At 39.2% G+C, this 1153433-nt stretch overlaps 10 protein-coding genes, 1 long non-coding RNA gene and 2 other non-coding genes across 33 annotated transcripts; 7 read left to right on the top strand and 6 right to left on the bottom strand.

Annotated features, from left to right (window-relative positions):
* The first annotated feature begins 214350 nt into the window (after positions 1-214350).
* On the top strand, positions 214351-732693 carry EPHA6 (EPH receptor A6). Of its 3 annotated transcripts, XM_075103369.1 has the most exons (19): positions 214351-215358; positions 251978-252042; positions 345072-345735; positions 480195-480350; positions 489183-489518; positions 564385-564509; positions 584098-584145; positions 584570-584732; positions 595071-595179; positions 599422-599492; positions 602984-603109; positions 611909-612094; positions 637068-637190; positions 653031-653092; positions 665509-665718; positions 706171-706320; positions 717213-717406; positions 719756-719905; positions 721862-732693. In XM_075103369.1, the coding sequence occupies exons 1-19, from the start codon at positions 215253-215255 to the stop codon at positions 721974-721976; spliced, it is 3159 nt and encodes a 1052-aa protein (XP_074959470.1). In that variant the 5' UTR covers positions 214351-215252; the 3' UTR covers positions 721977-732693. The 3 variants fall into 3 exon arrangements, with proteins under 3 accessions (XP_074959470.1, XP_074959450.1, XP_074959460.1); XM_075103349.1 differs by lacking the exon at positions 584098-584145; XM_075103359.1 differs by lacking the exons at positions 584098-584145; positions 637068-637190.
* A 2245-nt stretch (positions 732694-734938) lies between these two features.
* ARL6 (ARF like GTPase 6) lies at positions 734939-753902 on the top strand. 2 transcript variants are annotated; one of them, XM_075103336.1, is made up of 8 exons: positions 734939-735096; positions 737996-738146; positions 740622-740683; positions 742421-742489; positions 744814-744908; positions 748730-748859; positions 750362-750417; positions 753044-753902. In XM_075103336.1, the coding sequence occupies exons 2-8, from the start codon at positions 738024-738026 to the stop codon at positions 753067-753069; spliced, it is 561 nt and encodes a 186-aa protein (XP_074959437.1). In that variant the 5' UTR covers positions 734939-735096; positions 737996-738023; the 3' UTR covers positions 753070-753902. The 2 variants fall into 2 exon arrangements, with proteins under 2 accessions (XP_074959437.1, XP_074959430.1); XM_075103329.1 differs by lacking the exon at positions 734939-735096 and adding an exon at positions 735188-735282.
* A 12642-nt stretch (positions 753903-766544) lies between these two features.
* CRYBG3 (crystallin beta-gamma domain containing 3) lies at positions 766545-861289 on the top strand. Of its 3 annotated transcripts, XR_012662258.1 has the most exons (23): positions 766545-766772; positions 782289-782367; positions 796828-797264; positions 811236-816189; positions 817162-817209; positions 817571-817686; positions 818724-818871; positions 825403-825542; positions 826496-826610; positions 827763-827798; positions 828872-829005; positions 830803-830929; positions 835609-835751; positions 836219-836345; positions 837328-837360; positions 841436-841545; positions 842067-842193; positions 848856-848944; positions 851134-851273; positions 854687-854810; positions 857039-857197; positions 857778-857937; positions 859300-861289. XR_012662258.1 is itself a non-coding variant. In XM_075103247.1 (22 exons), the coding sequence occupies exons 1-22, from the start codon at positions 766648-766650 to the stop codon at positions 859386-859388; spliced, it is 7671 nt and encodes a 2556-aa protein (XP_074959348.1). In that variant the 5' UTR covers positions 766545-766647; the 3' UTR covers positions 859389-861289. The 3 variants fall into 3 exon arrangements, 2 of the variants coding, with proteins under 2 accessions (XP_074959348.1, XP_074959355.1); XM_075103247.1 differs by lacking the exon at positions 848856-848944; XM_075103254.1 differs by lacking the exons at positions 848856-848944; positions 854687-854810; positions 857039-857197; positions 857778-857937; positions 859300-861289 and adding an exon at positions 852079-852172.
* Positions 861290-862051: 762 nt separating this feature from the next.
* On the bottom strand, positions 862052-879839 carry RIOX2 (ribosomal oxygenase 2). 6 transcript variants are annotated; one of them, XM_075103263.1, is made up of 12 exons: positions 879718-879839; positions 878936-879095; positions 877871-878118; positions 875776-876211; positions 874267-874386; positions 872917-873045; positions 869842-869945; positions 866426-866528; positions 865616-865781; positions 865014-865102; positions 863622-863732; positions 862052-862307 (listed from the first exon to the last, which is right to left on the bottom strand). In XM_075103263.1, the coding sequence occupies exons 3-12, from the start codon at positions 877993-877995 to the stop codon at positions 862146-862148; spliced, it is 1545 nt and encodes a 514-aa protein (XP_074959364.1). In that variant the 5' UTR covers positions 877996-878118; positions 878936-879095; positions 879718-879839; the 3' UTR covers positions 862052-862145. The 6 variants fall into 6 exon arrangements, with proteins under 6 accessions (XP_074959364.1, XP_074959415.1, XP_074959384.1 ...); XM_075103314.1 differs by lacking the exon at positions 877871-878118; XM_075103283.1 differs by lacking the exons at positions 877871-878118; positions 878936-879095 and adding an exon at positions 877153-877277 and having other exon boundaries at positions 879718-879796.
* A 4344-nt stretch (positions 879840-884183) lies between these two features.
* On the bottom strand, positions 884184-913748 carry GABRR3 (gamma-aminobutyric acid type A receptor subunit rho3). The gene is made up of 9 exons (XM_075081959.1): positions 913621-913748; positions 906279-906391; positions 896617-896684; positions 894872-895095; positions 891875-891957; positions 890892-891032; positions 887985-888137; positions 885661-885857; positions 884184-884667 (listed from the first exon to the last, which is right to left on the bottom strand). Exons 1-9 carry the CDS (start codon positions 913746-913748, stop codon positions 884365-884367), a joined length of 1410 nt encoding a protein of 469 aa, XP_074938060.1. The 3' UTR covers positions 884184-884364.
* A 39138-nt stretch (positions 913749-952886) lies between these two features.
* Positions 952887-1041727, bottom strand: DCAF6 (DDB1 and CUL4 associated factor 6). Of its 6 annotated transcripts, XM_075103201.1 has the most exons (22): positions 1041427-1041718; positions 1024991-1025052; positions 1018329-1018421; positions 1013365-1013550; positions 1008292-1008405; positions 1007103-1007238; positions 1004399-1004613; positions 1002363-1002456; positions 1001222-1001341; positions 1000161-1000406; positions 994667-994834; positions 987457-987516; positions 980836-980941; positions 976961-977076; positions 976192-976275; positions 975694-976015; positions 970729-970770; positions 964245-964383; positions 959245-959401; positions 957603-957691; positions 954931-955036; positions 952887-953328 (listed from the first exon to the last, which is right to left on the bottom strand). In XM_075103201.1, the coding sequence occupies exons 1-22, from the start codon at positions 1041518-1041520 to the stop codon at positions 953264-953266; spliced, it is 2814 nt and encodes a 937-aa protein (XP_074959302.1). In that variant the 5' UTR covers positions 1041521-1041718; the 3' UTR covers positions 952887-953263. The 6 variants fall into 6 exon arrangements, with proteins under 6 accessions (XP_074959302.1, XP_074959309.1, XP_074959317.1 ...); XM_075103208.1 differs by lacking the exon at positions 970729-970770; XM_075103216.1 differs by lacking the exon at positions 994667-994834.
* A 486-nt stretch (positions 1041728-1042213) lies between these two features.
* On the top strand, positions 1042214-1050603 carry MPC2 (mitochondrial pyruvate carrier 2). The gene is made up of 5 exons (XM_075103187.1): positions 1042214-1042482; positions 1046567-1046607; positions 1048473-1048557; positions 1049620-1049731; positions 1050360-1050603. The coding sequence occupies exons 1-5, from the start codon at positions 1042377-1042379 to the stop codon at positions 1050415-1050417; spliced, it is 402 nt and encodes a 133-aa protein (XP_074959288.1). The 5' UTR covers positions 1042214-1042376; the 3' UTR covers positions 1050418-1050603.
* Positions 1050604-1057266: 6663 nt separating this feature from the next.
* MPZL1 (myelin protein zero like 1) lies at positions 1057267-1093927 on the bottom strand. 4 transcript variants are annotated; one of them, XM_075103145.1, is made up of 6 exons: positions 1093738-1093927; positions 1075497-1075657; positions 1072033-1072246; positions 1067162-1067294; positions 1063756-1063861; positions 1057267-1057722 (listed from the first exon to the last, which is right to left on the bottom strand). In XM_075103145.1, the coding sequence occupies exons 1-6, from the start codon at positions 1093871-1093873 to the stop codon at positions 1057621-1057623; spliced, it is 852 nt and encodes a 283-aa protein (XP_074959246.1). In that variant the 5' UTR covers positions 1093874-1093927; the 3' UTR covers positions 1057267-1057620. The 4 variants fall into 4 exon arrangements, with proteins under 4 accessions (XP_074959246.1, XP_074959273.1, XP_074959264.1 ...); XM_075103172.1 differs by lacking the exon at positions 1063756-1063861 and having other exon boundaries at positions 1093738-1093926; XM_075103163.1 differs by lacking the exons at positions 1057267-1057722; positions 1063756-1063861 and adding an exon at positions 1065511-1065601.
* A 4676-nt stretch (positions 1093928-1098603) lies between these two features.
* TRNAP-AGG (transfer RNA proline (anticodon AGG)) lies at positions 1098604-1098675 on the top strand. The gene has a single exon. It is a non-coding gene; the product is annotated as a tRNA-Pro (tRNA).
* A 400-nt stretch (positions 1098676-1099075) lies between these two features.
* Positions 1099076-1099147, bottom strand: TRNAP-CGG (transfer RNA proline (anticodon CGG)). The gene has a single exon. It is a non-coding gene; the product is annotated as a tRNA-Pro (tRNA).
* A 2138-nt stretch (positions 1099148-1101285) lies between these two features.
* RCSD1 (RCSD domain containing 1) lies at positions 1101286-1135822 on the bottom strand. Its single transcript, XM_075103098.1, has 7 exons — positions 1135693-1135822; positions 1111193-1111300; positions 1108602-1108691; positions 1107178-1107249; positions 1105641-1105844; positions 1104126-1104777; positions 1101286-1103287 (listed from the first exon to the last, which is right to left on the bottom strand). The coding sequence occupies exons 1-6, from the start codon at positions 1135696-1135698 to the stop codon at positions 1104139-1104141; spliced, it is 1119 nt and encodes a 372-aa protein (XP_074959199.1). The 5' UTR covers positions 1135699-1135822; the 3' UTR covers positions 1101286-1103287; positions 1104126-1104138.
* LOC142061746 (uncharacterized) lies at positions 1134886-1140389 on the top strand. 2 transcript variants are annotated; one of them, XR_012662234.1, is made up of 3 exons: positions 1134886-1135326; positions 1138223-1138620; positions 1140304-1140389. It is a non-coding gene; the product is annotated as an uncharacterized LOC142061746 (long non-coding RNA). The 2 variants fall into 2 exon arrangements; XR_012662229.1 differs by lacking the exon at positions 1134886-1135326 and adding an exon at positions 1135714-1135808.
* A 3996-nt stretch (positions 1140390-1144385) lies between these two features.
* On the top strand, positions 1144386-1150578 carry CREG1 (cellular repressor of E1A stimulated genes 1). 2 transcript variants are annotated; one of them, XM_075103111.1, is made up of 4 exons: positions 1144386-1144923; positions 1146802-1146921; positions 1148186-1148370; positions 1148945-1150578. In XM_075103111.1, coding segments are annotated over exons 1-4 (609 nt in total). In that variant the 5' UTR covers positions 1144386-1144620; the 3' UTR covers positions 1148946-1150578. The 2 variants fall into 2 exon arrangements, with proteins under 2 accessions (XP_074959212.1, XP_074959221.1); XM_075103120.1 differs by lacking the exon at positions 1148945-1150578 and having other exon boundaries at positions 1144530-1144923; positions 1148186-1148371.
* Positions 1150579-1153433: the final 2855 nt, after the last annotated feature.

The following is a 1153433-nucleotide window of genomic DNA, read 5'->3' as shown; positions in this document are numbered from 1 at the left end:
TTACAGATGTTTCTGCTTATTATTTATCTGGCTGCTGCAGGTGAAACAGGCCGCACAGTATAAAATTATTTTGGTTTTAATCCTCTGTATTCAACGCAGATGCAGCCTCAACACCCAGAAGAGTCTGGGTACTCAAATGGACTGGGATGGAAGCAACTACAGTTTTCCTTCCTTCCTTAGAGCAGAGCTGCATGGCAGAATGTACAAGTGAGACAGGGCCGAAGCTGCACTCTGTCTGCCTTGTGAGGAATTCTGCCCCGCTACCGGGACTGCCTCTGGAAGCATCCCCACGCATAGTGCTTCTGTACTCTTTATGAAGGTCTTTGCTTTAGAGCCATCATCATGAAGACTCCCAATGGATTGCCAGAGCCTGGAAAAAATTATTTATTGCAAAGCAATTTGTCTGCCAAATACTGACATTTGCTACAAATCCCTTTAAGCAGTTCATTAATTGAGCACCTCCACAGACTGTCCAAATTCAGCAAATAACTCTTTCAACACATTCTTTTCAAAACTCCCGAACTCCTGTTTAGGAGTAATTTTTATTATTTGACAAGCACACCTGTACCCACCTTTGGGGTAGTAGGACTACAAACGCAGAGGGAAGAGGACACATGAATGCAGCTCTACAGGACACCTCCCTTCATTTCGTATTCACGAAGGGCTATAAACCCTGTAGGGCTGTAAGCAAGCACCAGAAATACTGATGCAGAAGTACTCTAGTTAAAATGAAGAGCACAAGTTAAGTCTGATGTAGGCTCCACTAGCCAAAACCAACCTCTGCCATCACTCACACAGAACAAAGGAACACAGTCACCTTTCTCCACTCAAAGATGATGTGTTTGTGATGTGTGGAGGCAAACTTACAGCCTGCTTCCAACCTGGCAGTGAATTCCATCACACGCATCAACCTACAGGACTATTCAGGTTGTATAGACCTAGGGCCTGAAAATAACATAAATTCAATCCTTACCTCTACTGGGAGATACATAATGAATTTGATTCTACAGCCTTACCCTTTGTGTCATCACTCATCATGGTATCAGGCACGAGCAACATGCAAGCAACAAAATAGGACAGCTTTTTAAAACAGTCATATAAGGTCAAGCAATTGCAAAAGCAGCAGGTGAGTAGACCATTTGCACCACTATTTTTAACAAGGAGTTTTTCCTGGTGTCTCAAGGAGATACTATCAGGGTAAACAAGAAATAAGCACGTTTTCCCCTACAGATATCCAAGACTGACTATTTTCTATTATAGAGAAGAAATTAAAAGGCTAAATATACAAAATAAAAGCAAACTTGCTGGTTTGTATTGCTCTGCTCCTTCACCACTCCACTACTACAACTCTAATGTGAGGAATAACTGGAAAGGCAGAGACATACATTTTTCCGGGTTGTTACTTCCTCCACCCCTCCTTGTAACAAGTCAGCAAAAACAAACTGGTGTACCAGTGTACACGCTAAAGCATCTCTTCTTGTACTTTCGAGTTCAACCCTTTTTGCCTGAGGAATTCTCTTGGCTCACGGGTTTGATGTCAGCCCTTGATTGTGTTTTGGTGTTTCTGCAGATCTATGATGGAGTTCAGTTCTCAGCAGCCAAAACAGACATTTGTCATCCTGTATGCATCAAATTTCCTGTGGCACACTGCCCACTTAATCATGCAGGCAAGGGGAGCTTTGACAAAGCAAGGGGCTGTATGCAAGCCACTGTGACCTAGCATGTGTGGAGTCACATGTAATTACTGTTACTTATAAGGATCACCCAAGGCTTCCTGGTGTTGCTGCCCACCAGTTCAACCACGGCAGAGTGTTGGAGTAAATATTTGCACGCAACAAGGAGCTGTTGAGAGGATTTTGTCTACCGCCACAGCCCCCAGTACATGAAATATTCAGCACATGAAATGTCTCCACTGATGCAGAGTAGTGGGTTTTCACTCTGATTTGATTAGCAGTGATGATTCTTTCATGAGGTGTGACTGTCCCAGATTAGCATCAGCCCAGATTCCACGCAGCAGCCACGGATAAAAGGAGATGGCAAAACAACAGTCTGACATGTTAACAGTTACTTTGCAGAATCTCTATCAATCCCGAGATTTCTTCTTTAAAAGAAAATGCTGGAGCCTAAATCTTAATTTTAAAAAGCATTATTATGTAGAACTCCAAATTTAAACACAGATGCAAAACTCAAACCTCAATACTAGTAAGAGTTAACTAGAAGAAAAAAAAAAACCCACAGGTTTAACTCAGGGAATGCCTTAACCTGCCACAAGAGAGACATCAATTCTTCACCTGTAAAAAGCTAGAAACATTACACAGGAAGATGTGTTCCATATTAAGCATAATGACCTTCTCATGAACACTGTAGAAATTATTTATACTGAATCAACATTTAGTTGCATCGCTTCTAAAACTTTTTTCACCTAAGTACATCTCATCACTATGCAAGCAACTGGCAATTTTCAATAATGATAATGTGACTTCAGTGGCGTACTTTTAATACTGGCAATTTAAACTATTCCCCCATGGTAACATTCTCCTATTATTTCTATACTGTAGCAGTGAAGTTCTGAACCCAAGTCTAATGGAAGCAAGAAAATTCTGTAGGAAAAGGCAGTTTCTTGGACTGAGTGATATAGTTGGAACAGACAGAAAAGCGCTGGTCTTCCTGAAAGCTATTTTTGTTTGCCAGCCTGATCAGTTACCTTTGCAAACCATGGTTCAGACACATCTCTGACTCAGACAAATCAGCTTTTGGAAAGATTTGAAACTCTGTAGCAAGCACTCTGCCTTATTATGCAAAGCTGAATATGCACCCACTTGGAAAAAAAGCCCCACTAACCTTCAAAGTAAAATCTTGGTACCTATACCATTATTGGCTGTACTAGAGCCAAATATAACATCCTACACAGCATCACAGGCACAGAAAAGAGACATTGAGGGCTATGAGACACTGAATTTTCACATTATATTAGCAGCAGCTATTTAACAGAAGAGATTTCTGTAATTGTCACTGAATGGGAAAACTGACAGAATTCAATAAACTTCTGTTCTCTGCTTCCTCTGTGTGGACTTGTATTAAAAAAAATAAACAGAGAAGGATATCAGTTTCTAAAGACCAACCTCATTCCACTTGAAACTGGTTTAGAAACTGAATGCCTACTTCAAACCACTGAAAAAATTTTAAAACCATAAAAAGCTGGTTTTGAATTTGGAAGACTTCCCTTTCCATGGGCAAGTTCATCAACATGGTGCTACAAAAGCAGAAACCAGGAGAGCAAGGGGTAAGGCAGAGAACTCATCGTGCTACTAAATGGAACTTCTTTTCACTGCACTGCAGGCCCTAGGCACAATTCCAGTTTTACATTTATCTCCCATGTAAACTGAGGTGACAGGATGCTGCAAGTTACCCCCATGAGAGATACTGCACCTGCCTAGGACTCCAGCCAGCAGTTTTATACTTCCTAATTAGACCTGCAGTGGCAACGTGGAAAAGTGAAGGACACAGGGCTAAAACTAAGGTATCAGTGATGGTAGACATCAGGTGCAATGCTTAAAAACATTTTAAAACACTATTAGCAAGCCTAGTGCCTATTGTTGTGTAGTAAACTCCAAGACAAATAAACTATAATACTTCTTGTACTTTCCTAACTTCCAGTATTACTGTTTATACTTACTGCTACACATACAGCAAGGTTACCTACATACAGACAACCGATGACATTCCTATTATGCCCTGTGGCCAAAGACCACAGAAAGAAGGAATAACGCTACATGCATTGGCTCTCAGCCACATGCAGATTTTACTACACTCCATATATAAAGTGTCATTTACTTCCCTCTCTATCTCCAGCCAATTCTTTCAGGAGAGAGAAAGCACCAGGAGCCATCATTCACCCTTTCTGCAACCTTCAAAACAATGGAAATTGGAATAAGTGTGTGCTCTTTTGATTACACCAAATGAAGTTTGCTGGCCACAGTGGCAGAGTTCATGGAAACATCACAAAACCTTCTATGCCAGAGCAGAATCTTGACCTTTAATTACCTGAAGCATGATGTGAGGACTACTATAGTAGAAGCTCTGCTTTATTTATTTAGGTAAGGAGTGTTAAAACCAAAATCCTGAATCAAATATTTCTGCCAAGATGAAACCTTTGTGTTTCAAAACCACATTTCTGCAAACTAGCACCTGAAACATGTGGCAGTCTTCAGAGCACTTGGTTCAGCCATTCTTGGCGCTCTCCTTCCTTGGCACTGCAGGTGCAGGAATAGCAGTGTATCTGTGAACAGGTAAGATCCATAGCTACTCCATGCAAACTAACAGAAGAGTGAGCGCTCAGATGTATCACCATGCGCACAAGAAACTTCTCAAACCACAAAAGAGCAAACGGTTTACTTTGTAGAAATAGCTATAGGACTGCCATCAGGAACATCAGAAATCACTAAATGATGACAAATGGCAGGCCTAGAAATTCTATGAGATGCCAGTTTTTCAAAAACTGCTGAATCTCCACTCTCTGGTAAGCATGGCCTTTTGAGCTGTCTCCAAAAAGCAACATGCAGAGATGAAGATACTTAAAATTGCTGAAGTAAGGAACAGAGTAAATAGGGGAAGCTTGGGTCACTGGAGTAGAAACAGGCAAATACTGTCTGGCAGAATGAACCAGGAAATGCAAGTAAACTGAGCGAATCACCGAGAACAAACTTCCCAAAGATTTCATGCTCTGAAACATAGCAACCTCTCAAAAAGACTGTGTGAACAGTATTGATGGTTTGATAAAATTTGTTCCAATATTTTGTAAGTTTTTGTAAAAAACAATTTATTCCAAACTTGTAGAGTTTTGTAGCTTGGTTAGGAAGGACAGAGTACATGCAGAAACTTCTCATATCCTTCTCATTGCTATACGTGGCTTTACTTTATGTTGCTCCAAAAATTAATTTCTAACTGATAGGCTGAATTCTCAACTTCTGCTGCGGCAAGATCCTTACCTTGAACCACTGTTTAACACTCCAATGATAAAATGCTACTAAATAAATCATCTGCGTTCCAACATTACCTAAACCTCAGCAGAGGTTTACGTTTTATACAATCTGAATAGGTTGAGCAGGTGGATTACAGAAAGGTAAGACTCAATAAAGCAGCAAGTTAATTATGATTTTTTCCCATCCCCTTCTCATAAGCAGAGGTGCACATGCACTCCAACAGCATTAAAAGCTTCAACAGATAAAAGAGCTTTTTCTGGAAAGCAATATCCAGATGCTGAAGTATTTAAAAAAAAAAAATAAACCAAAATGAACTACAGCTGGAAAAAACAGATGCTGTCCTGATTTTGACCAAGTTGCTTTTGATGTTACTGTTTTCTTTAAGTCGAGTCAAAAACCCAGACCAAATCAAGCAAACGGGTTTATAATCAAAGTAGCAGGCACACTGAATACATCCTTTGTCCCTGAAGTACAAGGCAATCATCATATAATCCTCCCCTGCCATAAAATGCTGTTGAATTAAAAAAAAAACAAACACCAAAAAATGCAAAAAAATACATGCATAACAAACAACCTAGATGTAAATAAACTTAATGCTTTGTTACATTTTGATCTGAAGTTTGAAACTGGGTTTATTACAAATAAGAGTCACTCAGAAAATACAAATTGAAAAATTTTTTCAAAGGGCAAAGGCAAACAAGTTCATCTCTACTCTCAGCCTCCTTCCAAGTTTAAAAACCTGATAATCTCTTTGCCTCTTTGTGAGATTTCTAATATAAAAACAGAAAATAAAAAATAAATTCCTTTTAATTTATTAGGTTAGTATCATATAAAAATGTTAGGATTATGTCATTAACGGAGATATTAAAATTACTTTTTAAAAAACGTTTTAAATATTTTAAACTATGCCTTTTAAAACAGCATCACTAGCTCTATAATACAAATACATAAACAAGTGTTTCCACTGGCATAGGCCTAAGCTCAAAGATCCAAGACAGAAAAGGTCATTTTGCCTGTACCATATCAAAGCAAAGTTTTTTTCCATAGTGTGCTTACAAATACTCTGTGTAGTTCCTCTCCAATAACAAGCAATGTAGTTTACTCTCCATCAGGGAAGTTATTTTGCAGATTATGCACACATTAAAATGACCTCTAGAAAAAATGTACATACCCTTTGGCAAATGAGTATTTAGAAAGAGAACAACAAATTAATGATTAAACATAAGGTGGGAAAAATACATCTACTCTGATCATATTAGCATGTGGGAGCTTCTTTAAGATTCCTTCTGTGTCTTACCCAACTAGGATCTTAACTTAGGCACAAACCTATAAATTAAATTATTGGCTAGCCAAGGCTGGCAACTACTGAGTCAGAAAAAGTGCGTGGCAACTTCCAAAAAGAGGAAGAGTCTGCGTGCTGTTACCTGCAGTTGTTCAGTACAAACTGATTCAGTCACTTAATCTGGCCTGTCAGGCTTCAAGAGGTAGCTTGATGTCTTACATTAATTTCTTAATGACATGGGGGCTTTTGACAGCAGAAGTGAATCACAGTTTTTCTTTCTTATGTTGAAACGCCTCAGTCATTGTAGGCCCAGACGTTCATCTTCCAATTTCACTCTATTTCAATTAAAAATACTAAAAAACACAAAAAAATGAAAGCTAAGAAGCTGAGTAGAAATGCCAGCACAAGGGCCAAAAGACTTGGAAGTCAAAATTGAAGATCAGAAAAGAAAAAGGAACAAAACAAAACAAAGCAAAGGAACAAAACCAAAACAAAGCCAACCCAAACTGTACTACTACCATACAGCAGGAGCCTCTCTGTTGGGCCTGTGTAACTTCTGAGGTTTTCTAAACCTTCATAATTAATACTGGCCTAAGTGAACTAATATAGTTTTACTTTATTTTACATTGAGCCTTCACTGGGAAGCTTTGCAAAAGGAGAAGTAAGAAAGCAGTTTAAAAGAAGCCTTTGGGTTTAAACCTTGTGAAAAATAAATGTTGAAAACTCAGATGATTATTGGAACCCCCTGAAAGTGAAAGGTTTGATGTCTGCAAGATACCAGACGCCACAGGGCTAGCCTATTTCTCCAGTAATTTACAGCAAATTTAACCTTATCAGTATTCAGAACCAACTTTAGGTAGAGAAGAAAAACAATACTATAGAAATATAAGGAGGGGAGATAAACGGAGAGCAGTGAGGAGGAAAAGCATATCATGTCTTAATTGAACTGAGGGTAAGATAGCGAAGGATGATATGGCCTGTAGTTACGCGAAAACACTTCTGATGATCTAGCATGCATGCCAAGTGAGGATGGAGACGCCCCAATACATGTCACTTTCAGAGGAAGTCACTGAAGAACAGGTTTAGCAGCATGCAAAGTACAGCAGCTGCTGTATGCTTGTTAAAGTTGAATGAATAATTTGCCACAAAGAATATGCTTGACAAGCTTAGCCTCTCTCTTTTCATCATGTTCCTAGAATATCGTGAATGGAATGGCATTACTTAAATGTATGTGAATCCCTTTGCAGCATTTCCCTATGTAGGGCTCAGCCGCCAATATTCAGAGGGTTGCTGAGCTGTGTGGAAAAAAAGAGAATCTGGTACTTTTCCATTTCCTGACTGGATGAACAGACATAACCTACTTCCGAGAACAGATGTGCACAAGTACTTAAAAATAGATTTCCACGAGTAACTGGCTATGTGACAAATTCAGTGAGGAAAAAAAAAGAGGGAATATTGAAAGCATGAGTAGGACTGCCTTGCACGCCAGTAGTTTACTATACAAACCTAACTACACCAAAACCAACACACGTTATGTGTGGAGGCAGGTCTTTCTAGTAAAATTCCCATTTCCTGGCTGTTCACGAAATCCAAAAGTGAATAAAAGTTTAAGAAATTCAATTTAAATATTTGAGTCAACAGTTAAGGTTGCTTGTGTTCACTTCATTGTTTAATGCTAATCCAGATCCCACTAGCACTCCTGGGATTAAGTACTAAATTGTATTACCGTTCTTGGTACAACACTTAGTCATTTACACCTACCTAAAAAAAAAAAAAAAAAAAGAATAAAAAATATGCTTCCCTCTCAGTGTCCCCAGGATCTGTTTCTTGTGTAGCACGGCAATCACCGAGAGCACAATTATTGAAATGAAGACGTTGGCAGCCATCCAGATGTCAGTAAGCATACAACGGGTATTACTCACAAGTTTCTCGTGTGCTGTTCTGGGCTGTAATCTGTGAGTTCTAGAAACAGCAAGCTCCCAGCAGTGCTCGTTCCGTCCTTTTGATGCCAGATTCTTTTGCAAAACACTGTCATCTTAGATTAGCAGGAACATTATTTATTTTTTAGTTCCCCATTGGTATTTATTTTTCCTATTCTCTAACACATACCTTTGAGATGGCTGTCCTACCACTGGAGCCTAGATTACAGCATACGCACGAAATGGGTAACTAGAATTGCTGCCACCTTGAATTTAGCTGAGTGAAAACAGGGCCTAGGAGCCACTCTTTGGCATTTCTTGACCTGCCTTTAATGTGGCAGCCTTTTAAAACCAAGTGTGAGCAAACAGAATTTCAGAAAAACATTCTAGGCATTAGCAAGAACACTATCACTTTTGACGACAATTTGACTGTAGTTATCAGTTTTGCGCTCCCCAAGCCAAGAACACTGAGGAAAAATGTAGAGGGTTTTTTTGAGAAGCTGCCACACAGCAGCCCAAGGTAAGTCAATCAGAGAAAGGAAAATGGAATAAGAATTCTGGTTTTAATTTCATGTGTCTGTTTACACAAAGGAAGCTCAGTTCAGCTCCTGAACACAAGCCTACCCATAGCAAAAGCACTTCTATTGCCTTGTAGCCTCTCTTATACGCGGACATACCTGGTCACCTACACCTACTCTGAATTCCAAAGTGAATTTTTAACTGAATGATTCCAGTGCAGGAACAACAATAGCAGGTCCACAGTGAGCAAAAGCCTCATACAACAAATACTTAGGACACCATGTATCTAAATAATATCTATATGAATATGGGCCTTATTACTACCACTTATTATTAGCCAGCTGCATTTCTCTTTTTTCTGCCCTCTGATTGGTGTGAGTATTGTTAAGTCACATAAGCAAATGCAGATTTTTATCTACTTTTTATGTGGACCCCAGGAAAAGCTATGCTGGCAAAACTAGGCCATTTTTAGGGTGTTGAATATTCTCTTTCCTAGGGCACCAAGATCATCTATTACTTGAAATGTTAAATCTGGAAAAAAGGGGGTCACAGGAGAAGCAGGATTTTCTGCATGCACAGTTTTATCTGCTGGGACTCTGCTAGGTCACACTCTGGTTTATTAAGTTATTGAGTCCAGAAGGCCAGCAATACTGCACCTTCGGAGGCTGCAGTAGCACCTCTGTACTTTTAGTAACAGTATTTTTCCATTTATCTGTACCCCAGCATATATGCAGAAATTGACTCTTTAAAAAGCCATTGTTTTGCAATAATGCGATATATATTTTAACTATTAATTGCTACCTTTCCCTTGAATACCTATGGAATACAGTGAGAAAGTGACCGCACTGTTTGGCCTGTTCACTTCAATAGTAATAGAAATGTGATACTGACATGTGTCACTGTGCTTGAGACACAGGAGTGTTGGCTGGAAACGTGCCTTCACCCCCTAGTGCCTTTATCAAGTGCAGTTGTGAACAATGTGTTGTATGACAAGGGTCACTCCCCTGTGACACCCATGGCTGCTGCTACCATTGTTTCCCATTTTGTACAGAATCAAGTCAGAGGCACCAGATCCTCCCCCTCCCATATATACACACCCACATACGTTACTCTCCAACTCTATGAATGCATAAATTGGAATATGATGAACTGAAATTCAATTCCAAGTTCTGCAGCATAAACAGAGATAATTTCTTAACTTCCCACACTATAGAGTGACTTGCAAGATATGACAAACTTTAAGAAAAAATACTTTTTTTATGATACAGTGTCCAAAAAAGACTAGCACCAGACACCACAAGGCTCACAATAAGTCATTTTTAATAAACGAACAGTGAAGTGTCTTAAGTTGTGGTGACTCCTTTTCCTCCAGTACTTCTACATTGATTTACTCTAGTGTTTTGCATGTTTTCAGTAAATATGTCAGAGGCAAAGAAAATAAAAACAAGGTTTTGCTATGGCCATAAGTGCCTCACATTAAAGATAGCTCAGTACGAACTCCAAGAGTTCTGTCGGGACATGCTCTGTAAGTAAAGTCACTTCATCTGCTCTGGACTGAAAATCTATTTCCTCATCCTTCATAGTTTTGTCAATTACACCTGTCAATGCTATTCAAGTGTTGATCAGAAAAGTGGAAAAAGACCAGATCAAGGACTCGGGTGATATCTCTGAGAACAGACAGCTGTTAGCCCTGCTTCAGTCTCGAACCACCCAGGGGCCCAGCACAACCCCTCTGCAAAACTCAGCCCCCATCTGTGCATGTTTCTGAGTTCAAAATTAATTAATGAAAATTAGCTTCAATGCGTAATGGGTGTAAACTATTTCCAGCACAAAAAAGATTACTGCCACGGATCCTAACGTGTTAAGAAGGGATCAGAAGCTGCAGCCACCCTCCAGCAGACATGGGTGCCCTGGGCCAGGGTCTTGCCTTACACCAGCACCCGACCGCCTGCTTCCTAGCCACCTGCCCCACACATCACCCTCAGATGGACGCTCGATGTAAACACTCAAAACCCAGAATTCAGACACACAAAGGCTTGAGGAACAGCTGCGGACACGCGTGAGGGGCTGCCCGCAAGCACAGGGTCTGCGAAGGACGCCCATGACATCTTGCAAACCCCAGACAGGGCTCGCAGAGCTTCCCTATTACAGGGAAGTCGCTAGCATCTCTGGACACTGGCTCTGGGGATGCAGCCTGTCACCCCCCTCCAAAAAATATTGCCCTGCACCACATTCTTCCACTGCTGCCGCTCCTGCAAGGCCAGCAAAACCGGGCCACACATGAGCAGTTGATAGCTGCGCACGGGGTGCCATGCTTGGGAGCGTTCCCCGAGCCAGGGCACGCTGCAGGTGGGTAGGGGTCTTGGCATGGGTCCCCGTGTACAACCCCATGTAGCATCCACGGTGGTGCCGTGCACTGAAAAAAGGAGTCATCTATGCTGAGGAAATTGAGCTCGGCAGTGGGCTTGTTCTTTGGCATGTCCCCATTATAAAAAACAGGTCTCTCCTTGCATCATGAAGACTTATGCTAAAATCTTGAGCTGGGGAAATACGGTGCACCTTACTGTAATATTTTAATGGTTTTGTGTCTCAACCCAAGGAAACAAGCTGACATTGCTGTAAGATGGCACAGCCTTCCACAGACTGATGTGTGCTGTTGCTAGTAAAATCCCAGCAGGCATAATGATAGAACAGTTGCAAGTGTAACCCTAGTCTCGACTGACAATGGTTCACTAAGACATAGTTCCCAACCAAATTTCTTGTATGTAATCATATGTCTGACAACGGCTTACTGTGTTTCAGTTACTGCATACGTGTCTGAACCTCATCCTTTGGAGAAGGTTAAGGGGTAGCCACTGAGCCTCGCAGTTCCCACATGGCTGTGCAAACATCAGCTTTTTCACCCTTAAGTTGCTAATCTGTATAAGGTTACCTAATTTTACACTCAACTGTTACAGCAAGCAGATTTAAGAAAAAAATAAAAACCTGTTATTATGCCCAGAACTTAGGAAAGACTCTGAGGGCTGGTACAAATCTCTGTATTTTCTGGCACTTGTGTTGTCTTTTAAAGTAAATACTGACTTACTAAACTAGGACACCTCAAATACCTAATGGTATCCAGCTTTACAATGTGCTGTCATTGCTTTGAGATATGGCAAGAAAAAAAAGAATGAAAGGCTATATCACTTCAGACTACAAGTTACGACAGCAGGTTCAAAACCCATCAAAAGCACCACCAAGCTTGTTCTTTACTACCTTTATGTTTATATAAATAAAGCAGATACAATCCATGGAACAAGAACTGGTAAATTATTTTTCATGTAAAAAAAATTTCAAGAGAACAATGTGTTTTTCTCTCACCCACAGCAGAAACAGTAAACCTGAAGCCTCACTCTGTTGCGAAATTCAGTGAGAAGTCAAAAATTACTGTGTTTAGAAATTTAGAAATGTTGCTGTGGTGGTCAGCAGGAGCAGGGCTTTGGTTGACACCAATCCCAGTACACAGGGTAAAATGGGGATCGTGCATCAGACTTCTCCCCGGTGATAGGAAGTATTAGTGCATAGCAGCAAGTGGCTGCTACCCAGAGACCCTACACTGAAGAAGAGCAGAAGTGCCCCTATTACAACTCTGGAGCCTTTCTGAAATGAATGTCTTGTGTTGACAGAAAATTTCTGTGCTTTCATATTTTTCAGAGTAGAACAATGAAATAAAAGTACTTTGTGAGAAAAATTGTTCTTTGTTAGTAGAATAGAGAAGTTTTCAGTCAAAGGAGTTTTGAGTGAAAGAAATTCAGTCAGCTTTGCTTCAATATTCTTTTATCCACACATGCCTCAATTTATTATTTTCTTTTAGAGGAGAAGACCATAAAGATTTATTATCCTCTTAGACATAAAGTGAAAGACTGGCCTAAGCCTCTCACTATCAAAGATACAAAAGCAGAAGCTTTGGATCCTGAGATCCGAACAAAAACTGACTGATAACTATTCAGTGCAAAAATTACTCATTTGGGGTGCAGCACGCTTTACCATCCTTCAGTCAAGATCAAGTTCCATTGTCACACATACAAGGAACTTCTTGCAGCTGTGAACTGGTGATTAATCCTTTCTGCAAAGTTATCCTTGGTACACTGGAATCATGAATGAAAGAAAATAAGGGATATCTCCAGCTAAAAATGAAGACATTGTAACTGTACAACACACCCTAAATCTGAGGAGAACAGTGTAGCAGACAGTTGGAGAATAGAAATTGTGCATGAAATTGCAGGTGGTTTTGGCTCATTCATTAAGAAAACTACATCTAGAAGGGACGTGGCCATTTGTGACTTGCCTTCAGCATGTGAATTGATCCATTTGTGGTCTTTTGGACAACAATTTTGACATTTTTGTCTAACAATCGTGGACCTGTGCCCTTCAAACCTCACTATTCACACAGATTACTTCCACAGCATTGGACATTTTTAAGATTTGTCTGGACAGGGTGCTGGGCCATCTTGTCTAGACTGTGCTTTTGCGAAGAAACATTGGCCCGGATGATCCTTGAGGTCCCTTCCAATGTGGTATTCGATGATGCTACAGAGATAACATGGTTTTTAACCCACAGATCCCATTTTTAATAAATTAAACTGTTGCACACATATTTTATTTCTTGATTCACTCTTTTAAGGCTTAGTCAATGTTCCTGGAGTTCCAGAGATGCACTGAACTTATGCAATTAAAGTCATATGTAACTAAAAGTCGTATCGTCTTCCAGAGATTGTATTAGCATGCAAAATAGACCTTGCAATATTAAGATGCGCTGGTCGAAAGGGTATTCTCTCTGTGTCAGTCCTGTAAGGAAAGACTGTGATCCAGTTTTCTGGGTGACATGCTGAGATAGCTTCTTTCCTTTGACCTCAGGAGGGTTCAAAAAGACCAGAGCAGAGAAAGACATTGGCCATCCATGCATAGGGATGTGGGTTTAGATGTAAGTTTTCTCAAATGATGAGCTGTCTGTTTGAAGGAGGGACAGGAGGTGTTACTGAAGGTAAGATGTAAGACAAATGGTTTGGTTTATAATTTTTTTAGAAAACAATCTTTGGAAGACCAGAAATCATGCTGCACTGTTAATAAGATCAGATATGTTCAAACAGCATTTAGTGTAGTCCAATGGCAAATTCAGTATCATAAATAGTAGCCATAGTTTACAGAGCCATTTTTTTCAGTTTTCCCAGTTCATCCCGGTAGCCACCAGTAGGTCCAGAGATCTCAGTAGTGTAACAGTAGGGACACCAAACCAGAGTCACTTGCCAGATGCAAAATTTTCAACTTGCATGTCTATAGCTCATAAAAATGACACACACCTCTGCTATCACTGTATCATTCCTTGTTTATTATAGTTTGCTGCCACTGTCAAGTTAAGAACTGTATTTTTTTTTGTTTGTTTCATTCTACTGACAGTTGAATAGATTAGCCTCCAGACAGTTTCTGTGGCCGTACCTTCGGGCATATTGGAAATGCTTTAGTATCAGAGATCAAATGCATGTCTAAATTCACTAACCAGTTAATTCGAGATTAAGAAATAACATCCAACAATAGAAATTGGAAGAGTACTGAGCAAATAATTTTTCATAAATGTAGGGGATAAATTTACATACATTATTTAACACAAGGAGAATAACCAAGAAAATTATTGCAGGAGATCTATATCAATTACAGCTGTTTTGTTCTGTACTGAAAGCCATGACATGGAGTGATAAGGAAGAGTTCAAGTTTGTTATTCTGACAAATTAATCTTTCCTGGAAAAACATCTAACTGGCTGAGTGCATATGGTCAAAAAGAGACAAGATAAATCATTAGTACTTCCATAGGATATTCAGCCTCAGGATCTCCTAGTGTTTTGCAAACTTTAATTAATTCTTGCATTACTTCGGCGAGAGAGAAAATAAAAATACTCTCTCCAGATTGCTGCCTCCTCTGTAATGACAGTATTTCCTCCAAGGCTGCACACCAAATCTGTTCCCGAGTCAGAGGCTGAACCCAGGCTTACTAACTGAGAGTTTCTGCTCTAAGAACTGGTTGAGCTCTCACAGCAAGCGCAAAGCAAAGTTAAAAGTCCTGCAGACCTCTCGTTGCACTTTATTAAAAAGGAGCACAGAACCTACAAAAAGTGGGACATGAATAAACTGCTGTCAAGGCCACTGCCTTCTGCATTTGTAAATTCCACTCCAGGCTCCCTTCATCTAACATTTTAAAGTGATTTAAAGCTTTGAACTTCGGGTTTGAATTCCTCTGTATAATACGTAAACTTATCTGTTTTGTGGTATGGTGATAAAGAAGATTGCATTGTTTTCATTGTCAGCTGCCAAGAACTTTCTTAGGTGCGAGGTCAGGCTATAAAGCTGTGGTTGTTATTTTTTTTAAATGCTTTCAGAGCTCAAAGGACCAAAACCCTATTAGTATAACATTTATTGTTTCAGTTTCTTTCACCTACTACTCCTTTTCAAATCATCACGGGCTCAGACTGGAGAGAGAATTTTCCTTTTAGACTTATTTTGCTAATGAGCATTTGGACATGATATTCCTTATATTTAAAGGCTGAATTCTGAGAGTAGGTGCACTCGCTAGAATTATGAGCTTAGTTCTAATGAAGAATTGACTCCAGCTGCAATGTGTATGAAATACTCTCAATTCCTTACTCAACTAATCATAAGATGCTTTGACAGAACTGTGTTTCACAGGACTGAGATGTGGTCTTAGCATACCAGGACTCATAAAGCAAAGCAGTTGTGGTGGGGGCCCATATATTTCAGACAAAGGTGGCAAAATTTACTCCTTTTCATTCTTCATAGGTATTCCTGCACTGATCCCAACCAATGCTGCAGGTAATTTGACATTTTTAGTAGAGTTGTATGATTTCATAACTTTTTCCCTGCCCTTATTTACACTAGAGGTTTTTTTAATAGATTTCATTTTAGGCAGAGGTTTTTTTCCCTTAACTGCTTACTGGCACAATAGCATAAAATCTGTTATAAGTACTTATGAACTTGATCTAGATCTGATGGCACCTGGCAAGGAGCCCTGAAGTGCAACAGTCTTCTGGGTGATAATGAACAATATTTTATCACATAAATCTCAGTCAAATTAGCTATTTTTGGCCTGTGGAATTTCTCACAGAAGCTTCCATCATTACATCTGATCCGGCTTCTCTAAATACCGGTGTGGGCTACTGATGGAAGGCAAGCCTCAATCTGACTGTGGATTAGCCCACCACGGACTAACCTTCTCAGAGGAAATGACAAGATTTTATTGCCTGGTGGGATCCTCCCCTCTCCCTTTCTGCCTTTTCAGATGAAGCTACTGCCAAGGCCTTTTTCCTATGAGTGTTGAGCAGTGTTATAAACGTTTCAAAATTAATAAAGCAACCTGCTATGCCTGCTGCTGTCTTGTATACTGCAAGTGTGCGCTCGTCTGGAGATACACTGTCCATCCCCACTTCATTCCCTGCAAGCTCATTTTCTAGAATAATGCCTACAAAATGTCACCAGTTAATAACTGTTATTTTCAATTTCTTTCCTCTTGCTTCTGTTTCACCTTTCACAAATGTAGATGATGACAGCAGAATGTAGAGGAAGTAGGCATGCTTCTAGTGGAGCAGGGAAAGGCTAACAGCCTCTCCACGTTAACTTTAAGCATCTACCTTATAAGTTAAAATCTTTTGTGTTGTTTGAAAAAGTGTGAAAAAAAAGTGTTTAGCTTCCATTTCTATCATCTTCTGCTCCCATACCATAGAGAGGTTGCGTGCCTTTTCACAGAATTAATGGTCTTCATTCAGACTGTCACTGAAGTAATTTAGTGAAATTGATAGTCACTCCTCTATCACCATATTGAAGAAGAAAGCTGGTTGTAAGAGGAGCTGCTGCAGCTGATGTGCAAAAACTTTAAGTTCTCTACTCCTCTGAAGGAGTGAGGAGACCCCGTGTTTGTATGCTACCCTCCCCAGAGCTCATGTTGTTTTGCAATTACTACAGCCATCCTACTGACCGAGCAAGGTCCTTTCCTAAGAAGGGTTTAGTGTCAAAGTACAGCTGCTGTTGGTCTGCAGTTAAAACCATACCTTTTTGCAAAAGTAAGGATTTATCCTGAAAGTCACTAGAATTCAATGGTAAATGCCCAGGTAAGAGAACCTGCAGTTCTCATATTTTGCATACTCCACAGCTGCTTCTCTTTGGGTTGACACTGCCTGCAGAGGATTTGAGCAGTATTTGGAACATTATCGCCCTGTGTAGCCAACTGATGTGAACTGCTTATACAAAGTACATTCAACAGAGATGTAAATTTTTAAATATGCTATGTCACTCTTGCTTAATCCTCTATTTTAAACTGTGAATTCACTCAGGCAAGTTGTAGTTTTCCTGATTCTAGCAGAGAACACAGTGTATGTGAGACATTGCCTCCTTTCTGAGAAGGCAATTCTACCCTTAGTTTGTCAGTGCTTGATTATTAATTTTTAATTATCATTTAAGTGGAAAGTTCCCTGGAATGTCAGCAAGGTTTTCTTATCTTAGTGACAACTGCTGTCTCTCTTACTTCTAGTTGTGTAATCTGTGGTGTATTTTTACCTCTTCTTTCTTCCCACTAAAGCAGTCTTTAGCTATGCTGCTTTAAGCAGAACACTTAAAAATGTGGAGGATGTGCCAGTGGGTTGGCAGAATCCGGTATTTGCACAATGTTTTTTTTACATTAATGTGAAGTTTGACAAATATTCTGTTTATATTCAGTAGTGCCTTTGTTTAATAAAATGTCTGTACATATGTGCATATTTTTGGCTAAATGGAGTACAGAATAAAGGTATGATTTATGAATGGTGCCAGATTTTTTTTAATGAAATGTGCAATATTCTATAGCTAACAAATATAAACAGTTCCATTATAATGCATTAACCACTGAATAATCTACCGGGGAGAGAGGCGGGTACATATGTGTATATTACATTATCGATACACCCCCTTGTCTCTTCTGTTTCAAGCTCAAAATAAAAATCAATCCCCAAACTGCTAATGTGCAGGCACACACCAATTGCTGTACCAAGTCAAAGCAATCAAATGACTTACTCAATGTACGTGGGTTCAGATGCTGGAGAGGCAGGAGTTAACTTTTTGTAAAGGACAAATTGCCTGGTAACATAATGTTGAAGATTGGGAAAGAGCAGATTTTAATTAGTTTATAGTCTGAAATGGCTCCCCTGTAAACTAAATAGCAAAAGTCCTTCTGTTCCTATGATAATTTTCACTGCTCGTCCTTGGACCTGTATCTATTTCTAATACAGTTTCTTTAAGAGGGATAAATGAAGTGAACAGAGTATTTGTGATGAGACTACCATTACTATGATACAGCTTTGCAGTAGGTTTATAATTATTCTTCAATCCTTTCTTCAGTGGTTACCAGGCAGATGAATATGCCTTGGGATGTTGCAGTCTGCAAGCTGGACTCCTGCAAGAATCCAGATGTAAAAGTGAAATTTTAGAACTGCTGTTCAACCCTTTTTTGTCTTTTTTTTTTTTTTTAATTACAATAATTTCTGCCATTTGGCTCACCCTGCAGTCCCACAGGCTCTGGGATGGGAGAAGGAACAGGAGTGACTGGCTGGAAGCTGTGGGAGAGGGAACAGTAAGTGGAAGGAATGCAAAGGTGTTGTCCGAAAAGTGTCGCCCAGTGTGCAATGAGTCAATAATCTCACATTCAGGAGAGACTTTGTTAATTTATTTCAGGGTAGTGCAAGCCTGGGTGCTCAGTGGTTTTCTGCAAACCAAGCACACCAAAGCCAGCTACCTCATTATATTTATACAATAAATCCATACATATTCTACCTATCTAATGCGTATTCATTCTAATCTACATAGGTTGTGTAATGGCATTAAGTCACTCCTCTTGGCTCCCCTTCAGATTCTTCTGCACATGCCTTCCTCTCTTTGGGGGTCATGGTGGTCTTTACAGATGAAGTAACCTAACCCTTTTACCTGTATATGGTCGTGTGTTATGCAAGGACAATTTAAGGCTATTTTCTCTTGCCAACTTGCTAACTTTCCATAATTTTCTTCTAAAAGGAACACTTGTCCCTGATTAAATGGATAATCGCTGATGGTCAAGATATCCCATCCCTAAGCTTCGGTTAAATAGTAAAGGAGTCTAGATTCACGCTAATTAAACATATATAATACCTGTTCTTTCCAAGGGGGCGGTTGTTCTCTTACAAAGGGAAGGTAGATCTTAAGCTGAAGAAACTCTGAAAACCCTGCAAACAAACTTAATTTCTGATTAAAGTTTTCATGAAACTAAATTATTCATCTGCCTAATCATGCTGCTCTAATGATGTCAGAATGTTTCCTGATTTTTTAAATTAACATCTGTTGGAGAAAGAGACACATGACTGTGGATGAGGTGAGGGCCAGAAAGGGAGAGCATCTTGGAGGAGACAGGTGTGGCTGGAATTACTGCTCTTACAGAAGTTTCTGAAGGCTCTGGTGGACAAAAAGCAGCCTCAGGGAAATTGTGCTGCCTAGTTGATTATCACTTATATGGTGAATGCTGATAGCTTCTACTTGTTATTCAAAGCAGTAACGGCATAATGACAATTGCTACTGGATGTTTTTTTCCCCCTTCACATTCATCTTGAGTAAGGCAACTGCTCACCTCTCCATTACTTGTTTACAAATTAATAAATGGGAGAGAATGGTCATGTACACACACTTGTGAACAATGGGCAAGTGGAAATGGCTGCTTGGCATTCACTGTGCATCCATATTTAGGCCTATGAAACAGTAAAATTAACCTCCTTAAATTAACATGTTGGCGTATTGCTGGGCATTTCTGGGTAGTGAAAAGGCAGGGGTTCAGCCTCAACTGATTCCAGCTTAAAAAGTGTGGAAAAAATGAGTGATGCTGATGGAATCACCCACCAAGAAAGCTAAGAAATGAAACCAGAGGCCTCAATGAGCGCTACTTCTGTACTCAGCAGCAGTGATTTTAAACAAACAGAACTTTGCAGGACAAGAAAGAGGGAAGGTTGTGGAGAAGGTGGGAAAAACAGTAAAATACCAATTTGGAAAACCTGATAGGCAATGGGAAATTTCTTTTCCTGGGCCAGAGTGCATTGGCTATAATCCCAAGTCAGTCTTCCTCCATTTGATAGATGCTTGGAGTTAGTTAGCTGCTACCTTCTTCCAGCAGGTATCACCTAATCACAGTTTGCAGTCCATGCTCAGGAACCCCACATTTTAGGCAGCCCCAATCTATCATTCCTGAGAGATGTAGAGTTTATTATCCCTGCTGTATCTGGACCACAACTCAAATGCCTTCTTGTGGCTAGTGGGGTTGATGACCCCAGCCTGAACATCTTTTTACCTGGTCATTTGTCAAATGCTGTCAGCACTCCCACTTTTCATTAGACCACCTCTTTCAGCAGCTCCAGCAGCATTTTGGGTCTGTTGGACAAAGTCAGTGCATTATAGGTTTCCTTTGCTGAATATTTCCACTGAGACTTTACCCACAGAAGACAGGTTTTTTCTCCCCTCTGTGGTCTCACAACGCTCTGTGCCCTCTCACTGGTGGTCAAGGTGTTGCTTTCTGCATTCACAACAAAAATAATTCTCTGGCCAACACATTTTTAAACATGAATGCAAGTGTTAAAGACATCTCAGCTTTAAAAATACATTTGTGTAGTGGGTTTTGTTGGCTTTTTAAAAACAAAACTCCCCAGTTCTTTCATAACATATAGGCAAAGGACTTCTGGCCTCTCTGATCATATCTTCTATCTCTTCAAAAAGGTAATTTGGAGAGAAAAGGAAGGAAAGATGGAGAGAGGATTGAGTGTGCAGTGAGAAGGAAGTACAGCAACTGGTGTATGGTTAGGCATAGGAAAGGAAGGCTGTAGCCAAAGCCAGGCCATTGTCACAGGGGAGAGAAGTTCCAGCCTAAAAAAGCCAAAATATTGCTGCTACTGCGCAATTCCAGCACCTAGCTGATTTTTCTCTACTATCTTTGGTAAAGACATTAGGAAACAGACATTGCTCTCAGTATTCCAAACCAGAGCCTCTTGCACGGATCTGCCCTGATTTCGGTATTGCTCTTGTACCTTCTAAACTGGCAGTCACGCATCTGGTTCCTTCCAGTTCTGATCCAGAGACAGCACATTCCTTAAATTAGACTTCCATTTATCTTAGTTATCTTGATTTATGCAGCGTTCTGTGGAACATTCATCATACAGCTAATCCTGAGTAACCTTGAGTAATATTTTAATCTCACTGCCCCTAATTTTACCCTTTCTTTTCTCAGCCTTAGCCTTGAAGACTTCACTTGCTGCCCTTGAAAAAAATACCTGTAGAAGCTTCACAGATATCTCATACTTTCCTCCTAAATTTCCTTCCAGACTCTTTCTTTCCCCTCAGCAGGTTTATTTCCCCACCACGGTTAAAACTGCTGCAATGTTTGAGGTGTTTTAAAGGGGCAACTCGCTGGTGTGACAGTGACTGCCTACAAAATTTGGGGGCTAATTTCACAGCACAAAATTGTAAACTATTGGCTCCCACCAGTTCTCAATGTATTCTTTATTGAATTTGGGGTTACGGAGTTATTCTTATTATGAGTTTTATTTTGCTTTTCTGGAAACTTCAAAATGTTTAAAACTTTGTTAAATTGTTTGACAAACACTTCTTGTGTGCCTCTAGACAGAATTGCTAACCAAGGCATCAAACAATACCTCCCAGCCATTCTATTTCAGATTCTTTTCTTCAGGGACTAGGTCTTATTTATTTAATGTTTAATACATTTTAAACCTCAGTCGTGTTCTCCGTTATCATTCTCCCACACTCCCATGATCTGTGAGCTTCTGAGGGTGCATCTTTAGCCAGGCTTCTTGCTAGCCAGATCCCCTCTAGGCTGCATTCTGCAGACTCTCCTTCCCTTTGGAGCCAAATATGATAAACAAGGATCTTTCCATATCCAGGCTTTCTGGCAACAGCTCTGCAGTAATCCCTTGCAGCAGAACTAGCAGCCTTTTCTCATGGTGGTGACCTCAAAGCTCTCTTCTGGTCTGGGGCCACATAAACCTGAAATTAAACCTGCCTCCCTCAGAACTGGGTCATTCCACAGAACCCCAATGATTTACACTGATTGATTAGAAGAGTACCCTCAAACCTATCAATAGTTTTGCACTCCTTCCTGTATTTCATGTCTCCTCTCTGTACATGCTCCTTTTTATTTAGAAAAAACTTGGAACAATAAAAGGAATCACCCTGTATTTAGTTAGCAAGTTTATGCAAACTGAAGCATGAAAAATTCAGAGGCCATGCTAAAAAATTATTCTGTAGCTCAACATGACGTGTGAGGATCTGAAAGGTCTCCAAACAGCAAGCAATTTCACAAACCATACTCTATGCACAGTAGTGCAGAGTATACTAAGGACCGAACTGCAGCCTTAATGAGTTTTGTGCCTTGATTTCTGCATATTTTACTGCTTTAATCTGAAAAATAGCCACAGGCAGCCAAATTTTTTAGGTCTCACCATCTTTATGAAGCTATGTGCTGGTTTTGGCTGGGGTAGACTTAATTTTCTTCACAGTAGCTAGTGTGGGGCTAGGGTTTGGATTTCTGCTGGAAACAGTGTTGATAACACAGGGATGTTCTCATTACTGCTGAGCAGGGCTTACACAGAGCCAAGGCCTTTTCTGCCTCTCACCCCACCCCACCAGCGAGCAGGCTGGGGGTGTGCAAGGAGTTGGGAGGAGACACAGCCAGGACAGCTGGCCCCAACTGACCACAGGGATATCCCACACCATATGATGACATGCTCAGTGTATAAAAGTGGGGGAAATGGAAGGAAGGGGGGAAATTTGGAGTTACGGCATTTTGTTTTCTCAAGTAACAGTTAACGTGTGATGGAGCCCTGATTTCCTGGGGATGGCTTAACACCTGCCTGCCCATGGGAAGTAGGGAATGAATTCCTTGTTTAGCTTTGCTTGTGTGCACGGCTTTTGCTTTCCTTGTTAAACTGTGTTTAACTCAATCCACGAGTCCTCTCACTTTTACCCTTCTTATTCTCTCCTCCATCCCACTGCGGGGGAGTGAGCAAGCGGCTGGGTAGTGCTGAGTTGCTGTCTGGGGTTAAAGCACAACAAGTGGTTTGATAAGAGTTTAGAATGGGACTTGTTGCCTTTGCTTTCTCTTGAGCTCACTTCTGAGCACTTAATGAATCCAACTCGAACACAGAAAAGGTGCAGCTTTGTTGCCTCCATGTTGCTTGCCATGGTGCAAACTTTGCATGCTTTCTTGCCTTCCTGTTCTGGGTTTCTGCTGAAAACAAAAGAGGTAGGAAATTTTTTATTGCAAGATTTCCCACAGGAGTATTTTATGTAGGCTGGGATGTTTGCCAGCAGAACAGTACACAACAAATACCACTCCTTGGTTAAAGGCCTGAATATGTTACCGATGACTGAATTTTTCTAACATGTAATGTGTGCTGAGGGATGTGTATGAAGTAAAAAGGGTGCGCTTGTACCAGTTTCACAGGAACTATATATTTACTTCCCAAGTGACCACGACCGCGGCTGGTACATTCATGGGTAACTCTAGTAAAGAAGAAACATGACAGTGATGACCTCACTTGCCAGACACAGCACACATCTTCCTGATGATGAATGAAAAGCATTGATGGGATTGCACAGAGATGTTTGTCTGGGCAGCACTCTTTTCTGAACTGCAACCAGCAGAGCTGGAAATCTAATAGGCACTGAATTCACATACATGTCTATAAAATTTTTCTGAACATTGCAGAAGGTCTTCTAGTGGAAAGCATGAGACAATGGTCCTGGAAACATTCTGACAGTCATAGAAGACTCAGATGCTCATTTTAACTGTGAAATGTAATCAAATGGGAAAAGTAGATTGCAAGAATTTCCAAGTGCCTGTTGCAGGACACCTGAGTTTGTTCACTTCTTCCCTCATTTTCCAAAAGCCTTTAAAAAAATAAAAATGTACTGGAGATCCTGAATTTTCTTTTTTTCTTTGTTTAGTTTTTTTTTTCCCTACTGGGAAAGGAAACAAGGAACATGAATATACATAAAGAAAGAAAAGCTCCTACACAAATACCACTTCAGTTGGGATAAAGCAAGTAAACAAAAACTTCTTTGTGGACCAGATTTTAGTACATTTTTGATAGGAGAATTTTTATTTGAGAAAGGTTATCACAGAATCACAGAATCACAGGTTGGAAGGGACCTCAGGGATCATCTAGTCCAACCCTTCTAGGAAGAGCAGAGTCGTCTAAACAAGATGGCCCAGCACCCTGTCCAGGCGACTCTTGAAGGTGTCCAACGTGGCCAAGTCACCCACTTCCCTGGGGAGATTATTCCAATGGGTGACTGTCCTCACTGTGAAAAATTTCCCTCTCGTGTCCAATCGGGATCTCCCCAAGAGCAGCTTGTGCCCATTCCCCCTTGTCCTCTCCATGTGACTCCGTGTAAAAAGGGAGTCTCCATCTTCTTTGTAGCTGCCCCTTAAGTACTGGTACATGGTGATGAGATCCCCTCTGAGCCTCCTTTTCTCAAGGCTGAACAAACCCAGCTCTCCCAGCCTATCCTCATATGGCAGCCTTCCCAGTTCTTTGATCATCTTGGTGGCCCTTCTCTGGACCCCTTCCAGCCTGGCCACATCCTTTTTGTATAGCGGGGACCAGAACTGCACACAGAACTCCAGGTGTGGCCTGACAAGCGCTGAGTAGAGTGGGAGTTATGTATTTAAGAAATATACAGGATTCATCAAATTCTGTTTTAACCAACAATGTTGTGTCACCTTTTTTGAAAAGATCCTCCTCTTATATCAGGTAGTTCAGAAACAGTATTAAATGCTAAGAGAAATTGAACGCCTGTTTAGCAAACACAAACCTTGAGTAGAAAACATTACCGACCTTATAATTTCGATCAGTTTGAATATGAAAAGGTAGTTTTATATTCCTTGCAGAAGAGATGAAAGACATTTGAACTGTTGATCAATAATTAAAGTAGTACTGAATATGATAGTACTTTTCCATCTCACCATGTGGCAGATAGTTGGACAAATCCACCTTATTTTCATTGCCTTTTCATCCAACAAGGATTCTGCTCTTTGTGTCCAATAATCAGCAGCCTGACCAGAAGAAAAAGCTATGCTACAGTCACATAACTCCAACGAATAGTTTTATGACTTCTGTGTCTTCTGAATGTGTCAGAGGGTTGGAATAGCAGCTAGAAGTGAGTAGTTCTATGCCCCGCTCAATCAAATAGGCTGGGCAAAAGTAAAAATCTGATATGCAGCTAAGCAAGAAAATACTGCCACCTCCAGTGATCTCTGAATTATCAGTGAATTATTCAGTTGATTTCAAAATACCAATAGCATGGTATATCGCTAAAAAGCTTTTGAACCTAAATAAATTTATGCATTTATTTTAAACATAAAAATATATATATTTAGGTTTACATTGAGACATGCTCAGTCTAAATTACTTCTCCATAAAAAGTAAAATCATACAAGTAAAAATATAGATGTATGATATGAAAAAGCAGTAACTTCTGTACTCTTAAGCAGACTTTTTATTGAGGTTGTGAAGAGTGCTCATACACAGCATCTCTGGGAAACTGAGATTCTCTCATAGCAGTTTGTGTCAGCTGTTGATGGTGTAGTGAAAGGATGTGTTGAATGAGTGTCATGTGGGAGATGGCCGTACTGAAACAGTTATTGATTCATCTCCATTGATTTTGGCAGGAATCTTCCTGACATAGACTTTGATGTTGAAGGATGCTGAACTACTCCCTTAATACCCCTGGGGATGGGGTCTCAAGAGCTTCACTGGAGACAATTTCTTATTGATTTTAAGTCTTCTGGTTGTAACATGTATCACATTAGTCTTGCGAGATGAAGCCAGCAGAGGCAGCACCATAGCAGATACGATGGCCCTGTGCTCGTCATGTGTTGGCAATGTTTGTGGTACAATCCATTCATCGCAGTTGTGTGCAATCCGGTGTTCCAGGTTCACAGCCTGGCTGCATGCAGGAACAGGGCAAAGCCAGGCACCTCTTCCAAAAAGTCCTCTCTTCTCAGGGACCAGAGGATGAGGGCTGCAGGGTGCATGGCACACACCACCTGCGTACCTGATACATGATTTTCTATGCACCAGCAATGCATAGTCTGGAAAATAATTAGGCATGAAAAAGACTGAAGATTTCTAGCTCTCTTTAAACAGACTGCTGCTCTTCTGTGAAGAAACTGAAGTGAAAAAAGACTCTATGACTCCAGTGTGTCTCCATGAGAGGTAATGTTTTGTATCTTTATATCACATTTTATATCTTTAAGGTAGCATTTTTAAGGTACTAAAGCCAAAAATAAGCCCTGGAACTAATTGCTAAAATTAAAATAGCAACTAGGAACTACCTATGGCTTGGAAAAATACATACTTATATGTAACATAAAATATATTTTTGCTTTTATATATGTGTACACACCACTTCCATCAAGCCAATCCCATTTATTTAGCACGTGCATATGTGTTTCTGTGCGCATAACCCTCCCAGAACAAACAAGTATTTGCTGAATAAAGTCTTACTATATATATGCAGCCACAGATTAGTTTCTATCGTTTTCATTCTGTAATTGTTCAGCTGCCCCAATATTTTTTTTGAAAGATAAGAATTTTATGTTCCTGAGCACAACTGGAAGTTATCTGCCACTGAATTGTATCTGGTTTTGTGGTCACACATCAGTGATACTATAACTCTTTATATTAAAATTGGTTTAGATCTCCAGATGTTTTTTTGATGTTCCATTAATTTGGGACTTTAATGTAGTTTCCTGTAAGCATTTCAAGGGAAAAAAAAAAAGAAAAAGAAAAAAAAAGAAGTTAGCTGAAAACTTTGTACCATTTCAGTCTACTCTATTACTGTAATGCTTGTGTGTGGTAAAAAATCTTGGAAGGCAACCCTGCAAGAGAGTGGCATTCTGGCACTGTCCAGGCAGGAAGAGGCATGGGGCGAGGGGATGCCACAGGGGCTGATGACCACAACGATGCAGCGCTGACCCACCACACAACGCTGTGCTTACTTTTGCCCTGTCAGAGCCCCTCATCATCTACTCAGACAAAATGGAGAATCAGATCACTTTTTCTCATCTGCATCCATGACACACCTGTGGACACAGCTGGGTTAGCTGTCATTGTGAATGTGGGGGAAAAAAACAGACAAAAATTTTTTTTTTTTACTTCCAAGCTGGAAAAAACTATGTGTTCAAGTTTAAGCTGATTTGGTTAAGAACCATGTATCTGTTATAGTAAATTTATTTTTTTCCCTGTCCTGAATCTGACTGGATCCCCAGGGAAAACAGCCCCAGCACCATTTGGTAGCCCCTTGCTGGAACAAGATGTCCTGGTAAAGTTCAGCAGCTTTAGGGATTTCTTAGTGGGAGTAGCCTGCAACACTGAGCAGGCCTCTTGGGCCTTTTGATTGACAGATGATAAGTCACCTAACATCACCTTGGAGCCATCATCTGCAGAAGGTACAGAAAAATGGGGAAAACCAGGTAGAGGGAAATAGGGAGTGCTCTCTGGTAGCTTGTAGTTCTGGACCATAGCAAAGCTCTGTGCCCAGTTCTGCCAGGTATATGAGCAAATGCCTAACTGAAACACCCGACTTTGCTTACGACTGTGAATGATGTTCCACATGCTCTTGGAGCAAAGTGCTTTAACAAAATGGATCAGGAGGAGGTTTGTCCCTTTTCATGATCAAATCCAACAAGTCTCAAACTGCTCATGCTGAAGTCAGCTGGAACAGTTAATCCCATGCTCGAAAAGAAATACCAAAAGACCTATTTCGCATGTTACCGAAGAACCAGCCAGTGTCTGATTTGCTGCTTTCACATTACAATTAAGCTTTTCACTGTGATATATTTCATACATGGATTTTTCTGCAAGTGTAGATTTTTGCTAAGAACAAAAAAAAAAAAATCTGACATTCTCAATTAGGTATTAAATGAAGGCAGTGTGAAACTAATAATTTTGGTATAATAAGAGGAAATTAAAATGACAACTAAGCATTTCTTCCTCATAAAGTTTCAGCCGCAGAACTTCTGCAGAATATTATGCTATGTATCTACTGCAATGTTTACAAAATCCTTCTTAACCTAACTTATTTTCAAATAACCAGACAAGAGTGTCTGTCAGACCAAAAATAAAACACCATTGTTTCATGCTCAGCAAAATATTCTTTATCAAACAAAATGAAAACAAGTTGAACTAAAGCGCACAGAGTAACATTTGGCAAAAAGGAAGTAAAAAAAGCACAGACTAAGATATCTGGCAGGCTATACTAACCATGAAGCAAAGGAAATATTTGGAGGGACACCTCTGCATCTGTTCTACCGACACTATTTTGCTATGTGAGAAAGACTATTAATTGGAGCAAGGAGTTAACACTGAGTGAATAACACTTGGATGAAAATTTCCCCCTTGTAGTGGGTAGGACGGGTGGTTAGGACACTCATCTGGGTTCAGGCCATACTCCAGTGGATGCTGAAGTCTGGCAGCATTGACAGGAAGACCTGAGAGCTCCTTCTCAGAATAACCTCATCATGGGGAGACCTTATAGCAGCCTTCCAGTACCTGAAGGGGCCCACAAGAAAGCTGGAGAGGGACTTTTTACTAGGGCATGCAGTGATAGGACAAAAGGTAATGGCTTTAAACTGAAAGAGGGTAGATTTAGATTAGATGTAAGGGAGAAATTCTTCACTATGAGGGCGGTGAGGCACTGGAACAGATTCCTCAGAGAAGCTGTGGATGCCCCATCCCTGGAAGTGTTCAAGGCAGCCTAGATGGGGCTTTGGGCAACCTGTTCTAGTGGAAGGTGTCCCTGCCCATGGCAGTGGGGCTGGACTAGATGATCTTTAAGGTCCCTTCCAACCCAAACCATTGTGTGATTCTATGTGGGCATTTCACAGGAGGGACGAGATACAGATTTGAAGCTCCTCAGAGAGTAGAGTGACAGAATTGAGGATTCCTTGCACTCCAGAGAACATCCCAACCCCTTAGCTATCAAGCAAAAGGCTGAGACCAATGATACCTTCCTCTAATCTCTGTGTTCAATTAGTTCTTACCGCCTAATAAATTTGGGTTATCTTCCTGACAACAGAACCCACATAGTTTGGCTAACTGTTGTACGCCAAAAATATAAACACATTTCCTGGTTCTAATTGGCATAAATTACTCTTGCTGGGTGTGGGGGGATTGGATGTGTGCCAATTCATCTTGAAGGTTGTTTACTGATTTTGTGTGTTAGAACCTTTAATCAGATCAATTATTTATGTTATCAGGTGGAGGAAAAAAGTTGTAAGGAAATGCTTACCAACTATTGAGCCAGTTTTAAAAAAAAACTCAACAAGCTTGGATCCAAACGGAAAAACCCAATCTATCTTCAAATTATTCTACAGATTTATTAGTATGCTCAGAAAATTATTATGTACAAACTGCTCTTTTGCTTCTTTAATTAGATAAAAATACATGTCACCAGAACTTGCACAGTCCCCATTCCTTAATCCTGCTAATAGAGAACAAAAGTAGTAACGAATCTATCTGGAATCCTTTTCCCATCATTAGTAATAAAGATTACGTTTGTTAGCTAGCTTAAAGGAAGAAATAAAAAGCAGATATTGGACACAAACTCAGCCAGTGTAAGATCCTGCCTGTAGGCATTACATGCATGGGAATGTAACGGTTTGAAAAAAACCCTACCCGCTATACACTAATTGGTGATAAGGTGTAAACCAAAGGCACTATCTTTAACAAGAAGGGAAAACCTCTAATAAATGTTAACAAAATTATAGCTTCACAGCCTTTTATGATTTAAATTATTGACCAAGAACAGAGTTTTCAAACCTGCTGATCAATTTTGAGGAGGGTTTTTTTGTGTTTCTTATTCCCATCAAATGATTTTTGAGGTGTTCTTCATTTCTGAAAAGAAAGACACATTAATCTGAGATGCCTAAATGCAAACTCATCTAGCCAGGTACAGAAATGTAAGTCAAAAGAGCACATCATTCTTTAGTGTTTTGACAGACAAAATATACTGTTTCAGATAAAAATTAATAGCACAAGTAACTTTTTGGTGGAGTGTTGGGAAAATAGGGAGAAAACGTGTTTCCAGTTAAACATAACAAAAGCCAGCACTCAAAGAAAAATGCCACTGGAAATACCGATATTGCATATCATTACATGTAAATGCAAACTTGAAAAGGAACTGTCAAAACAAGCCAAGTACTCAATTCTACCTTCTTTCCTACAGTGCACATTGTGCTAAAATACTTTGGACCGTACACATGAGGTGTCCTAGCCAGTCCTCTAGTGACAGCTGTGACTAGCAGCTTAATGGTACAGTAGTGAAAAATCAAACCCGTATATTTAGTAAACCGATTTTAAAATTCCCTCTGTCCAAAAGCTCTTGTAAACAATCAGTAACAATTCCTGTATTGCGGACTTCAACTTCAAAGCTACAAAAGCTTACAGTCCTGTATAGCTCCACTTATATTTTGTTCCCTTTTACTTTGATATGGATCAGAGACTAATCTACACCCTAAACTAAGAGACAGAAGAAACACTCGATTTTATCGTTTGGGAGTCAGACATGACCTCCATTGATGTGTAAGCTACTTTTTAATCAAATTTTTATTTAGCTTTTGAAAAGTTATAATATTTGTAAGTTGTTTGAACTTTTCAGTACATTACCCTGTGTGTAAGTCCTGTTCTGCCACAGTCTCAGCTCCATTGAAATTGGGGCTCTTCTGAGTGCTGACATCCATAGGCTTTGAATCTGAAGACCATTGGAAGATTTGAAACACAGCATCGCTATTCCCAGAGTGAGTGGGTTATTTTTGGCAATGTTGCAGAATGCCATAAAAATCAGGCCCTGAAAAAGACAAAAAGAAAGATGGCAATATATTAAGCACAAAATAAATGCCCCCAAGCCAGAAGCCAAGGAACTATGAACAGGAGTATGGACTAAAACTGTGCAGGAGAATGGTTAATTTGAAAATTAAATGGCTGTGTTCAAAAGGCAAAAAAGTTTATTTTCCTCACAAAACACATGGATACAATTTTCAGTTTTGCACAGGAGACAAGAATAGTGTATAAGACAGGTGAAGTGATCTTAATTTTCCAGCTGAGAGGTATGTAACTGCATGTCCCACTGTGACAATTTCTTTTGCAGAGAACAGCAAAAATCGTTTGCTAAAGTACATCAGCTGTTTTTCCCCCCTAACTGGAAATGCTTCAGATGTTGAGACAACTCAGTTTGTTTCTTTGATTAAGCTTTTGACTTCATATGATCTAAGAAGCAATTCTAATTCAGATCCTTCCCTATGTATGAAACATTTTCTCCTGTCTGTAAGTGAATTACTGTTTTCTGTATACTCTATCCTGTCTGTAAGTCTCACAAAAATCAACTAACAAACTCAAAATAAGCCCCATCTCAGTTCTCCAAACCAAAACTATGTAATGAAAAAATATGTGGAAAAGAGAATGAGGAAGGAGATGCCAAATTGTCATCAGAAGCAAAAAAGCATTTGAAATTAGTTTGCATGGGCACGCAGCCATGATAGAAAGATTGGTCCATACCGACATTCAGCTGCTGTGCTGGGTTCAGATTCGGTGTGAAGGATGAACGTTGAACCGAAGTGGTGTGTTGTGCTGGGAAGGAGCCTTCTGAGCCGCTGCGTCACCGTGGCTTCTGCAGAAGAGCACAGAAATTCAAATTTGCAGCTCGTCTTCAAAATAAACAAACAGTAGAATTAATTTTCACTTGACAAGAAACACATGCTGCAGACTACTAATTGAAAAACAATGTTTCAAGGATCTTAAAAATTGTCATCTCAAACAATAGCTTAGTGTAGCAGTCACTGTATGAGAAAAGGATGACATTATATATTCGGTGCTTTTTAAAAGTTTAATTACATTATTGAGTCTAAACCCCCCTATTTCTAGTGGATCCATACCTTTTCCTCTCTGACTCTATGGCAACAATTAAGTATAGGTCTGTACTGACATCAATTAGTTATGCTATTGCACATTAATAGCATAGAAAAATGAAGCTGTTGACAATCAAAAGTTGAAGCTGTTGACAACTTAAAAACTACTGTGTTAATTTCAGATTAATTCAAAACAAATCCTGTTTACCAAATAGAAACTTAGGACTTTTAAACAAAATAATGTGGGCATGAGGTTTTGTTTGTTTGTTCTCTGACAAAGAACAAACAGTGGTAGGCTCAATAAAACATGTTCTAAATAATACCTAAATATTCAGACTAAAAACTGTCCTTAGCACTGGAGTCAAAAACCGCATGAAACAAAGTAAGCCAAAGTGATCTGGAGTTAAATCGTGGACATTTCTCCTCTTTTCTGTTTGCTTTTGCCCTACTTTTTGGCAATTATTTGGGGTAGGTTTAAACTTCAGTGAACAAAAAGATGGTCTAAACAAAGAATATAATTTTTAACAGTGTTAAGTTAGCGTGTGGAGTGGTGCTAAATGCAGTACCTTAACGTCCCTTCTAGAATTCCGGCATTCAAACAAATACACCTTTGTGGTTCACCAGTGCTCATTCATTTTCATTACGCTGTTTTCTGCAAAAAACGCACACACTGTTGGTGTTGGCTGTCCCTAAATGAATGGTCAGGATGAACTCTTGAGGAAAGGCCACTAGGTACAATCTCATCCTTTCTCTCTAGTTTCCTTTTCTATTGGTGGGGACAGCCTTATTTCATGAGAGCACTAAATAATTTGATTACTTCTGCAGTCTTTGATTGCACCAGAGGACTAGCTTGGATTTCCTTCCAAGCTACCCAGTTACAGCATTGGGAGTTATGCACCAGGCCATGCTAGCTGTGCTATTGTGGGTCTTCTGTACTTTTCCTGGATGGTTGACCTGACAGCAATGTTAGACTGACAGGCACTCTGCAGGGGGTTTCTCTAACTAGGGAATCTCCAGAAGGATTTAAATGATAAGGTGTAGCCTGGCCGTCACTGCTGTGGCGCCCCTTGAGATAGGCTGCAGCTACCGCGGTGGCTCTTAAGAAGTAATTGGTTCCTATTAAGCAGCTTTGCCTTGCTATTTGGAAACCTGACCCTTGGTCAAGACGAGGACAACTTTAACCGGCTTCTTCACTCAGCTAAAAAATTTCCATAAGTCTCACACATTGCAGCCAAGGCTGCAGGAGGCACTGGGCAGCAAAGGTGCTTGGCCCATGGCGCATTAAAAACCACTCAGAAAGAGCAAATTCCCTGAGGTTCATGATGCTGCCCTTGGACTATCTCAGCTTGGAGTACCTCATGCCCAGGATTTTACAAAGAGATTTTATTCAATACAAACCTACGCTAGATTTGCCTCTACTAAGGTCCTTTGGGAACAGCTATTCCAAAGAGGTTAGTCTTTCTGCAAGATATGAAAGTGTATCAAAGCATTTTCAATGTCCTTTGTGAGGTTGATCAGTCACGAGTGCACTGAGAAAGCTTCTCCCTGTCTGCAGATCCAGATCCACATTTGAATCCCAAGAAAGAAGGCACAGCAGGGCAGCTCTCAGGTGATGTCTAGTTCGGAGTGCCCAAGAGCAATGCATAGCTGAAGCCAGAAAACTGGCTTTCCAGATATTTAGAGAGATATTTCTACAACTCATTGATTACTGTTTCTTTCTAATGTCCTCTTAACATATTGGTATTCCCTAGACTTGGCCTTGCTGTATTTTGTCTGTGTGTCTGTCAAGAAACCACGATCCCAGCTTCTATTAAAAACTTGTATGTATTTCAGGCACCCTCTATTGCTGACTGATCTAAGGCTGAATCTTTATTCTCAACATGTGACCAAGCAACTATAATTATTGGTTTATGTGCCTGATATATTTCACCCAAGATAAATCTGTCTGTATTTCAGCTGGAGGCTGATTTGACAAAGGGAACCCAGAAAAATAGATTTGTTTACATTGTCCGGCTGGCAGCCTGTGGACTGCTTGACTTTGTTAAAAAAAAAAAAAAAGTCGCTCTGTGAAGTCGTTTGCAAAACTACCAATATCAAGATTCAGAAAGTTAGTCTTTTTTACCATTAAAGAAAATTGGCATTTATAGCTTGCTTGCTGTAGTTTGTTTTTTTTTCCCAGTGTAAGAGTCACTCTCAGCACATTCTGTAATAGGAGAACTTGAAACATCCATTAAAAATAATTGAAGCTGGGAAAAAATCTGAACAGATAAAATGACTAGTTTTTTACTTCCATAGAAAAAGGCCAACAAGGGCATCACATGACAATAGCCAAAGAAAAGTTTTTAAACATAAAACTTCTGGATTTTCACAAAATCCACAATTCTGGGATGGGTGCCCCACAGTTCAGCCAGGTAGCCAGATCACATGCACAAACACTTTTAGTTTGGAGCAGTGCTAGTTAGGTTCTGTGCTCCAAGTCAGTGTTCCTTGGGATTAGTATTAGTGATCTATATACTTAACTGATGTATAATGTTGAATATTAGTTAAGTCACCATGCTGAGCCTTTGCCTTCAGACTTTTTTACTTCAAATTATTTTATTGCTACGTCTGTAAATCCAATTACCAAAAACATCTTTTTATAAATAAATTCTTCTCAAACACTTCTTTGTCCTGTGCATATAGCATTGTAGTTCAGTGGACCATGTACAATCTTTCTTGTTCCATACACACAATCTCACTCTGCCTTTTAATGGCCAATGTTGTATTTCTGTCAATTTACTGTCTAGGAGCATGACCGCAGCATGCTGTGTAGGACAAGTAGTGGGCTTAAACTGCAGCAGATTCAGATGAGGATAAGCTTCATGAATATAAGGCCAGCAAAGCCCTGCAAGAGACTCTCCAAGAAGGTTATGGATACTCAGTTGGAGATGTTCAGGGACAGATCAACAAGCCTCTTTGAGGATAGTGGATCCCCTCAGGGACCTCCTGGCACTTGTGCTCTTCTTGTTCAATGATTTCCTACGGCAAAAGTCCCTTGGATTTGTGCTGACAAAGTAGAGTGCAGAGATGAAAGTTATTTCAGGACTGAGGCTTAAGACAACAGACACAACTGTGACATCCTCACGTTGCTGTTGTTCCTCCTGTCCCAAGGGACATAAACTTCCTCCTACACCCCCATGACCAGCCTCCATCTGCCTGGTCATCCTTTGAGCCTCAAATACCTAGTCCTCCCCATTCCTGCCTCTCCAGATCAAGGGTTTTCCATCCACACCTTCCCCACACCAGCTTCTGTTTCTGACAGCCCCTTACTGGTATTTTTCCCTTTCAGCTTCATATACCTCCTCCTAAATGCTCCCCCATGCCTTCTTGCTGGGGAGTGCCAGCCCCTGTTTCGAGCCAGATCACCCCCACAGAAGGGCTAAACCAGTTATTTAAACCAGTGCTCACTGTTGTTTTTCAGGCGATGCCCTTTGTCCTCCATCCTTCTGCTTCTTGTGGCAGCGTGAACTTCCAGGGGACTGCAGAGGAGGAAAAGAAGCAGCAGGACAGAGGAGAAAACAACATCTCCCACTTGAAAGTGTTTGTTTTTCTTCAGTTTTCCTGTGAGTAGAGCATTCTTCCTACAAGTCCAAGTTGCCTTTTTATTTCCACTGGATATTCTCTGAAAGCTCTGGCTTGAAGGTGATTAATTTTTAATTGTTCATGGGATTTTGTTTCCTAATACTTTGCATTTTTATAGCCAGCTCTGTGAAAGGATCTTAAAGCACTTTCCAAATGATAAATTAAGGCTCTCGAAAACTGCATGAGGTGGAAAACAAAATAATGAGGAAAGGGAGGTGAATTCACCTACCTCTAGCTGAACAGTTAGTCCTCAAAATACCCAGGAGGAGGACTCCAGCTTTTACTACTTACTCTTGTACTTTAACGTCGCTTAAACTACAGCAGTTGTGAAACTGCAATCAGATATTCTTCTCTATTCTTCTCCACTAATTGTGTTGAATCATGTGGTGGTACTCATTATAGTATCATTGAGAAGGCTTCATGCGTCCACTGGAGCAGGTCTACAGACCAAATATCTTCTTCTAGTCTTTTCTCTATTGTTTCAAAACAAAAACCCGCAGAAGTATCTCAACCTCATGAAGTGTGTTTGTGTATAAATATATATGTATACTATATATATATAAAAAATAAAATATGTGTTTTCTACTACTTCAGTGAGAAAACGATGTAAAAATAGACTTTGCTGAAAAGGTGTTCTTCAGGAAATAGTAATAAGCCTGTATCTTACCTTACAGTAAATCTGATTCAAATCAGATTCAAATCCCAACTTTGTGGCTTGGGAGCCTCTTTTTAGGATTAGAGCAAACGTGCATGATGATCAGTTCTGCTCTAACAGATCAAAGAGCAGGACATTTGCTGCTCTTGTCTCTAGTGCACCTGAACCACTGGTCTTCTCCTTTCACAGCCAGAGCAGGGCTACCATTGCATACAAGCTAATTGCTGTCATAATGGGGGCACTTGCAGCTAACTGTTAATTAGAGCTGGGACAGAGAACAACATGCTGTATATAAATTTAATGGCAATAATCAAGTAATGAACAAAATTTGGGTGGTGTCTACTGTAAACAATGTGAACCTAAGTGAAATGAGCAGGAGACGTTGTAGCAAAAGCTAAATATGAAACATCAGCTCAGCTGTTTGCTAGATCTTCCAGGCAGCAAATGTAGTCAAGATTCAGGGGTACTCCAAAGTATTTCTTCTTCCCTTCCCTTTCTGCAGGAAAGAAGTAATAAATATGAGAGAGAGAAGCTAAAATTAGAAGAATACATCAGGGCAGATTCAGTCATGTTCATCTCCTGCAAGTCAGAAAGGTCCTTTGCACACCAGGTATCTGCTACTCAGTTGCTAGTGACTGCTCTTCCAACATCAATCTTGCTAGCTATGCCCTGATGCCAACTCAGACAGACTTGATCTGTCTTTTGAAGGATGCAAAGGCTGCCCCAGCACCAAGGTAGTGCAGAAAGAAGATTATCAGCGAGCACAGTCAGTAAAAACCTTAGTCCTTAGTCCTTGGCTGCCCACTCCTTGATAATAATTCTCTGCAAAGGTAGGCTGCAAGCAGTGCCACAGTCTCCCTGCTATTAGGCTCACATCATCCAAGCAGTTACTGCCCTGTACAGCTTGCTAGACTGCACTGGTGTTTTTAATCTTCTGACAGGTTGCACCAAGGTGGACAGCTTTCAAACTGCAGCCCAAGCAGGATATTGTGGTGGTCATAGTACAGTGTACAAGGTTTATGAGCCACAACACAGTGATGCTTAATGTTGGAGGAAGCTGAGGTCCAGTACCACGTGTCATCAGCAGGGTGCGGCACCCTCGAGCCTGCTAGTGGAGTCATCTAAAATGTTCTTCAGCTGCTTTGTTTGCACTGAGAAACTTCTTTTACCTAGCTGCCGTTTCAGAGTCCTTGTGTATAAGACGAGCTTTTTTAAGCAGAAAACCCAATTCAATTGTCTTCCTCAGAATTTTAGTTGACTCTTAAAATGCATATTTTGTATGCATACGCGAAGCAAGGATGTTGTATATTTGGAGGAACAAAATGCCATGCCACTGCTGGCACGCACAGTTCCCTTGAGAGTTTTGTTCCTAGTACAGCTCTTGATCAACAGGCAGCAGCTTGTACACAAATCACTGCAGCTGAAGCACTAAGCACGCCACCGACACTGGCAGGACCTGTTGCAAGTTTAGAAGCATAACCTGAAGCTGTCACAAATGTGACCCCATTGCAATTCCTTCTGCTGTTAACAAGGTTTATTCAACACTCTGAAAATGCACTCCTCCATGATAATAAAATATACTGCTTCATTACCTCACATAAACCAGCATAAAATATATATATATTTTTTTTAATTGTGTTTATTATTAACATTGAGTTACAATAAAATCTGTGCTTGGCCAAGGGCTTGTTGTGTTAATACAGGGAAAATCTGCAGGATACAAATAGATCTAACTGATAGAACTCTATCAGCAATGGTAAATGACAGTGCCATCTGAGAAACACAACACATGAGTAGTTTAATATCTGATCACAAGAGCTGTGCACGTTAAGAGTATATTTTTCATTTTGTAAGAATCAAAGGATTTCTGTTGTATCATAATTGGGTAAAGTTCTGCCTCTCAGAGACACCCGTTGACCTGAAAACAGAATAGATTCTCCGCGTGTGTGAATTGCTACAAGCCACCAGAGCTGTTGTCTGCTGCACATAACCTGTGATTAGCACAGGAGATTATTAATAGGGCAATTTTATTTTGATACTGCAACAGCCATTGCTAAAGCATGTGCCAGAAACATAACTGTTTATCTATAATTGTCCATTTTCTTTTATTTTTGTAATAGAACAACTGGTTTTTTTCAAAAGCAAGGGGATGGTTTGGTCCATGCGTGAGTTATGGTTGGACTAAAAGGGAAAGTGCTTGCTAGTTACTGGTGACACAAGCCATATTTAAAATCTGGTGCCAATCTGACCTTCCTAGTAAGGTGTGTTCTATAAGAAATAGAAGCAGAAGCAGCGCAGAGTAAAATGAAATTGAATGCAATCAGTCAAGCAAAAAAGGGAAATGCTGCTTATGTTCCTGTCTTCTAGAGTGATGTATGCAAGTGCCATAGATGTACTGATGATATTATTTCTACAGACCAGAAAGGATCAGCATAAGTTAAGAAATAATGCATATATAACCTAGCCTAAACAAACCACTGCCTTCAAATACTGAGAGATTTATTTTGAAATATTTTGTTAAAATAGTATTTTCTCCTCAAAAAGAACTGACAACAAATCTGAGCCTTAGCAAACAGTTTGGGGCACTCAGATGTTGGATGCGGAGGCAGGAGCCCCAAGTTCTGCCACCACAGCATGACTTACAGCAAGTTGTTCCTCCTTCTCTGACTTTTGTTCCCTTGGGCATTTTCACTGGGGGTCCTTGGGGACAGGGACTGTCTTTTACTATGTCATACAAAGATAGGTTTATCAAAACAATCCCCTTCCCTCCCCACCCTCTTGCCTGCCAGTAATCCCACCAGCCATTAGCTATTATTTGTATCTGTATTTCTGTTTCCAAGTTTCTTTGTAGGCTCCTCTTAGGTTATTCCTGTGCCTCTTCCTTAGCTCTTCTGAAAGGAATGAAAATTTAAATGTAAATTATTGGAGAAAGCAACCAGGATCTTTACTGAGATGTATTTGTGTGGATTTGCACTGGCAGAAGGATACATCTGGAAGCATAGAGCACTAAAGGGAATTTGGCTCACAGGATAGAAACCCAGAGGAGGTTTGCTTTAGCAGTGAGTAGTTCACGCTGCTGGAAGTATGCAGTCTGTATGAGGGTGTACACATATGTATTTATCTCTTTTTTAAAAATGCATTCACATAAACGTAGCTTTGTAGCAGCTGTTTCAAATTAAAAAAAAAGTCTCTGGAGCTGACATGTTGGTAAAGAGCATTTGTAAAGAGAAGAGATTACTACACTAGTGATCTGTGTCCTACAGAGAAAGCTTGCCTCAGTTACAGTAGCTCTGGATTGCAAGGTAGAGAAAACAAATCATAAAAACTATATTTTTAAAAAAGATCTCTTTTTAATGGCTGAGCTGAGCTAAATGGTTTAGAAGAAAATAAAAGAATGCTGAAACCGGGGCCTTCAATTGGAAACCATTAATCTCGAGAGCAGAAGACTTTGGGGATTAGTCCCTGGATATGAACTTGGATTTGCATGTTTTGTTGTCAGACTAGAATGTTTAGCTCAGAGGCAGGCCAAAAAAAAAAAAAGAAATAACTTTATTGAAATCTCATAAAATCAATTTCTAAGTCTTCAGGAACCTCAAATTTAGTCAAATACAATTTGCTTTAAGCCAAAAACTATACAGCTTTTTAATGTTTTTTGGTGGGCAGGCAGGCAACAGTTTGTATTTGACAAAGGGTTTTGTTCTATGTGCAGTTTCTGAGCTTCTGGCCTGGGTCCCTTTTTCCTCTCTTCTGGATTATTTGAAAGGAATGCAGACACCCGTCACACTGTGGAAGTTCTAACTGCACCCAGGCTCCTCCTTCCATACACAGACCAGAACTGGTGGAAGCAGACAGAAAACACCTAATTCTGCAGTGAAGCAGTTAACAGTCTTTAGTCTTTTTGATCTGAAAAATCTGCAGCCTCTGCACTTTGAATTCATTAACCACATAATGACTTGGTAAAATTATGGCAGCTTGAATATTTATTTTTTAAAGTCTGTGGCAGTGAATATTCTACAAAACAAGGAGATTTTTTGCTCACAGTCTACTTTAAAAAGGGGCTGGGAGCATGTAATAACTGTCTAAGCTACTGCATGTGATGTGGCTGCAATCACATTAAAAAAAGAGGCATTCTCTCTAGCATCAGAAAATGTGAAATATAAGAAATACACTGTTACAACACTGCAAAGTATTTCAATGGAGTTGCTCTGGAGTTACCCTGGTTTAACTTGAAGAAGAAATGGGAACAGAAGTTGACTTTCAGTTATTGTCAGGGAAAATTCATGATGATGACTGAAATATGCAGAAAATTCCCACATAAGTGTGATGAGACAAAATCCTGCCAACTTGTGCTGCATCTAAAAGTGTAAACATGTCATGGCAGAGACAGAACTACTTTGATTAGCATAGGTCACTGCTTCTTTCTTCAAAATAGCTTTATTTTTCAGAATCCTGTTGTGCACATTCAACCCACTTTTGCTACTTGTGTGGGAACACAGACAGATCCTACACCTCGGCAAGAAGTTATTTCTTTTTCAGAACTCCAAGTGTGGGTTTATATGATGTTTTCAAGTTTGTCAGTGCATTGTTATGAAAAGGATGAATGATAAAGCAGGCTCTGACTCCAGTGGCATGCTTTCAGATGTGATGCATGTGGGGGATGAGGGAGTGACCAAATATATTGGAGTGTAGGGAAAAAGAGAATGTGGAGAGAACATTTAGTTATTCAGGCCATTCCAAAATATGTTTGCCATGATTTTGAAAGGCCTATCATACACAACAGATGTGATTGTGTTGCATAGGTGTGCCCTTCATCGCTTGATAGAGTGAGGGTCATGTGGTTATGTTCTCTACACACTCCCGAATTATTAGAGCTACACTGATTTCTGCACAAGAGGTTGCATGGCTTAGAAAGCAGAAAATAAGAAATAAATAAGCACCCACTGAATATAATTCATAATTTACCCAAAGATAACAGAAAAGATGTGTGCGTGAGAGAGAGAGACAGAGAAACATCGTGACCTTGGGGTTACAAGACCTCTTTTCATTTTTCTGAGATACAGATGTGTTCAACTAAAGCCTCATTCATTTTTGTCAAGTATTACAAATGTTGTTGCAAGCTGCAATGTTTGAGTCCACAAGACATGAATGTTTCACTACAGACTGGTAAAAGCTGAGAAAGGTGTAATCATTGTCTTGAAAAAAGAGAGTAACAGAGCTTCCTTTTGACCCAGCAAGAGGTGATTCCAGCTCACTATCTTCTGAGCAGAGAAAATCTAGTAAAATCCAAACAATCTTCTCCCAGACCATCTTCTCGCAAAGTCCACTGGAGCCAGAGGAAAGAACTCCTGCTGATTTCAGCAGGTTGTGGGTCAGGCAATTCTGTTCTCAGATATGAAGAGAGGTGACCAGGAAGAAATCTCTATCCAAAGTTTGCCATTAAGGACTGAACCTTAGAATAACATCAATGAAATGACTAAAAAGAAAAAGATATTAAAAAAATGTTGCTGGTTTTGCTGAGGATCATAGAAGTTACAAAAGTGTGGAAAATAAATCATGCTATAAATAGGTGTAGACTTCTTTTCTTAGAATTAATTCCATGATACATTCCTTGTTACAATAAATTTCTGTGTAAAAGTAAGACTTGTATTTTTGTTCCCTTGGGTGTTAAATTATTTTTAGAGGAACATTTCTTTCTGTTCTCTCACTGCCGCCTAATGATAAAAAATGATAGAAATGATAAAAAAATAAAGAAAAAGAAACTTAATAAACTGCATCAGCTACTGCTGTGAAGTAAAACACTAACCTCTTAGTGCTTTATATCCAGAAGCTGGCTAGCTGTCATTGTGGTTTTAGTTGACGGGGTGACATTACAGGTGATCTCCCTAAACCCTAGGACAGGCCGAAAGAGAGCAAGTTGACAGACAGTTCACAAATGCTTATTTCTACCCATCTATAAATATGTTTGATATTTGCAGTGGTCGCTGACTTCAAAGCAAGGTTGCCCTATTAGCACAGGAAGTTTAAAATAAGAATCCCTTTTGAGCCACAGTAAAGGGCATATTATCATTCCTTTCAGAAATACATGCAATGCCTGATTGGACAGCCGTTTGCATTAACATAAGACCTTTAATAAACCTCTCTTAAAAACAAGAAAACATGCACAGCAGGTGGAAGGCTTTTCCCCAGGTCTCTAACTTAAACATTTTCCCTCATTTGTCTCCTGTTTTCCCTGAGGTGTCGGTGGCATTGTGAGAAGGAAGTGTCAAGTCTGCTTCAGAGCAATGTGAAATCTTGACTAGAACAGGTGCCTGAAGGCAGATCTCAGCTTTGCTGTCTCCTCTCTGAAATATGTGGCAATTCTAGTTAAAAATTGGTAGGAGAGTTGATAAAGCTGGCAAATTAAATCTAAAGTAACATCATCTACTAACTTTCTAACAGTACACTAAGCAGCAGCAATGTTGCCTGCACCCTCGTGCTGGCTGCCACGTAAGGACCAGCCCCACCATACAGAGATTCCCTGGCCAGGTTCACAGTTACTAGTTGTGCAAAAAGGTTCCTTTCTGTGGAACAAACTACAGAAGGATATCATATCAACCTTACTTCCATTTAAAGACAATATGAAATATTATGAAATATTATGAAATATTAGGAAATATTAGGAAATATAGATGAAATAATGACAATATGAAAATATGCTAACACAGAAACATTCAAACTCTTCTTTTCAAAAGCTCTTACACTAATTAGTTTAGAATTCTGGACAAATTCCTAAACAGCAATCTTGTAATAAAATCAGGTAATTCACATCACAAGGAGAAAGGAAACAAAAATCTTCTGTCTAGTCTAGTTCTGCCCATTGGAGTACTTTGGCAGAACCTGGTACCCCTTGGATGCTCATGCTCCAGGTTAGCAGAAATCTCTAGGTTTGTTTTTACCTTGGTGTCTATCACCAGTTTCCTTTTTCTCTTCAGGAGCAAAATTTCTTCTCTCTTAATTTTTTTTTTTTGTCACAGATCTTATTTGACTTCAGTTATAGCATGTACAGCTTTTATCACAGGCAGAATGTAGTGAAACGATGGCAAAATAACGTGAAAGTAGATGAAAAGAAAAAGACTTTAATGGAGGGCTATTTAAAATGGAGGATGAGAGCGATTCACTGCCAATAAACCTTAGTTTTAATGAAGATGGTAGTTGTCTGAATCCCAGTTCTTCCAGTTCTGGAGGTTCCTGAGGGACACGAGCAGCTTACAGGAGATGGAAGACTGAAATGAAATAAAACTTTTAGAAGAGGAACCATGACTGTATCCTCAAAACAGATTTATTTTCCTCAGAATAGGTGCTGAATGCTGTTCTAGCCTTTCCCAGCAGTTTCCATGAAATATCAGTATTTCCCTACAGGATTCTGAATTTATTTCCAGTTATAACATCTACATCTTGAGGGATTAAAAGAGAGACTGCCAAAATTGCCTTCAGGCTGTGTTTTCCACCACAGTATGTTGCCTGGCTCTATTCATCACCTTTCAGGTGCTTGGCTACAATACCCACTTTCAGCATTACAATCTCTACTTCCCACTGTTAAAATCCTACCCTGACCACCTTCTTTTCCACACTTTTCCCAGTCCTTTTTTTGCATCTTCGTACATCTAGCTTCATGTCTTCTTCCTTGACACCGCTCATGTTTGCCAAATCCAGCGAAGCTTCAGCCTATGTCCCCATACTCATTGGGAGTGTTTTGTTTGAGCTCTTTCAGCTTCTGGAGGGGGGCCTGGTGTCTCCGTGACCTGTGTGTAAGGTGTACGCAGGCCTTTACTGCTAAAAAGTGCAAAATACTACAAGCTCCAAGGCTGATGTGAACGCTTTAGGCTTTTCAATACAGTTATGGATTGGGTGGGGTTTTTTCTTATCCAGAGCTGCTGCATAAATATATTTCATTGCTGTTGTGATGATGAGCAACAAATTGAGAGCAATCAGTTTGTCATTCTCTTTCATCCTAAATAACTGTTTATTGTGCCTGTTTCAGTACTTATCTCCAAATAGATCAGTCTTCAAGGCAGGTGACTCATCAACTCTGTGGCTAGAAGATGAAGAAAAAAGGATCAGGACTTTTTTCTTATCCCCAACAAAGTTCACCATTTTCAACAAGGAATGAAAAGGACAATTTTGTAATCCTGGACTGGAACTTCAAAGATCTGATTTTCAACAGACTTGGTAAATTTCTGCAAGTTATTTTAATATTTTTTTTGCCTTGATTTCCCTGTCCAGAAAAATTGCCAACCAGATGTAATGTCTTAGTTTACGTTTTCTATTCCCTGCCCTATTTAGCAATGAAGCTTTTTGTGGCAAGGTTTTATTTTTTGCTTTTGGAGGGGGGGAGAGGATGGGGACATTGCTATTCATGTATACATTACATAAAGTTTATTGAGCTCATAATCTCCATTGGGCCAAATTACAAACAACCCCTATAAGTGATATAAGTAAATCTACTAGGCAAATCCATTTTATTATAAGAATCATGATATAGTTGTGCTGTCCAAATTAGACAGTGGAAAAAAGACAACTTTAAACACCTTCTCCAGAAAGAGAAATCATAACAATTTGAGAACGCACGATGTTCTTTTACAGTCGCTAATCCCCAGGGTGGTTCTAAAAATTAGAAAAACTACTTGTCTAAAATGCAGAAAATTATCAAGCAATCCAAAGTGAAGTTTGCTGTGTTGGGTAAAATAGAATTACTCACTGAACTAAAAATAGCATTTGCCAAAGTCAAATGGCTTAGCAAGGTTAGTTTCTTTAAACTGGTAAAGAATAATGAAGAAAACTAAGGGACGGAAATAAAAAAAAGCTATTTTAAAAATATGCTATTAGATGCCAGACAGCACAGCCAGGCAATTACACGGAAAGTTTCTTCAGTCAGTAAATAATCACAAATATTAAATATGAAACTTCTTACCAAAAAAAGCACAAAACTTTGTGCTACGGTAGAAAATTCATTAATGTTAATATTGTTGCTTTCCCTAACCTTGAATAGTCTCCAAAACACACAGCAACTACTGATACAAACTTCTCCCTGTTATGCTGCGTAGAAGAAATCCCCTGAGGACCGAAACAGTTGGTGGCTATAGGTGCTCCTGGTCCTCCCATGCAAAATGGATCTTCAGCATTCAGTATGAACTCTCTACCACCTTTATGAAAACTGGTGACCCTTCAGTGCACCACAGCTCAAAACCTGGTTAAGTTCAGTCTTAAATATGCAACAGAAATGTAACCCACTCTCAGGCCTTGGCTGGCAATTTGCTCTACTCTGCCGGGCCTTGCCAGCTAATGTCTTACTGGCATTTCTTCCCTGCTTTTCCCTTGCTATTTCTCTGGTCCATTGGGTCACCCTTCTCAACGGTGTTTTACTGTGCTAACTCCATTCTCAGGGAACATATGGTGCCAAGCAAGGATTAGACATGATCCTTCAGCTCTGCAGTAAACCTTTTCTTCTTTTTCAGATCCTGCACTGTCCAGAATTTCTTCACAGTAACTTTACGAGTTAAAAGAATTAGTGAGTAACTCTTGTCAGCCAGGCACACTGGATATAATGGAACCTAAATCATCCTTTTTACATCATTTTAATAAAGAAAAGCACCATTCCTTCACATTCAGAGCATAGATATTTTTAACAGACAAGCCATAAGGTTTGCCAAGTAGAAAGATAATTTAACAGTTCCAGCCTGCTCCATGGGCTTCTCCGTTCAGCCTCTTACAAGGAGATTGTAAAACACTCCCATTGTTCTGACCTTTATGTTTCTGCTGCTGCATGTGGGCAAAGCCTCAGGCTACCAGGCTACAAAGCCAAATAGCGTCCAGATTGAGATGAAGAATGACAGTAATATTTGTGGCTTACTAATAATCAGCGAAAGGAAGGTCAGAAGATACTTTGGCTGGCTAACAACTTAAATTCCCACTTGGACAAAAGGTATTGCAGCTCAAACAAGGTAGATGCAATGCAGAAAAGATACGGTGGTTTTAGGGTATCATTTAAGAGCGTGAAAGTTAATTTGTCTACTGGAAAATGCTGAAGGACTTGAATTGGTTGCTCCTGGGTTTAAGAATTTAGGCTGCGACACCAAAGACTTCAGTAAACACTGAGTAATCACTTAGGCTGTGATTTTCAGCATCTGTATTCCATGGGGACTGGGTACTGCAGGTCTCATAGCAGGTCTATTATCTCATCCTGAAGATAATTTTTCATTAGTATTTTTATTAATTTAAATTGGATATGTGCTGTGGAGGAAGCTCTTTTAATCCCCCCGCTCTCATAAAGCTGGTTATATTACAGTCTAAAGAGAGTACTCAGTTTACAGCCTTTTTAACATGCTAACAAGCAAGATTTTACATTCTACAAGCTCCTTATTAAAGTGGTAAATTAATTAGCTTGCCCAAACAATAAAGGTCCAAGACCATCAGCTAGTACGAACTTAATTTTGCATGTGTTTCAAACATAGCCACATGCATTCCCATGACAAAGCTTTCAAGGTCAGGTTAACAGGTCCCGCCAACTAGGTTTCTGCTTGGTCTCTCTTCAGAAAAGTAGAATTTGTCCTGCCTCCTTTTGTCTGCTCTTTAGGAAGAACAGTGTCAGAAGAATTGATAAAATATGGGCTGGTTTAGCAGTGAGCTGTTTCTGCTACTACTGTTAGCATATCACTAGTAATATTTATTCTTTTGTTACTATATAGCCTTTTTCTTTATGATTTTTCAGTCTGTGTTCATCACTGTGACTGGCATTGCCATTTCTAGTTGTCATTTACAAGTAAATGACCAGTCACAACCACAAACCCCAGCCACCACTGGAGTCATTCTTTGCTGCTATAAAACCCCTAGTAAGCAATAATTTTCTTCTGTAGGAGAGAAGGTTCCTGTAAGTATTTGGCTCTCAGTAGTCAGTGACTTGATTAATCTTTTATCTGCTTCCACTCTTTTTATGCCATTGGAGAGAAAGTTGCCCACTTACAATGAGTGAAATATGCGATTGATCTACATCTCCTTTTCCTGTCTGGAGTTTCAAAAGTCTATCCTTGCTTCTACTCTGCCCGTATCTATTACTAAAATTTCTCCTGCATCCTCTGAAACACAAAACTGTTTGCCTCACTATTCTGGCCTATACCCTCCCACCCCTTTTCCCACCCTTCCTCCCCACATTTTTATTTCTTTGTTTCTGCATTTTTTTCAAAATCTGTTGTTAAGAATATAAAACTCAGAGCTCAGCCTGAACCTTGCACTTGCAAAGCAAGCCTGCTCATTAGCTTCAAGGAAACACGTTTTTCATACAGTGCAGGGAAACCAAGCAGCCATGCAGTGCAAGTTTGGAATGAGATGCGGCTGGATTATTGGCAACTGGCAAACAGAGAAGCAAGGGATTATAGAAATGCAATCTATTCTATGTGGAATGGAGACATGAAATATTATAAACTCTTAACATTAGCATCTGAAACATCCATAAAGCTGAGAAAACCTATTGGAATCCTGCTCATTTAAAATCTAATGGTGTTTTCCTCTATTGCAGATATTGTATAGATAGATTGGAGTTAAATACATTATAGGATTCTAAACTGTAGACCTAAGTGGAAACAGACACTAAAATCCAGAAGGGGGTATCATTTCCTAAATGAGGATAAGAGCTAATCAATCCATGTCTTTCTAAAATCTAATTATAAAGTCTAAATACTTTATGGATAAGAGATTCAGATAATGCCCAAGCTGTTTAGCAATTGGAAACATACCTCAGGTGATAGCTTTACTAATGGGTTTTCAGCTGTATACAGTCCAACTGCAGCTACAAAGTTCTAGAACTTTGTTTATTCCATGTTTGTTTATTCAAGGACAGAAATACTGGGGCAAGATTTTTTTGTTTTTTCTAGAGGTCTTAAGCCATATACAGTAACACATGAAAATTTCCTTCTTCATCTAATAGGCAGGCAAATAAATAAGAAGACTTTCCCACCCTAACCATTTATTGTTTACAAATACTCTGGGGCAGGAAAACATTGCCTGCTTGATGGTAAATCCAGCTCTCTAAGCAGCTAAACCAGGTTTGGTATGAAAACCTTGTTCAAGACCTTTCTTACCAAGTCTTTAAAAATTCTGAAGAGCCAGCTCAGGAAATCACATGCATGTAGTTCCAAAAATATGAGCAAGGACCCCAAAAGCATCAATGGGCTCTGCAGCCTCTTTCCTGATCACTGCCCACAGCTGCACCAGATCACTGTCACCCAACCTGCTCTGCCCTCCTGGTTCAGGTGCTGCGAGCCATCACCACCAGGTCCCACTTGCCTTCCTCTGTGGAGCATCCAGCCCTCGCTGCTCTCTGACAATGCAATTTGCAGTCACTTTTCCTTTGGATTTGCTACATGATAGATCTGTGACATCAATTAATTCATAACTTCTCTACATGGTCCTTGAATGCTCATAGCAGACAGTTCAGGATTTAGCATTATGTGTTTCTTCGAACACCTCTTAGTCTAAAGCCTGGAGAAGTCGGACAGCATAGATTTTCAAGACTGTGATTTTCGGGGGAAACAACCAGCTTGCCTCTCAGGACACCAGCCTCTTCTTTTCAAACATCTTAATATAAGAAACAGATTTCAGTGGCTGCCCAGCATTGAGATATGATGCATGCAAGGTTTGAAGAAAATAGCATGACTGCCTCAAATACCTTTGTTAAGATTGCCATGTACATCTTAACAATTGTCTGCCCTGAAGGATCTGCACTGAATATTGTCTCTCCAGGTGACACAGAAATTCCACAGATCTCCACACTGTCAGAAGCGGGGCAAGAGTCCCATAGGTTAAGAGGAACAGAAGTTCCTGAAGGCTGAGTTTTAAACATCTTGTAACCCATTATTATAAAACACTTTCCAAAAGCTAAGTAAATACCCAGTGAAGACTTAAGAACTAGGATGAAAAGCACAATGGAATTAAATACCGCGATAATTGTCATATTGCATCTGAATTGGAAAGAATTTATGTTGATTATTCTATTTGTCAGACAAGGTTCAAAAATAGATTTTCACTATATTAAAAGTAGAAAACTGTAGACTGAGTGGGCAGTAGGTGGATGTGCTTGGAGGAGTTTGGCTTCTGTAAGGAAATAAATACACTTGAACCTTGAATAATGAACCTTGAATAATGAGAATAAAGGGGGCAAGAGCACAGGATTGAAAGGCAGCACTTGTTTAACAAGTATTTTAGAAGTAGGCTACAAAAGGTTGGGAGCATATATCAACGTAATTGCAACTATAACATCAGGAAAAGAGAGGCTTAAGTTTGGAATTATTTTTTTTCTTCAATCAAGGGAAGAAAAATTCTACTTTTAAAGAACGAATTAGTCATGAAACACTGTACAAGTGAGAAAAGAGAAACCAAAGTCATGCCAGATTCTTACAGTCAATGCATGTCAACAAAGAAAGCTATTCTTACACATTTTTTAAATCCATCTTTTTTTTCTTCAATGTCAAATTAAGGACTTGTAGTGAGAATTGGAAGAACTAAAATCCAGTTATGTCAACACAGACTTTTTCAGCTTTGGTGCACTTTGCCCTGTGATCAGGTTCTTTGTTTTCAGTAAGAGCTTTGGTTTCTTTATGATGCTCTGCACATATTTTGACACCACTTTGGTGATATATACCCTCTAAGGTTAAGAAGGCAGTTTCAATTCTGCATGCAGTGTATATTCAACGTGTGTTTTCCAGCGGAGCTGGACTCCTGTATTTTATTAACGTGGGCATCTGTCCACCAGGAATTGGTGTAGGCACTTGTCTGACATTGTAGGTCACTTGACAGAGAGTGTTGTGGGCAGAAAGGGGAGGAAAGAACAGTTGCTATCAGAGTAGAATTTATAAGCGATCTGAAGGTATCTTTTCTCATATCATCTGAGATGCCTCTTTTTATCAAAGGTATATAGGGAGTTTTTTTTTAAAGTTTTGGGCTTGTTAGCAGTCTTGAGGCACAGCAATGTTTTCAATGCATAATAGGTCTAAATCAGACTAAATTTTTTTTTTTCTTCAAGATTTCCAGTGAGCTTTAAGTTCCCACACTTGGGATGTTTCAGTGAAACTGCTGTGGTTGTAAGGGATGGAGCATCCACTTCTCCCAGACAAGTGCTAGGCCCTTCATCATACTTGGCCCAGGCCAGTAAGGTACTGCCAGGGGCCTCTAGTGAGGAGAGATGCCTGGGCAAAAGCTTGGCTCTGAATTTGGGGAACATCTGTCAAACAGGAGTCATTCCAAATCAGATGTTTTGGCATTAGAGAGATGATAGTTCTCCACAGGCAAAACTGCACTAGAATACTAAATATGCATAAAACACAAGACACAAGGAACTGCAAGTACTTCGGAAGACAAGGTTGAATTCTAACCCTGTCTCAATGTATTAGAGGTATGGTATGAAAAATCTTATAATGATATGCCAGAGGATCAATGTATTATATTCAAGAAGAAATAACCACCAGCACAAATACAACTGACTAAGTGGCAGTTCTATAGAAATGGCTCATAAGCTACACCATGTCATGATATTGGTAAAAGATAAAAAAACACATCCTGGGAAATATAAGCAGGCTAAATAAGATGCAGACCAATCCTCTGCTCTTCACACCCTGAGTGAGACCTTGGCTAGGGTAATGCCTCTCTAATTTGGGATATTTGAATGAAGACATGCACTGCTTCATGTCCACAGAAAAACAAAAGGAATGATCCAAGCTCTTGAAAACATGATCTGTAAGGCAAGATCAAACCAACTGTGTTTGTTCCATTAAAAGAAGAGATAGAAGTAGGCAGGGTCATCTCTTAAGGTGCATAAAAGGTTGCTGCATAGAGGTAGGAGATAGTCTGTCCTTCATGAAGATGGATGGAAAACAGTTTACATTTGAGCTAGATTTGAGCTAGGTAGAGGGAAGCGTAGCACTGTAACAGGATAGACAGCAGATGTTATAGACTTTTCACTACAGGAGCTGTTTTAAAAAACGATACTAGGAAAACATCTGTTAGGAATGGCAGTGGTATTGGTCACCATGCACTGGGGCTGGAAACAAGCTATTCAGTTCCTGCCATCTAGTCCCTCATCCCTTCCAGCCTCTGATTCCCAACCAGCTCTCCATGTAAGATAAATAAATTCATTCAAGGCTTCTGCACAAAATGTTCTTGCCCTTAATTGAAAGAGCCAGATAAGCTATCATCACTGCTGCAAAGAGCAGTCCTGAGAGAAAAAGAAAAGAAGAAGCAGGTGAGCTCCATGCAGCCTGGCTGGCAGGGGTGACAGGGAGGCAGAGAGCAAAGCTACTAGTCATCCTAGTTATCACAAATAACAGGTAGATGCTTAACTGCCTTCCCCTCTTCCCCCTTCCCTGTCTAACAAGCAGTCTAGACATTAACCTGCTGGGTAACACTAAGATTTAGATATTCTGGAAAATATTTGTTCCTTTTTATCAGCATACAGTAAGGTAAGAAGATTTGATGTACAAAAAAAGAAAAAGTAATTGACATTTTATCTAGGGATAATTATCTGTCTTTCATGTTGCTTCTTCCTACAGAGAAGCTTAGCTAAAAAAGCTCATTTACTTTTCAAATATATTTGTTATGGAAGACCTTTTGCTTGTTAAAGCTTTTGAAAATGTGGAACAGACTCTACATAGCAGGTCTAATAAAAAAAGGCTCTATTAATCATAATCAGAAATTGCGATCAACTCCACTACAGGTATAATCTCTCTCTCTCAAAATATGATAAAAGATAGGATCAATCATCTAATAAGCTAGTCATTGCGGCGTTTTTATTCATAGGCACATTCTCTTAACTGGATATGCTGAGTATCATAAAAAAATCATTTATTTGAAAGAAAAAAAATTATAATATTTGCTTGATGACAATAACTGAAGAGAGAGCTGTTTCTTCCTTAACTTATATCATGTTTTAGCCTTATGCAAGAGAAGTTACAAGCCCCAAATCTGCTTTTTGAAGTTCCCAACTTACAGATTTTGAGATCTTAGAAGGGGATCCTTACCAAAATATCAAGTTTGTTCATTCTACAAATGTCATGAGGGACATCATAAATCAAAATCAGGGTTTTCTGAAAGGCTTCTGTCTCTGTAATATATGTACATACTTTTGTAGAGTCCCAATCAAAAATATATTAAAAAAATAAATTAAACGTGTTAAAATACTGATTTTACATCCATGATGGGCAAGAGTCATATGAAGGCAGCCAAATTTCTGCCTGAGTAGTCTAGAAGATATATATGCTCATAACAGTAATCATCTATGCTATATAAATTTGCTATTAAAACTATGTATTATAACTTTTCCTTTGAAAATAAAAACCAACAAGCTAATTAATATAATCTACATCTTTGCTGAACGCAACCATTAGGGTATTCTATGATCTTGTCAACTTATGTGTCAGCAGTTTTGCTGGCCGCAAAACCTTTCAGCTTCCTTTAAATAGAAACTAAAAAATTTACACCAAACACTCAAGGAATAAGTTAAAAAATGCCTTAATTTGGAAGGAGAATCTAATCTAATACAGAATCCATCTGACGTTCAGTGGAGGCTCTTAATTGAGACATATTGATGTCAAGGAAAAAAGAAGAATGAAGGGATGACTCAGTTCTTTGCAGCACTTATGTCGTACCAGGAATACTGTGTCCAGTTTTGGTCCCCCAAGTTCGATACAGACAAGGGAAAAATTGGAGATGCTTCAGTGGAGGGTCACCAAGAATATCATAGGGTTAGAGAAGCAGCATGTAAAGACTAGGTGAAGGAATTGGCTTTGTTCAGCCTGAAGAAGAGAAGGCTCGGGGCAGGTGTTATCGCAGTCTTTCACTACCTAAAAGGTGTGCATAGAGGATGAAGATGCTCTCTTTACAGGGATGCACAATGACAGGACAACTGGCAATGTGTATAAGTTACTTCAGCAGAAAATTTGCTGGGATATAAGCAAATAATTTTTTACCATGAGAACAATTAAGCATTGGAAAAGGCTGCCCAAAGAAGTACTAGATCTTCCATCACTGTAAATATTCAGGCCTTGGCCCGCAGGACACTAGATAACCTAATCTAAGGCACTGTTTTCAAAGGCTGGTTGGACTGGATGATTTTCAGAGGTCCCTTCCAATTGACTTTTCCATGATATCTATCAGCCACTGAAGGGATCAAACTGAACGCTTAGAAAAGTAAGAAGCAGATACTTTTCTTATCTATAAACAGGTAAATAAGTCACTTAGCACCAAACAGCAACTTCCCATTTCCCTGTTTATTTGGAGACATAGATTCCAGTAAGAGTAGAGGAAGATTTAAGAAAGAATAGTCATCAAATGGAAATAATTAAGAAAAGTCAAGAGGGATGGCAAAAGATGCATTTTTCAACTACTCTGCAGGGGTCTCAAATGAGAGGGAATTGTGCATCTGCTGAAGGAGAGAAAAAAAGAAAAGAGAAAAAGGAGAGAAAGCAGGGAAGGGGGGAGATGAAACATAGGCTCTGGATTGTCTTTCACCTATCTGACAAATGAAGAGACACAGCGGCCAACTGTGTTGCCAGATCATGAGCAAATTGCTGGGACTGAGAGAATTTGGAAAGCATTTTATTTATGCCAACTTTGCTAGTTATTTGCAGAAGGACACTTATCGCCAATGTGACCACCTTGAGGGATTTCACAAGATTCTCGTGGAGAAAAAAATCTTCATATATATCTATCCTATTTATAATTGGCAATAGGTACCTGCTCCTGCCCGGATAAAAGAGCCAAGGTGGTATAAACAGCACCAATTTAATTTCTGACTTCAAAGGCAAGCTCCTTTTTTTTTTTTTAACAAGGAACATGACCTCACTTTTCAAAGTGATCAATCTATGTGGGTGCCTGTGTTCTGACTATTCTAGAGGCATCTTAAATGGAGAAGCCAAAAAGGTATAAACATCTTTTTAAGAATTCATGCCTCGAAATTTATGAGTTTATGAAGATGAATTAATATCTTCCATGTAATGTATCAGCAGCTACACTGATATTATGTACATGTGTACTGTGTACGCACACAATCTATTTATTTATGCTTAGGAAATTTATTTTTCTCTCTACTCTTACCCACTGACATTTTGGGATCACATGCTGGAATGAAATCAGAAGACATAGACGGACGCATAGGTAGTAGGGCTCATGTGCTCCACTTTGAGGAGTGCAGTGGTGTCTCTGCAGACACTTTTTCCCAGCTGAGATGAAACAGAGGACATCACGCATATATTCCTAGTGCTACAGTGTGGGGGCAAGAAGTGATGTTGCGTGGGAAGAAACTGAGTTTTAATCCCAGTAATCTTGTCCCTGGTACAGCTGTGCTCAACTCCTAATTCAGAGCACCAGAGAAAGTGACTGAAGACATACCATTCTAGTCAACAACTATTCCAACACCAGGTAAAAACTTTAAATATGTTGTAATATTGTCATCTCTATGTAGTCTACTACAACCAAAAACATTATTGAAGGCATTATTTCCAATTTTGACAGTAAGATCATACCTTACATGTATTCTAAATGTACTACACAACCTACTTCTTTATATAATGTCCTAGACACTGGCTCTGTAAAGAATTTGTTTTCTGCTGGGATGAGTCTTTTCTGTACCAAGTGTAATTTTTTCCTCTTTTATTTACAGTTATTCTCTGTCATCCAAAGACAAAATTAATGAATAAAACGTGTTTATATATTACAGTAGACTGCAAGTGTATGCGTAAACAAATAAAAAACCTATATGGCAATGTCCTGTTTCAGTGATCAGCTGATGTACATTGCCTCTGCCAAAAGTCAGAAAGTCAACCTTAATATGCCAAAACTGAATTTAAAATTTTATATTTGATAATACTACAAAATTGCATTTTGTCAGGTTCAGAACTCAAAACTATCATGCTGCAGACTATTTGCATGAAGAAAATCCCCTCACACACAGGATGCACAGCTATCACAGCTAGCCAGTGCCATAGAAGTGCAATAGGCATGTTGTATTACGTCTTGGCTCCAGCAGAGGATTGATTTATGAAGAACAAACTATAAAGTCTTTAGCCCAGATTCATCTCACCAGACTTTAGATACTCAACTGAGGTACCTACAGTTTAGCTCACAGGTATATTTCTACATTTATGCCCAGGAGTATTTAAAGGATGCTTGCTTTCTTAACTAGCGTTTTAGATAACAAAGTCTGTCCTGGTAAGTTTTTAGGGTGTGACAGACTCCAGGCAGCACTGGTATTCCTACAGGGTTTCCCTGGCTTAGAGTTTGCTTCGTTCTCCTTTTCACCTAATGTCATTTCCTGTAAGGTAAGTTTTCCCCCTTCACCATCTTTGGTTGAAGTATAAATGCAATTGAGGGCAGTAGAAGTGGAGACTGGGAATAAATGTTCATGCAGAGCTAGAGGATCTATACCTGGTGAGGTAGAAAGAGGCACAAAGACACATTAATATAGAAAGAGATTATTGCATCACTTGATTTGTATGGAAATATTACAACAGATTGTAATAAAACTTATTAGAAATAAATCAAAGATACCTAGAAGGCCTCACTGCTGTAAGATCAGAATGACTCACAGTCCTGAAAGTATCCCTCTCCTCCTATCCTCTGTGGGACATGAAAATGCATTTATCTCCATTTTCACAAATAGCAATCTGAATTCTAGAGAAACCAAAGGGATGTCCCTGTTACCATACAGAGAAACTGGTGCCAAAACACAACAAAACAAACAAAACAAAGACTATGAGACTATCACCAAATTGCCTTTCCTCACTGGCTGCTAAGTTTCAGGGGGTGGAGACAGATGTTCAAAGTTAAATTGACTCAAACTTCACTTGCAAAATCATATGAATTGATTTTGTATTCCTACAGAAAACAGAGAAAAGAGACTAGATTAAATTAGGGTTGTCGTATAAATCAAAGAATTTAGATCTACGCTTGGAGCTCAAAATCACCACTCACAACCAGCACATTAGGGCTATTTAGATCCATGTACTGTATAATTGAGTGCTGAATTTGAATACATATACCTGTCTAACACTTCTGGAATCCAGTAAGATAATCTTGATCAGATTTTTTGCCAACATGCTTATAACATGATTTCACATTCTAAAATGCAAGGAAAAAACTCTTGTTGCTTTGCTTACAATTACTGAGGTACTTCACACCAAAACTTTATCATACAAATATCAGTGAATGTTTAAATCTACAATCGCTATACCCTGTAAAAACTGTGATTCCTATTTATGCAGACAGGATTCTTCAGTAAGATTCTGTCACTTGCAGAACTCTTTGCCACTAGAGACGAAAAATGTCATTTTTGTCTACCTTTTAGCTAAATGCAATGCTAAATATAGATGAGTTTTGTTCAGTATTGTTTTTACACATACCTTAGTTATCTAAGGTGTCTGATAAAATCTTGATTTGGAGATGTTGAAAATAACTTGCAATGTGTTCTCTTTGCAAATTAAATGAATTTCACAGAGCTGATAATTGAAAAGGTTGGACAAACTTGTGTAGTATTATTTTCTTCAGTTAATCAAAGAGAAGAGTTGATGGCAGTTTCACAGGATTCAAATAAAAAAAGATCTATTGCGGAACTAGCATCTTGGTTAAGGCGGATACTACAGAAGTTTCTTTCTCACCTCTTCTTAAACATCCAAACACAGTGAGAAGATGTGGGTTGAAATTAAACATATAAGTAAAGCAATTAATAGACACTTATGAACTCTGTTCAGGATTTCTTTTCTTAAGTAGTATGTACAAAAAACTAGATTTGTAGAATAGGGTATAACAGATGAAAGTTATGCCTTTCTTACATAGCCATTCCAGAACAGCTCACTGACAGATGGTCAGTGTTAAGGCTGGTTTTTATTTTTCTTTTCAGACATCGTGATGAATAGTAAGGCCTTGTAAAAAGAATGGACATGTAGGTAAAATGCACTACTGGTTGTAGTAGTGCCTGAAAGACTTGGTTAAAAATTTAGAATTTTTAAAGAATAGGTGTTGCTCTAAATTGGAAGGAGAGAGAAAAACATTCTAGGCATTGATTCATAACACTTCACACAGCCAGGTAATTAGATCTATATATGATTTAAGCTTTGCAATATGTTATTTTGCAACTGGCACATCATTATCTAAATTAAAGGATAAGTACAGCTTCTGTGTTTCAGCACAAGCATTTACAAAGAAAAGGGTGAGGCAGTGGCTGCAATTACCTTCCCAAAATCTTTCACTTTGAATTCTGTGATTTGTTTTGTGGGTTGTTTCTTTTCTTCTCTCTGTACTGTTTAAGCAAATAAATTACAGAACAGGTTCCACATCAAATTTAACCTCACTGCAGAAGAAATCTAACTATATCTGTGAACACCAGATAGTGTCAAGTCAAGTGCTAGTCAAGCACAGGCAGACTTCCAAAAGACCTCAGTCCAGCTCTTCCAGGGTTAGCAGCCTGCACGACTCCTCAGGCACTGACTTTTATCAGTGAAGGAGACAGGTGTGAAGGAAAAACACCATTCACCCTCAGGTAATTTGATTATTTTTATACTATAACCTCAGCCAAAGGTGTTAGATGACATCTTCACACAGGGAGTAAGAGATTTTCTTTCTTAAAGGCCCTAAAACTGAAATGGGCAAAATAAATTCTTATGTCTATTGTACACCTGGGTAACAATGTGGAGAGAAGTTAAAGGGTTTGACCAAGAAGCCTGTGGTAGAACCAACATTTGAATGTGCAGCAGACTCCAGTCTCCTGTGGTGCAACACGCCTCTACTCCAATAAGCCCATCAACATGACAGCATCACTGTTTTTAAACCTACATATTTCTTAAACTGTCACTGCTTCTGTTTAATCAAGCATATCCAAGAAACCTGTTCTTACCTCTTACCTAACACTCCCATCCTTATGGGGATGAAATACAGTTGACATATGAGGATTATAAAGATGAACTTATCAAACTGCATCCAAGAAGCAATACTAGGGAGGACCTTCAAACTATCCTCTTCCAAGGAGAGGCAGATGCCCAGACCTGTCCAATTAAAAGTGCCTCAGTGTGAACTCTCTAGCACAAGGCAGACACCTGACAGACATATTTTTTCCTCATAGTAGTCAGAGCTTGAAGTACTTAACATTTCATGTTAGAAACTAGTACCTCTGACTTAAAAATTGGCATTACTTGTCCATCGATTTCTGGGTGGAGTGCAGCTATGCTATTCCTTATTACATCAATATTACTTATAGCATCACCCACTGTATTTCATGCAAACTATGACTTACTAATTCCTTAACCTGTAGCCCTACTCAGCAATTCATCTTTTGAATTACAAATGCATGGGTAACCTTAACATGTTTCTTCTATTTTGACAGTTTTTGCAGCGTTCCAATGGCACTTGTAAATATAAGTACAGGGAATCTCTCCCAGATTAATAGATCCTGTCAAAATAGGGGTAAAAACACCCTTAATTCATCCATTGTCCTGGATATACAGAAATAGTCTAGGGAGCTAATGAGATCATCGGGTCAGGAACCTTAAATTGAAAAGGCAGAAAAAAATCTGTCAATCAGAAGCAAAGACATAACACCTTCTCATTCTCTTTTTGTATACTTAAACCATTCTTAGTTGCATCAGGTTGATTCTCAGTCTGTGAGCTCTCATCTGCTGCAGTAAAGCAGTAAGTGTCTCTTCATGAATGAGTTCACTAAAATTTAGCTAAATATAAAGAATTATATTCATCAGAGAGGCTAGACTATGTTGTGGTATATGTGTGGTTATAATTATACACACAGGATTTTCTCATGGTTAGTGAAAATGAAAAATAAAGATGAATGTTGGCACCCCAAAGACATTTTGTTTCATGCATATGTGATTTCTTATGAAGTCTCATTATGTCTTTATCCAGACAGAAGTGCAATGAATTATTCTTTTGCGCTCCTGGGCTTAGACCTTTTAGTCACCTTCTTCTTGCCCCTGGCCTCCTCTCTCTGTGCACAATACAGTCGCAGACAAGGCTGCAAGGTCAGATACTATAAAAATATAGCAAATATTAAATATATAACAAGTATTAAATATTTACTCAACAGCTGCCCTCAATGACAGAGGCAGGTTGGCTGTCTGCACAGTGTTTGTAGGTAATCTACAAACTGATCTGAGTAACTGAATCTTTCTGAAGCTTTCCAAAATCTTGCTCACCAGATCCCCAGCTTTGTCAGCACATTCTCTGAGGGTAGAGAAATATGCTTGTTTAAATATCCCACAGCTGTGTGTTCAAGTTAACCTACATGGCATTGCCCTGGTAGCTCTACAAGTCTATTAAAAGTCTTTGCTGAGAAGCGTGGGCATGAGATGGAAGGTACCTTGTGAGCTGTACATGTATTTGCATGTTTCTAGCATGTCTCAGCAAACAGAATCACAGAATCACAGACTGGTAGGGGTTGGAAGGGACCTCTGGAGATCATCTCGTCCAACCCCCCTGCTTGAGCAGGCACACCTAGAGCAGGGGGCACAGGAACGCATCCAGGCAGGGTTTGAATGTCTCCAGGAAAGGAGACTCCGCACACTCTCTGGGCAGCCTGTGCCCCTGCTCTGGCACCCTCACAGGAAAAAAGTTTTTCCTCATATTCTGGTGGAACTTACTGTGTTCCAACTTGTGCCCATTGCCTCTTGTCCTGTCATTGGGCACCACTGAAAAGAGTCCAGTCCCATCATCTTGACACCCATCCTTCAGATATTTATAGGTATTTATGAGATCTCCCATCAGTCACCTCTTCTCGAGGCTGAACAAACCCAGGTCTCTCAGCCTTTCCTCAGAAGGGAGAAGCTCCAGCCCCTGATCATCTTGGTAGCTCTCTGCTGGACTTGCTCAAGATGTTCCCTGTCCTTCCTAAATTGGGGGGCCCAAAACTGGACACAGTATTACAAATGTGGTCTCACTAGGGCAGAGTAGAGGGGCAGGATAACCTCCCTCGACCTGCTGGCCACACTTCTTTTACTGCACCCCAGGATACCGTTGGCCTTCTTGGCCACAAGGGCACATGGCTGGCTTATGGTCGCTTTGCTGTCCACCAGCACTCCCAGGTCCTTCTCAACAGCCACTTTCCAGCAGGTCAGCCCCCAACCTGTATTGGTGCGTGGGGTTGTTCCTCCCCACGTGCAGGACCTTGCACTTGTTGATTTTCATCAGGTTTGCCTCAGCCCAGCTCTCCAGCCTGTCCAGGTCTCACTGGATGGCAGCCCAGCCTTCTGGTGTATCAGCCACTCTTCCCAGTTTTGTATCATCAGCGAACTTGCTGAGGTTACGCTCTGTCCCTTCACCCAGGTCATTGATGAATATATTGAACACGACTGGACCCAGTACAGACCCCTGAGGAATACCACTAGTTACGGGCCTCCAACCAGAATCTGGCCTGTTGATCATGACCCTCTGAGGTTGTGAAGAGAGCTTGAGTGCACGTGCTGGCACTGGTTCAGCACATGCTATTGTGTTGTCCAGGGTTGCCCAAACCTCATGTTACCAGTTGGCCTGTGACAGGACTGCACAAAGCAGTCACTGACAGTGCAGATGTAATCTTCCTTCCACCTTTAGAAGTCATGGTATATTTATATGATCACAAGGAATTCATTGTTCAAGACTGCTGCAGAGTGAGTAGGGGTGACAGCTAATTATATTCTTCCCAAACAATCTCTTGCAAACAGAGAATTTGTCAAGGAGGGAAGCTCTTTGGTTGCAAACTGGAGGAGCCAGCAGCCAGCCTGCTCCCTGTGAAAAGGGGAATGGATGCAGCCAAGACAAATCGTGGAGCTTCTTCTGCCTGCTGGCTTCAGTCTGGATTTATTTGGATTAAGTTTCACCAGTGAGGAATGAAATAACACCACTTAAGAACAAACCTATCCATTCTCATTAGTAACTCCAGCTGTCCTGACAAAACTACAGGGTTATTCTACAAAATCAACACTTATTTCATTCTTATTTATAGCCACATCCGTTAGCAATCTCCTCCTAACATGGTTCTCATTCAAAAGCAACGGACTGAGATCCAGAAAACCTGGGGTTTTCAGAAACCACAACATTGTTCTGCTGCAGTCTTCCTCAAAGTGCATGCTATCTATAAACTGCAGTTGCAGCTGTAATTCTGTCTGTACAGAAATTTAATTACTATAGCTAGTTGTTCATGTTTTTGGAAACATACTTCCTGCCCAGTTTTCTTTAGGGCATCCTAGTTTTCAACTCTGTGATATTAGAGAAGGGTCTACAGAGACACTGTCAGGATACTTTGGAGACTGTGAAGTATGATGGACAGCACAATGATGGAAATTACCAATGCCTTGGGAACATAAGTAACATAAGATTTTCTCTTTAATAAAATATATCTTTGTAAAAAAATCTTAAGATAGTTTTAAAGAGTTCTTGTCCTGGAAATGCTAGGCTGGAATTTTCATAAAAACTGAAGAGGAAAGTTCAGTATCTTTAGAAGTTAATGGAAACAGTGTTATTCATTAAGTCTAATTGCCCATTTTTTGTTACTAAAAGATATTTTATATGTGGGCTAACCCCTCTCTCAGGTATTTCAGGGGGACTTTCAACTTCATATTGATGCTCTTCCTGGATTATCCTTAACAGCTATTGGTGTTCTGGTATTTCATTTTTCTCACATTCATGACACTGGAAGTGGAAGTTGCATCTACAAAACTTACTGAGGCTTTCTGGCAGAGGCAAGATTTCAGGGATGGTGACGAGTATCTCTGTGCTGTTATCAGCATCCACTTGCTTGTGAAGAGTTGGGGGAACGAAACAGAGCCACGCCCTGATTGCACACATAAGCATTCTGTGCCCACAAAGCAAAAGGGGGAGCACATGCCTACCATAGGCAGTTATATTCAGCCCAGCTCTCCTGGTAGTCCTGCAAAGTTTGAATGCTACTCACCTCTTATATTTGCCTTTGAAAGTGTCCTAATACTAGTCTGGAGATCCCTACTGGCATACACTTTGAAATGTAATATATGCCCATCAGGGCATCCGTGGTGATTTCATGATTTATTCAGAGGGTACTAAAATAGTCAGACTAAAGGAAACTGAACAGCCCATGCATTCAAAAAGTTAGTACTCAAACTTACTACCTTGCTGAATATCCAGGCAAACAGGCTTCATTAACATCATCGAAGGCAGTGGTGATGAAAACATCAGTGAATTGACTGAAAAATAGATAAGTTAGTTTGTAATGGTTGGAGAGAATCAGACATCTATATATCTTAGTTGCAAATTACTGTCAGCTATTTGTTTTATGATTGCAATGTTTCAGGTGCTGTTGACAAGTGCTTGTTGCTCAAAATTGCATAGAAGTCTCTACATAAAATATGATATAGCAATTTTTTCAAATAATTCATTCTTTCTCTAGTAATACATTTATTCAATATTATATAGAGGTCTCTATTTTTGTTAACAATCTAAGAAGCCCATTTTAGCATTTAGGGACCTGTTTGCCCCTTTTAGCTAGGTTATTTTCTTTTATGAGGAGTTTAAGATAGCAGAATAATTCTAACATAATATTCAGCTATAAGACATTTCCTCTTCTGCTTTTTCTGTCATAGATATCCTGTGGAAGCAATATCTTCTGAACAAACTGGTTGAATAACTAGATGGTAGTGTAATGCAACATGGCAACAAAATACCTGATCAGCAGGGTCTATTTTTAAATCTACTTTCGTCTTTACTCATTTGTCCTATTAGCTGCACAGCGTGGGGTCTGGGGAACGCCTCCTCCTCCCCCATTTAACCAGGAGGCAGCAGGTGCAGAGCTCCCATGCCCTGACAGATGAGAAAATTTGGCAGCAGGAATAACAAGCAGTGCCTCAAAATCAAACAGTGGTTATCAAGGAAAACAGGTGCTTTTTTTTGAACAACAGCTCCATCACACCTGCTCCTCCGCCCTGCTTCTGAGCCCTGACTTCCCTGCGGTCACTGTAGGTGATGAAGGTGCAGATTAGCAAACAGTGGACCTGCTTTTATCATGTCTCAATATCTATTTGAGATACCTAGTATCATGAATATGTTCAATAGCACAGAAGTAAAATGAGGATTGAAAGGGTTAGCCTGCTTACTACATAATGTGGCAACTGGTGTAAATCTGATGTAACATGTGCATGCCTGTCTCACTCCTAGGTAATTTATAATAGCCTCAAGTTACAATATAAAAAGCACATAGCTGCAGGGAGACATGTCAACTTCCCTTACACGGGCTGTCATTCCCTTGGAAACATAATAATTAAGATGTCTGGTGTAACTGCTTCTGCCAGAAATATTTTTAGATTTCAGCCCATTTCAAGAAACTCAGAATTCAAGGAGAAAATTATTAAATGCTGCATGACAAACTAAGGAAAGTATTCCTACTGTCAGGAGAAACACATGAACAGATATACATGCAAAATTCCTTGACGATAATGTGAAAACTATCTTGTCCAGAAAATACATAAACTATACAAAAGAAAATAAAAATAACAACAACAGTGATGATGAGTATTAACTTGAGAAGAACAAAGGCAGCTGAGATGGAATTGAAATGTTTGTTACTGACCAGAGACATTCCCATCTGCTTAGATATTTCCACAGGTCTGGGGGTGCTGGTGTGACCCACCAGCTGCCTCTGCAGTGACCTATGTATTGGCCAAAGCATGTCAGTTTCTGGAGCTGATGAGTAGCTCAAGAGCATGTGCTCTCACATCTGAGGAGTCAGAGGCTCTTACCTGTCAGAGAAGGGGCCACAAGAGATGAAACAAATGCAGTGAGACAGTTCCACAGTATTTAGTGTACTGCTAGGCTGTCAGGAATAGTTAATTCTCATTTAGCATTAATCAGTGAAATAAGACTCAATTAAACATGTTCTAACCAGGATTAACAAGTGACATTAATTTGCCAGTTAGGAAAGGAATGTTTTTCTGCCCAGTTAGACATTCATCGTGTAGGTTTCCATCTGTGGAGCTATTTCAAGGGAGATAAGTCTGCTTGTGTTGTGTTCCTAGGCTTTTCTCTGTAAATATCGCCACCGAAAGGTTCCTAAATTATAAAGGCCTATATTCTAACATACGTTAAAAGCCGGAGAAGAAACCTGAGTACTCAGTATGGAGGAAAGACCGCTTAACTGCAAGTGCACAACCATGGCCTGCTTGTGAAGCTGATCCGACAAAGCATTGAGCAAGCAAGGATCTTGTAGGAATTGTCAAATATTTTTATCAATAAGACTGCATTATATGAAGAGCTATGGGCTGTTACTCATGGGGTTTGGTGGGTGGATAGGGCTGGGACCTGGAGTAGCCAAAGAAACAAGTGCGTACATTATTAAGAAAGGAGAAAGGAGAGGAAAACTGGTAACGTTTTCAGATGGAACTACGCCAACTCCACATCTTTCCAGGAAAGTGGACACCGAACTCCAACTAAGGCTAAGTATTTAGTGCTAAGTGGAACAAAATTATTACTTTGCATGCCTTGCATAGGCAGCCCCATTTATGTACATCATTACAATGTTTGTCCTTCTTGCAAGAGCATGAGATTGTTAACTCATGTTCACTAGATGATTGTGCTTCTTTCTGCAAAAGTGACTCCCAGTCATTCTCCAGCCTGTATTGTTGAAGGTAATCATTGCAAAGTTTTCTGCCATGCACTGTCTTTATTGTACTCTGCACTGCTTGGTGCCTTTCTCTACTTCAACAAAGTTACTCTGAAGCTGAATAGTATTCTCCACTGTGTTTGAAGGATCCCTAGTTACATGTCATCTGAAAATTTGATAAGTATATTCCATGTTCTGCTACCCAAGTCACTAATGAGAATTTCACATATTGGAATCTGTTGAACCTCACTCATGCATCCCTCCATTTTGACAGCAAACTTCAATGATTGTCTCATTCTGGAGTTGCAAATAATTTTGCACAGAGCTTACACTTTTTCCTGTTTCCCTATTTTGTGTATAAGAATGCCACCTGAGACAATGCCAAAAACCTTAGCAGTTTCTGACATCTATTTCTTCTCCCCTTTCCAATGAGTTATGATTCTGTCTTAGAATGAAATTAAGTAGGTTTCAAGTGACTTTTTTCTTGATAAATGAATACGGTTCTTATCTTCTTCTTGTCTTCTGGATGCAAACAAATATTTTGTTGAACCATGAATTTCAGTACATTTCCAGGAAAGATAGGTCAATCAGTTTAACCTTTATGCCTTAACTCATTCTTCTCCCTTATGAAAAATAGCTACTATTTTCTTTTTTATGTCTTCCACATTTTTAGTAAAAGAATTGCCTGTACAACCTGTTCTTATTTTTTAAATAATTATTTCATGTTCTAACTAGTTATCTTAAAGTTGCCAGTATTTTACTTGCATTCAGAACCCTAAAGGATTTTTCTGTGAAGAAATATTTATTTTATAATGAATGTTATAGGTCTGGGTGATGATAGAAGTAGCATGAAATTTTCTAAATTATTTTTTAAAACTTACTCTTAAAGGGTTTATTTTTACTTTTGCAACTATGGTGAATCACTGATTTTCAAAACATCTTTTTTTTTTTTTAATGAGTTGTCCTCTGTTAAAGGTTCACAAAAGAGGTAACAGGATACAAGTACCAGGAATATAAGTGCTTTGTTTGTTTTGACTGAAGTTTGGTGACATGTAGAAATAAAAGTTCATGACCCCATCACAGTTTTTAACTTTGGTATAACCACATCATAACTTTGTCAACACAGCTCATGCATTCTACAGCTCTCAGAAGGGCCAAGAGGAGAACAGTCTTAAGAAGGGTAGCAGTTGTTCACTGTTTAAGGAGCTACTTTGAGGAAGGTTGAAACAAAATAGATGCAGGTAGATGCTGCTGCTATCCATGCAATGCTGTGTTTCTGCCTTTCTTGTAAATGTGGCTTTGTGACTTTGCAAATATTGAAAATCTAGGAAAGAAAAGATCCCACCTTAGCATGGGCCACAATCATGCCAAAATGTAGAATAAATGTGACAGGTTTTTATGAGTTAGTCACAGACAACTGTGAGGATACACATAAGGCAATTAGCACCAGTTACAGGCTAGTATAAAGAAGCACTTAAGAAAGACAACACTTGCTAAATCTGATGTATTCCACTTAGTTAATCCTGAAAATATTCATCCTAGGACATTCAGAGAACTGACTGAAGTAATCTCAAAACTATTAGCAGTTATCATGAACAGCTTGTGAAAAAAAAAAACCCAGAATATTTTGTATCTCAAAAGTCTATGTCATGAGACATATCTATAGATAATGCAGAAAAGGAATTTTCTGTATGAAGGACCCAAATATTTTATCTCAACATCAGAATGAAACCTTGCAGAAGAGGGTGATTCATATGCTCAGACCACTGAAAAGTGTCCTAGCTTTTAAACTGTTGATGCTGAAGTCTGAATCAGTCCCTGCAGGGTTGTGGAGCCCTATGGAATTGCACCTGGACAGAAAGATCCACCTAGACAAATTCTTTTTAATTACAAGTAACCTGAAATACTTCTAAGAACTGGAGACCTTTGGACGAGATGATGATAAAACCTTTCTCCTAAAATCTGGGTTTCAAAGGACTCTCTCTCTTGCAAGACAGAAGAAAAAATTTCATTAAGTAGTCACCAAATTTTATTAGATTAATATAATGTTATGTACCTTCTCCAGTCATGAATCTCCATAATTAAAACATCCTTTCAAAGTGACTGATACCTTCAGTTTATTTTTGTCCTCAATCTCTTCACCCGCGGGATGTTTTTTTGATTTAACCTTCTGTACTCCCATCTGCCTTTATATGATTATTCCAACTGAAATATTCAATTCTCTGAGCTGTCCATAAATAAATATTTTGTTGGCTGATATGGCAACTGCCCCAAGCTACTGAGCAACAGGGACTAATCTGGTAGCTATAATAATTCCATCTTCACCTATCTTACAATTAATTTGTTCAGTTTTAACTACTGGAAGGAATATTCCAAACTTTGCACTTTTAAACTAAACATATACTAAATTATATTTATCTAAAGTTTAATTTCAGCCATATATTCTGCCACACTGTTTTCTGGCAGTTCTTGAGCTTGCTTAGTTTGGCAGTGATCTGACCTTGCCACTTCAAGTTCATGTCCAAAAGTGTAGTAATTCCCACAGCATCCTGCCTTTTTTCCCCACTATGAATCCTCCTAGCTACATAAGAGATTCCCAGCCGTGTGAATAATGAATGAATAATTTAAGACTCAATTCCTTAATCTGTTGCATTCATCCATTTTACAATGACTTTGATGAGAAATGAAGGCACTAACCATCTTGCAGGAATGAACGTATCAGCTGTGATTTTTTTAAGACTGGTTCTCAAAAAAACCCTAGATAGAATTCAAAGTAATAATTGAAAGTGAAAGCCATGGGCATACAAATATTAATTAAAACCCCTTTCTTCCTAACCCCAGCAGATTAAGCCTGTAGTTACAGTTTAACACAAAACCCCTTGAGTTTCTCATAGTGATAAGTTTCATCTTCACCACCTCAACAGTAAAACACTAAGGCATGCAAGGACAGAATCTGCCATATAAACAATTTCCCATTCATTTCCAATCCTTGAGGAAATGAATATATTATAAAATATATTTTAAAAATCTCCTATATATATATCTTAGAATTCTCTAGTTTTATTCAGAACAATCACCTGTATAATATCTTCCAGTATAGAGGCACTTCTTTGTTCTGTTCTCTTGATCACTAAAGTAATTTTTAATAGAAAGCATAGGATTTTTAAATATATCTAACAATTAATATTTCAAGGATAAAATTTCTTAGAATTTCTTGGTTTAATTTTGTTCTTTGGAGTTTCACAGAAAATCTAAAAGAGGCTAATTTACAGCAGTTAATATGCATAAATGCTGGAGGTGAGACTCACTGGAATCTAACATTTTTGAGCTCTTTAATTAAAACAGTGTCAGTGTAGTAACAACGAATTTCTTTCATTTCCTACATTTGTCTATACAAGCCTGAATTTAGCTAAGAAAAGTTAGAGAGGGCAAAAGAATTGTGATGGAAGAAAATAAGTAACATAAATTTGAAACATAAAGGAGAGGGCAATTCTATCCCATAAGATACAGAAATTGCAAGTCCAGTTTCCGGTAGTTTATAAATGTAAACTTATGTCTAGAAAAGTAATATGATGTATGAAATCCCCATACTAGATAATAATAACAACAAGTAATGTGTATCTAATATTCAATATATGTTGCACAATCTCTTCATGTATTTGAAAGGTGAAAAAGAATGAGGATCAGCAGTTATTTAAAAAGCTTACCAATAGTAAATATTTGAAGAAGCTGTCAATAAGACAAAAATAAGCAGCCATGGTTCCATGAAAGCAACCTATTGCTTTCCCATGTAATGGCATTTAATCACACTAGCACTAAGTAGGAGAGCCAAAGCAAAACTGGCACTGCAAGGAAGATGTTTCCACTTCCAGCCCTACTGGGGCAAAAACCCTCATTTTTCATTGTAAGTGCTAAGAGCTGGAGGAAGGGCTAGTGCATAATTCTGGCTGTGACAGGACTAGATCTTTGTTGGAAGGCCACTCAAGAAAACCGGCCTTTAGAGAACCCAAATAATTCTTCTCCCCACGTGTCTCTCAGTGCCAGCAGATCTCTCATGGCCAGCAGATCTCAAATGTTCCGTCCTTTGGCATACAAACTATATAATCAGCAATGATTATAAAGACTGAATCAAGTGCTGAGTGGACTTACACAACAGAGCTTGTGTGGTTGCATGTTAGAGGAGACTTTCTTGCCTGGAGTACTAAATTTTAGGAAAAGAAAGACAACAAGCATAAAGTGAACATAGAGCTGAAGACATGTATTGTCAATAAAACTGCACTCTAGCACATAAAATTAAAAAGAACACTGAGACCCCCTTCAGACAGGGCAATGAAGACTACAACCTGGTATTTATCATTACTGTTGGTGTGATTTCACTGATGGATAAATGGGTGACTGTCTTTAGCTCTCTTGAACCTGACTTGGATTTTGAAAATGTGTGCAGTACATTAATCTGTTTAATGAGACTGTGGTATCTGTCTCCAGTCATATTCTGGGTATACTGTGCTTCCAACTATCCAAAAATCTTCATCGCATATATTTATCTTTACCTTCCTCAAAATGTCCCTTTTGCTACAGGTAAACTTTATCCAAAGGTAGTAAGTCATTCCTTGTACTAAAGAGGAGACCTTTCTGAGGAGTAAGAAGAGAGCATGTAGCAACTGATACTAGAATTAAGTAGAATCACTTAAGCAAGAAAAATATAATGACTATGCTCTCCCTGTCCACAGGAGTAAAGAATTGTCCATACGCAGCTGAAAAGTCTCAGAGACTTTTCCATTATCTGCTTCCCTCCAGGCCTCTTCTATGAGCAAAAGTTAGGCAAGCAATGTGAACTTTATCCAACTCATATGTGAAGCAGATTTTTATTTGCTAGAGCAATCACTTGCAGTTTCTCAGTCATGGACTTTTGGACAGACATGAAGTACTCTGTGGTCTGCTGAAGTTAACTAGGAAAACGAGGCCCGCTGTGCAACTGTTCATGCAACTCCTGCTTAGATTTTGGCTAACCCAGCTCATGCTAAGGCTTGATGTGCACTGGGAGCAGCACCATTAGGTTAAAGCAAGAGCACCAGGTAGGCAGGACTGGATGCCAGGAAAAGCTGAAGGGCCATTATTCAGCCATGATCACCTGCAAATTGGGTGTCTCCTGCAGCAATCATTTTTTGTCTGGCAGTTTCCTCAGAATTCACTAACTTATGGAAATGGTATACACCTAACCTCTAAGCTGGAGGTTTATCAAACACCAGCTTACCCAAAAAACTTTTGAAGTGGGTCCAACAGCAGCAGGACTGCCAAGGCTTTCATTGTCCTTCCCGGTGTGGTACAGGGTATGCCTGCACCTTGAGAGAGGAGGAAGGATGAGCACTCTCACTGTCGGCTAGGTAACCAATTCTTTTGCTCACAGCTGCACAATATTAAAAGCCACAGGTTATACGTTATGAAATCTTATGACTTGAATGGTGAATAAGTCAATTAACATGATAGACTAGCCCGGGCAAAAGGGGATTGTGCTCCTGTTCATTGTGTTTGTTATATTTCTTCATGAGCTCATGAATTAAAGTTTAGATCACAGAGTATTTTGTCCCATAAATTTGAGAGATCCAAATGGACCTTGACATGTTGTCAGATTTAAATTCCTCTTATAGCGTTCCTTACAGGCACTGCAAAAAAAATTGGAACCTATAAAGTGAGAAAAGGTTGAATGCTGCTTCTCTAAGATGTCCTTCTCTTCCTCCAGGCAGCTTCATTGAACAAAGTTCTAAATGGTTTTCTTGTCACAGTGATTTACCTCACTGTTTAGAGAGAGCAAACATTCATTGTTTTACAAGTTTCATCTAATGAACTTAACACGCATGTCATTTTATAAACTAGCCTTCCAAAAAATTAAAAGGCTTCCAACTTACTCTTGGCATCTGTGTCCTAATAAGAACCATCCCTTTGATGATCTTTCCTTAAAACATAAGAAAGGCATTCTTGTTATTAGTACCACAAGTCCAGTAACTTAATTCCTTCCCACATGCAAGAAAAAATGTTGCTTAGTTTGTATGTGTATTTGTACACCCGATAATGCAGAGTTCTCCGTAGTGTTTTGAAACATCACCTTGGGAAAAAGATTTGTTTTATGAACACACGATCCATATTTACTCGTTGGACTTAACTAGTACCATTGTCACTACAACAGTCACACTAGAATTTATTTGACTGACCATTGCTAAAAATGCCTCAGATTTCAAGTCACATAATTAATGTCTCTAGTTTAGGGAATCACCTGTCTGAAAGTATAAAGAGTTTGAGCATTGCAGCTAGTTTCCAGAGCTCTGTGTAGCTTTTCCACCTTTTAGATATCCAGAAAAGACATTTCTTGTTAAGAGAAACATATTTGATTCTTTTACAACAAATTGCTCCTGAATTTAGCCCACTTTGCAAAGGAAAACATCAGCAACACCCACAAAGAACATGAACAACAAAGGCTTTGCAAAATTGAAGTCAACATGACTTATAACTTCTGCTAGGATGTTAAACATCAAAACCAGATTCAAATCATCAGAGATATTTCTTCCAGGTTCATCATCATCATTTCATTGAAAATTTCCAGATCTGCCCTTCCCATTCCATTTCTACAACCAAAACCCTCAGAATGATTCTTGGCATTTTTACTAAGATAACATTTTCCTTTCTAGCACTGCAGTAAATCTGCATTCAAAATACCCATTGCATGAAATGATTTTACTTTTAACATTCCTCATGGCCTACTAAAATCTGTCACCTCTTACATACCATCAACCAGGTAAAAAACTGTCTGGATGGCCGAGCCCAGGGAGTTGTGGTGAATGGAGCTAAATCCAGTTGGCGGCCGGTCATGAGTGGGGTTCCCCAGGGCTCAGTGTTGGGGCCAGTCTTGTATATTATCTTTACCAATGATCTGGATGAGGGGATCGAGTGCACCCTCAGTAAGTTTGAAGGCGACACCAAGTTGGGTGGGAGTGTCGATCTGCTGGAGGGCAGGAAGGCCGTACAGAGGGACCTGGACAGGCTGGATTGATGGGCCGAGGCCAACTGCATGAGGTTTAACAAGGCCAAGTGCTGGGTCCTGCACTTGGGTCACAACAACCCCGCGCAACGCTACAGGCTTGGGGAAGAGTGGCTGGAGAGCTGCCTGGTCAAAAAAGACCTGGGGGTGCTGGCTGACAGCCGGCTGAACATGAGCCAGCAGTCTGTCCAGGTGGCCACGAAGGCCAACAGCATCCAGGCTTGTATCAGGAATAGTGTGGCCAGAAGGAGCAGGGAGGTGATCGTGCCCCTGTACTCAGCACTGGTGAGGCCGCACCTTGAGTACTGTGTTCAATTTTGGGCCCCTCAGTACAAGAAGGACATTGAGTTGCTGGAGTATGTCCAGAGAAGGGCAACGAAGCTGGTGAAGGGTCTGGAGAACAAGTCTTATAAGGAGAGGATGGGGCAACTGTGGCTGTTTAGTCTGGAGAAGAGGAGGCTGAGGGGAGACCTTATCGCTCTCTACAACTACCTGAAAGGAGGTTGTAGCGAGGTGGGTGTTGGTCTCCTCTCCCAAGTAAAAAGTGATAGAACAAGAGGAAACGCCTTCAAGCTTCATCAGGGGAGCTTTAGATTGGATATTAGGAAAAATTTCTTCACTGAAAGAGTGGTCAGGCATTGGAACAGGCTGCCTAGAATGGTGGTGGAGTCACTATCCCTGGAGATATTTAAAAGACGTGTAGACCTGGCACTTCAGGAGATGGTTTAGGAAGCATGGTATTGTTGGATTGACAGTTGGACTTGATGATCCTGGAGGTTTTTCCCACCTTAATGATTCTATGATTCTATGAACCCATCATGTCTATCTCTCTCTCTCTCTCTTGCTCTTTTGCCAATTATTCAACAAGCCTTTCACTAACTTGGAATATGACATCCTGAGAGAATCCATGTCTCGCTCTTTTCCATGCAGCTAATCTCTATTCTCCCTTATTTTTAAAAAGAATATAGAAAATGTTCAACTAAAAAAAAGGATATTTACATAATACAGTATTACTTCATACTGCTTGGAGAAATATCAATATCAGAAAATCATCCTGTGAAGGTGCAGGCTTTTTGTGGGAAAACATAAAAAACCAGTCCTTTCACTTTGGTAAGCCCATGCCTGTTATGCCTACCTAAAATAAAGCATTTGAAAGCAATAGTGTGCCACGTTTCAAAAAGCTTAACCCAAACTTTGAAACTGTTTGGGAGAAGAAATTCTTGAGAGGTTGTTTACTTCCATCATCCACTTTTTCCATATTCGTCTCAGTATTAACTACTGTGACAGTGAAATAAATGAGGCACTGCCAGTAATGGACAGGCTGTTATATCCAACAAAAATACTGCAAAATCTGTACGTACCTAACCTTAACATATATGCTCAAAGCAGAAAATACACCAAATTTTGCAGTGACAGAGTGGCACCACTGTACCTCTTTTAGTGTCCATTTCTTCTGAATTACTGACAGGTAGTATAGATTTTAGACCAAAGAATTGCCTCACATTTATTACTATCCAGAAAAAAAATAAAAATATTGAATTTGCTTTAACTGTTGCCTTAATATCAGTGGCTAGAATGAAAAATAAGAGCACTTTCGAAGGTTTAGCCAAAATAATACATTCAATTATATGTTGAGTATGCACTACATTCATTCCTGAAAAATTTGCAAGGATGCATTGTTAAAAAAGACCTACCAGTATTTCTGAGTAAGCGAAATCACCTCTCTTTGAGCACAAAGTACTGTAATGTTAATGCTTTTTCTAGTTCAATTTAAGATCACCCAAGTAATAAGACTTTCCCAGTTTCTCCTTGAGAGTTTATTCTAACAAGTCTTGCTGCTGCAACATCATGCTTTGCAATCAACCTATACTCTAACCTTCTAAATTATGCAAATTTGTATTTGCTCTGCTAATGCATGGTTGCAGAAAGTACAGACGCTTATTTGCATTTCAGAGCTAATAAAAAATTATAAAGTTCCAATTTTAATTAATTAAACTTACTCCCCACGGTAATCCCGAAGGAAATAAGAGGAAAAACAGAGTGTTTTGTCCCTAATAAAAATATATAATGATAGATAGATAAAGAGTCAGATAGATAGATAGATGATGTGTCACTCACAAGAGAAAATCAGAAGCCACTACTATAATGACTATACCTTTAAAGGCAATAGTTTCAAATGGGAGATAAACTGCTGTGAGAAAAGTGGATGCATTGTCAATATATCTTCAAAAGCCTTCTTAGCAGTTTTTCCATCAGTGTTTCACACTGACCTACTTGGATCTTTTTCCCTCACCTGTAGAACTCTCTTGCCGATAGATTTCATTACTTAAATTCAAGAAAGAGGTAACAATTTGTCTATTTGGAGCAGAGAGATTTACCAGCATGTATATTTGCATCATGACAGTAAATAGAAACACTGGAAAGGCAGGTGCGAGTCACATGTTGGTTTCGTATAATGAATTTTTGCTTTATTTTTCTGGATACTTTGGAAAATGAATATAGTTATTTTCAAGTCCAATGAAAGAGCTGGAATAAACCTACCTGCTTAGAACTAATTGGTATCCAAGTTTATAATTACTGGTTTTGTCAAATAGATCTATTCTGATTATTTTGCTTTATTAGAACTGTCACTCCTTTTAAATTTTAACACTGTGTTTAAATCAACCTGTCTTTAGTAATTTACATGAGTTACACAATTACACAGGTAGCAAATAGAGTGTCTGGGGCATCAAATGTAACTCTTGATAGAACTGTGGGCCTGTACATTCAGTTTATTTGATGATTATCATTGTTAGTGTAATGACAAATGGACATATTATTTAAGGGATTCTTTTTTTATAATGACTGCTACCTTAAAAAGTGTATTTTAAATAAGAGCTATACCCACTTATGTCTTCTTTAATAATAGAAAGACACGTATGGAAAAAATAGCTCAGCTTGTTAAGTTACTTACAAGTCTGTCAGAATTTCTGATCCTCATATGAATTATTTAGACAATATATATTCAGTAGTGTACACAGCACATATATTTTTCTCCACTACATCATTATGTGGGATGGTATTTTTCCAATGTGAAATCCAGTTGACTGACTAGAAGTATACACATAAGCAGGGATGTTCAAGTTCTTCTCTTCCATAAATATTTCTGGGACCTCTGGCACAGCATATATTAACATACAGCAGACATGTGACCAAGAAAACCAACATATTCAGCTTGTTTCAAGACAGCAAAAGCCAAGAGCTCTCAGCTCTGCCCTCCCACTGCCTCAGCTTCCCCCTCAGGGCTGCCAAAGGAAACACCCTTCGCCTATGACAACAGACACAACACACTCAGGCTACCCCCATGGTTAAAGCATCATTAATGTGGTACACAGTCCACTCTGCCTGGTTGTCAATAAGCTGTGTATGTGTGACAGGAAAAGCGTAGCTATAAAATAATTTTTTTTTAAAAAGCATGCTGCAAAAACAGATCTAATTAATGGGTGTGAAAAGTTTCCCACACCCATTTCTGGTAGGATCCATACATTTCTGAGGGTACATTTGACCTCAGGAACAGTCTTAACCAGAGACTGTAGATAACCAGCAACATGCCCAGAGATACCACGATTGAGATGTACCTCTTCTTCCCCTCCTGATTGTTGTTCTTTTGAGGAGTAAATTTTCCCTTTGCCTTCACAAAAAGCAATCTCGTACAGGATCAAACTTGTATGCCACTGAGCAGGGCTTGGGAGGGGTGCAGGGCTGGCAGCAGCTGTTTTGCAGTTGTAGGGGTTTGCGCAGGTCAGTAGATATTCCTTGTGCCAGTTGACCAGGAATTCACAGTGTTGCCACAGGTGCCTGGGTACAGGAGGTACAACTCTTAAAAACCCACTAGACCCTCTGGAGAATTTCTCTCTCAGGGAGAGTCAAGCATTCCCTGTTTTTCCTGGCCTATTTCCCACCATACTGTACCTACACATGCAAGGAAGATGACTGCACATAACCTTTTGGGCTCTCTAGAAACCTTTTCTGAAGAAATAAGCAAGTCCCTAAGCCTTAACACTACTGCCTCTTAGGTTATAGGCCTTACAGAGAATTCATAGTCTTGACCTGGACACACAGCATGAGATTCAGCTTATCTGATTTTACGTTGAATATATTCACATAAGTTGCTTACCGTTAATTCCCTTTATAATTGATATACAGTTTCTTCCAGAGTGACATGCATATGATTTATTTCTGTTATTTCATATGTCAAAGGTGTTTGCTCTGTGTTTTGATGAAACCAACAAGAAGTGCTCGTGGTAGAAAAGCATGGGCTGATGTGCAGGATTCCAAAGGCCAAATACATCTCCTACTTCCTTGGTATTCACAAAGGATGAATACTAAAGTGGAAATGCTGTTGGAGAAAGAGGCAGGCATCCCTGCATTTTATGCCCTTAAAGGAGATCAAGGACAAGAAATGTCTCCCTGATATAGCAAGTAGGGTTTAGATGTGAACTAGATGCCAAACTGCTCAGCCCAATGAACATTAAAGTGCTTTCATGTAGGCCCATGAGATGAGATCTTCACAGGATTAGACCAGTGATTTTCTTTTTCTGTGTCCTAATTTTAGCCAGAACACAAGCTACTTTTCATTTAGCAAGTGAAATAAGCAATGGCAGAAGTGTGTTACAGCAGCAAAGATTATGTTAACTGTTGACCACTTGAGGTATTTATCTGCTGTCCATGGTGGATTTTGCAGTCCTCAGTGAACTGTAGCTGGCTCAGCAATGCTTTTGTTTGTATCAAAATTGAACCATACCCCAGTTATAGAGTGAGCCTACGTAGGCTAATTCTGACTAGCTTCCCCTTGTGGATATGGCCTTCACTCTCTCACAGGAGCACCTAATCTAGCCCCACAGTTTAACACCTGATTTAAAAATCATCTACTTCATGAAGAATAGGATGAAAATAACTTGATGTGTTGCTGAGACTAGCTCATGCCCTTCCCTGAACCAAACATAAGTAGCCACATTCAGGCATTCTAATTTAAGAGACAGGAATACAAATGAATCCCCAAAATATATGAATACCTGCTTATTTGAGTCTTACATATCCGTGAAGTTCCCCTGTTATTTACTTAATTCACCATCTCCAGCAGCTTTGTTCTGTTCTAAGCACTTGCAAAGAACAGCTCTTGCCTAGACTGAGGTTGCAGTTTGCACTCAGCCTGGGCCCAGCAGAACCGCAGAACTAGAAATCTGGAACGATTTTCCTTCTACCTCAGACAGATTGCAGTTGAACAGCATTTTTTCTTTTTCCCTGAAGTTGGTATTTCTTGTGAAGCTACCTGTCTGACCTTGGAAACCCAAAGCTACACTCACCTGTGCAATTCCAATAAAATCACACATCATGCACAAAACCCTACCTCCACTCACAAAAAGGCACATAACTGCAAGTTTATCAAACCCATAGGCAAGTGAAATCTACCCACATTTTCCCAATTTGGGCATATTCTATATAGTGTTTTACAATACTAGCTGGATTTAAAATAACCAGCTACTCCTACATTAGAAAATGGCTAGTATGATATGGAAAATCTATAGGATTTTCATGTTGATAGATCAATAATTGCTGACTAGAACATGGTATAGAAGACAAAATGATATGACAGATTCATTTGTAGACAAAGCATACTATTTTGTATTAATAATAAACATTTTCATACTGAGGGTAGTATTGATGAGGATCTTATTGATTTATTCAAATCTCCTTAGTTTTTCTGTAATCCATATTGAACTGGATTTAAAACTGGCTTGTTTATAAATATTTTGCATAGGAATAACAATATGTTGATCTAAAATATGTGGGATTTTCTGCATAAAATCTTGATTTTCATTTTTCTTGAGTGCAAAATGTACGGGCGTACACATCTTTTAAATTGCTACGTTTCTGTTAATGCTTAGATTTGTAATTGCTTAATTTTTTAGGTGCTGGATGTTCCACAGAGGGTATAATTCTCCACGCTGCCACCAAAATCAATCAAACAAAAAAAATCCATCACAAAAAGAAAACTCTGTATTAAACATCATCTAACAGAGACGTGTCTCTTCAGCTCAGCAATAAGAAAGACACTGCCAGATTCACCACTGCTGCCAATCCCATGGAGACAGAAAAATCCTATGTAAGCTAACAGAATTAAATAATATACCCTTTATATTAAGATAAGTTGGATAAGGATGTATCCAGAACAGGTGAACAAAAAGGGTTTTTGTTTTCTTTTTCTGGTTTTTTAAGCTCAAAACGTCCATCCAGAACACTAACCAGAGTACTGTGAATTCAATTCATAGGAGGTCACAAACAAATCAACATGATTTATATTATCAAAATGTACCACTTATTTTTGCAAACATATGGAAAAATGTTCTCCTAAAAATTAAACCACTCAGTTCACACTAAAGCTGATGCCAACACACAGCCCATGGGTTCCACAGTACCAAACCAATCTGTTTCTCCGGCAGTGTACAAGAACAGGGCATCAACGTGCCTTGCACGTGAATCAGCATGTTCCATAAATAGGCTAGTGGCTTCAGTTTATGATTTTCCTCTCCACTCTCCCACCACTATCATCAAGAGAAGTTGGAATACTGTGGGCACAGGGCCTCAAAAACGTTTCAGTTCAGGAATTTATTTCTGCAAACAAAGAGTACAAGTCTGCCTCTCTGTTTTCTTTCATATGCATTATGTCGTTGGCACTAAATCAGTCTTCAGTTACATCCTCAGTCACTGACGTCTGTGTACTTGTGCAGAGGTAAAACTGAGTTCTATTTGCAATTTGCTCACTCTGGGATGTATTGTTTACTTGTTGTTTACCTGTAAGCACACATTCTTAAGTGTTGCTTAGTCTCCCAACCACGCTTCCTTTCTTGTAGACCATGTCTAACACAATATACTGTAAAATACACTACCAATGTTTTTAAGCACCCAAACAAAAGCACTGAAATCCATCTGGGACTCAGATCTTCACTGCCCTTATCCACAGTCACTACCATAGGGGGATAAAAATGCAGGCTTACAAAAGGCTCAGAAATCTTCAGATTATTCCAGCATTGCTACTAATAGTTAAAATGTCTCAGCATTCAGGAGAAACACTTAAAAAGAAAGAAATAAAAAAGAAAAAGAGTTCACATTTCTCTGAGTCGCAGACTCCCTGGTTAGATCTAAATGCCTACAATAGGCAGTAGTGCAACACAATGGCAACCGATCTGCAGAGCTAAGTATGGGGCCCTAGAGTGGTGCTGAGGAGCCTATGTCCGCACAATGAGCATTTTGAGAGGAGGGGCCATTACTTTGGACGGAGCCTAGCGTGATCTTGTGGACTGAATCCACAACTGGAATCATGGACCAGCCCATTAGCAGTCGGTCACCAGTAGATGTAAGCCCATGATGCCTAATGGAGTACATACATATGTACCCATGTAACATTTAAAGCAACTAAACCTCAATTCGTTATTTAACATCTGAATCTACAGTACCCTATAATAACTCTTGGGAAACAGGTTTGGAAATTTCTGGAACTTTATGTTAGAGATGTCAGTGAAAAAATAATCCTCCAAGAACTCTTTGGAGAAGACAGGCAGATTTGTCTATGAGCAGTAGGGTCTATTTTTCCTGTTCCGCAGCTCACCCAACAACTTAAATCTTATGGTGGTATCAGCAAGAGTCAGCATGAATGCTTCATACAATCACATTGGCAGCTGCTCGGCTTGAGTAAGCAGGTAGCATGTTGAATCTATAACTTTGCTAGATCAGAAGATAATACAGAAATATCTGTATATTCAAGTAAATTGCTTACTGTAAAACCCTCTGTTCACATAATAAGCACCTGATCAAAATTTCTAGTCAAAAGGAGTCAGGGGAGTAAAGTAGCATATTTCCTTAGCATCTGTTCTGATGGAGATGGAGTAATGGTTCACGGGCAGGAGCCGGAGTTCTCAATCAGCTTGGTGCAGTTATGGGAATAATCACTATGGACAGGAGTGTTTCAGGGAAAATGGCATTCCAGATTAACAAATTGTCTGTGAATCATTAAGGGATAGGGCATGAAATGATATTAAGCCATGGCAACAAAGGGCTTCCAATTATTTATGAAAAAAATCAACCGAGACAAACTGCTGTAGCATTCATTAAACTAATGAGGGGAAGCACCTTGAATTGCAGTTTGAGGATACCTTGAGGTCAGAATGCAATTTGATGCAGCTCTGGTTTGATCTCTCTGCTGAGAACTATGACACTGTTTAAAAATTAAATTTTATAAAAGTCTGAAGTAGTAGATGTAACTGACCTTCCTTCAGAGAACAAAATGGAGAAAACGTGAAAAGTGCCTCTAGGTGGTAAGAATGTTGCAATCTGAAGGACTGTATTTCTAAAAAATATCAGCATCAAGTGAAATATTTTGGATTTGATATTAACGTACTTGAGGAAGAGAGGATGGAAAAGGATGAAAAGGGTAAAAAAATTTAAAAAAAAGAATTGAATGCCCACAACCTCCTAAACAGCAAGAGCAAAAATGGATAATTGCAAATGGCCTATTTCTGGACACTATGGTAACAGTCGCTCCCAGCCAGAAGCCAGAGCAATTTAGCCACATTTGTGTGGCATTGCAGGTGATGAGGTAAACCCCTGGCAGATCTGACCAGGATTTGCATCTGTCCTGCAACACAAGCACAGCATTACCCTCAGCCTCTTCAGCCTGACAACAGCCTAGTGCTCTCAAGGGCCAGCCTGAATTTCCTTGCAGGCTTGATGTTCTAACCTTTGAAGAATACAAGATGTTCCTGTCTCATTTTAGATTGCTAGAAAAATTCCTCCAAGATCTACCCAGAACATAGGTTGTGTGTTTTCAGTATGCAGTTGTTGCTGTATGTTCAGCATGCTCCAAGACTGGGGAACTTTCATATTCCTGTACCCATCCCTTCTCCCTGCAGCCATTCTTCAACATCCCCCCACTGAAGAGTGGGGATCTCTCAGACCCACCAGCTGATCTTCTCCATGATACTCTCTCCATGCTGCTGTTGGGGACAAAATTCAAATCAAATTATTTGGTTAATAGGGTCTTTGCTAGTCTGACTAATTAAGGAGTGACTGTTTAATGGTGGTAGCGTACCCAAGGAGGCAACAACTTCTAGAAAGAGGGCAGACATGAGCTGAGCACCAAGCTGAAGAGGAGTGTCCCTCCCCACTTCTACAGCTGACAAGCTTGGAAGAGTTCATCTGCTCAACAGCCTTATTCAAAATCCTGGCTAAAATGCAGGCATGGGCAGAAGGAGTTCCAAAGCCAAAACACTGGTCACATTCTTCACAGTTCTTTGTCTTATCGCCAAGTTTAAAGAATAAATTAACAAGTCAGAACAATAAAATATGTATTTGGTTTGTGTAAATTCTGGCACTGAGTGTTAAAAGTTGGGGAGAAGAGTCTTAAAACTATACGCCGTGTATGAGCAATTACAAACCTGGAAGCCCTAACTCACATACTGTATTTTATCCAAGAGATGAGTAAGTAGGAAATTTCCTCACAGCCTAGAAGTTTTCTAATACCATTAACTAGTCATGAGTGACACAATAAGATTCAATAACAAGGTCAGAGTTTGGTCTAGACAAAATTAGGCAAAGATTATTAAGTTCTACCCAATGCTAAGACTATAAGCATTGGAATGAAAATGGCAGGAGGGAAACAGGCTTAGAAAAGAAGAGGTGAATTTTCCATGGATTACTGTCTTTCTGAAAAACAAACAAAAATAAAATTGAAGAAAACATGCTCAAGTTCCAACCAAAATTATGTTATTGTTATTGAAATCAGCCACTTCTATTTTACAGCTTATGCCATTCAGGAGATCAGACCAGGCAATGTTAGTAGCCCATTTTGGATTTTAAAACCTTTGCACCCACAGGACAAGAAAATTATCATAACACCTGGGCAACCCCAAAGCAGGAGTTTGCTGAAACACTATGCATGTCAGCTCTGAAATCAACAGATTTCAGCTGTCCAACAATCAGCTGTAGCACTGGGATCCCAGACAAGAGGGTTCTTCATTTAGCCCCATGTCACAATCACTTCTGATTTTCTAAAAGTAACAAAGCTGTTATTATTTCAGACAAGAGAGAAGGAGACAAGATAATTATTTTTTACAACTACTGCAAAAGCAAAGCAACCTTCCTGGATTCAGCTGAGTGTCTAAAAAATTTTTATCCTAGCACCAAGCCATTGGATCTCATACTTCTGTTGAGCCACTAAAGAGAAGCCACTTTAACAGAAGTTTGAAATAGATATATGGGCTTTATCTGTTAGGTATAATATACATAACTCTTTGAGACTTTAATGTTAAACCCATACACCCATTGTAAATAATATTTATTATAAACTCCAGCACTGCATAAGGAATATTTCTGCAAAGAAAACACCATCACAAATGATTAAAGGCTTCTGAAGTTGTAAGCAACTATAAATTACTGGAAACACAGAATAAAGAGGGGGGTGGTTTGATGATGGGTCATATAATTCATCAGTCAAGTCTGGTGTCCTGTCTCTGTCCTATATGGTATACCTCACAGGATGAAAGCCCTTCAATACACCTGTTTTATTGTAGAATCCTTTTTATTTGTAATTTTGGAAAGAAACATTCCCCACAGATGGTTAAAATAACAAACCAGCCTTGACAAATGAGATTTGATTACTGCTGCTGCAGCCTGAATAACAATAAAATATTATCACAAGATCATCCACGCACACTGTCAATTCAGGAATGATATTCAGACCAATTTCACTACCGATGTATGTTTATTATCACCACATGTTATGGTAGTTTTAGATCAGAATTGAGTTTGTCTCTTAAACCTTCAATTTTCTCCTTCATGAGCTCACAATAATAATCTGGCCATGCTTTAAATTATTCAGTCATAATTTGCAAGTAAGTAGCGTTTTCTGTGCATCCACTAGTATCAGTGAAAGATTAAAATAAAGTGTGTTGTGCTGCAGCTGAAATATGCTCGAGTGTGCTTAGACAGAGCTGCTTGAAAGAGCACAAAATAGTATTAAAAATGAATATAACTGCTAGCTATTGATTGACAGGATCAGTATTGGAGAAAAAACATACTAAATTGGGTTGTGCTTCAAAAAGAAATGAAGGGAAGAAATCAACACTTTCCAAAAAGAGGACAAACTGAGAACAAAAGAAAATACGCTCACATTTTCCAGAAAACATGATCTTTTACAAACACTGAAAGTAAAGGAAAACAAAACCCACAGCAGAATTATTTGACCATATCCCTTTAAGTGCTACAACTTGGATTATGATCTCAAATATTCCTGCCGGAGCAGCTGTCCTTCACATTCTGTGCTCGCAATCCTCAATCATTTGTTGGAGGGGAGAGCTGCTACAAATGCAGAGAGAGGATTGAAAGTCTGGGGGCTGGATACATTTTTTATTTCTTTGCATTTTCGGTAGTCAAAAAAGAAAACCCCTCATCCATCACTGTGATAGAAGTCCACAGGGCATGCATTTTTTCCATTTGGAACACGATCCGATGAGTTCAGATCCTTATTTATGTTCTTTCAATGCTTAGACATTACATTTTCTTGGCTGTTATCTGAGCATTACTATTTATTATTAGTCCGCAATGGAGATCCTGTTGTAATGAACTGTGATACACTGACATATTTCATGTTTGCTGGTCATATTAAATTTACTGCAATTTCTCTTGACAGGGATGGGGTAATTTACTGAAATCTCATTGTTGGAAAGGGAACTCCTGCAGGAGGCGCTGACTGAATTTTCTATGAGGCTGTGCTAAGAGCTTCTGTTCCAAGAGTGTGAATGATTGCCAGTCAGCCTAAGACTCATGCTTTACATAATAGAAAATTTTAATTAAAAAATGAGCAATAAGTTCATGATAGATTTGTTTCATATCAATAGAGAAAGCGCACAGTTCTAGGGTTTTTTTTTAAGATAAGCCATGTGTTAAAATGAAATTCCAAGAAAGAAAATGAGGAAAAGGCTTTAAAATAAACCTTTCTTATGAAATAAGGCTGTCTATTGAGATTCTTTGTTTCCAAAGAGGTGCTTTGCTTTGAGAAGTTTGGCTGGTTATTGGACGTCTCAGTGGGAACCTCTGAATTTCTGACCCGGGTCTACATTAGGTATTATAAGTGCATCCTAAATGGGTGCATTAGGTCTGCTGAGGACAGTTGGAGACCTCGGCCTAATGTCCAGTCTGAAAGATCAAACAAAGGAAGTGGCAGGAGCAACACCAGAAGGCAGAAGAGTTCAGTCGTTGCAGCCCACTCGAAAACTGTGGATACATCTGCCCCTGAAGGTCTGGTGCCAGCTTGAGCGCTGCCCTGTGATCGTACACCGTGGTAATTGCCAGCATGCGCACAGTTCTGGTCTGCACCAGGTACAGCTGTCCCAGGCAGGGCCTAGGAACACTCTGCAGGTGAAGTACAGGCCAGAGGTTGTTCTCAAAAGGCCGTATGGAAGAAGCCAGCCTGTTCTGGTAGTCAGAGTTTAGTCCTATGGACACAAGACATGGACAGTACTTGCTCCTAGGGCCAGTGGGGGCCCCTTCCCTTTCACTTGACTGGTGGAGGCTCTAGTGTTCAAGAGCTAGTACAGCCCCTTTCCCAGCTCCCCCATGTCTCCCAGTTACTCCAGGCTCTCCCTTGGAACCACGTGAAACTCCCCCACTGGAAAAGGCTGCATGTGGGAGCAGCCAGGACATACAGAGTGTGGCCATGGCTTGCTCTTCAGCCCTTAACAATATACACCCCTGAACTGGGCCTGACCCTGCCAAGGCAGCACCTTACTGAGATAGGCAAGGTTTATGTTGTATGAATACGCTGACACATATTCTCCATAGACCAGTCCTTTTCCCAGGCTGAGCTTTTGGATAAACATTGCAAGATTTAATGCCATTAAAAAAAGGTGTTGGGAAAATTAAAAAATGCTTTAACTCAAAACAATCATACAGATCACGCAGTGATCTAGGCAGTTTTCTTCAGCAATATTCATTACTGTTATGTTATTGATTTTGTTGATGTTGCACCTGGGATGAATTTGGCTGCTTCTTCCTAAAAATACCATTTGAAATCTTATTGATAGTAATCAAGTGAGCATCTCATTATATTATCCCCTAGTTTCTTAACAATAGGAGGGAATAACCACCAGGGAAGGAGGAAAAGGCTAATCCATAAATTTCTCATTAGCTGAGAGAGAAACATTCGCTTGAATAATTGAATATGTTTAGCATCACAGCCTGCAGTTAATCATGTTTACTTACCCTTACTTTTCCAGTATTCACAGAATGATACTGCATTGGTTTTAACACAACATTAACAGCTATCAATATGCAAACTGACTATTCAAAAGTACATCTACAGATGCACATTTTTAAAGCAATGAGAGAATACCTGTATTTAGAGTGATAATAAAAACAATTAACTTTGCATATAGCACCATTATTCTTAAGGATCAATATTAAGCAAAACTTAGAAATTAAGCTAAAGTGAATCATTCACAGCAAATAATTTACCCAACTAATTTGCTCTATTTTTCTGCTTGGGAGTTTCTTCATTTTTTAAAAAAATTCACTCAATTATTTGAAGATTTTTTGTTTACACAGATTATTAGATTTACCAATATGCAAAATCTGTCCTTCATTTCTATTGTTTTATAAACTATGCAGAATAGAAAAGGCAGTCTTTGATAAGACAAATCCAGCACATCATTGCAAATCATTTGTGACCTGAGAACAGCTTGGAAACAGAAGAGCCAAGGGTGATTCTAGCATCATAAAAGTTTAGAGAACTTTTCTTAACATCTCATCTTAATCTTCCTTGCTGCAAGTTATAACCATCTGCTCTTGCCCTTTTCACCATGAGTAGGGAGAACAGGTTGTTTTCTTGCTCTTCATGGAAGAACTTATTTCAAGACTGAATTTCTCTCTTCACTCCTGAAGCTGACTCAGGCTTTCCTTGCAGCCACTATTTTCTAGGTTTTCTGGTTTTGTAAACTTTGTCATTGCTCTTTTATTGACTAACCTACATTTGTCTGGAAATGCATTTCCCACACTAGCTTCCATGTTCTATGCTGGGAGGAGCATACAATGCTCCTGCTTTCTATATCACACTCCAGCATTTGTTTTTCCTTGCCACATTAGTACAGTGCTGATTTGCATTCATTTCATGATATAGCATGGAGAACTGGTACTGAGTCTGTTTCTCAACCTGTATTTGTGCATTAGCATTTGTCCCTAACCTAAACCTACCTTTTTAAGTCCATATCTCCTATATGTCAAGATCACCTGAAATTCTAATCTCATCTGCCAACTTCATTACTCTCTCATCCACCTGATGGCATAAGCAAATTTTAGTAATCAAATTTTCACCTAAAATTAACAAAACATATTGAACACTCATAGATCCAAGAGAAACATGCACACAGCTGTGTTCAATACATTCTTTTAGCTTCACATGTGTGTGAATGAGAAGTCATTCACACACTTGATTTTATTTTTTTTCCCCTCAGTTCCTATTTTGTCTCATACCAGACTGCTACCCTGTCATAAGTTATCCTTTGCAAGAACTGGAGCTATGTTAACGCAGTGAAAGGTATATGTACATTCTGTGGCTAGATTTGGTTTTCTTGTAACGTTTTTGGCAATTTCCCAGCAGAAAAATAAAAGTGAAAATTAAAATTGTGAACATATAGAAATGTGACTGTTGAAATACCAGTTGCAAATTTACAATTTCTTAGGCATTTTCATTTGGCAAACAGCCTCATATTTCTTTCTAAATACTCTGATTTTCATTAGGCAAGAGAACCACTTTTCTAGGGCACAACTTGCATTATCAGTGAGAGCACTTGGCAAAAACATCCTTATCAGAGCTCTAAGCAAACAAAGTATATGGCAGTCAATGCCATTTAACCCCTTCACCTCAAACAGTGTCTCAGATACCAAGGTAATTCAAATTCCTTCACCCTTCCCTGTAAATGTATATGACTTCCCTAAAGCACTACTTCTTATTGCCTTAAAATTCCAACTCCATGACTAGCATCACAAGTAGCAAGTACTACAGATGTACTGATAATGAGTATACTTATAATACTCTACACCACACAAATGTGATTGATGATCTTAAGGGTCTTTTCCAACCTTAACAATTCTATGATTCTATGATTCTGTGCTTTGCAAAATCTCTGAGCCAAAACACCAAGTACATGTTCACAATAGCAGAGGGTTAAGACCAAGTCCACCAGACTAGTGCTGGTGATATGATATGTCTTCCCAGAATGGAAACAAGCTAGTTGCTGGCCAGGATGAAGACACAAGATGAAAATACACCCAACAAGCATAAATACACCAAGCAACACATGTTCCTCTGGGTCTTTGAAAGCAGACTTCACACTCCATCACTTTAATGTACTAAAAAGGTTATTGTTTAATTTAAATGTAACAAATTGGCAATGTGTTGACAACTGGTGGCCCTTACAATACATTAAGTGGTTGGGTTAATGCATTAATCTTTTTTTTTCAATAAGTTTGTACCAAAATGGTGTCATTGGCATGATCTAAGTAGCTGCTGATCTTGCATGAAACCTACTGTATCAGCCTTTCACAGAAATGCGACTGTATAGCATCTCATCTGGTGACATGCTGTTTTACAGAAAAACCAAGACATTCAGGCCCTTGAGCAAAGTATGACACACAGAGTATCTGTGGATCTAGAGCATGGATGTTTTCAGTTAATTTGGTATCACCCATTATTGAAACTAGTAACTACCATAGTGGGTACGCTAGAAACTGTGCATTTATTTTGACCTACTTTTCATACTTAATTGGTGAAAACCCCATTCATTTTCATTGCCATGGAGACCACAGTTAGTTCTACCTATGTTCTGAATTCTAACCAGAAATCCTCATCACCCATTCTATGCCTTCAGAGCTGTGTTTCAAAACAGGAAAAACTTCTGATTATATAAATTAAGACTAAGCAAAGCCAAGATTCTTGTACTGGCAACTAATTGCTGTACAGTCAAGACTGAATTGAACCACACCTTCTTTAAGATTTTTTTTCCCCATTTTAACTTTCACTCTAGCCTTTGCTCTGGAAGAAACAAGTATTGCCAAATTTCCACTTATTTTGATATATGTTTTTGAAACCGGCTTTTTGCAAGGCAAGGAAAAAAAAAAAACAAAAAAAAAAAAAAGAAAAAGAAAAAAACAGCTAGAAAAGTATTACCTTAAATTTTTTTCTAACAGCCCTTTTCCTAATTTCTCCTAAAGAGTTGAGTTATTTGCTGAAGACAATCTGTTCACAAGAACAGAGACCTGGAGTGTGCCTCCTGCATCAGCAGGCTCCCTGTTCTGCTATTTTAGTGGGTTTACCCTTTTCATACAATCCCACTTATCAAGTTATCAAGCACTGTCTTAAGAAGTGTCAGCTTTCTTACCTCCTCCAATATCCCCACATCCACCCAGTTCTATTGGAAAGATGTTGCAAAGATTATCCCTTCATTCTTGTCAGGGCTGAACAGATCAGGCTATTTACATCTCTTTAGGTAAGAGAAGATCGCTGCTTCACCGATCAGCCCTCTCTCTCTTCCCTGAACGCAGGCCAGTTTGAAAGCTGCTCTTGAGCAAAGCAGACCAGAGCTGAACACAATGCTCTGCATGACATCTTACCAGTGTCTTGAAGAATGGCAGCAGTTCTTCTAGTTCTAGTACATCTAACGTCCCTCCTGATTACATGTGCTTCTTTCCTGGCCTCCTTAGCTATTCTGAAAGACAAAATGAAGGAAGAGTTTTTTCAGAGGTTGTTTCTATGCGCTAAGATGGCCTAGAAAATGCTGGTATACCTAAAAATCTTGGTTTGTCCTGCTGCATGAGGAAGAATTACTATTTTAGTTGGGCACATATGCAGATGGAAACTTTCAGAATAGCTGGGAAATCCATGCACATGTGCTAAATCATTGCCCTGCATTTCTGCTGTGCAACAGGTCACCAGACATCGATCACAAGTATGAAGCACTTTGCATGGGATGCATTTGTCCACCACACTGAACTGACCTCATGATATCTATGTTCTGGACTGCTTTTCAAAGCTGGTCTAGCAGTGTTGGAGATGTAAATGAGGTAGCAGGCAATAATAGAACAGCACTTATCTAGTATTGCAGAATAATTGCTGTTAAGACCATCAATGTTGGTTAGCTTACATTTCAGTGATTTTTAGGACGTTCACTGCTTTGAATCCTAAAGTTGGTAAAGCTCCATATTTATTTTCCATAAACACAGAAACAAGTTGTCCTAGAGACTGTAATTTTCCTACAGTCTGGCTTTCCACTGTAGTCTGAGCTACAGCGTAATATCCCTGGAAAGAAAGCAAGGCTTTAGAGATCACAAACAACCAATTTCACAGTACGAGCAGTCGTAAATAGAGCTAAATTCCCTTTAGTAATAAACTATTCATCTTTGTGCTTCATTGAGTTCAAAGAAAAGCATTTTTCAGAATTTAAGCAATTAAGTTTACACTTTATTTTCTCCTCTAGAAAGGAAGTTATCACAAAAGCATGGGATTAAGAAGCCACTGCGTTATTGGAGGTATTCTCTGCGTATGAAATTTCAATTTAGCAAAGCATGTAAAACCCTAAAGGCAGTTAAGGCCCAATATGCTAAAACCATTTTGTTTTCACAGAGTATTTATTTTGTATCACCACTGACCCAGTTGATTAGCTGCTGAATTAGGATGGCTGAGCATTAGATTCAGCTCGCAGTCTACCCAGCACCTCCTACCAAACCAAACTGACAATTAGCTAGGGAAATTAGCCGAAGTACATTTTGAAAAAATATGTACGTTTATAAGTAGTATCACAAAAGGTGAAGGGGCTGTGTTCACACCAAAAATGCATTGCCTTTAAAGGAGTGCTGGGGACAGGACCTGGCAGTGCCCAATGGACTCAGGGGACAGAAGTTCCCACACGGACGCAGCAAGTGCTCCTGGCTGCTCATTGCTGTCTTCCCTCCCTCCCTCCCACCTGACCTGCAGACCAAGCTGTCCTATGTTGTTCCAGACAGCACAAGCCAGAGTACTTAAACAGCTCCAAAAGACTGTTTTTGCTAAATGAGGCTCACGTTGACCAAAACCAATTAAGCAGCATTTCCACCAGCAGGTCTGAGGGAATTACAGCATCCTGCAGAGAAAGCAGTAGGTAACCTCTGTACTGGTCCACCTGCTTACATGGCTTAATGCAGACACTGCCAGCAAGGCTGAATTCTGCATCATCGTATGAGCCTCAAGCTAACCCCCTCTTTCAGGTGAAAACAAGCTATAGTGACAGAAGTCCACTTTCACTGGCAAAATTGTCCTTTTGCTTTGCTTTTTACCAGCACAGCTATGCTAGTCGAGATTCACGCTTGGCCTACACAGTCTAATTTCCAGGCAGCACAAATACCACTCCTCCCATGTTCTATGGTCAGGAGCTAAACACAGGAGACAGATAGGGCTCTAGGCGGTGTGTGTTCAGTTGCTGTTGTGTCAGTAGGGATATACTGATGTCTCCCCCTGAAAGAAACATGAGATGTAAAACCAAGATCCCAGCCACTTATGGTTATTGTTAAAGATCCCCTGGCTCGCTCTGTAAGTGCAAGATTGTTAATCTCAATGTCTTGGCTAGATTCAAACTCAGGTAATTATACTTTGTCAACCTAAACTTCCCACGCAGATCAGACTGGGTTGCTGTGCAGCTAAGCAGTCTTTTTGTTTCACAGCTTTTCGGTAGTGCATTAAATGATCCCTGCACCTGATTTGAATACCTTTAAAGTTTGCTTTCAATATAAAAGGAACTGCAAAGAGGTAAAACCATCATTACAACCATCATATAGTTTCATGCTAGATTTAGTGACTTTTCTTTTTTACTGGTTCCAGTGGCTTAGAACTGTATTGACAGTCCATCCCACAGAAGATGTCTTCGCTTGTGTTGAAAAACAAGTTTTAAATCATGTCTCGCAGAGGCCAGTTAAAATCCCTTCAGAGATCTTTTGTCACTTAACGATATGTTTTGTCTTCTACACTGTAATAGATTAAATGCAGCTGAACTAGTTGCTTTGCATAGACTTGTCTAATTTTGACCTCTTTTCAGGTATGTGGAACATCTGTGGCACAACCATGATTGTTTATTTGCTCATGTTATTTGTACATTACTCTAGCAATAAACTGAACTAGTAGGTTTGGGCAGATTTATCTGTTGCAGTTGGATTTTACTATTCAAGCTGTGTAGGTGGTGACCACCAACCCAAACTGATGACTACCCAAACTGGACGAAACACCAGTTTATAAGCAGGAGCAATGACTGGAGAAATTACTGGGGGAAATGAGCAATCGCCCCAGGAAAAGATGAATGAAGACAAGGTACTGGTACTGCAATATAAATGATGCGATTGAAAAAAAAACTTTAGTTTTATCACAAGCCAGAATTTTGGAAACACATAAAGAGGGAACTGATGAAACATGTGACTTTGGTGTTACAAAATCAGTCATGGGAAGCGAGCAGCAATTGAAAGGGAGGTTCTGTTAGTCAGCGAGAGGCTTGTGGAGCAGCAAAGCTCCTAATGAGCTTTTTCCATGAGGAAATATGAAAATTAAAAGTTCTGATGCTAGAATCCAGGCAAGAAATGTGGGGGCAGCTTAACTGGACCAAAAATAAAGACCTAAATGTCAGACATGAAAAGTACAGACAGAGGCAAGAGAAATATGGAAGTCCAAAAGAGGCTGGGACAAAAGCTAGGTAGCAGGCAGAATGACAGGCTGAAGGCATAATTTATTTATTCAGACACATGAACTTACTGCTGGGACTCTTGAGAGGTAGGACTTCACCGGGGTTGAGCTATAAAGTCTGAAATGGGTGTGAAACTTGCAAAGCAACCATGATACTTCGTTAGGTACAACACCATATAGGAAAAGAGAAACTGAGGTAGGTATGCACCTGGGGGTTTTAGAAAGATGACCTTTAGCACTTTAGGAAGACAGAGGTCCTGAAACATTTTCAATCTGTTCTTGCTGTGACTTACAATTGAAAGGCATTATGTTTGATTTCATACATATATGCTAGATTTAAAATTAGCTCTGTTCTCCAAATGAGGACAGATTTATTCTTTGTTTAGCGGACCCCTTTCAGTTCTTTCTTGTCACAGTTGTAGCAAGTAGTTACTCCAGCAGACCCAGTGAAAACTCCTCAACCCACGGTGCCCCTTTCTCCTTGCCAGCTGCTCATTTCACTATGCAACCAAATGTCTTACCTCCCTTCAATGACCTGTCCTTACTGCTCCGCAAATGTCTACGTGGTGGTTGAGGATGAGGTGCGGGTAGAGGCCACACACATGTGCTGCTCTAGAGCTGCTGTTGCCCAATGCAGGGAGGCATGCTGGTGGACAGATGTCCTGCTTCAAGGTTACTAACACAGTGTCAAAAATTTGTCTCTGAACGAAGGGCACATCTGCTTAGCCAAGCATCCTCCCTGGTGCCTAATGATACCTCCTTACCAGTGCTGGCAGCAAGCATTCACTCATTTGTATTTTGTCAGTTTGTTTAGAAATCACCAGATGTCAGAATTCATGTGGCAAATTATCACAAAAAAGGCATTTTCTAATCAATCTCTGCTTCTTCCAAATATGGTATTTTAGGACTACCACACAACTTTAGCTTAAATGACTAACTTGGAGCTATTTTTTACTTAAAGCTATTTTCTAAGTGCATTTAACTACATGAGTTTAAAGTTCAATGGGATATTCTTAGAGCAGTTCAATGTTTGCCTTAATCCAAATAAGCAACATGTCTTAGGAATCAGCTACACAATGAACAGAGAGCAAGCTGTGGTAATGCACGGAGTTGCATGGGTCCACGTACATGGATCTTGACAAAACATGAGAAAAGCAATCCGCATGTACTTCACTGTTGACTCAATCATTGCAGTTTAAATGACTGCTGAAAACTGATTAAAGAGATCCTCAACAATCACTTGAAAAGAAAAAAAAAACCAACCTAAAACTAAACAACTTTTTTAAAAAATTTCTTCACTATCAAGGGTGATAAGTGTTCTTTTCAAATCTTTTATCATGCTTTAGGAATAAGTAGGAGTGGATGCAGTAACAGATCTAGGTGTGTGTTAACTTATGAAATTACCATGGCCTTTCTGCCTGTATAACCTCTCAAACCAAATAAATCCATTAGAAGCTTGCATATCTTTAAATTTCATATTTAAAGACAGAAAAGTATTACTCAGATTTTTCCTTTCTTTTTTTTTAAAAAAAGAACTTTTCAGTCTGCTTTGGTAACGGAAGTTTGCATTGCTGCCCAACTTCTTATAATAGATACATAAACATCCTTACATCTTCCTAATTAAATAATTTGTTTTCTATTTTCACACAAAAAAATCAAGTGCTTTAATAAGACACTAAGGATCAGGTTGAACCATAGGTTTGTTTTGCTATACATCTTTTCAGTGTAAGTATGTATGGATATACTTACAAACACATAAAACTGAGGTTAATTTCTTGTTGCTCTGATTCTATGTGGTGTTTTTTTAAATCCAACACAACCTAGACAATCTACTTGTCCAGTGTTCCCTTAAATGGCACCGGGGTATTCCGACTTACTGCTTTGGCTTGTCTACTAAGATACTTTTCTTAAAGTAACCTCTCTATTTCCAAATCAATGTTACATTTATTACAGAAGTTCTGCAACCCTTGAAAATAGAAGAACAAGTTAGCTCAGGGTATCTTTTGATGCAGAACTCAACAAATAGATACCATTCAGTGTTCCACCCCATCTTCTCCTTTCTACATATGATGATGGATGACAGATGACACATGGGGGGGATGACCAAATGAAAAAGAAAAAAAAAATTAAAAGAGTACAGGTAAATATTTGCTGAAAAGTTAAAAAGAAAGTCCCACAAAAATGTGTTTGAATTTCAGAAAATAAACTCTTTACTCAAGCCAAACAAGTTACCTGAGTCTACAAAGCACTGAAGAAAATGTACATTATTTGCATAGTATTTTTGGATTAAAAAGATTATGAAGTTTAACAAGCCAAAGATTTTATGCAAGTACAGTACATATCCTAAAGGATAAAAATACTGACATTATAGTTAAGATGATTTACTATAGTTAAAGAATATCACATCAGCTGTGAATGCCATCCACAGTATTTCTTTTTGAAGTGCCAGTAATATACAGCCCATCTTATCACCAGTGCTGTACAAAGCAAATTTAAGACTAGTATAAATCCCAGATTAAGAAACTAGGAATAGTCATTGTCCATTTATTGGGGGTGGGTGGGAGTATAGCACTACTCCCTCTCTCCTTTTCCATCCCTCACTCCAGCACTGCCTGCCTCCTCTGAAGGCCAGAGGTGAGATTTTGATGTGGCAATGGCACTGAAATTCTGCTGACACCATAGTGACACTAAAATCCCCTACCATATTAATTCCAAAAGGCTCATGTAAGCCAGTGGCACCTATTCCCTTTTCTGTCCTTGGTGCCTCTAGAAGAGATTTTTTTTTCCCCACAATGTAATAATTTCTTGGCACTACACTAACACCATCTCCTTAAAGAAACGACCAGCTTATTCCACAGAAGAGAAGCCAGTTTGCTGAAGGATTTTGACAGGGCCTATATAAAATACATAATTAAATTGCTTAATGTTTAAAGTCTAACCAGCTTGATTTTTTAAGATAACTTCTTGCCAGAACCTGTAGTGAATACTAGAAATTTATGGAAGTTCAGAGGACTGGTGGACAAGTTCATAGAAGATAAATCCACCGTAAAAACTTATACATTCCTCCTGGCCCTATATGGCCCTGGGCCCCAGAGCATTGGAGACCACGCTGAGAAACACTACTCTGATTTAACTTAAAATGTCTGAAGCTAAAGCCTTTTTAAAACAGAGCATGTATCAGACTATTCAACAAGGATCTAAATCAGATGGAATAAGTTCTCTTTAGAGAGGTTTAGCATGTATTTGAATATGGGCTGGTAGGAGGTCTTACAGGCCACGCACAGAAAACGCAGGACAATGCACACATGGCAAGCTTTAAGACTATGGGCTAAACTGCACAGTCCTGCAAGGAACTGATTCAACTCGAGATCTTTTATCCACCTTAGTCTTCTGCCTGCCATCACATTTTGATCAGGATTTCTAGCATTCTAAGCAATTTAGATATTTTGAACTTTGCCATTTTACTTAGGGGTTTTGTTTTGTTGGGTTTTTTTTGTTTTGTTTTTGTTTAATAATTAACCTTCAATAGCATCATCTCCTCCTTCAACCCTTTGAGGAGAAATAATTCTCAAAGTTGCACCTGTTTTAAGCCCAGAAGAGATATAATTCAGTCCTGAGTCAGGAAACAGTTTTTTCCCCTCCATAAAAGTGTCACGGTTAAAAGTGTTTTTCCTCATAGCCCAGCAGAGCTAGAAACAGAATCCGTAGACCACTGGAAAGGGAAGATGCCCAACCTTCCTGGCTGGCATAATTCATGTTTCTGCTCCTAGAAGCCACTTAGACATTGGCTTAAAATCAGACGGTGCTTTAGACTTTATATTTAAACTGTTTGAAATCATCTATAGCAGCCTAATGCCTCAGAAATAGTAAGTATATTTAGTTCACTATGGCTTTTCCCATCTGAAGACTTCAGAGCACTTAAGTTAAATATCATCATCAAGTTAAATACCATTTTTACAGAGGAAAGACAGTTCAGCTTGTCCAGAGCCACAGAATAGGTCATTGCTGTGACCAAACACCTGGATTTATGACATTAAAAATCACTCAGTTTAAGGACAGAATGATACTAAACTCATCCTGAGGGGGTTCTAAAATCGAGTTCCTCTAATCTTTACCTCTCTCTTTCTCTCTGTACATCCTATGGTGTGGCAAAGCAGAAAGGCTGAAGGCAGTGCTTTGGTTGTAATTAATTTTTTAAGCAATAAGTAGTTCAATTATGTCAAATACATGCCAGTAAAACTTTATACCACAGCTTCAAGTCTCACATAATTCTATAGTTAAAGGTCTTATAGCTATACATACACACACACACACACCAAAATCTGAGTGTTGTACTCACAAGCATTGAAATCTATGTATATCCCTAATGGATAAACCCTATCTATAACTAAATATATCCACCATATGGATGCAGCCTCTTACTTAGATACACTTATGCCACTGTCAAAAGTGCTTCTACTGAGACAAGGCATTCCTAGAGTAGACACTCTTTCCCCCCCCACCTCAGATCAGTATGCTTCTAAAGTAGTTATGCAGCAAGCTTTACTGGTTATTTTACTAAGATGAGCCTGAAGGACCCATGACATTACCATTTTGTTTGTTTGACACTCCCAGATAGTTGACAGGGGTGCTCTTAGGGATTCTGGTCATCCTTAATACACTTTCAATTTCACTTTTTACCCCTCTTTTCTGCTACGAAGGGGTAACGTGACAACACAAATTTGTCTTTATTGTGGAAAACCATTACCAGGAAAAAAGTGTTATTTTATGCTATATAGCACAGTAGATATACAAAAGCCTTAGGGCTTTCTGTAGTCTAGAATCACCAAAAATCTGACTACCTTCCAAACCAAAATAAAATATTTTTTTTTTCCTGCCAGCTAGACTGTGCCTTCAGACATACTTGTTCAAATCTTACGAGTCTTGCACATGCATATCTGAGTGTAGCCTTAGTGACAAACACTTCCCAATTCCAACACATTGTGTTACCTGTTATCTATATCTTCCTGTATCTTTTTCTATCACTTCTGAATCTTGGGTTTGCATGGCAAGGTTTGGGGGGGATGGGGGGGATGGGGGATGTAGCTACAGGGGTGACTTCTGTGAGGAGCCGCTACAAGTTTCCCCCAGGTCCTACAGAGCCAATGCCAGCCGCCTCCAAGACGGACCCGCCACTGGCCAAGGCTGAGCCAACCAGTGATGGTGGTAGCGCCTCTGGGATAATGTATTTAAGGGGGAAATGTTGCTGTGCAACAGCAGTTGCAGCCAGAAAGAATGAGAATATGTGAGAGGAACAACCCTTCAGACACCAAGGTCAGTGAAGAAGGAGGGGGAGGAGGTGCTCCAGCACCAGAGCAGAAATTCCCCCACAGCCTGTGGTGAAGACTACGGCAAGGCAGGCTGTCCCCCTGCAGCCCATGGAGGTTAATGGTAGAGCAGATATCCACCTGCAGTCCATGGAGGACCCTACATTGGAGCAGGTGGATGTGCCCAAAGGAGACTGTGACCCCATGGGAACCCCATGCTGAAGCAGGCTCCTGCAGGACCTGTGACCCCAGGGAAAGGGGAGCCCAGGCTGGAGCAGTTCATGAAGAACTGCAGCCCGTGGGAAGGACCCACATTGCAGAAGTTCATGGAGGACTGTCTCCTGTGGGGGGGACCTCATGTTGGAGCAGGGGAAGCGTGTGAGGAGTCCTCCCCCTGAGAAGGAAGGAGCAACAGAGACAATGTGTGATGAGCTGACTGTGATCCCCATTCCCCGTCCCCCTGCACTGCCCAAGGGGGGGAGGAGGTAGAGAAATTGGGAGTGACGTTGAGCCCAGGAAGAAGGCAGGGGTGGGGGGGAAGGTGTTTTAAGATTTAGTTTTTAGTTCTCGTTACCCTACTCTGATTTGATTGGTAATAAATTAAACTAATTTCCCCAAGTTAAGTCTGTTTTGCCCGTGATGGTAGTTGGTGAGTGATGTCTCCCTGTCCTTACCTCAACCCATGAGCTTTTCATTAAATTTTCTCTCCCCAGTCCACTGAGGAGCGGGAGAGATAGAGGGCCTTGGTGGGTACCTGGCGTCCAGCCAGGGTCAACCCACCACAGGGGACACTGTGAAAAGAAGTGTAGCATGTTCTATTTGTTGACAGTTTCATTTGTAAAAGAAGATTCAATAATGCCGTATCTGTGCTGGTCATCGGTAAGTGTAAATGGGGTCTTGCTGTCAGTGGTATGCTTTAGCTGCATTTCTTTTCTCCTCTCATTGTGCCTAAAGATAAAAGTTGAAAATGCAGAAAGATAAAAGTAAGAGCAGGGGAATACGAGCTACCCTTACCAAGTTTATCAAAATACAGTGGCCTGCCAGAATGCTAAATAAAGCAGAAATATCCCAAAAGCCAAGATATTACACAATAAGACTATTTCCTCTTACACACAGATATAAAAAACCCCAGGGTCCAGCTCTCCTCCTCCTCCCACTCCAACATCCTGACTTAATACACTGCCTCAAGAATTACTACAAGAAATAAATAAATAAAAGCTCCATCATTAAACCAGTGAGCGGATTCTTTTTTTTTTTTTTTTCCCCACCTAACTGCAGCCTAAATCCTATTTATGTCTTCGGGACTTTCAAAGGAAAGGAAAAGCTATTCAGGTAAAGACCATATGCTACAACACCAGTGCCCTTTATTGTTTTCTCCATCATCCAGATACATTACCAGCTCCATACTAACAGATTCCCACTGACCACAGAGACATGCTTTTAAGTTAGTTAAATCAAGCATGGTAAATCTACATCCAAACCTTAAATTTTGTTGCAACTTAAAGCCATTCAGATGGGAGGTGATAGTCTAATATTTCTTTCACAAAATCCAGATTCAAATTGCTTTTAAGTGTTCTTGATCATTTAATAAAAAAGAAAGTTGAAAATTTCATAGTTTAAAGTCATTTGAATTTTAACAGTTCTGGAAAACTCAGTAATAAAACTGTTGTCCTTTGCAGCTAAAACTATGCTTTATAGCCGAGTCCAATTTCTGCAAAATGAACTATGATTTTGTTATTTGCAAGTATACAGTATACAATAAGTGAGTTGTTTTGCAATAACCTAAATTTTGGGTTTATTAGGCAGTGGTTTTAAAGTGTATTCATAATGCTTTATTTCTTTATTTATACTAACATTAATCTTAACTGGCTTCCTGCAATGGGTTCAACCTAGCTATATATTGGAATCAAGGACTATTCCAACTTCATGGAGTCTTTCTCTGGATATTTAATAATTATTTAACAAACCCTTGCTGCAGATGACCATCCTTAAGAACACAACAGTGTCCTCCAAAGCTGCCTTGCCCTGAAAAAAAGTTCTTCCTTTAATACCTTGAATAGAGGACTCCCAAAAACCTGACAGCATTGCTAATAATCTTTAAGAAGCTCAAACCATCTAACCAAACACTCCTGTAGGAAAGAAAATCCCTGTGCAAAGTCAGTAGGAACAATAACAAACAAATGAGAAGACCAAAACACTGTAATGGTGTACAAAGGCATTTTACCTGTAATGTTTGCCTCAGATTCAATTAGAATTCCACTAATCTGAACTTTTGTTTCCTGGTGACCACTTACAATCCAAAGTCAGAGAGACTGGACATATCTACAATAGCAAAGGAGCCTGTTTCTGAGGGGGAATTCACCAGACTCCTTGATCTGAGTGCTTAAGATACTTGTTTTGGGTTGTCTAATATTTTTTTCCTTGTTGTGTTTTTTAAAAAAGGAAGATACAATCCTTTTAGCAAGTTATTTAACTGCAGTAAAGCATCCATGACCTGATCGTAAGCACCACCACAGTCTACGCTTTTAATAAAAATATATTACCATAGGTTTTTCTATGTCCTTCTTTCTTCAATCCCATATCAAATCCTCCACACCCAAGCTTTCTATTTTCAGACCATTTAAAACCATTACAGTTTTGAATCACCATTCTGTCATTAGTGGTCTAGCTGCCAATCACATATTGTTTGAATCCTGTTTGAATGGCATAAGATTTCTAGTTAGCTTCCTGAAAGCACAACCTTTTGTTTGAAGTAAGTTTCTCAGAAAATTGTGTGTAGTTGCAGTGTTAAAATAAATGCAAAAAATGCTAGAAATGAATCGCTGTATAAATACTGTCAGTGAACATGGGCTTTTGAACAGAATAAAAGAAGTCTGGATATGGTAGTTACTGTCAGCATTATCCCTCCTATAGAAGAGGATTGAAAAGCAGACACACAGTTCCACCATTTAGCAGGAAAACCTGCTAGTCCATGAAATCAGAAGCTGTAAGAAAGGAATGTTTTTTATTGTATCAAAATAGCAGAGAATAGGAGCTTGGCTCTTGCAGCTCCCAGAGGGCCTCAAAGCCTTGAAGCATTAAATCATAAATCTGGGAAACAAGCAGGTCTAATTTTGCAGTAAGTACAAACAGGAACAAAAACCCTCTCTGAATTGGTGTGGAATAGCTTGATGATGTTAGATACTGAGAAACCTACACCTATGGTAGTTGCAAATGCCTTGCTCAAAACAGACGTATGCCTGCCTCTGTTTTCTGTGTTCTGCTTAGCAGAAATCCTACCTTAGGGAGGAAGCAAAAGTGAGCTTCTGGCATGTAGTATAGATAAAAAAAATTAAAATAGGCAAAATTAAAAAGCAGAATTGGACTTTTTCTACATTTATTCTTACAGTATGAGAACAGGAAATCGATAGAACCAAGCCATAGGAAATTTAAAGCTCTCCTCCTACCCACTCCAAACAAACTCCATTGCACCTTCTTTAAAGCAAACAAATAATTAGCAAAACTTATTGTCAGATCTAATCTTTGGAGATCAAAATTTCAAGCAGAAATCCATAGATCCTTGAGTACTTGTAGAAATAATGAGAGTATTCATAATTACACTGGAGTAAGAGCTAAAACATCAGCGTTAATTCTGACAATTAGGCAAGCTTTCTCAGTGAACAGATTGTTCAGTTCTGCCTACAGCAAGGCTTTTCCCCGCTTCTCTGGAGTGTTTGGTGCCGCTCCCAAAGAAAACAGTAGATAACTGAGACAGTACAGAAGTATTTTTATACAGATGCAATTGTTAGTAGAGCAAACAATTCAAAAGAGGAAAATGGTATTTTAAACACACAGTGTGATATATATGAGGCACATCAGAAAGTCAATCACAGAACTGGATGCATAGTTTATTCTGTATTAAAAGAAAATGGAATTACTATCTGCCAGTAACAGAATGAACAAAAGAACATGGAAGAAAAAAATATCAATAAGAAAAATTGCTACTACAAAAAAGCAAGCTTTATTTATTTCTAGTCACTCAAAAAAAAGATTAAAATCTTTGCAATCCACAGACTGGGTCTCTACAACCAGACCGAGAGAGCCTCACACTGGTCAAGGTCCCAGCAGAGCAGCCAATTGAAAGAAATAAACCAAATGTATCAGCACTCTAGTACAGAGTTATCCTTGAGGAATTGGGGAACAGTCACTGAGTGGATCCTCTGGATTGAAAGAGAAGACCCAATTGTCACAGAAAAGCCAGCACCTTGGAAGAACAATGCAAAAAAAGACCCTAATAGCTGAGAAAAGAGGTGGAGAAAGTGGCCTCCCGTGTCAGCCCAGGAGAGGTCAGCTTGTTTCTAAAGGTGGGATCGGGGTGAGTCGGGGTGGAGGTTTCTTCCATTTCTGCTGTGCTCTGCCTCAGGCAGTCCCATTACTGGTGCATAGAGAGCAGCCCTGCCAGCAGCCTGACGTCTTCCCTGCAGCACTGCCGACCCGAGAGTTGCCTTTCTTGCAAGAACGCTACCCTCAGCAGTTACACGAACAGCCTCCCAATCACCATGTCCAGCACTCCTGCATGCCCACCACTGCCACTCTCCATGCAACCCTCCCCACTGGAACAGGGGCTGTATGAAATATGTTGTAGGAGCTGATTGAGGACATACCGGTACGGCACTAAATAGACCATAGAAGCTCTCACTGGAATAAGAAAACTCTACTGAGAAGCTCAGGAAATAGGAAAGACAGCAGGTGAACTGCCAAGTGTGACCAAGCATGGCATACAAAATGCTTTATTCTCCACTTCTGCGGGCATGGTAAGTCATGATGTCTGGTTAAAATGGACACATCTGGCACAGCCAATATTTTCTGACTGCAGGAAGGCTTCATAGGCAAGTGTTTACTAAATTAACTCCACAAATAAGCAGTGCTTTGTTTTAAGAGTGCCACAGGTTTTGAGAAGACCAAAGGTAACTGAAGAACAGCAAGAGCAATGTCACTAAAAGTTAGCTGCAAAACATGGTGATAACTACTTTTTAATTAGTCAAGGATAAAGTGATGTCTTGAGATACTTCACTGATATATAGTCTGAGGATTTGTCTGCTGTACAGCACAAGGCAGGAAGGACGCAAGTCTGGGATCAGAGTTGCCAAAATATTGCATGACTAAATGGCGGCCGGGTGCCTCTAAAGATTTGTTCAGTATTTAGTTCCACGTGATTCAATTTCTGAAGCGGGAAGAAACAATTAAGTTATTCAGAGGTAAAAAGTATTGTCAATATTTTCGTAGGCTATAAGCAATAAATCTGCTTATATTTAGGTATGGAACAATACCTCATCTCAGGCATATTTGTCCAGTTACTGGGGAAGGACAACAGCAAACATGCAAAAAACTCTGTGTTTTCAAATTGAAGGCTAAACGGATTTTGAGCTCCTTTACTCTTTCCATCCCTATGGAAAGGAATTTTAACTAGACTTAAAATGAAAAAAAAAAAAAAAAGGAAAATAAAGTCCATATTGAAAAGCGGCTTCATTGTATTCATTAATAATACACAGTGTCCAAAATTTGCATACAAAGACTAATTTTATGGTATTGTAAATGAGGCACTGGTCTTTGCAAGTTTTACTGTTTCCAAAATTTCACAGGAGTGACCTTGGAATAGTAAAACAAGTGCTACTTGAAACGTTTTTATTCCATAACCAAATTGAGTCAGTGAATAGAATTAAACGAAAAATACATAATAAGATCTATGCCAGCTGCTATGTGCTCTATTTGCTGTACTCTGCCTTCTTTATATACAAATTCTGGCTTCTCTACCTTGTCTCTATGGTAGAGAAGATAGTCAGAATCTAAAGATTCAATAAATACTTATTTCTAATAATCGGTGTACATCAAAAAAGACTTCAACTAGAGATCACTCTCATTTTGTTAATACCATTAGTAAACCACTCAATGTGTGAAAAGTATGCATCGTCACATGTCCTTTATTTGAGAGTTGTCTAAGTTTTCATGCACTATAGTGTAAAGAAATACTCGAGCAGCCACACACTTCCCTGATACGAGTCACCTGGCAGACTTGTTTGCTGGTACTTCAAAAGCTGCAACAAAACTGTTGATCATCCATATTTGTCTTTTGTTTTTATCACCTATTACAATTTTTTAATGCAGAGGACTTGCCAGTATGTTAGAACAGAGAAGACTGAGCTATTTTGGACATACTAATTTTGAAAAAGAGAATGAAATGGAAGATTTCTTAGCAGTAAAGATGCATTTTATTTTTTTTTAAATAGTACATGTTAAAAATTACTGTGCAGCAAGAGGCAGAATAAATATGTTTTACTATTCCGCTTCTTCTCATTGTAAATGGTAAACAGCAAAGAGGCACAGAAATCTGTTATTACTCATGGAAAGCTCACTGTATTTTACCAGTGCTGCTTTGGACTTGTTCTGGAGTCCTGAGATCTGCATGAGACCTATCTGAATAAACCTCAACTCACCTAAAAATGCTTGGAAGTAGGGGAGGACACTCCTAAGGACTGATAGTATTTATCAAGTTTCAATGACAGATCAGAACTCAGAAGATTTGTTTGTGTTCTCTTAAGCCTCCCGTAGTTTACAGAACATTTTACAGGAATGATACTTTGATGTATTGAAAGTTTTCTGTAAATGTAAACATTTATAAGTAATCATTAAAATTAATTACTATTTGTAAAAACAATATATAATGTGTGATCAAATGCCTGTTCACAGACAGGAAGAACATGGGGACCTGTCTTTAAAATAGGAAGAATATTTTATTTGCACAATACTATACAGAAACATGCATGGATGAAGTACTGAAACTCACTAAGACTGAACAACTACTTTTTTCCTTATTTCATGTAATAAATTATTGCACACTTAGTGCATATTCAAGGTTTCTAGATTATCGTTGTTTAAAAGCTTGTAATTTTGCTTAGGATGCTTTGTATTACTTTCACACAGAAGAAAATATTTGTCCTCTGGTGGAGAAACTATGGTGCATTGGGTCCTTTGTGTGTTTTCTGTCCTTCTAGAACTACAGTCTAAAGTATTAGCTCATACACCCATAACTGTAGCAAAAATGATATGCCAAGACACACAAACAACAACACTTCAAAGAAAACATTTTAGAAGAATATCAGCAGCAACTTGCCTGGGTGGTTCATATTATCTTAGAAGAACAGCTGTTAATCAAGGTGATATTTTCTATAGGAACATTAACGATTTTACTTATTTATTTTTGCCCTGAAGGTGGGATTGAAGACCAGGATGAGAGATATCCTATTTGTGACACAGCCAATAATCCCACTCAGGGAAAACACTCTTTTTTTTGTCCCTTAGTTAAGCCTCCTACCCTCTCAGCATGAACACTTGTAAGTGTTGGGGTTTGACACATGAATAATAATTTTATTGTTAGATATGTAAGCAAATAAAATTCTATTTTAAGATGGTTTATTAAAAAAAAATACTTACTTGTTCTCATATTCTCATCTAGACATGGAAAAAAGCAATGGCTCTCAATCCCTAATATTTGTTCCGGAGGGCTACTTTTACAGAAAGGAAAAAAAAAAGTAAAGAAAAAAGTAAAGAAAAAAAAATCCTACAGCATGCAGGGTTGCTGGTGGTATTCAGCTGCACATCTCAAAAGCACTCCACTACAATTTAAATGATTCGACTACGCTTTTCTCAGTTAGAAAAAAGAATAATTCTCAAATCAATTCAAACCCAGTAATAGGTGACTACAGCCCAACACCCCATTCATTAAAGAAAAGCTAACCTAAAGTAAGTAGACCTACTTACTTTAGAGACACTAAGTAGGTTTGCTGTTTTGAACAGCTCCTTCCCTAGGCAGAGCTTGAACAAACCTCTACACCAAAGGCTAGATTTTGCTTCAGTTCTCCATCATATCCCAAGGCACAGAGTCTTCCCAGTCCACCTGGAGCAACAGCTGTCTTTTAGGTTTGAAGATTCTGACTTATGTGCAGAAACAGATTAAAATCTGACATTTATGGAAGTTACTGAACACACATCTCAGTGCATTCAACTTTCTCCCCACAGACACTGCCCCCACCACAGCAGCTGCTGCTACTGTAAGGTGATGCCTGGCACTTTTGGAAGAAGGGACAGGAATCTTACAAAGGAGAGGAAAAGACAAACAAGGGAATCACTTTTTATGCATTAACATTTGTAAACCAGAATTCCAGTTTATCTGAAGGCAAAATACAAACAAGACCTTTAAGAGGAACTTTGTATTTTTTAGCATGTGGCATTTTATGGGCAGAAAACTGTAAGCCCATTATGTTGACACAAATTTAATTTAATGAGAAGTCAGATGGTTTTGCTATTAGGCTGAATATTAAGTTCTGTACAAACCAATGACAGTAAGGAATCAAGACACTATTACTTCTCAATTAATGGGACATTGGTTTGGCATTTGGATCTCTTAGGCATCTTCAAAAGTTTCTGTCTTAATGTCCATGTCTAGCGTGCTTCACAAATGCATTTCAACCTCTGAACTTGCTTTGGAATACAGGTGCAATACTAGGTAAGCACAATAATAAAAATGTATGGATTTATTTCTAGGCATTCTCTATAGAATTTACTGAGTCACAGGGAAAAAAAATGATCTAAGGAAGAGATATTGGCACAACCTAGCCTGAAAGGTTTTTACAGCACAGTGGTAGATTGGGCAGGCAAAGGAAGATACTCTGAGTATAATTCATCTGGATTTTAACAGGGTCTTTATCATAGTACCACATAGAAATCTCAGAGAAACTGGCAAAGAAATAGCATACTACAATAAGAAGGGGTAAAGGGTGATGGAAAGCAACACCAGTTACTACCAACTGTGTCACATACGATAACAGAAACTACATTATCCTTGCTACCAAGGCCAGTATTATTCAATATGCCAATACAGGATCTGGAGGAAAATTTCACCCCTGCAGCATTTTCAAAGCAGGAGCAGAGATGACTATGAAGATGCATATTGATTTATTTCCTAATCTTATGATTTTACTCAGAATGTTGTGGATTTTTTGTCTGTTCAAGATGGAAAAAACAAAATTAAGGTATCAGTTCAGAGCAATGAGAGTCATTTTATTATTACTACCATATGTCACTTTCTTTAAGCATATGACAACTAGTATATTTTTAAATAAAGGAAATAGCATCTTTAATGGACAGCACCTTGCAATACAGGAGACAATTGATTTGATTGTTCATGATAAGCTAATACAAGGTGCATACACAGTACAAATACTCACGCAACAAGCAGCTTATTAGATACATCACCGTAGACTAATACCTTTTTGCTGGCATACACAAACTGTTAGAGTTTGCGGTCGTATCAGTTTTGTACCTAACAATCTTCCCCCCGAATTGCACTTCAGGAGAACGGTGTGGTATACGCACACACAGCTAAATTAACTTCATAGTTAACAAACTCATCCCCCGAATGGAAGATTTACAAAAACAAAAAAACAAAAAAACCCAAACAAACAAACAAAAAACAAACAAGGAGCTATATTGCTAGTAGAACTACAAAGCCATCTTTAATGCACAATAGAAAGTAAACCTGTCAAAATATATGCTACAGCAAAACGGTCTATATCAAATGAGGCCTAAATATGCACACAGATTCACCTTAATAATGAAAAAAATGTATATCAAGCGTGGAAGAAGAGGCATAAAAATATTCAGATACTACATACTGCCCCCAAAGTAGTAATGAAATAGTATTTTTCCCCCTTGTGTCTCTGTATTCTCATTGTACTGTGATCTTCAATACCATAGAGGTAGAAGCTTGTAAATACATTGCCCAGTAACAACCTTACGGTTGGCACTTAATATACCACTGTTGTAAAAATGCTTCATTTTTTAAAACATTTTTCAGTTGAGGAAACAGCTTTTCAAGCATTTGTCATCCAGTGCTTGCCAGGAAAATAAAGTTATTGTGGATGAAGGTAGAGAGTGAGTTTAAATCTTAGGAAGCCACTCATTATTAGTTTCCTGTATACAGTTTCCCATTCTCCAAGAAGTATCCCTGATTGCAAATTAAGTTAATCCATTTTTATTAAACACATACCAAATAAGTCACCACCACCTCCAAATGAAAAACAGACCTTGTATGCTTCTCCATCTGGTCTTTTTTCCTTTGCCTATTGCTGCCTCTACCAATTATAAAAGGGAATTCTTTGTTTGGTCACTGTGTAATACAGTCTGTTTGAGGAGCAAATATACATTGTGTCTTTTTTCAGCACGTGGCATAACAGTGCCTCAGTAAACATGATTTAAGGGACAATATTGTCTTATGCCCTAGAAGCACTTTATGATACTTGCCTGCTTTGAAAGAAGGTTCATTTTGTGGCCTTACTGGTTTAATCTGTTCAAAGGCAATAAAAATCCAAGAAATAATAAAAAAATAATTAATTACACATGACCACAACTTTTATTACCACTTTTTTTCAGAGTTTGAAAACTGGAAAAACATCTTAACTATTAGGAAAATTACTTTGCCAATAAGGTTTATTAATTCACAACTCCTGCAGAATTATAGTCAAGACTTCACTTCAAGGTGGAGAGGAAAGAAAAACAGAATGGTGGATAATGAGAAGCATATGCATATCATAATGTACATAATCATATGAATTTACATATTTCCAGCAGAGATTTATGTTCATGAGACTTTCCTAAGCCTCACAGTTATGTATAAAAAAAAATCAGCAAAGATGTTAATTTTCAGAAAGATATTTAAGGTGACTTACATTCTCTTCCATCCTGTTTATAAATATTACATTGCATGTAGCAAATTTGGAATATATGACTGAGTTCAGTTGCAGATGTGTGCTTCACATTTAGGGGAAGGCGGAGTCTGAACTCTGAACTTACTTAGGCTTTTAGCAGATTTATTGCACTAGAATGAAGAACTACAGGATCGTGAAACATTGGATTGATGTCAGCAAGATGTACTATTTGGCACCAACCACAGAAAGAATTCTTTTCTAAAATACCTTACAAAAAAAAAAAAACAAACCTGAAGACATTATAAAGAAAAAATATATAGAAAAACCCAATTAATCAAAATGGATACAAAGGAACACATCAAAAAAGCATTAGAAAGTATGACATTTCAAAGAGATATGGAAGATTTGATTTAAGGGTGCTATTTAAATGTAAAAAGAAATGAGTCGGCACTTTTTCACCCTGAATGTTCCGAAAGGTCTGCTGGCCACAGAGATCCATCTCACCAGGCCGTGATTTGCCACTTATAAAGGAACACTATAATCATCTAATCTGATGATTTTGTTTCCCCCCCCCCATGAACTAATTTAAAATATAAAAAATAGGTTATGCTTATGGATAATTTTTTGTTGGTGTTGGTGATACTTTAAACACTCCAGTGGAGATCTTATTCTTATAGTCTATGCCAACAATAAGTGCTTTTGACATTTAATTAGCCCCACATGTAGGATACTCCATTTTAAAGTCAAGGTTTAATAATGCAATCTCAACCACTAGGCACTGAGGTTTCTTGTAATTCTGTCAAAATCTCCAAATCTAAAAACATTCTTGAATTTCTTTTCATGATAGGATGATCTACAACGGTTTGAACAGCATAAATTTCTCAAGTCTCATAATGGAAAGTTCATAGTCTAGCTCCTCAAATATTATGTTAGATCATTTCAGTGGCTTGCCTTCTTATAATGTCCAGTATTCCCGACACACCCCACACCCCCCCCCTTTCTTTTTCCTCCTTCAAAAACTAGATAGACTAGTCTCAACTCAAATTTTGTCAATAGTGCTCATACTTCTTTCTCCCTTCTTTTTTGGAAGTTCATCAGTGATGACCTTTAAATCTTTCTGCTTCATCCCACATGTATAGACCACACGTTTCTATGTTCTGAAACGTATAAGCTTACACCGGCCTATATTAAAACATGTGCTGAATTATGGCCAATTAACCCAAGAATTAGATCGTGCTGTTAATAGCAATCTGACCTGCCATTTTGTTGATAATAGTACTATTGGCTCAGAAATATTTCTGGAGGAACCTCAAACCTCTGGCTGTTGACACCACATAATTCACAACTATTCTCAACATTTGTCAGTGATGCAGCTTCCAGTCCAGGTAGTGTGTAGTTTGCTTATTCCATATAACAACTTTTTTTAAACAAAATGTATTTTTAGAAATCCAGTTTTACTGTATCATCTCTACTATATCAAGAGATACACCTTTATCAGTCACATGTCTGGTTTTGATCAAAATTAAGTGTGTGACAAGTCTACAATCCCTGACATCAAACCAAGAGTAGCAATGTTACCACCTCCTGCAGAGTAAGACGGTTTCCTTTTTTCACAGGTTATTACTACTTTTAACCACGTACAGTGAAGCACATTTTTGGTCTTCACGTCACAGGAAGGAAGGTAAAAGACCAACATGTCCAAGGCAAAGCACAACAGCTTACTAGTGTTCTGACAAACCAACTGTCATCTCACAAGCTCTAAACAATTCTTGATTTTTTTTAACCCCTTACTTCAGCAGGATCTCTGAGAAAAGATTACTTAAAAGTTTCTCTAGTGATGACTCATCCACATTATAGTAGGTAAAAACATAGAGAATACAAAAGAAATTACATTTAAGGACATGGAGTGTTTTTTTTCCCCTCATTGACTTCATATGGAAAATACCTGATTATTTCAGAGAAATTACACAAGAAATGAATTCAATACTTATTTTCATTCTGCTCCAGGCTAACCCTGTCAAAAATGTAAGTGATTACACAATATGCCCAGAACTGAAAAGTTCTGCTTTCAGTCTACAAATTAGGCCTCTTTTCAGCATACGCAGCAGTTTCTTAAAAACCAAGAACAGTCTTATAACTGCTTTTGTACTTTCCAGCATATGATCAGTGAAATGATGAAACAGTGACTTTCAATGAATATTGGTATACTTATATGAACTCTCCTTGTTGACTTTTCCCCAAACATCTTTCAGCACATAGTATAAAAAGACAGAATGAGGGAGAGAAATACCCTTAGTTTTTGTTGTGTCTTCAAAAGTTCTTTCCCTGCAGGAATACATTTTCAAAGATTCAAAAGGAAGTATACACACAGCTCACTCACTAGCTCTCTTTTCACTTTTAATCTGTAATTCCACATGCAGTTTTGAAACTCAACCCCTAATACTAAGGTCATTTACTCCCTGCTAATAGTAATACAGAAAAAGCGGTTCATAATACATTAAAAGTACTTAAGAGAGACATTCAGTTATATTGTTGTATGCAACTCCCATAACAAAAGCCTTAGAGAAGCCCAAAGAAATAAATATTCAACAAAATTCATTTTCTGTTCTGAATTTTTCTTTCTAGACTATTGATTGGCTTACATTGAATAAGATTTAATTTTAAACTTGATTTCAAAACATTTTTTCTGATTTGGGGTTTGTTTTTACACATACTTTCCTCAAATCCAAGGTACTACAGACAGAACAAATCTCTGGTTCTCCTTTGTTATGCAGGAAAGAAGACTGCAATCTGACCTGAAGTTAATGGAATTCTGCAAAGGCAAAGAAACATGTACCTATGTAGGTCTGGGGTGCAGAAGTACAACTAATTAGGAGAATATCTGAAAACTCCTATACATCATCTGTAAGCAGTAGAGATATATCTCAGTAAATACTTGTATTTCAATTGTGGTGATCAGATCATGCCACAAAGAAAGCACATAGTATCCCCATTCTACAGATGGGAAGACAGAGATAATGAGACTAAATAATCTGACTGAAACTACCAAACAAATAAATGGCAAATACCCAGTCCAGTGCCTTCGTTAAGAAATCCATCCTTCATAGAGAAGCACGAGTTTAGTAAATGTTGAGTCCTCTCGTACTACATGGTCCTAGCTGCCAAGATATACAAGCCTGCAGAGTATTGGATAGTAACATACCTGCCAAACAACCCCTTAGTTCTCCTTTGCGCCTTTGATGCATTACCACTGAGCTCCACAAGTCACCCTGCAGTCCACAGGGCTTCCCAGAGCAAGGTGGCTTATCAGAACTTGAACCCACAGTCATACCTTACTTGCTCTTCAGCCAGAACTAGACAATAACCCCAGCATAAAGCCAACATTAGCCCTTTGTTTTCCTCCCCTATTCCTCTTCTATTACCATACTTTCAGAATTTTGCCTTAAGCACCTGCAGTGACCTCAGTTCAGGCAATACAGCAAAGATAAGGTCATGGAAAGAGGACTGGAACCAGTCTTTCCTTTGGAAGAATAAATATATTTATTTATATAATAAATATAAAAAATTTATATAATTCTTTATATTCTTTATATTCTTTATATAATTATTTTAATATATAATTATATATATATATACGAAAAATTTATATACTACATAGTACAAGCCAAACAGTTGTTAGGTCTCAGACTCCAAATTCATACTGTACCACTGCTTCACTATCAAGGGTGCCTGTGCTGGTTTTGGCTGAGAAGGGGTTAATTCTCCTCACTGTGGGGGTCGGCTACCTTGCCCGCTTCGCGCGCTCTGCCGCGTGGCTGGGGGGGGGGGGGGGGGGGGGGCTGGGAGGGGCGGGGCCATGGCGGGCACGGCTGACCCCGACTGGCCAATGGCAGGTTCACTCCATGTGACACCATGACCAATATATGAAGGGGGGGCAGGCCGCGGCTGGGGGGTGGCCGGTCGGCGGGTGGCTGCGTCGCGCGCGGTTGGTTTCGGCGGTTCGTTCCCCTCCCTTCCCCCCCCCCCCGGGGCTTTGCGCCTCTCGTTGTTCTCCTTTACATTGCATTTCTGTTGTTGTTTCTTTTAATTCTAATTACTAAACTGCTCTTATCCCAACCCACGAGCGTTACCCTTCTGATTCTCTCCCCCATCTACCGGTGGGGGAGTGAGCGAGCGGCTGTGTGGGGCTGAGCTGCCGCTAAACCACGACAGTGCCGTATCTTGCAACTTCCCTAAGCGTCATATGTTAGCCTTCACTGTTAAAGCTTCACCACTCAGAGCCAAGTAATTTAAAAAACAACAACAAAAAACCCGCACCCCAACAAAAACCAAACCCACAACAAAAAAACAAAACCAGAATAGTCTTTTCCTTCATATTTTCCTTCAAAAAATTAAAGTGCTGAAATAATAGAAGGCAATTATGTATTAAACAAAAAATCCATACGCACAGTAATAGGTACAGATCCCAATTCTACAATCTCATTCCATTTAAGCTCAACATTTAGGACTAGCAGTGCTGAAACAGATACAAAATAACTTTAATATGGGTTCATGTGCGAAATGATTCACAGCTACTTTTGACTGAGATGGCAGAAAGATATATTCAAGCTGAACTGGCAGAAACAGTGTTAAAGCTGTCCTCCAAACAGCCAGATATTCCTGCAATTAACTAACAAGGATGGGTGGATTACTGGGCGATCCATGTAGCAATGTTAATAAGCCTCATTGCCAGCAGATACGTGAATCTAGGGAGGTGCCAGGGACATAAAATTGAGGACGATGTCCCTGCAGAAGTGAAGCTATTTGCATTCGAGAAGTCAGCAATATCTTGCCTGGCATTTAAACTGGCTGAAATAAGTCATATTTTAATCTGTATCGATGTGCCTAGAGCAAACCTTGCTTTATCCTGAATCGATCCCAGCTCAGAGCAACATTATCATTTACATCAAGCTATAGACAGATGAAACCTGTTTATGGACACAATGCTGCTCACAGGAAACAGAAGGGTTTTTCCCCCACTGAATCAGTAGTCAATAAAATTCTTATGATCCAAGATTTGTCTTATACACACAGAGAGATTTGATTTATAAGTCTTGGTTTACAAATAAGTCACAGTAAAGGAAGTCAGAAATAACAGCTTCAGGAAAATATGTATACAAAACCTCACTAGCTATTTTCCATTCTTTATCCTCATACATGCATACCAATGCAAATACACGGTTTCAGATGAAAACTGTTTTCTTTCCTTTATTTTTCTGTAGATCAGACAAAGAGTGTCTTGCTACTATTTTTATAACATTTTTTATCCAAACTTCTCAAAGTATTCTCTAGAATGGCAGACGATTAGTGCCTCCTCACCAATTGAGAAAATGAGCTTTCAAGTGCCGGAGATCTGAGGAGTCCAAGTGCGTGATAATGCAGGTACAATTTAGGACAGATCAGACAGAAGCTTTGTTAGCTATGATCATAGTGAGAGAACATTTGGGCCGCATTTTCCTCTCCGCTCCCCCGTTCTCTGCCAAATGATTGCAGAGATCCAGCCTAGAGGCTGTTTCAGAAGAGAAGGGAAGAAAAAAAAAAAAAAAAAAAAGAAAAAAGGTGAGGAAAACCAAACTTTTCAATGTTAACAAATCGAAGTATCATGTTAACAAATCCAGGTATTAGTCCCTAGGAGGGATGGGCTCCTTAAGGAGCTTGCTAACTGCCACACTTCTAAGGAACCAAACAGTAACTAATGTGACAATATGGAGAGATGATTCTCCATTGAGCCTATAAGAGTGGCACACTTAGCACAGAAGTGGGCAGTTGGAAACAATCACAGACTGTTATCTTTTAGACAAAATTAATGTTCTTTTAGTTAGAATAAACTTCTTAGCCAGACCTCTCAGATCTTAAATGTTATAATTTTACCACCACAAAAGTCAATCAGAATAAACCAGTGAGAGAGTGAAAAATGACACCTCACCCAAGTCTCCTAAGCACCCTCTTGCTTGTTGTCATAATAGCTCCCTTGTGAAACAAGTTGTGAAGGAGACAGAGGCAGCAAGTCTTCAACAAATAGGAATGGAAAAACTTGAAACAAGAACAGGAAAGGGTTGGTGGGTGGGAGGGAAATGCTGTTCGCTTATTTGAAGTACCAAAACTTGCTAAAGATTATTTGGAAAGCCTCAGAAACTAGAGAAACTTAACATAAGATTTTGTCATCTTATGGTTCCTGTCAAAAAGCTTGCTAAGCTGTGTGAGAACATTCAGTTTATTCACATTGTGATTTTCAGAAGGTCCAGAGAAAAACATGGGTACCTGAGTGGTATCAATGTTTGGTACCAGTTGATACCTGACCCCAGTCATTTTTAGTGGAAACCAGGCCCTTAACAAAGGGCGTTTATGGCATTTGGGACAGACAGATGAGAAGAAAATTACAATGTTGGAGTATAAGAGCTAAGTCTGAGAAACCGCATTCTACAAATATTTAGCACACAGAGAGTATTTACTAGGGTTTCCCTTTGCTCAGGGCTTCACTCTGACGTATTATAGAGGGAAATCCAACTAATAACACTTCCTCAGGAAACAGATATTGGTCAGGTTAATCTCTTACCTGGAACTCATCCCTGGATGTAGCCAGAATGCTTAGAAAATCTAAACCAACACCACAGCACTATAGTTCTGTGTTCCAGTTTCACTGCTAAGTTGCAGGTGGACAGTCTGTTCAAGCTTATATGAAGTGTTTGTGGAAAAATCTGCCTAGAGCAGGGGCAGCCACGGGGAAGACAGCGATGAAGAGAGCCAGGATTTTGAGCATGCCTGTGATGAGTGCCGCTGCTATGAAAATAGGACTGCACAGGTCTCTCTCATGGCTGCTTGTTGTAGGAAAATGGGTTTAAGAGAGGCTGGTCAAAGCCTCTGCAGAGCAAGGATCTGTTGCTACATCAGTAGTCAAACAGCAATCCCTTATAAGTGAGGGAGAAGTTTCCCTCCTACTTGTCAGCCTCAAGTGCACCTCCCCACTCCAAACAGTTACTTGGACCAGCACACCATACAACTCTTATAACAAGCTCATGTTTTAAAATTCTCAGAGAGCTAATGGAAATAAATGCATCTTTAACATAACTCTTCCAGTTTCAGCTTAATTTTGTCACCTACATGACACTTCCAGTAAGTAAATAATTTCAAATGGGAAATCTCAGATAGATGAGTGTAAGTTTATTGATTGTCAAGGTAATAATTCCGAGGCACAGAAATCTGAGACCTCTTGACCAGAAAGGGAATAGAAAATATGTCTTACAGAAGCAGGCTTTTATGAAAAGATAATTTAGAGGCTTCAGGGCAATAAAGACAAGTTTGAGAGCAGTTACAATCCATTTTTAGATTATATTACCTCCTAGTCCTTTTTCCTGAAATAACCTGCTTCTCTGCCTCCCTCTACTGCAATCTTCCTTCTTTCCTTGTCTTTCTCTGGAGCACCAAGAGAATGAGAATTATGAATTATTGATGTGAGCAATACAGAAATCTCATCAGGAGAATATTTTTTTTTTTTCCCAGCAATAGCTCAGGAGAAAGGTTGGACAGGAGCAGAAAGCCTACTCAGCACAGGAAGGCGTGTGCATAACCATCTGTAGCAGCTCTATACTTCCCACTGCCTTTCAGAAATCACTGAGACAAGTGGTAATCTGGAGTAGATAAATGCCTCCAGAAAAAAAAAAAAATCAACACCCCACACCCCCCCAAATAACCCAGGAACAAAAAACAACCCATACCCAGAATATTCCTCATAGGCATTGGAGTGATTGTTACACTGATCTAGACTCACTGGGGCCCTGCCAGACCCAGCCAAGAGTGTCAATGAAACCACACATATTCTTTCAAGTCACTTATCAATATCAGAGATATTCTTCCTGGTCTGTCTTTGGAGTTTTACATTAGCAGAGGAATCTGCTTCTTGTATTCTTACAAAAGGAAAGAGGTTTTTTGCACCTTTTTTCCTTCAGTGACCCAGCCAGCATCAAACATGCAAGGCTTAGTGCCTCAAGGCTTTAGCATTTTGTTTCTGTCTTAAAAAGCGACAGTTACAAATGGCCATATATATGAATTGAGGCCATGTCTGTACCCAAGAGGACCTTTAGAAGGCCAGGATACTCAAGGGCTTAGGAGTGTACAACGTAAAGGAGATGGCAAAACTAATATGTGCCTGCCAAATACCTATAAACTTCTACAGACATCTTGGTTAGCAGTTAGTTACTGGTCTGCCCCTACAGACCCTAGGTCTGTATTTTTCCTCTGATACTTCTGGGCAAGATCTCATGGACTGAAGAATGTAGAAACATGTTTTCTGTTACCACTATCCCAGAAGTCTTCTGCAGAGAAGAGTGCAGAAGATGCTACACTCAATATTTGAAAGCATAGGATCAGATGTGTTTTCCAGTCTCTGAGGGCTATATTTGCTGTTTTCATCATGCATTACTGGGACCACATTTTAGGGGTTCATCAGAAGTTCTTTGAACATAAATGTATCCCTTCAATCTCTGTTAACTTTCCCCTTGCTCCACTAAAGGACATCTTGTTCTAAGCTACTAGTGCCAAATGTTAACTGTCAAAGCAGGCATCAAGAACCTGAATCTAACTTCACATCTACCTTTAATAGGAAAGGGGGAGATACCACTGATATAGAAGAAAAAAAGCAAAAGGTATGCAAATATGCATGTCAGTCTGCAGACTGACTGCTCAAACTCTTCAAGCTGATTTGTTGTTATAGTTTCAATACCACTTAGTCTTCCTTTTCACTGTTGCAAGCATGTCTGCCTTCACCAAGTGACTTTGCTTCCTTTCCCTAAGACTAGTGAAAATGCATCCTCATTTCTTACCTTTCTCTCCCACGTCTTCCACTGAAGTTTTTTACATCAGGTTTAATCTCCTTATCTTCAAGTAAAAGAGTTGTTTCGTCTTAAAATCAACTTTCATAAACTGTGGCTAGAAACCCATAATTGTAACCTCGAGGATCTGTTAATTAATTAATCTCTATTTTACATATTCTGCTCTTGATGATTTCTTCTTCTCCCTAAATGTTCTCTCACCTCAAAAAAAATTATCTTTTTTTCCTTTTCCTCACCATCTCCTGTTCTCTTTTACTAGATTGTTTTCTATTCCAAGACTATGCCTGTGTTCTGTACTTAAGTTTCAGAGCTGTTTCAGGACAACTCCTACTTTATATTTGTGAAGTGCCATGTAACTTTACAGCCGTATCAGTTATTTTTAGTGCTAAAAGCAATGATTAGGATGCTCCATTTTACAAGGCTATAAACTGGTTTCCACTTAAAATGGAAATGAGTGAAGTCTTCAACATATATCAATAGAACTTGTTTGTAAAGTTTCATGCTCTAGTAACTTTCATCTTTATTAAGGCTGAAAAAGTCAGTCCCATGTGTCACATTTAGCGAAACACTGGCAGAAATGGCCCTGAAGACATAATAACCCACTAGCCCAAATAATTTGCACTTTAAATGTAAATGTCTGTCTTTCAGAACCCTGAAGCTTCATCTCCCCAAAGCACCTCTAGAGATTTATCATCTGTATTCAAACATAGATAAATACTTTCCATAACTTAAAAAGAGAGAAGAGGAAAACAGATAAGTAAAGGAGAGGAAGGATAGCAAGCCTGACCAACTGATGAATCTGCTATGGTTAATCTATTTGTGGACTAACTGAGCAACTAAAACAGTTGAAATAACTGTTGGTAAGCTCTAGAAAAGAGCGTATGAAGAGCCCAAAGAAGTCTGCACATCATACGCAGCTGCTGCTTTGGTTCTAGTTACATACTTTCATTGCTTTAATGAGAAAGTAACTTTTACTAACTGATCACTTTAGACTTTCCCGCAGTATAGAGTTGCAATGGGAACTCAGGTGAAGTTATTTTTGTAAATCCTATATATTCTATATTTAAAATAGAGTATATAGAGTGTTCTATATAGTATGTAGAATTCGACATATTGGAAATGCAAAACAGAGTATTGCACATGCAGCTTAGATTCAGCAAGGGAAGAACAAAGATCACCCGGAGACATACATTTCAGCAAATTCCTGAAAATAGCTATGCTTTGACCATCAAGTATGTCTTCTTAAAACAAAGCTTACAAAGCTTTCATAATTTGGGAGCTATGAAAGAACAGTTTGTTTTAAATTAACAGGAGGAAATGGAGCTTACTATATTTTTAAAAATCTCTTTTTTTAACAGTATAATGAGCAAAACGGATGGTACATATCTTACAATGGTAGTCTCAATTGGAAATTAATCCTTCTCTCAAATTCAGACTAGATTTGCAGTGGCAGAGGAAGAGAAACACATCAAGACACCTCAAGAGAAGTGTTGGTCTACCACATTTCCACCTCACGTTCAGTTAGAAGCATGACTTAATCATACTTCTCATCTATTGTTCAAAAAGATCAAAATCTGCTTTATCAGTAAGAGATGTGCAGTTGTAATATACTCAATACAAAACACAGAATGAACTCACCTGGCTGAAAATCTACCAATTGCTACTTGGATGCAATAATCAAAAAGTGTCCTCCTTATGAGATGTGGTTAAAAGTGTTGCCTCCTGCTGTATCAGATGAAGCCTGGAACTGCTTCTTAAACACTGTGTTTCTGCTGAACAACTACAAGTCACTGCAAGGAGTAATTATTTCACCTATGACTACAGTGCGGATATCCAAATTATTCTAGCCTTCTTCATAAGGCTGCTACCCTAAGTCCTCGACGGATGAAGAAAATCTAAATCGTACTGATATTGAAGCCTGTGGAGCTGTAACTGTAACATAGAGAAGCTCTTCCCACTGTAAGCAGACCTATTCCAACAGGAAAAACACAAGTCAGATGCTAAGCAAGGAAGTTCTGGAAGATGAGAAATCACTGCACTTTTGAATGTTCAAAATTCAGACTGCTTTTGCTTTCTCAGTCTAGAACCATATTAGTCATTTTCTGCAAGACTACTTGAATTCACAAACTCCTCCAGACTTCAAAGAAGCACCAAGCAAACTGAGGGGTGATCTCCCCTACCTCACATACTCATTAAGGCCTGCATTCAGGGAAAAACAGACAGTAATCATCTAACTATTCTTACCTAGTGCATCTGCCTTCCTAGCCATGGCATCTATCCACATTCTTCTTCTGTCTCCTTGTTTCAGGGAAGTGCAGAAAAGATTTTGAAAAACAAATTGCATGAGCAGAGGTTGAAAATATTAGTGAGTTGAAAAGCTACAGTCTTGCTCAGCTTTGAATACTTAAAAAATTCACTCAAAGGAACAGGCAAAAATCTATGATTTTCTATATACACATACATATATATGTATGAAACTATATATGTAGTTTTTAAGCGAAAAGACTTTGGTCAATTACATTATGAAGTTCTCCTACGTACCTGTTATTAAGGTTAACAGAAAATTAATGAAATTTTCAATAAAAGATGAACTGGTGCAAAGAAATTAGGAGTTTGATTTAGAATGTGAGACTTCCTATCTCACATCTGCACAATTTTCCCACTTAATTTACATAACAAATGAATTCCACTCCTAGATTAAAATATTTCAGGCTCTCTGTTCTTACTGTATTTGATCATGAAGAATTACCTGGCACACTGATATTTTGGAGAAAAATCAGATTTTGTACTTTTCATAAGATATTTCTTTTTGCAATATTTTAAAACAAAATATATTAACAAAATAACTATATATGCTCGCAATGAATCATGGTATGGAATTCAGGGTCTAGGACTAACTTGAAAAAAAAAAGAGAAGGCTAACTATACACTTCTGTGAGCATGACATCTACAGTTTTAACTAACTTAAAATATGAAGGTGGGTGCTGTTCCCACAGAGTTGAGGTCTCAGTATGAAAATGCATTAAAAAATAGTTTGAACAAGATGCTGTTCAAGACCAGCTCTTGGTGTTATGCAGCAATGCTGGGATTCCAGCTTTGGGGATTTGGTTTTATCTCTGTGTGCAGCATGAGGGGGCGGGGGGGTGTGTGCTGTTTTTAAAAAAGAGTTCCAGAAGGACCTGCTTCTACCAGACAACAGACATGTAAAAGAGTTTAAGCCATAGAACAGTTGAAGGAACAGGCTTCAAAAAGAAAGAAAGAAAATAGTCTTGCTCTACTTAACCAAAGCAGGTGGTGGAAAGGAAATATAATGCACCACAGGCTAAGCTGAATTTCGTGAACACAGTAGCAAGATAGAAATGTAAAAGCAGCTTTCTGGAATTAGAGCAAGTACAACGGCAACAGTTAGATTGCTAATAACTCTAGAGCTTGCCTCTGTACTAAAATTGAAAAGAATGCTTTGCTTCAGATGTTGGAGTTTGGAAGGCTGGTTTATTCCTCTGCTCTGCTAAAGGCTTGGTCATTTTGCTTGCTGTAGGTGAATAAAACAAACACATAGAAAAGCAGATGGTATGGATCTGTTTGATAGAAGTGTTTGTTCCATATATGAGGTGAATAACTCCTTTCTCATATTAATATTAGGTGCTTTCCAGGCATGAACATATTGAAGAGAAGTGGCCAGTGCTTCATGGTACATCACCAATACAGTGAAACTAGAATTTATGGTCCTAGAAACAAGCTCAGGAAGACTTGTAATCAGAAGCAGCAAGTCAGTGCAAGCCTGTGGAGAAAAACGAGATAGAATGGATAATTGCAGGAAGTGAACAAGGACAGATTATCAAGGAGGGGGGTTGTTTGTTTTTAAACTTATATTTTAATAGCCCAAGTCACCTGAAGTATCAAAAAGGACCAGTGGCAGTTTCAGACATAAAAGTAGACGTGTGGCTTGATTTTGAGTTGGCAGCAGCTTCTAAAATGAGCTGGAGGCAGTGAGACATATTTCTTCCACCAGACCGGGAACTGCCTAATGTGACCAACAGCAGGTAGTGGTAGACAGGAAAGCATGACACAGTAGTAAGAGAACACCTGTTATTCTTGAAAAACTCATAGTAATTCCCAGAAACTCATTATAATGCTTTCCTTAGAAAGCCAGTGGGTCCCAGACAACCATTCAGCTAAACTCAAAAAAGTACCTGGGACTAAAGTTCCTAGTAGAGAGTGATGTCTGATCCCAGATCTAATTGGCTATACCTGAAAAGTCATCTTTCCTGTAGGATCACTCTAAACTAGGCACAGTCCCAAACAAACTTGCAAGTCTCCTCACTTGGGCTTATTTCACGTTATTCTGCAAGAGAAGTTTAACACACTACTTATTCAGGCCTCTCTGTATTGTTTTCTTGTCAACCACAGCCTGAGCATGAGCCTTGAAGACGTTTCTTGAGCCATCATTAGTTGTCTACCACGAGAGCACAGCCCTCCCGTCATTGCCTGGAGTTGTCAGATACATTAAATATTAAGCACCTTCATCAGGCTTGCAGTTTCAACAAGAAAAAAGTGCCATCATCTTCAGAAAAATAATTTATTAAAACATTTCTTCACAGCAGGGAACCAAACAACAGCACTAAAGCAAGCTCTTAATGAGTTATATTGGGACACATATTTCCATAGAAAGGAAGTGGGGGGGGGAACCAAAAAACAAACCAACCTCTACAGCCTTAAAAATTAAAAAGAAAAAATTAAGACTGCCAGTATAAAAGATTCCACAGCAGGAAAACAATAAAAGAGTACTTAGACACAAAAAGCAGGAAAGAAGTCATTAACTAAAAAAATAGCTGCTTAAAAAGCATTAAGACATAAATACACAAATGCAAAGTTTCTATTGCATTTGTTTGTGCCTATCTTTTGAAGAGCCTGCTATTACAGTGGGAGCTCTAACTGAATGGGCAAATTTACAGTGACATCTGTAAATACAGAAGGCTGCAATGACAAGCTCATGCTAGCATTGTAACCAATTGCTCTTCTGAGGAGCTTAACATAGTTTGTAGATCTTCATCTAAAAAGGAGATTCATTAGACACTGCTATACAAACAGGGTGAGAAAAATATATGTAATCTCTGCTATAGACAACTGACATAACAAAAACAGAGGGCTATAAAGAATATGAGAAACCTGGAAAGATGTCTAAGAATGCCACTATGGTCTTTCTGTTAGTGGGGTCCGATAGACTCCATGCACTTTTACATTGCGTAGTTTGGCTGGACAATGTGGCATGGACAGTGTCTCCCCTCATTCCCATCAGGCCTGCACCAGCTTCACAACATAACAGCACAGCAGCACCATAACAGAGCCTTTGGCTAAACGTCTTGCAAAACACAGTTTGTGCTGCAGGTTTGTCTAGACCTGAGCAGGGTTCTTAGGTTCCAAGGGACTATGAAGAAAATGCGAGCCTGAGAGATCTCTTTATTTATCCCAATGTGTATCTGCTGGCCAAAGTACCTGAAGGTCAGCCAGAAGCCAGCTATTAAGGTGGTTTTCATTCACAGACATCTCAAATACCAGGAAATATATGAAAAACATTTCCAGCTTTGTATGCATTACCAAAACCAGGCTGGAAAACGTAGCACAAGTCATTTGGACATCTTCAGTCAGTTTCTTAGTACGACATGGCACAAAAAAATAGTCAGCAGTTACATATGGGTGCAAGAAATTTAGAACCTTGTTTGTGCTTCACCTGAAGTAGAAAGGTTACCTTAGGCCACAGATATATTTCACAGAAGACACCCTGTCTGCTAATACTGAGAAAAAGTGAAAGCAGTTTAAAATTTAAAGTTATCAGGCAGCTCACTGCAATACAGAATCTAGCTTGAGCCAATCTTGTTTGTCAAAGCCAATTGTGGTCAACAACAACAACAAAAGTTTAAGTGGCTAATCTTTTTCTTTCTCTTTAGATTAATTGTATTGCATTTCCCTGTAAAGATCCAGATTTCATGGTCTGATCCTTCATTTTGAAAGGCAAGAGCCGACAGTCCTATCGAGATCTCAGGGGTGGGTTGGTGGCAGAATTATGCACATTATGTTCCTGCTGCAAGAAAGTGGACAAAAAGTTCTGGCATACAGTATGGTATTAACAACAGGGAAGAAAAAAAAGAGGGGGAGTACGTCAAGTTTAATGCTTAGTACCTCACATTCACATATCTCCAGTAGAAGACAGAATTTGCAGGTGTCTACCCAATAGATTTATATTCTAATCCCACAGCCAGATTTCAATCTGAGATTGAAGCAACAGAAAGGTAGAAAGAAAAAACAAAGTCAAACATTTGTAGCGTAAACTAAACGGACACATAGAGAGCGCTCCAAAACATGTACAAGTTTATCAAGCCTGTTAGGTATCAGCGAAGTCAGGTCTGCCTGTATTCAGGCTCTCATTTTCAATGGAAAAAATTTGTATGCATAGCAAGTCATGCACATTGCATAACCAAGGACTGTAACCAGAACATCGAGGGGGGGAAGGGAGAGGGGGAGCACCCAATTTCCACCAAAAATCAATAACATCCGAACAGAGCTTAGCAACCAAATCAGTTGCATGCCATTCATGCATTCCTTTCCAAAATAACTATCTGAAAATGGAAGTCATGTTAAGCAGAAATGTATTTTTCCATGCTCCCAGTTCAGGAAACAATCCTCACTGAATCACAACAGTGATATTCCAGAATGCATGCCATGACTGATCGTTCATTTGCACAGTTTCAAAGTTCAGTTGTACAAGAATTATATTTGAGAGGAGGGAGAATGATGGTATGGAACTATTCAATTTATAATAATTTGTAGCATGATTATACTAGTAGGTGTCTTCTGTCAAGTAATTAAGCTGCTTTATCTGCTTATGAGTTGAGGAGAATGACTGAGGAAAATGATAGAAACCTGTGAAGGCCACCCTGAAATAATCAGTAGATTTGGCACTTCTTCCCACAATCCATCCCCTTCCATTCAGCGAATCTCTGGTAATTTTAGCATTTTGCAATACTATTGCACAAAGTCAGATTGATGCAGCAAGTGCTTAAGATCATTTTACAAAAAGAAATCACTTTTAAATCAGAACTGAAACTTAAAAAAAAAATATCTATGTCTAACAGACTTCGGATGGTAAGGCTGCTTAGTTTACGAAGTTTCCACATGTGATCCTCCTCATTAGTTTTAATAGTTTTAAGTAAAGAACATGACATTTAAATTAGGAGGTATACTGATATTCTCTAATTTCTGTCAAATCTTTAATGTGTTTTGCATGAAAATGCTACTACAAAATTACTTGGCTCAGTGCCCAAGGTAATTACACTCCTTATACTGCTGTCTTGACTTTCTGCCAAAACTGGCAAAGTAGGCATTTCCCTTAGACAACGCTGTTAATGAAAACTGTCAAAGTCCTTTCAACACTCCTTATTTTGTTATACTTAAGTTGTCATCTCACTTGGGTGGCTTGCTAGACTTTTGTTCTCAACAATGTATTTCTTAGCAATATGCTCATGCCTTAAAAATAACACACCGAATTGTTTCCCATTCCTTGAAAACAGCACTCTGAATAAAATAAGCTTTCCCTTTGGTTTTGAGGGGAAAAAAACCCCAACAATAAAAAAACCCCAAACCAGAACCCCCCACACCCACTACCAAGACAAATAATCAAAAACAATTCCCAGCAGAGCTTTAACTTCAGCCTTGGAAGCTGGAGGCAGATGAACTATCATCTCTCCCAGGATGAGAAGGCCAGGAAGGCTGTGGCAAGGGAGTTTTAACACTTCTGATATCAGAGGCCTGGCCTTAACACATCATAGACAGTCTTCTGCTACTGAATCTTGTGCCAGCTGGAGATTAAAACATCCCCTTTTCACTTTCTTGTTAGAAATGGAGAGGCACAGATGTCTACAAAGCCAGCTAGAGGAAACATTTTTTAAAAAAAAGTCATGCCCACCAACACGCAGGTGTGTATTCTGGAGGTATTGATATAAAAATTGAACACACTGATGAAGCAGCACACCTTCCTGCAGCCATGCAGAATCACAGTGGCATGGGGATCTTTTATTAATCCTGCTTGTGGAAGTCAAACTTAATAGAGAGCACAGGTCTCCCTTTCCAGGGAAGAAGGTAATTTTTTCAGACTACGTGGGTGTGCCAGTAACTTCCACATGTTTTCTCTCACCAGTGTGAGTTGCAGTATGAGGCCCTAGCATAGTTCCCCCAGAAATGAACCTGCAAGATGGCGGTGAGACAGAGGGTCAGTGAACACCAGGGATGATTACTCAGGGGATCCAAGAGCTTTTGCTTGATTGCCTGTAAATTCTTCAGTTCTGCCTCATTTAAAAGCTTGAGCTCTTGAATTCCTTTCTGTCCTGCTGCACAGCTGTGTGGCTAAAAATGCCTCCCCTCAGGTGGGAGCATTTCCTGAGAACTCCACAAAATGAATGCTATAAAGTTCTTTGAATAAGGGCGGCTATCTACAGCTTTTCCACAACAAGGAAACATTTGGCCTTAGCCCGATTGCAAATATTTCTGAATCAGCTAAAAGAAATATCAGATGGCATCTGTAGCCTCTAGTTCCCTGGAGGAACAAGATATGGTACAATGCAGGTGCACTTTGAGGAAGTCATCACTTCTCCTGACATCTGGATAAAAAGACGTGTCTGTTTACTAGAGCAACCAAGTGCACCATTCACACAAAGAATGTTTGTCAGACTGTCTCGAGGAGAAAAAGCATTGCTGTGCTCATATTCAATCAAATTGGAGGCATGAAAGCCACAGGAGGATGGTGGCTAGAGGCTGGGCATCTGTCTCACACATAATCGGAGCACCACAGATAAAAGAAGAGGGGTGTGTGTGTGTGAAAAACAACCTACTGACTTGAAAACTGTATCAGAAACAAAGAGTACTACAATCTTTTCCTCCCAATCCATCATGTCACTAGTGTGACATTCTCCCTCTTCCCATGTCTGCAAAAAGAGTCAAATGCAGCTATGTCATACCACTCTTCAGTACACAAGTTTTCCTACAAGCTCACATCTGCTAATGTACACTAACAAGAGAGGCAAGCATGAACCCAGGACACAATACGCAGGGGCCTTGCTTCAACTTGCTAGCATTCCTTGTCTATTCAATGCCAGCCTTCCAGAAAGGAACTCTGACTGTGAGAAATACCAGGTATGTTGATTATATTGACAAATGGAAAACATTTTTGGGGTTTTTTAAACAATCTCACCAATTTCAGAGATACCTACTACACAAGAGAGACCATGGCTGCTGACAATAATAAAAAAATATTTGGAAAAGATAATTTGAAAAGAATAGGAGAATTCCTGGACATCTTCAGATCATTATTTGATTACGTCCTGGTTTACATTTCAGGTAAGACACCATAGAATTTCATGCTTATGTCTCTGACATGTTAATATAAAAATTAAGTGCACCAATGAATAAACATTCCTTCCTGTGGCCACACAGAATCCCACTGGCATGTGAATAGAGAATATTTTATATGCTTAAGCTGTAGAAAAAAAGGCAAAGAGTGAATTGGGATAAGTTAAAAAGCATGCAGGTTGAATTTTTGTATACTTGTTATCCCATTAGAAAAATCAATACAGAGCAGAAATAGGTAACATTAAAAAGTCCAGCAAACTGTAGAAAGCCAGTTCACACAGAATTACATCACATCAAGTTAATTGATACAGACTGTCAAGTGAAATTGTTCTCCAAACCTTACAGTGTATAAAGGATATGTTCTCAGAAGAAAAAAGTTAACACCTTTCTCTGTCAAAACAAAGTTAGCATTGGAAGAAATCTTATTCTGTCACAATTGACTGGAAGAAAACAAGATGATGTAACCAAGGCAATCATTTGCATATTACAGTGCTGCAGGTGGTATCACCACCTCAACCTACTCACCACATTTCATCACTTCACTTCCAAATCTTGAAAGGCAAAAAGAAATAACATCACTATTTCTGTTCTTACACTAGTGAACAAAGCTCAAATTATGGATCAATTTCCCATTATCATTCTTATGGGTGTCTATGTTCACTCAGTTTTCCTACCCATTTCTTCTTTTCTGCTTCTCTCTTCAGATGCACCCTGACTCTTTGCTGGGTGCAATTTGCCAGTCTAAAAATGATATTTGCACAGCCTGATCCTGGAAAAAGTCTGAGATCCCACAGATTAGTTAGAAAAAGTAAAAGCTTTCCAAGTACCCCAGAGCTGAAAGAGAAAAGGAATTTCAAAGTGAGCTATTTACTGCTTCTGTGATCCTTTCAAAACCAAAAGGAAAATATAAGAAACAGAAGCTGCAATTTCCTATCTCTGCTTTTCATTTTCCCTATTCCCTTATTTGTCACTCTCTATCTCAATAAACAAGACAACGGAACCGTAATCTGAAAAATTAAACAAACAGAAGCACTAAGAGAGTATCAGTACAAGAGACATTCAAAGAGACTGAATCAAACAAGTGTACATGAAGAAAGGTGCAACTTTGTCACAATTAGTACTTGACTAGATTGAAAAAGTTACTTAAGCAACCCAAACAACTTGATAGTTTACCAATATCAATAGCTGCATAGTTGTTTGCTAAGAACAAAGAGCTAGCACACTGTAAAAATTTTAAGGAACCTAGCCTTATGTAACATGCTGGCAAGTTACATGTACATAGTTCTACTCTTGTTGCCAAGCTGGTTATCAGCATTCAGTCCCTGTCTAGACCAATCCTACATAACCAGTAGTAGTTAACACCATTTTTTAAGTATAACTCAAGTTATTTGTAGTACACACATTTATACTCCCAAGTATTAGCATGTTTAGTTTTCCATAAGGCAGAGGTCACACATACAAAGAGATATCTTGGAATCTCTATCGTTGCTACTGTTACTCTTAAACAATAAGGTCAAATCACATCTTCCTTTACTGCTTATGGTCTCAGCACCCTGTTAGAGAATGCTACATTCACTTGGTTCATGTTTAAAATGTTGTTATTTTCAATTCTGCCAGCTAAACACTGATCTTGCATTTGAAAAAAACATTGAAAAAATCCATAGTTACTGAATATTCACTGTGCCACACAAAAATTCATGTTTCTTTTCATGGCCTTGACTTCACTCCTAACTTCCTTTTTTGGGTAATTATATTTTCTGAAAATTCCTCATTTAAAACAATTGCTTATAGGCACCTTCACAACCAAACTTAAAGCTCTTTCTGCGGCTTGCTTGGAGGCAGGTTTTATTTCATCACAGAGATCAAATCTAACTGAGAAGTCAAAAACTCGAGATAGCAATCACCCAAGGATTTGGGGTCTTTTTGGCAGTGTGATTCCATGGGTCAGCAATCTCAGTTAATTATCTTGTTCAAGCAGTTATCCTGATTGCCCCATATCTACTTCAGGCTAAAACATCTGGAGGGAGGGAGGAGTGAAGTGGTGATTGTGATCTGCAATTGTAGAAACCTTTCTCTGGATAAAGGGAGTGAATTCCTATTGCAAGCAAGTTTCCCTCTCTAGTTGTTGGTACTACCCAGTGATGTCTAGTTATGTTGCTTTTTCTGGGAAAGGTTTCTTGAGTATCCCTCCTGGTGAGGTGGTTTAATGCTGTGAAGTTTTGGGGTGTTTCATGCTGTAATAGAGCCTAACTGTTTCTAGTTGTGGCTTTTCTTAGTCATGCTAGGTGTTATAAAGCAAGCTGTATTTCCTAAGGAAAGAACAAGACGAAAACTCCTTTAATATCCCCCCTCCTATATCACATGGCAAAAGACTGTCAGTTGAGGAACTTAACAGAAAGCAAAAGGAAAAAAAAAGCAAAAGGAAAACCATCTTATTAGCATGGAACTTTACGACCCAATTTATTGAGCCGTTCTGCATTTGTTTAGTACTACCGTTACTGATTATTCTACTAACACAAAAATATGCCTTTTCATGGTAAAGTTAAGTATACATAGGAGAAATGCTTTTTGGATCAGCACTCTGTCATACGCATCAGATAAGAGTAAGATTATAAGAATAGTTCCTATTTCTATGTTTTCTTCAGTTATTATTTCTGGGTTTTAGCTGTTTCAAGATTGTGGTGTATCAAAATTTTCTGTTGCAGAAAGATATGCAGAGCTATTCTGCAGGATATGAATCCACTAATATTTCACTTTAAATTTAACTGGAAAGTTCTTGACCCCAGCTTCAGATAGTATAAATAACACTTTTAATCTTTTGGAGCAGCTCTCAACCTACACTTGCCATTTTACTTCTGATGCAATTCTTTCTTTTGGATGGGCAACCTAACAAGAAATTATCATAGCTTTACATTTAATTCATGAGGAAATCAAACACTTTTGTTTCTTGAACAGTTTTCAGTACCAAGCCTACGCCCAGTTTTTTCAGGAATACAGAAATATTCATATAATCCATTAAAAATTCAGATGCTTCTTCTAGAAATGAGCTAGGTCATGAGTTACAAGTAACTTTTAATTTTGTATTTGAAAATTCAGAAAATGCAAGAAAGATTGATAATATGGAGCCAAATTCATCCAGCTTTCTGAGTGTCTCATATCTCAAAAGATTTTGTGGTTTAGCTGCCTGAATTATTTAGAGCGCTGAAGTGATTTTTTTTTTAATGAAACTGTGTTAATGACGAAAATAAATTAAAATCTTTCACACAATTCTTTTTAAAATACTCTACTTGAATTGCATAATCGCATGTACTATTTCAATAAACAGTACACAACTTCCAGAAGCCTTTTTATGTATGTTTTTTAAAAGCTTTTTGTCTATTAACTGCCACTTCAAGCTTATGCATCAATTTATGTTTGAGCACCCCTGTATAAGAAGAGGATATAGTTTCCACTTTTCAGGACTACTGAGGAAAATAGAGGAAGCTAATCTATTACATCTAATGATTTATCACACGGCATATGATTAGTTGGAAAAAAGGAAGCTTTTATTTTACTCTTATTGTAAGAGTAAAGTACCACCAGAGTAGGCATGAGATTTGTTTCTTTTGATACTTCAGTAAAAGTTAATTATCAATAATTTAGAAATGTAGGATGAATTGTTTAGGGCAATGCACTCCTGGTGTTTTTTGAGTGATGACTCCAGAAAATTTACACTGTGGCTTGGACTGTATAACTTTTTTTGTTGACATGTCTTCAGAAAAGAATAGAAAGTATTTCTAGTAATGTATAGCAATTAGAAGTGAAAAGAATAACACCTTTGCTTTTAAGGGTGTCACTGAAAAACCATACTGAAGACTGAATGGCATGTAAAAAGGGGCTGTTTAATAATGTGTTAGTATCACAGTTATATCCTATTTCTTACAGTGTTACTCAGTAGCACAATCTGGTTTTTATTGTAAAATAGTTGATGAATACAAACTTCTTAAATAGCCTTTTATAGTTCTATATTCAAAACTGCTGAGTGCTTAATGAGAAGGGGAGAGGAAAGACAGTTTTGGTCTCCACAAGCCTTCCCCAACTTATGTTACATGCAACTCAAATTGATTTCTAAAAGCATCATTAAGTTGGGCTATGGACTTAAGCTGTTTCACAGACGATTGTGTACTCACTCTGTACTCCAAGCCAGCTGGAAGCTGTGTAGCTTCTGCTAGTTTTGACTGAGGCCAAGTTAATAAGCCCTGTTCAGTAGCAGAATATATTAGATAGGTTACGGCACCATAGTAATGAGGCCATATGCTCGTGGGCAGCATAAGGCATGGGTAGAGGCAGGCAGTATCTTCTAGAGCACAGGCAGGCCAGGCTTGAGTCTGTCCACTAAATATCATGGTGATGTGAAAGCTGAATGGTAAACCGGCAGAGTGTCTATGAAGCAGAGTACAGATCTATCTCTTTATGTCCAGTTCTGGAGGAGAAAGGATAGTGGGAGTTTAATCTCATGTCTTAGCAGATCACGTTGGTGGTGCCAGGGCTTCTCTGCTGGTTGTCACTTGGTTAGCTCCTGCTTGCCCGGCGACAGTGTATGCATTCTTGCTTATGGAACAAATTGGGATGGAGTTACAGTAAAAGATGTAAACTGGTCTGCATGCTGGAAACCCAAAATGCTACCTCTGTGCTTTTCACAGCAGTGAAGGGAAACTTAGTGTTCTGTTCTAGAATGGAGGCTTTGTTGTGCTTACTCAGCTATACTCGTGACAGCATGAAGTATGCCTATTTTCTTGCATGGAGTTATTTTTCTTTTCCTCCACAGCGTAGCCTGAAATGATGAGAGAATGAGAGAGAGAAATCCTTAGAAGAAAGTATGCACATGTTTGTGTGAAGGACAACTCATGAGGAAGAGAAGAGCACTCCAGTGTCTTCTCCTCAGTCGAATGACATCGCTGAGCAATGGCCAAGCCACTTCTAAATCAAACTCAGTGCAGAGGGCAATTATGGTAAGTGCCTAAGATACTGATAGCACAGGTAGTGGAGAAAGGTAGGACAATAGCCTTGTGCCTGTCAGACGTCTGGAGGTGCAAAAGTGGAAAAATTAATAAATGGGAAGGCAGTTCAGCTGACAGAGGTGTGTAGCTGCCCATCAACACAGCTGCCCAATGTGGTCACTGTTCCCTAAATATCTCTATCTCAGGACGTTGGTAGGCTGGAAACTCACAGCTAAGCTGACAAAGGGTGGTGAAGTGCTGTTGAAGAGGTATAGGGATTGCCCTGAGCATAAAAAAGCTTTGCTAGGATTCTCATTATTCTACAGTAATCTCATTATGCTTACTGGTACACTGCTCCCAAATAGGTTTTCTTTTTTGGAAAGTACATACATAGTTGCTAGAACATGCATTTCATAGTCTTCAGAAGGATATGGAACCGGATCATTTTGAAGTACCAGAGCTGACCCAGCACAAGCAGTATTTGCTTTTCAAGCATCTATAATAAAGTAAAAACAGAGTTAGATTTCCCTTTAATCCCTGAAAACTATAAAATGGATCACCAAACTTCTAGAGATGATCAAGCCCCAGGCTTTGCAGATTGAGGTGCAAAAAAAAAATCTATCCTAAGGTTCTACAATGTCAGAAACTTTTTCTGGTTTATTGTCTGTCTAGTGCATTACAATGATAAAATAATAAGAAGGGATAATAAACTGGGAACTAGGCTGTTTTTCTAAATGTAGTCTAGAAATATTCAAATTTAAAAGCACAAGAATTATTTCTGTGTAACAGATACATACTTTATTAAATTCAACCACATCAAGAGGAAGTTGCTTATGTTTGAAGGATTTCTGGATTTTAAATTCTATATGATATTGTCCACCAGCTCCAAGCTAGCTGATTGTCTATCAGACACTTATCCTTCAGGGTCTGATTTCTTGTATTCCCTAAATCCCTAGGATTCTAGGAGTGTAAAGGCTGAAGGACTGGTAAGGATTGAGCCCTGAGTTCTTTTTGACCTTCTGTCCAGTGAAACACATCTGAAACTTCTACTGTTTCAGGGATTTTGAGTGATAATATTTTATATGTGCTTATGTTATAATTTGCTAGTTGGAAATAATGCCTCTTAGGAGCTGATATATTGTTTTTTTCTTTTTTCTATCGAAGAAATTACTTAGGGAAGCAGTAACTGTCTTGTATTATGTCTGTACGGTATATTCTTGGCATGCAAGCCTCAGGTTTGATAAAGTCTGACCTATAAGCCATATGGATAGGTTTTATTTGTTCTGGATTGATCCTGCGGTTTGGATAAGATTTCATGAGCAAGAATGTCTGCGAAGAAACGACCCTTGCTCCTTAGCAAGTTAAAGGAAGAGATACAGCTTTTGCATTAATGGTGATGGATCTAGACTAGGAAAGTTCAGAGATGGTAGGCAGTAGAAAAAAAAGAAATCAGGGGTCAACTTTGCAATATAAAGTAATTGGGTCTACTTGTGTGGCACAGTGACTATTCAGTGTTTGGTGGGAGTGGGGAACCCACTAGATGTGGGGGTTTTATGACACTGTTAAATGCAAGTTTGATGTTTAGCTTGCAGAACTGAAAATAACAGCCTTCTAAATGCAAACCAAGTGAACACAAGAGTCTCTACAGGGAGTTTAGAGCACAAGTAGGAAAGAATATTATGACTCGACCTCATTGTTTGAGCTTAACAATAGCAACGTCCTTGGCTATCGCTGCACAGCAAAGCATACAAATCATATACCTCAAGAACTTCTGTTTTTAAAGTTAACTTCACATTGACTTTGGGAGCAGCTATTCATACCAACTTTGGGAGCAGCTTGTATTATGTATTCTTCAGCATACATCTTTGCAAAGTGAATTATGGTATGTTCTCACAGGCAGCATCCGTGTCCCATTCTTGCATAGTAAACTATATTAGTCAGCACATATGACCCTGTGTTTTGAGATTAATGCCTTCCAACTAAAGACTGCAACCTGCATTATTAAGTAATCAAAGCAATAAGTTAAACTGCAGCATTTTGATGCCTTATCTCATTCAGAGGCAATATATTCAAAAGAATGAATCACCAAAACTTAACTGTGTCTATTACACTTTTTGAAAGTAACAACCAGACACTTGTAGAAAGGCAATGAAACTCAACTTCTAGCATAATGCCACAGTTCATAAGATTCAAAGTAAAGGACTTTTATTTGTAAATGACATCTTTGGGTTCTAAGAATTATGCCAAAGGGTATTTGAATATATGGGGGATTTTTTTTATTTATTTATTTGACAGTAACATAATATTTTTAACAGAAAATGCATTGATAGAATGATAGTAAAATTAATAGCCAGGAAAAATTCCAGCCTCTCCTAAAGACCAGCTAAATGAATAATCTATCTCCCCTATTTGATTTATTCACAAGCTCTAAAAAATGCAGAGGCCAAAAATGCTAAAAAATAATGCAAATTCCTGAAGATACATACTAGTATTAAGAAACATGTAATGAAAAAAAATGTATTATAAGCCCCTTCTAATGTCAAATAAGGAACTGTTAGTTTAGGAATATCAGCCGGTAGGAGGGAGGGTGGTGGTTGTTTTGGGGGAGACTGTTAGACTAGAACAATCAAGACTAGAAAATTTATACAACCCTTTTTTTTTTTAGCTACATTCATGTCTATTCACTATAGAATTGAAGTCTAGGGTATCAACACCCTAGACATGAAAAGCTTTTAGCCTATTAGCAGTCACCTCTGTATTTTAAATTACTCAATATGGTAGTCATTTAGAACTCTGACATGGTTAAAAACCTTAAAAATTGATTTGGTAATTGAATACTGGTTCACCAGACCAGTCTCAGGCTCATTTCAAGTCTGTCTCTCAATCAAAGTGGAAAAAAGAAGTCCCTGATACTTCAAACACTTCTTACCTGTCTGTATCACCCTCCTTTAAATCAATGCACAGTCAACTATTGAAACAGCACACACAAGTTTTAGGGGTATGGTTTTATATTTGCATAACTAAGTATAAATTAAAAAAAAAACATTACTTTTGCTTTATCTTTGTTTCATCCATTCAACACAAATATTCCTGCTTTTCTCATCTTAGACTGTTCCCATAGCAAATTGTGTCTTTCTTGGTTCTCACTGATTCATTGAACGGTTTAAAGGGAAAAGCAACAAATAGAGAAACATCGTACAATATCTTCTGTAGGATACTCCACCAAAATCAATAAGATGGCCCACCCTCTAGTACTCTCAATATTAAAATGCAATTAGGTAAGACACTATATGTAAGTCACAACATCATGTCCAAGATTCTGTAGTCCTGACATTCAACTTACTGAAAAGTATAATAGATTCATATATTGACTAGAGAAGGAAAACACAGCCATGAGTTTTTTCCATAGCACACAGTAATTAGCCCTACACATGCTTAGGTCCTGAAAGCTTAGAATTTCAAAGGAAATTTTTCTTTACCAAAACAACCTTTCTACCTCTCCATCCACACCCTCCAAAAAAACGATTAAGCCCCTGAAAGACTGAGACCAAATATATTTATTCTTTATCAAATAGAGACACAAAACTCAAAAATAAATTTCCTCAGGAAAACAAATCCTTTTCCTAAGGGATTTAGGACCCTGTTTTCTAGTCAAATTTTTGTGTCAAAAATTATAGAGAAATTTAAGATTATTGGCAGTGTTTGCAAAAAGAACAAAAGATGTTTCAGACTCTGAATATCAACTCCTTGTAACTTATATCTATCGAGGTCTGTCCAAACTCATCTGCTGCAGAAGACAGAAGCAAGGAATCTGTTTGGACTTTCCCAGCTCATAACTACGAATCTGACTCAAAGTGCTGTCTTACAATGTTGCTTTCAAAATGATTAAAATTGAACTTATGACAACCATAAATATGACAAGTTAAATGAGTCATGAGACATAAGATGACAAATTCTCCTTCCTTATTTCCTAATTCAACCAATTATTTTAGCAAAGTAAATTCAGACCGCAGCATTTCAAACCCCTTCCTTAACAGAAAAGTATCACTGAATGTTTAAAAGAAATAAAAATAATAAAGTGATCCTTGGCTTTAGAGTACTTTAGTCCATTAGAATTATAAAGGCTCTTAGCTTATTGAACTTCAACTTTTTGGAGGTCATATGAAGACTGTTTCAATCTCAGCAAGAAGGATTAAGCTGCTCATAAAAAAGAGAGTCAATGTGATACTATTTGTAGATCCCTTTTTCTGATTTTTTTTTTTCCTTCAGGGAAGGATGTTTTGGAAAAATTTCTCAATCTATATTTTGATGAGAGAGCTAAGACCTTACTTCCAAAACATGGAAGCTTATAATATGGTAAGCGCTCAGAAACAAGTAGCTGCAGATAGGGCAATCCTATCTACCAGCATCTCTTCTGCTGGAAAAATCAATTGTAACTGTGAACAAGTATTTTGGAACAGAGTCCTATTTTAGTTTTCAAATCGAGCTCATATGAACTTTAAAAAACAAAATAATCCCCAACTTGTTTTATCTACCATCTAAAAAGTGGCAGAAGTTTTCCATAGTATGTTTCTGAGTGCAACGATGCACATTAATGGTATGGCTGTAGTGCCAGGCTGCTCATATGAAAGCAGCATATGAGATGAGCCTCTGATGTGTGCTTAGATAGTGTTCCAGTTCAACATATACAGTAAGGATTCTGTCTCGTTAGAAAGAACATTTTGTGTTTTGAGAACTCTAGGCTTATACTGGAGGAGTACAAGCCAGCTATTCTTTCACATTTGTCTTTGAAAGCATCACCCAAAAAGAAAAATGCTGAATAGACCAAGTACTTACTACATGACACTAGTAAATGTGTGGAAGACCAAAGGATGCAAATCCAGGCTGTCAGCTCTTTATCAGTTTTTTCCACAAACATCTTTGAGGACTCTTCAGAATGTCATGAAAATAGAGCAGTCCCAGGAAGGTGCCATTTGGTACTCCAGAGCATTCTCCTTCTATTTGCAAAGAAATATCACAGGAACAGCCTGTTCTCATAGTGGGATGGGAACTAAACCTCTCCATAACATTTTCAGTGCCAAGCAGCCCGTCCCCCATCTGTCTGCCAGCAGGAGAGAGATAAAACAAATGAAAAATGGAAAGGAGAAGTGGCCAGAATTTGGGCATAGGAAAGAAACATCTGCTAAAGGGACAAAAAAGAGGTGAAGAGAATCAGGCAAAGAGTCATAAAGCAGGTAACAAAACAAAACCATGGTAGAAAAGTTCCCAAAAAAGGGGGGGGGGGGGGGGGGGGTGGGAAATAAAGAGGGAGGGGCATAAAAATAAAGGAAATTTTCAGGAACAAAGGAAGGGAAATGTAATGCCAAAAGTACTGTAGGTATCTACCTGTATTAATAATGAGGGATTTGATGAACAGAATGACTGAATAACAGTGTGTTTTGATTGTTCTAATATATGGGGGGGGTGTGTTAATTTGTTTTGATCTTAAGTACTCAGCTTTTGAAATCCATGCCATAAAAAAAGAATTAAAGATTGTTGTATGAGAGTTATTTTCTATATTTGAACAGGCATTGTGGGGGGAAAAAGAATCAGCCACTCAAATGCAAACTTTCTGAGTTTACTTTTTATTCCAACACAAATGGATGAGCATTCCTGTGTGCCCAGATGAGGAGTGGGGGTAAAATAAGAAAGCAAGCAAAAGAGAAGAAAACAAAATGGTATAAGTACAAGATCTTTAATCTTGTTGCAGAAACATACAAGTAGCTGCCACAGATGAGATGACCCAGCAAGACAGTTTCATGATAATATTGGTATAATGGACTGTCAGTCCTGAACACTTCAGAATTAAGAACTGGGCTTTTTAGAATTAGGAAATTACCTTTAAAATAATCAGACATTAAAAATATAATGAACATTTGATAATTTTTGTTAGGTAGCTACACTTTGAGATTCAAAATGACATTCTTTTGAGTATTTTTTATGCAATAAACATAAGGCTTTGCTTCTATATACAAAGTCAGTAGATAGCACTTCCCCCCAAATCCTATCTATTATAAGGTGCACAATACAATTCTGTGAGTTGCTAAACATGGCGAGAAAGGGCTATAATACACAAAACTGGGAAGCAGAAGAGGAGCAAGGAAGACACCAAAGCCACTGTACCTCTGAAATCTTGTGTTGTCTTCCCTCAGACCCTTAAAGTGTGACCGAAACAGGAAGGATGACCTTTCACAAGCAGTTTGGTGTTGCAGGTTATAAAAACACATGCTACACTGTTCCTTGCTTAGAGATTCAGAGGAAAAATAGGGAGTAGTAGCTTTACCAGTTATTAACCTCAACACTTATGATATTCTCATCCATCATCCAAAAGACAAGGCAACTCCCATGTGCACTAGGTGTCTGAAGATTTAAACCATTACTCAGCAGTGAGAAAAATTACCAGAACACCTGTCTGGACACACATAATTCAAGTGTAAATTCATGTTTGAATTGACTTTCTTACATGTCACTGACCTGTCTTCTGTTCTTCAGTGAAGGTGTATATGCAGTCAATCAACTATGCCATCAGGAAGATAGGCTTTCTACCTTCAAGTCCTGACAGCTTCGCTGGCAGTTAAAGCATATCTTTTTGACTTTCTATCATGGTTTTACTACAAACAAAACAAGATAGCACAATAATTCATGGTTACTTCATGCATGCTGTCATGAGGATGATTAACCTAACACTTTCCCAGTGCATTGCAAAGGAAAAGCATCATTCAGCTGTTGTAAGTTTTCTATTACTGATACTGATACAGAAATGTAACAGGTAACAGTCATGAAATTAGATTATCATGCAGTATGTTCCTACTAATACTCTTTATTCTGGGTAACTAATATGCTGACTCTGTAAGTCCAGTTCCGGGAAAATGCTTATCTTAGTTACTACAACTTTGTTTATATATTACCAAAATTCTAAACTCCTAATAAAAGCCTAAGATACAATGAAAATAAACCATTCCAACAGACGTTACAGTCCTTGAAATATACTACCTCAGCAGGCGTTTTCCTCCCACAAACACAAAGAAATAAGATAAGACCAAGTGGAAGGCTGTGTGGGTGGCAGAGCATTTCTAAAAATACCCACGATAGTTGCACTTAAAATTACTTTTAGTATTAGAAGAAGAACTTTGGCCATACTAAGAAAAGACCAAAACCTTCTTGCATGATACACATTAGATATGCATTTTAAAACTATCTTACATGTTTTCAATAGCTGAATCACTAAGGATTCGTTATTCACCACTTACAGTATGTTATTTGAAGATTTACTGCTAGTTGTAACCCATTTAAAAAGAAAGCAGTATATACCACAAATGGGCCCAAACAAGTATGGCAGTGGCAATACAATTATGTTAAAATGACTTGTTGTTTATGAATAAAACACTTATGTCCATCTTATTTCAGTGTGAATTTCCCTAACCCTTTTCTCTATTATCCGGTATGGATCCTGTCTTCACTGACAACAAGGTATACACCACAGAGTCTCTAAGAAAGACATTGGTTTTCAAAATATTTTGTTGTTTATTTCTTTATATTGTAATTCCAGCTGTATTGGCTTATTCAATTTAAAAAAAAAAATGCCCTGGTTTGACCAGGGCAGCTCTTAGTACTTCTTAACAAGTTATCACAGCTACTCATTTTAATATTAAAAGTGCTCCCAAATTAAAAGTGGTCAAGTCTTGAACAACCATAAAAGTATCAAGTGTTTAGAAAAGGGGAAGGAAAAAAATTAGATAAAGCATTCCTTCTGCCTCGTGATCTTTTGTATTTTGTTGTCTCATATAAATTATTATACCTCTAAGTGATGCTGTCCTGGTGGTATATGAGAGATATTCACAGAAGAAAATATACCTCTAGCAAAAGCATTTCACAAGAGATTTCTATATACGTACAGCCTTTGATGTTTATTAGTCTTACCACATATTTAGAATTCACATCAAGGTATTGGAAAACCCTTGAGACAAATGCATAATTCATATTTTGTATGTATTATACTCGTCGTATGTATTGTATTCTTTTTTATTAATTTCTGTTCATGAAATATTTGCAAAAATCAGAACACTAAGATCATTATGTATTCTAATTTTTTATCTCATTAATTTCTTCAGAGCTGACCTCTAAAATAGTGACATTATTGTCATTATTTACCCACCTTAATTTGTGCTATACTGGTTATTTTACAGATTGGTAGATTATACAGATTTGTGGGACTATTTGAAACATGCATCTGAATATTTGTCCAATTTTTTAAGTGATGACTTTGTTCACTAATTTAAAGACTTTCATAACCAGTAAACATGCAGTTTTCAAGAACAATATCTGAAATATAAATTTATTCTAAACTGATTTTTTTGTTTCTCATTGCTGAAACAAGTATGCTGCACAGGTTCATGAAAAAAGAACACAACAGTCTTTCAACCATGTTTAATTGACTTGAATTTGAAACCAAATTTAATATTTACAAAATGCTTTTAACATTGTTCATTTAGTTCTGCTGAAGTGGCTGTAAGGTCATTGTGTACAGCAAAGCATAAAGATATTTTAATATACACTTACCTTCTCTATATGCACTTATAGTTTCCTTGAAACAGCCACAAACTGGTATAAATCAGACAGAATAGCGAAGCGCTACCAATTGTTATTGCTTTAAGATTAGAAGCAAGAATGAATATTAATTTTGTTCCTGTCCTGCATACAAAACTTTGGGACATATATCCTTTCCTTCATTCCAATTTGGGGAAATAAATTTTTACTGTTTAAAATATTTTTCCACTCAGAAATTATTTTCCAGTACCAACACCATCAATACTCTGTTCATGATTGTACGTTGTAGAAAAATGTAAGCATTCGGTACTTGTTTTTTTGGACAGTATAATAAAAGTACTATATATTCGTGTTGAAAGATTTGGTGAGAAAGGCTGTAGGTGGTAAATCAAGCTATGTTCCCCTGTAAGATATCACCCTGATAACGGGCCAAAGCAGTGACTTACATTCTACTTTGTACTGTTGACAGAGTCTGTGGTGATGATCCAACATTATCATGGAAGGTAAGGGATAGTGCTTCTTCAATTTTGATGAAGCCGATTTACATCAATACCCTAGAGCGTTGCTAGAATTTAGGATTACTTCAACCTGTCATGCCTACTCTGTCACAAATCAGACAGTGAATTTAGCAAAAATTTAGTGTGTTGCATAATTAGTATTTCAGATGTTTTTGACAACTAATGATCCCTTTCTAAAGGGGAGACATCCTTTCTCAAGGAGCAGAACGGCACAAAATATATAGATTAGAGCTTTGATTTCAGGAACCAGTCTTTCCTGCTCATGGTATCTAAAGCTGACTGTTTTTTCTTACTGTACAACAGCATAATATATCATCAGGGGAAGCATATTTACCATTCGGTTCTGATAGAAAGAAACCATATGCCCTATGCCTTTAGCAGCTTTACTGTATTTTGCTTCTCTTCCATTTACCCCATGCTTCATGACTGAAGTCTAGTGTTTTAGAACATAATGAGCTGTTGTCTCAGACAACTGCTATTGAGTTCTTATGCTTTGGCACCATGACCAATTTAGCTACTGGGCATGACATTCAACCATGCACATATCCATAGCCAGTTAAAGCATACACAAATATTGAGCATTTTATCAGCTCATGCCTAACCTTGCCTTAAGCATGGAAAATGTTCACTAATTTAATCAGAACAAAATTAATTGTTAGCATGTTAAACAATAATCTAGCCGTTCAGCCTCTGTCCCATCCCACACCTTCTCAGACTTTATGATTCTCCTATTCAATTTTTACTGCCCTCTCACATCTTTAATATTTGTTTTCTAACTAGGTGTTTGTTTTTAACGCCTGCAATATGGGAAGCTATTGTTATTATAGATTTGTCTGAATGTATTCTTCACCTGTCGTTGTCACTATTTGGTATGGCACTTTCCATTAAAATATTTCTACAGGTGCTGACAAAAACATTTAACAATAAAAACACTACATGACTGAATCAGATATTCTGAGATCAGCAGTACCTCTAGTAGATGACACTGTATGTAGAGGGTGCTGTAAGAAAATCAAATTGCAGATGACTTAAAAGTGAGTCAAAAAGTGGACTACAAGGTGAAGTCGAATTTCAGACAATCTTTTGGAAGCCTTCTCTGGAAAAAAAATAAATCTATGTATAAACCTGAGGATAAGACAAAACCTTCAGCCTTTACTCATCAGCAAAATCTTTTCTGTGGTTCAAAGCCAGCATAACAGAGCCTAGCTTACTTGCATTAGATTTACTGAGCTTTGGAGCATACACTATAATAATAAAACTTGACTAATTATGAAGTAATCTTTAATTAATCAAAGGAATAAAGGACTTAATAAAAGATACCATTTTATGAAAGCTGATGGAACTAGAATTGGGGTTTCAATGAAGATCTTCCCACTTTTTGTTAAAAGATACCTGAGAATCAGTTTTCAGGCAAAATTTGTAACCTTAATTTCTGAAATATATCTAGAATGTATATAGGAACACAGTTTGAGCATCTCATGCCCCCATTCTGTGGGGAGGAGGAGGAGTGGGCTGGAATTTGAACTACCTCTGCCCTTGATTTTCGAGGTATTATGATGCATTTTCTATTCTTATAAGAATTACAGATAATTGTGTGTTAGAACTGTAGTCTGATGGAATAATCTGCCCTGTAGGAAGAAAAGTGTGATACATGAGCTGAAGAATGAGGATTTGCATCTGAGTCATGTAAATTAAAAAAAAATCCTCTAAAGAAAATCAAAATTATCTAAGAATAGGCCACTTATCAACCATCAAAGCAAGAATACTAAATATAGTGTAAATTATGCTTAAGCCAGCATTTTCTAACTGAGAGAACATTAATCCAGGTAGAATCAGTTACTTCTTTCATATTGTTGGATTATAAGATCCTTACTGCTCTCCAGTTCCCTAGTAATTGTTCACAGAGCAGCTAAAAATTAAGAAAACAAACCCTAAAGCATAATTATTTCCTATCATAAAAAAAACAAAAATCAGTATTTTTTTCACATAAATATATAACTATATATGGGGAGAGGGAGAAGGAGGGAGGGAGACCATGTCTTTTCAATATTTTGAAATTCAGGGAAGACATTTTTATAATGAGTTAGCTCACAAGAAGAATATACAATATTAAACAAAGTGAAGATTATAGAATGTGTTTATCTGTGGTATAACTTCATAGAAGATAACAGATCTATTACATACAGGATTTAAACTTATTTCCATCATAACTCCGGAAGTCCTGAAGATAAAGCATAGTAAGATTTCCATATGATTTCAGCAATCCACAAATAAGCCCAGTTTTCTGTAGCATCAGTTCTCCAAAATAGCCATTGCAAGACTTTCTGTAGACGCTCATGGCTCAGATGCAGTACAACAGAGAAAAACAATAAAGATGTACAAATTATAGTGCATAACTGCTCAGGTCTTTCTGGTAGCTCTAAGTAAAAAACTTCTGTGACTGCACTTTTGTACATTAATTTGGCCATATAGCTATCTGTTCATTAAAGATGCCATCACCAAATGTTAGAATAATTGACAACTTTAGCATTTCAGCTCTGAGATCTCATATGGCAAACTAAAAGTTTTTTGGTGGAAGCCTATGCTATGATGAAGAGGAGCACCAGGAAAAATTTTATGAAGTTATCTCTATGTACAGTGTTTGTTGAAAGGCATGAGTGTGTTCCTTCCCTCATAAACATTCCTCATTACTAATGGTTCACTTGTCTTCTGGGCTTAGTTACTAGCTGCAAGCAACTGCAGGATTTTTGAAGACTTTAATTTTATAATCTTGACCATTTTTAAAGACGAGTACTTTCAATAGATATAGCTAAAATGGCAATATCTGTACTGACAGAAATTTAGGTTTTTTTAAAAAAAGCTCATTTCAAATCTTAGCCAGCTTATTTATTACACTCAGACTGCCAAGAATTGCTGTGCAAAATCTGTCAGTTTTAAATGCTAGCTACTGCATATTCAAAGCAAATTTCTTTGGGTTGCATCACACGCAACTGCCCGCACCCCCCCCAAATCCTGCCTACACATTCAAATAATTCAGATAGCAGGGTGACACAGCAACATTAACCTATCATATCTGAAGGGTTATTTATTTAGGATTTTATTTTGACTAGGTTTTTTTAAGACAAAATGAGAACACAAAACTTGCCTTTTTCAACCGTAACCTTCCAAACATCTATATTGTCTCTTGGAGACTGCTTCCACTAATAATGAGCGCTGGCTGCTAGGGGCCCTGTAGGTAATGATTTCTGCAAGGAGTCTTGTTAATCAAAAATTTTACTGAAGTAGCTTAACAATCTCACCCACCAAAGCTCCATGTTGTGAACATTCGTAAAACATAATTTCAGCAAGGATCTGATTTTGCCACTTCAACTCCATAGAGCAGTACTTGGCTCAAGATGAGCAGCTTTCTTTAGTTAAAGGGTTTGGTGCAGGCAGGGAAAGATTACTCACCCTGAGTGAGAATGGCAGAATTTGGCCAGAGAAGCCAGGGCAGCCTTTGCAATGTCAAGCCAACGGATTATTTTAAAACAGCTGGGAAATGGGTATTTCCAGAAAAAACAAGGGCTATAAAGAAGGAACAAATGTTGTCTTAACTTAAACAGGGTTGCTGTTTTTAATTCATCTAATTGTGTTAAACTGCTAATAGGCTAATTCGAAGAGCCCAGCGCATTCACACACTTCACATGATGCCAGACAAGGGGTCAATCCTTGAATGAAGAGCTCCCTAGAGGGCAAAAAGCATGATTAATGCTGCCGCAATTTCTCATTCATTCTTTTGCTGCTGAATATCATTGATTGGGAAGGACACCATTGTTTCTCAGTTACTTCATTTGGCATAGCTTTCCCTCTTTTCCTAAGCCAGCTTGTCTCTTTACCTGATTCCTGCATCCTCCCTCAGCTAGATTTTGACCTATATCTGGCTTTAGGTATTTGAAATTATATTTATAAACTGAAATAGGGCTGGAGTCTGACAGTGTTATTCACATAGACTTCTGCCTTGGTGACAGGAGTTTCACTGATGCCAATTTAACATCACTCCAGAAGTTCCAACTCTATGTCCAGAAAATGGCTGCATCTGGCTTTGAAGGATTTTACATGCTGCTAATAATGCTGGGCAAACTTCAAAGGATTCATGTAAATGCTTCAAAGTTCAGCTACTATCCCAGTCAACGCAAATGTCTTAGCTTTAAGATGAGACCTTGTAAGAGCTGATTACCTCAGTTCAATTTTATTTCAAGGGATTGCTCAGAATGAATAAAGATAGCAGAATCCAGCCCCCATTTGGACAGCATGAACACACAAAACTTAAGCAGTGAGAAGCTGTGGGGAATATTGATGAACAGGGAGAAGAGATTGCTTGAACAAAAGGCATTTTAACAAGCAAAGAGAGACTACTTGGTGAACATATTCAAGAGTCCTGGCAGGCATGATTTCATAGGTAGAATTCAGAATAATTTTCAGTCAGTCAGGTTTCTTCCTTGCTCCTTGAAACAGGGCAATTTATATATAAGTTTACTACTGCTCATTTGAGGCAACATCCAAGACAATATCTATAAATAGCAGTGAGGATCTTTAAAGGCAGTTTTTGTCAGTGGGAAGATGCTTTCACTCCTTGCAATTATAAAACTATGCCCAGGGCTATATTAACCACAATAGCCTTGCATCAACAGCCAGGTTTCTCAATTAGCAGTAAGAGTTGCTTCTGGCTCAATACTTTCCATAGATAATACTGTACCTATTATCCTCAAATATTTAAAATTAAGATTAGTGACCTTCTGTTGTTTATCACATGACAGTTACTTGGTGTTGACAAAGGCCTCAAAGAGCAAGTTTGTGTAAACGTATGTGAACATATATGCATAAACTTTAGGACGAGAATTTACATTTATATTGCATACAAAGAATGCAGCCTTCTCCTTCTGGCATTTCTAGTTCTTACAGACTCTTGTCTATGGGCAGTGTTCAAGAATTATAACGTACAACACCTTCTTATTTTAAAGTAAAGGGCACATTTCCACGACATATGTGGAATATATGATTCCTCCCTGTGATTCAATCCAAACACAGCACTTGTGCAAATGATCAAGTATACCATTTCTTGAAAGAAAAATAATTAAGAATCCATTAAAAAATAGTGGGAGAGCAATGGTGAATGTGTGGGCCTAGCATTTAACCTTTGATAATAGTCTAAGAAAAAGGCAAATTGCACTTACATTCTATCAGCAAATAGGTTGATCAAAGATATTTATACATTGGACACAACCTAATTCCTCTTAAGTTTCAATAGTAACTAGTAATAGTTTCTCCTCACTTCACAACCAAAATAATAGCTTTAGTTACTTCACAGTTCTGGAAAAAATTTCCTTGAAAAATGTTGCTTTTTTTCTCTTTTACCTAGTGTATTTGTATGATTCATCATGAATTCTCAACAATCTTAGAATACTTAGAGCTTCAGTTGCATCAATGCAACTATAGGAAAAGCAGTTTTATGGTATATGCTGGGGAAAAATATATTCTAAAAAGAATATGAGCATGATTTGCCGTGGGCACATCTATGATCTAACTGTAAGGACTATGAAAGTTCTTTACCATCATTTGTGCATCACTACCTATGTTAGAACTGACCAGAATTCAAATTCATTATTATGAGAATAATTTCAAGTGGAAATTTCAGTAAATCACTTTAGAAGCTTCACATGCTTCCAAAATCAATCCATTATAATCCTGTGCACCTTTAATAGATTTAAATAGAATAAATATCTGAATCAGAGGATAAACTCTTTTCTATAGGTGAGCAATACCTTAAAAACAAAGATTATTTATTGGACATTTCATTTTAAATTAAGCCTTCCACATCTGTTCCACCCTCTAATTGCAAATACAAAACTAACACAATCCTGAATTACACCTTTAAAAGTTAGATTAAGTGATTTAAATGCATGTGTATGATACTTGTTCAGTGCAGTATGGATTTGCACTGTTTTTCTTATAGCTTAATTACAAATCAAGAAAAATACATTCTTCCTGGAGAGTTAAGACACTCCTTCAATTGTTAAACAAAAATTTATCATAATTCTAAGACTCCCTTTAATGCACTCACATAAGTAATGTTGCACAGCTTTACTACACTTCTCTTACTTGTGACATCACTATCAGGTGGTGTTTCAAACTTAATTTTAAGCAAGACAACTTTTACCAAATTAGACTGCAGTGCGCAAGCAGACACACGTAAAGTATGCTGCAATAAATTTAATTTACTGTAGAGTGTTAGTCACTAACTGGCTAAGTTTCTAACTGTAATCTTTAAAATGCTACTAAACACCATTAAAAAGAAAAAAATATTAGAAAATCAATAGAGGACATTATCCCTATAGTGCAGATACACAGTCCTAAAAAAGTCTACATTCTTCTGTAAGAAAAAAAAATGAGAGAAATTACATAAGCAAATAAAACACATGTTTGATTTTATTCACTGGAGCAATATAGTTTTTCAAGCTTGTGATTGGAGCTTACAAAACTCTGTTTAGGCTTTTAAATTTAAATGCCTTCTTGATTTTTTTTCTGAGATAGTGATCAGTGGGCTCCAAATTCAGAATTCATGCCTCCCATTTAAGGTTCTCTGTTAGATTTTCTATCAGCCACCTGCAGGTAACCAGATGCTAAGCTACTTGATAGCATTTCCTATTAGCTTTCTACCTCTGAAGACTTAGAAAATGATAGGCACAGAGATTTAGCTAGCATTTAGTCTGAGTCTGGGCTGTGCAACTCTTACCATTTACACAGGAGTTCACCACTGCTCAGCCCTTTCAAAAGCTGTAACTCCCTGTTTATACAATGAACATTCACTGAGACTTCAGTGAATAGCTTCTGCATGGAAATTCCTTGGGCTTTCAATATCTTTCTTGTCCCAGTGTGTCTTATTTATCTAGCATCTTATTCCTCTATGTGTAGCTCCACATGCGAGGGCTTCCTAATAATCCTGAAGTCCTAAATCTGTTGGTGTTCTTACACTTTTATATCTAGTTAATGGTCTGTGTTAAATAATTCTTCCCAAAAATTCCTTAGAGAGTCTGCTTGTGGTGCCTAACAGCCTCAGGAGCCAGCAGTGACTGAAGCCCATGATCACAGAGGGGAAAAAAGTTCTTTTTATTTGTCAGATTTTAAGATTTTATTTTAAGATAAGACCTACTGAATAAAAGGCCAGAACCGGTAAAAACTAAGGAGCCAAAGAATGTGTTCAATATAAACTTACATCTGCTTCACTTGGAAGCACTTCAGAAGAAAGCACAGTTTGAAAAGGGAGAGCGTAAGGGCAATCTGAGGATTAGTTACATATTAGTTACATTAGAAGGCATACAGTATTACATCTTCAGGCCTCAGAAACCACTCTGAAGTCAATTATGAGAATATCGACAGAAAACCACTATTTCACACGGTGTTTCAGAACAAAGCAGAAATATCTTTCTTTAAATCTGAGTGTCTAAGAAATAGCCTGTCATCAAAGAGAGATAAAGATGTGCTTATGCTTATCCCTAGGAAGAAAAGCTTTTAAACTGGAACTTGAGGATGTGTTTAAATGGAGTTTAAAGTAAGGATTTCTCTCTGGTCAGGACATGCATCAGCCTTTGTCTTGATAATATATGACAAACCAGAGCAAGATTATGCTTGTGTTTAACCTTTGCATTTAGGAAATTGCAATTTGCCTAAAGAATCTTGCAATTCTGCAAAAATAAATGGAACTTTTTTCAGTGTGCATTTTAAATGCAGATTTTAATTACTGTGAAATTAAATTACTGCATTACAGCAACTTTGTGACCAGAAAACTCACAAAAATGGTGTGATCCAAGGAGGCTGGACTGGTTTAAATGCATTCAAAATATTTTGCCTGGTTAACTTTGTATTAGGTAGATATTTCTTAGCCTCTGTGTGGAATGGAGTTATACTGGATTTCCCATAGCTAACTGACCAGCTTTTTTTGCAAACCACCCATCATCTGATCTCCTTTCCACTCCTCAGTGTTATTGTGCCTTCCTGAAGAGACTCTCCAGATCAATTTCTCTGTTTCTTTTTTGCACAGACACAGCAGCTTTTTGCAGCCATCCTGTCATAAGTAGATGCTGTCCAAATTGGGGGATGGAAATCTTGACCAAAACCATTTTAACCATTTAACACTTTGAACTTGCTTCAAATACTATAGTAATAAAACCAGAAATAAGTTCTTATGACAGGACCCTGAGTCATCAAGAGATATGAGGTGGATCTACCTTGGTTTTTTTCTCATATTTTATGTCTTACAAAGACTGAAAAGTCTTGTAAACTCAAAAGCAAGGTTTCACTAGTCTATAAGCTTTTATTTTTTTTTAAGTGAGAAAACGAAAACCATGTCAAAGGAGAAAAATAAAGGGCCTATCCTGTGTCCTAACAGGAAAATGTTTGCTTCAAACTTTGTTTCAGTCACTCTATGAATCAGTTACAGCTTCACAGACCACTGCAGTGCTTCAAAAAGAAAGTTTTTGTTTCTTCTGTGATCTGACTGCATGCTCCCCAATTTTGTCACCAGTTGCTTTGCAATCCACCAATTTCCCAGCTCCCAGTTCGTGTTTGCTTCCTCCCCTGCTTCATGTTGAATCTAGGTTTTCTCCCTAGTAGCTACTTCATTTGCTTACAAGGAATTTTCTCCCCTCTTGAAGGCATTCCTTCTTCCTTCAACAAAAGTATCTTCTTCCTTAATAAATTTCAATGGCAAATCAAGAAAAAATAATTACAGATACTGTCTTTCACAGGATTACCTACATTACCCTGTTCAATTTTTCCTTTGCAATGGAAAGAAATCAACTCTTTTGGAAACATAATACAAAAAATTAGGAGTCAGTACTCTAGTCTCACAGTCATGAAGGAAACTGTTAGGTATGCACGAGTGCTATATAATGTGGAAGGACAGTTCTTTTGGTGAAAGCATTAGTCTAGGACCTCAGAGACCAGAGGTTTACTGTGACCGTGGCAAAGGCACTTAATGCTTTTGGCCTCTCTATTGCACCCTGAAGCTCATAACATGCCCTAGTTTATATGGAGGGTCTGAAGATGAGAACTGAGATGCTCGTACAGAGATTGGGTACATATTAGGAAGAATAGCTGCACAAGCACCTGAAAGAAACAGTTTAACGTTGACCAAATCTGAAAAGAAAAGCACAAAGCCTGAACTGCCCCAGTTTTAAACTAGACGGAACATTTGGCAGAGTAGCTCTGCAGTGAGTTCTTTTATCTACATAGGATCTTGGGAATGCAGGAGGACCAAGAGTATCACATCACTCTGGAGCTACAAAAGAAATTCTTCTACATGTGTTTGTGCTGAAGTTATTAGACAAAATTAAATTTGAGGATACGAATTAGAAACACAAAAAATGGTGGATGCATAATTGACTTTCAGGATTATAGGCAGTGGCCTGATGCATTAAGATACTCTTCAGAATTCAGTCATTTATTTGTAAGCGGGATTTGGCTTGCAGTGCATGGTCGTCTAGTCAAACCTGTAATACTGACTTCTCCATGAGCCAATAATTTCAGTTTTATATACAGTGTTATAATTTTCAGGACCTCCAGTCTTTTGCTGCTCTTGCTACTAGCACCAGTTAAGAGGATTGAATGTCTCTTAAATGTATTAGCTTCCAGAAAAGTGCTTCTTACCTAACATGCTACCTGATAATGAGGCTGACAGAGAACTTCCAGCATACCAGGTCAGTGCAGGAGAACTACACTTATTTTTTCAATTCAGAATCCTTAGCTGAGAGGCTCATCCTGAGCCTACTAATGAACAATTTCATAGTTTCCATGCCAGACTGTAAGCATAGCATGGCAGCCTCCAATATTTAAAACCTTGCAAGTAGCTTACTATTTTTTCTTTAAAGAAGAGAGAAGGAATAATTTGTGAGTATTGGTGGCAAAGTCCTGCGTTTTCTTGTGCAGCTATACGGGGAAGGAAGGAGGATGGAGAGGGCCATGGATTTTCTCACCACAAGTCGTATAGGAGGATCTCTCTGTATACACCATTCAAAGATAAGACCACAGCTGAAATGAGGTAATCCTGCTTGTTGAAAGTCTGCCACAGGCTGCTGTAGTAAGTTACCACAAGTGCATACTTGTTTTTTCACCAAAAAACAAACTACAACTTCAGTACTTCCCCAAAGCTCTTTCTCACAGAATAATTATTATGACTGGTTGTCACTTTCCATTCAGCATCCCTGGGTACACTTCAGGTTTATCTTTACAAAGTTATTTATAAATACTCTAAAATATGTATGCATTTTTGGTCTTGCTGTTTTGTCAAAAGCTATTTGCACTATCTTCAAAGTGAGATACCATGATGCTCAGATACACCCCCTATCACTAGGTAGTTCAATTACAAAAACCTAGGGCCAAAATCTATTTAGCCCCCATGCAAATTCTTTGGAATGTGAATGTAAGTCAGCACCATTGCAGCGATGGGCAGCTAATCATGTCACACTGCAGGTACAGCAGCCTGCAGACCACAGAGCAAAACCCTAGTAGTACAGACCGTAAAGTTATCTAACGCAAATGGCCATTCCAGTAAGTAAGCACAAATAATTTATTTGTCTGCTGAAAACACATGGGAGACAAAAAAAAAAAACACATTTAAAGTGTTAAGTACGTGATGTTTCAAAGTCTAGATTTTTACAGGTTTTAAGACTAAACACAAAAATATTAACCAACACTGATACCAACGTAATATTTCCTGCTGGGGAAAGACATAGTGAAACCAGTTTTAGCGATACGGGCAAGATGTTCACCTCTGGTTCTCCCTCTTCTTACTAGTAACACTAAGAGGTGTTAGCTCTGTCGTTCTCAGATGGACCGTGAATACTGAGTTGAACAGGTGTCAGTGAGAGGTTTGTTGTGAGTAACTAAACATTATGCCATGCTTGGTTTCTAGAGAACGATCCAACTACCTGTTCAAGTAGAAAAGAGACTTTTGCATCCTGCTGCACAATAAATATGTTTTCATTTTGGGATGATGATAGCATGTGAATTTTATTTACTTATTTGCCTTTTTCTTGCCATTCTGTTGCAATAATAAGCACTGTAGAATATGGCATTTGTTGCTGCCTACTTCAGCAACAGTAAAATGAAAAATAATTTTAAGCTCCTCAATATTTTTGTCACACAAAAAATGTGAGAACAATCAACTTATCTGTAGAATGTTGCACCATATCAATATAAAACTGTCAGAGACCAAGCCAAGAAGAGGAAGCAAAATAAAGTTGTGCTGTCATTGCATAAACTAACAACATAAAAATAAATGTACCAAAGAAACGGACTCTTAAAAAGGTGAGATTTCTGTGGTAGCCTACAGCTTTCAGTATATGTAAGATACATTCTAATACTGATGAGGAAAACCTGTGTTTAATTAAGAGAACCATGGAGCAACAAGGATAGATTTCATCACAAAATGATACACATAGTACGATCATCAAAAATATATAAAATTGTATAATGCAGGTGTTCTCTATAAAAGGATTGCACACAGATTTACACTGTTGTAACTGGGAAAGGAGTCAAAATTCCTGTCACAAAAATTTTTTCCAGTTGCTAAAAGGGGATGACCAAAGAATCTATTTGGACCATTTAACAGCACACTGTGCTTTAGCGATTTTAACTTATGTTGCAATTTTTATGCCAAAATGTTGAGCAGGCTTCAAACAACAGGAATAATAGACAAGTCAGATAAAGCCAAGGATAAGGGGCCTGAGTACAATAATTATATCCAGCAAGTAATGAAAAGGTATGGAAAAAAAAGATTTAAAACATGAAGGAGAGTGAATAATGGCAAAAGAAAGGGGAAGTACTACCTAGAGAACTAGTATTAATGAAGGAAAAGCCTATTTCAAGAAAAAAGGCTAAGTGGGATATAATAGGTAGCTAATGAGAAGTTTCTGCAATGTTACTGCAAATGAAAGAAAACAATCAAAATTATGTCTCCTGGGGTAGCATACAACGCAAAGCTTAACCCTAGATTTTAGAAGTCCATGAAAACAAAATACATTGCTTATACCAATAACCTGAAACACCTCTACTTCTTTTCTTCAGAATGATAACACCTCATGAGAATACCAGTGAGAATGCTCTCACTGGATTTCTTGTCGTTATTATGCCAGCACTTCCCTAAGTGTGGGGAGTTTGGAGTGTAATTGCATTTCTTAATCTTGTAAGTCTTCTATGAGACTTGAAGTTATAGTACAGTTAGTTAAATTATAAGTGTGCTTAATATTTTCATTTTTCACCAATCCATGAAAACCTACTATTAAAATGGCTACTTTTTCACAAATTGACTTTTTTGTGTCATAAGAATATTTTCCCCATAAGAATAATAGGAATAATTAAAGCTGATGAAAGCACCAATGTCTAAAATCCACTCCTTAGGTACTCATAGCAGCCCTGATATACCACTACTGTGAAGGCTATCAGAAAAGGGGAAAAAATGATTCAGTGGATTTTTGCAGGACCCAGTGTTTTCATAATTCCCGATGGTGTGTGAAAATTTGGATTGGAGTAATAAACAGGATACCTTTATTCACCCTGAACTGAGTATCCCTGGACTAGCACACTGCAGGTATTAATAGCTGTCATCTGAAAGAAATAGTTTGTTCCAATTCTGTAAATTCTGTGCAACACCAAAAAATTTATGTTAGTTTCATGATGCATACCACAGAATTGGGTTTTGACGTCTGAGTTTTGATGTGCTTCAGGGTTTTTTTCAGCTGTTTAACAGCTCCAGAGGCATAAAAGGGCCAGATTTTTGCTTTAAAAAATATATAATGTCTGTTTAGTTTCCTAAAAGTCCCAGTGCACAACATTACAACATGTTATTTCACATGATACTTTAATTCTAATGGCTTTAGATTTTTTTCTTTCTTTATGTGTTAGAACACCCTAAGAAAAAGAAGAGAATAAAAATAAATATACATACAGAGAGATACATATGTATGCAAGCATTTCCTTGTATTGTAATTTAATTTAAAAGATCATTAAATGCTGAGAATTTTAATTGACTACCAACAGAGGAGTACACTTCAGATTATTACAGAAGTAATAGAATAAAGCCTCAGCATACTAAGGCTGTGAATTCTGAGGCTGTACTTCACTAGTATAAACTCTCAGATGTCAGCTGACTGAGTGGCCTATGGAAATTTATGCCAATAGACCCAGATTTGTGCCTTCAGTTTTCTCACACTGCTTTTTCTTCCAGTATCTTTTTTTTTCTGTCAATATTTAAATATTCTTGTTTACATTGCAGCATTGTCTCAATATGTTCTATTATTTTCCTAAACCGTAATCCAAAAACAATTAAAAAAAACCCTAAACCAAAAAAACCCCAACAACCAAAGCCTGGAAGGCCCTAAAAAACCCTAATTGTGATATATCAATTAAACAGAGTTTGCATATTAATATAAAATCTGGGTATTTTATTCATAGGGGACCAATTTCTGGCTTCCCTGATACACGTGCCACCATATTGTCTGTAAAGAACTTGAGCGTATAAAAGGTTTTAGCTACTTCTTCACAAAGAACAATCTTATATTGTAAACACACCCTTAATATAAACAGGAAAGTTGTATTGAGAGCTTTTTCTGCTTTGGCAAATTACTTGGAGGCAAAATATTTCAGCATACAAAGGAGAAAGCTTGGTTTCTTAGAGAAACATTTCCTTATACATTCACTTCTGAGCCCATGAAATGTTCTCTCTTACTCTTTGCCTTACCAACCTTGTGAGACAGGGAATTTAAACTGTAGTACTTAGGCCACCCTGAGAAACTCCTTCCATGATCAAAGGTATGAGAGTTATAGATATCCCCTTTCACAATTACTTTGAGACTGGGCCTCTTACATGCAGCTTACTTTAGCGTCTCATTAGACCAAAACAGAGAAGAAAGCTACAACATCCGTAAACAAGAAATCATGATTTAGTGAAAAAGATTGGATCTGGATGACAAGAGGAAATATGTAGCTTAGGAGGTTATCAGTTGGGCATAGAAACTTTTATGCTTTATTATTTATTAGATCTAGCCATAACAGGTACCCACATGACAATAATTGAAACACAAATGACTGATAGCTGATGAGAGAATATTTAAATAGCTTCACAAGCTTCATTATCCAAAAAAGGCTTTTTTCCTTCTCTTCATTTCCATTTCATGGAAACCTACTGACGTTCTAATTAGGGATATTGGACACTAACAGATTATAATAAGTTTATCATGTCGCAATTATTCACTCCAACATGTATACTTCCCCTCACATTACTAGGAGCAAATCATAACATCTATCAATTTCCCTTTAACAAAGGCATCAGAATCAATATCCATTACTACGCATTTCAGCTTTGGATATAATGTCTCCCAACAGCATCTTTACAGGCTCAGCAGTGCTTCCTGTGTGATTAATCCTATCAGGACTGTATTTGGTTTGTTTAATGCTACATTTCATACTCTATTAGAACTATTTCGGATTTTCAATTGGCATCACTACTGGCGAACTGAGGCGTTTTTAACAAAATATTTTAATGATTATGTTCTTCAAGGAACAGTTTTTTATGTCCTCATCTGAAAGTAACAGGAGATTAGTGAACTCAGCACACTATACATGTTAGTGCCCTGGATCCGAAAAATGCAGGCATTAAAATATATTGTCTAGCTTTAAACAAAAAAGGCAAACAATTTTATGGGAAAAAAATACTTCTCAACATGATGGCCTTGACATTGCAGGTGGATGAACGTAAAAGTTCAGAATAAACTTAATATATAATAAACTTGGCTACCTCCTGTTTTGAGGTCCAGTCAGCACCGCCTCCCAAAGCTTCAAGACCTTTGTGGGGAATGGCTCCCATGACAGAGGTTGATGGCTATGACAAAAAGATTTCTGTTTATAGGAACAAGGCATTCTTTCCTTAGGAGCTAATTCCAAGGAATCATAATCTAGGAAAGGGGGCTGTCCTGTGCAAAAAATGAATGGTATTCCTCAGAAAGCTAAATCTGCCAATGCCTGGACAAAAAAAGGGTCATGAAGAAAGCGTATAGTCATGTGCAAGACTAAAGGCAGTGGTGTAACACTTAAACTTTCTTTGCCTGAAGCCCTAACTCTTAAGAATAGTTCCAGTTCCCTATTTTAAGCCCATAATGATCAATATTTGGCCTAGGATATAGAGTGTTCTAGCCAAGATTGGCACAGTAGGGGAACTGGAAGGGAAGGAAAGGATCTCATTTGTAAACTAGTACATAATTGCTTTTATTCTGGTCTTTGGAGCATGTACTTTTCCCCCAAGAAACGGCATCTTTATTTTCGCCCTGCTGCAGCACTCATGAAAATTTACTTCTTCTTTTAACCTTGGGTGTTTGGGGAGTAACTAAATGTTAAGCAGTCAACAGAAACAGGTAAAGTAATAGCTAGCATCTCACAGAAGCCTCCCAAACCTAGGTTTTCTTTCTGAATAGACCACTCAGGACACTCAGGCCAGGAGTACAATTGCTAAGGCTTTTTTCCAATAGAAGCAGCATGACATTATGTAACCAAGTATGAGATTCTCATCCTGCTGAAGCAAGACAACTGGGATGCATGGAAGTTGTTAAAAGTTTCCATGCATTAATTCAAATTAATTGCCTCTTACTTTGAGGGCAAGAGGTGAAAGGAAACTTTTTGTGCATACATTTATTTCCTGAGAAACACTGGGTATAGTGACATGAATATGTGCATGGGGGATCAACTTACTGTCTTTAACTCTCTTTATTCAAGACAAAAAGTAGATTGAGAAAGCTGAATGCAGCCAAGAAGGGCTAGAAGCTAGAACTGTGTGTTAGCAAAGCACTAGCAGATGCAGAAGGAAACAACTGCTTTCCTGTCAAGAGCAATCAGCTGTGTGGGCACATGTTCAGGCAGTAGTATTCCACAGAAAATAGTGTCACCAGAAGAAAATGAAATATCTTAATGCACCACCTAGCTAGTGATGGTCACCCTTTTTTCTTTTTACTCCTTTTGGAGAAATCTTTCGTTTTGCTGTTTTCTCCAAAACATTTACCATTATTCATAGCTATTCAAGCAACAGAGAGAGAAGTCAATGTTCTTGAATAGCCAACAGGCAAGTCACTGACTTTTGGTCTGTATTCATCAGGAACTGCATCACATATCATTCTTCTAGTCCTAGAGGTGAGGAGAAGAGGTTGGGATTAACAGAGCTTTTGAGGCCTTTCATGAGAAGTGATTTACTGGACTGACCTTTTTGGAAACATTCATGACAGAGTGATGAGAAAGAAAGCAGCTTAGAAATTTCTCTATGAACAGGGGGTTTCCACAAGGCTTGCGCAGTAATGACATCATTGAAATGGATTTAATTACTGTCAACTAACGTGTTTTTACTCTGCAAAAGGTGACGTTCACCAGCAAAATCATATACAAGCCATATACAAATGAAAATGCATAAAATATAAAAGCAGGTGTTGGCTCAGAGTTTTCCAGCCATGGTTAAAATAATACTGGCCAGTGCTAGCAGGACAATGAATTAGAACTCTGTTTTAACAAGGAAAATGACTTCACCACTTGTGTTCTGGAAAGAACAAGAAAACAACAGTGAATGACTTTTTCCTCATGATCTGATTTACAAATTAGTAGTAGCTTGCAAGTCCCACACTAGGCAGTGGCAGTGGGAAAAATGCCAGCATTATTGCTGGCAGCAAATGCAGTTGTAAGGGGCATGCAGGTTTAGCGTGCACAAGATGACTATCTGTGATTGCTTCTGATCAGTCCTGAAAGACTCAAAAGCGGAGTGGAAACCTGTTCTTTAATAGCGTTTTACTGTTGTGTTCCTTCCTGGGAAGCTCTTCAGAGTCCCCAAATCGCCTCTTCTGCCTTTATAGATTTCTTTCGTGCTATCTTCCTTGGAATCTCCATTTGGTGGTTCCCACGAAAAAACATCCTGAATTCCTCCCCAGAGTCTTCTGAGTTTCTTCTCTTCCATATCCTGGAGTGTTTTATCCTTTCTGCAAGTTTCTTTACCTAAATTATCTTACTTCGGCAATACCAAATATCTTCTTTGATTATCACAAATTGCACTATCACATAGGTATCACATAGAAAGTATACAATTACATCTGTGCATACTGTGTACACTGCGTGACTGAAGCCAAAAAGCACAAGCAAGCAGTTGTCAATAGAGAGGTATAAACATTTCTCTAAATAACAATTTTATCCTCAAGCCACATTTTCTCTGTTTTTAAGTAGTACATACAGGAGGAGCCAATATTGTACTAAAATCTTTGTGCTTGTTATTGCAGTGGGTTCTGGGAACTGTTATTTGAAAGTCAACGGCTGAAATCTGGTACTGAGAGCTGTCATCTGCTGCCTGCCAACAAGCTGCCAATAGATTTTCATTTCTATTGCCATGGAAACACAGGTTGTTCTAACTCAGAGAAAAAGAAAGAAAAGTGTTTTAAACAGCCAGAGTTTTCAAACTTTGACCCAAGAAGGAATTTGCCTTTATTAGCCATAAAGGTCACACTAAGAGTCAGGCAGGAATAGCACATGGCATTGCCCCTTGTCCTGAACCTCCAGCTGTTGAACCTGCAAACCAAGCCAGGTTATATCATGGGACTGCCTTCCCAAGGAAATCAGGCGTATGGGGGGGTACACCTGAGCTCACCTGGAGGCAGGACGGAGCTGGAAAACACACCATGCACAGGAACCTGGAAATGGCTTGAGAGCACCACAGTTTAATGATCACCTCAGGCCTTGCCTAAAGACTCACGTATTGTATCCAGCAAATGTATTAAACTGTATTGAGCTGCATTTCCCATTGCAAGCGTAAGGCATTTCTGAACTATTGGAAGAAAAACTCTTCTCATGTCCTTTATTTTTCCTTATATAATACTTCCATTACAGTGTTGTAATAGAATAACATAAGAATATAAGCCAAAACTTACCCAGCTTTAAGGTGGACACCCTCACCCTACCCTGGTTTAGTAGCCATTTCCTGTCAGGTACTGAAACATTCATGTAGCTGCTTTTTTACACCTGACAGTGATGTACTAGAAATGTAGTTACTATAAACATTTGCCAGCTTTCTACCATCCAGTTTTTCTCTCTGATATTTTGAAAATTGATTCATCCATTTAACTTCATACACGGCAAGATGTCATTAACTGGGGAAGTTATCCCAATTTCTCCAGTTTTTTTCCCAGGTATCATTCATGATTTGAGCAATCATTTGACTTAAAATTAGCACAAGTAAAACAACAGTTTAATTACTTATTTGAATCTGCTACTGATGGCAGCTTAGTTAGCTGTTATATTTATGGGCTCTTGGTTAACAGAATTTAATGGTGTCTTGTTATTGACTACTTGGGTCCTCTGTCTATTATAGCCCCATGAACAGTTTCTCACAGACTTATGCTGATTTTTTTTTTCACTTCTTTACCTTATCTGAGCTTTTCTTTCCTCCCTTTTAGTTGAAGAACACAAAGACAGATGTAGTGGGTTTTCTCCTTGATCAGTTAAATGTCCCCTAACCTACCCATAGTTTCTAAGTCAGATTGTAAGCCAGAGGCTTAAGCATATTAAAGCTTCTGCAACACTACTTTTCTTAATTTCATCATGCCCAGAGAACATATGGAAGTAAATAGATATTGTACCTGCTTTCTCAAAACATCCCAAACTACTGCTCTAAACACATACTATTAGTAAGGTCTGTTGTGACAGGGCAAGGGCTAATGGTTTTAAACTAAAGGAGGGTAGATTTAGACTGGACGTAAGGAAGAAATTTTTTACAGTGAGGGTGGTGAAACACTGGCACAGGTTGCTCAGAGAGGTGGTAGATGCTCCGTCCCTGGAAACATTCAAGGTCAGGTTGGATGGGGCTCTGAGCAACCTGATCTAGTTAAGATGTCCCTGCTCACTGCAGGGGGGTTGGCTAGATGACCTGTAAAGGTCCTAAACCATTCTATGATTCTATGATTCTATTGGTTAAGGTAGAAAATGAATAAGCAAGTGCAGCACAACATGCATGTTCTGCTTCTCTATCTCACCTCTTTAACCATTACCAGAAGATTTGCAGAAGCTCAGTTCTAACCCACAGCATCTAGCATGATGCTACTGCAGGATACCCTTATTTTGAGTTAGGAAAAAGAAACGCAGTCCATCTTGATGCTTGTTATATCTTATTTTGTTTTTAAACTAATGCTTAAAAGCTGAAAGGGCAAGGTAAAATATAGCATTGCAAGGACAAAACAGTGTAACGGTCTTGCATCTCTGTGACACAGGTATCCCCACACACTTGCCTGATATTTGTTTTAAAGAATTCAAGGACTAAAGTCACAGAAGTTGTAGTTTGACATGTTGCTTCCAGCCCAATAGGGTGGAGTGGCAATCATGATTTACAAAGGGTTACCACAGCAATTATTTCAGGTTTTTAATAGTAGCTTTTCATAAAAGTAAAGTGGACATCTCTTTTCCCTCAGTACTACCTACCTTTTTTTTTATTAAAAAAAAAAAAGTTTAGCTAACCTGTAATGCAACTGGATGAAAGTCATGGAACTTAAAAATAACAGTTTGGTCTATATTTGGTTTATGATATTAAAACTTTAGGATTTTCTTTCCATTCTTCTAATTATATATGTAAAGGGTAGAAGTGGCTTTCTTGAGATGAATGGTGCCACAGGATTACATAATCATGTAGTCACTTGCACACAGGAAATTAAAAACAAAACAAGAAGCATAACATGACTCACAAGGAAGTGCAAAAGCTGACACGTTGCAGTGTCACTCCTCTGCCAGCTCACAGAACTTGGGAAAGCAATTAGTATCTGATGACCTGGGGGCATTTACCCTATCTTTATAGTTCATTTCAAAGTAAGCCTAGGAAAAGTCCTTGGATGAAACAGCTTTATTCTGCTTTGACAGTCCTCCTGAGTACCTCCTGTGACCAGGAAAAGAATCTCAAGGGGATTGCAGGCATTGTGAGAAGAGAAGAAAATTAAGTTAGGGAGCTCAGGAATGATGAAGGTGGAGAGAGCAAACAGAGGCAAAGACAGAAGTGACATTCAGAGAATTAGGAGACGGAAGAAAGTGTTCAGGGTAAGCGGAGGTGAAGAAAGACATGGTATCTTTTGTCCAGTGGAAGCAATTGTGTTTCAAAAAATGTCAAGATGCTGCTAAAGAGCAGGAACAAGGCCACGAAGAGAAAGATTCAAGAAAAGAGTGGATTAATGAAACTGCCACACAAACATCCCTCATAAACTATAAGCTAAAATTTTGTCTTTGATCAACAACTGCAGTGATTGAGATGCATAAGCACTGGCACTTGCACTTTCACTAGATTATTTCCTTGCAGCATGTTGTCAGGGCATCCTAAAGCATGACTCCTTTCCCAAATCTAGCAAACCATGTTTAGGGCTATTTATTTCAGACACTATGATCTCAGGCATCCTTGCCATTACTCCTGTCTCTTTAAATACTAAGCATTAGCCACATGTAGTTTTCAGTTTCTCAAGTGGCTACTTTTTACACTTGAACATTTAAAGCATCTTAGAAAGTTTAGGTCTTCTAAGACAGAAGGAAGATTTTCATTCCTGCTATTTTTATTTTTTTTTAATGGTTAGGTCAAGCATTAAGCCACAATTTTCTGTTACAGTTATATGGCAAAAAAAAGGCTTGCTTCTAGGTGAATGGGTTTTGAGATGGACTGAACAGAGCAGCAGAGAGAGGCATCCTTACAGGCATTATAACTGACACACTATCAGACAAGGTGCATGCAGAGCAGGCATGGAGTAAAGCATCATTTGATGTTCCTGACTGACTCATTGGTCAAGACCAAGGGTTCCAAACTCAGAAACCTGCTGAACAGAAAATATAGGGGTATATTGAAGACTCTGCCAGACAAATGTAGGAAAAACAAAGTCTCGTTATTTTTCTGAGCATTTCTGAAGGGCTTTTCTGAAGCTCTGGAGTACAGTTCCAGGGAGTTCTGTAAGTCTCTTAAGAGTCTGTAGCTGAAGAGGACACGGAAACCACTGTGAAAAAACAATGTGGACCCAGTGCAAAGAGAGGGGAATTTTTCTGGGCCTGTCTCTAAGTACAGCACCTATTAACTAAGCTTTGCAGCAGAGTGGGATTTTTTTTAGCTGTTTCAAAACTTGTCTATTTTTTCAGGTCTACTGGCAAACTTCTGTCTCCCCAAAGGCCTAGTAAACCCAGCAGCATAGATTAATTTCCCCTGTCTGAGTTGAGCACTCCAAAATAATGCTCCCATAATTCTGTCAGTTTCTTTTCCTCTAAGTTTCAAGAGCCAGTTATATGAAGTGCCAATTAGAGAGAGGAGTTGTCTTTGGCAAAGGTTTCTAGAGTTGCTTTGGCATGTCACATACCAGTAGGGAGACTGCTCCATGCAGCGGTCCTCCCAGCACTTGACAGTTATTTACATTCTGTGCTTCTGCAAAAAAATGTGTCTGATTTCATTATTACAAGCACTAGGTATCCCATAGAATTTTATTCCCCAGTAGCACCACATGAACAAAGTTTTGCCTAAGCAAAGATTTGCAAAAATTACTCTTTGGTGCAAACATGGCAACACCATACTTCGTATTTAGAAGTTGCTGAAGTACGAATGAGTTTTGCTCCTCGGAGAATTCCACACATAGAGTTACTGCTTGACAGAGCCCAGTGCAACACTGTTTGTTCTCTAGCAAGCATCTCTTAGAGTGCCAATGACAGTTCTCACATTGGAGTTTTGTCTCAGAAGAAATATATAACTAAATTCTTGACACATTTAAAGATTTTTTTTTTGCCATCATGAAAAGTGGCACAGAATTCTCCATTCATAAGAAAAAAATGCAATTATTTTCTCAAGAGGAGTTATTTAAAAGAAAGAGGCATATTTTGCTATATCAAATGGTGCAGACAAGGTGGACTTGAGGAGAGTAGTCACTGTGAAGTATTAATGAATGACAAAGATCTTTCCCTGTTGATGAGGTTTGGAGTAGTGGTAATCAAAGTGAAGGACAGGTTGATCCAAAACTTATTGTAGAAAGGTAGCATTATGACTTCCTTTTTATATATTTATTTATTTGTCATTGGTGGTCTGCAAAACCACACTCATTCTAGTCATGCATTTTCTATAAGCCAGACCGACAATCAAGATAAAATCTGTGGAAAGTTTGTGATGAAGAATCAATCATTTTTAAAGCATTATATAATAATTTCTGTGGAACATTTATCAGGCTAGAGAGTACTTTATCTAGCTGTTAGAGAGTATATAAATCAGTAGTTTCATCATACTGCAGAAACTTGGTAAGTGAATGTAAGACATTCCCATTCTCCAAAATAATCTACTGGCAACCAGGCAAATAAATGTTAGGAAGATAAGTACACTTAAAGTGCCCAGAACAAGAGAAGTTAAGGCAAAATCTATGATATTAGACAGAAAATATTATCCTGCCAATGCTTTTACACAGAATTTTAATTGGCTGCATAGTGAGTGCAAATTGCCATTTGTGATTTGTTGCCATTACTACAATGTTTCACTACAGTAAAGTAGTTTTTGGAAAAATATGTTACAGGTCTGCTTCATTTTCTGTATCGTAGTGCAGAAGCTCTATGACAAACGGTAACTGCTGTATCAAAAATGTCTAGCTAATTCTCAGTGTTCCACATTCATGCTGCTATGCCACAGCAAAGAAATTGATAAGGCAATTGGTTTACAATATTGCATTGAAGAACAACAAATAAAGATCCTTTCTGATTTTTCACTGGCAGAAGTGGGAGAAGTGAGGGGAAAAGGTTGTTTTAATCTTTCACTGCTGGTTGACACTGGAAGTGACACTTCTCTTTTTCTTCTGTAATATGCTGCTTCAGGGGGAAAATGCCAGAAATTCCAGCCCAGAGACATTGTTGTAGAAACAGCCGAAGTATAGATCTCTGTATGTTGAGATTATATATGTCTTGATTATATTTTCTCAGCCTTACGTTGACTGACCTTTCAATCTGACCTCCTCTCTTCCTGTTTGTCAGTCACGGTGGTTTTACTCCTCACTTGGACCTCTTCTTATCTTCTTCCTCAGTCTTGTCACATTCTCCCTTTTGCCCCACAATGCCTCGGTCCACTTTTACAATATCACTTGCTAACTAGAGCTGGCTGGGGAAAACATAAAATATGTTGGCTCTTCATAGAAAGTTTAGTCTGGTTTGCCCTGCCACTTAACTGCAAAGCTTCAGCTTTGTCTTATAGACTGGAGATGTCCTTTATTCCAAAATGCTTACTTCTCCAAAGCTTCATAAAGCCCTACTATCAGGAGGTTGAGTTCTTGGTTACTCCCTAGCAAGTACCAGTATGCTGACTGTCTTAATTCTTTCTTAGTATCAACAGTAGCAGCTTCACAAGGGATTCAAAACACATCAGCTAGAAACTGTAGTAGATAATACACAACTTAAAAGGTTCAGAGAGCTACAAACTTTGTCCCAAACGGAACCTGGTCTGTCTATGCAGATTACATTGCCACAGAACACAAACAATGGTTAGAAATATGCCTCCAAAAATTGGTTCACAGGATAAGATAAAGAGTCCTTCAGTATATCAAGCACAGCATCAGATGCTTTGACATGATATGTCATTGTGTTCATCTAAATAATCTATAGAAAAGAGCAATAATGATGTTACCAAACATAAAGGTAGAACATTCTTTTCTCACAGCTTGATCAGCAGTATCAAAGAAGACAACGTATCCAAAAACAAGATTTCTCCTTTTCTAGCATATAAAAAAAAGAACCACTTAAGTTTGCCTGCTTTAGCAAAATCATTTTAAAACACTTCCTTTGTATATACTTCATTTACTTGGACCTTGCTATCACCTTATCTCCCTCTGTTGATCATCAGCCATGATTAAGCTCTCTTGAACTCTAAAGGTTCATTAGAACATAATTATTCTTCTTTACAGTGACTGGTGCATACACTCCAGAGGTCCAGAGGCATCTTCCAGTAAAAATATACACTCTTGCTATTGAAGTTATGAAATAAGGAACACATGAAATACACAAGAACTTTTTATTCAGATGGAGAATCAGGGGAGTAGTGGAAGAAGCAAAAAATGCCTGATGCATATCATGACCTTAAGAGACTTGCTTACCAGGAGGAAGCATCCCACCACAAGCCTCAGCCACTTCCTTCTTTCTTTCTTTCTCTCTTTTCCTCTGAACAATATAATAAAAGATGTTCAGACATCTCTAAGATTACCAGTTTTTCCTTTTCAAGTAATAAATAAATAAATAAATAAATAAATGGAACTCAACCATTATCATTTAGGATCTGTTCTGAAATAATTGATTTGAATGCTGATAAGCAGTTACTATGGCAGGATTAAATAAAATCTAACCAGTAACTATATAAATTACATTAAGCAGTGGGGTGTCTTGAGAAAGGGGTTTAAAGGAATTGTGAAGAGGGAAATAAAACTGACCTTATGATTCATATTTTTCATATCATATGCAAAATTCAGCAGTAATTGTCAAACTGCAGTTGCAGCAGCTGAGCAGTTTATTAAATTTGTAACTAGGATTAGCTGTGGATTTCAACTCACATAAGTATACTCAGCTTTAATCTTAAAGTGGAGTTACCACTCTGCTCATCTGCATATCAGTCAGCTACAGAAAAGTGCAAGTAAGTCATAACAGAAACAGAAAAACATATTTTTACACATATGTTTTCAGGATTCCAGATTTTCTTTCTCAATTCTCTGGCTTCAGATTTACTTTGCTATCACAAGATAGCACAGGTTCAGAAGATTATCTTTGTGAGAGAAACAAAGAGGAAGCAGAGAATGAGGAAGGAACAATAGACAAGAAGGAAGCAGCTGGAACTGGTTTGAATAAATTTTTTGGTAGAAAGATGGCCAAGAAAGAAAGAAAAAGATGTGCCTATCTGTGCATGATATTGCCATCACAGATACTTTACAGTGTGACAGTAGAAGAAGAGGAACAGATATTCAGATGAAGCTGGAAGTTGCTTCAGCAACCTTAAAATTGAGCAAGAGGGCGAAGGAGCCAGAAACAAGAAGCTTCTAAGGAGTCAGGAAACAACTGAACCAAAGCAAGGGCAATAAGACAGCTGGAGGAAATGATGAATATGAAATGTTCATGTACCATGATCCTAGAAAGGCCATGTGACAGGAGATTTGAAGAGGCTGATGGACAATACTTGGTAAGACCAGCTGATTAATAAGACAGGGAGCAGGAAACATGTTTAGTGACGCCCAGCATCTCTTTTTGATCATGCAAAATCAAATAATCATATTAAAATAGAGCTTGAGATTCAATGACAGTGTGGACATGTAGCCAAAAGTCCATCTGTGGGGAGCAAAGTGACAAAGGATAAGTATGTGAGGTCGTGATGACAAAAAATATATCACTGGTAAGTTAGTGAAAGACAGTATAAAGATCTCCTGTGTATTAGTATTCCACGCTTTAATCTGAGTAGTCAGTAGAAAGGCAGTTGTTGGTGCCAGATGTGAAGAAAGTGTGAATAATAATCACCTTTTTAGAGATAAAATGTGTATTCCACATGCAACAAGTGAAAGGGAAATTCTGATGATGAGAGAGGCACAAAAGGTAGAAAAAGTGGTGAGAGACACAGGTGAGAGGAAAATGGAAGGTACAAACATAAGATATAAATTTGTGTAGTAGGTTGGAAAGGGAAAGAAATAAAGGTCACAGTATAAAGAAGCTGAACAACTGGACAGGAAATAGGCATCACAATGCAGAGCGAGAGTGTTGTGATAGGCATGGGTGAGTACAATACAGATGATTGTAGAACGTGTTGCCCCAAAGAAAAGGAATACAAAAACCGATATCCTAGACAACTGGATAGGGAAAAGGAGAGAGGATTTCTGGGAAAAATGTTTTATTATTATCAGCAAGCATTTTTGACATTGGTAAATCTGAATTAGCTTAGATTAATTGGTTCCAATTTTGGGGAGTGACATTTCCATTTAAGGCTCAAAATCTATGAAAATTTTATTTTAGATAAATGGCATCTCCAAATATTTATAACCTGAATTACAGATTGTAACATATATCCAGTTGGATATTAGCCCTGAATATTGTCAGTGTAACTAAACACTTCAGAAAATAACATCTCAAGTTCCAAAAGCCTGTACAATCCAAGGGAAAAGATAATCCAATAAAAATATCTAGAAAAAATATTGCTTCAGGTGGTCTTTTCCTTTTCTAATTAGAAGAAAAATTTTGTTCCCAAAGATAGGTGTGGTTTTTTTTTCATTTCCTTTCTAAATTATTAAAGGGTGTTGCCTGTCCTTGTAATTCCTAAGCTCAATTAAGGGATAGAGTTCAAATAGTCAAGCTATGCATGCAAGCAATGAGTGTTTAGATTCAAGTTTCTGGCAGAAACCAGGTCAATTCTGTGCACTCATAGTACTTTTTGAAAGGTGTTCAAAAGTCTCACTAATGTTAGAAAAGATGTGGAAAATATACAGATGAAAGCATTGCACTTGAAAGAAAAAAAAATCACTCAGGTATAGGAAGTTAAAAAAAACACAAACCAGAAGATATTGTTCTCACTGTCCTTTGAAGAGCCTTGATCAGCAGTACAGTCATTTTCTTGTTCACTTCTCCAACAGGAGCACCTTTTGAGCAGCCATTTCACGCTATATATTTAAAAGTCTGATTAAAGTAACGTTACATTTATTGAGAAAGCTTATCCTCATCTCTAAAACTGTTTTTAAAATAAGCATAAAGTTTGCTTCTACAGAAGTTAGACACAGTGTTCTGTGTTGCATTGCCAGATCTAGCATATTGTTTGATTAAATTAATAAACAAGTAATCTTGTTGGCATAACACTCTCTCAAGAATCTTGATAAACACTTCAGTTGGGTATTAAAACTTCTGACTGCTTACAATTATTTTCTATTATGGAAACATGTGTCAAGCATCAAAAAATTATTGCTCGTTTATTTCCCATGTCACTCTGCCTAGATATGCAATTTTCATTTCCTGTTTACCACTCCTAAAAATTAAAATATAAAGTAAGAGTGGTAGAGAAATTTAACGCTAATTGGTAGCAAAACCATCATCATTTAAAATCACACTATGCCATTAGACTTTGTTATGATAAACTACTAGGTTCATTTAGCTTGTAAATCACTTAGACCTTTCATATTAGATGAAGAAATGACAAAGCTGAGTTCATGCAATCAGCTAGTAATACATAAAAATTAACTAGTCACCAGCTGCTCCACCATAATTAATGGAAAGGTGAAATACAGATTTCTTTTTGAGAAAAATGAAACTATACACTTGGGAATATGTTTAATCTCACTAGGACAAGGTGGTGCAATTACAGCAATAAAGTGTAAAATGATTGGAAAACCCAAAAGGTACTTAGGTACCAGTATGGATTAATAAAATTTAAATAAGACTGCATCTCTTCTACCACTATTAGAATGTTTTATAAGCCATTTCTACATTAATTAAGAAATTCTCCAGGTTTCTTGCTAGAGCTGAATAGGGACTTCTCTTCACAAAGGAGAAAAATGAAAATCAAGTCCAAATCCCTGTTCAGCTACTAGCTATATTCAAACTCCAAGTCATCACACCTTACCTAGAAGAAAAAGCATGACTTAATTTTTGATGGCCAGTGACGTAACATGCAGTAGGAGCTCAGAAAGCAATGGGTTCAGAAAGCTTGTTAAAATTGGGCATATATAATCACCTTAATTATTCAAACTTCACAATTAAATACATTAATAACCCCATCAACCTTTTGCTCTACCATTTAATTCAGAGCAGTTGAATATGTGCAAAAGCTATGGTTTGTAGTATTTTGATAGGTTTCATTAAGGTATCTATGCAAATGAATGGATTTCTCAAAAATATTAACAAGCATGTACAGATGCTTCACTGTAGCTTTCTCATTATAATAAATGATTTTGCAACACTTACTTTAATACTACACAGACGTCCCATTCACTGTGAGAGAGAATATGCACTCTGTTGATTAAATCCACCTGAAAGGAAGCCAGTCTAAGAAGACCAGAAGAACGATATTAGCAGCCTACCTATAACTGATACTCTCTAAAGACCCATGGGTCAAAAACAAAGGCATTCTGTAATAATGTTGGCACAGAGAATTGAGTTCGGTGTCCATTTCACTGCTTTTAGCATAAGCATATGGAAGACTACTATGGGATTTCAGGACAATTAACTGGCATATAGCACTGGTAAAATCCTCATCGGGTGCCGAAAACTATTTATGAATTTACAAAAGCAAGCCTCCAGTCTTGAAGAAGGATATGCCAGAGAATTATTATGCTCCAATGGGAGTTAACAAGGTGAACTTTGCATAGCAATCTTCCAGGTGAAATCAGAGTGCTCTGTCACAAGCATCAGGGCTCTGAGGGCACCAACTGGCCTTACTGGCCCTGCCCAAACTTCCTCACCTTCCTCACCAGGCCTGATCCTGACCCCAGCATGGCCTCAGAGGTGCCCAATGCTCAGGGGTGAGGCTGTCCTTGGCTGCTCCCCAGACTGCCCTACTCCCTGGCTGGAGGCAATGGGATGGGCCCTGGCTGCCAGGCTCAGCCCTGTTTCTCACCATGGGGACCCCCACCATGGGGACACTTGGCTCACAGGGAGCTGTCAGCCCTTGCTGCACGCCAACAGGCAGATGCTATCAAGGTCTTTTTCTCCAACCTTCCGCTCTTCTCTTACTTGCATACACTAAACATTTAAGATACAGTGCGTGCTTACTCTAGCTTGATTTCTTGTTGCTGAAAAGACTGCTGTATCAGGTCCTCTAATCAGTATAATCAAGAATACAGATTAATTTCTAAGCACATATTGCAGTTCCAATTGTTAGTGTAAGAAACGAAAAAAGGGAACAGTAAACCTCTCTGCCAGTTGTTTTCAGTATTCACTCATTTCACTGCAGCATTTTTAGCTTGCTGCTTACTATTATTCACTTATTCCAGAACCAAGACTTGTCAAAGCTTTCAAGAACTGTGGGTGAAAAATTACTTTCAAGACCTTCATCTGGGAACAATGACAATGCTGGCTTTGCCTTTCTTTTGCAAAACACCTCTCAGGACAAGCACAATGCATTTGTAACAATTCTGGTAAAACTGTTCTGCGCCATGCAGTAACTTGTTTTATTATTGTATGAAACATCATTGTCTATAGCCTTCAGAAAGACCTCAAAAATGCAATTCACTACAATAATGTTATTCACAATGTATCCATTCTTCTCTTTCATTTACATTTGAAAGTGCTGCTCCTAGATTTTACTACAGAATGGTATTCACAAGATTGAGTACTTCTGCTCATTGAAAGCATACCTTTGAAAAAGTGAAAACTTTGGTTCTAATTGAAGAGAACTTAATTTCTTCAACATGCCCTGTTATCTACCTTTATAAACTCTGTTCCAACAGCCCTGATTAGTTACCTTTTTAATCTAGTTTTTCTTTACTGAGTGATTGTAAGACAAGACACTCAGTACTGGAGGATACATCATGTAGGAAAAAAAAAACATTTAGGTTTGGGACTAAGTCTAGCTGTTCAACAACTGGTGTGTAAAAAAAGAATGACAAAACCATTATGTTTAGAGACAAAAGAATGATGTATGGAAGTTGACTAAATCAATAACTAATTGTAAAGTATGCATCCAATTCTGGAGTTGATCCAATAACTGAAATCTGCTGCTGGTCACCTGAGTCCTGTTTAGCAGGGTCAGCTTATAATTCAGGTGACTTTTGTACTTCTCATTGATTTTGGTTAGCAGCAGATTTGCGGATCAGATAAGACTATTCATTTCTCAGCACTGATTCAGACTCAATGAGAGCAATTACACTTGGTTAAATACTTTGGTGTTTAATCTTTAAAAACTTGTAAATACATTTTTTTACCATATACTAATAACAAGTCTTTGTGCAGATAAAACCTGCTACCGTTATTTTCCTCTTTAAGATCACAAAATTCTTTTAACTTGTATTACAGTAGCATTTGTTTATGCATTCATATTAGAATACATGCAGCTATTTCTATGTAATCCTCACATTTTTCAGGGAATATTACAGTTATCAGACCCATGGACAGTTGGAGCAGCAGGATATACAAGTGAAAACAGAACAAATCTTTAGATATTAGAGAAGTTTTTTCAATTATGGAACAAAAAAAATTACTAACTTGCTCTTTTTTCATCGTGAAAACAATACAGTATTCCTATAAACTAGATCAGGAAACTTTTCCACACCAGTTATGAATCTTCCAAAGACACTCCAGTTATGGTGATTAAGATGAATGCCAAAAAACCAGTTGTGTAGTAGTAGTTCTTGATTCTGGATTTCATTAATAAAAACAAACAGCCATTCCAAAAAACCTGAAATCAACCCCACAATCCAGGACCATCTTTGCACGTCCATCCCTACCTTAATCTATATCATCTAATTTAAACCCATGTGCTACTTAGTTCCTTGTAGATTTGCCTCATTTATTCTCTAAACCTGTTGCTAGCATAGAAGAGAGAATAACAAGAGTTATTCTTCAGGCTTGTTAAATGGACTTCCCTTGCACATAACAAGCCTCATTTCTCAGCCTATCATGCTGAATCCAGAAGCAGAAATGTGCACAGGGAGCAACTCAACAGACAAGCTGCTCCAGGTGGGTCAGAAGAGCTTCAGAAATTCTCTAGTTTATTCTTGTTTCCCATGCAGCACAGGAAGCATGAGACAGCTAGAATAACCCTGTCACATCTGTGGCCCAGCCATGTTTGGTCAACAGGCTTAAGTCAAACTATTTATCACCATAAGTTAAACCTCGACTAGATACGATTTCTCAGGGTCAGCCTGTACAGGCAAGTGCAGTCCCAGAGTCAAGCACAGTTGAGAACCAAAACTAATAGGAAGAAATTTCTGAAGTTTGTTGTGCTGTTTCCCCACTGCAAAGCAATATGTTTACTCTTTCTTTAATGAATTTTGACAATTCTATTCTATATTGCACAAACCGAAAGGACAGGATAATGGTGGAGAAACTGTCTTCAGGAGTCATCCTCACTGAACTGTGACGGGACACTAGATGTCTTCGATGCTTCACTGTGTGTCTGGAATATAAACTATTGACATATCAAGGCCTGACAGTAAGGAAAATTATTAACAAGGTTTATATACACATTTTGTAGAAAGAATGTTCATTTTTCACTCATGATGAGAAGTCAGTTTGTGATAGTTCAGTGGTGCCAGCTGATGTTCCTTTTCCCTGTCCCTATACTTCCTGTTTTCACGCCTTCAACTATTAAAACTTTGATTTGTTTCTATGTGTCTGTGTCTGTGTCTGCCTGCCTGCACACACATGGCTGTAGCTGTGCCTTATACGGTGCTTGTCTCGACTACTGTTTATATGTGTATCAGAGGGAAAGCGCAGCATCATGTGTTGGAATTCAGATATCAATGTTCAATTTTTACACAGCGGTTCATAACCCAGACTCAATTAATTTTGCCCTCTGAGCTAACATGGCAAAATACTCTCAACTCTCAAATGTATGTTTTTACTGGTGTGGGTCTGTCAGGTATCACGTCTAATCCTTTCCCTATTTCCTCATTAAAGTTGCTATGTTTCACAGCTCATTTGACACAACATTTAGTACGTGTGATGTACATTCTCAGAGATCTACCAGGTACTCATTCATTAGTGGGGGTACAGGAAAAAGCAGAAGTAGGCTCTTTCAGGTGCTCAAAGACATTGTGATGCTTCCAGCACAGGCAGGTTCTTTCTGCCTTTTCTTTCTGCTTTCCTGGATGAATCCAGAAAGGAGCCAACCTCAAAGGAGCTAACAGCAGAGACACCTGCAACAGCCACTGGAAGGTGAAGAACCAGGATGATGAGGCACAGACAGCAAAGATTAGAAAGGGAAGCACAAAACTGTATTCCAACTCATATGTTGCCAGCATTTCTTCTTGGGAGTCCTAGCAGTGCAACAGAACAAGAAAAAAAGGAAAGTTGCAACAAAGTTGTAGTGCAATTCAGGCAAATGAAAATATCTGAACCAAGATTCTTTTTGCCCTGCTCTAAAAACCTGAATATTGTTCTGCTAGTACTTGCTATAGGTATTTCTTGGTTTACTCTCACCTTTACCATTTCAGGCTGGAGATTTCTGTGATGCTCTGATATAATTTGCTATTCACCGGACAGAAAGTGCAACGACAGAAATAGAGAGGAATATCTACTAGTTCTACATTTTCAGACCTACAGAAGCTTGTGGCACCAGTGTAAGCTTTGTGGGTGATGAATAACTAAGCAAATGATAAAAAAGTTGAAATATTTTGATTTAGAAGCAAACAAGCTGTCTGTGACCCTGACCAGTTGTTCAGTAAATGCTGTTTAACCACTTAACTTTTTAATTTTTTTTTCCAGGAGTTCATAGCCAAGTTCATGAGCTGGTAAACTCAGTCATCTTTTAAAATAAAAAACATAAAATATCAGACTCTCCATGTGTATTAAAAATATCAGAAGGAACTGAGAAGGGAAGAGGATTGAATCTTGTTTTACAAGACCGTGTTCACAAAGTTTTCTTTGCCAGTTCAGCAATTCTTATATTTTATTTATGCTGTGATGCTTAAAGTAATGTTTACTGGTCCCAGTTCTCCCCTGTAAGTCAAGAACACCTCCATTAAAGCTTTTTTCAATATTCCTTCATTTCTGGGACAAGAAACAAGGAATTTAAAAAACTGCGTCTTTATCAGTTTATCTGATATTAACCAGCAGTAAGCTGTAAAGCACAGACCATTTCTCCACTATCTTCTCTCCCTTTTTTTCCCCTTTTTTGAAAGTTTGGTAACAGCCCCCTCCATACCAAATACCTTGGACCTTCCTGCTGTTTTCTTGTCTAATTCTAACACAGACGAGAGCAGATATTTTCCAATTTTTTAATGGTAGGAATTTAGACAATTTATGCAGAAGCCTTCCTCTAAGTCCATTTTTAACCCAGCTGGCCCCTTTTGTGAATGAATCTGGAATAAACAGTGTCATCTAATGCACTACAATAATCTAAAAGAAATAATCTAAAAGAAACGAACTTGCTTATTCACCTGAGTGGGTTCTCATAGAGATTCCATTGTAGAGAACTCTAAGAACTGCATCCTTGGAGCTCTGTCTTGTCTGAACCAACAACCCTAGCAACAAATGGAAAATCTGTTCCTACTCCTAAAGAAAAGCATCTTCCTAATAAATATAGATGGCAGATTTTGAAATCTTGTCCTATGTCCTGACTAGAAGCTTTTGAACAGGAAAATAACCCAGATATTTAATTCTCAACTGAGCAGAACATAAACAACATTCCTACTTCTGGTGCATATAAGTAAAAAGTTCTAACACAGTTTCTATTTGCTTGGGCTGGGATGTGCCCTTTGACTCCTGCCTAACACAGAGTACAGGACTTCTATTGGCAAAATTGCATTCTGACAGGCAAATTGCAGAGAACAGTTTGGAATTATGCTGATATAAAAAAAGATACAAACAAAAGATCAGTAAGCCTTAGCATATTGCAGGCCTGCTGCCAAACCTCTGAGCTCTGCAAATATGAGTGGTTTGAGGTTTTAGTGTAGAAAGCACAAACGTTCCCTACCTCCAAATAATTTGCAGAAAGTGTTGCATCTATAAAATCAAAATTTGTGTTTAAATATGACATTTCCTATGAACACAAGATCTTCATTAAACCACACTGTGAGCTAAACAAACTGGTTTATTACCCTAGAATTGCTTGCTTCAGGACTTTTAGGTCAAATTCTGTCACACTAATTGATGCTTAATAATAAGTGACATTACAGCTGTGTCTGTACAAACAACTTTACTTACTCTAAACCCCCAAAAGATACTTCAGAATGGCTTATATCCATGAATGAAGTCTCTTAGTTCACTTAAAGCTTCATACCAGTGCTTAGAAATTAAGACCCTCTGGGCTGTCATACTATGCAGCTGTGACAATATCCAGGTCTCAAATCCTGAGTTAGAAAGTCTTTAGACCATGCTTCTCCACATGAAAAAATCAATCATATAACTTATGCGGTGACCTTCTGTTTCTTTTAAGTGCTTGCAAATGTCACCTTCCTCAGTCTCTACCTGAGGCACAGTGGTGGCACTTTCATAGAGTAACATTTCACACCAAGTGAAGAGCTGTTTTGAATAGTGGTTCAGAATATTATTTTTTTCCTAAGGAATGTTATTTTAAAACAATCTTTACATATATGGTCTCCTCTACTTTTAAAAACTTTTGAAAAGACCAGTAGAAAGACTTATCAGCAATTTACTCTGGAGATAGAAGGGACAGAGGAAGGTGACTGTTAATCTGGAAAATCCCCCGCCATCTGTGCTTGCTTGATGAAACAGAAGATGTGAGGCTTGGATGCAAATCTGTACTACTTGATTTCATGCTAAGGCAAGAGCTTGAGCTCAGCTGCTTAAAGGTATAACTGTGCAAGCTTAATGCCATATCTTTAAAATGAATAGGATATTTCAGCATGAGATACTCTGTACCTGAGGAAGGAAAGTATAACACAAACTTTTGTTTCAGTAGTGTGTCCTTTAAGAAAACATGCAATTGCCCAATTTCTACACCAGACAACATTCATTTCTTTACTGTCCACACAGACTAAATTACTAAACAATGCCCTTACATACCACATCTGCACACATCACAAACATGGCCTAAACTTGATGGTGAGTTCCAAGATTAGTTTCTCAATACCAGCTAATACCTGGTAATATTTGCTGTTTGTCAAAATACTGTACAGAATCAACCTTTATATAGTTTAAAGGCAAATATTCCTAGTTTAAATATTTTTTAATTGTCAGGCCTTCAAACTCAGCCTGCACTCTGTTTCTCACAAAGTCTAGTGTATCTCTATAAACAAATTATACCCTCATTTACATCTAGGAGACTTCATGTTTAAAAACACTGCATAGGCAAAGCACGTTGCTGCATTCGTACCATATTCTTAATAGTCACATTTGGAAAAAGGATCAGCCATACTCTTTAGTTTTAGCTTATCTTTTTAAGGATAAAAGCCCTAAAAACATGCCATGGAAGAAAACCATACACGCTTCTAACAATATATGTTTCTAATAACAAACCTCACATGATCAGTGTGACAAATGAGAGAGAAAATGCCATGTATAGAATTACTTTTAAGAATATAAGATGTTGTTTACATTGCTTTGTGCAACTATGATTCAGGCTCCTTGAAAGTACTATGCAGCATTTTGATGTTTTTCGTTGTAAATCCTAAAGATTTTATATGGAAGATTTAATTAATGTTTTCAAGTAGTAAACCTGCTTACAGGCAGCTTCCACTCTGATTGACCTGCAAGTTTATGTCAGAACCCATAGAATATATTAAATGACAATTTCTGCTTTAACTATTTTCTATAGCTCAATGGAATTACTTTTAAAGAGCTAACTTTCAGGTTGCATTCCACTTTCCTTAATATATGATGACCATCCAGGCTGTTTTCTCTTACCTTTCATTTCTAAAAGTACAAATTCTAAAACTCAGACAGTAATTATGTACAACTCCCACAACATTTGAGGCAGTTTAGATGGTCAAATAAGGAAAAGTATTGTAATTACTACTCATGTGAACCACTGAATAACAAATGAATGGAAATAGCACCAGGTTGCTGCTTGGGCCCATTCTTCTACAAACTTTGATACGTTGCCTTTACAGTGCTGTTTATATTGCTGGTGGATTTAGCAAAATGTGCTATAATTCAAAACAAAGTGTTAGGTAAATTTTATTGCAAACATTGGCAATTTTTACCACATATTCTTCATTAGCACAGTGACAGCCTTGGAAATACAGCTTAATCTAAACGCTTTTCTAAATTTTCTGTGACCTTTGAATCTTTTCCTGCCTTGCAGTCTAATAGCTCAGCCTCAAAATTGTTCCCATAACATAGTCCTACAGCTGCCATTGACTAATGAGGAATATTGTTCATACTGCAGTAAAAAATCAAAATAATGAAATATTAAAGGAAAAAAAGAGGTTTTATACAAATTTAAAACTATTTGATTCAGGTCCTAGCTAAGAATAAAAGATAATGATGTGTTTAGATAACTGCTGTGTTAATATTCATAGCTAAATGAAAATTTTGCATACCTTGAGAAGTGATGAAAATGAGATGGCATGTGACTTTAAATTCACAGTAAATGCTTCATTTAACAGTTTTAGTCAACTGCTGTGCAAGACTCATCTACAGAATAAAACATGGAGATTTTAAAGAGTTTGTTAAAATTAGGATGGTAAAGCATTAATGTTCAATAAAAATCTTTAAAATACAAAAATATTTTAGTAGGTATGAAATAGTAGGTATGAGACCTAACTACATACATATAGTTAGATAAGTAAAAATTACATATATAATACAATATAAACACAACAAAATTATATATAGTCAGATAATCTTCCGGTAGCAACATTTTATCTCATTGGTGAAACAATGAACAATTATTATTACTAACATGGCATAACATGGTGTTACTTTGATTGATACCTTAAGGTTACAAGAAAGTATCAGCTTGGCTCATCTTTTGGAAAATCCCTGTAGAATTTGCAACAACAATCAGAAGTCATGCTGCCAAGCTAATGGGACATGTTAGATGTAAATCAATGACCCTTTTTAAAAGATGGAGCACAAGGCCATAGATGGTGATGTTTAGAGTAATTTTTGCAATTTAGTACCTGTGAAGTAGCAGCTTTTGAAAAGAATTAAATGCATCGTACATCACTGCACAGTTGTTTGCTTGTTCTAAACAAAACAAATGCCTCTAATTACTTATGTGTGTCAGTGTATTGCTGATTCACAGCTGCTTTAATTTCGACTGTGTTTGGCATTTTGCCTTGGATTTGCTTCAGATCTCTATCATTTGTCTTTGCAATGGAGTAGTCCTTTCCTTGGCAAAAGATGTGACACTTATTGTGAGATACTAAGTAGCCAAGCACTTGTTTCCTTAAAAACAGTGGGAAAATATGTTTTGAATAGAGAAGCTTTTAAAGGAAATAGAGTAAGTGTCAGGGACTTAAGACGTATGTTCTAGTTCACAGAGGGGTATTACTGATACTGCACCATTTGTTTTCTACGAATATGAAGTAGTCCAAGAAGTTGTTTATTTTCCCACAGTACAATAAAGAGTGCTTGTAGGGATTTAATTTAGTAGACAACAGCAAATCCAGAGGCTGACAGGACACTAAACAAGAAGAAATGGGAGGAAAGAATCTTGAAATAAAATGAAGCTTTTAAAATAAAGGCCAGTGGGATCGCTTAACTAGGGCCATCACAGATGATTATCAGTTACTGGTACTCTGAATTCAAGGCTGACTGACATTTCTGAGAATATTCTTTTCCTGAAGCAGAAGTCCTGTTGCATGGAAAACCCATGTCTCTTGCTCATAGGTAACTGGGTGAAATTCTATAGCTCTGGTGGTATACAGTGTTTTCATCAAAGAAAAACTTATCATAATTTGTGTATATTTTAATAACTATATTGCAAGAGAATTCTATACAGGTGTCTAGAGCATGCAGAGTGATACATTAACACATACACTCCAGTGTTACCTAGAGGACACTATGCTAACACAACTTTTTAGATACTTTCTTGGCTCTGAACTACTAGAAGTTTGAGGTTGTTACAGTTGAAGAACTGTTCCAGGTTTGCTTGGGGTACTCATGAACTAATATGCTATTTTAATTCACCCAAAATAGCCTTTTTGCCCGTATCTATCAGCAGGTATTTTAAAAGCAAGATGTTCCACAAATTGTGTTTATGCATGTTACAGACAAACCTATAGAACTCCTGTAAACAATGAGAGCAACAAACAAACCAGTAATAGAATAGGATAGAATTATTAGGGGTAATAACTTAATATGTAATCTCAGACATGCCTCTTGCCTGAACTGATTTTATTCTTTGTTGTTAAACACATTTTTGACAGTGTTCTGGCCTAGATCTGTGCATAAGTCAGATGGCTGTCAGTGAATAAATCATAGTTGTCAACCCAAGATCCAGCAAGTAAGTCTGCCACTCCTGGGAGCCACAGAAAGTGGAAGAATTGCAGGGAAATTTCTGGGAGGGGTGATAGTGAGATGATCTTGAAGTATTATTTTGTGTAGACTCTGTGGACTGCGTTCAGTAAATTGCTTTGTCACTGAATATCCCAATATCTAGTGAGGCAGACATTCAGTATATTCAGTCATAACCACAATGGGGATAATTAACTTTCAGTATGGATCCTCTTAAATAAGCACATTTTGGGAGACTGGCGAACTGTAGAAAAAAAACCAGTTTCTTTCTAGTGCTTTGCATGAAACTGGGGTCTGGAGGCAGGAATAAACACATGAACACAGAAGTGACAGGGTAAACCTCAGATTTTGAAAGCTATGGAGCCTGTGTAACTCTGGACAAACCATTACAAGTGGAAGGACTGCTAGGCAGTCAGGTTTTTTAAAAAAGACAGCATAATATGGTGTCTATACTCAAACAAGCCTGTTTATTTCCAAGACCTACCAAAGGAGACTCCAGTGCAATGCAAGGAGGCAGCTGTTTGCTGAAGGAAAGATCTTGGACTTGACTGTGGCCTTCACCTAAGAGTGATGAGAGAAATAAGGGCAATTATTTCTTCAATATCCATCTATAATTGATAATTTATTGTGATAAAAATAGCTAGTAACAATTTAACAAACAATTTTTAAATTATTATGCTGCTATTAACAACAAAGTACCATTGCATAAGTAAATATCTATTTAGCCTTCTTCTTCTTTCTTGCTCCTTCCTTGTGGTAGCCAGAGGTACCCTGAGAACGGCACCATGGGCCCTACTGAGGAGCAGCAGGGTGGGCAGCAGGCACCTGGGGACAGCCTTCCCCAGGGCTCCCCTACCCCGCCCAGGGCCCAGGACCCCTCGTCAGCCCCAGGGGCCGTCAGCCCCTGCCCCAGTGATGCCACAGCAGGGCCGGTCTCCAGCTCCCCACAGCCCTGCCCGGCCCCAGGCCCTGCTGAGCCAGGCCCATCCATGGGCCCACATCCCCACCTGGCCTCTGCCTGTCCCTGGGGAGGTGCCCGATGCCCAGGACTGGGGCTGCCCCGGTGCCCGGGGCTGCCCTGATTCCTTGCAGGAGCCCTGGCTGCCAGGCCCTACCCAAACACCCTCTGGGAGCCCCTGAGCCCTGTGGCTCCCCAATGCAGGGAGTGACCCCCATCATGGCTTCCTGACTGTGCTCTGCCTCACCGCTGGCAGCAGAGAGGCAGCAGCCACCCACCACCAGCTCCCTGCAGCGGCACCAAGGCAGGACTCCCTCCTCCACACGGGCCATCACCTGTCCTGGCCATTGCCAGCTCCTCACATCAAGGTGTGTGGAGGCAGAGTACGAGGAGATTCAAGCCAGGGCTGTGGGACTGAGGCCATTTAGTCTCTGGGCTTTATTCTAAAACAACCCTCCCCCCCCAGTGCCTGAAATTTTAGTCAGAATTTAGGATTTGCCTCAGGTGCATGGGGCTCCTCAAAACACACACTCCCAACCTCTGAATCCTTGCACCTTGAAAACTGGTGTTTTCCTTTCCTCAGAACTAATGCTAAACAGACCTAACGCCTTGGTGATTTCAGAATAATTGTTGCTTGTATCCATTTTAAGTGCAGGAGAGGTGGTTCACTTTGCTTTCAAGTTCCCTCCGCAGTCAGCGCATACAGGGGCAAGACAGGCATTTTCCGCAGCTGTGCTGGAGCGCTGGAGACCTGTCAGGCTCCTATCTCCCCTCTGCCTCAGCTCTGACTCCCTGTGCAAGCCATGAGTCAGCACAAAGGCACCAAATGAGCGCCCAGCACACAGGGCAACCTAGCATCATGTGTAGGTCCTGGATGAAGAAATGTAACTCTGATTGCCCCCCTGAGCAATTTGCACTCATAGACTAAGTGTCAAGATTGAAAAAATAGAACTTTAAATCATGTCATGGCCATACTAAGGAGGATGAAACTACAGCTTAGTGTTTTCTTCAACACTGATTAGTCACTGTGAATATATTCAAGCAAATATGCTTCAGTGTAGAGGGTAAATTACTTTTTTCTCATGGGAGCCATACAGCTATGAATCAACTTTATAATATGAGATAAACTTCTGAAACACCAGTCATGCAAGGGGTTTTGACATTTAAACACTTCCTTTGCTTCTGGGTATCATGTTAAACAGAATACTTTTTCTCTGGTGAAATAGGCCTGTAAGACAGAAAGATGTTACACATTGCATAAACAGGGAGGATAAAGTTTTTCATGTTTTACTGCCTTGTAAAAAGGGAAACATGTGGCTGTCCAGACTCCTGTGGCACAGAGTGGGAGAAAACATCCAGACACTTTATCCTTTCTTCTGTAAATAGTTCACACCTGCTGGTACATAACATCTAAGATGTCTAATATTTTAAAACCTGTTGCTTAAAGTGGTTATAGTGGTTCCTTTTCCACACAGTCCATGTGGATGAGCAGCATCCAGAACTATTACAAAATTGATCCTAAGTTAATATTTGCCAATATTTCCTTTCCATTGGGGTACAGATCACTCTGTTGTTAGTAAACACCTATGACACTATCTAAAAAACATCACAAGAGTCTTGGTGAACTATTTGCTTCCTGTCCAGCATTGTATGCCATCATACACCTGGCAGAGTGTGCAAATTCCTGCTTTCTGTACTGGGAGATATTTCACCCTTCATTGCATTGAGCTGTCACCAAAATGAGCAATTTTTCAAGATAGTGAAAGAATACTGTACATCACAAACTTTTTTTTACCTGTGCTCTTTCAGGGGAACAAGTAGTCAACGTAAATAAATCCTCCTTATAGGCCTCTTGCAACAAAAGTTGCCTCCGAGTTCATTTCAATGCTTGGATTCTCCTTTAAGAAGCAGAGTTATAGAAAACTGATGCTTTATACAATAGTCTTCAAGAAGGTGGATGGAAGGATAACAGAATAATAAAGGCCATAATTAAGTCTGTAAGGGTGGTGTTATTAAAGAGAAGTACATGACAAGCTTCACAAAAATTTCTGGGGCATTCACATTCTGTTGTTAGCAAGAGCCATACTAAGATGCTTGTTTAGTTCTTTTGAACTTCAGAATAGTGGAAGTCTAGATAGAAGTCTTCAAAACACTATTTGCTTATAACCTGATTAACACTCAGCCCCCCACATTGGTTAATCAGAGGCATATGCTGAATGCAAATATACCAGTGTCACAAATAACAAGTCCAGTGAATTCAATATAATGTACTAGTTGGGATCAACAGTGTTAAAGCCATCATAGGAATTAACAGGAGTGAATAAATAAAGCCTTGTTGTAGTTAGTTTCTAATTACATCTAAGCTTTCTTAGCTGTAGTTAACAAAAGGTACAGCACACTCTTGAGATATGACAAGTTTCTTTGATCTTAAGGACCAGGAATCTGCCGTGGCTCTGTAATAAAGTTAAACATTCCTATTTCTATATTGTTGGCAAATAGCACATTAAGTTATTTTAGACCATCTAAAAAGGTTTCTGCAAATGTAACTATCCATTTGATATTGCAACATATATAGGCTAATAGTGATTTATTGCCCAATACGCTGAGCCTGGCAACTTCCAGAAACAATGCATTAGCACCTGGACAAATTACAGCCATTATACCTTCATCTTCATGCTATCGTATCACCCCAGCATAAGATCTGATTTTGGTTCAATAAGAAAGTTTTTGGAAACCATACCTTTTCTGCTCCCTTGAGAAGGTTATTAATTTCCATTTGTAATGGAATCAAACACAAAAAAAAGTATATACTTAAAAAAAAACTTAATTCTAACTACAGAAAGACAAAACCAAACCTATACTAAAACTTTGCTGCTGTAAAAACATCTGTGAAATACAAGAATTTGGCCTTTTTGGGGTATTACTGTAGTAGCTACAGAGGCTTTAAAATACCAAGGTCTGGTTTAACTGACAGAAGTTATACATAAAAAATTCTTTTCCTGGACCATCTTCTTGGAATCCATATGTCCATCACCATCATTATTTTCTCCTGTCAGTAGATAGAAACCTTCACAGGACCTTCTTCCAGACCCTCTGTTTCCCCTCAGACATAAAGTTGTCAGCATCACCTTTGAAAATAAGTGCCTTTTTATTTTCTCCACTCTGCTGAGTAGTTTCTCAAGCTGTGCTCTCCAGGCAACTTCTCTCCTGTGGTCCTACTAGGCCTTTTATCTTCTGTTTCCCAGTCCTCTTCTAGTAGTCCTAACTTGTTGACTAGTTTAACCCTTGCCCTGCTATTAGGAGCTTTAAATCTAGCGATGGGATATACTAATATTGTTTGAAATGGTAGACTATAACATGGCAGACATTGCACATCAGTTCCAACAGCAGTTAATTGGTGAAAACAAGCCCTTAATATCAATCCTAATCATGAACTCTTTCAGCATTGCTGCAGTCAAAGTGAAGGGAGACCAAAACCTTGGAAATGGTGTGTGGATTTAATACCTGCAGGCATGTGTCGAGCTTTCTTTGGTTTCACAGGTCTCAGAGAGTGTGTAAGTTTGAGAGCATTTTGCGTAACTTATTCAGTGTAGGTAGGTGTTATCAGACGTTGCCTTTTCACCTTTTTGCAGTTTCACCAGAATAGGCTATCTTGACTGTCATGAAAAGCTAGAACATTTTGCCTGGCAAAAAAATAAACTGGCAGCACACACCTGCAAAAAATGTCAGTTTTTGAAAGTAACTAAGTGGCAAGGTTTTAAATTCCAGCTCCCACTCAATTTAAGCAGAACAATATTTATTCCAATGAAGTTATTAAAACAGACTACTGGTGTAACCAAATGCTGAAATGAACTAGTTTTGTGACTGTAATAAAAAAAATTATTAATTCTCCCAGATGAAGCACTAGCAAATCAATTGAGGTCAATGCTTATTCTAGTAAAAACATCAAACTTTATATTACAGTCATTAACAGTAGCCACTGTGGAAATGATCTGATCTTTCTACTGCTGTCATTTGGACAGACATCTTGTAAAGAGCATCTCATGTTCTTGCAGTGTCTGGGTTTTGGATTTGCCTTTCAGGGAAGCGTATGCCCAGTCCCCTCCAGCAGGCCTAAAAGCTTGGTGTCAAATCAGGGATGAATTTGGAATTGTTGTGGACTTTGTCCAGCCTTTACATTTTTCCCAGCTTCACCTCTTGAATCACTATTTTTGGGATGTTCTACTGTGCAACTGTGCAAGATGCAGCCATGCTTAATGTTATGACGTAAGAGGATGCTCAGCATTTTCAGAAGCATATGCAGTATCCATGTTGTGGTAGCTCACTACATTTTTTTCTGGGTCCAAATTCTGCTCCTGGGTGGATGATGGTGTTCCATTTCAGCCCTTGAGAAGCTTTCAGGAAGAACAATTGTTAGCTTAACAAGATGCTGACTTAATATCCAGTCTGTGGCTCCTGAAGTCCTTGAAGCAATTCAGCAAACAGCTTTGATGACTTCCAAATTTGCCCAGATTTCACTTCAGTTGAGTGTTTATGCTTTATGATGGAGACAAAAATGAACATATACTGAAACAACTTCAATACAGCCACTTTCATCATAACTTGTTTCTTCTAAAAAAATCTGGAAGATAGGCTGTAGAGCAGAGATGTATATTAAATGAGTTTTAAATGAGTAAAAAGAATTACTTAGCATCAGTTAAAACTCTTAAACAATAATTATATCTCTGTTACTCAAGATTCTGCTGGATCATAAAAGAAATGAGCATCGTTAGTTTTGTAACTAAAAAAAGTCTTTGCTCACAGAAGCAAAACAGAAAACAACCTTCATTATGCAACAAGTTTTATACTAAGAAAGACCATTTTAGAGATTTTTTTTCCACTGCTTTTGCCAGTAATTGCCGTTCCTGTATGGCACAGATGAAGAGTCATAGCTCTTTAGAAGCCATTTTGTATAATAGATGTTACTTGTTTTGTTTTTCTTTATTCCACTTAATTAATGCTAATTCTATTTTTCTCCTCTTTTCTGTCAGTCTAATGCCTGCTAATGCCTTTCTGGAAAAAATTTATTTAAACACCAAAAGTCCAAACGTAAGTTAAGCTCCATGACAATATATCTACATATGTAGGAAGCAGACAGAAGGAAGCTGCTTCTTTAAAATTGGTTTGGCAATGTAGAAGCTGAAAACCTCCATCCAGATGGAATTGAGATTCTCTAAAGGTTTTGTGTTTTCAAATAAAATAAAATCCTACAGCTTTTCTTGTCAGTCCTTTTAGAGGGATATATTATTCTGTGGAGTGGCACAACATGAAGTTTTAGAAGAAAAGATAAAGAAGGCAATAAACTACTGCCATAAACTCAAAAGGTGATAAATGTTTTTAAAAGTTCTGTATAAATAAAACTTGTTCTATCAGTCTGGCAGTAAAAGTTGCAGGCATGTACGTTTTGCTTCATGTACTGTCTGAATGAAAATGAAACAATTTCTTAATCCACCTTACAATGATGACACACGTTTCTCCTGAGACTTTTAATCTGAGCACATGTGTGCCCATCTCCATCTTCCTGAGGCTGAACACTGATCATTCATAGAGGTTCATTTACCTGAAATTTAAGAAGATGAGCAAGTTCTTCAGTTGATTAAAATATACAACATAGCTATTGTAAAGTAAAATATGTCTAGTTCACAACAAGAGTATGGCTTGAGTCTGAACCAGTAATGAATTTTGCTCCACCTCCCACTGACATGGAGAGATCTTCTCGCTTCCTCACATAGGGGCAGATAGAGATTTGTTATATTTTGTTTGGGGCATGAGACTGCATTAGGTCTCTTTTGCAGGAATACTTTGATGTTTCTTTAAGAAAAAGAATTTTCTGCATTTCTTATGGCAGAGGTAGGAAGCAAAATGAAACTTTATATGGCAGCATACGTCTGCTATAACCACAAGCTCACCTTGCAAGGCATACTATAGAAATGAAATTAACTGCTTTCTAGGAAAGTTTTCTCTTCTTTGTTATGCAAACAGCTAAAGGTGTTGCAAAACTTAATGCTCCATTCTGGTTTTTTTATCTACTTCTTTTTAATTCCTTTCCTATTTTTGGCTGAAATTTTCCTTGAATTACAGAAACTTTATTTGCTATAACTTTCTTACACTCATTTCCATCTTTGATTTTTTAAGCTGAAAGCCTAAAACATAGAACAGAGTGAAAGTTTCAGTGCCTTTGGAACATGAGCGTGTATCCTTGTGACCAGGGATGTTGCTTCAGCCTGATCAGTGTTGTAACATAAAAAAAGAAATAAGATGTAGTCAGTCCTACAGGCTACAGAGGGTGATTCTATTACAACCTCTCTATAGGCAGGCACTCTGAAGAGGAACAGATTGAGCAGCATGCACTAAGCCCCAGTCTTGGTGCAAAGTTAGTTCATCTAAGTTTCATATCCTCCTATCCTACCCTGAAGGTGAATGGATTTATTAAAGTGAAGTTACACGGTTCTATGGAAATTTTCCACATTTCAAAGGACTGTGGACAGGATGGGTGATGTCATTTATGGGGTGGATAGCCTAGATACAGAGGCTGAGGAGCTAGCATTAGTTCCTCTAAGGCATTAAACATTCTCAGATGCATAAAGAAACTCAGTAATCAATAACTTTTGGTGTGCAATTTATAATGTCCAACATTAGCGGAGATTGGAGTCTGCTGAAAATGTCACCAATTATCTATATAAAGGCTAAATGCTCCAGGGATGAAATCAGAAAACAAGTACATTTACAACAGTGCATCATCTTTATGAATTCTGATCATATTTTCCTATAACATCAGTGATACATGAGTGGACTTGAAAATTATGTAGCTCGAGGAATAAAAACAGAATATAGGAGAATAATTAAAATATATCCCTTCAGCTGAAGTTCATATGATGGATAATAGTCGAATGGTCCCAATAAAGCATAAATGCTTATTCTTTTACTATGCTTGCCCTTTCAGTCTGATCTAACGGATCGCAATATGGGATTGAAATTTTTTGTGTACATGTCATATTCTGAACTGACAAAAGAGTTACTCCCTGAACTGCCCTCAGTATCTACTGAGTATTAGATGGGGCAGGTGTCAGTCTTGAAAAAAGCCTGAAATATGTAGAGTTTATTGTAAGACAAGGCCTCAATTCTTACAGTGCAAAGATGTAATGAATTGTAATCCATATTTTATACAGAGGGGAAAATGTGTCATAGTTGAGAGAATTGTTGAAGGTCACAGAAAAAATGTTATATTGAAACCAGGTGTAAAAGTCAAATCTGCTTCCAGCCCAGTTTTTTAGTAATTTACTCTTTCCTGGTCTTATTCTTAAGAACAGCTTGTCTAGCTAACAAGGCTGAAGAAATTGCTTTATACATTTTAATAGCATCATTTAGGAAAATGCTGCTTTAATAAAATGCCTTTCTAGTAGACCTGCACTCTAGTGTAAGAGAAATGTGTAGATCAGGTAACATGAGAAATGTGTAGATCAGGTAACATGAGAAATGTGTTCAACCATAAGGGGTAAATTCAATATGTTGTTGTATTTGATAGAATAGCAATCAAATCCATACCCTGAGACGCTGCAAGAGGTGCATACCCTCTCAAATGGAACACTCTTCTCTAGGTTTGAGCTTAGATGGCACGCTAAAAATAGCCAGTACTTTCAGACTTTGATCATTTTTCCAGTAGGCCTTTTGCCACAAGTAACAATTTTATTTATGACAACATGGTCTGCTGTTTGACATATCAAAGTACCTTATTTTCTAAAGGCAAGGGGGAAAAAAAAAGAGACAATCTCTTCCTTTTGATTTGATATTCCAGTGCTAAGATGAAGATTTCATAGAAAAACTGCTGCAAAAAAGCAGCATCAGGGCCTGACCAAAATGTTTCGCTTTTGTGGTGCACTGCTTTCTAGTATAAGATAAGCTAGTGGTGGGGAGGCGTGGAAACACAGAGGAAGAAGTGCATTGCACAGGACAGATGCCGTTATTATCTTAAATGTCAAGAACTTTCAACGTAGGTGAGGTGAGAGACAGGACATGAGAGAAAACAAGCAGCATTTGTTTTATAATAATTGTGAAAGTTAAATGGGCCTTTGGATGTGCAAGAAGGGATTTATCCTTTCTCATAAAAACTGCAACTGATATAATGAAAAAAGTTCAGGGTAACTTGAGCTCTTTCGCCTGGAAGGTTAAGGAAGCACTAGAATGTGTATGTGGATTTCTACAATAAGAAATGGTATGCACATTTCTATACTTATGTACTTTTTAAGACTCCTGTTTTAAGAGTTTTCACTGAAATTACATAGCTTCCCACAGCTTGCCTTTGAAGACTCCAAATGGAGACATGGTAAACCCCAAAAATATAATTGTTACTAGACTTTTTCTCCCTCTGGATCTAAATTATAGATGAAAAAGTGGTAGATAGAGATCATTGGAGGTAGTACAGTGCTCCAACCTTCCCTGTTAAGTGAAAAGTCTTCCTTGGTGTATCAGAAATGATGAAATTAAATTCTGGTCTTTTGCACTTAAATAAAAGCATTGTGTAGAATATACTCCCCATAGAGGAGTTAGTCAGGAGAAGTTTATTTTGTGCCTGTAATTTTGGGGATGTGCCAATATCTGGAGAATAAAACGCTATAAGTTGACTCAACTTTCATGAAAATATCTTTACTCGGATCCCTGAAATGCCATTTGTTGTTTGCTCTCGATGTTGTTCTCATCAAGAGATGATAAAACCTGTTATGGAGAAGTGGGAAATTAGTGTTTTTACAGCTAAGTGATACTTCAAATTTTTTAAAAAAATTTGCTCTTTTCCAACTCGCAAACTTATTTCGCTGAATGTCTGTTCATGACAGGGTTATGACCTTAAGCAGGAAAAGTAGAGGTATAGTGGAGTGGAGGACATGCAGTGCACTGAACGCTAAAAGCTTGAGATTTTGGTAGTAGTATGGTGGAAGTGGAGTACGTTGTGCAGCATACTGCTCTTATGAAGCGATGCATGCCTGTGAGTTGAAAAGCAGACCAGGTACTTCTAAATAAAACATTATCTTCTTGTAGATTTTGTGGTTTTCCTCACCATGTTTTGAGAGACATCTTACCTGATTTGCATCTGTTATTTCTCCTACTTTCATAGAATGCTATTGCAAAATGATTGTCGGATATACTGTGTTTAATTATGAACGTAGTACACTAAGAATATTTGAATTCCTGTAAGGTAATGCTATCTCTCACTTCCTCTTTCTTTTTGTGACATGATCTGGTTTTTAAATTTCCATTATACATCTGCATTCCATCTTTAAAGGATGGAAAGACCTCTTTTGCAATTACTTTCAGAATGAATTTACAAACCAGAACTAGTTTTTCTTCCAGTTTTGCTGTGTAACTCAAGTCCTGGTTTTGTATGTTTTCACTTATATTAAAAGGTAGCAGTAAATACAACCTGTCTTCTGAAAGCAAACACACATTTGGACTAGTGCACTCTGATTGAAAATTACCAGAGAAAACAGTAACACAGACGGTAACACAGAAGTTCTGGGGAGATGGAGAGCTGGTTTTGGTTCCCATCTTTTCATTGCCTATATTGAATACAGCCATGTATAACACACAGATGCATACAGATGCCTCCGGACCGACCTCTTGTGCATTCCTGCTGCCTATCACCAAAACTCCCAGATTAAAAATCTATGGCTCATTAAACAGGAAGGGAGGAGTATATTGCCTTAGAAATATTACAGCCTGTCAGGATTGCCTTGTCCCAGAGCAGAGACTTATCTGTAAAACCTGCACACAATTACTTTTTAATGATTTTATCCTGGCTCATTAGGAGAGCAGCTACCACTGAGACTTAAGAGTAATCATGCAGCTGTACCAGCAATACAGCTACCGTGCATCTTGGAGAGCCACATCAGCATTTACTGAACTGGCTTTAAAACCTAGAAATTGTAAATGAGATAGAAAAAATATACTACAAAGCTTGCAAATATGCCCATGATATTTTATGTTATAACAACAGCAAGGATTTCCCGGCTGGAATTTCATTGCCATTCTCTTTGTATAATTTACTGAATAAACTTGTTGGACACTATCTAGAACAATACATTTTCCAAATTTTTGATTTAAAGTGTATTGTAAGCCTGTGCTTGCTTTAGAAAGGATCGTAATGAGTTATACCTTTGCTGAATGTATCTGGAGTTTCTTCTTGCTCCTATTCTAACCTGTTTGGAACATAAGTTATCTTTTTCCAATCACCCATAAGAATTTGGTTTCACACAGCTGGACTGACTAAAAAGCAGAATTTTGGAATTTCTGGTGAGAGGCGGCAATTGCATAGATATAACTTATAGCTACTGATTTAAATTAATTCTCCTTCTCATGCATAAGGACAGGAAGATTTTTTTCCATTAACTGCTCTCTAGCTAGCAGGTAGCTTAATCCTGCTTGATTCTTGTAGGGTCCATGTTCTTGCCTACTATTTGAATAGCTGTTCCGTTTTGAGGTACCCTCTATCATCTCCAACTGCAACAGAAGAAAAGTTGTTAGAAATTTATCCTTCTTAGAGAAAGTTAATTCATTATTTGAACTGTATTTAACAGGTCATATCAGTACATGCTCGCATATGGACGTATGCATACACGTACATACACACAAAACCCTGACAGCAATTTCAGAAACAGGAAGAAATTGAATAGAGGGTATTACCCTATATCTTCAAAGATCAAAGATCAAAGATCAGATCCTTGGAAAGAAACTAAAAGTTCAAGGTGAAGCCTTCTTTTTCATGAGGCTGCATTTTGAGCCTTTAGTTTTTAGGTTTTGTTTGGCACTGGGAGAAGTAGAAGCATCTTTAAAAAGACTTAGTAGTCTTTTTGGAAGAAAAAAATAACACCACTAAGTTCTGATAAGCACAAGAGGAAAATATGCAAGAATTAGAGGATATGAACTAGTTTAAGCAAACTATCTTGCTACTTTCTTTTTATTTAGAAAGAGAACACCCTCATAATTTTTTCCTTAAGTGACTCAAACTGTAAATCAAAATGCTATGAGCAAACCAATGCAATCATACTTGTAACTTTTACTAGACACCCAATTAATCTGGCTGTTCATGTAGAATATATTAACTACACGCTGAAGGATGGTGAAGTTTGAGACTGCTTTATACACTAAAGAGTAAGCAGTTATAATGAATTTTACTCTTTACACGTTGTTTAATATACAAAACTATCTGCAATTTTGCCAAAGGTGCTGCAGATTTAAAAGGGCTGATAGCTAAAACATACATTTTATATGAGCAAAAATGATGATTTGTTTCTTGCTGTAATGAGATGATCAGACTTATGGGGGGCAGGGCGGGGAGGGGAGCAGTTTCCCCTATTAACAGTTTAACAGTTCATGTATATTACTAACATAGGAAGGAATAGACCTAACAATGCTCTGAAAGCAGTTGAGAGTGGTGAACAGATGAACAGAATTTCTATTCAGAAATGTCAGAGTAGAGCTGTGCAGATTTTCCCTCCTCCATTTCACACTGCCTTTTGACAAGTACAACAATGAAATTCCCATATTTGTAGAAAGCTCATCATGCATATAAGTTCTTACCTGCCAAGGATTTTATGTTTTTTGTAGCACATAGAACTTGAGTGACTATAGTGAAAACTTCTTTCCTCATTCATCCGTCTTCAAACTACGTCCCAAATAACTTTGAATCATTTGATACTGTCACGATCATTCTTGACATACATGGTGAACTGATGGGGCAAAGTCAGCAAAGTGCAGAAGCCAAGTGATCCTGAACACTCAGGTCTCCCACTGAGTTAATGCTTATACTTTTTTTAGCAAACTATGTCAGAAGAAGGGTTTTCTGACACGGACAGCTAGCACAATTGATACCTAGCACTATTGATTGTTGCTCAATCTGCTAGTTCAAGTCCTTGATTTACTTCCTAAGATACGTAGAGCTGTGCCTAGCTGAATGGTAGTGACTGCTCTGCTCGTCAACCAGTGCAGGGCAGGTGCTGCCATTGGACTGGGTTTAGATGAAGTCTGTCTCCTACCTTCACTGCAAGGGAGCAGTGATTTCAGTTGCCTGAGGGAGCCAGCCTCAGCCTTAATGTTCAGCATTTAATTTGGTTGTTCTCTATCACTCTCAATCTTTAATGCGACATGAATATTTTGTATATGCAGTAGAAGAATGTTTAGATCCCTGCCGAAAATAATTTTACAAAGACAGTTTATTTTCCTTATGCAAGTAAAACTTTATCAGCAACAACTTTCTTCCTATGACTTTGAATACCTATGGGTAAGTTTGATCACTTTGAACTACAGGAAGTCAGGGGACACTCCTCTACTTAGAACCCTAAATATCACTTAAGTATAAGGAGGTGGCCAGTGGTGAAAAATGCACTCACCTTTCTTACTTGTCTTTTCAACCAACTAACAATCAATTCTTATGTTTGTTTTTTGATAGTTTATATATTTAAATATGAAATTTTAAAGACCATATTATACTCTATTTTATTATATTGAATGTTATAGAACACTTCCTTCTTAGATTGGTATTAGTAATGCATCCAGTTGAGATAGTTTGCTATTTCTCTCCCAAATCTATATACCGCTCATAGTACTAGAGTGGAATAAAAATTAAGAGAACACTAGGCCTTTTCTGTAGCTTGGTCCCCCACTGTTCATGTTTTTATATATAGTAATAAGATTTACTCAGGAACTTTTAAATTTTGATTTGAAAATCATATTCAAAATAATATTTATTTGAAAATTACATTTAAAATTTCTCTTCAGTTGGAGAACTACCCTTTTGACACTATCAACTATGCAGAATAGTTGTAGGCAATACACTCTAAACTAAGTGGTAGCTCTAAAAGTTATAACTATCTTTCCACTTACAGTGGTTTCATCACTGGCACTGTACATCTCTGCTGACTGGACAGGGCTACTGACAGTCAGAATATCTGACTGTGCAGATAACAGTGCAGGTATATTACTGCACTCATGGCTTGAACAACTCTCCAGGGTAGAATATCGGTCATATAGATGGGTTTTTCCTACCTTATCTGTTAAAGAAGATATTACAGAATCATAGAATCATAGAATGGTTTGGGTTGGAAGGGACCTTTACAGGCCATCTAGTCCAACCCCCCTGCAGTGAGCAGGGACATCTTCAACTAGATGTGGTTGCTCAGAGCCCCATCCAGCCTGACCGTGAATGTTTCCAGGGATGGGGCATCTACCACCTCTCTGGGAAACTTGTTATAGCATTTTACCAAACACAATATGTCAGGGAAGATAATATATTAAGATAAAAAGATCTGGCAGCCAAGTCATTCTTGTGGCCTTTATCTTCCAGCCTTACAGGCACAGCAACCAAATCTGCTTCTGGATTCCTTCTTACTTAAATTAATGCTGTGTTTTTGTTTCATACATCTTGTTTGATGGACTTTCTTGAGCACCATATCATGGCTTTGAGTATCTGTACAAATTAAAATGTTCCCTTCAAATAATTTGTCCACATTGACCAGATCAAAGATTAGCGACCACTCAAAAAGTAGTCCACTGACCTCCCAGGACAGGGATTGAGCTGAGGCAGTAATGGACATGCAAGAGCCACCACAGCCACGGGACTGAAGTCTGTGAGAGTAGCTTGCCCAGCACCAACACGGGTTCTTATAGAAGGATGCACAAACACAGCTTCCACAGGCTAGGCATTCCAGAAAATAGCCTAACAACATGTGTGTGTTACCAGAACGAACAAATAATCTCTGTTTTGGGGGGCAATTGAGATGTGTGTCAAATCCAAAAGGAACTGACATTATGAGCAATTGCAGGTTGATATCAGAAACCACAAGGATACACAGAAAACACTCTTAAGTACTTCTTTCAAACTGAACTTGAGAATACATTTTAAGTATTATAAAACTTAGATTTATCCTTACAAATTTATCAGTCAAATGCTGTATTAGTGTTACCTTATTCAGTGTGCCATCCGTAACACTGCCATGAACGTAGTTTTTCAGACAAACAGATCTAGTGTACAGATGAATGAATCCTAGGAAAAGACATGAAGGAAATATTTCCTTCTCAAAAACACCCTTAAAAAAATCCACTAGAATAAAAAACAGAGGAGAATTGTACAAAATAAAGGACTAAATAACATAAAGAAATAATTGAAGACATATAATATCAAAGAAGGCGGAGCAGCTCTGCGAGAGGTGATAATAACTCAAGAGATTTATTCAACTCAACAATGCTTTAGTTAGGTAATGCTAAAGTTTACACTAGCAATGGGACCTGGTAAAAAATAATCAAGAAAAGAGCAATCACAACTGGGTTCCAAATAGACTATATAGACAAGACCTCAGAATATTATTTATTTAAAAAATAGTCATTCATTTGACCTTGTAATATCCAGCCTGTCTAGAAATAACAAACAGGAAGATTAATTAAAATCTCTGGAGGCAATAAAAATTTTTCCCCAAAGTAACCCCCAAAAATCAGAATGTGTTAAAAATCACAGTGTCAGAATACCAAAGAAAAATGGGATTAAGCTTCTGGTGGAAAAAGTGAGAGATTATGTAACTTTGGAAGAAGGGGAAATGTGTGCTCCAGAGAAAAATAAAGGAAAATCCAGAAGCGAAAGAAAAGCAAAGATGAGGTTAGATACTCCTTTTGATAAAAATTGTAATTGACCTTTTTTGATCTGAGAATAAACATTGCCTTTCAAATTTCAGAGGTTTGAAGTAAGCATTTGACATCCTTCTTCCAATTTACCTCAATGCATTTACAAGTTTAATGAAATAATTGACTCAAAAGTGCAGGTTGCATACAAAGTACGAAATTGAGTTAACATGATGTCAAGTGAGAGTATCTTCTCTCCTGTTTACTATGACCACTGACTTAAGAAAATCATCGTATTATGTAGCGATCTCGTGACTTTGTTTTTCCTTGAATGTTGTTCAACAGTGGTGAAAGGATTCAGGTTCAGATGTACCTGGTAGAATGTCATGTTCAAGGCCATATTATGCTTTAAAGGAAACAATAGCTCTGTTTGGAGTCAAATACTTTCTCACATGGAAAAAGCCACAGAAAAACCTTGCCCTCTAGTGGCTGGAAATCTAGCAATAAATCCTATTTTCACTACTTGGTATCCTTGCTTGTAGATTGAAGGGTGTAGCTGCTTTGAATAACTGAAGTTTTCCTTAGTTTCAGATCTGCAAGAAGAAAGGCAACCACTAAGTCACTTAATATTTTAATTCATTTTTCACTGGAAGAAAAAAATATTGTTGATACAGTACTTGAAAGTAAATGGAAATGAGTTTTTAGAGCAAGCTGAAGCTGGTTGCACTAGTAGCCAGTTGAATAAGAGGAATAGCTATATCTGGATATCTTGTTATGTGCAGCAGTTTTACTTTTCAAATTTTTCTTCTGGAAAGACAGAATGCAGACATAATTTCATAGACAGTATAATCCACTTTTCAATTAGTAAGGAAAATCTGACCCTATTTGATGCAAATCTATCATCTTCCATTTAAAACTAAATTACTTAATAAATAAAATAATGCAGCATTAGTGGAGACCCACTTAATGAACACTAGTCCTGCATTGACAGAAATAATTCATCTCTTGGTATCCAATCTGTGTTTATCAGGGGAGGAATTGTGAAATTGATGCTAATTTCTGCTCATTACCCTACTGCAATCCACTGACTTTTGAGATGCTTACTCTGCGCTGGTCCAGTGTAAATGGAGAATTAGGGCATGTCAGACATATCTCAAACAGAAGAATTAGGTATTGAAATAAACACAAGACTCTGAGAAGCATAACTAACTACATTCAAAAAAGCATAGAATTAATAATCTTGCCCGTAAATTGTCTACTTATTCAAATAAAGAGTCCATTACTATATTGACTTCATAGTTGTTAATTCATGTGTTAAATAGGGTATTTATCTCTTGTGAGAACAAGGTGTTCATTTCCTTCCACTATGGAATAGGCTGTTATGCCAGAACATTATCCATGGCTGATACTGAACAGACCATATGGGTCAGCAGGAATCCAAGTTTGTTTTATCCTTTCTGTTACAGCAGACAGTCTGTTAGTTTATTTTTCCAAAAGACACATAATTGTTGTTTCCTTGGCCAAAACTTATTTGCCTTACCTAAAAAATTTTGTTCCATGAAGTTTATTAGAGCTGATCTTAATAAGGGAATATTTTCCGTGTTTAACTGGAAATCATCCAAGCTTTATATTTGTCATGGTTTCACAAATACTGAAACAGGAGAGAAAGATTACTGTTTTTTTTTTCCTTTACTTGAAAAAGAAATCAAACGGTTTCATTTTGGAATACAATTTTTTAATTAGTTCATGCAAATTGTACACTAATTTTCATAAGAGAGCTAACCACTACAGTCAGTTACTGCTATGTAAATAAAACAGTCAATTAAAAGACAATTGTTCTAAAGTACAATCAAAATCTCTGATATATTACAACAAAATAAATGGCAAATATGCAAAGTTTCATGTTCTTGGAATGCCAATGATTTCATTGTCTCAATAAAAAACTGCCTTAGACCTGTTTACTTCCTGACTTTTGCTCACCCTTCTCTTTCTTTTTCTTACACTATAATAACTAAGTTTCTTTAGTGTTGTCTACCAGTCACTGGGGAAGCTCATGTAACCAATAATATCAACCCTCAATAAATTGAATTATTTTCACTAGATTGCATGAAATTTGACAGAATATTGCAACTTACAATTTCATAGTAAATAAATTATTCAAGGCAGAATGTTCAACTCACTTAAATAATTTACAGTCTGAAAATGGTGTAATAGGCAAACTCTACTGGAAAAAAAAATATTGCAGTATATCTTGAATACTTAATCCTGTTTTACTTAAGAAATCAAAGTCTGTTATCAAACCATGCTCATGCATGTTGTCCTTTTCCATAATTGTTTTTTAAAAGTTAGTAAAGTTTAATAAATTAAATGACTGCTGTACATCTTGTGAGAGTACTGCTTTTTAGAAATTTAGGAATGATATTGCCTATTATGGTGAAATTACAGCTTTGTACAGTGTAATTAATTCCTATTGAAGTCATAAAAAGTCTACATGAGAAATATAACACTGAGAATACATGACTGTGTATTTTCATTACCTCTGAACCTCACAGTAGTTTTTGTGAAACTCTGAAGATATAAAGTAATATAAGATAGTACTAGTAATAAGATAATGCATAAATGTAGTTGTCCAAAAATAGAATATACACTATGTAAATTTAAAGCAAACGTGTTTAAAACAAATGTATTAGAAAACAATTGTTTTGCCTGTACACATGGCAGTTGATAGATATTACTATAAAATGAATTGGATGGAATTTTAAGAAGGAATAATTTTGACCAATACATATATAGCACGTGTGTCTGAGGAAAAGTACATTGCGTTCCATTGTGAGAAGACGTAATTAAAGTTGTACATTCTCATTGCAGGAGTTAAGCAACCTGCGAGCAAGGAAATGGAGCTTAACACGGTCCATTTTCAGGATATGAAAATGTGGAATTTTTTTCCCTAAATACTCTTTAAAAGCTGCTTAGCTACATGCAGGAGTTCAAGGAGTTTCATATTGCTAATATTTCTGTTCCCTTCCATTATATGGCCTTTTACTGTTGCCACACGTGAGATATTGTGGCTTACGTTTGCAAACTTAGGAAATTTTAGAAAATTTCAGCATTTGACATAGTTCTCGCAGATGCTGTCTGCAGCTCAGATGTTCTCCAGTGTGCTGTGTATCAGCTGTAATAAACACTTCTTTTTCTTCTTTTAATTTTGTGTGCAACCTCCACGGCTTCTGGAAGTTTTAAAGGGATAAAACCTAATGTGGATTATGGGAACAGCTGAAAAAAGAAGACAAAGTATTCTCCCAAGTACCTCACCCCCTCTTAGACTCCATCTGTAGGAATCAGTCCATAACATAAATATCCAGGAACTGAAATTCCTTGCTGCTCATATTTAGGTCATCTACAGAAATAGAAATATTCTGTTAAAAAAAAAAAAAACAAACCAAAAAAAACCAACCAAACAAAAAACCAACTAACAAAAACAAAACCGAGAAAAACCTGTATTCTACTAAAAATGTACTTATTACAAAATAAAGCAGCAATGTGAATTATTCAAGGGACAAGTAACCCTAATTACAGCTGTAGGATGCAGTTCTCCTATCTGCAATGCAAAACACAAACCAATATGCCCTGCCTTCCACCCCGCCCCACAAACCTGTGGCCTCAAGAATCTTAAACTCTGAGCTGAAAAAACCTGCATTTTAATAGTCCAGAATTTCCGATCATTTCCTATTGCTAGTTCAGACATCTCCTGGTGTGTTGCTTGTGAATTCCATTCTAAAGCATCTCGTTACTCCCATATGCATTGTAGAAAACATATGTGCCTAAATCCAGGCTAAATTCCACTCCAGGATCCAGTCCCTAAAAGTTTTATGCTAAAATACCGAACCCATAACTCAGTGCTCAAGCTTCCAGATGTATCTATGCTTTGCATCCAGAAAAAAAAATTACTACGGGACCTGGCATTAAAAAATCATCTCTCTGATCTTACAGAGCAAAGCAAATGAGGATAGGCACAAGAGACCCTCTGCAGGTCAGAGCTGAAACCGCCTTATGCCCAGGAGTTGCGATTACTGTATGTTTCCTCAAAAAGCAACAGTTCAGCAGCATGCCAGGCAAGCGGTCCCCTGTGGCTTGTAAAGCAGGGGCTTATGTCACTGTGTATCCCATGGAGGATTAATGATTGTACTGTGTCTCTGTCAGTCTCTGACTTGATAGAGAATGTCTTGATAAGTGTTGCTACAGATTCCTCAAGTCAAAAGGCATTCGTGAGTGTAGGAGTTTCCAACAAGGAAAAAAAGTATAACAGAAGGAGTTTTCTGTCAAAAATTGCAGTATTGAAGAAGTAGGATAGCTTGAACACTGTGTTCGTTGCTAAGAGCCCAAAAATGACATTTGTAATGTAGATCAACAGATTTCCCATTCTCTGTAAAGTTGATGTGTGTGGCTTGGGTGAAAAGATTAGAAGGCACTGGAAAGCACTGGGAAAGAGAATATTGGCATAAGTCTTGCCATCACCTGAGAGCCTTAAAAGAAACTGAAGATAGTACAAATACAGTTCATATAACCTTCTGATATGTACTGTAGCGTAAAAGGAAAGATCCTTTCAAACAAATATCTCTTCCAGATTTCATGTTTTTCAGAAGAAGGATACATCTCCAAGAATGCTTAGAAATATCTATTTTATTTGAAAAAAATTATTCCCTCAAAAGATGCTTAGTTGCTTTCATATAGTAGCAAAGCTTTCATGTTGACAAGTTAGGGTCAGAAAAGCGCTCAAAGATCTCTAGCAAAACTCGAGATAATGAAGAATATATTTGGAAAGAGAAGCGCATTTTTCACGCGAAAAATTGGCAAAGCAAATCACAAGTTTATTGACCATGGAATAGCTATACCACAAACAACTTAGGAAAAAAGAATTTTGTTTCTGACAGTAGGTTATGTTAGAGTCCCCTTACATTATTCGATCAAGAAATTTTTCAATTTCCTTAGCTGGAATCTTTCAACATTTCAGAAGCCTAGCCCACCTATACTCTGTCCTTGGTAAGATAAGAGTTAAAATCTACGGTCAAATCCTTATGGAGGCAATAGCCCTTTGGAACAAAAGTTCTTATTTCAGAAATATCAACGGTAAAATGCTGAATAAGCTGATGAAGACGGTGCAAAACTAATTTCTTTGCATTAGCCCTGCTACTTCTACTAGAACTTCTCCTTGAAGGGAGAAGGAAATAGGGAGAGGGCCAGGGAGACCAATGTGAGAGCATCTGAAGTCTCAGGTGGAGGAAGTGGCTTGCCTTAATATGTGCTCTTAAATTCCCAATGTCAAAAAGATTTTTCTGATAGTCTAATTCTGTTAAATGTTAATACTTGTAGAAGTTAGTGCTGTATTGCTTAATTAACTTCATTACCTAAAAGATAAAAGCTAGGTTCAAAGGCTAGCCTACCTAACTGAGGCATTATTTCTCTTTTGTTTCTGTATGTTGTGATCTGTCTGAATTTTAACCTCTACAAGATTTTAATATAATGAATGGGGGATAAGTTGAACTACTTCTCTCACTTTTTCTCACTTTTCCCACTTTACACTCCTTTAGTAACAGTCACTTTTTAGATAGTGTTTGATATCAAAAAATGGCTGTACCATTTAATACACTTAAAAATTAAAATTGTACTAATTATAGCTTTCCATCACAACCTCTCATTAAGTAAATTCTCTATTCCTAATTTCAGATATTTTGTAACATAACAAAATTAGGTTTGGGCGAATATCTCTGAAATAGAAGTTTCAGCAGCTCCCTAAAAGCTAAAAATGTCCAGTACTATCTTTTGCTTTTCCTGGATGCCTATTGATAAATTTTACTTTGGATGTCCAAAAAACGTTTCTTAGTTCTCTTTTAGTCCTTCCAGGAATTACTTCTTTTGTCAATTGCAGCTGTACTGTATGGCAAAAGAGCTCTTTAACTCCGTTGGAAAAGATGTAGCTGAGGGTGTCCTGTAGCCATAAAATTTTATAGGGTGACTTTTCCATCTAGGTAGAATAGGAAAAAAGGGAAAGGTGTACATCATGACACACACTGTGGCAGATGAGATTAGCTTGGGGAGGCAATACAAGTGGTCTTCTCAGCAGAGAAAAAAGATCTGTTTGCTGTTTGAATTGCCTTTTCCTGGAAGGTGAGAATGGTTTTATTAAGTGTATGTTTAAATAGTACAGTATTGCATTCTTCTGATGCTTGTAGAACTTAGCTACAAGCTTTCTCAGTAGGAATTTTGAATTTACAGTGCACAGGTGCTAAACATTATGGCCACTTGGCATTATGTGAAATCTGAACATTTGTCCCCTACACAGGCTATGTGTGCACAGTGACTGCTCCTGTCTGGAGTGCCTAGCTCAGCAAAGAACAATGGTTCCAATACTGCCTTTCACAAAGGTGTCATCGATGCCTCAAAATAACCAGATAAGCATTTTGGGTATTCCAAGGGATTTTTTGAAAATATTCACACTATGGCATAGTTAGTCTAGCATTAGAAGAAATGCATTAGGAACAAGCTTAAGTCCAAGTTTCAGAGCAGGCTGCTGTAAGGGCCCTGAGAGCATCTCCCCTCCCTGTTCTGCTGCTGGCCATGGAAGGAAGCTCCCCAACAGCACTGTGCTGCAAGGAGGCCACTGCCAGGGCTGAACCCTGCCTGTGGGAGCTGCTTGTGGCTGAGGCTCTCACGTTTGGTCCCTGCCTGAGCTGCAGCCCCACCGCATTGCCGTCCTCCCCTGCCCAGCCTTGGGCCTGCTGAGACCAGTGCTGACCCCACCCCAACATGCAGTCCCCAGGGAGGTGCCTGAAACCCACAGTTGGGGCTGCCCCCAGCTGCACCCTGACCTGCCCTACTGCCTGGCAGGCAAGGCCCTGTCCTGCTACTCCAGGGGAGCCCTTGCTGCTCCCAGTACCCCAACCCCAAGGAGCCACCAGAGGGAGGATGGCAGTCGTATTCAAGTTGAGAGCCAGACATGTCCATTGTGATGAGGCAGATCTGAGGTTAAGCCAGGAACACCAGCCAGCAAGTGAGGGGCAGGATCAGGCCCAACGTCAGTGAACAGGTCAGGCACAGTCCTGTGGCAGGTCCACAGTGACAAGGCAGGTTTCGGTGAAGCTGGGAAGGCAACCTGCCAGTCAGGGTCCCCTGGCCTCACACACGCTGCAATGCACCAGGAGCTGCAGCTTGGGTGAGGTCTGGAAGTTAGAGGCTCAGCTTAAAACAGCTCCTATGGGCAAGGGACTGGCCCTGGCTGAGGCCTCTCTGCAGTGTTGTCAGGGGGCTTTACCCATGGCTGCTAGCAGAAATGGGGGCAGCCATCAGCTGCCCTCTCTCTAAGTTGGTTCTGAGCCCCAGCAGCTGAATCTCCAAGAGAAGAGATGCTCTTGGGACCTTACAGCTGCCAGCGCTCACTCCACAGCCCTCAGCCTATTTTGGTAGCTACTTATCTACAAAGCCTTGCTGAAATGGAAGGATGGTTGCTTGAAGTTTTGTGTCCAGCTTAGAGAGTGACTTCCTTGATAGTCTGTAGATTGGATGTTTCTGCCTTTTGCAGAAATAGCAATAACTGCCATAGGTATTGTGGTGGCTGAACAGGTTCTGTATATCTGGCTGGAGAAGAGCCCAGTGGAGCACCCAACTTTCCCTCCTTCCTACACCCAGGAGCTTTTCCAATCCCGTTGTTCTTTCACAGATTTTATGGTTTGCAGCGGACCATGGAGAAACCAATATAATTATTCGTAGCAGCATCAAGCTTGTAGGTAGTGTCAGCTGGCCTTATATCATATAAAGGCTCATTTAACCAATTGCTGTAGGACATTGAGAATATAATGGAATTTCCCTGGGGCACTATGATCTTCAGAGCACATATTATGGCAGCAGGCAATAATCACAAATACCGACAAGAGAGATACCTTCATGCTGTGGGGAGACATCGGAACATGCTGGAGTTCTTAAAATGAGGATGATGTTTGATATTCACATTACCACCTGTGATTGCTTAGTACCAGATATTCAATGAATGATCACCTTGATAATTATAATGAATCATTGTGTCCTTCTTTCGGACCCTGGATAGGCAGGTGTGCCTCACTGATGCCATTAGTGAAATCACACCTTGCATTCTGAGGCAATGTGTACTCACTGGTGCGTGGGCTTAGAAATGTGTGGCACAAACCCATGATGCCTTCCTGCAGCCATATGGTAATTTGTAGCAAGTGCTTACATTGCTTGCCTAGAACCATCAAAACCTGCCATTTCTGGCCTGACTTCTAGCAACCCAAATACTGGCAAGCTGTTAAAAATGGTGGTATGTGGATGCATAGGTGATTGAAGGCTAGAGGGGTAAATGGTGATGGATGTTAGCCAGTCCTAAGGAGAACAAGGTATTTTTCTAGTGCTGTGACGCTGACTCTACTTTCTGCTTCCTCCCTTGTTTATTTCCAAACTCACCAGTACTGTTCTCATAGCCTACACTAATAAAGTAGTATCAGTGTGGATGTCAAAGAAATACAGACACTGAAGGATGTTGGGATATGATGTCCATGACTCAGGGAATGGTGTTACTTTTGGCAGGGCAAACCAGGCTCAACAGGTAATGTGGTCTGTGGCACACAATAGTTTGTGTGCCTGAGACAGGGGTATGCCTTGCTGCACACAAACCAAAACTCCAGGCTAAGCTGCCTTTGCTGGTGCAACCTTTCAAAGTAACCTGAAAAAGTGATACAGAAGATGTGTCACATTGCTAATCAAAGCATTCTGCTGAATTTTGGAAAATAATACCTTCCTGGGACATTTTTTTATCTTACATGGTTATATAATCAGGCATGAAAAACATAAGCTGGAGCATATGTGAATGTGAACTCAAAGTTCTAAAACACTGTGGAATTATTCAAATAAATTCTCACTCCAAGATGTGCAATAAATGTACACAATTTTTTTAAAGAGTTTCTTTTCAATAGGAACCATTTTTAATACATGATTCTTGAAGTACTGTCTGGATTTAGTCAAGATCTGAGTTTGTATTGGTAATATTCTTATGCCAGGTTTTCTTGTTTAGTTCTTCCTTACCTGGCCAGTCCCAAATGATTGTCTTCATACCCTTTTTTGATTCTGATTATTATATCCAAAACCTGAAACAGTAATAGAAGTAGAAATATTACAAGATATGGTTGGTTTATGTAACCTTTCAGGAGATACATGTACCTACCCTGCTTTGTAATTTTGAAAAAATAATCTGAATTTGTCACAGTGTAGACCTGTCATTTAATCCTCTTTTAGTAAATCCAGGTGTCAGTAGTTAGAATAAGATAATACAGAGAAAAATACATTATAACCATCAGTGTAGTAGTTTAGTATATGTGAGTAGCTATTACAGGCAGCAAAAGTCCACTTATCTTTCCGGCTAAGTGGATGTTACATGCTCAGGAAGTACATGAGGTGAGGTAAAAGTGAGTGATGACTTTTCATGGACCAAAGGTTAGAAGAAAACACTTGAGTGCTCAGTAGCCATTAAATAAATATTATTGTATTCAAATTAGGGTATAATGATACAGCCATAACCAGTTACATTAAATGCATTAAGAATTTTGGTTTTTTGATTGTGCACCATGGCTGCATTCCTCTGTCCTTTAACCAATTTTGATTTAGAGATTCCCATTTGCAGATGATCAAGATTTTCCTATACTTTCATTGGAAAGATAAATTATAAATTAGACACAGTTGCTTCCCAAAAAGTAACTGCCCTGCTAGGGAAATGGTAGTAATTTTCACTCCTGATTGTAAATGTCTGTCTTCTTTAAAGTTTTTTTTTATCATTTCTGGATTCATGTAATTATCCCTACACCCTACGTACCACTATAGTACAGAACTTGCTGTGTTGTACACTTCTTGCATATTAGCATATGTGACTGGAAACTCCTTGTGGGAAAGCTTTATTTATGCTGTTGATTTAATCAAAATGTTCTACGTTAAGTTTGACAGGATTTTTCTTGTCGTTATTTTTCTTTCCAAGGAGTATGGTAAGGTCACTAATCTACTTAGTTTAATGCTCTACTGTCAACTTTGCAATTCTCTTTATATAAACCTAACAGAAAAAACACATACACACACAATATTGAACCTGTCATTAGGTATTGCATGAGCAAAAAATAATTTATATAAAACAGTTGTAAAAAATATGAAGAGAAGATAATCTTATAAAAACAAACTTTTAATCAAACTTGCAATATTTATTCAGAGTTATTTTGTTTAATTTTAAGAACCACATATTAAAGTTTTCTGCATTCTTCTTAAACTAATTATGTTTCATACTCTGATTCTAATATTTTCTCTCCTGTAACATTTTGCTCTCCCACTAATACAAAAAAATCTCAAGTTTTTATCATTTGATTCAGTCTCAAAATAAGAACCTTTTTAAAGGCATTAGATAACATGCATTTTTTCTGCAATATAACATTACTTTCAAACTTGAGTTGGAAAGATTTAAAGGTGTTTCTTTTTCTGCTGAAAAATATTTTTCTAGATATAATAAACACAGCTTGCATCAACTAGAAAGGTAATAGAGAGAGATGATGGTATCATTTCTGTAGTGCAAAATTATCGTGGTCTTAAATATCTCAACTCATTTGTGTCTGGAATTTCAACACACTGATTTTAAAGTCTTTAAAAGTGCACTTTTATAAGATCTAAATTTATGGTCAAACTTTGACTGGCAAAATCCCTTCAAAGATCAAAGTAAACAGTCACATGAAATGTATTTCTCATGAGTTTAAATTGTTACCCACTTCATTTTCTATCTGCTAATGTAAAATAAGTCGGGGCATTGCCTGGAATAAATACGAAGCCATCTATCGTGTATTTTAACCACACTTCGAATTTTACAGCAGGCAATTACACAATTGGTTTTTTTTAATAGTTTGGCTACGTGCTTTACTGTCAATTTATTTCTCACTTACAGCAGTACAACGCTTCTCTTGCTGCTCTAATGTTGCATATTTCACTACCTGAAAGAGATGTGCAGAAAAATTTGAAAGGACAGAAATATGTTTTTACTGCAGTTCAAGTGTTGATTTTATAAATACAGGGTGGGAAATTCCTTATCCCATTTTAGCAGCTTACTCATGCGGTGCAGCTAGATCACTGAAAAGACCTTTTCCCAAAATTCATTTGAAAATTCTTCAATCCTTTAGCCTCATAGAATATTCATTGTATATATATATGGGGTTTTTCTGTGAACTATGCGTACTGTTTTATGTTGCCTTGCTTGCACAGAAACAAATGAACTGTTTGAATTGCACGAATTGAATTTTAATCAAGGAGAGTGAGAATAACTCTAAAGGTACATAAACCATATTCAGAAGTCAAAACGAAGTCTATTTTTAGCTATGTGATAGAGATAATCTTAAACGCATGCTCCTGATGTTGTATTTTAGGATGTGAATATTACAAACAAATCAGGATACTGCCAAGAAAAGACAGAGATGGAAAGGCAGAGTTCTTTTTAGGTGTGATTAAAAAATACAGTTATAACTACTTATTATTCTTATTTCCATTTTTGTTAATAATTTATCCACAATTCTTTCTGAAGCTTATGTAAGTTACTCTTGGCTGTACAAGTCCCTCTAGTGGTATCTTGTATGTAACAGATAACCATAAAAGCTTCCGTTTCTGATTCTTTATCCATATACTGCTTAAAATCTGTCAGTTGAACGTGTAAAACAACATTCAGTTTTAAACTAATTTGATAGTCCCTGTAACAGTCCAACTTGTGTTCATCTTATTCTTGCTACGCATCCTTTAGCTTAATTTCTTCTCCTGAAAAATTAACATTGTTGATATCTCTGGCCTTTCAGTCTTAGAAAACAGTATTTGGAGTAAGACGGGTTGGTTGCCCTGAAATATTAAGAATATAAGGACTCCATGTTCTCACCCTTTTCTGGCTTCTGACTATAAAATAATTTAAAGTGGTTTTGTATATGGCATTTTGAAAATACTCTCCCATCTTCAAATTAGTTAGAAGTGACAGAGTTTCAAAAGCAGTGTCAGTGACACTATTTTATTTCATTTTCTCACCCCTGTGAGAACACCATTTAGCTTAATACTTCTTAGGGAAAAAAGCATTAATTTCTGCCTACTGTTCACTTTCAATATAGCATCAAGTAAACATTTCAGAATTACTAGCAATCCACCTTGAAAATATGTTTTGGAAATTTAGGCTCGGATTATTAAAAGCATCTGTACCAAAATATCTCAAATGATTGCTTGAGTTGTGATGAACTGATTATCCCATGATCAGCAGTTCAAATAGATTTGGTCTCTTAAAAAAACCTCTTTTTTTTAGAAGTAGCTACATTTCTAAATTGAAATGTCTAGTTGTATATTTATTTAATCACCGTTTATTGCATTTTCTGTCCAGTGATTATATACCTCTTTCAGATTCTGGAATTAAATAAAGATCACAGATCAAAAGATGATATGATTCATACTATATAATGCTATAAAATATTGTAAGATTTAATCTCTAATTCGGTTGCTAGGTTCCCAGATATACCACCTACCCTTTATTATCATAGTTTTCCCCTATTACATCAGCAGTTGACGACTACAACAAATATATTTAGTTACGTGTATTCACAGAAATATCTTGTTCTTCACAAAAATGATGGTGGTATCCATGTAAACTCTTCTGCAGTTTTTTTGGAGGGCATTATAATTTGCATTCATTCTTATGTTATCTAATAAATACAAAGCTGACACAGTATTTAAGGTGATCTAAATGAATAGATTTCAGGAATCAAAGTGGAACCTTTTCTGTTTTATATAAGGTAATTATTTTATTTTAAATCATCTTTTAAAGACTAAAAGCACAGTCTTACTGAAAAATTGACAGTTTCCACTGATTTCGGTGCGCAGGATGGTCCCAATAGGAGCCTTCTTGTGTGTTGTGGATTGGAGATAAAACGTATGGAGAAAATGTTGACAACATTTGTTCCTCGGAGCCTTTAAAGAAAATAATTTGTTTACCCTCCGTCCCCCTAAGCCCGCATGCATCTTCTTAAACAGCTAATGCACATAGGTGGTTTTTTATATAAGTTACACAGCACCATAGTAAATTTTACTGTGAATTAAACCCTGATGAATAGAAGCAACGATGCATCCAGAAAGTAGGTGTTAAAATCCTGTTCCACATTATTAGAAAACACTGCAAGGATTAGTAAGAGGCAGCCAGCTGAAGTTGTGGTAGTAAAGATTCTTAGCTAGCAAAGTCAGGCAGAGGTTCTTGAGGAAGAATGAATCATAGCAAAGATAATGCAACAGAAACCTGAGCAGAGACAATCACTATAAGCAGGGAAGTTTCAAAGTTCAAAGTAAGCCCTCCAAGGGGTTACTGGCACAAAGTTAAGTCATACGCACACCTTGGATTTTCATTTTTACTTTTTGTTATTACTTGACCTTCTGCTAAATGACATTTCAATGCTTTCCCACAGAGTTTTGACAAGATATGTATTTTCTTGATTGATTTCTTCTTAGACCCGTGACTTTAAAAAAATGCCTGTTCTAGTAATTCTGGGTTTTTTTCTCTCTGTAGTGACATATTATGGGATAAATCTCTCTTCATTTGTGCCAGATTTAACAGCAATGTAATAGCTTCTTTTTGTTATTTCTGCTCTAGTTTAGCCCAACCTGTCACGCCTGCCTGAAGAGACCTAAATAATAATACATTACAAAGGAAAGCAGCATCTCCTTTTTATTCAAGGTTTAAGCAAAACAAAGACTGCTTTTATATCTGTCCTTTTAACTTGGTGGAAATGGAATGAAGCAAAACTCTATCTGACATATCGCATTGTACCATAGACTAGTTGTTAGACGTGGGTCAAATCAGAAAATGTGTAGCAATTAATATCAATCTGCCATTTGTTATTAATTTTATCACATCTTTAAAATTTAAACAATTCCTAAAGTTTAATTTGCCAAATGCATAATTAGAATATGCAGACATCTCGATTTCCTCACAAAATGGGTAATGTCTTATGATCACCAAACTCATGAGCAACCATTCGATCCGCAGTGTTAGGTCACATATTGGGTAAATTTAGCATACGTCCTAAAATATGTATGTGTATACATACTTTTATATACACATAAACATACATACACATATATAAATATTTAACAGTAGGTCTGAAGGCATAATCCCATGTCTCATTAAAGTTACGTGCAAAATTCCCTTGGATATCCAAACGCATTCCTCGGACGTCTAACAAATGAGTTGCCATTGCTGGTGGAAAGCGACACGATGCCCAACCAAAAGTGAAATCTTAGGGCTTCTGAAACTAATAAATGTTAATTGCATTTAAGAGTGTTGAACATTTTGTGGATATTTAAGTAAATAAACTTGATGACATATTGCTATTTTGTAAAGTTCAATTAATAGGTTGTGACTGTGTTCCAAGACGTCTTTTCCACGTTTTAATTGCAAAGTAAAGGTTGCCTGAGAGGTCCAAGTTTACTGAAGTCATTGTGAATGGCTACTTCCTAGTTTGGACAGTTTAAGTGTGTGCCAAGGACAGACGTTTTCAGACTTGGAATAGTTCATTTGATGTTAACACTTTTTCAAAATTAGTTACAGTTAAAATATTTTGTGTAGAATGTAAGACTAAGTGATTGCGCCAGATCAGTTTGGCAGTGGTATGAAGTACCACTGCATATAACTGAAAATATTTTGACTCATCAGTTGTGGGAGTAGTTCAGATTACATCAGCTACGTTGACGCAGTTGCCACCCATGTCTCACATATGATATAGTAACTACATGCTATTGCTAGTTTTCCATGGGAACAATTGCTTCTCTGAGAGGAGATTAGCTCAACTTATGTGCAGCAATGTATACATCACATCACACCAGTTACTAAGACAATAAAAGCATGAATAGGAGTTACTGTTCAAATGGAACATTAATCTCTGGTAATGCTAAACACGTCTGCTCCAGTGCCCGAAGCAATTTCTGCGTTAAGCTGCAGTTGGATAAGGGCAAAAAGATATGTCTTTATAATAAGTCTGGTTGTTTGCCTTTATTATTATTTGTACTGAGCCAACCTCGGTGTTTTCTCATTTTCATCTACAAGGCAGCAGTACCAAAAGGCAAAAACAATCAGGAAGATTCAAATCTTTAAGTAGATACAGCATTAGTTCAAGTAAAATAGTACAGAGCGACAGGGTTTGATTTCAGAAGCAGTATATATAAAAGCATGAAAAATTTTTCCATTTTTCTAAAGTATTATAAAACTCAAGTAGAATGTTTAGATACAGACAGCTCCAATTTCTCCATAGCTAACACCATTCAAAAGCAAAACTCTGGCTTTATCACAACCTACAATCTGAATTAATCTTTTTGACCTCACTTTTGGTTTCCCAATTTTTATAAGTACGGCGTGAAATTTAAGATCTTGCCTCTTCATAAAAGGGTCTGAATTTAAATTTAAGTGCAATTCAAAGCTGTAAATGTTTTTTAAAGTTTTAGCAGTGATATTTCAATGGCAATTTGAAACAGAGGTCATTAAAACTGGGCATATAATCTTGTTAATGCAATCCAGAATGTTTATAGCACTACCATTATACATTCCGTTATGGCTGTATTTACTATTACATCTAATTACTAAAGAAATTTCTCACTGCGATCACGAATTGGTTCTAAGTATTCTTAGAAAAGAACCTAAGAAGCTTTATGTGCTGTTAAGAGTGCAACGTAAGCCTTCTAACTTCCAGGAGATAAAGAGTTTATACACAGCCTTGAAATACACCCTCACTTCATCGCTCTCGGTTATGTCAGGGGGGCTATTTGGGCAGTGTGAACAGAACCTGGTTTACTCTCCAGTAACTACAGGTATTTTTTCTTTTTTCCAAAGCATTTTTGTTCATGAATGAAATTCTTTTATCATTTTGAGACCCAACTCAATTTGCAATTAATTCAGCTGGAATTAATTGACTGAGAGGGACAAAGCCTATACACAGAAGTTTACCTGTCTTGGACTCCCAAGTTGGATCGGTATGTAATTCTGCTCTCTCTTGCATTTTGGTTCAGATGCCCTACTAAGCCACAGTCATACCTCCATCTCTGACAAGACCTCTGTCAACGCTACGAGGAAAATTTTGGCTCCTCCATTGTCAGTGAGGCCACAATATTTATTTTGGTGGTCTAGATGTTCCACTCCTCTCCTTCAGGATCTGTGATTAATCCATTCTGCTGCCTTTATGTGGAATCCCTTTGCCCCACTGCAGCAAGATTCCACTTACTAAATTTAAATATTGAAAATAATCACTGCCAACCAAATTGTTATTCTTGAAAGACTTCCAGGACAATTCTATTACTAGTACATCTTCCTGCAAAACACAAACTTCCTAGACTGTATCTTTTGCTTTGCCTATTAATCCAAATAATTGGATTTATTTGAAGAATCTCCAAGTGAAAAACATGGTAACTGATTGGTCTGTATCACCCCTTTAAAATTTGTTTATTTTACAAATTAATGTGGATATGCAAAAGGAAATATTGGAGATGAAGAAAGGGCTGTCGTATAGGCTCATCTGTAACTGTAACGTGTAAACTTTGAAAAATGTGTAACATTTTATGATCTTGTACATTGTATAATCTTATAACCGTGATTCAGTAGTTTTAGTGTAAAAATAATTTAAGGCAATTCAAAGCTTGTGCATGTAACAAGATGGGGATGAAACTAAGACACTGCACATTTTGTCAGTAATTTCCCTAAAACATTGTTCAGTATAATTGGTTCATTGTCACTTAATTAAATTGCACCTTCTTACACGGTGCAGAGCATGGGAATTAGCGTGCTCGGAATAGGTCCATACAAGCCAACTCAAAAGAAAAATGTAATCTAGAAACATAACTTACATAATTAACAGGCGAGGCTTGGCAAATGACTTTCCTGCATCCTATATGTGTAGGAATGGTTGCCTACAACAAAATATTCTGCAGCATAATAAATTCATGACTAAAGTGTTGATGTTAGCTCTGTAATTCAAATAATATTTTAATGTCAGAATTCAAGTTCCTGTTCAGCCTGATTTTAGTACTTTTATCTTTCTAGCAGATTTCTTTGAATATACAGTTTTCTTTTTGACTATCATCCCTTTTTCTTTCTTTATCTTTTCCTGTATCATTAACAGGGAAGGTAATAAGCCTGAGACCTTACGAACCTTCTAATTTTTTCTCTTGATGTGTGTACGGGTGTGGGCTTTTGAACACAGAAAAGCATCAAAAATCTGCAAATACATGAAAACTTAATGTGAATTGCTGCACATACCATAAGCGTATTTGGGGACTACGGTAGGAAGAAGGAAAAGTATCAGGAGCGATCTAGCGTCAGCCTGCCATTAAATATGCTAAATTTAAAGGCATTAGTAAACAAAAGGGCCCACTCATTCAAACACAAAAAATATGTGTATAATTCTCCAGAAATGAGAATATAATGCATAACAAAATAGAATTAGCTTTCAGTTTTATGGGAAAGTGTACTTTACAACCCTGAACATGAGAGATACTACTGAAAGGCTCATTTGTGGTTAGACTGCCACATCGGCAGTGTGTTCTATTCACTAAAAAAGTTATTGGCTCAGACTTTAAGGGATCAATATTGCATTGTATTTTTCCTTAGTATACATGTTATAGTTAAGGTCAGTACGTGTGAGGGTTACTCTTCTAAAAAATCCTCATGCAGGTGTCTTGGTCCAAATATTACAGTAATTTTAACACCAGTGAATCCCATTGAGTGCTGCATGGAAAAGATGTCTTAACTTTACTGTAAACCTGTTCTTCTTCAGCGCCGTAATTAAAACATTTACTTTGATCACGCTAACCACATACAGTTGTGAATGATGGTTCAAAGGACTAGCAGAAAACACAGCCCTATATTATAGGGAATTTTAATAAAAAAGGAATGGCTTTTCTGTTTTTACAGGAAGGCACAGTTCTATTATAATTAGCACAATCACGGTACATTGAAGATAAATGACCTATAGGTAACTACCCAAAGAAGGAAGGACAGTCTATTACATGTAATTCTATGCCTGTTCTATATTTCCTTTCTTCTTTGTTTGTTTGATTGTTAACAGAAAGATAATCCTTTTATTTAAGAAAATAACAATAAAAATAGGTGTTTTTCTGTTCCCAGGACGGGCCAAAGTCTCATTTGTTTTAAGAATGGGAATATACAGATTTCCTCGCTTCTTCAAGAACATACTCTCTAGAAATCTGACTCTGAAGGAACTCAAACCGTGGCTCCTCTTCTTTGTCTCACCTGGTGCGATTATCCCTTACAAAATGTCTTGCTGCACTGTTTACAATACTAAGTGGCTTTAAATTTCAGAAAAAAAAATGGGTATACAAATAGGGCTCCAGTTTTTTATATTTAGTATTTTCACTTTCCTCTGTTAGGCTTAGCATGTTTGCATACATCTGAAAGATTAAAGCATGGTGGTTAAGAATTAATTTGGAATTCACGATAATACAGAAGGTTGTAAAAATTTGATCTGTGTGTAGATGAACGAGTGGTGTTTTTTCAAAGTTGTTTCCCTGGAAATTCTGTAGCCAGTTAAAAGTTGGTGAAGGGACACTTTAGAGAAAATGCCATCCCTTTTAGCTGTTTTGTTACCTAACAGTTTCCTCTGGTTTCTGGAGTTCAAGGCTACCAGGAGGCAAAGCTGTGCTTTGCATGTGAAAGGAAACATAAAAAGATTTTGTCTGTGCTCATGTCACATCTTTCACCGCCGCCTTTTTGTATTCGGCTATAGTCTGACGTGACACGTAAAAGAAAAAAAGTGGTAAGCCAGACCTTCTAAGCTCCTTGAAGAAGTCTAATCTGGCTTCATGAACAGCGAGGAAGGATGCGTAATGCCCAGCGTGCCCACCCGACGTGTGTGCAGGTGTACGCGGGCATGTGCAAGCGCATGTACGTATGTGGAGAGTGCATATATACACACATGTGTTACTAGGGCTGTCTGCGGAAAGCCTGTTCTAAAAAGCCCAAATCCGTGTCATGCAACAGCAGGTGTGAGGGAAGGAGTCTCAGTTTACTTTAGCTGTGTGAATTGCTCTTCTGCAAAAACATGCACAATGTGTTTTTCAGAGGTTGCAGACAAGCCGTAATGCAGGGGGCCCCAGTGACTCATCTTAATTTGGGGGATCTTTACATATGATGTCCTGCACTAATTTTTTCCTGGCAGTCTGCTTGGGAAGCATCTTACCACTGGACCAAGAATTGAGGCAGGGGAAAAATCTGAATGCTCCTCCATTACCCCAAAAATCTAACCTTGCAATGTCAGCACTACTTTCCTTGCTGTGTTAATTCTAAACCAGAAGAGCATTGTGACACATAGAATCATACAATAGTTTGGGTTGGAAGGGACCTGTAAAAGTCATCTAGTCCAATCCCCAAATTCTAAAAATTGAACTTTCTCCTTTTACCTCCCCCATGACGTGAAGGCAAAATACTAAGGACTATTTCACTATTTATAAATATTTCCTGAAGCTTTTCCTGTTAACCTTTTTGAATAAAGGTTTGTTTCCTTATAGGACATTGTTAATACAGCTAAATATGGGAAATACTGCATTATTGTAGGCCCACTGTAATCGGAAAAGATTCCTCAAAAAAAACCCCAGATACATATTTCTGTGTCGGCTTTGCTTGTTGAACAACTCCTTTAAAAATAATCCTTAACTTAATAATTTTTAAGATACTCTTTATTCTTGCGTTACAAAGTAACTGCTTCCATTCGTAGCTTCTCTGAACGTCTGCTTAGGCACCTCGGCAGGAACTTTGATATTTTCTGGTGCAGCATTTTGTAGCTGCGTTGCCTGTTGACTTCGATGGGATTTATGGACACTTGGGAATCGACAGCTTTTTTTTTTTTTTTTTGTACTATGTGTGGATTTAGACGCCTGATTTTAGGAACTCATATTCAGAAATAAGAATATGAGTATCTTCCTATGGTTTTTCTTTTCTGTCTTTGTACAAATCCAGAAATTGAAGTGCTCGATGGATGAAGAACCCAAACGAGGCCCCACGCCCTGGGCGTGCTGTGAGCGGGGCACTCAGCACCCACCGGTGGCCGGATCTGAGCGGGACGCGCACCTCCGCGTCCCTGCCCGGGCCGTTTCCCCACCCCCACACTCTCCTATTACCTGCCTGAGAAATTGGAAAAACCAAAAAACCCAACACCCCCAAAAAGAGCACACGTGTTCCGGGGACTCCCGAAGACGGCCGCCTCACGCATTGCTGGTCCTGTGTAACCCCTCGGCGCAACTTTGCGAAGCGGCGCCCGGCCGCCGCGTTTCGCTCCGCTTCGGGACGCCCCGGGCATCCGCCGCCACTTGCGGGTGGAGACCCGTGGCCGATGCCCACGCCGCGAGGGCAGGGCGCAGCACCCGCTTTCAACCGGAGTGGAGCGCACCGGCCCGCCTGGCTGGGTTTTTTGGGTTGGTTTTTTTTTTTCCCCCTTGCCTTGTCAACTAACCCCCTCTAGCGCCGAACCGGCCGCATTTGACCCGCGGGCTGCCGGTAGCGGCGAGGCGAGGGGGGCCCTTCCCCTCGCCCGCCTCACGCACGCTCCGCATCGCATCGCGCCCCGCGCTCCCCTCAGGAAGGGGCGGCTGAGGAGGGACCGTTGCCGCCGTTTCTAACAGCTCTCCCGCCCCTCCCTCCCTCCCTCCCGCGCGCGCAGCCGGCCGCCCGTTGGCTGGCGGGCCGCGTCTGCCGGAGCGCCCCCGGCGCGGGGCCGCGCTGGCCTCCCGGCGGAGCCGGCACCCGCCGGGCTGGGAGCAGCGGGGTGGCCCCGCGGCCGCGCCGGAGGGAGCCAGCGCTCCGCCGGCGGCAGCGGAGCGGCGGCACCGGCACCACCAAAAAACTGCAGCCGGCCGCGCGGCGCGCAAATCAGGAGGGAGCGGCGAGCATCACACCAGAGCCGCCTGATTCCTGATTGCTCCGCGGCAAGCGGAGAGAGACCGAGACTGAGAGGGGCGAGCGGCGGTGCTGGGGACGGCGGGGGAGAGGTCGGGGATGCCGCCCAGCAAGTTGTCGTGATGCCCCGGGGAGCGTGAGGAGGTGCCCGGCCCTTCTCCCCCCTCCCGCCTCCAGGAGCTCCGCGGCGGCGGGGGCGAGACCCTCCCTCCACCCTGGGGAAACTGAAGCCCCTCGGCGCTGCCTCCGGCCGGGGATGCGGGGGACCGTGCGGCGCCGACGGGGGAGGAGGCTGCTCCCGCGGAGGAGGCTGCTGAAGCTGCTGGGGGCGCTTCTGCGGGGCTGAAGGTGCCACCGGCCGGAGCCGGCGGAGGGAGCGGGGGCGCCTCCCCCCCCGCCGCCGCCGCCGCCGCCGCCTGGAAGTTGCCGGTGCTCCTCTCCCAGCGCCGCCGCCTCTCGCGGCCGGGCGGCAGCGGGGGCTCCCAGCGCCTCCGCCCCCGCTCCCGGCCGCCGCCGTGCCCCGGGACGCCGCTGGTGGATGCGCCCGTCCCGGCCCGCGCAACCCCCAGCGACAGCGCAGGCAGCCCAGCCCGCCGGGCCCCACCGGACCCCGCCGGGGCGGCGGCGGTGTTCCCCGCTGGCCTGAAGGAGAACGTGGAGCCTCGGCGGGCCGAGGACGCGGGGCGCTCGGCGGGCACCAGCCATGGGGTGTTGTGAGGTGAGGGGATTGCTCTGGAGAGTCGGCCTCTTCCTCCCCCTGCTGACAGCGCGCCCCGCCGCCGCCGCCGGTCACGTCGCCAGCAACCACGGTAAGGGCGGCCACGGGGCGGTGCGGGGCCTCGCCAACTTTCCGACGGCCGCGGGGTGCGAGGGGCCGGCAGCGAGGGGGGTCCGCACCTGCGGCCCCGGCGGTGCGTTGGGGTGCCCAGCCGGGTGCTCCCGCCAGCCCCTCTCGGTAGCTCGGCCTCTCCCGGTCGCTGCGGGGCAGGGGGAGCGCGGGGCCGGGCGCTGCCCGGCGGCCACCCCCCTCCCGCCGCCTGCGCCCGCCACCCCGCAAAAGTTGGGTGTTCGGGGAGAGGGAGGCGAGGGGGAACTCCGCTGCCCAGCCCCCAGCCCCGGGCGGCGAACCGGGAGGCGTCCCAGGAGGGTCGAGGTGCCGTCCCCCGCCGAGCGGCTGGGAGACAACGCCGGGGCTGGCTGGGCTAGCGGGGCGGCCGCCGGGGTTTGTGACCGAGCCGCGGAGCAGCGGGTAACCGAGAGTCACCTCCCGGCGAGATGGAGCGGCAGCATCTTTTTACTTGAAATGCGGTTTTGAGGTGTGCTGTCCCGCTGCCGAACGCAGAGCGTCTTCCGGATGGGTTTGAGAGAGCTCACCCCTCGTTGAGAGAAATCGCTGCTCGCCGGCGAACTGTTCAGAGGTGCCTGGCTGTCCGTAACACCTAATCTTTACGTGCTACCGGCTGATCGTCCGAAAAAAAAAAAAAAAGCCCATTTCAAGTCTCTATCACAGGTGCATGCTCATCAGGTCTTACTGAAGACAATAGTTTAATTATTTCGGTTGCGATGTGTGCATTTAAGAAAAATGCCTCTCAGTTAAGAAGGGAATCATCCTATTTAGAAAAACAAAAATGCATAGCATATCCAGAGGATATCAGATTTTCTTAGGAAGAACTGAAAAAAAAAACCCCATAACTGATTGTGAAACATCATGTTATATGTTACCAAGCATCTGGGTAGAGCAGAGCGTTTCCCTAACTGTTTGTTTAACGTATATCTCTCAAGTTGTGGAGGATGTAGGATGCATCTATTCCTAAATCAGGAGAGTCTTCCCTACTCTTAATATTGTTTTTGTACAATTTGGCCCTCGTTTTATGGGATTATAGTGTGACATGAGTGAAAATATGGGAACTGAGGGTAGCTCTAAATGCTGCTTCTGACAGGAATCATTTTACTTGCTGTTACTGAAAGGAGTGCTGAAAATGGCTATGGTGGGAAGTACGATCAGAGAAAACAAACTGGTTTTAGCCGTGGAGTACTATTGAATAGTTAATATATTTTCACACTTATGTTTTACAATCCGTTTTTGGTGTTTGTTGTATCTGTATGGTTAACAGTAAGAAGAAAGAATAAAATACCTAGAAAATAGGAAAATATGATAGTATGGTCACAAATATCTCAAGCAATCAGGGTCAGTTATGGCAGGGACATTCCAAGTCTAGTATTATTCCTTTACCTCGTCTACAGTAAACATGATGAATAATTTCAGTTTGTATAACATACAGTCATATCAATGCCGTATTAGATTTTGCCCATGCTCATGTCTTAGAAGACATCAGATTTTCACAGTAGCACAGCACAGTTTTCCTTTTATGTCACTCTCATTAGTGCATGCTAATGTCTGCTATGGTACCGCAAGGCCTAACAAGACACATGAATGCTGTTTAAAAAAATCTATTTGCATGTGTTACAGAATAACTGAGACACACTATATGCATCAAAGGTAAAGGATTTTTATCAAGTGATGAAAGTTAGATTAGATTTCGGAACCAGTCTTTTATATTCCTGGGGTTAAATCAGTAATATTTAAATAGTGTTTTAGAAAGCGGGTGAAAAACGGGGAAAAGAGTTACCAAAACAGTTTAGCCCAAAGGAAAGTCTCAAGGGTGAAGTAGTTTTTTTTTATGTTGACGTAACTTTTCCCAACAAGTTCAGGTACTGAGGCATTGCCTGCAAGGAGTACTGATGAATTACCTAACTTCTGAATAACTTCACTTTCTGCACCTGGTTTCAAAACTCCAGTAAAGCGAGCAACCTCTTATCTTTGGTACTCTCATTGTACCACAGAAGTCTAAAAACAAGCATGACTGAACAAAATGCATGTGAACTGAAAGTTTACTGAATTAACAGAGGTGCTTCAAAACACACACTTCACCCAATTAATAAAATGGTAGCAAAAGAGTCTACTTTTCATGATGACTTTCTCCAAATCCAGGAATTGGATGAAAGAAAATGAGTACAATAAAAGAGTGGCTGTTGTGTAAACACTTAAAAAGTGGAATTTTAAAATGCCAGTTACTAACATTTGGAGTCCCAGCTGTGAAGAACTGTTTGAAATATTGTGCAGTTAACAGAGAGAAAAAAATTCTTAAATTTTCATAGGGTGATATTTCCAGAATGTACATCGTGGAAACATGTTTGCAATGATTGCTGTTGGGTTTTCACTAATAATTATAACAATAACTTAGCTTGGCTTTGCTGTCTGATATATTTGGTCTTCTATTTTGTATTTACAAACATACCAGTGTTACTACTACATTGCAAAGGAATGTTTTGTTTGGGTTTCTTGATTGTTTGGGGTGAAAAGATGGAAGGGGAATAAGTTTGTTAATCTGACTTGGTAAACAGACAGGCCTTCAACTTCATTCTTAATGGTTTATATCCTGTTATTAAAGAGGGATTTTCAGAGAATTAATATACTCCAGTCATTAATTATTGTTATTACTACGCTGGGATTAATCTTTTTGTTTGTTTTCCTCAAATAGAAAGAAAGTTTGGGTTTTTTTTTAATATAATTCCAAGACGCTTAGGTTGTCATTCTTTGCCCAGTAAATCAATGTGTGGTGTCGTACAGTACCTGTAGCACAGCAGACACAAACAATACTATTGACAGGGAAGTGAACTTACTCATTTATCTTAATGGAGTGGTAAGGTCAAAAACAAAATACAACTGTGCCAAGGGCTAGTTTCTACTGCTAGGAAAAACCCTGTAGGTAGGCAAGGCCATGGACCTGCATAGGAACAATGTACCACTGCAGTCTGAAGCAGAAGTGCTTGAAATGTAAGCCTTGGTTAATGGTATAGGGTGAGTGCTTGTATATTCATCTAAGTTTTCATTAGTTGTCCATGACATCCAGTTACGAACAAGTTGCATTATTATGCAAGATTTCAGCCTGTGTTGTAGGTTTGTTGTTCGGTTGCCAGAACACAATTAATTTGGCAATTACTCTCAAGCCTAAAAGTACAGATAATAGCATCTGAGCCATGAACTTCTTTGTGCAAAAGATGTACGAGCTTTTAAGATAAAGGTCCCATCAGGTAACAGTGCGACGGTATCCTGTGCTAAGCAAGCGTGCATGCATATATGTTTCCACATATATGTAAATCAGAAGAAACTTTTCTACCCTGGCTTCTTTCAGACTGTATCTGCTGTCTTGTGTCACCAGACAATAATTTCTGAAGTGAACTATAGAACTTGTGGAGTTTATAATGCATCATGTCTATCAGTGAACTGTAAAAGGAAGTTGTTGCTTTTTCAGTTACCAGGTATCAATACATCCTGTCAGGTTTTCCAAGGTTGGTCTTTTTATGCTTCTTTCTAAAAGGTGCCTGCATTCATTTTCTTCCTCTTACAAAAAAAAATTGAGGTAAGAAGTAATGTCAAATGTCAATTCCGGAATTCGTATAACCTTTATTTTCACAGTGATTACACTTGATGTAAATTGGGTAGCTCAAAGTAGGTAATAAAGCTTTTTGATTCTGGTATTAAAATCTCAGACAGATTACTAATGACCTTGAGTTATTCATCGGTTCAAAGAAGTTGGCTTATTTTTATTCACATATTTATTTTTATGTAAGTGCAATCAATCACAGATAAGCACTCTTTGTGAATACAGCACTCAGAATTTTCCTGTAGCAATAAACAGACCAAGGACTAAGTATCTGTAGAGACTGAACTTCTCCCTGAATGAGACTGATGTTTTACTGCGAAAGGATATCTCTTAGTTTGAGGACTTAAGGTACTGTGAAGAAGGCTGTGCTGCTGCCTGTATTGTGCTCATCCTGGTGGATTCTGCTGTTCAGTTTTGTCCAGCTAGTGTGCTTTGTAAGCATTTACATCATTACAGAAAAATGAGAACATTAAATAAACAAAACCATTGCAGTAAAAGTGTGCCGTTCCCTTTAAGCGTGTAGATAAAGTAATGAGCAAAATCATATTTTAGTTTCAAGCTGTTTAGAATTTTTTTTTAAATATTTTTACCCTTGTGTCCCCCGTCCATATAGACTTGAGTGCTAGTGAAGACTTTGGAACCTTTGCAGTTCTAGATATGCACAAAATCACTTGTTGTCCAAAGGCCTCGATTTGCATAACATAAGTATGAGATGAACAGACTTGCAATTAATGCTTCATGATCCATTCGTGGTGGTGTATCTGGCAGTACTCGGTGCTGTTTGGATATTTTGTTAATTTGTTTTGGGCAAATGGGAATGATCGGTATGGAAATATCGAAAATTAAAAAATGTGTAGCAGATAGAGTTTAAACCCAAGTCAGTGCAGTAGTTCTCATGTAATTTGTGGGTGTGAAAGTACCACAGAGGAGCTAAAGTGTTCCCAGAATTTTACAACTTGGCTTTGTGAGAAAGGAGGCAAAGTCAAAATTTAAGCTAAATATTGTAAGGAAGTAATGGAAAAACAAACTGAGGAGAATACTTGACAGTAAGCAGCAGTTTTTCCATCTCCTGATTTATTCAGCAATCAGTGTGTTCAGTTTCAGCCAGCATCTTGCCTGCATGAGGAAACAAGCCAGCATAGATCCTAGAAACCAGACTGACACCAGTGCAGAGGGGATGGCTGTCCTGCATCTGCCTGCTCTTCTAAGGTCCTTTTCAAAGCACCTGCTGCTGGCTGATCTCACACTGGCCTTCGGTATTGGATCAGATGTACTTTGGGTTTGATCCAGAATGACCATTCTTAACCTCCTATGAATTTAACAGTTAATTTTTGGCTGCACAACACGTCTTTTGGCAAGTCAAATAGTTTATAAATGAGAGAAGGAAAAAGCATGCAGGAAATTCAGTTTTTTCCGACGAAATCTCCTCCGTGTTTCCAGATACATATTTTTAGATCTAATTACTTAGATCTGAACTGTACTTGAGAGTTTGTTTGGGGTATCTGATACTAGAATTTTCACTTGAGAATTTTAGAAAAGTCTGAAAGTTCAGTAAATTGTTTGTCAGTAGGATATAAAGTAAGTGAATATCCAATTTGTTAGCTAATTTTTTAAAAGTGAAAAGCCTGGCATGTTTAAAAATTCTGTTAGCTGATTAACAATACACATGTGCAATATGAGAAGCATTTTATTGTTCTATATCCCAATATAGCATAGCTATGTTAGGATGTATTCTTATTCCAGCTGTGTGTGTAAGGTGGAATGTTTCCAGTAGGATCGATGGATTTCACTAATTTGACATTGACACAAAGAAGAGGCTGGCCTTTTGTTTGTAATGCCCGTTAACATGCTGAACTCTGTGACAGAGGGAGAGAATGATAAATAATACAGAAACAGACAAGTAAGGAAAGAAATTATTTGTCCAACATCTACCCTGATCGCCAGGAACCATGTTATCATGCAGGAGAGGTCAACTAAAAACTATCTATTGCAAATAATACATCTTCAGAAGCTGGTTTTGAACTTGTAAATGATATGCCAATCTTTATGACAAGGTCTTGGAACTGAGAATTATGACTGAAAAGAAGATTTCTCTTACATGATAAAACCATGACATTGTTTGCAGGATTTCTTTCTGGTCTGTACAAATCAATGTACTAAACTTTACGAGAAAATGATTCCCCAGACCTTTTTCTTAAATTACTTTCTAATTGTTGACTGCCACTTCCTTATCAGTTTTGGTTTTGTGAACTTCTATCTTGGCAACTTGTGTACAGTTCAGGATTTTTCTAGTAATATTTGTTTTTTCTTTCTTGGAATAGGTTTGTATAACCTGTTAAAAACATAAAGATCTATATATAGTTTATTTATTTATTAGGGCTTTTAAAATGTATTTATAAACACTTCTTTCCATTTCTGAACTTATTCCTCAAAGGAATCATCACTCTGCCTTCTGTTGTAATGATGCCAGAATATTTCCAGACCATACAAAAGCCTGTAAAATTTAACAGTGAAACTATCTTCAGCTGGTGCACTTCTCTTGTAATCCCCTCAGTTAGTCTTCCAGTCGGCCACTTATTCCAGCAATCCTTATACTAGTTCCAAAGATACTTTCATTATCAATCTTGCAACATCCTTGTTTTTGTTTGGTAGGCTCTTCATCATTCCCATGTCTGAGAACAAGCCTGTTCAAAATAGGTAGGCACTAAAGAATCCAGCATCCATTTGTAACATAAATACTAATTTTAATTTAATGTGTTTCAGAACACAGCTCAGAGACCAATCTTGGCTTTAAATCAGCTGCATGTTTTATATGGATATCTGAAGCTTGCTAATATGTTGTATTAAAAAACAACAACCCCAAACCCTCCCAACAAAACCCAGAACAAAATCCCCTGAAGTTTTTCATAGTGAGTAAGAAAATATTGCTGATTTAATTGTCTCACCCACAACATAATACATCTCTGTATGTTAGCATTTCTCTCACTTATTGTCTTGGATCTCTGCATTTGGCCTGAATCTGTCATCCCATAAAAACACATGAAGATGCTGAATACCTTGATAATGGTGACAATTTAATAATTACAGATATCTTAATTTTAGTCAGTGAAGATATTTTTCTGATGCTTTAGGTACTCCTGTAGATAAAAAGCTACTACCTAAACAATGCATGGGTGTTGTTTTCCCCCTGGTTGATGGTACTGTACAAATAGTTTTCTGCTCTTTAGACGGTTGTTTTACAGTATGTCATAATATGCCTCAACCTTCAAGCCAGCAGATACTATTACTTTGTTTTATTACTATTCACATTCTAAACACATAAACCCCCAATAATTATTATGTGCTTTTAAAGAAAGTAGGGAGATTATGATCTTTAAAGTAAGATTAGGTTAAAAAGTGCTGTAATATTCTTGACTGACGTTTCTTTTGACAGTTCAGTAAGGCCAGTTTTTAAAAATTCACAACCATTTATTTTATGAGGAAATTATATTTAGATTAAAACAAAATTTCCTTTCTGTAGAATAAGCTGAGGATTTAAAACATATTTTGTCTCTAAATATAAATAGGTGAAATTCACATTTAACAACAATTCTGAAATCTTGATTCAAAAACCTAGAAACAATTAACTGTTAAAAAGTAATCATGATATCGTATAGTGTAGGATAAACTGTAGGAACATCAAACAGACTTGAAACAAGGTGAATCAAATAAAGAACGTCAGATTTGAGTCTTTTTCCTGTTCTCTGAAAATCTGTAAGGAATAGGATATTACAAAATCTGTTTTTAAATTATCCCAATGTTTTCAAGGTATTATCCCTAAGTCCCCCCACATACTCCTCTTTGCCAAACCCTACACCTTGTTTCAAAGTTCTGTGTTACTGTGATTTATCTCTGTGCAAAGAAGGAGGCAACCTGAAATTCTGAGGAAAGTTTAAGTCCTGATTTTGTTTGTATTATGCACCAGAAAAGGTCATGCTTCATTCACTTGGTCACCAGCTTCATGACCTGTAACACTTCCTTAACTGTGGTGTTAATGTTGCTTGCAAAACTATTCTGCAAAATGTGAGGGTTGAGGGGGCTGGTGCAACAGAGAAGGGCATGCACACTCTCCAGGGTGCTGCTGGAGGGGAAGATGTATGACCAGGGCTGGCCTCTATCCAAGATCTCCCTTTCTTGCACCAGCTAGTACAAAACAGTTCCAGTATGAGAAATATGGAAAAGGTCTTTCTTCTTCCCTCCTTTCACCTGCTTGCCCTTTTTCCCTCTTCCACTGCCCTGTGTTGTGTGTGTTCATACTTTAAGATTCTACCTGAAGTCTTAAGATTTCAAGAAAGAAACAAGAATTTAAAGGTGTAATACTCTTTTATTTTAATAGAAATTTGTGGTTTGTGTTTAGGTAGATTTGTAAGAAGCTGATAGAGTTTTTGCCTCTTAAGAGAGATGGTTTTATTTGTTCTAAGTTGAGTGAATTCCAGACAGGCTTTGAAGGTGTCTACTGTTGCTGACAGGTTCTCCAAAAAGAGTAATACCAGATTAATGAGGGCTAGGTGCACGGCAGCTCCTCATAGGTCAGTACAGCTCTGTTGGATAGCATAGGCAATACTTACGTGAGAAGCACTAACATAAGCATAGCAATCCAGAGTGAACATTTTAATATACAGATACGTTACCTGCATTTGTAATACAACATTCCTTCATGCCAGCAGGTTTTTGGAATTATACAGGTTTTAGCTTAGAATAAAATCAGTGCTGTGTCACTTTTATGTGAAAAGAAATGTGGGTAGTAGGCACCATCTGTAACAAACCACTGTGAAGGTACACACAGAGAATGAGGACATACTAAAATGTATATTTACTGGGAGCTCTACCGTCTCAATCCATTTAATGGCTTCTGCACCTGGAACAAAAGGGGAAAAGTCACATATAGCAAACAGTATCATTGATGCATGTAATGAGTGATTTGTCTTGGCTGAGGACCCTTGGTTAGAGTGCACTTGCTGCTATAATTTGTATTCTCTGACTGCTGGTTGCTTCTTAGCTTAAAATAAAGGAATAAAAGAATGAATTAGAAAGCATTCCCTAAAATAACACACTAGCATTTTAATTTTGGTAAAAGTGATTTTCTCTCTGAAATTTCCCAGGCTGGTTTTCCCAGTGGGTTCCAGCTGCTGGTTTAAAATCAAATTCTGTAGGAAAGATTCTGCTAAAATTCAGGATTAAGTTGTTCAAATATATTTCAGACATATTAAAAAACTATGAGAGGAGACCTAGCCATTTTTAATGTAGTGCTTCCATTCTTTGTGGCTGGAAATTGATTGCATGAAAAGCATTTGGATGAGGGATTCATATTTCAAAATGTGGTTTGAATTCAGCACTTTCTGCTAAACATAGTGGGACCATATAAAATTGCATAGTCCTTCATACTCTGTTGTGTCTGGCTGCTGAAGATCTTTGAAGGGGAAAGTAAGGGAAATGTAAAATGTAAAACCTTCGTCTCTGTTAGATTGCTTTTGTTTGTGTTGCTGAAGTGGCTAAACGCTCACATGCCAGAATGATGCAGCAGGAACACCCACTGAGAGGGTTATGTTAGATTTAATCATTCAGTTTAGCGGACTTTATTTCTTAGAGGAACATTTAATTCAGGTAAATACGAATACTCTTAGTATTTAGGAATGAAGAAACATAATGAGAGGTGTGGCACACACGAGCTTCTCGGCTTAGTGTGCCATCAGATGCGATGGAAACCCAAACTGTGCAGCTGAGACAACAGGAGGAATGTTTACCCTGTGATTTTGGTATATGATAAAAAAAGTCATTAAATTTCACATTTCCATACCAAGAATTTCAGGAAGAATTAGCTTGATTTAGTTCTTTAAGAAATATAGAATAACATGTCATGCTAAGAGTAAGAATTTGCCTTTGTAAACCGGTGTGTATTGGAAGTGGTAGAAGTGTGTTGTATTCAGAGAGGAATGATTGTGTACACTGCATAAAGAAAAAAGGTCTACTACAGAGTGGTATTGTATAAAAACTGCTTCTGAAGAAATCTGGGATTGTAAAAGTCATCCAGGAAATCAGATGGTATTCCAAGTCATGTTAATGGTTCCTCTTGAATGTTAATGGTTCCTCTTGAGTACAGTGATGTTATCATATACTCCATTTTTCTTTAGGCTATCTCATGGGCATCTTGTCTAGCGTAGAGAAATGAATGCCAGTGCTTGGAATTTCTTGCTGCCATTGCTTAATACATGGCTCTATGCAAACATTAGGCTGCATGCAGAGTTATTTTTTTCAGTGTTGAATCTATTCAAAACTATTATTTTTCACAATATTCTTTTGAGCAAGCCTTCTATGCCTTTATAGCCACTGAACTAAGGAGAAGAGTTAAAGGCCAAAGCTTTTAGCTTAGGTGACCAGTTTGTGACACCCACTGCATATTCCAAGGAATTAGTGTTTCATGTGCTTGGAGGTAGGTGGAAGAGGTAGATAAAACACCTTGGTTTTCCGTGTAGGCTTCAGCTAAACTCAGTGTTATTTTTTTTCTTCCTGTACATAACTAAGTTGTTCTTTGCTAGGAACATTTTGTTCCTATTTTAAAAATCCATGGTATATCAAAATTTAGTTTGTCAAAATGTTGAATGCAGATGAAATGGATTTGTATTTTAAAATATTTTTATAATTAAAGATCTGAAACTTTCTTGCCATTTTATGTACCTGGTCTCTGAACAGCCTTCCTGAAGTCATGGCCTCAATCCCGCAGCAGAAGCCTTGGCCAGCTGGCCCATGGAGCTGTTTGACTCCCACAGGCTTGGGAACCAGCTATCCTTGATGTAGACTGTGAGCCTTAGTGGCTACTTCAGTCCTGGCTTTTCCTAACTTTTAAGTGTGGGACTTGCTAATTCCGTTAGTGTAAAAATGCAGTTAATATGAAATTGCCTTTTCTACTGCAATTTTTATATTTTAAAAAGTTCTTTTTCTCTTGCTCTTCACATATCATTCACATAGGATGATGGTTTATTTAGTTTGACTGTGTAATCCTCTACTAAATGATCTGAATTACTTAAGGCAAGAGAGATGCCATCTTCCATGCCGTAAGTGTTAGATGGTAATGAAGGCATGCACCTTGCAAGTAGATTATGTTAGGCAGCGAAGGAATTTTGAAACTTGCAGGTAAAATGAGCTTTTCAGGTAACACCCCAGGGTGGTCCTCTCTAGGTTGTACAAGAGCAATAATGGTCAAGACCTCCTGTTCTGTGGCTCTTTTTATCAATTCAGTTGTCCTTCCCTTTCTTCCCTCTTTTTTACCTTTCTTAACCTTAGTCTTCTGTGAGGTGGCTTCTGTCATTAGTGCCCACAATTTCCCTTTTTTTTTTTTTGTGTTGTTTTTGTTTTTCATGGTTTCGTTCCTCATTTTCTGTAGTTGATTTGGGATGTTTGTCTTCTTTGTCCTTCCATTCTCTCTGAGCTCTGAATGAGATGCGAGAATACAGAGGAAGGCTTTCTGTACTTTTTGACTTGGAAGCCAGAAGATACAATGAAAGGACAATCTTGTGCAGCCTCACAATCTTAGTATGGAGTATGCTCAGTCATTCTGTGGCAACAGGATCAGCACAGTCAAATTGATACATAGAATCTGTTAAGGATGGGATGTACTAAGGATAGATAAGCTTTGGCGGTGCCAAAATTTCAAATTGCTATAGTGAATATGTTCAGCTTGGGTAAAGTGAACTTATAGCAAAAGACATCAGTGAATGTCTGTCAAGATGCTTCAAATCACAGAAATGCTAGTATTCTTTACATAAAGATGAAAAACATATTTTCCCTTGTTTTGCTTTTGGAAATGTTTGAACAGTTTTATTTGAATGTTTTTGTAGAAGTCCACTTCAAACATAGGGTTTGACATAGAATATTTTAGTTTGTAAAATGTTGAAAAGTCAAAAAACTATGTCCTAAGATGAGAGAGTTAAGTAACATGAGCCATAACTCATAGAATGGAGGTCACACTTGTAGCTGGTTTACATTTTGTTCCTTTCTCATGACACACCTGTTGTTGCCACAGTATATCAAAAGTTCTTAGTAATGCTTAGCCTGTTCACTTTACTAATAATAATTTTCCTTACTAATTTTGTAACAAGGAGTTTTGATTTTAAGTAATGTCCTGAAGCCTTAGCATTAGTGGGTTTTCATCATATTAGAACAAATTAGGAAATTATTTTAATAGCTATAGACTGATAGATGTATTTCATACTTGAGATATGTGTCTCAAGAAATAAAAGCTGATTGAGATTGGTGCCACAGATGGATATTTTGAAGACAAAAAGAAAATCAATAATATATTAGGCTTGACTAGATGTTGACATTTAGAACTGCACATAGATAATGTTAAAATTTACTGACAACAGTCAGTCTTCTTCCTGATTTGCATATGTACCTCCATTCTTGGTTCAAGTGGATCACGGTAGGTACATTGTAAAGGTTAATGAACGAATTACCATATAGCTCATCTGATTGTTTGGGCTTTAGCCTGGAGGGCTGAATGTTTTATAATCTAGTTTGTCTAGTGTGGAACCTAATATGTTTAATTTTTTCCTGTTACATGAAATTCTGAATTGTTTGACTGTTTAGATTAATCCACAATCATTTATGAACTGATTTTCTGTCCTCCATACACTTGTTTTACTCCACTGCAATTTAAACATAGTTGTACTTCCATTCTTTTTAAGGGAGAGGAGAGTGAGGATCGTGGTCTTTGGTTACTTCCTTTCCATTTAATAAACATATCAGTGATCCTAATATAAAGCATTGTTTTATCTTGCTATGTAGCTTTTGTCAACAATATCTCACTGTTTATTGCTATTTCATTTTGATTCCTCATCAGTTTTTAATGCAGAACAGTACTTTTACCTCCTTCAACAGGATTACCAAATTGATCTTTTCACCCAGTTGGCCTCTGCAAAAATTTAAGCCTCTTCCAGTTCATAACTAAAAGTGACTGAAAAGTCCCAAGAAGTTTGTTAACCCTGCCTCTCTGTCTTTCAATTCCAATAAATACTATTTTCTTTTAAAAATAAGAGTTTGGAAAATAACTGTATGTTCTTATTACTGCTCAAGAACTGAAGATTCTTTGATATCTGTGCTTTTTTGTATTTTTGATTTAAACCCCACTTTTGCAGCTTGAGGGGAGCACTTCCTTGTCGGCAGAGCGCACCCTCAGCAAGTTGGCTGATGGCATAAACCTGGGAGGAGTAGCTGATGTGCCAGAGGGCCGTACTGCCATCCAGAGGGACCCTGACAAGCTGGAGAAATGGGCTGACAAGGAACTTCATGAAGTTCAGCAAAGGGAAGTGCCAAGTCCTCCACCTGGGGAGAAAAAACCCCATGCACCAGTGTATGCTAGGGACCACCCAGCTGGAAAGTAGCTTGGCAGAAAAGGACCTGGGTGAGGACACCAAGGCAAATGATATCCTGGGCTGCTTTAGGCAAAGCATTGCCAGCAGGTCGAGGGAGGTGATCCTTTCCCTGTACTCAGTGCTGGTGGGACCACAGCTGGAGTACTGTGTCCAGTTGCAGTTGAATCAGCAAAACACATCACTAAGCAATCTGAATTTTAGCTATGAATGTTTCTGTTTCACTCAGACTTGTCTTTTCCTAGCACCAGCCATATCTGTTGTGAATTCTAAGCTTCCCATTGCATTTAATTAAAGAACCTGGACAGGGAAAAGAGCATCTATGGAGGAAGAAAGTGAGGTGATTAGAAATTGAGAGTGGGTTAAACCTTTTTCTTTGAATTGTAACTCTCTAATGATATTTTAAAAACCACATGATAGCACGTTTGTATTTTTTCATCCATTTTGTTCTCTTTAACCTTGTGTGTGGACTGGCATAGGTGGAGGTGTGCCATTTCAAATTGATAAATAATTTCAGCGTAAAAATCTACACTGGCGAAAATGAAGCTGCGAATAATCAGCGTTCTCCCAGATATCTCTGCACTATCATAGAATCGTTAAGGTTGGAAAAGACCCTTAAGATCATCGAGTCCAACCACTAACCTGTCACTGCCAAGTCCACCACTAAACCATATCCTCAAGCACCACATCTACCCTTCTTTTAAATACCTCCGGAGATGGAGACTCCACCACCTCCCTGGGCAGCCTGTTCCAATGTTTGACAACCCTTTCAGTGAAGAAGTTTTTCCTAATGTCCAACCTAAACTTCCCCTGGCACAGCTTGTGGCCATTTCCTCTCGTCCTATTGCTTGCATTCTGTAGCATCATTTCAAGTGGAATCAGTTAGGACATAATTGTACAAGGCATTATTAAAGTGTGTGGATACACGAGAAAGAAGCTTGCATGTCAGTGAAAGGCACTGTGACTTTCTTAAAGGGAGGCGTAGGAAAGGACAGCTGGACCATTTGTGTATCAGAGCAGAAAACCAAGACCAAAGCTAGAGAGATAATAATCACATAATGAATATACATGCTATATATTCATTCTGTTGCTCTAAGGCAATGCCTCAGGGAAACACAATGGCTTCCAGATCAGGTGTGACTGAAGAAGGTATCACAAGGCACACCACAGAGAATGCGAATTTTATAATGTCCGGTATACCATAATGATGCCAAGCCAAGGTTGGTGATAGAAGTCAAACGCACATATCAGGAGGTTTTAATAAACCCAAACTTCCAAATGTTGTGAGGTAGAGTCAGAAGTAGACTCTGAATTAGAGTTCTTTTTATTTCTTTTGTCTTGCAGAATGTGGTAGATGGTTTCAGACTTTTCCATCTAGCCAGAGACAAAAAATCAAGGTTCTTGGGTAATAGCCCACTACAGCTGCTGGGTTTTGAGAAAATCACTAAATCATGACTTGGGACTTGATTGCGTGAATATAGATCCTGGTCATTTTCTTTCTTTTCTCTCCTTAGCTGTCAGTATTATTTTCACGTTATTTGAATAAAAGTGAAATGCAACCTTTTGAGAAAAAGTAACTTTGAGAACCCTGTTGAGATGTCTGGCCTAAATACCTTCTTCATTTGTACCCATTCCTTGGAACAGGAGTTGACAATGTGTTCTGTTAGCAGATAATTTACATTAGTGTTCAGTACATCCTTCTTATCAGCTCCTGGTGAGTTTAATAACGATGTATGTCAGTGTCGGCAGAATCAGATTATTTCATTTATTTAAGGGACTCACCCCATGAAGTTGGAATGTCCCATTAGTTAACCTGAAATTCCAGAAGTAGGAATGAATGAATGAATGAAAAAAATCCCCAAGTAGCAACATCTTTTCACAGCAGAAGAATAACGTACTATATTTCCATTTGCAAACAAGGACAGGTGAAGTGAGTCCTCTGGAACTGCACTCAGTTATGTAAATAAAATTAAGGATACATTGTAATTCCAAGGTGCAATGTTTGGTTTATATAAAAAGTATAAAGGGGATGGATAGAACTGGAGTTGCTGCGTCACAGAGCTCAGGTGTAAGTACCAGACATTTACCAGGTGGTATGGGGTGTGCATGATACCAATATCAAAGTGTATCAAAGCAATATCAGAGGCTGGGAATGGAAGAGAGAGACAGTGGAGCAGAATTGTCTGTCTGGGTTGTTGCTGCTAAGTAGAAGCTTGTTAGGTTTTTTTTCCCCCTTTCTATTGTAGGAATTTTATTTTGCCTTTGAAACACTAAAAACTATTTGAAATAAATACTGCGGTTGAGTGAAGTGTTCTGGAGTGCTGTATAAGGAGGTCTTTGCAGGTGACAGGTTTGTGTGTCCTGCTCATATACTGAGAGTAAGACCAATTGTCACCATCTGAGCAGATAAGAATTTTCTACCTCTCCAGGTCAGGTGAGATTGCCAAAACAATTTGTGGTTGCAGATTTTTTCTACTCACTGTAGCATGTAACATACTTTACTTATTAGGTTCATAAGGACTCCTATCTGAAAAAAAGAGAAAAAGTCCTGCTGTTGATGCGTTCTTCATAATACCCTTCAGTTAAGATTCTGCTTAGTTAAGGGTTGTCTTTTGTTTAGTCTGCTTAGGAAAAGAAAAATTTAGTGAGATGATATTCAAGCTGTGCAAAGAGCGATTGAAGAACTGTTCATTCTTTTGCACTAGTGTATTTAAACTTTTAACTGTGAATGTGGATGCTTGACTCCGACCTAAGGGCTTATTTCTTTTCTGATACCTGGTGTTCATATGTCGAAATGAGATACGATTACACCAAATTCAGTAAATACATTGTCCAAATGACCTGATTATTTGAGCTGCTCAGGTTGACTTCACAGTTATTCAGCATGCAGAAAAAAATTACTTTGAATGTTTGGGTTTTGGGGCCTTTACTGCATGGAACATATTTTAAACGGTTTTTGATCTATTTTAAATCAAGAGAAAGCTATGAAAAGAAATTGAGAAATAGTCTTCATATGAAATCCTTTATCAGTAAAATCAGATTCTTGTTGGTGAGCTTCATGGAGGTAGTATTCTTTGAGCAGAGGTAAACATTTATGCAACTGTAAGGAACTTAAGTTTAATTTTCATTGCAGTAAAGTGATAGAACAGAATTTATGACTAAGGCCCCTAAAATATTGGTGGGCTATCCTTTTTTTCAGGTAATAAGAGAGAACAGTACATTTTTTGTTAAGGGAGAGGAGAAGAAAATAAGAAGAAGGAAGAGAAGATTAAAAATTAAGTTATTCCGACTTTTACATGAATATTCTAATTTATAAAATTTGGGGGTTAGTTTGGCGGGGGGGAATTTGTTCAATAACATGCCATATCTATGTATAAGCATACATATCTGTAGACTCCAAGCAGATTCTAGCACTTTCTAAAGTACATTGTTTTAAAAAAATATAAAAAAAAAATTCACTCCTGTGTAGGGTAGGGAAGAAATGCCGTCAACTTGAGTCCACTGATTCCATTTTTATTGCTCAAAACGGCTACAGTTCATAAAATTCAGTTTTACAGGCTGTTAGTCCATAATGGGGGTTATCTCCTTTGGAGACTTATGTTAAAGATAAATGCAGTAGTTCAGAAAGATCTATGTTGTAGCTCTGTGAAGAGGGTTCAAGAATTATTTAAGTACTTGTTACTGTGTTCCAAAAGGAGGTGGGTTGGAGGGGAGGAGTTACTATTGGCCTCGAAGACAGGAAAGGAAATTAGCAATGGAAGAATCAGTTTATCATTCAGCAAGTGTCTTAATTTCCACTGAGGGGAGGAAAATATTTTACTGTAACATTACCGGCATTGAAATTTTTAAAATAATTTGTGGCAGGAAAAGTAATATTTGCATTAGTAGTATATGCTAAGACTGTTTACACTGCGTTGAGTGGCTCTGTTGACTGTAGCTGGAACACAGGATTGGGAAAGAGCTCTGTTACCATAAACCAATGCCTTTTGTGATGCTGTATAAGAGAGTGATTAGTTTTCATCTTAAATCTAGTTAACTGATGTTCCCTTAACATCATGTGGCCAGAACCATGTGCAGTTTTGCTGGTGAGATTTTAATGGTACTTTGTGCAATGGTAGTATTTCAGTCAGAAATACCTGACACCTTCTGTGATAGCATTTGCCTCCTTCAATCCCGCATTGTTTCATTGGTCCTTGGTTGGCTTGTCACCAGCTAATACGTGCACATCAGTTTGCTTCCCACTTCATAAAAGAAATTCTCCTTATCTCCTTTTGGATTGTCTTATGATTTGTATTTAATGTCCTCCCTTCTTTATTATCCCAGATATGAAGAATCTTTCCTTCTCTCCCCATGGCCCCCCACATTGTATTCCAGCCATCAGTTGTGTTGACGGTACCTCTCAACTTCTCCGTGAAAAAATCTCATTAGAACAAATGTACTTTGGCCAAGGACATTACTTAAATAAGATCAGTGTCATGACTAACCTTTGAGGAATTGCACTATGAATTGCACAGTTAAATACTGTCTGGCTCAAAAGCATGCCTTTTATGCACTTTTTTGCTCACCTCTTTTGCTCTCTATTTAAAGCAGCTAGAAACTTTTACAACTTGTTTCAGTTTCCTAACCTAGATATATTTCTGACATTTGTACAACAAAATGTACATGATAAGCTAGAATGTTCACTACCAATATGGTGTTGCCACACAAATAGTAATTTAATGATACGTTAACTATAAAACCACAAATAATATTTCATAACTTTTGTAGATTCAAAACACTTCAGTTTGTAAAATATGAAACAAGGCTGAAAATGTACTGCATTCTCAAAGGCAGATTGAATTAAATTATCTTCAAATTCAGCTGTAATTTTACCTTAATGCATTATAATTCAGATGTCAGCTTTTTCTTCCATAATTTGATTCTGCTTGGCTATTAGGATCGCTCAGTACTTACTCTGTTTTATTGCTCTTAGATGAAATAAATTAAGCTGTATAGCAATATAAAAGATAATATTCATTGTTATAAATTTGGCATTTACATGAATGAAACATCTTAAATTCCCCCTTCATCTGTTTTAAATTAAGTATGAGATTTAAATCACTTGTCCTGATTGAGAGCAAGCACTGGAAATGAAGGGGCTATGGACAATCAAAAAAGCACACTGAGATTCTGATCAAGGCATTCATTATTGTTGGTGGGAAACAACATTAAACAATAATTGATTGCATTCATGTAGAGGGCAGAGAAACCTGCCATGAGATAGTATTATATTCGTAGTCTGAGAATGATTTTGAACAGGTGGGAAAGTGACAGTAACAAGCACAGTATTTCAAATTGCTCAGGTATGGTGGTAGCCAGCTCTTGTAAGAAAAGAGGACTTAGATCAATGTGGGGTTACGAAAGATGTGTAATATCTAAAATCAAATACAAATTTATGATCTCTCTTTATTGGTGCTTTTTTTTCAACTAGGGTTGTAATTGTGTACTTACTTTTCATCCTAAAATATTTCCTTTTAACACTCATTCTACCTCGTTCCTTATTTAATTCTCATGATACTCTCACTAATCCCTTTTATAGGTAGAGAAAAAATACATGAAGTAAAAAAAAAAGTTTGCCCTGAAACTGTTGTTGGATTCAACAGTCTTCAGTTAATGTGTGCTAACTCTATTGAGGATACTGTTTACTGCAGAAAAACTCTATCATTACTGAAAATGAAACCTTGTTTCTTGCAGACAGGCTTCTATCATGCAGTCTGAAATGAGAAGGGAAGACAGCTTCAGTTGTCTTAGTTTTAATATATCCTGTAAATGGCCATATTTTGAAAGACTGTGATTTAGAATTTTAGACAAATCTGTAACTGACGATATATTTTGGATTCTAGGTACAATTCTGGTGACAGGTTCTCTTAATGAAAGCATATATGTGCAAAATGTGTTAGTTGCTTCCTCTTTCCAACTTGCGCATCAGGGATGATGTGCAAAGAATAGTAGACATGATTCAAGGTCCTGCACCTGGGTCGGGGCATGAAATGCATGCTTCATATAGTTTTCAAAGTACTTATGTATAACAAACTTTCTTGAGAAGTGGTTCTGGGGCAGTAGTAATTTTTCAGGCTTGGTCTTTGTTGTGTTGGTAAAAACTATTTCAGACTAGGTCATAGATATAAATATATATATATACTGGAGACATAGATGTGTAGGTAGATATGAACTTCATGATATTCAGCAAGGCCAAGTGCAAGGTCCTGCACCTGGCTTAGGACAATCCCCCGTATCAGTACAGGCTGGGGGATGAAGGGTTTGAGAGCAGCCCTGGGGAGAAGGACTTGGGGGGTACTTGCAAAAGAAAATTGGACATGGGCCAGCAATGTGCACTTGCAGCCCAGAAGGCCAGCCGTATTCCTGGGCTACATCAAAAGCAGTGTGGCCAGCAGGTTGACAGAGGTGGTTCTGCCCCTCTGCTCTGCTCTGGTGAGACCCTACCTGGAGTGCTGCATCCAGCTCTGGAGCCCTCAGCACAGGAAAGTCATAGGTCTGTTGGAGCAGGTCCAGAGGAGTGTCATGAAAATGATCCGACGGGTGGAACACCTCTCCTACGAGGACAGGCTGAGAGAGTTGGGGTTGTTCAGCCTGGAGAAGAGAAGGCTCTGGGGAGACCTTATTGTGGCCTTTCAATATATAAAGGGAGCTTGTAAGAAAGGCAGAGAAAGACTATGTACCAGGGCCTGTAGTGACAGGACATGGGGCAATGATTTAAACTGAAAGAGGGTAGATTTAGATGGGGTATAAGAAAGAACTTCTTCACTAAGAGGATGGTGAGACACTGGAACAGGTTGCCCAGAGAAGTTGTGGATGCCCCATCATTGGAAGTGTTCAAGGCCAGATTGGATGGGGCTTTAAGCAACCTAATCCAGTTGAAGATATCTCTGCCCATGGCAGGGGAGTCAGACTAAATGATCTGTAGATGTCCCTTCCAATCCAAACCATTCTATAGTTCTATAATTCTATGATATACTGGATAGCCTTCCCAGAAAAATTGAGCATTTGTAGTCTTCAGATAGGGAATAAGTTAAAAATTATTCTTTGCTCCTATTTTCCGTTTAATAGAGTAATTCATCTCCACAGTCATGGTGCTACTTGTCCCCTTCTCATGTTTTCTGGGCCCAAACATTTCAGACAGAATAGCAAAAGAGGAAAAACTAAAGTTTTGAAGAAAAACGGTACAACACAAATTTTAATTCTAACATTATCTTTGCAATAATCATTCAAATATAAAGGTTCCCATATTCTGCAGTAACATTGTGGATGTAGTGTTATATAGTCTACATTTGGCATTGCCTTCAAAGTCCCTTGGCAGTGCTCCAGCGATCCTCAGTGACATTCCTCTTGCATCACTGGGTTGTATAACAGGCACTTAAGTCTCAAGTAGCCCTTCAAAGCAGTGCTTCAAACCAAGTAAGTCACTGAGTGCTGCTGCATTTCCAGCAGTAGCAAGGCAATCCTCTTGTACCTGCGAAATCATTGTGCCCAAGACATGTTCATTTCAGATCAGTGGAAGTCTCACAAATGCTTTTTACCTTCATGTGTGTTATGCAGGACAACTCCTCGTTACCAAAAAGCCTATTTTCAGTCCTATCAGAAGTGACTGTTGTTACTTTACACTGTTTTAGCAAGAAGTTTTTTTGGTTTATTATTTTTTAAAAAGTGTTAGTAGTATGCTGTTAGGTTCCAAAATTTTTTTTTCTGCTGCTGGCATTTAAAGAGCTGTGGACTAGGAAGAGATATTCTGAAAAATGTTCCCTGCATCGTATCCAAATGACCACTTGCACTCTAGAAAATTTGAAAAAAATCCTAAAATACAGAAAAGCAGTCTTTTTACTTTGTCTTGATGTCAAATAAGAAAAAAATCTTGTTTTCTCCAATTAGATTATCATATAGTCACAAAAGAAAAAAAGTGGGTACCTATATACTGTTGAATATGAGATCAGTTATTCAGCAGACCAGGCATAAGTTTACTGCATGGATGATGGTATTCTCAGATCTATCTTATGCTCTTCGGTTAACTTTGAAATTTTAATCTCCATGTATGTGCATTAAAAGTATATCATTCAAAGCTCAAAGTCTGTATATAGTAGAGATGAATACTCTGTGCCGTCCAATCTTTTAAAGCAATTTGATCTTCGGTTAGATAGTCAAAACTTATTTCCTGTCAAGTAAATGACAGGATGTTGTATATTTATTTGTTGATAAAGTTAAAAGTATTGGAAAGCTGATTATTTTGTAAAAACAATTGACCCTTCATGCTGATGTTTCACTGAAGGTAAAGAGACCAAGACTTTCAAAGCTACCAATTATTAGCATGTACTTTAGCTTGACAGCCTGACCTAGCACCTGTAAAATGTTCATGTTGTGAAAGCTTGGTGCTTGACACCATAAATTATAAATGAAGAGCTAGTGGAAAAAGTGACAGACTGACTCAGTGAAAGAGGGTTACAAAGCTGAAAAACATTAAACTGACTGGCTGTGTAGATATTTAATCAGAGGAGATAAGAAACGTTTTATCATTGTGAGTATAAACCTGGGGTATCTCTGGGAATATTTGTCATGAGTGGAACAACTTTCTAATAAGTTGCATTTACTTTGGCATATTTTTGAGGCTCTGCACTAAAAAAGGAAAACATTTAATATAGCCAAATGTTAACCTCATGTTTTCTGTGTTGCCTTTGTGTTCCTTCCTGGAAAGTTTTTTTCATATGAGTTCTGCTAAACTCTTTTTCTCTGCATCATGGTCACTTGCAGACTACAGCAGAAAGGCCAACTATATTAAATATTTAACCTCTAAAGTAGATAACTTATCAAGCAAATAAGATGCCACTTCAGGAATCAAAGGAGAAAAAACTGATCATTTAGTTTGAGAGCATTGATGACTCTGAAAGTCACGACTGCTTTTGCTTTCATATGCCCACAGCTTGTGGCTCTACTGTTGACTTTCCTTAACTGCTGACAGCTAAAATCATTACTAACCACATCACCTTTAACGAGCAGGAAAAAATGAAAATGTAGACTTGATAGCCTTGCTCTATCCTTTGTATGTCGCTTGCTTTCATTAGGGAGATCAGGGAGCATGTCCTTTTATCTGAGTATGAAACACTAACTTCATCCTGCTTACATGGCATTGGCATAGACCTGTAATGGATGATGATGATGATAATAATAATAATAATAATGATAATAATAATAATGTCCTGTCACTTCTGGAGGCTCATTTATATGACTTGTGGATAAATTCTGGGTGGCAGTTCAGACTGCAACAACACAACAGGTGACGGTTGAACAGCTATGCTTTTCCACCCTCTGTATACTTCATACAGACATTTTTAGCATTATTGTTAGCTTGAGAAAGCAGGGTAGTCAAGATTTGCCATTTGTGGGCTATATGAACTTTTTGCTTTCTGTATTGTAGCTTTTTTGCCTGCAAAACAGGAATTACCTCATTTTAATTTACAATGTAAAAATACAGACTGAATGTAGGTAAACTCTTATTTAGCTGCCTAGAGTTAAGAAGTTATGCTGAACTAGGAAGTAGTAGAAGACAGAAAGAGAGTAGTAAAGAGTCTTTGGCTTCAGTGGGCTGGTCTGTGCCACCGCAGAAGTGCCTGCCTTTGTATTTCGTGCCTGGAACTTCCCTGACTGTTCTTCCCATGTCTGATTTGCCTGTATGTCAGAGTTTCAGACTCCTGATTCTTGCTGTCAGCCTGTCTGAAGCAGCATGTTCTGCAGCTCTGACTGCACCTGTGAGAACATGCACCCACAGTCTTCAGCTAGAGATTCTCAAACAGCTCTTCACGGGGCTGTGCCACCAGTCAAGCACAGTCTCTTTAGTTGCTTCAGCCTTTGTACCTCTCCTAACATCTGTCTATTCTGTTCCCAGAGTCACCAAACAGCTAATTTTTCATTATGGTTATTAAGTAACTACTTGAGTAGGCAGGGGCCATCTGTCTTCCAAGTCCCCATTAGTCAGTTTATCAGCTGTCCTCTTCAAAACTTCTTCCTTAAAGGGACTGTTGTGGAAAAGGTCTGTATTGATTCTGGTTGAATGTACCCCTTATCAACCTTCCTAGTTCTTCATGGGGCAAAGGCAACAAACCCTTGCAGTACCGTTTTGTACTTTACTAATAGAGAGGCTGGGTCTTTGGATTAGTGCAGTGCAAGTGCCTAGGGTGGGTTTGATTATTACCCCCATAAGCTCCTGTGGGAAGTTTCTACCCCTCTTGAAGAGGACATCCTAAGAAATACAAAGTGTAGGAGGAATACCTATGGGATTATTAACTTCATAATTAGTTGGACTGACAGTTATGTATAGGTGTTATTATACTTTTCCAAAAGCTTTTGTATGTTTTTTTTCTCTTATGAATTGTTTTCACGTAAACCTTTTTGTTCATTTTATCAGCACTTAAATAATAGTATAGTAAAAGACACAAAAGTAAATGCTTGTAAGAATGCAGAATACAAAAGGTTAACAGCAAAGTGAAGAATGTTAAATCTAGCATCATGACTCCACAAACCAAATCCCAGTCTAACAGGACTGGCTTCAACATACAAGTCACTTGTACATTACCAATGCAGGGGAAGATAAATCCATTTGTCTGAATTTCACTTGTTTCTAATTTCCCTAATGAAGATATACTCAGGTTAATAAACAGAGCTGACAAAACTGTCAGGTATTCATGTTCATTTAGAAGAATCTGCCCAATAATCTACTGTTGACATGAACATGATGGTGAATTGAATATCAATTAGCTTTTTCAAGTCAGAATGAAAACTATTACATAGGGCAGCTGGGCTCCTATCATAATTTTGTGACTCCTGTTTTTATCAGTGTTAGCTCTTGACCTCTGTTGTGGTTTAACCCCAGCTGGCAACTAAGCCCCACCCAGCCACCTGCTCACTCCCCCTGGTAGTATGGGGGAGAGGGATGGAAGGGTAAAAGTGAGAGAACTCATGGGTTGAGATAAACACAGTTTAACATGGAAAGCAAAAGCTGCACGTGCAAGCAAATCAAACCAAGGAATTCACTCCCTGCTTCCCATGGGCAGGCAGGTGTTCAACCAGCGCCAGGAAAGCAGGGCTCCATCACGTGTAATGGTCACTTGGGAAGACAAATGCCATCACTCCAAACATCCCCCCCGTCCTTGTTCTTCCCCCAGCTTTATATGCTGAGCATGATGCCATACGGTGTGGGATATCCCTTTGGTCAGTTGGGGTCAGCTGTCCTGGCTGTGTCCCCTCCCAACACCTTGTGCAGCCCCAGCCTGCTCGCTGGTGGGGTGGGCTGAGAGGCAGAACAGGCCTTGGCTCCGTGTAGGCACTGCTCAGCAGAAATGAAGACATCCTTGTGTTATCGACACTGTGTTCAGCACAAATCCAGAGCCCCATACTAGCTACTATGAAGAAAATTTACTCTACCCCAGCCAAAACCAGCATGACCTCCAATTATCTCACATGTGGAACAAAAAGCTTAGGAAAATAATATAGCTATGTGGCATAAACCAGCTCTGGTGTTATTTTATGGACCTGTGAACAGCATTAATTTATCTCACTTCATTTTAACAGGAATCTCCACTGAAAAGGAGTGTCTTAGAAATGTTAAGAAAGTTATGAGTGCATTGTTCTCCTGGTACCTAAAATCCCTTTTTTCCCATCTCATTCTTTGTGAGGAGTCCATCAAAGTAGAGCAGTCTGCTTCTACCTACCAGGAATTATGCTTTAGTTCTGTGTTCACTGTCTGTCCTGCAGGGCTGACATTGCAGTGCTCATCCCCTTCTGATGCATTACACATGTAGGGATTCATCCCTTCTGGCTGATCTGTGGATTTGAGAACCTCCTCCTGTCTTAATTCCCTGTTTGGGGTAATGCAGTGTTCAGCTAAATCACTTTGAAATCACTTTGACACTGCTCCTGATGAAAAATCTGTTTTTGTAGAATACTACCTATTCATGCTCCATTCCACAGTTACTTGAGGAAAACTTGGGGGTTCATCTGTTTCTGAGGTAAACCCATTGATTTTAGATCTGAATATACTTCCTTCTTACCTCAGTAATTTTATTTTTATCATGCTTGTGAATGACTCATGTTGGAGAAGCAAGTGTTTATGTTAGACCTCAAAATACATAGTGTTTACAGTTTTCTTAGGGCAAAACAACTTGAAGAGCAGCAGAATACATAGTTAAGACCGCACTGTGTACAATTTGGGATTGTAACTATTATCCCAGAAAGATTTCAGTGAAGAAATTGTCCTGTATTTCTGCACTGACAGATACATTCATTGGCACCAAACGAACCAAGCATGTAGAAAATGTATTGGGGTGATCCCCGAGACTTTGCTTTGTATTCGTGAAATGAAACGTGGAACCTGCCTGACCAGGAAAAGCCATATCTTTTACTGACTGGTGTTATATGCCTGTGGCTGATAGATTTTTTAATTTCTCCTCTCTCTTTGGAATATTTGTTTGTATTATGAACAGGGATTAAAGTTATGTGCAACTTCAATATTGAAAGCACTTTGATATTGAAAAAAAAAAGTCAATGTGTTATTCTAGCAGAATAACCATTTAAAGACTTCTGTCCTTCATCAGTTGCTTTAGAGAGATGTTCACCATGAAAGCGTTCATATATGCATGTGCAGAAAAACCATTAAAGCATGGATGGTTACATCAGTGTGGAGGTATTATGAATCTCTTGCTACACACCACAACAAGGAGCTCCTGCTGTGGGTTGTCATGCAGGGAGTCTTCTCAGTTTTTTTGTAAAACAGCAGTAAAGGTAATTTCTTCTTCATTCACTTGATTATTCTTTTTTTGTACACCAGAGAAATAAGTTTCACAAGATGCTTTGTACAGAAAGCTGCTACCAAGATTTCATACCTTGGCTTAAATAATTGCAAAGGCTAACAGTTGGCCAGATTTAATTATACTAAGACTACTTCAGGAGTGAAAACTGCCTGTTACATGAAGTATAAACAGAAAAAACCTTTATTTAAGCAAAAGCGTCTAGACATACTTGAGCGATTAATCAGTTGTTTCTATTTTGTTTGTTTGTTGTTTTGGTTTGTTTTTAGCACTATTCTAAGTAATTTTAATGCTATTAAAAACAGGCTACAAAAATAATGGAAAACACCAGAACGTTTCAAATTTATGTTATGTTATATATTTATCATTTTACTATTATTTCTTTTGCGTGCAACGATTCTTGTTTCCTGAAAATAAGTCTGTCCATCTCAGGTTTTTCTCTCTTACTATGTCTTAAGCTCCAACTTTATAAAATAGATATTTAAATTTGTGCAGTATTTCTAATATTTCCTGATCCTAAAATTAAAAAATTATAAGTATCGATCATGTCATTTAAAGTAGAGGTATGACAAGAGATACAGGTATGTTCAATGGGCTGTGTACAGATTAAAAACTGTAAATTATAATTGCTTATCAGAGCATTTTGATAGGTGTTTAAAGTATTGAAATTACGTATTTTTCGATAAAGTGCATTAGGAAGGAAGTAAAATGCTCTTGTTAAAATAAGAAATATTTGTGGTTGGATACTTTAAACTGTGAAGTTAAAGCTTGACAGCCTGTAGTCAGACTTGCCTCTTTTTGTAAACCTACTGTTCTGCTTCCAGAACGGTAGATGGTAACAGTTCTAAACATAAGCCACAGTAAATGTAATAGGCAACTAGCTGATGGTTTGTTCTAATTATGGTCTTTTTAATTATTGAAATAACACAGAAGGACTGGTGTGTATTGTCCCCTGAATATGAAAGCCAAAGGCTTTCTCCAGAAGGGCAGACTTTTATGACCATCCGTCAAAATTTACAGTGATAATTTCAACAGTGTGTGAGCCGACACAGGCAGGACACAGGAACAACCACAAAACCATGGATGAAATGCAAAGAGTAAATGTAATTTGGTTACCTGGCAAACTGGGGGATCCCCGAAGCACCACCTGGGCAGAGGCACACAAATAGGAACACAGGCATTACGGAACTCGGTCCTTGCTAGAGGATCGCCGCACCTCCTGTTTTTGCCTGTATATCAGGGATTCATGCAAGGATAGTTTACCACTGTGCGTTGATCTGTCCCACAGCAGGGCAGCAATCTCAAGCATGTTTATAGGGTGCCTCTGAGTCTATCGCAGGTCTGTGTTATCTAAACACAGATGTTAAACTTGTCTAGGACACAAGACTAAACAACGATTAGTATGATAAATGTGTTTTTCTACATCCTAGCTGCAAGCCTCGTCACCATTCTTTTGTTTTCCCACAAAGGTCATTTCTAGGTGAAGAAAATTTAAGCTCTTTTCAGTGGTGCCTAAGGACAGGACAAGGGCCACAAGTTGGAACACAGGAAGTTCCACCTGAATATGAGGAAAAACTTCTTTCCGGTGAGGGTGACAGAGCAGTGGAACAGGCTGCCCAGGGAGGTTGTGGATTCTCCTCTGCAAGTGTTCAAAAGCTGCCTAGATGCTGTCCTGTGCCCCCTGCTCTGGGTGTGCCTGCTCAAGCAGGGAGATTGGACAAGATGGTCTCCAGAGGTCCCTTCCAACCCCTACCAGTCTGTGATTCTGTGATTTCTAGATGAAGAAAATTTAGACATGAAGTAGACCATTGACAAAGTCTTAGAAGATGCTGGTAAAAGACAAAAACCTTAATCCCTTGATGCTGTAGACATCATAAAATGAATTAGGCCTACTTGTAGAATTTGAGTGTCAAGTATTGCTGGGTTTATTTCAGATTTAACTATTTTTTAGAGACTTTGGAGGTGCTGAAACATACATTAGGTTATTTATTTAAAGTCTGAGGGTTTTTTTTTCATCCTGCCATGGCTAAATGCCTTGTGATTTGGAAATAATTGTAAAATTGCGTTTTTGTTCGTGCAAATGTAAGTTGAGTGGATTTTCATATAACTCCCCTTTTTGCAGATATAATCATATATGATGTTCATGACTTGTTCTTCTAAATTAATGTGATGATATATTTTGGGATCAATTACATAGCATGAATAAAGATATAAAAATCCAAATGGTTTGCGAAGCAGGTACCTTATTTCTTCCTTCTACCCTCATAAACTACGAATGCTGAAAAGTATATGGAGTTAAAAAATAAATATTTGGCAAATATATTGCAAAGAGAAAGGAACATATAAGCTTACAAAAGTGATATGTAATGAGTATAATTATCAGCTTTGGTCCTCAATATGTCTTACGCACTTAACTGTTCAAATGAAATACTGTATCATTCTGAGGTTCCATTAGTTGCTGCTTCCATTTCACTAGCTTCAGGGGTTTGACAGTATATGGAATAATGGTACTGAAGATACAGCTGGAATCAATTGCCTCTGCCTCCACCAGTTCTCTCAGTAGGTACAACAATTACTCTTTCATTTTTAAAAATTACATAAATTAACTCTCCCAGTGTGGTATCTTATGATTTTAGGTAGCAAGAATAAAGTGCAGCATTTGGTTTACTTATCTTGCTTATTTACATTGTACAGTTGCATAAAATCAGGCATTCCATAGTCCAAATTCAATAAAGTCTTCCACCAAAAAAGCACAAGAGGAGAATATATCAGAGCTCCATCTTGCTTTTTCTGTTTGACATTTAATGCATTGAGGTTACTCTGATGTAACTGAGGGGTCTGCAGTGGTTGGCAATGCTAATAATAAGACAACATGAGAATAAGGGGATTCACATTGATATTTCAAGTGAGAATGGAAGAAAGGCAATGTGAAAAAGGATAATGTAAAACTGAAGCTTTTGGTCTGTGAAGTCACAGCTTCACAGTCTATGTGTTCTCTTACCCCACATTTATATTCTCTTTGGTATGAAAATGTTGGCTTACATTCCAGTGAGAACTGGAGCAGTAGGATTGCAGCAGCCTTCCACTCTCAGGAGAACGTGCGTGTTTGCACGGAAGGTATGGAAAGGATAATTATATTGGCTCTGAAGTAGCAGGAGCACTATGAAAGTGTAGGAAAGCATAAAATGATATAGCAAAGAACATAAATTTTAATTTCATTTAAAAAATGATCTTGCTAAGAAAGAGGTAATAAGGTTCTCTAGGAAAAAAAGGTTGAATGGAAAAGGTGGATAGTGGCATTTTATGCAAAAGAACCGCTGTTTGTTTTAATCTTGTTAGCTCATAGCCACAGGATTTGAAATTATATCTATCCACGTACTAGTAGGGAACACACAGACTGAAACAGATAACTGAATCAAATCAGAAGACAGCATAAGTTATTTCCTAAGCATCTGAATGTAATGTATGGAAAGAAAAAATGGTGCTCTGGGGGAATTAGTTTTTGAAGATGCTCACTGGAGACCTCATGTAACTGGGAGTAAAACACCACAAAGTTAAAGACAGGCAGCTATCCAACATAAAAAATATTGCACCCAGCCTATTAATGTTGCAGACTTCTTAGGACAGAGGAGGTGAACTTATTATGAATTGCATGTTGGGTTTTGTGTGTGAAAAATTATTCTGACCAGTTCTCATTCATTAGAAGAGAATTCTAATCATGTGTTTGTGTGTGTGGGCAAATGTGAAAATGAAAAATGTGAAAGTGGAAATTCCTTTTTAAAATTCTTGATTGAGATATCATTGCTCAACAGAAAAAAGGCCACTTTTGGATAACAGCTCAACCTACAGTAGAGGTAGCACGAAAACAGAAACTAGAAATGTAAACACTTGTAATAATTAATGGAAAAGAGTGGGTATGTGTGGAAATCAATACACATTAGAAAATATGAAGTGTAGAAAATTGATAATATAAGGTAAATGTGTTCAGTAAAAGCCCAAGTCCCACAGCACTCATGATAATGGGAATTTCTCTGTTGTATTATGAATAAACATGTTTGTGTGAATGGCATTGAACTATTTTTAGAAAACTCTGGTGTTTGGAAGTGAGAAAATTAGAAATCAGTAATTTATTCACATAACATGAAGAATATGAAGTACTCCCCATCTGGCGTAAATAGTTCTCTTCCAAGAGTCCTGAAAGAATTGGCTGAGAAGATCTCTGGGCTACTGATGGTAAATTTAATGAGTTTGGGGACTCAGGGAATTCAAGAATATTGGATGAGCGTAGGTGTTAGAGTACTGGTTTGAAAAGAAAAGGGAAGCACCATTAACCAGGTAACTAGATTTTTATAAAAATCACAGCATTGGAGAGGATTTGAGAAGTCATTTAGCTCCCCCCCGCCCCAAGGCAACATGAGATTATGTAGAAACCAGGTTTGACAGTGTTTAATGTGTCTTAAAAGCTTCCTGTAGTGGAGATTCCCCAACTTCCCAATTAGTCTCAACTATCCCTCTTCTTTACACCCATAGGAGTAGTAAGGATTTTCCTGAAGTCTAACATAAAAGTCTTTTTATTGTAATTTTAATCCCTTCTTCCTTTATGGCCATTAACATAGAAAACAGATTATTCTCTTCTGCCTTAACGAGCCTTTTACACACTAGAAGATTGTTAGTGGATAGTCCTTCTAATTTAACCTCCAAGGTAAATGACTCCAGTGCACTCAGACCTTCCAGAGCACAGCCTTTCTAGACATCTCATCGTTCCTGTTGCGTTCCTGTGGCATCTTTGCAACTGATCCAGGTATTTTTTGAAGTAAGGCACTGAAAACTAGGCACAGTGCTGCCACTAAAGGCTTACAAGTGCTGAAGAGAGGAGAAGGTTTACTCTGTATAGTTTGCTGGCTACAATCCTGTTTGTTTATCGCAGTCAAACAGCATTGTTGATACTTTGTTTACTATATGATTTGCTGTGACTCCTATATACTTCCCTGGCAGAATTGTTATCTAGACAGGTGCTCCTCATCCTGTGTTACTGCAGCTCGTTAATCTTGCCTAAACCAGATAGCTGTTGCATGCAAAATAATGGAAATGCTGGAAAAGGATTAAATTGAAAAGTGTATAATGAATGCCAGTTAATTTGTTTTATGGAAAAGAGGCCTGGTCAAAAACACCAAGCATTTAAAATATTTTCCCCCTGTTGATTGCATGTTAATTGCCAAAGGTAACTTGCATATTGCATATGTCCCTCTTCTTTCGGTCTTCTTTAAGCAGACGAGCCACAGAGGTAGTATGTTTAGATTTTGTGAAGTATGACAAAATATCACAAAACGTTCTGACAGTAAAAGCTTACCAAAGTTTTTAGGAAATGGATTTAAAAAAACTGAGGTCCTTATAAGAAACCTTAAAATAGTTTTCAGTGACTGTTAAATCACAGAATTTGATATATTCCTTATACACCATTCAAAATTCTAATAGGTCAACATTTTTCATTAGTAACATGGAAATGAATATAAAACCAATAGCTGATGAAAGAGTAGTAAGTAAATAAAGAAAGAGGATGTGCAGACAGGGAACAGCCTTTATCACTTGGTAAAGGTCAGCCCTTAAAGTAAAACATTTTTTAATGTAAACAAAAGCATCTTTGTACACTGAAGAACAAAAATGCAACCTAAATGGAAAAATAATGATGAAAAGGAGTGATTCTGTAAAGGGCAGTGACACTGATAGACTAGTAACTGCCTGTGAGTGCAATGCTCTATTAAAAATAGGCTAATGTGACCTTGGATATATAAACAGGATATAAAAATAGGCGGGGTTCTTAATGTATATTGTTAGAAGGAATTATTTCAGAATACTGCAGGTGATCCTATTTTTAAAAATGAAAAAAGACCATAAAACCTGAAAAAAAAGTGCAGGCACTTCTGAAGAGAGCAACAACTCTCTTGGGGGCTGGAATTGAGAAGCTTTAGAAGCTCAGTGTGTTTCTCTTATAAATATAAACTGATGGCAGTCAATAAGTAGGTCCTCAGAGAAAACAAAAAAGACCATGCCAGTTTTGCCCGTTTCTGGGTATCACCTGTAATGACTGCCTGCCCTTCTGGAAGCCACTGAAATGTTCCATCTTTTATCTGGGCATCTTTTACCCAGTGCAGCAGGGGGACTCTGCACACAGGAAATATGTAGCTCCTGAGTGCATGGCGTGTGTTTGTGGGCGAAGCCACAGAGCAGACAAATAGAGCGAATGTGCTGCCAGGCTAAGCAGCAAATGCTCCCCACGCCCAACACAGGCACCTGGTAAGTCTCTGCCAGCCCAGAAGTTGTCTGCTGGGTGGGATGTGCTGGAGTGCGCTGGTCTGTGTCTTGCTAAGTTGTCTTCTTCTGAGTCTCGACATTTTTTCGTGGGTTTTTTCCACACTGGTATTTTTCTGCAGTTCCCCAAGTTACTAGTGTTGTCTTAAGAAAATAATGTCTGGGTCATTCTGTTTTCCTCACAAATCTTTGGCTTACCCACTGTAGAGGGAACAGTGAACTGTGTTGGTCCACAGTGAGCAGGTCAAGCTGGGTGATCTGATGGCCAATTCTGATGTCGGACTATGATTCAGTGAAGTTGGCTGAAATCCTCTATTCATTTTAAACTGTTAGGTCAGACTGTCTGGAGGTGTGTAGAGGAAGAAGAGGAGAAAAGAAACCGAAATGAATGTTTGGAAGGCTTCTTCCTTGGTTGTACAGACAAGACTGTAGAGTACATCTTCAGAACAGTATTTGGTATTAAATTAAAATTCCACATTGTCAGTCCTCAGTGCTCTGCACATCATAATTTTAAATAAAACAGTTCCCTCAGGACTGGGCAAAACCTCTGAAAAGATTAATTTCAATTGTAAAGTCTAATAATAGCAGTGTAAGATATGTCGAAAAAAAAGAAAACTGGAGCTCAATATGGCATAATGAGTTATAATAATGTAATATCTGTTAAAGCATGTGCTGGAAAACAAAGCTAAACACTGCTAAATTCTATGTATGAGCTGTGCAGTTACCTAAAACAAGAGGTTCACATAGCTGTATGTTTAAGTCTTTGTATTATTGTTGGGCAAGTGACAATATCCCTAGCTCAGTTGTTTAAGGAAGGACATGCAAGTGCTAAATCTAAGTTCTTTTTATCCAAAGAGATTTTTTAAAGGATGTTTGAGTTCATTTTGAATTGTGACATGACTTTGTAGTGGCAGATCTACACTCTCGCTCTTGTTCACTCTGCAAGTTTTACACCCTACATCACTCCAAAAAACTGGCTGCTACAAGTGGCAGTTGGATGTCAGAAATGTCAGTAACATTGCTGTAGTTGCAACCAATTTATTTATGCTTTTTTCATAAATATTAACCGCAGTAGTTCCAAACACACAGTTTTGCTTATCCTGGCAATTAATGGCTTATCCATAATGGCCACTTTGCATGAAGTCTCATTTAAGAGGAATAGGGCTTTTTATGGCATATAAGGGAGTATAAATAAGTAAGCACAGGGACAAGGGTCACTAAATATAGCTTTCTGGTTCCATAAACTTTTTTGGGAATTTTCTCGTGTTTTAAGCATCATAGGTATAGTGTCCACCAACTCTTTTTAGTCCCTTTGCATGTGAATTTCCAGTTCTTTAGAAACTTTAACTCTTCCACAGTCAGAGGAGAAGCGTTCATTCCTGTATGTAACTCAGACATATACATGCAGGCATTCCTCTTAGCCTGGAGTTTTTTTGGCAGAATGAATTTTCTGCCAAGGAACTGCGAGTTGGAAGCTTCTTGGCAGTGCAAATTTGTCTGCCATCAGGTCTGTGCTTCTGGGGCTAGTCTGCTTCTTAATTACCTCATTTAAAGATAGCTTGGGTATCTCTGTCCCACACTGAAGTCTATCATGTAGACATCTCCAAGTCACTGAAGTGTGCAAAGATTTTATTACTTTATCTGTGTCCTCCTTTGTATAGCCACCTCTGTTGATTTCACTGCTTTACTGGGGTTTCAGTTTCTTTGCCATAAACATAATGTTTGCTTGATCTGCCAGTATCTGCATGTTTTTGATTGATAATTATTTTACGTCTTGTAACATAAGTACTGTTGGGAAGATAGTCTTTTAATTTTTATGATTTTCATTTCTACTCTGAAGGTGATAGCACTCTAATTCTGGTTAGCAGTTGTTTGGTTGTTTGAATTCTCCAGTTTGAGGTTCTAGCAGATTTGGTGGGTATAGGTGAGCATATGTGAGCATAGAAAGTGCTTGATCTGTAAAACGTATCAAAAATTATATTTTAACAAAACTCAGTTATTTGATGGGGATCACTTGGTAAATGTATACAAGAAATATTATTTCATGGTTCAGCTAAATTTAAACTTAGCATACTTTCAGTGAAGAATTTACTCTAGTTTTAATTTTTTTTTTAATGTACAGCTTTGAGCTTTCAAGTAGTACTTGATTAATTTGGGCAAGGAATTAATTAATTCAGGCTCCACTGAAGAAATGAATTATTTTTCCTTCCTGTATTTTGGGGCTTGTTCCTTGGAAGTATTAGTTTTGAATACCTAGATTATGTTTATTAAATCATGGTCCTGCTACCACAAAAATTGTAAAACTGAAATGGCCCAAACGCTGTTTGTAGAAACAGTTAATTTCTGCCTGCAGATCCATAGGTTTAGCAGTAACATACCGTGGTTTTCATTTGATTATTTATTTAGTTATGTATTAAAGAATTAAAATATCATCAGAATAGCACTTGATAAGTAGCAAGATAAAACCTCATCTGACAACCAAATACATTTACAAATAGTCCATATTTGCTGGGTGAGAGAGGAGGAGAGGAGAGATGGGGAGGGGAAAACAAACTCCTAAGATGAACTGAAATATTCTCAGAAGGCAGCTGAGCATTTGGTCTTCTCTATGAAAAGGAGATGTCTCAACCCAGTAGCTTAATATTTTTGGAGGTGACAGATCTCCAGTACATTATAACTTTACATAGGAAACTGCTGCATCACAGGCCAAACAGGAAGACACTTTTCTGACTCTTCAACAAGAATATGGTAGCCTGATAAAAATAGAAAATACTATGACTGCCGTAAATCACAGCTTTGTAAGTAAGCAGAAGGCAGCAATAGTCCAGTGGGGACAGTGATTCCATTTTTTGGAAGTAAATTAGGGCTTGTAAAAAAATGTTGAATCTATCTTCAAGTTATTCACAAAGCTTCATAAACCGGTGAAGTGGTGAAGCAGTGGAGAGCAGAATGCTCCCCTTTGTTGAATATCCTTTTTAAAATGTCATTACTTTCTTCAAATAAATCATTAAACTTCTATTTGGTTAATGTTGAGCTTCTTACCTGACTGTAAATTCACTGATAAGACTATTTCAGTTTCTGGTTATAAGTCAATATACATTCAGATATAGAGGAACTCTGATTGTCACTAACCCAAATGACAAAGTAAGATGCTAGGTCAAGGTTCTTCTAATAAGCTGGCAAGTTCACGCAGTTTCCATGCCAATATGCCTTTTCTGTAAGGCAAAAAATATGACCTGGCTTCTGTTGCTGCTGCTATACTGCTTTATAGAAACACATTATAGATAGCTGTACATTGATTGTTTGGACAGATAAGAAGTGGAAGGTAGTGCATAACAGCATAAAACCCCCAAATGTATGGATAATGGTGTAATGTTCCAAACTAATAGCTTCATTTTTCTCCATCATTTAACCACCCAAAGAAGAACTGGAATTTGTGGGCTGTAAGGAGGACCTGAGTATTCAAAACACACTATTTTAATAATAGTTAATAATAGTTAATAATTATAATAAATTAAATAAACTGCCCTATGCAATGCTTAATTTTCAGTTTAAATCCTAGTTTACATTTCTTAAATTAGAGGGTCAGATCAAACAGTTCCATTAGAGGGCAGTAGTACATGTAGGTACAATATCTCATATCCTAAGTATTTAGTTTACAGTCAGCTTCCTTATCACTATGAGCTGTGTTCTGTATAATTTTTGCATTATTAGTGAAAGGAAGAGAAAAATGAAGCTAATGTTATTTAACATATTAAAATAATGCAGAAACATTTTGTAATAGACAAGTACAATAAAGCACATCCTGTCATATATTAAAAAAAACCAAAACGAAAATGGCAGAAATGATGCAAAATATATGTAGCAGCTTTCAACACTGATATTCCAGCTAAAATATCAACTGTAAAATTGTTAGTCTTTCTACATTCTTTCTGAATTATACAATTTATATATTGTAGAACTTTATTTCTGGGAAGTTTATGGGTTCTTTTAAAAGCATCTTACTTTTGAAACTCTGTTTTGCTTTATCTTGTTAGCTTTAATGCTTAAGTCCACGTGCAGACTTTCTAGATTTCCAGGCAAGGGATCACAGAAATATGCATGCTTATACAGGCACCTTGTAATGATTAAGTGTTGGTAGTGTGTTGTGATTTGGCAATGATTTCTGCAAAAGAGTTAGGTTTTGTATGAGTTATATCTTCTGAGACATTTGATAATGAAATGTAAGTCATGAAAGCCTAATTTTTATATTCTGCTTTTATTCATACTCCAACATTTTAATTGCTTTAATAGCTTTAAGTGGATGTACCTGGCTAATATGGCTAGTTCAGTTCATACCAGTTTAATACTTTACTACGTTGTATATGTCTAATCCAAGCAATACCACAAACATACCATTTCTTTTTCCATTTTCAGTTGTGTTACTTGATACTACAGCTGCCCTTGGAGAACTAGGATGGAAAACATTTCCTTTAAATGGGGTAAGTCACCATTTTGGTTTTATTGTTTTGGTTTTGGCATTCTGCCACTCTGGAAGTGAATGGCTATTATACCTGAGTGGATAACCTTGCAGTATAGACTTGTCAGAAAGATTTTAGTTGTTCTCAGGACTGGAGTAGCCTATGTTGTAAGTAGGAATAACAGGCACAAGGGTGACATGAATACACATTAGTATGCCCTTCTCTTGCTTTTCTAAGCATTAATAATCTTACTTTAAATCTGATTCTAACTGTTACACGTCATAAAGTTCTATATAAAAATTCCTGTGCTGGAGGAATGTGTTATGACTACATTTTTTGTGAAATAAAAGGAAAAATCAATTTTGATTTTATAACTTGCAACAAAACTTCAATAATTTAAGTGAGTATATGGACTTTAGCATGGGGTAAAATGGTATGAAATTAGCTATATCTGAAAAACATTATAAATGTGTTAATGTCATTAAACCAGTTTAAACAGTTAGAGAAAATATTTAAAGAGGTTTGGGGTTTTTCCTGCGCTGACCCTTCTAGATAAAAGTTTGCTCTTCCAGTTTAACCTCTTATGGGGGCTCCCTGTACTATTAGTACTGATTGCCATGAGGCACTTGACATTGCACACAGGGCTCCAGAGTGTTAGGTGTGTCTGGTATACTTGGAGAGGGTGTGGCCAGGTGAGCATGGGGAAGAGGAACGTTTTTACTCTCTGAAGTTCAACCATGAGTGCTTTGCCATTGGCTACACTTCCCAAACCCGCCTTTTCTTTCTACCCCCTAATGCATGTAGCAGAATATCAGAGGCATTTGTAGTTTAACTTTTTAATTAAGATACAGTATACTGGAGCATTTAACACCTATTGTATCAGCTTCTAGTTCTGATGTCACTGTACATATTAGCTGGCGTTATCTCTTAATTCTGTGCATGAGGCATATAATTACTTGCTTCTCTGAAATGAGCTCAGAAAAATACTGTTTTTCTGAGTGAAAAATTCTATTTCATTTTTAGTTATTTTGTTTCTTGTGATCTGTTCCAGAAGGAAGTAGAAATTGTCTATCCGCAGCACCTTAAAAATCCATTTTTATAAAATGCCTTCTGTGTCTCTGCCCTCAGGGATTTCAAGCAATGTGACATTTCTTAATCTCAGCCTATTTTCAACTTTATGGATTACTCTTTTTCAGGGTTTTCCAGTTCTTTGTATTCCTAGACATAATTTCAGTCTGTTACAGATACGTCTGTGTTTTGCATTTTGTATACAGTCTCACGCAATCTGAGTTATAATTCTGAAAGTTTTATTTCCTTCAGAAATCCTAGACAAAGCAAATACTGTCGTACACTATGATGAGAAAATACAGCGAGGAATTTTTGCTTTAGCAAAAAGCAAATACTGTTATATTCCATGATGAGAAAATACAGTGAGGAATTTTTTTTTCTAGCTTTGTGATGAGCTCAGTTGAATTGAACAGGGAGGCTGGTATTTCGAAAGCATACAAGATGTCATTTCAGTTATTCTGTAAATTCTTAAAAGCTTTAGTTACTCCAATAACAATAACCACAATATACAAACATAAAAAACCCTGCACTTAAAGTTGATTTAAAACATAGCTATTATATCTATTTTAGTTGGTCATATATACCCTTAACATTAGTTTTGCAGCATATTGAGGTTTTCAGGTGTTTTAGGACCTTTGCTGTGCTTTAAGAATTGGCAGCACTTACTGGAATACAAGGAGTTTAAATTTGAGCCAGTACTTGGGATTCAATTACCAGAGAATTTCCCAGATAAGTACAATTAGGTTTTTTTTTTAAAAGTAGGTAGAGTAAATATGTGGGAGAAAAGTGGTATGTAGCATGTGGAAAACATACAGGATAAGGCTTCCTGGGGCATAACATAGGCAGAAGAGGCTAGAGTGAAAACTGTGAGAGGAACTGGATAAATTAAGTATGGAGAGGGAGTTTAGAGAAGTGAGTGCGTACTGTTAACTCGGGAAGAAAGTATGTCTAAACCGTTGATGAATTAATCTAAGTTATAAATAGGATAAAGATTCATGTGCACTACAACAAAGAATTGTTTGAACAAACTTTTTGGGAAGTTGTACAGGTGAGAATACATGATTTGAAGAAGCATGATCCATTTAAAAAAGAGACTATAAGATATTGGTCGTGTACTGCAGGAGATGGCCGGATATGCTGACAAACAAGGTCCTCTATTTCTCACAGTGGGGTGAAGAAAATGCTTTAGGTCAACATTCCAGGAAAGGCTGCTGTAAGCAGTAGGACCTAGTGGCAATGCTGCACCTCTGAAACGGTGCAGAAAGAAGGAGCAAGCAAAAAACTGGAAATAAATAGTGGAGACAAGTGACTTATATGAAATGGGAGTTATTTGTCTCACTGAGAATTATGCAGAACTGCTGATTAAAATTTATGTTTGCTGATTTTTCAGAGTTAGTGCCATTCTGACAAATTTAATTGAAATATACCAAATGTAAATTTTGGTTTAGATATTTGATCATACTGAAAAATTGCATAAAGCTATTAAAATATAAAGAGTTACATTACTATGGCTTATAAAATATTAAAGATACTAAAGATAAAAACTGAACTGGAATGTATTTCTAAACTGTTTCTATTTAAGTTATTCTGGGATCCTGTACCTTACACAAAGGTAAGAAGAAAATTGAGCTTACAAGTGCTTCTGTAATTAACAGACTACAACATTTGTATGCTTCTTCATGTCACTTTTGTATGCAGTCTCTGAAACAAAAGGCCAGTGTTCATGTTAATTATTACTTGATTCTTATTAAAATGTAAGGCAAAATAATGCTTTTGCGGTTGGCTAATAACTCCTATTATACTTACGGATTTATGAAAGAACAGTAAAACTGTTGTCCTTCTAAATCTTGCACTAACATCAGAGATGTTGTTTTATGCCCACAGTGCTATCTAATCTGAGTTACTTATCTGTCCTCCTGTAATTCAGAATGTGGCATAATTATTGATGTGATTGAGATTATCATTGCAGAAATAAGAACCTATTTTGTCCCATGATGGGTACCTCAGCATTTTCCCTTATCCTGGAGGAGAATGACAGGTTTTGTTTTGTTTGTGCTTTTGATAGAGGTTTTTTTTTCAGATACTGTGTAAATCTTACATGGTACTTTAATCAAGCTTTTATTTTTTCCCAAAATAAGTGTGTGTGTTGTTTACATGTGTAATAAAAATGTCATTGACGTATGGTTACTGCTCTGATGAACATTTCTGAAGTTAGGAGGATGGGATGATAGGTTTTCTTGGGAGTGTGATGTTAACAGAAGTCATTAATTTACTGGCATACTCAGTCACAAAGAATGTTTCCATTAAATTAAATAGCAACTGAAATATTAATACTTGGGATTTGGGTAATATTGAGTATGCCTCAGAGATTTTAAAGAAACAGGCTAGGGTGAGGTAGGAGAAAAAATTAGGAGGTATTCTTTTGGAATTCGCAGAACCTTAACCTTCACCTCCCAGACTTTTTATTTATTGGAGTTTCATAACATAATGTTTGCAAGATTTCAGCAGTTTCAGTAACCTCTAGAGGTACCTACCCAAGCAAGTAAAGATACAACAGAGTAGTTTTGTATGTGGCATTTGTATGCAATCCCATCTTTTAGCTGCAAAGATGAGTCATGCACGACTGTGTTATCCATTCCTTGGTAATGTAATATGTGACTTTATTTTTTCATTTTCTTCCCAGTTATTTGTACAACCTTTCTGAAGCATGAGAATACAATAGTTTTTCTTACAAATGCCTTTTCTTTATTTGCTTGTCAGATTTTTCCTTGTATTTTGAACAGGTAATAAATTAAGTGCTTAGAGCTACAAAAATGCAGCATAAAACATTAATATCTTTGAGGTCAGTAGAATCAGCTTTTGTTGATTGAGTTCCAAGTTAGCTTCTCAGTGATGGGCTGTTTAAAATTTCTACTTTAATAACGGAACATCTGATACTTCCTCTGTTCTTTGGGCTATAGTTCAAAATGACTGATTGATTTATGGAAAAAACATGTGCTATGGAATGAAAGTAGATATTTACTCAACAAACTGTCACTCCATAACCTTGAAAATGCAGAGTAAGTTTCTTGGTTTGGTGGAAAAAATGGGAAGGAACCCCTTCGTAGGTTTCAAAAGAGGATGTGAATGTGAGCCTAGTGGGCAGCCCGCTTGAGTTCATATGGACAATTATCCAAGGTTCTAGCTGAAGTCGGTTCACTGACCTTGGGGACAGGATTATTTTTCTCAGGTTTTCTCACTACAGCCTATTGTGCTGTGACTGTTAGAAGGGAAGTTTTTTTTTCTAGGGGATTAAGCACTGTTTAAGTGGTTAAGAAGGTTTTGAAAATTAGGGAGGATGGGAAAATGCCTGAAAGCCTAACTTAAATGTAGAGGTCCACAACCTTCACTTATCCATTAGCAATAATACGGATAAAATAATGTACCTTGGGCAACTCCAGTTGTTGGGTTTTTTTCCTTCTGACTTCAATGTAACTTTTTTTAAAAAAATTGTTATATATTTCCCATTGCATTAAGTGATATTGTTTCCAGTTTTGGGCCCCCCAGTTTAAGAAGGACAAGGAACTGCTCGAGCAAGTCCAGCGGAGAGCTACCAAGATGATCAGGGGGCTGGAGCATCTCCCTTATGAGGAAAGGCTGAGAGACTTGGGTTTGTTCAGCTGGGAGAAGAGAAGACTGAGGGGGGATCTCATCAATACTCATAAATATCTAAAGGGTGGGCGTCAGGGTGATGGGACCGGACGCTTTTCAGTGGTGCCCAATGACAGGCCAAGGGGCAATGGGCAGAAACTGGAACACAGGAAGTTCCACCTGAATATGAGAAAAAAATTCTTTCCTGTGAGGGTGCTAGAGCAGTGGCACAGGCTGCCCAGGGAGGGTGTGGAGTCTCCTTCCCTGGAGACATTCAGACCCTGCCTGGACGCGGTCCTGTGCCCCCTGCTCTGGGTGTGTCTGCTCAAGCAGGGCGGTTGGACGAGATGATCTCCAGAGGTCCCTTCCAACCCCTACCAGTCTGTGATTCTGTAACACAATTTTGTGAGCAAAGTTTGCTCGTGAGAGATGGTTTGGAGACTATTGTCTTAAGGGCCTGTCTATTCCTGGTAAACTTCTACCATAAGTACTCCTACTTAGCTCTAACAATGCCTTATTCTGCACGAGCTAAATCTACATTGCAACTGTTAATTTGGAAGAAAGTGTTCTTATTGGAAGAAGAAAATCAATAATGAAAAAAATATTCTGCTTCTGTCATTAATCTAAATTCAAACTTGTGTGTAGCCACTTCATAGACTCCAAAAACAATTTAAAATTAGTGTAGTAGAAGGGCAAGGTGACTCATAACACAAGGCTGTGAGAAATTATTTACATGTGGAAGGGGCTTGTACAAGCTACCTTGACTTGTCATGGTAGGGAAAATGTATAGCCTCAGCAGTAAAGAGCCTACTAGAAGTGCTTTAAATTATTTGACAGCTGTGTGAGTGATGAAACTATTTTAATTCCAGTTCCTGCAGTTATTTTAACAGCTTCCTTGTCAATTGGTAATTTTCCTATTGATTTATCCACAGAAGTAATTCTGTTTTAAATATCTTTTTACTTTGGGGCATCTTTTAAGATTTTTAATAACTCTCACCAATATACAGTTATAGAGGGTTTTTTCCTGTTATGAGTTTGTTGAGACTGAACTTGTCAAAGCATTGATTTTTTTCCCCCTGCCCTCTCTGTTAAAGTAATTGTTTTACAGTATATGCATCAGTCAAGAATTCACTTTTTAGCTCCTCCTTAGCTAATCAGAAGACACTTCTATAGTTTATGTTAACATGTTTTTGAATGGCTTAGTACCCTTTGTCACCAGTACTCACTTATTAATTTTTTTTTATGTTGTAATCAGAGATGATACTGAGGTTTTCCCGTGCCAACTTGTAAACATTTCTTTCAATGTAGCTGCATCCATCTTCACCTTAATTTTTAAGTGATATCTCTGAAGGTGATTGGGCCAATATGTCTTGGAACATTCTTATACAATACTTCAGATTTTTAACTATGAATTTTCTGAAATTGAATGATTATTTTTTAGAATTCTCCTAATTTCTTTTGAAGTCACATAAAAACAAAACACTTCTAAAGAAAGAGAGAGAAGCTTAGGCCCATTCCTTTATTAAAACTATCAATAAACAAAGCAATTACCAAAAAAAGTAGAACTCTCCAATACAAAGTCATTGGATGTAGGAAGAATAGAAAACAGTGCTAAGAAAGTTGACTTAAAGAAAAGAACAAAGAAAGGCAGGCAGTAAGACTTCACTGTGTGATGTGATAATACAAGTATCATGTTCAGCTTTAGGCACAACACAAAATATAGTAAGAAGGAATTTAAGGTGGGGAAATGATAAAGGAGAGCAGAGCAAGTAACATGAAAGTGGTAAGAGATAGCAAGATGAGCAAGTAAAACATAAGCAAGTATCTGAGGTATAAGACTATGATGTGCGTAGTGAAATCAATAATACACAATCAGAAAGTGAGGTTAGTGCATTAAATATGCTCAGGTAGCAGTATGGCATCATAAGAAAAAGATAGGGAGTGTTGGGTAGATATGGTGATACTTGGTGTCCACAATTTAGTTCTGCATTTCATATTATCATGTTATCTGCAATCAGAGAACTACATTTTACAAAAGATAACAACAAATAAATAGTACATATTATAGCATGAAAGTAATGCAAATTCTTCTAACTGTAGTTCCCAGTCATTTGGATTTGTCTGTGAAATAGAAACCGGATAAGTTATGTGTACTTGTAAACATATAGATTTGCATATCCACATGGCTACTACAATATCAATTTTATAGATGACTATGATTGGAATATTTCATGTAGCAGTGTGAATTACAATATAATCAGTACTTCTAATCTCCACCTTTAATACTGTCACTATTAGAACTCAATAGATGTTTAAATTCTTTATGACCAGAACGAAAAATTCATCAGAGTGCCCTTATATCAGAGGCTGTAAGATTTCAGCCTCGCCATTGCATTTACTCAGTAACAAGTATTTCACTGAAGTAGATCTTTTTAAAAGACATCAAGAAACCATATTTTCCTGTGGTAATTTATTCCATTAATTAAGTAGATCACTATTTAAAAAAGGGTTCCTACTGTCAGAGTCTTCCTTCTCAGCTTCATACTGTATCTAAATTGATGAAATCCTTTGTTGCTCCTCCTCCTACTTCACTGAAGTTCATATCATGTGGCTTTTCTTTTTGCAAATATGGACACAGGTATGTGGTGTTCACAGTCCATTTCGTGAGTTTCTACAGTTACAAATCATCATGCCACTTTACTATTCTCCTGTGTAAACATCAAAGGGATTCCACTAGGCTTTCTCACTACAGCAATAATATTGGGAGCTCATGTTCAGTTGATTCTCACTGTGATTCATAATTGTCTTCTAGAACTGCAGTTTTATACCACATAGTAATCTATCCGTTAGGTAAAAGTGGTATTCCCGCTCTTAGATATGTGAATATACATCATCCTCCAGTGGGTGTTCCTGGACAAAATATTTATGTCACCCTATGTGACTTTTGTGTTCTAAATGTTTACCAAACAACTTGTCTTTGAAAGGTCTGATTAGAAAAAAACTTCAGTGTTTTATTTTTGATAGCTAATATATGATATTTATGATGCTTGATGCTATATGACTATATGATCCATGCTAATACTTCCTAGTCTCTGTAATCTGTGCTTGAATATTGTGAACTGCTTTTAATCATGCATCACATGATACCCAGTCTAATGACTGAAAAAGGTCACAACATGTTACATTCACTAAACCATCTTTATAAACCTAGCTTAAGGTCAGGCTTTGTGGGGTGAGTAAGATACTGTAGGGCATTTAAAACCAGAATTAAGAAATCTAATCGTATTTATCGGTTCCTAGTCTGTTCTGTCGTTGGAGAACTGTGACTCTGTGAACAAAGCATAATAGTTCAAAGACATCCTCTGCTTCTTTAATGTCATACTGTGGTGGGCTTGCCCCAGCCAGCAGCTAAGCCTCCATCCAGTCGCTTGCTCATTCCCACCCAGCAGGATGGGGGGTTGAATCGGAAGGGCAAAAACTTGTGGGTCAAGATAAAGATAGTTTAGTAAGTGGGGGGAAAAAAAGTGATGTGAAGGCACTTACTCACCACCTCCCACCAGCAGACCGACGCCCAGCCAGTCTCCAAGCAAAATCTACCACCCCCACCCTCCCCAGCATGTTATTGCTGAACATGGCATTTTATGAGATGGAACATCCTTTTGGTTAGTGTCAGCTGTCCAGCCTGTGTCCCCTCCCCATCTCTTTCCCACCCTTAGCCCACCCCTTGACAGGGCAAAGTGAAGAACAGAGGTGGCCTTGGTGTTGTGCAAGCACTTTTCAGCAGCAGCTAAAACACTGGTGCGTTATCAGCGCTGTTTTAGTCACCAGCCTAAAACACAGCACCATATGGACACCTATGAAGAAAACTAACTCTATCGCAGCCAGATCAGAAAACATATTTAAAATTAAAGTTGTGTGAAAGTTAACAGGAAAAAATGTCAATACCACCAAGAGACATGTATCTGAAGGTGTTTCACCTTTATTCCAAGAAAATAGCTCTGAAGAGTCTGTGGAACAGAGAACTGCAGCCATGTGGGTAGGTGTTGCAGAAGTAGCAAGAAGCAAAGTTTTAACTAAGAAGTAAGGATGTTTTTGAGAAAAAAATGCATGCAAAAGTGTAAATTCTTCCCTCTATTGAAGCAGTTCAACTGCAGTGAAGATATGTAGTTACATCTATGAAGGCTCACCAGCAGGAATTCAGAGGTGTCACAGAGGCTGTGGTTTTAATATCAAGTTTAATAGAAGGTAGGGATTTAGCTGTCAGAGCATTTAACAGGGATGAAGGAAAAAGAAGGAAGCTAATCAGATTTTTACACAACATGGGAAATTTATGGAGCTGATGTTAAGAAAAATATTTGAAATCACGTATTTGAGCTGTAATTTGGACATAATCAGACACCATGCTCTGCAATGCGGTGTTTAGAATCCTTTTGATGGTCAAGAGGTGTTGTCTGAGGAAAAAGTTGAGGAGAGTTTTTGCGATTCATTTCCATTGGAGGGACTAAACAATTAGGTATATCCAAGATCTAGTTGAATGTCTAGGAAATCTTTGCTAGAGGAATTACTATTGCTCCTATGAGATGACCTGCCTGCGGAAGTCAAGTTTCCACGTTTCTTTTAGGAGATGTTTCTTTTGGGAGCATCTCTTAGAACCTAAAAGGTTTTCTCGGAAACTCTATGTTGCTGGGACTGTCAATCTCTGAGTAATTTGGTGCATTCCTCAGTTTTTGTTTTCACCTGTATTTCCTATTAAAATGGCAAAAATCTTTATTTGTCTGCATATGTAACCTGAAAAGGCTGGCCACAGAATGAGCTGTGACTGTGCTGGGAATTTGAGGAGTTATTGCGTGGATACCAGCTTACCAGAGCATGTTCCATCTGAAATGGTTAAATTCACAAAGTGTGCCAGGCACTGTAAAGAAGAGATATTTGTCATCCTCATTTTTTTGTACATACATTTGGGCGGTATCCTGATTATTTTTCATTTGGTTTTGTGTGAAACATCTAATTGTAGATTCTCCAGGGATATCTATTGGCAAAATACACCGTTGTGTGTTGGGCCCATTTGTGCTTGCCACTGTGCAGTCACAGATCTAAAGCATTCATAGCCTAAACAATGAGTTACAAATTGCTGTAAATTAAAAAAAAAACCACTTGTAGGACAGTAGAATGCTCAACCAAAAGCAACTTGTTGTATTTTTAATGTATTAGTAGTAAGTCTGAACTTTGGTAGTAATGTTGCATATACTTCTTGCTTTATTTTTCCATTCGTGTTTAATTTAGATGGTGTTGTATATAAATGTATTCCTAATAAAGGCAGAATTTCCTGTACATAGCTGGAACTATGGGCCATCTACAAAGCAGAAGCATTTTTCTTACTGCTTTTCTGGTAGGATGACCTCTTACTAAGTTGTCAAGCTAGGAGCTTGTCGTCTCCATGTCATCCTCCATCAGATTCAAATATTTAACATCAAATGTACCAAGGGGGGCAAAATCCACGCTGAATCCACATAGCTGAAATTCAAGTGTATCAACTTTATAATTAAATGATATGACCTTTAATGAGTTGGACTCTTTGTTGCCCAAGATAAAACTTCCCTAACTCGCTCCTCATACCAAATACTCTTTGCTTTCTTGCTTGACCATAGGCTTTCATGACCATTAAGGTCTCTGTTGATTTTTTGTTTTTTCTTTAAATCACTTTTGAGTAGCATCAGGAACATAATAAGGAAAAAGGAGACAAAGGATGCAGTCTTGCAGTCTTTGAGGGAGAGAGGTGCTATTTAAAATAACAACCTTTTTTTTGATAATGAAGTTTGGTTATACGTTGGTTAGAAGCAGTTCATGCACTCAGTGACCAGAAACCGCAAACAGCAAATGTAAAATTATTTACTTAATTTTCTTAGGATACTGATTTTTAATGTATCTTGTGTAATGCATATTCTTTAGTTATAATGCACAAAGAAAACTGATTATTTTTTGGTGTATGTTGCATACTATAGAGCAAAGTAGGGCACAGAGTGGCAGTAGTAGTATTTATGTTTTCTTTAACGTTTCTCATTGTAGGTATGAGAAAGACTATAAATAGTGGAGCACAGTAAACCTTTAACATTTCCTGTTGTGCAGCCCCATGAAATGTATGCTAAATCCTTTATTGTTTTTTCAAAAATACATTGGTAGAAAGTTAAAATAAACCAGAGTACCATACATGGGTTGCATATTTATGTTCTCAGTGCATGAAAAAATAGCTTTTAAGTCTTTGTAGGTTTCACATTTATATCTTGCATTCAGAAGTTTACTATATCTTGCCTTGCCGAAAAGGGCAGTAAGAAAAAAGTATAAATTAGTGAAAATTAACACATTCTTGTCTTTTTTTTTTCTGTAGAGGGGGAATAATATTTTGAGAAGGAAACATACTATGTTGAGGGAGGAAGAATGATTCATTTAAAGTGCGTGGAGTATATTTTAAGCAGTGTCGAATTACTGAATCTTTATAGTTTCTGCCAACACGTAAATACTCTGAAATTCAAAAAACCTCACTCACATCTGCTCCCAATTAAATATAATATTGTTCTGTTATAATTCAGCATTCACTGTGCACACACATGGAGCTATGAGGAAAATCAAATTGAATATTGCCTTCATTACAAAATCATGGAAAAGAAAGGACAAAAGGAAAGTGGAAGAAAAGCAATATTTATGGCAATACCAGGTGCATACTGAACATCTCTTTATCTGAACCACTGTATTTTTAGAGACTAAGAACCACTGTACTGAACTCATGAGAAATTCCTGTGTGCCTAGGATATGGTCTCATAAATGCTTAAGTAGTTGATAAATATCTAGGTGTTCTGAAAAGCAATCTCTCTGGATTTTTAAAAAGCCACAAAAGTATTTTTTTTTCCATGACAAAAAGGTAGAAGTGGCAGCAGCAAAAGACGCCCCATTGTCTCAGGACCAGTTGCTGCTTTTACTCATACATTCGGTTCAGTAATTGAGGGAAACTCTAGCAAACTGCTGGTTTCTTTTTATCATTTTTAGTGAGAAGAATAATTTATTTTCTAGAAGTGGATCTTCTACGTAAAATGAAAATGGAAACCTTTACTTAGAATTAACAGAAAGTTAAAAACAAAAAAAAATCCCCGCCTTTACTTTTGAACCTTTTACGGGTTTTTTAATGTATTGAATTAATTTTTGAAGTTACAGAAACGTAACTGATTTATCAAGAAATCTACAAGCTTGAAGCATTCTCTAAGCTGCTTTCAAATACTTAAGCACACATAGTTCCCTTTGCAAATTGCAGTAAATCATTTATGTTCTGATGGTACTTTAAATTATGATATGTAACATGGGTACCAATAGCTTTAACAGTTGTAAGGATGGAAAGATTGTATACAAACAGTTTTTCTGGTCTGCTGGAATTCTCACCAAGTGGATCTTAGTATGGCAATTAGGAACAGTTTGGGGCACAATTAAATACCACTCTACTTCCCAGTGTTTTCCCTTGTGGTGCTGAGAAAAACTTTTCCATCCATGCACAAACTTTTCACCCCATGCAACACTACTGGCTTGGGGAAGAGTGGTTGGAAAGCTGCCCAGCAGAGAAGGACCTGGGGGTGCTGGCTGACAGTCGGCTGAACATGAGCCAGCAGTCTGTCCAGGAGGGCAAGAAGGCCAACAGCATCCAGGCTTGTATCAGGAATAGCGTGGCCAGCAGGAGCAGGGAGGTGATCGTGCCCCTGTACTCAGCACTGGTGAGGCTGCACCTTGAGTACTGTGTTCAGTTTTGGGCCCCTCAGTACAAGAAGGACATCGAGTTGCTGGAGCGTGTCCAGAGAAGGGCAACGAAGCTGGAGAACAAGTCTTATGAGGAGCAGCTGAGGGAACTGGGGTTGATTAGTCTGGAGGAGGCTGAGGGGAGACCTTATCACTCTCTACAACTACCTGAAAGGAGGCTGTAGCGAGGTGGGTGTTGGTCTCTTCTCCCAGGTAACAAGCGATAGGATGAGAGGAAATGGCCTGAAGCTGCACCGTGGGAGGTTTAGATTGGATATTAGGAAAATTTCTTTACTGAAAGAGTGGTCAGGCACTGGAAGAGGCTGCCCAGAGAGATGGTGGAGTCACCATCCCTGGAGGTATTTAAAAGACATGTAGACATGGCCCTTCAGGGCATGGTTTAGGAGGCATGGTGGTGTTGGGTTGACGTTTGGACTTGATGATCCTAGAGGTCTTTTCCAGCCTTAATTATTCTGTGATTCTATGATTTTATTATTCTTTTTGAGATAGTGTGGGTCAAGAAGGACTCTATCACTACTACAATTTTGATATTATCTGCAATCTTAATGTTAGTTGCAGACCTCAAGGGCTTATTACATTTGGTTTTCTTCCATGTAGGTAGGTACAGTTTTCTGCCTGCTTGTCCTTGCTGTTTCTTTGTCTCTATTTTATCTTCTGCCAAAAGGGTTCCTGTTTTACCAGCTTCCTCAGTGACATGTCCTTCCTTGTCCGTGAATTCATGCTAAAAACTCAAGTAGATGTAGGCTATGACTCACTAACTAAAAGATGGCCAAGAAGCATTTGCTAATGGAGTACTCCTAGACTGTGCCCACTCCTTGCCTATTGACCTCCTCCTTGCTGCTCTTAGTGATCTCACTTGCTGCCTCTAAGACAAGTCTTCCATGAACTCAGGGCTTAGATGAGAACTTGGCCCTCTTACAAACATTGGAGTAGTAAAACTAGGCCTGAGATTACTGAAAAATTTACTCCAGCTGAACTGAAAACATAGAGTTGAAGGAATTCTTCTCTGCTTTGCTCTCTCTGCTAGTAGATGTCTGTCTCTAAACTTCTAGTACAGTGCTTGAGCTTGAAAACTCTTCTCTGAGGAACAGTTAACATTTAAAGTGTGCAGCAATTGCTAGTCCAAGATACAAAGAATTGAAAACTTCATATTTAAGAAGAGACACTTTACACAGTAATTTGCACACATGATTTAATGTGCGTACCCTGCAAAGGGATCCGAGCAAGTACAGAAGTCTTTACAATATGGATTATGTATTTATGTAAGCAGTCATAGCAGAATTGGATACTCTTCGCATAATCCTAATAAGCTACTTCAAAAAGTGGAAAATAGATAGTTGTAGCTTTGTTTATTGACTGCTAATAAGGAAACGGAATTATTTTTAGTAATCACAATTCTGTGAAGAACAAAATAGAAAGAAACCCAGTAGAAAATCCAGGTGTTTAAGAATAATAATTATAACTATATTTCAGATTTAAGAGGATAATCCTCCTTTATTGTATTTAATCAAAAGAATCCCTTCCTAAGAGTTTGAAACATAATACATGAATTGCAGAAATAAATTGAAAGATCACAGGTGCTGTTGAGATGTAGAACAACATTTGAAGAGCACAGGTGCTCTAGCTGATGTTTTGTTTTGTTGAGACAAGCATATAACCTTGAAATGAACAGAAGTGGATGGTCTCACTTGGCAAAATGGTACAGATTTCATTTTGTATATCTGGAGGCTTGATGATCCTGTGGGGATTTTTTAGAAACAACCAAAAGTTTTCCAGTCAACACACTGAGAAAATATGAAGGAGGAGGTGAACCTGCCTCTGGGTATCTTAATGTTGGGGGAGGATCTTATCAGCCAGTTCTATTTAAAAAAATATAGACCAATAAAGACTCCGAAACAAGGCTATCACTAAATGGAACAAATATGTACAAATTCCACTAGCAGCAGTTATTCCAACAAGCCTATTAATGTTTCATTGGAATTGACTAGTAGTGTTAAAAAACTGGGCAATGTTAAATTAGCAGACAAACAGCTGAGTTATGTGATGATATGCTTAATATGGCCTTATTCAGTGATTTCTCTGCATGTCTGTTAGTACTTTTTGTCAGCTTTCCATACTATAAGGAATACTCCCAATTTCTTAATTTTTCTTAAGGAAGAGCTCAAACATTTTGTTTTCCTCTTAGCTAACTGATACATAGATATTCTTGCATTACGCTTATGACTAGTAAGTCATGAAGTGGTGAGCATTAGACATGTAATTTACACCATAAAATTTGGCCAGTAATGTTCAGTTTACTGTACCATAGATATTACTGTACACTCATGTTGGCTCCTGGTATATCAGAAGAATGCTACTAATAATTTTATATCAAAATAGTTTAAAAGGCTGATAGAGTTCATTATTAACACTAGCATAACTAAGGAGATTGCTTTGGTTCCCTGTTTCATGTAGGATAGCTGAGGGAATTGACTTTAGGTCCCTGATTCTTGCCATGATGATTAAGGGGATTTGTTTAAACACCCCATTTCATGTGGTATAGCTGCTATAAAAGGATTAGGTTTGGATTCCACTTTCACGTGGGAAATCTAAGGGGATTAGCCTTAGCTTTTCATTCCATGACACAATAACTAATGGCAATTGCTTTTGCTGCCCATGTGGTAGCATCAAGGTTTTTCTTGCCTTTTCTGTTCTTGGTCTAGTTTCTTTTCCTCTGTTCTTACTGCCCAAAGTAATTTTGCTGCAAGCTTTCTGCCCTGCAATTAGAAGGCCCATGGCCCATACTGAATTTTTATCCATTAAGTGAAATTCATGAGAAGTAATGAAATTCCATGTGGTGTTGTTCTCTTCTTCATTGAAACTCAAATGTTATTATTTCTTTGCATAAAATCAAGTGTAGGAATTGCCATAACCAATCACACTGCTGATCCATCTAATGCAGTATTTGATTTCTGACAATAAATATGACCATGAGCTTCAGCTGTAGATGAAGTACTCAGCGACTATTTTCACCGTCCATTGGAGCAGAACTGCAGAGATTCTTGAGCATGTCCAGTGAAGGTATCCTTTGAGCCACAAGTAGTACAACCAGTTCAGTGTGGCACCAAATCCAAGCCAAAATGCACTCTGGAAGGGCAGGATTTGTTAGCTGGGGAGCAAAACCCTAGGCTTCAGTGATCTCAGAAACTCTCCTGTGTTTCTCAACAGTGTTCCTTCTGTGAATATACCAGTTCCAGCAGAAAAAGGTCTGAGGCCTTTGTACCAAATTGCGTTGTGCAGTTAGCACAAATTAATATTTTCAAACCACTTAGAAGAAAATGAGATGGCTATATGTAAATTTAAAACAGGTACTTCATGCACAGCTAATGAATTTTTGTCTATGCTGTTAAATAAACCAAGATCTGTGCCCTGGCTTTGAAGCAGGTGTTTCCACAAAGCCATTTTAAATACTAGCTCTTATCTGAGTCTCTGTCTAGCAGGTGAGCAGGTTTTAGCCTGTAAAACCAGAAAGTAAGGAGCTTCTTTCTTTGACAGTCTATTTCTATATCTTTTTTTATTGTTATTTATTTGTGTAGTGGAAGTGCTTAAAAACTTAGGTTTTTTTCTTGCTAAAGTGCTTTAACATGTACGTAACTTAAAGGTATAGTTATTTCTTTTGAAGTGGTGTGCTTCAAGTTAAAAAAGTGTTTAAATTCTGTGACGGGCTGGCCTTGTATATCTGTATTGTGCCAGAATATGTATGTATGTAAGCAATCAGAAAAAAACCAGATGTTGGCTTTTAGTTTAATAACCATTAGCTCACTACAGGCCTCATCCATACCACTTGCTGGAAGCAGTGCCTGTCTGACATGCACTGTCTAGATGCACCATGCCCAGAAAATATCTAGGGGAGCTGCTAGTTGGCAAAGACCAAAGACACACTGGAGGCCCTGCTGAAAATATGGGTGACAGTGCATGAGTATTCGAGCCTACCGTCCTAGCCCTATCTACTATATTAGAACAGACATAGCCTTAGGGACAGTATTCTTAAGAGAATACTTGCCAAAACATATTCTGTTTTCCAATTTTAGTCCTCCACAATGGAATACAGAAGAACTATTTCAGCAGCTACTTGCTGCCTTTATTAGCTGTCAGCTCAAAAGCCAGTTATTTCTATTATTTGTGTGGTCATTTCAGTCTTACACATACAGTCACGATTGTATATGAACATGAGAGACTTGCAAATAGACATACACTCCTCTAGGACTATGTGTGCTTAGATATGGTCTACTGACTTGTACAATTAACTGTTTTGAGATTACAGAGCATTCTCGAATTTCTTTTGCACTTTGTGCAGCTCGGTAGAACTCAGTGTTTGAATTTGTCCCTTCAGTGCCCTAACTCAGCTTTAAATTTCCAAGGCTCTTTTGCTGTGACATTTTTCACTTTGCCTCTTAAAAATAAAATTCAACAAAAGAATTAGCAAAGAAAGCTGACTATGTATGAAATCCTGCACATTTCTGAAGAGAAAAAAGGAAAATGCAATGGAAAAGTTCTTCCAGAAATACTAACCTGCTAAGTACTGTATATCTTGAGCCTTTTATGGACTAGATAGTAGTATGTTAAGACAAACATGCAGCAAACCACCTCAGTAAAAAATCAAATTCTCCATAATATATTTGAGGTAGCAGTGCGAAGAGAATTTTGGCTTTAACTCAAACCCAGCTGATTACCCACAGTATAGGATCAGTGTCTGATGAAGATGAAAACAACTTACATTTCAACACACAGACACACACATTTTGGTCAGTGCAGGAAATTCCCTGAGAGAAAATGTTTTTTTCTTCGTAATTATTTTGATTTATATACTGAAGACTGTTTCTAAGGGTGAAGGATTTCCTCCTTTGGCTGCTACAGAAGAGCCAGGGTAACAGGGTGAGACTTACTGCAGTGGCTTTAATCTGAATGTTTCTTCCTTGTGGGAATCATTGTGAATCTACAACCTGGTTGCCTGAGCTAGAGATAATTCATAATCTATGATTATTAAATTTTATATTTCTTGACTCCCTTGGAGTAATGTGACTTCCTGCATGTATTTTAAAGTTATGAATATTCAATAAAATATGGTACTGGGGATAGCAAATTAATCACAAAACATGGGATAAATTTTGTGTAAGAGCAAAGCTTGAATCTTTATGGAGTATTGAGACAGGTTTTTCACTGCTATCATATTTATGCCTTTTAAAAATTTTCATTATGTGTGTTTTGTGCCTGCAGAGTTAAGGTTAGTCAGAAAAAAGACAGAACTTCAGTGAAGACAAATTCAGACACAGGACCATTTACTAAGAGTAATGAATTGTAGGTTCTTTTAACAAAATGTCAAAAGTAGGATAATAGCGGTAACTATAATACGTGGTTATAGTCAACTGCATTCGTTGTGCAGAGGGAAGAAGCCTAGAAAACTTTTTTAGCTTTCAGCCCTGGAAAGCATGTTCTCTTAGACTGTTCCATTGAGAAGAATTTTTTTCTTTTCAATATCCCTCTTTTTCTTCTCTTTTACAAAGTAAATCAATTCAATATTAGTGATATGTTGCCAGTAAGCAAAAAAAGCAGCCTTGCTGTGGTCGCCATAGTTCACCAACTCTTGGAAAGTTTCACAAGAGAAATTTAAACTGAGACTTGACAGTTTTTGAAAGCAGTACAAGAATGATTCAATATTTATATGAAGTATAGTCTGAAACTACCTAGCATTTTAGTGTTCTATGAACTAATGAAACTATAATTGTGTGCAAACTTTAACCTACATCCTGCTGATTCACAGGATGCATAGAGGTTCAAAATATTTCATTATATATACTGGCTAAACATAATTTTTTAATTTGTCTCCTTGCAATATTATGAAAAAGTATATTATTAAGATTTTGTTTACAAGTGTTAAAATCAGCTAGGGGATGATTTTGAAAAGCTTCTATATTTTATCTCAAAGAAATGGTTGCATTTGAAATGGCATTTCTAATTCCTTTTTTAGAGTTGTAATTATAAATACAGCTATTGTAAGTGCTATGTAGAACTGAAATATTGTCAAAGAAAGGTGCACTAAGCGTTAAACTACTTGTTAAGAAGCAATATATTTTGCTGAAGATTGTACTGAAAATTAAATGGATTCGCTACTAAGTTGTGATTTAAGAATAAGATTGAGGATATCAAAGACACCAAAAATATTTCTGAAGATTAGTGAAAAATTGTTTCCGTGCTATTCTGTGAGTGATTTTATCGAGTTTTTCAGTTACTTTGAATAGAACCTTTTTTGATTACTTTTGCTATGCTTTGACTTCTTCAAACTTCACTTCATTACAAGAGTTGAATGTTTATTATTCTTATCTACTTATTATTATTACTTATCTGCTTACATTTGCACTGATATGTCAAAGCTAGTTTGTTTAAATTTTAGGAATGATGATATGTGATTCTTGTAGTTCCTTGGCAGAGGTCACCTAAATACTGTTCAGCAGTGACATAAAAGAAGTTCTGTATCAACTACATCACACCTGGATTTCTTGGAATTCAATAATTTTTAGATACTGTGTTGTTCATATGGCAAAAGAAACAGCCCTGTAAAGTTCATAGCTTTGTGTGATATGATTTGTAATTACTTTCATTACCCTTGGGAATATGACATTAGAGGAATAATACTTTGATTCAAAAATCTTAGTTTGTTTAAAACAATGCCACAGCTGATGTTGACTGACATGATATTTGAGGCAGCACCTTTCTTGATCCCAGGATTTTAAAATATCCTTTTAAAGAATAAAGTTCATTTTGAGACCTTAAATTAAAGGCAAATGTAAAGTTCTTACCATTCATGGATTTCCCTGCTCTTTTTCACTTATTAAAGAAAACAGGATGAAATTTTACCACTTGCAGGTGAATGTGGAAGGAACAGGGAGACTGTCTTGGCCACCATCTCAAAGTGGAGTAGTTTCCAATGTACACCTTGGTATAGATGCAGATGGCATCTGGAATACCTGATGGAACTCCTTGATCTAAAAATGTACGCATTATAGGTTAACAGCTATGTCTTTTGTACCTGTTCAAGTCACAGACGTGGGTGATATGGACAGTATATACCACAAAAATGTGTGAAACCCTACAGAAACTGCAATAACAAAAATCTCTGAACCATTGGTGTATAGAAATGGCATACATTAACATTTACAAAAGTAAGCTCATACACCTAAAAGGAGAATGGAGGCAGGACAATGACTATGAACAAAAGCAAAGAAAATATTACAGTTAATTGACTCTGGAAGTGCAGCGCAAATATTTGGGCCTGTGTTTATGGACTAAATATACACTCACCTGGGACCAGACTAGGCATTTAGCTTAATCTGTAGATTTGCACAAGGGACTAAGTGCGTTTTCCTTTAATGGTGGAAGCATGCTGGAAGAGGGGTTTTATGCATATAAAAAAACATCAGAATCTTTAACCTCAGATACGGCTCTTTTAGTGCAGTTAAGGCTTACAGTATGCATCTGTGTATCTAACTTCCCGTTTGCCTTGGATGGGGGCTACACAGCCAAAAAACATTTTGTCAGAAACCTCTAGCAGTGTGCAACAGTTAGACAAGTCTTACTCAGAGTGCAACTGTAAGGACCAGTGCTTTAAGGACAAGGGAATTCAATAAAAAATTTTAGCTGAAAATTAATTTCCATGTCCATAAAATCATTAAATAAAATTAAATATTGAGGATTTGCTGCTTAAGTGCATTGATAGATTGACATATCTTATATAAAGGAAGCTCAATCTAATTTTAAAGACCTTATAGACCAATGACATAAATAAGATTTTCTTTTCTTGGGATCTTATCCTAATTTGAGAATTTTGAAGGGCATCTTCTTGTCCCCTGTAGAAATATTGTGCATTTTTTTCTATCCCAAACACAATGAAAATAGCTTCAAGCTATGTGACAATATATTTTGTATATCTGGTATCGCACCTCGTTAATGAGTTGTTGAAAAGTCTAGACTTCAACTACTTAAGAGAAAAAAATAACACTACACAGAAGTACTACAGGAATTTTGCTGTGTGAGTCTTGGAACTAGTCAAAAATAAAGGAGTGGTCAACACATGCCACATTTTTACTCTCATTTTCTTTGTAGACAGATAACGAAATACATTTTCCAGCAGAAAATTCACAATGTTAGGTAACCATGAGTATCTTCAGTTTTGTCACTTTCAGTTTAAATTAATTAAAATACTGTGTTAAGTGCAGAGAGCATTTGTTTAATTAATGAGTTACTGACTTGTTAATAGAAGTAATGGTGTCATAATATATAAATATCTGTAGATCGTTCTCTATGATCATGCATGCCTTATGATGTGCTGCATTTTAGAAATTACTATTATATACCAATTGTTGTAAGTCTAGCTTTTTTGTACCCTGCTGTCTAACAAGTTTTCTGGCTGCATTTGTCAGTTCATTTGGCTGCCTTCTACTCCTTTCCAATCTGTCAGCAGGCTTGCAACGTTTTCATTTCTGCTAGCTGCATCAGTTAGATTCCCCTCAGTGTTCAATCTGTTCTGCATTCATTTTGCCACGGTCTGTGCTGAATTTGTAATTGTGTCTAGAAATAGTAACTAACAGTTGGTCAGTTGGAAAATGGGACAACTAAGAAATTATCATGCCATTAGTTTAATGTACTTAAAACAAAAATGACAAATCATATATAGAGTAATTCAATAAAAAAGTACTTCATTTATGATAACAGTGCTATGATTGAATTTTCTGAGTCAAGAGTGAAATTTTGCTTTTATAGAAAATATTAATAACTTATAATTCAAATATGTAGTCTCCATCTTTAAACTTCCATCACCGTCTGTAAAATATCCCCAACTACAGCTAGCCTTCGAGATGTCATCATCCGAGTTATCAAACACTGAGTGAGGATTTGCTCCAGTCTCCCATGTCCACATCATCTAAATTAGGTTAACTGGAAGGGTGTTTTTATTGCCCGTGTATGTTTATATTGCTAAATCAGTTGATTATGGTTTGGGACTAGCATGTCAGCTAAGCATATCCTGTCATCAGTATGTCATCTTAGTGCAGTATTGGAGTATCGTGCAACTCTGAGCACAGGAGTTCTTTTTCTTTATTATGTTCATACTCATAGGCATAACCACTAAATCTTCAACTTGTAAAATATGTGCCAGTTAATATCTTGAAAGCATTATAGATACTTCAAAAAAATCATGCTGCCAAAACAATACAAAACTGACCAATCCCCCGGAAACAAAACCCTTTGGCCTTCCTCTGTGTAAGCACATACTGAAAACAAATATGCTCATTTCCAACTAGCAACAATTTGGAAACAGAGATGTTTGTCTGTTTAGCATAGTGACGCTATATGTTAGCATCTACTGTTGCAATCTTAAATGCTTCTTTATTACAACTATGCATTTGTGTTAAGAATATGTCAGCAAATGACTATTAAAGTGCTCCCTAGGAAATTTTTGAATAAAAGATGTGCTCAGATTGTTAGTTTGGAAGGCCTTTTGCATGAAAACTGGGCTGGAAACGTTCATTCCAGTAACTCTTTTAAGAAACAGGAATTAGTAAGAGAGTGCATCCCTTTTCAGTCATGTTAACCACGTAATATTGCATGTATCGCACTCAGGAGTCATTTATAACAACTGGTTTTGGACAGATACTCAAGGACTGAGAATAAGTAACGAGATGTTTGTGAGTGATGAGGTCATCTCACCTTGGTACATATTGCTTTTACTTTTTTGTGTTATGTACGACTTCATTACCAAATATAGGCATGCATTAGAACTCTAGTTATTATTCAGGCTGATGTGTAAAATCAGATAAAACACATCATGCCAAATGTTTACCAGATGTGTGAAGTGCTTCAAAAGAATTACATCTGTAATATAACTAAATTACCAGAAAAGCAAGTAAAGATAATCAGTGTAAGTAATCTGAATGTGCATGAAAGTGACACAGGACAATTGGTAAAATTGATGCAATATAGATTAGACATGAGTTTTATCACTGTTCCAAAATGTCATAGTATATTAGCTTGCAGTCAAATATTCTGGTCTGAAAAGTACACAATGATGTTCCACTGCAATGTGACTTTCAATAAAGCTTAGTAGCTGAGTATATTTTCAATACAAATTTGACAGACCAGTTGCTATTTGGGAGACAATTTACATCAAAAAATCAATAAAGAGTGATGGTAAGGTTTAGTGTAGTATTGCTTCAGATAGACGGGGTGATATAATACACAGTAGAAATCTTTCAGATCAGTAAAAGACATCATTTGACAGGTAACTCCAATTGATTTTGGGACAAAGCAGTTAGGCGTGAGTTTGGAAATTTGGTCCATTCATAAATTTAAGAGACTGTGAAATTATTAGAAAAAATGTTAGAAATGCAAATGTATGTGCCCTTTCTCCTACCAAGAAAAACCAGCCAATTGTCCCATGTTGAGTCATACGATTAAAAAGATGACTGATTTTGCAAGCGATAAGGTGTGAGGGTTGCAGGTACTTGAAAGGTAGGATTTTGACAAACTGAAGAAGTCGTCTTGAAAATTATCTGAGATTTAAAAAAAAAAAAAAAAGGAAATAAAATACCACATATGTGATAATGTATCACAGAAATTTTGGAAAAACTAGGCATTACTTACACTGCCTGAATGTCAGGATTGCTTTGAGTCTAGCACAATTTATCTGATGTAATATGACTCTGATCTAACATACAATGCATTATTTATTAAAAACATCTATATTACTCAAATACATAATTTAATCACACAGCTGTTTCTTATTGGAGATTACATTTATTTTAAACTGCTTCACAGTTTCACAGAACTCTTTAGGCATTTGAATTGATAGTAGGGGTAGGGAATTTTTCCAAACATGCATTTTGCAGAACTCAAACAAAATGTGCTGTCAGTTTGCTGGTCAACGGGTCTTTGGTTAAGTAAATGTTACGGTTGTACCTATGTATCTTTTGGGCAGGCTTACGAGGAAGGCCTCTCAGCTAGGATTTAGTGATATGCTAACTAAGTCACCATGGCTTCCGGCTTGAGGAGAACACTGCTGGAACAGCTTGTGTTCCGCTAAAAAACACCCACAGACATAAACTCTTTGCGGTAAACATTTTGCATCCAGTTCATTTAGATCTGCCTTTGTAACAGATCCCTAGAAACCTCTGAATTTATTCTTTTGTCTTTTTCTGTTGAAGCTTAGAGAGTCCTCTTTTTCTTTACATGTGTAATGCTTTTCTGATTAAAAAAACAAAAGTAGAGATTGAAACGGTGTCTTACAAGGAAGTACTGTTTGCGTTCTTTGTGATTTATACTGAGCTATTTTGCCCCAGGCAAGTCAAGATTTTTCAGTTGTTTCTCAGTTGTTCATTTTACTGCCTGAACACTTTCCAACATATAATTTCTTACATTACCAACAGGTCATTCAGTAAGTAGATACTTCACAATGTTTCTAAAGTATTAAGAAAATAATAAATGCAAGTTTAGATTAAAAAGGAAAATACCTTTTGCTTACTGGTACCTTTTCTGTTACTGTAAGATGATTACTCACATCCATGAAATATGTTTTAAAAATATAGTTGGGGGTTTGTTTTATTTACTCAAAGTCCTATAAATAAATACAAACCATCTTTCTCTACTGAGCTTACTTTATTCTTGTTAGAAGCTCCAACTCAAAGTCCCAGTACTCATACCATCTTCAACAGAGTTTTGAAATCTTTTATCACTATGTATAGTAGTTAAAATTCTTTCTTATATTGTTTTTGATACTTGTAGACTGGCTCCCAGTGGACATTTGGTTCATGTTGCCAGTTCAAGAAAGAAAAATACATAGAAAATAAAACAGAGGGAAAGGACTTGGACAGGAACTAATCTTAGTAGTTTTCCTTGTGATTAAAACAGGATCAGTGCACCCCAGTATTGTGATGGTCTTCTGTTATACAGTGAACAATGGATGCAGTTAGGGAAGGTTTTGTTTCTCCTCAGTGGTGGCCTACATCTTACTATTCTTTTTGTTTTAACTAAAGATTAAACTGAATTAATGCTGTTGCTTTTGCAATACCAGTCTAATTTGGAATCTAATTTGGAATCAGATAAGAAGTTCAAAAAAAGAAACACTTCTGTTTACATTTCCTGTCAAGAATCTATGGAGTCTGTAATTTTTTATACAATTGAAGGGGAAGAATAGAAAAACACTGATTAGGAAGACTATGTAATTGGGTGGTTGTATCAGGTTATCCTCATACGATTTATTTTTACTTAATCAAGTAAATGAGATTATTCTTATCTTCTACTGTCACAAGACATTCCTTATTTTAGGCTGTGAAGTCATAAAAAATTGAATCAACGGATGGAATTGAGAATGATCAAACTTTACATTTAATCTATTCATTGATAGCACAGGAGGGAAGGGGAAGAGAATGATGATTTTTGGAAACAATCTACATCTCTCGCATTTATATGGAGATGCAGGATTACAGTCAGTTAAACTACTTAGAGTAGTTAGGTCAAAAAATGGAAAGAAAAAATCTACTTTTAGGTAGTAGATATTGTTCAGGAGAATGGTTGACATACGAACACAAACAGTCACTTTGTTGTTATAAATCGTGCCTCACTATTGGCTTTGCAAGTGTAGCTGTACCAGTAGAGTTGCACCAATAAAGACTTAAAATGATAGCTCTTCAAACTACACTTGCGATGCTGAATAGTGTGCACTGTGTTTACTGTGTAAATACATACTTGAAATACAAGTATTCTATTACAGAAGTTATACATTTTGCAAAGGGTTCATTTAAGTTGCAACCTCTCCCTGACCCATAGAAAATGAGTAGTTTATGTTCAGCCTGCAAATAATTCTGATGCTTTTATGAAGAGACACAAGACAAAAGAGAAATTGTGTACAATCATTGTATATGTACTCTGTTTAAAAGCTAGTAGAAGTTCCCATTGTTCACACTAGCTCAGTTTTCACCTTTCACTGCTTCGCCACTGCCTTATATAGTGCCTACAAGAGATGAAATACACCAAAGTTTTAATAAGGTTTTACTCTAAGTGTTTTATGGAGATCAGGAAGAGCTATCATATAATATGATGAGTGGACACTTACTGTAAACAAACCAAAACACCACAGTGGTTTTTGTTGCCGCATTTGATTATACCAGCCATATGGTTTTTGCTACAGGAGAACAAGAAATCTATCTTGGAAAAAGTGTGCATAAAGGCCACAACTTAATAAAAGTAAAGGGAAAGTACATTTATAATTAGCTCTTGTAGTGAAACGTAGCTCCAGTGGCCAAAACCAGAAATTTGGCATTGTCAGATTGACATTGACAGAAATATGACCAGAAAACTTTGAAGCATATATTCGTCTCTTAAGTCTCTTACAACTGTAAAAAGTTACGATATAGAAAGTTGGTCTTTGTTGGAGTACTAGAATTTGTTTCTGTTCAGATTTCCCACTTGATGTTAGGTGCCTGCCATCATACAGGAAAATTAATTTACTATGCTGAAGAGATGTAAGTGAACAGTAAGCTAAGCTGCAACAAACATTTTATTTGGTTTCATGGATTACAGTTAACCCATTTTTCCTATTGTCCCTCTAGCTAATATTAGTCGCTGAATCTTTTATAAGTGCAATGGCAAAAATGAGTCATGACAAATGGTTTAAAGACCAGACAGCCTAGTTACTTGTGTAGGCGCACAACAGTGGATACACTAATAGAGAAGGAGGTGCAGAGTTCTGATACGATTTAAACAAAGAAGATAAAAAACAGTAAAGACGTTTAGAGAGAGGTGAAATGGTCAGAGCAATAGGCAATTAAAAAAAGGCTATAGCAGTCATACTTTGCATAGACTGAAATGGGCTTGTAGAAGTGAGAATATTCCCTTCTAAGAGCTGAGTTCCAAAGGTCAGAAGATAAAGGTTTGTGCACGTGATTTTTAGGGAAGAGATCAACGTTTGAATGTGGTCAGATGACTCCCGAGTGACAGATCCTATCACTGTTAAAAGGAAATGACATATTCTGTCTTGACAGTGCTACGATTGGTGAAGGCAATGCCAGTAAGTCAAGCAAGAAAACTCACAAAATCATAAAACCGTAGAATGATTCAGGTTGGAAGGGAACTTCGGGGGCCCAGTGTCTTGCTCAAGCAAATCTAATTTCAAGGTTAGACCAGGTAGCTTAGGGTTTTTTCAGGCAAATTTTGAACATTTCCAAGATGGAGATTCCTCAGTCTCTGGGCAGCCTAGTTCAGCGCTTGACTGTCTTTGTTGTGAACATTTTTTTTTCTTTATACCTGACCGGAGTTCTCATTGCTGCAGCATGAGGCAGTTTCCCTGTGTCCTTTCACTGTGCTCACAGCAGAGTCTGGCTGTGACTTCTCTGTGACCAGACGTTAGTTAACTGCAGACAGCATCGTAGATACCCTCTTAGTGTTCTTTTCTCAGGCTGAACACAGCTTCTCCTTATATCTCATGTGCTCCACCCACCTCTCTATCTTGGGGAACCTCTATTAGACTCACCCCAGTATGTCAATGTTTTTCTTGTACTGGGAAGTCACGTTCCAATTTGTTGTCCACCAAGGCTCCCAATCCTTTTCTGCAAGGTGGTTTTCTGGCCATTCAGTCCCCAACCTTTACCACTACATGGGCTTGTTCCCTTCCAGATGCAACATTTGGCGCTTGCCATTGTTGAACTTTCAGAGGTTTATGTTGGTCCATTTCTCAAAATCTCTCTGAATGACAGCCCTGCTCTCCATAATATCATCCTCTCCCTCTACCCAAGTGTCATATGCAAACTAGCTATGGGTTTATACAATCTATTGACAGATAAAATGGCAGATCATGCCAAAAGCCTCGATAAAGTAATGGTAAACAATAACGACTGCTCTCCCCTTGGCCGCACAGCCACCCATCTCACCATAGAAGTTGATTGGGTTGATCAGATTAAATTTGCCCTTGGTAAATCTGTGCTAGGTGTTCTCAGTCACATTCTTGTTCTTCATGTGCCTTCTTTTGAGAAAGATTTCTTCCATAATCCTCCCAGGGGCAGAAGTTAGGCTGACTAGACTGTAGTACCCAAAATCTTCCTTCATGCCCTTTTTGAAGATGGATGTGACATTTGCTTTTTTTCTAGTCTGAGATCAGACCTTGCCAGTAAAGACAGAGGCAAAAAATTTAGTAAGTGCCTTAGCTTTTTTCATGTCATTTGTCCTCAAGTCCTCTGCTTCACTGAGAAGTAAGCCCACATTTTCCCATTTTGTTGCCAGTGTACCTACAGGAGCCTTTGCCACCTTTTACATACCATTCCATTTTCATCTGGCCTTTACATTTCCTAATTCTGTTCCTACATACCACTTCTATATTTCTCCCAGGATAGCTTGACCCTGTTTTAATTTTCCATACACTTCCTTTTTGTGTATGAGCTCAGTCAGGAGTTCCCCACCCCCATGTTAACTTTCTGTCATGCCTGCTTGGCTTCTTGTGCATTGCAACAGGCCATTCCTGAGCTAGAAGATCAATCAACCAAATATTGGAGACCAGTCTAGAATATTAGGGCAGCTTTGAGTCATGTAAAGATAAATGAAAAATATTTTGGCCTGGAGGAGTAAGCTGAGAAAAGCTAAGCAATTTTTCTATACCTTATATGCAAACATATGAGTTAAACTTTTGTACAAGTCCTTGGATGAAAAAAAGTTATAACAAATTCATTTGACCCGTACCAGTAACCTGAACAGACAAATTTTCATGCTCATTATCTATGATAAAGTAAAAGGAAATAGTATAAAATTAAAACACTTCAAAAAGTTGAGTAGAACTGCAGCTTAACAGGGGAAGAACATAAAAGTATTATTATTATTATTATTATTATTATTATTCACAGAAATCACAAAAATCACTGAACATGATGTACTGCATTATTTTGATCACAGAAAAAGCAGATCCCACTTCCTGTTTTCAGCTGTAGCTGAACTTGCTCAGAGGTTGGAAGAGGGAAGTATTTTCAGGCTGTTGGAATCTTCTTTGTCGCTTGTTCTCAATGTTAACGACTGATTATAATTTTCTTTTAAAGTAATCTTTTGATTTTAAAATTCTACCACAATATAAGCATATGTACACATGCACAAATATATGTAGATATGAAATTACAAATGTCATTGTGATGGAATTACCTGTATGAAATTTTATGGCATGGTTTATAACAACCACTGGAAAATATATTGAAGTATTCAGTATTTGTAATTAGCCTTTCCTGCTTCTTTTCCTGGGCATGTAAGAGTTCATAATGTTATGCCCTTGACCTTCTTTAAATTTACACTTTAGACAAGTATGAAATCACAGAAAAGAAGTTAGTAGTACATAAACCCCCACCAAGTACTCCAGTCTCAGAGACTGCCTGAATCACATATTAGAAATGGGACACTGCAACCTTCTTAGTTAAAACTTTGCTTCTTGCTAGTTCTGCAACATCTATCCACATGGCTACAGTTCTCTGTTCCACAGACTATTCAGAATGTTCCCAGGTGGCCAAGAAGGCCAACAGCATCCTGGCTTGTATCAGGAATAGCGTGGCCAGCAGGAGCAGGGAGGTGATCGTGCCCCTGTACTCAGCACTGGTGAGGCCGCACCTTGAGTACTGTGTTCAGTTTTGGGCCCCTCAGTACAAGAAGGACATTGAGTTGCTGGAGCGTGTCCAGAGAAGGGCATCGAAGCTGGAGAACAAGTCTTATGAGGAGCGGCTGAGGGAACTGGGGTTGTTTAGTCTGGAGGAGGCTGAGGGGAGACCGTATCACTCTCTACAACTACCTGAAAGGAGGCTGTAGTGAGGTGGGTGTTGGTCTCTTCTCCCAGGTAACAAGCAATAGGATGAGAGGAAATGGCCTGAAGCTGCACCATGAGAGGTTTAGATTGGATATTAGGAAAAATTTCTTTACTGAAAGGATTGTCAAGCACTGGAAGAGGCTGCCCAGAGAGATGGTGGAGTCACCATCCCTGGAGGTATTTAAAAGACATGTGGATGTGGTGGTTAGGGGCATGGTTTAGTGGTGGACTTGGCAGTGCTGGGTTAACAATTGGACTTAAAGATCTTAAATGTCTTTTCCAGCTTAAACGATTCTATGATTCTATGATAGTAGCATTTATCAAACCAGGCACACTCCATTGGAAACACCAGTGTGCTTGTAAAAAACAATAGGGTGATGAACCTGTTTGCTAATTATTCTGTGAGGGGCTGCAAAAAAGGAAATCAACAAATGAAGCAAACACCCCTGACCCTCAATATGAAAAAAAAAATCAGAACCACATGAAACAGAGCTTAAGAAAGATGACAGCGAGCATACTAAGATATTCCCAGGCACACTAGAAACATGGTCTTGAGAAAAAGCAGAAAGGTCTTTTTGGGTGAATGCTGATTAGCTGCATGCTTTAAATGAAAGACGGTAACTTCTGTTTCTTGATCAGATCCTCATCCAAAGAAACAATGTTCTTTTTTTGTCTTTTAAAAAGTAATGTGACTCCAGTAAAGAAGCAGTTAACTGTCTGTATTAACTACTATGCTTTCTACCAGGAAACTGAATGTTGACCTGTTTGATGTGTTAAAAAAAAAATTACTGTCATTAAGGATTGTTCATACAGAGAAATACTAACCACTTGAAATTTTATGGTCAAGAAATATAAATAATCTATCTGAAATCATTGGGTTTGGGACCTGGATAATGAAACTTCATTTTACCAAAAGACTTCCCCATTGGGACACTTGGACATGCTGGTTTTTTCCAGGAAAGGAGTAAGTTACGTGTGAAATTTGACATATCTGTTGCCATCATTAAGATACAAATAAGATCTGGAAATTAGAATGCTCGGTTTCAGTTAATCTGAGGATTTTCCATGGCTGATGTCAGGAGGTTGACAAATGTCCTGTTCACTCCCCTTTTCCTGATATTTTCAGTGTTCTGGTATCTAGTAAGACACACCGACACATGGATTTCTGAAGTAAATTAAAAGACCAGGACATTTTATTTCAGCTAGTAATACGTACTCTCGCAGGCATGAACAACCATGCTGTTGAAGATTTAGTGAGTAAGACAGAAATAAAGACCTTTTAATTTATTATGGGAGATAGGATCTAAGGCTGTTGTACAAAATACAGAAGCTCTAGATTGTGTAAACCAAGACTAAAATGCGGGGTCATTGTGTTCATTATTTCCTTTCTCCTACCTGAAGTACATTTTGTACGTGCTGACTGGTTCTCAAATAATTGAGCCATGATGTTAAATGAAGCCGCGTAAGCTCTTAGAAAACTGATTTTTGATAGTAAACACTGATTTAGTACCTGATTTGAATTAGAGTACCTGGACTTTAAGTTTGGGTAGATTTTGTGACTTACAGTATGGAGATTGAAGTGAGATTTAAACTGCAATGTGAGTTACTTCACAGTCTATCCAGTCTGCCAAAGAGAGAAAAAAAATAAGAATTAATGATTTTCATTTCTGAACTCTCAAAAAATAAGAGTTTGATTTTTTAGTTTCTCTGTGTTGGTATGGTATCCCCACAGTGTCTTTGTATCCAGCTTGGGACATTGTAGCCTAGAGGACTGTAATACCATATGGGTATTACCCATATGAATCATCATCCTCAAAGGATACTTGATAACAGTTGATACTTGATACTTGAACAGTTGATACTTGATAACAGATAAAGTCTGCCTTGAAGGTGCTTACAAGTGGGGTTTTTTGAGGGTCAATCCTGGGATCTATCCTGTTAAATATCTTTATCAATGACCTGGAGGAAGAACTGTAATGTACTCTTATGAAAAAGACACGAAATTAGAGGGTGCAGTCAGTGGTCTTGAGGGTGAGATTGCCATTCAGAGGGACCTAGGCAAGTTAGAGAAATGGGCTGATAGGAACTCTGTGAAATTTAACAAGGACAAAAGCAAAGTTCTGTGGCTGGGATGGAGCAACCCCTTGCAACAATAGAAGCCGAGTACTAACTGATTGACTAGCAGCTTTGCTGAAACAGACTGCCCAGTCCTGGTGGACAGCAGGCTAAACGTGGGTCAGTAGTGTGCCCTTGCAAAGCTCAATGCATGTGCTGTATTAGCAGGAGCATAGCCAGCGGTGATGATTATTCCTCTTTACTCAGCACTCATTAGACCATGACTGGAATATTTCATCCAGTTTTGGGCCCCCCAAAAGGACACCAGTATGGTTATGCCCTTTGAAAAGACACTGAGGTAAGTGGGTTTGTTTAGCCTGCTGAAGTCTTCAGGTTGATGTAATAGCAGCCTGCCTGTACTTACGAGGGGAAAAAGGCAGAGCCAGACTTCTTGCTGACGTGCACAGCAGGATGATGAGAGACAGTGAGCATAAAATGAAATGTGGAAATTCTAACCAGGTATAAGGAAGAACTTCTCCATAAGGTCAACTAAGCAATGGGACTGGCTGGCTGAAGAGTGTGGATTCCTCATCTTTGGAGGTTTTCAAGACCTGACTGGACAAAACACAGAGCAATGTGGTCTGAATTCAGTGTTGATCCTGGTTTGATTTAGATGTTGAACTAGATGACTTCCCAAAGTCCCTTCCAACATTGATAATTCTAAAATTAATACATTAAAAAGAAAAATGTTTTGACCTGCATTAACTCATTTTGATCTGTTTAAGGAAATTTGTTGGCAGTTGTTCTTTATTCTTTTGCCTCCAGAATAAAAAAGCTGGATGGAAGTTAAGCATTTTTTGTCAGGTTTGGTGTTACCGGTGTAAATGTAATTAAATTTCTGTGGTGCCATGTTGTGTAGTGTTCAAAGTGTTACAGATACATGAATGAACACATATAATGACTGAAACATATTTTGACCCCATGGCCCAACAGCATTTGGCAACAGATAACTCATTTTAACAAATATGATATATAATAATAAAGTACATTGTCTCATATCCATGTGGTGGGTTGCTTATTTTTCACATCTTTGTAAAGCATTTTCTAGCTAACATCATTGACTTGTTTGGGCTTTTTTCATATCAAGATGACTTGATGTAAAGCTTGTGTTCATTAACTTTCTTAAAGGGGAATTTGAGAAAGGTACAAATTTTAAGCATTAAAAAAATAAAAATTGACACTAAAGATTATTCCTGCAGCCTAACAAATCTACTGTACTGGCTCTGAGAATTAAATCCTTAGTGTAAGTTGCTGTCTTGATGAAGTTAAGATGCTTTTATAATTTTGATTCTAAATAGCATCATAGGAAGCAAATTCCTGAGACAAACAGTTCAGCTGGAATGAATTTCTCTGTAGGCTCTATATCCCTACAAGATCTATATATCATTTCTCCTCAACATAATCTCAAGTTTGAGGCTGTGATATATATCCTGTGGACTTTGACTCTATAGTAGAGCATCAGTTAGGACGATTTACTGCGGTATTATTATTATTAACTTTATCAATTTACTAAGTTTCTCACAGTCAGTGCTCTGGAGCACCTTTACGACAGGAACAGGGGGATCTAAGTGTACCTGTACCAGTGGGGTTCAGTGTTCCAGGAGATGCATTCCCCTCCTGCATTCCACGGATTTCCACTCTGTCACTCCAAAGGGTTCAGCATACCTGACATTTCTGTAAAGCAAATGGGGTTTAACCTTTTAGGTTTACTGAGATCAAGATAATGCTTGAAATAATGCCAAATTCTTCCCATGAAAAAGATCAAATCATAGCTGGGAAATGTGGTAAAAAAGAAGTGGCTTATCTCACTCGAGCTACCTTGGGGTCAGCGAGTAGTGGACCCACATTTGGAATTAAGAAGCTCTTAAAGCTTAAGAAAGCTTTTTCTTTCTCTTCTCACATCATTACGTTCTGTATAATAATCTGCCTCTCTACAAGAAGTAATTTTTTTTTGCAATTACTGATAGCTTATTCAGAGTTCTAATTTGATATTTTTAAACGATATTGTAGTGAGAACTTACATGTGGAATATTTCTTTAAAGAACAGCACTAGATAGTTTTATGAAAAACTGATCTTACTGCAAGAGGTTAGAAAATTTAATCAAAACATCTGATCTATCATAATAGAGCCTTTTCTCAGTGTAACTTAATCCTTTTGATCAATGGCACATGAATAGTTTTCTATTTTGCAGGATCACAAAAGTGATTTTCCCCCCTACTTCAGTTGAAGCATATCTTAAAGTATAAAGCTCGACATACTGTTTCAGACAGCTATCAGTAACCATGTTGTTTCATCAGAGGCTCGGTGATGTCAAGGGAAACCGAAGGAAGATTTGCGAATAGGAGCCAAGCATGACCATGGGCGTTCCAGCATAGGTTGCAAAGAGAACATCACTTCTAGCTCAGAACTGTAGCGTTTGGATGAAGACTTTTGGAAATATGATGTCAAGATTGAAGCATGCATATCACAAGAGCTGCTTTCATGTTTTCTTCAGCCACAGTAAACAGCAGTCACATCTATACCCACAAAGAAACAGACATTGGCAGTGAAAGGTGCTGAATTTGAATTCATTTAGATAAAGATTTCCCCTCTTTATCTGACTTGCGATGTAATTGCAAGTCCACACATACTTAATACAAGAACATGAGTAAAATGTGATTGTTTTCCAACGGGTCTTTTCAAAACAAATGTTTTGAACCCGATGCACCAGTACAGGTTGGGGGCTGACCTGCTGGAAAGCAGCTCTTCTGAGAAAGACCTGGCAGTGCTGGTGGACAGCAAGTTGCCCATGAGCCAGCCATGTGCCCTTGTGGCCAAGAAGGCCAATGGTATCTTGGGCTGCATTAGAAGGAGTGTGGCCAGCAGGTCGAGGGAGGTTATCCTCCCTCTCTACTCCACCCTAATGAGGCCACACCTGGAGCACTGCATCCAGTTCTGGGCTCCCCAGTTCAAGAAAGACAGGGAACTACTGGAGACAGTCCAGTGGAGAGCTACCAAGATGATCAGGGAACTGGAGCATCTGCCTTATGAGGAAAGGCTGAGGGACCTGGGTTTGTTCAGCCAGGAGAAGACTGATGGGGGATCTTACCAGTGCTTATAACTATCTGAAGGGTGGGTGTCAGGACAATGGGACTAGACTCTTCAGTGGTGCCCAACGACAGGAGAAGGGGCAATGGGCAGAAACTGGAACACAGGAAGTTCCACCTAAACATGAGAAAAAAACCTTCTTGACTTTGAGGGTGCCAGAGCAGGGGCACAGGCTGCCCAGGGAGGTTGTGGAGCCTCCTTCTCTGGAGACATTCAAAACCCACCTGGATGTGGTCCTGTGCCCCCGCTCTGGGTGTGCCTGCTCAAGCAGGGGGGTTGGACAAGATGATGTCCAGAGGTCCCTTCCAACCCCTACCTTTCTGTGATTCTGTTTCACATGAATATTTCTGACAGAAAATATGAAAGTAGTTTGGCTCATATAGAGATATACAGATTTCAACTTGCTTCTCAAAATTCTAATAAAAATATTAAAATTTTGTAGAAATAGCACTGCAGCATGGATATGTAACAATTTTTTTTTAACCTGATTTAATGCTTTTGGGTGGAATAGATGGATTTGAAATGTAATATGACTTGTAATACTTTAATCTTTTCATTTTATTTCATTTTTTATATGCAGATATTGTAAAAGAATGAGAAATGAGATATACATGTAAATGGAAGAAAAGCTTTATGAAAAGTTTACTATTCTGCAAAGAACAGCGTGTTTAAAACTTTTATTTTTTCATAGGTGATGGGCCAAATCTTCTCAATTTAGGCTTTCTTTCTAGTGAGTTGTGGGAAATAAACTTCAGTAAAGGACAAAGCTTCCTAAGAGGCTGAATATTACTAAAGATCTCTCACAACTTAAAGAGTGTACCAGAGCTTCTCTGCTGCATTTGATGTTGCAATTTCCCATCCCATTGAAGTGAGGGATAACACTGTATTTGTTTACTTACAGAATGAGTGTTTTCCATATCAAGAAAAACAGTAGCGTTAATGTGCAGTAAGAGTTGTTTTAAGATATAAATGCCCCATACTCAACTGCAGGTAAAATAATGATCATTTTTTTCACTGTGATTTGATGTATCATGTCTTTGATAGTGTAATATATTTAGTTGAGCAGAGAACAAATCTTGAGACTTTGATCCCGGAAGGTGTAATTTGTACAAATGTTAACAAGTGGAGCATAAAACCTCACTCAAAATACGGAGCTCACTGAAAGCCTCCCAGCCTCCTTAAGGCAACAGGCCATAGGCCTTAGGGGGGCTGTTTCTGCTTTCAGTTGTCATCTGAATTATGGAATTTTGCTGTCAGATTTTGAGGCTGAGGGTATAGGATGGCTATTGGGAGAGTGAGGTAGGTGAAGCAACTGATATTATCACTCCATGTAATGTGTAAGTAGTACTGTTATTAAGGTGATGGTGGTATGTGGACATAAATTAGATGAAGTTTGTAGGTGGGGGTAATTTAATTCATTAGACTACTTCAGCACACAATCTTTCCTGCACAAAAGTCTTTCTTCTGATCTCCTTCAGAGAGAGCAGAAAATTCATCTGCTTTTTCCATTGTATCAATTAGCCTATTAAAAGGTATAACCTCCACCATCTTTTATTATCCATGAAATAAAATAGTTTATTTCAACATGTGAAAATGCAAGCAGGTAAACAATAACCTAAACAGTTTGCAAATTCCAAAACTTTAAAATCTCAAAGCACAATTATTGCAAATCCTTAAAATACAACAGCTACTAAAACATTATTTGTCTAGAGGAATTAGTTAAGCACTGGATAATTAAGAGTACATTGGGAATATTGTTTCGTATAGTATTTTTATTCAGAATTTAACAGAATCTTTCAGATTTGCATACTTTGGTGGGTCTAAATAAAAATGCAAGTTTCAACATGTGGGATGTTATCTAATTTGCATAAAAGACACATTTATAATAAAAATCTGGAGTTCTATGGGAGTAACTAGGGCTACATTGTAGATAATTAGATCTTTAGCCTATGTTAATTTAATTATATGGAGGATTTATCGAAATAACTACACTTAAGAAATTTATGTAACAAATTTTAGTAAATGCTTAACTGCAGTATGAAGGCTTGAAAAAGATTATTCATTTCTAGAAGAACTGAGTTTGACACAGATGCACAGAGCCAAGCTTACTAGAGTGTGGCTGAATGTATAGGCTACGAGGAATTGCTCATTCATATTAAACAACTCAAGCTACACCACAGATCTGCACCCCTGTTAGCTATAACCAGGCGTCAAAAGCCCAGATTCTGTATAACTGTGTGAGATCAACGACTCCTTCACATTTCCGTTTAATTCAGAGAAAATTGAGACCATGAAACGTGCTGATTGTGGGAACACAAGGACCACATATTAAAAGTTTCTGAACAACTGTCCTGTTAATTTCCTGTTTTATTAACATAGCTTGGAAGAAAACTAAAAAGCCGATTAGATATAATTTAACAGATGTGTATGTGGACCCAATGAAATTATGTAGTCCCCAAGCAAAAACAGAATAAAAAGAATCAAGGAAGGACCTGAAGCTATTTTTGAAAACTATGTGGATGCCCTTAATAATGAACAAAGTTACATTCCAATTTGTATGCTTCTTGTACCAGTATTTCTGTTATGTTTTACTAGTAGTCCTTAGACATCTCAAGGATAACAAATGAATGTTGTTATGTATCTCTGACATGTAGGCTGAGTATAGTGCTTCAATCTATATAATAAAGTAAAATTAAAGTATCTTGAACCATTCTGTAGATTTGTAACAGAGTAATTTTACAAAAATTCAGGAACCTTTGGCGTCTCCAGTAATGCTGTTCCTCTTCAGCTGTTTTTTACATAGTTGTTTAGGAGCTGTTTACTTATAAATGCAGACTTTTGTGGCTCAATTTTATAAATGTAAATGTCTCTGACAATCCTAGCAAAGACTGCAGCAGTCTGATTCTGATTTCTGTTGAAAGTCAGTAGGAAGAGATAAAGAAAAATATTGTGCTCTCCTGCAAATCTGTGCCCACTGAGAGTGCTCTCTGGAATGACCTCAGTACCCAGCTCAGTAGTTATTATGAAGAAGATGTATGTTCAGAACAGCACAATGAAAAGCTGTACATGCAGAGAATAGAATCACTCTTTAGCCTCCATATTCCTAAAATTCCTGACAGTTTATGAAAAATATTTCTTTGTTACAATATACAGTCACCTTAGTTCAAAGCGTACCTGCCCATTAGTTTTAGAAAAGTAAATCCATGTGCAGCCACAGTATTTCTGTGAAAGTTGCTCCCAGGAAGGAAATGTTAAATCCCTGACTGCAACCTTCTATCTAATGCCTAAATCTAGCTGGAGCAGCACTCCAGGTAAATGCTTAACAGCAGAACCCCGAAGCTGGTTTTGAGTTTTCTTGATGCTAGTGTTACATTTGTGTCATGTATGCGGCATTAACAAGATTGCTTTCTTTTCCAAATAAGGAAAAATATCTTACTTGTCTTTGGAATACTCCATGGCCTGGACAAATTACTTACTTAATGCCATTCCAGTTTACTGATGAAATGAGGCTATGTAATCAGCTATACTTTGGGAAAAAATGGCACAGGCTGATGAAAACACATAAGGCGTCTCAACAGACTGTCTTGTAACCTGTTTTACTTAGTTGTTATGAAGACCTTTTGCCACAACAGTGTATTTCTAATCTCTCAAATCAATGCAGCAAAGCTTCCATCAGAGATCTAAATCTGCTCCTGTTTAAGTCAGTGAGAAAAATAGGATAGGTTTGAGGTCAATGTATGCAGAGAACTATGTAATCTCTGTAAATAAACAGACATTCTACTTGTAATCAATCACAGGTCAAGAAGCAGCAAATATTAGGAAAATACATACAGATAATTTGCTTCTGTTACTGTACATTAAGCCTGTGATTTTACTGGCTTTAGACTTTCAGTGCATCATAGTAGATAGCACTGAAGTAAAGGTCACAAGGACAGAGAAATGATTTTTGTCTATTGCAATACTGCGCGTCCCTGAAGAATAGAATGTGGTAGGAAAACCACTTAGGGCTTGTGTTTAATCCAATACCCAGCAAGTAGCTACACACACTGTTTATTTCTTTGTCTGATAACTTTGGAGCGTCTATTCTGTCTTGACTCCTAAAAGGTATAAAAGATTTTGAAGAATTTTTCTTGCTAGTCACTAGCTCAGCGAAGTCGGGAAGATGATAGTGATTCATACTGCTTTAGCTCAAATCCTACTTTTTCCATTTGTGATGTTGTCCTGGTTTTTAGAATACCAAGCCTGATTTTCAAAATGTTAATGCATTGAAAATGGTTAAATATGTTGATTGAGTGTCAAAAAAATTATGATAAATGGTATCTTAACTGACATACATTAGTGTTGTGTGCCATGGAAACATGCCATTTCCCATAGAGGATGGACGCTTTGTCAGTACGGAGGCATCATGTTTCTAAGACAGGTGGCATGTGACCACTGTTGATATTGTCTTTGTTCAGATTGGGTAAATGTCGCAGAAAATATGACTTGGTGCTGTTTACCTTTGTCATGACTGGAAATGACAGATTGCATGTTGACTGAGATACCACCATCTCATCAGCTGTTCCTAGGAAAGTAGGCTAGGATAGATTGTTGTTCACACAAGTTACTTAATTTTCCTGTTTCAGTACCTTTATTATAGAAGGTGATCCTTTTGTACCTCAAGAAGATATTCTGAAGATTGAAGATAAGTATGCTAGTGATCATCAAGCACAAGAAGGTGGGAAAAGACCAACTAGGTATGATCCATTGTAGCAGTTCAGCCCTATACATGCATACTGAAAACGTTTTTACAGTGATAAAACCATTTCTAACTCACTTAAAAACTGGAGGCTGGAAAAGAAAAGTCAGTTTGCAATGTTGGTTGCCAGTATGGTATTGGCTGGGAGGGTATAGTTAGAAGTTTTTGGAAAAAGGGTACTATATACATAAGATCATCTCAGATCTTAACTAACAGAGGGAAATATTTCCTCGGAAAAGCTAATGAGTTAGAAAGAAGATTAGGTTTCCTCTTAGCAATTTACTGACTTTCCTTTCTTGGTTATGTGTATGGTTTTTTAATGTCAAGCATGAAAAATAACGTGTGAGGTTGTGTATTGGTACCCAGTTCCTTGACAGTAGTCTGTGCGGTTTCATTATTCACAGGCTCAGCTGGCCCATTTATAAATCTCAACAAAACTACCTAATGCAGATAATTTTTTACAGAACTAGATTCTAGAGAAATATTGAAGTGCTTGATGATGAATATCCATTTATTTCCTAAATGAGGAAAAATGTGTTAATTCTGTGTATAGCAATAAGCTCTTTGATTTTTTCTCTTAGATGCTAATATTTTGGGCTAAACATTTAGAGGAATATTCCTGAGCATAAGCTTGCCAGAATGGGCATTCTTTCAAATACAGAAATGTGTAAAATGGATAGCTACATCTTACTTTCCAGCAAATAGGGGAAAAAAAAAAACTGTTTAAGAAGATATAAACCACAGTTTACAGAATGAGTGACTTGAGCTTTGGGTACCTCTCAAAGTGTCTTCAGTTTTTTGAGGTATGTGGTTCATTAGTGGACATTTCCAGCATACATTCTAATGTATTGCTTTCTGTGTAGTGTAGCAAATGCAGTTACTTACAGCTGTTAGGTTTTTTTAAGTATACAGTCAAATACACTACATACCAAAAGGAAGACAGGAACACAGTAATAGAAAAAGAGTACCTTGTTTAATGTAAGTTGATCTATGAGACACATTAACAACAAAACCAAGTTGTCTGTAGATCTGTTTCCTACAACTCCATTTCCTCCCGTTGTGTCTGCTCTGCCGCACGAGAGTTTTGTGCTGGAGTTGCCACCACAGCAAAGGCAAGAAAAAAGATCTGCTGTAGCTGGTTCCAGTTACATGCATGCTTTCTGCCAGCCAGCATGCAGAAGAGACCGATCAGCAGAGGTGCACTCCTGAGCTGTCCTTCGTTTGCGTCACTATTTTCATGCTTTGATTCTCACAAAATACTTGGGAGTTGGCGTAGTGTGGAGATTTTCTGTAAGCTAAGCTGAGAGGTTCAACAGTTATTAAAGGAAGGAATTATGGACAGGCAGGCAGCAGTCACAGAAACATCATTTCTTTAGGAGATTGGCTATCTCCTTTCATATGTTAGTTGGTCTGAAATCTTTTTCCTTCTTACTTTAGTGTCTCCTGTTCTTTCATTTTCAGTAAAAGGCGAATGAGACACTACCAATACAATACTATTGCAGAAGCTGAATCAAAGTAATTTCAATGCCTGTGAAATGCTGATGTGAGGTGACACACCTATCAATAATGCCAGTTGCATGCGGTTTAATGACACAAAGCTACTGAGTCCTGAAGGCGGCATGTGACAGTAAAGAATAAAAAATTCATGAAAGTACTGGAAAAAAAAGGTCCAAGTGACAGTGTAGCACAAGTGGGAGTGGGCGTAAATGTTGCGGCCTCCAGATGTTTAGATGAAATCATGTGGAATTTATTTTCATATCTTTTCTGTGATTTGTAAAGAAGGCGTGAAAGTAAATAAAACAGTAATTGTATATTTCAACAATTTAATACACAGTGGGCCTGCATCTCCTTCTTCCTAGCTGGATGAATTTTTTGCTTTATCTGCAGTAAGTGATATCCAATCCAGAAAGTCTGTTCACCTCTCTCAGGATATGATCATTTAATCTATTCTTTGGTACACTTCCATATTGATGTTCCTTTGTATCCCAGACAAATTATTTTAGACTATTAAACATCTTGAAACAGTTTATCCTCAGACTGTTGTATTTCCTCTAGCAATAATTTCACAGAATGCACCAGGTCAGAGAAGCCAGTATTACTTTCTTTTATTGTGCTTTCAATAGCTAGCATTTCCATTACAAGGCTCCATCTTCTTTCACAAATTAAATAGATATGTTGTGTATTGGCAATTTATCTTCAAATATATACTTTAAAGAAGGTTGGACAAATGGTAATCTGTTTGCAAAAGCTGTAATTAGAAATAGCAGTCACAACATCTTTTTTAAACAGCAATTGCTTCAGTAGCTTGCCATATGTACATTACTGAGAATTTCTCTTTTGATATCTTGGTGATTCCTTTTTTCTGTAACCTTAACATCTGTGACAAGTCCAATGACATTAAAAATACAGCTTGATGGAAGAGAATGTTGAAGAGAACATTTTCACTCTGTGATGCCTCAGAGAGGGATCGTCATAGATTCTTTCATAAACTACTTGTTGTAAGTATTAGAAAAAATCAATTAGATCAATTAGATTAGATCAATTAATTAGATCTAGGGAATAGATTAGTTTAGTAGTTGTAGGTAATATGTACAAAGACATATTTTCTGTAAAATGAATCTTAGGAGCACTACAGTTAACTTAGCCTTACAAAAAGGTTTTCTGAGATCTTTTCCTTAGAATCATAATAAAAAATCCTTCTGAAAGATAAGCAGTGTAAATGATACACTGCACAGCATTCTAAACAAACGCTAGGCCTCCACCAAGCATTCCAAGGTCTGCACCAGGATTGTATTGGAAGGTAATCCGATAAATCCTACTGGAAAACTTGAGTGGGGAAGAGCTTTTTTCAGGCGTTTTCTCCTTGCACTAAATAAATACTGGTATGTATGTGTATGGTGGTAGGAAACGGCATGGTGGATTATATTACATCATGGAGATGAAGCTTTGTGTGCCATACTTAAATGAATAATCACAAAATAGTAGTTTCTGCTATTTTAAATTTACACAGCTCTATACATGCTGTTATTAATTTTTCTTCTTATGGTATTGGCCACACACTATTACCTAAGAGAAAGGCAAGATAATTAAATATAATAAAGAAGATACATTTGGTACTAATGGATCATTTTGTGAAAAATCTGTTCTTACTGTCTGGTGGGAGCACAAGGGATGCTAGTGCTGCCTCTTCTGCTGCAGCAGCCCCAAAGCAATTAGCAAATTGTAGGATTTGTTGTGGCAAAAAGTTGTGATTCATTTAAATGCCAAGGAAACCTCGAAGACTGTTCCAAACCTGCACATAACCCCATTTGAAATGCCTTGCATGAAAAAAACAAATAGGGCGAAGTGAAAATTCAGACTTTGAAGCAGAGGTTCAGTCTTAATCCCAGAATTCCGGATGTAGAATTAAGTACAACTTTCAAAATTGTACAGAGAGAACTAGTTTCTTTAACAAGTTGACAGACACCAGACCTCCTGGTTGTAAATTTTACTTTCTTTAAAATCTCAAGACAGATATATGAAAATTGCAGAAGAAAAGTGCCGTGCCATTGGTTTAAGTGAATGGTACAAAGACAGAACCCTACACAAACATGGAATGTTTTAGAAACATACTTACAAAGAGGGCATGAAGTTGAATACTGCTTACTGGAAAATTGGACAACTGTACTTCACATTTTCTAAGTTCCTTTTAAGTTTTGTGAAACTTTCCCCCTCTTCTCCAATTATCTCTACCATTAGAGAAACTAATACTTCCATAATCTAATGTGAAAAGACAAAACCCAACATATTTCCAGTCTAAGTGGGAGTTTGGGATCATTTGGTCCCAAGAAACTCCCAAAAGATATCTGACATAGTAATCCTCCATGTTTTCTTAATCCTACCCATGAACTAGGGTAGGTTTTCCACTTGGTTTTGGAAATGATACTATACGATTTTTGTCACATTGCGGTCTGAGAACATGTTCTTGGCAGTTTTTTAAACCTTTCTAGTTTAGCTATGAGACTGTAGCACATTATCAGTGGTAACAATGAGAACATAACAAAATATTTACGGTTCATTCCACGCACTTACTTGATGCACTCATTGAGTAGACAGGATTGGAAAGGTATTTTCATTACAATTTGCTGAAGTCTGGTTCTAATTTTTCTTGTTCTCCATTTTTTGTGTTAGATTCCTGGGAAGAAATATGTTAAGTATGATAAAAAAATGGAAAAGGGACTATGATGTTAGAAAAACCATTAAAGACCTCAAATCACAAAATAATCACTTTATGATATTTAACAGTAGAGATATGCCGCAAAATTCACAACTCTTAGTGGGTCGGTGTTGTCTAGGAATTTTTTACTGCCTGTGTCTCAGTAACATTCATGTGATTCCAAGTGAAAGCCAGTTTTAAAACAAAGGAGTTTTATAATAGTATCCTTAGACTCAGCGAGAGTCAGAGCAGCTGTTACATTGCTGCTTTGCAGATCCCTCTCTTTGTCATCGCGTAGTAGCACCCATCTTCTTCCTCCTCACTGCTGATGTACCAGCTTCCAGTCCAGCCTCTGAGACATGTTCTAGTGCCCTGCAGTGTGGACTTTAGGCAAGGAATACCTTGCTTTTAGCCAGTTAGCCACTTTTTCACCATGGATTCAAGTTCAGGTTTAGATAAAATACATTGAAAAGTATTTATCTTCAATATGCAAACTCAACAGCACAGCTACAACCTTTTTTTTAATAACGGGCCTATACAAAAAGCTGGAAGAATACTTTCTGTATTTGTAAACACTTGCTGTATTTACACTGGCTTAAGCCTGAATAGTGTCCCAGATAAACACCCTACTAACTTGCTGTTGATGCTATTCTGAAATACATCTTGATAGGGGTTTTATCTTCCTGCATTAACTGTATTTCCCAAGAAGTGCTGTATATCAGTGTAATACGCGAGCCTTTGTAGTTTACTTTCTTTCCAGTACCCTTTAGGAGTTGTAGTGAGAATCAGTCCTTCGGTTGAAACATACTTAATTTGACTCCTCAGTCTTAGTACTCTTCTACCTACATTTAACAGCATTTCATTCTTTGTAGCTGCAATCGTCTCTTTGTAAGACATCAGTGGTACTTGACAGTTTATCGAGGAATTTTTCACACAGCTGTGGCTGATCCCTTCCCACCTCCTTCCCGACTCTCTATTCTTCCATCTTTTAGGATCAAGTGCCCTCATGACTGACCTTTTTATTTTGTCTCAATCTATGTGTTATCAAATATACTTGATGAAAAATTCTAATTAGGATAAATATACATCTTCTAACTGAGGTCAGGTATAGTGACAATCAACTACTTCAAGCAACAATGTAGTTGGAGTTAAGAATCCCTGAAATCTGTATCTTTTCCAGGGGTTACAATAAAGCATTTTTAAGAGACTGCTGCTTAAGGTAATCTGTTGCTTTGGGGAAGCATGCTGTTTCAGGTAACAAAGCAAAACCTTTCCTCATATCCTTTCACGGTGAATATGGGCAGAGTCCCAGTTACAGAAACTCTAGCGTTCCCTTAGGCAAACAGAAACACGGTGATAAGTTACATTTTCTCCACTCCCTAACCTCTGTTCTTATCCTATCAACATTCACAAGGTACAAGTAAAGGGAAAATGTGCATTAAAGTGCATTAGAGTGTTGATTTATAGTGTTAATAGTTCTCCTAATATAAATCGTCATACTGCTGGATGCAAAATGGATGCAGGGGTTTTTTCCTCTTCTTTTTCAAATTCTGTATCTTACATGGAAGCTACTCTATGTATTTTTAATTCAAAAAGTGTCTTTTTGCAGTCCTTACTGTATTTCTCTTTAATATCTTTCTATATTATTTTGTCTGATTTTTGTATTTAAAATGTAAGTCAGAGAGATTCAGCCTACATATTCTGTAGTTTACGTGCTTCCAGCCCATTCTCTTACAGCTGTATTTTCTGCTATGTTTAAAATCTTTTTTTCTTTGCCTGTCCACGTTTCTGCTCGTTTTAATGTGTCTGAGTCACTCTTTTTTATCTTAAAAAATGCTGTTCATGCCCTAATGCTAGCATGTACAGTAGGACTCATCTAAGTGTTTTTCCTTTACTGGATATAGATCATCTTTTGCTTATACTCTCTATTTTCTGTTCTTTAACTAGTTCTGTTCAATATTTCTGTTCCAGCTTGGTTGCCTGCTGCTTTTAGCCTCAGTAATCCATCACACAGGACTTCTATTAAAACTTTTCTACAAACGATGTAAACTGTGTTCTGTGTACAGCCATTATGTATTTTGATGGTGACCTCTTCAGTGGCAGAGGATAAACACTTTGATGACTATATCTGTCTGCACAATCTAGATTTCAAACTGGGGCTGCTGTGGTTTCCATGATATTTTTCCTTCTTCTACAAAGAAAATCTAGTTTTTAATTTTTTTCACACCATTTGTACAAATCTTCCCTGTTGGTTTAGTAGCCAGGCTAAAATGTACAGTGTGGCTAAACTTTTTTATGCTTATTAAATATCTAAAAGGTAACTGCCTTAAATAAAAATAATTTTCATTGTACAATCTTTCTACTTAAATCAGTAGCTTTGCTTCAGTAACCTTGAACTTAGCTTGAGTAGTTAGCACTGTCAGTGGACAATGTTGTACTGCTGTTATTAAATGAAAAAGTAATTTATTTAATAGGAGATGGTTCAGCACAAATACCCAATGGGTTGAGCTCTATAGCTCTGCAGTTAAAAGTTACTCTATTGAAAATGTGACGTGCCTCTGAGCACCAAAGTTTTGGTCATCTTTTGCTGCTTCATGTAATGAGGAATTCTGCCATTGGGTCCCTGCAGCCCTTGCATTGAAACTAAATATTAAAGGGAAATGTAGGTAAATTATAAGATTCTACACATTTAATTCACTAAAACCTTGAGTCACCACAGTTATTAACACCTCAGATGATGTTTGATTTCGTTAGTGTAAAGCTGTGAAATATAGGCCAAAGATGCAAATATGTTACAGAGAAGATAATGTGGAGATAGTTTATTAAGAGTCAGAGTAGATATGCTATGCTATCCATAGGCACATTTAACTGAAAAGTGGAAGTTGTCTGAAAGCTGTGTTCTAGCAGGAGATCCTGTCCCTCTAGCAAAATACAGGATCCACACTTATATTAACACAAAGCTGGAGGGGAATTAATGGAATAACAACCCTGTCAATAGACTGAAGTACAGTAGACTGACGTGGCCACAGTTTCATTTGTGTTAAGGAGCTATCAGGAATGAGTATGTGGTCAAAAGAGCAGCCGGCCAAGGAGAAACTACTTATTCAGTGTCTGCCTGGGGGAGGTCTCAGTGGGAAAATCTGAGAGGCAAAACCAATTTAATAACTACCTTCCTCCCTTATAAAATAATAATACATTTAAGTTTGGGTGACCTCTGTCCATCTATTATGAGCCTTACCTTTCATGACATTTTCAACAGATGAACTATCTTAGGATATGAGTAGTGGGAGGATTTAAAGAGTAAAGAATGTGTGCAAGCACGTAGGTTGCCTAAATTCAGATATGAGAGCAGCCTGGGCATGTTCACCTAAAAGGAGCTTTTATCAGGTTTGAAGTCATCAGCATTGCCAAATTTGCTGAAATAGAAAGTAATTAGAATGGATTGTGATGTCACTGCAAAAAGACCAGAAAAAGAAATGGCTAGATCTAAGGTGCAAGGAAATAACTGTTCCTTTACTGGAGAAGTTTGATTTTCTGGCCAAAAAAAACCACCCCAAAACATCTGCATTCAATATGAAGAAGCTACAGTTGCTCTTAAACATATTCTTTGTTAACTATGACGTGTTTGATTATGCTTCCTTTGTGACTGACTAAGAAAACAAGGAAGTTTCTCCGTGAAATGTGAAGACAAAGTGGCTTAACATAAATGGTAACAATAGTTGTAATCAAGATAAGAGAACACAGTCTGGCCAGTGCCTTTTCTCAAAGCAAACGAGATCATTATTTAAATCCAGCTAAGAACTAAATGAACGAATGAATGAATATTTAAGTAAACGCAAAATCTGTTTTACTGTCCAGTTCTAAGGTACGCAGATATCTGGGAGTAGGCTTGTCTTCAGTACCTTGTGTTGGAAATTTTTCTTGGTTCCTTGAAGAGGAGAGCTCTATCAGTATGATCGATTTTTTAATGCTCTGTGAAGTAGTTTGTTCTCCTGCTTCTTTCTCTTCGGATTGCCCTTGAATTTAAGGCTGCTAAAATAAATGCCCATGTTTTGCCAATGTCTTTGGCTGAACAAGTAGGGAATGTTTTGTCCGTCTTAATCAACACAGGACACATTGGGTTTATAAAAAACAGGCAAATTGCCAGTGTCTGGAAGTTACTGATGTTAGTTTGTATGTTCCTCCTCTGTTGTCCACTTTTATTATGTTAGCTGATTAGGCTCTGAAAAATTTCTGTAGGTGAAATTACTTATTTGTGAAATGGATTGTTTGGGCAGATACATTAGTGATCTAAAACCAAAATGTGGCCATCAGCATAATCAGTTTGGAATAGAAGGTGCAGCAAAGATGTCTGTTTCCTCCTCCCACATTTACCTTGTTTGACTTGCTAATTTAATCACTAGCACTGAAGCTAAGGCTCAAATTGTCAGTGGAAGAGGTGAGTGTCTCCCACAGATGTTGTTAGTTAAAATTTCTGTCTGATTTGAAAGTAAATTATGAAGAAAAAAAAAATCACCACCCAGCAGAAACGGTTGGGGTCACTTGGTGAAGACATTTTCCAGTGGGGCAGGGAGGGTGTTATACTCATCAGGTGTATGGATTTAATGAAGAGCTGCTTCATTGAGAGCCCCTGTAAAAAAGTTCTTGTTTTCACTGACTAAAGAGGGGTATTATACTACCAGTTCTTGTATGGTTTTATAACATGCATAATTATCTCAAGATGAAAACACATGCCAGTTTTATTACTGTGGCATCCTTTGCACTTGGCTTATGGCTGACCGTCTTTGATTTCAGTTGCAGTAAAATTGATTTGTCTTGTATTCCCTACATGTTTATTTCAGGAAAAAAGGATTTTGAAGAGTGAAAACAAGGCTTTGGATGATTGTAGGCAACAGACGCTGCTGAACAGCACTGCCCGAACTGAGATATCCACATTAAATATTTTCTTACTTATTCTCTTGCCAATTCAGAGATGAAAAACATATATCACTTGGCTGGAGTTATTTGGTAGTAAACATAATAAAGCCATTAAGTAGTTCTGAATTAATAGCATGGACCTGCATTAATTTTGTTATTCATCAGTCTAGGAAGGAGTATTGCAATCACCAGCATTGACTGTATGTATAAATATGATTTTTGTTAGTAAAGCATAGCATGTATGTTGGGAATTTAATTACTTTCATGTAGAGAAATCATATTTTGCCTTAAAATAAGAGAGTTGATAACCCACAATCTTCCTGTAGTGTTCGTAAGTGCAAAGCTTATTGTTAGTTACTGAATTATTACATGTTTAGAGTTTCCATTTGATTCAGTGTTTTCTCAGGACTCAGAGAAATGCCATTTGTTAAACTTATTGGTCAGTATTTCTGATGAAGGCAGATATGCAAAGTATATTAAAGTCCTAAGGAGCTGATGTAGAACAAGAAGCCTCTGAACTTTCAAGATTGTTCATTCCAAGTCTTCTCAAAGTACTCTCTTTTGGGAATCTCTCTGAATTTTTCTTTTTCAGAATTGAAATATGAAAACTATTTACATTTGAAACAGTTGATGCTTATGCAGACCCTGAATGTAGAGCCTGCATACTATGTAAAGTCAGCGAACCTCCGTACACTTGATACAAACCTAATTTGTTAGTGGTTTTTTTTGAAGGATAAACAGATACGCAATCAAGCTTCCTAATGTATAATTTAGACCAGTTAGCATACTGTATGTGTGAAGTAATGAATGGACTTCTCTTATTCATACTGTGAATGATATACATTTCCCTGGTGCTCATCCTGTCACTAATTCCAAAATGTCATTCTGGGAAATGAATTTTAATTATACAATAACACTTAAGATGGCAGTTGTGCTACTAGTATCCTAGGTTTTCCTTTCTCTCTCCTCTCTGTTAAAAATATATACAAGGAAAATTATATAAGACAATATAGTTCATATAAAAAAATTATATGGTGTTTATGTGCAACTTGCTAGTTCATTTCTCTGCTTATTTATTCCATCTATTAATCTTATTAGTAAAAATTTAGATAATACATCTTCCTGATCAACTTTGCTGATGATTGGCTTCATTGTTTAGCTATTACTCCTACTAATTTTTATTTCAAGTAATTATCTAAACTGTTTAACAAGGGTGAATCTCTTCCTATTCTAGTAGCTAAATGGTACTCCTCAGATAAATATCGTATCTTCTGCAAGCTTTAAAGGTAAAACCAGAACCAAATAATGTTCAATTTCCAGAGGAAACATCTTAAATTAAAAACAAAACAGCAGGGTGTTTATTTCCCTCCAACACACATTCACCAATTACATGGTACCATCCAGTTGTGCCTTGGCTGCATTGCAAGCTGGTGAGATTTCACCTGATCAATATGCTTCAGTTTTCCATGTGAATGTATAATTTGATGGTGGCCAGACGGATTTGCCTTCTGGGTCAGCATGCAGCTTGGTACAGTAACTAGGGGAGGGGGGCCTCAGCCCTGTATTACAGACACTGGGGGAGTGCACAGTCATTGTGGGAGAGGGCATCTGTGTGCTTTCATGTAACAAATGCTATGGTCTTACGGTTCATGGGTGGCCCTTCCATTCTCAGAATCACTGCTTTAAAGACAAAATGCTACCACATTATTATCAGTGTTGGTAGAACAAGCTCTGCTAGCCACGCCTTGAGTTGTCAGGCCCACTGATGCCTTGGTAGCTCCATGATCGCTCTTTGTTGCACCAGAAGCTTTGCCTTTCTCCCCTTTGCTAATGAAGTGTGTATTTTTTGTTGTACTGCTCTCTCTCCACCTGTGTTTCTTCTTGTTTTCTCAGTAAGGAGGCAGGAGTTGCTTACCAACTTCAAGAGCATCCTTCACATGAAGCTTCAGTGTGATTGCTTTAACCTGTGCCATGGATTCTTATTGTCTTCTGAAACATTTTTCATTCCTTCCTGAAAATGTAACACAAAGTTGGCCAAAAATGTAATAACCAAACAAACCAGAACAAAGTTCCATGTAAGCCTGAGTTTTTCAGTAACCCAGAATCAGTACAATTTATTCTTATTACTGTATCCTGATAGAGTAATGCCATCCTTTAAGGCTTCCCAGAGCAGGGAGAAAGGAACAGTCTCCTGATTCTCAACGTACATACCTCCTGCAGCACAGCAATGGAATAAGCTGGTGAGAGGTTTGTTTGCAAAAGTTCTTGATTCTATTTTTTCATGTTTACTAGCTCTCTTCATTTTGCGTTCAGCTTTCTTTTCTCTGCTGCTTCATGCAGCAATATTTTTTTGACTTAATTTGGACAGATGTAGTCTGGATACTACTGCCAGCGAGCCCTGAAAATTCCTTATTTTCTAACACAATGTTGCAGATACAGCAGTTCTGACTACCTTTCTCTCTAAGCACCTAGATGCTTCTGTCATTAAGTCAAAAGTGCATTTTTCCTGCCTGACCAGTTTGGTCTTCTTACACTTGCTTATGTATTTTCCAGACCTCATTTCTCTCCCTGTCTTGTGTTTGAGTCTCATTGTTTGGAGAGTGGCTTGTTACCATGAGACTTTATTTTGTATTTTCTGCTTGTATTTGTTGTAGTGATTTGTAAATGTTGCTCATACTTCAGGGGAAGTATCTGCCCACTCTGTAAGTGTATTAAAAGCTTACTACTTGAGAAACGCTTTTACAGAGCTATGGGTTTATGAGCTTGTAGAATAACAGTTGTTTTCCATTCTTAGACTGCATTATTTGGCCAATCCTGTAGCTCATGAGAGACCTGTTATCCAGTGTGGTCTTACTACAAATTAGTCTTCAAAGCCTGGTTGATGAAAAAACTGTACCGATTTTGTCAGGATTTCAGCAAACTCATATGTATCATAATCTGTCATAAATATTGGTGACTGCCTAATCAGATTCTTGTCATATTTCCCTGAAGAAAAACATTTTACATACAGCTTTCTTTTTTGAGAAAATTGGTCAGACAGATAACTCGAGGCTCCTTCAAAGGGAACTTTGTCACCAATTCTGTTGGAAAATGAATCGGAAATGTCATTTACTCCCTGAAGCTGATGGGATTGTAAAAATAAAAATTCCCTTTTTTGACTGCAATATTCATTGCACACAACAGATTTCCAAAAGTTCTTATTAATTTCTGCTTTTGGAGAGTGAATCAGAGAGGTAATGCAAACTCTATTTACTCTTCCCCTTCTAAACAGTTTAGTTTTAATCTTTTATATTTTCAGATTACTGCTTAGTGTTCTCTTAGTATTCTGATAATTTGTTATTCCTTTCATTGTGAGCACCCTGACCCCTATTTTGTCTGAGTACAAGTCAATTAATCAGAGATGGCTACCATGTATTTCTTGGCCCTTTTGTCTTTCAGAAGGCAAAGGCAATGCCAGCTCTGCTGTTGCAGAAAACTACCAAATAGCTTTACTACGAGAAGTGCAAGGAATTGGCCAATATTTTTACCTTTGAACCTTTGGAGGCTTTGAGCATGTATTTTCTTCAGTACAGCATCATCCAGTTGGTAATCTACAGCTTCTTAATACTGTATTGGGGGAAGGGGTTTCTCTTTTTATTACTTTCTGCTTGTTTCAGCTTTAGCACCCTGCCAATTATACTACTGTGAGGAGACAAGCAAAAGCACATAGGGAGGTAAGGAGCTAATTTCTCATGTCAGGAAGCTGAAAGTCTCAAGCATCTACAGATCCTACACATCTCTTGAAAACTAAAGGTTGCAGAGGGGTGAAAAAGACAAGGTTTTAGTGGCAAGGGTACAGCTGCAGTGTCACTTCCCAATTAGCAGGTCTGATTTGCTGCCCCAGCTACAGCTGGGGGCTGGCCAAGCAGCAGCATTGCTTGCTGCTGGCCATGCAGGAAGGACAGAAATGAAGTAACAAAGGTGACTGAGGGCACATGGTGAGTTCAGGGAGAAGTGTTTTGATGCAGTGAGGGGTGTATTTAGAACAAATTTTATAAAAAGTAAGGCTGAACTTCTGTTCTTGGAGGAGAATTTCTTCAATCTAGGTAAGTTCAAAGAGTGTTGTGTTTGTAGGTATTTTTTCATAGGTATGGCTCTGTGCTTTTGGCTTTTCTGAATAAGTAGGGTTTTTTTTTCAAGATGCCTTATGAATTTTAATCTCATCTTAGCTACATGACCCATATGTGAGTCACTTGGATGTTTTGCTGTTAAAGTCTAGCTGAAGGTCAGCTTCCTTTAGAATTTATGTGTCAGTGTTTTTATGTCCTGTGAAGATATATTAGTGCCTATTATAAATCCTTCCTGTCCTACTGTTGTTGTTTTTATTAAGATTGTAGTGGTGCCTATATACTGCAGTTTGGTAGATAACAGAGCCTGGATCCATCTGAATAAACTCTTAGTAAGGTTTAGTCCTTGCTTCAAAGAGTTTATAATCTAGTTTTGGCATAATGCTAGCATCCTGCCTTCATGGAGGAATTTTTTTCTCAGTCACTTAATAACTGGGATGTAACCTTTTTGATGTGAAAGGCTGAATTCCTGAAGTGATTGCTTTGGCTAGTAGACTCTGTGAACTTCAGGTGGGAATAGTTGATCTACCTTGTGTGAATACAAGCAGGCACCACGTCTGCTTCTGAAGTTCCTGAAGTGATGTTAATATCCCTCTTTAACTGGAGTCCTCTGATAATTTTGCCTGTGTAACTTGTTTTTCCTAGTTATGCTCTTTCCCTTAACTATTGCCAAAAGGCTTTTAGGTGGAGTAAAAAATTTAGCAAAATCATTCTAGCTCTCTTTGTGCTATTTATATTAGATCTGCTCTCTTCAGCAGAGACAGCTGTGTTCAGTTCCTGCAGCTCTGTACTCCCCTTTATCCTACATTTTGCTTTTGTGAGTGAAGTAAGTTTTGTTGCTGTTTAAGCCATATTGCACTAACAGTTTGTCCTGTGTTTTGAAGTGTATAGGAGCAACTTATCAACTCTTCTATTTTCTGCCCAGTAACACTGGTAGACTTTAATATACAAAAAAAGCTTTGTAAAAGGACCTAGGTATGCCCCTCTCACCCCTCAAAGAATTTCCTCCAGATACCTGCTTCTGTGTCGTGAATGAGTACCTTATAATAATCCATTATTTAAATATCCTCTTTAAAGTGTTAACTGAGGTAAGGTGTGTGGCTTTTTGGAGGGAAGGGGTCGAAATACTGCATTTTCATGTGTGGAGCAATTGAGATGGAGGCGTGTTGTCAGAGCACTCATGGGTGTTAGATATCTGTGTAGGCTCATCTGAAGCGGCTGTTTGGAGCAGGAGAGGTTCATAGCACTGAGAATTTTTCTTGAGTATTTATGCTATGATGTGTAGGCAAAAGAGCAACTGTAGGGCAGTCTTTCTTTTAATGTGCTTACAGTAAGTGCGCCGCAAGTTTTCATGATTGCATGACTCTGTTCTGTTAATATGAAAATGCAGCCTGCCAGTGTTCGTTTATGTATTTATGTAAATGGACCCCACAGGAGGCTGCGTACCATGGAAGACCAGATCTCTGCCTTCTCCAGTCCCTGCTTTTACTCTAGGGGTCTCTGTGTCTCTATTCTTTCATCTACAACACAAGGCTGTTGTACCATAATACTTCCTGTATACCAGGAAGAATGCTAAGATAAATCTTTCATACCAGAATGAAAAATAAAATCTCATATTTTAACTATTTATTTATGAAGCAAAGCATTCATGACATTGCCTTCATCAGAACATTTCATTTAGGTTCTTTTGTCTTCTGAAAACTTTCTGAACTTTAGAATATTTGCAAAATTTTAACATGCCAGAATAGTAAATGGTTTTTTTTAAATCCCATAACAAGCTGTCTTCTGACCATCCTTAAGAAGCCCAGATTGGGAAATCTGGAAAATCAGTACTGTTTTGTGAACAGTTTGTTTCAAGAAGCTGATTCTTTTCTGCTGAGTGTTTTCCCTCTTTGCAAAGACCTTTGAGATCTCCTGATTAAAAAGTTCTGACAGAGGTGATGATGTAGTTATTTGTCATGGTGGCAACTGAAAAATAATGCATAGGAATTCATGTAGAAATCAGTAATGTATTGCTATAACGCTTAGATAGCTCAAGTGACTAAGTAATAGGTGGATAACTGACAGAAAGTGATGCAAGTAATCTAAATCTCATTCTAGTCTTGAAGTCTGTCAGTAGAGATGTTTAAAAAGTAGAATTTATGACCTGTGGGAAATTCAAATAGTTGAGCTACAAGGCATATTAAAATCCTATAAAAGATAAAAAGGCAAAGCAATGAATATTCTCACATAATGAAATGTTTCCAGAAATATGTAGCTAAAAGCTAGGAGCAAAAAATTTTTGCATTTTAAGTGTTAAATTTTTAAGTGATTCTGCATATTAACATAATTTTCCATATTGGAAACAGCATCTCCAAATGAAAATTATTCTTCATGTTCTTCTGCGTTAATTTTGTCAGAAACAACTTAAATAAGCAGGTTTGAGTTGAACAATATTTTCTGAAAGTAACTTTTTTTTGGTTAAGAATTTTTGCTGTCCTGTTTCTATCCTTATTTTAACAGATACAGTATCAGTAGTTCCTTCTGGTAATGTTCTGATCATTACATGGTCTGTTTCTGTGTAAAACCTGAAGACATTAAAAAAATCCTCTCCTTACAAAACTGTAGAGGAGTAAGATGACATCAGAGTTATCTCTGCCTGTAGCTGCAGTTTTCTTACAGTTCAAGTAGGGGTCTTGGGTTCTTTTAAGTCTTATTTGGTTTTTATGTTTCTGTGAATGGCTTGGAGTACACGTATGGCTTCAGCTTAAATTTAGTATATACCAGCATATATGGGATGCTTTATGAACTGATCAGGGTGTATGAGGATTGTTCCTGTAAGAGTTTGACTCTGAAAATGATCTATAGTACTCTTTGTGCTTGCATTCCTATATTGGAAAAAAGGTGCTAGTTACAGATCAGGTCTCTGTGTGTTTTGTGTGCTACAAAGTGAAGATAATGAACACCCTGAGTGTTTACAAACTAAGGAGAAGACAAAAAGATGGTAAGAAGAGCATATACAAAAAAGCTCAAAGTTAGAGATAAATTAGCAAGATGAGTTGTGTTTATAAAACAAACACATGAAGTTGTGCATCTGGATGTGAGGATTTAGCAGCTGAATATGGACATTGTTTCAGATTGATGTTCCTGAATGATAAAAAGGCTGATGATGAGGACTGTGCAAGAAGAATAGAAGAGAAGGCTTGGATTTATTTTAAAATTAGTAGGAGTCAAGGTATAGAAGATGAAAGGATATTTGAACCCCAATGTATTTATTCATATGGGTGCTCCTAAGCAATGGGGTTGTGTGTAAACCACAGGAAGAGGAGCCTCTGAATGTACTTTTGGTTTGTTATGGTCTTAATTGATTCATGAAATACAAATATTCCCACAGCATCAAGCATTTCAATCACGTTCAGAGAGCTTGAAGTGGGAGAGAGTAACATTTCTATTTTAACAATATTAAATTTTATACAGTGCTTGCAGTATATCCTATACCAGTATTTATTTCTAGGTTTTCTTTCATTAATCTCTTGCACATTTTCTAGGTTAGCAGTTCCTCTGATATTTTAGAAGAGAAGGCTATATTTTGATAAAGAGCCATTCCATATCCAGTTGTGCAGAAATACATTTCAGTTTGTCTATCTCTTATTTCTTTCATACTTTATTTTAAAATCTTATTCTTCCTTATATTAAAGTTGGGAAGCATATTGGTCACCTGAAATGTAATTCTATACCTTCTGTATATAGCACAATATTTACCTCAAAGGCTGTTTTTGTTGTTGTTTTTAGATTTAAATGGAGAACGAATATTAGACTGAAGTTCTCTTATTGTATGCTACAGTGGCATTTCATATTTCAGTGAATTATTACTACTTAAGTACTTTTTTTCCAATTTCAACATATTGCTTTATTTTGAAATGTGAGTAACCGTTTATTATTTTTATGCATGTCTACTAAATAGGATATGACTAACTTTCTTTAGGTTAAAAGAAACGCATAAAGAAGTGGGGGGACGCCTTCAGAATTAGTTGTTTTGAAGACTTGTAATGTTCAAGGGGACTCTATACTGAATATTGTGAATTATCTACTCTTTAATATACTTGGATTCTCAATATTAGTATTAACAAATTTCCCTTCCACAAAACTACTCTTCCTTTCTTTTTATCAAATGTCAAATGAGACATTTGGAACAATCCAAGTGTGAGTTTCCAGCTGCTTCAAGCCAAGATGAAAACTCTGGATTAAAAACACAGTTCAAGACAAATATTAGCATACAAAGCAGAAGTTCAAAACAGATAATTTGTGTTTGCTGTAAAAAGAACATAATATAGCTTCCTGGTTGAAAATAAATATGCCAAGTAGGATCCAGCTTTAGAAGAAGATACCTTAAATAGGAACAGTCTCTAAATACAGAAAATGCAGCTTAATTCTGTAGATTTATTTCTTGTTTAAAGTTTTTGCTAAGCATAGTTTTAAAGGGAATGACTCAAACTTCAAATTATCTTGTCCAATTCAGCAAATGCTCATGGCCAGAAAAAGCATGACATAAAGACTTTAATTTGAAAATACAGATAAGTTTTGTTTTCATATGTTCTAAACAATACTTTTTTTTAGTATATATAATTTAAAGGGGATCTGGATTCCAAAAAGGGAAAGGAAAAATAGGGTGAGCTGTTTTAATCCACTGTTCATTCTGGAGTGAATGGAATATTGTCATGTATGAACACATATGACAGAAATATGAACAATTCCGAAAACAATGGAATTGTTGGGTCACTTGACAAAAGTGTGTGTGTATTTTTTTTATTGTTTGATTTTTTTTTTTTTGCCTACAAGCAGAAAAATTCTTACTTCAGTCTAGATTTCTTTCTCATGTGGTCACTAAACAACAGAATAATTATTGGGCTCTGGGCTGCGTTGCTATACTAATCAAAGATGACTGGTTTTGTTGGTAAAAAAGGCAATAGCTTATGTACCCCCCAAAGGAATTCTTGAAGAAATTACCTAAAAACTTCACAGTCCTGCTGGCCTAGAATTTCACATTTGGTCCACTTTAAGTATATTTCTATGAAGACTTAACAAGTCCAATCTGAACAGCACATTTTGGGCAATTTTGTATGCTATTGAAGTTATGACAAAGTTTACATTTAACTCCTTGGGATGAGAATGTGTTCTTTCATCTAGAATCTTAGAGAACTGCATCCTGTTACAGTATCATGATAACTTGTATTTCAAATAAACATCAACAGATGGATTTAATATCAGACTAATAACAAAATAAATCGGTTCCTAGATGTTTCTGTCAGTGAAAATTGGCTCAGCATTCAGTTGAAAACTGAGTCTTTCCAGTCAGTAGTTTAAATTTTTTTTTCTTGTGGACAAACATACGCTCAGTATTGGTACTGTGAATATATCCCCATGCAGTAGAAAGTGTTCAGTAATTTATTTGGCATTTAACACATACCAGGAGTTAAACTCCTGTACTGTGAATCAATTGCCTCATCCTCGTAAATGAGTCACTGTGTGGTAAGCTGTTTAAGTAACGTGAAAAAGCAGATGACGTGGCACAGAAGGACTAATTGGTGACCACACCGATGTGATGTCATGCAGCATTCTTATTGCCCCCCACCCTCCCCCCCACCCACCCCATGCTGAATATGATACTTCTCCACAGTGTTTTGTACTGTTTTACTGCAGAATTGCACCAGCGGTGTTTCCAAGTATTATAACTTATTCCATGTTGGACTTCAATATTGTTTATTAGGCATTCTGAATATGAAAGCTAATTTAGAACTGGATCCCAAAAGGCAATTACTTCTAAAATTGGCTTGTTGTATTTCTGTGTTTGTGTTTGAGTGAATTGAAAGAGCTAAATCTTCTCTGTCCAGTAGCTAAATAAAAATGGCACTTGTTTGTCAGCTGCAGCAATTCAGTGTGGGATATAAATGCTCCTGATGTGCATTTTGGTGGTCTCTTACTACCTCTTGAAGAGCTTCTGTGCTGTCTATTTCTCATATCGTTTATATCTGCAAAACCTTACTAGCTACAGCTACCCTGTCTAATCATAAGGATTTCACCACTTCATCAGTTAATGGTTGTGATGAGGATTTCCGTAGCAGCTGGTTGGTGTTAAGCGCCAACCCTTTTTACACTTCACTGGGGCTTGCATGCTCTGGTGGTTGTGACTTCCTGGAAGTCCAGCCTCTGTTGCTAAGATTACCAGAGGAGAAGACAAAACTGGCAGCAGCAGCATCTGCTGTTCTTCATTAGGACAACACTAACTGTGAGAATAGATTTGGATGAAAGCAGGCATCCTTATTAGATGTTTTATTATTCTCTGAGCTGTTACTCAAGTTAGTCTTGCTTGGTAGGCACTGCTTGTATAAGCAGTTATTTTGATGGGGTGGGGAGGTATGTTGGATTGCAGCACAGGTTATTCAGTGCTCTGGTTAGGTTGTTTTCTAATGTTGGAGTCTAGTCTGTATCATCTGGGTCCATCTAGGTAACAAAGTAGTAAATGGTGATAGCTTGCTTCCTCAACAGGGAATAATATATAGTTTCATCTTTACCCCATATCTCAGAGATTTTAATTCTGATGGCAGGACTTTGTCCTCTCTGTGTCTGATAGCTTCATCTTTGGCTTCAAGAGCTCAATGATAACCTTCAGTCTCTGGATGGTGCCTGTGCTCCCTGTGGCCTTACCACTCTCCCTTGGGCTACAAGCAATGGTTTAATCTTCAGTTTCTGTTACTGCAGTACATCATGCTGCTGCTAGACCAGCGTGTCTGTTCTAGTAAAGCTTTTTTATTGTATTAAAAAATTTAAACATGGAGAACTGGAGCTGCCAGTTATAGATGAGCCATTTAGAGCTTATTGAATTAAGTAATAAAGGATTCATAGCTTAATAAATTTCCATTTGCCTTACACTTTACAATATGACATAAAGACAAGCTCAGAAGATGTACTGAACTACTCAAATCAATCGGGATTAAATGTAAGAGTGATTCATTGATTCTGAATGTCAGTTTCTCATCACCTGATAAACTTCAATTTGCTTTTCTGTTGTTTTGCCTGCAAATGATCAATATTTAGAATATCAGTGCAATGGTGCTGCTTGAAAGATACATATTCTCTTAAGGGATTAAAACCTTTTTGTGTAGCTTTTCTGTCATATCAGTCATTAACTATTTAATCTGGTATATCTATTTAATGCCTAAAATTAGTAGTTTAATGTGCATAGTGATTTCTAAGGATAACTGAAGAACTACTGTTTGGGAGACTGCTCAAGAAAAGAACTAATAAACTAGGGAAGAGGGGATCAAAACATCAATCCCTTGTTTCCAGCAAGCCAATATCAAAGCATCCTTCATGTTTTAGGGACGTTTACAAAATATTGTTCTAGGGTTTGAGATACTGTCAGAAGAGGTTCATTTAGAATGGCTTATTTAGGACTTTCTGTCCATTATCCATCTTCCACTATAGCTGAAAGCACAAATGTTGGCTCTGATGTCATGACTGATAGCTGTGTATTTTGGCAATGGCTGTACTCTCAGTACACTGCAGAATGGCAGTCTTGTACGTATAAAGGCAACATCGGAATCTTGTTTCAATGGTTAGCAATGGTGCTATTTGTAGAGAGATCAACAACTTGTTCAAAGAGAAATGTTAAAATAGGAAATGATTGGGTATAAAATAGTTGAAAGATGGATAGCCTTTCAAGACAGTTGCATTCATATATTCATTTAAACCTCCCTAAATTGCATTATCAAGGATTTCCTGGAGCGGAGAGGAAACTCTGAGGCCAAACAGTAGTGTCCTGTTATCACAAACATTCATCCTTTCTGTAGGAAATGTTTTTCAACTCCTTTGCCTATCAATTAAACGTATCTCTTTATTTTGTCATTTTGGACACTATGTGGATGTTAGCTTTCCAGTTATCTTTAAAAATGAAATTGGCTTTCTGGCTTATCACTTTCTGTTATAATTTTGGTTCTCCCAAATGAGCTAACACATACTTCTATATTTCTTGGTTTGTTTTTTTTTAATTAAGGCAAAGTATTTTTGAACATTAATTGACGCAATTGCTAAAGAGTTTTTTTTAAAAATGTAGTAGTAAGAAAACAGCGGACTGTATCATAAAAGGAGTATGTTAACGTGAGAATGAGATAGCTTTGAAGAACTTCCTTTTTAAACACCATAGCCTTCCTTATGTCTTATTTGACTTTAAACTTTGATTTTAAACATTTTACTGTAAAATAATTAAAATGGAAATACCTTCGTAAGACAGCACTTACTGTTAGATGTTTTGATTCTAAATGCACAAGTATCTTGGTAAAATTAAAATAATCCTGTAGACTGCGTTGGAATTTAATAAAAAGGAACAAAATGCTGTGTGACCTTGTTGCTTCAGCATTAATTATACTTTTTAATTAGTAATAGGTAATAGTATGTGTGTTTCAGGAAAAATAAAATTTTAAAATAAAAGTACAGCTTAATCAATATGCAGCACTATAAAAACTGTAAAGGAATGAAAAAATCCGGCTTGAATATTTTACTTGTGATCATTTTCTTCCTCTTAAACTTGTGCACTGTAAGGAGAAATTTTCAATGTTAGACATCTTAATGTGAGCATTTTAACTGTAGTTCTTTGGTAAAATAGTGTTACAAGTTACTTTATATTTAACATTTCTGTGAAAAATTATACTCCTGAATAAAGTCCTCAGCTACAGAGTTTATTTTTTCCCAAGGAACTTGAAAATTGCTTTACTGCTAATAGAAGTCATAGGTAGGCATTAAGGAGGAAAAAGTGCTATCTAAAAGTTCTCTTGATATACCTTTAATTGCACTTCATTTGTTTCATGGTATTTGCATTTTTAAGTTTGTCATGATGATGCTTCAAAAAGAGAAGCGATCTCCCAAGTTGGGAGTTGGGAATAGTGTCTTTAACCGGTACCTTCTATTGTTTGAGTTCCCTTGTGTATTTACCACAGCCCTTAGTATAGTCTTATTTCCCCTGTACAATTTGCAAAACAGTTACAGAAAGGGAGGCTGCAGTAAAGGATAGGATTTTGTTATTTCTGCATGATGTATTGAGGATCAACAGTTGTATGGGCAGCAGAAGTACGTTCCCAGGTGTATGTGGCAAAGTGACGCTGTGTGACTTTTAGTATGGTTCTCCGCTCCTGTTTAGTGTCATTTAACTGGGTATACATATGAGTTCATACGGACGTTACACAGTTGATGACAGGCGTATTTTTACTCTTGCTTATCATAAAACATCAGCTATGAATGTGTGGGGTTTTTTAAATATTAACCAAAGAGAGATAAGCACGGTCTTTCGCTAAGTCCCTAAGAGAAGATAATGGAAGCATAGGAGACATCAGTATCCGTAAATTAAACATGGTTGAGGATGTCCATTGGAATAACTTGCAGCTATTTTGGGGTCTGTTAGCCTCCGGAAGAGGGTCACTGTATGCAAACTGCATATTAAAAATGGCTTGGGGAAGGGTTTGATTTTTAACTCTGGAAATTGTGCCTTGTAGTTATCTGGGGGAGTGTTTGGATGTGTGCAAAACATGTGAGGGATCATTCCAACAATCTTTTAGTAGTGTCTAATAGTACAATATAATATTGTCTGATAGAAACTATTAATAGAAAATAATAGCTCAATCATGCCAGCGCGTGGCTGTTTTTCTAGACACTTCATTTACCAGTTTAGTAGCTTTACTGGATATTGACATAATGATCTACCTTTTAAGCTTTCTTTGAAGAAGCTGATGTTATTTATTGATTGATAAGGGAAATGTTTGCTGTACTGAAAAGTCCATGAAACAAGTTACAGGCAAACTAGAAGTCCAGCTGAAGGTCACCAAGAAAAGGGGCTGAGGCAGATGACGTACAAGGGGCAGTTGGGGAGTGGGGCTTGTGCAGCCGGGAGAGGAGGACGCTTGAGGAACCCAATTGCAGCTTTTTCCTAGGTAAGGGGAGGTTGTAGAACAGGGAAGTGGCAATTGTCACAGGTCATGACAGTGAAATTTTAATTGGACAATAATTTTCTTTTTCACCAGCAAACTCTAGAGCGAGTGCTGAGGGAAGTGGTTGGATGCCCATACGCACGGATGAGCTGAGCAAGGCCCCGGGCACCCTCATCTAAATCTGCTGCTTGCTCTGTTGGGTAGACGATGTGAAATTAGATGACCTCCAGATGTCCCTTCCAACTGATTTGGTCCCCACCACTGCTTTTCCACAGCATGGTAGACTTTGTAAAAACAGTGGGAAAACTGTTACTCAGTGTATGACTGGTGGGTTGTAGGGAGAGGGGGAAATGTATTCTATTAAAAAGCACCAGTGCGATACATAACTGGCTTGAGACTCACTGAACTCATGTTTAGTAAGGGTTTTTAAGGAAAGTAGGCACCTGGTTTGAATAATCTATAAAACTATGTAGTGTTATATACACTCCATACTGGACTGAAGACCGATGTTAGCGTGCAGAGCTGCATGATAGTGCTTTAAACTGTGAAAATTTAAGGAGCAACACGTACAAACTTTTTGGGGTACTAATTCTGGATTTTGAGTAACAAGGTGATACAACTAGAATCTTAGAATGAGGGAAAGCTATTTCTATAGCTGTGACTACAGTGCTTTGGCTGTTGTTTCCTTCTGCTTGTGGTTACTGTCCTTTTAGTGGCAAGAAAAAAAATAAGGCAGTACTAATTGCTCCTTTTTCTGTTCATTACACTTATAAAGTACATCTTGAAATACCTTCTGTAATTAATACTGAAAATAACGTTATTAAAGACAAATTTGAATTTGTATAAAATCCTATCACATGTAATGCATACCACGCATGTTTCATTAGGGGAGTGTCTTTAGTCGAGTATTTGCATATTCAATTTTTCAGTGTCAAGCTGAAGGGAATTTTTTTTAAACTTGATTTGAGCAGGTATGCTTTTAAACCATAAACTTCAGTGTCCTGTTTTATCACAAATACTGTTGACTGTTACGATGTTACCAGAATTAACCCTTGTTTAATTCTGAGCAGTAACCATATTACATACTGAGGGATACACAAGACTCCTTTCCAAAGATCATACACTTGTAGAAAGCACTTTTTTTTGTGTGGGATATTCAGATGCAGCAGATTTTTGGATTAAAAGTGCATCTCATGCATTCATTCCTAACCTGGATTACTTCCAACACCAACTCCTACTATGGTTTTCATAAAATGTTCTTAACATTTGCAGTATTTTTGTTTGCTGTTATTCTTTCTAAACAGGTAGATAACTATTGACTTGTAATGGTAATGAAAAGTCTTGAAGTAAGATTTAACTAACTAAAAGGAAATTATTCTAGATTTATTTCCTAAGGGCCTCTTTTGTACTCGTGGATTTGTCTGTCCTGGGAAATAAGAAATGTAATTGATAAATTTCTTTTACCATTTTACAATTTGACTGTCATTGCTAAAGATGCATTTTGGTTTCCATTACTCATACAATTTCTGTAATCAGAGGAAGTTGTTCCAGAATCGGTAACTCTCTGTCAGCAGCAGCATCTAAAGATGATCACTGGGAAGTACAGACATTGAAAGGCTGCAGGGAGATTCAAAGAGCCATTGAGGAATCCTAGTTGTGGTTCATCTTCTCCTCTAGATTCTGTTCAGGAACACTTCTCTTAAATAAAGGAGTGCTGCAGACACTTTGTCATTCTGCAGGGCTGAGGTTTATGCCTTGCATCGTAATATAACACCTACATTAAATGTACCTTGGAAGTGCTCTTTGAGTTTTGCCACTGCAAAGTACCATTTGAATGAACTAGAAGTAAATAAGTAGCTGACATCTTAAAGCATGTTTCTGTTAAAAATGAGCAATACACATATTACGGCAACAAATATACTTGCTCCTAATCTCAGAGGCTATTTTACTTGCAGCAGTGCTAAGGGAGGGCAGAGACAGGCTCTGATCAGCAACTGAAGTAAAATGTTTATCTCAATAAATACACTTTTGAAGTGTAAGGCATGGTTGTGAGCTGTATCTCTAGAAAAGATAAAAAGTAAATGTTTTTTCTTTAAAAAAAAAAAAACCACAAAATACAAAAAAGCTTTCTTTAAAGGTCATAATCTTACTACTCTCGCAGAGTCATCACTAAATCTGGGAGCTGGGCATGAGCTGACCATGTTTTTGTTAAGAAAATAACAAAACTAATGGAAGAATGGGTTTTTATCGAAGGCAGTGATTAAAGATGGAATTGTGGGACATGTGTTACTTGATGAACACTAGATAACTATTGCTCTGTGAAGAAAGTTCTGTTTTGTTTTTTGGTTTTCCATTTCAGTGGTAGAAAAATCAATAGGCCTGTCTGGTTTTTGTTTGCTCAGCATGTTATGGGAATCCCAAAGCTCATTTGAATATGGGTGGTTTTTTGTTTTAATTTAAAACCTGCAGAATACTAGAAAGTAGAATTTTGTCTCATTAGCAAAGAAGCAAGTGTTTAGTTTGCAGTGGTAATTGAAACTTCCTCGTGAGCCAGTTCCTCTCAAGTCTTGAGTTGTTTCACGTCCCTTTCAAGAACTTTACTCGGACACTTCCAGGCACTTCTCTGAGTATGAGTATTAGCCCATGCTAAGATATGCAAATCTAATAAACTGGTGTTATTGTGCATAAAATTACAAAAATGCATACAAATGCATATTTTGAAAAACGGTATGCCTTCAAAAGTGATGGTTTCTTTAAATCACATGCTGTACATTTTCATGTTAACTGCTGCCGCAGCAGTTCCATCAGTGTCCTATCAAGTCTGTTTTCATTTTCTTAGAAAATACCTCTCTTTCTCTGCAGGGGCCAGAATCTACTAAACTTCGTCTGCTTCTCTTGCCCAGTTCATTTAGCCTGTAGATGTGTAGAATTTAATTATAAAACTAGACTAGAATATGAGACAAAAATTTGATAATATCAAAAATTAAATTTAGAATATCTTAACATAAATATTTTATCGTCTGTGTTGCATAACTTGTTGAATTAAGGAAGTAATTCATGTCAGGTTATGAATACAGATGAAACACCCAATTCTGTAAAAGGTTTTATTAATCAGTAAGACACATGCCAAATTAATTGAATTGTTAAATCACAGGATATTAGCCAGCTCTACAAAGCAGCCTTATCCTTGTAGTTGTGAGAACTGCAGAATATTCTTCACCAAGGCTAATAAAATAGGATCAACAGTTTGAATTGGAAATAAATTAATATAAGGAAAAGACTAATGAATCTTTCCTTTCTTCAAAAAATAAAGGGAGAACAGACTTTCAGAAATGAAAGGCAAACTGAGATGGTGCTGGCTTTGAGGCTGTAGGGTCTATTTTGGGGAGAGACGTGCATGCTATAACAGGAAATCGGTGTAAACAGACTGAAGATCCTTAGGTGCAGAAGCACATGTGTCTATAGTGACTAAATATGAGTACTGAATTAAGAACAATTCTTACACTCACAATCTCAGATTTGTTTATTTTTGTAATCTATGTTTAAGGAAAATTCAACTCTACTAGATGTTTGGTAGTCTGAAATTCCTAAATATTCTAAGATTTCTCTGAAAAGCTCAACTGAATATATAATTGCTTGGATTTTTCTCCCTTTCCTACTGCTATTCTACTTGTCATTTTCTATCTGACTGTGTAGATTTATGGCCCAAATCATACAACTCTACACTTGCAGACTGATCACCTCAAGTGTTCTGGCTTTATTGAAGGGAACATTTGAGCACAAAGACGCTAAATGGATTGCCCAGTTGTTCCAGAGAAATTTGGCAGCACACGTGGTACTATCTGTATTTCCTAAACAGTAGATGAGCTCTTCAATCCCAAATGACTCTTCCAGCTTCCAACAGATTGCCCTTTTCCTGTTGCCACATCACCTAAACAGAGAATGAGGGGAAATGACACAGAATCTGTCTTCTAGTGCAATGTTTTTGAATTCCTGTTACTTGAAACCCTCACATCAGAAGACGTCATGGGTGCACTCAGTTTTCTCTCCCAGTTTTTACAAAACTTGAGCAAATAGATTTTTTTTTTTAAAGTAATGAAAAGGCTTAGACTATAAGAATGGTATCAAAAATAACATTTGTATGCCTCTTGGATAGCAAACATTTCTTAGAACTGCTAATTATAACATAATTTTGAATGAGGGAAAAAAGCGTAGGTGAAAATTCAGGTAAATTCTGTGGGTATTGAACATTAAAGAAAGTTTCTGTGCATTCAATTTTGAGAGACCTATTCCTTGCTGTGGTGAGGGAGGTTGTGGGTATGCACTGACACCCCCACTGCCCCAGGCAAATCCCTGACAGATAAGAATGGTAAATACTGGTTCTTAATAATGAGATTTTTTTCTCTGTATGTTTAACAAATGAATAAACAAGAATTTTGACAAAATGAAAAGACTTTAAACTGAAAAACTTAACTTTTAAATAGAAGTACCGTTACCTTTTTCCCCAGTCTTCATCAGAATACTGATGCCTCAGTTTAGTTCCATTATGCAGAATATCAATTGCAGTTTTCTTTTACTGTTAGAATTTAAATTACCAGAGGCCTGCAAGATTAGTCCTGCCTGGTATGCTGAAGTTAAGCATGCTCTATTTAGATGGCCTGCCTTAAATTTACATTTTTATAGGCATGCTTCTATTACAGAAAGTAAGTAATGTTAATTTCTAAGAAAAAATAAAATAGGTGTAATATTGTAATAAAATCTGTGATTCAGCTTGTGGAGGTAAGGGTTGAATGATACGCAACCATAGGGTCTACAAAATAGAGCTGCAATCCTCTCTGAGCTAACCTTCATCTTAACCTTCACAGATGGAGCTCAGTGAGTTAAAAACCCAAAACTTTATTACCCGTGCCCAGTAGAGTAAAGGTTGTTTTTCTTTCTCTGGCAATATTAATGATTTTCAGCTGACTGCATTTTAATTAAAAACACCAGGTAGCCTCTTGGCTCAACATGCGGGAATGCTGGTGTTTAGCATCTGCGGGCACTACCTGTGCATGCACACACATCGTGCCTCTGCAGCTGAAGTGAGAGTCGTTTCTTTGTGTAAGGAAGCACTTCTCTGTCTTCACATTTTTTGGGGAGGTAATATCAGCTACCACAGGAAGGCTGTCAGGAGATAAATTCCTGTGCTTTTCAGAACTAAAGGCAGAAAATGAGCAAGTATTTATTGCTTAAACAAGCACTGCATTATAATCCATGCAAGTTGAAAATTATTGTTTGAATATTTGCTCATACAGACTGCGCTTGTGCGTACAAATGCAGGCTAACTATTTGCACCCTCATCAAATGTGACCTGCCATGGAAAATACTATCAATTTTGTGATGTAACTGTTCTTTAGACGTGTGTACGTAGAAGTCAAGAAACTTGGAACAATGTTCTCGCTATGAAAAGTTCTCTGCAACCCATACACAGAAAGTTAAGGCTAAGGCTGTAAGGTACAAAATACTTTACAGAAAGGGAAAGCAAAAGCAACACTAGTCTGAAAATATTCTAGTTCTACCTGCCTTATGTGATTTCTAAGCCACCTCTACCTAGAAACTTCCATGTGAGAATGTTGCAAGACAAATATGATGGAGTATGGCTGCTTTTGCTCGGAAGAGTAAAGACAGACTAGATCAGATTTTCTTCCACGTATGCCTGGGAAACAACTCTCTTAATTTAGAACAACCACTTTTGGTTGCATTTGCTAGTTTATAAAGAAGGTTTCAGTGGAACTGTAGCATGTGGATACACTGACTTTAAAGTGAAATGGAAGAAATAAGTGGAAAAGATGTTCTTGGGACGGTCCTATAGTAGTATAGTATTCATCCTTGCTTAGCCAGGTACATAAGGGCAGAGTTGGAAAACTCTGAGGTTCAACTATGCATTTAACTATTTCTCCCATCCAGCCAAATCAAGGCTTTTCTAATCTGTCGTCCCTCATTTTGCTGCTGGCTGGTTTTTTTCCCTCTCAAACTTTTACTGTAGTTTTGGATTGTAATTTTGGTTTGACAGGAGAGCCCTGGAAAAAACTTACGAAGATACCAGCTCTCAGCCAGGTTGCCTGAAACAACTGGAGACTTGGAGTTTTCTGGGGCAGTACCGCTCTCTGCTTAGCCTGTTCTTAAATTTCTCTGTGAATCCACTTTTTGCCGTTGCTAGAGACAGGATCCTGAAGCAGCTGGGGTTTTGCACTGTAAGTGCATTCTTGCCTTCTTCCCCCACCCCCCTATGTTAATTTACTGGTTTCTTCTTCCTCTGCAGTGTTTAAAACTGTTGATCAATTCTGTCCTGTAATACTAACAATATCAGCTCGTGTTTGAGGGAGTTTTTTGAGGTGTTTTGTGTCATTGCCCCCCACCAAGATTTCATAATAGAAATCATAGGGATACCACTATTAAATAAATTATTAAATATCCAATAGTCAAAAATCCCCCTTATAGTAATTTAACATTTCTTCCCATTAAACTCTCTGAAGTTGGTAAACCCATTCGGGTGACTTGGTTTTTCTGGAATGTATGTGGGGTTTTTGTTGGTGGTTGTTTGTTGGGTTTTTTTTGTTGGGTGTGTTGTTTTTTGTTTTTTTTTTTTTAAAGTTAGTGAAACAAGCACAGTGTTTCTGTAAATGAGAGGTAACCTGCGGGAAGGGAGTATTGGCATTCTAGGTAGATCATGTGTCGTGGAGAATGCCTAAGAAGGTTCAGGAAACTGGTTCAAGATATAGCATAGCAATATTTTATTTTGTGTGGGTTTTGAAGTGTTCGGCACCTATACATGCATCACTGCAGTTTTTCTGTGCCTCTGAAGAAATAAATAACAGTGAACCAGAGGGCTTGGAGTAGTTGATCTCTGGAAATGAGTATGAGTAAGCAGCTGTAACCTCTGTATTGATGTGTGTATTAGAACTTACATACTTGATACAGAAGGCTTTCATATGGGTTGCTCAGCAGGTGATATCTTCCTTGAAAGTACCTTTGAAGACCCAGAATTAGAGGCAATGTGTAGTCTGCTCTCAGCTCTTCGAATGCTCAAGATGATGTAGATCCAAATCAAGAAACTCCAGGAAAGTCCAGTAGTTACATCAGGACTGTGATAGAAGATAATACCTGACAGAAGTCCTGATTAATTGGGGGGGAAAAAAAAAAGGTCTGATATGATACTATGCAAACTGCAAAAATAAGTGGTTGACATATAAGTAGGTGGAAAGTAAATATTTCTAAATAGCTGCTATCATGCTGAAGTCATCTAGCAGAACATCAGTTTCTCTGCTTTCTTAAGAAATACATGAGTGACACTTTGGAGTGTGCACTCAAAATCAGCCTTGGTAATATTTCAAGTTTTGAATAATTATACTCTAGCATGCATATGATACTTTGTTTCCTATGTTCACTGCTTGTTTTCTCCTCTGAAATACTTTAGTTAACAGAAGGTGCTTTCAAATCTAGTGCAATATTTCCCAAATTATTTCTGCTTACAAAAATTTTTGTATCTGTGGCAGGATTTGTAGGGTTTGTGATCTGTATTAGCATAAACTGTTGTGTTCCTGCTGGGATGATGAATGTACTGATAACAAGACCTTGTGTTATAACCCATATTTTGAGAATAAGTAGTTTTCATTGGCTTGTAGTTTTTCACCTTTGTTCTTGTGGACATCAATCTTCCCTCTATTCAAGTTTCCCTTAAAAACTGCTATTAAGATTAAAATACTTAGATTAAAATTCCACAAATGAAGACTAAAATACAGTAGTGTAATATACTTTATATTTAGAGTAGAAAAAAATTGTAAATGGCATAAGCACACTGATGAAAAAAGTTAAAAATTGAGGGGCTGCCTAGAATTTTCTTTTCAGTGCTCCTGTGATTTTCTGAAGACTTTACTCGGGGGGGAAAGACTGTGTTATCAATAGCAAAGATTATTAAGGCACTTTGTTTCTTTTAAGCAGAATAGCCATTTCAAAATATAATGTCGAAAGTAAGCAAAAACTGACTTTAAAAACTAGAAGAGCAGGCTCATGGGGATCAGCTTGTATTAAATATTGCATGCAGTGCTATCGATTCGTGACGCTTTATAGTGTAATTGTTGATATTCTGGTAGAGCATTCCAGCAGAACAGCAATTTTTAAAGGCCAAATATTCTGTGGGAAAATATAAGTTAAAATTGCTGGAAAAAGCAAGAACCTATACGGTATACTCATCTCTCTGTTTCCAACAAAACTTAGGCAGCACTATTTAAAAGAGGGTAACTTTGCGTAGATACATAATTTGGTTTGAAAGTACCTACCAATTTCAGCAAGGCAGGTCCTGTCAACAGAACAAGTCCACAAAAAAAGTTTCTGCAAACCAGAGCTTTTAAGAATACTTTACATGTGGCCTGTAAAATCTAAATTATATTTTATGTGCACAGTAGGAGGAAAAAACATGGGCAAAATGTAACAGCTAAGACAAAATAAAAACTTAAATTCTTGATTTCAAAGATGCCAAATGTGCAGTTCCTAATTAAGTAGTTTTTATACTTACTCTTCTAACCCTTCATTTAGTTAAGCTTCTCAACAGAGCTTCTCAATCGCCTCAGCTGACTCGAGCTGTTGTTCTATGTACAAGAGAGTATTGTTTTTATTTTACTGTTACATTCACTAAATTGACTGTCATCTTGTCATCCTGCCTGTCATTCTCACACCTGCTGAAATCCCACAAAAAGGGTAACTGTTTAGTTACAAGTGCTGAGGTAGTAGCAGTTTTAAGAAAGCACCCATTGCATAATAAACGTCCTTTTAAGATAGCCAGTAAGGGGCACTAGGCTGGTGGGGTCATCATTGTCCTCTCATATCCTCAAGGTGGAGACTGACCATGGGCAGGAAGCAGCGGGAGAGAGGTAGGAGCTCATGCCCCAGAGGCCTTGTTAGGCTGGATTTCTTTCAGATCTGCATGTTGTGGTCAAGGGGCAGCTTATGGTATTGGTGGTATTTGCACCTGCACACAGAGCCTGTCGTGGGAGTTTTTAGTTGAGCTCAACCACCTCAAAAGCAGTGGATGGAGCAAGTGATTTGCTCACAGATGCATCACTAGACAAAGCAGCTTGTTACTGGGCCCATTGTGTGTGTTATCGATGTACCTGGTGAACTGTCTGTGGAAAACAAGCAGGGAAGTAAAGTGGATTTTCTGGTAGGGGAGGGGAGCTAGAACGTTGGGCAGAAAAATTACCAAGGCATGCAGTCTGATTTAGCAGAGAACTATGTAATTTTGATTGATTTGTCCACAATAAGATCTGTATGTATATTTGTCCTGTATACATCTATTTATACTACATGTATAAATAGTCATCTTGTAATAAAACATTCACTATAAAGACAATAGCGTGCAGTTAACACTCCAGATGTCCAGGGCTAAAAAGAGATGTTAGGTGCCTAGTTCATACACCCTGATAACAGTATGCGAAAAAGAAAGGGGCAGTGAGCTCTTAGCAGCTCACTCTGGGATTTCTTGATACCTTGGCAGCAAAGATAGTGTGCAAAGTTTATGCCCTAAGCTGCTTCAGCTGTGCCACTCCCCAGTCTCTCCTTTCTCTGTCATGCTATTATAGTTTACTGTAAATCATATTGCTAAGATGATGAAAAATAGCTTTTCTGCAACAGAAACGCACTCAAAAAGGAGCGGCCAATATTTTAGAAGTCATTTGGCTTGTGGAGTGCTCCCTGACACAGCATTTTTTTTTCAGCACAAAACAACTGAACTGCAATGAACTGCACTGCAGCAGGAGCAACAGGCGGTGTTATGCTGCTTGTGTGTATGGCAGGGGTAGAAACAGAATCTGAAACAAATGTTGGGCACAAGGAACTTCACTGCACTGTATATCATTAAACAGCACTCTGAAGCTGTCTCCAAGGTCAACCTTCAAAACCAGCCTCTGAAGAAATATAAGTAGTGGGAGGTGGAGATGGTAGTCACTCAGGATAAGAGATAGCACTTGAAGTATGGAGTAGCTATAAAACCTGGGTGCCTGGCATGAATGCTTCTGATCAGTCTTGGACCTCTTAGTAAAATGTCTGTTATCTTGTATTTGGACCAGGATTGTTTTATACTTTCTACTCATTATTTGCTTTCTTAGCTAGAAATAAAAAGCCTGGCCGTAAGTCTTATTTAGACTTTCTGTTGTATGACTGTAGAATCTAGAGAGCAAAGGAGGAGCAAGTGGAAGTCAAGACAGACATGCATTTAGTGTTTTCTGCCACGCTAGGGCTGGCAAATATGATAGAGCTGTGTTTATAGGCAGTGCTGACAAGTCATCTATAATATATGTGTGGAAAGTGGAGTTGAAAGATTGCTATCAAGTGTCGAAGAGTCAGCATGACACACTACATGAAGGAATTAGGATATGGAGAGGACCTACTAACCAGAGAGCTCTTCAGTTGATACAGAATTTTTACAGCACTTCCTAGACTGATATGAACTTTCTGTAGAGTACCATAGTTTTCTTCGTGGTCGAAAAATGTTTGGGTAAGAGTTATAATTCAGTCTTTATAATAAATAGTTTCTCTCTATCAGGTAGAGGCTGATGTGACTTTCATCTGAAATTTTTTAGTATTATTTTTTCTTTCCTAAGGAAGAAAACAGGGGTCCAAGAGCCTCTATTGCATATACAAAGCTTATGTATGTATACACGTGCCGGGTAAAGAAATTATGAGGTTATAGTGGGTATTTGTATCAAATTTTAAATGAATTTATTCCATATAAGGTTGAATATAGAAATCCTATTTAATGGGAAAACATTACTTTTGTCTATGAAGAGAATGAAAATATTAGACCCTACTCTTGAGTTCTTAATTCATTGATGTGTATTTCTTGTATTTTTGCCCACTTGAGCCTTTAGTATATTTTTCTTCTTTATTTCCATGCCACAAATGTTTGTCATGGTTTAACCCCAGCCAGCAACTAAGCCTCACCCAGCTACTCACTCACTGCTCCCATGGTGGGATGGGGGAGAGAATCAGCAGACTCAAAGTGAGAAAACTCGTGGGTTGAGATAAACACAGTTTAATAGGGAAAGCAAAAGCTGTGCACACAGAGAAACGAACCAAGGACTTCAATCCCTGCTTCCCACAGGCAGGCAGGTGTTCAGCCATCCCCAGGAAAGCAGGGTTCCGTCACGTGTTAACAGTTAGGAAGACAAACGCCATCACTCTGAATGTTCCCCCCCTTCCTCCTTCTTCCCCCAGCTTTATATGCTGAGCAAGACATCTCATGATGTGGGATATCCCTCTGGTCAGTTGGGGTCAGCTGTCCCAGCTGTGCCCCCTCCCAACTCCTTGTGCAGCCCCAGCCTGCTCGCTGGTGGGGTGGGCTGAGAGGCAGAAGAGGCCTTGGCTCGGTATAGGCACTGCACAGCAGTAACTAAAACATCCCTGGGTTATCAACACTGTTTCCAGTAAATCCAAAACACAGCCCCACACTAGCTGCTGTGAAGAAAATTATCTCTATCTTACCCAAAACCAGCACAGTGTTACATCCAACCTTCCAGTGTTTTCTGTGCCTGTCTTTTGTTTTGGTTCATCGTGTACTGGTTTTTGTATTTACAATGCTAACATCAAGTTTTCTAGCTGTGACCAGAACAATGAACAGTACAGCAGCCCATCAGAGCATAAAAAAGTTAACGCGGACAGCTGTGTTACTCTTTCCTGTCACATCAAAATCTCGTGTTGTACAAAAAAATTTATATGATACTATTCTGCAGCAACTATAAAAGGTGAACTGTAGAGTACCTAGCATACCTGAACTGTCCGACTAACCAGCTAATTAGCCTTTCTGAAAAGTAGCCTGTTTATTTTCAGAAACCAATACTTAATACTGGAACTGAAATGGAAGTGTAGATTGTTATTAAGTGCTGTTATTTATTTTGTTGTACATATTTTATTGTTTTCCTGTTGTTGGCAGCAAAGATTAATGAAACTTTTGTAAAGTTGGATAGAAACAAGGAGGGAAGTATATTAAACTACCCCAGGTTGCTGCACACTAATTATTTTGTCAGATCTCATTAGAAAACAGATGCACACATAAAGGTATGCGTATTTATTTTAACATACCTGCTTCAAGAAAGAACTCGGCAAATTAGAAAAGTATTGCAGGTGAATATTCTACATAAATCAATATACAAAAACATTTTTCCTCTTGACTTTCTTCCGTCTCATGTTTCAGCAGAAGAGCAGAACAGGAATAACTAGGGAAGACTTAGTATCTTTTAGGGGCAGTTGGGGCTGGGAAAGGACTTGAATTCAAGACACTGTGCTCTAAGGAAGTACTTCTATTTGGAGGCATGTAATTTCAACAAAAGTCATTATGAGACTATCATTAGCAGATTATATATCTCCATGTTTTTTGTACCTGTGCTTCACAAGCAAGCTTCTTAAATCTGATAAATAAGGGCAGAAATCTAGAGATAGGTGTTCCCATGAGAATCAGAGATTTGTGTTGAAAATGGGGTACGGAAGAAAAATGTGCAATTTAGGTGGCTATCTGTAACAAATACAATACAGCAAAAATAATATCACTACTTTTATGTGAGGTTAATAAACAGTCTATTTCAATTAATCATTGATCGTTGTCTACTCCCATCTACGTTGTTGTAATTGATGAAGGGGAGAAAAATGTGATGAAGGAATGACAGATTGATCTCTGGTGTCTCCAGCTATATGGTTCCTTTCTAACTTGTCTGGGTTGTGTCTTCATTTTCAGGTGCTCTCAGTCCCTTGCTCCTTTACATGAAAAGGCTTGGATCCTGCAGCTTCTTTCTCTCCAGAATAATCAGGGTTTGTAGAGAGATAGTGTGTTCCCAGGTCTAATCCCAAATACAGAAAAGTCAAAGAGTCAGGAAGTTTTGAAGTTTGTGAGGTCATGTTCTATAAGAAGGGAGAACTGTTGCTCATGATTTCTTTTGCATAATGTTGCTATGAGGGAATTGCAGAACTAGGATTTCCAATTGGATCATAGGCTAATAAGTAAGTTTTTAGGGAACTGGGACCATTGTGTTTCTCCACAGTTATTCTGCAATAACAAAAAGTATCAATAATATGAATGTCAGAAAACGATGAAACAATTATCATGTGTTCAGTCGTTTGACAATATCAATATGAATGATGACACTCAACAGTGTGATACATGTTTTTGTAGAAGCAAAAACAGTAGATAGTCCTACAGTTTTCGACAGTCAAGTGCTTTTCTTTAATGAGATAGGCTTGCCTTCTGAAGAAGTCTTCAAATATGTTGTTACGATCCAGACTTTTGGAAACTTCCTGAAAACCCTCTCTTGGACTAAATACTATGCTGAGAGAGTGGTCACATCAGATACAGCAGTGCAGATAAAGTCATTGCTGTGGTTCCTAGGACAGTTCCTGGAGTAAGAGCGGAATAGGTAGATAAAAACTGAATATGAAGTTGTCTTTTCTTCCCTTTCCCTGGACTTCTGGTTCTTGTGGAACCTCTTAATTTTGCAGGATCGAATTTCTCTTAATAGCTCTCAAAGCTGAATTGTACTGCTTTCTGCCCCTGACCCCATGAATACTCCAACATTTACATTCTAGAAGACTGGAAGGTCTGCTAAAAGCATAATTTAAATAACAAAAATACTCTACAAAATGGTTGTGTTTGATAGCAAAGAATTTAGCTCAGTCTACAGAAAAGTTCAAGAATTTTAGTAATATTCTATAAAGATTGCTTCTGGTGTGCATTCTTTCAATTAGATTAATCTTTTTTTAATCTTTATTTAAGCTTTTCTCAATGTTTCTTAATTAGACGAGGTAGTCATGGAACTATTTTAAATAAATGATATGTGAAGACCTTCACTGATGTAGAAGTTCTAAAAAAATATAAATCTTGCTAGTGGCCTTCATTTAAAAAAAAAAAAAAAAATTCCTGTGAAGACATATGCCAAAAAACCTGTTCCTTCTTTTTGCTGCTCAGAAAGTATATACATGAATGGGTTTTACTTTCGTGTTAAAAGCACATCGTGCTGGCAGGCAATATATTAAGTAGGGATATTGGGGTAAAATCTCAACAGTTGCATTTAACGTAATAAAGTATCATTCTCTTAGGAAGTTGGTTATGACAACTGAAATAAAGTTCTTGGAGAAAAATGTGCACAGTGTAATCTTTCTTTCAGTAAATGATGTCAAATTTGACCTATAGTTGACATTCCATGGCCACCTATAGCTGCAGTGGTTGGGTTTTTTTGGTGTTTTTTTTTTCATTAGCTTGTGGCTGCTCTATGTCTGCAATCCAAGTTTTCTGCAGTGGGGTTTAAATATGGCTCTAGTCTTTAGGTGAAAAAAATATTACTGTGATTAAGATAATGAAGTCAGCTGCTACCCTTACAAATACAGGATCTGGAAAATATAAGGATAATTATTACAAATTCCAAGCGGTAGAAAAAAGATTAAGCTAAAAATGATTAACATGTTTAAGTACCTCTTAGAGTTAAAAGCAAGTGAAAATATGTCAAGTTTAAATATCTTTGCCCTAAATTGTGTGCTTTTAAAATGAAAATTCTGGCTCACACTTGTTATCCTGTGACTAATACGGAGTTGCTCTTGAACTTAAGCACTCAGATTTTCACTGAATTGTCTCATAGTATTTGTAGGAAATTTTTTTTAAGAGTCTGCTATTGCTACTTTTTTTTTTTTTTCTTACTGTCTTCTCTTTTGACTTGCAATTTTCAGCCTTATAAATTCCTTGTGAGTTTCGTGCCAGGCAGACACATAGCACGGCCATGTGGTTTGTGCTCACAAAAAGGTCCTGAATCACCTGGTGAGGTGAATTGTGAGGTGGTCACATGTTGCTGGCTTGGCTTGTCAATGCTAACACTGGACAGATAGAAATATTTTAACTCAAGTAACAGAGGGTTTGTTTGGGGTTTTTTTGTATATAACATAACTGAAACATACTTACTAGTTGAAGGTTGGGACATTTAATGTTGATTTATCTGGAAAGGGATCATTTCTATGGGACCGTAAGTCTCTGAAGCTCCAAAGTCTCTGCCACAAAAGAATAAGAGTATAGTGAAGATGCCTTTGTTAGGTGTCACATTCAGGTGGAATGTTTCTACCTTTTATTTCTAGTTTTGATGTTCAACCCCTCCCTTCAGAGGCATAAAAGATGGAGACATAAACATCCTTTATTCATCACTGAGAAATGGTTTCCTGGAAACTGCAGCTGACTTGATCAGGACATGCTCCTAACACAGACTGCCCACACACAGAGAGTGATGCCTCATGCTACAGACAAGGTCCTTTTGGAAAGCCAAAGTTTGTTCTATGTATCTTGGGGAGAATTATGTGTTCTTCTAAGAAAACAGTGAACTAAAAATAGAATAAGTAAATAAATCTCTCCGCAACTCACTCTATGGCGTTTTTTCCCTCAGAAATCTGAACAACAAACCTATGCAAAAATATACTTACTGAATATCTGCACATGTTGTGTGATAGGAAGTTGTTAAAGTAACAACTTTTAGCTGTTTCCTAATTCAGGTGAACCCTAAGAGATTTCAAACCTACGTAAGAAGATAGCCAGGCCTACTCTGCCAAATATTCAGACATGAACAAAACAGGGCTCAATATGTACCCATGTGATTCCAAGTTGTGTGTGCAACACAAAGAATGGAGAGGATCCACTTTACACGGAGTTTATGAATAAAGCTATATGAAATGTTGGTTTTGTCTACCAAAATAAACTGAAATATAGTAAAATGAAATTTTCTCCTTTACTGTCATTAGCTTTTCCAGAAATTGGTTTAGAAAGTATCTTTGTGTTTTATCTAATTGAAAATATGGGTAATGGGAGGGGGGGAGGCTGCAAGAGTGCTTGAATTATTCATTATCATAGTTCATATCTCTTCGTATTCAGATATCTCTGAAGAATGCAGCACAATGTAGAAAAAAGGAGATGGCTGGGAGGTTGCTTTGATGATACTATACTCAACTCTAGTGAGTGGAGTGTTTTCAATACTAGCTTATATTTACAATAGGATAATTAAGAGGTTGATGCTTCCTCCTTTATTGAGCTCAGAAACGGAATGAAATGAAGGGGCACTGGAGAAGGGTAGCAGGTTGTTTTCTTCCAGTGCATTTTAACAAGTATGATTGAGCCCGGGCTCCCCCGGGAGACAGTACTACTTTACAAGCTCTCAGTAAATAAGCAATTATATGGTAGGTATGAACAAACCGATTTTCTGGAAAACATTAGTGAGTGATTTCTCTTCCTTTTTCTTCACTTCTTGTTTTCCTGTGTTCCTGCTTTGGAGTTTGCAGACTATATGCAAAAGGTTAAATGGATAGCATTATTTATTTCTTTTAAAAATACTGCAGGCTTCTGATTTGCATGTATTTATTTCTCTACATATTTTAGACACTTAAAGATGTTTCCAACCTGTAATGGAAGTTTTTCTGCAGGGTCTTTATGCACCGCTCTGATTCAACCTAGAAAATGAATAAAGTTTTAATGCATCTAGCTAGAATATACAAATAAACTTAGAAACTTATATGCAAATAAACTGAGCTGCTACTTATGTTATTCAGCTTGTTCCATTTTCAATAATTGGTTCTTGTGTTCACCTCTCAGATTTTATTTCTTTTGGGGGTCAGTTAAATGGCAGGATATGATGCCATTGCTTTTGGCTTTCACTTGAGTATATCAACGTGATCCCTTGCAAGCCAATAAATAAAAGTTTTTATCTTTAATAATTCCCTTAGCTCTAATCTTGGTTTGCCACATTTTGATACTCTGCTCAGAAAGGATAGTAGCTTGGAAATAAAATGAAGTTGTGAATCATGTTATTGGTACAGAGTGATAACATTTGTTAGGATGATGGTGAAAGGCTTGAGGTGGTCAGTGATCAGATACAAGTCTTCAACTGATCAGCAGCAGTTTGGTAGCAGGTATTTCAGCCAAGTGTGTGCACCGCAGGAGTGGGCTCCATTTTACCTGGTAGCACAACAGTTGGTGAGGAATGAAGGGCAGTTTTGAAAGAGCCCATTAGTAACGTGCTTAAAGGAATACTGTTGTGCCGCAGTAAAGTTTTGAAATTACGTCACTTCAACTCGTGGGTATGTGTAGTGTCATCTAGAGGCATCCACACTGATATAGCAAGCTCCTCATTACAAGCATGTGCTGCAAGTTACAGTAAAAATCAGTGACCTGTCACTTAACCTTCCTCTCATTATCTCTAGTTTTGCTTCTTTAGTTTTATGTCTTAGTTTAAATTAATGTGTTAGTGTTCATAAAGCACTCTAAAGATGAAAAGCTTTATATAGCTGCTTTGTATAATTATTATTTTTAATTGTTTCCATGTGGTATAGTTTCAATTAAAAACACTAATTGACTAGTACTAATTCAATAAGAAGTAGAAATGGCAGGTTTCCCCCCCCTTCTCCTTTTTAAACACTAGAGACTTTAAGAAAGGATTGGGGAGAGATAGGAAGAAGAACTGGATAGATATTCGTATGGGTTTTACTTCATCCATATTAACCTCATTGACTGCTTGCTAATTGCAGTAATTTAAATATGCCAGTGCCCACATAAGAATAGACTGAAATCCACCACTTCTCAGTGAGAAATCCTGGAGCTTGGAGAGGTATTTATGCAGTTTCTGCCATGACTGGTACTGAAATGGTTTTTCTCTGAGCAATTAGTCAGGAAATGAAAATGGGAAACTCGATGAGTCAAAGCCTGCTTTCCGGGTGTGCATAGTCAGGACTGCTGTTTTGCTGTGATTCTTTGGTATTTGCTTAAAGCTCTGCTTCTTGGAGTGATAAAGGCAAAAGAAGATCTTTCTGCCACTGAAGGGGAATTTCAAATGTTAGAACTGAAGATTCAAAGCTTGGAAAGCAAGTAAAAGCGAACTAATATTTGGAACTACGTGCATTTAAGTCAGATCTGTGACTTGATGCGGTGCACGGTTTTTGAAGGGATTAACTGGTAAAAACAAGTTAGTCATTTGACTCATAATACTGTGTGCATCAAATGATAAAGCAGACAAGGTCAGCTCTCAGACTGAGGGCTGGGAATGTTGTCTACCAAGTGTCCCGCCCTGATGATATTCTGGCTTCTCACCAGGCCAAACCAATTTGCACGACTGAGGTGCATGGGAAGTAGGGTATGGCAGGAGGGGAGTCTACAGACCAGCCTCTGGTACCACGGGGGTTGTTGGGTCAGAGTCAGTGCAGTACTGATGTGGCTGCGCGGAGCTGGTTGCAAAGAGCTGAGTAAGACTAATAGGTGACCTCTGAATTTGTAGAAACTTCTGAACTAGAAATGTAGAGATTGCTCATGGTTTTTTTCTGTAAAGGTCCCTCAAGTCTTTGCGTTTCTGTGTTTCTAAGTATCCCTGGACACGGAAACATTTACTGTAACATTTTCTCTGCTATTTTGGAGATCCAGCAAGTTCCCCCAGGCCACAAACTGATGCAGTCAGCTGTTGTGCAGCATTACCAGTGTACCCAGTACAGCAGCATTACCAAAGTACCCACCACAGTAGCTTCACTGAGCAGTATTATAACATTCCTGCTCCAGTTACTCTGATTGTACTACATGCTGGGAAGGGCAGAGCCAGAATTGCTCCAGCTCCCCATATTCAGGAAATAAAGCAACACAGCAGCAAATAGGTCATCTAACTATTAAACAGCTAATGTCTGTTGGAGCCTGACTGAACTACACCTACAGTCTGATTTATTTTTAGGTGTAATTTTTTTCTCAGTCCTTGTTTGTTTTATTCTAATTACAAGGAAGTAGAAGCACTTACACTTATGTATTTTAAGTCATGACATCTCTTATTTACTAATGGGTGACAAAACTTGTTTCTTATGTACATACATCAGATATTCCACAAAGTCTAGAGTTATTGCATTCTGCATGTCTTCTTAGTTAATCCTGTAAGTCTCATTCAGCCAAGTGAGGATTGCTAGCCTCTTGTTAGCCTGCCAGCATCAGTATTATTCAGTGTTTTGTCTTAGCAGACAGACTCTGCAACCTCTGGCAGTCTCTCTGCTAATTGTAGCACGCAACTCTCATGATTAGCTAGATCGAGCTCTTTTTTAGTACCAGACACCTGTAAACCACTGTTTCATATGTTTATTATGCTTATTATTATTATTTCTTCTGTAAAACAGCAGTCAGCAAGCTACAGCACAGGTCCCAGAGATTGGTGCACAGGCATATTTTGAAGGGCACACAGCAGGGTTGAGTGCTAACAGCTATAATATCTTGAAAAGGTATAGACTTTCTGCTCTCACTTTCCATTCAATTTTGAGTAAGCCAAAAGTGTTGCATTACATAGGGATAAGATGCCCCTGGAAAGGTGATCAGCAGCACTTTTCACCACTGAATTGTGGCATCTCTCACCACCTGCTGAGGTTTTACTAGCATGTCTAATTTAAAAAGAAAATTACAGTCTGGCACACTATCCTTGCAGATCCTTGATGCAAGTCATTGAGTCTTTTATAGTCCGTAACGCATTCAGGGAAACAATGGTCTTGTTCCACAGCACTGAGGAGAATGGCATTTTATATGTTAGTGGTTGGCTTCAAGGATATATCAGTTTATTATAAACAACCCTCACGTGTATGCATATATGTGTGAATTCTTTGGTCGGTTTTCTTTCCATTTTAATATGTATCCCTTTTTTGAACGTACTTTGCCTTCTCATGATCTAAAATGGATGGAAAGGTGTATTACTACTTCTGGGTCCTGTTTATACTTTCTCCACCATATCAAGGCAGTGGAAACGTTATTCCATTAGTAACTTTTTCCTTGGTGCACTATGATACTGCTGTCTGGATTCTGGTCAGGCAAATGGATTGACTGCCTCAGTAGCTTAAGCCCTAGATCAGATTATATGTTTTGAAATGTAAACATGTTTCTTGGCATCTTGATCTTTTTTTAGTATATGTACCAAGGTCCATGTTCAGGACCTGTAACTGCCTTTTATTCTGGAGTAGCCACAATGTGCTCTACAAAGCTAGAGCAGGGCTGTCCTATTCTGCCCTCTGATCAGAGAGTCCACTGCTGGCTAATCCAGCAATGACTCCAGTGAGAGCCAATTGTTTCATGTATCTGAAGTTGGTCTTGCTTGGATTCCAGGACTCATGCCTCAAATCTCACCAGATCCTAGTCTTGCTTGCCTGATGAAAACATTCTATCTTTCCTTTGTGTTTCTGAGGAAAATGCAGGAGCAGGCTGTCCCCAGTGCTGTAAGACGAATGAGTGGGGAAGGTGACTGGCCTGGCTGAACAGAGGGCTTTTGCTGGGACTTATGGAAAAAAAGGAGAGTTTACCACTTTTGGAAGAAGGGGCAGGCAACTCAAGAAGAGTACAGGGATCTCGTTAGGTCATGCAGATGGAAAACTGGAAAGGCAAAAGCCCAGCCAGAACTCAGTCTGGCCACTGTTGTAAAGGACAAAAAAAAAATAGTTTTTACAAATGCATTAACAACAAAAAGAGAGCCAAAGAGAATCTCCATCCTCTGTTGGATGTGGAGGGGAACACTGCCGCTGCGAATGAGGAAAAGGCTGAGGTACTAAATGCCTACTTTACCGTAGTCTTTAATACACCAGTTATCCCCAGGGTGTTCAGCCCCCTGAGCTGGAAAGCAGGGATGGAGAGCAGAACAAACCCCCCATAATCCAAGAGGAAGCAGTTTATGACCTGCTGCTCCACCTGGACACTCACAAGTCTATGGGGCTGGATGGGATCCACCCAGAAGTACTGAGGGAGCTGGTGGAGGCACTTGCCAAGCCACTCTCCATCATTTATCAGCAATCCTGGTTAACGGGGGAGGTCCCAGACAACTGGAGACTTGCCAATGTGATGCCTGTCTACAAGAAGGACCAGAAGGAGGATCCAGGGAACTACAGGCCACCCAGCCTGACCTTGGTACCAGGGGAGATTATGGAGTGGCTCATCTTGAGTGAGCTCACCAGGCAAATGCAGGACAACCAGGGGATTAAGCACAGCCGCCATGGGTTCATAAAAGGCAGGTCCTGCGTGACCAACCTGATCTCCTTCTATGACAGGGTGACCCACTCTAGTGGATGAGGGAAAGGCTGTGGATGTTATCTACCTGGACATTAGTAAAGCCTTTGGCGCTGTCTCCCATGGCATTCTCCTAGAGAAGCTGGTGGCTCATGGCTTAGACAGGCGTAGGCTTTGCTGAGGAAAAAACTGGCTGGATGGCCAAGCCCAGAGAGTTGTGGTGAACGGAGCTAAATCCAGTTGGCGGCCGGTCAAGAGCAGGGTTCCCAGGGCTCAGTTTTGGGCCCGGTCTTGTTTAATATCTTTATCAATGATCTGGATGAGGGGATTGAGTGTGCCCTCAGTAAGTTTACAGACAATACCAGACTGGGTGCTTGGTGGTAGGAAGTCTCTGCAGAGGGACCTGGACAGGCTGGATCGATGGACTGAGGTCAACTGTATGAAGTTTAACAAGGCCAAGTGCTGGGTCCTGCACTTGGGTCACAACAACCCCATGTAACACTACTGGCTTGGGGAAGAGTGGTTGGAAAGCTGGCCAGCAGAGAAGGACCTGGGGGTGCTGGCTGACAGCTGGCTGAACATGAGCCAGCAGTGTGTCCAGGTGGCCAAGAAGGCCAACAGCATCCTGGCTTGTATCAGGAATAGTGTGGCCAGCAGGAGTAGGGCAGTGATTGTGCCCCTGTACTTGGTACTGGTGAGGCTGCACCTTGAATACTGTGTTCAGTTTTGGGTCCCTCACTGCAAGAAGGACATTGAGTTGCTGGAGTGTGTCCAGAGAAGGGCAATGAAGCTGGTGAAGGGTCTGGAGAGCAAGTCTTGTGAGGAGAGGTTGAAGAAACTGGGGTTGTTTAGCCTGGAGAAGAGGAGGCTGAGAGGAGACCTTATCGGTCTCTACAACTACCTGAAAGGAGCTTGTAGTGAGGTGGGTGTTGGTCTCTTCTCCCAAGTCACTAGCAATAAGATGAGAGGAAACGTCTTCAAGCTGCGTCGGGGGAGGTTTAGATGGGATATTAGGAAAAATTTATTTACTGGAAGAGTGGTCAGGCAATGGAATAGGCTGCCCAGAGAAGTGGTGGAGTCACCATCCCTGGAGGTGTTCAAAAAACGTGTAGACATGGCATTCGGGACATGGTTTAAGAGGCATGGTGGCGTTCGGTTGACATTTGGACTTGATGATCCTAGAGGTCTTTTCCAGCCTTTATGATTCTATGAATGTATGATTCCTGCGAACCAGAAGTGTTTCCAGAGCAAAGTTGGATCATCTGGAGTAGCTCATCCTCACGGTTGTTCAGTATTCAGTGCTTCATGTGAATAACAGAAGTTACTTGCTGTTTTGGATTTTCAATTTTGAGTGCACTAACAGCTTTCTGAATCATCCTGGCCACTTCAACCATAGAGCAGCTGTTCCACAGCCCAAGACCTATTAAAGCTTGCATTTGGAGAACACAGAATAATCTGCAATGTTCTTTCCTGTATTCTCTTGTTACATTTCCCTAGCTATTCTTTATTTTTTTTAATTCTGATTTTGTTCTTTTTTTAATTACATTTACTTCTACAGATTTTTTGAGGGGTTTGCCATCAGCTGTCATAGTCTGTGCCTATATGCTGCTGCCTATGTAGAAAACAGATGCCTCGTTTTCCTCTAAACCTGTGTTGCAATTGCAGTTTTAGTTCTACAGAGCTAATCTAATGCATGCTATATATTTATCTGCATTCCCTAAGCAACTTGAAATCGGCTCAATTGAAATGTAAGACCATAAGTAGTTTAATTGGTGTTTCGTTTTCCTAGCTATACATGAATAGCTGTGGAGTTTTGTCTGCCTTCTTTTTCCTTTGTGGTGTTTTTTTTTTTTTTTCTTTTAAATAGGCACATTTCATAAATTGAGTATTATCAGCTGTCTTATTGGGTTTTGGAAGTCTGAGCATCTATTTTCACATACAGAGTTGTAGCTCTTGGAAAAAATGCTGGAGGTGAAAAAAAATTAGAGATAACGGGGAAAAAACTCACTGATTTAAATTTACAGTAATTCTGTAGTTCTTTGAAATATTCTTTAATCTTGCTGTTTTCAGTGTCATGTTTTAAATGCTGACTGTGCTTTAAAATGTTCACTTTCTAAGCACATTAATTTGAGAGAAGTATTTTTTTTCTTCAATTCTGTTATGTAGTATAGGTAGTTTTGCTTGAATGTCACTACAGCAGCTAGATGTTCAAATCTGCGTTTGCAGATGGCAGCCAGCAGCTGTGCATGCCAAGTGCAGGTCCTCCTCTATTGTTTCCTAGCTTAGACCTTTCTGATCTCATTTCTACGGAGATCATCTCACTGGAGATGCTATAAGGGAATTCTAAAAACTTTTAAAACTCTTTATTTTTACCATTCAGCTTGTTTCCATGGAAATGGGATCTAAAAGATTGTCAGTAGCGAAGAGTTGAAAGTGAGAATTCACTTGTAGATTTCATTAGATAACTCCCAGCTGAGAACTGCAAATACTGATGACCAAAAGGAGTAATAAACCATTTATAAAAATGACAAAATAGAAGAACCAATTGAAATATTAGAAAAAATACTGTTTTCTTTTTTCCTTATGGATGCCATAAATATGGAAATGCTGACTTAACTGTTCTTGGGTTCATGAGTTGCAAGGACATGCTTGTTTTTTAGGATAGCAGCAGTTTTATATAACAAACATAATCCACCCCTTTTACTATTAGGGACCTGACCTGTTCTGAGTAGACATCTGTGGGCAATGAGGGATATATGTCAGGAAATTGCACTGCTACAGTTCAGGTTCACTGAATCTTCAAATGCCACACTATGTTTTTGTATAAGAAGTAGTTGACAGCTACGTTTCCGATATTACCTAGTTCTCTGAAAGCAATAGAGTAAAAGAGATCTCTGTAGCATGAACTTTACATATTTTGTTTCTTGATTTAGAAAGGAAATGTTTCTCTGTGGCCAGATAGGTAGTAAGACTTATTACTGTTGAGGACTTGCCTTTATGGATGAGTTTTCTTAGGAGGTAGTCAAATGCAGAATGGCTGAAGGAGATTGGGGAATGAAACCTGTCGACTATCCCATGTTCTTTTCAGGCACAACTCTTTCCTTCAGTTCTCTGTATGGAAAGACAGTCCTTATCCCTATGTGTTTTGCTCAACAACAAAAGATTTGTGTAGGATATTTTACCCAGGGGTCCCATTGTGTACTTAGCATTCAATGCATTTGGATATTTAGTCTGCCACAACCTATCCTTGTTCAGGAGTGAGCTAAGATTCACTGGTTAGGTATGTGTAAGTACAGAACCCTTCATTTTTAGAGAATTATCCTTTCAATAAAAGAATAAGGAGAAAGGGGATGGAACTTCCTAGCTTAGGATACAAATGCAGCAAACTTTGTAAAGGTAGATGGTTTCTTCTATTCCTTAAGCTGCTGAGTAAGGGCGTGGGCCTAAGTAACCAGTGTCCCTACCTTTTCCTTTAAATGAAGTAAAAAGTCAATAAAAAGAATCTTGAGCTGTGCAAGATCCTAGAACTGCAATCTAGATTACCAAACTACTGCTGGGATCAGTGCCTGAGTAACTGTTATCTGAGATTAAGAACCCACTATTAATTCATCAATCAGTGTGACGTCTTGAGGGAAAAGTGTCTTTTGCTACATGTGAAGTTATCCAGATATCAGCTCATTATGAAATAGACATTTTCAACTGCTTGATATAGCTACCCCTATTCATTGGAAAAGCTTCTTACAGTAGTTTGACATAAAATATTGTAATTAATTCTTCAAGTGCAAATAGGGCTGTTGCTGAACGGTGAGAATCTGCTTGGCCTTGCTTCTATGCAAATGGCACGATGGAGATTGCCAATGTGGGAAATGAGAGGCTCAAGTGACAAGGTGGAGAAGAGCCTGTAGTGTATGTCTTCACATAGGAGAAGATGTTCCTGGCTCTGGTGCAGTGCCATGGCACCTCGCTGCTGCCCGTAAGCAGTACCCAGGACTGGAAGTCAAAGTGGAGCCATAGGGTTGATGTGGGAATGTGCAACTTTACGGTGCTGCCATAGAGGGCTGGGAGGTGATAACAGGGTGAACTAATATTCTCTCAGTCCTTCCTGTTCTTTATTCCCCCTCTAAATCTGATGTTGCGTATGGCTAGTGCTGGGCAAATCATGGCAAGCATCAATTTAACATCTCTCTTCTTTAAGCAGCACGATATGATCTCAGTAATGGTTTAAGAGACTGACAGTGGCTTAAAGATAAATCAAGATTCAGAATTTGTTGAAATAAATGGTGTCTTCAGGGAAGTGATGACTGCTTCCTTCAGGCTGAAACTGGCCCACTGTGTTTACTTTTCTGTAGCATGGTATCACTAAGACATTTTCTTATCAGACAGTAAGGTGTTTAAAAATAACATAAAATACATGAAATGCAATCTCTTTTTAATGTCCATACAGCCTTTGGTGGTACAACCTACTGAATTCTAATAAATGGTTCCTGCTGATTTTGTAAATTGGTAGTGTTTGGTTCAAAATAAGAATAACAAAAAGTGGGAAACACTGAAAACAGATTTTAGTATTATATATAGCTAGTGCAAGATTTAAGTTAGGTGATTTGCTCTTTATAGTGTTCCTTGTACAGCTGTTAAATATTAATGAAGTTGTAAAATGAAACAGAAAGGTTGTAAAGTAGCTTGTAGAGATAGACGTGGCACTTTGGGGCATGGTTTAGGAGGCGTGGTGTTGGGTTGACGGTTGGACTTGATGATCTTAGAGTTCTTTTCCAACCTTAATGATTCTATGATTCTATGATATGAAAGCAGCTGAGATTTTATCTAACTAAAATCTCAGTGTGGTTTGTAGCCTGATCTCATTTTGTGCTTGAATGTGACAAGTAATCTTAAAATCTTCTCTCTAACAATCTTCAAATTCCGTGTTCTTTTTTAGTGACATTTACTGCTTCTTTTTGCCACGTACGAAAGTAAAATGTAACCTCTAAGCCATGCTGCTGTTGATTACAATGTTAAAATAGAATTTTGAAGTCTTCCCTCCAAAATGTGTGTTTGATATTTCTTCATAAATCCTGGAACTCCAGTTGTAAGAATTGGCTTTATGCTGCTGCTGCTTCCATCTACATTATCCGAGGTTTTCCTTGTTTGAAAGGAATGTAATAAAAATTTTTTTGAAGTATTGCAGTTCATTGGGACATCAAGAGGCTTGGTTTGAAGGAAGTCTGAACTCTCAGCTTGTCTAAACCAGACAGCTTCTGCCAGCTTTTGTGCATGTCAGGTTAGGTATTCTGGGGGATGTTACCATGTTCTCATGCAAACATCACTAAGGAGATGCTTCTGTTCATTTATTTTTAAGGTTTAAGCAAAGAATAGTTTTGCACAACTAAAATGTTTATAAATACTTTTCATTTAATTACTTGGGAACTATAATATGAAATACACTGAAAAGAAAACTATTCTGTATTTGATAAATTGTTTGCCTATTTGTTGTCTGAATTTAACCATTGCTTAATATTTCCTGGCCGTTTTTATCAGACGAAAAACGCAACACTTAAGCAAAGCTAAAAGCAGATTGTATTTCACCTAGGAAGGATGTGTCCTTGTCAGAGGCTATCATAGATTGAGTTCTGTTACACTTTTCAGTAAATTACACTGACATTTTGGAGTGGTGGAATTTGCCTTATTTGCCCTCAATCTATGGGACTAGTAATTAAGAGCACATGTCAACAAACTCACAGCTGTATTTATAAGCATACCTGATGCAGAATGTCTCAGTGCAAAGGCCAGGTTGAAATGTTAGATGTTAACCTTTTTTGAAAATATTTTATATGTATGATGATTAGACTACTACTTCTGTTAAACATTTTTGCAAACGCCTTTTAAATGTTTGGCTTGCCCAGTACATGAATTCTTATAAATCGGGAGTTGTCAGCAGGCTGTCTAGGAGCACAATGGAAAGGCACAGGCATGAAGCACACAAGGTCTGCTTTGAACAAACTAAAACACCGGCCATGTTTGATCAGTCCATCTTGATTTATTCTTTTACACCAGTTATTGAAGTTCCGAGCCTTTACATTCCTACAGAAGCAATAGATCAGTATTATTAACTACACTGAGCAGCTAAATTCAGGGGTTTAATTTCAAAGTTCAAATGGAGATATTGATTTAATGTGAACATATAAATATTTCCAAGGAGAATCTCATGGTAAAGGTAGATATGTTGGATGTTTTTTTCCTTAATATTTTTAAGAGGCAATAGTATGTTGAGGTGGGGTTTTTTTGCTTTAAGCTAGTTTACTCTGGTTCTGAAGACTTGTCTGTATTTTAAAAACTACATTGTCGTCCCACCTGCTACTCTTGTTCTGGGTTTGGTATGGTGGGTGGGTTGGTTTGGTTGGGGGAGGGGGGGGTGTTTGGAGGTTTTGAGACCTCTCGAGCCTATAGCACATCCTCATTTTAACATGGTTTGATACACAAACTCAAAATCTTCTGTGCTTCTGGTCGTTTTTCTAAATCTAGATTGTGGTTATATTTGTGTATAACACAAATTTGTTTGATAATGCTTAAACTTATAGTACGTGTTTTGTATGTGAAGAAAAAGGTAGTATGTCCTTGGCTCATATAACAGATAAGTAGGCAAAATGGGAATCAGTGGCTGAGAGACTTATCTGCCTTGTTTTTAAAGAACCTCTTCTGGTGAACTCTTAAGGCTTGGAGCTATGGACTTTAATTAATTTTATTTAAAATTTAAAAATTATTGGAATTACTTTCTTTAAGAGTGCATGGCTGTGGAATTTTGAATCAAATCAATCTGTGTGGGTTCATGCTTGGTAAGACAGAAGAGAGGCATGGGCCACCAGAGCATGAAAGTCCCCTTTTCCCAAATCAAGATCTACTTGGGGTATTACAGTGCTTGCAACAAGATAGACTTTAATCATAGTTCAAACCAGTTTGGGGACAATGGCATGAGAAGGCCTGTGCTAACTAGTTGTTCACTATAAAATTTTGACTAAATGTGGTCTGTTCTGGTCTTCCCATAAATGCTGAAGTGGTTGGATTCCCCTTTCTGAGTGCATACAAAAGCCCTTGTCCATCTAAGTAACTCTTAAGAATCAACAGACGTTTTGCCAAGTATTTGCTATTGTCTGGCTATCATATAAGGTACGATGTTTTGTGATTCTTAGGACAGGGCCTTCAGACAAAGGTAACACACTGTGATAGGAAGAATCCCCAAAAGTGATGGCTTGTAAAGGCCTTTACTTTACCCCCCCCCCCCTTTTTTTTTTTTTTTCCTGAAGAGCTCCCAGGTGCACAGTGCAGTGACCAGAAATCCCAATCCTCTGATCTCATCTTGGCAGCATTTGGAATTGCTTTTACTGCAGGAATTCCAGCCAACATTTAAAATCAAAGTTTTCAGGCTAATGGAGCCACAGCTTTTTTTTTTGTCTCTTCTGCTTCCACCATGATGGATCAGTTCACTCCTAAACAAGAGGATACACTCTTTACCCCCCCTCAATGTTGTTGTTGGTGTGTGCTTTTGTGTTGTTTTTGTTTTACATAAATATTATGTGAAAGGTCTTAGAGATGTGCACGTTCCCCCACTTCGATATTGTGATATTATTTTTTCTTAAAACTAAAGTAAAGCCAGCTAGTTTTCTACATATTCATATGTGCCTTAAGAGTCATCTAACGTCTGGGAATTTTTCTGAAAATAAGGACCTAACTCTTTATCTGTTCATCTTTTTCTGTGAAAGAAGTTATTCTTTCCACAGTGGTTTTAAACGTTGATATACATAACTTTTTTTTTTTTTTTGCTTAAAAGTGGTAAACAACTTGTACTTCCTACATTTTTTTCAATCCTGTAGGCAACAGGCCAACCCATACCTTCTTTGTAATACTGAAGTAGGCACTATGAATATTCAGCTGCTCAAGTAGCCAAAATGCATCTTTAGGAGCGTAACTTGAGTTTCTGAAATAATTGATATGGTGTGTATTAGAGCAGAAAAATGTGTGGGGTTGATGTATCATGGGGCTAGCAGAAGTTTAATTTATGTTTGAACAATGATGGGTAAGGTCTGTATCTTGTTTTTTACTCAGAATTGCGTATTGTGCATAATTCGAACATGTGCTTTGGCATGTGTGTACACCTATATGCAGTTAATACAAAATTTTAAAATGACATACAGTGAATTTAACCAAGTACTGCAAAATTTCAGAAAGTTGGTAAAAGTGAAAGATTTACTCTGTTGGTAACTGAGAAGGACTTCTGCTTTCTCAGTTTTAAGCTTATGCATCTTATTTGCAGGCAAATAATTTTAGCTAAACATGTGTTTATAATAAAGCTGTTCCAAGTATGTTAAACTGTGAACATGAATAATTTACATTTTGATGTTTTAATGCTATGAAACAATGTAGTCTGGTGTTATGAGTGTTATTTATGAACAGGTTTTTGGCTTATTTGATATGTCAATGCCATAAGACAAAAGTACATCTAAAAGCCACGCTAATACTTCTGGTGGGACACAATATTTTTGGATACAGAACTATATAAAGCTCTATGTTTTGATCAGAAAACATCTATATCTAATGCTGTATTGATATTAGCCATGCTTAGTGGAAAGTTGACTCAATTATATTGAAGCTATTTGGGGGATGTTGGTAATCGTTTAGAGTAGCAGATTATGTAATAAGTTAGGCATTTAGTAAGCCTTTTGAACATAGCACATGAATAACTTTTCAAAGATTCATGTTTTTTGAGAGCCTCTATGCAGGAATTTCCACCAGAATTTGAGAATATTTTTTCGAAGTTGATACAATGTAAAACCTTGGGGGTGGGGGGAATTCCCCCTTCACTTCCCAACTGTAGTAAAGAGAATTTATAAAGGCAACAACAATGGCATGATGTCTGTGACAGAATTTTTTTTTTAAAGTGGAAATGAATATATTTTTGGCTCCATACGGTCTGTAACATCTCTGTATATGCAGGTAAAAGTTCATAGGACAACTCTGTAAACCAGGACAACCTATGCCAAACACTTCAGACCCACCAAACCAGAGTGGCTGCATCCCAGCTGCTGACTGCTGCAGGTGCCTGGCCAGTGCCATGTGCCTGAGCTGTGAGAGTTGCTTGCAGGACTGCTAGAGAGCCAGCCCACTGGCATACCGGACAGGACTGTTCTAGCAATGTTTTTTCAGCATAGATGATTGAATGACATGGCCAGGAATGTTCTCAGACTTATTAAATTTGCTAATATAAACATCGCCAGTTTTTCCCCACTTCTATTGAGTTATGCTGCTTTTTAAATGTTTTTATTATAGAAATTCATCATAGAGTTTCTGAAATAAAACTTGTACCATTCTGTAGTTGGTATCTGCTTTTGATGACTGTCTTTCCACTCAGCTTTAAGTAAATCATTTTCTCTTAATTAATCCACAAATGCATATACGTGGGGGGTGTGTGTGTGTGTATGTGGGCTCTGTGTATATGCATGCATGTAATATATATTTTTCTTTGTTTGCAAACAATTTCATTTTCTTTTCAGTGGGATGCCATAACTGAAATGGATGAACACAATCGTCCCATTCATACTTACCAGGTATGTAATGTGATGGAACCAAACCAAAACAACTGGCTTCGAACAAACTGGATCTCCCGTGATGCTGCACAGAAAATTTATGTGGAAATGAAGTTTACCCTGAGAGACTGCAACAGTATTCCATGGGTACTGGGAACCTGCAAGGAAACTTTCAACCTCTACTACATGGAGTCAGATGAGTCTCATGGAGTAAAATTCAAGCCAAACCAGTACACTAAAATTGATACTATTGCGGCTGATGAGAGCTTTACACAGATGGACTTGGGTGACCGCATTCTTAAACTCAACACAGAAGTTCGTGAGGTTGGGCCAATAAACATGAAAGGATTTTATCTTGCTTTTCAGGACATTGGAGCATGCATTGCTTTGGTCTCAGTCCGTGTTTATTACAAAAAGTGCCCATTCACAGTCCGTAATTTGGCTATGTTTCCTGATACTATTCCAAGGGTTGATTCTTCTTCTTTGGTGGAAGTACGGGGTTCCTGTGTGAAGAGCGCTGAGGAACGTGATACTCCAAAATTGTATTGTGGAGCAGATGGGGATTGGCTTGTGCCTCTTGGACGATGCATCTGCAGTGTAGGATATGAAGAAGTGGATGGCTCCTGCCATGGTAAGAAAACACTTAGATTTTCTTTTTAATTTAAACAAGTCATATGATGTCATATGCACAGCAAATAGCTTATTGTATATTGGAAATATTGCATGACACTTTCAAGCAATGCTTCTTGTCTAGAAATATGCAAAGTTATTTGGAGTCACAATATTGTGGATTTCTAAGAAAACATTTAGTTACTGAAGATGACTTTCATTTTGTCTAACTGTAGGTGCCCACAATGTATGAGTGCATAGATCAGGTAGTTACCTTGACTCCCTCTGTAACTAGTGGAGATGAATCCTGCTCCAAAACATGGGCTTCTTTATCATATTTAAATATCAATTGCAGGATGAGATGAGCAGTGACTGAAAAAAACATCTTTTTTCCTCCATCTACCTAAAAAGGGAATCTAGGCAATTAACTCAGACTCGGATCTCTTCTGTAAGCACAGAGAGGAGATGAATTCACCTGAAGACATAACATCATTATCCATGCTTCTGTAAAACAAAGGGTGTTAAATGCCTCCATGAATAACATGCATGTTAACACAGTAGAAAATTAGTAGGTATCAAATTCAGTTAGAGATGTTTGCCCTAGTCACAGTTAATGCAAAAGGCTAAAATCAAAAGTGCTCAGAATGGTTTCACCACAATTTGTAAGTAAAGCTAGATATATAGTACTGTTTTTCAGAGACTAATGTACAAATGTAGTAAGACAGGTTGTTTGTAAAGCAGGTGTCAGTACATGATTTAGTTGCTGAATGTTTTTTGCAATCTTCTTGTATCTTAAGAATTGTCTACATGAGGATAGCTGTGCTTGGAGATCTCTTGTCAAGAATTTTGCAGAGACCGTACTCTGTGCTGGTGTGTATAGAGCACTGCACCTTGTCACTACAACAGCGAATTAAGCATGTTTTAAATCAAGGTTTCAACTTGAAGATGACTACAAAGGGAAATGTGTTTTCTTTCCTTTTCAGTCCTTCACTTTCATAGGTGAACACATGCAGGAGCGAAAAGCATATGTTCTGCACAATCCAAGTAGTGGTGTGGTTCATTAACCCTCTCTCTGCCACTCTTAAGAGTGGTTGTATTTCTCTAACTTTGTAGTAACTGGATTTCATGCACAAACAGAAAAATTCAGGTTACTTAAACTTTTGTGCTGTTTAGAACATGAATACTGTGCTAAAACTTTGTAAATGCTGTGGTATACTTGAGTAAAGCCTAGGACTCCAGGCTTTTGTGGATTCATCTTGAGACTAGAATCTGTGGAGAATGTGCATATTGAGACTTATTTTCTACCTGCCAGGACTGCTGAGTAGGTGACACTTACTTAATCATAAAAGGTGAGCATCTTCTCATACTATGCAGTTTCTTAGTAGTGAATTGTTTTGTTAGCTTCAGAAAGAGTTACTAAAGGGTGTATGTACTTTGTATGTTCTCTTCTACTGTATGAAACATGACTTGAGTATAAGGTCATTTTCTGTAGTAATTGATTGTAAAAAAGCCTGAGTAGCCAGTAAGATACCAGCCTGCTTTTGGTTCAACATTTGCTTTGTAGCAATGTCGTGGTTTAACCCAGCCAGCAGCTAAGCCCCACCCAGCCACTCACTCACCGCCCCCATGGTGGGATGGGGGAGAGAATCAGCAGACTCAAAGTGAGAAAACTCGTGGGTTGAGATAAACACAGTTTAATAGGGAAAGCAAAAGCTGTGCACACAGAGAAACGAACCAAGGACTTCAATCCCTGCTTCCTGCAGGCAGGTGTTCAGCCATCCCCAGGAAAGCAGGGCTCCGTCACGTGTTAACAGTTAGGAAGACAAACGCCATCACTCTGAATGTTCCCCCCCTTCCTCCTTCTTCCCCCAGCTTTATATGCTGAGCAAGACATCTCATGGTGTGGGATATCCCTCTGGTCAGTTGGGGTCAGCTGTCCCAGCTGTGCCCCCTCCCAACTCCTTGTGCAGCCCCAGCCTGCTCGCTGGTGGGGTGGGCTGAGAGGCAGAAGAGGCCTTGGCTCGGTATAGGCACTGCACAGCAGTAACTAAAACATCCCTGGGTTGTCAACACTGTTTCCAGCACAAATCCAAAACATAGCCCCACACTAGCTGCTGTGAAGAAAATTATCTCTATCCCACCCAAAACCAGGACAAGCAAAAAAGAAGAGAAAGAGTCCATGAATTATGCAAGTAATGTTTCTATTGCCCAAATATTTTGCTCAAGAGCTCCTCAGATTTGATGGCACGAGGCAAGCTGCACTGCAACCTTGGACGATATAGAGCATTAAAAGCACACTATGCATTGCAATCAGAAAATGAAATTCACTTTGTCTGAGCTTGCTGGCATTAATTATCAAAATATTTTCATTGCAGAGATACAATTTTGACATTGCCATTACTGGAATCAAGTATAATTTTCTATATAAGGTCAAAAGGTTTCTCTCTTAATGGGATAAGAATTTTCTTCAAGACATTAACGCTTAATGAATTTCTGTCCATTATGTGGGTGAGTCATACTCTAGAACTGTACATGAGCAATATAACGAGCAACCAAAGCCCACAAAAAAAGTCAGGAAACTTTTCTGCTATGCATTGACTTTACTTGTTTATTCATTTAGCCGTCCAGTCTGCTGCTGAACAGGTACCTCCTAGAAGAAATGGAATACCCAAAGCCTTGAGTGTTTGCATATTCTTATCTATTTGCCCTAAGAGTAACAAATAAATATTTTAGAAAATTATGATCTAATAGAACTTTCATACATGTTTTGAAATAATTTTCATAGGTTTCTGATGTTGTGCATTTAGTCATCTCCAGTGTATTTTGATATTAGTACGTTTTCTGACAGTGTTTCTGTCGTGCATTCCTTCATGAATGTCATGCCTAAGGCAAGCCCAAATGTATGAGATACTTTCAGAACTAGAGCGCAACAGTTTAATTTCACTAGTGCTCACTCTCCAGCGCTTGTGCTTTAACCATGAGTTAGAAGGGTTACCCTCAGGGTGCCACATTTCCCTTTGTGCCAAAGCTGCTGGTGGAGACGTGTGCTTGGGTAGCTGGGAACACATTTTTACAATGTGACTGTTTTGAGCATTGTGAACTGAAGTGAGATAACTACCTATGTTGACAGCAATCTTTCAGACAGCCATAATGTCCTATTTTGAGACTTTGCTTCTTGGCTGAGACACGAATCAGAAATTTAGAGTTTAAAAGATTTGTCACTTGTCAGTATGATCTGAACCAGTTCTTTCATACCCATTAAATTGTAAAATACCTGAACATTACTGACTTTCGAAGGGAAAACTTGTAAAACTTATATTTCACTTATTTTTATAGAAACGGGGGGATGGGAGGGGTAGGTGGGAGGGAGAGGAGAAGCCACTACATCTTAGTTGGCTAAGACCTGAGATGTATTTCTACAATCTTAGTGTCTTCCAGGTCCCTCCCCCAAATCCCAACCCAAAGGCCTTTTGTCTTTCCCATTCCACCACTGGAGTTTCAAATCTCGAGTCTTGGAACCATTTGATGCCATTCTGTCAGTTCTTCTCATAGATACACTCTGTGACATACTGATAACTGTTTTTGCCTTCTGCATGAAAATAACTTTCAAAATAATAACTTTGTATTTTGAAATCTGTTCTAGCAAGTAATTAGGTGGTATGCAATACTTGGTAATACTTGAATATTTTTTTTCTACTTCTAAATGTTGTCAGACTTTATATTATACGCTAGCATGTGGCTCAGTAGGGAATAATAAGCTCTTCATGCCAAATATGGGTTATCTGTCACAGTACTTAAAAATCAAATTTGTGTTTTGATATTTGTGGAGATATGCACTCTCTGTTCAGGAAGTATTGAATGGCACGAAGAATGTTATCCTGCCTTTGTCATTGCTCATAGTTTCATAAAGCAGCACAAATGGGAATAAAAAAGTCTTTGATCAGTTTTACCACTGCTGTTAAAATCATAGGGAAGCAAGTAAAGTTGATTTTGGCAGTTGAAAATAACCTAACTGGCAACATTTCAGTCATTTCAATATGTGTTGGTTTTATGCATCTCTCTGTCTGTGAATGTATCAGTATTCCCTATCCATTGTATTTGCTTTTAAAAGCATCATTTCAGAGTGGAAGTGGCTGAAAAGAGTTCACAACCAGATTAAAATATCCATACTTATTAAATCTATACCCCAATGTGTCTAGAACAGTTTACGGACACATTGACAAAGAATTTTTCATTAATTTGGGGGCTGTCTTCCTTTTCTGAAGTCACTGAGGAGAAAGTCACATTGATTGCAAGAGATTCACAGTTATTTGTGCCACATTCCTTTCTTAATGGCATAACCTGAAAAAAAAAAAGCCATTTTCTCTGAATTGTGTAAATAATCTATCACTCTTTGATTTGAATCTACTTTCAAGACTTTTTCTCCCTCAAAATCCCGAAATAGCAGCAGCATTCACATGTTTTTCTGTTTCTTTAGGCATTAAATGAGTTACTACCAATAACTTCGCAATGCTAATCATAAATGGCTCTAATATGAAGTGCTTGCTTTGCTAAATCATTGGTACCAGCCCCATTCAGAAGTCATAGCATAGCAGGAGGAGATGCTGCACAGGATTCTAATAAACATCAATTAGAAATAACAAGTTCAATGTCATATCTTCTCTGAATGTCAGCCCAAGACAAGAGTTGTGCTAAATCTTAACAAATGTATAATATATACAGGCCATATCAGGACTTTTGGTGGATTTTTTTTTTTTTTAACTCGGAAAGAAACAATCATGACAAGGAATGCTCTATAAACTTAATTACAACAGTTCGGTTCTTTTTAGGTATGATAGAGTTATAATTGGGTGACTTTTAACTGAAGTCTGTTTCTTTAATGATTTGCCAAACAGGATATGAATTACTCAAGGTTAGCAATAAATGGCAGAGAAAAATTCAGGTATATATATGCAAATACTAATTATTAGAGTAACTTCAGAATTTCTTTGAGTCTTAACCAATCAAACACATTGCAGAAGTGTATTTTAGCTGTAAAAAGTTGATTGTTATTGAGGAATATTCTCAGGAATGCCCCACTCCCCAAAGGGTGTTGTGTGGTATGGGTGAAGAAATTTTTAAAATGTAGAACAACAGGCATTGACAGACTCACTTGGTTTATTTTAATTAAAACAAATACAATTCGAAGTGGGAATCTAAAGTTCAAATTCTTTGACCTTGAGTTGACTGAACAACACTTCCTAGGGATACTAATGCCTGGACACATTGAGCGTTTGTTTAATTGAACAAAAACTGCTTTCTGTTCTTCACTACTCAAATTCGTGGTAACATTACAGTGTTAGGACTTCTACCTTGGCAGCCTATCTTCAGCCATTTCATCTGATTCAATTTGAATATATTTTCATTTTGTAAACGTGAACTAACCTCATCCTGATAAACATACCTATAGCATCTCTTTGTCACACTTTAGTTACGTGTCTGCTGGCAAGAAAACAGGAAAAGGGAAAACATACATTCGTTGGAACAACAAGTTTCCTGATAGTTAGAGATGCAACATTATGTGAGGTTCCTTTTGGGTTTTTCTCCCAGGTATTTATTTACTTATGAGATCTACTCTTCTTTGCCAGCCCATAGGCACTGAAGGAAGATCTGTAAAGATGCATAGCAATATTTGGATGACAAAAACAGGCAAAATAAGATTAAATTCTAATTTAGAAGTCTGCAAATTTATCTTTTTAAGAGAAAGTCCCTCCTGCAGCAGAGCTAGAACAGTTCTCTTGCACTGGAGTAGATCCCTATGATAGAGTGCAATTCCCTGCCAACTCTACTGGATGGCCGGGGATGTGAATTGGTCAGAGAGGCTGAATGAGTGGAGGACTGAGAAGATCCACTGACTGTTCTTCCTCTGTTGTGAAATGTGATGGGTACAGAAGATCCTGGGACTTCCTGCAGCTATGTGTCTGCATTAGCTGATATGATCTGTCTCCTCGACCACTGCAGATGACTTTCTTGCACACAGAACTTGCTTCAACGCCCTTAGAGTACCTTTTGCCTTTCAAAATATAGGGCAGACAAGTAGGAAGAATGATAATACAAACCTACAACTTTAAATAAAAAATAAATTCTAATTGAAGCCCCATTTCCCACTGAAATTTAAACCTTTTTTTTTTATTTCCTCTTTTCCACTGAAACCTTATAGTGAAACCACCTCAAAGACAGCCATTGCAGTGTGCACATGCAGCAATATTGTGCAGAAAGCCAGTGTCAGTTTGTGAAGGAGAAGGAGGTGAGATAGGTGGGAACATGCATAGAGGTAACACCAGAGGTGACGTGAAGAAGGTTAGAAAGAGTGGTCAGGAATGGTGATGCACTCATCAGTATCAACTCCACGATTTTTCTTCATTATCCCTTGTTTCCTCTGCACTGTCACACTGTGTTTTGTTTAGCAGACATCCCTTGGTGACATCCCAGAGAGCAGGGAGGATGGGAAGGCTACAAGATTCACAGAATTCTTCGCCCGTCTTGGGTTTCAGAGAGGGCAGCTGTATATCACAATCTTTTCTGCACTGATCTCTGGAAAGAATTTAAATGTGTTTGTTGTGGTTTTTTTTTTTAAATAGTATCTGTGATGTATTATGCAATTCCAAAAATTATTACATAGTTGCATGAATTTTTAAATTAAACTACCATATAATTTATTGGGATTCATAGCAAATTCCTAAATATACAAGTGCTCCTGAAGGTGTTCACAATTTTTTACTGCGCTTAAGAAATGATGGTTTATTTTACATAACTTATGTGAGTTTGAAGAGCTTTAGATTTCAGTGTTTTCAATGGAAGTACTTAAGACACTTGGGATTATTAGTATTTTCCATTGAAAAATCCACTCTTTAGCCTACGTAAGGCTACACAACATCTATGAACACTCACTGCATATTTTAATTTGAGTTCTGAATATGGATAAAATGGCGTTGAGTTTGACATTTCCAAATTCAGTTTTTAGGTTGAACCACACAACAGAGGGTTTTAGTGCAATCCAAGAACATGAATGAAAAAATTAGGAATTGTGGATAATCACAACTCTGTAGGTGACAGTATAGAAAAGCAATTGATAATGACTTATTCAAAGCTTCTGAATATAATTAATCACAGATAACTGCTAACATACTAAAAAAATTGGACTTGATCTGAACTCAAGAACTGTAAACATTTGGAAAAAAGAGTATATATTTACAGTAGGTTAAAATTTAAGTGATTATCTGTTGGGAGGGGGACATTACCAACACTGCTGGTAGTGCTTTTATGTTCATATGTACTGTTTTTAATTCCTAAATGCCAGGTCGTGTGCCAAGCTATTTCATGCTGTATCTCTTTCATTTGCATTGTACTTTTTCCACTTGCACATAAAGAACCCTTTTGCCCTTAAGGCTTGCAATTAGTGTGGATTAAAAATAATGTCGTTGCCTAGTAGAAGTAGGAGGAAAAGGATGTGCGGTGGACCATGTGAAATGAGTGTGATGTTTTTTACTGTCAGAAAGATGAATTTTTACTGAGTTGGACCAGGCTGAAGAGATCTGATTTTGCTGTATTCAATTACTTTGCCTATTTCTCAATGGTTTTAGGTTAGTTTGAAGGGAGTTTTTATGTATTTAAATTGTGTGTTTGTGCCCTTTCTCATACACTGGGTGCCAGGCTGCCTCATGCAAAACTTTCAAAGATATGCATGTGTTCTGAAGTTTACAATTTTAGTTATTTTTAATCGTAGCATTATGATATCTTCTTTTCAGGGTTTTAAAACTGAGGAGACTTCTAATGTTTGTTATTGAAATGAATGTTTTTGGTTTTGTTTTTGTTTTGTTTTAAACTGCAGCAAAATATTAGGAATTAAATAAGTACATAAGGGTACCTGTTTAATGACTGCCTGGGTTAGCCGCCAGAAAAGTCTTAATCCCATATAAATTAACGTTGTAGTTCAGATCCAACCCTTTTTTACTTAATCTACAGACATCTGCAGATTTGTTGAGCCAGATAAATTGTAACACAACAGATTTGATAAAACAGCTGGAAAAGGGGTGCTGCTTCAGAAGTGAGGATTTAAAAAACAAACAAAAAAGGTTTTCATTTGATTTACATGTAACAAGGAAGCTACACTGATACTAAATGAACACATGTTGTTTGCATGTTCTTGTCACGTGATACTGGCACGTCTTGCGTTATTTTGAGCAAATAAGGAACCTTACAATAGCGACTATAACCTGGTTTCTGGTATATTTAATGGTAAAAATTTCAATTAAAGCCTTTATTTTCTAACTGCATCAGAATAAAGTATGCATATATAGGAAACTTATTATTTGCAAACTGAATTAATCCTAGGAAATCTCTGTTTTTCACTTTGATTCCAAAATGTGTATTGAAGCACAGTATTTGGTGAGGAACCTACTTTGTCAGTGGAAGAAGGAAGCCGGCTTAGGCTAAGTAGCAAGTTTCAAACTGAAAAACTATCATTATTTTCTGTTTGTACACATAGATGGGAGGTTTCAGAAGCAAAAGCATGCTGATTACTCAGAGATGTCTTGCCTCAGGTTTTGCATTAGTGTATACTGTTGGATATTGATCCTACTAGCTTCCTTGATAAACAGGAGACAAAAATTGTCAAAGGGACTGCAGTGATTGATTTAGTTCTTGCGTGTGACTCAGTAATACAGCTGCATGATCTGACATTAGCAGCAGCCCACAGTAAATTTATTTTTCCTTTGCTGAAATAAGTACCCTCCAGTGATGATCACATGCAAAACCTCTAATACCCCTGGAAACAAAGTTTTTGTTTTAAGTTTCATAAAATGCTCCTATAAATACAAATGTGTTGGTGTATCTATTCAACTATGTACAGAATGAATAAATTTTAAAATTGTTCTTTGATTTATTACTGTTTTCTATCTTGCCATGCAGATTGCTCAGCTACTTTGATTCTTCTCCCATATTGCGTTTGTGTGGCAAGGTTTTGGTAGCACTGGGGCTACAGGGAAGGCTCCTGTGAGAAGCTGCTAGAAGCATCCCACAGGTCCAACAGAGCAGCTGGCCAAGGCCAAGCCAACCCATGACAGTGGTAGTGCCTCTGGGATAACACGTTTAAGGGGGGGGGAGTCTGTAGGTCTCGTTCACTAATGTTTTTAAATCTGTGCGCATATAGATTTTCCTATATGTGATAAGGTGCTGTCTTCCAACAATAACAATCTAGTCATATTTGAATTCTTGGTCAAGCCTTATATTTGGCTTGCCTGTCCCAAAATAGACTTTTGAAAATCTGGTATAAATAAATTTTAAAATGTTTTGGTTTGGATTTGGTTTCTTTCAGAAATAAACAGATTCATGCTAACATGCAAGTTCCTCTTGTATTGGTAAAATGGGAAAAACAGAAAGATAGACAGGTTGGATGCTATAGTATAGCAAGAGGTGAAAAAGGAAGGCACTAACCCTGCATTACTCTCCTGTGTTCCTCAGTGTGGTGGGATTTGGCCTCAAAACGTGTCACATACTAGAGAGACTAACAGAAACAGTGCCTCTCGGTTCCTGGGTAACAGCTTTTTCTTGCTTACCATGTAGTATTTTTTGTCTTGTCCTGGGAGTCAGTAGCTTGAGTTCAATCATTTCAGATTAATTTGACTTGGAAAACGTTCATTGCATTTCACACATGATCAACCTTAACTGTCTCAACAATCAAATATATTGAATGTAGGCAAGTTACTTGAGTGAAAACTGTGGACGGCTGTATTTAATGGATCTAAAAGTTCAGCATTGGTTGCTTGTATTTCGAGACAGCCATAGGAGGCTTTCCTCTAGCTGGAAGAGAAGCATGATGGGGTTTTCTTATGGTTGAGTATATCCTCCTCAGTAGTATGTAGGTTTCCTCAATATGCTCAAAAATGTACATCTTTATGGGTTCTGAAGAGGTCTTGTGTGACAAGCACATGGAGGAGAGTAAAACCATAATGGTTCATTTACAAAGACCTAGTAACATTTCTTCAGTACAAAATGCTTTGTGTTAGGCATTGAATTCATTGAAACCTGTAAAAGATAAATACTTTGACGGAACTGTGATTTACAAACTGCCACTAATTGGACAAAGGAACACTTTGCATACTGCAAAGTTATGTAAAAATCATGTCTTAGGGACTTCTGTAGTCATATGTTGCAGTGAAGTAACAGTTCTGGCTCAATAAGGGTTTGTTATATTTGTCTTCATGAAAATTCAGTTTCTAGAATGTTTGCTCATCATTGACTTTTTGTGATGGAGCCCAGAATAATAAAAATAAATATAAGCTGAGGAAAAATTTTAGTCAGGGTGCTTGGTGAAAGTTTCCAAGTCTTTACACTGTAGTAGGTTGTGGATTTTTTTTTTTAATAATCATAAGAAACTTCACCTAAATCTTAACACTTTATGTAGACATGTATACTTATGTAATGTTCAAAAAGAATTCTGGCTCAAGTTTTTGGAGTTTAGGAATTAATTTGGTTTAAAAAAAAAAAAACAAACTTTATTTTCTCCATGCTGCTACTAGCACAAGTGCTGAAATTTATAGTTTGAAAAAATTGAAACATTTTAGAATAGTATTATTATTATGATATAGATTATGTCCCTGTGAGAACTCATAAAATGAAGCTCCAAAATCTGAAGATAATCACCTGTACTTCCTCTGAGGCAGGTTATTAATGAGTAACACATTCCCAAATAAACCATAAAACATATTCTGTAATGGAACTGTTCCCATAGAGGTTACCCATCATTTTATTCAGTCAATTATTAAAGCATTTATGCTGAGAAATGCAATTTCAAAAGCAATCAATAAAGGGTTTCCTCTTGCATGGTGTAGCCTGGGAATTGCAAGCAGGAGTGAGGTAACTGTGCCAAGATGTTTCTGACAGAAAGTTTGTCTTTAATACAAAAGAACATGTACAAGTGTTTGAAAACTTGGCCTGTATTTGCTTTCTGTAACTCTCAGTAAGAACACAAGTGAGATGAGATTTTTCTCTAGCCAACTGACACATACTTTTCTTCCTAAAGCTTGAAAATAATATCAAAAGCAGTCATTTTACACAGCAAGATTGAGGTAGACTATAAAGTTATTCTGTGTCATGGACTAACTTAAATTTCAAGGCAATAGTATTTTAAAAATTCTCAGAAATAACCTCCTCCTCCTCCCCCAAATTTGTGTTATGTCGGAGGCATCATTTGAGCAAAGCAACGTGGAGTCTACTTAGAAGCTTAAGCTGTTGCCAAATAAAGGGAAAAAAAATGGCTGGCAAATGCAATACTATTAACTGCCAGGTTTGATTGACACCTTTGTCGAAGAGAAAAGGGAGAGCAAGGAAAATTCCCATGAAAGCTGAGGTGGCAGTTACAGAGACTTCTCTGACCTCAGTAGTTTTAGATCAGGGTTCACACCATGATACTTCTTGCGGGTGCAGAGGTTTGGCTGTGATCACAGCTCCTCTCTAAGCAAGACCGCATCCATGGCAGCGTATCGGCTCTCACCACTGCCCCCGCGCAGTGTGTCCCAGAGCTGCTGCGGGGTCAGAAAGTGAGGGCTGCGTGTTGCTCCCTGGCCTCTATTGCGTGGGGAAAGCTCAAAGCCTTCAGCTTGATGGAGTTGCAAGTGATGGTCAGTTCTCCACTGCAACTCACAGCACTGAGCCTGCAGCTTTCAAGAGAAATGATGGAGATAGATGCCTTTTGAACTGCAGTGCTCTTTGAAGACTGTTGCAAGTCTCTTGGCAAGAAGACAGGATGAGTAACTTAAACTTCAAAAGCTCAGATGCTATAATACTTCTGGATGCCAAATTCTGAAAATGAAACTATTTGGGGGGGGTTTGTATTACCATAGTGCTTTGGTGTCATTAGTACTTTTACTTCTTTTATGGGGAGGTGGAAGAGCTGTGCTGGGCAGGCAGCATCCAAGGGCTCACTTGCAGAACCATTTCATGTGGCACCTGGTGGCAATATAAGAAAGGAAATGCAGCTGAACATCCTACACAGTTTACTGGTTTACATTTTATTTTTAAACATCTGCCCCTGCTCTGACATATCGGTGATAGTCTTACAAAGGTGCTGTTTCTAGTACTTGTTCTACTGCTTTTTGGCATTGTCATTATTCTTAGTATTATTATTGTTACTGATCTACTTCATAGAATATTTCTGCTTGCTAGGCATCTCTCACCTCCCATATCTGCATACTCTGAACAAGTTCTGATGTGCTCTTTTGGTCTTACTGCTCTCTCAGCATCAATCTTGCTGGTGTTTATGTAAATATTTTAGTTTGTCTCCCTCTGATTTTCCTGTCTCTCTCAGCTCTCATCTCACATAATTGAGATTTCTTCTAATAATCTCATCTAGAAATTCGAGACATACACAGGGCATTTTGTACCACTCCATGCAATGTCACAAGCATTTAAAAACAAACAAAAAACCCAAAACATGGCCTGAAGAAGGAAAATTCCTAAAACTTATGGTTCAGAATTTTATTTTGGTGTATAAAAAGTGAAGTGTATCCAAAGAGCTCATTTGCTGTGAAATCTTTGGGAGACACTGGTGACAAGTAAACTTGTCACCAATCCCAAAGGTCTTTCATTCTCTAAAACGAGCTTGAAAGTAAGTTTTTTGTTAAGATTTTCAGTGTTTTGTTGATTAAAAGGTAAATATTTCTAAAGATAAATGGGACAAAAAATCATAGTCTGCATGGTGATCAGTGATTAAACTTGCCTGGAGGGTTTGAAGAGAGTTGAACTGAACACAATGAATATCCTTTGTATGTGGAAACTGCATTTTCAATATGCCTGTTGAACAGGATTCTCTGGTTGTTTAGACTAAAATGTTCAGAAAGTTGGAATGTATTGATGTTCTGTTTCTTCTGTATCAACCTACTTGAAGCAATGGATGAGCCTCTCTAAGGTGCTTTCAGTCAAAGAGATTGCATTTGATTGCATTTCTCTGCAATTTTTTTCCATTTTTTTGTAAAACAAATTAAATTAGTCCTTTAATGTTCTGTACTATTAATAGTGTGCCAAGAAGTTGACTTTGTAAAAGCGGAATAATTCATTTCATGTTGCTTGAGGAGTATGTGTTTCTTTATGTTTCTTTATCATAACTTTATTATGTACTTCGAAGTTAAATATTTTCTAAATGTAAAAATTGTTTGACTTCTAAGAATGAGAAGATTGGACTATTATATTGTTAAAATTTTCATATTTTGACATCCAGACGGTATGTTGCTGTGCTGAACACAGATGTTCAACTGTACAGAATAGTTTTGTAGGGTTTTAGAAGGACTTAGGTGTTTAATAGGTCTTTAGTACCTACAGCAAGGGTATGGAAGAAAACAGTGCCTATAGAAACTAAAGTTAATTCTTATTGGTTGACATATATTACCTTTTCCCTACAGGTTTATGCAGTTGGTATTTTGTTATAATAGAAATTTTAAGTAGTGCCGTTACAGCTGATGGTTCATAGGAGCTGCCTAACCACCATTTGAATGCCTGTATCCTGACATCACTTCAGCTGCAGCGAAAAGTGGCAGCTGTTTGTTGTTGCTATGCATTACCTGCAAAGCCAAACCAGACCTCCACTGGAGCAGCCCCCATGGCCCCTCTCGCAGGAGCCTTCCTGCTGCTGGTTGTCTCCCACATCTCACCCCTTCCTTAGCTCCTTCTCTGAGGTGCCACCTGCCGGTCGCTGCTCCCTGCCTTTCCTCACCAGCAGCTCATGGAGAGTTTGCCTCAAACCTGATCTCCAGATGGTTACCTGTCACCTGGACCTCACCTGGCATGTGTCTGTCATGTTTAAGAGTTGTCATAATCCAAGTGGCCATTCGTAGACTTTCATGATGGCAGTAGATCTAAAAGGATAAATTAACAAAGGCTTATTTACTGTCAGACACATCTCTGAAATGCAGTCCCATGGTGATTTAGTTGATGTGCTGAAAGTTGGTTTCTTGAAGGGCTTTGGTTTTTAGTTTGGTGTGGGGTTTGTTTTTTTTTTTTTTTGAGGGGAAGGTGTTGGGGGCTGTGTGTGTGTTAGTTTTTTTATTTTTGTTCAGCTTCTCCCCCCGCCCCAGTTTTACTTTTAGGAGTCCCATCAAACTACAGGAGAATATTCTGCAGGGAGGAATCTTGACTTCATGAGAGGTGGCTGACCTGGTTATGGTGGTCTTTTGAACAGTAATTTCTATGAATCTTTCTATCCTGCAAAGTAAACAGCTCGGCAAAGGAAGGTGCTCCTTGGGAACCAACCCACTGCAGTAAGCTTGTGCCCTTCTAGGGATATGTCTGCTAACGGTAGCATAAATTATGTAAAATATGTAAAATAGTGAGACATCTAACAGAGTCAAGGACTGCACTCGAAATGTCTCTCTTTAAAGAAGCGTTGCTTCAAAGGGATAATGATCAAAGCATGAATAAATTCCCAAAGGACATGGAAATGTATGTGTAGAAAGATTATACTTCAAATGCTAACAATGAATGTTTAGTTATTTGGTATCTGGATATTATATAATAATAATTATGTATGTGGAATGTCTTAATTTTGCTGTGACAGCTTGACGGTATTCCCAGATGTTAAATATTTCAAAGCTTATCTTACATATATTCATAAACAAGATGAAAGTGTTAATTCTAATTAAAATGATGCACAGTTGAGTAGCAGCCCTAATAAAGTCCCTGTGGAACAGTAAATTTAATAGCAATATATCTTCTATGCAGAGTCAGAATTTAGATTTCAATTTTACTGTAAACCAACCTTCAAGGAAAAACGGAGTAGTCAGGATAGAAAAACTGTGAAAATTCATATTCAAAAGTCATTTGAACCTGTGCAGTATTTTACATGCCAGTATCTATGTGCATCGGCAGTTCAGGCAAGGAACTGGGGGGGGGGAATCCAAACCTCTCAAACTTAATAAGTGTTCCAGTGTCCTGAAGTATTTATTTCACTTGGTGAACACGATCATATTTGCTGTCGTATCCACTTGTTGCAACTTTGTTTGCAATTATTTTAAAGCAATATTTGAGAAACCACAGGTTTTTAATGTAATATACTTTAAACTATTGCGTTGTTGAAGCCTTTTACACATGTATGTTCAAGATGCCCTCATGGGGATATGGAGAATTTTAGTGTTGAATTGTTGGGATATCAGAGACTGGAATAATAGGTAAAGATGTAGAATTATTTTTTATTTGTAACTCAGAATAAATTTTCCACCACATTTAACAGAAAATATAAAAGAAGCTGCAAAGTCACACCAAGTCAGGAGGCAGTAAATACCCTGAGGAGAGTCCTAGGGGGATGCCTGAAGACATGGTTGGTTTGTAGTATTTAGGATGCCAGTAAAGGCAATCCCAGAGTTGGAGGATATGTACGGTTTTTTTTCAAAATCAGAGTGGGGATTCTTTGCCTCATAGTAAATGAATAATGCATCTGATTACCTCTGCATGTACTTTTCTTTGTAAACTATGCATTGTTATAATTTTGCATATTTATCTCAGTTGTTTAAAATTATACACACAATTACCATAAATAACAAGTCATGGCAAACCATGTTAGTAAAAGAAATTCTGTGTTGTGGAGGAATTTGAGTTCACAAAATATCTTCGTCAATTCTCAATAAAAATCTGGTTTCTCTTCAAACTAAAGTTCTGGGGGGAAATTCAGACTGATCAGATGATTTCCTCTATTTCTATATTATGCACGGCAAAATGCTTTCCTTAAGAAACATGAAGTACACTGATGGTGCAATGTTTAGATAAAAAAATACAGACTGTGACTGCAGTATAGAAAATTCAAAACCCTCTTTTCAGTGGGTTTTGGATATCTTGATATTGTTGGATCCTCTTTTTTTTTTTTTTTAATTATTTTAGCACAACCATGCAAAATGTTTCACTTCTGATTAGAATATGATTTTCTGACAAAAGTGATTAATATCTGGTTCTGAGGTGTTCATATTTCCTTTTTTTAAAGTATTTTACATTCTATATATTGGCCTGGGTTTTGTGGGCAATACTGTTTTTGTAACTTGATCAGATGACTAAAATTTTGAAATAAGATTTCATTTGTGAAAGTTCTTAGCATTTGCTGAAATTCCAAATATTTAGTGAAAAGTCCCAAAATAAACTACTGTGTTTAACTGAAAAACAGATAAACAGGACTAGCAGAAGAGAAAGCAAGCTGTATACATCCTTAATGTCCCTAAGGAAATGGCCACCATGATGACAAAATCCCATTAGAGAGACTTTTTCAGTGCTCTGAACTGGTTGAGGTAGCAGGATGGCTCCTGGCCAGTCTGTGGGAGACTTGGTAGGGTCCTCTTGCTAAACTTCATTAGACCTTCCTTTTGATGAATGGCTCAGATTAGCTGGGAAAAAAAGTTGTCATGAGTTAACATTCATATATATAATTGATATAACTTTTGGTAGTGCAAAATGCGGATCAGTGTGTTGTGTATGTTACAGAGCCTGGCAAGATGGTTAGAGTGGAAGTAGAGCAAGAGTTCCAGATCACTGCCATTCTCATCCTTCCCTTCTATGCAACTAATATATCAGTGATGTATTAGCTATTGTGCCGCAGTCTGTCAGCCGCCACCAATTACTGCAATTGTGTCTGTCAGTTGGTACTACCAATTTTAGGATAAAAAATGCAAGAAGAGGGAAGAAATTATTCACAGTTGTTATAGCCAAATCATTGTTTTGGATGAGCCTGAGCTTGAGAACTCTGCAAAACCTTCCTCTTTGGTAAAGAGTTTTCACCCTAGCCTGAATGAGATATAGTTGCCCAATGAAGGAAAATAGTCCCACCCATAACCTAAGAAATTATCTTTCAGAACTTTGGAAATGGGTGAAAGATAAGTTTGCTATCCTTATTTATCCCGGATGGCTGCAATTATTGTTATGGACAGCAGCAGAGAACACTAGAACAGTTAAAAGAATGCAGACTTCCCTCCTACAGCTACGTCACTACCAATTATACCATAACCCAACAGAATAAAGTAAATAATAGCAGTAAATGGTGGAATGGAATGATAGGATAAGGTATAATTCATGTCATTTTTCGTCACTACTGAAGATGATCCAGGAAATACTTTGTTGAAAGGCGGTCTTGGACAGGAAAATGCTTCTTCTCTTCCCTACTTTGTGTGGTGATGATTGGTAAAATGTGAGCTTTTAAAGCTTTCTTCAGCAAATAACTACAATGCAAAAATTGGTTATTGATGTATTAGTGGCTTTGAAACCCTGGATTAAATCTGATAGCAGGAGTGAGGTGGTGTAGGGCCCTATGAAGCAAACTGAGTATTTCTTTCAAGTAAGACATGCCATAGACTTCCAAATAAATTATTGAAGTATGCTTATTCTGATCTGTGGACTTTCAAGGGATGTTTAGAAATTTCAGTGATAAACTGAAAACAATGGCATTTATATCTTCCAGAGTTTTTCTGAAATGCTTCTTTTGAACAATCATAAGCCAGGGACTGTTCAGTACACGTTTCAAAGTGAGAAACCTGCAATATCCAATGTGACTTTAGCTGAAATTAGTAGAAGCTATACCTTTTCAAACTAGGATTAGTCATGTTTGCTACAGCAGCAGGAACATACCAACATACATACGCTGAAGAACAAACCCAGATAGTGATGTGCATGCCATCTTGAATAAATATGCATTTTAGAGGTTTTTTCCTGCTTGCGGAGAACAAGTGTGTTGTGGGTGATGACTTCTCACTCATCAGGCTATCAGACTTCGTTTTGCTGTCTCCTGTTCCTGGAGTTGGTTTTCTAATACAGTAAATAGGATGAACCTAAGGATAAGCCAACATCATTTAGCCAGGTCCCTTACTACCCAAACTTTTAAAACACCTCACTTGTTCTTTACCATTTATGTTACAGTTTAGGACTCAGTTTTGGCTTCTACAGTGCTGATGTGTGCACATGAAAATACTACGCACTAAACTCAGAATTTTCTGTATTGGGCCATTTAATCAGCAGCAGCTCTGGGTTATGAACCTGTCAGGGGATTTCTTTTTTTCACTATTATTTTGGGGGTAGGGTGGTGACACAATTTAGGGATGGTGAGTGAAAGTTCTGTGGTTTCAAAAGGAAAATGGTGGCTACTTTCCGTTAAGGTGATGCAAATCAGAATCAAGTTAGTGGTTGACTAAGTAATTGTTAATACATGTGTGCAAATATAACCAGAAAAAAAATCTCAATTTCATAGCTGTTAAATACTTGTATAGGCTCAGATTAGAGAGAGGGCAACGTTTACAGGGATATCAGCAGGCACAACCACCTTCATAATTCTCCATTAGTGTGATTTAATACTTGCGCAGCAGTTTTTTTTATTTGGGTTTTGGTGGGGTTTTTAAAGTATAAATGAGCAATATATGAAGCAAAGTTGTAGGAAATATGTATTCTAACAGTTCAGGCTGTTTTATGCTAGTGATCTGACATTTACATGCAGATGTATTATCGTGATATTTTTAAACTTAGAAGTAATTTTGTGATGTGTTTAAATCTAAAATGCTACTACACAAACTACTGTGAATAGAGAAACCTTGCATAAACTAAATTCTTACTCCAAAGGAAGAGGTGGCCTGACTAAATGAGAAAAATTTTTAAAACAACCCATTCACCTCCCAGGTACCTGTAGCAAAAAAAGTAATCGCAATAGAAATCAAAAAATCCGCAAGTAACTGTGGGATTGCTGTCTCTGGACGTGTTTTATTGTTTTAAAAAGATAGGTCATGTAATCACCATAGACTACAGAGAGAAATTATTTTTTTTCAGCTAACATAAAAATGTTGCTGGCAAGCTGTCTGCAGACAAAATGATAAGCCTTCATAAAATATAATGCCTCGTCTAATGATCCAAAACTAACCACATCATTTTAAAAGGTAGTGTTGAGATTGCTTTTACCCCATGAGCATTGAACAGAACAAATTTCTGTGTGACAATATTGTAAAGGAAAAAGATCCGAAGAAGAAATACTTTCATGTTATACCACTCTCGCACCAGTGCTTGGATGGTACTAGTTTTGTACACATCTCTTGGTAGTACATTTAAGAAACCCATATCCACGATGCAGCAGATACGTCTCCCTACCCTGTTGTACTGATACAGGTGGAAGCAGCCAGGGAGGTCCAGGGCTGGCCGCTGGGAGATGTTCCCCTGCGGACAGTGTCTTGCTGTGGCCTTGTCTGGGTGTCTGCGCTAGCTGGGGTGTTTGATGGCATTCAACGTATTTGTCTGAATTACTCCTCCTACTCCTTGCTGTAAAGGAGATATAAGGAACTGCATCACAGTTCCCACAGAAGGAGACTGGTGTGGGCGCAGCCACCCCTGCCGCCCAGGGGCAGCCTCGGCAAGAAATGCGCCCTCCATGGGAGCAGACCGAGGTTTCGTCTCGGAAAGACCAGGAGAGAACTAGCGCGTGTGACAGGGATGGCCAAGGGCCCAGAAGTGAGATGGAGAGCTAATTATTTTACAGTGTCAACACACCTTTTATTGATTTACCAGTCTTTTTACCCATCACCTCTTTTTACCAATGCTGCCCTGTCCAAGCAAGGTCTCCAAGCACTTCAGCACCTGGAGTCTCCACTGGTGTATTCTGTCAGACGTGACTGGTTAGCATCTCCGGTCCCGAAATGCCTGTAGCAGTCATTATGGTACTGAGTCTTTTGCATGAAGTTACTTCTCTGTAGCTAGAAACTACTACATTGTAAACATATTGTGAAAGCTGTAATTTCCTGATCAGAAAAGTATTTTATCCGCAGTGTGGAAGCTCTAATTTAAAATACTGTAAAGTTTTGGGGTTTGTTTTTGGTTTTTTTCCCAAAGTAGTGTACAGTCTTGTAGCGATAAAAATAATTTTGTAAGGAATAGCAAGCAATGGTGGAAATCTACTGTGCAGTAATATTTACAGTTAACAGAGAAGGAGTTGTATATAATAATAATAATAAAGAGGATCTGCTTTCAAGAGAAACCTGTAAAACTGTTATCTTTGCTTCTGATTTATGGACCTTCCTACTCTTTAGGAATAAATTAGGTAAACCTGAAAGAAATGAAAGTGCAGTAGCTATAAAACAACCTATTGATTTTCAACTAAATATCTGTCTTTGGTAATTTTTACAGTTGCCTGCATCCAAAAAAAAAAAAACACAGCGTAGTTACTAGAGAAGCAATATAAGTAATTGGTATTTGATTGACTCTTTATACCTCTACCTTATCCCTCGTTACCTAAACATTAATAGCATCAGCAGAGCAATTTAACCTGAAACTCAAGGATGAGAGCACAATGAAACGTTTCTGTTACTTTGGAAATGAGTAGCAGTAGCAATATTAAAGATACTCATGTAGTAGGGTTTTTTTACTTTAACTTCTAGAACATCAGTACTTCTACTTTTCCACATAGATGCTCCTGCAGCTATTTTGTTTTCCATTTCTGAAGGGTGTAAGGTTGTGTTTTCTTGTTTTTTGTTTTGTTGTTGAGTTTTGGTTTTCTGGGGGGAGGGGTTAATTTTGTTTTTCAAGAGGACTGTAGCAGGGATATAAAATATGGGCATTCTGAGGAACAAATGAATGGTTACAGTAGCTGTCATTACTGAGAAAACTCCATGATAAAGCTATTAATATAACAATAGGTAGTTCCTTTTCTCAAAAAGGACTTGTAACTGAGAGAAATGCATGACCTCAATTCCACTGTGAACAATTAGATGTGGCAGGTATCTTGAAAAAGGGATAGCTTGAGAGAATCTTTAAGCATTTTTCTTTTGCATTAGATTTCTGTGCGGGCGACGGTTAGAGAAGGTAATGAATACTTTAAAAAAAAAATCAGTACGCTCCTGGTTTTTTAGTATATTAAATATCAGGGAAATTAGTTGTATTGTTTTGGGCTTTACTATCTCAGTCAAATGATCTTGCTTAATACCTTGTTAAAATCATCAGCTAAAAAATAGTATTGTTTAATCCTTGCTATATTTCTTAAAATAGCTTTTTATTGGTTCTGAAATGTTACTGTACTACTGTATTGTGAGCTTCATGGAGCATCCATTCTGGGTCCAAACTCTGTACTGTAGCAAGGTGGAAAAGAGAGGCAATACTGATTTTTCACATGTGGAGAACAGGTGCATTTGAATACTGTTCTACCTTCACTGCAGAGTTACAGCAAGCACTTTCGTATTAGTGGCTACTTGTGAGGTTTTATCATTAGCTTTTTTCTTTAAGGTCACAAACTTTGAAATCCTGTTTGGATCAGGTTTTAAACTAATGCTGATGTTTAGTGTAGTTGTCAGAAATGCACAATATTGGAAGATGAGAGAGACCAGTCTCCTCTGATTCTCTGTACAGTTGACAGAGGCAGTTTGGCTCCACTGGCCAGTAATTCAGAGCAGGAGTCGAATGTTATGCAGAGAGCTCTCCTTTGAATCAACTGATGTCTCTTCATTGCTTAAAAAGAAGATTCTCAAGGCAAACCTTATGAGGTCAAAGTTAGCTCCTTTCTGTGTTGTCTTAGGAGTTATATAACAGAATTACTAGTGTGCTGAAATTAAAAATAAAACAACCAACCGAACAAACCACAAGTGAATGAACGTATTTTATTTATTAGCAGGATCCCTGAAATATTTCACTCTTCTTTACTCCTTGTATTTAAATACTGTCAAGAAGTTACATTTCAAAACTTCCCTTAGGAAAGTGTGGCAGAACTTGCCATAGTCAGTATTCATAATGCATCTGCCAAGGAGTGTTTATCTCTCTTCTCCCTCAGGTTGTGATGCTCCTCTTCTGAGGGGATGTCTGCTGGTCAGTGTATTTCTCATTCTTTCAGAACAAGCATTTGCATATCAAAGGCCTGATATGAGTAAACATACTTTATACTTCCATCTGTCATTCGCTTTCCATTGAGACACAAAATGAGAACAGCGTAGCAAGCAAGAGGTTTATTTTTTGTCCTTCAATCCTATACCATTTTTCTTTTGAATTATGAGGGATGCCTCGATACAGTTTCCTGTATCTGTGTTTCTTTCTATTAAGGTCTTTTGATTGAAGCTATCCTAAAAATAAAATCAGTACTCTTTGAACAAGTGGTATTTCTGAGAAAAAACGGAACACCTTCCTTCATTTCTTAACTCTGTGTTTTCTAATATTTTAAAAGGAACAAAAATAATAATTTCAGAATGTCCTCAGTCTTTCTACATTAGTAAAACTTTAACGACACATCTTATCTTCCTGCAGATTTAATATTCCTTAATACTCTTTTCTAAAGCAGGCATAATTCCTTGGTATGTACTGAAAATGAGAACAGGTTGTGTTTTCATTTCTCACTTTTGCACTAGTTTTCAGTAGAAATTTTTCTCTCTAATTTCAAGGAATTAGTTTGTTCAGAAACCAGCAGATTGCCAGCAGAAATTTTTTACAGCCCTTATTCTTTGTGTGTGCATGCATGTTGATTCTGAAAGCTGAAGTCATTCATTTAGGGAACATTTAGGTGAGCATCCAGCTCCCCTCCCTGTGCCCAGCACAAACAAGTTTGGTGCTAGCAGGGTCTCACTGGGCTGAGCAGCAGCTACATGAGGATCCCAAGGGAACAACAGTTCCTCTAGTTATTAACTACTTCTAAGATGGTCTCCACAGGCTCAGCAGGGAAAAAAACTATTGGTCTTCTGCTCTCTCCCATCTCAGCATGCGTTTCCATGGAAGCAACATTTCTCCCCGTTCAGCTTGTGTCATACAATTTTCAGGATGAAAATCCAGATTCAGTGCTGAGTTTCTGGTCTCTTTTCCCCTTTTATTATTTCTGAAGCTCTGTTGTTTGTTGGCAGGAGTTCATTGTGTGAGACCAAACAGAAGATTAGCTGAGTGGTTTTTTGTTTTGTGGGTTGGTTTTTTTTATTTTATTTTAGTTTAGTTTAGTTTGGCAGTAAATCCACATTTGGTTTCAAAGAGTTAATTCAAACTTTGATAGAGGGGATGAGCTCGCAAATTCTTTGGAGCATAGTGCTCATATTTTCATTTATACTTGTACAGTGCTGAGCCCAGTAGGGTCACAATCTCAACTGGGGTCTTTGAGCAGTATTTTAAAACTATAAATTTCTAGGACATTTGCTCAGCAGTTCAGAATGCTGGATGCAGTCAAAGACCTCACTCTCTGTTGTCCTTAGAAGCTGTCTCTTTGACAAAGGTTGGTGCACAAGAAAAATATTCAACTAAATGTCATCAATCAAATCTTGTGTCCAGTCAAAAAAAAAAAACAAAAACAACACCAAACAAAAAAACCTGCCTGTGCAAGATCTGCGAATGAAGCTGGAGGTTTTCCTTTTCATTTTGGTAAAGATTTCACAGGATAAATTAAGCTGACAAGAACCACTGTGGCCTTAGTCATTGGACAGGTGTAGCTGCTGAACTAAATTCTCTTTTGCCATCTAGGAAGGGATGCAATCCAGCAAACTCTTCTTTAGACACACCTTCTTTTTTTTGTTGTTTTTTTTTTTTTAATGCTAGGACATCTATGCCAAATATAAACCACTACTATGGCAGAATACACACAATGAGCACCCACCTATTTTAGGACACTTTGCTGCTTTGCTTCATCATTTTGCTTGATGCTTCTCATACCCCATCAACAGCAGTACTGAAATAATCAGTGGAATGTGTACAATTTCTGGCATTTCTTTTCTCAGTCAGGCTTTGGTTTGTAGAGCTTTCTTCCGATGGACATCTTCATGATAGGAGTTTGAAATAGAGCAGTTTATGAGGGGATGGTTGTTAAAAGAGCAGATTCCTGTATTTCCTAAGGAAAGAAAGTTTTTCCATAGTTGGACTTTTGGTCTTGGGTACCATAACTTGATCTTTGTCCTCTGCATTGCTTGAAGGGGACGTGGGTGACCCCATACAAAGACTGTTTCCTATAGATTGCTTTATAAATTAGGACAGTGGCATCCAGTTCTTACTAGAACTTGATAGAGGATGTAAAGCATAGGACTGATGTTACCAATGTGACCTCAAGCATGAAAAGAGTCAGGTAGATACACTCCCTACTAACAATGGCTTATACGTTATAAAGGTGTATTAATATTCAGATATAGTGAATTCCAATGACCTATGCTGAAGGTTGACTACATATTGGGTGATTTATGACCAACTTTTCATCTGGCAGGCAAATTTCCTAAGAAGCAGGAGATAAAAGAGGGCTACTTGGAAAATTGAATGATTATTCAAGTTAAGAAAAAAAATATCCAACAGGACCCTGTATTTTTATAATGACAAATGGGTCTATTAGACTTTTCACAAAAAGTAGAGACAGAAATCTTGGCTAGCTTATCAAAGTGGTTGTCCCTTTCAGTGATAACTTGCTTATATGTTCCTTTTGTTTTATTTGAGCTGGTTGCTTTTCACTTTGGATGCCACAGATGATGGTCTTTGAGAAGCAGGAAATATGTCAAATCTTAGTTTCCAGTTGATGCTGAGAAAAAGGAGTAAAGCCACCCTAATGCTGGACTATCTGCTTTACCTTAAAAACAAACTTAGGCACTCAAATAGAATGGAGAAGGGTTTTATTATTTATTAGTAGGATTTAGAAATTTTAAAGGGGAAATAATGCTTTGAAAAGTCTGAATAAATACGAAGGTATACATGTTTCAGTTCCAAATTATTTCAAGTAATTTTTTGATCTAATGAAATAAATGTGCATATCAGTCTTCCAGTACTTTTTTTTTTTTCTTTCACAAAAAATTTTAACATTTGGAAAGGTCTGGATTAGTTTAGAAATCACCCTTTTTTGTATTAGTTTCTCGTAACCTTTGAAAATTGGTCCATTCAGGTAATGAAGAGTGACTGGAAAGCAATGATGAAAAGTAGGACAGAAAAATCTAAACAGGGCTTCTATCCTGTGTTTTGCTGCAGGTGGCAGCAAAGCCAAGAGACGTTATGCACACAGAGAGACGTTATCTAAGTATCAATATCCTTCATTTATCCCTACTACTGCTGAACTAGTATTAAATGCTAGGTCACTAATATTTCTTTCAGCTTCTGCCAGAAAATAACTTCAGGACTGTGGAAAATCTTAACAGATTCCAATGAAGTACAATGACATATAAATAGCATTCAACAGGATTGGCAGATTTTAAAAGCTGCTCTGAGACAGAAGAATGGGTCGTCTTTTGTACATTTGCTAAACTTCATGAATTTTATCAAATGCTTTGCTGGTAACGGAAAGGTCAAAATATTTTTTCCTTTCAATTCCATGTGGATTAGATTAAAACACAGTGCTGCTAGTTTTAAGTGCAAGGTAAGATTTTTAGAAAAATATTTCTGTGCACACCTCTCTATGTCAGCAGGATACTCCACAGAGTCTCTGGCAAGACTGGAATCTTAATTAAAGGAGTTGCATGTGTTTTACATTAAAAAGTCTTTAGCAGTCTTACCCCCTCCAAAGATATTGAAATGGTATTTTAGCAATAAGTACAAAGGAACTGCCTGAATTATTCAAAACAATGAAACAGTTCAAATGGATCTTATCCACCGTGGCTGAATTTATCTTAACATAAATTGTTAGCCAGAGGTTAACGCAGGAAGATCGTGCAATAGCTCCAGGAATGTAGGGCTTTACAAGGCCAACAGTGATGCGGAATTGGGCTTGACAAGAAGGAACTTAAACTGCCTGCATTTGTTTGGCCAATTGCAGTGTCAAAAGGAGAAGGCTTTCTACTGAGAATACCTCTGTTACAGTATTGATTTAGCCAGTGGCTGAAGTAAGAGGATTGAGAATTTCAAATTCTGTAGGAGGTTTGTTTGAGGAGAGAGACAAAAAACACAAACTGATCACTGTCAGAGGAATTATGGCTGTGTTAGTATGGTGCAGTAATCATAGCAAAAGCGAGAAACTGGATGATTTGTGTTTGTCAGGAAAAAAGAAAAATTGTATTCTTTAGAGATATATCAATACTAAGAAAATAGATTATAAAGTCATAAGTAATACCCTTACCATATTTTGTCAGTGTGTTACTTATATTAACCAAGTGCTCTAATAATAGAACAGAAACCTGCTTTTCTAGGTGCTGTGCAAAAGTTGCCACAAGAACTTTCCTAAAAATACAGTTATAGCCCGTTTGGGTACAGACACATAACTGAATGCAAGGAGTCAATGAGGCGTTGCTGGGCAGTCCAGCGTCTACAGCCTTAGCTAAGAATTAGCTTTTAAAAAGGCTGCTTGTGCAGGCTTGATGGCAAGTGAGGGAGCTTCTCAACAAGAATAATGAAATTTATTCTTCAGGTATATATGAAGCAGGGAAGCACAAAACTTCCCAACTGGAAAGGTGACAGGGTGGTAACGAGGATTGGTATCTGAAGCCAACTAGAGATAGCAGAGTTGGTAGTAGGCTGAAATAAGTGAGCTTGGGTAGACCACAAGCAGCTTTCATGACGACACGGGACTTATGTTTGATGTTATAAAGCGGAAAGAAAGGAAGGAAGAAGGAGGAAAAAGATAGGATGCAAAAACATGCAGATAGGATGCAAAAATCTTTGCAATAGCATTCTGAGCAGGCATGAGCAGAGTAAAACGTGTTGGCAAGGCAAGAGGGGTTGTTACAGTAATTCAGTTTTAATAAATGAACTTGAATGTGCAGATTACGTCTTGGGGACGTAATAGGAAAACATAGCCAACATCAGTCCTGTTGGAGGAGAAAGCAGGAATCAGATAATGGCCTGGTCACTTAATCTACGTAGAAGTGGGTGGGAACAGCATTTAAAAAGCTATTCTGGAATGAAGTTGATTAAACTCCATTTGGAAAACAATACTTAGTGGCCTTAGGCCTATTTATGCTTCCTCCTCAAATCATCCTAAAAATGGTGACTGTTTGCTCTTAATTAATAGGATTAAGTAGCAAACAGAAAACTTTGTACGTATCGAATATTTTATGACAGAGCAGGAGTTCCCATAAATAAGAGGGACTCTCAGCCTTAGAAACATTGTGTATAATTAAAATAGTACATTTAAATTTGTCTGAAAATATGACTACAAAGAAGGATGAATTTTTATGCTTTTCTTTGCTGGCTAGTACTCCTTTATCTCACTATTTATTTTACTGCATACTATAGAAACCCTTCACAAAACATAATTTTTTAATATTTTCTCTTATTTAGAGGCATATTTATGGGTATTTTGATTCTCTGAAAGTATATTTATAAAAAAAGTTCCCCATACACAATATACACACATGTACTCTCCCACAGACTGAGCCTATTCTTTTTTTTCCAAAATTACTTTTATGTGATGCAGCACTGAATTCCTTCACAGATGGACCATTCTTGTTCTTCCAGTTTCTGAGAATAATTATCATAGCAATTAGATAAAGAGATTGGGTTCCATTTCACATGGGATACTGTGTGATTTAGATTGATCAAGTAAGAACTGACATGATTTTGTGTCTGAGGCTTGGGTTTTGGGGGCTTTTTTTTGCATAATTATATTTTCAAATATTAGTGAAACCTCTGCCAAAGCATTCTGATTGTTTAATGCTCTCAGAACATATGCTTGTAGTCCCCAATGTTTTCCAAATAACTCCAACCTTGTCATTTTGCCTTAAGCATAGGCTGTTCATTTTGACAAATGCTTAGTAAATTTTAAAGGTGTTTGAAACACTGTTGTAGTGCCAGTTATTTTAACTTATTCCAATTTAACTTGTCACTTTTTGTCCATATAAAACTTCGATTGCTTTCATACAGCTTTGAATTAAGGCAGCAAGGGAAATCTTTTCAATTATTCTACTAGAAATTATTGTATTTTAAAATCCTGCATTTAATGCATACCCTTTTATTATTTTGATTAGAATTCCACATATGTTTACCTAGGAGGATTCATTTCCTTCCAAAAAATTACTTTTTAACTGTCCTGCAGTGCGAGGTACAGCCCTTGTTCTGCACAAATGTGATTTGGATTGAGAGGACAATGCTCATAAATGTTACTTAAAAATAAAGAACTAACAATAAGAAAATACTACTTCCATTTCTGTTTTTACTGTATAACACTTGACTTTTTATTTGAGATGATACATTTTTCCAGGAATAAGCTGCACACGTTCAGGGATCTGAATTTGATTTGTTGTCAGCTTTTAAGTGCGTCTTCCAACAACATCTTATTATTGGTAGAATTTAAATCTCAGTATGAGAGTTGTTCCTGGAATGCTCTGTTCTGTGGTAGTTTCCCTTTTTGACCTAAAGCATTAATTTTTTGTCTTGCCTCTGTACAGCAGTGATCTGTGCTGCAGTGAAATTCATTCAGTATATTCTGAGGCTGGATAACTGCTGTGATGTTTTGGGGTGTGTAGTCTATGTCCCGCTGAAATGAAATGAAGCCTTTGCTCTCCTATCACTGCTGATGACACTGTGACCTAAGAAGGCACACATGGAATCCTTTTTAAGAGATTATTTCTATACACTGTCCTTCGTTTTTCTCAGGACAATCTGTAATGACAGAAACTAAATCCCTTGAGGGAACATCGGTGAACCATATAAGAGAGTTTGTACAGCATTACTTACCGTGAGTCTAGCTGTAAGTGGTGCCATTAAATGTAGACTATGCTAGTCACCAGCACATATTTTATAAAAGGAAATCATAAGTCTTGGCAAAAATGCAAAGAAAGTACTGTGGTTTTTAAAAGATCACTGTGTGAGGACAGTGATGACTGATACCGTATGTAACTCTAAGCTATAAAGATAAGAGCTATCTGTCTTAGCATTTTTGTTACTGATCATCTGGTATCTTGACACCTTCCATTTTTAAATCATTACATAGAGACATTCCTGATGATCTTCATGGAAATGGAATAAGCCTGCTTAATTCGGAAAGCTTGGATTTTATGTGTGATCTTCACCAGAACTACTCAGTGTCAGCCAAGAGTGAAGGGGAAAGCAGATCACAGAGAGTTCTTCCTTGGTTTTATGACAATACTTATTAAATTGCAACTTTTGCTCCTCCTAAGCTTACCTAAACTAGTGCCATTATTAATACCAACCCAAAGGACTCAGCATAAATACTGGCACCAAGCTGATGGCACCTCCTCCATTTTTTCCACTGGCTATCAAAGTTAATACAGCGCATCATTCAGGAGAATTATTTTTCAGTATCCTCAAAGGAAGGCACAGCTGCTACTCTGCTTTGTGTTTCTTCAGTACAGCCTGAAACAGGCTAACTGAGTCTGCCAAAATTTGCTTTGGCTTCTGCAGCGGCAAACACATCTTCAGTCAGTTGCCCTCCTCTCAGGTCCATCCATGCAGTCCGTACCATGGCTATAAATATGCAAGCTCCCAAGGGAGTATCCAGGGCACTTTTGTTCTCTCTTCTTACCTCTCCATTTGTTTTTTCCATGTGGTTCTGTTGCGGTCACAGAGCTTTTGATTTGCTCGCTGAATAATCACAAGCTAGTGGTAGCATCCTGATCAGAGAGATGGCAAAATAACTCTAGCAGCTCTGTGCTGTGGTTAGGCTGTAGTAGGCAGGCTGTGCTAGCTGCAGGTCGTGGGTGGATCCAAATTTGGCTTTGGTCATACCTCGTCAGGGAATGCTCACATGTCTCAAAGAAGAGACCATGGTTCTTTCAAATATCTGTCCATTCTCTAACTCTTCCGTAACTCTGAGATTTGACTTTTACCGTCTGAGCAATGAAGGAAGTGAGGCTGCTCACATGGCCTCTAGCTATGTATTTAGGCACCTTGCATCAACTTTGGTTCTTATATTATTAATCAAAGTATGTGGTTAGCAGTGAGTGAGCTGTGGTGATGAAGAATCCTCGCTTCTATGCATGTAAAGTAAGAGTAGGATTCATCTTCGATTTATCACTGAGCTATCTCAAATGGTTTGATTGCTAAGTTTTCCTAACGATGAATCTGCATGAGACAGAAAAATGACTGGAGTTCGTATAAACCTACAAACTTATTTGCCTTACCTTGTTAAGTTTTTCATGTTGTCCTTTTGGACTTGAGATCCAAAACATAACAGACCATCAAAGCAGTGAAGTCCTTAAGTTAGTGTTGTGAACTGAAGCATTTAAAGGACCTTCGGTGTCCCCAAAAAACCTGCAAATTCAGATCTTGACTGAAGATGTTTGCTCTCAAAATGCTTCACATCATCAAATCCCTTTAACAGTTGGAAGCTTTAAGTGACGTGTTCTGGAGCACTCCATCCCACCTATCTTCTACTTAAAAAGCTGCAGAAACAATGAGATTACCTTTTCCAAATGTTATCTTTATGCACCTAGTCTGAAGTGAAGAAGGGAAGTTATATGCTTGATACAGCCAACCCCAAGCCTAAGAATATTTGAGTGTTGCCCTTCTGAAGTATATTACAAGAGAAATGACCTGAAAGTGATTAGGGGCTCACCAGGAACAGTGAAGAGAGGAAAGGAAGGGGACTCTGGGGTGATAGACCTCATTGCCAGAAGGGTGATGTGACCCATGTTCTCACAGGACTCCTGGGAAAGGAATGCGTGTTTGAAGGCACAGTATTTCCATGTTTCCCGTGTGATAATCCGACTCGGAACTGACCCCAGTATAGTATAAGAAGTTAAGGGTTCCTTTAGGGTTTTCTTCCAAATCAATCAGATGTCTGATGATTGGAGTTTACTGCAAAGTACCAGCTGGAATGGTACTAATATTTCAAGCTGAGCACAGAATCTATAACTAATTTGAACCTTAATTTGAGTAACCCGTTTGAAAAATAGTCATCTAGATATGCATTAATTGAAGTATTGTGTGGAACATCCTGACTGGTACATAATTTGACATATAACAAGCAATATAATGAAATCAGAGAGTAAACTAATGAGATACTTAGCGGTTTGAATTCCTAGGGTCAGATGGGCTAGACAGAATATTCTTCTTGTTGGAACCTTGTACGTACTGCAGTTTTTTCTTTGATAAGTTTGAAAATCATATTATCAATCAATTCTAATTGATTTTAACCTGTATGTAGTGATCCAAATACACGTGGTTTTGTCTGTTGAGCTGTCACTGGAGTGAGACTATTTTAGTCCTAATTGTATTTGTTGGATCCTGCAGTGACAATGTCATACTTTTTCACCTAATACTAGAAGAATGAGGTAATTATTTACCATGAAGAACAAGAAAGTGTAATTGAATTAACTGCTGTTGAACATCTTGCAAACGTTTTGTTTTTCACTAGTGTTGCACTTTCCAGCATTGCTATCTGTATTCTATTAGACTAAATGGGAGGTGATTAGGGTTAAAATAGGGGAAACAAATAAAACTTCTGCTAACCAGACAGATACACTCAGATTTAAGCTGTGCTAGCCTCTTTTGATTCTGTTTTAACTCTACTTTACACAGAGTGGAGAAGATATATTTGTATCATTGTGCTGTGATGGCCTCACCTTATCCATCTGCCCCCTAACTCTTTAACTGTTTAGCTAGTCAGGTACATTGTACTAAGTTTTTCACTCATTAAACAATTTTACTTCTTAAAATTTTATCAGCTACAATGCCTTTGGTTTCTGAACTGCCGGTACGATATGAAGGAGTATAAAATGAAAGATTTAGCTATATATGTACTTGGTGGCTCTGACTGAGGTTGTCTTGCTTTGCCTTGCCTTTTTACAGCCAAACGGGATATTGAGATTCAAGAATGAAGCTCTGTTGGCCTAGTTTCCACCCCTTCTTCTACTCCAAAATAGCAGAGTGATACAGACCAATTAGATGATATAAATGAACTGCTGTATTTATCAGTGTACTTAAGTTGCTTAGCATCCCTTTGATATGAGAGAGCAGCTGTGAACTCAGCTTACTGAGTTAGTGTATTGTGGTTACTGTTTGTGGGTACTGATGATGCCTCTAAATTATTTTCTATTTTTTGTTACTATTTTTGCAGGGTTTTGTAGTATTCCTATGTAAATTAATTGGTTCTTAGAAAGGGATTAGAATATGTGCACTAAAAACTACATTGAAATGAAGGTTAAAAGTATAGACTAGTAGTTTAATGGAGAAATGCAAAAATACTATTATTAAAACAATCAAAACTGCTTAGAGAATATATACAGTTACGGTAATGCCTAAAAAATGTAAAGGACATCAAAACAAGTTCATATTTACAGTGTCTTGTACAGATCCACAAGAAGGAGGAACTACCCCAACAATGCCAGCAAATTTTCGTTTTGGAGTTAGCACATGAATCCTACAGAAAACAATCTGTAACAACCAGGGCACTCATCTTGATTCATGAGCTATAAGGAATTGCTGAGACAGCAGCGTGATTATCATTGTGCTAAGAATATGCATAGTGTAATATATAATAATATACCAAAGTTTTAATTTGTCCTCATTAATTCATTACTCATTTTCAATATGGACACTCTAAGTATGATGAGAAGAATCTTCATAATTAAGAATACCAGTATGTATTTTAAAATGTATGTGTCTATATATGTTCCTGTCTACACATATTTATATATATGAGCATGCACTTTTGTGTGTATACTCACACATGCATTGCTCCTGTCTTCTTGGGAAGAAATACTTAATTCAACCAGAGAGCAATTTAAAAGATTTCTACTTTATGGGATAGTCATTATCTCTGTCCTAGGCTTGAAGTATTTTTATTATACTGGAACCAAAAATTTTACATCAGTGGGGTTTTATCAGATGTATTTCAGAGGTTTTATTCATCTCACATTTTATGATACATGCAGTACTTTTTTAATTATTATTTTTACTGATTTGGTGTTCTTCTGACTGTTAATATTGCTTTCTTTAAAACAAGAGAAGCATGCTTTTGACGATGTTGCTTATTGTTTACTTCCTTTTTGTGAACTTTGTCCCCTAAAAGACTTGATGTCATTATAATACATACTCCTCGTAAGGAAAGTCTTGTTACCTTCCTGTAGCATTAGGATAATATTATTGTACTTCATAGGACAGACTGGCATGGGTCTTCCAGAACTATGACACAATGTCAAAACAAATATTTCTCATCCTTCTTCACTTTCTGATATGTCCTGAACACAACATACTGCTGCATGTTTCAAATCCATAGTTTATTAAATGGTTGCAATCCATAAAAAATTTTTATGCTGTTAAAATGCTGCTTTTGCTTGCTAAATAGAAAAGGGTTTCATATCTAAAGGAAAGGAATTTTTTTGCGTTAAAAAAAATCCTGATTTCATTTTGCTATTTCACAGTGCTTCCTGCTCAAACTGTAAAATGTGTATTAGCTGATCTTTATATCACTTGATTTCCCACTGTATTATGGAAAAAAGCTGTAGGACAGTGTTTTCATAGGTAAAGCTCTAAACTGTGAGAGAATGCTCCAGGAGGTACTTCATATTAATATTTCATATATTTAAGAAATCCAAATGCCAGCAGTTTTTCTTTAGCCAGCGTGGGCTTTTCAGGCACATTGTCTTCATTATTCATCTCATTGAGAGATCCATCCATCCATCCATCCATCCATCCATCTGGCCAACCTCCACTAAAGCACATGGCCTGCAGGGGCAGAACCAGGGTTGAGCAGCAGTGTTTCTGGAAACCTGTGACTGCTGCAGAGTCTAGCTGGAGCACCTACTGCTTACCACCTCAGCAAATCCCACTTCAGAGGTGATAAGGAGGAACTGCATACACCGTTGTGCCCACAGCGTAGACATGCATAAGCCAACAGTTTGAGAGCGAGGGTGGGGGCCAGAGGGGCTCCAGCAAAGCTTCCTTCCCTAGTACAGCAGGACCCTCCAGCCTGCTCTCTCCCCAGGATGGAGGGGGCTGTTGAGTTTGGCTGACAAGAGAAGCAGCCAAGCGTAGACAGCCTTCTCTATCCCTTGCTACAAAACCCTCTGTAAAGTTTGACCAGCCTGCCGCATCGCCAGCCACCTTGTCAGCTGAATGTCATGTAGCTTTCACACTCTCTCTCCTTAGCTGTGCAATGTCCAAAATCGAGTCTGGTTGCCATAATCCTCTGCTCTCTGTAGGCGTTTTCAACAATGTCTTATGGCTATTGAAAACAAAATACTTTACAGTAGCACATATGCTTTTGTCACTGTTTTATATAGATGAAGGTTTATCAGGTTGTGCACACAAACCTAATCTTCCACAGAATTTATGAAGAGTTTGTTCAACATCAAAATTACTTTAATTTCCAATGACTGTGTGTTGCACAAAAAAAATAGGAGCGGGGACTTAGCTTACGCACTGTACTCCTGACTTAACCATCAGCTTGTTCCCTGCCTTAGCTCTGGACCTCAGCAAGCTCTCTCCAAAAATAAATCCTGTGTAGTATGAGCAGCATGATAAAGCTGGTAAGAGCTAGGCGTCAGGGACTGCTTTTATTTCGCAGTACATAGCCAAGGAGACTAGAGAAATAGGCTGCTCTCTGTTTAGATGCTGTTTTTGAAGTGTCCTGTTCCACATTTTATTCCCTGGAGGAATGAAGTAAAAGGTGAATTCAGGAAAAATAGCAAATCTCACTTAAAGCAGAAAAGAAGCTACCATGAGCGAGCATATAGGAGCAAAAATTATAGCATCTTCATTAGAAACATGCATTAACATTAGCTTCACAAAATACAGAAGAGTTGTCAGTAACTTTGTTAGGGTGTCTTCCTAATGAAGAAACTAAGAAAGCAGATTCTGAAATAGAATAACTAAGAAAGTGGAAACTGAAATAAAGCAGATTCTGAATTTTCCACGCTTTCCTAGCTTCTGAATTTCCAGATGATGAGAAATAATGGAGGACATACTTAAGAGCATCAAACCCTATGCCTCAAAATTAAGTGAGAGTTTTCTTTCAAAAAATCTGAAATGTCTGGCTGAAACTTCATTGCTCTGAAAACTTTAATTCTCAGTCATATTCTTTGAGATAGGGTACAAAAATGAGAGTACATTTTTTTTTATCAAAATCTTGTTAGAAGGATGCTTCGCTGAACATTTTAGTACAAACCTGCTGCCTTAGATATTGAAAAATTACCATTAAGTTTGTGTTGCTCATTCACCACTTCAGTTCCAAAGTTCTATTTCGGAGTTATGGTACAGCAGGAGAGAGCACAGCTTTTATTATCTCTTTTGTTTAATTTTTATATTGCCTAAGACTAATGGATTATAATCCTTCTGGGGAACAAATTTTAAAATCTTATTACTTTACAGCTTTGGGAAAGGAATACTAGTCTCCTGTGACAGTGAGAGTTATGTATGATGCTTTTATACCTAATGATTTCATAGGAGCTGTTTCTGTTAAATTCCCTTCCTGTGATATAGTAATTAAAAATGGAAACAAGTAAAATACAAATAATGCTGACTGCTAGTTCCTATCATAAAGATGGTCTTTTCATAACTTTGCCAAACTGAAACTGTTTTGTGTAAGGTACACTTGTACAAATTCAATGAGGCCGTACAACAGGGAAGGACAGGAAGACAGACGGGGTGTTTGCTAAATCTCCCCTCTATCTTTCTACACCAAATTAAAATGTCGTTCTGACACTTGTCAATAAATTGAACTTAGCATTACTCATTCTCCTGCACCAGTGCCTAGCCGCTATTTTCTTTTTTCATCCTTACTTTTTTTTTTTTGGTCATTCTTATTCTCTTCATTCTGGTCAACATCTTTATCTTGGACTTTTCTCATCCTCATGCTGTAGCTAAGCCTTGGATATTCTCTTGACGTGAAATGTCTGTGATGCAGTCAACTCTGTCCTTAGAGATAGGTAAACCCTTCTTCCAACTGTCTTCCAAAGTCTCTCCAACTCATTTACTGCACAACTCTTTGGACAACAAAGGCTGTCGTCTCTGCTCAGAGACACCAAAATGCTGCAAAATCAATTCCTGTAGCACAGTATTTGGCCATGGTGTCATTTCAGTCTTGGTGTGTCTTGGTACCTTGGGTGTCTTAAAAGCAAAAAAAAAAAAAAAAAAAAAAAACACCACCACCCACCAACCACAAACAACCAACCAAACACCCCAAAAAACTGCTTTCACCTATGAAGGTCTTTAGAGCCTGTCTACACTATACCTGTGCTCACCTCTTGTTGTCCAATTATTTTTTTCAACCCAATGCCTGCAGAGTTTTCCTTTTGTTGCATCCCCCAGCTGGAAGCAGCTCCCCAGGAGCATCTAAAATCTTCCTCCTTATCCTCCTTCACATCCCTCTTTCAAACTCTGCCTACAGCCCAGTTTGTCGTTGCACATATTTTGTTGCTTATGTTTTGAAAGGAAGAGCTCTGGGGCAGGTGTGCCTTTTTGCAGGGCATCCTGGCCTGAGGTTGGGCCATGCAGGCACTGTTGCAGTACAGCTAGTAATAGCAATAATGGAAGCAATATGCTCTGAATAAACAGGCTGCCTCAACAAAGTAAGTGTCTGGTGTCTGTAGAAGAACTGAAAAGAAATAAAAAAATTTTCTTTGAGGTGAAATCTTATGTGAGGTCAATGAATTTACGGTCAGAGAAGTATGTTCTCTCTAATTAGGTTATGCAGTCCTACCTAAAAGTCAAAGATTGTCTTTGGTTTGTTTTCTTTATATTACCAGTATTCTGTAAACACTTTTTAAATTACAAAGACCAAAATCAGCAAGCAGTATTTATAGTTCACAGAACCACCATTTGGTCTGTACAACTACTCAAAGAAGCTGTTGAAACTCTCCTGTGGTCTGAACCTGATTGAGACAGCAGGCTTGACTGTTCTCTTACATTCTCATAAAATTAGTATAATGCAACTTATTTTAGTAGCTTTACTTCAGTGACTTTCACAGAAGTAATAGTGAAAGAAGAATGGATACTATTATTTATAGAATTGAACTTAATGAGTTAATTTGAATATAAGCTTTTTTTTTTAACTCTCTCCAACTTCCAAATAATAAACATCAGCTTTTATAACTATTTCAATAAAATACAGTTAGGCTGAGAAGCTTTTTTCATTCTACTTTTGCTAGAAATTCTCTGCTACAGCTGGTGTGGAAGACCTTATAGACACATCAACAATTACTGATTTTGCAGTAGATGCACAGGTGATGCTGTTAGAGACAGCTAATGCATTTGAATTTGATAGTCTACATCAGTAAATATCAACAAGCTCAAGTATCTTGTTTATAGAAAGACTTTGTGACTGGGTCATTAGGTTTTAGAAAGGTCTGTAATCTTACAGGAATTTTATTCCACTGTTAAATCACTGGGGGACTCCTCACTTCTGCTTGAATATACTTGAATTATGACGGCAGGAAGTAAAGATAAGGTGATTGGCTCAAGTACCATTTTGAGGCAGATATTACCTTGGGGTTTCTGCTCTCAGCTGAAACATCCCTATGGAAGCAGTGGTGGTCGCTGATTCTGATCTCATGCCCATTCTCATCTGTTTATTCTCTGTAAGCTCTGTGTCAGAACCACAGATAGTAACCTCCGCCCTCAACCACCATCCACCCAAGGTTTTAATGAGAAATTAATGATTTTGAAGCCCTCTTCTTCTCTGAAAAGATTACATTCACTTTCTTATAGCCACATAAGTAACCCCCACATATGCTTCATTTAACCCTACATTGGATGCTCTTAATCAAGAATTAGAAGCATAGAACATAATATATTAAGGTAATGTTCAAGTAAGCTTTCCTAACATTTGAATGCACACAGTAGTAGAAAGGTATTCCAGTTATCATACTTTTAGGTACAATGAGCATTTCTTATATGAATAAGAAAAGGGGGAAAATGCTAAAATTAAACTGCATGGCGGGATTGGTTAGAATTGGTTAGATAAGCCTCCGTCTATTTTATGAGCCAGGCTGTGTAGGCATGGGAAGATACACTAAAATTTCTGTGTTTTCCTCTTCTGTAAGAGAGAGTTCCATCCAGGTAAAATAACCTTGAGAGGCCGGTTTTCTTTGGGGTTTGTTGTTGTTTTGGGATTTTCTGTTTGTTTTTAAAGACCATTTAATCTTGATGATTCAACATTTTGGGTAACTCATAATAAAAGTTCAGAGAATCACTGAAAGGTAGGGGTTGAAAGGGACCTCTGGAGATCATCTCGTCCAACCCCCCTGCTTGAGCAGGCAAACCCAGAGCAGGGGGCACAGGAACGCGTCCAGGCGGGTTTTGAATGTCTCCAGGGAAGGAGACTCCGCAACCTCCCTGGGCAGCCTGTGCCCCTGCTCTGGCACCCGCACAGGAAGGAAGTTTTTTCTCATATTCAGGTGGAATTTCCTGTGTTCCAACTTGTGCCCATTGCCCCTTGGCCTGTCGTTGGGCACTGCTGAAAAGAGTCTGGCCCCATCTTCTTGACCCCTGCCCTTTAGATATTTTAGGTATTGATGAGATCCCCCCTCAGTCTTCTCTTCTCCCGGCTGAACAAACCCAAGTCTCTCAGCCTTTCCTCATAAGGGAGATGCTCCAGTCCCCTGATCATCTTGGTAGCTCTAAGAATAGAATAATACCCTTTGAATTAAATTAAATAAACCTACACCTATTTCCTTTGCCTTCTGTGCTTCTAAGAATTAAATTATACTGTTTTAAGGTGATGAGAGATTCTTCTTATTAAAGTATCTTAGACCTAAGATGTGATATCCATTTACTCTTCTGTAATTTGTATTGTCTTTACTATAATTTGCCATATTAGCATCCTGCTAGTGTGGAACCAATTTCAAAATAAAAATTTCAATATCAATTCAACACTTTAAAACAGTTTATTTTTGGAATATTGTATTTGATTAATTTGGATTGGAAAGGAGGGAGACAATTTATTTTGAAATGTCATAGTAATTTTTTTTCAGAGCATTTTTAATGAAAAGATATTTAACATTTTTAAATTAACCTCCTTTGGGATTAACCAAAGCAACAAATTCTGATTCACCTGATCTGTTGGGGTTTTTTTGCATTTTACTAGCCTAGATTATAAGGCTGCGGTGGACTCCAGAGCACTTGAAAAAGTAGTATGGGTCTGCTTCTTTCTAAAACAGCTAAAAGAAACCAGACTTCCTCACCCAACAGTCTACCTTTGAAATCCTTTTGGCAGAGGAAGAGCAGCTGTTCTGTAGACTGGTTTGTCAGGGACAGAGAAGTAGTAATAGGCATCATTTACAAATAGGTGAAGGCTGTAAAATGCGAAGGTAGATGCACGTAAAATGTGATTGGGTTGCCTACATGAAGTAACTAGGTGATTGCACTTTTTCTTCTTAAATCATGATGCAGAAATGTTATGGAATGTGTCCTGATAGCTAGTAAAACTCACCACGTAGCAGTCTCCCAAATGCAGTTGAGAGAGCATGTTTACTTAGTCCATTTGATACTGTACTGGACAGAATGATAAAAAATTACTAGTAGAGACGACTGTGAAGCAGTTGGAGTTGGATAATTTATTTTGCCGTTTCAGTGGTCCTCACAGAGAGCCCATGGTTCTCTGGTCTAAGGGCCATTTCAAGATCCTTCCAGGGTCAGATGGAAGATTATCCATGTCTAACAAATGGCAGGACTTATATTAGTAAATATTACTGATCTTGAGTTTGCCATATATTGACTGTAATCACAGAGTATGAAATCAGTACACCAAATATCGCTATGCTGTCTAAAGCACAGAGGATGACAAAATGCAAGGGTTTGGGGGGGCTTTAGTTTTGGGGTTGGTTGGGGTTGGGGTTTTGGTTTTTTTCCAGGAAACACATTTTGTTGTTGTTGTGACTAGAATGTGTTCTTCAACAGGGAGGCAATTCATTTTTTAATGGTTATAGACTACATGGAACAAGATAGGAAATATATTAAAAAGGTTTATATTCATTACATTTTTAGTGTGAATGGGTTTGTAGGTATAGGTGTCTTTACTACTTATGTTCCTCTGATACTAACACTGGTGCTGTGAATGACAAGCCCATATAAGAAAATTTTATTACAGAGCAGTGAATGTGTATAATGTCTTAGGAACTGAACCCATCTCAGGAATTTGTGCAGACAATTGTGAACAAACCTTCTGGTCAACAACAAAAACAACAAAAAAGAATCTGCATTTTAAAGATAACTTCTGGCTCAATTAAATAAGAGAACTTCTACATTGTTCAGAAACAGTTCCCTAAGCTTCTTTTTTGATTAATAAAAAGAGAAACAAGATTGCCACCAATTCTGCACTCTGGTTAGTAACTATGTTTCAGTAATAACAGTAGCTTTCATCATTGATGTATAATTAAACCTAATCAAAATGCCTTTTAATAAAGAAATAACTGGAGATCACGCGAAGATGTCACTGTTAACGGTCAACTCTTCTCCAATAACATACCTCAACACAATGGTGCCTAAGGCACAGAAGAAGTTGAAAATACTGGTGTGATCTTGTGAATTTAACTGGTTTGCTTTTAGAAGAAAAACATGATGGCTTCATTGATACTTTTTGTAGTATTTCTGAGGAAAGATTTGCATTATTGCAGAGCAGTAGTACATGGTGTGTCTGATCACTTTTTAAGCTTCTACATGCATCTAGTCAAATCCTAAACAAGAATACCACTGCTATTTCTTAGTTTTGTTGAAAAGAAGAATCATAGAGGAAGCAGTGGCTGTTGTGACAAAACAGGCGTAAGAAGACAAATAGCTATCTTCCTTTTTCATACTAACTCTTTTATGACGCTGTCTTTAGAAACAAGATCAGTGGAAAATCGCTACAAAGAATGGTTGAAGGTAATAGAGCAAGAAAAGAGGAGAATGGCATTTCCATAGAGTCATTTAATATTTTCTAGATTTCTAGAAGAAAACCCCCACTGGCTAGCCTTTATATGAAGTTCGGAGGAAAAAAAATGCAAATGCAAAAAGTCAAAGAATTTCATTAAATATTAAGAGGAAAGCTAAAAGTAAAAACAGACACGACATCCTACCATTGGAAAGGAAATGAGGAAAAACCACACGTAGAAGGAGGATATATCTGTATGTATATATACTGTTGCTGACGTTACAGTGAGAGCAGGTTCAAGTCCCAAGTGAATGCAAACAAAACTATAGTATAGAAGTGTTTTGATATGGTCGTAAGACTGGTGCAGAGAAACTTGGTTTTGGTTGGGAAGGCAGTGGTATGTGGCAAGAAACTTTTGAAGCTACTGAAAATACTTGAGGCAGTAGAAAATTAAAGCAATAAATATGTATAAATGATATCTATGTAACAGAGCATCAGTGCTGTGACAGAGTTGAGCAAAAAGATAATGTCCAAGCAGCGGATCAGAGTTAGGTTTCTTACAGCGTAGGAGTCGTCAGATCCATATTCCAGATTCATTCAGACTTACTATAAAGCCTGAGGCCTTAATCTGAGCCTACAGTACAGTCTGTCTGGGATTTTGGTTCAGTGGCTTCAATTTAAATTATCTCTAGCAGTTCATCTCATAGTTTCAAGTTAAGTGCTTCCACATTTTTAAAATGTTCTGTATCTTTTCCTTACTATGACACTATAGGTTTGTGCAATTAGGGAGAACAAAAGAATAAATAAATGCTGGTGTCACCTGGAGCCCTAAATGAGGCTACAAAGGAGCCTAAAATTGGACCAGCTTCAGAGGAACACGTTTAAGCTATTGAAACTTCAGTCAAAAAGTTATATCACTTAAAGAATTCTTTGCGCAGCCATCAATGGATGAAACATAACAATAGAAATGCTGAAATTTTACAGTTTTACAGTGCCTTATCTCCATTATACTATTAACTTGTAAGGTTTCCACTTAGCTAAAAGCTAAAATGGAAAAAGTGGTTTGTTAACACTAATTCCAGCTACTGCTAGAATCTGTGAATTAATCCCATCAGAGATACATTTTTGTTGCTGTACAAGTACTCTATACTAAATCAAAATTGTGCCACAGTTTGTTACCTTGCATAGCCGGTGTTTGCCAAGTTAGTTAATGCCAGATGTTCCAATGAGCGGTAACTGAAAATTTCATGAGATATATGGTGACTGTACCTATCTTTGCTCATAATATGGCAATTTTCTCTTTTGTCAGTGGTAATGGACTTAAACTGAATATTCTTGTGGTTTAGTGGTGGTGGATTAGATATGGAGTAAGGGATGTAGCTATTTTAGAGAAAGCAATTATTTAAAAGGAATTGTCAACAAAACCACAATTCTAACACTTTTTTCATTGCTATGTTGCTAATAAGTTTAAAAAATGGAGCAATTCCCAAGAAATGCTGTAAATAAATAGATGTGATTAATGCTGCGTATGAGAGAAAGTATGATGGAAATGTCCTATTTTGTATTGCATCTGAGTATCCATACCTAAAATGTATGCAGCAGTCAGCAAATTTCATGTTTTCTCTAACACTCTTTTCTCACCTCTCTTTCATTCCTAAGTACTAAAACCCAACAGAAGATCTTAAAAACGGCAACAACAGGTGTATTCAATGCCAAAACCACTGAGTTACCCCAAAGTTAGGACAGTCCAATAGTGCACAGCCAGAAACTGTGTTCAGTAAATGCCAACTTGTTCCTGAGTAGTATTTTATGAAAAATGGGGATGCACACCCAAATCACCCTGCTTCAGTCCCTAGAACTAGTGGCTGAAGTTTTCATCTGTGTATGCAAAGTTTCATTTTATAGCAGAGCAATCTGTTGAAGCAGATTGACAGAGCTGTGACTGAGCTCTGAAATGATCGTGGGAGTGGAGGAGTCGTAAAGTTTAGCAGATGTTTAGAAGATGTTAGCAGATGTTTACCAAATTCTTGCACAATAGGCTGTTTGATTGTAAGGAAATAGTAGCTAAATGTTGTTCAGGAGTTAATCAGAAGCCTTAGGAGGCAATCCCATCAACCAGAAAGGAAGTATTAATTTTGTATGAGCAATTAAGTTATTCTCATATCTTCATTTTCAGAAGTGGTTCACTAAAGAGTTCTGTAAGGATCTGAACTATTTTTGTAGAACTTTATCTTGGTATGAATAACAACTTTAGTTACCAGATTTCAAACCTCTTTCCGTAAGAAAAGAAATGGGTTTGGTTGGGTGCATGTGTGTGTTTTTCTTCCCAAATGTTAGTGATTATTTACACAGTGGTAGCTGTAAGTAGAATATGATAGTGTCTGAGTGAATCATGCTGTGCCTGCATAATCCCTACCTCATCCTTTCTTCTTAAATATAACATCAAGGGAATAGTAACTTTGACATTTCTGGAGAGTATATCTGCTAACTGAGCTTGTAAAAGAAAAGCGAAGTGGTATTTGATGTGCATAGTTTTTGTCCTGAATTCTTGACAGGTTTCTCAAGGAAAGTTTGAGTGCCTGGAGGACCATACGGAAGAGCAGTATCTTCCTCCTCTCCCATTTCTTTATCCCTGCAACATATGTAGTGCTTCATCCCCCCAGTCCTTGCCACTATTTCCAATAAAGTATCTTTATCTTCTGCCATTAAGTCATTAGCATTTTCAAAGGTGCTCCTGGCTGTGTTGATGTTACATGTGGTAAAAGACATAGTTGTCTTCCAGAGGTATTTCATTGGACATGTCTGCTAGAGGCCTGAGCTATCCTTAGTGGGACATTTTGCCAATGTTTCCTCTTTTTGGGGCACATATCTTCCACACCTGCTTCATAGTGGAACTCTTTCAATTCCTTTTTTCCAGTTACCTCCTGGTAAGGACTTTTCCATGTCATAGTCTGCATGACAATGGCAAGAAAGACTTGGTGGATTCTGGCACACATGTTAGGCTTATGCATGTCTCTGGAGATTAACATTTTTCCTTACTCTTTGCTTATTAGTGAATCCACAAGGAATAATTGAAGCCAAGCACGTTTCTGATGTCTCTTCAAATGCTCGAATGATCCCATATTTATATCACCAGTCGTGCTCTGGAGCCACTGAAGATGCACCTCACTTCACAGCAGTTGAGTTAATTGAAGTCAGTAAACTGACTTTTAAAAAGGGAGGGGCTTTCAGCCTCAAGTATTGTAGAGGTACAACTTTGCTATCTTCTTACCTCACAGACTTACAAGGTATTACATGTAAAATGCTTTAAGAGAACAAAATAGTTTTCAATATTGCAAAGCACTCTGCCACAACAAAAACTTTACAGAAGTGTGAAACATACAATGCTCTGAGCTGTGATGTCTCACACATCCATTGTCCTTGATGGAGAAGTGGGAAGGTGATGCTGAGCTCGTGTGGATTTGTCAGGTTTTTGATTTTTTTTTTTTTTTTCCTTAAGTGCTGGTATGGCATCAGGAACTAGGAGTGATTATACAAACTGTGCACTGTCCAGGTCATATTAGTCATTCCAGATACATCAGGCTGTATGGTTAAAATTCTGGTTTCTAAAAAGAAGTCCTTAGCATTAGCTATAGGGTTTTTAGTGTCTTCCCCAATACTGTGGTCTTCAGGGATTCCATTTTACATCTAGCTCTTACTTCATCATATTCATTCATCAGTGCCATATGTTCCAATAATCGAAGACATTGAAAGAGCAGCAAAGTTAGAGTACTAATAACGTTTTGCTGTGAAGTACCACACCAGCCTTGCGTAATGCTGAATGTACGGAACAGATCACTGGAAAAATAGCTTGTATTACAAGTCTGTCATGAACGGTAAGCCATGTTAATCACCCATAATTGTGCTTAGAAAGGAAAAGGGCAGTGGTTAAACAGTGCAAAAGGCAGAATCCTGACTAAATATGAATATGCATGGAAATGAATCTGCTGAGCAATATCAGGCAAAAGATATTTTGAGTCTGCTCCTACTTTTCTTGCCCATGAAGTAGAAAGAAAATAGCTCAAGACAGGCATATTTGAAGAAGAGGCGAGGAGAGTCAACAGGACACATGAACAGAGTTTTGCAAAATTGCTTGTATATAACTGCATTTTCATATGAAAGTTCATGAGGCATGTTCATAATATAGAGAAAAATATAAAAAGAATATGTAGTATAAATGAGCATAGTTTAATAGCTGTGATTCTGTGATACTAATGTTTCTCCAACAAGATAGGTCAGCTTGAACCACCTGAAATCTGTGTTCACTTAGCCAAGGGTGAAAGAGGTGTAAGTTTTTGGGGGGGATTTTTTTGTTGTTTAAAAATAACTATATTTAAATATCTGTGGATTTGTGTTTCCAGAATTTTAATTGATACACAGGAATCAAATACCTTTTTATTATCTAGTAAGGTGGAGCATACAGCACCTTTTGCATTCTTGGTCACTCCTTCTCCTGTAATGAAGCATACATTTTTATATTGTTGTAAAGATGTGTTTGTGTGCATGCAGGTTTTCTTTCCAGTAGGTTACCTGTGTGAAACAGCTTATGTCGTCTTTTATTCAGTTTCATTTGGTCTCAAAACTGTTTAAAATGGCTGATTGCTTGCACAGAATGAGTAAAACTTGCTTCACAAGAAGAATCTTTTATTTTATGGAATTTATTGCTAAACCAGTACTGCATTTATAGCTTTTTACTTTGCTTCTGTCTTTTCTAGCTATTAGTTTTATTTTAAATCAGTTAAATTTAGGGACAAGTGGTCATGCATTTGGTATAAAATTCTTTACCCAGAAATATGGTTTTTTATCTCTGTTCTCTGATGTTTAGTACATCATCAGTACCATTTGAGGTTTTTCATGCTATGTCAAAAGCTCTACCACGTACTATTAATTTTATTAACATCCACTAGCAAGCTCTTCAGGGTAGTTGGTCAGACAGTCCTGAAAATATATCAAAAGTTCACTGAGAAAGAATGCCTCTGTGCCTGTTCTGTACTTGTATGCTTGAAGTGCTTCCGACCCTTCCTCATCATACAGGTATCTGGAGTGTCCCACAGTGTATAGCAGATAGTTTCTACCAAAATGATAAACTTTTTCTTTTTCACTGCTGTGTTATAGACTAATAGCTCACCTCTCCACATGCTGCTGTTTATGTTAGTGAGCACAGGACTGGGGCTAACAGAAATGTGATTTCCTGAGTTAAACCTAAATACCTTCTGGCTGCCGGTGGCTTAGAAACCTATGAATTTAGGTGTGGTGAGAAATTAATATCCAGTGAAACATAAAAAAAGAAACATAAAATGAGGCAAAAGATACATGAAAACCCATTCATAACTGGCTGATATTCTTTTTGATCAGCAGCTTGTTATGAGCTGTAGGATAAACTTGCTTTCCACTTCTGTATTGAATTCATCTTGACATCTGCCCATTTATCACTTTTGGCACTAGTACAAAGGGAGAAACTGCCTGAGTATGTAGGTAGGTATGTATGTATTTTCTCCCTTCCTTTGGCAGAGAGAACTGGAAAGGCAGTGCTTCTGGCATTATCCCAGTGCAACAGAAATGATTCATGTTTCTCCAACAGCTGACTTGTGAAATGATGTGGCAGAAGGGATGCAGCTTGTCATTTAACATTATTTTAGACTGTAGATTCTATGATGTGCTGCTTCCCAGATGTGGCTTAACCTTGAGAAGTGGCTTCTAAAAGAAGGTTACTGCGTGATCCATACACACTGCTCCAACGACTCCTTAACTAAACCAGCTGGAGTGCTCCATCCTTTGGGGGCAAACCACACCAAAACAACAACAAAGACCCTTTGGTCTTCCTGCTGCATGCAGGCTTTGCTTTCTTTTGTCAAAAAGTAGCTTGACTGATATGGCTGAAGGTATTTGTCAGAGTGCCTAAGTGATATAACCTTCTGGGTCATAAAATTTACATCAAACTTGGAGTAATGCTGTTATAAACATAAAGTGACACACCACATAGCTAACATGTTCATGCAGAAGGATTCTCTAATATAATGACTGAATATGACCTTGCTTTAGGCAAGCTGCTTCGTGAGTGAGTGCTGAAAAATAGTGTGTGGTTCTTATGATATATGGCTTGCATTAGAGGAGCGTGACATTAGCTTGTCAGCAGCTTAACTTGCAAAAACCCAGAGGTTCAGGTTTTGCTTTGTAAGATGATAATAGTTAAAAATGAAGAAAGGAATTTTAGATGCTCCCAAAAAGAAAAAAAGCAAGAGTAATATAATATATTATAATATAAAAATATGTAATGTATAGCATATCGACATAGACATGTTGTTTACATAATATTTTGTAATACAAATATATAATAATAATAACAGCACTAACTCAGTAGGCTAATATGAACTTAGTGGTATGTGTCTGTGTGCAGTGTTATGCTTATTTTTGTCTGGCATACACTTGCCTTTCTACTAGCTCACATATGTTTGTGTGAAACTTTAGAGTGTGACTAGACCCCTAACGATCATTTGGGTATCTGCTGTATGGCCGTATGTGCATGTTGCTATAGACACACAATGTTTATATGCAGAAAGATGTCACTTCTGCTTATCTTCTCATCCACTCCCAAAGGCACAATTTGAAGAGGGCAGTGTTAGATATCTGAGTCAGAAGATGCTGCTGTACCCAAGAATTGTTAATTTCTTTTTACATAAAATTACTGGTGATACGCTTGTCTCTGCTTTGGTTAGCTTAAAGATTGTCTGCTAATCTATCCATATAAATAACTCCTATCTATTTAAAAGGACTCAATTGCCGGACAAAATACAAATAAAAGTTTTCATCATTTAGGTTACTTCCTACTTGTCTTACAGTAGGCACTGTTTCGCAGTGAATGGAAATTTCACACACCAAGTAGTTCCACAGTTTGTACTTCATAACACACAGTTTATTTTAATAACTCAGAGAACCATGACCAAAACAACTTTAAGTTTTGAAATCACACTCATAGCCAAGTTTAAGAAAGAAATTTTTTTTTGTCAAAAGAAGATTAATTGCTATGCCATTTATTTCTTGTCTAGCTTGCTTAAGCAAGTTTTCTTTTAGATTTTGCTCCTTTGTAATGAGTAAGATAATCCGATAATACAAATGTGGCATTGTGCCTAAGTTAGATGCTAAGTCAATATATTAGACAGTTGTATATTAACCTAGAATCAATAAGAGGTCACATATTTGCTCAAGTATAGTAGGTTCTTAAACTTTTAACTAGAAAAGGTTAAGAAATGGTAGTCCCAAATACTTAATAACTTTCTTTTTCCCGTGTTACATTCAATTATTTCCAAATTGTTTGGCTAGTATGTGCAGATACCTGAGTGGTACAAGGTGAATCTTAATTTGCTGGGCTAAAGTACCTTTGACAATAAAGAACAAAAGCATGTGAAATGAACACAAAATGTTTTAAAACCTTTTTTTTTCAATTCGGTTCAATTACAGAATAATAAAATGTGACCATGACAAAAAAAAAGTGAAAGTTGGTTCAAATCTATTAATTCAAGTCTAATTGTTGTAAGCTTTAAAGGCAACTTAAAATCCTTAAGTGAATTTGTTTCCCGTAACAACTTTTCCCCACGCTTAATGTTTTCCTAGAAACATGCTTTCCCAGTAACTGATCTGCATTTCTGTTGATGTAACTTCAGCCCACTTCTGCTTCTGTCCTGAAAAACCTAGTGCAAATAGAACCTACTCCTCTCCACAGAATGCCCGTTATCTACTTGTAGGTCGGTAATTTGTTGTTCTCTTTTCTTTTTCTCAGCTGACCATATCTCATTCACTTAATTATTCTTCACACCCAAAACCCACCCATGTAATACATTAAAAAAAAAATCTTTTTTATGGTCATGTCTGTTCAGTTTGCTTTGGTTTACATTAATGAAGCATCTCATTTTCCTTATTCTTTAACCTTCATGACTGCTTTTTCAGCAGAGACTTCTCAAGCTGTGTGTTCTGAGCTAGGCAAAGCTGCTCTTTGTTTTGGTAATTTTATCTGGGAAAGGATTTCAGGATTATAATGTAAAACATGAAAGTCTTACAGCTTTATCTTTTGTAAAAACTATGTGGGAAAAAGAAAAACTTTGAAGTCTTCCAAATTCACTTTTTTTTTTTTAAGATTTACTGTATAGGGATTTTTTTTTGTCTTCACACAGCTCTGTTATGATTGTTCTGTCCAAGAGCCACATAGTGAAGTGCATTTAAAGAACAAAACTAGTTCTGTGTACCTGCCTCTTCAAACACACAGATGTGTGTGCTTGGCAGTATATAGGAAACCACAATAGATTTATGAACTGCAGATGAACTCTGGAAGTCATTCAGACCATGTCCCTGACACAACTAGATTAATGTCATCTGTAGCATTCCTAATAGCTATTTATGTAGATGATTCAGTGATGGACACAGAAAATAAGTCCTCATGCTTCACTCTTCTTACTATTAAATGTCCTTCCAACCTAAATGCCTTTATTGCTCTACTCGCTCCAGATATGAAGTACAGGTCATCCCATAGTCCTTAAAGTGGCCTTCTGACACAGCTGAAAATTGTTATCATGACCTCTGTCTTCATTTCATGCAGTTAAATAAGTCCAGGATATTTAAGCTTTCTTTAAAGTCATGTTTTCTCGATGCTTGAAAGCTCATTGCTCTCTTCTTGATTTACATGAGCTGGTTCATATATCCCTCCTGAAATGTGGCACTTTAGAGCGTCCGAAATAAAGTTGCTAAATTAATAAGCATAGTTTATCCTCATCATGGATTTATGGTTTTTTTTTGCTTGCGAAGGATTCTTAAACTGGTGTTAGCACAGACCTACCTTCTGGTAGGTATCAGTATCAGAATACCGTATCGGTTTTTCTCATAGGTATATAGTCAACTTAATTCAAATGTCATATCTAAGTATGCTCACTTGCACTTTCGGGTTGCAAGAACAGCAGTACTATGCAGTTCTTTAGCATGAAATAGCTATCTGAACAGTATCTTCTATTAACAAGGCAAGATTTGGAAAGCAGTGCTAGAGAGGCTTACTACTATGTAAGTTTTAAGAAAAAGACAAACACAGAGGCCTAGGCTATGAAACTTACAGTTTTCTTTCATTTCAATGTAAGTGGTATTATTTCATTTTTTATTTTAGTATGCAGATGTTATGCTGAGTGAATAATGTCATGGACCGCCTACAGTAGATTGAGAATTTTGGAAATGCTCTTATTTATTCTGTACCTTTTAAAAAATATATATTTCAGAAGCAAGTAAGTTTCTGTTCAGTTATATTCACCTGCACAAACACTCCAGCTATACAAGACAAAACTTCACAGACCTTCCCTTCTCTTTGCAGAGCTGTTTCATAAAGGCTCTTTCTGGTCCCAGCTATTACCATGAACTTTTCAATCTCCTTTATCTGCGGTAAATGGTCCTTTTGGATCGTTGATTTTTTCTCTATAGAAAATGTGTATTATAATCACTCCATGTAACAAATGTATGACAGAACTATCGATTTCTGTACCAGAAGCAATTACTGGTTGTACATAAAGAAGGCTTGGTAAATATATGCAACTATGTGTGAAAACCTCATGCCCACTCAGCAGTACAGTCTGATAAATTCCTGATTGACTGCGTATGTCCTGGAGGGCTTTGTATGGGCTGGAGGGCTTTGAGTGAAACTTCCTTATATTTTTCCACATTGGAAGGACAGCCCCACAAAATATGTGTATATTATGCCACAAACACGAATATATGTATGTTATTCTGAAAAGACTATGTCAGATAGTACCATTGACATACCATCACTTAAATTTGTGTTATTTTGATGCAAGCATAGGTCACAGAGTTAACACTTCTATGGCTATTTTTTTCACCTTTCAACTCTCTACAAGAATATTACAGGTGTTGGCTGTGACATAAATCCAGGATTTACCTTTCTCCCGCCCCTCAGGGAGTGTTGTAACTGGAACATGAGGTGGGATTAATAGCATATGCTAATGTGTTACCTGCAGAGATCATAGTGCTCATGGAAATGTGAGGCTAGGAGGGGCCCCCAGAGATCATTTAATTCAGCTGTTGGCACTGATGCAGGATGTACTGTGTTTAAACCAGCCCGGAAGGAGGTTTAGTCTGAGGTGTTCAAAACTTTCACTGAAGGAGACCACAAGCTTCCTATTGCTGCTTTTCATCATTATAGAATTGGAAGAGCTTTCCCTGTTATTTACCTTGATTCTCTTTGTTGCGGCTTCAGCTGATTTTCGTTTTGTACATCATCATCTACTGGATGGCATCCTCTTTATCACAGCAGGGAAGGATGGGGTTTTTATCCGTCTTCTGTCCCTCTGTTTTTGTATCAGACAAACCCTATTCCTTCAGTTCCACCTTTATATTTTGGGAATCTCTTCTCATTCTTCTGACCTCCTTTCAGGTTTGTTTTTGGGGGGTTTTTTGCATACTTTTAGAAGTATAGATTTACATATTTGGAATTCTTTGACATTTACTTCAATCACCTTGTGTTTTATTCCAGTTATTGCACAGGCAAGTGTAGAAGTTAAATTAAAAAGATGCTATGGACATTGTCAACAAAAAGCATCATTTTTTAAATGAACTTGGATTTGAAAGATACCCATGTACGTAAGGTATTAAAGTTAGATTTATTAATGGTTTGATTTATTTTGGAGAGAGATGGAATGGCTTTGTTGAACAGCAAAGCCTGGAAGTATATGATTCATATACATCTAAAGTTATGGGCCATGTAAAAATATGTCTTGGCGAGCTAATCATACCTGATGAATTTTATTGTTTATTTTAAGCATTTCTGTGTTTAGATACCATATGTCTGTGTGTGCACATCTGTATAGAATTATTTAAATTCCATCCACCTGTGGCAGTGTAAAATGAGTTTTACATCCTCCTGAAGGAAGATGTTATACAGATTGACTTAAGTTAGGGGACTGAACTTGGTAAAAAAAGGTTTTGGTCTAGATTACTTTTTTTTCTTCATTTTGTCATTTGACAGTCTGGTCTAATGACAGAGTTTTAAACAAAAAATTTCAAAAATTATAGTAGTGGTTTGATCTGAATTAAAGTTTTTGTCATTATACTGAAAAATCAGGATCTATTGAAACCAGCTCAAAATCAAATAATTGTACTTGGCCAGTTAGCCAAAGCTCATTTTACGTTACCAAGTGGAAGTTTTCATTTTGCAAACCTGAGACTTGAACAAACATCAGTGATACTCCCTCTCCCTTGCTTTTCCTTCTCTTTTCTCACCCTGTTATCCTCACAGGGTCCCACTTCCCCAAGATTTATTCTCTTGGCCTCTAGGATTTTGCTGAGAGGGAAGGCAGTGACGTTATCCCATGTCTGTGCCCTAATTATGCCAATCAGCCAGAATTCCCATAGAGGCCAGTAAAGTCTTGCTGTAGAGGGCAGAAGTTGAACGTGATACATAGAAGAAATGACAGATAAAAGTTTAATATTCCTTAAAATGCCTTTAAGTGCTTCAACCCCTAAAAGCACAGGTCTATAAGCACTCCATTATAAATGGAGTATGTGCTGTAAATCAGCTTGAAACAGCCATGTGCTTAACGCTGCTGTAGTCTTTAAAGAAGATGCAGAGTGTGAGCAGCTAATGGTTTGGCCTCAGAAAGTCTTTCCAAAGTGGAGAGTAATGTGAGTGCCAAGTGTGGGAACAGTTATTTTTATGATCCAAGCCTAAGAGTAAGGCAGGTGTATAGACAGTATCTAAATAATGGATTTTCTTAACACGGATAAACATTGGGTTCCTAGTTGCCTCACTAGACCTCACTAGACTAGCAAATATTTACTCTGTTAATGACTTTGACATTTTGAATGACTTGTAGAATTCATGATGCTGATAGTAAATATCTCATGAACTGGCCAGAAATGTCTTTCAGGGGTAGATATTAATCATGTTTGTAATTGTGGCACCTATCGTCAAACCAAGACTGGAGCCTTATTGTACTGGACGCATAAATGCGTACAAGTAAATACTTCGTGCCCTGCAGTACTCGTCGTTTAAATGCAGACACAGGGTGGGAGAAGGGCTGTTATGTAACTGGCTTGGAAGTGGCGTCCAGGCAATGGGCTATCTGAAAGTATCTTGGTAACAGTAAATAATGGTCAGTTCAGTTCAGAGCTGTTTATGCCTTGGTTCCTTTGGGTATAGTTTTATTTAACTTCATGTGATCATAAGGGTTTACGTTGCCAAGCAAATTCTGCAATTCTGTAAATCTCTCCTGCGTCTGTTACCCTGTTACAGAAGATGTACACTGGGCGACAGCATAATGACTTCCCTTCTTATTTCTGCATTTCTACTGATGTAGTCATTTTAAGAGTGGCAGTTGAAACTTTTTTTTTCCCCCAGATCATTTTAACTTGTTCTTTCCATTCTAGGTGTGAGTATCTAAATCAGAAATGGTACATTTCTGATCAAATCAAATCAGTCCAATGTTACCGTGTGCACCTAGTGGGATTGCTGTCATTTTTATGACATTATTTGAGAAAGGACTCAATTTGAATTTTTAGTATATTATTAGCTGAATTTGAAGAACTGGTAACTGGCAAGTAAATAGTTTGGTTTGCCTGTTGTCCACATTTTGGTCAGGTAAGTTGATAGGCAAGGAAAACCAAAGGTTCATCTTTTTTCAGAGTGGAGTCACTTTTATGCAAGAAAATAGATTTTATGTAAGAAAAGAGGAATCTGCTTAAAAAGTGGGAGAGGGAGGGATGTCTTTCCATAAGCAAGTCTGGAGAAACCGTCCGTCACTGAGGCGGCTTTGAAGTGTGCTTCTACGCGGTGTGTAAGAGGTCTCTCTCTGCTCTGAGCACTTCAAGCCACACTCATTTAATCAGCAGATTATCTATAATGAAGACCTTATGTTCTGTACAATTTCATAGATCCAGAAAGAGATAATGTAGTTTTGGTTTGGGTTCATACCAAACAGCTAGATTCTATAAAGGCTAAAGTGTGTTTTGCTATTATATATGTACAAACAGTCCAGCCGAATTCTCACAAGATACTGGCATGCTGATGTATTTTAATGCTGTAGTCAATCAGTGATAAAGCCTATTCAAAAGTTTTGTTCACTCAATTTGATCCTATCATCCGTTTTAATTGTGTTTAAGTATCTTTAATGAGGAGGGATCTGTTAAACCATAAAGGTAGATGGCAAGCGTCTTTCGTTCATGGTCTCATAAGTATACATATTAAAATAAGTTACTTGAGTCTTTTGGGAAAAAGTCCAAATCGTAATGTTTTGACAATTATGTCACCTCTGGTAGTACTTATTCTACTCAGATGATGATAGTACCCATTAAAATGAGAGCACAGCACACATGAAAAGAAAATACTCTCTACCATTAACTGTTTTGAATGAAGAACGGAGTAATAAAAATTATACTGAAATTTGGTCTGTTTTTAATTGCTGTGCAGTGCACAGCAATTGATAGCTAAAGTGCTAATTATTTTTAATGTAATTACATTTAATTATCATAATTGCTACTCGTATCTCCTGTCCTAATAAAGAGATGTTAAGGGCCTTATTCACAGAACTGTTATGTTCCCATCACACAGGGAAAAAATTACTAGGAAACACACTGCGGTTTTTGAGACAAACTGTTCTACTGACTGCGTCTTTTGGGGGTTACAGTTTCATAGGTGTCCACCATAGTACGGAACTAAGAGTCAGCTTTTCAGAACTCTGCCCACAGCTTTTTCTCTTGGCTTGTGTAAATGAAAATCCAGACACCAGATATTCCTGTTTCTGGTCTTAAATTTTATCCAAAAAAAGTATCCCCCCCAGCACTTCGGAACAGAACCAGCTATTACACTTCTGATTGCAACTACAGCAGCGATTAAATGCGAACCATGCCAATTGATCTGTAACGTTAACAAAGATTTTTGTTAAATCAGTATCGCACGACATGCAGGTAAGATATAGTGTTCAGGATTTCTGGCATTAGAGCAGATATTTCATGTTTTATCATAGAACCTATACAAGTGGGATGTATCTCAATTATAACCATATTCCACATTGCAAATAATATATAAGGAAATTTGGTTTGTCTTTAAAAAGCACTAACATCTAAATATTCAGAAGTAGTCACTGGATTTTTGCTTGCCTTCCTTGAGACATATGTGAATTATTTCCTCCCATACAGTTAAAACTAACAGAAGGTTCTTGACATGCCTGAAATTTAGCCCTGAATCTTCATTCACAGTCTTTTGGATGGGACTATTTGATCTTCATATCAGTTAAATAGTAGGTACAGTGTTGTTTAGAGGGGATCAAGATCTATTATGGAAAGCCTGAAAACTAAAAAATCAAGCGGATATTGATTTGGATAGCCTTGTTTAAAAATATATCATTAAAACTTACACAATTTTAAAGGGAAAAAAAGTGTACATAGTGGAACACTAGAAGGAAATATGCTATACTAGAGCAAGACAGCACACATGGCTGCCTTTTTGGTCTGGACGGAAGTAATGCTTGTGCTTCACTGTGCTTCTGGTATATCTGAAACGTAAGAAAGTATCGCACAGCTGGTTGGTTTCAGCTCAGTCAAGAACACCATGACTGAAAACTTCTACAAAATCTTTTATATATATTCAATAATCTATTTTTCCTTTTTTGTTGGTTGTAGTAAATACTGTAACCTCTTGCTTGCAGAAATGTATCTGTTAACCTGTTCCAGACATCTCCTTTAGATCTCCTTCCTAGCCTACTTTTCACCAATAATACCAGGAATATCTGATTGGCAGGATGTGGATACTACATTCAGAATAACTGAATTATGATTGGGAATCTAAAGCTTACTTTTTTATCTTCGACGGTTAGTTCTGAAGTAGGAAAGATGGGTTTATATGTTTCTTTTTTCCAGCACTGTAAGGTTCACTGACCGTTAGGAGAGAGCGCAAGATGGAAAGGGGTGGCAACCCACTGAATTCCATCTGCCTCTTCAGTGCATGCGTTAGTCTACATGTGTGTCGTGGTTTAACCCCAGCTGACTTAACTTATATACTAAGCATGACATCATATGGTATGGAATATCCCTTTGGCCCATTTGGGTCAGCTGTCCTGGCTGTGCCCCCTCTCAGCTTCTTGTCATTCTCACACTCTACTCAGCGCTTGTCAGGCCGCACCTGGGGTTCTGTGTACAGTTCTGGTCCCCGCTATACAAAAAAGGTGTGGATAGGCTGGAAGGGGTCCAGAGAAGGGCGACCAAGATGATCAAAGGACTGGGAAGCTGCCATATGAGGATAGGCTGGGACAACTGGGTTAGAGGGGATCTCATCACCCAGTACCAGTACTTAAGGGGCAGCTACAAAGAAGATGGAGACTCCCTTTTTACACGGAGTCACATGGAGAGGACAAGAGGGAATGGGCACAAGTTGCTCTTGGGGAGATTCCGCTTGGACACGAGGGAAATTTTTTACAGTGAGGACAGTCATCCATTGGAATAATCTCCCCAGGGAAGTGGTTGACTCGGCCACATTGGACGTTTTGAAGATTTGGCTGGACAGGGTGCTGGGCCATCTTGTCTAGACTGTGCTCTCCCCTAGACAGGTTGGACTAGATGATCTCTGAGGTCCCTTCCAACCTGTGATTCTGTGATTCTTGTGCCTCTCCAGCCTTCTCAGTCAGTAGAGCATGAGAAGCTGAAAAGTCCTTGACTTAGTGTAAGCAGCACTTAGCAACAACTAAACCATCAATGTGTTATCAACGTTATTCTCATCCTATATCCAAAACATGGCACTGTACCAGCTACTAGGAAGAAAATTAACTCTGTCACAGCTGAAATCAGGACAATTTGTCAGGATGTTTTCCAAAGTTACTTGATATTATGAAACAATGTTTAAGAAACCCCACATAGACAGTACTGGCAAAAAAAAATTGCTGATATTTGCATTTCTGTTAATCTGTACTTATTGATTTTTTAGATATACAATACAGACATCCATTATATTAAGAGCTAAAAGCAAAACATTTAAGTGTAGCCATTCTAATTGGTTTTGAATCTGGGGGAAGATGCTAGTTCTCCACATAGTCACAGGCTGAGCTCTGATTGAAGAAGTATGACTAGTTGATGTTTTCATACAGATCTTTTGTTCATCCCATGGCCCTGAATCAACTTTTGTCTTTCACCCCATAGTCACTCTTGGGAAAACGCTGACAGTTATACTGAATTCTGATGTGAAGAACTGTTCTGTAGTGAACTCGCTCGCTTGTTGGTTAAAAATCATTTCTTTTTTTTTTTTGTAATTCACTCGCAAACAGTTTTGCTCCCTTAAAAAGGGATGAAGATGTTTATGAGGCTTGCAACTTCGTCTTTAGTCCTAAACTTCCATTTAGTAGGAGAAATGACTGAAACAAAACAAATTGAGTCTAGAAACAGCCTTGTCTTAGTACAAAGCCAGTATGTGTGTTTCAAATAAACGTTTGAAACTAAGAGTTTATGTAAGAAACAAGACTTTCCACTGAGTGTCATAAAGCAAGAGCCAAGAAATTTTATCCTGAAACTCCTGGTTTTGTGGGGAGGTTCCTCAAAACCATTTCCAGAATCCCGGTACTTCCATGTTGCTATTCCTAGAAATGGTTCTGTTGCAAAAGAAAAGATGAATAACAGCAAATTCAGCCTGGCTGCAAGTGACATGGTTTTTACCCCATCAGCATTTGATTATTCACAGTTACAATTCAACTGAAATATTTATAGGTATTTCAGAAAAGGTTTACATTCTACCTGGTCAACTTATATTTATAATAGTTAAGGTATTGTCTATTTAAATTTTTTTTGTAATTTTGATACATTTGAAGTGGAAGAAATTCAACAAAACTGCAGTAAGATTTCTCACTTGCCATTGGATTTCTCTGTATTTAATAATTAATTCACCATGTGAAATCCTGCCGTTATATTTAAAGTGTTATCATAGTTGCTTAACTTCCCTGTTCATGATCATATAATTTTATCCTTTTTTCCTTTAGCCTTTGCTTTCATGTAAACCTTGTAGAGTACCTATCAATCATTATTGTTCTATAAAGGCTTTTTTATATTGTATCACAATACCATGTCTTTTGTCTCATATTCACTAATTCTTCTTTCATATTGCCTCTCTGGAAGGGAAATTAATCTTTTCCAAAGCACTGTTAGCCATACCAGTTGCACGATGAAAAGAATAATACACTCAAGTATTCTATTTCCCAAAATAATAGTAATTACTTCCATATATTCAAAACCTTGGCTCCTCAGTTCATCCTAAATTTTGATCCCCTGAGCAACCACTATACAAATATATTAATTTTCAACTCTTTAAGTAAACCAACTAATTTCCTCTGAAACAAAACTTTATTGCAATTCTGGTGATGGTTTGCTGTTAGGTATTTGTCGGTAACTAGAATGGGTGAGATTTATGTAATTTGCTCAGACCTCACATTAACTAAGCTATTAGGAACGGAGAAACATGAAAAAAAAAGAACTGTGTTTTAAACCAGAGCACCAAATGCTACGTAATGGGAACACGGCTAGTTTGCAATGAAGAAACTAGCCATGACCAATAAGGAAAGTGTAATTTTGTATTTGTTGGTGTGGAGATTAAATGCTTAGCAATGTGAGGCTGGATGTAATTTCTGGGTTTATAATTGTTTACAATATTTTAGTGAACCTGAAAACTGTACAAACTGAATTTGTGTGTAGTATACAAACATAAATGAGATTTTGAGACATAAAATTGCTTATAACACTCAATAATAACTTACATTCTTCAATATAGGCACTGTGAGATTATGCTGCTTTGTAAAGGAATAATTGCTACATATTGGATACCTGTAGCTATAATTGCTCTCCATTGCTTTGTATTTATCTATCATTGTTATGCGAGTGTAATTCCTGAAGTCTTCAAAGCAGGGTATTTTTAGGAAGCTGATTTTATTTTAGTAGGATGCATTTTTTTGTGATAAAATGTTTATAGGCCGACAATATATTTCTTGTCTAGTCTTGAGATCATTAAAAGGGAAAGAACTGAGGAAAAGGAAAAAAAACCACAACGAGTGAGAATGGGAGCAGGATATAATGCAAATATGGGTGTGAATAAAAGAAAAAGGATCATAGAAAAAACTCGCTTTTCAAGGAAAGGAATTTGGAGATGCAAAACACCCAAAAAGTAGTACACTAGGTATAGATGTACTGATGAGGGTTTTAATGTCTCTTTCTTTAGGTGTTATACCAATATCATAAAAGTTGATACTTAATTTCTTCTCAATGTCCTCATAATTAAAAAATGGAAGATACACAAGCTATCAGTTACTGATTATAGTATTACAGTGAATTCTCTCCTCAGTAAGTTGTATAAACACAGATATCAAATTCTATTTTGCCAAATGTTTTCATTGGCAAAATATAAAACTGTTTTCACCAGTCTTGTATTATTTTGCCTTCAGTTTTCAGTATGCAGCCTTTTGCTAGGCAAAGAAACAGTTCAGTCTTCAATTCTGTTTGAGTTTTCTGTCACCAAAAGAGACTCTTGAGTGTCACACTCCTGCTAACTTCCAACTGACGGCAAGTGCATCCCCTGTACTCCTTGTAAGATTTTTGAAGTACCATTCCTGTTCAGCAATTTCTCTTCCAGCTCAAATTACTGGCAATTCAGGTTTGGTTTTTTTTCCCGATTCTGCATGAAACATGGGAGTGGTCTTCTTCCCTTTTGAAATGGCTATGGATCTTTGCCATTCTTCTACCTCGTTCTTGCCTTTTTTCTAACCTTTAAGCAAAAGTGTCTGCAGATTCACATCCAAGAATCACCTACACTACTCCACAGTTGTCTTCTGCAGTGTATTTGTTTGCCTGGCTGATCTTCCAACATGCATCCAGTGCATCTTCCAACCCTTCCTACCACCATCACTGGCTCTTAGATAGGGCAAAATAGGAGTTGCAGACCTGACAAGAAGAGAAGTTCCTGGGAATTGTATTTCAGCAGTTACGGATGTTTTGTCTCACAAAACTTGAGTATAGGCTTCTTTGTAGGTGATATATTAGCTGTGATTTTGCATAGCTGTTTCTGCCAAAGCAAAATCTGTAACAGGAAAGAGAAGAAAAAAATCAGAACCTGAGGATGTTGGCAACAGGTTTCTAAGAGCTACAGGATTTATTTTCTGGGCATTCAGTACTTATTGGAGATTAATATGAGTCTATTTGAGAGACCTTTGCTGTTCTGAAGAGGTGATTCTGAACAGTTCCTGGTCTTAAATTGGAAAGATTTTTATTTTTTTTTTAAATCAGAGTTGATGTCCATGTATGTTTTCCTGCAAAAGTATGGATCAAGAGTGAGAGAGCAGTGGACTAGTTGGGAGAGGGCAGTATTTATTAGGCAAGGTTGAAATACACAGAGCAGAGTGGATGCCTGGGCCAACTTGCTATAAAAGCTGCAGCTGCATTAGTGCGGGACTCTGCTGGGCACCTGTATCCTCTCTGCCCACAGAGTTGCATTGCAAAATATGGGTGTGCTAAAAATGTCTTTGTACAGGACAGGATGCTGTACCAGCACCTCCAAAAAAGTCTGGTCTGTGCTCTTCTGCACAGTGTGTCATGCTGTAATGGGTCAGGTGCCTCCTGTCATGGCTTGGGATTGTTTGTGGTGTAGGGGAATGGCGTGGTCAAACCACTGTGGAGGAAGAAAATGGGTCGGCCGGTAATTGATTCATCTGTATGCAGTATAGGGACAGACTCGTCATGTACTGATAGGTACGCAGACTCATGAAGCATACGCATGTATCTGTACAATAAAATCATAAGTCCTCTTAGTTTTTGCCTCAAGCTTTACTGTAGTGTGAAAAATACCAACGTGAAATGGTATTACACCTGAAATAAGGCAACATAGTGCATGTTTTAAGTGTTCCTTGTTCAGCTTGTTGCATCATGCTGTTTATATTTCACTTAGTTTTAATTAAATTCTCCCTGAAATGAGTTTTCCAAACTCTAATAAGCACCCCCTAATTCACAATATTTTTTCCAATTGACAGATTTAACATTTGGTCATAAAAACCCTGGTAGATAAAAAGATAAAAAGATAAAAGGCTAAGGTTTTAATAGAAGATTAGGCTTCTCTAAGTCTCTGGGAATAATAAGAGATCCAGTTGACCTATGAATATTTATAAACATGTTAATTAAGGGACGTGTGAGTGAATCTACCTTGCTGTGTCACATACTCATTAACCGTAGCAAATCCCAGGTGTTCATCAATCTGTGTTAAGGAAAACCCACAATTCAACTGTATTTTATCAGTTTGAGGAGGTCTTCCCAAAGTGGTGGTTAAATCTGTATATTACCAAAGTAGCACAGGCTCAAGAAACACTCCGTGCCAAAGGGCCAGGTCTGCAGCTTCAGTGTTTTCACCAGTGTAGCGGTAGGAGTGATGCTATGATGCTGACCATTCTTTGAAGAGACAAAGGACTTTTCAAATTTGTATTACTCATTTATTGGACTTGATCCAGTAGCTTGGTATCTGTTTTTGAAAAAATGCCTAACTAGTGATAAACAAGTGTTAATAAGGGAGAGGTGTATTGTGTGCTTCCTTAATAGTAATTAAAAAAAACTACTGAGGCTTTGTGCTGTATTTTTCTGAAATTGCCTTATTAATAACTATTTAAGCATCTTAGTGAATTAAGACACTTTTCAGCAATGTAGCTCTTAATCTGGGGAGGTTGAGGAATTGTTTTAGACTTGGAAGAGCAGTGCCTGGCCAGAGATCCATGATCAAGAGCCATTTCTGACTGCCTTGTCAAACGTTTGTAAGGCCACTTCAGCTGGACTGGAGATGTCGAAGCCCTTTAGGCTGAACCACTTTAAGGTCAGACTGGACTGTAGTATCGTTATCTAGTGGTATTTTTACAAAGGATCACGTCAGCCAAGAAAGGTGAGTGAAATCAATTCAGAATACTTAAATATTGTTTCTTACTCTGAATCAATATTTGAAAGAGTTTCTTCCTCTTTCTGGAAGAAGATTATTAACTGCCATTTCTTCTCAAGAAAGCCAGAGCTAAAGGCACCTTTTGTGAACACTGACCAGTTGCACTCTGGTGCTTTCCAGAACATAATATGGCACATAGTTATCCCTGTATAGAGCCAAGTCATTCATGTTTCATTAAAGTATGTGTTGTGTTTTGCTCCTTGAATTGCATCCAGTCTGTTCTTGGAGATATTGGGGTATAAAAAACCCTCCCTGTTTTATTTTAGTCCTTAATCTGTTGTTAAAATGCACTACCTTAATCTGGGCTGAATCTAACCAGCTTCTCTTTCTGGCCAATGGAATCTCCTCTCCTCTCCTCCTCCTCTCCTCCTCCTCCTCCTCTCCTCCTCCTCCTCCTCTCCTCCTCCTCCTCCTCTCCTCCTCCTCCTCCTCTCCTCCTCCTCCTCCTCTCCTCCTCCTCCTCCTCTCCTCCTCCTCCTCCTCTCCTCCTCCTCCTTCTCTCCTCCTCCTCCTCCTCTCCTCCTCCTCTCCTCTCCTCTCCTCCCCCTCCCCCTCCCCCTCCCCCTCATCCTGTCCTTACTTCCTGCAATACATCAAAAAATTCTAATATTTGTTTCCCTTTGGAAGTTCCATGCACTGTAATTAAGTCACCACTAAATCTCTTTGGTGATAAATGAACAGATTGAGCTCCTTAAGACTCTGACCATAAAACATTTCCTCCAGAGTTCAGATAGGTTTTCTGGCTTTTTTTCTGCACTCCTAGATTTTCAGACACTTTTCAAAATGTGGTCCTCAGATCAGGACAGGGAGTAGTAGTAAGACAACTCACCAAGGTCTGCAAGGGCTGCATGAGACACTTCTTATGCCAGCTTCTCAATAGGAGCACCTGCTAACGGTGACCTTTATACCTATTTTAGGGTCAGTATTTTCCATGATGCAGTCTGCTTGTCTAGACCGGTGTCCCACTCTTCTGCCGAAGGACACATTGTGGAATAGTTGCAGAGGAGGAGGGGGCAGAAGAAAGGGGGGATGGAAGAAAGAAGGGCTTTCAAAAATTGGCACTGACTTTTCTGTACCAAGGCACAACACTGTGTTATTTTTTGGCATTAATGGTAGTTTTAGTCTGATGGGGGAAGAGGCCAGTGGCATGTTATCTGAATGTTCTGTATTATTGAATAAAAGTAAAGTATGTGTTCATCCTCCCTATTGCATAACTGATTCTAAATGAAAATAAAATAATATTAGGAGATAACATTTTCCTTTTTTTTTTTTTTGGTTCACATTACATTCATTTTAAGAAAAGATTTTAACTGTAAGAGTATGAAGAACCTCTTAGGACAGAAGTAATCCAGCCTCAGACTATGTGGAAATAATGGTAGTCAGAGATGAAAAAGCAGTATTAATCACATCAGCTCACATACCACTAGTGGAAACCGTTATTGCTTTCTGAGTATGCAAAATCTGGATTTACAATAGTTTAAACAGCACGTGTCTGACTTCTGAGTTACCAGTATAAAAAAATAACATTGAATGTCGCCTCTTGTGAACTGGGAATTTGGCTCCAATGTAATGACAGCTGTGCTGACTCCAAATGAGTCGGCTGCCCAGCTGCTGCAGGTCAGGTTAAAGCACCATCCTCCCTGCCAGATGTTTGACAGGTCCTAGAGGGTTGCCACGGGCTGCTTTCAGAAACACCTGCAAGCACCTGTGGCTTTCATAGACCAGCTGGACAGGGCTGGAGAAGAAACTATATTTTCTAAGCAACCTTGTTCCTATTTTGCCAGGTTTATGGGGTGCCTGTGTGGTAACAAGTGACGGAGAGTGGTGGGAATCCAAAAAGGGATGAGGCATGTGGAGGGTCTTTGCTGTTAGTTGTTAGTCCTTAAAAGTAAATTCTGTTTCTTTCCTGGGCTGCAGTGTTTCCCTCTCTTTTCCCAGTCTCTCCAAGGAGAAGGGCCAGGGCCTGTTGTCCTCAGTCTTCCCAGACGAGGAGGAGGAGGTGGAGCAGGAAAGCTGGGTGGTGGCATGGTTCCTCCTGCAGTGGTGCCCTGGGTGGAGCAGGGAGCAGGGGAAATGCGGCTTGCTGCAGTAAGGACAAGACAGGAGCCCTCTGAATGAGGACAGGTGGCTGTTTGCCAGGGAGCTTACACAAGCAGTCACTGTCTTTACGTGAAAGGACAGCACGACCCTTCTAGTAAACTTTCAAAAATAACTTCCCTCCCCCAGTATTTTCCTTAAACAACGTATTTCTTATTTTTTGACATTTTTTACTTTACATTTGGCATTCTGTAACTTGTGCCAAAAACTGTACAAGTTAAATTGAGGACACTTATTTAAATTTAAGTTGCTTTATTAAACAGCCCTTCATTCAATGTTTACTGACGTTGTGTTTCCTACTAGCCATTACAAGAAGATTTAGTTGAAGATAGACTTGAAGCAATACAGACTTGTTTTGTCAAAGGAAAAAGACCTACCAGTACTTAAATTTTATTAGGTTTTATTAAAATTAAGCATAGTTGGATCTGTTCTGATGAATTATCTACATATTGGCAGCCTAGGACTCTCCTAGACTGATGAAAAATGTTGAAGTTCATAATCAGCTGTTTTGCTGAAAGGGCATAAACAATTTAAAAGGATAGAAACGTTTAAATGTCAGACTAATTATCCCACCGTGGTCATGCTCTCAAAGGAGTATGATTCTCTGCAATGCAAAAAGACCAAGCTTGTGTTTCCATACTAACATTTCTTTCCATAAAATATATCTTGCAATGAGCATTAGTGTGAGAGTTAACATAAATCCTAACATCAGTATTCCAAAATTAGAAGTTGCAAGCACATCATCTTTGGTTGTATCCACCTCACGATTTCCATCTCTTATTTAAATGTTAATCTTTTAAGTGTGTTAGGATTTGGGGGTTTTTAAAGTTATACTTTCGTAAGAGGGTGGGTATGGTGTGAAAATTCATTTCAAAATAGGTTTGGTTTTTGTTTGGTTTTTGTTTGGTTGGGTTTTTTTAGATAAAAACCCCTTTGTTTAAAAAAAAAGATAACTAATGGAAACATTCTTAACTAGGGTAAAGGGCATACATGATAACAGAAAAGCTCTGAAAATTACTACTTATATTTTATTTGCATACGTATTTATTTTCTAGATCATAGTGTACACTGCACTTTTTACACGTCAGAAAATACACTTCTGAGTATAAATACCATGATGCTAAGCTTACTTTCAATAGAAGCAATTGAAACTGCCTTCAGGAAAAGAACATAGTGCACCCTTTATCTTTTCCCTGATGATCTGGTAGAGAACAAACAACTCAAACTGAGAGAAAGAGATTAACAAAAGGCAAATTAGCAGCTAATACCACTTAGTGCTGGCCATATACCTTCCTTGTGTTTTAAATGTGGGGGTTTTGTTTGTCATTATCATCAACACTAAACACATTTTGACAAAACAGCCTTTTTTGGGGGAAAAAAGTAGTTATATTTGTTTATTTTAAAGGTGTTTTTGGAAGAGCTGATGACTCCAGATTTTTATGTAGTAATAATGTTAGGAAACTGTATAAAAAGATCAAAATATAATGAGCTGTGCTACTTGTTAAGATGTAACTCATTTTTTAGATGCTTTAGTAGGTGGCTTTTCAGAGGGAGTCAGCAGGACATCAGAGTTGGAGACGCCAGGCTGTTTTCTTGGTCCCAGCCCCACAAGAGTATTGTATTATGAGTCCTTAAATTAAGATAACAAAAATTCTGCTCTGCCTGCTCCTGAAGCCCACTGAAGTAAAAGTGAGAGATTTTCTGGCAGTTTGTTGTATTGGTTTTGGCTGTGATAGAGTTAATTTTCTTCACAGCAGCTGGTATGGGGCTGTGTTTGGGATTTGTGCTGGAAACAGTGTTGATAACCCAGGGATGTTTTAGTTACTGCTGTGCAGCGCCTATACCGAGCCAAGGCCTTTTCTGCCTCTCAGCCCACCCCACCAGCGAGCAGGCTGGGGCTGCACAAGGAGTTGGGAGGCGACACAGCTGAGACAGCTGACCCCAACTGACCAGAGGGATATCCCACACCATGAGATGTCTTCCTCAGCATATAAAGCTGGGGGAAGAAGGAGGAAGGTGGGGGTATGTTCAGAGTGATGGTGTTTGTCTTCCCAAGTAACTGTTAACATGTGACGGAGCCCTGCTTTCCTGGGGATGGCTGAACACCTGCCTGCCCATGGGAAGCAGGGAATTAATTCCTTGTTTTGCTTTGCTTGTGCACAGCTTTTGCTTTACCTGTTAAACTGCATTTATCTCAACCCACAAGTTTTCTCACTTTTAGTCTGCTGATTCTTTCCCCCATCCCACCATGGGAGCAGTGAGTGAGCAGCTGGGTGGGTCTTAGTTGCTGGCTGGGGTTAAACCATGATATTTGTCAAGAAAGTAATCTAGGGGGAAATCTTAAGAGTAAAAATTTATTTCAGTATCTGTATATCAGCACTTCTAGGTGTATGCAGGTGCTTCATTGTCTGGACCCATTTTGAGATAGACAAGCTCCCAGATTTGTCTGGGGAGGTTTACAGGAAATAGAAACCTACACATTGAAAAATCTTCTTAGGTTCAGCCACCTATTTTGTATGCAAAATTAAAACTAAGCAAACTCTTGCTTCTAGTAGCCTGGAATAGATGAGACCTGGCCATCTGTCACTGAATGGCTCCTTTGTGCCATTTTCTGAACCATCATCCTGTCACTGAAATTGGGAATAAAACTCCTTAACACCAATGTAGTATTAAGAAGCAGGCATTCTTTATTACAGTGCTGGATGCACGGGGGATAATTCCTCCTAATGTGCAAGTCGCAATAGACAGAGCTTATATTGCTCAATTATATACATATGCATTAGATTTCCCAGAATAGTTTTACATATTCCTTCTATTTCTTGGAACTAATTTCTTGGAACTTGGAACTTGCATCTTAGCCACCCTCACGTTTTAAGTCCCTTAGGAGCCCCTGAAGAGGTATCAGGTGGTCTCCAGTGGTCGCTAGTGGTTTGTTGAAGGGGTGGGTTTTTTGTGTCCTTTCCATGAACTCTGAGTCCTCCTTCCAGGTATGGTTGTGAGTTGGCCCATGGAGTAATCTTGTCAGAGTGTGATGCAAGTTGTGTTGGTTTCAACTGGTGTTCTGACTCTTATCTAGATGGAGATGGCCTTAGTTCCTTTTGTCTTGGTTTCAACTGGCGCCTGCTGCTGCTAGGTTGTTTGCATCCCTCCAGATGTCTGGATCAGGCTTGGGAAGATTGTGTCCTTGAGTGCATTCTTGCTTGAGGCCCCTTACAACAATACTGTCTTCACCCTTTCCTGATCTTTACCAAAAAGTTAATTCAAAGCAGAAGACTGCAACAAAATTTAAACAATAACAAAAAATCAGCAGAAGTAAAATGGAGAGGCTATGCAAAGCAAAATAATTTTCAAAACCGTGTAGCACCATGCCTCGTCACCTGCTTGCTCTGATTGTGGTGATTAACAACTGCCATTGCTCACCAAGTTCATGGTGATGCTGTTTTAATCTTTGTTCTTAGCATGGCTTTTTATTTCTGCCACTTAGAACTTTATATGTGAAAAGTTTTGTTTCTTGGTTACTGGAATATTTTATAGTTAACATAATAAGCTCAAGAGTTTTGCATGAATGTCATGTATGGTAGGAAGGGGTGGAGGGGGCAGCACTTTTCAGGAGGCAGTCAGTGAACTGAGACTCAGATTGCTGACTTGTTGATATGGTAATGTGGAGTAATTATTCCAGTGAATTGAAGCTGAAAGTCAACATGTATATTCATTAATTCAGAATAAGCTTCCTCATTGTTAATCTCGGTTGGGATATCTGTTTCCAGTACACCACCCTACAGCCTTACTGTATCACTTTGCCAAAATAATACATCTTTCAGAATGCTTCTTAGAATAAACTTTATTATACTAACACTAACTTTAGGTCACCCAGCTGAAGGCACTTTCCTAAAGCAATAATTTTTTTTTAAAGCATTTTGCACTGGCAGGAAGGCTAGTTGCACTAAATTTTTTTCTGTAAAAAACTGCACTTATATTGCAGTTAATGTAATGGACAACCAGAATAGGTTATAATATTTTAAAATTACTGTAAACATACAATATGTTTATTCTTTTATAAACTACTTTTGTCTGTAATTCTGTGTGTAGCAAGAGTTGTGTAGCTAATTGAAGAACATCTTTTCCCACATCAACCTCTTCTACATTTATTTATGACAAGTTTTCATTCAGCTTCATTGTTAATGAGACGTCATTAAGAAGCCCAAAATCAAGGCTGTGCCATTAGGTCAGATGTAATTCAAATGTGCGTGTGATAAACTGGAACAAATGTGTTTTCTGCTTAGAATGAAGCTATTTTTGTTAAAGGTGTACAGGCTGAGCTGTCGTTTACCCGAGGGCTCCCAGCACTGCTCTCTGATTGTCCCGCACAGGGTGGATGTGCTGATGGGGGCAGAGGCATAAGGAGTTGCAGGTCCCTCGGCCTCCTGCGGAACAGTGTGTGGGACATTGGAAGTAACAGCTTTGCGTGTAGTTGCACTGTTTTCCTATTGTTGTTTGTTTGTTTGTTTTTAAATTCTTTCCCAGTGAAAACATTTGCAATGAAGAGCTCAAGGTTGTGTAGGATTGTGCCAGCTGTTCATTCTGTGTCGCTTAGGAGCTTTGAAGCACGGTTATAGCAGCTGTAATTCGTGAACTTTAAGCTCCTGCAGCTTTAAATCAAGCACCTGAACTATTTCTTATCTTCTGTCAAAAGTACCAAAGTGGCTTTAAAATTCTGTGTTGGTTTATTCTCCCCTGAATATTGCATCTTCGTTAGTGAAAAAGTAAAATTATATTCCACCTGGGTAACTAATGCTATCTTAATTATAAATATAAAAACAGACGGAACTTGTATAAGTTGGACAAAACTTGGGTTTTGTAGCTCAGCATTTTCTTTTACAGGGTAGGATTTTTTTTCATTTAACAAAAAAAGGCATTTTCAGGAAATACACCCTTCTGTTAGTGAGATTTGCAAAAGATTCATCTCTTTGCGGCAACTATTTTAGACAAACATTTTATTAGTTGTCAGATGAAACTCTTAGAATATTAAAACTTCCCCTCTGAGTACACCTGCTTCCTGTTCTAGCTATGTGAGTAAGAAAGTTCGTAGTTTAGGAGTCATTAAAAATTTCAGACTGCTTTGTTTTATTCACATAAGTAACCATTTTTACCTTAAAGTAAGAAGTAAGACCCTCAGGGGCAGAAATCAGCAGCCATCTCTTCACATGTAGATGTGAAATGGACCTTTCCTACCTCTTTGCTGCTCTGAGGCAGACAAATATTCCAACACTTTCTCAACCTGTAGACCACAGACATTATTTGGTGGTCCACAAAACTACTGGAAAGAAAGAAAAAAATTAATAATGTGGCAATTAAAATAAAAATTGAGCTCTTGCTTCTTCTGCAAGTAAGGAAACGATAACAGTGATAAACAGTCAAAGTTTAGCTCAATACCTGCTTTAGGTTGTTTCTGAGCATGTTAATGGTCTATGGTTTATCTTAGCTATTGTTTTCAATGCTTAGATGATCTGCTTAGACACAAATGGGTTGCAAAACAACATTCTGCGTCACCAGTTGCATAAAGTTACTGATTTATAGATCCTTACCATTCAGGTCCTACATAGCTTGGACATTTTGTTTAATATGACCCATTTTGTTCCTGGGAGCAAGGAGGGTATTTGGGAGCAGGGAGAAGATTTCTGCATCCTGGACTTCCTGGAGAAGAGGTTTCATCTATTTTGTGTACCTGACAGTCAGCTGGACTGAAGAGAGAGGTGGAGAGTACCCTGCACAGTACTTGTGCTCATAAATCAAAACATTGTTGTACCTCCTTCTTGTTTCTGTTGCCTTTTAAACAGGAACAAAGCTGGTGAAGGGTCTAGAGAACAAGTCTTACGAGGAGAGGTTGAGGGAACTGGGGTTGTTTAGTCTGAAGAAGAGGAGGCTGAGGGGAGACCATATCGGTCTCTACAGCTACCTGAAAGGGGGTTGTAGCGAGGTGGGTGTTGGTCTCTTCTCCCAAGTAACAAGCGATAGAACAAGAGGAAATGCCTTCAAGCTGCGTCAGGAGAGCTTTAGATTGGATATTAGGAAAAATTTCTTCACTGAAAGAGTGGTCAGGCATTGGAACAGGCTGCCTACAGCGGTGGTGGAGTCACCATCCCTGGAGGTGTTCAAAAAACGTGTAGACATGGCATTCAGGACATGGTTTCGGAGGCGTGGTGGTGTTGGGTCGACGGTTGGACTTGATGACCCTAGAGGTCTTTTCCAACCTTAATGATTCTATGGCTACCACAGGGAATGAAGTTACCTGTTGCACATTAATGCACACAGACCACTTCTCAGCTCTGCAAGACTGTATGTTAACCTGGGCTAACTGCAACGGCTGTATCATTACCAGGAATTTGAAGATAACTTCAGTTTTTAAAAGAACTGTATAGAATAATATACTATATAATTAAATCCCTCTGCAGATCCTCTTAGAGTTTGTATAGTGTCCGATAGGAATGCATGTGTTGGGATGGCAGTAACTATAACTTTTCTCATGCTGCTTCTATTTTGTAAATGCTGAGGTGAGGGTTTGTTTCTTAAAAGAAAATAGTGAGCTGATTGCTGATACAGGCTTAAATTCGAAATATGTAAGCCAAGGAACAGGTTGCATATCAAACAATATTTTCTCTGTCAGTGGAAAATAGTAACAGAAGGATTTTCAGTTTGAGAAAATCATATGAGTAATGTAAGTAGGATCTAAAATTGCCTGCTATTTAAAATGGAAAGAAAATTGCAAATGCAGTTGGCAGAGGCCTCACTGGCAACATTATTTCACTAAGAAGGCCCAAACACGCAGATGGAGAATGGTATATATCAGTTACCAAACAGACTGCCTTTTTTTCTCTCTGTATCTCTACTTCTAAACTTCAGAAAACCTTGATCTTCTAAAAACTAGTTCAATAATATTCAGCAAATGGGTCGCCCCCATCGAAATAGTTTGTGCATTAACAAAAGGTTTAGCTTTGAAGTTCTTGAAATGGCAAATACTGGCAGAATATGATTAATACCGTGACTCATTCTAACTACTCCTTTTTGAAGGATGGCTTCCTCTTTTTTTTCTTTTTTTTGACTGACTGATTTAGAGACTATTCTGTGTCTACTTCTACTAAAACCAGTAGCAACCTTACTATATAGAATCTGTTTTGTTAGGGAAATGTCTTGAGCTGTTCTGTGATTCTGCTGTGCTCCAGAAACTTCTCAATATGCAACTGGTGATCTAAAAAGTCCATTTTCCATGGTTTTCTGAATTTCAGCTTAAAATTAGACAATACTAATATTTAGCAAATACAGACTGTCACAAACAAAACAAGACAGGACTCATGCTGGAATAAGTATGTTTCTGTGACTGTTTTCAGAAGCTTGATCTGTTTTTACAAACATCTGAAGTACCAGGTTCTTGCTGCAAATATATGATCCAGGAGAACCTGTGGCTGCCATCAATGGCTGGCATAGCACCTCTAGTGTTACATGATCTTTAGAGTAAGAAACCATACTGACAGCGTATAATTTTTGTTCCTGAAGACCATCTCCCTCAAGAGAAGGTACTCCTGCTATCCATCTCTCATGTAGGTACTCCTGCTATTACGGTTTGCAGGCTGCGTTACTCTTCAGTGCGATATTTTACATGTGGAATAAACATGGTGTCAGTTGTTGCGCATCTACCTTGCAGATATTAAAACAGCTCAAAGCTGGAAGAGACGCAGAGTCAACAACAATCCACATTAGCATGCCCAGCAAAATCGAAACAGAAGAGTGCGATGTGCCAGCTCAAGTCAGTAATTAAAGCAGGAGGGGGCTGTTGCTGACCAATTCCATCACTTCAGAAATGGCCTGGGCAGTGACACATCTGGTGCCAACACAGCTGCAGTCTGCCACTCATGCTGCAACAGAAGAACTACCAATATCCCTGCCACTGGGGGTATCTATGTTGCACGTCACTGTAGAGATGCCAGTTGTGACATGGCTGTACAACGTTATTGTGTCCTTGGGTGATGCCGTACTCCACATGAGGGAAGGATCTCGTGTATGAACATACTGAGGGGGCATCAGGGGAATGTAATTGATTTAGAGACTGTAAGGACCCTCAGTTTTGAGGGTGCCCACATTGTGATTCACAGCAACTTGGAAAATCAGTACTCAGTACTCTCAGTTCCCATTGATTTAATCGGACTGAGGTTCTGACTAAGAATGCCATCCCTCCAATTTCTGAAGCTAAAAAGATTTTCGGTCTCTGTGTGGTATGCCATGTACGTGCAACTGTACATAAATTACAGGGATAGCTACCAAAGATCAGGGGCACTTAATATGACTTCAGCTTTTAGCCTAATAAATAGTATGTACTAAGTATCAATTTTTATGCCAAGTAGATGGTGGCGGCAAGGAAACAATGCACCAGGCGTGTTATCATCTACTGATAAATGGCAAGGTGGAAAGACAGGCAGGCAGCTTTAGGGCTTCGGGTAACTGTAATTTAAATTAGGCATTTAAAATATTTTCCCCAGGAAGAAAAATAATTTTTTTTCCCTCATATGACTTTTCATATGAAAGTTATTTCTGTATAATACTGTAACAATTGCATAATAGGGCTTTATTTAAGAACTTGGTCATTTTGTCGAAATACGTAAGTGAAGCATCATATTGACAGAAAGTTGGTGTGTGTGTTAAAAGGATTAAAGAGTAATCACTTACAAATCTGCAGGCTCTTCTGTCCAAACCCACTATGCCTTAAAATATCTCCTGCTCATTTTGGTTTATTAGCTTAGGAGACGTTAACAGAGGATGTTTTCATGCAAGGACAAATTCAGCTAATGTTCCCTTCCCCTCGTTATTTCTCTGTGCATTTTGTTTATTCACATTGCTCATTATAAGAGGTCTCTTACTATAGTAACCCTTCAGTGCATGAGCTTATGTAGAGGAAATAAAGCTAAATACAGAAAATTAAATTGGAATATAAGTATATTCAGTAAAATGTGATAAAACACTCCTGAAATTCCATTCTCATCTGGGAATGGATATTGCTTTAAATAGGACTTATGTAAGTCCCATTTCTTAAACATTACAAAGAATGATTGACAATGTCACCAGTAATATCTTGAAAAATTTACTAAAGAACCACGAGATGTGGAGATGTGTAAACGCGAGTGCCTCCCAGAGCTGCAGGCCGAGCTGATGTCTCTCATGCATTCAGATCTTGTCATAGATACCCCTGGTGACAATTGCAACCAGCTTTCCAGCTCACCAAGAAAAGGTCTGTCATTTTACAACCTTGCCAGCTGAAAAAAATTCTTCTACTCTTTCCATGACAGGTGTCTTGTCCTGCGCTGCAGTTTCAGATCATTGAGATCCTCCTCCACTCACTTGGTTCAGCTGGCCTCTGGCAGCAGTCACACATTTATCCTTTGCTCAACCCACCGGTCTAATCAGCAGCCAAGTGACACTCATCAGGCCGTTGGGAGCAGTCAGTGTAGCGTGCCTTAGCTTGGGGCTGGAGGGGTTTTTCACCCTTACTAGAAAAATTCCATTCATTAGAAATCAAACTTTGATTTATGGAGAAAGCAAGTATACAAAAATAAAGCATACAGTTTTATCTCTGTTTATGAAGCACTTTTCTTATGACTGCTGGAGTGTTTTGTTTTTTTTTTTTTTAGGCAATGCTTCTATTTCCCATTGTCACTAAGGGCAGCTTAAGACTGGCTGTCATCAACTAAACCACTTCTTTCATTGCAGGTAAAAGGAAAATTGTTATTTAGACTTGTAAAACCTCAAGATACCTAGCAGGTAGAAATTTTTAAGTAATTCAATCCCTGGTAAGTCATCAGGAATGGCGAGTGGTGGAAAGCTGCTTTTCCAGGGTTTTATGAATTGCAAGTGGGGCACTCAGGAAGGGCATAGCCTAAAAGTGCACCATCGGCTGTGTCCTTTTGGTAGCATTTCAGCATGTACAAATGTTCAATATGTACAAGTATTTTCCTGGTCTTTCCCTGTTTCTTCTCTTGTTTCAATGTAGTACATTGAACAGTAGTACAGCGGGTTCCCTCCCTGCGGAGGAAAGCCTGGGTCTGCTGCTCCTTGACAACTCAATGTAAAACTGAGCTGTCTCAAGAGCGGGCAGATGTCTGTGAGGGCAGCCCACACAGAGCTGCAGGTCACTTACTTTGCCTGTTGCTGAGGAGACAGGTCTTGGCTCTCCCCTACCCCAAAAAGGGCTTCCCTTCTGTCTGCAAAGTCCAGGTTACAGAGGAGGCAACCCCTGGTCCAGATCACAGTACCTCCACGCATTGCTGTTCAAAGCAGAAAGCCCTGTTGTCAGACGCTTCTCCGCCTTGTCCTCCTGTGATCCTTCCTCCTCACCACCACCAGTCCTTCCCACTGGTGCAGCAGCTGCCATCCCTCCCCCATCCCTCTTCATTTGTTGCTTCTCCAAAGCCCCCCAAGGCTCAAGCTAAGGAGCAGGAGAGGATGTGGGAGAGAGTCCTGGGAGGAGGACAGCAGGGGACCCCTGCCAGGTATACAGGAGGAGAGAAAGTAGTTACCCCTCTCCCTGCCAGCTCCTCAAGCACTTGCATCCCTGTGAAGCCCACCTCTCAGCTGAGAGAGCCGATTCATTTACAGCAGCCATATAGGTAAGACAGTGTGGGAGACCAGTTTTCCGTAGTTGTGTGACTGGATGGAAAAGTGGAAAATGGGAGAAAGGAGCTGTAGAGTGGAATCGTAACTGAACATTGAGGCAGAAAAAAACAATGCTATGAGCTAATTGACTGTAAAATTTAATCTTTTAAATATTATGTCAGTGTTTTGTTTAAATATGTATATGAAACTTTAAATATGCACACACAGCCAAAAGCAATAACCTTCAAAACAATAAAGGAAAAAATAAATGTCTTTTTTTTCTCATATGCCGAATTTCAGCCCTGAGAGGATTTTACTATCGAAATTATAAATCATTGGTGCATTACTCTTGTGAAATAAATGGGAGAGTCATAATTTGAAATGTAACTCCTGAAGGAACTGGATGATCTTGGATTATTAAACTATTCTTATGTTCACAAACAGAACAAGCAGAACAATCTGTCATGGTATTGACCAACTAATTTTTCAGGACTTACCTTTTCCTGTTTGTTTAGCAGTAGCTATGATGCACACAATTTGGCTTCCGTATCCTAGAGAGAGTGTTGTTTGATGAGTATGTGTTATTCTCAAGTGGGTTTTGAATACCTCTGTTTTCAGGAATAGATTTTCAAAACAGTGGGTTTTTTGCTGTCCTATACCTTGAGCAGAGGAACTGTCTGTCATTTTCGTTTAGGTTCAGAAGCTTTCGTTTAGATTCAGAATCCTATGCTTTCGTCCAAGTACAAAAAAATAATTCTGCCCTTTACTCTCGGTGACCAAAATACAACCAGCAAGTTGATGAATTAGAAATCTCAGTGATTAAAAACATCCTTAAGTGTACGTGGACAGGGTGGTCAAAGCCTGTTGCACTCAGTGCCCCAACATCTTTCCGGAAACGAGTACGTAAGGCTGTTAGTGGACGTCTAAGCCTGCGGCCTAAAATTTCATTTTACATAGCTCCCAGCAGTTGCCTTTGCAAAACTGCTGGTTGTTATGCACCCTTGAAAGCCAGGCTCTCAGTTTTAACAGTCCTAGAAGCTAATTGTGTTTGAAAGGGATAGCCACAAAGGCAAAATATTGTATCAGCATTGGTAGGTGTAACTCCAGCAGAAGTGACCCTGAAGTACTGAAAATGGCAATCAGCCTGTTCTTCTGAAGACAGAGATGAAGAAGCTTTGCAGCCAGGTAGGGAACTGAGAGGGACCAGCTGTGCCTCCTGTCACCAGCCAACATCTTGCTCCCCAAGTCCAGCACGAGCCCCCATCGGGGTGGGGGCGGTCTGTGTGCCTGTGGCAAACTGCTTTCAAATGGAAGGAGGTAATCACTGATGCATGCACCGCTTAACTGAATTGGCTAATGCATTGCTCAGAGAACGTACATTTTCTTCATCGGTCAAAAATGTAGTAGTCCGAATAGCAGCACAGATTCTCAATGTGAGATATATTGGTCATCATCATTACCCAGTGTCAAATCATCCACTCCTCAGCAGGATCCTCATGAAGCTGGCCAAAGGTGAGCTAGTATATCGTCGGATTGTAGACAATTGAAGTTTTAAATGTTAGCTGATACAGTGTGGATTCAGGGCGCTGCCCTTCAGCGACACTGGACAGATTGCAAAATTTTATACAAATGACCACTGAAGTCTGCGGTTCCCCAAAGAGAGAAAGAGAGAGAGAGATCCCTTCACTTCTCCCATGGAGGCAGTTTACATCATCATTTTTTTCTATAATGTTGAGGACCAGCCTCCTCTTATCAGTGTTATTGGGGGCTGCTGGATATTAAGCACTCTTGAAAATCAACCTAACAATGTAGAAGTCAGACTTCAAAGAGCTATTTTTTAAGGGTGTGCCAAATTTACTTTTTAAAAATTAATTTCTCCGTTCAACTTATGTAAATGTAGATGAATGAAAACTTTTAGAAATATACATTTGTAAGTACATATATTTATGCAAATCTGAATTAATGTCTCTCTTCCTGCTGTGCACCAGACACCCACCTTAACTGAGTGCAGGCTGTTAACTCTTTTTATACTAAATACGTATACTTTCCTACAGTATATGCATACCACACCAAACTGCTGTAACACATTTTAAATTTGTACATGGATTGCAACAAATTCTTGCAGGGGCTAAACATAAAGAGAATATATAATTGTAAAAATATTTTCCTAGAGGATGAGAAAATCTGTGTCATATTAAAATAGCTATTTTTAGCTACTAGAGGCGATTTCCTTTTTCATTTAGGATATTATTTTTGAAAGGAACAGGCTAGGATATTCAGGTTCTTATTCTGTGTAGTAAGATGACTTTATGAAAATATTTGTAAAATATTGTGCCTAGATGTATGAATATATATTTAGTGTTATTCTAGAATACTCAGTCGTGGTTCAGGTGTCAGGGCAAATTCCTCTTAGGTAGTTTTTGATCCTACAGTATGACTGTGCATGTATATACGGGTAACAGAGAATTGAAACAGGGATTTTTGGAAAGCAGGGCACCTCCTGTCTTGCTGATTGTTCTGGTTCAGGCAGGCCAGTGAGTGAGTGTGTTGCTATAGCAAAGTTAGTGGCCTGTTCTGATACACAAGAATACTTCCCAAAAGGGTAAACCTCATCATAACACACTAGCAATATGATGACAAAAATCTGCTGGGGGAGTGAGATATGGGGCTGAATATGTCTGCATAAAAAAACCTGACAACAAAACCATCCTTTTTGTCAATAACTTCTGCACCGTAAGTTTCTCTTTTTCCCACTCCCTCCCTCTTTGGGCTGTTTTGGTTTTTTTTTATATATACAAGGTAGATGCAATTAGTGGCCATTAGAATCACTCCTGTATAATGGATCATATGAAATTATCATATCAAATGTTGAAAATGCTTATAGAAAATGTCTTGTAATGCTAGCAATATATCCTAACTGAAGTGTGCAAGTGAGCACAGTGTCAGGTTGTTTTTCTTCTGCAGTTGCAAGAGGATGCTGAACAACAGCATCAGATTAAAAAAATGTAAATTTCTCTCTGCAGTAGCAGCCCATGGTATTTGCAGGTTGCCCTTTGCTGTCTGATGAAGACAAAACTGTATCCGCTTTCCATGCTCAACATTTAAAAGGTGAACACTGAAGGATAGTGGAATAATAACTAAGGAAAGAATAGGAACCATTTTCAGATAATAAGCTTTTTTAATTAATTGATTTCATTGCCATTTTTATGTACTTATGGCTAGTGAACTGTCAAAAACACCTTTATACTTCTAGTAAGCTCTGTAGCAGGAGTTGTCAGCAGTGTTAGGAATTAGCCAAGATATTTGCCTCTACTGTGCAGACGACTTCCAGCATTCCTTCAGTTTTGGGCTAACTACTGCAGCAGATCAGCAGTTTGAAAAATCCACTTAACCACTTTTTTGTATCTAGAAAAAACATAGTGTCTTTATCTATATGAAGAATGTATAAGAAATGCATGAGCTCATATATGGGTACGCAATAACAGTTTGTCTTATGCCAGTAGGGCTGCCATGAGGGTTTTCCAGATCATCTTTTTCTGCTGCCTTCCCCTCCTGTGCCTATGCAGGATGGTTATTTTAAAACCTTTTAAATCCATGTCAGAAACAAATACAGGGGTGTTTCTTTGGCAGAGAGAACCAACTGCATTATAGGTTTGGCCAGCACAGCAGCCAAGGAGAGGGCAGCAATCAGTACTGGTGGCCAGTAAGAGTGCGTTGGACTGGGGTACAGCAGGATAAATTTTAAAAATGGACAGAAAGGGTATTAGAGCAGCCGCAGTTAATAGGAAGTGATCTGAGGGAAGAAAATAGGCGAGTCTTAAACAGAAGTTTTGATTTGGGAGCATGAAGCCTCTAAGCAGCAAGAAGGCAGCAGTTCTCAGATAACGGAGCATGAAGACCATTGGGACGGAAAACCTTTATGAAATGCAGACTCGGGAGTAGTGAAGAAATACCAGGGAACTCAATGGCAGAAATTGCTGCAGGATTTCAGCTGTGAGGTGAAGGGCTTGGGGAGGGACTGGGGAGTTAGTAGGGACAGCCCAACCCTGGCATGTCTGACTTGTCTGAGTTCTTGCCTCAAAACCAAGAATATCATCAACACCTCACCCTGGCACCCTTTAGAAGAAAAAAAAATAAAAGAAGAGAGAGAGAGAAAAGAAGTAACAGAAATGTTGTAGCCTTACCTAATGTTGTCCTTATTTTGACACATTTGGTTTTTTCTGCTTTATGTACCAGTCACGCTTTTGGGGCATTTTCAGCTATGTGGAGGTCAGAAGGGAAGTCTCCCTGTTTCAGCAGAGGCATGTCCTAGTTAACAGAGACAGGAAGGGTCTGAGACCCGTGCTTGACACAGAGAAGGGATTGCAATAATGGGGATGGGGTGGGAACACCCTGCTACCTTTCCCCAGCTTGCAATATGCTGCTTGGCAACAGCACAGTGTGTAAGAACAGGAGGTGGTGCTACTGTGGGACGCATGTGAACATGAAGTAAAACTTTCTGGTAAATGTTTTCTCATTTTGCAGAGTTGTCTTTGTAGCAGCATATGTGGAAGAGAGGAAGGCAGGTAATTTGGATTCCCTTGTTGATGCTTGTCAAGTTCTAACCACAAAATCAGTCCTTGCTTCTGTTCTCTTTCATTTTTACGTTCTTATTTAAACCTTTAGTCTGTTTAGTTCCTTTTATGCCGTGCAGTTCTTCACAAAGACGAGTCTTCTCTTCCCTGCATGGTGTTCCCTTCCTCTTTTCCATAGTCTGTTCCAGGCTTCACTAATTGAGAGTCTTCACACACACAGTAGGCAAATTTGGCTATATAGGTCTTGCCATTTAGTCTTCATTATCTTTATTTTTGGCATCTTTACTACACTTTCCTTCATAACTGGTTCATCTCTTTGTTTCTGAAGATAGGCACCTTTTTTCTCTTCTTTTTAAGATGTAGTTATCTCTTTCCTGCTTCATACAACCAGACTTCACGATGTCTTATCATTTGATTTGCTGTCTTATTCAGTTATCATTTTTTCTGTCACTATATAGCACCAAACAATCTGTTTTCTTATGCTTCTACCTCTCTCAAATTAAATTCCTTCTGTAGCTACTCATATTTTATTACATATTTTGCAAAGCCATTACAAAAGTAGTAAGCAGCTAAATTCCTGGCCGTAAAAGGATAAAATTCAAACTTCCTCCATTTAAGTAATAATGGAATTAGTTTTCCGTTGTGCTCTACAATTGCCGGATTATGAAGATATTTATTGGTTGTAACTGAGTAGCATCTTTCTATTCCCTAAAACAGAAGCCTAAACCAGAAGCACTAAGTTTGTTTAGTATGTCCTGTATCGGTCAAAAAGCTCTGTAAGAATGGGGATTCTGTATCTTTACCATTACGAGTGACTACAGTGTGACTTTTTAAAGTAATAATGAATAATAACAAAAGCCTACATTTTTATTTGAAATAAATATCCCAAGGATTAATTGGTGATTTTCATCCTTGCTTTATTAAATTGTCAAAATAGCAACATATTCGTTTTTCCAGCCCACAAAGCGATACCTCAAAGCTTCAAGATATGACTTTTCAAGATGCAGAAAATAAACCCCCCAAGTTGTCCTTAACTAAATAACTTGAACCACAACAATAGTGACAGCCTGGTTTCCACACTGCAGTGCAAGTGTAACTCGCCATTTGTTTTTATACATTTATAAACAGAAAGCAAAAATCCATTTAGATATTTAGTCAGAGCTCTTAGCAGTCTTGTTTAAAAAAAGAAATGTTCAGTATATACTTCAGTGATAAAGTAAATAACATTTTCAGTGTTATCAACTGTAATAAGAATAGAATATATCTGAAACCAAATGACTGAAGCATGTCATTCGTTTTAGGATGCCGAGCTATGTAAACTGTATTGAAGAAAGTGGAAAACTAGAATTGAAAATTAATTAATCCGAAACATCCATATTTGAATGGGCATTTTATATTACACTGTTCATCAGGATACAGAAATAAAATTCATCTGACCTTAAGAATAAAATACATAACCTTCACGAGAACCATTTATACTTCTTAGATTAGGACACAATAGTTATATTGGATTATGAATCTGGATCCACTGGGGTAGTACAACCTTAACCTACTTAGTGTACTTTATTTCACTGCCTTTATTTGCTCAGTTTTGTTGCATTTTCTTAGATATTAATACTTAGCTGGAAAATAATGTTCATGGCCTTCAGCATGTCTTTCATAAAATGGTGTTAATAAGTGCTAATTCCAGATAATGTTTTAGTCCTGATTCTACACAGCATCATTTATTGAATAATCATCCCCTTTTACAGTATCAATTCATCCTTGAATTGCTCTTGCATTGATCATTAATTATATTTAAAAGTAATAATAGAAAGGAACTATTTTGGGTTTGAGTCTTTCTATTAGAATACATTCTGACTTGCTCTGAAGTTTTGACTGAATAATCAATAAAGTGACCCTCAGTTATCCCTCTTGTTTTTACTCATTTTGATATAAGCTTAATTCCAGTCTTTACATGAATCATAAAAACTAAATATGAATGTAAAGAGACTTTTAAAGGTATGCGGTACAACATTCAAGAGATTTTTCCTTTAGGATGACAGATAGAGATAAAGGCAGTGCACCTGAAACTAGATCATGAAGCTGATTCTGATAATCATTTAGATCCAGGTCTTCACTCAGCATGAATCAGCCTTCCTCCTGAGTAGATGAGACTATTCCAATTCTTTATTTCTGCATATTTGTCCATGATAATTTAACTTTGTTATGTACATACGCACTCCTTCCAGTAAGAAATTCGTAATATATTGCCATGTTATGACTGACAGTTCAGCAGAATAAAGTTTGAACGCTTCTTCCCAATAATTATGCTGGGTTTTGAGTCCAAAATTGACCTAATGAATAAAAATACGTGAATAGGAAACCGTCTGGCTGTTAACTGCTGAATGCTTTGATTCACTTGGAGATTGATTACTACCTCAGTAAAATAGGTAAGAATTTTTTTCTCGGAGTGTTATGTGATATGAGACAAAGTTTAGCAAATGACATTCAGTCTGCATTTTCTTTTTTTCCTTTGATCATTTTGCACAACTGAAACACACTACAGAGTACCTGTAGATGCCTGCCACAAGAACGTGAGCTTTTCTTTTATAGTGGTCCTTCCTCCAGTTATTGTGGCCCAACAAGTGCAGCAGTTCCTGAAATGCACTCACCACGTTGGGGTTCTTACCTGCACTTTCTTGCATTTCTGCCTTTCTCTGCCCTGAGGTCCAAATCTTTGAACACTGCTACACTCAGCTATGCATCCGACTTCCACTGTCTTTGTAAGACTATTTGTGTTTAGTTATGCAAGGGTTGTATAGACTTCTGCTAAGCAGTATAAAACCACAGCTGTTTCACCTTGCCTGAGCACATCTCTTGGAAACTTCTGGTTTATTTTTGGATCCTGCCATCTAGGAGACAAAGGCTTAAGTCACTCCAGATGATGGAATATGTCTTAGACGGGTGAAGCTTTGATAATGTCAATGGATTCATTCACTTGCTATATAATTGCTCTTTTACTTTTCTTGCTTTTTTGTTTCTCACTTATTGAAGAATTAATGCTTCTTTGGATTTCCCTCTATTTACCAGCCTCCCACACCTTGCTGGCTGAACAAAAGGAAGGGTAGAAGAACAGTTTATATAGTTTGGAGTTATACTGGACCTCAAGGCAACTTACTTTTGAGTTAACTCTGGTTTATCTGAAGAAGTAGGCCATTCCTCAGAAACGTCATTGTACTGAAATAGAAAGGGAATCCTAAAGTTCGTTGGAAATTAGAAGTCAACTGCTTGTGAAAAGGAAAACTGAGCTTCATCACTGATCAAATTCTGCTCTGGTTTCACAACCCTCAGCCAAAATAAACTAAGAACAAACAAGAAAGTTTCTTCTGCTCTTCTAAGCAATGACTTTTCTCCAGCAGTTGAAAGAAACTAAGATAATGTTGCTATAATGAAAGGTAACAGGAAGTAATGTGGAATTATACTTATTGGTAAACAGGTACCTCCTAGGCTATTACGTCTGCATACTGAATAGATGCACCACATTCTTGCACTGTAGTAAATCTTACGTTAGCTTTGGGTAACAGCTTTTAAACTCTTGAGGATGTACCCGTCACTCAGGGGGACTGTGGAAGTTTTCTAAAGGACAAGATATTTTCTTGATTATGATATCAAGTATGAAATCAACTATCCCCTGTATGAGCTGAGATACACTATAATGCCACTGCAAAATATAGCATTAATTTTAAAAAATAGAAGAGGAAGCAAGTTCTAAACTATAGTCAACTAGGCAGGGAATGACATGCAGTAATTTTTTTAAGAGGTCATAGCAAACTTTTTTTTTTAATATGCTGGTAGCTTTGAAGGAAAAGACAGAAATCCATTCACATATTGCATAGAAAAATGACTCTGTGAAACCATGTCTTGTCAAATAAGAAATACTTCATTTGAGTTGTTTCTAATCAGGCTGTGTAGAGCTGATAAATTCAGACTTTTCAGCAAAGTTTTCATGTCACTAAACAATTTTGTCTGGACTTTTTATTGCTTTGACCGTTATTCTGGGATTGACATTCAGAGATGTGAATAGATTTGGGAATCAAAATTTCCTCCTTCAAATATTGCCCAAGTACATGGTGTAGGTAGATGCCCACTGATTAATTGTCCTCGATGATACAGGTGTGAAAATCCCCATGTTATTTTGCACTGAGTCTTCAAGGTTCTTTCTTCATAAATCTTTGCTATAAATACTTGCATTGTGTTATTGTAGTTCTTTGAGATTTTACAAGTTACTGATGAATGTTAAGCATTAAATGTTTAAAATTCAAATTCTGAAGTGCGAGGCCTCCAATTGAAATACAGTTTCTATAACATGTGTGATGAAAATATTGTAGTTGCTGAGGTTAGCAGTATACCAAGCTTTCATTCCTTGCAGGCTTTATTGACTCTCTTTTGTCATTCGACTTTCTTCAGGCTTTAGCTGCCATTTTGTCCTTTCAGATGTAGGTGGAAACTGGGAGTCAGAGTCAAGGTGCAATGCTGAACAAAAGTGGTACCACTCAGCTGGGTGTACAAGTATCGTACCAAGCAGTATCTCTGTACAGAAATATAATGCACTCATAAAACAAACAAAAATACAGCAAACAGTATCTGAAATACCACCTTCTTAGCAACAAATCTACCAACATTTGTTCCAGCAACAAATCTTCCTACATCAGCATTCAACATTATTTTGTTTTACCTTTCATAATCAAGAAATTAGTTTAGTTTGTAACATCTGCATTATAATATTGTTCAAATAACGTTAACAATTCTATACTCTTTTGCATGCGTTCTTTTCCCCACAGATTTTCTTTCCATTGTATCAATTTGCATCAGATTAAAATGTGCAGTGTCATTTGAATTTCATCATATCTTAAAATAAAAAGCGTCTTAGTCAAAAATGAAATAAGTGAAAATCCCAAACCTCATTGATAATCTGCAGCCTAAGAATAACTTTTTGATTAAAGGCAGGTGATCTTGTAGTCAGATTGTAAAGCATTTTACTGCTTTTTATCATGTATGTGACTGAAGCATTCCATATTAGTAGCAGCGTATTTGTTTTGAGCTGAAGATTTCTGAGGGCTTTTTTAGTGCTCTATTGCTGCTCATGTTAAGCAGATTATATCCATTATATTCATCACCCCTTTGCTAGCTGCATAACAAGGATTAAACTTCCCTTTCTGCGTGCAGGTAATAAATCGTCTGACTCCTGAGTGTTCAGAGTTCCTCCCTGTTCCTACTGAAGTTAATGTGTGGTGCCTACTTATCATTTGTTTTCTCTTCTGATGGGCTAGCAAACTGGAATTCAGCTAAAATGCTTCAACTGTCGGACACAATGCAATAAAAATATCCATCTGCATTTTGGAGGATGTTAGTAAATGAAATTGTTATTAAAGAAAAGTCAGGTACCGTACTCCTTGAAGCTATTTTCCACAGTGTATGGAATATAATGGAAACAGTATATATTACCATGAGGACTGAAGGCAAGAGAGTTCATCTTGAGAAGCCAGAATTTACTTTGATTATTTATCGTCTTGCTTAAGTTGACTTAACAGACTCCTTTCTGTGGTATCAAAAAGTAATTACAGTTGATAATCCATAAATGATCACTGTGTTTTGCAAACAGACTAACGCTCACTATCACAGAGGTCAGTGGCACGTTTCACCATGTGTGAAGGATCCATTTAGACCCCATGGATTTTCAGAAGGGGTGCAAATTTCTTGCCTTTCCCAAGGCCTCCCCTTGATGGTTCCCCAGGTGGTTCTCCTTCTGATATTCAACTGGCAGCTTTAGGGAGGCTCCCCTTATACCTGAACCACAATGTCTTCTAAAGAGTCTCCTAACAATCACATTTTAGTAGTTTTCTGAGCACCTGAAGAGTTATGTGTCTTCTTGCAGTAAGTCGGTGCCTGCCTATCAGGTAGGTAAAAAGTTTTTTAGGAGACTGCCCATCTTTAAATAATAGTCAGATGGAAAAAAGCATAACTTCAGTTGTTGAGGGCTTCAACGTACTAGACACTGAAGCTGTGAAATGTGAGGAGTGCATTATGCTTTTGGCACTGCAGTCTCCTTAATAGACTTCAGTAAATTACCCTCATTCAGTCTCCTCAAGCCCCAGTGCTGTTCCCGTTCACTGCTCCAGGCAGCTCATGACGGCACGCCAATACCAAAATGCTGACAGGGCTCCAGCCTGTCCTTCTGCCTGCCTTTCACCCAGATTTCTGGGCATTATGTAGCATCATCTGGTTTTGCATGAGGGACATGTTTATTCTTAGTATCTGTAGTGAACAATGTATTTTCTGTTATTTTAGATTGGAGGAGAGTAGACAAAACGTATGGATCAAACATGAAGGATTTTTTTTTATAAAGGAAAAGAATAAGTAAGAGGAGATATTTTTCACTTCAAGTCATTCTGCAAGGAACTGGGATAAGGAAACTTTTTTCTGAAAGATTAAAAAATAACTTGTGTCATTTGCATTGTCAAAATCAATCCTGTGAAGTTTAAAAAGAAAGGGGGGAAGAGTTATTTTTATGGTAAATGCAACAATTAGTGTTTCTTCAGGCTACACGTGACTAATGAAAAGATGTCATGAACTGGAAAATAACAAATACTTGGGAGGGTTTCCTAAGGAAAAAACAACTAACGTGTTTGCAGGGGGAAATCTCAGCCTTAAATTGCTTCCATTTTTTCCAGTGCATGACTGTACCAGTGACATTTTTTAGCTTTTTTCGTAAGAAACTGAAATCTTCATACACATTCACTGATTTTTAAAATACATGTGTATTTTAGTGAAAAACTGTCTTTAGCTATAATAAGATTTTACTTTTATGATTTTTATATCACAGTACAAGTCTTTTCTCAGCAGCCGGGTCACAACTTTTCATTCAGTAGAAAAACAGAAGTTGCCATGCTGACGTAGACAACATCCAGCTACTCCAACTTCCTTTCTTTAATAAAGCCAATATCAAACACTTCAGAAGGAAGTTTAAGATCTCCTCAGATGTGATATCATCTGCCACATATTGGCTGTTATCTGGATATCTAATTAGTAGATTGCTGTAAACTTTAAGAGCATGAAATTGTATATACTGACATTGTTGTTATCAATTATTCTGAAAATTCTTGATACAAAAAATTTTTCATTTGAAATAAGTCTACATTCTCTATTTCAGATCTTACAGCAGTAAGCATCATCTACATACCACATGCTGTTTGCAAACAATACATCTCAACTTTTATATTCACTTCATGTCCAATATTCATTGATTGTGATCAAGTTACAAAATAGGAAGAAATTAAATTTCCAAGGTCTCTTGCCCCTTAGTGTTCATTACCTCATTCATTTTTATTATGTCTTTACTATGGCCTTCTGTATTTGACTTGACGCTGCACAATGTTTTGATTAAGAACTAGAGCAATGCAAATCACTGTGGTATATATTAAATAGATTAAAGATTGTCTAACCTGTGGATTTCAAGAAGCAGGTGCATTTGGGGAACCAAAGTTGATATGGCAAGTTTCTGATGAAGTTTTATGAAGAACAGTTCTTGTCAGGAAGAGGATACTAAGTACAGCTTCCAAGCTGATTAGTGAGTTGTCATACTCAGTCAATGTTGGGCTACAGCAAACAGGGTGTGTTTGAGCAACAGCCAAATATAGGGTCATGCATCCCCTGGAAAGGACTGCGGTCTCTAAACAAATATTTACAGAGTCTCTCAGGTAGCAAAGACTGACTTCGGTAAGGTTATACTGTGATATTAAAGAGGAATTCTTTTGATTCCAGTTTGGATCCAAATACAGTATACTTTCAGTATATTACAGTATTATACAGTATTATACATATTATATATACATATATTATATGTACATATAGATATTATACAGTATTATACATATCATATATATTATACAGTATTACAGTATACAGTAATACTTTCACATATATTTGTAATTCTTCCAAGACACAAAGCATTTGTTCTTTACACTTTTGACACACCTCACACACCTCATTGTATGTTTTAAGATAGAGGTAAATCCTATTGTTACTTTTTATATATGTGTGTATATATTATTTTTTTCATGCATTTTGGATGTAAAACCTTCCACGGCAATGGTTAACTGTGTAAGTCACGTACAAGTTAGCAGGTAGTTACATTTTAGAAGGTAATCAGTTACTTTGAATTAAAGATCCCTTAGCATTTGGAATTTAAATTGTCAAATTAAAATAATTTATGAAAATGTTACTGCTATTTTTGCCATTGCACAGCACATGTCACCATGAAAAGTTACTGTGTATAACGTGCAGAAAGGAAAAATAGCAAACTTGTATTAACTAGGCAGTTGACACAGGGAGCAGATTATAGAATTTCCAGAGTATAAAAAGTTGGATCAGAGTAAAATTGTCAAAAGCACATCTGTCTGATTTTTAAAAGTCAATTTGATGCACATATATATTCTACTGGAAGCATTCAGGAAGAAGTTATCAAGTAGCCGGATTTTTAGTGGTGCAAATTGATACTGAACACAATTTTCAGAAGCACCAGGAGGAGCCAAACTTCCTCTGAAACCCATAGGTTTGTATTTTCAGTACGTGCTGCTGGTGTGTTTTCCATGCTCAGAATTTTCAAGGCTAATTATTACAGCAGCCTGTTCTTTCTTCCCATCTGTGTGTTTACCTCTGAGCAGCTGAAAAGATCAGGACTGTGCAGGCACACTCCTGGGTGGATTATTTGTAAAAAACATGTCTCTGTTACAGCTAGCAAATCCCATTATTGAGATAATTACAAGATGTTTAGGAAACACTTTGGAGATGTTGTAGTTGAGACGACAAGGTCATTTGGCTTAAGCCACCTGCAGAAAGGGACTCAGAAGCCGGTAGCCCCTGAGCTCAGAGGTGGACGTAACGGCCAGAGCAGGTTTTCCCGTATTTTGTAGCAAGAGGCGTGTTACAGGAAAGTATTTTTCCTCTTAACGGTCTTTAAGACCACATACACACAAATCAAGTTTTGACTGTTTAATAAATGAGTATGAATAAACATAGCATGAACCTGATCGTTTTTAATCAAGGCTTGAATGTATAAGTACCATTCAGAAAATCTCTTCTTAACACATCTGTAACATAACCAGGCTTCTCTGGATTTTTGTAAACCACGGATCGTGATGGTAAAATTCCCAGCTGTCCAAGAGAACCAACACAGAGCCTACACTACCGTGAACTTTAAAATAAGTCTCTTAGTTTTAGACCCCTCTCAGCCTTGTGGATATTAGTATAAGTGTTTTGTTTGTTTTTTGTTTCTTTTTTTTTAAAAAAAAAAAAGCCAATTATAAATATCTTTTTCTACTGCTTGGTTTTCTACAGCATTTACCACATTAATTCCTGCAAACAACTGAACAGGTACAGGGCTGATAGCTACAGTATCATCACAACTAAGCTTTTAAATGAGTAAAAGTGAGAGAATTGTTTTCAAAAAAAGAAAATAAAAAGTTCTCTGTCTTGTCTTAAACATTCTGTTGCATCCAAAACCTATACTAAAACCAAAATCTTCTATTTAAAGTCTACATCTAACACCTTTTCATGTTCCCAGCCTCTTTTGTCTGGCTAACCCGGCCCATGAGTCAACTTAGGGGACTGAGCCAAAGCTAATATAAAATCAACTGAACGCCTTCCTTTGACTTCAGTAGGCATTAGATCAGTCAGAGATGCACTGTGCTATAAGCCTGCTACTTATAGCCCCAGTGGACTGATTTTGCGGAAGTTTTATAGCTGGAGAGAGGTCGTACATCCACTGCACACATCCGACTGTGGGTACTCCTGCTGCTCTGTGGGCTGTGCCAGAGGGGCTCTAGGGGATGTGCAGAGCATCCCCGTAGAGCAAATATTGCCGTGGGTTACTGGATTCTTTGCGTGTCTGGAGATGTTGCTGGATTTACGTGGTTCAAACAGCTGGCAACGGCCTGGTGATCTTTTCCCATTACTTTCTGAATGTGTCTGGGAATGTGTTTGTATGAATGTGTGTGTATGCATATACGAATGACTCTGGTTTTGCACATTGTGTTACCTGATAATCGCAACTCTCATTTACAATTTTGTGGAGAGTGATTCTATGGGGTTCAGCATACTTCCCCCCTTAATACACACAAAGGAGACTAATAAACTCATTTAGTGTGCTGTTAGGTTTGTGTAACCAGGAACATTGTGTGTACAAAGTGTTCTGGATACTTAGGTTTATTACTTTGGCAGTCACAGTTTGATGATATTTCAGAGAGTATGTAAAATAAATTAGAACTCTTCCATTTATGTTCGCTTTCTTATTGATGAACATGACTTGTTAAAAATGTTTTTCTCTGAGAATGAGAGAAAAATTTGGTATATTTTATGCAAGAAATTTAGATTTTTTCTGCTTTTGTAATCTTGAATTATATGCATTTTTATCATAATGAAGGCTCCTATTAATAAATAACACATTAAATGTATTCATTACTCAAATTTACATAAATATATGGGGAAAAAACTTTTCTATTGAAAAATAAAGGTGTCTAGTTAACTGAAGTTTAATTTATATCAATCAAAAAATCACCATGAAGTTCATTATCTACCCCTACAGGAATATAGAAGGCACACTTAGAAATGAATTCTTAGCAGTCTCTGACTGATTGTCTCACCATTAATAGTCAGTTCTTCAGGTTCTTCAGGTAATTAGAAATATCAGCAGAATAAATAATTTTCTTTCTGTCTTTCTTTTTCCTATTAATTCCCAGTGAGTTTTACCAGATTACAGTGCTGCTGCTATTTTAAGTAAATTCCTCTTATTGATTTCCATACACACCCTGGAAGAGGCTAATTCTAAGTGAAAGCAAAATTCAGGAGAGCAAAATGCCCATGTGGCTGCTTGAGTTGCTAGTGTCACCAAGGCCTGGTATTATCTTTTGTCTCACTTCTCCATTCTTCTCTCTCCCTCCCTCCCTCCCTTCTCTTTGACTAACAGAGAGCAGTAGGGGTCGTCCTCCTCTGGTGGATATTCTGCTGAAATGAAAATGAGCAACACGGTGGTTTCCACCAGTTTCCTGAAACTGAAATAGGAGGCTTAGGATTTCTGGGTGACACTGTAACGTTTGTGGACACGTAGGCATGCATTCCTTATGCCCTCTTCTCCTCCTCTGGTGTCTTAATCTCTTCAGCATTCTCCAGTCTGCCACCACCATCCTGCTCTTTCAGCTGAAACCTTGCCCCAGTCCTCATTTCCCTTCATTCCTACACACAGTCTCCATTTATCAGGTCCCAGTGTCTGTCTCCCATCTCAGGTTGCATTGTCTAGGTCCAGCTTAATCTTCACACACTGTAGCAGTTCTCATCTTCTGTCCCCCTTCAGAGTCCCTTTCCTTACACATAAACCCTACGTGTTTTGTTTCTGCATTCCTTTTTCATTGGCTCCCAGCCATAGGCACTTTTTCCCAAAATTGTCATTCAGTCACATTCTCCTCCACTTCCCTCGTTTTTTGTCTTTGCCCTTTGACTCCTAACTGTTCCCTTTCTACTTCAGCTGCTCGCTGGATCTGAGTCCTCCCACCCCCACAAATATCCATGGTAGGATTTTCCTACCCCTTGCTCTTATAGCAATTATTTGTCACAAGTCTAGCCAGGTGCAGCCAGTACAAGGAGGATCTAGCTTCATCGTTGTACCCCTGGCCTTAATCATGTTGATGCGCTCTCTGGGGATGACACCTGCGATGACTCACGCACAGGAACTGTGTAGTTCAAAAAAATGCAAGTTGCACTTCACAGTGCCCCTATTCCAGTCCAGCTGTGCGTTTGTTGAAAGCCATGGCCTATCGCATCAGCCACATGCTCCTGTCCCAGCTTCCCAGTCATCTGTATTAGTAGTTTGGCAACCACACAATGAGCAAGATCACCTCTATCATTTGCTGACACAAAATGAACCTGTCAAGAAAACCCAGTTTTCTCTTAACTCTTCAGACTGATTCAACTAACTGCATACTCTTAAAATCAATTAAATCTTACGCAAGGGAGGGGGCTGCTGAAAGTGGCCAAGTCGGGGGGGGGAGGGGAAGGAGGAGTCTACAGGAGTCAGCAGGAGTCTACCTTGCATTTCTGATCTGCAAGTGTTTGGAGTGACTGCAGATGCCATCAGCCCTGCATAAGATTGTGCTATCTCCATGTGCAACATTTTTTTCTTCCAGAAAATCCAGAATTTTCTAGCACTTTGCTTGTGCCATTAGGACCACTCAGCAAAAAAAGCAGCTTGTTTTCTCAAGCCAATTTTTTTCTTTTTCTGCTTTCCTGTGTTTTTGAAAGGAATTAATTGGTTTCTCCTCAAACTGAGCAATCCTTTCTATCTCCTTTTCCTCTCCTGTGGGAAGAACCAAGTTACTTTGTTCAAGACTTCTTACAACACATGCTTAGCTTCACGCTTTCTGTCCCTATTCCACTTTCCCACTTGTTTTTCTTTTTTCTTCATAATCAAGTAAGCCAGCAACATGGGTTCCTGCAATTTTTCATTTTATGATTTTTTGGCCTCATTTATTAGTTCAGTATCTTGGGCATGGAGATTGTGCTCAAAACAAACGATCTTTTCTGTAATTGCTTTGCCCACACGCACATACACACAAAATGCTGAAGTATCTTAAGGAAAGGATTTTTATCTAGGTAATCATAACCTGAAATTGAAGCCGTGACATGGACAAGAGACAGATAAGTAGGAATGGAATTAGTACTTATTCAGGGTAGCTCATCCTTATCATCATTCTACACTCTTCATTATGAACTATAGATCTGAAAAATGCTTTTCAAACTACAATTTCTAATGTTCTAAAGTACACTTTCTCATCAGTTCCTCTTCTGACTTGTATACAAGGATAAATGAAGCAAGTAGTTCTGCCACCTTTTTCCCATGGAGATGAGAAAAATTATAAACTTCACAATCCAAACTTACTGATAAATTTAGTAGAGTATGCTCACCTTTACAATTTTCCGGCTATGTAATGGATAGCACTGAGCATCAAAGAACATATATTTACTTAAGTAGGTTTGCAAGGATAAGCAAAGAAACAAGCTTGCCTGCTGAAAGAGTTCCTGCTATTACCTGTAATGCAGGCACAGACAAAAGAATAAGTAAAATTTTTAAAATGAATTCTTTTGGCAGCTGCAAAGTGTCTGTAACATCTACACTGGTGTGAGTACTGAGATGGACTCATACGGCCCACAGAGGTGGCTACACCTGGATGAGTGCTCAGTAGTGTCTCGATGCTGTGCCTTTGGCAGCAGCTGGAGGGGTACGGGGTGGCAGCCCAGGGCACAGCCTGCTTTGCAGAGTGTGGGGCTCTACCTGTATTATAACAGAGTTAGAAAATGCAATGCTACTACCAGGGAAATCAGGTATGTTGGTTTTTCAGTGTAACAATCAGGGGCTCATGCAGAGACACTGCAGTAAATTATTCTGTCCCTTAAACCATAGACATGAGCTTATAGTCACTAATTATTTGGACCATGAGTGCTATGTGTCTCTGATTCTGTAATAGTAATTTATCAGTGGGGTGAACTGATTAACTAGTTGGTTTTTATAATCTAACAGGGTGAAATTCATTGTAGCTGACTTTAGATGTCTACAGCTGAACTAGCAGCTGACGCTTTATTTCTAGTCAGTGGATAAAAATAGGTTACTTTGGTGCAAGATCAATATGCTGTATTTTAGGTATTTACTTGAAGATCATATATATTTATTAATATAAGATGAAACACAGCTTGATTCCCTCCATGCCTAGAAAAGGTCTCTAAAACTGACTAGTTCAAGTCAGATGCAGATACATAAAGAGTTCCTTTTGTTCAGACAAATGCTACTTGAGAGCATCCTCCACTCCCTGTAAAACTTCTGCTTTGTATTTTGGGGGCAGTGGTAAGAAAAATGGATGCATCTTGTGAGTGTTGTTTGGCTCTCTAAAGTAATTTCACTTAAAAAAATTGTCTGAATGCCTTGAAAAGCAAGCACTTCTTGAAGGAATGAACTACGTATCTCTATATCAACTAGAAGGAAAATGAGGTTGAAATAACTGCTGAACATCAGAAGCTTATAAAAGCAAGAAGCGAAAGGCTCACAGGGAACAGGAATACTACCGAAGAAAACATCTTTGGCGTATTTTCCTAAGATAGCAACATGAACATGGGGAGAGCTTTTATTACTTGTTATGCATGTGTTGATACACAACTCTTTGTTAACAATGATGATTGTATGAAAAGGCGAAGTTCTGTTGGTCTGAACAGGAAAGACATCGCATGTACAACCTGTAATCCCTCCCCTGGAGTCTGGCATACAAGTCTGCATTTCCCTGTTCAGTGTTGCTGTCTCTGGCTTTTTGCTACAGGATTATAACACCCTGTCCCTGCAGTGGGTGAAGGTAACAAGGCATGCTTCTCGCCGTCAGCAGTGGCCGAAACACTGTCCTCAGGTGCTGCATGCCAAGTGCTGACAGCAGCCGGCGATGGCAGCCTGTGCCCAACCAGGGCTACCTCAAAGGTCTGTTTAAAATTAGCCTCTCCATTGGCAGGCAAAAATGTTGTGCTTTTTCTAGTACTGTCAAGGTGCTTATTGCCAAATGATTCTTCCCTGCCAGTTGCATCACCTAACTTCACATGTAGCCAGTTAGCAAGGTCTGAGATCCACTAGTCCACGCTTTGACAGTGCTCAGATGACCCAAATGGAAAGCACACACTTCGCATACACCAGAACAGGTCTGAGAGGAACATGCTTTCAGAGAGGTTGAAGTGATCCAGGCATTTTGTATGGTATGTTGCTGCTGTTTTTAAATTATGCAGACTACAAATAGAAAAGGCCTTTCTTATGAAGCAGTAAAAGCAGGCTTGTCCTGTGAGCTACAGCTTAGAATTTCCTGCTGAAATAGTATGTAGCAAGAGCGAAACAAGTGACCTCCTGGCTTTCTATACAGTAATAATATTTAAAATGTGGATCAGGCTTGCAAAGATTTTGAAATCCTGTCTAAGGTTTAACCTAAAAGAAAAGTTGTGCTGTTTGTTGTGTATCTGATAGGTTCTGTTAGCTGTGAAGGCTCTAAACAGAGGAAATAATCATGGTAGTAACCGGTAAATTATTTCATTATTCATCAAATTGCTAATCGCCTTTTAAAAAGCACATAAAAATTATTGAGCTCTGGGTATCAATTAAGTTGTTAGGCACGGAAGTGGTGGATGTCACTGATTTTCAAAAATCTCTCTTAGCTTTCCTATTTTCCATGTTATTTGGCTGCTTAGCTTGGTTGTTACACACTAAGCAGAGCAGACATTTTTCTGTAGCTTTCTGTGTTTTTCGAATTCTTTCATAAGAACTGAAGTCATTAGTATTACTAGAAAACACAGGAAAAATTACTAACATGAAAACCCAAACATTTTGTAAACATAGAATTAAATGTATTCCTTCACATAAGCATTTTCAATTTGAAGTAAGTCCTGTTGTGGACTGAAATAACTACTCCAGTTTGGCAGGTGGTGCTGCTACATTCTTCTCTCCAAATAAAGTATAATAAAGCTAAATAAAAACTCTGTAAATGTGAAGATCATAGTGAATTTGACTGTTTGGCTCTATGGTTATTTTGTGGTATATTTCTGGTCTTTGCGTTATCTCCCTCTAGTGACCCTCAGAGTTGTGTCCCGATGGGATTTCTGTAGGTGGGCCACCGCCAGCTTTGGCCAGGCCAGCTCTCTAGCCTGTGTTCCCTCCCTCGCTGAGAATAAAATTTAACCTTTTGTAGGTATCCTCAGGTGTCAAGACTTAGTCTTGGTAAGCCTAGATTCAATTTAGTGAATGTTCTTCTCAGTTTCTTTGAAAAAACAGAAAAGATTAGAAAGTAAATACGAAGAAAAGAAAGGTGTTCTGTCTGGTTTTGGTTTGGTTTTTTTTCTTTCTTTTTCCCCAGTAAGTTGCATCCTTGCTAAGGAATTTAGATAGGGGATTTTGCTTTAAGTTTTGGAGGTGGGGTTCTTTTATGGGATCTTTTGTCTGTGTGCTATCTTCCTAATACTGTGAAAATCTTCATTAAGAAGTTTGGGCTGGGGAGGTATTTTGAGAGGAGGAGGAGGTTTTCAGAGCTAGAATTTGCTACCTTTTCTTTCCCAATGCAGACACTGCAAAGTAGTTTTTCAGCTGTACTTGCTTCTTAAAGAAGTCTTAGGTCTAAGTTGAGAGTGCTTTCTCTTTTGTGCTCTAGATTTAGTTGTTCCTTTAAAATACAATTTAATAATGCTTTTTTTATGCATTCCACAATGATATTTAACAAGGCTATATGTAGCTGAAAGTAGTTTTGTTTTCCTTTTTTTAGTAGACCTGTTTGCTTCTTCACCCCCCACTCAATGTTGTGCACAATATTGATGAAGGTCTTTGAACTTAAGCAGGGATTTGGCAGGACAACTTCTACTAATTGCAAGGGAAAGTATGTTATTTCTTGGTAGGGCAAATGAGCCTATATAGACTAATGTTATGCCTGATTGTTTTTAGTACCCAAGGTGACTCAGTAAGCCTACCTCTGGTTTTCTCTGCAGTACTGCATCTCACGTACAGATATCTCTCTAAGTTCTTCGCTTCAGTTTGTAGATGGCCACCAATATCTTTGTACTCTAATGACTTGGGACTTGCTTCTGCTGCGATTCTGCCCTGTTCTTTCCATTGAGACATTCCAGTTCACCAGGCTCTGTTGCTATACAGATCCCTGCAGCTAGGTGCCTCTCCTCTGCAATCTGCTTACGGTTCACATATGGTAAGGAGGTTAGACTCACATCCTTTTCCAAAGAATTGCCTCAGTCTTCGATGTAAGCACTATAGCTTGTCCACTGTATATAAATTGCTTCTTAGAAAATCTGACAGCTAATGTACCTTTAAGCTTCTTCTATAAGATTCTAACTGAACTGTGGACGCATGATACTCAACAAAGCTGATAATACGTAGAATTTCAGTTGTAAAGAATAGTTTGACCTTGCTTTTCTTTCTGAAGCAGAACAAAAGCAACTATTGCCCAGCTATGCTGTGACATAACTTTATTCTGCAAAACCTTAATTTATTAGAATGATAAAAATATGACTTTTTAAAAATTTCTTTTATGTTTATATACACCAGACCAGCAGGTAATGCTTCTACATTCTTCTCCCCAAATAAAACATAACAAAGCTAAATAAAACTGCTTCTGTGATAAGACCCTAACAAAATAAAAAGTAGAAGGGGAAAAGAATGGTAGTCTGTAATAAGCTTTTGTATTTTGCCAGCTTTGTTATATTGTGCTGGATATGAGTCAGTAGTTTTTCTCACTGGGATTAATATAGCAAAGGAACATTTCTCTCAGCAATAAATATTCATAACTCCACTTAATATTGATAGGGAATTATGTACACATACTCTTTGACTAGAAGTATAAGGTAAGTATGAGGAGAGAAGTTGCCTCAACCCAAAGCCATGCGGAGGAAATGAAAAATCCTATCAACTCCATTGATCCTAAGGCAAAATTGCTAAGGGTTCCTCTTATATCTGTAATATCAGGAGTGCCTGTTCAGTATCAGAAAGTGGTAGCAAAGATACTGAAAATATTTCATATCAACAGATTTACTGGAGACAGCAATGATTATGCTTTGTAACAACAAAGCATAACGTGTACTGTCAGTCATTCCAAATCTCTCATGGAGAGGAAATCCTTTCTGTCATATATGATTAATTTTCTTATGATTTAGGATTTCAAGACTGATATTTGGCAAAGAATTACTGTCATGAAATGGGGGAGATGATTTTGGTTTCACCTGGGATGAGGTCAGGAACATGCCTTTGCTGCTGCACATTTCCCATTTTAACAACAAAAAACGACACAGACTTAATTTTGGCTCCTTTGAAATTCATTATCGTAAGCTCAGTACCATTTACAGAAAGTTGAATGACAACTGGAAAGGATGCTGTAGTGAGAGAGAGTAGTCAATACCACCTAAAACCTATTTGCTTTCCCAGTATCTAGGCTTGTGGACTTTAGTGAACTACAAATGAATTCTATTTCTGCTTTCCATTGAAATATGTATATGGATTAATACTGCAGACAGGAGGCCATAGTATTTGTTTGCTAAGAACTTATCTAATGTGAAAATCCTGAAAAATCAAGGCAAAAAAAAAAAAAAAAAAAAAAAACCAAACTTGCTATGGTAATACAGCTACACTGGAATAAAAACTCCACTCTTGAATTCTCTGAGAAACCTATTTGATGCCACCTTGGAAGGCATGAGCACCTAATTTCTTAGACAAAATGTAGCCCTTACATTACCATGTTGCTATTTGAACGACCGATGCAGTAATATACATTTATAAGTTAGCAAGCGACTTTTAGGGGCATAAAAAGTTCCATTTCCCAAGATCAAAGATTCCTTTTCCCCCCCTTGGGAAAGGAAAGCATAAGGCTGTTTCCTCCCTTATTAACATTTTGCCTCAGGGCAAGTGGCAACATAATCCCTATCATTTTTACTTCCTGCTGCTCCACTGGGAAAACACAATCCAGCCGTGTGTGTTTGTTGCTCTTCCTTTCATTCGTGTTTCCTGCTGTGCCTGTGCTATGACAGCGCTGCAACAGGTGGCATAAATAAAGAAGAAACCTGGCAGATAAATATAGACAGCTTCTGAGACATTGAATATGACAATATTTTGGAGCCCCATCATGTCTAGGAGAAAAGAACAGATCTTTTCTCTAAACTTTCTGCTTTCAGAGCAGCAAGGATAAACTTCCCCACCCTTTAGCAGGAAGTAAAAATAAAAGCAATGTTTTCACTGCTCCTGAGAACACACTTAGTTTCATGATTAAATTATATTTGTGAGTGTGTTTTCCACTGCTGTCGGGCTTTGAAACTGGTTTACAATGAGATTCTAACTTACTATGAGTGAAGGAGAAAGGAAGGACTTCTCCATTATCCCTGTATATGAAATACTATTTGTCTGCTTGTTACCCATGGCTTTAGTACTTCCTGCAAAAGAAAAGAATGATCTTAGCTTCAGGTCTTTTCGTAGTTGATTAAAATAGGTTCCCATTAAGGAAGTTTCTCATTCTTTTCCAAGGCAAAATAACTCAGGCTGCCTCTTTTACCAAGACCGCTCGAGGCACTTAGCAGTTCGGAAATGCGTGGGACCAAAAGGGCGGACTCTGCCTTGGTCAGGATAGCAACCATTTCCTTGCATTCCAGGCTCCCAGTGTCAGCTGCCTCTTGTCATCAGACCAGAGCGCTGAGGATGCCCCGTGCCCAACAAACTGATAAAATGTACATTTTCTGTTGCAGAGAATAGTTTGACATAGAATAGTTTGACTTTCTGAATCAGAGCAAAAGCAATTATTGTCCAGATATCAGCTATCCTATAATAGCTGCAAAACAATTTAATAGAATGATAAAAATGCAAGGTGTTCTTTTTTTCATTTACTGATACATATTAAATCTGTGAAATCTCATGACAGGACACTAACAGAAGAGATGTATAATACAACTTGTAATTTTATGGAACACTTTAAATAATATTAAATGAGTATATCTTACTTTAACTTCATATTTTTATGCTTAGTTGATTTTCTGAATTAAGGCTTTTCCTCTGCTGTAAAATACGAGCTAGAGACTTTGGTACTTTATTTAGAACATCTTCTCACATATAACTGAATATAAAACAGAAATAAAATATTTCAATACAGAGTTTAACATTGTATTTAGACACAAGATCTCAATTTGTTATGAAAAATGTGGGTTAAAGTATTTACATTGTTTCTAGAGTTTTCATTGCCAACAGTATTACTTCACGGGTTTCTTTTCTAACAAGTAATGGCAAAAGGTACTGATATAAATTTTAGTCGTCTCCCTGAATTTGCTATGCAGTATAAATAAGAGTAGGTGGGGTATCAGAGTTTAAACTGTATGTAATTTCTTTATGGAATACAGAACTTGTATTTATGACAGTGAATCTGGTTTTGGGTGGCAACTAGTTACCTGTTCTGTACCAGTGGTAATAATTTGACTGGAAATTTATAGAAATAAGTGCAAAATTTGCTAGAAAAAGTGGAGCGACCGAAATTAATCTAAATATGTGACACAAAAGAAAAAAAATTGTTGAAACCACAAATACATCTACACAAATCCGAAGTGTATAGAGTGCTTCAGTTACTTCAGTAAGTTGATAACAGAATATTCCTCACTTAGAGGAGCAGAACTGAGGTGACAACTGTTGCTCTCACAAAATATTGCCACAAGTAATTAAAGTGAAGAATGAAGCTGTTGCAGTCCCTTGAATCAGCATGGAACTGCATGGGCATTAAGAAAATTGGATAATAAAATAAATTTCTGCTTTGCACCCTACAGACGATTGCTCACATTCAATGAACAGAGTAGTTGTTACTTAAATTTAAAGCATAAACAGACTGAGGTTGATGATTTTCAGTATGATTAGACAGAGAAACTCAAGCACAGAAAATCATACATTCCCTAACTGAACATACAGAGTGGAAAATTAACAGATTGAATAAGGGGATTTCTCTGGCCTCTTTTTTGTGTAGAGTGAAACAAATTACGAAGAAACCCAGATCTGAGATTCTTAAACTTTGCACATTGTGACATACTTCAAAGTGCTTATAAAAGCCATGTAGTTTCTTTCTGAGCATACAAATAGATGGAGAGGCTGTGAGCTGCCTCTGTTGCCACTGCAGATAGTAGGATGGGACCAAAACATTTATAGTCAAACTTGCCTTGAAAAACACAAGTTTTCAAGAAAACAAACAAACAGATTCCTAATGTTAGTCTGTATTTTGCAGTGTTTGGTTAGATATTAAATCTATGCCTATGATAATATGGCATTAGAAACTTTTCTCAAGTGTAGCCTATGCTATTTGTTGTGGCATAAACACTTTACAGAAGACTCATTTGAACTCAGAATGTGAATAACTTTATATGATAGAAAGAACCAACTTATTTTTCCCATTCAGAGTGAATGGGAACTGAGTGAAAAACGTGCAGCAAAGACAAATCATTTAAGGTAACTGAGGAGTGTTAGTAGAAGTCCAAGGGACATTTGGAAGTCAAATATGATAGGAAGTTTAAAATATCTTTATTGCATAAAGATATAAAGGAATAATGCCAGGTTTTTGTTTTGCTGGTCTTAACTGTCAAGGTCTGCTCTTGAGCCTCCCAGGTCCCTGAGCATCAGTGGGAATGAATCATCATCCATAGTACCGCAAAATGGAGCTAGGGAGCACTTAGACTAGATATAGACAAGCGCTTGGGACCAGAGAGGATGCACTTCAGGGGTGCTGAGGAAGCTGGGTGATGCCCTTGTGAGGCTGCTATCCATCACCTTTGAAAGGTCATGGTGATTAATGGAGGTTCCTGATGACTGGAAGAAAGGAAACGTCACACCCATCTTCAACAGAGGCAAGGTCAAAAGGATCCAGGCCAGTCAGTGTCACTTCAATCACCATAAAGATTGTGGAGCAAATCCTTCTGAAACACCATTTCCAGGTGCATGAGTACAAGTTGTTGATTGGTACAACCATCATGGATTTATCAAGGGCAAATTGTATCTGACCAATGTGATCAATGGTTGTCTACATTGGTATGTGATGCTGTGAAGACAAGGGGAGAGTAGGGGATGCTCTTTACTTTGAGTTTAGCAAGGCCTTTGATGTGGTCTGTCATATGGTAGCATCATTATGGACTGGAGGGGTAGACCACCACATAGGTGGAAAACTGTCTTGACTGCTGGGTATAAAGATTAGAGATCAACAGTTTCACGTCCAGCTGATAGCTGGTTATTGGTGCACCTCAGCTGTTGATACTGTGGCCAAGACTAGCATTTGTATTAACCACGAGGACAATGGGGTAAAGTGCTCATTCAGCAAGCTCGGGATTCAACACTGACTTTGAAAGCACACTGGAGAGGAGGACAGGCATTCAGAGGGATCCTCAACGGGCTGGAAAAACAGACCAACAGAAACCTCACAAAGTTCAGCACAGGCAAGTGCAAAATCCTGCATCTGAACTGGAATAATCCCAGGCACCAACGCAGGCTGGGTGCCAACTGGCAAGAAATCAGCTTTGCAGAAAAGGACTGGTAAATGGCAGGTTAAACAAGAGCTAGCAGTGTGCCCTTGCAGCAAAGAAAACCAACCACATCCTGGGTGGTGCTAGCGAGACTTCAGCCAGCAGGCTGCAGGCAGTGATCCTTCTCCTCCATTTGATGTTGTGAAACTGCACCTGGAGCACTGTGTCCACTTCAGCACACTTTGGGGCTTCCCAGCACAAGAGAGCGGCTGAGGCATTGGACGAGGCACACTGGGCCACCGTGCCGGTCAGGGGCCAGAGCACAGGATGTACGAGAAGAGGCTGCGAGATCTGGGCTTGTTTAGCCTGGAGAAGGGAAGGTTGACCATCAACTGGTGGTGGTCATTATAGACAAGACAAAGCCAGACTCTAAAGACTGCATGGGCAAAAGGAAAGATGCAATGGGCTCAAGTTGTAACATAGGAAATTTGTTCAGAAGTAAGAGAAAGAGCTTCCCTGATTGTTTTGAGGGTGGTCAAGCACTGCAGCAGGTGCCTGGATGGGTTGAGGTATCTCCATGCTTGCAGATATTTAGAACTTGGCTGGATGAGTCCCTGGGTAGCTGATCTACCCGAGTCTTCCTCGGCTGGGGGTAAGACAGATGTCTTCAGAGATTCCTTTCAACTTGAATTATTTTGTGATTCTACAAGTTAAGAATATTTTCTGATGAGGTTTGGTGGCTTTTTTTTTTTTTTTCAGTTATTGCCAGGTAATACTGACTTAAACTATCTTCCTTGAACAAACTAAATTTAAAATATATTATTGAAGCTGAACACACTTACACTCTTCATGAAAATGTAAAAGGATGGAGAATAAGAGAGGCTTTTATGTTCCCTTTGACTCTTTCGAAATATCAAATGTTATTTCAGGTAATGAGTTTCTAGAGAACACAGAACTAATGAAGTTTTAACATTATTCAACCCTAGGGTTGTGGTGTCTTAGCTAAATTCTTCCTCTCCTCTGTCCATGTAAGTAATGCGCTTTGAGAGCTCTAGCGCATATGCTCCTTTTCAAAGAACAGCAAAGCAGCCTTTCTTTCATCTGGCCTTATGTTCATACTTCTATTACGGTCAATGGTTATATTGGAAAACTATAACCTCCAGCAGCTGACTGTGAAAAATAAGGTGGATATAATGAACAACACTGCTTCCTGCTATTCAGAAACAGAATTAAGAATGTTCCCTGCTTTGGTTTCTGGCACATAATAAGAAGTCATATCGACTTAGTATTTGGGGGTTTTAATTCTCATTAGGAAGTTTGCAGGTCATGGTAAGAAAAGATACACTTCACAGACCTTTCTCAATACCTAATACAGATATATTTTATTATAGGAAACATATGCATTGTCTGTTTTAGATTTGTTATTAAGAATAATTATGATAATCGCATATGTAGAACATTTTAAAACAGATTCAGACAAGGTTATGTTGATGTTGCTTCAAGATCTGGTTCTCTAATAGCATTTGATCTTGGCAAATATTAGTGATGAGATTGCCTAAACATAATGTCTAGTGCCGTTTTAAACATCCTAAGGTACTCTTTCTGGTCTCCAGCTACTTCTCCAAAAAGGCATAGGTATCTCACAAGTCCTGTGTCGTATCTGTGCACACCTCTCCATAGGAAAACAAGTCCACACAGGAGCAGTACTAAGTTAGATTTATATCGTCAGATATGTCAGTTAATATGACTGTACTTCTTGACTTTATTTAAGGTCGTGCAGACAGTTGTCCTATAGCACCAATGGGTGCTATAAAACAGTGGGTGTTTGTTTCTTTATTGTGGCCTTTCCCAGTTGCTGATGCTGTCCCTCCTGCAAGCCAGGATATGTGGAGAAAGCCCTGAGGAAAACCACAATGTATAGATCCAAAGGCCTTAGTCATCCTTCCCAAAAGTTACTCTTTTGTTTCTTGCTGCTTGCTAGTTGTTATTGCTAAGAGTCTGTCGAACCCTTATTTCATTTCAGTCATCCAACTGTGCTTGAACGCACCAAGGGGACACTTTGCCTCCATGTGCCACCTGAGAAGTGGCACCTTCCTCACTACCACATTCCTTAGGGCCATTCCTTAGGAATGGCACCTCTTTTTTCTTTATACGATGCTGTGTGTATACATGAGTCTCGTTCCTCTGACCTGGAGAAAATGGAGTACACGTGAGTCATCGCAAATAAAGCTCCACCTAATTTGTCTCTCGGAACTCTGATTTTTGTGTTTATCAGACTTGTGCATTAGCCTTTCTTTTGCATCTGTGTATTTCCTTATTGTGATTTTTTTTGTGTGTGTGGTAGAAGCTCATTTAATATTTGATGTGTAATGGTGTCCAATATGAAGTTTCTTCTTTGCTTTTGTATCTCTTAATCACAATAAATATTTCTGCGCACTACTAGACACAGAAATGTGTTAGGAATTAAAACTATCAGCCTTAAAACTCTCTTTACTATCGCTTCATAAAAGGTGTAATTAACAGGATAAGGATTTTTAAATGCCACCTTATTTTTATTCTAAAATCCTACTACTCTATATGCATTAATTATATAACTTTACATTACAATGCAGTCATAATTTTTATTATGCAAAATGTTTTTGTGTCCTCAACGTTGTGCTAGCTTCTCTGGGAAGTGACATTCTTACTCCACCAGCTGGGGCAGAATTCCCTGAATCAGTCAGGGTTTCTGCGAGAAGCTGGAGAGCTATAAGAGGAGTTTCTGTGTATCACAGAAAGACAGATTGTACAAGGTGATTTGTTTCTTTTGAGTATTCCAATACATAGCCCTGCACAGAAGAGATTATGAGGGTTTTCCTGGGTTCTCCGGGACGGAACTGGTCTTTTCATACTCTGTGAGGAGAAAACCACATTATCCAGTCCACCTTGTTTTGCTTTATAACGTTTTTTTAGTCTTCCTTTCCATATCACCTTGAACTTCATCAACAACATTTCTTCAACAATTAAATATCTCTAAATGGAAATCTTTAAAAAATACATTGTATCGTTTTGCGTAAGTCAAATTCTGGGCTAGAGAACAGATGTCAATATGTAGACTCCCTTAGGTGTGTGGCCATTCGCATGTTCTTATAGAGAGGTGGGACTTAGCTCAGTTATTTTTACATTCTAGATCAGATTCGCTGCTTGTGACAGCACTTGGGAGTGTGAAGTATCTGCCTACTTTATTTTTAAAATTTACTCATGCTGAAGCAAATGGAAATCAATTTAAAAGTGGGTTGAAAATAAGGAATGTTTATCCAATATTTTCCTGATAAGCAGGAAATAATTCAATTCAGCACAATCATACTTGAAATATAAACCCATTTAAAAGCTATTATTCTAATTGCATCAACGAAGAAACAGAATCAGCCAAACTGATTCCGAAATATATATATTGTAGTTACTAATATCTGTTGGAAGAAAAGTTGTTGGCCACTTCTACTGCAAACTGTGTGTTAAATTTAAACCTGTGAAGTTTTAGTTCTTCATTATGCTTCAGGATTAGTTTTTAGACTTTTTTTTTTCTCATGATACTGAAGAATATAACAGGTGCAGGAATCTACCTATCCCAGTCATCTAGGGTGATACCGGGACTCAGCTTTCACGTTGGGATGAAATGTTAAAAGACACACTATTTGAGTCACCATTCTTTAGAAAGTAAGATAATGTAACTCTTTTGAACTCAAAAGGTACTGAAGCGATCAATGGCTTTTATGAAAGAATGTGGAAAGTATGGGTATAGTCTTATGACAATAACATAGCCTAAGTAAGGTTTAATGTTCAAAGTGGCATAGAAGTTTATATTAAGCGTATGGTATCTACCATTTCATTTCACAATCGCAATGTTTACTTTCTTGTTGACGGCTCTGGGGTGCATCAAGTTTGAAGTCAAATAAATAAAACACAACTTCTGTCTCATAAAATCACATCAGTGGAATTTACTGAATGTTTCATGGTGGTTCACTGTTTGAGTGCTGATGTAATTCTGAGTTGCTATGGGAGATGTGCAAAAGGCCCAATCTCACATCAAATTTGTGTCATTCAAGATCCCTTAAAAATACCCAGAAAGAACAGACCCTGCACTGCAGAGCTTGCAATGTGAACCCTTAAGTCATGGAAATATTTAGAATTTGGCATGACTATCAGTTTTAACCATCTTTGCATTAAGGTAGATTTCCACACTAAAGGACAATATATTTTAAATTTAATCAGGACTAAGAAAATAAATTGGCTTTAAGCCCAGTTGAAGGCTGCTTTGATTATGTGACGTTTCCAGCCTGTAGCTGTTTCAATACAAAATAACAAATAATGGAGGTAGAAAAATAGCAGATAGCTTTTAAATATTTTTAAATCAGTTTAAAATAATTTCAGGTATTTTGTCAACCCTCTAATTGCTACTGATGCCTATGAATAAGCTGTCTACTTTTAGTTTTATTTCTTCTTATTTTACTTGATCCATACAGATTTGTTTGTGTGTGTATGTGGTGTGTGCACATACAGAAGAAATACCAAAACAGCAAAAGTTGCACTTTCTGTAGTTCTGTTTATCAATATCCGAACTGGCTGTCTATGAAGAATAGACTCATCGCTCTCTCCTCCTTACTGTGCTAATGACCAGCTGCATAGTGTAGCAAAACACATTTATAGTTTCATAGAATGAAGGGTATTTACATTTTTATTGCACAGGCTGCATACCATTCATAGCTTTGACCTTGGGTTACTTCTGTTCAGACTGGAACTTCATAGCCAGTGAAAATTTGTAAGTATATGGATTTCCTCAAGACTCACATTAATACTTATCTAGATTTCCTGGGCTTTGTCATTTTCCATTATTTCACGTGTCAGGTACCTCTACAAACATATTAAGTTTTCCTTGAATTTGTCTTGCCTAGCGTGCTCTTTACTCATGTTCATGTTCATGTTTCAGTAATAGAGTAAACCTGTATGGAATGGAAAACGTGAGAAGTTCACAGTCTACACTTTCGTTCAAAGTTATCAAGCTGCTTATCTCAATGTGATGTATTAATTCTTTGTTGTTCTGTCTTTTCATTAAACAGTGTTCTCAGCTGCTGGCATGGCATGCGAATGTTTTATTTCAAACTGTTCACTTGGCCGCCCAAGAGACTCCTCTTTGAATTCTGGCACTACTAGCATGTTGTAAAATGAGAAGATATTAATCTTATACATATCTTAAATACCAATACTGCACAGGTATTATATATTATATGAAGAGTATAAACATTAGATATAATAAGAATGAGCCAAGTCCCAAAGTAATAGTTAGACCATAAGTAAAGCAAGTGACTTTTTGTGGGTGGAAGCTGACTAGGGTTTTCCCCCCTATATTTCAATTCTGACACTTTTCTGGTTTAATTTTTGGAGGACAAAGTGTATATTCTTGCCAATATCCCCCTACAACTCTTTGTGCACCTCCATGTGTCCCGTTTGTTCCAGTGGAAAAAAACTTCAGTGAAGACTGCAATGAATTAATGAAACCGATTCGAACAGAAACTTGTATTTCTGATCTGATGCATTGGGACTTCTCATTAGTAATTAAAAAACATCAAAATTGGGTGTTTCTATATACATGTATGTATAAAATTCTCTGCTTATATGGCTAGAATGGTGTGTGTTTGGAATGTGTTTTTCAGCTATTGCAGCTACAGATTTTTGGAGAATAGTTTGAGGAGCCAAAGTCTGGCAATGCCAAGGCTTCTGTTCTCCTTTTCCTCAAGAAGCCCATGATAAAGCTGGAGTCATTTATTGCCAGATTTTCCTCCATTTCTCATTCTGTTTTGTCAAGTTTTACTAATGCCACTGTACTCTTGTTCTTAGGTGTTGATGCAGCTTGAAGTGCTCATCTATGAATGGTATGGCAGGCTAAACTGAGCGATCACTCATCTTGGAGCTAATTCTTCTTTCGGAGAATTTTCCAGATGGGAGACTACTTTCCTCAGCATTAATATTTACTTTTTCCCGTATACTTTTCTTATTTCAGTTTTATGCTGGGAATACAGAACCTTAGTCAATTTGATGGAGGCAGAAACACTGAAAATCTTTTAAGTCTTTCCTTCTCTGTTGCAGTCCACACAGCAAATTTGCCTCTGAGCTGCTAGAAGTTGTTATAAGGTACCTCTGTCCTCAGTCAGCCTGGTGGAGCTCAAGTTGTTCACAGCCTGGGATCCCCAGCAGTTCCTCAGGGCAGCTGGTAGGAAAACAGGCAGGTTCTTACAGATTTGTTACAACTTCTTTTTTTCCCCAAACATCAATTTGCTGCAACTAGCATTTTCCAGGGAAAAACTATTTTGGTGCTAAATTGCCGATCTGCTCTAAACAGCACCAGCAGGAGAGGTCACTCTATCAGTTTGGCAGTCTTATTACACAGCTGTAGCTATGGCCCTCTGAGTCGCAAGCATTCATTTACGTGAACTGAATTAATGAGAAAATGAGCACATCCTAATGGGTATAATGCCTCAGGTAGGGAGCAAGGCAGCAGAATCTGAGTGCCACTGAGACAGCCTGGGTATCTACTAAGAGCATGGCATGTTTAGACTGCAAAGTCTCTACCTGATTGGAAATACACTCTTTTGAGGACAAAAGCTTCGACCTGCAGAGTGAGGACTGCTGTGGCATGGAGCTATCTAAGGGAGAACCTGATTCTTAGTTAGAACTTGTGCTGGTTTTCTATGAAATAATACAATCTGTTCTTTTCTCCTAAAGATAATTTGGCTCTTCAAAACAAATGGGACCATGAAATACGACAAAATTGCTTTAATCACTAATATTAGTAGATAGAAGGCAAGGGAGCAGGTCTGTTGTTTTAAGATTATGCATTTTCATTAGGAGACCTTTTTTCTAACAGGTGACGTTTCTATTTGGAATCATATTTTAAGCAACCTGCCACACTGAAAATCTTTAATATTGTAAATCATGTGTGATTTTCTAATTTGACAGTGTTACCAGCTTAGTCTGGCAGGAGAGTTTGTCAAAATCCTGTCTCCTCAGCATTGTGGATTTGTTCACATTCTAAAACTTTTGGTTTTTTATTAAATTAGCAAATCAATAGCTAGAAGGATCGATGGATTCGGTAGCAGCTGGTTTCATCTCAGCAGAAATGGATTGCTGCCAAATTCCATGTTGCTGTTTGAATTGATTCAGCCAGACATCTTTTGCTCAAAAAGTCAATTGTGGTGAAAGAAAAGCATTTTGTTTAGAAACTGTATGTAAAATTGGTGGTCCTTTGTGCATGTGTGTGCATAGACATGCACGCGCACATTCACAGACTACCACCTTTTTTTTAAGAGACCATAGGAAACAGATATTGCTTTACTCAAGACACCACCTCAGCACCTTCTTATGGGTTGTCTTCTCCAAGGCTAGCATTGCTGTTTATAAAAATGAAAAAGTATTTAATTTTTTTCTGTTTACATGTTGTTGGTTTTCTGCTCTACATCTCTGAGCATTTGATACTGCTTCCTATTTTCTCAGTTGTTTGGTGTATACATATAATACGTATAATTTTCATTTTGTTGGTGAATGCCAGATGAAAGATAGCTAAGTACAAAGTAGGCATTTTATAATCCTTATCACACACCAGTATACACTAATGTACTATAATAATGATCTCGATAATTACCTTCTCACCTCACAGTGCACCTGTGACTTGGATAATACATTTTCAGGTCTTTTTCTTTTATATATATTAGATCTCCTTATCAGTATTACACAATGAAAATTCTGCAATTAATGTTGAATGGTGAACATGTAAAGTACTATATGTAGAACTGTGATTTAGATGGGCACGAAACATTAGAAATTCAACTATTTGATGAGGCCAGTCTTTGGAGAAATGGATAATATAATGTTCATTGGATTTTGAACATCTAAGACAGAGAAGTGGACTAGGTCACTTTCTCCAGAGCCAAAAGTTTCCTGCTTTTTTTTTTATGTTAGTAAATCGTTTAGAGTGGATTTAAAATGTCGTAGGTTATAGAACTTCTTCATCCTCTGGGAGAATATTTCACAGCTGAATAGATATTGCTGTCTAAAATTTTTTTTCTTATCATCTGGACTACACTTTTTCCTTTGTTTTCCTTTTTTTTAACATTGTACAGTTACTCCACTACCTATCACCTCACTGATTATCCTCACCGATTATCTCTTCTGTGTGCTTATATGCTGTACATATTTGTACATCATTTTCATCTTCTTCTGGAGTTCACTGTTTAGCCAAGCTCCTCATATTTAGATATTATAATCTTTGTTAGTTTCTGCATCACTATACATTCTCCATAGTGCCTTTCGTTTAATAATTCCAACTGCTTAAGCTCCTTCTGGGAAAGGGCTTCTCAGAAATGCAGGTATTATTGCAGATAAAGTAGCATCAGAACTGTCCATCAGAGTTCCTTGCTCCAGGTTGCAATTGAGCACTTCTCTGATGGTCTTGTCAAAACGCTTAGTTACAAAATCAAGCTTATTTTTCTGTGATTTCTCACACTTTGATTCGGTGTCATTGTGTTTTGCCACTTACAGCAATCATCTAATATAGGTGTTTGTTTCTTAGTTGTTTTTCTTAGATGCATTAGGCTGGATTGACCAACTCATATTGGGCATCATGAGACACTCACCTGAACTGCTTGTCTTTTACGAAAACCTGGAGTTAAATGATTTGTGTATCGTTCAGCCAGGGGAATCTGTAAAAACATCAGTATTTCTAAGTGACAAAAGGAAAACAGAGAACATAAAATGCTTAGAAAACTACAAGTTAGGTTTTTGTCATGTGTGAGCGCTTTAAAGGTAGTGGGTTTATGGGCAGTACATTTTGTGCATTATTCCAAAACATGATAGAATCTTTTAGAAGAGCCATTTTTGTCCAGCTGAAAAAACTCCCACCGTTAAACTTAAGTTCCACAATGCGCATGATGTTAGAATCACACAAATGATACTGAGAAGTCCAAGAAGTTTTTTTTCCTCCAGGTGTATGTACAGTCAACTCATTTTCAAGAACAGATTTCAATATTAAATAGTATTTATTTCACTGATGAGAACAATGTGCTATGATAACTGCTCAGTCAAGGAGCTGATTAAAAATAAGTACTTGTGGGAAGTGAATGTTTAATAAACATGTTCAGTAAACATTCTTAACTAAAGATCAGGTGTCCCATAAGAGGCAGGTTAAAAAAAAAAAACCACCACACTATTCTTAGATAGAGTTGTGGTTGGCTCTAGCAAATATGATAGGGCAAATAAAGTCTTTCTTTTTTCTGTCATTGCCTGACATGTAGAGGAGGCCTTCTAGCAGTCCGATATTGGCCCTTAAGTGGCATCCTTCACCCTCTGCAGCCTTCCAGCACGCTGTGCCCAAGTAGTACATGAGGGACAAGGGTATCTCCCATCCTCTCATCTCTTCTTAGTGGCCTGATTGAGTTGGAGTCCTGTTTCCTCACTGAGCACATCTGGTATTTATTCAGTGAGATTAAAGTTTGTTAACCTTTCTTCCTTATTTACCTAATTTTGATTCAGCTGTTTCCCTTTTGACACACCAGTTGGACATGTTGTATACTTTTTTCCTCCCAAAAGCTGAAAGTGACACAGAAGATATCTCACACCCCCTCTGCTCTAAGATTTAGGAAGAAACTTTTTCTCCGGGATGTCTTCCACAACAAAATCAAGCCCTTCACATGGCGGCCAGTTTCCATTCCAGCCTATGCCTATTTCTCCCAAAAACAAATCTGTTGGATCTGAAATTCCAGAGATGAGAGAAAAAACATGTAGTGACCTTGCTATTCATGTGTCATATCTGCACAATCCGAGTCCTTACAAGACTCAAAGTATTCCTGCCTGTTTACTGTTAAGCCTCCTTAGATTTGAGATCTTCCTGTCAGGAGTTTTCCCTTTTTGTTTCTGGGTGCTTTCTAAAATCAACTTTTCCTTTGATCTCCCGTCCCTACTTTTGACATGTCCTGAGGCTCAGTATGTCTCTGAGATCATAGGAATCTGCACGAGGAAGGCATCACTTCTGCCATGGTATGACCCAGACATTTCTCTTTCACAGGGACTGCTGTGCTACCTAGTTCAGGTCATCAAAAACCACAGGACAGAGAATAATTCATTCTCCATCCATATGGCTGTTCCCAAGGTCTGCTCCCTCAACTAGTCTCCTCTGATTCTTCTGAGTGTTTATTTCTTGTTGCTCAAAAATCCTTCAACAAAGAAAAAGATCACAGGAAGATTAAGAAGGAAGTAGTTATGTCAGTGCTAGCTCTCTGTTCCCTGCATAGAGAGAACTCAAGGAACAGTCCTAGTATATACCTTCCTGTCCATGTCACCACAGGCCTCTTTCTAGAGTTATAGCTGGCCTCAGAGGAAAGAGAGCTCAGGCTTTTTCACCTCTATGCTTATACTGTTTCCACCAAATATTTCCAATCATGTGGTAGCAAAGAATGAGTTTTTTGGGCTCCTTTTCAATAGCCTGTCTCATTCTTGGGGAATAATCTGATCTCTGCTTGGCTCTTCTTAGCAAAGCCAGAATAGCCCAGCCATCCATTTCTCCACTGTCCGGGTATTTTAAGCATTTCCTTGATTTCAAATCAAATATCAGGATCCCTTCAAAAAGGCTTCTGTATTTTGGTGTGCCTTATAAAGCAAACTGGTAGCTTGACCCAACTCAAGTAACTGTAGAGAATAAAACCCAATTGCTGAGCTAACCCTGGAAACACAACAGGCACAAAGCTAGTTCCTGAAGGGCTGAAATCCCAAAGGCTGCTGGATTTCTCACTGTCCAGACCTGAATTTCATTTCCTGTTCTTCCCCATACTCTCTAATTTTGGCAGCAGGAAGTTAAAACAAGTTCAATGCTTGGACTGTGACAGAGCTGGGCCCTGTGAGATGGGAGGGTAAGACAATATGCTTTTCATTTTTCTTACTGCGGTCTGTCAGCAGTTGCCACAGTTTGACCTGACAAGCACATCTATCTTCTCAAATCCACTTCTTTTGAAGAGTCAAGACGCATTAAGAGGACTTCATTTTGATTTCAAGGCTGACATTTTGAACCTCACTTCAGACCACCTTTGCTTGCAGATACATCTCATAGCTCATATTGAGCAGCGTGGGCACAGAAAACCTCTGTTCCACCTAGTGACAAGCCAGCAGGTGTTGAGCAAGTCAGGTTGATGGAGTGTATATGCACTTTTAAAGAGTATGAAAGCATCCTGAAACCCCTGGAAATGTCCCAGGCTTCTCAGGGGAGAAAAAGACTACCTTTCCATGACAGTTCTGGGACCTTTGTGATAGATCCCAGAAGTGTCAGAAACATCACTAAGAGCTCCATTGCTTTAGGAATTTAGACCCACTTCTGACCATCTCCCTTCATGACAATGTGCTGAAAAAGAAAGATCCCCTTTTGTTTACTGTTTCCCTCTACTCCTCCTTTTTTTTTTTGACAAGTTGTCATGGTAACATACTACCTGAGGCCAGGCTGGATTCCAGCCACTGATACTAAAGAAAAGCCATGACTCAGTTTACACCTACGCTACCTACCTAGCCCAGTCTTCCCATCTCTTTTTCAGCTACCTCTTTCCTATGGAAGAAAAATTTCTGCTCTTCTGCCTCCAGCAGTTATCAAGAAGCTGGGGTTTTTTTTGTATCAAATGAAAGAGATCTTACCCACATTATTTCCTAATGCCATTGGAAATGCAGGATTGACAGTCACGTTCAGAAAGCCGAATGCCCGTATGTGCAGGTTCATGATGATGATAGTAGGTGCGACACCATCATTTCAGAAATGGCCCAACTTGCCCGTAGTCACATTGTGGTTACAGGTGTTTTCATAAAAAGAGCTCAAATATGTTTTAGTCTATTAACATTTTCAGAACATGTTCCACCCCTTTCACCAAGATTTTTGTAGATAAAGTGGGCTAGATCTCTTCCCATGCTTTGACAAGTAACTGTTGGCTGGCTTGCAGCTCTGTGGAAAGCATGTAGAGCTCCATTTAATCTGCTTTCACTCTTCAATTCCCTCATAGTAGTTTGACCTTAGAATACAGACCTTAAAATTGACCAGAATTTGGGGTTAGGGATGCCCACAGTGTGAATGTGCATATGAACAACACATCCCAGGGTGCCTCCAGTGACTAGTGGGTTGTATTCCCTTCCTTGAGTCCCTCCACAATAAGCTGTATTCTGGGGAGAGGCAGAGCATGGTGTGTTTCCTCCACCTCGTTGTTCAAATTGTCATTACTAGCACCTAGCAATTGTCTTCACTCACCCCAATCCATCACAATATTTCAGTGGGATGGAGAGTGACAGGCGATAAAATGTCTCCTGGAATATAATCAGTTCCTAATTTGTTTTTCTCTAAGCCATTATTTCTTGTGCAATGGTCCTCTCCCAGGTGTTTTAGGCCTGTCAATCAGTTGTTGCAGGCACTTGTTTTCCTTTTCCAGTTGTAGTATCTCTGGACTTGGCAGTAACAAAGTGAAACACCTATCAGCTGTAATGCCATGTTAAACCCAAGCAAAACGCAAAGCTTGTCACAAACAAAATCTAAAACACAAACTACATTACCAAAAGGGCAAAGTGTTCCCCACTAGGATCTAGTTCAGTTCCTTGGGTGTTGATGAAAGAGTACTCTGAGCTTCCTTATTACTGGTGGAAGATTAGTTGCTGTGAGACATTGACTGATAGAATAGGGATGTCTCTGCTTTCCCTGTCACAGCAGAGTATTTTGGGACAGTACAAGAACTTCTGTCCTTCAGTGCTGCCTGTATCTGCATTACAGATATCTGCCTCATAGATGTGCTTTCCGCACTACATTGGCTGGAGTTTACATTTACTCTTTGCTCATATCCTGGAGACTGACAGAACAAACTCACTGGCTGATTGCTTTCTAGGTGATCAGCTTGTCTGAGAGGGATTGGTTAGTTCCACTTCATTTGTGAGCAGGTCTCAGAAGAAACCTTCTTAAAACACGAGAGCACTCAGCAAGCCACCAATGCTCATGTGCTGAATTCAGTCATAGGGAATTTTGTGATACCACTGGCTATCTAATTATCAAATTGAGATGGACAAAACTGGACTGCAGTGCTTAAAAAAAAAAAATAAAAATTTAAAACTCAGGTTATATAATAATAAATAAAAATAAAATAAAAGCACCAGTATCTGGCATACAGTGAAGAAAAATAAAATAAATTAGGCTAGTTGCTAACTTACCATAGTAAATTTAAGTTGGCTGTTTTCTTAGCAGAGCACAATTAATAGTCTGTGCTAGTACTTACATGAAGTGTCCAGGTCTCTGCCTGTACTGATAACTCAAAATCATTTCTCTCTCTCTTTCTACTGTTTCCACTTTCTTTTGGTACTGAAGACTCCATCGACTAGACCCTCCTCCCTGACCATGAGTGCCGTAACCACAGGATGCATTTTCTGCAAGTTCACAATGAATTCACAATAATTTGTTAGATTAGTAGGTTTCAAAATGGTTGCATAACTAAGGGTTAGGGTTAGCTAAGGTTTATATATTATTATATATTTATCATATATTATAGATATTTATTACTATTTACATTTATTATTTGATATATACTGCATCACCCTCTGAACCGGCCTACTCTGCAGTTCCACAGCTCTATTTTTTCCTGTAAAACCTTTTGCCTTTGAAGCCCAAGAGAAACCGTCAGTCACTTGTTCAGCTCAGTCCTATTTGCTTGAACTTAATGCAGCAAAGAACTAGAGAAAAGAAGTAACGTCATGTCCCCTGATTTTTTTAGAAAACTGAGATGAGTGAAAGTAAGGTAGAAACCATGGCACACTGCATCTGAAATAATGTTCTATTTGTAATAGCATATTAAATCCTGGCCACTGCACTACTAACGCTGAACCTGATGGGACACGTGCCAGATTTGCCCCGCCACTAGGAGAATGTTATTATCTGCTAGCAGTATCAGTTTCATGAGGTGTTTCTGGTTAGTGCATAAAAGGCCTGCCCAGTAGAATGGCAATTCGGCAGTTTATCTGAAGTCACTCACTTCAGCAGTGAGTTTTCTGATGTTAAGAAATAAAGAATGTATTTCATAAGATGTAATACTTAATAAAACAAAACTCAGCACTAAGTTATCAAAAAGTGAGTCAGGAATCAGGAAGCAACAGCCTACCTCTGTGATCATTAGCTCTCCATCATTGCTTTGAATATGTGGGCATCATATTTTTTATTTAAACAATGCCAACTGCAGAATGTGCTAAAATGCATAACCATCCATTGCAATAGCTTGTCTGGCTGGCTGTGCATAAATTGCAGTAATTCCAGCTGCTTCCTCACTCCACTGTGTATCAAACACCTCACCTTTGCTTCAGTATGTTTTATACAAAAGATGAGAGACAGCTGATGCTGTTAGTCGTCACTGAAATATTTCTGTAGGCAAGCTGACATCTCTGCCTTGGGAATTGTCTTGAAGGTTTCAGAGTTGTCCTTTACCTATGCAGAGGGTAACAAAAAAAGTATCTCTTCATCTTTTTATGGTTTAGGGGTGGCTTTAGAAATCTGGGCAAACTTGCATATGTAGACTCAAGGAGCCATAAAGGGATTGCTGTTGTTTATGGTGTAAAGGGAGTTCCTCCTTTTTAGCTGTTTTTGAAAAGTCAAGTTACTTTTTGAATTCTAGCACGTTGCTACTGGCTATGAGAATGGATAATCCAAGAATCTTTGATGGTTCCTCAAATTTGCCTCAACAATGGCACGAAGTCTCCCTAGCCTGCCTCCCAGGCTCCTTGACAGTTATTGAAGAGGGTGGGAAAGGCACTATTTATGTCTTTCACCTCTCTCAGGCATATTAGCTGGCTAAGTCACATTGTCCTGAACAGTGCGCTCATCTTCATGGCTACAGTACTATACCAATGTCAGAGCAAGCTCTTAGAAATTCAGACAAGGTCTCTTCTTGCTTGCTGGAGGTGAGTTATGACTGCTACTCGTCAGGACTCAGGGACTATATGTCTTGCTTTCCTCAATGTCCTGACGTGTCGATGCACCTGATGAGCATCAGCATCAAGGATAGCAAGGTGGTTGCAGCCGTAATGCAGTATCAGCACAGACTGAAACTCAAGTTTTTCACAAACACCAGAGTCCTTTCCTCTGTCTTGCTGCAACAGTGGTAGCTGATAGGGGCTCTTTTCTAATAGCTCTTGCAGAAATCTTTTCTTTCTGAATTGAGAATTGGAGTTTAAAGTTCTTTCTCAAATGAGTTGAAAGTGGTTCTGATTTCGGAGTTCTTGTGGGATTGTCATGAAAACATTCACCTTCAGTTTTCAACCAATCCATCGGGAAACCTTTCAAAAGACAGCTCCTGCTTCAGCCTGTTGGGGAGGGATGCTGTGAAAGCCACACAAGTGAGAGAGTACAAGAGGGAGCACAGACATTGCTGAGGTGACTTACCTACTGTGACCAGTATGAACTTTTGGTTTTTATATTAACATTTACAATAAATTTTTTCCTAACCTCCTGCTCAGCCCTTCAGTGGAATAGCTGACATTGCAATCTGGAAGCTGATATTGCTGGGTTGCATTAGATTATAGGGAAAGGAGATTCTTCATCTTCTCCCACCTCTTGCCAATTAAGATTAAGAGTCTCATAGTTGGTTCAAATCTCATTATTCCACAAATGTTAAGATTCCGTGTACTTCAGCTTTGCATTAGAAAGGAGTCTATAAAGAAGCAGCTCTAATATTGTGGATGAGTTTTAAAGACTGAATTGGGATCATGAAGGAGATACTAGAAGCATTATGAAACCTAACACCTTATTTACCACTGGACAGAGGTTGCTTCCAGTGTTATATTTCAGCAATGTTAAAACTTAGTAACTCACAGACATCCCCTTTCTGTTGGCTTCTCTCTGTTCTTACACTTCTTAATTGCTGTGTTAAGTCCTTTTTCTGTCTGTATTCAAAGAGGGTCTGAGTTCATTGTTTTCTTCCAAATATTATCAAAAGCGACTGGGAGTCTGACTGACAGGCCTCTTTGTGGGATATTTTTACGCCTTGAAAGCTTAGCTCTCCTATATAAGAGACTGATTAGGATCCATTCTGCAGGTGCAGTATTTATAATATATGATGGAAGAAAGGGGGAGGAGGATGGAGAGAGCTTGTAATTAATTCATATTTATTATAAGTATTGTAGATTATGGATTTGTAGCATGAGCTGATATCAAGCATAATATCAGAGATGTGTATGTTTTCCCAGACCAGTACAACCTGTAAATGAAATTACGTGTAACTCCAGTCTTCTGCCTTTCTTAATCCGACTGCCAGTCAAGTTCCTCTGTCAGCTGTGACAGATTTGAAATGCGTACATGTAAATTTATAACTGAGATGAGACTGCTCATATTCATTTCCATTTTTGACCTAAGCTGCTGCTTCCCTTGACCCCTAAAACATTGCTCATTTTAAAAATTACAAATCTAATATGAAGAGGTGGATTGTTATTTCCTATCCTTAGGTAACATAAGAGAATCTTCTCATTTTAATCAATGTCTACATTTCATAACAAAAAAGAGTTTTGTATCATATAAAAGGTATTATGCATCTTCAAATGGAAAGATCTCCATTTTGGTTTTTGGTGTATCTGAGTTTTCAAATGAACTGTATTTCAGAAAACTTATTCAATTTGTGAGGAACAGAAACAATCCCTATTTGTAGCATCTGTAGCATGATGAAGACTCTAGTCTCACCCAGAGCTCCAGATACTGCAAGACACAGATTCAGCCTGTGGTGCAGTGGGATCAGTGTCTGGTCTGTTTTATACTTCCCAGGGAACCAAGCACTTATCCTCTTTTGACTCCTAGAGCACCTGATCAAGATGCACACATGCTTTCACTGAGTAATCATATAAATAAATTGTTTCTATAAAAATACAGAGAACAGCCGCTGTCTTATGGGACCCTTTCAAATTGGGAACTCAGAGTGTGTTTACCCATGGCCCTAGCCTTAAACAGTATTGATACTAATTCACACTAACATAGAATGTAGCTAGAAGAAATTGAAGATAAAGGCAGAAAAGGCACAATATTTTGAAACAAAGGAACAGGAAAATATTTTTTAAAAATTCCCAAATACAGTGAATGTAGGTTTTTTGCATTAATTGAAGAATTTCAGTAAAGTTTATATATGGGGTATTATGCCCCGGTACTCATAAAAAAAGAACGAGTAGAGGAGAAAAGCAGATTCTGGAATAATTGAGGAAGGAAAGGCCAGGAAAAGCAGCTTGGGAGGCGAGTAAGATCATCATGGTAGACAAGAAAAATTTCAAATTCTTAGAATGAAGCCAGTAAGGAAGCAAATAAAACAAATGATCCATGGCGTCACTAAAATACATGATATTTGAAATAGATCTGGAAATTGCTAAGCAAAGCTTAAATTTATCTGTTATGCAGGAATACAGAGTAGATAACCATAGTGACAGTTACCAATGACCATACAGTGCAATTAAAATAACTAAGTTATAACTAGAATACTCTCTAAATGCTGTGCCAAAAGGGTGGCGAATACTTATATGTTTTTCTAAAACTAAACATTATATGACATGCATATTTATGATTTTATATATTAATTGAAAATGTAGGTAGAAAGTGTAAGTTATTCTGGCTGAGTTTGTTAACAGAGCTGTTTTTCCCTCTCCAGTTTTCTACCCAAAAATGAGTCTATTAAATAAAAACAGTATAATATCAAAGAAATATGCCAAATGGTACAGTCCATTGTTATTCTTTTGATAAACACAGATCAGTGAATTTTACAGTTCAAAATACTAAACGATAGCAGTACTATCAGTACTATTTCATTTACTATCAGAATTGCAGACCCTCACCTTTGTCTCCGAGTCATTTTGTTCACCGTATGATAAATGTGAATATAAGTGGGGAAAAAAAGGTGAAAATTGACTGCATACAAGCAATCTGCCATCCACAATTGCAAAAGACCATGTAATGTTAACTGCTGTAAGGCTAAGACACAACCAGGGTCCACAGTTCAGCGGGTGAGTGGTAACTCTCTTGCTTCCTGTCATATGTCTGCACCCCAGTTTGAGTAGCAGGTATTTACGAACTCCAAAACTAACTGTCCTGCAGGCTGCTTAATGAGTGTTTCAAAGCCAAAATGGAGTTAAAGTTCACCAGAATTAAATTCACAATTTGATGAGAAACAGGGATGCAGTATCAGTAGTTGTCAATGTTGTAGATTATGTCATCCTGATTTTGCACTTATTTTTCTTTTGGTTTAGGGATTTTTCCAGATATGTTTGATCATCTGCTAAATATTTTAAATTCTCTGTATAATATTTGTTGCCAGTTTTTTGAAAATGTATGATTGCCCTGAAACGTTACCAGCAAGGTATATGCATGTTACAAAATCTAAACATTTTGTTTTCAGAATTAAAACTGTCATGTGAATTTACATATCTAAAAATGGCAGGATACCATAGCTATGCAATCCTACTTGACTGATGCCAGTAGATTAAAAAAGAACCTTTAAGCTAAACAATCTGTACTTAAAAGGTCAATTTTATGCCAAATATCTGTCTGTATGTTTGCAGCTGCAGGGAAATGTCAAACTGGAAAAAAAAGAAAGAAAGAAATTCAGTCATAGGCTGACCTGTTGGTGCTGGTTATTCTTCTGTGGTGTTTGGCTCTCCATTTAACTAGCTACAGCCCTACCTGGCCTGTAACTGGTGAGGGCCTTGCACCTGTAGTCAGGATAATTAACTGGGTGACCTTGTCTCTGCTCCAAGGTTGCTAGAAGACCTTGAACAAAGTCACATTGACTTCTCTAAGCTTAAGGGTTTAGTTGGGATTTTTTGAGGATGGGGATAATGGTTTTTATTTCCTTTGAAAAGGACTTAACACTGTAGAGTGCATCCAATATAGTTGAAAACTAAAAATAAGCTACTCTGGTATTTGTTCAGTAAACCTGGGAAACATTCAGATTTTATGCAGAATGAATATGTTTTTATAGTAATACTTACTTTTGTTCTTATGCTCAAATTTTTCTGTCCATACCAGAAGTCTTATTGGAGGGAGTATTTTTCACATCAACCTGGTCATTTGAGAATTCATATTAAATTCATTGTTCATCTCTGTGAGATTCCTGTGAAATATCTTAGTATGTTCAGTAGAAATACTTAACTCTGATACTTGTCATCAATCATGTGAAATACTCAAGACACAAGGATTGAAGATATATGCCACATAACTACTTTGGTGAAACACAAATTAGAAACCCTGTTCTGCTAAAGGGCACCTTCACAATTTCTGTTTTATTAAAATGGGGTTGGATTTGCATCACCAAAGGATTTAGTTATTCCTGTCTTATAAGGCCAGTACAGGAATATCTGAGACAGTATTCAGAGCTTTCCCTTGGGCTACCAAGGCATTGGCTATATATTGGAATTCATGTAAACCCAAATGCAGCAGTGGCGATGGGTTTGGAGAAGTTGGCAATGTTTGGTTATGAAATAAAAAAATTTACAAGAACGTTGTTGTCAAGACTACTGGGCAATTTATCTGCTGACTTCTCTCCATTTCATTTGAGAGAGAGATATGTAAACAGGAATAACAAAACAGAAATGCATGCACCCCCTGTACAGATCATTCAAATATGTGACTGAGATGACAAAGACGTATTGAACAAAAGTTTGTATTTTGTTATTTCTTCTATTGTTACTGTTACTATTCATCTGTCTACACTATCTACACTACTCTGTCATTCACTATAATACTACTAATAATTTGTAAATTTTAGTCTATGCTTTATGCAAACGTGAAACTTCAAAGCATATTTTTTTAAAAAATGTCCTGTTTTTAACAAAACAGTTTAGTATCGTTTACTTACTGTCATTCATTGGTATGAAAAAGTTACAAAGTTCTTACATAAATCTGAGGCTTCACTTAAACATTGCTTTTCACTATTTTATAGTCAGTATTCCTGCTGTAGAGAAAGCAACGTGCAGTATATTCAGTGAGGATAGTCATAAACATATCTGTACATACGTAAATACAATTCAGTCATTATTAAAATTTGGGGCTAAGTACTGCAAGTGGTTCTACGTGTGTGCTGGGGAAAGGGAAAGGGAAAGGAAAGCCTGAATGGACTAATTACAGAATTTTGTGTGTTGCTTCCATGGCAAAATTGGCTGGAACTAAGACACAGGAAAACTAATTGTTATTGAGGTGAGCAATAGGTGCATGTAGTTGCTCTTACCCTGATCATTAGGTATAATTAAGGAACACTTTTCTGAAAGACTGACAGTAATATTTGATAACAGAAAAATAAAGACCTTTTGTGTTAAAATCAATGGTGGTATGGCCAGTGAAGTTTCTGAGAGCAGAATCTATCATTAGTTCTTTTAGTCTAAAATATCATCTGTTCGTACTAGGTATGGACATAAACTGGACATTTAAATGGATGGAGAAATTCCATAGTATATGCATGAACTGCAAGTTGGTGAGCTTTATTAAAATCATTTTATGTGATACATTAACAGCCAGGTCGGTGATCAGTATTTGAATATTGTGTATGTTGCTGCCATGAAATGTGACTTTATTCAGAAGTTCCACTCTGTTATGCCATGTCTTACAATAATGATAGACTAGAATAAAATTTCATAATATATAATACAGTCCTGTAGAAGATACAAGATGTGTTTGAAATAATTTTTAATATCCAAGAAGATTATTTTCCTGTGAGCTTGGAAAGCCTCAGAAATAATACAAAAGAAAATAGTATTTGGTTCCCACAGAAGCATGAGAGCTTCATTTTCCGTGTTATTGAATATGGTAAATCAGAGCTGAAACAGTTTGGGAGTCACTAATCCTGTTTGGTGTGTTTGAAAATCGAGCTTGTGAGTTTTTCTACAAACATGTCAAAAAGGATTCTGTTTTAAAGACCAAATGCCCAATTTTATAAGAACATTTCAGCATTTTTTGCATCAGAAATGGCACACCTATACAGCTACCTAACTGTTTCTGGGCATTTATATATCCCCCATAATTAAAGTAATTTTGCTTGTGTGCACAAACTCCTGAGTTGTACACGCAAATAAAGCAGGGGCTCAGATAAATTGCACATACAAATCCATACTTGAATGTGAAATCTTGGTAAGTATTATTGAAATTGTAAGCATATTTTTAAGCCTCTCCTTTTAAAAATTGGATGTTATAAAGTATTTCTTAAAGTGGGTTAGATTGTGTTCTCGTTGCTATGATTTCTTGCTAATTCTAATAGTGTGAAAGAGGCAGTTAAACCGAGAAGAAGAAAAAAAGAATTGCATAGCTGTAGCTGATGTATTATAAAAGCAATTGGTCTTGTGAAAGTTGTGAACCCGAAAAATGAGCACTGAGATCTTAAATCATTAAGAACTACAGTCTTATAATAAGGCCATAACAAGAAATGCTATCCTTGTAAATAGTGGCTGAACTATTCTTCAGATTTTTATTGTTAATAACTGCTTGTAAGAATATAACATTCCTTCAAGGTATGCCTTCTCTAGAAAGCTGTTCTACAGTTCTGTAATAAAGTAATAAGTCATGTCAGGGCGAGCTTTCGTAGGCTTTCAGTGTGCACCTTGAGTGTGTTCTGAGGCATGAAGCCAAGTGCCATTAATTTTTTGAGAAGTGTGCTGGTAACTTACTATTCTTACTCAGAAAATCAGTCTGACATAATGCCAGCCAACAAATGTAATTGCAAAAACTAGCAGGCTGGAAGTTTTGGTACTTGTCAAAAGTTTGAAACCTTACAGCTTCAGAAAAAAAATGCTTCCCAAAAAAACACCTGCAAAACAAATGAAATAATTGCTATCATAGGAATTAATTAACTCAGGCTAGCAGATTCATTTGTTATGGATAGAGAAAAGTGCATCTGGAGATTCAGTTGGTCTGTTCTTGCCCACAGAATAGAGAAATCCACGATGAACTGCTTATGCCTACATGCAGAGTTGAATACAGAAAGGTTTCTCATACTAGGGGGAGAAAAGAAAAAAATGGGGGAGAAGGGTAAGACAGAAATATCAGTTTATAGTACCAGTGGAAGGGACAGAGAGGAATAATCATATGTATATGATAGCATTTGATAAAGGGTATCATAAGATTGACAAACTGCGCTCTCGGTATTAAATTTCTTTGTACATATATTTAGTAAGAAAGCACTTTAAATTTTGTACATATTCCTCGTAGGAAGCACTTTGAATCTTTCTAATAATAGGAGGTATTTTTCTAGCATTTAGCATTTTTAGCATTTATGCTCAGATCAAGAGATGATGACTTTATAACTGTTATCACCACTCTGAGAGAGCTCTTTTTTAACATTCCAATTTTGAAAATCTTTTTGGAAACCAGCACCACATTGGCCACTACCTGAACATATTTTTGATGCTGGGAAAAACTTTACAAACAATATAGCAGACTCTTACTTGAACTAGACAACAAAGCCAGCCTTGCAACTCTGAACTGGAACATCCATCTTTTTACAATTATTGTGACAATCGAAGGAAAAAAAGAAGAAAAAGAGGAGGTGATAGCTTAAATGAGCTTGACTATTCAGCCCCTACGCTAGCACCAGCATTGTGGAGCAATCATCTGCTGTGGGTTTTCATTCATTGTGATCATGAAAGATACACAAATGAGCACTTTGTTATGGAAAGGCTGCTTTCACTTTTATGATGTAGAGATAGATAATGTGCAAAAGGAATTAGCCACAAAATGGAGAGCATTTTTTCCTTTTGCAGAAGGAAATATTTGATACAGTCTGATGCCTGTTTGCTGTGTCTTCTGATAAGGTAGGAGTCCTCAACTGTACACAAGAGTGTAAATGTTTCTGCAAAAACAGAAGCCTTCATGGCCTTCCAGGATGGACACTAATTCCTCTTGAAATGATATGGAGAAAATGCAGCAAATGCAGGTTCCTTCTGCAGTTATAATAAATATCATCTCTTACTGCTGTTTTTCAGACTTCTGTTTTGTAGCGTTCACTGCAGTGTTGACGAACTTTGCACACCCCTGCCCTATCCCTCCCCCTGCAAAAGGCCCTTCCAGCTGCAACTGTAGCCTAACCACTATTTCAACTTTCCTTTATGAAAAGCAATTTGATATGCTGAACAGCTCCCAGCAATGTTAAACTACTCCCTATGTGCGTTATGATATGCTGTCCTTGGTCTAATGGATTTTCTTGATTTCCATATTGCTTTAGTCTGAGGACTACAGCAGCAACAGTTTCCTCCTGTTATTTTTGGAAGTAGTAGAGAAATCTACAGAAGAATCAAAAATGCAAAGAGGGATGTGCCACTGCAACATAGATATGCTCCACTCGCTTTACAGTGCACAAATTCTTCCATTTGGCCTTGGCTTATGTGTCTAGACTGAACTACAGACCCTAAACAGAAGTTATTAAAGTTTACCTGGAGAGTCAAGCATTCTCTCCAGTATTCTGGCATGTGCCCGTAAGCTTTCCTGACCAGTGCTGACTGCTAAAGTATGCTCCTCCTTTTTGGTCCTTTGTGTTACGAGTTCCCAAGTAAGCCAGGGCAGCTGAGTAGAGGAATACTACTTCTACCATGGAGAAACCCTGCAGCAAAGATGCTGGGGTGTTGAGTATTACAGCTGATTATCTAGTATTTCAGTTTTCTGGATTTGTATAGCTGCAGAATGTTCCAGGTCACTCAGATACCAGCTCTTTACTGGACAGGACTGAAGGAATGAAGAAAGCATTTTATTAAATACAAAGCTTTGCAATAATGGAACAACAATTAAAAAGTAATAAAATGCATTACTAAGATTATACTTGAAAATGAAGAGTTTTTATAGCTGCTGTGGACAGATTTTGGGACTCAGTGTGTAGCTTCTGCCATTTACTCCAGCGCTTCATTGCCCTGCTGTGTTCTCAGGGTTACATTTCTCCTGCTTTTCTGGTTAAAGGTGGTTACTGGAGATGCGATGATCTTTTCTTTCCATTCTTTTCCTGCAGACCTTCCTGATCCCAGGAGTATGAACTAATATATTGCAGGAAATAACTTCCCTTCTTTTTCATTGCTGTCATGTTCCTTGATTACCATTTCTATTGTGTGCCTTAATTAGCCTGACTGATTTCTTTTGTGCAATGTCTTCCAAAAACATAGTGATGTTCCTTTAAAAATTACGCAGCGTAGAAAACAGTATTTATGCCATCTCCTTTAAAGATTTATGAAGTCTGTCTAGTATTGGATTTTCTATGAGGTCTGTCCATAAAATATCAACAGAAATAAAGACTAATTTGGGTATGGAGCAGTGCATTTGCGTATGCATAGTTCCCACCTCAATCAATTTATTAGTTTTCAGAGATCCCCACAACAGAATCAGCAGCACAAAGCAGCAAAAAAATAGTTGCTTGCCTCTTCAGGGAGGTGCATCCTCTTGTTTCTGTCTCTCTTCTTCCATTACTAATGAAGTACCTCAGTCTTCCAGCCATTTTTGTCGCTTGATATTTCTTTGAGACATCTTGACTTTTTGTTCTTCCCAATTCCACAAATATAACTGTACTGTATTTTTATTCTATGGCTAATAACAGCCTGCCTATGTATTATTGGTGCTTTGCACATCACTGAGACAACTTAAGAGAGTGTGCCAGGTGAGGACCTTCTAGCACCAGTGTCCCTGTCAGCAACTGCTGATGGAGACCAGCAACAGCTGTGGAAACTAGGGGCTGGAGTCTGCCTTTACCAGATTTACCAATTAACAAGAGGTCTTTATGACCACGTACAGTACATTTACAGCACATGTAGGGACATAGGTTTTAATTGCATGGAAGAATTAGAGATCATTGCCACTATAAATGGTGAAACAGCTTTGGTGGTTTTGCTTGAAAATTTTGAGCCCAAGTTTGCAAAGGTCATGCGTGGGTTTTTTGATGCTGGTTCCTTGTGCTAATGCCAGTAATGCAGTGCTGCAGTAATGTGGTAGTGCAGTCTCTGTGCAGTCAAAAACTGGAGTCTTCCCATTCCAATAGCTTCTGGCTTTACCTAGGCAGCCTTTTTATTGACTCAGATGCCAGAAACAAATATATTTCTCTCAAACCACTGACACATCTTCACTAGTCAGAGGATAATCACGAATTTCTTCTAGACATATCTAAGTGGCATGAAAGCTGCTTTTGTTTTGATTTTAGCCTGAGTTTGTTTTTCACTGTTGGAGCTTATACAGGCATACATTAAAGGACCTAATGAAATGAAACGGAAGCTGTACAGTGATCTCTGGGTCCCCCTTTAGGAAGGTGTATTTGAGCTAAACACACACACACACAAAATAAGTTGCAGTATAGCAACCTTCTCTAAAAGTTAACTGTATTGACTCATCAGTACAGTTTATAAGATGTGTTTAAGGGGTAATTTTGAAAGGTTGCAGACCCTCTGTAAAGCAATGTATCCTGTATTATCAATAGCTTTTATTTTTATGGATATGGTCTTGATCTGTAGTTTCGGTGCTTGATATTTCCAGGCATATGAGCTTCTTTTCAGCTGTTTATAATTTTGCCGATTCTGTATTCATTCATGCTGAAACATTCTTACCTGCCATCTACCTTTTGTCATTGTAAATTTCATTTAGTCTCTTCATTTCAGAAAAAATAATTCAGCTAGTTCTAAGAATTAAGTGAAAAACAAAGTTTTATCAGTATTGGAAACATTTTCTCTCTCTTTCCTTGAAGAGTACCTATGCGTTTGAATCATATTCTTCAATTCTAGTCTTTATAAAAGTGTTTAGGATGGTCTTTTTATGTTTTTGAAAATACAAAAATGAGTCCTTAGTCAAGATTTTTAAAGAAGAGGCTAAAAATGTAGAATATACACCTACAGGAAAAATCTATAAGTAAGGTGACAAATACAATGGGTAGGCAACCTGTGAAAGTATCGTGCTGCTTGTGATGAACAAAGAAAAGAGTAGCAGTTACATGTATTTTTCCTACACTGTCAATTGTCTCCGTCTTGCCTGTAAGTTAACGGGAAGCCAGAATATGGACAGTCTTCCTCCCAGATCTTTCCAGATAAAATCCATCTATTACTAGGCAATGATAGTCTCCAGCAGCAATATGAAAAGCAGCTTAAGTCACTGAGTAATTATTGCTCTGTACACAAAAAGCAAAGTTTAATAAGATAGTTTGTTTCCACAGTGAAAAGCTATCTATCTGAGTCACCTTGGTGACAAACATGGTGCTTCTTTTTGTTATCAGAAGCCTTTAGTTGTCAACTTAAATCTCTTTGAGAAGTAGCTGACAGCACCTTAAAAAGTGCAGAATAGTATTCACCTGTGCTGTGTAGTACAGATCCCAGCTCTTTGATGAGCTATTGAATTGTATCTAGTATGACAGACAGTGATAAAATTAATATCATTGATTGTTCTCCTTGTCTGTGTCAATTTTTTGGATAAACCACAGATTCTTTAAGACCACGTATGTGACCTGAATCATTGCTCAAGTTATTGCATTGCAAGTAATGTTTTACACAGAGAAAAACTGCACTGATGTGAACTAAAAATACTGTTTGATATATGCCGATTATCTCTTCTGTCATTGCTTCTAATAATTTTAATAAACAACCTCAATAGAATATTGAAATACGGGAATGACAGAAAATAAGTCATTGGGGGAAAAAAAAAGAAAGAACAATTACTTTCATTTACCTATGCTCATTATGTAGTTATATTTGAGGAAGCAGCCTTATACCTACCTCTTTTTCTTTCTTCTCTCTTGGTCCTCTCCAAAGTCAAGGATATAAGTAATGCTCTTATGTGTTCTCCACCTCAAAGAATAAAAATTAATATTAGAGAGCAGAAAATATTGGCAAGAGAAGAGATTGCCTGGAGCATACAAACACAGATGCATTTAAGTGCATGCCTAGGCACCCAGAAAAATAACCCATCAAATTTACCACAAACAAAAAAGGAAAATCAGTCTATTGCCCTGCAAAAGTTTGGTCATTCAGTCACTAAGTTTCCCAGTGACAGGTGTCTGTTGTCCCCTCCATACCATCTGTAGGAACTGAACCAAACCAGAGCCTTGCTTTCTTGATAGATGATGTCTTTTATTCTTGTGGTTTCAACTAATCAGCATGTTCCTTAATTTAAAATTTATCATGGCTGGTCTTCCTCCAATGGGTTCTTCATAATGCCTCATGTTTCTGGCAACTTCTCCTGCATAGTCTCACTATCAGTTTGAACATGACCCAAAGTGAATGCCCTCTCTTTTCTCACAGTCCATTCATGACCAGAATAACACAAAGATCATGTGAAGAAAAGACATGAGATGACTTAAACAGATAGTACTCACATTCAAAGGTTGTCATCATAGCTTCATTGTCCTGATTCTGTAATATCCTAATCTTGACTTTGCGATCGGATTCTGCCTGTTGTAATATACAATGTGTAACTTTTGTTACATTCTTTTCTCTTGTTCTTTTCTATATACTTCTTCGGTCTTTTCTATACACTTTTACTAAAATATGAATTGGTTGAAATAATATTATAGTTCCTTGTTTCTGCACAGCGGTAGAATAGAACAGGCCGTACTGGATTGCTCTTTTTATAAAGTGATCAGATATCAGAGGGGTAAGAGGACTTTGGAATAATTGACAGAATATAACAAATATGAAAGATGTCAGTCTCATAATGCATTAGTGGGTTTCAGTAAGCAATTTAAAAAATGTATGAGGTAGAAAAGCATAACAAATTATGTGTTTTGGAAAGATTAAAACACCTCTTCCACAGCTACTGATGGTTGCCATTCATTGTAAATGACAACAGAGTCTTCTCTATTTTAATTTGATTGATGAACTCTCAGCAAGCTATAAAAATCCCATTTTCATGAGAAATACCTTCCCATGCACAAACCAACAAGTGTCAGACATACCTAAAAGTTGCTTCTAAGTTTGCTTTGGATTCCCCTTACTGCAACTAACTTGATAACAGGTGATTCAGATGTTGTAAAACTGAAACAACTGCAAACTGGAATCAACTTCTTTCTTTCAGAATGGCATGCTCCCACAGAGCAGTGAAAATGCTCCTTTTTTTTTAAAGCAACAATGTTTATGACCACAAAGATGAGCACCACATTTGCATTTTCCAGATTTCGTGTCTATACATCATATCATACCCCACCCAGGCTGGGGAAAAACTTAATGGCCATAACAGCCTTGAGCAGTAAAGACTCTTCTGCAAGAAAGCTCACAACTGCATTTTGTAGTAATTGACCCCTGACCTTATTTACTGGACTGGGCAATTCAAAATATCCTTAAAAACACTGTCCCATCGAGCACGAGATGAAGCCCTCACTCCTCGCTGCCTGAGTAATGCCATGTGGCCTGCCAGCCTACACACAGGTCAGCCTTCGTCTGCGTTCCCCTGGGTTTGGAAACGTGTCTGGTTTCCCAGATGGATCTCCGTGAAGTATGGAGAGCTTGCTACAATACATCTCCGGCTGTCGGTTTAGGTTGTTGGGCCCCATGGGGGCCAGTAGCGGTGGGGCCTCCCCAAGGGAGGCCAGGCAGGACCAGGGCTGAGACATCCCAAATGTCGGTCCATGGGTGGGCTGAGCTCGGCAGGGCCTATGGCCAGGCGGGGCAGGGCTGTGCCATGGCAGAGCTGTAGCCCAGGCAGGGACCAAGCTCTCAGTTAAAAGCAGTTCCCCCAGGCAGGGGTTGGCCTCATGACCACTCTGTCAGGGTCCCAGTGGGATGGGGCCGCCCTCAGCTGCACTGCCTCTGAGCTGGCCCTGAGCCCCCACAGCCAGAGCCCTGGCAGGGGAATGTGCTCGTGGCCCTTACGGCCATAGACCGACCGTGCAGCCATGCACGAGGAAGGGTGCATCTTGCACCATACATGTACCGTCCTGTTTGGAACAGCTATAGATGGTATCTCATTTTAGGCAGTAAGTGTACAAAGCACCTCTAAAGTTGTTCCAGTCTGCTTCAACACCTCTGCAAATAACATCAAGAGTGCTAAATTGTTTTGCAGCTGCTTGATAAAAGACTTCTCCCACTCCTTGCCCAGACTGGGAGGCTAGAAAGCCATGAATCACTCTAAGAGTTCACCAGAGCTTTGCACAGTGTTAATTTCTCTTCGTATGCATCTGTGTGTCATACAAACAAAACTAAATGCCATATATTAAACATTAAATAAGGAAAATTATATTAATTACAAAGCTTGTATAATTTAAAAACCTCATAGTCAAATCCTGATAAAGTTGTAGTAAAGCACATTTATAGATGTGTTATCTTTTATGAAGCCAATTAAATTATCAGTACTTCTCTGCATGATCTCTGGCATTTCATTGGAGAAAACTTCAGTGTCTTTGAATTGTTCATTCAGATACCCTGCTAATTACTTAACCATTAAGACAATATATTATCTTCCCCCAGGCTTTACAAAAGTCAAATCTCATACAGTTCATACAATTAGTAACTCACAAAGTCACTTCTGTTAGATAACGTTAGGGAAAATAACATGCCTCCCAGTGATTTGGAAGTTAGAAAAAAATACTCTGTGGTAACAAAGATGAAAACAAACTTCAGGTTTTTTGAATAGTCATCCTTAGAAGCTTTTTCAGGTGGCAGCTTTTCATAGTTTAAATTTTAGTGTACACTGACCCATGCACAAATAATTTATGGAAATTATAAATGCAATAACTATTAGCTGAGCAAAAAAAAATGTTATGAGAAACACTTTGAAAATACTAATTTATCAACCCATACAAAATAAAACTTTCTGCATACATAAACACCTGGAACAAACTTTTAAGTTACTTGTAATAAATTTACATAGAATACAATCTTGCATGGGAAAGATGGCTTTTTCCTTCTCCAAATATAAAACCGCAACCCATCTATAATTAAAAGTTCCTGAGTTTCTGATTTGCCCATCAGGCAGTTTGTGTACTAAAGTACTTTTGTGTGGCTGAAACTGCCACAGGAGAATAAACAATAGAAGTAACAGGGAGCTAGGCAAAATCTGAGGAACGTGGTTAACATTAAGTATGTAAGTAAGCCTATTGATTAATTCCTTCACAGAGTCGTATCCCAATCCTTATTTTACCTACTGTGTGACTTCAGGACTCTAAAGTTGAATACAACTTCTAGCACTTGTGAGACGTGTAGACGTGGCACTTCAGGGCATGGTTTAGAAGGCATGGTAGTGTTGGGTTGACAGTTAGACTTGATGATCTTAGAGGTCTTCTCCAACCTTAATGATTCTATGATTCTATGATTCTATATCACAACCAGCAGTGATTTACATGTAGTAATGCAATCTGCAATCTTGTAGCAGAACATTTACAAACCCCAGTTTTACAAAATGTGATGCATAAATCAGAAATTAGAATGGAATACGTATACCATTGATCCCTCTGTGCAATTTTCCTGTAAATTTTAATTGGAATTGCTGTGAGCTACAGTTGGCTCTTATACAGTGGTCTTATACAGCCTTAAGCTCCACAAAGGCACCTAAGGCCGAAGGAACAGAGACATTCTTTTTATTTTCTTCGGAGGGAGACATATCTCTGAAATCATACCAGTTGAGGCATTTCCTAAATGAGCTTTTAAAAACCTGTGTAGGAGCTCTAGTGCTTGCAAATTTTCTGTGGAAAAATGGTAAATTTAGCAATTGTTTTTGTTAATTGTGCCACTGAAACGTAGTATCTGTTAGCAGAGTCTAAGCTTAGATATGTCCAGCAGCTGAAGTACTGTATTTCAGACTCACGCTGTATATTCATTGATTTTGATAGAGTAACAGTTTATTTTCTTTCACCTTGAATGTTGACAGTCAGCACTGAGTTATCCAGAGAGGTGAAGTATCCCAAGCATGTGATCATTTGGGGGTTTTCAGCTTGTGTTATTTTATCTTGTTTATGAGGGGCTGGTTTTTATTTGAAAGTGTACAATAATCCTGGTTGTGTGATTCTACCTTTGGACAGGGAGCGGGTTATCAGTAGCTTTGTAAACTTCTCCATAGAAAAGCTTCCCTGATACCATCCTCTGCCTCAGAATTTGTGGTACATACCTGGCTTAATGGATAAATGTGTTTGGGTTGGTTTCAAAAGAAGTAAAATGATCCACTTATTCACCCATTATTTTTTTCTCTGTGTTTTCTATGAGTATATATGTGCTTTCTTTTAAGGGGCATACCATATCAAAACCATAATTACTTTAAATACATTACAGAATATAATTTCAGAATAAAACATTTACTTTTTTAAAATTGGAAATTAATCTTCTGCTTGAACTTTATTTTGGAATAGTGAACTGCTTGAAGTTTAAACAAAATATTTCTCTTGAAAGAGAAATGCTATTTTCTTTTGATGCAAAATGGTTTGTCATTTGGGGGACAGAAAGTAAGAAGGAATGATTTGAGAACTGACAGACATAAATTTCAGAAGTATTAAGGATTTTAAAGAGCACCCATTTTGCTTTGACTGAAACCGTAACCTGGAATTGCCATCGCTTTAATAAACAAAGTTCTTTGTATTGAACTACGTGTATGAAAGGTAGCTTTAAAAACAAGAATTTAATATTCGTCCTTAGATAAGCCAGGGCAGGATTTGGGCATGAGAGAAGAGCAGGCAAGCAGAACACCCTTCCTCGATTTTGCCTCACCTCCTCTCTTCCTTCCCTCCAGCAAAGCTCAGAGGAGTCAGTGCCCATGGCCTATTTCTACAATGCTGCCTTCTTCCATGCACCAAACCTGCTGTCCTTCCAATCAGTAGAAAACTACTGCTCGCTATAATCGCAATTGTATCAGACCAGTAGTCTTCTTTCAAAGGGAAAACCCCTGCTGTTCCCACCCCTCTTATCTCTTAACACCATAAGATACTTTCCCCCCACCTCCACTTCCCCCTCATAAGTGACAGCAGGACAGGATTCCTCCCTGATACCTATTCAGCGGAGTCAGAAGAACACACTGGGAGGAGAACTGCTGAAATTGCTGGGTCAAAATTAACCTCTTAAAGTTACACTTGAAAAACTGGGTCTTGGATTCTGATAGGCAATCAACTGTTATCTTTTTCAGTCCCATCTTCTCGCTGCTTTCCCTCATCTACTAACAGAACTGCTTTTATATCAAGCAAGTCCACTAGAATCAGAAGCAAAACTGATCTGTGTATGTTATCTATGAGTTAATACTTTTTAATAACTCACTTAATATGAACTGACAATGAATCCATAAAATGCATACTTTGGGGTACTTTTTAAAGAACACCTCATTTTAATATTGTTATTTTGTCTTATTACAAGAGAAGGAAGTACTTTCTAGTTTCTCTAGCAATGTAAATAAAATAGTCTTCAGTATGTCAAAATGAGAAAAAGGCACATGGATCTTCAAAATTATATTTATAGCAATTGTTTCCATTGTACTGCTGGAGGAGTCAGAAGGAACATGAGTCTGTACAGTGTATACATGTTTGAGTTGCTCTTTCATTTGTTTCAGTTCTGCTTTCAGATTGGGAAGCCAAAAGGCAGTGACTGCAATACATGCTGGCGTGTGTAAATGTGGTAGCTGGCAGGAGAAAGAAAGAAATCTCTGTTTAAACATTTGTGATTAAGTCTGAGGAAGGTTTTAAATATTTCAGAATGCAAACATGGCAAGTTATGTTGAGATTTATTTTAACAAATTGTTTCTGCTTTAAAGGCCAGCAAAAAGGCACATAAGGTTGTGCTGTGGTCAAGAAGCAGGGACCCGTGCTCTGAGTTACTGGAGGCATCCTGAGCATCACAACATCCCCATCCCCAGGGCAGCTGCTATCCAGGTTGTTTCCTGACACAATTAAGAGTAGCCTCAGGCTTGCCATAGCTTGTGCTAGAGGGTATCGGCATCTCCTTCCTACATCTCCAAAGGTGGTTATAGTAGCACCTCCCAGCCTCTCATGCCAACAGGGTGCAGAGGAGCCAGCTGATGTGGCCGTTCTGTCAGAGGCTTCTCGGGACTGTAGGCAAGTCAAATCCCACGTGTTGTGAGGGTAAACATAGGAAGCCTTGCAAGTCTCCATTACTTAAATAAGGGAGCCATATAAATAGCTTTGGCAGATAAGAGTTACCTCTTTCTTGTGAAGAGATGGAACCTACATAAAACATAGATAATGTGCTTTTGTTCAGTGATAGTGAAGTTGTCTAGATAACAATTTCAAGCAGCAGTGAGGACTGTCTGTAAATTTGGAAGCTGTCTCTTTTAATGATTTCCCATTACACACCAAGAACAGTTTTGGTTTTTTTAAAGTCATATACCAAAATAAAAACAGTGAAGAATTCTATGACTAAAATAGCATATATTATCTAGGTTGGAAGGGAAAGAAATTGCATTGTAACTGCATGGAACAGATTTTACTTATGACCAAAACTTGCTTCTATTAATGACACTTTTTCTTGTTTTGCAGCTTGCCGGCCTGGATTCTATAAAGCATTTGCTGGAAATGTAAAGTGCTCCAAGTGCCCTCCACACAGTTTGACTTATGCAGAAGCAACTTCTGTCTGTCAGTGTGAGAAAGGTTACTTCAGAGCTGAGAAGGACCCTCCAACTATGGCATGTACCCGTAAGTCTGATCAGTAACAGTGCCTGCAATTCTCTTCTTCTGTGCCTTTTTTTTTTTTTTGTATTAAAAAAAAAAATTACATGAATTTGTGCATTTTCTGAAGAATCCCACTCAAGATACCCAAAAGAGATTTTTAAAATCAAAATTCAAATATATTTCAATTTTGTCTAGATATCCCTAAAAATACTGTCATGTTTCTTAGTTTGGTGGCTTTTTAACTTGTAGTTCTGAGCAATAATACAAAGTATGTGATCGTTGTCATATAGATAACAACATTGTATTTTAAAAAATGAAAATATGCTTGTACAAAGCTTTTCAAAAAATGGAGGAGTCACATAAAGGAAAAAACTGATATGACATACTCTGTTGTTTCCCCAGATTTAAATGAAAATTATAAGACAAATATCCCAAGACAATTGAATAAAAACTAAACTATCTAAAAGACAAGAAAATCACAAAAAGAAAGGAAGAAAGATGTATCCGATCAGGAGATATAATTAAACTCTCTTGCATATCATCTTCTTTCAACAGAATGTTATTCCCTCTTACACAACTGTGATAATGAAAATTCTTTAGATTTTTTGATAATTTTTAAAACACAACATTTTGTGGTTTTTGACTAACCTAAATTTGTCATTAAGACAAAGTTGATACCCAGCAATCTAGGGGCAGAAATTCTGACTGAGAAGAAATTTTGTCACTTTGATCAATGTGCTCATGTCTAGAAACAAAAGCATACATTTTCTTTCAATTTAATAAAATATTTCCCATAGATTTTAATACATGGTTCATTACTCACTGGGGTTCATTAATTGATCATAAAGCAACTATATCTGTTTAATCTCAAAACTGGGAACAAACAGCATTTAAAAATCTGTGGGTGAATTAGTGTATTTATGTATAAAATCCTATTTAATAAACCAATTAAAATCTGTTTGCAAATTTTCTAAGATACTTGGTTTTCTGTGTAGCATCTTATTAACTCTTTTTGTGGAGGATTTGATTCAAGTACCTTTTTTGCCACAGTCCTCTTGTTAAGAGAATTCTAAAAGAGTTAACATATTAAATGCATAAAGTATTTTGACAGACTGCGTGTACAAAAAGCTTAAGAGAGAAAACCATGAAAAAAAAAGTACTGCCGCAATAACTATCAGGGTAGAGTCATAATTTTGGTGTGTTTACACTGCACAAGGCAGCACAATGTAAAAATAGCTGAGCTGACACCAGCAGAACTGAACTACTCCCTGTGCCCATGCTTGTCTCTCCAAATGGCACTCTACTGGGCAAACTGGGAATATACCAGATAATTTGGAGATAATTGACAAAGCCATAGGCACTCTGTAAATCTGAGGTCATTCCGTAGACCAAGACATTGCCCATCCACTAAATGGGAGTGATGGTCACTAAAAATGGCATTCCTGAGATCCAAGGCACTTAGCAGAAAGTTGTATAATCTAACCGTAGGGTTTTCAGATGGGAAGGGAAAATCCCAGCCTCCAGCCACTTAAGGGACACAGGGTTCTGAGAGGCACCGCAATCCAACACACACAACCTGCTGTCAGCTCACTCTGGAGCAGGGCACACAGGCCTCTCCTTTTGCACAAAGTACGTAAGGGAGTAAACAATGTTGTTCCAGACTTCCTGCAGGAAAATGGTGATTAAAAATAATTCCACTCAAATGAGTGCCCCAAGCGTAGGCCATTAAAAACTTACCCACAGAAGTGACACACATCCCAGGCACTCTTGACAGTTTCATGCTTAGAAGGATGGTTTGACTCATGCATTATGCAGGTGTGGTTGCATATTATTTATACGTCATTTATTTTTTTCATCACCAAAAGTCAGTTCTTCTCTGAAAAAAGTACTCGTACATGGCATTATGTTTCCATAATTATCTTTCAGGACACAGCTTTAAGCCCTGATATCCACTGGTATTGATAAGGTAGGGAGGAGCATGAGAGCCCTGTGGCATCAGGGAGCAAATACGTACAACACCCCGGTGCTTTCCCAACAAAAGCTGTGTGCTGAGAGCAGCTTTGGCCAAAAAATGTCAGGGAATACTCACTGCCAGATCTCTCTTTTCCTGCTGAGGATGTCAGCTAAAGCAACCGAGTGAGTAGAGGCAGGGAAGAAATCAACCACAGCAGGGGTACCAGTGCCCCATCTCACCCTGACTTAGGAGAAATAAGAAATAAAGGAGACAGTGGACCTTTGTTTTCTGCCTTGCTCTTGTTTCAGTGCCACCATGCGTTGCCTCTCATTCAGCCTAGATGGCAATGCATCAGTACTTCATTGACTTTAACAGCAGATTAATACATCTTACACCTACAATGATGATTATTTTACTAATTGTCAGCTCTGCAAATGACACCGAGATTCTTGACAGGCAGACAGCATTCTTATCTTGCACATCATCAGTAATGAAGAGTCCGCAGGCCAAATTATTCCCTAGGTGATATCTTTAGCCCCACTTCTTTCAAATTATGCTTTCAGTTATTAAAATTACATTTCTGTCATAAATACAACCTCACTGCTTTCGGTGGGTCTGTGCGGATATGGCTAATTTAAATTTAATAAACAAAGATACAGGTACGAGTAGAATTTAGATTGTTCCTTCCAAACTGTCATGTTATACTGTAATAAAAGGAGTTGGAAAGTTAGAAAAAACCAAAAGAGCCAATTTGACTAAATAGAGAAGAAGCTGTGCAGTAAGCAAATGCCCTTCCTATGTAACCACTTTTAAGGCAGATCTGCATTTATGGTGTTCATTTGCAAGTTTGTATCCTGACATGTGAGATGTGACATAAGAGGTCAGAAATTTTTTAAATGAGAGTTGTTCTTGAATTAAACATAGAATGAATAGTGGATTCCCCTTAAAAATTTCTTCATATTCAAGCATATTGAACCAACTGTATTCATACCTATTTTATTTTCTTCCACAAGTCCTGCAAAGCAGTATGCGTAAGAGAGATATTTTATTCTCTCTCTCTCTTTCCATTCATGTATAGGGTTAGACAGTGTCCCTCACTACAGAATTTTTCCTCAATACTGGAAAACTTGCATATGTAGCAGTATGGAAAATAAGGACCTTGATTTAAGAGACTATGAAATTAAGAGTTTAGCTTCAGGCATCCACTTTTTTCAAGATGAGCTTCAAATCTAATTTCATTAATTGTGTGAAAGTGCATACTGTATGCTTTTCCAAAATTGTACAGTTCTCATTTTTACTTCAGGTAACTGTTTTGTAAAAGAATAGTGTGCACTTTGCAGAAAAGCATAACAGAAATCTGATTTTAATAAGAGGAATGAAAATTACATTAGGTGATATTGTTAATCTCTTTCTCCTAGCCTTTCTTCATTTGATTGGCACTTGTTATCAATCTCTTGCTGCTACTCTTTCCTTATTGTATTTCTTTGCCATATGCGAATACTCCATCAGTGATCTCTCTGCATACACAGTGAGCAACAAATAGCATCATATCTAATCCCGTCTGATTACTCTGTACATAAACTATAACATTTCCCACTTTAATGTAATTGGATAAATTGATCCATCTTTTCAAGGTCGGAGGCAGGCAGGCTTATATTGGGTGTCTGAGTCTGAATGCATCTCTTTTCATGTTATGCTTAAACAATTTTGAACCCAACAAACTTATGTCCTGTTCAATAGGCTCTGCCACAAACTGTATCCTCTACTTGTGATAGTCAACACTGTATTCCAGTGGCAAAATCAAGCAATATGCTTGAAGCCTTTGACTCTACTGCCTCTATTGTTATTTTTACATATGTACTTGTTTGCAATTTATCATTATGTTCAGACTTGGAGTATTCGTTTGCTGTAGCTGCCTTCCATTCTTGCCTGCATCACAGAAAAAAGAATAAGTGATTCTGAAAAGGAAAAATGTAATACAGCGCTCTACATCAAGTGACACTACTTCTCTTGCTTCTTGTATGTATGTATATAAAAAAGCAATTATGAACTCAGGGGCACAGGCAGATGCTGATTCTGAGTATTCTCAGAAGACGATGAGATAGTTTTTGCCCTTCCGCTGTAAATTCAGTAGTCAAATAACACAGACTTCTAAGAGTCCAATAGTTGGTAACGATCAGTTCTCACTTAGAAAACAACAAAGTTTTTCCAGGAAGTCATCACTCTGTAGTGTTTAAAATACTGCTTTGCGCTCACTAGACTTCTGCAGCGTTGGGTTTGCTCCTCTCTCCTTCCATAAAGGGCAAAATGCACTTCACCTTCACAGAGGGAGAGGATATGCAAAGCAAGATGAGGTGCAAAATACCGCATGAGGCATAAACTTAGCTCTGTTGCTTTTGGGGCAGGCCTGCGCCCCCATAAGACATCAATGCCAGTCTACTCCACAGAGTGTGTAGAAGTACCTGTTACATTAGAATTTGTAAATGAAGCAGATGACATTGCTCACACTCTGGCTGTGTTTCATCTAAGAAGCTGAAGAACTGCTTTTTTTTTTTTTTTAATGCTCATCTATCTGAAATGTGTTTTACTCTTTTGCATAAAATCCAAAGTCATGAATTTTGCTGTGAGGAAAGGATCCATCATTTTCACCAATATACTGTTTTCCTTAAAAATCAATATAAGGAAATCCCTGAGAGCTTTGCACACAGATGTCTGCAGAAGGCTTATTGCTGCCAAGTTTTTCCAATGTGTCAAATAATCTTTGCTTAATTTATAAATGATAACAAAGCAATCAGGCCACATTCATAAAAGCCCAGTGACACATAATTTAGCTGAATCTGAGGATTAGAATTAATTGTCTCTCTTTGTTCCAAGTTCTAAATCTTAGTAAATGATTCACTGCATGTCATTACAGCTTAATATTTGCATGAAATCACAGTTTAACTGGCATAATTTAACAGCAATTAAAAAGCTATTTAATCGTCATGCAAATTGGCATGAGGGGCTTTGAGTATGAAGGGTGTCTGAGGTTTTTTCAGTATTTGCAGGCGGACAGTCGTATACTTTCAGACACCCCTAACGTAATTGATAATGTATTCATTGAAATGGGAATGTACAATAGTTCGTGTTTTCTCTTACAATTGAGGATTAAGTCCCAAATCATTCATATAACAACCTTCAATCTCTAGTACAAATAAAAAACATGTTTTAGAAAGTGTATTTTATCTATTGTATTGGTTCTTCTACTGATGCCATCTACATACAGTATAACAAAAATCTGATAGAAAATTAAAATCAACAAAGCCAGACAAAACTCTCCTACCGCTTGGATTCACATTAATTCCTGCTTTGGCCTGCCAAAGTTGACGAAGTAACATAAAAAAAACCGTGAGCTACGACAACCCATTTTCATTATATCTATAGTTTATGTAAGATTAAATTTAAGCCAGTTTTAAAACATTGGCTCCAATCCTTCAAGCAATTACACACATGCTTAGTTTTAAGTGCATAAGTATTACCACTTATTTCAAGGGGATTACTGATCTGCTTAAAGTTATGCACATATGTAAGTGCGATTAAGGCTCATCCTCCATATTCCTAAACGTCCTCGTTAGTTTTAACAGTGGGAATTTGTTAAGACCAGTCATTATTTAATTCTCACAGCATGTTTTTAGGGGAAACATAATTATTCCTGTCTTCTGCACATAAATAATAAGAACTGAAGCTGAAGTAATCTCTGCTAGTTTTAGCTTATTCTGACCTCAGGACTGTTTTCCAGAGTCGCTGGAACCATCAACCTCACAGCAATTTGATGGGAAGTTTAGAGATTTGTAAATCTGAGACACTCTAAGGTTGTAGGGGCTTTTGGGCCACATCAGCATCTTCAAGGCTGTACCTTGTCTCTGTTTTCCACACCACTGGAAAATGATGTATCAATATAATTAGCCTTTGTTAACAAGTTGCATTGACAAATACTTATATATGACAGTATTTCTAATGCTTCAATGTTAGACTTATTGCAAGGACACAGTCAAAGACCAGGAAGGAAATACACAAAATATTATCAAATTACAAAATATTTTCAAATTACAAAAATAATTTTCATCTGACAGGTTCCAGAAATACTGAAATATTGTATCAGCACAAATGAGCCACACACTCTTCAGCGAAATGATTCCTTGATATGCGGAAAAGTAACTGGTCTTTACTTTGAGGCGCTTTTTGGCTGCTAAGTGCGAACCCTGCACAGACAGGTATACAAATAAATGCTCAGACATTCAAAGTATTTTAGATTTTCTTGTCCACTAAAAAAATGCAGAACTGTAACACCTCCAAATGTTTTAATTATCAGGTGCTTGAAATCCAGCAGCTAGCTCATTATTTACTTTAGGGCAAAAATCATTTTAATGAAAATACATTCTCAGTTATTTTAAGTTACAAATAAATGTCAGAAAGAAAAAAGCAACTCAGATGTTCAACTACAGTTCACAGAAAATCATAACATTTATTGGTTTACATTATCCCTCCCACACGATACAAACTTTTTTCCCTTTACAAGCATTCCAGCTTTTATACCCACATTTATGCCACATAAGTAAACAAATAGCATCACTTAAAAAATACAAATGTTGGTAAGTAGTGACTTTTTTTCTGCAACCATTATTGCCCCTTCCCTTCAGTAAAGTTAGTATTCATTCTTGCTGCTATGTATAGGTACAACTGTATAGACCTTTACTACTCTTAGTAACACGTAAGATATAGTAAAGTTTTCTGTTAAAGTATAGTCTATTTTAGGGCCATCTTCAAGAATTAAAAGCTTGAATAAATGGATTTATTTCAGTTGTAAGTGCATATTTCAGAACCACTCATGGACTTGATTTTCTAAATTTCTACATTTTGTTCAGACAATAATTAGCTCAAAGTTTGAAAACTGAACAGCATATCAGTGCTGTAGTAATTGCAGATCTTAAGGAAGAAAGAAATAATGGAATCAAATTACTAGAAAAGAGTAGTATTTTTTTTCCTGAGATTTAAGATCCTGCTTTATATGGGAAATGTTAGAAGGAGTTTTGATATTTCGTTTTTCCTTCCTAATGCAGAGTTCTGACCATTTATCTGACTGTCCTTTGGGCACAAGGTCTCGCCCTCATCCTACAGGTTGTTGAACTGGAATTTACAAGAGTGTTGATCAATATTTTTGTTTGCTTCTTTGCTCAGTTCTTCTCTCATTGTCTTAAAGTTTTTATAAAGGGCATTATGATATTTTAATTATTTGACTCTCTCAGATTTACTGTGCCACTCAATTTGTTGGGTGCAATATACTCTGTGTAAGAATTAGCTGCTGTCACTTGCAAATGTTTCATATAGTCTTTCGGTCTGCTTGAGAGGCCCTGAAGAAATGAAAAGCTCACTCAAAGTTTGAAAAGGATCTCAATCAAACCTTTATACCTAAGTCTTGCTGGCAGATTGTAAAAATTATGAAAAGCTGCAAAGCAAGCTGAAAGTTTGCAAACTTCTGCTAACCGTTGGCTAAGCAATCCATGTGCACTGTGATTTCATGCTGAGAGCTGGGAATATAGGGCTTATTCAACTCCAGCTCAAAAACCCCGGAGATCACCAGCTGAGTTTACCGCAGTCATCTTACGTTTATGAAAACCTGTAGTATAAGGCCTTGCATTTCACCAAATCTGTGTTTCTTACATAATTTTTATGGGCATATTTTGCGTCTGTATACAAATTGCTTTTGAAAACCACGTGTCTGTAAGTGCTTGGTTGAAATATGTGAAGTGGAAGAAGAACAATAAATGTATAAGAAATGTATAAGAAATTATTCAAACTTCCTTTAGCAGTTTCTGCCTTTTTTTCACCCCTTCACTAATTCCTGCCTGAAAGATCAATAGGTGGTATAGTACTTCATCAGACTGTGGAAGCTGATATATAAAGCCTCAGATGATTTACATGTGATCCTACACAGTAAGTCAACATAACAGCATAAAACTTCTTGGACACACCTCGGCTGTTGTGGAATCCATGGGAAATGGTCACCCGTGGTTCACCTGGCAGTACGCAGAGAGCTTTACCACCTGCTTGCTGGCCGAGAGCTTTCCTACACTCTGCCTGCAGCAACTCTCTTTGCATCCGTCCCCACAGTCTTCAAGAATTATTTTTTGTCCTGCTTTGTATCTATCCTTTTAGATCTTTAGCTTGCAAGGTTGATGTCTTCACAGTTCTACTGATGCTGATGAGGTGCCAAGCGGGAAGGAAAAAACTTGTAAACTGTCTCTTGTGCCTAATAGTCTTGGCCTGTTGCCACCTAACTCTGTTAATGAACAGCAGCAAAGAAATGCCTGGGGATAAGCAGCGAAGCATAGAAAAAATATCTGGCACTGCAGAACTAATACAAACAGTTTTACCTCTCATAGTTATTCCAAAGATGTTATTTATTTATTATTCAATTTAACTCTTATAAAACATTAAAGATTGTAAGTATCAGAAAAGCCTGTATTGCTAGACGTAAAATAGGGAAATAAATTTTGTGGCTAAAGCTCTACCTACCCCAGTATCCCACAAGATTGAGATATATTTAGTGCATATTTGTATTATCAAGTCTAGATTTGACATTCCCAGGTCATTTTTATGTTGTCTTAAATTACTTCTGAATTAGTTCTAATATATTTAGATTGTTCAGCTTTTTATGATCTCACCTATTTATCATTCCTGCTTAATTTTCAAGCATTGTGTTTAGATAATTTTTAATTTTTTCCATTGAATTTGTTATTGAAACACAACTCTTTTAGCTTCTATTTGCAAATAATTGCCTTAAGACTAATATATTTTTAATTTTTTTTTTCCTCCAATATAGGCAATTGTCACTTAACAGGCTTTCCCCTCCTTCTCTGCAGGGCCGCCTTCTGCTCCGAGGAATGTGATTTTTAACATTAACGAAACAGCTCTCATGTTGGAATGGAGCCCCCCGAGTGATACCGGAGGAAGAAAAGATCTCACTTACAGTGTCATCTGTAAGAAATGTGGGTCGGATGCCAGCCAGTGTGAGATTTGTGGAGGAGGTATCCGTTTCATCCCCAGGCACACAGGTCTCATCAACTCCTCTGTGACAGTGCTTGACTTCGTGTCACACGTCAACTACACCTTCGAAATAGAAGCTACAAATGGGGTCTCGGAGCTGAGTTTCTCTCCCAAGCAGTTCACAGCTATCACGGTTACCACAGACCAAGATGGTAAGTTCCAGCACTGCATGTCTGTCACTGTGCCCCTGTCATCTGTGCACTTATTAGGGGGATTGTTTTGTTTCTTGGAAGTCTGGGTCAGCAAGTTAAGATGTTTTGCAGATTGTTAAACGTTTTTAAGTGCTTTTGGTGAGGACTACCAGCTTCTGCTGACGAGGGCATTATATGCTTTTGGGAGTTTGTCGTTGACCCCAATACACAGGGCAGAAAAACATATCTTCCTGTTTAAAATTAAGTGCAAGCTTTAACTACCTGAGACTAACTGGTCAGTGGTTCGTCAGAACTGAAGTATACGTCCGGTGCTTTTCCAAGTCTTTCCATACGATTTCCATTTTGAAAGAGTAAAACACCACAAGTTATCTATTGAAATTTCACAATTCAAAGGTGCAATGAAAGTGAACTCACTTCCTTTAGTATCCATGTTTCACAGTTCTAATACAGCATGCTTCTGTGTAAGGTATTTCAGCCTCTGTATGAGCCATTTCCTTAGGTGAGGTATCCTAATAGGGTTTTTTCTTCTTTTAATTGTCCCCTTTACATTGTTGGTTTTGAGCTTTTTCTTCCCCCCATTTCAGTACAAATTCATGTCCAAGGCCGACCTTTATGAGAAACATGGGAAACTAAAAGAACTCTATATTTTCTTTCTTTTTGCAACTTTTCCCTCTTCCATCTTTAGAAATACTTATTATGCCAAGAAGCAGCATCATAGGTTACCAACAAAGCAACCTGTGTAGCAGTGTTACCTTCTGGCTTGTGTTACTGTAGTAGAGAAGGTTATTTCAAAATTATCCCTTGCTGACATTTGTTCCAGAAATGTTTTTCACCTACTGTGCAGTGGCATTGCAACTGTAGCTGAAGTGTTTAATGTGGAACAGGGACGGAACCGGCAAAAACACAGCTTTGAGTACAAGTCCTTGGATAATATGGAAGTATTTAGTAAAAGTGCCAGTGTTCAGGAGGATCCTGTTATGTTCCACTTGTAGGAAGGCCCTGGGTTCTTTCATTGATCAGCCTAGCAGCAATCTGCTTACCTGTGTATCTGTGACAAGTAGTTTTGTTGATGAGTAAGTAATGACTTGTTTGCCTTTGGGCATACAAAAATTAACAGCTTGCTGTGATGATGATGATGATGACAATAATGACAATGGTAATACTAATAATATTCATGAAAGTGGATTAGAAAAACCACGAAAACTACTCACTCTCCCTTCGTGCAATGGTGGTACCAGAAGGGCTAATTATGTAAGATGCCTAATGATAAATGCCTTGCACTGAGAATTGCCTTAAACTCTTAGGCTATGTATCATGTTGCAAACCTGTATTTCTCTTTTCCTTTCTAATTAAAGGAAAAACATGTGGTGCTAGGAACTACCCCTATGTATACTTATTTTTAGTTGTTTTGTTACATGGTAGTAAATGCAAGTCACCAAGCAGGCACAGGTGGAGGTCACCAGATATATGGTTTGTTTTTAAACTGACTAACAGCTGTGTTAACACAGCTCATGATGTGTATTTAAGTGGTGGGTTTCTAAAAAATGTCTTTTGCTGTTGTCTGTTCCTGGTTTGAGGATATAGATTTTCACTGCAGCTTACTCAAAACAGGGAAAAGACCAATGTTTTGATAATTTGTGACACACTGACAGTAATCTCTAGAGTGTGGGCTGCTTCCTTTCCCTATAATAATTCTTACATTACTAAAACTGCTGTTGGAAGGGCTTCAGAGAATTTAGGACCAGACTTCCAGAATATCTGTCAGTTTATTTGGATATAAAAAGACAGCTTTGCAGGAGAAAGTATTGTAATAAATGAAATGGAGGCATCTATAAAACGTAGTTATAAAGATAAAACCATTTTTGTAGGCTTACAAACTGTAGTTGTATAAAACCATAAGCACGGTAACTATATATTTAGAGGTTAACAAGATAAAGATAATGTCATATGAAATACGGATGAAAATTAATGGAGTTTTGGTTGATGGAGATTATCGAGAGGACAATAAACATTTTTTATGAGTTACTTTTAGTCACAAATAAGGAGTGATATGGAGAAAGCTAGGGTGTCTAACCTCAGAAAAGAAAGCTGTAGAAATAAAGCTTCAGAATGTTGCAGAGACTTTATTAATATTTATAAATCACATCGAAACTCTCATATAAAAGGATTAGTAACCTTTTTATTTTTAATGTTAGCCAGCTATTAGTCAACAATTTATAGTTTTGTGTTTGCCACATTAACCTAAAATACTAAATAATCGCGTTTATACTTTCTAGCTATACCACCAAACAGTAAACCTACGGTTACAGTCATTCCTTATGATCTTAATTATACTGAAATGGACAGTAGTTATTGGATCTTTGCAATTGTGCACATGTTCTCAAGATTATATACAATGTGACAATAAATCAAAAACGTCTTAATGTGTACAAGGGCTGCATTACCAGAAGTCCAAACATATTGGTTTAAAACAATTTTTCTCTTTTGATGTGAGTCTAATCCGAAAGATATAGTTCTATAATAAATTATACCTACACGACACACTACCTCTATATATGTAAACTTTTCATACGTACTGTTGTAATGGTTTTGGTATAGACATTGCATGAAGTGATAGACCTCTTTGTAAATATGTAATTTGTTTTCTTCAATTGTCATACCTTTTTCTTCAATCGTCATATCTTTGTTAAGAATATAAAACAGTATCTTGAGCTGTTGTAAATCCAGACCACTTTGTTAGCTGCAGTAAATTACAGTAGCTGAGGAGCTAGCATTTTATTTTCTTTGAGCATATTGGATTTACTTCCCTCTAGTGGCCCTTTCTTTTTGATGGTTTATGTGAAATTAACAGATTCTTCCTTAAACATGCAAAATTATTAGCTTGTTCTTCAGGGTTTTTTCTCTCGTTTTGGAGAAGATAATGCTGTTGGCATTTTGCTGAATAAAGTAATGATATGAAGAGTACCGTGGGCATCCACAGAAACTGGAGAATTGTATTCTACAACAGTTAGTGAATAGAGTAGTCTGAGAGCATCAAAGAAGGAGAATATTTGCTGACAGGAGAAGTGAACTAATTCAAAAGTGATTAAGGCTCATCTTTATGCATAGAGCTCTTACCACAACTAATAGTAAAATCTTAACTGCCTCCTCATGCAATCACCAGCATCAAGAAGATTAAGGACACTGCTTAGCTCTAACAATGGCACAAAGCGGACTAAAGGAAAATAACACTGTGAAAAAGCCTTTGCAAACTGCATACCACAAACCTCTCTGTGATTTGATGACTAAAGCATTACCAGACCTGATCAAATACTGAAAAAACAATTACTAACATTCATGTGAGTAAGTCATGTAAAATTAATTTGGTAGCATTCATGACTTCTTCAATGATTATTTTGGCACAAATATTCATAAATTCAATAATCCATGTTTTTGGTTTTACCCGTGAGCTTCATAAGGAAACAAAGTTTCTGTGGTCACATTGTCTGCCAGGCAGCATAAGGAACTGTGAAGCCGTTAGCCAACATGATATTCGATAACAGAGAAAAACATTTCACCGGTATTTTGTTCTCTCAACAGAAGTGTGAAAAATGACGCTTACAGTCCCCAAGCTGTTGGTTGGGTGTACAAGTCGAACAGCAAGTTTCAGCTGTGTAAGTCTTGCTTATTGGTCTAGAGACTCCAGCTGACCAACCACTTAACCTGTCTATTGGCTAGTCAGTAAAGAAAGAACATATATAGAGTTCGTGTATAACCACAGCACGTGCTGTGTCTTGTCCAGCAAGTGTGGCAAACAAAGATGGGGTAGGGATGTGTTAGGAAGCATAGATGTTGCAGATGGAGAGATGAAGGAAGTGAGCTATATGCTACTCTTGTGTAGCTTTGTTTCAAAATGTTTTGAGATATCAAAATAATCCCTACTTTAAATTTGGATAAATGGACAGATAAACAGAACAAGATTCTGCTCGGAAAAGCACTTAAGCAAAGTCCCTGTTCAAGGAAGAACATTGGCACACATTAAGTGCTTTCCCAAATCACTGCCAAAGTAATTTGTAAACAACATAAAGGTAACACAGGTTTTCAAAAAAAGCCTTATCAAAAAATACTTAACAATAGTGTTGTTCAGAAAAGTGCCTGGATGCCTTTTCTGTATGGGAGAGAGCAAGTTTTATACAGCAGTATATATGCTGAGTATGAAGTAATTGTAGTCAATCACATGCAAATAGTAATTTATGTTTCTCTTATGACTAATGGAAGGAAGAGACACCTCACCATATAACTTTCTTAGCATGCGTTAGAGTCTACATTGCCTAAAGTACATTCAGAAGTACTTGAGGTTTTTCATACATAATTAAAGCAGTAAATAATGAATAATTAAGCAAAGCAGAACTTAAAACAATAGTTCCTATTTCCAAATCATAGTCCACATACACACTCCCTCAGTGGGCATTCATATGTTCTATTACCTGAGAACAGAGGGATTTTTCAACATTACGCTATGCAGAGGGGGAATAGAGTTGTAAGACATATCCTGAGTGCATGATTATACAGACAGATAGTGCCTGCTCCATTTCAGTCCACCATTTCAACTGTATCACTGAGGAGCGGCACTCCGTAGCTATAGTGTTTCTCTGACTTGAGCAGTTTCCTCATTGTCCAGTCCGCATCTTCACCACGTCATGTCGCTCCTGTGAGACTCCATGCTGGCAGCCCCCAGCATACCTTCAGCCTGCAAGTCCTACAGCAGTGACTTCCCCTAAAATCACCATCCAGCCATGGGGCACTTTACAGGCATCGTTCCGTTCATGGGCTCCTTCTGCATGTCTTTCCTGCGTTGGTGGAAAGCTTACACTAGAGAAATACTCCTCTGCCATTGCATACCAGAAACCTCATTTTCTCCCTCCTCAGCTCTGCAGTTTGTGAGTGACTCTGGTCTCTGTGACATCAAAGACCTGCTACCTGTGGACAAAGTTTGAGGCACAAGAGACTTCACTATGCCTGGACAAACACCCTATAACTATATTAACCTGTCTAGTTTTGCTGTGTCTGTCTAGGGTTGGCAGCCTGTGACTAGCTGAGGTTTTCAGGCAATCTGAAAATACAAATCTGGCAGGATTCCTTTGTCTAATACATTTCATTTTACATGAGCTATTGGCAGATACATCCTAGGTGATGTTTCCTAATATGATGGTGAAATCTTGCCAATGTCTGAAAGAGATTGCCTTTCATCTAGTTCCAAAACTAGAAAACTATTCCAAAATAAGTTACAGCCAATTCATTGTTCCTAGTATAGGTGGCTTCTTACTCTCTTAGAGCTGTGAGAACTGAGGAATGCATGGAAGGATTTCAGTATCTCTTCCAGGAATAAACATGACTCTTATCACCATGTATTAATGGCATATAGCATTATAGAATCATAAAATCATAGAATCATTAAGGTTGGAAAAGTACTCTAAGATCATCAAGTACAACCATCAACCCAACACTACCATGCCCCCTAAACCATGCCCCCTAAACCATGCCACAAAGTGCCACGTCTACATGGTTTTTTGAACACCTCCAGGGATGGTGACTCCACCACCTCCCTGGGCAGCCTGTTCCAATGACCACTCTGTCAGTAAAGAAATATCTCCCCTGACGCAACTTGAGGCCATTTCCTCTTGTCCTATCACTAGTGACCTTGGAGAAGAGACCAACACCCACCTCACTACAACCTCCTCTCAGGTAGTTGTAGGAAGTGATAAGGTCTCCCCTCAGCCTCCTCTTCTCCAGACTAAACAACCCCAGTTTCTTCAGCTGCTCCTCATAAGACTCGTTCGCCAGACTCTTGTTATTATAATAACAGTGCAGATGGCGTAACTTGTTAAAAGCCTCATCTGACTGTCAGAAAAGTGTCTCAGTGGCACTACCAGGATGGTTTGTCAGGACTAATCCTTATGGCTGATGACAGTATAGTTTCAGGATGCTTATTGGGGTGGCAGGGAAGTTCTCTGTTCACTCTTCCTAAGTTGCTTCCCATAGTAGCATCTGACTTTCACCCTAATCAAAAGTCAACTTTCCTTTTTTTAACCCGAGTCTCAAATCTCTACAGATGTGATCATCCTTTGTAACTTTAAAGTCAAGAAATCTGCTCTTTTCATAATAACGTGGTGAAGCCCTTTGAACCATCTTCCAAACTGTTTATGTTAATGGTTTATAAATCTAAAGGAACAGCTATTTCGCATAAAAGCTTGTTGTGAAACAGTCACAAAACAACCTCCATCAGACATTGCTAGAGCTCAAGCCACGTGAAAGAAAGGTCATGAAATTTTCATAGATGACAATATATGAGAAATTTATGGTTTTGTTTACCTGACACCTACAGCTGTATTGATAGTTCTACCAAACCCTGTACTGTCATGGGAGCAGTGCAGAACTGTGCTGGTGGTGCTATTTATGTGAAAAATTTAAAGAGCAGTATTAACTCAAATTTAAAAAGAAGTATTAACTCGTCGGTTACTGGCTCGGGACAGTCTGTAAACGTCCATACTGAATGTGATGTGGAGACAGTAAGAGGGATTCCTAACAACAACAACAAAAAGTTTGAGATGTGTACTCTCTATTTTAAGTCATTTCTGAAAAATACATTTTAAAAAGGCATTCAGCATTATGCAATGAATATTCTGCCAGTTTGTTAAACTATATCAATGTATACACTTATTTATGTCAGCGTATATATAAATTAAGCATTTACAGTTGGAAAGAAAATAACAAGGCAAAAATGCTAAATCTCAATTCTCAGACTTGTTCAACTAACATTCTGTTGAACACTCTTCACGTCTGCCAGAATTCAAAGGTTTGAGGCAGGGTCGTTGTGCAGCATAGTTACTACCTGCAGATTTTCATCTGCTGGTCACCTCTGTACATTTAGGCTACTTTTTGCTGATGTTTCTTTACACATATGCCTGATCACTAACACAGCAATCATAGGTGAAAAATGGCTTTTAAAACAATCTTGATTTATATTCTGAAGTTTTTAAAATACTTATAAATTTTCTTTAACAAACGTTAATGTTCTTTTATGTTCTTTTTCCATCGGCAAATATTGATGTTCAGCTATTTCTTTAATGCAGCAAATGTCAACCTGATTCCATTTACTTTCATTTCTCCTTCACCGGTATTATCCACTAAGCTAGTCAGGCTATGTATAGCTTTAAGATATGTTTCTCTAAGAAGTGCAATATGAGGAGAAGAAAATAAAATTCTAAGTTGAAAGAGGAGGGAGAAGAGGTTAATCAATACTGTAAAGTATTTTTCCCATAATATACTTAGCTGTGTAGTCTTTCAGCTTTTATAATAGTTTCTTTCACTGCATAGCACACTATTATTTATAACCGCTGGCAATTTCTGTGACATGCGTTTTCAGCAAGCTTCTGATTTAAGTTGTAGTCACTGAAATACCACGTCCAAACACTGCAACAATTGTATATTAAACAATAATAGTTTATTTCCATTTGTAAAAGGGACATTTGTGGAGAAAAATGTAAAATAATGGTTACAAACAAATTGGTAGGCATACAGCACTGGGATAAGAAATATGCCTTTAATTTGTTTGTTCCTATTATAGTCAGTAGCTGAGAAGGGCATTCAGCACATGATGAATGAGGTGTTTATTCATCAACTTCACAGATTTTAAACAATAATGTTAAATAAGCTACTGCACACCACTCAGCTGAGAACCATGTTAGAATAATCAAGCGCATTTCAGTTAGCTGGAACCTCTCACAATGGCTGATATATAGTTAGAAGAATCATTACTGAGTATTCTAGTCAAGACAGTGTACAAGATATTTCGGATATATACTGGTGGCTTAAGTAATTAGAAACCTCTGCCACAAATGTTAATTGACTGACTTACAAAATTCTTCAGAGTTAGATTAGGAACCTTCTGTTTTCAAAGTTTACCTAAATATTTCTGAAATCTATTTAATTAAAGAAAAATAAAAACACCAACCACAGCTATGGTGTTCCCAATATATGACAAGTGAAATGAAGACTTCTGCTGGATTCTTGGCAAGAGGAGTGATTTTGGGCAAGGGTAGTAAAGGAAGACATTCATCACGGCTAGTCAATCTAAAACAAATTGTGTTTGTAGAAGTCATGACTTTCACGCAAACCTTTAGGGAGCGTGTTCAAAATGAAGGACATGGTAAATTACAAAGCAGTTCTGCTGATGTTTGCTATGGGGTCTTTAAAGCAATTATGTCGGTAGCAGGTTGCTCCGATTCATTTGCTTCTTAAAATGTCGTTTCTTCATTACACTCAACAACCCTTCTCCTTCCACTTCTGTGACTCTTCCATATGCATTTGCCTCAGGCTCACAGATTGGAAATAGTTTTCATTTATATACAATAATGGCATTAAGTCGTGCACATTGGAATAAGTTTGAGAGCAGACTCAAAATTACATAGTTTCTAAAGCCTCAGAAATCTATTTATTTTACAGTTCTGTTAGCTCCAAGATAATATTTCTAATAACCTGCTTCTACCTTTGTCTGCCCAGACTAACAATGAGAGACATCTGTTTACTGTCTTCATATCTGCATTACATATTTAAATGATTTCCCACTGTGGTAAAATTTATACTGGGGCTCCAATGAACAAATAATAAAGATTGCACCTCTGAAAAGACTATACTAGCCAGTATATACACACTTAATATTTAGCTTAGAAATGCATGTTACCTGTAACAGCACCTGTCGTAATTGAGCCCTCACATTCTAGTCTGAATCCTAATGTGGCAGAGATGAGGCAGGGGGTGACAACCAATGTCAAGATTGGCTGGTCTATTGGTTAGCCAGGAACAAAAGAAGGAAAAAAAAGACACTCTTAATCTGCTAAATCTTGTTTCCACTGAGAAGTGATTTTTGTGTATTAAATATGCATATTTTTCTTTATTTATCCTCTTTTAAGGCTTCCATTAAAACCTTCACTGAAGCAGGAATATCATTAGATCTTCAGGGCATGACTACAGGTTCTAGAGTGGACTTTTTCAATAAAACCATTTTAAATCAGTTTCATACTTCGTTGACCCTCTGGATTGAGTGCAACTAATTCTGTGAAGGACTAACTATTCTGAGTATTTAGCCTGGGTTGTTTTCGCTTACTAAAGTGACATGGAAGTTAGCAAACAGTGCATCAGATAAAAGTGGTTTTTTTTTGCTGTCTACATGTTGAGTCATGACAGTCAAAAGGAGAAGAAAGGTGATACACAGAACCATTCCCAGGAAAAACATGAGTGAAAGGAAGAGGCATGTGAATAAAAGAATTTATAAGGTGAAAAATAAACTTTAAAAATATTAAATATAATAATTTAAAAAAATGTATTCAGCAAATTAGACCAATTTGATCACCATATTTCTTTCTTGGAATAACGATGTCATCTTGTACACTAAACTACTCAGTATTTGAAAACTGAAATTTTAAAGCAAATATTTACAAAAAATTCCTAATCCAAAATTAGATCTAATGTCCCAAAGCTGTTTCACTGGAAGTCAGTTACAGATGTCTCACTGGATACAAAGCAAGGGAGGCCTGCTCAGCTGATCTTCCCTGAACACTCCTTTATTCTTGCTTAGTTCTTTTGCCTTAATTCACAGAACTCGGATAACTAGTCACAACTTTTCTGTTGAAGTTAATGGCAAATCCTATAAATTGCTCCAGTGTTAATTAAATCTCATTCTTCATTGAATTAATCTACATTTGCAAGAATTGTCTTTGTGCTTATTCTGTCTGAATATAAAGTAATATTTTTAACCTTCTCTTTTCCATATCTTTTTAAATAATACATGCAGAAGCTTCTAAATCATGTGCTTGATCTATAATTGTATTGAAGTGTTTAGAGATTAATGTGCATTATCAAAGTGACTCAAAAACTCGAACTTGTTATGCACTGCAAACAGCTGATGTATGATCCTGTAAGTTACTGACAAGTTGTTCAGCCCGTTTCCAATACTGTACTTTACAGCTTAGAATAGATGATCATTTTATTATATTAACTCAAATCTGTCTGGAAAACAGATTGTCTGATTCCAGTGACTGGTTCATATACACATAATAGGAAGCTCTAAACTCCATTATTCAAAATTAGATTGTTCTCCTAGAATTATCTGACAATTTGTTTTATCCTGTAATTGAAGATCAATGTGGACTAAAAATTTTTTACAGGGTAGGGTAATGGAGTAATGGGATTCAGGAAATTCAGTCTGTAGTTCAAGTATGATGGGCTACGATCTGTCAACAATAAAGATAAGAGTCTGCCTTCTTCCCTCAACTCGTACGTTTTTCTGTCAAGCTAGAAATGTCATTTACAAATTAGACGTGAGGTGAATTTTTGATATCTCATTGCCTTATATTCATAGATATGATCTATTCTAATAAGGGGAAAATGTGTAAGTGATATTTAGCATCCCTCTATGCCAATTTACAGGAAGTATTGATTTTAGTTTATAAATAATGCAACTCTGACTAGATTATGAAATCTTTGGAGAGGAAATAGAGAAAATCACATTTTTCTAATGTGGTGTTAGATACGATTTATCTTTAAAAATGCTTGCTTGCATTTGGAAGTCATTTTTGTATGGTCAAAAAAGCAAAATGACAGCATGGAAGATTAAAGTCCATACCTTTTCAGAGAACATGTGCGACTGCAGAGCTGTATTAACTTAGTTCCCTGGTATATATTATTTTGGTGCTGCGAGATGATCATTAGGAGAATAACATAGTTTTATGTGCATTTGTCTCCCGACCTTTTCCTGAAGCAATCAGGTTCAGTGGTGCTGGTTTCAGTGGTAACTTTTGTTATGTGCAGCATACTGTAATACTGAAAAAGTGGTTAATCTCAGATTAACAAAGGGATGTTTGGGAGGCCTTTGAAGCTAAATTTCACTGCCAGTAGTTTCTCATGTTGCAACACATAGGAGCTGATGTAAAAGGAGGTAAGTTGTGTCCCAAAACCTCCACCCTTGGCCCATACAGCTTCTGTATCCCCTAGAGTCACCTGCACCAAAGACACTACTAAGGCATTAACATGATATTGTAATGTTTTTACATCACATTCCAAAGTATGTACCAGCGCAGTTCTGTGCAGCTTCAGGGACTTATTGCAGGGTATCTTTATCTGTTTGCCAAGTTATCTAACACCACATTTGCTTCTTTATCTTCCGCTTTAAAATTTTTGCTTTTATGTTGTAACCATTAATCTGTGACACGACTGGTTCGTAAAGATGGCCTGAGATTTCTAGGTAAGCACCAAAGATGTTAGCTGCAATACTGGGTGGTGAACAGCTCCAAAAGGCAGGCTACTGCATGAAAAAACGGTTCAGATCTTGGTTTTCCATATTCGTGTATACAGTAGTGGATAAACTTTCTAGATAACCTTTACATTCTCACAAACAAAAAAAAAATCTAAGTTCTTTTAAGCAGCAGTGTGAATAAGATGTTCTTAATTTTTCCATTTATCCATTTTAACATGTCGTTTGTATTGTGAGACATTAAAAATGTGGCTTTCTCATGCAGTTTTAGGGGGAATAAGACTAACATCTTCAAAAGTAATTTGAGTGGGTGGAATATGTGTCAGTTTTTATGAGTAAGTCACTATTATTCAGTCTCTCAGTTGGTGGAGGATTAAAATTAATTAAAATCTTAATCGAATTTATTCTATCATTAATATAATTTAAAGGATAAAAAAGCATAATATTTACTATATATAGTTTTATTTCTATATGCATCTATATATTATACAAAACTGTCTTTCAGTATATGTATAATCAGTGTGCAAATAATGATTTGCCACTGATTCATTAGTCTAATACTAAAAGCATGCTAATATGTTAATGTCTTTCCGTTTGCTGTAAGAAAATATCATTTTACTTAGTTGAAATATTTTAACAATTTTGTAATATTTTCACATTTACGAGATTGATACATGAGCTATATTTCCCTGTAGCACTAAAATCACATTTTCATTGAAACTATCCAATACTTTCAAAAACGTTTCTAGGTGAGACGTGCTCCATTCCTTACTCTCTCTGACACTCTGTATTTAAACTGTCTTCCCATTTTTCGGTTTAAGTTTTTGCAGGTAAACATTTTAAATACCTGATACATGTACAATCTATTTCCTCAGTGGAGTATTGTGGATTACGTAGCGATATGACAAGCATTTAAAAGCTGCAGAAAATAAAGACCTTAACCACAAGAAGTTGGGTACTTCTTATGCAGTTACCGATACACACACTGTGGGTGCTCTGGGTGCGAGAGTACTCACAGAGAGTAAGGAGAGTGCATGCATGTTTTCTGCGGGATTGACAGGTCTTCAGGGAACTTGGGTCTCATTAAGCATCTCAGTGAAAGGCAAGCACTGAGAGCTGCAGTTCACTGAGCACCTTTGAAAATCCCACCCTGTCACTGAGATGCTTAATGGAAGCTGTTTTGTTTTACAAACCGGGCTCTTAGTCCTTTCTTAATCAGTAAAATACACTGAAAATGTAACATTTATTTCAGAATTATGTGGGGTCACATATTATCTCGTACACTGGTAGAAGCGTGTACTAACTGTGAAGGTAAAGGATTTAAGCGCTGCATGCTATATGAGTATTTCTAATCTCTTGATATAAGGTGAAACACTTGAAACTCCAAGCTTTACACTCTCAGCCTAATTACTATGTGGCCAGTGTTTTGAACAGATTTTTGTGTTTCCTAAAGCATTAAAAAATCAGCTTATAGATTTTGGTTTTTTGCTTTTTTGTTCTTTTTCTACTTGGAAATTCTTGCTTATCTACTGAGCTTGTTTAGATACCTTTACAATAATTAAAGATAAAAGGATTTAATAAGGGTAAATGTTATCACAGTATACTGTTTGGACTTTGAAGTGTGAAAAGATTCCATTTTTCTGAGTTAAAGCAATATGAGATATCCTTTGGAAGAATTGCAATATTTGCAACAGGAAACAAGAATAGCACAGATTTGTTGGCAGTAATACAAATACTCCATATTTTAATAAAAGAGATTGTTTTCCTTTTGGTGGCTTTCACAGCCATTTTAATGCAAAATAATGTATTCATTTCTTTGAGAAATTATTTTTATGTAGCCATAAAACACTGAATGTTAAATTCTTACACCCAAGTTGCTACTGCAATCTACATTAAAAAAAATTAAGGTTCAAAATTAACTGACTGGGAAGTTCTTCAAAAAACCTTAATTCAGAATCATGTTTTATGTTTTATGCAGCCTTTAATTCTATACATGGCCTACATGGTTTTGGTCAGGTCTCCATGATAACAGCCCAGTTTTATTCTGCATCATCCTCATCTGTCAGTGTGTATGTTGTCCCTTTATCCCTTGTTTAACCCAATTTCTCAGAGCTTAACCTTCATGTGCCCTATACTCTATTGTATGTTTTCTGCTGCGTTCATATGCTGTAGTATTTGGTTGCTTTTACACACATTGCAAACATTAAGTCAGTGATCCTTGAAGGCAAGTAGGTAGAATTGCTTGCATTTTAGAAGGTAAGGAATATGTCTTTGCATGTAAAACCACGTATGGCATACCAGTCCACGAGGTGAGCATGGCTCCCTTGGGATGCAGATACCCTACTTCTCGGACTTGGGAGAATTAAGATCCTTCTGTAGATTTCACGGGCAGTTAAGCATGCTCATCATTTTTACACAAAAAAAAAAAAAACAAAAACCAAAAGCACAGGGAGAAGAATGTTCACAACTAGCCCAGTAATTTAGTTGATTTATTTTGAAAATTCGTCATCTCTTTTTACCAGGAAAAACATTTATGATCAATCCTGTAATTAGTACTGCTTTGCTTCATTTTTTCTTGAAGCATATTTCCTGCATGGGAAATTTGGTTACAAAGCGCAGCATGCTACTTTTGGCTACTTTACTGAATGATAAATTGAGAAGGTAAGCAACTCAGAGTAGCAGAGTAAAGGCTGATAATCCTATGAATTCAAGGAGCTATAGTGGGTTTAATGAAAGAAAGAATTGCCCTCAAATCATGTTTGGCTATTTCACAACCAAAATGTGAGAAAAGCTTCAGTGTTTGGATGACACTAACGATCTCAAAACAAAAAATATTGATTCAGCGAAAGATTATTAGAGATTTTAAAAATCATAGCAGTCTCCTCCTGGATGGAAAACTGTGGTTGAGGAAAGGCTTGTTAGAAAACAAACAAGTGAACAAACAAAAACAGTCCCCCAAAATATTAAATGAGGACTTTTTAAACAATTTTAAACTACTTTCCAGTTTCCATAGAACAAGAATGGTAGGCTGTTTCTTATTCCATGATGTAGAGTAGTATGGAATAATATGTGGAATTCTGTTTCTCTCCTTCAGTCTCTGTTTTTCTGACATGTGGGTGGGTGAGTTTATGCCAGCACTATACACAGACACATGTGGATGGGTCTATCCAGTCTTCCTTTAAAAAATTATTTATTTCAGTAAATATGTTAGCAAATAATAACAGTATAAAAATATGTACCTAGCTGTTTAACTTTTTAAAGGCATAAAAAAGAATTTGAATTCAAATTAACTGCTAATTGTGAGATATTGGACAAAATCCAGATTATTGACCTGAAAGAAGTCTAGAAACATAACTGACATTTATTTTCACAATAGTGAATTTAATGAAGTATGTTCTTCCGTTTACTAATTTTTCTTAAGCTTTTGCTATTGACTTCTAACAGTGAAATAATACATAGAATCAATTGTCTTAAAAGAGAAAATATACACTAGCAACAATCAAACAGTCCAGGGACCACCATTTTGATGTTAGTGCATGCTTCTTTCAGCTGATGTGCTCACCTTTACTTGCTTTGTGGTATTTCTTGAGCACATAACATGGATAGTCCACCTCTGTCCACCCCGTAGTGGCTTACTGCTGCAATAAAAAGTTATTCTGAGTGTTTAAGTGGGAAAAGAACTGTTTGAAACATTGAATTCTTTCTGTCAGGCAGCTGGGATTTAACTGGAGCACACTCAGTTATAAAACAGGTTTTCATTGATCTGAGTGGTTGAATTCTTAACTGTAGTTTATTTCCCCTTTGATCTTGAAATCCATAAGTGCCAGTCATAGCTTTAAGAATGAAAATCATTGCCATGGGAGTTTAAATTAAAAGTGATAAATTGAGACTGCTAGTGACCACTACCTCAGCCAAACACAAATGCCACGACTGCAGCTCTCAGCATCGCTGCATGCTTTGGTTTAAATTAAGTGTCATGAATTAGGCAGGAAGTTAATTGCTAGTTTGGAATAAAAATGATGATGCTGATGGGAAAAGACATCATAAAACAATTTTTTTACTTTGCAGCAACCCCATCTGAAATATCAAAAAATAAAGGAACGCTAATAAAAATTAGTCTCCTTGAAAAAGTGGGCATTTGCTATGGGTGTGTATATCTGTGGCAATGCCTGTGTGTACGTGAAGGTGACTTTCCTCTGAGAACGGGTTTGTCAGCTTGAAAATATAAGAGCAAATTGAAAGATGCATGAGGCATTCTTGTACCTAGGTTGTAGGTTGTTGGGGGTTAGGTACATATATCTCTATCACTACTGACTAGATATTCGAGTTGCTGTTAACTTTTTTAGCGGCAGCAAGCACTAGGAAGAACAATTACTCTTTCAAAGAGTGTGACCTTAAAGACCAAGCGGAGCTGTAAATCTTATCTCCTTAACTAGTCTCCATTTATATTACTTTATGTCCACTATGCACAGGTATAAAAGCAGACACAACAATATTCAGAAATTCACTGGACAACAGTTTCCCTTTTCTAAAATTTCAGATTTAATGCTAGTTTCAGTATCAGCGGAACTATTTCACAACTAATCGGTTATTTGTTCTTTCTAGCAACACATTAGTTGCTCACTAGTAGTATGAAAAGGCCCTTGGTAGTATATAAATTGGTGAAATATTTATCCATTTGCCACAGGTGAAAAAAAAGTATTTTAAAAGAAACCACAAAAGCTGAAGTCAATGCAAATGAGTCTTTACCTCCTAAACCAGAGACATAAGTATTTGAAGTTGAGCATTTAAAATTCTCAAGTTTCTAAATTACAGGCCATCTAATACAATTTAATGAGTTACTATAGAGCTCTTAGTGCAAGGGTGAAAGTATAGGGAGGTTTAGATTGGATATTAGGAAAAATTTCGTTACTGGAAGAGTGGTCAGGCATTGGAACAGGCTGCCCAGGGAGGTGGTGGAGTCACCATCTCTGGAGGTGTTCAAAAAACATGTAGACGTGGCACTTCGGAGCATGGTTTAGGAGGCATGGTAGTGTTGGGTTGATGGTTGGACTTGATGATCTTAGAGGTCTTTTCCAACCTTAATGATTCTATGATAAAAGCACTAAACTGAGCTCTTTGTTTTCCTTATTATTACCAAGCTTGATTTGTCAGTCATTACCTTCATTACCTTCTTTTGCCTCTAATTTGCAGCGAACTGTCTCCACCCTACCATCCCTGTCAGTAGATGAGGCTGCACACATTGTACTCACTGAGGTTTCCTTGCCCGCCTCCAATGTTGTGTTCAACAGCTCAGTTTTCTTCCCTGCTTGCCACATCTCTTCTGCCTCCTAAACCAAGGATTCACCTCTTACCCCATCTTTTTATGTCAGCCTTCTTGTCTTTCTTCTGCAGCTCCCTGCTGGCTCTTTCCACTGTTGCCCAAAAATCCCCAGTCGAATCGTTTTTTCACATCTTTCGCTCAGGCCACAGTGTAATATTCCTTCTTCCAGCCCGCCAGCACCCTTGCACATTCCTGACCTACGCTTTCTCCTAATCTTATGTGCATACACATCCCATGTCATGCCTCCTGAGCCCACAGCTCTGACTTTTGCCTTTTAGCTTTGTATCTGAAGTACACTTTCAGTAGTTTGCCTGGCACTCCCCTTTCTACCCCTGCCCTTCCCTTCTGGTTCACGCTTGATTTCTTTTCCCATCAGTGACATGAATGCACAGGATAATTTCAGTTTATTCTGCAGTTTTAAGTCTTGTACTAGTTTGCTAATGATGAAGTGAGATAGTTGCTGTATAATCTCAATCTGTCACTGAGCAAGCCCTGTTTGCTCTGGAGAAAGCTGTACGTTTTTAATTAATATGTGTTACTGGGCTACGTTGTTCTGCTTGTATAGTTAACAGTCTTTCAATACTGCCATCATACACATTTTCAAAACTCTAAGATTGAACCACAAATATTTGTTGAAGGTACAGTTTTTGTTGCAGAGCCTCAGACCAAGAGTTACATTTTAGTAAACTGTTAAAATAATTTATTTTAACAGTTTTAGTCTGGTGTCATGACCAGAGAGGTTTTATCAATTTGGAAACCTTTTCTTGGACAACTAAAATTGGTCTTGCAGCAGAACAAATGTTTCAAGATATGAGACAGTAAAGACAGAACACCTGGTACACAAGTGCTGAATGCATAAAATCGTGAGTGCTAAAAGAAAAAACACCAAAGCCTTGGTGTTGGATGGGTTGAATAGAAAGTTATAACTTCTGACTGGATTTTGGAAGGACAGAGCTTTCTGCTCTGTCTATATTCTGGTGTCTTCTAATACCTGCCCATATATTGTAGTTACTATCAGAACCCTAATGCTAGGACTAGAACAAGGGACTTTCAGACCTTGAAAGGCAGAGTTTGCAATCTTCATGCAGTTCACTGAAGCTCACGTAGCTGTGCATGAGCTCTCTAAAGGAACATACAAATATTAGTGCATGTGTGCAGTCTTGTTCATCTGACAACTATTTAAGATTTTCATTGTTGAAACTGAAGATAGATCAGTTGTTTTGTCACTAATAACATAAAAGAGTTGATTCTATTGACAACTTTTCTATTTAAAAGAAACCTAGATGGATTATTAGCATGATAGGAAATTCAATAGTCCACCATTTGCAGCATTTAAAATCACCATTTTGAAATATAATTTTTAATATAATTATTAAACTACACTTCCTCAGGTAAAATCTGCTAAGTCTTTTTTTCTTTTCTTTCAGATAATTCTGCTATAATTATGATCAAAACTTGCTTAACAACTACTTATGTCTTTTGGGAACAGTGTAGACTTTGTGTACCCATTTGGTGGTAGTAGCTATTGGCTATGAGCAGGTTCCTGCCTGGAGTTTACAGTGACTGTGAAAGGGATAAGAACAATGTCTGAAAGATCATTAAAGTTTATTTCTTATATTTTTCTAAAATCTCTGTAACATAGATGTCATTTTTTCACCATGTCAAATCCAGCGTAGTTCAACATTCACAGAGATTACCTGAAAAACAGTCTAGTCTTCTTAGCGCTTGCTGGATGAGTACTGCAGTCAACATTAGAAAAGGTTTTGCAAGCTCACTTAGGTGTGAGTCCAGCCTTTCAGTCCCTTTACAGTATAGTGGATTGGAGGCCCCTGGTTCGATCTGCAGAGGAGTTACTGATGTAGTACATTAACATATGCAGGGTTTGGCAATGTAAAACCTCCTATCGTGCACTTATCTCAGTTGGCAGTTAATTTATTTTAATCCTGCAAATGTTGGAGAATATCAAAAGGGCAGTTTGTCATCAGGGTATCCTGCAGTTCAAAGGTAAGGGTTTAATTGTTGTCTAAATGAATTGGTTTCAGGTATTTGATTGCTGCTCATATTGCTCCTCTTGATATGCCTGAGTAGCTCCATATAAACCATTAATTTTGGAAGAAACTTGTTTAGGAATAGATTCTCCTTATATACTCTGAAGCTATCATAGATTCTGCTGTAGCTTTTTTCAGTGAAGGTCTGTGTGTAAACAACTACAGGCATGATTTTTAGCAGAGAGACTTAACTATTCTGCATTCTTTTAGAAATGAGGCATAAGCTAGGTCTCATGTCTTTTTAAAGATTTAACACTGATGTCAAAATCACAATATTTTCTTTTTTTGATGGTGACCAAACTTTCATCCTAGTTATAAAAAACATGATGCTGCTTAATAAAATTGACTCCACTTAATTTATCTCTGGAAATTTTAATCATCCTTGTACTGTCTCCTGAAAAGTATAGGCCTTTAATTTGAACTTGCTTAATTTAATAAGTTCCAGTTTTCTTTTTTAATAATTTTTTGAAATTACTTTTTCTCATATCCAGTGATATCACTGACTGGATATAGGAAAGCAGTAAATAAAGACCTTCATTTATATCTTTATGGGAAGACAGATGTACCTAGTTTCAGCTGTTCACTTCTTGTAAATAGATGCTAACATTATATTTTCATAATAATACCTTTATTTTTTTTTCTTTAATGCAAAATAATGTGTGGTATGAGTAGCAGGACTGATATAACTTCATTTCCTTCAAATTTGTGCTCGGGGCTGTTTCCTGTATTTCCTACTGATTTGGCTGGAACTATTTCAGTTACACATTTATTGTTGAGTCTGGCTTTATGCAGGTATTCATTCTCATGAAAGTTGTAGAAAGATATCTTTTGGACTTGTCAATTTGTTTGAAATTCACTGGTTGGCTCTAAAGATGTTTGTGGAGAACTAGCAAAAAGTGGGCAGATGATGGGCAGACTGCGTGCTCCCATAAACTGCTTTTGCAGAAGAGAAATTTTGTTTCGTTTTAAAAAGCAGTATTTCATCTTACCTAGAATTATTTTTTTGCTATGCTGAAGACATAGGCAATGGCAAAGCCAGAATAAATTCATTACAGTTTTTCACTTGTCAGGCCTGCATTTTCTATGCATAAACACACATATGGACATATAAAAATATATATGCATGCATATATGCATAATTATGCAGAGAGGGAGAGAAAGAAAAAAGTTAAAAATAAGTTTGACACATTTCAGCTCATTCTGCCTGCGATTACAGGCAACGCTTGGCCAGTACCAGCTTTGTTCTCTGAGCTGTGGCATGGTGCCATTCCACAACTCCTCTCTGCACCATGGCTATTTTAAAAGACCAACTTAAGTAATAGAGACATTTCTGCCATTTGGAGAATGAGCTCTTTGCTTTATTACATTGCATCCCGTCATAGCAAGCTCAGAACAGCACTATCAGAAAATAAGCCAATAACCCCTGTTTTCCCTAGGCCGTCCCACAGAGCTTTAGCAAGACAGTTAAGAGCAGGAGCCTGAGCCGAAAACTCGGCAGGCGGAGAATGAAGGGGCCAAGCTCCAGTTTCTGTTGCAGCTCTGAGGTGGGGTGTGTGGGCAGCTTGCCCAAGGGTGGCTGCCAGCGCCCGCTGCCAGCTGACAGCGGTGCCTTTTCTTGCATCCTCAGAAGCAAGGCTGATGCCAGCTCTCACTCCTTCCTAGGACAGAACACCTTTCAGCGTAGATTTTTTTGATGTTTGATGGATACGGGGGAAACATGAAAGCTTTTACAAATCGAGTTTTGCTTTTCAATCACTGTTAAATCAGCATCGCAGTAAACCTACGGGATGTCATGCCTCACAGTCATGTAGGTGACAGATCTGTCATGTCATGTTAGGCCTCAGGGAAAATAGGAAGGGAGAGACCCTCCATCGCACAGCAACTGTACTGGAGAGGGCTGTGCATTGATCTGGAAGCAAAGATTTCTGCATGCCTTCTGACTTTTATGCACTTCTATACTCTGGGCAGCAACTATTATTTTACTCTGAAGTCACCTGAAAAATTGGACAAGGTCATTTCTGGAATATCTGGCACCTTCAGTATAATCCTCATTCTGCCAAAAATAAGCTTCTTCTAATACTCACCCATGACTTAATGTGTAAATGAACTTCGTTTGGACTAACGTAAGTTAATTATCAATTGTTTTAAGTTCAGGTGAAATAAGTCATTTGTAATCTGGAAAAAAAAAATTTGAAAATATTTGAAACAATTTCAGACATTTGAAACAATTCTTGTCCTAAAAAATGGCTTTTCTGTTTTCACAAAAATATAATATTAAAGCCTGGAGTCCAATTATACCTTTTTCTGATGAGCTGAGTGTTTCTTGTAGTTAGAGCACATACATTATATTGTGAAGATAACACACCTTTATTATAAATGTAAAGTGGTCAGCTGTCTGGCTAATAAAGCACTACGTCTGTGCGGGCTTCATCACTTTCACTGGAGTGTATTTAATTAAGGTCCTGTGTGCCTAAAGGCAGAAGCACTGAAGTTTAAGGGATGAAATGGAGTGTGCGGAGACATGTATCTCTATTGGCATTTGCAACATAACTAGCCAGAAATGCACTCTGAAATATGATTGATTCAGACATGTGCTGGTGAGGAAAATTTAGGTCCACTCTTATGCACTAGTTCTGGTTTTTCACAAAGAAATGAAGGGTACAACTGATTTTCTTTAAGCTTTGTATGCTTACATATTCTTTTTTAAAGTTTAAAAACAGGGCTATAACAAATCGATGTGCCAAAACACGGACCTTGGAAAAACCAGGGAGTTGTGGGCTGAGAAAGGCAGCAAACTGTTAAACAGTTGAAACTGCATAAGATTTTAGAAGTGGGTAATTATATGAAATATGATATAGAATTAGGAAACTATTCAAGCTTTAGCTAAAAAAAAAAAAAAACCACAAAATTAATTTTGAGAGCATATAAAAGTTCAGATTATATCTCACAGCCCAAGTAAATATGGAAAGCCTTCAAAGTTTCTGCCTGTGTAAACTACAGCATTTTCATGGTTTTTCGTGATTTCCCAGCACATCACCACTTAAGGCTCCTGAGCAAAGCTGTGTGACTAATTGATTTTTCATCTGACTGGCCATAATGAATATTGAAAAAATGATACTAATTGAGTATTAAAAAATCTAAACCATAGGTTTAACTTAAGCATGCAGATAGGAATCGAAGCTTTATTCTTTCTTCAAATACAATCAGTTTTTGAACTTTCTAAATTCACCACCCTCCATGCTAATTGTTTATCTTGCTTCCCTGGGAAAACCACTTAGACAAGATAATTAGGTGTTAGACATGATGGAGGGTCCATTTAAAATTACAGTTTTAGAAATGATGGGTCTGAGAAGCTCCATATGCTATAGTCAGTGATTTCTGTCAAATGCCGGTAACAAGGACTCTCATTTCTGTCTGATAAATAAATTGCTAAACATATTTAGTGTTAAAAAAAACTAATGTGACATTAGCCATAGCTATACCCTGTCATGATTCTGTTCTTTGTTTACAGAGATTTTACATCATTTCCTAATAAAGGGTTCTCATTTTTAGCGATTATGAAACCTTTTAGTGTCAGTCATTAAGCAAGCAAAAGATACATGATGATTGATTTATACTAGCTTTTGTTTCCTTTTTAATATTGTGGATTGATTCTCAAAGAGTAACTTTGGAAATGTATTTAGAAATACAGGGAAAAAAATGTAACTGACGTGTAACTGACAGCGCACAATGAGACTGTGCTGTTCCAGTCACTGCTGAAGCCAGGGAGTTTTTTGCTGTTTGCTTCCCCTGAAGATAGTCCTGCTTATGCTAAGAAATGAAGAAACCTATCTTGATTTCTGGAAATTTCTCCTGATAAGTGTATTGTGTATATATAATTAACAAAAGTAAATTTTTCATGACAGTAAATATGCTGGACAGAGATAATTTTTTTCAACTTAACATGGAAAATGTGATACACCAGATTAAATTGATTATCCCCTTAATCCAGTTTTTTTTTTTCTTGAGAGTTATCGATACCAGAGAATTCAGAGGCAATTTCAAGAGCTATTTGTCAGTTACGAGATCATCGTCTGAATTGAAATACCATGTATTTCACAGTATTTCTTAGGTTTTATCCTTTTCAAAATGTTTATTTGGTTTAGAACTTCTTGTGTTTTCATATCAATATTCAGTCTGGTTTAGATGTATTTGGTATTTACTCCCAGCTAGCGACAATTTCTGACATTGAATTGAATTGCTATTATTTTGCATGGCCACATAAAGGTTAAAAAAAAAAAAAGTCTGACTCATTTCTTTAACTTGATGATTACATGGAGGATTTCCGCTGTTGCAGGGATTAAGTTCTGTAACTTGCTGCAGGAATATTTAAGAAGAAAACATCAACCAGTTTCCAGGTGGCATTTGACAGCTCTGTACACAGGGCTGTGTGACACTGCTGCCCATGGCACCCTCGTTGCCCAGGGTGGATGGAATCCTCCTATTCCTGCATCTCGCTCTCTGCAGTGATTTCAGAGGACTTTAGATCCCATTGGAAGCTAATTGAGATAATGTGGGCCTGTAACTATTGTTAGGAAACACTGTGAAATCCTCACTGCCACAGAAATAAAACTTTAGGCTTCCCTTCTAGAAAGATAAATACTCATTTATTCTATAAAAGTCTTCCTATTTGCAATAGGCTGTAAGAAAAAAGTAATAACATTTATGATTCTCAGAGGCTTAGCCAGGAATCTGCTCACTGTCACAAAAATTTGTAGTAAAGCTTAGGCCTTCGGAGACTGAAGGTGCGAGTGACTTCCAGAGCTGGAGACAGTTCACTGAGAAGGTCTTGTTCGCTGTCTTGAACAACTCAAACCCAGGAGGTTACAGGAGTCCCTGCACATGTAATCAAAACTACTATGGAATGATACCATAAAACACAAAATTCTCCATAAGGTTGCAAGACTGTTCTATCCAGGCTTTTGCATAGGTGGCAGGGCTACACTTTTTAATTGATTTCTTGCTTATTTAAGCATTTTTTTCTTTCACTTTTCTAACTCCTTCACCACCTCTTTACTTATCATATCCTATTCTTCCTTTTATTTTTTTTAATTCTGCACTCTTTAATTGTAAGCTATTGGAGCGTATGTACGTGATCTGCTGAAAAGGCTTTTTTTTTAATGGCTCTTCTATTTGTTTGACTGCTGATATTATGCAATACAAGGAACACAGCTGCCTGAGGTGCTGGTTCATCACAGAGGGGTAGAATTATCCCATAGTGGTAGGATACTTTGCAGTGACCAGAAAAATAGTGAAAAATCTCAAAATTCCTTTATTTTACAAGCGATCTATCAAGTTACGAAACAAGTAGTCTATCACTATTTGATTTTTGTGTAAATGGTTTTCAGAATATGGAATTCTTCACTTGCATAAAAAAATTCAAACGTTTTTACTTCATCCTATTATTGTAACTATTTCTTAAATATATCCTGTATCATTTTCTGCATTTTCACCTGAACTGTTTGCAGTTAGAAATTTTCTGATGACACTGTACTGAAAATGAGGAAGATAATTTAAATGTCAACCCTATAAATGTAGCAATAGTGCTATCTGATCGGTTTACCAAGTGTTTTATACAACATTTGTGAATATCTATTCTTACTGGGTTAGCACCCAGTGACCCAGAATAGGAATAAAAGTTCCTGTACAGAAGACACAGCAGCACCAAATGAAGAGAGTCCTTGGTAAATAGAGAGTTCAATTAGAGAGCCACAATTTATGGTCTGAAAAATAAGGAGCAAGTGAATAAGGAAGTGAAAAAGGGAAAAGGGAAAGGTAAAGCAGACAGGTATGATTGCATGAGCTAAGGTTGTTATCAACCTACCCTTTGCCCTGACTTCATTTTTGGGGTGTTTCTTTGTAGCGATATGGGAGGTAGGGTCTGCATTTCACAGCTCAAAGGGATGAACAGTGGAACAGGACAGCAGAATAATCAGATAACAACTGACCATCTAACTATTTTCTGTTTTATATTTCTTTTGTCTCTGTTGAGTGTAAGATAATTAAATAGAGATATCTCTGGGATACAGAACTTTCAAGTTAATGACACGTTGGTTAGTAAGTCATACTGTTTGTAAAACTGTGCCGTTATTAGATAATTGCAAGAACATATTTGTTGGACAGTATTTAGTTTGTACTTTCCCACCAAGAACACTCATCATAGTAGACTTCAGAAATATGGAAAGAGCTGAAAGTCACAAATCAAGATGCAGTTTCTAAGCTGAAATTAAAACTACAAAAGTTCAAATGGAATGCCTTTATGAAATTTAAGATTGATTTCATCTATGTTAAACAAAAAGTGCTGGTAAGTAAGGTAACATTTTCTTGAATTCTGAGAATAAGCCTAAACTCACACAGAGAAAGCATTCCTAAACAGCATCAGTGGAACTGGCAGCATTAACATCTCTTTAGTAAGTTGATCATTGCTAATACCCAACTTGATATTGTCAGCCAATAAACAAATGTCAGGAAAGATGACAGGAAATGCATTGCGTCTCAACTTAATGCAAAAATAAACTGTGATTAGAATATAAAGGAATTCAAAAGAATAACAAAAGACATGAGGGAAGTTGAGAAAGTGAAAAAGATTGGTTGAAGTTTACTCTACATTATTTATGAAGGTTAAATGGAGCCCTGTCTGCCTGTGCAAAAGTCCTTTGCATGTCAGGGCCCTGATCCTGCTCAGGCAGTATCATATAATTAATATCAGTCTGAGATAGGAGAAACTTTTTGATAGAAATTAGACAGAAAGTAAATGCAATTTTCAGAGATACCAGGTGTCTTGGATCAAGTAGAATTTCCCAGGGCTTCTTATGCTCCTCTGAGACAGACTCTGTGCTTGTGGGGAGAAGGTGCACTGATGTGAGGACCACTGCCGTACATTCCAAATGCGATTAATCCGATGAGTAAGAACAGATGAGTTGCTGACAGTTTTGTTGCTCTTGTTTTAAATGCTCTATCCTGTAGTATTTTCTAATTAACTATCGCCACCTCTGCATACATATTATCCCAAAGGTGGACAGAAAAGGATATAGTGACACGTGACACAAAACTTTTGAACACTGATTAGAAAGTGGGTGATTCTCTCCATATATTACTGTTCTAACATGGAAGTTATCCATCTCCAGTGTATGTAGCTGGATTCCCCCAGGCCACTGGAAATTCAATTATGCTTTATTGGTATTTCCTTACAGGTTCCATACATACAAAACCATTAGCTGGCTTTTATTTTTGCATTTTGTTTGAGTATCAAGACAGCCCATTTTGCTGTCCTTTATTTTTGTTTATAAAGCAAAAATAATAAAGAATCATCATGATTATCCAATTTGTATGCACATTAAACGGAAGTACAAAAGCAATGGCAGTAGGGAGGCAGATAAAAAGAACTCAAAACAGAAAAATTGGTCTTTGGAAAATAATGTTTCCTGTTCCCAGGGAACTCAAAGACTCATGAACTATAAAATGTTTGTAAGAATAAAAGTGCTGTCTTATGAAACAATATGCTACAGCATTCCTTTTTTTTATTATTTAATGGCATTATAGTGGTAAATTTCATTACTGACTGGATTTTTTTTCTTTTTTATGTGTGCTGTGAACGTATTTGCTTAGTGAAACTCCAAAACAAGTATTTGACAGGTTTATGTTTCCCTGTGGTGTTGCCTTCATCATTACACTTCAGTGAAAATGTCCCCAGGTGGTTTTCTGTGTGCATGTGACCAAACTGTTCTCGCAGTCATTACCTCTCTTTAATTCCTCAGTGAGCCTCCCAGGGGGGCTGCGCAGAAAGACGACAGATGACAACAGGCCAGCTTTTGTCATCATCTCTGTGTATAGATGGGGTAAATACCAGAGCAAACTGAAAATACGGAAAACTTCATCAGCTGCCAGCAGGCCAGAATAGTTGTTGGGCAGGAGTTGACTGTTCTTGATGTTTACCTTTACATTAGCATGGCTGGCATGTGGCTTATCCCATGGGTATCAGTATTAGTGCTCCTGTGCCTGATAGTATTTAAGAGGAAAAGTTTCTATTGAACATCAAACTGACAAACCCTTATATACGGCAACTCTCAGGACAAATAGCTGTTACAATCACATAGGCTACAAAAGACTCTCTGAGGTCTGTCACAGCAATGTCTGATGTTGACTTGCAGAATGCACATAGAAAAGCCCCAAATGCAATACTTGATTTGTATTTTGTATTTATTTTTCAAATATTAATTTAAAGCTCGTGAACAAGTTTTAAAATATCATAAATATCAATATTTTTCTTCTCCATGTGTGCTCCTCTGTGATTACAAGGAAGAAAGAATCTAACTGTTGTGTTTTCTCTATAAGCAACCGCCTTTTCCATAAATGACTAAATATTATGCTTCAACTGCTAAAGTTATGGGGAAAAATAAAATAGCTCCTAAAAGACTTAGGGGATCAGTATAACAAAATCAGTGAGTAAAGACAGAGAAACACAGAATCGATAACTGCAGTTCATAGCAGAAGTAGAGGGTTTTTTCCAAATCCAGAATTAGACAATAGAATAGTAAATAACAAAATAAAGGGTAAAGGACAAGATAGGTCTACCTACAAAAATACTCAAATTGTTTTTAGTGCACTGTCCATCCAAGTTATTGGGGCAGGATTTTTAGGTAGAAAGGATTAACAAAGGAAATAATCAGCTCAGAAGAATGTATTTATTCGGCTATATTACAGGAAGACACTATCAATCCCCTTGTCTCATTTGAAATTAAAGTTAGAATATTGACATATGTATATGTCAATCATAACATGTGAAAAAGTCCATACCAATAGTATATAAGTAATGTGATACATGCTTGGAATACTAACTTCTAATTCATTTTCTCTCTAGACAAAATTAAATCACTTTTACTATACTTTTCAAGCTAAGACTCAATTTCCTTTTACTCATGAAAATACGCAGCTTTTCTGAGTCCCTGTTTTACGAAGTCCTATATTCCTTTTATATTTTATGTATCAGACTCAAACTCTGTGGCTTCAGTCCTTGTGCGTGATATGGACGCGCACAGCTAATGTGGCCTATTTCATGCCCTTCCTACAGTCCTGCAGGAATTTCTGCATTAAAATATCCAGCAAGCGGATGTGAGAATTGGAGGGAGAATTTGGCTGTCCTTCATGAATAAGAATCTCTTTTTCCAGACTAACTTCCCTAATGGTATTCTGCTCATGGCTTCATACCCACAAGGAAATAAGGAGACAGCTGGTAAGAAGGACAGCATAGACTTAGAAAAGATGCCTTTGCCTTATTTGTTTAGGGATGGGTATCACTGGGTCATAAGAGATCCAAGACCTCTAAGAAAGAGGCCATTTGTCTCAGTGTAAGAGGAGATTTAAAATGTACTCAGTTATCTATACAGTATTATATGGCAAAATGAAGATAATTTTGTGGTCCTGAGAATATAATCCGCTTTAGACAGAGTTGTTGTATTTAGTAGCGTGAAAAAGCACCAAACCAGGTAACTATTAGCTTTTTATATTAATTTTTTATCTGTTCAGTTACCAAACTGATATGTTCTCAACATACTTACTTTGCTAGTTAACATCCTACAGATTAAAAGGCCCAGAGGAAAATATTGTTTGCTTGTCTTTTTTATAAGCATTATTCTATGTAAAGTAGCAAATATTATTTGCATTTTCTTTCCATTTATAAGGAAGTGTCTTGGTAACAAATGGAACCTTCAATACAATAAAATTTACATGAAACAAGCTGTCATTTGAGAGCTATGTGGTTGGAATGATGCCAGTCAATAATAGATTGCATACCTCTGGTTAATTTATTAGCCACCTGTTCCAGAATCCATTACAAGAGCACATTAAGATGCTATCAGGTTGGGGTAGTATTTTGAGCTTCAGGCCTTTGAGGGTGCTTTTCATGTAGAATCACACTAATAGAAAACTGAAATGAACAGTAGTACGTACTCCTCTCCACAGGGGAAGAGGAGGAATATTCCATAGGATGCAATTTCTGCTTCCATCCTCTTTGAGATTTTTTTATGAAAACATTTTCTCAATTAAAATGGAAGCTAATAAAGGAAACTTAATAATGCACACAAAGTTTGTAGATGTTAGTGCAACTGATGGCCTTTACAGACATGTGGGAATGGTACAAAATTATAAGGTATTATAGGCTAATTTGTTTACTGCCTTTCATGAGAGAGAAGGCATCATTTCCCATATGCATATTTCTGCAATTCAGAGCTTAATTTTTCATAAACTAGTTCCTCAGAGTGTATCAATGTCACATACACAGTTACAAAGTAGAATTACAAAACCAGAAGCTAAGGAAATAGTAAGATGGAGAAGTATGCTGGGCAGATTGCAAGAGGAAAAGCGATTTTAAGAATATACTTGGATAGAAAAGGAGATGATCCCTTCTCTCTGCTCATCCAATCTGCACCACGGTGTATTGTCCATACACAAATGAGACAATCAGAAAACACAGGTTTGCTCTCAATACTGAGAAGTAATACTGTTACGCTTAACATGGGGCTTTCATGAAAAAGATCCCAAAAGAAAGTGAAAGTTAATGCAGCAGGGTCCCGGAGGGAACTATCACACCATTGTTCTTTGAAAAGGAAGGAGAGAGAAAACAGCACAATTGGGAAGAGCATACATTCTCTAATTAAATGCATTTTGAATAGTGCTAATGGAAAATATTAGTGTGAACTGAGTGGCCCTCAGTGATCAAAAGCTTGGATATATATCTCACAGTGACTTTAGCATTGACTCAGTACTGATTAGAGTGTAGTAACTACAGAGCAATCAGAAACACATTTCTTCAGTATCTGAATTTGTTGTAGAGGTATCTTAATCAGATTCTTACTGCAAGATGAACAAGATGATAGCTGGAGGGGTATTGCTGTAGGCATGAAGGTAAGGAGAGAAAAGAAAAGCTGAAGGTGAGAATCCTAGTTCAGCATCTCATCAAAAAGATTGTCAGAAAAAAACCCCATGTCTGTGATTAATGCAATATACCACAATTGCCAGAATTGATTGTTTAATCTTAGATGAGACAGCAAAAGAGTTTTCATGACATATCAGCCCTCTAAGTGATAGACACAATTAAAAAGTTTTTGACTGCAGGTTATCTAATGCTAAAGGAAGAGCACAGTTTTAAGACAGGAATGTGTATTCTTGAAAGTGCTTTGCTGCGACCACTTATTTCTGAGTATAAGATGGAGTCATACTGCTGAAAAAGTCATTTTGGGTAGTTTAATCTCTCTCTAATGTTACTGGAGGATATTCTCAATTGATAGAGAATTATTCAGGTTCTGTACTTATGGCTACACTTGGTTTCAGCCAGAAGGAAAAGTAGCAATAAAGCGCATGGAAATTAGGGCCAGATTCTTTACTGCTTTTCATCTTGTGTAGACGTGTACAGTTTTGCAAAAAGAAAGGAAAATACTGTTATTCTGAGCCGATGTCGTTTAGCTCTCACGCTGCATGAATGTAAGTACTTACAGAAGATACATTGCAATAATGAATAAGACTCAATATCTTCTCAAGGAACAGACTCACTAATATGCCGTTCTTTAAAAAAATGTTACAGATAACTGATACAGGCTCTGCAAAGTCTTACACATTTCACCAAGCTGTCCATGCATATGGCTTTCCTTCAAACAAACTAATGCTGAGAAGTGCAAAGTAAATAGATTTTTTTTAAGAGTGATGGTATGGGGCATGATTGATACTCAGTGGATCGTAGTGTTGTAGTTCAGAACATTCTCTGCTTGTATAACCAAAGTAGAAGGTATGTTTGTAACAAACTCTTATTAATGCCCTCAAAAGCAACATCTTAGTTAAAGGTGTAAATCTTAAATGACCAACACAGGTGGCATCTATCTGTCAACTGTAAATATAGTATGGCTCACTTCTCTCATTCCTTTTCTCCCCTGTGTTGGCAGGGATTCCTTTGGGAATCTCCTTTTTATTAAGGTTCTTCCTCCTGGAATCCCTGTGACCACACTGTTCCTTGGCCAGCCAGAAATACTGAGCAGACACAGGGTGTTTGAGGCTGTGTCAAGCCTGAACAGCTCCTGTGATTGCTCTCAGCTGCACTAGGGGCCAAACATCCTGACCCAGACTGCCCCAGTGACATGAAGCCCATCTTTTCCTTGCACTGCGTGTGCTGTCTGATGCTTGGCTTGGGGAGCAGAATGAATTCATTTGGACCAAGCCATTTTAAAAATTACTGAAGAGTCAATGCATATATTTTCATGTTCTTTGCAATTTTGATGTTATTTTATAATGCAACTTTAATCCATTATGAAAGTGGCACCTATCTTGCAAATGATTGTTCATTTTAACATCAGTCATAAGTACTGGAAGGAGAACAAAAGATTAAAAGATCACTACTGAGTTATTTTTGTGAAAACATCTCGTAATTCCTACTGGATTCAAAATTAAACTAGATGAATTTTAAAACAGTAATGCTGTGCTGTTCCCTCTGTTGAAGTGTCACCAAGATCAGAAGTGGAAAGCCTAGTTCTGAAAAATCATGTTCCTGTCAGATCAGAAACTTTTTATTTCAGATTCTGAAAAGAACTAGGTTCTATCTCGCTGTTCATTGCAAAATGTGCTACAGTAGTCATCCATTAAACAATAGATAGGCCATACAAAGTCTGAATGAATTCAGGGCGTTTTGAAGAAATTGTATCTGAGCCTTTACAGCTGCGAACATTGGCTAGAAACTGAATGATTTGATGTTTAAAAAGGCAGCTATAAGTAGAAGGCTTTCTAAGCAAGTCCTGTCCTCTAAGCTGGATGGACTCTAAACTGCCAAATTTCTCCCATAGTTGTTAGGAAGAGTAACTTTCTCAATGTGAACAGAGCAAAATGTAGTGTGTGTGTCTTTGCCACGGCAAGGTCTGCTATGAACAATTATTCAAAACCTAGAGTGAGGCCAGAAAGTGACTAATGAAAATATAGTTACTGAGAAACTGCCTTTCTAGTAATGAGAACTTAAGAGAAGTCTGGCATAGAAAAGGCATCTAGAAGAGACATAAAAATGAAGAAAGGGTTGAATAGCAGAAGAACCCCCAAACTATTGTCAGGAATGCTTTTTAGAGGGGAGGTGAAGAACACCATTAACAGGAGTTTTGCTGAAGGCTTTCAAACCACCAGACCAGTTAGACTTTCATAAGAAAGATAAAGGCCTTCTTAGAACTGTAGACCTGTTTATATGTGTCTGGTGCCTCATTCAGATATAAGTAGTATAATTTTGCATATTCAACTTAATTTGCATGGAAATTAACTATCTGTGAAAAAAATATTCTGATGACTTAGTGAATGGAGGACAGGCTTCCCTCACCCACTGTCCTGCTACTCCTGATTAATGGGACATTTCCTCTGAGGATAGCAGATGTTATTCTAGCCTCATGAATATGTTAGCATTTCAGCTGTATCTCCAAAGAGGTGAGAGGAAGTACAAAGCGTATAGTGTAGTGGCTAGAAATAGAGGATGGTACTATAGGAACAAACGATGACCTGCTCTGTCTTGACTCCAGGACTATGTGATTCTTCAAAGCGTGAACCTCTGCCTCAGGAGCTGAAGGGCAACGTGGAATTGTTACCAGACTGACGTTTCATTGTAGTGCAAAATCAGGAAGGCTGTAGTCTTACAGTGCTTGGATAGATCTCATCTTGTTCCCCCTTTCCTCTCTCTGTAGCTGATGATTGTTGCATCCCTTCAAAAAGACAGGAAACATGGATTTTAAAAGACTTTCAGATCCACAAATATATTAACAATCAGCACAGGATGCAGAATTAGACCTCCGAAGGCCTTGTCTTGCCGTTCAGTACATCGCGGGACACACTCCATTGCCCAGGGGAGCATGTGAGCACACAGAACACGGCTATGCTTCCCAGGCTGTGTGCTGGCAGACCTGCTGGCAGCAGCCCAGAAGAAATCCAATACATACCGTATGCAGACATTGTCCCTCTCAGAGCAATCTTTAGCTAGTAGGTTTTCTTCTCTACCTCTTAAATGATTATAACGTTATGATTATGCAGGAATGAGTGCATCTGTGTGATGAATGGAGCACAACAGGCTGAGGGTTGTTGGGAAAAAAAAATGAAAATTATGTGAAGGTATTAAATGCTGGAAAAGATAAGGGGAGATGGTAGGGGACTTGCTGTAGGATGAAAGTGATGGGAAAGGGGAAGGAGGCATTTTGCTGGTGAGAGGTTTCATGTGCACTTTGCACTAGCCAGTAGGCTCAGCTGTGTCATTGTAGCCACTGGTGGGAAAACTTCTCAAGTTTTATTTTCCTGTATGATGAAGCTGTGTCTGAAACCTGTAAATTTTACAAAACTGCTGAGGAAAGATGAATAAACTTGTCCATATTTATAATATTAATTTAGTTGCCTTTATATGAATGCATTTCTAGTTCTTTCTAGAGTAAAGTAATCTTTTCATTATATGAATTAAGTGCGTCACACAACAGGATGCTAATAATAGGACCTAATCATTAGTCCAGAAATCATAACTCTTTAAATATTAAACATTATCTTTCCATTGAATTTCATACATATTCATTTAGACTCAGCTCAAGGAAGTCTGTGATTCAAACCAAATGTTACTTTTTTCAATGCTTACTATAGCTCTGTGTCTATGTGTTATAAATTTCCACTTTACCAAGTACGTGAAGAGGCTCTGCTTGTATAATAGGAAAATAACAGTAATAACCTGTACCTTTATAAGTATTGAAAGCAGCATATTCTCCCCTGCCATTTAGGCTCAAATTATCCTACATTTCAGGTCTGAGTGCTTATAATCTTTGCAGAGGAGCTAAGGCTGGGAAAATCTATCTTTGTTTGCCAAGACCCCAGCTGGTGTCTCTCCCGTGCTGAAATCCCTTTGATGTATCACCTGGCCAACTAAATAATGAGTGCTGGGCAACAATTCATTGTTGTTCCCAAATCTGCTGAAGTGTCAGGGCACGATCAGAGTTAAGGGAATGCGTGCTGTCTTCTGAGCTGGCAGAGCAATGAGTAGCGCAGAATATGTGAAAAAATCTGCCAGTGAAAGTGCGGTAAGCAAGCTCTTTCCCTGTGCAGCACTGGCGCAGATAATGACATACTTCAGCGAGTTGAGAGAGTTGGCATTACAAGAAACTCTTCAGGTTGACAAATCCTTCTCAGGTAAAGCAACAAATGAGCAATTTACAGGAAGGAAAGAAAATGGCAGGACAAAAAGCAACTCCCTTCCTCTCCTCCTTCACAAGATACAAGTTACATAAATATTCAAAGTAAACATCTGCTTTGGAAGTTGGACTGTAAGTTAAAAATAATTTTTAAAAAGAACAATAATAATCATTCTTGTGAGGTGGCCTCTATAGACAGCTTATCACTGTTCCAAGTGAAGAAAAATGTTTCACTTTTACCACCAGTTGTGCAAAGGACATACTAAGTTATACTCACCCAGTAAAGTGCAGTGTCAATATGCACATTCATTTAGTGATCCAACACCGCTTGAGATTTAATTTCTGTAACAATTCAAGGAAATAAATATGTTCTGTGATCAGTGTTGCTGAGTTACTCAGAGTAAAGCATAAATGAAAGCCACTTGTGAATGGTTTGTAGATTTTCAATGAATAGATGATAGGCATCCTGTTCACTTATTCAATTAATTCTGTCTTTTCCCTTCCAGCACAAGTTTCTGGGTGGGGGTAAAGAAAGTGGAATCTTGCTGCAAAAATGCACGCCAGTCAGTTTTATTCTGTTATACATAGGTGATACTGATGGAGTTAATTGGGCTGTAACATGTATTGGAGATAGACTTTTGCTCACCCTGTGTTTACTTTCCAGTTACCGTGTACTTCTCATTTATTAGTAATTTAGTTAAAAATTCACGTCCCTGCTTCTTTTCTATTCATATTAATTAAACTGATTTCTTGCAAGCAAAATTCTTTCAAGTCTAATAGTGTTGGTGTTTGAACTTATTTATCTTCTGTGAGTTAAAATGTGAAGCCTTAAAAACACACATTTGGGAAATGAGTGGGGGCCAAATGAGTCATCAGAACTCATTCTGGCTCTCATTTAGTAGTCTGTTCTCCTCAGATGCAGTATAATGATGCTTAAATTATTATCTGCTTTTGCTAAGTTAAGCTAGGCTGTTCTATAGGATGAAAAATAAATGTGGATTTAAAATACCTGAAGGGAAGATGAAAAGAAGACTGAGCCAGGCTCTTCTCAGTGGTGCCCAGTGACAAGAGAAGAGGCAGTGGGCAGAATCTGAAACACAGGACGTGCTGTCGGAATATCAGCAAACACTCTTTTACTGTGAGGGTGACCGAGCACTGGCACAGGTTCCCAAGAGAGGTGGAGTTTCTGTCCTTGGAGATACAGGCAGGCAGTCGAGTCATCTAAGGATGCAGAGGGTTTCTCTGGGCACCTAAGTGCCCTGCTGACAAAATCTTTAGCTTGCAGGAATAATTCCTAATATGTGGCAGGTGTGAGGTTTATTTATTAGTTTTTATAAGACAGCAGATTGCTATATAGCCAGAATTTGCTTTTCTCACTACTGCTGGTTAATTTTCACCCTCTGTAGCAGGAGCCGGTTTGCAGTTTCCCTTTGAGCTTTTAAAGTCAGTCCTGTCATCAGACCCAGGCAAAGTTAGGAAATTGTTCAAGAGAGGCTTTTTCGCAGGAGCCAAGTGAAAAAAATGTCAGGTCCACAGTTTGTAGGTGCTTGGAAGCTCCTCCAGAATGCGTCTTCTGTTTTCCTAAGTTCAGGGTTTTTGAATAGGCAAAACTGTACCATGCGGATAGATAAACACATTTGCAATACTTTTAAAAATGGTGGGGTTTTTGTTGTTTGGTTTTTTTTTTAATTCGCCTCCTTGCAACATCAGTTCATGACATCTGTCTGTCTCAAGGGTGTAAAGGAGCATAAATTTTAATAGGATTTAGTCTGGTTTGAGATTCTAACTTTCCTATCTCATTATTACTTCATAAGTAGTCAAGTTTGTTTCCTGTAATCCTTTACACGGAAGTATCCAGGATGAATTAAGATTAAATTCCATCTAAAAAAGCCGTGTCCTTTCACAGTAAGAGGCAGTAACTTTGATGGAGAATCTTCTTTCAGGCAATGAAACAGTGATATCTCTCATAAAAAAAAAAGAAGATGAATTAGCATTTCATGTTTCTTCAGCACACTAACTGAATGACTGCTGATATCTCTATTCAGATTAAAACTGGGTTAGATACTTATGTCAGCAAAAAAAAAAGAAGTAATTTAATTCACACTTGACTGTTTGACCCAACTCAGTGTGCATATATCTGCCATAAAAGAAAGCTAGTGATCCTAGGAAATTAGGACGCTTTTGCAGTGCTTCATCAAATAACTGAGAAGTATATCTGCTGATAACATCAGTAGGAATACAGAGTGGCACAACAAGCAAAAGCCAGGCCAGTTCTCAAAGAAAGATATGTATGGCACCAATACCAGAGCATGTCTGAAACCATTTAAAGTTATTACTTTGTGAGAAGTTCCTCACGCTATTTTAAAAGATGCTATGGGTTATGGATCAGTCTATGAGAAGTTGGGAGTTTTCTACTTGGAAAAAGATTAAGACTCCTGGGCTGCTGCTTAAGTCTGTCACAAGCAGCTGAGTAATTTTATGTTATTCGACCTCAAATAACGTTTTTTATAGGCAGGAGACAGAACTGGGGCTGGTGTGAGCTCCTGATTTTGCAGACTGCATGAAAATCTGCCCATGTTTAACCTGCATAAATATCCAGGTAACTGTGAGTGCCCAGCACTTATGATGTAGAGAACTATGTATTTAGAGGACAATATGAGCCATTAACTAAAAAAAAGTCTGTACAACCACATTTCAAGGTACAGACTTCAACCATTTAGTTTGACAACAGGCAGGGACAATTTCCAAAACTGTGGGTCTGATTTCCAAAAAAGGGGATTTTGGACTCTTTTTTTTCTTCCCAGCCCCTGAGGGAATGCCCATACAGCAAATGCCGTATGGTTGGTATGTCCCCATGTCCACTGGTTAGTCTTCATTCAGTTCTGAATTTTTGTATCACAAACTGTCCTTGTCTCAGATGTACAGACAAACAGAAAAGCTAAGGCACAGAGACATGAGGCAAGTGAGATTTCAGTCTTGCAGCATCACCACAAACCTCATGAAACCTGTTTGGAATCTGACCCTGCGTTATGCTCCCTTTCCCCACTCTAGCAACTGAGGCTGTACTTTAGAGCTTAACTGAAACATTTTTGTAGCAGTTAACATTTTAAAATTCCTGCTTCTTTCTAAGAGTCTAGTAAATTACACAGTAATAAGTATACTGAGGTATTTAAACAGTTAACAACTGATCAGTCTAACTAGTTTCTATTATATAGATGCAGTTTAGGACTTCATTAATAAAAACTAATTAAAAAAAAACCCACAATGCATTAACCTAGAAACAGAGAATAGAAAATAGCTGCATATATGTATGCAACATAGATTGAACTGATTCTCTGCTATTGCCTTAAAGAAATAAAACCTGGTAAATAATATGGCAGTACCATCCATATTTTCTTTTACTTCAATAATAAAATGGATGAAGAGACCAGACTAACTGCAGGAGGGAATTTCAAACACCCATCATCTGCTAAAGATGAGTCCAGGTATTACTGTGGGAGGCTCTGGCCAGGATTCCTGCTTAGGAATTTTATTCTGCTGGACAAATTAATTCATGGCAAACTCCATTACTAATGTCAGTGGGAAGCCTGACAAGGCAACAGCGTTGCTGTACTTTCAAACCCTCATATGAGGAGACATATGACAGTCATTATAATGAGGCTTGTTCATTTTTTTCCTATGTCACATACAATACAAATAAGGTAAATTGGCTGGATTTTGCTGACAATGAATGGCCTTTTATAAACATTTCAGTGCTGTTTAGTAAACAGTAGCAGATGCAATTTATTGTTTTGTATATTGCTTCACTGTTAATGCCATTCCCAAGACAATTTCTCAAGTAATTCTGATTAAGTAGAAATACTCTTTGCTACCATGCCCATAGAATGATACTTACTGAAGATACGGAGTGAAAATAATGAGAAAAATGGCAAGAGCTAAATTGCCTAAGTCAGGAGTCTAAACAGATAGAATTTGTATGTTATCCCTAAACCACTTAAACAGAATTCCTAGTTTACATCTTAAAATGCTTTAGGAGGTAGATACGGGGTTTTTTGGTTGTTGGTTTTGTTGTTGTTTTTTTTTTAAGTTCAGAGCTGGTGATTCAGGAAGATTGTCTTCAGCAGCTCCAGGCATTACCTCAACTTTCAGATGTTTATTTTGACATGCTGTTAGTCAATACTGCAATCATGACATTTTATGCTGGAAGCTGGCATATAAACCCCTTATTCTCTACAGGCAGTGCAGTGGCATTTGCTAACATTTTGTATAAGTTTTTCATTGAGCTGTTAGTTTGCGAATGTCACTACCTGAAGCAAATTTTAAATGAAAAAAGAAAGGCAAATTCCCAGTTTTTACTTCCATAATGTATGACTTAGGATATCTCTGATTTCTGTAGACTATTTTCTTGAAGCAGTCTTCTTATTCAAAATGTGCTCTTAATAAAATGCACACCAAATGCCATGCAAAGGTGAGATTTGTGTAGGGCTGTATCCTCCTTGGCTTGCAAACCATTTTCTTTTATCTTTGGGATTTGTACTATCTGAAGAATATGGTTTGCTATCTTGAATTATACAGTCTTAATCTTTGTTTAATGTTTGAAGCAAAAGAAATGTTTAAGTGCTTTCTTAATCTAGGTCCTATTCTGACATGTCATCAAAATAGCGGTTTTTATCATTTTCATCCTGTAGTTTTCCACTGATAAAAAAACTACCGTCTTCAGATGCCTTTGAGCCTCTTTCTTTCAAATCAGACAGCACACCTACTCTACATCCTCCCCCTCAGCTAGATCTACTGCTGTGTGCTCTCTCTGCTTGTTGTCTTCTGCTAATTTTCTCTTTCTCTGGAGTTTCTTCCCCTGCTCTTCCTCTTTCATCTCAGCATGTGGTGCATCAGTGTTTCATGCTTTTTAGCCCAAAAGCTCCATCCCTTCACACATAGTAGCTAAATCACTGGAGAATATATGTGTCATGGCTGAATTTCTATTTGGGCTTCTCTTATTAGATCTGTGCTTCTGAATACTGTATCTCTTTCTGTCTTAACAAAGGAGGTGGATTACTAAGCCATACAAGCCGGTCTGTGAAAGCAGAATATTCTACCGTAATTCCCAATACCCTAGGTCATTCCACCAGTTTGATTAAGATATATCAGGTATGAATTAAGGCTCTGGTGTTGAACTGGTATTTTCAGAACCTAGGAAGAATGTGTGATATGCACTACTGGTTTAGTTCCCAGCATGCCATAAAACTAGTGAGTTCTGGGTTTTTTCTGCTATATTGTGTAATGGAAACTTACAGTATACTTTCTCACAATGTAGATTTCACTGTGTCAAAGGCAGCATGAACATGTTTCAAGAAACATCAGTTTTAAATCCTTGCCTTTTTTTTTTTCTGTAAAATATAGAAAGGAATAGCAATTCGCCTCACAAAGAGAATTTGACACTATGTTTTGGTCCTACATTTACAAAATCCTACAATGAGAACATGGCTTTTTAGAGCCACAGCAAATATGATCTGGGACCATGCTGGCTTATGATAAGAAGTATTGAATGACTTCCCATTCAGTGAGTACGATTCATCCTATTCAGTAACTGAAGTGGTGGAATAATAGATTCATGCATGTAAATAAGAATTTTATCATGGTTTAAATGCATAGCACTTAATTTGGTTGATGGCCAGCCATAATTCTGAACTCGTCTAAATTTTAAGTGCTTTACTCTGCCATCTTACCTTCTAAACATAATTTAATATATGGATACTGGTGATAACATGACAGATACAACATTACCAACTTACCCAGTTTTATCATAATTCTTAAAGTAATACAATCATAGAATAATTTAGGTTGGAAGAGACATCTATGGATCACCTGATCCAAGCCCCAGTCAAAGCAGGTCTATTGAGATCAGATCACATGGGGTCTTGTCCATTTGAGTTTTGAATATCTCCAAGGATAAAGATACCACAGTCTCTGTGGTCAACCTATTCCAATATCTGACCACCCAAATGGTGAAAAAATATTTCCTTATATCTAACCAAAATGTGATGTGCTGCAACCATCATTCCTCATCCCTTTACTGTGCATGTCTGAGAAAAGTGTAGCTTCATCTTCTCTAAATCGTTCCATTTAGTACTTGTAGACAGCAATGACATCTCCCCTGAGCCATCCCGGGGTTTAGCAGCCCTTTTCCTTCAGTGTGTCAGTCACTCCCACAGATTCAGTATTGACCACAAATTTGCTGAGAGTTTATTCCATCCCATTGTCTAATCACAGAATCATAGAATCATTAAGGTTGGAAAAGACCTCTAAGATCATCAAGTCCAACCATCAACCCAACACTACCATGCCTCCTAAACCATGCTCCGAAGTGCCACGTCTACATGTTTTTTGAACACCTCCAGAGATGGTGACTCCACCACCTCCCTGGGCAGCCTGTTCCAATGCCTGACCACTCTTTCAGTAAAGAGGTTTTTCCTGATATCCAATCTAAACCTCCCCTGACACGACTTGAGTCCATTTCCTCTCGTCCTATCACAAGTTACCTGGGAGAAAAGACCAACCCCCACCTCACTACAACCTCCTTTCAGGTAGTTGTGGAGAGTCTAAGTTGTTAATTAAGACATTAAGTGAAATTGAGCCTAGTAAAGTGGCCATTTTAGGAGTGTTAGATACTTTTTCTTTTTTTTCCTAATGCCTCTAAAACTTGTTTTACTCAGGTCCAAAATTTGCCTTCCTTTGAGGACAGTAATTGATGATTGCCGAGTGTCTTATAGCCCTAGGGTTTCTGGTATCATCCTGTGACTATGCTTGCAAGGTGTCTGCTGTCATCCTGTGCCTGTATTCCTTTATGCTGCAGTTAATTCTGTGGTCATAGATAGTTCATCCAACATAAAATAACTCCTTGTCATTACTGCCTATTAGTAACCGAATGTATATTATATGGCACAATGCACTACCCCACATAATCATACAGAGCTAAGCAAAAGCTTAAACAAATTAGATGAGGACCAGTCACCTGGTCCTGAGATAGTTGCTGTGATTAGCTGCACTAGTTACAGCTAACCAAGCTGAAGTAGAGCTTCAGGCAGGCCAAGATAATTCCAGAGACCTGATTTGTTAGCTTAACCCGAAGTCTAGCCTGTCACAAACAATGGCAACATCATGTTTACCGAACTCTAAGTCTACACACAGTAGTAGACTTCCAAGATATGCTTGAACCTAAATTCGGACACTATATTTATCTTTTCTCCAATGTATTCCTGACAGGTATGCTAATCAGTAGAGGTTTTTAATCATACCTAGTTCATCGGCCAGAGGTCTCCTACCACGTGAGGATGAAATCTTTCATTTGGGTGACCCATATCTGGTGAGAAATGCATTGTATACATCATAGAGAAAAGGTTTGAGGCAACTCCATGATATTCAAGATGGCACATAGCCAGAAACTCAAGCTCTCCAGGCTGTGCCTACGTGTCTACATCGCCTCACCCTCAGATTGAAGAAGGACAATGTTGCTGGCATGAGGAACACTGTGCAGAGAGGCTAAAATAGCCAGCAGATCTGGAGATGAAAGGCAGTGCAAAAAACTTACCTTTATCAGTGACCACAGATGTAACCAAATCCTGGCAGTGCTGCCTAAAAGGTTTGGGTTTTTTACAAAACTGCATGATTCCTAATTGGTCCTTGTGATTAGTTGAAAAATAGGTTTAGCAATGCTTAATTCACTTACTCAGTTGGACTGTCAAGCACTTGGCAAACTTTCATACTGAAATGGTTGGATGGCAGATCTGAAGAGAAGTGGACCTTTTAGATTTTCTTACTGAGACTAAGATCTCTGATAATCCAAACTGTTTAAATACTTTTCTGTCCACTGAGAAATAGAATTTAAAAATCATGGGCAGAAAGCCCAGCTCCAGATCATATGGAAGAACTTAACGTCATAGTTTGAACTACATAACTGTTTTGAAACTTGTTTTCCCTATATACAATGACGGGAAGCTTAGGTTCATTACACGTATTTTCGAGGTTAAATCTGTAGTTTAATTTAATCCACAATCAATCATTTACCTATGCATTTATTAGGTAAACACAATTTAGCATACAGAATTAAAGTGATTCTTTAGTGCTAATACATTATTATCTTTGACTATGGTGTAGATTTTAAAAAGTTTTGTCAGTTTATTCTGAGGTTTTGTCCTGCAGGCAGAACACCTAGTTCTTCAATAAGCCCAGTGAAGCTTCATGTGCTGTGGTTTCAAGTCTCAGGCACTCCCGTTTGGCCTGGTTTTCATAAGAGTTGAGAGCAGACTTTATTCAGGGAAGGATGTCAATAAAAGCTTTCTACTCTGCTGAGCTACTTCCTTAATACTTGTGGAAACTTGCTGCCTTGAAGACTTCTACCCTATTCAAAACTTGAGTAGACAAAGCCCTGAAAAACTGATTTAATTGGGCCTTGTTTTGAGCAAAGGGTCAGACAAGGTGCCCTCCAAAGTCCCTTCCATCCCAAATTATTCCATTTCCATGTCCAGCTTGACTGGTATTGACCAGCAGCTCAGAAGCCTCTGAGGACATGCTGACAAGCATCTATATGGCAGGACATGATAGTCTTTGTTTTCTACAATCCTAAACTAACAATAAACAGGGTTATACAAGTACTCTAAATTTATGCAGAAGTATCAAGTCTCTGCAAGACAGATTTTTGTAATAAAACAAACAAACAAAATATTTGTATAAACTTTTTTGCTTGCATTTTAGTTTTGGGTCATATAATTAGCATTTGCAACTTGATTTCATCAGAACACTGATGAAATGCAAAAATATGCAATAAAATATATTGGTTTAATTAGACTTATTAACAGGAATTTTTTCACAAGCATCTGGTACATGCTTATACTACAGGAATAGGAGGATCCCAAAAGATACTAGTCTATAAGCAAAAAAGGAATGAATAGTCCTCTGCAACATAAATTCTTTTTTTCTTTTTTTTGCTTTGAGACTTTTGTGTAAATGAGTTTCAATAGTGAAGTTAAGATTTCTGAATAGGTCAAATGTAAGCTGAGAACAAACTTCTCAGTTACAGTGAGCTCCATACCTGAAAATTGCTCACTGCAGTAACTACAAGACCTGTGTCTTTTATGTAGAAAGGAAGAGACGTTATAGGAGAGTAATTTGTCGCTGAGGTTGTTGAAAACATCAATCTCTAGAATTGCTTGTGAGTTTACCCATAGGATCACACATTCTGACTTTTCACACTCTCTCTCATGGTTTGTCCCCAGGTATAATTACCTAACTAGCTCTTAACTGGTAAGAAAGTAAATCGTTTCTAACCAAGGGATGCTGCCTCATTTTTAATAGTTTGGGGGTTCCCCCCCCCAAACATCAGAAAAATAAACACTGGTAAAAATTTACCCAAATGGTTTTATACATTTCTGTTGGTTATTTTTTCAAGGAGGGAGCTTTGTAACATGGAACAGGAATGTTATCGACAATGCTGAGGACCTCTTCCTTGATTTCCTTTAACACCAGCTTAGAGAACATATATTGTGTTCTCCATAGCATTCGTGCCAGAATTGGGTGCATGAAGGGGATTTCCTGTCTTGGAGAAAAACAAAACAAAAGCATAAAATGATTTTTAAGGAGTTCTGAGCTCTCAAAGAGCAGCATTCCCTCTCCTCAGTCACTCTGTGATTTCTAAGTATCAATTTTTATGTGAGTGCAGAGCTAAATTACATATTATTGTGTGCACCGCACTGTCTTCATGTTTTTTATTGTATGGATGTCATACATTGCAGTCATATTCCTACATTTAAGCTGTTTTGAATAAAGTAGTTCATATTTGCTTTTCTTTATACTTAGAAATGACAGAAAGAGAAACTGGGGCTTTTTTTCTCTCTTCTTCCAAGGTATGCTTCTGAACGTATTGCCTTGGCAAAAGCTGAGATTTTTGAAGAAGCTATTTAACCATCAGCTCATTGAAGACAATAAATATTATCCTATTTCACCTTTCTTGACCACATTCAGCTGAGTAAGTTTCCTAACAGTTTTGGGGAAACAACAAACCATCAGTCTTGCTCTGAAATGCCCTTCTCTGCTCAGTAGTTACAGAGAGAACTGACACAGGCTGGTGTGGTTCAACACCACAATTATGTTAGCTCTACAGTGGGTGGCTGAGTGAAAAATCTCATTTCAAAAGCTAACTGATTTTTTTCCCTTAGCTGTAAAAAAGTCGTAAAATGAAAAACCATTTTTGATAAAATGTACTTACATCCTTGGAAGTGAGGCTTTTCCCCCACTTTCTCTTTAAATAGCAATAGAAGATATCAATAATAACTATCGTAGGAAAACTTAAAAGAAAAGCTTCACAGACAGCTTTCTTTTACTGGCACTAACTGTATTTTATAAAACATTTTAGTCTCCATTTTTGTCTCCATCTTAAAGCTGTAAAGCAGCTCAGGCTGTAAAAATATACCATTTTATATGGTCCTAGAAAGACTAGAGAGGTTTAGGGATAGTATTGTGAATTAACACCATTTATCTTTGGAGAGAGAAGATAGTTTTAGGAGTTCATGTGTAGTTTACAACATTATAAGTCTAGTCTCTAATATCGGTTCAAACATCCTCTTTGATCTGAAATGTCTTCTTTTTTTTCTTTTCAAATAAAGTTTCTGTCCTACTGATCAGATAAAAAAAGAAGCAAAAGCTTGTCTCGTCTCAGTCCTCTCTTAAAGAATTATCCAGGAGTAATCTAGTTCCACCACACTTTTCTTTTTCCCTCAAACATAAACAGTGCTGCATTGAAAACAGTTCTGCTAATATTCTATGTCTAGGCTGCGTTTTAACTGAGAAGGCTTTTAAACCTAAACAAAAACAGTGATTGCAGGTGACAGGAAAATCATTATGGTATACTTCTCTAGAACAATAAGGAGGTCATTATCCTTCATTACTTGTGGGTGCCTGTCAGTATTCAGCAAGTTCCTCTGGCTGGTCCAAGGGCAATGCCACCTTCTCAGACATCTTCCCCAGTGTGTTAGCAATCACATCATCAGACTGATTGTATTTGGGCCTATAAAACCACACTACAATGGATTGAGAGCTGCCTGTGTACATGCTGAGTACCAAATGTTAGAGACATGAGTGAGCTCATGTCACTTCACTGTAAATGTGGCTGAGACCCAGACTAGTCAAAAATAATCACGTTCAACTTTAAAAATAAATCTAGAAAAATTTTAGCTTTCAGTACATGACAGAAAATAAAATGCTCTAGGTCTACTTCTTAAACATGCAAACTGAAATACAATATGGGAAATATTCATATTGTCTGTATCTGGCATCTCCACTATGGGCTCAAGGCAGCCAGTTTGAGCGTCCACCTTGAGCTACCCACGTGGCCTGGGAGTGAGAGTCTCCTTCAGAACGTGCCCAAATTAGGTGGTGGAAGATCCCCTGTGGTACGCTCCAGGATACTTATGCTGCACCAATGGCTTTCACAGGAAAATACGGGGTTTTGTCATAAAAGGGTTAGCAGCAGGATCAGAATACATTTCAAAAGCAGTGATGATTTCTAAGCCTTTTTTTTTGACTCCTCTGATTAAAGCTTTCAGTTACCCGGCAGGAGAAATATATCAAATTCAAAGGAAAATTCATGTAACATGAAATGCTGAGGATAATGTTGGTGAACTAATCTCAAGGACGCATTAAAAACTTTTTTGGAAATGTGCCATTTTATTATGCCTCTCCTCCAGTCTCTAAAAACAAATGCTTAATAATTTTATCAAGAGAGAATTCAGTCTTAAAATGAATCTAGTGTCTTTCAGGTATTGTCCACTTTAAAAATACTGCTATTAAAAAGACATGGGCGGCGTGGCACTGGCAGTACAGTACAATTGACCTCACATTGCTTCACCTGCACAACTATTGATTTTTCTTTTTCTCTTCATTTTGACATTTCACATGATTTAATCTAAGATTCATCATTTTGGAAATGCCAGGTTTAAGGTAGGTTTTTTATTGTTTGGGAAGAGTAATCATTGAAATGGTTTGCTACTTATCTTTTTTCAGACAGTCGGCTAAACACATCAGCACTGATTCAACTCAGAATTGACTGAGTGTATTTTTTATTTATTTCATAGTGTATTCCAATGTGCCTTTTTACTAAGTAGCTAATTATATCAAAGTCAAAGATAGCAGTGGTGTTTTGAATAGATTCCCGCATCTCAGCACATTTCATGAAAAAAAGCTCTCTGGGGATAAAAGCCTTTATGCAACATCACACTATGTGATGGGAAAGCAATATAAAGCAAGCATGGAACATACTAATGCAGTATATATTACAGAAATAACAGATAGCATTTCTTGACATTTATTCAGCACCTAATAATTAGAATTATAGTCAACATATGCATGGGGCACAGGAGAAGTAGGAAGCCGAATGGAAACTGGCTGTTTGTGCTCAGTAGAAAAATGTGAGCAGCCCTGTGAACTGGAACTTGATGATACGGAGCTGGTGCAACTGCATGGTTCAACTTCATTCCCATTTGCTCTCCCAGTATAACATCTGACTGAAAGCCAAAGAGTTTACAAAACACAGAGCAGCCTTGAATGTCCTTCTAATGGGTGCTCCAACACACATTTAAAGTGCTGAATGGCTGCTGAAAATAAAACTCACGATGTTTGTTCACTGCATCAGTGTGCCAGCAAACCCTCAGAGCCACACACCAAATCGTGCCACCTGTCAAGAGGCATAAGGTATGTGCCACACCTCAGAAAGCAGAGAGGAGCTGGCCACCAGGAAATTACAGGGGCTTTCTCCATATTTAGGATTTAATTTTGACACGGGACTGGAATCAGATGACATCTGGCCCCCAGGACAACCCAGGGAGATTGCCTGTTGCTGTCTCGTTTTCTCCCATTGCTGTGGGTCCGTATTATCCAGCAGCCCTTGTGGCAGCCCTGCTCCACTGCCAGGCAGGAGATGGAGCTGCCCTTGAGCCATGTGGGAGCTTCATACTTGGTTCCTGAAACAGCCTAGGAGCCCAGGGCTGGTCACTCCTGTGGAAACTGCCTGCACCTTGGTGCTGCTCTGGTCACAGCAGGCTGTGGTTGGTGTCTGGCCTATGGAAGTTTTCTCTCTGTACAGAACTGATGCAAAAAGTGCTTTTCATTCCCAGACCATACCACTCACTTCCTCATCTCTTTTTACTGACTTTTCTGTATCTGACAGAATTCATTCATTTAGTCTGCTCTCTCTTTGCATCACAGTTCCCTGTAGTATACACCATGTCATTGTCCTACACCACAACACGGCATCTTTGCCTCACGCTGAGACTAGCTACTGGTTGTTACCTTCAGCATTTGCTGAAATGCTTGTCTCTATCCCTCACAATATGTTACTCCTTAATGGGCAGCATTATCTTGACATTACTAGGAAACTTTCCCTTCAGGCTTAGTGAGGGAGGAGAGATACATCTCATGCAGAGTAAACCTCTGTTTTAAATGCCTTGGTGGAAGTTATATAGGTAATATGATAAACAGGGTGTGGGAAATGTCTTTTGAAACAGTAAAGTGTGTATGGTTTACTTATGCTATGGGGGAGCTGAAATTAAGGTGGTGATTTATGCGAGCAGAAGCTGTCAAAAGAACCATGATAAAACACATTTCAAAGAAGGTATTATCTCAGTGGGATGAAGGTTGATTAATTCATTTTTTAAAGGCTTTTCTGTTCTTTGTCTATTATGTATCTAGCATTACCTGGGCATGGTTGCATAAAGCTTAGTCCAGTTCCTATGTCCTCATCATCTTATTATGCAATACACTTGCTAGGATCCAATTTTCTTCAGTGTTGGTGATTCAAAATTTCTTCTATTAACTCCTACTAACATTCTCATGACATTAAAGAGATGCCTCTAAGCAAATAAGAATTTAATATTCTGTAAAAGGAGTTAATCTAAATTTGAAATACAAGAGTTTATGAACTGCTGGCTCCAGTACACCTAACAGTCAGCCCTTTGATGAGATTATTCAATTTCTTACCTTGAGGTTTCATACCTTAAGGTATAAAGCGATATGTTTCTCTACTCTTTATAAAAAACCCTTTCATTGTACTCAGAGTTGCATCAATTTTTGTCAAGCCATATAGCTGTTTACTTAATGATTATCCATATACAAATTGAGCTACCTCGTTGTCTGTGGCACTGTTCCATTAATATTGGCAGTATCCTCATTTCTAAGTACTTTGTGGGTTAATGTGGAAACAAAGTTATAGCTAGCTGAATAACCTGCATACACTTTCAAACAAAAAAATACCTTTCTTGAAGGACAATTTAATAGTAATAGTACCATTGCAGTAGTAAACGTTTCTTTGTAAAAACCCAGAAAAACCTTCCCCAGTCCTGTATACTTGATGGAAGGCTAGATAGTAGGTCCATTCAAAATGAGACTTTGACCATGATTTATTTTTTTATAAACTCTTAATGTCTTCATAAGTTGGAATTGGCACAGCAAAGTGGAAATTCAAGAACGATATGAAAGCTAATCAATAAGCAGTAGAAATAAGATCGCATTTATTCACTTGATAATGTAGGAAATTTTTCCCCTTATGGAAATTATTTTAGTGACTGTAGTGCTTTTGTAAGATTACAGGTAGCAGAACTTGAGGCTGAACTCATATTAATGGGGAAAACAAGGCCAGTGCAAGGGCCAGGACTTTGAGTTCTGACTGACCAATCAGCACAGTTTGACTCTAACGCAGATGGACCATTTCAGAAAGCATTTTGTCTTCATCCATAGCATTCCACCTGATCTAGTGGAAGATGTCCCTGCCCATGGCAGGTGGGTTGGAACTAGATGGTCTTCAAAGGTCTCTTCCAACCCAAACCATTCTGCGGTTCTGTGATTTATGTCAGAACTGCTACTTTACTGGTAGCACCTAGTCAGAGTGTCTATCTATTTATCAGGAATTTAAATGACACTCAATTTTAATTTTTATTGTTCTATTGGCACAATTTTTATTGTTAGTTTTATATTTGTGGTAATTTTATTACTTACTTTTATTATGAGGAACATATAATGCCTTTTTGTGAAGCGCATGGGGAGCATCCTCTGAAAAACGAAGCAAAACAAAGCAGAAGTTTTTGTGTCTCATTAAATTATTTTAAAGCTTGCTTTTAAAGGAACCCTACCAATGCTGACAGATTCTAAATATTTCTCATTCAATTGGTTTCTCCTTGCAGTATTTTACTACTGCCACTACTGTTTCTAGCCATTTCTTGAGCAGAGTGCATCTTACCAACTAAAAGACATAATACTGCTGTGAGATACGTGCCTTTGGAATGGTATGTGAGTTGGATGTACACGGGAAAAAAAAAAAGAAATACTTTGGCACTCTGAAATCAACATTTTGCAGAAAATATATTAATATTAGAAACTGTATTTGTCCACTACAAAAACTAAGCGTTGCAAGACAGAGATAAACAATGACGAAGAATGAGGGAAGTAAAACCAAATAAGGCTGGATGTGTCCAGCACTGACTCAAGCTCTTATCAGTTGTGACAGCCACGCAGTCCGTGCATTGTGTGCCATTTTAAAAAACAATAAAGCCTCCACTGAGCGTATCTGCTGACTGATTGATACTTCTGAAGGCCCTTGAATCGAGTAAAAGTGGGTCAGCAGAGTGATGTACACAGCACACTGATAAAAATAGTTTGTTAAATGAACATGTTATCTCAGCACTTTAGATTGTAAGAAACAGGTCGTATAATGAGATTTATAGGTGACCACTCATAAATAAATACATTTGATGCCAGATCTTGAAGAAACAGGATGACAAGAAAATGAGCAAGAAAAAAGTTACTCTGCTCTTTGTAATTACTGGGTGTTCTGCAACCATGCAGGATAGGTGTTATCAGTTACATTATTAAATGTACTCAGTAAATCATTTCCTTATGCTTCCTCTTTTGCATTTTGAAGACAAAAACCTGTGTTGTTTTTTATTTTTCAGGACAATTAATGAACATGTTTTGGAAGCTATTAGACAGTATTTCAAAGTAGAGCTACTTGAATCAGTTATTCTGAATTATTCCTGACAAAAAGGTTGACATATTTCTGCAGATAAGGTGTTTGCAAATAACAACATTGCTACTGATCTCCAGTTCAACTTTGTCTTTTTCATTCTGTGGCATTTATTAGATTAGCAGTTTTGAGACTGTAGATTGAAGACGATATGAACAGGAGCCATCATTCTCCTATATGTAAATATGGTATTTATTCTGTTCCTTTATCAGCATCTCTACACCAAATTCCAGCACAAAAATACAAGGTGAAGGGCCCTAATTTACCAACTTTCTAACATTTTTCTTAACCAATACATTAAATATAAACCTTATATTAACTCCTGGGCTTTCACATTTTACTTTTTTCTCCTTCCACATATGCTGTTTAACATGATTGATGTTCACTTTTCTTCAGAGGAAGGTGAAGGACTTTTTTACATTCTTGCTTGAAGGCTTCTCTGCTATGGCTTCAAAATGAACAGTAAAAACTTTCTTGATGTCGTGATGTACACCATCACAGCATACATTTGTTAAATGCAAAGTCTTGCTGTGCAGAAGAGAATTGTCTGAAATGCGAACGAGGGTAGGTTGAATAGAGGCTTTTCTTTAAATGTTCTCCCCAGAAAGAGGCCTGCGATTTGGAAGGGGGCATGAACGGATCAGAAAAGCATTCTCTGAAGGGATGGACAGGACATGTAACCCCTTCCTCCCTGTAAGAAGTAAATGAGGCAGGGTGCCCCAAGAGCAAGGCAGCACTGCAGAAGGCTGAGCTAATTGCCAGCACTTTCTTCTGCTTAGGGCAGTTATTCCTTTGATAGGAAGTCTGACTTTCTGCTAAATGAAATTGGAAGAAGTCTTGGAACAGGCATTCCTTAATGAATGCCTTCTTGACTCCATCTCACCTAAACATACCTCTGTCCTATATGGGGAGGGCAATGCTTCCCTTTTAGCTTACTGGGAAATAACTTGAAAGGTAGGAAGGCTGTGATGGTGGCTCTTTCACAGGCAGCAGCTGATTTAAAAAGGTCATGAACTATCTTGAAAAAAATATTGCTGATTCCCAGAAGAATTAACAAAGTTGGGGTCTAGTTAACTGTGTCCATCTAATACTTGTCTTTGTTCATGAATGCCAGGACAGCCAAATAAGAAGCAGCAAACATTCCAATGCTGCCAAACTCTATAAACTCTTGTGCAGATTATACTCTTTTTTGACAAATTTTGTCAGACTGTAATTCAATGAGGAATTATGAAAGTAAAAGATAAATGGAGATAGAACACTAACGTAATTTAAAACTAAACAAAGCATCTGTCTTTCATCGCTCTGTCAAATGGGGCAGAAGCACAGACCTGTGAACGTACAAACACATTGTATGCAATTTCCAGCAATCACCTTTCTTAAAATGAATGGAAGCAGCAGTAGCATACTTCACATATGTGAATTACATTAGATATGGCAATCAAGTCATGGTAACTTAACGTAGCAGGTTCTAACTGGTAAATGTTATCTGTTAGAAAACAAAGATGGCCTTTGGGATAAAACTGAAAGATGAGGTGTCAGAGCAAGAGCTCCATCCTGGCATATACTATAGTTTCTCCTCAGGGGTGGTAATTTGAAGTAATGAGTAGTCCTTGCTGAATGACCTTGTACATCTGCTGCACTGCCTATTCAATCTGTAACTCACTTTCTATCAATTGCACTTTTAGTACAATTAAATGTGCCATCATAAAGCGCTAAAAATGAACAACACAATCTCTGCATATGTTCATAGCTATTTAGCCTGGGATTGGGAGGGTGGCAGAAGTCCATCTTAAACCTTCTGTTCATGCCAAAGTGCAATTTGTTGATTGAAAGATGCTAGCTGATAGAGCTGAAAGAGGATGGCAGGATTTGCTTAGCACGCACAGAAGCACACACAAAACGATTTGAGATTGGAATGCGTGCGTGAGCCAACTTGCTGCTAAGAGGCCACCTGGATGGTGGCGTGAAGAATGAACTGCCCTTTCCCTCCCCACCCCTACCACCCCATCCTAGGCAATTTAAAATCCTTTACAGCATAGCATGAGTAAATATATGCTGCCATGTTGACAACAGAGAGACATGCCTGTTTTGTCAGAATAATGACATCAAAGTAAGAATATTTTGGACAGTTCTCGTTTTCATATGGGTTCTGGTAGAGCCAGAGTCTTCTTTTTATGCATATTTGTCATTTGGTACATATCATAAAGAACTTAAATCCTCTCTAAGTTAAAGTGAACAATGCCATCCTTCAAGAAGATCTATGAGGATGGAGCGTCATGCCACGGAACTGTTTGGAGGGACGATTTCTGCCCTTCCCTGGGGCTGCTGGGTGGAAATGCAGAAACACACTTTGCTGCCTGAGGTGCTGTTCCTCCTGGAGGCACTTCCCAGCTGACTGTCAACTGTCACCACCTCACCACCAATGGTTTGCCCACAGCACAGGAGCAAGTACCCATCTCCTCCGGGTCCCCTCTCTCACTTCCTGTGCTTGCTACAGCCATGCCTTGGAAACAGGTAGATTCACCTACCTGGAGTCTTGCAAGACCCAGGGAAGAAGTTGTGATACCAATGTAGAAAAAACAATATAATTGAACAATGAATCAATGCACAGTATTTAGAAAGTCGTATTCCTATCCAAAAAGGGGGAAATAAATAAGGAAGAAAATAGATCAACATTGGTACTGCTCCAGCAATTAGACTGCTTTTTTTTTTTTTTTTTTTTTTGGAATTACCACTAAGCAGAGATTAAAGGCGTGGATGTTGGTGATTCTGAAGTTATAATTAATATTTTTAACAAATTTAGGAATAGTTTCAGCATTTTGCAGATTTTGCAGAGACAAATAAAGTAGCAGGGTGAATTTTCTCCACTGAAGTCTATATCAAAATTCTCTGTGTCCCTGCATTGCGGCTGCAGTTCAGTGCACAGAATCTGTTTTCAAAATTATTTAAATGTGAAGTAGCTGATTTGATTGCATTGAGGCCAAATTCTGCTGTGTAACAATGGAGTTGCTTTATTTCACTTGCCTTTACACACTGAGAGAACCTATTCCGGATCAGTGGGTAAGCAAATGTAACTGAGTATAATATTCCTGCTGATTGCAATGTACAGTGAAGAACTGTATTAAAATTTCCTTTAAATTATCTTGCCTTTTTCTGTTTCTTAGAATAGTTTGATATTTTTGAAACTGTTAATTTACAGGGTAGATTTTTTGTTGTTGATATTTGGTCAAAGCATGAAACCAAAAACTTTGCATCTATATCATTTTCTTCATTATGGTAGCAGAACATGAAGATTTCATGTACTGAAGAAGGATCTATTTCAAACCACCTTTGAAAGAAGGGCTGTTAGGTTAAATTGTCTACTTTTGTAACAAAAGTCTTGGAATCTCAGCATAGTTGGGTGAGGTGATTTGGAAAGATTTATTTAAAGATCATATGCATTTCTTTCTACAGTTAGCTTTAAGGAAAGCTGACTCTATGTAGTCACTCTAAACATGCAGCCTCTACTGTTGTTGTTCCAAATTCTAATTAGTTGCCTGTGACCTGATCTGCAAAGAAGCTGGGCAGCTGTAACTCCAACTGGATGCTGTGAGAGCTTAGTAGATTTGGAAATCCAGGATATATTACCAAATACATATATTTCAAAATCAGTAGTAATTCACATTTAATTTTAACAGGTTAAACCCTCAGTTGTAAGTCTCTACAGCTGCTATGAACAGCTTTGGCCATAATGAAGGGATCCTGGACCCAAGCCATTCTATCTGAAAGGCAGTTTCAACATAATGTGCAGAGAGGCCAATATCCAGTTGATTCTGGTTAGAGCAATGTTTCTGACACTGAGTTAGTCCAAAATAATCCCAACAGTAACCATCACTGCTTATGCATTATTTAGGACACAAATGGTCTCAGATAATTTCAAATAATTTTATTAACGTTGTTACATATTCCAAACATAGGAATAGCCTGCTAGGAGCGAGAGGAAAGCACAGTTTATGTCTGCACTCAGGAAATCATCTGTTCCTTTCCCTTCTGTTCTTTTATCCTCATCTCTTGGATTCAAGCATTTTAGAAAGGGACCTTTTCCTCCTACCCACACTTTTCTTGCTAGACCATAAATAATGGATGATAATTGAGCACTTTGAAGTACTTTTATTGTCTGCCAGTGTCATCTCCAGTATTTACCTTGTCTACACTTTAATTCAGTGTTTCCAAATGCGGTAAATCTGAGACCTGGGCCTTGTAACAGTCTAATATTTATTATATCATTGACTAAGAATTCAGATGGACAATCCCAGTTTTTCCTCCTGTCATGTCTTAAGAGCTTCCTTTTACCATATTGTAAATTTCCTGTCTCAGGAATAGGATTCTTAGTTTAGTCTGATTTTGAAAATTCTCCTCACTCATCAAATGTCTCATTTGCAATGATTGTCGTGAAGCCGTCATGTGGAGTTCTGGGATTAATTTGAATTCAGTAGGCTAGCTGTAATCAGCCATCCCTGATCATTGTGGTGTATAAATTCTGTAGGATTTTGGTACATAATTTTCATCAGAGGGTTTTTTAATTCTTTAGAAAATGTACTCTGCCTGTGTCTCAGATACGTATTCCGAAAAAGCCTGTGCACTCCAGGAGGAATCTACGTGTTCACTAGCATCCGAATCTTCTATCATTCTGACATTTAAATATGTAAGTATATCAAACAGGGAGAAAGCAGAAAACTTATAGATGTAAACATAGCCAGGCTGGTTAAAGATTTTCCACTGAAATTTTCATTACTGTTTATTTTTAACTATGCAAAGTCTTTTTTTATTGGAAAGCTTTTGCTTTCCATTGAAGAAACAAAAGTTTGAAAACTGAAGTTTGGCTGCCGTCATAGTTGTAATTTTCTCGTGTCGCCCTCTTTTTCTGTCTCTGTCAGACAGTGTCTCACATCAGTCACAATTGCCTAATGTCCCAGGGATTAGTTGCCTCCTTTACAACTAGAGGAGGAAACTATGGTGCATGTAGGAAATCTGACAAAAGAACATAGTCATGATATGATGCATCTGAATACCAACTCATGTGAAACACTATAGGCATTCCCGAATTAAAACATTTAGGGCTATGGGCTAAGTTACGTGATTTTTTGTTGTTGTTGTTGTTGTTCTTTTTACCCAAAGACTTAAATGAATAATTACAATAAAAACAAAGTTTATTTTCTGCTGAGAATTTAGCTGTGTGGGAAAACACCCTTGTTTTCAGGGATGTTATGAGACAGAAAAGGACCAGGATGGCTTCTAGGTAGGAAACCAAAGGACAGAAGTATTTTCTGTGCACTATTACCAGGCACTTTGACAACATCCTATCCTTACTCAGAGTACCTTTAGTACTTAGGTCAAAATAAGCCATAGGGAAAATACAGCTAGAGTTTTGTGGCTAAATCGGTTATATTTCCTTTGGTTGCTCACCTGGCTGATCCTACCACTAGCATATGTTTGTTCACAAGGTTAAGCCATACAGTTTTGTCTTGTAGGTGGACATGCTGAGGTGAATAAGCACTGATTCTTACATGCGCTTATTTTTTACATAAACAATGTGTAGTACCATTGTTAGGTAACAGTAATAGACTCTGATCTATACCTTTTTTTTAAAAAATTGCATTATTCATTCACAGCAAAAAAAACTTTTTAGGAGTAACTAATGCAAGTTTCCACAAGTGTTAGGGATAGATGTGCTTGTAATAAAAAAATCTTATGAAAATGAAAGCAAAAATTGAAAAAAAGAGTACTAGGGTGCTGCAAACAGAAGTGAAAATTCATTCTTAAGATGAACTACAAAAAAGCTCTCTCTAAAAACCTGTATAGTTTTAATTTTTTTTTTCAGAATTCTGTTTTTCATCTTGTGTTTTTTCTTATGTCACCATGGTTTCTTCACACCTCTTCAGTATTGCATGCAGACTGTCACAAGGATGCAGTAGACCTCCAAGTTCAGACCTTACGTGTTCTTTTTCTAACAACTTTTCAGTAAATTGGTAAAACTTGACTGAAGCCATCTGGTGTATCTCTATATTCATACTGTCATTTCCTACCGCTGGGTAAGAAAACTCAGTTTAAACTTCCTAAGCAGTTTTCTGCCTTTTTTCATTTTCCATTGCATGATTGTAGTGTAATCATGAATAGAAAATGTGGGGGCAGGAGGTTTGGTTTGGTTTGGTTTTTTACATGCTGACTCATCTGCCCATTCTAAAAACAGTTTGTAATAAATGTGCATGTTGACATGACGAAAACAAATGTAATGCATTGTAAAGCCACCCAGGAGCTGCCTATTTTTATGCATTTTTACGTTCACATGCCAGGCAGACTTAAAAACAATCCATGTAGAGCCTTGCTTTCTGGATGGTTTAAGACAAAAAGTCAGCTCCTACACAGGTGATCCATTGGACTAGTGTGCGTACAGCGTATAAATGGCTGTAGGCAGTGACACATCAGTCAGTGATGTGGCTGCCAACCTGATGTGCCACCCTTGTCTCTCAGCCTGCAGATGCTTACCCACCTGCAGCTAAAGTGATTGTAGATGGCTTTCAGTGCACAGGAGTCGAGCTCATAACTCTGATTCAGTTGCAACATGCCTCAGCCACTTTACTGACAGAACACAGATGAGGCAGCTTCAATCTCTACATATTTTCAGTTTGATCACTAGCCAAAATCTGCTTATTATTTTTGACCCTTAGAAGGGGAATAGATATTCCTTATTTTGTGTACTGCAGGATATAGACAGTGAACATTCAATGTTTTATGATATACATCCAGACTAAATGTGCTGTGCAAACTTTATTAAGTAATAAATCTTTTCACGTTAGTTTTTCAACCCATTGCCATCTTTATTGAATTAAATGCTTTCTGTTTTGGTAGTGATGGTACTTAAGACAGTGCTGAGTGTTTTAACCAAGAGAGTCATGTTAAGGAGTATAGCTTATACTTTAAAGAAAGTAACATCTCAGCCATTCTGAGACTTATGAAAAAAGATCAGCCCAGTGGTGTATTAATTTCAGCACCTACTTTGTGTGATTATAAAAATCCACAGACAATGCAGATGTCTCTTGGATAACCCACCTACGCAGATGGGCTAATATTTCAGCCTACTACTTTTTTGGTGCAACTGACTCCCTGCAGACATTCCAGAAGTTTCATTGCAGTGGTTCCCTCCATAGGATCTTTCCCTTCTTTGTTGCTGCAGTAGTCCTGATGTCTCGAAGTCTCTTCTTTCCTGCATTTCCCCTCACTCAATGCCCATCCTGCAGCCTCCACTCATCCTCAGTCCCAGAACATGGATGGCAAATGGTGCAGAGAGGACTTCTGTTCCTGACCATCCCAGAGCAGTTTGTCAACTTATGAGTCTGCTCCAAGCCACAGAAGCAAAACAAACGTCTCCCAGGGAGCCAGCCAAATGCATGTACCTGTTGTCAAGATATTCCCACATTTTTCTGGCCTGTCTGCCAAGCAGATTACCTTCTGGCTGACTAGCTGGCTGTCCAAAGAGGGGATGTGCAGTGGTTTGCTAACTGCCTGACTATGGGGGTAGCACACACTGCCTCAGCCTCCAAATTAGCTGAAGAATCACTTTGTGTCTTATACATAGGATCAAGTGAAAGTGTGCTATATTTTAGGTTTACTTGTGTTTCTCACTCCTGTGACTTCATGTGTGGTTAGCTCTTTGCCAGTTTATGATAAAATGGCTCCCTCCTTACAAAACAGTTGCTGAATACGTCCAGGTGGACTCCATGCTGAATGAATCTAGTGCATCTGAGATATACCAGTGGTGTCACAGATTGTGCAGATCCACTATGATATGCAAAATGCAAGCATTTTCTCCTTGCACGTGCGGTAGGTTCAGTGAGAAGACACCAGTCTTATCACCATCACACACACACAGAGAAAAATTAAAACCCCACAAACCCAGAATAAGACTTTTCATCAAGCTACTACGTATAAAAACAAGCTGGGCAGCAACCCTGCTCTCTTCATACATTCACAGAATCACAGAATCACAGGTTGGAAGGGACCTCAGGGATCATCTAGTCCAACCTTTCTAGGAAGAGCACAGCCTAGACAAGAGGGCCCAGCACCCTGTCCAGGCGACTCTTGAAGGTGTCCAACGTGGCGGAGTCAACCACTTCCCTGGGGAGATTATTCCAATGGGTGACTGTCCTCACTGTGAAAAATTTCCCTCTCGTGTCCAATCGGAATCTCCCCAAGAGCAATTTGTGTCCATTCCCCCTTGTCCTCTCCTTGTGACTCCGTGTAAAAAGGGAGTCTCCATCTTCTTTGTAGCTGCCCCTTAAGTACTGGTACATCGTGATGAGATCCCCTCTGAGCCTCCTTTTTTCAAGGCTGAACAAACACAGCTCTCCCAGCCTATCCTCATATGGCAGCTTCCCAGTCCTTTGATCATCTTGGTGGCCCTTCTCTGGACCCCTTCCAGCCTGGCCACATCCTTTTTGTAGAGCGGGGACCAGAACTGTACACAGTACTCCAGGTGTGGCCTGGCAAGTGCTGAGTGGAGTGGGATAATGACTTCTTTCTCTCTGCTGGCGATACCCTTTTTGATACAACCCAGCATCCTGTTGGCCTTCTTGGCCGCAGCAGCACGCTGTTCGCTCATGTTGAGCTTCCTGTCCACCAGGACCCCCAGGTCCCTTTTCACAGAGCTGCTCTCCAGCCAGGTGAATCCCAGTCTGTGCTGCACTCCCAGATTATGTTTTCCCAAGTGCATGATCTTGTACTTTTCCTTGTTGAACTTCATAAGGTTCTTGCTGGCCCACTCTTCCAGCCTATCCAGATCTCCCTGCAGAGCAGCTCTCCCTTCTGGAGTGTCTGCTTCCCCACTCAACTTGGTGTCATCAGCAAATTTTATCAGGCTACACTTGATGCCATTATCTAGATCACTTATAAAGATGTTGAATAACATTGGGCCCATTATCGATCCCTGGGGGACTCCACTAGTGACAGGTTGCCAGTTTGAGAAAGAGCTATTTACCACTGATTCCTGTTGATTATACAGAAAAGTAGCTATATTGGATCACACTGTTGGTTCATCTGGCCTCATGTCCTCTCTCTGGCAGTAGTCAAAAACTGAAGATTAGAGATGAGTAAGAGATCAGAAAAAATTTACAGGATGCATTCACTGAGTACTCACCTAGCTTCTGACAAGTTGTATTTTGGGGACTTCCTTGCCCAGTAGCAGATAAATAATTCATTATTAAATACATGTTAGAAAAGAATCTCTAACATCCCTTGGCAAGGAATTCTGCAGCTTACTTTCACATTTTATTAAGAATTACTTCCTTTCAACTTCATTTGACGCTGCCTAGTTTTTGTGCTGCAAGAAGCAATAACCACTCCTTACATTCTCCATATCATTCATGATTTAACCTTCCATTGCATCCTCCTTTTCAGACTGGAGAGCCCAAATCTCTTCTGGAGTCATGTGTGTATAAGTCATTCTACAACTTTGATGTACTAACTATTGTGGCTATTTTCAGAACCCTATCCTGTTCTGATATATCATTTTTGAGATGAGGGGACCAAAAATACATGCAATATTCAAAATGTGTTTGAATTGTGATCCTAAGCTGTGGCAGTATGACGTTCTGGTTTGTTCTCTTTTCCATTCTTTGTAATCCCTAACATTTCATTTAATCTTTTTATTACAGTTAAGCATAGAGCTGGCATTTTCATAGATCTAGTTGTTACAACTCCAAGATCTTGCTCCTGGTGGGAATGGTCAACTCGGAGCTCATTTTACTTAGGAAATTAGGGTTTATTTTCCCATGTGCATCACTCTCTTCTGAATTTCATCTGCCTTTTTATTATCCAGTCAGTCGATCTTAAGAAGTCCTTCTGTAGTTCTTCACCATTCATCCTCCCTTTTTTACTACCCTGGTAAGTTTAGCAGACTTTCTCATCTCGCCAGATCGTTCATGAGCATCTTAAACAGCACAGGATAAGCAAAACGTATAGTAGGAGGCTCCTGGTAACCTTGTTCGACTATAAACAAAAAGACCATTTATTCCTGCCCGCTGTTTTCTAACTTTATCCATTTGCAAAGGCCTTCCTTCTTCCAAGAGACTTTTTTGAGGGACTTTGTCAAAGGCCTTTAAGAAATCCATGTAGCCTATGTTAAATGCATCCCCCTTAACTATATGTTTGTTGACACCTTCAAAGAACTCAGTAGGTCATCAAGCATGCCTTCCCCTTAAAAAAAAACAAACACACAACATATTTACTAATCTCTGGTAGGTCCCAGGTATCTGGGAAGCCACTAACCTGAGCACCAAGCATCTTCCTGCTAGGGAGCACACAACTGTGAGGAGCAAGGACTAGATCCAGTTCTGAACTTAGAAAGGTCCCTTTACTTTTTTTTAAAAAAGCAGAAAATGGAAAACATAGCAATCTGACTTCTATTGAGAAATTTTTTTCACAGTGCTGCATTATATGTAAATATGTGCTATTCATCGAGAAAAAAATGAATTAACACATTCCAGACAGTGAGAACAGTCTATATGACACTTGAAATAGAATTATGAAACTGAATATTTCAATTATGTATTTATTGTAACAACAGTTGTATTGTAATTATTGTTCTGAATCATAAACCGTCTACAAATCATTCTTAAAGATAAAAAAAATTTCTTAATTATTCCACCAAGCTGTTTAAACATTGAAATATATAAACTATTTTCTTCCTTGCCAGTTCCAATTACTTGAGAATGCTAATAGATGTCCCCTATCAGCTATTTAGTATTACTTTTATATTCAGGATTGTGTGCTTACAAAAACTTCGTGTAATAGTTATTATTGTTATCTTGAAATCTGCAGCACCACACTTGTATTTCTACGTATTTTTAAAGGGAGCAAGCAACATCTTTGAAATTCATATATAGATGTTATAGAAGGATTATACCTGAATACCTGATGGGAGGTTCTGATGCAAAAGGTTGCATTACTGAATGTTTAATGCATCATTTTAAAGATATTGCATAGTGATGACAAAATTTATGGAATACAGTAGGGTTAGTGTGATTGTTATCTTAAAAAAAAAAAGGAAGGTGGTTTTGTGAATGTAGATTAAAGGTGAGAAGTTTCTAACAGTTGAGGAAAGAGAACTCGGTGTTTCATAGGTTTTTTCAATATTTGTATATTTTTATGAGCAAAATTCATTAGCTTTTATGTCAGTGCAGTTATTTGTGTGTAGATGTGCTTGTGTGGAAGACATATCTTAAAGATAAAATGCATGCATGAATATAGAGATAGGCAGTATGTTTTAAATATACAATTGCATACATCATAGCTATATTCCTTCCACTGTTCTGTTGTGCAGCTCCACTGACCTCAGGGCTTGAGGGACAAATTAGGACCATACAGTACACAAGACGCTTCCAGCTGAAGAAGCACAATAGCAGAGCGGCAGGGTATGTTTGAGAAAGTCAGCAATTAGCAGGTCCTAGGTGGGGGACCTGCAAAAAGAACCTCATCTCTGCAAAAAGAACCAGGAGGCACCATGCGTCTCAGCTCTGTCTTTCCAGTCTAGCTGCTGAATAGAGATGCAGAGCATGGACCAGACAGGCTGAGGTCACACCACTTTTAAGATGCACCATTTTATAATCTCCAGAAGAAATTTAATTGGTAAATTTCTCCTGCAGAATGAGCTTTTGTTGCGTTCTCTAAGGTCTTGTTTCACTGTTTGAAAAGTTAATGGTGCAGGATTTCTTCTGGAGGAAGGAAAAGTCATCTCTCTCTGGGCAAGCAGCACTAAAAGACAAAATCCAATACAGCTTCTGAGGGTATGCTTCTGAGACTGACTTGCTTGGTGGAGCACCAAAGAAGGTGTGGGAGCTTCAATAACTTTAGACACCTAAGCTGAGTGCTCTGCATCTCCATCTGGAGGCATTATCTGTCTGCACTATTTATACAGGGTCCTGATGCTCCTAACTTTAGGTGTTCCCATTGAATTAGATGTCTAAAGTAATTGAGAGCAGAGCCAATAAATTCGTTATCAAAACAGCCTTTTTCGCTCAAGATTTTATGTCAAAGTGGAAATTTTTGGAAGGACATTTCAGGAGAAGATCGACTTGCATAACATGAGCAGTTCAAACCCAGTAACAATATATCTGACCATCCATGGCATGAGTAGTTATGTCAACACCATAAACACTTTGTGATCATGATCATTAATGAAGCATAGAAAATTCTGATTTATGGAAGAGTTAACATTATGGTTCAGCAAATTAATGCCATTGATGTGGGTTCCTCAAAATGATAGAAAATATATATTAGGATGAAAAACTGCAATACATAAATAGCCCATTTGTTTTCATTAATTCTTTTCCATAAGGTTATCGGCACAGAATTATTCTATGCAAGCAGAATAATATTTTTATAAAACTATTATAAAGTTACTCTGTATGATTTATTTTGTTGATATTTTTAAACTTCCTTTTTGACCACATTTTACTAACCCTTATTTTCTGAACAGTATATATAAAGAACTAGTAGACCTGGATTGCCCACGTCTGATTTTGTCAGGACCCTTTCATAGCCATGCTAGGATAGCATCCTCTAGATGGCATCCAAGGAATTGCTACATGCATGGAGGATATTTTTTTTCCTATATCAAAGAGTCCCATAGTAATTGCTGTGTTCAGTGGTTGTTTTGCACAGGTTTCACCGTATTTGTGAGCATAGAGGGACTTGAGATGCTTGCCTGTTGTAGAATATGGTAACATGAATATGACAGAAACAGACATCATTGCCAGGTACTGCGACATGGATCTGAATTAGGGGATCTTGCTGTTACGTGTTTGTTTGTTTGTTTGCCAAAGAACTTTAAACTTCCTGTGTGAACACACTGATTTCTCAAACTTTCCAATGAAAATCCAGACTCACAATTGAATCACAAAACAAAGTGTGATATTGGGCAAAGAGAATTATTTAAAATCTTTAAGGAGGATTTGAAATAGCAGGATTTGCTTAATGAGAAGAGCAAAGAGGCTGAACAATATTTTGCTCATGAGAGCATTATTTGGTGTGTTATTCCAATGTAACAATATTGCTTGTAAGCAATAGTGCAATACCAATGTCTAGCACTGATGGTGCTTAACACCCATGTGTACCTAATCAGCTGTCAAACTGAAAGTTTTCTAAATTCTCAATTCTGCTTTTGTGCGTGCTCTGGATTGACTCTGTTTTGGACATGTAGCATAATTTAACTCTAGATCTTGTTCTGAGGATCAGGCATGTAAAAGATAGATCCTGAAGCACTCAGCTCCACATCGCTAATGTACTTTGTGGGTATGAGTCAATAGTTCTTACAAGCAACTGCCCAAGCTGCATAGCTGGGCGTTTTCTTTATGTAAAATTTCTGCAGTGCAGGAGACTATTTAGGGATAGATAAAAGCTTATTGCACAGGATAGCTGTATGAAACAAACTTGTCTTTCTGCTTGGAACTTAGTTAAACAGAAGGATGTCTAATCAGACAGTACTTCTGAATTTCTAAAGGTTGACCTACTCCATTATTTTCTCTCTCACAACAAGGGACAACAATGGAAGAAAATCAGGAAAGTATCAAATAATACTTCTCCTTCTGTATTCTTCCAGCTCCCAACAGTGCTCAGTAGCGTGTTAATTAACAAGGCATGTTTTCTCTGTTTCTTGCCTGAATATCTGTCAACGTCCTAACTTTTCGGAGTTAGAATTTTTATGGTCCTCTCTAGAAAATGACCAGTGCAAACTCTGTATGTATCAACAGGCCACTTAGAATTTGTTCCTTGGGCAAGAAGAGGTTGTGAAGGGAAGGACAGCAGCGCTCAGTTTCCCTCCTCAAACCTTCCTGCTTTTCATTTCTGTAGAAAACACCTTTGTTGTGCTGGTTTGGCATAGAGATAGGAGATGAAGAACAGACTTGGAAAAAACCTACAAGGGTGAAGTTCAGCACACAGAATGTTGAAGAACACAAAAGTTGGTTAAGACAGTGCCAAGAAAAAGAATAGAAATACCAAAGGGGCATAATGGAAGAGCTCTGAAAATTCAGAGGCTCTTGTTAAGAGGGCATTCATGAGATAATTAATTTCTTCAAAGTAAAAGACAGGCTCCTTCAGCAAGAGATGCACTGATCTGGAAGTGTGGATGATCAGGTTTCTTTCTCACCTGGATCTGCCAGGAGATCGTCTATCAGTACCGAGCCTGGCTATATGTAATAAGTATAAAACCACAAGCTTTAGGGTAGTGGCTAACCAGTAGCTAATAGTTGAAGAAGATTCCCTTTTGAAACGTTATTCCATAATTGCCCAGGATTCCACAAACCTTCCTTTGAAACATCTTTTACTGCCCATCATCTGATCTAATTTCTAGGCTGCTCTGTTTTCTTGGAGCTTTAATTTTCATACAAGTCAAAGAGATGAAAACTTTTTAATTCCCAATGGTTCTTTAACTCTGGGGAGTTTTGTCTTTGTGAATGAAAGACACTCAATCTTCTTGAAAGAAAAAAAACACAAAAAAGATTTATTTTTCAAACGCATTTAATATTAGTGTGACATGTTTTCAGAATATATGAGTACAGTAGTTGAAAAAGACCCACTGCCTCTTCTGAACCTCAGATCCTAGACATAACAGAAGTTAGAGGTCAGAAAGACTATCCATCCATTCCATCTGGCTGCTCTTTGCTTTTAGGGTTGATTTGCCCTGATGTCTTCAAGTGTCATTGCTTCTATCCCTCACCTTGAGAGCCTATCCTCAGACTCAGAGGTATACAAACATCCCTGTGATCTAACTAATAGAAGACATAAATGCTGTCTCCCTACAGAGTGCATTCCCTGATATTTTGTCTATGGCTTCTTGATAACTTGACCATGCTACTTCTATTCATTTTCTCCTTCTGCCAGTCACAGAGAGCAGGAAAGAATTACTGCAACTTACCTTTGTGGACTGCTGTTATTTGCACATAAGCAGTGTACATCATCTTTCCTTAACCTCATCTCGTGAGTCTCCCATTAATTGCTCTTTTCCAGTTCTTCATATCTTTCCATTGTATTTCCAGCACAGTTCAATACTTTCTCAGTATCTTCAAAGAGTTAATCAGGTTGAGCTAATGCAGATATATTAGTTTCAGCATACAAGCTAACTGGCCATCTCAGATATGCCTATGCAACACTGTGTTGGGTCATATAGATATACCCAACTGAAAAAACACTTCATTTAGGATGCTGACATATCTAAAATTGCTCTGTGTTGCTCTAGAGTTCACCTTTAAAGAAGATCCATGGCTGATTTTGTACTGAGCTTCTGTGCTAATAGTACTGATGCATGTATTGAACACTGTGGCTGAAACTAGGGGATAAGTTTGATCTACTGGCAGCCAGCCATCTCAGGGTTCAGCATCTAAACAGGCAGCTCCAACGTGCAATCTGTGCCACCCTAAGACGGTTTCTATGACAGGTATGATAAATTGCCCTTTGGAGTTGCCTGTCTCCCTCTAACTACAGAGGGAATCAAGACAACTTGCCAAAACTAAAACCCAGTTTTTAAGTTATTTGAGCCAAGTAAAATGAATTCCACCCTACTTGACTAGAAATTGAACACCTAACGTACATTTGACAGCAACAGTGCTTTTCAGTGACTCATGTACATCAAGTACAAACCAGCGACTTACTGGCCTCTAGAAGTGTTTCTCATTGTCTGTATGCCAGAGTTTAAACGGGAGTGCTTTTCTGTGCATAGGTCTACATATTAAAGATTTAAAAGATACTGTAAAACAGAGATAGACCAAACCATAGTGTTTATTGTTATCTAATGATTCTTTGTAATGAACAGATGAGAGCATACATTCGGAATATTTTTATTACTTAAATAATATATAATTTTGTTTCTAACATCATTGGGAGAATTAATTTATGAAGACATATTTATTTAGCATTGCTATGATTTATAAAATGTTTTGTCAAAATCAACATTTGTGGGGAAATTGTTTGAAGATGTACATTTTAAGTCCGTATCAGATGTGCCTCCATGCACTTACACATATTCATTCTAAACATTGAAGTACAGTAGCTCTGACATTCTCTGCACATGCCAACAAACACAGCTTTTACAGAAGGTTCACAGAAGATGCTCAAATAAAATATTCATTATTTTCTCGCTAAAAGAAAAACCTCTTGCAGACCTGTAAAGTACTGTTTGACAAAAAATGACCTACAATCTGATGTAGTCTTATATTTTGGTATAAACAAGAACAGGAAAGATTTGCTGAAATGAGTGTACATTTTAGGTTTGTCTTTGTTACACTGCAGGATGAGTAGCAATTAATGGAGTGAAAAGATTGCAGATTTCATAGTGCTTTTTAACCTGCTTGTTTCATTTTCAAACTTCTGAGATCAATTTAGCAGCAGGAAGTTCTGCAGCGCAATTTGGTTTCAGTTGACCCTGGAGGGGTTGTTGCTGAATTGAGACTTACTTACAGCTCTGTTTCCATAATGATACCTTGCTGCAATAAATGATGCCTTCTTAACCTCGAGTTGTATCTCCAATAAATTTATAGCAATTCCCAGGTTACACTACGAGGTTGAAAACAAAGTTCTCTGGAGAAATGTGTCACTATAGGTTGTCCCCACGTCATAGGGCACCTAGCAGTACTGGCAAGATATCACAAACTTACATAACACATTGGCTGGAAGACATCCTTTTTCACGCTGATTAACATCATTATAGTAGCAATCCGAATCTGCCAATAAACCAATTTCTCCTACCTCCTTCTCCTTTAGCACAAGTTTCCTAAAAAGAAAACCCTATAAGCCACTCTGCCTTCATTTTTAAGAGGAATCCTGCATGTCAGGAAGAGTTCCCCAGGAGAGGACGCGCAACAATTTCAAATGGAATGTGCCACTGGCCGACAGTCAGTGGCTCGCCACAATGTCTGAGTCAAGAGGAACAGTAGACAGTACACAACATAACATTTGAGCTTGTGAAAGCAGCAAATCTGCTTGTTAAGAACATAGTATTCTGTTACTTCTGCTATAGGTACCACAACAGGTTTATCATCATAGAAGGTGACAGGAAGAGAAGTGATTTGCCTGGGGGGCCTCTTGCAGTCTTCTCTGTGCCGTTGAATTCTCTGTTACTTGATCCAGAACAAAATGCCTGGAAGAAGCAAATGAAGCAGAGGGCTTTTTTCCCCCAGTTACCATGTTCTTGCTCAGCTGTTCAGCCACATATGTTGCTGCTACCTGATGTGAGCTGATATGCCAGTGCCACACAACCATATGATATGTCAGTGCCACACGACCACGTCTTCTGCCAAACAAGGACAGAGAAGCTCTGATTTTGGGAGAGCTGGTCCCTCAGGAATCCCAGTTACCTGTTAGGTCTTTAAGCCACTTATTGTCTCCTGCTGCTCCAGCAATAAAAGGCAATGGAAGGGATCCAAGAATCTACTTATTCTGATGCAGATACCTTTGGTTGTCAGAGGGCATTGATTTGACATGATTACAATTTATATGACAGGCAACCCAGGCAACCCCTTTCAGTTTCACAGAGGGTTTTTTTTTTGTTTGTTTGCATGTGATTTCTGGAATCACACCCTTCCACTAAGCTTGTTTGAACTGAATTTATTCTGCTTGCTTCAGAAATACGGAGCATATTAAGTAACTCCTTAAAACATACATATATGTAAAACATCTGTGTGGATTTTTTAGCTACTGTTATTTAAAGAAACATGTCATTAAAATATTTTAAATTGTTCACTGTATTATAAATTATGCCAGATATCTCACAATACTTTCTGACTTTGAGGGTTTTGCACATGCACCTCATCAGAGAGAACAGAACATCCACCCAGGCTGACTGACAGCTGATAAGGTTTTATTTTATACAATTGCTTTTAAGTATCTTCTCCTATAATTCACTCAGGACTGAGCAGGTCCTGTTAGGAGTAAAGATCTAGGAGTACTTCTGTCTCAAGCTTGCAAAATAATGATTGGCGGTGCATTCTGCAAATGGAAGAAAACCTGTAGCGTTGCAGAATCATATGGGGGAATAATTACTGTCTTCTTACATAAGATCAACAGTAGGTGAGAGAGAAATTAAGCAGCAAGGAAGAAAGAATTGCATTATGGGACATAGTAGGAAAAAAATTATATTGAATCTACTTTTAGCCTGGAGGAAATCTGAGGGTTGCATCTATCATGACCTTTAGCCCACAACACTGTAGCAGAATCCATTTTTTTGTAATGGCATTAGGTTCACTTGGCTTCCATCCACCATTTCTGAGCAAGCAAAGAAAATCTGCAAGGGGAAAGAATTTAAAATGGAGGGAGAGATGATAATTATAGCTTGCTGGAGGCCTAGTTTTCAGTAAATGAAGTGCTTCAAAAGCAGATACTGTTATGCTGTCTTTTGAATGCAAACCTTTAGGGAAATAGTGTAAGAAAATAAAGTAAGAACATTATTTTTCACCCCAAACTTTTTAATTTGCTAGCTGTAATGCCTTGTCAGGAAAACTCCATGCTCAACTTTGAACTCCAAGGTTAGTGCCAGTAATAGTATGCCCTCCAAGTGCTATAACCGTGAATTACCACTGAAGTGATTAAAAAGATAAGAGAGTCTATTATGTGAAGAATCAAATATCTTATCTAGTCACTGTACTAATTGGAAGCAGCCTTGTATGGTAAGAAAAAGAATTCTTACTGAATTCAGCATAAACCCAAAGATGTTTCAGCCATGTAGACATCATTAATATATAGAGAGATGGGTTATGAACTGGTTTTTTATATAAGTGTAATTTATGTTTATATATCCATGATTTTTTCCATGCAAACTTGTGCTTAGTTTTTGGTGTTTTATATAGATACACACACACACACACACTTCTAACATTAAAGTGCTCTCCTGTTGGAAATAATGGAAGGTATTGACATTCACATTGTGCATTAGGATACCTCAGTCAAAAGATTAAAGAAAATCTCTAGAGCACAACCAGAAAATAATATAAACACAGATCTCCTGAATCCATATCACATTCCTTGCTCATAATAGTCTCTCTTCCCTTATCCTACAAAGATAGCAACAGAAAGATTAGCAAGCAAACACAAAAGAAAAAAAAAAAGGATTAAATGCATCTCTGCTGGAGGACTAATAATCATACTGCAGGTATGAAGACTGCTGTAGATGATAGGCAGCACAACTACATCTGTGTCAGTTGACCGATAATACAGTCACGCATGGCGTTAGTAAAGAAAGCTGAAGACTTTTGGCCTCTTAGCTTCTCTGGTAAATCCTTCCTTGGTAAATAGCTCAAATGCTGATAATACTGGAGGCATTGTCATTGATCAGGAAATGTTGTTTCATTACTTCCAGTTCTGTTACTGGAGTAAAATGTCTCCCCTAAGAAAACATCTTTTTATTGCTTATTACCTTTCTTACAGGCTTTCTAGAATCAGAAGTAAAATCAATGTTTTCCATACTGTGCCCTGAAGTAACGGTTTTTCTAAGTGTGGGATCATGAAAAAAATCTCAGACTTCATTTATTGCTATGTGTAATAGAAAATCATACTTTGCGTCCAATAGTATAGAAATTCTAATATAGTTACAGAACCTCAGCTGGAGGAACACTGTCTAAATATAATAGCACTTTCTGGTATAGAAAAAGGTGCTAAAGTTGTTTTTACCATCCAGAAAAGGACTTGAAAATTGGGCCTTGGTAAATCTCTACAACTAACCGTTATAAATACCACATATATATGGTTTGAAAAAAATGTGGCAGTGTTTGTTTTAAAGTATAGCTGTATTTATAGAGAAACACAAATCTAGACCACTTTTTCCTTTTCAATCTAATATTATCAGTAGTTTACAAAATAGCTTTCTAGTATTACAGTCAAGCAAAAGGAGAAAACATTTAAAAGTAAATGTACTTATACCATACTCTATTTCATTAATTTCCTAAAATTTTTCTTGAATTGGTTTTGGATTATTAGATAGCCATAGATTTCATAGTGTTAAGCATAGTTTCCCCTGTGATTTAATTCATACCAATAACCTGTGATATAAGCGTGAAAAAGTCTTTTAATGAAAAGGGAATTAGTCTTCTTTTTTTTTCTGACCAACACAGACAGAAACCACAGTCAAATTAACTTAGTCCCCACAGCATTGATACTTCTTCCACCCTCAACTGTCCTTCCCTTAATGACAGAAATTGTTCCCCAACAACAGGAATGCAGGCTCCCTGCGGGATGTTAAAGCAGATTTCCTCCTCTAACTATATTATATGAAACTAGGAGGGATCAACAAATGAGTTTGCAAAGAAAAGTAAGGCCGCTGAGTGGGCCTCAGTCAGTATTTCCCCCCAGCTACTGTTGGGAAGTGGCTGAGGTAGGAGAGGAAGAAGAGGCAGGGAGGGGGCTGGATTCCCTCCTCTACTGGGAAACCCCTACTCAGAAAACATGAGATAAAGCCGTATATTTTGGTGAGTATGGTCTTTCCTGTGCCTCGTAGCAGGCAGAAGTCTCCAGGAAAGAATAACATGTAATTATGCAATTCAGATTATTATTGGTAATGGTAGAGGTATAGAAACATCTAACTCCATTAGACTACATTATCCCAAATGCCAGTGTTTTACACATTGCGACCCGCACCTTCTCATGATGTTGGTGTCTAAAGGAGTAAAGTTGCAGTCCTCAACACATGTACAATTCAGATCACCCTTCCGCTCCCTACCCTCCAAATTTGTATCTGCCAGCAATTCATTGGCCTTGGCCAAAACAGACACAATGCAGGAGGGAAGGAAGGAAGATAACAACAGTGATGCAACTGTTCTTGTTTGTTGTAAGGTAGATTTTTTAACAAGGAAGTGGTTGTGCATACCTGGTAGGGCCTGTTCTGCCAGCTAGTAAAAGGCCATTGAGCTGCCATGGTTTCTTTTCACCAAATAAGATTCAAAATGAGTTACCAGAGGAATAGGGTGTTCCATGTACAGACAGACATCAGGTAAGCTTTTGTCACCAGGTGCCATTGAGTCTGAAGCCTCTTCATAGTAAATGGGCACTATATCGGAGTTGTTCAACCCTGGAGACCACGGGAGAAATGCTGGAAATCTTTGCCTACTTTAAACAGTATGAAACAAGTAATTGGAAAATTAGAAAATGGACTAAAGGAAAAAAGCTTCATAAACCCTACAGATCACCTGTTTTGAAATCAGACAGTTGCAGATAATGGAAGTCAACTTCAGAAGAAGATAAAATCATGAGAGAAATGACACTGGAATCCAATCATCATTTAAAATACACATTTTCTGCCCTTTGTGTAGTGTACAAGAAAGGGAATTCTGAAAAAGAGAAGCCAAAGAGATTTAGAATAAAATAACCTCACTCTGAATTAAGGAATGAACTTTCATTATTCAATACAAGTTTGAAAAGACAAAGAAACTTATCAGACTAAATTAAATGAGGAGCTCACAGCATTGTAGATGACTCATCGCAATTCGAGAAATTTATAACAGTGTAGAGGAAAACATAGAGAGCAGATGGCGCAAAGAATCCTCAGTACAAAACAGAGATCAACGCTGAGCTCAAGAGCCAGCAACCATTCTTCAGCCTAGTACCAATGGCAAGAAAATGCTGCCATTAAAGTGATTAAAAGCCATGCTGCGCTTCTAAGCATTTTTTTTTTCAAATGGTTTCATTGGGTAACCAAATTAGAGCTCTCCTGCAGCTACTGGATTTGAAACAACTAATTAAAAGAACTTCCCATTGATTCATCATAAGAACATTCGAGCAGTCTTTACAAATGGACAAATAGGGTTTACCTATTTTACAATTTTCTGGTTAAAAAGAGCTTTAACAATAAATGGATAGGAACTTTAGGGTCTAAATAACTACTGCTCTAGAGAACGACTGTTATAAGAAGCTGAAATTTCTCCGTAGAAAGTATTGCTTTTAGCAGCACTTCACAACAACTAAAGAAATAGAAAAGAAGCTAGCTGCAGCTTTTAATTACTTGGGTTTATTTGTCTCTTTCTTTGTACAATGAATTTCTGACCAAAATCTTTTTCCTAAAAGTCATTATTTCCTCTGAGAAATGAATAGATACCCTCTGTATGACAAATAGTAGGATCATCCTTGTGAACATATAAGAAATGGTTAATGGTGACTCTTTTGTGACCTTTTCTTAAAAAGTACACTTTTTTCCCCCCAGTATCCTAATACAAAGACAAATATGCTTCTCATATTCACAGCTTTATGTACACACCTTTGCATTTTGATTTACAAGATGCAGTGCTGGCACAGTGCTACAGGTGCGATGTGAGCCTTGCTGTATGGGGTTTTCAGTTTCAAGTGCAGGTCAAGCTGGCTTAGGAGAGGGCTGAAGTAATTTTCTTCCATTATTTTGCTACTGAGATGTTTCCCAGGGAGAAGACATAGGCTACTTCTCATACTGAACATTAGAGATGATCTTCTGTTGTGCCAGGACTGTGTTTTGACATGGCTTGCTCAAATGGAAGACTCACTGCGGTGAGCTCAGGCTGAAAACACGCGTAAATTACTGTATAAATTTGGAAATCAGAACTCAAAGAAAAATGCACCACATGTCATACATATGAAAAGCTTATAAAGGTTAGGTCATAATTTGCAGAAGTATAATAGTAGTAATCTCTATTTAGAAAGCCTAGAAGGGCCAAGAATATAATTATACCCACAGTTTAACTGGTGTTTTCTGTAATCAAGCTTGATCATTTCACAAGAATTTGGTTGTCTGACCAGTGAACCCACAAATGCAATGAGATGAAGCCATGATGTGCTGGGAAAGATGGCCCAGCTGATGTTCCTCACCCATGAGCAGGGGAAATATCTGACGTATCTGAAAGGTTGCTATAGCTCCCTCAGCCCCGCCTGTAAATCACAGCTCAATACCAGTGAATGACTCAAAACCAGCAAATGGTAAACAAATGTATATGAGCAATTGCCCTCATAGGCCCATGATCAGCGTTTAGCAAATACAAATCCATGTTTGCTAGCTCCTGTTTTCCTTTAAACAGATCTGTCTTTGTTCCCTGCTTGGAGCAGCTGATTTTACCCCAGAGAAATATTGTGAGAGCTCAGCTGCACCCTCAATTTCAAGAGTAAAAATTTCATTTTAACTGAGAGAGTAGTTATACATACCCAGGCATAACATTTTGGCCCCGAACCTATGAATGCTTTTTATTTATTCAGGTTTTTTGTTCTATTCAGTTACTTACATATGCTGTTTAAGGACTTCCTGAAAAACAGGGTAATCCTTTATTCAGCTTGGCAGGAATTCTTTCTTTCTCTCATTCCCTTGCATCAGACCTGTGGTTAAAGTGACATAAGTACAGGTGTGGGACAGTTTCCTGTGTAAGCTCTCTTTTGTCCTTTTAATACTTTTGGTAGGTTTTTTTCACTTAGCGTTACATGTTGGGTTGGGGTTTTTCACATCAGAGAGGACTGGACTATTATACCACAGAACAGTTATCCACGGGGAATATTGACGGCGGATGGAAGTTCATTTTCTTTCTCAGATAAATGGGCTGTCACAGAGAAAGAGATTGTTATGTGCTTGTCTGTGTGTAGAGTTTCTCTTTTTTCAAAGGAAAACAAGTTTTCTTCACTGTTTGTTTGCATTCTAGAATTTATTTATTGTTTTCATTTCTTAAACTTCCTGAAAAATTTACAGGAAAGAAAACTAAGGCATGAAATTTTGTAACTAGAAGCAGATTCTTATTTCATTCTCCTAGGAAGACTCTTTCATTCAAAAGATAAAAACAGAAGTCATAAAAATGTGTTATTTTTAGGAGACAGCTCCTTGGAAGCTTAGAAGAGGTTAAAATGCAATAAACTAATATTTGTTAGCAGAAAGACAAATAGCGAAAGCTGTGAACCACAGGAAGAACTTTTTCTTTGGTTTATGGTAGCTGGTTTGTTCAGCTTACTCAGTTGTCTTCAAGGTTGTTGAACAACATGACTGGTTTTCTTGTAAGATTTGGGGAAGCTACACATCAATACTATTAAAACAGCATCAGTGTCTGGAGACTATTAGACCTCCTTTGACATGCTTGACCAGATTAATAAAATAAGCAAAGATCATTTTCTAGAATGCAATTTTTGCACCATTTGAAATTACTGCATAGATAACAGTGCACATTCTTTTCCAAAAGGGCAGAAAATCCAATTCTTAAAAATGGTTAACCCCATAGTGAGATAATTTGGCTCTCGGGTACATCCACCCATGTTGGGCCCCTTCCAAAAGCTGCTGGAGGCAGTTCCTACTTACTGCACTGTTGCAGCCCTGCAGCATCACATCAATTACAGCAGGTAGGACTGGGGCACCTATGCCCCCATGGTTTGCCCGTAACTGAATCCCTGCCCCTGGCCTTCTCTAACAAGCTGGCTCTTCCGTGCACACAGCTACCTCGCTGATGGGCTAAAATGCCCTTGGCTGCTGCCAGCCCAGCCAGCAGAAACAGGACTCATTGCGTCTGTTTTAAGCTGTGTCACTTTATTTTACCCCAAGAGTAAACTGAACTTACATTTTACACAGATGAATTGTGACATTTAATGCAGATTATCCTGAATGTAGAATTTACTGTCTCTGAAACATGGTTTTGGTCTGGACGCAATGTCCTCAGAGCCAGCAGCACAGCCTGGCTGCTTCTTTGTATGTTTTTGTATATAGCCTTTTTTCAGAAGCTGGTCTGCACTTTAACAGAGGAGGTACTGGTATGAACTCGAGACATTAATTCCAGGTTATATGGTTTCCCTGAGAATTGCCATCTGTCATGCTTTTCTGCCTGGAGGTCACTCAAAGTTACCTCGGGTTGGTATCCTAAGACAGTAGGTTGAAAGGATAAACCGTGTGCTTCGTCTTTAACCCTTAGTTATCCTTTTCCCTTTCAGCACCCTCCTTGATAGGTATGGTAAGGAAGGACTGGGCTTCCCAAAACAGCATTGCCCTCTCCTGGCAAGAGCCGGACTTTCCCCATGGAGCCATTCTGGACTACGAGATCAAGTACTATGAGAAAGTAGGTCTCACTTACAGCATCACCCAAACTCAGATTTTTAAAAAATTTAAAAAAAACTTTAAACTTTTCACTTGATCCCACACACAATGCTATATAAGTAGATATTTTATTTTGTACTGATTTTTTGTTGATTTACTTCTAACTTGTTAATGACTGTCTTGTTTCACATCAAAAGCAAGTAGAGCAGCAGGCAGGCAGCAGATATACCTGTCTCACCGTAACTATGTTCATGAACATGGATAAATGGATCATATGCTTGAACATATTTTGATTTATGGACTGTAAAAACTTTACATTAGAGTGACACTGAAACAATACAATTAAGGTTAAAGTCAATGTCATTTAATTTTGCAACATTATTAAGCAATAATCTGTTCAAATGAGAGTGCACCAGCCTTGTTTAGAGGGTTACAAAAGGTTACAAGAGAAAGAAACTGCATGGCATTCATGTCAAACTTCTGGCATTCTGTCAAAATTTTGTGATTTCACACAAAAGTGGGCAGCAACATGCATTATAAGTAAACATACAAGGTGCATGCGCAGCATATCTTCTGAAAATACAGTTTGAACCTTGCTTCTCCCAAAGCACAAAACACGTTTTGTCATTTCCAGTTGGCTACAGGGCCTTGCACTTGCAGTGTAAAATTTAATTCTAATCAGTGTCTGCATTCCTAGAGACATAGGCAGGATTTTTTTGGTGTCCATACCTTAAACAGTCACCTGCTAAGTCAGTTCTTGCTGTTTCTCCATCCCCATCTGAAAGTCACAATGGAATTAAGGGATATGTGAGAAGACCACAAAGAACAGAAATGCAAGCCAAGTCATGAAAGAAAGATTTAGGGGTGTTAGGCTCTGTAAATATCTGAGAATTTTCTTCCTTGGCTGCACTTCTCTGTTGAGATTATGCAGCTTTAATGATGCAGAAATAAAAAAAAAAAGGGTAAACTGGGAAAAAATCCAAACAATTTAAATAGCACAGCTAGAGGGAGAAGACAGATTGCTTAAAATATTTGGTAGCCAAAGCAAGGAAACCTTACTTTCTTACACTAATGGAAATCCTTCAGGTTTTGATCCATTACCATACTAAGGCACATTACAATTTGCACTGCCCTTGTTTTGTTTGATGATATTAAAATAATAACCAGGTGAATTAAATGAGAAATAGCAAGATTTTATTCAATTGAATAGGAACAATTTCAAATACTCAGAACCATTCATATAGCTGTTAAATTATGAAGCTTATATTTATAAAACCTTTTATCAATAGGTTATCTGCCAAAATCTGTAAATACTGAGTGACATGGCAAATAGCTCTCCTTAGAGGCCCACCTATTGCTTAGATTCGTACGTTGTGCAGCAAGTCTAGATACACAGGCTCTGCAGCCCTTTTTTATAGAGAGAGTCTAAACTACTCCTATCCATTTCTACCAAAAAAGAATAAATTTCTGGTTTTACCTTTTATAATGCATAAGGAGTATCTTTTAACTATAAACTTCTCTTCCCTCTTAGGTGGGCGTAGATAAATTAACTGCTGGCATCTTCTGGTACTGATGCACAGGGGTTATTTTCTCCCTAAGTCACTAACTGAACTAAATGTATAGCTCTTGAATACACCCTTTGTTAGTAAGTTAGAACAGGCATGCTCTCTGGCAATGCAATGTAATAGGCAGGATGAAAGACAAACAAGCCAGCAATAGCAGGAAGAAGATAAATTATTTGAGCAGAGGAATAGGTATATGACAGATTTTCAAGGACTGTCTTGCAGACCAGATTCTAGAGCAGAGAGACAAATAATCTAGTACTGGAAGTCAGTCTGCTGATTTGCAGTATTAAATTAGAAAATTATATATATACACCGCTGAATGAATGTACATTATAACATTAATACTACGGAAGTATAGAGGCCAAATGCAAATGGGATTTGTATATTAAAAAAAAAAAAAAGATAGTGTCAGGGGTAGGTACAGCAAGTGAAACTGTAGTCTTTCAGGCTTCCCAGTAACCCTCAAAGAGGGAAATATCAGCATTTATATTCTCAGCAGCAGTGACAATATGGGGATGATGATGCACACCCACAAGAAATGTGATAAAAGTGAAATAGCTGTCTATTGGATTTTGTATGAATTTGCCACAAATACATCCGTCTACTGTAGAGTAAAAAATTCAGCTAAAGTTCAAGGAAATGTTGAGTATGAAAACCTCAAAAATTTTATTGATGTCTTAAGTAGTCAATAAAAATGCAGAGACTGGTACACTTAGGTGTTAATAAACAAACTAATTAGTAAAATAGAATGGCTTTTGCAGTCCTATCCTTATCCCATTTTACCTGTCAATTCTGTTTAAAGAAGAAAAGAGGCTTTGTTCTTACATACAATACAAGAAATTTAATGTCTCCGTCAAATACAAACACTAAATACCCCAGTTGCTAACAGATTGTATCATTTTCTTAACTTTGTGCAATGCTGAAGAGCTCTGCAGGATTTTAAAATTTTGCAAGTATGAACTGCTATTTCTTATACGATACCTGGTTGATGTTTGCAGAATTGTCAGGGTGACATTGGAGAGTATGCTAGGGGAGCATGCTTGCTTTTAATTGTAACCAGTAGGAACTCTGCAGCTCATAAATGGAAGTCGCATCTTGTCGTGGGCTCTCGAAGTTTCATGAAAGATATGTAAACTGACAGAAGTCAAGTAGCTGTCTAATAAACTACTGTGAGCACTCCAAAAAATGAGACAGTTTCCAACAATTTTATAAGTAAGACAAATTAGTGACAGTGAACCAGAACACAGAGATACATCTTTCCGTGCCTACCCACAACAAGCAGAACAAGGGAAGAAGGTTAGGCTGTGCTAAATACGCAAGAAACTTATGTTTGCACCCTTGTGCAATACAAATTGCATGTAGAGAACTATTGAAAAATCAAGCCTTCTCTGTAAAAAATACATCTTCTTAGAAGGACTCTATCAAATAATAAAGAAATAAATAGAGGAGGAAAGTTACACAAGGCTATCAATAAGCTACAAGTATGGAACACATTAATTAGAAAATATACTAAAGCAGCTAAGTAATTTCTCTGCTTTAAAGCACCTTTCATATGACCTTCATTTCTTCAGTGAATTGCTGCAAAATACTCAGAATCTAAACAAAATATTCTTTGGCTTTCTATCTGTCTCTAAAATTAAAATCTTGAGAAAATAGCAAAACGTTTTTGTGAGCCAATTCTGTATGAATTGTACAGATTTTTAGTTTCTTATTTAGGAATACGCTGGTACATATTTATGTGGCTGGCTGACAAGAGGTCATTTTATTCTGTAGCTTTTCAGCCAAACATGCAGTGAACATAAGCTGACCTAGGACATAATTAGAGAGCTGACTTGGCCTACGAGGAGAACAAAAATTCCTGGACATTCAGTCCAAGATGCTGTGAGTTTTTGTCACACTAAAGAGAAAAAGTTTTCCATTGCTTGAATAGTTATGTGATATAACCAGAGAGAATGTCATGATCCTGAAATAATACCGTGTGTTGAGGCCTGGAAGTTGAAATATCTTATTTCTGCTAGATTATGAATCATTCTGAAAACTATACGGTTAGCAACATTTGTCACCTTAGACGATAAGTGAGTCTTTACAGCAACACACAAAAAATCCATTAAACGTTTGACCTTAGAGATCTAAGATCTATTCTGCAAAGCATTTCTTCATAGACCTTCTTTGTAGTCTTCATAGATACTAAATATTTGCAAATTATCTCTGTTGGTACAGGATGCCTGCCCTATTCTGCAGTCTGTTATCTATCCATTCTATTTTATAATCCTTTAATATCTTCCACAAACAGCCCAGTACTTTTAAAAGAAAATAAACTCTCATAGGCAGCATTGTCTTTCCCTTTAAAATCAAACTCCAGATACCAACATAATCTCAGTTTGTTTGCTAATAGTAATCAACTTTTCTTTTATAGTTTAAAAATATTACTCAGACACTGACCGAACCTTTTAGTTCTTGAAAGATTCCAGGACAATGTAATCCATTTAACTCTCACCAAAAAGGTCATATGTTCAAGTGAAACGTAGGAGTAGGGTAAGATATGGTCTTGCTACAGCCTTGTAATGAAGCCGGGTCCTTCTGTAGGAATTCCCTCATGGGAAAGGAAACACAGTACGCAGCGGATATAAAGCGTACCAGTTGCACTTTAGGTTTTGCAGTTGAACTGGAAAATGCTTATTCCTCCCATTTTCCACCCAAAGCCTAACGTTAATCATCAAAAATTAATGCTCCCTGAGAGCTGTATTAAGCATACCAAGCTGTATACATAGCAGCAACTGTATTAAGTTCTCCCATATGGCCCAAATACACCAGCTGGATTATATTTTCTGTTACACACAATATAATATATGATTAGCTGAGGAAGCCGGTCTATAGAGAAGAGATTTTAATAGGATGTACCCAAGCAATATCCCAAGGCATTGCAATGACACCTCCAAATAGAGAATATCTTCTGGAGTAGGATGTAGGATGGAGGGGCTGCCTGATGTTTCTTTGCTTTCTTGTCATTTGATGAAATTTACACAAAAGCCAAATCCCTTTGACAAAATACTTCATTTTGTTGGCAGACTCAATTTGCAACTCACAGGCAGTCTTCAGATCAAAATTTTAACCCACCTCCATATGACAGTGAGCAAACAGGATATGTGGGATGTCAGATATGACTTTTCTTCCATTCCAGTATTAGAGTTGAATTAATAAATAAAAGAGGGAAAATAACTGAGCAGTAGAGGCAAGGGGGAAATCAGTTTTCCAATGAGATTTTAGAAAGACATGAAGAGCTGATGAAGCAGAATGATAGAGGAAAGTATCAGATTTAAAGAATTAGAAAGCAGTATGACCTTGTTAATTTTTCTATCAGTCTACAGCTGTATTTGTTAACTTATACAAGAAAAGATGCTCCTTCTTAAAATCTATTATTAAAACAAACACTGCTATTTCTTTGAATATTCATTAATATGAATTAAAATGAGCCATCCTGAATTTGAGTACTAAAATACATAAAAGACCTTGAGGTATATTACTTGATAGGAATCATGTGAAGATTTAAGGCTATTAATGTGTAAAGTTTTGAATGACAGAATTATTGTTACAAAAATTAATATGGAAAATTGTAAACAAGAAAGTAACTTTGTCTTTCAGAATTATTCGCCTACAACAGCTTTCTGTAGTTTAAAGCCAGTCTATCTGACTAGAAATACGTGCACCGTACTATTTCAGAGCCACAGAAGTGTATGTATATGATAATTATGTACTCTGTACTTTGACAGCAAAAAGATGTGGCATTTGGTGCACGTACAGAGGTATGAACTGGCATCCTTGCCATTTTTTTCCACACTTTCTGAGGAACAGATGATCCTGTGATATGCTCAGTAACACACTGAAGACTAGCAGAGCAATAGCACGGTCTCGGGAGCCCTGGGAACTCGTCAAGCTCACTTTCACGCACATGCCCAAGTTGTTTCATTCCAGCTTTTTTCCCATGTGAACTGCCAGTGTAAGGTGTGTGTCTCATCCCAGTTTAGGACAACAGATGTTCCTCTGTGTCTTCTCCAGTTAAGGAGATATTTCATTAAGAACTTCTCAGATTAATTCAGTTCTACTCAGGCAGAACCTGACCCTACTTGAGTATCAGCTGGAATCTAAATGAGCAGGAGCCTTATGTGTTCTCTTTAGACAAGATATGGACATTTCTTTTAAGAAGCCACATCATGCATATCAGACAATCCTCTGAATTTCTGGGTGACACTTTGGAAAGGCGAAGGAAAATTAGTCATTTCTCTTCTATAGCCCTATGCCTTTCTGTAAGGTCTATATGACCTGTGAGGTTCGTTGAGCCTCAACCTCCCTACTACTTAAATAGCTAAATGGCTCCAGTCTTTCCACCTCTTTAATTACAATTTTGCATAATGTTTAACTGAGTTAGAAGGATCACGATTTTTCAGATACAACTATGTTACAACTTCCCTATTTCCCTTAAGTACCAGCTATTACTTTCCTGGTTCAGATTTTGCTTTTATGTTAGATTTTTAAATCATGAAGCATAATATATGCACCAGCTCCGATCCACATGAGGCTGAAGGGATCCTGCAGACTGTGTCACGTTATTCAGTGATAATTCATATTATGAGCAGGTGTAGTTCATTTGGTACTGCTGTGGCTGGATTGTTAGCGTATACTGGTTCTTTCTCTGAGCATATTCTTTTATTGTTGCTGTACCTACCATAGCACACTTGACACCCTCGCAAGCTTCCTGACTTAATTTTAAAGTCAACATCAAGTGACATGGTTGGGGAATAGGAAAAGGCTTGTAACAATAGGGATGAGCATATAAGCACTTCAGGTGCCTGGCCAGTCACTGAACATACTCAGTATAAACTAGCGAGCACTATGCTGTTAGCGCTGAACGATCAGCTGGGCAATTTTTAGCCTCATGCTAATCATTCTCCTTTAAAACAAACACTTTGCTCCTGTAATATTTTTCAATTATTTGAATTATTTGAGGCATAAGTAGCAATCTGCTGCCTACAAGTAAAATGTTTCTGACGTGACTAGAAGCAAGAAATGTAGGGCTCATGCTATAAGATATTTTCATTACATTTTTAGCACGTTCAAAACAAGAACATTGAGTAATTTGGATGTATAAGAGCTTTTGGAGAGTAGTATTAAGCAGACCTTAGTATTTGACCATAGCTGCAGGAACAGATCAGCATGTCGCAGCAAGGCACTAGGGCTCAAAGGAGTACCTCTGGCTTTCTCGGCTGTTCAGAGCTCCTGGGAAATGAACCATGTCTGGTGAATGTTTTTAAAAAATAACCACTACAAATGCACTTTGGGAGATAATCATTAAAACGAAATCTCCTAGCTTATTTTAGCATAGTAAGTGATGTTAAACACGCTTCCAAGTTTTCTTATTCTGCTGTTATTAACCTAGTTTCCCAAGGGAAGAACTGTAAAAGCCTTAGATTCTAAAAAGAGAAAAAAATAGGTCTCAGAACTGTTGAAAATGAAAGTGAATTATTATGAGACTCTCAGACCAGATATAATTTTTGCCTGCAGGAAAGAACCTAAGGACCTTGCAGCAGCCATTATTAATGACACAGATATAATTACTATTAGGAGAAAAAGAAATCTGGCCTCTAAATATCATTTACATGCAGCAAAGGGTTTAGCAAAGAAGTTCTGAGCTAGGCCTACTCCATTAGGTGCCTGGTTTGGCTAGTCTCCTAATCGTTGTCGTCAATTATTTAGAGATAGCTTCTAAACCTATGTATTTAATAATAAAGTAGCCTACAGAGCTATTACTATTGTCGTTCCTGCTGAACCAAAAAATCTCGATGAGAAATATAATGCTGTTTAAGCATGCCTAGTGGATTTGATTTAAAAAAAAATATAGTTCAGTCTCTGCTGATCTTATGTTCTTGTCTGTAGCCAATACCATTTTCCCCAAGGAAAATTGCACATACAGTGCTGATTCCAATAACTGCTAGCAGAGCTGCAGAAATGTATTAAAAGTGCATTAATGGTTTTGAATAAATGGTCTTAAAACTCTTTCAAAGACATAGGCATAGGAGGTATGCAAACTATTGCAAGACAAGAAACAGCACCACACAGCTAGTTCCATAACTCAAAGGAAGCTAAGAAAGCTAAATCTACTGACGGTAGAGGCTGATTCCTAATAAAAGGAATTATTAAACATTCTTTCTAGCCATTCATCATTTGAACTTCAGAAAAAATAGTTTTAAAAATAGTTTACTGAAACACCAAGAATAATAATGTTAACCGCAGGAATTGGCTGTTAGTCTTAAGCATGTGATTAGGTAAGGTCAAAAATCAGATGCAGCTGTTTTATAGCCCAGTAAGTTTCAGCTCACTCCTGAGGACAAACTTTAGATGATGTTGATGAACATATTGTAAAAAAGAAATGTTGTCTCTTCAGAGATAATACATCAATTGCACAAGAGGAAGTGGTAAGAAGTTTAACATGTTTAATCCTGAATTAACAGAATAGAGTATGTACTGTCACTTGAAACATTTTATTATTGATGTTATTGTTGTTGCTGTTATTATTAACAATCTTCAGTGTGTTCACCTTTGAGTTTAGGTGCAGTAAGTTTTACTAGTATTTGAAGTTAGAGTTGTCGTTCCCTCAGGTACACACATTCAGGAGCCAAGCCTTGGGTTTGAAAGTTTGATGTATTTTTACGAGAACAATGGTGAGTTTTGTGAGTAATGATCTAAATATAACGAGAGTGGCTGCCAAAAGATGTCCATCTAAGCAAAAATAATTTCCTTATAAATAAAATGAAATACAGTGTCCAGGTCTCCGTTTCCCTAAAACCTGTCAGAATGTTTCCTTTAGACCTTCTTATAATGAGAATTAGCTTAAAAGTTCCCAAAAGCCTTCATCTATGAGCCCAAACTATTTTAAAAACTGAAGCTAGGACAGTGTTTTCATAATACACAAACCACTTACTATTCATAAACTGTTCTTTTGCAGCCATAAAGGTGGGTTCACAGATTAAATCAAGAAGATAAGTACCTTGAGACATAAGTGAGGTTATATCTTTGTCTAAATGAAGGAATGTTCCAATATGAGGTATCATTTCACTTGCAGCTTTTTCCTGCAACCCTTGATGCGTTGAGGAGATATTTGGGGAGGTACAGGTAAAAATTTCTTCTTTGGGGAAAACCAGAGAATGTTCCTTTTTTTCCTCTCTTCTTCTGAGGCTGGATTGCAACTGCACCCTAACAATGCAGAAGGACAGGTTGCCATTAGCTTCCCATTTTTAACCTTTTTTTTTACACTGAAATGGAGACAAAGCCACTGACTGCATAATATAGGCAACCTGGTTGTTTTTAAGTAGGAGTATCCTCAAAGCAGTCATTCTGGGAGAAGGGATAAAAAAGCCAAAGGGAAAGAGGAAGCTCTTTTAAGAAGAGCCATTCCATTTTCATGCATTAAATTATACTATTTCCATGTTTAATATTAGTAGAAGCATTTTACCAAGTATTAAATAAAAGCTGTGGGTTTGGTGGTGGGGAGGAGTGGTTGTTGGAATGAAAAATGCACATTAGAGGAGCTGTTCATTTAAATGCATGATTTTGTTAGCCAACTTGAATTCATAGAAAGGGTATGTTAGTCAGCAACTCCCACATAGTTTTGTTAGTTTAGTACCCTAATAAAATCATGAATGTTTATTTAGTTGATTTAAAGAAACATAATGTAAAAATTCTCTCTTTTTCTTTTCTTTTTTGAATGCATTAGCATTAATAGTTTCAAAGTGCCCTTTCCTGATGTTCTTGTCAGGGAGGCGGAGTTAACAACCTATTATTATGTACTCCTTACCGAGCTGTTAATAGCTTTAGAGTCTTTTGCAGGAATTCACCTGCTGCTCATAAAAACATTTATGTTGCTGTAGAAACTTCACCAGGTTGATGATCTTGTATTTGCAATGACCTTGCACAAACTATCTGGTTTTCTTGCTTATACTGCCAGAAGTGTTAACATTATATTAACACAATGGCAATTCTTTAATGACTGAGACAGCACTTCCTTTTTAAAAAGGTATTGTCACCTGACTAAATTTCTTTAATTTTTTTTCAGCTTTTTTGTTTGTTTGTTTTAACCAACTCCAAAAATATTACTTCTGCTTAAGTTAGTTAAATTAGAAATGGGCACTTCCCTGATACAAATATAGGAACAAAACTTGCTTTGTCGGTTTTGAAAGTGTAAAATCAGCATTTTAGTTTACTTGTTTGATTGTTTACTTTGTCCTTTGAAATTCATGTTAAGCTAATTGGAAAAAGATTTCCATTTTTGCTTCATACTCCTCTATTAACTCACTGAGGTGTTTGAAGAAAACATAAATTTAAATAATATGCTATATTTATTGTTGATGTAATGCCAGGATCTGCAATATAGTCATGACGCCAGGACAAATTCAGCCCTTTTGAGTTAACATTACAAGATAAATGTTTGCTGTCTGCCTGCACTGAGACACAGAAAAATGCATACACATGCACACAAATACACACAGAATATGATACTTCAGTGACTTTTCAATAGCTATTGATATATTTATAACTGAAGAGGTTTGCATAATGAAAAATGCTACACAATCTCAAAGGATTGTCCCTGTAAATAGATCAGCAGGTACCCTCTTGCCTCTCATTTATTGTTTGTATTGGAGTGATTGAAGTAAAACTTTAGTTAGTGTCAGAGTTTGTATTTTAGAGCCAAAATTCCTTCTCTAAAATTGATTTTTGTTGGGTGGTGTTGAAATCTATATTAATACTGTCAACATTATTCTATAAATCCTGATTTTCTCTGAAAAGGGAAGTAGATGTATGTCCCAAAGAGCTGTATACACAGTTAGCATGTGAAAGACTCATTATCATATAACACTCACGTAGTTTTAAATTAATCCTAATGACTTCAGTCATTTATTCTAGATTCACAATAGCAATCTGAATCAATACTATCTATAAAAGTAGGTATTTTGCTTATTTAAATAAAAGGGATAGCTTTATCAATACCACTCAACCACAGCTAATAGGTCTCTTCTGTGTATCTGTGAACCAAGTAAACAACTACGAATAGTTTTGCTGTTGTATATCAGTAAGGACCTTTTCTGTATTTGCCAGGTAGGAAATACTCAGTAGCAAATGAAAACAGGAAAGTGTACATTGGTCTGCTCTTTGAAGAATAAAGGATATTTATGTAGAATATTCAACCTAGGCCCAAACCAATCTTAAAATCAGCCCAGTCACTCTACCTGTCCTAACACCCTGGAAGGCTGAAACACATTTTAAAAAGGAGTTGGAAAGGCTTGTTGCCTCAAGAAGTTTTTAATGCAGTATGTAGTTTTCACAAGGGCATTTGTAAAAATGCATACATTACACACAGCGGTTAAAATTTTCCAGCAAGGTGTTAGCAAACCTGACAAAATGTCCAGCACAGAACGGGAGCCCTAATGGTACTCCTGTACCTAACTACTTATGGATATTGTAGGGAGTCTGGCATTTGGTAAATTAAGCCGTTTTTATCATCGGCACCATTAGAGCCAAGTTTTGTGTAGCTGACTCAGTGCTGTACTACATTTTTAGGATTGGTAGATTCATTTGAATTTCACAGCTTTGAAAATATGTGGTGCTTTTTTTTTTTTTTTTTTGTCAAAAGAAAGCATTGGCTACATTGTATTGTAGAAGTCCTGAAAAATTGGATCATTGTTCTTGTATTGAAATTGCACTTCAGATGTAAGATGCTTCCTTATGTTAAAAATGTCTTCACTCTTCAATGAGAAATAAGGGAACCACAATTTTAAGTTCTGTCATGAAGGAATGCAGCAGTTTTGTGTGTACAGCATTACTGTGATTTTACCAATGCTGATAATGTTAGGCATAAGATTGCCTACCATATGTCTCAGCAGCTTAGAGACCTTCGGGTATGTGGACTGTTGCTTTTTACATTACAGGTTTTTTTACATCACATGAGTTGTCCCTTTTTGTTCTTTCCTCCAGAGTCTTGCATTTTCAATTTTAAAATTTCATTATCCAGTGACCTACTTCCCACCTGTAACTAGAAGTACTGTTCCTGTGATATACAGAGATATGTTAGTTTGACTGGACAAATCACAGCTATTCAGTATTATTCACTATTTCTTATAGATGAGGAACTAGAGTATATTCAATGAAATCATCAGGAAGCAGATTTAAAACAAAACAAAACAAAAAAAAAGGAGTGTTTTAAAAAACAGTTTGTAATTAAACTTTTTGCCTAAGGATTTTTTGGAAGCCACAAGCAAAATTGGTTCAAAAAAATAATTAATTTCATGGAAGAAAAGTCCATGAGCTGTAAAACGTAATGAAGCAAATTTAGTTAATTCAGAAACCCACTAATCTGCAGATTGCTGGACTCTGGGGGAGTGTTACAGGTAAGCATGGGTAGAAAGAACCTGTGCTGCTTGTGTGGAGTCTTAAGTCAGCAGTGGCGTATATAGGACCTGTTTCAGAAATTTGAATTATGAATCTTATGTAGCAAATTAATAACTGTATGTACATAGTTCTCTGAGCTTGTTTCACAATAAAGAATATCACAGAAGGTTTCCAATCTTCAAGTTTTGCAGGACTGCATGTTTCCTGTTGAGCTGTATTTGTCAGCGGGTTCATTATCTCATTATGAAGTACACCTTAGTGTTAGGTATCTCAGAAAAAACTGTGCTTTACTAGCCAAAGATGACAGCAAAACTTTCGAATACTACTTGAGCTGATTTTTACTATTAGTAAGCTAGTTCATGCTTGCAGTAGCTCCTTGCTTCTTCCTAAATGGAAGAGACAGTGCAGGGGAAAAGAAAATTAAAATGAGTGAAAAAATAAGAAAAATCTTCAGGGACAACTGGAGAGGCTGACATTTTTATGTGCTGAAGTTAGAAAGACTCCTGGAGATACAGGTGCAGAACTTCTCACTGGTAAATATTTTTAATTAGCAAACAAATGTTATCAGAGTAACACATAACTGCTAGAAAGATGAAATTTAATATCTGCACCTATCAGACAATTCAAGTCATGTTCACTAGCTCCCTTTATTATATTCTGAATTGCGCCCTGTTCCATCACCAACTTAAGGCACAGACCTGTTTTTAACTCCTTTCAGTTTAATCTCCTTGTCAGTATGATCAGCAGTGTCCTATCTGCTGCCTTCACACCTGGGGTCCCTATTTGGCCCGCCATGCTAACCACACAGCTTTTGCTCTGCCCACCTCTAACCTCATTGTGCTGGCAAGAATAACAACACTGTTTTAGAGTCACGCTGTCCTCATCTCTCCTCGTTTAATTTTCTCTTTTTCATGGTTCACCTCACATCAACTCATTTGTGCCTTTCCAGGTATATAATCCAATTAAAATGAGATTTGCCTGGGTTTTGACCTTTCCATATTTTCTTTATGATTGGTTGTCTGTTCTTCCCCTTTTCTTGTTGACAGCTTCACTTTATGTATGGAGAAAGTGATGAGCTGACTGACAGGCAATCAAAATATGAAATATTGAAAGGCCAAACAGGTAAAGCACACTGTAGCATTTCAGCTCCCCATACCGCTACATCTCAGATTAATCATAAGGGAGGTCGAGAAGGGAAGGGAGAAGATTACAACCTGAAGTGGCTGGTGCCTTAAAATGCTGCCAGTTACTTCTCTGATTCAAATACTAGAGCCATCAGCAATTTTCTCTATGGCCCTACTTTTTCCTCTCAGAGTTTTCATCTTAGTTCAGATTGGTCCTCAGATCTTTATAATCACTTTTCTAAATATACTTCAGTTTATTCATCAGCTGGATCCAAAAGTACAAGATTTTTAGGAAGCATTACTTTAAGAATATGAATGGTATCTTTGACTGTTTAGAGCTGTGGGGCCTATGTTTTTCTCGAAAAACACAGACAGTAGGTACAAACTCCACAGTGAGCTGTTATTTGTCTTTAGCAGATTCTATTTGAACTGATTAATCATATATTGACTATACCTCATAGTTACCTACTGGTTTATTCTAATGTGTAATGCAACATTAATGTTCAGCTGACTTGGTAATTAAGTGCCATCATAGCTGATTCCATAAGAAAAATAAGGAAAAGGTTGGAGATTCCATTTCACGATGGACCAGAGCTATGATTAATAAAAATTCCTATCTTCCAGAATTGTGGCCGTTCCTTTAAAATAATGATGCTTCCTCTGTAGGTCACATTGTGTATATCCTTCAAACTGATGCATCTAGGAAAGAGGAAAAATGTGACCAAATGGTCTCATAAAAGATTTTTTTTCATTATTGGTGCTTTTATTTAAACATTGATACGGTCTGAATCATGGAACTCCGAATCTTCTTTACTTTAATGTGGTACTTATTCAGCTTTGACATTGTGCTTTAGTGCACAGGAGAAAGACCTAGTCCCTGCGGTATATAGATTGAATCTCTATTAGTATTTCTTCCTGTTAAGCGGTAGTGCTCTGAAAAGGCTAAGCAGGATTGTACGGCTTAAGTACAGAATTTTCATGTTGGAGGACAATGGATATAAACTAGAAAATGTATTTGCAAGCAGTTGATAGTAAATTCAGTTACTGTCTCCCTGGATTCTTTTCACACATATACATTTGGAAGTTGTAGGCACACAATAAGTATGTTTTCAGCTGGCAGAAGCCTTTGAAAACCCTTTCCCCAGTGTCGGTTTAAGAAGGCTTTTCAGTTACTCATGGGACTCAATGAACTGAATAGCTTGATTGTGATTCGTAAAATAAGCTAGAGGCAGAGTAAACTGCAAGATAGTGGCAATTCCTGGATCTCTCATTACGTATTCTAAATGATAGAAAATTATATTTGGTTATCTTTTCCAGTTGCTGAAATAGGACTGATATTATTTTGGTTAGAGCCATGTTTCCCTTTCCCACTCAAATATCAACGGTGACAAACCTTGTACGCCTGAAAGTGCCTGGATTTTTATCAGTGCTTTACTAGTAAAGTTAATCTTTTAAAGGTTATTTGAGCACTATAAGCAAATTTCAGCATTTCAGCTATTATTTCCTTTAATCGTTTTGCACTAAACATTTTTAGTTATATATACATTTTCGCACCCACAGTATCAGAATGTAAACTCTTTGATTGCAGTATGAATCTAAACTGATAAAAGGTCAGCACATTTTGGTTAGTCTTTATCAATGTTTTATTTCATATATGTGCACAAAGTCTTAATTTCTGTGCTCTTTTCCTCTGAAGTAAGGTGGGGATCAAATTGGAGCAGCATGGTCACATAGGTGTGGCACATTGTGGTTTGTCTGTTTGTTTGCAAGTATTAATATCATCAGAGGTAATCACCTTTCTTCTGAGCATATGAGGAAAATGGTAATACTCATCACGATAATATAACATCTAGATATTGAATTAATATGACATTCATTAATAAAGTAGCTACTTTCAGTGAGGCGTAATGAAGAACTATCATTTAATCTGATGATGTCATACAGTGGAAGTGTTTCATTACAGCATATGTTGATGGGACAGATACTGATATTCTGGTGCTTTGCAAAAGCAGAAAACTTTTCACTATTTTTTTATACTCTTGATCCTGCTACTCCATTAAATCAATTTGTCTAGTGTTAGACCATTAGCATCACTGTAACTTCTATTCAGTCAGTTTCTTGTAGATATGAAAAAATGTCCTGACCATAAAGCCAAGTATAAAATTTAGATAGATATAGATTCAGATACTCATGCAGAGGTAGGTGCAGGGAAGAGTTTGATTTTGAAAGATGCTCGTGTTCATGCACACACCAAACTTATGGATTTGTGAACACTCTCTGTGATAGTCAGAACTAAATCCACTGACACAAAGAATCACACAAACAATAAGAAAAGTTCAATTTCCGTAGAAATAGGGGTAGCATTTTCAAAGTTCATAATATAATTCTGTTTAACTTGGATAGCTAGTCATAGGTTATGCATTACATTGTGTAATAACATTGACATCACTTGTCATTTGGATTATATTTATGTTTTAATTACAGATTTTCACCAAGATACTGGTGAAAATTTGCAGTAGGCTATGGAAGAGGACTTATGAATTTCCTCATATCGGATTCTGACTAGTAGTTATATTCGTATATTAGATAGACTCCTTTAGCTTATGTTTAAACCCCCAGCCCTGTGTTCTCAGAACTCCTTCTTGTGAGTCCTATGACATCTTAAGATCACAAATGCTGCTCTGATACTAATGTGAAGGATCAGAGCATTTCTTGTAGCTTTTATATGAACTCTGAGACATATAAAATGGCCAACAGTTCACTTACTGCTTATATGCAATGGGCAATACAGCCATGTCAGTGAAACATTTCTTTTATTTTGCAGATTTTGTAGTAGTCCTCGGTAGTTATCAAGAAATACAGAACAGATGGAGTCCTTGACATTTCCTGTTGATCCTGGTCCCAGCACTGTCCAGGTCAGAGATCTATCACAGAGCATACTGTGGCTCCATCTAGCCCACAAAACCATGCTTCCTTTCAATGGAAAATAGAGTGCATGGCAGGAGGGCTGATACATGTCTAAATAAAATCAGGGTCTGGTAAAAGCATGCACTAACATACAGAAAGTTTGAACCCAGAATCCATCCAAAAGTAAGTGCGTATTACCTGTGGCAGGAATAAAACAAAGCATCCCATACTTCTCTGCAGTCTAGAATTGTACTGTTTTATTCTGAGACTGTCTTTAGCCTCCCTGGGAAAGATCATGGCAGAAGGAATCACCAACCTTTAGAGCCACCCCCATCAACCTCAAATTGCGTCTCTCTGTGGAAAGCTCTGCCTTTCCATGTAGGCTGCAGATCTTCTTATTGTTGTGAGAAGGGAGTAATGGCAGAGCATCCGTTCTCTGGAGAATTGTCTTATGTATGAATCCCATCCAAGAAGGCTGATCTCTTTGTGTGAAACTTTCACATAAAACAATGTGAAGTTTCCAGCTATTAATCATTTTGTCTCGAGTTTGAGCACTGTCTCCTCAGGCACAGGCTTCTGAAGCTTTTTCTTCTCAAACACACCAAGATGACAGGTTCCCTTTCCCCTGTTTCACTAGTAATAACAAATCCTACCCCATTTCCCGTATGACAGCAGTATTACTTTTAAGATCATGTAATCCTAGACATCATTTTTCGGGCTGTGTGATGGATGGTGTTAAGAGGCTGCAGAAAGGAAAGAAGAAAGGAGATGGGAAGGCACAGAGATGGGTCCCCTCAGGGCTTCTTGCAGGCAGCCCCAGACAGGTGGTGAGAGGGCAGCAAGCCAGACAACCCGTGGAGATGACCAAAGTACCTTCTACTGCCCAGAAGGGACAGGCAGAGATGTCTGCCCCTCAGAAAGCTGCTGTTAGCCACAGCCTGCCCACACGGACAAAGGGATCCATTTTGTTGATTAAATTTTACCATCACAGTCCTTGTTGTGCTCGTTATCTTTGACCAACTGAAAATAACAAATTATACTTGATAACTGTCTGTCCACATCCCTGGCTAGGGAGCAGCTATACCCCAAATGCTATGTTTTATACAAGCAGTAGTTAGCCTGGAATAACAGATGTAACATAACAGATATAGCTCAGATTGTTCTTTTTCAGAAGACATTCCCAGTTCTTTGCTGCCACTGGCCTTGTTCTGCAGGCTTCAGGTAGCAAATCTTATCATTGGATCTTGGGGAGTCTCCACCATTTTTTCACAAAATTTCCATTTCCGTCCTGCCCTGAAGGAACCTATTTCTTTTTACAATTCCAGCAAATTATTCTGAAGCTTTATTTCTGCAATCTCTCCAGCAGGTCAGATAAAACAGTAAATTGTTAAATGCTTAGAACCACATTTCAAGCAGCAAGGTGGTCTGGGGAAAGGAAATGGCTTGCAACTACTATATCATACAGTGAAATCCCTTAGGTGCTGATCTCCTCCTTATCCTACACGTTGCAGAGCCTAAATAAAAATTTCCAGAGCATTCATTCCAGAGTGTAAAGTCTCTGTCCACCAATGTCTGGGCCATGACAGATGGAGCGCGTAGTACTTGCTAAAAATTTGAACGGAAGCATACTAATACCTGTATAAAACAAGCATTTGCTGTTTACATAACCTTTAATGAACATATCTAGAGTCTTTCCTTCACTGGATGTCACGTCTTTTCTTGGACTGAAGTGCAGAAACAGAGTCTTGTGTTGTTGTTGTATTTAACAGTCAAGATAGCAAACATTGGGGCATACCTATGAGTCACTGTGGTCTTAGGATAGTGCAAAATCAGGTGATTTTTTTTTTTTTCCTAATTCTTAGGTTGATTTTGAGCTGCTCCCTAGCTTGTGTTGAAAGACTTGGTCTTTTTCGGCAGAAATGTATACGCTTTAGTCAGCAGCTTCATTACTAAATGAATTCAAGGTTTGTGTTCTCCAAGTTTGCATACCCTGGCCAAGTTACCTGTTAAGTTATATGGCCCCTCTACACGTGGAAGTTCCTGGAAGTTGCACATATAATGAGGCTACAGAATAGAAATTAGCTCTTCATGACACACTGAATGTTTGTGAAATGTCCATAGAGTAGTATGAAAGCTCCTTTGTATGTGTAGGAGTTCTATATTTCCTCACAAATCTGAGTATTAACCTATTATACCTTTTTTGCTCACATACATGCTATTTTTCAAGTTCAAGCAAGCTTAATCACAAAAAAAATATTCATCACTTGAACAGGTTGGCCTTCTGTCAGAAGAAAATAGATATTTTCTGAAATTTCTAAAAAGGTATGTTTAAAATCCACTAACCTGTTCAAAGTGAAGTTAAAATATTTCAAGTAATTGGCAGAAATCTTCTGATAGAAGTTGTTAGATGGTATATTAATCATAGGCTCCATCCATAAGATTACATGTACGCTGCGTCTTCCTATTTCCATTTAAATATACACTTCTTCCTGTTTCAGAGTTTGGTAATAGACTGTAGAACAAATCAACCCATCCTCTTACTACAGTTTATCAAATTATTTCCACTGTTTGAATTGAGCATTAGGTACAATTATTTTAGTTACTGGTCATTGTTGCCTTTCTTCTCCTCCTTCACTTAACAGAATCATTAGATTATTTTTGTGTGTTTGTTTTTAAATTTGGTTTTCTTAGCCATCATCTTGTATGCCTACTGGGGGAATACCGATATACCTGCTGCCCTATGCTAATGTGACTTTGTTACACAGTGACAGAAGTTGACTAAGCATGTTTTATGTAAAAGTGTTTGTTTTATATCAAAAATATATGTAAGTTGCTCAGAAGAGGTTAAGAGTCCAAGAGAATCTAACTGAAACCTGTTCTTGTCCAGGTTATATCTCTTCTGTGAACCAGATTGTTTCCTTCTTAACAGGCTGGAAGCACCCTTTGAATAACTTACACTTATTCTAATATTACTGCATGGTATAATAAAAGTATATGGTGCCTCATGGCTATCACAGTTGGATTGGCAAGCGTATGCCAAGGACATTTCTGCTGATATGTCAGGTTGGAGACAAATCCTGCTGCAACGAAGTAAAGCTAGCCTTAAGGCACCATATAAAATATTACAGATTACTGATTTATCAAGTGACAGTAACTAATGACAGGGAATAAACTCCCTCTTCTTTTAAGTCATCCCCTCATGTAAAAGGATCACCGACGACTTGCCTAGGAAAGCAGCACTTAGTTTTTTGCACAGCAGTCGATGTGGCTGGTCTCCATACTACAGCACCTGGTCTGCAGTGGTAATTCCCAGTAATCTCTGCACACCATAATTGTCAGTGTTCTCTGCGAGAGTCAGGAATTCTCAGCAGATGCCCAGGTTCAACTGCTAGGAGATAAACAGGACTTTCGCAGAGAGTGTTTCTCCTTATAGTGTGTGAAAGGGAATTTCATGTACAGCTACATTACAGCTACCTGGAAAGAGAAACTAAGTTCAACAGCAGTGAAGCCGTTGAACCATGCTAGAAGTTTACAGACTTTAAAGGAAAAGTTAATTTTTATTTTCTTTTACCCACAGGTCTACCCACGGATAGCGCCGGCATTTTGGCACTACCTGCGGGTAGAAGTGAGTAGCGGGTATTTGAATACTCCCACATCTTTACTTTACAGCTTACTAGTATTTACTGACATACTAGTTTGTCCATTGTGCAAAAGTAATTAGCTACCATTCTAGCTGCCATTTTCTGTGAATGTAGTCTTGTACTAATTCCATATTGTTTTGACTACAGTGTAACTACTAACCCAAGACACAAAGATGTGATGTGTTTATACACACGATTAAAACCAAAAAATTGAAATCTAAGTCAAGGCCATATCATACATTATGACTAGAGCACAAAATCAAAGTACAGAAATCCATACCTGCACCTCCGTTTATAAACATATTTTACATTCATGAGAAGAATGCGGAGCTTCAGTTCTGCTATATTGTTTTTGCAAAGTTTGTACAACTCAGTTTGATATAATTTCTCCCCTCTTTTCATCCTCAGGAGCATGAGCAGCTCAGCTATTCCTCCACAAGGTCCAAGGCTCCAAGTGTTATCATCACAGGTCTCAAGCCAGCCACCAAGTATATATTTCATATCAGAGTCAGGACGGCAGCAGGATACAGCGGCTATAGCCAGAAGTTTGAATTTGAAACTGGAGATGAAAGTAAGTTTCACTGAAGGAAAAAAATCAACTGCAGTAGAAGTAGCATCTAATTCTAAAACCGTGAGACATTGGGAGTTTGAATGGCTGAATCCATACCCTTTGCTTATCACAAAATGACCACTGCTGTATGCAGAAAATAAGTAAGCTTTAGCCTCACACTTCATGCAAGCTCCCAGAACACAGTGATGGAGTCTTTTCCCTGGAGTTTTTAGTGCTTCCAAACTCTACAAATAAAAAAAAAAAAAAATTAAATTTTTATATGCATTTCCATCAACGAATAGGCCCACTAAATTTGCCATATGAAGCAAGAAGCCTAATATTCCTACAGAATATGCAAAAATGCTTGATGCTATGCATGATGTTTGTGCTATGAACAATTTTATATTTAAGCCATGTATTGCCCTCTGTGTTCAAAGAAACTGCAAACAAGCTATTTACTAGCATTTGAGATAAAATTAGAGCAATAGATACACAAAAGTAAAACACTCATTAATGAAATTACTTTAATTAACTGTGTATACCATGTTTTTCATTAGTGTTTTAGAATTCAAGTTGCTTAAGCTAAAGTACAGACTCAAAGCTATATAAGTGTTTTCAAGAGTACCCATGGGTTTGTGTTCCATTTTCATTGCTTCTTAACTTCTATGTCAAAAATGTTTTGGGGGTAGATTTCCAAGTGCTTAATGCCTAATCGGACTTCTTAAAATTTTCTTGGTACTTAAACCAATTGGTTTGAATAGGAGTTGAGCACTTGGGTGCTATCAGGAATTCCACTGCATCTTCTGATGCAATAAATACTAGGCTTTAGGCACCCAGGGACATAACTCTTCTAAAAGTAAATGGTATTGAAACCTCTGTGAGCCTACGTCATGTTTGTGAAAATGTGACTCACCCACCTAAATCAGGAAGACTGTGGTCCCAGTGTCATTCCTCTCATTGGCGCTGCCTACAGAAACATCTCCTGCGAGTGACATTCCATCCACTCCTTCCCAGCCCCATATCTCCTTCTCAGTTGCACTAATGCAACTGGCCCTTGGGCTGCACGGTGAGCTAGAGCTCACAACACTCTTAAACATTTATTACCTCTATTACTTCTAAGCACTCAGTGTGAATCTTGATAGTGAAACATAAATACACATTATATATTTGCTGTTTACCAACATTTATTGCTTGGGCTTGTGCCTGATTAAAAGTATTTGATTTGTTATGAATATAAATCATTGTGTAATTGAAAGGAAGTGTAGGCAGAAGAGTTTTTGTTTATGATCAATTGAGATGGAGGTTGAGAGGAATTCTGCCGCTGTTTGAAATGGTACCTGGAGCTAGATAAAGACTTCAGTTTAATTAAAAGGGTAGTTCAAAGGACTGTGGTCTTACTCAAATATTTATACAGGACTGCTTTAGATTTCAAAGGGATAAAAAAGCAAAGCAAGCGCTTGCTGGTAAGTATTAGTTATTTCAGATTGAAGCAGTACTCAGTGACCACTCAAATGATGCCTTATCACTCTCCAAATATCTTACTTCCTCACAGCAGTACTTTGAAAATTGACCTATTCTAAACTTTAAGGCAATATCAGATGACTATGATAATTCGTTTGTACCCCTTTCATAACATGGGCCAAATGTCTGTAACTCTTACTTTTCCAGAGAGCTAATGACAATAGATTGAAATTATTTAAATGTCATTCACCATATACAAATAGTCTTGATTTAAAGTCTTCCAGTAATGGGGAGCTCACCATATTTATAGGTAGACAGTGCCAGTGCTTAGGCCTCATAATTAAAAACTTGCACATAAGGTGCAAATTCTAGCCTGAATTTTTGTATTTAGCTTGTACCTTGTGACCCTTCTCTGCCAAATTAAAAAGCCAAATACTATCAGAAATCTCTTCATCATGTAAATGTGTGTATGCCACTTTAAAGAATTCTCTTGTCTTTCCCGTGATGTAAATGCTCTCTTTCACTCTAAAAAAAGGCAGTTTTTCCAAACACTGAATCATTTTTTAGCTCTCCAAAATTTTAACATCCTTTTTGAAGTATAACATCAGAGCTGAACCTGATAATTAAACTGGAAAACCAAATATGTTTATGATGCCATAAACAGACCTAACACTGCTTACCCCCTTATAATTCAATTTTCTTTTACTTATAGGTGTAAGCTCTTTCTACCTGAACTGAAGCATTGTCTTACACAGATAAATAACTAGAACATAGCAACGTTTTTGTCAGTACCGTTGTATTCCAAGATACTGACCTACATTTAGATGGAGGGTTTGGAGAGGGTTGTGTTGAGACTTGGACTGCGTAGTTACATCAGTACATGTAAATGTTAATTTGCCCTTGCTGGCATGCATCTAACAAACCAGTCTAAGTCAAGCTGTGTAGGAATCTATCTTCATCATTTACTATTCTGGCAGTATGCAGCTCAGCTAAAAATTTTCTGATTTTTTAGTATATATTCTTCTGAATTATTCTGAAAGATAACAAATAATATTAGACCAAGGCAGACTATTGCAGATCCTTCCATTCCTACCCATTAGAAACAAGTTACTTGGTGAAAATTCCACATTTGCAGATACTTTTTGTGTTCTTTCACTTAGCCAGTTTTTAATTAATTTAATGTGAGCTATACTGATTTTATATAAAGTTAATGTTTTAATCAGAAGTCCAGGAAGAATGGAGTCTTTTAAAAGTCTGTGTTGTCAACAGAAAATTTATTAACAAACAATCACATTAAAATGACAAAAAATATTTCACGTTTGATAAAAATCCTTCTCAAATGACATTAGCTAGTAACACCCTTCAGCTCTACCAGTCGTACATGTTATAGTCTTAACATCTAAAGAATTCCAGGAGCAGTTGCAGGTGAACATCCAAGGTTATTCCACTTACCCAGCTTGAATGTTGACATAAGTTGTTATTAAATAGTGGTAAAGTGACCAATCCAAAATTAGGATTTGTCTTTAAAGTGATAGAAAAGTTCTAAAAATTAATGGTTCATCAGTTGTGAGACGTGTATATCAGTGTCCTAATGTCGTGATTTAGCCCCAGTCAGCAACAAAGGACCACGGAGCCGCTCGCTCACTCCCCCATGGTGGGACGGGGGAGAGAATCAGAAGAGTAAAAGTGAGGCAACCCATGGGTTGAGATAAAGACAGTTTAAGAGGGAAAGCAAAAGCTGCACGTGGAAGCAAAGCAAAGCAAGGAATTCATTCGTTCCTTCCCATGGGCAGGCAGGTGTTCAGCCATCTCCAGGAAAGCAGGGCTCCGTCACAGGTAACAGTTACTTGGAAAGACAAACGCCATCACTCTGAACGTCCCCCCCTTCCTCCTTCTCCCCCCAGCTTTATATGCTGAGCATGACATCATATGATATGGAATATCCCTTTGGTCAGGTGGGGTCAGCTGTCTTGGCTGTGCCCCCTCCCAGCTTCTTCTGCACCCGCAAAGCACGGGGAGCTGAAAAAGTCCTTGTCCGGTGTAAGTGCTACTTTGCAACAACTAAAACATCTCCACATTATCACCACTGTTTGCAGCACAAATCCAAAACACAGCCCCATACTAGCTACTACGAAGAAATTTAACTCTATCCCAGCTGAAACCAGGACACCTAAAGCATACTGTCTTTGGCAGCACAGTGCTGTCATGCCTTCTCCAGTCTACTGGTTGAAACACTATCTGTGCTGCTTCAGTTATATAGGATAAAATTAGATACATCCTTACTAGGAACACCAAGACATTTTGGTGTAATTATTAATGGTGGCACATGAAGCATAAAGGCCAACTCTGTAGGACTAATGAAAGAAACATTTAATCACACAATGCTGATCTGGTTTTTGGGAAGCACCCTCACTTACTGACTAGCAGACTGAGGCAGCCGTTGCTTAGAGAGCATGTTGTTGTTGAACCCTGCCACAGAGACCAGTAAATGAAACGTCTGAAAGAGTAAAATTTGTACTTTCTTTGTGAAAGGAAATGGAGTTACCTAGTAAAGTCTGAAAAATTCTCTTCAAGGAAACAGGAACGGATGAATGGATGTTGTCGGGCCTTTCTTCCACTGCTAAAGCTAAGAGGCTGCTGCTGGGAAATGTAATACCTTTGCAAAGCATAGTAACTACTGCTTTTGACCATGTTACTTATTGCCATTTTATTCAGTCTCCCTGTTTCAGCACCTTACAGGCAAAAGACTTCCAGCAAAGCTGACAGGGTTTCATGCACTCCAGCATGCACATGTACCACTGCTGTGGCTATAAACTGAAGCATAACCTCACTTGGAGTTCCTGCTTTTATGTATCAGGAATACCAACTATCTGAGGCACCACAAAAAAACCTCTGGTCCTTCCTAGTATAGAATAAAATGTATTCTGAGAATAAAAAATCGTTTGTCCCAGGGCAAACATGCTTTAATGTCTGTTTTCTCTCTCCCTCTCTAATTTTTCTCTCTTTCCTCTAACTAGCTGTTTACAGAAGGCTCTTTTTGTTCAGTTGGTTTTTGGTTTTGGTTTTGTTTTAAATTAATGATTCAAATCATTCTTTTTTCCTGGAGGGATGTTTTTTACTATATCACCTCAGAGGCCCTTGTGCCTAGAGGAAATTGTAAAATTTTGAACAATTTACAGCTGTTAGGCAGGGCAGTGTTTTCGTGCTCTAGCTCTCTTGTGCAGGGCTTGTTCTAAAACCAAGGGTATTTTCTATGTCAGCCTTCCTGTCATTAGGGAAAAAAAAAATCTGAAAGGGAACTAGTTGGCTTGTTCCAGAAGGGACCTAAGGGGCAAACTAGCATGTGTGTGGTGTGGACTAGTGCTTGGGCTGAACAAAGCGATAAATGTAAGCACATGATGAGCTTTAATCCAAAAGCAATGTAGGCTTTTGTGTGCTTCAAATAAATCATATTAACAATAAAAAAATAAAAAGTTCAGAAATGCTGATAGAATCCCTGATTAGGTATTTTATAAATTTGAGGACTGTGAAAAATTAATTGGCCTGAAATTCTCATCTTCATAAAACAATAACTTTTAATTTCTTCACCACAGGCACAGATGGTGACTTCCTTGTGTTGCCAGATCTCCTGAATTCTCACATTCTTGCTCCTCTTCCCACATCCACAAAATCTATCTTTAACTTTTCAGCCTCAAGTCATGCTATTTTGGATTTGCCACCAGGTGTAGTTTAGACCCTGAGCTCCATTCTTTCAAGAACTCCAAAGCTCAAGAGAGGGGTCCTGAATCATTGATTTTGATGGACATCCAATATTATTTCAAGCACATGCTCTGATGCGTGCCATGACAGAGGAGGCATCCCTAGGATTTTTAGAAATACATTGAATTACCAATGTAAAATGGAGATTATTTTTTTTTGTTAGAATATTTGATGATTTGACAATAGTAAATTAAACTTCTGGTTGAAACAAAGTGGCACATATTTCATCTTTAGAAACTGTCTTGCTGGACCTCCCCCCAAGTCTGCCTAGTTCATTCTGCCACTGTTCATTCAATAGTAATCAGCACCGGATACCTCAGAATGTCTCATTTTAATCTTGAAGTATTTCCTTACTGTGTTTTATATTTTTAAGCCATTTGTTCTTCAAATTTGACTTTGGCCTATCTGATTTCTCTACTGTATGTGCCCAGAAGCCCCCAGAGACTTTACTTGTCCTCTGCGTTTCCTTAACAAGAGCAACATCCTTGCTCAGATCTCAAACTGTTTGCACAGGCTTTTAAATCATCCACTGGTCAGCAAGCTAATTTTAGGGGCAACACTTGGAAGAAGGCTTTTCAAGCAAATACATACCAAAAATTTTTACATTCTTATGCTAGTGATGGCATATATTTTTTAAAAGTCCCTTTTAAGATTGCCTTTCCATTGCTGCCTCCCTTTCCCACATTCACCCTTAGATTGGAGCCCATCAGCTCACTAGAGTACAGGAATTGAAGCACTTCTGAAAATGTAAAGGTTACCCTAATTAGACTTTATATTTTTCTTTCCCATTGTTCGTAAGCGCTGTTGTTTACAATGCCTTGCAAATCCATCTGACAGCCAGTTCCTGTCTATTAGAGCTCCAGTTCTCACTGTCCACACATATCTATCTTACAGCTGCTCAGTATTATCTGTCTAGCTGTCTTTCTGCCACTTTTTTATCTTTCCGTCTGCTGGAAAGTCCACTGCCTGATAGATGTCAAACTGAAATAACTAAAGGATGTAGCTAAGAGACAGAAGTGAGCTGTCATTAGGGCTTCCATCCCTTTTATACCAAATGCACAACCTTTTAAAAGATTTTGGAGAAATTTGCTCAAAGAAAAGGAAGGAGAACAGAGCTGGAAGATTGTCTTTCATCCTCTTGCACCGTGACTAAAACTTCTGCACCGTTTCTTCCAGTCTGCCCAGTGAGGAAGAGAAGCAGCCTTGGCATATTTCCGTTCAGCCCAGAGAGGAGGGAAAGTACAAGTCCTCCTCTACAAATTTAGGTGAAGAACCCAGAAAGGAGCTGAGACAGGGCAATGAATATAAAGAGTAGATGGTGGGGACAGAATTGACACCAGGCTGGATGCAGAAGGGATTTCTGGGCATGGTGTTAAGCAAGGAAGCTAGAAAAATGCAATTAGACACTTTAAATGTAATTTCAGGCATATAATTTGAGTTAAGCATGAAGAGTAATGGGAGTGAAGAGTTTATCTGGATAATACACTAATGCATATATTGCGCATATGCTGTATTCTACAGCATAGACTGCATGCTACAATTCTAAAATCTGATCACCACTTTGATCGTATTACTTGCAGCTACAATGTGTTTGAAGAGTTTTGACACCCAAACATTATAGCATACTATCTAATCATCTTGTGGGATAAGTAATAAATCCTTACTCTTCCTTTCTTATGCTACTCATTTTTTAAAGTATGTTTTTGTCAAAATGAACTTATAGAGCAGACAGGCAGAGAGAATGAAACATACTAGCAGACAAAACAGCCAGCCCAGTTAGGTAGGTACTAAGCTCCCTTATGAGTCTTAATACTGCTAGTGGTTTACATAGTCCTATTGCACCAGCACTTCCTCACCCCCTTGCCTATCAACTTTAACTATCAAATGGCTCCATACGTATGTATGGCCCCATACAAGATACAGGCACATTCCCCCCTGTGATCACAGAGCTACTAACCACCCCTGCACCAGACGGATTTGGGTGGTGCATAGTCGGCAGATACGAGACCGTGCACTGGACAGTGTAGAGACAACAAAATCCTGAGTTTAGCTATATGAATGCTGGCTATGTTATCTAACAAATGAGATCCCGGAAAAAATGCTATGTAGTTCTATGATTAAATGCAGCATTCTAGTATGTACACACAAAGAGATGAAAAAAGGTTGCAGGAACTTGCTTGGCTTTGCAACCTATCATAATTGTTTTTTAAACTGTGCTTTCCTGTCTTGCATAATCAAGAATAGTCCTGAGGAGAAACACAGGGACATATACTAATGTGCACAGCTGATGGGGAGGAAAAATGGAGGAAGAAAATGCCGGAAACTACAAAAAAGATTCAAGAACATGCACAACAGAAACAATACATGTTAAAGCTCTTGTTATTTACAACTTGAACTGTACCTTAAGAGAAAGCTGGTGAAATGAGAAAAGAACAGAGATTGAGCGACATGATGAATTCAATTTAGAATGGCAAAATGCTGTAAAATTTTTAATTATTGAGTGTCCCTGACTACTGTCTTCTCACTGCCTAGATAGTGTTTTATGGAACCTTTTACTTGCATGTGAGGAGTCTGTGTATGTGCATACGCATGTGCTTATATATGTGTTGTTCACTGCACTATGCCTTTATTGATTTCTAGAAGGATCACTTCAAGCAAAAATAAGTATTTCCATCATTTTGCCTTACCTGCCTCACTGTCAGTTTTTAACAAATCCACATTTTCCAATTTTACCTGCCTGTCATATGACATTTTTATCTGACAAGTAAATTAAGGTCATCAGGAAGTTTCAGGCTTGAAAGCCCCTTATAGTAATTTGGCTACTTGAAAAAAAAGAAATCCTAATATATTGGACTCTGGCACCTCTGCCAAGAGAGTAAAATGCAAACAAGAGAAACAGAATGATCACTCTTTAAGTATGTACAGTCTCATCTAAAAGTCATATTGCTTAGAAGTGGAAAGAACTAAGTCAGTCTGGAATTTCTCCCCTTCATGAATTTGACTTTGGTTCCTGATAGAAATTGTATGTTATTAAACTGATAGATTGCATCCTGTTTTAGCTAAAATGCCACAAAATAGCAGCACCATTCAGCAGAAATTATCCAGGACACATTACTTTCTTCATCTCGATAGCTGCAGAGCACTTCTTTGGACCATGGAATCCGTCCCTATATTTGCACCTTTAATTCTCATGAATAAAGGCCTGGGTTGTCTCCTTGGCAATGAATGTCTGTTGAAGAAAACCACAGCTAATTCATCTGAGCCCATGGTTTGTTTTTCTTTTGCTGAATTCACTATTTTTGCACACCTCTTTTTCCTATTAAAAGGAAAAAGAGGGCTGCAGTTTGTCCTCTCACTTCCATTGCAGAGATGGGCAAGATAGACTCATCTAAAACCTCCTCCTCCATTTACATCTTCAAACTGTGCCTGGCTGTAATGATCTTTGCAACATTTAGCACAACCCCTGCTAGTCTGAATATAGTATTCAGCATCTGATTTGGAGAGCCTGTTATTATTTGCATTGTTACTTGTGTGGCATGATATTTGTTATGTTGTATTTTTCCAACTAAATCTGACCCTGTGGAACATAACACAATGCAGAGCTAGAATCCACTCCCATAATATCACTAGATACCATTTTGGAGATTAGCTATTGAGTGAGTATTTGCTACATCATTTATTGGAAGAGGTATATATTTAACTCGTCTGTGGAGAATTTATGACCACAAATATTGAATGTCTTGTAATTTACTGCCTGTGCATAATCGCCATTAAATTATATGGACAGAAACCCAATGGCAGAAATTTAAAAAGTTGTTTTTGCTGAAAATTTGACATAAACTACTATTGTTTTTATTTGCTTTACTACTATTACAAAGCCAGTTTACACTGCTAATTTCTAAACCACTCACAAATATTATTTTAAAGCCAAATGTTTTTCTCAGCATTTTGTGAGGTTTTGGCCAGCAATGTGTGCATTGTATTGGGCTTCATCAACCACAAAGTGACAGAATACAGCCTGCTGAGCCTGCTCTTTGCAGCAACCTAGGTGATTTCCCTAAGCTTTAATCATCTGGTGCCTAAAGAAAGCTGAAGATTTTGCTTATAGAACAGTTTGCAAGTTTACAAAAACAAAGTTGCTTTCCCAATAAATCTAAAATTTCTTTTCTACATTTACTACAATTGTCAGAGGTCATTGAATAGAATTATTTATTCTCCTTTCAGAACAACATTATGTTTCTCATGGAAACAGAAAGTAAGAATTAGGTAAACGTCATGTGGTGAAAATGTTCAAGTGTAACTGAGTTTAAGAAATAAGACTTTGGGGTTACAAGACAGGAGATAGAGAAAAAAACTGAAAATCATTCTTTTTCTGCTCACGTAGTACTTAGACAGTGAGGACCAACAGGACTGTAAGTAGGTACTTTGTCAATGTAAAGGTTTAATATTATACAGAATAAATTAATAAAAAAAGCGAGTGTCTAGAGACTGGATAATTTCAGGTGAACTTTTTTAACTCCTAAATATCTTAAAAAAGCAGAGAGAAAAACATGAGTCGTAAGGAAATCAATATTCTTTTTTCAACTACAGTGTTGTCAATCACCAGAGCATGTTATAGGTAAAACTGTATAAATTTTGTGACAATAAAAATAAACACCAGACATACAGAAGAACATGTCGGGCTACACATTAAGTGTGCTTTTTCTGCTTTGCTTTCTCCTGAACCCAGTTTAATATCTCTTACATACACAGCAGTGCTGCTGACTTCACCAGGACAGTTGGATGGAGAGAAGTTCTGACTTAGATGCAGGATTAAGCTAAATAAAACTAAAGAAAAGATATGTTCTAGTTTTGTGTGCAAAATCCTGTTCATATTAAAACTTCAGTAAATTGCAAGTGACTGATAATGCCAGCTCCTCATTTTAAAAACCTTTAACAGTCTTCTCCCCTTCATCATAGCTGGGACATGGATTATGGTTTTTCACTTCACAGGCACACTCACATCTGATGTCCTTGCTAAGCACGGAGGAAACTATTACAGAATAATTGCAATATTTGACCAGTGAAATTTTATCACCCATTCTGCTAGAACCCTGGGTGATGGAGCTTTAACCTCTTTTCTTTGTGCTTCTCTTTCAGCCTCCGATATGGCTACGGAGCAGGGACAGATTCTTGTAATTGCCACTGCTGCTGTTGGTGGATTCACTCTGCTGGTCATCCTCACTTTGTTCTTCCTCATCACCGGAAGGTAATTAACACTACAGTGCCCTCATTTACTCAGGGTCAGATTCATCCAAAACTAAGAACTTAAGAATAATAGTGAAGTCATTCACCACATTTTCAGTGCTAAAATAAGGGCTAGGCATAGCACGGTGAATGTCCTCTTTGTTCAGCACCGCGCATACTCACAGTTCTATTGTGAGTGTTGTTTTTTGTAAAAAAAACAGTTTGAGGAGCCAAGCAATTAATGAAATCAGAAGATAGCTTGGCTGTTTCTAAAATAAGTTTCTGAACCTCTTGCCTGCAGAGCAAGAATTTAAAAATACGATGTACCTGCATCCTCAGGGCTCTGACATTAGAAGACAAAACCCAAAAACCACAGTATTTTTTACAAAATCTCATAACTGTCAACTGCAAAGCTTCGGAGGGTGTAGCCTTAGGATTTTTTATGTCTTGGGGTTGGCAACGTAGCTTGCTAAAGGCACTTGAATTGTCAATTTTTTATTACTTCTACTATATTAAAATTGTAGGAAGAATCATACACAATTATGTATATTTTTGTATACACATTTCTGTATCTATTAAGAGAAAATATAGGAATTATGTAATGTAATTAAACTAAGGAGAACCTTACTCCAAAATGCTAGAATGATTCTACAGCCTATGATATCACTATTGAACAGAAAATAGTTCCCTGAAGGTCCTGTTTTATTGCCTGTTTTTTTTTTTTAAAGCGGATTGAAGATATCCCAATTAAATTTACATTACCGCAGTACAGCTGCAACAGCAGGGGAATTCACCAGTCTGGACAATCATTATTTTTTATAACTACCCTGATTCTTATGCTTACAGTTCTTCCCGTACACTGCTGACTGTCCACCTTCCTTCAGTTGATGCATTGAACAGGATCAAATAATGACATTATGCAAATGGAATGAAAAAGCATTTTGATATGAATGGCCAGATGACATGCTCAATTACACACTGAAGGTTTTAAGGGAACTCACAAATTCTTGGACTTGCTAAAAAACACATGTGGAGGTTGTAATGTCAGTCCTTGCTGGAGCTTAGATTCCCACAGGTCTAGCTGATTCCACACTTCCACCATGCCTTGCTTCCTTTTTCACTGAGCCTCTGGGTGTTTCCTGTGTGATTTCAGGACTCCATCTGCTTCCACCAGGAAGCAAAGCAGAATTTAGAAGGACAAAAGCATAATGTCCTCATCTCCTCTGTGAGACATCCATAGCACCGCAGTCCTGCTATGGATCAAGAAAGCCTAAAACCAGACTGATATTCTGTAGGGGTATGGCCCTTCTAGCAGAGGAGTTGGGCTCATAGCTTCTGCAGTAAGCTCTGTAGCTAAGGGGTGTGGGCTCTGGCCCCTCTCTACCCTTTTCCCCTCTCTCTCCTTCAGACGCATAAAGCAGCCGGTGGAAGAGCCTCCATGTGAGGAGTATCCTCTGTGGAGTTTTCTTCTTACCTGGTTTGGGAGCAGAAAAAATTCAGAGTTGGGACAGGATTCTGCACTATTCCTGACCTGATTTACAGTCTGTGTTTACACTTAAAGGCAAGATGTTACACTGACTCCTCTGAATGTAATAACGGTAATCGCAGGTGGGGTGCATATCAATAGATGTTGCTGCGCTTTCAGATTTGTAATTAAGTTTCTGTTCTGTTAGTATAGCATTATGTTTAATTTGAAAAGTAAGTGAAGTCTTATCAGTGTAGGCCAGAGGTTTTATTTGCAGTACCCTAGCAACCGAATATGGCACTACAGTACCTACCATTATGTTAATTAATGCTTTCTCTGCTAAATAATAAAACCAGTTAAGTCTAACATTATGTTGAAGTTAATGGGAGCAGTTAACATTAGAACATATTGTGACCTTAGATAATCTTAGAAGCTAAGTAAATATTCCTACGATTACTATAAACACTGACAAACAGTAGGGTCTTTCAGAAGAGAGAGGAATTATTCAGACAAAGACAAACTTTTGGAGAAAATGATTCTATGGAATCCTTTCATTAAATCCTGAAACATATCTCAAATGCTTCCTTTAGAAAAATCTCATGAAACTCAGGAATAAAAAAAATATGGAAATGGGTTTCTTTCTGTGTTTATTCCTCCTGTTTGCTAATGTTAAGAGTATCAGAGGTTCTCTTATCTTCCTAACATCTTACTCAATGGGACCATTTCAATTATGTAAGATACGAATTCATTTTGAAGTGCTGCTTAAATGCAGTGATAGGAGTGTATTCCGCAGAAGGCAGAGCAAGAAAATTTTGAATAAATACTCAATTTACTCTAGGACTGGAGGCAAATTTTTGCGTGAAAAATGGGATTGGTACCCTACAGATGTGCTCTGCTTCAGTGTTTAGAATTAGCAATTTGATGAGCTATCGAGTCACAGGGCTGCTGATGAGTCTATTCATAGTGAAGAGGCTGGGTTAAATGAGCACCTGCCTCTGCACTTTGCTGAGTGATTATCCACCAAGAGCAAGCAGGAAGCACGGCTGTCAGTTGCAGATAGAAAAGTGAAATCAACAGAGACTTCTGGGCACAGGATATGCAGTGAGACAGGGGTCTCGGCTAAATTCCAGAAAATGCGATGGTAAAGCTCAGTGTGATTTATTCTTATTATTACAGAAATTATTCCTCTCTGATTGTTCTGTAGCCAACACTAACAGGGAGTGGGGAGCTGGAGCTGGAAGTCTCCTCTGCTGGTGATTTCTCACTGGCTTCTGTAGTCCAACTTTGGGGCCACATGCATACTTCAGAGGACTGGACCGGGTTAAAGCCTTGCTTCTTTGACTGTTCCCTTGGGCAGACACTTTAAATGTAGGAGCTTGTGTTTAGTGTTCTTGGCAGTTGGCACCTTACAGAGCAGTTGTTCAGGTCCTAAAAAAGGCACTGGCATGCTTAGTGGTCCCAACAACTGGTGTACAATCTAAAGATTCCCACAGAAGCTGAGAATCCACTGGTTGCTGTTTCCCTTCAAAAGGGTACATAACCATGACAGCTTCAGAAGCTTCTGCCCTTCAGGTGGTCATCATCACCCCTGTAGCAATGACTGAATTTGTGAGTGCTCCTACTGTTTCAGCAGTTTAAATGAACCATTGAAATGAAGTGGGTGTGTTCATGTATTTCTCATATCTCCATTGTTAGTATTTTACTCCATACACTATCTATAATTATAATCTATTTTATTTTATAGGGCTGGTAATGAACACACAGAGGCCAGTCATTTTTTTCAAGCTGGTCTTGGAACTGGATGTCTATACACCAGAGCACATGTCCACGCTCACTGCTGTCCTCCACTGGGGTCAGTGCCCCAACAGCCCTTAGCCCTTAGCGTAGTCCGTAGACCAGAAGATTTCCCTCTAAATCATACTTCAGTGAGTGAGAAAGAGTTTTAAGACCAACAGCAAATATTTTTATTTTTCTTGACTGAAACAGTTGCTCCTATCATGTGACTCTCTAAATTAGCATTAACAGTCCTGCAGGTAGGCAGCATTCAGGCTGGGGGAGATTTCATTACAAGCAACCTGAAAGCTTGCCATGTGGCAGTTTTCTGCAACACACCCTTGCATTGTCAGGTAAGGTTGCTAACAATTCATGAACATCCACAGAGTTTTGTGTTGCTTGCCAAGGATTTGCAATTTTATAGCAATCATACAGGCATTTGCTAAATCATCATATTCACATAGCAAGCTATGTATTGTTTATCCTATATGATAGCTGCTATCTTAGAAGAAATAATTTGTCAGTGTCTGACTCACTGTACAGAGCTACTCAGAAAAAAGTGCTACTGATGTGAAAAAATATTTTCTTTTTTCATGAAATGTGGTCAAGTTGTAGAAACTATTGTCTTACGAAGAAAATGAGAGCTTTTTTGGCCCACTGTATATGAAAGTTAATAGGATACGGTTTAATTAGCATAAACCGATGTATGCAAACAAGAATGCAGGGAAGTAATAATTTATTAAGGTATCAGGATTCTTAGGAGGAGTCAAACTTGTAAATAAAGTATCAGCAAACTTGAACTTAAGTTGTCGTTTTCATACTAATCATTCAACCATGATTTATTTTTATTTGTATCTAATCTGTATGTAGTTCTTCATGCGTATTTCTCTCTTTAGATTAATAACTAAATATATATTCCAAATGCAAAGATTTTGGCTTTCATAAAAGTGCAGATAAAACTTAATGTACATTTATTTTATGCATGACAAGTATTTTAATTAAAACCTCACTTGTTTTTCTTAAAAGATGCCAGTGGTACATAAAGGCCAAAATGAAATCTGAAGAGAAAAGAAGGGCTCATTTGCAAAATGGGAATTGTAAGTAGTTCAACACTGTGTTGTATAATATCTATATCATGTTTCACATGAAGAATTTTCATTGCTTTCTGTACAGCTTTTGCTTATTCTTGATGTTTTAATCTGGCCATTTGAATAGTTTCTCATTGTCTGCACCATCAAGGGTTTATTTGTATGTCATCTTGAAAAATTTCACTAAATTCACTCTAGTTAATAAGGGTTTTTTTGTATTCTATTAATAATATTCATCAGTTTTCCAGGTATATTTCTTTGAATTCTCAACTGCTCTGGACCATATTGAATTTATGCCTCAAAATTCTTCTCTTGGTGACTATGTGCCTTATTTATATGCAGTTCTCTTTGGCTTTAAGGTTCTACAGTTCCAGCCACCCAAGAAATAAAAAGTAGAATGGGTTGCCTTCCCTCATGTTCCTGCTCACTGATGAGTACAGTGAGAGAAAATCCTGGCAATCTCTTGTAGGCAGTATATTGGTTTATTTAGTTTAATTTGACTACTTAGTTTAAAATACTGGCCTCACTGTTTTCTGTTAGAGTAGCTGTTTGAAGTTTTTATTTATTCAAAATGTATTATACAAAGGGTATAATTTTTCTTCTTTATTATTTTTAATAACATCTGTGGAAATACTGTGGTCAAGGCAGAAGCTATGTCACCAGAAGTAAAATCTTTTTTCAGGTGACACTACTATACCCAGCCAAATGGTTCTTTCTGTCAAGGAAGAGGGCACATTTCCCCATAAAGGATGCTTCCTAGCAAGATTTGTTTGTCATTTGTTTCCAGACATAGTCAGAAACGAACCGACGACAAAAAAACTTCCTCCTGGAGAGTTTGATATATGCCTCTGAGACCATGACTGCATTTGAGAAAAGCCTCACTCAGTGTCTTTCTTGCCAGGTGAAATGATGACTGCATTTTGTGTTGACACAAAGCTTAATCTCAGAGGCTTCTCATTCATTGCAGTTATCTCGGCATTAGACTTGAGGGGGCAAATCTCTACTCATGTATGTGCTCCATAGAACCAAGGACAAAGAGGAGTTACTGTGATTTCCCCAAGAAGCTAAGACCATTTTACCAATAATACTCCCTCCTTTACACTGAGCACTCGGCACCTCCATAAGAAGTACCTCCTTCGTGCTAGCAGCAATCTTTATCTGACTGCTGACTACCTATAGATTTGGTATACAGCACCTCAACTTGAAACAATAAGTGGGGCTGCACAGTTTCTGCTGGGATCAGTATACGGGTGACCTCTCCTAGACTTGCAGAAGCTGTTTAAAAAAAAGTTCAGCTGGAAAACCTGCACATGCTAGCATTGCCTGTTCCTGTTCGTCACGTCCACGCTTTACATCCTAGGCTTCTGCTGCGTGTAGAAGAAAACCACCTCCTGTTCATCCTTCCTCTCTCCCTTGGGAGCTTGGTGTGAGTCAGGAAGATTTCAGGAAATAAACTCTTTGAACGGAGTTAGAAAGGGGTCCATTATCTTGGTGATAATATGGCATCCCATGATGTCTGTTGCCCTCCCCACTTCTGTACGGTTCATGAAATCTATTGGCAGTGGTCCAAATGGCTGTTGCACACTACTTAATGAAGCTCAGCCACGTTCATGTATCCTGGTCATGTGTTCTTGACCTAATGCATTTAGGCTCATCAGATAATGAGCTGCTTTAGACTCAGCTATGAAGTGGTAAGAGGAAGAAGGCTGAGAGGCACTTAATCCTTTTAAAAGAGATTCTCTAAACCCAGCTGCAGTACCCTCCTCTAATCCTGATAAGCTGATGCATTATCTACATCAACTTCCGTTAATGAATTGAAAGTTTTCCAGAATTTAATCACCACATGGCAGCAGCCTAAAAAAAACCCATCCAGATAGTCCAAGAGAAACAACAAAAGTTCTTGGGCATGCCATACTCAAGAACACAAGGGACATTATCAATGCCAGAAAATGATGGCTTGCCGGAGCCTGCCAAAGCAATCTGGCACCAACCCACTATTGCCATCGCCATCTCCAAGGAAGCAGAAAGAAATTATTGAAGCCTTGTAAATGGATTTGGATATTTTTGTTCTTGTCTTGCACCTGGCTCTCTGGTTGTTCAAGCTGATCAGAAGAAAACAAAGTAGCACAGTCCTTCAGGACCCATCCTCAGAGAAAAGGATCTCAAAGATCGGACCTGTTTGGCAAAAGGAACGTTCAGCCATCCACCCATAAATGAAAGGAGTGAATTAGAAAGCACTGTTTTCAAAGTAAAGGACATTGCCTAAATTGCCTAAGGAGCAGCAAAGGGGAATATAAACTGCTTTGGCAGTAATCACCGTTAGTCTTCAGGATCTGTTTTTCACTGTATCTCTGAGCCCTCACTTGGTGTCTCTGTAGACACCCTTTCAAGTGACCAGCTCAGAGCTTGTTTTTCTCTCATGACTTGCTGCGTTTTCCAGACTTACCAGCTGTACTTGAAGCATTTCTTAAGAATGTGAGCTGAGTACAGACACTCCAAGGAGCCTCTTCAGACTAAAATACTAAATAGCATTTGGAAAGGAAATGCTTACACTGAAATAAAAAAATCAAATGTACTTTATCTCACCCAAAATAACATTTTCCTTAAAATTTAGCTAGGGCTGTTATTTTTTTCCTAAGGAGAAGTTTCTGAAGACTTTATTGTCCCCTTAATTTTCCTACCTGAAATGCTGTACCTCAGGAGATGCTTGTGTTCAGCTGGGATAGAGACAAAACAGCGTAAGAGTTTGACACTATCTTATCAGTTGAATACCAAAGACTGAGTTTCCTAAAGGCCTTTGGCTTTTTGTTCCTGTGGGACTGGATAAACTCTGGGACCTGTGTAGCTAGCAAAATGACAATAACTAGAGGTATAAATAACATTCAGAGAACCTAATACCCATGTTTCCTCCGTTCTCTACACTAACACTATCAGCTATCATTGCAAGCTGAAAGGGTGTTTGATGTAACAATGCACTGCAGCAGTCCTGAAGAAGTGTCCATGCTTTCAGTCACCCAGACCATCTCAGAAGATTTAAGCAGGGTCCAGCAGGACCTTGCTCACAGTTTCAACCAGTACTTTTGAATGCTTTTGCTAGTGTTGGGTTGGCAGAGGCTTATCCTCTCTGTCTATGGAATTTTAACACCCAGCTTTTTAATGCCTCAGAAGCCTCACATTAGAAAGCCACTTGAAGGATAAGAGGAAATGCTTACGTCTGTGCACAGTCAATCTTTGAAGGCCCTGGTGCTGACAGCAAACGGGGACAACTCATGTACATTCTACAGTTGGTTTCTGTGAAATCAGTAGCAAGCATTAGTAATTTTGGGTCATTATCCTCTTCTGTTGGGTTCTGGAACTTTAAATGTGAAAGCTTTAATATATTGTTTCCAATCTTTGCAATTGTCTAGTCCACCAAAAAAAAAAAAAAAAGAGAAAACCATATTGTTACAGTGCGTGAATGTCAAAGAATGCTTGATCCTATTATTCTCTCTTTTTTGCAGTACGTTTCCCAGGAATCAAAACATATATTGATCCAGACACATATGAAGACCCATCTCTTGCTGTCCATGAGTTTGCAAAGGAGATAGATCCTTCAAGAATTCGTATTGAGAGAGTTATTGGGGCAGGTAAAACTACACCCACTTTAAAAAATGTCTAGGCACGGATAGGCTGCTTTTCTCAAGTCACCATGATAATGCAAGTGGTCAAGTGTGGTACAAAATGTGGGCATATTTCTCTGATAGCGCCAGTTCACTCTCAAGTGTGGTGTACATGAGGTATTGTATTTGGCTAATATTCCAACTGTGGGTATATTCAAATAACGAGTTCTTGAGAGGCAGATTCTCCAAAGTGATAGGTTTATCCCAAACCTTTTTTAAGGCTTTATCAATTTTTGGGGGTAGGGTTGGGTTCTGGGGTTTTGAGAGGTTTGTTGGTTTGGTTTGGTTTGGTTTTGCTTTGTTCCAAATGTACTCAAAACACTGCATCGCTCAGCATTTGCCATAGTTAGCATCACATATACTCTGTCATTGAGGGGGAGATTAGATCAGAATATATAACACTGAGCAAAAAATATTCTCAAATAGAAAATAGGAGGAGTACAAGGGGGAGAAGGAGAGGCTGGCTTGGGACAGACTTCCCTGTAGCTGTGCAGAGAAGGATCTTTGGCAGAGAGGGGAAAGAGGAAGCTCTGATGAGAAGGTGTAGACAGTATAAAAGGTGTCATGGAGCTGGAAAACAGGATGAATGGGAAAAATAGCTGCAGGTTCTCCTCTTACATCCCTGTTTGTCCAAGCGTGTGGTAGGCACAGAGAGGAATTACATCTGAAAATTGTTCTAGATCCTGTTCTCACCTATGGGGTGTTTACCTTCATTTGAGAACACCTCATTGAGAGTGTAGGCCATTTCAGAGCTGTTTAAAAATAAGTTTCAGAAGCTCATTAATCATTGGCCTTTTTTTCTAAGGGAGATAACATGCCCCTTATGTTTTCAGGGATCTTACCCTTTGCTAATGTGCTATGTTTATAGGCATGTCTGTTCTGTGCGTTGTTATCCCCTTGTTCTTAGCTTTGGTTTAGTTGTCAGATTTTGCTACTCAGGAAAGTGCTGTGCAAGTGTTCCCACACATTCACTTTTGGAAAGCCTTTGTAGGGATAAATGCTCATGGCTGCTGTCTAGAGTTCACTAGAGGTCCTGGTGGCAGCTCAGTGGTGACAGAAAACACACCTTGGTCGTTAACACAACAAAAGTGAAATACTTGAAAAGATCAGCGTCTTGTAAAACAATTTCTTCTAACTTGTGTTCTGACTCTCTAGGATGGATAGCATTTCATTATTGACCGGGTCCTGAGGTTGTTTGCTCTCTGTTTCACCCAGTGTAGTTTGCTGAGGACTTAGAGAGACAAGGCTAGAAAACAGCCTTACAAAGTTACCTAACTAGTGGATCTCAATGCATGGCTTGTGACCAACATGTCATTCAGAAGGTCCACCAACATATCTCACAGTTATAACAAATGAAAACAAAAAACAGACTGTCAAGGAGAGTCTGAAGTTCCTGTGAGGCATTACATCCTCTGTTGTTACCTGCATGCTGTCAATGGTTGGGAGCATTTATCATTTCTAAGTCCCAACAGAAAGGGAAGGTGGGAGAGCTAAGGGTCCATGTCAGAAATTTTGATGTTTTGTCTTCACCTCACTGTAATTTTATTTCAGTAGTAATAATTAGTATGTTCCATATTTCAATGGCGATCTTAAAGCTATCCATTCTGGGCTTTCTTTAACAATGCTATTTTATTACTTACTAAGTACATGCCAACATACAAATGCTTTTTTTTAATTTACTTTCTCTAATACCATCAAGAAAAAAAAATTCACAGTACAACAGACTGCAATAATCAGAGTTACATCTTGTAGAACGGGGTCAGTGGAACAAAAAATATTTTAATTTGCTCATAGTGAGCCCACCAAAGAACTCATGCTAGCAAGTATTGTCAGGAAAATTACTATCAGAAGGCATAATGCACTGAGATCCTTCTTTTTAAATCTTTGTTTCATGTATCTTAGTCACTCAAGAAAGGGGAGGTATTTTTCAACTAAGATCCTCATTTAAGGATACATTACTACACTGACAGCAACAGAAAATTTTCCAGTGTTGCTAAATCTGTTTTATGCACTAGAAAACTGTAATGCAAATAATATAACAGAAATAAAGCCTGGTCTGTTAAGAAACAAGGGAAAGTATTGACCTAAAAGTAGGAGAGAAGATTCTGTTTCACACTGCAGTCCATATCACTAGAGTACTTTAGAGTTCACCTGATTGCTTAAGCTAGATAGTATATAGCTGGCACTGTGCACCATTGGAATTATAAGCTTGAGAGAACCCCCAGAGGGCTGACTTCTGCGAAAACATTCTATCTGATTTCTTTTATTTCTTCCTTTTCGTTAGACATACTATAAGTATTGATGTCTTAGATTATAAAGCATATTGAACTACATTCAGCACTGGTATAACTGCTGATTTCAAAGGAGTTGAATACGACAGACAAGGATTGAGCTTATTGATTTTAGTTCAGATGAAAATTGTGTCCTTATTCTTAACTTAATTCATTTATGAAAGTCCTTTACTCAGCTTCTCTCTCCCTTTTCTTGTATGCGTGGGAGTGAATTTTTGCCTGCTTTGACAGATTTTATATTTTTTATCTTCTAAAATTACTTGGGTAACCTGCCATCTTCAAAGATATTTGCCTAGCAGGACTTGCAAACTGGTAGCGATGAAATTTAAACCCATTTCAATGCAAGCAAGATACAGGTTAAATATCACCCCTGAGGCACGGAGAGTACAAGTTCTCACAGAGCTCTTCGATAGCTGCTAGGGGACATAACATGTCAGCATAATTCACCATGGTCCTAAAACGTTCTTTATGCCTTCTCTCTAATTCTGTATTAAACATTGCAACTGGATATAAAACAGAGTTGGTATCACAGGAGAATTGCTTTTAAAAGATGTTTACAATTTTCACCTAAATGAAACAAAAAATTAAAATCTCTTACAAAATGAAACATTAAAATCTTTTAAGAAGTTAATTAGTAGATCCACTTCTTAAATTTGTTTTGTTTGAACATTTTATTTTGGTCAATGATTTTCATTTTTAATTTCTGTAACTAATTTTTCAAAAAAAATTATTTAAGTTCTAGAACTAATCAAGTTTTCATTTTGAAAATGTCGAAGTGGAACATTGCAAATATTTGAAAATTTTTTTCTAGCATTTCTGGTCAAGAAATTTTTGAAACTGATCTTTTCCTGAAAGCAGTTTCCAGTTTGGTTTTTCAATTGAAAAAGTCATGCCAAAAAGTGCTTGACAATTCACTAGTTGCAGTGCAGATGGCTTTGACACTGAAGGCAAGTATTTTTTCTAGTTTCTTTTTTCAGCTCACCTAACTCTGTACCCAAGTTATCTTTTGAAGTATTGGGTAATTATAATCTCGGATGATGTGAATTGGAAGTGTACATAACGTTATTTGCTGCTGGGTAATCTATCTGAGGATGATACCATCAAATCAGAAGCAGTATTTTCAGCTGAAGCTACTGATGATGTCTCTTCTGATCACAGCACTGTTAAAAGTTTAAATCTCCTAACGGCTTCACTTACCTCAGATACACATACACTATAGTCTTGAAAAACAAATACTTCCTATTTATTATTTTTGTCCTCTATTTCAGTGTCTGCTTAGAAGTGCAAAATCTGAGAGTCCCTGAGTGTGTTTACCTACTTATGCTCTGTTGTACTGGTGCATCTGGATGCTGCACAAGACATTGGGATTTCTCTGCAGTCATTTATTAGCCATGTCATACAGACAATTTGGTCTGTTCCTTTGGTGCCAAGTACTAGTAACAAAAGGGTAGTTCTACATAATGTAAAAAAAGACAGCAAATATCTAAATTGTTGCTTACACACTGACTGCTCCACATAATGATGTTTTTCCATCAGATACTAAAAACAGGTTCAGAGAAGGTGGCAACAAATGCTCAAACTGAAAAAGGAGCAAGATCTTCAAGCAGTAAGAGCAGACTGGAAAATAGCCTTTAGTAGTTACAAAGTTGAAGATGACACTTGGCCTGCAACAGTCGAAGACATCATAGCCAAAATAAAAAGAGAATGTTTATACATTCAGCTGTAGATTTAATAAGCATTCCTATTGCAAGTTCATATCATTAGGCAGGTAATAATAGGAAATGCAAAGCGGCAGCAATTTAAAAAAGTATGCTGAGCTTGCAAGATTACTTTGAGAAAAAAAGGAGTTAGGGCAATCTCTTGTTAAAATCCTTTTTCAAGTTCTTCTAGTGGACATTTCCTGATCTGACATTTTTGAATGCAGCCACTATATTTTATAGAGCCAGTTAATTGAAACTTTGATCTCAGCTCTCCCAGTCTTCCCCTCTGGCATGCTTTTGGTGTTCCAGTACATCCGCAAACTCTCTGAATTACTATCCTTCCTTCTGGTGCTTTGGTGAAGATAAAGCAAATAAAATACAGACTTTGCGAAGTCCTTTCTAAATTATTCATGCTTTACTTACTCCATGTGTAGACACAAAAGATCTGCATTAAAGTAACAATATCTGCGTGCAAGAGTTCTGCATTAAAGTAACAATATCTGCACATAAATCCAGATTCAAGACAGATACGTAGTCAGATTACTTCCCCTGAGTGGCTTCCCATCTCCTACCTTACATCTGGTTCATCTGAGAAAAACAATACTGTTTTGTAGGCCTTGTGATTGAATGAAAGATTATCCATGTTAATAGCTGTTAACGGTCCTTTCTGTTAGTCTTCGAATAACTTCTCCTGATATCTTGGTTCAAGCTGGAGGGTAAAGGTAGTAGGGGACACAGTTTACAACCAAAATGGAAATTGCATTTTGATCAAAATTCATAATAGCAAGCAGATTACAAAACCAAAGACAGAACAGAACCTGTTTGTAAGCGCTTAGCTTATATTTCTCATGGTAACATCAACCAAACGAACGGTATTAATGAAGTTCACATTCTAGCAGTAGTTACTGTTTAAGTGATGAAATTGATTAGACCATTTCCTTTTATTTTATCCACTACTTATGACAAAGTTTTACTAATGTTTAATTTGATATTGTACATTTTTTGATTCAAAACTCCTGGATGAGTTTTTTTGTCACTAGTATTAAGTATTCCATGAGATCTCCCATTGGTTCTTTACAAAGATCACTGGGTGCCTTTTTGCCAGTCCCACAACTTGCCATCTATTCATTGCTGTAGATTTTCTTCAGATGGTCCCTTTCAGACACTCTTCATATTGAGCTTGCGGCATCTACTGACATGTTATCCTATCATTTGATTTTGTCCTGTCCATAATGCTTTTTTCTGCCCCATCCCTTCTTGCTCTTTGGTTTAAGGCTTCAGCATCTCTTCATGGAAGGAATTCCCAGAGGTGCTTCGTCATGACTGCCTTAAAAGTTACAATTATCCTCTTATTTTCTTTGTTAAAATGGTGAAACTCAAGGAAGAGGCCACCTCTTTGTCTTTTTACAGAGAGCACTCTATATTCTTTCTATAATCTAAATCTTCTGCCAGTTCTCCCACAGGTCTAATGACTAAAACTGGGGAAAATGAGTTGCGCTGTATTTGGTGCTGTGACCTTTCAGTTCTATCAACAGCAACTGTCTGTGTTGTAAGACATTTGTTTTGATCCAATGTAGTAATACTAGACTGCATATCAGACTTATAAGTGACTATTCCTGTTTCATTCTAAATAACACGTAAGTTATGACTGAATGAGAAAAGGGATGGATGGTTTGCACAGGATAAGTTTCTAGACTGCTCAATTAGCTTCTTTTTGTATAACATGCAGTAAGACATGCGGGGTTTGTATCATTAAACCAGGGATTATTTACACTTTATTAAAACTGAACAGACAATGAACTCTATCTTTTTCTCTAGTTAGCACCAGCTTTTTCCCTGGAGCAAGGAAAGATGCCAACTTCATTGACATCTGGCTCATAGCTTCTACTTAATACACATGCAGTCATGAACCTTTTCTGCTGCAGGGTCAACGTTTGTCTTGTTTATCTTCAAACTTGAGCAATGAGACTTAGATCCTTAGATTTTAAAAATCCCTTTTGTTGAATACATTCCCCTTTGACTTTAAAACCATTCAAAATTCTTTATCTGAACAAAACTGTATTAAAAATACTCTGGGATGAAATCTTGTCAAACTCTCTCAGTATAAATAGTTCAACGCTTTAAGTTATAACATTGATCTCCATCTAGTCTAAACCAGAACTGGAAGTTATTACGCATACCTAAGGCTTCGAAATGTAGTAACTTACTGTTCTGTGACCTGGTAATCACTTACTGTCTCTTTGACATCACGTTACAAAAAAATTGCTGTTTCTTTATGTTCACCAGTTTATCAATCCCAATATCCAAGGGGAGTGAAATTTCTTTCTACCTGTACAGATTATGCATCCAAAAAGGGAAAAGAAACCGGTCAGGGAGAAGACACGATGTTCCTTACCCTGCTTTGGTTGTTGTACAGATAATAAATCCTGGGATTGTAAGTCCTTCACTTGCCTCCTTCAGTTTAATTCATTTCAAAACACTTGATGAACAGTCCTTTACAGTCCCTGAGACGAGTGCTGTTATTTCTGAAATTCTGAAGTTTTAGTACTCTTACATAATCTGATAATAGCAAAACCATTTATTCTATAACCTATGCTTTCCAAATTATTCTCAAAAAGGAGATTTTGCAGTTACGCAGATTTATTGATCATGAAATCCCTTTAAAAATCTGGATATTAAGGCTGTAGTATTTTTGCTTTTCTGTTTCCTTAAGAGAAAGAAGTCAGAAAATGGTTCTCATTCTAGGCATTTAAGTTTGAAAGACAGTAAGTTGCAATAAGGTCATGGCTTTAGAGATATGTTCTAGCACTGCTGGTAGTATCACAGAAGAGAAGATTGATATACCATGTCTCCTTCAAAACATTCACGTTTCATGACTTTTTTTTTTTAATGGTGTGACTTTAGAAGTCCAAATTAGCTACTACTTTTTTAGTGGCAGTTGTCAGGGAACCAAACTTTTGAGGAGACCCTTCTAAAAGCTAAAGGGGCAAGATCATGCAGGAAGATTCCCTACCCAACTTCCCCTTTTGTCAAAAGATTCCCAGAGCATTAGTCTGATGACATATATTTTCACACTTATGCACACATCTTCAGGGAAGCACATGCTTTGATTTATTTTTTTAAATTAGGTAGAAATAGAACAAATAGGGCTTTTTGGTAGAAAGACGACCTAGGACTTGGCTTTTGTTGGCTGTTTAAGAAGCTGCTAATTTATTCTGAGGTTATGTTCAGCATCTGTTAATTGTAGTCTTGCACTTGATGATGTCTCTGTTTTTGAAGTGAAAGACAAGCTATGGAATTGTTTTTTTAATTCCTCCACTCTTCCTGGATCTTATTGGCTAATAAAATCTTGTTTTGTTTTAGTGGAAGTGACAAAATCTAATGAAATAAAAGCTTTATGACAATATCCATTCTAATCCTATAACAACAAGGAGTTATAATTTTCTAAAGTGAAGCTTCTGTCTTTAAGGCCTCTCCTAGCTTCAGTTCATATCTGAAGACACTCTGTTACAGGTTAGAGCTGTCTTATTTTGTTTTCTTTTGTTCTGTCCTTGAAGTTTAAGGAAAACTAATTCAGACAGCACTCAATGGAGGGGGTAACAAATTGTTGCCTCCAGTTAAATATATATCTGTTTATGACTCCTTTTTTGCTTTTCAACAGTTCCGATTCCAAAATGAATGGGGTAGAGGATTTAGTTTTACTATGGAAGTACCCTGCACTGAGAAGTGCTTTGAAATATTTTCGTGAGCATTGTTTTTCATTTACTGAATTATGACCCATTGAAAACTGAACTGCAGGCATCCTGAGTATATTTGTCAGGAGCTTTAAATAACTTTTGAGTGGCTTGAAGATCAGAGGACAGCTGTAATTTCTGTATGAACTTCATTAGTAAATGTGTAAAAGGAATGCGAGGACACATGCATTCTTCAGAGGCCCTTACATACACAAGAGAACATCAGGTGAAGCGAGCTTTGAGATTCCTCTTGTTAAGCAACTCGGTCCTGATTTGCTGAAACTGTTGGCCTTTGGCTGTCTGAGCAGTGATATATGTAATTAATTTCAAGTAGGTGTGAAAGTCCACCTAAATAAATCATGTGCAAGTGCTTTTCTGGGGCATAATAGCAGTAAGTACATTTTAAATGCTTTCTACAATTGAAGGATAGTCAAGTATTCTGATATTCTCACGACATTTCTTTTCATGTAGGTCTTAGTGCATGACACCCTGATAGATAGATATTGCTATAAATAGATATTTTAGATAGGTATTTTGTCATCATTAGAATTAAAATCTTAAGTGCCATTACATTCCTTCTGCATGACTCAGCTTGCACACTCAGTCAGTATCACAAATACATTGATACCAAAGTTCAGTCTCAAAGTATCAGTTAAGCAAGATGAACCACACTGCAGAGGGCAGATGGTTTGGCTGTTGCAGTGAAAGTACAAGTCCGTGTGATCTCACAGTGTGTCACAAAGGAAAGGTGATTATTTTTTGTGAGGTAATGCTGAATGTTTCGCTTTTCTGGGATGTAATGAAACTCAGGAACTTGAATATTCCATCCGTTGTTTCTTCATGCACTTCTACGCAATGTGTGAGTTTCTTTAATATTTTTATTGACTATGAATATAACCCTGAACTGTTAAAAAAAGACAGCCTTTAAGATGGCTATTGAAGGTTATTTTGAAATATAAGGTGTGTAAGTTCAGCGACACAAAATGTACTGTAGCTCTTCAGGCACTCTGGATGATCTAACAATTATTTTGTCTATTTAAGGTGAGTTTGGAGAAGTATGCAGTGGACGTCTGAAGACACCAGGAAAAAGAGAGATACCTGTTGCAATTAAAACTCTGAAAGGTGGCTATATGGACAGGCAAAGACGAGATTTCCTGAGAGAGGCTAGTATCATGGGACAATTTGATCACCCAAATATAATTCGCCTTGAAGGAGTTGTTACAAAAAGTAAGTTACTGTAAATAGCTTTTTGTTGTTTTTTCCCATTCTATGTCATTTAGTATCAAAAGTAAGCATTACTTCCATATTCAATATGGATTGCAATTCTCAGAAATTATCCAAATCATAAAGTGCAGTAGAAACTGTGGAGTTTGGGAACATGTTAGGAAATTCATAGCCTATCTGTTTTCAACTAGAAATGGTTTGTTTTTATTTTTTAATAAAAATCCTCCTCATTCAAATAAAGTCTTTACAGGTGATTATGAAATAGCACTGTAGAGTTTGCTTATAGGCAGGTGGAATACAAGTAGAGAAAAATCGTAAATGTAACTGAGCAGACAATGAAGTCAAATGATTGTGTCAGGTAGCAGCTATAGTCTTCTTTTCCCACAAGCACTCACTCTTTATTTGGTTGTGTTTTACTGATTTTGGTACAGAAGAGATCAATTTCCTATTTGAAAGAAATAAAATGTAAACTCTTTTAAACTTACTGTACACTTGCTTCACTATGATTCACTAAAATTCCAGAATAAACTATGTAATGTCTTGCTCTTTATACCTATTGCAGCTGCCAGGAGATATCCCTTGCCTCCGAAATCTAACAATTTTAGCAGGGTTATGGGCTTTTCTGAAATGCTGAAATACCTAGTTATCATTTAAATATTAAGTAAAAGTATTATCTACATGCTTGTAATTTCTTTAATGCCAACTTTTTGTGTAATTAATTAAAAAACTCGTGAGTTACACTCTGCAAAATTAATCGTTGCCTCAACTAAGCCATGTTTTTTGCTCATTTGCAGTACTTATTTTTTTCTTTTAAAGGTCAAGTGTTGTATGTGTAAAACAATTATGTCCTCTTACTGTCACAATAAATACAACAAATATGTTATTAATATTTCCTGTTTTCACCTTGTTACAATAACAAAAGCTATGTTTGGAAAACACAACATACTAGAACACAGAGGAAATTATAGCTCCTGAACTCGTGTCTTTGGCATGCCATTTCAATAGGTTTACAGGATGACCTTATTCAAATCTGTCTCCCTGTGGTTCTAAATTAAGATGAAAAGGATCTTTTTTTTTTTTCTTCACACAGTATTGCAAGGGTAAATTCATTATTATTTAGGAATGTTCGGTTACTAGACTAACAGAATCTATTATGTTGCAGACTTCTGGAAAGATATGGCTTAGTGTCCTCCATTGCTCTCCCATCAGTAACTGCCATGCTGAGAACAAACAAGTACAGGAGTTAATCCTGGCTGAGCAGCATTGGAGATCTTTGACAAGAGATGTAAATGTATAGGAACTTAACTGAATTTAGCTCCTTGCTTCATAATGACCAGTATAGCAGCAATTAAATTCCACCAGTCTTGACCAACATTGGCAGTTTATGAACCAGTATCACAGGTATGACTAGGATCCACATGGTGGATCTAGTAGCGTCTCATTTCTGAACAAGGCTAATGGCTGTGATTTACAACATTGTTTAAATCCAGTTAGATGGTGCACCCAGAGTACAGTGTAATCTACTTGGCAATCTTTGCCACATTTATAAATTTTCTTTCTGTAATGTATCATCATCAGTCTAGAGAGAAATGAAGATTGCATTAACAAAACAGAAACAAACAGATAAATCAGTGCTCCAACATTAGAGTATTTGTTCCTGTTCTACAGGAAAAGTGCTTATAGTCAAATTTAAGTCAGGAAGTCATCATTAGCTGTTCTGCTTTTCTCTAAGGAGTCAGCAAACTTTATTATTGTTGTTTGAACATTTGCTTAGAGGTAATATAAAAGGAGTAGGTCTTACAGTCATATGCATCTCTCTCAGATATAAAATAAGTAGAGAAAGTTTGGAAAAATATTTTGGCGTCAGGCAGTTTAAAAAAAACCAACTATACAGCAATAATTACAGAATTTAAAAAATACTTGAGTTATCAACAAATTTCACCCTAAGGCATGGAAAGTGCAAGTTATATAAAGTGTAAAGGACAAAGTTGTGCAGTACTGCTCTGCTGCAGGGAAGAAGCTAGGGGTCAGGCTGAGCAATGGAAACACTTATTCTGCTATGCTTCTCTTGCAGATTTGTCTTTAGGTTGTTGCCTTGCATTTATACTGCCTCATCTGTGGTATTTAGAGAATAATGTGGCTTCAGCTGGGAGCAGAACAGTTACCTTGCATTTCACTAAATCCTAAATCTAGGAATGCACAAGCCAACACAGGACTGAAATTTCCTATAAACTAAAAGGTGTACTGTTAAAGTGAGACAGACCCTTGTCCCAGCCAAATTATTTATGTAATGATAGCATGATTAAAAGGTGTTTTGTGTTAAAACTTAGATTAATAACAGCAGAAACCATTTATCTGATGTGCATTACAGTTCCACTAACCTATAAAGGCACATCGGATGCAGTAAATTTGATTAATAGACATGTAATGCTGTTCTTAGCACATGCTTTCCTCTTTGTAACCGTTAGTCATTAACTTCCAGCAGCTGCTGATATATATAGCATCAGGTTGTAAGCAATACCTTCCATTACAGTGTTGTTGACTATAGAGCAAAAAAAGAAAAAGGATTTTATTGTAATAAGCAGAAGTGCTCTACCAAGTCAATATTTATTGACTGGGGCAATAACAAATTTGTGTTTTCATTACAAATGAGAGCTTTTATCTGGTGCTACCAGCTAAGCAGATGTTAACTTTTAAATGATACTGTTTTCAAAATTGCTATGGAATATGTACTGTACAGGATGAAAAAATGCTAAACTATGCCTGCTCAGAAGTAGGTCTGAGAGTTTTAATCCCCTTTTCTGATTGCCTCATTTCTTATTTGTCCTAACTGCAATCCCTAATCACAGAGAGCAGTAGGCAGAAGTGTTGCTGTAGCACAAGCTTTCTGTTAGCAGAGGGTTCATTTCAAGGGGAGTTTGCTGGGCCAAGGCAGATACACCATGGCACAGAATGTGGCTCCAATAGTTCACTTATATTGCTAATCAGAAGTCACAAGGGAAACTTTATTCCTGTTTGGTTTGTTTTAGCAACACCATTCCTTGCATGCTTTGTCACAAAAGGCTGCTTATTGCCTTGCAAATTGAAGAGAGATGCTTAGGCACTTTATAAAAACATCTGTTTCCCTTTCAATTCATATTAGCACAGTGATAATTTTGGGAGCTCTTCTTGGGTGTGTCAGGGCACGCTTAGCCAAGTTTTATGTCCTTGTCCAAGCTGCTGCTATTTCATAAACAGCTATAAGAAAAATAAAACTTCTTTCTCCAGCACGGTCATATGTAACCAACATTGAGAGCTGGGCTATATAGAAGTAAAATGTGTCTTCCCCTTGTACATCACGTTGAAGTCTGTGTTGCAGGCTTTCCATGAAAAGCCTGTAAAGTAAACTAAAGCTAGGCTTACAGCAAATACCTGCCGACAAAACTGTATCTACGAGAGACATGATAAAATGGTCCCTGACTGTTGTAACTGTACTTGAAGAAATCACTGGTGTTACAGTAGCCAAAATGGAATTTATAGTTAGCTCAGCTTGATGGTATCTTGCACAATAGTTTGAGGCATGGCCTAGTCAGTACTGTGTAACACTCTGTCAGTACAAAATGCCAATGCATGCAAGGGCTTTACTGTAGTCATAATCTAAGTTTGTTCCTCTCCCCCTCAGACTTTACCCCAAATAACTTTCGAGTTTTAAAATTAATTTCTAAGGAATTGCTCCCATTTCTGAACTCAGACATCTGGGGGATTTGCACCTGTCACATTTACAAGAGGAAACTTTTTAAGGCATTATTTTTCTTTAACAACATTCTGTATATTGTTATTCTCCAGAAGAATTTTCAAATTAATCCTTTCACAAAAGGAGTATGAATGAAGACAAGCACCTAAATTTTTGGTTCTGAGTAAGCTCACATGCCCAGAACATCAAGTCTGGGTTTAGAATGGCACCTTCATCTCCCTTATTGTCTCCTCACTGTTTTGCTTTAGTGACTTTCAAATTGTGAATGCTACTGCAGTTCAGAAATCTTTAGTCAGTCATCTGGCAGATTAAATTCAAAGCTTTAATCATGGAGTTTCTTTTTAAATCATTGTATGTAATACAATACAAGAGGAATCCCAAGGTCAGTGTACCTTGCCTTGTCCATGAGGAAGGCAAAGCAGTAGTATGGTCCTCTTGCACTACAGTTTGCAGTATACAGCTCTTCATATCTGACCCATTTTTCATTTATTAAAAATGCAGGAGATAACAATGAAATTTTTTTTTCTCAGGCAAGACTTTCTGTTCTGGGCCCTTGAGTCCTTAGTGTAATGAATCTAATCTTGCCCTGTTCTCCAACCTGTTAACAGGTGGAGACTGTTAAAGGGAGTTCAGAATTTATTTTGGAAGATGACATATTTTGCAGTACACATGTTTATTATACACAGCATCGTGTACTTGGCTGTTATGCAAAAGGATTGAGGAAGTTTTGTGGCAGTGTTTGTAAGATTCTTACTTTGGTCATAGATGGTGAAATTGTACTCCCTAGAAATGAGATTGTGCAAAGTTTAAATGTTGACCTTTTAAGAGTTATGTTGTGACTATTTGAAGTAGGCTACACCATGATAGCTTACAAAATATGATTATGATTATTCACAAAAAATGTGACCTATATTACAGTATTTATCATTGATTTCTGAAAAGTAAAACCTGACAGAAAACATATGAAGTTAATAAATTCCATATTAGCATTATAGTATTTTTTATAATCTAGAGTGTAACCAATTTCAAATCTTCTTCAAATTTCAATAAACTTCTGTCAGTAACCTCAGTACATCACTGAAGACATCACTGTCATCTCCAGGCACAGATGTACTTGTTGGAGGCCCAAATGGCTTCAGAACCACCCCTTGAACACACCTCTTCCACTGGCAGGCACTTACACCTGCCTTATGCAACAGATACACAGCAGTATATGAAGACATTATTCATCCCTGAATATCTTCCATTCTGCATATGGACATTCTGCTGTGACACAGAGTGGTGGTGAGACTATATGCGTGACCTATTAGCCAGTGGCCTTTACATGGATTAGGCATAAAGCTGAGTTTGTCTGATGAAACATATTGTAGCTGTGCACATAATGATACACATAACAGCACGATTTCAGTTGTGTTCAGTAAGTGGAGCTGTAAATTTAAATTTGGCTCATTGCCTTTATTTTCCTTTGTATGTTCCATAGGTAAATATCACAACACATTACTGAATTCAGTGCTGCTGTGGCCAGCAAATTAAAGCAAAAGCCACAACCACCAGCTGCAATGATAGACAGATTTACTAGATCCATTTATTAAAATATCATCCAAATAAAGAGTTGAAAGTTAGAGCTGTGGATGTGACTGCTGTAACAGAGACAAAACTAATATAGCCTTCTTGCAAAATAGGTTACCCTTCATGAACTGGTATTGAAAGAACGTAATTAATGTTGATAGTAGTGAGTTATTTTTAAACATGCAAGTATGTCTGTGGATATTTCGGATAACATACACAAACCAGCATGCATTTCGTTTGTTGAAGGTTGCTGCCAAAAATTAAAAATACACAGTACTTGATTCTCCCAAATGACACACACTTAAAGGAAATTAGCTTTTAACCCTGTGGAAAAATTAAGTTTTTCTTTCATTCATTACAATCTGAGATATTTTTTTTTTGCAAAAATTAAAGGGCCGTTATGGTTTCCTGAAGTTCAAATCAGACACATTTCTGTGTTCTGCTTTTCTGTTTTGCAGCTAGCAAGCTGCACATTATATACATTATAACTGTCAACTCAGCTGTAACATCTTTCACAGGATGATAAGAAGTGAAGAAAAAGCATATTGTCAAACGGTCAAACAGCTAACATCTTGTTAGCAGCAGCTTGATCTGCCCATGATACAGTATCTAACATAACTAAACTTTTAAAATTCTGCTTTTATGAGTTATGCCTGAGAAACAGGATTTCACTTTCTTCAGGATTCTTTGCCATCAGATGTCTGTATTCAGACATGTAGGACCTGACTTTCAAAGATATTTAGATGCTTTGATGTGAGATGTGGTTCTAGTAGAAAAATAGGTGACAAAACATTCTTACCAACAGCGATGTAAAGATAGTTATGTGGATAAGAAACGGCCAGAATATTTTTTTTCTTTTTAAGGAAAAGCATGGTTATAAATTTGCATAATTAGCATAATTATTAATTGCAAGTGATTGTGTTTCCACATATCTTCTGAATAAAGTATGAAATTTCTTCCGCCACGACTAAGTAGAGAAGAACACGGTACAATAAGTTAAAAGGCAAGATAGTTATAGTGTGTAGGTGATACATGAAGGGATGAGGCTTTTTTTAACAAATGTAGCCAGAAGATCTAATAAATAACAGAGGGAGACAAGACTGCACTGTGCTGACAGTTTTGCTGCAACAGCACGGCTGATCTGTTGCCTGTGTAGGAAAACCATATGAGCAATGAGGAGAAAAATTATAAATAACAATTGCAACTGCAGGTGACAGGTAAAGGAGTGAGGGGATTAAAGAGTGTATATAAAGTAATCAATAATGCTGATTCACAAGCTGTGTTTGGTTGATTTCTTTTGATAACTGTACATTAATTTCTTATTCTTTATATATGTATTGGTAAAGTCCTGTTGCAACTTTGTTGTTGCTAAGTCTTTGCTGAGAAGTGAGGGGCTTTCACTGAAATTAATACCAAGATGTGCTGAGTTTGAGAATAATTGATAACGATAGCTAAGAGAGGTTCTGCTGTATTTTAGAGCCTAGCAAGGTCAGAAGCATTATTTGGTAAGCTTCAACCTAATTGTGAAATATTACAGCACTCTCAAAACTGAGGCAGGTTTGTGTCCTTTTAAAAGGCAAATTAAATAAATGCTTAACTTCATACTGTTTTTCAACAATAAATTGTTCTTTTGTAAGAATATACAGCATTGGGCTGTGAAGGACACTGAGAGGTCATCTTGTCCATCTTCCCGCACCAAGGCAAAATCAATTATATTTAAACTAGTCTGGATAGATGGTTGCCTATCCTATTCTTAGTAACCTGTCCTGGTGAAGATTCCACAGCCTCACTGGGCAGTCTGCTGAGTGTTTAACTGTCCTCATCCTTAACCTTCCTAGTGTTAAACTGCATTTTTTAAATGCACCTTAAGTCCATTAACTCTTTCCTGTCTGTGGTGGAACAGTTTGTGCCTTTCCTCTTTGCAGCTATATTTTACATTTGTACACCATTATGTCTTTACTGTCTTCGGTAAGTCACCCAGGTTCTGTCAAGTCTTTCTTCATGGTATATGTTTGCTACACCTTTGGTCATTCTTAATACTTTCCTTTGGACTCTTTCCAGTCAATTCATATCTTTTTTAAAGGATGGCTTTCAAAAGTGGATACAGTGGATGCTGAGCCTTACCTTCCTCTAGTAAGCAGGAAAGAATTATTTTAAACGTAAACTGTGTTACTCATCTTTAAATATCCGTGGTTTTCAATAGCAACCATTGTTCGGTTTATTTTGATTTATTATTACCCATAGATCCTCCTCTGTGAAACGGCTTTCTTCCAGGGTGTATTTTTGTGGTTGTTTACTGCCTTATCTATTGATCTGCTTTGTCTTCACAGTATTTTGTTCTATGTTTTCTCACACCTTTCCCTAGCATGCCAAGTCGTTTTGCCTTCTGAAACTAATCCAAGAGCTCCTTCCACTTTGGTGTCTTTCTCAGATACAGAAACACACTCTCAATTCCAGCATCCCAGTCTTTAAGGAGAAAACAGAACAGTAGCAAAAGTCCTGAACCATACTATTTGGATTTTTCCAGGTTGACAGTGACCCACTGAGGACAGTTGCCCAGCTGTTATTACACTGACTGTGGAGTAGTTATATCAGAACAGGAAAGCACAGTGAACCGTCTTGAGTGTGACAAATCTGGGATATGCATATGTAGCATTTCTGTAACTCATCTATCTGTGAGACCTATTTGTCACAAACAGAAATTAGACTAGCACGGTATTTGCTCTTGAAGAATGTCTGCAGATTGTTACTTACCACACTGTCACCTTCTAAGTATTTGAAAATGTTTTAATTACTTTTTCTGTTTCTAAGAAATGAAGTTAGTCTGACCGAGTCCTCTTTTCTTTCTAATGCATTGTATTGTGGTAAACTTCATGAAGCATAAGTTGATTAAGTAAAATTGAAACAGGTGTGAGTCTTGATACTTGCAACTCTCATAACCTTTTAGTTATTATAAAAACATTTGCAGACCAGCAGAAAAGGAATGAACTGGAAGTCAAGTTTCATTACCACGTGCAAGTCGTTTGTGTGTTGTTTCATCTTTCCAGTTAATTCCATGTACAGAACTATAGACAGGATTTTGTTATATGCTTCAGGGATCATCATACTCTCCTATGGAGGGATATCCATCCACCCGTACTGCCCAGTATTTTGCTTGTGAAATGCCTCCACAGTACCAGGAGGGGCATATTGCAGTTATGGGGAGATGCAGCTTAGTTAAATGCCAGTGGACATTACTTAATTCAGGTGTTACCAAGTCTGGTTGATTAGAAAACCAGAAGAGCCAAAACACCTCAAAAAATCAAACACCTATATTCACTGACATAGTTGATTAAAATTAACCTGGAAAACCCCTTCCAACTTAACAACTTCAGTTTTGCAAATGCAGCCAAGACCTTTGAATGACGATATAAATTTCTTGCAAATATAGCTTTCTTTGAAAGTTCCATAATGGAGCTCTTGAGTACGAGGTTGCAAATCATGTAAAATCACGTACGAATGGTAAGAATCTCAGAAAATGAAATGGGTATGTGTCTGAATTGCCAAGAGAGAATAAATAGACTAAGCACTACGATTGGAGAGAATATTGATAGAATTAGACAATAGCAAAGGAATGAATCATTGTATAGACACAAGAAATTTAGTAGTTGTTCATTTGGGGCATGTTAGCTATGAAGTGTGGAAGATAAGGCAACTGAATTAGTACAGACAACAATAATAAAAAACAAATAAATTTAAAAGAATTTCTGGTTTCTTCACTGCCAAAAGAAATTAATTTTATTGAATTTGACCACGATATAGAAACAAAGATGGGCAGTTTCCTGACACAGAGCAATCTAAGAATTAAAGCTTCAATCACATTCTTGTGGGGAAATGCCTAGAGTGATTATATAATCTGAAAGCAGGAAATGACAGTCCTTAACTACACCTAATCAGCACAACTATGATACTTTAGCCTGGGGAAACTTGAGGAAAGTATCAAGTAAAAAGCAAAAAGAGTAAAAAGAGTTAAATCACAGAATACAATTTAGAATGCAAGTTTGTATGGATCATGATGTGACGTAGTCAAGACTGACATCTCATTGCCTCAGACTATAATTGCTTACTGCATGCCTTTCTTTTGTGCTGCCGTTAGTCTCTTAGTTTCCAGTTGTAGTTCTTGTACTACCAGTCTCCTAAAGAATGAAAGACTGGCAATAAAGCTACTGTAGGCTGCAGTGGCATGCAATAAGACTTTGGACCAGAAAGACTTTCATAGTTAGGGTAATATATATCTATATTTTCATGGATTACAGTTGGTTCTTGATAATAAGCAAACAGAGTTGTCTTGCTTATGGTAGAAGCCTCATCACACCAGGTTTTACCATCATGTTGTTTCATGATCTTTTGAGTAAGATGTTATGCTAAGACTGCACTTTTAGGGAAGAAATCTAGATATGAAAATAATAGAGATAATTCAATGTTTCTGTCCCACGGTGGGTGTTGGGTCTAGATCTATGTCTGATACCAAGGAACACAGCTGCTCCTTGAGGTGACAGGATGAAAGATGGGAGACAATCATGGTGACTAATAAATCCCTGTTGTTACTTTTCTTAAGAGAAACAGCTGCCATTCTCACTGGCTTAACTAAACTCAAACTTACATGAGTATATCAAAAGATGTGGTACTTTCAATTTGATACAAAGTTATTTGCAGCGTATTATCTTCACATTGTCTAACGTTTGCTTGTGGCTAAAGAGTTCTTGTTCACCCTCACAGTTTTGTTGGCATTTCTCTGATTCTTTGGGTAAGCCTACTGCCTTACATGTATGAAAGGGTTATTGTGGGGACTTCCAAGCTCATTTATTAAGTGTTTGGAAACCCAGGGGTCAAAATGCTATTGAAGCACTTTGAAGTGCTTGAAGTGCTATTGAACCATTGCAACTAAATAATTTATTAATGCTGGAACCTTATTAGGGAAGAGTTGTCAAATATAGTAAATATTATAAATAATATTAATCTTCTCTAGTCCAGTGGATTTTAGGTATCTTAAGGATGGAAGTATGTATCTCAGTACTTCTACAAATCTCAGAAAATGTGTAAGCCTTATTAAAGTAAACAAGTACAAGATAGCAACTAGATTTTTTTGGTAAGTTGAGATCACAGAATCATAAAGTAGTTTGGGTTGGAAGGGTCCTTTAGAGGTCATCTAGTCCAATTCCCCTGTAATGAATGGGGCCTGTCCAACCTGACCCTGAATGTTTCTAGGGATGGGGCATCTACCACCTCTCTGGGCAACCTGTGCCAGTGTTTCACCACCTTCATAGTAAAAAATGTCTTCCTTACCTCCAGTCCAAATGTACCCACTTTTAGTTTAAAACCATTGCCCCTTGTCCTGTCACAACAGGCCCTGCTAAAAAGCCTGTCCCCGTCTTTCTTATAAGCTGACTTCAGGTACTGAAAAGCTGCAATAACGTCTTCCCAGAGCCTTCTCTTCTCCAGGCTGAACAACCCCATAGGAGAGGTGTTTCATCCCTCAGATCATTTTTGTGGCCCTCCTCTGGAGCACTCCAACAGATCCATGTCTTTCCTGTGCTGAGGGCTCCAGAGCTAGATGCAGCACTCCAGGTGGGGTCTCACCAGAGCGCAATAGAGGGGCAGAATCACCTCCTCTGACCTGCTGGCTACACTTCTTTTGAGATCCTTAAATAACTTTTTAAAACTGATGTAAATATCTGTGTCCATACCCAAAATATAGCACAGTTATCTGTACTTTCTCATATGGGATATACTGACCTCTTTATGGATCAATAGTATTGGTGTTAGCACTTTCAACCATGTTATGGTGCCAGGTTCTTGTTACCAGCTGTCTGAGTTAAAGCCTTCACAGAAGAAACAAGATAATGCATTGTGTAAATATACCCTAAGTCACCTAATATGCAAAATGATTGGCTTGTAGGCTTGAACTTTGATTGACTGATGAATGTTTGGGTCATTAAAATTGTTCCAGAAAAGCTGTACCCCTTCTCTAGTTCACATGTCATTAGATTTTACATTTGGTTGCGAGTATGTGAGTAAGGAATGAAATAATAAGTTTTTCTTATTCTATGTTGCTTAGGCCTACCAGTTCACTTTGCCAAATTTGTGTTGAAACAGAACATGCAAGACCAACATCAGTAATTAGTTGAAGGGAGAATGCCAGCAATGTGGTACAGGTTAATCCATAAGGACAAGTTATGGTCCTTAGATTTACCTAAGAAAGGGCCTTGTTATCAATCTCCTGTTACTCCAAAATAGGGAAGCCATCAGACCTAGGGAACTGCTAGTTCAGCAAGTAGTTATGGTTGTGGTTGTCCAAATGTTACACATGCTTTAATGGTACAAACCTCTGCCTCAAGAGGTTGTATTGTGGTATTTTCTAAGCTTAAAGGCTAATACCTAAATTTCTAATGGAAGGCAACAAGATTGAGATATCTTGAACAGCAGATTCATATGAAGAAGAAGAATTAAAATATTGATTGGTAATTTTCTCATATAAATGATCTGATATTGTATTTTATGAAAACTTGAGAGATGGATGTGAGGAAAAGAAACCTTTGGTTATTTACAATGCCATCTTCTTTCTAATGCAAGGATTGCGATAAACAGCTATAGTTGTAATGCTTTGGGTGGGACAGAAAGAGAGCAGATGAGAAAAGAAAGGAGTTTCTTGGGAAGGAGATAATACGAGTTTGTTTCAGCAAACTGCAGATAAGCTTCTCTGAGTAAGGAAGAGTTCCTCTTTATTTCAAAACAGGCACATCCTCCTCACACAGGAATCAAACCACTTGTATAGAGTGTTTCCAGTTGGGACATGCTTCCCATGTACAGATTAATTTTCCAGTATACAGAAGTAAAAGCTCATTTTCAGTGACTAGCAAGAAATCTTTGAAATTTGGAAGTGGAACAGTCATATGATGCAATGAAAATCTGTTCAGACTTGTTTGAGTTATAGTCTGTTGAAAAGCGCCATGTGTTTTCTGTGTTCTGCTCTGGAGAGCGAGAACTTCAGTGACAGAGGTTTGCATTGAACACACGCCTGCACATTTTGCTTCCTCATCTTACTCAGCATTGCAGCTCCACCTAAGGCAGATAAATTATTTCTGCTTCCAACATTCTTCTAGCACTATCATCAACTTCCACACAAAATAATGCCATCATTTTAATAGACTTTTCATCTGTAAACTCTTCATTCAGTATCTATTTACTCAGCCCATCACTGTGTTCTTTGTATATTCCTGACCTCCAAATTCCTTTCTTTACTTCCTCTCTACTGTGAGTCTTGCTGTATCCATTTCACAGACTATAATTATCTTTCTGATTCTTAATACATGCATAGTTCATGTTCCAGATGAATAAATAGTTTAGACGCAAACTGTCTGGGATCCATTCCAGACTCTTGAAGTTTTGATTGGAAATACAGTTTGCAAAAAATACTGCTTCTTAAATCTTACAGTTCTTCACAGATAAAGATAGCCTTGGCACTGCTTAGAAATCAAGAGTAGATGATAAAGCTGTTAAGGGGGATACAAGCAATGAGAAAAAAAAGTATTTGTAAAAACACCATAGATGGTGTGAGTTTACAGAGTATTCAGTTTAAGTATGTTCTTAATATAATCACAAAACACTAATGACAATCCTGTAAACACATTTTAAGAGGCAAATGTATTCAGTCTGACATTCCAGAATAGATTCATGACTACATCAATTGGTAAATATTGTCATTTTTCTACTAAACTTTAACAAGGTAATTTCTACTGAATAAAATTTGAATGTAAATAAGTTTAGCAGATAATGACTTCAATATTTCATCTAAAGTAGCATAGTACAGAATTTTCAGAATAGTAAAAATCTGAAACAAACTACTGTACAGTAGTTTGTAGAATTCACAGAATTGTTTTTCTTTCTTCCTGAAACAACAGAAACGTGTTAATTTCTCCATAGACTGATAGTAACTTAAGCACTTTGGAAGTGAGTCTCCACTCTTTCCTTTTTCTTCTTTTTTCCTCTCAGCTGTAGTTGAGTACATGCAAACACTGTTTTACTGGTTTAGATTGGCAATTTATTTCCAATTTTCAATTAGTGCCTTTATAAGCATTTAAAAATGTGACTTCATGGCCTGTTTAAACACTGACTGCCCAATATTCATCTTGCCAGAATTACTGTTGCCAAAACTAGCACAGGGAAGATCAGATGAAAGAGGTTTTACCTCATGGCATTCACCCATAACACCAAGTGGTCTTTGAGCTTGAGAGAAAATTCTCTGAATACACTGATATCCATAAAGAGATAATTAACAAGCACAGCTAATTCTCTTTGGTCAGCAGTGTTTTCCAAAAAAAAGGAAGCAGAACGCCTGTGCATATGCCAAAGCCCATCAGATAGCTACAGGAGCTGCCTACAGCCTGGCTTGTAACATGGGTATGGGCTGGGACATCTTCACTGAGCCTAGGCATAGAGGGTTTTTTATGTAGCATATAGATTTGTAAATGTAAACCAGTATATAATACACTTCTAATCGAAGAGTTCACCTGAGGTCACAATAACGATAGCAATCTTCCTAATTCTTATCTTGGCATCACTTATTTGAGAGAGTCACTTGCTGTGTGTAACCAAGAAGAAAATCAAACATTTGTACTTCATTTCCTTGATATTAGTGAAATGTGAATTGTGAATGCTATGAATGTGGACAGTGAAAGCAATCCTCACCCTCAATTTACACTCTACATTTTTTTAACAAAAAAAAAAAAAACTTTTTGTCAATTGACTCTTTGGAACTTCAGCTTCAAGTGTTTTTCTTAACTGAAAACAGTGAGTCGTTTTCAATGATACTAATTGCTGTCTAAAATGCTGGAGAGCATTTATCTCCTACTCCTTGTTCATACTGTTACAGGCTAGCAAGGCTAAAAGAGTAGATAATCAGAGCTTTAATTGCAGAACTGCAGAATTTACAGCAGGCTGCATGAATATGTTCATCTTCAGACGTCACCCATGAAAAGCTATTTCACTCATTAATTAAAACTCACTGCAATTTTTAAACATGAAGTACAAAATTAAAACCTATTGTAACTCTTTTTATGGAAATGCCATGAAAAAGAACATCTGAAAATTTAAAAGCCCCTGGAACTTCTTAACCATCCCATATATAAGATCTCACCAGCATTTCACATGGGAGATTCCTGTCTTACGGAATGAAGAATTCCTTATCACAGGAATGCTCGGATTTTACTCAGGATCTTTCCTTCCAAAATCACAAAAACTGGGTGATCAAAAGATGACTGAAATTAAATTCATATTGCTAAATATTAATGGGCGAATCATTCACCAAAATCATGATATGTACAAAATGAGTCACAAAGGTTTTGGCCCATCTTGCAGGCTTTGTTTTTCCTATCGTGAATTAACACTATAATTTGAAAGTATTTTGTATCCAGCTAATTTGATAATCCATGCATGATCATGAAATCCATATGTGCAGCATCTAGTGCTTGGAACAGCATTCCAAGTATCACACATAACTATAAATACATCAAGATTTCAGAGTTCTTGTTTAGCATTGTCCTAAAGCTATTTTCAGTTTAAGCACTGACTGAAAAATACTTACTTAATAGACAGTTTAAACGTACACAGATTGTTTTATCCCATAACAGAAGCACAATATTTCCAATTACTATTCCACTAAGACTACAAAGATTATTCAACACAACAGTTGTTGCTGCTGTTAAAAGCCTTGATCATATTAATGTTCTCACACCAGTCTTTCTAGCAACCAGAATTTCAGTGTGCATTGACATTTAACACATCACAAAATAAATGGCTATAGTGTTTGTAGAACTCTTTTCAAGCAATTCCCACATTTTTTTCCCCCAAATGGCCTGTTTGTCTAGAAGCAGCAAGGGAAATTAAATTAGATGTTAATATTCTACCCAAATATTCTGTAACTTCCATCACTTTCTCCTTAGGAATTATAAGCTTCTTTCAGCATTTGCTTTTTCTCCCAGAGAAGTTGTAAGTAAACCCAAAACTTGCTATAATTGGTATTTTCTAAAATAGTCTCATTCTATGTAAATACTGCAAAGCCTGGATTTATTCCTATCCGCCAATCAAGAAATAAGAGAACTCCAGCACTTCAGGTTCATAGGAAAGGATTGTCTTTCACATGGATCTCAAGGTTAAACTCTTCAGGGTTGGAGACCTGAACAGCAGCTTTGCCCTACCAAGTGTTTGTCTTCTGCAATTTTCCAGATAGACCCTGTAAATTTAGGACTGGAGCAGAGATTAGGAGACTTGATAGGGAAAAGCAGGCCTTTTAAAATATTTTCACCAAGAACGAGATTAGAGTGGTCTACTTCTCAGAAATGAGGCCGAAACATGTAGATGCTTTGTTATTCCCAAACCAATAAGGTTAAGGAAATTCAGAATTAAAATCAAACTGAAAAGTAAACCCAACAAAGCATGGAAATAAATAACCCGGACACCTGAACTACTGGTTGTGCTATCATGCAAAAACCTCACAGTACGCAAAGCAGCATTTATAGAAAATAGGTCCTTTTTTATTATTATTAGTTATTGTCACTAGACATGAAAACAGAAATGTTTTCTGACACAGAAACCCTTTTTCAGATTATTTTGTTGAGCCTGGATGCAGGAAAGCTTCCCTACTCTTCCCAAAAATATTGCTTGTATACTGAAAGAGACAAACCTCTGGGTTTGTACAACATCTCCACGCGGCCATCACAACTCCAGCAGCACTCGTGTCATGGCAGTGCCTCTGTCCCCACACTAGATCGAACACAGGCAACACTAAGTCTCCCTTAGCCTACTGGCCAAGGCAGAAAAGGAACAAGGGTTAACACTGAAGTTGCCTCATATGTTTCATAATACACATTCCAGGCACAGGCTCAAGCTCACTGAAGTACATCACTGTAGATGGCTGGCTAAACCTTAAGTTTGTTTTTTGATGGAAATTCCCATTCTTATTTAAATACTATATGTGACTAATAAACAAGGGTTAAAAAAATCTTTGCAGTAGTTCATTATACTTTAAATGCAGATGGCTGCTGAATACTAAAGATCTCAGATCAGGCCCTTCAAAATCACGGCACAGTCCTAGAATAATAAAATACTAAAAGGTATTCTAGGCTTTCTAATATTTTTTTTTCTAAACATCATAGAGTATGTTCGTTTTGTATTTCCCTGCATTTCTACTGAAATTATTAAAGCTCTTTTTTTAAAACAAACAAACAAACAAACAAACAAACCAAAACAAACAAAAAAAAAAAACCCCAACCCAGTTACAAGCCAGCCAGGATATACAGATTGATTAAGTTGAGTATACAGTTGCTTGTCACAGCTAGGCCAATAAAAGCCAGGTATGTATTTATCCAAATCTCTTCCAAACCCCTGTATTAAATTCTTTCATCAGTTCTTCTGTCCTCCCTTTTGCTTGGCCTTTTATTTTTTACAAAGCACACATATCTCTATACGCATTTTTCCTCTTCCAGATACGTGTATTTCTAGTATTCACGTCTCTTCAACTTTTCCTAATAAGTATATCTGATACAAAGCTTTTAAAAAGAGCTCTAGGAATTACTACTGAGTTTTGCTATTCTTTGAAACTGAAAACTGATTTGTCAACAGAAGTGCAGTCTCCCTGAGTTTCTTAGAGTTTCCTCTGCCTGTGTGTTATTTCCTATTGCTCTTAGGGCACGTCTGCACCACACTCATTTTCGTTACAGCATTTTGTTTTAAGAGGCTACTACATCCTATTTTTTCCAGTGATCAAATGGCTCTCTTGAAGAGCAATTTGTGAAACTGGGGTCACCGAATACTTTGGAAGACTGCTGCACTTCTCAGAATAATCACCTAACCATAGGCAAGATACAATTTCTGTCCTATTGAGAATAATGGCACCTGACTTTTGAAAAGGGGCAGTCCTGCTGGGGATGTTGTGCAGTAGGATGTTACTTTTCAGCTCTTTCTGAGAGAGAAACTTTCTTATGCAGAATAACAGGGAAAAAATTACCTTTTGTTGTAAAATAAAATTTTCAAGTGCACACAATCTCCCTAAGATATAGCAAGAAGAGAAACTTTCAGCATCTGTTATTTCATTTTTAAGACTATTAGGGAGAAATGCATGATGCAGTTTGTTCAATTTCTTAGAGAGCTTCTCCTAAAGTGTGTTTTGATTGAAGGTAACCAACTTGCTCACAAATACTCAGAAAACCCATTTAGTTTTCATGACTAATGCTTGTAATTTGGGATGAGCTGAGTTCTTGTTTTAAATGAACATCAGTGTTTAATCTTAGATTAAATCTCCATCAGTGGCTACATAACAACACCCAAAAAAAATGAAGTGACTGGTCACTCTTTGATGCATGGTGTTGCAGTCAAGTTCCTTTTGTTCCTTCTTCTTCAAGCCTCTGTCCTGACAGAACTACAGTTAAATCTGGGTCATCTTTTGGAGTGAGATGCTGAAACCCAGTAAAGTGAGATGGTTACTCAGAGGCAGACAAAAGAAGCTCTGCGTTGTTCCAGGTATGTGGGCGGCTGCATTGAAGACTGAGATTGTGTCTGAAGCTCTTTGCAGCTCCCTTCTAAGCGGGCCATACAATTTTCCTCTCCATAGGTACATGTCAGGGAGACAGTATATACCCAAGCCACATACTACAACAAAAGTGATGCCTCACTATAGTTAATCTCTAATCTTAAGAACTAGCAAGAGCACCCAGGTTTTGTAATAGACACCTTGCTCGGGTGACTATTCCCTAACAGATTCCTCTGAATTTCAATGTTTAGACATGGCTTTGTATTTGAAATTGTGAAAATTCATCATCTGAAGAGCCTCTGCCAAATAATTCCCTATATTACCTAAGTTCCAGACCTTAAGCGGAGCAGAACAGGTGCAAAGATCTTCTGCTGTTTTAGATGTTGACATAAGTTCCTGCAGAAGGAATTCCAATCTCACTGGTTAAAAATATCCCAGTGACCAGTCCTCAGCTGCATCCTTCCAACAGTAGTTTATATTTTGTTTTCCTGTTTCTTCTACTTATGTACCTTAGCATCATGCTAAATCTACTAACATAAATGATACAATTTCCATTGAAGTTGTTCCCTTGGAGACGCGTCAGGAAAGGTCTATTTCTAGCTCAATCAGTCAAAGGCTAAGTGAACTGATAAATGATGATGTTCCAAGTTTACAATTTCTGTACATTTAGGATATTTAAGTATTCTCATGGTACTTCCCATTTTTGGTTAAGATTCCAAGCTCTATATTTTACAAATTTTGTTTGACTAGCTTAGGAACCTGAGAGCAGAATTCAGGCTTGAAAAATTTTCCCTGTGTTATTTGCAAGGTAATGGAAATTTCCCCATGATTAGACCAAATAACCTCCAGAGGTCCCTTCCAACCTCAATCATTCTGTGATTCTGTGATTTCAGTAGGGGTAAGCACACTCATTTCTGTTAATTGTCGTTGAGCTCTAATATTTTAGATATTGATATGTATTGCAAAATATTGTTTAGTGATCTTAAAAGTTATATTTTCCTAAGACATATAAGTTATGTGGGTAAAAATCTAGGCATACCACCCTATAGTCTGTCACCTGTGCCTGTGTGTGTCCAAAAGCTCTAAAATAAATTATTAAAAGCATATTCTAAGTCTCCAGATCAGTGCATTCATAATAGTTAAAATAATTGTGTAGATCCATGTTTTCTAAATGTACTGAAAACATGATCCAACAAATTCATTGGGGATAAATTTTAGCCCTGCTTCTGATCTTTTTTTTTTTTTTCCATTGCAAGTCAAACCTTTTGAATACTGTACAAAATCTGACATAATTTCAAAGTTTTATAAAGCCGTTCCTCATGAAAACCTTCCATACGTTCCCCCATAAAAAATTATGAAGTAATGTACAATTCCTGGTAGTCTAGGAAGCATAAATCAATAAAATCATGTGAGAGAAAAGTCGACTGGTTTTTGGTACTTTCCATAATGGATATATTACAAATCATTTTGGAAAAAAAAATGCTCTAACCCTTCTCTAGTTTCCCTGAGGAGACACTAGTAACAATAAAAGACAGGTTTTATTTTAGAATGGAAGGTGCTCATAGCAGAAGCCAGCCTTCTCCCTGACATTGAGTGATAACATTGAATAATTCCCCTATTCAGAAGCAGGAAAACTCTTTCTACATTCTGTTCTGTAGTATTTCATTACTAAATATTACAGTCCCACCTTCATGAGACTGCAGTTATGAGTGAAAACATCCTGAAGTCATTCATTTGCTTCCTGCCAAAAGCTCGTTATAGCCCTTTGACTCACTTCCCCAAAGCCTTCATCTGCAGAATTCCTAAGAAATTTCTCTCAGCTGTATTTTATAATCCCTGTATGAAAAGCATCAAGACAACTGATTATATAGAAACAAATATCAGTGGTTTTTTACATTAAATACACTAACTGTGCATTTTTCCTGTTTTTCGAGTTCTGAACATAATCTATGGGAAAGGAGTAACAAACTAAACTCTTCTTTTGATGGTACTAATAGAGGATGGTGCTAGTGAGAAGAAATAACTGGCAGTAATTGTGACCTCTCTAGAACATCTCCTTCTAGTTTATTAAATTAGGCAGCCAAAGACCTCCTTTTGAAATTCAAGCTGTTAGATGCCCAGAAATACTCAGCACCTCAAATGGTCAATTGCACCTTCAGAAAGCATTGGATCAGTCTAAGTGTAATAACTAAGAAACAACCACCACAACAAATAACAGGGCTGAAGAGCAGTCTGCACAGCAGTCAGAAGAGCAGTCCTTTGACATGATGCAGAGACTGTAGAGATGTTCTCCTTTTTAAAAGCAAATATCCACAAGCTGAGGTTCCACAAGTACAATTGCTATGGTAAAAAAAGAAAAAAAAAAGTGCTTAATTTGCTCCCAGCATGGTTCGGGGAACCTGGCATCAATGGAACAAGCTGGTGGCCCTGCCTGCCCGTACCTGTGCAATTTAGCAGCTTCAGACCCCATCCCTGCAAGTCCCGTGGGGCCTAGAGGCTGCCATGGCATCGGCTCAAGTGCTGCTGATGGTAGTAGGGCAAATAAGCCAGCAGATGGCGAAAAGGAGAGGGTGGGGTGCGGGCCCCTGAGGATGGCTGGTGCTGACCTGGCACTGCACTGCATGTGGGAGCAGAACTGATGGGAATGTTTGCACTCAAGGTGGCAGATGTGAGTGGGTATGTACTAACTAACAGAATAAAACTCTGTTCAGTTTCTGCGAAAAATTCTGAGCGTCTTCTGCTAGAAGTTTCGGGGAAGTATCAGCAGCAAAAGTAATGGGTTGGGTTAACGTTTCTCAGCTTGCTCACTCCCTGAGAGTTTTAAAGTGCAAGTTAGTTCCTTTTAAATGCTTTTTACTATAGCTTACAAGGACCCCTCCACCCCTCATTCAAACAGAAGTTATCTGTTTTGCTCTAGTCCATTGTGTTCCTCCAGTATTGTACCCGGTGTGTTTGGTGCCATTCTCTTCATTCATCCATTCATTCATCAGTCCAATACTTTTGTTGATCCACATGGCAGAACTTTCTCTCCTTTGTAGAGCTAGGACTCTTCAGCACAGTTACGCTGCTGCTAGCCCTAGGCTGTGGGATGTGCCTTTTCTTTTGGGAGAAATGGCTGTTCCTTCCGGTTGACCATGCTGTCATAATGCAAGTGCTAATAAATGTATGTGAATTAATGTATATGCTCTGGAGCTGAACTAAGCATAAGTATTTACTTTACCCAGCTATCGACTCTTGCCCTTCTGCTCTATGTGATAATATGCTGCTAAAACCATGCCAGTTTAGGATGCTATACCAGTGATTTCCCAATCAAATTCTACCATTTGTGGAATGATATTCCCCCAGGAACATCAGATGAAGGAAAAAGGCAGGCTAATTGATTCAGCACTCCCCCACTGCCTCTGAGCACAGGCACTTAGCTGTAATAATTGTGAAACAGAAGAATTTATGCGGAGTTATAAACCAGTATCACAGAACTCAGTAAATGGTGGATACTTCATGAACTGTCAGCTACTCAGAGTATTGCCGTATAGTTTTACTGTTTCAATGCACTTCTCCAGCTAATATCTGTAACTAATGTAGTCTCCCATGTTAAGGTGACACGATGTTCACAGTGTATAACTATGGAAGGGGGAGAGGTTGGGGTTTTTTCTTAATAAAACCATGCCTGGTCGCTGCTAAATAACAGCTGTATTTCAGTGCATTCAGGAATCATGGCTTAATACTCATGTCTCCTTTTCCCAGTTTAGAACCAGTAAGACCTTATACTAAAAACTCTTCCCATTAGTGTAACTCCACCCACTGCTAAAATAATGAGTGTTGATTTTTACACAAAACAACAGAACAGGTGTAAAGCACTAGTCTCGGTGTAATGTGCACTGATAGAATGGCATTTCTCAAGAAAGGTGGTTAGCTAAAGAAATAATATCCTAGCATCTTGCAAGTCTCCAGTGTGGTTCCTTTAAAGCGATTGTTTAAAGTAAGCATTGAGATTTCTGTTGCTAGCATACAAGTCTAAAAATTAATATTGCTTTTGCAATTTGGAGTATAAAGCAGCAGGATATAAAGCAGCAGGCACATTTTTGGTGGACTTTTTCTCTAGCTAAGTATGATTCCAATTGGAAAAAGAAGAAAGACTACATCTTCATTGTCCAATTAAAAAAAAAAAATAATGTTCAGATAGAATGAAATGCAATTCTTTTCATTGATTTCCACACAGAAGTGTATAATATTTCTGAGAAATATTTCTAAGCTGGTGTTTTCTCTTCAATAGCATGCTCCCACCTCCCTTGTTAGCAGAGAGCTCTCTTCCTTTCTGTCTTGAACACAATTTTTTTGTTGCAAATTTTCTTTCAAATATGTCATGAATGTTTATGCGAACAAGTAAGATTTTGAGCAAAGCTTCTAAGTTACTGAAAATGCCCAAAGCTCTTATCAGACCTCTGTCCTTCTGGTGGTGACTGATGGGACTTATGGGAATTAATTTTCTTTCCCAACTTTCCCAACTACCTGCAACAATAGTCAACTTCCACACATATAGTCACATAGTAGAGTCTCAAACCCTGTTCACATTGTGCAAGTGAAAACACCAAAAGCACCCACTTGTTTATTCTGGAGCATATGCTATATTTTAACCTAGGACCATGCACGTTTTAACGTGAATGAGCTTTCAACCTGTCTTTTGTCTGCATTTTTATGTTGCTGGATACTGATCAGGGCTGAATGTTATCAACCTTATCCTTTTCAGAAGCTGTTTGTGGACTTATAGAAGACACTAAATGAGGTCTTGTTCTGTTAACTCTGTTCTACTTAATCAGGGACATTTTCAAGGTGACAGTGGACTGTTTGGATAGGATTGAGTTGCCTAAAATGGCACTGAATGCCTACGCTTAGATACCCAACTGCTGCTTTGCCTCTTGCTGTCACTCTCAAAGAGTGCAGCTCTCCTGCAGATCTTGTTGTGTCTGCCACTCAAATGTGAATGTCTCAGATTTTCTACAATTTCTCAAATGATGCAAAGCATTTATGCCTAGGCAACTGAATCCTACCTTTTTCAGTGAAACACATTATTTATATGTATTTCTTTATTTATTTCCTGCTTATAAAGCCTCAATAATTTTAGGACTTAAGCTCTCTTCTTAGTATTCACAGATCATACTGCTCCAAAATTGCAAAGATAATATTGCTGCTCCTTCTTTTTATTTCTGAATAACTACAATATGTGAAATAGATTTGGTTTTGTCTCCATTACTTTCTATAACAAAGTAACTTCTTGTAATACTGCTGGGAGACTTGATTTATTTGCCATTTAACACCATTTAAATGTAGGAAAATGTCAATGGTGAAGATCAAGCTGTTTGGCTTTTCTGTAAGTCTGTACATGCAGCATGTGACTCACAGTGGGTGTACTTTACAGTTGGTATAATTCATATTTTGAAACAGAAGCGAAGTTTTATTTGGGAAGTCTTCATATTTTCATTATTTAGCCCTCATGTTTTAAGATGCTGTTTAGTACCAACATCTGGGAGTTTATGGAACAATTTTCCATTTTAAAACTGAATTTCTGTGTATTGCATTCTGGACTCTCTATCCGTGCTCACTTCTGAAAGTATTTTAAAATGAAAGCCATGGAGTTTGGAAACACTTTGACAAGACTGTCAAAATTAGGCTTTTCTGGAGTGGCCAGAGGGAAAATTTTTACCCTTATCTTTAACCATCAGATAAGAATATTGTGTCCAGAACACTAATTTAATTAATTCTTTTTCCACAGACTGCAGCAGGTCTAATAACAAATTTAAGGGCAAGTGATAAATGTACTGATGAGAAACAATAGAACTCTTGCTTGAAAATACAAGAGAAAAATTCAAAGCTCTCTTAGGCTAATCTAAGGTCAGCAAATACATACGTGTGTTTTGAGGCTAAATTTTCCTCACTGCATTTTTATTAGTTAAAAAAAAAGTCCCAACTGTTGCATAAATTTGAAGAGGGCCATTTATTTATCTTGTTGTGTATAAATATTAAGATTTTTTCTATCTCTTAAAGAACTATTAAATACTTGCAAGATGATGAAATCAAACTTACCATTGCCTGAATTTCTGGATGGATGCTTTCTTGATGTACTTGAAAAAATATGCAAATTATTCTGCTTGTCAATTTAAATTTATTGCAAGATCGGAGAATCTTAACTGTGCTTTTAAGCAAGATGTGTAGAGCTCTCATTTCAGATCCATCTTTGATGCTGGCATTCACTGACCACTAACATGAGCTAGCTGAAATGATGCCTCTAGATGTCTGTACATATGTTGAAAGCTGAAACAGTGGATCAAATGATAAAGAGTCCTTGTTTATCATCACTATAATAGATATGTCACAAGTACTTATTTTAAAAGTGGTGGATGAGATAATCTCTGTTTCCAGAAATAAACCCGTACATTTAGGCAATGAGAAGAATAGAAATTATTTTACTGAAAGTGTAAAATGTGTAAAACTTCCGATGAGAGCAAAGCTGAAAGGGGCCATGACTATACTGTGGCTTTTGCCTGCATCAATGTATTGACAGGTGTTGGGAGATGTGATAGAAGCTCTGACTGACGCAGCTGCCCTGACCCAGAATTCAGTAATACAACTGCAAATTCTGATTCCCCTTCTCCCCTTGCCTGACATGACTTCTGTCAGGTGGTTTGTCAGGTGGCTTTGAAATACTAGTATAAAACACAGCTTTGCTGGCATAGCTTCACCTCTACTGATCTCTCTTTGATTTATATACAAAACTGTAAAATGCCTCTATGGTAGAGTCATTTGGAATACATTATGAATATCCAATAGGTATAATTGTCTTTAAAATGAATTTTTTCCATTCCTCCTAAAAGTGCTGGAATTCTCCATTTGCAAAGTATGCAGAAACTAACCTTTTTCTGGTTAAATCTGTGTATTGTATGACTTGGTTAAAAAGCAAACAAAGACTTTTAACTGCTTTTTATAAGATCTGTTCCAGTGAAACCACGTTTAACTTTGCAGAGATTTGGTTATTCTTTCTTTAAAAAGTCAACTTCTTTTGTCAGCCAAAGAACAAGTCATTTGATTAATGATCATTTTTATCTCTTTGAAAGGATCCTTTCCGACCATTGGGGTGAAGTCTCTTTCGAGATTCCTGAGGGCGGGATTTTTAAATAGCATCCTGGCCTCACATCCAGTGTCAGGGGGTGGATCTTTACCCCCCAGCATTTCCTCTGGTAGGTATTCCAGCCTATTTCCCCACATCAGTTTTTCCCTTCACCCTTTGCCCCATCTCTCCTCACATCTTAGGGAAAGAAAATTTGGTATTGGTCAGACAGGGAAATTAGATGTCCTTTCCAATAAAAAGCTAAACTGAAAGGAAATAGAAAAAATAAATTAGTGTTCAGGAACTAGCCAGTTTTCCTGAATCAATGTATAGGAGAAATTGTGAGGGAAACTGACCTGTAATTAAGTGGTCAACCTAATTATTGGAAGAGGAGGCCTGGTATCCTCTAATCTTGCACTTCATGAAGCATGCCCATGTGCACCAGGGAAACATAACTTTAATGTGCCTCTATAAAATCCCAGATTTTATGTAACTCTGTGACTCTTTCCTAAAAATGTACGTTGCCTTGCTAAAACATGGAAGCAAAACAAATTTGGAAAGGCAAAATTTAATTATGTATTGATATAGTGTTTAAGTCCTATGTATGTTTCTGTAGTTGCATCTTGAATCTCCTGAAAACTGCCTTAACTTTTTAAATAACTTTTGTCACAGTTTGAACTACTATAATTCTCTTAAAATGAGTGAGAAAACCCCATTGCCCATGTTGCCAGCACAGTACTGTGCACTGCCGCTGGCAGGGTCCCCAGCAGAGGCACAGCTGTACGAAGGCATAAGGGACCCCAGAGAGCTGGCGTAAGGTTGAATGTAGGCCAAGGATGAGAACACCATGCCAGGTGAACGGGCTGCTTTCAGATACTGGACTGAAACAGGAAAGAAGGACAGGTTAGAGGCATCCTTTCCCAGAAAAGCTATACGTGCTATCCATTCTCTTCTGGAGCCATTAAAAACCATCTTCCACCAAATGAAGAATAAATACATGTACCTTAATTATATTTAAAACTGAATCAAAGTGCAGTTCTGTTCCTTTCCAAACTACATATTTCTATGTAAAATTAATCTGTGCATGAGCTAATGTCGCACTTGTATCCTTTCAGGACATCTTACCTGTAATGTTACTTCCAGCTTTGTAAAGAGGAAAAATTTCTTATGGTAAAAGTAGGAAGAAAATTGAAGAATCACATAAAGTTATTGATTTGCTGTATAAAAGAAACTGTTCTACTTCTCAATGCCCCATTTTATCTATTGCAATAATTACAGGCCTCATTAATATGATCCTTCCTTTCTTAAAATGCTATTATTTCTTTGTTTACTTTCTTTGAATAGAAACTTCTCAACACCTTCGATGTCTTTTCTTACAACTGTTTGGGTGTCTTTTGTCAACAGTTTGTAAAATTCTTTCCATAATTTTTTCTCCTTGGGTGTTTAATAGCCCTTAGGCTATTTTGGCAGTCAGCATCATGATGACATCGGTTTCTGTAACCAAACAACTGTGGAAGAGGAAATACTGCAGGCCCCATGAAATAATCTGTTTTGTGTGTTATGTATAGCATATCACAGATGCTGTTAGATTACAGTTGGCTTAACTGCACTCGTGAACTGGCTTCTCACCTATTGACAAGTTTATTTTATAAGGTCCTCAGGACTGTTGTTTTCTGAGTGCTTGTAAAGCTTTTTATCAAATATTTTTGGACTTAACATCATAACTCTTAAATAGGGTTTGATTAATAATACTGGATCATAATTTCTTGCTATTAAGTATCTTTCACTAAGGATTCTGACTCAGTCTGATTAAATATTCAGAACAGGGAAAATATGGAAATGCAACTACATGATGTGCAACATATACCCTAGCAAGGTAATGGAAATAAATATTATTGTTTGATCATGTCAACACCAACAACAAAAAAAAAGAGCCAAGCAGCAACCCCACAGAAAGGGAGAGGCTGCCCGTCTTCTGGAAAGTGAGGATTGTCACATAGTTGAAAGCCAATGAAGAACTGCGATAAATCCAGTGGACAAGATATGTTCCTTTGAGAAAGAGTGCATGTGGGGTTCAGTGGCATGAAATGCCGCGGAATAAGTCAAAACTGCTGTTAACAAATGTACCCTAACAATGTTATCTGTAGTGCTGCTATTTAACTCTTCCTTTTTTACTTTAGCATATTTGTATTTACATTAAGCACAATCTTAATTCTGAATTGCCTCTCTGTTGCAGAGCTGACCAGAGGATGCCACTTCCATTTCATAATGACTTTCTAAATTGCTAAAACCAGCTTTGCTGTACCCGGGAGCAAACCCCCATACATTTACTGCACTTATTGCAAAAAAAAAAAAAAAAACCTGAAGGGTGTACTGATCTGGGGTGTGAGAGACTCAGAACCGGATCTCTTACTGTGCATGACTCAATGGAAAATATAAGTTCATCCTTGAATCCTTAATCACTTTAGTACGAACAGAGGAGGGACGCACCCTTTGTTCCTTTGTATCGAAAAACACTGCACTAAACACCTGGCCTTTTTTCTGAGTATTGCTTTACCAAGGAACAAAGACACCCCAGGCAACAGTGCTCCGAGAAGGTATTTAAGCAGTTGTATCTGCGTTATCGTGGCAGCCTCTGGGTGTTAGAACAGCAAAAGGCAGGCAAAATCAGCTGCCATTGCAGTCTTGACGCTGCCTCCAAGGCTTACCCTCTCGCATTAAAAGTGAGAGGATTCCTGTGTGTGTACTGGTACTGGAGGGAAGCATGCTCGATAGCTGCCTTTGATAGCACAGTGACCCCACCTCCATTACCTGAGACGCTGGGCTCATATTGGACTGTAGCTTTCATAAGCCTAACAGAAGTACTTAACATTTAATAACTGCTGAATCATAATCCAGTTGCTTCACATATAGCTTAAGTGTAAGCTTTCAGTGAATTTAACTACATGGAAGGCTTAAAATGCCTGTGTTATTCTGCTATTAGGGTCATTAAAAACAAAGATAATGAAATGGTTTTTATTTACGAAAACCTTTACCTCAAGCTAAGCGGCAGATTTACTTCAAAAATAGTCAGAAAAATTATTCCTTACTAAAGACAAAATGCTTTGACATCTTTTTCTACAGAATTCCCCGCATATGTTTTAAGTGAAACAGAACTAAACTGGAAAGCCTGCTATAAATAAGTATCTGGGAAACAGCAGGGTAATGTAGCTGTTGGTTTCCTTTTTTTCCCTTTCTACTTTTCGCTCAATAGTTGGGAGAGTGTATTTCTTTTACCATTGCACTGAGAGCTGATGTTCAGTTTCGTGTAATTTGGTGTCTGCTTTTGCACTGTGCAGAGGTTCACTTATGTAAAAGGCATGCTCATTTAGCCAACTTAAAGATTAATTTATGCTGCTGCCATGGGGTGTTACATCTTTCTGCACAAATGGATTGCCGCAAATGTAGGTGTTTCCTAAGCCTAGACATAACTATGCTAATGCAGTAGTGCTTATGTTTGATAGTTGCATCAAAAATCTGTCACTGCTATGTAGCCATTTCGCTAGAAGGAAAGCTTTCAGCAGGCACCCAAATATCTGTCCTAGATCTTTGCAAAACCAAGCCTATTTTCAGACAATAGCTTCATTTTGGTGTAGTTATCATTTATGTCACAAATTACTTACTTGCTAGTTATCGCACCTGTTAGCAGTACAAATTCATGACTTAGTTGATGTAAGTCTGTAATGACAGATGGATTCACATAAGCAATATGTACTTTTTCTCAAGTGATATCCTTGCATATATTAAGTAGAATTCTTAAACTGCTTAGCAGTTTACACTCCTCATCATACTTACACTGGCATGGGCTGTGGAAGCTTACCCTTTCCTTTATGATTACACATATACACACACAAACATACGCTTATATACGCATGTTGTGAAAAACCAAATAACTAAATTGCCAGCGCTGCATCTAGTTCTTCAAATTCCAGCTCTTCCAAACTAAGTACAGTATTAGTTGGTCCATTCTGGGGAAGATCTTAGCTTACTACTCTTGCTGTGTGTTGGCAGCTCTTGATTTCAGTCACATGTAAAGGATTTGTTTTGTAAATGCATATCCATATTGCCTGGCAGAAGTTATGGATAAAAAAAATTTATGGTATGCTGCTGTCTTTGAAGAGTGTCAGGTAGATTGTTAAGCTTGCTGAGTTGGAAAGGAAGGGAGGGAAAGCAAATACCTTTCCTACTGTTTCTTTCAAGCTAAACTCCTTTCCTGAGTTTTTCTCTTGACAAGAACAACTAGAGATGGGTGTTGGGCAGTGAGAAACTGTGGAAAAGTTCCTGTTAAGTGATCCTTCCAGGCCCACTTCATGCTGTTCAGCATTCAAACTACATGAGCAGGAGAGGGGGAAAAAACATCAAGATGATTCTTTCCATACACACCTTTCTATGAACATCAGCTTATGAACATTTGCTTATGAATCCTCTGATCTCCCCATGTAGTCAGCAGCTGGATCATTGCCCCCTGTTACAGTCACAGAGCACCTCTCTGAAGCTCCTGTGACAGTATCTTGATGTGACTTTTTTAATGAAGTATGAGCGCCACTTATTTCCTGCCACTTAGTTTGCAAGGATTAATTATCCAGCTCTTATATTTTAGGAAAAAGGAAGCAAAGAAATTAGGCAAAACAATCCACCCCTGTGAACCTCAAAAAATGCATTATATGGAAGAAACAAGGATGCACTTCCTTTCCAGAAACTTAGAAGTGATACAGGACAGTTTTCTCACTGCTGTCTTGGACTAGGCAGTAACAGGACTTCCCCTCCACATATACAGAGGATATCACCTTTTCAGTGTTTTGCTGCCTGGTTGACTATGACTGTCTAACATACATTGTAATGTTCATGTTTATTACAGAGAGCTTCTCAAAAACTCAGACATAACTATAGAATACTAAACCAGATGATTATCGGTTTTCTTCTCCCCCAAATTAATATTTTATTACAATTTCCAAGTGCGCCTGAGTAAACCCGTTTTTCTTGATATTGCATAAACTGACAATTGAAAGCAAATTTTATTGACAGACCCTTACTGAACAAATTTACTCAACAAGAACCACCAAGAAGCAATTGTTCATAGAGAAGATCAACTATAATTATGGTACTCCAATAATGAGAAAAGCAGCTTCTGTTTTTTTTTTCAGTTAATGCATTTTTCCCAACTCTGGATTCCAGCACCTAAACTGTTGGTTTTGGGTTTTTTTGTTTGGTGTTTGTTATTTTTTTTTTTAAATGAAAATTGCTAATCCTTTCTCAGTGACTAACAAATTTATTCTTTTATTGCATATGCATTTTCTAGGATATCTGAGCCAAATGGCTCTTCCAGTTTATTCTTTCCAGCCTCACTGCTATTTCACTGGCATGTCTAGCCTACAAGCCCTACAACTAATACATAATGGCATGTGTTTTCTGAGGATAGAAGTTCAACTCTGTGTGGACTTTTCCATTAGGCAGGCAGGAAGTACTTCAAAACCAAAATATGGATGAGCAGTAAGTAACACGAACATTGACAGAAACTTCTTTTTATGTTGGTCCATTAGGGTTTAGCTTGAATTGTAGAACTGGGATTAAGCTCTGAGTATAGGACATGGTAAAAGTAGGTCTTCATTCTCTACCCTTGATAAATAGCTCATTTTATGATCAGATGGTCATTGTAAACAATTCCAAACATTTTAGCCCTAGAAGTTCAGAAAAGTTTATTTGCATATGTGGTCATTTTTACATAGTATACCATAATATTGCATATTTTTTACAATCTGTCCACTGAAAACATGGTAATTTATTGTAACAAGCGTGTGAATTGAACCAAGTTGCTGTTCATTACTAACACGAGCAGAAAGGCAGGAAGAGGAGAGCAGGAGGAACCTGATGGATACACACAGAAATGTATATGTAAATAAGCTATACACAGTTATTGTTTGTTTCAAGACGAAAGGAAAAAAAAAAAAATCTGAACTTCCTTTTTAGCCTGGCAGTAAAGCATCGGATGTGAAAGCAGATTCAGAACTGTCTGACTTTTTGTGAGGTGGAAGACAGAGGGAATACTTCACTTGAATAATGGTTAGGGTTTTTTTAGTCTGTTTTAGGAAGACAGAATATCTTTACCAAATGCAACTTGCTGAAGTACCATTCCCAGGCCTAAATACTGCGTATGGGGAAATAATCTACCTAAGTGCATTTTACACACTGGTATTTAACAAGACTGTTCAGGTGCCTTATAGTTGTGATAACACCTTCAGTTGGTGAAGACTAGACAATTCCGGACTGACTCATATGACCTGTTTGTGATGCATAGTTATGAAGATTTTACTCCTTCCCTTGAAATGCCTTTTTCTTTCTCAGAAAAACTCTAGATATTGCTAGCTCTGAAGATGTTATGGAGTTAAGTTATGGGAGATGATTGCTTTTGGTTTTCTTCTTCATGTGTCAATGAGTTTCCGTATTTGTCTTATTTCTTCAAGATGTATATGCTTGTCTAAAAACCTCTGCATCTAAAGTTCGCTGCTTGACCCATCTTCATTGTAACTCTTGGCTTTTGTTCATGATCAAAAGCAGAGTTGAAGGGAGAAGCTTGAGAATGTGTGTCTTCATGTCCTGAAGGTACAAAACCTGAAAGAGAAATAAGAAAAAAACCCATGAGATCGCAAAAATGTCACAGTGTTAGTCCAGTGCATCATTTATTTATTGGGCCCTGAGTCATGATGTTTTGTTTTCTTAATTTTGGATTTAGCAGCTCACACACGTTACAACTGAAGCTTCCTTTGTGGATTTCAGAAACTTCAGGAGTATTGAAACGTGGCCTCTGCTGCTTCTTGAAATGAGAAATTATGCCTTTCTCATGTGTAGAAAGCAGCAATATACTCACAAACAATGAAGGAGGAGGTGGTGGCTCATCGGTTTTGTACAGCTCAGAAGTTTAAAGTTTATGTAGACCAAAGGGAAGTAGGAGCAAAGCATGTGTGCTCAAATAGTAAATGGAGAAACACATAAAGGATATTCTAAAGTGCAAGACATGTCAGAATCTTATAAAGATCACAAGCAGGCATAGTAATGAATAATCAGAAAATGCCCTGACATTTCAGAATAGGTTTAAAATAATACCTTAATCATGTCATTATACTTAGAAATGCATAAAAACCTGTTTTACTGTAACCTTATGTGTGCAATTTTTTATTTTGCTCATTTTCCAATTTCTGTTGTAGCTTACAGCTTCTAAATATAACGCACGTATGATAGTGGGTAAATTCATAATAGAGATTAAATAAGCTTTGTTTCTTATGTTCTGTAAGTGCCTGTTATGTATCATGGCATACTGAATATCGATGAAGTGCAGAAGCCCCTGATACTACACAGACATATTTTTGTTTAAATTCCTTTACATGCTCTGGGCTCAACAGGGCAAGTGATCCTTGATGAAGTCAGACTCTGCAGACTAATTCTGAACCAAAGAACAACCCTGCTCTTTCCACAAGAGAATATAGAGTGGTATGAACATTGAAAACGTTAACAGTAACTTAAGGGCAAAATGTCATTAGATTAATTAAAATATGCTGAAATTCAGGTATAAAAAATGTAAGGTGAATTGTTTTGGTTAATCTAACTGGGCAAAAGTATCTCTCTTAAACTCAATCTGAACAGAATATGTTATTTATTACAGATTTTTTTTATTGTTCTTTGCTTCAGTACTAAAGTGAAAGTGCTGGAAAATTTAGGGTTCTCAGTCAAATTTCAAGCAAATAAAACTTATGACAGAATAAGTTCTCTTTAAAGCCTCCTCCCACCCTTGCCCCCAGAACATAATTAAATTAAAACTGAGCAGCCAAATTTCTGTAGCTGGTCATTAACAAATTACCTAGTCTTGCAAAGAAACTGGTCTACTTTCTCCCTCCTGCTTACACACTGATAAAGACTGCCTTTATTGCTGGGATTTCTTGGTTTAAAATGGGATGGTATTACCTAGTATTTGAGATAGGATGCTCAAAAATGCAGTCCTTGAGCTCTGTTCATTGTTCTGGCTTGTGACTTGTCATCTCTTAAAACCTTTTTCAAATCAGTATAAGGTGTTCCTTATAAAGCACGGAGATGACAGAATGGTTCCAGGGTACATGACCAAGATTTTGATGCAAACATCAGCTGTTGTAATGATCCATGGAAATTCTTGGGCACCTGCCATAATTCAGATTATTTTTTAAGGGCGTAGGCTGGCAGAATGCCCTCAGAATCAGGGGAACATGAAAACAATGCAAAGCCCCTTTGTGCACACTTTCTGCAGATAACAGTCCTTCCCACAGCTTTTTGTTGCAGGGCGAGGACTTGGTTTTGGTGATACCTTGGCCAAGTCACTTTGCCACACCTTCTCTTTTCACCATACATAGCATGGATTTGTCTGTTTATAGATTAGTATTTGAAAAATAGTGTAAGGCTCTCAAATGAGATCCATTAGATGTACTTAGAGTAGTTCATGCAGCAGCTTTCAGAGCTGGTCTACAAATGCACCAGCTCTTGTTCCCCTCCATGTATACATCTGAATTCTAATAAGCCATCTCACCCTAATGATGAAGGTGTTTCTTTTTTTATTTCTTCTTATAATATTCATGTAAACGTAAGCAGCAGGAATAAAACAGAACTTTTTTCATCCATATTGCATTTGTAATGCTAATAAACATGTAGAAAGAGATAATACAGATAACCAACCCAACACATGGAAACTTGAAGAAATGCAATTTTTTAAAAAAGATACATGGCTGGAAAGTATAAATGCAGAAAATAGAAAAATTTGGGCCAGTTATTATATTTCTATGGTGTAATTTTAGCCACTATCTCTCCCTCACCCACCCAACTTCCAACTAGTGACAAACAACTGCTTGTTCTGCTTTTACCCTCTGCTGCGCTCCATGTGCTTCTTTTATGGAAAGAAAAGAATAAGAAAACAAATAATGGAAACGGTGTGACTGCTTTCTCATTACAGTTCCACTTTTCTTTCCTCAAAACTTTCCAGAATATCTTTTGTAGGCGCACTGGAGGATTGATGTGGATTAGGGATTGCAGAAGAAACATGCCAGAGACTGCTCAAACTTCTGTTGTCCAAAGCACGTTCTCCCATTGTCATATGAAAAACAGGAGAACTGTTTGCGGTGCTTGTTGTTGCAGGAGGCATTTCAGAATACAGACTTTTCCTGGCTTCCAAATCATGCCAACAGGCATAAATTCTTGCCAGTGGGTTACCAGGTAGTGAGTATAAAAGTATTAAATACAAAATTACAGACAAACCGCTCAGAGGACAGTATTTTGAGATTGTGTTGATACAGTAAATCTTCTTCAGCTAGTAGTGAAAGCTATATGGCCCCAGTTTGCTAAGTAATAGTAACTTACGCTTATTTATTTTTTTTGTATTTTTATCAATTGATTTTGCAAAGGTATCTTCCCTTGTCTAAACTAACTTAACTAATGAAAAGTGTGATATAGATACACAGAAATAGGAGCACGAACAGCAAGATAAGTAGGCTATATCTGTGTGATTTTCTGCAACAGCAGGATGTGTATAGGTTAGTGCTATTCTGTTTGCAAATTGGCTTCTGAAGTCTAAAGAAGGGAGTTGGAACTGCAACTTCTATTTTTTGAGGCTTCTTGGAACACATGTCTTAGTCTGAGACCTTCTGTAATGTAAGTCAGTAATGCAAGTGGGATGGCTTGCAGCAAAATTCCCATTGGTTTCATGTGAATTGATTAGGGCTGACAATGCAAAACGTGGCAGAATTTTTTTCAATTGCTTTTTGCATAATCATTTGGTTTCTTTCTTTCTTTTTTCCTCCATTGGTTTTGCATTATGGAAGAATAATTTTTTTTTTCATTATTTGCTGAAATACGTTCTCCTCTGATGCATACAGCTGCATCGTTAGTAGTAGCAGGCATGAAGAAGCTGCAGTGCCACAGCAAATGGTTCTCCTGTTTGAAGAAATATGTAAGGAAATGACCTAGTGTGGGATCTAGGAATGCCTTCCAAGCTCTGGGCATTTCAGTGAGAGACACAGAGTTCTACTGTGGGTGCTTCGCACGCTATTGGAGTGCTGAAAGGCCCGGTGCTACCTGAGGGAGTGCCAGTACATTTTGCTCTCTTAGTCTTATCTCTTTAGCTTTAGCAGGAGGTAAGTTAGTGGGGAACGAAAAGCAGAACATGGCTTTGGAGTAAAAAAATGCCTGATACAGAGATGACTTCTGAAAGGCTACCTGGACACACATATTCTGACCTAAAAAAGTGATGGACCAATATTTTCTTATATGAACTATGGAGCAGATTCAAAGCCTTTGCTGTTTTAAGTGGAAGAATAAATATCCTCTATTTATGTTAATAGATCTATTCCCATGATGGGTATTAAAGATTTCATTATAAGTAAAGACTACAGAAATGAGCATCTACTAACTGTATTCTTTTTGGAGGATTAATCTTACATAAAAAATTCATTAAAGTGGGCTTTGCTGCATTATTTAAAATGACAACAGGGGCCAACAAGCTGAATATTTTGTCATTGATACGACACTTCAAATTGTCCTCCTTATTCATCACTCTACCACTCAATTAAATTACACACTATCAAAATCCTATGTTGTGGAAAAAAAATTAGAAAGAGAACTAAAAATATGTGTGATGTGAGCTTTAAGTATAATTGGTATTTTGCATTATTCTGCAATGTACAGCTTTTTTCCTTTTTTTGCACTTCTGCTTATTAAAGAAAATGTTAAGGAAATTGATCAATAGAAAATACAGAATTGTAACATATTTTGAGGTGGTATTATGTCAATACAGCGTGTTTGTCATTTATGCTGATCTTACTTGAATGGCATTAGAGTACAGCTGGGTGGGAAAAATCTTTCTCAGGGAAAAAAAAATCCCACCTTGTCAAAACCAGTCAGCCGCTTGTCACAAGGTAGTATTTGCATCAAAACAATGACTAAACCCTGCACCTTCTACAGGTTCATCTAAGTTCTGAGCAATCAAATCCATGTCCTTTCCCTGGATCGTGCAAAGCACTGATACTGCTCTTGCATGTTTGATCTGGCTTTCTGAGATGGTGGGAGTCTGAAATGGATCTGCCAGAGCCAGAGTTACTCCATGTGCATCATGTCCACTTAATTCTGAATAAAAATTCTTCTGCAACTGTCATCTGAACAGTTTTATGTTTCTTAGTGATGTGATTCAGAGCTAGGAGAGAAGTTTCAAACACTATCAAGAGTTGGACTTGATGATCTTTGCAGGTCCCTTCCAACTCAGGACATTCTGTGTGCATCGTGCAAGGAGGGGAAGCTGCTTTAGCCAATATCCCATATACGTGTCTGGTGTCGCAGGAGTGCCTTTTGGTTCATTCTCTCTTGCCTGTACAGAGTTCTCTGGGGCTACATGTGAGCTCTCACAGGGGCTCATGTAGCAGGCTGTCGCAGCGCTGGCATGGCTGCCTCTGTGCTGCAGCCTGTGCCATCCTTCTGAGCCCTGTGTGCTTTCCCAACTCCCATCTGTATCACCTCCCACTGCTGTTTATCCTTAAACTTGTTTCTTCAAGTAAAGATGTCCATGTTTCATACGTGTAAGCAATCACAACTATAGGAGAATAATCCAGTGCCTCCCAGAATTGCATTAGCCTACCCCATGATAAAATAATAAAAGATTGCTTCTCTCTCTCCGAGACTTCTCTGCCCCCCCTCCTTTTTCCATTCCTGCTCTTGTTTTGAGGATGAAGAATTCATCTTTCTTAGTACCGTGAGAGCAACACGGATTTTCATAATCGAAGTAATAGTCCTTTTCTTTTGTCTAGAGGCAAACATTACGCTAGTTTAAAAATCTCCCAGTATTATTTTTCAAAGTCAATTTTGTAGTCCTCTCTGAAGCAAAAGCAGTATTCTGTGTTTGTACAGGGTTCACCACAGACCTTAATCTTTTCTGGACTCAAACTGTACCACAGTATAAAGGACAACATCCGCTCTTTGCAGCTAAAAAGGAAACTAACATCAACTAATGTCATCCGTAGCCTTTTGTCTTACCAAGGACTTTGTTCTGTGTAAGGACAAAGGGTTGGGTTGGCTGCCACCCTCTGACCCTTTGGAGGTTAGGCATCCCAGATTGCACTCTGTTACGTGTAGGGTATCGGAAGTAGAGCTCTGCTTTCAGAGTTTGCTTCCCGGTTCTGGAGCTGATGGAGTGCAACAGCTATACACATCAGGATCTGTGTTTTTCACAGGGGACAGTCCAGTCCCTCCCACTGCCGGCCCTTGGAACTGGTGAGTCAGTCTCTGGACTCAGATGCCCAATGTTGGATTCTCCCGTTGGATGTGCCAGTCAGCTGCTCATCCTCACATCTCAGCCAGCTGCTCCAGAGCCAACTGCTAGTCCCATTCCTTCAACCATTTGTGAACTGTAGAGTCTGTTCATGCAATGCAGACACACAGTGGCATAACTTAAGTGTCAGTAGAGGGTACTGAGCTAGGGAAGAAAATACAACATTGTGTATTGGTAACCAAACGCAGCCTGGCTAAGTGTACTATACTGACTAGATGGAGTGGGCCACTTGATTTTCTGAACCTGTTTTTCCTACCACACCTTTGAAATCAAGATGTGTCATACCTTACATTTCCTGACACTTGATGTACTTACGTTTGTGAAATGATTAGAGATTCTTGTATGAAGTCTGTAAACCTATAAAATTATTGGAAAATAATTGCTTGCTGGGAATAGAACCTGTGTGTTACCGCTTCAATGATAAATGTACCCACTGGAATCTGTTGTGTAGCAGAGTTTTTACTGTATCCTCAAGCAGCTGAAACAATACCTGAGACATTTTTGATCTACAGGTACTCCAAAGACAAATACTATGCTGACTAATAGTCTCGCTGTATTGCCTGTCACAGACCGGTTTGGAATACATAGATATCTTCGGTGTGATGTTAAACTTGCAGCCAAAATAGGATGGCTTTTATCAGTGCTGGCACACTAAAAGAAGATTATTTGAGAAGTTAGTGTTGGGATCCAGATTTAAGATTTTTGCTTAAGATAATCAAATGATGGAGCTGGGTTCATTTTTGTGGTGTCTCAACGCAATTTTGCATCAAGTTCATTCAAGATTTAGGTAGGATGGAGAGGGATACAGACTGAGCCTGTGGGAAGCTGTCAGCCTAAGTGACTAAACTGATTGTTCACCAGAATTCCTGAATACTTAATCATATGCTGATCCTCCATTATACAGTGACCTGTCTGAAGACAAATGCTACTTATTTTTGGTGTATTTACCAGATCATGTCATTCCTGTGCTATCATATGGAAGAGCTGGTTTTGATATAAGGCATATCATTTCAAGTGATTAAAGGAACACATCGAGCAGTTTAAAAGCTCATAACCATTAGCCAGTGAAAAATACTTAAACTTCTTTTTTTAAATCCACAGATAAATGCATATAGATACATTTCATAGTTACTTCAGCCTAGAAGTTCATACTGTTGGCCTGAGCAAAAAGAAGTACAGTTTGTTGGGGGCTTTTTTGGAGGGGGGAATATTTCGTGAGAGAAGATAGAAGAATTAAGAGTTGCTTTTACAAAATAAGTGTGAAAATAATTTGTGTTGAAGGATATGAATCTAAGGAGCGTAAAAGATGCAACAAAAGCCTATGTTCCTCTAGAGAACCTTACAGAATAGCGTCCAGAAAGCATAAGGCACCAAAGGATTACTAACAGGAAACTAGGGCTCTGTTTTGAAGCTCAGTAGCTCCGACTGTCATTCCCTTCATATGCAAATCTTCCATAAACATGTTTTAGTTATTGATTTACCCAAAAAGAGAAACTTCTGGGTAACTTATGGCTGACCAAATAAACCATCTGAAAGCCAGCTTTACATCCCTATTTATTTGTAAGATGCTGTTGTCTGCAACAGTTTAGAAATTACTGCTTGTTTGAGAGAGTTCTGCCTACAGTAAGATCTTCTAGCATCAGGCTGCTGTTTGTTTACTTCTCTAGATCATAGAATATTACTTTCACATGGAGATGTCAGCCCCTTGACAGCAAGCAAATGGTAAAGGCAAGGGAATCTAGGTCATTCATGTGTTTGAAACTAAAGAGACTAGGCTATACAACTAGTCATCATTAGCAAGCTGAAGTATAGATAACATTAATTTTTAAAATGCTGTGGTCTCTAAAAGCTTAAAATGATGTATCGTTTAAGCTTATAATGCAAAACCAGGGTATAACCAATGGATGCAGATGAACAGAAATTGATGTGGCGGCAGATGCACAATCTGCAGCTGAGACCAAACATTCAAATTTAAAAAAAGGAAGCTGGCAATTCTTCTCACTTCAGAAAGGCTGTCCAAAAAGACTATCTAGGCATCTGAGAATTTTCACACAGGAAAAAATGTACTACTGTACCAACATTATGAATATTATAAAGACTAATAATTATTAATTGAGGACTTAAACATGAGGGTGAATACAGAAAGAACCCCAGAATTTATTAGAAGAAATGAAAGAATGTTCTGATGACCTCCAGAAGGACTAGACTAAACTGTGTGAATGAGCATCACCAGGGTACCTGGAACTCCAAGTTGACATCCTGGGCAGGAACAGACAAACGGTTCATTCACTTTTTTAAATGCAAGGTTAGCTGTAACAGCTCAGGAGAAATAACTGCCTGTGGCTTATTGCACATTGTGGACAGTTTAAGAAACACTTCCATTGTTAACCAAACTGAACAGAAAGTTAGCATGCGCAGAAATGAACATCTGTGCGGAGTGATCATAATGCCCTTCTACGCTTTCCCACCCTGGGCACTGTGTTTCTCATCCCCTTGCCCAAACTAAACACAAAAATAATTTTGCAGGCAGAGAAAAAGAAGTCACGAAAGAGGCTTCCTTTGGATTGGAAAAATGTCGGAACAGCCAGTGTTGTGCTGAGAAATTGAAATGGGCAGACTTGTGGTGTCACCACTTGGCACACCCCGGTTTCACACGCACCCCGAAAGAGACAGGCATTCTCAGGGAAAGAAAAGTTTGCCATTTTAAGACTTTTTGCCTTCTTCCCAATCTTACTAACGTACTTATTCATTACAGTAGTTTTGCATATACCAGAATGGCTCCTTTGTAATATTAACAATTCTAAAAAACTTCTTGCTGTGTAGCCTGATTAGCATGCTAATTGGGCCTCTCCTGTCAAGCACTTCTAGAGTGGTAGGTTATCGCTGAGTATCAGCAGTGAAATAGTATTTAGTTAAGTACCCAGTTTAAAGGTCTATCTCCAGATTTGGATAGTCTTTTAAGAACTAAATGTAACATGTCATTATACTTCAATTTGAATATGTTCCCACCCTGGAACCATACAGGAAAGCTGTGCTAGTTAAGCAAAACTTTGATTTCAGTAACATTGTGTATGTTTTGTATGTACAAATGTATGAATTCTGAGGTTGTTTGTATTATACACGCTCAATACACACACTCTATCTAGGAGAGCTTTTTCTGTGACACCCTTTTCTATCTCCCTATCTGTATGCCACTAAATCGAGGTATTTTTCTCTGAGAGGAAAATAATGGCACTGAGTTTGTAATTTCTTGGACATGGCTTATGAATTTTTTTTGGTCTTAAATCAAATATATTCCAAAATGTTACACAACAAGTGTTGCTATTTGGAAATAGCAGGCTCGTCTTTGATTCTTTTTAAGGGGAGAATACACCGGAGCAAACGATGCACATTCAGCTAATCCAGTACCACCAAAAAAAAAAAAAAAAAGATGGAAGATAATTCTTAGAGAATAACACAGGGAATTGTGTTTGTGATATAAATGAGGATTTTGAAAATGCGTAATATGTTTAACTACTGTGAAAAATCTGTGCATAATGGTTGGAATTATAAAAGTCCCATAATATATCTCTAACCCTAATATGTTTCTTTGCTGTTTTGCAGGCAGACCAGTAATGATTGTAGTTGAATACATGGAGAATGGATCCCTTGACTCCTTTCTGCGGGTGAGGTGCCATTTTCTGATGACATTTGAATAAGACGCCATTCTAGGTTAAGATTTTAAATCATTTATCATAAATTAATTTCTACATAATGTTATTCATGGATTTTTAGTGAAGAATAGAAGCATTTTCCCCAGGGTACATTTCTAAGGTACAGTGATACATTAGAGCATAACTGGAAAGAAAAAAGATTTAGACTTAAGCATATAATTGATTTCTTCTACAAAGGTAGTTCCCGTACTTAGCGAAATGTATTTCAAATAGGGTTTTTGTGAAGAAAAAGATAAATTGAAGTACAAATGCCTAGCCTAATGGAAGCAGTTCATTTTTCTCAATCACCTTCAAAAATGCTTTGTTATGATTTTTTTTGGTTGAAGTGTAGAATAGGCTCAGTAATTGATTTATAATTATTTATGGTTACTTGCATTTAACAAATTGACTTAGAAAATATTTTATGGGTGAAATGTCGTGGCATTAATTAACCCCCAAAGGTCACTAATAAACATTAAAAAAGGGCTACAGCAAGCATGAATAATATGTTGGCACAGTTGTGTTTAATTTTTCTTAGAAAACTAGAAGGAAAGGATGACCCCCTAAGCTAAACCTATCCTAAAATGGTCTTTTTGTTAGCAGAGCCCCTGGAAATGCTCTGGAGGCACACTGACACAAACCCTGTGTGATTGTCAAGTATTTCAAATTTGTCCTGAAAAGTAAATGTCAAACGATATTAGCCTGCTGCCTTGCCATTGCCATCTTGCAGAACACTAAAGCTGGGGTTGTAGGCAAGGTTGGAGCGGGTGATCAGGGGACTATGGTTTTGTGAACTTGTTTGAAAGGGTATCTGAAGTGCAAAGCAGAGGTGTTCAACAAAGAGTTGTGAAAATATTCGCAGGAAAATCTACATGATGATGATCAAGGATGCTGTGGTGGCAGGAAGAAGGAACTGCTAAGAGAAAAGAGTGAATAAGCAGGAGGAAAAAGAACAGACAACACTTTAGAAGGACAACTAAATCAGTGAGAGGGAGAGGAAGTCATACAGAGAGTGCTTGTTTGACAGCAGGTCAAAAAAAGAGATAGCCACAAGAGGAGAAGAGCATCTGGAACAGAGGATACTACCCTGAGAACACATCAGAACCATTATCTTAGAACTTTCTAGTCATTGTTTCTCCCTTCCTTTTGCTTTTGATTATTCCATTGTATTTTTTCTCTAGCATTTCTTGCTGTCTTCAACGACTCTCCTAAATAATCTTTCTATTTTCCTTTGTCAAGACACATGACAGACATCTGCTATGTTTTCAGAAACACACCAGCACCACAGGTTCTGGTTAGAATTTGCTGATCACTCAAAATAGAGTTATTTTTCTGAAGAGAGTTTGATATCAAGTTCTTCTTAGAAACTGGGTAGATTTTAAAAATCACATCCCCTGCCTTTCTGGCTTTTCTCTCTACCCATCTACACCAGACAGACTGCTGCTGATTTTAGTACCTGGGGCTTCCCCAGTCTGTAATTTTCCAGCTGTGCGCCCGGAAGTCTTGCCTGGGCCTGAAATTCTGCTCTGTGTGTATGCGTGTGTCTCTGTGCAGAATTTCACAGAAGATAATAAAACCCAATACTGAAATAATTCACAAGAGAGAATTACCTTTCTCTGAATTGCTCTAGTGTGATATCTATATTCCAATTATTCTTCACAAGTATTTATTTATCAGAATAGTTACTACTTATGAGGATACTTTAACAGAAACGGACATCAGCAAAATTGTGATGTTATTGTGAAGCAATATTTTTCACATTGCATCAAATATATTTGTAGGCAAAACTGCTGGGGGGAAACATGAGCTAATAATTTCTGCAGCTGGTTTCCATGTACATTATTTTACAGTTTCAATTCACACTTCAGATATGGTTTATTCTTCTAAAATGCTTTTTTTAAAGGACTAATATTCAGCGTGCCAAAACACTGTAGATATATCATCAGCATTTCTGTTAATAACTAGCAAAGCAAATGGCTGCAAAGTAACCTACTTAAAAAGAAATCCAGCTGCTTCATTAATAATACTTGTTTCCTGCAGATATAAGTCTACACTTTTAAAAGCTTTTGTGAAAATACAAAGAATCAGAGAGGGTTTATCTTCAGCAATCCTAATGAAAGATGTTCAGTGAATATAAAAATTCTTATGTGGCAAGATTTGGAAGGGCTTATAAGATAGTCTATCTTTCTTATTATTTTAAGAAATCACTTGTTACAGTGCAAAGTGTTTTTACAGAGAGGAGAAAAAAAATCCATTTCTCACAATAAAAAATATTTCCCCACCTCTGCAACCTGCAAAAATTAACCAGCACATCCCTCCAACCCATCCTTTTCCAAAAGCCTGCAAAAAATGGGTCAGTCTTACAATTTCAAAGTGAAACTCTGTAATGAACCATGTCAGGGCATTCCAGAAGAAAGACTCTTCATGGAAGACATTTGCCATCAGTCTTCTCACAGCATTGGTTGGATGTTAGCTTTCATGCCAGTGTGAGTTGTGGAAGGAATCACAAACTCCAAGTAAAACTCCCCTTGACCCCTAAACCCTTAATTCTTAATAGCCTTTACTTCCTTGTTTTACAGATAGGGAAATAAAGCACTGAGATGTTAAGTGATCTGCACAGTATTGTGCACAAAGTGCAGAGCAGAGAGTAGATATGAAATCAGTTCCCCTGAATTCTAGGCCAGCAGCTTACACTCATCCTTCATCTTATTTAGTGCTGTATTTTGGTTGCAGTTATGGGGCTGAGTCCCCAGACCAGTGCCTTACTTTCTGCTATTTATAGGAATTAAACAGCAAGTTCAGCTAGATTTTGTCGTCCTCACCCTACAAAATACCCTGGCTGCTAACTTTGAGCTTTTGGGGGAAAAGATTGGTATGCATTTTCAATTTGAAGATGTTTCAGATATATTCTATGGGGAAAAGCGTCAGCTAATTAGAACTGATGCTGTAAGATGATGGTAATTAATTACAGCAATTGTGCACCACCAGACATCCTAAATTGCTGGAGACACTTGACACTAAAATTTCCTCAGAAATCCTGCATTATTTTTGCAATTATGTAAAAGTAATTTAAGATGAAACTCAGTTACCTTTTTTTCTTATAGAAGATTGATGCATAGAAGTTAATAATCCCACAAAAGTGTACCTGAAATTTGCTGTCAAGGAAATGCTCATTTGACCAGAAATAAGGTACCTGTGACTTCACTTCTGGTAACACTTGGAGAGATTTCTCTGAAAAAAAATGAAAGCTTCCAGCTTAGTATTTCCTCAGGGGCTAGATGCTCTTCTTTCAGTATTACTCCAGCAGCTGCCAGATAGGACTAATCTGTGCTTGGAAAGAAAGTGGCTAATACTTCAGCTTGGGAATTGAGGAGGTCCAAGTACAATTTCCTGTTACCAGCTTGACACACAGACTTCAGATGGGACACATTGTCTTTACATTCCAGTCACCTGCCTGTGTAATGGAGATCTTAGCAATCACTTATTCTGCAAACATATAAGGAAAATAATAAATACAGGAAGAATTGAACGGGCAGCTATCTGTATTGATAGAAAGATGTACTCAGCAATTAGATAGGGTAGTCGCAGTCAGATATGTTTGCTCAGGCTTGTTGATACAGAGTATAGAAGATACAACAAGAAAGACAACCAAGAGAGACACATAATAGAAAAATAAAAAAGCCTAAAACACACAAAACCTTTTTAACAAGCCGTTTGCCACTGCTGTGTTTTTGAGATGCCTGTTCCCTGAGCATGGCCATGACTAAGTAAACCACATGGGTATTGAATCACTGCTTGGTGATCTTGTGGTCTTCATACATGACATAAATGCAATCCCATTTTGCTGAGGGAAAACGGATATGAGTGCCACACTCCACGCAAGGCCATGCAGCAGTTCGGAGGGTGATACAGTAATATAACCCAGGTCTGAATCACAGTTTCACTCCTTAGCTGTTTGTGCTGGACACCACAACATTTCCCTCAGTATTGCCTGTAGGATGATTGCAATAATTCCTATAAAAGTCCTTTGCCCCGAGGTTGGTCCTTTCACCCTGATATACCCTCTCTGGCTCAGCCCACTCTCTAAGTAGATGCCTCACAGACTTATGGACCTGTTTAGAGTTAAATCTCATCTACCGTTTTCACAGCTCCATCTAAAGGGTCATTTGTGGCTAAAGTAATTAGATTTAGCATCACATAGACAGGAACAGGGTGGTTAGGAGGGTAAGTGGCTTGTGTGTTTGGGGGGGCTACTGCTTTTTGGGTTCAGTTGCGCGGTGCTACCTGGAGAACATCTGCTGGCTGTGGTCTGTGCTCACCCTCCTCATGCATCATTCAGTATGGGCATGGATTTAAGCTACAGGAAAGGAACACAGTTAGAAGTTGACTTTTGGGGATGTTGCTTTGTGGTTGGCCACCTAGAATCACGTAAAATGGGCCAAAAAACTATCACCAGATTACTTTAATTTCTTTAAGTATTTTTCTGCAGCTGCAGACTACCAGACTACTGTCAGTGTTTTGTTCCTGCTTGGTGTCCAAGCTGTGCTAACCAATAGTCAGCGCAGTGAGGCAGAACCAGGGGCAGAGCAATATTAATCGGATGAGAACTCGTGGTAGTGCGCCAGGTTCCGTAGCAGGCCTGATACTAAAATAATCTATCAGTTGTATCCACTGCACTGTACTTCTTACCCTTCTTTATTGGGAGGGGAATGTGCAGTCTCCAGGGTTCAGTGTGGGAAAGAGAGCTCGTCAGGGTTTGCAGCATTTTCCCTGAACTGTACCATGAAAAGATAGATGTTTAGGTTGGAATGATGCTCCAGCCTTGCCCAGTTTTATGAATCCCTGAGCTGTAGGAGGAAGACATTCATCTAACTAGGGTAATCACAAGGTCATCTTGCTTTCTTCATTATTACTATTTGCAATAGTAATGCTCCTCTTCCTACCTAAAAACTTGTGATTAATATATTTCCTTTCACTTCAGAAAATTAAAATGCTTGTTAAAAAAAGTTAGATTTATTTACAGGCACACATAGTAAGTAAAAATGCTGTAAAATATATTTTGCTCTTCCAAAGAAAATATTTTCTAAAGATTCTATAAAAATAAGCTTCACTGCCTTAGAGCACTAACTGCAGCAGACTGTACAGCAAATAAAACCCTGGAATTCATCACCAAATTTTAATCCCTTGATGCATGTGTAGCAGAGGCTAAGATAAGTGTAAAACTGTGTGGAAAAAAATGTCACTAGAAGGCAAAAATATTATGATATATTGCTCTTTGGTGTAGTAATTGTTATGAAGTTATTGTCAGAGCAGCTTTGCTACCAGCCTTACCCTTCTTTCAACTGGAGGCGGACACCTACATTTAGTGAGTTTGGGGGAAAGGGAGAAGAGAGAAAAATGAACACATGTAGAAAGTTCTACAAAACAATGTTGTAAAGTATACGTTGTATATCCATCTAACATGGCCTCACTAGACAGAGTCAGCTTTGGGGAAAAGGGGCCAGATGGCCTTTGCTAACTTCAATGGTTCCCATTATTATTTATCTGCATCCAGAGAGGCAACATTAGAGCTCATAACTAATGCTCCTTCTTTTGCTTTCACATGCAGTATTCATGTACACTTTTATTTATTGGAGGCATGTTCCTTTTCTGGTAGGATAAAGGTGGCATTTTGCTTTCAAAAATGACTCTGTAAAGAAGAAAACCTGCACTGGAGACTGCTGATACCAATATTTTTTTTCTGAACCAAAAAACAAATTAAGCAATTAGAAACTGAGTTTGAATGAATGCAATACCTCAATAGTGAAATTGTAAGCAGCATGCATTTATGTGATCTAAGATTACACTGAGAAGCTGTCACTGATGCTACAAAGCCAACATTTGTTCTCAAGCAATGTTTTACCTTGCTAAAAGGAGGTAGAACACACTATTTCTAATACTGCTCTGAGAAGTTCATTTGGAAATGCTGGGTATTTTAAATCACTAAGCAACAATAAATTTATTTCAAACTGTATTGTATTTGAAGCCAAAAAGGATTTGACAGGTAATGTGGACACTTTCGGTGTGCTCTTTACCTTTGCGAATTTGTGGAGAACGAGTAAGAAACCAGGAGATCAGAACAGAGCCAATGTCATCTGTGTCTTTAAAAAGAAGGGAAGAGAGAAGCCAAGAAATTACAGGCCAGTCAGCTTAATGTCAACTGCTGTAACATTTCTGGAACAAATTATCAAAAAAGTATTTATGAGCACCTTAAAGATAACAGCGACATAACTATGAGCCGACATGGATTTGTCAAGAGCAAATTATGTCAAACGGGCTGGTTTCTTTTTGTAACAAGGCTCGGGCTTTGTGGGTATGGGAGATGCATATGATGTCATAAATCTTGACTTTAGTAAGACTTTAAAACTTTCTCGCAAAAGATTGTTATAAGCAGCTAGAGAAATATGGTCTTCATGAAATTTCTGCTGGTGGACACTGTACTGGCTACATACTATATGGAGAGAACAGATTTTGGATGGAAAGATATATGAAGTAGGGTTGTTCTGCAGTCTGTGTTTCCCCATATTTTCTTTAACCTTCTGGATCGTGAGACTGCAACTAAACTTATGACATTTTCAGGCAATGCAAAGCCAAGTATGACCACAGGCAGACAGCAGGACAGAGCTAGAATTTGAAATCATCGCAACAAATTTAAGGAATAATTTAGTAACTAATTAATCTTAAAAGCTTATTAGAAATAAGTAAGGACAAGAGCACGATACTCCACTGAGGCTGGAATAATCAGCTATAGAGTAGAGGACAGAAAATAACTGTTCAGAAAGAAGTCTGCTGGAAGAAACTACTCTAGAGGTTGCAGTAGGTCAGGGGTGTCACACTGCTGTGAAAATGGCAAATACCACAATGGAATCTAGAAACAGGAATATTCCCTGCAAGGTCTAAGAAGTAGCTTTTCCTCTCTGCTTCACATAGGCGAGGCCTCAGAGTACTGTGTCTTGTTTGGACCTTAATGCTTCAGGAACTGTATGGAGTAGGTGGGCAGAGTCCACAACAAAATCAAAAAGAATAATTGCCAAGCAAGTGAGATCTGTGGACTGAACTTGTGTTGACCACAAAGAAAAGGGCAAGAAATTTAGTCTTCATGGGCATAAAAAACAGTTACGAAAAGGAATCGAAATCCGTGCCAGTCAAAGTGTCAAGCTCAAGGGAGGCATCTTATTTAAACAAGGTGGATGCCTTATTGAAGATGTGGTATAGAGTGGGTAGGATAAGAAGTGTTGGCCCTAATGGTCTTTAAGTGCAGGTTAGAAAAGCATGTCAGGAATGACACAGGGTGAGGAGATGATCTGATCCCCCCTCAAAGTCTCTTCCAGCTCTGTGATTCTGTTACAGCAATATTCCAATGCACCAAAGTGGGCAGGGACATCTGGTTGTTCCAAGATATCCCTTTCTTGTTGCTGTAGCTGAGTAAGGAAAACAGGGTCACAGGCTGCAAGGCTACTGCTGCTGTTCTGTCCAGATTTGAGGGTTGCTATTGCATCCCAAAGTAAGCTTTGGAAAAGCTTCATCTTGCAACATATTTTTTAATAATAAAAAGATTTCCCATATTTTTAATGGTTGAAAAGGCACTTAGATTCTTGCGTAGGATCACTCAGTAGCATTTAAAATTAAATAATTTCAACTTTTTATGTATTACGCGTAATGAAATTAGGTATTACTAATTGTATAGAACCCTGTTAACAGTTGATTAAAGAAGAAATTGGCAGTTGACCTTATTCAGTACCAGTAATATAAACCTGAGTGCAGTCCACATGATAGTGTGAAGCACAAGTTATGCTTCCAGGAAATAGCAAGTTGCAACTCGAATTTTTGAAGATCTTTCCTTATAAAGTTCTACCATTTACTTTGCATAGGAGAATACTAACAATAAATGCATAGCAAAAGCTACATCTTTTATATAGTGACCAGTAGGAACTGGTGAATAAGATCTGTTAGACACAGACACATCATTTTCAATGCTATTCTCCATCTAAAGTAAGATCTAAATCATCTGCAGTAAAATATTTAGACCTGCAGCAATTCCTTCCCAGAATATGAAGGCATAAGAGTGCTCTGACCTACAGAGCAGATAAAGAAGTGGATTTTAGAATAGACAGAAGTCCGGAAACAATATAGAAAAATTCAACACCCACATCTCCAAAAGGTTACTCAGTTGTAAAATGGAAAAATCTCTGAAAAGAAAAAATCCATGGACTTGTAGAAAAGCACTGAACTAGAGCACACTGGAGCTGGAAACTAAGGGGTGAAAAACAATGAGAGAAACTTAGGATGTCATCCTTCCCCTGAAAGTAACTGACCCTCTTCACCAGCCCATTATACATCAGTGCTATTGAAAGGTCTGTAACAGGAGAATATTTCATGTGCATAAGGTTTTCAAAGGCAAGCTGTAGATGAATAAAAAAGCAACATTTTTGTAGGGCATTTGCCGGGCTGCATAAATGCAATGGCAACTACTCAGATATTGCATCTATACTCGGCTGATGAGAAAAGTTTATTTAGCAAATCCATTAGAGCCTGATTAAAATTTGATGGGATGATAGGATAAATGTGGTAAGTCCACTGGGGTCTGAATTGCTGCCAGTATTGATTAACACCCTTAACACCCCAGTGGGAATCCTATCAAAAGCATATTTCAAATCTAAGCTATGGGAATCAGAATAAAGCCCTGGATAACAACCGCCATATCATTCAGATGAGTGTTTTATGTCCCTATATGATGAGTGAATGAAATGAGAGAATGCAAAGTTGCCAAAGGATTGGTTTGACTCACAGATGTGCATGGCGATTTGCAAATGCTGAAAATATGAGGCCAGATTCATAGCCGGTATAATTTCACCAACGTAGTTGGATTTTCCAAGGGTTAAATATGGCCCATCTTCTCTGTCCTGATCAGCTTAAATCAGACAAATATTTTGATATATTGGAAGATAACAGTTTATAGATTGTAAGGGAATACAACTGGCATGGAAACTGATGCAGAAGCAATTACAGAGAGACTTGAGAGAGAGAAGACTGTTTTGTTGACAGGAAAAATATAGTTGTTCCAACTGCAAGGCTGGCAATGAAACAATATAAAACCAAGCATGAGAAGGGACAGAGGAGAACAGATGCAGAACAGGATTCAGAGAAATATACAGAGGGAAAAGGAGGACAGAGTAAAATTGCAACTGGTACATTAGCAAGTCTGTCATTTCTTTAAAGGTGGAGATAAGAAGCTTGTACTTTTTCTGTCAAGGCAGAGCCCAAAGAAATTTGAAAGAGGGAACAAGAGTATGGCAAAGGCATGAGATTGTTTTTAACTCAGGCATTTCTGCTATACTGCTAAGGCAAATACTGAGATTTCGAAAGAGCGGGAAAAGGTTATGTTTTATGAAAAATCAGTCAAGCATGATCTAGATTTGAAAGAGCACAAATTAAAAAAGGAAGGAATGAATACTTGCGATCCAAGGGGACAAAAGGTTAAGTAAGGTGTTGCAGATGACTCTGAGGTTTGTTGAAAGAATGGAGCTGTTCACAGTGATGAGGAGGAGGTAAAATCTAGAGGCTTGGGGAGGGTGGTTTTGTTTGGTGCTTTGTTCTGGGGGTGAGAAGGCCTTGGTTGGTTGTTTTGCAAAAGTCAGTCATAGGTGCTTTTTTCCAAATCCTAATTCTACAGTTAGCTAAAAAAAGTTACCCATACAGGGTACACGTGAAGAGTGTCAACTGCTTGCAACCAGCTTAATAAATTTTGAGTCAATTGCACATTTAGAATTATTAAATTAAAAGCAAAACCCAAATCCCATGTGGCTTCATGACATAAAATATTGGATAGGGTTCATTGGTTTGTTGGAAGAGGCTTAGAGTATTTAAGAATATTCCATTTTGTCTCTCTTTGCTTAATTGCTGAATGGAAAGTTTCTATTTAAAATGTCTGTCAAGTTTTGGACTCTGAGAGTTTTCCCTTATTCTTGCAGTGGGACCTGTGAAAGGCTCGTAATGGGGTGGCCTTTTGTAAGGTGTCTGGTTATTGCACTTGTGTCTTGACCCTCAGCTGAGTGTTGTCTGCAGAACTGCTTACAGGTGGCTTTGATGGAGACAACAAAGGAAGGGGGTTGCTTATAGGCGTGACATGATTGTTTAGAGAGACCTGGCTTCACTTTGTATGGGGAATTTAGAGACAAGAGAGTACTGATGTAAAAGTAACAGTGAGAACTTTCAAGGGGAAAAGTTGCTATGAATCAGTCATAAATAGCTGGTTCTAAAGAAGTATCATTAAACGTGCTTTGGAGAAGTCTGTGAGATGGCTGTGGTGTTTGGCCACTAACGGAAGCATGGCTCCTTAAATACAGGAGCTGCTGTATGATGAGGTTGTGAGGTGTTCTAGATGAGGAGGAGGTGGTGTGTTAGTATCTGACTTTTTGAGTTCTGATATTCTGGCTTAGAATAGCAGCTTGGAAACATAACCATGTAGCAGCCATGCATATCTTACTATGTTCTTTCTGGTTTTTGCCTTGTTTTATTTATAATCTGAAGAGTAGTACTGGTCAATAACTGGTGAATGTTGCTCATAATACAGGTTTTCATACGCTGCTGTATTGAGCTTTTCTTCCAACTGATTTTATGAAAGGATCGATAGAGTTTCAAGACACTCTGCAAGTTCCACAAACTGTAGAATCCACATTGTCTCTGCCTTTCCTATGTGCTAAGTTTGTCTTTCTGTCTGTACCCAACAGAGTTTAATTGAATAATAGTGATTTTAGGAACTAGTTCCTTTAACTTCTTTATAGGCAAACGACTCTTTCAATTTAGCAGTATTATGCATGCTGAATGACTTATCATTTAAGAATGTATAATTTCTTGATTTAAGTACATGTATAATATATATGAGGCAGATCTGGATCTAGTATTGCTTTATCATAGGAAATAAATTAATAACATGAGAAGCAAGGAGCACCAAACTTCTGGGGTTCGGGGGTTGGTTTGTTTTTTTGTGGATTTTTTGATAACTTCAATTATATCTGAGTACTAATTCCTTAGTTCTTTCAATGTTTATATCCTGACTAGCTAAACATAGGCCCCAAATCATTGAATCCTGATGGGAATGCTGAAATACTTTGTTGATCAGGGATAAAGTTAAGCATATCGATACAGTTCAGCCTATTGCTTTCCTGAGTCTAATGAATTTACTGAATGTACTGGAAACTTCTCCCCTACAAAAATCATCTTCCTTAAATGTATGACTTAAGCAATAGAAATGCCCTGAATGCTGATCAGGACACTGCTACTTGCCTATACCCCAATGCTGAAGGTGTTGAAAGAGAAAATGGAAAGTTAACTTGCAGGGAAGAGCTGTTTGTTTTTGTTTGCCTGTTCCTGCTAACATAAAAGCCTGGCTCACTGAATAATCCATGAGCAGCTAAATGTCTGCCAGCTGAGGTCACAAAAATACTGCTGTAAACAGTCTGCTGTAAAGGGTAGATAGGGCAGACCTAAACTAGGCAAAAAGCCCGTAATCAGATTTCTGTGCAAGTACTCACTTGGTCCCTACTGCCATAGAATTCAGGAGTCTTCTGGTCAAGGAGATACAGATGCATTAACTTTAACTTTGCAGATGGGAAACTAAGGCCCACCAAGACTGACCAGATGGACAAGCGTGGTTATCAACATAACTCTTATTTACATAGTGAACTCCAAGAGGTTTCAGCAGGAGTTAAGCAGCTTAATGCATTCATGGGTTTGGGCTTAACAGGCTTGGGCTTAGTCAGCCAGGAAAACTTCGGGAAAGCTACACGTGACCCCTGAATCTCAGCCCAAATCTCCTTTTTAATCAGTGTTTACAGATTGTATGTTGTTAGGTGCAGGACAGACATGAGGTAAAGCCCCAAACTTTATCCAGGTTTGGTTTTGTTGAACAAACAAACCCCAGCAAAAACCCAAAAGTGAAGTAACAGCAGTACTTCACGCAGACAATCAAGGCTGAGACAATAAGAAGAGGACTTTTTGTTTCCTGAGGCCCTGGAATAAGAGAGGAAGAGAGGAGTTTTCTGTGTATTTTCATTCTTCTATCAAAAAATAGTGTTTGGAGAAAGTGTTCTTAATAACTGGGGATAAAAGACATTAAATGCTGTCAGTAGAAAGATTGTGGAGTGTGTGAAAATGTGGAAGAAAAAGAGGGATAAACTACATAATGAGAGGTGGGATAGTTTACATGGCTGAGCAAGTTAAATACTTGAAAAAACACGCTTGCAGCAGGCGGCTTGGCTGGATGGGTTACAAATGTATTTTAAATACGAGCTGTAGTTAATATCACTAGTACAAAACTTATGAAAAATTGCTGCATTCTTTACTTGCAGAAGCATGATGGCCACTTCACAGTCATCCAGCTGGTTGGCATGCTGCGGGGGATTGCATCTGGCATGAAGTACCTCTCAGACATGGGCTATGTACACCGTGATCTGGCAGCCCGTAACATCTTGGTCAACAGTAACCTCATGTGTAAAGTCTCTGATTTTGGTTTGTCACGAGTGTTGGAGGATGATCCTGAAGCTGCTTACACAACAAGCGTAAGTTTGTCTAATCTCATTTGAACAGTTGATTGCCTTGTGCCTCTTTTATTCCAGTTTCAGATTTGTCCATGTCATAGGAAAAGTAATTTGAATTGGCTTTGTTCCATTCTCCATCCACGTGGTTTAATAGCACTGCCAATATGTTTAAAGGAAGCTGGTTTGATTTTTGGCTGTGTGAGGGATATAAATTGGCAAAAGGTTTTTTTTCAAGCAAATGTGCAGGTATAAGTGGGAGGCCTTTTCTGTTCTTGTTTGGCTTTTGTGTTTGTTTTTTGTTGGGGATTTTTTTCCCCACATTTTTTCCCCTTCTGCTAACTTGTGTTCATTTACAAAGATATGTTATTAAAAGGGGATGATAGGGGAGGAGGGAATCTCACCAGTTCCACTTTTGGAAGCCTGGCATCAAGCTTTGCATTTGTGAATTCAAATTTTCATCTTATTATACTTAAGCTTACTTTCTAACAGAATATGTAGGACCTTGCTCAAGGTTTAAGTCTCATTTCATTAATACTTAAATTCCTTGTGTGATGCAAGTAAATTGATATAGTGGAAAATGTTTTTTGGCTGGTTTTTTTTGGTTTGGTTGGTTTGGTTTTTGGTGTTGGGGGAGGGGGTGGCTTCCACTGAAGTAAAAAATTCTCGAACATGTTGAACGTGGAAAAGGTTGTTAAAATTTGACTTAGAAGAAAAAAGTAAATTGTACCTGCAACATGAAGAAAGCAGGGAAAGGAATGTGTTGGTGCCAGTAAAATTACAAGTTCAGATGCAGCATTTTTTTCACCATATCAAAATACTCAGTTATGTTCCTGTTATGATTATTACCACAACGTTAAGAATCTTAGCTGATGATAAGATGATTTCAAGTAACTTTTGTATCTGTCACTGAAACTACAATTATGAGTGCATTCTCATTAGTACTGTCATAAAATGCACAGAATTTATATGTTCCTGTGATAGGGCAGAGTGACAGAATTCTAATAGAGATAACAAATTAGCATTAAATAATCTATTTCAACCTTTTTTTCTGTTTCCCTTTAAAAAGGGTTTTATGGCCAAAATGAGGAACTTGTCTAATTTAACTGTATTGTAGTAAGTACTCTGGTGTACCTATTGAAATCAATATAGCTATTGTAATGGGATTACAGATCTTTTTTTATATGTGTATATATATGTTTTTTTAGTTTAAGCCTAAAATAGGGCTGTTCTGATAAATTTACTGTAAATTCCACTTCTTAGAACAATGTCTACACAGAACTGCAAGCTGATTAGAGCAAAACAAGTCACTGTACAAGGTTTTCTATCAGTACTAATATGCAAGCTGGGAAAAAAATTGGAGTTTTTTCCTTTACAGGGGAGATTTCCTTCATTTGCTTCTCAAAACCTCTTTTGCTTCACACTGTTTCTTAGTATGAGGCTTGAAAGGGAAAATAAACATTACTGCAGCTTAACAAGTTATCACATGTTGGCTGAGCCTTGCTAATTGTCTGTGTGAGTGTGCTCAGCTGGCAGCAAATGCCCCCAGTGACAAGCAAGTTAACTTGCATTCCTCAGCACTGATCATGGGCTAATCAGCTCAGCTGGTGGAAGGCACTGGAAATTGCTAAGCAGTCTCTCCCAGTTAGATTCAGGAAAAAACACCAAATGATAATTTGAGGCTTTCAGCTATTATTTATCCTAGAAGTTTCTACTGGACACCAATACCGAACAATCAGGTTTTTAGAATAGTTAGTGCCTGCCTTTTTCATCATAGCTAGATCTGCTTTTAATCAGGAAATGCTATGTTGTTAAAAAAAAAATTTCATGGCAATATACCTGTGTTGAAGCACTTTCTTGAAAGATGAGACAGGCTTTATGAAATGCTCTCTATTTTCCTATCAGTTCACATAGGTGGTTAACATGAGTCTCTGAGGTAGCTGTTGTAGGTGGAACACCTCAGAGCCATTGCTTCAGTCCTCCAAGGTTGCAACCACACTCTGTGCCAGAAGCAGGTATCTATAACATGTCCATCATGATACTGCAAATAAGGAGGGGACATTAGAGACCGATAGCCAGTGGCAGGACCCTGTGTCAGCCAGATGTTAAAGGTGAATCTACTTCAACCATGAACTCCACAAAGATCAAAAAACTTTGAAACTCAGGTGGGAAAATGCTATGTTTCATTGTAATATGAACTAGAAACTTTGTAAATAAGAAGAATTCAAAGCAGCAGTGTCAGGCATAATAGAAAATAAAAACATTTTTAAATCACTCATTCCTTTGACCCGAGCCCCCTCTGTTCTTACAAGCGGGCCTTCACATCCAGACTTTCAATCACTGTGGCTGAGTCTGCCCAATTCTCTTCTGTCACCTCGGGTCCTTGGGAAATGTCTTTCCCTCATCCCTAAGGGTAGACTGACTGTTCCAGTCCCTGTTCCATGTGGCAGTCATTCTGTACGATCCCATGATAGCCAAGTTTTCTGTGGGATGCTCTTGCCTGCCATATGCTCCATCCTCTGGGTCTTGCTCCCTTTGAGCAGGTCCTGTAGATGTTCCCTGTAGGGAGTCCAATAGTCCTGTTGCTTTTCTAAAGGAATGCAGCACAATTATGGCCAAAAGAAGGTGAAAGAAAGAAAATTTTGTCACAGTGGCTGTGGAGGACTCAGTGAAGACTTTCACCCAGTAAGCATTCTTTCATGGTAACAGAATAGAACCCCACACTAGATCTCATGTCTTCTCACAGCTTTCACTGGCTATTGTTATGTCATTGATCTGTCTGCTCATCATGAACATCTTCCCAGCAGCAGGCCATGTGTATTACTAGAGGTTTTTATAGCATCTATTTAGTTCCATACTGTGCTTTTGCCATATGAAGGTTAAACCCTCAGTGCTTTCACAAAGGTTCTGGTGCTTTTAGAATTATTGTTTCCTCTCCACAGGGTTTTTTCTTGATAGTAGCCAATTTACCTGTAGCTGCAAGAAATCCAGAGGGCGGGTCTGTATATTGAATATTATTTTTAGGCTCACGTCTCCTAATAAACCACTGTCTGTCAGTGCTCAGAGGAAACTGATTATTTTTAATTCCTCTTTTTGTCTTAGTCCTGGTGTCAGAAATAGGATTGTAAAATTGGATGTCGTCGTTGGAAACAAGAGCTACAAGACAACCTAAGCCAATCAGAAGCCAAAAATTAGAATTCGATATCCACGTATCTGTGATGCTGTGGTTAATACTGTGTGAATGCGTTCCCAGACATAAAAATCGTGAATTGATGCAAAAGAAATAAAATGTTGTAAAGCTGTCGTGCTCTGTGGCAAAACAGTTTACATCCTCACAAAAATAAGCCAAAAAGCTCTCTTACCCTGTGAATTTACCACCTCTGAGCAGGCACAGTCAGATGACTGACATCTTTTGCTTTGTCTTCCTATTCTTATTTAGATATTTAGATTAGTCTAAAGCAGCGAGTAAAGAGGAAGATACGTATATTCTTATATTCTTTCTATTGGCACATCCTCACACGTGCGGGGCAAAAATCAGGAATCAAAGCCTAGGAAAAGAATTGATAGGGAAAATCTGGGAAAGAAACCACCTAGAAAATTACTACATTCTGCGCTCACACTGAAATACTACTTAGGGAGACTATATTCAACTAAGTAGTGATGGGAAAAGTGACAAATGCCCCAAAATAGCACAGTTAAAGGTCACTGTTCCCCAAGAATTTTGGACTGACACTACTGGTAAGAGAGCTGTTGAATGCTTTAAACAGTACATGAAAAGATTGAAATATAATGAGACAAAGAATGCAAATATGGTTTTGATAAGAGGGTTGGAAAGAAATAAGAGATTGGTCTCTGTTTGCTATCAGGAATTGCAAAACTTACAGCAAGATATAATTTTAGAATAGGAAGGAGGAATAAAGAGCTAGCAACATCCAACTGCCAGTCTTTGAGTTTCAGATTGATCAGGAAAAGATAAGGTAAATTTTGGGATAACAGAAAAACATTATTTTTTTTCCACGGAGACAAAATTTTCTTTTCTAGTAGTGGTTTCCTAGGCAGCAGTAGCTCATAAAAAGACATTTCTAGTATATAAACAAGCATTCCTGCCAACACAGAGGACACATAGGCTCTTGCAATCTTGCTTTTAGATATACTGTGTTTATATGATGTAAATTCATTTAGGTTAAAACAGAGTCAGGGTTCGTCTGTCTTTCAAAAAGAACCATGACCCTCCAGGAAAATTTTTTACATGTAGCAAAGTGTGTACATACATATACACATATAAATAGAAAATAAAATCATAACAGGATCTGTAGCGTTACTGCAAAAAGGACTAAACTGGTGTTTCTGTTAAAGGTGACACCGTACTATTCTGTGTTAGATCTGATTTTTAGTGAGGCAAAAAGCTGCTACTAACTGAATTGTGATACATAAGAGAAATCTAGAATGTATTTATTAGCTGTATTTCTGTATTCAGCCTTTGTGTATAAAATATTTTCTTACTTTCAGAATACTAATTAGAGAATTGATTTATTGCACTGCATCTAGTTGAATCATTTGATGAACTTTACAGGTTTGACGCTTCTGAAGCCAGTTGGATAAAATACTCCATCCATGGAGATTTGGAGCTTATTAGATTCATTAGAGGAGCAAAGCAGATTGATTCCAGCAATCTATATAAATGCTGGCAAGTAGCAAAATTTTGGGAGGATCAGATGAGGACTTAATATTTACTTTGTTACATAATTTCCATACGTCAAGACACTTTCCATTTTCTCTTGTACACAAATAATGGGTACAGGGTGGGGGAAGGTTTAACTTGCTAAAAGGTGAAACAAGACACAAATTATTTTCTAGTTAATCTGGGGTGTCAACAGTTTCTGAATTACCTGAGTGCTATGACAAGCATATTGCCTAGTCATTTAAGAATCTACTTAATCGGAGACAATGGAGTAAATTATTGGCAGCCATTCAGAAAAAGAGGAAAAAGAGGTTGTGTACTGTAAAGGTCTGTATTAACCTATTTTCTCAAACTATTTGGTGACATAAGGTTAAGCACCATTGTTATCAGCTAGTTAATTCTGTATGTAATGTGACAAGAGCACATTTTGTCATCATCAAACAGAGAAACATACTGATAGGCAGGATGTATTGTGGCCGTATTTGGTTCTTAGCCTGAAACCAGGCACATGATGTGGAATCACACCACGCCTTTCCTTTATCTGGAGGGGTTTTTTACATTTGATCTCACTATAGCTATAGCCCCCCATTTTTTAGCCAGTCTTATGTGGTTTGTAACAGGCTAATGCCCTGTGAGAATAATTATATTCTCTTCCAGTTTTGTACTTCATCTTGCGGGGCTGAAGCCTGATACGGGTGCCTTGCCTGAATACTCTGTTGAAAAAGTAGTTAATCTCTCAGAGCACGTGCAAGAAGTCAGGAAGCAAGTTAATAAGAGCTGTGCCAATGTGCTCAGCCTGCACCAGTGTGTAGGAAATGCAGTAACTAGTTTTGAAGTGTGTGATAGGATTTGTATCAAGTGGTGGTGAGATGAATCGCCTTCACATGAATTGCCAGCTTCAGCTGGACTCGTTCCCTGCTCCCAGAGGATACATGGGGTTGGAGGCCCTGCATGTGCCCCCTTCAAGCCTCTGTCTTCTGTTGTGCTGGCCCAGACAAAGATAAAGCGTGCTCAGGTTATGCTCAGGGACAAATAGCCGACGGGTAAAGGAGTGGCCTAAGGAAGAAGTGTCTTGGGGAAAAAAAAAGACTTGTTGCCTTTTGGGGTCTAATGGTGTGAGGTGGGATGACTTTTAACAAGTACTTATATGTTTAAAAGGAACACAGAGTCCCAAACTTACTCATTCAGTGTAGGGCATGGTGTTTGCTATTTGCTTGGCTCATTTATAGTAGCTCCTGAAGATGAGGATATGTGTGTGTTGAAGCATTTTAATACGTCCAATCTCTTAGATTGTCTATTCAGCTTTTATCCCACTGTGATCCCAAGTTCATTTAAGAGTTTTTTATGGTTTATTTAACCCTCCTTAAAGTTAGTAACTATTGAAATATTAACAGAATATAACATAGACCACAACAAAAGCAGACCCTTATGAGGAAGGTCCAAGGACAAGAATGAGAGATAAATATAAAATTAAGTTCTCTCTCCATGTTTTGAATTTGCCACCTTTCTACTTCTGTGAGTATTCTCTTCCTCACTGTAACAGTTGTCATCTGAGCTATAAGAATGTGTGGAGAAAAAAAAGCAGGAACATCTGCATTTAGAGGTACAGAGGATAAAAAGCAGCTTAATTCAGAGAGATTTCTAAATGAAATGGTTGAATTTAATTGTAAAAACTCAACAAATACTCTTGTCATCCCTGCTTCTCCTCCCCCACCGCACCACCCTGAGTAGGAACTCCAAAATACATTTGGCAGAGAAACACAGTTGGAGGTTTTGCACCTCACTTTTTCATGCTCAAAACGGTGATGTTGATGAACTCAACCTGAGTATGCCCTAACATCTTGGCTGTAAAAAGGGTGATATTTTGCATGTCATTTCTAATATGACTTTCAAAGTATCATCCCATCATTCATCATAACCTAATTTAATTTCCAATGAAAAGAAGAAACTGTACTATAATCAATCTAAAAATTGCTGCCTTTTTGGAGATTTGTATGCTCTGCCTTTACTATTAGCTTGGATTTCAACTTCTTGTCTCTCCAATTCCTCCCAATTTCATATTAACAAATTGGGTTATTAAACACTACATGTATGTGCCTTGCTATTTCTCAGGTTTGTTCTCTGGTCATCTGTAAGTGTGTTTATGAAAAGTGGAGGCATGCATTTACAAATAACTTACAGAGTAAGATTGAGAATAAACTTCTTACAGACCTAAAGCGTCAGTGCCATTGAAGGAGCATCTAGGAGAGAAATGATGAATCTGTGGCACTTAATACTGATTGTGATTGTGTTGATTATTTTTTGGAATAATATTGTCTGGGAACAGTGAAGCATATTTTAGCGCAGTGGTTTTCAACCCTTCTCAGAGCATGGATTCCTGAAATTTATCCAGTGGAGATGCAAACTTTGTTAGAAACTTCTCATCTGTGGTTTTTTGTATAGCGTGTTGCACTTTGGTATCTTTCACAGATCTCTCTAAAGTATTCCAGAGGCTCTCAGGGGTTGATATATACCAGGCTGAAAACCCATTCCACTATTGGAGTATTTTCTGTTGATTCACTGCGTACATATTTTTGCTGAACTCATAGCAACTGCTCTAGCAAGGAAGGACATAGGGATTAGGGTTATGAGAGATATCCCAACACTCAGAAAAGATGTGTTTAGCTCTGACTGTGAATACCATTTAAAACTGCTGCTATTCCAGAGGATTAATAGCAAAATGTACCTGCCTACTGCAGAGATGACGAGCAATGCTGGATATTCACATCAGTGAGTCTTACACTTAGTGTGTTTCGAGTGATCATTTGAGCCAAATTTTTAGCTGTTGGTCTAGGTCTAGGTCAGAAATGTACACTCCTGTTTCATAAAGTACAAAAGTAAGGGTACATCCAATTAAGCTAAAAGATGGGAAATTCAAAACTATTTTAAAGATAGGAAATAGTTTTATCAAAAAGTGTGCAATTAAACCATGGAGGCAATTGCCAAACAAAACTATTTGAGTCAAGATTTCAACAAGATTTATTAAAAAACAAAAAAAGCAGGGGCGGGGGGTGATGTTGAATATTCTTAAGAAATAATATCTAGTTACTGCAGTCAATAACAACTTTAGAGGTATGAAGTCTCATATTTCAGCCTAAGGAAGGAGGGAGGACAGGAAGAATACAAATATGAGAGAGAGAAGTAGCAGAGTAGATTATTTTCAAGCTCTCACACCTTCCTCTGAAACATCTGATACGGCTACTGCCGCAGGTTGCAGGATTAGAGCACCTTGGGTTTGATTCACTATGGCAATTCTTGCTTCAAACTTGAAGTAACTCTAACCAATAAAATAAACTGACTCTGGATGTGCAGGATGTCTGTTTGTAACAGTCCTTGAATCAAGACTGCACCTGTCTAACACCCATGCCCTAACTCATACAGAAGGGGTGTGCAGGTTTCACACAGTGAAATTCTGCACCGTATGCTGCATGGATGCAAAATAAGTCATCTCATGTTCAACATTCTTTGTTAGACATTCCTTTGAGGTAGCTTAGTTCTGCCAAATGCATTTGTTAGTGAAAGCGATAACAAAATGTGAGTGCAGGAAGTCACATTCCAAATGGAAATGGTTATGTACTAGAGTACAATCCACTACAAAAACTCTAGGAACTATTTTGAGAAATTATGTACAGCACTAAAAACAGGCAGACCACAGCAAGCATATAAACCTGTAGCAGTTTAAAACGCTATATGTGGTACTACTGAAACTTAATATAGAATATGATATATAAGTAAAATCACTGTTATGGGGAAAACATTGAAAAGATCAAAAAGGGTAAGAGAATGTAAGGAGGCAGAGACTATCATTTAGTATTTTAGCAGTGCGAATAGTGACAAAAATTAGACAAAGTAACTTTTTTAGATAAAATGACTGGTGCAAGAACTTTGTTTAAAAAAAATTGTAAGAAAGACACTGGAGTGGATCTCAATGATCAGCTTAAATAACAGCTAACACAACAGAAGATCATGGAACAGAACTGAGGAGAAAACTAGCCTACAAAAATGCATCTGCAATTTCATTATAGTTTGGCTATGATCACAGGCAGCAATAATAGAGCAGATGAAAAACACCAGGCCAAGAGCTTTTCTAAGCCAACATATGAAAGATTAAATTAGGTTCTTCAGCTAGATCTTGATTGTTAGGATGCTGATCTGGGAATGTATTTTAACTGAATTAATTCATGTTTTGTTACCTGACTTTGGAGTGCAGTGATATGATTTGCCTTTTCAAATACAATTGATCCCTAGTTTACTTTCAAAAGCAAAACAAGGGTATTTTTCATTGTTACATTTTTCTGCAGTGCTGAGTTCTTGTTTTGCTTTGTAGTTGTCACACACTGTTAGGGGAATACAACCTGGCTTTATTTTTTAACACAGATATGAAGAAACACCATCTATAATATGCATTATCAAAGGCTAGATGAGGGCTTATGGGATCATTGGTTTTTATTTTAATCTTTGTTGTTAGGTTCAAGATAATGTAGAAAACAATTGATATAACTTTCTGTATGTCCTGTATCTGTGTTTAAAAATCTACTTTCCAATTTGTAATTTAATCCCATAATATACAATTTTCTCTTTGGGAAATTCAAGTTTCTTTACCAGGAGATACTAATTTGTTTAATGGGTTTGAAGAGTACCTGTTTGTTGGAGAGTACATGGCCAGCCGAAGACATGAAGCAGCTACACAACATGCTACCTTGGAAAAGGAAGAGACTCTCTTAGCAGACCCATTTTGCTGTTAAACTTCCTCCTGCATAGCTGGTGGCAGCATCACTCAGTCCCTGCTGGTAGGGAATGCAAAAGAAGTATGACTATAAAGAGAGACTGCCATTTTAAAAAGAAATGAGGATAAGCTGGGGAGCCTATAGATCGGCATCCTTCAAAAGGTGGCCGTTTGTGACCATACCGTTGTCTTCGGGGTATTTAATATCCTGCTGATCGTCTCCTTCTTTATCTCTACAAAAAGTTGTCATTAAATGTCTGCATAAAGCTACAAAGCAGGTTTCCGCCCTCCCCCCTGACAACTTATATTTTTAAATCTTTAAATGTAACAAATATCCTTTTATTTTCAGAATGATAATTGCCATTGCTTCTGGTGACCTAATGATCCGATTAGTACTTTGGGGAAGGCAGAGACAAGGTCAGTTTCCCTGCAGGGCTTAAATAATACTTTCCATTGCCTAAGAGGAAAATGAGAAATATGTTTTACTTCTGCTATAGCCTAGAATGAAAGATTATTCATCGAGTGTGTCACAGCACTGACTGGTTTTAACATCACTAAGGCTGGTGTTTTATAATTAACTGGTAGAGCATCTAGAAAACTATTTGGGAGGAAATGAATATTCCTTATTTGTTGTTATATAGCTGGGGGGAAAAAAAAGGGCTCTGTTTCTCCCCACAGACAGTGTTATCTCGCAGTCATGAATGTTAAATTTGGCTTTGGTATAAGATTCAAAAGTTACTGGTATTGAACCCATATAAATAGGCAATGCAACTTCTCTGAGAGAATCTTAAACAGCTATGCAAGGACAGAGGAGTCGGGGAAAAAGCCAATGCACTTGAAAATAATTTCTGAAATAATAGTTAAATGAAGGCTATGAATCTCTGAAATCTACAGGTGATGTTTCCAGACTACGAACTGACCAAGGCACCAAAGTCATTGCCCTCTCAGCTGGACCTGACAACCTTGGAAACTTCTGCTTGTGCCCACTGCTCTCCTCCCTTCTAGCTAGGTTTCTGGAAACCAAGTCCAATAAAGTTAAGCAGTATACTAATACATATATATGTACTACATATTTTATATTGTAAGTGGTCATGGCATTTTATTGTTAATTCCTCTTACTGCTGATAGATATTTTTTTTAAAAAGCTAACAATTACCAGAATATTAATCAAATTTCTAATACAGCTGGGTTTTTTGGCTACATATGGACTTGATTGCATGCATTTATAATTGCTTAATTTTAATTTTTCATCAGAATTGCCATTTTCAAAATATAATGGAAGAAGCTATTGTAAACAGCAGAATGTACTTATACATTTTCAGCAATACTTTCATTGACGTAGAACAATACTATCCACACTTAAGATTAAAAATGTAGGAGCACTAATGTAAAATCAGAGTTATTGCTTTGTTGCTAATTATGTGAACAAATATAATACCGAGCACCTGTTTTGTTAGGCTATTGCTAATAATGCACCACAGTTTATTTGGTGTTTTTAACATTCAAAGTATTGACCAAGGTGTAGTGTATCATAAAATATATTTACTGTGTTAAACTTGAACCTACCTGCAGTATACACAGCCTCTGATATACTGTTTAATGAGTTTCAAGTCAGTCTGTTAAGGTCAGAGCTGTTACTTTCAGTAGCATAACAGCTGACATTAATTACTATAGGTTATAGTATTCTGATATATAGAATGAGTGGAACAAGCCCCTGAAAGCTTTGATTGAAAAATAATCTAGCTTAGTCATAAGCTGGGGCTTTTTACTATTCAAAATTACTGGTACCTTTTTAAGACAGGTTAAGAAACTAAATTTGTTTACTGCATGGTATTGAAGCCAGAAGAGGCAAGTGATTCATTGGGAAAAGAAAACCATTCAGTTTTAGTGATCCAAACAGCTCAGGTCCAACTCTTATTTAGCTGCTTTTAGGTGAAAGCAAGTAAGATCTGGATGTCTCTTCCCCCCCTCCCCCATTTCTTGCACCACTCTCCATGGGAATTCATGATCCATCTTAAGTCCTGCTGTAAAAAGTAACTTCTCTGCATATAGCCATAGAAAACTTCTGGGTTGAAAAGTTGAAGCAGTTGGCTTCACCGGGCTTTTGTAAAGCTTTATAATTAAATCTTGACATATTCCACAGTAGGCTGTAATTCCTCAGTGTTATGTCCTTGAGTATAGTCAAATGAATTCCTGACTCTGGCCCATCTAAGAGTAATCTAAAACAAAAAACCCACCTGTTAGACTTGGTTATTTAAAAGCACTCAGTTTTCAAGCACAGCCAGATGCATATTTTAAAGCTCACGGGGCTGGAACCTTGAGAGCAGTCTCCTCATACCGTGTCTTTAGGTGCAATAAGAGATCATTTATGTTTGTCTCAATTTTCCCCTGCTTGCATTGTGTTTTGCACTGAGCGTGCTGCATCAGCTGGAGAGCAATTATGATGCTGGAAGAGGTCAAAGATTCTCAGCAATGCTGCTAGACATGATGCAGTCTTATTTACTTTTTTAGAATTGGGAATTCCTGTGTGATAATGACCCAAAACTTGGATGCACCTGTTTTTTCTGGTTGGGTTTTGGGGTTTTTTTTGTCTGGTTCCTGGGGAATTATCCTACACTATGATGACTGCAACTGCTCTATCGAATGCCTCTGGGTTAAAGGCAAAGGGGTCATCTCCAAGCAGGACCTCACAGTGGGCATCTGCTATCGACCTCCTAACCATGATGAAGAAGCCAACAAAGCAATATTTGGGGCACTAAAGCAAGCTTCTGGCCAACAGAACCTGGTCCTGATGGGTGACTTCGACTACCCAGACATCTGCTGGAAGAACAATATGGCAGCTCGCATGTCATCCACCAAGTTCCTGGAATGTATAGAGGACTGTTTCCTGATACAAATGTTAGATGTGCCAACCAGGAATGAGGCACTGCTGGACTTGCTATTCACAAATCGAGAAAGCCTGCTTTGTAGTATCTCGGTTAGTGATAGCCTTGGCTGCAGTGACCACACCATTGTGGAGTCTGGGATCCTGCTTAGTGTGCTGAAGGTCAGCTCTAAGACAAGGGTTCTGGATTTTAGAAAAGCAAACTTCAGTTCGCTCAGGACTCAGCTGGCAGGGATTTGATGGGAAGCTTCTATGTAATACAAAGGAGCTAGTGAGTGCTGGGAGTTCTTCAAGAACTCTCTGTTGGAAGCACAAAGCCAGTTTATCCCCTACAAAGGAAAGGGAAGTAAGTGGAGCAAGAGGCCCCCATGGCTCAACCATGACCTCCCGGGTTCTACTCAAATCCAAAAGGGAAGCATACCAGAGATAGAGAAGTGGAGGATTGTCCATTGAGAGCTACAAGGGCATTGCCAGAGTGTGCAGAGATGCAGTTAGAAAAGCAAAAGCCCAGCTCAAATTGAAACTGGCCGTAGATGTGAAAAATAACAACAAAGGTTTCTTCAGACATGTCAACCATAAGCAGAAAAAGAAGGAAAACACAGGCCCACTGTTAAATGGAAAAGGAGAGTCAATCGCCAATTATGCTGAAAAGGCAGAGGTCCTCAACACCTTCTTCACCTCTGTCTTTACCAGCACTGTTGGGGTCCCAGGCTTTGGGAATGAAATTGCCTGTTGATCCAAACACTGACCCGCCATCACTGAAGGAAGAGTTAGTACATGAATTACTACAGGAGCTTGACCCCTACAAATCGATGGGCCCCTGACACCATCCACCCGAGGGTGTTGAGAGAGCTGGCTGACATCATTGCGAGGCCACTCTCCATAATCTTCAAAAAGTCATGGAGAACGGGGGATGTCCCAGAGGACTGGAAGAAGACAGATGTTACCCCTATTACAAGAAAGGCTTGAGGGAGGATCTGGGTAGCTATAGGCCCATCAGCCTTACTTCAAACACTGGGAAAGTTATGGAATGAATCCTCCTGGGGGCCATCACAAGTCAAATGAAGCACGTGATTGGGAAAAGCCAACATGGCTTCACTAAAGGCAGATCGTGCTTGACAAACCTGGTGGCCTTCTATGACAAAGTGACTTGCCTGGTTGACATGGGGCAGGCAGTGGACATTGTCTACCTGGACTTCTCCAAGGCCTTTGATATGGTGCCCCACAGTCTCCTCCTGGAGAAATTAATGTGTTATGGGCTAGACAAGTGGTCTGTGCAGTGGGTGGGTAACTGGCTGGCAGGCCGCACCCAAAGGGTGGTGATAAATAGCTCTTTCTCAAACTGGCAGCCTGTCACTAGTGGAGTCCCCCAGGGATCGATATTGGGCCCAATGTTATTCAATATCTTTATAAGTGATCTGGATAATGGCATCAAGTGTAGCCTGATAAAGTTTGCTGATGACACCAAGTTGAGTGGGGAAGTAGACACTCCAGAAGGGAGAGCTGCTCAGCAGGAAGATCTGGATACGCTGGAAGAGTGGGCCAGCAAGAACCTTACAAAGTTGAACAAGGAGAACTGTAAGGTCATGCATGTGGGAAAATATAATCCAGGAGTGCAGCACAGACTGGGATTCACCTGGCTGGAGAGCAGCTCTGTGGAAAGGGACCTGGGAGTCCTGGTGGACAGGAAGCTCAACATGAGCGAACAGTGTGCTGCTGCGGCCAAGAAGGCCAACAGGATGCTGGGTTGCATCAAAAAGGGCATCACCAGCAGAGATAAAGAAGTCATCATCCCACTCTACTCAGCGCTTGTCAGGCCACACCTGGAGTACTGTGTACAGTTCTGGTCCCCGTGATACAAAAAGGATGTGGACAGGCTGGAAGGGGTCCAGAGAAGGGCCACCAAGATGATCAAAGGACAGGGAAGCTGCCGTATGAGGATAGGCTGGGAGAACTGTGTTTGTTCAGCCTTGAAAAAAGGAGGCTCAGAGGGGATCTCATCACCATGTACCAGTACTTAAGGGGCAGCTACAAAGAAGATGGAGACTCCCTTTTTACACGGAGTCACAAGGAGAGGACAAGGGGGAATGGGCACAAGCTGCTCTTGGGGAGATTCTAGTTGGACACAAGGGAAATTTTTCACAGTGAGGACAGTCACCCATTGGAATAATCTCCCCAGGGAAGTGGTTGACTCTGCCACGTTGGACACCTTCAAGAGTCACCTGGACAGGGTGCTGGGCCCTCTTGTCTAGGCTGTGCTCTTCCTAGAAAGGTTGGGCTAGATGATCCCTGAGGTCCCTTCCAACCTGTGATTCTGTGATTCTATATTTGCGTGTGATAGGCTAGTCCTGTGTTTTCTAATGACTTTTATCAATTTCAAATTTATAAAATTAGAAAGAGGCATTAGAGACATTATTTATGTTCTTATTTAATGAAAATAAACTGTAATGTAGAAAATAGAAATTCTGTTAATTTAGCAAGGACTTGACCCTAACTGATTTTTAGCCTGGAATTCTGACATCATATCTTCCAGACACAGATCTGGGGAAAACCAAGGTTTATTTTCTTCCTTTTCTTACTGAGGACTTTTGGTGTGTTTTCTTTGGTTTGTTTGGGGGTGGGTTTTTTTGGATGAGGATCAGTGTTTGTTTATAATTTCACCAAAAGGAGGTAATAAAAAATACAGGATAGGAGGGAGTAGAGGGCTTGCAGGAATACAGAGGAGGAAGGAAAGCCTGACACTTCTGAAAGTAAGGACAGTTCATATTATTTTTGCTTTGTTTTTGTTATAACCTAATGTTTGCTTAAGGCAGTTGTTCACAAAGAGAGCAAGTGGGGGCTTTTGTGGGAAACACATCAATGTCATGGAACGCTGAAGTCTAGTCTATACAACTTTATGAAAATGGATGAGGAGAATAGGTTTGGATGCAGAACACCGAGGAAAATCTCAGTTTTCTGAGCCGTGGTCTTCTGGAGTATAAGTCACCTTCTCCATCGCTGCATTCATCAAAGAGAATTGGTTGTATGTTCTTGTTATCATGCACCTCACTGCCTCACCTGAAAATGTAACAGAGGCAAAGCAAGTGATGCTACTCTCTCACATCTGGTGGCAAAACCTGGAGCTGGCTGATCTTTGACTGTGGGTTTTAGTATTTACTTTGTAAGATTGCAAGGTCCTAGACTGACACTTGATAGAAGTTGTAGGGTTTTCATTCTCCAGGACCTGCCCTTTAAAAATCTTAAGTTTAATTTCACAGTCAAAGATGGTGTTACGCTATTATTTGGCTGAATAGTACAGCTGTTTGCTTCTCTGGGTAATGTGGCACAGTTCAGAAGGTTTGGATACATTAATGTTGGAAGAGCTCTCAGATGAAAAAGAAATATCTTTTCACATTGTTTAACTACTGCTCTTTATATAAAGGAATCTTGCAAAGCATGGACCCAGCTAAATATGAAAGGGTGGAATTTTAGCTTGGTATGATTTTGGCTTTTGTGTTGCGATGTGCAGTACTCACATTCCACTGTCTCCCCTTTACCCTTCAGGGAGATCCTCTGGTCTGACCACTACTGCTGTCAGGGTTTTGATATTCCCTTCAGCTAGAAGTAAGCCAGGACAACACGCATTTCTCATGCTCATGAATTTTTTGGCTCACTTTGATACTAATTCTGATAATTCTCCTGTACATGATATCAAAGTTGTTGTAAATGGGATTCTGTAATTACAGAAGAACATTTCTGAAGCAAGATATATGTTAAACTTAATCTACTTTCATATTTCTGTAATAGAAGTGTTAACGTAGGAACAAGACTGACCTAGTTATTCATCTAAATTAATCCCCACTGAAATCAACTACAGGAATTTGTGCTGACCATGTAGGAATTGTGGTTTGCCCTAAATCAGAAGGGTGACTATAGAAAGAAATTATTCATTTTTGCCCATTTGCTTACAAGAATGAAAGCCAGATTATTTTCAGTCACCCACAAGCCCTTGGGAATTTCACTTGCACACTTTCCATATTTATGAGATTTCCAAAACTTTGCAATGGGAAACACTCTTTTTAGTCTTGTTTTTCGGCAGCCTTTCAAGATAGCAGCTCCTTGCCCAGGTGTGAGTCTTTCCCTTCATTATAAACATGAGGGGTGTGGGGAATGATTCATAGTTTACTGTGTTTTCCTTTAAACAGAATGCCACAGGAATATTGCAGCACAGTGGTTGTCTGTCTTAAAAACATGTTAGACCTAGATCTGTATGACTGATAAATCTAGGTCAAACATCATAGTCTTTGCTCAGTACTTATCCAGTCAAGACTCTCAGTGGCTTCAACAGGAGTTTTGCCTGACTAAGCACTGTGGGATTTTGCCCTTAGTATCTAAAATATTTGATCTGTTCCTTGCAGTTTGGAAGTGTTCTAGAAGCAAATAATATGTCTTGTCCTTGACTGCCCCACTGTGGCTGTATCATCATCAGCTTAAAAGGTGGTAGAATCTGTCTCCTGATATTAAACATATCTTCATTGTCAGAATATTTAAAAACAAACTTTCTCCATATTTATCATATTAAAGCAATCCCAAAATCTGTGTATTACTGCATGAAAAGGAAGTGTGTTCTCTTATGTTCTAGCTTCCTTGTTCCCCTTCTTTTCTCCTCTAGAGCTTCAGACTTTTGTTTTCAGTTATGGGTTGGGGTTTTTTTGGGTGGGGGGATGTGTGTGTGAAAGAACCGTTCTCTTAAGAAATCTCATGGCTTTTTGTTCTCTCCTATGAAATGTTTAACAGGTTCATATCACTGCCTACTCTATACGAGGCTTTTGGTTTGCAGTTCAAATGTCAGAAGTCCATTCAATGATGGTTAGGGCCAGTTTTATGAAATAACAGATGAGGTAAATTCAGTCATTAATAACCCTAGAAATTAAAATAACTTTTCTTTGCAAGGAAGTCATTAAATAATTGACGTCACCAAGAAATGTGCAGTATTTGGAAAAAAAGAGGGCATATAAAGACTTGAAACCACATTGAAGAACTAGTTTTCTTCTTCAGAATGTGGCCATGCCTCTGTCTTGACTCTTACATTGTTTTTCTAAAATGAGCTGAAGTGCCTTTTGAGATGAGGCTTGTCATCTTCTTCCATTACACCACATCACTAACTGTGCTTTCATTTCTACTCTAATTTCTAACTGCCTCTGTCTCCACTCTCAGTGCATTACCTATTATTGCTCCCTCTATTTTCTTTCTTCATTGTATCTTGTTTTATATTGGGCCCTCTGACTGGAACTATCACACTTTTTCCATCAGGCACTCTGCTTTTCATTTAAATTCCCTCTTGAAGATCCACATCTGAGGTTTTAATGCAAACCCTTTTAAATAAAAATGCAGTCACTCTATTCTTTACTTTAAAAAAAAAAGCTCTAGGATAAATCTCATAAGAAATGTGTTGCCCATCCCCTTAGAAGCTTCTTTATTCTTACTGAGGCTGAATAGCTCCCAAATATTCAGTACTTCCACCAAGATAAATACTTCTTGTTATGGGTAAACTGTTATTCAACATGAACAATTAGCCTGAGTGTGTATGCTCTTTCTCTCACTGCAGCATTCACTGCCAATGCAGGAGAGTATTCAGTAGTCAGTTGTAGCCAGAGATAAACATACCGGTCCCTGCTCTCCAAAATGAGGAAGCTGTAACAATATTGTGACCATTAAGAAATATTTACCTCTCTCTACTCAAATTCCCTTTAAATTCGTCATAGCACATACACTGAAATCTAAGAAAACAATTTTTATACCCAAATCTTCCAACTCAGCTACCATACCTAACCATTCTTCTTTATCAATGTCATGGTTATACTTAATTTATTTTAATTTAAAGCACAATAAGGCTTTTCAGTGGAAGTATACTCTAGCAGTTATAGGAGCAGTGGTATTGATTAAACCCTTAGGCAGACATAGAATCATAAAATCATTTAGTTTGGAAAGGACCTTTAAGGTAATTGAGTCCAACCATTAACCTAGCACTGCCAAGTCCACCACTAAACCATGTTCCTAAGCACCACATCCACATGTCTTTTAAATACCTCCACGGTTGGTGACTCAGCCACTTCCCTGGGCAACCTCTTCCATGCTTCATAACCCTTTTGGTGAAGAAATTTTTCCTAATGTCCCATCTAAACCTCCCCTGGCACAACTTGAGGCTGTTTCCTCTTATCCTATTGCTAGTTACTTGGAAAAAGAGTCTGACACCCATCTTGCTACAGCCTCCTTTCAGGTAGTTGTAGAGAGTGATAAGGTCTCCCCTCAGCCTCCTCTTCTCCAGGTTAAACAACCCCAGTCCCCCCAGCTGCTCCTCATAAGGCTTGTGCTCTAGACCCTTCACCAGCTTTGTTGCCCTTCTTTGGATGCACTCCAGCATCTCAATATCTTTATCGTAGTGAGGGGCCCAAAACTGAACACAGTATTTGAGGTGTGGCCTCACCAGTGCCAAGTACAGGAGCACAATCACCACCTTAGTCCTGCTGGCCACACTATTTCTTATACAAGCCAGGATGCTACTGGCCTCCTTGGCCACCTGGGCACACTGTTGGTTTATATTCAGCCAGCTGTTGACCAATACCCCTAGGTACTTTTCCAGTTTTCCAGCCACTCTTCCCCAAGCCTGTAATGTTGCATGGGATTATTGTGACCAAAGTGCGGGACCCAGCACTTGGCCATGTTGAACCTCATAAAACTGGCCTCAGCCCCTTGATCCAGTCTGTCCATATCTCTCTGTAGAGCCCTCTTCCCCTCAAGCAGAAAAACACTTCCACCCAACTTGGTGTCATCTGCAAACTTACAGATGGTGCACTTGATCAAAGAATGGTAAGGGTTGGAAGGGATCTCTAGAGATAATCTCATCCAAACCCCCTGCTTGTGCTGGTACACATAGAGCAGAGTATGCAGGACCATGTCCAGGCAGTTTTTGAATGTTTCCAGAGAAGGAGACTCCACACCCTCCCTGGGCAGCCTGTGCCACTGCTCTGCCACCCTCAAAGTCAAGAAGTTTTTCCTCATATTCAGGTGGAACTTCCTGTGTTCCAGTTTCTGCCCATTGCCCCTTGGCCTGTCATTGGGCACCACTTAAAGAGTCTGGCCCTATCCTCTTGACACCCACTGTTCAGATATTTATAAGCACTGGTAAGATCCCCCCTCAGGTTCCTCTTCTCCAGGCTAAACAAACCCAGGTCCCTCAGCCTTTCCTCATAAGGGAGATGCTCCAGTCCCCTGATCATCTTGGTAGCTCTCCGCTGGACTCCCTCCAGTAGTTCCCTGTCTTTCTTGAACTGGGGAGCCCAGAACTGGATGCAGTGCTCCAGGTGTGGCCTTACTAGGGCAGAATAGAGGAGGAGGATAACCTCCCTCGACCTGCTGACCACCTTCCTTTTAAAGAACCCCAGGATACCGTTGGCCTTCTTGGCCACAAGGGCACATTGGTGGCTCATGGTCACCTTGTTGTCCACCAGCACTCCCACGTCCTTCTCCGCAGAGCTGCTTTCCAGTAGTTCAGCCCCCAGCCTGTACTGGTGCATGGGGTTGTTCCTCCCCAGGGGCAGGACCTTGCACTTGCTCTTGCTGAATTTCATGAGGTTCCCCTCGGCCCAGCTCTCCAGCCTGTCCAGGTCTCACTGGATGGCAGCACAGCCTTCTGGCATGTCAGCCACTCCTCCCAGTTTTGTATCATCAGCAAACTTGCTGAGGGTACACTCTGTCCCCTTGCCCAGATCATTGATTGATATTGGCATTCTCTGTTCATACTGATTTTCTCCTGGAGAAGCAAGGCGTCTAGCAGTTTGGTCCAGATTTGGTTGTGTATCACTGAATAAACACTGCACATTCATTGTAACTGCATTTTCATACTATGCTTAATGTACTTGTTTAAAAAACATTTATTTGAATTAATCATTTAATTTTCAGCAAATTATTAATTACATCATTAGCTTCATAAAATTACCTAACCTGAAGAGACTTTTTTCTAACAAACTCAAATAATTAATTCAAGTTGCCAAATAATATATTCAAGTACAGTTTTAAGTAAATGTTTTCAATATAAAGTTTAATATGGCCTTTTCCCTTGGTCCAATTTTTGGTATAATTTTCTCAGGCGTAGCACTCTGACTAATTTTTCCTTGTAAATTAGTAGATTATTACAGGAATTGAAGAAATTAAAATGTGTTTTAAAAGGAAACACCTCCTGTGCTGGGGCTATAGTTTACTCAGGACACTTACTTTTCAAATGTGCAGATGTCGATTATGAATGGAAACATAACTGTGGAAGTTGAGAGAGCCTGTGTGTATCGATGTTGCTTCAATCTTCTTATTCTAAATGAAAAGAATATATCGTATACTGGTCTACATTTTACTAAGTTATTTAGTTATTTCTAAATATCTGCAGTTGTAAAATGGGGAGGAAGTCCATAGGCCATCCTTCAAAGTATCTAGGCATGTCAAGGAGGCCTGTTACAGTATTTCTTATTAGCATTGTATAACTACTCATTTAATTCTTTTATTAATTTTGAGTGCTTGACTGTATAGCCTTAATTTTGTTTTACAGAATTTTCATTTTATTATGGAATGTAAAAAAATATTCCTTCAGCAAGCTATTCTGGATGAGAATGGAAGCAGGAGTACCACAGTTTCCCTGGAATTGTACGTCTTTCGCTTTAGGATCAGATAGATATGTGCTAAATTGCCTTGTTAAACTGGGACTTTATTCCATGCACTAATCTGAAAAGCTCTTGGCCCTCTGTTGTAGCTCACGCTAGAGTAAGTAGACAGCATTTCTGTTCATGTCTTTGTAGTTCTGTCCCATCAGTGCGGCATGCCACATGAACTAGCCTACCTGCTTATCAAGAGCTCGTCTCCGCACTGTGTTGATTTGTGTTGTAAGCATGCTGATGCTGGGTATTTCTAGCTAAAACAGGAAGGCACACTTTATACCGTATAAATGGATTATTTGTTATAAGCAATAAATTTCCTGGACCAGGGTTTTTTGAAGAGAATGAAAAACTTTTTGGGATCCCTTTAGTCTTTTGATCAAATTGCCTTTGTTTATGGTACAGCAACGTTATAAGAGGAGGTATAGGAATAAGAGAACAAGTAGAAACGTATACCTAACAGCTGTGACTAACAAAAGGAATATATTTCAATTGTATAGTGTTGCTTCTGAAATTTGCTCAGTTCATAGAGTAAAGGGGGAAAAAAACCACACCACAATACATTAAATTATTCAATGAAATTAATGCATACCCTGTGTGCAGAATTTCTTTTCAAAGTCTTTTCTAAATGGGAGCTGCCAAAGGTTCATGAAACTCTCATGCCCATAAATTATTTAGCAGATCTGCTATACTTTTCTTGAAAGAAATATTCTGGGATCCATAGCTTCAGCAATTTCTTGAGTTTTTACTATCTGTTTGCTTCTTTCCAGTTGCATATAGAACATTTGGTCCACCTCACAAATAAAAACATAAGTAACATCCACTTCTTAATTAGGAAAGGATAATAAAAGGGGGGGGGGGGGAGATGTTTATATATTTTTGGCATTAACTATTCTCCACAGAATAGTAATATCACATTGCTATGTGTAGGTGACAGATTCATCTGCAGTGTAATTTGACAGAGGATACTGTGTTTCCATGGTTCTGTATCTTAATGTCAGTGGGAGTTCTTTTGGACTTCCCCTGTCTCAGGGCTTTGCTTCTAAGCCCTTATCAGTAACTGGTGAGAAAAAGTTTCTTACGGGACCCCGAGTCAGCCAGAACTTGAGGTAACTGTGTAGCTCTTGCTTGCAGGTTAGGCTTAGTCAATGACTTTACAAACTGTACCGACCCCTTCTCATCTCTAGGAAGTGGAAGTTCTTCCTTTGTACTTTGGGTGCCTGTTCCTTGGTACACATCTTTCCAGCTCAGCATGAACTTCTCAAGGCTGTCTCTTGCCCACCACATCTTACCGTCTCCCAGCACATGTCTCCCTGGGCAGAGTCAGTAGCACCCCAAGCCAAGGGACCTCCATCAGAAATAAAATTGTAGGTAATATAGCCCCTCTCCTAGGGCTTTCACATCACTCTTCCACAAGAAACAACTGTAAACAAAAATAATGAAAAAAAAATCTGTCATGTGGGCTTGCTGCCTTTTTCCTGTGTCGTCTTTTCAAAAGAGCTACTATTACTCCTTCTCCTGACTGAATGGCTAAGACAAATGCTCAGAGAGCACAACAGTGAAGCTATATCTTTCTTCAAGGATGCTTTTTCTCAGGCCATACCTGAAGGTAGAGCCAAGTCCTAAGTAAAATTGTGGGTTCAGTTATAGGAGCCTACTCATTTTAATACACTTTCTGTTATATTTACTTGAGGTAGCAAATTGTATACAGTATTGTGTACTGGCTTCCTTGAAAAAGCATTTTTTTCTGGGTGCTCTTTGGTAATACATGCAGCAAAAAATTTATAAAACACACAAAGTCTTAAGTAAAGATTGATGTGACATACTGAAGGCTCATTAAAATAAACTACTTTAACTCAGGCTTTAAAAGTTCTGCTCAGAAGGTCTATCCCGTTAAGAGGAATAGCAACACTCCACGCTCCAATTTATATGTACAAATTTAATTACAGCAGACACACAGGCTGGGCTCCACGAACTGCTAGCATCTCACTTGTCAGCACGTGTGATTTTTACTCCGAGTTATCTTTGGGAAGAATCAGTTCTTGGAATAATCATGTGATTGAAATACTGATGCTTTTTTTTCTTTCCCCCTAGCTCTTGTAACAGTAAGAAAACTTTCAAAACTTGTCCCTTAAAAGATCCTCCCCAAAAGTACTTGTTAAAAAAATAGCGCACTTTTGGAATTCGAGTCATAATTTTTTCATAGAGGACAAGGCTGGGACAGGCATTTATGAGGAACCTACCTATCTCCACCCAAGATCTTATTCTACTATAGAGGTGTATATTTTGGTAGATTTTCTGTGGGAAAAGGCTATTTTTCATAGTTAATATGCACACAACTCCTCCTGGTAGCCATGCAATACCAGCTTTATAGTCCATGTAAACAGCAACTCAAAGCTGTTAAGCATTCCTGTAGGTTTCATAAACATCGCACATTTTTATTTGCAGCTGCTGTGTTGCTAACATGTACATGGAGCTAGCTGTTTATTGCTCTTGAAAAATTTCTTCAGGTATGCACATGTATTCTTTTCTTTATGTTAGAGTGCTTCAAAATACCAAATCCCAGTTTTCTGTCCTATTAGGTTTTCATAGACCAATATCTTTCAGAAGTTGAAAGGGAGTTGATAAGACTTCATGAGGATTCTGGGAGGGTTATTCACACACTTCTGAGCCACCACAATCCTCTCTTTTCTACCTAGCTTCTAAAAATAATTTCACAGTTTTTCCCACTTCTAAGTATAAATACTTCTACCTACTTCATTGTTTATAAGACAATATACATCTTGTCCCACTAGACAAAACTGCAAAGGAGTCTTCAAACAACAAAATCTATTGTGATGAGGCATGGAGAAGACAAGGATTTTTCTCCTTTCCCTAATTTTGCCTTTTTCACTTCTGCCTCCTGCTTTGCATCAGCTTATCAAAAGTATAGAGCTATAGACAGAGTAGGTGAGGGGACTTAAGTGATCTTAATGATTACTTATATAGGATCATGACACTGTAGATAAAGTAAACCGCGATGTTTATCCTAGAAATGAACCAAATGCCGTGTGTTCATTGGAACATCTGTGAATTTGGCTTCATGACAAGTCCCAGAGTAACACATTAAAGCCAACATTTTGTTCCTGCAGCTTAGTAGTGGTGATGTGAGTTTAATCAAAGTAATGATAAGAGGAATTAAATTTAATAAAAAAAAAAAAAACAGATGCAAGCCTAAAATATGACACTGAATTTTTATTATGAAAGTTAGCATGCAGGCTGAATAACAAAAGAGAGAAGCTATTATTAGCTTGCTTTCTGATCTTTTGAGCTAAAAAAAAAAAAAAAAAGAAAAGAAAATGGAACAGATTGTGTGTTCTTAGAGGTTAAATATCTTTCTGCTGGTTTTGTAGTGTTCACAAAGATCAGAGATAAGAGATCACCACTGTACTTTGGGAGACGCACCACAGTGTTGCACTGAGGAAAGAGTTTGATTTGTTATAGTGAATATGAGTCATTCTTTAACTGTCTAAAGGGTTATATATGTTATTGTTGCTTAATAACTTTAGCAACATTTCTCAATTGTATACGGCATGTAATGCTAGGACTGCTAAGTATTTTAAAGATTGCTTCAAGGTGGAATTGTTAGAGATAATGCCTTTCCTTATGTCCCATACCTCATCCTTTCCTGGTGAGGTGCATACTGTGAGAATAATTTTGATTTTTCAGTACCAAAACAGAACTGGTTCCTCTTTGTCTGTAGTTATTTCATTCCTACAAATCTATGTGTTGATTTTACTTAAGTGAACAGACTGAAAAGGAGAAAGGTGTTGATATAAGCATTCATAGCAGTTGACCATTAATTTGTTCTTCTGTTTTTCTAAGTGCAAAATCTAATGTAAAGGAGTCTCCACTGCAAGATGAAAGCACACCCAAGAAACCAACAACTGCATAAGCTGGAACTTTATCTCAGAGGTTCTTGCTCTTTTACCTTGCAGTTTTATCCATCATAAATCATTTACAGCCTGTTTTCAATAACAGTAAGCATCTAGAAATCCAGTTATTGCCAGTGGGAGTTGCAGGTATTCAGCATATTTGACAGTCCTCGACCTCTGTTTTTCCTACTGTTAAATGGAGGCAGTAGCTTCATCAGAGGGTTGCCATGAGAGTAATTAGTTATGAGCTGTAAAGCACTCTGAAGAGCAAAATGGCTAAGCAGTGTTATTGCACCCTTTTAATGTTTATCGAATTTCAGCAAAACTACCTCTTGTTTTTGGAACTAGTTATAAAATATGAAGTGTGAGAAACAACTTTTCCTAATTTGGTTACAGTGCTTGAAAAATCATTATTGGTCAGCATACCTCAAATAAATGCTTTATAGGTTTTTATGTAATTGTGAAGACAGTTGGGGAACAATATGAAAACAAGCTTGTTTTTCTGACTCAAGATTCTTCTGTGGTACACTTGCTGTGATTGTCACGAATCTAAAGAAGGCAGTTTCAACCCTGAGCTTTTTAACCCTCGAATGCCAAAATAATTTAAATATCGGCATGCATATTTCTGGTAGATGTTTTTAATGCAGCAGCGATTCCCCGTATCCCATTTCTGAAAATCTTAAGCAGCTGATAGGTTTTGAAGCATTTGTTAAAAGACCAAATGTGCAATAAAATATCATGGCTTTAGTCTATGGACACACTGTTTGTGCATATTGCAAAAAGCAATACAAAAGAAAAAACTGATCAGTCCATTGCTTCCATTAACTCTACATACCTGTGAGAAGTTGAATACTCATTTTTCCCCATTCTTGGATTTTTGTTTGTTCATCTGAGTTCCAAACTGTGGAGGAAATGGGGAGGGTACGCTAGAAAGACCAAGTGTGCACCATCAACAACTCCATTTAGATAAATGAGATCATGATCACTCCAGCATCCCAAAGGGAACCTGGAGTCAAAAACACAAGCTTCAGAAAAAGAGTTTGGGGAAAGTGAGGGAACATCTATTCCTGTGTGGATGGCTAGAAAGCTAGCTGCAATCGCATCTCCTCTGTAAACAAAGAAAGTGAAAAGAAAAGTGGGTGAGATACTGCCACTAAGAATAACGCCTAAAACCATGGAACAAGCGATAAAGATGTTGGATTGAATCCTACGACCCCAGGCAGATTAAGACCGGAGATCTACTTTTTTCTTTAGCCAAGATAAATCAGCAGAAGCAGTAATTGATATATTTAAAAGCGGAAGATCTCTAGCACCCACTTGTATTTTAGAAACAGCAAAAGTTACCTAATTAAAAATCACCTATAGCACATCATAGCAAAACAGAAGAATGGATGTGAAGAGAAGAAAATATAATCCAGGCACTAAAATGTGAGGGCCCAGTGAACAGCTCAAGTACACAGCGTTGACATAAGTGATGACCAAGAGAATTACCACATTGGTGGGTGAGTATTCTGTGCATGGCCTGTGGGGTGCAGCACGGAAAGAGAAGACAAAGAGAAATGCAGGGATTCTTTTCTGAATGCTACATCTTATTCTAGGAAGAAATCAGTGCATTTGTATGTCTGGTTTTTCCTTTTAATTGATTTTTATGTTGTCAGTGATTGTGTGATTGGGAACGGGGGGCATTGCATTGTTTTTTATGCTAGGCTGAGTTACGCCAAAAGTGCAGCCTAATCTACCTTTCATTAGTCATAAGAACACATGCTGTGGAGATATTGATGTCCTAGCCATGGGAGAAAATTTCAGAGAGTATGCCAGAAGGTGTGGAAATTTAAGGAGGATAGATGGTTCATCTATATCAATTTCCCAGAGCACATTCTTGAGGTTGTAATTAGTGAGCTCTCTCATACCTGGAATCAATCAAGTAGTGTTCTGGAAATTGCTGATAAGGGACGGTGGCTTCTTTTCAGTGTTGTTTCTGGTGGTATTAAATCATTGGACACTGAGTTTACCTGACAAGTTTTTCATCTTGATACCATTGTTTTTACCAGGTGTAAGTATGATACCCTTTGCAAAATTCAAGTTCTTTCTTCAGTTCTTTCACTGGAACTAAAGGGACCCTGTGGGTTGCTGGGAATTACTCAGAATGATCTCCAGTCTGCCCCAGAAATTTTCCAGTCTACACCAAAACAAGCAATGGAGGGATGCATGTGCTAAAAAATATACCCTATTTTGTTGTGAGTGTGAAAATAGGTGGTGTTTTGCTTAGATTCTGTCTCTTGAAGTGATATGAATTTCTGCTTTTGAAGATAGGCTTGAACTTCAGCACTTTACGCAAAAGATCTTAAAAATAAGGAATCAAAACCATGCCTTAGTATTCCATAACTTCATACTTCAATTATATCAAAACCAGTTGGCCTTAATTTCCTTGAGTATACAAGGTCATAATCCAGAAATCAAGGGGAACAAATTTGTAAACCAAAGAGTAAATTGTCAACTATCTATAGTTGCAGGAGAAAAATGCTTTTTCCTAAAATATCATTAAGGTCTGCTGAAAGCTTTTGATTTGCTCTCTCTTTCCCAGTGCTATTATCTGAAAGAGTTTGCCTTCAGATGCTGCAGGCACAGCTGTACTGGTAGCTGCCTGTTGAAATGCATATTGCTTTGCTGTCCACCGGAAGAGCTTTGGAAATCCATTTCCAAGCTCTACATGAATATATGCCTACATTCATTTTTCAGTACATAAATGTAACAGAGATGATTGGGGAAAAAAAAAAAAGAACAAGTCAGTGCACATGCTTTTGTGCTATAAAAAAGGGACTTCCTGCAGAAGTTGCACCCTCATATTATGCAAGCTCGCCAGGTAAAACACATGACTGCTATGCATCTGTGCCTTAAGGCAGGAGTTTAGCCAGCTTTGCCTTAACTTAGCAAGATGGATATGCTTGATTTGTATGCTAAAAACTATTTAAATGCATGTGTCTCAATGACATCATGGTTTAAAAAAGATGTGTCATTTGCCAATCTACCTCTGCTAAACCAACATTTCTAAATTAAAAAAAAAAAAAAGAAAACAACAAAATCTCCTCATTTATCATTATTCTGAGCGAGGGAGAAATTTTTTTTTTTAGTGAAGTAAACACACTGGCTTTTTTTTATCAGTAGAGACACTCGAACAGGTCAGAACAAATTTCAGCTACTTTGATGAAGCTTTTTGGTGAATCCATTAAGGTAATGCAAAAGTCACCACTGTTTAGAGGGTATATAACAATTTATATAAATTACTATTCCAGGATAACCACAGCTGGTTTAGCACCAGTGGCAAGTCTGATGTCAGAGAATAATCACATCTCTCATTATGCCATGTATCTTCTTACCTTTGTATTACACTATTCTGTTAAACAAAGTACCCCTGAGGGCTGTTTATCCCTAGATAATAGTTTCTACTGTTAAGAACTACTTCATCAAAATGTTTCTTTCTGATGATATCTTACTGTAATATATCATGGAAGTGACAACTAATATATTATATGATAAAGTAAAATATCTCCTGAGCAAGGTACAGGGATGATAAATTATGTTAATATGTTATCCCCATTATATTATCATCAGTCAGATGATGATTTAGTATGATGCATCATCAGAAAAAGTTAATCTAAGAGTGTATTACTCAAAACTTTATGCCATCTGGGGAATAAAAGGAGTAAATTCAACTGACTTATAGGACAAAAGGTATCCCAGTGCCACAATTCATGAACAGCCTAAATTAAAATGTACCAAGATATAGAAAAGAAGTGCAAAGGTCTGGGAAGTTCAATACTAAGAAATGTTGCTCTTGTACAGGGCAGAAGCAGATTCTCAGTGTCTGTAAATGAACATTACACTAGTATAAACACTATATATTAAATTGGCATTGCCATTGCCATTAGTATGACTGGAGCTACCATCATAAGCATCAGTCAATGCTTTGTCCTGGTATCAATGCTTTGCCCTGGTAAGCTAGTGATGATACTGAAATAGGAAATAACTTGACGTTCAGTGCCCTTTATTCAGACAGTTGACAGAGATTTAGTTGAACATGGATATCTGCAGGAAGGCTCAAACACATTTCTGTGCCAAACTATTCATCATCAAACAGATGGTTATCCTATTGTTCAACAATTTGCATGCTGCCACACTGCAGTGATCTATGGATGATACCAGTATGTCACTAAACCAAATAGAAACATCAGAGAAACTTTGTTGTGAAGCAGCCCCTAACTTGGACTGAAGACTATCCTTCTGTGTTCATTTCTTTGTATTTTTTGGTGATATGCTTCATCCACGTATGGTATGATAACGCTGTGTTGTAACTTCTGCTGTAACAGGATACCTTCCTTGGTCAGAGGATAGGGAAAAATTTATTTCACGAGAAGTAAATCAATGAAGCCCTATGTCCTAGGGCTCCATTAAATACATCAACTGTATTTTCATGCTACAGTTATCTTAGTTCTCTGGCTGTCTTCTGCAGCCTCAATAGCATAACTTCTGATCTTCTCAGAGTCTCCCCCTGGCACCTTCACAGTACCTCCAGCTTCTTGCTGTTCTCCACCAGTTTCACTTCCCTGGTAAAGCTTAGATCCCTCCCATGTCCCTGTGGCCTCATACAATACCAAATTGCTCATAAGCCCCTTCCACATCCCTATACCTATCCCCTCAGCATCCCAAATGTTTGCCTAGTTTGCCAGCTGGGCAAGTGGCAGTGTGTTGTGCCTGACATGGTGCACCCTGATCGGCCACTGAGCTACTGCCTTCTAGCTGCTGACTGGTCCAGAAGGGCTGTGTGCTGAGCTCCTCTGCCTTTCTGTCAGCAGAAATACTGTGATCTCTCTCCTTTGCCTAGATACTGGTTTTCATTAAAGATGTGGGATATCAGGAAGGGATCAGCTGCCTAAATGTAGAGGTCCAGTGCCCTCTGACTTATCATGGTGAACCTGAGATCTCTGCGTAGGGCTGGCAGACACAAGACAGTGGGAGACCTGCATTTTCCTAAAATGACAGCTAGTAAGCAAGTGGCAGTGCCTAAAGTGACAGGAGACGGCACTTTTAGGCAATCCAATCTAGCCTTTGATGTCTTTCCTGACTCTACCTTTCTGTCATCCACGCTTCTTGAAATTGCCAGTGGTTCAAAGCCTGGGGGTTGGCTGACAAGCAGATATGCCGGCAGTGCAGCTTTGGGTTGCACACTTTCTTTCTTCGGAAAACCAGCAGGGCAGCACTGGAAGCGTTTTGGTCTAGTGTAGGAGAAATGGCTGTTAGCGTCCTTCTCTGCTGAGCCTCGCTGCCGACCCTGGCCTCAACAAGCTGTTCCTCACCTTCATCCACCCCCATCCCCAGATGGGAAGGCAGGAGATAGTGCCCAGTATTTGACAGGTCTCTGACCCCTGTTGTGCTTCTTAACCCATGGCTCTGGGCTCAACTGCTTCGCTTGTAACAGCATCTGTTCTCCCAGCTCCCCTGCAATATATAAAAAATATTTTAATGCAGTATGTGGGCTCACGTAGAGACATGAAACTTGCATGCTTCCCAACAGCCTGGGAATACTTCTATTACCTCTTTTTCCTAAGTGAAATTACTTATTGATGATTAAAGATATGAGACCAAAATCTTTACAAGATAGCGTCATCCCTCCATGGAGCAAACAGAAGACCTCCACACACTCACCCAGTAGCCAGCCCCCATTCTCCCAGGGCAGTACTTTTATAGATAAGAGCCTGACAGCTTCTCTCCTTAGTACTCGGACCTTCTTTTGTTACAAAAACTTACTAAGAGCAAAGCTATTTAGTTCTTTTTGTTAAAAGGTTTAGTCGTAAAGGATATCTATAAATGTTGGGGTCCTGTACAAAGATGTAGAAAAGTAGTCATAGAATCAACAACAAAAAACAACTGTCTTGTGAGCTTTCAGATAGCCATCTACAATTACACTGTCTCACATCAAAGAGCACCTCACTTCAGATGCCTTTCTTTAAAGTTAACTTTTTAATTTTCTTTAACTTTCTGTCCCCCAAGATGTTGATAACATGTTCATCATCCACTTTTTTCCAGCTACACTATTATAACCATCTATTTATATTTTACCTGCAAGTGAGCTGAGATCATAGGAAAGGAATAATGATGAAACTCAGACAGCCACAATGCTTTTGAGCTCAGTAGCATGTCTCCAAAATGCAAGCAAGTAGTGAATTCCAAGGAGGAGTATAAGAAGAGAGTGCACATGCAATGATGCGTTCTCAATTTTGGTTATTGAGCGGTCTGTGGCTCAAAGACCTCTTTAAATCAGAGGTAGGTCTTTATAATATTTTTCATGGGTATTTCTTCTGTAAATTTATCTAGTTACTTTTTGGAGATGTTTGTATTTTTAGAGCCCATGACAACCCATAGCAATGTCTCCTTGAAACAAACAAACAAAAAATGTTTTTTGTTGATGTTTTTAATCTGCTACTTGCCACTTATATTTGAATGCACTCTGGTTCTATCCGCCTATCAACCACTCCTTTAGAATCAGGGTTGTATAGACCTTTTTAGTTTCTTTTATTCTGTACTTTGAACACCCATCCTGTCCTTTTCAACAGGTCTGTTAGTTTCAGTGTATCCTTTTGGGATGGGGGATCAAGACTGCAATCAGTAAGCAATTTGCAGGAATATCCTAGATTGCAACAGCGCTGTGCTTTTTTCTTCTCCTGATTATTTCTATAATTTCATTTCTTTTTTTTTTTTTCTCTTTAGCCTGCTTTTGAGCACAGAGTTGATAATTTTATAGAGACATTTGTTATAAACACGATCTGTCTTGAGCAGTGATACCTTAGTACAGAGTCCTGTTATTTTTCATGTACAGTTTGGAGTGTTTTATTCTGTGGACATCACTATGACACTGAATTTTGTGCCATTTTATCACTTGGCAACTCAGTATCATCAGATTCTTTAGCAAATTTTTGTGGTCAGTCATCATCTTTACTACCATGAATACTTTTGAATTGCTAGCACAATTTTACCTATTCACTGCCCAGCCTGTATTGTAGATTCTTTCTACATACACTGCCACCAGGACATGAGCATTGGTCCCTGGGGGATGCCAGTCTAAAAACTGACCTTTTCTTTCTGACTGACTGTCTCCTGTCTTTTGACCAGCTACTTATCCATGAATTGACTGAAGCTTAAAGAACTGGCAAACTCTGTCAGGATAAACTGAGAAGTGACCTCACAAAAATGTGAGCAGAACATTTAATTCATCAGTTACTGAGATATTAGTTCTCCTCTGCACTTTCTGATGCAGCTGGGGTAAAAACTGAAGCAATGGTACTTGCAGAGTAGCTCAGCTGCATGATAATTCTGATCATTATCATCTGCATATCTGTGTGTGGCACTATAACTCTAAAAAGAAAAGCCTGATTTTTTGTGATGTTTCTGACTCATTTATAGAACAAAATTTTGAAGAAGCTTTATATAAATGAAATCTAGCATACCCCAGAGCAAGCTGTATATGAATTCAGTATCTAGGTTCCTACATTCTCTCTAGTACAACATCCCAAAGAACGGAATATGAAAAGGTATACTGGAGACAGTACCATAGCCTATATGGTGTTAACTCTGCATTTAAATCATTTTCACTTTGTCCTCAATTTTCAAGTTTACATATGCTTCTGAGTTTTTATTGGCCGCTTCTAATTGCATGGTGTGGAAGGAATTATGGCAGAGGTTCAGGGACAGGACAGTAAAGTATGAATGACCTAGGCATTATGGTGGCACAGAGAAAGATCACTTGATTTCTGAAACATGGGAACTGTCTGCTATGCATGTGGAAATCACTAGCTGTGAAATCGTTAAGGATAGATAATGACAGGAAGTGTTCAAGCAGCGCATGGTAATAGTTCACTTTTGATCCAGTAATAAACAGTTCATGAACCCTGGGCAAGTCAGGGGCATCATTTCAGAGACAAGACTTTGCTGATGTTTTTAAGAAAGCATAGTGCCTTGTAACATCTTTCTTCAAATGAAATTACTCGTTTTTGGAAAAATATTGTATTCAGTAACTCAGTTATGCTGTAAGAATGGACCTTGTAGCAAATTCCTTTGTTATGGAATTGTGCAATGTAAGGCGTCCTTCAGATAAGCGTCTCAGAACAAACCCCTTTCACCTTTTCCATTGGCTTCAGTAGGACTACTTATGGGAGCAAAGTGGATAGGCTCTGGATGTGCAGATTGAAGGACTCTGTAGGAGTAACTTTCAAGAAATTGTTAGCACAGCTGTAATGTGAGCTGTGCTAACACAGCTGGCAGATAGCTTGAAATTGATGCTCTTGAAAACAGATAGATCTTTGCCAGAAATAATGGTTTCAAGAAAAATGACATATTTTTTCCTATCATTACTGTGAAGTAGTGCTATAGTTTCTAAACTGGATTTGGTAGAGATGCATGGTTCTGATATTTAATTTCAGAAAAGGAAAGGGTTCCTCTGTTTCTGAGGGCCAAGCACCCAAAAATGTAAAATTCACTGGTGCATTCTTAATCCTAGGGAAATGCAAAGTCCTGCTCTCTAATACGTTACGAGAGTCTTGGCCCCATCAGTCTCACCATTACCTTTCAAAAGACCAGTCTCAAAGAGGTTTTGCAAAATACTTGCATTTATCCATCTTTGTACAATTGTCTAGTTCTCATCAGGGCTCTGAGGACACCATCAGTCCTCACTGGCCTGCCTAGTCTCCCCTAGGACTTCTCCCTACCCCTGACCACAGGCCCAGAACCCTATTTCAGCTCAGCCTGGGGCCACCAGTCCCTGCTCCAACAACATTACAGCTGGCCAGCCCCAGCCCTGTTGGACTGAAGTTGTTTGGATTTGCTGGATTCATCTTGACCTTGGCTTGCTACCTTCGCCTGATGCTCACAGGACTGTCAATAGCACTCATTGCCATCACCACCCTGCCCTGTTCATCCCCCCAGGGCATCGCCCAGCCTGTGTGGTGGCCACCCACGGCTCCCCTACCCGTTGGGAGCAGCCCCGCACTTGCTGCTTTCTGACAGCTCTAGCTGTATGTGCTGATGTGTAAAGCAGTTAATTTCTGAAAGCTGGATCTCTGTTTCCTGTTTTCCATCTTTCTCTTCTTCCTCTTCACTTTCTCCCCTTTTCCTCTTCCAAAAAAAAACCACACTGAGCTTTCAGCTCTGGAAGAGTGGGACCTCTGCCCATTTTCAACCATGGACCCCTTTTCTCAATCTCTGCAAAGAAGTACCTTGTTCTTTTAAAAACGAACCAAATATATATTCTTAAAATAAATGGGTAATAAATGAAAGACTTGGGTCTTTCAGTGAGCACCTTGTAGATGACAGCATTGTGGCTAACAAGAAAAGATGTCTGTAGTCCACTTAACTACACAACCAAGAGACAATCATATCAATCACTTGGTTTTGGTAGTTTGCTATATCTTTATGATTGTATAAAGTTATTTAAATTGCACTGTCAAGAAAACATGAATGCAGGACAGACGTAAGTGGTCAGAAATATTCACTACCATTTCACTTATGTGGATTTTGAGGGTCCAAGCTATGAATTTTTATCAGACTTTTTATTATCTTTCAACTCAAGTGAAGATCAATGCCTCAGAACAGGCAAGGAACTGCATGTTGAAGTGTTTTGTTTCAAAGAAAATGCTACTACTACTGAGAATCCCAGCTGTTTCAGAGAGCATTCCTGATTTCAGAATTCTTCAGTTTTTAGCAAAGTATTATTTTAATTATTTAATTTTTGAACTAAAATTTTATAGGGTAGGCTACATCTGTTTTTCCTGAGGTTTTGTGTGTATGTGTACCACTGATCAATTTGTCTTACTGATGACCTTTAGGAAGACAAAATGGCAGGCTGGGTGGAGTATTTTGGAGAAGCATCCCGCTAACGTTAATGCCAGTTAACATGAAGTGTTCCTGATGATCTGTGGGCGAATGTTTCATCTTGGCCATTTTAGTTCTGCCAATGTCTTAAGTGCTGATTCTTTCCATCCATCGACAGCTTTCCCCCTTTTTGAAGACAGAAATACACATGTACCATAGGGGTTAATAGTCACTAAAATGACATATTGGCAAAATTATAAATAACTTGTTCTGAAATATTGGATAGCTAACGTGGGGAAAATCAAGTTCCACATATTTGACTTCAGCATTGTTAATCAGGATGTTTGAAAGAAAATTAATATTTTACCAGAGATTAAAAGACAATCCAGTCTTTTGGAAAATCAGGGGGTTTTGTTCGTTTTAGTTCTGAGGGAAATGAAAGACTGGTAGAACTGACTGGAATTGGGCATAATGAGAGCAAATTCTGAAATGCCTTTGCAGAGTAGTTTTGTTATCTTGCCATGTAGTTTCTCTGATATTCCAACAGACACTGGAGAAGACTGTTGATAATACTGAATAGTTTTAAGTTATGATTTGAGGATGCTAAATTCTGACTCTTTGTGACTTTGCACATGACAAAGTTGATTCATATGCTCAAATAAAAGCATCACTCCAGTAAAGTGGCATAAGGCTTTTGTACAGAATGATGAATTATGTCCAATTTTTAAAACTAATATCTCTCATTACTTTTGTCTCTCTCCATTCTGAAGTTCTTTTTTTTCCTTATTTCTGTCATTTGGGGTGCAGAAAAAGACAGATACTACACTCGTGTCATGGAAAATTATTGTGCGATTCAATAACATTGTACATAAAGGAACAGTAACTGACAGATGCGTAGGAATTACTGTGCCAGATTAGACTAATGGTGCACATAGTTCAGTACCTTTTGTCCCAGAAATAGACAGGTCTAGATGTCTGTGCATCTAGAACGGATGGGTTTGCACCTCAGCATTTAGTATAACTGCAGCCAGCTCTGTGACAGTCCCTTTGCAGTGTCTGTCATTCAAGGAAAATGTGGAACAGGCTTTTCAACAGAAACAGACATTGTTTCACATCACTGCTAGTTCTGGGACATCAAGAATCTGAGGCACTGTGTTTGCTTCTGGCCGCTTATATGCGTTGCTGTCTTTGCACTTCCAGTAGGAGCTCATACATCTTACCTTCAGTTCCATATCTAAGGTTCTCAGTGGTATCACCCCTCACTTTAATTAGCTAGCAGGGCTTGCCAAAAGTTCTGGGCATCTAACAGGCTTCCTTCTTTGCTTCTGTACCCTCTGCCATTTTTTACATACGCATTTTGAGCTTGCGGATACATCCAGACCTGCATCTTGGTAGAATAACAGGCCATAGCTGCCAGTTACATTGTTCTGCTGGAGTTTTAAAACATTATTAAATATTTAATTAAAGAAACTGTTAATGCTTCTAGTTTTTAAAAAGATGTCTAACATGTTAAAAAAAACAATCAAATGGGAGATGGCAAAAAACACGTTTGTGGCCTGTTGGACCATATATAATGTCCGTGTCAGTTGCCTCGTCGGGGTCTTTTCCCACAACAGATCATAAGCACTTTGTTGTTATTGTAAGCTCAAAGAAGAGACAGCGTTTGCGGAAGACTCTCTCTCTCTCATGCATAGCTTGAGGTAAAGAATGAGGCATTCTGCAACATGTAGTTACAATTCTGTCTTTAAATGTGTGGCAAACTGTGCCACTGCCAACTCTGTAGGGAAAACAAGCGTGTCTGTAGGTGTGGGTGGGCGAGGGGGTAAATTTCATTTCAAGGGCTGATCTCTAAACAGTTCTACAAGCTAAGCAATGTGAGCCTAATATTCTAATTCCAAGGGGACTCTTGACACTGCATAGTAAAATTGCTTATTAAATTGCAATCAAGAAAAAAATCAGGAGATAGACATTATTCAGCTGGCAGCATACAGAAAAAAAACCCCACTGATTTCTAATTATTTGAATAGCAGTGTTAGTGTTCTGTTACTATGTTATCACTGATATAATTATTAATGTATGAGATAAGGCAGAAATACAGTTCAGTTCCTAACACCCCTTCTGCCCCTTCCTGCTGCTCGCCAAAAGAGAGAGAATAACCTAAAAGCAAAACGGACTTGCATAAGGGCTTTCTGATATGGGGAGCTGTGTCAGATTTCATTACTACAGTAGTAAAATGTAGATGATTTATAAATTATCTCAATTTGAAGGTGGGGCATTGTGTAAACAGTAAGTATTGCATTTATTATTTTCCCAGTTAGATCAAAATGTAAGAAGAATTGTCCAATATCAGTAACATTGTTTATTACTCTAATCAGAAACAGGAAATATATTTTCAGCTACTCTAAACCTTATGTGTTCTTTTACTATGCATGAGCAGCTATTATGACTGTTCAGTCATATACAGGTAGTCATATACAGAAGGTAGTCATATTGCAATCTCTGCCTTTTGAATGGCTTTCAAATAACTAAACCCAACTTTTTTGCATAAAAAGATACTCTGCAAACATAATTAAGTATTGAAATTTACATTTTTATGAATATAACATCTTCATACATAAGATGAATCCACTGTAAAAATTTTAGAGGCTTTGCTTCACTTTGTCATTACAGCCAGCGCAGAATTTTATTTTACATTACAATGTTGAACCCATCTTATGCCCTTGAATATGAACTGCCTTAAATTTTCTTAAGGCTGTTCTCCATTCTCATTTTCACACTCAGTGAGCCACTACTGTTTCAGTCCAAAAGGGATCAGTCAGTAAAGCTGTATCATGAAACTAGTGCTAAAGTCTAATCAGATTCTTTAAAACTCATATTTAGCCAATAGTTACAAATCTAGCTCCAAATGCTGTTTGAGATATGACCTCTTTTTTGAGTATAATTTGGGAATACATGATCAGATTTATGAAAGGACACACTTAAAAGATAATTTTCCTATTATGTTTTCCATATTATGTTATATTATTATGTTATGGACATTGAAAGTAAAACCTGTTAATATCCAAATGCCTTTTATTTGTATGTAGAGATTTGTTTTCCTTACAAGAAGATATTCAATTATTAAAATAAGGCTTAATAATAATAAATCATAGTAAATTTGTTGATTCATCAGTTTGTCTTGATAAACAAAGTCTTACAGTAATACAGCTGTCTAAACTGGTAGACTTTTTTTTCCTGTCATCTCCTGAGATCTGTGATAAGAAAGGAAAACATGAACTTTTTCTTTTGCATCCTCCCTCAAATGCTGGTGTGGCACTCCAGAAAGTATCTTGAGTGGACATAAAGCAAAAGGCAGCAAAGGGGATTGCTTGGAAAGAGGAGTTCTAGACAGTAAACTCTTGTGCTGGAACAAGTGTATCATCTTCTGTATCATTTGTCAGCCAGGACTGATATGCTGCTGATGAGAAAGGGCTTTTAGGGTTGTCAGGCAGTGTCTTGTGATACAGATCAGCAGGAAAGTTGTTTACCTTTTTAAAAGTGCATGTGTCCAAGTCCAAAGGAGTTAAATGCCTACCACAGCCCTGGGACTTAGACCAGGAAAATAGGCCAGGATTGTCCGCAAAAATCTGCAGAAGCCAGGCATATAAGGATGGAATTACATAAATTTGACAATAAATTGTTTAAAAATAAAGGACTAAACGTGATCCGGTAAAAAGTATAGGGCCCATAACTTTGTGGTGTGAAGAGATATTTCGAACTACATTCTGCAGTTAGACCCTAAAACTGTCTGTTTCTCAGAGAACACATCCTTTTGCTTGGACAGTCCTCTGTGTAGTGTACATTTGGGGCACCGAATATCTAAATCTTCCACTGCCTTACTGCCTTAGGAGGCTTGGACACACCTATCCCACCAAAACACCATTGCAACTAGACCATGAGATCAAACACCAGATGCTCCGATCCAATTTATTTGGAAGGTTTAAATATTCCCTGGGGAAGAGAAGAAATTAGGCTGGTCTTTCCTTGGAGAACATCCTATCACAAATCTCTTTGTCATCCTATTTTTCCATTCTCATACCCCCAAAATCTTGTAATTGCTTCCCAAGTGGAAGAGCTGTACCAGGAAGGGACTAAGAGCGTCACACCCTGCAGTGCTGGGTAGGGCAGGCTCAGAGATGGCAGCAGGTGGGGTGTAAAGCTCTTTGCATCTCTGACATGCCAGGGGAGTGATCCAACCACCAGGTTACTGGATTAAGAAAAGGGGGTGGGGTGCTCGGTCAAAAATACAAAAGCAAGTATTACCTTTACCCTTATTACTGTTAAAATCAGTAGGTGGTTTGCCATTGACTTCAACCATGACTTAGCAAGCAAAGGCTTTAAAAAAGCAGCTGCAAAAAATTTAACATCATACAAAGGACATCTTAACCATCATGCAACATCAATGTTAACCATGCATTTTTCATCAGCAGGTGAAACTCAGTGATGAGAAGTTAGCTTACTGGCACATCACCACAGGCACAGAGCTTTGCCTTTGAACACTTTTTGGTAGAACAAGGATCTTCTCAGTCAAAGTCAGGCCTCAACAACGTGCAGACAATTTTTTATATATTCAAAGCAAATTAAGAGAGATTTACAGACTTGTTTTTAACTGTGGCTTCTCTTCAATTGCCAAATGGATGTTCTAGTTCATTTCTTCTTTTGTTTCTGTCAGAAATACAATTATAACGCCAAGCAGAATCTATTACTGCTTGTTGAAAGCAACTACTGTGAAGTGAGCTCAGCTTTACTGACTGCCTCCTTCTACCATCTAGTGGCACCTTAAGCATACTGCTCACTTTAAATTAGAGTTACATGGAACATTATAATAAATATATACTTTCAAAAAGAGACATGTATCTGGAGAAGAAATACTTTGTTGTGAAAGGGGAAAACAATTTTCATACATAAACTATTTATGGGAGAATAGACCACGTTCAATGGTATAAATTACTCATGTTGGAGAAAAATTGTGCATACTGGGGTTTTGTGAAGACTAAGTCGGGTTTATTGATTGAATTCTTACAGAATTTTTTTTTTTTGTGGTAAGACTTGGATTTTAAGTTGAAAGTTGCAGAATGGAACTATTCAATATCCTAAGAAAACATCTATTAGAAAAACATTTGGTTTGCTATTTCCCTGGATATTTAAAGACACAACAAAAAAATTTAAAGATATTATCAAGAGTAAAGAATAACAGAAAGGTTATAGTTTCCTTTCTGCTTACATAATTTTATTAAGTGCCTTCAGTGCTCTGTTTTGCAATAGATGTTTCTATTCCATTTAAGGAAAGAGTTTAAATGTCAATGTACTAGGAATTTCAGGCTGGGATATTTTCAATGAAAAGGCATGTTCTGCCTAATTATATGACTCTGAACAAACATGAATCATCTAAAATGCTTTCTGTTCTTTGAACTGAGGTTTCTTTTTTCACAAAGTGCTCTTTTTGGTGAATTAGACTACAAATGAAACTAAATTTTTATCAAGTTCTGAAAAAGGTATATTTCTTCCTTTCCACTTGCAGCAAATTGACAGGGCAAATAGACAGAAGGCAGAATGTAGAATCTCAGCACCCAGGATATCTTTTGTTTTCTTTTAAACATCTGTTGTTTTGTATTCTGGTCATATTGATAAGCTCTCAACATATTTTCCAGGGTGGGAAAATCCCCATAAGGTGGACTGCTCCTGAAGCTATAGCTTACCGGAAGTTCTCTTCAGCAAGCGATGCGTGGAGCTATGGGATTGTTATGTGGGAGGTGATGTCCTATGGTGAAAGACCATACTGGGAGATGTCCAACCAGGATGTAAGTACTGCTGAGGACTAATCTGCAAGTTGTTGAAATGTTCCTTGAAAATGATTGTCACTTCCTGCCCTGTTTGGCTTTCTCATTCACTTTCTAGGCTGGAACCTCAACTTACTTAATTCAGCGTAACTCGGTCAACTTCAGTGGGATAGTTAATTGATGAAACCCAAAGACCTGGCCCCTCTGTAACTAAAACCTTTGCTAGCTTCCTCCCATGGATTAAAGACATACTACAAAGAATTGTAGCCAACTTGCCAGGTTCTGATGCTGACCGTATGTGGCTTTCACCCAAATCCTTAGGAATCTGCATCAGATATGCAAGTCGATGCAGTTCTCAGTCAAGCTATAAATCAAAACTTGAGGGAATACTGGAACTATTCTGATGACAGAGCTGGCCCGTTATCTCCAGTACAGTCTGACAGCACCCTTCAATGGATGTGCATGGTTAAATTCTAAAAGAGTTAAGCTGCCATGAGGAATGTATTTGCCAATTCGCCTTCCTAAGAATTAAATGCATTCTGGTTTGCTTAAAAACTATATATAGGCTTAACCACAGTGCAGGACAATAGTCCTCCCTCTTAACAAACTTATGTTTTCCTCTGACGTTTTTTTTTTTGCAAAAGCTCTGGCCAAATAAGACTTCCCAATTAAAAAAAGCCCACATTTGCTTCTAGTAAAATTGAAGGCTTGCCCTAGAAAATGAGCATGGGAAAGGGGGGAATGCTTTTTTCTCCACCACAATTTACATTTTCACTAATTCTCTTATTTGATGGATCCCCATGACAACTAAAACTGATATACTCTGTCTTCACACTAGCATCAATCTCATTGTCAAAATGCAGAATACCAGCCAACCCATCTTAACCTCTCTCATATATGAGCCTAGAATTCCTCTGCATTGGTTCTGAAGAGTTGACAAGACTTTTCCCAGATGGCTGTTTATATTGTTGCTAAGTTATTCAGCTGTTCGAGTCTGTTTGCTTGTTAAGGCTGATCAGTCATTTGGGGATAAGGATCTGAGAGCAGTTTTCATTTAAAAAAAAAAAAAACAAACAAAACACCCCAAACCCCAAAACCATAATTCAGACTGTTTCAGGAAGAAAAGAAAAAAAGCTAACCTAAACCACCCAAACCAGAAGAGACCAGCAGAACTAATAAAGCTGTATTTCCTTTAGATTTGTACTCTACAGCCTCCGCAGTACCATAATCCTACTTCTCTCCAGCATTTCTTTTGTGAGTTTAGCCTTTGGAATTGGACCACCTCTCATGTACATCATTCTCCCCTGACAATGCCTACAGCCTCCATCCTCCCTCCACACACCTTCCTGCCAGCAGCCCAGCTCCCTGCTGTGCTCCTTAATTAAAACCAGGTGTGGGACGATACATGCTGTGCCTGGTTTTGAGCTAGGCTTCTGTTGATTGATCAGGCAGTGGTGGCTGGTTGACCCATCTGAAGAGAACAAGCAACGACTGAGCTGGGACAGACCTCTTCTTTTCAGTGGAGACATTGTTTTGGTACTATCTGAACTACAAACACATCGTGGATCTACTGTGAAATAAGCAGATAAGCCCAGCAGGCTCAATTCTGTTTCCCACAACTAGCAATCTGTTGGCATTTGAGATGCTCTAGAGTAACAAAGGTTTCCACATGCAGCTTACACAGGACAGGCAGGAGACCTGTGTCCTTCTGGAGCAAAAACTGAAGGCCAGACAGGATACCCTAAGGATTCTAAAATTAGATACCTAAGCTTAGACAACTGAATTAATGCTATTTTTTTCCCCTGGGTCACAGTGTCAAATCATCTATGTATAGATTTCTCATATAATTAAGTCTCTGTGTCCTACAACCAGCTTCATGCCTCTGCCCAGCTGCTGATTCTTACACAGCTTGTTTAATTTGATTGAAGTGGCCCAATGGGTTCAAAGTTAAAGGAGAATGAACAAGCTATGAGTACTAACAATATGAGTACCCCAGCCTCAATATCTTGCCTGAACTGAGAGCCACTTGTCAGCTCCTGAACTGCCACAGCTTACAAACACCAATGTTTTCCTTTAAAAAGCTACATTGTAAGATGTGGTGTTTTAGGAGCTGATTGCTAAGGAGTTGGGATGTCACTTCAGCATTGCAATAGCAGAGGGTGCTATTCTTGAGCTAATCTCCTGTTCAGAAGCAAAGCTGAACACAGCCGTGGCAATATCAGCCTGTTCATTATCAGTATGCTGTTGCAAAACTTGATTACTCTGTATTGCATGGAATGCACTTGGTACCAAAATGCATGTATAGCCTCAAATTTTCTGCCTTCCCAAACTAATGCAATGGTTGGTTTCACTGTGAGCCTTCTTTTAATGGGAGATTGAACAGAACAAGAAACTGGGAGAAAGGTACTAGCAAATCACAGAATCACGCAACAGGTGAGGTTCAGGGACCTTTCAAGATTTTCTAGTCCAGCCCCCCTGCTCAAGCAGGGTCAGCTAAAGCAGTTTGCTCAGGGTTTTGAGTACCTCCAAGGATGGAGACTCTACCACCTCTGTGGGCAATCTGTGCCAGAGCTCAGTCACATGCACAATAGAAAAGTGTTTTCTCACATTTCTTACGTTTTGTGACCCTAATGGGGCACAAACTTGTCCGTTCAACGTTCTCGGAGTAGTAAGAAAAACATCTATGTGTGCCTTTACAAGTGAGGCTCACTGGGAAGTTACTTTTTCCCTTCTACCCCCATTAGCACTGCCTGGTTGGGGGACTCCCCTATCATAAATGTAGCATCAGCTCACAGTCCTTCCTGCTGTGGGCCCTGTCAGTTGCCACTGGCACATCCTCTGAGCATATCATGGGCAGTAGTCTTTTGCCTGGTTTTCTTTGCTGTGTAATTGGTATTTCATTTCTCCTTTCCCCCTGCAGTACCCTCTTCATGGTTGGATTTTTTTAGAGATTAAAGAAGGCCATGAAGCCAAAGATACTTCTGAACAAAGTCAGCCCTACCACGGTGCCTGGCTTCTGTGCAGTGCCAGTGCTTCCAATTGCAGTATCACCTCTCCATAACTCTGCCTCTGCCCCTCATCTTGCCAGTCTGTTATTTAGCTGCAGGTGATGGTAGTGAGTGCAGCTCAAGGAGGTGGGGGAAAGAAGATGCTTTTTTGCTGTATCATCATGTCCCACTGTCATGCAATCTTGTGCCACAATATGGGGAATTTTGGTCTCTATTCTAGTTGTGAGTGACTTCATCTGGTATTGGGTCAACTCTCTGTGAGAAACTCACCACCATCATCTCTTTTATTTCACCTATAACCATAAACCTTCTCCTCATGCTGGCTCCATTACCAGCCCACCTCTTGCCTGTCCCACCGCTGTTACCTCTATCTGGGGGGAGAGAGAGACTTCCTATCAAGTCCATTCGGCCCCAGTGTTCACCTCCTAGGAAGAGGGTTTGAATGGCTGGTAGGACCCTCACATAGGGTCCAACTCACCAGGTGAGAGTAATGCACAACACAGACCTTCATTCTGGCTGCCTCTCCCTTTCTTTGAGGCTGGCTTCAGCCCATCCTTTTCATCTCTATTAGATCCTACAACATATCTATTCAAGGCCATGGCAGCAGTGAGAATTCATAAAGCAACCCCTCCGTTTACAGTACATTAAATATTCTGCTACAGCATGAAAATAGCAACACTTAATTACTCCTATATCCAAAATAGAAGTATCTGTTAATACAGTGTAATGGTGCAGGCCCAAAGGATGCTGTTTATGCTAATGATGTGGATTCCTGGGGACTTTCCCTGCAGTTCAGCAACTCACAGCACAAAGGACTCCTTTTCTCCAGAGGCCTACCCACAGGCCTTCAGCGCTGAAATGTTAACAGTGAGCACCTGTGACCTTCTAAATACATTTAGTGACTCCAAATGTCATTGGGAAATTTCAGGGTATTGGACATATTGTAAAGCTTACTTTGCTGGATACCAGGACGTATGTTATAGTACAATAAATTACCTGGAATTCACATGGGCTTATTTTTCAGAAATAATAGGACGTTACCAAAGGTCAGTGATACTGTACATATGGCAGAGAAAATAACAGAGCGGGGCATGCGCTAGACAGAGTCACAAAAGACACGTTATGCAAACAACTGTTGATAAGGTATTACATAAGTATAGTCAAGGGTTCTGCTGCAACAAAATGTCTGGCAACATTAACATTACAACACTTATTGTGTTTTGATCATAATGAAACTCTTTAGTTAGCAATGAAATATTTAATTGGGTGGGGTTTTGTAAACTACCAAAAGTTTCCCAAGTATGAACTCCACAGAGCTGGGTCTATTTTTTCATATTCCATCTTACAACTTGCTTTTCTAATTAAACAACTTTGGAAAATTAATCCACTTTTTTAGACCATGGCTAAGTGATGTTTCAAGTGGCTGACAGTTAAAAATTCATTTCTTACATGCATAACACAGAGGCCAATGATATACCCACCCCTAAAGAGGGGCAATGCTAGGAGAAGTGAGTTCAGTGCTGTCTGACGTGGTGCCTATTTGCCATGTAAACACATCTTCAGTCAGATGAACAGTAGGGCTGAGCTAAGTCTACCAAGGGTCTCTTATCCAACCCCTCAGTCACAGAAATCAAATCACGAGGAGCCAGCACGGGTAGCACAGAGTCCGAGCTGATGCAAAGAGGAGTGTTAAACTGATACCTGTCACTTAAATAAACCCAGTCTGATTTTCAGAGGCTCCAACCGTTTGAAAGTACCCACCAGGTCAGTATAAGCAGGAGAGACCCAGCACCTCTGCAAATCTAGCATCCTCTATTTATATTCCTAAGCAGGGATTTTGAAGCTGAACTTTGGGTAGCTGAGTTTGAAAATGTCTCTCATAAATTTTTTAACTCTGTACATGGTGTAATGTAGATGCTTTAAAATGTTATTAACTTTGAGAAATGTTCTTGTTTAAGTAAATAACCATTTTATTATTGTGGTAAGTCACTTCAGACCTGTGTTGGTGCTGATTAATGCACTTCTTAGATGTGTGGCAGGCACCAGAGGTGTCCATTAATTAGGGCTGCTGCACAGTCTGTCATGTCTTATTGCTTAATTAATAAATATTAGCTAAGATACTGAACTTTCCAAGGAAACTAGTGTACTGATGAACAGATTGTGCTAAGAGCCTGGCTTGCTAATGCTCATGTGAGGAAAGGAAGATTTATATTCCGCGCATTTGGTTTGTAGAACAGCTGTGAGTGAAGTCTACTGGGACACCTGTTAGAGGCCACTGTATAAATTGGTGCATGTTGCAGAACTACGGTATTAAAAAATATATATTAAATGGATTGTAATCAATATGCAAGAAAACTACTGTAGCAAACAGAAGTCCTTACACTTATGAAAATTTCTTGTAATAGTAGAAAAAACTTACCCTAATATGGTTCTTTCAACCCATAGATATCAAAACACTTGGCAGGCACCTGGGACTGGCTCCGTACCATGAGGCATGAGCAGCTGCCTCTCCCTCCTGGTAGATTTTTCAGATGTCAGCAGGACACAGGGACAATGTCCCTCTGGACTTTCTTCTGTCTCAGGCTCATTAAAAAATCTGTCAGTTAACTTTCAAAAGCAAAAATCTATGTTACTGTTAATAATTAAATTATCAGAAAGATTACAGCTTAATTTTCAGATGCCATTTTTGCCAACTTAAAATTATTTTGAAACTAAACATGCAAAAATTTGATGTTGAAAATATTTTTCAGATAATTTTGGTGTCATAATTAATATTTAATACTAACTCTGTCTTCAACCTTTACAGCTATGTCTAACATCAAACAAAAATGATAAAACACATTCAGCACGCTCCAGTGTTTAATATCACACTGTTAGTATCATCTGTGTACAAAAATTTATTTTAAAAATGGTCCCCTTGATAAACATCAAAGCCTAAGCATTGAAAAACATGGAAACAATTAGCTATGTTAACTGTAAAAAATATTCCCTTTCCCTTAAGGTTTATATTCTTACCTGCCAAAAAGCATTACTTGTAAAATCGACCCTGCTCATTTTACTCACCTTAATGCTGACCCACAAAACCTTCTCATGAGTTTTAAATATAGGCATCACTGAAAATAAGCTTACAGCCTCCTTCTCAGTGTTTGACTGCAGTACAGAATATTTGCATGTTTTCTTCCTTTTGATGCCCATCAAGTGTTCATCACAAAACCGGAACTATAGAGCAGCCAGAACTAATCAGCCTTTTTGTTAGCAGACTCAGGGCTTCATATGTATAGAAAATAAGCTAATATTCCTATCCTTTTGGGTTGAAATCGATGGGATATTGATTTCACAGAATCATAGAATGTCCTGAGTTGGAAGGGACTCACAAGGATCATTGAGTCCAACTCCTGTCCCTGCACAGGACAGCCCCAAAATTCACACGATGCATCTGAGGGTGTTGTCCAAGTGCTTCTTGAATATTGTCAGGCTTGGCACTGTGACTGCCTCCCTGGGGAGCCTGTTCCAGCGCTCCACCGCCCTCTGGGTGAGGAACCTTTTCCTAATATCCAACCTAAACCTCCCCTGGCACATCTTCCTGCCATTCCCTCGGGTCCTGTCACTGTTCACCAGAGAGAAGAGATCAGCACCTGCCCCTCCTCCTCCCCTTGTGAGGAAGTCTGCCCTCAGCCTCCTCTTCTCCAGGCTGAACAAACCAAGTGACTTTAGCCACTCCTCATATGGCTTCCCCTCTAAACCCTTCACCAACTTCATGGCCCTCCTCTGGACACTCCCTAGTAGCTTTGTATCCTTAATACACTGTGGCACCCAAACCTGCACACAGCACTCGAGGTGAGGCCATACCAGCACAGAGCAGAGTCGGACAATCCCCTCCCTCGACCGGTTGCAATGCAGTGCTTGATGCAACCCAGGACTCAGTTGGCCCCCCTGGCTTTCTAGGGCACACTGTTGGCTCATGTTCAACTTGCTGTCAGCCAGAACCCCCAGATCCCTCTCTTCAGAACTGCCCTCATTGACTTACAGGGATCTAGCTGGAGTAGCAAGTCCTGCACAAGTTCAGGCTTGATTGGGAGTTTATCATTCCCACAGCCATGGTTCTCAAGACCATCATCAGTGTTGAAGACCAAGGCAAAGAAAGCATTAAATGTCTCTGCTTTGTCTATATCCCTGTTTGTGAGGTGACCATGCTCGTCAAGTAACAGGCCAATATTACTCCTGGCCTGCTTTTTTCCATTAACATATTTTAAAAAGCCCTTTTTATTGTCCCTCACAGTACTGGCCAGCTTCAACTCCAATTGAGCTTTCACTGCACGAATTTGCTCCCTGCAGTGGCAAACAGCATCTCTGTAGTCCTCCCATGTCACCTGACCTTGCTTCCGCTGGCCATATACTTCCTTTTTTTTGACTTGTTTCTGGAAGAAGATCCCTGCTCGTCCAAGCAGTCTTCTGCTCCACCTGCATGACTTCCTACACTTTGGAATTGCCTGAGCTCTTAGGAGGTGGTGCTTAAAAAGTGACCAGCACTGATGGACGCCAGCACCTTCAAAAACTTTTTCCCAGGGAACCTTACTAAGTAGTTCCCTGAGCAACGTGAAATCTGCTCTCCTCATGTCCAGAGTTGAGGTCTTGATAGCAGTTTTACTCCTGTTATAGATTTTAAACTTGACTGCTTCATGGTCACTGTGGCCAAGGCAGCCACACATTGCCACTTGACCCATGAGACCCTCTCTCTTAATAAGCAACAAATGGAGGAAGGCACCTTTCCTGGTCGGTTCCCTTAGTACATGTACCAAGAAGTTATCATCCAGTTGGTTTAGGAATCTTCTGGACCTGTTGTACCAGCTGTGGGGTACTCCCTGTTGACATCTGGCAGTTTGCTAATGTTGGAAATTGTTATGCTGATTGCTAGAGCTATTGCTATATCATAGAATCATAGAATCGTTAAGGTTGGAAAAGGCATTTAGACTCTTTCATGATTAATGTGGTGTTTCTTCAACCTTTAAACCAGCAAGGAAAAAGTAATTTAAAAGACTTTAACATATATAATCTTTACATATTATATGATTTTATATTGCCAAGAAAAATGTAATACTTCTTCCCTTTTAGGTATATGGACATCCAATTCCTCTGTTCAGAGAGAGGTGCTGTGCAAGTAGCAAAGCAGGAGTGAAAATAAATAAATAAATAAGGAACTAAAAAGCTCTAATTCTTTGAGATTTGATTGCCATTGCAGTATTAGGCACTTATCACATCTTTACTCTTGCTTCTTAGACTCTAAAAATAATGCTTCCTTTACAAGGGATACTAATGAGGCAATATTTGTAGTTTATTTTTTAAATGTGCTGGTATTAATAAGAAATTATAATTATCCCAGTACCAGCTGGCATTTCTCTTCATGAAATGTTCCTTTTGAACAAGAGAGGAAACAAAATGCACTGTAGCTTCTTTTCCAAAGATATGGTAAAATAGTGTGTGTCAGAGAAAATATAGTATCTGGAAAATTGTGGCTGCTTTTGGTTTTTTCCTGAATAATTTATTTCAGAAAAACCTCATCAGCTCTCTATTGTTTTGTCGAGTGAGTGCTATATGTCTCATAAAATTAGAGATGCTTTCTCTCAGCCTTAAAAACAAAATACATTTCAGAAATTCATCATTTGCAACAGATACAGTTAAATTTAAAGACTATGATATCTGCATTTCTGGGCTGCTAAATCAGTGACAGCTATCAACTAAGCTATACCCCACACCTATGTTTTATGAAGCCACTTTGGACAGACTGCTTGAGATACGTGAGTTGACGGGTTTGTGAATAAAATTTCATGCACATGGGGTTGAATTTCACCCCTGATGATATTTTTTTCCTGTAGCAGCCATTTTGGCAGCCTGGATTTTGGACCATTGAAGTAAATCCTAGGGAGATAAAACAAGTAGCCAGAAAGGCAGGTGGAAGGATTATCATATTGACATATCATTTACTGCTAGACATCACCTCTGTACATATGCAGCCAGCCTTCTCTGCACGAATGTGATCTGTCAGTAGACGTGGTGCTTGAGGATATGGTTTAGTGGCAGACTTGGCAGTGATAGGTTAGTGGTTGGACTCGATGATCTTAAGGGTGTTTTCCAACCTTAATGATTCTATGATTCTATGATTCTACTCACAGGTGCATAAAATTCAGAGGTCCCTATGGCAAGTAATGCTGCCATTTGAGTAGCCTGTACTTCCCAGGGCTGTTGCCGATGGGTCTGAAACTTACTCCGTGCAAATCCAATTCTGTGCCCTGTTGCAAACGCTTGTTTTTCATGCATAGGTGTTTCTGCCAGGATATGAGAGGACTATACACTCTAGGACCAAGACACCTCATTTTATAAAACTCGGGACACCCAGCTGTGTGCAGCTACAAGACTCTTGTTCCATTTTGTACCATACCACGAAGGGGAGCTAAGATCCTAATGTAGCTTCGTTAGTCTTATTTATTTATATAATGCTTGCAGCATAACCATTAGGCATTGCTAAACACAGCCAACAACATTAATGCAGAATTCAAAAAGAGAATAAGGATATATTCCAGGATAATAAGATTGAATATATTGAAGCTACAGCTAGTGCTATAAAACACTGATTTGCTGCAAACAGTTTAACGTACCCCTTTCCAGCTTCATTAATATGTCTGCAGCATGTACATACATCCGTGTAAAAATGATAAATGTCTCCTTAAAGCAGAGTGGGTATAAATGCAGCAGGTATGTTTCTCATAAGTGCACTGTGTTATTATAAACATTGTGTATAATCATTTATACTTTAGAGAATATTTAGCATTGGTTGGATTTTTACGTGGAAGGGTTATGTGTGTGTGTTAAGGTTGGTCTTTTTCCTAGCATTGTTTTTGATCAACCGCTTATTATCCTTCCATTCTTTTGTATACAATAAATCCTGCCTATGTCATTTCTATCATCTCCACTGCTACTACCACTCATTGCAGAACCTAGTAACCTTTTCTCTTGTTTTTCAAATCTTACATAAAATGAATCCAGCCAGCTTTTCATGGACCTTACCTACTTTTGCTACCTCCTATCACGCAGGGCTGCTAATGCCCTTTCAGACAATGTTTTTTGTTACCAGTGCTACTTAAAACAAGCCTCCCTCCATCTCTGATCAAATGTAATTTCTCATACATGTGATTTATCTGTGACATCAGACCCATTTCTTTCCAGATCCTGACCAAACACGCTTTCCACATCTGCTGAGTCTGGAAGTTTTACTCACTTTAGGGCATACAGTAACACCATAATTTTATTAACTACTGTTTAGTCATAAACAGCTTGGACATCCAGGTTTCTGACAGAGGCTGTGCAAAATAATGTTGTGCTTCACTGTAACTTGGTGCATGGGACATTGCCTGAATTAATCACGCTGTAACTATCAGCAGAAACATAGTAACCAAGTAAATTTGCCAGGTGCTACAATGTGCATTTGTAGTGCTTGATTATATCGTGACATTGTTAGACACTAACGGGATGCAAATGTTAAAGCACCCCAGTATGCAGTGGCCATACGAGGTCAGTTTGTGGCCCTGTGATGCCATTCAGTACAGCAACAACCTGAAGTGGATGAAAAAGATAGTGATACTGGTAAGTTCTCCTCTTCCTTTCTTGGCTGTTTGAAGAGGATTGTCGGAGAGCCTAAAAAAGTGTCTACTGTGTTTCATATGCCTACAAAATACATTGCATCTCCTCTGGTCACACTCCTGCCAGTCGTGATTCCCTCAGTGAAGGCCCAACAATGCCAAAGTGAGGGTGGCTGTGCCATTAATTGTTATCACTGGTTTCTAACTGTCAACTTTATGCTATCCTTACAGCATTTAATGCCCAGGAATCATATGCATTGTATTTCTTTAGGTTATACTGTCTATTGAAGAAGGCTACAGGCTTCCAGCTCCCATGGGCTGCCCAGCTTCTCTTCACCAACTAATGCTTCACTGCTGGCAAAAGGAGAGGAACCACCGTCCAAAATTTAGTGACATTGTCAACTTCCTAGACAAACTGATCCGCAATCCAAGCACCCTTCATAACCTAGTGGAGGACATACTTGTGTAAGCCTCTTTTTGGTACTTTTTTCTTGTATAATGCATGGTGGCTATCGTTAGATGTTTTAGGGCATTAAGTAAGAGTGGGGGAGAGCAGCGAAGTTCTGAATTCACAAATAACTGTGAGCCCCTTTTAAGGTTTGCTTTACTGTTAATACACTGTTGTAAACCATGCAGATTATATTAGGCTTTTTTTTTTTTTTTCCTGAGCTCTGTTTGTGCACTGTTTATCCTTAATCTTTGTGAATCTCTTTGGGTTTTTTATTTTGGTTTGGGTGCTTCTCCTATGTTTTCTCTTTGTAATCTTCTTCTCTATTCAATGGCCTGTCTCTCCATCTGACAGTGCTCAAGCAATTTCTGAACTGTCTTGAGTAATTTCCTGCAGCAAGTAGTTGTGGCTTAGCTTGCTAAATCTTTATTTGTCTGCAGTAGAATGGCAGCAGTGACCAAATAAGAGATTATGCTATTACCATTCCACAACAAATTATTGATGGTGTTACCCAAATTTTTTTCCATTAATAATATTACAGAAATGAATGCAGCCACAGGGGAAGCAAGATTGGGGTGGAATAATTTGTCAATTTCTGTAGGCTTAACTGATCCAAGCTGTCCCTGGATATCAGCTGAAATCAATGAAGGTCCAGGTGGCCTCACTCTCTTCATTAGCTGAAATTGGCCTTAAGAGAAAGGTGCTTTGATGGAGACTTCCCTGGGTTAATAAAGGGTTCTCAGTCCCTGGGTGGATCTTGCTGAGAACCTCAGTGGGTGAAGAGGATTTTTCTAATATGCTTTGGAGGAGGGCTGAGTGACAGGGCAAAGACTATGGCTGGTATCTTGCTGTGGGAAAGACTGAATGGAGCGGTTACGAAGAAAATCTAGAGTTAGGGCTACAGCTGTTTCATCCACAACATCCTAGTGGAACGTGTGGGGTTTAATGCCCGTGCACTAGAGTTAGTAGCCTCTATGTGTATGTGCATATAAATATGTGTGTGACTTGCCACTTGTACCTGGGTTGCTTTATTTAGCATCAGAGTGCTATGTGTTTACCTATTCTTATTTTAAAGCATTACTTAAGATCCAAAAACTTATGCCTGTTTTCTTGCAGTTGAGCTCTTACTGAGCTCACCTGCTTGGGAAAGGTCTTCCATTTATTTGGGAATGCTTGATGCAGTCAGTCTGAATTATTATTTTGTTACTTTTAACTTGGGACATCAGCAGTTATTCTGTAGAATTGTACAATTGTAGAGCAATTCAGGTCAGAAGGGACCTTGGTAGGTCTTTAATTGAGGTTTGTACTTAACAGTGCTCTCCTGTCTTTCAGTTTCTATCGTTTTGATAATGTGAATGAAAACCAGTGTGTTTAATGTATTTGAACGTGTGTGGTTGAAACTTGGTATGTTAAGATACTAGGATGTGTTGCTTCCTACATTCTACATAAGTCATGTTCCATCAGTTAACGTTGGCTGGCTTTTGCTGTCTAAATTTTCATTTTAAATAAATTATATCTTTCTCCTATAGGGTATTATAAAGCTTTTATAAACAGCAGTGTGCTTTTTCTGCATTCTGTTCCTACAATTTCTCTACACAAAATGCACAAAGTCAATGGAGATTGTGAGCCGTCACCAGTGTGGTATACAACAGAAGACTGGAAATATATGCCCCAAAATTTGAATCTTTTTTTTTTTTCCTCCCCATCTTTCTGTTTCAGTTGCAATAATATTAGGGAAAAGAACTGAAACAAAAAATGTGACTAAATTAGCTCCTTCATTTTTATTTGCTACTTTATATAATTCTGTGTAAAAGTGAAGGCATAAAACTTTATTTCTTTCTGCTTTTAGGTTTAGTTTTAGATTTTGAACACTGTAATCAAAGCACTCCTATTGCATAATGGTTTGGCAACAAAGAGCCATTTGGGGGATTTTTTTTGTAGATAAATGTAAAAATCATCTCAGAGTGTTTCAATATTTTTAAATTGTATCTCTTGTTAAATTTTGGATTTTCCTTTACTTTTACCACTATGTTTACAAATTATCATCCTGAACACATAAAATCTGTAAAAGAAATCCTCTGTGGGAACAAAAATAAGGTCAATGGGAGAGATCAGTTCCTCGGTTTGCTACTGAGCTGCAGTGCTTTAAAAAAAAAAAAAAATGTTTAAGTCATGCAACTTGACAGATTGACATGATTTGTAAGTTTTAGATGATGGGTTAAAGTGATCCACAGTTAAGATCTGACCTTTACAGCTCAGCTTCCTCTCTCATTTCTTCTGTCTTTTCATAAAAACAATGTCTACCAGAGTAAATCAAGTGTCATATTTTGTACTGTTTTGGTAACCTTTGCATTTTGTTTTTATAGAATGCCAGATTCACCTGGTGAAGTTCCAGAATATCCTTTGTTTGTTTCAGTCAGTGACTGGCTGGACTCCATAAAAATGGGTCAGTATAAAAATAACTTCATGGCAGCAGGTTTTACAACTTTGGATATGGTTTCAAGAATGAGTATTGAGTAAGTATGTAATCTATTATCCCTACAGTGACTAAGCAATCTGAATTTCTTTGGATACTGCAGTAACATAATTATTGTGGTGTATGAAACAGTGCTTTCATTTCCTTTCCTACCTAAGCTAATAAACGACAAGTAGAGTTTTTTATCAAAACAATGCAGGAGAAAGATGTGATTAAGAGACCCAGAACTGACAGTTTCATTCTATGACTGTACCAAACGCTGCCAAAGATCAGGCAGAGAACATCCTTAAATGTTTCCTGGGGAATCGGTTTTGATCTACACCACTGAAATAAGTGGCAAAAATCTTTTCTTATTTTGCTGTGAAAATCATCAAGTCCATGTCAGTCCTCATGTGGAAGTTGTCCCACACCTTGGTGCCCTTTTTAAACTATCTCTGATTCCCCCCTATCATTTTTGAAATTAAAACACTGCACCCAGTGTATAAGGGTTTGGGCAAACTACGGATTAATATGGTAGCATAATGATACGATCTGTTCTGTTCTCTATTCCCTTCCCATTAATTCCTAATCATTTATTTGATGCTGAGGCTATCTGTATTAATAATGGTAATGGTCAGTTAAGACTCAGTAATTTGGCCAGTGGCCAGTCTTTCAGTGTTCTTTTATACCCAAATCATCATTAGACTCTACAGACTTCTTGTACCCCAGTGAGTTTGCAAAAAGATTTACTATGAGTTTTATTATTAGGTGCTTTTTTCTGGTTGTTCCTCAAGTGCTTTTTTTAGCCTGCCTTACTGTGCTTTTACAGATAATCTGCCTAAGGTTATCATCCTTTCTACTTTCTTTAGATACTGCTTCACTTTTTTGAAAGATTCCTTCTTTTTTCAAATAACCTCTGTTAACCGCAGGCCTGCTTGTTTCTTTCTCAGTTTTATCAGGCCTTCCTTGATAAGTGCTATGCGTAGTTCCTGCATTTCTAATACTGCTCCCCCCTGTAAAGGTTTATTCTTCTAGCTGACTCTCTTTAACTTCTAAGATCCTCAGTATTTTTGCATAGTCCCTGCTGACCTTAAGTGTTGTGTATCATCTCCCATGTGGATGTTAAGCCCAAGTACATAATAGTTGCTGCTATTCTGTGGCTCTTCATGTGGAGGATACAGAGCCAGGTATCTTGAACTGCAAATCTGAAACTCATAAAGGTCATGCCTCATCCCATGAGCTCCTTTACTAGTTATAATGTCAAACAATTTTTGAGTGCCTAAACAGGGGATGTCTGCTGTGTCCCAGCATGGGATTTGCACAATTGACAAGGCCTGTCTGAAGCTTCCTGCCTTTGCCACCTCTGTGATATTTCTCAGCATATTGCAATTGGTGATGTTTAGACATCAATGAAACTAGCGGATTATGCTGGACACTGAGGGCTGTTGACTTCATTCCTGCCAAAGAGTCAGGCTCTGTGGGTGAGCTACCCCCTCTGGGGTACAGGTCTAGATGAGTTGAAGGGAAACCGGGAGGGAAATCTGGGCTAAGCTGGAAGATTCACTGCTATTCTGATCTTTAGTCCATCTCTCACCACCATTTCCCAAATCATCAGAAGCACAGCCTCTGTTATTTTAGCCTCAGGACTGCAAAAGTGAGTGTATCAGCCCTGCAAGTGTAAGTGGGAAATATTTGCTACTAACACATTACTAAAAACGGGCTATAAGAACCCACCTCTTCGGTTCTTCCTCAAGATTTGGAAAAATTACTTGACCATTAGTATCACAACAGATACAAGTGCTCTAGCTACAAGATGCTTTTTTTTTTTTCTTAAATGGCTGTCTTTGAATAGATTTGGAATTGACAGGTGCAGAAAACTTGAACATTTGCAGCATTCTTGTCCCAGTCAGGAGAGTAAACTGTCCTGAAGTAGAGCAATTCATCATATATTTATAGTCTTGTGTGTGCAAGAGGCTTTACTATACTTGCATCCAAGATGAAACTTTTTATCTTGCAGTGACGTTAGAAGAATTGGAGTTGTACTCATTGGACACCAGAGACGAATAGTCAGCAGTTTACAGACTTTGCGGTTACACATGATGCACATACAGGAGAAAGGATTTCATGTATGAAAATACTAGAATCAACTGTGTTTTGTGCCTCAGCATTTCTAAAATGGAAAAATATTCTCATTCTTCCCTTCTGCTCTTCCCAACTTCAAGAACGGCAGTCTCCTGTTCATATTATGAATCTACTTCTATGTTAATGCTTCCAAACTGGAATTTTTAATCACACTGCATAGCTCCTCCGCCAGCTATCTGCCAATAAAATCCTGGCCTACTGCAAGACTCTTGCTACACATTGATGAATAACTCAGCATGGATGTGTAACTTTGTATAACAGTATTCGGGAAACTTTCATGAACTTACTTGAAAGTAGTAATCTATTTGGCCTGGTGTGGCTTCTTTATCGATGTATTTAGAGTTTGCTGGTAGATCAAAAAGTATTTGACTTCTTTCATGTTCTGTGACCATGTAGCTTCCAATACCAAATGTGCAATCAAGAAGTTTGACATAAATATTTATTTTATCTCTTAATTAAATCCATATGTATGGGTCCTACTGTTATATTACTTTATATAATTTAAATGCTGGTAAGCCGGTGCCTCAAAATGTTAGTATTGTTTGCAGAAATGGCTGATGATTTTGTGTAGCGAGTTTTCATTGTGTGAACAATTGGAAAGAGGAAGTGGGAGAAATGTTTGAAATCTTAAGGTCCTTGATTTTTAATTACTTTTAATTACTTAAGCACTCGACACTTTTTATGCTTCAAATTTTAGATTAGGTTGGAAAACTTGCTCATCCTTGGGATTCTTTACCATCCTAGACCTTCTTTTTTCTTTTTTTTTTTTCTTTTGTAATACTCAGCATTTTCTTCTACATGGCAAATATTCACTGGAAAAACTGTAACATTTCCATAACCACGTGTAAAACATGGTTGTCAGCTATATCGTGGCCACATAAGACCTCAGAAAGCTTTCTGTTCCAAAAATGCAGGCCTCCACTGCTTGAACTAAGCATAATTTCCACCAGTGACAGTAGACCTTAGAGGGCCAGCCATCAGGGGGTGATGTGTTTATTCCCATGGGAGCAGGTCGGCCATATCATCCTCCAGTTGAAGGCAGTGGTACAACCACCAACTAATGCTGGAAGTTACATGCTGCAGTATTCAGTTATCTTGTACACAGGCAGAAAAGGAGATGTAGGACAGCAGTGTAATATGTTGCCTTGAGTCTACTTCTAACTGCTTTTAGAATAAAAAGCAGACTCTGCTGAAATGGAGCTCTGCTTACCACAGGCTAGATCTTCATTTAGTACCGATATCTAAATGACATCGAAGACGATTAACTTTAGAATTCTTCAATAGCCATATTTACATGCAAGAAAATGGCTGCAAAGGCCTAACATAATATTTGTACCTCTCTAAGACTTACAGCTTTCATGTTTTATTCAGACAACTTACACAGACATGCTGGGCTACATTTCCAAACTTTTGCATGGGATATGCGCTACTGGGAACAGGGGAACGAGCGCATGTCTGTATGCTGTAGAAGTTGCTGCAGATCTACATGCATGTCACATGTAAATTGAGTGCAGATGCTTTTGTTGATTTATACATGGTTTGGAGAACATTTTTGAGTTACGTGGCATTCCACTAAAGCATTACAACTCTTCTGTTAAAACATGCATTTGGGTAGTTAGTATAGTATATGTGTATATCAAAATGAACTACTTTATGTAATCATAATGATATTTACTGCTTAATTTACAGCTTGTAAATCAAAATGTATGTCCTAACTCTTGAAAAGGCTGCCATTGTATAGTGGTTGCAAAGAAGGAAATTCAGAAAGTAACTCAAAAGATTATGCTTCCAACCACTTCACAGAAAGGCATGCTAGGCCTGATTCACTGTTGTCACTTTATGTTGGAATAACTGCATTAATTTAAGTGGGATAATAGTAGTCCCCTTAGTAAATTTTCCTTTCTTTCATTAAAAAAAACGAAACACCAAACAAAACAGATTTAACTGAGGAACAAGTCTTCTAAAGATCAGGATTCACCAGTGTTCTACAATGCCAATTTGATGAGCTTGTTTAAAGAAGGGCAGCTCCAGTCCTATTACAGCTACAAAGGTAATTGTGCCAGCATGAGTAGTCCTGCTGAACTCAGCAGGACTATACAAGCATGTGTTTTTTGCAGGATCATGGGCTTTGGGGGGGGGGGGGGGGGGGAAGCATTTGTTCATTTCTGTGACTGTAACTTGAAAAATTTTTCCCCAGTTCTACATCTAAATAATTTTTTGGTAAAAGTTCTCTAATGAAAGAAAATCATACTTACCTGAAGCCTTTTTAAAAATACTATCATCACAGACTAATTTAAAAATTTGTTTTCCTCTATCATTTTATTATCCATTTTGCCTGTCATTGTTTCCATAGCCAACAACGTAGCAACTGTGGAAGGAGCCCCTCTCACAATTAAACACACTCCTGAGGAGGTATGAGTCTGTTATTTGTTGATGGGGTTTCAAAATTCCTCATAACTAATTCAAACCATGTATGTGCACTTCTAAATTCTCCTTTGCATGTTCTTTTCATTCCTGGTAGTGTGACTGCAGAGCGGGATGTTACGTGCACACAACCTGGATATATTTCATGGAAATTAATCTCCAAATTAATTTCTACTGAGAATATATTTTCAATAGAAAAAAATATAAACATATTAAAACATTTATTAGTCAGATGTATTTTTTTATATAAACAAGAGTTTGGGTAACCAGAAAGGAAAGAACAAGGGATTCTTTGGGTGAGGACATTTATTAAAAACATTGTAAATTCAGGATTCTGTGGGTTTATAGGGCTTGGTTTTTCACCGTTGTTGTGGTGCAGTATGACACTTTTATAATAGCTACCTTGATCAAATGTACATTTTCCCCATTTTAGAAACATTTTATTTGCTTTTGCTCCAATTCCAAGCCTATGCTTGTTTTGGGGGTTATTTTTTTCCTCATTTTTTCATTTAAAAACAAACAAAAACCCAACAGGTGTTATTTTTCAAATGTGAGCTTAATTCTGTGCAGGCCACAAATATATATGTGAAATCCAAGTAACTCTCTTTGTTACAGGGGATGCTTTCTTCAGGTGAAAATTGGCTTTATTTAATTATCTTGCGTATTGCAAGGATGTACTGTAACTGCATTTAGAGTTTAAATTTAACAAATTTAAGCAAATCTGTAAGGCTGTTTTTGAGAATCTGGCCCATGTTGCAGAGCACTTCATGACTAAAAGTACTCAAGTTCACAAAATAAAGCGTGCATGATATGCAAGCCAAAAAAAAAAGGCAATCATTAAAATGTGGACATAAGGAAATAGTTCTAAGTTATTTATAAGCAATATCCATGTGTAGATTTTTCTCATAGATCTGACTGTCATTAATCTAGAATAAAATTCATCCATCTGTACTGTTACCACTACTCATGGATCAATTAAGCCTCCAAAACATAGCTTAAGTGACCAGGTTAGTGACTCTTGGCCAACAAGGGCACTGCCCCAGCTGTCCATCATGTGCCAACCACAGTGATTCCAAAGCTGACTGGCAAGCGACTTGTATGTCCATGCAGCTAAGTGGGGTGGTCATCTAACATGGAAACCACATCAGTCATCCTTACTCAGGCTATCTCCACCTGTCACTCAGAGTCCTGAGACCTATAGGAAAGACTTCTCACCTAATTTTGGAGGTCTGCATTTGAGCTAGACATCCAAAGTTCCCTTTTAATCAACGCAGAGAAGTGGGCCCTTGTAGTATGTGAGTGATCTGACAGATGTTGTTATTTAATTCTGGGTTAGGTAAATTGTGCCAAAGAAGCACCTGTTTCTCTGCATTCAAAGAGATCAAAATGACTAGCTCATAGCCAGGCATTTGTCTTTGGTCAGATGAATCTCATGCATTGATCATATCCTGTCCTTATGCTGAACCTGTGAAAAAAGAGAGGATCTTGTCCATAATGCTGGTGTTAAAACTGAATTAGAAACAGCAGAAAGTTTAGCAGATTTTGCTCTTGAGGTGTTTGCACATTGGAATTACTGATAAGCAACGGGACTCCATAAGGTGAAAGGAAGAGAATTGAGCTATGTGATTTAAATTTTTCTTAAACAAAAGTTATCCTTTTTGTTTTCCATGAATGTAAATTCAGTGTCTGTCCAATAAAAGCTTAGACACAAGCTATGCTTTAAAACATCAGCCAAGACTTTTCAGCATAAGGCAAGCCTTTGATTGCAAATAGTGCACTCAACAATAAATTCAAATAAATTAGTTGCTCTGGACAAAGCACTCTGTGTCCAAAATTGTATCAGGTATTAGCTGGATTTTTCTGACATGGAACTCATAGACTGTAGTACTTCCATTTTTCTGTAATTTAAGACTGACTATCCATTTTCCATTTTCTATATGATGATCCTAATACTGGCTCCATTAATTAATTTTTCAATGCAGATTCATACAGGATCCAAAAGTCATAAGTAATGTACAGACCCCCTTTATACAGATGCAGTAGAGATTTACTATGTGGAATAGCTGGGACTGTGGAGGGGCCTAATAAGACTGTATTAACCACAGCAATTTCCATGTTCGAATGACCCCATTGGACCATATCAGCCACCAAGTTAAAGCAGCATAGAACATACTTAACATACTTAAACTTGTACTGAAGACCAGTTGCTAAATTACAGCTGGCCCCATTGCAAACTGAAGCATGTAGTTAGCTGTTTTAACTCAGCTGATGGAATGGTTCTATAGGACACGTTCTGGCAGCTGAGAATTTCTCTTATGAACACGGACTACCTGTAACTACCCTGTCATGGGCTCAGTCTATCCTGGGATATGTCCTGCAGAGAGTGGAAGGGAGGACTCGCTTATCATTCAGTCCAACACATCTTTTAGAGTAATGTAAGTTAGAGTCTTAATAAAAAGTCTGTCTTGCATTGCATCTTCTAGGAAAAGCATTAGAGATACTTCACTTATGGCATTTGCACATGGTTGAAGAGCACTGTATTCTCTTCTACAGTTTTCTTCCAGAATACCTATGTTCACCAACTGTAATTGATCTTTCCTGAATAAATGGCAAAGATTATAACCTTTTTTTTTCTTTTTATAATGGTACTATTATTTTTTGAGAGTGAGGGAAAGATGTGTTGGGCTGGGCTAACACTTAGTAGGACAGGGATCTTGAAATCTGGAGAGACAGATGAATCGGAACTGAAATGGAAAAAAAATCCCTAAAGCCTAAAATGAGATGAAAAAGGAAGAACTGTCCATATTGTGCTAAGGAGTTCTAACAAAAAGCAAGAGTTGCATAATACCATTCCATGCACTTACAACTCACAAATATCTTCTACCGTCATATACTGTATTTGATAGTGCACACTGCTCATCCATGAGTGCCATAGTTGTATATAGATCCTCAGATGATGGACCAGGATATATTGAGCATGTTACATATATAAAATATTTGCCTATATGTATATGAAGAATTGTAAATGTATATCATAATGTCTGAGATTTTTCAAACCTGCAGAATTAATTACCTAACTCCCAATAATGTTTCTGGGGTTGATCGGCTCCATTGGCTTTTAAAATTTTTAATGGCATGCACTGTATGAGTATAGTACTTCCCAAACTTCCTTGGCTTGTTATCTGGAAATGGACAGCCTCTCTTCTCCTCCACAGGCAGAAAAAACAATTTCAAACTGGCTTACAGAAAGCTGCCTGGTCACCTGATGCTGAGCCTTCTACTGCCACCACACCAAACCCCTTTCTACTGATTCTTTTCTATACAACTAATTACTATAGAAATTGTCAGTCATCGTAAAGGGGAAGCAAGGTGCCTGTGAGCCAACATCTCTAGTAAGATGTAGTCCATACTATAAAATGTTTGAGTCCCTCTGATGAAGTCACCAAAGATGTTTAAACAGTATATAAATTATTGTCTTTTAAATAGTCATTTATAGACATTTAACCTGATTAGGAGGTTAAAATTAGGGAAATTTTCAAGGGAATATCATTAAGGATACACCAGTTTATGGTATAAAAAGATGATCTGAATTTAGAAAGGAAAACCAACAAAAATGGTTGATGAAAAAACATGAGGTTAAAAATGGATTAGAGTTAAAATAAATTTCCATATTTTATATGTGAAATGGTGTTAATGCCAGTTCAGTGAAATGTATTTGTGTGGTATGTTCCTTTAAATATCCTACATGAGTATCTCTTACTGTTCTTTCCTGCAAGAGATTTCCCAAGTACATATCTCTTCCAGAAAGGTTTAGCATATTATGGGATTTTTCATACCTCTGTAATTAAAGTGGAATAAAAAATGCCAAGTCATGACACTGAAGATATGGGGAAAAAAAAGTGTTAAAAAGATCAGTCTCAAAATCACTTGAAGTTTTCACACCTGTTCTACTTCGTTCCTGTCCAAAATTTTAACCTATGTCTAAGCAGCTAAGCACTTTGACTACTAGGTAACTACACATGCATTTCAGTAATAGTGTATGTACTCTGCCATGCTCAGAAACTCCTGAATTTGTAAACAATTATGTGTTTGTGCAGCTTAATTCATATAAAGAGACTGATTAGAAATGGGACTATTTACATGAGTAGAGTTGGGCTTAAGGGACTTGCAAATCCAAGCCCTTATAAAGTATTTGTAAGACAGCATGAGATAACATATTTTGACACTTTTTATAATGTCAGTACCACATATGGTTTCCTTGAGGAGTCCAGTATATTCATTGATATTATCAGAAAACCTCTGGCACATGTTGTTCTTGATATGTGAGGAGATATTGCTGACCTTTTTCTTCATTTGGGAAATACTGCACATTTTGGGGAATATTAATCTCCAACATGCACATCAGCTAGCTGATTACAAATTTGTGACTAAACTATAGTATGATGCTAATACTTCTCATTATTGGCAATTCAGTGAAGAACTGCTAAGCAGCAGCATGTATGTTGAGCGGTAGATAAGCCAAAAACCCTGGGACTGAAAATCAAAAAGAAATCTCGCTCTCTGTATTCTGAACTGTGTGATGCCTGGAACCTTAGTTGTATAGAAAGTAACCTTGAGTCAAGAATTAGGAAAATCAAATCTGGGGGAAATCTGCATTGGAGTCCAAATATTCATTTCTGGTTGTGAATAATGAAAAAGTTCCCACTGAAACAGTCTAGGGGGTATTTTCATAGTACCATCACCACATAATGCTTTGAGGCTCTTCTACAGCAGTGGTAGGAAAAGAAAGCTGTGTGCTGGTTTTCCAGGGTCCAGCATATGACAAAAAAACCAGGTAAAATAGTTATAATTTAGATTAGAACCTCCAGTAGACACAATTCTATAACTGAAAGACTACTTGTTCTTCTTGGTGCATACTGGCTTTTTTGAGAGGAACCTAAATAAACAGTAAAGAGTAGATCTATCCAGTTAATAGTGGCTTACAAATGGAATTTTCAGCTTTCCCTCATTCAGACTGAGCTCTACTTGAGAACGATAAAGAGGCAAAATGGAAAAGCAAAACAGGATTTTTTTTAAGAAGCTGAATGGTCCAAGCTGTATAAGTTACTGTCATGGTCCCTTTATGTACAATAGGATTAGCTGAAAAAGACAAAGCAGAGCCAGTGTTTCAAATATGTAGATTATTTTAGTTACTAACTGCTAAATTCATGAGTTCCAGTTTTGTCTTGGGAAGGTTCTGCTCTAAAACACCTGCTACTTCCAAATCCTGCTGAAGATTTTAATGAACTTTTTGATGGAGTAATTCCTGGGACAATGATGTAACTGTGAGGAATTGAATGTTTTGGTGTCAATAGACATGGTTGTGCTGTGACCAAAATTCATGAGTTTGTTACTGACTTCAGTGGCAGTGGGATGAAGCCCTATGTTCTACATACTGTATGTAGGATCCAGCTCTCCAAACAAATTCTCCTTTCCTGCATCCCACTACTTCCACAGTTGTTTTGTTGTTAGAGAACCAGAATTTATTAGGACATATGCTGTCTTGGCATTCAAATGTATCGCTAAAACTTTTTGCTAGTTTTAATTTCTCTGTTGTGAGTTTCAGGTTGAGATGTAGGTTGATCCTTCAGGGCGTGATCCAAAGTCAGTTAAATCCATAAGAAGTTGTCGATAGGCTGAAACAGGGTTTGGATCAAAGGTTTCTATAAAGTTGCATGGAATGGATGGCCTCTAATGGGAGAGAGTGCACTGAGCATAAAAGACAAAGCTACTACCTCAGGGATGTGATGAAATAGATTATGATTACCTTCAACATGGCAGAGCTGAACTGCAAGGTACAAAAGGTGGTTGCTGCACTGTTGTGTTATCTGGAATGGGCTACCATCTCTGAATTTGGAATAAGTATTTAAAATGACCCACACATCTAATAAGAGTATCTAACAGAAATGTTTTGGGTTTTTTTTTCCCCTAGAAAATTCCCCAAACTCCTGGATTTCAGTTCAAACCACCATCCCTATCAAACTAAGGAACCTACGAAAAATAGGATTTGCCTATCTTTCTTTTCTCCTAAACGTATGTCATGATGCAATATGATCTCCTCTTCATAATAGCAGTTCTAGCTGATCATCTGCCTCTTTGAACAAGCTGTTTCATACTCGTAGTGCATTGCAGTGTAAGTTTTGAGATTTGACAGTTAATGAAAGGCACAGGAGCAAATAAACAAATGAATGCCCTCCTACTGGTTCTGTTTACTGGACTCTTTCGTTAATTCCCTATCTCAAGAAAACCATCCTATTCTAAAATTCCTAACACGTAAACGCATCAGCATTTTAAAGTTTATGGCCATAATTCCCTATCTGCTTCTCCCCAAGAAACAGTTGGCTTTGAATTGGCAGTGCAGCATTTTTAATACCATTTCTTTTGTAGAAATTTCTTCTTCCAACTTTTCTACATAAGGCACAGAGGGCTATTTCACATTAAAAGTGGGAAAAGTTGTTCCTTGGGTAACTGTGGTAAAGGAACTGGATTCAGTCAGTACTTCAGTAGATATTGTTCTTACCTGTGGCTGCTTCTGTTGAGGCCAATGTCAAAATTCTCTGATGGTATCTATTACATCACACACAGTGATGTCATGACTGAAAACCAGGAAACTAACAAAAAGGGCTTATTTGGTGCAGTGCAACTCCTATTGACTTTGGTAACAACGACAGGTACTCTGCACTTCTCAGGATTGCATCTGCAGTTTAACAAGGAAAAAAAAGATCTTTAAAAGATCATGTGAAACCCTATTTACTGAAAGGCAATAGTTTATTTTCTAGCAAAGCAACCTTCATTGTTTTGTCATCAGTTTAAAACAAAACAAAACCACTTTCATTTACAGAAAAGATGCAAGAAAAATATTTGACTACCTTCCAAAAATTAGCTTTGTTTTTCTCTTGGAAGATAACGTGGTTGGTATGTTTACTCAGGATAGCCTCTATTTCTGTGTGTTGGTTTTAAACGTATCTGAATTAAAAGGGGTTTTAATCTCTGTCTCTTCTGTGAAATTAGATTGTACACAACTAAATATGACTGCTCTTCATAGTCTGCTGTTCTAGCATAGCCATAAAATGTATCAATGTATGTGTATATATAAATAACTATTTGATGACAGACACTTTAGATTATATATTTAAGCAGCCATGTCAAAACTTTAAAGGTTTGACTTTAAAGGCTTCAGAAGTAATGGTATAATCATAATACTCGCAAACTATTTTACAAACAAATTGTGGCCTCAGCACCAGATCTCATATCCTTACCAGTAGTCTGAAACCTGCTTTTTCTTTAAAGACCCCAAATAACATTTGTTTTGCCATTGCTTCTTTCCCTCTTACCGAGACGTATTTGAATAATGACAACTACCTGTAACTCAATCTTCACCATTCATCTCACAGAAAAGCAGCCTTGGTACCGTACCTCTAAGTTGTATCTTCATCGCTCTGAACTTGTGTAGCATTGCACACAGCAAGCACGATCAACGCATTCTGAGAGACTGAACATTTCACATCTGGTATCGTTGGTTTCCCCCTGGGACTGCCTCACTGTTCAGAATGACTTTTCTTCACGTAATATATCTCCCATAGATGTTCCCACTGCATTTTTCTTTCTGCCTTTTCGCCAATTTATAAGAGTATTGTCGGAATAGCCATGGAAAAAAAGCTTAACATACTGATTTGCAGTCCCAAGGGGAATTTACATGAGAAGTGAAGTTGTTATTATTTACTGAAAAGTGGTGTTATATTTTTTTTTAATTAGTATTATTATTCTATTCCTATGATAATATGATGTTCCATGTAAATTTTCATGTGCTGGCATGCCTACAAGTTAATAGTGTAATAGAATGCTCAGCTCTCAACATTAGGATGTTTTTAAGGTGAATTGCATTACATATGCCATCTCTTTGCAGAAAGAATATGGGGTTTGGCAAAGCTACCTGCTGAGCAACATAATAAGATTTTTGTACAAAGTACAAGTTACTGATTATTATTGTATTTTATTTTTCTATGATTTCCTAAGAGGCATTATCAGGTCTTACAGATGGGGTAAGCCTTTTTATTAAGATATTTATTAGCAAATAAAAGTTACAGTACTGGTGGTTATTTTTGAGTTAATGGTGTTTGTTTTACCTTAAGTTACAAATATAATGATAACACGGTGAAGCCTGTCATACATGATCATGCAAAAAAACCCCAGCTGCTTAACACAGGGTGGTGTACTAATAAAGATGGACCGGCAATATGTTCTAACACTTGAGATGCTTCAGGGTGGTGTTGTTTTTTTTTCAGCTAAAGAATGCTTAATCATAGTGGCCTCTTCTGTGCTTACCACTGAGAGTTTATGCTCTGATGAATGCTTTATTAAAATGCACATACAGTTAACAACATCAGGAAAAAACTAACCACATCAGAAGTTCCAAACAGCAGCACTTTCTCCTTCTTGAGAAATGCTGGGAATCTGAACTTTAAATAGATTTTAATGTGCAGGACTGTTCACCCTCCTTACGGTGGTTCACTGAGCCATGCAACTCCTTCTCTAGTATTTTTCAGAACTCTCACTGACAAATGCAGTTTTAAAACTGATCATCTTACGTAAATAATGCCAGGGCAATAGACAGTGATTCAAAAAGAAGTGAATGCCATATACAGTAATCAGACCCTACCTCAAAGATTTTAAAATTATAATTAGCCTTTCATTTCATAACATCACATGCATGTAATACGAAACTGAACAGAGCATGTGTAGATTAATAGGAAATGAATGTCAGATATCCACATTCCATTACATCCTGCATATTTGACAGGGGAAGAGCTTTCTCACTAAGGACTGTCAGGTTTAACATAGGGTGTATAATGAAAAAGGAATATTTTGTTTATATCTGGTTACAGAAATGCCTTTGCCATTATTTGTTCTTAATTCAGCTTAGAACTAGTTCTTGGATATGGACTGATTTCAGTATAAAAAATAAGAGACAACACCCTCCCCTAACACAGATTTACCCCACAACCCGATTCACTTTTAGAAAGTGCTTCAACCCAGAATTTCACTGTAAGACTTGTGCTACTTGGTTTCCCTTTATGGCTCATAATGTGACTATGCAGGAATCTCATCTTTTAGTCAGAACCTTTCTGGGTTTAGGGAAATAATGAAATAATGATTACTGTTTCCCTCAAACCTTTAATAATAATGAAAGCAACAATAAGAATTAGAAAAACGAAATTACAGACGTTTGCTGTATTTTTAATCTTTGGAGCTTAATGTGAAGCGCATTATAACTGGGAGCTTCTGACTTGGGCCTTTTAGCAAAAAGAACTGTCCACATCACTATCAAACAGTTATTTCTACTGCTCTCACTCCTCTCCCCTGGGCAGAAGTTGAGACAATAGACTGAAAGCAGTGTTCAGTATAGGTGTAACTGCATTAGGGTTTTTCATAATGAGGGGTGTACCTCTCTGTGAAGGGAAATTGCTTCTTCAAGCCAAGGAAAAGTACAGACCTCCTTTTGGGAAGCAGATGCAGAACTGTGCAGTCCACCCCAGCTCATTGCTTACCTTCTGTTTAAAAGGGAACGGCAAACCTAAAACTATGCTTAAGATGTGGAATTACAGAAATACCAGATTGCAGTGAGGGGAGTGTAAGGGACTAAGTTGCTCCAGCTAGTTGGCCTGCACTGCCAGTCTGTGAGGGATGAGTATGGGACAGCGCACAGAGCTTTTCCCTGCCTGAGCTTCTGCTTGGCCGTGTAGGGTCTCACGAGGGTCTGCAGTGTAGGGCATCGAGCTGAACACAGGGAGTGGCGTATGAACCATCTCATACACCCTGTGAATACCTCAGCAGAGATTAGAGAGTAAGAAAACCTCATTCATCCAGTTAGAAACAAGATTAGTCTTTTAAACTGCATTTGATAACTACAGCAGCATAGGAAAGTCACAGAACTCACAGAATGGAGAAATTTTGGCAGCTAAATATAAGTATGTGGTAGAAAGCACACCGGGCTTTAGTTTATTTCCGCTCCTGTTTGGAGCTCATTTTAAGTGATTTGAGTAACTTTAAGTTCGTACAGCTACCTATGACCAGTCCAATGGGACTGTGCTACACAACAAAAAATTGCTAACGTTTCATTCTAGATCTTATGTCTGGCCTAAACCAGCTGTCTTCTTCCCAAAGCCCAGCTGCTGTCATTACCTAAGCAACAGGCAGAGTTAAGATTTTCCCTGATGGCTGTACTCCACCGAACTGCCCGCGCAGGAACAGGAGCTGCTGCGGACACCTTCGGTCGTAGTTTTTTATTAGGCTTTTCTTCCTACATGAATTGTAGTTCCCAAGGGGATTTATCTGAGCACTTTCGTTGCAGCCGTGCAAGAAGGAGGAGCCGGCGTCGGAAAAAAAATTACAAAAAATTGGACAGAGAATAAAATGGACGCGGTTCCTACACGTCATCAGCCTGCGACGCCCGCCCAGCCTATGTGACGGGCGCCCGGTCACCGCTGACAGGGCAAGAGGCGAAACTGCCGGAGATAATGAGAGTCCCGAGCCGCGGTCCGCCCGCCCGCCCCGGCGGTAGCACCGCACAGAAACTCCGCCACCAGCCTCGCCGCCCCTTCACACCTGCCGGCGGCCGTTGGGCCAATACAGGGGGCGTGGCCTCGGGTGAGGCACCGCCCCAACCGCCGGCCTCGCCTGTTGGCCGAAAGGGGCGGGGTTGGTGCGGCGGGGGCGGGAGGCGGACTCGCCCGGGGAAGGGATTGGCGGGGGCGGGGCGGCGGTTACCTCGGCAACGGCGCAGGCGGCGGCGGCTGGTGGCGGTCGGGCCTGGCCGGCATCTGGCGGGCCGAGGTCTGTGAGGAGGTGGAGGGGAGCCGGAGCTGCCGGCCGGTCCCGATCTACCTGTGGGGTAGCGGCACGAGGCTCTCCGCCCGCCCTGGGTGGAGGAGTCGCATCCGGGGGCGGCCTTGCCCGGGGCCTCGGGGCAGGAGCGCCCGCTGGGAGGGGGGCGGCTGAGGGGGGCACGGTGGCGGGAAGGGAAGCCCTGTCTTCCTAGCAGCCCGGCCGCCATCCCGCCCGGGATCCCGGCGGACAGGGGCTTCCCGGCTCTGGCCCCGGGCGCTGTGGGGGACGTGCTGGGCCCTGGCTCCTCACCCCGTCACTCCGAGTGGGGCCGGGAGTCGGGGGTCCTGCAAAAAAAAAAGAAGAAACTGTAGTCTCAGTTCTGAATTATACTAATATGAAAGGGCCTCCTGCGGGCAGCTTGGGCAGCCTTGCTATCCTGGCGTTTGCATATGAGCAATCCAGGAGAATTAAATTGACTTCTAGTGCCGTTTAGTTTAGAAGGGACTCCACAGGCTATCTGCTCTGTTGACCGCCTCAAAAACTCCCAGCCCCTATGTGCACAGCGCTCCATGGATCGTCGCTTTCAGCTTAGCGTGCTGGTAATTGGAGTAGGGGGCAGACATGCCTGCCTCAGCGGCCGGCCGGGAGGGGCAGCGGTGGCTGCCCGGCATCTCTCGGGGCTGCCTGCAGAGCTGAGCGGCTCACCTGGCTCAGCTTCCGAGCAGCCAGCCACTGCTTTTATAAATGCTTCACGTGCCTGGTTTATCTTCAGGAGTTTCACGGCCTGGTTAGTCCCAACAGGTGTTAATCACTGATGCCTCAGACCGCCTTCTTGATAAAGGTTTATGGAGTTTGATAACAAGTTCTGGGACCAAGCTCTATCCTAAATAATTTTAGGACATGTCTAACATATGCTATATAGTATTGTAGGCTAAATATCAGCCTGCAAAAAAAGGAACGTGTGCCAGCTGTAACTGCTGTAACTTGTTACAGCTGAGGAAAAGAATGGGAGAAAGGGGCAGGGCAAAAAGTCAAGGGTATGTTTTTCCCGTTGTATTCTTAAATAATTGCTTTGCCAACTGTTATGAAAAACTATTAGAAAAAATGGCTATAAACAAAATGTTGCTAGGAACTGTTGTCAAAGAATGTGTATTTAGGCTTTGGGGTTTAAAAGTGAAGGCATAGAAGCATCTTTTAGGTGCTTGCACTTTCTTCTTTTCCATTTTAAGAGTACTTGCAAGGTATTTTTTTGGCCTTTATTATCTAAAATACATAGATAAAGCTCTTGACTGGACTAGAAAGTAACGTGTTTTGGGGCAGTGTTTTGTCAGGCTAATTTGGTAATAAACACTAAGCCTTAATCTGCTTTCAGAGTTTCATGTATATTAAAAAAGGAATGAGGCATAAAACAAAGGGAGTTAAAAGAGAAAAAAAAATATTTTTTTTTCTTTGAGGGAATTGCTATAACTAATGTTGGGCTTGTTTAATCTGGTGACAACTCTGTGTAGCTGTTACGCACGTAGCCAGCCTGTAGATCACTAGCAGTCTTGAATCAAAATGCACTAGATAGAGCTTTAAAAAGTATATGTAATTAAAACAAAAATACCATTCTGTAAACAAAGGCAATGGCTTATGTGACTTTATTAAAAGATTTTAAAATTATTTCTACAAAAATGCAGTTAATCATGGTTTTATAATCAGTTAGTGAAGAAGGAAGACCAAATACTTGTCATTGATGATGTTTTTTCCACTTCTTTCTCCTGCCGTGATTTTCTGGGGTAACTTAAGAGTTGTTCAGTCCTGAGTGGTTTTACTTTATTGATAGAAAAATCAGCCTTCAACACGCCACAAAATTTATGTGGCTTAATTAAATGCATATATTGAATAAGTCACAAATTTTTTGGCTCTCTGCTGAAATTATTCTTAGTGGAATTCATTCAGGATAGACTGAAGTTATCCTCTTTGCAAAGTATGTTCAGCCAGGTACTACAAGGGAACACGTGATGTAAGCTCCTTCAAATATGCTACTGCCAGGTAACTGCAGTCAGTGCCTGGGCAGGAGGAGGAGTTCGGCATCTACCTGAAGTGTGGGCGAATGTTATGGTGTCTGGCTTCATGTCTGTTTGATCTTTTATAATCTGTTTCTATTTGCAGTGAATGAATTCCTAAATTATGCACATTAATATCAGCAAAGCCTCTTACAATTAGAGTTTGAATTGAATTGACAGAGGTTGCTTTATTTATTTCAGGGTTCAGCAAATTAGGTAGCAGGTGCTGAAGGAGGGAAATACTCTTTTGCTTTGTTGTCTAAGTTATGAGGACTGACTTCACTGACAATTTGAAGTAAAATGTAATGGTCTTCCCTTTTTTCAGTTTGGTGGAAGGTAAGGAGGTGTTGCAGTTGTGCTCCTATTTGGACTGCTCAGAATGATGGCAATATTGCTACCCAGTGAATCATGGATATTGCATTATATAGACAGGGCTATAAATGGCCAACCTACTTTTGTATCAAGGCCTCTTCGCTATAATCAGCTTACGCTCCATTTGCTTAGTATACTGAGCAAACCTGCTGTGACAGTGTTTGTGTAGTGTCTTATTCACACTGTCCTTTCAAAAGTTTAAGGACTGCTTAGCCACATGCCTACCTGCTGTGCTAGCACTGCTGTACATGCAACCGTTTTCCAACAGCTATTTCCTCCTCTGATTTTCTGAACAACAGGTAATCCCTGTGTATTTGAGCCAGAATTATGGGATTGTTTGACAGGCTAGCGGGATGGCTTGGGCTGAAGAAAAAGGAGGTTCATGTTTTGTGCCTTGGCTTGGACAACAGCGGCAAAACAACGATCATAAATAAACTTAAGCCTTCAAATGTAAGTAGCCTGCTTAGTTCACTGTTGACGTTTTTACTGCAGCATTCACGTTTTCTTTAAACTGCTTTTGCGTGCTCTTCTGCTAACTGTGACCATGGAAAAGATGTGAAGAGCTTTTTGATTTAGTACAGTGGAACAAGAGTTTCCAACTAACTAAAAATAAATGTAAGCATCTGTGTGTCTGTTATGAAAACGCTTCCCAAAAAAACCACTGTTAATGTGGCACACTTTTTTCTAAGGTCACCCAGTAAGGAAGGGTTTATGATGGCTGAAACAGCTGATGATCTGAAAAAGTTTTCTTAAGTCACTTAAATAATTGCTACAGGATTGCAGTTACAAGTGATGTGTTAAACATTTGGGATTAATACAGTTGTATAAAAATGTACTTGTCTACATTTATCATGTTTATTTTAATTTCTTCCTGAGGATAATAGGTATATAATAAATAATAAAATAGGAAATAATGTGAAGATGCACACTTAATGGCGACTTCAGCATTTTTAAAGCACAATAGCTTTCAAAATAAGTAGCATTCATACTGGCAGTTGATTAATCCAGTCAAAAGTGTTTCAGGCCACAAAGAGTGCATAGTATTCTGAGCAAAATTTAAAGTACAATTACCTTGTTTCTAGTTATGTTTATGGAACAGATTCATTTTGGTAGGCATTTTCAAAGCCAGAGCATTTTGCATCTTGGTTATATGAGTCTGGGAAACCACGATTTCTGCTGTTTACATCAGGACACAGCTTTTGTTTTTTAATTTTATTTCAGCTTTTCCTGAAGACTACTGCTGGACACTGCTTAAAAAATGTACCATGGTAAAGAGTCTGCTGCTCTTCCATTCCCAGCAATTATTCTTCCACTGAAAAATTAAGTAGATTTATAAGCAAAGACTATAAACTGCTTACTAACTGCTGCCAGTCGTTTGGGGGAAACGCTACAATTTGCCCCAGGCAGATTATATATTTATGTAATTTTTGAGACCTTTATTGTAGCAGGGTTTTTATGTCATGCCTTAAGCAGGAAAGGATTCCTAACTAGAGTTGAACACAGACTTCAAGATTTATCACAATAATAGGCATTAGAGAAGGTCCCAAGGGAATTACACAAGTAGAATAAATAGAATTTGTTTGCTTTACTGTAAATCATGTAATGAGAATTTACTTCTGAATGTGTTCATTTAATGTGATGCTTTAGGAGGGTAGCTTCACATACAACTTGGCCAAGTTCTATCCTTGCAAGACATGACAAATTCTCTAATGTGCAACAAATGTCGTTAGATCAGACTTGATTAAATTGTTTCTTTTTAGTAAGTTCAGTGGGCAGATGATTTTGAGCTCTGCATCAACTTGCTGTTTTGCCCTAGGAAGAATGTATCAGGTGTCTGGCAAATACAAGTGTTTCTCCATCTGTTTGCAGTTGTTTCTTCTTGGCCTGATAAATAAATTTGAAACAAATGTTAAAGAAATAACACCTCTCCTACTCTGCTCAAATTTTCCCTTGGTGACAGGAACTGTTGACTAAACTGTTTACAGTGGTGGAATGCTATTTTCAAAACGAAGCTGCAGGTGAACAAGCTAAGCTTGCTTCAGTTGTATTCAAGGAGTCAACTACTTATAGATAGCGTTTTCAATACAGGGCTCTAGAAAGTCTGTAGAAGGATTGCATGGCACTTTCTCAAACAGCTCTGTAATCTAAGGAATGACCTTTCTCTCTGCTCAGTATTGATGCTTCGTAAAGGAGCTATTCTGTTATACCAACTTAGCTGATAGGTTCCTTGGCTAGTTCAGCAGTAAACCTGGATATCAGACAGTTCTACTAATAATGTTTTATGTTTTGGCCATTCCTCTGTGGTAAATGGTGGTTTCTTCCAGTGGTCTAGGAGGTTGAATAGAACTATGGTTAGGCCATTCTGTAATGTCTGCTGTGTAATTTCCAATGTCATATAGACTCCTCCAGCCTATGGACAGAGCTGGGAGCATGGCCAATCGAATATCCTGCTAGAAGTATATCCTCTTTTGTCTAAGAGGCTTGGGGTATTGTGCAGACTTGTTTGGGCTGACATTGTGATTTCCAAAGTGCACAGATATGGTGAACTTTGGCCTCAGGCATAATCTTCAAGTTGTTCTCTTCCATGTTAACTTATCTCCTAATTACGTCACAGGTAATATCCACACATACATGTACATGCAGACTAATGTAATGGGTGGAATCTCACTCTTGAGGCTAAAATGTCTTCAATGCTTTTGTCTAACAGCATTCACCCTATTTCCTAGAAAATACAAAACCTTGATTTATAATTGCTGTACTTTTCTGGGAACTTTTTTAATATAAAGTATATGGATTTGTAGAAAGTTTTTGTATTGTACAGTTATGGGGAAAACTAGATCTGTAATGTATTCATGTTTCAGATATATTTCAATATTTGCGTTTTTCTAACTTGATTGTTAAATTCGTACTTTCTTTCCTTTAAAGGCTCAAACTCAGGACATTGTTCCAACAATAGGATTCAGTATAGAGAAATTCAAGACATCAAGGTAGTAGTTTCTTTCATTTTCCCTATTGCAGTAGTAAATGAATATACAGTAGTTGGACTTAATTACCTCTTTCAGTAGGTTGTAACTGAGTATAATGTGTGGTGGTATAATGACATGGCATGCAGTTTGCTGTAATATTGTAGTACCCGGGAGTCCTAATCATGATCCAGGACTGAAAGTGCTAGAATATATTGTATGGTTTGAGCTGCTGTAAAACTATGTATGTGGGGGAAAAAAAGTTCTTTGCAATAGTGTGTTTGCATCTGATTTCTGTCCATTAAGAATTTCAGAATGGGGCACTGTTACAGACTTGAGGACAGACAGTTGCTTAGGTGACAACCTATATTCCATTAAGCACTCTCACTGGAGGGACTCTGAAGAAATTGCGGTCTAATCTCATTAAATGAAAAATGGTGGCTACAGTGTTAGCAATCTAGAGATGGTGAGGTAAAGGTCAGGAAAAGGAGGGAGAAATCATTAGCAAAATGAAGGCTAAAATTTAGAAAAGGGATATCGTAAGACAAATGCTTCAAGGAGGTAACATTAGATTTTTTTTTTTTAAATTGTTCTGTAGCCTTCACAGAGTATTTTTAACAGGTGCAGTTAGTCTTGAAACCAAGTAGTATGCCCTACTGGATGAGAGATCTGCAAGAAAATGGTTAATTCCTTGGGCTGATGTGTGGGACTAATAGGTTTCATATTTTTATAAGAGGCTTAACAACTGTATTCTGTCTCAGTAAAGCACAGAAGAGAAGTTTGGGGTTTGGCTGTGTGAGAATGTAAACCAATTTATATTGCTTTCCTTTGTTCTGATCCAGTAGTGGGAGAGATGACCTGCAAATAGACCATGTAGAACAATTGAAAAAACAAAGAAATCCACGCCCACCCCAAAACCTCATTAATATTACAACCAAAATGTCATTTGGGGGTTGCTAATAACTTCATACATGGCAGAGCAGCTAGTTGAGAATCAGATGATGTCTGGATATGGAGTGAAAGGATATTTGGTGAGCTTCCTCTTCTAAACCTCCTCGTTTTGGTGTGGCCTCCCCTCAGGGAGCTATTTGGGACTACCCAAAGCACAAAAGCCTAATGCTGAAGTTGATGTTGCCTCTGTAGACATATCAGGAGTGGATCAGAATTTTCTGTAATGTTCTTTAAGTTGAATTGCAGTATCTAGTGTTTGGGTGAAACCTCAAAGTTGGGAAAACTACCCTTTGTGGTTTGGTCACTTGACATAACCTGTTATTACCAGAATGTTATTTTTTTCAGAAGACGGATTTTTTTTTTTTAAAGCCTGTTATTTTGTATACAGAAGCCTTTGGATGTTATTGGTGCCTATCTAGGGACAGAATTTAAGACAGGCTGTGGATTTTATGTTATGGCTCATCTGATTTTCATTTACTCAACGTTATAAACAATATTCAATACTAAAATGATCAAAAGAGAGGCTGAATGGGAGTTTATTTTTATTTGATATAACGTTTTAGAATTGTTTTAGTTCTTTTATTCAGAGAATAAACAAACATGTTTTCCATTGTGGAATATTTCTACAATAAGACCACAGAAGTGGTTAGAATAGTTTGAAGGCAGATAGAGTAACCAGAGTTCCTTTGGGACTCTTTCTCAGTTGATTAGCATTCAAGTTGATCTGGCTTTTTTCTGTCAGGGGAGCAAAGAAAATAGTTTGGGTTTGGGTTTTATTCTTTGTGCCTCATGCACTTCTTTTCTTTGCAGTTTGTCTTTCACAGTGTTTGATATGTCAGGTCAAGGGAGATACAGAAACCTCTGGGAGCATTACTACAAGTAAGCCTATCATTTATTTTAAAGGATTGCTGTTCATGTGAGCTGTCATGTACATTATTTAAACAGAAGTATGATAATAACTAGTGGTTAGAAATGATTCAGAGAAGACTTACACCTGGTGTTTGACAGAAGGTCAGTCTGGATACTTACAACTTCTTTTTCTGTTGCAAAAAAAAAAAATTATATGCTGTTAATCAAGATGCTTTTGGGGGCATCTTGTTGACCCAAAGATTGGGGGAGCATGCTAGAGATGGGATTTACATATTGAAACCTGAAAACTAATCCTGTAAGAAAGCACCAAGATGAGTCAGGTTTCTAATTTTTGTGTTCTTCTGTAGACAAGTGACTTAAGACCCAAAAGATATGGCTGATGGTTGAGATTTTGAGGTGAGGGAAGTTAACTTCAGAGAATGAGGCACATGTAACTAAGAACTTGACCAAGTATTTTTAGATGTTACTTACTAAGCAGGGTATTAATTGTAATTTATAACACCGCAATATTGTCTTATTGGTAATAGATATAATTTTCCATTTTTCTAGCTTCTAGTGAAACTTGGATCTCCATTTTTGTTGTCTCATTGTTATTCTGTAATACCTGATGCTGATTTAAATAAGGTGAACAGTAGAGAAATAGAATGGAGAAATTCTGAAGATTATAATATTGATTAAATATTAATTTTTAATGTGATAGACCTTAAAGTGTTCTTTAACTGAGGATTAACACTTCTCCATTCTGTGCAAAATGTGTTAGCAATTTGAAAACGGGTGGGTAGGAGATCTTCATTGTTCAGAGTGTTAGATGTATGTCTCATGTCTTTTGGATTTCAATAGCAGATTCCCCTAGGCTGCTTTAAAATGCTAGCCAAGTGCTTCACAAACAAATAATTTTTCTGACTGCTCTGTTTAATGCAGTAACTTATCCCTTGTGTGGCATAAATTACTTTTTTCATCTTAACAGTGAGGGAGTTTCTTAGGTAGCGCTGACAGTGAAATGTGCACCTGTTTGCACCCCTGTTCCTAAACCAGTGCCACAGTGACATATTTGAGATTAACTTCTAAGAATAATGTAAAAATAATAATGTGCTGTTCAGTTTACAAAGTTAAGCAAGATTGAATTTTACAAGAATTGCAAAATGGCAATCCAATCTGATCAAGTTATAAGTGTGTTCTTTGGAGTGCTTGGAGCTTGCTCTTCTATTTGGCTTGAAACTTTAGGATGTCCTCAAAGTACACTTGTCTTAAGTATATTACTGTTACTTGTTTGTGCTGTTGATTTTTGGTAGTAAATACATGCTAGGACTCTGATTCCTCTAGAAAGCCCTGTATGCTCATAAAAATTATTTAGGTGTTTTCAGCTAATATGCAAAAGCTTTATTTGCTGTTGTGGTTCTTCTGTACTCCAGAAAAGAATGGAGCTTCTCATACAATCCTAGGCAGGTCAAGTTATATCTGTTTTTCGGTAGGTCTAGGACTGTTTCTTATCAACATACGAAGGTAGATGGTGCTGGGGGTGAAGAATGTATCCATAATGGTCTCGCAGAGAAACGTAAAACTAAGGAGAAGTGACTATTACAATAAAATGTAAATTTAAAATAGGTTTTGTGGGTGTTTATCACTGTTCATTTGGATTGGTCAGACTTTATTTTGCTTTCAAGTAAGTTTCAATAAATGGAACATCAAGTCATAAAACACCAGTAATATCCTGACATAATGAGTTGTATATATGTTGTGACTGAGGTCATGTTGCCAGCAAAATGTGTTCATGATTTGAAATATTTGGAAGTTTTTACCTATTATTCAAAACAAAAGAAAGATCCTGTTTATACAGACTTTTGAAAAAGTTAAATTAATCTGCATATGCCTAGTTATCAAACAACTGAGGACACAGTTTTTTCTAAGAAGGTAATTGACGTTTCTCTAATAGACTTGTTTTAGTGTAGGTAATAAAGAATTTCTACAACAACCTGTCGTGAGATTTTCTTTGTCTGTCTGATCACACTGTCAGAACGGCAGTTGGTTACATTTTCAGATTTCATTTTTCTGCCTCAGCAGTGAGATCAAGGTTTTTTTTAAGAGTCAGTGTAGACTGAACCTTGTATGAGTCACACAGCTGACAACCTCGTGTCTCAAAAAATCATGCAGGTTACCAAGAGACTGAATTTCAGAAATAAGACTTGTTTCAGATATTAATGGTAAATAACAACAACAAAAATTAAAGGGGGGGGAAAATCAGGTTTGCTTTTTTGGTGTTTCTTCTGAAGCCTTTTCTTAATCACAGTTTGAGAACCTACAGTTTGCCTCTTTGCTCTTTTTATGTCATGCAGAGAAGGCCAAGCCATTATTTTTGTCATTGATAGCAGTGACAAATTAAGGATGGTTGTGGCCAAAGAAGAACTTGACACCCTTCTGAATCATCCAGGTGAGAAGGCTTTTTTCCCCTTCTGTCTCCATATTTGTTATGTTGTCTAAAGAAAAGCCTTTATCTGACATATTCTGCATTCTGAGTACTTTGCAAATATTTTAGCCATTGATGAATACTAGAACAAAAAATAGTCTTCGATAAGTTTGGGGGGGTTTCTATACCTATTCACATTTGCAAACTGATCATATTTCAGTTGGCTACACTGAGTTGGGCTGGTCTCTTATTAATCAATATAGATCAAAAGTTGCATTGTTTTGAGTAGGAATAGTCTTTGACCCTTTGGAAGCTGGAGAGCCTGTATGTGATGACGAACATGTACGAAAAAGTATGTTCCTGTCTAGATTTTTCCATGAAGACAGCTAATGCCTTTAATGTAACTTTTAATTTCTTTTTTTTATCTTAATTATATATTTTTTTTAATTATGCTTTAGCCAGAAATAAGGAGGGATAATTATACTGGTCAGTTTCAATTGCCTATAAAAGCATACATGGGATGGAAGATGCTAGGAGATAATTTATGATTGGAGGCTTGGTTTTAGGGTTTTGTTTGTTTCTTTGGGTTTTTTTTTTTACGTGAGGCTACACTTTTTAAATTAAGTTTAATTTCAGTCAATTCTTCACTTCTTTGCCCTTCCATAAAGCCAACATTACTGGAATGATTTTGTAAGCAATATGCAGTTTTGACGTTCAGCACTTTAGGTAGTTGCTCTGACTAACTAGATTATAAATCTACATGCAGGAAATTTAAAAGTGAAATAATTCTATCATTTCTTAAGATGGTAGAGCCTTAACTTGTGGGGTTACCGTGCTGAAAGTAAGAAAGGAGAACCTGACTTGCATTTCTAACCAGGAGAAGTAGTATGTGATAGGGGCATTCATGTTACTATGATTTTATTTTCCATGAAGACTGTAATACATTAGTTCATCAACAAAGATGCTGTAGCTGAGTGTGTGTGAGCTGTCTGGGCCCTTTTAATTTAATGTTCAAGGATATGAGCCCCTTCAAATGCAGACACTGAAAAGACAGTCTTGCAGTGGTCAAAGGGGAAGGCGAGGTGAACCAAAGGCTGCAGGTGGACTACACAGAGGCGAGGGAACTTTGTTCCAAAGCAGGTAGTAATCATCATGGTAAAAGGTGATTCTGTTAGTAAAATGGAAACCACATAGGATCAAGGGTGGGAGGTAAAGACTGCTATAAGAAGTTACTGGTTTATTAGAAGGCAAAAGAGTGAAAATGTTAAGACTGAGGAGATGGAACCTTAGGTGGGGCTCTTCATTTAAGCATTAACAGGTTATTAATGCTGATCTAGCAGCTGGTCAGTGCTCTTCGGTTCTTGATGTGTTTGTGTTTTCTAGTTCCGAAAGGCCATGGCTATGGCCACCTAGTACGTTCCCTAGAACCAGGAAAGAGCAGTTTTGTTATTTCTGCCTTGGAGCAGCTCAGCTCAAATGCAGCAACAGTGTTCCTGTTTTACCAGTCACATCTAAGGGAACCAAAAAGAATAAAAAGTTCTTCTAGTGGTAATGTTTGATAAAAGTAGCTGTTAACTGAATCAATATAGAACTGGTTTATTATAGCGTTATTTTTATTTGTATTACTGTTCAGCTTTTCTTCCTGCATGCCCTACCTTCTCCCCATCTATGCTTCTGCCTTTGTGAACCTCCTGGAGTGGTTTAAATTTACATGTTTACTGAAGGTTTTAATGGGTGCAGGGTAACAACCTTGAATCAATTCCTGTCTGTGAAAATCTTAGCAATTCTTCAGTAAAACAGTTCCCTCTCTTTTTTTGTCAGACTTTGCCTGAGGTTGTCAGGTGAAAGGGAACATGTACTGTGAAGCATTAACGGGGTTAGAAGTTTTACTAGCTGGGACTGTTGTGTGAATTGGAACTATAAATTATTTTTACTTACATAAGTGGATAATGCACGCTACAAATACTGGCTTGTTTAATGATGACTGTTATTGTATTTTTTTAAAATCAAAATTCATTCTACAGCATTTTGCAAGATGGTAGTCTGTAGGTTACTTGTTTTAGATATTGACTCTTGGGTCACTTGACCTCTAGCACATGCTTCTAAAATAAACTGGAATTCCTGTAAATTTGAAATTCTTTGTATAAAATTACACATCACATATATCTAGTGTTAGGGATTTTTTTTTTAATGTGTTAACTCATAACTACTTGCGACTAGAAAATGTTGGCTTTCCATTAAGACCTGTAAAAAGTGGTTGGGGGAAATACTGTATGGTAGAAAATAATGTCATAAGGTAGGAAGTAACAAATTTCTGTGACCACCACTTTATTTAGCAACCATCTTTAAGTGTGCATTTATGAGTTTGTGTGGGTAGGTTGTGCCCCTTTTCAATTGCTTTTAAAAACACTGAAAATTCCATTATTAACTTGGCTATTTGCATATGTGATGTCAGTTAATTTCTGTGGTTTTAATTCAGCCGTAACCTGCAACCTGTGGGTACCAGGTTTCATTTAATTATACTATAGATTAATGTAGACATTTTAGTCAGGAGACACAAAAGCTGTTCAGCTATGGAGTCGGAACAGAGATTTATTGATACTCTCTGCTTCTGTTTTGAGGCCTTTGATTTGTGTTAGAGGATATCAGGGGAGAAAATAGCTCCAGATAGGGTAAATTGTTGTAAAAATTGTCAGCGTTTTGGTCAGCACTTGTGATCTCTCAGTACGTGTTATCTCCACTAATTTTGTGGAAAAGTTCGGTAGGGGGTTAGAAAAAGAACATTATGAAGAAGGTTCAAACCACTTCAGCATTGACAGTTTGTTGGGTTTGGGTTTTTTTTTTTGCCCCCGTCTGTCCATGTCCCCCTGCTCCCACTGGGGACACTGGCTTATGTTTGAAGTTTTTAAATAAATCCTTATCTTGCTAACTATGTGAAATAACCTTTTATTTTTACTATTTTAAAAAGAGCCTGTATAGCAGTTTTCACTGGGGGTGTGTGGAGTGTGCGTTAAGTTCTTTTCCCATCAAGAAATGACTGATAGACTCAAATCTACTTTTTTTTTATTCTAATCCTGTAATTCATCCCTTGTTTAAATAATGTGACAAATTCTTACAGTTAGTCTTGGTGCTGGAAATTTTTTGGCAGTTTTACATCTCTCAGATTGAAGAGAGTAAAGTTTGTTTCTTTCAAGTGACTCTCTAGTCTTTTGTGGTAATCAACGAGGCTTACGCTTTTGAATGTGTAAGTATGCCAGAAATTGCCAGGGTGCTTGGTTTGGTCTGTAGCTCTCACTGGTAGCTGAGAAGAGCTTCTGGAAAAGAAATTCTTCTTCAGGTGAGGGCGGTATAAGGGATGTCCAGACATGTACATTTTTTTCCTATTTTATGAAGTCATGGATAGTCTCCAGGATGCTAAAAGATAATTCAGACTACCCTTATGCGGCTATTGTTGTGAGGTTATGAACAAACACAAACCATTTTTCTGTCCATTTTACACATCCCGTTCTCACAAAGCAGAGATGGGTAGTATTTGTAGGCAGTTGTTTGATCTCCTGTTCCTCAGCATCACCAGCAATTTATACCCACAGCTTTAAATGTATGTATAAGGTAGGGGGCGAGGGGGTGGAAGATCCCAAAGCCTGCCAGAAAGTTTGTGAGCATTCTTGAAGCATGCATCAGAGGCCATGTGACCCAACAGTGTGCATCTTGGTAGGATACAACCTTCAGAGAATTGCAGTTACAGGTGAGCAAAATATCTTCCTGTATCGTTTGTAGTTTATTACACGTAGAGGTTAATAAGTGTTGCATAATGTCATGATAGTTCTACTTCTGCTCATGCCTAGATGTTAAGCACCGTCGACTGCCTATTCTCTTCTTTGCTAACAAGATGGACCTCAGGGATGCAATATCATCTGTGAAAGTATCTCAGTTACTGTCGTTAGAAAACATCAAAGACAAGCCCTGGCATATCTGGTATATTTCCCTTTTTCTAACCTTTTATTGGTATTACTTTGTACATTCCTATTTTAGGTCTATGGTACCACTCAGTATTATATGACATAAATTTAATAAACCAGATAAAATGCTGTGCTGCCACATGTAGAAACAGTAATAATATTACAATGTTTGCTATGAAACTTGCTTTAGACACACAATGCATTCATGTAGACTGTCTTGAAAACTTGCACAATAGAACTATTACCAAAATAATGAAATGGAGGACTTCTAGTGAAATCAGAAAGCAGTGTTCTTATTAGAAGAACAGCTGCTGTTATTTTTTGCTAGGAAATTGAGCAGAATTGTTATCAGAGTGCTGCTGCTAGTTTGTCTTACAGATTTCAGAATATCAAAAATAAAACCTGTAGAGTTGTGGGTTTGGGGTTTTTTTCCACTCTGTGGATGCTTTAGTAAACTATTGTTGAAAAGCCATTTACTAAACTGTTCTCATGTGAATTCAGAGGGACACCATACTCTGTACTATGTAGTGTTTGAGATTTTAGCTGTAGGAGCTAGTGCCTTCTTTCTGAAAGATGTAAGCTTTTGTATAAATAGAGGGATTTTGTGCCAGTATTCACAAGGAAAAAAATTCCCCTTTTATCAGAAGTGTTTTATATAAGTTAGAGTTTTGTCTTGCTGAAGCCCTCAGACACTATAAGTAAAAGTGAATTCAGCAGATAAATGCTGCTGAAAATTACAATTTTCATTTTAGGCCATTTAATAGTAACCTTGATTACCTGGGCGTTGTTTTGGGGTCACTGCTTTATGTCTCAGAAGTTACACTGATGAATTCTTGAGCTCCTTGGTAGATAATTTTACAGCTAACCACAGTAACACTCCAGATTGACTGCTGTGCTAGTTTTCATAAGCATAAGAATGAGGGGCCTTTAAACAGTTATACCCCTGTGATTCAAAAGGTAGATTTACGCTGTTCTCAGTGTAGCTCAATATGTATGAGCAGACACTCCTAGGGTTGCTGTTACAATGAAGGGTGTACACACTATACTTTCTTCCTCCAGTGCTCCAACATTCTCACTGTCTGTAGGAACCGTGTGGGAGGACAGTTGGAGTCAATGATCTTAAAGGTCTTTTCCAACCTAAATGATTCTATGATTCATCACTGTTGTAGGTAGTAGACATCTATTATAGCAGTCTGAAGAGGGAGTTATCGAAGTGGAGGTGCCGCAGAACAATGTGGCTGCCTTGTGTGGGAGCTCTTCCAGAACCACTCATGTTCTAGGAATGATTCCTGTGCCTTGAAACTGGTATTAAAATAGATGACATCTTGAAATGCAGTTTCCATATTGGGAAGGTACCCTAGAACATATCACTTGAGAAGCAGCCCTCTCCATGTGAAGAAAACTTAAGTAAACTGTACTTGATGCTACTTCGCAATATTGTAAATTACAAGTACAGTGATGACTCCACTAAAACTGGTCTTTTTACAAAGTTTTCATACTTTGATTTGTTTCTTTCAGTGCCAGCGATGCACTTAAAGGAGAAGGATTACAAGAAGGTGTGGATTGGCTCCAAGGTATCTGATATGTAATTCTCTTACTCTGTTTTCATTTTGTTATTTTTTTTTCATTTTGTAAGGTTTTTTCTTTATTATTTCCCTTGTTTTCTTTCTGTCCAATTCTGCTGCCAGATCAAATTACACAGTGAGTACTGATGTTCTATCTCATATTTGCCTTTCATTTACCTCCTTAATGTATACAAAAGATCATGCCAGTTTCTCTGGCAAAAGTAGGTACTATGAAATATTAATGCAAACTCTTGCAAACAGTTTAACACTTTCTTGTAAACAATAATAATACCAGCTCCTGCACTTCAATTTGTTATTGTGGTAGTTCAGTTTGTTCTTTAATTTATTCCTACTGTCCTGTCCCAGTTTTACGTAACAATGTTATCTATTAGGAAATGGCAAAAAGCAGGCTAGAAAAATAAGCAAAGTACACAGACAAATACACCAGTTTTGATTATTCAACTTCAGTTCTTTATTCTAGAGCCAAAATAAGAACAGCTTACATTATAACAATGGTAGCATGTGCAAACACTCATAACTATATAGAAAATAACAGATTGAGCTGAGATGATATATTGCATACATGTTTTCAGTTACAAACTTGGTATAGATGCTGTATATCCTTCTGTTGTTTGTTAGTAAGGATCTGGTCTCTTTTGTCCTCCTGTGTACTGCTAAATGTATAGAGTAGTGAAGCAAGGTATTGTTTTGCTAGACTCAATCTAATTTTAGCTCACTAATTTACATCGTTTACATCATGAGTGCATTAGGTAGTGTGGTATAATCTGAATCTGCAAGATGGTGTTTCTGTACTGGCGCGTTCTGGGCTCTGGCAGCCGCTAGATGTCAGCAATGCTCCAGAGTCAGTGCCACTGAACTAATTTCCTTCAAAATGCAGCTAAGTAATATCCAACATTGTCCCTGATTTAACATCTCATTTATCTATGGATACCAGACTGTCCTTTCTACTTAGAATCCTTATGGCTAATTAGAAAGAGATGGTTTATTTTACTGTGTTTTTACAGAATATGAAACTGTTTGCTCATGTTTTCAGAGGAAGGGATACTAGCCAAAGTAGTCTTTACAAAGAGATTTACTGCCCTAGAGAAGAACAGAGATGCATTCTCCACTAGCTAAAAGAGTTCTGTGGTGGGGAACCAGTATCTTACTACTGAGTTTCCTTCACTGCTATATGCCATTATCATAAAGTCAGATTCCAAATCGCATAGTTTTTCCTCATTTCAGGCATAGTTCTGATTTTGTAATATTTTCCTGTGATTTTCAGGGTCGCTACTTATTTTTGAGGAACCTTCTAAGTTTCAATCCAAATTTTGAGTTGATGGTTTTGTTCGTAGCTTCAAGCTACTTAAAAGGATCTCCAATGCTTGTCTAAAAACTTTCTGACAAAATATTTAAGTTTTAAACGTAGATTTTTTTTTAAGCACAATAAGAAGGTGCTCTGCTGTCACTTGCATAACTCTTCATAGCTATTCACGTTTCATGGATTGTTAAACTTCTTCATTTCCTGAGCTGAAATTCTTCATGGATGGACTTTACCTAAAAGAGTTTCCTTTAACTCCCTGGCTCAGTGTCACCAGAAGCTTGAGGGGTAGAGTTAAAACTGTATTGTTTCCTAAGCACGTGCAGTTTGGCAGTTATACTTTTAATGGATGAAGACTTTGATATTTCAAGAGCAAATTTTTACTACAATTCTCCTAATTCCTAGAGCACTAGATGGAAATGTTTGAAACAACTCAAGTTAATAGCGGTCCCTAAATCACAGCCTGTGGATGCTGTAAAATGCAGTGGAGGAAATGACACCTGGTTAATCAATGCACAGTTGTTCTTGTCAACAGCCATGCTTTCCTTAGTTACCTTTTGCAGGCCCATTTCAGGTAGTTCACAGATTTGGGGCAGCAGGGGAAGAAGGTTTTGCCTTTTTTTTTTTTTTCCCCCTAATGAAGGCTGAGTTTGCGTATTTCCCTATTTTTGTCATGGGGTTACTATTGCAACAATACATAATCAGTAGGGTAAAACTGTCTCACAACAGCCTAAACCTGGCTCATGTTCCCTATTAGTGGGGAAAATTGTGCTGATTCCCACATTTTGTAATGGGGATTTGGTACATTTATGCTACCTAAGGAAATGTTTGAAGTGAATTGAGAAGTGGCAATCGGACAGCAGTATGGAGAAGTGTGGCTATTGAAATCAAATAAGTTTTCGTGCAAGTTACTCAAAAACAAACAAATCCTTTGCTGTTGGGGAGTTAGTTCATGTTCAGTTATGTGGAAGCTGAAATGTGTACAAGGAATTGAAATGCGTACTTCATAAAGTAAACCTCCAGCCCTTATTCTCATCAAAGTTACTTTATAAGCCTGAAAAAGATAAAAATTGAATTATGTGGAAGACTCTGTGTTTAGTTAGCAACATTTGGGAAAAACAACTTGGCTGTGGAAGAATTTCAGAAGTGGGTGAGAGAGCAAGTTGAAAACTCTAACTGCATTGTTCTCCATTCTTGTAACTACACCAAAATATCTCTTGGTGTAGTGCTGTAACCTGGACAGCACTGGGTTATGTTTTCAAAAGCAAAATAATTCATCTTGTGTTAAGACTAGCTGTTTCTTTTTATTAACAGATCAGATCCAAGCAATGAAGACATGAGAGATAAATAAGATGTGTGGCATTCCTTTACAAACTTCATGTCAGTAGGTGTACAAGTTCCTTGGAAGGGAAGAATGGCTTAAAGAAAATGAACAGTTCCACTAAAATACACTGTGCTGACTGGTTTCCTTTTAGTATCTCTTCCAGGAAAACTGAATGTAGACAACATAGCACCTCAGGTATGCACACTGATGAATTAAATTGAATCTTGTGACTGGAGAGCATATTTTAAAAGAAGATTTGTGTTAACAATAAACATCTGCATTCATGTGGGTTTTAAGTGATAATTAGCCATCAGAAAATGCCCCTCGGGTTTTTTTTTGGGGGGTCATCCTTTGACCAAATGGAAATATTTCTTTTCCTGAGAAAGAATAATCAGCACTTCCTGAAATAGAGCTGCATGAGATACCTACTGATTTTAGGGGCCCATTTTTAGGTATTTCTGCAAATTTTTTATTGTAACGTTTGATGTTGGGCATTTAGTAACCATCTACAAATAGGCTTCTAGAGGAATATTTTGATTCAAGATACAAGGATTCAAATATTAAATGTATTTGTTACAGATGATTGCAGATGTTTTTAAGGAACTGCTTTTAATGAAATGTTACAAATTGATTTTGTGATATGCCATGGTTATATTTGCATTCCCATCAATAAAACTTCAAATATACAACATGCCATGGTTTGGTTTTTTTAGCTTAAATGTGTTCGTTGATGGCCTTTACATCTTAGAGATTTTTGGTTTTCTGTCAGTTCGTTTGGAATTTGCTTGTCCATTTTCCAAGGCAAATAGCGCTGTATACTGTAATAAAGCTTCTGACAAGGTTGGTTTTTTATTGCGTATATTTGTTACACTTTCAGATAAAATAGACTGCTCTTCCAGATATTTAAGGAGCATGTAGTTGGAAGTCATATTTTTGTAAACAAAGTTAAGAGACAGTTCATTAGTTTACTAGATCACTAATATGAAATGTGTCTTATACTTCTGTTGTGTATAAAAACTGGTTTACTTTCAAGAATAATTTTTAATAAACTTTCTGACTTCAAAGATGTACCACAGGTAACAAATTAAGCCAATCCTAAGAACCTTATTTTTGTCATGCCACCTCTTCCTCTTTAATCCCTCCTCCCTTATCCAAGAAACAAGCAGACTGGCACTGGGAATGCTGAAGACTGTATTTAACTGAGCAATTAGCTGATTCCTGTGGGAGATGTAATATGTAGGTCTTGCAAAAGCTTCCCCCCCCACTACCATATAAAATGCACAAATGTTCTGTAAACATGCCTTCTAGGGCTCACTTAATAGAGGAATGTTTGGAGCAGAGACCTGCCTGAAATGGTAGAGCAGTTTCATGTACTTTCAGTTATTATTGAACGGTTAAAATTAACTCCCCTGCTTTGCTAGAGGGAGCTAAGACTTTCTGTAAATAAAACTTTCTTACAGGATGCTAGAGTTCTGAAAGTTCAGGTTGTCATTAAAGTATTTATCTTTCATGTCTCTTCCTGTGACGCCTTTGGCCTTCTGTCAACCCTGAATATAAATATCTATACAAGGTCAAATACAAAAGAAGAAAAAATCATCTATAATTCGGAGACTTTTTCTAACTCTGAACTCTGGGGCAGATATTTTTCTGTTTACTTTGCATTGGATAATATGGTAACAAAAATAACATTTGTTGGAAACATGTTTTGCTGAGTAGAAGTATTTTGTAATTATTTTGGTTTACTTATATGACTTATTTAAATGAAACATTTAATTTTAAGTTGGCATTAATTTTTTTCTACCAAAGAAAATTTAAGTTCTTGCCTAAAATCTGTGTTTCTGGCTTTCTTGAATAATCTGGACCTTGTGTAGTCCAACAAAATAATCAGAAAGCCATCAAAGTACTATATTTATCCTATGGATTGCATTTGCTACCATGGGAAGCTGTTAGAACCTGCTGCTTTGTCCTTCCACCCACAAATCTGAGGAATGTATCCTATTGTCTTTTACTTTTTGCTTTCTGATGTGATTAGTAAGCCCTTTCTGAAAACAGCATTTAGTTATTTATGTCAACTATTGTTCCATTTCTTGGGTTTTTTTAGTGGGTTTTTTTTTCCCTTCAGCAGCTCTTTCTGTTCCTCTCCTAGGAGAGGTGTCTCCCAGGACACTGGGCTGGACAGAGACCTGTTAGAAGGAGCGGGAATGGGGACAGTCCTGTTAGTGAAGTGCTTGATTTCCAGCCCCATCCTCCCCTCTTACAGCTTCAGCCGTTACGTGTCTCTCACTTCTGGAACATCAGTGATCGTTCTGTGAACATAAAACTACCAGAAGGATGTCTCTGTGTTCACTTTTCCTCCCCCCATGCTGTGCAGCATAGGTCCCTAATATACACAGTTGCTACAGCATCGAGTTGCTTTAATAACGTTGAATTTGGTACAAGGATCATATATTGCACAAAACCTTCATGCGTCTGTGCAAAATCACTTCCTTGAAGTTGTTTTCTGAGGGCCTGATGGCTGTCAGTCTTCAATGGTGTTCTCCCGTTAGATTTAGGATGTTAATTTAGTGAGTTCTACCTGGGTGTCCCGAGACAGTTTGCATGTATGAGTTTATTGTCCCTTAAGAGAAAAGCAGACAAATTCCTTCGGAGGTTTAAATGAGACTTGCAGAATATTCCTCTTTTTTTTTTTCTCCATGTTACTATAGGTGTATTCATTAAGTGGGGACTTGAAAGGCTACAGAGTGACTGAAAGAGACTGAGAGTTTGGTCTTTATACCCCATGCAACATTACATGCTGTTCCTTCAAGCACACTGCCTTTCTGCATATTCATGAATTTCCTCAAAATATGCCTCATAATGCTTAAGACTACAGCATTTTCAGCTAAAACATTAGTCAGTCATTCTCACATACAGTGTTGCCTTCTACATGCTTTCTTTACCAAGTAGGGGCTATCAGGTAAACATGTGAATCCTCATTCTTTCTAGCCTTGCCTCTCTGGTACTTGGGACATGAGCCCATGGGAACTTTGTGTTTAACCTGTAGCTACTTGCAGGTATGCCAAGAGTCTGTGAAGACTCCTGGGCAATTTTCTGTTAACTAAATGGAGTTCTAAGTGTTAGTATGTTAATGTAATGGAACCTTCTTTTAATCTCAGCCCTCTAACTATAATATGCCTGGGGGTTTTTTATTTACTAAAAGGAAAGATATGCTGCTGTGGAAGGCTAGACATAACAGCTCAGCTGCACTGCGTAGTTGTCTACAGGAAGGCATTCTGATTTGGTAATATGTGGAATGGTAATGTTGCATTTCAGTGCTTCCTTAAAACAGCTGTGTAACCCTCTGTCCCAGAAAGCAGCTCAACACTTAGAAGTTCTAACTAGGGAATAATCCTTTGTTAGTAATAAGAAATAACATTAACATTGATTCAAAATACCTGACCTTAAAGCAAACATTTCTTATGCCAAGAAATACAGATGTTTTTTGGTTTAGGGTTTTTTTGTTGGGTTTTTGTTTTTAAGTTGTTTGGGAAATCACTCTCCTTATGATTAATTTCTGTCATCCGTTTCTTCCATTCTTTCTGGCCTGTCTTATTTTTGTTTCACAGAAATCCTTACAAATCTTGCTCCTAAACTTTCTGGTCTGCTCCTTTTAATTCTTGCTGAGTACTCTGCTAGTGAAATTTCGCAGCTCCCTTCCCTGTTGTGTGTGGGGTTTGTTTGTTTTGGGTTTTTTGTTGTTTTGGGGTGGGGTTTTTTTGTGAGAAACAAAATGGATAATGAGAGAAGGTCACAGAAGACTGGAATTTTAAAAAGCAAAAAAAGGGGACTACTGAGAAAAGGCTTCAACTTTCCTCTTTCAGAAAGGTCAGGCAAGTTTGCTTCCAAAGGTTAACTTGATATGCCCTGATTATTCTTTTATTATTATTCTTACACAGCCCATACTTCACTGCAAATTGTAAAATGCACTGTTACTGTGCTAAAGTAATATTATGTGTACTAGCTATTCAGAATTCAGGACTTAAAATGCTGCCTTATAACAAATGCCAAGTGTTTCCAGTAATGCTCCGTAACCATACTTCAGTTCTGAGACTCTGTAGCTCCTGTCACAATAAGTTACATCATGAAAGCATCTGTTTTGGTATGAACCAGCACTTTATCATTAATTTATCAGTGTTCAATCAGTTGGATTGCTACTTAATTGACTGAAAATTTCTGGCTATATGAAGTTGTTCTCAGAAGTACAGTGCTTATGTGATAACATACTGTTATCTTTCAATGGATGTCAGGATCTTGCCCTGCAAAGCAGCCATGTTTACTTTTTCCACTTTTCTAATGATAGCATGAAACCCGCTTCCACTACCCTTTTCCAAAATCAGTCTTTAAAATGAAAGCTAGGCTGTTAATATCTCTTGTCTACCATTAAATGATCTTATATTTTACAAGTTGTTTATCAGAAGATTAACTTAATTATATTACAATCATATTACTTGGGCACCAACTCACAAGGGAGTGTAAGTAATTTCTCTGTGAATCAGGGGGTCCCTTTAAGGATCAGGGTAACTTGCTTAGTAAAAGAAGTATAAATTTAGAAACTTCATGTTAGTCTTTTTAAAAACAATTCTGTCTTTGGAGATCAGTGAGTAGATTGTAGGCCTAGCAAGATAGTTATTGGACCAAATTTAGTTTGCTGAAGAGCTGCCTGGCAGTTCTTAGTAAAGGGAAGAAAAGACAGTAAGGAAAGGATGTAAGAAATCAAGGAAATTGGGATGTATGGAAGTTTCTTTGGGATGAAGTAGATTCATGCTAACGCTAACTAATATTAAAGAAACCCAAGCCTCTTGAGGTTCAATGAAGTGACCATGATAAATGATTGAAGTAGATGCATGGCAGCACAGGCTCCCTAGTAAGGAGAGCAGCCCCATCAAACTGCTTCTGTAGAGAAAAGGCAGTTGGTGCTGAGCACCCAACATCCCGAGGCTGTGTGTTTGAGTTTCCTTAGTCTAGCTCCTTTCTGGCCATCCAGACTGAGTGCCTCTTAGCTATTGGAGCACGTTGGGTGCACTCTGAGCTTCCCAGTGTAGTTTCATCCAAAAAGAATTCAGTTTGTGTAGTCCCAACCTACTTGCAATGTAAACAAAAGCACTGCTAGTGAGGATGATCTTTAAAGTAACCTCGTGACCTGAACTAAAATGCTAGTGTAGGCATGCCTGTATGAACCTAAGAGGGAAACAGTCCCAAAGTTTTAAAACCATGGAGTTGAACCCACGTAAAAGACTAGGAGAACTTGGCAAGAGGTCTCCAAATGTGAAGCTTTCCCAGGAATATTTCCAATGAAATAGCTAGTAAAAATACAAGTTTGTAGTACAGTCCAGTCAGAACCGGGAAAGTTTATTCCACTAATAAAGGATATAACCATTAGGCAGGGGTTAAGTGGTAACACTTCCAATTTAGAGGAAATGGCGTAATGTGAGTTGTGAAAAATAGGCAGTCATGAGTAAAAAGAGTTATTATTGGCTGTTGGACATCGTTGCTGTTCCAGGCATTTTCTGTATTTATGATCACACAGGTTTAAAGGTGTTACTAGGGAAAAACTTTGCAATGCTCCCCCCCCTTCTTTTTTTACTTAAAATCTCACTCTGCAAGTAAATATCTGTTTTACTCTTATCCACCAACATTTATTAATGTAAACTGAACAGGAGAAAAAAGTGTCTAAAAGTTGAAGTAACAAGTAGCAAAGGGATTCAATGAACCAGAAGGTGTATATTGTTTTCAGTGATGTCAATACTCCAAGAATTTTTTCATCATTTATTATAATATCAATAGATTACATGGAAGCAACTTGATCCCAATTTAACATCTTTGTCTGTGACACCGGATTTTGTTGGCCAGTAGTTACATTCTTGCTTTAGAGGAGTAAGGATGGATGAAGGGTTTCTTCTCAAGGGTAGAACATTTCTGCTGGGAAAGGTGATGCTTTTCTCTTGTAACACTTCCTGCTGTCCCCCACCCTTTTGTTAGGGGATCTTTTTCATTGGTAAGGTAGTTTTCAAAGGGAAAGTGTTACTCTGTTTTGAGGTGCCTAGAACCCACGGGTAATTGTCTGGTTTTTAAGTTTTCTGCTGAGGTTTGAATTAAGAGCAAGGTAATGCTCCAAAAAAATTTTTGCAGGAGTTTCAAAGCAGGCTGAATTGATCTAGAAATTAATCCACTTTAGTAGTTAGAAAGTATTGCTGTGTATTGTAATTAAGTTTTGAGCCTTACTAGTTCTTTAACTGGTACCATTATAAAATAAGAACAATACATTTTATCTTACAAAACAATTGCAGAATAGCCATTTCAGTGCTGACTTATCAATATTAGCACATGTACAGACCTTTTGTGTTGTATCATTACAGTTTCTGGAAATTAAAAGATATGTATCCAAAATCAACTCGTTTAGGTAGTAGAAATATTTTTGAGTACCAAATTTTCTTTTCTCCCATTCCATAACTGTTCAAGTACTACTTAGTTCTCTGCCTACTCTGATATGTCATGCAATGGTTCAAAAAAGGTTTAAAAATCCCTTTTGTCAGTAATAAGTACCTTGCTTTCTTTGAGATGTCTGTTCTGTCATCGTGTCAGACAATGCACTTTAACAAGTAAGTCCTTGGTTTATGCAGTATACAAAATATCTACATGCTTTCTTCAAGGCTGTAGCGATTTTGGTAGTGATAAGTTAGCGGTTGGACTCGATGATCTTAAGGGTCTTTTCCAGCTGTAACGATTCTATGATTCTAGTGCTTAAAAGTTGTTAAGTGAATGACAGTTGATCTGATGGTGGTATCATACTAAATAGGTGCACTTCAATCAGCTCCTAATATAAAGAAAAGTTTACAGCTTTATTCAGGGAATTGAATTAATAAAAAGATAATGCGAACCTTTCTTTTCAGCAGCAGATCAGCACACCCTGAACAAAATTTGGAAAAAGTGCTGTACATCTAATACTTATGAGCTACAGTAAGTATATGCTATAAAATGGTATCTTCCATTGTAAGGAAACCCCTTTAGTCTCATTGCTCAGATTTTACTGGACTAAAGCTGTACATTACATGCAGAAAATATTTCTAAAGAACAAGATTAGATAAAAAGACTGAATTTCATTCAGGCTTATATCCCCATTAGCCACACATTTACTAATGATGGTGTTTACTTTGCTGAAAAAGCTTTTCCTCTCTGAGTTCAATGACGATGAATGCTTGAGTGAGGAAGCATATAGATTAGTCAGAATTTTTGTTCTTGTGTATTAAGAGAAATCATCTTTCCCTTACTAACATTTCTGTTGTGTTGGGCTTAAAAAAATAAAAATGTGGGGGGTTGGTTATGGTGGTACTTACCTAGCTAAATAGGCATAGTCTGATTAATGGTCACTTGCATTGTTACAAACTTGGGCTTTAATATTTCTTTCGTACCCTTCTTCTGTATGCTGTGCATACTGTTTACTGTTACATGAAACTTTTATGCCAAGAATTAGACTCTGTTTTCCTGTTTGTTCTGTAATAAGATTGAATTATTTTCTGCAAGTCTGGAATAACCTATGGATATAATTTGTATATATAAGAAAAGGTGTCATCTTTTTCTTTTCTTTTTTTCTTAATTTCTTTCTGGAAGCTTAAATGAAGTGGAGAGGGAAATAAGTTGTTCCTTGAAACCAGATGGGATTCTGCAATGTTTGCAGCCAAAAGCTTTTATGATCCTGTTTGGCTCAAATCCGTAAGAATTCTTCTTGTTAGAGACGGGTGTACTTACGGTCATTCTTACATACAGAAATGTTTCCAGTGTATTTCTCTGGACACTAAAGATGATTCTTCCTTTTGGAATATACTAATACATGTGCTTGCTATGAATGTGGTAAGGTTTTACTTTTATGCATATATATATTCTAATTTTCAAATATTTTGAATAATGTAACAAATGTTTTATAAAGGGCTCAGATCATTGGGTTAAAAGGTATTCTGTGTTGTGAAATCCAGCTGGATAAACAAAGGGGTGGAATTGGTGCATCTCTGACAGTGTTTTGCAGTCAGTGCTTCTAGGAAGCCTTGGGATCCGGGGACTAGTTTTAAGAAATCTTTGAAAGGTAACTAAAAAAGGCAAGTCTGCTGTCCAGAGGCTTAAGTCTACTGTACACAGGTTCACATCACAGTTCAAAACTGCTTAGTAATTTGCAATTTGAAAAATGTACTTTTGGGTACATGCATGGAAATACGGTAAGCTTTTAGAATATTAGTAATTTGATTTTATATTTGGAAGTGTGTAGATTTGTACGGAAAGGTGTTCCTTTTTTTAACTGCAAATATGATATTCAAACGACATTCTAGATGGAAAAGTGTTAAATGAATTACAATTTACAAATTGCTGGTTACCCATTCCCTGCATTTCCTTTATTTGGATGTAAGACACCTCTTCCTGAAAACTCTTGCATTGTTCTGGACACTTTTTAACATGCATATAACATGTAAGTTGGATGAAATTTACTTACTGAAGCACTTTGTTTAATCATCATTTTCTAGTAAGGGTAGTGGTGAACAGACAGATTGGCTTAGCAGGAAGCATAACCCAGGATAGGTTGGTTTTACAGAAACCTCATTATATGAAATGCAGGTTTTCTTGAGTTCCAGTTAGGGCAGGGTGTTTTGCAATTATTAGCGTTGGTAAGAGCACAAGTGAGTTTCATATTTGTATTCACACAAGTGTAATTGATCTGATGTGCTATCAAGAAATCTCTTGAAACCCTTCCAGACAAGCTGGGCTAATCAGCTGGAAGTTTATCAATTCTGTTGGAATTAATAGAAAAGGACTTTGGTCCTCATCTAGAGTAGTTAAGTGCATATATAACCACCATAGTATGACACTTCTGAACGCTTTTTGCTCCATGCCAGGTGCAGCGAGAGTCTACTTTAAAACAGGTTCTCTATGTGTGTTGGTCACTTTTTATTTTGTTCTTTACGATTGGTTTTCCATTTTAGCACTTCTACTGCTGGGTAAATGTAAATGTCACAAATTATAGTGTGGAAAACAAATAGAAGAGACCTTCCGAAAAGTTGATTTAAAGATTTTAATTACTACACTAAACTTCAGCTGTGGGTGGCACAGTATATAAATCTTATCCAAAATAATAAAGAACACAGTTACAGCTCTCAGTAACTGCAGTTAACACCATGAGTCATTTCCAGCTGTCTTCTCCAGACACGAAGGCATTTGAACAATAGCAGCTGACCATGCGGTGCTCTTTTAAACCATTTTCAGTAAATCAAATGGAGGAACTGTGCGTTCACAGTTAAAGGATGAGGATTGCTGGAAGCTGTGCAGTGCATGCTTTACAGCAGACAGAAAATAGATCTTAGAAATCCTTGCTAACATGCTTCATCTGTGTAATAACATCTCCAAGAACCAAATCTTCAATTCTGTTGTATGCCTTCATTTTAGAATAAGCATAGATTATGGGGATTTAAAGTCATCAGTATTTGTTTCAACATCTGGACAACTAACATTGTCAAAAATGGCTAGGAAATATTACATGTGATGACTCCGTAATATGTATTTATTAATTCATGGTTTCATTACACCTATTAGAAACCTTGCCATAGTATATTATATACTGGAAAGGAAAAAGATAGGTGAGGGACCATCCATCGTTAAACTACTATTGCTATTTGTGCCACATCTACCTGTAGACATGTTCTGTAAGAGCCTGGAAAATGGGATTGCCTATTAACAAGAAAAAGTAGCCAAGACAGACAAAATACTTTTTTATACATGTCTAATGCATTTATCTATAACAGAAAACTGAACTGTGCTCTTGTTTAGCAGGGTTGTACCTCAAAACATAAGACCATTTCTTATTGTATCAGTCCAACAATGCAAACAGTTTGAGAATGTTTTTTTCATGTAGTAGTGCTAAAATGTGCTTGCAGGAAAAATGTTCAGTTTGGTGGGTTTAAGTCTACATTTCTCCCCTAGTTATGACTTTAATGTACCAGAAAAGTTGTAAAACTGGGTGTGAGAGGAGGGCTTTTCATAAACCAATACAATGGAAACTTGCTTTCCTTTTTGGTATCCAAACAAAGAAAAAGGTTTGACTCAAGATGTTGAAGACCCATAAAAGGGAGAAAAATCACAAAGCACAATTAAAATTTCACCATCTGCTCACTCTAAAGCAGTCAGGAGAAGGCGGGGGGTGGGGGGGGGTTTCCCTTGTGCACAACCATTATAATCTGAGTTGCAGTAGAAAATTAGTGGACATGGAATAGGCACAGCACCCTTCCCTCTCTTATCTGAGATACTGATTCAAGTGGAACTCTGGGCAGGATGAACTACGAAAAAAAAAAGACCCTATTGAGAGTCTCAGCTTGATATTTTCCTCTTCTGTGCCATTGTTTCCCTCTGCAACTGTGTTTTAATGGCTTCTTGCTGCCTTGGGCGATGCAATATTACCTTGTATGGGCCACATGTGAGTACTCTAATCTGAGTCAGAAAGGAACCTGTTTCCCCCATCTGTTTTGGCTTGCATGTGTTGGTGCTGCTGTTAATGCTGACAGCTGTGTTAATATGCGAGGCCACCTGCCACCAGGGTAGATACTGCATCTTTGAGTAAAAGCCTAACTTTTCACCCTTTGTGGAAGGTGTAGATGGCTAAATCTGGGTTTCTGTTGGCAACTCTGCTGGCAGTTCCCATTTCACTATTTTAAACGTGTCAAAATTATTTACCTGTAAGTCATGTGGTACTCAGTTACTCCAGGGTACACAAAAAGAAAGGGATTATCTAACATGGGCCATGTCCATCTGTTATATTGATATATTTTACTACTTTGATTAGAATTTACGTATGTGCCCCAGTAGAACTGCGATTTGGTACATTTCTGTATTTCCTGTTTTTAGATGCAGTGAAGAAAGGAGAAACAGATTTGAGCACATAATGTTACTGTTTGGGATTAGCATTTCTGATTAGGTTGGCTCTTTGTTCTTGGACAAGCACAGCCCTGGTAATGCTTTGAGCTGCACTGTGGTGCCCCTCCGGGCGCCTCACTGGTGGAGTGCGGACAGATTTTGGATGCAGCAAGGTGTTTTGACTGCCTCTGTCTCTGTGCAACCCACTCACCACATTATAATTAACTACATCCTGAGGTGGTTATGAAGATTAATTAATGCTTAAATCCTTTGAAGATACCGGATGCTTTATAAATGCCAAATATTATATTCAGGTTTGCTATAGCTTAGGGATTAGGCCTTACTTAAGCAATAGGTAGGGAAGCTGTGAGATGTACATGGCAAAGAAGAATTAAAAGTAATAAACAGTCACTGAGAGCCTAAGCTTCCCTGCAGCCTGTTTGTGCTGTCCCATTTAATTGCTTTTAATAAATTGCCACTCTTCTAATTTCGTTTTGGGAGCCTTAATTACTAGTATTTTGCATGTCAGAGGGAGTGTCTCCTCTATAATGTTCCATAGGGGCTGGTGTTACATTTTGTAGTCTTAACCCTGATTGCCATTTCCCCAAGAATGGGCAATGATGTGTACTCTCAAAACATGGGGGGGGGGGTTTGTCTATACTGTTCTGGAATGAAACATTTAATATTTTTGTGCTTGGTGTGGGGCATCTGTATCACTGAGAATTTTCTGCTTCCCTTCTGGACACTGAGAACTAGGCAGGACCTTGTTGTGTAGTAGGTGTTGGTCCCTTGAATAAGGCTTATGACTGGTAATTACACCATGTGAAAGCTACTTTTTGTAATCTGTGAAGCACCAGCTATTCCCAAGTCCGTCTGACCAGTAAGGATTGAAGTACATGTCCAATATCCACCTGTGTCTCTGAAAATGCATGCAAAAGCTATACTAGACTGCGCAATATGAGGGGGAGCTGTCTGCACACTTCTGAAAGATTTTGCTCGTAGCTGAGGCAGTGGAAGTAGACAGAAAAGTAGCCGTAGTTTATTTCCAGACTCTTTATTGCTGCTGCTTTGCAGATGGGCCTAGAGTACCAGCTTCATACCCACCCCAAGTTGCAGCCACGGCAGGGTGACACTATGGTACAAAGGTAAAGAATATGAGAAAAGAGGCCTTGGGTACAGAGGGGGTTAATCGAGGTGAACAAATGGAGAAGGATCTTACAGAAAAAAAGCGAGCACTGGCACAGGTTGCCCAGAGAGACTGTGGAGTCTCCGACCTTAGAGATATTCAAAAGAGATGACCCTGGGCAACCTGCTCCAGGAGGCCCTGCTCGCGTAGGGGGGTTGGACCAGGTGACCTCCCAAGATCCCTTACAACCTCAGCTGCTCTGTGATCCTGTCAGATGGCACAGTGGGTGCAAAATGGAGCTGATAAAATGGTGTGAGGTGTAGGCAGTCACAAAGACCAGCAGAGATGCTCATCAAAGATGAGAAAGAAGAAAGTGTGGATCTGGATTTAAAATCCTAACTTCAAGGTTAGCCAGTTTTACCTGTAATTCACATTCAGTGAATCGTTACGGTTTTGTGCATCACTTCTGTCTATAAAACAAGGGTAATACTTGTCACCAGGTTGTTGCAAAAGCAAAGTCATCTCTGTTGGCAGGGATAGTTTGATGTTAACTCAAGGGCGGCCATAGTCCTCGGAGAAAAATGAAGGTTTTGGTGTTAAAAGAAAAAAGAAAAACAAACAAAAAACCCAACCAAAACTCTCTTCTAGGAAGAAATATTTTCAAAAGGCTAGAGAGAACCTGCTTCCTCCAAGTCACTTGTCATCAGCAAGGATGGCCTGAACTTTTCCCAAAGTGACGGAGGGAGGTGAGAGGTGAAACAGCCACACTAGTGCTGCTGTGTACCTTTACTTGATGCAAATGTTTTCCTGTGCTAGCATGACAGGCATATAGGTCAGAGGGTCACCCAGCCGGAGGGCGCCTGGCCCAGGACAGTGCAGCGCTAGTTGCTGACTTTGCCTGACAAACACGTGTAGTATCTCAAAGTTGGCACAAGTTAAAAAACGTAGGCTAGCGTTGGTGTTTGCAGTCAGTCAGGAGGAGCGTAAGTCCTCAAAGCTGTCCGTCCCTTTTCTTACAGGATTAATTTTCACTTCTGATCTTTTCTCTTTGTTCACGCTAATTATGCCACATTAACTCTAAAAAAACACCACAACCGCCACCCGGCCACCCCTCCTCGGGACGCTGGAGGCGACAAGCTGCGTGCGGTGCTGCCTCCCCCTCTGCTGCCGTCGCTCTCTCCGGGGCAGGAACCGCCTCCCCGCGCGTCTGCGGGTGGCGGCGCCGGTTGAAACGCTTTCTCCCGCCCCGACCTCCCCACCGTGCCGCCGCACTGCGCCGCCGCCGCCGCCGGCCTCCCGCCTCCCCGGCAGCAGCTTTCAGCCTTTTCGGCCTTCCCGCCCCCGGACCCTCCGGCCCGCCCCTCCGCCGGGAAGGGGCGGGCGGAGGCCGAGCGGCGGCTCCGCCCCGGGGGCGGGTGGCGGCCGCCCCCGCCGAAGGCGGAGGGAGGTGTTTGCCGCCGCCGCTGCGGGAACTACTCAGTGCTGGGCAGCTGCTGGCCGATCCTCCCGTCCCGTCCCGTCCCGTCCCGGACGGCGGCGGCGATGTCCGGCGGGGGCAGCCGGCGGCGGGCCGGCCCTTCCTGGCACAGCACCATCTCCCGCTTCTTCGTCAGGAGCACCCCCGGCGAGGGGACGGCGGCGCCGGGGCGGCCGGCGGGCGCGAGCAGGTACGTGAGGGACGGCACGGGACGGGATCAGACCCGGCGTCGGCGGGCGCGCACTGCCGTCCTCTGCCCCGTCTCACCTGCACCCGGCCGGGGAGCGCCGTCAGCCGCCGAGGGGGAGCGCGGGACCGCGGTGGCCGCCCCGGTAGATGTTGCGACACCAGCGGATGGGTGAGGGAGGGAGAAGAAACGAGTGTGTCCACTGCGGGGTGGGGGCGGGGGCGCTGCCCGCACGGCCCGGGGTTGCGGCCCCGCTGGTGAGGGTGCCGCCAGGCGCCCCGGCCGGTGGCGGGGTCGGGGCCGGCTCCTGTGAGTGCAGCCCCCGCGGCGGGGGAGCGGCAGCGGCGCCTCACACGGGGTTCGAACCGGGGTTGGGGCGGGGGAGTGGTTGGTTAGCCCGGCTGCTGACATCGCCTGAGCCCGCGTTCGTGGCGGCGGCGGGTTTAATTTAACGCGGGTGCGGTGCGGTGCGGCGCGAGGCAGGTCCCCCGCTGGCTTGGCGTCCCCGCGGTGGGGCGTGAAAGGGTTCTGCCACACCCGCCCCTTACCCGGCCCGGCGAAGTTCGGGCGACCGCGGGATGGAGTCCGGCGTGAAACAGGCGCTCGCTGTCAGCAGCAGCCGGCTGTGGGACTGCTGCGCCTGGCTCGGCGGTGCGGGTGTCGGCGGTGGGGCTGGCTCACCCGCCTGCGCCGCAGGTTGCGGCCCCTTCCTTGGAAACTGAAAGCAGGGCAGAGCGCAAGAGGTCTGCGGGGGGTTTGGGGTTTTTTTTTTTTCTTTTCAGTTTTCACGCAAATTTTTTTGACTGGTGTAAATCAGGTGCTAATGCAATATAAATATTACTGATGTGCTTAAGTCTCAATGCAAAACGTGTGGTTTATGGAAACCTGGTTATTAATTATTTTTTAGTGCGAGGAGGCTTTACAAGATGAAGAGGTTTGGAAACTCCCTGTCTACTTGTTCCTCTTCCTTTTTTTCTTTCTTTCCCCCCCCGTGGCTGATTCCTATGTGTATGTAGGAAAGAAGCACAGTTAAAATTTCTTTCTGTTTCTTATGCAGCCTTATTATATGCCCTAGTTAATTAGGATATTTTTGTGGTGAAAAGGTGCCAGCTGGCTAGGCCTTATTTCCTCAGGTGTAGCATTTAATTTTTGCTTTTAACATGTTAGTTTTAATCTTTGAGTCTTACTGCTTAGGTTTGTGTTTAGACTGGGAGACACGTGCAGTTTAATCAGATAGTGGGTATCACAGTAGTTCTCTCAGTGAAAAATATTAGCATCTGGCATGTGCTCAGCAATCATGAAAAATAGAGCATATTGCTATCTTACACTGACTCTCTTAAATGGTCTCATAAATGCACAATGAAGATTTTTACCTTTGGGAGTTTTGTTTTACTGTAAACATTTGACGGACCAATACACCACCAAGCATCCACCGGCCTTCCATGAGCATGAAACATTGCTTTATTTCTTGAAAGAAAGAAAAAAAAAAAAAAAACCTAAAATGGAGCAAGGTTGCTGAATCGAGGGCATCTTTACAGTTGCGGGAGTAGTGTGGCTGTTATGTGTGGCAGGGGTGGTTAAGATATGGGAGAAGGCTTGGATCTGGCTGAGGACCTGAACAGGTAATAGGAGAGGTTTCATCGGACGACTCCTTGCCAGCTCCCTACAGCTGTGGTTCGGAATAAACAAAAAAGCATAGCGGTCGACTTGGTAAGGAGGAGGGTAATGCTAGTTCAGTGGTTTGCATGCTAAATAGCCTGTCTGTAGGTAGCACTCATGGTAGACCTGCTCCACTTAACTTCTATTAGTTTTAGCTAAATCACAGTTTCATTTCCTGCAGCCAAGAGCCTTTCCTGTATTAGGAAGCTGGGATAGTCCACGTAGATGTGGAAAGGCTTGGGTGTCTTGGCCTTGTTCTTGAATACCTTGTGCAGTTAGCTGGAGGGTGGGAGCTGTGATTCCTCTCTGGAGTGGAAGCAAGCAAAAACCCTCCTACTCTGAGGAATCCAATTTGGTATGATAAGGAGCTTTTTTTTGTTGCACTGGGTTGCAGCATGGCACGTTAGTCAGGAATGCTGATGTTCTTGTATTTGGTTTCCACTGGCAGCCTTCTTCACAGATTAGTGTAATTGCATACATTATAAACAGCACTGGGCTGGGATGAGTGCCGCCGCAGGTTTGCTCTCGTCAGGTTTGTTTAGAGACCTTGGTGGTGTAGAAAAATGGATCGCCCAACAAAGCATGCGTGTTGGGAGGGGGAACCAAAGCTGCTTTGTATGCTTATTGTTAAGGTGTGGAGTGCATGAGGTGAGCTGGGAGTACCGCTTTCAAGAAGTGTTATGAGAAACGTATACACCAGGATGGTTAATTTCCCCTTCATATTATCAGTATGATATATATTGGAACCAGATCAAATTTGAAATATGTAGAAAGAAACTTCCATGTGGAGATCTTTTACCTACCGCTAGGTTTCCAAAAAGCAGAACACCCATGTAAAGGGGGCAGGAGAGGGAACGGTATGTTATACAAGGCCAAATACACTCCCAGTTTACCTGCGTTGACCTCTGGAGACACACACCATGCTTAATGCCTGTGCAGAACACAGTGGTTTCCTACATTTTAAAAATGTGCAGAAATGAGCCTGTGTATGGCTAAAAGTCACTTCCATCTGCTCCTGCAAGTTAGGCAAAGTGGCTGGATGGAAGCTCCCAGCTGCGTAGTTGCCTCTCAGCTCGGCAGGGTATGTAGCTCTCACCTGCTCTGGCTCCAGGCACCATGTTCAGACTTGGTTTCTGTGGCCCTGGTTGAAAATAGGAGGAAGGGGAGGGGGGAATTACACTGTTTGTTAATCAGTGTCTTAGACTCTTCTGAGAACCCCATTCGACAAAGAGCTTATGTTAATAATTTGCCCTTACAGCAATTTGTAGCTCTGATGAACATGAGAATTGCTGGAGGCTTGCTTGCTGTGTTAAAAATGAACCCGTGCAGATTAGTTGCAAGTTTTGTGGCAGCAAAAGGCACAGCACATGTGTTACAGCCAAGTAAGCCCTTTACATAAGATGTAGGCAACAGTGAGGTATCTCCCACTGATTGCTTGGCTGCATAAGTGTGTCTTCAGAGCTGGGGCTGCTTTCAACAAGGGCTTCAGTGCTTTTCATCCCAGTTCTTATCGTTACCTTGCATCAAAGGCAGTCATTATGCTCTACTCGGCTATTTGCTATTTTCAATAATACAGAATTGATTATTTGTACCGCAGTGTTTGTCCTGGAGCAGTCTAAATCCCCAGGGTGAAAAAATCACATTGAGTTTTCGCTATTCTAATGGAGTCTGATTAATTTTTTTTTTTCCTTTTAAATATGTGCTTCTTTAGTCCATCTGGATGAAAATACAGCTTTTTCGGTTTAAGTCAATCCACTGCAGATTCTTTGAGAAATATGCAGCTTCTGTGGCTGAGCGATTGTTGCGTTGCAAATAAACGTGACCTTTCAGGTCATGTTAGAAGCTGCCAAGGAGGTGTGATGCTTTTCACTGATAACTTTAACCCAGAGCTACCACCAAAATCCCCTTTAAACTATGGATGTATTTTATTAGTTATTTTGTATATCGTTTAGCAGGTTCATTTCCTATTTATCTTTTTCCTTCTAAGTGCTGTTGGTTGCTTGGTCAAATAACTACCAGTGCAAGTGGGCCTTTGTTGGGTTTGTCTAGATATTTCTTCTGCATTTCCGAGGTGTACCAGAGACATCAAACAAGGAAGAGCAACCTTTTATTTGGTTTTAGAAGGCTTTTGGTTGTTTTTTTTTTTAGGCTGAGATTATTGTTTTGTTCATCCATTAGTTTCTAACTAAGACCTTTCAGAGATGGAAGAGCTTTGTTTATTCTGCCTGAGGAGAGATTAGAGAGTCTCCTTCTTCCTCTGGGGCTGCCAGACATTGTTCCTGTTTACAAAGAATATGTATTTTTGTAGTTATAAAAAATGTGGATTTGAGGCCTGCTGGGTGTTGATTGAAAGGGGAGAAGTATATTTCAAACTTATTTATTCTGAAGTTACTACCTCCTGGCTCGTTTTGATTCAGATACCATTAGCATCTTTGAAGAAATTCATTGTTTGCTGGAAAAATCAGTCTCTGCTTTCTAATAAAGAAACTTTTTCTTTCAAAAGGCAGAGCAGGATTTTTTTTTTTTTGTTATTGTTAAAATCTAACTCATTTGTGAGTGTACATCAGGGATGACCGTTTGTGGAAGTAGCAAGGCAAATGTTCCAGCAACAGAAGAATTCAAATTAGACTCACCTAAGCAAGATGCATTATGAAAAATTTTGTTAATTTGGTTTTTTGTTTTTTTGCTCCCTAGATTTTTTTTGTTATGACTCTTATTGCAGGATGATTCAATATAGTAGCAAAGGCCCTGATTCAGCAGAGTGCCAAAGTGGTTGCCTATATTTAAATAGGTAAATCGTTCTGTGCACTATAGTGGGACTACTTGTTTGATTGGAATTAGGCGCATACATAGATGTCTCATGGGGCTGAGACCAGAAAGAGCAAGCCCAGCAGATGGCTATGTATGTGTGAGACATTTCCTAAAGGAAATGTTTTTTAGAGTATTAATTATAATAGTAGCACTCCTTGGAGGAAACAAAGCAAAGTATTTTTTTTCCCCACTATTTTAAATGTTAACAGCATTGTCTCCTTTCCAATTATTGGCAAAAGTGCTAGAGTTAATACAAGAATATTTCCCAAACAGCTACAAGTCTATGGTTTTAAGGAACAGTTTTGCAAAGATGAAAACTCCGCAGTTGTCTTTTCTCGTGAACAAAAGGCTCACAGGTAGAAAAAACCAAAATTCAGAAGCATCTTGCTGTGGAGATTGTATTTCTGATTATTGAAACTTCTTAAAAGGATGGAAACACGGCTACTGCTTTTAATTTCTGAGGATGTTTGGATTTCGTACAATTCTGTTAGTATATACAGTGTCCAGCTCTGGAGCCCTCAACACAAGAAGGACATGGACCTGTTGGAGCGGGTCCAGAGGGGGGCCACAAAAATGATCCGAGGGCTGGAGCACCTCTCCTACAAGGACAGGCTGGGAGGGTTGGGGTTGTTCAGCCTGGAGAAGAGAAGGCTGTGGGGGGAGACCTTAGTGCAGCCTTTTCAGTACTTAAAGGGGGACTATAGGAAGGATGGGGGCAATCTTTTCAGCAAGGTGTGTTGTGACAGGACAAGGGGTAATGGTTTTAAACTAAAGGAAGGTAGATTTAGGCTGGATATAAGGAAGACAATTTTTTACAGTGAGGGTGGTGAAGTGCTGGAACGGGTTGCCCAGACAGGTAGTGGAGGCCCCGTCCCTAGAGATGTTCAAGGTCAGGCTGGATGGGGCTCTGAGCAACCTCATCTAGTGGAAGGTGCCCCTGCTAAACGCAGAGGAGTTGGACTTAGATACCTTTAAAGGTCCCTTCCAACCCAAACCGTTCTATGATTCCTCCTATTGTACTTCCAGACAGTAGCACAGCCCTGTGTTGCTTGGGCTTTCCAGGGGATATTAATACCTCTATTTTTCTGGTATTTTAATTTTAATTTCTAAAATTTTTATAGATTCTAAATGACTTTAGAGTATCACTTTTGAAGATTTTTAAGATCAGAAATATGTGTTTTCTTAGTCATTTAACTTTCTCATGTCAATTTTGCGACATGAAGTATAGCCTCTAATTGTGTTGTGTTAATGTGGTTTCACGACTTGCCTTATTTTGACACGGAGGCTTGGTTTTCTGGAAGTTCCAGTGTTTCTTAAATTGCTAAAATATTTTACTAAAGGCAGTATTTCTGCATAAGCAGTTTGGAGGTCTTGGGGCCTAAGTGTATGAACACTGTGGATCTGTGCTTCACCTATGGACAGTGTTGTATAGGGACGAAGTATTTCTTGTGAGTACATGAAGAGCAAGTGCAGAAAGAATTGCAGTGACAACAGACTTTTTTTAAATCGCCAATTAAATGCTACAAATTTAGCCATCAAATTTATTTTCGTTGAATGAGAAATGCATGCTTTCAACAGAAAGGAGGGAACCTTGATAATGACTGGAAGGTGTCTGTAGGATACTTCCTGATGTATGCTTTGTGAGTAAGAAATGGGATAACTGGAGAAGTATTTTCTTGTGTTGAACTGGTGGCCTTGTGTGCCTCTACCAAGAGTTTTCTGCTGCAGCCTGACTGGAAAAGCTCGCTCCGTGACTGATGACAACAGTCTATCTTGTGTGTTTTTTCTGGGTGCTTTTTCTTACTGACATCTTTTTTAAACACTGTTATGCTCTGTTTATCAGGAGGACAGCAGTTGCTGCTGCTTTAAAGCTTTCCTGGATTATTTTCTGTAATATCTCCTATTTTGCTGCCATTTGAAAGTACTATTGTTGATCCCCAACCCTGCAAATGTGCCATTTGAAAACAGTTGTACAATGGGCTACTATTCTCTATTAGTTCAATAATTTTAACCTTAATAAACTGAAATAGTTTATAAATCTGTTTCTGATATTATACCAAGTTTATGTGCTAGTGGTCAATAACATTTATTTCATAAGAATTTGGAAACTTTATGTAACCAATCAGACTGGCAAATAGGGAGCTGCTTCTACATTAATGTTGGTTACTATGCTTGACATATGCCAGAAGAAAAACCTTGATGTAATCTGGTATAATCCTACTGCCCAATATCAAAGTAGGCTCTACTGAAAACATGGAGCTTTTTTTCCTCTAGCCTTTGTACGGCTGTTCAATTCTGTCACATGTAAAACAATTAGCAAGGCTGATTGGGGCCATTATATTATTTCACTTTGTTCTAGCCTTTACATGTAAAGGTACATGTTCAGTGTAAAAACGTGGCTTGGTTCTTGGATTTTTCATGTAAATTTTCATTGTAAAATGTGGCATATCTGTGATTTTGTAACAACTTTATTTTCCATTATATTTTTTAGTTACATTTTGGAAGAGAATTTAAAAAAACCCTCTTTGTTTAATATGTGTAGCTCACATAGTCTATGTGACACAGCACTGCTAATGCAGAACATGAAGCTGACCTAGCTTTGCTATACAAGCAAAGAACAGTATGTAAATAAGCAGCATAGACAGGTCTGAGAGGAAAAATTATTTCAGTTAAAACAACCTAAATTGCTTAATGCTGCCTGTAATCAAACCAGTTTTGAAGTGGGATAGTTTAATTGAATATAATACATTTTGTGCTGTTCCAACGCTTAAATTAATCAGCTGATTGTAACACTACTTTTGCCTAAGTTTCTGCCTCATCCTCCTCCCGGCTCCATTTTCTACTTCCCTTACCTTTCTCTACTTTATGCTCCTTTTCTTCCCCTTCTTATTTGTTATAGATGAAATAGCAGCTTTGCTTTCATTTGACCCTCTAATTTCAAACTCACTAACTTATTTGTATAATTTCCATTTGTCTTAATGTCTTTACTGCTCCTCCCCTATGTGTGTGGCCTAAGCTTAAGCACAGAAGTAGGAGCCAGAAACTTCACATTCAAATTTCTGTGCAAACACTCCCTCTCTCTTCAAGACAAGCCCTAACAGCCTTGCCAGAAACTAGGGGTAGACTTTGTCGCTGCTGCTACCATTTGGTTTTCCAGGAACAGTGTTAGCCTTGGGAATCTTGCTGAGAAGTTGGCCAAAATTTTCCATTTTGAAGCTTTTCAAAAAGGGCAATATTCTATTATAGAGGAGGGGGGAGTAAAGAGCTCTTTATTCATTACTATTTTCTGTTAAAATACTAGCATCTTTATTTTCTGTATTCTTTAAAATACTAATGTATTTTAACTGTCATTTGATGCAGAAGGCTGTTTTTAAGAATATTCATTGATTTCCTCACATATTGTTGCCACTGAGCTTTACAGTAACATTTTCCTTTCAATTAATTTAACAAATGTTTAGTGTACACTTGCTCATGTCATTCAATATACATGCTAAAAGTCTGACTCTTTGAAAAATTGTCTGACTTCTCTTCCTAGATCAGGTTCTGATAGTTTTCCTGACTGCACAGCACACAAATGGCTTCACAAGTGTGATGTTAGTATCTAGACTAAGGTGTTGGCATTTCACTTTTCAGTCTATTGTATTTGGTTGGGTTAAAGGGGAAGGATTGAAAAGTTGATCTACCAAGGCTTTTGGGTGACCTGAGAAGTTAATAAATGTGATGTGATTCTAACATCACTGGAGGATGGGAATTGCCAAACTTAGTTTTGTTCATGAGATTGCAGCAGTTTGTCAACAGAAGCTGTAATAGTATCCTTAGACTCTTCAAGGCATCTGACTTGGTGCTGATGCTCCGATTAAAATATTTGCAAATGTTATGGTAGTGGACTAAAAATCAGCATACGGAGGGATATAAAAAGACGGGATGTGAAAAATTATTTTCTTCTTGATGTATTTGAAGAAAATTAAAAGGGCATATTTTTGAATCAGTTTAATATCTTCACAAATAATTTGTAAGAGGACAAAACTGTAGACTGTGAAGTTTGCAGATGATTAGAGCAAAAAGTATGGGAATCATCATGTAGATGACAACATCAAAAGCAGACTAAGTTGCCATGATTGACAGTCAGCTGAACATGAGCTGCCAGAATGAAGTGGTGACTTGGAGAGAAAATGAGGTTCTCGGATGTATAACTAACAAAGCACATGTATTCTGTGGGTGAACTTTAGTTACTAGAGTACAGAGTCTAGTTGTGGTGTCCACAATTTATTATGAAAAAGATGCTGACAGACTAAAAATGGCTTGAGAAGAGCTCCAGAACAATTTGATGTCTGGAAAACCTCCCTCAAAGAATAAAATTAAGTAGCTCAATAGCTTTTAGTTTGTCTAAAGAGAAGGTTTTGAAATGACTGGGTTACAATTTGGGGAATGACTCTGCCTCAAGGTATATAACTGCAAGGGAAATGGGAGTTAAGTGCTTCATGTCACAGCAGAGCTGTGACTTGAAGACAGCATTTAAACCCGAGGCCTTTGTAATCTGTCCCACATAGAGGTAGGTTGATCCCATAGCTGAGAGATGAGGCTTGACAAATCAGACTAGTAAGCCTAATTTTAAGTACTGAATTTAGTAGTTGTTTACTTGGAAAATTCTTATTTACGAATGTGGTAGACTTTGCAGTGTTCGATGGTTTCTAATTAAAGCCCATATCTTTTGGTCAGGTGTCAGGGGATTCACAGAGGTCTCCCTTGGTGAAATTTTGTAATCTAGATTATGCAGGAGGCCATCTTTGGTAATTATAAGAATCTGTATGACAGGTAGGGCAACTGGTATGTATAGAAAAATATTACTCAAAAGGTCTTAATTTTTAGCAGTCATCTTTTTAATTACCACTTGGAAGCTGGAACAGAGAAGAAACCAATACTAGCTAACCTACGGCTTTTTGCAGATATATAATAAAGGTTTCATAACTACTACTGGTCTGTGGATGTGGTTTGAGAATCCTTGTAATATGCTGAAACTTCACGGAGATTTTGGTCTTGCATGTTAATATTTGATAGTGTTATTAAACTCATGGTTTTCTGCTTATTCACATTCTTCAGGGAGGCTCTTGCACAGATAGATTTTGAAGTACTAGGTGATGAGATCCTTGTTAGCAATCCCTGTGTTCCTCTGCCGAAATATCCTTCTGGAAGATCACCACCGAATGTGTCACTGTGTTGGCACTAAGTAAAATTGGAAAGAAGTCATGCCATCAAAACCAAATGAGGTGTTACTTCCCAGAGAGGAGTGTTAGTTTTGTTCAGAGAGAGATAAAAGGCAAGAGTCAGGAAGTGGCATTGCACCCCAGAATGCTAAAATAAACTAGCAAGAAAGGAAACCTAAAATTTTCAATAGCCAAAGTGAGACCTCCAGTGGAGAGTGAGTTGTATCAACAATCCCCAAAAATACATCATCTTGCGGAAAACTGTTCAGAAAATATTGGCAAGGAGATGTCACAAGTGATGTCATGAAACCTGGAAAGATAGATGGATGTATTGGTTGGGCTTAGTTTATTAGCATTATGTCAGTAAAGCCAGATGCAGAAGCTTTTTGCCTCTTGACACCCTGGAACATCTTTCAGGTTAGGCATTACTTATTCTCTTACCATTACAAGTCATCACATTAAATGGCTAAATGGTTTCTGAGATAATCTGAAGAGAAGACCACTTCAAAACAAATAATGCTAGCTGAGTGTGTTAGCAAAGAGGGTTTGACTCTTCAGGGAGTCATCTGTCCCTGAAGAGAGAGAAAGAGATGGCAAAATGGTAGAGCAGTCACCTACCCAGTAACATGTGGTGACATCTGGATTGCACCAGAAGTAAATGCTGGAGCTGCCACATTGGAAGAGACTTTGCTTCTAAGCAGTGGGAGAAGGAGGGAGGATTGACATCCAGAAGTGCTGTCACAGTGCTGTCTGAGTTGAGGCTTAGCCAGCTGTCCCTGTTTCCTTAAGAGGCTGCCCATTAATTTCCCCTTCCCAAACAGCAGCCTATACCACCTTCTTGTGAAAGGAACCTAAAATGTCACAGCGGTTACTTTCAGTTTGCTGAGCTCTCCGTCTGGTCAGTCTCAGCAAAACTTGGATGTTTGTGCTTTATTGCACTTGCATGCTGCCTGTAGCTTTTTCATTTTTTATCTGACACAACACATTCACAATCTGCTGCGTGCATAACATGGGTGGGGTACATTAATAAAGGAAGAAGGGGATGGGCTTTTAATTTGTAAGTTCCGAGGGATTGTTGTGAAGAATGAGAATGGAGGAAGCAGACTTCTCGCACCATAGGGAGATGCTGTGAGGCCTTTTGAAGATGAGATTGTTTGTAATTGTCTTGCTCTGTTTTAGAGGCAGTTGGGAAAGATCTCGCAAACTGTGTACTTAAATTTGCTCCCTTAAATTGACTTTTTTTTCTTGACTGTAGTTCCTCGTGTGTATTAACTAACCTGAGTTTGAGTACTTCCACTTATGTGTCTACTTCTTCTGCAAGCAACAAAGCTGAATGTGAACATTTGTCTCCCCCGTAAGAATTTCTAACCTCTCCTGTGTAAGTGTAATGACTAAAAACTTGGACCACAAATCTGCTTCTGATTCAGACACCACCTGTCCAAGTATTACAGAAAGGTCAAAACAGATTTTCAGCAGTAGCAGAATAGAAAGCTTTAGAAAATCACACAAAGAAAGGCTTGTGCAGAAGATAAAGAACAGGATCTTTTGTAACTTGAGTTTAATCTTGATTATTAAAAGTGATGCTAATCAGGTTAGGCATGCTGGCAAGACAGTAGGGAAGAGCAGCAAGACAGGACAGGAGAAGAGATCCCTCTGCCTTCATTGAAGATTAACCCATCCATGTTGGATGCACTAATATGTAAGAGACAAGAGAATGTCTGGCAGAAATAGCAGCAGGAAGGCAGTAGATCACATATTTGAGTAGTAGTTGAGAGTCTTTGTTTCTGCTCTTAATTTTGACAGTGTCTTTATTACTCAGAGCATTGTTTAATATTTCCATGCCTTTTTTAAATCTATAAAATGAGAGTAAATCTGACTAAATATGTAAACAAGTGGTTATGACAATCTGTAAATGACTGCTTATATAGTTAAGAAGTCTATGGAAGCAAGTTGGTGGGGCAGAGGTGTTTTCTGTATTCCTAGAATTATGCTTTGCTTTTTCACTTCTTAAAAGCAAGTACGAAGTAGATTCAAGACTTGGGTTAGTAGAGTCCTGTTGCTGGGTATGTAATGCAACAACATTAGTTTGTGAAGCATCAAGTTGAAGACTCATGAGATTCATCTTCCTAACCTTGCAAGTGCTGAAATGCTCTCTGAGAGCAAAGTGATGTGGGTAGTTAAGCACAAGCCTAACTTCTAGATGTGCTGAACTGGAGATAGCATGCTCAGTACCTGCCATGGCAAAGCACTCCAAAAATGGACTACTGCAGAAGACCCTAAGGCAAGGATGAAACTCTGTGGAGCCATACTTTAATAATATGGATGTAGCCCGGGTGGGGGTGGCGGGTGGCAATGCCTATTTCATGGTGAGCCTGTATATGCTACCAGTCTGTTGGTTTCAGTTCTCAGTAAAAGTGTAAGAATTCAGTGGTGTAATGCCATTTAGCTACCAGGTCAACATTTATAACTATTTAATTGCGGAGATTGTCCTGTAGAAAAAAAAAATACAAACCCTCTTAGAATACAGTTCTTGGAAGGATAACATCTAGTCACTAATGATAGGATAGCATGGACGTATGAAAAAATGAAAAATGGGTAATTTTTAGGATAAATACTAAATGTCTTAGGTATTTCCCAAGAATCAATTTTAATTATGAATGCTGTAGCTTAATAATTGTGTTAACTGCATCTCTGAGTATAGATTGGTGGACAGCATGGACTTACGTTGCAACATAAGAATACGTGTGGCGTAATAACGTGAGCTTCACCATGGGGTTTTTTTAACAGGGAATGTAGGGTTGTTTATGGGCCTATGAGTTTTACTACATTATTTTCCTCTTCAGATAATTAGTGGGGAAAATACTGTGCAGTGTTCCAAAATTTGTGATTAGTGACTGCTACGTGGTTGATGCAATGACAAGAGGGAGGAAAGCCCTGAAAGTTGTAGGGGGTTGGTAATGGGAAGTGATAAGCTGCATCATTTGAGCCCAATGAGCAGTAACCACCCTGTTCTCAAGTCCTAAGTATGGAGACTTGGAGCAGCTACTGTGTCTGGTCTTTAGGCTATAGAAGGTAATCTTGACTCTTTGGGAAAAACAAAACAATTTTATCCTAAACAATCCAAGGGGCCTGTTTCCAGCAAAGCAAGCTTTTGTTCTGTAAACTTCATTCATTTGGCATGAGTCATTTGGTCTCAGTCAAAGATGCATTTAAAACTGGGCCCTGACTGAGGGTAGAAAAGGTTCACAAAAAGTAGCTTCAGTGGTGAAGTGAGCTGCAGTGGTGCGTGCTTGCTTGTTCCTGCTGTTGAGTGGCATTCATTGCCCCGTCATTTGTGCGGTACAAATCACTGCACTGTAAACTGTATCACGGGCTGAATTTTTCCTGATGGAAACTGCTGGTCCCCCCCCCCCCCCCCCGATTTTATCTGAGACCATGGCCCTGCTGAGAGCCCTGCTCGGCTGAGTTAAGGGTGGGAAGGGATAGCTGAGGCTGAGGAGGAAGGCATGGAAATTTCTAAAGCTGGTTCTGCTGACAAAGTCAGCATGTTGAGGAACTACACCCTAAAGCAAAAAGGTTCAGGAATGTAGAAACACTAGAGTATAAACTATGGAAAGGTGTGGGGAGTTGCTTCCAGGTTTAGGTTTATGTTATGAAGAAAGTAAAATTTTGATACTTCTTTTTTTCACTTGTTGATTTTGAGATGCTTGTCTGCTGAATTGCATTCTTTCGGTTTTGGTATGTACACTATGGAATTTCATCGTGATCTGTCCAAGCCTGGCTAGCTAGAAGAAAGTAATACAGGCATATATTTGAAATGCAAACAAGAAGTAGGAAAGTGAAAAAAGTTTTGGGGAAAAAGATTATGTCAAGGAAATAATATGAGCAAAACAAACTGAAAAAAAGAATAGGACACTGGTGATCTGTGCTGGCAATAGTTAATGAAAGCTGGGATCTCATTTGTGATCTGCAGATCAGTTCCATAAAGAGTGATATCCTGAAGCCAGGAGGAACATCTGGTGGAGATCAACCTCATGATTCTGCTCTTAGGTACAGGGAATTCCTGTTCACGTCAAGTGTATCAACATCAGGAAAAGCTATGCAGATCTGAGAAGGGTATTTTGTTTAACAAAAAAAAAAAAACACCTAGGAGCAAGGAAATAGGCTATGTACTGAGAAGCACTTCCATTAGTGTGCCGGATTGCCCAGAGGTGATTGTGACATCTTCATAAAACACATTAACAGTAGAGGAAATTAATAGGATAGAATATTAATTATTCTGCTCTGTCTTGCAGGGAGGCAAAGAACAGCCAAGACTTTGTCTGATGCTCTCTCTGAAAAAGCATCTTTGTGTTTATGAATGCATTATGAAAGATTACCTGAGGTGATCTGAAAGTACATGTTTTTCAACTTGAAGAGGATCTATAAAAGAGAGGATGGTGCTTTTCTTTTGACGTATCTGAAAAGATCTGAAAGGTCTTGAAAAACTTAATTGCAGGAGAGTTCTGTTCTCATCTTTGTTCAGAGAATGTTGTCTCTGAGCAGCTGAGAGGGAGCTAACAATTAGCCTGGCTGGCTTTTGTATTTTGTGTGTATATCAACATATATTTAACTCTGCTCCCTAATTCACAATAGGAAGAAAACCTTTCTTTTCAGAAGTCTTACTGCGACATGCTTACCTGTGGTTAACAGTCAGTAGCGGTAGGAGTACCCAGTATGTCTAAATCCTGTCACAAGGATTCCTGGAAATTCCTGGCAGAATTTCAACAAAGTGCAAATAATTATTTTTTATTTTTATTTAAACAGCTTTCGATTAATCTCTTAATACAAATTTGGAAATAAGGGCCTGTGCATTTGTCAATAGCAAAGCTAGATTTCTGAAATTTATGAAATAGGGTTTTTGAAGTGATAATGATTTCATTGCAGTACTGAGCATTTCTCACGTGATATATTGGCGTGAAGTTATTTTTCTTCAGCTTGTGATACGCAATGAGGGAAGTGATGCCTGTCGTTAACATCCTCTGTGTTACTTGATAGGTTTTTGCTTTTAAGTTGCATGTAACATAAACGTTTTAATTAAAATGCTCTCTGCTGGATTGTGCTTAAAGATAATTTTCAGAATTGGGGTGGGAGCAGTGGTTCCCTTCATTCCAAAGAATTAGGCTCTGAAGAAAATTTTGACTAAGGTACATTAGCAATAAGGACATACGTGACTGTGGACTTTTAAAATGCAACAGTGGGTGTTGCCTTGGTAATAAAAACATGCCTGTCACCCCCTTTCTAAAGTTTCTTCTGAATTTGCCTGCAAACCCCCATTAGGTATGTTCAGTGAAGATCTGTTAAATGTGGTAGCTGTGATTTGTGATGATTCCATCCGCCCTGAGTATGTTCCACTCAATCACAGCCCTCGGTATAAGGATCGAGGGTACTTCCTATCTGCCAGGTGTGCCAGATAGTGCTATGGCAATGAATGCTGCTGTAGTGGATGGTTGATCAACTACAGTGTCATTTTTTGAGCAGAAAATAATACATATGCACAGAAATCTTGGGTTTTTTTTCAGCTGGAAGAGCTGAAATGCTGTGTGCCATTTCTGAATGCTTAAGTTTGAAAACCTCTGTATGAGGTGAAACAAGCATTTTGCTTCCTTCTTCAGCTTTTTGGGGCATGGCTTTTCAGCTGCAATATGCACAGAATATGGGCAATGGTTTGGAAAGATATGTTCTGTCCTTTTCAATTAATGCTCTCTTGTGTTTAAATTGGATGATACTGCTGATACTGTGTTGGCTCTCAGGTAGGCTTGAATAATGCAAGTCCTCAGTGTTACAAAATGTCTTTGTTTTTCAGTTCTGAAAACAAAGGGAGTGAAGCCATAAATTTAAAGAGCAACCAAAAGGAAGGCACAACTCTGCCTGCACTTTTGAAGGTATGATTTTTTAATTTACTAATATTTAATTGAGCTAAAGCCTGCCACCTCTGCTTGTGACTATTTGCTAGCGTTCTGATGTTAGATGTATTCCTGCACTGCAGTGTAGCACCTGGTTGCCATATTCTGGGTTAGGGTCCAGTATGCCACGGTACTGCTACACATGCAGAAGACAGAAAAACTGTCTGTGCTTCACATTGTTAAAACAAAATTCATGTCTTTACTTATATAAAAGAAGTGGGAGTCTAGTGCTAATTCTACATGCAATTAGCCAATGAAGAAGGAAGCTAGTATTTTTATCAAACAATGGTTTCAGGCATTCCTCTAAAGCATCATTTCTATATAATTTATGAATATCTAACCAGCGAGTGTTTGCCTGCCTGAAGGTGTGCTGGTTACCAACCAAAGCACTGTATGAGATCTTTCTGCTGAAATTCGTATATACATTGGCTTCTCTTCCCCAGTGTTATCCATGTTAATCATGCTTGTCTTGTCCTGTAAGCATTTTACTGCAAAAAAAGGGCATGCTTCTCTGTGATCAGGGCTTTCTCCTATGTCACTTGACACAAAGTGGTGGTTGCCTATAAAATTGTGTTTAGATTTAGTCAAATATCATAAATAATTATGTACAGGACAGGGCCTGGTGATAACAGCTGTCTTTGCTGCTATCACATCATGCCCTGCACAGTACCGTTTTAGTGATTCATTCACTAAGCACTTTCATTTGATTTTTTTTTTTTGTTTCTTTTCCTAGTAGTTTAATGCAGATAATATTGTGGCTGCTTCCCCAAAAGGCCCTGACCCATCTGCCAGATTTATTTGGAGATGCAGTAGGCTTCTTAGCAAACTGATTCTGAGATTTCTGTCCTGCATTACATTTACTGAGCATTAACAGTGTATGGATAAGGAAGCGGTCGTCTTCCCGTATGGCCTACAATGTCTGTGTAGTTGGATCTTCATTATCTGGGGACCATTTGCTTGGTCTTTGCCAAAGGTGAAGAGACATTGCAGTTGCCTCTACAAAGACCTGGTTCAGTCCAACAGGGTTACTACCTCAATTCTGTGTTGAATGTAGTTTATCTATATCAAGGAGGGAAGCAATGTGGTGACATTTGTTCACAAGCCCTGTGGATTCAAGCCAACTCGGTCAGCTCTGAGCTCCTGCAGAATGCCACTGAATGCCTTCCTGTTACCATAAGTCATGGACTATTGATTTTATGCCTTGAAATGCAGGTAGAAAGAATTCTGATAAACCAGAGGAGATTCTACTACAATAGAAGCAAATTTTCTGCATTCAGAAAAAAAATCTTAGTTTTCGATGTTAGATCAGTGAAAAATTCTAAAATAAATTTTTCTTTTGAAGAAGGTTTTGACTGAGGAAGGGGAATCATTTAGCATACATGCACAGGACTTGAACACCAGGAATTGTTTAAAAGGAAGTATGAAGAGGACAAGCAGGATGTGTAGATGGGTCAAAGAGAGCATAGCCGGCTTAAGTTACTTAAGAGTGTGTGTTTCTTGCTGAAAACTAAATATAATTTATTTTTTAATTTCAAAAAGCCCAAATTCAGAATCTTTCCTGCTGAACCTAACTTCATTGCAGTAAAGTCTACTCAGGACTTGTGTTTTTGTAATACTCTACTAAAAGTTGGTGCCAATATGAATGCTGTAAAGGTTTGTTCTAAACATCTGATTTGTTTTCTTTGTCTTGTCATAACTTTTTATTGAATTATATTCTTTGACCTATTTTTAGAAGTCTAAAGCATTACAGTGTACATCACACTATCTTGGAAATAGTACCTAGTGTTTGTGTAGGCTTTATAAGTCGGCACAAACCTAAGAAAGGTGTGGTTTTCATATTACTAGAATTTGGTTGTTCAACTGTACTGAGAGCTTCCTGTCTAACTAACTTCTCTCTTTCTTAAGCTGATCAAAAATCTTTTGATACACTTGAACAGTTTCATATGCATAGTAACAAGTACTTTTAGCACTATAATTTTATATCTAGTTGTAATTTCAGTGCTTACGAGATAATAAAAACCAAATCGGAGGAGGTGGAGAAAGTATTTATTTCCTACTGCTCCCCCCCCCTTTTTTTTGTGAAGAAAATATTTTTTCTTTTTTTTCCCCCCATCACAGCTCCCGCTAACACACACTTGCATTTTGATAACACCAGACTGTCCAGGGCCAGACATTGACCAAAATAAGCTGTCTTGTGCAGAGATCACTAGAATGCAGCTGAAGAGTTGGCAAGAACTGAGACTGTCTCATTTCAAAGGGATAATGTATGGTATTGAAAGACATTCCAGTTTTATTCATTGAGTCATCAAGGTTATTATGGGCTTGGAAAAAAAATGTTTTGTTGTTACGGCAAGTGTACTTTGTGAGGAATGTCTAAATCTGTATACCTACATGGATGGGGTTCAAGCCATATTGTGTCAGTCTGTCACCAAGTTAATGAGCTATCATGTTTCTGATAGACTTACATGTAGACTGACATGCTGTGATTTTGTATATTCACAGACTTACATGTAGACTGACATGCTGTGATTTTGTATATTCACTGGCCGTCTCAGCAGGAGGCCAGGGGCAAAATAGCAGGGGAACTGTAAGTCTCCGATTTAGCAGCAAAGGTCAGGCATCTAAATTATGGGTGACTGGGGCTGGGAAACGTGCTGAGCTCTGGTAGATCTTTGGCTCTTCTGAGCACTTTAGTTACCAGGTCTGTACTTTACCCCTGCTATTTTTTTCCCTGCAATGAAATATTTAGCTCAGGGAGGAAAAGATCCTCTGATACTCACCTCAGGAATATATGCAGCCTAACCTTTCTGTGCCAAGTTGACTTTATCAGTCACGGCTTGATCACTTTCAAGAAAATGTTACTGAAATAATTTGTCATGTCTATTAATTCATTGCCAAAAAAGTACACCACCACCCACCACTATTTATTTACAGATTTTGTTTTACTCCTGTTTCTTTGAATTAGAGCTGTAAACATTGTCCTTTCTGAGTAAATGCTCCATTTGAGCAATGTCATTGTTGAACAGATGGTTGTGTGGATGTAAACAGTTCTTGAACTTCATGTTTAGTGTTCTAGGTACCTGCATTACATAGTGTCCAGTACATGTTAGTATATCATTAACCTCACTTTTAGCGCTACAGGGACTTTGTTTTTAAAAGGAATATTACAACAGTGCTTCCTACAAAAGTATGTTTCTCATACTTCTGCTTTTAGTAATGCCCTTAAAACAGAGGGTGACAACTGGGACATATGTGTTAGTTGGATTGTGTGGAACAGCTACTACAAATAAGCTAACGTTGTTACTGGAGTGAGCCACGTGCTGGAGAATGTCATGTTAGTGCAGTTTTAAAGAAAACACACAACGCTTTCGTTGGACGTGCATGTGCCACAAGCCTGACCTAGCTCCTACCCATATTACCATACTGTAGTAGGAGCAGCAGTGACAGGTGCTTGGGTTAGTTTCAGTATAGTGAATGGCTTAAGTATTTTATAATTTGGCCCATGGTCTCAAGCTTGGGTGCAAGTCACCTGGATTAACCAGAGTTAGTCTTAATCTTCATAGAAACCACAGGGGCAGAAAGTACTGCAAAGGTTACCTTGTCTACTCCTCTGCCCCAGGGTGAGATCTCTGTATCTACCTGATAGAAATTTATATAAGTTTTTCTCAAAGACCTCCAGGGATGGAGATCTCTAAGATCTCTGCAACCTCACCAAACAACTGTTCTACCAATTTCATAAGCTTTATAATTAGAAAGTCTTTTTCTTAACATCCCATCTAAAGCTTCCTTGCTACAAATTAAACCTGTTGCTAATTGTCCTCTGGCAAGTACTCTTGTATACTGTGAACTTGGAGAAGCGATTATTCTGTAGCTGTGCTTTCTCACATGAATTTGATTTCAAAGTAACATAAAGATGGCTGTATGGTAGACATGGTATTAAAATTTGATGGCAAGGGCTGCAATTATGTGATAAGATGGAGCCATATTCTTTTTGGAGTTGCAACAAATGGGACAAGTGGCAACAGGTGCAAGTTGGAGCATGGGAAATTCCAGTCACCTATGAAAATATTTTAATTTTTCTTTTTTTCTTTCCTTTTCCCCTTTTACTGTAAGAGTGGTCAGATGCTGGAACAGGTTGCCCAAGCAAGTTGTAGAATCTTTATCCTTGGAAATACTCAAAACGTGGCTGGATGAAGCACTGCTCTAACTAGAGCCGAGTTGAGTAGGAGCTTAGACTACATGACCTCCCCAGCCACATTCCTTTCAGCCTAATTTATTCTCTAGTTCCCTGTCATATCATTTTTCATCTGGTGTGTAAATTCACGTAAGTTTTTTCTTCCTAGGAACTTGCTGAATATGTGTAGCTGCTGTTACTGAATGTCCCTAATTATGACTTTGTAATTAGTTATAAGTTCTACAAAAAATTAGAAATCAAAATTAAGCCCCAGTGTCTTAGTTAACTGCATACTTTTCCATATAGCATGGGTTTTTGTAATATTGTCATGGGGGTTTTTTATATTGTCTTTATTGCATATCTATGTTATCTAAGAAAAGTCTTCTCGGCCTGTGTGTGAATGCTTGCTGAATGCCTGTATCTTCGACCTAGTAATTAGAAATCAGCGAGAGGGTTTCTTTGTCTTTTGGGAGTCAAGGGAGGTGGACTATTACTGCCAAGCATGAATTTTTGAAAAAACTGAGAGTTACTTTTACAAAGTGTTGCTGTTGCTGCCCCCAACAATGAATGAAAGATAAAACCAAAATGTTTTTGGAGTTTGCATGATCAAGATTTCTCTTGTGGAACCTGAAAGCAGTTCTCTTTCTCTTCAGCAGTGATGTAGACTTTTGTTGAACTGGAATTTTATAGGCAAGTATATAGCACCTTCTGATTTCCCAGAATACTTTGTTAAATTAATGGTGTTAACAGCAGTATGTGTTCAGGGAGACATTTAAAGATGATCCTATATAAAGTCCTGATAAATTCCTTTGTCATACTGAAGATTTTCAGAAAGGATGATCCTGAAATGTGCTTCCCTCCCTACTACTCTAGTTCTGCAAAGCAGGGAACTTTGTTTCAGGATGAGTGAAGGAAAAAACGGGCTTAAACCTTGCTCAGTTTGGCACAGAAAACCACCAAGGAGGCAGATGAGAAGTGGAAGCGTGGTGCCAGGTGCTACAGCCTGCCAATGGAATATACGTACAGGTGGAAATCACATTAACTTGTCCCATTCCCAGGGTACTGCCTGCTTGTGCAGACCTCCTGCATTGAAAAGCTGAATTTCACCTTTATTTTTTAATTTATTTTCAAATGTCAGGGAATCATCAAGTAAAAGAGAATAAAAATTATTTCATGTTTGTGAAAACATTTTAACTAAAAGGCAACAGAAGCGTAATACTGGAATAATTCAGAGGAAAGAACAGAAATAAGACAGACAATTTAATTCTGTTCTTTCTGGCTCCGTACTAGACCTTCTAGTAATAAGGTAATGGTTACATACTGAGAAGTGAGCACTGATTCTTTAATCAGAGCTTTCCAGTAATTTCAGGAAAAAAATCAGAAAGGAGAAATTTTGAAGTAATTCTACAAAAGGTTTAAACAGAATTTTTTAAATTTTAAAGTTCACTTTGTCATTCTAGAGACTTTCACTGAGTTTACAATTCCCCAGAAAGGTGACCTAGCAGAAACTTTATTTCAAATTGTAGCTCTGTTTCCTACACTTTTTCATTTGAAGTGTTCACCTTTACCACCTTGTTTTTTGTTCTCGTCAGGGAAGGTGAGCATGGATACTTCCTCAGATTTTTAGGAAAACACTAGAGTTTCCGAGATTTAGTTTCATTTTTTTCTTTCCTCATCTGACAAATTAAATCTACATTAAGGACTCCTAGGTGTTTCAAAAATTCAAATGGATAAACAAATTTTTGAAGTCCCAGTGCTGAACTTTCAACAGAGGCAGTCATCTTTCCAAATGTTAAATAGTCATTGAATTTAAATAGGTTTATTTTTTAAAATGCAAAACTGATACAGTTTAACTAAAAGTCTCTTCCTGTTGTTTAACTTTTACTCCTGATTATGAGGATGCCATGATTTCATTTGTTTTCTAGTTACTCTTCTGGGGTTGTCATGACCTGATTTTTTTTTTCATGTCAAAACGAGCAGAGAAAGGAGGATATGGAAGGAAAACTTCACAGTATAAAAAAGCCAAATTATTCAGAGATTCAACTCATCTTTAACTTAAATCCCCCAAAACCCCAAGGCTGTCTTCATTAATCTTTGGGGGTTTTGCTTTTTCTGATTATTTAAAAGGTCTTATTTAGTTAAGACTGGACAGTTTTTGACAATGGTGGAACTCCCTTGCATCATCTCCTTGCATTTTCTTAAATAAGTCTGGTTCCTAATCTATGTCTCACTATGTCTGGTTCTTTCATTAGGTTTCCATATGTATTACTGCCATTGGTTGAGAACGCCTAACTTCTTTTCTTCATAGTAGTTAAAAAAACAAAAGCTTATTTCATGTGTGTCCCACTCATTGCAAACAAGTGGGAGATGACACCAAAGATGCTTTAGTTTCCCAGAGGAGGGAAATCTGCTGAAGAACATTCAGTAGTGACTCATTGTGGGGTTGTACTAGTCTGCCAGCAACTCAAGCTATTTCACTGTAGGTTGTTTAGCATACAAATTTACATACTGTATCACTGTTCAGATTGAATGAGATGCTCGTAATTGTTAAATGAAACGCAGCCATCTTAGCTATGTTGAAAGGCCAAAGCTAAGGCTAGGAACATGGCTAATTTTCCAGTATTAGAGGTAGCAGGGCCTAAATGTGCTACTTTGTGCACTCAACACTTTTATCTGAAACTCTTAAACTATTTCTACATGCTAGCAAACAGAAATGCTGGAGTAGTGCTGTGACCATTTCTTGGATGAGTAAATTGGGATGTTGGGGTTAAATGGCTTGTCAAAGGTCCCTGGGGTGTATCAATCATGATCCTAAAATCCTGATGGCTGGCCATCTTCTCTCACAACTGCAGGTGAGATGGGGTGGTTAAAGTGCATGAGCGTATCCGCACGATATGCAGGATGTCCTCCAACAGCAGCTCCCAGCGCAGCAGGTCTGTGAGAGGTCTCCGGTCTATGAGAGGTCTCTGCTTGGCTGTCTGGAGTTTTCTGCTTCGTAATGAGCGTTCATTCATGGGGAGTGAAACCCGAAATGTCTGGCTGTTGTGGCTGGAAGCTAATTCTTTGTTCATGGAGATCCATGTTTTAATGCTGTTAATGTTTTCGTTTCATTCACTTGTTAGGGCAATAAAAGAGATTGTATTCTTGGCAGACATACGTAACCCCTGCTGAATAAGAACCTCTGGCTATTTGAACTTTTGGCACCCGACCGCTGAGAGACGGCGGCTACCAGGGCGGCTGCTTCCAGCTGGTATGGGAGACAAGGCAAACCTGGCAAAGCAATCCCTCCTCAGGGTGCTGTTGGGCCACTGGAGCTGCTCTCTGCACTTCAGGGTGGCTGTTCACGCTGGCAGCAAGCCCTGTGCCTGACTGTGTAGGTGCAATTAGGCTTTGGGCGTATGTCTACAGTCAGGAGTGGATTACAGCCTGGAAAATGTACCTAGTCTACCACTGGATAAATTAGCTCAGATAAGAATCGTGCTTGAGACATGCCATCATGGGCTTGTCATCTTGGCCCCGGCTGCCAAGCTTCTCTGCAGTGGCTGCTCTAGCAAGGTGAGACTGCACTGTAGATACAGCTTCAGTTATCACTGCAGTCTCTTCAGTCACCTGATCTAAGCCATAATCTTGTTTCACACTCTGCCAAGCTTCCCCTCTGCACCAGCCTCATTGCATGTGAGGTCACAGGACCATAGGATAATTCAGGTTGAAGAGACCCCAAGATGTCATCTAGCCCAACCTCCTGCTTAAAGGAGGCTCAGCTATAAGGTCAGGCCAGGTTACCCAGGGCTTGCGCAGTGAAACTTTGAGTAGTGAGCTGCTAAAGGAATAAAAGCTGATTAAAGCTTTATGCAGCATGTCACAAGCAGGAAAGCTCTCAGAGAGTGGGAAAGGGGAGGCAAGGGCAAGACTGATGACAGTCCACATACAAAAGGAACAGAAAGACATCACTGTGAGGAAAATTTTTTTCCTTGCATCAGCAAGGATCTCAAAGGGGATCTGGCAGGTAGGTTTTAATCCAAAAGCTATCGTTCGCATGGTAAGCCTGAGAAACTGTTCAGACTGCTGTGACGCTGGAAGAGGGTTGTTTTTTCTTAACTGATGACACGGTGTAACTAATACAAGAGTCACTGGTATTCTTCCAGTGTTGCGAATATCAGACTGCTCAAGCCTAATTGCAGTGCAGAGGCAACTGCTCTGTCGAGGCCAACTAAAGGCTCTGACTGCTGAAAATTGGTGGGATATACTAGGGAAAGGATTACTTTGCGTATACCCTACACTCTTGCCTTTTTTTCCTGAGCGTTTGCTGGAGGCTTCTCTCAGAGATGAGATCAGGGAGAGGTATGGGGAATAATAAGTGAATGTTGTCATGATATTGCCTCATGGAATTGCCATCATGTGCTTGTGCCTGAAGGCTCCTGCTGTGTTAAGGGCTTACTGGCTTTACAGATCATGTGCTTTCATCTCAGTAATTTGAATATGGCATTATCTTAAAATGCAAACTTCAAAATCTGTAGCAGGAACGGTTTTGTTTGTATAATGCTTAAACAGTGGTTCAAACTTTGAATTGAGATTTTATGGGCAAATGATAAAACACCAATAGCTCATGCTGTCTCTTATAGCGAAGGCAAAGTGGAGCAGAAGGGAGAATATATGGAGAGTAGGATTGATTATACTGAAGGGAAAAAAGAAGGATTTGCATAGTTTGTGTTGGGACTGAATATCCACGTATACCTTCAAGTAACCACAGTGTAAATGTTCTCCAGGGGTTTTTTTTTTTTTTATGCAAGACGCTATCTATAGTTAAAGGTATGGAAGGACCCTTCCATATTAAAACTTCCTGGTCTTTTGATTTACCAAAAGTTAAGTAAGGAAAGGAAGATTAAAGAGGAAGGGAAGCCTAAATAGATGTCTGTTTCTGGAAACAGAGACTACAAAACAGCTTTCCATGCTGGGCATGAATTATGCTTACAGATAAGATGCACAGTCTTTACAAGTGTTATGTCTCAGAGCTGCTAGGGGAAGAATTTCACATATAGAGATTTAGCCATATTTGAAGTCTCAGTTCCTAATACAAAAAAAACCCTACTAGTTCTTAAATACAAATGCCTTTTTTAAAAACAAACAAACAAACAAAAAAAACCCAGAAACAAACCAACCCCCAAAAAAAAACAACCCACAAAACCATAATAGTAAACTGTTGACAAGTTTTGAATGTAACATTTTCTTTTATAGTTAATAAATTTAGCTGTTAACTTCATAGATATTGTAGTAATTAATATAAATGTTTATAGCCTATAATGGTTTTATCTGCAGAGAAAATAATAGGTTTTGTGTGCGCTTCCTGCACTGAAATACTTTTTTAAATCTGACAAATTTGTGTGAATGATACTAATCACAGAACAAGGGAGAAATGCCCTCCTTCACTTGAATCAAAACTGGTATTGAAGAATGCTGAGGTATTGAGCAAAGTGAAGGAAAAAAGCTATGACAGTAAAACTTTGAAGTTGAATATGGTAAATCATTCATGTATTATCAAATTTCAGAAATTAATTTTTGTCCTTGTTTCTGGTTTGTATTTGCTTATGCAAAGTACTGAGTTCCTATGAGATAAACTTAATTGTTTGCACGTTACTTGGATAGTTTGCCTAGTACTGAAGATAACAGCCAGCACTGTGGTACATTTGTAAGCTGCGCTGTTGTCATCTTCATTTCCAGGTGTGGGTTTGAGTAGAGTTGACTTGTGAAGTAGTAAATCCCTGAATACTACGGGGTGACTACACCCCTTTGTGATGCATCAGCTATTAATGCAGTATGTGGGGAAGCAGGTGGGATGAAAAAGGCTAGGTTTTGATTTAGCCCATGTTTGAAAGCTTACTTAAAAGTTTAATGTAGTTGTTTTAAGTGTCTTGCCTGTATGAAGAAAATAGAGGTTGTATGGATTTCTCAAGGACAAATTAGTGCCATTCAATTTCTATCCTCACATAATTCCATTTTCAACACACAGAATCGTTAAGGTTGGAAAAGGCCCTTAAGATCATCGAGTCCAACTGCTATCCTATCACTGCCAAGTCCACCACTAAACCATATCCTCAAGCACCACATCTACCCTTCTTTTAAATATCTCCAGGGATGGAGACTCCACCACCTCCCTGGGCAGCCTGTTCCAATGCCTAACAACCCTTTCAGTGAAGTTTTTCCTAATATCCAACCTAAACTCCCCCTGGCGCAGCGTGAGGCCATTTCCTTTCGTCCTATCGCTTGTTACTAGGGAGAAGAGTCCGACCCCCACCTCACTACAACCTCCTTTCAGGTAGTTGTAGAGAGCTATAAGGTCTCCCCTCAGCCTCCTCTTCTCCAGGCTAAACAACTCCAGCTCCCTCAGCTGTTCCTCATAAGACTTGTTCTCTAGACCCTTCACCAGCTTCATTGCCCTTCTCTGGACACGCTCCAGCACCTCAATGTCCTTCTCACAGTGAGGGGCCCAAAACTGAACACAGTACTCAAGGTGTGGCCTCACCAGTGCTGAGTACAGGGGCACAATCACCTCCCTGCTCCTGCTGGCCACGCTATTCCTGATACAAGCCAGAACACCATTGGCCTTCTTGGCCTCCTGAGCACACTGCCAGCTCATATTCAGCCAGCTGTCAACCAACACCCCCAGGTCCTTTTCTTCCAGGCAGCTCTCCAGCCACTCTTCCCCAATCCTGTAGCGTTGCATGGGGTTGTTGTGACTGATGTGCGGGTCCCAGCACTTGGCCTTGTTGAATCTCATACCGTTGGCTCCGGCCCAATGATCCAGCCTGTCCAGGTCCCTCTGTAGGGCCTTCCTGCCCTCCAGCAGATCGACACTTCCACCCAGCTTGGTGTCATCTGCAGATTTACTGAGGGTGCACTCAATCTCCTCATCCAGATCATCAATGAAGATACTGAACAGGACCGGCCCCAACACTGAGCCCTGGGGAGCACCACTCGTGACCGGCCGCCAACTGGATTTGACTCCATTCACCACCACTCTCTGGGCTCGGCCGCCCAGCCAGTTTTTAACCCAGCGCAGAGTGCACTTGTCCACGCTGTGAGCAGCCAGCTTCTCCAGGAGGATGCTGTGGGAGACAGTGTCAAAGGCCTTACTAAAGTCCAAGCAGACAACGTCCACAGCCTTTCCCTCATCCACTAAGCGGGTCACCTTATCATAGAAGGAGACCAGGTTAGTGAGGCAGGACCTCCCGTTCATAAACCCATGCTGGCTGAGCCCGATTCCCTGGTTGTCCTGCATGTGCTGCGTAATGGCATTCAAGATGATCTGCTCCATGACCTTTCCCAGCACTGAGGTCAGGCTGACAGGCCTGTAGTTCCCTGGATCCTTCTTCCAACCCTTCTTGTAGAGGGGTGTCACATTCACTAGTTTCCAGTCATCTGGGACCTCCCCGGTTGACCAGGACTGCTGATAAATGATGGAGAGTGGCTTGGCGAGCTCCTCTGCCAGCTGCCTCAGTACCCTCAGGTGGATCCCATCCAGCCCCATGGACTTGTGAACATCCAGGTGAAGGAGCAGGTTGGTGACTGCCACCTTTTCAACAACTGGGACTTCACTCTGCATACCAACTCCATTTCCCAGCACAGGAGCCTGACAACCCTGAGGATTACCAGTCTGACTATTAAAGACTGAGGCAAAGAAAGCATTAAGTACCTCAGCCTTCTCCTCACCTTTCGTGGCAAGGTTACCTTCTGCATCCAACAAAGGAGGGAGATCCTCCCTGGCCCTCCTTTTGTCACTGATGTATTTATAAAAACATTTTTTGTTATCTTTAATGGCAGCAGCCAGTTCCAGCTGGGCATTCGCCTTCCTAATGTTTTCCCTGCATAACCTCACAACATCCTTGTAGTCCTCCTGAGTCACCTGCCCCTTCTTCCAAAGGCGGTAAGCTCTCCTTTTTTTCTTGAGTTCCAACCAAAGCTCCCTGTTCAGCCAAGCCAGTCTTCTCCTCCGCCTGCTCGACTTACGGCACATGGGGATGGCCTGCTCCTGCGCCTTTGAGACTTCCTTCTTTAATAACATCCAGCCTTCCTGGACTCCTTTGGACTGCCCTTCAGGCTGCCTCTCAAGGGACTCTGTTAACCAGACTCCTTAACAATCTTTTCTTAACAATCTTTTCCTTAACAGTCTGCCCTTCTGAAGTTCAGGGTAGCGGTTTTGCTGACCCTCTTCCTTACTTCTCCAAGAATCGAAAACTCTATCATGGCGTGGTCGCTGAGCTCAAGGCAGCCTCCGACCACCACATCACCCACCAAGCCTTCTCTGTCCATAAACAGCAGGCCCAGTGGTGCACCTCCCCTGGTTGGCTTGCTTATCAGCTGCGTCAGGAAGTTATCTCCCACACACTCCAGGAACCTCTGAGACTGCTTTCTCTCTGCTGTGTTGTATTTCCAGCAGATGTCTGGTAAGTTGAAGTCTCCCACAAGAACCAAGGGCTAGAGACTGTGAGACTTCAGCCAACTGCTTGTAGAGTACTTCATCTGTCTCCTCATCCTGGTTGGGTGGTCTATAACAGATTCCCACCAGGATGTCTCCCTTATTGGACTTCCCCCTGATATTACCCATAAACGCTCAACCTTATCATTACATTGGATCACTTAATGTTAAGCAGTTGCATCTACTCTTTGTATGAAAAGGTGAAAAAATATTGCTTGAAGATTAAAGACTACTGCTCCAGTATCACTTAGTATAACCTGCAAGTTTTTAAGAAATTGTTGTTCTCCAAGCATTAGTGTTCATTAAAACACTTTTTTCATCATTACCATGGTCTTAGATGGGCTATTAACAAGTAAGCCTACTTGCTTATTTTAGGTTATTTGAAACATAGATCTTCAAGTTGAGATAGGATTAGTGACCCAATGAAAATAGTAGCTTTCTGTTTAGATTGGATGGGTAGTTGTTATCCAATTTGAAACAATTACTCTTATCCAAAGATATTGTTGACACTACTAAAATTTGCAGAGGACTTTTTGTTCGTGTTCTCCTTTCCCATTCTTGTTGAGCAGAATAGATTTCATCTAAGAAAAGCTGGGGTAACTTTATTCTGTTTTAATAAACTGGATTGAAACAAGGTTTGAAATTACAAGGATTGTACTGTAAAGCTAAAATTGGCAGCAATAGCATATGGCACCACTACGAAGGGTGAGGATGGAGGGAAGGTGGTCCCCAGAAGACTTTAGTCCAGGGAAAAAGCATTTGCAGATTGTGAAGCTGAAAACTTGTTTACATGTGGTGTTTGTGAAGCCTACCAGTGAACTTGCATCATCTCTTAGGGCCAGTGGTCTTGGCAGAAGTCGCACAGGCTTGGGCAGCAGTTCTTGGATCCATAAATTCAAGGGTGTAAATTGGTGAGGAATAGAGTTTATCTTGCCCCTGGGGGTAGATGCTCAGCTGAGTTGAGGGAAGAAATGAACACAGGTGGTTTAAATGAGGTGAAGCCCTGCCTTAGTACTACCTATTTTCAGTTAGCTGATGGAGCCAGTAGGCAGTTCAGAAGGTAGTGCTGTGTGTAGGACTTTGGCTGTATGGAAAAGCATGCAATTTGAGCATGGTAGGCTATGGAGGCGTGTGAGACTACACGTACATTTGGAAATAGAGCTGGGCAGTTATTTGCCTATGGAGTTGAGGGAAAGCTGGCCAAAGGGTGCAACATAGGGTTGCTAAAGATAGTGAGTAGGAATAATCTTTGGCATGTGAATTGAGTTTGTTTTATCCAAATTATGTTCTTGATTCTTCTGGGTTTTTTACAAGTGCAGGTTACCCTACATTTAAGGCTATGGTATGTTTGCGTTTTGCTGTCGTGTTTTTGTGTATATTTGCAAAATGAAAACTGTTCATCTCACAAGTGCATACAGATCTGTTTGTGACCTGTGCTTTTTGAGTGGATTAGAGTCTGAAGTGTGAAAAATTGTTCCTTGCTTCTTCCTCAGGTTTTCTCTGCCAGTTGAAGCAATTGTTCTCCATCTGTCCTTCTGTACTTCGCTTGCACAGCAGCTGCTTTGTGAGTCTTCTAGCCTATGTAGTCCTTTTGGCTTTTTGTAGAATAGGGACCTTTTTAGTACAAAAAGAGGAGAAGAGAGCACAGGGCTTTGATCTTAAAATGAACCTTTCAACAACAGATCTCCTGAAAGGAATACAATGCATGAGAGCAAATTAAAATTAAGGAATTCGGGAATGTGCAAAAATGACAGGGAACATCATCTTTATGTGCTTCTTTTATTTATCTTAGGTTTGTCAAAATGAAGAGAAGAACCATTCCACAGAAGAACTTAGCAAGTCTGAAATCCAGGAGGAGCTGAAAAAGGCTAATAGCCTTCCTAGTTTGACTCCTGTCATCAAAACAGCAGATAAAGACAAGCAACCCCGAGAAGGCTTTTTTCATTTTCTTGGCAGCTTATTTAATATTGCAACAAAATCTTCTTTGGTAGAATCTAAAGCCTCTACCTCCCAAGATGAACCCAACAGATGTGAAAAGGATTTACAGAACACAAATACCCTTCTGGAGGACCTGCAGCCCAAGTGGCCGAAAAATGAAGAGCCTATCTGTTCTACAGCTAGAATAAAAGATGATTCTGTAAATAAAGATGATGCCATCTTAAATAATATTGGGAAAGATATCTCACACGATCTGCAAGGAGGCTGGAAACAATCTGCAGATGGACAAAAGTAAGTTCTATAGTTTAGTATTAAATATGCTAAAGTTTGTGGGGGTGTGTGTGTACACAGAACTACCTTGATTAAGTTCTGCTGACTGTATGACAAATGACCGTCATTTCTAAGGATGGTTGGAGTGTCCCCGACGAAACTTTGTGCAAAACTCTAGTAGCAACTACCTTAAATCAATGAAGTCAACTGCAAAGAAATATAACTTGAAGGAAGGTTTTCTAGAAGTCTCCTGACTACAGGTAGATGCAGTTTAGACCTAAGTGTTAAAAGAGGTTAAAGATGTGGCATTTAGAAATAAATTCAGTATTGTAGATCTACTTCAAAAAAAAAAAAAGTCTAAAGAGCTTATTTCTGTCCATGTTATGGGCTAAATAAAGGTTTGAATGTTTGTCCTTTTTATATCTCCCTAGTTCAGTGGTTTTACTTCTGCAAGTAAGCTTTCCTCATTTTTAAAAGACCTTTCCTGGTTTATTTGACTTGGTGATTTTTGCTTATGTGTTTTGTTTCCCCTTGTTCTTTGGGGTTTTCCTGTAATATAAAGAAGGTTATATAAAATACCTAATTAGCCTAAATATGGAACATCCTTAACAGTCCTGTACTATTTCCCAAAAAATGGTGCCAAGGGCACCAATGTGTGTTTGAGAGTAGAAAAACAGAAACATTGGCTATGGTCCATACCCTACATTATAAAATCTTTCTGACTGTGGCGTAAACATAGGTAATAGTATTCCAGAAACATTTGTAGCTGTTACGTTGAATATTTGACTCTACAATATTTGGCCAGTACAGCATAGGTTTGGAGTTAGGTGTGTATGGGGGGTGGTGGGGCACCTGTCCAGTTTTTGATAAGTGTATAGAATATGGACTCGTCCACAGGCAATGAATCTGTACGTAATGTTTACTCAGATTTTCAATACTGCCCAGGATATTTATTTCAAATTTAAGCTGAAAGTAATGATTTGGGGTAACCAGTAATTCTATGGCAGTTCTCTTGCTTGTATTTCAGATTCGAGGATGTACTGAGAAGAAACACCATTTTTGTTTTGTTTTTTTTTCTTTTAAGTTTTAAACATACTGAGTGCAACTCAAATTAGTTTTATCTGTGGCATGTGAAGTGTTTCACCTCCATATATGAGGTCAGAGATTCCCAAAGTAGCTGCTTAATGAATTTCCCTTCCGTATTGGGGATGCCTCCAGCACTCTGTCCTTCTTTATTATTCAGTAGACTAATGATTTGAGGCATCTGTCATTCACCTTTATATTATAAATGTAATGGCTGATGAGGATACGAATAGGGGAGGTGATACCTATTTGGGTGAACTTAAGACTGTATTTTCACCACCAAAAAACAGTACTGTTTGTAATTAAGAGTAGTTATGTTCTGAGTACTCTGGTTTGGTCTGTGATGTGGTTGACTAGTTTTTATTGCAGATTGTTATCATAGTAGCACATATCTGACTGACGTGTTTTCCAAACTGCATGTTTGCACTTCATTGATTGATACAGAAGAAAATTTCTCCTCCCCTTAGGTGTTACCTGTAGAGTCCTAGGTGCATTATGTTGTTCAGTCTAGTTCCTGAACAAACTGTTTACTTCTTAAAACGTGTTGGACAGGCTGGCTTGCTGCATCAGTCTCTTGCTGCTGTTTGCTGTTTCTGTAGTATACTCTGGAAACCAGTAGGTAAGCCGCATGCCATTGTGCCAGGAGCTATGCAGAGATACAAGAAAAGTCACTCCTTGCATCAAAGAGAGTTTAGTCAAAAAAGACAGTAGACATTAATAGATCTTGTTTTACTTTGTTCCACGTAGTTTCTTCCATATTGTTTCTCAGCATACTTTCTGCTGTACTTTCTTCGATGTTTGCTCTTTTTCTCGCTCTCTCCACCCACAGCTACTGATTGTATTATTCAGTTTGCAGTGGTAGTCTGTCCTCTACGCAGCTTTTCTTCTTACTCTCTTCCCCAACAAAATCAGTCGTCTTATATGTACTCCTCTGACTTACCTTGAGTCTCTTCTGTCTGTTCAGACAAATGAGTCTTGGAGATCCAACTGAAGGCCAGTTGAGTTCACCACCAGAAGTGGTGAAGTAAACATGGTGATTGGAGCCTGCAGTAAGTGGATGAGAGGCAGCTATGGTCAACCCTCAGAAAGTCAGTCTTTCTCTTCTGTTTTCTTCTCATCCACTGGCTGATGCAATAAAGAGCTAGTGCATATCCTTCCTTCCAGGTAGAAACCTCTGACTTCTGCTGGCTTTTCAAAGTGTATGCATGAGCTTTGTTTCACTTTCCTGTTTTATTGATGCCTACAAGGCCTGCAAATAGGAGCAGTGGAAGTGACGTGGGATTTTTTGCTGCTTTGCTCATTTTGTAGTGCCACATTTGAGTAGATCTTGAGCAGTAAACTGATAAGGCGCTGGGCAGTCTGTATGCACAGTTTAGAGGGTCAGATGGTCTCAGTTGTCATTTGCTTCTTGTAAAGTCTTCTTCAGAACAATGTGGATTAATAAGTTTGGTATTAATAAAAGCTTACAGAGTTCAGAAGGTGTGGTTATTAACTCACTGAAGTGACCTCCCTGCTCTGTGCCAGTGTTTTTGAGTTATTTTTGTCTTCTTGAAATCATAGTTGCAGTTGGCATTTTCAATTGACCATGTTATGACATTGCCCCGTGTTGTTAGATAACCTATGCAAATTAGTGCAGACTTTTCTCAGTATAGTTTACCAATCTCATGGTTAGGCAAGCATATAATATGTGTTGCTAGTTTGAAGGTAGAGGTAAGTTGGTCTATATACAGAATGAAGTTTTTCCCACATTTTTTCTTCCATTTTAAAAAAGTAATTTTCCATGGGTTTTTGATGTAGCTGTTGTAAAATCAGACAAACATGAAACCAGTCATTTTCCTTCTAAACTCATTCTCAAAAGTACAACGTACATTCTGCCCTTTTTGGCTTAGGATACAAACAAGTTAGACAATCTCCATGTAACTTTGTGTAGTCAGGCAGAGAAAAACATACACAAATGTGAACTGTGTTTCTGAAGCAATTAGTACAGAGAAAATGAAATTACAATGCAGAAGCAGAGGTTTGCACTGTTTGCCTTTTAAAAAGCTTGAATCAAGGATACCTCTTTATTCTGTTATGGAAGTGATTATGCCAGGTTTGTTCTCTTTTAGTGTATAAAAGTTTAAAGGACATAGAGCAGTTTTTTTTTCTCTTTGGTACTAGCTAGCTTCTTTGCTAAATATTAACTAACTAGTATTCATTTAGCATGGTTTACCTGTAAAAGTGCTCCTGATTGATGACTATTGGCTACATAGTCTTGTAGAAAGTACTAAAAAGTAGTTGGAAGTGAGTGCTAAAAGCACAGGAGTAATGTTGGGGGTGGGGGCAGGAAGATGTAGCACACAAGAACAGGAAGGTCCCTGGATACCATGAAGGGAAGGGATGGTGTGAATGTGATTTTTTTGCTCATCTCTTGAAGATAAGGCCCCAAAAGACAGATGAGACTTGCTAGTGATCCATATGAATTCAAAGGTACTAATGGTTTCATTGATTGTTATGTTAAACTGCAATTTTAGCATTTAATGTAGAGGCAAATGGAAGCTGAGGGCTTTACAGATCCTTAAGACCACTGCATTATTAATCTTACATATGTTCCTCATGACGAAGGAAACAGTTAAATGAATTTGTTAATTCTAAACTACTGTTAAATATTAAATTAGAGGTTCTGTGGTTAGGGAGAAGGTTGCAATGATAAATGGAAGAGGGACAGTTGTTAGATTGCATAATCCCATTAGAGTTGTTTAAAAAACCCAAACTAACCTCTCAAAACTAAAGTATCTACCAAATGGTCTCAGATGCCTCTACCCAGACGACTTCATTAACCTCATATCCTTAAAGCAATATTTTGCAAAATGCAAGTAAATCAGACTACTCTGACCTGTAGTGTGAGGTTAAGTTTGCCCTCAGTGGGAGGCCTGGCACTTGGTAAAGACTCGAGTTTCTAGGCCTTGAGCCAAGGAAAGTGGAATTCATAAGCTCAGGCTGTGGAGTGCATGTCTGTGAAGGACAAAATATACAGGTCACGTTATTCCTTCATCAACCTGGCTGGTTGGCTCAGAGGTAATTGTACCTTAAGGGCTTATGCTCCTTTAATCCAGACAGTGGTAAAGGAGGAGCAGAGAGGTCAAAACCATGATAAATTTGGCAGTCTCTAGACGACAGTTACTGAGGACAGTAACATAATAATTGCAGCACTGGTGATAGGGGAAAGGAGTTGTGTTGGCTAGGTCTCCAGTTATTGCATCCCTTAGTCTTCCATTTGTCTGGGGTGGTTGAAGATTTCCTTGCCATTGAGAAGTCAAGCAAGCAATTGGGCTTGTAGTGTTCTATAAAAGGTTAATGATGAAGGGGTGAGGTCAGTAAAATATGAACTACAGTTTTAAAGTAACACTTATTCGGCTATAAGTGGGAAAGAAAAATGCAAAGTAAGGTATTTGCTACTAAGTGTAGAAAGATCTCTTACTTGGGTAAGATGGTAACTTTTGTGTAGAACAGTCCCCAGTGGCAGAGGGGTAAGTATGAAAGTGAGAAGTTCATGATTAGTTTTAGCCTTTGCACTTCTTAATTATGATAAAAGCCAACTTTAACTGGTGTAATAAGGCGATTAAACCATGGAACCCTGGGAGTTACAATTCACCTAATTTCTCACCACTGAAAGCGTACGTGAGAGAGATCAAGATTTCATAAAGTAGGTTACAAATATAAAACATGGGTTTGCACCCATTATCTTTCCTAAAATGTAACATTCTTTCACTTATACATATATTGCCTTTCACTAATAAGCAACAATTTGGCTTCAGAATTGAAGCTGTTTCTCTACAACTCCTGAGAATGGACTTCCTGCAGTATGTACCTGCCATCTTCTCAAGAATACCCATCATGGTAATAAGTAATACTTTCTACAGATGACTGAGAATACAACTCTGACAATTTATTTTCTCTTCTTTCTCTGCCCCTCTCCATCCATCCCACTCCCCCCACCCTGAAAAAAAAATAGTGACCCAGATCTGTTCTACTGACTGCTTGCCATTTGCCTAACTTCTACTAGATTTTTTTATTCTTATAACATCCAGTAACAATAATTAGATGTTGCATATAGTGATGTGCAAAACAATAGTGCTTGTGAAACTGCACAGCTTGTTCTGGCGTTCAGGAAGAAGCCTTATTGCATTGCTGAACATGGTCGAGATAAAAATCAAAGCTGTATCCACTCTAAATGTTTTGATTATAAAATCCTGACCACTGCTTAAGATGCTAATACCCCAGTTCGACAAAATATTTAAGATCCTAACTTCTCCCTCCTGTTATGAACCCTGTGGACTTGGAAGTGAGAAAGAACCCCGAAGCCCACAACTGCAAGGATTTTCTAACTGTAGGTAGAAGAGGAGAGGGGGTGATTTCAAAAGCAAATGCTCAAAACAGTATGCTTTTACACTTCGCACTGTATCAGGAGCCAAGTCCTTGTAATAGTTCAGCGAGAGCATTGCAGGCTATTTCATTCAGAAAGGGAGGTAGCCTTGAGGAGAGACAGTTTTCAGACCATTTACAGTTCTATGTTATAAGTTGTTGGGTTTTGTGAGGGTAGGTGGTTTATTTTATTCTTTTAAAGTCCAGCAAACCTGTTGCTATACACCTTATTGCATAGTATTTCCCATCTTTGTACTGTCAAAAGTCCTGTCCTTTTATTTTGCTCTGTTAGAAATACATCTGATAAAATCCTTCAGGGCTACATAATTCTGGTTAACATGACTGTTTCAGAGCTTGTCATTCACCATTGTGTTACTGGTCAGATGCAGGCTTGTGGTGATATAGAAATATAGTCCTTAATTTGTCTGATGGATTGTATATTGTGGTTTTTATTCAGTCAGTAGTGGCAGCATTCATCTTTCCCTATAGATGCCTTTGGCAGACAGTCAAGAGTAAATGAACAGAAATTAAATCACTTAATTCTAAGCCATGGTCTCATCAGGTAATTCCTGAGGAATAATGTAGAAGAGTAGGGAAGCTGCTGCTGCGTTTGTTGAAATCAAATCCATCTTGTGGTTGGAGCCATGTGCTTCTCTAATTGCCTACCCAGGACCTATTTTACATACAGCACCCAAACATTTAAAACCATAAGTGTACACACAGCATGGCAGTGTCCATCCATCTTTGATAGCATCTGTTGGATGATGACAGTAAGATGAAAACAAGAGCACTGTGTTGATTATTTCTATTATAAAAATACTTACATAAAGATTCCCGTTGTACAGACAAATATATATAGTTATATGGCAATACAAAGCTGGTCAGAGATGGGAGAGAGAGCTGCTTCCCTTTGTAGTAAGAGGTTGTCTTGGTGGTGGCTCTGGGGAACACCAGGACAGCTGTGGACCTGGGTAGTCCTTCTAGCATGTCCCCTGCATGCCTGCAAGCGCAGCTATTTGGACCTTGATCGGTTACTTTTGGTCTTAATTCTCTGGTGCAGTTTCCTACACAGACACTTGAAGCAGCAGCAAAAGGAGGACTGGGGGGCAGAGGTATGTATCTTGGGGTAGGGAAATGGGGAGGAAGTACAGTAACATAGTAATTCGTCTTCCAATGGCTTTCTGGGTTCTGCCTTCAGAAACTGACAGTGGTAATGTACTGTTGTTCAGTTGCTGGTGCTCAGATGGACAGGGAGTCATTGCCAAGAGTGACCTGCTACCACCTGATGGGGGGTATAAACTATGTGGGTAGCTCCACCCTTCTAGGACAGCCAAATATGGCCCAAAATTGATTTAGAAGGCTGTCCTGGGGAAGGATCAGGATCATCCTGCCCCTAATTCTCTTGGTGAACTGTGGAGGGAAGCCTCCAGCACTGATTGCAGGGGTATACCCAAACTCCCATGAAAGGGTTTAGTATTAGGGCACTAAAGAAGAGGGCTTCATTATTCTTAAATCTTTTCTTCCAGGCGCATCTCTCTGCATACCTTGATTCGAACAAGGTACCCTTTAACGCTGCTGACAGACTTTAAAGTTTTGATGAGAGCCTAAGCCTATGTGTGTCAACTAAGACCTTGTCAAGGTAGATGCTGGGCTGAGAGTTACAACCCATTCCAACAGTTGGGTGGGTGTATTTCAGGGCTCCACTGTAGGACAAATGCAGGCTGAGGCCTGCCTGCCAGAGAGGGATACCTGCCCAGAGCTGGGACATGGGGCCAAAGGAAAAGTTCTTGTTGGAACCAAAGCAGAGACTTCTGTGTTTCTGAAGGATGAAAGCTTCTTAATTTAAGAGTAATTCATAACAGATGTGCGATGCAAAATTGAGCTAAATTAATTCAGCTGAAAATTAATTCACTGGGTTGTTTTTTCTGCTGAACTTTTTTTAATAGGGTTGTTCAACTGTGCAATGTATTTGATTAATAGAGATTGTTTCTTAAAAACAGCATTTTACAGTGTGATTTTTTTTTTTTTTGAAGGTAAGGAGCTACCTGCAATGTAATTGTTCAGGCTTCCTAAGTCTTTACTTGTCAATAAGGGTTTAATCCTCACACCTTCATCTTTACTGTTGTTGGGGTAGCAAATAGCATCAGAGAGAGGGTATCACTGGGTTTCTGCTTTAAGTAGATAGGTGGGCTGCTAGAACACGTAGTCACCTTTCGTTGCCTCTTCAGAGCACATGCCATACCTGCTCACAGGCAGGTCCCTGTTTAATCTCCTGCTGATGCATCTGCTTAACTCCCCTAGCATCAGTACACTCTTGCTTGAGAGTAGAGGGATGTCCCAGCTTTAATTCTTTGTTACATATGAAGAGACGGCAAGAGGAGTGGTGTTCTTCAGCCTTAAGAAGAGGAGGATAAGGGGAGACCTTACTGCTGTCCTCAGCTCACTCATGGAGGTCTTAGAGGAGATGGAGGCAGACTCCTCTGACACATGTGCTGTTGGGACGAGAGACAATGGGAACATGGGATACTGGGAAACATGTTTCCATCATGAGGGTGGTCAAACCCTGGGGCATGTGCACAGGGCTCCTGTACCAAAGGCCCATCCTCAGAGGTGCTTGGGAGTGGTAGGATGAGGCCCCTAACACCCTGAGCTAGTTGGCCCAGCTTGGTGCAGGGGTTAAATTGGATGATCTCCCACGGTCCTTTACAGCCTGTAGTACAGCTCTGTGCCTAAAGGCAAGACAACCTCTTGCAAGGTAACTTTGTGCTGCGCAACTTGTGAATGTGATTTGCTTTTCGTTGGGATTTGCAACATCTTATAACCCCTTCTTGCACATCAGTGTGAGACAGCATGCGACAAACTGCTACAGTGGCAGCACAGGCCATGCTTGTCCGTGCTCCATGGAAAAGGCAGGTCAAAGGCATTTGAGCGCGTGAATATCTGAGTGTGACAGAGGGGAAGGGAATGGTAGCTGGCTGACTACAAAGGGTGCGGGGGGATGAGGGTGGCAGGTAGGTGTGCATGGATACTTCCCACAGGTACAGGGCAGAAAGGTTGGCTGCTGCCGGGTACTGGGGAAAGATGGCAGTGAAGAGGCGGGAGTGATCCAAGGCCCTTCACGCTGATCTTGGTCTTGCAGCTGCAGGTGTTTTGGGTCAGCCTTGATCTGTGTTTTCTTCCTTCAGACTCAAAGAGTAGGGTTGTTTTGCCAGATGTGGAAGATAATCAAGAAACAGTACCATGAAGGGCAAAGGGAAGGAAAAGCATTCCTTCCGAGGTCACAGAGACTACATTTGGTTTTATTAAAATTGTCATTGACTCTTTAATTGTCCTTATGGAACATTAGCTTTGAAATTTCCTGCAGAATCAACTGTGTGCAAATCACACTGTTCAACCAAACTTTTGACCTTTTCAAACATACCTAGTGTCCTGGGATTTCAGAATGTATTTGAAACTTCAGATTTAAATCATGAAGCTATCCCTTCTGGCTAAAAAATAATTTTCTTTCATCTAAGTTGTACATGGTGACTTTTCAGTTAGCCCACAGTGTCTTTTTTTTTCAGTAAGGCTTTTATTTTTTCTATTTATGAAGATCTGACATGAGTGTAGAAACCCAGCTGGCTGGCTAAGTTGGATTCCACCAGAAGGTTTTTCAAAGTGACTTTAAGACAGTTGTTTCTAGACAAAGGACCTTAACATAATTTTTTAAAGTTGTCAGTTAAGTATGCAGGAGGAAAAAAGCTAAGTGGAAAAAATTTAAAATGAACAATAGCCTAATTTTAAAGTAGTCAGGGAGGGGTAGACAGGAACTACAAGAGACGTGCTGATTTAGATCAGTGGTTTTTCAGCCTGTAGCCTGCAGACCTCTCTGCTCTGGGAGCTACTTCTAAGGGGTCTGTGAGAGGAGACATGGGGAAACATGCACATGTCTGCTTGAAGAAGCAGGAGAGTGTTGGGCTCAGGAGAAAATACCTGAAAGAGTGAGGTATGAGAAAAAAAAAAATGGCCATTGCTCATCTTGGGAGAGCCAAGTGTTGCATGCTGCAGAAACAGGCCAGCCAGCAGTATGCTTATGCTTTGGCTCTGCTAAGCCTGAAGTAGTGAGCCTGGAGCTAAGCGGTGATGCTGGTTGTAAAAGCTTTCTAGCATGGGTGCAAATGAAGCTGTTCTGCCTGGGGATCTGAGATGCTGTACCCCTGTAGTGCTGTGTCATGCTGTATGATCTTCCTCTGTCTCTTTGAAAATAGTCCAGGATTGTCTGCTTTCTGCATTATTGTATGATACAAATATGAACATTGGAGGGGTCACCATCTTCATAACACACACTTGAAAAAGATGCAAACAGTGAAGTCTTTATGGATGCACTGAGGAAGCATTCAAGGTGGTAGGTTTCCTCTTGCTTCAGGGCTTCAAAAACCAACCAGATTGTTTTATAACTAATGCCTCCTTTGGGGCAAGTTACACAAGATGTCTGTCATGAGATGTCAGAAGGTGTTCCCCTCTCCTCCTTGAGTTAGCCCCCCTTGAACTTTTTATTTCTCCTTCAGAATAGAAAAAAAAATCTCTACAAGCACCTACTTTTGACAAATTTAATGTAACTCATGTTGACATCCTCTCTTGTTGTTGTCAAACAGTCTTTTGTGAAACTGAATTAAGGCATTATAGGGAATTGAATAGCTTCCTGTGAAGAAGGGAAAGAAGGAATCTCCCAGTATTTGAAACATGTGACAGAATACACACTGGGTTCTGTGTATAATCAGGCTTTCATCTGTATCCTCATATGAGTTGAAAAAAAAATTTGCAGAGTTTTTTAAGGTAAGTTCTGAACTGACAACCTTTTGGTGATCAGAAATGAATTGTTACTTTAAATGTCTCTGAAACAAGTCCCTAGTGACACTTTCAAAAGATTTTCTGTGGCATAGCCTGCTTCTAAGTGTTTTATAAGACTTACAGTGGAATTGCTGCTGCCACACAGGAACACGGGTTTTCATTTTTTTAAATGTCTTGTTGTTGCATGTGAGCATTCAGATTGAACACACTTCTGTGTACTCTAAAAGTAAATTCATTAGTACTAAAAGGCCTGTTGGCAAAATTTTTATACTATGCCGAGCAGCAAATTCTTTATCAAAGGTCAGAGATCCTGGAGTTGCCACGTCTGCAGAGGAGAGGTTGCTTCCCTCTTAAAATAGCATCCACTGCAGAAATCCTTGGTAGAAGCAAATCTGCGGGAAAGCAGAGCTGTGTGTTAGGAGACACTGGCAGAGGCCAACTGCAGGATGAGGTTCTGCAGCTGAAGTGGTGATGTAGTTAGTGCTAGTCAGGATTGGGTCTGTGCACAGAGCTCCATACGGCAGATTGCTCTGTCTTGCTCAGACTTCCGATGGTTGAATCCGAGCATAAAATTCCCTCATAAGACAAATGGAGACCAAACGATTTGGGAGAAATTATAAAAGGCACCACATAGGCAAAAAGAAATTTCTGCATATGTTTGGTTTGCCTGACCATGTGTTATAAATGGTGTAACTTTTCTTGGGATCTGTGGCTCAAATGAATGTGAATATAGGCCCCTGTGATGCTGGGTTTTCCTTGTCATTCCTATGTAGGCAGTATTCTGTAAAATTACTTACCCCATTTCTGGCGGCTCTGGATTTAAGAATTGCTGAGTTCATGGGAGAAATTTGAAGGCAGAGTTGGGTGTGGGAGGCAAATGTAAGGACATTTTCTGGGTTTGTGTCAGAGCACTAGTCTCGCCACGTGTTCATAGATAAATTATGAATTCTTCATACTGCATATTGGACAAAATATCAACAGCAGAATAAAAGACGCTCAGTAAAAGTTAATGATAATCAAGCTGTTTATTCAAAACAATGCCTTGATTGTGATGGAAGTAGGTGTTTGATACCTTGCAATACCACTACTGTGCTCACTTTAAACACATATTGTTATACTTTTCATTTTCAAGAATCCATAAAACTTGTTTGGAGGATTGGTGCCAACCTATGTTCTGTTTGTTTTCTTGAAATAAATTTTATCTGGATCCAGGACAGTTGTAGACCGGCTTTTATTTTTGGGGTTGGCCAAGGTATGGGAGAGCTGATGGATTTTGTAAAAGCTTAATAGTGATTATTTAAAACATTTTGCTTCCATTCTGGCTTAACCGAAACAGGAGTTTACTCAGTAACATCAATTCTGAATGAGAGAATGATTAAGTCTTACGTTCTTAAGACTCATTTTTATTATGGCTGTGACTGATGAGTGAATATAGTGTGCTATAGAACTCAACAAATCCTTCTCTTAAGATTTTTAGGATCTGTGGAGCTTTGGAAAGTATTTTCTAATGTAGAAGAAAGTTTTCTGTGAGAAGTGGAAGGTAATGTAATCCTTTAAAAGGAAAACAAACAAAAAAGATAATCTTTTTTTCTCTATTACCCTTTCTCCAGCTGTGTTTTCTTCTTCCACTCAAAAAAGTGTATCTTTGAAAAGGTATGAATGCTAAAGACAGCAAGTTAAATGTTTAGTAACTACCACGGTTGGTATCTCTGGAAACCAAACTAGCCGTATAGAAGGTTAAATGGAGGCATCTAACTTTGCAAATGCTTGGGGTGTTTATACAGGGCTTTCCTGTTTCCTCTGTAACTTAAAAACCTGGCTAATAAAACCTATATCAAGATTCTGCTGTAGCCTTCTTCAGGGATTATAATGAATTTAATCCTCATCCAGACTTAATTTTCAGGTTCTCACAATGTCTAAGTTCCCATATTCAGATATTTTGGCATTAGCCTAAATATACCTGGCAGTGTAAAACATGTATATAAGCGAGTGTTTATATCTCTGCTTTAATGTTTATGGATATGAAGAATTTCATTTTTATTTTGCTTATATTCTTTGTACGTCCAAGTACTGCACAAGGAGGGAGTTTACTTGTGATTTTCAATAGTTCCCTCTTCAAAATAAAATTAATATCAGAATAAGAATCTAGGCCTCTAAAACCTTGACAGAAAACAGATTCTATTTGATTGGCAAATCCATTCCATCTTGATATTCGTCTGTACCTATTGAGAGAATACATACTCAAAATTCATACAGACAATATTTGAAGTCATAGTTACTCGATACTCAAATGAACAAAATTATTTTGCTGTTCAGTTTTTCTTAGTACATTTAGATTCTATTTCTCACATATTATTTGTCCTCCAGTCTAGAGCTGTAATAACTTCTCAATAAATGTGAACTAATGGTAAGCTGCAAAGCTTTTAAAAATGCTTTTAAGCTATTTCTTTACCTATTGCTATGCTTTTTATATTAGAAATCAAAATCTTAGCTAACTCTTTTTTTCAAGAGACTATTGAAATAGTAGGATGGCAATTTTCCAGACAGGTGAATGCTAACCTGGTGGCTGGAATTAGCCAGACATAGGCTCAGGCTGTATGAGAGTTTGAAAGGCTTTGTTCTTAGTTTAGGTGGGTGCTGAGGCAGAATGGAGTTTAAGTACAGTCTGAGTGTCTGCTTTGTCCTAATGTGAAGAATGGAAAAATCTGACGGTCACGTTCATATCATTGCTGCCCGATTTTTGCTAGAATTCTTTAACCGACAAAAAAATAGGGGGAAAGGACAGAAGCATTAGAAAGAAAGGTATTTATGATGTCTGTTAGTTTTAAGAAAGAAAAAACCCTGCCTTTTCAGAAAATTGAAAGTATCAGGCTCTGAATTTATCCTTAGTATATCAGAAAGGGCAGTGAAGGATCAGGATCACAGGTTTTCCATGGTGGTTCTTTTGTGTGTTAGTTTTTCCATTCACTTTTTTTGCTAGTAAATTTGTGACTGGTGAACGTCTAGATCTACCAGGTCCTTGTCACATTTCTAGGCTTCTCATTTCTATACTTCTTCCAGTATTCAAGCAGTCTTCATTCTTACCTGATCTCCATTCACTCTTTCCTTACTAGCCTGTGGTTCAGAAAGCATTCCTGATTGTATACTTTCATTTCTTCACACGTTTTGCTTCTCCTAGTCCTGTTCCTTAACACTGTATTGAGAGCTTGGGTAAAAATTTAAATTTCAATTAAATATTTTATTGAACACCAGTACAGTATTTTTTTTTTTCAGGTTTAAAGTGTAGGCCTGCTTTAGTAGAGTATAACACCTTCACAAAGGTATGCTTATTTCTGTCACTGCAAGTGTTGCCTTGCAGTGGCATATGTAAATAGTAATTCCATTGTCTAGTAGAAAGCAAATGATGAAAGTTGTTTATAGTAACATCTACTTTTTGCTTATAGTTTAAGTTGGCTTCTTCAGTAAAAGGTAGCATATCTATCATTTGTCACACAAACCCATGCTTATGAAGAGCAGAAAAAGGAAGAAAACAGCGTTGTGGGCAATCTACGGTTTGTGATAACCTGAGGAGGAAGACAGTAATGTACATCACTTACAATTCATGTTAACCTTTAATATCACACTAGCTATTTAGGTAGTCTTTTTTAGTGGTGATAACAATGATCCTTGTTACAGGCAGATGCAACGGAAGCCAGAAGCACCGGCAGTCACTTATGCAACGTATCGAGGTTCTGCAAGGATTAGGCAGCTGCTGAAGAATCAGTCAGGAATGGCTGAAAATAGAGAGGAAAGTACTGAGAACAGGAATGGTTCAACGGTCAAAGAAAATGGAGAAATCCAAACAACTGTCTCTCTGAAATCAGGACACTTAATAAAAGAAAATGGAGAAGATGAGGGTAAAGATCACGAAGATGATGTTATAGTAAATTCTTCTGCAGGTAAAATGGGAACAAAGAACTCCGGTAAAGCTCAGCGTTGCTTGGGTAGCAGTAAACATGAAATAACTGTAAGGACTACAACGTCATCTACTGAATCATCTCATGAGATAGACTTAAAACATCTACCTGCTTTAGCTGCAACAAAAGTTAAAAGGACATACTCACTAGATTCATTACTGTCATCTAGTAGTAGAAACAATGAGATCCAAACCAATTCCACTTCCCAGACTACCAATTCCCTTAAAATGAGTTCTGCAAGTGATTTGGTTGGAAAAGAAGTTGGACTGCTGGGAGAAGCAGAAGCTCAGTTTCAGGCAGACAAAAGTGCCACTTCTAACTTTGATAAAGAAAATCATTGCAGTAAAGCAGCTAATAAGGAGTCCAGAAAAGAAATGTGGGGTGAATGTTTACATTCACCCAAATCAAAAAATAAGATGGCTAATGAAGACCTACAGGTGAGTAAGGGAGAATATTGCTGTAATCATCACATGGATAGTCATTCGGAGCTGACATCGGATACTCAGATGCTTCATTCCAGTACCACTACATTTCAGCAGCATGCAGATCAACATACAGGTAGTGCAAATAGTGATCCAAGAAAAAGTGATACACAGAAAATTGGGGCAGCTGTAGAAAGAGAGCAAAATCCACAGAACTTTCTTGCTACTGCCCCCTCACCTTTTAATGAACAAGTACCCACTTCACTTAGCGTGGAGTCCAAAGGAGAAAAATGCATAGCTGCAGGCAGTCTAACTGCTTCAGTGTCATCTATTAAAAATGAAGATACAGTCATGGGCAGGTGGACTTGTAATGAAGAACTGAGTGAGTTAGGGAAACCAAGGCATGTACAAAATGATCACCAGTTAATCCTTATGGAGAATTCTAAGGATAGTGCCACACCGCAGACTGGCTTACCTTGTCGAGAAACTGAGGATGTGGAAGCAATGAAGGTTTTAACTGAGATTGCAGTGGAAAACCTTGCCAATGTATCATCATGCATGCATGGGTGTGAGAGTGTGAAATCTAACTTTGATGAGCTGACAGCACCTCTCTCCATTGCTTACAAGTCGTCTTTTGAAGCTGGAGGCTGTTGCTCAGCTTCTCTTCATCCTAGTTGCAAGGCTGAAAATAAAACTCTAGGGAAAAGAGAAGTGAGTTTAAAAGGTGTGAGAGAGACAGTTTTTTGTTCTGATCTTCAATGTGAGAAGAGCAAATCCTTTGAGCCTGTAGAGATGAGTCTCTCGGAAAGCTCAGTTCCTGTCCACAGCATTGGTCCTGTTTCCCCTGAAACTGTTCAAGACATTCCTGCAGAGGCATTAGTTATAATCACAGAAGATAACACAGCAAAGCCTGCACCTTGCCCTCTAATCAGCATTGACAGGACAGATGATCATATTCCTGATGCTTCTAAAATTGGCAGGACTGGTATGACTGAGGTTGCTCTTGTTCCTTCTGAGTGTAAGGATTGCATCTCTGAACTTTCCTCCCATATTTCTGAGTCAAAAGAAAACATTCTGGAGGTTTCTCATTCTGCCTTGACCAACCATTCTGTTTTCATCTGTGGAAAAGACGATGTAGACATAATTTCTGAATCTCCATGTGTTTCTGAAGATAGGTATATTCTTTTTTCTTCCAAGAAGGAAAACAGGAGTAAGCCTAGGGTATCACCCACAGTACTTGATTCTTCGTCTGACAACCAAGGAAAAATGCCTTCTCCTGCCACTAACTCTGAAAATGGCTGGATTGCTGAAGGGTCCGCTGCTTCTGAACAGGACAGCTTTATTCTTCCAGCTGCTGAGTTTAGGAGAATAATCCCTGAGGACAGAATGACCGAGGTGCCACTTTGCTCAGGACACCTGAGAGCTTCATGCCCAGCTGGTTCTCTGGAACCTGAGCTTACTCCAGCTATGCTTGATGGCTCTGCTGCTGGAGTAGACGTGGGGGATGTTTGCATCCCCAGACCCTCTTCACCTACTACGAGATCCAGAGAAGCCTCCAACTTTTCTGTTTCTGCTTTGGAAATGTTGGGCATTGCTCAGGGGAACAGTTATTCCTCCAGTCACAGAGCTGATGATGGGGCAGAGGAAGCCTCTTCTACACAACAGGCTGACAGCAGTGTCATGGTAGAGGCAATGCCATCACTCATCTGTCCTTTGAAATCTTTGGAAATGGCATCCAAGTCAGCATGTACCGAGAGCGTGTGCAGAAATGCTGTGGGACAGGTGAATCTTGGTAACTGTGTTTCTGGTATCTTAGAAGCCCCTTCTGTGACAGATGGTCAAACAGCTGCTGCACCTGCGGAGTCAAATGAGCTGTGTTCTGAGGAAGTATGGGAAGATACCGATGTGAAGGGACAAGAACATGCTAAATTACAAGATGCTGCTTTTTTGTTTAAAAAAGCTGAGGAAATAGTGGATTCAGTTTTACACTTTGCTGTAGAAGAAATAATAGCAAAACAAGCCATTGGTGTCTGCCAGCTTTGTGGGAGCAAGGATGGTTTAATAAATACGGATATTCTAAATGATCAGAAAGCTGGAACTGTACAGTTGGAAGCAGAAGAAATCCAGTCAGCTGTGCAGTCATTAAAACATTTTTATAACAGCAGTGAAGGAGGCTCATCTTCACTTACAGGGAATGAAATAGTGGATACAAATAATCGAGATGAAAGGTTACTTTCTTGTATCCCTGATAAAATTAACCTGCATAGTGCATTAGCACTAAAAGCAAAAGAAATAATTGATGAGGTCATTAACTCAGCCAAACAAAAACTGGCATCCAGTCAGTGGCAAGGCAGTGAGAGTAAAAGGCCTTCTGAAATTGTTGAGCCTAAACCTAAGGCTGAAACCCCAAAGATTTTAAACTTGGATATGAAGTTACCTGCCAAAACACGGGAACCAACAGAGAAGGCAGAAACTCAGGGTGTAGCTGTAAACTCTGAGAAGGCAGGTTGCTCAGGTCCTCCTTTACTTCCAAATAGCATGGAAAATGGCATAGACTGGTCCCAAAGAGGTGAAAAGATACCACGTATTGCATATACGTGTCAAACAAATGGATTTCTACCCACTGGTAATTCAGCAATGCCAGAATCAGATGTTATGACACCAGTCGGAGAGAGACACAGTAGAAAGGTATGTGAACAACAGGCTGCAGCAGAGCTGTGTGGCAAAGCTGGAGTATCAGCAACTAGTAGAAAATCTGATGGATCTTCACATTTAATACATAGAGACGCTACTGTGACTGAAGAGATGCTTCTGCCATTGCAGTTCAAAGATTCATGCAATAATAAAAATATGCCAGAGTGCACATTGCTTGCAACTGTAAATGTTAATTTGTCATCTTTTATGCCTGGTGAAGAACATACCAGCATGCAGAGTGAATCCAAAGACAAAAGCAGTCCTCAGGGTTCTCTGGAAGGCAGTGCAGAGGACAGTCTGTATGAATGCCATGGAAGAGAGGTTGCAGAAGTAGTACGTGCACAAGTGAAAGCAACCTTAGAAGATTCAAAGGCAGTGGAGAGTGAAGATGAACTAGCAGAAGGGGCAAATGAGATAGCAGAGGTTAATATTGGATTAAATACACAGTTCACTGTACCTGAATTGTCTGTTACTGGAGAAGACAGTGAAGGGAAAAACTGCTTCAACACGTTTTTTTCCCAGAATAATGAGAATCTGAAGCAGCTACAAATGAAAGATCAAGACATGAAGAGAAATGATCAGCTTAAAGAAAATGGTCCGGACTGTAGTGATGACATGAAGGAATCGACAGGTCTTTTGGCCTTTTCTCCACTAATTGAACAGTGGGAAAACAGTTCTTTTACTATCATTTATGAAGGTGCCCTTCAAACTGAGAACAAATCTGTCTCAATGGATGATACGCAAACTGGTTTGCTTTCTTCTTCTGTTCTGCCTTCACATAATATAGATCATCTAATGTATGAAAGAGCAAAGAGTAAACATGAGCCAGCCTGTCTTTATGGGAAGGATAGCAAGTTGAATGAAGCAACAGATAGCTGTAGCTCAGAGTCATTTCTGAGCGTAGAGGCCAAGCGCTACAGAGTATATCCTTTCTCTTTGTCTCCAATATATGAAGACGACAGCTCCCAAGAAGACTTGCTTTCCACAGACGTGTCACCAGAAGGCCATCCTGGTGGAATATCTAAAGATAACGTTGACCACACTTCTGTACTGTCCCTTCTCCAGTCAGTTTCTGAGCGCTTACAGTTTACTGCTCAGTTCAGTAAAGAGGATGAGGAGGAGGGAGTGGAGGACGAAGAGGAGGAAGAATCACCATATGAAGAAAATATGCTTGATGTTGAGAGAGAAGAAGAATGTCTTTCTAGTCAGTGGAGAGGGAATTTAAAAACAACCCTTCAATCAAATGATCAGAGTAGATCTTTGTTTCCTGAGCAATCACCTCCTCTTTCAGAAGAACAACTTAACTCTAAAGAGCAGCCAGAACTGTTTCCAGATGCGGCTTCTCCTAATCAAATACCTTTTAAGCCAGTTTCACAGAAAGCTGATGCTGCTCTAAAGTGTCCTCCTACAAGTGTATACTACCAGTACTTGAAATCTGCCAGCAGTTCCTCCTCTGAGAAGGGAACCAGGTTTGGAAGCATTCTCCAGGATATGTTGCAGCCAAAGATTCATTGGTCTCAAGACAACACTGTGCCAAAACTGGGAGAACTGTCAGCGGTAAGATGTTGTGTCACATAATTTTCATAATCAAAGTGACTAACCCAGATTCAAAATTTCTGTCTCTCTGTTATCCTACCTGCATTTTTAAGGTTAATTCTTTCATGATAAATGAAAGTAATTAGGCAGTTTAAGATCATAGTTTAAAAAAAAAAGTCTTCTGATAAAATAATTTTTAAAACATAGTATTCTTGGTTCAGCACATAGATGAAAGTGACTTAATTGTAAAACAAGATGTGAACAGAAAATATAATACAGAAATAGGCATGATAGCAAGTCTGTATAATAGCAAAACACAGGCTTGTCCATGTTAAGGACATTTCAACCTGAGGACGATGGAATTGCCTTTCGTATGAAAATCATTCTTTCATTTCTTCCACTTCTGAGATTTGTAGAGATGTGCTGTCAAAAAAATACAAATACCTTACTGGGTTATTTGATTGTTCCATCACAGTGTCTTCTGCAAATCGTAGCTCAGTTAGCAAGTAAGTAACAAAGCTGCTTCTGTAGATTAGCATTTCTTTTCTAGATTATTTAAAGCAATGGCAGATGAGGGTATGGAAACAGTTCTTCCAATTTTTAGAAATTGAAAAGGTGCATAGACCAAATGCATAACTGAAGAATAAAGTCTTTCCATGATTTGGGGAATATTTTAGTCTGTGTTAGAGGTCTGTTTTGGTTTTGCCACTGTTAAGACATGCAGTTTATTGTTTGCTGGGAAAGGGTAATACATTTTCAGAAGTTAACTTCCATAACAGTTCTACGTTTCTAGCACTTGCTGCTTTCTGCTGATTGTTTGATTCTGTTAAACTATTTACACCAACTCTGAATGACAGTGAAACCTATCTTGGCTGTTTCTGGTAGTGACAGTTGCACACGTTTGTAGGAATAGTGGACCCAGAATAATCTGTCTGTGCTTTGTGCTACTGTTGTAGATGTTAATAGTTGTTCTGCATGTCCTTTTAATTTCAGAACCTCATTGATAGGACAAGACTCAAATACAATCCAAGACCGGGAAAGGTAAGCAGAATTTGTGTCACATAGATCAATATGATACATGGAATAATTTGTTATACCAAAATTTTTGAATGGAAAGCATCTGAAATTTGTTCATCTAGTTTTCTGTATATTATTGGTGCATATGCTTATACATGCTAATAATGAGATTATATTATTAAAAATCCTGCCACTAGTAATTTCACTGTATTTCTGTCAGCAATTGCGGTTTTAGTTCAGTAGAGCATTTCATTAAAGAAGAAAGCGTGTAGCATATCGGTTGAGTGGGCACAAAATGAAATCCGTTTTATTCCAAGCAAAAAATAACTGTCTACAGTGTATGTTGAAATGGGTCCTCATTCGTGTGCATTGTATGTTCTTTCAGATTATTATTTATAATATTTATGGCGACAAAAGTAAACAAGAAGTTCATTCTGATGCGCTGGATACCACGTCCTGGATCTTTCCCGTTGGAGGATTACTTAGGATAATTAGAGGCTGGTAAGAAATCCAGGTCATATTTAAATAGTCTTTCCAGAAGACTGTATATGTGTTTCTCTTGTATTTTCATTTCTTTTATTTATGACACACGTCTGATCTGCAAGAGTGTCTTTCTTTATAATTAGACTGATACAATGAAAAAAGCATGAAACAAGGCTTCAAATGCTGCAGTACAAAAAAAAAAGTATTGTTTCTCCTGGGAACTAGCTTCAAACAGAAAGTTTCTAATAGCACCACAAGTAAGTTTAGACCTCTTGCCTGAAGTGCTGAGTCAGTACAGCTACAATCGTTACTAGAAGCATGTGTATGCCAAAGAAAATTTTTTTCTTTTTATGGTTCAGTTTCATTATACAGTAGCTGTTGCAAAAGGACCATAAAATAAACAATCTCAGCTGCTGTTTGTAATGTAGCATTTAGAGGAATGTGGATGCAGAAGGATATACAAGTACCTTTTAAGGAAGATTTTATGAGTGTTTCTTGATTTGCTTTGAGAAGCAGAGGCTGGGACCATGTCAGTTGTTGCATTGGAATTTAATTGGTGACGCTTACAGTGAGTGTTTCTTAACTGTCAGCCATAGTAACAATGCATGTCACATTTATGCAGTTTTGAGGCAGCCTTCTTTGGTTTTGCATACATTTCTTTTATGTCCTAAGCAATATTGAATGTCATTATTAGTATGTATAAGATTTTTATCCCTTGCATAGTTTCTGCCTGAACAGGATGTGTTTTGATATGTCAAATAATATACTTGTTCTGGTAAAATAAGGCTTTTTATTTACATTGTGCTTCAGCTGTATTTTTATATAGTTAATATTTTAAGTTATATTGGAGGAGAACTGCATATTTCACTTTTAAATCACAGAAGTACAAGCCCCATGTTTATCTAAAGTCAATGTGACTATTGAGGGCCAGCATAAGAAAGGTCTGATAGTTGGCTTGATAAGAAGAGCTCATTACTGAGCTTTCCAGCAAATGTGCTATATGAGGACAGTCTTACCTAACAGCAACAACTCAGTTCATGATATCATTATTACAGCTGGATTTTTTATGAGAAACCCAAGTTCCAGGGTCAGAAATACATACTAGAAGAAGGAGAGACTGTGCTGGATCACCTTTGGGATCTTCCAGGCGTGAAACATCGTCGAAGAAACCTCACAGTTGGTTCAATCAAACATGTAACAAAGGTATAGACTTTGTAAATAATATACTCACATATATAATTAATTTGTTTGCAACAGTGGTGTATTACTAGCAATGGACAATATGTGTGTGTTTCTGATTTTATTCAAATTTGCAATGAATAAAATTTTTTGCCATCAAGATAAATTCCAGGACTTCTGCTGCGCTAAACTTCCCTTTCTTCCTGAAAGTAATGAGCAGATGGATTATCTTTCTTTGCCACCACCTTCATCTGACACAGTGAATCCCCTCCTTTTAGATGTTTACCTGTCCAGTTAACTGAAGTTAAATGGAATCCATTCTTATTTTTCAATGTGTTTATCTCAAGCTTAAATACCTACTGTGTCTGTGTGCCTTCTGTTTTAGGAGTTAGTAGCTGGGTTTCCAATGCCATTCGTACCATGTAGCCTCCAGAAATTACTGTTGTTTTGTGCCATCTGTAGGGGTTCCGTGTGGACAAGTGGTACACCTACAGCATCTGGCTCTCTGTACAGCCAGAAGTTTAAAAGGCATTTTGCTGAAAAAGATAGTAATTAAATGCCTAAAACTAGATATAATGCATCCATTGTTATTCAGTGAATGAGGAATATATTTGCCAGATCTTGTGATTTAAGAAGACTTAGTGCTCTTGTTGTTTAGCAAAACATTCCAGTTATTCACAGGGCAATGGCCCTTTACTGCGAGTGAATTATCATTTGTATCGCAACGTGAAAGTTTTTCTGAAAAAGTGGTGTTTCTTTGTTCTCTGCTGCTATAGAGGTGATTTTAAAATTGATAACCTTTTTGTCATCAGTATAGGGGCATAATGTCATAACAATTTGAAATACTTTCTCATTCTCTTAAAGATGTGAAAATAAATAAATTTGAAAGAAGCTGGATGAGGGCATGAATAATGAAGTTAACATTTATTTGAGCTAAACAAATTAAAAGCATTTGACCAATATGGAATATGAATGTTGATCAGTAATGTGGAAGGCAGCTAAATAATTAAAGAAATACCACAATAACGTGCAACTGTGGTCTGAAACTGAGGGAAGCTGGGTGTGTCTTGGGTATAAAAGAAAAGCCTTGGATAGGAAAGACACTGTGGTTAGCTTCAGAATCATGCTTGATAAAAATCTTTGTAATACAGCTAAGTAGGTTTGAGCATTGTTCTTCCTCCAGTATGTGGTTCATTTATATGGAACACAGATGGAAAGCTTTGTTGCAGTACACTAGTTCAGTAATCAACACTGGTTCTCATGTAACTTAAACTTCTAGCAGGTATGGTTGGCTGGGAAGACTTTTGCTCTTAGTTCATGGGGCTGTATAGAGGTAGTGGTGTGGGTGTGGAACTCAGTAAGCCAGGCTTTGTCCTTTAAACGTTAATTCATGAAAGCATCCCTCTTTTTTAGGCTGTACTTCAGCTGCTGTGGAGCTACTTTTAGAAGGTAGTTTGCCAAAGTGCTACCTTTGTTTTTCACAAAAAAAAAAAGGCATTATTTTTAATTGACAAATAGCTGTTTCTTTTTCAGGCAGCTCATGTGTATGTGATCTGCAGGATCACATGTTTTACTGTCATTCTCTTTTTCATACGCTGGGTAGCTCAGTGGCTTTTCCCCTGCCTAGTTTGGTCATACTGGCTGTCTGGCTTATCTTCTGATTCTTCAAGTGGCTTTTTCTGGTGCTTGTTTAATGGCTGCTCAGATGCCTTGAGTTACCAGAATTGAAAATTGGCTAAATAATTGAGAAGAAAATGGCTTGCCAAGAAGAGAAAAACAGATGTTTACTAAAAAAAAAACTGTAGGAGATACATTTAATATTATTTTTATTTTTTACTGGCAGATGTTAGTTTTCAAGCATCCACAAAAAGCAAAGGTTCTGTTAGCTTTGTGGTTAGCTTGTGGCTTGACTTACTGTGGATACACATTATATGTATCCATCTGTGTTTAATTTGAAGGAGCTTTGGAGGGGGAAAAAAGATCCCAAAGGAACAGATCATGCAACTAGTAAAATGAAGACTTATTTGAAGTAATGAGGAGTCTGAATTCCACTAAGGCAAGTCAACATGAACCTAAGCTAGAAAATCTGCCTGCACATGCAGGTTCAATGTAGCTCCTGCAGCACTATCTGTTTAGCCAAGTCAGTTTTCTTGTCTACTACAAATGCACATATTGATCTTACAGAATTGGAAGGCTTTTTCTGTTTCTGGAAGCCCAAAGAGGGTGCTAAATGTTACTTTCCCAAAAACAAGAGCTGAGAATAGTTGCTGATGTTTATATTCTGGGAGCCTAGAAAAGTTGCTGATGTTTTCATCCTGGCATAATCTTGTGAACCACTATTTTGCAAGGTGACAAGAGATCTGCAACAGCAGATTATATCTCTGTCTGCAAGATGGTTAGGCAGGGAATAACTGGATTCCCTGAGGACTCTTCTTAAGCAAAGCTCTTTGTAATGGGAGTATTTTGCAGTATTCCATGGAGGGTGTGTTTCTTTTGTCTGTGTGGTTTGCTAGGTGAAAAGTAGTTATTAATTCAAGCGGGGACTACTTTGTCAGGTGCCATAGGAAGACACCCAGCAGCTTCAGATTGTCTTATTTGCTAGTTGGTATTTACAGGACAGTAATAATTAATTTCTTTACTATTTTATTTTACTACTAGCCCTGTTGAGTTCTGTAGTTTGGTTTGGTCGTGATGGGTGGTAGCAAGAGTGGTACAGAGTAGGAGACCTAGGAGAAGGAATTATGAATGGGTAAAAAAGGCTGGAGGACCAACAGAGAGTGAGATCTAAAATTAAAAATGCTGCAGAAGCTGGCATGTCTGAAGGAGAAACTGTGTATCAAAAGTAAGGTGCGTGTCTAGACTGTATTAAATAGCAATCATGTGAATACCAGAAGTAATTAGGCCTGGCTCTCAGTAGACTCTTCTTTCATAATTGTTGTGGCATTTAGCTTAAGAAGCCAGACTTCAGTCATTCTTTGTCCTGTTTATGACATTAAAAGCTACCTCATTTAAATAGACTATTTTGATGACTTCAGTCACCACAGCTTACAGCTCCAAGGAGAAGACCTAGCAGTGTTGAAATTATTCAGTCCTGCTGGTGCTGTTAGGGCTGTAACCCTAGATCCAGAAGGGTAAACTGCCAAGACCACCTCGAGGGGGTTGAAGGCTCTGGGTCTCTCTTAATGGTGTAGCTCTTGGTCAGACTAGAAAAATGTCACAGATGCCACTGAAGAGTGGTATTTAATGCTAAGCTCTTCAGGGTCATCTTAACCCTCTTCAGAAGAAACCTTAACGTTTCAACTGAGGGGCATGTTGCTGTTTTGGAAGTGTCTGTTCTCTGCAAGCTACAAAAGCACAGGGAATGCTCACACTAAACATCTCTGCTCCCAAAGGCCCATGAGGGAAGCACAAGCACTCCAGTGTGACACTGGGGGGGCAGGAGAGTACCAGAGAGTAAAGGAAGACAGAGTGGGATGCCTGGAGGCCGTGACCTGCCTAAGCATTTGCTGGTTGTGTATTATCATTGGAAATGAACACAACTACCTAATGTTTGCTGTGCTTTTTACTCTGTTTTTGCCTGATGTGTCAGTAGGATAATGAATATGGCATGAGTTTTGACTGCTTGCGATGGGGGTGGCAGGGCTCGCGGGGTATAGGGAGGAAACTTTCCAGTTTTGGATCTGGCCTGAAACACTGTGGTAATAGTTTTGCATGGTAATAGTTTTGCGTGTGGGTATCTCATTTGAAAATCTTGACGCCTTGCAAATGAAAGGGCTTCAGACTGAAGGATCTAGTTCTCAACCTGAATGCTGTCATATTTGTGTAGTTTTCATTTTGTTTCTAAAGATGGTGGCTTTATTAGGAATGTTTAAGAAACCTCTGACAGTAATGATGCTTATTAAATATGCTCAGGCAAACATAAACATGCTACGACGAGTATTTACCAAGCTAAAGTTTACATGCTTAAATGATATAAATTAATGGCATAGCACTTGAGTGTACATCTGCAAATACATAGTGTTCATTTCATACAGCAATACTAAATTTTACCATTATCTTCAGTCTGTAAATTGAACTCAGTATTTAAGTCAAAATGTATATTTGTGACATTAAAAAAATGTGCCTAGAAAATATAATGTACTTCTTGCTCAAACATGTTATTACCTTTAAAAATAGATATTTGAATTGCTTTTGATGAAGACCTCAGCTTACTATGGGACGCTTCAAGAAAGGTTTTTGCGTACTTAATCTAGTACACACAAAAATGCCATCATAATAAGTAGAGTTTTTTTGACTGCCAAAACCTGGCTGGAGAGAGATGGTGATAAATAGGAGAGATTTTTATTATGAGTGCTTGTGCCTTACCTACCCTCTGGAGAACTGCTACATTCTTTATCACTTGAGATGGAGCCTGCCTTGTGAGCTTCAGAGTCAGGAAAACAAACTTGCAAAGAGAATACAGACTGGCTTTTTCCAGTCTTCAAATGAAAATAAAGTACCTCCTACTGAATTAAAATTAAACATACTCCCTCTCATATTCTGTCTGAACCCTCAGGCAAAGATACATTTTTTTGCCACTTGTCTGGTCTTGTACGTCCTTGGTTTCAGATAAATTCTGAAGCAATTAAGAGTCTGGCATCATTATTTGTGGAATTCGTACAAGTGTAGCTTCCGATTTTATGTATCAAGCTTTATTGTTGGATTCACAGATTTCAGCCATATCACGCATCAGGCATTATTAGAAAAAAAAAAACCAAACAAACCCAAGCTTCAAATATTTCTTAACTGTGATTTAATAAGATTCATATACTGGTGAAAACTATGAGGCGACTTTTTTTAAACTTGTCTAGCAATACACTTAGAATTGAGGAATGGTGTTCCTTAGCATGTTGCCATAAAGTAGCATTGTACTAGAAAGTCTTTTTTCCTAGTCTTTTTCTGGTTCTGCTCATCTGCAAACAAAAATTCTGGTATTACAGTTTTTGTTCTGAGAACCGATAGCATGCATTGTTTGCAAGGTACAATACAGAGGAAACATGATTGTGCATGAGGGAGAGTTGCCAAAACAGTATAGTGTGGTACTTCAGGTCTCAGGGGAAAGTGAAATAATATCCTGGAGTGCATCTGTTACAATTGCCACATTTATTGCTGACAGTTAAATAACTACTGAAAGAACTTCACTAACCAAGAAGAGTTGTGTTTCTAGGTGTGTTACTCCATCATTTGAAAGCTCCACTCAAAACCTATGTGAAAAAGGAGAGCGTGCAGTTATTGTCAGGAGTTGAGGTGCTGTAACTTTAAGAGCTTTTGTGCCCTGTTGCTGGGTTTATCTGGAAGTTCTTGTGTTTTTGCCTTTTGAGTCTGGCAGAAGCTGCAGGTTGTGTGGGATCTCTGTCATGATGTAACCCAGATGGGGTCCTCAACAAATCCAGTAACCAGGTGCTTCTCTGAGGACACCCTCAGGGACAGCTCCTCCTCCCTCTTCTCTAGTGCACATGCAAGGGGTATCTTCCTCCAGCCACGTTTAGGACTTTGGGGGTCTCTTTATACTGTCCAAGGCCTTTGGTCTAATACAAATGAGCCCATGGGTCAGGAGGATAAAGGGAAGGGTGCTGTGAAGCTGTCACTAAGAACTGAAGGTTTCCAGCTACAGCTGAGCAAACTCTGTAAGCACACGAGCCACCTTTCACTGTGACAGGAAGACTGTTCTGTAACATGCTGCTGAAGCAGGGCCTTATAGAAGGTCTTCAGTGATTCATGATGTGTTCGAATGCTGGGAAAGAAACTATTGGCAATGCATTTTATATAAATATTATGGAATGAGTGTGGTTCAATGAAATCCCTGCAAATTCCAGCAAAGATCATGTGTTCAACAAGTTGTTCTCCAGTATGGCATCTATCAGTGGAAAATGTTCAGTAAGGTAACAGGTTGGAGCTCTGTGGTAACAGGAAAATTGCTGAAGTGTCTACTTAACAAAACAAATATTTTCTAGTACTGTTCTTTTTCTTTTTTTTTGTCTAAAATGCTGTAGATGTATTTAGCATGACAGAAAATTAAACTCATATGTCTTGAAACCATAGTCAGATACATTACAGAACCTAATTATCACTGAGGGAGGGAGGTGAGAATGTAGTACACATTTCTAGAAAGCTTTGGTTATGTATGCATCATATGTATCTCTGTATCTTTAAAGCACTGTCTTTAAAAAAAAAAAAAGCAGTATTATATGCATGTTTTGTCTATCAGTAAGTATATTTACATCCTTTACTTGAAGAGTATTTAAACTGAGCTTTCTGAAAGCAGTTCAACAGGCGTAAATGCATAGTTCTTTGAAATTTAGTGGGAGCTAGAAATTTACTTCCCCTAGGTTTTCTAAAATTTCCAGTCTTCATTTGAAAAAACTAAAACCCTTTCATCATATGAAGCTTGGCATTAGGTTAGAAGGGTGAAAAGACAGGGGAAAAAAGAAGGAAATGTTACTGCTTCTTCCCCCCCTGTGATGGGACAGACTATGCAAGCGTGGATAAGCCTTACCCTTTGATTTGTTTCCACAGGACTGTGGGATTCCAGAGTTAGAATTCTGCCTGGCAGCTGGTGGTACAGAGGGACTTCCCATCTGCATACAGAGTGCAGTTGCCAATTTAGAAGAATTGGATGTTGAGAAAAACCCTTATATAAGTGTCAAATCAGGAGTGTGAGTACTGAAATTTTTAATTAAAATTTTGCCAGCAGGTAGAGGGGTAACATCATGGGATGGAAGTCAGCGATAGGGACAATATTGGGGGGGAGGGGAGGGAGTTTACTACAAATCAGTTAATATACACTAGATATTCCCAGCTCCACACTTCAGCATTGTGCTATGTGGGTTCCTAGTAGTGGATACAAATTTTTGAAGGCATTTTTTCCTCTAATTGCTGGCAGAAGTCTTCTATAATTCCATCTTTGAGTAGCTTTATAAATAGAAGTGGCAGTTCAGCTATAATTACCTTTTAGTTCATTGAAGAATAGATACTGTCTCCCTAATCATCCACCCTGCTATAACCATAACACCATGGCTGAATACCAGAAAATTAATATTACATCACCCAAGCATTTCTCAAGCTACAGCCATATCCTGACTTTCTGGAGAGAGGGGATGCAGTATGATACAGGCCCCTTAGTAGCCAGCATTTCCTGTATTGAGCAGAATAGTCTTTCCTGGGTAAATGACCAACACGTCACAGTTCCTGAAGTTTGAGAGTTCTGTGCCTCTTCTCATAAATTGTTGCAGAATTACATTAGCTACTCTTGTAAGTGTCTTGAATTTGTCTGGAAAGCCAAACCTTGGAAGGCCATGAGCCAAGCCTTCCTTGCCACAATCTCGCAATGTCTGTGAAGCTTGAGGTGGTGAAGGAATTAAAAACAATGTCTTGTCTTAGTTTTGATAGAACTTAGTATAACTGCTTATGGTCTCTGTGTGTAGTATCTGAGATCTTCTTAGCATCAATATTGCCAGTGAATTTCACTATAGCTTCGTTTTGATGTGCTGGCAGTATCTAAAACACATTTTCTAGCTATTATGAATACAAGAAGGGAAATAATTTTAAGATCTCTGTATTTGTAATCTATCTAATGAGATTAATCAGTCCTTTATCCTTATTGTTATAGATGGCTTGCTTATTCAGACTTTAATTACAAGGGAGAGATGAAGGTTTTGGAAGAAGGCGATTCACCATTTGAAATTCCTTCAGCAGATGTAAAATCTCTGCGTCCCTTAAAAATGGTGAGGACTTCACAATTCCCTAATAGTTGTATGCCTTCCTTTTCCTATTTTCAGCCCCCCAGGGGTTTTGATCTAAATATAACTTAGGTTCTAACATCGTTTCAGGGTTAATCCTTACACATGTAACACACATCTCATGCCACGGTGCAATTGCAGTGTTGTAATGGCATGGCAGTCACCATGGCTTGCTAGGCTTCTGCATCTGCCCAAGTAAGACCACATAGTCAGAGGGAGCACCTGATTCACTAGGACATCTTCCTGGGAAAGTGCTGTTGTTGAGTGGAGGTCAAATAAGACAGAACTGAAAGGCTCTTAATTGTATTGCAGCCAACACCAATTCATTAACTGAAGAGCTTTTTAGCAGTTGTTGATTATTTTTTTTTTTTAAAAAAAAAGGTATGGGTGGAAGACCAGGTGAGGAGTTCACTACCCAGTAGTATTCATGTGACTGCACATTGCACAAAAATCTTGGGAGGTGCAGTTTGTTTTGATAGACAGCATATAGATCCAAATATGAGAGAGATGTGGAAGTGTGTAACTCACAGTTCTACTGTATGCATAGCAAGCCTACAGAAAGAGTTTAAAAGTCACAAAGGAGTAACACCTAACAGCTGTCTTTTTAGTCACTATGGGAACTAGGTGTCTTATTCCCTCACAGAACATCATTCACAACGTTTCTAGAGAAAATGCATTTGCTTTATTTGCTCTTTGTCCACAGGCACAAATACGTCAGCCTATATTTTCTCTTTCTTCTGGTGTTTATAGTTTCTTAGTGTTTTGCCATTTGTGCTTAAGAAACTTGAAATACATACAACAAAGCTTTAAAAGTTAATTTTACAAATTGGACAATATACATTAGTTTAAAAACACATAGTAAATATTTGCTTTAGATTGCTAGTAGACAATGAAGGAATATTTATTAATGGCTTACACCCCTACAGGCTTGTGAACACACCGATTTGTGTGTAGGTCAGGTTTATAGTGTCCCTGAATAAATTATCAGAGTATTTAAACTAGTGTTTGATTTGGCCAACACTGAAAATGGTGAATATAATCACAAAGCCTTCATGCTCTGATAGTACTATAAAATATGTGTCAAAGCATAACTTTTTTTTATATAAACACCTTTTCTCCCCCCCCATCTTTTTTTAGGGTGGACTAAAGGTACAAATGCCAATGAATGTCAAGGTAAGCATATTGGAAATACAAAACCTTTATTTAAGCTGTTTTTGTTTTGTTGGGTATGTGGTGTTCAATTAAGTATTCAGTGTTTGCTGCTGAAGAAAAATTCACTAATGCTGTCAAGTCTATTTGCTTACTAGTGTTTCATGGGATGTAAAAGTAGTAGTGGTTTGTTTTTCACGCGTTACAAGAATGTGGATTTGCTATAGAAGAATTGTAAAGCTTTTACACAACCAAATGAGTTTTCCTGACTGATAGTCACTGTAATGGAAAGGGATCAGGATAGATCTTCGCATTTAATGTACCAAGTGTAAAAAAAAAAAAAGGTTGGGAAGAGGAGAGGAAGGGAGCAGGAACAGGACCTTTCTTTCCTATAGTCAACCCTGATACAAGAGTTGTGAGTAAGACCATGACCCTTCTGTGATTTGAGGAGCAGAAAGCTAATCCACAGTTATTGCTCCTTTTCCCTCCTTTTTCTAGTTCTCCACAAAAATGCTAATACTTTAGGTAACTTTATGCAAATACATGCAAGACTCAGATGTTTTTTCTAAAAAATATTGCAATAAATATTAATACTGTTAATACCTGGTGTGTGTGATTGAGCAGATGAGGAACCTCAAGGAGGTGTTAACTACAGTCACTGAAATACCTTCAGCAAAGTACAGAGAAAGACCTCTTGTCCACTTCTGAAGGATTAAGCTCAGTGTGTCTAGCTGTGACCAGGTGGGGTTTAGTGCTGGCTAGTATACACTGCCTAGGCACAGGATTACAGGGTGAACCACAGGCATATAGCTGCAGAGTGCATTTATGTATATACAATTGTGTGAATAAGTATCCTTCTGGAAATGTCTGCAAATAGCCTGACAAGCCTATTTAACTCCAAATAGGGTCTCTTCAGCTCGTAGGGCACTCAAGAATCAGAAGGGCTGAGGAATGCAACCCTGCATTTTCTTCACAGTGATGGCTTGTTGGAGGGGGAGAAAAAGGTGTCTTCCATATACTGTAGCAGTACACACACTCAAACTTCAAATTACTGTTCAGGGCATACTCAAGGCATTGTTCAACATAATGTTTTCTAGATTATAATATATGAGAAAACCCACTTTGGAGGATGGTCCAAAGAGTTTTCAGAAAATATCAGTTCTGTCCTAGATTTGTTTGGTAATGAAGAGGAGTTTCAGGAAATTGGATCAATACGTGTAATTGGAGGAATGTAAGTATATTTCACTTCTATATTTATTTACTTTAAAATAGGAAATCATAACTAAATACAAAGAAGTGCTAACTAAGGGGAGATTAGAATCTCTCACTGGTAAAATATTTTTAAAAGAAAGGAGTAAATATTGCTTTTGTCGATTATCAGCCTTGGATAAAACCTCCTCTCCATATGGCTTATCTATCTAAGGGAATATAGGAAGATAAGTGTGTGAGAGGTGTGAAGTCAGTGTTTACCGTTTGGATGCCACTGAACTAGGCCACTTTTTTCCTTAGCAACAGCATTCACACAGACCTTTAATTTATATTGCTTTATACTTCGGGTAGTCTCTACTTCATTTACGGAAATGACCTTGGGTAGGAGTGCTCAGTCTTCAATTTGACATTTTAATGCCTCTGAAATCTATAAACTGCTTTACTGTCTTAATGGTTTTCCTGGAATTAAGTTATCTGGAATTAAGAATCTAGCCTTACTTTCCTTCATTGAGGCCTCTGATTCTGCGTTGCCCTGCCCCTCTTTGTCATACACACACCATGCGCGCACAAAAAGGGCTGTGTAACACAGGCCTTAGGTGGACTGCTCACGAGGTAGACTCATTGCGAGCTGTTCTAGAGAGCTACCAACCCCAGGCGTCGTTCTTTCAACCTCTCCCAAGACGCAACAGGGTAGGACTGTTTGAAAGCATGCAGGATGGCTGCTCCTGCCAAAGACCTTAGCAATAAAATTGTTTTCAGAAACATTTATTTTTTTTCTTGGGGGATTTCAGTGCTAATACTTTGCTATAAAGAGTCAATAACATGAGTCCTTTCAGACTGTTGTCAGAATCTTACAAGCACTAAGATCAAAATAAACTTAATTGTGAATACTCAATCTATTCATAAATACATTATGTATTTGCTATCTGGGAAGCCTCAAATTATTAAAAATCATCCTTCTGTCTGTTGTGGCAGCTTTTATTTTTAATACTGTGGTAACTTAAACAGCTGAATTAATGTAAACCAAATGGTACTAAAAGTAAAGCTATCCCTGCCTGCCAAATGTCAATGCCAACAGAATTTCTACAGCAGTTCCAATACTTACAAAGGAGCTTTAATGAAAGAAATGCCTACAAGAAAGAGAGAGAGAGGGAGCATTAAGATCCATTAGAGCTTTCAAAGTTGATGTGGAAGTGCCTTCCTTTTAATTGAGCCTTATCTATTTGTTCAAAATGCTTTAAGAAGTTTTATTCTCTCAGTGCTGAAACATATTCCGTATGCAATATATTGTAGATATTCAGTTCACTTATCTATTCATATATGTATGTTTTTAGATCAAAGCAGGAAACAATATAACTGGGTGAAATTTTGTTCTGCTGAAATCCATGGATTTTGACACCAGCTCCAGCAAGGGTAGAATCTCATTGTTTATTAATACACTGAAGAGATCTGCTGCGTGGCTGTTATCTTTGACAATTGGTGGCTTACAGTGTTTTGGCCACTAGATGCGTACTAGCCTCTGTAGTACTGAATATTGGTATTGGGAATACGGCTGACTGAGAGAAGGTACATGGAGAAGTGTTACACAAATAAACTGTTGTTGGAGAAAGAATCACATGGCGGGATTTTGATCCACAAAGAACACTTCACGGGTGCCTGTTCTGATTTCAGACAAGCATTGCTTTGTTTGCTAGCTGAGTCTGTGATACTCATTTTAGTGCTCTTAGGATGTTCTATTCCCCTTTTATTTGTTATGGAAAATCATGTGTGCAGTTGTTTTGCTTATAGTTATTTTTCTTTTGTTATGTGGTTGCTGTAGATGGGTTGCCTATGATAAGGAACGCTACAAAGGCCATCAGTACTTGCTGGAGGAGGGAGATTATGAAGACAGACGCTCATGGGGAGGAGCTGACAGTGCCCTCCTGTCTTTCCGGTTTCTTCAGGCTGTAAGTGCTTTTATGAATTTCACACAAATTACACACAGCTCTATACATAAAGATGAAGGTTGTTCTTCATATATGGTACAGCTGTCTTGGGTTTAGTCGTTCCATCTTGTGCCCAAGTTCTCTTATTCTTTTCCTACTTGCTGAAATTTAGACTGCACTGTATGCGCTGTAAAGCAGAAGCAGATTCTAAATAGTCTCTGTAAATTTCATACAAAGAACGTATCATGCAGAATTCCTTGTCTACCTACCAGATTTTCCAAGTATCTCGCTTCTGCACTTCAAGCTATTTGAATCTCTAGAACAGAATTTTCTGAAAAGTTTAACATGCGTAAGTGTACAGTATAGTTTTTTATTAAAACAAAAATAGTTTTTTTAACACAGCAGCTGTTGCAAGCCTTAAAACAGCACTACCCTCTGTCTCTGTGATTTTTATGCCAGAAAATTTTGGCAGCAAAAATAACCGTGGTGAAAAAATCCCTGCTACTAAAATGTGTTTAGTGGGAGCCAAGACGAAATAATAATAAAAACTATGCTTCCAATACTGGACTCTGATAAAGTTAGACGTGTTGAAGAAGTGATGTGGGAACACGGGGTTAGAACTTCTTTATCATTTCCTTTGTTTTGGGGGCTTGAGGATTTTTTTTATCATTAGTATTTTTATTTTTTTATTATTTTTATTATTTTTATTATTAGCATTAGTATTTTTTATCATTAGTATTATTATTATTAGGAACTCTGTGAGCTTTAAATACAGCTGCAAAGAGTGGCTTCTGTTAAGAATTAGATTGTTCACTCTCAGATTACTCAGTCCTGATTACTCATCTTCTCATCTGAGGAGATGTGATAGTCCTGAGCCAGGACTTTTGTGAAGACTGAAGACAGGCATTTAGAGCAAACTCATTGTCTCAACAGTCATTATTTTAAAAAAAAAAAAAAAAGTTAATGTGAACTCAGAAAGACCATGCTTAAATTCACAATTTGCAGTTTTGATTTTTATGAAAAGCATCTAGGAAGAGCTATATTTACAATCAGAGTCATAACTTTGAACTAAGATAGGAGAACAAGCTGATTTGGAAAAAAAAGTCCTTCTCTAAATAATTTATTTTCACATTTCTAAAAACAAAAAACAGGCAGTAATTTTCTTCTAACTCCTCATTTTGAATGTGCAAAATCCTATTCAGTTACTGACTAGTCTCAGTTTTTCTTTCTTTTCAAGCTGTACATAAGATACTTGAGTAATTTATATTGATCTTTTAAAATCTTCCTCTTGGCAAAGAACGAATCTACAAGCTTAAAATTGTGCACGTGCCTAGCAGGGATGACCTTCCATGTATACGCATGTATTTAATTGGACTCATGCCTAGAACAGTCAGGATGCTCAAGTCATTAACATCTTAAAAGCACATATTGTTTGCAGTCCTATATGAAGATATATCATTCAAATTGGCATATAAATATATATCAATATGTGTATATTGATAATAAAAGAATAAGTAATACTTTTCCTCAAATTGTAGCATAACTAAAGCAACTAATGAGGTAGTTGCCAATAAAATGACTAATGGCACTGGCATTTTGTTGTTCATCTTGACTGATAGATTGACTGCCTCTCTCTGATGTGCAATACATAGCTCACTGTTCAGGCTTGCCCTTTGCTCTCTTCATGACTTTGTATATGATACTTAAGGTCAGGATTTTAAAAACATTCCAGTACCAAACTCTTGTTTTCAAGGGGACCTCGGCAAAAATCCAAAACTAGTTTTGTGTGCTTAAGGGCCCTTGGTGCACAGTGAACATTCTAGCTCTTCTCTGTAATCTCAGAAATTGTCAGGAGAAGCGTGGTAAAGGTTGCAATGATCTCAGACTTTGCAGGGGTGTTCCTGGATATCAGATCTTTATCGCTCTTACCTAGAAATTCTGTTGTAATCAGATGAATTCAAGACTCTCTATAGAAGATTAAGGATTTTGTGAAATGTAGCTGAGTTGCATTATTCACGGTCAGCTTAGATAGTGGGGCTTGGTGTGGGCCGTGCTCTTTATACGTACTAACCGGTGTAGTCTCATGTAGGGGCAAATCCAGCTAGGCTTTTTCTGGTTTGTTTTGCTCCGGCACTCACCAGATGACCTTGACTGTGTTGGCTTTAAGGCCAGCCCAGCCCTGAAAACAATTTAGCCTGCCTCACATGGCATGAAGCTGAAGCTAATGAGCCCTGTGCACCTGAGTCAGCTCCAGGCAGAGTCGGATCAAACGTCTTAGTGCTGTGCTCCCAAAGCAGGCAGCATGGTACAGAAGCACGTAAATGGCTCTGCAGAGAGCCAGGCTGGGTGCAGCGTGCCTCATTAGCCTTTGTCAGTACTGGCTCTGTCAGTGTGGCTTACTACTATGCAAAGCTATTCAGATGTTCCTGTGCCACGACGCTCAACATGACAGGTTCCACCAGAGCTTTATTAGTGCTAGGAAAATCCAACCCATGTTTCTGTGCACATACAAGTGACTGCAGTTGAGCTGAGGCATGAATTTAATTTCCTGACAAATCGGAAAGGTTAGATACCACACACAGAAGAGGGATTGTTGCAAGACACCCCTCCCCACCTACTGGTGAAGATGTATAGGCATACAGCAAGATCTTTCAGGTTTTCTCTGTCTTAAATATTTCAGCTGTGAACAGTCACAAACCCTAATGTGGGGATTCAGAGAGCATTCTGAAAGTGGAGCAGAAAAGACTTGTAGAATTGTTTTTTCCAGGGTACTGCCAGCTCTGTTATCAGCATCTGGTTTGGACACACCGGATTCAAATACAGGGCTTGTTCCTGAGGGCAGACAGCAGTTTGTTCTGTGTGCTGGTTTGGGCGGTAGTTGCATTTGCTTCTTTTCTGCAGTTCCAAATGAGAGAATCTGTGAAGCTGGGGTTTGCCTGTGGCTGCTGGGATCAGGGAAAGAGCAAAGTTTCCGAGTCTTTCTGTGGAGAAGAGTATGTTGCCTTTGGAGCTTTACCACTGATGTTTTCAAGTCTAAAATTATTTGCTTTGGTCTGAAAGTCCGTTCTTAATATTCCTCCTTATTGCTTATTGTAAGAGAAGCTGTAGTGAAAATTTAGGGAGGAAAAAATGATGGCTGAATTTGAAACATGTTCAAAATGTAAGTACAATTGTGACTATATTTCAGTATTTTAAATTTAGGCAAATTATGTGCAGATTTTATCTCAATGGCTTTTCAGGAACTTTTGCAAAGTTCTTGCTTTAGGGCTGTTAAGAGTAGCTGTTTTTCATTTGTACTAAAACTGCACTAATTTGTGGTTTGTTTGGGTTTTTTTTTCCCCCTGCTTCCTAAAAAGTAGTCTGAGGCTGCAGTTGTTCATGATGACTTTGCCAGACCTGGCACTTTAATTTCTAGTATATACCTGAAGTAGTTGCAACTTTTTCAATAAATGAAAGAAGGAGACGGTCCAACATAGTAGGAAAAACAGTTTTACTACATAATTTGTTCTGTCACTTATTGTCCTGTAAATGATGCAGAGAGGTGAGCCACGTTATGTTCATTCTAAAATTGAGTTTCACTATTCATTGTGATTGAATCATGTACCAAAGCATGGTGTCCTCTAAAGAGCCTGTTTGATGAGGTTCACCTGACTGAATGAATCTGGCTGCATGCTTGGCCTGGCCTTAAGTGTTTTTTGATTGTTGTAAGTCTGTGTTTTCTCAGTGTGTCCTTCAGCATACCCTGGTTGGTAGCTTATAAGTGCTACGGGGGCAAGTATTTAGTGTAATAATTCCTGCGATGGTGTCTTCATATGTTTGTGAATCTGTGTTGGCTCCTGTATTTGCCTGATAGCCTTTTCTCTGTTTGTAAGACTTACTTATTTTCAACTTATTATAACATTGCTGAATGTTTCAGAAACACTGAAATTTAATTGAGTTCATGCTTTTTGTTAAAAGTTAATGGAATAAAGCGAATGGATTGTTTTCTCTTTTCCCAAGCAGTGACTGAACTGTGTGTTTAAAATTGCTAAGTGGTTAAAAAGTTGGAGATCTGAAACCCAAATTCAAATAATCTCAAACTGTGCAAGTAATCTGGTCAAGCAACTATGGCTGAAAGCATAAAGTGATGTCACACGGCTGTATAAGACAGAACATGACAGTTGTCATGGGGGATTTATTTTATAGCTATAGTGATTAGTCATACAGTGGATGTATCCAAAACTACAAATCCTTTGTGCTGGAAAGGTGGTCTTGCCCAGTCTTTTCCTCTCCATATTATTGCCTTGTCACTGGGAAGTGATGAGGAAGAAGAACTTGAAGTGAAAGACCAGTCATGGTAATGGTTGAGTAGTCATTTGTGAAGCTGTTTGAAGATCAGTGCTGAATCCCCAACCCTTCTCTTTCCCACCCAGGCATCTTTGCACTCTGTCATCCTTGGAGAGGAAAGGGTGGTGCTCAGGGGCAGCAGGTTTTTCCTCCCTTCAGTGGAAATTGCTGAAGGCCTTATCAGATTGTCAGACTTCCCACTAGGCACTTCAATGCCAAAATATCCCATAAAGATCTGCACAAGGGACATAAGTCCCTTCACTGCTTTATAGAACACTGTCTTTCACGCTGCAACTCTTTTCCAAAATGTTTTATGTTGTGAAGTGTCACTGAGCTGCGACAGCCTGTCTTCTCATTCCTGTGCTGCCCCTTAGGATTTCATAGAGTCATCAGTGGCACTTTTTGAGTCTGATGATGAAGATGGGAAAGCATTAGACATCGTCAATGAAGAAATCCCTGATTTGGAGCAGGCTGGATTTGGCCCAGAGACGAGGTCGATCCTTGTGAGAAGTGGAGTGTAAGTCTACTGAAATATATGGATGGAAGTATTAAATATTTTTGCGCACAGTTGGGTTTTGGTACATTTTTGATAGGTGGTAAACATTTGGGGAGAACAATGTTTCTTTCAGTTTCCTTGGTAAATGGGGGGCGGGAATTCCTAGATTCAGCTGAGAGAGGTTCAAAAACTTGTCAATTAAGTGTCTTTCCTCTGGACTTCTAAGCAAGGCATCATCTCATGCTGAATGTATATTTAATAGAAAGGCAGAGACCCAATGTTGTCTGTTGGAAGTAGTGTTTGCAAAGTAAAAGCAGAAAATCAAGTGTGTGACAATTATGCGCCTCTCATTGGGTTTAATGTTACACTGTCTGTCAGATGGACTTATCAAGAGAGCTCCAAAGAAAATTATTCTATTTAACTTGTTAGTGTTTTCATCAAACTACACAGAAAAATGTTTCCAGTTTAGTTTTTGTGTCATTCTCCAGGTGGGTTGCGTATCAGCAGAAATATTTCTGTGGAGAACAATATGTATTGGAGAAAGGAAAATATAAATGTTTCTTTGACTGGGGAGGATCTAGTAAAATCATCATGTCAATTCGACCTATCAAGTTGGTGAGTTACCAGAACTTGTTAAGGGGAAAACTTGAAAGAAGTGACACCTTTGGAGTTCAGAACATACAATAATGTTATAATGTGAGCTGTGCTGTTTAAGCAATTTGTCTGTTGACTTGGAAACAATTTAAAGACCTTTGTGAACGTCATGAACAGACTCATTATGTCAGAGAATGAAATGGATGCTCTGGATCTTTCTATCTGTTGAGGAAACTGTCAGGGAAACTTCATAAGACCTTTACTTTGGCAGATGGCATTCATGGAAAGAATAACCTGGCCTTGAAAGATTCATTTGCCTTAATTAGACATTATAAATTACTACATTTTGATAATGGATATAAAAATACTTGAATTCATCAGGCCCATATTGTTGTTGTTATAATAGAGGTCTGATTATTTTTTTCCTTTTGTGCTAAAATATTTGTAATACATACAGTGAATAAAGACAGGAAATATTTTTAATCCATTATTAAATCCAGGGTAATGCAACTTGCCCAAATAGATTAACACCAGAACTGTCAAAACCCTAATGCAAAACAAAGATAATCCTCAGTAATAAGTACATAATAAATGATACTACTGCACTGAAAACAGGAAAAGAACATTTAACCTTATCTTGGAGAGTACATGTTGAAAAAGGTGTCTCGGTCTTCTGTTTATGATGCTGTCTTTTTTTCAAGAAATGGACTCAAAAATAAATGCAGACACATTTACATGGTCTCTAATCCACATTATGTGAACTAATTAATGCTGATGCAAGTTCTCTGTGTGAAAGGCACTGAGCAGTCAGGCAGGTAGTCGTGAGCTTACAGGCAGCTGATGGCAGAGGCTGGGGAAGAGATTTGTGCCAAGAGCCTGGGAAGTGTGTTTTTCACTGCTCTTGAGTTCATAATTAACAAATTTCAGGAACTTGACATGTCTTCTAGGAAATGAATTGCAATTAATTTTATTTATATGCTTGTGTATATATTTTATATTGCAGGAACCGCTTGGAACAAATGAGCCTCCCCATTTGGTATGTTGATGTTATATAACAGTTTCTAGTACTAAACTACATTCAGTAGTTAAATACAGGTAATCTTGAATGTCTTGCTTTGTTGCTTCACAAGGTATCTCAGTATTATCATCTCCACACAGCAGACAACTGATGGAGGAAACTGGTAGATGTGTAAAGGTTAAGTTTGCTAATGTTGTGCTCTTTGCTTTATTCCAGATCATACGCTTTAGTATTCATTCTGTCCTCAAAAACGCAAGCAGTTCTGTAGGTTTTGAGTCACTCAGGGTCTCTATAGCTGCTTGTTTTCCTCCTCTTTCCTTCCTGTTTCTGGAAACTTACTATCACATGCATTCATCCTTCTCTTTGTGGCATATTTTCTTTCCATTATTTTGCATGGTATCTGGTTTGTCACTATCTTGTTCATGTATAAAGTGAAGAAGGATAAACTGCAGAAAATTGAACAGCACTCTTCAAACCTGCAGATGCATCAATAGGGGGAGTTGGGTTTTAGTCTTGTATGCTGGTAGCTCTGCTTTTCGTAGTCTCCCAAGCATGTATAGCTGCTCCCGAAGGAGCAGGCACCACTTGCTCCGTTATTCCCTTTTCCTTGCAGTAACATATGACCTTAACTGAACACATCCTGATTATAATAAATATGATAAATCTCTTCTACAATACATTCTGACAATTTCCCTGAAAGTTGTGTCTAACGTGGTGACAACTTTGAAGGAGAAAGCAGTCCCTGTAATTCACTTTTAGTCTCAAAAATGAGTTAGTTCAGGGTTTTACATTTTTGGTACTTATCTTACAAGGTTATGTTCCATTAATGTACCTTTGTGATACCTTTCTAAAAACAAAAAAAAACCCACACACAAAAAAAAAAACCCACAACAAAAAACCACCTGCTCTAAGTGCCTGTGCTCATCACCAAGCATGGTCTGTGTCTCCCACAATGTTCTGTCCCAACAGGGCTCTCCTCCCTTCCTTCATTAGTCATTTGATTTCTCTCTTTCTGTCCTGGAGTGTGCAGCTAGCATGGGTGATGATCTGGGTGGTTACATTGCACTCTCTCTATGACATGCTTTTAATTAAGTGAATTTGGAAAACTTCATTTCAAGAAACATGACTTTTTTTCAGACAGAAGACACTTTAGGGCTCAATGATTTTGTTTCAGAAAACTTAAATGTTTTATCATCTGGACACAATTTTGCTCTTTCTTGTTTGGATGGGTATAATAGCCATATAAGCGCGTGGGAAATGCATACATTGCGTTACTTAGCAGGTTGACCACACCCTTATTTCTCTCCAAGTATTTTAGTTCTACAGTTTTATGATTAACCCAGGACTACAGGAAATGTTTCCTGTCTGAAGACATAATTGGTGTATTATTTTAGTCTTAAACACTGATTTCCTGCCAGACCTATTCACATGGCAGTTTGTGGCCAAATCCAGAGACTTGCAAGTACGTTCACAGTGAGGCCTTGGTAAATGATACCAGATTAAAATAACCTCCTTAGAGGAAACGAGTGGGATCTAAACAGTTGAAGATGGTTTTCTGTGCATCTTCTGTCTTTTCAGGATCTCCCAAAAACTATTCTTTGAGTGCTTTAATCCAGTTTTGCAGACCTTTAAGATCAATTCAAACCTTTGAAGCATCAATCAATTATGCTTTACAGTCATCGTATTTCCAGTAATATGTAAAAATACTTTGTTCGTGTGTATGTGCACAGTCACGTTTAAGTACTGACGTGTACTAGATTGTGTTTTGCCTTTTGTGTTCTCTAACAGCAGTCTTAATACTGTTGGGGGGGGACCACAAACAAACAAACAAACAAAAAAAAAACCCACACAAATAAAAAAACACACACAAAAAAAACCCACCACCTATCCTGATTTATCACAGTCCTCGTTGTCATAGGATTCTGCCCTAAAGCTAGGGAAAGAACAGTATCACTCGTATTGCTACAGTTCTTTTAGGAGGGGAAATATTTTGAGTTAAGTTTTTATGGGAAAACATTTAGTCACCTAGGATAAGTAAAGGATGGCCTTTTGGATAAATATTAAGAATTTCCCATTCAGAGTAAAATAAGTTTCCATGGATGCAACAGTCTCTTAGTTTGGAACCTCAAGGCATGGTACCTATGAGCTGGCAAAACCTTAAGCATCCTACTGTTTGACCCTTGTGTAAGCCATATACTGGTTATTTTGAATGATTATACATTCTGCCACCTTTAATAAGCATATGTCTGAGCTAAGGGATGTGTTTTCACTGTTTACAAGAGTGTGTCTTTTTTGTACTTGTGGTTTTAGTTGCTCATCAGAAATTGAAAAGCAGCTACACTTTCTTAAATCTATCAGTAACTCCTCTGACCTTTTCCTCCTGCCAGGCTCCCTAATAAACAAAGCACGTATAAGAATGCCTGAAATCACCAACTCTAAAAAGTCATTCATTTTATTTATTAAAAATGAAACTTGGTTATGCCCAGCGAGAACAAAGCCTCTTTCAATAGCAGCTGACCTGTACAGACAATTTAGGAAGCAGAGATGATTGCTGGGATAACTTGTATTTGTATTTTAACATGCTGTTCATTGACTCCTTAGGAAGTGAAACCTCGTATAGTAATGTCAAACCCTGACAAAGTAGAGATAGCAGCAGTTTGAGACTGATTGCAGATATGCAGTGTTTTCACTGAGGAATCAGTACTTCACCCCAACTTTTGTCAAATTAAGACCATAATTTGTTACTAGGCATATTCTGTATAAAAATGAGTTATAGATCTCTTTTCAAAGCATTGCATAGCATCTGGCCTATGAAGGAAGGACTGTGTATATATATATTTCTTTATAAAAAGCTTTGAGATAAGTGGGCGGAAAATACTATATAATTACAGCTTAAATAGATGCTTTGAGGCATAGCAGTGCAATTATATGTACAGAAAAATCAGTTACACTTTATTCATTATATTGTAGCTGATTTGTGCTCTCCAGTTTGCAGTTACAGCATGCGAGGCCAGGTTAATTCTTTCTTGTTCTTTCTAAGAGGAAACATTCATTTCTTTTAAAAACATAGACTGAGCTTTTCCATAAAATCACTTGCTGATACTTGTGTTTGGCCTTCTTGCTCTATACTGGCAGAAGCATCTGATTTCTTTTCTTTGGCAGGAAGCTAGGCCAATTTGGGGCATGAAGGGGGAAGTAGCTCCTGCAACAGCCATCGTGTTTTTCTTCCATTACAGAATATGAGCTGTTCTCTTGATACAGTTAAACTTTTCATTCTTTTCCAGCCTCTCTTTCAGGCTTTAAAGTAAAATTCACCTCAGTTACACCGTGGCAGCCCAAGGGTACAGAATTCTAGGTGACCTTGCTATAGATTATAGGCTATATCATACTACTTTTTTTTTCCTTTTTATTTTTTTTTTCTTTTACCGCAACACTTTCAACATTATTGCTTTTTCAGGGTGAATTGATCACATCTTACTGGTGGGGTATGGTTCAGTGAGGCTTGGAGTTCTTCACCATGACATGTAAAAACAGCTTAGCTGAACTTCAAAAGTTCATGGTGCACCTACCAGGCTGTGCCCAGTTCCCCCAAAAATTCTCCTGCTAGTTCTTAAGTGAGAAACTACTTGTGATCACTGTGGTCACAGAGGATTTCAAGATACTTAGTCAAGAGTAGCCTGTGTCTTTTGACCAATGCCTTCCCGTCCTGTTTTGAGCACTGGATTGCTGAGCTGTAGCAACAGTTAGCTGCAGTTCAGGGGTACTTGGATGGAAGATAACATCCTTCAGTGCTAGCCTTCTCTTTCTCTGGGGCCTCTCCTGCTGCAGTTGAGCTTATGCATGGTACCACTGCCTTAGCATCACTGGGAAGCATCCTGTACCAGGCCTAGAGACAATAAAACACTTGATCTCTCTAAAAATAAAGCAGCTGTAGAAATGTAAAAGATTCCTTAAATGATAATTCATTCTATTTATGATATCATTATGAATTGAATGGATACTTCTCTAAGAGCACAGCTATCTCTGTTTACATTAATGATAATGCATTCATTTTCCTTCTAGTCATTAGTTTTGTTTTGTTTTGTTCTTGTAGCTCAAAGCTTTCAGTAATACACATTTCCAAGGAGCATGTGTAGATTTCACAGCAGAAGTTTCTGATTTTACATCATTCATACCATGTTCTTTTAAGGTTCTTCGGGGATGGTAAGTCTGTTGTTTTACATGCCACCATTTTAAGTAATATGGAATTTTTTTAAAATGCTACTAGATTTCAGACAGCTGAAAGTGTATAACACATGACCATCATATTCCATCGTGTCTTACTCCTTTTGTCTTGCAATGCATCTCAGTAACTGTTGCTCTGTCATTGGTTTAAGTAGTAGGCATTTTGCTTTCCCTGTGGGGGGTTTGCACAGTTACTGTGATTCTTCTGTTAATTTCAGTTAGAATTTATTCCAGATTTTGAAATCTTGGTATGGTAGAAGTGTCTGCATTGTACTCGCGTCGTTTGACTCTGGAACTGAAATTTCTGTACCACGTGATTTGATTTTGCTGCTTTGGTTGCTTTGTCTTATAGCCTTTCAAATCACCTTACTTTTAAGCTTAAGAACAACAAAGAAATTCTTTATTTTCAATTTCCTTGGCAAATATTAAATCCTGAAAAAAACCTTATTGTTAATAAGCAGCTAGAGCAGCTAATCTTTTTTGTTATATTATTCTTGTAGTTGGCTCCTGTATTACCAAGGGGAAATCACTGATAATCACTGTGTGCTGGAAGAAGGCCTCTACGTTGACCTCAGTTCCTGTGGCTGCCTGACTGCTAAAATCAAATCCCTCAAGCCTATTCAATATGTAAGGACTTTATTTGGGGGTGGGGGTGTGTGTGTGTGTGGAGTGAGTTTTGGGTTTTGGAACTCTTTTCCTAGTCAGATGTATGAAGCGAGTGCTTGCGCTAAACCTCCCACTCTGGGATAAGAGTGAAGTTTGTTTTCTTGGCTTAGGGGATTTTTTTGGTTAGGAATAAGCCAGGCCACGTGCACGCATGCACATGGTCACTTGTAGGCGCACGCTCTTGGGTTTTCTGGGCTCAGGGTTGCTCTCTTTTGCACGAGTTGCATTGGTTGGCATTTTTCTGACTGGTCTTTTTACTACAGCTCAGCAAGCTTAGTATGCAGCAAGACATTTTGTCACACTGTCTAAGCATACAGGACTTCTTTTATTAGGCCTACAGCCAAGGTTCAGTCTTAAAGCAAAGTACATACAGAAGATATGAAAATTGAAATTACAAGATAGCATATACTTGCCATAATGCTGTTTAATTTACTATTTTACAGAAACACAAAAAAGTTTTTCACTGCCTAATGGCATTTCAAATCATGGGTTGATGAAGTGGTATAATATACCATGCATGTGGCCTGTGAGCTGTGTATGACACATCAGTCCAAAGCTCATGTGGCCATCCTCTCTCTTGGTGACAGGGCAAGTACTTATTACACATGAGTATAGTCTTGATGTGACTTTCAGGTCATGTTGGTTGTGGTACCCAGTCACACAACTTGCAGTTAAGTGACCTATTGTAGCCGTAAGGTGAGATATGAGGTCCTTTGTGACCAGGAGATTGGACAGGAATGCATTGTGCTATCCAGTACAAGATAGATACAGCCTTTTGTACATCCTGCTGTAATCCTGCACACAGGACATATGCCTCTGGAGCCTTGCTGTCCTGTCTGTGACTTTGTCCCATATCTTGGTGTGCCCCTATGTAAGAGCATCAGAGATAAGCTGGCCATAACTCTGTTGGTAAAAGAGAGGTGAGTGGCTGTTCTCCCCATGCCTCTCTAGCACTGACCAACTTCTCCAAAACTCTTCCTCCTTCGCTGATGACAGAACACAAACTCGGTCTATTACTTAAATCAGTTTTCTTCAAGTATTAAGTCCTTTTTTCCATTTGTGAACAGATTTTTTTAAAAAAAGCACCCAAAAAAGAAAAAAAACCAAACAAAAAAAAACCAACAGCAACCAAAAAACCCAACAAAGAAACACCACCAAAAGCCATGGGCATGGTGGGAAGCATGTGTACAACTCTAGTTTGAGAGCTGCCCCCTTCAGTAGGTTACATAGATACAGTGACTTCAGTGGAGCAGCTTCCCACCTGCTGAAAGCCTGGTTTCCAGACTGAAGACCTCCATTTCACATTAGGCTTTTAGATTCTGCTCTGCTAAATCAGAGTAAAGTTTTGACGTGAAATGGTAGGTCTCATCCAAATGCCACAGCCTGTAATCTCACAGGGAAGTAACTATGCAGTTTGGCATAGTAGGAAGCTACTGGCAGCCTTTGATTACCGAAGGCCAGGCCCTGGGAGAAGTGTGTTTGGCAAGCTGTGTGTGGGAAGCTTACATATCTTCCTGTGCTTTGTAAGTGGCTTGCACTTCTTAGTTCAGTTCCTCTCTTGTAAATAGGAGCCCTTGCATTTCACAAAATCGAGGCACTAAACAGCATAAAATGCTATTGAACCACACCTGTTTTACAAATAGAAATGCCCTCATCGGCCCCTAACACATTGTGTATGCTAATCGCACAGGACAGTGCTCAGGGGCATTGTGTAGTACAGACGTGATGTTAAGCACACAGCAGTAAGCTTGGTCAGTGGTCAGAAACAGCCGTAGTTAATTCTGTGCATTGTCCGCAATGCGCTGTTCTTGGAGCGGAGCCCTTTTTATTACAAGGTATTTCTGTTAGCTCATTCAAGAGAGCAGCAAGCGTATTCCCAAGTGGAATTGTTGTATAGCTTTATTGAATTCAGTTGCGGCATTGGGAACCCCTTCCATTATTTAGCTTTAAATACCAGCCCGATTTCAGACCTAAGGTGTGTGTCTCGATAGCTGAGGTGTAAAAGGGAGAGTGTTTAACCCCAACAACAAGCCCTGAGTGTGCATTGTCTCCTGCTGTCCTTTAAGTGAGAAGTATTTGCTGCAAGGGTAGCTGCTGGAAGAACTCTCACGCTGTGGGAAGCCATGTATTTCTTCAGTGTGTGAGGTTTCTGCATCCCAGATGTTGACTAGAAGTAGAGGCCCATGTGTAATACTGGCAGAGAAGGGGGAAAAGTACGCTTTTAGCATTACAAAGGACTTGTAAGGCTAGCTCATTACCAGCCTTTGAAAACAGTCCAAGTCTGTTGACTGGTGTAGGTGTGGTCCAGCAATATATTTTAGAAGTAGGTTGTTTCAGCCAGTCCTTTGGAACAGAACAAGTCTGCTAGAGGAGATGGGGACACAGGATCTGAGTATTCCCTTTCTAATTTGCAAGATCATAATGATAATTAACTATATGTAACCTTGATATTGTACAGCTGAGTGAAGACCCAACTGTGGGCCTTTATCTGCAGGATGTATGTAAGAATATAGATTCTTTGTGTGGGGATAACTCCAAAGTAGCTGGAAAACGTACCAGTCGGTACAGGCCACTGACACCTGTGGGGCGTGCAGCTTGGCTGGGCATCAACACCAATTTCTGCATCTGACCCTGAATCAAGATGCCCTTTGTGTTCCTACCCCTTCTAGTAACTAACAGGAACATCTAGCAATGCTTTTGCTAATGTGTGTGGCAATACCTTCAGTGTAACTTTTTGAGTGTTCACTTAAAATCTCTAACAGTCTTGAGGGTTTTTTGGATGATGTCAGCCGCCACAATATTTCTGGGCTTTCCATTTTGGAAGGAGAATCTGGGGATTAAAGTTACACATTTGTAGTGCTCCTTCATGGCATGGGTGTGCTTTTGTGACTTGATGGAACACTGTAAGGTGGCAGTGGGATTTTTGTGGCTGAGGGGGGTAACACCGATGCCTTTATCTATATGAAACAGCTAAGAACTTCTGTAAAGCCTTGACTGATTTCTTTGAAAATGCATCAACCAACTGAAGATCAGGAGAGGATTTGAGGGAATAGTTTGTTTTCTGGAAAATGCAGCTTTGATGCAAACAAAATATCTGCAAACAAAATATAGCAAACATTCTAAATGAAAAAATGAGGATTTTTTTTCTTAGGAAAGTAAACTTGAGTTTGTAGTTTGAAAATTGCCAGAAGTATAATTTGCTTGTTTAAGAGCTTAATTACATAACAAAATGAAAAACCTCTTTCTAAATCACTGAGTTGGCCCAATTAAAATAGAAAAAAAACAAAACTTTCAGAGCAACGCAAAATGAATTTGGATAAGAAAACTGGCTCAGACTAGCAACGGTCTTCACTGTGATGACAGTATTTTAGGTTGACTAGCTTTCGTTGTAACCTTCAGCTCTCAGAGGGATGTTTTCACAGCTTTGCTGCTGATAAGCGAAGTACGGAATGCTACCCCACCCCCACCGCGCACACGCTCCCCCATTTCTCAAAACATTCAAATGAACATGGTTCCACTTTGGTTATTTCCCCATTTATTAAGCACTGGTGTCATAGAGGAACTAAGCACACCTTTGTAACCAGTTTCATCTGCTGTTTGTTCAGGAAGTAGCAAAGCAAAGTTAGGCAGGTTTGTAAGGAGAGTGCAAAAGGTGTTCCCTTATTCCCAGGATCCTCTTTCCCATCTTGCCTTATTCTCTGAGGTGTATAATACTCAAACTAAATCTTTAGGAAGCCCTACCTGCATTTTTTATCCCTGCTGTTACACTTCACTCAAATTCAGACTGGAAGGTTTTGTCCTTCTGGGAGCGTTTAGGAAAAGCTATAGGTTAATGAGAGGATACAAAGGAGGAACAAAGCATATCTGTACCTTGAAAATGAGAAAATAATGTCCTTTGTTTTCAGTATCCTGGGAAGAAAAATAATGTTGCAATACCCAAATATTAATCTAGATTGCATATTGAATCACAATGTGTTTTATGGCCCCTTCCCTTCTGAAAAGGGGAATGCTTCCAAAAGACCAATGTACTATTTTATAAGTGGGGAAAATATGCTAAAAAGTATATTTTACAGGAACATATTTCTTTCAGTGAACAGGTAGTTACACAGTTTGGAAGCCCACTTAAGATTAGAGGGGTACACATCTATTTAGTAGTGGTAGGAACACTGGAACTAATGTAACTTCCCTCTCATCATCATCTTCCATCTGAAAATCCCAAAGCACTCTTTGAGAAAAGCTGGTCGATGAAATTTGCTGGTAGTGCTATTAATAACCCTTCTGCAGGTAGGTGAAAGCATAGCATGGTTTAAGGGTTGGTGCATTTGCTGGAGAGCTGCAGGTTTCCATGCCTCCTTCAGCAAGGACTGGCCTTTTGCATTGACATGAATTCACGAAAAGGAAAGCACGGGCCACTTGCCTGTGGCGGCAAGAGAGTGGGTGAAGTCAGCTGGGCCATTTATAACACCATGGTTGCTTACTGGGTTATTTGTCCAGTGTTTGTTGCTTGAAGAGGTTAATCTTTTGGGATAGGGATGCTTAGAAGGTTATAGTACAATGGGGAGTTCAGCTCAATGCTGCCTTTTCTCAAGGATGTTGTTTTGTGAAACTCCCTGTGATATTCGGTGTGACTTATGGAGACCAGAGTATCCAGGATTGTTGCAGTGAGCAATTAGTTTTCCTTCTAAAATGTTAACTTCAGCCCTAAAGTTAAACCAGTCTCATAGTTTCTAAAAACAAAAATGAGATCTGGGTTGCAGGTTGTGCAATGCCTTTTCTTTTGGGTTTTTTTTTTTTAGGCATTCCTTACTCTTGTTCTGATCAATCATGATAGTTCCTGTATTTCTATATTGATTATCTTGTCTAAGTTAAATACAGGTGTTAACTAATCTCCCCAGTATTGCTGTGAGGTGAATAATGAAATCGGATACAAAAATTAATCAGTGTTTCCCAGGGCTGGGCAATGAGTCATTTTGTGTAGCTGGGACCGGACCATGGGTGTTACTGTTGTCCCGCACCGTGTTCCTCTCCCTCAGCCAGGCATCCTTCCCACACTGAAGGGAGTAGCCAGGCGAGCGCAGCTTCAGAAAGGGCAGTTGTAAATGATGAGTTAGCCAAGACGGAAGAGTAAAGATTTTTCCAAGGATGTTGTAATACAGCTGTGGAGTCTCTTCCAGTTAAGGCTCTAGCAAATGCTGTTTGCATAGCAACAGGTCAGCAGGGACACCAAGTGGGGAAATGTACCAACCCTTGCCATGACTGGGTTACAGTCATGCTTTAGTCCGGCCTCGTGGATTTCTTTCTTTGGCTTTATTAGGCTTTCCCATCACAATCTGCAAAATCAAGGTTTGCAAAAAAAGGTGTAAGGAAAACTATATTCTGGGATGAGCCCTTCTCGAATGGGCTTTATTATAATAACTTTCACAAAATTCATAACGAAAAATGATCCATGTGTTATCCATAGCTAAAACTACACTTGTTTTTATTATAAGTACATGTGCAAATTCACTTGTGCACTTGGTTTTCAGTTGTAGCACCTTTTGGTTAGCTTCTTTGTGTCTGTACACTATTGCTTTTCAGTGAGTCAAGCACCTAAGCCTTGCACTGCAAACAAAAGCCGTTTGAAAGGCAGCTCATTTTGCACTGATCTGTATGTAATAGTAAACACTTCAGGCTTGCATTGCATTTTTTTTTCCTGAACTAGTAAAGTACAAAATTCTGTTCTGAATTGTGAAAAATTTGTGGTGAGCAGCTCCTCTCCATTAAAAAAGCGGAAGTCGTTGAGGAGAAACTGAGCTGAGTTGAACGGTGCAAGAGATTGTTAGTGTGGTGATTTCCATGGCTTACCTTTCAGCCTCTGCAATCACTGTGGGGAGGGAAAGAAGCTGTGTCATTTTCATGGCATCATATGCTGTATTAGCCATAGACTACCACACCTGTTAAGTAAAGAATATCACTTTATTTAACAGTTCACAAGGCTGCTTGTATCTTGAAATGCTATGTAAATATAGCCTTCCTTAATCACTGGCCTCTTGAATATGTTACGTCTCGTCAAGTTTCTCCCCGGACACTGGCATTAAAAAACAGGACAAGCAAAACCTCTTGAAACCTTATTTGTGCTTATTAGTTCCTTAATGCAAAAAGATCAGGTTAAATAATTTAGTGCTTTGTCATTCTTGCAGTTGGCAAGCTTTCCCCAAAGGATTGCATTTCAAGGTATTTTCCTTGAAATAACTACAAAAGGAAGTGAAGGTAGTCCTGACCTAGACATGGAAATGACTTGTCGACTGTGGGTAAATGTAGGTGTCTTCAGCTCACCTTTCAAAATCGGGGACTGGTGTCCACCTAAAGGAATGCCACGATCCGGGGCAGCCCCTCCTTGTATTCTCTGCCTGGTTGCCTTTCCTCTGGCTCTGACAGCCCCGTTCCTCCCTGGGCTGTCAGGATTGGGCCTTGCTGAAGAAAGCTGATCCTGTCGATCGCAGGCTTACCTATTGGTGATGACTCTTCAGCCTGAAAATGGGTGAGAGTGCACCTCAGCGTTCTGCAAGGAAGGGTGGGAGCAAGAGGCCTCGGTAGTAAGTGTAACAGCATAGCCTCAAAACCTTGTTTTTTACTGTTGGTAGTTTCCATGGAGCTATGAAAACAAAATCAGAGAAAAAAAGCCAGGCCAAGTCACTGCTGCCAGCTGTTGGTGTAAAACGGTATATATAAAGTGAGTAATCAGCTCATTGCTCTATATATGGTTATGGAAATATGAGAGCTTCAGTGCTTGAGACAGCAGCATGTTTTCTTTTTCTGTGCTTCACGTCTGTGCCGAGATCAGTGGAGTCCTTCTGAGGTCTCGCTGGAAAGGTGGTATCAGTCCTTGTGATCGGTCATGTGTGTGTGTCGTAGATGCGATGTCTGCTGCGTACCAACAGGCTGGGACTCTGAGCGACTGGACAGGGCTTTCTCAGGCCCATAGAGTTCAAACAGTCTCAACCACATGAGGGCTAGAGACATTTTAATTGGCTTCACCAATTTGCTGTTCTGATTCTTGGTGTATAAATGGATATGCTGGATCAGACGACTTGTCCGTCTAATACATCATCCGTGTCTCTTTACCTATTGAATATTGCAACAGCAGGATAAATTTTAGGCTTTGGTAACCATGTCTGACAACAAGGATACCAAGTGGTGTTTCCCATGCTTACTAATGCCCTTGTGAAAATTTTCCCTGTTGAACAACTTCTGGATGTGGCTTCTGGTCTGCACTCGGGTCAATGCCAGTGCCAAAGGAGCAGGCTCTTGCAAACCAGAGTGTGGTGGTGCTGCCTTGGTGAGCAGAGCAACCTCAGAAGTAGCTCCCTGCGCTAGGTCTGCTGGTCTAGATTCTAAAGTAAGCCTGTAGACACACACTGTAAAGTAGACCCACCTCAGCCAGCAGAAGGCAGGTGGGAATAACTGCCATTCCAAAATAAAAGCATTACAGGTTTTAATCTCTTTCTGTTTTTGTAACATTAGTTTTTCAGGAGTGCAGTGGGCTTTAAAAAAATCTCTCTGGGTGGATGATCCCAGGCTCTTCTTTAAACGTCTCAGCAAACTCCCTGTCCATGCAGTGTTAGATGACTTACATTGTCCCTGCACTGGTTGGCAGAGGAAAGCAGTCCCTCTGAGGCGGGATTTGAAAAACCAGCTATGTACCAAGTGCACTGAGTCAGTACCAGTAAATTTGTAAGTCCTGAATCACTGCTGAGCTCTTCAGAGACACTTCACTACAATACATGTGCCTCTTCAAACATGAAAGTTAAGGTCTCTTAATTACTCAGTGCCTGTGTCAACTTTAATTCAAGATTTTGTTTTATTCATTCCACCTGAGGCCATGTCTTCGCTGCAGAAGAAATCCTACCTTTTGCCTGGGCCGGCTATCTCCGGGTAACATCTCATAAGAAGAAGGTGACTTCCCTGGAGAGGCTGCTAACTGAAGTGGTTATTCAGACCTGTTCCTTCTTTCTTTATCAGCTGCATCAAGATATAAATTACAAGTGCTTATGATTTTGGTTACGATACTTCCCTCATGGTTTTAGGTTAAAAATACTGGAAAAATTGTACAAGTGTTTCTTGTACTAAGGCACAGACTTTGTGTATTTAAATCTGTTCCCTCTGTGCTTTTCTGCTGATCTTACAGCTGTACCCCATTTTTGTGCAAACTGATCTTTTATTTGCTTTCATGGGCAATCTCTCAGCTGTAGAAAAGGACATTAAGCAAAAAATGTTTCAATTCTACATGAGATTGAAGTGCTTACTAATTACACTGTTTCTTCAAGATTGTCAGAAGGAAAACAGGAATGTGTGTTAAAAACATTGAGAACTTTTTAGTTGTGATGTTTTTAACTTTTTCCAATTCATAGCTCCCTAAGATTTTTCCAGTGAACCACTGCTAACTGAAGTCTGTGGACAATCGACTTGTGATTTGTCTCACTATTTTAGATGCAATCTGCAGATCTCCCTGAAAACTACTGCCATAACCTGTGCCATCAATAAATAAATAAACTGGATTGATGAAAAGGAATCAAGGCCCTGATGATACAAATCAGATCAAAAAGAGATTTTTCAAATGCAGACAGAGGTCTCTCTGCATCTTGAAGCGACTCACTGTGTCTGGCCTGTGTCAGTGGGGCCCTATATTCTGATGACAAAGCCACTGATAAATCCAGTATGTTTCAGCTCTGTGTGCTTTGTTGGTGGATGTACTTTTTTTTTTTCCTTGCTGTTACATTTGCTGAGGGAGCATGATCTAACCCAAAAGCATGTGGGAATTAAACTGAAGTGGGCAAATGGTGTGCATCATGCCTACCAACTGAAGTTAGACTATTCCTAGCAAAGCTTTGCTTTTCTTTTTTTCTCCTTCCCCCTGCCCAGGTTTTTGCTGAGCCCTCCATCAGCCTGTTCGCTCTGGAATGCTGCAAGGGGAGGGAGCTGCACTTCAGTGAACCCATCAATTCTGTTTTGAATGAGGACCTTCATTTTTACACTCAGTCTGTATGGGTGAGAAGCGGATTGTAAGTATTGAAGAAATATATTCTTGTCAGTTTTGCATTACAGGAGCTAATACTGAGCATGCATTTTCTCCTAATTTCTGCCTTTTTTCGTAGGATGTGTTTTATGTTCTCACTTTCATTTTGAGACAATACAAAATCCTAAAATGCGGTTGAATGCTAGACCTGGTTTTTGTATCAAGACCCAAAATGAACAAAAACTGTGGGCAGAGGGTGTATTTCCCCCTGTAAGAATTGTCTTTTTATCCCTATACAATAACGAACAATAGAGCCTGTTGTTCAAACCAGGAACCAAAAGTACGTAAGTTTTGATTGCTGACTTACAAAGACAGGTAGAGTAAACTCAGGCTGCCTTTATTAACTGGCTGTAAAATACCAGCTATAAACTGATTTAACTTAAACCATGGCAGTGGTTCAGTGAAGCTTGATGTGCTGATCGGCTGCCAAAGAGGCAGCAACTTCTGAGAGAAGCTCGGAGCAGATCTGACAGCTGGAACAGTAATTTGCTTCTGTTCTTAGTTTAACACCACTCTGTGAGCGTGAATACACACCCAGGGTCTTCTGTGAAAGCCATTTTACATCTGCAGAAGTGACCTTCTAACCTCCTCTGCCTCTCCCCCTTCCACCTTTTGGAGAAACTCCCAAGTATTCTGTCTTGGCCAGGTTTTCAGCCTCCACACCCACAGCAGCAACAAATAACTGGTAGAGTCTAATCCTGTGACTGAGACCAACTGGAAACTGCCGTTGTTCTAACATGACACGTGTTTCCTGTGTTTATTTTTAACCTTTTCCTCACCTTTTCACATAGACAAGATTAATTTTCTTGAGAGATCTTATGGAATGACACAAAACCACACAGAATTTGAAGCCACTGGGCAAGGAATTAGTGCAGACCGACCACGGCGTAGGTATATCTCCATTGTGATTCTTACGATGAATTTTTCAAATGCATCTAGTCTGTTACCACCCAGAAGTCAAAACCCTTCTATGGATATCTGTGGTAACACTGCTGAGCACTCCTCTGATTCTTTGAGGTTGGTCCAAAGGCTAAGCCTAACCTAGCCAATGCTCTAGAGCACCATGGACTCTTTTCTTTCAGTAATTTCATGCAAGCGTTTTCTTGAAAGGCTGGTTAAGGATTGAATCTCCCTTTGCATAAGAGCAGTCAGTGGTGACTGACTTTAGCTGTGGGCCCACAGTGAACATAAGCTTCCCACAGAGCTTTGCCAATCCACTATAAATGCTAGTCCCTAACATCTGTGCCACTTATATCCTGAGCCCTTGCTGAAAATACACAGAGGGTGCAGTCATCTGCTGCTGTTGCCTTGGTGCCCCAGGAGAGAGTGGCAAGTAGCTGCCTTTTGAGGTGTGAGAACAACATACATACATTCCCTGTGATCTGTGCTAGTTTGGAGGAGGAAATGCCTTCTTTGGGAGGAACACCTGACTTATTTCTGGTGGGAGCATGTAAATCTTCATACCTCTGTGGAGGTGTTACAGTCTAAAGTCTCTCTTGTTGGGGAACGTCTCTTGATGAGCTTTCTCTGCCCTCTCATCAGGGGTGTGGAACTGGCAATTAAATCACTTTGCCCATGCAGTTGGCTGTAAAGGAAGGGTGATGGCTTTGGGACCACACAGTAGAAAAGCACGGGAGAGTGATCACAGCAGTCCAGCCCCTCCTCCACCTTTGTGTTCTTTTCTGAGTATCCCAGCCAGGTGAGCTGCTTCCCTGACGCTGGGAAGGGTCAGGGCAGAATGGCTGAGCTTTCTCTGAGCTCTGTGTGATGCTCCCTAGGAAACAGACCTCTACAGCCTGCCCCTGTCCCACACTGCAGATAGGTAGCCTAAAGGTTGAGGGTGGCAGGTGACCGTGGGAAGTCTGTGGGATGTCCTAGAGGGTTTGTTTGCCTTATCTGTGATCAAGAGTTCAGGAAGGCGGATTTAGAGGTTTTTTTGGCTCCTTGCCCCAAAGCCTACTGTCAGCTTTAGACAAATGACAAAGATTTGTGTAAATGGCATCTTGCCGTCAGGCTTAGGTACAAGGATCCTTCCTGAGCCAGCTGACCACCTCAGTCAGAAATGGCAGGAGCCTGGACTATGGCTTGGTAAAGAGTGCTGGGGGCTGAGGTACTCCCAGGTGTGGGAGAGATGGCACAGCGGAGGCTGCTGGTCTGCGTGAGAGCCGAGATGGGTTTTGCTTCTGTCACTGAATGCCAGAAGCCCAACCTGGCTTCAGATGGTTATTATGGTAACAGTCCTTCCCCTCTCGGTTTCCTGTAAATGTCTGCTTTGGCAACAGAAACTGCATTTCCAATGAAACTGATGCTCCAAGAATAACGTTAACAGTGAATTCTCAGTGACTTCACAGAAAGTATCACAAGAAAAAGTCAGGAATGTGTTAGAGGGAGAAAGACCACACAGTGGTGGTCGAGCTGCTCTGAATACCCGTTAGTCAGGAGGTACGGGGCTTAATTTGAAGAAACAGGATACAGGCTCATTACAGGGCAGTTCACAGTTGCACACTTTAGCCTCGGTGGAGTCCTGAGCAAGGCCTGTCAGTTTCTCCAAATTATGCACAATGGGGAAAAGTAAATTACAGGTGCTGTGAGCGCTGTTTGTGGATGTTTTCTCATTTAGAGTGCAGCCATCCCTCCTGCTCTTGGCAGCTGACCTGTAAAACAGGTAACTGAGGAAACCAGTTTTTGCCTTGTGCTGAGATGGGTGAATGAGTCAAGTGTTTGCACAACAGTGTCCTATTTGATATAAACAAAACCGATCTGTGATCCTGAGGCTGCCTTTGTAAGCAGCAACACGGTATCTACTGAGCAGATGCATAGATAACAAGGGACCTGCATGTGCTGGTGCTTAAACTCTGTGTTAATAGAGTATTCGGCCATCTCCATGGCTCAGATGTGTTCGCTACAGGAAAGTCTGTTATCACAATGTGTAGGTTTTGGAGTAAATATTGTGTATGTGTTTTCAGACAAGTGGAATAGCTACAGAAAGCTTTAACTGTAACAGAAGAAAACATTGGACAAGATCCTCTCATAATTATGTACAACCAGGCAAAGCTGCGAGTACTACTGTCTGGTGCGTGGCTTCCTAGTTTCCTAACACGTGCCTGCTGAAGCCTGCGTTATTCCCATCTGGGTTCATGCAGGAGTTCTCACATTTGTGGGAAAAATTTGCGCAGGGGGTGGAGTTTACAAGTTTCAGGCAGACAAACAGAAAACAGGTCTTAATTTAGACAGAAAACTGTTAAACCACTGAAAGGGATGGCATTTTGTGGCATAGCAATACAGGCTTGATAGCAGTACTACTCTGCAGAGGTTTGGGAGCTTTTGTGAGCACAAGCCTGTAGTTTAGTTCTGCTATGGTTGACACATAGTCTTCCTCGTCCTGTGTTCTGTACCCAGGTGGATTGCATACGAAGGATGTAATTTTTTAGGAAAGCAGATTCTGCTGGAGCCCAGTGAGATTTCAAACTGGAATGAACACAGTGGCTGGAAAGCGATTGGCTCCCTTCGTCCTGTGAAGCAGGTACTGTAACAATGTGTGAGGTCAAGTTTGTTTTTTCCACAGGGGTTAGTGCACAAGTATCAGCTCTAGCGCTAAGGATAATGGTGTGCATTGTACTCCTTAAATTAGGCCAAATGATGGCAGCCAGAAGGACCCACTGGAAGATTACTGAAGCGGAAAATTCCTTCAGTGGCAGTTACTGAGATCTATATTATGCTCCTAAAGGGAAATAATGCCTAGTTTCTTGGAGCCAAGTTTTGTTTTTCAGAATGGCTCATTAGCATGTTCTGTAGCTGCCCTATTTTTACATTTTTGCCATAAAACAATAAAAATGAGAAAACCAATTCTGCCTTGGCTTGTTTCACAATTAACATAAATGGAAGCAAGAACAAGTTTTGTTGTACTGTAGCCAGGATTTCCAAAAGAAGCAAAGTTCATGCAGTCCCATCATGTTTCCCCTCTCTGCCTCACCCCAAGTAATGCCAATTTCAATCTCGTTCAAAGGTTCAGGTCTCAAAAACCACAAAGTTCTTAGGAGCTTTGTGAAAGGTAGGTAGAGAAGAGCAAGGCTGAGATGAATGCTCCTCATTCAAGGAAAAGCAGGTACAATTCTGCACCTCTGCCTTTCCAAGATGCATCAGGTAATTGGTGACACCCATAGGCTCCAAGCCAGTGACAGGACATGTTGCTGAGTGCCCGGCCACGCAGCTGTGGGAGGGCAGCACCCCAGCAGACAGAAGGACAGGGGAGAGCAGCAGGGAATGTGAGACGTAACTCCACTGGAAAAGAGTTTTCATTAGCTCTGCTTCTCACAGAACAACTTGTTTTCACTTAGTGACAAACGCTGCTTTATTTTTAAACACTAGATTCAACTGGGGAACTGGGAAACTGGGAAAATGCTGCAGTGAACAATAATAACCATCGTTAGCATTAGTTACAGATTATCTGTGCCCCCCCACATGATTTGTTAGTCTAAGAAGTTGACAGGTCCCTGGAATTCTTCGGAAGTGGTAACGACCAAGGGATCCCATTTTGATTCTGGTTTTGCAAATAATAATGAAAATAATTTGTATTTATCTTAAAAACAGAATTCCTTCTTCAGCCAACAATCTGAAGAGCTTTTGTCTTTGGTAGCATCCTTTTTTACACTGCAATAGCAAGTACCATCGTAAGGCCTACTTCAGCTACTTTGCTGGGACTTTTGGCACTTGGGATTTGTGTGATTATTTTTGTTTTGTTTTAAATCCTGCAGGCTGAGGGCTTCCTTGAGTTTGTGCAGTCAGCCACCTGTGCTTGATACTTCTTTGGGCGTATGGTCATATTTTTTGAGACTGGAGTAATAATTCAAACCTGCACCACACCATATTTCTTCCTTCCTCCTCCACTACAAATTACAGAAACAGTAAAGTCTGCCAGTGTAAGAGGTAGTGCAAGAAAAAGAGAAATATTTGAAACTCGTGCAAAATGAGACACACAAATATCGCTCTGTGACTTCATAATACAATCCCTTTCTTTTAAAGAATAACTATAGACTAAACAAATACACATTAGTTTATGGATGCTTTGGTGGGAGAGAGCTTTATTGTCTGTACCTTAGTGTTTGTTGAAAAAAAGGAGACTCAAAGCTCCCAGAAAACAAACTATGCTTGAGCTGGGGTTCCAGCAGAGCTGCCCTTGAAGAGCAGGCGCTTATAATTTGCACTGGAGTCAGTGAATAACAGGGCAAAAGCTTGAACCCTGTAGTAGCCCTACAAAATCATCATCTTTTTTGAGTAAACAGGGATGCCAAGCCAGCACCCTGTTTTCCATGTATGTTCAAAACCAATGGTGTAACTTCTCTGCTATCAGGTCCAGTTAACCAGGGTTGAAGTTGCTGGATGTGTGACTCAGTAGGTTTTACGTCCTGAGAATAAAAATCTTGCAAAGTACAGCCCATTTACTGGCCTTGGAATGAGTGACGTATGCTGAACTAGAGATACTTGATTATCACAAGAATTAGTTCTATAGATATAAATATCTTTAAAAAAAAACTTATCTGCCGTTGCTGCTTAGAACTGTCTGTACGGGGAAAAGCACTGATGCTTTACGTATGTATTTGTTTCCAACGAAAAAGTTATTGAGCAGCCCTCCTCTGAAACTGGAACAGGAACATATACTTTAGAAAACTGATAGAAGGTGGAGGGGGTGGCATTCTCACATCGACTTTCTTAACTTCTGTGTTCTAAGTGTCTCCCTTCACACGATTTCAGCCAGCAGTGTACCTCAGAGTGAAGAACCGAGCCCAAGGTAAATATCTGACAGTTGCGGGAAGCCTCGCAGATATAAGAGCAACGTCAGTGTGCGCGTCCCCTTACAATGGCAAGAATACCCAGATCTGGCACTACTGTCGTGGACTCTTCAAATCCAAGGTGAGTTTCCAGATGCTGGAAGGGTGGTATCACCTGCTCCCCTTTCACCTTCACTTCTTGCTTTTACTGTCGGCTGGCATTAACACCAGGATAGCTTTTGGCCTCTCCCATGCACCTTAAACCAAAACTCTTAGAACAGACATCCTCCTCCTCTGCATAGACAGTTTTGATCTGTCTGCTTTGGCAAGGTGGACTACTTTTCACAGCTCTCTGATGTTCCTGGAAGTAGAAACCTGGTTTTGTCTAAAGTTGCAACTTTATTACCTCTAAAGAGTTAAGAATTTCTCTGAAAAGTAATATGCGAAGACAGTAAGTGATTTTGTATTAATGCTGCCCTTGATAGTCTGTTATTAGTATAAAAAGCTGATGATTTAACATAAGAAACACCTGAAGTCACAAAGCACCATCTTTGATGAAGCAACTGGTCAGCTACTGAATAATCTGTTCCTAGCTTGCTCGTCAAGCTTGTTACCAACTCTAACGCAATTATTGCAATATGCTCAGTGCCTGAAATGGAAACAAGTCAGACACAAAACAGGGACTTTGTGGCCTGGATGTAACTTCTTTTCTTGTTCCTTAGGCTAACAATGCCTGTCTGGACGTCATTGGTGGCAGAGACGTGCCCGGGGCCAAAGTCGCACTCTGGGCAGAACATGGGAAGGACAGGCAAAAGTGGAGACTCAATGAGGATGGAACCATTAGTTCGTACCTCAGCGACCAGCTGGTGCTTGATATCAAAGGTATTTAAAAAAAAAACAAAACACACTAAACCTCACATGGTCTAAGTGCATTTTTGATGGAGGTTCATTGCCATATTCCAGTGCTTTTTGTACTTACGGTTAAATAAGGAATCCTGTCTTTCCTGTTAGGTTTATGTCCAGTTGCTTGACAGTGGGACAAGAACAACAGGGCAGGGGGAAGCCTTACTCATTTGATCCCAGAGGTTTATTTTGATCAGATCAACTGTTCTACTTGAGGGACTTCCGTAGTGCTGACGGCAGGAAATGCAAGTTACAGCAGTCCTTCTAATTATCCCTCATGGTGGCACTGCCTCGCTGGAGAACGCCTGTTCCTCTCACATGACTTGTTCAAGCCATGCTGCTGGCGCTAGGGTTATATCCTTCGGGAAGGGCAGTGGGGCAGTGACTGCAGGGCCCAGTGGGGAGGCTGGGGGCTCTGTGGTGCCATCTCCTCTGATGAAAGGTCTGAGTAAATGAATGGATGGCCTAACACCCCTGCAGGGCTTCCAGAGCAGGGTGAGGGCCCATCCCACAGGTGAAGTCATCAACCTTTTCAATGAATGTCCTACTGGCCCATACACATCTGACCTCTGCCGCTCAAACTTACTGATAATGCATTCTCAGCCCCACAATGTGGAACTAATAGAGCATTCCTGGCTTCCAGAACTAAGGAGTTTAACCACCATTAATAAGTCATAACTAGTTAAAAGCCATTAAATGCAGCTGGTAATACTCATGGCAACTCAGAGCATGAGAAAGCTGTGCTGCCCAGGTTACTGCAAAATATAATGCTGAAGGCTGGGGTGGCGACATACCACTTGATAGCTGTTTAGAACACTTATTTCTTTTAGCGGCTTTTTATTTATGGTCTAATGATAAAAAAGGCACTGTCATTTCTATGCTACATGTATTCAAAAGAAAGTAATTTTATTTTAAAGGCTTCCTAAGGTGGTGGTTGAAATGGATGTGCTACACCAAATAATCTCACGTGAATCTTGTGTATTTCTACTATGGTGCTATGTGCCTCAAAAATCCGGGCACGTGGCAGCTCAGGATCTGCCAGAAGCAAAATCTCTTTAGAGGTGCTGTTTCTATGCACAAAGGTACATGGGAGGAATCTGGTTTGTGGTATAGTCTGTTTCCTAACTAACAGAGCTCTGTGGGGCCTGATAAGCTGGCAAGCGACTGTTTGAAGGAGACAAAGACACACAGGCGGTGGGGTGGACATCAGCCCCCGACCTCGTGGAACTTCATTTTTCAGCTAATTTTCCTACTTGGTCACACTTCTTAAAGATTATGCATAGACTTTTCTGAGCATTTCTTTTTAAACTATTTCCTTCATGATTTTGTTTTGTTTTTAAGGAGGAAATTATTATGACAAGAATCACATCATTATGAATCAGCCGAAAGATGACAAACATTCACAAAAATGGGATATTGAAATATTGTGAGTAAACATACTGCACAGATGGACCTTGTGTGGGTTATTAAGGCCTAGAGGGAGGGAAAAAAAAACCAAAACCCCAAACTACTGAAGTCACATACCACTGGAACCTTAAGCCAGCAGCTTCTCTCTGCTTTCCTTCATACCAAGCACCAACTCCTAAAAAAAAAACCTGAATTTTGCCCAGATCTGGAAGATGCAAGTTTGATCTAATGTTTTTCTGCAAGGAAGCTGATTCTTTAGAGGTCACTCCTATGAAAGTCACTATTGCTCCTCATCTGAAGTATTGAATGTAATTGCAAAAATCTAGGCATAAGTTTTGCAGAAGATGAACTGCAAGAGCTAATATGGGAAAGGCTCTTTAGAAACATTGTCTTTACCTTCCTCTCAAAAACTGATGGAAGCTCACTGAAGAATGAATGCACTAATGAGCTTGAAAGAGGTTGAGCTGGACTTTTATATCCCATGTGAAACTGCGTAGGCTCCAAGCCATTGTGAAGCTCAAATCACAAATCTTGCTAAAATGCTATAGATTTCGTTCATAAAGACAACGTTGAACTGGAGTTACCAGCTCAGCACGTGAAATGGGGCAGCAGAGAAAGCGTGACTTTCACCCCCCACCCCCCCAATGTTAAAGGTAGGCCGTTGTCTTCATTTCTTTTAACAATACTGAATTTCCAGATTCAGGAACTGGTTTGACTGACACATGGCCTGTTTCCAGCCCATGAAACTCTGCGTTATCACTGAAGGTCACCTTTAACACAGAGCCTTATGTGCATGTATCAAGAGAATAAAGGGTCCTGGGTCACACCAGGCTTCTGCAAGGGCTAGCTGCATTTAGAGCAGTAATGATTTTAACTCTAGCTGTATCTCATTTTGCTGTATATAGATTAATTTAATACGATGTAATTTGGTCTTGCAACCATGTCTTCCTTCAAAAAATAATTCACTCTAGTATGTATTTTCAAAGGTTTGAGCAGCTCACATTTCAAGGCTTGCTTAATGTTAAAAGACCAGCATGACTGCATGTTAACATTACCATGGTTTGTCAACAGCACATACATCTTATCCTAAAGGCTTTCAGCACTATGCAGCCAGCCTACCTAGCTATCACTTGAGACAGAGCGAGCCGAATCCCTTATCGGACTGCAGTTGGTGCAGACTTGAAAAGCAAGTTCCTCACCCAGCACTGGCAAACACAGAAGGAACTCCAGACATTTGTAGGGCTGCAAACCCCGGATGTGGAAGAGAAGTCCCTTAGATCACTGGTAACTTCATTTGATTTCAGCGTCACTAAATTAATCCACTTCCATCAAAAATGTAATTTTTTGTTTTCCTTATTTGTATATCCAGGGTATGAATTTCAATAACTCTTTAAAGAGTTTAGGTTAGCTGAAGACTGGTATTTTACTTTACAAAAGCTGTAACTATTCCAGTTGTACATTCAAACAGGATTCATCCCCAAACCATCAAAACCACATAACCCTAAGTTTGCCACAGAAATAAAACATATGGATGTCTATTTTTGTATGAAATGGAGTTCTGTACAGTACTATTTAAAAAAAAAGAAACTATCTACTTGCACTTACTATTTTACATTCTAAAATTATCATAAATCTAGGTGACAGATCTTCAAATAGATGTATGTATTTTTCCAACTGAAGCCCTTGGTTTAGCTTTTGTATGAAAGGCAGCATATCAAGTGTTCTACATCTGACTTGCTTTCCATGTGAAATTTTAAAAGCCTGTGTAAAAAGTTCTAGTCTTTTAACCCAAGAATGACTAAATCTTATTTGGTGTGTCAGTGTTATACACCAAAGCAAAGTGGGCTTTTGTACTTAAGAGATCTTGAATGTAAAATGCTAAGCATGTATATTTTAACTGTATAAAAAACTTTTTTAGGAGGAACATTTTGCTTGTTGGTTTCTTTTTAAACAAACTAAGGACAACAACAGGTTTTAGCAGATGTGAAGCACATTCCTGTAAAGCATTTCCTTTCAAATGGGGGAAAAAAAGGGATAAGTGTATTGAATACGTGACACTGCTGTTAAGTGTTAGTTCGCATGTTAAACATCGATGTTCAAGTATTAAAATAACTGCGCTACTCCCATCAAAACCCACTCAAGTGAGCATTAAAGATAGATTCCAGTTGCAGGTTTGGGTTACTTTTACACTAAATTGGTGCTGGAGGAGGTAGAGGTTAAGTACTATTACTTGTTGATTCCAGAGGAGGCAGTATCTGAGAGGAAGGTGGTCTTCTTGGGCAGTCTTACACCTTTGGGAAACAACATGTACAGCTTTTCTTCTCTTGGAGCAAACAAACAGAACAAAGGTGTTTTCTTGCTGGTGATCTTTACGAAGGAAAAAACAAGGTAATAGTTTTTGCCCAAGGTCCTGGAGCCTGTTCCACGTATACCTTTGGACGTCCTTCACATCACGGCATATGGCCAGGGGATGGGGGATGGATACCACAGCGCTGCTGCTACCGTGAGTGACTTCACCCACCCACAGCCGTGGAGCTGTGGCACATTAGACAACGAGCAGCTTACCTGTTTCTCTTGATGCCTGTTTTCCTAAAGCTTAAGGAAAGAAAAGTAACACTTGGCACCAGAAAAGTAGCAAAGTATGTATCTTGCAGTGCTTTGTTGGACAGCAATACAAACCAAAGGCTGGATGGATAAAAAAGTAATTTAATAAGCCTTTCTCTCAAGAGATTCTTAATAGCTAGAAATACTGCTTACAGGAGAGCTTATTCACAAAAGCATCAAAGAACCTCTATAAGACATTCAGTCCATAGAGACAAGGCAAGGTTTTCTTTTTCTTCATCTGAGACAAGGTTAAGCTCTTTCACGGAAACAGTGCTGCTACTCCAGATCTGCTTCAGTGCATCCAAGTATGACAAAGGGAACCGCAGTCCATGCATCTGCTGGGGGGGGGGAAGAATTAAAAAAAAAGAAAGATATTTCAGCGAAGCACAATGTCTCTTATGACACAATAGTGTGTTAGGCTGTAGGTTCTGATCAGCAGGTAGCTCCTTTTTTCCACATCATGCTGGTATTTCTGAGTGCATGCTCCAAAAGGTGCGGTATTATCCTGCCACCTTTCTTAGAGAAATAGAACATGCAAGAGAATTCAGCTAGCACACTGTGTGAGGGAGGGAGGCTTACAGTGCATGGCTTCCTCATGTGGTTTCCACACTGAAGAATGAAGTAACTTCAAATTTATACTCTTGCCTAACCCTACCCAGTATTTTTGGATGGTGATATATGTTTTATCTGGCACATGCAGCCTTTGGATGTAGTTTAACAGAACCACAGAGAACCTCCATTATCGTGCCTGGCGTCTACAAGGGCAGGATGATATGCTCTCGGCTATGCACCTATTGGACGGGTGCCAGCGTGCAACCTCAGTAGTCTCTACTCCAGAGGACCAATGAGATTTACCTTAACAGGTAAAGTAGCTGCCAAGCAGAAAGCCTTGCTGAGACAAGAACGGGCGGTGTTCTGTTTTGGCTCTACGGTATATTTGTGCAGACCTGTATTTAACTGTTTCACAGACCTAAGCTAGAGCATCTTACTAGCATGAAGGGGAACAAAAAGTTGCAAAGCTCACAGCCACTCTCCAGGAGTAGTTATGATTTGAGCGAAAGCAGTGTATGCGCTGAGTAAGGCTGCAGCTGGTTGGTCTCCATTCTTATTAACAACATAAAAAGTTCCCTCCTTACATTTCAGTAAAAGAGCTGGCTCCCAATGCTGACCCACCCCACCACAGAATTACTGCCCTTATCTTGCAGTATGTTCCCATGGATATAGAATCGAACATGGCTTCAACACGGCATAAGCATGCTGCAGAGGCACAGTGATCCCTGCTACCACTGAGCCTGCGCTAGCATGGCCAGTAGCAGTAATAAAGGATGTGCTAAAGGACACAGCAGTAAGAGACACTTGTAGCTGCTCCAGTAGCTTTGCTAGCTTGGCCATAAGGCACCTGCAGGAAATAGTGTTAGAATCTGCAACATTTAATTAAGCATGAGATTACATTACTTAGCTCTACTATTAACTAACTGCCTCTCTGTTGTAGCCTCAGCTAATCCAGTTACACAGTGGCTGGGCAGAAATGCTTCAGGTGCTGAGGAATACAGCAGAACCCAGGCCCCTGCCACCATCAAAGTCCAGCTCTTCTAATGCAGCAAAACCCATCATGGCAATGTCGCTTTTGTTGTGTGTTTGTGGGAACAAACCTGTGATGCCCCTTCCTCACTAGCAGCATCATCATCTGTCCCCATCATGTGAGTTTCCCTCCTGTTCTTCAAAGAATGATACACATAAATCATATCTCTGCGAATTTCATCCTAAAAGACAGCAGGAAGAAAACAGTTACATGAGAGTCATACCTCACATTCCTCTCACTCAAATGACAATGTTAGCCCCTTAATTCTGGAGTCCACTGTTACATCAGCGAAAACCATTCACCTTCCTAACTGTATGATCCACCAGCCAGCTATTACAGCAATAAGGGAGCCTCCAAGCCCTCTTTGGAAATTTATTTACAACATCTGTGAGTCTAGTAGTGGCAGTATTAAGGCAGAACTGATGCTGTACAGGAAACACGCCATTTAAGGTGCACCTCCTGAAAGGTCCTAATGAAGGAGTGTACATCAATAAATTTCCATTCTGATACTGATCTGGCTCTTAAAAATCATATGCCTGTTATCATTCCTTGGTCAAAGCTGTGCAAACCAGTTCAGAGCTCTGTGGGCAGGTCTCACACCAAATCTGTGGACACTAGTCTTGGATGTGTGCTGTCATTCAGGGTTTAGCTGTATGACATCAGAAGGTGAGGCAGCAACAAAAAATATAAAAGTTTCTAAAGCCTTTCCTGTCTTACAGCAGTATGGACAAACAAAATGGAGAGGAAAAAGAAAATTATGGCATGTTTTTCTTGGAGGGAAACATTTTACTCACTTATTTTAAAAAAATGTACAAGACAGTCTGTCGTGTTTGCCACTCACACACACTTTTTGTTTTTAATGAACACAACAAAGAGCACTTGTACAAGTTCATGCTAATAAAGCCTCATAGCTAAGAAGCAGTCTGAACACAAGATAATCCAAGATGCCTGCATCTGTTTTGTGGAACAACTTACTTAGTAGTGCTACTGGTGCCCACTTAGGTACAAAGATTACTTGGAAGTGAAGACTAAATGCAACCACAGTCAGCAGCAGCTGCAACCAAGAGAATTCCCTCTCTTGAGAGAACCCATTTTTATAACTTATTCATGTGCTTAACTACAAATAAAAATTTTTTAAAAAAATCCATTAGCAAGAGCTATGGCAGCCACTTAGCTGCTGTAATGATCCCATCTAACGTCAGATAAAAGCCATGCACCTACCATGCAGAATCACAGACTAAATTTAGTTCTGTAGCTCTTCTCCAGAAGGCAAGAACAGCCCATGTTACTGCTCAACAACCACCCCATCTTCATCTCCTAACAAACCCTAATGGTGGGCAGGATCCAGCTAAGGATAACTGCATGACCCTCTTAGGCCAATACAACGGAGCAACACATCACATACCTCGCCCAACCCCACCCTGCCACCCCAAGCATACGAGGGTGGCTTCATTATACGTACAGCATTCTCTTGATCTGGTTCCACTGTAACGATAGCATGATCCCTAAACTGCAGTCTGATTTTGCTATCTATTTTTGGCAATTTCCCACCTAAGAAAAATAAAATCTCCATTAGAAAGGAAAGAAACCAGACAAACAGTGCAAATTGAGCCCTCTGTGCACCACCCACTCTCTTGTGGGTAGATTATTTTTTTGTTAATGTATGTTCCAACACCCACATGTTCTCAAACATGGGGTGGAGGGGAGATTTTTTTTTTTCAATTTTCTCACCTTCACGGTCTACCGAGAGCTGTAATAGCAAGCTAGAGCATAAGGACACAGTCTACCAGTTAAACATTTTCAGTACAGAGTAGTTATTAAAGCTGCCAGTTTCAGTCTAGGCTAACCTTTATTTCACTCTAAGAGAGATGCGTCATCTCTTCCACTAGACACAGGGAATTAACCAACTGAGGCGTACAAATGCACACATAGAGCCTGGCACACCATGACACCAATGCCAGACTATATAATCCTTGTCTACCATAAAACAGCAAAATCATAAGAAGCGGAGTTAGCACGAGCTCTACCATCACATCAGCCAGTTTTGGTAACTTCAAAATCTACCTGGAGTCAAAGGATCAGAGTCGTATCCCAAGCAAGGTGGCAACCGGTTCATAATGAAATCCTTCTTCATGTCAGATGATCTCAGTTCTCTGGTGTTTTCCAGATGGTCTGCAAGCCTCCTCAAAAGGCTACTCAGTTTTTTTGTCGAGTCAGCTATGTCCACCTGCTAAATATCCACAGAGTTGCTCGCATATGAATTCAAGCTAAACAGACCAGCCTAAAGGGGTGTAGTAAAGCCATAAAAATCTGGATGTTCCTCTCTCCTTTGCAAAGTGTAACGTTTACTCCCAAAACAACAAAATTAGTTTCTTTTACACATTCCCACGAACTGTTCATACACCAAAGCTGATGCTTGCTTTCCCTCACTCTGGCGCTACTTGCAGTGCTAAAGGACTTGCAAGTGTAGCTGAAAGAGAGACCTGTTCCTTCTGCATGCTGATGAGCTGATCAGCACCACAACTGGGCTACCATAAAGAGGCCACAGAACAACTCACAGCTTTGCCTGCTTGGCCTGACAGGAACTATGCCTGTCTGACAGCTCCAAAGCAAATGTCATTACTTTTAGAAGGAAACAAGACATACAAGGACACTGTGATGTGAAAGAAAGACAGTGCAATGACCTAGGCAGTGCTTCAGCTGGAGCAAACCTCGCAACAGTCATCCTGAAGTCTTCAAAAGAAGTGGGTGTGCTGCTAGACAAGGTAATGCCACTGCACTGAGCTTGCAGAGCAGATCAACAAGACACGTGCTTGCCTCAGTGCTGAAGCTTCAGCTGGACGCACTATTATTCCCTTAGTCCCACCTACTTACCATAAGCAGTTGCCTTGGTATGCTTGCCCGCAGCGCCACATCTTCTTTTGCCGTATCAAACACAAGGCCAGGAATCGCATCCAGTAAGAAATCTCCCCAAGAGCTGAAGGACCGGAAGAAAGGAAAACAAAAAAAAAGAAAAGAAAAAAAACACTAAAATAGTTGCACTGAAATAAAACAGACAACTGATGTCCAGGGCGGGAAACGCAGCACTCCAATTCCAAATCTGCTTTGTGCCTTTGGCCCTTCCATTACCACTCTACGGTCTCGTGCAATAACTCTCTCATCTCAACCGGGTGTGCGTCCTCACTAGCTTCAGGTCAGTGGCACTCCTACAGAGGGAAGGAACTGGCTTGAGAAGGGTCCAGTTTGTCCTGATTCAGATGCTTGCCCTTCACCAGTGGATTCAGCTTAAAGCTGACCTCAGCGAATGATGAAATTCCTAGTGGGGCCATTATTAGCCAACTGCACGCACATATGGCCTCACTGCACACAATGAGGTTGTGCCATTTAACATAATTTTGAGACACTTATATTGAAGGAGGAAATGTACCCAGGGTTATCAAATCCAATGTGGCATCAGTTTTTAGCTTTGCTACAGACTTAACTGACCCCAGGAAAAAAAACCCTATGTGTCTTTACAGGGATTTTAATTATACCTAACAGGTACCTTGTAGGTGCCTTGTTTGTGTTAAATCCCCATTCTTAACCTACATACTTTAAAAAAAAAAAACAGGTATTTGATCTGTGTTTCTGTTCCCCAATTGTAAGAATAAACTAGAGGAGAGGAGGGAGGACTACTGCCTGTACCTTCTTTGCCTGGCTTGAATCAACCTCATCAGGAAGAGGCATGCCGCTCCCGCATAAGTGCTGTCCTGTCCATGTGTCACCTCCCTCCCTACCACATCCACAGAGGCTGCTTTAATGGGCGATCACCAGGGCAAGCGCCCAGCATCCAAGGCTGCCAGCAGACTCCCACCCAGCTGGGGCAGGCGGCAGAGCAGGGCCTGTCCTCCAACATATGCCTCACCCTCTGCTCTTGCTCTCCCTCAGCACTCCCTGTTTTCAGCACTGATCTCTAGACAGTACTTTAGTTTAAAAAAAAGTGTGACTTTTTATAGGCTCATTTACATTTTTGTTACCATCTCCACTCAAGTGTTCCACTGTCTGCTACACACTGGGAGGGATGGACTCTGGATGATCAATAGAATGAGACACTGCTTTCTTACTGCTTCCCTTCTCTTGCCCCCACCCTCCATCTGCCAGCAACTATCTTCAGCTACTCGCTGCTTTTCCAAACTGCCCTGCCTATAATGAACTGCCCCACATGCATTTCTATGCCTGCTGGGATGGCAGGGGAACCATCCTCCAGCACACAGAGGAGTCCCTTTTGTCTTGGTGCCTAAACCCCCCTGAAAGTGCCATCTCCACCAACACTTCCTCCCTCCCCAGCTCCTTCTGCACATGCCACTTCCAGCGTGGTCACCTCGAGTCCAAACATCCTCCACAATAAGGACAGCTATTTTCAAGGAGTTCTCTTCAATTTTCCAGGGAAATGTTTCCAGACTATACTTTCATCCACGAGCCAAATCAAAATAACAGCCTGTATCAGGACTGCTGCTTGTTTTCCTGTGCTTGCTGAAAGCAGGTGCAGAGGCAGGCTTCATTTACACTTCATTACCAATAACCTTAATGGGTGATGATTCCACTTTTTATCCTTAGAAGAACAGCACTCTCCAAGGTTTTCCTTTCCGCACTCCAACACAAGTGCCCAGGGAACATGCTCCCCAACAGCATTGCTTCTCAAGTAACTCACTGGACTGGCACTTGGCTTACGCTGCCTCAGAGAAACTGCACTGACTCCACACAATGCCTGTCAGGTCTCCCCTGTTATAAGGAACGAAATTCTTGTCTCCCCAGCATTGCATGACCAGTAACTCTGTATGGATCAAGCTGGACAAACCCTGTTCTGTGCATAAAGGAGGACTCCTGTACACCAGTCTACAACATCACTCCAGCCCAGCCTCTATCAACAAACCGAACACCCACTTACTGTAGTGTCACTCTTCTGTCTGCTCAGTTCACTAAACCAGGGGTGAGAGAAGCACCAGGTCAACACAAGGAAGCAGTGGGACAAAAAAGCCGTGGGGAGGGAGGAGGAGCAGGACATCTCTTTGGAGGCCACTCACTGCTGATCACCGTGAATGTGCCATCAAACTTGCCAAAACAGCTCAGTGCTAATATTACCTTCTGCCTAACAAAGGAAGTCAAACACTCTTTGCAACAGCAGTCAATGCTTACAGAAAATAGCTTTTTTTTCATTCCTTCTGAATAAAAGAATAGATCATGAGTGTCAACATAAAAGTTGGCTTCAGCTGATTAAGACTTACACCTTTGAGCGGCTTCATCTTAAGCCTCTCTCCAACTTGGAGGACTTGCCACATTAAGAGTTACCAGCAGCACTGACATCCTGGTCTTCCAGAATGGTCCAGCGGGTGGTTACAGATTCATCTGACAATCATCTAGAATATGCCCAAACTTGTTCTGTCCTGTTTTGTGGCTAACAGAAATCCTTTCCAGTTACTAACCCAGGCCAATGACTCCAAACCCAGCACCTGAGAGGCTGATTAGGTGGCAGCAGCATTTCCCTGTGTGATGACAATGTTTCAGTGGGCACAAGGATCAAGTGTGTGTCAAAGGAAATCTAACTTGCACACACAGGGAGGGAGATGAAAAACACAGGTAAGTAGAAAATATTTGCGAAGGAAGAATTTGCAGCGAGTCTGTCAGAACAGGTCTGGGTGAGTATCAAATGCAGGAGAAAACATGATGAAAGGAGGAACTTGTGACTCCTCATCTGGGTTATGAAATGTACGGTAACTTCAGCCACTGGTGAGAGGCTTTTAAACCCAAGAGTGAGTTTGCAGTCGTAACATTACCTTCCACATTAAACTCTACAGCTGGTAAATAATAAAATAACCAATTAAAAAGCAATCAAGCTTGCTGAATGAAAACCTGGTAAACAGGCTGCTTCAAACAACAAGGGTCTCGCTCCCCACGCTTCACCGAAACTTCAATTACTGCTACCTAAACGCTACCTTAGCTTCTGTTACTAAAAGCAGGGCACATACGTAACAGTGGGGTGCCTACCTATATTCCATGTCACCACACCTCTGGGGGGAAGGCAACATGCCCTATCCCTGTATTATTCACAGAAAAACAGACCACACACAGGCTAAATAGAATGAACAAGGAAAAGAGCTAAGCAGAGCTCATTACAAGGCGGTTTTTTAAGAAACCAGTCATCACTTCTTTGAAACATTGGTTTCAGGTCTATACTATTCACGCACATCATCTGGCAAAGAAAGCCATTTTCAGAAAAGCCAGGCTAAGAAAAAGAAGTAAAGAATAATTACTTGTTTTGGTAGGTACTGATGGTCACGTGTGTAGAATAGGAGATCCCAAGAGGAGTGTCAGCTTGGTGGATAGTCCCTCTTGGGAAGTACAGTAAGTCACCTGGCTGCAAGAAAATGAAAGAGAATCGATATATTTAGGGCACCTGGTCAAACCTTATTGTAGTCAAGAAGAGAAAATAGAGAAAATACTCTCTGAGCAGACAGACTGACAACATATATTTTTTAAAGTCACAAAATAGAGAGATCCTCCATTGTACACTTGAATTAGATAAAGAACTCTAAGCCAGAAGTTTGTTTGATAACTTAAACTTTCCAGCTTACTGTCAATATTTACTATACACCCATCTGAAAACAGGAAGCAAGCTTTTATCATTATAAACCCCATTACAAACACCCCAACTCAGCTGCATAAAGGGGACAAAGAAGGAGCTGAGAGAAACCTGACAGTACAGCAGGCTAGCAGAGAAGCAGGTGCAATGTGAATTTGGTCAGATTGCATCAGAAGAAAAGGCCAGTATTCCACAAGAAAAGCCAACGACTCTATAAAGATGGTAAGCTGTTACAATACTGTTGTCTGAAATTTTCAGCTAAAACGCTTGAAAAAACAAGTACAACCTTCCTCCTCCCTATCTTTCTTCTCACCTATCTAAATTAAATCTCCACACTGATAAAAACTTAGATTAGGAAAGTCATGGTAAGAGAAGTGCAAAGCACACAAAATTGCCTCCAAGATGGAAAAATCAGTTTACTTATGCCTTCTCCTATAAACATCTACATAGTTCGATAGCATAGTCAAAGAGAAAATTCATAACCTAACAATAATGACATTTGATTCCATTTTAAATTTACCATTCCTTAAATTTTGTCACATCACCTACTTCTAACAGCCTACTGAACTAGCACAGATATTTTTCAAGTGAATACTACTTGATTTTTCACTGAATTGAAAGGTCTCTTTAGATAATGAGGCTTCACAGGACTTGGCAAGGTCAAGTCTCTTCATCCATTTATAACAAGCTGTAAAGCATCACAGATCAGCTATGCACAATTTACTTGTTCTGAAGCAAGCCTCTCTCTGCCACTAATAAACTGCCTTCCTTACCAGTGTAGGGACTACACGAACCAACTAAGAGTAATTTGAATTCTCTTCATTTGCTACATTTCACATCCCCAGCAAAAAAAATCTGGAAGGAGGGTCGTGCAGGGGAAGGGCAAGAGCCCTGAACACCTACCAGAGTGATGACAAACTAGTCTGCAAAGGAAATTATTTCATGCTGTAGCACCCCATGCCTGCTACTAGGAAGCAGGGATTGTGATGTTTCAAAGCAGCCTTTGCTGCAAAGTCCAACACTTATTCATCTTAACTGCTGGGCAGTCACATGTTGATGTGACTTTCACATGAGCCAGCAAGCACAGCACTCTTCAATTAAAATAATCAGAATCTTCAGAGACTCCAGGTAGAAACACCCAGACTGGGGCAGGACAGAGCATTTGACAAGAGACAACGCGGAACTGATCACTTTGCTGCCTTCTAACTTCCGAGTTGGAGGAAGGAGGGGCGGAAAAGGGAGAAGTACCAGCAAATCAAATGGAAAATCATATATGAAGAAGGCTAGATAGCCAGCTACCAAATAAGCTGTGCTTGACAAGCCAGCCACGGCCACAGCCTGGTGCAGTTCACCAAGACACACTGCAGCTTGCAACCTTATACACAAAACAGCGTGCCTTTGCTCTCAGTCAGCTACCAGTTTTTGGTGGGAAATGAGAACACCACCAATATAGTCTTTAACTGGTCCATTTGTTCTAAACTGCCCAAGGATGGCAGACAGCAGACAGAAATGCAAAAAAGGAGAAAGGAAATATTATAGGAAGATGTTTAGTGAGGAAATAAGTTATCTGACAGCATCCCTGTCAGAGACAGCTCCAGACAGACAACCAGAATCTGACAGCAGCCACCCAGAAGAAACAGGTCATGGGAAATTATGAACATCAAACAGAATAAATTAAAAACTTAGATAATTTTTAAGCCATTTTCAAAGGCTGGTAGTTTCACTCCACTAATGTCAGTCAAATGGCTTGTAGAATACATCATTATTTCATAAAAATTAAAGGCATTGAAGTCCAGCCCAAAATGTTCCAGAAATTAAAAAGGGAATTGTACTTTACATCACCCAATACATCATGACCATTGAATATCACCATCAGTCAAACCACACAGCTAGCGATGCCAGTATCATATCCAGTATGTCATACTATTCCTAAACTACCTACACCCAAAGGCAGGTCTGAACACTGGGAAGAGCAGAGACCTTGCAAAGAGAGCCCCTGAGACAGGGCGGAGAAACTAATGAGTCTTCCAACACAAAGCAGCCCCGTCTGCTGGATAAATAACACACGTCAGAAGCACAAGCACGTGTAACTGAACGGGACAAGTACCAGATGCCCTGCTGTCAAAGGAGCTGCATTCATTAACCTTCATGAAATGATCTTTTTTACTTCAAGTAACCAAAAAAACCAGCCAAACACTTGATTTTCAGGTTTGGAAAAAGAAAAAACAATTAATACAACAAGATAATGTGGGGTTTAGTTCATGCTTTTGTTTATCAGCCAAGGATTAATATTTAAATCTAATTCACCAGAACAGTGACAACCTTCAGTAAAGCAGTAAGTCTTAGTGCATAAAAGGAACAGCCTGATCGATTACAAACAGCATGTAAAAGCATAAAAATGTTTCATAATCATATATAAACCCAATGGTTCTTCTGCACACAACTCCACAAACATGATCCAGGAGTCAGCATGCCCAACTTGGAGAATATTGGAGAATTTCCAGAAATAACTGGTTTCTTGGTCCATTGTTTAAATACTAAAGCAAAGGATACCTTTGAAAAAGGATAAGTTAGACAACTATCACCCCAATTTCTCGTGCTCACAGTGTTTTGTGTGCCAACCCTCCCCTCTGTTTCACAACCACGATCATTCAGAATACTGTCTTCAAGAAATGGACGATTTTAAACATGATTACTTTTCTAGCAACCATAGCGCAGACCAGGTAAAGCAATTCAATTATATTACCTTTAATACGAATTCATGTGTGGGATTCCCAATCCTATCTTCTGATTCAACATTATATTCCCGAGCTAAATGCACTGTTGGTTTATAGAGTCGCCAATGCTTCTCGCCTTCTAGCTGAAGGATAAACACCTGCAAAAGACCATAAATCCAAATGCATAAGGCAGCCTTGCTGCCCCTCACACATCCAATTGATCAGAAATTTTAAGCCATCTTCTTACTTGGAAAGTCTGTGGAACCGTGTCAGAAATCAGGGATAGAAAGCAAACAAGTGACACAGGTTGCTTTTCTGACAATAAGAAACAGATTTCACCTTCCCTGCACTCACCTACTCCACAGCATGGCAAATAGGATTCCTCTCACATTAATTCTTAGACGTCTACAACGCAGAAGTTTACATTTTAACTATTTCTTTAGGCTCTACTTAACAGTGAGAAGAGTTGTGAAGGGTGATCTCTTTCATCCTACGACAGGCATTTGGAAATCCCCGTTTCTCTACAGGCACTTAAATACGTGCTAGACAACTGACTTGATATTTTGAATATCTGTGTGGCAGACATTACTTTCAGGTGAGAGAGGCCTTATCACCATTCACTGACAAAGACAGCATCAGAAACATCTAGGGGATGCTGTGAGCTGGGACTTGATGACATATGCCAGAACACACAGGTTGTGGGGCTGCTGAACAACAAGCATAAGGAAAATGAAACTCCAGATGTCTTTAATGGAAGTGAAAAAAAAAAAAGGCAAAAAGTACATATAATGGGGATTTCTAGTTTGGTTTAAGTGGGATAGCCCAACTTTTTTTTTTTTTTTAATTCAGTGTCAATTTGAATGTTTCTTTTAGAAGCTAATTTAAAATACATTTGGACCACAGGACATCATCGTACCAGAAACTTCTTAAAAACAGTAGGGTCAGCATATGGGAACCATCACAACCAGTCTGCTTCCACTGTCCAGTTGAAGAAAGAACGAATAAGGATTTGAAGTAAAGGAAAAAGGACTGCTAGATTCTTGGGGGTCTAAATGAAGGAAAAATGGAAAAAAGGTGTGAGAAAGCTTCTGCAGCTGGGAAAACAAATTCTCTTTTAATCTAATGAAGGTACTGGTCTGGAAAGCAGAGTTTACATGATATCACCTTTTGCTATTACTACTAGTACTTTACAGTTAAATTATATAGAAAAAACAACTCTAAAGGAACACTTGCAACTAATTACCGTAAGTTTTCAGTGAAAAATAAACATTCCTCTATAATAAGTTATTTGGGAGGGGAAGGGGAGCTCATGTACAGGTATCCACTGCCACTAGCAAAAGCCCACGCACAGTTTCACAGACAAGGTTGTGCTGTCCTACCTCAACATCATCGTAGTGAGGGGGAAGGCCCTGTGACCCCTGGGGAGTAATGTAAACATTCGACCCAACCAGAGACCCGAAGTAGCACTCCAGTTTCTCCTGAATCTTCCACAGTTCCTCCTTTAAAAAGAAAGGATGCCGTTACTACTGAAGAGCTCAGCCAAGCCAGGCTGCCACCCAGCCCACGGCTTCCCCATCGCTTGGGAGGTTTTTCTAGTGAATGATCACATCCCCCCAGGGAGACAGAGGCTGGGAAGGCAGATGTTGTGTATGAGTGTTCCTACTGAAAGCAAGCACTGTAGACGCAAAGGAGATGTGCCACAAAGGTAACCAGTCAGCCAGTAAGTCTGGTGCCCCAACACAGCATTGATGTTTGTTCTCTTCCCCATGACATTTTTAGGCTGCAAAATCAAGGCTAGAAAGAGGAAAATACACCACCCATCATCCCACAAACAGCAAAACATTTTAAGACAATAAACACATGCAGGACTTGCATGATACAGGCTAGCATCAAGGAGAGCATACAAAGGTTAGAGACCTTTTTCCAGTGACTCCAATTGTTTGGGCACATTCAAGAACAAACTTTTTCATCCACATCTAACACGAGACAGACAATGCACCAAGGGATGACTCTCAAATCGGAACATGCCAGCCATCAGAGCTGCACAAGCGCAACTTCAATCACAATTTATGCAAGTTCAGTTCAAGTTCTAGATTTTGGCATAAGCCACACAACATTTCAACTTCACCTGCAGATGCCACTGGCCATTAGAGCTACACTCAAACTAAGATCAGCCAGTCACACTACAGTTGGGACTCAGCTGTGTATTTGGGTCCTTACACTTCACAAATAAATTGTGTTGACACCATGGGACAAAAAAGGACTACCTAAATCTAAGTACCTTTAAGCATCTGTCCCCTTTACACAACTGTGCGCATGCCACTGCCTCATTCTCAAGACATGATGACTGCAAAAGCATCAAAACGAACAAAAGAGGGAGAGCGCTCGCTAAAATGTGGTGCACCACTTCTGTGGTGCAATTCAAAGCCAATCCATTGATGAGAACAGTGGAGTGACCGAAATATTTTATGCGGTTTGACATCTTGCCCTCCATTCAAGGAACGCAGTACAAAAGCCCCTATTTGCACAAGGAAACAGTGGGGCAGAAGGGATAATTTAAGCAGACGCAGTTGAATAATCATCAGTTTTGTGCATTTAGTTTTTTCTAAACTTTTATGACAAAGCAAATTTTTTAAAAGGAATGCTTAATGTTAGAACACAAATCAGATTTTGTTCTTATGGCAGAGCACTGGAACATGATGGGCAGTGCAAAAGTACAAACTATGTTTTCATTAACACAGCTTATGTATAGATTTCAGCAGGTCATTGATGTCAGCTACTTCCCCTGGATTTACTGGGGGCAGAGATGAAGCTATGTCTAGTATACTCAAGCAAAGTATACCACATTATAAAACATGCATCAATTATATTCAGTGAAACAATCCAACCTTGAATCTCTGAGGCTGATGAAACTGTATTGTTGCCTTTTTCTGGTCAAAATCCTTCTTCAGCTGCATGTAATTCACTTTGCCTTCTTTATTTAAAACTTTTTTTTTTCCATTCACACATCTGCAGATATTTATATCCCGGCCATAGTATAGACCTTGGCTGCACAGTTCCTTCAAATCCGACAACTGGAACAGGGACTGGTAGTAAGCAGCCAGCAGGGGATCATTTCTCTGCACAAGCAGTGGCTTTTGCTCCCAATACTCCCTGAAAAACATATCTTGTTTGATGGGAGAGATCAAGCTTCCGAAAAGGCTGTCTGGACTCCCAAAACTCATGACTGATGGAGAACAAGCTGCTTCCACCTTTGCTCGTTTACACTGTGCCTGCATCTCTTTTCCCATTTCAGCATGCTTCCCTCCTTTCTTGGGCATGTTACTGTTGAAGAGGAGAGAGAACAAAAAACAGTCAACCAGCAACACAATTCCCAAAGCTCACAGGCCAGGGCAGCTCCGCTTGCCTTCTCTAGTGGGATATAAGAATACACTGGAAACTGCTCTGCTCCCAGATGCTCACTATTTCCTCCAAGCAGCAGAAACAGGAAAGCCCACGGCAGACCTCTAATCCTCTCTCAAACCTCAGTAAACTCCAAAGGGCTCTACCGGGAGCCGTTGCTCACAGAAGCTCAAATCCCACAGCTGGGTTTATACTAAAAAACACACGATAAAACCCTATGGCCACACAACAGATCTTTACAAAAGCAGGAATCCACACACAGAAATAATGTGTGGTAGACTGGTCTTCTGTAGCAAGACCTGCAAATTATTAAAAAATTAACTCAGCTTTAAGAGATTTAATGGTAACGTGCAAAGGGGGTGGAGAGAGGGGACAGGATCAGAAAACTTGTACCCTACTACAGTTCCTTGAAATGCATTAACACCAGGGAAAAAAAGCACAGTAAAGACTTCCCAATGACTTTGCAGGCAGAGCATGATGGAGGAGGATGCATGCCATTTCAGGTGCAGAATCCAACCAACTGAACACCGGGGGTGGGGTGGTGCACAGTTAAGTAAGCCTCTCCTTTCAAGCTGGCTTTATCTTCAATTATCAAGCTGTCTTTATCTTAATCCACAAGTTTTCTCACTTTTAGTCTTCCAGTTCTCTCCCCCATCCCACCAGTGGGGACTAAGCGAGTGGCTGGGTGGTGCTCAGTTGTCAGCTGGGGTTAAACCACGACCAGTTGGCAGGAGGGTGACAGCAGCTTCCAAAGAAAAAGAAAAGCCAAGAGCAGATTCCTCTGTAAGTAGAGCAGGTCTCAGGCCCTGGGAACAATTTTATGCTAAATTTTGTGGCAGTGCCTGGCATCTAGTGATGCTCACCACGCAGTGACAGTAGCCCACATGTCAGTCTCTGTCAGGGCCTCCATACTGCATCTTGAATGGCCAGGTTTAGCAAAATTAAGTTTACAGAACGGGAAACATTGTTAGGTCTTTCTGTTGATGCTCTGCAGTTACACCAAAAACTAAAATTATTAGTTCTACTTCCGTCTCCACAGAGCTCTCAAACTTTGTGGCTTGAGTAAAAAGAATTCTTTCACCAAAGTGCAGACATTTCATTTTAAAGTCGGAAGTAATTCACTTTGTTTTTCCAGGTAGATAATATGTTCATATATCATTATGTAAAAATAAAGAAGTTAATTCACAAAGGGTTTATCTGCCAAACTCTCAGGAAAGTTAAGGAAAAAAAAAAAAAAAATCAAGAAATGGTAGGTGTAACACGATAGCATGTGCAGACATACTTGCATTAACTTTAAGTTTGCACCAGCATTTCACCCCCAGAGTAGCCTAGAGAGCCAAAGCCTGCCTGAGGAGCTGAATTAAGTACCCTGACAACGAGCTAGCACCAAGCCCTGTAGCACCACAGCTCACCTGCTAGGTCTGGGTTGGCCAACTCAAAACTGACTTGGGGCATGTCTGAGCAAGTTAGTGAAGCCAACGCATGAGGAGTTAGAGCATGCTGATGCTTCATTTGTAAGTTAAAATGGCAGTTTTATTCTCAAAAGTAAACGCTCCCATTTATTAAGATCCTTTTACTTACACAGACTCCTTATCCTGAAACTTAAGACTCCAGTTCTGGTTTTTGCACGCAGCACTAAGTTCTCCTGTGCAGCAGTATGCAGGACACCCTCGCTGCTCCACTAGCTCCCAGGCAGAGTGTTTCATCAGCAGTTCCACTAACAGCCTGTACCTCTGCAGTAACCTGCAGTCACCTTAGTCCTGCAGGAGGGAATCCATATCACCACCTTCCTGAGATGGACATCTGCAGCTGCAGCAAGCTACAGTTCTCTATGAGGCAAGGAAAATGCTTAAAAAAAGACTGAAAATTAGTTCCCAGTTGCTATCAACATCTAAAGATGCTGCCAGCAGTGAGACCTAGAACTGACATCCCCAAATGTCAGCAACACAAAGGAAACAGAGCCTGAACTGCCAGTTTTGAATCCCAAACCTAAATCCATCGTATCAACCTCTCAGCTCACTCGTATTGTATTTAACAAAGTTAAATTGATATATGTACTACTCACAGAATGTGGCTTCATTTACACAATATGGTGTTTCGTAGTGTTTTGTTTGTCATTACAGCTGTAGAACCACAGAATGGTTTGGGTTGGAAAAGACCTTTAAAGGCCATCTAGTTCCAACCCCCTACTATGGGCAGGGACATCTTCCACAAGATCAGACTGCTCAAAGCCTGAGCCGACCTGACCTTGAACACTCTGATGATGGGACATCCATGACTTCAAGGCAACATCTTCCAGTGTCTCACCACCCTCATCAGGAAAAGTTTCCTCCTTGCACCTAATTTAAACCTACCCTATTTCACTTTAAAACCATTGTCCCTCATCCTGTCACTACAGGCCCTTGTAAAAAGTCTCTCTCCATCTTTCTAAGCCCACCTGAAGTACTGAAAGGCCACAATATGGCCTCTCCACAGCCTTCTCTTCCCCAGGCTGAACAACCCCAACTCTCTCAGCCTGGCCTAGCAGGAGAGGTGCGCCAGCCCTCAGCTCATTTTTGTGGCCGCTCTCTGGACCTGCTCTAACAGCTCCATGTCCTTGTGCTGAGGGCTCCAGATCTGGACACAGCACTCCAGGTGGGGTCTCACCAGAGCAGAGCAGAGGGGCAGAATCACCTCCCTCGACCTGCTGGCCACAGTGCTTTTGATACAGCCCAGGACACGGTTGGCTTCTGGGATGCGAGTGCACGTCGCCAGCTCACATCCAGCTTTTCATCCACCAGAACCCCCCAAGTCCTTCTCCACAAGGCTAGACAAAAAAACAACAGCAACAGAATGAACCTGTTTCTGCTTCAGACAGAAACAGTTGTTTCCCACCAGTATTTTTCAGCTCACACACCAGATGTACCTGCTTACGAGTTCAGGCCCGTACACTGGCCCAGCAACTGCAGGGGGACCCAGCTCCCTCCTAAGCAATGGAAGATGGCCACGCTGAGGCCGCTGCTCCCCCTCACCGCGCTGCTTTTGAACTTTTTCCCGAAGGGAAAAACGCAGAAATCGGTGCTCCTGGCCCGCAACGGGCAGCGCCCCTTACCCCCACCCCGCCTCACAGGGGTTGCCGGGAGGGGGCCCAGCCAGTGACACCGGCCGCGGTCCGCCGCGGCGGGGCCCCGATGTAAGGAGCCCTGGGGCGGGGGCGCCGTGCCTCAGCCGCTGCGGCTCCCTCGAGGCCCCGGAGGGCCAGCCAGGAGGCCGCCGGGCCCGGCGCTGCCACCCCCGCACCCCGGGGCGCCTTCCCCTGCGTCCCAGAGGATCGCCGAGCCCGGCGGTTGGCCCCTTCCTCCCGCCGCCACCAGCTCCCTCTTCCCCCCGCCCCAAAGGGCTCCTCTTCCCCCACAGACCCGGGGCTCGCCCCCCGCGGGCGCACTCACTCGGGCCGCAGGGGGCCGGGCCAGCGACGGCGATCAGCCGCCGGGAGGAAATGGCGAGGGAACCGGGGCGGGCTGCGTGAGGCGGGAGGAGACGCGGGGTGGAAGCGGCAGGCCGCCGCGCAGAGTGCCACGGGAGGCGGCGTTTCCGGGCGCGGGCGGAGCCGCCCCGTTCACCTGGCGGCGGGGCCGAGGCTCGTCCCGGGGGAGCCGGCAGCGGGGAACCGGCGCCGAGCCGGCCGGGAGCGGCGAGGGGCGATGCGTCGTGCCCTGGGCCGGAACGCCCCGGCGCTCCCCCGGCGCGGCCGGGCCCGGCCTGGGCCCCGCAGGCCTCGGCTGTGGGAGCGGGTCCGGCGCTCCCGCCTCCGGCCCCTGGCTGCCGGCGGCGGATGGGGCCCTGCGCGTGGAGAGACAGGCCCTGCAACGGTTCGCGTTTCGGCAAGGCTTGCTGAGGGCAAAGAAAGAGGCATCTAGTAAGATGTCGAGCAGGAACAACGTGCACTGGGTTCAGCCAGCAACGGTGTTTCACGCCGTTTAATCTCGCATAGTGGAGAGAATGCGATGTCAACCTTTTTAATTCCAAACGGCAAGTTTTAAAGCGATCACTGCTTGAAAACATAATCGATGCAAGAAATGTTTCTTCTTCATCTACCCAAGTTTTTAGTGTGTGTGTGAGAGAGAGAAAAACACCCCCTTTTTTTTTAAACCAATAGGAAATTGATTAAATTACGAGATACAAATTAAAACCTTGTGGTTATTTGTATAAAGTTTTACTTCACAGGCACAAAAGCGTCTGGGCTTTATCTGCATTATATTTTTCCCAACGAAAATCTTGTTCCACAGCCCCTCTGAGGCTCCCTCAGAGAAATCTTTGGAACCCTCACCAAGATATATGAAAGCTTCTATAAATATTTTTAGTTAACTTTATTAAAGATGCCTGTTAATGCTATAATTTACATTAGCTGAAAGACATGAGGAAAATTGTTAAGTGGGTTTTGCTAAAGTTTGTTCTTGTGTACTGATAGCTTGAAGCATACAAAGCAGGACTGCCAGCAAAAGGTGAATTTTAGAAACCTCGGCAGCTTTACAGTGCGTGGCTAATGTAAGTAGAACGTTATCCTGGGCATAAGTTAGTTACTAGAAGGACCTTTCAATGACAGATAAGAGAGGGGGCTGTGTTTTATAAACAGCCTGCAGAGGGGAAATAATAGAGCCTTTCACATGTAAAATACCAGATCAAATCCCTCCCTCTATGGAAAATAGTATTGCAGTCCTGTTCCTCCTTGGCCGTGGTTGCTATTCAAGCAGTACCGACTCCTGTTCCCCTGACACTAACTGGATCTTTTGGAATAAGCATTACGCGATTCCAGCGGGTTCTGCGTTCATGAGTGCATCCAGCAAACTGCTACATACTGAAGAGAGAAACTGGCAAAATATAATACACAGAAAAAGGGGATGGAGGAAAGAGGGCGGCAAATACCACTCATCCTGCTCAGTCCTTGTTCCTTTACCACCTGGCCCACCTTGGTCACCTACTGACCAAGACATTGTGGCTGCTTGATCATGAAATACAGATTAATCAGCCTGTGGATGGGTTACCAGGAGAGAGATTTTGCCAGGCGTGAACCTAAGGTTATGCTAATTATACAAATGTGGACAAATGAGTAAAATCTAACTTTCTCTACAAAGCATTTTCTTTCATTGGGCTGTGACTTTTGAAGAAAAAGAAGACATTCTCTACTTTCTATTCTGACTCAGTTCATCACGACATCACTCAACATTCAGGACGCTTTGCAAAATTTATAACTTGTGAATATTTTAGTGTGAACACTCACCAGTAGTTTGGATATTCAAAGGCGTACATTTTTGTAGCTCTCTGAAAACCGGGTCACTGGCATGAAATTCTGTGTACCTCTGTTGTGAGAATTATAAAGCTTTGAAGAATGACGTAGTTCTCCAGACTTAAAAGTTTGCATCACCTACATTAACACTTACAGGATGTTTTCTTAATGGAGATGGGTGTAGCAGCAGATGCTAAAAATAGGGAGGCCACGTCCTGCACCTCAGCTGGTCACAGAAACAATTATAAGCTTGTATTTCTGTTCCAAAAATCCACAAAGTACTCTCAGCGTAACTGCTGGAATACCACTAGGATGACTGCTCAAACAAGTATGTATTTACATAATGGCTGTGATGTTTTAACTTTTAGTAAATGCTGTGGGACGTAAAACCCATACATTTGGCTGGCTGCAAACCCAGCCACTAATAACAGGGATGGGAAATACTTGTGAATACCTTTTTTAAAGACTTCCGTGCTGGTCTGTCTAGACAAACCGACTAAAAGTATTTATTACCACCCCCTTCTGGAAGATAACACAAGCTTCAGAAGAGGGTCATGTGAGTTTTAGTCAGCCCTCTGATGCCCTCTAGACAAGAAATAATGTATTTAAATACCATTGGTTAGTTTTTACTATATATACAAGCAATAGATTTTTGAAGTATAATTGATCCTGATATCACCTCTGTTACTGCATTAGAACTTTGGCTGTAAAAGTATGCCATTAAGTTTCCTCGCCACAACGTGCAATCGTCTTCATTATCATAATAAACCTTGCTATGTAGTACTCTGCGTGGGGAGAACACTTTGCCAATGGTTACATTCACAGCTGCAAAGTAACTAACAGTTTCCTCCATCCACAGCTTTCAGGCACATGTATAGGATGTGCCCGGAAGGTAAATGCCAGCAGGAATCTCTTTTCCTCCACACTTCCATGTGTGGGCCTGATTGCTGGACAGCCTACACGGGGCTGGGGCGTGCTGCGCTGCGGGGCTTTTGCTGCTGCAGATCCTGTAAGAAATTTAGAAGAGGGAACTGGTTTGGATCGAGAAGCACATGGGTATTTTTTCCTGTTGGAGGCTGAGGATTCACTGTCGGCTACAGGATATATACCTCTACCTGTAAGGCAGATAAAAGAAATTTATCTGAAAACAGATAAACAGATAGTTCGGGTGAAAAGCTATGGGGGGACATATCTGGAGATGGGATCTTCTCAGGCAATCGGGAACATCTGTGCAGGATGTCTCCGTAATGGCAGTGCAGTAACGCGGATGTCATGGTATTTTTTGTTGTATATCTCTATTACACATTTGCTCAGCTTGAGGTCTAGTGTGCTGTCACCGTTGCCAAAGCCTGCGTGTCCTTTGGCTTTACCTTCCCAGCATTGTCATTCCTGGTACGGTTCTGCTTTCCGTGACAGGATTTCCTGGAAGCGTATCAAAGCCATCTTAGCTCTGATCATTTGTTTGGCAGCAAACTGGCTGCCAAAGTACCCGCTCAGATCCGTCAGATTTCAATCACCGGCATGCAGTGTGTCACCAGTCTCTCCAGCTCTGCAACTGGGAGCTTGGCGAATGCAGCTCTTTTGAAAGAGTAAAAGACATCACCATGCTATGAGCAAACAATACTGGAGCAGGAAAATCAAATAAACCAGGGAGTGGTTCAGGCTTCCAAATTTATTCCCATTTCCTAACCTTGACCAAACAGCAACCAAGCATTTGACTTGTGACATTTTTTGCCACCTTAAATTAGCATTTTGAACTAACTTTGTAAATATAAACTCACTTTATTAAATGACAGACAAACCCAAGACATTTAAGTGGAAAATACTCCTTAGGTGGGAAAGTCACAAAAATAATCTTGATTATTTTCTGGAGCTATGAACACTTTCTGTGTTTGTCCCTAAACATCCTTTATTCAACCTCCTTAGCCTGAACCTAAGGATATTTCCATGCAGCATTCATCTGGGACTGTCAGGATTCCTGTATATGGCTCTGTTTTGGCACAGCTGCTTCCTTTTATTTCCTGTGTGTCTCAGTGGGGTATCTTGAACTGTGCTGGGGCTCAGTGCTGCAAGCAGGCGTATGTAGCTTCTCCTCACTGTAGCATTCCACCTCAAAAGCCAAAGGGAGAGGGAAGGGGAAAAAAACCCAAGCTCACGTATGCAACATAAAGTAGAACAACCAGATTCTGCTGAAGACATGATTTGTTTGTTTTCTTGACAAAGTTTTCGAAAACCTCTGCCTCAAAGCCTGCGTTTCTGAAATGAACAGTTGTGCAGAAAGCAGGTGATTACAGCAGGTCTGCATGAGGCGCAGGTGTGTGGGTGTCACATGAGGGGCATGGCTTGTGCAGGGGACGCTAGCCGTCCGCCTGGGAGGTAGCTGTGAGACACTGAGTGCATCAGGTCTGGGACATTGTTCCTGTGCTGCCTCAGGGACAAGTGATCAAGACTTCTCCAAACTGGAGGCCCTTCCCAGTGGTCCTGTGGAAAGTCAGGGACAGCTGACAGGGTGAGGGTTTTTCTTGAGGTGCAGATGATGCACAAGGTATAAAACCCCATCAGCTTTTCTTCCTGCTTTCTGCTGGTCCCTACTCCACTGCTAAGCCATAATCACAATCCAACTGAAAAAGAAACCAGGCTCATGAGAGTTTTTCATTAACAGTTTTGCTGCTAACCAAACCAGCCTTGGTATGATGCAGAAGTCAGTTTCAGAAACTTTTAACTCTTTCCTCTACTGCCGTTGCATTATTTTTAAAACATGATGCTACCCTCAGATGCAAAATAATGTCTAGCTTATGATGATTTTTGTTCATATGTACAAACCCCAGTAAAAAAAGTTGAACACAATATAGACACTGGGAAATATAATCCTGGAATATGTGTCAATAACATGATTGTTCTGTAAAATAATCCTGCCCACGTTTCCCTTCAGAGATCTCTTCCTCTTTACGCGTGTTGTGTCCACATTGGAGACACTAGCTGCACGTGCCCGAGTCTGATTCTCGTCACAGCGGTCTGAGAAAGCAGTCAGGTCCATGTCCACGTCTGTGTCGTGAAAGCAGCCGTCGAAAGCCATTGCTTGCACTGCATCAATACTATACATTCCTAAAGCCTGGCAACAAAGAATAGTTACTCTGCGTCCAGCAGAAGCCATTTTAGTAAATTATAAATAAATAGAACAGGAAATACAGAAAGCTTTCTCTCCAGTGTTGTTCCCTCTGCAGAGAGCATATGGAGAACAGGGCTACCTCACAGTATTGCTATCTTTGGGCCTGCCCCCTTGGGCAGGACATGAACGAGGAAGGGGATACACACGATGAAACACGCATGGCTGATTATTGCCAGCTTCTGGCTGGCAATATGTGCCCCAGCTTCTGAAACAGGAAATCAAACTCTGCCTCTCCTGTAGGTCTGCATTGCTGGAGTTGTGGGAAATTACTTCAGACATTTCCATGAGTGTTTTTTTAATGGGATTATCAAATCGCGTGAGCAACGTATGCACCATTTTTGTGGTTTTCCCCTGGTGGTATTCCAACAAATGAGTTTACTTGGGGGAGTATTCTTGAAGCAAAGGTTTTAAGTGAGTGCTTCATAGAAAGCAAACATTGTGAATGTTTCTGCTTCAGGCACACCTTTCTAAAACTGACCTTGTCATTCATCTGGTCTTGGGACAAAAAGGCATCATTAAACTCATCTTCCTAATTGAAAATGGTGAAGCATGAGAAGGAGAAATAGAGTCTGCTTCACAGGAAACAGGAGGGAGTATTGCTTGAGTGCATTCTGGGGTTATTTCAGAGAGAGGAACATTACCTTGATCAGTGGGTATTTGAGAACAGAATAAAGGTTACCTTCGTGGGGGCAGGGGGAGAATCAGGAGATGTACTCCCTAGCCTCCGCTACAAGAAAAGGAAGGGAGAGAAAGCACAGACCTTCTCAAGATCTCAGAGAGGGTGATACGTTTCCTCCCTTCAGCCAAGTAAAGAAAAGTGAGATACAGAGTTGAGTCACAGAGATGGTTACTGTACTGTTATCACAGTGGTGTATCAGGATTACTCTGTGGCTTCTCTGATGCTTTCTGAAGGCAACAAAACACACAGGATAGTACCTTGCCCCTTTTTTTGAGTTGCTTTCTCTCTTCAACTGTGGTGAGATAGTTCACTGCTGCATATTCGATGACAGACAGGAAGACAAAAAGGAAGCTGATCCATAAATACACATCCACAGCCTTTATGTAAGACACTTGAGGCATTGAGGCGTTTACTCCTGTCATGATGGTTGACATTGTCAGCACTGTAGTTATGCCTGCCGAAGAAAAAGGGGGAGGTTATCATAATACTGGCCAGCTGGTTCTCGTCACCGTTGCTTGGACAGCACAGCTTTGTGAGGGCATATGATTGACACTGCCTTTAACTTCATTGCACAGGCTCTGAAAAGTGGAGCGAACCATGAAGGGCCTATCACGTACAATACTGAAACCAGTAAATCATCTCCCTGCTCAGTGCGTGCAGCTAGAGCTGCGGCACACCACGTCCAAACAGCGGGGACACAACACTGGTGATTCAGCAGCATAAGGAACACATTTCTATGACAGCTTTAGGCACTGCTATAGAGAAGTGAAAGCAGGTTTGTGGTCTTCCTTCACTTCCCAGAGCCAGGGCCTTCGCTACACACTTTCTTGTCCCAGAGAATCGCTAAAGAATCACCAGTTTCCCTCCCAACCCCTTCTCAAATGGTACTTCCTGAGAACATATATCAGCTTGTGTGTCTCAGTCATAACTCCATGGCTCTCCAGAAACACTCCAGCACAAAAACGCTATATCCATTGGAACTAAGAAATATTTTTTGCTTACTTCAGCGTGTCCAGAATTTCACCCTCATCTTTTCAATCTCTCCTTTTATGTGCAGCTGTTCATCTCATTTTGTTTTGCTCTATCTCAGAATAAAACACCCACCAACACATAACCCAAGCCCTGCTTTTAAAGAAATGAATGTAACACTGGCAGTGAAGACATCTCAGTAACACCTGTGAGACAGCACTGGCTGATAGCATGGCCTCCCAGCTGGGTCTTGGTATCGCCTTTCTCCAGTTCTATGCTAGTTCAAGTCCACTGGAACATACAGGAGTTTTTCCTCTCCTTCTCTGCAGGTTCCTTAGGTTGAAGGATGGGGTTTGAAATATACCATATAAGAGGAAATCAATTTATTTAAAATATGTATACTCTAGGCTAGGGAGCTAAGCTTCTTAAACTTTGTTGTTAACATTGCCTATAAATTATGTATACTTATGCTAATTAAATGTGTGTTATTCATAGATGCATAACCTTCTGCAGAAATCCATATATAAATTAAAGAACATGATCAGCAAAACCATCTTGACAGCATTACAAATTACCTACTGAGAATTAAAACTTTATTTTTAAAGGTGAAGTTAAATTTTGTATAAATAAAACGAGTTGGTAGATGCATTAATAAAAGTAGGTAGGAAGTAGCATAATTTGCTTTTAGACTAACAGATTTATGTCTCATGTGTTAATAGCTTTAGACTGTGCCAATAGAAAGGGATCTGAGGCAGCTAGAGTTCTATTTTTTCCTAGATTGATATAGCTGTAACTAAAAATTGAGGGCTCCCTCAGAACACGCAAGTTTGTTTCTTCAACAACGATCATAAAATTTTCACTTGTCTAAGAAATATGGCAACATACAGTTGGCTTTTGGGACTAGTGTCACTGAGAAAAAAGAACAGGAGCTGCTTTACTAAGACCGACTAAAACTGTGAGAGCAGAAAGATGCCCAGCTTACTCTCCAGCTTCCATAGAAGCCTGTGTGCCTTGCACAGTTATGGCACCAAAGCAAACGTTTTCAAGGTTCCTAACAAAGAAAGGCTTTGCTACATAGGACAGGTCAGGAAACTGGTTCCAAGTTAGCAGGAAGATATCAAGTGTTTCTACAGAGAAAGCAGATTTGCAAAGCTTTTGGATAGATTGTACTATGCCTATTAAGTATCTCTCATGAACCATGGATTTGGGGAGGGATCTGACCTCCTGTTCCTACCCGTTACCTGGCTGGGAAGGGGAGAGGAAAAAAACAACCCAGTCTTTGCAAACACCCACCCCACCCCTCACCCAAAACCAAAAAGGAATTAAGTAAGATTCCACACAGGGAAATCTGCATTATCATTCTTTTTTCCTTCTGTGGTGTATGAGCTGTTTTCTAATATAGCAAAGCCAGTCAGAACAAACATCCCATTTCCAAATGTAGAGGTTGACAAAAGGAATTTGTGGTAGTGACAACAGTGGTAATAATAGTGTTTTTCAGGCAATTACCTGATGTATTTGCTCATGTCATGTGTAAATAGGAAGCTAAGGTAATTTCAAAACCTCTTCCCTATCCATTCTATGCTTCCCAAAAGAATAAACATTAAAGGTTTACCTAGTGATACCCTGGCAGGAACGGCTCTTCTGTCAATCCAAAATGAAACCCAGGACAGCATCACCATCAGCATGGCTGGGAAATAGGATTGTAGGACAAAAAAGAAAATATGTCTCCGGAGTGCAAAGTTTATAAAAAGTCGATTGTACCAACCTATTGAAAAAAGAGGGAGGAACAGGTTGGGGGAGAAGAGAGCTGTGTTATTTGTGAGCTCTGTTCACTGGCCCCCTCCTTCCATTAGGAATGGAGTAGCCACATCAGTAATAGTAAACGCCTAAGAAATTTTGCCACCACCTTGCTTTTATAGAGTGCTTTACGAACTGTCCATCGTACCTCTTTAAAATACTGATGCCTTGGGAGTGAAGCATCACGACTGCATAAATAAAATACTGGAATATAATTAAGGTTAGGAAATTTAAAAAAATTAAAAAGTAAATAGACTTCAAGTGAAACTGCCGGCTGAATACAGAGAGAATATAATTGCCCAGTCCAGCCAGGACAGTGAATCCAACACCCTGCCTCCCCCAAAAAGCTGCCTGCCTTCTCTCATGCTACAAATACCCAGCAACAAGCAGCACTTCCTACGGTTAGCCAGGCTTGCCTGCCCAGCGTTGACTTTAGAGGAAAGGGTGCCATCTAGTGAATTTTGGGCCACACGCTCTCTGTGCAGCAAAGCATGTGTGCTATACCTCCTGCGACGGCGGGGGAAATCACTTTACAGTGAGGTGAAAAGGCGGCAAAAGTGGCTGCTGTGCAGAATCTGCCTGTCCCGTACAAATTGAGACATCAATGAGCCTGTGTTGGAGCAGTCAGGCCGTCACGAAGAGCGACTTTATAAAAAATAATATCTCAGCAATAACCACATCTAATATTAAACATGCTCTATGTGGTCTCAGCTGGGGAGAAGGTTTTTGGTTTCCAAAATGCTTGTCTCAAAAATGGATCGAAATTGTTGCTCCTTTGGAGGCCAAGGAACCCCAAAAGCCTAAATGCTATGCATGTGGAGGTCACTGAGATTCAAAGGAAATGATATGCAGAACCTAAAATGCATAAGGTTGCTCTGTGAGCAGCATTTTTGTCCATTTTTTGCCTGAGACTCTTCAGGGGGGAGGTGGCTCCCATTAGAGTTGTGCTGATTGTTCCCCAATAACTGCTGGAGGTAGGGTCTGTGTCATTTTCTTCCCGCAAGAAACAAAACAAAAGAACAAAAGAAAGTGGAACCTCCTGCCTGAAAGGACCTCAAAGCCAAAGAAAAGTGTGTGTCTACAAGGGGCAGTGTTCTAATTAACAGATATGGTACACACATTATTCAGGTACTTCCCAGCAGTCCCTGCGACTTTAAAAAAGTCTTTCCTTTCACCTTTACCCTGCTGAGTAAGCTCATCATCAAAACGTCTGCATGTATGTGCTAAGTAGTTACACTCTGCAAAGTCAAAGGGGCTGTGAAGGTGTTGCCAAGGCCTGGGTACGGGGGTGGTATGAGGTTGTGCTGTTGTGCACAAGGATGTATTTGCTTGCCTAAGTGTTTTTTGATGAGAACAGCAAGGCAGAAAGAAGCCAGCTGAGTTCCCAGAACCCAGTTTCAACACAGTGAAAGCAGTTTGGTGGAAAACATGCCAGTCTCCTTCTTTGAACAAGGACAATTTTGGCATAGCTCTCAGCAAGGCAGAGTTACGATAGTAAGGTATCACTCGCCCCCCTCTCACATGATGGTGGCTCTTGAAAGCTGGAGCTCTGTTCTTAGCTTATACACAAGCAAGAGATAAGGATGAAGAACCTGATCAAGCTGTCAATTCCTCACTGCTTAGGCTGCATCATAATTTAAACTGGAATTACTGCATTCAGTCTCAACCACTGCAAGTTTGAATAGCACATTTTTAAATGCAAAAAGAACCTATCCTGTAGGATTTGTAGCTTTCCTGTATATCTTAAATGCTTTTTCCAAAGTGTTAAGCATTTTATCATATTATATGGAATAATTTCTATTTTATTAATCTGCCTTGTTATAAAGGGCAATATCCACACTGAAATGAATTGACTGAGACTGGAAAGTACAGTAGCAAGCATGCTGTTTTATCTGGTTAAAAATGTATGGTTGGACTACTTACATGGAGAAGTATTTCAAAATCTATAGTTGCATGTACATATACAAAGAAAATAAAACCCACCCTGCATGAAATCAAGACCATAATAAACTCCTAAAGCCTTGTGCAGTCTCCCAGAAAGTATAGTTCAAGATCTACAGGGAGAAATAAAAATCTGTCTGGGGCAGATAGCTGTATTTAAACAATATAGCACTGACATAAAGGGGCTTTTTTCCTGCAACTTTATGTATGAACATGGAACATTAAGCAAACCATGAATTAGACCTCAATAGGTTATAAATGCTTTCATGCAGAAATCTTACAGCTAGTAGACTTTTAATGACGTTTTACAGCTCAGAAAAAATGAGATGTTAGACAATAAAACACACTGGGGTTCCTCTTGTTTGCTTCCTAGTACTTGACCCTTTTAGGGTTTGCATTTTCAAGCTTTTCTATATAACCAGGACCCAAAGATTCTTGTAAACCCAATATTCCAGTGGCTTTCAGAGAAGCACCACAATTTTGCAAGAGCTCACAACAGCATATATTTGGTTGTTGTGTATTTTTGTCAGGTTCTTTTTGTCAGATGTTAAGTTACAAGTATTATTATGGGCTCTTCTTCGCGTATCAATAAAGTGTTACATTGGTAGTATAAAAAGAACCGAGGACCTAGGCCAACAGACCAGTGTGATTGACAGACCTTATTTTAACTGAGATCTCTTAGCAGTAAAAGTAATTTATTAGCAACAAATTTAAATCTGAAAGACATTCTGCACGACTGTGTCCTATGCTTCTCTCTTTTAATGAGAGGGGCTTACTATACCAGTACTGCTGTAAAAAGCTAGTCCACTGGAAGCACTGAATTCTTCGATGAAAAACTGGGAGAGGGAGATGTGCTCATCTGTGCTCAGGGACTTGTTTCCATGTTTCCAGTATAACATCAGATCATCTTCATTGTATGCATCTATGAGAAAGTAAAAACTAAATCACCTCTTCTGCTGGAATAATGCTTCTGTTTTCTCATCTTAGGGATAGGAGAACACTCAAACAATTTGGGAAAACCCCAGAGAAACATTTTTTTCTCATCAATTTGCCAGTTAGTTGACATGGATAAAATTTGCAAAGACCTTATCCCATCTTGTTCCAAGTAGAGCCCAGTCCTGCGCTCTGCTAGCAGCTTACCTGACAGATGAGGGACATGGGCATGCTCAGGGTCACAAGGCACATAGGACCGGAGCGCTGGAGCTACTACACTGAGCAGGCTGCCTGAACGCTGGGGATCTGTTCTCTTTTCCAAGACTGAACGACAAACCAGCATCCCAGTCTTACTCATAATCAGGTAAGAATAAATTCTGAGATATCAAAAGGCTCTTCAAAACAGAATTACCTTTTGTTGTCCAGCTCTACAGCTTACTATGCACAACTGAGTCAGGGATGAGAAAGCAGACATTTCACAGTAACACAAGCAATCACTTTCATTTTTCCATGAGGTCAAATATTGACATCTTATTTTACTTTCAACTTACACTCTTTTTCTCAGAAAAAAACAAGATTTTTGACAGAGGAAACATTTTTAGATTTAGGTCTTGGAATATCAAGCCAGTGGAAACAAAGCAGGGTGCATCATGGTTTTTCTGTCTTCCCAAAGCTCACTGAGTTCTGGAAAGATCCCAAACTGGCCATAGTGTAACATGTGCCAGTTGAAGGGTTCAGGTCACACATCAAAATAAGTGGAAAAGGTACTATGAACAAGATGGAATGGTGGTAAGCACGCACATGTGAAGAACAGGTATGAATTAAACTTACAGCTTTCCAGTTCTAAAGAACAGTTCTGAGTGTCCAGAGGAAACCTACTGAAATCCATGAAACACATAGCAGAAACTGTTATCCTGCAGAAAGGAACAGACAAACAGAAATTAAATTAACAATTTCATACTTTCTTAGGGCTGTGCAGTTAGATTTGTGAGATCCCCAACCAATCAGCTGTTTAGAATCCTAACGACTAAATTTTTCTACTTTTTTTAGATGCTTCTAAAATTGCTTCAAGATGGTGAGATAAAACTAAATCAGTGAGAGAACCACATTTTTTAAACATAAACAGTCTTTCTTATTAAGTACATTTCCTTCAATTTTAAGCCCTTTACAGGCCTGATCCTTCATTAGCCTGTCGCATGTTTTGCTTTGAAGGGTTACACTTATGAAGATTAACAAGGAGAGTTCACATTTCTTGACTGGATTTCTCATAGACTGAAGTAGATAATATTACAGATTAGAGCAAATATTATTCCCACTGCTATTTTCCCAGCTAGAGTGGTTAAAATGTTTAATTGCATAAAAAGATAAGCTGCAATTTCTGGAAGCCTACTCTCCTCTTCAAGACCATGGAAATGCCTTATACTCTAAATTGCTTAAGGAAATGTAGACAAAGACATTATTTTGCATTCCACCTGCTTTTTCACAGATGTTTAGAAGGTAAATGTGCCTTGACATTTTAACCAATAAACAACAAAAAAAGCTAGAGGCAGCAATTTAAATATGGTAAATATTGCCAAATTTCCCTTTCTTGTCACAGCTTGCATGTCATTTGATGGTTTAGTTTGATTTTTTAGTTTTCCTGAGCTCAGTTGTACAGGGATTTAAGTGATAAGGCATATACCTGGGGGGGGATATATCAGTGATCTTTGAAAACTTGTGACAGGTAATCACACTGTGGCTGAATTTTTAGAAGTGCAAGATTTTACTGGCTTGCAATGAGACTGTAAGACTGGTACATCTTTAAAATCACACATAAGACTTCCAACTATGGATATTGTTTCCATCTTTAGCTATTGACTAAAGATCAGGGGAACAACAAGAAAAGGTAGATTAGGAAAAAAAAAAAGAAGAAAAACTGTTTTAGTGGATTTTTGTTCCACTTTGCTTCAATAAAATCCTGGATGCTAGGCACTGAATAAGAAGTGAAATGTGCAGATTTCTTGCATATAATTATTTGGAAGATAATCTACCCACTGCGTGTAAAACTGGAAATACAAAAAGGGTGATTTAATGAGTATCTGATTCTTTAGGAACATACACAATACCACTACGTAGGCTAGAAACACATTGTTTCACCTTAATAATTTTAAAAACTCTGTTTCTCTGCCTCTCTGTTTGCTAAGAACTGATAGAGAAGGAAAGGAAGAGGACAGGGCACCTGCCCTTCCTGCTTATGTCCAGGAAGAAATCCACAGGTTTGGCAGGAACTTTGGGCCTTTGCTATTCACTGGCACAGGAAGGTGAGGCTGGCTGCAAGCTCACCTGTCAGAGCAAGGAGGAGTCACCCATCACACACCATCTGGTAATGCAGCATTGGGGAAAGATAACTGTGGGTGCAGAGAGGACAGGGGCGAGGAAGAAAAGTAGAGCACCAGCTTGCAAATGTGATGCAGGGCACAGGGTAAGGGCTCCCATCACAGAGGGGGTTCTGAGCAATGAGCAAACATAGCGAATTGATTCACACCATATCTGTCCCTCAGCTCTGCTTCCTCCTTTTCCTTCCCTCCCATCTCACTTTTTCCTCTCTGTTTCTGTCCTTCCCATCACCTGCTCCCTCTGGTTTGTAACTATTTGTGCACAATTTCTTGCTGTTAATCCTGATGACACTTTACTTCTCCAGCTAGCTGACAGAATATGTTTGTTGCCTGTGTTATGTCTCTTCACCACTCTTTCTTCCCCCTACTGAATGTATGTCGTAGCGCTCCCATGCAGAGCCACTGTTGTGAGCCTTAGTGTAGTAGTGTAGTTCCTCTGATCCCTCTCTCTCTCTCATGAAGCATGGACATGAATATAGCAATAAAATGCATACTTGACCTCTTTGCTTCTTACTGGTCAGTGTGAGTCTTGAACACACACTATTTTAAAGTGGTGTACAGCTGTAGCGAGGGTTTCTGCATGTCTTCAGGAGAGTGTAGATAAATTCATTACTTGTTGGAACAATTATTACATAGCCAAAATCTCAAGAACTTGCATAAATCTTCAAATTACCCAGATCAGATGAAATATCACCTCTACACACAGGCCTAAGTAGTAACAAACTGGAGAACTGTGATTTCTGCAATGCACAGGCCTCAGGGCCTTTACCCTGGGGGGAGATTCCCCCAATAACAGTATTTCTGCCACATCAGCCCAATCTGCTTCATAAAGAAAAGCAATAACATGCAGATAGAAGGGAGACACTTTTAATGACCCTGATGTTTTGGTCCTGGAATTGCTGTTTTACTTTCCAGTTCCTTGTAGCCACACCAGACGCCTAACACTGCTGGTATCAGCACCAATAAGCTGCCCTCTGTGCCTATCTGGAGCCCCAATTAATATCAATGGCATGTTTACAGGTATCCCAGGGTGAAAATAGCTGAGAGACAGTTTTAAAAGACTTGGGGGAAAAAAACCCACGTTTGTTCTTTGCTAATAATTTTGGGCTTTACTGTACCCAACAGTAAAACTAGTGCAATATTGCTAAAACCACTGGCAATGAATTAACACTTGATAAACCTCAGCACTATTTACAACAGATTAAAAAACTGTCATTATCCTGTGACAGGAAACAGTATGTGAATGATAGAAAAATACGTTATCTCTATATTATCCATCCTAAATTTATTTTCCCACTGCAACACTGGTCACCAGTTCCCATTATGTGATGCCAGGGAATTAATGCCAGTATCAGAATCTTAACTGCAAGTATTTCCAGTACTTTCTCACTGTACAGACTACTGGTCCACAATGGCAGTCATGTATTTTCTTATGAAAGGGTATTGTTCTTACCGTAGGCTGAAGAGTACATTGCCATCAGGGTATACTCGGAGCATGACGTTTTCCACAGTTGTATCATGGATGAAAGATCTTTTGGAGTGCACAAAAAATACGTCAGGTACCCAGATCTTTTTTATCAGTCTTCCATCAAAAGTCATACTTCTGTTTTTGTTGCTATGAAATGAAAGTCTCTCATCCTTCCAGTAATGTCTGAGATATAAAGTCATTGTGAAGTCCTTTGTTTAATTAAAAATAAAAGAAGGCAATGCTTGTTTTATTCCCATACAATAGAAAACAGTACAAAGTAATCAACTCATGCAAAGGATCACTTTCTTCTCTGGACACCATCTGAAGGGTCCTCAATGAGAGGAATCAAACACCACTCAGTGAGTTTAAACATAGATTAGAACTTCCTGGGAGATACTGGCTGTTTGCCTTGTCACTGGTGTCTGAGTCTGAGGCTCATACTTCCTTTAAACTTAGATAAAGCTTTTACAGGTTTCAGTGGTCTGCTGGGTTGGGCCATCAGTGAAGTGATAAACTTTAAAACCAACCAAAGGAAATGGAAAGGGGTTTCCTTTGGAAATCTTCACAAGCTTTTCCCAGAATGGCCTGTGGTTCCTTTTCAAAGGGATTAATCTGAGTTCTTCATAAGCATTACGTCAATTTGTAAAATCCATCAATCCGTACATTTTGTACAAATACTGCACAGGGGTTTTAGATTAGTATGTTTATGAATGAAATGCATCATAAAGAAATAATATGATGTATTCCATATGAGTAAACAAATTTTACAATTACAGGGTTTTTTTAATATGAAGGATTGTTACAAATATTTTATCATCCTATTTAGAGAAATGACATGACTGCAAATACACGTGTGAAAAGAGATCAGGAGGATGCTGCAAACCCAGCCTGAGCTTCTGCCCAGCCTGACTGCTCTCTGCTCACCTACATAACTTTTGCATTATTAGGCAGACATCATTTATCTCAGTAGAACAATTACTTCTGGTAAGAATACTGGGAAGATACTTAGGTCTTCCCCTGTAATATGATTTTATGATTTGGGTAGGTTTGCAAAGGAATGCAGGGGTTCATACTGACAGATCCCATTGCAAACTCATCACCTACAACTAGAGCTACACTCACTGTGCAAAGATATTGTAAATGAGGTCTCTTTGCAAAGTTAACATGCCCTGCTATTCTAGGATGGAGCAACTTGGTACTAATGTCTGGGTGGTATTATTAGTGGCAATTTTGGCTGAGGAATGAACAGCCTGCATTGCAGTGCTACAGGTCCTTGATTGCAGTGAGGGCATCTCCTTCCTACAGCCATTCCTGGAACTGATTTTTCTATTTCCATTTGTTACGACCACAGTTCCACCCCTGCCAGAAATAATGGGAATAGTCAGATCTGCATCAGCAAATCAAGCAAAGGACATGAAGCCTCATCATCTAATGGGCAGAGCACTGAGAGCTCATGTGGAAGCCCATGGGGCTTACTGAACGGTTGGCATTTTCAAACCAGAGCACTGTTCTCTCTGATCTGTTCCTCTTGCCCAGGGAAAAATTCAACGTGTGATCTTATATAACACTTACTAGTTTGAATGAGAGCGACTTGCATGCTTTAAGGCAAGGTTGTGCTCTTCAAGGGTTCCCTTTCTTTAACTGTACTATTTTATGTCAGCCAGCTGGATGTTTCTGAGACCCTGAATTTTGGCTGAAATTCTTTATTCTACTTCTTCTAACCAACTTACCATGTCAACTTCAGATATGCTGTCAATGCTTTCTACCTGCACATCAATGCCCACAGGTATTGGCGACCCTTTAATGCAACAGAATGAGAGTGATGAGAAGCGTAAATCCATATTTTTAAAGGGAAGACTGTGGATGTGCAACAGAGAGGGTACCCCATCCCAGCATTTACTATGGTCTGTCCACCTTAGCACACTGAATGAGAAAGCCTCTGGCAACAAGGTAAAACCCAATGCTGAACAGTTGTGAAAGTAAGTATAAAATCTTCAGTGATCTTTTTGCAGTCAGACTAGTTGTTATTGGCATTGCAGTTTGGACAGCAGTGACAGCTTCCTTGTGGTGCCAAAGCTAACGAAGTGCTTGGAGTGCCATTTAGAACTGTCATAGGGAAAAGCTGAGTAAAAATATCAAATACATCAAAGATTGCAAAGCTTAGTTACCAGTTCCAATGCTTATTCCCACACTTATGAACAAAATATCTATCATGCCTCCTAATTATCTTTAGTTACTTAACTACTTGAAGTTTGACATAGGTATTTGTGAAAAATAATTTCTTGCTCACTGCTTCATAAGGGAAAAGCTGTACACATACTACACATGTTCTGTGATGGAGTGTTGTGTATTACTGAGTACATAATTTATTATCAAACACAATACCTTCCAAACTGCACGAGGTGACTTTATTTTATATACTACCCCACTATTTCATGCCACTGGAAAAGGCTGTGAGTTTAAAACACAATGGGATCTGAATGAATAAATTATAACACCATATTTGGTTTTTTACAATAAAGTGACTAAAAATTAAAAATATAAAATTATTACCAGTCTCTTTACTGTATGATATCAGAATGAAGGATCTAGTTCTATATGGGTTATGTACCTGTGTAATTTTCAGCAAGCAAGTCATTCCACTAAAGCAATTGACTAATCACTTCCTTACAGAGAAGGGAGAGGAAAGAGATGTGTGTATATATGTGTATACACCCCCCTCCCCAAAGAATATTCTGCATTTGGCATGAAAATTGATATTAACTATTGTACATGGGATTCTAATTACATTTGCTAAAAATAGTCCGTTTAAATATTTTGAAAGTACACATTTAAAATAACCTGGTACCAAACATGAGTACAAGGAAGTGTGAACAGCAGGCGATAGCAACAGCTTTTTTAACCTGTCTTTCTGTTTTTCTTGTCTTTTCCTTTTATCGGTGTCAAGCCAAAATAGTCCAGAAATATCACTCTTCTGATAACCAGCCACGATACTGTGTCTGTTTTTGGAATTATCCTTAAAATAGCAGCCCTCGAGGATTACACAGCTGCCTCCAGTTCTTACCAGTAGAGATCTTGAACTATTTTTGAGGTATTTTAAAATCTGGCTCTGTAATCTCTTGATTTGACTTGTATTTTATAATGGAGGGTTTTACCCTGCACCAGACAGATGAAGATGCATTGTGCATGGAAAAGCAAGGTAAAATGCGTCAGCAGGGCACACAGGAGCATGTTTCAGCACTGACAAGAGCTGTGCTGTCTCACTCGGAAATCACATTTTCCTCTGAGAGGAATGCATCGCTCGGTCTGTTGGCCAAAGCTCAGAACAAAATTCAGGACTCCAGATAGCAAAGTTCAGTCAATTAGTTTATTAGTTAGACACTAGACAGCACTTGGGGAAAACGCTGCTTCTTCTGGAGAATAGAGACAGCAGGAGACATCTGCCCTAGAGGTTGATGCACAAGAGAATCAATGTATGTATCTATCCAGGCTTCTTCACACAAACCAATAAAAATTTTTGTGCCTCTCCTAAACCAGTTTTGACCCCTTCTTGTCTTTTTTTTTGGCCACACCACACAAATAGTTTACTTATGCTAAATACCAACTTGTACGAAATACTGGTACAAAAATGCCTGGTTGTAATCTGAGTGGAGTCAGCTTCTCAGTATTCCACTGGAATCTAAACTATCTTGTAAACTGAAGACAGGTTTAACCTAAGCAGAAGTCACGGTGGGATTTATGCATGACGTGAACATCATTCACAAATGGCGTTCACACATCATTAAATGCAAACACCACAGAAAGATGAGGTGTTGTCTATCAAGCTTCTCGTCTGCATGATGAAACAGGACAAGCCTACATTGCAGAGCTTACACCTGAGCTAGCTGTACACAAGGCAGGGTGACTCAGGGAGCAGGCTAGCTGTAGAAGCCCAGTGCTCCAGCCTAGGAGCATGATCAGTAGAAAAGCTGACTAACGTGTGAACAGTACTGAAGCTAGAAATCTGGCCTCAGCCCTTGGCTCCCTTTAAAGTCCATGCAGTGTAACAGGCATGTTCTAGATTGGGGTGAGGTGGCTTGTGACTTGGAAATGCCTGTTGGTTACCAGGGTTGCTCAGAGTGACTGCAAATAGGCAGATGAACTGTGTGTTATCTAACCTTACCCACCAAGAACCTTCAACTTCTTGATACTGTAGGTGTGTCCAAACTCCTGCCCTCGGACTATGGCAGAGGCTCATGGTAGAATACGCTGGAAGTGCTCATATCTGGGAGTACATTTGATCTTAACTGCTGTTACTAAAACTTTGGGGGATGATTTCCTTGATGAGCATGTTAAAAACATTGGGTTTAGTCTTATTTATGCAGAATTATGTGGGTGGAAGGGGAGGAGAGCAGAGCAGGTCTCTACACAAAACAATGGCGTTACCAGTTTCTGAGTCAAGGACAAATCCAAAGCAAATAAAGCCAAATGTCTACCATCAACATTCTTCAAACAGGCAAGGGGCTACCCACAAATCATATCACAGAGTAGGGTGACTGGCTTCCTAAGCCATAAATCATGTGTAGTGAGGAAAAGGTTTTTCTTAGTGTCAGCTGCTCAAAGGGTGATGATGGCAGTCCTAATACTTTCTTGGGATTTGCAAAAATTACGGGCAATTTCCTGCCCCAACAAGCACTATTCCAGTATGGGCACAATTTCATTCAATAATTCACCTCGTCCGGGCAGATATAAAGGAATTGATCACAGAACTAAAAATTAGTGGCAGCTTCTGATCCCGTTAGTTACATGAAGTGCCAGTTATAAATAAATAGACACAGAGGTACTTGATTCTTTGAAAGGACAGCTTGCACTAAGTTGAGAACTGTTATAAAACCAAGTCAGTGGGGACACTGAATAATATAAAAGAGATCAAAAGCTATGGCCAGGAGAAATACAGTGGATGGTTCTAAAGTGAATGAAGTAAAAAGGGAACTGTTAGAATGAAATTTCTTCCTGATTAGGTAGAAACGCTAGAACTGTAGAACAGACTCCTTAAAAAGAGATTCCTGTTCTCTATCTGGCAAAAGGCCAAAGACCGTACTCATGCTGCTTAACGAGAAAATACTGTTCAGTCACAGTTCACCACAGACAATTATTAAACTACATCCCCTGACCCACTACTGACAGATCATAGCAGCTGCAAGTATTTTCTTCCTGTTCTGGCTTTACTTTGGCAACAAATGTAAGCAGATGATAGACACTAAACAGGGCACATATATGCAATCCCTGTCACTTCAGTGTGCTCTTCACTTTTCTACCCTGAAGCATTTTTGTGGTTTTGCCACTAACATCACCACCCCGCATAAGACACATATTGGCCTTACTGGTCTAGGCCTTCTGAGCTTTGTCATTTTCTGGAAATATTTCTTTCTGTGATTAAAAACCAACACCACTAGAAACAGTAATAATTAACTACTGGGAACAGGTTGCTGAGAACATAAATTTCTTCATCACTTGGATTTGATTTACCACTATTGGATGTTTTTAAAAAATAGCATTTCAATAAGCGTTGGAAAGGATCCTAAACCAGCCAGAATAGTGAAGCGATTTGTCTACCCCTCTGTCTGCACCACAGCTTTCTCTCTAGTACATTGTGAGTTTCAATCTCTGGCTGACCATCAGGCAACAACATCAAATGCACTTTGAAAAAAAAGTAACCATAGCAAAGCTGTGGGTTTTATTTCCCAGTAAGACAAAACTGGGGATGGTAGAGAGGATTTTGTTATTAAATTGAGCAGCTTCGGTTGCTTCTGGAGCATTGCTCCAAATCATTATTTTAGAGGGATTAGTGATTTTCACAATGGAGGCTCCACAGATTTTCAAGACAATTACTCCTCAGCAGAAAAAAATAGAATTATTTTCAGATGGGTTTATCTTCACACAGCCATTTCCAGTCTTTTTTTATAAAAGGTTTAAACATAGCAAAAGAATTGCTTGATGAGCGTGGAAGTTTTTTAATAGATAGTATGGCAGGCAAATTCTATAATACCCTTTTTAAAAGGGATATAACGTAAAAAGGATATCCTTTTAGCATTTTAGCATCAATTTCTACAGTAATAATGGGTTTAGTGAATTATATAGTATTTTTGTAATATTCAGACTTTGGAATATGCAGTGGATTGCACCTGAAATTCCATAACATAAATGTTGAATTTAGAAAAACCAGCCACCATATCACAGCAGGCTTTGTAACAGTGTATGCTGGAAAAAGCTTAGTCTACAGAAAGCTCCCAGTAGGAGACAGAGACCAGGGAATGATTAATGTCTACAGGAGTACTTTCTTCTAAAAAAGGCTTATGGGCCTGTAGAGGAAGAAAACCAGATAGAAATGTAAACAAGACCCAGGGAAGTGAAGCTATGTGGATGTATTTACTTTCCTCTGGCAATGAGTGAAACAGAAGAACTACTGGCAATGGTATTTCGTCTTGTTACTGTTTTGTTTCCGTCTTATTGATGTGAGAAATTAAGGTGGAGTGGTACTAGCAGTAGCCAGCTCTTGGAATGAAACAATTAGCAACATAAGAGAAAAAAAATCCAGGAGAAGGAGCCTACTAGAAGTCTTGCAAATTACCAAAATATTTCCCTCCTGTTCTAGACCTGAGCCTATTCCTTCCAGTAACACGTGAGAAAAAGCCATCCTACTTTCATCAGAGTGAGTCTTCTCCACCACAGTGAGAAGATAATTCTGACCTTTCAGGGAAGGCTGTGGTGCAGAAAAGAAAACAACTTGGTGGCAAAGAGCTACTAGAATTGCAGCATTTTTTGAACATTCATTGGGCCTTATTTTCTTTCCTTTTCCCCCTTTTTACCTTTAGGTGAACTTAAACGTTACTAACTTACATTGAAGAGGGAGGAAGCATAAGGGGGAGTGAGCTAATGGGATCTCTGATCCTCTGAAAACTTGGAATTAAGATGATGCTTAATTGCAGATTGGGATGCAAACTGTCTAGAAAGTCTGTTACCTCTTGACCAGCTAAATGCTACTAAATTATTTTCCCTCATTTCTAGTACTTGCTAACATTACTGTCCTCTATACTGGCTGACAAAGCAGAGATAACCTATTCTAAAACTTCTTTAACTAACACATTGTTAGCATAGGAAATGACATGTCCTTGAGACATAATTTAAAAGAAAAAGTTGTCATAGTTCAATATGTATATACTCAGTGAGAACTTGCATGTACACAGTGACAATGATCATGTGGTTCCATAATCTTTAGATTGCAAAATAATGCAGAGAGTGTGTGGAAGGGTTTTACTGTCACGAAAAATGAAGGCACAGAGCAGTAAAAGAATGACTTCCTCTATATGCTAGTTTAAGATTTCTTTTAATGGCAATGTTATTTTTTAGTAAGTGGAGACAGAACTCAGGAAACCAAGAGCTCACACCAACGACTTCTGACAGTATTTTGAAATAAGATAGTTCAGAAAATAATAGGCTAGAGATAAATAGATGTATAGTAGGAAAGAAAGTAGCTTTATAGGATTCCTAAGGATTCACTCTAACACCTCTGTCAACATAGACAGTTTTGGCTGCTAAGGCAGCCTGCATTGTGCCCCTCAGATCTGAGCTGCTACAAGTCTCTGCTCATTGTCTGATATTGGCCTGTGCTCACCCTTTCTCAATGAGTTTAAAACATGGGGATGACCATTCCAAGAAGTGCTGGCAACATAATTTCATTTCTTACTTTTTATCCACTCCAAACTTAAGCTATCTTCTCTCAGATTATCAGTTTAGCAGGCTACTGAAAAATCAGTTGAAGTACTTCAGGCCATAGTAGTACAAAGGTACATAAGTCATGAAAAGATCTGACTCTGAGTCTACCAACAGTCTTTCGTTTCCTTTCATAGGACCTATGCAGACAGACAGCCTTACCAGAACTGGCAAGCATTATTGTACCATTGCAGGACACCTAACGTACCCATCTGCTGGCATTTATCAGTGCTACAGGATGCAGCAAGGACTAAACAAAATTCCTACAATGTTCACTGATGCAGTTGGTAAAGCTGTTTGAGCAAAGGAAACATCCATGCTCCTACTCCAATGTCTAGTGGAATTACTCCAATCACTGTACTGGTCCACATCTTTGCATCAGTGGGGGTCCATCTATTGGACCCTTCCAAACAAAAGAAGACCATGACATTACATAGAAGGCAACAAAAAAAAAACCAAATAAACAAACAATTCCAGGAAAGGAAAAACCCCAACCCCTTGGCCCCCCAAACAATAACCAAAGAGCCTAGCTTAGGGAATAAGTGCAATGTAACAATGCAGGTTTAGTTTTTTAAAGAATGTTTGGGTGTACTGAATTATTGGTTTGCTCCACTGAACCTCACTGTATAAAGAACTGCAGATGAAGTAGCATTTCTATAGCAAAAATGTAGAAACAGCTTGCTAGCAGCTTGCTGCTTTTGCTTCATCTTGACACAGTATGCTTCTCAGACTTTAATCTCTAATCTGTTAATAAATGGACAATGTCAGGACTAAATTTTAAAACCAACACTCAAATTCTGATTGTGCAGCTGGAATGGCGTTGCAATCAACAGAAGAATGCCAAAATACACTCACATAAATGACAGCAGAGTTGTGTCCATCTGGTCAAAAAAAAGATCTCTTGCCTCCACAGAGCAATGATATACTTTCACAAGAAAGCAACCAGTCATGTGAGCAAAGTCACAAATATTTCCAGTAACGCTGAAGCCAGTAGCATCGGCAGCCAACAGTTCTACACACATTTCCCCCAGTTTTTCTCTCCATACGTTTGCTCAGTTTACAAATCAAATTCAGCATGTGCTGTCCCTGTTCTTCCTTTGTTACTATTATAAAGTAAAAAGTCTGGATCCTGTAGTCTGCCTCGTTTACTTTGCATGCGTGGGGCTAAATGAAATCAGACAAGCCAGATTTAGATTTAGGAGTTCCCCTGAACTGAGGGATCTCCAGCAGGTTCAAAACAGCATGAATTTTCCAGCTGCTTTTTCTCCCAAATTGGTCCAAAGGATAATTGACCTTCTCAGGGAAAGGGACACAATGGAACCAGATTAACAAAATCTGTCATTCCAACTCCCTTACATACTCAGAAAATCGCAATGGGGTATAGGAAAGGGCAAACAATTGCCCCTCTTCTAACGGTAAAGAATAATTTTAAAATACTTGGGTTTTACCCAGCTGATTTGACCTGGTTCTTTCTTCTCCCGTCAGTATTGTGAATTGATGCATTGTGCTGAGCTGAATAAATCATGCACTGTGGCATGTGACAGATACAAGCCCTTCATGAATCACAGTACTGAAATGCTTCATTAGATTTAGTAAAAACAAACTCAAAATTTCACCTGCTTTAAATACACAAAGCCACAGTGTTGTAAGTCTTTATGCAATTCAGGGCTATATGACTGCCGTGGCAATGACTGTAGCAATGGTATCTCGAATTTCACCTTCTCCTCCAGTTAAGTTTCCTTACGCTGCACACTTCATCATCAGTGTTCTGCAGAGAAACCCATGCTCTGTCTCTGCTGTCAGACAATAATTCTGGGTATGTTATTCAGATTCATGTTTCAGTTGGTGAGTTTTGTCCTCTGATGAGGTCACACTTGTGTACTAGCTCTCTGCTGCTGCCTTATTAGCCTGCCTTTTGTGAAAAACAAACCATTCTTTACTACCGTAACATCACTGAACTCAGTGGTAATATAGGAATAATGGAGTATAAATTTAGGATCAACGTTTATTTCACTAAGACTTTTTTCACCGTGTGCTGTAAAAATCTTAATGGATTGATGGTTTAGTCTCAGAGAGATTCACGTATAAGTATCCCACACATTAAGAGAGTTCTGAAAATTTGGAAGTGTGTGAACTATTGGATGTGACTGAAAAAAAATGCCTCCCATGCCACTATGGCACATGGATGATAGAAAAGAAGTAAAGCTGATGCATCAGCTAAAGAAATAGCTAATGCTGAAAGCTATTTCTGAAAGACAGGAGTACAGCTGAAATCATACCCATGGCAATGTGGTTACTGAGAGGCCTGTGCAATGAAGTCAGTGGAAAAACTACAGCTGGCTTGAATAGGAATGCAATGGGCTCTATGACTAGTCATCTGAAAATAAAAGGACAAGGGGAAAAAGCCTGGTACAGATTTGCCGGGTGTAAAAAAATCCTCACTGCCTGTGGAAAATTACAACCGCCAGATCACAGGGTATATTCTGAAAGCTGCTTTTATGTACATCGTAAGTATTGCTTTCTGGGATGATCCAGTGATAAAGTACATCCCAAACTGTTGTTTGCTTTCATGGAAAGGCTACTTCTTTCTGACATGTCACTTTCTAAAATTTAAATTCCTTGTGTGGCGAAACAGGTGGTAACAAGATGTCCAGACTAACAGATATTAGACTAGACAGGTATTAGGCGAGAGGTATCCTAACTGTTGCTGTGAAGAAACACATGTATCTCAACTGTTGTTCAAAATTGGGCAAGATTTTTGCTTTCTAACAAGACAGAATTTCTAGGGTAACAAGAAACCCTTTCACATACTCCCAGTGCACCCAGAGAGGCTTTTCTCACCCCAGGTCTCCCCCCTGGCATGCTTGCCAGGCCTCAGATCCCAGCAGCTGGGGTCAACAAGAATAGCTCCACAGACTTCAGCTAGCCCCTGAGATTTATGTTTGTTTACACAGCCTATTATTGGTCCCCATATATTTTATTTTGGCTTCATAATCCAGAGCAGTTCAGTCTCTTTTCATGAATCTTGAACACAAAACTGGTGACGCAAAGGCTCAGACAAAGCTTATTAGTGTGGCAGCTTTCTCATTTTACCTTCTGTGAGGGAAAGTCAAAACTGAATCCAAATTGTGAACACCCCGCTGAATCCTCCCTTTATCCACATGCAATTTAGTTAAATGAAGAAATAATCATCATAGTGCCCAACAACAATAAACTGAAGGCCTGTGGGCATTTTTTTAATTTTGTACAGAGCAAACAGATTTAGGAACTGATGGTTCATTTCAATCTCTCAAAACAAATTTGATTACTAAGTAATTTGCTAATTGCTACTAGACGATGCAGTTTACAGGGATACCTTAATCACTGTTCTCAAAGAATCCTATTCTAGTAGTTTTTTATGAAATTAGTTCTGAAAAGGAGACAATTTGAACAGTTTCTCCTACTGATAATGCTAAACACAAAGAAGTCCCTTGCCTTCAACTATTTCTGAATTTCTTCATTTCCTGCAGCACAGTGAAAGAGCTGAGCTGCAATTAAGACTGTCATTCAATTTTAAGTGACACTGTTGGACAGAGTTTAAGTAAACTTCCAGAGAGAGGATAAACCATTAACCAGCACAGCATTGGCACGTGCTGCTTACCTCCAAATCCAGGTCTCAATGCAAAGTCATGGTCCTCTATGCGAAGAAGCTGCTCAGATTTAAGTCGCTGTACTTTGGTGCTGTCAGGTTTCCTCATTTTCATTTCTCTTTTGCTATGTTTAAAAAAAAAAAAGTGTAAGAAACTTCTTTCTTTTTTTTCTGCCTTACATTCTGAGTGCTAGTCAAATGAAGCAGGGACTCAAGAATCCTGGACAGTTGAATCTGGTATGATAAGGGAAGCAACTGTGCTAATAAAGTTGGAGAAAGATATATTGGAAAAGGTAGGGAAATCAGGTATGAGGATGCCCAGGTCCATGAGGAATACCAATTGTATATTAAAAAATCCCACGAAGAACATCTAGCTCTTCTTCCATTCCCCTCAGAGATTTTATCTAACATCATACATGAGATTACAGCTGTTTGAAAAGATGTTATTATTCACATAACCCGTTTCAACTCAGACTTATATCCATGGTTTTAAAGCACTTCATAGACTATCCATATTACAGAGACAGTTACTTTTTATTATAAATCTCTTTGTTTTTTCCTAGGAGCTCAGATGAGTTAATAATTTTCAGAAGGCCTGAGAAACTGATTGTCCTGGATCAAGGGGCTTGTTTTTTGAGATCCTCTTAAACATCATTCAGATTTGACCATGTTATTCATTAGCTCATCCCCTTATTTGCTGCTCAGACATGCAGCACTTCTTTGCATCAAGAGCCCTGTCTCTGCATTTTTCCCCATGCCATACATATCTGAGCCTCTGCATAGCACCAAGGCAACACAGATGAACCTGTGCTCTAAGCAGGACACCACGAATTCTGTACTTCTTTCTGGTGACTGCTGCTAACTTTCTTCCCTTCACAGAACCTACTGCACAACATCCCAAACACCCCTGGAAAATTCACATGGCTAAGAATGGACCCCAGCTCTCCAGAGGGAAATCTTATGTGCTGGGCCTGCATTTAAAAAGAACAGCAGATGCCTGTCACAGTGCAGACTTCTTTTCCATTTTTCCTATGAACAGAAACCACGGCACAGGCAGCAGAGGGGTCTGGTACATACCCATGACACGAAAGTATTGTGTTAAAACAGACAAGATCTACAGCCAGATCCGGCAGCTGGGGGACACAGCCTTTAGAAAGAATCCGTTACATTATTTGGTTCTGCTACAAGAAAAATGCTATTATGCCTCTTTCAGTTTGGACTCCTTGTTGCATGTCCTGCTTCAAGTGGCTGGCCCTTACTTGGGGGGCCAACAGAACTAGCCACAGTTTAGCCAGAGAATTATGCATAGCTTTCGGTCACCATTTCAGGAGAGGCATGGGAAGATCGTAAGAACCAGTGTAATATAATTTACAGGAAGAAGACTGAGGGAACACACCACAGTATTCAGAACACGATGAGCTTTTACAGGGTCCTTTGCTCCATGTCCACTCCTCAGTAAGATAAGCAGTGGCAACAGGTGGGGTCTGTGGTGCACATTAGGAAAACCTTTCTCATGGTGAGAATAGTGAAACATGGGAACATACTGCCTGGGCAGGTTTTGAGACTCCTTTTACTTGGGCTATTTAAGAATAAGTTAGACATATATTTGAAGGAATTGCTTAAATACAGCTGTTTTGCCACAGGGAAGGGACTTTCCGTAGACATAATTTCTTTCATGCCTTCTGTGATTCTCTGGGACTTTGGTACCAGCAGCTCTAATTATTACTTTAGACTGAATGATAGAAATCTGTTCTGAAGATTTGCCCTATCGTCAAATGCTGTTTAAGATGAGGTATGGAATAGCTTAGGATAAAGTATATGCCTGTATTTACTTTTTTTTCATCCCTTTCACACCTTTTTTCTTAATAATGAAGCCCAAGAAATTACTATAAAAATGCTATGTTACAGGAATACTGAGGCGGCTCCTGGGCGATTCAGAACCATTGAGCTTGAACAAATTAATTTACCTGAGTATTCTTGAATGTCTCTGGCAGTGTTGTCTGAACTGAATTATCAGGGCAATCAGAGAGCCCATCAGGCACTTCAAACACAGACTTTATTCTTCTAACTATGAAAATTATGTGAATGCTAAAATGAAACCCTGTGCTTCAGAGAATTAAAATCACTGCAGAGCAAGCCTGTATCAGAGTAGAATGGCCATTAGAACCAAACACCTGCAAAATTCTGCAATAGGTATACAAGGAAATTCTACTGCTTGGGAACCAGTATAAGAGAAAATGATGAATTATCTTCAGTATGCCATGGCACAGCTAATACAGTTTGGAAGCATTAGGTTATTTGTCATCAGATGTGCCAAGGAAAATACCTGTTCGATGCTCCAATGATTTTACTGGAAGAAGCGGGCCAAAACTATGATACATCTATTGAAACTTCTTACCTGAAGCAAGTATGTGACTGAGGAGGACTTTCCCTAGTCACAAGAGGCAAAACATAAGCTACCAGGGCAGGAATTTTTTCATAAAGGGCCACTGAGAAGAGATGTTATGGGATTTTGATATTCCTTCTGTTTTCCTGGATGAGGACAAAATAAACATAAATGCTGCCTATATGAAAAGCATCTTTTGTGCCCACTTAACTTGAACAGCCTCTTCAAGGTTATATGCTATATGCAAATGGTGGAGTAACTATAATTATTTCTAGCTGCTGTCAAAAGTGGTTGTTCAAGCTAGGCAAGGTCTTGCAGGGGTCAGAATAGCACTTTAATTACAAAAATGCCACATCTTTTCTTCAATACCTTCCTTTGGCAGAATATATTTTTTACTGTAAAGGAAAACAGGCTTACGTGCAGAGGTATATACTCATGGTACTTGGAATTAATTTCATGGACACTGGTAACATTGCATGTGTAAAGGTACCAAAACTTAGCCATAAATTTTTCTTTAAAAAATTAAAAAATAATGCACTTCTGCTTCATACTTTTTCTCCTCCTTGACTGCTTCCCCCACCAAAGGCTAAGAAGTGTTCTCCAGCAGATATTCCTTTAACATTATCATCTGGACTCCAGATGTTACTCGTTGGCTAAGAGTTACAGCATTAAATTGTCTTCACTGCATCATTAAAGTTATTTAACTGATGACTCAAAGGGAATCGCATGTATGTATTTGTTTACTCTCAAGAAATGCTAGACCCATATCTAACTATTGATCAACACCACAGCATTGTGAAATCATCGGCAGATGTTTTCTTGAGCGCTCCTTCCCATGGCTCCAATTCTGTTAAAAGTGGGAGAGACAAATCTAACTAGCCTAGGTCTGAGAAAAGCTTCCCGAAGTCAATCAAGATATACTTTGCATTCTCACAGAAGCACAGCAAAGACACAGATTATATTTCGGTGGCCTGGCACCCTGATTTCTTTATCCCTGCACCCTGGTGCAGCTTTGGCCAGCACACCATAGTCTAGGAGGCTAAATGCACTCATTGATTCTGCACATTCATTGTAAGGTGTATGTCAGGCTGTGGTGTTTGAGAGGAAAAGCCCACATGCGCCCATGGAAAGGAAATCTCTCTTTACCTACCTGGGGTAATAAAGGGAACTTTAACAGATGGCTTGATATTGCCATAGATCTGGGCAATGATAAATACGAGTTTGTCGGTCTCAGTGAAACATATGCTCAAGAAACTACTACTTGTTATAATAGCTCTGCTTTACACAGCTGTATTCCAGGCAACATTTCACATTATGCAAATGAAATGGTTATCTACAAGTACATTTCAACAGTGGTCATAAAAAGCACTTCAAGTGTTTCAGATCACATAGGGAAGACACCCCTGCTGGCACTTACACAGGAAGTTAACAGAAGCACTAGCTCTTTGGATGAAAAAAGTGAGATATACTCTTTGGACACTTCACTACCCGGTACTGTTATATGGACTCATGGCTCAATGCCTTGGTATCTGAGAGAGCTCTCAGAGCAGTCAGTCATTGCCTACAAAACCAAATCAACTAATTCAGAAGTCTTTAACAATGGACAAATATGTGGCAGGCTTTTAAAGACAAATATAGGGGTCCTACCTAACCTTGAATACCCAATATTGAAAGAAAGATCAAAGGGCTGCTGACAGGTAGTTGGATCAGTTTTTATTAAAGCATTTAACCACATAATGCCATCAGTGTAGTTCCATAACCAGTGGCATTCATGGGAGAGATGTGATTAGTATCCCATCTGGTTGTCTTTAATTTACCAGGTTATCAAAAGTTTACACTGGTTCAAGGAGAAATCGGACAAGGTCATGTAAGAAAAATCCAGTGAAGATCACTAAGGCTGCATAAATTACATCCAACACAGGAAGCCTCTGAGGGAAATGTCATTACCAGGTATGGGGGGCAGGGGGGAATATTAGGGGGAAATCTCTTATAAGTTTGCCCTATCCTTATTCTTCAAAATTTGTGCTTACAGCCTTTGTTGGAAACAGGTCACTATAGTACATGGACCTTCAGTAAGATCCTGCGTGGCTGCTTTTCTGTTTTAATGCCCTGTGTAACTAATGATAAGGTGAGTCCTTGGTAGGAGACTAGAGGAAGGCTGGAGCACCTCTGGGTATTCAGGAAGATATAAACATATTTCCAGCACCATCCTCATCATGATAGATTTTGAAAAATCTGAAACTCCTGACTCAGGAAGGATAGTTAGGAGAGGTTTTGTTTTCAGTTACACTAATTTAGTATCCAAAATATCACACTTCCTTTATTGCTGCAGTATGGGGGTAGTGGGGACAAAAATTCTCATCACATTCAAAACAAAACTTACCTAGTTTGTGAAAAGAATACTATGAAGGACCTTTTTATGAAAAGATACCATGAAGGAGCCTAGATTTAATGGCCATAAACTTCTCTCCAGGGCTTTCTCCCTGAGATACGCCAGCTACTACCAAATGAAAGGTACACAAAAAGTAGAATTTACTGAAATCTTACTCCCAGGAGAGTCTGTAGAGTTACACAGCAGTGTGATCTCCAAAAGTTTTAATAAATTTATCAAATTTTGAAACCCAGATAAATGTAAGTATTAAAATTGCATGGTTCTCTCTCTCATAAAAATACATTTCCAAGTGTTCAGTAACATCAGCAACACGTACTGTCAAAAAGCCTAATATTTTGACAGTCAAATGTTTTGTTCTTTGCTGTAGGAAATGGACCATGAGAATAATCTCTTTCTCATGTACTTTTGGTTAATGCTTTAAAATCTTCTTTAAAAGAGAACGCAGACAAATAGCTTTGGAGGGAGAATTGGGTTACTCTATTAAAACAGCGGAACTTGTAGGTTAAGTAACCTTTTCACAGGGGATTCTTTTTAAATGGCCACCCATTTAACCAAGGCCATCTGTCAGCTGTGTCCCTAATAACCCTAGTGCTGGCTGAAAGGTTTTTCCCCAGAAAGGAGAAGAGGCTGGTGGAAAGTCAGGCCCTGTTGCAATGTACTGGAGGATAATGCTGCCTTTAGAAAAAAACCAGAGAATCAAACAAAGAGAAATTAAACGTATTTGGATGCTTTCCACAGAAAAGCTGATCTGCAGCTGTTAAGCTTTGGGATCTTCTGTGGCTCAGATTCTGCAGTCTTCTTCCTAGTTCCAAATCACTAGGGCCTAGGAAGACATGGAAGGCCAAAGCATTGCCTTATGTAAAGAAAACTGCTACACCAGTCAGCATCAGCTGAGAACGTGGTCCTGCCTGTCTCACAGGACTGTCATATGGATCCATTTGTAGGTATTAGTAAAGATCTGTGAAGATGAAGAGGACATTGTGCTACTACTGTTGCTGCTGTCCTCTGGCAAGAGGTCAGCAAAGGATGTCCAGCAAGATGCTGCAAAATATGCTGTCTCCTACCGCCAGGCTTTTCTCCTGCTTTGTGAATTTTTAAACCAGTGATGGAGCAACTCCTCTCAGCTACTGCAGAATGGGATAAATGCAGACAACAGTAGCATTTGTTTCCCTTTTGCCACTAACAAAAGCGCATCAAGCTGATCTTAAAGTAGACCTTCCTTACCGCTACAGCAATAAGAAGATATTTTATTCTCTTTCCATTTGAGCCTTAACTGCTCCCTGAGACTAGCAAAGCACCAGATTAGACCTTATTTTGATATTAGGGCTAGTTCTGTTTATTTTGTTTTATTATTACAAATAATTGTGCACTAGCATTCACTCCAAAACTGTCAGCGACTTTGAAATGGTCTGCTGAACAGTCATTCTTTTCAAGAGCTTTTGGCTTAGCCCAATCTTGAAGCTACAACCTTGAGCTGAAACGCAGAAGTACTGAGTCATATAGCATCTGCAGGCACCTCCATAGTGTCACTGGGACATGTTCTGTTGCCTTGCATTGCTTCAACATGATTTTGTCAAGACATGTAGGGATTCAGAGATATGTCACTGTTGGATTATCACATAAGAAGTGATACAGAAGATAAACAGCTGTATATCTGCTGCAAAGCCTGTAACTTTAAAAACAGCTTAAACACATCACATCAGAGGAGTGTCATTATGTTACTTTTCCTCAATATGTGATACCGTATGAATGAAATATGAGCTCTCCTGCCCATTTTGATAGGGGGTCAAGTACACAGAAAAATCTAACAGTTGTATCCCTTCTCCTTCCTTAAACAGAGATACTTATTGCAATTTCTTCTACCTCCCAACAGAGAGATGTTTTCTTGAATTATCACTGGCAGTCATTGGTCCGTTTACATACTATTAGATTAATCTGGAAACATATTCAGAGGCCTCACATGGCAGATGTGAAATTGCTTTTGTGGGGAAAAGCACTAACGCTTTGCACAGAAACTTACATGTAAAAGCCTTTGCATCATTATGCATTTTAAACCAGCTACTTGATTGGAAAGACTAGGAACAGACACTATCTTCAATGTCTAAAAGCGTAAGTACGTTCCAGTAAGGGAACGCATTGTGCCATCGCTACAAATAAGGTACAATTCACCTCATTTAGCACCATAAAAATGTCTTCTGAATCTTGATAGGGTAGCTACTCTGCTGTTTGGGTAATGGAAGTCCCTTTATAACATTGGCGTAGAACTCTGGAAGGCATTTCTGCTCCTTGTAATGGGAGTAAGAGGGCAAGAATACTTGCCACATCACAATAGTAGCCTGGTATCACACAACTTAAAAGAGCTGTGTGTGAGTGTGCATATATATGAAGCACTCATAAAATCACAATATGAAATGTCTTGTTATGGAAAATTAATTAATAGTTCACCATTTCTGTTTTCAAAACACCCTATCAATACTATGCATACTATAAATTGAGAACAAAAAGGGTGCATTGAAAGGTTGCTGACAGCATAAAGTTTATGAGATGAGCACAGACAGAGAAAGTATACTGCTTACCTGCTATGCTTTCTTAAGAACGAGAATTGTTGCCGACGATGAAGATGGTGATGCTGACTTTGAGAACTGTGTAGCACTGCTGTTGGCCACAGGCAGGTGAGGAACAGAAGTTTCATGACCAGGACCATCTCTTCCAAAAGAGAAATGCACCTGGTCAGCCAATCCACCTTGCTGACTTTTTATTTTTAGTGTTTAGAAACAGCAGAGCATACAAAAGATGCACGTGAAGCAAGGCATCCCTGAAGACAGAAGATAGGGGCATCCCAGTTCTGATGCCCGTGCTGAGTTCCCCACATATTTTGGCAAATCATAAAAATTCCTTCAGCTCTACATCCCTGCAGCATCTGCTGAACAGAAGCACCTTGCTTTTATAAATGTAGTAGATACAGCAATTTGTTTGGCCAGGCTGCAGTCTGATCCATTGCTTCCACTCTTTCAGCATAGATGCATATTTGAATTCTCCATCACCCGCTCAGTAACCTCTTTGACATAGCCTGTGCAGGCAAAGTGATGTCAAACATTTAATCCCCCTTAAATCCCACACAAAACCATACAAAAATCTGCTTTAATGACAAAGGCCTCTAAATTAATCTTGCTTTCTATATATGTGTGTATCTGCTCAAAATAATTTTCTGTACAGACCAAGCTCTTTCATTAACTGGCTACACTGCATTGTCTTCCCAATCATTAACACCTTTTCTGTTTCTGTGATCTGCAGTAGCAAGCATTTTGTCTGTAGATACAGAACTACTTTTGGACAGCACAATATCATGGAACAAGTCCAAACTAAAAATGATGCCTTGTTTCAATATTCCTCAATAACATTTGAAAATACCAATAATCTTTTTTTTTCTTTTTCTAAGCTCTGCAGCTATCTATTTAACTTACGCTAAATTTACAAGATATGTGCACATCTAAGATCCAGTATCCTTCCACTACCCCTAATTTTATCTTTATCCCATTTAGCCTGCCCTGCCTGTTCAGCAGCAGATTGAATTGCCAAACATCTTATTAACAAAATGCCGCTTAAGCAATAACTTGAGCATGCCTGCTTCTTCTATGAAAGATAATAAAATTTCCTGGGGACTTAAAACAGGGCAATACTGGACACAGTCAAATTTATCCTCTTCAAGTCATCGGCAAGTTTATTAATCATCAAAACAAACAGCATATATTTATTTTTCTTTATGTAGAAAATTAGAGATATGAGAATGAAAATTAGGGAAATGGAAATACCCAACCCCTATCTAACAGATGTAGAAGTAGTTCAGGTTTCCCAGCAGTAGGCTTCTTCCTAAGTAAGACGAGCAGAGGAATGAAAGCAAACCCAACACTGTGTCTGCTGAGACTGTTAACACCCAGGTGTGTTAGGATAATAGTTCTGTGACGTGGACATCTGCCTCCTCAGAAGTTCCCTGAGATTCCCAATTAACTTCATTTGGGCAAAGAAATAATTCTCAGATGCAAATGATTTCCAGGAGGAGGTTACTACCGAAGGACAGCTAATTCCCACTGTTTTTTCCATTTGGAGTTGAACAGCTCTCTGCCTGTGACTTAAAAAAAAAAAATCCCTTCCCAATCGTGCATAAAACTTTAACAGTGTTAGATTGAATTTAGTGGCCGAGATCAAAGGCTTTCAACCCGATTACCCATCTCATTCTACATTGTTCATAGTTTAATCCTTTCCTGTTCAGCAAATTTCTGGAAGATCATTTGTAGCCTGACCCAGGGGCAGTCAAATAGTGCTTCCAGCAGGTCTGGTGTATTCCCAGGATGGAGTTTCTGGAGAAGGTAAACACAAGCAATAGTCAATAAGACCTTTAACAGCTTCCACCAATTTGCACTATTGTTTGGGTGGAAAGGGGAAAATAATAACTCCAGTGAGAATTTATCCCAGGTAGAGATAATACTTGTTCCTGAGCCAGTCTGGTTAGGCTGCCTAGTCTCATCTAGCCTACATATATCCAAGTATCAGCACACCTGATTAAGTTACATATAAGAAAAGATCCAAAAGCCCTTGGATCCTCCTCTTTCCCCATGCAAGCACAGGCCCAACAGTAGCAGCAACAGTAGCAAATCAGATAAAAAGCTAACTGCACTGCAGGCTGTGTGGTAAATGTGTTACCACGTTTCTGCATGTTCAGCTACCTGCACATCCATCAGTGTTTATTAATACATTTCCAATCATTTTCCTCAACTACAAAGCAATAACAGAAAAAAAAGCAAGCTGTATTTTACATATTAGCATCGCCCTTAGCATCATCCTTAGATGAAACTGCTAGCTGTTACCCTCGTTAAGCAGGAGGCAGGGAATGGGGAAGGAGAGGATGTTCCATGTGCTGAGGTTATCCACCGAGAGCTCTGAAGGGGCCCTGAGGTTGCATCATGTCATCCTAATGCATAAAGGTGTTGACTTTGTGCGCTGATCTCAAGGAAGTCGAAAGAGCCCATTAAAAATAAAGAAGTAAAACTTGCTTTGGGTATTTGTTTCCCAGCTGGAAAGGCGAGTGCTTAGAACCCCTGCTCCAGGGATATGGTAAAGACAAACAAGCTGGCTTTGCAGAATGACTGGTGTGCCCCTGGCCATGCTGCATAAGGATGTCCCTCCCTCCAGAAGGCACATGAGCCAAGATGGGAGTCTTTAACATACAAAGAGGCAATTAGATGTTATTTCCATTCAGCTATCAACACCCCACTGTTTTATTATTCTTGGCTATAGCAAGAACTTTACCACTAAGCTGTAGTGCTGAAAAGACTGTCCCATGGAGGATTTCCAAAACATGCTCAACGTTCCTTTGACTGCCCCTGCTAAAATCAGCTTTAGTCAAAACTAAGGGCTAGATGCACTGACATATTCCACCACCTTCATGCCGCTGATGTCATAACACTAAATATTACCTTGTGGGGCCTTGCCTACACACACTGAAAATCTAAGGGCTACCTCTCTGTCCTTGGCTATGGCATATTTCCAGAAATTAATTGTCTAGCCCACATACACAAAGTCTTCAGGAGGGACTCCTGCAAAGTGAAACGGTGAACGCTTCTGTTAACGAGTGTGTAATATCAGTGAGGGCAACTAGATGTCACCCACAGCAACAGAGTGTCTTCACACTAGAGTTGTCTTCATTTCCTCTGTGTAAGAGAGCATTAGACAGAGCAGATTATAATAGCATTATAAATTAGCATTATAAATTACCTTTAAGAAAACAGGTTAATCTCCTATGTATTTGTCAGTAATAAATTCTGAAAGGATCCATCTTTGCAGAAGAATAAAGACAGGATGATACATTTTGCTTGTATTGGGTGAGTCATTGATAGGTCTTTCTATTTAAACGGTTAGAACATTGTCTCTCTGATACCATTAAAACATTTCTTTAAAATTATCCCTTCTCTGTAGCCCATGAAAAGTTCGTAATGGTTATCTTTCAAGGACAAAACCCAGTGCATGGTAACAGTGTGTAAGCTCATTGGAACAGTTTATGAAAAACCAGGCAAGCAAAAGAAACAAAGGTAAATACACCACCTAGTATCAAAAAAAAAATAAGATGCCTTCTTTTAGTGAGCAAAATAAAACATAGTTTCAGGTAATTACGATCTAGAACTGCAGACCCCTCTCCACCACAGATCTCAAAGCAAAGCAAATTTACAACTGCTATTATAAAAACAAGAACAGAAAAATGCCAGGAATGAAGAGATGTTCCAGAGGCTGGAATTTTGCAGAAAATCTCAGCACATCTAAAGGCCATTTTAAACATATGGAGCTGAAAAAGCATAGCACACTAGCACTTAACAACCTGTAAATTAGCTGCAGTGAGAAGAGATGGAATGTGGAATGGGGAGTGTAGGTTTATCTGGCATGTATTTTTTATTCTCCTAATCAGAGAATGAAACACAAGGGGAAAGACATTCCTAAGAGGCACTCATTTCTGATAAACAATCACCAATTCATAGAAAGTAGATTAACCATAGCGGTATGAGAGTGTGAATGCAGTATTGCAGTGCAAGAATAGGCAGCATTTTGTTTTCCTATGGTAACATTTATATTGTGGTGACTTGCAATGATACTAGTCAGAATTAAGGACACTTCTTCCTGCTTATATAACAAAAACAACAAACCAAGTTTCCAGAATAAGGTATCCATTCATATTTCCTAACAAGATGAAGTGAGAGGAAAGCAAAAACTGAGCATTATGTTTCCAGTTTGCAGATCTCAGAACAGATGAAGTGCTTTACTTCACAATTGCAGTGGGACCCAGCTCTTACGGTCCTGCTCTTTATCAAGTCTCTTAGTAGGGGTGGCAAGTGAGCATTCATTACCACCCCAAAGAGTCTGACGTAACAAACTGGGCACGTTGGGGCTGCAAAGTACTTAAATAATTCAAAAGCCAGCGAAAACCACAGCTCAAAATCTGTGCAAGATTTTTGCATGGTGCCTACTGAGATTGACTCTCATCCTGAGATTTTACAACCAGCTTAAACAGAACTATCTGGCTGCTGCTGAAACACTGTCCGACCCTTCATCCCTGCAGTGCACTACAACTTGCTACCCTTGCTTCGCCATCAGCAACCGCTCAGCTAGTTGTTAAAGGAACGGGCAGCAGCGTCGGAGGGAGGACTTGCCCCCTCTCTGTGGTGACATGTGACTAGACTGGCCTAAGCCAACCTTGAAACTGTACCCTGAATTTCTGCCAGGTGATCTGAAAAACAGAAATAATATTGAAGTAAACACACAATATTTTCTGATGAGTGTTTAGTTTTACTGTAAAAAGAAAACCCCGATTGTCTTCCTTTTCCCTTTTATAGGACATAAAATTTTTGCAGCCTGAGTACAAATTTCCTGTGAAATTATAATAGAGTCACAGAATCATAGAATTATTAAGGTTGGAAAAGACCTCTAGGATCATCAAGTCCAACCACCCACCCAACACCACCATGCCTCCTAAATCATGCCCTGAAGTGCCACTACACGTTGTTTGAACACCTCCAAGGGATGGTGACTCCACCACCTCCCTGGGCAGCCTGTTCCAATCTCTGACCACTCTTTCAGTAAAGAAATTTTTCCTAATATCCAATCTAAACCTCCTCTGACGCAGCTTGAGGCCTTTTCCTCTTCCCTTATGGTTCTGAACTTATTGTTTCTTATGCTTTCTCAACAACTCACTGCCTGTAGAATTATCACATCATCAGAGGGAGTATTCTTTGCACTAGACGAAGGCTACTGAGAAGGAAAAGAAACCATAGATGCAGGGTCACCGGGTACAGTCTCCACATACATATCACCTGGATCTAGACTGAGCCCAGGAGTTTGGTCTTGGTTCTGCTGCCCTGGGAAGTCTGGCTCACCTCACAGCTTTGTGCTATATAGCACATCGAACACACAGTCTTAAGCACATTTTCCTAAGAACTTCTCTGTTCTGACAAGTTCCTCCAGCCACAGGTCTGAAGGTATTCCACTATTCCAACCCCTCAAACATTCCCATTAGTAGTAAAGCTAAAGCTCAAATTTGTAATCTAAACTCTAAGGCACATTTGGGAAATAACATGAACTCAGAAGCCACGAGGAGACATGCAAAATATTTGGCTTCCAGTTGGCTTCATTGGCAACTGAGTGGACAACACATCTTAAAATCAATACTCTGAAGAATGTACACGGCCAAGTCAGCAAGACATGCTGATGAGAGATTAAAATCCTAGAAATCAAATGTGACTTTAGTCATCTGCCCTTTCTTCTCATTAAAGAACATCCATTTGTTGCCTCATTAAGATGAAGTGCAGCTCATTAAAAAGTAAAGGGCAACTAAACCATTGCCTGAATGTAGTTATGCTATATGGGGTCTCCTCAGGTGTCCAAGACATCCCTTCACAAATAGGGCATGGGACCTGTAGGTTTGCAGCTCTCAGGAGCAGCAGCTGGCGGTCCCAAGAGTTGGCACTAAAATGGCTTAAGACTGGAGATTAAATCCCACTTCTGAAGTTTGTCCAATTCCTTACTGTCTTCGTCCATTGCCTATTCAACCAAATGAACATTTTAAAATTGTAGTGGGGGATCCTGACAAGGCCATAATCCACCTAAGGAAGGCATATTTTCCCATATAAAACAGCCTTTTGATATCAGACTTCTACAGATGACGTTGTTTGGCACATGGGTCTTTTCTCCTTTTTCTTCAGTTCACAAAACTCAAGCTTCTGCTTGTGCTAGAACAATCAGATATTTTGTTTGAAAAAGTGACATGAACAACAAAGAAAAACCACACACTTCCCCGATTCCTTGCATTCCCTACTTCCAGAGCCTCTAAATTGGGGATTCTTTCCCCTTCATCATTCTGCCCTGGACAGAACAATCACTGAATTACTTTCACCCCTAAATCCCTTTACTTAGCTTCTACACCAGCAGTTCTGAAAGTAAAATAATCAGTTTTACTGCCTCTAGTTAAGGAACAATCTGTGTCTTGAGGGCGATCTCTGGAAAAACAAGCAGCCATATTTTTCCTAGATTTACAGTTCTCATAAACTCAGTGGCAGAAAACTTTGCCTTTCTGCCACCCCATGTTGATCACAGGCATGGGATGCAGCTCCCTACTCCTGCATTTACATCCCACTCCTCCTGGGAGGGGTTTCTAGAGTTTGCTTCTTTATGTCTGTAGGATATATTTCTTTAAAGATCTTTTAGCGTGTTTCACGAGTGCAGGAAGATCAAGGGGATGACCCATAAGCCTGTGCAATTCACAGAAAATGAGGGTTCACAACAGCGTGGTGTATCTCCAAGACATAAGCCAGTTTGCCATCTGTACAACCGGAACACTGTGCTTCAATCTGAAGAGCAATATATACTGCATCAGTTTTTTTTTTTCTTTCTCCCTTGGCAGCCTGGCAAATAGCACTGTCTCTCAGCAGCGCTTACCAGTCAGATCCTAACTGCTGTCTGAAGTTCTTTTGGCTCATTTCCCACCACAGACTGAAACAAAACAATTAATCAACTGTTTACTCTTTTCTTGCTTCCATGCTGATGTTTATTAAGAATTTTCTACCAAGGGGATATCAGAACATGCCCAGGTTGTTGTCCAGGAGTCAACAATATCTCTAACTGGAACTAAGTTATGAAATGTATCTCTACAAAATTCCTCTTCTGTCACTGATGAACATGAGGAGAAAAAAATTGTTGAACAGTGCAAAAATGTTGCCTTTCAGCTTTGGCACTGCAAATTTTTTTCATTTTACAGTCAAAACAGAGACAGATTTATTGATCAAAGTCTGATCGCTATTGGTCATAAGACAGCTTCAGAAGCCAGCAGGCACGATTCAGTGTGGCTGTTTTCCAGGCTTTTCTTTCCCATTGATAACTTCCAGAGAAACATATGTTAACATCACAGAGCAGGTGCTCATTTCAAACCAGGAAGCCAATTTTAACTACCTATTTAACTATTCTTAAGTAAATATATATTTAAGTTTTATATACTTAAGACTTAGTAGGGGGTACCTATATTTGGGTCTTCTAAGGTTTTACAACCTCTGTTTTCCTAGTGGCTGCCAAAAGAATGTATTTCTAAATCAACAAGAATTTGAACAACTCACATTTCCTGTCAATGAATAAAAAAACCCACTTTTTTTTCTACATATTTGGATACCTTGCAAGGTAGAATGGGCAAAGGACTGAGACAGACACATATTGAAATAGAGGGAATAAGCATTATTTGAAATTAAGCCAGTGTTAAAAATAATAAATTCGTGTTGGTGTGTTGCAGGAACAATGATTCCAAGAGGAAGCATCTAAGTGTACAATAAGAATATTTCCCTGGAGAATTTACAGGTCATGCTACTGTTCAGTTTCTTCAATTTCTCTTTCACACACTCTTTTGACGCTTGGGTATTAACAAAATCTTGAAGGAGAGAGAAGCTAAGTGATGGACAGCAGCAGTGAAGGTTGGTTTGAAATTTGCTCGATATCTTGAAAATGTCTGTTCCTGGTAAGAACTGTTCCTTCCTATAATTTCAATTAAAAAATCTTAAATAAGGGCAGAAATAACCAGGAAGGAAATGGGAGGAGAAAAAATTTGTTCTGCCTGCTGAAAACTTCCATGAGCTGGCAAGTCACTCCCCCAGTCACCAGACCATCAAGCCAGGCTGTCCCACAAGATGACAAGAACAGTGACACTGGTCATCATGGTTTCTAGTGGGGAAGAGTCCACCCTGCCTCTCCAAGTGTATCCCAGTGTATATTGAAAGACAGGGTGATGCAGGCATTCAGCAGGTCTGTTACCTTTCTGTGACTGACAGGTGAAGCCAATAGGAATGTGGATAAAATCAAATCATATTTCTGAGGCCTTGCCCGAGGTCTAGCTCTCCTGTTCATTATTTCATTGTTAACATAAAGATAATCCCATACAAATGTTTGGGCTGTGAGCTACAATACAGGTATCCTGGTTATGCCATGTTCTATCTGTAAAAGATACATCAGTTATAAAATGGAGTGCCTTCACTGCAAGATTACCCCTGCTGTGATGCCTTCAGTGCAGAAATGTTAACCTGATCGTTTTCTTTAAGTGTAGGAAAAGCTATGGGTGATAGCTGAACGCTTGTACATGGTTTCCCTAATAGCATTGGGTGTCTGCCATGTCACAAAAGAGGAGACAGACAGGTGCCCACAGAAAGAGGGAGCGGGGCATCAGCATGTCAAAGCCACGACTGACACAAAGATGTATCTTTTCATAGCTGTATAAGGATGTCCCAAGATCAATGGAAGTTGTTACAGGCTATCAGAGCACGGACGATTATTGCATGTAATATTATGACAGATACACACAAGGATGGACATCAGGATAAACAGCAGTACAGTCACTCACAAATGCGTACATGTAAAATGCAGGAAAGGTATCAAGATAGGCACAGACAGAGGGAATGACAGAGAGGGGGCACACAAAAAAGCACGCAGAGATATCTGCAGCGACAGGTAGCTCGCTCTTCCAGCTCTGCCCGCCCCCCCCCCAGCCAGGTTTGTCCACTGGGTGCTGATGTGGAACCCAAGGCAGATTAATTCTCCCTCCCCCCCCTCCCCCTTCTTTTTTTCTTGAGATATACAAACTGGGGTCAGTCACTATTTCACAAATATTTTTCTCGTTCTGGAAACATCTTGGCAAAAGCCCGGGTATCTTCCCCCCACTCCCCGCCCCGAGAAGCGTCCTGCTTTCTCTTTCGAGGCCACAAGGTAAACGGCCGGAGAACACGGCATCCCGCCGTGGCCGTGACAGGACGGGTGCGCGGTGACCGTTGGCGGTTGGGGGGCGGGTAACGCCGGGACAGAGATGGCGGTTGCGAAGTAACGGTCGCTCCCGGCGAACGGCCGCAAGATGGCAGCGCCAGCCGCGCCCAACGGCTGCCGCCGCCCTGTCCACCCACGGGTGCCGGCCTCCGGCGCCCCGGGAAGCCCCCTCCCCCTGGAGGGGGGGCCGGGAACGGCGGCGGGCGGCCCAGGAGCTCCGGCGTCGCGGGAGGGGGCCGCGGCCCGGCGGCTGCACAGCCTCCCTTCCTCTCCCGCGGCTCCGGTGGGGAAGGTTGTGTGGGGCGAGGAGGGCTGGGGAGGGGGGTAGGAGAGAAAATGGCCTCCGCGGGTGGCAGGCGGAGCAGAGGGAGAACCTGCTGGGGGGGAGGGTGGCTCTTCAGCAGAACCAAGGGAGAGGGTCCTCATCCGGAGGACGACGTGAGATAAAAGCCTTATGAATGCCAACAGGAGGTCTGAGCTGGGAATTTTCAGAAAGTACAAGCTGATAAAAAGAGAAGGAGACAGAAGCAGGAAGAAAAAAAATTAAAAAAGATTGTGAGGGTAGTCAGATGTCCTCGTTTGGCCAGGGGGAGCCTGGTTTACAAGTCCATCACTCTGGCTTTCTTCAGCAAACTTTTGCGACAGGTTGTCCAGAGCAACTTCCCTGGCATTCCTTACAGAGACTGATTTCCAACCCCTTAGCACAAGAGTAAGATAGGCTCTGGTGACTATAGTTTAGTCTTAATTAATTCAGTAGTCCTTGGTATGTTATATGGTACAAGAGACCATTAGAAGTCATTTTAAATAAAGGTAGCAGCTTCACAAAGTATGACAAAAAGCTGTAGATGAACAGATGTGATTCAGGGAATAAATAGTTAAACGTTACTAATGCAACCTAGTGTAGCTCAACAAACGTTGGGGCCCGAGCCAAAACTTAGCCAGGATAATGAGGTAGCCTTGGGCTGTAAGGTAAGAGGAACAGCCTGCATGATGACTAAAACTTGTTGCTTCGGGGGAGTCAGAAAGGCTTCAAGACAAGAAGTGCCTAAACAAAGTTACTACCAAACTCCCAGTCTGGAAACCACCCCATGATCCCTCAGGGTCTACTCAGAAGCACCCAGGACAAACAGGCAACAGCCTCAGACTGCCACTGTTGTAAGGGGCCTCAGTCAAGAATGCACTCAAGGACATAATCTTCCCTAGCCTGATAGGGAATGTCCTGGGGGGAATGCAAACAACCTAGCAGCAGGCGCCAGTCGAAACCGAGACAAAAGGAACTAAGGACATCTCCATCTAGATAAGAGTCAGAACACCAACACACCTTGGAATACACTGACAAGATTACTGGATGGGCCAACTCATGACCATATGTGGAAGAAGGGACTTAAAATGGATGGGTAATTAAGATGCAAGTATTATAATTAGTTCCAGGAAATCTAATGCATATGTATATAACCGAGCAATATAAGCTTTGTCCATCATGATTTGCGGTGTGCAAGTTAGGAGGAGCAATCCCCTTTCACCCTGCGCTGGAGCAAACATACCTGCTTTATAACTCTCCAGGAGTTATAGAGTTTGTTTCTGCACCTCAGATGGGCTTTAGTTAGGCTGATCAGAAATAAGAACACAGGAAAAGGTGAAGATGTTCATTAGTAAGAAATGAACACACCTCTCCACAAATAGTTTAGGATTGGTAATAGCCTAATTACCTTATGTGGATTAAGAATATTTTAGTTAGCGATAGTAAACAGGAGGAATCTGCTCAGAAATTGTGTTCCTGGCTAGAGAGACACAGTCTAAAGCATCAGCATCCGTAACAGCCTGCAGCAGGGTGCTCTGCAGCATCAGTACCCAGGCTCGGGATAAGTACCTCCTTGTACTTGACTTGAATGTGCCACTGCCACCACCTTTTACTGACATTCTTTGTGCATTGTTTTGTTCTTTATTTACTTTGTTTGCATTGGAGATTTTAAGTAGAATATTTAATCTGTTAACTGCAAGAGGTCCCAATTTCTCTGAGTCCTTGTAACTCATGTTGCATGTAGGGGGACACAGGTCCCAGTCCAGACACTAGTTTGTGCCATCAGACTCAAACACATCCTCTGTTGTATAACCTGACCCAGACAGAGTGTCCTACTGTCGTGTGGATCCTGCCATATTACGTAAGGTGACACACCATCTGCACTGACATCTATGACCTGGTGCAGGTGGCATCACTCTGTAGCACATGTTAAGAAGGGAAAGAGGCTCCTTACAGCCCACGTCCTTTTTTCACTTTTAATCTGATCACCTTAGCACGAGGCATTCCTAGAGACTCAGCAGTGGCCTTCATCTGTCACCAGTATTAGCAGGAGTGTCAAGATACATACAGTGGAAATAAACACCACAGATTTGCTGATGTGGAAATAATTTGGGGGCCAGTGTAGTAGGCATTTTGCCCCAAACTTCAAAAGCTGTCAGGTGCAAAAATCCAGGATGACTTGAAGTCTGAAGATAAGTGATTTTAAATAGCAGATATGAGATACTGTTTTGATTGCCTTCTACTTTGTTAGTCTTGACTGGTCACATTTAAAAGCTTTTCCAACAACAAGAGTAAACAAAGTTTTGTTTTACAGGGAGTGTGGGTCTGCCAAGTATTACATTACAGCCTGTTCTAGATCCACAGTGTTCAGGAAAATGCCATAGAAAGGAAGGTGACAAACTTGCTAGGTACAGCTGTAGGAGTCAGCCCATACTGTGTGGAACTGGAGAATATGAAGAGAAAGGAAAAAATTTTATGCTTGGGAAATGCAGAGATACTCTGGCACCCTCAGATGGCAGGAGTATGATTAATACTGTGTGGATGGAGGAATGTACGTGCAAACTCTGGCTGAGACATTTCCAGAAGTATGAGCTATCTGAGACTTGACCTTGAGTCCTAGTCAAAAATTAGGTTCATTTTTAGGGACACTGGATTTATGCCTCTTTCTGAATAAACACTGAGTTGATTAAAACCTGTAGCAAAGCATTGGGTTTCACAGGCTCAGGGACTCATCGTCTTAAGGCTTACTACAGAATCCTCTCCAATATTTCTGAAGTGGATTATTTTTTTCTTTCTGTAACAAAGGAGCTTCGCTCAGCGCACAGAGGGCAGCGTGCAGCTGCTATCAATGCACACCATTTTGTAGCTCACTTGGGCTTAATCACTCCCAAAGAGCGTGAGCCTCCCACAGCAGGAGATATCACTCAGTCCCAGTGCAGGCAGACTCCCAAACACTCCCAGGCTTACAGAATTACAGTCAGCAGCCTCAGTCAACACCCCACAACTCCCAGCCCCGTCAACTTCTCACAAACACACTGCATCTACATGCACTGATGGATTATTGGGTCTGTGGGTGCTTCCCACCAATGGCGATAGTGAGGGATTTTATTCATAACTGTTTTTAAAAAAATCACACTGAAAATACATGTGATGGCATCCCTGTTTGCGTCATGCGAGTCTCATCCCACTGCACCAAGAGAGAACTGAACGCACGGCAAGAAACTCAGAGCTCTAAAATCACAATTTGTGAAATGTCAGGGAAAAAGAAACTGATTCTGATTGTTTCACTGAAAAACTATTTCTCTCTTTTCTGCTTTTCACGAGGCTTCTTTTACCTCTTTGCTTTTCAGGCTGCAGATCAAGGTGTTCAGCAACAGAGAAAAGGGTAGTGTAAAGGAAAGAGAGTCCAGGATATCATGATTCAGTGCAACAGAGAGACGGGGTCAATTATCAAACCATCTGCTTTCTGCAGCTTGCAGGGTTTTCAGCGTTTTGTAAGGAAAGCTGTTTGAAAAACTACTTTCTGTCCTGCAGCATTAAATGAACATACCTGCTTTTGTATTTTTAATCATATTTGTAGTTGAAAGCATTGGGCAGGCGTCCACTGCTCGGTGTCTGTAGTTTCTACCCCTTCTGTGTCAGTTTCCTGATCCTGCAGGATCTTAATTCCAACCTGTATAAAGCCAGTACAAAAATATATATTAATACAAATATTACAACTACAGCAAGAGTAAGGTAGGCAGCTATATCACTACTGCTAAATATTTTTCCTTATTGAACACTAGATTAGTAATGCTCTGATATGAAGCCTTATCTACAGGAGGAAAATGGAGGGTTTAGAAAGATATGTACCTAGTCATCTAGAGACAGGCTGAAAGTACAGCTACAGAAATTGAAGTAAATAGCAGTCATGAAGCTTAACACCCGTTGGCAATGATTCACACTTTTGTTTACACTTTGAAAATCCTCTTTGCCTTAAATTTTCTCTTGGGGACATGTGTTTCTGTGTGTTTTTACAAGACGATTTCTCACTTTCATCTTCTCCTGCCCAGAACACAGCTAGTCAAGTAAAGGCTGTAACTTTCAGCAAACCCAGGTATATAAAAAGATTAGGTAAGGGTGTTATTATTGGCTTTGTCATCACTGAAAATAATGCATTTTTATTACACTGAAATAGCCTTCTTTTTCTAGGATCTTACACAGGACAAAGGGATGATTTCTACCATGATGCAGCTAGGAGAATTCAAATTAAAATGGGAAGTATAGGTCAGGATGCAACAATAGTCATACTGAAGTAAAAGCTCATGAATCATCTCCAGTGTGACTTACTCAGTGTCAAAACATTTTTTTTTAATGTGAAGGCAGAGTAGTTGTTATTCATGTAAAAATTCCAGAGAAAAACAAGGGATCACCAAAAATCCATAATCCATTTTACCCTTTCTGGTGTGCGTGTGGAAGACTTTAAAACACTCAAAACAGATGACCCAGTGTTTTGGCCATGGGCTTTTATTTCACAGAAGATGTAAGCTTCCACTTTCTCCATTTTACATAATCCAGTGGATTGATTAGCAGACAGTAAGGAGAAGGAGAACAAATGTAACCACACTCCATCTAAACCCCTACATGCATATGCCCAGTACAATCAAATATGATGGGCCCAACCCATTTCTTTTCATTAGTAGTGAATTTTAGAGATAAAACACGATGGCTGTGAATATTTATTGGTTAGAAGGCGGCAAGTTAATTTCTTCAGGTCCTCGAAGCCCCTTGAATATTAAAAAAAAATCTTAATAAAAATTAGTATTTTTAATCTAGGAAAGTTTCTAAAGACTTTAGTCAAAGAGCAGCAGCAGACCAAGATCCTAAGGAAGGACAGAAAAAAATTACAATCTCCGTTCAAAAAAAAACACATAGTATAAGGCAGAGTCTTTAAATGATAGCACAGCCCTTCACCATCATTTGCAGCCACAGGAAATTAAAGAGCTAAAATCGAGGCTGACAGGCAGAGCTAAGCATAGCACTGCCTGCAGCACGTTATTTCCTCAGTGTCATTGCCCACGGACCTATGAAGCCTGCGGACCGTTCATCTATAGAACTGTTGCTGGCTTACAGACTGACAACCTGAAGCTACTTGGATGCCACAGACCCCAAAACACAGAGCCTCGCAAGCAGATTTTCAGGGAGGTTGGTTACCAGGAGCAGCCTGGCAGCTCGGGCAGAGCTCAGCACAGACAGAGCAGTGGAAATTAGCTGCCATCAAGCTCCTCGCCGCTACAGCTGGGCTCTCACTGCGTCCTTGCTGCTGTGGCTTCTGGGCCAGTTTTAGCATCTCATGGAAGTGAGACTGTGCAGAAACTTATGTTAGGGTAATCTGAAAAGGGGAAACTGATTTCCCTCTTTCTGCGACATCCGTCTCTGTCAAAGAAAACACTTTGTCAGAGCCCGACTCATGCAGTTGCCTCCTAATCCGTGTCCAAGAGCGGCCTGGCTGCAGGGGATCGGTGGGGAGGGGATCATAGCTATCTTGCCTTACCAGCCGGTGTGGAGGTAATCCATGCTGCTGTCACTGCCGGGCAGGGCTTACACACATCTCCCCAGCACAGAGGACAGTGGTGAACCCAACAGCAGTGAAGGGAGGGGGAAAGAGGAGACCATCATCAAATGGACATGTTTCATGTGTTAAACTTAGCTCATAGCTGAAGTCAACACACTCACAATGTGACTGCCTAAATCTAGCATCTAGGGTAAAATTAAATAGATTTCTGCTTATATCTCATTTTTTTACCTCCAGCAGGATTTAAGAGAGTTACACTTTTACATTTATTCAAAAATAGAAAATACAATTTTCATCAAAAAGGAGAAACCTTTTCTGGAGACTGAACTGGGCTGACAGAAGAGGCTATGCTCAGAGGTATCTGATATGAAGGGGTTTCCACCATTAAATTAGTTATTAAATAAATACCGATCAAAATAACAACAATTTTTCATAAGTTACTTAGCTCTAGGGTTTAAGAAAAAAAAAAGATAAGGAAGTGGTAGTGTTCTCGCAGGGATATCTGTTCAGCTTTGAAGGATGATCAGGAACAATCTTTCCCAAAGGTTAAACTTCTCCTGATGGTTATCCTGAAAATGGAGGAGTCTGTTCCATTCAGAATTTTTCCTAAATTTAGTCTGGTCTGAAACCAAGACAATTTCTCCACTGACTCAATGAGACTTCCTGCCAGTTAATAGCACAGCATACCTGATGAGCATTGAGAAGCCTGGGACACAGTTCCCTGGAATCCTTCAGCCCCCAGGGTCATGCATATACCCCAAAACAGCCCTTAAACTTCCGCTGCAAGTCCTCGGGTCTGGTGGATTTTAAGCAGGTGGAAGCACGGGTGAAAACTTCGGGGTGTTTATACCTTTTCTGTGGGAATCGCACTGATTACATGTTAGTTAAAAGACTCATTCTATTTTGAATTTGATGCCACAATTATTTATGTTTGGTTAAGTGGAAACTTTGTGTTACTGTAGCTTTTAATTAGTCATACAGATGCATGTTACATTTCTTTGTAAGCCTAGCCCATCTTAGCTGATCTTGCAGGTATGAGTTCCTCTTCTTTTGTCAGTGTTGAAACTCATTACTTCACACACTATTTTGAACTGAGAAAGCACAGGTTTTCTGCATTTCCAGGGAGGACCACTGCATAGTGCCGGAGCTCCACCCTTCTGTGCTCACTTTCCAGAAATCAAAATGAAGCAGTTGCATTATGCAACTGTTTTGAAATGAGAAAGGCATCAAAACCCTATATTTCGGAGGAAGAACTGTTGCTATCTCAGCAGATTAAAGGTACAGAAAGCGCCGTCTTGGCTTCTGCTGAGGAACCAGGAAGAAATTTGTCATTCCAAGGTTGATGCAACAGGCAGGCAGATATCTTCTTTATGAAGAGTCAATACAGACCATGCACCATAAACAGGCTATAGAAACAGATACAGACCATTGACCTGGAGGCCAAAATCTTACAGAAGTACACCCAGGAATTCAGGGTCTGAATCAGGAAGATTAAATAAAGCAGCCTAAAAGTCTATACTGTGCGCTTCCCTTATTTTTGACTGCATTATTGTTTATTTATTGTTTTCTTTCTCTGTGTTGACATGGTGGGTGCTCAGACCTCAAGCTGACACCAGGCATGCACAGTGCTGGAGAACTGGCAGAGTCAGCTGGGCAGTCTTCTGAAGGCATGGTTGACTCAGGAGTTGAGGTCGTGCAAAACCCCTGAAATAGCAGATTGTTTTAAAAACAACAGCTTTGAGTAACTCCCACATCAACATCACTCACAGCAGGAGGGAGAAGATGCTACATCCTGAATAACCACTGGTAAAAGGTGTTATGTGATTCTCCCCCAACACCCTCACATTTCACGTGCCTGTAGTGTCAGATCCTAATTTACCATCAACACTGTACAGACAGGGCATTGGCAGAGAGGTCCTACTCTGGAAAACAGATCAGAGCACCCAGTTTCAGAGCCTCCCTCCCTCCTCCAGTTTAGAAACAGAGATTTTAAAAGGTGATTGTGTAAACAGACATTCCCTCCACTGCTCTGAAGGACCACTTAGAGTCGCTGCTGCAAAAGATGCTCCTTCTAGCCTCCAGCTCCAGGACTTTTCCCATGACTCCCAGCTGACATTTTCTCCTTGTCCTGTAGATCTCAGTTTAGATAGCCCTGAACATTTTCTGCATTTTTAGGAAAACTAGCCTAAAAATTAACTAGCTTGTTAGCACCTGAGATAAAATGGGGGAAAGGAGAGGAGTCATGTAGGGTGGAATTTTGGTGCTGGATGTTGCCTGGATTCCTGTGTCTCTCCCTGTGGGCTGGGGCTGCCCAAGGCCACATGCTGCAGCAGCACCTTCTCCTCAGAACCTTGGAGGAGTCTTTGGGAAAATTCTGTGGTAAGACTTGTCAAGATAAAGCTGCCATTCACCACTTGCTTGAATCTCAGCAGTTCTCCCTCCTAGTCCCACTGAAGACCATTACTATTTAAAAAAAAAAAAAAGACCATAACTGATGCAGCAAGGCTCAGAAAATTGGATGTTTGGGCAAAACTCACAGGAGGAGGATGACCAGCATACTCTGCATCTGGACAGCAGGCAGTCAGATGTCATGAGCCAACACAACAGAATGGTGGGACAAGGATCACCAGCTCAAACGCAAGGTACAACACAATGAAGAAATTGAGTAGGTGACTGCTTGGTTCCTGCAATAGTTAGACTGTGGAGGATGAGGAGAGGCAGAATTAGAGAGAGAAACACTGTATGTGAACAGTTGGAACTGGCAGCTATTTTGCACAGATCACTTTTGAGAACATTTTAATTCCCTAGTTTTAAATAAATGTATTTCCCCTCCCTTCTTTCTTTTGTACATTGCATCAAGCAGCCCTGCCAGCTCCCGTGTGAGTGAGCGTAGGGGGCTATTGCTCATTCCTAGCCATATGTTTCTGTCAGATGTTTATTTGCACGAGTGACAAATCACTCAGAGCTTTCGAAAAGCTACAGGAGGCATTGCCATTCTCCACTCCTACCTCAATTCTGCAGTCACAGCCTGTGCCGCAGTCAAGGAGCAGGCAGCTCACAGGCCGGCAGGGAGAAGGAACAAGACCTACAGGCCAGGCAGATGTGGGCTGTGGAGCATCACCTTTACACAGTGAAAGGAAATGCTCTGGAAGTAAAGTGACCTCTCAGTAGTTACAGAAGCGCCAGTCACTCTAGAGAGGAAGATGTTCCCTTCTGAGAAGGAAAAGCTAGTGAGGAAGAGAAGAATGGTGAAACTGAAAGCCTGGCATCTCTGCTACTGCTCCTCTCTTCTGGAATATCAAAGGATTTTTAAACCTCTGCAATTAAGACCTTGTACCCACTTAGTACCATTATCCTTAGCCACAGTGAGGCAAATGAAGCTTAAAGGTAATGCTTCAGTTTTCTCCATGTCTTTCTTTTTTTTAAAGAGTAAAGGCCCTATATAAATATGCCTCTAATGTCCGTGTTACTTACTGGCAAGATTAGATGCCCACAAGACAATTAAAGCAAAGAAATCCTGTGCAACAAGCAGAAGAGGAAAAGCAGCACTCCTCAGAGAGAAGCCAGATGAAAGGGAGAGCTGTAACAGGGTATCACAGAATGAGATGTTCCCTTGGGGCTGTATGCTGTACCACCTGTACCAGCTCTGATGGTGACAGTGGTTTCTCTGGGCAGGTATGCTTAACTCCTGAAACAAATCTTAATTTGTGGTAGCTCTTAATTAATCAGAGATTGTTCCTATTCACCACCATCACCATGAAAAGGAGGCAGAGAAAATTTCCTTTTCAGTGCAGAATTTTTACGCCTCCCAAGGAAGACCACAGGTTTCTTCTTTTCTTTGTTGTGAAGAGCAGATGGAGGCTCCAGTATCTTAAGAGAGTTGGGGGTGGGTGGGAAGTGGAATAGATCCCTCTGACAGTCTGACCATCCCAGCATCCGTACATTAGAGTACTGCTAGTTATTCTTGAAACCCAGTACAGCAGTTATTTTCTAGCAATTTGTGATTTGCTAGGTGTTACTCCCAGCTTTCAGGAGATTCAGTTTTCTACAAAGATGTCAGTTATGCTAAGAGCTTGGTCTTTGCAACGCCTCAGGGGAAGGTAATCCATTTTGCACTCTTCTTAAACTGTCCCTTCATTTCCTTTGCTTTTCATGTTCTAGTGTTCTCTCCATTATTTTCAGCTGCTGTATCTTCTTTGCTTACAAGTGCTATACTTCCCTAATCTTGGAAAAATTGCCCTTCCTCCCACTCTACCTTTCTGACTTTCAGTAAATTAGCTGGTGCCTCCATGACAACAAAATTGATCATATCTCCTCAAGCTGCCTCCGTAGGCCTCAGGCAAGCTGTCTGTTCACGGGACCTTGCCTTCTCTGACAGCTTGTTTCCTGGTTTTGCTCCAGTACATTTCCACAGCGACTGCTAAGTTAAAGGAGACATTTCTAGTGCTGTTTTACCTGATTGTTCTACCACTTCCATGAGCATTTCCTTCCTTGGCTGTCAATGATTGCTCTCTTTTTATCCTGACTGCTTTGCAGACTGCTCTGACTTGACAGATCTCAAGTTTTGCAACTTTGTTTTTTTTTCAGCCAGCATCAGTTTGTTTCCCCTATCTTTAACTTGTTACATTATCGCACTGGAACCTTCTCGCTCTCTAACTTTGCCTAGCAGTCCTTTGCTGCTAACTGCCGAATTAATGTCTCTTTGGCCCATCTCCACAGCCCTGGATACCTTTGTACCTCCAGCCATTTGCTTAACATCTTCTCATCTGTTTCTCCCACAAAACTGGATTAAAAGGTCCTTACTTTTTACAGCCAGGTGTGATTGCTAAAAGGCAAGTGGTAATTCAGCTTTTACACTCCTTCCCCTCACTTCAAGCAGCTCAGCTGAGCCAGGCAACACATTTCATAACCAAATGTTGTAGACTTATTGCTTATTTTTCTAATTAAGCCAGTTGAGAAAGATTGCTTCTTATATTTTCCAACATCATTTAAAGCCATTAACTGTTCCACAAAGGAGGTGGGCGTCTGGCTGCAAACCTTCAGTAAAGGTAGAAGAGCAGCCATTCCTAACATTCAGCTCTTCAGCCAAACCAGCACTTTGAGAAGGATTCAAAAATAATAATAATAATAATAATAACATATATAAATATATATAATTATTATTAGCATCTGGATACTCTTACCTAGTAGGATGTAGAAAAAATGAAGGGGAGCAGACTGCCAAAATACCTGCTAATTAGCCTTAGCTTCCTCCAGTATCATCCTATAAGTGGAATATGGTCTCAAATTGTTTGGCTTAGGAGGCCTGCCAAATATCATTAACTGTTTCATTAACTGCCTTGCCCTAGCAGAGAACTTTTTGAACCATAGGGATACGTTTGTCCTTTCAGAAAGAAGTGCTCTGTAGCTGCATTTCTGCAGACAGCAGGAATCCAATACTAATACCAAGTCAGTAGCTCAGACTAAAATGAGGGACATTTGGGTGGAGCACAAGAAGAACAAAGTCTGCACTGTCCAAACTTAAACCAGACATCAATCAGAATTTCTCGGCCCAGAGGAAACAGACCTCAACTCCTGCAAGGAAAGGGTGAAAAAGTCTTTTGATTTAGAGTTTAAAAAGAAGCCATGGCCAGTAAGGCCCTGTCTCCCCATCCCCTATGGAGCAATGCATCCTCTAATCCCACAGAAGTAAAAATACAACCAAAAAACCCCAAAACTCAGTCAAAACCCAAAACGCACCAGAAAAAAAAAAAACAACCCAAAAAACCAACCCAAACTTTACTACTGGTTTTTATAAGCAGCAGGCTGGGCTTTTATCTTTGCTGGGGAGCTTTGTGGTTCACGACAGCTGCACTAAGACTATACAGCTGTCAATCTCATTTCCAGAGAGAGAGCTGTAATCTCATTTATTCTTAACTTCTGGAGAGCATAGTTCTGTTCTAAACATCTTTTGGTAACACTGAGAAGCACCTGCTGAGTAAGAGTTAAAAAATAACCTGTGCAGACAGACTGACTCAAGGAAACCAGTGACACCCTCGCCAAGTGGAGAGACAACCATTAGCAGGTCCATGGAGACATCTTAACCTGGTTCTGTACCTCTTGCCCCCGGCACTAGTGTGTCCTTTCTTCTGAATGGATTGCAACTTGCTCAGAATTTCTGTTTGTAATCAGCTTAGCAATACTCTGTCTGCTCCACACACATGGTCATTTTTATCCACAGCTACACTGCAAATTCCTTGCCATGAGCTGTGCAGCTATCAGCTTCTTAGTGCCCTAAATAGCTCCCATGCGTCACATTTCAGCAGCTCCCCTGCTCCCAGCTGACATTCCCATACCACAGAAATCTGAATGTTCCTGCACAGCTCCGCAGTTTGGGAAGTCTAGAAATAATGTGTCGGTTTACTATTTATTTCCCTGCAAGTTTTGACTTGTGGATCTTCTGGAGATAGTGAAAACAGGAGAAAACCCCTGCATATGCAACGCTTAAATTCAACAATACACAACTGTGCTTTTGAACTGCTTCACGGGCACATTTGTCACGATGAGGCTGAGTCCCCAGGATAGTTGTTGCCTTGTGTAAGAGATGCCTAGATAATTTGGCTGTAGACTTGGAAAGGTGGCTCTAATTTCAACTAAAAATACATTTGCATTCCTTCTGCCTTATTCTTAACCACACAGCTTCCCTCTCACAGAGGCACAACCCTTTTGCACTCCTTTCCGCCCTGTCCAGATTTTCTTTACTCACCACTTCTCCTAACCAGGACGCAACTCTGTGTGCCTCTTTCCCAGCTCCTACTTTCGAGCCCCATCTTTCTCCCAGGCGAAAATAATACAGATTTAGCCCCCCAAAACCCCCCCAAACTTTCTTGATTTCTCCTTGTTTAGGCAAAGACAGCAAAGATTTTTGAACTTGAAGGTGTATTATGTAAAATGCATCAGTAGGTGAGATGTTATATTAAAAAAAGATCACAGAAAGACAGTTTTATTCCATTTGCACTAAAGTTGACAATTGTATTGCAATTCTTGTTTAACTAAGACGTCCTCCAGATTCTTTCTCAACAATATTTAATTACATTAAATACTGAAGTACATTATATTGAATCACAACAAAGTAAACCTTGTTTATTCCCAAGTTAATCACAAAGTGTTACTTTTACCCAAATTTAATCTGGATAGAATATTTTCAGTTTCACTGTCTTAAAAGCTCAGTATTACACTGAATTTGCTATCTGCTTAACAGGTGTTATAGCTCAAGGCCAGATTTTTCTCTAGTTGCACTTTATCTAGAATTGATTGAGGCTCAAGATTGCAGCAGTCCTTACAATGCCAGGGACTACTTTGGCAAGGTATGGCCCACTAGGCAGGAACGAAGGGGCTGAAGCAGCTGGGGAGGGTTGGAGCAACTGGGTTGCTCTGAAAAACCCACCACACATTCGCTTCCAGCAGCCCTCATATTGCATTGTATGGACAACCTCAACACTGCCCTGCATGCTACGCCCGGCAGTCCCCATCAAAAGTGTTCATCAAATCACATGTAACAAGGGTTCTTCTGTCCATACGGTACCTCAAAGCTAAGCCATCACAACATAAATCATTCCTTCTACAAAAATACTCCACAGTCAACAAAAGCCAGCATGAAAAAACCTTATCCTGGAGTATCTGCTTGCCTACAAACAGAGGACCTGCTATCCCCGCAACAGCTGAAATGCTCCAGTGGTTTGTGCAAAGTTAAAAATCAAATGTGCGGTGCAATTCTGTTGATGTGAGTTGAAACAGAATTGGGTTTAAAAGGTACTAACATTTAATCGAGTAATCCCCATTCTCACAGGGGGAAGATGAGGTGCTGAAGCTGAGGGTACTCAGCAGTACCAGTGCTGCTGGTTTCACTTGCTTCCTTACCCATTTGGATGCTGAAAGAGACACAGATTTAGGACTGGGTTTGCCACCCTAGAATCCCAGACGCTGGGCATGGCTACTGGAAGCCTGCAGATGACTTGTAGTGATATCTGAAGCGTAGTTCAGATGTATGCCAACCTCTCTCCCATACGGATGTCCCATCCTCCTAAGGCTGTGCAGAAACAGAATGGCCCAGTAAGTGCTTTGTAGGGGAAATTGAGAAGTGTCTCCTCCAATTACCATGCACTGAAAATGAGACTGTAACCAGATTATCTGGCAATTAACAACAGAGTGAAAGTTAATATCAGTCCATTTTTTCCCCGTTGCATCTTTTTCAATCTGTGTCCCAGAAGCCATCAAAGCACTAGCTTTGTGAACTGTCATTGCTGTTAAACAAAAAAAGTGAGTGAAAGGCAAGATAATCATGACTTTCTTGAAATGTCTTCATGTTTCACATCTCCTAGGCAGATATGCTGGGGGTCAATTCATTCCTTTAAATTAAAAACCACAGCTAACAAAACAACCACCTCACTTTTCCCAGTGTTTGGTCTGGAAGAACTAACATAACTTGGAAAATCTAGCTTAATGCATTTGTTTTAAAAAAAAAAAAAAAAAAAAGACATTTTCTTACAGTGCTTTTGCCCTCTCAGTAATTAATAGATCCAAGTAATTTTAACTGGATATGTTTTTTTGTCTTGGGTTTATTTTTCTTGTATTGCACAGCCAACTCATAGTTGGCTGTTGATGCATTCAAAGCCCTTCGGTATCTTTGCAAGGTTCTAACAAGAAAATGTGCTTTCTCCACTAATAATCCTTGAAGAAGGTAATTTGGATTATTAGATGTTCTCTAAGCCCATTTTCCTATAGCTTGTGAGCTCTTGCTAGATTCAGTCATCTGGAGAAAAATGACTGAGGCACTTAAGACTCCAGTAAACAGCACTTATTAGTAGCTACATCAAGCCACACAAGTGATATCACTGAGAGTTCAGTATTTTGAAAACAGCAATTATACAAATTTTATGCTAAAATATTTCTGTAAATTATAAATAAAGTCCATGGGGTTTTTTTAAGAATGAGAGTGTTTTTCCTGGAGACAACATTAGTGGCACCAAAAGAGCTGTGATTTGACTCTGGGGACCCATTTTACCGAAAGCAAAGACGGGGAGCTGACCAGCTGGCTCGGAGACATCGAAAAGGCTTAGAAAATCCTATTCTTATGTTGCTGGTTTTGGCATTAGCTTGCTGGCTTGAAAAGTCATGGCGTGATCAGGAACCTTTTCTCACTGGCCGGCTGTGACTGCAGGTGGTTTCCTTTTTGCAACTTTCTGGCAGCATTTGTAAAACCATTAATGTCTGAGAGTACAATTGCTGATACCTTGACACAAGTTCTGCAGACTCTGAAGAGTCTTATGAGAGCATCAGGTATAATATGCAAAGGCATTAGGTATACATATCTAAAAACCCAACACGTGTACTTCGTCCTGTTTTTCTTCTGCTATAAAGCTGCTGTTCTTCTGCATCATTCAAGACAATTATTATTTTTAACATGTGCATTTCTTTAGCTATCATTGTGTACCAGTATTTTGCTTGAACATTACACTTCATATTTGTTGTCCTCTATGTTTGATGCATTATTTTAGGAATACAATTACTTGCTGCTGGTGTCTCCACCGCCTTGAGTCATATAACGAAATCTAGCCTTAAAACCATTACAACAGGAGATAATTTATGAAACACTAAACAAGGAACCCTCCTTCCCCCCACAAGAATTGACTAAGACAAGAACAAAAGCAGTAATCATGGGTGATAATTGCATTGTCTCATTCCATTTTCATCTTAAATCTTATTACAGCTGTCCCAAGAAAACATGCATTATACAATCCAAGTAATGAAAGAGTAATTCTAAAAGCTAATTGTCTATAAAAATCTAGAGTGGATCCTTTACTCCTTGGAAATAGGGAGGTAATTGCATTGGTGTGCCAATTCATGGAGATCATCACTGGAATATTAAATCCAGGTTCAGAGTTCCAACTTCTCTATCTCATAAGTCATTGGAAGAACAAAAACACATTAAAATATTGCAGTGAGAGCATTCCAGCACAGAGATGACTTCTCATTCTTTATGTGTCTATATCTGAGAGAAAATTGCATGCAAGCTCCAATGGCTAAAAACTGATTAAAAAATCCCATGGTCTGGGGCAGGAGGATCAGATAAGCTGACAGTCCTTGCACCTTCAAGCCTTAAAATCTATTAAGCTGATACACCAGTTAGGGAAACAATAGGATCTCTTCAGGAATTCCTCCCAAGGCACAGGAAACTAGAATGAGAAAAGGAAATGTATCACAAGTGGTTATGTACGAGTAATTTTTTTGTTGCTCCATTGGTCATCTTTCATGCCACCTCAAATTGCAGCAGCGAAGTTGTTCCAGAGGGTCTGACTGAAGACCAGGCCTGGAAATAGGCTCTTCACCCAGCAAGCCTTGTTTTCCACGTACTGCAAAGACAGCAAAAGAAAGTGAGAAGAGACATTGCTGTTCACCAAGGGAAATTAGGATACCAAAGGTACGATCTGAAATGGTTTCTGACTGAAATTTAATTCGGTGAAAGAAAATGCGTCAGCTCTGTTCGGGTGTGGCTGAAGAAAGTGTTAAGAAAGGAACATGAAACAATATCTTAAATTGTCCATAATTTTTTCCACAGCTTTTTTTTTTTTTTTCAGGAGGAAATAATTAAGAGACTAAATTTGGACTCCAGACCACCACTTATCAGTGTCTCTGCTACCCGCATGGCCCCAAGTTGGTGGTACAACAGAGAGAGTACGACAGCTGAAATACATTGGGAATTCAGCTGACATCAGCATATCTCTGCTGAGAGGTATCACATGAACATCTTGATGCGCATCAGCAGTATAGACATTTATCAGTGACATTTCTGTGTAGTCAGTGTTTAATGGACCAGAAAAAATACATAGGTATGAAGTACCATACGCATGCATTTTATAGCAGAAAGAAGCAACCATGCTCATCTCATAGCAAAGAGGAAAAACAACCCTGAATTCAGTTATTGCATACATCCTAGTAGACAAGTGCCACAATTTTTCATCTTTACAAATAAAACTATGGACTGATAAGTATAATCCCTTTAGACTAGAACTCAGCTCTGCTTGGCACTAAGATAGAAGAAGAGGTTCCATAAACACAGATGTATGTGAGGAAAATAGTATCTAGGAAGTTTTCTTACTTGAAGATAGATCACTACGTGTATACAAATCATTGTATATAAAATAGAAGTTACAGATTATATTTTTTCCCAGGGAAAAAAATAAAAACAGGTGTAATAATTAAGTTCTCAATGATGTAGTGAAATGCAACTGCCCAAATCAGATCACACAACCACAATGGTCTCTCAAGTGCAGTCATGGTGTGAACAGTACAAAAGTTAGAGAGATAACTGAAGGGTTGTTGACCTGATAAAGTGTTATGTATAGTTTAAAACAAACAAAAAAAACCAACCACCAAACCACCAAAAGCCAAACCCCACCACCTGATTGTCCTTTACTTTCACTGGAGTACCCTGAGGATAAGGGCAAGTGACCTTTCTATGCAAGGGAACTGAGTGCCTCCTAGTAGCCTGAAGAGTTGGACAATAGTCTTTCTCACAAAAATGACCAAAAAAGGTGATCCCAGGGTCTGATCCAAATTTGCTTTGAGTAGGCATAGGATTTCAATTCTGTGCCTTTAAAAACTAGCAGTTTAGCGAAAATGTCAAGCTGCATAATTTCCCACTGGCTAGAAGAATACTGCTCATGATCTCTCAAGTGAAACTGAGCAAAAATCCTTATCTCATGCAAACAGTAAGTATTTTTTTTTCTCCATGTTACGTAATAAGCAATCAGGTGCATTCTTCGTTTTTCATTGTATGCCAAACTGCAATGTGACATTAGGAAATACTGATTCCTTATTTCAACTGCTGATTTTTCAGATCTCCCCTGCAATATACATCTTGGTTATAAGATTGAACATTAATCTATAAAAAAGGCCTACAATTCAATTACTACATGCTTAATACAGATTAGTTAATCTGCAGATTCAGCTACACAAAATCCCTGAACTCATCCCTCAAGCAAGTCTGTTGATAAATGAATAAAACTGGCACATTCATCCTGGGCTTTTTAGGCCATACCACGCAAACGGGTGAAATGGGTGTGTCCTGCAACCCCCATCTCTTACAGCTCAAAGCAACAGTCTTTAAAAGCAGTGCATCCATCAGCTGGTAGCAGCTTCAAACAAGAAGCAGAGAGGGACACACATCAGATTTGAACGGTACAGGGTTTCTAATTCGAGTTGTTTATAGTGGGGCAGAAAGCCCGAGCGGACTCCTTAGAGAGTATTTATGACAGTCACCTTTTTGTGTCACCTCTCTCCTGCCTGCCCCAGAGTAAAAAAATAAGGAAATGGGAAACCATACTCAACCTTGCACGGTTTAAGGCATGGACTTCTGAAGTGATTCTGCACTGAGGACCTTCAAGCTAAATGATACTGAAAATGTAAATGGATTACATTGAGATAGAAGGAGCAGAAATAAACTGGTAGCCAAAAATAGCTCAAAATGGGCCTCATCATAGACCATTGACTTGACCTCCATAAGCACACTCTGAACTTTTGGCAGCTGGCACCCGCACCAAGCACCATCTTGCTGCCTAAATCACACCCCTCCCGGCAGCCGGCCATGCCCTGCAGCCCCACTCCCCACTAGCCTAGGCAAAGCTTCAGCCAGAGGTGGTGAGGGAGCTGGGGCAAGGGTCTCTCCCAGGTAGCTACGACTCTGTTTGCACAGAATTTGAAGGTTGAACTTCACAATGTCATTGTGAGGGCTGAGATGTCAGAGCTGAAGTCCTTCCTCCCATCAGAAACTGGGAAAGAGAGACTACACGCCTCTTACCCAACACCTCCTCCTAAAAAAAAACCACTACCTCCTTAAAAAAAAAAAATTTGCAATTTTTTTGCCATAACAAGACCACTGTCCATGGTGACAGACCACAGAGTCAGGCACACTGAATTATGCCGAGAATGGACGAAGCCTCTCTACACTGCTGCTATTATGGGGCCATTTTTTTTTCACTCACCTGGAAGAAGGGCTGGTTTTAACTTTTCCCTTTCCTGCTCTCTCCTGTGTTGTTTCTCCTTTGTCCATTAGCAAAGGGACCTTGCTAGTTCTGCCATTTTGGGGCTGGCTTTCTTACAAACCCAATTCACAGATGAGAAATTTCAGGCACAACTTAGCAAATCCAGAGGACACTGGTGGAAACTGCTGATACAATTCAAATATTTATTCATTCATTGCATATGGAATGTGAGGAAGAGGCGTCAACTGCAAGGTTGTTTCTAAAGAGCATACCGAAAATCACATCCCATCCTTGTTTCCAGCTGGGGAGTTAGAGCTTGCTTTTTCCACCTGAAAAACTCCCCTAGGTCCTCCAACTGATGTTTAGTGATGACAACAACAAATTTTTACATAAAATAAGCCTGGGATCTCTGCAGCATCCACCACAATTTTAACATCCAGTGTATCATCTTTGTGTGGTGCATCTAATGGTACTGATTTTGATGCGTTATCCTGATGTTTTGCAGTCCTAGTTATACCTTGGTCTCATTTCTTGAGCAACACTTATATTTACTAGATCCAGGAGATCTAGCTCACCTGAAATCAGGAAGGAAAAAAACAACACAGGTTTTATTGGTACAGTCTGTCTCTAGGAAACCATTAAAATCATTAGACAAGAAATGCATTTTCAATTGCATTGGGGCTTGTGTTGGACCCCAGAGCCTAGGATGACTCTTATGATTAGAATTAAAAGTCAAGAACCGCAGTAGATACAAGTGAATTCAACCAAAAGGATGATAAGTGTGCAGGGTTTTAGGTGGGTTCACTGAGGTCTGAGTACAATTAGATAATTGGGGAAGAGAAGTTCACTATGCTGTTTTTCTGAGTAAACAAAAAAGACATTTTATTTTTCCTGAGGAGCCAATTCACTTCTTCATAGTCTGCATTCTTCAACTAGTGAAGTGGTTTTCTTTTTTTTTTTTAAATGTTCTTGTAAAGCCAGGCAAGTGCATCAGAAATTGCTATCATTTATCATGTTCCTTGGCAGAATAGTTAGATGCTTTGGTTAAAAAAAAAAAAAACCCACACTGATGGTCTCTTCTAAAGAAATACTTTAAATAAATAACTGGGGCTCTTGAACATATGAAAAAATGAAAACAGACAAAAGATAAACCAAATATTATTAGTTCTGTAAGAAAATTCTGTCCAAATTTAGCCCACACAATTTTTGTTGGGAGAAAGAGGCTAAAATTATCTCCAGATAAATGAAGGCTCCTGTATCCTTGTCATTTAGGAGGTCTTTCAGTGACATGCAGGCAAAGACTAGAACTGACAATTATTTGCAACAGAAAAAAAGAACAACAAAATGGAGGTTATAGGATGAGTTATTTCTTGTGCTAATCTGACAGTCCAAATGCAATGAGACAAGGCAGAAGTGCCCAGGCACTATTTACAGGAAGAATCATCTCTTGAAATAGACTTTTATTTCCCTTTGCTCTGTCATAATTAGGAACATCAAATTTCTTTGAAAAAATGAAGGCATGGGAGAAAAGAAGGTTTCACTTCCTCTTCTTCCTTGGTAAACAAAAACATGAGCAAGAATTGAAATACCTATCTGCAATAAATATTTACTTGCTCAACCTAAAATTTATTTACATTTTGAAAGTGCAGAATGCATTGTTCCTAATCTATTTAGTTTATAGGAAGAATATTTGGGTCTGTTAAATAAATATGAATTATTTAGCTTTGAATGACGATAAATCTGTTATCGGAAGTGGTGCTTTTTTGCACCCCAAAGAACCTAACCTGAGATACCAGTTTACCAGGAAAAATTTAAGAAGTGCTGCAAGTGAAAAGCAGCGGTATAGCTGAGCAGCGCAGGGAAAAGGTGGCACACAGAAATTGTCCATAGGTTATGGATACTGAGGCATATTGTGTTTCTGAATACAATCTTAGAAAATGAATTTAATATAGAAACACATTTGTTATAAAGGACTTAACATCGCACATGGTGTAAAGAAACCACAATAAGTGTGGTCCACAAAAAAAAAACCAAACCCAAAGCAGTAAGTGTCTAAAACTAGGCTGACTTTTTATACACCTATAGTGCTGGTTATTTTTTGGTTTTGTTTTGGTTTTTTTTCCCTGATTTCTGCCCTTAGATACAGGAGCTTCCCATGTGCTTGGGTTTTGTGCACTCCATACAGCTGGCTGACAAAGCACGCACTCCCCCTTACGAGAAGTGTTCGTGTTAAAACGAGATCTTGGGCCATGTTAGAACAGGATGTTTCTTTCCTTTTTTTCATTTCAATTTGTTTTGCGAACAGAAAATTCTAAGGACATTTTGTTTTGGAAACTTTTCTGTAATGAAATACATTGCCTGTGCTGAGAGGTGTTCAGTGAATCCAACAACATTGATTCCAGCTTGCAGCTGCCTGGGATCTCAAGTCCTTGGCTTTGGATGTATCTAAGTCTGCCAAAGAGCTCAACTTCCCAGCAAAATGGGAAGCCCTCCCCATCTCAGCTGGCTGCTCCCGAGAAAAGGCTGTGAGAGCACCGAGTCCTGGGCTCGGGGCAATGCACGAGGACTTCAGGCAGGCTTGGGTTACATGGGAGTTCATCAAACCCTCCATGTTTCGGGTGAAACATACCAGGTTCAGTGAGCAAACTTGTGAACAAATTAATGCTTTGAATTATATTTTGCTCCCGACTGGGTCTCCTCCCTTCTTCCCTGCTGCAGAACCTCCCACGTGCCAACTCAGCCACCCAGGGAGATTTCTGAACCTGCGTGTCTGGGGTACCACCCCCTGAAGCAGCTGAATCCCATCCACCTGCTGCCCTCCAGCCCAGAATTTAGCCCAGAAGTTCCATTTTTTCTTAAGCGCCCCCCATCCTAGGCAGTTCCCATGGCAACCCAGGGACCTGCTGTCAGATGCTGATCCTGCTACAGCTCCACTTCTGTCAGGATGCAGCTAACTCACTACAGGACTAATTAGTATAACTGGAAGATACATTTTATGGTCTTTATTTTAAGAGATAAGGTGAATAAAAGAACGCAAGCTATACCTGCACAAACCAACCAAATTCAGAGCTGTTTTTCCTAGATTAAGCACAAGTAATTATATTTTTGTACCAGCCTTTCTACACTTACTGTATTGAGATAGAGCCCTAGGAGCACTCAGCTTTGTTATTGCACAGCGTATCTGTACAGCAACAATGCCACTGATGGTTTACCAAGAAATACACTCACTCCCTTGCCAAGTTGGAGGAGCATCATTAAAGGTTTTGACTCACCTCCTATTTTTAAAAGGTGTAATATGGGCTGGTGGAAGGGGACTCACCTCGGAAGCTTTAGAGGGTCTGAATCCTGGTTTTATTACTAGGCTGTTAGGAATGATAGGCAATTTGTTTCCTCCTTCGTGCCCAATTTCACCATCTGTTAAAGGGGAGTTCTGACATTGGTGTCTCTCTTTGTTAACTAGATTTAACAGCATTTTAAAGCAAAGTTGTGTGAAAGCTAAATATTAAGATTATCCCCACTTACAACATCACTTCAGGTGATCCTGGAGCACTGTCAGAAGAAGATGGCAACGTTCAACTCTGAGCACCACATCTTGCCTGAGCATCCTAGTTGCCTTCTGGTTGCCCGCAAACTTGGCAATGCACTTTAAAACCCTGGTGGGCACAAATCAGGGGCTCCGGTGCCAGACAGAAGAGGTTCCCAGCTCACTCTCCCACCTACTCTTTCTTAGTAATATATCCTAGTGGATGTTCCATGTTTTTCTAACTGCAGTTTCACTGAGATGCCAGTTACCTTCTTATGGAAAGGAGAAAAACCTTTTTCTCTTCTAGATAGGTATCACAGTATAGATATTTTCCTGCATAGCTCTGCAATTTGAAAATACTTTCTTATAGCAGTGTCATACGGCCATTACACAGCAACACAGGAGGCCGTACGAGTCTGACAGACAGCTTTTAATACGGGCCCTCTGCCATACTGCGTGCAGGTGGCATTGGAGTTTTCCTGCATCTCAGCGACGCTTAACAGTCTTTTCTATAGCATCCCTCTGTTTTTAGACTATTTTTCTGTGAACCAAAAATCACTGCTGCATTGAATATTTTCTCCTTCCTTGGGTCTAATTCAGCCTTTCATTTATCCTCACCTTGCCCTCTTTCAGCTGCTCTCTGTCTGCTTTCCAGGAAACGAACGTGCAGAGGGGAAGTGGAGACCTGTTTTCTCCTGCACCTGACATCTGCTCTCTGCCTGTCCACTGACAGCCCAAAGTGTGACGGGTCCAGCTTGGGCTCACTCTCTTACATCTTCTCATTCCCTACACTGAACTGCTTGATAGATAGCCAGCAAACCAAGGAGAAAGAGATCGGGAGAAGAGGGACAAGAAAAATAAATTCTCAAATTAAATGATGAAGCTCATTCAGTTTCTCATTTCCATATCTTTTGCCCAGCTCTCCTCTTATAGTGTATGAAACAAACCAAATTTAGAGCCTCCAGACTGCAATCAATCCCATTCACTACAGTGATGTGAAATTCATGAGACATGAATGAAGCTGAATTTCTGAGCAATCAACATGGATTTTCAGCGTGGTGGGGGAAAGCGTGCAACTGCCACCATCGGTGACACCCACATACCCACCGAGCTGCCAGAGCGGGCACACACGGTGTGGTTGTGACAGGGTGAGGGGCTGGGACTTGCTTCTGCCATGGTGAGGGGGTGTTGATGGAGGCAACTGTAACTCTGGGTGTGTTTGAGTCTCCCTGCACTGGGACTGAGCAATAGCTCCTGCTCTGGGGAGAGTTGCACTCTTCAATGTGCGTGTTGTACGACCCTTACATGCAGTGACAGCAGTTGCACAATATAATTAATCTTTTAAAGGAAAAAACTCACTTGAGAAAATTGGAGAGCATCTTGAAGAGAGTCTTGTATTCTACATCCTTGAGCCTTTAAAGCTTCTGTAGTACCGCCAACATCCATGCCAAATGGTTTTGTCACAGCACCTAACTTTATTTTAAAAGTTTAGATTTACAGAAACCTTCCTTGCTCTTTATAATCCTGGGTAAAATAGCACCAATTACTTTAGAGCACAGTATATTATCTTTGAAATGCTCATGAAATGAGATAGCAGTCCCAGACACTTTTGTAGTGGACAAAAGTGCTGAATCAGCATCCATGCAGTCAGAGCTAGCTACTGACAACCATGGCAGCATTAAGTCAGCAAGAACTGAAGTGAGAGCACCAACTCATCTTGCACCTACTACAGAATGGTCACTATACTCTGGTGAATATAAATCCAGTCTAGCAACTTGGAAGGTGTGATGTTCAACTCACCATAAGAAGTACCTTGTATTAACTGTTATTCCTTCAGATGACATAACAATTACAGGTTCATTTTTAATGCATGTTGTTTTCAATAAAATTTCTTCAGATATGCATGGGGATCCAATATAAAAATGAATAGTAGGCATGCAAGAAATGTCATATGTAAGATAGGTAAGGAACATCAGAGTCTCAGTACTAGTGAATCTTGCTCAGTGATGTATCTATCCCTTGAAACAGACAAGAACTGGAGAACAAAAAGGCCAGTTAACAATATACTAATTATGGAACATGAGGGGCAGCTACTTTCAGTTAGAAACAAATAGCCAAGTAATTACTAGAAGACTTGGGTCTACGACAGCTTTAAAGGTGCAGAGTGGAGCCAGAACTCTTTGTGGCATCCATGGTATTGCCGTAGCTGCATGAGATCAGTCAAGTGAGCTGGTCAATAGACACTGAGGTAAAGGTGCATTTATGCTGGACTTAGAGGGAACATCAGGTCATCAAATGAGTGGGGAAAACAATAGGGCATGGAGATGAGCATACTTGAGGTGGACACATGAATTCCTCCAAGAGTTACAGAACTGGAGGTTTGTTTGTATTTGTCATCAGAGCAGCAGGGTCCTGGGAAGAGCTAGGGCACAGCACTGGCCACTGCTGTTAAAAATTCACAACAGCAGTTCTTCATCTTTTTGGCACAAGCTTCACCACCCGTATCTGAGAAGTTGCTTAGGGGAAGAGTCCTCAGTTCACCAAGGGACAGAAATTAGGGAACTGAGGTGAGGACTCTGAGGCTATTGGGGATAAAGGAACTAGAAAGATTTTGGGGACTTGCCTTTGGTTTGCCTCACTGCCCAGGCAAAGGCAGTGCACCCAGCTAATGAAAAGAGCCTTGCTCCTGACCCCCACAACCCCGTCTTCCTCCCTCCCAGCTCTCCTTTCACTATTTACCAGGACTAAAAATAGTAGCTATGGGTGGCCAGATTGCATGGGGCTAAAAGGGCAGGTCAAGGACAGAAATACTGGAAATGGAGTCTGAGCTTTGAGTCATCCCACAGAGGGGAAGGAGAATATCTGCAGTGCTGTTTGAGAACAGCTGCAGGTCCCCTGGATTTGTTTTCCAATTAGTAACAAAGCCCATTAACAACCCTATTTAGAGGCTTTTTCACTTAAGTGAGACTTTCCTAAATTAGTAGCCATCAATTCTGACTTGGATAATGAATCTGTCAAGTTCCATGGATTATACCAGCATACAGCCCTCCTCCCAAGAAAAAAAAAAAGCACGGCCAATATGGTGACTCTTGATCAGAAAAAAAGGAGCTTGCTTTAAGAGCAGCATAAGCCTGTTTTTCCAATCAAAACACCTTGTTGTGTTTTTTTTAGCAGTAGTTTTTTGGACTTGTTTGCTCTACCAGCAAAGGAAAATTAATAAGAAGGGGAGCACTGATGATTCTTAAAAGGCACTGAGAAGATAGGATGGAACCTTTTCACCAAAAGTACAAAACATTTGCAAATAATAAAATCAAAGGAACTTTCAGAACTAATAAACATCTATTACCCTCAAAAAATAACTCAGACTCAAGAGTAGAGTCACTCAGAAGACAAACTGGGTGCTTACACAGAAAAAGGCATTTTGGCTTGTTATAATTAATGAAAATGGCATAAAATTTATTTAACCCCACATTTCAAAGACTAAATCAAACTCTACTTAGGCAAGGCAGATGACCTCACACCTACCTTCTGTGTCATTTTCTGTGCTTCATCTGAGGCTTTTAGAGTTGGCCTCTCGTAGAGGTGTGACTGTGAACCAGAAGGAATATGGGCTTTGACCTAACTGGTGCTAATTGGCATCTCATTTTTCAACAGTGCTGCCAGGTCTGGCCCATGAAACAGTGCAGTATGAAGCATGCCCAAGGTTTGCTAATGAATGGCCATTGCAATAGGCCTGAGCTTCAGAGACTGAACCTGGATCAGTGGTATCTTTCCATACAAAAAATGACCTTGTAGACATGACCACTCAGCTTTCTGAGGCAGCATCGCTGAGCATATTCTCCCATCCCTTACACACAAGTGCACACACACTTCAATGATAGCTATTTTTCTTCTACAAGGACAGTGAAACCTGTATTAAACATTTTCTTCTGCAGTTCCTTCCTCAAGATCTTCTGGGATGTTCTGAAAGAACTTGGGACATACACAATAATCTACCGTAACCTTTTATTCAAGCTACATTTATTTAGTGCTTAGGTAAGAAAATTTCACAATAAAGGCGATGCAAGATGTCATTAATGAACCTTGTCCTACCTCCATCAGGGGAAGGCATGAAGAACTAGAACTTAAGCAGACAGCAGTTTTAACAGGCTCAGCATCTTTGACATTTAAACAAGAGATTGCTTCCTACAGCAACCATCTGCTCAAGCTTCAAGACACCAGATTATTTACTAAGAATCACAGCAACACATCAAAGAAGTTGCTTTTGATCTTTGCAATGGTCTTAAGAAATATCCTTCATAGAAGTGAGTTAAAAGACATCTGAACTCTTGCTTTAGGTAAGTGCTCTTCCTGGGATGTAAACATTGACAGCAAGGTGTTACAGGACAGAAGGACCAGCTTGAGCGTACGTACAATCTTCAGTCCACAAAGTGGGAAAATAAGGTGCTCCCCATATTCTCATTCACCATCCCATCCATCTGATTTGAGCTGTTACTATTGTAATTCTAAACTAAAGGTTTTGGATATGTCTTTCAGTGGCCAGCTAAATCAGCTGGTCATTTGATGCTTAACAGGAGTATTATGGTCTATTGCTTTTTGCTCTTTTCCCTCTCATTGGCTTACTTGAAAGGAAGAATGGTGGTCTCAAGTATTGCATCACTATGGCAGTAATCAAATTAGCGTGAAGTACACATCCCCAGATTGTTGTTTCTGCACACAGGACGCCTGCTTCTACCAATGCAGCACAAATGGCGGCACTAGAGGGAGCTCCCGCAGCATCACCCACCCCAAAACCCCCAATCTGAAATCAGACCTGGATCATACGGTTTGCTTCTAAAATTGTGAGGTTTTGGATTGGTGGGTTGGTTTATTACTTATTTATTAACTTCTATGCACATTTTCAAATTTTCTTTTGCCACTACAAACTCTAGAAATACAGAATCATAGAATTGTTAAGGTTGTCGAAGACCTCTAAGGTCATCAAGTCCAACCCCCAACCCAACACCACCGTGCCTCCTAAACCATGTCCTGAAGTGCCACATCTACAAGTTTTTTGAACACCAGCATCCCTCCTGCTCCTGCCAACCGCTCCTATTACTGCAAGGTTCTAGGAATTGAGACATAGCCCGCCACCTAAATGTTTGTGAAAAAATAATTTAAAAAAACCCAACCCAACCCAACCCCAAACCAAAAACCCAACCCCAAACACTATGGATACCTTAGTTTTAGAAAAACTGCTTGAAAAGCTCCACTGAAGTTTGAAAAAATCTTCCAAATAGTAAATTTTGCCCTTATTCAACCCTCCTTTCAATCAGTAAACCCACAGCTAAGCATCTGGAATTAAAGTTAATATGTAGACTTTCAATAAATAAGAGACCTTTTAGGAATAATGTGCTCATTGGGGAACTCTGAAAAAAAAGACATTTAACAAGACTGTTGTTTTTGTTTCATATTCTTTGCTCTTTGCTGGCAATTGCTATGACTAAAGCAAAAGTGGCAGAAGCAGCTTTTTTTATTTTTAGAAACAAAGGCAACCACAGTGATGATTTATAAAGCCTCTCTAGTGAAGACAAAGGGTATCCTCTCCAGATACCTACTTGAGAAAAGGCAAAAGTTAGTAATTTCTAAACAAAGAGAGTCAGGCTTCTATAGAACCACCCTGGTTATTCTTTTTTGGAAGAAAATACATCTCAAATATCATCTGTAGAGGACCTAACACCTGTATCAAACATTGTGCTATTGTATTTCATTCAGAGAACTGCTCAGGACCCCTAGCTGTGGAAGAGGTCCACTGTTGCAACAGATGCCACACAGAACAGAAACATGGCTTTATTCCTCTTACTGCTAACAGCTAAAGTAGAGCAGACAACCCTACTTATATATACACACTAAGTACACTATATATATGTACTGTATAGTTCTTTAAAAAAATCTGATGAAAGGAGTACTCTGTTCTATTATAAAAATTCAAGGCTAGTTTACATTTGATAGTAAAAACATTGCTCAGTGCAGTGCTACGAGCAGCAAGGTTTGAATAGGTCTAGATCACTGTGTTTCCCCCTCCACAAACAGGCGTACCACAAAATCATGAAATATTCTTTCATTTCTTGCTGGTCTACAAATACTTGCCCAAAATGTCACGTCATGGGGAAAAACTAATGTTTTGCTCCCTTCTCCAATAAAAAGGCCAATTAATCCTTCTCCTTGCGTCACCACAAAAGACAAATATCCGTATCGGCCATTACTGTCACTCTATACCTTAAAAACCAACTAACCAACTTACCTTGACTTCTTTCACCCTCCCTTGTACACGGTAAATACGTCCTCAGATGCTTACCACATTTCCATCCTCTGTTGCACTGATCTCTTATGGGTGTGAAGCTTCTCATCTTTCACAACACTCCAGTGTTCTGAGCGCTCTATTTTTCCCAGCACCCTCTGCCTCCAAAACCTTCTCTCCCCCACAGTTATTTTCTCCTTTCCTAAATTCACTTCACTGGATCCCTTTCAAAGCTTCTATACTTTGCTCTTCCTCAGTAATTTTCTACCTTCTCCTTTTTTTAAAAAAAGAAATAATAAACAATCACCCTATCCATCTCCTCACATTTTTCCTCTTCCCTCATGTTATTCTTCCCTTGCCCAAGTCTCTTCACTGTTACTGCCAGCTCAGTTACATATAATTCCCATTTCTCCTCCTTCACAAACCTCTCAGTCTCCTCAAATAGTCTTAGTTTTCCCATCTCCCTCTATTTCTGTGACTTCTATCCCTTCTCCAAGTCCTTTGTGCAGCCTGCCTGCACTATGAAACAGGATATCAGAATGCTGTGATAATGTTATTCTTCATTTGGTGTGGGGAACTCTTTTTGTTGATGTAAGCAAAGTTTGTGAAGACTGTGTGCTGAGTGTATATTTTAATGATAACCAGGTAATGAAGCTGCCAGTACACTCATCCACCTGGTTTAGAATTCTTCCCGGCATTCTGTAATTCTCCATGGAGCCTCTCAGCATCTGCCATCCTTGGCAAGAACAGCCATTGAGCGAAGCTGCTCTTTTCCCTGCTCCGCTTTCCTTCCTTCACTTCCTCTTCCCCATTGCCGTCCAAAAACGTACGGTGAAAGGGGAGAGCCTGTTACATGGACTGAACTGTCCTCCTTTCCAAATAATTACTCCTAGGAAATAATGCACAGGAATTTTCAAATTCATGTTCCTTCACACTCCATTTTCTCTCTTCTAAATCCAATGGAAATTAAGATATATCTGCCGTCGTTGCAAAGAACGCATACTCATGGATCTATTAGTGCAACAACTGTTTCACCAGCACTGTTAAGCATGGAGGATGTGAAGTGGCACTCTAGTAAGACTGATGGAGAGACAATTTTGCATGTCTATCTGTGGGTTATGCCCATGGAAATGCAAGAACCAATCGGCATGGGGTCTCAAAGTCAGAGAATCCCAGTGCTCACTGTAAGAAATAGTTGTATTTGTCACTTCACAAACATTGTAACATTACTGCCTTCATTACTGCAAATGAAGGCAGTAATGGGGTTATAGCTACAAGGTGAAAAAAAAAAAAAAATCAATGGTTGCACAAAGAAAAACCATGAAACTACTTAAAACAACCAAATCTTTTAATTAGAAAGCAACAAACATGCAAACAGCAGGTATAGAAATTTATTTGAACCAACGTTTTTACTATAATGAAAGTTACTTTAAAACACTGATCCAAGCTCCCACATCTGCAGGTTAAGGAAAATATTGCACTTGGCATCTTCTAGCACCCCTCATACATGGCAAAACATTTTAAAAACATTTTTGCGTATTTTACTTGCACACTCTCCCCAAGTCATGCACACAGTCATTCAAAAAGAAAAGGTTAGGTTATCCAAAAGCAATACCTTAGAATTGCACTAAAGCTCTGTAAGGAAAAATATAATTAATGTCTTATACAAATTCCATTAACGTCTAGGTGCTCGCACACAACTGCCCGTTACTCTTCATCTTCATTTTCATTTTCCTGACCAGATCCTTCTGATCTGTCACCTTCCAATCGATCTGTAAGACACAGACATTTAGTAAAGAGAACCTCTGAAGTTTTCAGGTTTTGGTAAATATTTATAGTGTACTGTCTCCCTGGGCTATTACCCAACACACCGTGGCTGTGGGTGATACAGCAGAAGAAAGTCCATATGGACTGGCAGCAGAGATTGGGTAGAAACATTACCACAAGAAAGGAGAACAGGAGAAAAGCCCTAAAGGATTTCCAGACATCAAAGTGAAATTTGTGTACAAAAGGAGAAAGCGTGTAGCTGCTGACTGGCTGTCAGCACAGGAGAGATGAATGCAAGCATAATATTAAGAAGAGATGGTGAATACAAGGGATTGAAACACTGTTCTGAGCAGCAAAAACTAGAACAGTTGCAGTTAGAAATTTGTATACTCCAGAGAACCAGGGAATCTCTATCTGTCACTATACACATGAGAAAAAGTACCTTCTGATGTAAATGTTTAGAGAAGGGCAAATACAGAAATGTGTGTGAGGGAACATAATTGGCTCAAGACATATCACTCAAGCAACATGCACTGTCAGGTTAAGAAATACTCCACCCAGCCGTAACACAGACTTTTACTGATACTGTTGTAGCTCAAGTGTTGGGCAGTTTGAGTATTTTCCTCCAAAGATATCATATCAAATGAAGAAAAAACCAAACGAATATATTCACTTACAGCCATGGTGAGGCACGCACTGGGCTGGACACAGTGGCGTCCTCCTGGCTCTCTAATTCCCACAGATCGGCAAGAGATGAAAGAGGAGCAGAAGCTGCTGCCAGGCAGAGCTCCCCTCCTTCCTCATCACTGTAAGTCCACTGCTCTTCTCAGCCAGTGCCGGAGTCCCCGTACTCAATATCTAAAGTCCTGTTAGGTTTTCCACCCCACACATCATACCAGCCTCCCAAAACTTCGTCTCCTTGCTTCCTGCCCAGTATGATTCCCTCCATTGTCCTACATGTTCAGGATGAACCCACTGCAGTCAGCTTCTTCAGCACTAACATCCAGGAACACCAGGTCCCGACAATGTTTTTCATGCAACCCCTCAATATCACCAGTTTCAGCCCCCTTCGTTGAAGGGACATCCTAGTACCTGCTGCCCCAAGGAAAAGCTGCCAGCAGCCTCATTAATATCTCCCACAGTCCGGTATCTTCACACCCTCCTTCATTCCCAGACAATTCCAAGCCCACAATGAAAGTCAGTTTATCTTACAACCCATTCCATCCAGTCATCCCCAATAGCTTTGCCATCACACGGCACTCACCTTAAAGATAATTCCTTAGAAAAGAGAGTATTTTTTCAACATCTAATTAGTACTACATTAAAAATGAACTATTTCAGGATGGATAGTATGGTAACATCTAAAAATACACTTTGCTCTTTCTTTGCTCTTTGTTTTGAGGTAAAAAATAACAGCGGCAAAAACATTGCAAGTCTCACACTAAAGAAGTAATTCCTAAGTACTGATATTAAGAGACCCTTGAACAACCCTTGAATCTCCTCACCAACCCCAAGTGCAGCCACAAATGGCTGAAGATCTCGATGGTTCCCCAATCCACCTGCTATTTCATAGGCCAATGTGGTGGGCGAGCTCTTCAGAATCTCACCTGCTCTTATATGATTCAACGAAGCCAACATTCGTAACATAAAAGAAGCTGGAACAGTAATAGTGTTTCTGGTCTCTTCCAGCATTAATTCATTACGTGTTATAACCTGCAGGCAGGGAAGGGGAAAAAACAGCATCAAAAATAAACACAAAATTGTAGTGCGTCAATATTAGTTTGAAGATACAAAGTTCCTCTGCAAAAGGTATTTACAGAGTCCAAAATTACAATCAGGGAGCAATTTTTAATGTTTACCATCAAAAACTGTTATACCAGTCGCATGTGGTAAGAAAAGTCAGACAGTGGACTCTGCCTACAGATATCTAATTGTCTGTCTAAACAGTATTCTAGTAAGATCATCATTCTGTTGTCCACATGCATGGTAGATACTAAGATAAGCAACTGAGAAAAAATTTTGGAAATGAGATCTTGCACAAAGTAAGGAGGAATGGTGAGAGAAAGTGCTGTTACAGATGGCAACTCTTGTAGAGAACAAAGCGCTAGCACCAGCGCTGGCCAGGAATGTGGGAAGGAAAAGAGATGAGGTTACCCTATACTCCTACCTTCATGCTGCTTGAAACTTTTGGAGAAAATCCAGGGAACACAAGCAATTATTCTGTCCCAGTTCAGGAACATTCTTCAGCTCCATAATTCTTTCTAAACAGATCTATAGCTTGCCTCTAAATGACTTCAAAGAGCCAGCTCCTACTGTCTTAGTTTCAAGGAAAAAAAAAAAAATCACTAATGAATACTTTCAGCTCTCTTGCCTCTTTCCTTCCTTGTGGTAATTCCTTGCCATCCTTCTCGCTTTGCCACTAAATTCTAATCCCACATCTTAGCTTGTCTCTCAGCTTTCAGACTATGTTCTAAGCAGTAACCTTCTACTAGCACTAAGTTCTACCTTAGCACTAACATTAAAAATTTCTTTAGGTGGAGACAAGTTTTGACCATTACTCAGTCTTTCCTCCCAGATCGGCTGCTGTAAGGCAGGAAAATAATCCACGTCTCTTTCCCCCCCGAGACGCCTTCTCAAGCCTGTTCCTCTTGTGAGAAACACATTCTTGCAAATGTCTGCAGTGGCCTTCTCCTAGCCAAATCAAAGCACCTCTTTTCTGTCGTTCTCATCTGTTTACCAGGAACTTCGCACAGCTGATCGCTCCCTAAATGAAGCAAACCAAGATGACAGCAGGCTGCCACTTTCTTCCTCCTTCACCTCCAATTTCTCCAGGGAATCATCAGTAACACCCCTGTGACAGCCTGCTTCGCATGCTTTTTCTCTATTCAGAGGTTTGTTCCCATCCCTGCTGTCTTTTCCCATTCACTAAGATTATGGCCTCTTTTAGCTGTAAATACAGTTCTATACTGATATTGAACTCTCCCCGAACACAGTGCTTCCTCCCTAGACCTCCCCTTCTATGGAAAATTCAGTTCAGGTCTCTTGGACAGTTATTCTAGCCAAACTTAACATGGTGAAATTGATCCCTGTATACCTGTGTTGTCCTCTACATAGGTATTTCAATATGGGGATTAAGTTTAAAAAAAAAAAAAAAAAAAAGGCAAAAAACCATGTAAAATTACAAACCATGTTGTGGTCAAATTTTCTGTAAGTTCTACTTTTTTTTTTAATTAAATAAAAAATATTTAAATCTCTAAATAATTCGTTATTATTTAAAAGTAAGTGACAGAAGCATCAGTACAATAATTACTTTTAAGACACATTTATATTTAGCCATATTTCTGAACCCTGAAGGCTCCAAAACACATAACAGATTAAAATCATACTATACGCAGAAGTGTCACATCAACCAGTGTTACTTCTGCTAAAATAATGGGAAAGGTTCAAAAATCACAAGTGGATGGTTTGGGTTTTTCTAGGGGAATGGCAAGGCAGGTGGCTAAGGGTTGTGGGTTTCTGTTTGTTTTAAGTATATATAGCACTAATAAGGAGAAGTAATAATAATTTAAAAAGAGGCTACTACATTTGCACAAAACAACCTCAAACCACTCCACAAACAAATTTGCCATAATATATTACTTATAGAAAAACACATTAAAAATGTATTAAAACATTAGATAAATCACTAAAGTGTGGTTATTCTGCAGTCAACTATATGATCACCACAGGCCGGTTGCTATAACATTGTTATTGCTTTGGGGGTATGAAAACAACGTGTTACATAACTTTACATACAGACTTTTGTAACTGATGGGGCTTGCAATGTTTGCTTTATGCCATGAAGCTCCCGATTTGCAATCTTAACCTTAATTCCCTTTTATGCCACAGAATATTTAAGCGAACTGATTTTTGCGTTCCCTGTTCTTCTGTATATCGCTGTATTTCCTTCAGTTAATTTCTTTGTTTAAAAACAACCACTACCTTAATTTCTAATTCCTGCCAGTTTTCCTTTTATATCTAGCTGTTCATACTTTTTCCAACTTCTTTCATGTACTAATACCATATCATATAATTTCTAGGAGAGTTGATGAAACACAAAGTACCTCCCTGTGCTGCCAGTGACAGGAAAGGTAGCTGTTATAAAGGGCAGCTTTTTATTTGTAGCTCATTTGTTGAACACTAAATAACTCTCTCAATTCAGTATCAGTAATTTGCACCAAAGGCTTTTATAGAACTGGAAGATGCAACATTACTGTGAAAAAGGAGAAAAGGTTCTTACCTCATCTGCAAGTTTTCTGTTAAAAATCTTGGATTCTTCCAATGGTGACCAAATTTTTATATCATAATCAATACCCGAAGAGGCCAGAACTAGAAGTAAGAGTAATTGTAAACTAAATGTGTTGTGTCTTTGCCAGTATTTTCAGCACTTAACTGGAGCTGAAGAAAGATACTTCATTTGAAGCATTTACTTGCAAATGTCTTCCTATGCTGAACATGCAGCTATGTAATTACTAAGTCTACATACAAGATCTGAGCTAGATTGTATTTTTAATACATATATATATATGAAGAAAACACATGCAACGATCAAAAGCCTACTTTTTAAAAATAAAATGCACCAGGATATACATAAGATAGGGGCAGAAAGTAAGAACAAATCCAGCCACTACTAATATGTTTCTGCTGACAGCCTGATAAGTAGATGCATTAATAACAAAGTCTTAGGATTTATAGACCCAGATACAAAGACAGAAGCCAGATAATTTAAAACATATTCTGACATTTGATAATTTCAGTGTATTTCATGTAAATTTATTTTATATTCAGGTATAAAGAAGCAATGGATGCCCTTATAAACACTTGTTAAAATATGGAAAACAAAGCTGCAGAACATTCTGTAGATCATTGCTCAAGACCACCATGAGGAAGAAGCCTCCATAGAAAGATCTGTACAAGATTAACTGTCCTAAAAGGAGGACGACCTCTTCATTACATTTTCAGTGTGGGACAGGGAGACAGTTGCACTCCATCAAGAAATCAGTAAAACTGCAGGGCGTTTTGAAAGGTGCTTCCAAAAGAAGTGTTCAACCTAGCCACACACTCCAAACATGTACAGGAACAAAATTTCAATTGAACATTGAAAAGTTCAAGGCTTATCCAATGTAGGGCAGTATTCCATGCTTCCACAAACTGTCTGAAAAAAATCTCAGCCTCTTTTGGTATTATTATAACTTTCTTTGCTTATTTATTTACAGCTGACTGTTACTCTACAGCCATGTAATCTGTGAAAAAAGAAATAACATAAATACTTTCTTTGACTGTGTCAGTAGCTGCAGATTGGATCGGATTTTACATCTACATGGCAGACGACACATGATTCCTTCTACTACTTTGGTCCATCTTTTCTATATTTTCCCCTAAATACACATTAATAGAGCTTCTATTAATTTTATTAATTCTTTTGATCTCACAAAGCCAGTGAGGCTGAGATGCCACTTCACTCAATTTTTTGAACAGAGCCAAGTAGAGACCAGATTCCAACATCAATTCCCAAACTGTTGCTGGCATTTCAATGACCTCATGCTTCCCTCATCAGTGTCATGGAAAACATTTAGTGTATTGAGGGGAGCAGGAAATGGAGATTCTTCTTAATACATCCTAACTTTCTATAAATACTATGTCAGTAACGTTTTCGTTCCAAGACATTATTGGGTAAGGAGGGTTTTGAGGGCCAAAGGTCATTAGTAAAAGACAAAATTAAAAGTAATATTATCTAATTTACATGGGGGAAAAAAAAGAACAATCATTTATCATTTATTAAGCATTACAGTGATCTATTAAGCAAAGAATTTAAGACTGACCTTTAAAATGCTTTACTACAGATAACCTGAACATGCAGACTGTGAAAATGATCATCTTACTTGGGTCAAATGGATGAGGCTGAAGACAGTTCACCACATGATTATCAGCTTCCAGCAGCATGAGATGTTCAGCAGTGTGTCGATCCCATATAAAAATATGGCCACAGTCTGAACCACTCATGACAAAGTTAGATCCCCAAAAATTGGCTTCCTTTATCTGCGGTAGAAAGGAAAACAACAATTACTTTATAAGACTAGCCTGGAAAGCACATGAAAGAGTATACTCCCATTTCTGCAATAACACTGCTTCTGAATGAAGTAAGAACTCTGCAAATGCAGAAACCACATGAAATGTTTCCTTTAAATTTTCTTCAAAGAAAAATTATCAAAAACACCCCAAAATTCAGAGGGTTAAAGATCTCCAGAGCAAAATGGCTGCTAACAGAAGAAAAGGAGAGGAGTTGGGGTGGACTGAGCAGTTTGGAAATAAATAAGGTGACAGCAGATTTGTCACTTTCCAAAGTGACTGAAGGGTGTTGCAGAAAGATCCAAGGTCCCCGAAAAGGTTTCCAGAAAACCAGCCACCTCTCACCACAGCTGTATAGTTTGTTGCCGTGCCTCACAGCCAGTGGAGCGATGCGACAGCGTGCACTTGGGCTGTCCCCTCCTGGCATCTTCTCCAGGAAGCTCTGGCAGCGCTAAAGGAGGCTGAGGGGGAAGGCTTCCCCTGAAGCAGGGGGACTGCCGCAGAGACAGCAAAGGCAGGGATGGCAAAGGCTTCCTGTCACATTCTGTCTTTCTTCCCCTGCCATCAAGGCACAGCCACTGCTCCTTCTCTCCATGTAATGAACAGAGGAACAACATCCTCTGGAGAAAAGGAAAAGAGGGGTTCTAGGGAACAGTATGCTCACGCTTCAGGCTAGTACACTATATAACGGTTTATTACATCACACAAGGAAAGGGAAATAGATGAAGTGCTGTAATTCAGTAGGTATTTAAATGCCTTAACCTCCATAAGTATTCATGGCTCATCTGCATCATCATTCGGAATATGCATTTGCTAACAACGCTAAGAACACTTTCCTAATGAAGTGACCATCTCTACCCTCAAAATGAGTGGACTGTCTTTTCCCTGATTCTGAGAATTAAAGAAAATGGCAGATACAGTCAATGACAAGACAGCTAGCTTGGCCTGCACTTGACTCGAAAAAGTCTTTGGAAGACAAGTGAGAACTTTCTTCTTCTCTTTGTTCCCATCCCTCTCTCCAAAACATGGTAGTGTCATCAGACTAAGAATAATGTATTATCTGATAATAATTTATACATATTAGTTATATTTTTGTATGGATCCCTATATTTATTATTTCTATTAGACTATACTGGTTTTATTTCTTAAACATTATTTATTTATAAATAATTACTTGTGTAGTAAATGCTGTATTATTTAATTGTATATTTACTAACTCAGTGGGAAAACCCAGACTCCATGAGATGGATCTGCAGTCTCATGAGTTTTGCAACTGAAGACAGCTGAAGCAGCCTGTCCTATGAAACAGAGTAGTGTTACAATGAAAATGGTCATGTAAATGACAAAGAAATTGCAGGCCAGGAAAAAGTGGCAGTGGTATCAGATATCCATTTCCTTGAAATACAATGTTGATATTATTCTACACCTGTTACATTCAAGACACCCATATGATTACAGCCTGAAAGAATGTGGCTTATTCAATTTCTGGGCCAAAAAAAGCCACCCTAAAGTATTTTTTTTTCAAAAAACAAGTATTACGTTTGTTAAATGTAGAATAACCTTTCCATGCCAAGGCCTCCCTTGCCCTCCCTTCCTAAAAAGATGTAAACCAAAGCCAAACAATTAGTCAGAGCAAACAAGAATGGGTCATTTCCTTCACTAGTTATTAGAATCTTCTCCAGAAATCACTTCTGATTTCACTCAGAGTGGGACATCAAAGTAACTATTGTTAAACTTTTAAAAATAGGAACAGGCTAGACAGCAGTATCTTTCTCCATCGCTGTCCTACATAATCTGTAGGGTGAGAGGTTAGATGTGGGGGGCAGAGGGAGGAGGGACATTGCTTCAAGAACAGTCAAAACTCAATCACAAGGTGTGAACAGAAAGCTCCACAATAGTCTGATATTTGTGCTGGAGAAACGAGGCTGGAAGTTAAAAATGTAATCCTACACACAAGATTATACTTTGAACAGTTACCAGTACCTCTTTCAAACTCTAACTTGACAATTGACCCTGGGCAAAAGAGATACCTATGTAAACGGAAGTTTCCTATGCAGCAGCTTTCAGACTTCACACAGACAATGTCCAGTGTTTGAAGGTGAGCATAAAATAATTACCTCATTTTTGGTATTTAAGAATGTCTCCAGAACAAGGGACAGAGCTTTGAGTTTGAGACCATTTACATGGAATCCTACTATGGAATTATTTTCCAGGTACACGTCATAATAAAGCTCTAAAGAGGACAGTGCCTGCATCCTTATCTTTCTTTTTGCATAGTTTTTGCAGAAAATGCACTGGAGAAAAAGGACAGAGGCACTGTCTCACCCTGTGCTTTGCCCCAACTTTCTTGATTTAAAAATCACCATGATAAAGGACCATATTAGTAAGCTGAGCCCTTACCACTGTTAAAAATATATACTTTATTTCCAGCATAAGTATGTCCAGTTTTAAATTTCAGGCTTGCTAGATCTTTGTCTATAGAATATGTACCAATGATTGCAGTCAGTGCAATAAAATCATCCTGATGTCTAAAAATAAGCCAGAGAAACTGCATTCCTGGATTCTGTATGAAAGATATGTTGCCAATATATTCATCTTTCGGCAGCTTTTGTCTTATAGCTCCTCTTAATACATATTTTTCATTATCCTGTTAGAAGTACATCTAAATTATCTCCAATAATAAATAACTTTATATTTTAATTCTCAATTATGACTTCTTCCTCCTTCCTTTGTATTCTCTTAACTGCTGATTTTACACTTCTAATATTCATAAAACTCATTTTAGCACCACATAAATCAACAGAATTGAAGTTCACATTTTAAAATTTTGTTTTCAAAAACTCATATACACACTCAGTTCTACTGTATGCATATACATCTTATCCCATTTATTAGGTACACACAGATGCTCTATTGAAGAAAAGTTTCTTTAAAGTCAATATTTTAAAAGGGGGACTCCGGCCTTGCGGTGAGTGGAATAGAGGAAGGATGGCATATATATGAAAAGAGATAAGTCAAGGACTGGAGGGAAAAATAGTGAGGATGGAGACAGGAAAGACACAGAACTGAAGGCACATGGCAAAAGACAAATTTTGAAGAAGGGTATTTGAGGCTCACAAGAGCATTTTTTTCCTCCAAGAGATAAAAGAGAAACAAGAAATCCCACCCCCTCATCATTCCACTACCACCTCACCCCCCGCTGCCATACTTTCAGGTCTGTTTAATGAAAAAACAGTAACACCCAGTACTCTAATGATATCATTCAAGTGTTTATATGGCAGGGATCTGTGTGCTGGACCTAAAAATGTTCCAACCCTGCCAACGGGGAAAGGAAACAGCAGTATAATGTTACTTATCTTTTGCTTTCTGACCGTATAAGAATCACACTTAAAATATGCTTATTGAAAAATTGTAAGATTGCCAAATAAAGTTCTGAAAAGTAAGAAAGTACCAGAATTACTCAATTTGCCTGTATCACCTTAATTCACTCGTCTTTTATATGTATGAAAATAGCTCATGTTCATGTAATTGACAACTTTATCCCTGGGCTGCTCAGGTGTGTAGGAAACGACCTCTCTAAGCTGTCTCCTTCACAAATTTAAAAGGGAAATACCATCAGCCCTTGCCCTTCAGGAAAGAGGGTATCAATAAAAAAAAATAATTTAAATTAAGTTTCCCACCATAGAAACCAGCAGGGAAATTACATCATCTTCCATTGTGTGCATTCCTCATCATAGGTGCCCACGTGAAACAAAAGCAAAACCACCAACCCACATCGCCAAAAAAACAAACAACAATGCTGTGAAATGATCTGTGTAATAAGACATATGCAGATGGAGACTGAATTAGGATCACTGAAGCAAGCTTAGTTTTAATATCGCCTAAGAAGTGCTGGATGCTATGACTTTTAAACTAATGGGGTTTTGAGCAATTAAAATTAATTTCTGAAATACAGTGCAAAAGTCCTTGTCATTAATCAAAGTTTATTCTAAGCCTTGTTGCTTATGTAGACCAAAATGTGCGTTTGCTGAAGCATTTCCCCCTCAGCGTAATCAAAGCCATTCACACAAACTCTAGAAAATTGCTTCTGGAGGTAGAAGAACTACACCTCAGATCATCTGCAAAATAATACACCTGCTACTCCTACAAAATACCACCTAATACTCAGAATTTCACATCTTCAAAATACTGTTAAAAAAAAAAAAAAGGCAAGGAAACCAGCCTTTGTTTCTCATGCACCACTGCTTTACAAACTGAGCAACAGCTTTTTTCTTAAAATACAGTATTTTGTATGAAGAAGAGAGAGTATCTAGTAGTTAAGATTATGATTTAATTACTGGCATTCTTTCTTTTTTTTTTTAATTCAGAGATGTCAAAGCTCTTAAAAATAATTATTTAATCCTCACTTTCCCTTCAAGGTGTTAAAAATTATTACTTAATCTTTACCTTTGAAAAGCTTGGAAGGGAAAGTGAGGATTAAATAATAATCTTGAAGATAGGTGCATTTTATACCACTTAAGCTGACAGGCAAAACAAAAAAAAGAAGTTAAGCAAAAATACCCAAGATTTCAAAGGAAGTTAAGGGGAGAGAGTCTTAAACTCAAGAAAACTTAAATGCCTAACATGGTGACACACAAGTCACACTAATTTTAATTTTCATTTAGAGCAAATTATATGGCTTCCAACTGCATATACAGGAAAAAGTGCTTACAATACACCACAATATCCTTTTTAGCAAGCATTATCAATGTGGCAGGGACACTGATTCAGTCCATAAAATCTCCACAGTTCCCAAAACAGAAAGACTTTGTACCATTGTTCGGGAGTTCCGATGACCTTTATAAACCATCTTTATTAAAGGACGTCTAATATTCAGCGTTTCCAGTTCTTCCATTTCTTTTCTTTCTTTCCTCCTTCTGAAGAGCTCCTGAATGCGGGCAACAGCAGATCGTCTATAAATTGCAGACAAAGAGAACACTACTGAAAGTCCATCTCTAAACACTGAAATGGGCTCTCAAAAAGGACTATAAAATAATAATTAGACACTCAAACACACTCTTCATAAGTTTGGAACAGACATCAACATTATCCCAAATGTAAAATTACAGACTTTAATTTTTTCCGTCCTGGCTTATAACAAGAATAGCATGCAAGACAGTGGAATGTCAAGTGATGCAACATTTTATTCCCTCTCTGAAGAACAAACCTCAGCTGTTGGCAAAATTCACATGCTATTTTATTCGTCAATGGTAAAGATACTCTCCACCCATAATGAGGTAGCAAAATTCTGAAGTGAAAAACCTATGCCAAAACAGAAGCTTTTAAAATTTAAAATGTTATTAAGGATCTAGTGGACTTTGCAGTGTGATTTGGTTTTTCCCCAAAATTTCATTAAATGTATTTCTCTTCACTATTTCTGTATAACAAGACTTGAGATATTGACAGCTTTAAAAAAGTTCCTGCTAAGGCAAGCCATGATGTGAGATCAATTATTGTAGAAGTGTCACATTAGCAGTGAGGGATACAGCTGAAGATTTCCTAGAATACCAGAGAAAAAATAGCTAAATTATGTAATTTTTTTTTGGTAAATGTTTAATTCCAGGAATCTACTTTTTGATTAATCTGTGAAAATACCCTGGTGCCAAATTTTTTCATGTTTAGCTCTTCAGTTTGCAGATCCCCGTAATTCCAGCTATAACCAAACTGTCACATCCCAGCACCTGCACCTAACTCTCTCTCTTCTTTTATTCCATATCAGGGTTGCTATTAGCTTTGAGGTCCTGAACACAGACCAAGGGAAACGTCACTCTCCAGAAGGAGCAGGTACAGATTTTAGCAGAATGCAAGGAGTCAAAGTATTACAGGAATTTATATGATCCTGAAAAGTAAATTGAGCCAGAACTGAATATATTTGCAATCTCAGTACACTGCTACCAGAAAGCTAGTAACCTGAATTTGTCCACAAGTAATGTGGTATGGTGTTTTAGTCACTGATCCTGGAGACTCTACCAACGAGTCCTCTTTTCCAGAAAGAACCCCACCAGATCTATCTCATAATTCATCCTCTCAGCCAGAGGTCTGCTTCGATTGTTGTTTCATTTTTGTCATAGGAGAAAGTTGGACCAAAAGAATTAAGGTAAAGCAAGTGTTATCCTACAGCTAGGCAAAGAAGGAAAATTAATGCAAGTAATGAGTCACTAATACAGATTTTAAAACAAACAAAGAAAACCCCTTAAAAACCCACACTCTCATACTAAGACATATCTAATACAGCAAAGCTTTTAAAAGGTATTTTTATACTTATTCATTATGGAAACTAGAAGAGATTTGTAAGTACTAGTCACCTGATCTGCTTAACAGTGGACTATTTATTATAACACATTTCTTAGAAGTTTGTCTAGCAAACAATCCCAGAAAAAATAGACTACTACTACTTCCTTTGAGAGAGTTTTCTCTCCCCTCAAAATCTCATATCTGGGCAATTTTCTATTTCCTCCTCCCTTCACTACACTAAATAACTATACTGTATTTGTGAGTTAGTCCTTGTAATATATGGAGCCTCAATTTTAATCTTCAACAGATTTAAGAAGATGGCTTTTCACAAAATCTTCATACAATGGAGGGAATAAAAAAGAAGCCTATGTTCTTTATCTTCTGTGCTTTAAAGATCACAGAATTATTCTCCTCACCAGTTTAATTCTATGTGAAGGACAAAGAAGGGTGTGATGTATACGATAGGCTACATAAAACACTTAGAAACTTTAAACAATTATTTGTACATTTTTTTTGTACTTGATTTTAAAAAACATGGGGTTTGTGTGAGAAAGTAAAAGCAAAAATCATGTAATAACAACTACTCTGCTACCAACTCCACCAGCGGTCACGCAGCTTTGGAAACAGCACACACAGCTCTTCAGCACTGTAGGACCCTTTTGGTTTCAGAAGCACACCTGCTAGCCTTACACCTATCACTTACTAGGATTGCTACTTGTATTTTCGGTGCATTTACCCACATAAATTAATTAATAAAAGATGTGCAGTGACAAAGCTGAGAAGTTAAACATCATTAGGACTGACAAAGCAGTAGACTTGTCTAGCTCTTTCAGAAGGGTTACTTTCTAGATAGCCGTAACAAATCCTGGGATTAGAAGATGTTATTAAACTAGCTAATTGGTAACCCAAAGTAGTTTCTTGCATTGTTTTTCATCTTAGCATCTGTAAGAAAAATGAATCTCCTCCTCTAAATTCCCCCCAGGCTTGGATGCAGACAAAAAACCTCCAGACTATTCACCAGTCAGAATCATGCATTTTTAAATAAAAGCAGAAGCACAGAAGCAACTTTTGGTAAAAACCCTTTCAAATAAATTCAGCTCTAAATTTAAAATCCTGATTTTGGGTCTTATTTTAAAAGGCATGAATGGATTGATATTTAGTTATATTGTAAAGTCGATGATTCCCTTCAACAGGGAGAATTGCAGCCAAGCACACATGGCTATAACTGTGATACTGTTACTGGGCACTCTAGTAACATACTGCTAAAAGCAGGAGCCTGGCAGAGGCAAGTCTTCTCCAGCAAAGATAAATATGAGCTCAATCTAATGACATTTCAGAATAAAGAATATTACAGAAAAAAGGATTCTCTCTGAGAGGTATTACTTTTCCACAGCTACAAATTTTCTATAGGTTAAGTCACACACACACAAAAAAAACAATTTAAAAAACCCCAACATATCTGTTTTTGTGGCTTTTTAATTTTCATTTGTATCTGTGATAAGCAATTCCTGTCTGTGCCAACATACACTTAGTAGCCTAATCACTTGGAGCATCAGCAGATACAGAAGCGCGCTGTGCAATTCATACTGTTCTGAAGTTCAGCCTAAACTAGGCCTGACTGTGAGCTGCTGCTTCCCTTGAAAACTGTGTACTCGTCCAAGCACAAAATGTCAGATAATGAAATTTACGCACATTGTGTCGGCACTCCTTGAGTAACTCCATCAACTGATACTGTTGTATTATGTATCCACATTCAGGCATCAAATAATGAAGATGCCTGAGAAATGTTGGATATCGATTAATGTTGTGAATTTTATGGTACAGAAAATGTTAGGTCTTGTAAAGCCAATGAAACGGAACTTCTGTTTTAGTTATGCCCTTATACTGTAGGTAGTTCTCTGACTTCAGAATAATTTGGCACTACTGTCTGGTCTGCAGGTATAAAGCCTTAAGTATGTTTTGCCAAATGTTGTGGTACCTTAGTGCAATATCTTACAATACAGTTGATGTGTGTAGTCTTCGTAAGACTGAGCCAAAGATGATGTATGGTACTTCCATTATTTCAGTGGAACGTGCCTTGTGGAAATGTGTAATTTTTAAATATAACTTACAAAAGTAAGAATATAGACATGAACCACAGCACAACTTTTCCCCTTATGATCAGCCAGGTTTGAAGCTGATTGCTGTAAACATCAATTATCAAAAGCCTGTTTAAATGAAGCCCTAGATGGGTGGAATATGGATTTTAAAGTGAAGCCATTATATTCTTTCACTTAAACATAGGTTCAAAAGAAAAACAAACAAACAAAAAAAACCAAATCACAAAAACTCTGGGATGCAGACTGATCCATAGCTATGTATTACACAGAGAGAAAAGTAAACATGTAAGTTAAGCAAAAAAAAAAAAAGAAGAAAAAAATTGTCACATAGGGCATTTTCTGTAAGTTTAGAAATTCTGAAGTGTAATAAGGATTTTTAAAAATGTGAATCTATGCAATTTGCACAATTAAATAACTAGTTTGTTTCTTAAAGCACCATGTGCCATATTACTCTTTTTTTTTTTTTTTTTTTGTGAGGCGGGGAGGGGGAGAGGGAGGGAGGAGGGGGGAGAGAGAAAGAGAACCACAGACCTCAGTTCCCAATCTATGTTACTCAATTTCTGTCTAACTAGCCCTGCATGTTTTAAAGCAGCTATGCTCATCTACTAGTTAGAAGAGAGACAGTCAAAATTAATGGTATCTTTTTCAAAAGAGGGGAAAAATGAACAATTATCCATCAACTGAATCTGTAAACAATCTACAGGAATTCTGCTGCAAACTTTGTTCCACTAGAGGTCCAGATGTAGTGGCTGCCATAAAATTAATCTGGTACCCTAGATAACCCTGCTTCTCCAAACACCATCATCGCAGACCAATCGTCTCTTGAGCTAGGCTGCAGCAGTTGGCTGTAAAGCTCAGTTGCTTCCTTTTTCCATCCCTCTTGTCTCAGCTCTGTATTGAGTATTGAGCTTAGTATTGATTCCTCCAGTATTAAGGATTTTTGTCACTTCATAAGTTTCCAGATATACTTACACATAGACAAACACTGTCTCTTTTTGCTAAATACCAGAAACCCTTGTTCCTTTTCTTCTGCACTTTCAAGTTAAGACTTCCCCCACCCCCACCCTTGTTGCCCTCTTCTCATTTGAACTATTTTCCTACCCAAGACAACTGCAGGGAACCTAAAGCTTATAACCATTAATTTAGAACCTATTTCTCTGATGCCTTACAATCATTTCTTCACTGACATGTAGAGGAATCCACCTGACAGCTACCACGCTCCTGCCCAAGAATTCCAACCATGTGTCTTAACAAGCTGGCTATCACCAACAAAGTAAAATCCAGCTCAGGAAGGTGACTCATTAATAAGCCATGGTACTGGTCTTTACCTCAACTCACTAGTTCTCTCACTATTTCACTCTTCTGATTTTCTCCCCCATCCCACTGGGGGAGAGTGAGTGAGCAGCTGTGTGGGGCTGAGCTGCCTGCTGGGGTTAACCCACAACCACCACAGTAAAATAGATCCCTTTTCTAAATATCAAGATTTAATTATATTTCTGTTTTTAATTACCAAATAATTCCTTCAGAATAGTTCCTTCAAATAGTTCCTTCAGAAGCCTCTGAACCTATGGAAGAGATTCTCCACTGCTGCCAAATTTCAAGCATTAAGATAGTTCAAAAGCAAGGGCAAAATCATCATGTGAACAGCACACTGACTTTATCCTAAAGCCCATGTTATTTCACTGCTGATCATATAAAAAGAAAATGTTTACTGTAACACACTCCTAAGTAATTTCCCAGCCTTCCAACACAATCAATATTTGAGCTATTCTCAACTACAAAACATTTTTATATTTTTCACCTGATATGCTGCAGAATGACAATGAAAATCAGAGAAAAATATATTGATAAAAAATTCTGTGCTGAATGCGTTGTTCATTTTTATATTAAATTTATAGCATACGAAACAAATATTCCCACGGGCTGTGCTGAAGAGCTAAAGAACTTCATGGTAAGTATGTTTAATATAGAAAGAATGTCTATTACAAAATTGAAAGTACAAAAAGTACAGAGATTCCTGAACCTTCTTTAAGAAAGACGCCAAGTTAAATCCACGTTTTCCAACGGCAACTAAGATTGGAACATAAAACAAAGAAATACATGTTTGTGCTATTTTCCTGTAGGCATTTAAAATATAGGACTCAGGCTAAGTATTTTATGAAACCACATCCTGAGTCTTTTTCTTTCCAGGCACACAAAGCCAAGATGTTAATTTTCATCATTAGAATTATTTTGTGCCATTTCCCCTATATATAGCCTTTGGCATTAAATCACAGTAGATAGTTCTCTCCCTCTTATGGCATGTGGCCAAACACAATTGCCCAAATTGCCTTGTGTGTTCTTACAATTAATTCACTCAAGTATTTCAATGAGGAATATGAGATCAAGTGACTTTTTTATTTAACTTCATTAAAAGAAATACTGTATAAGACTTAGCACGTATCTTGCTAAATATGTATTATCAAGTATAGCTTTAATAATTATGCTCAGTTCCATAACCTCGTTCAGGCAAAAAATACAAATGGTCTTCGATACATGTATTCTTATATTTTTGTCCAGAACTGGGTGTTCTCTACTACCAGACAAAGCAAGTCAGCAGTGGCACATGCAAATATAACACGTTCCTCAGCAGCTGAATAAAAAAAGGTATTTGCTTTTCACAAACTACACACTTTTCAAATTCCATTAATTTCTATGGCACACAATAAAAAGATTAATAGGTTGTTAAATGTATACACTGCCATTTCCTTTCAATTTCCATGCAATACATGCAGCTAAATATAACTCAAGCAGTATGCTCTGTAATTCATAGCATTTAAAGTATCGCAATTCTTAAAATGTCAGTTAGATACAAAAAACAAGAACCTGATAAATCCATTATATGGCAATAAAAAGGAGGAGGGGAGGAAGAAAATAATTAATTACCTCATTATTCTATCACCTATCGCTGTTCCTCTGATATTATATCTAGTAAAGGGAACAACAACTGAAGTCATTCAAAAATGCTGGGTATCATGTTTTTAAAAGGTTAGCATCTATTACAAAATGTGCTCTACGTATTCCAACTGAGAAGACTCCTTCTCCTCAATGTGTTAGTATACGAGACTACTTTGATTTCAGCAAAAACAGTATTCAGATTACATAACAGTACACAAAGTTGATCTTATAAAATGCAGTAAACTCTTCACAGATCATAGCAGAATTGGAAGCAGCTGCATAATAATTTCCATTTTACGTTCATATTTGTCTGAAATTTTAACCTACTAGTTTAACACATTCCAGGCTTAGCCTCTGCTCATAGATCAGCTTCCGTCAAAGTCCAAACAAAATAAATTCAGTCGTGTAAGTAGGAAAGCAGCCCTCAGAAAACTCAGCGAGCTTGGATTAATTTGTGAAAATTCAGATCAATCCATTAAGAACTGCACTGTCTGTGCATGAAGAACATACATTTTGCATAGATTTCCCCCCCACCGATTGCCAAGTACAGTGCTACGGCAAGCCATATTATCTATCTCTGTTCCAACTAAATTTGCTGGACTTAGTTTTAAAGAAGATATGCTATGTGCCTACTTTGAGACTTCAAACACTTGCATATCTCCTGATATTTGTAAGAGAAGGGATCTTTTCCTGTGGATTCCCTAAAACATCCAGAAGGTTTTTTTCTCTGTTGAGTATCCAGCTAAACTGCTCTGCTGTACAAAACAAGTTTCACTTTTTAAAATTTAGAAATATTTTGTGCAGTTCCTTATACATTTTGTTAAAAAAAAGCATGTATTGACTAGCCCATTGACAATAAAAACATTAAATAACTGTTTAGCTTCTTTTAGTCACTGGTCTTCACCATTACTATAGTGATGCTCAGTGGTTACAGAAGTGATACAGAAAAAGAGTCAAATGCCACATTCTCAATCATTTCTTTCAAAGAAATGTCCTTCTGTGTCAAAAGTCTGATTCCTAGCCACCATTCAGCTGACTTAGCCAATTTATCAACCAAAGGATCGTGGTATTTCTACACATTTTGCTGCTACAATTCTTAAGTCCTTTTCAACATATTAAAGCGGGTGTAAATTTTGTGTTTCCGTATCTGTTGCACAGTCTTTCCTGACAGTTCAATTTCAGGTTAGCTGGTGAGAAACTATCCTCATTGTGTTTTGAGATCTATAAGTATCCACAAAAAGAGATTATGTCCCCCATATCTATTCTTAGATGATGTAAGAGAGAGAAAACGACCCAATCTTCGGTTTGAAAACATTAAAAGCTGGATTTGTATCCAAATAAAATTCAAATAATGAAAGCTCTGTAAATGTTACAGTTGCAAAATGGACAACACTCTATTCATTAATCTGAATTCTACATCCATCTTACTAAAAGTAAAGCAAGACCAGTGGAGTTGACACAGCAGGAAGTTCTCCATTTATTTAACTGCAGGTACTACCAACAGAGCTGTCAAAAGGGTACTTCTGCCACTTCTTTTCCTTAAGAGGAAGTTTAAAACCCTGATTTCAGAGTACAGAATCAGAAGTCTACTATTCCTTTCTCAGTGGAGAAAGTTGTACTTTACAGCAGGAAAAGGACTCGGTTTCCTTTATCTTCATTTCCCCAACTGTGGAGTTTCTTCTCAATATAAACAACAGCTAGTTATTTGGTATCTAAAAAACACAACCTAAAGTAACCTAAAATGCACTGTAAATAAAACCAGTAATGCTATATACTGGAAAAGGCTTACTAGTCAAATAGCTTTTAACACTCGGTTTCAGAAGGCTACAGTCTTTTCATTTTTTTGTCCTAGAGAAAAATTAGAATTAACCTTTTTCTTTTGTGACTGCATAAATTAGGTTCACAAAAAGTAGATTATTGCAAGCTAGCCGTATAACCTTCTCAAGAAAAAAACAAAACAAAACCCCAAAACAACTGAAAAAACCCAGAAAACTAAACAAAAAGGCCCCAAAGCAACTCCCCCCATGATATTCTAGAGAGAGAAAAATCTATTTTATTATTTCTATATTAATGCCATTAATTAACTTATAGAATGACATATTGGAAACTAAATTATTAGATAAACTCAAGAAAATGAGATTTAGTAAAGGAATTGTTAGGTAACACAATTTACTAAGTGAGAAGAGAGAAAACATAAGCCTATAGGAAGCATACTGGTGGAGTTAAGCACCAGTCTTGCAGGCAATTTTGTTTAATATATTGCTAATAGTGTTTGAGCAAAATGTAGGAATGTACTCATGCAGTGGATTGGGGACATAAGGCTGGGTAACTTCATGAATACAGAGGGGACTGTAGGGCCTTGGGAAAAAAAGGTGGGTAGAAAGTCAGTAGTATAAAATTGACAGTCATACATATCCGAGCTTCCCTCTGGTGCAAGATAAGAACACATTAATTAGAAACTACAAAGTAGGATAGACTTCAGTATACTGATCTTGTGTCTGACCACCAGCCACCACCATGAGACAGCCATGAGCAAGAGAAGAGAAGGATATAACTACAGCTCACTTGTGTCTCAGACAATCTTCTCTAGACCGAGAGTAATACTCATACCATTAATCCTAGCAAAATCCAAACAGGGCAGTGTGCATAATTCTGGTCTACCATATTCAGGAAAGAAGCAGAACACAGAGAAGCACAGACAGGAACCAGCATGATGGCAGGAAAACCACAAATTTTTACTGCTAAGTGCAAGAGAAACTTGGCACTCTTAGTCTAGTGAGATAAAAGCTGAAAATGGACAGGATGAACATAATTCAAATGATAAGCACTGGGCATGAAAAAATTATTTCAATCAAAACAGTATGTTAGCAGAAAATAAAATGACTAATTTTAGTCAATTTATACCCATTATAGAAACAATGTTTTGAGGTAGTTTCCCACTAGTTAAGGGGCTGAGGGGATTTTATATAAATTTGATCAGTTTATGAAATGGATTATATGCTATAACAATTGTCAAAGTAGTAGTAGAGAGGACTTCCAGTTACTTTCACTCTATTTCATATAAGAGATTAATACTAAGAGGGCTTATAGCTAGCATTTAAGACCACCAGTGCCTGCTTTCTCTTTGGAAATCCAAATTCCTTAAAGCATGCATAGGATGTCCTACTTTTCTTCAGTATCTCAGAGGGTATTTAGAAACTCCTGAAACCAGAAGAAGAGAAGGGAACATAATGTAAACCTACATCTGACTGCTCAGAAGTTGAACTAGAAAACTTCACTGCTTGCACACACACAAAAGCAGAACAAAATTAATTGGTCAGGCATTAAACCTGAGTAATGAAAGCCTGGAGTCAATCCTAAACTAGTATTAACACAGCAACTTTTGTCAGATTTTATGTGGGGGAAGAATAAGGGAGCAGGAGGCTGAATAAAGTATTTTAATTATAGAATTTATTTAGTTGAATTATCTTTCCTATATGATAAATTTAAACTGCTAAAGGAAGAAATCTCGCCGCACACAAAGAAAGAAAAAAAGCATGTCAGATGTAGTCTAACTTCATTTAAGATGTCTCCACTAGTGGGAAATAGTAACAGCTATATGATACTTGGAAATGTCATTCTTATTACATTACTACAAAAACTATTACAATGTAGCGACAACATAAGGTGCATGAAAAGCTAAGAAACCTGCTCAAAACCAGAAATGGGATTGAAATCGCAGGGCTTTTCACAGCTTGCTCTTCAATCACTAGAATGTAATGAACATTGGCTTTGCAGTGGAAACTATTTCTGCCATTAGATATTTATCTACAATTACTTAGTATTGCATGGAAAGTGAATGGATTAAGATGGAATCTCTATATATTTGGTTTTTCATAAAAACTGTCATTTAGTGAGCAGAATTACTCGTGCTATGTAATAAGAAACGACTTACTGTTCTTTTTGTCACTGCTGACAATGTGGTGGCTTATGACTTTTTATTTTAACTGCAAGTTATTAAAAATCTTTTCTATACACAACTATTAAACTCTTTCTGATTTCCTATTGTAATGCTTCCTGTAAAGAATTTGCACTACTAGCGTAAGAAATTAATAGCAAGATAACATCGCCTTTGAACAGGACAGGAGTCAGACGCTAAGGCATCTGACATTAGGTTATGTAACATCTAAAACAAGTAAAAAAGGTATTTTCTTAAGTCTAACAATAGAGATGCTGCTTAAATAATCATTACAACTTTCAAAAAGTCCAAGAATTGAAATTAGTGAACAAAGCAACACCAAATTGAGGGCTAAGTTTACTGAATGATCAAACAAGTATGCACAGCTGTTAATATTTTACAAGAAAAGAAATACACAAAGCTTACTAAATACGTCTTTTATTAATGACAACTAGCAATCTACCTTTTTTTTTTTTTAAACTGCTGTACATGCTGATAGTCAATAACCAACAAAAGGAAGAGGATTACAGAGTTTCTCCTTCGGAGAAAAAGAATGGGAAATTGAACACATCAGTCATAATGTATATACTACAGACAAACACAGCATTGCTCAACAACAAGAGTTAAAAGCTCTTGCTTTGCCAAAGTAAGAACACCTAAAGTACAGTTGAAAGAAAATGTTGGTCCCTGTAACACAAATTTATGATCTTGCTATACCTATGACTTCAGGGAGAATAATAAAAAATAAACTGCAAATATTTAGTACTGGGGTATTCAGCAGGCATGAAATAAATACAAGCAGGTATTAAATCTGTAGGAGCTTGCCTGGCTAGGAGGGAAAAATATAGCTATACATATCTTACATATAGGCAAATTAGACTGAGCCATCAAGCTCTTGGCTAGTTGTCAACGAACAACTTGTTTTAATTAAGGATATTAGGCATGGGTTTATAGATCTTCCATTTAAAAAAAAATACATTTTGCCAAGCAATAGCAGAGATAAGTATTTCCCTAACCTGTGTCCTGGTCCTCCTCGATACCTTGCCCCTGGGATCAGAACAGGATCATCATCACTATCATCAGTTTCTTGAAGAGCTGAGGTCCTGGTAGAGGACTCGTCTGGAGTCGCAAGCCCTGAGGATTCTGGGTGTGGCTGAGGTGCATCGTTTGCAGCAAGCGAATTGGCAGTGGATTCAGTATTTTGACTTGAAATTTCTTGATTTGCACTTTTTTCACAGGAGGCTTCTTCCTCTACATTTCCAGAGACAGCATCAATGTTGGGACCTTTCTCTTCTGGTTGGATTCCAGAATGCTCAGGACCAGGTTTATCTGATACAGCTAACATAAAATATTGGGGAAAATAAGACACAGCATTAACAATTATAGCCTAATTTTAGAAGACAATATAAATGGTCACAGAAGTTAAATTATGCATACTGAGTTTATATTGGAAATTTAGTTTTTCATTCTCTACTTATGAATATAACTATATTTGAAAGAAAACAGATACACACCTGCTTCTGTTGTCTCTACAGTTTCATCTGTAGTTTTCTGTTCTTCAGCACTTGCATCTTCCTTGTGAGATTCATCAGGGACTCCTAAATTAAACAACTTATTAGTAAATCACATGATTTCATTTAGGTGCTCATCTATAATGTAAGCAATCTAAACAATACTAGCACTCCTACATCAAACCAATCAAAGCAATCCCCTCCAAAGTCCACATGTCATTTTACTGAAATCTCAGATACCAAACACATAAAAGTCAGTATATATAAACCTATCTAGTTGCCCAGGTCAATACATGAACAAATAAAAAAGTACTTCTTTTTTGTTCCTTAATATCCTATGCTGTGAGAACTTCAGCTGCAAAAATAGCATTAATACTCTTGAAACAGATGATCACTTACTGAAGGCTATTATTTCTGAAGACAGAAATTAAGTTATGCACCTATTAAAAGGGATTTTTGGCAACAAATTGAGCAAGACAACCACATGTAACAAAATACAGTGAAAGCTTGAAAGAAATGTAACGAAATACCTAGCACTCATTTATGCTTGCAAAGTGCAGCTGTTCTGTTTTTTGATGCAGTTTGAAGCAGAATATCTGCAACTATCTCAGGTTGGTATCTTTTTCTTTCCCCAGAAAATTAATCTTCTATTACAGCTGTATTCTGCCTTCATATGCACGTGTTTGAGACTCCCACTGTGTTCAAGGATAGTCATGAACATACGAAAGCAGAATTTTTACCTTAACGTTACAGCAATAACACTGTATCTTACTTGGTTTTTCATCTTTAGGCCCTAACTCTTCTGAGGCTTTTGTTTTTGCAGAGTCTTCTTGGCCTTCAGTTTTGCAATGACTTCCACTCCCTCTAGAGCTTGAATTTGTGCTGCTCCTGGCAACATAACATGTAAAAAAAAAAAACCAAAAACAAACCAAACAAAAAAACCCCACACCAACATAAATAGATAGGATCATTGCAATAGCACAGCCTGACCATCACCATCTTTCTCACTGAAATTTCACAATTCAATAGCTTCTGGCAGCAACTATAATTAACAACCTTCACAGCAATTTCCAAATTTTCTTTTATGTGCATCACCACTCATCCCACACTGTTCCTCCACATCACAGAACCCTGTTCTCGCCTTCCTATCTTTTTTTTTTTTTTTACACTTAAAAGATTTCTTAAATTGCTTTTCAGAATATTGTGAGAACTCAAAAGGATTTGCTTGTTCTCTTTCACCATTTACACATTTTTTACATGTGTAAATGATCAGAAATCTTAAAGGTATTATGAGCTGTCAGCTGAGCACTAATACATAATCTTATCCCATCCAGTTAAAAAACTGACTCGGATAAAATTCTGCAGGTTCTTCACCATTAACTATCATTCTTGTACCTTTTGAGGCATGGACTTCTGATGTCAGCTTTCAGTCCTCAAAGTTTTGTTATTTCTCAAGATTTACTATACACTGGTACTTGAGATTTACACCCCATTCATGTTTAGATAATTATTGTGGAGCACCAATTTCTGTTTACAATAAGGAAAATTATTCCTCAGAAAATATGTAACACTGCTGTTCTGAATGTTATCAAAACTTCGTTTTCAGACTCTAGAAAAGACCTTATTTTAGGAAAAGCAAAGCCTTGTTCCTAACTTTTCCAATTCTCTCCTGTCCCACATCTGTGTTGCGGCCTCAAACTTAGGCAAATTGTTGGACAAAAGTGGAAACAAAGATGAGTTATGAGAATTACAAGCATGATTCTCAAGAATTTAGACTGTATTGTTACAAGTATCTTCTTAGCTGTGTATGTTATTAGTAAACTATTTTATATGCTACATTGCTAGAAGCAGCACAAATCATGCTTAGTCTAGATTCTTGAGAATCTAGTCTAGACTTCAGTACTTTGATTTTTTACATTAATTTTGAGAGCTTTTACTCATCTTGATGAGCAATAGCCTGTTTCATTGCTGTACTGGATTTGTAGTATGTAGAAAAAATTTGTTAGTTCTTACAGTATTTCTTCTAAATCAAGAATTATCAACATTGTTTCTGAATGGACAGACAAGAAGGGTACTGCTAGACACCAAGTCAAGGATTTTTGCTATTTCATGTGTCATAGGATATAATCACTTTTATGAACTTAACTACAGTCTAAGCACTAAGATTTTTCTCTTTTTTTACTTTTGGGAACCTAACTTCTAGCTCAATGCTAATTTACATTCATGTATTTACTCTGCTTTAGTTTTTACTTCAGTGTTATTTTTCACAACAGCAGTTATATGAAAAGGATGTTTTTGAGAGCAAAATAACACCCTGTGCTTTTGTTACATTAAGTCCTACTAACTGCTTCCATAGCAGGCTTTCTGTTTCCCTAGTTCTCCACACAACTCTTCTTCGAACCTCTGCCAATTTGAATCAGTTTTCTCGAAAGCATGATGAAGACTGCACACAGCATTCTAAGTCACAAAGCAAAGCAGAGCTGAGCAGCAGCACCACTTAATTCTCCTCCTTGGCTGAAGTCTCCCAGCCGGTGATATCTAGGATCATACTTGCCTTTCTAGTCACTGTATTATATTGAGAATGAAGTGACTGTTGGGTCCATGCCTTCCTCCGTTTCATTTTCACAACACTCCCAACTTTCAGATTTTGTTTTTGCGATTTGTCCTCAACTGCATCATTTAGATATATGGAATTGCTTCCTACTTCTGTTATTCCATTCTTTGGCACAAAGTTTTTAGTTAGCCTCTGAACTGACAATGCCTTGCAACTCTGTCCCGCTAGGGAATGCTTCCTCCTCTCACCACCCACACTTCTCTACCCACTACAAAAGCTCCATTAAGTTAGCTTACTACCACGTTCAGTTTCTTTACTGATCCATCTGTCCCACCTTGAACAGAAGCTCAATGTGTGGCAAACCATCAAATACTTTCTGGAAATCCAGACAGTTTCTCTCTATTACACCATGTATGTTTCTAGAACCCATTATTCTGTCAAATAAAAGTTACTGAATCATGCACATTCTAGTTCCCATAATTCTGCTGTATTTCTCACATACTGCTTGTTTTAATATGCTTTTCTATCAGAACTATCTTAAAGCCTTGAATATTGCTACCATTAGCCTTAAAAGATCATGATGTTTAGTCCTTCGTTCTCCTTCGGTATTACATTTGATGTTTGTCATTCACATGGTGCTAACCCTTGGCCCAAGAGATTTGTTAAATACTTGCCATTACACAGAATATATATGTAAAATTAAATTTTAGTAGTTTTCGCTTAGTCTTTGCTTCCCCAATTACAGATTTTTGTAATAAGCAATTTTCATGCCCCTCACTTCCATTTCCTGTACACTCTACTTTTTCTTAACATTGTTTTTCAGGTAGTTGTCCATTCAAATTTTCCATCTTCAGAATCACTTACAGCATTAACTGTTTGAAGTGTAAAATGCATGTTTCAAATTTTGTTTTAAAATAAACACAGAAACAAAGTGTTAATATTGTTAAATAAAATTTGATTTCTGTGATACAGTTGTAGTAATATTTTATTATTACATTAGAAAAACCCCACTAGAATAAATGGACAAAACATTTGCTAATGCTCTGTTCCTCTTGTGAACTTTAATATTTTATGATAGGCACAGATGTCTACAAAACTAAATGCAGAATTAGTTAAAAGCCATACAGCAAAACTGAATCATTCTAAGCTTGATGGATTTGGACTTTAGATAGAAATACAGTCTGATAGATTGGTTGAATATAACTGTCACAGTATTTCAGATTCACATGAGCAAAGTCTTCACTCTTCTGAAAACACAGATCACTCTTTCAAGTTTCCAAACTGTTATGGGGAAGGTGTATGTTTTATGTCTAAAGCCACAGCACTTGAGTAGCTAAATGTGGTGAGGTTTTCTTTTCCCCAGTAACAAATGTCAGCAAGCATTTCTACTTACTGTCTTCTACAATAATTTTGAAAATATAAGCTAAGGAATAGAAGAGGAGATAAAATAAGGATTGTGGTTGTTCTGGGAGATCCTGAGAAACTCTAATGATAGACTTTGATATGAAATGAAGTAAGTCAGGCCAGTTAGACCGTACACGTTTATTATCTGAAAAGGGTACCATCACTGTAACATCTAAACAGTCCACAAAGTTGGTACCTTAACCACATACATTTATCACCACTCCTCTGACACAGAAATACTAACTTCACTGTTTTACAACTCAGGAACTGTGCCACAGAAAGACTGATTTGCAGAATACCATATAAAAAGCCTGGTAGAGCAGAGAACTAAAGCTCAGATGCTAGCCCCTGGACCACCACTCCATCACTGTACTACCCTGCTTTAGTGAGACAGTGAACACTGATATTATGCTAGGGTTTGCTGAAGATAGCATGTTTCAAATTACGTTAGCATCAAAAAGACTCTCAATAACTATCACAAAAAACCCCATGCATAAATTGCCTGTTAAAGTATGACTGTCTTTTACATTCTGAACTTATTAAGGACTACAGCCATTTCAAATTGTCTATATACACCTAAAAATAGACATATACAATACAGAAAAAATACTTTATCTGTATCTGTGCTAGACAAGTGTTAGTGATAGGTGCTGATCAATCACCAGTCAAAACCAAAATGAATTTCTTACCACTCATCAGTGAAGTCCAGTTTTATCGTACTTGTAGTCGTTCCTTCTGTACTGTAGTGCAAACTTAAAACTGGTTCACTTGTTCCTGTTCGTGGCTTATCACTCTCTGTAAATATGGGGTTGATAAAGTTTGGATGGGCATCAGTAACATACATAAAGCTCTTATAACTCTGAGGATTCATTTAGTTATCCTAACAAAGGCCAAATGTGGTAGTAACATGTACAATGTCTATTTAAGATCTTACAGACCAAGCAAAAAGTTAAGAAGTTTCAGAGTAAGCACACCAAATTTGCAATGCTTTAAAAATGGCCTAAAATTATTTGTAATAGCAAACAAAAAAGATGCTGTCCTTCAACATGCAGGTACATAAAATTGCAGCTAGGTATGTGTACACACAACATTACCCTTTATAAGCAGATCCCCTTTCTATCAAGTACATGAATCTTAAGAATATAAAATGTTTTTGGAAGTGGTGTTCAGTCTTTTTTGCCTCAGCAAATACACATTAGAAAAAGATTGAGATCTAGCCACAATCAGTGGTCTAGAAAAATCACTACCTCCTTCAATTTTTTTTTTCTGCTTAGAACCCAGTCAACTACTAATATCCTTACACCTGCTGTAAATTGTCAGCTAGTTGTCATAAAAACACTATAAATTCATGTTCTGAGAGCTTCAGGTTTAAAAAGCTTTCATACTATAACAACTGTAAGCAGAAGGGGAGTACTCGCAAAATGGAACTATTCACGATGTCCAAAAGCAACAGAAGTGAATCCCCATTGAAAACCACTACAAGTCTACCAAACATCTGCTGCATATATAGTTTTAAAAAATATTCAGTAGACTCCTTCAAAACAGAACTGTTCAATGACGTCCATCCACCCACCACCCTAGAGTAAAATTCATGCTCACAATCTATCTGTATGCCATTAATAGTGAAGTTGGCCTTGGGCAATACTAAAAAGTTAACGGAGAGTACCACCAGATTAAGCCTCACTACAGAGGTACCATTCTCTCAGAACTCAGATGGGAGAGTTTACTTAGTGTTAGGCACCACTCAAATGACTGCTAAGTAGCCTATGTAGTCTTGCTTTTCATGAATGCTGAGCTTTTTCATCTCGGGAATGTTTGGACAAAACAATGCTGTATATTCTTTGGGTTACAGAGTACAGAAATTTGACTATAAGTATACTTGCAGTATTGGCAGCAGGCCGACACTTATAATAAAGTAAAAACTTCAGATCATCTTTGATTAAACGTCAATTAAAATCTAATGTATGATTCAAGCACAAACCTAAAAATTCCCCCACTAAAAAGGCTATCATTAAAACACTAATGGCTACATTACTGCCACACAATATTTACTTTTCAAAATACAATTAAGTTATAGGAACTATGAAATAGCACATAAGAATTTAATCTAACAATCGATGTCCATATTTTTAAACTGCTGACAGGCAGATGCCCACTCACAGGATCAGAGCAGCGATCAGCTGCTCCAAAGAACTTTAAATATGTTTTTCTACACATTCTGAAGCTAAAAACCCAAAACAAAACACAAAAACCCTTTAAGAAAAATGGAAGTACTTTTATGTGAAAGAGAATTAACCAGTTACAACCATGATCCTAATCATACATAAGACCTGGGCCTCATTCTATGCAAAGAAAAGCTCATAGCCTCTCTAAAAGGAAGGTTCCAGTTACACTCTTGTTAGAGCAGAGGAAAGATAAAACTGATTAAAAGCAAGGTTTTCAGTCCCTGGAATAAACTAGGAAGAAACAAATGTAAGAAAGTACTTTATAGTGGCATATATAGATATTTTGAACAAAAGTTATATGTTCTTTCTTAACTAAACAGGTGCTTTACTTTTTGCCAACCTATCAGCAAGCTTCTCTTAGGTTAAAAATCTATTCAAACTTTGAGCATCCCTTCCTAAGCAAGTACAAATACCAATCATTCCAACATACTGCACAAGTCATCAGGAGTTGGACACTGAAAGAGTTAAAGAAAAAATAATTACATAGTTGGAGAATTCGTTACCTACTTTGTAATAGGTACAGACAAGACACATCTTTGAACAGGTAACAACAGGCAACTTACTGCCTTGAATAGTCCAAGACCAAACAATGACTATACTGCAACTTGATACTGCTCTGCAACGTTTGCTTCAGCACAAAACTAGTTAATATTACTGACCAAAGTAACCAAGCATCGCTATCCTAAAGTGAAACTAATTGAATATTAGGCTTGTGTTATAAAGCGCCAATCATATTATCATAACGGTGCTTTCCTGTCTTAAAATCTCAACATCAAAAAATTTAATGAAGATGTGTAGAGACTGTCCTCTGACAACATTTACTGTGGAAGCAATACCTACATTTATTCACACTAAAAAAGTTGGAAGAATTGCTGTAGGCTTATCCAAAGAGGGCACTGATTTACTGAGAAATCATTTCTACAGATTTCTGGAGACAGATAGCTGTTAAACCACATTGTTTAATAGCTTTTTCTTAAATCTACAATAACATGAGCTACAATTTGGATTGGGTCAGTTTCTTCTTTAAACTAGCTTTAGGGCATGAAATCAACACTAATAAGAACAAGAAACTTTCTAAAAGACAGATGAGACAAGAATCCGATAATAAACTGCACAGAATTAGTTGTGTAGCTCACTATTTTATATTAAACTTACACTGCTAATGAAAGCTGAATGGGAGTCTGTGAAGAAAGCTAATAAGCTTTGCCTAGTACATAATTGAACGTTCTTTTGGAGAAGCCATATAAAATCCAGAAATTGTGAACTCTTTGTTTTCAAGAAGAACAATATGATTGCCAAAGACTGACTAGATCAGAATGAAGCACTGTTCTCTCTCACTACTAAGTTCATTCCATCAGGCCAGATCTACTTCACATTGGTAAACAAAAAAAAAATTGAAGGGAAGAAGAGGAAAAGTTGTGCAGCTTCTGGGATTTAGGGAATAGCTATTGCCAAAACTATTAATCTGACTGCAAGCTCTAGTTGGGTAATAATTGCTCCAAGAGAAAGTTGTAGCTTGTCAACACCTTACTAAACTCTATTCCAAATTCCTCAAAAATACCTTGAAACTCTACTTAGATTTTACAGCCAAACACATTATAAAGATACTATCAACAACTTAGTCTTCTTTCATAAGCAACCCTGTCCTACAACAGACACTGCATGAAATGGTCCATCCTCCAGGTGCCTACACGAGGAAGGTACTTTTAAACTACCACCCTTAAAATTGAAGACAAAATTTCATTCAGAACCTTAGTTTTTAAAAAACCAAACCCCACAACTGAAAGCAATGACCCTCATACATCCTTTCCCCTTAGAAAATGAACCTGTGCAAGTGTAACTTCACAAAGATTGGGGCTCTTAACTATGAAGTGGTAAGCGCATAGAGACAGGTTTACAGATTGCACTACCTAGTTAAACTAACATTTTGAGGAACTTCCAGCTAGTTTCCCACATCTCAAATGCTGCCCTATTCACTAGCCTGTTGGCCACCCCACAAGAAGAGGACAGATGACTTTTCATGAAAAGCTTCCAAAATAATTCCTATCCAGCACTAATCATGATCGCCTCATAAGAAAATCAGCTTTGTACATTCTGAAGATAGGGTGATATCCTGTGCGAAAACCAAAGAGAGTTACTTCTGAAGGGAGAAAAACTGATCCAAAGAGGAGAAAATGAGTGGTGTGTTTCAGCAAATAGGAATTCTGTGGGAAGGTTAACACATGAAAATTCACCAGAAACAGCTGAACTCTGAGAGAAGGGTGGAATACTGACTCAACAATATTACACTGATACTAGTCAGTATAAGGCAAAATGATGTCTAAGGGAAGACTGAAAAGCAAATAATTCTTTGGACCAGCCTAATCTACAGCCCAAGGCATGCAATTTTTTTTGCCTAGATGGTTCCTATGCTAATTAGATGAAGTACTGCGCTTCACCGAAGGAGGCAGTACAGACCACACTGTGCCTTAAAACAAAGGCCAAAATTCTTGAGCTTGTACCTGCAGAAGTCACTATAGATCTGGAAAGCTCTTATATGCATACCAACGCTCAACCAGTTCATCTGACTGGGAGGCAGAGCTAATTAGCTGGGACACAACACATGCCAGTACAGTTTCAAGGACTTACAGTACTGTTATGGGGAACTAACTCTGCCACAGCTGACATGCCAGCATGTTCTGAGCCAGCTCAAGGATCTATAATGTGGCACTGAACAATCAGGTACAGACATCACTATAAGGGGTTACTAAACCCTCTCACTAACTTGCAAATATCTAGAAATACCAGTAATCAGTATAGCTTCTGTGTATGTCGGAAGCAGCATTAAGATCATATGGGACGCATACACACATTTACACTTCAAAGTTACCAAGCGAGCTCTCTGGCTTCACGTTCCCTCTTTAATCATACCAATTCAAGACGTATCTGACAGTCGTAATATTGCCTTTACACTGCAACAAATCTAACAACCACCCTCCAATTCTTACAGTCACAGAAAAAAAAAATTTAAAAAATCCAGTGTAGATCACTGTAATTGATTTGAAACCATTTCATACAGATGGGAATGACTTTTAGCTTCTGCTGGACTGTCAGAATAATGGCATTATAAATGTGTATGTTTCTAATAGGTGTCAAAAGATCTTTAAACCCGGAAACATTCTTAAAACATAAATGCCAAGAAAATAGACTCATCCAACAGAAGACAAATGATTCAGTACCAAATTAAGAAAAGACAGGGATAAAGAAAAAGTTTTTCTTATAAAAAGAACTGGTATGACTTCCTTCATTAGCTACTTAGACTTTTGAGATTTCTGTTCAAATATGAACTGAAACTAATGCAGCTTAACTTCAAAAACCCAACTGAATCTCAGCAAATTATTCTTTTTTGTTATCATTTGAACAACAGGTTACCTAATAAATTATATCCTTTTCCAAATCCATAGTTTTCCAAACCAGAAGTAACATTCTGGGTCTCTTCAGGTGATCCTTACCATCACAGCAGAAAAACATTGCCTTAAATCAATCAGAGGTCTACCAATAAAGCCTGGATAAACTAGTGTATTTCGGGGTTTTTTTTGCTATTAAAAAACCTGAAGTGTTTTTATGAGAAGAAACCTCTTCACATTAGCTCAAGTAATTTCTTAATGCAGGTAAAAAATATTAGAAAAAACACCCAAGAGTCTATTACAATTACCGGTCTATAACAGCTATGCAATTGACAATAGTAATACACAAACTAGTTTTTAAGGCAACTGATCCTGCTTAAAGAGGAATCTGATGCAGATTTCTGGGACCAAAGCTTCTGGTTTTGTCTTTGTTGTCAGATGGGCTTAATTCACAACTTCATGGAACAATTTATCAGTTTTCCAAAACTTTTGCAGTTGTAAGAACTTTAGGAAACTATAATATAGACTTTCTATGTTAATTCTAGTCATCAAATAATGCTTTATTCTGAGTTCATAACAGAGAGCATAACTTGGCCACTAATTATAAGCAAGTTTTCCAGCTGAACCTGACTATTGGAGTGACGTAGACCACTGAACCATGAATAATTAGCAAATTTACGCATTGAGGTTTAAGGCTATTTCATCACAAAATGTAATTCCACAAAATTAACTTATTTTCAAATATAAAACACTACTTGATTTTTTTCCCAATGTTCTGGCATCCTAAAATAAACCATAATCTCAACTGTTGCCAAAAAGACTATTATTCAGACATGGGATTTCAAAATGGCATTCTAGTTTGCAATGTGAAACAAGATGAAACAGCCAGCTCTTTTGTGGGATTTGAGCTACTAAATCTCTACAGAGGCTTTGACATGGAAGCAAGCATAATGCAGAGTGTATGGAAATCTATTTTTAAATTACCATCTAACACTCATTAATTATTCAGGTATTCACTACAGATGACATTGGTTCAACTGGAATATGGTCACCTATGGTCCACTTCACTGCTCACAATTTGAAGACTGATGAATAATAGGCATAAAGAGAAAGCTCACCAGCATTCCTTCTACCACCAGCCCATAGGGCATGTACAGAGAAACGCTAGTACTTGTTTAGCAGAAGGGGTGTAGGACAAGGGGTAACAGAGTTGAGATGCACCTAAGTGCAATAGGTGCTCTTGAGTTACTCAAACTGCACAAGTGTAACAAAGCTGCACATCTCTCCTGCATAAGATAAATTAATTTGGCATTATATGAGTAAAAGTTACTTCAGTCTTGATAGTTGCACTTTGATCCAAGAAGAACCATTCAGAAAAAAGACTGTTTAAAGAATTAATTTTACTTTGCATTTAAAAAAATATTCTAAACATCTGTAGAGTACATAAGACACTTACTGTACCTACATTGAACGCATTAAGAATTGACCATAGGATGGCTTTTGAAAACAACAATTAACCTTACTCTTACTTGTATCAAGAATTAAATAATTAATGAGTTTCCAGCAGATCTGCTTACAGAATTCTACTTTATATAGATGAACAGCATTTTTAGACTGTTTATCATCATGAAAGGCAATTTTAAAAGGAAGCATTGCAATCAGCTATGGCTGGGTATAGTGCATTTCCTGTCACACGCACCCTGTTGCTCATCAAGTGACATGGATCCAAGCTGTTTGTTAACCACAGAAGAAGGAGAATCTGAAACAAAAACGAGATTTCAACTTAAAACATAAGCAGCAGAGAACTGCACAGCAATGTCACGATCATATGTTAGTTTAAAATAAAAAATAAAAAGCAGCAACATAAGGAAGCTTTGGGTTTGTTTTATGGGCAGCCAGCCATATTGCATTTTCTAGGCATGACAGAAGCAAAGCCACTTGTTTCAATCATTATGTATTTCTTTAGGTAGTCATTGAAGAGCCTGAAGATTGCTCACATGTCAATATTAAAAATGCCTGTCCGTTACCAAATATTTTACTACGCACTTCAAACTTCTAACATTTCAGGACGAAACACTGAAGAGTCGTGACTCCTAAAGCCTTTGCTCCAACTACCAAATGACACTAGTATTTCAAACCACGTACTAAATGTAAATTTCAGAATATTTATACTTCAATATAAAACACTCAATGGCATACCAGCATCTTCAATATTTATACCTATGAGCATAAAACGTAAAAAATGAAACTGTTTATAGATATAACAGCATATAAACTGTTTTTAAAACATTAAAGTACCAAAATACATCCCACATATGACAGTTCAATAGTTCCTAGATGCTATACCTCTGTGGCATCTGATGACTAAGAATATGCCTTCATAAGTTTATCACAGCACCACACCAGTCAGTCTTATAACAATCCTCATCTAATCACAGGAAAAAAATCCCAAAACAAAAACAAACCCAAACAAAAAAGCCCCACAACCAAAAACCTCAGCGGTTAAGGGTGTTTTTTTTCACTAGACACTACCGGTTAATAACTATCACCAGCACTGCATTCATTGTGCAGACAAATGACAGATTCAATGTTCAGTATCTTCTGTGAGTCTATTTTCCTTGTCACCCCTGAAGATCAGAACTTACTTCTGTGTTATCTTAAGATGAGCTGATGTACATTAGCCAGTGCAGTATTGCAAAGATATGGCTAGGCTACCATATCGTGGTTCCAGCTGTTAAACTGTTATAAACAAATTCATGCTAGGCTAAAAGGATTGATATTAAATCCTGTATTATAAACTGAGTCATAGTCTGCCAACAGCACAGCATGCTAAAGGAATTTTAACATAGATTTAAATCCTATAGAAGGAAAACAATTAAATAATATACTCTCTCCTACAGGAAGCTTACTTCCAGGTTCAGGCCAGAATCACCAGCATGACCTATTTTGTACTACAACCATAAAACCTGCTAAATTGACAAAGCTGATTTAAATATATCTCCTCAAATGATACTTCATTCCCAGCTGTTGGTGCAAGAATCACAGTCTGTTCCTTCGTTACACTAATACCTAGCATAGGGAAGGGGAGAAGGAGCGAAGAACAGAGACCGGGAGAGTCTGAGGCAAGCTCAGTGTGTTTTGGAGGCTGGCTTCTTTCAGTAACTGGGATTATACATTATATTTCCATAACTGGGGAACATAAAATTGGTCCTGTTTTGTTTTCACCTTTGTTCAGCCATACCCATGCCTTGTACCAAACACATCTGAGCCAGACCACAGAATTTGTCATCTAGATTTAGGCAGAAGGTAGCTTCTAAGTATGAGACTTGTAACATATTCCACTTTCTAAAACTGAAGTGTGCTTCACATACAATTTCTAATTTAGATGAGAAGTATTTACAGCAGTTTTTTTCAATGGAGTAGTAATCCATTTTTCAGAATGTAAATCAGAGCAAAAAGCTGGTGTGAAGATGCGCCATGTCATAAGATGGTCTACTTGCATTCCAGATGACTCAGCACAGGAATCGGTATGCCTCTCCTCTCAAGGGCAAGCTGGCTTTCATCACCGACTCACAGTTATGAAGCCCGTGATTGGGATTAACTTGTATCAGGAGTGCTAAAGGGAGGGGAAGTCTTACACAGCAAGTGGAGAAGCCTAATGACAGAAGACAGTGATTCTCAGTCATGCTCTTGCACTCCAATTCTTCTATAAGTTTGTATGTCCTTTTTTAAAAGGTGTATCATGCTGCCAAACACTTTACTTGGCTGGAAAAACCTAATCTCATCAGCTCTTTAATTCAGACCAAGATGAACAGAAGAAATATGAATGAACTAACATATTTTAAACATAAGAAATTGCATTTACTGCCTTTATCAGCACTTCTCAATTTTATTAAGACCTCGCATTATACAGCAGTAAGTAAAAAGTAGGTATGTTTTACCATGTGCACCATTCACAGTAAGTGAAAATGAAAAATTTTCTAGGTAGTAGTCCATGCCAATGTAGGCTTAAACCTGCCACATTTCACTATTATTTTGACCTCTTCTTACAACTTTATGAATGCATTTCACTTGTAATATGAGATTTTAAAGAGCATATAGAAAGCATCCTAAATATTCCAATTAACGTGGTTAAGAAAAGAGCTCAGTTTGTAGCAATTTTAAACTCACTTTTTTTTTTTTCTTTTTTCAAGTCCCCTGAAGCCACAGATCACCAGCACCCCTCGAAGTGGCACTGCAGTCTGGAACCCCACACCTCAGGCAGGGAAATAAACATGACCCTGAAACCAGCCTAGAGAAGTTCAGGTAAATGCCTCTTTTTTTAATATATGGCTTTGTTTTGTAAAATTCTGAATGAGTACTTTCATCATTTCTGATAAAGCTTTTGAAAAAAGTATTACCAAAACTGTGCCATATAGTTAAAAAAACAAACAAAAATCCAAACTCTTACCTGAGCCTTCACAGGCTGGGTCTACATCCCAATGCAGTTCACCACTGGTTGTAATGTCACCAGTACATTCTAAACTGGAACACCACTTAAAGAGTGAACTGGAGATTCATAAATTTGGGGAACCTCAAATAGAAAATAGAAGATAATTTTAAAATCAGTTATATGCTGAAGGATCTTCCTACAGTTTGGGCAATCAGCAACTGACTTCATCAAAATATTAGCATGCCACCTCTGTTGTTTTGGTTAAAAGAAAAACCTTCCTCCTTGTAACACTATAACAGCAGCTCCAGTGTGTGTGTCAGGTGTGAGGCAGTGAGACCTGTTTTTAAAGTCCTAAACATGGTACACATACTGGACCTTAATCTAAGAAATTATTACTTGTTTTAATAATTAGGAATAATTGCTTTGCACTGTGAATAAGCTCTCAGTTATATATATTTTGGACTTCAAATGGACACATTTCTACATCTGGTTGTTTACAAAGAATGCAAAGAATCTAGTAATAACAACTGCAGTCATCCCCTTGTTTTTTGCAGAAAGCTTTAACACAGAAATGACGGTCCAATTTGTTCCCCTTTAAAGACAGTGACCATACAGACTTTCGAAACAACCAAAGTTTAAAAACCCAAAAGAATCAAGTCATTGTGCATCACAGGTTCTGCAATATGTCAGCATGCACATGTATATATCTTTATACTACAATAAATGCAGTCTAAATCAAATTAATTTTTCCTCAAAAAAGAAAGGTTCGCTTTACTTCATCTTTTTATGGGTAATTTTTATGGGTAAAATTACGCACACTGACTGCTACAGGAACCCCTGATATACACTGATCTACAATACCGATTTATTTTTAGTTTTTCACTTCAAGATGAGCTGGTTCATGTTTCTGTAACTTCTCAAATTGCATTCTATTCCCTTAAAGTTCTGAAAAAGAGGAGTGATGTAGGTAATGGCAATGCATACGTGGCATATCAGCATTGGGCAGGGCAGCAATAACAACAGTTTAAAAAGGTTTACTTCCATATAGCATGTATACACTGTTGTTTAAATACTGCACAGGATCTAACATTATGAAATGCCAGAAAAGTATAAGTCAAAATTAGACTTTGTATATAATAAAAAAACCCCAAACCAACAAACAAAAAAACCCAATCCCCCCCTAAAACCAAACAGCCCCACCAAAAACACCAACTAACTTACCATAGTCCCCTAATTAAATAAAGTGGCTATCAAAAAAATCTGAATCTGTTCAACACCTAAGCAAAGGCTTGAAGACAAAATAGACGTGATACACACAGAGCATATACTGTTTCTAAAACTTTGCCAAATTTACACGATACTTATGAGAGGTACCCACTAAAACAAAGTCTCTGTCATCTGAGGATGAAGTATCTTTTTCCTCAATGTCAAACCAGCCCACTGTGAATCACTGCTCAGTTAACTCACTTTCACATTCAACAATATAAACTTTTGACCATATTTTTCTAAACTGTGAGGTTAACTATTACAGATGCAGCTTACAAATCCTCATGTAACTATTACAAGTCCTTAGACTAGGAGACAGAATAACTACTATAAAGTCTAATTTTCCATTAAACCTGTAAAAGCTTTCAGCTCTTGACAATTTCTACTGGTAATTTCTTACACGTCTGGAGTGTGTCATTCTACAGCCTTTGTTTACAGCTGTAATGAGCTTCTGTGATTGCAAAGATAAGGATTAAGAATGAAATACAGGTCAGAAGAAATGGCCTTAGTCTCACAGTGAATTCCCCCCAAAATTGCAAGTGTAAATTATACAAGTTTTGCCTGAGTACGGATTGAGAACTTGCAGCCCTGGGCTAGAGGCTGCAATGCTGTTTCACATAGTGGCAGACACATGTTGATGTGTACATTTTTGTTTGAAAATTTACTACTAGTATGTGCCTGAAAACTGAGCACCTGCCTCAGGACAGACAATCAAAGACAACCTTGCGGGGGGGGACTATATTTCTGAAATGTCAGCTTACCAGAGTTAGAAAACAATTGTCTCTATGGAGAAGCAAGAGACCAAAAATCTGCAGCTCTGGTTTTCCAAAGGAACAAATTGCAGATACATATCTTCCAAAAATAAGTCTTGGGCGGTCAGAAAAAGGGAATAAACCAAAGTAAATTGCATAAAAAGAAATGAGCAAATACAGAGCATATTTCCATGTTCAGAGTGCAGAAGTCTTAAAAAGTAAATAGACAGTGCAAAAGCAATCTGGATTCCCCAATGAAAAGAAACGAGTTTCATTTGTTCCCTCCCATAATAGAGGAAGAAGGAACACAATGAAAGAAGCTGATGAAATATAACAGGAATTTCTTTTATTTACACACACAAAAAGGAAAAGGTAATGTAATCTTTTATCAAATTTCTTGAGAAATAATTGACCGAACAGATTAAATATTTAAATTTTAATTCCTCATTTTAAATCTTCCACTGTCTATAATGCTGAAGGGAACAAATTCTACCAGTCAGACCAAACAGCAAAAAGATATACATCCTAATGAGTTCTAAGTCAGGTAGCAAAACTGTTCTCCCTTCCTCTCCCCAGAAATAAATGTTTCCATAGTACTAAGTGAATCTGTCTTTCAAAGCGATTACTTAATAAAAGTAAAATGGTTAAATTTGCAAATTCACTGTCATCACACAAAGAATGAGGTGAATACTTGAATATGAGTTTTCTCCAAGGCTACATATGTGCTGTGTGGTTCCCTGGTGATCCCAAACAAAACAATTGGACCTTCCCATTTGTTCCCTTAAAATTCAAGGCACGTGGGAACTCAAAACTCCAAGAAGCAACGATGGGGGATCCAAACTAACTGGAATACATCTGTGACTCCCAGTCAAAGCAATTACTCAGCTTAAAGCTTCAAATTTTTGTCAGTATGGATCCTACAGTATGTTGACCCACAAGCAACTGTGAATAAAGAATTACATTCCATCCTTGAAGGAGCACTAAGAAAGAGATAGGTGAGACAGTATCAAGTGAAACTCAGACAAACTCATACTTTAGAGGTAGCAAAATATCCACCGATATGCCTCCAGTTGAAAATTCCACTGATACGGTTGTAACCAAACTCTTTTCCAACTTCAATTCAATGGGAAACAATTTAGTAAAAAAAAAGTTTTTAAAGTCATTCAAAAAGAAAATGGAAGCTCAATATCTATTGACTGTAAGTGTTGGCTATGGCTTTGCCTCTATCAATACCTATCTTTGAGTTAATAAATTCTAATGTTCAGTTTGCTGAAAAAAAAATTTGTGTTTTTTTTGGTAGGGTTTTTTTCCCCCCTGGCATGAAACTGCAGCCACCTACAAGAGCACTGCTACCATTGTTTTTCTTGTTCTCCTAATTTAGGTAACAGGCACCTATGGCTGCCATCCCTAGGACAAACACAGAGCCCTCCAGGTTTTACTGGTTTCCAAACATTCCGAAAACTCACTGTAGAATTTTCCAGAGTAGGAAGTGATTCAAAATTCAATAACTATATATTGTAACGAGAGCACTAGCCACTGTTATATCAAATTGTTCTGTAAGGCTCCAGATAAAGAAATAGATTGAACCATAGCAAGTCAAACTGTGAGTGTATGACACAATCCTTATAAGTAATTTAGCCACACCTCAACTGTCACAGAATTTATCCATAGAAGCAAGATTGCTAGACATTATTTCTCAACACAAAGTATGCTGATTTTCCACACAGCATGCAGCTCACTCATTTTTACATGGTGCCATGACAAACTTTGAAGCAAAGTTTATGCTTTAGGGTTTACCTATTTATTCATACGCATGCTTCTACCCTAACTTTCTCATATATATCTCCTTTTATTATAAAGATCTCCAAGGCTTTCTTGTAATAATTTTTAATCTCAATAAGACACGAGAAAGAGGATGGCGAAATGACGAGTCATTCTGTTCAAAACAGGAGAGCATATCTGGGGACTTTGGCTTGTTTTAAGTATTTTCACTGTACTTGCTGTAAAAGCATAGCATTTACGAGCGCCAAAATTCTGGTTTACTGAATTGTTACCCTGCTTTAAAACATATGCTAAGCCAAAGCCAAGTCTTAGATGTTACGATCGGGTACAATTAACATCAAAATGCAATTTCAAGTGTGTAAGTACCTTACTGTATTCAGTACACGGCAATTTCTTGCTCAACTGCTCTAACAAAACATTGCACATACCTGATACCATGCACCTAGGAAACTTTTTCCATATAGTATCGTTTAGCTATATAATCCAAACATGTTAGATAATTGAAAACTATCGATACTACTCTGTCCCTATCCATGTGATGATAAACACCACCACATGCAAGGTAAGACAAGCAGCAAATGCATTAACTGTCTCGTTCTGGAAGAGAAGCATCTCAGCAAACAGCAGCACAAACTATAACTACGTTAGCTGCTTAAGAAACCTTGACAAATGACAACCTGATGTCTGAGGGTCCTGTGAGGAGCCCTTAGAGGAGGACTGATCAGAGGACGACGACTGTGGTGCTGAACCCTCAGCTAGCTCTCGCTGTCTCTGTTGTTCTGCCTTCTTAAGCCTCAGTCGCTGCAGACCCCTACGGATTATAGCTAACTCAGGTCCCATTAACTCTGACAAACAGGGAGGGGGGGAAAAAAGTGTAAAAGAAAGAAGCATTGAATATACAATATACAGAAAAAGGAGGACGGGTGGGGGGACTGACCAAAGAGAGAAGCAACAGATACTAAGTGCAATTACAGTGGAAAAAAGCTAGGTAAATCATTTACTAACATCCAGAAATCATAAAATAAAATAAAGTATTGAAATTGTTTTTCTCTTCCTAAACTGATGAATCACAGGAGTTAAAAGTTCAGGATTCATGTCATACAATACACCCTCCCTCCCCATCTCCAACACTTAAACCATTTAACAAAGAATTATTTAACGAAAATAGATAGATCCTGACTGATTCAAAACAAAGCAAATACAGAAGTATTATTCATTTTCATGTTCCTAACACACTTAAACAAGAATATTTGTGGTGTAAAATTATGCAACTGTGGTCTACAGGTAAGTTTTCAAAATTAATGTCACAGCTTCCTGATTGGGGGCGGGGGGGAAGAAAAATTTTGATCAAAACAAACCTATCAAAAAAGTAAACTGGGGCTATGGAAATAGGTGGCAGAACAGCATCTAACCAAAAAATACACTGTACTACGAACTCATTTTTTATTCTCAGACATTACCAATGGGTGAGGATTCAAAGTCTGAAAACACCATTAAGTGGGTCCTATGGAGAAAATAAGTTATTGGATCATAAACAATTCTTAGTATCATTCTCTTAACAAACTATTCTTTCAGTTCCATGTTTAGAGACTTCACTGCTTTCGTTGTTTTGTCCTTATTCATTTGTCAGTTTTACCCTTTTGGCACGTACCAGTCCACTGTCTAATTAACAGTATTTTTTTGCAGCCTGCTATAAAACTAGGTGTCCTAGTAACTTTTTGGTTTTTTCCGTGCTCTTTGCAGATTTCCCCCACTTACACAAGTGCTCTATAGTAAGCGCTTCTCTTTATACAACACAGACTGTGACTTTATTAGCAATAGCTGAACACAACATTGAACTGAACCACTGCTGAACTACTCTTATCTATAACGTAGTACGGTAGAGAAGCTAATTCAGACTCAAATATTCATACCAAATGCACTAGCTAGTTCTCCTATGAACTGCTAGCCTAGACCTATCCTGAAGGTTTTTATATCAAGGGCACTTTTTGTAGATATGAGAAAATCTGCAAAGAAAAAAAAAAAATCAGTGCTATGACACATTAAAATACTAGAGAGCATTACACTGGCATATAAACTTTCATCCAAACAAAAGCTTTACAAATATTCTGTAACCCTGATTCACTCAATGAAGCAAACAAATTTTAAATTTTCCTTCATAAAAAGGAAGAAACCCAAAGACAGAATGCAATTGTTCAAAAATTAGTGGCAGGCACCAGTTAACAGTGAATAGTCATGAGCACCGATTTCCTCAGTCTAATACCACTTCTGGGAAATACATCCTGCCAGCTTATGGTTGATGAGGTATAACAAGAAGGAAAAAGATATACCTCCTAAAAGGAACACGGCAAAGAGATTTGCTATGAATATGAATAGTTTTCATGTGCCATGAACATTTATGGCAATTAGAACTCCAAAACAGTTTAGAAAATGCTTTTAAGGAAATTTCAACTACATATAAAATTGTAGTTTTCGCTACTTGCTGCTGATTCAGTTCCACTCAGTCCAGAGACAGTTGCAATTTAAGATGTAACAAGAATTAAAATTTAAAATGTAAAGAGATAACTACTATCCTGAATATGTTAAATGACAACACCTTTAAACACATTTCAGAATCTCTAAGCAAATGTTTATTTTGCCAGCAAATTGAGTGAGGAAATAGAAATGGGGAAAAAAAAACCCCACAGAAAAATTCCCAGCTATTACCACTTTCCCATTCAAAATTTAAAAGCAAAAGGTACCTTATATCAGAATACATATTAAGATTAAGCTTTGCCTTAATTAGTTAATTGCCTCCTTACGCCCAATGGTACCAATGTGTATCTGGAATATTATTTGTGGGGAAAAAACATTATTGTATTTTAGTTTTTTGTATCTGATGTTTATTTGTGGTTTAAAACTACAGCATCTTAAAACTAATGAAAAAAAATGAATTAATGGTTTCCACTGAATGGGCTGAGCAGGGCAAGAAAATAATTTTTTTTTCCTTAGTAGCAAGTATGAAAGTCTCCAGCAATTTTCTGTCTCATTATTAACAAAAAAAATTATTCAAACGCACTGACAAGAACAGGCTACTGAGATTTTGTACTGATCTTATTGATTATTTGCAACTTACTCGAATGTTCCAACAGTATTCTAGAATATACATTCTGACAGGCACACTTATCCCAAGAAGCTCCAGCACTGAACCATTTTTGTACTGACTCTATTTTGAACATGTACTTTTTAAAAATATTAAGAGACAAAGTAATTCAGATGTAGAAGCTCAAATGCTCACCACATGGCATATTTTCTGGAACACCATCCCAATGATATATTTTAATTATAATACATATGCAAAGGTATTGCTATTTCAAAGACAGGATTACCACCAGCGCCTGTGTTCAGTACAGAAATCTGCAGAAATGATTTATGGAAAGCTGTTTATAAGCCTGTTCCATTCTGTAGTATGAATTCATGCTCCAATTCTAAATAAGTCATTACCTGAAAACCTATTCTTCGTTTGCTCTTTACTACAATATTCAAATTTTATCTACCACCAGTTTATGCAAAATGATGCCTGAAAGCCTCTTGCTTTCCTTCTTCCGTTTTCCAAAAATGTTTCCCCAGTTATCCACCTTTCACAACACGCCTCCATCTGGTCTTCCTGTATTTAAACTGCTATTCCTGTCATCACTGTCCCTATCTGGTCACCCCAAAAAGTAGGTTTTATTCACCTCTAAAATGCAGCTAAACAAACTCAGGGAATCCTGTTCTTGATGCAGAGTGAAGTGTTTTCACATTTATAGACTAGAGACTAGGAGTAAGTAAGATCCCATAACTGAGCACCCTCATGGGTTATGTAAGTATACAAACACTGCAAGAATAGATATTCACATTCAAGCCTACCCATTCATAAACCCACTGCTACTGCTCTGCCATGACCTGCTCCCTCTGCCCAGGAGCTTTCCCACTCCCTGAACTTGCCCAAGTCACCGAAAGACTTGCTTTACAGTAAGTGTTTCAAAAGCAGTGCACACTAGACAAGATGCTTACTAGGTGTGCAAACGTAGAGTACTATTAAGCTTGCTCCTGCAGGAGTCCTGCAGACAATTTAAAGATGACACCTGGCCCTGGACACTAGAATCTGCATACAGCAATAAAGAATACCAGATCGAGTTTTGTTTGTTTCTGTGGGTTTAGAGTTGGGGTGGGTCACAGTGAATTTTTTTTTTTTTTTTTAAAGAATCAGCAGCCAATCTGACACCTGTTTAGATTTAGTCAAAGAACCTATCAAACATTATACAGTAAATTAGAAAGTACTCACTGCCTGTCAACAAACCCTTACCACTACCCCTTTCAAAACTGAATATATGGAGAGTCTTAAGTCCAAAGTAACACTGGGAAAGAGGAAATGCTTTTAGAGAAGATCTGGATTAAGAAATAACAACTTCAGCTTCATGCTAGCAGAATAAACTTTTACTTAGCAATTCAGACAGATTCAGAGATAAAGAGGAAAACACTTTTTCCAGTCAGCATGCATTCTTTAAAACGCAGGATAGAAAATGCGTCAAAATTCCAGAAATGCTCTCTAGTGAATTATTATTATGCAACCCACAAAGTTGCAGTGATATAGCTTGAAGCAATTACTTTTAATATGGGACATACTCTCCTGGCCAGTGTAAGCTCCAGAATATACCATATACTTTAAAAAAAATACATAAATAGATCAAAATGAACCCTTGGTATGTGCGCTCTTTGGTAGCTATCCCTCTGTACTAAAGACAGTGGCAGCTAAATTGGGTTGCATTAGAATTAGAGTAGACCCCTTAACCAATTTTTTGTGTGCGTATTGTGAAAAACTCGAGATTGAAGCAAGTTGACACCAATATTAATAAAAAACATAGATGACTAAAAGCCTCTGCTACTAAACAAGTTTTCTAGTATTCACTTATTCTAGAAATAGTATCTGGACTGGGTGTATTGTCACACTTGTGCTCACTGTTTGTTTCCTCTAAATAGTATGAGGCTAGTTGTAAGGTTTGAGAGGGTGAGAATGATACATTTAATGAATTTCAACTCATGTCTTTAGCTTCCCTGCCTTTCAGATACCTAATCGTTTCTCTCCTGTCCCAAAGACTTTGGCTGCAGCAGCCACAGTACATTGAATGGCATGTTTTTCCCTGGGAAATACCCATCTCCCCTTTACTCCAGAACATCCAGTTTAGGGCCTGAAGATGCTATCAGTCATCTTTTCCAATGACAAAGACCTTGATTTTTTTTTTACAATGGAATTGGTAAAAGACAAAAGGTGAATTTATACAAAAACCACAGGATTTTAAAATAATCGAGCCTGAACATGTAGGTGTTTCAGATCACATCCACCTTTCCACCGCAACTGTGAGGCCTAGAAATTTACTTTAAAAAAAGTGAAAATAAACTCTTGTCCAAATATTTAACTCTAAAGGCTGGGACATCTTTTCCTGCACAGAGATGGAAAATGTCAAGTCAAAGCATAAGGTGCTCTTTACTACGCAAATAAATTTCTGAGATTGACAGTGGAATATACTTTCTTCTTTTTCCCACAATGAGAATGTAAGCCTGTATTAAATACAGATTAGTTTCTTCAAGAAATACAAACTTTAAAATCAATATGTAGTATAATTTATTAACCAATAATGGAATATCATGTAAGGTCAGCCCTGTCTATCCAGACACTTTTGAGAAGCAAAAAAAAACCCAAACATTGCTGACTCGGAAATGTTGAGGATGTAGATTCCTACTGAAGAAGACACTCTCTTCTTCTATTGTAACAGGCATAGGTTCTCCTATTCATTGCACTGACGCTGCTACAGCCAAATCACAGTTGAAGTGTTACCTCTACACAGATGTTACTTATACTCCATGATGAGAACAATAACTTTAGAAAAAACAGGCAAAAAGTTTTTTATTTTCTACTTCAGAAGACAATATTGGCTATCCGCTTTGAGATTCCATCTTCAGATAAACATGGTTTTACTCTGTCTTTAAACCACAGCTGCGTTCACTTGGTGACTACAAAATACATAATCTCATTAAGGATGTGCAAGAAAGAAACCAGATTGAGATCAATTACCCAAAATATCCTAAAATAAAATTGTTTCTTATTGAAAGCATTTTTCATTAACAATGACAAGATGGATTTCTTCTCACCAGACTGATGGAGCACAGGTTGAGCTGAGGCCCCTAAAGATGGCCTTTGTTCATTATCAGGGGAGGATAATAATGAAGTTGAAGGGGGACTTTCTGTTGAAGATGATGTTGAAGGAGCTTGGGCTGACATTGTAGAAGAGGAAGATGATGGAAGTTGTTCAGAACCATCTACTTCCATTGCAGTTTCTGGTTCTGTACTAGGTGGTACATTATTAGTAGCAGGAGCATCTGTCCGATTAGTCCCACCTTTGATTGAAAATAAAAAGCAAGAAAAACAAGAGCCCAAAGGTAAATTTATTCTGTCTCTAAAGATCCTTTTGCATTAGCATTCATATACCAAACAAGTGTGCTCAGTTCTTCAGAGTACACTAAAAATTTAGTTTACACCTCAGAAAGGCTGATATTCAAGGCCTGTACATCCAGTATAACCATAATACCCGACAGTGGCTTCAAAAGGACACACGGCCCCCTCTAATTGGAGCAACATGGCTAAGTTTTGAAATACTTGGAATACTTCACAAATAAGATAGTCTTAAAACTTGCAATTTGTGATTAGATAGAAGGGGGTCTGGAGACACTGTATCCTTGAGTAGATTAAATAAGGGAAATGTACTAGAATAAGCTAGTTTAGTATTAGTAAGAATTGTATAACCAAGCAAAAAATGAACTGAGCATGCCCAGAGACTGAGTTCGACCAGCGGACACGGTGAGGAAGACTATCGATGACCACCAGAGGACCCTGGAAGACCACCAAGGAACACGAATGCGCATGCGTTAAGGACATTTGCAAATGTTAATGAATTCAAAGAACAGTATGAATATGGTAATTATTTCCTAGAAGTCTAACAAATATGTATATTTTGACAGCATATAGCCCCTGTGGTAAAGCAACTCTGTGCACGCATTAGGTGTAGAGATACCCTGTGCGCCTGGTGCCACAATAAAGAATGCCTGCTTTATAAAACTACAAATTGAGTTTTAGAGGGTTCTTATATTTGCTGACTTGTGGTATCGGCCATACTTTCTGTTGTAATTATTATTCTTGAAAAGAAGGAAATCACCTCTGGACCGCGATCTTCCTCGTCCTCGATTGCTTTGTGCAACTTCACTAGCTTCTTCAAACCATCTTGACAGCATGTCTGACATCCTCTGCATTAGAGAGACATTAGGACTTTGCTCCCCTGTAAAACAAGCAATGCCGAAGTTTTCTTTAAAGTTTACAAATGTGTTCAGTCCCCCCCCTTCATTTCTTCTTCCATTAAAAATACCTCTGCGCTATAAGCTACGTAACTAGTAATCCTCTGAACCACCTTCTTTTTTCAGCCCAATAGTACAGAGCAAGAATTGCCAGCTGAGCATGGTACCACATAAAAACCAGCGGTCCTTCCTCCTTTTCTGTTTTACGATTACCTGCAGCTTTTATATACATGATGTTGTGAAATTTGTGTCATTCAGTTTTAAATGCTGGTTAAATAAGTTAAGAATGCCTATCAATTTATCATTAAACAATGAAAGAGCAGAAAGACTAGCATAAAATTAGAACATGATGTTTTTAACATTTCCAAAAGGCTTCTTCATGACTTAGACTTTCCTCATAAGGACAATTTAATACAACAGAGTTCTTTTACGGTATTTTGGTTTCATACTTTGGATCAAGTGTCAGGATGGCAAAGACTCACAAGCAGCAAAATCTTTGACATATTTCCTACATAACTCCAAACATTTTCTTCTCATTTCATTTCTGGTTTTATTACATATGAAACAAAATTTGTTTCAAGAGAGAAGATAGGAAAATTCCATTTGTACAGGGCTGCAATAGAATTTGAATTTTTGGGTTTTGTGTTCTGTGAAAAGTGGCTAGGTTTTTTGGTTTTGGTTTGGTGGTTGGTTTTTTGTTTTGGTTTTTTGTTTGGTTCTGTTTTTTAAACACATTTTTTTAAATCACTGTAGAATCGTAGTTCTCTGTTAAATTCTAAGAAAACAATCTTAAGACCTCGCTGATTATTAATGCATGGACAAATTAATCTGAAGCACTTACATATTTCAGGAATACTTAAGAAAAATTGGAAAACAATCCACTACCACCACCCCCTAACCAAACACCACCAAACAAAAAAAGAAACCACACACAACAAAAAACAACAACCAAAACAAAGCACACAAGCAAAGACAACAACCCCCCGCCAACTGCAAACACTTTACCATCTCTTTCTCGTTCACTCTCAGGCCTTGCTCTTGGTCCAGTATCTGACCAATCCCCTCTTAGCCGCAAACGTTTAACAGGAGGTTGCCGTAACTGGGGGGGAAAGAGGAAGGAAGGAGGAAAAAAAAAAGAATAGAAAGGTATTACAAAGCTATTTATGTCTATTTATGTTTATCTTGGACAGTACAGAATTCTAAGTGTAAATATAAATGCAATACCTCCACCTTCCTAAGTTACGTAAATCTGTAGCTGTTTCAAAAAAATGGAATGTCAGCCATATGTCCAGATCAGCTATGAATAAGCACAACACTATACCAATAGAACACAAGAGTTTTAGCCACACAGAAGTTCAGATTAAATCAAGGACTCTCAGAGCTAATGCAGCCTTTATTTTATGCAATACTAACTTCACTATGTTAATTGAGGCTTTCCATACTGAACAATAATAATTAAGGTTTTCCAGAAATCACCCTGAACTCTGCAAAAATATTTACCTCTTCATGTTAAAAACTGTATGGCAGCTTCAGTTTAATGAAATGTGGATTTGCAATTAAGCAAAAGGAAAAAACAATCGGGTGTTAACAAACCAAAAGAAATGTATGAAAATAAACTTTATTTTTTAACCTGTGTTTTTAAAAAAATTTGTAATTTTTTTTTCCAGCAAGAAGTATAAAACATGTACTATATAGGTAGTGTTATTTTCTGCGACTTGAGGAGAAACAAGTAGTGCTTTGAACATTCAGAAAGGCAGTACAGAGTTTGAAATTAAGTGTATTGGCTGGATATTTCTGGATATTTCTAAAAAATATATTCTGGATATTTCACTTTTTTTTAAAAAAAAAGTGAACAGTTGTGCTGACAATTATATTATATGCAAAACCCCTGTGGTGGAAATGTATTAAAGTGTTAACTTTCAGGAGCCAGCAGACTCGGGAAGAAAGCTTTACAGTCCTTCTACTCTATACACCTCAAAGCCAGACTGAATAAAAATAGCATTTAAGGAAAATCATCTAGCAAGAAGAGATTACAGGACATATTCTGTGTCTACAAAAGAAAAGAATACATAGGATCTGCTATTAACACATGGTCACGATCTTCTCTCTCTATAGTGACTGGGCAGTCAATTCTCCACCAAATTACTTCACATCAGATTAACATTGCATAGAAGAAAAGGACAAGTGCAGAACCATTCATGCATCACAATTTTTCTGGATTCCTCTTTGCTTTCTCCTGCCTCAGCGAGGTAACAGTGTAACTCAGCTGGACATTCTGCCTCAGTCCTAGGGATCTACACCCACTTCTGATCAAGAATAGTTGTACTAGTAATAGCAGCCTGTGGCCCCGTAAATACAACATAGTCATTGCTAGTAACAGGCCACAGGCTTAATATGAAGCTAACGACACAAGCCTCACACTTGCCAGGCTTTGCCTGAACTTCACTTACTTGGAGCCTTCTTTTAGCTCATTTAGCTGCAACAGCAACGGTCTAGCACCCAGGTGATTATCACCTAATTTGCTTCAGTTTTGCTTAGATTTACATAGGTATGTGGTGTACAACCTGTTGTTAACGTTTTTGATATATAGAGGAACTCCAGATACCTAAAACTGTGTAAGAAAACTACCTATGACCACAGGATACTGATACAGCATAAAGTAGTACATCACTGAGTGTTATGAATACATGATGAATACTTTGAATACAAAGAGTATTTATACTTGATGTCAAAGAATGTGGTTTTCGTGGCACAGAAAATAACAGGGAATACATCTCAATTACAAAAGTGACCTGCCACTCTTGCTGGTCTTACAACCTGAGGTTCACATAGATGCCTTCTCACCTTTAGGAGAGGGAAACCAGACAAGAAAAGCGAGAATGGCAAAATATTGTAAATATGCAAATTTTGTAACACAATCTACTTGTCCCATCTCAGTCTATGAACACCAACATTAATTTAAGACTAATTTAAAGGGAAATACAACAGATACGTGTGCCAAAAGAAAAAACAAATGAAAACAGGTCATCTTAATCACTTGCCTCTTCCCGTCTCTCTTCAGCAGAAGGAACTTTAAGTTCTCGTGCTGTGTCATCCTTGGGATCAAACAAGTATATGTAATCCGAAGAGTAGCTAACGAGGATCTCTTGACCATCTTCACTATAACATAGAGATGTTACTCTGCAGGATTTGTTATTGAGATGAGGAGGAACAAAACGTGCCACCATTCCAACAGTGCCCCTACCAGCATAATTCCCTATATTAAAAGATGGGGGGGAAAGAAATTACACATTTACTATTGCTAATTTTCAACAGTTTCAATACACCCCTTATTTGAAATCCAACTAAAGATGATCAGACAAAAACTAAGTATCCTGCAGCTTCTGCATTAAATTGGACCTGAATAGTTGCATATCAGATCTTACTAGCATTTAATATTTTTGTTGGTAAACACTATGTACATCATAAAAAAAAGAAAACACATGTACCACATACTGCCCTGGTTTCAGCTGCGATAGAGTTAATTTTCTTCATGGTACCTACTATGGGGCTACATTTTGGATTTGTGCTAAAAACAGCCTTGATAATGCAGAGGCGTTTTAGTTGTTGCCAAGCAGTGCTTACACTAAGTCAAGGAATTTTCAGCTCCCCATGCTCTGCCAGGTGCACTAGAAGCTGGGAAGAGACACAGCCAGGACAGCTGACCCCAACTAGCCAAAGGGATATTCCATACCATATGACACCATGCTCAGTATATAAAGCTGGGGGAAGAAGAAAGAAGGGGTGACGTTCAGAGTGACGACGTTTGTCTTCCCAAGTAACCATTACACGTGATGGAGCCCGGCTTTCCCGGAGGTGGCTGAACACCTGCCTGCCCATGGGAAGGAGGGAATGAATTCCTTGGTTTGCTTTGCTCCTGTGCGCAGCTTTTGCTTTCCCTATTAAACTGTCTTTATCTCAACCCACGAGTTTCCTCACTTTTAGTCTTCTGATTCTCTCACCCATCCCACCAGGGGGGGAGTGAGTGAGCAGCTGGCTGGTGCTAACCACGACACATACTCATCACATGATGGTGTGTGTATGCTGTCAAATGTACTACAAGTGGAAGTTTTGGAACCTAAGAACATTTACACAATAATAATGTAGATCTGTACCTACACATAAATTAGAAAGGAATTAATTATATGAAACTTTGAAAATCTAGGACATACATCTCTTATCTACCCAGAAAGGTTTAAAAAATACTAGGGTTTATTTGAGACATAACAACACTGTCACTTTGAAACCACAGAACTACATAGTGTGTTGGACTTAGGCTTCCCTGACAACTCACCTCCATGCCACAGAGTAAAACAATCTTAAATTCTAGAATTATATGTTTGTGAGCAGATAGAAGTTACTATAAGAAGATCTAACACTGAGAAACACAGACTTTTCCAAAACTTCATAAGTAGCAATGTAACTGTTTCCTGCATGGCATATCTGTTGTGGCTTAGTATGTGCAAGTCCGTCCTTGACCACAGACAAGTCCAGAGCTTATCATCTCACACTACATAAGGACTGAAAGTTTTAAATGAAAATCAATAGTTTGCTCACTAGTCATGGAATACTTCACCTCTTAAAACAAACAAACCCCACCAAAAACTACACCCAACCCCACCCCCCCACCCCACCCCCAAAAAAACCACACACACACACCCCCAATCCAAAAATAAACAACAAACACTATACCAATATAACCAGGAAAACTACACTCTTCAAAATTTTTTCTTTTCTCTCCTTTACCCTATAGGCCAGCGTACCTAAATTCATCGCATTCCTGTATCATTACAATACAAGAGCAGGTACATAGTACCTTTTAATCAACCCCCAAGAATCTGTTCCTCAGGCAGTTCTCACAGAATTTTGCTGACTAATGTGATGAAAGGGAGAGATCTTATACGAATGTTAGCCTGATGAGAGGGGTATTTTTATGCTTATTGTGTGATTTTTACTGTTTCCTTTCTTCTCCATCACAATCATCAACAGGAAAATGCTGCAAGAAATTACAGATTTTGTCACACTGATTACTTGCATGAATGTGTATGCGCAGCTATGTATATTAACTCCTATGTGTCCAAACAAACACTGATCATACATGGTAACAAAGAGATATGTTAGAACTCCATAATGCGTTTTTACATGTTCCCTGAAATTTTTTTGTAAAATCCTTAGGTAAGCTTGTGAAGCATGCTAGCTTTCACCTGAAGAATTTGTAGCTTTTCAGTGAAGTTATGTTAGATATAGCAACAACTACTGCAAAGCTAAGCATATTGCATGATATTATAGAGTTCATGAGACCCCCTTCCCATAAGACGCAACACATTCCAGCATGGCAGAGTACAAGAAGATAAGAACTTAATTAAAATTCAGGTGGACCACTGCAGGCTGCGTTCACTAGCTTTTTGGAACCTCAGAATCACATGTTTCAAGACAGAAGAAGAGACATTAAAAGTGTCTTTTTCTGCATTCTGTATACAACATATTTTAAAATGGATGAAGTTATTAACTTTACTTACTTGAAGATTTATGTATTAGCAAATATTAGAGTGAAATGACTATAATTACAAAGCATAGTTCTCAGAGAAGAAAGTTACACTTTCTCAGTATTGCACTTCAGCCATTCACCATCTGTTTTGAAAAAAAGAACCAGAAATTGGAACTGCAAATGGTTAGAAAAAGCTTACTGGAAGGCATGGTTCCTACCTGTTGCTCTTGTACCAAGCATTCGCCGATCATATATTCTTACTGAGCTATCAGAACAACCCACAGCAAGATAATACGGGATTGGAGGACAGATAGCAACAGAAGTGGCGGCACGCCGACAGTTTATTAAAATATCCTGGAACAAATGAAAATACAGCATTCAAATAATAGCTCTGAACATTTGAAGTATAATTCCATTTTTTACTTCAGGACACAGGCCCATTAGTCAAGGAGGTTTTGAGAAAACTAGTTCTGGCCCTGTGAAGACAGACTGTAAATATGTCAAACAGAAAAGCCACTGCAAAGAAGGAAAACTATCAGAGAAAGAAATATAGCACAAGATCAACTAAAAAAGAAAACAAACAAACTAAAACATACCACAGGAACAAACATTTAAGAATAGATAAGCATAACAACTACAGATTTATAAACTAGCTTGCACCTTGGATTTTCCTATGGAAACATAGATAACTGTTCAGTCAGAAGAGTACCCGATACACAGGAAGAGTGTAAATTAATTTAAAAGGATCAGAGTAGATTTCACCTACTGGCACTTAACTGGATAGAGGAAAAGAAAGAAAGAAACCCCTAGAACTGGTAAATATGCACAAAGCAGAATAAAATTGATCGAGAGTAGTAATAGATTCTTTGGTGTCACTTTTTCTCCAATTCAGTATTAAAACTGTTTCTGAAATCCAAACACAGTGGACACCACCAATACCTTACCTTCTAGGGAGCAATACCAGTGACTATTTTGATCTAGTATAATTCATTACCAAATTTTTTCTTACACAGGGACAAAGAATGCTCAAGAACACAAGGCTGCTAATTATTTTCAGGGCTCATTTTTTGCCTCTAACTCCTCACTCTATAGTAACTAACATAAACCAGACCAAGAGATTTAATTTCAACATAGATTCTTTTCTACAATATCTGAAGCCTCACACCAAAGTTTATAAACTAAAAAATGCCAAAGGAGATACTTAAATAAATTTTTAAAAATTAAAAAAAAAAAAGAAAGAAAAAAGACTCCCCAAACTTTTTTTGTTTCTTGGGAAACATGTTGTCATCTCCACCAACGACCCTGAAATCTATTATTTCTAAAAGCCTTACCAGAATTCATATCCTATGTTTGTATGATGTACAGCTCTACATTTAGGTCATCTTTATTAAAAGATTTCACTCTTACATCTTTACAATCTTCCTTTGTGCAACTTGTTTTGATTCGAGTATCAAACCATCTTACAGTGCCATCTTCACCACAAGAGAGGAAAGTATAGGGATCATTTGGTACTGTCATAATCTGCTCAAAAAAAAAAAAAGGATTAATACTTCCAGAAATACCATTAATATGAAGACAAAAGCATCAACATTTTGAGCAGCAGTAAATACTGAAGCAATTATGACTCAAGTCAAGGTTTCTATTGCCATGAAGAGGAAAACTGAAAAACTGCTGATGTTTCTTCATTTTCAAGAAAAGGTTTGGACTACTGAAGTTAAAACAGACTTGTGGAATGTTGCGTAAGATTAAATATTTATAGGTCAAAGCTTACAGTTATTTCTACTATCTTTTAATAAGCAACATATATTTACTGCAATCAGTTTTCAGATAAGTAATCAATTTTCTGCAATAATTCAACAGAAGCTCAGTTTATTCTCCATCAAGTAATAGAAAACAATAACAAACAAAACCCTCAGAAGTCTGAATGACATGAAAATACTAGATGGCTTTTATTCCCATTGGGCCATTCCTTTACGTTCAAAGTAGTCCCTTGAAGTGACTATGCATTAAAGGCCATTACTAACATACCCCATCACTGAAACTTTTACTTTTTAAGAGCACACTGTATTGTACCATTTTCCTGACCTCAGCCCTTCTCAAACTAGCGAGACTCCATCTGAGACTCCCTATGTGTGGCTTCACTCAAGAAGCCCTCCTTAAGAGAAAACAAAAAGGCAAGCAACCATAATGTTAAAGCTGAATTCCACAGGTCAATGAATGCACATGAAACATCATGTTTTCATACGCTATCCCTTAAATACAAAACAGAGAATGTGTGGAAACTAGCAGTATTTTTCTTTTCTTACACTACTGCTATTATCAGTAATGTCATAGAAATTTATAAAGCTACAAAAACCCTCAAAAATAGCATAAGACACTAATCTAACACAGAGCAGACGAGTGATTCTTTAACACTTTTTATGTGATGATTTTCTCCCCTCCTTGCCCCCCGCCCCAACTCTTATTAAAAGTAATCTATAGATATCTGTAAATCTCCCTACCTAACATGGGGTTGCAAAGGTAATCTCTGCAGAATTCAGCATTTCTTCTTGTAATGCTCAGTATATTAACTGAGACAATGTGTGCTGGGCCAAATCTTATTGCTGACAAACAAGAAGTTTAGCAGAAAGAACACAGCCAAGATTTTAATAACAATGGAGCAATAAACTTCTGAGCTATAATCATTATTCCTCAATATGTTAGTGTAACATACTGAAAAGCATTTTTCACTACACGTTCAAATTAATTTTATGTGTAGTTAAAAAAGCCAACAATTTTTTGTCAATCCACTAAATCCTTCCAGCATTTTTGCTGTATTTTCAATGCACAGCTTTCACTGAAAACATTTACTTTGTTCCAAGAATATTGCTGAATGTGGTAGAACACAGCACGCTCTTATTTCTAGTAGCTGTATTTTATTTTTTTGTTCATACTGATACTATTTCACAACATACACGTAAGAGGTTAGTACATACCTCTGCTTGCACATGCCGATTTTTATGCAGGGTGTTTAAAAACATACGAAGTACTTTATAAGCATTAAAGTAGAGAAATTGAGAAGTGCAGACTCCAATAATTAAGAGTCATTGTTGCTATATTTGAGTTCAACAAGTGTGCATTATATACATAAAATGCTTTTTTTACTAACTAAAAAATAATTTGCTATTTAACTTTAAAATATATAGCTATATGATCATTTTGCTGTATTGAAAATATGAAGGTTAAAAGTTGTCCATAAATATTTCTTTCTGAAAGGCAATTAACATGAAGGGCAATGAAGAAAAGCATTTGGCTGAGTGAAAATAAACTTGTAACGGCCTTGTGTTTCAAGGTCTTCTCCCTCCTTCTCTGCTTATTCTATTCTCCCCAAGAATTAAAAACAATTGTCCAATTATCTCACAGTTCGTAACAATCTACAAAATTTCCACATTCCTCTGCTTCAATGGATGTTTTTGTAATGTCTTGAACTGTCACAAACTCCAAGTTTAAAACACAGTATAAATTCAAACCACATTCAAATTTAGAATTAGTACCTCAGGGGCAGATGATGGTAGCTTTTGTTATTTAGAGAATCCAATGAGTCAAAGTTCTATATTTAATACGATGATGTGGTTACATACAGCTGGGCAGTAACATCATGATGTTTTGAAATTATTTTCCCACTCCAGAAGACTCCCAGTGACAAAGTTGCCTTATGTCAGAAGCTGAGGCTGTATCTCAGCCATTTGCTTAAAAACCCCTGCTATTTACTCTATTATATGCTCATACATCAAGGCTCAAAAAAAGGTCTGCTACACCACACAATAACCCATGCATTTAATGTTCAAATATCAGGTTTAAGACACAGTAACAGAATTTATAGTATTTATATGAAGTACCTCCCAAAATGTTTTATAAACCTATCTTATTGAAGACTTTGAAGAGAGCGCCAATTTAGATGCGTTAAACCTCAGTGCAAAACAGGGTAAGAAAAATAACTTCAGAGAGAGGCACGGTTGTTAAAATAGTCAATGTCATATAGGGGTTTTGACATTCTTCACATTAACTGTGTTTAAAAACAGTATAAACAACCAAAACAATATCACACTACTGTCATTCAAAACAACAATAAAGCCCTCTTGGTAACATTATTTGCTGAATAAAAATCATCCCCAATACCACCATTTTGACTGTGCAATATAGCAGTCAAATGTCCATACTCTTTTAAACTAATGATTTTGAAGACATTTACTATATTCTGTACAACTAGTTACTGTTCAGTTATAGTCATTCTATACAGACAATAATAAAACTTGCATCTTGACTTGTTAGACTGTTGGGCTGTCCATATTCTAAAATATTTTTCAAACTCTTACTGTCTGTTTTGACAAGCTTAACTTGTAGTATGTATCAAATTTATATTTATCTGGTTTAATAGCTTGCAATGTGCGTACCGCCATTACCGACGACACCACCTTGTGAAGAGACAACCGGAATTTCGTATTACATGTTAGAAGAATTATGTTCGAGCCTGGAGCCTTTGGTACTACTCCTGACCCACAAGCACAACTGGCAACTGCTTTCATTGAATTTTCCCAGTTTGATCATTGGTTTGCAGCACCACCTGGTGTCAGTCACTTCATGTAATCAACCTAGCTGTTGGTCAACCCAAACTCAGGCAGATCAAAACTTAAAGCTGCCACAGTGACTTCTCGTGGTGACTTTATGAGCTGCCACCAACTCTCATTTGCAGTGCTCTGAGCAGCCTAGCCCACAGCCCCTTCACTCACCCAAACCCACTGCTCTAATGACATTTCTACCACAACCTTCATGTGTCCCCAGCACAGTATCCATAACTCTTGCCTATTTTCAGGATCATAAATGTTTCATGTAATACTCACAGCTAGCTACCAAAGAAACAGAGGTACCAGCTGAGCCAGTAACTGGTTGCTCCTCAAGCCTGCAACCAGCCAGCAAGGGGAGGCTCTTATTTCCCCAGAAAGACACAATGCAACAACCTGACAGACCCCCTCCTCAACAAGGACATTTCGGCTTTAAGACACAGCATCTTGGTCTCAGATGTTCTTATGAAAAGGCAGGGTTTTTTGAGATACAGAGGACATCCAATCAACTTGCAGAATCCACAGACTAGCAAATAGACTACTATATATAGTAAACTTCAGTGAGAACTGAGGCAGTTTAAGCTTCTGATTGGGGGCCACAAGGACTGATGCTATTCAAAGGAAACAGTAGTTTCTCAGTCCAAACAAATCTTAAAAATAAAAGCAGACAATGTGAGCCTGGGATCCAGAATCATGTTTTGCAAAACTGAAAATTTGGTCTTGTATTAAACCCAGTCAAAACAAATGCAAAACAAAACCACAAGTGCCAGAAACGGGCTGAATACTGCAAGGTTCACTCAACTGACATAAAAAGTTACCCTGCAGTCAGGAAGTGTTTTTGACAAAACCTTTAATGGAACATGTGTACTTTTACTACATGATCAAAAATTAATTCTGGCAGTACTTCAGCCATTTTCTTTTCTCGCATAACCTTTTCACATGCCCCCATTTTTTTAACAGTTTTAAATATTTTGTTCACTTAACATACAAAGGAAGAGATTTAAAAGCTTGCTATGAAATCTGAGCTAAATAGTTAAAAAAGCAATATATTTGAGATGACTTTTCCCCATGTGTGTACTGTGGTAGTGTTTAAAAAAAAAAAAACAACAACAAAAAACTTGAAACATTTCTAACCTAAGAATGAAATAGCAGTATTTTTTGTTTTAAGCACACTAAGTTTTACAAGCAGCAGATTTTACTGTCCTTAGAATAAATAGATCAATAAATCTGATTATCTTCTTAATTAACACTTTTCTTCTTTACTGGCCTATTCATATGAACAAAACTTCCACGGGAGAACTGAAAACACTGGCTCTAAGTTTACACATAAAGAGTTAACTAGAATACAAAATAAAGAAGTTACCTAAAACTGTAAATACATTTTTCAGATTAAGATATTCACCCATGCTGAAATAAGCATTTCTTAGAAGGATTTAAATTGTGAAAAAGGCATTAAAGTGCTGTAAAGTTGGGGGGGTGGGGTGGAGAGAATAAAAATGAAAATGCAAAACATAGCCCCACCTCCCGACCTACTGCAGAAAGAAATTCACAGTACAATTTAAATCAGTTTTGCTCTCAGAGGATTCTTTCAGTGAAGGTATATTCAGCTATTACATTTGCAAAGAAAGTGGTCTTAACAACACTACCTTTTGAAAAGGCTTCCATTCAATTTAGTCAACATATTTCTCTTTCAAATCCTACTTTAATAATTAAAAAAAAAAAGCTAGAAGGAAGCTAGCTTTCACTTTCAGCAGTTAGTTAAAATCTTGATTGGCTGAGCTTTTCTCAGTTTCAGCTGTCTGTTTAAAATCTTGTATTGTTGCCCAAGATAATACATATTCTACCTATCTTAAAATTATCATATACTTTTGTGGGGTACCTCATAGGTAGTTCCATAGTGGCACGTATACTGGCATTGTCTGTTGGTCTCTGCATCTTGTTCAACATTAGTGTAAAAAATTACTCCATCTCCGGAACAAGATACAATCTGTTTGTCGTTGGTGCATGGTAAGAATTTTGCACTAAAAATATTGGCCCTGTGTCCTGAGCGAATGGTTGTTAAAACCTGAGGAAGAAAGAAAAAGGAAGGCTGTATCAGGTTAATATTTTCAAAGCAAATAAAGAAAGGGAAAATAACACAGACTCTGGTACTATAAAACATCAGTTATGTACAGGTTCCCAGTACGCTACAGTTTAAAACAACAGAACAGAAAAGCTGTCTTTACACCAAATTTCTTTTAAGAACGGAGTGCTTCCACAAGAGACACTCACTTATGCACTTGCACAAAGTAGTCTGCAAAATTAAAGGACTGGAATGCAACTACCACCTTTTGTTTTTAAAATGCTAGTTACATTTCACATCAGGCTTCTCAAAGTAAAATATTAGTCCAGGGTGAGAGCACAGCCAGCCAGCAGCTCAGTGAGAAGGGATTTAGAAGATCTGGAATATTGTAGATCAAGAAGAATAAGGCATTGTAATACAAGCCAACTTTAGACTTTAAAAATTGATGCTACTTAAAACTTTAAAAAGAAGAGCTGAAGTTTATAAGAAAGGATGTTTTGAATCCAGTCAAAAATAAACATTTAAGAACATGATCACAGGGCGATAAACTAAGACTTGAATAAGTCTCAGTCAATGCCATCCATCTACAGTACAGCAGAGCAGCATATAATTTACTTCACCATCACAGTTGGTTTTAAACACTTTGCGATGACTCTTTATATTTCCTAACATGCTGCTTATTAGTCTATCAAAACTGTAAAAACCCTCCATATGCTTTCATGTACACTAGTGAATATTCTATTCTTACTTTATTTCTCCCATCTGCAGCATTTAAACCAAACTGCATTTTTACCTCTACTAATAGGAAAAAGATACTTACCAAGTTGTTTACAGTATGAAAATTACTTCCAAATTTCCACTCAATTAACTTAATCAAAGAAAACATTATGCAAATGAAGTTACTATGTCAGTAATAGTTCATGCCTAATATTTCACACCTTTTAAACAATTCACACACACACAAAGATTAACAGTGCATCTGCATATTCTGAAAGATACACAAGGATTAGTATTTTTTTAAAATACCAAAATCAGGAGATATAATCCATTCATTTTATTTCAATATATCTGCCTCTTTGTTTAGAGCTGTTCAGATCTCTGCATTTTACTGGAAACATTCAAAACCCAGACATTCAAAAGAAATGAGGAACTTGGTATCAAAGGAGCAACTCAGAACAAGTCCAAAATGTACCCTAGTTCAGATGACAGTTAAAGATATAAGCTGTCAATCCAACCTCTCGTTTTATGTTATTGATACTGTGAAAGAAATATTTTTGTCCTGCAAGAAATCCTTTTTGATCTCCCTAATAAAAAAATACATACATATATATATAAAAAACTGGGGGCTTCTCTACCACCTTTAGATTCCCCTGCAGGTTTTCCACCACTTCCTCCCTATTACTGAATATAAGCAGGCAGGCTTTTTTTCCTCTTTGCTCTGCTGTACAGGGTCCTTCTCTCACATTACATGTGCTTCTTACTTTTCCCCCTTTTCCTCACAACCCCCACATTCATGCCCTTGCTTTTCATGCAGTCAATAGCTAACATTCTATTCTTCTGCTTCAATTTTCCGCATCTGCAGGTCTCAGTTTAGACATGGAGATCTACATTTGATGATTGCCCTCAAACTCGGAAAAACTCAAATTTTTCTTTCCTTCCCTTCTTCCCTCCTCCACTGTAAAGTGAAACAGCATTCAGAAATGTCAGATGTTCTTCAGAGTACTTGACTAGCTGTACTAATCCAGACATCCTCATAACTTTTGCAATTGCTTAAGTAATTGCTTAAGTAATAGTTACACAGAAAATCAATTGCAAAGGCAACAAATTCAAGAACTCAAATTGCATCTCTTAAAAGTGCAGATTAAATCTTTAGGATAGGATTACTACGTAGCGATCCCAGAAGCTTGCATACAAGCTCCATCCCTAAAAGTAAGTAGTTTCCTCCAAGAAAGTAGAATTTCTGGCAGCTACTCTGTTGACTTCTTTACACCTGAAATGTTTAAGGTCTGTATCCAAGTGGAAACTCTTCACAATAAAAAAACACCATAATGAACAAACCAGCACTTTTAAAGTCACATTAAGAACTAAAAACTGCTTTTTAAACTGGTTTATTTCCACTCTGGCGTACTTTTTTAAAAGAAGCCTGTTGAAACAAACGCAAGTCAAGTATCAGTGGGTTACTAAGCTTTTCAGGATGTAGTTAATTTAGGGTCCCCATTCATGATACTCGGCACAGAATAATTTACAATCCAGCCTTTTCAATAGTGCTGCCTTTGAAGAGGCCAACCCCTCTTTAAAAAGTAACGGAAAGCAAACCTAATGGAACCCCACCCTAAAATGAAAAGTAGAAAACCTGATTCTAGAAAAGCTGTAAACCTTCAGCCCCACCAAGTACCCTCCAAAGCCTCCCCAGCACTTTCTCATGTGAGCTGAACCCTTTCTTTCCCAGAAGGCAAACCAAGCTAAAGATTAAAAAAATCATGAGTGTAACTACTCATAAGAATCCTGTCTTCACACTGGCATTAGCTGAGAGAAGTCTCAGGCCAACTGAGTGCTCAACCTGATGTAAATACAGGAATTCCCATCTTTTTGTACCATGCTTGTAGCGGGTAGAGCTTTAGCTCCAGCCAAATGCTCTCCCCTCCCCCAGTAATGTGATCCCTGAAACAAAATGAGGAAGAGAAGATCCACAAGAGGGGTTTTCTCAACCATCCCAAAGTATAATGAAGTGCTCATCCTTTTGATTTAGTCTTGCAACTACTATTAGAAATCACAACACATTTCTCCTCAAATGCATAAATACTATAAACTTATAACCTATTCAAACTTGAGAAACATACTTAGAAAAATTTCTCCTTCTGAGACACATTACATAGTGACAATTAACATTTGCATCTGACCATACATAACACAAACTGCAGTGACTTACATAAAACTCATTTAATCTTGTTTAATTCTTCTTTACATATTTCCTTATTAGACATTTTACTAACACAGAAGTCTATACTGATGGCTGGAGACTATTTTTGCTACTTTAGCTAGCTCCTAACAGCAAATATGGTGATAAGGATATCTGCCAAGATGACAGAATTACAGTAGAGTTCTGGTACCAGTACCAATTTGCTCCCTTTTCCTGTATTGATTCTGTTATTTAAGCCAGAGAAAATAAGTTAACACAATTGTAACAGTCATTAAAAATTGCACCTCTAGCACATTTCAGGAACAATACTAATTAAGTCTTCCTACCAATACCTGCTCTTTTATGGTTACATTTGCATATATTGGGGGGGAACCAACAATAATAATTATTATTTTAAAAAATCTATCTGCTTTGCTGGTGTGTAAAAAATTAACACAGCTGACTGTTAAAAATAAGAAAATAAAACATCTCTGATATTTCTCATTTGGCTTAAGTGCAGCAGTAGTACACAACGGGGGGAAAAAACAAAAATCACTCCATGAAAGCATAAAATTTAGATTGGTGCACCTATTAAAATATTATAATAATTTAATATAATAGTCGTATAATAAGATAGTGATATAGCAATTATCCCATAGTGATACATTAAAATAGACTCTGCACAATACTATTGAACACTCTTTCCTTGCATGAAAAATCTTTACTTTGCAAGTCTCTCCAACAAGAGTGTCTTTGGAACATATCCTTCATCCACTTCATAGCTGCCTTAGACCCCTCTTCTTCTTCAGCTGAACTCAAAGTCCAAGAGAAACCCTGGTCTAATGACACTGATCTCAACTTTGTCAGACTGACGCCAATAGTTGAAAGGAAGAGATGAAGTTTGGAAGCAATGGTTCATTTGGGGAAGTGAGGAAAAGAGCCTTACCTATAGGCACTGGTGACACTCCAGATCACTATTGATTTCCCACCACAGCTCTTCAAGAAGGCAAAATACTTCAGCCTCCATAACCTTCTATTCAAACTCTCTTCCACCATACCAAGCATACATTTTGGTTCCCCCACCACATTTAGTTTTTCAGCACCTCCTCAGGGTTTAGTTCTCAACCTCTGAGAGAGCATGGAGAGAGGACCTCACTTGAACATTGCTGCATAGGATCCCCAGCACTAAAGGGCAGAGTTTGGAGCATCTGCTCTATCAAACTATCAGCAGCTCCTCAAAGAGCAAAGTGTGCAACACTGATACTACACGATGGATGCTAGCTGACAGTACTGGCAGCCATTCGACTGCATCGTAACCCACGTGAGTGCAGAAGTGGAGAAGCAGAGACCTTTACAGCTCTGCCCCCTTAACAAACCTGCTTCCCCTATTTCAGTACAAATTCTTCTCCATCCACATACACGCACACACAAGGTAATGTAATTTCAAATGGTAATAAAGCATTTTAATCAAGATTGACACTTCAACATTACACAGGAAGACAACTCCATATATTATATACAGCAAAAGCCAATACAATATTTTAAAACTAAAATGAAACAGAAAACAATTTATCTGACTATAAGATTTCACAAGAATTACTGAATCCTATTGCTAATTCTGACACTAATCTGTTGTGAGACGATGTTCCTTTTGTGCCAGACCACCAACCGTAAAATGGGATAATACCTATGTCGCAAGGGATTAGAATACTAAGGTTTTAAAGCTCTGTGAAGTCTTACTCCCATTTATAAACACTGCAACGTGCCTGATATTATCTTTGTCAGATAATAATTAGTAACTGAAAAATAATTTCTTAATGTCTTCAAAAATAATAACTTAAATCTTATTTGAAAATTACTGAGTATCGAGAAACAAACCTACCTTTCTGCTGTAGGGATTACTAATTACCAGATTGGTGTCATCCGAACCAGATAAAATATATTCTCCTGTATCATTCCAGCAAATTGTATTCACCTGCATGAATTAACAAACATTAGTTTCAACTTATATTAATTCAATATTCACAATATTAAAACATCAGTTCTCATCCAACACTACAGAAACAGGATCTAACAAATTCAATTGATATGATGTAATTTCTAAGCAGCTAGCACACACACACAAAAAAGTGTTCTTAAAACAAATTGATAAGGGAATGACCTGCTTCACCTATGGTATCTCAATTACTCCCTCTGCTCCTGAAGAGTCCATCAGGTAAATTAAGCCTTCCCAAAAAGGCCTCAGTAGCCGCAATTTTACACATTCAGGTGATTTAACATACCATATCTACTCCACAGAGTTCTCTGAATTTGAACTGGAGGGCATCACAATGCCCTCGTTATTGTATCTTCACCATACCCAAATTCTGACCATCCGTTGCTTTGTATATTTTCCAGTGACCACACCTGCTCAGGGATCATGTGAAAAGTGCCACAGAATCCATCCCAGATCCCTTTTGAGAAGTGCGAGTATGCTGGGAAAGAAGAATCCTACAGTGAGGTACAGAATTATAGCAGGAGAACTTTACAATATATTTCCTTATCAATTCTCCTTTCACAAGGCTGTGTTTAATAATGTGTCAATGAAATGAAGCTGTAAAAGCACTCAAAATCGAGAAATCTCAGAAAGTATCCTTAGAGTAACCTGTCTTCAAGCAGCAGCTCATGCACAAGCACCAAAGACTGCATATGCATGACCATTGTTATTTCAAGTAGCCTCTAAAACAGCTTTAAGTGTCAAACTGCTGATATATGCTCTTATTTTTACCCAGTATTATCCTGTAGATTATTAACCATGATTTTGGGTATACTATTTCATTTGTAGTTTAGAATAATTGGTAGCAGTGAAATGTATCTTAGCGAGATAAGTATGTATCTTAGGTTGCAGCAAGGTGACCTACAAGGAATGTGACATAAAGAACAGACATATGGGCTCAAGGACGAAAAGAAACTAAGGATGAAGACAAAGAGATAAGATGATGGTTGTTACCACTAAATTAGCATTTCTAAGGCCAAAGATTATCCGACATATGGAAGGCCGGAAAGCTAAAAACAACCAAGCTAGATAAGACCCGCTACTATGGTTTGGCAGATTTACAAGTAGAAAAAGGTGAAAAGTTGAAGTGAGGAGGACTACTGGTCTTCCTTCCCTCGACCACCAGAGGAGAACCCCCAGGATCAACAGGGTCTGCGCAAAGAGAAGGGACTGTATGTTAATAAATCCTCGGAAGTCCCCACCTTTTACTTTACGTATGTACATCCCTTTCATGATTATGTATTTGTATGTGTATTTAAGTCCTGCCAATGAGTTTTCAGGTGTGCACGTTAGGAGGAGCGATCCCCCGTGCGCCCGGCGCCGTAAATAAAGAATGCCTGCCTTTTAACCCTACATTGGTGTTACAAGGTTTATTGCCGATTTCGGTAACACTGCAGCCATCAACATCTTCTGTTGGCTATATTCTGTTGGCAGAATAACTGCCTTAGTGTGATGTATCAGAGTGGACTATCTAATTAATAAAAACCCCACTTCATTCTAAGTCCTTTTCTTATGCTTTTTTTTAATTGCAATGTCTCATTCTGACCCCAAAAGACAAAAATTTTTTTTGTTTAAAGTAAATATACCCATTTTATTTACTATTTTAATCACAAGCTTAGTTAGGGTCCTTAATTAGGCAAAGTTGCAAAATCAGAATTAACTGGTTTAGATGGATCATCCGGGCAACAACATATTCATCGAGGAGCTTTAAAAGAACTTTTTCCACTCAAAAAAAAAAAAAAAAAAAAAAAAAGAGAAAGATCTTCGCGTTAAAACAGACATGCCTATAGCAGAGTTAGCTCAACTCTCAGCAGCAGTCAGATAATGTTAGGAATCATTAAGAAATGCACAGGAAAGCAAACGTCATTCTGTCAGTGTATACAGCCATGCATGGTAAATCTCCGTCTTCCACACTATGCAGTTTTGGTTCATATCCTGCTCCTGTATTCTCCATTTCTATTACTGCCCATTTGAAAAAAGAAATTATGAAAAAGAATGACTAGGCTGGTCATAGGTATCTAACACTTTTTCATGCAAGAGGCAAATAATTTGTACTATTCTGTAGAGGGGATATGACAGAAGCTTATGAAATCCTGAATGACATGGAAAAAGAAAGAAATAATTTTCCATGGATCTTTACAGTACAGGAAATGGAGGGCCTTCAATGAAACCATCACAACACACATGGCATTTTATTAAAACTGGTATTCATTGTCATGAAACGTCCTAAACACCAGAAGTAGAATAATATATGTATTCATCAAAGAAAAATGTAAAATTGTCAGAAACAAAGATGCAACTTTCACCTCCATCTGTCCATTAGAGTGTGATGTGTTCTCTGGAATACCCTTGAAGTAGTGTCTGCTTGCTCTGTCCCAACTTTCCTCAAAAATCAGTACTGGCCCACTCTCAGGGCCAAGTTATCAGGCTTGACTGAGCATTGGTATGACCTTTCATGGCTACTCTTATGGTTTTGTAACCCTGGCTGTCAGTCACTAAGAACCATGCATTCAACTAACCCCCAGATCCATCTATCATCGAAGTAACCTATCCTGACAACTGTACTTTAAAAATGTTGTCAAACATAGCACAGTACTACAGCTAGGGCAAACAAAACCCAAGAATGTTCATTTCATCTACATTTCCTTTCAGGCAGAAAAATACCATCATTGCCCTAAAGAAGCCAAAATACTAATACAAGGATACAAGAATAGAAATAAGAACAACACACTGAAAAACCAAGGAAGCTGCCAAAATATTAGAACACATGATGTGAGAAAGAAGAGCTAGCACAAAACTTAAACAAATTGAGGGGCATGGTGGGGTGTGTCCAAAAACAAAGTCTCAAGGGCAGGGAGACTTTCCTTTCTCAAGCAGAGAAAGCATCGAAGATGCAAAGGGGAGACATAATTATCTAAATTGCAGCATCACAAACCTACACAAGACATCAATCATTCTCCTCTTAAATTCCAATTTCATTGCACTGATTGCTTCAGCTTTGAGCAATTTCAATACACCCTACCCAGGCCAAAGCTGGTTCAGAAAAAATCCTGAAGTGAGAGGATATAACCAACTGTGTGCTAGAGGTCTATAAGTAAACAGCCCTTTTATTCTGTACCAGATCACCTTCTCAACATTACTGTCAAAAAATAAGTAAAAAAAAATAACACAGTCTTTCAGTAGAATAAGCTTGCTTGCTTTTTTTTCACAGAACACTGACTTTCCAGTAAGTCAACACACTACATTTTTTTCAGTGTTCAGTACAACCCATTGACCAACAGTGAATAACCCCAATAAATATGCATATGGATCACTAAAACAGACACTCAGTAAGAGCATATTAAAAACAGTTCTTACGTCTCATTCCATGGTAGCAAATCCACTATTAAAATACACGTAAAATGAGGACTAGGTAGAAAATTGGTTTGAATTTCAAAACCGTGTAGAAAAGCCACATATCATCTACTTTCACAGCCACGCACCACTCAACTAAAAGCATAATGTAACAGTTACTACACTAAGGGTTTGAAATTCTTGGAAAAAGGTGTTAGAGCCAAAAGGAAGGATATATTGAACACAAATGACAGACAATTACTAACAAGATGAGAAAAGCCAAAGGGTGTGTAATTACCTTTTTTCTATTAAATATTCCACATTATCAACTGTATCTAGTTTTATTTGCCACTCAACTAGCCTTGAACAGAAGCAGCAAGCGCTTTTGATTCATTAGTCAAATAGTCAAAAATAAATTTACTATCTCTGTTTTCCTCAAAGACAATGCAGGAGGCAGTGCAGCCAATCGTTAAAAAACCTGAGAAAGGAAACTCCTCACTTCTATGCAATGTGACAGTAGAATTAACTCTTTTGTGAACAGGATAGATTAACAAAATACAAGAAATAGAAGAAAGGAAAGAAGAATTACTGTAGATATCCAGAATATCAGAAAGACCTCCCAAGCAAGGAACAGGGTAAAAAACTCACTACTTTTCACCTGTGGAGGAAAAGGTAAAAACTACACATTCTAACAATATGCAAACGAACCTCCTATACTAATTTAAGCATAGCTTTGAGGACTACATCTAAAAATTACTTGCTCTCAAGTGCCATGCTGAAGGACATGTATGCCGCACAGGATGCTTGTTACTGAACTGAATGTCCACACATAGAAATGAGAAATTATTCTTCCAGGTAATCTTCTTTCATTATTCTAAAATGTAGTATTTGCTCCATCTACCTATGCATTCTGCAGTTCTTCCTTCCTCAGCTTTCACAGGACCGGAACGGGAAGAAAATAAGTGATACTTTTACTCCAATGTGGTTTAGATTTGCTTTCTCCTCTGCTTCCCTCACACTTCATTGTTGCTTGTCCACATTGATTTTCCTTCGACATTTCTCCTTTGGATTTAGCCACTTCATACAGAAAGCATCTCACCTAATTCTACACATTTCTTGATTATCTTAAGCTCTGTTTAGAGTTAACACGGAAAATGGCAGCTTCTGGCATACACATGACCTCACTCTGAATTGGACAATGTGAATCTTGTTGAAAGAGGCAAATCATGCCCTGGAAGGATAAGGTTACAAGCAGACATCAGTGATTTGGTAGATTAATTCAATTACTTCACGTACTACTGCTAGAAGCTGTGTCTTCAAACGTAGTGGAAAATTGCACTATTTCAAAGACAATGGTACCTAAACTCTGAAATGAAAATACTTACATCCCAAACAAAAAGGTGCTATGGTAATATTGCTGCTACAAGAGCATGTATACTTGAAGTAATTCATAGAACTACTCCCTTCTTCAAAGATATTGTACCCAAGCATGATTACACACAGAGTGGTATTTCCCACAAGATCTCTCTTTTGTGTAAGATAGATCAAATGGTAGGTAGGAAGTTGGACTTTTATCCTCAATTAGAAAAAATAAAATCTTGCCTTCAGTATGTTGTCCAATGTGCCCAATTACACAGCATGCTTCATACAGAAAATACAAGTCACAACTTACTCCACAAAAGAATGCAAATGTTCTTAATAAAAAACAAAAAAAAACCCCAACCAATAACCCAAAACCCCGTCCAGCCCTCCAGAAAACCCCTACCACTCCCAAAAAACGAAATCCAGAAACACCCTTAATAACACAACTGTGTCATTCATTTCTTGCATTTGACATGCATGCTGATTCAGCAATTGTGAGGGAAAAAAGGTTACTAATGGGTTAATTTACCACTGATGGTACAAACATTTTAATCAGTAAGGGCATTGTAATGTCCTCTTAAAAAAAAAATCTGTGAAAGAAAAATAAAGTAGTAAGAAATTATACTGAATGGTTGCTAGCCATAAAAGATTATTCCCTGCAAACGACAACATAGTAAATGAGGTAAGAAATCCTAATATCCCATTATTTAAACATGGATAGTTCCAAGCGCATTCAATTTCTAAAGACATTTTTCAGATTATAGCAATATTTTAAACACCTGCATGTAATACTATATATTCATAATTAAAATATTTTCCACCCAGTAAGACAACTAAGTTGGGCCACACATTGAAGCATACTTTAAAAGCTAACACAATCGATTCAAAATGAATATTCAAATAAATATCCACCAGGTAGATCCAAGCAACATCAAATAGCCAAAAACCAAACTTGCAATTGCTATCACATAACACAGGCTGTTAACTAAAACAGAGATCAGTCATTCCACTTTTAACAAGTAGGGAAGAAATACTATTTTCTTGTCCCCCCTGTTTTATAAGCAAAAATGACAATTTTTACATGGAAACAAACAAAAAATTAAAACTCCACAACTAATTTCAGGAAAAGAATCTCAAAACTTTTCACATGTCTTGTACAACAAAAGACAATGCTTTAACAACCATGAATATCCACTCTGTTTGACAAAGGTAATATGGCAATCTCTTTGCCCTGTACCTAGTTTAAATAAAACATTTTATTTAAAAGAATATGACTCACAATATTTGGACCACTTTCAAAAATAAGTATTTAAATAAGCGATATTTCAAGAGACGTTATTGCCTTTCAGGGAAGGCTTACTTTTGTTTTTATTGTCTCTTTAGATAAGCATGTAGCACTTGATAATTTGCTTTTTAGACTTGGAGAATAAATAACTCAAAACACTAATGCAGCTTTAAGTCAACAAAACATATCAACATAGCACAAAACTACTGAAGATACCATTTAGAAGTTTAAGACGAGTTCTAACTGAAAAGATAAACATGCATTTTCCTTGAATAGGAGATTAATTCATTCTGTAGAGGGACAGAGTTTTAAGATATAGGAATGGGATTTTGTTTTGCATCAAAGGTAAAGTATCAGATGTTTAAGAAGAAACCAATACCTGGAGAATTCAGATGGAGATCTCACCAAGCAGAGGTTTCCAGCTCAGTTTTAATACAAGCTATTTGCGTTTTTAAGTTAAGGAACTATTACCATTGCAACAAAATCACAATTTAACATCTTTTAACAAACAAAAAAACAAGTGACTTACACATCCATCATGCACATTCAAGGTTGCTTCAAGTTTTAATCTTTGGATAAATTCTCTTCTCCCTGTGAAGAAAAATACTAATTACGTTATTTTTAAAACAATAAAAATGAAGAAGTAATTAAGACCCTGCTAATGGGCACTAACACATAAAAAACTAAAAAATAAAGAGCCAGAACATAAAAATAAGTCTTGAAACAATTCATCTGGTTCTCATTTTACAAATGCTAAGACAAGCATCACATTTGCTAGCTCTTCCACCACCTTTGATAAGAGTGCAGAAACTGCAAAATAAACATTTCACAGGTTCACAGGCTGATGCTTGCACTAAAACTAATAGCTATAAAGCAGAAAATAACCCAGTGGATATTTAGTTAACTTAGTTGAAAGCCGGCAAGTATAACACATGAAAATATGTTTAGGTCTCAAGTAGAACATAAAACATGGTCTTACAATCTCAGCAAAGAACTGATCTTCCAAGCATTATCTACAACTCCACATCTCCTCTTAATCTAGAGGAAAACTCAACTTCAATTTCATTATTAATGCTGCATTTTGAAAAGTAACACTGAAGTCCAGTACCATTCCATTTGATATATACTTAGGGGATAAAACACAAAGGAAACTTTGGGGAAAGTGATGCGAAAAGAAGAAATCTAGAAATGCATATTGAGTAAACACATGGCCCCAGGAACTTTACGTCCTTATTCCCCATATACAAGCTGACTTATCACTGCACTTAAAATGACTGCTGTACTATACACATGAAGAGGGAAAAATAAAGTGTACTGAAAACAACGTGGTCTCTTCCTGAACCAGATATTTAAACAAATAGCTCCAACTTTCATTTAATTTGGAGCGCCCCCATTTTATGAAAACAGGTTATAATGAACCTAATAATCCCCAGAAAGCACTTTCAGAAGAGGCAAATAGGAATAAACCTAATCTTTTAACTTAAATCCTAATGCACTTAAACTCAAGGACCATTATCTTTTTTTTGTCCTGTATCGTACAACTCAGAACAAAACTCCAGGTAAGAGCATTAGACTGTAGGCCTACGTTAAGCTACACTGTTTTCAAATATGAAACCTATTGAATTAACTCAAAATTAACCTTCCGGCCTTCCTTCAAGGAAACTAGAGAGCTGGGTGAAGAACTGCAACAGACCCTCTCCACATCTGAAAATCCTATGCTTCTGAACTTGTTTGGTTCAGGTCAAGGCAAAACCATTTCAGAGCCCAGTGCTGCCTCTGGCACTGTAGCACAAATTTAGAAAAGTAGTTTCTCCTCTCTCCACTTGTTTCCTTTTAATGCCTTTTATTTGTCCCTTGTACTCTCCAGCACTGAAAAAGAACACCTGATATCCATACCTGGTCCCTCATAATCACAGACTGCAACAGCACAACCATCGAACTGAGAAACAGGCACTGAACATCCCTGCCACACTCCCTTGAAGACCAGGAAACCCTTCAGGCAGTACCAACTCCTGCAGGTACATCTGCACCTCATTCAGAGTTCTTCACACTGCTTTCCCTCCATGAGAAGGTATGTTTTAGTACCTAGTATTTGCTGGAACTAGAAGTCACCTCCAAACCTCAAAATCACTCATAACATCAAGTACCACATTAGATGAAGATCATACTTTGTCAAGTTTTTTTTTTTTCCTTTTTAAGAGGAGGTACTGACAGGATGAAATGGTTATAAACGGCTTGCTTTTAAAGCACACCTAAGCTACCTTTAAAAAGTTAAACCATACACTCTTATGCTCCATTTTATAGACACTGAAATTGTGACATCTCAGAAGTGCTAAAATTTCTGTTAACCAGGATTAGCTATGATAAGAGAGAGATTAGAATAACAAACTTAATCCTACACACCATGTACTACAAGAATGTATGTATTCTTGAATTGGGAAAACATCTATCTAGTTCACTATTCTTTGTTTACCACTGTTCCTTATCCATTTTTTCCCCCTACAGGAACAGACTTTGAACTTAGGTCCTTAATGGTTGGTTTATTTGTATTTTTTAGTCAATTCCTATTATTCTTTTCAAATCACATGTATTTCCAATGAAGATTCCTATTTTCAGGTTAATTTGATTTCTACAACACTTGCTTGTAAGTAAATGTGAATACTGAGGTGGGAAATATCACTTGCTGTGTGCTTATATATCTCTTTGCATAATAGAAACCCAACAATTTGTTTCTAGGGTGCTACTGTAATGCAAAATCATCATAGTAACACATGATCCCCAAAAGGGTAACTTCACTAAGAAAGGTATAATCCACAGGCCAATACAAAAATCCAGTGTTTGCCGGTCCCCTCACATTTTCACTTACAGAACAGAAAAGTTTGATAGCAGTGGCTGATTCCTGGGCATTGCACTATATGCATATAGCACATCCGGAAGTGAGGCGATGTCTGCAGACCAACATGCAGGTACTTGCTGAGAAACCTCTGTACAGAAACACTGAAGGAGATTACTCAACTCATTTTTAAAAACAAGCAGGGCAACAGATTTTCCTCCTTCCTGTATAGTCTGGTTTTAATCCAAATCATTTAAGTCAGCAAGCAAGAAATAGTAAACGTGTTCTAATCACATCTTCAACTGCAATTTTTATTTCCTTAAAAACATCTGTTGATAAAATTAGATATTAACTGATTTGTTGTTGTTAGATTAGGATTTTTTCTCTAAATAAGAACACAGTAGCTGTACAAGTTTCAATAAATGTTTAACTTGAGATAGACATATGGTGTCTCATATACTTACACTCCCCTTTATAACATTACAAAAAACTGTTAGTATTGCACAGGCTAGCATATGTGATTTGTTATATATGTGATTAGTTATTTATCATGTGATCATTATTTATTTAGATAAGGGGGCAAGGAATAAAAGAGTTAAAATGTTTTGCCTCCAAAAACCTTTGTATTTGATAGAGTACTAAACACAATAAGACAACTGAATGGATTTTTTTCTATTTTATTGTATCATTCAAAACTAGAAACACCAGATCCTGCATGGTTTTTTTCTCTAAAATAAAAACCAGAACTACTCGAATAAATCGATCTGAGGAAAACACTGTCTCTGCATTTGCTGTTGTTAAAAGCTGAGTTAAGTCAGTGAATCTGTGTTCCTTGTACTTCAGCATGACTTCCACAAGTTAATTGGTTTGATAAAAAAGCTCAGCAGTAAGTACTACTATGTTTTCCAATATTTAAGTCACTTGAATATTTTTGTCATCTTCCCATTTTGATCACATTAAAAAATTTAAAAAAAAACCAACACAACAATACTCTTTATGTAGCTTACTAGTAGGCTACATTCTTTTTTTTTTACTCTTCAGATGCCTCACAACTGTTTTGGCTAGACCTTCTAACAGTCAAATTCTTCACATCAAGGACTCTGCTCTCCCAGGTGACAAGAATCTTCACAAGACTTAATTCTCATTCATTTAATCCAACGGCTACCTGTTCACTCCACCTTCCAAACAAGGCAACCATCCTGGCTCTCCCTTCAGCTAAGATGATGGAGGAGAGCCAGGCTTTTGACAAAACCCCAGAGAGTACTTTTTTCTTATAAAATCAGCATCAAGACCTCTGTCCAGTTTTGGGTTTTTCCCCACCTAATACTGCGTACAGGCTGTGTAAGAGCCAGAAACTGTTTCTTTTTCCCTTTAACTGTGTGCCACCAGAAATGGAATAATTTAATTCTGTGAGGATGCTTCAACATATAATTTCTTATATTCAAATAAGGCCTGTTAAAGACAGGGATCAAGTGATCAAGCTGTCATCACCAAGATCGTCTCACTGGACAGTGGAGTATAGATAAGGTTTGCTTTGAAACCGGTAAGGTGAAACTATCAACAAGAATAAAATAAAACAAAACAAAAAAGCACTGTCAAATTTGAAATGGCAAAGATGACCACCCTGAAGTGTTTACATAGCTGAAATTTGGAAAGCTATCAAGCTATCACTCCACCCACCCATTTTCACTAGATATTCGCAGTAACTAAAGCCTCAAAGTACTGTGCCACTCACAGTACAATGATCAATAAGATTTTCAGTTTTTATCTATCCACCCATTTTCACCAAACGTTATGTGCTACTGAAGCCCCAAGGTACAGTGACACCCTCAGTACAGTGATCAAGACTTTTTTGAGTTTATATTAATCTAGAGAGCAGAGGACCATTTCCAAGGCCACATTCTATGTACGGAAGAAGCACAACTTTGAGTCATACGTAATATGAATTGAAATATGGAAAAGTGGGCAAAAGAGAAACTGCAGCTGCTTCCTTGTAACTTATTTCTTCACAACGTTCTGCTGTGCACAACATCAAATCAAACGATGCCTTGCCACTCGACGATGGAGAATTACCTAGCTTTGGTGTTTGGGCACGTATACACAGATCTAATCTCTCTTCAGGGAGCAATACCAAAATACCACAATGTCATTTGTATTCCCCACTCACAGCAGTTATGACAGCATTTAGGTCACAATCCTGTTTAGGAATTGCTGGTCAGGTGCTTTCTACATGGCTCTTTTGGCAGAGATACACATACCTTTCTTTTGTAAGCAACTTAGTCAATGCTACTTCAGAACTGATGACAGCAGTGAAGTTTAATGCTTCAAGCATGTAAAACCTTCACATATTTAAAACTGTACTCCAGAATTTCCCACTGAAAAAGCACAGATCATTTCATGATGAAGGCTTAGCTTTAAAGTACATTTGTGCTCTGCAGAAATACAACTAAACTTTGATCCAACGTAGCACCACCATGCTATGAGACATTAAAAGACAACCCTTATTCAGAAAAGCAGTAACAGATCCTGTTTGTCAAATGAACACTCATTTATGTCAAGCTGGCTCTTTGCAAGGCCAAGTCCCTCAGCGCTAGCTTGCTGTGACATTTGGAATGCCCTAGTTTAAAACTGAAACAGAGCCAGCATCTGTTCCCAATGCAGAGCATATGTTATCTTGCACTCTAAGCACATTTAAAAACTACCCTTGATTTTCCAGGGTAGAGTTTACACATTTCTGAAGCCAGTCCATGAAAAGATGGCAAGTCCAGTTCATTTGCATATAGGTGATTTGGCCAGATTGACTATGTCAAACTCTGCATAGTGATCCCGTATAACTTCCCATCCGCATATGAACACACTATTTTTCCAGCAACCATAATTCTCCATATACCATGCAGTAACAAGACTATACACAATATGCACTGAATTAACTTTCATTGAGGTATATTAAAATTCTTGAAGATGAATTAAAATCTTGAAAAACATTTGTTAGCTACTTATACTGACAGCGGTCCCATTTTACACACTGAAATTGTGACAGAGGAACTGAAACAATTTATCAAAGGAGAGAGTGTATCATAGCACTGCCAGAAACCAAATCCATTGGTGTGACCTCTAATCCTTTGATCAAGGCCCTGCATTGTATTTCCTTATTGTTTTGTACTAATGTATAAATGCCAAAAAATGGTAACTCCTGGTTCAGGCAATGTTTAACAGATTACCTTTCAAGTTACTGTGAACAACTACACTACGGTTTAAGTTCAAAACAGATAACCAATAACAGATGACAAATTCTTCTCTGCTCTTACTGATACATCATCAAGCCTGAAGGTCTGAACACCGTACAGAAAACACAAAATATTTTAATTTCTATGAAGAGGCTTACTTGCCATTTTAATACATAAGAGCTTTGCTACTAAACACCCAGCATCAAACAACTTGGTGTTAATCAAACTTGCATTCAAATCCTAAACCACGCTTCAGAATAAGCTTCATGTATTAAGAACACAAAAATTTCACATATTAACGCTAAGACAGAAACTACAGAAGATAGAGCACTATGCCCCAAATTGCAATCGAGGAAGCCTCTAATATCTCCTGGTGAGTATATGATACAAAAGTTGATCTCAAAAGAAACAAAGATCTGCTGAAGTAAAAAAAAAAAAATCAGCAATGTTACATATTTTAGGGTAATTAATAAGCATTTTGGAAGAGAATTCTGTTTAGGTTTGCAGCTTCTGAGTCTGCAAGAGTAAGTTACTATAGGTGACAGCACAGACAAGATTTGTCTGCATTAGTAGCAATGTCTGTAGTTAACTTTCAGACATATTTCAGGTTCTGCAAGTATCCACTCCTGAATATAAGCTTCCATTGGGCTCCACCACTGGTAAGGCTATAAGCATTTTAGCTTTAAACCAGTGTGTTTAACTTCTGTTCAATATTTACCACATTTTATGCTTGAAAGATACTTAATACATAAAATTCCATTTTTAAGGTGTTCTCAGTGGCAAAAATGGGGCATAAAGTACGACTACCTGTCTTAGAGAAGGAATTTTATCTGTGTATTCTAAGTACCAGCATTTGAGCAAGTGTCCTATACTAACTAGTACTAAGTGGATTTCATTCACAAGTACACCATATTCTGACAGCTATCCTCTGCCCACTTGTACTGCCCATAGTAATGTCTTCTGTATTGTTCGTGGAACAGATGAGCAGAAGATAAAATAAGTGTGTTTTTGTGACAGGAGAAAAAAATGCCAGTTTTCAGCAACTTTGATAATAATTCAATCCTTTAAAGTCGTTCAATGATCATATACAAACTACTAACTGAGATAAAGGGGGCATGACAGAATATAAAAATTTCAAGAGCATTTCAAATTTCTACAGAGGACAAAAATTCCTGTCATAAAACAAAAAGAGGCTCTATCTATGTAAAAGATAACCAAAGACAAAAAGATAACATCTACCACCTTACTCTTCTCACCACAAGACTATCTGAAATAGCTTAAGTGTGATTAACTGGATGTATGATTAAACAAATGCAAAAGCATTTTCTGTTTTCTTCACCAGCGCTAAGATATGTCTCCCAAGTAAACAACCTGAAATTCTAAAACAGATACCAGCACAAAACTAAATAGTCATCAGATCAAGAAAAACACACTTGAGCCCTGTTTTCTTCTCATCAAAGGAGGCTTCCATTAGCTGAACGCAAAAATAAATATTATGCAAAGTGTTGCAAGTTGGAGTAAACAGCATTACTGTAGGTTTCAACATGGCTTTGGAAATGTTCTTCTCTGGCTTTGAAAAGTCTTCATCTGAAATAGTATGTGGAACAGGTATGTATGTTCAGTATTTCCTTGTAAAAATTATATTAACATGGTAACCCAAACAATCCTTAGGACACTTTGGGAAATACACATCACATCAGATACCCTGCCTTATTTTCTCAAGTACTACTTACCTGTGTAACACCCAAGGTTAATTAGGAGCTCTATTTTTCAGCCCGAACAGACAACGCTAAGAAGTTGAATCAGGGGTATGACTCTACACCAGTGCAAAAGTTAAGACTGCTAACAACTGAACCATGATCTATCATCTCCAAGCGCCCAGACAAAATGAACACTGGAGCATGGAAAAAACACTAGCAGAAGGAAAGAAAAAATTACTGGAATGTGCTCTTATGAGAAGCACATTCCTAGCAGGCACGTCCTCTTACAGCTGAAGACGCATGTGCCCAATACTGCTGCCAATCCTTCCATTACCTTTAAATGCCTGTCAGAGGCTACTGCTTCTTCAAATCAGCCAGCAGGACTAATCACATGAATATCCCTTAGCCTATTTTGGACAAAGGTTCTGGGGTAAACAAAAGCCTGCTATTTAAAGTTGTTTAAGATAACTCAACACACATTTTTAAACAGATTATAAGAGTTTATATAGAAGCTTACCAGCCTATCTAGACAGACATGTCTTCTAGCAAAAAAGCAGAGCCTGCCTTTCCCACAAGGATGTCTCAATGAAAATGAGACTTCGGACAGGGTGGAACTGAATGAAAGCATTTGTTATTCTGCACAACCTACCTAATTAAACATACCATTTAATCCTGGATAGTATAGGGATTATATGCTGCCGGGTTTGTGGGAAGATGTGAAATAGATACAGATATCCGCACAGTAACAGTTATAAGTACATAACCCCCCGAGATTAAAAATGTAAACACTTGAAAATTGCCCAGGATTAGAGTTTAAAGATAGATGACATCATAAATTGAGCTAAAGTAGAAATCTGAGTCTTTGTAGTAGATGACTACTAAGTAATACTGTGACGTAAGTTGAATTGCCATTGGGCATTTAAAAACAAAAGAAAAAAATCTTCTTTTAAAAGTTACATTGCTTGTTGCACTAAACTGTATCTATTCATCCTAGATGACCAAAAAACCCTGTTGTTTAACTCAAGAGACTCCTTTTCTACTGAAGAGAATTTTCAGGACATAACAGTGCTTCTAAAATAAAAACAGTTTAAAAAGGAACCACATTTTTCCTCATTTCCTAGGAAAATTAAGTAATGGGAACAAGCTACAATAACAACAAAACCATGTACCCTAAAAAAGAGGTGATTTTGGTTTTGTATAATAGTTTTCTATATTGGTGAAGTTTCAGTAGTTCAATAAAGGTTAAACAAACATCACTAATGGTTCAGGACACATTCAGTTCACAGGGAAGGATGGATCCTCATCTTCCTCATGGTACCTTTTAAGTAGAGAGCAGCAGCATTAACGATGCATTCAATTTTCCTGAAGAAAGCCTGCAAATCCTTGAAGGACAAAATGAGGAAAATAAGGGGATGTTAAAATTCACTGATGTAACTGAGATTCCATCTCACAATATTCATGCTCAATATTTAACAATTCAACACATGCTAAAGCATTTGGGACATATCTGAATCAGCAGCTCACTAAGCCCCAAAAGACATGAAATGCTGAGACTTGCACTTAATCAGTGAAAAATCCAGCTTTGTTTGAAGGCTGGCATACTTTATATCTGAACCGATCTTTTTCCTTACTGCTGGGACAGGACTAGTCTCAAGCGTCAACAAGTTTTTGAAACGTGATCAGTTATATCCCACTAGACTATTTTGGGGACATTCAAGGATAGAAGATCAGGAATCATAAGCAAAGTCACAAGAACTCACAGTATTACAGTGCAACAACTTAAAAGTGACTAAACACAGATACGCTTAATGGTCTACCCTAATGCAGTTAATGGAAGCAATCCAACTGGAAGAAGGCTACGGCAGGGGGAAAAAATAAATAAAATAGAGAGATCTAAAGTGATCTCCCACATCACTGCCTCATCCTGAAACACAAACCCAGTACACAACTTGTTTTTGCAGCAAGAGACAGCTTTCATGTTTCTAAAGCTCATTATTACAAGATCAAGGTGCAACTTAACTAAGAAGCTGTCTGAAACACTCAATATCAGGACACGGGCTGTTATTTACAAAGGAAACACATTCTTTGTACAAAGATGGTCTTTAAAAGCATACAATGTAAATTCAATGAAATATTGGGATGAAAAATTAAAATATTTTTAAAGTGCACATAAATCTTCAGTCTCCAGCTGTTTGCATGAGAAATCTGAGACTCCAAAGGATATCATGCAAATACTTTTGCAACCTAAGACTGAGTATAATTCAAATAATATAATTATACATGCAAAGCCTTAGGACTACAACACAGTTACATACACTCATACTTCTTGGCAGCCATTAACAAATATGATTAATGTTCAGTGCACAGATATTTCATATAAGGTTAATCCCTTAAAAACAAAAACTACATCTGCATAGTTCAGCCCATGTCTTGCAAAGCTGACAAAACTGCGGACAACATTAAAGGCCTCTTGGATTCTTGAAGGACAGAAAAATCAACAGTCTGAAATAGTCATACCTATTTTTGATCATTTCCTTCCAGCTCCACTTAGGCTGGATGTATTTGTATGCAATGCCAGAAATCCCCCTTCCATTAAAGTTTTTATGATGTATGCCAAGATACAACAGCAGCAAAAAAGTTAGTGATTTAGAAAATTGAGACGCCAAAACTCAGTAAGTAGGTTCATCGATAACAACATCTGATTTAGACAGTACTGTAAAAAAAAAAAAGAAGAAAAATAAAAACACAAAAAACAAGCTTCAGCAAAGTAATCCCACCAAAGAATGTAATAATGTGACCTGTAAGGCTCTACAGTTTTTCGCAAATTGATTTAGTGCATAAAAAACAGAAGTTGTACTCCTATCAATGCCCCACATCCTAAAAACTAACATTGGAAATTATTCTCTTATTTCAGGACAGAGTGACAGAATGCACTGAGTAATCCCAGACCTTGCGCGTCTTTTTTTTTTTTAAAAGGCAAATAGACTAAAGTGATAGTCAACACTTTACCACTGAGTAGGAGCAATGTGGGACGACAACACTGTGGAGATGGAGCAGTAACACAAACCATAACAATTCAACCACAAAACACACAAGGAAGGTGTAACTGAGAAAAGGTCAATGATATTGTTAACTGCAAGCAGAGATTCCTGAGAGAGTAGCAAAACAAGCAAAACAAGCTATCAAATTTACATAGCGTAGTGCTACATGGCTATACCGCTTGCAGGTCCAACAGGCTCCTGCGCCTCCACTTCCATAGCTCAGTTAGTCTACAAGTGAAATAATCCCAAAGATACAGAAGGCTGATTAGACTGAAATTAAAACTAAGTATTCAGCACTCAGACACCAGAAATACTCATCCAACCTTAATCCTGCCTCCCAGCTCACATCTCGTTTTGGTTTTCTGGTATGTACCAAATCAGCCAGCTCTGCTTTATTTGTTGCCTTGTCCAGATGATTCTGCTATACTGCATTTTTGTTTTACTTCACCAATAGCGTACTACCTCCTACAAATTATTCTATTAAAACATTTAAAATGTGTGTCTTTATTATCTGTTAATTTACTTGGAACTAGGGAAAAAAAAATTAATCTTTATGTGCTAGGATCAACCGTAACATTTTTTCAAAAAGCTGTTTTGAAAACATATGCATTGTGCCTTTCTATTCCTTGGTGCCAGTTTAAATGAGATGGTATCAGGGAATTCATTTTAGACATAGTCTCTTCATTAAACTCCTCCAATTCAATTTGTTATCAACAGGTCTCGATGACACATTGCTCTTTCAATTTCCCATCTGTAATTTTTTAAGGACTATAGGTGCCAAGCCTTGCTTCTATTAACTGGGAAAAAACCCAACATATCCAGTTCAAGGCAATACCTGATCACAGTACTCTTGTTTTTTACAATTGAAAAGTAACATTCTTTTTCTGCAATGCTTTTATGGCTTAAACTTTTCTATACAACCACTGAAAATCCAGTGACTACACCAAATTTCCTGCCTGACATGTATTAGATTAAGCATATTAAAGATGTTTGGTTTGGTTTCAAAGATGTATTTTCCTCTATTTCATACATTATGCTGTGAACTTCAATCCTGACTATGCCTATTTCTATTATTTGGAAAACATCACTAATGAAAAAAACTTGGGGAGTTCAACTGTATCTTTCTAAAATCTTCAGTTAGTCTAGTTGCACAAAGTATTTGGGGTGTGCCAGAATACATCACTACAGAACTGGCCTTTTGGGCATACACCAAAGTGCGGAAGAAGGTGCTGCACATCAAAAGCCACAGTATTTGCCTTAAACCAGCAGTCAATCATTTGTATCCTTGTAATCAGACAACCAGGTAAATTTATAATGGTCCTTTTTCAAGCAGCAGTTAACCTCCCAGACTTGTGGAAGGAAAAAAAACATGAAACACCTCTACCACTTCTGGGTTTCAGCTGTGACAGATGAGTATTTTTAATTCATGCTGGATAAGAAAATTAATGCCAGAGGTTTAGGATGTGAAATGTAACAGTGCACCTGAAAATAACTGAACATCAAAAGTATTATGCAAAGAATTAAAGAAGAAAGGCTGATTAAATACTCGGTGACTATCTCCAAGGCTGCAAGAGCACCAGCTACAAAGATGATAAATTTAAAGCTGTCTGACCCTTCTCACTCTGCATTATTTTCAAAGACTGAGACACCAAATCTTGAAATAGCGCTGGAGCAAAAACTGGGGAAAATAACACATCTAGTTCTAGTTGTTCTCCCTGCCACTCAAGTTTCCATCTCTGCTGTTTTTTCTTTGTTTATCCATGGAAAAGCAACAGAGAGAATGAACGTTTTCAGTATTTTAAGGAATTAATTTCACTCTTGCATCCTCGGTAATGTCTTTTAGGAAGAACTAAATGTTCAGCAATACCCAATTCTATCTACATTCAATGAGCCACAACTAGTTTTATTAACTAGTGAGGTAATGAGTGTAACACAGTCAACATCAAAACTAATCAGTTGTCCATACACATAACAGCTATTCTTGCCTATCCTGTTTTTCAACGCTACCTATGAGCAGGGCAATTAACTTACTTCAGAACCAGAATTAGTTTTGGGTTTACTATGGTTCATCTCAGTAAAAAGGGGGAGCTACTGACACATTATTAGTTTAGTCAGTTCTCCCTACCTATATAATAATATATTTACAGTTCTCTTTTTAGCAACAGCTGTTGAAACTTCACAGTATTTGACCACAATGAACTTAACTACCGGTTTCCTTACAGTTACTTTATAGATTTCAAACCTTTCCCAAATCTTAAAAAAAAACAGATATGAAAAACTTAGTAAGATATGAAACAGTCTTTAAAAAGGGGGGAGTGGAAGCTCAGAGGACAGCGTCACGACACTGTCTCTAAAAGTCTGGTAAGCTTAAAAATTTCACAAGGAAAGAAGTTGTTAGAAAACAGTACGTGAACAAGCATATCAGAGATTAGGGAGAACTGACTTATTGTGATACTTGCTTCCATTATATCAAGCACCATAACTTCCAACAATCACTCTGAGCTAAAAAACAGAGTCAGTTCCTCTCTGCAAACTATTTTAGATTAACAAATCCTCTGTGGATAATCTGCTATGCCAGTTAGCAGGATTTAAAAAAATAAAACAAAACAAAACACCGGGAAAAAAAAGGTGCATGGGAGTCTTCAGCCTTTGTCCTGGCTAAACAGAGCCATCCTCAGGAGCACAACCCTTCACAGAAATGCAAATAAACCCGTCACATTAAATACTTCAGAAGAATTACGGACTCACTTCTTTCTTGCAAGAAACCCATGCTTCCATTTCTCTAGTCAAATTATCATATGCTATAGTTCATGCACATAGCGGCCTTTATTGTGATGGCACCAAACACTTTACCTGCTATCAGAACCAAGATGTTCAGCAGTCACCGAAATATTGCCACAATGATACAAAATTGCAACAAAGATTTGGGGATTCTGGGGAAAGCGTGATGACTGAATGATTACATTTACCAGTTTCAAAGCAGAATTTAAATTGGACACTACAGTTTTCTATCAATGTTTTTCCGTGTAAAAGCACTGTGATGTTCTTAACAACTGAAAGTAGTCTGAAACTCAGTTACCTCCCCTGATCCAGCAGCAGGACTCCTCCCACTAACATTAGGCTAAGTCGACGCCCAAACTGAATCAGAGCAAAGAGCATTACTGACAGCCTCCCCGAGGCCTGGCTTTCTCTAGAGACTTCAGATATAAGCACTGCCTGAAATTGAGGCTAATTAGCCTGCAAACGCTGAAGAAAATGTAGCTAACACATACATTGATAAGACCCACATTTTCCCTCTATCATCACAGTGGGAATTCTTACCAAACGATAATGTCTGAAGGACACGCCCCACGTATGTATATATTGCCCCATCTCCACGAGACTTTCCTCCAGAACTGTCCAGAACTGACTAGGTTTAAGAGCAATTATTTAGCGATCTTGCAAAATCTGACAGAGTTTTGCAAGGACATAAATTCCAGGAGTGAACTGTCTGCGTGGAAAGGTACAGTACGATGCACAGATCCTTCCTGGAGCAGCTGTTTTCAAAAGCTGAAAGAGGCTATAAATAGAGTGCCACTTGATTGCCAGTTCACATGAAACTAAAACAGAGTAAATAGGAAACAGTAGCTAGCTCTAGGGTGTCTTCCTTCAATATTCCCTATATATTACACTGTAGCATAACACCACCATCCAAGGGAATGGTTCACTATGCATGTATCATTCATACCCTCACATCCTCCTTCCAACACATTGTGAACCGCATTGTTCGTTATGGACTTGGTATGATGGGTCTCCTTTGATTTGCCAGCTGAAAAAGAGCAGCAAACAGAGACACATATAACCTACTTCATTTTGTACTGGTGTCCATAACTGTTTTGAGAAATTTACCAGAAAACCCCACCCAAACAAAAGCCCCGAGCAAACGAACCAAAGGGAAAAAATGCACACGGACAATGCCTCAAGCCTCCCAATAATATTACTATGTCAAAATGAAATGTTTGACTTGCATTTGTTCTGCCTGTCAGACCGCTGAAACAGTACAAAACCAGTATAAATTGGAAGAAACCTTATTTCCCATTCAGACTAGATTAGCGATGACCAACAATCAGTGTTACCTATTGACCACTGTGGTCTCAGTCTGCATCCAAAAAACAAAGCTCCTACGTGGAACTGCTGAAGTCTGAAAGAGAAAAGCCCCATATATACACTAAATGACACATAAAAAGGCACAACAACAGGCCTGCGTCTGGTAAATCTGCACGCAAGCAATCACACCTGACTAGCAGCAAAATTAGCGGGTGTATTAAGGCCATAAATTCCATTTTGAATACAAGCGTGATGGCTTTACAAGACAAGCACACCATGCACTAATCCCTTTCTTTAAAAGCAGAAGTCAGTGAGGACTGAGCAACTCTTGCCACAACCAATGCAGATCTTAACACCAATTCAGTGGGAAGCCTCTCCCAGGTTCTTTCTTCTCAAGGTTATAAAGCTATTGAACGTGTTTAGGTTAAATGAAAAACAGTAAACACGAGCCCTGAACCTAGTCACCAGGGGGATTTTGTTTTTAACTAAAGCTATGAACATTTTATTAGAGCAGTGTCCAGAAAACAGATTCTTAGTACACCTGGGAGGATGATTTCTACCGATCAAATCTTAATAGTTCAACCGGCAGAAACACAATCATGTAAAAGAAAAAAGAAAAAGAAAAAAAAAAATCTTACAGTCCTTCTTCAAAACCTACACACTACAGTCCTAATTTTAACATCGAGCTTTTCTGCTCCAGTTGGAGCAGGGGAAAAAATTCCTTAAGTATCCCGTCAGAACGATACCTGCGTTTGATCACTAAAAGTCAGAACAATCCTCAGGTAAGACTTGATTTGGCCAAGCGCAACTGTCAAGAGGTTACAAAAGTCAAAAGCCGTTAGATCACTAGTTCTCAACCTTTTTTTAATTTTAGGACCTCAGAAATTTTTTTCCTAAAGGACTTATGTGCACGTACACCCCCTCTATAGTAGGTGGAAACCTACCAGCCACGATCTTGCTTTTCTCAATTACCTTTTGTGGATTACTGAGTGCTCAGGGACTACAGACAGAAAACTACTGAGCTAGACTTGGTAATGCGATATGGCACCTTAAATTCCAGCAGGAAACCAAATGAAAACCAATACCGACCACAGGCAGAGATGCCTAGGCGGTACAAGAAAATACACTTTTTGCAACGCTGTAAATTAGTTCCACCCCCAGTACTCCAGCGTTTCGACTCAAAAAGCAGGAATTATTTTGCGTTTGCGAGCAGTGAGCCATCTTCCCTGGAAAGCCACCCCACGCAACTCGGAGCGTCATTATGATACATGCAACAGACCGCCGCGCCTCCAAAAACACGTGAATAAATATCAGTTTTTAAATGTTTCGGGGCAGGGGGAGACGCAGAAGGCGTGCAACCTGCGCCGTCCCAAAGAATATCGGTAGTTCGTTGGCACGAAAGAAACCTCCCTGCAGCTTCGTAAACTTCAGGACAGAAACTAACGCTATTTTTAACTTAGGGCGCTCGGAAAGAGAAAATAACGAGCCTCGCGTCTGGAAGAGAGGGCAGTGCGGAGGCGGAGGCCTTCCGAGGAGCCCCCCGGAGGGGCTGCAGGGCGACCCCGGGCACAAAGGCCGGCCCGGCAAGGCTGCGCCCAGCGCCGTGAGGCGGCTCAGCCCAGCGCCCGCCTTCCCAACGCCAGGAAGCTCCGGGAAGCCCGGGGTAAAATCACGCCGTGATCCCGGCACTGACGCGCTCCGTTGGCAGGCTTTAGAGGCTCCGGGCCGGTAAATCCGGACCCCGTTCGGCCCCCGGGGCACAAACCACGGCGCCGTTTTAAGCCGCCGCCCAACTTGCCGGCTGGGTCTCCCTAACGCAACAGTTCCTTCGGGGAGGGAGGCAGAGCGGGGCGGTTGGAGAGGGGAGCGGGGAGCCCTGCCGTGACCGGGACCCCGCCGAGGGCGCGGCGGGGTGGCTTGGGGGGGGTGGGGGGTAGGGATCCGCTGTCTCCTGCCCCCGCCCCGCGCGTGGGGAGAGGGGCGCCCAGCCCCCTCCCATCGCTGGGGGGGGGGTGTGGGGTGTAAGAACGGCTCGTCGGTGCCCGCCTCGCCCCCCTCCCTTCACTCCCTGCCCTTACCCAGGTAGTGCCTCCGCAGCAGGCCGGGCTCCTCCAGCCCCAGGCTCCGCTTCCGCACGTCCCACAGCAGGTGGGGGCCGTGCCCGCGGGACATGGCCCCGTGGGGAGTGGGGGGCGTGTGCGTGGGTGCGTGTGTATTTGTGCTATCGGGCGCTCCGCTGGTCCCCGCCACCCCTCGCGATCACCATGGAAACCGGCTGGCCGGCGCGCGCGCGGCGCTCTCACGCCCGCCTCGCGCCGAGGTACCGACGAGGAGCGATCAGCGGCGGCGGCGCCTCAGCGCCCCGCCCCCATCCATGACGCCCCGCCCCCCGCGGCGTCCCGCCCTGCCCCGCCCCCCGGCGCGAGGGAGGGGGCCGCGGCGCACCGAGGCTACAGGCCTCTCGCGGGAACTGGGAACGTCGCCGCGGGGGGAACCCCGCCCCACGAATGGGAACGGGCCGTCGTGGAAATGACGGGTGACGACAACGTCGTCAATGGCTTCACCGGCCGAATAGGCTCTCCCGCCAAGCGCTGAAGCCGCGGGGTGGCCATCTTGGGTGTGGGCGTATAGTTGCGGCCCAGGGTTTCCCGCGCCGGCCATCTTGAATGGGAGATTGAAGCCGTCCCGGCGGCCATCACTGAGCCGGGCGCTCGTGCCCTGCCCAGAGAGGCCCGCGGTACCTCCCCCGAGGGCGCTGGCGCCAGCTCTCCTCACGGGGCGGGGACAGGCCGCCCTAACCAATAGCACTGCGCGAACTCCGCCGCCTCGCCCCGCCCCTTGCAGAGGCCGCCAATCAGCGCTCAGGGGGCGGTGCTCCTCCCCTCGGCACGGGGGCGGGACTGTGGCGGGTAGGCGGGGCTTGCTGGGGGCGGTGGAAGGACGGCGGGTCGCGGAGGGTCGGAGCTGCCGGTGCGCGCTCTCCTGCCCCACCGCCACCGCCGCCTCGCGACCCCGGAGCTCACCCGAGATGGCGGCCGCCGTCGCGGGGCTCCGCGCCTCCTACCATCGCCTGCTCGATCGCATCGAGCTCATGCTGCCGCCGCGGTTCCGGCCCTTTTACAACCACCCGGCAGGTAACGGGGCGTCCTCCCGCCGGGGGTGGTGGCGGCGGCGGCCCAAGGGGTGCCCGGCTGCGCCGCCTCCGGGCGCGGGGCCGGGGGCTGAGGTGTCACCTCAGCGGCGGGTCCCCCCGGGAGTGTCGTGGCTGGGGGCGGGGGGGGGTGCAGGGCCGCGCCTCTGTTATTCCCGCTCCGGCGCGGGGACAGCCGCCGAGGAGCGGGGTCCTGGTCGTTAGAGGAAAGCTGCTTTTATGTGGGAAGGAGAAAAGCAAGCCAGGCGCGGGGCTAGTTGTCCCTGCCGACCCTGCGAGGAAGCAGCGCCCTTGCCTGTCGCTGCCGCCTCTCCGCGGCTCGGAGCTGGGGGGGCTTCGGCCGCCGCTTCTTTCAGGGTGGCGGGCTGAAAAAACATCGGGGAGCGAGTGAGGCAGGCGAGGGTTTCTGGTCTCGAAGTGTACGCCGGTTTAAGTCAAGCTGCTGTGCACTTTATTTTCTTTCCGCCGAGTCCGGCGCCGCTACCGAAGACAGCTCCTGCCCTTCATGGATCCGCTCGCGTAGCTGAGGCGTTCCTGTGGGCTGGAGGGCCTTGGCCGCCGAAAGGCCCGAGCTTCCCTGAAACGAGCTACCCTTACCTGACCTAAAGCTTACCTTTAGTTGAGCAAACACGGCTTTTTTGTGTTAGTAGGGAGAAACCTCTTGTAAAGTGATCTGCTGCAATGCCATTTAGGTGATGTTTGGCATGTAAACAAATTGCACTGGGTAGTTAAAAAGAGTGATAAAACCCTAAAATTCCATAGGCAGCTGTTCCCACTGTTTTGTTTCAGTGTGATATGCATCCTTGACTCTTCACCTACCTGGAATACGCACTGTGAAAATGGACTTTAGTCGGTTGCTCCATCCTCCTAGAATGGTCCCCTCATGAAATGAAAGTTGTTGCTTTAAAGAAATCACAATTAAAGAGTGAAAACTGCAGTTATTGAAATGTCTGATTTGTTCTGAATTCATTAGACCTACACACGTAGGCTTTTTTTTATATATATATATACACACACTTATCATTAATGTAATTTTTGTATATAAAGAGTCAATGTGCCCAGCACTTCCATTGTAAAGGTGTCAGGCCTTTGAGTGCCACATTCACCCTGTGTGAAATGTGGCAGCTTGCCATTGCTTTTATTGAACGCAAGGCACAATGAGCATTCAGAACTTCTATGTTCATTCTCCATCAGAACTGTAGTACTAATTGAAAAAGGCTTTGGAGGTTCTCTTGGAGAGCTTTTCACTTCACAGAACTGCCAGTGGGCCACTTTTGTTCACCATCGTCGTGTTGAAGTTAATTAAAAAAAAAAACCAACCAGTTTTTAGGGACTCTGTGTATGTATCTATATATGTCTATATATCTGCCGTAATCCCTACTGATGGCATGAGAAAAGCCACAGAGCAAGCAAGTTTTGAAACTGAACCTCTGCCACTTCTGTTTCAACCTTGAATGTCTTGAACGTGGGTCTGGGAGAAAGTTATGCAATAGATGTCACTCTGACTGCAAAAGAAGTAGGTTAAAAATGAAAGGCTCAAATTTTATCTCTGGTGATATCCAAGTGTCTAGTCTAATTTAGGAATATAAATATCATTATCATGAAACTATAAATCATTTGTAAGAAATGAAGAACAATGCTTACTTCTTTTCTGGCACAAAGAAGACATCCAGTAAAATAATTGATGCCTGGTCTGAAAAGCTGTTTCTTTGGCGGGCATTGCAGAGAGCGAGGCTGCTGGAGGACAGCAAAGGGCCTGGTGTGCAGCACACCAACTCCCCAAACTGCCACAGAGCAGGGAACATGGCTCTTGGCAGCCAGGGGGAAGTGTGGGCTGAGCGTGTACTCTCTGTCCTTTGGCCTCTTTCATTTGCTTTGCCTAATTAAACTAAACTCTCCAGGATGAAGAGTTCTTACGTGTAATAGAAATCATAAATTCTGTAAAGTGGACACATATATGAATATCCAAATTAGCCTCGGTATGTCCCTGCTCTGATGTGCTGCTGTCACATTCATCCTTGAAATCTGCTGGGTTTCAGGATGTGGGAAGAGCTCGTCCGGGCTGGCTGCTCGCTGGCATGCCTCCAGGAGAGGTGTTCCGCTTGCAGAACTGTTAGACAAACTTCCCTTATAACACGCTTGGCTTGGTACCTTACTTGTCTTCAGTTGTTTCTTATCAGGTTATCTAGTATTGATAAAAATTAATGTCAGCCTCGTGAAAACTTTACTAGTTGTTTTGAGAATGTCAATTTAATAATTTATATTCACCCCACATTCTCCAGTACTCCAAACGTGTATTTGTGTTTTAGAAGAAAATAGATTATAGTAATTAAAACTACTTCCATGGGACTTTTGTGAGACTGATTTGTAAAGAGCTATACTTGCAGCCTGATACTGACATACTAAGTAGCTGCCTAAGAGAACAGCAACTGAGGTTTATGTCTTTAAAGGATGAATATTGAGCTGTATTTATTCAACAATATTAGACAGTGTTAGTGGCTGCACAACCCCACACATCCTAAAAAAAAAATTAAATCCCGTGTAGGTAGAAACGATCAGTTACCCAAGCGAAAAGTGATGTGCTAGTAGTTATTAACTGCAATTTGAAACTTGATCGCTGTCACAAGCAGTGGTGGGTCTGAGGGATTTGTGCAAAGCTGCCAAGCCAGTTTTTGTTGCATTCTGTGTTGCGGTTGCCCTGCCCTTTTATAGGGTTTAGTTGGCTTTAAGGTGATGGGAGCAACTGTTATGTGTAACAATTAGTCTTATCCCCCAAATTATGAGTTGCTTCACAGTTGCTTGCTATAGAAACCTAACAGTTAATTTTTTGCAAGTCATAGGTTTAAAGCTGAGGGTGATTAAAAGACAGGGTATAAATAGTTACTGCAAAGCCTTTTTAAGGTTGAATTGTTAGGGGGAAATGAGCTCATGTAAAAAGCAAGCAAGCAAAGTCCTAGTGTTTATCATTTATATTTTAAAACTTTACTCATAATATGTAACACATTACAGTGAAAACTTGGCTTCATCTTGCATGTTATCAGAACACTAAGCAGTGGCCTAGTGAGAGCTAAAACTTGATGTGTTTCAATGAAATCAGAACCTGTGTCCTGACTGTCTCCCAGTGTGGTGGGTTGATACTTTGGATTGTGGTCTGTCTTTTAAGACTGCGAGCAGTAGTCCTAGATGAATGATTTCTGACATGGTTGGCAGCCTGCATGTTGTAGGTGTGGTATTACAGTAATTTGTTTCAACCAACCAGTTGCTGTTTTAGCACCACTGTAAGATACGTGTATTTGTAAGACAGATGGTTTCCCCCCAGATCCCATTCTGTTGACTTTTCTCCCTTCCTTCTGTAGATTTTTCTCCCCTTCCCCCACAATCCTCCTTTGCCTGTTGGTAGATTGTTGGGGTGTGGGGTTGATTAGGTGGGAAGCATTTTTTCTCCTAAAAGGACATGGTTATCCAGAGGTGCATGAGGACGCTCTCCTTGTGGCATTTGCTGCTATTTAAGCTTGCAATTTCTACTCTCACTTTAACCACCTAATGCTTCTGTGCAGCATGTCTTCTGTAGCATGAAGAGATAGGCTGTGTTTTGGAAAGGAAGGAGGGACTGACTTGTTACAGTACCAGTAATAAAATATTTTGGGGTTTTAGTTTATAAGATTCAGTTCCAAAGATTTCAAATGCTAATTCTGCTAGTTCAGCTGTGGAGTAGCTTTGAATCATTATATGGAAACTGACCTCACTAGTCCTAGGCCTTTTCCCAACTCTTTTCATTATAAATGCATTTTGCCTGCTCTAGAGTCCTTGTTTGCTTAAAAAGGAAATACAAAATCCTACTCACCTGTTGTGGAAATGGGTGGACTGGTGACACAGCTGAAGGTTGATGCACTGAGTTAATGAACTGAGTAGTAGGTGTTAGGGCTCATACAGTGCTAGAAACTGTGCTAATGTACAAAATTGGTTATTAAAAAAAAAAACACAACAAAACTTACTGTGGGTATTAAAGCAGCTACATCTCACCAAATAATTTAACTTTTCTTTCCCCCCTCCCCTTCCTCCCTCAGGTCCCAAAACAGTGTTTTTCTGGGCACCTGTTATGAAATGGGTAAGTATAATGAGGCCGGCTGGTGTGTGGATGTCAGTCAGAGGGCAACCTGCAGCAACCTGTTGAGCAAGCAATAGTTTCCCAGCAGATATCTGAGCCTATAGAAAGGTGCTCTCTGCCTCATTTTTACAAGGCTCTATTTTTAAATATACATTAACAAAACTAGCCTTAATCATATACAGCACAACATGCAGGGGCTATAGCGGGGGAAAAATGCTGTGTGGAAAAAACTGTACTCTTGGCTGAAAGTTTCACAAAATCTTTCTCTTGTGAAACATTAACTGTTGCTCAAGATAGGCATGAGCTAGCATATAATTCAAAACTCTTAAAGCATTATTTCTTCTGAGATTGAGGAATTTGAGGAGTATATTAAGGAAGCCAATTCCTAAGCCTCAAAGCCTGAAGGCAGGTTGAAGCATGTCAGAGTGCAATGTAATCTTGAGAAAACACAAGCAGCCACCACCTAGAAACGAAAACAGTCAACTGCCATTTTGGCTATCAGTAGCTCTCAGCTTCCCACTTGGTTACAGCCCTTGGCTATGGCTGTGTGCAGGTGAAGTATATGCCTCCCTCTAATTCACTGTACTCCTAGCTGGTGTGTTGGTACAGATAAAATAAGCTGTAAAATCATAAAGCTGTTTGATCTCCTTGTTTGATAACAAGCAGGGATATAACCTGCTCTTCCTATCACTAGTTGGTTCGTAAGTTTGCTGCTGTGAATTCCAACTTTTTATAGGCCACAGGCAATGCATTACACTCTAAGCTGTAGCTTGGTTTCTTTGTCAATCTAAACTGAAGCTGCAGTAACTGTGGTTAACCTTCCAGAGGCTCTCCCAGGCAATGTGCTCAAGCCTGAGCGTACAGGCAACTCTGTTGAGCAGGCTGGTGTCGACAGCTGCTGTATTAACAGAGCTAATACACGGATCTTTTTTCTTTTGTGAACATGCAGCTCTAAGCTTACAGTGAAGTTCTTCACTGAGAAATTAAAATTACTTTTCCCTTACATGGCAAAGGCATGTGTACTGCAGTTACTCAGGTGTGCTGAAAATCTGTACCTCTGTGACACCACAACAGCAACATCAATCCCGTAAGTGAGGCAGCACACAGGAAGTCTCTACCCTTGAAAATGGGTTTCTTGATTGGAGCCAAAGGAATCCTTAGTGGCAGTCAGTGAATTAAAAACATCAGGACTCTCTTACTTGTGGGATTTTGGTTTTTTGCGGGTTTTTTTGTTTTGCTTTTTGTGAACTCCTGTTACATGAACATAAAATTGTATTTCCAGCAGAGGGCAATAACAGAGCAAAACAAATCATGCAGCTTGTTTGCTAGTAATGTTGGCAAGTAGATCAGCCAAGCTGTTCCTCATTTCACCTGGAGTTTTTCTACTTTTACTGAAATTATATTAAAAAATAAGTACTTTTACCTCCTCAGGTGAAGCTGAGCGAAGACTATATGGTGTCATATCTATGTCTTCACCAGCAATATCTCAGCCTGAGCTTTAGGAAGAAGGGCCTCATTTAGTTAAGCTTCTACTTGTTGCATGAAAACCATTTTTTTCAGTTGCTTTCTTAAGCATCTGTGCTTAAATTAACCTTGTTTTTAATAAAAAATTGCCACTGTGTGGGATTTTATTGCAAGCCAATTGCATCCCTCATCACCGTGTTCTTACTCCTACCGCAAGGGACTCTAAGTGGATGGTGTCTCTGAGCATCTAATTACCCTGCTCATATAATACATCCCATCTCCTGCATAACGTGTATAGAATAAGCACCGAGCTGCGAAGCAGCTTCCCCTTGTAAAGTGTTTGATCTGCTACAGGAGGTCCTGGCACTGGACTGGTGCTCACTTGATGTTTCTCTTTACAGGGTTTGGTATGTGCTGGAATGGCTGATATGACCAGGCCAGCAGAAAAGCTCAGCACAGCACAGTCTGCAGTACTAATGGCCACAGGTAAAGCCAAAGTTACTCCATGCTTTTACACAGCACCCTCTCTAAAACTGCATGCACTTCTTTCTGAATCCTCCATCAGTACTAATCCACTTCTATAGAAAAGGCTTAACTATCATATGCTAGCTCTCACTATTGCTGTCAGGTGATAACTCTAGGATAGACCTATACTTGTTATTAAATCTGTAAGAGCTCTGTGATTACCTACCACGGGATTTTCTACACATCTTAATTTGGAATTGTCCAGAGCAAGTTGTTATGAGTTAGGATACGAGTTTCATCCTTAAGTTACAATGATACCTCTCATTCCACTAAGTGACCTCTTTTGCTTCAGGTCAAGTAATTTTGAAATCAGTCCAGGATATAGTGACTTTTTTAGAACAGACTTTAAGGGATTAAACAATGGTAGGGTAATTACACTAATGTAACTGGAAAGAATTTCCACGTGTTAAAAGTTCTTGGAAGCAGTGGTACATGGACGGCTGCACTGCTGTCTGCCGTGAATTTTCACACTAGCAGAAACAGTATTCTGTATTTAAGGTGTTCCACCAGATCTTGTCAGGGTCGGGACTTGTAGAAGCTAAAGCTGAAAATCAAAATTACAGCTGCCATCTTCTTCCTTCTCTGGACTTTATTGCGATATCTGACACAGCACTGTGCATTTTGCATGGCATGTAAACCTTTCTTGACTGGAGGATTCTGTAATCTCTAAGCTGGTGCAGCAAGCTGGATATACTACAGCAAAATGCCACTACCCTGCACTGGAGGATTAAGGTCTAGACTTCTGTAGAGCACAGAGGGTCTTTGTTTGATATTAAGACTACAATTGACCTTATTGTGTAGTTATTTTGGAAAAACGCAATACATACCTGTAGCTGTCCCAATGGCACTTGATGTGCTTTTAACTGAGAAATGGCTAGTTATAAGAAAAGCAGTTGCCTAACGTGAAGTTGTAAAACTTGTTTACTTAAAGTGGCCCATGATTCTGTCTCCAAGCTTAGGGGAATGTCTGATTATTTCACTTTAAAGACTTAACATCTTTGTACTTTCCCTTTCATTCAACAGGCCTTATTTGGTCAAGGTACTCTCTAGTTATTATTCCTAAAAACTGGAGCCTGTTTGCTGTGAACTTCTTTGTTGGCTGTGCTGGCGGCTCTCAACTCTTCCGAATATGGAGGTATGTATTAAGAAGGGCTATTCTACATACTATAACTAATTCACACCACCTCATCTTAACCAGGAATTTATAAATTCTACCAGCATCAATGTCAGTGCAACAGGCAAGAGGAACTGAACAATTAATTAAAAACACTGCAGAACTTTTTTGCTACATTGTTAGTTTTCTAGTTGAGTGGGAATGAAGCTTTAAATATTTCCAGTATAGCTAGAGCACTTTTTAAGGAATGCTCTATGTAAGCTGTAGTTTCTGGGTCTAAGACATTCTTTAAGAGCTGTAGGTCTGACTAATGAACAGCCTAGACTTTCTCCTCCTCATAAGCTTTGCAGTTCTGTCAGCTTTCAGTGTTGAATCGTGTCAGTCCCAGTTAAGCAAAACAGCTTGCTTGCTTTCTTTTAATTATTTCTTGAGGGAAAATTTGGAGTTCTTTGGCTTCAGTACTGGCCAGGAATGAGGCAAACTTAACTAATTTGGAACTTCTTAGATGAACTAAACTATCCTATCCCGAGTTTCCACCCTCTAGTCCATTGTAATTTTAAACCTCCTCTGCTGAACAGATTGTTAGGAAGATGCTGTTATTGGAACTGGTGTTCTATTCTTAGTCTGTGCTTTTTTTTTCCTCCTGTAGGTACAATCGGGAGCTAAAAGCAAAACAACAAGAGCAGCTGCAGCAAAGAGATGCTTAACCCAACAGGTGAAATCCAACAACGCACAAACCCTTCCCCATGGGACCTAGCTTCACTAATTTTAATGTTTTCCTCAGAAAATGAAAGAGGAAATCTAACTATTTAGAGAGCAAGTGTTTTCTAAGTGCAAATAACAAGGTATCTCCATACACTTAAATAAAGTGCAACCTTTTAAACTGAAGTAAAGTTGTGTCATATATTGTCTCTTTAAAAGAAACTGTTGATTATGCCTAGAGTCGCCCCACCTTATCCAACTCTGCTGAACAGTGCCAGGTGTGACATGGTTCTGTGACAGTCAGCCAGAGCCTCAGACTGAAGTAATCTTCTTTCATGTCACCATCAGACCTGGGTGGGGTTTTACTATACTTTCAGTAGCCAACATCAGTAGCATTTGCATGTCATTCCCTGATGCTTTTCCCTGGTAGCATCAGGATATTATTTTTGGCTTCAACTAGGTATATCTTCATTTGTTTCCCAGCCATCACCATCTTTAACAAGAGGAGGGCAAACTAGTATGTGCCACTGGCATTTTAGCTTCTGTCATCCTTTACAACTAGAGGCAGAAGATGGGGCATGGGTAAGTACCTGGTTCTTGGGAGTGTGAAAAATAAACAGCCAAAACTTCCACTACTCACTTTGCATCCCCTCCTTAAGTAGAGGCAGATTTCCTGTGAAGGTGTGTGCTCAGGAAACATACACATGTCAGTTCTCCAAAGCTTTGGAGGCAGTGGTCTGCTCCCATCTGTGGCATGTTTGTGGCTAAACACTGAAGCCTTCCCTGAAAGCCAGCATCCTCCCATAAAGAGGAAAAATGTGTCACCGTGAAATAGCTTCTGAGCAAAGGCTTTACATTACACTGCAGAAGCTCATCTGTTACTGAGAAGTACAAGGCAGTTGCGCTCACAGCGTGGCATGAAGGAGCGTCCCTGGCAGGTTCTCTGAGACTTCTTCCACCAAAGGTAGGAGTTGGTACCAGAGCTCAGGAATTTTTATCTAGGAGAAAAAGGTAACTGTGAGACAGAGTAGCTCCTTCAGAATTCAGCTTCCAGGAAAATGAAGGCCTTGAAATCCTGGAGATTTGCAAAGTCCCTACTATCCCCCAACTCCATTTGAGTTATCATTCCAGCGCGGCAAGGGTGGACAGGAAAGGAAACCATTCCACAGTTAGGAGAGCTACAGCACCTTGTTGTGGCACTGATGTCCCCTCCTTTCTCACCCTATTTATGTTATATTCTCCTGTGCAAAGTATTTGTGCAGGATACTTTAAGGAAAGCATCTTCCATTCTTACAAGACATGCACCTGATGGTCTGTCAGCTCCCCTTTTTTAGAGGCTGTCCTGCCGAGAAGCTCTTTCTCTCCTATATATATTCTGCTACAGTTTCACTAGCATTTCTTAGTCCTCCTAGCTGAAGTGGTAATACAGGATATCAGTTCAAACTGTGAACCCTCCAGCTGTGTTGTTGACTGAGCTGACAGAGGCTGCAGTGACTGAAGAATATTACCAGAAAGACAGGTGGTGCATTTCAGTACCCCTCCCTTCCCAGTCCCTAAGCAGGTAATACTCATCCAGCAAACCAGTAATGGGAAAAAAAAAAGTGTATTAAAATATTCACAAGATTACAATAGAAAACATGAAAGTCCATTCAAGAAAAAATATCCAAGATAACTGTTTCCCGATGAGTCTGTAAAAGAAAAGCACTAATAGTTGGTACACTGGCTCTTGATGTAATCAGGCCATGCAACGCATATCTAGCCCCCTCACACAGATTATACACCTGTCTTACAGGTGTTTGTTCTCTTGTGTACCTCCAAGACAGAGGTTTACAAAAGAGAAGTACCCAGTCTATGTTTCCAATTACATTTACCACATAAAAACAGCTGGCATTGCAGGGAGACAGAAAAGATTGCACAGCACACTGATCTCCAAAGGCATTGAACTTACTTTTTAGAGTGCAAAAATACCTTTACGTGAAAGGGCTTATTAGCTTAAGGGCAGTGAAGAGAAGGGAAAGAGAAGGCTCAAGAAGAGTAAAATTGCTCAGCATAGTTAATATGATTTTGTAATGTCCCATATAAAACTGTTACCAAATTATTAGCACCGCAGGAGTGTGGCCACAGCCCAGAAGCATTACCCACCTTCTCAGCTTTGATGGCTTTAAAGAGAAAATATCCTGTTATAGAATAAGAACATTTTGTATTTGACGTCCTAGGTAGATACATTAATAATGCAAAATTCCAAGACAAGATTTCAATACAGAGTGAAGGTGTTGTGGTTATAAATCAATCAGCCCACACTTGACCTCTGTGAATCCACTCTACGGCAATGCAGCATCTAAGCTGCATATATTTACTGCAGCTACAAGACAGATGGTTACCTAAACAGTTCTCAGAGGTTTTAAAAAGTTAAAAATCTAATTCCAGCTCTTCTAGTCACAAATTGAAATATCCTGTGAAGCTTTGAAAGAAAACAAAACCCTACAGGTCTCCAGTTATAAATGACACTGTTGAATTAGTTACAGGGACATACTTGCCACCCTGTAATGGCTCTTAATGCTATTTCATGAACACGCCAACCATCTCCCTCACAGAACAACTGCTGAAGTCAAAAGGGGCAAAGGAGATTTGACGTCCTGCGTACAGCTACCAATCTACTTAGATTAATACTTCATAATTATTTGTAATCCTCAAAATTAATTTCTGGTAATCAAAAATAAGGAAGAATGTAACCACTGTTAGTAAAAAGCCAAAACTTTGCCACTTTGCAGTTCTGTTCAAAACAAGGAAGATCAATGATGCCATTCATATCCCTGGCTCTAGGGGGTGCCAGCCGGCTTAACAGGTCCAAAACTGCACTTTTTACGATGGGTAGAAGGTCACATTTACCCATGAAAAGCTTTTTTATTTTCTCCTCAGCTGAGAAACGGATTTCAGATTGATCCCAGTTTTGTTTACGTGATGAATCAAGGAGAATTCATTGCAAGTCTTTTACATCACACAGACCGTCCCCAGCTTCACTGTCCAAGAGCAATGACCCACATTAACAGTTTTAGTCATCTGCTGCTGCCTCAAGAGAGGCTGCCTACCCCTCCGCTGTGCTGCTGCAAGCCTGCCATGCAGCACTTCTTAAAATAGACGGTCCTAAAAAGAGCTATCAGCAGTACTACAACAGGGCAAGGACAACACTCTTAGTGTTCCTCCACATCCAAGCTGTGCCTTTCCACGTGCAAAGAGCAGCATCAGAGAATTAAGAGAAGAGCAGTAAAGCAAAGAGAGTTCAACTTCTTGTCACCGTAACATCAGAATACGATGGCCTTGTCTGACTTCAATCTCTGCTTGCTACCCATAAAGGAGGTATAAGTCCTCTGTCTCCTGAGACTTTGCTAATTAAGCAAACTTAGCACCAGTCCCTTTCACCAGCACAAGTTATCATATGATTAAACAAGCCAAGATAACCTGAGGGACAGGACATTCACAAGTGTTGTCTCATATTGCCTCAAGTTCTTTTGACTTCAGCCCGAATAAGTGATTTAAGAGCTACAATTGTTCATGTTTCCACGAGGGAAAAAGTAAAAATCAACAGCCTTTGCACTGGAGAGGGATTCAGACTGATTTCTGCTCCTCCTGAGGGAAGGGACTTTTTTTCTTTATGAAAAGATGTTCAGCATTTTCAAAAAATACTTCCAAGTTCATTCTGCCTTTACAAAGAGGATCCAAGCAGCCTTGCAATGAGCCTCCTCAGTACAGGCAATATGAACATACCCACAGCTAAACGAAAGCAATGGAAGGAGATGTTTCCTAAAGTAGTCAGCACCAACCAGATCAGCTTATTTCCTAACTTTAGCACCAGCCAATTCATTCAGTGTGTCTCCTAAAGTTAGCACCAAGTCAGCATATTTCTTAAAGTCAGCACCAGATCAGGACTGTGCTCAGATTCTCCAGTATATTCCAACAGGAAAAGAAACAACTGTTAATAGCAGACTTCATAGCCAAGGACAGCCCTATCTTCTCATAGCAGCAAGTTTTTGATCACTACATTAATCAAAATGTCTGGAGAGATAGATGGTGATGCACAGGGATGAACGCAGGCAGATCAAAATCAAGTTTCTCCATCAACCATGTCAAAAGTGTTCATTTCTTGCTAAGTGTAACACAAATGTTGGGCAATGGGCACAAGCTGGAACACAGGAAGCTTGACTTAAATATGAGTAAAAAACTTCTTTCCTGTGCGGGTGCCAGAGCAGGGGCACAGGCTGCCCAGGGAGAGTGTGGGGTCTCCTTCTCTGCAGACATTCAAAACCCGCCTGGATGCGTTCCTGTGCCCCCTGCTCTGGGTGTCCCTGCTCAAGCAGGGGGGTTGGACAAGATGATCTCCAGAGGTCCCTTCCAACCCCAACCATTCTGTGATTCTGTGAAGTAACAGCTTGAGCATACCCAACTTTGCTGGGAAAAAACACCACTGTACACAAAATAGTTATTAAAGTTGCACTATCATAATCTAAGGATTTTCTAATGTGGTTCTGAAACGGTCTGCCATAGGCCTAAAACTATTTTTCATTTACTTGATGTTACACTGGAATGTAGACTTCAGTTTGCAAAAATTAAGCTAAGAGTGTTGCCAGCTCACTGGAGGGCAGGATGAGAATTCCAACCAAGTTTTCAGCTGACATATTGAAGATGAGGTCTGAAAAAACCATAACAAGTACAGTATAGACAAATTTGAAGACAGTACAAAACCAGGAGTTGCTGGCACACCAGATGGTTGTGCTGCCAATCAAAGGGACCTGGACAGGCTGGACAATTGGGCTAAGCGGAATTTCATGAAGTTCAGGAAGCAGAATTGCAAAGTCCTGCACCTGGGGAGGTACAACCCCATGCACCAGCACATGCCAGGCTGCGGGCCTGGAAAGCAGCTTTGCAGAAAAGGACCCTGGGGGGTCCTGGTGGACACCAGGTTGAACATGAGCCAGCAGTGTGCCCCTGCTGCACAGAAGGCAAACGGTATCCTGGGCTGCATTAGGCAAAGTATTGCCAGCAGGTTGAGGGAGTTCATCCTCAAGGCATTGGAACAGGCTGCCCAGAGAGGTGGTAGAGTCACCATCCCTGGAGGTATTTAAAAGACGTGTAGACACAGCACTTCAGAACATGGTTTAGGAAGCATGGTAGTGTTGGGTTGACAGTTGGAGTCGATGATCCTAGAGGTCTTTTCCAACCTTAATAATTCTATGATTCTATTCTCTCCTTCCCCTTTATTCAGCACTGGTGAGGCCTCACCTGGAGTGCTGTGTCCAGTTCTGGGCTCTCCAGTACAAGAGAGATATGGACTTACTGGAGCAAGTCCAGTGCAGGGCCACAAAGATGATAAAGGAACTGGGGTGTCTTTCATACAAGGAAAGGCTGAGAGAGCTGGGACTGTTCAGCCTGAAGAAGAGAAGGCTTGGGGATGGATCTTATCAATGTGTATAAATATTTGATGGAAGGGAATGAAGAGCACTATTTTTCTCAGTAGTGCTCAGTGGCAGGACAAGAGGCAATGGACAGACTTAAAAAAAAAAAAAGGAAATTCCACCTGAACACAAGGAAGCACTTATTTTGCTGTTTGATCACTCTAAGTGTTCAGGTTGCTCAGAGATGATGTAGAGTTTCCATCTGTGGAGGTACTCAAAACCCAACTGGCGACAATGCCAGGCAACCTTGCTTGAGGAGGGCGGGCTTGGACTAGATGATCTCCAGAGGTCCCTTCCAACCTCAGCCATTCTGTGACTGATTCTGTGAAATAGACTGAACTAGGAAATGGGTTAGAATCAGAGAGAAGGGGTTATGGTAGACCAAACCAAAAATTATTTGCTGCTACCAAAAAGCCAACACCACATTAGGATGTACAAAACAGAAATCCTTCTACTATATGCTACCCTGAGAAGACCTCAGCTGGGATGCCGCTTCTAGTTTTGAGCACCAGATTTCAGGATACAAACGGGTCAGTTAAAGAAAGATCCTCTTCAGCAGAAGAGAATTATCAGAGATCCTTAACAATCTACGAGGAGGTAATTTCCGAGTTTCTTGTTTCTAGATTATATTCAAGTAGTAGACTTGCAGAGAGGAAGGAAATAAACTGCCCTCCACCTTCTCTGTGCAAATACAGGTTACATAAAAAACCGCACATTAAAAAAAAAAAAACCAAAACAAAGAGTGAAGCCCTAGATTTCCTCCAGAGCTCATTCAGCCTCCACTACAGGCTTTTAAGAACAAATAAAGCATCTCTAAGAAAGTAACAGTGGTATAATGGAGCCATGGGAGGGAGGTGAGGGAGTACTGCAGCTTCCAGATCCCTTGGAGCCCATTTTCATGCTTATATGAAATGACAGAGCTTCAAGGAAGAAACATTTCATTGAAAGGTTCAACAGAGTCTGAGGCAACCACCTACAGCTATAGCCTCCTATCCCTTTAACTCACTAGGTCTTAAGTTTTCACAGGCAAGCTACCATTTCACAAAATTAATTAGATCAATACCATCCCTGTACCTTAAAGGACTAAGCTTGAATAGATGGGCTCAATACATAAGTAAACAGTTCTGTGACCTGTGTTACACAGGTCAGGTAGGCCTAAACATTTCCTTCACTTACACTGCTAAGACATACATTTCTGATAGCTAGGAGTCACAATTTGGCTTACAAGACCAAGTGAGAGTGTCTAGTTTCTATGAGAAGGCAGCTTGTACTGAGAATCTGACCAAACAAAGTTGAATACCCTGTATACATAAAGAAGGCTGTGAATATAAAGAAGATGCCTTCTTTATATTCACTTCAGCAAAAGAAATTAGGCCCTATAAGTAAAAAAAAAAAATTTCCAGGTCAATCTAGAATCTTCAGATATTTTCCAGTTTCTCCGTTAATAATCAAGGTACAAATATTTTAAAATTGTGATGCGAGTTTTCACTTTCTCTCTCGTCACACAAGATACAAAAAAGAATATTGGCAATTCATAAGCAAAAGTCTTACCGCATTTCAACATGCAACATTGGTCTCACTTCTGTACGATTAAATAGACTATTTACACACAATACATATATATCTTTCCCTCTGTATGCACATGCATTGGTCCTAGCCTAGGCATCAAAGGCCACATGTGAGTTCTCTGGGTCAAATCTTGTTCAAGCAATTCCAGTCTGAATGTGTGTTTTCCTTTGGATAGCTTAGGATCTCATCTCAGTTCTTCCGAATATCAGCATAGACCACAGACTCTGACTTGTTAATCTTGTCGCTGTGCTGTCCTCCAGAGTGATCTAACTGCGCGTAAATGACTGGGCCCTGGGAACAGAATAAAAAAGCACAATCAGTATTTTTCAGAATAAGCCATACTGCCCCTTGCTTCCGCCGGGGCTGCAGCAATACCAAGGCTAAAGCAAAACCACAGAGCTTTTATGACTGCTAACAGCACTTTGAAGCAGGTGGAATGAACCTTCATCTACAAATGAGCTCTAGTCTGCCACCTTTCTCTTATCAGGAGCATGCCAAACAGCACTGTTTCTTCCCTTTACTACCATTACAGCTGCTTACTTCTCACAAAAAGCAAAATCTAGAATCCTTTGCTCTGAAAAGCAGCAATTCCTACATGCTGTGGAGCAAAGATACATGGCTTAGTCAGATGCATGCCAGATTTAATATTTTTCAAGAGGAACTGTACTACAGATTTACCGGTAGACAGCAGAGTATACTTTCCATACTGCCACTCAAGTCCTGTAAATCCCAGCACAGCTGTGCCACTTGGATAATGAGGGGGAGAACAAACCTGCAGCCACCTTATGACACCAGTCACTGCCCAAGCAAGTGATGGGATCAAGACTTACACAGCAGTGAGCCAGAAAATACTGAAATGGTGCAGTAACGCAGAATTCTTACCTGACTTTTGAGCCAAGCTGGGTAGTGAGCACCTCCACAGACACACTGGGCAAGCACAACCACATACCTTTGTAATATTTGCTGGGGTGCAGTGGAGGACATTACAGCACCATCTTTCAGCAGAGCATGCAAACACACCAGCACCTTCCTAAAACACCATGTCCTCCAAAACACAGCCCACCAGAAAGCAAACTGCAGCTATTGAAGATGGGCTGAAGACAGGACTGCAGCCTATAAAGAGCAGGTACCCAACAAGACAGGTGGGAACCTTTCTGGAAAGGTTTGATGTGTAGCTCCTGTTCTGCATGCCCCAGCTAACAGAAGCACAGACCAGAAAGCTGCAACCACCTACCAGGTGACCTCAGCAGAGAGACCACACACACCCCCATTGCAGGAGGGAAAGGGACTGTCCTATTTGGGGATGGGTGGGGGAAATTGGTTTGGTTGCAGCTGTTTTAGCAGTGTTTGCTTCAACATCATTTCACCCATTTCACTCTGTTTCTGCTTCCCTTATGTCCCAGGAAGAAGTAGCCTTTACTGGCATCTCTCCTACCCACTTCTTCCCAGTACTTTAGGTACCCAGCCAAATTAGAAAACATCCCTGTGGAACTGACCCAGAAATCCTTCCATCTATCTTCCAAAGCAATTAGGGGCCAGAGACGAAAAGAGACCTTCCATATAGAAAACTGAGACCTTGAAGGACCTTAGGTACACTTCTGCACAGCTGTTTCCCCCCCCCCCCCCCAACGCAATGGCAAATCATGCACCTGATAAATACCTTGTTCTCTTTCAGAAGTAGTTTAAATCCAAGTTTTCTTCCTTCCGGGTAAAGTATTTCCCCAAGTGATTAAGAGTAGAGTAAGGAGATGGACAGAAGGATGAAAACTTGCGAGCAGATATAAAATGCTGAATATAAATAACAGACTGAGAAAATGCTCAAAAAAAATGAAGACACTGAAGTCTTAGAAAATTCTGGATTTCAAGTCTCATCAGTGCCACTTCTCCCCCCATCCCCCCACCCTGCTTTGGTTCTCATGTTCTTCTGGTTTCCAACATCCTATCAGGATTACATTACTAATTCCAATTAGAGTACAGTGTCTGCATAAACTTCAAGGCAAAGTGACCATAAGCTTTACTTGTAAACAATTTTGGAAGTCTCATCTGCCTGAGGCCATAGGTCAAGGGTATGATAAATTCAGCTTGAGAGCACTTCCTATCAGTTAAAAAAAAAATAAATCTGCAGGCGCATAAAGCACTCACTATGGCGTTTCAAGTTTTGTTCAAGTAATTCTGATGGGTCAATTTTCTACCACAGGAGTTCACTCAGGATCAGTTATCTGATCACTATTCTAATTTCATGCCAGGTTAAATGTAGTTATCTTGCTGCAACCAGTGTGTTAGGTGGTGGTGGAAAGACTGACTGGTGTCATCACCTGATCCAAACTAAGCTATAGTTGTCTCAGTGTGTTCTCCATCACTTAAAGAAGTGGTAGACCAGCTAACACAGAGGAAAGGAGGACCAAGGATTTATTATAATGCTCCACCTATTTGATTTGCTGCCAACTGATTTTCTAGCTGATTGTAATCAGCACCAGGGCCATTTCTTTTCCTGCATTTGATACCTCCAGTGATCTGAATCTTTGTGAAGACTCTTCTGCTACAAGTAAAAGCTTCAAAAAAGTCTAAACAATCCAGAATTTTGACCTAATCCCAAATAAGCTCATCCTGACCCTTCGGAACCAGAAGACGGACCAGTGCTGCCATATAAAACCCAGGACTTTCCTAAGCCCTGCCATTTTTCCATTCAGAACTGAAGGGAAAAGAGTAGCAGGTGCACCGATACCTTGCTAAGGGTTTGTCAGCAGAGTCATGAATTGCGAGTTACAGAAAAGAAAAAGGAATTATGAAGTTACACCATCATGGTCTAACAGTGGTCTACAGTATCTTCAAATTTTTTAGATTCTGAAAGATGTTGCAACTACCAGAGATTCCAGCTCCAGGACATTTATCTGAAATTTAAATCAAGATTCCTGGCACCATGAACTGCTCCTTCCCAGGGTCCTGAGGTCCAGTTCAAAGCCTGGAACAGAGCTCGAACATAACCTGTTCAGGTGTCTTAAACCAGAAAGAACATAGCCAGAGATCTGCGCTTAAGTTAATGTAGCTTTAGTGCTCCCCCCTTCTACACTGATAAACCTACCTGCTTAGGATCTCTATGCCATACTGCTCTGTACATCAGAAATGCACTTCTATGGAAGTTACTCTTTGAGATCAGCGGTCCTTCAGCCTGCCCACAAATGAATACTCAGCTACTTGCAAAGCACAAAGACAAATGACAGCCTCCTTGGAGCTGGCATATCTTGGGACAACATACATCTGCCCTCCAGTGTGCCTGCTGCAACCCAGATTACTAGCTAAACAAGGACATCCATGTGGGAAACACATATAGTTCTTGCCTTCGCTGGAAATGCTTTTCTCACTCATCCAAATTTAACAGTCATGGTAGAATATGAGTCACTACAGAATGGTGGCATGGAGAAGAAACACCACATATGAATTTGACAGGACAGAACACACCTGCTGAGAAGGAAGACACGGTGAAAACAAGTGGAGTTAATTCAACCAGCTGAACATTCACAGAATCAGATATGCATACTTTCAGCACTCTGGGGCACTCCAGAAGGCAAGGTCCACACTTGATAAATTTGCACCCGAAACACAAAGGAAGCACAAGATCAAGTGCACTTTCAGCTCAGAAGTGATGTGGACAAGCACTTCATCACTGATTCTTAAACTGATACATAAATAACAAAATGAATAAACTTAATTTAATAAATTTAATTTAAATGCCACTCTTTGAGAGTGAACACCTCTATTACTGTTTTTAACTTGCAGAGGCAGGGGTTGTGTATTTCTATTCACTGTTCTTCTCCACTAGTGGAGCAAAAAGCAGTTGGTCACTTCCTACACACTCTACCAAGTAACAGGCTACAAGGAAGTCCACAGGCCTTTACTGTTTGACAACAGCCCTGACTGTGTGAACCACTGGTCTAAAACTGCCAGGCAATCCAAGACACAAAAGTGTGCGTGAATCAGCCAGCAGCCTGCAAGAGCTTCTGGGAACTGTGAGGAATCTGAATATCAGCATTTCACCTACACAACAGCTCAAAAACTTGAATACTAAAACTAATTTCTTGATTACCAAAAAATGTCAGGTTTTACTTATATGTGATGCTAGATTTCAAGTATTTTAATTTGCATGTTGATATCACCCTTTTTTAAAAAAACAAACAGTGAATAGAAGTTAAAAATATAAGTGTAATCAATTGAAATTTAGTGTCCTTTATGATTTAAACCATCTGTTCAAAATCTCGTCTACACTGCTTTTATTGTGGATCTTTTTAAAGGAAAGAAAATACGTTTACTTGCTGTTCTGTAAAGATGGCCCAAATGCTTAACAGAAGGCAGAGGAACCACTTGCTGGTACAAATGTTTGCCAAGAAAAGAAAATCCAGACAAAGCACTCTTTGCCTAACAAAAGAGATTAAAAAACTAAACTAAACAAAACTAAAGCCATTTGCCATATTTTTCCTTTGAGGTCAGGAGTGTTCACACTTTGGGTTTTCCTTTACGAATATAACTGGAGGAAGACCCTGGAGGACTCTGTCAAGGAATAAGCAGACTGGAGTGACTCCAGAAGGGCAAAAGCACACTGATTCTGAGTTATCTTTACGAAGTTTAGATTTACTGTGACATGTTCCTTCCCGTACATTGAGACCTAAAACACTGGGGACATGGAAGGGTGACGACACCGCAAGTTTTCACACCAGAATGTTACAGAGAAGATAGAAGTATTTTTGCTTTCAAGATGTAAATGCAGAACAGCAAAACTCTTCCTCTATGTAGCTCTCAGAGCACTTGTGTGTACTGCTTCGTACCGTGACAGTAATTAGATAAAACATGCTGGCCTTTTGACCTAAGGAAGTTGACTCCAACAGTTACTGCAACATATATCCCACACATGAGCTGCTTTTTTTTTTTTTTTGGGGGGGGGGTGGGGTGGGGGGGTGGGTGTGAATCACCTGTCTCATTCAGCCATTCTAGAAGCCACTCCATGAACTAGAAAAGATGAGCTTTATCTAGACCTTACAGGCAACCTGTTGCTACTAGATCCACCCTGGTTAAAATCAGAACTACTTTTAGATCTTATAACTGGAGTATATTGCCTTTATGTTCAGAGAATAACTGTTCTCTGAAGTCAGTAGGTAGCTTTGTGGGCCTATGTGCTAAAACTCGGGAAATACTGCACCTGCCAAGAACAAGATGCATCTCAAAACCAGTCCAGAAGCCCACAGTAGGGACTTTGACTTTACCCAGCTCACTGTCAGCACTGTATTTTTTCCTGTAGTGTTAAACACATTAACACACATCTCCATTATTTTGTCAAAAGAAATTGAGGAAGCAGGTATTAACTCTGATTTAGAAACCCATCAGTTCACACACTACTCTGCCGCCACTTGCTAAAAGGTGGGTAATTAAGAAAAAGTTAATTTCAGACAAACTCACTGAGGATCTGTACCTCCACAGGAGAATTGCTGGGAGTGCACAAATCAAGAGGTAAGAAACAGCTTACAAATAAGGAAAACCTGTACACTGCAGATAACCATATATTGCATAGAATCCCTGACTCATGCTCTCTCCCCTCTGACTAATTTCCCATGGGATGTTAACTCTGCATAAGAGCCACCTTTTTCCTTCAAAGTCAGCAGAACTTTGCCAACACCAGCAGGCACAAGACAAAGCATGGTAATTCCAGGCCCACGAAAGTTGGGTGGCTCAGCGGAGGAGAGCCCTCGGCAGCAACAGTCATCTTCAAACGGATCATCACTGGCCACTGTTTGTGCTGCACTGGCTCATTTCCTTGTGAAGGAAGTACATGTCACACAACATGCACCTTCACAGTGATGAGAGAGTAAGTAAAATTCCTCCCCATTACCATCCTAGAACAGATTAGGCAGCTTTATGGGGTGAATAGACATCTAGTAGATAATGTTGTCTCTACATTAAACAGCTACCCACCACCCACTCCTCATCCTTGCTAGGCTCTCATCCTTGCATTTCACCACCACTTGCGTATGTTAACGCACAAGATCAGAACCATCTTTTTTTATACATTAATACAAAAAAGGCATAAAACTCCACCACAACTAGTATCAAGATGCTATTATTTCAATTGGACTAAACCTATGAAGAGTTCACCAGTCCCAGCTTACTACCCATCCCTTGTTTGGAGCAGACACTTTTACCCCCCAGCCCTCATTACCTTAACAGACAACAGACAGCACCTAATTCATGTGTCCCACCCTGCCTTTATCTTTTCCATACCATCTCCCCCACGCTCTGGGAGGATCCTGCATCCAGAAGCAGCAGGAAGCAGTTTACCTGGTGTGATCTGGCGGGCACGCTGTTTACCAGACCCTCTGTGTCGGAGGGTGACTTCTGCGGAGCCTGCTTAACCGGTGACATCAAGCTCTCAGATGTACTGCAGCTGACGAGGTGGCAGAGCAGAGTTTGCACGACAATGTTCAAGAGGCACAAAGAGAAACAAAAACAAACAAACAAACAAAAACAAAAAACAACGAGTGATGGCAAAATGAATGTGGCATATTATGCCAAAGTAAAAATGAACATAATGGATTCTGAAATAAACACATGTAATTCTCCATCTCTCCCCAGACATTTCTCTGTCCTTCCAGAGTCTCACTGATAAGCAACATGAAGGAACAACTATTAACATAGGACAGCAAAACCCCTGTTCCCTAGATATTCCTATTCAACCCAACCTGTCTAAAGCCATATGTGTCGTCTTCACTGAGGCTTCAGACTCGGTTAACAGTAGTTAACAGCAATTATCTTCTAACTATAAGCTAAATAGTCCAGTCACTGAGGCAAGTGTTATACCAGTGCTACAGTTACAGCAAGCACTTGCAAGAGCCACCAGCCCTCCATACCGGAAAGGTACTTCCTACCAAACTCTGCTTTTGGTCAGTCTACAATCCCAAAATAATTCTGCCCACTCAAAACAGACACTCATCTCTGGAGCAATTACTTTAGGAGTCACAGGTGACATAAAAGCTATGTGCCCTGATATAGCTGCTTGAATATCTAATCAGGCAAATCTTGTTTTTCAAACACGAGAATTGTCTTGTGGCAAGAACCAACATCCCTAAAAGAAGGTTGCCAGTTTTCACTCTCTGTTTACGTCTTCCCACCTGCTTAAAGCAGGGCTGAAAAGAAAACAAGCTTGTGACAGAAAGAGAAATGACTACCGCAGAGCTAAGTATATGAGCAAATGCCCTTAAACTTAATGTTAGCAGCTTCTGGGCAATGCAGTAATGGGTCTGTAAATGCTAGGTCTACCTCCTCGTACCCAAGCACCCAGGAAAGAAAACTAGCTACCTCCTCGACAGCAGACACAGGAGTTCCCTGTCCTACCATAACCCCCTGACCACTAGACATCCTTTTCCCTCAGTCTTTGTAGACAGACAGTGTACAAAGCAAGTACAGAAACAAACAAATGAGGACAGTTGAGCAGACCACTCCTGACGGGGCAATCATTTTTCATCCTTTAGTAAGTCTAACCATAAAAGCCTTAGTTCCTCATACATGCAGCAGTAAGAAAAAAAATACTGCCCCCAGCCATCACAGCAAGGGGCTTCTACTGTCTCAGAGGCAAAGCAGCCCTTCTGTTACCAAAATGATGTAATAATTAATTGTCTGCTTTATTCACAAAATTCCTCAGATCTACACTATCTAAAAGTCATAATTCAGGTTTAAGCAACTAATGAACTTAGATCACTGCAAGTTTTCAAACACCCGATCTGTCTGAGCCAGAGGAACACTCATAGGGAATTTACTTTTATTTTGACACAGAAAGGAGACTGAATTTCCTGTGCTTTAGTCAGTGCACTGGCAAGTTCACTGTTGGAAGAGATGGAGGGACACCATCTGGGACAAGCAGCAATCCCACCCCAGTTCGACATGAGACAGTGAAAGCCAAGCACCCAGTGAAATGTATCAATCCTTTGCCAACAGATTCCAGCACAAATTACAGTGAAGTTATGTTAGCGGAGAGCTAGCTGGTTAGTCAGCAAAGAGGAGACGTGTACACATACACACAGGTATTAACAGCAACCACCAACTTGATTAGTTACCATGGTGTCTAGTGGGACTGGAAGAGAAGACCCAGCCCTGTTACATTCCCAATCTGGCGTCTATATCAGGATCTCTGTAAGGAGAGGAAGATAAGCAGGATCCGATTCCAACACACCAAGGCAGAAAGAAAAAAAAACAAAACAAAACACACCAAAGTCAGAGCATGAATGGACACTGTGGCCATGCAGGGGTTCCAGATGCCACGCGGCACCCCAGCCCACCTCAGTTCAAGGCAGAATGGTTATCTGAGAGTAAGAGCATCTCACCACCACCACCACCCAGTGGGTTAGCATCATGTAGAGGACAGTCCGTAAGTTTGGAGAGGGTTACAGAACACTCGGTTTCTCTTTACATGTCATGCAGAACTGGCATTGTCAGTGAAAGCAGTATTTAAACTTCAGAGTTTACTTTCCCACGAGAGTAGTTAAATCTACTACAAGAAATTACAGTGCATAAACTACTGCTCCAGGCTCAGCACCAGCATGTGTCCTTCAGCAGCAAGACACTGGAGAGCAGGTCACGGGGAAGCAAGGCAAGCGGACCGCCTCATGCACACTGCTGGTGCCTGACACTGCAGGCTTCTTTACAGTTCTTAGTGGAAGGACACATGCAGAAAGGGAAAAGCAGGCTTTCCACACAATTTTGAGCACACACAGCCGCCTTTGCTATATTCAACCTTACCATTGGGCAATAGGCAATTCACTTTCTCTAAGCTCTCCAAGTGGGAAAAGGACAGGGCAAAGTTTAATTTAGAAATCCTCACAAGTTTACTTTTGGAGTTATTTTCTTTCATCCCACAGGCAACCCACAGAATCTGCAGGAAGCAGGAATACTTCTTGGGGAAAGAACAGAAGAAAGTTATACGTTTGGGGTTTGTTTCTAAGACTACATACATAATTTTCATTCTTTCTTATAGAAGCAAATTACCAGCTAATTAGAGAGGAGGAAAAAGGAAGCGCCTCCCCCACAAGCACCAAGCTCCATCACCACAGGACTGTTAGTTCTTGTTGCTTTTTCACAGGCCCACTCAAAGATCTGTGCTTCACTTTGGAGTTATCCTCCTAACACTAAAAACCTTGCAGGGATGGTAACAGTTAACAAAAAACAGACAGTGAATGAGAATGGATGCAGAGTGACTACTCCTTCCTACTCTGAAGTGCGGTAATGAATGGGGTTTTAGCAAGTATACTCCAGGCTCAGGAGCCAGACACTGGTAACTGAAAAATCCAGTTTTAATCTCAAAATAGAGCATTCCTTAAAAGTGCACGTGTGGCACTTTTCCTTTGGGGTTTGGGGGTGGTAGAGGGAAGCAGGGCTGGAGGGAAGGGCAACAGACCAGAGCTAGGGGATCTTGGATGAAATGTTCTTAGGGCATATATGCTGGCTGGGGATCACCTCCAACGTTTAGTGATTTTCAGGTGCAACTCATGGTCAGTAGGTCTTTTCAAGCACAGTACAAATATAATCATTATAGACAGATGACTGGTGTTCCACATAGCCATACCCTATCTCTAGCCATGGTTGCCAACTCTAGTCATGGCTGAAACAACTCCTACCCGCCCCTCCCAAGCCCTCCCTCTGAAACTGCTGCTGTTCCTCACATCATCCACAGGTGAGGAGGAAGATCTCTTACCCAGAGTATCGTTTTTTAGAGTTGTTCTTTCTGATGACAAGACACACGACAATAGAGATCAGCGGTGAGAGACCTGTAACCGTACCGATGACTATCCCTGCCACCATGGCAATGGGGAACGCAGGCAGGCTGTCTGGGGAGAGAAGGGAGAAAACATTCACTCTTCCACAGTCCCTGATTAACAGAAGTGAAAACCACAAGTGCTCTTGACCTCAGATTCCTTTAGGGCAGAAGGCACTAATGAAACAACACCCATGAATTACAACATGCAGCCTAAGTGGTAGTGATAGCAGGCACCCAGCAGAATAAGGTATGAACATAGCCCACACCAAGTGTTCTTAATGTCACCGACCTTCAGAAGAAAGTTTATATTAAACCGATAATTTTTACATGGTAGGGAATGCAAGTGACAACCAGGACAGCCCTGCCTCATTTTGTATCTGAAGGGGGGGGGGGGGGGGGGGGGGAGAAAGTTACATTTGTCTGGCAATTCCCAGCGAGGTCAACAGGAAAAGGCAGGCACACCTGAAAGCAGATTTGAACACAGCATATTGTTAACCAACCAAGTACGCTGACAGCTGGGTTTTCTCTGGGTAGCATGCAACAGACAGCCCAGTAACTACCCGTGATCACTCTTAAGAGTGTTTATGCACGACTCTGGTGTCTCAAAATACATCTCTACGCATTTTTATAGAGTCACTCTTTCCCTTCTTAAGTCAGGATCATTGTACAACACTAGAAATACGTTTACAGAAACATAGTATTGCTTTACTCATGTTTCCCCGATATAATTTTCGGGGAGGCTAGGCCAAGAAAGAGCAGCCAGAAATAAAAGCCAATCAAAGAAGTACAAAAGACTTAGAAGATAAAGAATACACAGACTACCATTATAGCTTTTCCCAGCAAGAAAAAAAGTCCCTCCCCTGCCCCTGCCGCATCATGTTTAATACAAGGAGCATCTTAGACCAGAGGGCTTTTTACAAGACTCCATGCTACACTAGCTACTTGCACCAAATACAAGTGAATCAGCATAAAATCCAACAGGTAAAATATCTTGTATAGAAAAATTTTCCTCAGATACCTGCATCTGATCATCACAGACCCACTGAGGTTGGAAGGGATGTCTTGAGATTGTCTAGTCCAACCCCCCTGCTCAAGCAGAGTCAGCTAGCACAGTTTGTTCAATACTCTGTCCAGTTTGGTTTTGACTATCTCCAAGGATAGGAGACTCCATAACCTCTTTGGGCAACCTATTCCAGTGTCCAACAACAGTAAAAATGTGTTTCCTTATGTTCAGACAGAATTTCCTGTGTTTCAGTTTATACCCATTGTGTCTTGTCCTGTCACTAGGCACCACTGAAAAGCCTGGCTCAGTCTTCTGTAGGTCCTATCAATGTACATGAATACCTGGTGAGAGGATCCTCCTGAGCCTGTCTTCTCTTCTGCAGGCTAGACACCCCCAGCTCTCTCAGCTTCTTGTATGAAACATGGTCCGATCCCTTAATCATGCAAGTCATCCTTTCCTGGACGTGCTCCAGCAAGGACCACAGACCATGCTCATACGAAGCATTTGCAGCAAGTTTGCAGTCTGTAGAGCAAGACCATTTTGACATACTTACCTAGAAGGGAGGGGCACAACACTGTAGCCTGAAGCAGGGGCATCACACTAAGAAAACAGGGCTTACATTTACTACTGTTCATTTTGAGCCCAGTGACTTTCAGGAGATGGGCTACCTGATCTCTAGCTGTTTCACTGATCATCATTTGGCCAAATATGGCATCAGCAGCTTTCCTAGCTCTCCAGTGTTAGATGCTAATTCATGACAACACGGTAATTCAAAGTCTTAGTAAGAAATTAAAGGTGAAGATGAGTGCCACAATTTAGAGGAAGACATCCCTTCTCTCCAGAACCGTTCGGCAACCCAGAGATCCATCTGCTAGTAAGGAAGAGAGTCTTACAAATAGCAACACTCATCAGGTACATAAGACTGAGATTGTGTTTGAGCTCCATGTGAAGATAAACAAATTTATTTTGAGGCTTATAAGAAGTAGGAGTTCCCTAGTTTCTGTGCGTTTTCATCTTTCCAAGTGCAGGAATAACTGTCTGCAATACCATCAAAACTGACATGCATTTCTGTTAGCAGACCAGCTGTTGCCTTGTACACAAGAAAAAAAAAACACATACAGTTTTTCAGAGCAAGAAAGTAAGCAGAAATCCAAAACTATAGTACAGAATGTCTACTGAAAGAGCGATATTAAAAATTTGATAGTTTTGTTATGTCTTTGACTCGGATGGGACTTTTTTCGTTGGTTGAATTTGAGTAAAAGGCAGCAGTTATGTTCTGTTGACAGAGGTTTTTAAGACTGTATAAAAAATGCAACTGTTTGCACGTGAAACTAGAGTCTGGCTTTATTGCCTCTCAGAACATGGTCCAACAGACTATAGAAAAGCTCCCACAATTTTACAACCACATAGTTCAGCTGAAGAATGTCTCCCCCACCATGTTTTTCTTATATTTTTCAGCATTCCACAGTTACATGAATTCCTCATAAGTACTTGCAGAGCAGCCAATGACTTCACTGTAACAGACAGTCGCAGCTACATAACCAAACACCAGCTCTGAAAGCTAACGTTTAATAGCTTAACACAAGCCAAAATCCAGCCTTTCAAAGAACTTTTCACTAAATATCACTGTAATTCAAAGTAACTTCCATTTTCACTGAAAATGTGTTAGTATCAGTTTTATGAAATAGGAAGGAAACTGAGTTTTCCACTGCTGCTAAGTATGAAGAGTTCCATACAACAATTCTAATCTTTTTCCCCCATGAGAGTTCAAAGATGGACTACCTGCAGATAACGCAAACTGTCTTGAACACAGTGTTATGTAGCTTCCTATTACAAGTAGGGGCAGTCTAACGTAAGGACTTGGAATTCCCACAAATTTCTGTCATTCAGGCTTTGAACAGTAGTGCATCTGAATCTGGAAAGGACAAGTGAAAGGAAAGTCTTGCTTCTCATCCCTGCCAGTAGAATTCTTCCAATGTAGTTGATGGAGCTGTCTGTGCAAACACTATGTAGATACTGCAGTGAAAATCAGCTGAGTTAGCTTAGCTTGGCAATTTTAAACGGTTAAACCAACCTGGGACTTACTAAATGTTTAATCCAAAACCTAAGGCTAACCAAGCATCTATGAGGTCATTTAAATGTGTGAAGTATGTGTGTGGCTTTGGACAGTTTACAACACTAGACATATGATTCAGAACAATGTGGCTTTGGACAGTTTACAACACTAGACATATGATTCAGAACAATAAGATGTATGCATAGTAAAAAAAAATATATATATATATATACACACACACAGGAGTCAACATGTATTTATTTCAACTGAAAAAAATTCTCCACCTCAGTTCAGGATGAGTTACAACCTATTACAAGAGCAGTGCTTTCAGGTAAGTCAGAATGTAAGACTGCATTACAGCTATAGCTTGAAAACCTGTTTTCAAGGTCTTCCTAAAGGATCTGACAACAATTGTTGCAGCTTTTTTCTGATGATGAGAAGTATTGCCAAATACAGAGTTCCCTTCAGAAACAGTTAAATTCTCTTGCCCAGGTGTTCCACCTATGGGGAAGCCAGCATGCAAGTCTGTTGAAAAATATCAGCTGAGTTAGTCTACTGAAGTCAGTCTTCATTTGCTTAACCTGGGTTAAAATCTGAAGAGGCTTTGCCAAGACAGCCTGACTTTGCCAAACCAGCAATTGCTTTACTGCTTCCTTATAGAGAGTATGAATACATTGTAAGAAAATAAACAGACCCTGTTTTATATAGACCTCAAACTTCCAAGAAACAGAAAGTTCTAAGTGATAGCAGCACCTCCAGAGGCCCCATCCAACTCAAACTGCTCTGTGAAGAGTTAGATATAGACTTTGCCCACATAAGTACATGGAACGACCTCATGAGCAGGAGCGTACACCTGTTATAGCAGCAGTATCATTCTAATTAGAGCATATACATAGATATCTTTCCTAACATATTAAAATCTAATGGAATAGCTGTATCAGCACTGCCATTTATGAATTCAACATTTATTCTTGTCCTTATTAAATATAAATTTGGAAGTCTGATCACTGGAGGAACCAATTAATCATAGGAACAGCCACACTTTGGCTGACCTCCAGCTTGGCTAGAACAATCAAATGTTTTGGATGGCCAAGGGAAATAAAGAGCTAAATTGACACAGAGAATACAAGCGCTCTTGAACTGTGATCATTGTTACCAAATGCTAACCAGAAGCCTTAAATGACTGCAAGTAGCCAGCCTTTGCAGTTTATACGGGTCACCATGGATACTGTAAGAGCATCTGATTAAAAGAGACTGAATGCACATCCAACACAAACACCTTTGCATGGAAGACAGCAGCATTTCACTGTCGGTCAGCATGTGCTCAGGCCAGATTATTAGTTTTGTTTTCCAGTATATATACTGGATGCGTCTAAAAAGAAAAGTCTGCCACTTTCTCTGCCTGCTCCCCAGATTTCAAAAGTCATCCTACCCCCGATGTAGCATAATACAGAAAAAGAATTCATAGAACTGTGAAATGAGAAGATGAGTTTTCATCAAGGCTTCCATCAGCTTTTGCTAATATTTGTTAAAAGGATAAGAATTAGTGGGTATAGAGGAAAAGGGTATGACATTCAGTTTTTTAAACAGCTGACAGAATATTGGTTCAATTATTAGGACCTGGAAGAAGAGAATTAAAAAGATAGTTGTTCCCTCCAGGCTACTCCCCCACCCCCAAGAGAAGTGATATAGACACAGAAGGAGAGAAGGGAAGGAAAGGGAAAAAAAAAAATCATATAGGGTGAATACCTTTCTCCACAACTCTAACTCGGATTTCTCCTGGTTTGACAACAATGTCAGGTGGGTTCTTGACATCACAAATATAAGTGCCGTTGTCCCGGAACTGCATGTTTGATATACTGATAGAAGCATCTTTCTTGTTAAGATCTCCAGCCCAAGTGATCCTGTCTTTAAATGGTATGTCCTTTCCAGGGTATGGCTTTCCATTAAAGTAATAGAAAAACTGCAGTCAAGGAAAAGAAGATACAAGAGCAATCCAATTAGAGATTACAGAGCTACAATGCTTCTCTCACCATTACAGCATTCTCCCAGAATCCATTGTATTATACACAGCTAGTATTTGAGATTTTGTCTTCTTCCTGCCTCACCACTTCAGTCTGGCTTGCTGCCTCTTGATCACATAACCATGTTATGGCTTATATCCCGATCATACTAACACAACAGACTGCAAGTTTCGGTTTTCTGTTGGTTTGGTTTTCTTTTGTGGTTGGATTGTTTGGGATTTTCTTCCTGTTTTGGGGGACAGAGAGGTGGGGAAAAGAGAAAAAAGACTGTAACCTGGGAATAATTAAAGGATAGAACAGCTCTGGATCACAGCCAGCTGCCTTTCAGGCACAGGAAGCCTTCTGCATCCTAGTAGGAAAAGGATACCAAGTTTCCTCTTTTGTGTTTTGCTGTGTGTTACTCGCAACTGCAGTACAGCTAAATTAACATGCAATACCCTCCTTCCCTCCACCCCCCAAAAAATGCCATGAGCAATTTAGAGTGTACCTAGTTGTTTTCCAGAAACCTTCACAGTGACTGTTTCCCTGTTAGGTGACTAAGTGGCACATTGGTGCTGCACTCCCTAGACATGACCAAAAATCCTTGAAGAATGAACCTGAGGAGAAATTGCGTATTTCCTCACTATACCTGACCAAAACTGGAATTTACAGTAGTAGAAGTGCATAGACTTCTACATGACAACTCTGCTTTCAATCATATGGGATGTTTGAACACTGGCCGTAACCTTAAGAGAGGGATCAGAGCACATTCATTCTTAATTTCATATTCTGAAAGAGAGCAAGACAAACTTAACCAAGAATCAACCCAAACTCTCTTCAGTTCAGTCTCCAGAGAATGGTTAAAGAAATTTAAGACAGTATTCCAGCTTCCTCTTTCTACAGCCTTCTTTACGACATGACCTGTCTGCCACTGAACAAACTGGCTACAAGCCAGTCCCCTTTCCACTCAAGTCATCTTCCATATCTTTTCCTGTTCCTACCCATGATCTGAGGCTTGCCATTCCAACATCCTCTCCCTCAGATCTGCACTCTGAATATCAGACCAGATCATTGGGCAGCACAAATCTTATCTAGATCAGGTATGTGCATGTGACCATCTGTTGTGCTGCAGTCAATCTGACACTTATTTGTTGTCTACAGGCTAGCATAAATCCAACAAACTATCTCATCTGGTAGGAAGTCTGCTAGCATGCAGTCACCCGTCAACCTTTTGGAGGAAATCTGCAGTCTGCAGCATTTCCAGCTGGATTCTAATCTTTAGCACAGAGGCACTGCATTACCACACCCCTGTGCATGGGGGGAGTCATCCAACTGGAAGTCTAGAAGGCAAGAGGCAGACTCCTCAGCTTTCTAGGTGTCTTCACCTGGGGGAGTGGAAATCACAAAGTAAAATATGTCCTGAAACACAAGCCAAGCCACTCTATGCCTATGATTAAGTGATTTAACAGACTTCTTTTGAAACCTAAAGCTGTTGGGTTTAGACTGGTTTAAGCTGACTGTGAAAGTCTGTTGTCATCAGACGTTTCATTCATGGAGAGATGTCCCTATAACTGGGCATATGGAAGGGGAAGGTGACAAGCAGGGGAAGCTTTCAGTCAAGTCAGCCTCACCACATGGCCACAAGATTGCCAGTGCTGATTCTAAAGAGGCACAGGACCATCCTTTTCAGGAGAAGCATGGACTTAGCTCAGACATAAGCTGATCATGAGATTGACCTTTCAAATTAATGCCCACCAAGCCATGTAATTGACATGACTTGGTTTCATTTAAAAAAAAAAAAATCTTCCCTCTGTACCTCCCTCAGTCCCTCAAAAGAAACAGAGAATTAACATCAGACCATGCTGGGTCACTTCTACTCAAAGATAATTTTGTTTCTCTCAGTTGTGCTGATAACTACATACAGGTAGAACGTCTGCATTGACTTCATTTCCCCGAAAAATGTTATGTCCTGAAGTTGTATTTCTACAATAAGGGATTTGGACAGAGATGCAGAAAGGGTGATGCGAAACAGGATATGTAGCGGATATTGCTACAGGGAGTGGAAACATACAAACACATGGCTTCTTTTCACCCATCCTGTTGAACACGGGCAGGAAATATGCCCTACTTCCTTAAGCTTTTGCCCAGCTACTGCTTTGGCTTCCCAAAGAGAAGAGCTCCCTTTTCAAAACTAAATATTTATTCACTGAGAGTTCAGAAGCTGATTATTCAGAGCTGTATATATTAAGCAAGATGCTCATACGTTGTTTTGGATCATCTCTCTTCTGAGCACTGAAGGGCTCCTAGAGTTCACATTATCTCATGTCTGGAGCAGAGGGACAATGACAAACACTAACAAGCCGAGCAACCTGCTGTCCCCACATCTTCCCTGCTGCCCCAGAGTGCCTTGTTCCGCATCCTCTACATCCTCACTCAAGGCAAGGAATAAGAGGGACACAGAAGTGTCAGAGAGCTCAGACTCAGATGTGCACAGCTTACACGACAGAGGAAGAAGACAGCTAACAACCTACCAAACCCACTTCTTTGAAGGTGCACACCCAAAGGATCTGACCACATTTGGGCTCAACATACAAGAAATGAGCGATGCCAGTTATTATTAGCCTAAGCTGCTTGCTAGTCTGATTTTTTTACTTGTCAAATAAGTAAAATATGAGGATGTAACTACTTACTGATTTGAGCAATTCAATTCTGTTCTGAAATCAGGGACACTGGTCTTATTTGAAAGGGTTTAAAATAGGGACTATACAGTACACAAGCAGAAAATAAGCAACATGCACAACACACAATGTAACACTAATAGTGGCAGTTCAAATTCTGTGACCACTATTATTCAGCACACAGCCCTGCAGCTCATTTCAAGAGCAAGAGGTTATAGAACTTAGGAGAAGATTCCTAGATGCTTATCTATATACATATTGCTACCACACCAACGTCCCTCTCCTCTGACTAGCAAAGTACCAGTATATTTTACAGCCGCTGCACACTCCAGTCTTTGCAGAGATCTAGCACACGGCAATACCCTTAAACAACTCTAAAAAAAGCTCCCCTAAAAATCACAGCCATGGAGACAGAACACATGGAAGGATACTCCAATCCATATTTGCTTGCTCCTCAGAACCAGCTAGAAGACCTCTGCACACTTATCACAGCCTCCCCTCCCTGGTTTGTTCCCCTATAGCTGTTCCTTACTGAGATACGAGTTGCAGCTCCCTCTGGTTGGAAACTCCAAGAAACAGATGCTGCGCTGCTGATCACTTCCACAGATGTAAATGTGCATGGAAGCTTTGCGTCTGTCCCATTCTCCACAAATATCTCCTCCGGTGTGTTGACCTCTACTGCTGATACTTTGACTGTATGGGAAAGGTAAAGAAAAGAAAGAAGGACAACAAGCGGCATCAGTGCTGATTCAAGAACCAAGAAGTTGAAGCGGTAACTGTATCACACTGCCTGTAAGGGGAAGAGAGAATGTGTGCACAGACATTGCATTAAACCTGCAATACAAACAAGCATGGAGCAGGCTAGTTCACTTCTCTTTCCTCGTATTATCTGAAACAGGACGTTTTCCATTCACAGATGTTTCCTCTACAACAGTTTGTGGAAGTCAACTCTACGGTGCAAAGGATGAGTTTAAACCTTTCCTACTACCTGCCAGCAGACATTGTAATAAATAAGCCCCATTGGAGGAACTAACATGTTGGACCCACCTATTACTCAGTTTCCTCTCTGGCTCATATCTTGTTTCCCATCTCCAGTTTTTCTCAGCTGTAGGTAGAACAAAAGCTTACCTCCAGAGAGCTGAGGAATAAACCTCTCTGGCTCCCAGCTACGCCACCTGCTTCTGTTCTCTGGCGTGCTTCAAGGTCTCCATGTGCAAGACCTCATAAGTAATTACTCAGTTATAGTTCAGAAGCATGCAAGTAGTTTCATTTTTTTTCTACCATGAGGCTAATGCACAGTCAAAACAGCAAGCAGACCACAACCACTCCCCAAATTTAAAGTAACAAGGTTAATATTGTGTTTGTTCTGTAGTTTTCCTACAGAGTAAGTGAAATTCAGCGTGATTCAGAAAGCCTGTTGAACATATACTTAATTTGGCACCTTTTAAACTGCAAAAACACTATCCCAATGCAGATTTAAGCAAAGATACAGCTGTACATTCACTCAAGTTTATGTTAAGAAAAAAAGTGTGATCTTGTGACATCACAAAAGAACTTCTTTCATCCTTTGTGTTGCATCCATGTAAAAGCAAAAATCCTGTAAAACCACTGTGGGCTAGCGTGCATGTGACTTGTGCCTGTGGTAACACAAATATAAGTTGTTATTTTTATTAAACCATGGGTTTCAACATACAGATAGTACTAGTAATCTGCCTCTGATCACATGATTCTATATTTCTGGACTACAATATCTTAAATTCAGATGTTTCCCTGCCTTATTAGAAGAAGAAAGCAAGCCTTCCTGCTTCTTGGAATTGGTTGGATGGTTGATCCAAAGGGTAGTGGTCAAAGGCTCAATGTCCAAATGGAGACAGGTGACGAGCAGTGTCCCTCAGGTGCCTGTACTAGGACCAGTGCTGTTTAATACCTTCATCAATGACATAAGCAGTGGGATCAGCAAGTCTGCAGATGACACCAAGCTGCGTGGTACAGCTGACACACATGAGGGACAGGATGCCATCCAGAGGGACCCTGGACAAGCTTGAGAAGTGGGCCCGTGTGAGCCTCATGAGGTTCAACAAGGTCAAGTATAAAGTCCTGCACATGGATCGGGACAACTCCTGCTATCAGTACAGGTTGGGGGATGAACGGATTGAGAGCAGCCCTGCAGGGAAGGATTTGGGGATACTGGTGGATGAAAAGCTAGTCACGAGCCAGCAATGTCCGCTTGCAGCCCAGAAAGTCAGCTGTATCCTGGGCTGTATCAAAAGCAGCGTAGCCAGCAGGCTGACAGAGGCGATTCTACTGCTCTACCGCACTCTGGTGATACCCCACCTGGAGTACTGCATCCAGCTCTGGTGCCCTCAGCACAGGAAAGACATGGACCTGTTGGAGTGAGTCCAGAGGAGGGCCGTGAAATGATCTGAGGGATGGAACACCTCTCCTCTGAGGACAGACAGACAGGTGGGTTGTTTGGCCTGGAGAACAGAAGGCTCTGGGAAGACTTTATTGCGGCCTTTCAATTCTTGTAAGATTTCTTTAAGTAAGATGAGGACAAACTTTTTGCAGGGTCTGTTGCTACAGGACAAGAGGTTAATGGTCTTAAACTAAAAGAGGGTAGATTTAGACTAGATATAAGGAAGAAATTTTTCACAATGAGGGTGGTGAAGTACTGACACAGGTTGCCCAGATAGGTGGTAGATGCACCATCCCTGGAAACATTCAAGGTCAGGTTGGCTGGGGCTCTGAGCAACCTGATCTAGTTGAAGACACCCCTGCTCATTGCAGGGGCATTGGACTAGCTAACCTTAAATGCCTTTTCCAACCCAAACTATTCTACGATTTTGATTCTTCAGTATCTTAGCTGATTTATTTCTCAACTTGAATAAACTAGCTCTTGAAGTAGGCAAACTGAAGAGAAAGATTCCAGTCAAAGACAGTGTGCTGGTTTTGGCTGAGAAGGGGCTAATTCTCCTCACTGTGGGGGTCGGCTACCTTTCCAGCTTCCCGCGCTCTGCCGCGTGGCAGGGGGGGCTGGGAGGGGCAGGGCCATGGTGGGGGCGGCTGACCCCGACTGGCCAATGGCAGGTTCATTCCATACCATGTGACACCATGACCAGTATATTGAGGGGGGGCAGGTTGCGGCTCGGGAGCGGCGCGGCATCGGGTCGGCGGGCGACGAGCGGCTGCGGCGCGTGCGGTTTGTTTCAGAGGTTCGTTCCCCCTCTCCCCTCCCTACCCCCCCCCCCCCCCGGGGCTTTGCGCCTCTCGTTGTTCTCCTTTACATTGCATTTCTGTTGCTGTTTTCTTTTAATTTTAATTATTAAACTGTTCTTATCCCAACCCACGAGCGTTACCCTTCTGATTCTCTCCCCCATCTACTGGTGGGGGAATGAGTGAGCGGCTGTGTGGGGCTGAGCTGCCGGCTAAACCACAACAGACAGTTTAAAAAAAAAGGGAAGAAAGAAAAACCCACCTACATAAGTCCTTATATCATGGGGTTTATGCTTTTAGTCAGTGAGAGCTACCAGCTCAGCCACCTTCAAAAGTTAGACTGCAGGCTTCTTTCAAGTGATATGACCATCCTAAGGCATAGATTTGCCATAAACCAGGTTATTTTATCAGACCTTAAAATTAAGCAAAGCCCATACTCCACAGAGAATTTTAGAAACCGTCTTTTACATACACAACTTTAAGCTTTGTTCCCAAGAAAACAAAGCTCACGTGAGCTGTGCCACTTCCCATCTTCTTTCCTGGCTTCAAGACTACCAAGGCTGTTGGGCAACTCCATCCGACAGGCTGCAGCACAGGGCCACAAACACAGCACGTAGCGGCAGCTGGCCCTGCAATACAGACCACCTGCAAGCTCTAGAAGCTGTTGTTCAGTCAATGAAAAGGCTGAGCAATGAAAGGGATGAAGACACCCTGGCCATCTGGGTACAAGCAACAGTAATTATGTGCATGGCTTCTTAGGAACAACTGTCTCTCACTCAACCAGCATGGCAAGCCAGGGGAAGGCAGAGCAAATGCCCAGAGGACATGGAATGAGCATGCAAGCACTGCAGGGGTGGGAGAATTAAGCATGCCAGTTTAATTACAATAACCAAAACCAGGAGAAACCACCATTCATACACTTTGCTGTTCAGAGTCCGTCCATGCTGTTCACTCCTCAAACTCACTAACTCCTCAGCCCTGTCAGGCTATCCCTGATCCCTTGACTCCCCTTGTCATCACTGCTCTCATTTCAAATGAGTGAAAGAGAAACAGCACCTGAAGGGAGGGGGATTTTCATCAAGAGGTTGTATCAGATCTTCCTTTCTCTTGTACATATTCTGACTATGGGCCAAAAAATATTCTTTTGTAAACAATTACCAAATATTTACTTGGAACATACAAAGGCTTCTAGCAATTCAATGAAATGAATTCAGAGCTGCTGTGCTTTATGTATTTTTTCCAGCTAATGGAGTAGAAAAGAAAAAAAACCACTAAAATCCACTGTTTTAGTCCAAGCCACAGAACAGGCCTCCCTTTCAAGCATAAAAGCAAGATGCCCTCAGCATTTGCATAGGAAGAAAAGAGTCTGCACAGACATTGTATGCTTGTACATGGTACGGAGAACTCCTTGCCACGTACAGGCAGTGGGTAGCACAGATCTGCTTAATCTAAAGAAGTCACTGTTCTAACTCACAAGCAACCCGTGAGAGAACTGTAGTGAAGCAAAAGAAAAAAAAAAAAACCAGATCCAACTTCTCCCTACAGTCTAGGAAGGCAGGAACTATGTAATCTTGTACAGATATTTCCAGCCAGTTTAATTTTCATGTGTCCTATTGTCTGAACTTCATGCTTTGCTTTGCTTGTTCTCTCCCCTAGCCTAAAAATTATGCCTCATTTTATTTGCTCTTTCAGTGTGTGCTGCCTCAACAAATTTTTTCCTGTTTCTGTTGTCTTACAGCATGAGACATAAGCTCCTCAAATCTTAACACGATTGTTTGGGAGTAGTAGAGAGGCCATAACATTTGAAAATTGTTCACCCTTAGCCCTCTAGTCCCACACTTTCACTGATATGGTAGCAGTTCCCACTACCTTGAACTCTTTGGCCTCCTCTGCCATAATAAGATCCACAGGGACCATCTCCAGCTCTAGCTCTTTTCCTTCTCTTTCTACATTTGCCAGGACTACATGCTTCTTACAGCTCCCCCATCTATTTAAATACTTCAGTTGGAGAAAGTTGAATGTTGAGTCATATTCCAGTCACACTTACCCACTGCTCCTTTCCTCAAGCTTACTCAGCCTTAGTCTCCTGTGATAATTTTTTTCCTCTTGAGAGGAACTGTCTGAGAGAGAAGACAGCTTTAGGAAGGGAAGGTCCGTAAGGTACATAGGGCAAAGATAAACATTTGCTCTCCTCCCATAGATCCTCCTTGATCCCGTCACCCTGTCCAACTGCCCCTAGCCCAAATATTTCCCCCTGAATATCTCTTCTAGCCTTCAACTGCTTTAATTCTTCTTTCCATTAGAAAGATGCTTTTATTTTTCTCACCTACCATCAAAATTGTTGGAAAAAACCCGCTTGTGCCTCTTCAGCCATTTCTTTTTCATCTCTAGTGTTGCTGGAGCAGTTTTACTCCAACTACATCAACTCTCACCAACTGTTCAGCCCCACTTCAATGAAATGACTCCATCCTCAGCCTCCTTCTCAGACAATCCTCCTATTCTTGAAATAGGACACGACACCCATATTCTTACTAGTTTAATAATCTTACTACCCTTACTTACTAATCTTTTCTTATTGTTCCCATGATGGATCTTCATTCTTCATCAACACTCCCTCTATTCTCAGGTCTCTCTTTCCTCAGCATCTTGTCTCACGGATCTCATCTGCAAAACAAGTCCAGCTCCCATCACTGCACTGACTATTCAGATCTGTGTCTCTGCTCAGGATCCGTCTCCTTATGTTCAAAGGACAATCTCAGTCTGACATTTTTGTCAATACCAAGTTGTCAGCTCATGCTAAATGAGACTAAAACAGTTCACGTACTCTTAATGTCACCCTCAGCAGTCTGGTTACCAGGAACTGCGATACTTACCAGTCTGTCACTGACCCTGAACTGACTATAGAAGACGTAGAACTCAACGTATGTAGGTCCAGAGCAACCATTATTTATTATACAGCATCACCACCTAATCAACTTTATTGACTTAACACTGTTTTTAACTTACTTGCTGTGAATGAACAAGACCTTCCTAACCATGAAGGTGCAGCTCTCCAGTAGCTTAAGCAGATCTGAAGATGCAGAGCTTCTCAATTTCTTCATAGTAACACCAGCATGTCTGCCAAGTTACACGAAACTAGTGAAAAAGCTACATTCTCAGACAGTTCAGCCCTGGCCCAGCTCACAAACCCCAGGCTCAGTGCCCTCACCAATACTCTTAAGAGTGGCACACACTGCTCTGAAATCACCCCTGCGGAAGAAGCCTTTACAGTTACCAAGCAGCAAAGCACAGGAAGATAAGGTCATTCAGAATTTATAACAAGCAAGCATTTATAACCACAAGAGTTTGCACCTAGTTAGTTAACCAAACTGTGGTTAACTGTTTAGCTTTCGGTGAGATTAAGAGCAGTCAAGCTTCCTGTTTTCACCTGAGTAACATGACAGGCTGCAGCATTGCACTGGTAAGTGGATTTAACTGGTATCTTTGAAATGGGGTTCACCTTGATCAAAAAACTCTTACAGAAGATGGCCAGTTGCTATCTACAGCATGCTGATGGGAGTCCTCCTCATAGGTGTCCTCTGTGGGACATCTTTAGCCAGGTCAGCTGAGAATCACCTCACATATGGCTGGCAACTTAATCTGCACAGAAGACTCACCCTATGTGACTGGCTATCTTACTGGTCAAAGGCCGGATTCTTCTCCTTGTCCGCTACCACTGACTGCTTACATTCAAAGCTATATACTCTATTAAACACAATAATATACGAATTATGGTCCACTCCCCAGAAACAAGTTACAAGGTCATGAGTTGACACAACAAGGTTATATGGGGTTACAGAGATTCACTTACATACGCTACAGTCATTTAACTGACACCAAGCATTTATCCCGGTTTCAGTATTAAGAGACTCTTGTCCCCAACCATGCTATAGCATCCATATCATTAGTTTTCAAAACCACATTGTAGTACCTTCTCCTAAACACTGTTCCTCACACTTGGGAGGATCTGCTCAAAAACGGCAAACTTATTTCACTTCCTTCAAGCTCCCTTAAGTGCCTCCAAAATGTTTAGAAACAGCACCTGTATAAACCCAACAGTGCCCAAGCTGCCAGTGCTAGATGTCAATGCCTACTAAAGCTGATGTGGGTTTTTTTCTACTTTTACTTGTGCACCCTGGTTGCTTATACTTGTTTCATACTAGTTTTATATATATAGTTTTTTACATATAGATATATATATCTATCTTCTGGGCAAGAACTGTTTTTATTCCACACTTTTGTATACAGAAATACGGGGCCCATTCTACTAGGCAAAGATTGAAAATATGGTTTGGTAGCACATCACAAGGAAATCCTTCCTTGCACTGAAGGTTTACACTGATTAACACACACCTATTTAAAATTTATTTGTACACCATAGCCTCCACTGAGATCTTGGATCCAATGAAAAAGTTCTGTTAATTAAGGCTATGAACACACAAAAATAAACTTGATTCTGCTGGATCCAACTCGGCTTGATCACTAGGAGTCTTAACAAGCTATGAATGCAAACAACTAACACTGTAATCACAGGCATCTTATTTCTACAAGCACAAACACAGCCTAAGTGGAAACTTTTATCAGATCGCTAAATACTGGATGCTTACAACTGCTCAAGTTCCCATCCTACACAGGGAAAAGTGTTGCTCTCCCTTCCTCTTGAAATGGCTAGTCATCAGTTTATTAATTAATCCAAGCAAGTTGCCTTGTTTATCTTAAAGGTGCCTGGTAATACAGTAATTTATATAATTTTATTTATAAAGCCTGTTATAGAAGAAAGATCAAGAAATAATCAAAAAGTCTGATGAAAGAAAGATTAAAAGAATCAGACAGGCTGTTACAGGTAACAAGTTCATGACAAGAGTTGCAGAGCAGGAAAATGGAAAGAAATGCGTTAATACAATAGAGTCTGAGCAGCTGATATTTAAAGGTCTCAATAAAACAACAGGAAAGTCAGTGTACCGATATGTTCACTATGGTTTCCCCAGGAGCCCTGAAGTTTCATCAGAAAGGAGGATGTGGGATTTCCTAATGACTAGGGGTCTTAAGTCACAAAAACAATACACACTTGTGAAACAGTGTTTTCATTAAGAAATACCCTTAATGTCAAGTGTGTTGTGAAACATCAAAGTTTAATGTTAACATCACTCTTAACTAGAGTTGCATGACATTTAGTTCTTTCTCCCACAAAAGTTTCCCTGTACAATCAGCATAGAACAGCAGCAGCAAGACCCCTGCAAAACATTTCAGAAAATCAGCACAAAGTTATAGTCCAGTCCCCTACTGCAATTGTATCCACTTACACCCCCATAGGCCATGATTTCTTCACTGTAGGTAAAATACCTAGTGGTGAAATCCTAGCTTTCATGGTCTTAGACAGGAATAGACATGCCCAAATCGTTCCTCTGAAACTCCATAAGATCTGTTAAAGTATCCAGTCGCTGGATCAAATTTCCACACAAAGAATTCATTGACATCATTTAGCCTTAACATGGAAGTTAAATCCATGCCGGCCATTCTACCTAGGAGCAAACAATGCTGTATTTCATAAGGACAAAACACAAGTATTAAGGAGCCACATACATCAGCATAACAAAAAATAGACTATCTGACCATCTCCACACCAGAAATCCATCATGGCGTTATCTGGTCTGAAGTCTTATTAGATGTATAGATATAAAAATGTATATATACTTCTACATATATAATCTTGCATGTCATTGTGGTGAGTTGACCTTGACTGGCTGCCAGGTGCCCACCCAGCCGCTCTCTCACTATTCCTTACCAAACAGGATGGGAGAGAAAATATGATGAAAATGGTCATGGCTAGAGATAAGGAACAGGGAGATCACTTACCAGTTATTCTCCCAAGCAAAACAGACTTGACTTGGGGAAAATTAATTTAATTTATTGCCAATTAAAATAGAGTTGGATGGTGCAAAACAAAGACAAAAACTTAAAATACCTTCCCTCTACCCCTTCCCCCCCCACCCCAGCTCAACTTCATTCCTTCATTCCCAACTCCTCTACTTCCTCCCATTCCCAGGCAGCCACAGGGGAGATAGAGGGCTGTGGTCAGTCCCTAAGAGCTCCTTTTTCCTCACACCTTTCCTTGCTCCAGCATGGGTTCTTCCCATGAGCTTGCAGTCCTTCAGGAGAACCTGCTCCAGCCTGGTGTCATCCACAGGCTGCAGTGTGGCTGTCTTCTCCAGTGTGGTCTTCTCTACGTGCTGCTGGGGAACACCTGCTCCACTGAGGTCTCTCCCAAAACTTCCAGGGGCTGCAGGGGAATCTCTGCCCCAGTGCCTGGAGCACCTTCTCCCCTCCTCCTTCTCTCACCCTGGGGTTTGCAGTGTTTTTCTTCACACTTTTTCTCCCCTCACTCCTCCCCACCTGTATGGTGCTTTGTCCTTTCTTAAATGTTATCGCAGAGGTGCCACATCAGCTACAGAAATGATGACTAGACAAAGTCGCACCAATCAGTCTTGACATCTAAGTTTCAAAGCAACTAAAACTAAATTCTACTGCCTCAAAGGAGGGCAGAAGAGCTTGGTTTCACTCTCAAATGCCAGTCACCAGAATAGCTTTTTGCTGCTGCTGCAATAGCTCCCCAGGTTGCCAATCTCAAGTAATTCAGGCTGCTGAAGGAAAGGGAGCTTCCTGTAACACAGCCGGTCCTGCAGCACCCTACCAGCTCTATGAAACAGAAGGAAAAGCTGCTGACACCTGGCCTATGAACACCTACCACCTCCTGGTGCCTTTCTGCTGGGAACATTCATCCCCTGAGCAGAGACAAGCTCAGAAGAGCATCTGCTAACACATCATTCACTTTCAGCTAAGCTCTGCCTGATTCAACAATGAGGGAAAAAAAAATAGCATCTTGCCACCTCAAGTGAAAAGAAAACAGTTTCACTGAGAAGCCTTAAGCAGGCTGTGGCAAAGCTGTCAAACCAGTCAATAACATCCTTGTATCTCAGCCCTATACACCTCCGTACACTTACTCTGACAGAACTTAAAGTCTTCAGAGTCACTAAGCTTAGGTACCACCTTCAACTCCCATGCTATAGAGTCAGTTTTTCAAGTGGTCTCCTCCACACGATACAGAGCTGCTCACTGTTCTACTGAGGGACAGCAGAACTACCTATGCTGCGATTTACTTCCAAAGCCCATGCTTTTAAGCAGAAATGAGGAACAAGCATAAGAAACAGCAAAGAACATCTGAGCTCCCTTGCTGGCCAGGCCACCGATTTCTTGTTCCATCCTGAAGAAATCATTTTACTGGTGTATCACTCTCTCAACCTAGAATGCATAAAGTTGTGATGCTTGTAAAGGTGCTGAGATCCATGAACAAGCACTATGGTTGCACTGCTTCATGTGCCAATTACAGAGTCAGTCATTTGTCAGGGTTAGGCAGATGCTTATTTAGTCTTGAGGCCAGTAACATCTAGCCCTGTTCTAGTAACTTTTCCTTGGGGATCACAGAACAATACTTCCCTGCCCATGCTGGAAACTGAGATACCAATCGGCAGCTCAGGTACTTTCTAAACCAGACATCTTATTTTTTTGTTCAACAGCCCTTAAGTGGTTTTCCTTCCATGACAAGTAAGTTTACATGTGTTCAAATTCAAGTAATCAGTTCTTGTTGACAAAGTCAAACCAAAACAGAGAAAAACCCAAAGGGCAAGTTAGGTAAACCCATTCAAAGTACAAAGGGTAACTGGAACAGCTGATGGCAACTGTTCTACCTCTAATCTTGCAATACTAACATAGTCACTAACAAACACAGCAGATTATTCCTTGGGCACAAGGAAAGATTCCAGAAAGTGGGAATTAAGATTAAAGAAGGGCTACACAGAACAAGAAGATAAAGAGTACATCTTAGAAGAGTATCCTTGAAACACACCAAGTTTTTTCCCACAGAAAAGGATATCATTAAGCTTGCTTACATGTAGGACTGAGAGAAGCTGGGTACGCACACTCAACACATGGCAGAAAGAGTGAAGAAAGCATCCCATAATCACAAACATTTCTTAAAATTACTATAGCAACCCACTAAAACTGTCACAATGTCTACTAAAGAAGTTACAGTGTTAAGGATCAGAAGTTGTAGACAAAAAAAACTAAACAAAAAAAACCCACAAGGTGTGGACAGTAGAGATGGACACATCACTGGCTGGATCAAAGGTTCCTTCCTCCTAGGTCAGCACTAGCTATTAGTACTATTTCAAGTGAAACTGTGTTAAAAGTACCAGTCATGTTGTCAATTGCCGATGGCATGCAGCATCTTTTTGACAAGATCTAGTATTAGCAGTGTGGAAACTACCAATCTCAAAACAAACTAGGCAGTAGAATTTAGGATGTGGGTATGCAAATTTCAAAAGGAGATACAATGCAAAAGGCTACATATCAAACTGACATAAGAAGCTGCCCTTTCTTTCCCCTTTTACAATAATCAATCCACAAAGTGGCAACCAACTCAGTGACAACAGATCTACATACATGTGCTCATTTTGGCTGGGACAGAGTTAATTTTCTTCATAATACTTACTTTGGGGCTATGTTTTGGATTTGTGCTAAAATCAGCCTTGATAATGCAGAGATGTTTTAGCTATTGCCAAGCAGTGCTTACACTAAGTCAAGGAATTTTCAGCTTCCCATGCTCTGCCAGGTGCACTAGAAGTTGGGAGGAGACACAGCTGGGACAGCTGACCCCAACTGACCAGAGCAATATTCCATACCAAATGACATCATGCTCAGCATAAGCAGCTGGGGGAAGAAGGAGGAAGGCGAGTGGATGTTTGGAGCCATGGAATTTGTCTTCCTAAGTAACCGTTACGCATGATGGAGCCCTGCTTTCCTGGAAATGGCTGAACATCTGCCTGCCCATGGGAAGTAGGAATTAATTCCCTTGTTTTGCTTCGCTTGTGTGCGTGGCTTTTGCTTTCCCTGTTAAGCTGTCTTTATCTCAACCCACAAGTTCTCTCGCTTTTAGTCTTCTGATTCTCTCCCCCATCCCACCAGGGGGGGAGTGAGCGAGCGGCTGCGTGGTGCTTAGTTTTCAGCTGGGGTTAAACCATGACAATACACCAAGAAATATTTGCAGAAGATGCACTTTGAACCAAAGGTAGTAGTAGCAGCATTTCAGTACCAGTCACTCCCAGCTGTCATCATTCCTGACCCAGTATCATGTCCATCTCTCACCAAATATTGGTATTTCCACCAGCCTGAGAGGTGAACATGGGGTTTTTTTCCCTTCATACAGAGGGACCCCATTAAAACCTGTTAAATAAAATCCCATCAGTTAACAGCAAGGAGATACAGAGAGATGAAACTACGTCACCCAAGTGATTACCCTCCTCAGCTAACAGGGTACTCAAGTCACACAGCCAGTTGGTTCTGGTGTAACTAGAGACTTACTTGCAGCAGTTCAAGCAAATTTCAAAGCTCTGAGGAGCAGACCCCTTACTGCCCCACTGACTGCTGAATGCCTGCAGCCAGCTCTGGCACCTTGCTCACAGCAATCTTACACTTACTTGCTAACCAAACTTGCTGACTTGCTTGCTGGGCAAACTCATAGCTAGCTATAACCTGCAGCAGCACAACCACAAAAACAAAAGAAAAAGCCCATGCTATGCATTTCAAAGCATTGTTTCAACAAGAATTTGTCAGTGGCAGTGCCAATTTAAATAGCTCCCATGCCCACTTAAAACATGACGAATCTGACCAGAACGAACCCATGTTCAAAACAGCCCTTTTCCTGTTGTCTTCTTTTAAATCAGACCAATGCGCTAACCCAGTCCACTGTACACCATATTTGTACAACAACAACAGCAAAGCAAGGTTAGGAAGCTGCTTCAGCTGGCTCTTCCCAGGAACGTTTCTCCTTAGCAAAGTGTTTATGGCCTCCCTTGTAGCACACTCTACATCACTTCCCCAGTTTACACATATGAGGTAATTTCTAGAGCTATTCGATTAGATCAGCACCTTCACCCATGCATGTGCTGACTTTGTTATGCAGCAGAATATGCAGCAGCTCCACGCAGCCATCATCTCAACATCTTCCACACTGAAAGAGTCAAGCAATCCTGTAAGACCTCTATCAGACAACTTCAAGACATAGTAACCAGTCAGATTTTTTAAAATCCTGCCGCATGTGGGGCCTTATAGAATTTATTACCAAGAAGGAGCCTCGTTCACCATCTTTTATTTGCACACATTACAAAAATAAGTTACTGAAAAGTACAACAGATGGCTTCCAGCCAACTGAAGATAAACAACTCTGGCACTAGCTGTTTCACCTACCTGGACTTCACCTGCCCTGATTTTCTTCCACCTCATGAAGTGAAAGTACTTGGGTAAGAGCCACGAGCCACCATCCACACAACTGCCATGCTGCCTAGAGTATAAACCACCCTTAAGGATCAGAACCTCATTTAGATTTTAAACACTGAAGGTAGGGTGTAACTAATGTTTCAGGGCAAGCTCCCTTAATGTCCCTTAACACCACACATGTAAAGCATCAGCAGATGTACTGTAAAGAAACTTTTTCCACAGGGTTGGAGGTAAGAGTTCATGAGAACAATTAGCCTTCCTGTTTTCCTTACGTACTTCAAGCCAAAACCTTGCAGCAGCACCAACTGGAAAGTGCCAACTCAACAGCGAAATAAAAATGCAGGAGCTGAAAGGCACGGCAGCAAAAGGGAACAATATACAAAGGTTGTGGGCTAACCCCAGTGGGCAGCTCAGCTGTAACCTAGCTGCTCACTCATTCCCCCCCAGCAGGATGGGGAAAAGAACTGGAAGGGTAAAAGTGAGAAAACTCATCAGTTGAGATAAACACTGTTTAATAGGTAAAGCAAAAGCTTTCATTCACTGCTTTCTGTTGACAGGCAAGTGCTCAGCCATCTCCAGGAAAGCAGGGCTCCATCATGTATAACGGTGACTTGGGAAGACAAATGCCATCACTCTGAACATGCCCCCCTTCCTACTTCTTCCCCCCACAGCTTTTATTGCTGAGCATGATGTCCTGTGGTCTGGGATATCCCTCTGGTCAGCTGGGGTCAGCTGTCCTGGCTGTGTCCCCTCCCAGCTTCTTGTGTACCCCCAGCCTCCTTGCTGGTGGGGTGGGGTGAGAAGCAGAGAAGGCCTTGGCACTGTGTAAGCCAATGTAAAACGAGTAACCAATGTAACACACTGGTGTGTTATCAAGGCTGTTTTCATCACAAATCCGAAACACAGCACCATAACAAGCTGCTATGAAGAAAATTAATTCTATCCCAGCCAAAGAGTACCAACAGTTACTTGATATAAACATGGTCAATAAAAAAAACCAACTGGCTTATTCAAGACAAGTAACAGAATGATCCTGACACTTCAAAGTTATAAGAGTTGGGGAAAAATAAAATAAAAAACAATAATGAGTGGAACCAGGGGAAATCACCTGGCTGAAGGATCATCTTTCAACAAGCTCAGACGGCAAACAATACTGATGTTGCTCCTGCCCCAAAATGCATACCCACAGCATTCGTGCTATGGGTACAGCTTACTACTAAACCCTAGTCTGAGTAAACACTTGCTTTTCTAAGTAACTGCTGTTTTGAGATAACAGTAAATCACTGAAGTCACCAGTTCTCCAAGGCTCTTTACCAGCAGCAAAGCCAGGTCAGGACTTCTTGTCCTCTCCTGCCATAGCTTCCTCTCACGCAAGACGTTAGCATCCTCTCCATCGTGCTAACCACTACATGCAGGGTCACACTAACCCAGGTCAGCAAAGAAATGAAGATAAATAAACAACAAAAAAAAAGGAGACACAAATCTTAAGGATGCAAATGTTTTCATACCCAGAGCTTCCAGCTTTTTTGATGTATTCCTAGGATATCCTGAGTTAGCATTCAATAGTTGGGGGTTTTTTTTTGCATACAAGACTGTTTACTTTGCTAATTTATCAGTTAATTCCATGCAAGTGGTAGAAAGAGCTATGTATGCTATACACAATCAAACCACATCGCATCATACCACACTCAGAATTCCTGCTATGGGTGCTAATAATAAGCTTTAGATGGATGACTTCATGAAAACCTATACAGCACCTCTCTAGCAAAGTAATAATTGTTTAGAAACTATTCAGATTAAAATTGTTCAAGATTTCAAGATACTGAAAGGTCCTTTAAGTACAAGATCTCTGCTTCGTAAAACTACGTTCCATTTCTTTGGTCTTCCACCTAGACTGAAGGTACCCTGTATGGTACACAGGACGTTCACCACCAACTATTATCAGTCAGGATAAGATCAGCCCACAGCCAGGCAGTGGAACTGCTGCTTAATGCAACCAGTTGCAATTCAGCTAACAAGGAAGAGAGCCATGCGCATCGTTATTTACACAGAGAGGGAGGACTGTTGTGTGGCTGGGGTCACGAAGAACCTAACCATTTTACAAGGCTACCCACATTTTATTACCAAAACATTAAGCTACAGTCTTTTCAACATATTCAAGAACTACTTCCTACTGCAGGCGAGGTGACCTGAGCAGCAGTCCCATCCTCACCCCAACCAGCAGAGGGAAGAGTTTATCCACCTCATCCCCTTTTCCCTTTGCAGAACCCACTTAGTGCTGCAGGCAAGGAAGTCTTCCCACCTGCAGCTTCAGCTTAAAAGAACTAACAGCTTTTGACACAGTGAATAAACAATTCTGACTAAGCCTGGCACAAACACAAAGTGAGCATTGCAACCCTGACTTATGCTGTTATTTTCATGAGACATTTCAAGCAGCAACTAAAACGTGCAGGTGAGCTCTAAGCAGCAATAGGCACTTGAGCTATTTAATATCCCAATACTCCTCTGCTCGGTACTGACCTGTGTGTACGTGCACATACATATGTGAGTGTGTATAAAAGGGGTAACAGGAGAAGGAAAATAAAAGATATCAGGCTTTGTTAGCATCAAAAAGAATAGCAGAAGTATCAATAATATTCCATAATATTCTTTCCTGTAACGTCTAGACATTCTTTAAGACTTTCAGAAGCAATCAGGCACCACCCTCATGTTAAACACATATCACCTTACGTGACACTTACCTGGCTTACAAATTCAGGATTGCAAAATAACCCATTTTCTTGATACTTTTGACTAGCTGTTCAAGGCTCACCCACCCGTACAAGAGATTATACCTAGATTAACTACTTATGCCACAAACGTCCACAGGATCACAAACAGTACATTTGGCAATGATCCTTCATTCTTACAAGTAAATGAAGCACTCGGGTTTTCAGATGACTGAGCCTAAATAAGCAAGATGAACTTCTAATGTATGCATGCAAGTGCACACAAGAAGATAAGCTTAAAACCTGTTATTTGTACTTAGCTGTGAAGCAACAGTTACCTGCTTGGCTTGGCAGACTGTGATGTTAAACATAGCCCATACAACACAGCCCCCCATGTAATATTTCCGTCTTGCTGCAGGTGACTGGCCAAAGTGAACAGGTCCGCCATCGAGGCACAAGAGGAGCCACAAGCCATGGCAGCTAAACTATGCAGCACATTACCCAGCCACACATCACATCCAAGCAAGTGAGCGGAACCAGCCATCTGAAAATGCTACTCCTGCCCTTTTGCTTGGCAGTTTTTGATTTCTGAACCTCTCACTGCGTGAAAATCCAGCATGAGCAAAGGGGAATAGGAAGAGGGTACTTCAAAAACAGCAGGAACTGGAAGGAAACATGCAGGCTGAAAGGCAGAGCATTTATTACAAGGGACTCCTTACAAACCCGAATTCTAGAGGAAGTCACCGTTTCCCTACCAATCACCAAGCTACTTTGCATATGCGAAAGAGGTGAAAAGCCTGCCCTCTGGTCACTTATTCCCATGCAAAGATGTAAAAATTGTGCCAACTCCACATATGGACAAAAAAAAAAGAAGAAAAAAAAAGAGTGCCTTTTCAAAGCAGGCAATGTAGAGTATAAGCACAGCACAGAGAGAAGAAGCCAAGGTGGGAATAACTTCTGGTTTGGAGTTAGAAAAAAATTAACAGTTGTAGGGATGGGAACAGAAACACAGCTCAACACAGGTAAGATAGTGATTTTAACACCCATTTATTCCTTTAAATTGCGATCTCACTTTTTAGATAGTCTCCACCCCAGGGAGCGTCCTCTTCCAAAAGTGTATCTTGTAGCTTTGCTTGGTTTTAAGATACCATATGTGGTTATATACCTCAGACTTTGTAGAATGATCTACTACTCCCAGCTACCCATAGCATTACTGTAGTTGTACCTTTTGTTGTAGTCAGGGGAAATAAGCTTCCTTCGTCTCTTGCCTCCATATTTATTTTCAAAGAACTAAGTTTTACTGTAAGCTATGTATATATCACATCTACCTACCTAATTCTAAATATTTGACACCGTCTCTGAAGATATACAGCAAATGGCAATCGCTACTTCTGTTCATTGCAAAATACAATAATAACCTTAAAGAAATCCAAACGACACTATTTGGAGATAGGAAGTTTCAAGTTTCTTACCGTTTGGCACAGCTACTCATTAAACCTCTTTCCAGACAGACTTAATATTTTACAGAGTTTTCCAGACATACGAACCGAGAAGGCATCAGGCTTCTTTTATTATTGAAATATTTCGCAAAATTTTACTCACTAAGCAAGTATTGCCAAGAGAAAATACCTCCAGGTGCCGTACCATCATTGTCCACGCCTAGTATCTACCCTCCCTGAGCTACTTTGGGAAACGTGTATGATCTTACAATTTCAGGATGACACCAGAAACGTAGACCTCTTGGCCCTCTCAGAACGTAAGCCACGGCGAAGTCAAGCGTTACCTTTACCATTTCTACCCCCCCATAGCCTCGTACTTATTCTCCATCTGTACAAGCCGTAAGCACCTCGTGTCGGCTGATGTAATTACTCCTCCGCCCAAATACTTCACCGCTGACCGAATCAAAGGTGTTTTCTAAGTCACTGGGCACAACCCCAGCATCCCCCTTTGCCGGTCACCTCCACGCTGGGCCGTTCCTCCACGAAGGCGACTCGCGCCCTCGGACTTACCAACCAGCCAAGCAAAAAAAACTGGTTGGCGCTGCCACGGGGCCGCCACGCACCACGCCCGTGGCACCCCGGGGCCCTGGCCACGCGGGACCCACGGGCGCCCCGGAGCTTTGCCGCGGGGGAGGGACCCCTCCCTCCCGGGGACGGGCCAACCCGCCCCCCCCCCGCCGGAGGTCCCGTCCCGCGTGGGGCCGCACCCACAGCGCCCCAAGGGACGAACCGGCCGGACCCAGGACGCGGGTCACCCCGGAGGGGGGCGGGGACGAGCCGGGGGGCCGGCAAGGGCCTCCCCGCCTCACTCCCGAGGGCCAGGCGGCGCCTCTACGCGTGGGGCCGGCCGCTCTCCCCCGAGCGCGGGTAGGCGCGGAGGGCCCCCGCCGGGCCCGAGCCAGCCCAGCCCGCCGCGCCGCGGGCATCAAGATCCGCTCAGGCTCCGCGCAGCAGCGCGGGGCGGCCCGCACTCCTCACTCACCGGCGGTCAGTGCGGCGGCAGCCAGCAGCCACGCCGAGCAGGGGAGCCGGGTGGGAGCGGCGGCGGCCGCCGCCGGGCACCCCGCAGCGCCTCGGGCCGCTGCCATCTTCCTGCCGCCACCTCCCCGCGCCCCCATTGTCCGCCCCCGGCCGCGGGCCCGCGCCCCGCAGCCCCTTTCCCTCGCCTGGATAGGGCCTCGCCGCTGTCACTCGTACACACCTCTGCGCCCCTCCCCGACCCCGCCCCGGCGCTGGCCCGCTCCTCGCAGATGATTGGTCACGGGAGCGATCCATCAAGTTCAGGCGCCCTATCCGAGCAGGGAACGTACTGGCCCGCCCCCCCGAGCCGGGCACGTACCTGGCTTCTACCCGCCCGCCGGCGGGCGATATTCGGGTGGTGTTCGGTGGGCTAGGCGGTGTGGGTCCTCCGGGGTTGCCCCCGCTTCAGTGGAGGCTGGGGGACCCGGGCATAGAAGCGTGGCGGGGGCTATGCCCATCCCCCCATCCCCATCCTTATCCTCATCCCTACCCTCGTCCCTACTCCAATTGCCACCCCCATTCCCCGTCCCTAGCCCCAGCCCCAGCCATGCTGGCAGGTAGTAGGGACGAAGCAAGGGAGCCCAAGGCAGCCCAAGAGTTACCCCCCCACCGTGTGGAAAGCTTAACCCAGTACCATCAGAGGCACACTAACCATCTTCCTATTTTACATTAAAAAATACTTAAAATTTAACTGACAGTCTTGCAAGTGGAGTTGTGCATTTGTTAGTCAGGATCTACACACAAGCTGTGGGCCTGTTGCTGTTGCAACTGACAAGGACCACAGCAGAATTCAGTCTGATCACAGTGCGGTGTCTCAGGCAGTCTCTGTGACGTGACTCTCCTGCCAGGTATTTGCTAGGCCCAGCTTTCCAAAGAGAAACGATAGGAAGAGACTGCAGCACTTATTCAGTGCCCCAGCCTCTGCGCAGGCATTGGCAAGCAAGTTCCCCTGGATGCACATTGCAGTACCAGCTAACGAGCGTGCATCCTGAGCGTTCATCCTGAGCCGTCGGGGAAGCCGGAGAGCACTGCTGCAGGCTGCAAGCACGGGCCACGGTGCGTTCCCCCTGCCTCCACTGAGATCCTTCTTGTTCTTCCCTGTTAAGTCAGAGCGCCTGTTTTGGCGTGCATTGCCTGTAAGTACAAGCTCCTTCAGAAGCTCTCCTGCTATGCCAGTGGTATAACCGCCTTTGCCTTTCACCTGAAAATACCTGCTTGGAATTTCCCCCGGCTTACTGACTGGACTCCCTGCTGTTACAGAGCTCCTGAGATCATGCTTTCATCCTTCCTTCATTATCTCCTTGCTTCACTTCCTCTCTTCTGGGCACCTCTTTAGGTACATTTCTTCTTTTGCTAATCTATGGCCTACTTGTGCATCACTGCATCCATGAGACTTCAGAGGCCTGCAAGGTACACAGTTTGCTCCTGCCCGGTGCTCCGTGGATGCTGGTCCTCTCCCAGATGCACATGCCACCACAGTTTCTCTGCGGCTCTCTGGCCACCTAATCACACCTGCAGATGAAAGAGGCCACAGAAAAGCCCTGCTACTCTGTGCCATGTTGAAGAGGACCATGATGAAACAAGCCCGTGCAAAAACACAGGCAGATTTTTTTTCTTCCAGCTGTGATGCAGACACCAGGTTCACAGCTCTCCTGGGATTTAAAATGTGGCAGCGTACACAATTCATTATTCATGCCCTAGGGGAAGGCTCTGGAGCATGTTCCTCAGCTAACCCTTGTACAAAACCCAGGCTACAAGAAATCCAGGGCAGCAATTGGGAATAAAGATCAACACGGGCAACTCTTTGGTATCACCGGGAATTATCGCCTCATTTGGTTGCCACCTCATTTAGTCCCTCTGGCTTCCCTTGCAGGTGAGTCTTTAGCCAAGTCATCAAAATCTCCCCTTTCCAAAAGGAGCAGAAATGGATACACAGCGACAAGCCTTTCCTCCCAAGCCCTTTGCCTCAATACTCCCTCAGACCTCTCCCTTTCCATGGAAACTCCACGCACCCTTCAGCTCCCCTCAGTGACTGGAAGTACTCTACCAAAATGGAAGCACCTCAATACCCAGAGTTCACTATTTACCTCCAGGTCCTTCAGTACTGCACAGTTTTAAAATGTTCAGTCCGCTGAACAGGCCAAGCTATGGTTTTTTAGGCTTTTTTTCAAGATAGCCAACCTAAAATTTTAAAAAAATACATATCCTTTTTCTTATTCTCAAATATACTGTCCTTCATAGAGCTCAAGCATTCTTTTTACATACTAATAGGCCTGATTCAGCCACACGTGCCCCTTACCAGAGGATTCCTATAATAGCTCCCTTCCCTGAGAGAGCTGAGATAAATTTGTCACAAGTAAAACCCTATGAGTGTCCCGCTCGCTGTGCTGTAGTACTGCTATTCACTACAGACACCACCTGGGAGAGTACCTGGTCTACTTACTTAGACCAGTTTTTTTTTTCCAGATACTGATGATTAAATTATTGTCTTCTGTTATTTCCAGAAGAGGAAGGTGCTGGATCAAACCTAATCTGTCGTGAGGAACATGCATTGCATTTGTACATTGTGACACGTTACTGTTAAGGTTATGACAAAAAGAACTGGGAACACTTCTCAGAGTAACCTGCTAAATACAGAGCCTACAAGCTGTACTACACCATTCCTTAACTCATCTCAGCACACAACTCCCTGATAAGCCAAGCCAATTACAGGCATAGTTGCTGCTGTCCTTTGTCCCTCTAGCTATGCAACTCTACTCTCTGTCAACTGATAATACTGGTATTTGTCAAATTTCTTAGTAATTCAGCTCATTTTGCTGGCAACAAGCTCATTTCTTCTGTCTGTGTATGGAGAGGCGGGAAGTTACCTTTCTTCACACTGAATCTACTCCCGAGAAGGTCAGACAAGCAGCAGTGACAGAGCAGGGCTGCCCAGACAGTGGGGCAAGAGGGATGACAGCAAGCCACCTAACTGGTTTCTGAGTTCTCTGACACACTGTAAAATCAGCATTCAGTCCCACAAGAGAAGGAAAAATGCTTTTGTGTCTTTTTAGGAAGATCTAAAAAAGCGTGTGTCACTGGGGAGAAGGTTAAATAGATTTTTTCATGGTTACTGTTTATTTTAGGAATTCAGGCCTTTGTTATCATACTGTTTTGGAGAGATCTCTAGTAGCTTGCCAGAGAGAGCAAGCAGGATTATGGTGTCAAACAAAATAAGGGTAACATCTTCTAGGAGAAGAAGCAAATATATGCAGACTGATTCTACATTTTTCATGGTTTTGATTGTTTTCTATTTAGCCTGCATCTCTGTATCTCCTCGAGGAATTGTACAGTACACACTATTTAGTGTGCAGAGATATGCATTCCTGCAAAAAGTAACCCACCCAACACCCTCATTTTGAAACAGTAAGAGAAGAACAGGAGAGACAGAGAAAAAGCAGGCTCTATTTATAAAAGAAAGTATTGGGCGTCTATTACAGCATTACTTTTTCCTCTGCAAGTTGGGAGAAATTGTGACTGGCAGATACATTTATGTTTACTCAAACACAAATGCAGTGATTCTTTCAAAACTCAGATCTGTCACCAGCACAGTAGCTGCATATGATACTTGAAGAGTTTAGTAATTATTTTTCTGTAATTTGATTAAGAAGAATGTCTTGGATCAACCACTGTGCAAGGATAAGTGTTCTGAGGAAACCTTACAATGGAAAAAGATGCTAATGATGAGCTATTCCAGTGCTGAACTGATGCTAAGGAGCAGCTCGAGCCACAAGTATTCTTGATAATCTTGACATATAAAAAAGCCCATAAAATGAAAGCAATTATTTTTCCTGTCTCTCCCTTCTACCTCCCTCCAGTTTCTTGGAATATACACAAAATTAGTTCAGCGACTATTACTGTACGGGGACAAGAGCCAAGGTAGCCCTGACCTCTAGCCTCACGAGCGTCAGTGTTTGTTGTAAGGACTCTGATAGTTAAACAGGTGTGCATAAAATCATCACCTCTACAGTAGGAAAGGAACCTCACCTACTTTACTGCCGCTGGTGTATATACCTACTGCTACTTAACCACTGCTTGGCTGGCGTACAGTTTTAAATGGTGAAAATCAACTACGGACTTCGCTTCTTTTGGTTGAGGTTTGTGGTTTGACTGCTGCGGTTAATGGTGAAACATATATTGAGCAGATTTTGCACGGAAGGGTAGATAGGGTTGCCACAGTGACTGGAGGAAACCTGAGGAGCAACAGCACGCACAGTAGCAGCGCATGAGCCTTGATAATACGGAGCGCCACAAAACAGCAGGACAGGCTGCGCACTGGAGGTTTGTTTGAGCTGTCCCACAAGGCCACTGCAGAAGAACAGGCCCATAAGCCCTTGGTAGCCGCTCCTTGGTGGTCTGCTGGCCACACCGGCCAGCCCTTCATGCCGCTGCGAGCGCCGGCTGGCCAGCTTCACCCTTGGCAAGCACCCGCTGCCGGGGCAGGCACAGGCTGAGGGGAACCGCAAGGCTGGTGGCCTCCCAGGCTGGGGCAGCGGGGAAACTTCAGCTGCCACCGCCTCTGGGCTGCTGCGACGGGCTGGCACCAGCCTGCAAACGCTGGGCTGTCACGAAGCCTGCCCGCCACCTCGCGTTTAATGTAACGCTGTTTTCTGGGGGGATTCTCAGGCGTCTCTACTACGAGCCGGTATGCACGGCTGTGGTAGAGAAGAGCGTTCAGGCCCGGCAAAAGAGCCCTCCGCGTCCCTCCAGCCGGCCCCTACTCCCGCCGCCCGGGCAGCGGGTGCTCCCACACCTTCCTCTGCAAGGGAGGGAAATGCTTTTTTATGGCGGCTCGTTGGTCTAGGGGTATGATTCTCGCTTAGGGTGCGAGAGGTCCCGGGTTCAAATCCCGGACGAGCCCGCTTTTTTTTTTTTTTTTTCTCCCCCGATCCCCGCCTGTGGTGCCCACCGGAGACCTCCGCTGCGCTCCTCAAGCGAGAGCCGGCTCCTGCACGTAGCGAGGTGGCACGGACGGGACAACGAGAGACACCTTTCCTTTATAATGCAAGCAGTAAGCGTTACAAATAACTCCCGAGTCCCGAGGAAGGGTCCATCCCCCCGCGGGCCCGCCTTGCCCCCCCCGCCGCAGCCCTGCCCTTACAGGCCACGGCCGTGCTGCTCCCCCCCGCACCGCGCTCCGGTCTTTCCCTCCTGCCCACTCTCCCGCCGCTGGCGGCACCGGGGCAACAAAAAACCAGCGTGGGGTGGGTGAGACAGGACGGCGGCAAAACAGGAGGTGATACTGCTCCCCCTTCCTTAGCGGGCTCGTCCGGGATTTGAACCCGGGACCTCTCGCACCCGAAGCGAGAATCATACCCCTAGACCAACGAGCCGCTGTCTATTGCTTGTTTCGCGGCTCAGCACTTCACTCACTTCCCGCCTCCTCCCACCCTGTACCACCCACCCCTCCTGCACAGCGTTTTGGTGGGTCTCTTCTTCCCCCAGGCTCAGGTTCCCAATGGTTTTACCCACCGCTTCGGGAAGACACCATTCCTCTCCCTAACCGCGGAGGCTGCTGTCATTTGCTGCTGCCATTTCCCGCTGTCCATCCACCTTCCCCCCCGCCCCCGGGTAATCCGTGGCATCGCCCTTCTCCCTATCCTACGACTCCGTTTGGTGGAGACGATTCCAAGTCCCCGGGGTGGGGGGTGGAGGAGCAGCCCTGCGCAGGCACCGCCCCTGCGCTCTTTACAGAAGGGAGGAACGCCCCCCCCGCCCACTCGCCCCGCCCCCCGCCGCTCCCGCTCGGGGCTCGCGGCAGACGCGCGTGGCTGGCAGGACCGGCCAGCGGGGCTCGGAGGCGGGCGAGCTCATTCTCAGCGGAGGGGAAGGGGGGAATGGGAAACGCTCCATTCCCCCCCTCCCCAGAACAGCTATGGTTTACACCGACCCGCGCGTGGCCGAGCCGTTAGGCGACGCGCCCCCCGCAGTCCCGCGCTGGGTGCGGAGGCGTGGGGGGTAGGGGTACGAATCGTCTTACGGTAGCCTCCCCCCCCCAGAGGGGTTGAGGTGAGGGTCTGGGGGTGCCCAGCGAGTGGCTGCGAGGGAAACGGCCTAACGAAGGGCCCTGCTCTGCCGGGAGAAGCGCCTCAGCGCCGAGGGCGCGGTACTGGGGTGCGGGGGCCAGGGCAGCCCGCGGCGTCCCTCTGGTTCCTGAGCCCGCCCCACCCTGGTTTTGTGGCTCCCGCTTCTTCCGCGATGTGCTGTGGCCTGCTAATGCCTCCTGTCGCCCCCACGCTCCCTCGTGTTTCCTCTCCTCCGCACCAGCCCCCCTGGCGTCACAGATCTTTTAAAAAATCCCTCTTCCTCCCATCAGTAATCGCTCTCCGTCCTTACCCATCCAGCGCTTTCTTGTGGCTCGTGCTACAGTTTGCAGTCCAATCAAAAAATAACCATAACAACAAGATCCCAGCCAAACACAACTGCAACAGTCACCTTGCTTTTGTGCTGCATTCCTTTTCCACTTTTTATTCTTGCTGTTTTCCATCCCCCCCACCCCCACCCCTAATTTAAAGGTCCTCTGGCCTGTAAGGTTTGTGCTTTTTATTTTAATCTTTCAGGCACCATCCACACCAGAGGAATTACATAAATTCCTGAGGATGTTTTTCTGTTCCACTGTCAGTGTCCTTACACCTGACATATACACTCCGGCCTCATCAATTTGACAGATTCATATGGGTCTGAATAGGCGCTCCCACACTATACTCCAAGCCAAGTTGTGGTCTACGTTTCAGTCAAAATTTTCTGACTCTCCACACCTTGTGGATACAAGACCACGCTGCCCAAGCCAATATTTCCTGATAGTATAGATGGTGCAGGGATACATGCCCACATGCGTCCTCTGCCTTTGCAGTGTCATGATGTTAATACTGGCCAAAGGGTTTCTTCTAAAATTGCTCTCACTTGGCGCGCTGGCAGGGCAAGGTTTGTGCTTCACCTGAGCGAGCATCGCCTGAGAGGGATGTGTGGGTGCCTTCAGCTGAAAAACAGGCGCCTTGTTTCCTGCAACTTGTACATCCATCAAAGACAAAGATGGTGATGCAACTTCTGGCACAGAAAACCTCTAAACTATTGGTTGCCAGAAGCTGGGAAATCTCACGGGAAGGATCACTGCGTGTTGCCTTGGTTTTTTATGCTTCCCCTGAATGAGGATGCTGTTGGAGAAATGGCACTAGGCTAGATGGCTTTGCTTTCTTTTGTTCCCAGATAGTGGATACTGGCAGGTCTGGGGCAGGGAGTGTGGCAGCCTCCAGTGTCTCTGCTTGCCCCAGAGGACACCTACCTTCCTTTTTGGATTAAGCACATTGGTTATTGCTATTCCCCAAAAGTAAAAAATACCACAAATTAAGTTAAAATTGAATGTTAAACTGTTCCAATGGCAGTGGATATGCCATCCCTATTTTGCCTGCTACTACCAGCTCTCTCCATCCTTCCTCAGGCTCCTTCATGTCCCCAGGAGGAAACACACAGATTTTGGTTTGGTTTGGTTTTATTCCACCATTTATTTCTTCTGTTTCTCCCTCGGATTTCCAGTCCCTTGCTCGGGACACACATACTCATTCTCTAAACAGGCACACATATATCTATATATACAGTAAGGCACAATCATTCACATCCAGATGGGACACACTGATGAGAGAAGAAACAGGGTACAGCAAATGATTGCAGCCTGCCCTGGAATACAAGCTCTAACAAACAGATTTAATGGCTTTAAATGCAATAATACTCCACAACATGGCTCAAAAGAATGTGGGGGTCGTGGTTGCTGACAAGCCCGTGCTACACAGAAGGGTCGATGCCGCTGGCTCTCAGCAAATGACACCTCAGTGCTCTCACCTGGGAAAAGGAAAAGCAGGGCACAGAGCCACTTCTTTCCTTGTGATTTTAGAGCTGGTGAACAGAAAGGGGATATCTGAAAACCATTGGGTGTGTAACACTGCTGTGTTGCAGAGTCCAGCCTAATGTTTTTTGGAGGATCTTTGTGATGGATGAAGAAAAGCTGGCTGGTTCTGTCCTTAGTCTCTGTAGCTGCGTCTGTGTTGCTGGGTACTAGGTGGCTGGTGGCTGATTCAAGCACTGGCCCCTGACAGCTCACACTGCCTAACAGCTAGCTGCCTCCTTGGCTCAGCTTTTGACAAGTCTGTTTCATTGTCTCCAGCGAGCCCAGACTTGTCCACAGCTCCACAGCACACTGTGGGCATGAGCCCCATGGCCTTGAGCCAGAGCAGCTTTTCATTCAGTATTGCAGATACAGCTTCAAGCACTGCTGTCCGGAAACTGGTCAGGTGAGGGTCTGTTGTCTGTCTTTCCCCAAATAACTTATTTTTTATGGGCAACAAATACTCTCCAGGTATAAAAGCTTTTTTTGGCTTAGCAACTGCTAGACCCGTGACCTAACTAGCACTCTGAGAACAAATGCAAATCTAATACAATCCCTAAGTACTCAGGATGGCCTGGCTACCTGACCTTCACAGATTCGTATTCAGTCAGGCCATATGACTGGAAACTCAGCCATCTAAGACCTCTTCTTTGGCCTACATAAAAATAATCAGCTGTTTCCAGTAAGCCAGGATGCTTTCTATCACGAGTGTCTCTCGGTGACCACACACTGAAAGTTTCAAAAGAGAATGAAAGGATTGGGTACGGTCTGGAAGTAAGAAAGACTGATGGACAGGTGACCCTTCTAAATCTGGACTGGAGCCCAAAGCCGGATAAGAAAACTTGCCCTGTTGACCTACGTGGCACATCTCTTCTGTGGATAAAATCTGTTTGTTGTTATTTTCCACCAGCACTAAAAACACCCCAAAGTGGAAGCACACAGAATAATTGCCTACCATGGCTGGTGTTTCACCGATCAGCCAGCTCGACCTCCACTTCAAAGGGATTTTATGCTTTATGAACAATGTCCTAAGAGTTTTCCCCATGTTCAGGGTTCACATTGTCTGCCATACAGCATATATGGAGAAAACATACTTTTTCCTACTGTTAAAACATTATTTGCTGAAATTTGAAAACCCAAAATATTTTGAAAGACGCTACCAGAAAGACATCATACATGTATGTATGTAACTGATGAACTTCATCTAAGACCAATGCAGGGGAGAAGAAAAAGACACTTTGGAGCAGGATGAAGGAGCAGAAGGACCAGGAGTGGTGGTGGCTGTCATCTCCAGGAAAGCACGTATCAGGTCTCTCAGTCCCCGAATATCACCAAGGAACGTCAGCCAACACCTCAGTTTTGAACTCCGAAGTGATTGCAAGCCAGAGTCTTGTTCCAACTGTCCCAAAATATGGTGGTGCAAAGCAGAGAGCCAGCGACTAGCCACTCAGCTCTGGGATGAGTCTGGACCTCAGGCGATATCCATATTCTGCTCCTCTCCTGCCACTGAAGGTTTTCCAGTAGCTTCCACCTTGATTAGGTTAGATGGCTCATATTCACATGTGAAGTCTCCTGTGCCCTGATTGGGTATGTCCTTTTGAAAGGGGAAAAGTATGAAAATTATGAAAAACAATATGGGTCTAAGTAAATGCAGTGCTGGGGAGTCTGTGACCTGGGGGTACTTTGGTAGTTTCCGTGCTAGGAGGCAAAGGCGAGCTGCAGCCTGATCACCAGCCCGCTTCCTTCAGTTGCTCCTTGCCAAACCGAGGAGGCATTTGAAGAGGGAACAGGTGGTTGAGGTAGAATGAGGTATTTCCTCAGGCATCTGTGGCCTCGTTATCAGTGGTTAGAGAATACGTAAGAAGCTACATGCAAAAAGCCCTGCTTTCACCAGTGGAATTCCTCATTTATTTCAAGTGTCAGAGGCCTGTGTTTGTGTGCTTCCAGGGCTGATCATGAAACTGGCAGGTGTGCAAACACTGGTTTTGCTGGCAAAGCTAACAAGCTAAACACAGAAAGAGAGAGAATATATAGGTACACATGTGTATATACATGTGCGTATTTATATGTATGGAGGCATATTGAGATAGTATACACATGGTTACTACTGGGGAAAAGTGCTTTTCACTGTAAGCACTTTCAAATTGCTTTCCAGACAGCAACTGAGCAGAGTGCCTGGTGAGCAGAGCCCCTCCATTTACTGAATCCAGAATTGGCTTTGCTTCTTCTCCATCCTCTCTCTCGGTAACACCACCCAGGAGGGCTGGTTGTTTTAAATACCCTGCCTTGCAGCCTCTGCAGGCCTAAGGTTTGATATTTCTGAGGTGTGGGAGCAGCAAAAATGTTTGTGTGTTCTGTCATAGTTGCCATTTTCATTAATAAGCAACACCCTCTGGTATTTTAGGAGCCATCATCATGCTGACCTGTCTTACCTATGTGTCATGGTTACGCTGCACCCTGGTCCTGCGCAGCTGACGTTGAAGGCTCACTGGCAGTCTCTAAGCCCACTGTGTCCTGCAGCGGTTCAGGTGCCAGTGGTGTTTCTTCAGTGTTTGACGTTCTCCGTGCGTCTGTGCTCTCACTGGTCTCCTTTGCTTCAGCTTCAGCTTCAGCTTCTTCCTTCTCCTTGACCCCCTTTCCCTGTCCACAGGCACTGCCTTGCTGCTCTTCTCCCTGGGGAACCTTGCACACCTCCTCCTTGTTTCCAGAGGGAGGCTGGGGAGAGTCCTCCTCCCTTGGGGCACGACTACATGCTTCCTCCTCTTTTGTGTCCCCTGCGTTATTCTTGCAGGGAGTCATTTCCTCTGCCTGTTTTTCCGCTTTTTCTTCATCTTCTGATCTGCTGGATCCTCTCCTTGATGGGGGCTTCTCATCAGACCCTGTCTGTTTCTTTTGCACTTTGCTCCCTGTTTCTGCCTCCTCTGTCTTGGCCTTGGGCCCAAACACCTCATCCCCATCTTCCTTGGCACCATTTTCTGGAGAGGAGATGGTGACCCCTAAATCTTCCCCATCTCCGCAGTCAGACAGAGATCTTCGGAACTTCCTGGAGGGAGGCCTGCGCTTTATCGATCCCCGTGTCCGCACCTTGAAGGCAGGAAAAGCAGACATTGAAGCAGACAAAGAGAGCGGTACTGCAAAGCAGGAAAGCACAACAGAGGAAAATACTATGGGCAACTTGATTGCTGTGCTGGTGGCCTCACTTTTCCTGGTCTGCTACTGCAAGGTAGGGAGACAAGGGCTCCTACCCCTGAGGAACTACTTTAGAGGACAAGCAGCTCCCTAATATATGCCTCCATTCTTTCTGTAAAACTGGTACTGGAGGTCATTGTCCCATTTTAAACTGTGGTTCCTTGTCCAAGGTGGACCCTAAACCCAGGGACGCTGCATTCATTATGCAAATGCTGCTGACTTTGGATGTCTCAGCGTTTTCTACTCGTGGAAGTTCGGTGATTGAGGAAGGAGTCTGCCCTCCAGTTGATGGTGGTGAATGCAGGTTACAGCTCCCCAATTAAGTGCTGTGCACTCTGTGGGACAGCTGGCAAACCATCATACTCTACGTGGCTCGCTAAACAGCACCTCAGCCACCTTTGATGTTTGCTGGCATGTGGCACCACCTCCTCGCAGCACTCCCTGCCCACGTACCAGCCACCCTCTTACTGCTGAGCTGAAGTGACTTGAGTCCTGCCACTTCACCCATTCCCTTTACCCATTCGGCCAGGAAGGCTGCTGGAGCTACTCAACCATGAAGCTCCATGTGCAGGCAGGCAAAGAGGAGACTCCACAGAGCTACTTTGAAAGACTGTTTCAAACCCAGTGCATAGGCCTCCTCCCTTGGCTACAAATGCATGCTGTTGTGGCAGGACTGCGGGCTACGGCTTCCTCTTCATTCCCAAGTGATAAGCAAGCCTTATCATGCTGTTATGAACAAATCCTAGCACATACTCTACCTTATTATAGAATTGCAGCTGAGTGCCTTCCGGGGGTTGATCAAAGCTGACAGGCATCTCATTCACTTCGCTGGTCTGGGACTGAATCCCTGGGCTGCTGGGTGTTGAGGGAGGGGTGGTGAATGGAGAAACAAGGGCTTTCAGACCAGGGCTTTTGGGAGATGCTCCCGGCAGTAGAGAAGCTGGAGCAAAAGCCAGATTGGCCTGTAAAGAAAAATGCATGTCACGGCCATTCATGAAATCGGCATGTACTACGTGCAGTAACCACACGGAGGAACCCTTGCTCTTGCCACGGGAGCTGCCACATCTCTCAGTTGTCACAACCCACATACGTTCTGGTTATGGGTCTCTCCTGGTGACACTGTCAACAAACAAGTCCGGGCAGAGAAGTTATGACTGGACATTTGCCCTTCCCCAGCAGCTGGATGTCAGGACGTGTCCTTTTGTCATCCTGAGGCCTTTTGGGATTTTCCAGTGACCCAGCCAAGCCAGCACAGTCTACAGTAGCTGAGCAGGGAGAAAGTCTGAACAAGCAGCCGGCAATCACTTTGCGATTGAAACCATCCCTGTGTGTGCCCAAGCAGACCTTGCATTTTCAAGGCTGGTCTGCAGGTCTTCTGAATGATCTGTGCAGTTGTGAGGCGTAAGAAGAGCATGGAAAGAAGCAAGCTTGTGATTAACCACGGCAAAACACTTCCTTCTGGCCTGTCACTGAGAAGCTGTCATAGGCAAATGTCCTTGGGTGCATTAAGAGGGACAGTGCTATGAATAGGCTTACGTTGTGTCAGGGCAGCCAGGAGGCACTGAGCTCTGGAGTCGCACGTGCTGCCAGGAGAGGCAGCTGGCAGCGGCAGGGCACTATGTCTACGGGCTGTCGAGTGCTGAGCTGCACTCAGCGGCATGAATCAGGCACCGCAGAGAGACACAAAAAGGGCAAGAAGCACTGGGTGTGTTTGTGCGTAACTGGGGTAGTCGACGCAAGGGAAGCGCAGAGCCTCTAGGTACGCGTGAGGGAGTGCCAGAGCCTAAGCGCGCTCCCCACCGCCAGGAGCTGCCTGTGCTCACAGCCAGCTCCCTGATAGGGTGCAAGTGACTCACTTTGATTTAGACTGCTGCAAAGAAAGAGCTGGAAGAAGTCTCAGCCAGGGTTTCCCTCACTCTCTCATGAGCTCCATTTAAACTGAGGCTCCTGCCCCTGCTCCCTACCTAAGCTGTGCTGCTGCCATGCCTGTGCCCAGCCATGTATCCCGCAAATCCAAATGATCTTGACCCATACACTGACCTGCCTGTGGATGTGCCTGAGGATTGCTGGCTGTTTCTGAGGCTGGTTACCATTACCAGACCTGCTCTGCCTCCCTTGTTTGTGTATTGTGGGACTGGGCCCTCGTCGGTGAGGCCACTGGCATGCTTACCTAGCTGTCACCCTTGGCTCCTGGATCGCCTTCTCCTGTGGCTGCTCCGCAAGAGAAGTAGCTATGACAAATGCCGATCAGTTTTACCTTGCTGGGGCAGCCATGTGGGCTCTTCCAGGACCTACCTGCAGCTTTTCGATCATTGGAGAGCTTTTCACCTTGACCTTGGGAATGGGGCAAGCATTTGGAGACCGCTTCTGCAAAACAAAATGAAAGATGAAAAAGTCACAGTAAAGTAGGTGGAAAAGAGGAAATACAATAAAGGCAGAAAACTTGGAAGAGGTAAGCAGAAAGTGCTAGAGGGGGAAAAATGAAGCCTTATACAGCATTTTCACACAAAAGTTTGCCTTCTTCATTCCTGACCCTGCTCCCCTTTTGTTATCTAGCCATCCTAGGGCTCTGCATACATGTTTCCTTTCTCTGGGAGAAAAGGTGATTGGCTGCTTTCTGGTTGGAAGTATCTGACTTAGGTGATGTGTAATGGGTCTGTTTGTACATGGCCTTCACTAAGGTATCTAACATATGACACAGTTTCCCCTGGTATTATTTCAGGACCAGACAGATTAAAATTCGACCTCTTAAAGGGTACAAGCCTTAATGTTGTCAAACACTGTGAACTTTTTGTGATGGGAAAGACTTTCTGCTACCACTTGACTAACTGAGTTAAAGGGTAACCAATTAGTATGGGCAGGAAAAGCCTAAGTGGCTGGAAAGGTAGAGCTATGAAGGATTGAAAACAGTTTGAGAAAGGGAGGGCATTGCTTTGAGAAGGGGCATATTGCTTTTTTTCTGGTCCAAAGGAAAAGGAAGGAACCTAAGATTTTAAAGCTTGTCCTTCTTAGGTATGGAGGCAGCAACAGCCTGTAGCTGTCAGAAAAGAAGGACAAAGACCCACCCCCTTGTTAAGGGCAGGTGATAAAGTGAAATTTGGTGGGTAGATCTTATACCCTGAAATACAGAAGGGCAGAAGTGACTGGGAGGGGCCTGAGCATAAACTTCAGTGAGTAGCAGCCAGCTTACTGGGACCTGCTCATTCAAGAGCGCTGTATGGAGGACACCTCAAGACAATATTCTGTGGGTATTGCTGACAAAACCCCTCCTCACTTTGGTTTACTTATGCCCTTTTTGTGAAGAAGGAAAAATCTCCAGAGCAGAAGTATTATGCCATTATACTCAAACCTCTGGGGTTCATCTGAAGGCAACAAACAGCATGGATGCTCCCTGTGCTAAGTGCTGTTCAAGTCTAATAATTGCCAGCAGTTCCTGCTTTAAAATGCTTGAAAGGTGGTAACTGGGTGGATCCATCAGTGCTCTAAGGGTAGAAACAAAAGCAGTAGAAATGGGATGTGTATCCATGCTACAGGAGTAGCAAGTGGTGCGGAGTTGACTCTGAGTCAGTATGTGTGTGTAAGCAGGGGAAGGCTTCATGCTGCATGATTGACGTCTTTTGCTGCACAGCCTGATGTCTTTGCTACCTCCAACCTTGTGTCTCAGGAACAACAGGTTGCAGAGAGGAGAGACCTTGTCCCCATGTTAAATTGATACTTACTTGCTCACCATTGTCACTTGTCTCAGTTTTGTGGGAATACAATGGAAGGGAACATGGTGGTTTCCTCCGAGTTGGCTTATGTGGTGGTACCTAAGAGAAGAAAACAACCAAATCAGCAGTAGGAAACCCAGTTTTTTTTTAAAAGGAAGTGAAATTCAAGCACCAAAGGGCATGCTCTGTGAGTGACCAGCTTGGATGGTAAGGCTCAGCTTGCCTAAAGGAGTCATCCAAAGGCAGAAATTACCATATGGCCCTGTGGCCAGCATACCAGGTGTGCTTGTAGCATCTTGAGCACAATCCTAGTGTTGGAAAAGTAGTCTGTATCTTTTTCCGCAGCATGAACCACAACACTTCAGGATTTGTGCAAAGGACACTCTTCTAAGCTGTGGAGAGTGGAGAAGCCTTCCCAGAAGCTTCATCTTCAAAGCATCCTGCTGGAAACCCCCTCACACTGGAATAGCTTGTTATTGTTCTCTTTCCTGTCGTATTACCAGGATTTCCTTCTAATGAGTCTCAGCTGCCTACCTGGTTCGTGATTTTCCTATTTTGCATCTGATATATTTTAGGGGCAAAAAGGGGAATTCTGACTTTTTCAACATGCCCTACAGCCTCATTCATTTCTCTCTAAGGAAGAAGAGCAGCTTGCAGAGACAAATCCTCACCTGTAACCTTTAATTTGACCAAGAAACAGATTCTCCAGGGGAGAAGGAACAGGGCAACACAATGGCAGGGACACTGGTTCCTTCTGAATGTCCTTGGGCTCTCAGAAGTACGAGAGTGCTCATTAGGAAGAGACGCATAGCAGAACACCTATGGAGTTGCTCCTTCACAAGTGTTGCTCTAGTCTTGAAGCCAAGCTGCTTCTATTTTTGTGCCAGGTTTGTATTCTTCTGCCAAGCTGTTAACACACTTTTTATGTGTTAACAGATGAAATACTTGGATAATATTGTGGAGCTTGGATAATATCCACAATATCATGTTTGGATAATTTTGTTACCTTCTAACAGGCAGGCATGTAAAAAGTTGGATTATAGCATTTTTGCCCTCTGTAGAGTTGGCTGTCTTGGAGGACCCATAGACTTGATGTCACTTAACTTCTGGTGGTGCTGCACCCAGTCATGGCAATGCTGCGTCTCTGAGCAGCCAAGGGCAGCCCTGCCCTTATCCTTACGTCATCCTAGGAAGCAATAATATTACGTCTTACTGAAACCCCACCATTTTGCAACCATGAAATGCTCTGCTGTGCCACTGTTCCCTGACTGCTTGTTCCCCTTTGCTGGCATGGGTCGAGAAAGGGTTAAAGACCATCCACTCAGCCATTAATCTGAAGCCAACTTGAGAAAGCCAGTGGGGAAGTGACAGATGGCTTGGAGAGAAAAGACAGGAAACTTAGTCCTCCTCTGTCTCTGGAGAAAATGAGTTTCCCCGCACTGTGAGGCCCCTCCACACTGCCTTGGCTTGGGAGCAGCAGAGGTCTGCAGATAACACAAGAGAGGTCTGGGAACTTGCTGCCTTCTGAAGGGTGAGGGACTTAGTACAATTAAATCCCATACATTAAAAAGAGGAAATTACTTTTATGGGATGGATGGAGTGGTGCACTAGTGACTAGAGGGAAAAATAAAAGTGTTTGGGAAGAGATTGGCTGTTCTCATCCTGGGGCCTGGCTATAGGAGTGCTGACCTGTGATAGACAGTGGCGTGCCAGCCAACTGCATCCAGGCAAAAACAGGAGAGGTGACAGGGAGGATCCCCTTAGGCCCAGCCTGGGACATGCTGAAGTCAGCTGAGCAGCAGAAGAAACCAGTTCAGTTTTAAAGGGGCACCCACTGACTGAAGAAGGCCACCAGTAAACACATATGCTTCTAAAAAAGTACATAATAGTACAGGGGGCTCTCCTAAAATGTCAACATTGTCCATCCATAAACACTCTGTCTTTCTTCCTAAGAGAGGTATTCTAGTGTTTTGCTTCTGTGGTGAAAGACACCTTGTGAGGTAATGCTTGGCATAGTGGGCTTTCAATAAAATAACGTTTCAGAAGGATAGAGAGAGACACAGAGTCTGAAATGTCTTTGGGAAGAGGTAGCAAGGGCAAGTAAAGAGACATCTTTCTCTCTCAGACCTGTACAGAAATTACCTGGAGGAAACTTTTTCCTTTTGTGAACAAGGAGCTGGTGACCTTCCACTAGCTTCTACATTGTGTAATCTGCTGTTTGCTTTCTTTTACCATGGCTCAAGATTAGCAATTTCATTACTCATTGTTGCCCTCTGCCCACAGAAGCCAGCCCAGACAGTACATGCATCGCTCTCTGCTACTGTTAGGTATATATATGTACCCTACTAAGCTTTACAGTGTCTCAGTTACGGTGTCTAGTTGTCCTTTGTCCTGAGGTATGGGTCTACCAAAATACTCAGCCACAAGTCGGCATGAAAGACACTGTCATAGCTTACATTGCACTAGAAGACAAATCCTTTGCCAAGATTCAAAATCAAGGTGGGTTCATGCTTAGATCACTGATGCTCTAACTTCTGCAGGCAGAGGCAAGAGCCTCATTTCCCATTCAGTTACCTGCTGGTGGCTGCAGAGCTCCTTACCTCTTTTCCAGTGATATTGGCTGCTTGCTCTTTGAATTTCCCGGCTAGCTGAGCCACTGAGGGTGACGCCGACGTGTCCACCTCTGACTTGGTCTCTGCTGGCCTATTCTGACAAATCAGGAACAACAAGTTATGAGCAAAGGCTGGGAAAAGCAAGCAGGCCAGAGAGAAGCCCACATATATGTTATAAAGTTCAAGAGTAAGCAGGGACTTACAGAAGAGTTTCCCACATCTGGCATCAATCATCCTGTCTGAGAGCAAAAGGTTTGGGAAGACAGGACCCAGCAGCACTTTCAAATATCCAAGAAAACCAGCAATTTATGCAGAGTCTATCAATTCTAGGTGAAGAGCCTACACTCACTATTTTTCACAGGAAGCTAAGTATTTCAAGCCAAGTGTCCGTTCCCCATCTTTTCCTCACAGTGAGCAAATACAGCAGGGCAATAAAGGACATTCCCATACACCTTCTCAGCTCTCACATCCCTTTTTTACTGCCCTGGTCACTGGTACCCTCCCTGTTCCAGTGCTTATGCTGCGAGAAGCCATTCCCTGTCCTGCAGCAAGCCAGCATCTGCTTGGGGGTGTCCCTGTGCTGTTCTGCTTTTTTGGCAGTTAAATACTCGGGCAGATGGGGGGAAGGGAGGAAATACCAGGGCTGAGAGAAGCTTCCCCTCTCCTGGGTTGACAACAGGCTGAGAAGAGGGAGGCTTGTTGGTGACTGGATGATGTGGCTCTTCACACAGCACACAGCCCTGGTGTCATCCCACATTTGCCTTGTTTCCTTTGCTATGTGTGTATCAAGCAATATAAGTAGAAAGACTTGAAATCAAAGTTGATGAAAGGAAACCTTTGTTCTTCATCTCTAGTATCTGATGCCAGGGAAAACTGAACCAGAGGAACTGAGAAAAACTAACCAACAACCCTTGTTTTATTAGAGGCAGAGACCTCAAAACAGCAAAACAGGCTACAAACCATCAGCAAGGAACCTCACACCTCCACTCCCTGTACCGCCACCGCGAACACCAGCACCACACTTCTCACCCCTGTGCCTCAATACTCTTCTCACTCAGGAAGTTTCCCCAAAGGCCATTGCTAAAGGAATACATTTCTCTTTCTCCAAAGTCTCCAGCAGAGCCCTTCCTTCTCCCTTTAGGCAGCTCTGCCTGGGAGGGACCTGCTGTCTCATCAACACAACCACTCCTTCAGCTTTGCTGGAGGTGAAAGGCCCTCGAAACACCAATCTGGCCCACGTTTGGACCATTTCCTTTGGGACATCACACTTCAGGGGCTGGAGAAAGAGCTGTAGAAAGTTGAAATCATATTAGAGAAGGAATATCTTTAGGATCCTAGTTTCTAGATTAATAGCAAATCAGGGAGGTTACATTAAGGATCATCTCATCATCTGCAGCTTGGAGCACTTCCTAGACTGAAATACCTGGTAGAGAGCAGCATGGCTAAGGACTGTTTGCATTGTAGAAAAGGGTCTTTCCCTTTCTCAGACAGCTGTAAATAAATGCTCCCAATAAGTGCTGTCTTCTTTCTCACAGGCCCACAAGCCCCAGTAGATGTCTGCCATTTTCTCTTTCCAGGATCCTGACTACATCTCCCCCGGTAAACTTCCCGTACACTTTGGACCAGCTTTCCTGCATCCAGCCACAAAAGCCATATCAAGCTGCCTCCTCTCTCCTCTCAGTGAATGTCTAGCACTGTCCCCCCATCTTTTCAGCCTTCATTAGGGTAATTACAGGCAGGGGAAGTGGCAGATAGGGAAACAGAAGAAACAGTGAGGTAAGCAGATCAGTGGGGCAACCTGCTGCACATGAAAAATGATGGCTGGGCTAAGTGGGCAGGGGCAGCGGTTCCCAGCTGCAGGCTGGCTCCCTGCCGTGAAGGGAGGGCAGGCGGGAAAGAGGAGGGAGAAAAGAATGAACCTGGGGAAGGCAGGATGGACTGGGAGGCTTGGCTCAGCATACCAGCTCCCAGGATAACAGGGCATGGCAGAACAGACACCTGAACTGAGGAATCAGTGGATGCTGAGGAGCTGTGGGTGCTCAGTGCCTGTGGTGGAAGGGTTGCCTCCCTCATAGTCCCTTTTTCTGCAAAAGCTTCTTTCACAGCCCTTTGCCTTTACCCAGAAAAGACAGTGGACTTCCTCTTGGCCTCTTTGACCTCTTGTTTTGGGGTGATTGTGGTTTTTTCTTTCCCCCTTTTTTTTTAATTTTTTTGAGTTACAGTCTGAAAACACAGCTCCCTTTCTTCGCATTTGATCAAAGCTGTGAGGCTGGAATGATTCCATGCGTTTCTTGTTTTGCTGGTAGCAGGCATTGATTGCAACATGGCTCTCGCTGGCATGAAGCTCGCCGGCCAGGGCCCAGGAAGCAGTGAACATGCCATTCTAAGATTAGCACAAGTAGCCCATGGGTTGTGTCCTCCCGAAACTGCCAGCTGCAGACTCTCCGATTACACTTCGCGTTTTGCAACAGGAAAAGTCCTTTCTCAGATCCTTTCTGGCAATTACACTGCCATCCTCTATCCAGCTTTTTCTATGGCTTCTTTTTTTTTCCTCAAGCTGGTGTGCCAGGCTCCATGTCTTCTAGTCAAGGGAAAGCTCCTTACCTGGGCACTCAGATGCAAAAGGTTCCCTTCCTTGCACTGCAAGAAGCACGTCGTCCCCCTGGCTTCCAGGGGCTGGTTTGGCAGTCTCCCTCCCACTGGGAGGAAGGTGGGAAGCCTCACTTTCTCACCCTCACCCCAGAGCATGCACCAGCCCATAGCCTCTTCCATGGCTAAGACATGCACCTGCTCCTCTCACCCAAGGGCTCAGTGCTGTCTCCTGCCCCATGATATTAATCCAACCTCTTCCATTCCTATTCATTTTCCTGTCTTGGTGACATATCCCACCACTTTTATGAATGATGAAGAGGAGCAGCTCTGCTCTTTTTTTTGGCAAAAAAAAAGCTGTTAATTTTGCACTATTTGCAGCCAACTGCTGATTCTTTTTCTTTTCAGAAGAGAAGTGTGGTCAGCTTGTATGGGCTAAAAACAACACGCTAAGGTAAAAGACTTACTCCATCAGTAATTTCGTGGCTGCTACTCTGAGGACTTTTACTGTTCCATAAAAATAAGTGTCTAAGCATTGTATATTCTGAAAAATGTCAGACAGAGCAGCAAAACAGGAATTGAATTATACCATCAATGTAAGCATGGCACTGTCTGCAAAAGAGGAAGTGCAACTAGCAAGTTCTCTGTAAGGGGTTTCACTTTCTTCTTCCAAATAAATCTATAAAATTGAGTAAATTTGAAAATGGTTTTCAACCCCATCTTTCTTCATCTGTTTTTAAAACTGAACATGGTCCCTTTGGCAGCACTGGAGAAGAACAATCCCAACTTCACTGGTGATTTAATGTGCCAGAAGATGCAAGGGCTAGTGAGGCTGCCTGCTGTGGGAGTTACAATGTCTCACAGAGGGGGCCCCTCAAGACAGCAGCGCCATTACCTGGGTCGGTGATGTTTGGCAATTCTCCTGCTAGAGCCTGTAGACCTACTGTGGGCACCAGGTGAGAGAAGGTGTATACCAAAGGCCCACAGAAAAGAGGTGAAGAGATTGAAGGGTTTCTCTGTGCATCCTGTTTGGGTACTCACAAAGAGTTTTTCTTAATGATCATGGATTTAAGCTACAGGTGGGGACCGTCACTGCAGACAACAAGTTGCTTATGAAATAAAAATTGTAGAGTCATGCAGAAAACTGGGAAGCCAGAGGTGGCTTTGGGGATGAATTTGAATGTCCCGCTGGGACTGGTGCAAAACTGGGTCCAACAGCCCTCAGCTAGCAGTTTTGGTCATGACCCACTCCCTTGCAACTGAAAGTTATCATGACTCCATCTCATGGGATTGGTATCCCACCAGTTTTTTCACTGTCCGTAATATGCTACTGGGAATGCTAGTCTGAAAGGGTACCAGTGGGGGTCAGAAGCAGATACTGAAGGAGAAGTTCATGTTTGGATTTGTGCACCTGGTTTGGCTGATGAAAAGAGCAAAGGTCAATTAGCTGCCATACAGTGGAGTGTTTTGGCTTAAGTAGCACTTAAATACCAGCTGAATAACCACAGAGATTTGTACTGCCCTACTCTCCGTCCCTCCCCTATGAATCCTCTGACTTGTCTGCTTTTGCAGGTAGGATATTTTGGCTAGACAGAACACCTTTTATCTGAGGTGCAAGCACTTCACAGCACCTTGTAAGGCTGGAGTATTCAGCAGCTCTGAAATCGGTGGCAGTTACACAATTTTTGGTACTAGTCCTGTGCACTTTCCACCCCCGTTCTCAGGCAGCTGCATCTAGACGTGGTTTTGAGGCCGATCCCTGACCTCCACATCCCTCTCTTCCTTCTAAAGAGCTTTGCAGGAACGCTTCCCTGCAGCCCATTCTCACACCAGTCCATCATGCAGGCCACCTTCCCATACCCTGCGCTCGCACAAGCTCTGCAAATCTCCCCTGTGACTCTCACGGGGTTTTTTGTTGCTGCACGTATAATCTACCTCAGCAAGAGCAAATACAGGAAAAATAATGAAAAATATAGTGTTTCAGAGGCAGACACAATAAGGCATCTGAGGCTCAGGGCTAGTGTCCTGATTACACAAACAGGATCCAGAAATAGTGACCCTCAGCACCCAGCTCTCAGCACTGTGCCACAAGAAGGCAGTTGTCAGTATGCTAGATGAAAACAAGAGAGGGTCAGTGCTTTCGGGGTGCAGTTTTATAAGGTCCTGGTTTTGGCAGAAGGACAGCTTATGTTTCCAACTGTTCATTCTCCCTTGACCTTTCCTTCTCCCCTTCCTCCCTCCCTTGCACCAGTGTGAGTTTGTGGGCCTGGGCTGTAAACTAGATCACTGAAATGATCTGGGCTAAAAATACATCCCTTAACTCTTTACAGGGTTATTTTTAACCCAGATCATTTCAGCAATTGGGTTCACAGCACAGCCTGACAAGCGCTTGCACTGCTGTGGCGGGAGGGGGTGGAAGGGTGGCAGGAGCAGACTGCAGCACAGGGGTGAGGACTTCCCTTTAACTGCTCCAGCCAGAGGCTGAGGAAATTACATCCTTATGTGTCCTCCCGTTCAGAGGGCTGATAGGAGAGAAAAATCATATTTTGCATGCCTTCTGGCAAAGGCTGTTCTGGTCTGTGGCACTGGTATTTCACCTTGCAATCTGTTGCCTCCCACCTGAGACCCAGCTGAAAGCAGGCTGTGAACCCAGGGAGCGCCTGCGAGCCATCATTGGGAGCACATTAATGGCAGCTGAGTGATTCAGAAGTTTTGGTTAAGTGTCCACAAAAGCCCCACGAATACTGTGTCAGAGGTGTCCAGAAGCCCCACTTCAAACAGCAACAGCTGCACGGGTGGCTGGGGAGTGGGTTTTCCTTGCTGCATGGTGGAGGCAAAGCTCTACACCTGTAGGACCTGCTCAGCTAAGGAAGGGATGGGGAACCTATCTGTGGGGAGAGAACTACTTAAGTCAAAAAAAGCCATCATCATACTCTGCCTGGAGGCCAGCAAGAAACTCTGGGAAGTAGTGCTGTGGTTTACTTTGAAATTAAAATATCAGCCCTCACCAGGGCACTTGATTTCAGGAGGGAACAGACCCTCTTGCAGATCCCCTCTTCTCAGCCTGGCTCAGCCCTCTGAAGGTGAATGAAATGCTCTCTGTGCAAAGCCTTCCCAGATGCGACACCTACCCTTCGTGTTTTTCAGTAAGGTAGCTGCAGAATTTGAGGAGCCAGATAGTCCTTCTCTGCATGGGAAAGCTTATACCACATACAGTGGGGTAACTCTCTCAGCTTGCACAGGGAGCAGTACAGCCTTAATCTGACAGAGGTGCCTTTTTTCAGCGTAACCAAACTCGTTTGCAATCAGCTTGGCTGAAAAGAGCTGTCCTCAACCTTCTCAAGTGTCTGTTTCTGACACAGAAAGCAGCATTTTGGGAATGACATGTTAAGCTGTAGTGGGGAATGTGCCTCCTTGCAGGGCTCTCTGGGGGCTGGAGGGCAGTCAATGTCCCCTGTCCCTATGGTGAGGTGCTGTAGCCTCTCTCCTGAAAAGAGTCTCCTGCAGAGACAGGGTTTGATGAACTGGAGGTGTCCTACTTGCTTGCAGGTCAAGCAAGGGAGAAGTGATGACAGTACTAGCTCCTCTCATACTGCCCCACTGATTTGGGGTGACCATATCCATAGTCAAGAGGGAATCCCTTCTCCTTGCCCCATCTTCTGTTCAACTGCTGAGGCCAGCTGGAGGCAAAAGGTCGCTGAATATTCACATGGTACATCATCTAAGGTTCAGTTCCTGGCTATCTGGAGAGGAAATGAATTTATGCTCTGGAGAACACATCATGAATGTGGCTCATTACTTACAAAACACACCTGCATTTCAGACCAGTCCTACCTTTTTAAAGGCCACAATAATACTTAATAATGATGCAAAACATAGTAGTAATATGTCTGCATGAACTGAAGTAATAAAATCTTTTCCTTAGTTAGGACTATCTTTAGGACCTGTTCTAAAGGCAAGTGTCCAAAGAGGCCAATCTCCCAAACTATCCTTTTCTACATTTATTGTTCAAGAAATATAATCTAAAGAAAACTGGAATGGGTCCCTGAGTGTGGGTCTTAGCCTTAAAGCAGAGAATAGCTTAGAACGGGCAAGTTTAGGTTCACCTGGGCAAATCTACCACTCTTTTTGTCTTGTTCAATGGCAGGAAATAGGTAATTGAGTTTTCATTTTCAACCTCTTACAGACACCAGTTACTTTGGCTCTTGCATTTTATAAGTGCAGATAAGATTAGGTGGGTAGCTCATAAGAAACTCCTCTTTAAATTAACTAAAAAAAGGTCAGTAATAGTTTTTAATTAGGATTGGACCCAAGTTACCGGTGGAAAAATCTCTCTAATACGTTGTTTGTAGTTTCATTCAAAGCCATCTCTCTGCATGTGGCATTTAGATGGATCCCGGTTTGCACCCTCCTGCCAACGTAACCTGAACTTATTAATTTATCTGTGTCCATGTGAGTACATCAGTGGCATCAGGATCATATTGAAAGGGGAACATTGCTCCAACTGGGGAGGGAGAGGTAAGTTAGCAGGGTAGGTTTAAAACAAACTCCCCCAAGGGAGCAAACTGAAAGGCAAGAGGGTGGGAAAATACCTGAATCACAGCATGAGGAACTGGGCAGCGAAAATCAGGGGAGGCTGCTCCCCACAATCTGGGCCTGCTCATTCTCCTCGTGATCCATGAAAGCATCAGCACAGGCTGAGCACAGATTGCCCAGGAAGTGGGTGGGCTCACACTTGCCTTGGCCCCTTTTTTACATCCCTAGAAGGAAATCTCACGATGCTTGTTCCGAATGGAGCTCAGCAGCATGCTTGGCCCCTGGCTCAAGAAGCAATGCATCCCGAGATGTAAGCCCTGAATAAACAAACCTCGCCTTGCTACAGTGACCCCTCTCCTTCCCAGCAAAGCATCCTTCTTCCCATCTCTCTCTTTACCCTTCTTCACAAATCATTCTCACTGGAGACCTTCCAGCTCACTATTTCAGGAGGGATTTATGTGGTTTATTTATTCACTTGGCGTCTTATCTGGCAATGAAGCTGCGCCTTGTCTGGTTGTGGTAAATTTTAATTATTGGCAGAAGCCCCAGCTAGAAGTGGCTGCAGCTGTGGCTTTGTGATACCCTATAGACAGTCCTGTCCATCATTGTGTCAGCGTAGCCAGTAGCCCCCTGGGATGCAAGGCCAAGGCTCCTACCTGCATTTCCTACAATTCACTATAGAACAGGAGTGATAATGGCTGTGCTGTGCTCCACCAGAGCAAAACCTACCGTGCAAGACACTTCTGCACCTTCCTCTGGTGGGGCTAGGGCAGCTCCATTAACTTTGAGTATCAGAGCTTTATCGCAGTTACATTCGCTGGAGAGGACAGGACCAGAATACCTTGCAGATCTTTCAGGTGTATTTTAAAAGCTGGAGAAGAAGTAATATTTTTCTACTTCTCTCTTTCTGTTTTTTTCTTTGATCAATCTTTACCAGAAGCTGAACACCTCCATTTCACATCCCAGGTGAGAATTTTGTGAGCTTTAAGAACGGCAGTGTGCACAGGGTCCTCATCCTTTTCCTCCAAGCTGCCATCAGATGTCTGGGCAAAGAGGAATAACTGGCCTCAAACTATCATGGGTCCCCCCACTGCCAGGATGCAGGAATGAAACATAACAGAAAGCTGAGCAAAGAAAGTAAGATTTAGATTTGAAAGATTCAAAGAGAATTCTGGGGCTGATATCAGGACACACCATCTGGGTGTGAAAGAATATAAGGGTGTGCTGAGGTGTATAATGCTGATCCCAGCATGCTCTGCAAAACCCTTGGCTGTTGTTTACTGGGACTAGCATTTTAAAGGTTGTGCAAACAGGTTTCTAGTTTGACTTTCAGCAAAAGGAATTAGTGGTAAGCCCCTGGCTGTCTCAGGTGAGATCACGCACAACTGTGCAGAACTGTTGCACTTCCAAGATAAAGATTTTTCTATGTTAAGGTCAAGCCTCAGCCAGTGCGGAGTGGCCTCCATGTCTGGTTGACATCGTGTGCAACAGATTCAATCTTCAGTCTTGCAGCTCCAGGGAAAGCAATCTGCAGCCTGTGGGAATATATTGTGAATGCTGGAGTTTGGGCTCCAGATTTCTGAACACACTGTGAAAACAATGGGACCTCAGGTTAGGTTTGAGCTCCTGGGCCCCAAAGACGGGCTTAAGACTCCTCTGGCTCAGGCACACATCTCTTTGTATGTATCTCTATGTGGTTGTAGATTCTGGTTTCCTTCAGACAAGGGAGTACTCACTAATTAAGAAATGTCAAAAAAAAAAAAAGTGAAAAAATACTAGTCATGGAAGTTTTGGAGACAGGCAGGTGGAGGTAAGGACTCCTGATTACACATGCTACCTTCAAGGCAGTCGGTGTTGTTAGAGTCCAGTGACATCTAGCAGCCTTCTTCAGTTCTAGTCTTAACGGAAACAGGAGCTCTCTCAGCAGCCCTAACAAAGATTTGACTAGAACTACTGAAATGCAGGTTGCAGAAACACAGATGTCAGGTGTCCTTTTAAACTCTTTGTTCTTGTTATGTTTTCAGTGGAGAGCAAGCTTCTTGCCTGAGTGTAAATCACTGCCGGCCTGTCTCTTGAAGCCTGCGAATAAGTTACCCACAAAAGCAACTCTGCGAAGTACAACATCCCTCCTCAGCGTGGTACCCAGGTCAACACTTATCCCACCACAGATGAATGAACATAGGATGAATGTGTGTCTGAACTCAACTCCAAGGCTATTGCATAGCTATGATGAGGGTGATGAACAGGAAGGAGCTCTGGCTGTACCACAGGGCAGAATAGTATGAGGAATGCAGACTTCAAAGGAGGGTTGCATGTTTGTTTGCTTTTAGCAGAAAGGGCAGGAAAATCCTACTTTACATAAAATATGTAAAAATATGTAACATTTCCCTGTGTTTGGAAAGAGTTTGCTTTAGGGCAACATTTTTCTCAAGACTTGCAGTGGTCTGGTCTTGACTTTCTCCTTCTGAAAGTTCCCTTGTGAACTGCTGCTGCCTTGGCACTCGGGGTCAAGCAGTGCCCAAAGGGTAATGTGAGGATATTCTAGTTCAGCAATGATGACCAGCTTTCATCCAGAAGACAGTAAGCAGCTGCCAAATACAGTGCAGTAATTTCAAAACTAGAGAGACTCAGACCTGCCAAATTTAAAGGCTCACAGAAGCAAGATTCAGGTACTTGGTGGAGGTGGGAGATACCATCTAGCCAGAAACTAGTAAAGAAGCAAATGCTTTTCAAAGGAAGGGGCACTGTGTTGAATTTGTCCGCTGTACTGTAAATAAATGGTTCGTGTACTCCCCACCTTGCCTGCTAGAAGTAGCGGGGAAACTCCTGGTGGTTTTCCTTTTTTTTGGTGGTTTGAGCTACCCATGCCAATGTGTAAAAGGGCCTGGATAGTTAGCACAGTGGTTGGAGTGGGGCTTTTCTCAAGAAAGCATTGCTGCCTGTTAGGATCAGAAGCTTGCTCAGGGTCCTCCTCTGGTACTTCCCTCCAGGTAACCTCGGGACTGCCTAGGGCTCCTGAACGTCAAGGTAAATGGTCATCATGAGGAAAAGAACACGCTAATCATGCTGGGCAACAGGGAATTCTGCATGGTTGCCAGAGGTAGGTGGTGTGGTTCAAAAGCATTACAAGTGCAGGTGCATCTCCACTGTCACCAGTGATGCCGTGGCTGCCTCTGTCAGTAAAGCCGGCTGGTGCCGGGCAGGAGGAGACAGGCAACAGATAGCAGCCAGTGCCAGACATGCAGGCGAGGAGCTGCGTCTTTCACAACAGAATTATAGGAAACATCTGTAGACATCAGGAAATTAGAAATGGTGAATACACTATCTACTTCTGTTTCAGAGACTGAGTACAAAGAAAATAAAATGAGAAAACTGTCATTTTAACCTCCTCTCTGAGAAGACCCTCCCTTTGCTGTCAATGCATTTCTGCTACTAGAGTGGGCGCAACGCTAGTGTTATGTAGCATTGTTATTCATGATGGATGGTCAGTACCAATGACAGCTTTCTCCATATCTTCCAAAAAGCATCTCTTCTCAGCAGAGTAACTGCATGAAGTCTCAGTTTAACTTGATGAGGTGGGACTGCTGCTGCTTTCCTCACAGCCACCTGGACCCAAAGTAGAGAAAGCAGTCTTCTGTTTGCCTCAGTAGAGTTTGTTAATAACATGTCCTAACATCAACACTCTGGGCTGGAAAGGCCCTTATATAGGAAGGGTATTCCAGCCACCTCACACTAATCTTTGGCTGGTGGTATAAATTTTTGAAGCTGGATTTATGGCAAGTTGTTCTTTTCTTTGTGCCATGGTATGTAGTGCTCAGGAGTGCCTGGCCTGTGCTTGCTAAGCACTGCCTAGTGAGATTAGAAAAACCAGCAAATATCACTGTGAAAGATACAAGTGAGATCTTGGGTCTCCCTTGTAGTAATGACAATATTTGGCCACTGCCTGGTGTGTTCATGTTCCCAACACTGCAGTGGTCAATTCATTACAGCAGCATTACCTCAAACCTTCACAGTTAGGAGCCTCTGCTGAGAGGGTAATGGATGGGCTTGTGCATTTTAATGCCTATGTAGGCACTGCTGCATACCCCACAAAACTGGTCCTGAGGGAAGCCAGGGTTTTATCTGTCAGGAGAGTACTCAGATCACCAGGCAGCTGCGTGAGCTCCTCTTTGCCCCAGGGAACCTTGGATTCTTTGCCACGTGTTGGCATGGCTTTAACAGGAAGGCTGGCAAGTGCTCGCCCTAGCCTTGTCCTAAGCACAGGATTAAAAATCATGTCTTGCTAGACAGACCAAAGAGTTTGAAGCCCATGTCCCCCGAGAACACAACGGAGCCCAGACCATCCACTTCCTGAGCAAGTGTCTTATTGTGTCTGCCAAAGGCTGCTAAGAATGGTTTGATCAAGTGCCATCATTACCAAAAGAGGCAGCAAACTGCAGCACCTGGTCTCTGCCAGGCAGCATGCCTGTGCAGGGGCAGCACGTATGTAACCTCAGCCCGTCCCCTATGGAGACATGAGCAGCTCTTGGCTCTGCTGTGCCCTGTGCAGCATAAGGGGTCTGGCTGTTCAGCCACGACTTGCTGCTCAGGGTGGCAGACCATTTAAAATGTAAATCAGTTATTTTGTGTGTATGTATGGTGTTTTGGGAGTCTTTGAGGTGATTGCAGAAACCTCCAGCAACACATGGGTGTCACTGTTTCCTTTTCTGCGAGAAGTGCTTTTTATGAGATGCCTGGTCCTGTTTGCTTGTGTTCACCGTGCTCAAAGTACTGTCCCGGGGAGAGGAGTGGAGAGGAGAGATGAGGATGTGAGCAGGGGGAACATAACAGGGAAATGCCTAATTTCTAATGCTGGCTTGGTCTGGGCAGCAGACCACTCATGGACAGGTCAGACGGGGCAACCCCAGTTTTGTGCAGAGGCAGCATTCTGGGCACTGGTTGAATTTTAATGTCAAGCAGGCGGATGCCTAGTGAACCAGCAGAGTCAGGCGATGGTTGCAATGGGGTTTTCCAGGCTGAAGATGTGGATTGCAGTGTTTCATTTCTGCATTAGTCCTGTAGTTGACCTAGGACACAATAACTTGCCCTCAGCTACTTAAAATCCAGGACAGACTTTTAGTCCAGGGCTTCATAAGCTCCGCCTTGACACTTGGTCCTCTGTGGCACACTGGTTCTCCACAACACGTGTCTGAGGATAGCTACACTGTGATGCAGAGCAGCCCAAGGAAACCTATAGTAAGAGGTCTGAGCCCCACAGTCACAGAGTGTTGCACAACTTCTCATGATGGCATCAGACTGGATGCACTTGCTTGGTGCTGTGCTCACACCAAAGGGATCATCGGCCCAGTCACAGCTCTGCATGAATGTGCACCCACACCAGGTATCTGCACTTCACCTCTGTATCCGTGAGCAGTAGCCATCTGGATTTTGTGTGCTACAGGGTACTTTGGGCACATATTAACTGAGATGACCTGTTGCCACAAAACTCTTCCTAAGGAAGTCCTAAGGAAGTGCAGCATCCTGGAAGGACAGATCCCCTCCAAGTGAACTCTCTTTTTAATGGCGTTTCAGTCTGGTTTCTAAAGATTTTTTTAAAAATTTATAATATCCAGCATGATTGTAAGGGTGTCTTAAAGACACTTTGCTAGCGAGGCAACAGATTTCATATTTCAGTCACATGTGTCCTCTGTTTGTTCAGCTTACCCTTCCTGCCTGCAGCTGCGGGGCTCTACCCTAACAATTGTCTGTGCACAGTAACCTGCGTAGGCTCAGCAAGCAGAGTCAGATGGCGGCTTCCCTAGACCACTAAGTCAACAATATAAGAGGAAGGAGAAGCTCAAAGATGTTCAAAGTAGTAACAATAAAACATCTGAAATGAACTTTAATGCTAGAAGACAGACTATTCAAGAGGAAAGGTCCAAAAGATACCTAAAGGGCAAGGTGACTCCTATTGCAGTGAGAAGACAAGAGGCTGGGAGGACAGGTAGGAAGGTGAAATAAAAGGCCGTTAAGTGCCAGTGAGACCTGAGGCTATGGGGGGAAGAAGCTGTGCCACATACAGTAAGAAGAGATTGTGATCATCTTGATCACTAGGTTTTTAAGATACATGACAACATTTGCTTGCAGACAGTGAAGAGGAAATGGTGAGAGGGCTAAGTGGAGAGGCAAAAATCTGTTTTGCTAACCAGGCCAGTTCCCTACAGACAGGGCGACTGGTCTGGCTGAGAGAGCAGGGAAAAGAGATAAGCCTCATTAAGGAGTCCAATCAATTCAAGGAGAAACTGCCTCGGCCTTTCCTGTAAAAGGGCCATGCGTGTGTAATTGCCTCATTACAAGCCCGACACAGCTGCTTGCAGGCAGGCCAAACAGCCAACATGGAAATAATTTCAGGCAGCAGGAAAAGGCTTGTGGATAAAGTCGGTATTTGGCTGAATGCGGTCATATCCAGCCACACAAGTGGACAACTAATGAAAGGCACAGAGGCTGTGCCCACACAAGCAGTATGGCAGCCTTTCTCTGGAGCAGCTCCTTGCAAAAGGGGTTTTCCTGTCACCTGAAACAGCACCGACTTCAAAAACTCGTCCATGCTGGGTTTTAAGCCCAGCCATACCATGCGAGGTTCTCCCTTCTGAGTCTTTGAGGTGCATTAGTGTATCCATTCAGGACTTTGCTGTGATGAGGGCAAGATGTGCCTTTTTAAAGGAGGCTGAGATATTTAAGATGCTACAGCTTCAAGGGAAAAAAAACCTAAATACAGCGAGATTCAAAAACTGGTAGTTCGCTATGTGGCTACTGTACATGGTGATGTATTTCAAACCATCTAACTACTACCCAGCTACCCAGCAGTACACTGCAAAGTAGAGCGGAGCCATCAGTTATCTCAAGCACTGAGATATAAGGACACGACTAGTTTAACAAAGATCTCTGCCGTTACTAAGTCTGACTACACTAGAAGACTAGATTAATACATCCCCTCCCTTCATAAAGTCCTGGGAACTTAGTGTCCTGCTATTTCCTTTGAGTTAATATGTCTGTTTTAAAAATAGTGGCTGTATTTATCTGGAACAAATAGTTTCAAAAAATAACTTTTTTTTGCTCGTTATAATGAGCATTCAGCCTTAAAAAACAATGCTGACGTTGCAGAGCTCTTCCCTCGCTCCAGGTGAACACCAGTGACACATCTGCAGTCTTTTTCCATCAAGTTTACAATAACTCTAAGTGTTTTTGGGGAAATACTTTGTGCCTCTAAAATATGAGTGCTGCCAGTGAGCCAGAATCCTGCAGCAGATATACTGAGCGATCCTGTTAATCAAGGTTATGAAAATTTGGGTTGGGATGCTGAAGACAAGGTCCCTTACTCTCAAATGTCCCATGAATACAGCCCTCAGCTCCTTGCTCAAAGGTCACGATGAAGGAGGCTAATGGACATTAACTTGGCAGCAGGATTTCAGTGTCATCTGAGAGCCAATGCACCACTTTCCTAAATAATTTAAGATCCCCACTCTCTTTCAAGCATTACCACTTTTCATTTCTCCAGACTTAAATTAGATGAACACCTACACAGCTTTCAACTTAGTTCAGGGAGACCTCTGGCTCTTCTGGTGTGTCAGGCAGGATATATAGCCCTGTCATTAACTCCTCCTCTCCATCTGATGGGAGCCCTCTAGCAACAAATGCTGTCTGAAAACTTGGTTGATACAACCAGACGTGAGCTACTGCAGACATCTAAAATACAGATAATAACCGTGAAAGGCATGTGGGGGGAAAAAGGGGGTTATTTCTCAGAAATTATCCATTGAATAGGTAAGTTGATGAGGTTGTATTGTTTTAGGAATCCACAAACACTCCAGATGTGGAATAGCTCCTTTGGAGCCAAGAGCTGATCTCTACCGCTGGTAAAGTGATGCTGATGTCTTAATCTACAGCTGACAACAGCTGTTACCAAGACGGCAGTAGGGCTGGACTGGAGTGTATTGCTTCCCATGTATCTTTAGCAGCTTGTACAACCAGTATCTGGGATTTGTCCTTGAGATACTCACACTACTAGCAAATGCTTCCACGGATGGAGGGGTGAGATGGTAGTTCTGAAGGAAAGCAGTGATGGCCACCATAAGAGGTAGCTGCTTTCCTAGTCCGTTGTTTGCACCAGCTCTTGTAGAGAGCTCCATTCCTGGCCGGGGTTTTCCCCAGGATCCTTCTCAGCTTCCCAGTGTTTCCCCTCTCCGACATCTGTTTTTCTTAATGGTCTGGGAACTGTACACAACCTGTCAACTTTCCCCAAATTAATTGGTGCCTCTCTGTGTCTACTTCCAGGCCTTGTTCTGGGGAGCTCTTGCTGCTCTAGAAGGATGAGGGGTGAGCTAACAGAGGAACAACTGGCAAATCCTCCCAGGCTGCCTGCAGGGAGAGAGGAAATAATGCAGTCTGGGGGACAAGTGCACCCCATCTGATGACAGCCCAGATTCCTCGACTAAGGCACAGGGGAAAGAGATGGCCAGGAAGGCTGGGCATGTGTGTGTACTACTTGAGAGTGGGCAATAAAATGCATGAAACATGGTTATCTGATACAGGCCTCTGAACAGCTTTCTGTTAGTTAAAATGTGCCTTGCAGAAAATCATTATTTTAAACCACCCGAATAATAGTGTTGCTTTTAGCAACTTGCATAGCCCTGCAGCTGCAGACACGATGTGAGGCTGCACCTTGCTCTCACCCACAGACACAAAGAGGCTTGGGCAGCTGCTCTGAAGGAAATGAGTTGAGTGAATGGAACGGCCCCTGCAGTAGGAAAGGTCTCAGCCCGATGAATCACCTTTCAACTGCTATTCAGTTTAGCTTGTCTCTTGCTTGCCTCATCTGGGGTGAAGAAAAAAGCCTTGCTTTTAGCAGAGGTCTGAAATAAGACGAACTTCAGCAGGAGGAGGCTTAGATGCAAGATGCTTTGGGTGGGATGAGGAAGGGACTACTTTTGGACTGGCAGAATGGTTAAAGAGGATGAACTTTAAGCAGGTGCATGTGCACTCTGCATTAATTATCTAATCTGAAGCTATTCAGAACATCAAATTAGAAACTGAAGTCACCAAACTGTCAAAAAAGTGACACAGAGAATGTAAGAAGCAGGGACAAATCAAAATACTTCAGTTAAATACTTTAAGCAGACTGTGATACCTCCCCATTTAAACTCAACACTAGAGACAGTCTAGCTGTAGCAGCACAGGGAGTGAACTTCTCTTCATTTATCATGCTGGGAACAGAAAATCAGAAGGGTAAATGAGCCTGCACAGAGCTCCCAACTGCTGCAACTTCCAGGACTCATCAGTTAGGACTGTGCTATCTTTGTAACACATTGCTATTAAATTAGGTCGACACTGGATACAGGCAGGTCAGAGAAGGAGGTTCATATTTATCTGAGCCAGGAATTTAGGCGAAAAAGATATGCAGATATGGAGCCGAGGAAAGTGATAGTAAGCAGGCAGCTAGCAGCCAGCTTGAGGTGTGAATGCTAAGCTATATCCACAGTGACGTCTTTTTAGCTGGACTGTGGAAGGCTTAGTGGCCCCAGCAGCACTGAGGATCTGGGTTGTCGAGGCTGCTTTTTCAGCAGCTGCCCTCCGTTTGGCTCCGTCCCGAGTCTGCAGTTTGAGAGACCCCTGAAAGCTAGGCCCTACACTGGGCAAACAAATCCAGGCAGCTGTAATTTGCAGTTATGTTTGAAAATGCCTGCCTGAATTTTCAGCCCAGTCTGGATCATTAAGAATTCAGTGATTTCCATAGGTAAATGACTCTGCTATATACCCTAAGAAAAACGCACACAAGTAATTCTTGAGCTGCAGCTGAGCCTTTGACATGGATTTTTTCTGTGATCTGAGAAAGATATTTGTCTCTATTTCTGAGATAAGCTTCTTATAAAATTCTCCCAACAACTCTGTAAAGGAGAAACCCAATGTTTGCAAGAGCTTTGAAGTACCCTACCCACTTCAGCGCTCTATTTCTTTTTCCTGATGGCTGATTGAAACTCTTACATGTTCTTTCTGTGGCAAGAAGAGGGACTAAGTTCCTTCAACCTCAGGCACAGTTTCTCCAGGTTACATCTGGGCCACCGGAACCAGGTGTACAGGAAGTGTGGGCTCAGTGCCTGCATGCCACTTGCTTAGTGAGTAAATCGGCACTAGGAGGCTCGAGGCTCTGGCCAGCATGTCACTGAATTAATGGACCTTAAAATGAAAGGTGTTGAAAAGAAAAATTATATTCAGCTTAGAAGAGAATGATCCAGCAATTTTTGAGTTGCAGAGCAGAGGCAGAAGAAATAAAGTATGACATTTTCATTACTTGATAGCTTTTCTTTCCCACAGGCTACAAAAAGAAAGGGCTTCCAGCTCTGGCCTTTGAGAATCTACAGACTAAACTGGTGCCCGTTACAAAGGCTCAGAGAGCTGCTATAGATGATACAGGCTTCAGTTTGCTGGATCAGAGGTGAAGCTGCTGCAGAGGAGGGACCCTCTAAGACTGGACCTGAAGCATCAAGATTCCTGATCAAAGCCCTGTGGGGCCTGGCATGGAGAGTGTCGCTGTTGGGTCACCCACATCAGGTGCTTGAGGTCAGAACTGGAGTCGTTTGAGATGCCAGTGCCAAGGACAGGGGGCTGGGCTGGGAGGGTAGAGCTGAGAAAGGGGAGTCCTGTGCTCAGTGCATCCAAAGTGCAAGAGGAGAAGGGCCAAGAAGAAATTCCTTGGTGGCTGTGGGCAAAGGCTTCTTAATCTGTATGGAGCAGGACTTGATATTACACGAGATTAGAAGTCCTCATATGAGTGAAAAAAGCAGGTTTGCATTGAGGTGGGAGATGAAAGAGATGGTGCTAAGACTCTTTTCTTTCTGTATGGGTGACCTGTCTGACTTGTTACCTTTATGTCTCCTGTCACCTCATGCTCCAGTGTACTCAGCAATCCACCCCTTGCCTTCCACTCTCTTCTCTTTAGACACCTGCAGTCTAGAGGAATGGTGTGCATGCCTGTACGTGTTTGCATGGGCAGCCCCTCTGTCTCTAACTGGGAATGAATACCTTGAAACTGGGAATGAAAACTCTGGGTTTTCATGGAGGGACAGTGTGCACAGCTCTGTGCACTTTGTAAAGACTAAGTGGGAAACCAGATTATACTGTGCACATTTCACAAGTGAAACACATGATTGCCACAGGGTCCAAGGGGTGAAGTTCCTAGGAAACCTGGCACACAAGCTCAAGTGTGCATATATGAAAAGGGAGGAATAAAGCGGACCTGTTTCATCTGAACTTACATCAGGGAACATGGTACTCAGCAGAAAGGTATTTCAAGACGATTGACTTGAATAACCCATGACTGCTGTCACAGTACACAGTTTTAAAGGATAAAGAAACCCATTCTTAAAATGGGAAGAAAGAATAGAAAAAAAATTGGTTTTGTGTTTTACACAGGCAATAAAAGAACAGTTCCCAGACTCTTGCAGATATGAAGCCAGTTTATTTTTACTTAAGTTTCCCAGAGGCAGTAGTTTGCAGGGCTTGAACAATGTGGTGTAGCAGGAAGGAATCATAAATGCTTTTGGGGCCTGATGCTGAATAACCACTAGCTTCTGCTAGCAGCTCCATATGTGGGAGGAGTGCAGAAACACTATGGTCCTGCCTCTCTGGTGGCCCCGTCAATACCATTGCTTGAATGCAACAGAAGATCACTCTTGCCATTATCTTTCCAATGCTCTGCCCAGTCTATTTTTGAATCTCTCACAGGAAAAATGTTTCCACTACATTTGGTTTCCAGTACACTGTTCCAGACCCTGCCAGACCTCACTGCTAGAAGTCTTTCCTGCTATTTGGTGAGATATACTTCTTCCCTTTAATTGGATCCCATTATTCCTAGGTGCACTGCTTTTATGATACACTAATTCTGTTTCCTTTATGTTAGAAGTTTTAGACTACTGTCCTCTGCCTCGCTGCAAAGCCACACTGACTTGTTAAACTCCATTCTTCTGAGTCAGCTTTCCCTCTCCTTCACATTTTTGTGTCTTTCTCTGAACAACAAGTCGTTGGTCTGCATCCTTTAGATAGCAAGGCTTCCCAAACGGCATGTGTTAATTCTCTGTGCTTGAAAAGCAGTGATCTATGTGAACAATATATTTCTTGCCTAAGAAGAAGCATGTAGCTTGGTTCAGTGATAGAGCATGAGGGAAAGGTATTATATTTTGTGAAGTACTTCAAGATGCTCAGAAAAGCACCACTGCATGCTGTAGCTACCAACCTGTGCAAAGGCACAATTTGAGCTGCCGTCTGATCATGCTGAGAGCATGCACTTGAGAAGCCTGAGATGAACAGTGGCTTTGTTGAAGCTGGCAGTGGTAAATCAATATCCTTTGCAGATTGGCCACTAGTCTTTCATGCTGACCAAAACACTGTGTGCATCTCGTTACAAAGGGTAAACAGGTCTATTTGCATGAGGATACCTGTATGCAAAACCAAGCTTACCGCCTTGCTGCCTGTTATGTGGGTTTTGAGCTCTGTTAAGGCTGTAGAGTTGGTGTTTTAAGAAAAAAAGCATCCACCTCTCTACAACTGTTAACCAACCACTTGGAAACAGAGAGGAAAACCACGCCTAGTTTGTATGGGCTTGGTCATTCCATCATGAAAACCAGCAGAATTTCCTAGCAGCGCCCACTGATAGAGCAATACTGATGTTTTCCCCTGTTCTTCAGATAAGCAGATCCTGGGAATGTATGAGGGAAGGTATGCATAATATGCTGCTCAGCAGTAACACATCCTGCCAATTACTGCGGAATACAGGAGAGGAAGCTTTTGCAAAACACTATCACCATGACCCAGATGCTCAGATGCTCAAAAGTTAAAATGGGGAGTGAGGCAGAGGAGGACTCAGAAGAATCATCCCTTCTCCAGCGACACAGGAAAAGGTTTAATTCTGCAAACCATTTACTCTGGCGTGTCCGCTAGGTACAAGTAAGGGGCACAGCACCGCCCATGGGGTTTGGGTTTGCTCCTTTCTGTCCTTCAAGGTGGAGGCCTCAACCAGTCACTGGGACATAGAAATCTGGCAAAACTGATCCTTTCCAGGATCCTCTGCTGCAGACATCCTATTTACTGTCAGGTGGGTCCTAAATATGCCCAGACCTGAGAAGTAAAATGGGGTCATATGGTACCTCTCCTAGTGTATTTAAATACTCTTCTCTTTATCTACACAGACACTCTGCATGAATGTGTCATTTTGATGAGTTTGGGAGGAAACATTGAAAACAAGTGTATTTGAGGTTAAAATGTTCTATTAAGCAAAAAGAAGAAAGAAAGAGTGGAAAAGCCGTGTTTCAACTTTTGGAATGAAAGCCAAGCAGCAGAGCTTCCTGAGAAAGGGAAATTGTTTCCTGGCAGAGCTAACCATGGCGTAATGCCTGTGCTTAATCTTGGCTCCACAGCTGCAAGGGTGGGCAGAAACCTTGCACAGCCTGGCTCACCTCTGTGAGGCTTACTGTCCTGCTGCTGTGAGGACCATAAAGGTTACCAATTTTAGCCCTCTTGGCTGCACTGCACCAAGTACCTTTTCCTCCATCCCCTCCACTTCAGTCCCCTTGGGTGACAGGTCACATATCCTTAGTGAGATTTTTCCTAGGGACAGGGTAAGTGCCTACGCTGAAAGAAAGCTGCTCTGTAGTTTGGGCAAGGGCATCATTCCCCATGGCTCTGGGAAGGGTGCAGCAGTTGGGATACTAGACCTGGAAATGCGCTCGGTCGGGATGTCTGGCTGACCACAGAACAAAGGAAGCAGTGGCTTCAGATCCTCTGACCCCCTGACCCCCTATTTAGGGAGAGGATGTGTTTGAGCCCCAGGAGGTTTCTGCAGGCTCCCAGTGAGATGGGGAACAGAGGACTCTGAAGAATTTTCTCCATGCTGCTCTGCTGCTCACTAGAGGAGTGGGGCAGTTCCCATGGACTCTTTGTGGTATCCTGACCTCACACAGAAGAAGGGAGCTTTACTGGAAAGAGCAGCGGCCCCATGACTCCCCAAATGTCCCAGACAAGGTCATTGCGGTGTAGGGAGAGCACAGGGCCTGGGGCTGGAGCCGTGTCCAGTCAGTTGCCCAGGAGGGAAGTGGCAAAGTGAGCAGAGAACTACTCTCAGCACTGGGAAAGCTTTCCCTCTGCTGAGCCAGTGTAGCAGCAGGCAAAATGAAGATCTAGCACGAGCTAGTTGTGGAAGAGAGACATGGGAATGGAGGTGTCACAGAAAGAAATGAAATCTGTTGGTAGGCACGAAGAAGAGGGGAGCTTTCCCCAGATAAACCTGGTTGCTGCACCTTCTCAGCTTAGGGAACCCATCGCACCGTAGGGAGCCACCAAAGTGAAATCCAGTCTTGGATTTCTTCCCCTTGCTGGGTGAGGAAAGTTCAAATGTCTCCATACTCCCAAGCTCCTACAGAGAGGCTGGGATGAGGAATGCCATGACAGCTGTTGAATATGGGCTGCAGAAAGCCACAAGCACTTTCAGTGGATGCCTTAGTTCACAACATCTGCAGCAAGGTTCAGTACAGCTGTGGGAATTAGACAACTTAGACCAAATCTGAAGATGTAAACTAATAAACCAACACAATAATTTCCAAACCTTTCTGTATCATGAATGCAAAGAAGGTTTAGTGGCTACATTTTTACATGTGACTTAGCTTTCAACGGTGACAGCTTTACACATTTTTAATATGAACTCCTCATGTTAACAGTCTGTGATATTAGCTTCATGATTTCAAGTTCTTTCCATCAGTTGTAACACTGGAAAGAAAACTGATTCTCAAATCTATCTTACATCAGGAAGCTGGGTCTTCACAAAAAAAAAAAACCCTGAAGATCAGCAAGTTCACAAAATTACCTGAACTACAAGAAGAGGGTTTTGCTGCCTTCTTGTCCTTCTTCAGGATCTTAAATGGTTACAGTTACTGCTTTCCACATGTCACATTCCTGACAGCAGAATGGCTAAGGCTGTAGGTACTAGCTCCTAAGGAGCAGCAAAACCACGTTAACCACTCTAAGAAAGTGATCCTAACTCTCTTGCTGCTGTGGGTTTTTCAAACACAGGGTCTTTCTGCCAGAGACATTATGGAAATCAGCTGGCGAGGTCAGCCCTCTGCCCTTTTTCCCCTAATGCTGGTAATCCTCATGTGTCCCACTGGAGCAAAGAGCTTGCCAGTTATGCCAGCAGGAAAGCACAAAGCAGCTCTGCCCACCGCTGATGAAGCAAATGGGGAAATGACAGAACTTCTCATTCCTGTTGCATGGGACCATTAAATCTGTTTTTTAAAACAAAAGCCTCTAGTGAGTCTCTGGGTCCTGCTCATGCTGCCTGTGAAAAGCTCTCAGGAAGAAACAAAGCAGAGAATTGGCAGGTGGGAACTCAAGTCTTTGCTCTTGGCTCTATTTTCTACCTTTGGGAGATTAACCACCTTTTTGGCAGGCTGGGGCAGGAAGGCAAGACCAAGTGCACTACTTTAAAAATGTCTTGGGAGTTGAAATGTTTTAAAAATAAGAAAAAATGCAGCAATCTACAGACGATCAGAAAGCAAAGTAACGTGGGGAAAGAGTGGGAAATAGAGGTAAAGGAATGGAATCAAGATCCAGGAAGTCTTAGGTTAAATAATTCAGGGAAGCTGCCTGACCGTCAGACCTGCTGTATGTGTCACACGTGTCTCCCAGAAGGAAACTGCAGGTCCATCCCTTTCTACTCTGAAACACCACTATGGCAGACAACAGAAAACACCCGGGGGGTGCAGTCCTCTGTGTGTGGAGAGGAGAGGGGGTGGGGGAGGGTGTCCTCAATATGACAAAATATCTGCTTCAGCCCTCCTTTAGCCTTTGGTCCATATGTGGCTTCCTGTCCACAGCAGTGAAATTAAGAGCTCAACTCCCCTACCCCTTTGAGACATCACAGGATACTACATAGCAAAAAAAAGAATAAAACAAGCATTAACAGTTACTGATTCAGGCTCTGTCAAACCTCAAAACCTTTATAAAGCTATCTATTTGTCATGCCACGTGTGGTCTGTGCTGAGTTGGTTTGATCCCTGCATGGTCCTTCTCCACACCGAAATCTGCTTAGATTGTCTGTGGAGGACATTTCTAGTAATGAACCTGCCTGATCTTTACCCTCGCCTGTAGGGCAGGCCAGCACAGATAACAAGGACTGCGATGTTAGCACCTGGGCATTATCAGAACTGCCCAGCTGAGCTACATGCTGGAAATCTTCAAAGAAAAATTGTAGTGGCGCCTCAAGCACACTGTTCCCTGGCTTTGTTGTGTGTCCCCTGCTGTTGGGGCTGCACCGGCACAAAAAAAGCTTCTCTGGGAAGATAATATAAAGTGTTTAGTAAGATCTGTGTTTAGCTAAGAGAAATACCAAAAGTCCTCTTTCGTCATTTGAGGTTTTGCCAATGTTGTAATCGCCTTTCTATCTCCCGTGCCCCTCCTAAAAATAAATATTTTTTTTTCCTCTGCCACTTAAAAAACTGTTTGAAAAGCTAGTGAATCCAGTCTGACATGAGGGAAGCAAGCACCGTCGCTCCCATTTCATATGAATGGGAAAAGGCGCAAGGGGAGGTGAACTGCCTTGCTCAAGAGGGTCCAAACAGGAGAAGGGTTGGACTTAAACACCAGGGAAGCCTGACTCCTGCTTCTACACCCCTGTCCACCAGCCATGTGCCCACCCAGAGACAAGAATTCTGACTCTGCTGAAGGCTGAAGCACAGGACACAGAGCATGGAGAAGGGCTCAGGAAACCCTCTGGGGATGTGCTAGCTATTTACATCGTTGAAGCAATGGTTCTCAGGTCCTCTTTGCTGAACCCAAACACTCTATCAATAATGAAAGTGAGACCGCACGATCCACGTGGAATGGGGGGGACACACTGCTTAGGGTCTGAATCACAGCTGCTACTGAATGGGTTGGGTAGGAATCAACCCTAAGGAGCCCGCTAATCCTGAACGGTTTGTTCACTTCTCCTTAAGTCCCCATTTTTACTGAATTTTTAAATCCTCCCTTCAATATGATACCTTTTAAAATCCCTTTCCCACCTCAGAGACTAAAAAAGTGAAATGGCAGTCCTTCCTCATTCCCCTTTCACAGATGCAATTTCTCCCCATACCATCCCCCTGCTTTCCAAATCTGGACTAAAACCCACAAAATATTCTGAGGTGCATAGCACGGGCTGTGGTGGGGGGAAAAATACATTTATCTGAACCTCAGTGAAGAGGCACTTTGAGTTGCCTTTAGTGAGAAATTGCTTTGCAAGGTGGAGTTTAGGCAGATTGAGGAGCCAGTCACAAGCTAGTGGAAATAAAAGTTTTCTTTACCTCCATGTCCTGAAAGCGAGAGGTGTCCTCAGGGCAATCTTTCTTCCCCACCCCTTTCCCTCTTATCTGTGGGAAAACTTCAGCGAAGCCAGAGCAAAATCGTGCCGCTGTGGAGGGTATGTAATATCCAAGCTCCTGCTCAGCTTGAAAACTGACAGAGCCCAGTGAGTGGCCCTGCACTACGAACAAGGAAGAAGGGCGGGTGGGTGAGAGGAAGGGAGGGAGGGGAGAGGAGGGGGAGGCAAGGCAATCAGGGTTTAAATTTAGACACAAATCTAAACAGATACTGTCCTTCCCGGAGTGCTGGGCTCATGAGAGAGCAAGCAGCAAACTCTGCTGCTGTGCCCAAACTTGGGGACACCATATGTGCATTTTGTCCCTTCCTTTCTTTCTCCCCTTTGTATTTTCTATCACCTTATCTTTGTTTTTTCCTCCCCTGCCCCATTTTGCCTCTATTTCTCGCCGTTGCTTGCAGTTGCTCCCCCGGTGTTTCAGCCTGGATCTCTCCCCTGTCCGCTCTTCCCTCTCCAAGTCTGGAGGGTTTCTTCCTTGTTGTTTATTTGTGAGGAGGAACTTTTTTCCTCTAACTGCAGCTTCCCTTCTCTCCTCCTTCACACTTTTATGTAATTTCAATCAGCAGTGGACTGTTCTTAGCGTGGTGAGAGGGGCATAAGAGGAGCAGAGAATGGGTGATCGTTGCGTTTGAACAGAATTTAAGGCTTTGGTGTCCTGGCGTACAGCTGGGGCTCCCAGGGATGATGATCATATCAGCAGCACCACTGTGCTGCTGGGTGATTCCCCAGTGAGCGATGTGGGCTCCACCACAAAGGGTGCTGCGCAAATGTGGGCACAAGCATGGGGACCCCATGCCAGGTGTCACTGGCTAGCTGTAAAGCAGGACTAGCGCCTTCCGCCCTGAACTCGCGTCTCTCAGTGCCAGGTGAGAAGTTGCAGGATGCTTTTCTCTCCCTTCACAGGGAAGGAGGGACTTATGCACTGGAAGGGAGAAGCCTCAGATGGGAAAAATAAGCCTTAGGAATGTTTTGCTACAGTTTCCCCTTCCATTCAGATCACAGTGTTGTAAACTAGACATCTCGTTCCTGTTTTAGCAACTGTTTGCATATGCTCCTTCCCAAGAATTTCAGTCCCCACCTCTTGAAAGCAGGGTGGTGCAGAGGAATTTGGGAACACTCCCTTTGTCCTCTGCTGGCTCCCCTGCCTTGCATGCAGCTGCAGAGTGACACAATGTCATGTCATCATTTTGAGATGATACCTCGGGGGCAGAAGAGGGTTAAAGCATCTTTTCTGAAAGGGATGCATACTTTTGCTTTGCGGTGTTGTCTCACAAGTCCCTGCTGGCTATGAAGGAAAATACTCCAGAATGGATCACAATATCCAGAATAATGTTATCAGAAAACTGTCTCAACATAGTTGTTCTTACAGTATAGTTAACTGTTGCTGTTCTGCATGCTTCAACGCTCCTGTGGTTCTTTAGAAAGGGTGGAAATTAGCAGATATAAATCACGATCTCATTATCTCCCAAGTTCAAGGGCTACTCAGTCCTTAGCCAAAAGAATGATATGCTGAGTTGCTCCAGTCGGAGGTTGGGCAAGAGGACTAATTAATCTTCTGTTGCTGAAACACCGGATTAGTTGAAGCCCCTCTACTGCAAGCAACCAGAAGATGCCACAACTGTAAGAAAATAGATTGAGAATCTAAAAGCAATTCCTTCTTGACCGGAAATTGTATTCATTTCTTAAAGTCCTGATAATGGTACATTGGGAGAGGTGCTAGGAACTGAACTGAGGAGAAGCAGGGTGAGGCGGGGAGGGCAGGATGCTTCGGCTGCCATGTTGTGCCTGCTGTTGGGACAGGAGGAGGATTTCATGCTCAGGGATTTCACTGTGGGCATTGGTCACAAGCATCGTTTTCAAGTTGCCTGCCATGTAACAGACCATCAAAATCACATACCTCCCATGGTTGCTTTATGCTGCTCAGGGTCTATTTCAGTATTTTCTTTCTGCTTTCAGGGGTTGTACTCTGCGCAGGAAATAGTTTGCTTAGGTCTACAGAAAAGGAAACTGCTAGGCAGAGATGGTATCACTTTACCCGTACTAATAAAGCACCTCAATTCTTCACTCTATTTATTTCTGCTCCCAAGTATCTTGCCACAAGGCAAATCCTTTCTGCCAGCAGAGTTCCCAGATGCCATTGCTCTGAGCATGGTACACAGTACTCAGTTTGTTAATGCTAAATCTTTCTTCCCGAAGAAGCAAAGAGAGAACACACAGAAATACAGTGTATGTTTTTCTCCATACAGGAAGACACGAGGTGTGGATTTGCACTAGACTTTTTTGTTTCCGGACTGAAAACACTAGAAATACTTCAACTGCGAGGACCTCATAACAAATGTTATTAAGGGAGGTTATACTGGGGAACTGGGTGTTTTACATGATGTGTACATGCAAGTATGAATGTGAGATATTTTAGAGTATGACTCTCTGCATCTCTGGTGTATCTCTGTTTACAGACCTTCTGGGATATAGCAGCACCTATGAGACTAACTTGTTCGTATACACAAAAAAAAGTTTCTACATCCGTTCTGCTCCAGAGGAAAAAAATGCAGTCATCGCAAGTGTCCTTAAAACAGACTCCAGGGGAAAATTTCATTTGAGTGAGAAAACACTGCAGTTGCGGACTCCTCGATTTTGCAGCTTCCCAGCTGCTTATTTTCAAGACATGTGAGGCCAAAACAGCAAGTTTGCTTCAGGCCAAATGACTGGTCCTCCTGCTACAGGCAGCATGGGGGGAAGAGGTGCAAATAAATCCTTCATCCTGGTATGTCTGTAAAAGACATAGCATAACCAGTTCTGCCATGCACAGAAACACTGTATAATATTTGCTGTCCTCCTGCATTTTGGCTATGAGGTATGGACAATGGGGCCTTGGTAAGGAGCCAGGTCAGCAGAAAGGAGATGCAGGGACATGGCAATTCTTTGTTCAGAGACCACTCAGGAAAGAGCTTTTGGGGGCCTCTGAAACTTTGACTCAGATATTTGTGTCCACAGCGCTATATCATTCAGGTGTGTCTGTGTGGGCGCTGAATCTGGGGAAGTGTGTTTGTGGATGAATTGTGGATGAGCAAAGGGTGGAGGGAGCTGTGGGTCCCTGCAAGACATTGAATCTCTCTACTTTGTTAAGGCATTTGCTGAGGGTTTAATGGAGCTTGCCTTTCAGAGCCAGTATCTGAGATTGTTCTGCCCACCTATCTGTCTGGATTTGGCTGCTGCTATCCACATAATTTTCCAGAATTCATGCTATTAAACAGCAGCTGTTACCATGTTCGGCTTTTGCCCCCTGAAAATGGGGTCTCAACCCTTCCTGTTCCTACTCAAGCAACTCAATTCTCAACTGAAAAAAAGGGGGGATAAGGTAGCTACAGAAAAAAAGCACTTGTATTTCAAAGATCAATCAACTCTAAAAGCCAACATCCTGTTTTGGGTTGGGTTTACATAGCAGCCTCTCTGACAATGGCTCGCTGACAGGAAGCAAACGTGAACAGTGTTTTCTATGGGAAACTCGCTTTTTGAACCCACCATTCTGCTAGCTGTGTTCTGAAGTATCTGCTCCCATCGACCCTGCCCTCATCCCTCAGCATTAAACTAACACTGCAGATGCTAAGCCTCACCCGCCTCTTCAGGGAGTTAGCAGTAGAAAATGAAGTCATCTGGAACGCTTTGTACCATCAACGTTTTTTTTGCTCTAATTCTGCAGCTGCAGCAAAGCACATCTGAGAGTACACACGCACGCACATGCTCACATGCGTGCGCATACACATGGACTGACGTGCCAGGCACTGTGCACCCCTGGGAATCGATGTTAATGGGAAAGCCCTGTCGCCAAAGATGCCTGAATTAAATGAAAGGCCACGGTTATGAGTGGTTCTCGCTAAGCTTTATTAGACAGGGAATACAAGACTTTGTGTGTTGTGCATGGCCACATAAAAAAGTAGGTGATAAAAACTAATTGAAAGGTTGAATCATTTCATGTGTTCCTGACTGTCAGCCTGAGCACGAGTGCTAACATCGTGGTTCAGATTAACCAGGCTTCTCAACTTCCAGGCTCTGGGCAAAAGCCTGTTCCGAAGCAGAGTAAAGTTAGGAAAATACTGTATGGTGTTAGGGACCATTTCACCTGCAGTGATTTGCCTGAGTGGCTCTGCTCTTCGTAACATGATCACACTGGGGTAGACCACCGTCATTCATACTGGGCAAGCTGGGGCTGGTGGGTGGTAGCTAGTGTCATCTCTTGCAGCACTTGAATTTCTTTGGAGAGCTCTGCTGATCCACCTGACTTCAGACAACAAACTGAGCTGGGATACTAAGAGGCATGGCTGCACCCTAGTGTTTTAATACAGTGATGGGACAAATATTTTCAGTCAGCCATTGCCAGCCTATTTCTAGATTGAGCAATTCCTCTACCAGTTCCTAGTTTTAATACACAACAAGGCTTAATATAAACAAGCAAAAAGTTACAATCAGAACATGGTGCTGACACAATCCCTAGTATCTGTGCTCAATACAACCATGTTTTTGCTTCTGTTGTTCTTAGGCCAGTTCTACTGCCCATCTCTCAACATCCTAGAAAGCGACGTCACAGCTGGCCCTCACAACATCTTCCTCTGCATGCAGCCCAGCCTCCAACTGAACAGCAAGGTTTTCTGACTGAAAACTGAACAACATCCCTGGTCCCTGACAGGTTTTGGACTTGCTTGCCTTGCCACTGCCTGTGTGGCAGCTGTTAGAAAGGTAAAAGAACTTTTAGCTGAACGCCAGGCTAGCACTATATTCATTTTACCTATCTGTTGAAAAATACACAGATGAAAGGGGCAGAAGCTAAACTCCTAAGCAGGTTAATTTGGGAACTTGGAGGATGAGAACAAATAAATGCATTATGCGCAAGCACACAACACCTTTTTGTGTTCAGCAAATGCATGCCCTGTTGTGATAGTAGTAGCACTGCATTGTTTGGCAGGGCTGATATCTCCTCAGGAGGATATCTAACCAGCATTTTTAGAAACAATTTGCATGGTGAGTCTTATGTGGCACCAAGTGTTGGCACTTTAAAGCACTGAGTACTTCAGCTTTTGCCAGAGCTGACTCACAGGTCAGTCGCTTCTGTCAAACGAAGCGGCAAGTAACTTTAATCACTCTGGCACTCTGGCTGTCATTTGGATATGGAAAGCTGGCCTGGCTTGGAAATCAAGTGCTACACACAGTGAGACTGCACAGCCCACAAGCGTTATCTGGGCAAAGAAAGGTTTCTGTTCATGGACAAACTGCATGATCTAGATAGGAAGCCTGGCCCAGCGCGTAGCTAGGCCGTGTGTCTAAAGAGAAACCTTGCCCAGCCTGTCCAACAACCATGCTGTCTAAAGAGAGAGCTGGCTCAAGGGCAAAACCAGCTATGAAGAGGGGAGGCAGATCATGATGATACACTAGCCAGGATGGAGACTTTTCCCCCTTTCTGGCTAAAATACAGCTTCTCTGGAGACACAGCCCCCTGATTCAGCCTGCGGCCCATTGCGTGTAAACCACACTGAAATTAAGATTGTTGCATGAACTGGCCAGCCCCTGGAGGGAGTAAACTGCCTCAATCTACTGTGAGATATTACTGTCTGTTTACTGTTTTTACGATGTAAATAAGAACGAGTTGAAAAGGAGAACTAGTGGCTAGCAATACTTTCTTGACCTTGTTGTGCAAGGATCCTGAGAGCCTCTAGACATATTGCACCACACCAGAGAGAACCCTTCTCCTTTCTCTGAGACCTAGCTCAGGAAGAGAGGGAGCCTGGAGATTTACTTCAGATAACACTGATACACAGATAACAACTTCAGAGGAAGCTGAAAGAGTTAAAGACCTTATCCCTCACCCTACAGGTTCACCCCATGCTACCCATCCAAGAAAGAGAGGACCAAAACAAGCCCCGTTTGATCAGTCTATACGCCTGTGTGCACTGCCCACTGCAGAGAGTACTCAGCCTAGTAAGTCCTGTGCTCTGCAGCAGAGAGCCAGTGCTATTTGCTTCCATAAATCCTGTTGAGTGCCGAATTCCCACCAGATTCATCAGCCCAAATCCTGCAGGCAGGCTGGGGTTGGGCAGCAGCACCCCTTGGCGGTTGCAGACCGGGACGGCTGTGGACGTGACGCAAGGTTGGAGGGGCAGAGGGAGGCGAGAAAAACTTGGCGGACTTTATTTGGACAGATTGTTTTCTCTTGGCCCCTGAGATCCCACCGTACGGTCCCAGTGGTGACAAGGGGAGTGCAGGGTGATCTTCCACGCTCTCTGTGAGGCTCACTTTGACCATCCAGCCGCAGGGGCTGTGCGGCTCCAGTAATGCGCACACTTCCTGGCGAAGGAGGGATGGCCAGGTTCAGCAAATACATACATCTAAACTGCACAACGCAAAAGCTTTCCCCGTTTCTTTTTCTTTCCCCTTTCTTTTTCTGGAACAAACTAAAAGAAAAAAAAAAAAAAAAGAATTGCCAGCTCTGTTTCCCATGTTCCCTTTATCTTTCTTTTCTATCCTATTTTTCTGCCCTGTGGCACATGTTGTTACTTCCACATACTCTCCAAGACATCCCTTCTTTCCTGTGCTGACCCCACCAACCACCTCCTGTCTCCTCCCTGTCACACTCTTCTGCTCCCCAGTAAAATCATTCACATGCTTATCCCCCCCACCTCCACCACTTGACATTTTGACTGCAGCAAGTAAATACTGACACCCCTCCCCCCCCCCTCCCCCCGCCCAGGTTATCAGAGGGCAGGGCTGTTTGCAAACGGAGAGAAACAAGCAGTTTCTGTGTATGCATGCACATGCTAGTGGGGGGAGAAAAGAGGAAGCTACAATGTCACAGTTCTAGCCAGAAAAATCTCTAAAGAAAAGAGTTTGTTGCAGTTTGTCTTCCTCATCCCTTTCTCTTCCCCAAGCTGCTTCCTCTAGACTATTTTCATCCCTTTCTTCCAGTCTTTTCACTCCTGTAGAACAACTGCTGCCTTTTCCCTTCAACACGTTCCACTCCTGCCCCTCATCTAAATATACTGTATGATCCTACATACATAAAGACAACCTTTCATGCAGTCTTTTCTCCCGCACCTCACTCCTTTTCTTGACACTTTTCTCCTTAGCACTCTGCTCTGGAATATCACTTGTCCTGTATCACAAACAAGGCTGCTTCTATTGCCCTAGTTGCTGGAGCAGTTGCTACTCACAAGCTCAGCTACCTACCCGAGCTTAGCGGCTGTACATCAGGGGTTCAGAAAAGCCTGTTTTTTTAAAAGGGGGGTTTTTGAGCTTTGTTTTTTAGTTATAACAAAACACAGGTTTCTCCTGAGCATCGCCAGGAGAGGGCAGCAGAGGAAGTCTCCATGAGTGTGCCCGGCAGGGAAAGCCAGGCTCTCTGCCCACACTCTGCAGGCAAGGGAAAGTTGTTTTGTTCTGCTTGTATACAACAGGACAGTACATAAATGGTAGGGAATGGATGTGTGGTGTGTTTTCCACCCTGAAGTAGCCCAGCAAAACGATTCATCCAGCCTGCTATAAGCTATGGGTGCTGTGGGGCACCTGGGGTCAAATGGTAGTCATACACAGTTAATTTGGGTTTCTCCGTGCTACGTTGCTGTATACGTAGCATAGGCATACTTGGAGAGATTGAAGTGGAAAAATGGAAATCTCCCATCTTTTAGGAAAGGTTCAATCAAGTCTCAGTATGACCCCAGTTAAAAAAGATTCTTTATACAAATCTTTTTAAAGTGACTGAGCACAAGATGATGGATAAAATGAAGTGTACTTCAGTATTTATTTCTGTAAGCAATGCATTGAAGGCCAGGAGGTTGTTGAACTAGCCAAACCAGGACTTGTAGAGGAGATGGCTTTGACATACATCCTAAGGTTTGCGAGCGGTAAGACTTGAGCTATGCCTAGTGACAAATGATCCCATGACCTTTACAGGCCAAAACAGTTTCAGATAGACCCTGGTTTGATGACAAGGTTTTCTGCAAGGGAGGTGGGACACAAACACTTGTTGTGACACAGAGCCCACCTTTGAGATTGATTTAGCTGTAGCCAGGGATACAGATAACCACTGTAGCAGGGCCAACAGTGCCACAGCCACCTGTGGCTCTGACTGACTTCCCCGGCCAGGCCAACCAGGGGCGACGCCTGGAGTTGGCTACCGGGCACCATGCCGACCCCATGACCCACGCCGGCTCCCTCAGAACTCACAAAACGGATCGGCTCCGAGCGAGCGGGTGCCAGAGGGTGGGCAGAGCCATTCTGCGGGGCTGGTTTTGCTTCAGCTGCCCGTGGGCCGCCTCGCACCACCCGCACACGCGGCGCCAGCAGCCCCAGCCGCCAGGGATGTCCATCCCCCTCTGAGCTCGCCGAGCGCCCTCAGCGTCCGCCGTAGTGTAACGGCCGGCCAGCCGGCCGGCCGGCCCGCCCGCGCCTGCGCGCGCCCCTACCCTCGCCTCACCGGCGGAGGCCAGCCATTCCCGCCGGCTGGCCGGCAAGCACGATTGGCAGAGGGTTCTAAAGAGGCCTTTCATTGGCTGCTGGACTACCGGTGACTCCGCCCCGTTTCCCTCCCCTCCCGGCGGCGAGGCAGAGCTGACAGATGTTTACAATCGACGAAGGGGGTGGGGATTGTCCCCGCCTCCCGGCGGCTCTCATTGGCTGAAGGGAGCGGACGGGCAATTTCTCACTCGCAAAGACGTCCCCGGCGTGCCCTCATTGGCGAGGGTGGGCGGGTAGTGTTGTTCCGATTGGCGGAGAGCGGCAGGGCCCGCCCCTCCCCGCGCGGGGCACGGAGGGCTGTCGGGCCGTCTGGTGGACGTTGTTGTCGCTCCGGTTGTCGGTGTGGTGAGGGATGGCCGGGTTGTCGCTCCGCTGCGCGGCGGTGCTGATGTCGCCGCCGCTGCTGTTGCTGCTGGTGGTGGTGGTGGCCGGCGGGGCCATACCGCCGCCGGAGGAGGCGGCGCGCATGGCGCGCTTCGTGCTGCACAACTGCGACTGGGGGGCGCTGGCCACGCTCTCCGCGCAGGAGGGGCTGCGCGGGCGCCCCTTCGCCAACATCTTCTCCCTCAGCGACGGGCCGCCCGGGCCCCTCGGCGGCAGCGGCGTCCCCTACCTTTACCTGACCGACATGGAGATCTCCGTGCAGGACCTGGAGGTGAGAGGGAGTTTCTTTGGTCGGAGTCAGGGTTTACAGCGGTCAGGGTGCTCTGAAGGCAACGTCCGTGGTGCCAACTGCCCGTTCCCTGGATCTCATTTCATGTGGTGAGCCCGGGGGCCGAGGTAGCGTCCCTTGAACACCCGGACGTGAAGCGGTGCGGTCTGTGCCGAGGCTCCGTAGACCTCCCGAGAAGTTCCTGCTGATCACCTGCTGATGATCCTGAAGATCCTTCTGGTCTGAAAAATTGGGAAGTGGCGCTCTGGTAGATGAAGTGGCTGAAGCTTGCGGAAGCACAGAGTAACGAAATGAGGGCCCACGGAATATTGTAGCTGCGAGAGCGGCACAAAAAAAAAAATATCAAAAGGATTGGAAATTGGTAGTGTGGGTCTTGAACAAAGAGGGCTCCTACGCAGGCTGCCAAAGGAATAGTAATTAACTCTCTGGAGCTTACCGTAAAGGCAAGCGCAGAAAGGAAGGCACAGGCTGCCATGCTGAGGCTCTGAGTGTCTGGAACTGGCCTGGTCTTAGCTCTTTTGCTTCGCTGTGGTCAAGAGAGAGTTAGCTAAAAAGTTAGGGAAATAACAATCATATGCTTTATCAAAGAACCTTTTTGAACCTAGTAGCTAGTACGGTATTAGTAAAACAAATAAACACAAAACAAGTAATACAACTTTTTCAGACTTTGTTTTACCGTAAACCTTTTTTGTTTGTTCCCTGTCAGGTTTTAGTTTGTTACATTAATATAGCTTAGTTATGCATCTAAGTGCTGTGGAAAGCCTCATTTATCTTGACTAGTGTCTCATTCTCCAGCCTACCTATGTCCTTGTGTTTTGAGGATAACATAAAAATTACAGTATAAACTGATAATGAACTTTTTCCTTCAGAAGGCTCCCCAAGAGATCCTTATTCTGCTGTTACAGGGCAGAAGCATTTGACTGGGAGTCACGTGCAAGGGGAGAGGTCTGGTAGGGGAGAGTGCTGAATAATCACGAGTCAGCTCTTTTTGTAGTTAAGCAACTTCCTACCAGTGCTGTGAGTCAGGTAGTGGGTCCCGTTTCCTCAGTTCAGTGGTACTGCATTGCGTAGTACTTGAGTGACTAAGGGGAGTTTCTTTTTGAGATGAACTCTTTTAATGACATTTCCCAAAGCACATAAACTTTCTTTCCTGGGAGAAAATGCACTTTAGCATGTGACGTTCTGCAGTAGGCAATCCTGTTTTACACCAATACTTTTCAAGCTGTGTTCACCAAATTAGTTTTAGAAAAAAAAAGGGATACAGATTCTTTAATACTTCAAGTTAGGTGTCTTACTTAAATACTCAGAATTTTTTAACCATAACTTCTAAAATTCGCTTTAAACTTCAGAAGAGCTGACTGGTTTAGGGGCAGCCAGGAGGCTTGTTTTGGGGGGGGTGGGGGGGTGAGAGAGGGAGGGCATTTATTTTAACTAATTTCCTCAACAGTTGTGAAACCTAGTTGGTTACCCTTCAGTAACCCTTTGTCCCTCCACCAGAATTAACCTAATGAAATTCACTGTCCTTTTCTTCTGTACTGTCCTGTATGTATGTAAACTGGAATATATCATCATTGAATGTGAAATAGCTAGACTGTATAATGAATTCAGAATTTTAAGGAGTGCTGTTTTGTGAGGTTTGCATTTTACGCTATCAAACTTCAGCACACTTCTAAACTGGGCTTTATTTCTGATTTAGGGCTCATCAAAGTAGGCTTTCAGATATAGTTAGGAAAAGACGATGACAGCTTTTTTATTTTTACCAGTAATACTGAGCTGAATAAAGTACCGAAAGCTGAAAATATGGTGGCTGTGACATTTTTCTCATGAAAGTATGTAAACCTCTTATTACTTGCATTTCAGATCAATTCAAATGCCTCCTTAACTGTGTCTTTGGCACAGACTCCGTACTGCAAGAAGCACAGATATGATCCCCAGAACCCCCTCTGTGCCCACATAATCTTCTGTGGGAGTGTTGTAAAGGTAAGCAGCTGAAAGTTGACACTGGACAAGATTGCATGCATCAAACAATATTGTTTGGTGGATGGAGAAGAGAAAGGTTAGAATTTCTGTGCGAAAGTATATGAAGAGCTGTTATGTGCCGTGATACCAGGAGGCTAGCTCATCGTTTGTGTGAGGAAAATTAAGTTACCACTTGATATTTGCAGGAGCTATGTTGGAAGTCTTTAGCAAGCAACCTGGGAGGACACTGGTGTAATGAAGGAAATCTCCCTCATTTCTCCAGACCTGTTTTGAAACTAGTATGCGACAATTCTCCTGTCAATGAAGTGTGAAGGTTTTTTCCATCTCTTGCTCAGTTAAATTCTTTCGTCCATGCGGTGTGACACATGCACTTCTGAAACTTTGCTGAAGTAAATATTAACCTGAGCAATAAAGTTACAGGTATTAGAGACAGAAAAAGTACATTGTATTATCTGGTGGTGTTGCTGCCGGGGCAGCATTCTTTCATGCATCAGTATTTTAGTGTCCCATAGAAGGAATTTAGAACTGCACGTGTTAATCATTGAAGATCTTAATCCCATTATTGAGGATAATGATTGAGGATGAGGACTAATCATCATTACTCTGTCTTATATGATAGTCTAAATTCTTATTTGGTGTTTTCACACCTCAGATATTTGCACAATTGCTGTCATGGGTTTCTCATCAATAATGGAATTGTTTATTTTAATTAGTTCATCTTGTACCATACCCAGAGCTCTAACTTGTTTATTTAACCCTTTAAACATTTGCATGTTGTGTATTAAGTGCTGTCACACATTTCAGCTTCCCTTCTCTTGTAGATTCTGTTACATCATTCTATTCGCATATGTGTGTATTTTCATGTGTCAACACAGTTGGATCTGTTTGTGTCTGTTTGAGTGAGCAGGTACAGAGGAGGTAAAATTACACCTACACATTGTTATAATTCAGCAAGAATCCATGCTTCACTGTTTCATGATTTGTTGAAAGATTTATTCTTATGTTGATGAAGTACTTTCTTGCTCATGCTTACTATAAAAGCACCTTTTTGATTTAATATTAAAAGCAACTGCCTTGGAGTTTTTGTCTGTCTTGTATACAGTTGTATGCCACACTGAAGAGTGGGCTCTGCCACACTAATGAGTCCTTTGTGACAAGACATGGCTAAACTGAAAAGAGCACATATGCAGTCAGTGGTTTCTTAGCTAAAATTTGTCTTCACATGACTGTACCTTACTGTAATGTTTTGCTGGTTATTGTTTAGGTGAATGATTCAGAAGCGGGCTTAGCAAAAAAAGCATTATTCAGTCGCCACCCTGAAATGGAAGGTTGGCCTAAGGATCATAATTGGTTCTTTGCCAAATTCAACATCACCAATATTTGGGTCCTGGACTACTTTGGTGGATTGAAAATTGTGACACCAGAAGAATATTACAGTGTCAAGCCTTAGTAAGTACTTAAGTTTTGCATGCTTAACTCTCATTATATATTTGGAAACCGTAAACCTTCTTACAGAGACAGTGTATATTAACTGTCTCTGTTTTTTCTACACATTTATGTCTTTTCTCTAAGTAGTCTACTGGATGCAGTGTCTGAAATCATAAGATATGTTTGAATAGGGGATCCACCTAGTAGACAATATCAAGTGTCGTATGTATGGAACTATCTGTGGTTAAGTGCACTTGCCCCTCGGCTTAAATACAGTTTCTTGGGAGGAAGAACTCCTATAGAGGACAGTGACCATGCCCACTCTGAGTTAATTGCAAGACAGATGATATTTTGGTCTAATAGTTAAAAGCAGTGAGACTATTCAGCATTTATGAAGCTGTATTCATGAGATTGCAGCAATATTGTTTAAAATTTTCAAAACAAAATTGCTTTTGAATCTATCATTACGATACTGAGGTATTGAGAAATTGTGTTCTATAGTCTATGTAAAACAAAGTCTTCAAAACTTTCACATAGATTTTAGTGCTGTCAACACCTACGCATTCAGTTTCACTCTTATTCTTACTCCTTGTAGGTGGAAGAAGATCCTTGGTGATGCTGATATTCAAATTAATTACTTTGGCTCTTTTATGAAAGACTGTTTCTTTTTCATCTACGTATTGTGGAGCTGAATTAATGCAAAAAATGAAACACCTTGCGTTGTTAATGAGCCTGTATAACCCTTCTGAAGCAAATGTAAATTCTCACTAACTAGCACAGCTTGAATCATGTCACACTTAAAAACGTTTGTGCATAAGCCATAACTAAATCTTATTCATTGGACATGATTCTGGAAAGATGTCTGTCTTTCTGACAGTCTGCATGTAGAAAGGCTGTGTTTACTGGAAAATAAAGGATTAGTCCAGTTCTAAACCTTTCAATGCCTTAGTTAAATAATATCTTTGTGATCTCTCTCCAATTTTGTTTTACTTTTAATTACAGTTTAGTTTAGATCTTTAGGGCGAAGTGCTACAGGATGGCTCAGCTGACTGTGGGATGGAAAGTTTTGCTTGTATTGCAATGGCAAATTATATGCTGAGTTCCCAAATTCTGTTAAGAATTTTCTTCGCACATAGTACACTCACTCGTGTGAGCATTTTTTCTCTTTTGCTACCTATATTGAATGTGCTATAGAATACGATTATGTTTATGCGAACTGTACGTGTACCTCTTCATAAGTTCTTGGTGACTTTTCAGCTGGAAGTGGTTATATGCCCCGACTCTTTAAAAGAAGCAGGGTGGTAATACCTAAACTATCTGACTTTATGATAAGAAGAGTAGTGATGTATAAATTTAATTAGAATGTTGTAAAGGGTAAATGTTTTCTGATCAGGATTCTGAAATCTTCATCCTTGTTAGTCTGATCAAATGGCAATGCAACAGCTTTTATTACCCTCAACAGTAGAACTGAGCAGACTTGGTTTTGGAAGCCTTACACAGCACTTCTGGGTTAGTAACCCAGAAGGGAGAAAGAAGCAATACAGTATGACACAGATAATTCATGGCTTGTAGAGAATCAAAATTAATGAAAGGTGTGCATAATTAATTCTTTGTTAAAATAAGCCACATACAACCACAAAAAAATAAACACCTCTCTACATCCTCTCTCATCTCCCATGTCCTAAGTTCACAAATATCGAAAAGGGATTATGAGTAATTAAGTTGATTTTACAATGAGCAAATATTATCTAGTTGACAGAGTAGAGAATGTGAGAATTTACACTCCTTAGAGAAAGATCCATACATAGAACAGTGGAATTCATCATATCGAATTATCTCTACATCTTAGGATAATTATTATATCACTACTTTTCTCAAATACTGGAGTGATTTGTGAAAGTATTTTTGACATTTTCCTTCTCTGCAAGGGGAAGAAAGGTACTTGTTACTGTATCAAACACATTCTGTTCTACTACTTGAAAACTAATTTAGGATCAAAAAAACTTAAAATATGGAAAAATTTATGTTGAACAGGTAACACAGACATTAAATATGAAATTGGAAAATATTTTTATATAAGGCATAACAACTGTGGAAACTCAGATGATCCTCTAGTATGGACTTGATCCTTTCCATGGGGACACCTGAATGCGTTACGTGTCATTCCATAACTTCTGATGTGTGAGACTGCTGCTGCGCTTTTGATAAAATTAAAATATTTTTTGACAAGTGGTTTCAGGTGTTATTTATTGCACATTGAAGAATATTTCTGTCATGCACTCTCTTACACAAGTGCCCTCTCTTCAGAGTTCTTGTTTTATTGTTGCTCTGGAGTCTTTCACACTTGCTAGAATAAATGGTGAAACACCCTTATTACACCTGGCTTTCCCTCCTTGGATGAAATAAACATCTTTGTGTTTCACTTTCTTTTCTGCATCTAATACTGTGAAAGAGAACATAAAATAACAACAGTGGAGTTTGTGAAAATTAATACAAGAAGCCCTGTTTGATTATTTCTTTCGGCTAGGCTTCTGGATTTCTAAATGACTGTATCATCAGCAGGCAGGTGTTCAGCCATCTCCAGGAAAGCAGGGCTCCATCACATGTAACAGTTGCTTGGGAAGACAAATGCCATCACTCCCAGCATCCCCACTTCCTTCTGCTTCCCCCAGCTTTATATGCTGAGCATGACGCCATATGGTGTGGGATATCCCTTTGGTCAGTTGGGGTCAGCTGTCCCGGCTGTGCCCCCTCCCAGCTTCTTGTGCAGCCCCAGCCTGCTCGCTGGTGGGGTGGGGTGGGGTGAGAGGCAGAAAAGGCCTTGGCTCTGTGTAAGCCCTGCTCAGCAGTAACTGAAACATCCCTGGTTGTTATCAATACTGTTTCCAGCACAAATCCAAAGCCTAGTCCCAAAAAAAGCAAATGTGAAGAAAATTAACTCTATCCCAGTGAAAACCAGGACACCATCTTTAAAAGAATCACTTTCATTTGAGGGTTTAATAAAGAATAAAGCTTGTTTTGGTTCTGGTTGTCTTGTTGCATTGGGTGTTCCCATTACTACCAATTTCCAAGTCTTTTCTGATTGGGAGGGGGAGGGCTTTGTTGGTAAAAAGTAATCTTAAACAGTTTAGTAATACTGCTGCATTTTATTGGAAGAATTTTAGATCATCCAAATCTCTTTATTTTTGAAATTTGAGAGGACCCCAGCCAGATGTTTGGAAAGTGGTGAACAACAGAATGGTTAAGCTACATGTACAGAGATGGATTTGAGGGTTAATCAGAGATGAACTATCTGGAGTTATCTTTGCATCTCATTGAACACTTGGATAAAGATATTTTTGTATGTAGAAGTGTAAAGCAGACCAGGGTATCAATCATACTAAACATCTCTGTTTTTCTCCCTTAGTAATAGGTGTGTAAAAGTTAATGTCACTAGCTCAAGAAAGTCATCAGCTTTTGTCGGATTTTTCCTCACCTTCATTTTTCTCCATGTGCTTACCTGTGTTGTATTAGGCTCAGTCAGGAATTCACTTGTACGCATGGTTGTTTCCTTTTTTTCCTAATATCCAGAAGTAATATTGTGGCTTAGAATAGAAGAGGCTGAGTATAAGACATTAATAAAGCTGTAGGCAATGATTCAGCATTTTGACTTCTGACTATGTGTGTCCTCTACCATGATGTATCTAAGCATATTCTAAATAGTAATGAAGTCACTCCTCATACCGAGGAAGTTAAGTATCTCCATTCATAGATAAGAATCTGAGACACAGGATAAGCTTAGGCACCTCACAAAGTCACAGGATGTTTGTTTGCTGGGAATCTAATTAGGATAATCTCAGTTTGGCTCTCTAACGATATAGTCAACATTTTTCCTTTGTCTACTAATCTTGCTCATTGACATGTTTGTGTTTCTACTTCTTGATTTTGAATTTCTTTCTTGTGTTTTAATGTAAGACTTATGTCCAGTAGATTCTTGAGATATGCTACATCATTGCCAAATTGAGCTTATATATATCAGGTGTTAGTTTAATCCTTTATTCAGTTTTATCTGGAATCAATTTCATAGCTATTTAATGCTGTATCTCTGATCTTCACAATGAAATAGAGGTAGCATAATCAGAGTATTAGATTAATACAAAAAGTATGAATCATAATGGATTAATTTGTTTTCAATGGGTTTTCAACAGACTGAAGCTAGAAAGATTCAAAATCAAACGAACTGTTATATTATCGTTGAACACAAGAGGGTGCCAGAGACTTATAGTCGGGTTGATTGTTAAATGTTTAATGCTTAAAACTGGTTATTGAATTCATCATAATTCAAAGATGCTGGAAAAAAACATGTGACAGGGGGCATGGTACGAACAAATTCTTTTTCTACAGTGCTTTACGTTATGAATGCATTCCTCCATAAACACAGCAGCTTGCTAGCTGCTAAAAAAGAAGCATTCATCATTCTTTCGTGTTTTGTAATCATTTTGTGCTATGGAGTGCTCAGAAGTAATATCCTTGAAAATGATTTAAAGGCTTTTAAATTAAGAAACTCCAGTAAAGGAAGTGGAGACAGGTATAGAGTGCCTCAGAACATTGACTGGGAGCAGCCACCTCCAGACTCGATAGTGTTTATTTCTCTCATTACTTACTAACTGTAAGAATCCAATGCGAGGGTGTGGATTAGCCTGACCATGCTTAGGCTTACTGTTAGCTGAACTAAACCTCCTGATTCTGATCTGTAATTTCCAATAGCTAATTAATCTTGTTGGGCATGGATTGTTTGCAGTTAGTATGTGAAGTGATGAAATTTTGTATTATTTAGTGGATGTTTTCTTTTTACTTAAAGAACCTGGTAGCTGTAGTGATTGTTCTGAATTATTTTTTTCTCTAGCTCTCCATATCCCTGATAGAAAAGCCTTAACAATTCCCCATTACTCTTTGCTTCTGATTCCTGCAGCTGTTAGGCTTGATTTTGCATATATTTTCTCCAGTTTAAACAAAAGAGATGGCTCAGTTATGGTAGCAGATCCAACAACTGCTGCGGGTCTTGTTGAGATAGGGGAGTCTCTCCCTCATCTTCAGTAGGTCCA

Source organism: Phalacrocorax aristotelis, chromosome 1, assembly GCF_949628215.1.
Source record: "Phalacrocorax aristotelis chromosome 1, bGulAri2.1, whole genome shotgun sequence".
Classification (NCBI taxonomy): domain Eukaryota; kingdom Metazoa; phylum Chordata; class Aves; order Suliformes; family Phalacrocoracidae; genus Phalacrocorax; species Phalacrocorax aristotelis.
The sequence above is the reverse complement of the archived record's forward strand: the minus strand, read 5'-3'. Positions and strand labels throughout refer to the sequence as shown.

What these genes read in the sequence shown, in the direction of transcription:
- RCSD1 (XM_075103098.1), bottom strand. An exon ending in CAAGTGACAATGGTGAGCAA is followed by an intron (nt 1,107,250 to 1,108,601) that starts GTAAGTATCAAT and finishes TTTGTTTTGCAG; the next exon opens with AAGCGGTCTCCAAATGCTTG. An exon ending in CAATGATCGAAAAGCTGCAG is followed by an intron (nt 1,105,845 to 1,107,177) that starts GTAGGTCCTGGA and finishes TTTTCTTTACAG; the next exon opens with GCCAATCTGGCTTTTGCTCC.
- GABRR3 (XM_075081959.1), bottom strand. Translation starts at nt 913,748, where the DNA reads ATGGTCCTGGTCATGAAACTTCTGTTCCTCACCTGCCTGTGGCCAACA. An exon ending in ATTGAGACCTGGATTTGGAG is followed by an intron (nt 896,685 to 906,278) that starts GTAAGCAGCACG and finishes GTTGCATTAAAG; the next exon opens with GGTCGCCAATACCTGTGGGC. An exon ending in AATGTACTCTTCAGCCTACG is followed by an intron (nt 891,958 to 894,871) that starts GTAAGAACAATA and finishes TCCTTTCTGCAG; the next exon opens with GATAACAGTTTCTGCTATGT.
- RIOX2 (XM_075103263.1), bottom strand. Translation starts at nt 877,995, where the DNA reads ATGAAACACTCTGCCTGGGAGCTAGTGGAGCAGCGAGGGTGTCCTGCA. An exon ending in CACATGAATTCGTATTAAAG is followed by an intron (nt 869,946 to 872,916) that starts GTAATATAATTG and finishes ATTTTCTTGCAG; the next exon opens with CCAGGTGACTTACTGTACTT. An exon ending in TACCAAGGCAACTGCTTATG is followed by an intron (nt 865,782 to 866,425) that starts GTAAGTAGGTGG and finishes GTGGATATTTAG; the next exon opens with CAGGTGGACATAGCTGACTC.
- CREG1 (XM_075103111.1), top strand. Translation starts at nt 1,144,621, where the DNA reads ATGGCCGGGTTGTCGCTCCGCTGCGCGGCGGTGCTGATGTCGCCGCCG. An exon ending in TCTCCGTGCAGGACCTGGAG is followed by an intron (nt 1,144,924 to 1,146,801) that starts GTGAGAGGGAGT and finishes CTTGCATTTCAG; the next exon opens with ATCAATTCAAATGCCTCCTT. An exon ending in TCTGTGGGAGTGTTGTAAAG is followed by an intron (nt 1,146,922 to 1,148,185) that starts GTAAGCAGCTGA and finishes GTTATTGTTTAG; the next exon opens with GTGAATGATTCAGAAGCGGG.
- CRYBG3 (XM_075103247.1), top strand. Translation starts at nt 766,648, where the DNA reads ATGTCCGGCGGGGGCAGCCGGCGGCGGGCCGGCCCTTCCTGGCACAGC. An exon ending in ATACGTGTAATTGGAGGAAT is followed by an intron (nt 829,006 to 830,802) that starts GTAAGTATATTT and finishes TGGTTGCTGTAG; the next exon opens with ATGGGTTGCCTATGATAAGG. An exon ending in GCTGGTGCTTGATATCAAAG is followed by an intron (nt 857,938 to 859,299) that starts GTATTTAAAAAA and finishes TTTGTTTTTAAG; the next exon opens with GAGGAAATTATTATGACAAG.
- DCAF6 (XM_075103201.1), bottom strand. Translation starts at nt 1,041,520, where the DNA reads ATGTCCCGCGGGCACGGCCCCCACCTGCTGTGGGACGTGCGGAAGCGG. An exon ending in AGGAAGATCGCGGTCCAGAG is followed by an intron (nt 1,000,407 to 1,001,221) that starts GTGATTTCCTTC and finishes TTTCAATCAAAG; the next exon opens with GTGGGACTAATCGGACAGAT. An exon ending in GCCTCATCCATTTGACCCAA is followed by an intron (nt 957,692 to 959,244) that starts GTAAGATGATCA and finishes TCTTACTTCTAG; the next exon opens with TTCTGGCCTCTTCGGGTATT.
- MPZL1 (XM_075103145.1), bottom strand. Translation starts at nt 1,093,873, where the DNA reads ATGGGGGCGCGGGGAGGTGGCGGCAGGAAGATGGCAGCGGCCCGAGGC. An exon ending in TGCCGCCGCACTGACCGCCG is followed by an intron (nt 1,075,658 to 1,093,737) that starts GTGAGTGAGGAG and finishes TTTCCCATACAG; the next exon opens with TCAAAGTATCAGCAGTAGAG. An exon ending in TCTAAAAAACGATACTCTGG is followed by an intron (nt 1,063,862 to 1,067,161) that starts GTAAGAGATCTT and finishes CCACCTCGTCAG; the next exon opens with CTGCAGTACATCTGAGAGCT.
- EPHA6 (XM_075103369.1), top strand. Translation starts at nt 215,253, where the DNA reads ATGGGGTGTTGTGAGGTGAGGGGATTGCTCTGGAGAGTCGGCCTCTTC. An exon ending in ATTTGAAACTGGAGATGAAA is followed by an intron (nt 584,733 to 595,070) that starts GTAAGTTTCACT and finishes CTTCTCTTTCAG; the next exon opens with CCTCCGATATGGCTACGGAG. An exon ending in CTAGTGGAGGACATACTTGT is followed by an intron (nt 717,407 to 719,755) that starts GTAAGCCTCTTT and finishes TTGTTTTTATAG; the next exon opens with AATGCCAGATTCACCTGGTG.
- MPC2 (XM_075103187.1), top strand. Translation starts at nt 1,042,377, where the DNA reads ATGGCGGCCGCCGTCGCGGGGCTCCGCGCCTCCTACCATCGCCTGCTC. An exon ending in CTTTTACAACCACCCGGCAG is followed by an intron (nt 1,042,483 to 1,046,566) that starts GTAACGGGGCGT and finishes TTCCTCCCTCAG; the next exon opens with GTCCCAAAACAGTGTTTTTC. An exon ending in GGGCACCTGTTATGAAATGG is followed by an intron (nt 1,046,608 to 1,048,472) that starts GTAAGTATAATG and finishes TTCTCTTTACAG; the next exon opens with GGTTTGGTATGTGCTGGAAT.
- ARL6 (XM_075103336.1), top strand. Translation starts at nt 738,024, where the DNA reads ATGGGATTGTTTGACAGGCTAGCGGGATGGCTTGGGCTGAAGAAAAAG. An exon ending in ATAAACTTAAGCCTTCAAAT is followed by an intron (nt 738,147 to 740,621) that starts GTAAGTAGCCTG and finishes TTTCCTTTAAAG; the next exon opens with GCTCAAACTCAGGACATTGT. An exon ending in GAGAAATTCAAGACATCAAG is followed by an intron (nt 740,684 to 742,420) that starts GTAGTAGTTTCT and finishes TTTTCTTTGCAG; the next exon opens with TTTGTCTTTCACAGTGTTTG.